This window comes from Schistocerca americana, chromosome 3 (assembly GCF_021461395.2).
Source record: "Schistocerca americana isolate TAMUIC-IGC-003095 chromosome 3, iqSchAmer2.1, whole genome shotgun sequence".
In the NCBI taxonomy this organism is placed as follows: domain Eukaryota; kingdom Metazoa; phylum Arthropoda; class Insecta; order Orthoptera; family Acrididae; genus Schistocerca; species Schistocerca americana.
The window spans coordinates 228,294,865-229,332,235 of record NC_060121.1 but is presented as its reverse complement, the minus strand read 5'-3'; the positions used below and the strand labels follow the sequence as shown (position 1 = coordinate 229,332,235).

At 43.7% G+C, this 1,037,371-nt stretch overlaps 2 protein-coding genes, 6 non-coding genes and 2 pseudogenes across 8 annotated transcripts; 5 read left to right on the top strand and 5 right to left on the bottom strand.

Moving 5' to 3' along the window:
* Positions 1–103,188: 103,188 nt before the first annotated feature.
* LOC124605991 (GTP-binding protein Rhes) lies at positions 103,189–724,277 on the bottom strand. The gene is made up of 4 exons (XM_047137953.1): positions 724,180–724,277; positions 194,660–194,855; positions 103,938–104,311; positions 103,189–103,214 (listed from the first exon to the last, which is right to left on the bottom strand). Exons 1-4 carry the CDS (start codon positions 724,202–724,204, stop codon positions 103,189–103,191), a joined length of 621 nt encoding a protein of 206 aa, XP_046993909.1. The 5' UTR covers positions 724,205–724,277.
* Positions 502,498–502,571, bottom strand: Trnat-ugu. The gene has a single exon. It is a non-coding gene; the product is annotated as a tRNA-Thr (tRNA).
* Positions 553,466–553,539, bottom strand: Trnat-ugu. Its single transcript has one exon. It is a non-coding gene; the product is annotated as a tRNA-Thr (tRNA).
* On the top strand, positions 665,559–878,108 carry LOC124605440 (calcium uptake protein 3, mitochondrial-like). The gene is made up of 2 exons (XM_047137113.1): positions 665,559–665,936; positions 876,161–878,108. Exon 2 carries the CDS (start codon positions 876,301–876,303, stop codon positions 877,618–877,620), a length of 1,320 nt encoding a protein of 439 aa, XP_046993069.1. The 5' UTR covers positions 665,559–665,936; positions 876,161–876,300; the 3' UTR covers positions 877,621–878,108.
* Positions 696,376–696,493, bottom strand: LOC124607939 (annotated as a pseudogene).
* On the top strand, positions 706,925–706,998 carry Trnat-ugu. Its single transcript has one exon. It is a non-coding gene; the product is annotated as a tRNA-Thr (tRNA).
* Positions 878,109–905,145: 27,037 nt separating the features above from the next.
* Positions 905,146–905,263, top strand: LOC124607953 (annotated as a pseudogene).
* Positions 905,264–968,642: 63,379 nt separating this feature from the next.
* Trnar-gcg lies at positions 968,643–968,793 on the top strand. The gene is made up of 2 exons: positions 968,643–968,679; positions 968,751–968,793. It is a non-coding gene; the product is annotated as a tRNA-Arg (tRNA).
* A 52,389-nt stretch (positions 968,794–1,021,182) lies between these two features.
* Positions 1,021,183–1,021,255, bottom strand: Trnap-agg. Its single transcript has one exon. It is a non-coding gene; the product is annotated as a tRNA-Pro (tRNA).
* A 3,496-nt stretch (positions 1,021,256–1,024,751) lies between these two features.
* Trnai-uau lies at positions 1,024,752–1,024,825 on the top strand. Its single transcript has one exon. It is a non-coding gene; the product is annotated as a tRNA-Ile (tRNA).
* The last annotated feature ends 12,546 nt before the right edge of the window (positions 1,024,826–1,037,371 follow it).

The following is a 1,037,371-nucleotide window of genomic DNA, read 5'->3' as shown; positions in this document are numbered from 1 at the left end:
GTCTTCAATCGACTTTTGGCGTAGAGAAATGAACAGAGAATATATGTTGCAGTTTATTGAATGTTACAAGAGGAAGTCCTGTCTATAGAATCAAAGGCCACTGGACTACATGGACAGGAGCAAAAAAAAATTATTAGTATCATCAGCTATTATACATTATCGCTTCTGATATCCGGAAAGGAAAATAGAAGATGTGAAAAAGAAAATTAATACATTGCGAGCAAATTTCTGCAAACAGCAGAAAAAGCAACTGAAAAAAGCAGCACTAGATAACAAGCGCTCTGGTCCTGGACACTCAGATATTTACATATCGATGAGCCGGACATTCCACGTGGCTAGCTCCCCGACTGCCACAGAAGGATATATGGCACTATCCACCTCGTCCGAAAGATAAACTATAATACAAGAAATGACTGTGAAACGCCTTGTTTATTTTATTTAAGGCATTATTTTGTTTAACATATCAATGTAACAGTATTTTGTTTCTGAGCATTAGTGTAAAAGTGACTATACTATGCCAGGACACTTTTCGTTTGACAAAATAATTTGCAGAAATGTTTATCTCATTTAAAAATTTCTTTCGTATAGCATAGTAATGTAAGCATCTTAACTAGACACTTTCATTAAACACATAACTAGCAAAAATTTTTAATTCATTGCAAAATTCAATATATTTAGAGCAGTGAGGGACCCTGACATGTACAATATTTACAGACAGTAATTCAGTCAACAATATAACATCGAACATTAAATACATTTTAGTGACCCTCACACCAGTGTTGCCAATTTGGAGGAAAAGTCGCTAAATACGGGATATTTGACAAGCACAACAGCGAATAAAATTCATGTTTGGGATTGGTGACTTTTTTGGGGTCTGCGTGGGTATACAGGATGTATAAAAAAGATTTAAAAAAATCATAACTATTATGTTATTCGAGTATGTGCGTAATCAATGTACAGCTGGGAAGAAAAAACTCTCGAGTTTTTCATGATTCCCGCGAGATGGCAGCAGTGTGCGTCCACTTCAGTTCTAGTAAAAATGCTGTTGGGACAACAGAAAGCGTTTTGTGTTCTACGTTTTGCGCAGTGTGGGTCAGTAATAACTGTATCTGCGTGACTTTCGTACTAGGTATTGCGTGGATCCTCCTACAGCACAAAGGATTAGACGATGGCATGAAAAATTCAAAGGAACAAGGTTGTTTGTGTAAAGGAAATCGCTGGGCCATCTCTGAGTGTCTGACACAGATGTCGAACCCATCCGCCATAGTTTCACAAGAACTCAGAAATCCGTTCGCTGTTCAGCTCAACAGATCAACATGCCCCCGATGTCCGTCTGGCGTGTGCTGCGTCGACGTTTGCACTTGAAACCATACAAAATTCAGCTAATGCAAGCTCTTCGCGGAGGTGACAAACAACAACATGTGGAGTTCTGTATTTTCGTTGTTGGAAAGATGGAGGATGGCAGTTTTCTTCCACACTTAGTGTTTAGTGACAAGGCGACATTCCATTTAAATCGAAAGGAGAACCATCATAATGTGAGAATTTGGGGTACAGAACAACCACATGAAGTTGTACAACATGAGAGTGACTCACCAAAATTTAATGTGTTTTGTGCAGTTTCACAGGAAAAAGTGTATAGTTCATATTTCTTTGGCGAGAACAGTTTTGCAGGAAGCACATATCTCGATGTGACTGAGAACTTTCTTTACCCACAGTTGGAGACTGATTCGAACGACTTCATTTACCAACAGGGTGGGGCACCACGATACGGGCATCTGGAAGTGTGGGAATTTTTAAATCAATGGATTACTGAACGATGGATCAGTCGCACTGGACCAAATGATTCAGGCTTACATTACTGGCCTCCAGAGTCCCTGAACCTGACTGTTTGTTATTATTTGCTGTGGAGGTTTATAAAAGACACTGTTTATGTGCCTCCATTACCAACTACAATGAATGAACTGAAACATCGCATAACAGTAGCTGAGGTAGCTGTAACTCAAGACATACTCGCTGCAGTGTGGGAACAATTTGAGTACTGTATTGTTTAATACAATTCTGTCTGTTTTAATTATTCAGGAGTTGACTGTCTGGTTTTAAACTTTCTTTGGTTTTTGCATTTAATTTGATTGGAAACAGTTGAGATTCAACTTAACATATACATGGATAGGCATGAGAAATGAAAGGTTGCAATAAATTTCTCATCTGTGATTATTACTTTACATATTAAACATTCTATTGCAGATTAACAGAAATGAATTTCTTTGAATATTCCAAAATAATTATTCCAGTTTTACTTTTATTCAAGTACTAAAGCTGTTTGTACAAGAATGAAAATATTATTGTCCATCGAACTTAGCAAACATTTTCACGTTGCCGTGGATTTTTGTTTTATTGGATATACCCTGACTAGCTTTGAGGCATAAGACTATCTTTACTATATGAAAATGTTTTTATATTGCTAAGCTCTCCTGAAAAATTATCCACTTTTAAATACAGCGTACAATATGTTCAGAATTTATCACTTTTTGAATGAAAATTTACAAACGCTGCAGCTTGTATCCACCTGTGAATGTACAATATAAAATCTACTATCTCCTTTTATTCTGCGTTTGGAATGCTGTGAAAAGAAACACGTTATTATTTTTGTTCACCTCTACCTGTACCCTTTTTAGGATGTGGTCGTTATTGCGATCGTATATCCTCTCCCCCCCCCCCCCCATGAACCATGGACCTTGCCATTGGTGGGGAGGCTTGCGTGCCTCAGCAATACAGATAGCCATACTGTAGGTGCAACCACAACAGAGGGGTATCTGTTGAGAGGCCAGACAAACGTGTGGTTCCTGAAGAGGGGCAGCAGCCTTTTCAGTAGTTGCAGGGGCAACAGTCTGGATGATTGACTGATCTGACCTTGTAACACTAACCAAAACAGCCTCGCTGTGCTGGTACTGCAAACAGCTGAAAGCAGGGGGAAACTACAGCCGTAATCTTTCCCGAGGGCATACAGCTTTGCTGTATGGTTAAATGATGATGGCGTCCTCTCGGGTAAAATATTCCGGAGGTAAAATAGTCCCCCATTCGGATCTCCGTGCGGGGACTACTCAAGAGGACGTCCTTATCAGGAGAAAGAAAACTGGCGTTCTACGGATCGGAGCGTGGAATGTCAGATCTCTTAATCAGGCAGGTAGGTTAGAAAATTTAAAAAGGGAAATGGATAGGTTAAAGTTAGATATAGGGGAATCAATGAAGTTCGGTGGCAGGAGGAACAAGATTTTTGGTCAGGCGAATACAGGGTTATAAATACGATGTCAAATAGGGGTAATGCAGGAGTAGGTTTAATAATGAATAAAAAAATAGGAATGCGGGTAAGCTACTACCAACAGCATAGTGAACGCATTATTGTGGCCAAGACAGACACGAAGCCCACGCCTACTACAGTAGTACAAGTTTATATGCCAACTAGCTTTGCAGATGACGAAGAAATTGAAGAAATGTATGATGAAATAAAAGAAATTATTCAGATGGTGAAGGGAGCCGAAAGTTTAATAGTCATGGGTGACTGGAACTCAGTAGTGGGAAAAGGGAGAGAAGGAAACGTAGTAGGTGACTATGGATTGGGGCTAAGAAATGAAAGAGGAAGCCACCTGATAGAATTTTGCGCGGAGCACAACTTAATCATAGCTAACACTTGGTTCAAGAATCATAAGAGAAGGTTGTATACATGGAAGAAGACTGGAGATACTAAAAGGTATCAGATAGATTATATAATGGTAAGACAGAGATTTAGGAACCAGGTTTTAAATTGTAAGACAGTTTCAGGGGCAGATGTGGACTCTGACCACAATCTATTGGTTATGAACTGTAGATTAAAACTGAAGAAACTGCAAAAAGGTTGGAATTTAAGGAGATGGGACCTGGATAAACTGACTAAACCAGAGTTTCAGGGAGAGTGTAAGGGAACAAATGGCAGGAATGGGGGAAAGAAATACAGTACAAGAAGAATGGGTAGCTTTGAGGGATGTAGTAGTGAAGGCAGCAGAGGATCAATTAGGTAAATAGACGAGGGCTAGTAGAAATCCTTGGGTAACAGAAGAAATATTGAATTTAATTGATGAAAGGAGAAAATATAAAAATGCAGTAAATGAAGCAGGCAAAAAGGAATACAAAAGTCTCAAAAATGAGATTGACAGGAAGTGCAAAATGGCTAAGCAGGGTTGGCTAGAGGATAAATGTAAGGATGTAGAGGCTTATCTCACTAGGGGTAAGATAGATATTGCCTACAGGAAAATTAAAGAGACCTTTGGAGAAAAGAGAGCCACTCGTATGAATATCAAGAGCTCAGATGGAAACCCAGTTCTCAGCAAAGAAGGGAAAGCAGAAAGGTGGAAGGAGTATATAGAGGATCTATACAAGGGCGATGTAATTGAGGACAATATTATGGAAATGGAAGAGGATGTAGATGAAGATGAAATGGGAGATATGATACTGTGTGAAGAGTTTGACAGAGCACTGTACATTTCAGATAGCAAATGTGCAAGAGAACTCCTGTTACGCAGAGCTAAGTGTAGAGAAATTATCGTAAATGTGTTAGCTCTGCTCTTTCCAGAAGTGTGGCATCAAGATATTAATGAAAAAGGATTCGGCTTAATGGTACATGAATCAACAGATAAATCCATTACAAAATTAATCGTCATTTTAATGCGCTATTTCAGTGTGGCAATGCAAAAAATAGTGTGCACATTCTTGGGTTTGGTGCAATTAGAACCCGTCACAGCTGAAACCATTGTGAATTCAATAAAATCTTTATTGGAGTGTCATAAACTTAACCCAGAAAATACGATTTGAGTTGGGGTTGACAATGATACAGAAATAAACAGTGGTGTGTATGAGAGCCTGAAACGAGATTTAAACTTACCACACATGATTATGATGTGTTGTGTTTGTCATTCACTACAGTTAGCAATCTTTCATGCGACAGTAGAGACACTCCCAAGGAGTATCGACTTTTTGGTCCGAGAAAGCTGCAATTGGTTTTCGCTTTCTTCACAGCGCCATGCAATGTACGGGCACGTTTATGAAACATTAAATGAAGGGGAGGAAATTTGAAACTTCCAGCTGTGTGTGAATCATGCAATGTATAGGGACATTTATAAGATATTAAATGAAGGGGAGGAACCTTTTAAAATTCCAGATGTGTGTGAGACGTGATGGCACTCTATTGAGCCTGTTTTTACAGTAAAATTAGCACAGTGGGAAGAATTGTAACTTCACTTTCAGATTGTCTGACCTAAAGAAAGCCGCTACACAGCACAAATGATGTATAATATGTATTGCGATCTACATCTACATCTACACACAGCCTACATCTACATCTATACACTGCAAACCACAGTGAGGTGCATGGCAGAGGGTATGTCCTATTGTTCGATTCACATATGGAGCAGAGGAAGAATGTTTGTTTGAATGCCTCTGTGAGTGCAGTAATAATTCTTATCTTATTCTCATTACTCCTACGTGAGCAACACGTAAGTGATTGTATTACATTCCTAGAGTCACCTTTTAAACCCGATTCTTGAAACTTCAATACACTTTCTCAGGGTAATTTACATCTGTCTTACAGAGTCTTTCAGTTTAGTTCCTTCAGAATCTCTGTGACACTCTCCCGCAGATGAAACAAACCTGTGGACATCAATGCTCCTCATCCCTGCATATGAGTACATTCAATATCCCTTGTTTATGCTATTTGGTACAGGTCCCATACACATGAGCAATATTCTAGGATGGGTCAGACAAGTGGTTCCTAAGCAATTTCCTTTGTCGAATTATACCACCCACTTTACCCATGACTGAGACTATGTGATTGTTCCGTTTCATATCCCTACAGAGTGTTACATCCAGGTATTTATATGAATTGGCTGATTACAACAGCGACCCATTGATATTATAGTCATAAGATATAATGTTTTTTCGTTTTGTGAAGCGCATAATTTTATATTTCTGAACATTTAAAGCAAGTTGCCAATCTTTGCACCACTTTGAAATTTTATCAGGATCTGACTGAATATATATGCAGCTTCTTGCAGATAATATTTCATTAAAGATAATAGCATCATTAAAATACAACAAGAACTGCAAGGATCCCAACACACTTCCTTGGGGTACACCAAAGTTACTTCCACTTCTACCAATGACTCTCTATCCAAGATGACATGCTGTGTCTTCCCTACCACAAAGTCCTCAATCCAGTCACAAATATCAGTTGATACTCCATATGAACAAACTTTTGACAAAAAGTGTAGATGTTGTACAGAGTCAACCGCTTTCTGGAAATCAAGAAATACTGCATCCACCAGATTGCCTTGATCCAAAGCTATCAGTGTGTCAAATGAGAAAAGTGAAAGTTCTGTTTCATATGATCGATTTTTTTTTGAATCCACGCTGGTCGGCACTGAAAGGTCATTCTGTTCAAGATACCTCATTATGTTTGAGCTCAGAATACGTTCTAAGGTTTTGAACTAATTGATCTCAAGGATATTGGTCGGTGGTTTATCGATCACTTCTACTACCCTTCTTGTAGACAGGTGTGACCTGTGCTTTTCTCGAAGAACTGGGCACAGTTTCTTGTTCAAGGGATCTATGACACATTATAGTTAGGAGAGGGGCTAACTCAGCTATACATTCAGTATAGAATCTAAGAGGAATTCTGTGGGGCCCTGCAGCTATGTTTAAGTTTAACAGTTTCAGCTGTTTCTCAACATCAGTGACACTAATGTTTATTTATTTCATCTTTTAAGTAATATAAGGATGAAACTGGGGCACTTTGCCTGGGTATTCCTTTGAAAATGGAGCTAAGCATTTAAGCTTTTGATTTGCTACCCTCCATTTCATTCAATTCCTGTCTCATTCGGCAAGAACTGGACACTAACTTTCATGCCACTAACAGCCTTTAAACACATCTAAAATTTCTTTGAGTTCTGTGAAAGATCATTTGACAATGTTCTGTTATGGTAATCATTGAAGGTATAGTGCATTACTCTCTCGACAGCCAAACGCCTTTCATTCAGCATCTCTCTATCTATAGCTTTATGCTTTGTTTTACAACTATTATGCAATAATCTCTCTTTCTTTTCAGTGGGTGTACACCATGAGGTTTACTTTCCATTATGAACTGCTTTACTGGGTACATATCTAACTAGTGCGTGGTCAACTATTCCTTAAAACTTGAGCTGTAGTTCCACTATGCACTCCTTCCCTGTGCTGAAAGATTCAAGTTTCTCACTGAGATATGACACTACTGATTTTGTATCAAGTTGACTGAGCATACATATCTTTTGCTTCATTTAGTTGCCCTTTGTTCTTTGGTAATCATTGTTGCCACAATTGATTCACATCACTGATACCAGTTTTTATGTGGACATCCTCAAAGAGGTGAGGTCTATTTCTTGCCATTAGATCCAACATACTCCTATTGTGAGTGGGGTTTCTAACTAACTGTTCTAGGTAGTTTTCAGAGAAGGCATTTAGTACTGTTTCACAGGATGTCTTATCACTCCCATCAATAACCAAAGTGTAATTTTCGCAGTTGATTGTTGGATGACTGAAGTCTCCACCAACGATTACAGTATGATTGGGGAACTTTCATACAAGTGAACTGAGGTTTTATCTCAAGTTCTTGGTTACATCAGGAGACGAGTCTGGTGGGTGACAAAATGCTCTAGCTATAATTTTGTGCCCACCCTTTATACTGAGTCTTGCACAGACTATCTCACATGCAGCTTGAATTTGTATCTCAGTGGATTTGAGTTTCTTGTCTACTATGACAAATACACCACCTCCATTTCCCAGTTGCCTATCCTTTCGATATATACATAAATTTTCTCCAAAAATCTCACTGCTATTCTGTGAATAAGTTATATTTGTGTTATTCAAAACCTCTAGTGCAGGAAGTGCAAAAGACAATGAAGTCTCTCCCAATCAGTAAGTAGGATAATTATAATACCTGCAGTGAAAGCAGAGACATTTGAGAAGTGATACTAAACCTTATATGGAGTATGAATTTAAGAAAATAGTTTGAGAAATTGAACTCAGCTGTGAAACTGAAAATCTCCTTCATAAATGGTGTATAGATTCCACTACAAAACTCACTAAAGAACTAAGAACAGGCTTCCTAATAACATTCACATCCTGAAAAAAATTAACATATTCTGCGTAGATGAGATTCTCAATTCTCTTATAGAATCAATTACTGAATTTGCTGAAATGTTTTATTATACTAAGCCTGACATAACTGAATCCATTACTAGTCAGTGGCAGAATATCAGGTTCATAAAGTGGCGCAACACTAGTAATACAGTAGATCTTTGGGCTGAGGTAGGTGCTTATAAAGATTCCGCAGGCATGAATGCCTTTCAAGAGTTATGGTATCTCCCAATTAAAGTGTTAAGTCCTTCCCATGCAAATGCAGAATTGGATATGTTTTTCTGTGAAATAAGCATTGTGAAATCAAAATTGCGTAAAAAGAGGAATGGCGATACTCTGAACTTGATTCTTACAGTAATAAGTGAGCTAAAGAGCATAGGAAAGTGTTTTCATTCATATGAACCATGGCTTCCATGCTGAAGTTCATAGGTACAATGTCAAGTTCCACCAGACAGGCTGCACTTGACAATGGAGCAGCCAGACCTAGTCAGTCATCTTCAAGAATGGAGGAATATGGAAGTGAGGATGAGCACTTAAAATGTAAATGTAAGTTTTAAAAAACACTTTTTTAGGTGGTATCAGATTACCATTATCAATGTTGCATAAATATAATAATACATTTTAAACGAAATTTGATATTATATTTTTGTTTATTTGTTGTAAATTTGGAGTATTTTGATTAAAATCAGCGACTTTTTAAATGGTTTTTGTTAACTTTAGGTATCACTGAGTTGGCAACACTGCCTCATACAATGAACAATATTTTCTAGTGTTGCCAGTAATACAATAAATTATCGTGATATATGATAATTACAATGTAAACACAGTGAACGATTGTGCTAATAATTGTGGAACCTATGGTAGTTTTTGTAAAGATTTACAATGAAAATAACCTGACTTGTAGTAACTTCATATGTTAATAACATGTTTTCATATATTTAAGTCCATACTACATTCAGTGTTTTCACCCATCCATGCCCCTCAACAGTCCAATGTCTCTTAACTATATACTAGCTTCCAGGGAATGCCCTTACTCCCTAACAAATATTGTTTCACAACTGATACGGGGCATTACCCATTATGTCGTCATCATCAGTTGCAGGTAAAATTGGGACTTGAATGCACGGGTTGTTGTCTTTGCGCTCTTCAAAAATATTAATTTTTTTGTTCTTAAGGGAAATTAAAGTATAGTGTTCTTTAAATAAATACTGTATTTAAATATAAATAATTGAAAGTGACATCAGTGATGTAGATTATCCATCAGCTCCACAGAAGAAATTGAGACTACATGGTGAGCTAAAATTAAAACGTTTGAAGCAGAAGTTCAGAAAGGAATAGTTGACTGATTTGTCTTGCCTAGAACCTGTTAGTGATGATGTATGTAAGGCTTGGTGCAAAGCTTGTAGATGTAAATTCAGCGTGGAGTTGACTGTAGTGAAAAATTTCGCTAAATGAAAAAAAGCACTTAAGTGCTGTAAAATGCGCTGGGCCTCTAAAAAAGAGACGAATTTTTATCACAATCAAAATCATCCAATACACTTGATAAGCAGGGCAAGAGGGCTGAATTACTGATATGTGGATTTTTGGCAGAACATAACCTCTCTATTAAGACAGCCATCCATTTAACACATGTGATTGAAAGTGCTTTTCCCCGTTCTAAAACTGTTCAGAACATACAGTCGTGTAGAACAAAAGGGACAGGGGTGATAAAGAATGCCATACATAAATGTCATCTGGATGAACTGAATGAAGTTCTATGGATACAAAAATTCAGATTCATAACTGATGAATCTACCGACATTTCCACTATGAAAAATTTGTGTATGTATATGTGGTATTTTGATGAAATAACCCCAAAATGCATACTAAATTCTGGCAGTTGTTACAGCTTTTTGAAGAGAAAAATGCAGTGGCTGCTCATGAAGATGTCACTGTAATTGTTTGTACAGTCTCCTACTTAATGCCTTGTCAGTACATAATGTCTCTCTTGAAAATTTAGTCGGATTTACTTTGGATGAGTGCAACGTAATAATAGGGAAAATATCTCTGTTGTTAGTCGAAAAAATTGAGGATTTTCCTGGTATTTTTATACAGAAATGTATATGTCATTCATTGCAGCTATGCTCAAGTGAGGCTTGCAAACAATTACCAAGAATACATAAGACACAGCAAATGATAAGTAGTCATTCTTTAAGCAAAGTTGAGAAATGATTGCCCAGTTTGTGGAATGCCAAAAGCTTTGGCAATATATCGAACCTTACAAGATACTGCATCCTTCTCAAACAAGATGGTTGTCTTTGTTAACTGTTGTTTCACGTATTCTAGAATAATGGACTGCACTGCAATTATTTTTCACTTCCAAGTGGGAAGAAGAAAGACTGTATGCAGATGAACAGTTAGCAAAGTCATTCAGGGACAACTTTGTACGTGTATTTTTTTGTATTTTGCAAGTGGATTCAACCCAAATAGTGTCACTGAATCAACAATTTCAAAATGAGAAATTAGTAATTTCCTCTTTGTATGATACAATGTGCAAACATACAAAGAAATCTTTATCTGCTACATGTCTCCTGATTACATCAATAAAAGTGATTTTACAAACTCAGATCTAGCAAACCCAACCCAACTTGTGTCTTATACACAAATGTATTTAAGTATAGGTGTGATGGAGTTCATGCACTAATCTTAATACATCTCAAAAAAATCTAAAGTGACTGATTTCAACTGCAGAATGCAACAGTTTCTTATACTATCTTCTTGGGAAAAAAGTAGTATGGTTTCAACAATTCTATTCTAAAAATATTGAGTTGACTAACACTAGAAATAGCTTTGGTAAAAAGTTCTACAAGGCTGACAATGCTTGTTCTACTTATAAAGTCGGTTCAGAGAATTTCTCCAAAAGACAAAAGGCTTATGCATATGACTGATGATCAATGGAGACCATTGCCACATGCAGAAGTTCCCGAAAATCAACAGTGTAAAGATATGGACGAATTTGGGTCTTCATAAAGAAGGCTTCATGGTAACCAAGAATTCCTCCAAACAGTAATATTTGTGTTATCTATATTAGTTGTACCACATACTAGTGCTGATTGTGTGTGGCTCTTTTCAGAAATGGATATAGTGAAGGTGGAATTGAAAACTAAGTTACATTCGGTTACAGTCAGCCCAGTAATACTCACTTCCCAGCGTGTCAAGGATTTTGTACAGTTTGAACGAACCAGTACCACAACTGCATCAGTGAACTCGTCCAACATTTATGCTAAGGAAAAGGAATCTCATCAGGATAGCGATTACGATTTCGTCAATGTGGTGTTCGACTACGATGCTTATTAGGGCGAGTTTGATTATATTATTATTAGTTGTAATTGTATTACATACACAGTGCTACACCTCGATTGGAGTTAGCAAATTTTCCTTTGCACAAAATCTGTGATGCTTTTGGACACTTCCGAGTTTATATGGTTCTGAAGATAGATTAGTGCTTAGGATTGTGATTAGAGATGTTTTGGTTTGTAATTCGCAAATTTTATGGATAAAGATTTTAAGACTAATTTAACTTTAGCATTCGCGATTGAAAACAAGTATTGTGTACTTCATATTATCAGCATTATTGTTTTTGTGTTTTAAGATTTTCAGTATACTATAATTTTATATAAAATGATAATTTCAAGTACAAAATGCCATAATTTTATTTTCTGAGGTTGGAAAGGCTGATATTGTCTTTTAATCGAGGTAGTGCCGAATGTAATTTGCGAGTGTGTAAGCTCTAGCAATAAATCTAAGAATAATGAATAAAACTGTGTGTCCTGTAAAAATTTCAGTTTTTATTGCTATCATTATGCATGACATGTTGTGTCACATTAAAAGTAACTGAGAAAAATAGTGATAAATCCACAACTTGTTATAAAGAAACTGCCATGGCGAGGAACGTGCAAGAGTGAACAAAATACGCAAACAAAGGCACAGAATCTGAAGAAACATGTGTGAAATGTAAGAAATTCGGCGTATTTTGCGACAGGAAATGTATCTCTTGTTACCGAATTGTGATCGTTATGGAAAGAAACAAGGATCACAGTGAAACTTCCTGGCAGATTAAAACTGTGTGCCCGACCGAGACTCGAACTCGGTTTCATATAATTTTCATATCAGCGCACACTCCGCTGCAGAGTGAAAATCTCATTCTGGAAGGATCACAGTGTTTGTTTACCATGAATGTCGTCATACAGCCACGAAACTGTACTTGAAGATGCAACAGACAGAAGTCAGTGCTTATACACTAAGAAAGGCGTTAAAGGTATTGTGTGTTTCAAAAGTAAATATGTTTACCTCTATGACTGCGTTAACACGAGCAGTAATCAAAAGATCTAGATATGTGGTAAACGCATAAAAATGAACACCAATGACAGCAGGGAAGAAATAATTTCAGTGTTGATAGAGGAGTTGCAAATGTTAAAACCTAATGTGACAACTTGTTACACAAAAATCAACGAAGTAAATGTGAAATTCCAGATGAGATGAACATTTGGCTGTGGCCTAAGAAAATGTGAAAAATCTAGTTTCTCTACAAGTGAATCATGTGGTTACCATCAACCGTTTTATTGCTTTAGTGGGCAAAATCGAGGAAACAGAAAAATCCGACCAAATGACGAAACAAGACAGTCATTATGCACATGCAGCAAAAAGACCACTTAGGAGTCACCCTATGAAAAAAAAATTGTTGTCATACGACTATCACTGTCGAAAATCTCCATCATGGTTGAATGACTTTGTAAAACCTAAGTATCGTGTAACATCTGCTATTAAACGCGATGCATGTCTCAGCAGTTTGGATGAAGGAGCGTACAACTTTCCTAGTGATTTTAAATGTGATGAAGTTGTATTACTCTTGCAGGAGCGAGTGACAGTCGTAATAAAAGTTTTGAGAATGTGATCTCAAAGCTTGATCACATAAATGTATCGGTATGTATCATTCCTTATTGTTATGACATACCAGAAGTCAACCAAACTGTGTATATGTTTAATAGATATCTAATGAACATATGATCATAGTGTGCTAATGTGAAGGTAATTAACATCAATCTATTTTTGCAAAGAAGTGACTGTGCTAATCATGGGCTACAGCTGAACAAAATAGGCAAGTTAAGATTCTGCAAAAACATTGCAACAACACTAGCAAGCATATGGAAACAAATTGAAGTAATAAAAACACTTACAACTAGCTCTGCCAGAAAAGTCTCTTTGGGCTGCAGAAACCACTCAGACCAAGATATCAAGTAACACAAATATTAATGCAAGGGGTTGTGTCTTACAGCCTTCTTCAAATGCTGTGATCAACAGTGATTTAAATGCATCATAAACACCATCTGCAGAAACATCAGTGATACATGATGTTTCATCCAAAGAGCCTCAAGAACTTGATATAATTTCTGCCACTTCATGCATAAGTGAAAAGCTCGACCATGAGTAACAATGTGAGGAAGACGAGTTCCCAAGAGAAGCAGTGATTTTTTATGGCTAAGACCTTTATGACTATAGCATCATCATCAAGTGGCCAAACCTCCACCTGCAATGTAGGACACTGCATAAAAAACCCAGAGTGAAGTGAAGCAGAGAAATATTGCGTGTATGTAGAAAAAACCACTGTTAGAACAGTGAAGATAGCTTGAATAATCTTCCTATTTTTCACCTAAATATCAAAGGTCTAAAAAAAATTAGATATTTTGTCTGTAAATCTAGGTGTTATGGATCTTCTAAATCATGCATGTGATTTATGTCTTACTCAGCACCATATGACGATTGGTACAGAGGGACTCCAGCTAGATGGGTATAATTTAGCTAGGTACTCACTATTGCAGATCAGGTAGAGAAAAAGGTGATGCTGTAATTTATATAGAAACATAGTTATTTATAAACAACTAGATTTAAACAAATATTGTACAGATCAACATTTTGAAGTCTGTGGTACTGAAATTATTGCAAAGGACATATTGATTACAATGCTTACAATTTACAGAGCTCAGGCTTGGAAGTTTTGTACCTTTAGAAAAATAAAGTAGAATCTCTTTTGGTTAAACTATTCTCCAAAACCAGAAATGTAATAGTTACAGGGGACTCTAATGTTGACTTCATAACCAATAACATTTGTGAGACTGACCTCGAGCATTTAATGAATTCTTGAAACTTGACTGCTATGATTAACTTCCCTATGAAACTTACAGAAAACTGTAAAAATCTTTATCTCTGTATTTGAAAAGACTTTTCCAAAAAGAATTGTGAGAAGAACATTTAAGTTTCTTTCAGGAGACCATGGATTACTGAAAGAATTAAAATTTTTTGTAGGACTAAGAGAGAATAAATACCTCATTAAGAGTGTCAAACAACCCATTTGAAAAATCCTATTATAAATTGTACCATGAAGTTTTAACACGAGTGATAAATAAACCTGGAGGCTTACATATTAAATCTGTATAACTAACAGATGAAAATCAGTTTGGAATATCATAAAGAGAGAGTGCGACAAGAACAATAAGAATGAAAATATGATAGAGGTAAGCTATAATGACAAGGTGACACATAATACTGTAACGATTTCGAACATATTTAAAATCACTTTTTAACTGCAGTGGAACATGTGGGCTGCAAGGGCTCATCAAATATTGCCATTAATTTGTTAAATTAAAGAGGTGGCCACAACTTAAATGACCCAATTTGTATAGCTCCAGTCAACAGTAGTGAGGTTAAAAATATAATCAAGGTCTTAAAAAATAAAAATACCGCATGTATTGACAACATTTCATCAAAAATTATAAAGTACAGTAGTGGTTATATTTGTCAAGTCCTGTATCACATTTTCAATCGATCTCTGCAGCAAATTGCTGTCCCAGAGCGATTAAAGTTTGCTATAGCAAAACCACATTTTAACAAGGGTGAAAAAACTAGTGTATCCAACTACAGTTCAATATCGCTATTAAGTGGCTTCTCGAAAATATTAGAGAAACTGATGTGTAAAAGAATTATAGACCACCTGAACACTCAAACGTCCTCAACAAAAACCAACTTGGCTAAAAAAGAAAATCAACAGAGCAGGCTGTTTTCTCTATAACAAATGAAATTCTTGAGTCAATAATAAACAAAATGTCACCTATTGGAATTTTCTGTGAATTGTCAAAGACCTTTGACTATGTAGACCACCACATATTCTTAGGGAAGGCTGATTTTTGTGGTTTGAATGGTAGCCCCGGGAGGTGGATTGAATCACATCTATGCAATAGAAAGAAGAAGGTGAAACTTGGTAACAGAGATGGTTGTCCTGTTTCATGTGATTGGCGCACATTAAAACGTGGAGCGCCACAAAGCTCCATTTTGGGAGCTTTACTGTTTCTTATCTTCATCAATGATCTCCCAGTCTACTTGAATAATGATAACAAAATCAGAGGCTGCATTTGAATCCAGCATCGTTCATTCTGTTTAACACATGACACCAAATTGTGTCATCTTCAGGCCCCAAGCGTAACCTGCCACTCATATCTGTTTCCATGTGCAATGAACTGAATTGTATGTGGCATGCCAAAGTTAACTGGATTCCGTACCTTCAGTGGCGATAACAATCCCATCGTGGTCGAAAAACAATACTCAGTTATGAGGCCCACAATTCCTGCCAATGAAGGATTGTGAAGATTTTTGGTCACAGGCTGATCATGTGACTGTCGCTTACACTATCAGCAAAACTCATGGAAACTTGCGAAGTAATAACATCTGCTCTTCAAGGATATATTCAGGTAATTTAAGCAGTGTGAAGCGAAAAGTGTCCTTTTTTATGATAATGTGATAAGTTAGTGATAGTGACATACATCTGACACACATGCAGCACATACATCTGGTGTACTTTTCGATGCAGAAACATTTTATTGTTTCACTTGTAGTGAGTAGTACTATTGTGTGATAATTCCTCAAAGTAATATACTTTTCAAATTACGCCTTAAAAAACGTGTCAGTAGAAATTTACTGCTTTGGTATATGTTACGGCATAATGGATTTAAGGTGCATTCACATAATGTCTTTTTTGTGTTGAATCTACATCGATTTCCGACGCATGTGGCACTCGCGGAAGTATTGCCCCCTTCAGTGACACGTTCATTGGGTCTTAATTCACCTAATCTGTTGACATATTCATCCTCGAGAGTTTTACCTATAACTTATATATTATTTATCAATCGAATTAGTGTACGACTTACGACGTTATGAATCGAAAGTTTCAAACTGATTTTTGGAATCTGAACATTGCATTTATTAAATGCAGATAGCAGTAATGTTTGCAAAGTGTAATTAGTTATGCCTGACAGAACTGTCAAAATGATGTTTCCTAAAGATCACTGTCATTTGTGTTTGTTTCAAGATCATCATCACTTGAGGACATAGAACTGATGATAACTTCATTAATGTCCGCTCCCGTAATGCCATCTCGTGTCCAGTACTCTTGCTCCATCTGGCCCACATTCTTGCAGTAACCCTGCCAGTCACGTGCAGTAACTGAAAGGAAAGCAATATTAACAAGGTTCTGCAATCTTTCCTTCGACATGTCACCAGAGGTATTGTTCTCCCTGAAATTGTGTTTTATTTTGGCCTATGCCAATTCTATCGGATTTAGATCACAGTTGTAGGGCGGTAAATGCACTATATTGCGGTCTCTGCTCTGAGCGATTTTAACAGGATGTACACTTTTGCGGCTGGTTCATTTTTCTTCAGTGCAGATAACAGTTCAGCCTTTTTCAAACGATCTAACAGTGTTCAGAAAGGATAGATTAAATACAGCTGGTGGTGGAGTATTTAAGTCTGATAGATGTAGTTTGATTTGTAGCGAAATTGAAGTAGATAGTTTATGTGAAATAGTATGGGTAGCGGTTATACCTGACAATTGGACTAAACTTTTTATTGGATGGTTTTACCGACCCCCGACTCAGAAGGTATAGTTGCTGAACAGTTCAAAGAAAACTTGAGTCTCATTTCAAATAATTACCCCACTCATACAATTATAATCGGTGGTGACTTCAATCTACCGTCGATATGCTGGAAAACTTATACGTTTAAAGCCGGCAGCAGGCATAAAACGTCATCCGAAATTGTACCGAATGCTTTCTAAGAAAATAATTTTGAGCAATTTGTTCATGAGCCCACTTCAAGCGTAAATGGTTGCAAAAGCATACTTGACCTTCTAGCAACAAATAATCCTGGACAAATAGTGAGTATTCTACATTCTACATTTCTACATTTATACTCCGCAAGTCACCCAACGGTGTGTGGCGGAGGGCACTTTACGTGCCACTGTCATTACCTCCCTTCCCTGTTCCAGTCGCGTATGGTTCGCAGGAAGAATTTTACATTCGTGCTCTCCTCGGGAGGTATAAGTAGGGGGAAGCAATATATTCGGTACCTCATCCAGAAACGCACCCACTCGAAACCTGGACAGCAAGCTACACCGCGATGCAGAGCGCCTCTCTTGCAGAGTCTGCCACTTGAGTTTGCTAAACATCTCCGTAACGCTACCACGGTTACCAAATAAACCTGTGACGAAACGTGCCACTCTTCTTTGGATCTTCTCTACCTCCTCCGTCAACCTGACCTGGTACGGATCCAACACTGATGAGCAATACTCAAGTATAGGTCGAATGAGTGTTTTGTGAGCCACCTCCTTTGTTGATGGACTACATTTTCGAAGGACTCTCCCAATGATTCTCAACCTGGCACCTGCCTTACCAACAATTAATTTTATATTATCAATCAACTTCAAATCGTTCTGTATGCATACTCCCAGATATTTTACAGAAGTAACCGCTACCACTGTTTCTTCTGCTATCATATAATCATACAATAAAGGATCCTTCTTTCTATGTATTCGCAATACATTACATTTGTCTATGTTAAGGGCCAGTTGACACTCCCTGCACCAAGTGCCTATCCGCTGCAGATCTTCCTTCATTTTGCTGCAATTTTGCTAATGCTGCAGCTTCTCTGTATACTTCAGCATCATCCACGAAAAGCCGCATGGAACTTCCGACACTATCTACTAGGTCATTTATATATTGTGACGAATACAGGGATTAGTGACCACAAGGCAGTTGCTGCTGGGCTGAATACCGTAACACCTACAACCATCAAAAATATACACCAAGTATATCTATTTAAAAAAAGCTGTTAAAAATACTCTTAACGCCTTTTTAAGAGACAGTCTTCACTCCTTCCAATCTGATCATGTAGGTGAAGAAAAGTTGTGGAATGTTTTCAAAGAGATAGTATCAACAGCAATTGAGAGATACATACCACATAAATTAATAAGTGATGGCACTGATCCCCATGGTACACAAAATGGGTCAGATCGTTGTTGCACAAGTAACGAAATAAGCATGCCAAATTTAAAAGAACGCAAAATCCCCAAGATTGGCAAAGTTTTACAGAAGTTCGAAATATAGCGCGTACTTCAATGCGAGATGCTTTTAATAATATCCACAACGAAATTCTGTCTCGAAATCTGGCAGAAAACCCGAAGAGATTCTGGTCATACATAAAGCACACCAGTGGCAAGACGCAATCAATACCTTCACTGCCCAATAACAACGGTTCATTCACTGATGACAGTGCCACTAAAGCAGAGTTATTAAACACGGTTTTCCGAAACTCCTTCACCAAAGAATACGAAGTAATATACCTGAATTCCAATCACGAACAACTGCCAAGATGAGAAACATAGAAGTAGATACCCTCAGTGCAACAAAGCAGCTTAAATCACTTAATAAAGGCAAGGCCTCCAGTCCAGATTGTATACAAGTCAGGTTCCTCTCAGAGTATGCTGATAAAATAGTTCCATATTTAGCAATTATATACAACCACTCGCTCACAGAAAGATCCGTACCTAAAGACTGAAAAATTGCTTAACTGACACCAATACCCAAAAAGGGAAGTAGGTGTAATCCGCTGAATTACAGGCCTATATCACTAATGTCGATTTGCAGTAGGGTTTTGGAACATATACTGTATTTGAACATTATGAAGTACCTCGAAGAAAACGATTTATTGACACATAGTCAGCACAGAATCAGAAAATATCGTTCTTGTGAAACACAACTAGCTCTTTATACTCATGAAGTAGTAAGTGCTATCGACAGGTAATGTCAAATTGATTCCATATTTTTAGATTCCCAGAAGGCTTTCGACACCTTTCCTCACAAGCGTCTTCTAACCAAACTGCGTGCCTACGGAGTATCGCCTCAGTTGTGCGACTTGATTCGTGATATCCTGTCAGAGAGGTCACAGTTCGTAGTAATATACGGAAAGTCATCAAGTAAAACAGAAGTAATATCTGGCGTTCCCCAAGGAAGGGTTATAGGTCCTCTATTATTCCTGATCTATGTTAACGACATAGGAGACAATCTGAGTAGCTGTCTTAGATTGTTTGCAAATGATGCTGTCATTTACCATCTTGTAAAGTCATCAGACGATCAAAACGACTTGCAAAATGATTTAGATAAGATATCTGTATGGTGCGAAAAGTGGCAATTGACTCTGAATAAAGAAAAATGTGTTCACATGAGAACTAAAAGAAATCAGCTTAATTTCGATTACGCGATAAGTCACACAAATCTGAAGGCTGTAAACTCAACTATATTCTTAGGGATTACAACTACAAATAACCTAAATTGGAACGATCACATAGATAATATTGTGGGTAGAGCAAACCAAAGATTCATTGGCAGAACACTTACAAGGTGCAACAGGTCTACTAAAGGGACTGCTTACACCACGCTTGTCCGCCCTATTCTGGAGTATTGCTGTGCGGTATGGGATCCACATCAGGTAGAACTGATGGATGACATCGAAAAAGTACAAAGAAGGGCAGCTCGTTTTGTATTATCACGAAAGATAGTGTCACAGACATGATACATGAATTGTAGTGGCAATAATTAAAACAAAGGCGTTTTTCGTTGCGACAGGATCCTCTCATGAAATTTCAGTCACCAGTTCTCTCCTCCGATTTCGAAAACATTCTGTTTGCACCCACCTACATAGGGAGAAATGATCATCACGATAAAATAAGAGAAATCAGGGCTCGCACATAAAAATTTAAGCGCTTGTATTTCCCGCATGTCGTTCGAGAGTGGAACGGCAGATAGACAGCTTGAAGGTGATTCATTGAACCCTCTGCCAGGCACTTTATTCTGAAGAGCAGAGTAATCACGTAGATGTAGATTTCCCTCATTGAGTCTATGCAGTTTTTTTGCCCCTCTTGCAGTCGCTCTAATATCGTAATTCTGAAATCATATTTACTAGACATTCTGTCGAACTTCCTGTTGTGGTATTGCGCATTATCCAAACAATCACAGAATTGGGTGGAATGTTACGAACGACCACCTTTGCAACTCCCCCCCCCCCCTCCCTCCTCCCGCCCAGCTACGTCCGCTAGTTTCGTCAAAGTCAAGAAATTCCCAAGTTAGTGGAAACAGTTTCTTGCATGGAACTTACTGACGGAACTCTGTGCCAGGTCGGGTTCCCAGGTTCGAGTCTCGGCCTGGCACACAACGATGTGGGGTTAAAATTCGTTCTAGTTTCTTGCATCTTGCTCCAAGTACTTGCCGAATTTGTCTTTTCTTGGAAATTGTTCTCAGACTTACATAACTTGTTTGCGTTCAGTACCTGTGCGAAAGTATTGTTGTCGAAAAGGAGTATGCTAAAAATGCAGTTGGGCCGAAACAAATCTACTGTTGGAACCCACATTATTGACACCATCAGTCAAGGAACTACGAAATGGGTTTACATACCAGTTTGTCTCACCAGAAGGCAAAGCAGAACGGCAGTACAGACGTCTTTAAATTTTAGTTGATTTTTTTAATGTTACCGTAAATATAAATGCATTAAACTTGAGATGGAAGTAGTAAAAACTGCTTGCAAAGATCGTACAGTAATTAAAAGGAAGTCTCTTGGTTGGCTACCGCGCCGCATTTTTGATTCCTGTTATCGAATACTTTATTATACAATAGGCTAGAGATGTTGAAAATCTGCATATTCATTAATAATAATGCAAGAGCAATGGTGACTGCTCTGGTTTTTAAGACTAACTGCACTTCTGTAAAAAGTGCTTACTGCGAGTTTCTGAAATAAACTTGCCCCGGTGACTTGAAGAAGTAAACTTGAGTAAGTTTTTGTTCTAATATAAATACCAGCAAGTGCTTACGGAAGTTATTTCCTAGTGGGCTCATGCCTTTTGTATCATTTCACATCTAGGGGCAGCCTGACGTTGGCAGCACTCCAAGACAAATTAATAATTTCAAGTAGTACCGATTTTCTGTTCTCCTCCCAGCACTAGCGAAATGATCAACTTATTGTGGCCAAACATGATGTATATGATTATGTAGTGTGATGAGGTCATGCTGCGAAGAGATTTATGTGCGATCATGTCTGTTAACTCCGAAGGAAACATGTTGAAACTTATAGGTGATTACAGACAAAAAAGTCGTGTGAAATGCTGCTTCTGAAGGTTATTTGAACAAAAATTCGAGATGTATTGCTCTGAGCTTCAAGTATTAGATAAAAAGTCTCCAATCATATTTCTGTAAAGAGAGTATACCATAAGTTTCGAAGTAGGAAAACTGAGAAGACTAAGCCCAAAATTTATGAACAGTGTATATGAAAATTGTGAATGAATAGTCATGCTATGGCGACTTAAAAGCACAACTGAGGAGCCTGGCATGTGAACAAAAGATGTGATGGGGTATGTATAGCTCCTCAACAAACTATTAAAATTAGAAATGAAGCACACTGATGATGAAAAAAAATACGAAAAACATGACCTTCTTTTCCAGAGGATTCTGGAATCTATGAAATTCCTAAATTTGTTGAGCCTGAAGTTGTTAATATACATATCATATTTCATGATTAAATACAAATTGTGCATTGGAAGTAAACTAACCCCCACATGTCAACTAAGAACCTCCCCTAAGCATTTCTAAGTTTCATGAATAATCACTTTTATTTTTACTTATTTATTCGTGTTCCATTGATCCAGTATGCAAGAGATTGTATACATATGGAATGAGTCATAATTATATATGAGAACAGTATTTATGGATGCTAATAGATACAAATTGTTGTATTATATAGGAACAAAATATGCAAATAATTAGAAGCTTAGTCATTTCCTACAGTGAAAAGTGGTATAAAACAATCGAATAATAAATTACAATTGGTCCACATCATAGGCTACAAATTTGATAGAATTGAAATGTTGTGTTTTGAAATGAGCAATAAATAATTCAAGTGAGTATATAAGTCGTCAGTTACTAGTTAACAAAACTTTATTGCCAGCCTTATTGCTGCAGTTTTCCAAGCAGAAAATCTAAAATCTTGTTCTGACCTGCTCCTGAAATTTATACTCTACTTTAGCTATTGTGTCTCTTGCGTTTTCTTTTTCTGCCGCCCTTTCATCACAGCAAACTCAACATGAGCTTCCAAGCAAATGAGGGGATTCATAGTGGACCACTTGCAGAGTGAAGCCACATGTGGGCACGAGAACATACATGTGTACTTGCATTCTTTCTACGAATTTTTGTGCATGCCCTTTTATTACCATGTGTCTGTGACTGCTCACGACCCAAGAGACATTATCTGAACTCATCATAACAATGTACTTTTCGAAAAAAAAACCAGCCCAAATGTACTGCATAGAAGTTTAATAATCAAATGTGTACCTCGGATTCTCCAATTAAGTCATTCAAATTCACAAATATTATTTTCCTTGCACAGATGTATTTAACTGTAATGCTTATTCCTTATTAGACATTTCAAAAAACAATTAAATGTGGCAAGATACGATATTGCATTCACTCTTGAAATAAGAGTAATTAGATGTTACACTGTCAGGATTCAAGGTAACGGATATAAACATTTTTCTCAAAAGAAACTGTTTTAATCTGGCAATTAATTTTACGCTAAGGCTTCACTGTGCAGCTGCCAAGTGCTTTGCCGTGTTTGTAATTCATCCTTTAAAGTGTGAAAAGTTCACTTCATAAGCTGAGATTGTAGTGTGCAACAGACATTTTTCTTTAGTTTTACTATTCAGTACTATTACTAGGCTGATATTTTTCTGTCTTACAAGTAGACATGTTTATCGCCAAGGGAGCATGAAATACAATTTGAAAAAAAATTATGTTTGAAAGAATACCACGGTAAACATAATTTGGGGAAGATTTCAGACGTTGATTTATTTCTTTCCACTTATTATCGAAGCTGATCTTAGTATAGTTTTAGAAAACTTCAACTGAGTAACAAGTAAATTAACTTCAACTGTGTTCAAACAGCTACCTGCAATGGAATAGTTAACTATGAAAATCATGAATGAATGAACAGAAAAATTATAGCTAGTCACACCAAAAACTGGTCTATATGTAAACAGGTTACAGTAACAGGCAATTGCAAGGGACTGGTTAGCTGCTGTTATATTCGGAAAGATATTCTCTATGCATTAAATAGTAAATTGAGCTAACACTTGATTAAAAGGTTACAGTAACAGGCAATTGCAAGGGACTGGTTAACTGCTGTTATATTTTGAAAGACATTCTCAATGCATTAAATAGTAAATCGAGCTAAAACTTGATTAAAAGATATTATGTTCTCTTAAGGTTCATCAAATCTTCACAAAACAGTTGTAAATTCATGGGTTCAGAATATAAATGTATAGGACCAAAATAAATTTAATTAACAACAGGCACTCATTTTGCAGATGGCATGTCATATGAGAAAAGCATGGCATGTTATTAAAGCAGAGATATTTAGGGAATATAGCAAGTATTAAATATAAACAAAACAACTAGTCACACAATTATAAACTAATATTTATTTATTTATCCATCCAAAAAATCTTTCCAGGTTGTGAGTCACAGAACAAACCCAAAACAAAACAGTAACACAACACTGTAAAAATATAATAGATTTTAGTAGATATATAAATTTTAACTTTATCCACAAGAGAGCCTGCACTAGTTGCAGTAGCTGCACTGTGTTGTTTAACTCTTTTGCAAGCTGCATATTCGCGCTTTTTTATGCAGAGAGGGAAGAAGACAGTAGCAGTGGCAAAGCAATGGAAACGTAAAGTACTCGAAGATAGTAGACAGCGGTTGTGTGATAGAAAGAGCGAAGGACACAATGGCAATGTGAGAGAAAGAGAGGGACACAGTGGCAGTGGAACATGATTGATAGTGACAGAACAGTGCTAGGAAAAGAGTGAAGGAGTCAGTGGTAGAGGGAAGAGGGATAAAAATAAATGGGAATTGGGTGAGAGCTATTGATAATGAGAGACAGAGTATATGACAAAGAAAGCGAGGTAGAGAGAGACAGTGACGGTGAGAAGACACAGCAGCAGTAGGAAGGAAGGAATGAGATATTAGCAGTAAGAGAGAACAAGAGGAACACAGTGACAGTGAGAGGAGACTGATATAGTAGGGCAGAATGAAGAGGACTGTCGTTATGGCACAGGAGACATTGACGGAGAGAATTGAAGAGATAATGACAATGAGCTGGGCTGAATGAGTCAGTCAGAAAGGGAAACGGGGAGTGGATGGGTATTAGTGACTTACACTGATGGGCAAGTGGGTATGGGAGGGTTACAATGAGGGAAGCTTGTGGGAGTTTGGGGTAAACTGCATGTTAAAAAGGCACGAATCTACATGCATGTCAAAATTCTTGGGAACTTTTTAAAGATGCTGAGGAAGGTAGAATGAGGCAGCTGGTACCCCCTTTTAGGAAGAGTCCTTTAAATGAACAGAAACACATTCGCATTTTTTCGCGGTCTGATTGGAGCAGTTGGCCGTTGGTGTATATTATTTAGTAAGCGCAAATTTGGTACTGATACAAAACTTTTCAAAGGTCAAGAAATACGGAATCTATCTTTTGAAACCCATGACTGTAAGTGTTATGTATCAAGAGCACAACCTGGCCAATTTTATAGCTGATTGATCATGACGTTTGAATTTTTAATGTGTTGCATATTTCTCCATCAGAAAGAGGGCAGTACTACACCACTGACATTGTGAAACATAGCTGCATCTTTTATGTTCCTCAAATCGATTAGAACAGTCTTCTGCAAAGAGGATCAGCAGTCAATTGTCATAAAAGAGAAAAAAATTAATCAGTAAATTTCTAACAGAGACTGACAGAAATGTTACTGGATCTAAAGATTCCAGTGAGTTCCAGAAACCCTGGCTTGTACCATACCACTTATAGTGATGTCCATATCGCTCAGCTGTAATAATATTAAAATTCAATTGAACAAAATTGCTTTATTTTCACTTAAGAAAGGTCGTTTGAAAACCGAAACAGGTATTTAGCATTTATTTACCAGTCATCACATTGTTCCGTAGCCTCTAAATACTATTTTTTGTCGCTGACAGTCTTAACATACAGCAAAAATTGCTTGTGGTTTACGCAGCGGTTCTGAGACCAAACTCTGATATGATCACTAAATGCTTCATGACTTGCACTTCTGTTAACCATATATGTTTCACTCTATACCTACTTACTGATGCTCTATTTTTTTTATAACTGCTACGCAGCTGTTGGTGATTTTCGAACTATCATAACTTTTTCAGACATCTTTAACGATTCTGTAACGTAGCACTACATATAGTTTTTGCTGTTGATTGAGTACATACTGTAACGGAAAAATTGTACGGCCGTAGCGGACAGCGCCAGAGTCGCCGCGCTGTGCGCTTATCACGCGGAATGCTGACGGGAAATGCAATCTGAGTTGCGCGCCGTGGCGTGTGCGCAGCCACCGGCTACGAAGAGCAGTCTGAGATCGGCCAGTTGCGAACATGCACCGCTCTCGACACAGTGATGACGGGTTACCAGACGCGCGTAATGCATTGTCGCACCGTCTTTATTAATAAATGGTAAAACTAAGTTTTCCGTGTTGCACATTCTGCACTACCCAGAACTACCGTCCACGCATCCCACCCTAACAGCAAATGGACGTAATAACATTTTACTCGGCCGTCTAAAAGACCCCGTTAGAAAAATGGTGTCAGTCCTGAAAAGTGCAGCGATGTGTAAACTTAACATCGGAACATCTTCACGACAACACAGCAAGCGGCAGCAGCCGAGGACATCGTCCGACAACACGGGGACATCCAGCGCTGGAATTCAGATTAGTCTACTCAGATTGGCTTAAAACGAATGGCAGTAATGGATTTGAAATTTTTCTGTATTGAGTGACCGGTATAGACTGCATTCAAAATGGTAGACGCAAACGCGAGAAACACGGTCGATCTCCAAACCGTTATAGAAGAACTTCGAAGAGAGATTCAACAATTAAAAGCAGATAAAAGCGAGCTTAGCCTCCCTGTTGATTTGTCACATGATCACTTCTGTTCCAATAAATAATTTTTCACTGTTGCCAACTGTACCAGTGCTCAGTGGAAAACCTGAGGAAGATGAGAAAGTATTTTTTCGGAAACTCGAAGGCGCAGCTCTGCTGGGTTCGTGGACTGATTCAGATAAGCTAGCAGTTGCTAAATTGAGAATACAAGGAGCCGATTTGCGGGAAATGATTTTAAAACGGTAGTGGTTCAGAGGTTCAAACGCAAAAATGCAATCAGATTCTACCGTGAGCAACTTCATAGTTTGTGCATGCGGCGTGACGAATCTATCGAGCAATTCGCAGATAGAATCTGAAACATAAATGCTCAGACTTACGAGCTTGTAGAGGACGAAAATGAGAACCGGATCCAGCTTTTCGTAGCCGATCAGAGAGCACTTGGCACATTCATCCATGGGTTGTATGGGGATGAAGTAAACAAAGCAGTCAGACTCGCACGCTGTAAAACATTTCAAGAAGCAGTAGAGGCAGCTGTTGGTTTTGTCGAATATATTAAAAACTAGAAACCCTCCTCGATTGCAAAAAAAGCACCCAGTGTTAACCTAGGTTTCGGCGTAGATAACTGAAATTATGGGCTCTGAGTAAACGTCCCAATTTGTAACTTATATTGCCTATGTAAGGGACAATGGCTATAGGCCTCAGTTGGTAAGACAGATGTATGACAAGAAAATAAATAAAAATAATATTACGTCTTCCACCCTAGGGGATGCGTTAGATGACAAACAAGTGGCAACCATATCTATCCCTTACATAGGCAATATAAGTTACAAATTGGGACGTTTACTCGGAGCCCATAATTTCAGAGTCGCCTATTCTACTAATAATTGGTCAACAGAATGCAAAACTGCAATGGAAAAACTGAAAACTGCTCTAACCACAGCTCCAGTTTTGGCCTATCCGGATTTCAGTAAGTCCTTCATCCTCTCTACAGATGCTTCAACTTTTGCAGTTGGTGCTATTTTGTCTCAAAAATTTCATGGTCAAGAACGTCCAGTATCATTTGCTTCCCAGCAATTAAATAAGGCGGAATGTAACTACACTACCACTGAAAAGGAAGTTTGTGCTCTGGTCTTTGGTATCAAACAAAACAGATGTTTCTTAACAGGAAGGGAATTCACTGTAATCACAGACCATGCCGCACTTAAATGGCTGTTGAGCTTAAAGGATCCCAGTTCGAGACTAACAAGATGGGCATTAGAACTAAGCGCTTACCAATTCACAGTTATCCATCGTCCTGGGAAACAACATGTGAATGCTGATGCGATGAGTTGTAAGGTTCGTGTTTGTGTCACCATAAGCCGTAAGGAGGAATTAAAAGCGGCCCAAGAAGAAGATCCACAATGCGAAATATGGAAAAATGATCAACGGTTCGTTGAAATAGATGGATTGCTGTACAAAGTTACTAACAAAGGGAATCGCCTAGTTATTCCAGGAAGCATGAGAGAGCAAATCCTAACTGAACAACATGATTCCTTGCTATCAGGACACTGCGGTAAAAAGGCAACGAATACCAAAGTAGCTGAAAAGTATTGGTGGCCAAGTCGTAAGGCTCACGTATTTGAGTTTGTTTCACAATGTGATTCCTGCAACAGACGGAATAATTCGGAAAGAACTAAGGCACCATTACAAGAACTGTTGGAGACTAGTGAACCTTTTGAAAGAATTGGGTTAGACGTCGTCGGTCCCCTGCCGAAGACTAAGGATGGAAACAAGTACATATTGATGATATTAGATCATTTCTCCAGATATCTTATGATGGTACCAATACCAGATCAAAGTGCTGAAACCATAGCTAAAGTTTCTGTGAAGGAATGGATTCTAAAGTTTGGATCTCCATTAAGCATTATCAGTGACCATTTTATGAGTGATTTACTTAAACAAACATGTGAGCTGATGCAAATAACGCAGTTGAGAACCACACCAGCACACCCTGAAGGCAATGGTCGCGTCGAGAGAGTACACAGAACCATCATTAAAATGCTTAGCCACTATGTAAGCAGCAAACACGATAATTGGGACGTCTGTCTTCCATATGTTGCAAATGCCTACAACGCTAAAATGCACTCATCAATGGGCCTCAGTCCCTATGAAATTGTATATGGACGGAAGATGCGTTCACCCTTGGACTTTGCACGATCGACAGCTGGAATCAGCAATGAACACGTAAGGAAGTTAGCTCGCAAACTGAAGGACGCATGGAGGGGAGTGAAACAGCGGAATCATCAGTCCTTCCTTCAGCAAGCCAAGCAACATGATTGCCAACTAGTCGCGCCGCAGTATCGAGTGGGAGATTTTGTCTACCTGAGCAACGTAGTGCTTAAGAAGTCGCAGGTCAAAAAGTTTAAGAGTTTTGGATGGGAACATACCCGATGTTGGAAGTGGTGTCACCTGTCACTCTAAAGCTCCAACTGCCTTTTCGTTCGGTTGTCGTCCATGTCAACAGTGTAAAGCCCTAAAGCCATACCTGGATAGATTCCCTGTAGCAACGCAGAACGACGACGAGGACCGACCGAGGGGCAGACCAGGTGCTCCAAAATCCAGGAGCCGAACACCGCGTGTTCACAGTCCAGACTTCGAGCCCGAGGCGTCGCCGCCGCCAACCCAGCGATCCAGCCCAAGGTACACTTACAACCTCCGTAAGCGTGTGTAGTGTGAGCGAATGCAAGGTGTGTTGCGTTTAGCCGAGTGCGTATGTAAATGTGCTATTCAACATAAAATCGCAGCTATTGCGCAAGGTGCTCCAGTGTAAATAATATCTGTTCCACAGGTCACCGAAGACGCATATTTCTTCATATTCATTGTTTAATTCTAGTGTGTAGAACTTATTAACCATGTTTACTGTAATTCCATTTTTTGTTATGTTAGTGTGTTCTATTAATGCTGTAGACGTAGCATCACAGAATGGAGGTGTGTTGTTTGAACCACAATCAGACATGGTAGTCTCAACGCACAGTGCTACAATTGTGCTTAAATATAATTTGTCTGAGATTCACCAACAATTTGATTCTGTTAAAAAACAAATTGCTTTGATCCGTTCAATTAAGAATAATGATACAGTCTTGGAAACTGGAATCTCTTGGTATAACAACTGGATTACTGCAAAAATGCAAGTAGAATCCACTTTCGCTAGCTATGAGCAAGACATTAACTGTTTCTTAAAACTCTTGCCACATAAAAGCTTGATTAGGCGAAAAACGTGCCTGGTTTGATTTTGGAGATAGAGTTCTTCGTGCTGTATTTGGTACCTTAACTAGCCAAGATCTACTGGACATAAAGGATAAAACACTAGCTCTAGAGCATCAGTCTAACACAAGTCAATTAACCATTCTAATGAAATAATTGTTTTAAGAAATATGCAAAAGACCGTTACTAACCACACATTGTTTATTGAACAAATTGTGAAAGAGTTCATTACACACTTCAACACAATTCGTGGTGAAATGAATGCAACCATCCGTGAATTATATGCAATTCTTCAAGCTGTGAGTGCACATTTAGATTTAAACACCCTACTGTTAAGAATTACTGACAGTTTACCAAACGCTAAATTTTATGCTCTCAATTTAAGAATAGCCTTAGAAAGTAGTTCAAATGATTGCTTGAATAGTGTTTTATTGTATCCAGAACAGTTTTTACAAATGTTGCTGTTGATTGAAAATAAGCTAGATGCATCATCTACCATGATTTACCCTGTCAATTACTACAATTTATATGCTTATTACGGATTAACTACCACATATTCTTTAATGACTGAAGATCAATTAACTGTAATTGTTTCTATACCGATTGCCAGATCCAAGCATAATTTTGAAACGTATAAAATTCATACTTACCCTGTGAAATGGAGCCAAGTATGTATTCACGCAATGTATCAGCTAAAGGATTATTTATTAATCAGTAAAGATAGAAGATATTTTGTATCCCTGAATGAACATGATGTTCGTAAGTGTAAACGTACTCATAAACTAATTTGCCCAGAGACGGCAGTATCCTTAGATACTAGAATGTACAGTTGTGAGAAAGATTTGTTTATGAACAATCCGCCTCGCGGTGATTGCCCTAGGATTTTAATGCCTCTTCATCAACCATTCCTTAAAAGATATTCTGAAGATATAATATATTCGCTTAACTCGACTCTCGAAATCACATTTACCTGTAAAACGTTTGACACACCCGAACTACCTTTCACATTCAAATTAACTGGTAGTGGATTAATTCTGAATGTTCCGCACTGTGATTTATCATGTGATATGTTTGCAATGCCTTCTGTATTACCAACCACCTTTCATGCAGATGCAAAATTCCCTTTAACAAGGATGTTACCTGTTTATTACAGTGAATCATACTTACTGACCTATGCAAATCATTCTCTGTCCAGCTTACCCGAGGATGACAATTTAATTGCGGATATCCATGAAAGTGTAATAAATACTAATAATGAGTTAAATTTCTTAGAAGTAGCAACTAAAATTAAGTATATTGAATCTTCCAATAATGCTAATCCATATTTGATTGTCGGTGTTGTGTTATTTGTGCTTTTATTGATGTCTCTTGTATGTACAGCCTATGTAATGTATGAAATTGTTTCCTGAAAACCCGCTCGTCAGTGCCCATCGTCGCTGTGTCTGCAACCAGAATAAATGTTGAAGTGCGCCCCCCCCCCCCCCCAACGCCACCATTGGCGAGACAAACGCATGACGCTCAGGAGGTCGTCTCGAGCAACCTTCGGTAGCTCGTTTTCATGAGGGAGTGTGATAGTAACGGCAGATTTGTACCGCGGTAGCGGACAGCGCCAGAGTCGCCGCGCTGTGCGCTTATCACGCGGAATGCTGACGGGAAATGCAATCTGAGTTGCGCGCCGTGGCGTGTGCACAGCCACTGGCTACGAAGTCAGTCTGAGACCGGCCAGTTGCGAAAATGTATCGCTCTCGACAAAGTACGACAGGTTACCAGACGCACGTAATGCATTGTCGCACCGTCTTTATTAATAAATGGTAAAACTAAGTTCTCCGTGTTCCACATCCTGCACTACCCGGAACTACCGCCCACGCATCCCATCCTAACAGTAAATGGACGCAATAACATTTTACTCGTCCGTCCAAAAGACCCAGTTAGAATACTCATTTTTGTAATTTCATGTGTGTATATATTCAACATCAGAATCAACACAACACAACTTACTCATCTAGACATTTCAGTTATAGTCCATTTTAGTTTAGTAATCATATTCATTACAAATATGTCATGATCATTGATCCAGATGCCAGTGTGTAACTACCTAAAAAAATTCTCATATTTTTCGAAGAATCTAACTATATGTATACCACAAAACTGTAACTGATTGATGTCTGTGCGTAGGAGATATTTAAGAAAGCGTAATATGAGAAGCATTTATAACAGCAGTAGAACAAAAAACAGTTATTTTTAGAATTTTTGTTTATTTGTCCATCTGTCTGCCTGCCTGTCTGAACATGTGTTTGTATGTACATCATACAAAAACTACTGCATGAAATTGGATGCGGTATTCATAGTTGTATTGTTGGAGGTCTGACTTAAAATCCGGTATGTGTTTCATCTTGATACACCACCTAGAAGCCGAGTTATCTATGTGCAGAGTGTTTTCTTTAACTGGGTCAGTACAGGAAATCAGAATCCATAGGAGATACAGGAAAACTGTCTTAGGAACCTTTAGGTGCTTTTTTTGTGAAAACAGTTTTGCCGTACTCAAATGTTTGGTCAAGCGTGAGATGTCCATGAAAATGAGTAAAACCGACAAAAATTGTTATAAGTGGACTGACTCACTTTCGTGTAAGGATCATTTCATCAAACTGGAACGAAAAAGTCGAGACAGCGGATGTTTTATAAAGCTAAACTAAATAAACTAGTATAGAAATGATGGAATCCATGAAAAGTAATATTTTGGAACGTTTTATAATCATAGTAATCGCATGATCGTTTGGCAGTAGTTTTACACCATCTGCAGGGCTTCAAAGCGACCAGAATCCTGTCAAGGGTGTGACTAGTATTTTGTCTGGTGAACTCATCAGGCTTAGGTTTCAGAAGTATGTGTTCTAAACAATAGTCATAATGGCATTTTAGAATATTTCTGCAGTAAGAACATGCATTAACTCAGGTCCATAACTTTACAGTGCATGAGAATGTCAGACATTGTGAGGAAAAGCGATTATGTGAGATCTGGAAGGCGCACTGGCAAAACATGACCTAGCAGTTCTTCTGTGTATGGCGTCCTCCATAGGTGGCGTACAGAACGTAAATGCAGAGTGTGATGCGCACATATGGCAATACATTATGCACAAAAACTAATGATGTTGGGGGTCCCTTTGCCCAGCTTGCGGTAATACCCAACCCTTTTCCCAACCCTAATTACTGAACAAGAGCTCTCCACAGCTCAACATTGGTCTGCAGTGATTAGAGCTGTTACCTTGTGGCTAAGGGTTACCTTTGGTTGTAGAAATAGAGCGAAATTTGGGATCTAGACATGCGATGCCTTCAGGTGGCGTATACTTGTGCATCAGGCTAATATAGTAGTGCCAGGAGCTTATTCATGAGCGGTAACTTATTAGATCCATATGTTCTATGAAAAAGGGGCGTATACTACTGCAGGACCCCACGACTATAGATTGTATCCATTGAAATCGATCAAGGAAAGCACTTGGTGAGGCATTCATACTCTCAATGTGATGATATCCCATATGAGAAACCATCCATTTTCGATCCCCTGGCCGGATTGAGCCAGGGAAACATGACAAAAATCATGCCCTACACACTAAATTTCTGCTCATTCATGATGATGACGTTGACCTAGTGTTCCAGCGTCAACTGGCATTGAGGAAGACACCAATTAACTAAGCATGTGGTTCTTCTGGGTGACAATAACGCATTTGACAATTCACCAGGCTCAGGGACGACCTCTCGGAGTCGTCAATACGACAGTCTGATGAGACATATGTGACAAGGGTCATATTTTCTAATCCAGGATAAGTGTTGAGCGCGTAGTATGCCTTTGGGCTCTTAAAAAATCTTACAGTCTTGCTATTGGATTACAGAACCTGCTCAGCTGAATTGCCACTGAATGTTTCCTCTCACCTGGAATCTACTGACAGCTGTGAAATGATACGACAAAAGACATTAAACACCTCACGCTGATTGTTGGTGATTTTTCTGAGCATTTTAAAAATATGAATAAAACATTTGTACTGGTAAAAACGAAACCTCTCATGTGCATCAACAATCTTTTATTACATGTTTTATAAATTGAGTTAAACATATTTTATAAATTTACAGTTTGTTACAAAAAATAAGTTACAATAACGTGAATGCATTTAAATTTGAACTACAGAACTCCGGATACAGGAAAAATTTTAAATGTTTTTAGTTACAGTTAATATAACTGTTCAAAGCTTTGAAAGGATTTCGTTGTATATCCCTCCTCTCTCTCTTTCCTAGCTGTTGATGTCCATAGCGGAGTTCCATCAACAAAGTAGCCAGTATTCCATGTACTTTGAAGGTTCAAAACTAGACAGTGGTGGACCATTCCACTTCAGAAAAAGTAGTGAAGATACAGCTTTTATTAACTGAGAGGTTCTGCAGTCAGTAATGGTCAGACTGACATTCACTAGATGACGCTGGAACTGTCTTGACAGTAGCTGCCAATGGAAACTAATTTGTGGGATACTTTGCTTTGTTTACACGATTTCTATCGAGATTCTCACAATTGTCAAAAACATACTTATAAAATGCTTTGATCGTATTTCGTTTGTTCAACTCGAAGCGAACTGCTAGTGTCTCAGTCTCTCTTTCCCGAAAATTTCTATCACATTTCAAAGTCTGCAATTTTGATTTTTTTTCGTCAGAGGTACTGAGAGGGAATACCAGTGCATGCCGCCAAGAATCAAGCACAGTACACCCACCTTCCCTAAGATTTGAATCGTGTGGTCCAAACACACACAAAAATCTACTATATCCAATACCTCTCTCCATACAGACTGTTGCAGGCACACTAAGTATTTCATCCTGGTGTGTCATGTATGTCATTCATGTATGTGTTGTTCCAATGCAGATGAATCTTCATGGTGTCACAACGATGCTGTTTTTTTACTTTGATCTCTCAGATCTCTAAGCTTACTTCTAGAGGCCGCTGTGGTCACTAGCAGAAGAAATATATGTTATATTTGACTCACATACTCAGCTTCTGGCTCGAACATTAAAAGTTTACTACCTACTGCAACAAATTTACCAGTTTCAATTCCAGCAAAACTGTTCATTGATATATAATCAGGCTACCTCAAAAATTTCACATCCATTTAGTTAGTGTTTTTGTCACATTTTCGTTCTTAGAAGTCTGTAAGAGCTATTGTTTGTAATGAGAGCTTTTGAGATCTGATACTTTTTGTCGATTGTGCAATTGACGACTGATGTCTTAATCCCTTGGGTCTTGGGAATATTTTCTAGGCCTTATACAGATATTTTACAGTGCTCTGTTGCTGTTTATCTGTTTATTCCAATACAACAAAGAACCCTCAAAACTGAAAAAAAATTGTTTGTACTTTCTGCTCTTGGTTAGGAAAAATGTGTGGCTAACCACAATATCTTGAGCCACACTGTATGTCAGTAGCAATAGTGATGACTGATGAGTGTCACATACATGTGGATTCTTCTGGTCAACCTTTCAATATAAATTCCTGTGATGAATCATAGTATTCACACTAATGTACTTCCCTTCCATCCCACTTCTAAGAATCTTATTGCTGAAATAAAAATCAAAGGGCTGCAATTTCACAGAAACTCAGATGCAAAAAGGAAGAAAAATACACAGTTAAAACTATTGTCTGGGTAAACTGAAAACTATCTAGATCTCTGCTAGTAGTCATCACTGCAAGTAATCATATGTGTTGTTTAACATCCCATGGTCGTATTCAGCATAACGATTCTGAAAAGATCGGGAAATGTTATATATTGCTGAAATGCACAGAGTTAGGAATCAAAGTGCCTCCACACTTTATCACTTCCACTCAAATAATATCTTAAAAGTATTGTTTATCGAAATCTCAAAGTGCTATGAAAATTCCGAAAAAGATGGTCATTCAGTATAAGATTATGTTGTAAGTCTTAAGCTTGCTGTGGTGGGCATTTGCAATGGGCTCTTGATACTACGATCATTATAAAATTATAGATGCAAATGGAATCAGATGCGATAACCGATTAGAATGGTTCTCGATTTCTGTGTTGGTGAATGTAACTTGTGTATTTTCATACACACTGTGTTAGTTCCAAATGGAGTTATGTCCATTAAATGCTTTAACTTTCGAAAAATTGTAAAGATATAATTTAGTAACAAATCGTATCTTTACTTATGGGTTATAATATACAGAGCGAAATTATCTATACCTCTAGCTGAATACAACGTGGAAACGTCTGTCCTGATTTATTTTTTATCGCTTTTTACTTTAAAAAGCGAATGCATTTACTTTGAAATGTCGGCTATCTGTGCCAATTTCTGCAAAAGATGCAAGCAGGGTACTTAAATAATAGAAATACAAATAAACGTCTTTCTTTACACAAAATGGGATACATTGTAACAGACAATTATGGCTTTTGCCTAAAGAAACAGTATACATCAGATACATTACATTGTATCCTTTTCTCATTGACAACGATTCTACATGAACGTACATTTTAATTTCAGCCTATAGTAATTCCCTCCAGTGGCACCTCTTGGCAACAGATGATTTTCCTGAACTGTCACTGTGTTTATACAGGGCTCCAAAACCATATTTCGTAAACTGATTTCGCAGTTCTGTTTGTGTCTGGTCTCGTGATCACTTCATAGTCCATTTTGGAAATTCGATTCTGTCTGCTCATTTTCCACTTCCGCAATCAAGTTTCGCTCCCATTTAAACCAAGGTGGTTAAAATAAAACCTCCTTGATGTAAACACACAACCGCTTTTGAAATGTGATTGGACTGTCATGTTATGTCTTGTTTTCAAAATATTCAAATAATATGGACGGAGTGACTTATTGTGCATTGGAGGAGAAGCAGAAATATTAGACTGAGAATGAAAATATCTACTCATGATATTTAAGTGATGAGAAATAGCAATTGTGCTGACTAAATCAGGAGCTCTTTTCCAGACACCATATTCAAATGGGCAAGCAAATCCAGGACAAGCAAATCCACTTCATACTTCGACAGAGTCCACGCAGGATACTATGGGCGGTGACCAGTTCCCATCCAAAGTTCTGCGCGAGTTCATTCTTTTGCTCGAAATGAGAGGCCGCCAGTGTTTGTTCCCTTCGGCTGGTCAGCGATGGCACAACTAATGCACACACCCTGCAATCTTTCTGAAACGATTTTACAGAAACTATTCGGTAAAAAAAATCATTTTTGCTTTACTAACAGCTTTATATGTCAGCTTCATGACGATATGCCCGTCACTTCGTTAATAGTCATAGTTACTGTGATATTTGCATGTAAGCAAGACACTGCGTGAAGTTAGGAGAAGTTTGCAATGAAAAAATAGTGGTACTTTTGATTTTGTGTGTCGTGCATATTACATAATATGTTGCTGTGTGTAAAATTTAGTAACATATTGCATTTTTCTTTAGACTTGGGTGGATGTCTATATTCGACATCAAACTCGAGTAAACTGATCTGATGTAGCACACTCATATGGGGTCGCGAGCGACAGTGACAAAACCGGAATGAAATACCATAACATTCTTCATATTTCATAAACGGTTTGAGATATGGAAATAGGATTTTGGCAAATGAAAGCACATAAAGAGTAGAATATTTTGTCATATTGTGACTCTTGAAGTTTTCCCGGCGTATCGAATATTCCACAAGATTTCGGGATTGCAGCCGGATCTCATCGACTTCTTTCCACGATATTTCGGCTGACAACCTTACAGCCATCTTCAGGCGAGTGTTTGACACTGGAGGTTGCTAGTGCAAGTCGCTCTATTTATACGTAAAAGTGCCGCAGGCGCGCATGCGCAAGTTACCGTAGAATGCGCGCCACGGCGAAGAAGAGCTTTCACGGTTTTTACAACATCTGAATTCGATCCATACAAACATTCAGTTTACGACGGAAGTTGAAAAGGATGGTTGCCTACCATTTCTGGACGTCATGGTTAAACGCAGGGTGGATGGGTCATTGGGGCATTCCGTCTATCGAAAACCCACGCATACGGATCTGTACCTGCAGGCGTCAAGCTGTCATCACCCGTCACAAACCATGGGCGTCCTTCGAACGTTGGTGCATAGGGCACATGTCGTGTCTGATAAAGACAGCCTTGCAGACGAATTAGAGCGCTTGAAATCGGTATTTCAACATAATGGATATTCTGCACATCAGGTCAGTACTGCTTTAAGGAGGAAAAAACGTGACCACCCACAAGATCAAGAGGATAAGGAGGTGTTTAAGTCCAGAGCATTTCTCCCATATGTCGGGAACATTTCATCGAAATTGGAAGAATTTTAAAGAAACAACGTGTGAAAGCAATCTTCCGGCCATCTACAAAGACTCGTGCTCTTCTCGGCTCAGCCAAGGATGATCTGGGATTACAGAAGGCTGGAATTTATAAAATACCTTGCGAGTGTGGGAAAGCCTACATTGGTCAGACCACACGCACAGTACACGACCGCTGCGTTGAACATGAGCGCCACACTCGCCTTTTACAGCCCAGTAAGTCGGCCATAGCCGAACATTGTATTTCCGCAGGACATACTATGAATTATTCGGCCACGAAAATCTTGGCCCCATCGAGATCCTTCTGGGATTCAGTTGTGAAGGAATCCGTGGAAATACGTTTAGCGGAAAATCTCATTAATCGTGATGGCGGCTTTTTATTGAATAAGGCCTGGGACCCGTTGATTTCTTTAATTTCAACCAAAAGAAAACTTTTTATGGGTTCTGACATGTCGAGCGACAAGTAATTTTAATTTTAATTTTTTTGCATTTTATTGTTTTGGACACGTCTGCGTTCATGTTTTACTTTTTTCACGCACTCGTTTGCGCTCCATAGATGCAGTAATATTGTAGAGGGCCTTGGAATCGACAGGTGGCGCGCATGCTACGGTAACTTGCGCATGCGCGCCTGCGGCACTTTTACGTATAAATAGAGCGACTTGCACTAGCAATCTCCAGTGTCAAGCACTCACCTGAAGATGGCTGTAAGGTTGTCAGCCGAAATATCGTGGAAAGAAGTCGATGAGATCCGGCTGCAATCCCGAAATATTGTGGAATTTTGTGATATTGTTGCTACGCAAAACTTTATTAGCTACAGTGTTATCCAACTAATTACAAACTTTTTCAATGAAATAACATAATTTTTAAGGGCCATCGATAGCTGGTGAGACTAGAAATGGTATGGATTTTGGAACAATGTAAGTGAAACGTTTATTTTTGTGCAAAGAATGTCAGTTTTCTTATGCTATTGACCTTACCTTACCTCAGTTCATCTACATCTACATCTACATATACATTTATACTCCGCAAGCCACCCAACGGTGTGTGGCGGAGGGCACTTAACGTGCCACTGTCATTACCTCCCTTTTCTGTTCCAGTCGCGTATGGTTCGCAGGAAGAACGACTGTCTGAAAGCCTCCGTGCGCGCTCGAATCTCTCTAATTTTACATTCGTGATCTCCTCGGGAGGTATAAGTAGGGGGAAGCAATATATTCGATACCTCATCCAGAAACGCACCCTCTCGAAACCTGGCGAGCAAGCTACACTGCGATGCAGAGCGCCTCTCTTGCAGAGTCTGCCACTTGAGTTTGCTAAACATCTCCGTAACGCTACCACGGTTACCAAATAACCCTGTGACGAAACGCGCCGCTCTTCTTTGGGTCTTCTCTATCTTCTCCGTCAACCCGATCTGGTACGGATCCCACACTGATGAGCAATACTCAAGTATAGGTCGAACGAGTGTTTTGTAAGCCACCTCCTTTGTTGATGGACTACTTTTTCTCAACCTGGTACCCGCCTTACCAACAATTAATTTTATATGATCATTCCAATTCAAATCGTTCCGCACGCATACTCCCAGATATATTACAGAAGTAACTGCTGCCAGTGTTTGTTCCGCTATCATATAATCATACAATAAAGGATCCTTCTTTCTATGTATTCGCAATACATTACATTTGTCTATGTTAAGGGTCAGTTTCCACTCCCTGCTCTAAGCGACTATCCGCTGCAGATCTTCCTGCATTTCGCTACAATTTTCTAATGCTGCAACTTTTCTGTATACTACAGCATCATCCGCGAAAAGCCGCATGGAACTTCCGACACTATCTACTAGTTCATTGATATATATTGTGAAAAGCAATGGTCCCATAACACTTCCCTGTGGCACGCCAGACGTTACTTTAACGTCTGTAGACGTCTCTCCATTGATAACAGCATGCTGTGTTCTGTTTGCTAAAAACTCTTCAATCCAGCCACACAACTGGTCTGATATTCCGTAGGCTCTTACTTTGTTTATCAGACGACAGTGCGGAACTATATAGAACGCCTTCCGGAAGTCAAGGAAAATAGCATCTACCTGGGAGCCTGTATCTAATATTTTCTGGGTCTCATGAATAAATAAAGCGAGTTGGGTCTCACACGATCGCTGCTTTCGGTATCTATGTTGATTCCTACAGAGTAGATTCTGGGTTTCCAAAAACGACATGATACTCGAGCAAAAAACATGTTCTAAAATTCTGCAACAGATCGACGTCAGAGATTTAGGTCTATAGTTTTGCGCATCTGCTCGACGACCCTTCTCGAAGACTGGGACTACCTGTGCTCTTTTCCAATCATTTGGAACCTTCCGTTCCTCTAGAGACTTGCGGTACACGGCTGTTAGAAGGGGGCAAGTTCTTTCGCGTACTCTGTGTAGAATCGAATTGGTATCCCGTCAGGTCCAGTGGACTTTCCTCTGTTGAATGATTCCAGTTGCTTTTCTGTTCCTTGGACACTTATTTCGATGTCAGCCATTTTTTCGTTTGTGCGAGGATTTAGAGAAGGAACTGCAGTGCGGTCTTCCTCTGTGAAACAGCTTTGGGAAAAGGTGTTTAGTATTTCAGCTTTACGCGTGTCATCCTCTGTTTCAATGCCATCATCATCCCAGAGTGTCTGGATATGCTATTTCGATCCACTTACTGATTTAACGTAAGACCAGAACTTCCTAGGATTTTCTGTCAAGTCGGTACATACAATTTTACTTTCGAATTCACTGAACGCTTCACGCGTAGCCCTCCTTACGCTAACTTTGACACCGTTTAGCTTCTGTTTGTCTGAGAGGTTTTGGCTGCGTTTAAACTTGGAGTGAAGCTCTCTTTGCTTTCGCAGTAGTTTCCTAACTTTGTCGTTGAACCACGGTGGGTTTTTCCCGTCCCTCACAGTTCTACTCGGCACGTACCTGTCTAAAACGCATTTTACGATTGCCTTGAACTTTTTCCATAAATACTCAACATTGTCAGTGTCGGAACAGAAATTTTCATTTTGATCTGTTAGGTAGCCTGAAATCTGCCTTCTATTACGCTTGCTAAACAGATAAACCTTCCTCCCTTTTTTTATATTCCTATTAACTTCCATATTCAGGGATGCTACAACGGCCTAATGATCACTGATTCCCTGTTCTGCACTTACAGAGTCGAAAAGTTCGGGTCTGCTTGTTATCAGTAGGTCCAAGATGTTATCTCCACGAGTCGGTTCTCTGTTTAATTGCTCGAGGTAATTTTCGGATAGTGCACTCAGTATAATGTCACTCGATGCTCTGTCCCTACCACCCGTCCTAAACATCTGAGTGTCCCAGTCTATATCTGGTAAATTGAAATCTCCATCTAAGACTATAACATGCTGAGAAAATTTATGTGAAATGTATTCCAAATTTTCTCTCAGTTGTTCTGCCACTAATGCTGCTGAGTCGGGAGGTCGGTAAAAGGAGCCAATTATTAACCTAGCTCGGTTGTTGAGTGTAACCTCCACCCATAATAATTCACAGGAACTATCCACTTCTACTTCACTACAGGATAAACTACTACTAACAGCGACAAACACGCCACCACCGGTTGCATGCAATCTTCCTTTCTAAACACCGTCTGTACCTTTATAAAAATTTCGGCAGAATTTATCCTCGGCTTCAGCCAGCTTTCTGTACCTATAACGATTTCAGCTTCGGTGCTTTCTATCAGCGCTTGAAGCTCCGGTACTTTACCGATGCAGCTTCAACAGTTTACAATTACAATACCGATTGCTGCTTGGTCCCCACATGTCCTGACTTTGCCCCGCACCTTATTCTTAGAGATAGTATGAGTATATTTGATTAGCAGTTGTCTTCTCAGCCTCTTTGTACATGTGAGTAACTTGTGGTAATAGTACAGTTCTGAGTGTTCAAAACACACTACGTTTAGTTGACTACTAAATCCACTTATTGGTCCTCTGCTGCTGTGTCAGTTCCACATCTGCAATTATGTACTTACTTCATCGAAGTGTATTTATGCTGAGCTACAAATAATGTTTCACGTCTGCCATTATGTTACTCAGTTATGTTGCTAGTGTATGTACTTATTTAACACTCACTCTATTAACATTTAACGCATAGGATAGCACATTTTTTCATATCTATAGTGTATTGCAGCTGATCAGTTTGCTCACGTGGCAATCCATTTCCACTCGCTTTGTAAACCTAATTAACCACTGTTTCAGAATACTCTCGCATCTTCATCTGTACAATTTGTTAGTGAGGTGACGCTCGTTAAATTTCGTTGAGTTGTGGCAAAAGAAGCAAATTTAACATGGAAACAGGAGAAGTGTGTAGGTTGTAGTCAAAATTCGCCACTTCTGACACATATCTGAAAGTTACAAACGCTTACCTAGCCAGGAAAAGTAAACCGCTGCTTTTGTTGCATTTTGAGCGGAATTCTTTTTAGCTACTAATCAAAGGAGAGGTGACAGATCTTTTTGAATGGTCATGATGCAAGTCTGCAAGAGGGAGGGCTCCACTTAACATTTACAAAAAAAAAATGTGAGCTTAGGCTTCAGTTTAGAATGGCACTTATCATCCAGCACAGACTGGCATTTGGTATGTGATGGAAAAGAATTTAGTATCACACTGGAAAAATTAAGCTACTTATCTCATCTTATCCGCTAAATACCCAATGCAAAGTTATACTGTACTTAGAATGAACAGATTAAACTGGTGAAAGGAATTCTTTTTTTGTATGTATACTCCAGAATTCAAGCAACAATGTAAGAACCACGTAGCGCGCCACAATAAGTCGATAACACAACATAAACGAAACGGGAAAGGAAGCCTTTATCATTCTCAAATACATGAAAGTGTACATATTCTCCTGACAATGAAGCGATTCGTGACATCTGGTAGCTGCCCTCTGGTATATAACATAATGCTGAGTAAGTTGGAGGAACTCTTGTATCTCTGAGCAGTGTAGCACATATCCAGAATGCCTCGAATGCAGGTTATCAGTAATTTCTCAAAGTCTCTGGTTCTCACTTCAGCATGGCTCAAACCTATAGGACCACAATCGGTTCTAGAGAGAACACTGCTGATTTGCAGGTTTGTCGAAATCCTTTAGGAAGACTGCTTTCATACTTCATCTGCCAGTCGAGAGATGCAAACAAGTATTGTCTACCTGAAACATAAACAGAAAAATAAGTTTCTTCATAGCGCCAGGAATAGACTCTGAAGTTTTGGATTATTTTAATCGTCCTGACATCAAGAACCACGATGTTTTGGAACTACAATGTACTGTATTAAAAACTTCAAGACATTTCAAGTACATCCAGGACTGGTCCACAAAAGAGATGAAAGAGGCAGGAGTCGTATTTCGTAGGTAGCTGTACTCAATAATTACCTCTTCTTTTTCCTACGATTTAGTAAATCTTTTTCCTGCCATTCAGTAAAAAAAGGATAGTCTGGAAATCTGGAACCTTAGTGTGTAATACCTAGCAATCAAATAACACAATATTTTCCCACATCTGACTAGGTCCATACTGGGCTGTTATCCACATGCTGTCTCGGTGTCATGATTAGCAAACATTTCGAAAACATGTTTCAAATCCATGTCCCTGAACATTCACTTCAATTCTGCTGCAATACAGACTCAAAAGCATCGAAGTCATGGCAAAAGGCAACAAGAGGCACTCCACTAACTTCAATATTGCAAACAAAACCTTTCAAAATTTTGGTCATGATGTACATCCTGCAGAATGATTGTGGGCTAAACTCAGGAAAGAGAAAGTTCATGTCTGAATATTATGGCTGTGTATAACAAACCACTGTACACTCAGCTCATGGCACTGCCATTGCACGACAACTGACTGATCAAGCATGTCTCATATTCACTACTCTTTGAACAGTAAAAGCTCATCATGAACACACTGCTCTGTTAAATATTTTTTATTTTTTAGTCTTAAGTATTTTATATAGGAATTTTTCTCAGAGTTCACAAAATATAATAACATAATCAACCAGCGTGTTAAATTGCTCAGATATAAGCAGACATGACACTTGAAGACTTAATCAGTGAGAGATAAAACTGATCTTTAATCTTGGTTTACTCTGCAGAGAATTTAATATTTTATCATATTTGCGAGTCTGCGTTCTACAGCAGCAACATTTTCATTCTCCACTGATCTACAAGCTCTGAAAACTGCGATTAATATGTAACCATATATTTTTCTGTACCTATAACCTACTTCAAGATGTAGTTGAGCTTCAATATGTTTAGATGTAAGACTTAATATAAAATAAATACATGACTGTAAAAAAATAACAGCATGTCATTCAACCTGTTAATAAGTTTGGTGATTGACTAGAGGGCTCTGACACTATCTGTTCATCCGTCACTAAACCTGATAAATTCGATTTGAACTTGATATAGTGTAGAAGATATTCTAAAAAATGTACTAAGCTTAATTATCCCAATGTATGTTTTTGAATATCTGCAATTTCTTTAAAAGAAGTTGGATAAAATAGCAAATATTTAAAAATAAAACTAAAGTTGATCCATCAAAATTAATTTCAGCTACTTATTTACACATCAGGAATTTTTATTGTAATGAAGCTAATTCTCTTCTCATTTTTGTGTAAATGTCCTATGTTGTTATTACATGTAATATGTATTTACAGAATAACCAGTGTACTTCATGGTGATCATTCAACATCTGATGCTGTCCATGCTGATTATATGACTTATCAGACCTAGTAACAACACTAAGTGCAATGAACAATAATATATTCTAATGTCCATTCTATACCATTGCAGAGAATTGCAACTCTAACCATACAACTTACTTTTGCGAAAGCTAGACTCTTATTGCATAAGGGGAAACAACCATAGATGGCTCAGCAAGTATGTCAAAGACTGAGTACAGTACATTTATACAAATAAAGTCAGTCAGTCAGAAATCTTAAATGGGTTGCACACATCTACACAAGTCAAAAACATGCTATGCCAAAGGGCTCAGTTATAGGTCCCTTTTTATTTCTACTTTATATAAATGACCTACCCACATGTAGGGCATGTCTATTAACTGATGATACTAATATCCTAATCTCAAATACAGTTGAATCCCTCCAGTCAGCAGTTAATAGAAATGCAGCCCAATTAGACTCATGAGTTACACCAGACAAACTACTCATCAGCGCAAAAAAAAAAAAAATAAAATAAAATAAAATCAGAGCAGAACTCCCCAGGTGCCAACAGTAACACTAAGTGACAGCAATGCCGAATTTCTCAATGAGACTAAATTCTTAATCTTCACATCGCTGACACATTCACTTGGAAAAACTACATTGACATGATTGGTTGCAGGCTAAGCAAAGTCTGTTTTATGCTCCACTCAGTGAGGGATTTGCTAAATGACAGCACTTTGACATGCATATGTTATGCTCATTTCTGTTTGGTACTATGCCATGGCATTATTTTTGGGGTCATAGTAGTGAATCAATGAAATTATTTATACTGCAAGAAAAGCAATTAGAATAATCATCTACAAACCGCAAACAGAAACCTGTAAAACACTTTCCAAAAAATTAAACATAGTGCTTCTCCCTAGTCAATATATATTTCAACTGATTTGTTTTATTAAACAAAATATCAATAAACTCCACGAGAATATGGATGGTCAAAAGAACTATTAAGACTAATTTCCCTGTGTACTGAACTGCATAGCAATAGTGTTAAATGTATGGTAATCAAACAATACAATCATCTCCCAAAAGATGTAGAAAATATTCAAGAACCAGCAGAATTTTTTAAAAAGACTATATGAGCACTCCTAACAAAGTATTGCCTCTGCAGCATACAAGACTTCCTTGAGTATGATCTGCTATAAATTATATTATAGATTTTGATTACCTTTCAAAGATAAACTGTTTTATTGGAAATAACCTATTGTCCATTACTGAACTTCTGCTGTTTGATTATGACCAGAGTTTTTACTTGAACTTACTCTTATCATTATGTTATTATGAATACATATGTGATATATCTTCAGTGTGAAGTATACATTAGAAACAACGTTATGCCTGTATATGTTCTCATGTCATCTGTTTGACTTGTCCATTACCATGTTATACATTTCTGCACATTGAATAATTGAGTGGATCAATAAAGATACAATACAATAAAATACAATGTACATAACTGCTAATTGTGTGTAGGTGTACGACCTTGTCTTCTGAGTGCTTTGCTTTATTTTGTGAGGCAGCGAAAATCGATGGGATGATAAAACAGTGGAAAGGAATTGAAGAAACACAGACAAAACTTATGCTGAAGACTTCCAGGCGCAATTTCGGGCTTTGGATAGGCACTGGAAGGGTTAGAAGTATTTATTTACAATATTTACTTTCATGTCTTATCTATTATTATTGCATGCACATAAAAAACTTTTACAACGATGTATTCTCACATTCAATAGAATCAGGGTTAAGTAAGTTTATTTACTGCTGTAAATGTTTTTGATACATTTTGAAACACAAAAAAGTACAAAAAGTTATGCAGCATTCCTCATAATATTTGCTTGGTCGTCTGAACAAGACACAGCCAGGGAAACAGCATCATAGGTGCAAAGATGCGAGTTGGTGTTAGTGCCATAGAGACTCGCCACTTGCGCGAGTTCCACCAGCGTCGACATTAATTCAGAACCCTTATCCTCACTCTTTCTCATATTCTTGTACTTTATTTTCATCACAAATATCCTCTCTTAACGTTTCCTGGTCAATATTTCATTTTTCAGTTTCAGTATCCCAGCTCCTAAACTTTGACATGTTTTTTCAATCTATCAATTCAGAGTTCATTTTGCGTATTTCAGTTTTAATTTCCTTTCTTAATGCATCACAAGATTTGGTCAACTGATCAATTCGGTCATTAATTTTTTTTATAGATCTTCCCTTGTTTCTTTTAATTCATCATTGTCTTGTTTGCTGGTTAGTTTCAGATCCCTATGAAATTTTTTTAACAGATCATTTTTATCTTATGAAAATCATTTCACATCTGTCTGATTTCTCGTAACATGAAACTGCATTCAGCTTGTGTTAACCCACAATTCTTTTTATTGCCTATGGTTACTATTTTACTTAAGCCAATATTTACATCGTGTTTGCCTGTCACCTTAACTTCAACACTGCCTTTCACTTTCTGAGATTTATTAACTTTAGCCATTGTAGCACATTTATTACAAGTAGCCTATTAACATTAAAATCAACATTGATGGTATTTCCCTGCATGGACGTTTCCTTGTCCTGATTCATATGAGCATTACTAATTTTGCTTAAGTTACTCTATAGCAACGGCCCATTAATCATTAGCCCTAATATGTCACAGTAAATCACACCAGAGTTCTATTACAAGTTATTATCTTAAACCAAATATCACTTACTTGCCAATACACTGTTGTCATACTCAACATCCTCATACAGCTTGATGAAATAATTTATCATTTCCACTAATAATTAACTCATTAATATTGTTTTCATTTTTAACGTAACTCCGCTGATAGGTAATCTTCTCACCCATACTTTTATCAACAAAGCTCATCTTGTCTAATTTAAAATACCAATTAGTTAATGAACTGATTAATATTGTCCTCATTGTTAGCTACATCTGTTTGAGCGGTAATCTCATCACACATACGAGGTCTGTTGAAAAAATTCCGAACCTTTATGCACAAAATTTTTCTACGCTTACCTTTTACTTATTGTGCATGGTCTTCTTTGAAATACTCTCCACAATTGATACAACTCTCCCACTGCCATTTCCACTTCTGGAAGCAGTCTTGGTACGCCTGTTACTGGATCGCGTGGAATGCCATCTTTTCTTTAATCTCGTCTATCGTTATGTAACTTCGTCCTCTCAACAGGGTTTTCGACTTTGGAAATGAAAGGAAAGTCCGCAGAGGCCAGGTCTGGAGAGTACAGACGATGAGGTGCCACACTGATTTCGTTTTTTGTGCAATAGTCGTGCACCAACAGGGGTGAACGTGTGAATGCATTATCGTGATGCAAGAGCCATAAATTGTCTCGCCACATTTGAGGCCGTTTTTTTCCGCAGGCGTTGCAACACACCCAGATAGTGCCATTGATTAACAGTTTGTGACTGTGGCACGAATTCATGATGAACTTCATTCGAAGTCAAAGAAAACTATCAGCATGGCTTTGACATTTGACCTGACCTGACGAGTTTTTCTGGTCTTGGAGAACTTTTCCCGACCTATCTTGAAGACTGAACCATGTGCCGGCCGATGTGCCCGAGGAGTTCTAGGCGCTTCAGTTCGGAACCGCGCTGCTGCTACGGTCGCAGGTTCGAATCCTACCTCAGGCATGGATATGTGTGATGTCCTTAGGTTGGTTAGGTTTAAGTAGTTCTAAGTCTAGGGGACTGATGACCTCAGATGTTAAGTTCCATAGTGCTCAGAGCCATTTGATCTGAACCATGCCCTCAACATCATAACTGTAAACGCACATCTCATCACCGGGTATGATTCTCTTTAAGGAATATCTCGTTCTCATTTTTGCAATCCAAAAGCTATTCACAGATTGCAAGGCGAAGACTCATGAAGCCGTGGGACGGACTTGGCGGTAACACTACGCATTCCAAGATGCTGTGTCAGGACTTCATGACATGATCCAACTGAAATGTTACATTCTTCTGCAATCTTTCTGATAGTCAGTCATCGAATGGTACGCACAATTTCGTTTATGTTCCTGACATGCACGTTGTCGGTAGATGTCGAAAAGCGTCCTGAACGAGGCTTCCGTTCGGCCATTTTAAAACCATGTGAACCATTCTGACACCGTGTACGGCTTAAGCACTCATCACAGTAGACTTCTTGCATCATTCAGTGTGTCTCTGTAAACGTTTTCTCGAGCTTCGCGCAAAGTTTAATGCAGACGCGTTGCTCCCCCATTCGGAAATTCGCAAACTCTGTGACAGAAGTTTCTACTCAATACAGCACTAACAATAACTAACTGACGTACGACAATGAAATTTCCGGCAGTTAGACATTAAACACTTGCGTGTGCAGGGATGCCAAACGCATTTCGCTTGAACACACCATTGGCGCGAGATTACGAATGTTCCAGATTTTTTTGAACAAGCCTCGTATTATCATGAAAAGAATTCATCTTGCCTTATTTGCTATGGCAATAACTCACAAAACACAAAGTTTACGGGTACAAAAATTGTAAGATGAAATCCCCTGAATTTGCAACGGAAATTCCATTTTGTAATAATTTTGTAAGTGCAACTTACATTAATTACGCTACTGGCCATTAAAATTGCTACACCACGAAGACGACGTGCTACAGACGCAAAATTTAACCGACAGGAAGAAGATGCTGTGATAAGTAAATGATTAGCTTTTCAGAACATTCACACAAGGTTGGCGGCGGTGGCGAAACCTACAACGTGCTGACATGAGGAAATTTTCCAACCGATTTCTCATACACAAACAGCAGTTGACCGGCGTTGCCTGGTGAAACGTTGTTGTGATGCTTCGTGTAAAGAGGATAAATGCGTACCATCACGTTTGATAAAGGTCGGATTGTAGCCTACCGCGATTGCGGTTTATCGTATCGCGACATTGCTGCTCGCATTGGTCGAGATCCAATGACTGTTTGCAGAATATGGAATCGGTGGGTTCAGGAGGGTAATACGGAACGCCGTGCTGGATCCCAGCGGCCTCGTATCACTAGCAGTCGAGATGACAGGCAACTTATCCACATGGCTGTAACGGCTCGTGCAGCCACGTTTCGATCCCTGAGTCAGCAGATGGGGTCGTTTGCAAGACAACACCATCTTCACGAACAGTTCGACGACGTTTGCAGCAGCATGGACTATCAGCTCGGAGACCGTGGCTGCGGTTACCCTTGACGCTGCATCACGGACAGGAGCGCCTGCTATGGTGTACTCAACGACGAACCTGGGTGCACGAATGGCAAAACGTCATTTTTTCGGATGAATCCAGGTTCTGTTTACAGCAGCATGATGGTCGCATCCATGTTTGGCGACATCGCGGTGAATGCACATTGGACGCGTGTATTCGTCATCGCCATACTGGCGTAGCACCCAGCTTGATGGTATGGGGTGCCACTGGTTACACATCTCGGTCACCGCATTGACGGCACTTTGAACAGTGGACGTTACATTTGAGATGTGGTACGATCCGTGGCTCTACTCTTCATTCGATCCCTGCGAAAACCCCACATTTCAGCAGGATAATGCACGACCGCATGTTGCAGGTCCTGTACGGGCCTTTCTGGATACAGAAAATGTTCGGCTGCTGCCTTGGCCACCAACTGAAAACGTCTGGTCAATGGCGGCCGAACAACTGGTTCGTCACTATACGCCAGTCACTGCTCTCGATGAACTGTGGTATCGTGTTGAAACCGCATGGGCAGCTGTACCTGTACACGCCATCCAAGCTCTGTTTGACTCAACGCCCAGGCGTATCAAGACCGTTATTACGGCCAGAGGTGGTTGTTCTGGGTACTGATTTCTCTCGATCCATGCGTGAACATGTAATCACATGTCAGTTCTAGTATACTATATGTGTACAATGAATACCCGTTTATCATCTGCATTTCTTCTTGGTGTAGCAATTTTAATGGCCAGTAGTGTACAACGAAGTCAAGCGCCAACTCCACGCTGTCACGACACAAGCCGCACGTGTCGAGCTGCCAACCCGGCCAGACCCTTGTCAGTCGCTGTTACTGGGCTGACCTCCGTACTGCTCTTGGCCCACCTCGGGCCGCCAAAGCCGCCAACTCGCAGACGCTCCCGACAATCAGACTTAGCATGCGGCACCGCCTCCTGTCGCCGGTACTGCGTCTCTGAAGCCAAAGTCGCGCACATCGTCCGATGGTGACGTCGTCTTCACTTGTCCATCTCCAATAGCTGTATACGCGCCGCCATCAAACTGAAGCCGGCCGCTGTGGCCGAGCGGTTCTAGGCGCTTGAGTCTGCAAACGCGCGACCTCTACGGTAGCAGGTTAGAATCCTGCCTCGGGCATGGATGTGTGATGTTCTTAGGTTAGTTAGGTTTAAGTAGTTCTAAGTTCTAGGGGACTGATGACCTCTGATGTTAAGTCCCAAAGTGCTCAGAGTCATTTGACCCATTTTTGACCATCAAACTGGTATCGTGGAAACAACCATCCATTCACAGTTCATAAAATCCGTTTTCCATCCACAGTTTAAAAATAATGTTCTCCCGTAACATCTGTCATTCGTGACAAATAATTCAGCGCCTTTTCAATAGTCAAACAGCAATCTTTACATTCACTGTTCACAATGTCATAATCCACAACAAAATACAAATTCAGAGTTCTCTTCAAATATGCACTGTTCAAAACTTCTCCCAGTTCAGTTAATCCCTGTCTTGAACTATTTACCCGTAATTTCCAGTCCGCAAATTTCATCTACATCTACATCTACATGACTAATCTGCAATTGACATTTAAGTGCTTGGCAGAGGGTTCATCGAACCACAATCATAGTATCTCTCTACCATTCCACTCCCGAACAGTGCGCGGGAAAAACGAACACCTAAACCTTTCTGTTCGAGCTCTGATTTCTCTTATTTTATTTTGATGATCATTCCTACCTATGTAGGAGAAAGTTGGTGACTGAAATTTCGTAAATAGATATCGCCGCTACGAAAAACGTCTTTGCTTTAATGACTTCCATCCCAACTCGCGCATCATATCTGCCACACTCTCTCCCCTATTGCGTTATAATACAAAACGAGCTGCCCTTTTTTGCACCCTTTCGATGCCCTCCGTCAATCCCACCTGGTAAGGATCCCATACCGCGCAGCAATATTCTAACAGAGGACGAACGAGTGTAGTGTAAGCTGTCTCTTTAGTGGACTTGTTGCATCTTCTAAGTGTCCTGCCAATGAAACGCAACCTTTGGCTCGCCTTCCCCACAATATTATCTATGTGGTCTTTCCAACTGAAGTTCTTCGTAATTTTAATACCCAGGTACTTAGTTGAATTGACAGCCTTGAGAATTGTACTATTTATCGAGTAATCGAATTCCAACAGATTTCTTTTGGAACTCATGTGGATCACCTCACACTTTTCGTTATTTAGCGTCAACTGCCACCTGCCACACCACACAGCAATCTTTTCTAAATCGCTTTGCAACTGATACTGGTCTTCGGATGACCTTACTAGACGGTAAATTACAGCATCATCTGCGAACAACCTAAGAGAACTGCTCAGATTGTCACCCAGGTCATTTATATAGATCAGGAACAGCAGAGGTCCCAGGACGCTTCCCTGGGGAACACCTGATATCACTTCAGTTTTACTCGATGATTTGCCGTCTATTACTACGAACTGCGACCTTCCTGACAGGAAATCACGAATCCAGCCGGACAACTGAGACGATACCCCATAGGCCCGCAGCTTGATTAGATGTCGCTTGTGAGGGACGGTGTCAAAAGCTTTCCGGAAATCCAGAAATACGGAATCAACCTGAGATCCCCTGTCCATAGCGGTCATTACTTCGTGCGAATATTGTTCTACAACAGTTCCTGCCACATCGATTAGACACCGCCGCGCGGGATTAGCCGAACGCTCTCAGGCGCTGCACTCATGGACTGTGCGGCTGATCTCGGCGGAGGTTCGAGTCCTCCCTCGGGCATGGGCGTGTGTATTTGTCCTTAGGATAATTTAGGTTAAGTAGTGTGTACGCTTAGGGACTGATGACCTTAGCACTTAAGTCCCATAAGATTTCACACATATTTGAACATTTTTGATTACACACCGCCTACTGGTCGTTTTCTCCAGTTAGGGATGCCAAGTGTAGCGAATATCACATGAGGTCTAGAAAAGCGCTTATTCAAAATGTAGTCTTCCGCTGTAGTCACACAGCCACGCAGGCCGGATGAGAGGAGGGGAAGTGAGGGGCAGGAGGGGGGTGTCGGGACAAAATCCCTGGGGACCAAGGCTCATGGGGGGCAGAGCTCTCTCAAGGTTTTGGATCCCTCAGCATGCTAAATTGGCAAAAACCTGTTATTGTACAATAATTTTTGTATCATATAGTAAATAAAACAACATTAACCCAGCACCAGCATAACCAATCCAGCTCTTTCTTTCCACTTGAGTTTTGTGTGTCACGCAGTCGAATTGAGTACAATTCTATTTCATGTTTAATCTTGTAGCAAGACATTTTCTTTATATTTTGTGCACTAAATCCACCTTGTGATTAATTAGAAAATGCGCTTTCTTTAAATGTTGGAAATCCTACCAAAACGTTTCCGCAAAAAATGTACACGGCAACATCTGTGGAACTTCATTATAATTTGGTAGGTTTGACAGCAACGTTCAAAGATAAGGCACTTCTGATTCCATCACAAGATGCTTTTACACGAACAACAAGTAAACAGATAATGTTTTGGAAAAAAATGGTTAAAATGGCTCTAAGCACTATGGGACTTAACATCTGAGGTCATGAGGCCCCTAACTTAAAACTACTTAAACCTAACTAACCTAAGGACATCACACAAATCAATCCCCTAGGCAGGATTCGAATCTGCGGCCGTAGTAAATGTTTTGCATTCAAGAGTAAACACAACATAAAATATTTTCATTTGTATATAGTTGTGGAAAAATCGTAAAACTAAAGAAATGAAATGACTTGAAAGATGTAAAATGGCTATAGTGACGCTCGGAAGAAAAGAGTTAATCTTCTTATTTTGTTCGTCCATAGCATACCAAATTACATGGGTACTCTCATGGGACTTGATGTGACATTATTTCCTGATCAGAGGGTTGGCCTTCAGACGTTCACGTCAGAAAATTGAAGATTCAAATAATGAGTATTTCCCCAGAATATGAGAGTTCTTGAGTCACCACGATACAGTTTTTGCAAAATGCCTTAGCAAGGTCAGAGACGTTTACAAGTGCTTTATCTGTCAAATGATGGAATGAATTTATTTCTAGTTGTGCCCATCACGTCAGGAGAACCACTTTGGATCTCAGAGAAAATGAGAAGTGCTACTCAATTATTGTTGATGCCCTTCTGATTCAAACCATAATGAACAAACAACATTCGTCCTGCGTTATATTTACTTCAAGTAGGAAATTAATAAATATGAAGTAAATGAACGGTTTTTGGAATTTGTAGATTTTAATCAGAAGACGAGAGTTGCTATTGCACATTTAATTCGATCAACGCTTGTGAAACATTCAGTTCCTATCTGTGAATGTCACGGACAAGTTTATAATAATGGAAGTGATATTAGAAGATCTTAAAACGGAACTCAGACACATTTTCTTCAGTGAAATCCGGTTGCAAAATTTTCTCTGTGTACTTTTTATAGCCCTATGTGGAGTACAGTTAACTGAGAGTTGTCATGAAGCAGATACTTTTTGTGGAGTGATTCAACTTCTCTACAAACTGTCCAGTAGCAGTCCACAACGATATGAAATTGTGAAACATTCTGCTGGAAGTTCTTTGTATTCCATGTCTGATACGTGTTGGAGTGCTTGGACTGATGCAGCATCACAAACTGCAGCTCACTTGGATAATATTGCCATTGCTATCGAAACCCTCTGTAAGTTAAATTTTGTGAACTGAAACATGTTTTGTGGTACGGAGTGTTTTGGATTATGTGATATCACTTTGCACGACTCATGATGGTTGATATGAGAGAGTGCTGATGTCTATTTACTGAAACGTGTGGGCAAGGCAGGGAACGAGTGGGAACGAAACACTCCATATCACAGCGTTACTGGCACCAGACCTTTCGTCAATGTTCAATTCAGTATAATACCTAACCTTTTGTTTTAAAATGAAGCAAAAGGAGATTAAACCAATTTAAAATATAAAATTAAATCGAGCATACATAATTTAACAATAATTCATTATTAAGTAGCACCCGAAACCGAACTTGTAAGTTTATAAGTCGTATCAGTTTTCTGCCTTGCCGTGTAGGTCACGATTGAGCTGTCATCCAGTTCCTTACCTGTGGTGGCCTTGTGCTCCTATTAACTGTCTTCGTCACTACTTTTGGTTGGTTGGTTGGTTTGGGGAAGGAGACCAGACAGCGTGGTCATCGGTCTCATCGGAATAGGGAAGGATGGGGAAGGAAGTCGTCCGTGCCCTTTCAGAGGAACCATCCCGGCATTTGCCTGGAGTGATTTAGGGAAATCACAGAAAACCTAAATCAGGATGGCCGGACGCGGGATTGAACCGTCGTCCTTCCGAATGCGAGTCCAGTGTCTAACCACTGCGCCACCTCGCTCGGTCGTCACTACTTTTCAAACCAATTTATTACTGTTCTTTCTGTCTCCTAGTCCGTGAAAGTGTCATGGCACTAGTACCCTTTCTCGGCATATTTAACCTTCGCTATGATTCATCTGACAGGTCTATTAGTTTTTTCAAAGGCACAGTGGGAAACTGGAGACATGTTTTAGGACTGTTTTTTGTTTTACTATATTCCAAATACATTCATGCTCATAAATTAAGGATAATGCTGATACATGGTGAAACAACGCTCTGGTGAGCGGTTTGCGGGTTTAAATCACCTCGGGGTATGACCATGCGGTGCATTTGACCTTCGGTCGTCGCACGGTGGTGCTGGCAGCAGTCCACATACGCAGAGATGTGTTGGTGTATGTCAGAGTACGGTGCAGCGAATAAGTGTGCAGACGTTTTCAGACGTGCTAATGGTGACTGTGTGTTGAAAATGGCTCAAAGAACACATATTGATGACGTTATGAGGGATAGAATACTAGGGTGACTGGAGGCTGGTCAAACACGGCAGGTCTTAGCACGGGCACTCTGTGTGCCACAAAGTGTGATCTCAAGATTATGGCAACAATTCCAACAGACAGCAAACGTGTCCAGGTGCTACTGTATGGGACGCACACAGTGTAAAACACCACAAGAAGACCGATATCTCACCATCAGTGCCCACAGTCAGACACAGAGTACTGCAGGTAGGCTTGCTCGGGACCTTACTGCAGCCACTGGAACAGTTTTCTCCAGACACACAGTCTACAGATAACTGGACAGACATTGTTTATTCGCCCGGAGACCTGCAAGGTGCATTCCACTGACCCCTGGTCACAGGAGAATCCGTAAAGCCTGGTGTCAAGAACACAGTGCATGGTCATTGGAACAGTGCTCCCAGGTTATGTTCACAGACGAGTCCAGGTATAGTCTGAACAGTGATTCTCGCCGGGTTTTAATCTGGCGTGAACCAGGAACCAGATACGAACCCCTTAATGTCCTAGGAAGGGACCTGTATCGAGGTCGTGGTTTGATGGTGTGGGGTGGGATTATGATTGGTGCACGTACACCCCTGCATGTCTTTGACAGAGAAACTGTAACAGGTCAGGTGTATCGGGACGTCATTTTGAGCCAGTATGTCCACCTTTTCATGGGTGCAGTGGGTCCCACCTTCCTCCTGATGGATCATAAAGCACGGTCCCACTGAGCTGCCATCGTGGAGGAGTACCTTGAAACAGAAGATTTCAGGCGAATGGAGTGGCCTGCCTACTCTCCATACTTAAACCCCATCGAACACGTCTGGGATGCTTTCGGTCGACGTATTGCTGCTCGTCTTCAAACCCCTAGGACACTTCAGGAGCTCCGACAGGCACTGGTGCAAGAATGGGAGGCTGTACCCAAGCAGCTGCTCGACCACCTGATCCAGAGTATGCCAACCCGTTGTGTGGCCTGTGTACGTGTGCATGGTGATCATATCCCATATTGATGTTGGGGTACATGCGCAGGAAACAGTGGCGTTTTGTAGCACATGTGTTTCGGGACGGTTTTCTCAACTTATCAGCAATACTGTGTGTGGTGTCACCGCCAGACACCACACTTGCTAGGTGGTAGCCTTTAAATCGGCCGTGGTCCGTTAGTATACGTCGGACCCGCGTGTCGCCACTATCAGTGATTGCAGACCGAGCGCCGCCACACGGCAGGTCTAGAGAGACTTCCTAGCACCCGCCCCAGTTGTACAGCCGACCTTGCTAGCGATGGTTCACCGACAAATTACGCTCTCATTTGCCGAGACGATAGTTAGCGTAGCCTTCAGCTACGTCATTTGCTACGACCTAGCAAGGCGCCATTATCATTTGTTATTTATCTTGGTATGCATGTACAGTCAGACCGATGTTCACCAATTATGGATTAAAGTTAAGTATTCCAGCAGCTACGTACTTTTCTTGATAGTATAATTACTTTACCTGTTCCAGTCCTCACGCCAGCCTGCGTGAGCTTAAACGCGTGCCTTTCGGCTTCCTCCAAACCCCGTGGATTGGCTCCTGCCAATCCACAACACTGTGGACTTACAGATCTGTGTCATGTGAGCTCCCTTTGTGCCTACGCCATTAGTGCCAGTTTTGTATTGTGCCACGTTGTGTGGCACCATACTCTGCAATTATCCTTGATTTATGAGCATGAGTATAGTTCTGAGTGTAATACACAATTATGCAAGTTGTATCATAATAGATATTACTGGTTTGTCAATTCCTTGAGATCGGGTATTCTGCCGGTGGCCAAAGCATTCCCAACGCGATATTTCGACCCTGCATTTTTCGACGTCTTTATCAGATGTTTACTGGGATTCAGGGAACACCTTATGGAGACTCCGAGTCACGGCGTCGAAATATCGTATTGGGAAGACGCGGACTACAAACAGAACACCCCATCTCAACGAGGTGACCACGAATCGCGGAGAAAGTCTAAGAGATTACACTAAGTGATCAAAAGTATCCGGACACCTGGCTGAAAATGACTTACAAGTTCGTGGCGTCCTCCATCGGTAATGCTGGAATTCAATATGGTGTTGGCCCACCGTTAGCCTTGATGGCAGCTTTCACTCTCACAGACATACGTTCAATCAAGTGGTGGGAGGTTTCTTGGGGAATGGCAGCCCATTCTTCACGGAGTGCTGCACTGAGGAGAGTATCGATGTCTATCGGTGAGGCCTGGCTCGAAGTTGGCGTTCCAAAACATCCCAAAGGTGTTCTATAGGATTCAGGTCAGGACTCTGTGCAGGCCATTACGGATGTTATTGTGTAACCACTCCGCAGCAGGCCGAGCATTATGAACAGGTGCTCGATCGTGTTGAAAGATGCAATCGCCATCCCCGAATTACTCTTCAACAGTGGGAAGCAAGAAGGTGCTTAAAACATCAATGTAAGCCTGGCTGTGATAGTGCCACAGAAAACAACATGGGGTGCAAGCCCCCTCCATCAGAAACACGGCCACACCATAACACCACCACCTCCGAATTTTACAGCGGCACTACACGCGCTGGAAAACGACGTTCACCGGGCATTCGCCATACCTACACCCTGCCATCGGATTGCCACATACTGTACCGTGATTCGTCACTCAACACAACCTTTCTCCACTCTTCAGTCGTCCAATGTTTACGCTCCTTGCACCAAGCGAGGCGTCGTTTGGCATTTACCGGCGTGATGTGTGGCTTATGAGCAGCCGCTCGACCATGAAATCCAAGTTTTCTCACCTCCTGCCTAACTGCCTTAATATTTGAAGTGGATCCAGATGCATTTTGGAATTCCTGTGTGATGGTGTGGATAGATGTCTGCCTACTACATATTACGATCCTCTTTAACTGTCGGCGGTCTCTGTCAGTCAACAGACGAGGTCGCCTGTACGCTTTTGTGCTGTACGTGTCCCTTCACGTTTCCACTGCACTATCACATCGGGAACAGTGGACCTAGGGATGTTTAGGAGTGTGGAAATCTCGCGTACAGACGTATGACACAAGTGACACCCAATCACCTGACCACGTTCGAAGTCCGTGACTTCCGCGAAGTGCCCCATTCTGCTCTCTCACGACGTCTAATGACTACTGAGATCGCTGATATGGAGTACTTGGCAGTAGGCGGCAGCACAATACTCCTAATATGAGAAACGTATGTTTTCCGGGTTGTCTGGATACTTTTGATCACATAGTGTATATTACCAGATTTCTGAAATAATAGCGGGCACGAGATTAAACATTTTTCTTAATGCGCCTTCTTGAACTTGCACTTGAAGAAAACTGTATACTATAATATGTGCAGGACTTCATTGCAAACTGAGGGTGAAATTTAAAGCCTGATCTTACCAAGAGCACATCACACTGGTGTGATACTAGCTGCTTTCTTTCTATGAGATTATTATAGTTAAATATTTGGCCGTAGCGGTGAGTCTGGCCCGTCCAACAGGTTAGCCTGCCTATCTAGATAAAAATAAATTGGTGGGATGACGATGACTTTATTCGTTCGTTGGTCAAATAATACAGAGCGTCTTTCAGACGCAGTGTACGCAAAGACATACTGGATAGAGGACGAGCAAGCCTCTTGTTGATTCGTCACTAAGGACTATGCAGTCACAGAACTAAACATAGAGTAAACATAAATTGTTATAAACTAAGAATAAACGGCACGGAGTTCATGAACAAAACACAGTGCTTCTGGTGGCCGGCGCGGACTAATTTGACAGCGCGAGATTGAACATTCGCAGCACCACACACGCGTCAAACATTCACGCAGTACACAGTACAAAACAGCTGGCCGCTGTCACTACAAATACGATGGAATTTACAGTTACATTTACAAATGTCATTTAAATTTGTATCTATGGCAGTCTGCTATAATTCTCTGCAGAAATATGAATACAGAGAATGTGCTTGGAAAGAAATTATATACTGCAGGCAGCAAATTTAATTTGTAGTGTCAGTTATGTAATTAGGAAGACAGTCATTCCTCACTTTCTTAGAAAAACAATTTTACGAATATTACTACTCGAAATTACGTATAAATAGAGGATATTCTGTGACGAACAGTAACAAACAAAATTTATTAGTTCGTTGTTTCTGTGGCAGGGATAAAGCTGAGGCAAAAGCATCTACATTCCGAGCGACGAGCACTGACTTTTGTATAGAAAAAGGAAGCATTTGCAGACTCTGTATTATTTATAAGTAATGTTTACATTCTTGTCGTCTACGACATCACAAGATTAGGAACAATTACTCTAACACACTTGTACGTAAACTTTCTATTCTGTGTCGGAAGACGTCACGCTATTTCTTCGGAGCCATCCGCTTTCTATATATAATGCAATAACATGTCACAGTGTGTATAATTTCCCTGAATGTTGATACGTTCTGTATTACAGGATAACACTGCATCCAGGCTCAATATTCACGTGTGTATACTACAGCCCGTTCTGAGTCAACCTAGAGGATCTAGACCCTAATCCCCCCCAAGCCTATATATGGTATCCATCCATCCCTCTTTTTTCATTTCCACTGTCTCCTCTCTCTCTTCCTCCCAGTGCTTCTGTCTCCATAGATATCTCTTTCTCTTTTACCGCCAGTATCTTTCACTGACCATCAATGTCTCCTCTCTCTTTCACTGACACTACTATTGTCTTCATTCATCTCTCTTTCGCTGTCACTTTCTCTCTCCCATCAACACTGTCTCCGCTCTCTTTCTGTCCCACTGGCAGTGTCTCCTCTCTTCTATCGTCACTGTCTCTCTACTATTGCCTTTCGGCACAAAAAAAAACGCGAATACATTCTTATGCCAAAATTTTTGGTGAGGAAGGCAGAACGAGGATTGAGGCAGCTAGTCCCAAGTTTGTCGGAGTCTCTTCGAGAGGAACATATTTGCCCTCTTGTGCTATGCCAGGAACATTTTTTTCGCCGGTTCCCCTCTTTTCCCTGCTACAGCATCGTATGTAGCTTATATAAAGCGAATTCTGTAGGTCCTTAAATTTTGACAGCTTACCTATACATTTCGACACGTTTATACAGAGTTAACAGTAATAAAACCGACAAACTGCAAGGACGGATACCGAATTGGAAATTGTGGAAGGAAGGTTCTATGAACATGTGTCCAGTCATACAGGGTGACCACAAAGTCTTGCCCTGATTATAACATTCCCAGTTTGTATATTTTGCTTATTTTGTTCATAGTTCCACACAACTTCTTTCTGTTTTCTCGATCGATCTGTGTTCAGTTTTTCAAGGCCTATCCACTGTGCCAACTTATAACTAAATCTGAGGGGGGTGCGATGGGGAGGTTCCCTTGTAAGTAATACGATGTCTGGTACTTCAGCAATGCAGTATGATAGCATGACAGCGCCGATTTGCGCGGAGGAAGGTGTCAACGTCATAATACACGGAAAAACAGAGATAAAATAAGGTGATTAAAGCAAAAATAGAGTCGAGGCAGCACCAATAATTGCGAAAGTGATGTGATTATGTTTTATAACAGAGTAGTTGAAAAGAAAGAAACAAGTCATCGTGTACATATCTGAATGGTCTTGCACAGAGTACAAACACACAGTCCATTCTGTAGTGGTCTACAGACATTAATACCATGTTGTTAAGCCAAGAAAGGGGTGGAAAGGTGTCTGCGGTCACATGTCTAGTCACCTTAGACAGTCTATAAAGTGGTTACTGGGGTGCCGCAGAAGCCGTCAAGCGCCGACGCCATACGGCAACACACCGCCGTCTGGTTGGTTGCCAGCTCAGTCCCTGCGACTACACGACGTTCCGACTCCGTCAGCTGCAACGCGACCCGCAGAGGGTCATCGCGTACACTGGACCACAGTACAGAGGGCGTTTAAATCAGCACCCGCCAATGTCAGAGGCAGCCAATCAGGAAAAAGTATACTTCCGTCACGCGGGAATTTAGGGCGCGGCCAGAACGATCACGGCCCTCCCCGTTACCCAGTGTGGCTTCCGACCCTCCTCCTCCACCGAAGACCAACTACTTAACCTCGTCCACCTTCTCTCCCTCCAACTTAATTCCTGTCGCTCCACCATTTTGGTCTCCCTTGATCTCCAAAATGCCTACGACCGCGTATGGCCTCCCGGTCTCCTCTTTAAACTCCAAACCTACCCCTGACCTATCAGTTTTGTCCGTCTGATCGCTTCCTTCCTCTCATACCGTCCTTCCTACCTCACCCTCCACGACACTAACTCCTGTATCTTTTATCCCACTCCTGGTGTCCTCCAGGGTTCCGTCCTCTCCCCTCTCCTCTATCTCCTGTACACTGCAGATATGACCAAGCCACCCCACCTATCCATCTCCTCCAATCTGCTGATGACACTGTCTTCCTGGCTCTCTATCCTACCCTTCAACCGTCCCAACGCACCCTCCAAACCCACCTTCACCAGTTCACCACTTGGCGTAACCAGTGTTCCTTCATATAAATGTCTCTGAGAAGCAGGGAATCATTGTAGGCTGCACCACCCACTCCTTCCGTCTCCATGATTTCTACCTAACCATTTATGTCGTCCCATCCAGCTCACCAACATCCTGCGATACCTTGGCCTCACCCTCGATTGTCACCTCACCTGGACCCCTCAACATCCAGCAGAAAACCCACTGCCACCTCTGCCTCCTGAGACTCCTGTCTGATCGGACATGGGGATTGCATCCTTCCACTATCCTCCACACTTACAAATTCCTCATCTGTCCTATCCTCTGTTATGCCAGTATTGCCTGGATCTCCGCCCCTCGCCGATTTTATAAGGCCCTCCAAATCCTAGAATACCACGTGCTCCACATTGCTTCCTGTATCTGCCTTCCTTCCCCCACACGACTCCTGTATGACCTCATCTCCTTTCCTCATTTCCTCCTTTTCCTCCAACATCTCCATATCCTTTATACCGTCTGCAGGCTTGCTCCCCCTATCCCCTGGTTTCTTCCTTCCTCTCCACCCCTCGCACCTCTTGCCGCACCTCTATCGCTGTATCCCTTCCTCTCTCTCTCCACCTCCACACCCTCCATCTCCTTCATCAGAGCAACACCTCCCCCTCCCGGATGTTGAACTTCGCCGTGACTTCTAACTTTCATACCAACTGTAGTCAGGCCTTGTTCCCCTCTCCAAGACCCCTTCCTTTTCCACTTCCCTCCTTCTCCCAGAGCGGATTTTCCTCCTTTCCCCCTGAGTCTCTGCACACCCTCCTCAACTATTTCCCTCCCACGTCCTCCCCTCCCTGGCCCCCTTTGGCATGACCCCGTCCATCGCCCCCCTCCTCCCCTCTCCCTTTCTTCTCCCTCGTCTCCATCCCCCTGGCAGATCCTCTCAGTGTGCACATCGTCACCAGTGTGCTACGTCAGGGTTGTGTTTGGTGCTGTTCTCCTGTGATGTCAAGAGCTGTGATTTTAATTGTGTCTTACTGTCAGTGATTGTTAAGTACTACGCCGTCCATCACTACTTGTATAGTCCGGGCATACTTCGCCTTGTGTTTCTTTTAATCGTCACAGTATGTGGTTTTTTGTGTATAGTTTTTAGCTTTTTATCACCGTTTTACAGTTACCCCTTTTTTACACTGTCTTCCATTATGTTTCCCCTTTTTTATGTCCTTTTCGCCGTATTTCCTCCTTTCTATTGTTTTTTAAATATCTCCATGTTCTGTACTTAATGCCTGTCTCTAGGCAGAAGAGTGGAGCCTATGCTGCTGCCAGCCCACCCCATATGGGGCACTTAACTACAATAAAGAAAAAAGACGAAAAAAAAAACGATCACGGCAGTTACGACGCAGCCAACCAAGAGAGGAAGTCTGCTCCGGATCCAGCACCGACGACCGTTCCGCCGCCGTCAGCGCTAAGGAACCTTGGAGCCTGCTCGCAGACCTGCTGGTATTCTGTCAGACTCACATGACCAGACTGTAGAGACTATGAACTCGTTCAGACCGTAACTTAAGTGTTAATCTGTTCTAATGTGCTCCGCTCAAGGAGGGCGAGCACTTAAATATTCGATAGTCAAAGAATGAACTCTGACTGTAAAAGCCTTCCTTTTGTTCTTACGAGTACTACGTTTAGTTGCGAACTTATTTCCCTGTTAGGAAAGAGTTACCAAGTGGGTTACTTGTGTCTTTGACAGTCAACAAAGACCAACTGTATTAAATTCATTGTGTTCTTAAATATAGTGGATGAACTCGTGTGTTTCTTGTAGAAGTGTTCAACATAAGGATACCCAAGGTATCAATAACGTTGTCCATTCCTATACTTGTGATTTGACATATGAACGGCTTATTTCAATAGTGGTACAAGTCCATTTTTGTTCATATTGAGATACAGAGTCCTAAAGTTAAATGAACGCTGAAAAATATTCAGCTGAGATACCAGAAATATTCAAGCATATGGCTTCTTGCTAGAGATGAACCTTTCTTTCTATTTGTTTGGCTCATTAATTTCAGAAGCATTATAGACAGAAAAGTGGAGGTAATGGACTTGTACCACTGTTGAAATAAGCCCTTCATATGTAATATGTTATCTAAGTTTTATTCCAAAACTGGAAGTCATCCTCGTGAAACAACCATCCCAATCTGTCTTGGTGTATAGAATAACCTTAGGTGTTGCTGTACGTGAGAGATTTCGCCTCCAAGCGAATATAACCTTCCACCTAGGAAAAACTTTATGGAGCTAAAGAAGCAGGCTGCTTCCGCTAATGTAGATTTATAATGTAGTTTTGAATGTAGCTGATGTAGAATAGCATGTGAATCCTATGTTCACTGTGCATAACTTAATGGCGTCATGGCATATTCCGAAAAAATGATGGATGATACTAATGTAATGGGATAATTTAATGGTAAATTCAACGACCTGTTTGCGACATATTGCTAAATCGTGATGGATACAATATACCACCGGCAGTGCTGTGGATAACAACGCTTCCCTTGTTTTGATATAGCACTTCTCTTCGACTCAGAGTAGCTTATTATAGCCATATGCAGATAGAATATAGTTCATGGTCTACATGTACACAAGTAGAGAAACAGCAGAAACTTTGTTAAACACAATACAGCGTCTATTTTGTAAGGAAGCAATTGGCACAGAGTAGCTGTACTCCTAGCACTCGCTCCTGAACCATCGTAGCTCAAAGGGCTTCCAGTCCAATGCTAGAAGAACTGACGGAGTAACAACACACAAGTGTAGAGACGCATTACCAGATTGGGTGCTCGAATATGAGTGGAACCTACTGTAATTGAGTGATAGTAAATTGCCATCTGCCATCCAGGCCTCATGTGCTGTAAAAGATTTGACTGTAGGAGGAATGTGAAGCTGCAGTGAAATTAGTAATCAACAAGCCGATATTGCTGACATTGTTCTCAAACTACGTCATTCTCTGTGTAATACAACATAAATTTCGCAGGATGGCTGTGCCCCTATAGCGCTTCAGCGAGCCTTCCAGCTTACATCACAATAGTGGTATATAGCAGCGTTGATGTAATTACTGTTTGGTACTGTGAATTTACAAATAAGGTCTGTACCTCATAGACTGAAAGTTTGGAGTTTTACATCTCACAAAGACAAAATATACGCTATTTGCTGATACTGTATTAATTACGATGCCGGCCGCAGTGGTCTAGCGGTTCTGGCGCTGCAGTCCGGAACCGCGGGACTGCTACGGTCGCAGGTTCGAATCCTGCCTCGGGCATGGGTGTGTGTGATGTCCTTAGATTATTTAGGTTTAAGTAGTTCTAAGTTCTAGGGGACTTATGACCTAAGATGTTGAGTCCCATAGTGCTCAGAGCCATTTGAACCATTTGAATTACGATGAATCAATACTCAGCCTGTAGGTACTATAGGCACCCATCACACGACACACAGGGAAACGGAGAGTGCAGATTTAACATAGTAATGTGACCGCATGAATGGGGAATTGCACGCACCACTTCCTGGAAGCAACGTTTACATATACAAGTACTCTAAGTCACATGCTGTTCAGATGACACTGCTTTACTTGGAATATCTGCCTCATGTTTAACGTGTGACATGTCAGTTCTAGTATAATATATTTGTCCAATGAATACCCGTTTACCATCTGCATTTCTTCTTGGTGTTGCAATTTTAATAGCTAGTGTGTGTGTGTAGCTGTGTTTGTGTGTGCGTAATACAACAGTTATGTAGAATATATGCCTCACCTAAGGTGATAGTCATCTACAGAAAACTGGTTCAGTAGTTAGATTTTTCTCGTAAAAGAATTTAGTTGACATTAGCAAAGATCACAATGTGTTGATCATCTGCCTGTTCAGAGTAGTACTCCGAACCTACAGGGCTCGAAGTGGGGCAGTGGCATTTTGTTAACGGTAAATAAAAAGTCAACACATCAGCCTGGCATGCAGGTACAACGAGGTGTAACCAGTGGTGCAGCAACATAACTGTGAAGCAGGCAGAGAAACAAGGCATCTGATGTCGCTCCATGGAGGCAGAATCACCTAGAGAATTTTAAGTTAATGACCACGTGATCACTGTAGTTTGTAAGGCGCACGTCGGGTGCTTCATACAAAATTAATGATGCAGTGCTTCTTGTTTCAGTGTATGTTACTGGTGTATTTTTTTAAAAATATCACACTGTGCTAACTGTTAGTCATTTCAAATCGTCTGTTTACTTATATATATTAGAATAGAGAAGTGGGGACATTTGGAGGAAAAAATCATATAGGTAGGAAAATGCCTGATCTGCTACTTTTTTGTGTATGAGGTCTGCTCAAAAAACTCCGGATCTTGGTCCACAAACTTTAGCTACGCTTACCTTTTACTTATTGAGCATGTTCTCCTCCGTTGTACTCTCCTCCACAATTGATACATCGCTATCAACGCCATTTCCACTTCCGGAAGCAATCATTGGTACGCCCCTTGCTGGATCGCGCGAAGCGCTGTTTGCGAATTTTCTTGCATCTCGTGTATCGTTGCAAATCTCAGTCCTTTTAATGGGGTTTTTAACTTTCGAGATAAAAGGAAAGTCCGCAGGGGCAGGTCTGGAGAATATGGAGGATGGAGCAGCACAATTGCTTTTTTTCTTTTTTTAATAATCACACACCAACAGGGATGAATGTGCGGGTGCGTTACCGTGATGCAAGAGCCATGAATTGTCTCGCCACATTTCAGGGCATTTCCTGCTCACATTTTCTCGCAGGCATGGCAACACCTCTCGATCGTACCACAGATTAATATTTTGTCGCTGACGCACGAATTGACGATGAACTAAACTTTCAAAGTCAAAGAAAATTGTCGGCATAGCTTTGGCGTTTGACCTGGCCTGACGATCTTTTTTCAATCTTGGAGAACCTTTCCAGACCCATTGTGAATATCGAACCTTGGTATCAACATCATAACAGTAGACACATGTGTCATCACCGGTTATGATTCTCTATAGAAAATTTCGTTCTCATTTGCACGATCCAAAAGCGAGACGAAGGTCTTTCTGGTCTTCACTCATGAGCCTTGGGAAGAACTTGGCGGCGAAATGATGCATTCAAAAAAGCTGTGTCAGGATTTCATGACATGATCCAACTGAAATGTTACATTCTTCTGCGATCTCCCGGGCAGTCAGTCTTCGACTGCAACACACAATTTCGTTGATGTTACTGACATGAGCGTCGTCGGTAGACTTCGAAGGGCACCCTGAACGACTGTCGTCTTTAACAGACGTCCATCCATTTTTAAATCGTGTGAACAATTCGTAACACCGAGCACTGCTTAAGCATTCATCGCTGTAGGCTTCCTGCATCATCTTACGTGTCTCTGTAAAGGTTTTCTTGAGTTTCACGCAAAACTTAATGCAGACGCGCTGTTCCTTTAACTACCATCTCGTAACTCGCAAAATGTGCGACACTACGCCCTACTCTACACACCACTGAACAATAACTAACAGACATACAACAATGAAACGCCTGTCAGTTACACTATGAACACAGGCACGTTCAGGGATGCTAACTGCATTTCGCTCCAACACACCATTGGTGCGAGATTGCGAATGTTCCAGAAGTTTTTGAAAAGACCTAGTGTATTATCGGTATTAGGCAACCCCATCTGTTGATAACAGTGAGAACTACTTACTCATGGTACAATCAACGAACTAAGGATGATTTTAACAGTCTCTCCCCTACCCTCCTCGGCCTCGACAAGTGGTGTAAGTGGTGCTGCTGCTGTCGGCGACATATGACATGTGCCGTTGTCTCTGCTGCAATATGTCGCCACACGTAAAAAGAAAGCACTTGCTGACGTCAGCTCATTTTCCACCAGAACTCTGCTTGCCAACTCACTTAGGGGTTACCAAATGGTAGTGAAAGATTCAGTTTCAGGACCTCAAAACACTCTAGCATATAATGGTTCAAATGGCTCTGAGCGCTATGGTCTGAGGTCATCAGTCCACTTGAACTTAGAACTACTTAAACCTAACTGACCTAAGGACATCACCGGTATCCTGCCCGAGGCAGGATTCGAACCTGCGACCGTAGTGGTTGCTCGGTTCCAGACTTATGCGCCTGGAACCGCTTGGCCACACCGGCCTCCTCTTGCATCTAATATCATACCATCCACAGAAAGATTTCTAAAATAAACTAAAATGGGTAAAAATTATGTAGAGATGTGTAAGAGCAATACGCTCTTATGTACAACACTATAATAATCTTTGCATGCTGTATGACGCTAAAAAAATTTATAACACGTATGTAAGCCAGGTGATGCGAAATATCTGTAACATCTCAGGTAATATCTGTAAACAGGAGGTGGGGGACACTCAAACGTAGAGCGCTCACAGAAAATACACAATACAGATGTACAAGACCGCAGGTATGCAACATCAGTTCCAAAAGTGTTTCTTTTTCTGACATACGAAAAGCAGTTTACCTCTATGTTATGTAAAAACGATGTTAGACTATGTCTTTTATTAACGTTATTTTTCTATTATAATGCTTTCAGTAGTATGTACAGAAGATTTACCTTATAAAAACAGCGTATTCTTTTCAATTGCAGCAGTATGTGTAGAATAATTACCTAGTATAAACAGTGTGCTCTTTTTAAAAATGAGGGGCTTCATTCGTTAGGGGAACATTAGATTTGCAGCGCTGCCCGACTTACCAGAACGAAGACTGTAAGACATTAGCAGCATGTTGGTGAAAGAGAGCCACAGACCACTACACCGTGCCAGTACTATCTGGGCGAGTCTTATGCATGTTGGTAAAGCCATGCATGACGTCATTACGAAGTATACACGCTGTATCGAAGACAACCGAGGCCGCATATCGTCTTTTGTGATCGTTCGAGACGCTAAGCTGCGGTAGCCATTCTTGCAGACGAATTAAAGGAGCAACTTACATTTTCAGTTGGTGTATTCACTAAAATTTTGGAATCTATTGACTGCTTTATTTTCTTGGAAAATGTGATCCTGCCAAATTTTGGAAAGAATGAGCTCTAATTTTGTTCGCGGATGGTAAGTGTGGAGTTTAAAGTATCATCTCACAGTGGCTCAGACAATTAAATGGAGTTAGGCGGTGTGAGATCGTACGGAGTCCATATTAAACTCGACAGAAGAAGGGAATTACCTTCAGAAATGATTCAATTGTTAAAACTAAAGAAAGAAATGTCTAACGCCAAAGCATATCCTCCATATTGTAGACTAGTTAAACATATATCAATAAAATGCACAGTTTTGTAACATTACTTATAATGACCCTAAAAGCTTAGGGCGTAACCAATGGCAATGTACGTAAGAAAAGTTGCCTGTAGAGATGGGCAAACTAAAACACATAAATGTTTCGAAACAAATGAAACAGTACAATGTAATGTTTCGATACGGTGTTTCGAAACAGTGAAACAGTTTCTTTTGTAATCTAATAAACCTACACATTTTATCATCTTGAATGTCTGCTGTATAAGTATGTCCATATAAACACAAATGAGGTGCGAGAGCGCTAATCATATCGCAGAAAGTATGAAACTATCACTTAGGCGTCTTGGCAGTTTCGCATTTCCTGCAGCAAATGCGCTGCTTTTGTGACATGTGACTTTCATACTTTCCAATTGGCTGAGGAAAGCCTTAGCTGAAGACAGAAGAACCACCACGAACGGAACTGGAGGTGGGAGCAAACTGCAGAAACAACAGATAAGCTACTGGGATTCCCACATTACATTAGTATGGCTAATATACCCATCCTGCTAATTTCCATGCACACAAAGGGAATAATTGTGGATAATAGACACAGTGACTATAGACTCACAAATAACGCCAAATAATTCGAATAAATAACAAAATATAACAGAAAAAATTTTGTGTTTCAAGGTGTTTCGAACCGTTACTATGAATTTACGATGCTTCTCGTTCACCATTACACTATCAGTGATATGTCAAACAGATTGCTTGCAATTTTACCTGCATCAAATTTATATACATGTCTAATAACTGTCACTCTACGCCTTCTTTTATTTAAAATGTTGTAGTCTTACTTGCGTTTCTTAATATGATTACTGTACATGAACAGAGAAGCGTATGTTATAAAAAAAAAAGTGTAATTTAACTGAATGATTTTCACATATTTATTATTTTGAATGCGAATAGTATGCGTTGTTTTATTGTTTGGTTAGTGTTTATAAAGCAGATGTTACGCCATTTCGGAATAGGACAGTCAGCTAGAAACGAAGCTTTATTTTCGGATACCTTGAGCTTCATGCTATTGCTTGTCAAAAGATTTCGACACTCTTGAAAGTGTTTCATGAAGTGGTATGTTGTGATTCAGTACCTGTGCCGAGCCCGAATCTCGTCCGACACAGAGCGGAATGAAACATCACTGTTTCGATGCAATTAGTCCGTTCCTGGCGCAGGTGGACTGAAACAGTCTTATTTTGAAACAACGATACAGTTTCTGTGTCTGGCTCGAGATCCGAGACAAGGGCGGAATGAAACACCACTGTTTCGAAACAGTGAACCATAGCCGTTCCGAAACACTGAAACAGTTCCAGATATCGATACACTGTATCGAAACATAGAAACAGTGGCCAAGTCTAGTTGTCTGCCCTGACACACGAAACATAGATGAAGAAGAACAGATCATTCCATAGATTATTTTCCCATATATTCTCAAAAAAGAACTATTCAGTGCAGAATTCATCATCATTTGGAAACTCCGGTGAAAGCTCTCCCGCAAATTTTAAAATGTATAGGAAGTAAGTGTCAAATGAGTAACGTTAACAAAAATTTGTATTTTACTCATACAAAGAACCATTTGCAAATATTGTCAGCTCAGTGCAAACACTTGAAAATGGTGTTTGAAAAAAAGGCATTTTGGTCACCTATTTTCAGCAAAAATGCTGTACCAGTCATGTACACAGAAACGAAACGAGAAGTTAAATTTAGCATTAGATGTGACTAACGACTTCCCTGATGTCTCACGGCAAGTATGTCAGACTGGTACCAGTCTTTCTCTGCTAAGATTGAAAATCTGAAATGTCTTTGGAGGTCAGTGTCAATAATTCTTTCTAAGAAACTGGGACAACTTCAGACACACTGATGAAATTCTTCAGTGGTTTTGTAACTGGTTGACAATAAGGAGGATATGTTTCGGCGTTAGACATTTCAGTCTTTAATTCTAACAACTGAATCATTTATGAAGGTAATTCCCTACTTGCGTCAAGTTTAACGTAGACTCCGTACCATGCTGCTACTTGGCGAAAATTTTCGCATTAAAAAAATTCTTTTAGTCGTTTCGAACACAAGATCTGCGTCTTAGCCTAACTGCCTTTCACTGACTGAGCCAAATTTACCGTTTAAAAACTGCATTATCAGCTCATTTTTTTCCCAAAAGTTGGTAGCTTCACAATTTCAAAGATAATAAAGACATCAATACCTCCCACAATTGCACTGAATATACCAACTTGAAAATATAGTGAGCTACTCCTTTAATTCATCTGCAAAAATAGATACTGCAGTTTAGTGTCTCCTTCCATCACAAAAGTCGATCCAGCGTGTACACTTCGTAATGACGTCATGCACACATCATAATGATGTCACACATGACTTTACTGGCGTGCAATAAGATCACAGGGGTAAAAAAAGGAGGGCGGTGGCACTACAGACTTACGCTGTACGTTGTTTTAAAGCCCGAGTGGGCGGGGCCTGCCGCCATTTTAAATAACCTAGATCATTAGCGACTACTGTTTACGAGTGCTTCATGTTCGTTATTTCTGTTGTGTGCGCGCAACAACTGTTTTAAGTACTAAAAATTATAGCACTTACATGAATGACGTAGTGTTAGGAAGGCAATTTCAAATTTTTTTGTTCTTGAATGCGTATTTGCTCTTGTAATGCAGCGCAGTCAGAGTGACGTCACGGGGAAGTGTCACCCCGGTGAAGTATAGGGGTGTGAATGCGGTGAACCTAATGTTTTAGGCTAGTTAAGATGGCGAACATAGGCTTCAAGTTTGTGACGTAATGCCATCTCCCTTTTTTTTTTACTTCCATGAATAAGACTCACCCGTACTCTCCGATGTGACAGACGCCATCTTGATTCTGATGTATTTGTCTGTTTTGTGTTATAACTTGCAGTGTGCCGTTTCAAGGCAATGATGCTTTGAAGATTTATCACAAACACGTCAACCTTATTACTAAATGTAAGTTAACGTCACTTCACGATACAAGTCTTCAAGAGATACTGTGATAGTGGACATAAAACACGGCGCCATTTGGCAGCACATCATCGGCATAGCGTAGTGGTTCAGGAGGAAGTAGGTTTGTGTCCCGCTATTTGCTATTTCTATTCATTTTAGCGTTTTTAACATTTTCTACGACTTTCTTATGAATGTAATGTAAGTATTTTGTGCAATATTTGATGTTATTTGTTATTTCCGTCTGCTTAGATAACTAAGGATGAAATAAATATTTGTCTCTTTATTCACACGCTCAAAAAAAGTTGACACTCGGCGCGGTGGATGATGGGAGCGGCCGTAGAGGCATTTCCCATTTACAGTTGCTCCCATCAGCCACCGCGCCTAGTGTCAACTTTGCTCGAGTATTATTTCCGAATACGTAACGATTTCGAACAGTGTAGCTAGGCACCAAAGAGGACAGTTAAATTGCTCCAAGTGAAACGAGCAGCAATAACATTCTTGCCACAAATATTTGGCCATTTATTTGCTAGCGCAAGGAAAGTCCATAAAGAGACTGATACTTCATATGGTACAACAGAGGCACTTCCTGCTGATACAACTCGCCGCTGGCGATGTGTGTGACCGTGTGTATTTTGGCTGTTGAACCGACAGATAAAAAGACGAAATTTTTATTAGGGTATCGTGTAAAAATTTGATGGAAATCGGTCAAGAACTTTTAGAGATTTTTGTTAACTATTGTAAAATCCTTTGCACGTTTTGTGGTTTTTTAGAGGATACAGGAGCGAGGAACAGTGCGGTTCGTGAACAAAGAATTCAGACATTAATTTATTCTACATCTAATAAAAGCAGCAATAGTATTACATAACTTTGTTTGCTATAGTCGCAGTTCCTGCCACTAACAGTAGATCTGAATGTTGAAATATCTACAGTTTCAAAGGTTTACAAATCAGTCATTCTTCAATGCAATGACTAATTCGTAGATGACGAGCCCTAACCGCTGTGAAAGTCCGTAAATGTCATGAAATGCTCACACACAAAATGGAGCTCTGTGCATCAATGTTTTAACTTAAGTAGACCCACCGCTGGAGCTTATGGGAGTGGATGCTTGCATATCATTGGCAGCGGTGTAAGCTTTCGTGGTAGCGCTTTCATCCGGCGGTGGTGACTGCAGGAAATACGGCGGTATTACTGGAGGTGCGCGTATTTTGCAACGCGACCGAAACGGATGGCGGCCGATACCATAATAACGATTTTGAACAACGTGTTGTTCTTGTATAGTAGTATAGACTAAGTACATTTTACCATATACAAACTGCGATCACTGGTAACTTAGATTTATCAGCTAAAAGTTTCTCCACTGATATTAATGAGTGTGAACTTTCCCAGCGGAAAAGACTACTTGTGTTAGCTCAGTTACTAAAATCCACAATATAAGTTCCTGGGTGAATAAGTTCCATAAAGTTTCCTGCACATCACAGAAGCCAGTCACAGACACAATAAATAATTGCTTCATTACGTTTTTACACATGTAAGGGTGATTCCCCACTTTCTTGTGATTAAAATCTTTTATACCACGTCACGGTTAATTATTGGTGGTACGTGTACTTGTATGCCTCAGCACTATAGTTATTAGAATTAGGAATTATTTTATGAGTTGTTTGCTAAATCAGTTTATACTCCCATATTCCTGTACATTTAGGATCACACTCATATGGTAAAACTTCAATTTGTCTCCCTTATTCCAATGACAATTTATTGGCATTTTTTAAAACCTGAATGTGCAGTTGCACAATAATCGTGTGGCACGTATGCTTCAGCTGTTTGGAAGACGACAATGGGTGTTCAGTCTCCCTCACAGACCACATTCCTAGTTAGGTTTGTTGATAAGCGCAATCTCACGAAAACTTACAGAGACTACAAGTCATAAAAGATCTAATAGAACCCAGTAGGCATTGTTAGAGACTTATAAACCCATGAATGCAAACTGCATAGGTGTCTTCTTGTGTACAATTTTTTTCTTCATTTAGACTTGTATAGAAAATACAGCTTACACAAGCAGCTGCCTAACAAGTTTTAAGGAATGGGAAAGACCCACGATGGTTTAACAGCTGTGATGGGTACTAGGAAAGAAAATAGGGCTGTATCACAGATTCACGCAAAGTCAAACCATAGCTCACAAACAAAAGCGGAACGAAACGAAAATAAGCGTAAGTCGAGCAATGAGAGAAGGGTTCAATGACTTTGAAAGTAATATTTTGCCAACCGATGCGACTAAAAACCGCAACAGGTTTTGGTCTCATGCAAAGTCAATATCGGATCTACCCAGCCACTCAGAGACCATACCGTCACCGAAACGGAAGACGGTAAAGAGAAGACCGAGATACTGAGTTCTGTCTTCCGAAACAGTCTCACTGCGGGACGTCGTAATACGATTCCTCCTTTCAGTTATCGTACGAACACTGAAACGGTAGATGTTGGGATAAGTGATCGCGGAACAGAAACGCCACTTCAATCGTTTAGTAGTGGAAAGGCATCTGGACTGGTTGGGATACCTGTAACGTTCTTCAGAAATTATGCAAAACAGCTTGCTGTCTTGCTGCCAGTAGTTTATTGTGAAACCCTGGAGCAATGATGGATAACTAGCGACTGGAAAAAAAAAAGCGGAGGTCATTCAAGAAACATAATAGGAGAGACGCACATACACTGATGGAGCAAAAATCGCAACACCAAGAAGCATTTGTGCAACATAAACGAAAGTTGATAGGGGTGTTTCCACACCTGAAATATGATGTCTATTCAGATTTTCCGCCAGTCGCGTACGAGTGGCGCTAGCAGCGCCATCTTGAGGTTGCAAATTACGAGGGTCACTCCAAAAGAAATGCACACTATTTTTTAAAAAATCCATCTTTTATTCTACATGTTTGAAAGTTTCACAGTGTGTAGATGCATCCTTTAGGAACAATATTTTCATTTCTCCACATAATTTCCATCTCTCTCATCTGCCTTACGCCATCTTGGAACCAGTATACCCGCACGGTAAAATTCTGAGCCAACCTGTTGGAGCCACTGTTTGGCAGCGTGCACAAGGGATTCATCATCTTCAAACCTTGTTCCACGAAGAGTGTCTTTCAGTTTCCCAAAGAGATGATAGTCACATGGAGCCAGGTCAGGACTGTAAGGCGGGTGTTTCATTGTTGCCCATCCGAGTTTTGTGATCGCTTCCATGGTTTTTTGACTGACATGTGGGCGTGCATTGTCGTGCAACAGCAAAACATCCTGCTTTTGCCGATGTGGTCGAACACGACTCAGTCGAGCTTGAAGTTTCTTCAGTGCCGTCACATATGCATCAGAATTTATGGTGATTCCACTTGGCATGATGTCCACAAGCAAGAGTCCTTCGGAATCGAAAAACACCGTAGCCATAACTTTTCCAGCAGATGGTATGGTTTTGAATTTTTTTTTTTTTTCTTGGGTGAATTTGCATGATGCCATTCCATCGACTGCCTCTTCGTCTCTGGTGGAAAATGGTGGAGTCATGTTTCATCACCTATCACAATTCTTCCAAGAAATTCATCTCCACCATTCTCGTACTGTTCCAAAAGTTCGCTGCATACCGTTTTTCTTGTTTCTTTGTGAGCCACTGTCAACATTCTGGGAACCCACCTGGCGCAAACCTTTCTTAACTCCAACACTTTCAGTATTCTGCAAACACTTCCTTCCCCTATCCCAACGTAGCATGACAATTCGTTCACTGTGATGCGTCTGTCAGCAGTCACCAATTCGTTAACTCTCTGCACATTGTCTGGAGTGTGTGCAGTACGAGGCCTGCTGCTGCGAGGACAATCCTCAATACTGCCGTGCCCCCTTTTATCACGTAACCTGCTCGCCCACCGACTAACTGTACTGCGATCGACAGCAGCATCTCCATACACGTTTTTCAACCTCTTGTGGTTGTTTCCCACTGTCTCGTTTTCACAGCACAGGAATTCTATGACAGCACGTTGCTTCTGACGAACGTCAAGTGTAGAAGCCATCTTGATGACATGCTGTGACGGCGCCACTCACGGGAAGAGGTTGAACTAAGTTTGAATACAAGCGGGAAGGATGTATCTACACACTGTAAAACTTTCACACATGCAGAATGAAAACTGTATTTTTACAAAAATAGTGTGCATTTCTTTTGGAGCGACTCTCGTAATATTGCTTTCAATACACGGTGTGACGATCGTAAGCGTTAGCTGCCTTTGAGATTGGAAATGCTGAGCTGATGTTAGTCAAGAATGCCTTTAAGAAGCTAAAGACGCCATTATTAGCACCTCACTGAGTTTGAACGGAGTCGTCTAATAGGACAACGAGAAGCTGGATGTTCCTTCTGCTGTACTGCAGAAAGACTTGCAAGAAATCTAGCCTCTGTACATGTTTCCTGACCTCGGTGGTCACGAGAATGTACCGTCCGGACTGCCACATAATGATAAAGAGAGGGAACATCATCGTGTTCGGTGAATAGCTCTTGCGCATTATACCGCATCTGGGGCAGCAATTTGAGCAGCATTTGGCAACACAATGGCACAGCTTCGATCCAGACGTCCTCTAGCGTGCATTCAACTGACCCCAAACCATCGCCATTTACGACTTAAGTGGTATTATGCGAGAGATCATTGGAGGGCAGGATGGAGATCTGTTTCGTTTTCTGATGAAAGCTGGTTCCGTTTCAGTGCCATTGACGGCCGTGTGTGGGTTAGAAGAAGGCCAGTTGAGGACCTGCAACCAACCTGTCTGCGAGCTATACTCCTTACGTCGAGAGAAGAGCTCTGACAGCTGGCAGCGCAGTTGCCAGTATTCAGCACGGGTAGGTGGCAAACCAGCAGCAGGGGGAGCGGGGTGACAGACCTTCCCATCCCACCCTTCAGCCTGCGGCAACACTCGGCTCCTTCAGAACCTAACAATAGCGCGTCATTCATTACAGCATTCTTGTAGGGGCAGCTATGTGCTGACGGATGTGTTCCTTGGTGGAATATTTTTTCACAGTGTCTGCCACCTTGCACAAACACACACATAAATATTTTATTTAATGGTGTTGCAGCCATTTGACGGCAACAATTTTTATTTTATTGTTATACGGTTCAGATTTCGCTGTATCTTCTACCAGTCTGATATCTTTTGACATGAAAATAAGTTACTGTACTTGAAAAAAATTTCCATGACTATGGTTCCAACCAAAATAAAAATTACACGCAATCAGATTTTCAACATAAACAAGGTAAAGCAAATTGCACAAATGTTACGTGTAAAATATCGAATAAGGACGTTACCTCTGTTTTTCGTGCGGGAGAATGGAAACCCCAAGATCATAGTCGTCTGTTGGTCATCTCTCGCCACGACCACATAGTCTTCGGTATCTTCGCTGCAGCTGTCCTCATCGTCTGATAAAGAAATTACAATATTATGAACGGATTCTTCTCTTACACCTTCTTCTATGTTTGACCTTGTAATCTCTTTCCACACGTGGTTCACGAGGTTCTTTCAGTTTTCTGGCGTTATTCGAGTGACACTCATTTACCAGCCTCTCTGTGTCTCGCAACGTAAAGGTTTTGCTTCTCTCCGTAACATATGCTTTTATTTGAGCCCAGATGCGTTCAATAGCGTTGTAATAGCAGTGGTACGGTGGAAGGCATACAACTTTATGGCCGTGGTTCTCTGCTAATGTATCAATCACATAATGCGTCTTCTGCGGCTTGTATCGTTTTACTAATTTCAGAAGGTCCGCTTTCCGCATATTCTGTTCAAAGCCTATTTTATTATCTTTCAACCAGCTGACTATTTCGTCTCTCCTCGCAGCAACTGTTCGTGCCTTATTTAATTGTACAGAATGGTACGGCGCATTGTCCATCACAAAAACGCTACCAGATCTGACGTTTGGTAGAAAACGAGTAACGAACCAGTCTTTGAATGTATCTACATTCACCTCCTCGTGGTAGTTTGACTGTAACATCACCATATCACAGTGCACCCAAAACCCCAACCGTTCATAGAGCCAGCATGAACTATAATTAATCGCCCTCCCTTAAGCCGTCGGCACACGGACCGTGCATCCGAACGTTGAGCGTGCGGAGTTTCTGATGTCATAGCGTGGAATAGCACGTTCGGGAGTCTTTCCGAACGTGCAGAGCAATATCTGGCATGTCAGATATTCTGAGCGTGCGTATGAGCGTTGACCAATGAGATGGCACAACGCAACTTACGTCACAAGCACGCCGTCTCCTTTCAGCACAGAGTTGTGAGGTGCCATATTGGCATTCATATGTATATATGCCGTTTCTGAGCACTAGCAAATTGAGAATCACTGGAAAACCCGTTGTTAACTGTGTGATTCGTACAATAAAATAATGAGAAACGGGTCAACAGAAGCGTCCGATCCCACGCGTCGGCTTTGACCCGTGACGTAAGGGTGTTGTCGTGTGTAACGTCATGACGGCGCGGAGTTTGGTTTGAGTGTGGCTGTCTCCAGTTCTGTTTTATCTTATTTTATTTACTTTTCTGATCTGTTCGTTCTATCTCGTGAGAGTTTTTTTTAAATTTAAAAACACTTATTACTTATTTTAATTATCTGTTTCCTCCAATTTCTGTTTTAGTTTATTATATTTATCTTTCTGATCTGTTAGTTCTATCCCGTGATAGAATCAGCTACTGAAGCATCTTTATCTTCTATAGGTTGCAGGGGTTACGACGCCTGGGGAGGTGGGTGGGTATTCATGCATGGCTGTCTTCACTTACACGTTGTAGCTACGCAAGGCGTCTAAATTTGTTTATATTTAGTTTGCCCCCACCCAAAACACCCCATTTCCCGCGCTTGTCCCGTTAGTGTCATTAGGCTTCTTGTGGAAAGTGTGTGTGTTTGTTTTTGTTTCCGCCATATTTGTGACGTCATGGATCAAAGCAGACGGGCGGGATCGGACGCTTCCGTATTTCCATGAGAAACATCATATTCGTGGCAAAAGAATTATTGTAAATTGCATATTATGAGAGTAGGCTATTTGAAGGCAGCGACATACTGAAGATCCACACAAAACGCATTGTTTTTGGTACAATTTGTTATAATTAAGTTTCAGTTAGTAACATATCTACGAATAAGGTTTTTTTGCAAGTGGTAAGATACTACGATTACATTCGAAATACGTGATGTTGGTGTGGCGTAATGAATAGCGTCACTGTCTTGCCATGAGGTTCTTTTTGTTGGGGCGGTGGTTCGCGTCCTGACACAGCCAATTTTTTTTCCTAACATTCGCGTTTTTATTAGGTTCTGATATTTTATTATTAGTTTAATATAAGTATAGACTATATATTTGATGCTAGGTAAACACAAGTTCTCCTTTTTTTTTGAGGGGTGACATTGTTCGATTGGCTTAATCTAAACGACAGCTTGCGCTACTTGTGTAAAGATATTTTGCTCCTTCTTCTTTTACGCTTCGTAATTCACATGTTGCAAAGATTCTGCTACTGGGTAGGAACAGTGATCAAGTAAGACTGACCTTGGGGTTTTGCTAAAATGTGGGAATGATGAAATAATGTTTATATTATGTGGAGAAGTATTCCAAATTTGTAACGCACTGTTCGTAATGGAACTTTTATAAGCCTGTGTCCTTACTGATTGGACATGGTACTTTCCTTTTCATGGACGATGGAAGAAATGTGCGTTTTAATAGAGCTAACGTGGGAATTTTACGCACGCCCGTTGAATAAACAGTGTGATTTACGAACTAGAAACATCCCTCAACTGTCTCTGGGGTGCGTTGCGATCGCGTATACCACGTTGGGGCCCCCGTACCGTATGCACAAGTCGCATCGTTCCTGAGCGTTCAGCAGAACGTTGAAGTTGGCACGCTCAACGTTAACGTTCGACAGCACGGTCCGTGTGCCGACGGCTTTACCAGTTGGCACACTCGTAGTTCGGTGGCGCTTGTTGCCTGACCATGCGACGGAAAGTGCATGACGCACGTTGACCCCTGTTTCGTCAATCCATATTACATTTTCCGGATTCACTGCTAGCAACTCGGCTGGAAACGAGATCTCCATGCTACAATGTCTCCGCGTTCCATTAATATCTTTCGTCCTGAGAACTTTTTACAATGGAAGCAAATTTTTTTCTTCAAAACAATGGAGAAACTTGTCGCTCTGCCTGTGAACAAAAACCTGTCCGAAAGTGATGCCATCAATTTTTTAAGTATCAGATACTCATTCCTGCTGTGGCACACGTATATGTGTTGCCTGATAGCACTTTCGTCAAAGTTGTCTGTTTCAGTCACATGACACGATATCTTCCTTGACTTTCCAGGCGTCACAATAACAGGCCTCGCAGCTGAATTGGCAGCCTCTTTATCACTTGTGACTCTCTTCACTGTCGCTGTAGAGATGTTCAATGCTTTGCCACTCTGTCGACCACTTTACTCACCGATATCAAAGGCCCACCATTGTCCCTTTCCCTTTCAAAAACAAACTCGCAATCTGTATATAAATTCGCGTGCTTGGGATTTCAGCGTAGCTCGTTTCCCAAAAGCCCTCTTCTCTGCTCTACAGGCAGCCATTTTCCACTTATACACACTTAAACCCACTTTTCCACTTATACACAGAGCAAGAAACTCACAGAAGCAGCGGAAAATCGTAAGAACGATTGCGTGTTTCCGAGTCGTGACGATTCCAAGTTCCAACGGTTCATCGATTCTTACTATTAATACGCACTCCGCTATGCTTCGAAGGCAACTTCCGAATCATGCCGAGTCGTGCCGAATGATTACGACCGCCAGGTGGCAGTCAAGTGGAGGATGCGTGCGAACAAACGAAGCAATTTTGCACCACCTTTCGCACAAATCGACTCCTCTTCCCTGTCATTCAAATCAAACGTGACCTTTCGTCAATTAAGGCATTACACGTATAAATCGAGAATCACACATGTAACGTCATATGTATGTTTATTCATGTTGTTGTTGTGGTCTTCAGTCCTGAGACTGGTTTGATGCAGCTCTCCATGCTACTCTATCCTGTGCAAGCTTTTTCATCTCCCAGTACCTACTGCAACCTACATCCTTCTGAATCTGCTTAGTGTATTCATCTCTTGGTCTCCCCCTACGATTTTTACCCTCCACGCTGCCCTCCAATACTAAATTGGTGATCCCTTGATGCCTCAGAACATGTCCTACCAACCGATCCCTTCTTCTGGTCAGGTTGTGCCACAAACTTCTCTTCTCCCCAATCCTATTCAATACTTCCTCATTAGTTATGTGATCTACCCATCTAATCTTCAGCATTCTTCTGTAGCACCACATTTCGAAAGCTTCTATTCTCTTCTTGTCCAAACTATTTATCGTCCATGTTTCACTTCCATACATGGCTATGCTCCATACGAATACTTTCAGAAATGACTTCCTGACACTTAAATCAATACTGGATGTTAACAAATTTCTCTTCTTCAGAAACGCTTTCCTTGCCATTGTCAGCCTACATTTTATATCCTCTCTACTTCGACCATCATCAGTTATTTTGCTCCCCAAATAGCAAAACTCCTTTACTACTTTAAGTGCCTCATTTCCTAATCTAATTCCCTCAGCATCACCCATCTTAATTAGACTACATTCCATTATCCTTGTTTTGCTTTTGTTGATGTTCATCTTATATCCTCCTTTCAAGACACTGTCCATTCCATTCAACTGTTCTTCCAAGTCCTTTGCTGTCTCTGACAGAATTACAATGTCATCGGTGAACCTCAACGTTTTTATTTCTTCTCCATGAATTTTAATACCTACTCCGAATTTTTCTTTTGTTTCCTTTACTGCTTGCTCAATATACAGATTGAATAACATCGGGGACAGGCTACAACCCTGTCTTACTCCCTTCCCAACCACTGCTTCCCTTTCATGTCCCTCGACTCTTATAACTGCCATCTGGTTTCTGTACAAATTGTAAATAGCCTTTCGCTCCCTGTATTTTACCCCTGCCACCTTTAGAATTTGAAAGAGAGTATTCCAGTCAACATTGTCAAAAGCTTTCTCTAAGTCCACAAATGCTAGAAACGTAGGTTTGCCTTTCCTTAATCTTTCTTCTAAGATAAGTCGTAAGGTCAGTATTGCCTCACGTGTTCCAGTGTTTCTACGGAATCCAAACTGATCTTCCTCGAGGTTGGCTTCTACTAGTTTTTCCATTCGTCTGTAAAGAATTCGCATTAGTATTTTGCAGCTGTGACTTATTAAACTGATAGTTCGGTAATTTTCACATCTGTCAACACCTGCTTTCTTTGGGATTGGAATTATTATATTCTTCTTGAAGTCTGAGGGTATTTCGCCTGTTTCATACATCTTGCTCACCAGATGGTAGAGTTTTGTCAGGACTGGCTCTCCCACGGCCATCAGTAGTTCCAATGGAATATTGTCTACTCCGGGGGCCTTGTTTCGACTCAGGTTTTTCAGTGCTCTGTCAAACTCTTCACGCAGTATCGTATCTCCCATTTCATCTTCATCTGCATCCTCTTCCATTTCCATAATATTGTCCTCAAGTGCATCGCCCTTGTATAGACCCTCTATATACTCCTTCCACCTTTCTACTTTCCCTTCTTTGCTTAGAACTGGGTTTTCATCTGAGCTCTTGATATTCATACAAGTCGTTCTCTTATCTCCAAAGGTCTCTTTAATTTTCCTGTAGGCGGTATCTATCTTACCCCTAGTGAGATAGGCCTCTACATCCTTACATTTGTCCTCTAGCCATCCCTGCTTAGCCATTTTGCACTTCCTGTCGATCTCATTTTTGAGACGTTTGTATTCCTTTTTGCCTGTTTCACTTACTGCATTTTTATATTTTCTCCGTTCATCAATTAAATTCAATATTTCTTCTGTTACCCAAGGATTTCTACTAGCCCTCGTCGTTTTACCTACTTGATCCTCTGCTGCCTTCACTACTTCATCCCTCAAAGCTACCCATTCTTCTTCTACTGTATTTATTTCCCCCATTCCTGTCAATTGCTCCCTTATGCTCTCCCTGAATCTCTGTACAACCTCTGGTTCTTTTAGTTTATCCAGGTCCCATCTCCTTAAATTCCCACCTTTTTGCAGTTTCTTCAGTTTTAATCTACAGGTCATAACCAATAGATTGTGGTCAGAGTCCACATCTGCCCCTGGAAATGTCTTACAATTTAAAACCTGGTTCCTAAATCTCTGTCTGACCATTATATAATCTATCTGATACCTTTTAGTATCTCCAGGGTTCTTCCATGTATACAACCTTCTTTCATGATTCTTAAACCAAGTGTTAGTTATGATTATGTTGTGCTCTGTGCAAAATTCTACCAGGCGGCTTCCTCTTTCATTTCTGTCCCCCAATCCATATTCACCTACTATGTTTCCTTCTCTCCCTTTTCCTACACTCGAATTCCAGTCACCCATGACTATTAAATTTTCGTCTCCCTTCACGATTCTAACCCCATTGACGATTTCAGACATGTCCTGCCATCTGTGAGTAAGATGTAGAACTTTTTGCATTCCGTAAGAATCGTGCCATCGCAGACTAGAATGAATCGTGAAAGAATCGTGAACGAATCGTAGGAATCGATTCGCAATGTGAGATTGAATCGTAGGAATCGAATCGGGAAAAAGTATCGTGTTGCCCAGCTCTAGAAAGCAGCGGTCGCCCAGCACTACAACAATGGGACGTTTCCACGGTAAGGTAAACAAAAGCTCACGATCTGATTGGCCGTCGTGGATGCGCGAAGCACGTGCGCCAAGGCTGCACCCAACTGTCAGAGCTCTTCTCTCGCCGTATGGAGTGTAGAGTCGCTGGACCTACACCTGGAGTTATGGTCTGGGGTGCGATTTCATGTGACAGTAGGAGCCCTCTCGTCGTTATTCCATGCAGCCTGACTGCAAATTTGGACGCCAGTCTGGTAATTAGACCTGTTGTGCTGCCATTCATGAAAAGCATTCCAGGAGTGTTTTCCAACAGAATAACACTCGCCCAATTACCGCTGTTGTAACCTAACATGCTCTACAGGGTGTCGACATGTTGCTTTGGCCTGCTCGATCACTAGATCTGTCTCCAATCGAGCACCTATGGGAAATGATCGGACGACTACTCCTGCGCGATCAACAGACAGCATTAACGGGTCAAGTGCAGCAGACAGGGAACTCCATCCCACAAACTGACAACCGGCATCCGTACAACACATTGCATGCGCGTTTGAATGCTTTTATTCAACATTCTGGAGGCTACACCGATTATTAATGTACTGGCACTTCACATTTGAAATGGTTTATCTCGCACTTACTGTGCTGTGATCTTGCTATGTTAATGACTTTAATGAGTTACCTAGAGAAACGTTACGAAACTTCCCCTTTGAATGTAAGGAAAGACTGTGCTGGTAAACGTCTACGTTGTTTGATACAGAAACAACTGTGTAAAACTAAACGTACTGAGACTGTTTTCTCTTTACTTATTCTGACCATTTCTAAACTGACACACAATATTTTAGCGCAACGCAAACTGACTTTCAATAATCCCTACAAACGAATAGCCCTGACTAACAATAACCTATACCCTTCATGAATCACTTACCTCACAAAAATCTTCGTTACTCGAATTACTGCAATACAGCGAGCGCCAATACTGCCAGCTAAATAAAAGATTCTAACTACTGAAGGCACTAACTACTGATAGGCATAGTTAGCAAATGAAAGATTTTGATAGAGAACAAACAATGTACTTACTTTAATAGTGTGCAAAAGTCATAATATATGTATCAGTTCATGACATCCAGTCTTACAAATTTCCTTTTTCTGTCGGACACACGTTCAGATCGTCCGCTTATAGTAACCTCTCAAAACTCTGGCATCTCTCTCTCCACATCCACCACTGCTGGCGGCTCACCTCCAACTGCCCAACGCTACGCGCTGTTCACATCCAACTGCCCAACACTACACAAGTGAATATTTCAACAGTGAGTCCAACCAGCCACAGACAGCACACAGCGCAGACAGCGATTTGCATACAGAGCACTACGTGGCGTTACCAACATAAAAACCTAAACAGCCTACTTACAACGTACTCACGAAATGTCGTTAGTCATTGGCTTAGAAACTCTGATTGGTTAAGTGGCCTGGCTTAAGATGGAAGTGAAAAATTATAAAATACTGGGCTTTTATTGGAAGACCTAAATATGTATGTCAGCTTAAAAGTTCTCTGATTGGCCCAGGGGCATCGTTTGAGAAGTATTTGAATAAATGTAATTGGTCATTAAAACACGGGCTGTGGTTGGGAGATATAAATATGGGTGTGCTTTCTTAAAAGCTGTCTCACCAGTAAACGTATGGGTTAAGTTTCTTAAAAGTGGAGGAGCATTATGACGACCTAGAATAGCGTGTGGCATGTGACATCATGGCTATTGTACATATATACTGAAAAGTGTGTGTGTCTTTAAAAAAAACATAGACTACTCCCATTAGTAGTGATAAACAAGACCCGATATTTCCAAGTTACACAAAATGTGTAATTCTAATATCCCAGAGAAACATAATGGAAACCCAGTCTGACTCAAAATTTTTATAGAAATAGTCGCACACACATAAGCACTTTCATAAAGTAAGTTGAACTGAAATAAATGCCCCTGCTTGCTTAATACTCGTATTTTTAAAGGATATAATATTCGCCATTGATTGTAGAATTTATTTATTTCACAGATGCAATTTCAGCCTTTGGGCCATTTTCAAGTGGTATGCAAAATATTTTGCTTCAGTACATGTCAGACGCTAAAATCCATGTCGGCGTCAAACATGAGCTTTTCATTGTAGAAATACAGTAATATCAAACGAGTGCGAAGCTGGGTACATCGTTAAATGATGTAAATTAAGTCTACTGTTACCAATATTAACATACTTCAAATAAATCGCTATAAATTAATGTTCAAATACACTGCTTACAAGTAAACTAGGACCATTGACGCGAAAACGTTCACAAGTCTCTTGTGAATCGAATCGTATTTTGCGCCAACGGTATTAGTTCACTTGTAAAGTGTGTTAGAACATTGATTTCTAGCTATTTATGTGAAGGATGTTGATATTAGCAACAGTTCACGTAATTTTCACTTCACGATGTACAGAGCTTCCCACTCGTTTGATGTTGCTGTATTCCTACAGTTTTAATGGTTATTTTTGATGATGACATGTATACATGTTGGAGGATTTAAAGTGACATGTGCTGAAGCAAAATGTTTTGCAGGACCACTTGAAAAATGCCCCAAAGGCCAAAACTACAATTGCGGAATAAAGAATATCTATAGCCAACAGCGTATATGATGTCCTTTCAAAAAATTCTACATGGCTGAGACGCCCGAGAAACTGTACACTGAATTTTAGGTAAAGCAATGTAATGCAAATTATCATTAGCTAATATCCTTGAGAGAGTAATTTATGTTGCTATAATTTGCTTCCTTTCAATTAAGTATTAGCAATCTACGAGCTCCCATTTTACTATGCATAAGCACACAGGCCGATTCCTACTCACGGAGTAATCACGATTTAACCATACGATTCTAGCCTTGGGTCACAATATATACATCTTCATCGTGGAAAATAAACTGAAATAGTCTCGCTCGATTCTTTATTCATTGTAGAATCTGTATGGCAGCAAGGATCTCCAGAGACAAAAGCTATCTTCTGTCCAGATATGTAGACACTTTACAAGAATCCAACCGTCCCAGAACACACAAAGACTCGAATGTAACACAGTAATGGAGAATTTGCATTCAAACAAGGAAGATCACATGTGCAGAATCTACGAACGATTCCTATCGGCCTAAAGCAAACCGACGTGCCACAGAGGTAAAATTGCATTAGTTACTATGCAAAGAGGTTGTTACAGTGCCTTGCGTAACTTAATCGAAATTATAATAGCAGATTTGAGTAAAGTATGGCAAAGGTAAATATCGTCATCTATTACATACAAAAAAGGGGTATAAAGGAAAGTGTCAAGTAAATAGGCACCTTTCAGTGTTTATTGTACGTATGTACGTCGGAAAGTGACCTGGATAGGAAAAATTCATAAAAATTCTTAAGTAACAAGTCAAAAAGCAGGGAGACAATTGATAACAAATTTTATCGGCTGTACTACATAGCTGTATTAGTGTGGTACATTCTCTCCTCTCTGTCACTTATGAAAGTTTGTGTCGTCATCATAGGACACACTGTACATGGAATGAGGGAAGTATGATTCAAGGATAGAGACAGGCTGTAATTTTTCAACTGATTGAGTTCCCCTACTAAAATTTAAATGGACTAGACAAGCCATATCATAGCAGACTTAGAGTCTTAGGACTTATGCCTCATCTGTGAACAGGTTTCTAATCTGACAAAAGGGCGTTGCATGGAGAGCTCAGAAAATAGAAACTTAACAGACATTTGGTCCTGAGGGTATTCATGCCAAAGATTCTTATGGAACTATTAAATGACCTAATACTGGGAATTGTCAAAAAGAGTTGGAAAAATTCATAAAAAATCTTAAGTAACAAGTCCAAAAGAAGGGAAAATTTACTTACAGATTTTATCGACGTGTGTCCCACATCAATACGTTGATTGGGTTGCAGTAGTTTAGTGGCATCTGGGGCCTTATACAGGGTGACAATTATTGAACTGTGTGAAAAAAACGTAAATTAATTACCAACTGCGACCTGCACACACTTTATTCAACATGTAAACGTTACTACAGATACTCGGCTTGAGGTATGACATGTTCGATATACCTGCCATTATTGGCGATAATGTGGCGCAGACGAATAGCGAAATTCTGCGTGACCCGCTGAAGTGTCGGAACATCGATGCTGTCGATGACTTCCTTAAGGGCTGTTTTCGGGTCAGCCATGGATTTGGAGTTATTGCTGTACACCTTGTCTTTAATATAGCCCCACAAAAAGGAGTCGCATACGTTCAGAACCAGAGAATATGGCGGCCAATCGAGGCCCAAGCCAGTGGCCTCTGGGTAAACCACAGCCAGAGTGCGGTTCCCAAAGTGCTCCTCCGGGAAATCAACCACTCTCCTGCTTCGTTGAGGTCGAGCTCCGTCTTGCATAAACCACAACTTGTCGAAATCAGGGTCACTTTGGATAATGGGGATGAAATCGTCTTCACAACCTTCACGTACTGTTGGGTGACTTTCAGTAGCCACCATGTCATCAAGGAATATCTCACCGATTATTCCGTGACTGGACACTGCACACCACACAGTCACCCGTTGAGAGTGAAGAGACTTATCGATCGCGAAATGCAGTTTCCCAGTCCCCTAAATGCGCCAATTTTGCTTAATGAAGAACCAATCCAAATGAAAGTAGATTTCGTCGCTAAACCATCATAATCATCATCATGCCGTGCGGCCAATCGTGCGGCTTGAACGTCCTAACGCAAACCGTTCAGAAGTTATGACGATTTTATGTCGTATGGTTCAGTAAGTTTACCCTGTAACAAGAACCAGTAGAATCAGTGACGTAAATAGAATTGACTTCCCAGATAGTAAATGTGGCAGATATAAGCACAGAACGATAATTCTAGCTCTCACACTCCGTAAGTATTTTAATTATTTTTTTTACAGTCACAGAGGATCTCACGGAATATTCTGCACCCTACAATAAAAACTTAACTCAGAATGTGAAGTTTCATAATGTTCTGTTTTGGGTCCGACCTCATTTGCTACCTTAATACATATCCTAACCCACTCTGAAGGGTCGAAAAATTTAATTAGGCGCCTAAGTACAAGCATACTAACTGAAGATCAAATGCAATTATATTGGAAAAAACGCTGACGGTGACTGAACAGGATACTACTGTTTCAGAGCAAATGGTGTAGATAAGCGCCTCACAAAGACTCATATTATTGAGTTTCAAACAAATAAAATGACGTTCAGACATCATAAATAGACATAAGTGATCAGATATTTAATGAGATAATATGTATGAAATTCTTGGGCCCAGCAGTATAACAACCCGAAACAGGGTCAACATGTATGTAAATGTAACACAATAAAGTAAGACTCTGTTTCTTATTCCTTGAAATCACCAGTATTTCTACCATAGTAAGTTGGCTCAACTGTTATCATTTTCATAAGTAGTAGAACACACACAAAAATTTGATGTTATTCAGCAAACATTTACTTTGAAGATTCATGTTTAATGAGTCACCTTTGCCTCTGATATCATGCATCTTCAGGTGTGTATGTGATATTATTGATAACAGCCTTGACAAATAAGCTCCAATAATATACAGTTAGAATGTGCAAGAGTCTCTATTTTCTTCTAAGACCAACACTACAAGAGAGGTAATTAATGTACTGACTGGATAGAGCATAGGATTTAGTTGTACATACCTTTTCCTTTCTTCATTCATTCATTTCTTCATTAACTTTTGTTGTTGTTTCGGTGTAGTAGTCCACATCTTGCATATATGTACTAAGTGTCCCCCCAAGAACAGTCAAGCATTGTATATTTGACATATTTAAAGATATTTTCAATTTTTTTACATGTAGGCGCGATCAATGCGTAACGAAGACTGCTCTTGAGATGTTTCATTGAACCTCAAGTATCAGTTGGAAACAATGGTCTGATTCTCCTAAAAAAAAAAAAAAAATAAAAAGAAATTAAAAAAAAAATTCTTTACTTAAAGTAATAACTACGTGAGCGTACTCGACAGACCTACTTCAAGTTACTGTAATGTGATATTCAATTCAAGGATGCTTATGTACACTGAGAGAAATGCGCAGGGTTATCAGTGTTTCCAGAAGCGAGTGAATACGGCTTCTGCGTCGTAGCTTGTTAAGACATCGAATGTGATCTACGTGTAGGTAATTTAGTGGTATGATCAAGTTTCCTGATGAAAATTAGCAGCTACAGAAAACAGGGCGGCAGGGAAAGTCTTTGAAACAGTTTTATTACGAAATTCTTCACATTTAAACTGCGAATACAAAATACAATATCATATTCAGTAAGTGTGAAACCTGAGCGGCTGACGCTGAGATGATATGCCGCAGAAATCGGTCCATTGGAAAATGCTAGTAAGAAACACAGCTGAACACACATATACGAGTACAATCATGTTCAGTGCGTGATAGACAAATGATAACAAACACTTGTGATAATGGTTCCGTATCTGTAAATACTGTTCCAAACACTCCTTGTTAATGTGTAAGCTTGAGTTACATAACAGCGCTAATATGTACAGTATATTTTTAACATGTTTACAACATAAATTTTAACACCACACAAAAATTACTATCCAGTTTGGAACATAAACATAAAATTCCAATATAGTTTGAGCACACAAAATTACACGAAGTGCTTATGTACAACACAATCTGTTTACAAACTGTCTTGGTGCAACATCCTTTAGAAAAATCTCTTTACACACACAATCATCACCGCACAACTACGTTAGTTCCCAAGTTTTGCAACACAAAACAATCACACTTGTTTGTATGAAGAGTAGCGAAAATATCGCTTGAAGCCACAAGGCGTTCTCTTTAGTAAATGATGTATAAATGATATATTTGTGAGCTTAAGGCAATTTGTTCTCATGTACTGTTTAAGTATTTGAATGGCGTCTTTCTTGTGGTGCGCATTAAATGAGTATTGCATATGGAAATGCATACGCTACTATGTAGAAAGTTCTGGACGTCAGTTTTTTGGAAACATATTAACAGTAAAATACACTTAAAAATCTTGTCAACATGTGTCTGCGTTGTTAACAACGCTTAACTGCATTTTCTTGCCTGTTTGTGCTTTCGTATAATATACAGCATTTGAGAAAGTCATGATAAACAGAAACTTCTTTACTGCAGAGAAACACGAAACTTTGTTTACAAATGACAAAGCTACTTGTACAAGGAATCTGGAAAACCTTTATCGGATCACAAACTTTATTTAAGTCAAAAACTTGAAATTGTTGGCGACAGCTTGAGAAACTAACCAAGCTTATAAGGTGACGAGTTCATTAACATAGCTACAGCATAACAGTTGTAGCAGAAGTGTTCATAAATCAGGAAACGTTCATAGTATCCTTGTCCATACTGATACGGCTTTCTCTGGATAATGAACTAACTCCAAAGCCTTCGGACAAAACGAGTTTAACTGTTTTTCGTTGAGGTTATGCCTATCGAGTTGAAGCAGACGCTTAAACTTAAACTGAATGTCGGTAAATGTACTATATGCTACAAAAGATGCTCATTCCCAATAGCATTGATGCTTTCCTTGCAGTACATTAAACTTAGTTAATCATACATTTTGAGAAAAATAAATTTAACTTGTATTTGCATAACACTTTTTTGAAAACCCAGTAGGTTCTGCGTTGCTCAACCACTGAAACTCGCGTTGACAAGACGCAGGACTAGTAACATAAAGGAACTGTTCAAACTACGTAGAGAAAATCAATGCAAAAGAATTAGGCCCTACTGCTACACTCTAAGAGGAAATGTTACGTGAAAATGGAACATCGATTGCTGAGTGTTCATTCTAAGAAGACTCTCAGCGTGATGGCCGACAGGAGTAGCTTTATCGACAGGAATCGAATGGCCTCGGTCGATATCGACAGCCTACTCGCCCCCTCTAGTCTGGACTAGCAGACGACACGGTGATCAGTGCATCTGTGTACTGGTAAACGAAAGCAGATGTAGCATGTGGAATTAAAGATCACATAAATGTTATGTGCAAATTAGTTATAAATTGCTTAGATGTATTTATATGTCCAGTGAAAACACTCTTCCTTCATGGTATTGAAAGCTACGGCTGGCAGTAACCGCAAAAGAAAGAATATTGGTCCAAGGCTCCAGTCAGCCACTGTGCAGAGATTCCTCATAGAGTGAATGAAGAAACGTACTTTGGAAAAATTCAGAGTCATAGAAGTGCTGCTTGTAAATGGCTTATAGCAGCTGAATTTGAAGAGCAAGTCGTGCACTAACCGAATATCGAAAAAGTTTCTTATCTCCTTTACTTTCATTCTGGTATCAAAGAAACGAAAAAAAACTCTATGTACGTAAATGAAAAGGGGTCACTTAGCAACAATTAATCTCCATGACATTATTAGAATAACAGTTTTCTTGTGTAAATTGGTGATTTAATTTTTTTTAAAGATTTACGATCTTTACAGCTTCCTGAATGAATAGTAGAACTATTACACTCATATGTAAAAAGTGTCACTCCGAAAGGCTTAATTAGAAATATGCAGAAGGGGAACGCTTTGTAGCACGTATGAATTTTCACCCACGACGGTGGGGGGGGGGGGGGGGGTGGAGGTGGATTGACAGCCATCATGTTCCCGTTCTTCTGCCTTTGATTAAAAGAAATTAAATACATAAAAATATGTTGGTAGAGATGAAAATAGCGATATTAAGCTTGAGGCGGTAACGAGTGCTTTCTTGAAATTTATAACAATTCAGATGAGACTGGAGATGTGCCGATATGAGATGGGACGTAGGTTCAGAATATACTTTTGCTTCAGATGAGTGTTTCTTTGCATGAACTCTCCATCGTGAACAATGGTCATTATTTTTTGAACAATAACGTTTTCGATGTGACGCCACTATTCGTTATAACGTTTACAATTCCGAAATTTATTTTCAGTGTTTGAGGTGCTGTAAACACGGCAGTTTTCAACATTTACTCAAATAAGTTGAAAATTACATAAAAGTCGAAATTGCAGTTGTGGAAGTTATTCTGAATCGTGCACTCCATGTCTAAAATGTCGCCGTCAAAAAAATTCAGAGACCGCGTATTCAAGACAGTTACAATTGTATAATGGAGAACTGTCGTTTTTCTGAATCTAGTCATAGTTCAGATGCTATATAGAAAGAAACAGGATAACAGTAACCATTAAAAATAAAGCCGTTACAGAAGGTTGACTCTAATCATAGGATGTGATACCTTGTTTGACGCTCTAAACTATTGCGATCTGCAACATTCACGCAGATTTGTGCACTAAATCCAAAAATAACCAATAGTTGTAGAATAACTTCTTTAGAGTGTTGGATTTTCTCTGTATTTGCTTCATTTTGGCCTATTTTTCTTGTTAGTGAATTTTTATATAGCTGTTGGAAGGGCATCAGTTCTCAAAGGTTTCGTAACGGGAATGTCGTGAGTGTGTACCCCGTCTTCAGTTCAGGGTCTCATGTCGCAGGTATGGAGTTAAAAAAACAAACAGTTCCAGTAGTTTCTGACATAGTCGCTGTTTCTGATCGAAAATGGGTGAGGATTTTAAAAGGAGCTCAGTGTCTCCTGGTGAACTTTTGGTTATGTTCACAACGTCCAATGAGACTTCGAAGTAGGGCGGTTGCATTGGTATGATCTGCATTTCTGCATTAACTCCTTTTTTGGCGAAAAGGATAGATTGAGATTTGCTGACATTTATTAGATCTTCAAAACAAGACCTATTTTAGGGTGTCTTCAAGATTTTCTTACAATTTGGCAGCGAAAAATTACAAACTTGAATTGCTTGTGTAGAGATGTGTGTTACCTCCAAAGATTAAAAGCTGGCTTCCAGGTTATCGTGGGATGTCATTTGTGTAGAACGCGTAGAGAGTTACTACAATGACTGGACCTTGAGATACTTCTGCCTCAATGTGTCTGAGCTGACTATGTGACTGGTTGTCGCTAGTAAAAGAGGAAGGGATTTAGGAAAGAGGAAATGGGTAGTTGTGCTGTAAACACGGTAATTTTCAACATTACCTTGTGCCACACTTGATTGAATTATATTTTACAGTCCAGATGTTGTGTACAATTTGTCAATCTCTACGACGTGCTTAACAATCCTCTTAATTTGATATTTCGTACTGCATTTTTGCAGAATTCTGTTGCCGAAACGTACATGAGGAAATTTTGCAATAATTCTTTCAAGAACCTTTCCAAAGCAACATTAACGGGACATGGATCAATAATTTTGTGGAAATAGTCGATTCTTCCCTGTTTTCAGAAGTGTAACGACTTTAGCTACTTTCCAATGTTTGGAAAAGTACGAGACAAGTGTTGAAACTGTTTGTGAGAAAATCAACGCTGTTTGGGCGCAAATGTTTAAACTGCAGCGAAACATCAGCCGTAATCTTCTCAAGGAGAGCACGTTGTAGCTGAAACATAATATATGCATTTGTGCGTTTTAAGTATGAAGAGGCATACCTGTTTTATAAAAACAAAGCCCTAATGTACAGCAGCCATAGTGGCATCGTCAAATGTTAAATGCAGAATCAGCACCAGCATAGTCAGATACATATAAATAACATCATATGCACGAGACATGTTGTCAGTAGCACTACTGTTCAAAACAAGCTGCCGTACAGTAGCCACAAGATGTTTGTATTGTAAGCTCACCAGATGTTGCTGTTCAATTAATTATTGAAAACTAGTGTATGCCGACATTAGCGATATCTGGTGAACTTAAACCACAAACATCTTATGGCTACTGTACGGCAGCTTGTTTTGAACAGTAGTGCTATTGACAACATGACTCGTGCATATGATGTTATTTATATATATTTGACGACGCTGGTGCTGATTCTGCATTTAACATTTGACTATGCCACTATGGCTGCTGTACATTAAGACTTTGTTTTTATAAAACAGGTATGCCTCTTCATACTTCAAGCGCACAAATGCATATATTTGTCAGTAGTACTTTTCACTATGGTCTATTTATTGTTTTTAAGCTGTAGATAGTCTGTGAGAGTATTTATGTTTTTCCCCATGTTTTGCTGCAGATCTGATGATGGTCATTATAGACCGAAAGCGGTAATCTGCTAACAAAAAGTTTGTGACCATTGACGTAAATTAAAGGAAACTTAAACATGTGTATGTAGATGTAGACTGGACAAGGAGGAGGAAACAAATTGTCTGTGATCGTATCAGAGAAATCGTCTCGGTATTTGCCTTAACCGATTTAGGGAAACCACGGTGAATCTAAGTCTGCTTGGCTAGACTGGGGTGTTGCCCACTCTCACCCCATATAGATGTGAACAAAGCTTATTTCTGCATTGTTAGTGGAATTGTGCCAAACAATAAGTTTCGGTCAATATCTTATAAATATCAGGCGACGGTTTTCAGAGTGGCAAAAATTACAATAGCTGTTCTGTTGGAGACGCTCTAGCTGCACTGTTTTCATCTTATTATTTGATTTTTGCTAGTTTTCGAATAAGGTGTGAACTTATTGCCGAATTCGTTTCCAGTGAGGAGAAATTATCTTTGATCTGGTGTTAAGGAATGCCAGAATTTGGTAGGTTTGACTATCTGTTCACTTATACCTGTACTTTAGATAGACTACTTGTTTTCGCCTTAGATACGCGTGTGCTGTAGCAGATTGTGGTTTTAAGTCCATTTCCCTTGTCTGTTTGGGAAATCTGTACGCAGATGGCTCGAGTGAGTTTGAAATATACAAAAACCAAGCTGTATAAATGAAAGAGAAAACAAAGCAACCCAGAGATAGAAATGGGAAGACCAACTTGGAAATGGATCGAGATCGTAACAAGCGACTAGATCCATTACTGGATAGGAAGGAGAAGAAGACGCAGAAGAAGCAGAAGATGAAGAAGAAGAAGAAGAAGAAGAAAGAAAACAAACGTGAAAGATGACAGTTGTAATGCGCTTTGGAATGAGAATCACCACTCTAAACTCAAATTAGTCATTTCGAGTACAACATAATTTTGTTAAAGTGTTCAGAAGAACAGACGCATCCATATAAGCTCTATTAAAGGATGAATTAACAAGAAAATAGTAAAATTTGAAGTAATTTAACAGCATCTTATTGTGACAAGCAATCTGGTGTAAATTTAATGCCTTCGTCTCAGCACCGCTCACGAGTGACGAACAAACTACACATTCCTGGTTATCACTGCAACTGGAACAACAATTTGCTTTCGTTGTGCTGACTGCAAAAATTGTGGGCAGAGAAACTGCTTTTATAAATGTATGGTTACCTCAGTTGGCAGTAGTTGTAAGGTTCTCAGTGTTGGTTTAAATGACTTTTAACTCTCTGTTTCCAGCAATGTCTGTTACTGAATATCTGTACACACTTACTATTTTGTCGGATGTAAAGGTAATCTTATTATAAAGAGACTGTTTACTTGGCTTAAGAAAAAAATAGAAGATTTGTTGGTGATATCTCAGGAGATTCCGCATACAGAAAGTACGATTTCACAGTGATACCTGTGGTACAGTACGAAAACCAAGACAGAAAATTTCCCTGACACAATCGTATTTATTTTTGGACAGTTATTTATGCATATATTTTTTCTGACAAGATTAGGTCCATATAGCCTCCCTCACACCTATTAAGGTATTCTTCGTACTTTATCATTACACTCCTTATTGTATTGTACTTAGTATAGAAGCTAACGCTTAGAAATAGTAGTAGAAGTAGCCGCGACAGCGGTATTAGCTTCAACACAAAAATATTAATTATTTACATTAATGTCTGAAGACAGAAATAATAGAGATCATGTATAGGAAGGCAGATTTAAACTGTAGCGATTGATGCGAGGGAATAGGATGAAAAGGAAGAGAGAGGGAAACTGAGGGGTTTGGTGAAGTATAGGAAAGATATGACATGTGTGACAGCCGAAGTATGTGTCTAGTGTTAGACAAGCACTTTGTGTCCGATGCGGAATATTCAGGGACGCGCACACCGATGCATTAGACTCAGCGTATGACACTCACTATCTCGTCTGGTACCAAGTACCCTATCAGGGATAATAAAGCATTGGCATGTTCAGAAAGCTGACGTTGTATACTCAATCCATACACTCATTCACGGGTAGTAAGAACGTTTCGCACGAGTTGAAAGCTCAATTGTAGCTGCGAAAAAAGCCACTCTAATGAGGAGATTTGAACTTGGCACTTAACTGTGAGAAAGAAACCACTTGGGGAAAAAAAGGAAAAAAGCGAAAGGATCTGTGTGCGTTGAAAGTGTCCATTGTACAACCCGGAAGGTTGTACGTGTAGTTCCCGCTAGAACATGAGAAATAATTTATCATCTGCCCATGTGTTAAGAAATGTTACGAACAGCACCATGTTTTCTGGCTTTACCGCGTTACATACGCTTTATTAGCGGCTGCATTTATCGGAAACAAAAGGGCTCGGTGCCATTCATAGCACGAGTAATACAGTTAGCTGTCACAGCGAATTTTCACTGAGTGGATGTTTATTTCCACGGTTTTATTTCGATGATTTCACTGCAGATGAATGTAATTTGAGTATTAACGTCAGGTATTATGTTGTTCACCTCGAATTATAGCGAATGAAGTATTATTGGTCGCCACATTTATTATGTCGTACCTGATACTGCTGGTTTTATAGTGTAATTTAACACTTTCTTTCTTCGGATGTAATCACTCCGTGCTAATTAGCTTAATCCATTTATTTTCCTTGTTTCTGGCTCTAGCGCAGTATTTATTAAAAGCTTACGAGTATTAACACTCTCATTTTGAATCGGACAGTAAATTGTTACAGAAAAAAATAAGTGTCATTCGATGCTACGTTACATAGCAGTAGCGATACCAGATAATTGCTAATTCAAACTGTTTTCTGTGGCCCGTGTTGCATAGTTTCAATGTACACTGTGTACAAAAGTTAAAGCGGGAAGTAACTTTCGCATACATGCCACTGCCAAGGAACAAGCCTGATCAAACCAAAGAAAGAAAGAAATGCTACAGTATAGTACAGAAAGTAACTAAAACTAAACTCCTCCCGAACAGGCCATGAAGGCCCAACGGTAGCGACCGGCCGCCGTGTCATCCTCTGCCCATAGGCATCACTGGATGTGGATATGGAAGGGCATGCGGTCAGCACACCGCTCTCCCTGCCGTATGTCAGTTTCCGAGACCGGAGCCGCTACTTCTCAATCAAGAAGCTCCTCAGTTTGCCTCACAAGGGCTGAGCGCACCCCACTTGCCAACAGCGCTTGGCAGACCGAATGGTCACCCATCCAAGTGGTAGCCCAGCCCGACAGCGCTTAACTTCGGTGAGAGGGTAAATAATAGGAAGACGCAATGAGACGAACAGAAATGATACTTTTATTGAAAGAGAATAATTTTATTGAAGTGACACCGATGGACACTACAAAGGCAGGACATGGGTCTCAATAGGGTGTGCGATCACCACTGACGGTAATGTAGGCTCTCCAACTTGATACCATGCTGGCACAAGGTTGGCAAGTTGTTCTTGTGGTAATGCGTTCCTTCCTCCACCAACGCTGGTGACAACTGATGGATGGTCCTTAGTGCATATGAACTTGGCAGCAATAAGTCTCCTCTGCACTTCCCTGTTAAGTTGGCGAACGGGCAGGCCGGTACATTCGTATTCGTGGAATATCCTCTCGTTCCAAGAGTCCAAGAGTTCATCCACCTGCTCTGTTAGATGCGAACATCCATTAAAAACGAAGTCAGGGCCGAACGCATGCTTGAAAAGAGGCACGTGGCGAAGCAGTACAGTATCACAATAAATTTGACCGGTGAGTGTGCCGTGTTCAATTATCGGGTTGTCAGCACGTCAGTGGAACCCAATAGTTGGGCCACCAAGAAGATCGTGTTCGAAAATATTTCTGGGCGCATTACACATTCCCACCTCTCACCATATGAGGTTACGACGAGCACTGACGAACATGATTTCTTTGGCGGTCCTGGTGTTATGATGTGGTGAGGCATAACGTTATGGGTGTACTGACCTCCAAATCTTTGAACACAGTACACTTACCAATCAGCATTATTGTCACACTGTACTCCATCACAATGTGCGTATTTTTTGGGGTGATGTCGGTCCTGACTTCATTTTTATGGATGCAGTCTTCGACCGCATCGAACAGTGGAGGCTGGGTAGCTCTTGGAACGAGAGGATATTGGGTCAGTGGACTGGACTGTCCATTCCTCCCACTTAAATCCCATCATGCATTGTGGGGATTATTGCAGCACATCCACATGCAGCAACGACCATCCAACAGTTGTCAATTGCGCTGATGGAGAAGTGGAACACCCGACGACAAGAACAACTTACCAACATTGCGGCCAGCATGGCAGCACTTTGCAAAGCGTGCTCTGCCGTCTATGGTGATCACGTACCCTACTTAGAATCCTGTCTCGCTTTTTTAGTGCCCATGGGATCGTCACATATCATGGTGACTTCAGTTTAATTCTTGTCTGTGGATAGAAAGAGTCACTTCTGTTCGTCCCATTGCATATTTCTTACAGTTACCTTATGTGCTACACTGTAGCATTTGTTTCTATGTGTGGTCCAAGTTTCATCGAGCTCGGCAGTGACATATCAGGCGAATGTTACTTTCGTCCTTAAGTTTTACACACCAGTGTGTTTATGGAACGGCATCATGGGGCCACCAAAAGCTACTGCACTGTGCATTTAGCAACAGACAAACACTTGTGGTCAGCCCAATCTTCAAATCACGGGTTAACAGTACTTGAAGTTTATGGAAGGTTCCTTGGCATCAGATGTATTTTGTCTTTTAGCTGCAAACTAGAGACGAGTGCGTAAAATATGCTGCAACAAAAACCAATTATGTACAGAACTTCACACCAAGAATCTTCCATAAACTTGATGTGGTGTTAAGCCGTGACATGAAGATGGCCGCTTGATCAGAACTAGTAGTCTGTGCATAAATATTCATTGCAGCGGCTTTTGTGACTCCAAGACGCCGTTATTTAAATGTCTTGTGACATACCATTTTCTAGCCACAATCGTGTGTTCTTTCTGTTGATATTGTCATCGACATGTTCGGTTTCCGAGTGATATCTTCAGCATGGAGTTAGTGGACTGGTTCTTCCCTAATCGTCCTAAATGGGTAGTGGTCGGGGATGACTAGGCTATATAGTAATTCCTGTGACAGCCTGTGCCTTTCAACACCACAGCGCATAACAGAACCGCTTTCAGCTCGAACGGGAAACTTCGCATGGCCCACACTCACTGCACGGGCAAAGATTCCTTCTGACCGTCGGAACTGGTCGGCGGTTTTATTACTTCTGGTCAGAGGCCCGTAGAGAATGGAACCCATTAATGAGGCGAATTTTCTGAGGTAGATTTCGTCGGATTTGACTGCTGTCATAATGTTAGACTGTCAACAGACGGTAGACTTTCTACGACTTACAGATAGTTACGTCCTTAAGTACAGTTGCAGAGAAATTGAGGACCCTCAGAAAATAAAACGTCCAATTTGTTGTGCATGCAGACTGTATCTTGAGAATAAAGGAAATGTAGTTCACAATTTGCCAATTTTCACCAGTAACACAATAATAATTATCTCTCTGGAGACTGAGAAGTCAACTGTAGAAAGGAGACACATGAGGTTCATGAGGGTGTGACAACCTGGGCTCAACAGAGGATAGATCTGGCGAACCGCCGACCTCGGTTCCACACAGATAGAAAAGACTGTGCAGAGCTTCCTTTGGTCGGAGGGCACTGGTTGGAGGTTTTATTACCTCTGATCAATGGCTGAAAGCCTTCCCCATCTGAGTGTCCGACGTACTGATATGGTGATTTTTTTATGCTACATACCAGGTAGCCTCAGAGTTGTCAGCCGACAGACTGATTGTCGATTGATGGTTGACTCTCTGTGGCTACAGAGGTTAGGCGCCAGAGATACTGTCCAAGTATGGACACATTCAAAGTGTACAGAGGAAATTAAAAAAAATGTACGGAATTCCTGAATTTTCATCAGTAATATGATGAGCATTGTTTCGTTGGAGACAGTCCGCGATCTCTGTCGATGAAATGTGGCACATGAGGTTGATGAACTTTAGCTCAACAGTGGACAAGTCTGGTCAGATTTGATGCTGAGTTCATACTCATTGTACAGACGTCACACAGAGATCCGACAGTCCGTGGACATTGGGTGGCACTTTCGTTACTTCTGACTAATTTCCTACTGGGGGTGCGACCCAATAACAGAGTGATTTTCTTTCTTTGCTGGATTTCGAGGGGTGTGCCTCAGAGTTGACTGCTGACAGGCAGTTTGACCTCAGTGATCACAAGAGGTTTCGCCTCTAAGAACAGCCCCTTGCAAACAAGGACCCGCAGGAATGAAAATGCTCGGTTCACAAAATATGCAGAATGAACTGAGGAAATAAAAAATTTCGTGTTACTGAATTTTGGCAAGTAATATGGTAATCATTATTCCGTCGGAGACTCTCTGCGAACTGTGTGTATGAAACATAGCACGTGAAGTTGATGGCCGCGCGGGATTAGCCGAGCGGTCCGGGGCGCTGCAGCCATGGACTGTGCGGCTGGTCCCGGCGGAGGTTCGAGTCCTCCCTCGGGCATGAGTGTGTGTGTTTGTCCTTAGGATAATTTAGGTTAACTAGTGTGTGAGCTTAGTGACTGATGACCTTAGCAGTTAAGTCCCATAAGGTTTCACACACATTTGAAGGTTTGAAGTTGATGAACGTAAGGTAACTTGGGCTCAACAGTTGACGGGTCTTACCAATTTACATGTTGGGTCCACATTCTTTGTACAGGCAACACAGAGACCTGTCAGTCGTGAAAGGTTCTGTAAGTTCTGACCAGTGGTCTTCACGCGGTGTGACTCATGAACAGGGTGATTTTTTTTTATTTTTGTCGTTTTCGAGGACGTAGCCTCAGAGGTGACTGCTGAAGAACTGTTTGACTGTCGACTAATCTCTGTGCCTACACGTTGTTTAGTCTCTATGTACGGCGCCAGACAAACTAAGCCCCTCAGAAATAATAATGTTCGTCTCAAGCAACGTGCAGAATGTCCTGAGAAATTGAAAAAGTGCACAGTTTTTGAAATTTCGCAAGTAACATGGTGATCATTATTCTGTTGGAGACTCTCAGCGAACTCCAGACATGAAATGTGGCACGTGAAGTTGATGAATGTGAGGTAACTTGGGCTCAACAGTTGACAGGTCTTACCAATTTACATGTTGGGTCCACATCCTTTGTATAGGCAACACAGAGACCTGTTAGTCGTGGAAGGTTCTGTAAGTTCTGACCAGTGGTCTTCACGCAGTGTGACTCATGATCAGGGTGATTTATTTTTTGTTTGGTCGTTTTCTAGGACGTAGCCGCAGAGGTGACTGCTAAAGAACTGTTTGACTGTCGACTAATCTCTGTGCCCACACGTTTTTTCGTCTCTATGTACGGTCCCAGACAAACTAAGCCCCTCATAAATAATAATGCTCAGCTCACGACACGTGCAGAATGTCCTGAGCAATTGAAAAAGTGCGCAGTTTTTGAATTTTCGCAAGTAACATGGTGATCATTATTCTGTTGGAGACTCTCAGCGAACTCCAGACATGAAATGTGGCACGTGAAGTAGATGAATGTGTGGTAACTTGGGCTCAACAGCTGATAGGTCTAGCCAACTTAGATGTTGGGTCGATATTCATTGTACATGCAACACACACACCTGTCAGTTGTGGGCAGTTTTGTAACTTCTGAGCAGTGTCCCACACGGGGTGCGACCCATTAACAAGGCGATTTTATTCGCTTCGCTAGTTTTCCAGGAGGTAGCCTCAGAGGTGACTGTTGAAGGTCTGTTTGACTTTTGGTAGACTCTCTGTGCCTACAGGTGGTTTCTGGTTTCGTCTCCAGGTACAGACAGCCTCAGAAAAACTAAGGCCCCTCATATATAATAATATTCAGCTCACGACACGTGCAGAGTGTCCTGAGAAATTGAAAAAGTGCACAGTTTTTAAATTTTCGCAAGTAACATTGTGATCATTATTCTGTTGAAGACTCTCAGCGAACTCCAGACATGAAATGTGGCACGTGAAGTAGATGAATGTGAGGTGACTTGGGCCCAACACTTGATAGGTCTGGCCAACTTACGTGTCGGGTCTATATTTACGGTACGTTCAGCAACGATACCTGTCAGTTGCCGGCGGTTTTGTAACTTTTGATCAGTGACCTCCAGTGGGTGTGACCCACTAACAAGGCGATTTTATTCGCTTCGCTAGTTTTCTAGGAGGTAGCCTCAGAGTGTTGAAGGTCTGCTTGACTGTTGGCAGACTCTCTGTGCCTGCAGGTGGTTCCGTCTCAAGGTACAGCCTCAGAAGAACTGAGGCCCCTCAGGAATGAAACGTCTGAGCCCACGACACACGCAGAATTTTTCACCAGTAACACGAGAGTCGTCATCTCGTCGGAGACTGTCTGGGAGTTCCAGCGAAGAAAGGTGGCACGCGAGGTCGGTGGACGAGCCCGCGGCAGCCAGGGGAGGCGGCCCGGCGCCTCCGGCCGGCGGCGCGGGGTGGTGGTCGGCGCTCGGGCCGTCACTGGACGACGCAGCGGCCGACGTCGTCGCCGGTGGCGGCGCCGATGCCGACGCTCCGGCGCACGAGCGCGGCGAGCCGCGACGCGCCCCCCGAGCCGGCGAGCCCCGCGTCGCGGCTGCCGCCGCCGCCGCCGCTGCTGCCCAGCGAGCAGGTCTTGGTGCGCATGATCATGAGGTCGGTCCGGATGGAGGGCCGGCGCACGTTGGGCGCCACGACGCCGCACGCGTCGCTGAGGCGCCGCTTGATGGACAGCGAGCACTTCTTGGAGCGGTGCTGCGGCGCGGGCGGCGGCAGCGCGCACGGGCTGCCGAAGCTGGGGTGCAGCCGGCGGTGGTGGTTGGGCGCCATCTCCAGCGGCAGCCCGGCCGCCAGGAACAGCTCGTAGAACAGGTCGTCCACGCGGATGTTGCGCTTCGCCGACGTCTCCACGAACACGCAGCAGTCGTCCTGGGTGTTGGCGTACGCCGTCGCCTCCTCCACCGTCACCGTCCTGCCGACACGAACGGTTTGCCCCACGTCAGTCCTGCAATCTTGCACAGTCGCAGCGAAAAAGTGCATAGAAATCTGAACCAGGGATGCAAAAAACTGACCAGTTAAAACCGATACCAGTATTTTAGTTATGAATTACCGGGTTCGATTCCCGGCGGGGTCAGGGATTTTCTCTGCCTCGTGATGACTGGGTGTTGTGTGATGTCCTTAGGTTAGTTAGGTTTAAGTAGTTCTAAGTTCTAGGGGACTGATGACCATAGATGTTAAGTCCCATAGTGCTCAGAGCCATTTTTTAGTTATGAATTACCGGCATTTTTCGGTTCGAGGGACATTTCGTAAATAATGTACAGGTAATAACCCGCCAGGGTAGGGGTAGCCGAGCAGTATCGCAACCACCAGAAGCACTACGGCAACATGCTAAAGATCATTTTTGAAAGAATGGGTGTCGGTTAAATATGTGGAACCACTACAACACCTTGAACGAGAACGAACAGAACAAAATTAAAAGTCACTTGTGTTCTTATTATTATTTGCTATTACCTTGCTTCCGAAACTTCTATGTTACACGAAGAGTTTTTTTCAAAATATTTTGTTCAGAATTACTCGTGTTCGACTTCCAAAGCATTTGTGTGATTCAAGAAGAATTGTTAAGTTTTATCAGTGTTCAGTTTCTGCTCAGAGAAGAGGTTTCTTTGTCTCTCTTACATCGGAGAATGGGAGTTTTGTGTTAAGATCTCTGCACACTTAGTGCTATGACCCAACATGGGACTAGAAAAAAGGAGTGGGAGGGGTTTGGGCCTCGACGCACTGCCAGTGCCGTAAAGAGACCCCACTGCTAGTGCAGCGAGTACCACGCCCTGACCTTCCAAATATATATATATATATATATATATATATATATATATATATATATATATATATATATATATACGCGCTGCTTCCTGGACTCGGGTCGGCGCGCCGGCCCCGGATCGAATCCGCCCGGCGGATTAACGACAAGGGTCGGTGTGCCAGCCAGCCTGGATGTGGTTTTTAGGCGGTTTTCCACACCCCGCTAGGTGAATACCGGGCTGGTCCCCCCGTTCCGCCTCAGTTACACGCGTCGCAGACATTTGAAACACGTTCGCACTCGTGAAATCGATTTACTTTAGATGCAGACAGCTGGGTGTTCGGGGTGGCGGCAGGAAGGGCATCCGGCCACCCCTAATGCTAACCTTGCCAAATTCGTTCTAACCACGCCGACCCTGCGATAGCTGCGAGACTATGGCGTAAGCGGCAAAAAGAAAGAAAGCACAGGTCGGTAATACTGTGGCTTGTTTCATGCAACAACAATTAAAATTACGCCATATGTAGTTGGTAGCTTGAGGAAGAAGCACATATTTTTGTTTTTTCCCTGTGTACTGTAACACAAAATTGGCAAGAGGTAGAAACGGACCCAGTAGGGGTTTTGGATACTGCGACTGTTCAAGGCTAGAGGTCGTACATCAAGATGGAAACTTTACGCTGCAGAAACCCGACAGAAATCCACAGTTCGTCAAGTGACGTTTGTGGTGAGTTTATAGTAGACCGTAATAGAGTTTGACGTAGGATTAATCGTTTTCGTGGTGGTCGCATGAACATAGACGATAATCCAAGACCCCGAGGACCAAAAACTTCAACAGATGAACGAAGTGTGAAACTTTTGGCAGATGCTCTTGTAGAAGATCGCACAGACTTTTGAGGAATATTCCCATCATCAGTTGAAGAAAAGAAACATTTCTACAAGATGGGTCCCACTTGCTCAGACAACGATTCTACCATGAAGGTCAAGGATTCTTGTGTCGAACTGTCGCTGCTCATAAAACCTGGATTAGAGACTTTGAACCGCAGTTAAAATCACTGTCCAATTAGTAAAGAGCTTCAGAGCCTACACGTCCAAAAAAATTTCGACGCGCTCAATTAAATCAAGCAAATGGTGACTTTTGTTTATGAATACCAAGGGAGCATCATGACAGATACAGTCCCAAGTAGAATGTCTCAGCAGTGTATTATCGTAACTTCACGCAAATCCTGCGCAGAAAAATGCACAAAACCCGACATCAGTTTCTCGAGGCTGGGCCACTCAATATCCACAATGCCAGCCCGCATGTCGACAATTTTGCTGTCCAAAAATTGCGTGAATACGGACGGGAAGCGCTACCACATCCTCCCTAAAGCTCGGACATGAGTCCCCAGGCTACCACTTACTCGCGAAGTTGAAAAAAACCTATGGGTGGGGGTCGTTATCTCTCTTTGAAAGACCTTTCTATCACTGTTACCCGAGCCATTGGAAAAATGAACAGAAGTGATGGTCCGGATGAAATAACAGAGCTTCCGAGACGTTAGGATTCCGTCATAGGGAAGCAGGGAGACTATACTGAAGGACTGTAAACAGATACTGAAAAAATAAACGTGTAATTAAAAAAACTTAGTGTGCATTGTTTATGAAATGAATTTGTTTGGTCTCGGTTATAGCAGGTGTTTTTTATTTTTCACTAATGGCCGAGTGAAAAAATGAAATATCAATCAGCCACAGGTAAAATTTTTAGTTTTTAAATAAGCATTTTTTTAAAATGAGTAATTTTTATTCGTAAAATTTGCATTGGTTTGAAATACTGCGTTATAATAAAAAATTGGACGAGTGACTAGCGCTGTTTCAATGACAATGTCGACAGAACCGATCACATGGCATTAGAATTGGTAAAGCATTACTGAGAAACTAATGTCCTTTTTGCCAAGAGTCGTGGCTTAAGGTACGCGTGTACACCCAGTGTGCAAGACTCTCCCCAACCTGGTCTATAAGGCAATTTCTCGCTACCATCGCTGGACATCGGTTGTATTGCTGAATGGCATCAATCCTAGCCTCGAAATACTTTTACCAAGTGACGTAGCAATGAAGTACAGCGCTTAACTTGCTTTAAAAAATTAAAGATTTGTCTTCCATTTATATGAAAGAATAAAACAGAAAGGAGATTATGGTAACACTAATAAATTAAATACTTAACAACAATTCATTCACAGTATACGGTAGCCGATCTGCTACCTGAACCCGCATAATATGCCTTTATCGGTTGTAGCACTTAAAAACGGACAAATTAACTCGAAATACAGAGTTCTTCAACTTTAGTTTTTACCCTTTAGCACAGACTCAAATGGAGGTATGATCTCCGATTACAGCATGATTTTTGCGCAGAGTTTCAAAAAAATAGAATCAGTATGAGAATACTGGCGACTTTTTGTACAATTCCACCACTTATCGCTTCTCGAGAAAAGCAGCGGAAGGTGGATGGACTAAGGTTTTTTTCTTATTTGCCTATTTAATTTAATATTTTGATCCCATTAATCTTGAAACAGGGAGAGTCAGTTTTTCTCAATCTTCGTTCGATTTCTACGTTTGCTACAGGAAATAATAGGAATAAAAAACCGAAAAATCGATGATTTCCGAAACCAGTTATTTTGAGCGGTTTTAACAGTCAGTTTAAAATGGCGTGGAAAGAAACCGATATAAGTGAAAGGCGGTTGTTTCAGTGAGAGCCGCCATGCATAACCTGAACTATTTCAATGGATCGTAACTTCCTTCCGTAAGCTCTTAGAAATGGCAAAGTTGTTTTAATGAGCTCAGTAGCTCTGGCAGAATCAGAGATCCCTCCCGTTGTTGGCGAGTTGATTGTTTCTGCGCAGTGTTTATCTTCTCTCTGGTAGTGGGAAGAGCCTCTGCTATGTTTTTGTAGCTCTATAAGCTATTGTTCAAGAAAATACCTTAATGTATTGATCAAAATAATACTTAAAAATATCAGAACAATATTTTAAAATATAATTGAAAAAATTATAAAAGAATGAAGGTAGGGTCGAATATGCTACAGTGTCCTTAGGAAAACTGATATCAGTGGTACAGTTTTATGAAAGTCAGCTGTGAAGGGAAGCTTGGAAGCAATGAATCAGATATGTGAATGAAGTGCTGGCTAAAGTCTACTAAGTAGTGAGGGAAAATAAGCTCTCCTACGATAATATAATGCTGTTATTAGAACAGTAAGCATTAGCTATGTTTCTGATATAACCATTTGATATGTGGAAAGCTTTTTGAGGAGAGATATTGAAATAGATTTGAAATAAAATTTACAAGATCACAGATGAATTACTAATTTTAACAGATTTTGCCTTGTATTCAATGAGTTGCGACACAGTCGAGAGATTAATCCGCAGTGATACACGAAGGTATTCATGTATTTATTCCAGTTATAGATGACAATCCTCTTTTTTTTTCATAATTCTCGTCAATAATCGCATTCTTCAGACCTAATAAGATGCTTCATAGAATCAACAAGTCCAATAAAACCCTGTGTGTGGTATTTGTATTACTTATAAATACGACGAAGCTTTGATTGCACCATGTTTACATACGCTGACTCCCTATGAATATAAAACTGTGTATATTCAGATCTGAAGTAATGACCGACATTAATAAACTTGTGTCAAAAAATTGCTTGACGTGTAATTGGAATAAATATGTAAATTCAGCAATGTAGATTCAGAAAAGTATTCAGCGACTTATTTTTTACATACGAAATATAGTAGGTAACTTTTGGCTTACGTAGCATGTGGGGCACGTGTTGGTCCCGCCGCGGACTTCTAGACTGAGCCACACACAACTGATTTCATCAAAGTGTACAGGCCTGAATATGGCGTTGACGCAACGTCGAAACTAGTAGCGAAGTAAATAAAAAATCTTAAGTACAGCTGGAGGAATTTCATTTTTAATGAAAATTATACCAGCTGTGTCCCACCTTAATCCAGTTTAAATATGGATGTACGAAGATTGAATGAATAAATTTTTTTATTGACATTTAGGTCTCTTCCCACAGAGTCATCAATATACAATTTCTAACCTTTAATACTTAATTCTTGAAACTTCTTAGTATGTTTTTAGCTGGTTTAAGTAGGTCGTACGTATAATTTTCGTTGAATTACTTGGAGAAATATAACTAGGTCGAAAATTCAGAATCAGACGTAATGTGCTACTACGTTAAGTCAGCTAAAAAAAGAGCAAAATTGTGACAAAACTGCAATGTAAGCTACATACTACATACCTAGATAGTTAATAGATTTGCATTGCTAATAGGAGCACTATCAACACAGATGCTGCATAGGTCCTAGATGGGTCAGCTATAGTTCCTGTATTAACTCGTGTAAATCAACAGGCAAATTAAAATTTACAACTTTCTTCTACTTCATTTTAAGAGTAATTCATTGTATCTTCTCTCTGACTGCACATCTCTAAATAACATGTTTAACTTCTCTGCACACCGTAAGAGAGAGACTTCCTTGTATACCCTGTAGTCCTTGTCGCTAGGAGAGTCAGCGCAGATGCTGAAAAAGAACATTTTAACGCAGCCAGACGCCAAAACAGTGTTACAGATTGTTGTCTTCAATAGTCGCATACAAAGAACAAGTAGTACACATCCTTCGTAATTCCACATTCACAAAGTTGTGACTCAACAGCATGAATGCAGTGTAGATGCTGTCTGAAGTAAGCCTGATTCTGCCATAGCAGCTCTTCGTGCACCTAGGTTTGCTTAGTACTGCTGGTGATATAGTGGCATAATGTTGCCTGTTATTTTCGTGGAATCGGCCAATTACTTGCTCTATTCATGTCTTCTTAGTTGTTTATGTTTTAGTAGAAAGTCAAGCCAATACTGTAATATTGCTTTCTTCGTCGTCATATATTACCTGTTTGGCGAGACTAACTGCAATTTCGTTTCCTTTTATCCTACAGTAGCCATTGATCCACACATTTTGAATTGCCGTTTATTGTTTTAGGTTTATCTCAATAAGTCTGCTATTCTGTATGCTAAAGAATAACTAATTTTTTCCGAGGTTTTTGTTCTAGCTGAATACAACCTGATAGTTTTTTTTTTGGGGTAGCATTTTGAGTAGAGAAAAGAGCTTCCAGGATTGCGAATCGTTCCGTGGTAATGGTTGTGAAGTACCTTGTTAGTTTGAAACTTATAAGATATTACGTTCATTGTTCCATAGGCATTGCCTGCGCCATCTTCATTTTTGAATCCATACGTGTAAACAATAGCCGCACTATGGAAATCAAATACAAACTGTCGGTGCTAGGGTCAATGATACTTCCGGTTCTAAAGCTGAATTCTTAAAATGGTATTCAAGACGTAGAAGTTTTATTGGGGACATTCATTTTGTTTCAAATCGTTCATAGTCTTATGCATACAGATACAATAGGCGGCGTATTCTTGTTAAGTCTTACACTAGTTTGTCCTGAAAAAATTGCTCACGTTTCATATGGAATTTTTGACCAAGGTACCTTCTTATCACTTCAACGAATGGTCGTGTGTTGATATAGATGCCATGGCTCCAGTGAAAATTATAATAGGTTTGTATTATTATTAATGAACGTAGTTGAATCACCTGCTCTCGAAAGCACTACTTTTGCCTCTATGATGTATATTTATCTTTCATATAAAGAAAGAAGTTATCTCTGAATTAATCTGTTCCACCACGGTCACAGTCTGCTAACTTGTGAACGATGACCATGGAAGTAGATGTGCCTTGTATGTTTTTCATGCTTGCTAATACAGAACGTTAAATGTTTTGAATAATGTTTTCGTTTGATTGATTGATTGAGGAGTCATGGGACTAAACAGCGAGGTCAGTTCCGCGAATGATGTTTGTGACTGAATACATACGGTTCTCGTATAGTACTTGTAGTATTCACTGCTGGTTTTTCAGAATTTCGTGACAGATACGTCTTTTCCTTCTCAATTAGTTTAATGCTCTGGATCCTTTCTTTCTGCCATCACAGTGTGTTGGAATTTATTAGGAACTGAAGTTTATCTATCAATGAGTAATTTTTTCATTTCACTGTTGTAGATAATTTTTCAGAGTGACTTAAGGTTAAGTCTGTGGTCACGTTGTAACTCTGTGGTCTCGTCCTATTGCCTTCTATAGAAAAGAGTATAAAACCGGCCTATATTACAAATACGTTTTATGCCATCACGTTTGGGTGTAATAATATTTCAGAGCACATGATAACCTAGATTATAGATACAATGAAAATAATGACAGTACATAAAATCTCGAGCTTCTGACATGTAATAGTTATATTCAACTCAAGGTACGTTGGCGAATTGTTGAGTGCTACGTGTCATCGGTACTACTGTGATGGGGTAGACTCTTGGACAATTGAAACATTATCCACAAATAGGTTAAAGGCGTTGAAAACGGGGTTGTGACACCGCATACTGAAGATGTCCTGGGAAGATCATGTGAAGTACTCCACTGTGTTGGTAGAAATCTTGAAGTCGCCATTGAAACACCATCAAACTCAGGAAAGCAGCATATTTTGGGCCTGTAGTCAGAAGTGATAAATACACAGCTCACCACAGAAGGAAAGATAGAAGTAAAAGTGGAACTTGACAGATAAGAGTTTTTCATTGTTGCAGAATCTTCGAGAGTGGCTCGACATCTCAGATATTGCCACATTGATTAAAACAGTTGGGAATAGCGAAGAATACTTCAAAATGGTCAGGAGGTGTCTGTGAAGAGACACACTCAAAGAAGAAGAGGCTATGATACTGTGCTGTTTCAAAGCATAAACGTAAAAAGTAGTTATCAAAAACATGTCATCTGTGACACGATTTGTTGTAGCACTATTTCGAGAAATGGCACATCGATGGTTAAAAGTAATACCATAGATTTAAAACTTAAGTCTTAGTTGTGGATTGGATCATTGATTTAATCACAGATTTTTCACAGCTGAGGTGTGTGTGGATCTTCACTGATTATGTAAAAGTGAGAATTTCGAGGTGAGCTTGGAACGTATGGAGGAAAACAAGTGACTGTTTGACATTTCAAGTCACACTATGCGGTGTATCATACGTTGTGCCTTTGATAATTGACTGTCTACGGAAGGAAGGGATGTGGTTTCGATGCCGATTTTCCACACAATTATAACGTTTCCAGAATGTTCATAACTGTTGGTTCACATCCGTTGCCGCATAATTTTTCAAGAAGAACCCTCTTCTTTGTGTTAAGCGCTATTCCGCCTTCTCAAACTTTTCCGTGATTTTCTTAGCGCATCTTCGACAATCGAGATTAAAGATTAAGTAGCTGTTCGATGCACGTTCATTTTCTGGAACTAATTCTGTGTGGTCTGCGCAGTCTCAAAGTGCCCTTGGAGAGCGCTGTGGTCGAATAATCGCCCTACTGCGTCTGTAGCGTGTGATCTAATGGATCGCTTCTTAGCGTGCTCAAGGTACGTCGGGAAATCCTGGCAGTGCGCTGTATCATGAAGTGCGTGTCCCGCGTAAGGAAGGTTAAGTAAGGGAAGGGCCCAGAATATTGCTGGTCTGCCCTGAACTTCACTTTTGCACCTCCACTGATTACAGCCAAACAGATTGCTTGAAACGATCTGTATTCATTGTGCACCGAATATTTTGTTTGACGTAGGTTATACCAGGAATAGGTGGGCGTAGGGGAGGGATGGCCGATGGCTCTAGTTCTCCAGTTACATGATTTACAGCGCTGCTAGTCAGTTGATAGTAAAGCTTTGTCGTGAGTGACACGTCAGTGCTTCTCTGACTCTTTATTTCAATAAACAGTATTTTTCATGATTTCAGTTTTTAATACACCTTAATATTATACAGCATATCAATTTTTTTTCGTGTTTTCTTAAGTTAGACTGTGAGAAGTTTCGAGAACTTACATTTCAGGGCTTGATAGGTTGGGCGCATACCGTCAGGTTGTTTCTTTTTGCGTTCTCGTCCACCATGTTTGATGACACGCTATGTACTCTCTCCCTGCCACATGGGAGAAATGGCTACACCTTCTTTGGGACAGTTAGCCACTCCGTAAAAATCTGTTTATTTTTTAGTTTCTAGGGGAATTCACTTTTTTTACAGATGCCAACTAAGTACGTCCCCAAGACTGGTTCTGCAAGAGGCAGATGGAAAGAAAAAGACCTTCAGATTGCTATTAATAAAGTATAAAATGATGGTTATTCAGCCAGAAAAACTTCTGTAGAGTTTAATATTCCAAGGAAAGTGCTAGAGCGAGAAATAAAAACCGATTGTGATTCAAACCTGTTTGGTTTTAGCATATATATATATATATATATATATAATATATATATATATATATATATATATATATATATGTGTGTGTGGATGAGATGGTTTCAATTAAACAACTGACCAAGCGTTGTTATAGCTCAGAGATGATCAAAGATAGTTCCTGTAGCTACAATCGTCTGAAAAGGAGAAACTATTACCGTGCTAGCATGTTGCTATGCTGAAGGGCTGTTTCTTCCTTCTTACGTTGTCATGAAGGAAGTTAACACGAGAAAAGAATGGAGGTGTGGGTAACAAGCCACCAGATTGTGAAATAGTGCTATGAAGGAAAACTGCCTACGTGATTGCTGAGATATTTCTCCAATCGCTAAGGGATCATTTTTTCCCTTATAAGCCCATTGGAAATGTTGTGCAATTTCTGGATGGCCATACTTCACACTCTAACTCTGGATAGCTGTTGGGGTTTGCTGAGATGAACAATATCATTTTAGTTTGCCTTCCCAGTCGCACTACGCATTACCTGCAGCCGCTGGACCGATGTGTGCTTACATATTATATTATTAATAATATTATTTTTATAGTGCCGCAGCAAAATGGCGAAGGAATCATCGAGATCCGACGCCATAAAGATTATAATTTGGCTTCTTCATGAATGTTGCGCAAAAACAGTGACGCTAGCAAATGCTAGATCTGGATTCAAAGCAACGGGGATATATCCCTTTAAACCAGATGCAATTCCGTACTACGCATTTAGATGTGATTCAGATGGACTTGGTGGGGAATGAAACCATCAACCCATCAGGCCAAAGATCGTTGAAAGAGCTCGTTATCTCTGCCTCAGTCCACTACTAGAGCTGACACATATGTTACAGCAGACAAACGTGGTGAAACCTTCCCTGGAAGAAGAGCCCTGTAACCTCAGTCTGGCCCCTCTACCGAAGTAGACGATATTTGGCCTGCGCCTTTCAGTGGAACAAACTACATCACATCAATCAAAATACTGAACAATATTTCATCGATATCGACAAGACTAAAAACCCAAAATAGCAAACGTAGAAAAATTAAACCTACATATTTGACGTCAGAAAAAAATATTAAAAAGTTAAAATTAAAAGTTGATGAAAATAGAGAAGAAGGTAGGCTAAATGGAAAAAAAAATCGTAAGGAAGGTTTTGACTGAGAAGGAAGCTAAAGTGACTTCAGACAGTTCTGATTCATCAGAGAAAGTTCAGTACAAGGAAGACTCGAGCGATAGCTTTTACACGATGTGATCCTGCACGGAAGAGGGCACTCTGGTCAACGGACAACTACGCCAACCATGACGTCAGGGCACCTATGAAACGGGATGGTGTTCGCCGGGTAGCTCCACATCCACAGTCGCTGTGAAACAGTCACAAATGGTGCAGTATGACACAGAGAAGACACCTATCAGGCTCTCTGCGGTGGGGTGCCATGGGAAGAATGGAAGCAAGACAGTAGCAAACTGATGTGGCCCGATGGCCTAATGTGAATCGTTCTGTTGTTCATCGGGTGTGACGACAGTTTATAGGAATCGAAACTGTATCCCGAAGACCAGGGCGGAGTTGACCACGTGTAACATCAGAAAGAGGGAACTGTTATTTGGTTGTACGATGGCACCACCTTAGTACTGCACGGCAACTGGCATCTGACTTCGTAGCATGCTCTGGACGTGTTGTATAGAGGCAAACGGTATACGGAAGGTTTCAGAAGAGTGCCCTTTATTGTCGGAGACTGCTGTGTGTGTACTTTTGACACGTCTTGACAGAAGGGAACTTTTAGAGCGGAGCCATCAACATGCCACATGGACTGTCGAACAGTGGGCTAGTGTTCTTTTCAAAGATGAGTCCCGGTTTGGTCTGCAGAGTGATTCTCGACGAACTCACATCTGGAGGGAACGTGGAATACGATTTCGGGACCCAACCGTTGTGGAAAAACACTCATACCGAGTATAGTCCCTAATGGTGTGGGCAGGGATTATGTTGACTACTCGAACACCTTTACATGGAATTGTTCGTTTAAATTGGCAAGGATTAACTGCTGTCAGGTATTGTGACGAGATCTTGGACGTCACGTGCGGTTGTTGCGAGGTGCTGTGGACCCAGACTTCGTATTGCTGGACGATAGTGCTCGATCTCATAGAGTACGCGTGGTTGACGTTTTCTTGGAAATGGAAGATATTGCACGCGTGGTGTGGCCTGCTCTCTCTCCCGGTTTGAATCCCATAGAACACGTCTGGGATGCACTAGAGACACGAGATCCATCACGTCAGCATCAACCACTCTCCAAGACTTGCGAGCAGCTATGCAGAAAGAATGAGCGTTATTGCCTCAACATGAGAGTGATGGTATCATTCACAGCACGCTCCATACGGGCGCTAATAGGCTGCGTTCACACTGCCGGCCGGGCCGGGCCGGGCTGACGCGTACTGGCTCGGCTTGTGCCTATCCAGCTCAGGCCGACGTGTAGGGCATTCACACTGCGCGCCGCGCCGAGCCGGGCCGGCGAAATGGGGGAAAATCCACTTCTCCGATTTTCATGTTCTAAAAATTCTTAGCGGTATATAAGACTGCGCCACATCGTTTTATGAACTCATTTTTTCCTTAAAAGCGTTACTTACGTCGTGAAAAAAGAAAAAGTCTACTTTTCGTTTCGCGTGATTTCTTAGTTTCGTAACGCTTCCCAACCGATTTTGAAGAAAGTATGCGGCTAAAAAATCTGATTTTTGTACACGTGCTAGTGTAACATCTTAGCTTCGTGTTGAATCATTTATCTTTTCATATTTCTTAACAGTCATTGTGAAGTGATGCTATTTGTCAACGTTGTGCACTTGATTTACAAATCTTGTAGTGAAAAAGTTATGTAGCGGGTAGCTTACTGTTAGATCCGTTTTAGACCATACATTGTTGCGAATGAAATGTAGCTAAAAGTACCAAAAAGTTTTTCAAATGATAATGGCACTGATATCTGTCTCTGGTCACAAGTAATGCGAGATATTCAGTGGCGTCAGTGCCGCGTCCGCAAGCCACGGAGTTCGAGCGGTTACAGCTTGGTTTAATGTAGTCATATAATGCAGGACAGAAAAAAACTAATTACTAGTGATCAGTGGTGTAAAACTAATCACAAAAACAAACTGGAGATTTGTGATACGTTTACTGCAGAAACTGAAGCGCAATTCTGTAGTCTCGTTGTCTACTTTGACAGAAAAAATAATGGAGAGTTAATGAAACTACTTAACATCGACACAGATGTGCGTTTCATTGTTCTTCATTGTTTTTTTTGTTCCTTGGCGGGCTGCGCTGCACTGTCAAGGTAATACCCACTCTTTGGCTAAATGGATGTCAGCTGCCGGAGGCCAAATAAATAAATTTTAAAAAATCCCCACCCTTCGACAGCTGACAAGCAAGTCAGTAGAAAACGCAGCTGCAGCCAACAGCTGCTTGCCTTTAGCTAGTCTGTGCTGTCGTGTAGAACAATGTCTTCACTCTTTTATTCGTATTGTTTTGAATCTGCTGTAACTCGTCGAGTTTTGAAGTACAGAAGAACTAGGAGGTTATGGATTCATCCCATAAATAGCGACAGACATTTAGGAGAGTTTTTTTCTTTACATGAAGCACTTAAAAACTATCCTGAAAAATTTTATTCATATTACAGAATGAATCACAATACATTTTAGTATGTGCTGCAGAACATTCAAGACAAAATTTCGAAACAGAACACAAATTCAAATGTAAATACGGTAGATTAAATAAATGAAATAAAAGTAATTTCGCATGTATCATTATAATAAACGTAATTTTTCCTCACTGATTGTGCAATGTGAGGTAACATCTTAAAATAAAAGACGTGTGCAGTCACACTTGTGAAGAAAGCAGAAGGGAGACGTGTGAGGCGTGTACTGCAGAAGCTGTAGTGCTGCTCCACAGGCTCGCGCCTGCGGTCGGCTCGCGCCGGCAATATTAAACATTCGAGATGTCGTCGGCTCGGCTCCGGGAGGCTTACGCCGTGTCGGCGTGTGAACACCGCAATTCACAACCATGTGTTTGATATCAAAGCGGGCGGCGGCCCGGCCAGGCTCGGCTCGGCCCGGCCGGCAGTGTGAACGCAGCCTAATATAATAACCGCGCAGTTGAGCGCCCCACAAACCAAACATCATCATCATCATCGGAGACTTCTTAAGTAACAGAACCCAGTACGTTATCCTCGACGACGAGTGTTCATCGTAGACAAGGATACCGTCAGGAACGTACGAGGGAAGTATGATAGGACTGCCGTAATTTTTCATATATAGAAACGACCTGGCGGACACTGTGAGCAGTCTGCCGCGGTTTCATTACGATGCTATGGCGTACGCGAAAGTGTCGAAGATGAGTGACTGGCAGCTAGCTCTAAACGTAGAAAAATGTAAGTTAATGAGGTTGAGTAGGAAAGACAAACACGCAATGTTCGAATACAGCACTGCTAGTGTCCTGCTTGACACAGTCACATCGTTTAGTATCTGGACGTCACGTAGCAAAGCGGTATGAAATGGAAGGAATGAAGGGAAGGAGAAATGACGACCTCGATTTACTAGGAGAATTTTGGTAAAGTGTGACTCATAGACAGTCGTTTTTCCCTCGCTCTATCTGCGGGTGGAACAGGAAACCAAACCACTGACAGTGATACAGAGTACCCTCCACCAAGTATCGAAGGGTGGTTTGCGGAGTATGTATGTATATAGATGTATGCGCAGAAAGTTCTGTAACGAAAGGGTTAATAGGCCTTATGCTCCCCTTGTCAGTCACTGTTAGCTTTGCGAACAGCGAACACTTCCTACCACAAATAACACTACTCTAAGAGTGGCAGCCAAAAAGCCGTAATTAGAATATCGACAAAGAAAAGTCACATATTTAATTTTGTTCGTTTGTTTGCGTGAGTAGTAAAATCCCGTAGCACGCTTCTAGACGACCCAAAACAAAGGGTCGCGGCCCGTTGACGAAGTGGAGTATCGCGTGGTAATTCCTATAGTTGGTGGAACTGTGCAGCAACAATGAAGCATTATATGACCCAGTGGTTAACCAGCGCAGACTGTTTCGGTATGGTCAAATAAGCTAGAATGACGAAGTGAAGGTCTGAGAACTGTAAGAAAAGCAGAAGTCTTGCTGCTCGAAGACTGGCGTATCATTTGAGGCGATGTGGGGGAAAGTGAAAAATCAGTTAACGATCAGTTTTCAACAAACTGCACGCTATTTTAAGATTGACAAAGGTTGCCGTCCAGTGGGTCCTGTGACTTCTCATACACATTTAAAAAGCCCTCTAAACCAAGATAGCAGCGCAAATATGTAACTGTGTCAGGTCAGTTTAGGTGATGACTCCTTTAGCCGCTTAATGAACGCGGACGAGTACTCGATCCATAACAATGACCACCAGACAAAGCAGCAAAGCGGGCAGTCGAAATATGTGAACTCACCACCAGGGGAAAATACGAAGATACAATCATAATCGGGCTTGGTGATGATGAGTCGTTTTTAGAACTGCCATGGGCTGATGCTAATGCATTATGGTCGTATGGGGCAAGCCATTACAAGGGATGATTTTCGAGGCGGAAAGTTTCCTTAACAGTCAAAACACAGACTTCTGCATGCAAGGCTGAGACAAGTCATTCACCGCTGAGAAAAATACATGACATTGAAGGATGAATATGTAGGGAAAGTCTAACACCACGTCTCATGGTCGCAGATTAATTTTTTCCAGGCATTGATAAGAACGTTATGACAACTACAGATCCGAAACGGAGCGAGTACCTGTATGATGCTTCGGGTTGCATACTTCACAAATCGGCGCCGCTGTTTCTGATCAACTGCTAGGTCGGAGCCTACCCGTCCGCTTGAGTCAGGACGTCCAGTATGGTGTTATTAGTTTACGTTGTTATTAAATATTCTCTGTGCTCGTATTAGTTTCTCGTGTAATCTATGATGTCTGTAAGCAGCAAGTATAGCTTAAATTGTCGATAGAGAAACAAGTAGCATTTACGTTTTTATTTTTTGTTACGCAAATACTTGGCTGTTTATTTCTGAATTGGGCTCGAGTTCCATGTATAAGGTTGGAGAGGAACTTAAGAGCAGAATTTAAGTTGCTGCGAGAGAAACAATTAGTGGTTATGAAGACTTCTTGCAATTATTTCACTGTTTTTGTAATGTGGCAAGTTTTTTCAGAACATAAGTGCATCTCTCATATGGCTGTGAGTGAAATAAGTTGCAAGGATGTCCATAATTTTTTTCCAGTAATTTACTTTTCTTAAAAAAATGTGACGTCGTTAGGGCGTTGCGTACATGAAATCGGCTGTTCTTTTACGTGTCGTATTGTTGTTAGCGGTGGGTCACTCTTGTAGTGAATGTACTTTTTGGTGATGTGGTTTGTTTGTAATAATGATTTAGTTAAGTGGGCTGTCCTTTTGGTATCGATGCACGCGTTTCAGTTATATAGACCTGCCAAAAATTACGATACTGCTTTTCACTGTTCGGTATTCGGTTTCGCTGCCTTCGTCAAGGGAAAAACTCGATTCCAGCTGCGTGATCTTGGTTTCTTTTATGTTTAGTTTATTTTAGATAAATTCGCGTTTGTAACTTCTCGATTGTCTTGCTCTTTTTTCTTTTCTTATGAGCTACGTAGGTTAAGCGAATTATACGACTCCTGTTTCGTATTTTTCGTTCCGCTTATTCCAGATGAATTCGCATATGCTGTTTTTCGATGTCTTGGTTGCTCTGGAATGCTCTTATCTTTATTAAGTTTTATTTAAAAGTTTGTCGCCGCCCAAAACCTCCTCAGTTCCGCGGTTGTCTCGTTACTTTAATTTTATTTCCTGACTGAAATACTTTGCGTGTTATTGCATTTTTTTATGAGCGTAATAGTCTATCTTGTCGTCGCTATCTTGAAGAATGCAATCGCCCTGCTATTAAACACAATCTGTGGTTGTCGTGTCCGCCTGCTTAGCTGGGTGATTACGTGCTTGCCTCCCATGGAGTGGGCCCGGGTTCGATTCCCGGCCGGGTTGGAGATTTTCTCTGCTCCTGGACTGGGTGTTGTGTTGTCCTCATCATCATTTCATCTTCATCTCGAGCACGCAAGTCGACCAATGTGACGTCGACTGAAATAAGACCTGCACTCGGCGGCCGAACTTTCCCGGTTGGGGCCTCCGGGACAACAGTGCCATACGCTCATTTCCATTTTTTGTGGTTGTCGCAGTAGCTAAGGTGAACGATCATCTTTACGTGTAATATGGCGTCACTAGCTAAAGCAGACGGGTGGAATCGAATCTTACTCTATTCTCGCTGTTTCGTCAATGCTTTACCGCTTTCCTTTCTTCCCGCCGTAACGGCAAATATTGCGAATCTGGCGTTGTAGTGGCTTCCTAATCGTCGACCCGTCCTCTCTTGCTGTAGCCTGCAGTAATGTGTAAGGTTTGTTGTGACTTAGTAAGGAGTCGAGTACATGATCTTGCTATTGTTAAGTAACACTGAAAAACAAAAATCACAAACACTATGCTCAACTTCAAATAAAATCAGCATAACGGACATATGTAAATTAACCATCAATGACTATCATTCAACTTATGTGTGAAAGACAAACATAAATTTAAAAAAAAAGATACTCTGAATACCTAAACCACTGAACAGTGGAAAACACATACACCACATATACCACAGTTGTCACATCTGACAAGGCGAAATGATCGACTGCCGGCGTCAGATGGCCATGCATGAAGCTGTGTTTTGTGAGATTGTAGTAGGTGAAAGACGACAATAAAGTGATGCAGTGTATATAATTGCAAATGCGTTCCATTGGAGGAGCAGAGACATCTCCAATAACTCTATGCTATGGTTCATACTTCAGACGAAGAACATACAGATTTCGTCCAATAGAAAAAAGTGGTTGTATTCTTGTTTATTCCACCACCTTCAGGAGAAAACATATGTGTTTTTGCTTCAGACAAAAACAGGGTGCAGAGTAACGACACTGTTATGTTCCTGCGACCAATAAGTGCCATATTTCTATATTATTTTGGTCATGGCAAATTGCATTTATGAGCTAACAGCGATCTGTGTAGCTTATCATTCATTTCCGTATGTTTTGTGAAGACCTTTATAAATTTATTTTAACAATTAATCACCATTTAGAGAACGCACTTCTTCCCCGTTTCTTGTTTCGTTGTGCTGTCAACACAGACTCAGTAGCCCCTCAAAAGTGTGTGTCTGTAAGGGTAATTGTTAGATATTAAATATTAAAATAAACTTACAGCAGGTTTCAAAAAAGTTTCATACCTATAGATACAGAGACAGACGCACATACATACACACATACGCACACAAGGTGATTCACCTGCTCCTACGTATGGGTTTTATGCAATCTGGAACATCTTCAAAAATCATGCGCGAGATTTTCATACTCTCTCGTTCACCACATTCAAACTTTTAGTCCTTCAGAAAAAATGAACAGTACCTGCTTGTAAGAAATTTAATGAAGTTAAACCTTGTACTGATATACGTTTTGGTTGGAGACTACGGTTTACGAGTTGTTCAAGAAAAACGCGTTTGAACATCGCTTTTGTTTGCTTTTCTTGAATAATTCGAAGATCACGGCCCCTAGCAAAAAAGTATCCCAATACCAATGATTCAAATGGCTCTGAGCACTATGGGACTTAACTTCTAAGGTCATCAGTCCCCTAGAACTTAGAACTACTTAAACCTAACTAACCTAAGGACATCACACACATCCATGCCCGAGGCAGGATTCGAACCTGCGACCGTAGCGGCCGCGCGGTTCCAGACTGTAGCGCCTAGAACCGCTCGGCCAACCCGGCCGGCTGTCCCAATACAAAATTAACTACATTGGATTTCCTACAAAAACACCCTGCTCATTTTTTCTGTAGGGCTAATAATTTGCACGTAGCGAGGGAGAGAGTATGAAAATCTTGCACGTGGTATCTGTGTTGCTGGTCACATGAAACCCCTACAGGTATAAGGTTATTCATCTGCCTCTAGCTACCATAAGGTGACTCAGCTGCCCCTGTCTAGGGGTTTTATGCGACCCGCAACACCTTCAAATACCACGTACAAGGTTTTCATACTCCCTTGCTCGCTACATGCAAATTATTAGCCCTACACTAAAAATGAACAGGACGTTTTGTAGGAAATCCAATGTAGGTAAATTTTGTACTGGGACACTTTTTCGCTAGAGGCCGTGGTTTTCGAATTGGGGAGAGAGAAAGAGAGAGAGAGAGAACGCAACAAACTCACGTGACAAGTTTTCAGTTAAATGGGCAGTGGTGGAGGCATGCAAGTTGAGTCTATAAGCACACAGAGACGCCATGTTCGGAGATGACGTCATAGGACTCGCTGGCGAGTTTAAAGTCAGTACACAGAGTTAACTTTTGATCTCTGGTGACTACCGCTCGTACATCCATATCCTCGGAACGACAGGGTCCACTCGATGCCTGTATGCTCGCAGGTGACAGTCACGACAACATTCCAAACAGTGAGTGCTCAAGGCTACAAATTACAACTTGGTCTGACACACAAATTACTACAGAACAAACCTTGTCCCGTACTCAGTACATTTTAAATTACACTGACACAAAAGAATCTCAACACCAAGAAATAACTAACGTAGAGTAATGAGATTTCGCTAATACGTTTGCCTAGGTAACACATTTAAGACTGACATTGCAAGTTCACAGGTTAGTGTACCAGCAAGATAAGCCATCAAAGTGCGAAATGTGATACATTAATAACGGGTGTAACCGCCTAAATGCTGAATGCAAGCATACTAACGTGCATGTATTGTCGTACAGGTGCCGGATGTTAGTTTGTGGGATGGAGTTCCACGCTTTTTACACTTGGTCGATCAATAAAAGGGTGATTAATGCTGTTTGTGGATGACGCTGGCGTTGTTGTCCGATGATGTCCCATATGTGCTCTATTGGAAACAGATCTGCCGATCGATAAGGCCAAGGTAAAATGTGGGCACATGTAGACCATATTGAATTACAGCAGCTGTATGTGGGCGAGCGTTATCCTGTTGGAAAACACCCTATGGAATGCTGTTCATATATGGCAGCACAACAGGCCGAATCATCAGATAGTTCGTTATGTCACTGTGGTGACAATCGCTGCTCAAAGTGCTGCAGCAGATAGTAAGACGCATCAGAGCCATAAAGCCAACACGATGGTCTTCCCTTTCGATAGTGCTACCTGGCGGTCCGGAGCCCGGTCTTCTTGCGACCGTACGTTCCCCTGACCATCGCTGTGAGCAGTCATGTACAATGGCTACATTCCTGCCAAGTCTTTCTGCAATATCGCAGAAGGAACACCCAAGCTCCTCGTAGCCCTATGATACTACCTCGTTCAAACTCAGTGACGAGTTGATAATGGCGTCTTTGTCGCTTGGCATTCTTGACAAACATCAACTCACACCGTCCAATATCAAAAGTAACTAACGCTCACGAGCGTTACAGGTTGAGCCGCGCGGGGTAGCCGAGCGATCTAGGGCGTGTTGTCACGGTCCGCGCGGCTTCCCCCGTCGAAGGTTCGAACCCTCTCTCGGGCATGGGTGTGTGTCTCGTCCTTAGCGTAAGTTAGTTTAAGTAGTGTGTAAGCTTAGGGACCGATGACGTCAGCAGTTCGGTCTCATAAGACCTTACCATAAATTTTCCAATTTTTTCCGTTACAGGTTGTATTTAAAGCAAACTTGATTCGCACCCTCATGTGCACTACTAGCCACACTCTTATGTGACTGGCGCGGAACTGGAACAGACATCATCTTTCAGATGTAGGAACACGCCTACCAACTTAAGTCTATGTCGTGCAATTCCTTCTTGGTACTGCGATTTTTTCCGGCAGTGTATAATAATTAATTACTGATAAATTATTTCTTATACATTACGTCGACCATTACTCCTATTCGTGACACTAAGTGTATAATATTCTTTGACGGTTTTGGAGCATGCCGCCACCTAGGGTTCAAATGGTTCAAATGGCTCTGAGCACTATGGATAGGACTTAACACCTGAGGTCATCAGTCCCCTAGAACTTAGAACTACTTAAACCCAACTAACCTAAGGACATCACACACATCCATGCCCGAGGCAGGATTCGAACCTGCGACCGTAGCGGTCGCGCAGTTCCAGACTGAAGTGCCTAGTACCGCTCGGTCACAGCGGCCGGTTGCCACCTAGGGAATAGGACGCTATGCCACAAAGTTTTACATTTGTAAAAGTCTGTACTCCTTTCATTGTGAGTTGCCTGTAAACATAAACTTATTTGATAATATTTCCTGTTGCCGCCTGCGTGATTATTACGATTCATCGTTCTAATCTCTTTTTCTCTTTGTTTTGGCTTATTAAGTTTTACACCACTACAGCAAAGAGTACGAGAAAGACCTAGTAACTTTGCATGTAGCAAAGCTTGCTTGTAACCACTTTATGTAGGGATTTTGTTTGTAATAATTCTCTTTTGATTCGTAACATTTACTCTGGGTTATTGTTTCCTCGGTTCCTAGCGATGTAGCTTCATGAGCATTGTCGTGTATGATACGAGTACTTGCAAAAGGTGAAATGTAGCTGCTCCAAATAAATATTTAAGCTTGTTTTATTGTTTTCTAAATTCACATGCGAGTCCAGTAAGCTTTACTTTTTCGTGCTAGTGCTTTGCGGATTAGAGACATAGCGCTACAGACAGAGCCAATCAGTAATTTCTTAACTTTCGCATTACTATCTGGCCAGGGGTGCATTAAACGCACTAGGAACTGAAATTTAACAGCCGATTTAGTTTGGAAACGCTGATTGGATTTGGAGGAATTACTAATTTCGCACTCTGCTCTTGTCAAGAGACACATTTGTGGCTGTAAATAATTCATGGGGATCTCGATAAGGGAGCACAGCTTTGTTTGAAACTCAGCTAGCATGACAATTCAAAGCCCGTACTCTTACAGAACGAAATGTGAGCTGCATACCGACTGATGGCTGACGCACCTCACAATTACAGTGCTGGACAGCCGTTTGATACACCCCGTGTGTCAGTGACATATGTAGACAAAAGCGAATTTGATTGCTGCAAAACCGTGGCTATGTGAACAAAAGGAGCTGTTATCTTCAGAAATGTGATACTGACTGGAGTATTTAGACCAACAACAGGCCAACTACAAAGGGCACTGACACGCCAAAAAACGCTGATAGCAACACTCTACTTCCCTATTCTTCAATAACGCCGAAGAGAAGAGGCTGCAGATGACATATTGCAAGGAAGCATAAAACCTACAAACAGGTGATTACAATATCAGTTTTCTCTACGATGTGTTACTCGTCAGGTTATAAATTCAGGGCCACAACACATTGATGCCGAGATTCTGTTGAAAGCAACAAATATAGCACTTGCAGTAATAGCCGTTGATTATTTTAACAGGCTATTGGTGAATGGAAGGGTGCCCTGTGTCTAATGAATCGTTATTTTTATTTAGGTTGCATGTTGTTGTTGTTATTGTTGTGATCTTCAGTCCTAAGACTGGTTTGATGCAGCTCTCCATGCTACTCTATCCTGTGCAAGCTTCTTCATCTCCCAGTACCTACTGCAACCTACATCCTTCTGAATCTGCTTATTGTATTCATCTCTTTGTCTCCCTCTACGATTTTTACCCTCCACGCTGCCCTCCAATACTAAATTGGTGATCCCTTGTTGCCTCAGAACATGTCCTACCTACCGATCCCTTCTTCTGGTCAAGGTGTGCCACAGACTTCCCTTCTCCCCAATCCTATTCAATACTTCCTCATTAGTTATGTGATCTACAGATCTAATTTTCAGCATTCTTCTATAGCACCACATTTCGAAAGCTTCTATTCTCTTCTTGTCCAAACTATTTATCGTCCACGTTTCACTTCCATACATGGCTACACTCCATACAAATGACTTCCTGACACTTAAATCTATACTCGATGTTAACAAATTTCTGAAACGCTTTCCTTGCCATTGCCAGTCTACATTTTATATCCTCTCTACTTCGAGCATAATCAGTTATTTTGCTCCCCAAATAGCAAAACTCCTTTACTACTTTAAGTGTCTCATTTCCTAATCCAATTCCCTCAGCATCACTCGACTTAATTCGACTACATTCCATTATCCTCGTTTTGCTTTTTTTGATGTCATCTTATATCCTCCTTTCAAGACACTATCCATTCCGTTCAACTGCTCTTCCAAGTTCTTTGACGTCTCTGACAGAATTACTATGTCATCGGCGAACCTCAAAATTTTTATTTCTTCTCCATGGATTTTAATACCTACTCCGAATTTTTCTTTTGTTTCCTTCACTGCTTGCTCAATATACAGATTGAATAACATCGGGGAGAGACTACAACCCTGTCTCACTCCCTTCCCAACCACTGCTTCCCTTTCATGCCCCTCGACTCTTATAACTGCCATCTGGTTTCTGTACAAATTGTAAATAGCCTTTCGCTCCCTGTATTTTACCCCTGCCACCTTCAGAATTTGAAAGAGAGTATTCCAGTTAACATTGTCAAAAGCTTTCTCTAAGTCCTTAAATGCTAGAAACGTAGGTTTGCCCTTCCTTAATCTAGCTTCTAAGATAAGTCGTAGGGTCAGTATTGCCTCACGTGTTCCAACATTTCTACGGAATCCAAACTGATCTACCCCGAGGTCGAGTTCTACTAGTTTTTCCATTCGTCTGTAAAGAATTCGCGTTAGTATTTTGCAGCTGTGACTTATTAAACTGATAGTTCGGTAATTTTCACATCTGTCAACACCTGCTTTCTTTGGGATTGGAATTATTATATTCTTCTTGAAGTCTGAGGGTATTTCGCCTGTTTCATACATCTTGCTCAGCAGATGGTAGAGTTTTGTCAGGGCTGGCTCTCCCAAGGCCGTCAGTAGTTCCAATGGAATGTTGTCTACCCCGGGGGCCTTGTTTCGACTCAAGTCTTTCAGTGCTCTGTAAAACTCTTCACGCAGTATCGTATCTCCAATTTCATCTACATCTACATCCTCTTCCACTTTCATAATATTGTCCTCAAGTACATCGCCCTTGTATAGACTCTCTATATACTCCTCCCACCTTTCTGCTTTCCCTTCTTTGCTTAGAACTGGGTTTCCACCTGAGCTCTTGATGTTCATACAAGAGGTTCTCTTATCTCCAAAGTATCTATCTTACCCCTAGTGAGATAAGCCTCTACATCCTTACATTTGTCCTCTAGCCATCCCTGCTTAGCCATTTTGCACTTCCTGTCGATCTCATTTTTGAGACGTTTGTATTCCTTTTTGCCTGTTTCATTTACTGCATTTTTATATTTTCTCTTTTCATCAATTAAATTCAATATTTCTTCTGTTACCCAAGGATTTCTACTAGCCCTCGTCTTTTTACCTACTTGATCCTCTGCTGCCTTCACTACTTCATCCCTCAAAGCTCCCCATTCTTCTTCTACTGTATTTATTTCCCCCATTCCTGTCAATTTTTCCCTTATGCTCTCCCTGAAACTCTGTACAACCTGTGGTTCTTTCAGTTTATCCAGGTCCCATCTCCTTAAATTCCCACCTTTTTGCAGTTTCTTCAGTTTTAATCTACAGGTCATAACCAGTACGTTGTGGTCAGAGTCCACATCTGCCCCTGGAAATGTCTTACAATTTAAAACCTGGTTCCTAAATCTCTGTCTTACCATTATATAGTCTATCTGAAACCTGTCAGTATCTCCAGGCTTCTTCCATGTATACAGCCTTCTTTTATGATTCTTGAATCAAGTGTTAGCTACGATTAAGTTGTGCTCTGTGCAAAATTCTACCAGGCTGCTTCCTCTTTCATTTCTTAGCCCCAATCCATATTCACCTACTACATTTCCTTCTCTCCCTTTTCCTACTACTGCATTCCAGTCAGCCATGACTATTAAATTTTCGTCTCCCTTAACTATCTTAATAATTTCTTTTATCTCATCATACATTTCATCAACCTCTTCGTCATCTACGGAGCTAGTTGGCATATAAACTTGTACTACTGTAGTAGGCGTGGGCTTCGTATCTATCTTGGCCATAATAATGCGTTCACTATGCTGTTTGTAGTAGCTTACCCGCATTCCTATTTTTCTATTCCTTATTAAACCTACTCCTCCATTACCCCTATTTGATTTTGTGTTTATAACCCTGTAGTCACATGACCAGAAGTCTTGTTCCTCCTGCCACCCAACTTCACTAATTCCCACTATATCTAACTGTAACCTATCCATTTCCCTTTTTAAATTTTCTAACCTACCTGCCCGATTAAGGGATCTGACATTCCACGCTCCGTTCCGTAGAACGCCAGTTTTCTTCCTCCTGATAACGACAATCTCTTGAGTAGTCCCCGCCCGGAGATTCGAATGGGGGACTATTTTACCTCCGGAATATTTTACCCAAGAAGACGCCATCATCATTTAATCATACAGTAAAGCTGCATGCCCTCGGGAAAAATTACGGCAGTAGTTTCCCCTTGCTTTCAGCCGTTTGCAGTACCAGCACAGCAAGGCCGTTTTGGTTATTGTTACAAGGCCAGATCAGTCAATCATCCAGACTCTTGCCCTTGCAACTACTGAAAAGGCTGCTGCCCCTCTTCAGGAACCACACGTTTGTCTGGCCTCTCAACAGATACTCGTCCGTTGTGGTTGCACATACGGTACGGCTATCTGTATCGCTGAGGCACGCAATGAGAGGAATATTCTTAGGAAGCACGTTTCGTTTAACTGTGGGGAAAAGACCACATTATGGAAGAGCAACAAATATTGCTAAGAAATAAATCAATTGGCGAGACAAAAAAGCTACGCTGGTGAATTAGATGTATGGACACGACCGTAACAAATTTTAAAGACTGGTAGAGGAATTATGAGGTACTGAACCTGGTGGAAAGTACATAAATTACTGCTGAAATGTCGCTCAAGGTTTTGACACTCAATGTAATGAAAATAAGAGAAGAAATGGGAGAATAATGCACCTTTGGTTATAATGTACCACTCAGAACCAACACGGATCGTGTTAAATCCCACTCGTACAGTTCGTTTAAGTTCAAGGGAGCATGGTTACCTTGCATAATGGGCATCAGTATGGTAACGGTATTTCAATTAAGAGAGTTAAAAATAGAACAATCATCTAACTCACTTGCTAGAGTCTGAATTTATACATATTATAGTGGCTATGTCAACAAATGATGCTGCAAAGGAATATGGTACATTCATTTGTTGTAGTCGTCATGAAAACAAACAGAATTTATTAATTAGTTATTTAATATCTCTTGTACAAAACCGTAACAGAAGAATTATAAAATAGAGGTTCATGGAAGTAAATTATAAGGATATTCTTAAAAACAGAATAAAAGAAAGTGTCGAAAGCGAAAGAGCTGTGGTTCTACAGTTCGAAATGACACTTCTCGCCCGGTATGACCATCAATCGGTGCTGCTCTGCACACCCATACAGGATGTGCAATGAAGACAGCGGACCAAAGAAGAATTACAAGCGTATTACTATCAAAGCAAGTAATTTTTTGTATTTCAGGGTGGGTTCAGTTTCTAAGATACAATCTTTGACATGAAACCTGGCCGGAGATCGCCCACCACATTCGAAGTACGCACCGATCGCGGCATGGGGCAAATAAACTGGCCACGCTGAAAGTTCTCCAAGTCTGGTCATCTGCACAGTGTTGGCAACAATGGAGGCTGCGGCAGTTTCTGGAGGAAGTTTTGTCTTCTGTCTGCATCCGTGGTCTAGCAGTAAACAGCGCACTGCCCAGCTGCAACGTGTCGCGTTTGTAACCGCCCGTTGCGCAAATTTTTATTGGGCTTTTCGTCTGACTGCTGAAGTCTTTAGTGTACTGCTAGCACAATTACAAGGTATTTCACTTTCTGATACACCGGTAGCAGCAGTTCCGTCCAATAACATTTTTGCGAAAGATTTGTTGGCAGACTATCTGCCTCTGAACGCCGCATATGCCAGAACTCTCTGGGGCCCCCTTGGCTGCTGCGGGGGCATCCCATTCCCTCACACTTTGTCGAGAGCGTCAGCCACCGCAAATCTCTTTTGAGATTACAAAATGCTTTACTGTTGCCGAGTGATGGTCCACAAAAAATGTCTACGATTTGCGTTTCATGCTCGATAGCAACCGAGGCAGACGACCTGTTTTTGTATGATGAGTAATGTACTACACTAATACGCAAGACACAAATACAGCTCAAAATTAATGTTATAGTTTGTGATCCAGTCTGAGTACCTTTCTTCGTTGGTTAATGTTATTCTTAATGCTTTATATCTCGCTTCTTTCTCTTTTATTAGCTACTCTTGATGCAATTCTTTCATCAAAAATTCTTATCTTTTCATCAAGCCATAGTCAGTTAACTGTGGTGTCATGAGTTTAGCTGACGTGATTTGATTTCTTATGGTAAACGTATGCGATAAACTGTGTGAATACCTTGCAGTGCATGCTCTGTAGTAATCTACATCTGCATCTACATGGTTACTCTTCAATTCACACTTAAGTGCCTTGAAGAGGGTTCATCGAACCATTTTCATACTACTTCTCTACCATTCCACCCTCGAATGGCGCGTTCGAGCTCTGGTTTCTCTTATTTTATTATGATGATCATTTCTCCCTATGTAGGTGTGTGTGAACAAAATATTTTCGCATTCAGAAGAGAAAGTTGGTGACTGAAATTTCGTAAATAGATCTCGCCGCAAAGAAAACCGCCTTTGTTTCAGTGGCTGCCATCCCAACTCGCGTATCATATCAGTGACACTCTCACCCCTATTGCGCGATAACTCGAAAAGAGCTGCCCTTCTTTATACTTTTTCAATGTCCTCCGCCAATCCTACCTGGTAAAGATCCCACACCGCGCAGCAATATTCCAGCAGAGGACGGACAAGTGTAATGTATGCTGTCTCTTTAGTAGGTCTGTCGCATCTTCTAAGTGTTCTGCCAACAAAGCGCAGTCTTTGCTCTTCTTCCCCACAATATTGTCTATGTGGTCTTTCCAGTTTAAGTTGCTCGTAATTGTCAGTACTAGGTATTTAGTCGAATTGACAATCCTTAGGTTTGTGTGATTTATCGTACACCCAAAATTTATCGGATTTTTTTTAGTACCCATGTGGATGACCTCGAACTTTTCTTTGTTTAGTGCCAATTGCCACTTTTCGCACCATACAAAAATTCTCTCTAGATCATTTTATAATTGGAATTGATCGTCTGATTTTACTAGACAGTAAATTACAGCGTCATCTGCAAACAATGTAAGGGGACTGCTCAGATTATCACCTAGATCATTTATGTAAATCAGGAACAGCAGAGGGCCTATGACACTACCTTGCGGAACGCCAGATATCACTTCTGTTCTACTCGATGATTTACCGACTATCACTACGAACTGTGACCCCTCTGAGAGGAAATCACGAATCCAGTCACACAACTGAGACTATACTCCATATGCACGCAATATGATCAATAGTCGCTTGTGAGGAATGGTATCAAAAGCTTTCTGCAGGCATACTGCATATTTTGAGGTCCACATAATGCGGATTCAAGGAGAACTCAACGCTAATTGGAAGTGATATTTGGGGCTATTCAGTTAGATTGAAATCAACAAAATTGCCCATTTTTTTCAGCTACCCAGAGTGGAACGAAGCTTCTAAAACGGTATCACAAATGTCTACAAGGGTGCCTAATTGCACAGAGGGACTGTGTTCACTTCATAATTATTCCTTTGACATATGGGTCCTACGAGACGAACAAAATTCAAATTCTTGTGATTAACGGCCGAGTCGAAGTTCTTCAGAGACGTTTGTACTGTGGAGAAGGTTGGTAGTCACAAAGCAGTCATATATGGCCATTAAAACAGCCTACTGAGTCGAGCTTGTGAGAAGACTTAATGCGTAAAGGTTTTCTTCAGATTTTGTTAAAGAATTTCTTCTAGAAATTTGCAGCTGCGTCAAATAAAATGGGAAATAGTAACTTACTGCACATTAGTCTGCACTGCGCTTAGAACTGAGAAACACAGGGTTTGAATCACAAGACAGGTGTGGAACAGCCGAGCCAACGAGACGCTGCTAGGGGCAAGTTTCTCTCATCGTAATATTGATCTCTGAGCCTCATAAAGGTAAAAACTGTTATTACTTACGTTAAGCATGAGATTCCTGGAGTCCACAATTCAAATTTTCTCTCTCTGTCGCTCATCTTACTTAACGATTATGTTACAGAAGTCATCGAAATTGAAAGGACATTCCAAGTGAATTTAGCGGAACGAAGTGCACTATCGTAGGGTTGCCAAATAATTGCAACGATGTTGCCAATTGTTAGCTGTGCTAGGGACAGCTATGGATCGAAATGTCGGATGTGCTCGTCTTATATGGGCGCTCATAGGGGAGGCTGAAGCACGTTTCGTTTTTATACAGCGTTACCTCCTAATACTTTCTAACGTCGCATATTATGCGTGGAGAAACATCCAACATACCATTCTTCCAGATTCACTGGTCATGTGCATCGGTGTCAAATAGTGATTGGAAAGCTCTTGCGAGTGAAGCCAACAATAATAATAGTAACAACAATGGACTAATAAAGAATGAAATGTATGAAGTTTATATTCCATTAGAAGAAAATGTCGACAACTAAACATAAAACTATGCTGACGTTGAGTTGGCGGAATTCAAATGTTTTCTAGCATTTTGTTTTCCCTTTCTGACTAGTTCCAGAGAAAAAAACGCAAGCGATACACATCGGTAGTCGAGCGAGATCTGAACCAGCAGCTGCCCTTGTTTTAGGCCACGAGATGAGCATGACGTCACGGAGAATCATAACTGTGTTTCGCTTAGTTCTCCGCCACTACTTTGATGGTATGTTGTGCAAACAGTACAGATCACGAAATACAAAACCAGTTGAAATTTAAGAGTGGAATTACCTTCCTAGTGTGGAAAACTTAAATTTATGTTCTTGATCTCATTTAACGCGATGACTGTTCAGACCACTTCATCAGTATGAAAAGAGACAATTACGTGAATTTAGCAGGATCAGTCAGCAGCAGTCCCGAAACTGAATGGACGATCATCAGGTGCCAAACACCGTCAGTGATATAACCAAGTCTCCTGCAGTAGCAGTATGAATAACTTCACGGCTAGCTCAGAATGTCCTCACCGCCATCCACACCCTGCTCCAGCCAGCCTTCGGATCTGCAGTACCAGATGCCGATCTAAGGGACAGCTTCAAAATGGCTCTGAGCTCTATGAGGTCATCAGTCCCCTAGAACTTAGAACCACTTAAACCTAACTAACCTAAGGACCTCACACACATCCATGCCCGAAGCAGGATTCGAACCTGCGACCGTAGCGGTCGCACGGTTCCAGACTGAAGCGCCTAGAACCGCTCGGCCACACCAACCGGCAGGACAGCTTCAAACCAAAAGTAGATTACACCATTGATACTACAAATGAGCTTCACACTTATCCTGTTAGTCTGGCGGTGAAAAATGATTTCAGCAGAGCTACAAATGTGTTTAAAGCGACCTTGTCCTAAATGTCAATAAACAGTAAGGCACCACCTACTGTTGACCTCAGATGAACTGTATCTACGGCCAGTCTGGTGTCATACACAACTAGAATATCAGGAATACCACCAAAATAGAGAGATATTACGGATAATGGACTAATACATCAATGTCACAGGGTAATAAATCAAATTGTGGATCCACAGGGAAAAACTGAACGTATGACTACCGAAGTAGAAACAAAAGAAGCAATGGGCAAAGGTGCACTTTCATATTATTTCACGCTCTAGATCTACCATAGCTAACGCATAGTAACAAGCTTTTTTATTGCTTTCGTGGTTTATCCCGTCTTGTGTGATACGGAGATGACGAACAAAATACATATTCTTGTCACTGATAGCTGCTTCGAATCTGTTCAGAGACTGTCTTGTTTTGTTGGTGATGTAGTATTGGCGATGTAGATGACAATGGCTACTTCTGCAAGGCAGGCAGGAGACATATGACTAGGAGTGTTAAGATGTTTCACTTAGCTTCTAACAGCAGCTCATTTAAAGTAGCAGCGAAATGAAGTGATAAGATACAGCTTTCGCAGAAAAATTGGAAACGATTTCGGAAACAGCTACCACTTCAGAAAGACTACACTTTACAAATATCTGGACGAGGCTTTGCTGCAGTGAACATTCTCTCCTTGCTATAATCGTCGCTAAGGTAGATAACGCGCAACGTGAAAGATGAGAGCAGAGGTAGCAAATGCACGAAACGACCTTTTTGTAATCAAAAAAGTTTCCTTTATTAATTCAATCTGATATCTTAAGCGGGAATTATTTAGAATATTTGATCGAGATGTCAAGGAAAGGTCAAGCGTATTTAGAAGTATCAGTCAGAAGTATCAGTCAGTCCCACACCGACAAATCAGTGTTATGATAACAGAGCTGACAAACATTGCCTACGGCGTTGCAAAGTCTTGATTCGCTAGCGGCAAGAAGAATGCGTGTTCCTAGTTGGAATCGGTCAAGTTCGGACCTGGACATTCAATCTAGTGCTACACACTGTCTCTACATATTTAAGATATTGTCTGTTTTCGAATTGCTGTACGGAACAACTAGCAACTTAGACGATTTGATGGTACAGAACAATGAAGGGCTTTCTGCACGAAAGTTCTGACTGCCAGACGAATGAACACTATCCGAAATCAACGAGGAAGGCAAAAGTGAGAGAAGTTCGGAATACATTCAGTCCTTCGTCAAGAGACGTGGTGAAATTAAGGGGACTACACCCTGCCTATCTAACCCATGTTAGTTTAGGCAAGTATTTGACCCATTTCTGAAAAAAAACTATTTGAGGCAGAGCCTTAACATTTTTACTGTATGTTACATTATGCTAATAGAGTCAACTGTACTAAAATCTATTTTATCCATTTTATAGTTTTTTAGAAATACTTTTTTAAATTTATTAACAAAAAATATTAAGTTTTTTCTGCAGGAAATTTTTTTTGTGAACTTCCTTATGGAGGAATATTAATGAATGTAGTACCAGAGGTGGTTTTTTATCTTATGCAGAGTCTCTGCAAATTTCATTCATTTATCTATGATAGTTTCGGATATAATGGGGCATATATATTGAAAATTTTAGTTTGCAGGAAATTGACTTTAAAGAAAAAACTTTTGAAATTTGTTACTTACAGTTACTTAAAACTGTCCTGCTGCGTATGATGGCCCTCCTTTGACTTCTAACATGTCTTCCAGCTTCTTTTTCGCCTTCCTGGATGTTTGCTTTCTTGGCCATGTTAGGTGCAGACCTGTCGGCTATCCTCATTTTATCGCAATGTTGCAGCAAAGTGACAATATTTTCACCAGGATTGATTCCCAGATTTTTCAGTAACCATCACTTTCCAATATTGCCACAGTTGAATTTAATAACAGCATCATGAACTCCTAGTTTCATTGTATGTATGCCTACAAATACAGTTTTAAGAAGGCTGTTCCAAAATATGATGTTGAAACATTCATTTGGGTTCTGTGTCTGCCCATGCAGACATTTCCTTAGAAGATCAGGATGAGCCAAGTCCCTGAAAATAAGTTTAATTGCTGTAATAACAGCAGCAGGAAGAGAATGCTGGTGAGAATAAGATTCTCCAGTTGCCTGAGCCCTGTATTTGCACCACGAATTTTCTCCTGATGGACACAATCTATGACATGGCTTATCATCAGTAGAGGACTTATGGAAGAATATGACCCAAACATCTCTCTTCATTGCCTCCAGATTTTCTTTATTTGGTTCAAATGGCTCTGAGCATTATGGGACTTAACTTCTGAGGTCATCAGTCCCCTAGAACTTAGAACTACTTAAACCTAACTAACCTAAGGACATCACACACACCCATGCCTGAGGCAGGAATCGAACATGCGACTGTAGTGGTCGAGCGGGTCCAGACTGTAGCGCCTAGAACCGCTCGGCCACCCACGGCTGCTTTTCTGTATTTCTCCTAATTGCCTGCCCATAGTATACTTGCAAGTTTTCTATTTCAGTCTGGTAAACAATTTTCCATCTTCTAATTTTTTTCTCTCATATCAACAGTTAGTTTACTCAGCCTTGTTCCCAAACATTTTTGAACATGCCCTACACATTATATTTTGCTAATAATGGCATCTCCATATGGCTTAGAGTTCACCACATTGTTGTATGCATTACTGACACCAACGCCCAAATATTTGGTGTACCGTACTCCTCTTGTTTCTACAGAGCAATGAAATATTTGTTGTACTCCACGAGCTTCCATACCACCACTTGTTCCTCTAAAATTAGCCACACAGTTGTGTTCTTTATATTCATTGACTTTACAACATTTGCAATATTTAGACATTATATCCACATCTAACACTTTACTAGTGTGTACATTCGTGGCAGTCACTACTCCATTCAGAGAAGTATGTCCTCTTTTCTGCCAACTTCCATCAAGTGCAACTGCAATATCCGAACATCCATCATTTTCTTCCACTGCTTCCTTAGCAGCCAGTTTCATGCTTTCCTCACTGATTTCACATACAGCTTTCTATAATATTGCAGTAACTTTTTCAGATTTGTTTGGTGGCTGATGTAAGTTCATCTCTGACCAGAATGTTCTCCCTGCAGCCATGTCCTTGCCAATGGATCGTAAGTCATAAACTAATCTAGTATTGATTTCATGAGGGCCACTTGCGTCTGATTTGAAGAACTCATAAATGAAATCACAGCTGAGCATTTAGTGCAAATTAAATCCAAAGCAACTGCTAGGCCTTTTCTTCCACTGGCACTCTCACAAACTTTCACACTCTGTCACTCACCACACTGTCTATATTGTACAAATTTAGAAATTGCATCTGATAATATTCTCATATTTATAATAATGTTACTGCACCCCTTGTCACTTACAGTAAATTCGTTGTAACTCTCTTGAAATGATGAGAGCTTCTTTGATGGTGCACTTGTTGAAGAATTACAATTAGAAACATCGTTGCCAGGCGACATAACCTCTTTTACAGAAAGCTTTCTAAACTTGTTTCCTCTATATTGTCGTTTCTTGAAAATTACTTTCCGTTTCATCATCTGCAATAAACACAACAAAACACACGTAAACAAGCACTGCAAACGTAATTATAACAACTACTCGCAACCACACTCGAACAAAACTAACCGCGTGTTTGAAAGCGTGTTGCTTACAAACAGCAGAAACAAAAGAATACCGACAGTTGCATTCCAACGATAGCCAACACACTCGGGAGTAAAAAAAAATCCCTAACGTGCAATGTAGGGGATGTAAAGATCTGAAATATATGCAGAAAAGTGGATGACAGAAAAGTGGGCATGGCACATAAACACACGTGGTAGGAAAATGCTCTTTAAACGCTGGAAAAAAAAAATTCAGCAAAATCCTTTTCAGAGTACATAAATAAAACCTTAATGTACCGAAATATGATAAAAACCGAAAATCGATTTTTTTCGACCTGAACCACGATGTGGTCCCGTTAAGATTCGTGGAAAACAGAATGGAATCTAACATAGGAAGTTATTTTATCGATTACATCTCGATGATAATTCCCATATTAATATGCCAACATTGTTGTATCAACAATCAGGCAGTAAATTAGCAGAAACTTTAGGGCACTGCATCAACGTTGCCCATGTTCAAGGTGGCAAACGTGGTGTTCTTGTTATTATTTTATTTCTTTCGGTCTGAAGTGTACTGCAAATTGAAAATCACGATCGCCAGACGCTGTTCGCATTTATTGGCAAAGCTTCCTGAGTGACCATGTAGTAAACATTACTTGTATATGCATAAGCAGAAGGCAATAAACTATAGTCAGGTGATGTAGATGGAGTTTTGTTATGAGGGTAGCAAAATACCTCACGACGGCAGAAGCAACATGGGTATAAAATGTAGACTGGCAAAAGTAAGAACAGCTTTTCTCAGAATGAAGGTTAGGAAGTGTTTACTCAAAGTAATTGTCAGCCTTTCCGCTGTTATTTAATGGTGTAGTTTGTTGTCAGCACCCATAAATATTATCCCTAGATGAGCGTTACCCATGATGAGACACGCAGAAATGGGAAAAACATAATTATTCAGTTTTCTACTCTTTTTAGACAACTGGCCTCACAAAGTATCTAAAATATGGAGGGCGCAGTGTCTCATGTTGGATTGGACAGCTTTACTGTCTGGTGTCACAGCATGACACTCAAGGAGAGGTAGCGCTACCAACATATTGTTTATCTGAAAACTGGCAAATAATTATGATAAAATAACAAAAAAATCTTTTTTAATAATACAAAGTTTCCCAAAATATTACGAATTAGCAGGATAATAGGAGCAGGGGTAGATACGTAACAAAATGCAGTTAATAAATCGTTCAGTGCCACCATTATGCCAATATAATTGACAGAAGCAGAGATAGCAGGCAATAAGAATTGTGCAATTCAGCAAGTTTTTCTCCTTTAGATCTACAGGATACAGAACGAAAAGAATATGTAAAAATCTTGTCCCCAGCGAGATTAGAACCTAAAAGTAACGCGCTTTTCCGCTGGACAGGTGAACACTTTACCGGTTAGCTAACATACGATTACATCAAACTGCCGTCCCTTGTCCCAGTAACGAATTCGCAGCGTAAATAGCGAAGCAAACAGCAATTTCTGTTGGATCTAGCTTCCTGGACTCAAAACCATAAATTTGCTACCTGCGTGTCATGCCTTAAGTGAGAATAATTCAGAATACTTAAGTTAATTACAAGAAAATATCGTGTGAATTTACTGCGATGATCCTGCGCCAAACCAGAAAGTAAATCGACCTTCACAAAGCTGCCAAAGATATTCTACATTGTTGCCAGTTCTCCATCAAACTAGCGATAGGCAGAATGCAGCTGCTCTGCCGATTTGAATCTTGAGCTCGACTTTCGAAGGCACGGCGCTGCCGGTGTCACTGCAGTGATGGGAGCAGAAATACCAAATAAGCCAACGAGTTTTGTTCACATTTCTGTAACTATGATTTGGGTATATATCATAGTTATGAATAATATGCAGATGTACAATCTGTAAATCAAATACTGTAAATAAAGAAGAGGGGAAAATTATTTCGGCAGTTCTCCTCTTCTGCAGCTGTCATAGTTACTCTTGTCTTGCTGCATTAGGTAAACTAAACTAAAACTCTTATTAATTGGAAGCGATGCACTTTTTTTAGCATCACCAGACACTATTAACATTATGGGCAAATAACATTCATTTTAATATTATGTACTTTTCCTTAGGGAAAACTGTTGTTCATTCCATAAAAACCAAAGGTACGAAAAACATCATCGAATTGTAACGATTTCAAATAACTGTTGCTGGTGCTTTGTGGAATAACAACAAAAAGCGTCTGATGAATGGGCCTTTCAGTTGCCACAGAGATTAAGACAGAGAGGAACCAAAGTAACAAGACGACGTTACTGTAGGTGATCGTGGGAAGGAATTCCATGAAGTTGTTCGCAGTTGGCGCATTTTGTTCTTAGTTTATTTCTGGGTTGTTTCACGCTAGGACGCCTCTAGGCTATCACAACATTCACATGTGAATTACTGAGGTTTAATTGCTAAAACAGACGCTATTTTTAACACTATGGCACTTGTGGCCGGATCTGACTCAGCGGAGAACGTTAACTGCAATTTCGTTTCATTTTGGAGACTATTGGAAAAACTTAATAAGGCTTCGAAGGTAGTCACTGCGAGCATCAATTTGTTTCTTGAGACAACTGCTCATCGGTTGTTTGTTGACTAAAACGTTGAGGGTCACATAAACAGCGTAAAGCCAGAAGGAAAAATAGGCATGGAGACTAGACACTTCTCTCTTTACATCACCGTGGAATGACTTGAAAAAGTTAAGCATTGGTAAGGCAGCAAATTTGGAGGAGATGATGTTGATGAAGTTAAACATTTCAAGATGAAGCCAAAATCATTCCTTCCGTAGGTACTTCCGTTCTGAATTCGCCCCTACAAATCTAACAAAAGCCAAATACCTGTAACTGGAGATCTCTTTGAGTCGTTTCAGACACTTCAGTAACTCAAGGTAGCAATAGAGAGGGTCTGCCACCTCATACTGTCGTCATCGCAGTGCCGGTGTGATGCAATCCCCAACTAGTATCCTACAGTTTCATCGAAAATCTCGGCAACGACATATTTTTAGTAAAAGAGTAAAACAAAGAGAATAAAAAAGTCCACAAATTGTAGGAAATGAACCACGTCAGTTCCACGGAATCAGTGCCGTGTAATGATACATTAACATACCTAATTACATTACTGGCCATTGAAACTGCTACACCACGAAGATGACGTGCTACACGCGCGAAATTTAACCGACAGGAGGAAGATGCTGTGATATGCAAATGATTAGCTTTTCAGAGCATTCACACAAGGTTGGCGCCGGTGGCGACACCTACAACGTGCTGACATGAGGAAAGTTTCCAAGAGATTTGTCATACACAAACAGCACTTGACCGGCGTTGCCTGGTGAAACGTTGTTGTGGTGCCTCGTGTAAGGAGGAGAAATGCGCACCATCACGTTTCCGACTTTGATAAAGGTCGGATTGTAGAACTATCGCGATTGCGGTTTATCGTATCGCGACCTTGCTGCTCGCGTTGATCGAGATCCAATGACTGTTAGCAGAATATGGATCGGTGGGTTCAGGAGGGTAATACGGAACGCCGTGCTGGATCCCAACGGCCTCGTATCACTAGCAGTCGAGATGACAGGCATCTTATCTGCATGCCTGTAACGGATCGTGCAGCCACGTCTCGATCCCTGAGTTAACAGATGGGGACGTTTGCAAGACAATAACCATCTGCACGAACAGTTCGACGACGTTTGCAGCAGCATGGACTATCAGCTCGGAGACCGTGGCTGCGGTTAACCTTGACGCTGCATCACAGACAGGAGCGCCCGCGATGGTGTACTCAACGACGAACCTGGGTGCACGAATGGCAAAACGTCATTTTTTCGGATGAATCCAGGTTCTGTTTACAGCATCACGATGGTCGCATCCGTGTTTGGCGACATCGCGGTGAACGCACATTGGAAGAGCGTATTCGTCATAAGCATACTGGCGTATCACCCGGCGTGATGGTATGGGGTGCCATTGGTTACACGTTTCGGTCACCTCTTGTTCGCACTGACGGCACTTTGAATAGGGGATGTTACATTTCAAATGTGTTACGACCCGTGGCTCTACTCTTCATTCCATCCCTGCGTAACCTACATTTCAGCAGGATAATGCACTACCGCATGTTACAGGTCCTGTACGGGCCTTTCTGGATACGGAAAATGTTCGACTGCTGCCCTAGCTATCACATTCTCCAGATGTCTCACCAACTGAAAATGTCTGGTCAATGGTGGCCGAGCAACTGACTCGTCACAATACGCCAGACGCTACTCTTGAAGCTGCATGGGCAGCTGTACCTATACACGCCAACCAAGCTCTGTTTGACTCAATGCCCAGGCGTATCAAGGCCGTTATTACGGCGAGGGGTGGTTGTTCTGGGTACTGATTTCTCAGGATCTATGCATCCAAATTGCGTGAAAATGTGATCACATGTCAGTTCTAGAATAATATATTTGTCCAATGAATATCCGTTTATCATCTGCATTTCTTCTTGGTGTAGCAATTTTAATGGACAGTAGTGTACATCTTAGTAGTCTTGAGGGATGCAGAATGTGGTGATTAATTTCGATAGTATGTTAGTTTATCAAGACCGACGTTACGGCCCATAGGGATTGGTACAGAAATACTGCAAGAACTCCATGTTCCACGCACGGGCGTGGATTACATTATCTTGCACGGAGGAGCCGCGATGGTCGCTCTCTGGCACAGTCGAAATTTCGATTGGTGAAAAAAGGGCGAAAATAAATCGATATTTGTTTTGCCTTAGGTTCCAACACTCAATAGTTTCGGAGAACGTAACAATCAAAGTTTTGACGCGACTGTAAGAGTTCGCACACGTGGTGTTACCAAGCGACTTTGTAGCGTAGTGCCAAACAACACAGGTTCGAATTTTTGCATTCTGTATTCAAATCTAAACTTATGATGTTATCTTTTTTCCTTTTGCTGTCACTGTAGTATGTGAGATTTAGTATTTCTGTAAGACCGAGAAATATAATTAAAATATTTACAAAATATATGAGAATTTCAAATATTAGTAAAATTAGATTTTATCATAACAAAACTTGTATAATGTTATAGAAGTAATTGAAAATGAGAAATATATACGTTCTATTATATCAACCTTTGCTTCGATTTTTCTACTATACTGCAAGGGAACCAGTGCATTCCCTAGGGCGATATAATGGAAATGAGCGTATGGCATCGCTGGCGGGTGGCCCCATCCGGGGTAGTTCGGCCGCCGAGTGCAAGTCTTATTTCAAGCGACACCACACTGGGCGACTTGCGTGCCGGTGATGAGGATGAAATGATGATGAGGACAACACAACTCCCAGTTTCCGAGCGGAGAAAATCTCCAAGCCGGCCGGGAATCGAACCTGGGCCCGCTTGCAGGGGAGGCGAGCGCCCAGCTAAGTAGGCCGACCCCTAAGGTGGGGTGATATCTAACATAAAACTTTCAAAGCATAAAAAAACAAAGGCATCGCCAGCAGCGTGCGAATGCACGTATGCCCCATTCACATTCTTTAATGTGATTATCATTAGGAAAACCAACTTCATTAACGCCTTAAATACCTCGTGATCTGGCGGTAACTTCGCGGCAAAACAAGCATATCTAAGCATTTTCTCGAAAGCTGGACCCTGCGTTAGATTACGGATCCATGCGTAAATTTTATTAACTTCATCGTTTCCACTAGTGATTTTCGTTTGCTGAGTGATCAGAGTAGGTAACTTTTGCAAAGAGCGAATGTAATTTGTCACACATCATTAAAAGTATATATTGTAAGGTTAACACAACAGCGTACAATATGCCGGAATATCTTTTAATGAACACGTCGGTATTCCAGTTTTATTGACAACCAGGCCATCGTATAAAGAAGGATAGCTTTGCACACACAACGAGTCAATAACATACATATAGGACTTCATTTTTAGTGTTCCGTATCTCAGTCGGTAAAAATGGGACCTTTATAGGATAACATTTTTTTCTGTACATAACGTAAGATTCAGCCTGCTGTGAGCACTGGAAGATTTGAAACACAGCCTTCATTAAGGAGTGCCGGGCTGCATACTACTCAGGTACAGTTAGCCTCGAACACAGGGCGCAACAAGAGAGGGCCTGCTATGCTTCCGCTAAACGTCACTTACATAGTTGCCAGGTGGACGTCCATCTGCCAAAAAACATCGATATAAAGAGAAACACAGCTCTTTCCAGTCAGTATCAGCGACAGTATCCAGTCAACATCGTTCAGTATCAACAGTGCTTCTGTCAGCATCAATACCATGTCTACATTCGCGCAAAGAAGAGCCGAGCTGGATGTTCTACAAGTGATCCCGATTTTCGTTCCCTGGATTCGTGACTAGACTAGAGTTGATGGCAGATTGGTGCAAGTGAATACTGATTTGTAAAGACATCACACTTCAGTTAAGTATTTCAAAACTTCTATTACTAAGGTATTTTGAACTGTTACTAACATGTGCTGCCGTTATTTTCGGCGTAGTGTTGCGTATCCCCATTCAGCTCTTTGACGAGGCTATGTATTGCTACGTATAAGCAAGCCAGCTCATAACAGCAACTAGTATAGTTGTGCTCTAGCAAAACTACGGTTTGGTAATTTTCGTACGTTACTGAAATGACTTAGCAAATGGCAGGATTACCGGTAGTATTGGCTGCGTTGGCAGGGAAAGAAACATAAATGAATGTGTAAGAGAGCAACTGGGAACTAACGACTTCTCTTTGTTTGTTAGTTTTGCACGTAATTAGAACCGCACATCGTTCAGTGTTAGTTCAATGGGTATTTTACCTCCACACGGAATATGAATTATATTTTCTAAGTAATAAAAATCAGTTGATCACGTAACTTCTGCGGCATTATGTAACCAAAGGAATTATTTTTGAAACAAGGACAGTGCACAAATATAAAAAATATATAAAATTGTTGTTATTTTGTGCTAAATATAACGTTCTTCAGCACGATAAAACGCAAGAGTTTTCTGTTGTTTTCGAAAAATGCGAAAGTTTTTTATGAGTAATAGAAACATGTTTTAGATAAATTCGACGAAGTATTGAAGTGACGTTTGATATTTGTTGTTTTGCAGTATTTTATATTATCTTGTTGTTGAGGAAATTGCTTTTCGTAGCGCTGTTTGATGAATCTGTGTTGTTTCCTTTGTTTTTATTACAACACCCTTCTGTTTCACGTTACAAATCAACGACTTTCGAATAAAACCCGAATTAAACATTGACAATTTCATTTTATTGCTATAAATACTGTTTATTTTTAAGTAATTGACAGGAGGGTAACTGTGTAGAACGCTTCATAAATGCTCACTCAGTTTATACACGGTTCAAGCTTCCGGTTTTTAGGGGATTGTAGTAAGACAGTGATGGCATACATGAAGAAAGCGATGGTTATGATGTAACGCTCGATACGTATGCAAAACACCCAACGTACAGGTAATGTGAGTACTTCGTCAACTGACCAAAATTAGTAGTAAAACTACCGTAGTCTATGCTTGCTTACAATATTCTACTGTAGCCACGGTAGTTTTGCAGCTCTAGCGACTAGCTTTGATGGAAGGAAGTTTTCTTCTCGCCAAAATTTGCTAACGACAGCATTTGGCGCCTACAACACTGACTGATTCACACAATTGTCACGGATTGATCACTGACCACAATAAGGAGAACCAGCCACTGTGATATACATTAAGAAAACATATCCAATAATTTGAAAAGGAGTCTTGAGAATACACTTTACTTTTGTCACACAACTTAAGCTTAGCGGACAAAGTCTTATCCTCTTGCTTGAAGGGGCACACTGACCGCTTTGGATCGCTGCTTATAGTGTAGGACTGGTATCAGATGGTCACACGGTCCTCCAGCGCTGACCTAAGCAATTATACTGAATTCACTTCTTTTGTAAATCGAAGAAGTCTATTCCTTCAATAGGAAGACTTTTTGTTCATCATAACCTAAATTTTCACGTAACTGAAATTTGTCCTGACGTAACATTATGGGCACTTCCCCCTCCAATGTAAAATTGCCTGAAATTACCTGTTTCTGTTCTTTCAACCCTTTTTACCCATATTTACCTTATCAGCGTTCTTCGTGTAACTAAAATTTTCGCACTTGGCTTATCTTTTGAATTTATCCCCCGAACTATTAGCGTTTACTGAAAGTCAGGATCACTTCTTTTTCGCAGAGGCATGGGTTTCGTGGAATACAGCTTCCATGACTTAACGCCACGCGAAGCCTGACACGAGGGCACTCCTCAGTTTCTATAAAACAAGCCTTCTAAAGCAATTGAGAGGTGTCACATCAGGTGGACCAGTTGGAAATACCTCGATACACGTAACGTGTTTAAACGAAAAAGTTTTAATTAATATCAATTAAAACATCGATAACTTACGAAAACCGAATCTACATGTGCAATGTATGAATAAAACGCAATATTTTGATGTACAAGGTGTGCTGGAAGAATGATCAATATTCTGGGTTAAGACAGGAACGCTTATTTGAAGTAAAAAAAAAAAAAACTTAATATAGACGTATGTCCTACTAGGAATGGTTTCCGATTACAACACATTTAACGTACATTTGTACGGGCATGAAGGTATCTTACCCTAATCGCTGAATAGACTGTGGTAGTACAATTATTGGTCCACCAAGTTCGCAAGACCTTACGCCATTACATTTTTGTTTAATGGGTTGGATGAATTCTGAGGCGTAAAAATGAAAGGTCAATACACGAGATGAGTTACTTGCTCGCATCGTGGACACTTCTGCCCTAGTTAGGGAACGTGCAGAGCCACTCGGACAAGCAACACATCTTCTCCCAAGAGCGCACAAAAACCCTGAAGTAGATATTGGAATATTAGAAGATTTATTGTGAAGTGTAACTAAGTAAACATTCGGCGTTCTGGCCCTAGGACGGCCAATCTGACGCGACCGACCGCCAAGTCATCCTTTGCCAATAGCGACATCAGATGCGGTGTGGAGGGGCATGTAGTCAGCACATCGCTCTCCCGGTTGTTCTTGTTGTAACGGCGCGGGGTTGTAGTGACGGTAGCGCGGCGGGACCAGCGGAACGGCCTGCGAACAACAACACAACGGCAGAGGACGGACACAACCAACGGAGGACCTTACGACACAACAAGAACAGACAACAGAGCCACGAACCAAACAAGACAACCACGTACACTCATACAGAAACACGAAAGTAAATACGCTGTCTGAGGCGACATGTCCTGAGACGCACGTGAGGTTAGACTGGCAGGCTGAGCTTTTTTTTTTTTTTTTTTTCTTTATTGTCATTTTACACCTTACACAAGGTGGGCTGGCAGCAGCAACTTTACTCCGCTCTTCACCCACAGGCAGTACAGAAAGAGAAAACCAATGAAGACACAGAAGTAACATAACGGTGTTCAAAAAACAATAGACACAGTAATTAAAAAAAACGAAGCCGTTCACACGCGAAGGAAAACAAGGAAACTGTCAGCACTGTACACAAACATTGATGATTGAGACGACACACGTGAACGAAGTAGCGTGGGCGGCGAAAACGCTGAAGCACAAACACGCCGGCACACACACAAAACCGATGGCGATGATCTCCACCACGCTAATGTTCACGGGACATGTGCGAGTCCGGGGACCTGCCAAAAGGGGAAAAAAGTAGGGGAGGAGGGAGAGGGGAGAGTGGAGATGCCAGTGGCAGAGGAGATGTGGGGAGGAAAGAAGGTATGGTGGGTAGGTGAAGCCCAGGGGGAGGAGGGGGAGGAAGGGAGGAGGGAAACACAGGGAGAGGAGGATCAAAGTCGATAGGAGGGGTAGATGGAGGGGAGGAGGGCATCATCAGGGAGGGGGAGCTGGTGGAAGCCACCTTGGGAGAGGGTAAGGAGTGTGGAGAGATGGAGGCCGGGTGGGACGTGGGAATACAGGCATGGCAGCGGGTGGGGGTGCGAGAGGATGGGCGAGACTAGCGGGTGAGGAGGATCGAGTTTGCGGGAGGTGTACAGGATCCATATCCTTTCAAGGAAAAGGAGGAGGTGGGGGAATGGAATGAGATCGTACAGGATCCGCGTGGGGGAGGGGAGACAGATGCGATAGACGAGGCGGAGAGCGTGGCATTCAAGGATTTGAAGGGATTTATAAAAGGTAGGGGGGGGGGGGGGCGGAGATCCAGGCCGGATGGGCGTAACAAAGGATAGGGCAGATGAGGGATTTATAAGTGTGGAGGATGGTGGAGAGGTCCAGACCCCACGTACGGCCGGAAAGGAGCTTGAGGAGACGGAGTCGGGAGTGTGCCTTGACTTGGATTGTCCGGAGATGGGGAGTCCAGGAGAGGCGACGGTCGAGGGTGACGCCAAGGTACTTAAGGGTGGGAGTGAGGGCGATAGGACGGCCATAGATGGTGAGATAGAAATCAAGGAGGCGGAAGGAAGGGGTGGTTTTGCCTACAATGATCGCCTGGGTTTTGAAGGGATTGACCTTGAGCAACCACTGGTTGCACCAAGTGGTGAACCGGTCAAGATGGGATTGGAGAAGGTGTTGGGAGCGCTGCAGGGTGGGGGCAATGGCAAGGAAGGCGGTGTCATCGGCAAACTGGAGAAGGTGGACGGGGGGTGACGGCGGTGGCATGTCCGCCGTATACAAAAGGTACAGAAGGGGGGAGAGAAAGAAGCCTTGGGGCACACCGGCGGAGGGGAAAAAGGTGTAGGAATCCGTGTTATGGATGGTGACGTAGGAAGGACGGTGGGAGAGAAAGGAGCCGATCAGACGGACGTAGTTAATGGGAAGGGCGAAGGTTTGGAGCTTGAAGAGGAGACCGGAATGCCATACGCGGTCATAAGCACGTTCGAGGTCCAGGGAGAGGAAGATTGTGGAGCGACGGGAATTAAGCTGTTCGGAAAGGAAATGAGTGAGGCGAAGGAGAAGGTCGTCGGAAGAGAAGGACGGCCGAAAGCCTCACTGGGTAACGGGAAGGAGGCGGTGCTGGCGGAGATGCTGGTGGACGCGTCAGGTGAGGATAAATTCCAGGACCTTGCTGAAGACTGAGGTAAGGCTGATGGGACGGTAGGAGGAGACGGCGGACGGCGGTTTGCCAGGTTTAAGGAAAATCAGGATACGGGAGGTTTTCCACAGGTCGGGGTAGCAACCGGTGGACAGGACTACATTGTAGAGCCTGGCCAGGGTGGAGAGGAAAGAGACAGGAGCTTAACGAAGGTGACAGTAGGTGACACGATCGTGACCAGGAGCGGTGTTGTGTTTCGTGCGGATTGTAGCAATGAGATCCTGTGTAGTGATAGGGGCATTGAGTTCCGTGTGTGCAATGTTGTCCAAGTACTGGAAACCAGGAGCGAGGGGAGGGACAGAGGTGTCAGTTCGATCGCGGACATCCGAGAAGAGGGAGTAATCGAACTGGGGATCATCGGGGATGGAAAACACATCGGAGAGGTAGGAGGCAAAGTGATTTGCCTTACTAAGGGAGTCAGGGAAGGGGATAGTAGGGGCAGGGTTTAGTTCCGATAAGGCGACGGAAGGCTGACCAGAACTTGGACGAGTTGATAGGTAGGGTAGCATTTAAACGGGTGCATGTCTGTCGCCAGTCCCGGCGTTTCTTAGCCGCGATCGAATTACGAATGTGTCGCTGGAGTTGCCGGTGGCGTCGTAGTGTGTCCGGGTCACGCGTGCGGAGGAAGGCACGGTAGAGACGGCGGGGTTCAGGCTGAGCAACAGGCAGGTGATTAAGTACTCGATTGGGGACGCCGCTATTGGCCGCTGCAACTACGTGTTCCACTGTGGCGCCCTCACGCTAAATGCGGGCCAGGAGGCGCGCGCCGCCACAGCTTATGGAGCGATGGTGGAGAGACCTCTAGGGGTCTTCGACGTCCATGACGTCTGGCGGGGATTCAAATTCCGCGGCGCGCGGTACTAGAGCTCTCGGTTTCCTTGACCGTGGAACAAATACTGATTTGCCAAGCAGCTCTTCAGTTGGCCTCACGGGGCTAAATGCGTCACCTCCCACTCCTCCCAGTGAGGTAAAAATTCCTGAGAGTACCGGGAACCAAACCCCAGTCTTTCGTATGGCAGTGAGTCACGCTAACCTGTCAGGTGAGGAGGCGGACCATTCTGAACTGCACAACAGCTGTACGACAATACTTAGAGGCGAATGTATTAAAATAATTACGCCCAGCTGTGGCAGCTGTGTCTCTTATCGATTTATGCATTGGTTCGGCATAGTTGCCTCGATAGTGTACAGTGCTTTCTGTGGCGCCATCAGTGTTCGCTCGCGGAAAGAGGGAAGGGAGGTCCAGCAGCAGTGTGAGTCGACATGGTCTGGTGCGAAGATGAAACGGGTCCATTCGGAGGTGATTCCCTCGCCAAAGTCTGAGGTATCTCTCGGCAGTGTGAGCTAATGTGCTAGTGTTTCTCAGACAAAATCAGCTGCTTCTGGGATGGGTCATGAGCCTAGTTTGCAACGACTATGATCGCGTGTTTTGAAGACCAGTGTCTGCCAGTAGAGGCATGGTACATTCTCCTAAGTTCTGGTTGGTTTGGAATTGATTTGCCCCTATGGAACCAAAGGTAGTTACACCGGTTCCCGCCAGATTACCGAACTTATGCGCTGTCGGGCTTGGTTAGCACTTGGATGGGTCACCGTCCTTGTCTGCCGAGTGCTATTGGCAAGCGGGGTGCACTCAACCCTTGTGAAGCCAATTCAGGAGCTACTTGTTGAAAAGTAGCAACACCGGTCACTAAGGAGAGCGGTGTGCTGACCACATGCTCCTCCGTATTCTCATCTATTAACGCCTAAGATCTGAGGATGACACGGCGGCCGGTCGGTACAGTTGGGCCTTCAAGGTATTTTTTTTTTTTTCTACGGAACCAAAGGACGGTGTCCTTGCCTTTTAAGTTAAGCAATTTCGCACATGTTTCTTGGTTTCTGATTTTTCCTTTCTTTGGGTTTGAACCGTTGGTGCTCAAGTCTAGGGGTGTTCTTGAAAAACAATTGTGGCTTGAGCTGGTACATAGCAACTTAGCGTCTCAGCTGCCCAGTTAATAACTGTTTTTGCTATTTTAAAAAATTGCAACAGCTGTTAGAATATTCTTCCTAAACTGGAGAATAATAAGAAATCATGTGAGTTTGTAAGTAGGCTGTTTAGGTTTTCTTATTGGTAACGCCACGTAGCGCTCTGTGTGAGAATCACTGGCTGTGCTGTGTGCAATCTGTGGCTGGTTTGCATTGTTGTCTGCCATTGTAGTGTTGGGCAGCTGGGCTGTTAACAGCGCGTAGCGTTGCGCAGTTGGAGATGAGCCGCCAGCAGTGGTGGATGTGGGGAGAGAGATGGCGGAGTTTGGAAATTTGTAAGACTGGATGTCATGATCTGTTATGTATATTATGATTTTTCAACACTATTAAGGTAAATACATTGTTTGTTCTCTACTAAAATCTTTCATTTCCTAACTATGCCTATCAGTAGTTAGTGCCTTCCGTAGTTTGAATCTTTTATTTAGCTGGCAGTAGTGGCGCTCGCTGTTTTGCAGTAGTTCGAGTAACGAAGATTTTTGGTGAGGTAAGTGATTTGTGAAAGGTATACGTTAATGTTAGTCAGGGCCATTCTTTTGTAGGGATTGTTGAAAGTCAGATTGCGTTGCGCTAAAAATATTGTGTGTCAGGTTAAGCACAGTCCTGTATAATTTTTCAAAGGGGACGTTTCAAGTTGTCTGCTTAATAACTGTTTTGCTATTTAAAAAATTGTGACAGCTGTTAGAATATTTTTCTTAAACTGGTGAACACTAAGAAGTTATGTGAGCTATCTGCTTGGTAACTATTTTGCTATTTTTTAAAAATAGTAGCAGGCGTTCGAATATTTTTCTTAAGAAATCATCGGGGACTGTTTGCATTATAACTGTTTATTGAAAATTTAAAATTCTGGGAACTCTTACAACATTTTTCTAATTTTACTCATGTACAGTGAAGGGCCATATGAGCTGTCTTCTTAACAATTGCTTCCCTGTTTTAAAAAATTGTGGCAGCTGTTAGAATATTTTTTTAAACTAGTAGATACTAACAAGTCATGTGAGCTATCAGCTTAGCAACTGTTTCGCTATTTTGTTTTTTGAATTGTGGCAGCTCTTAGAATATTTTCCTAGTAACACTTATGTACGGTGAAGAATCATATGAGTTGTCTGCTTAATTTCTGTTTTTTACCTTTAAAATCGTGACAGCTGTTGCAACCTTTCAATAAATCAATAAAGGAAACTATATTTAATTGGCAGCGAATGCTGAAGCAACTGTGTAGGTCTCCAGTCCTTCCATTGGGGTGACCTAATCCTAAGTTTCCTCCTGAAATCCACCCTCCATATGTCTTTTTCAAATTATACTTTGTGAAATGCACGTGTAATGTTTGCTGTCGTGAGGTACAAGATGGTAGCCAGACAAGGAATATTGAGGGAACTGGCTCATAAAATTTTATTTCAAAGGCATCTTCAGAAGTTTTCTCCCAAGGTAACTTCAGCTGTGCCTACACGACACAAGCTACCTGACTTTCAGAACGTTGGCAATTCCGTCCAGTTAAAACTGCTGCTGAGAGACGGCTTCAGCCTTCTGCCGAAGTTGCTAGCGAATTCTCGCTATCGATTTAGCCAATAGCGAGCATGGGAGGCAGGCCACATGTGTGGACTCTGGAAGGTTCTGGAGAGGAGAACTGGGTTCCTCCTCTCTTTTGTGATTCAGATCTCTAATGGAACAGACCTCTTTCGTGGGAAGCAAAGTCTCCGGCTCTGCGCCCCCAGACCGGCCGTCAACCGAACTTAACATGAACCACCTGTCCCGTTTCCCACTCTTTTTGGTTTGCTCTACCTCCTAGACTGGATTTCAGGTGCTAACGTCCTACCTCAGGCACGACCCGTGTATCCCAAACATAAAATATATTCTCTTTATTCAGCTACATTTCCTGTTCTGTCGTTCAACATTCCCGAATCGTGCCCGCTTGGACCGGCTGCACATTGGCGTCAAAAGCGGGAGCTGTTCCTACCGTTCGGTCCTTAACGTCGCGTTTCACTTTCTTTTCATACACTATGTGATCAAAAGTATCCGGACACCCCCAAAAACATACGTTTTTCATGTTAGGTGCATTGTGCTGCCACGTAGTGCCACGTGCTCCATATCATCGACGTCAGTAGTCGTTAGACATCGTGAGAGAGCAGACTGGGCCGCTCCGCTGAACTCACGGACTTCGAACGTGGTCAGAAGATTGGGTGTCACTTGTGTCATGCGTCTGTGCGAGATATTTCAACACTCCACTGTTTCCTATGTGATAGTGAAGTGTAACCGCGAATGGACACGTACAGCACAAAAGCGTACAGGCTGACCTCGTCTGTTGACTGACAGAGACCGCCGACAGTTGAAGAGAGTCGTAATGTGTAATAGCCAGACATCTATCCAGACTATCACACAGGAATTCCAAACTGCATCAGGATTCACTGCAAGTACTATGACAGTTAGGGGAAGGTGAGAACACTTGGATTGATTGGCAACTCCATGGCGTGTTGTGTGCACCACGACCAAATAGGGGATAGAATTTGAAGGAAAATCAGCATTGGCCGTATTTTGTTGTTTATGTGATCGCTCTAAGCTTGTGGTTATAGCTTGATACCAGTGCCTACCAATTTTAATTGTATATTACAGCACTGAGGATGCTCACTAAGTGACCGAAAATCGATTTTGCTGACAATCAAACAACAAAATACGGCCAATGCTCATTTTCCTTCAAAAAAACTTGGATTCATGATCGAGCGGCTGCTCATAAGCCACACATCACGCCGGTAAATGCCAAATGACACCTGGATTGGTGTAAGGAGGGTAAACATTGGACGATTCAACAGAGGAAAAACGTTGTGTGGAGTGACGAATCACGGTACACGATGTGCCGATCCGATAGCAGGGTGTGGGTATGGCGAATGCCCGGTGAACGTCATCTGCTAGCGTGTGTAGTGCCAACAGTAAAATTCGGAGGCGGTGGTGTAATACCGTGGTCGTGTTTTGCATGGAGGGGGCTTGCACCCCTTGTTGTTTTCCGTGGCACTATCACAGCACAGGCCTACAATGATGTTTTAATCACCTTCTTGCTTCCCACTGTTGAATACCATGTCGGGGATGGCGATTGCATCTTTCAAGCACGATCGGGCACCTGTTCATAATGCACGGCCTGTGGCGGAGAGGTTACACGACAATAACATCACTGTAATGAACCGACCTGCACAGAGGCCTGAGCTGAATCCTATAGAACACGTTTGAGATGTTTTACATCGCCGAGTTCGTGCCAGGCCTCACCGCCCGACATCGATACCTCTCCTCAGTGCAGCACTCCGTGAAGAATGGGCTGCCATTCTCCAAGAAACCTTCTAGCACCTGACTGAATGTATGCCTGGGAGAGTGAAAGCTGTCATCAAGGCTAGGGTGGACCAACACCATACTGAATTTCAGCATTACCGATGGAGGGCGCCACGAACTTGTAAGTCATTTTCGGCCAGGTGTCCGGATACTTTTGATCACATAGTGTATTTAATGTGGTGTGGCCGGTCAGTGTTCGTCGCAGTTATTCCACTGCGTGCCGAGTCGGGGTGCAGCAGCGCACCTTCTATACTGCCGGCCAGATACTGTCTGCACGTTCCAAGGCGCGGGAGACGAAATCCAGCCTGCAGCTGCGAGGAACGACACGCGCGCAATTCGCGCCAGCACGCTCCGCGCCGGGAGCGGTTGACTATCGACACATCTGCGCCGCACCTGTCGCAAAGCCGTCAGGGCGCACGGGGCGTATAAAAACGCTCCAGTGGTCTCATCAAGCGCACAGGTGCTGCCGCCGCCCACCAACTGCACGTCGCCCAATACCGCCGCCCTCCGATGAATACAGCGTGGCTCGCCATGCTGCATTCCGGCCTCGCTGCTGACCGACCGAAGTGTCCGTTTCGTGGAGCCTAATGTTGCTGCAGTATAGCTGCGCGGTCTACCCGCCTCCCGTCGTCCGCGCTTGCCACCTTGCAGGCCCTGCTGCTATCTCCGTCAGCGTCCTGGCCTCAGTGCCGGGGCGTGTACATTTGCCGCCCCTGCCGTCCATGCGGCTGCTAAGTCCGGTATTACACTATTATATTTCTTTGACAAAGATTTGAACAAAGATATTATCAAATATTCGTCAAATTTGTTTGACAAAGATATTTGACGTCGCGCTAAAAAGGGGTATTACACTGTCATCATATTTTTCGTCAAAGCTCAAGATGGCTGACAGCAGTTTGTTATTATACGCAGCAATGGCATGTACCACATTGCACTGTGTGCGCATTAGGAAAACAAGCGGGGGAAAAAAAGTAACGTACCTGGGTGAAGCCGTGGGTTTTACGACGAGACCATAAAAACAAAATTTGTTATGCGAGCTTCTAGTGGAGGACGTCAAGTCGTACATAAATTACTTAAAACGGGTGAGCACATATTTCAGTTTTTGCTCAGTGAAGTGTCTCGTCATATCACAATGCACAGTACTCATATAAGAACTGCTGTATCTGCAGAAGACAGCCTCACAGTAACACTCAAATTTCTTGCTACAGGAGAGAAGTACTCTAGCTTACAGAACAGCACTCGAATATCACATTGCACATTAACTAAAATAACATCTGAAACGTGTGAAGCAATTTATAAAGCACTAAAGGACCGATATCTGAAAGTAAATAAATGTTCAATACACTTTATGTGTATTAAAAAGTGTTTTAATCGTTGATCAGAGTAATAAATGCATTTTGCGTCCCACAAGTACAAAATTAATAGAATTGTATGAAGCTGACGAGGCGCTTCACAATGTGAGGCAACCTGAGTACAAACATAGATTAAGAAGAATGGAGAGCTCAGAAAATACATGTATAGACTACTGGCCATTAAAATTGCTACACGAAGAAGAAATGCAGATGATAAACGGATGTTCATTGGATAAATATATTATGCTAGAACTGACATAGGATTACATTTTCACGCAATTTGGGTGCATAGATCCTGAGAAATCAGTACCAGAACAACCACCTCTGGCCGTAATAACGGCCTTGATACGCCTGGGCATTGAGTCAAACAGAGCTTGGATGGCGTGTACAGGTACAGCTGCCCATGCAGCTTCAACACGATACCACAGTTCATCAAGAGTAGTGACTGGCGTATTGTAACGAGTCAGTTGCTCGGCCACCATTGACCAGATGTTTTCAATTGGTGAGAGATCTGGAGAATGTGCTGGCCAGGGCAGCAGTCGAACATTTTCTGTATCCATAAAGGCCCGTACAGGACCTGCAACGTGCGGTCGTGCATTTTTTTTTTTTGGTCATCAGTCTACTGACTGGTTTGATGCGGGCCGCCACGAATTCCTTTCCTGTGCTAACCTCTTCATCTCAGAGTAGCACTTGCAACCTACGTCCTCAATTATTTGCTTGACGTATTCCAATCTCTGTCTTCCTCTACAGTTTTTGCCCTCTACAGCTCCCTCTAGTACCATGGAAGTCATTCCCTCATGTCTTAGCAGATGTCCTATCATCCTGTCCCTTCTCCTTATCAGTGTTTTCCACATATTCCTTTCCTCTCCGATTCTGCGTAGAACCTCCTCATTCCTTCCCTTATCAGTCCACCTAATTTTCAACATTCGTCTATAGCACCACATCTCAAATGCTTCGATTCTCTTCTGTTCCGGTTTTCACACAGTCCATGTTTCACTACCATACAATGCTGTACTCCAGACGTACATCCTCAGAAATTTCTTCCTCAAATTAAGGCCGGTATTTGATATTAGTAGACTTCTCTTGGCCAGAAATGCCTTTTTTGCCCTAGCGAGTCTGCTTTTGATGTCCTCCTTGCTCCGTCCGTCATTGGTTATTTTACTGCCTAGGTAGCAGAATTCCTTAACTTCATTGACTTTGTGACCGTCAATCCTGATGTTAAGTTTCTCGCTGTTCTCATTTCTACTACTTCTCATTACCTTCGTCTTTCTCCGATTTACTCTCAAACCATACTGTGTACTCATTAGACTGTTCATTCCGTTCAGCAGATCATTTAATTCTTCTTCACTTTCACTCAGGATAGCAATGTCATCAGCGAATCGTATCATTGATATCCTTTCACCTTGTATTTTAATTCCACTCCTGAACTTTTCTTTTATTTCCATCATTGCTTCATCGATATACAGATTGAAGAGTAGGGGCGAAAGGCTACAGCCTTGTCTTACACCCTTCTTAATACAAGCACTTCGTACGTGATGGTCCACTCTTATTATTCCCTCTTGGTTGTTGTACATATTGTATATGACCCGTCTCTCCCTACAGCTTACCCCTACTCTCTTCAGAATCTCGAACAGCTTGCACCATTTTATATTGTCGAACGCTTTTTCCAGGTGGACAAATCCTATGAAAGTGTCTTGATTTTTCTTTAGCCTTGCTTCCATTATTAGCCGTAACGTCAGAATTGCCTCTCTCGTCCCTTTACTTTTCCTAAAGCCAAACTGATCGTCACCTAGAGCATTCTCAATTTTCTTTTCCATTCTTCTGTATATTATTCTTGTTAGCAGCTTCGATGCATGAGCTGTTAAGCTGATTGTGCGATAATTCTCGCACTTGTCAGCTCTTGCCGTCTTCGGAATTGTGTGGATGATGCTTTTCCGAAAGTCTGATGGTATATCGCCAGACTCATATATTCTACACACCAACGTGAATAGTCGTTTCGTTGCCACTTCCCCCAATGATTTTAGAAATTCTGATGGAATGTTATCTATCCCTTCTGCCCTATTTGACCGTAAGTCCTCCAAAGCTCTTTTAAATTCCGATTCTAATACTGGATCCCCTATCTCTTCTAAATAGACTCCTGTTTCTTCTTCTATCACATCAGACAAATCTTCACCCTCATAGAGGCTTTCAATGTCTTCTTTCCACCTATCTGCTCTCTCCTCTGCATTTAACAGTGGAATTCCCGTTGCACTCTTAATGTTACCACCGTTGCTTTTAATGTCACCAAAAGTTGTTTTGACTTTCCTGTATGCTGAGTCTGTCCTTCCGACAATCATATCTTTTTCGATGTCTTCACATTTTTCCTACAGCCATTTCGTCTTAGCTTCCCTGCACTTCCTATTTATTTCTTTCCTCAGCGACTTGTATTTCTGTATTCCTGATTTTCCCGGAACATGTTTGTACTTCCTCCTTTATCAATCAACTGAAGTATTTCTTCTGTTACCCATGGTTTCTTCGCAGCTACCTTCTTTGTACCTATGTTTTCCTTCCCAACTTCTGTGATGGCCCTTTTTAGAGATGTCCATTCCTCTTCAACTGTACCGCCTACTGCGCTATTCCTTATTGCTGTATCTATAGCGTTAGAGAACTTCAAACGTGTCTCGCCATTCCTTAGTACTTCCGTTTCCCACTTCTTTTCGTATTGATTCTTCCTGACTAATGTCTTGAACTTCAGCCTACTCTTCATCACTACTATATTGTGATCTGAGTCTATATCTGCTCCTGGGTACGCCTTACAATCCAGTATCTGATTTCGAAATCTCTGTCTGACCATGATGTAATCTAATTGAAATCTTCCCGTATCTCCCGGCCGTTTCCAAGTATACCTCCTCCTCTTGTGATTCTTGAACAGGGTATTCGCTATCACTAGCTGAAACTTGTAACAGAACTCAATTAGTCTTTCTCCTCTTTCATTCCTTGTCCCAAGGCCATATTCTCCTGTAACCTTTTCTTCTACTCCTTCCCCTACAACTGCATTCCAGTCGCCTATGAGTATTAGATTTTCGTCCTCCTTTACATACTGCATTACCCTTTCAATATCCTCATACACTTTCTCTATCTGTTCATCTTCAGCTTGCGACATCGGCATGTATACCTGAACTATCGTTGTCGGTGTTGGTCTGCTATCGATTCTGATTAGAACAACCCGGTCATTGAACTGTTCACAGTAACACACCCTCTGCCCTACCTTCCTATTCATAACGAATCCTACACCTGTTATACCATTTTCTGCTGCTGTTGATATTACCCGATACTCATCTGACCAGAAATCCTTGTCTTCCTTCCACTTCACTTCACTAACCCCTACTATATCTAGATTGAGCCTTTGCATTTCCCTTTTCAGATTTTCTAGTTTCCCTACCACGTTCAAGCTTCTGACATTCCACGCCCCGACTCGTAGAACGTTATCCTTTCGTTGATTATTCAATCTGTTTCTCATGGTAACCTCCCCCTTGACAGTCCCCTCCCGGAGATCCGAATGGGGGACTATTCCGGAATCTTTTGCCAATGGAGAGATCATCATGACACTTCTTCAATTACAGGCCACATGTCCTGTGGATACACGTTACGTGTCTTTAATGCAGTGGTTTCCATTGCCTCCTGCATTCTCATGTCGTTGATCATTGCTGATTCTTTCGCCTTTAGGGCAAATTTCCCATGTCTAGGACAAGAGAGTGCCCTGAACCTCTATCCGCTCCTCCGCCCTCTTTTGACAAGGCCGTTGGCAGAATGAGGCTGACTTCTTATGCCGGAAGTCTTCGGCCGCTAATGATGATTATTTATCAAAATTTAGGCAGTGGCGGGGATCGAACCCGGGACCGAAGACGTTTTGATTATGAATCAAAGACGCTACCCCTAGACCACGGGTCGTGCATTATCGTGCTGAAATGTACGGTTTCGGAGGGATCGAATGAAGGCTAGAGCCACGGGTCGTAACACACCTGAAATGTAACGTCCACTGTTCAAAGTGCCGTCAATGCCAACAAGAGGTGACCGAGACGTGTAACAAATGGCACCCCATACCATTACGCCGGGTGATACGCCAGTATGGCGATGACGAACACACACTTCCAATATGCGTTCAACGGATGCGACCATCATGATGCTATAAACAAAACCTGGATTCAACCGAAAAAATGACGTTTTGCCATTTGCGCACCCAGGTTCGTCGTTGAGTACACCATCGCAGGCGCTCCTGTCTGTAATGCAGCGTCAAGGGTAACCGCAGCCGTGATCTCCGAGCTGAAAGTCAATGCTTCTGCAAACGTCGTCGAACTGTTCGTGCAGATGGTTGTTGTCTTGCAAACGTCCCCATCTGTTGACTCAGGGATCGAGACGTGGCTGCACGATCCGTTACAGCCGTGCGGGTAAGATGCCTGTCATCTCGACTGCTAGTGATACGAGGCCGTTGGGATCCAGCACGGCGTTCCGTATTACCCTCCTGAACCCACCGATCCATATTCTGCTAACAGTCATTGGATCTCGACCAACGCGAGCTGCAATGTCGCGATACGATAAACCGCAATCGCGATAGGCTACAATCCGACCTTTGTCGAAGTCGGAAACGTGATGGTACGCATGTCTCCTCCTTACACGAGGCATCACAACAACGTTTCACCTGGCAACGCCGGTCAACTGCTGTTTGAGTGTGAGAAATCGGTTGGAAACTTTCCTCGTGTCAGCACGTTGTAGGTGTCGCCTCCTGCGCCAACCTTGTGTGAATGCTCTGAAAAGCTAATAATTTGCATATCACAGCATCTTCTTCCTGTCGGTTAAATTTCGCGTCTGTAGCACGTCATCTTCGTGGTGTAGCAATTTTAATGGCCAGTAGTGTATTACAAGAAATTGTTGTGACACATCAAAATTCATTCCATTATTTTACTGCATTTGTTCTTGTACAATGCAGAGTATGATGGTTGCTAAGTGTGGTACCACTGATCGATGTTACCCTCACCGGCGTCTCACAGTTGGCAACGGAAACGCACGTTTCCGGCAGACGTCAATAGGACTCGCGTGAGGACCCTGCGGATGCAATGACGCGCGCCCGTTTAGCCTGGCCTTCAGAGCAGCTCCAACTGCGAGCGTCCTCTGCCGCCGCGATCTAGCATTGCCGGCGGCTGATACACGGCCATTCTGACAAGGAGACCCTCCATACTGCAAATCACAGATTTTGATGTTCTTCAAATATGTTGTAGAGGCACTTACCCTGAGTACCCGGCTATCCGGTTTCTTAGTGATGGGCCTTGGATTTTGAGGAAATCGATCTTGAAGTTCATTGCGCGCTTTATATACCCGTAACATTACGTGGATTTCGAGCAAGTCGGGGTAGCGCAGCGGTGAAGGTTCACGGCTATCGCCTTGGAGGTACCGTGTTCGAATCCTACTTGTGTATTTTTTTTTCATAATCGAACGAATTTTTCAATTTTATTTCAAAGAATAGCAACAAACAGTGTAAGGTGTGCGAAATTATGAAGATATATTCAGTTATTAATTTTTGCAAATATTCATTCCGTTTGTGGTTCGCTGTTGGAGTTCCAAATGTTCGTACAACGGTCGCTTCTTGTATCACCTGAAATCGATCTCCGCCCATTATCGTCCCCTCTCCCGTGAATACCGTTAGCCGTAACGGAAACCCCAGCTCCAAGTTGCGGCCAATGAGGATGCGAGTTGCATTCCTTTACGTTCACATCTAAATACAGCGTCAGTTGCTCGCAAAGCGTCTCTAGTGCTGTGTGTTAGAAAAATTCTGTGAAATGGAAGAACCAAAAGCTTCTGCAGTAGTGCAGCCAGAAGAAGATCCACAAGTAGAGGAGTTGAACGAAGAATCAAAAGGCGAAATCACAAATGCCATTAAATACGCCGAAAATCTACTTTGCGAGCAGGATTCGAACACGGTACCTCCAGCACGGTAGCCGTAAACCTTTACCATTGCGCTACGCTGACTTGCTCAGAATATCTGTAATGTTACTGATATACAAAGTGCGCAATGAACTTCAAAATCGATTTTCTCAAAAACTAAGGCCCGCTACTAAAAAACTGGATAGCCAGGAACTCAGGGTAAGTGCCTCTACAACATATTTGAAGCGAATCAAAATCTGTGATTTACAGTATGGAGGGTCCCCTTGTGAGTCGCAGTCTTCAGTCTTAGTCAGTCTTCGACAGTTCGCTCATGAATCAGTAGTGGGAGTGTCACACTACATGACACTCTTTGGTTTACTTCTTGTTGCTGTTTAACCTTTGTAAAGTTTCTTCGCAAGGCTTGGAGAAAGATACAAGTTAAGTAAAACTTCTGTTTACTGTTATTTGTTTTTTTGCAAACCATTTCCGCTCCGGCCCAGATTCACTAAGACGACAGATGCTGCATCCCCTTGTAGCCCACTTCTTACCATTGTATACTAAGTAGTACACAAAAAGACTGACGACATGTTTTCGTTTCCATTTATGGTAGTCTTCAAGTCTCGTTGACTTCTTACTTTACTGTAGCCTTTTTGGTTGCTTTTATCTGATGTGGATTGTATTCTGTGACCCCTGTGTTTGCTTTGCTTGTACTATTTATGTTCTAGGATCCGAAGTTGCTCAATAATTCAAAAACAGTCTTAATCGCATTTATTATTATTATTATACCGCCAACCGGTTTCAACCCGACGTAGGGGTCATCTTCTGGGCGTTTACACTGTGAAATTATAGATATCCGTCAGAGAGACTTTATTATACAACAGCTAAAATTACGTAAATTTAAAATATGTTACCCATTGGTCGACAGTTGGTGGTGTCACTCCTGTCTACATAACGGCAGGAAACTATGCGAGACTAACCCTTCGTATGGGCTTAAAAGCGTACTGAGATCACGTGAATAGACGGAAACACCCCCAGCGGCGATCAACGGTATTTAACACACTTTATTATATGTAATTATTAGTCACCTTGGTTTAACATAAATTTAAGTGACAGTAATTAACAGAAAACGGAACCATTCCATTTAAAAAAGAGTTACAATTATAGTGTTAATTATAAAATAATAACAAACGTTCCGTAGTCAACTCGTAAAATTCGTAAAAGTATATTACATTATGTGCCATAATATAAAGTAAAACAATCTGTGACACACAAAAACTGGTGTCGTCTTGTATTATAATATATCTACTCGTACATTTACGTGGAAAACATTAGAGTCTATTTACTAAAACGGTTAATATGGAAGGACAACAACGCCCTCTACTCCTTGTGGTGAGGACGCCGTTGCCATGGATTACAAAACGTATATCAGGCGCCCTCTAGTCTGTCTAGCGAGGAAACCGATTGGCGGTATAATAATAATAAATGCGATTAAGACTGTTTTTGAATTATTGATTAATCATACTAATCGCTGCTTCTCGCCACAACCATGTTGCCAAAAAATCCGAAGTTGCTGCTTTTGTACACCCTTTTTTCTGCCCTATTTTGTATTGCTATTCGTGTCTTTGAGCAGTGATTAGTTCAGAATGACTATTACGCCGCAGTCCTCTGCTGCGGCGCTTGCAATTGATCTAACTCAGTTTATTCAGATTCAGAGTCAAAAAATGGCACAACCACTTGAAGTGATGTATCGCTTCATGACGGCGCGAATGGCTTCGAATACGACGCCGGAATCAATGGCAGCACCCCTGCCCACACTACTTTCGTGAGTGCCGTCGTTTCGTGAGTTTTACGAGAGCTCAACGCGCACATTGCAGCGCGTCACATACAAGACACTGATAAACGTTCTTCTTGACACGAGTCAGTGCTTATCAGAGTGCACACCAAACTTTTTCCCACCTCGCTACTACACACATCAAAAAAAGTTTTGCATCACCCCGATTTTCAGAAATCCTGAAGGTAGACGTTGATTGTGGATGTTGTATCACAAAAAAATGGTTCAAATGGCTCTAAGCACTATGGGACTTAACATCTGGCCGGCCGAAGTGGCCGTGCGGTTAAAGGCGCTGCAGTCTGGAACCGCAGGACCGCTACGGTCGCAGGTTCGAATCCTGCCTCGGGCATGGATGTTTGTGGTGTCCTTAGGTTAGTTAGGTTTAACTAGTTCTAAGTTCTAGGGGACTAATGACCTCAGCAGTTGAGTCCCATAGTGCTCAGAGCCATTTGAACTTAACATCTGAGGTCATCAGTCCTCTAGAACTTAGAACTACTTAAACCTAACTAACCTAAGGACATCACACACATCCATGCACGAGGCGGGATTCGAACCTGCGACCGTAGCGGCAGCGCGGTTCCAGGCTGAAGCGCCTAGAACCGCTCGGCCACATCTGCCGGCATTGTATCACAGACACAGTCCCTTTGACTGTTTAGAGGTGTCACTAAACCCGCCCAAAGATGCAAACAACCATGCATGAGTAGCGCCTATTAGACGGAGGAGGTCCGACAGCCGATCAGTTCAAGTCATTCCACCAGGAAGGAGGTACACGGCTCGTGTTGTCTGTAGTTCAACAATGCCTAAACGGTTCGATCGTGTCCGCATTGCTAATTTGTGCCAGGAAGGGCTCTCAACATGTGAAGTGTCCAGTCGTCTCGGAGTGAACCAAAGCGACATGGAGGAGATACAGAGAGACAGGAACTGTCGATGACATGCCTCGCTCAGGCCGCCCAGGCAGCAACGCCACCATGTTGAATAATGCTTTTCGTGCCGCCACAGGACGTCGTGTTACGACTCAAACTGTGCGCAATAGGCTGCATGATGCGCAACTTCACTCCCGACGTCCATGGCGAGGTCCATCTTTGCAACCACAACGCCGGCCGGTGTGGCCGAGCGGTTCTAGGCGCTACAGTCTGGAACCGCGCGACCGCTACGGTCGTAGGTTCAAATCCTGCCTTGGGCACGGATGGGTGGGATGTCCTTAGGTTAGTTAGGTTTAAGTAGTTCTAAATTCTAGGGGACTGATGACCTCAGATGTTAAGTCCCATAGTGCTCAGAGCCATTTGAACCATTTTGCAACCACAACACCATACAGTGCTGTACAGATGGTCCCAACAACATGCCGAATGGACCGCTCGGGATCGGCATCACGTTCTCTTCACCGGTGAGTGTCGCATATGCCTTCAACCAGACAATCGTCGGAGACGTGCCTGGAGCCAACCCGGTGAGGCTGAACCCCTTAGACACACTGTCCAGCGAGTGCAGCGAGGTACAGGTTCCATGCTGTTATGGTTGGTTGGTTGGTTGTTTGGGGAAGGAGACCAGACAGCGTGGTCATCGGTCTCATCGAATTATGGAAGGATGGGGAAGGAGGTCGGCCGTGCCCTTTCAGAGGAACCATCCCGGCATTTGCCTGGAGTGATTTAGGGAAATCACGGAAAACCTAAATCAGGATGGCCGGACGCGGGATTGAACCGTCGTCCTCCCGAATGCGAGTCCAGTGTCTAACCACTGCGCCACCTCGCTCGGTCTCCTGCTGTTATGGGATGGCATTATGTGGGGCCGACGTACGCCGCTGGTGGTCGTGGAAGGCGCCGTAATGGCTGTACGATACGTGAATGCCATCCTCCGACAGATAGTGCAACCATATCGGCAGCATATTGGCGAGGCATTCGTCTTCATGGACGACAATTTGCGCCCCCATCGCAATCTCACGTTCCCTAGTGGCAAGACGACTGCATAAAGTGGTGTCTTTGCTCGACGAATAAGACGTTGTACTCCGTTGACATCCACATATTGGCGGCATCGTTTGCCGTGGCGCCAAGAACACAAGAAGTAACTTTTTCGTAATGTGGAGTCACAGTCATAATATATTTCTTTAAAGTCAGTACCGCCATAAGACTGTTGTTTATTTACAGTGTTACATTTACACTTACACAATCATGATTTCGACTTCAAAGTGCCATTATCAAGTGTTTTAACTGTTATAAATTGTCTAAGATGGCATACTGTAGTATTAAAGTACACTATTATTATTAGACAATGTGTCTAATAGTGTATTTTCATACGACAGTATGACATCTTAGGCAATTTGTAACACTTAAAACACTTGATATGGCACTTTGAAGCCGAAATCATGACTGTGTAAATGTAAATGTAACACTGTAAATAAACAACAGTCTAATGGAAGTACTACTTTAAAGAAACGCAAGAAGTGGACCATCGAGGATGGGGTGGCAAGCTCTTACCTGATGAGAGCAGATTCAGTCTGAGTAGTGATTCCGCACGTACTCACATATGGCAGGAGGTGTGATAACCAGGAACATTGTCGAACATTATCGTTTTGGCGGTCCACTTGTTATGGTGTGCCGGCCGTTGTGGCCGAGCGGTTCTAGGCGCTTCAGTCCGGCACCGCGCTGCTGCTACGGTCGCAGGTTCAAATCCTGCCTCGGGCATGGATGTGTGTGATGTCCTTAGGTTAGTTAGGTTTAAGATGTTCTAAGTCTAGGGGACTGATGACCTCAGAGGTTAAGTCCCACAGTGCTCAGAGCCATTTGCACCATTTTTTTAATGGTGTGTTGAGGCATAATGTTTCATGGGCGTACTGGCCTCCAAATCTTGGAACTGGCTTCATTTTTATGGGTTACAAACCGCATGGAGAAGCTCTTGGAACGAGAGGATATTCAGGGAATGGACTAGCCTGCCCTTTTCCCGACTTAAATCTCAGCGAACACATGTGGAACGCGATGGGAAGGCGTACTGCAGCGGGTGCACTTATAACAACGACCATTCAACTGATGCTAGCCGCCTTGGTGGAGAAATTGAGCGCCTTACAAGAAGAGCTCCTTAAGAACTTTGTGGCCAGCATGGGAGCACTTCGTAGCGGATGCGCTGTCGTTCGTATGGTCACACACTCTATTAATTACCATGTGCCGCCATTTGTAATGTCCAGGAGACCATCATAAATCGCGGTAACTTCAGTGTAATTATTGCATTTAGATTAAAACTGCCATTTCTGTTCATCTCATTGCGTACTTCTTTCTGTTAGCTTCCCTACTATACTGTGGCTCAAGTTTCATCGATCTGTGTTACTTGGCTGTGACACGCCATGAGAAAGTAGGATTGGTCCAAAGGTTTTGCTGAGGAGTGGACTTTCGTCCGCAAGTGTCACACACCAATGTACAATCATACCGATTTTTTCCTGCTTTTTTACAGACATTCTCGTTGTTGTATGCTTTCAGCCCTCCTACGCTCATATCAACCTAATTCCACCAATATAACATGATTTGCAAGCGAACAGACCTCGCAAGCTGTGAAGGGCTCAAAATTCTATTTTGATCCACTGATTCGCGCTTGAAATTGCATTCAGTGCCATTTAAAAACTGTGCAAATGACAACTTGATTCAACGACTGTTCGTAATTCTGTCACAGCGCTTCGTTGACGGTGTAAGAAGGGCAAGTCACCATAATTGATGAAATTTTCTGAGCTGAAAGTGGAAAGTTTTTTTCAATGAAAGCTGCGGATCTACAAACCTGTTCAAATCAAATGACGACAAGATGAGTACATCCACAGGACTGTAGCCTTTAAAATCTACTGATAGGTGCTTGACTAGTACGCCTACTAAAGTAAATCCGGGTAGATCTCACTTGTCAGTGCGAAAGGTCTACTGCCACGTTTCACGTAACAAGCAAATAACTTAACTTTCACTAAGCGACTACTAGAATACGTGACACCATTTTAATGGTTCGAGGCAAAAAAGAGGTCACGGATTAATAAAAACCACATTTTGAGGAGTACAAAGTAAAAAGAAAAACATTGCAGTTTGAACACAATGTCGGATGGAATGTGAAATGGAGAAAGGAAATGTCTTGTCTTAATTTAACAATAATACGGGAAACCATCTCTCTTTAACGCCGATGGGCACGTATATCTGGTATTTGGCTAAAAAGAACTGAGGTCTGTTGTGGGATAGGTATCTTAATATGAGGGGGGGATTAATGAGTTTTCATTCGAAGGCCGCACAGTTAGAATCAGTACGCAGATCGGGCAAAATCGCCGTGAACATTGAGGCAATAATACAACCGACGCACCATGCTGAAGATAGCCGTTTGCTAAAGCGCCATGTTCTGATGCGTGAAGATGTCAGCAACTGCTTGCTACACATCCATGTCCCACAGGAATCGTCGATCCTTCAACGCCTTTTTTAAGGGACCGAAGGCGTCATAATCGCATGGGCAGAAGCCAGGAGTATAGGGCGGGTGCTCGAGTATCTCCCAGTTAAGCTGACGTAATTTCTGCGTTACGACAGTTGCGCCGCGCGGGGTAGCCGCGTGGTCTCAGGCACCTTGCCACGGTTCGCGCGGCTTCCCCGTCAGAGGTACGTCCTCCCTCGGGCATGAGTGTGTGTGTTGTCCTTAGCGTAAGTTAGGTTAAGTAGAGTGTAAGCCCAGGGACCGACGATCTCACTAGTTTGGTCCTATGGGAATTTACCACAAATTTTCAGATTTACGACATTTACGAAATGGGGACATGCGTTATGATGAAGTAGCAGCGTCCATTGCTGCACCAGTACACAACGGAGGTTTTCAACAGACGTGCTGTCCCCTACAAATTCTTCATTCTCCGATAAATGCCCACCAGTGTTTGTCCTTCGGCAGCCAAGAAAAGAATAGTAGCACGGTGGTGGTGGTTAGTGTTTAACGTCCCGTAGACAACGAGGTCATTAGAGACGGAGCGCAAGCTCGGGTTAGGGAAGGATTGGGAAGGAAATCGGCCGTGCCCTTTCAAAGGAACCATCCCGGCATTTGCCTGAAACGATTTAGGGAAATCACGGAAAACCTAAATCAGGATGGCTGGAGACGGGATTGAACCGTCGTCCTCCCGAATGCGAGTCCAGTGTACTAACCACTGCGCCACCTCGCTCGGTAATAGTAGCACGCTGGTCCTGTTTGGATGCTTTGGCAAAAAAGTCGCCATAGTTCACGTGTCCGCACTTAGCACACACACGACGGAAAGACACGAATGCCTCACTAATCCCTCTCCTACATGTCGGTGCTTATACAGGGTGGTCCATTGATCGTGACCGGGCCAAATATTTCATGAAATAAGCGTGAAACGAAAACACTACAAAGAACGGAAATTGTCTAGCTTGAAAGGGGAAACCAAATGGCGCTATGGTTGACCCGCTAGATGGCGCTGCCATAGGTCAAACGGATATCAACAGCGTTTTTTTAAAATCGAAACTCCCATTTTGTATTACATATTCGTGTAGTACGTAAAGAAATATGAATGTTTTAGTTGGACCACTTTTTTCGCTTTGTGACAATTGGCGCTGTAATAGTCACAAACATATGGCTCGCAATTGTAGACGAACAGTTGGCAACAGGTAGGTTTTTTAAATTAAAATACAGAACTTAGGTACGTTTGAACATTTTATTTCGGTTGTTCCCATGTGATACATGTGCCTTTGTGAACTCATCATTTCTGAGAACGCATGTTGTTACAGCGTGATTACCTGTAAATACCACATTAATGCTATAAATGCTTAAAATTATGTCCGTCAACCTCAATGCATTTGGCAATACGTGCAACGACATTCCTCTCAACAGCGATTAGTTCGCCGTCCGTAATGTTCGCACATGCATTGCCAATGCGCTGACGCATGTTGTCAGGCGTTGTCGGTGGATCACGATAGCAAATATCCTTCAACTTTCCCCACAAAAAGAAATCTGGGGACGTCAGATCCGGTGAACCTGCGGGCGATGGTATGGTGCTTCGACGACCAATCCACGTGTCATGAAATACGGTATTCAATACCGCTTCAACCGCACCCGAGCTATGTGCCGGACATCCATCATGTTGGAAGTACATCGCCATTCTGTCATGCAGTGAAACATCTTGTAGTAACATCGGTAGAACATTGCGTAGGAAACGAGCATACATTGCACCATTTAGATTGCCATCGATAAATGGGGGCCAAATATCCTTCCTCCCATAATGCCGCACCATACATTAACCCGCCAGGATCCCTGATGTTCCACTTGTCGCAGCTATCGTGGATTTTCCGTTGCCCTATAGTGCATATTATGCTGGTTTACGTTACCCCTGTTGGTGAATGACGCTTCGTCGCTAAATAGAACGCGTGCAAAAAATCTGTCATCGTCCCGTAATTTCTCTTGTGCCCAGTGGCAGAACTGTACACGACGTTGAAAGTCGTCGCCATGCAATTCCTGGTGCATAGAAATATGGCACGGGTGCAATCGATGTTGATGTAGCATTCTCAACACCGACGATTTTGAGATTCCCGATTCTCGCGCAATTTGTCTGCTAGTGATGTACGGATTAGCCGCGACAGCAGCTAAAACACCTACTTGGGCATCATCATTTGTTGCAGGTCGTGGTTGACGTTTCACATGTGGCTGAACACTTCCTGTTTCCTTAAATAAAGTATCTATCCGGCGAACGGTCCGGACACTTGTATGATGTCGTCCAGGATACCGAGCAGCATACATAGCACACGCCCGTTGGGCATTTTTATCACAATAGACAGACAACAACACGATATCGACCTTTTCTGCAATTGGTAAACGGTCCATTTTAACACGGGTAATGTATCACGAAGCAAATACCGTCTGCACTGGCGGAATGTTACGTGATACCACGTATTATACGTTTGTGACTATTACAGCGCCATCTATCACAAAGCGGATAAAGTAGTCCAACTAAAACATTCATATTTCTTTGCGTACTACTCGAGTATGTAATAAAAATGGGGGTTCCTATTAAAAAAAAAAAAAACGCAGTTGATATCCGTTTGACCTATGGCAGCGCCATCTAGGGGGCCAACCATAGCGCCATCTGGTTTGCCCCTTCAAGCTAGACGAGTTTCGTTCTTTGTAGTTTTTTTCGTTTGATGCTTATTTCGTGAGATATTTGGCCCGGTCACTATCAATAGACTACCCTGTATAACCGCATCGGCGTGTGCGCTACTTTACGTATACGCTGCAGCAACGCCTTCAGACGGAAACTTTTTGATCGCCCCTTATAGCCTGCTTCTGGTAGAATATGAAATGTATTAAAAAAGAGGTTTAGGAGTCTCATGTGTCGTCGGTCACACTATACTACCTGTTGAGTAAATCACCGACTTTACAGAATACACAAACTACACTGAGCGACACAGAGATAAACTTACACGCTGTAGGCTTTCATTCATATTTTTCCCAGGCATATACTTACTTGGTTGTAGAGCTAACGTCATTACTAGCAATCCTCTTTCCCTATTTCTGCAGATGGGGTCTGGCTAAAAGGATTGAAAAATGGGTAGGTTGACATCTCAAACAACTCTCTTAGTATTGAGATTGGAAATGGCAAATAAGAAAATAGCCGGTTAATTTAGTTGCCTTCCTAGCTTGCACATTTAGTTGTTTCTCACAGTCAACTTCAACAAAGTATAAGATAAATAACTAATGGATTTACAAAGTTCCGGGATTTACAAGTTAAATCTACTTTCGTAATGTCTGTTAAACATACTGTATGTACGAATTGTATAATTAGGTAAATGATTTGTCAGACATAACGATGGTCCGATAATAGGCAACAACGTTACACAGCTTTAATCGTAGTTTACAAACGTAGCGCGAGTAGTCGACAATTTTTTATTCCATTACCGACCAGAAGCGAGTAAAAATACGAATGATTTCTGCGCTCCATAAGACGGAAAAACAATACATATGCGTGGTAATCAAAAACATAGCTTTTGATTTTACCATCACCGAGATGAGGAAGAACTCATGGTACTGGGATGCAAATACGAGCTTTCGATTCGCATCCGGTCGAGAAACACGTCAGATACACCAGACATCGGAGTTCTCAGCAGAGAGAAAACTACGGTGGACAAATTATTGCCCGAAAATTTTCGAATGCATATGCACTCATACAAAGCAGAGCCGTCACACTTGCCTCCACCACAACCAGCTCACTACGCTAAATGCAGTTACCAGCATCCGACCGAAAAATGCTCAAAAACGCCAAAATGTGCAAGATGCGCCGGAAACCACTTCGCAAGCGAGTGCAGCGCAAAAAACGATAGAGGAAAATGCGCAAACCGTGAGGGCTACCACCGTCGAGTGGACCTCAAATGTCCGAAAAGGCTGCTAGCATCACCGATCCTGGAAACAACCCAGTCAAATGTGTAGTCAGATCAACACATAGCGACCCACAAGACACTCGAAACGATCAGTTCGTCAAAACCGACGACTTGATATGGACAATTACAAACGCCATCGGATAGTAAGACTATGGTAGTGGAAGTGATGAAAAAAATCTCAAAAACATTCTTCAGCGGAAAACTGGAAACAGTGCCAGTAGGCAATAAACAGCTCCACCTCCAAAGCATGAAAAGTCCAACAGAAACTCACAACACCTGGCAAGTCGAGGACGTAACCGAAACGCCAACCCACAACAAGAAACAATCCCCTACACCAGAAGAACGAGCCCAAAACTCAGCCACATCTATCAAGGAACCAGTCACCCAAGCTTCCGAAACATTTAATCCCCCCATTCAAGCAGATGTAACCAGGCGCCAAGGAAGCGTCCACTCAAAACCCGAAACCTTCACACCTTTAAAAAGACAGGAAGGAAAATAGAAGGCGCAACCATCCCGGTTGAAGCGTTCGAGAACTATATAAATATAGGCTTCGTCAACGCCGACGTCTTTAGAACAAAGTTCCCAATGCCAGATCACCTAGTAAACAAAGAGAAACTTACCGTACGAGGACGACAAACTTTCCCCTATGCATACACGATTTCGTTACCCACGAACTAGAAGCAACTCCAGTACCTCGCAGCACTCCTAAAGGTGCGCTGTGGTCTTTCACAATAGAACACCATCCATCGGACTCTATCTACCGCCACACTTCTCCAGAATCCAGGCTATTCACCGAGAACTACAAACACACGCTCATACACTGACACACTTAATAACTATACACATTCCACTTGGACACGGTATTTCGACTGACTACCTGCCTCACACCAGATCACTGCGCGACTTCAGTGGAAGGTCGGAAACATTTGGTGATTTGATTACTAATAGAAACTGAGCAATACTCACAGTACGCCTGGAGGAGGAAGAGAATGGAATGCCATACAAGAAAGCGACCTGTATAAACCATCTGGGAACGTCTAACCTCGACCATTTCATTTGCGCTAGATGGATGTATGCACATCTCAGCCTACCATGGGCAGCATAAGAACTGATCATCTGTCGCTAATAACACGAACTCACCCAAAGAAATCTCCAAAAACTGACAAAAGCAGGAGGTTCGTCATTGAGATCAAAGACCTAAACATCCAAAAATATGAGGAAGAGCTACTCAAAAGCCTACCGCCGGCCAAAGAAATCCCAAATACTGAAGAACTAGAAAAACACAAAGAAAACACCATACAGGCTGTGGTGTCACCGCCAGACACCACACTTGCTAGGTGGTAGCTTAAATCGGCCGCGGTCCATTTAGTACATGTCGGACCCGCGTGTCGCCACTGTGTGATCGCAGACCGAGCGCCACCACAAGGCAGGTCTCGAGATACGGAATAGCACTCGCCCCAGTTGTACGACGACATTGCTAGCGACTATACGGACGAAGCCTTTGCTCTCATTTGCCGAGAGACAGTTAGAATAGCCTTCAGCTAAGTCCATGGCTACGACCTAGCAAGGCGCCATTAGCCTTACATAGTTTGATAATTATCGTATAAATGTCTCAAGAAGAACGTGTAAACCAACAAAGAATTAAAGTTAAGTATTCGAGGAGCTGCATACTTTTCTTATTAGCTTTCAATAGTTATCCTGTTCCAGACTTCCCGCCAGTCGGCGTGTGTGTACGCGTGCCTTTCTTTCGGCTACCCGTCACTGTGGACTGGCTGCATTGTCAGTCCACATCACAGGCAATAATCAAAGGAACGAGAGATAAGGCACCAACTAGAAGCATCAAACCAAACGCAAAACGAATACTAAGAAAGAGTACTGAATACCATAAAGGAAAAAAGAGGCATGTACAGATTATTTAAACACACTGCGAAATGCGAATATAAAACAGAGTGGAACAGACTAAACAACCTATTCAAACAACTGAAGGGTTTCAGAGCCAACAGATGGACTGAAATTAGGGAAAATGTGGTCCGCAAGCAAACCAACAAATACTGGCACACTTTCTGAAAAGTAACAGGAGTTCACTACAAAACCGATCCTCCCCTATACCACGAAGGAAACATTAACTGGTTCTAGGCGCGCAGTCCGGAACCGTGCGACTGCTACGGTCGCAGGTTCGAATCCTGCCTCGGGCATGGATGTGTGTAATGTCCCTAGGTTAGTTAGGTTTAAGTAGTTCTAAGTTCTAGGGGACTAATGACCACAGCAGTTGAGTCCCATAGTGCTCAGAGCCATTTGAAACATTAACTGATCATGAACGAAAAGCAGCTATATTTACGGAAGTACTTAACAATATCCACAGCTTTCCAACAGATGCTAATTTTGACAAAACACTTGAAGAAAAAGTTAAACAAGACCTCAAAACACACCAGCAAACTGTCATTACATCAACAGAAATCGAAGCTGCTCTCACAGCCGAAATAACAAACGCAGAAGTTGAAGAAACGCCTCCCGAACGGGCCATGAGGGCCCAACGTTACCGACCGGCCGCTGTGTCATCCTCAGCCCATAGCCGTCACTGGATGCGGATATGGAGGGGCATGTGGTCAGCACACCGCTCCCCCGGCCGTGTGTCAGTTTCCGAGACCGGAGCCGCTACTTCTCAATCAAGCAGCTCCTCAGTTTGCCTCACAAGGGCCGAGTGCACCCCAACAGCGCTCGGCAGACCTGATGGTCATCCATCCAAGTGCTAGCCCAGTTTATTAAGCTTTAAGAGCTTTGTTTTTTTTTATTTAATCAAGTTGTGGTATTATGTCGCTGTGTAACTTTGGGTTGGAAGTATATAGTGTTACTAGTCCTTTGAGATATGATTAAACAAGAACGATTGTTTCCGATTGATTATTCACCGTGCCTGCTATCTATGATTTTGGTTGAGGACGCAAAATATAATTCTTATTCGTGTTTATGTAATTCGATTAAAGTGAAGATTTGTATATTGCATCAGTAAGAGGGCAAATGTCCGAGTTGAAGTTTATAATGCCCGTTCTGAGTCAAATTAAAATTGTAAAACAATCACAAGTTTTTCCATCACCAGTGATTCCGGGCTTACTATTTCCTTTAAATAGCTGTGGTGAGATTGTAATTTTTGATTTTCTAAAGAATTGAGTAGTACCACGGTTGAATGGGGACTACTGTGTTGTCAGCAGGAATGCAGAATGTGTCGGCTAGGATAGCTCAGTGACTTTGGATGTGGACTAGTTGTTAGATGTCACATGTGGAACAAATCCATCAGGGATATTTCAGTCCTTCTAAAGTTGCCCAATGAGACTGTGAAGTGGAAATGTGAAGGAATAACCACAACTAAAGCAATACTAGACGGGTCTCATGTGTCGACGCACTGTAGAGCATTATGGAAGTTGGTTGTAAAAGATCACATCAAACTGGCTGAAATGATAACTCATGAGTTCCAAAGTGCCACCAGTAGACCAGCTCGCACAATAACTGCGCATAGAGAGTTAAAAACAATGGGGTACAATGGTCGAGCGCTTCTCATAAGGCACACGTTTCTATGGCCGGTGCTAAGCAACGCTTGAGGTAGTGTAATAAGTGGCGCCAGTGGACAGTGGGTGACTGGAAACGAGTGATTTGGAGTCATGAATCACACAGTACCCTATGACAATCCGTTGCAAGGGTTTGAATTTGGCGAATGCATGGAACCCGTTACCTGCCAGCATGTGTAGTGCCAACTAGGGCTGTTAATGTTTTTAAAAATATCGGACATTTAAAAAAAATATCATTATAGTCTCTCGGTATATCTAGAAAAGTACGAATATATCGATATATCCACGGAGAAAATATCGACGTACTGGCCGATAAAAATTTCCGCTACACAATGTTAATATACTCCCGGTTTTAGAACTGTATATTTAATATAGATTTATTATTCCACTACCGGCCATTAAAATTGCTACACCACGAAGATGACGTGCTACAGACGCGAAATTTAACCGTTTGATATACAAATGATTAGCTTTTCAGAGCATTCACACAGGTATGGAGCCGGTGGCGACACCTACAACATGCTGACATGAGGAAAGATTCCAACCGATTTCTCATACACAAACAGCAGTTGACCGGCGTTGCCTGGTGAAACGTTGTTGTGATACCTCGTGTAAGGAGGGGAAACGCGTACAATCACGTTTCCGACTTTGATAAACGTCGGATTGTAGCCTATCGCGATTGCGGTTTATCGTATCCCTACATTGCTGCTCGTGTTGGTCGAGATCCAATGACTGTTAGCAGAATATGGAATCGGTGGGTTCAGGGGGGTAATACGGAACGCCGTACTGGATCCCAAGGGCCTCTTACCCGAACAGTCGAGATGACAGGCATCTTATCCGCATGGCTGTAACGGATCGTGCAGCCACGTCTCGATCCCTGAGTTAACAGATGGGGACGTTTGCAAGACAACAACCATCTGCAGGAACAGTTCGACGACGTTTGCAGCAGCATGGACTATCAGCTCTGAGACCATGGCTGCGGTTAATCTTGACGCTGCATCACAGACAGGAGCGCCTGCGATGGTGTACTCAATGACGAACCTGGGTGCACGAATCGCAAAACTTCATTTTTTCGGTTGTATCCAGGTTCTGTTTACACCACGATGATGGTCGCATCCGTGTTTGGCGACATCGCGGTGAACGCATATTGGAAGCGTGTATTCGTCATCGCCATACTGGCGTATCACCCGGCGTGATGGTATGGGGTGCCATTGGTTACACGTCTCGGTCACCTCTTGTTCGGATTGACGGGAATTTGAATAGTGGACGTTACATTTCAGGTGTGTTACGACCCGTGGCTCTACCCTTCATTCGATCCCTGAGAAACTCTACATTTCAGCGGGATAATGCACGACCGCATGTTGCAGGTCCTGTACGGGCCTTTCTGGATACAGAAAATGTTCGACTGCTGCCCTGGCCAGCACATTCTCCAGATCTCTCACCAATTGAAAACGTCTGCTCAATGGTGGTCGAGCAACTGGCTCGTCACATACGCCAGTCACTACTCTTGATGAACTGTGGTATCGTGTTGAAACTGTATGGGCAGCTGTACCTGTACACACCATCCAAGCTCTGTTTGACTCAATGCCCAGGCGTATCAAGTCCGTTATTACGGCCAGAGGTGGTTTTTCTGGGTACTGATTTCTCAGAATCAGAGCCGTGGCGGCTCGGGTTTGGTCTATCGAACGTACCGCGTTCCCCCTCGTGGAGGAAGTCGGCGAGGCACCTGTGACAGCGGAGTAGTTGGATTTTTGGGGGCGAGCAGAAACAGTGAGACAGGCAGTAGTGCGCGGAGCGCGAAGCCGTGTCTGCCGACGCCGTGTGTGGTGGCAAGAGGAAAGTTTGCCACGTTACCTGATTGTGTTTGGGCGTTTGCAGCGGACTTGGTGGGTAGAGGTGCCGATGCTGTCGGGAACATGCTGCTTCCTTGTTTATGATGGATTTACTGTTTGCTTCTAGTGACTACATTCTCGTCTCTATGACTCTGTGATTGATGTGATGCCATTGCGAGCATAGTTGGTTTGGGTATAAGCAGCATTTTGTTCGCAGTGTCCATCGTTCTGGCGATTACTGAGTGTGCTTGCCGTTGTGGTGTATTTATTGAGCAGTTTGCTTTGGACGCTTGCCTTACTATTAGGAGTCCATTGCGTAAGGCCGCGTTTATCCTGTGAGGACTTGTGTTCTGCATTTAAAAACTTAGTTGTTGTCAGTGTCTGAATTGCTCAAATGCATTCATACTTCTCTGCTTAAATGTTATTGTTTTACGCCCCGCCGGCCGGTTTGGCCGTGCGGTTCTAGACGCTTCAGTCTGGAACCGCGTGACCGCTACGGTCGCAGGTTCGAATCCTGCCTCAGGCATGGATGTGTGTGATGTCCTTAGGTTAGTTAGGTTTAAGTAGTTCTAAGTTCTAGGGGACTGATGACCACAGATGTTAAGTCCCGTAGCGCTCAGAGCCATTTCTTTTACTCCCCTCTGAATGGGAAAATGATAAAGGGCCTTACTATTACTGAACTTGTGTGCCACTGACTTGGTTGTGTTTTTCAGCCACGTAATTTGTGGGTTTATTGTAACGAACCGATGTCTATTTCAGATTAATGTTTCCCTGTGACATTGAGTGTTAATCTTGTAACGAACGCTGTTTTAAATATTTTAAGCAGTGTGTTGCAGGACATATCCTATTTGTGCCTCGCAAGTGGAGAGCGGAGGCGGTTTATTGGCCATGATGATGTGTTGGTAGATCCATTTCACGAGTCCAGGTCAGTCACCCGGAGATTTGGAAGTTGTATGTTTTGTTAAGTTAATACTTCTTATTTTAAGCGTAGTGCGCTCATACAGGAAGTTTATGTGGTTTTGCGCAGATTGCGGGGTATGTTTAGATGACTCTAAATTCAGTGTGTTAAGTGGTGTCCTCTGAGGTGCTGGAAGTAGTGGATAGACAGCTGTTTTGGACACGTTGTATGTGCAAATAATTTATGTCCTTATAACGTTAGTTTGTTGCTTGCCCTTTGTGTTACAGGTGGTGCTAATTTCGTTAATTTTGCCACCGGTCTTCGCAGAGGCTGCGGGAGGAACCGACCCACTGTGGCAAGCAGTTACGAAGTCGCGCCCGCCCACCGTAGCGGGCGTTGTTTACTAGCCCGACGCCTTCCTGTTCTTGGTGGTGGGAGCGTGTTGGCTGGTTTCTTACGGCTTGCAGTCTGGGAAACCGTGCCTTTGGTGTACACGTGGAAGACTCATGTTTTGCTTCCAGTCCCTCGGAGTGGCTCTATGTGGGTAATAACGTCTAATGTTGTTGTTGGTGGTGGCTCAGGCCGAAAGTGGTTCATTTGCTAAACAGAAGGTGTATATGCATTTCTTTCCCATAATTCTGTAAACATCTTTAGGTGGTTGTGTTTTTTTTTTTTAAGTCAATTGAATTGTTGTTCAGAGGTTACTATGTATGGCCATTAACTTATGCAGACATTTAATAGCAACGAAGTGTATGGAATTCTGATTTCAAGTTGTGTTGATTATGTGGGGAAATTGCCTTGAACAGGCATTTAATTGATTAGTAAACAACTGAATGCTATTTGTGAGTGGAAGTTTATTGTGTTCCTAAACATATTAACGATTATTTTTAGTAGTTCACTTATGCAGTTAGGCGATTTACAAGACCTGTTGTGTTGTTTCCTTTTAAAGGTATTATCAATGTTATTAATAAAGATGTGTGTTATAAAAAAATGTACAGTGAATGAAGTCCCTCAAATCCATTTGGTCCACACCTTCCGTCATTCACCCTAGGGTGGTATTAACAAACCGTGAAAGCCCATTTCAGGATCTATGCACCCAAATTGCATGAAAATGTAATCACATGTCAGGTGTAGTATAATATATTTGTCCAATGAATACCCTTTATCGTCTGCATTTCTTCTTGATGTACCAATTTTAATGGCCAGTAGCGTAGATATTCTGTACATAAACAAGCTAGCAGCCTGCTTATTCTCCTTAGAGAAAGAATTGAAAGGAAACGATGCACGTTCACGCTTGGTGATAGCCACTTGGCTAACAATGGTAACTGTTTGTTAGTGCCTCAATAAAAGGTGTCCTATAGGCCAGTCGTTCGGTTTCGTCATCGGATTTGTCCAGAACACTTCATTCGACTTCCATGTTTTTCGACTTCTCCAAACGCCATCGACCTAGCTGTTGTAGTGTCAATATCGTTTGGTGAATTTAAACGTTGCAGTTCCTGTCGGTAGCGCCGAGCACCGATTACGTCAGCATTTCTCCTCAGACGTCTCCGCCCACCGCAAAGAACTATCTTGTCATTTAGATTTTTGTGTTTCATTTTCAGGAACTGATTCTGAAGAGCGCCCATGTGAAGAAATAGAACGCTAGTTGCGTTAAAAATTGTTTCTTAACGCGACTGGTGTGCTATTTCTTCACATTGGAAATATTGTTATGCCATTCGCATCGCCACCCACCAGCGCAGCCAGACTTCTTCTTTGTGCCACCTATACTCGCTTCACACAGTCAAAGAGAAAAAATGAAATGATAGTACGGCATTGTTCGCCGGGATTTCTTATTTGGGTTCGGCTGCCAAGTTCAAGTCTTATTGCATTCGGCGCCACATTGGGCGACTTGCGGCCGGTGATGAGGATGAAATGATTCCGAGGACAACACAACACCCAGTCCACGAGCGGAGAAAATCTCCGACCTGGCAGGGAATCGAGCTCAGGCCCAGTGCATGGGAGGCAAGCACGTTACCATCCAGCTAAGCAGGCGGACAGTCAAAGAGAAGTCTGGACGTGACGAGAGTTCAAAAAGTAGTACGACTCCTTCATTCAGTGAAAGTAAAAAATGCAATTTCAAAAGAACAGTTTGAAATATTTACCAAAAGTTGCGAAAAAATATAAAATAAAACTATCTGCTCTCGATATTACCGTTCCGATATCGATACATCGATATATTGGGGGGAAAATATGTCGCCAATATATGTTGATATTTTTTGGAAAAGTATCGATGTATCGATACAACGCTAGTGCCAACAATGAAGTACAGAGGAGATGGTGTTACAGTATTGGGGCGTTTCCCGGGATTGGCCTATGGTCCCGTTATTGTAATTAAGAAAACGCTATGTGCGGAGAATATGAACACATTTTATACCCTGGTGTACTATGTACAGTAGAGGAACGAATGGCTCTGAGCACTATGGGACTCAACTGCTGTGGTCATGAGTCCCCTAGAACTTAGAACTACTTAAACCTAACTAACCTAAGGACATCACACACATCCATGCCCGAGGCAGGATTCGAACCCGCGACCGTAGTGGTCGTGCGGTTCCAGACTGTAGCGCCTTTAACCGCTCGGCCACTCCGGCCGGCAGTAGAGGAACAGCTCTGAGGCAATGGCTGATAGTATCAACGTGGCATTGTACCCTGCCACACATCATATTGCATTGCCCATAGCACTGCAGAAATGTACTGGCCTGTCCACAGTCCGGCCTGAAGCCAATCGAACACCTCGGGGATGTTTTAGAACGTCGACTTGCTCCTGAACCTAACGTCCAACATCACTACCTTATCTCGTTTCCGCTCTTGAGGATGAACGAGTTGCCATTCCTCCACGGACGTTTCATACGCGTCGTTGAAAGTGTCTGCAGCGTTCAGGCCCTCATAAAGGCGAAGGGTGGACACACTCAACATTAATGTCCACTAATATGTATTATGAGATAGTGTACGAGCGCGCCAACAGAAAATTTTGCGGAGTGGTAGGGAAGAGATACTTCTATGTGGGAGACTTTGCTGCTCGACGTGGTGTAAGGCACTTCTACAGTTTCTGAGATATAACTCAAGACTTTGTCTCTGAGCTTGATGACGATCAGTAGGCGTTACTGTTGACGCAAACCTTTCCCAATTGGTTGTAATCACATACGGTCTAACTGTTGTCCTCACGAAAGTTCTACAATGGTCACCACCCAAGAAATGCTTCGTTATCAAATCGCACAAAAGTGTATTTATCAAGGTGTTTGCATGCCCACCATGTAAATGAAGTTCAGTACAACACTCCTATACGAACCTGTCTACCATTTTGCTATTTGTCTCAAAGTAATAACCAACACCTTGGAGAAGTGACCCTGAAATCTCCTTTTTAAGACAATAGTCATATTATTGTTTCTTTATTTAAACTGTGACATATGATGGAAAGATAATATGTAAGAACAAATTTTGAAGTTAATTACTGCAATAATCTAACTGTCATCCAGACAGACAGATTTTGTGCAAATAAAACGAGTATAATGTCTCTATTTACAAATCTGCTTTTGGCACATGTAATCTTTTTATTTGTTTTGAATTTCAAAACCCACATTGTAGTGCAGTTATTTCACTATTAATAAATATAATTTACTTAGATTAACTTCAGAACATGGGGTTTATTTTATACCATCATTGCCGGCCGGAGTGGCCGAGCGGTTCTAGGCGCTACAGTCTGGAACCGCGCGACCGCTACGGTCGCAGGTTCGAATCCTGCCTCGGGAATGGGTGTGTGGTGTCCTTAGGTTAGTTAGGTTTGAGTAGTTCTAAGTTCTAGGGGACTGATGACCTCAGCAGTTAAGTCCCATAGTGCTCAGAGCCATTTGAACCATTTTTTTAAACCATCATTATGATGTGGAAGTCTGGAACTCCAAATTGTAATAAATTCTTTGTTGGGCCATGAGAAGAAACCTAACTATTCTCGTGTATCTCCATCATTAAAGTCGGGTTGTTCCAGCTCGATTACCTGCCCAGAGAGAAGTGGGCAGGGATAGACAAATAGCTAACGCAAGGGCAGTCCTGCAATCGGCCCATAGCGTACGCTATCGTACAGCACTAGACGAGCACACACAGCCAGGAGGGCGTAGCAGCTAGCGCATGCGCAGAACGAGTGTTGCACCAGGGGGCAGTGTGGAACAGCCTGATAAGGGACTTTAGAGATCTAGAAAAAACCAGTGGGATATGAATACACTGTGAGAACAAAACTGTGGTGGGACAACACAGAAATATCAACTATACACAGTACACCAATATGGGACTCCTTTGGGTGCCTGCAACAGTCTGTTTGGGAAAGGATACATTGTATAGTTTTCCTGACTGTGTGTTGCATGCATCCTACAGAGATTTTTCACATCATAAGCAAGTAGGATGGCACAGTAAAGACATATGGATGACATTACATATCGCCAGTAATTGGCACGCAATATGCCAGCCAAGGTCATCAAGAGGTATACCAGTAGCTGAGAGTCTTCCAAGCTGTCAGCTGACAGATGCGAAGGAGATTGCAGAACATTAACAGAAGCACAGACAAGACTGAATGTGTGATACGACCAAGTAAAATTCGTTTTATCTTGCTTTAAGTGCCTGAAGATGTCCAACCATCAAGGGGAATACCTTCCATGAAACCCTGCATAAGCATCTGGGTACCTCCTTTCAAATTTGATTTAGGCTTGGGAAAACCTTGAGCATTGAGGTAACCATCCTTCCGACGTGTCGGGTTGAAGATACCACTTTGATAGAACACTGTGTTTTGCCGTGTGAAGAAGTCCATAATTGCCTGCTGCACATCCTCATGAGACAGGAATCATAGACCCCTCAAGGCCTTTTCTCAGGGACTGAAGGCGTGACAGTCTCATGGGGCGAGGTCAGGACTACAGGGTGGGTGCTGAAGTGTCTCCAACTTGTTCATAATGGATTAGGCTAGCCTCACAGACCGACCAGCGTCTTGTGTAGAACTGCAACCAACATGGAACTTGGCACACCATTCCACAATGGTGATTTTCGACAAATATGCTGCCGCATACACATTCTTCGTTCTCCTTGCTTGTCCTTCGGCAGCCAAGAAAAGAACAGCATCACAATGGCCCGTTTAGGACGCATTTGGTAATAATGTCACGGTAGTTGATGTTTCTGCATTTACTGCAAGCACTTCGGAAAAACACGAATGCCACTCGAATCCCTTTCCTACATGTCGGTGCTTATATACACACTCGGGAGTCCCATTTTGATCATCCCTCATGAATCTGGCCGGCTAGACAGGGATCTGAACTGTTGTCTTCCCAAATACAAGTAAAGTATCAAATACTGCATCATGACTATAGCCCCAACATGGCTGATCGCCAGAAGGCAGACACCCAGCAAAGGGAAGCATTACGACAAGCCATTCTGAATGGCCTAACACATTGTGGAGTATTGCATCTTATATTTCATACGAGGGCTTCATGTGTTAAGTATGCTCCTCTAATGGACATATACAGCATGTACCGCTTAAGGCTCCAATTCGTTTTTAAATGCAGTCTGTGTTTCTATCGGCGTGTCCAGTGTCACAGTGTTTGCAGAGCACCATTTTCGACACGCATTTGTTAGACGACAGGCTATCTGGCACTCCCACGCATGTCAGTTAAGACCCAACACGCCAGTCCGTCTTCCATTATTATGTTTGATTCTGTACATACGCAAACTGCTTTTAATATGCGATGGTCATACTTCGTTATGCGAGTCAGTGATCGGACGCTCTGTACCGGCAAGTAAGGGAAGTAACTTGTACGGGTGACATATCATTTTTTAAATAATTTCTTCTTCCAACCTGCGATCTCTGTGGAGGTTTCAGATGCCAGCTTTGCGAGTGGCCGGCGAGGAGAGAAGGCTGGCGGATTCCCAGAAATGAGGCCCGGCCTACACAATAGCGGCTTCGGCCCAGCTGCCCAGCGATGAATAGATTGGGTTCAGGCGAGGTTACCAACCGTAGGAACGTCGCCTGCTGTTCGCACTCTGATGTTACCAATTGGAGGTTAGCGGACGCCCGGGACACGTTCTACGGCGGCGGACGCTGTTACCAAAGGGATATATTTCGAGAGAGAGGCATGTGACATTGTCTGCTGGGGTGTCGTGGAAGCGGGAATCCGTCTCGACAGGGGGTGCGCCACTATGGTGTTTCGCATACATCCTGTAATTCGCACAGTCTGTTGGTGTCACACGCCCGAGAACTTCCTGTGCAGACATTTCGCGGAGGCTGATATTGGAAGGCCGACTCTTACGTCAGCTCATGATTACGGCCGCCCTGGAGATTGACGGGAAGAGCTGTCATTGGCGGTTATGGAGACGTAATTTTGTAATGGAAAGTTTGCAATTTTTTTAATAGCCACAACTGTCGGAAAAAGTGTTGTCGGACCGCCACTGGCTGGTCACTAGCACAACGGAGCAGAAGCTCTAGCAGAGCTGTGGCGAAGGAAACAGAAGAGACACGTCCTGGTCGTCGCAGGAGTCAGTCGTTGCTTGTTGTGCTGTACTTCGTCGGAGAGTAGTTTCTTAAAGTCTTATCAGTTCGATCACCTGGACAAATAGAGTTTCGCAGTGGAGCTCTCTACCTCAGATATCACCAGCCTTATCGCAGAGCACCCGACCACAAATCGCATCCGTCGTCTAGAGGCCGAAACTTTCTGTTTGAGGTAACATACCCTGCTCCCGTTAACAGCGAATCCGTTAATCGATTTCAAGCCCCAACGCAATAGCCTTTCTTTACAACGGATGTACTTAGCACCACTTGCTTTTCATTGACGATAGGGTGGGAAAGTGTTTGATCGCTGACACGTTAGCTTCGATTACAATTAATTTGGATCTTATCGCGGCCCCAGTCACATATAGAAACCTCACGTCAGTTTGTTCAGATAGGTCCCATACTGGATTTTACTAGTGCCTGTATCTATTTTTTGTTGTCAATAGCTCATGGCGTTTATGATTCTTAACAGCTCATATTTGAATTTCATGCTCGTGTTTGTCTTTGAGACAATAAATCTCATTGTAATACTTTAGGTCAAAAATTTCTATGTTGAACTAACGTTTCAAAATGGCTCTGAGCACTATGGGAGATATCTGTTTGCTTGATTGATGTCTGTTCATAGAAACGATGGTAAGATATTAATAAATCGTTTAATACAACAGAAAAATATCAAACAGATCTTTCCTCCTCTGTCAGCGACTGCAATTAAGGACAATGAGACTTTGCATGTACAAGGAACGCTGGGGAGAACATATCTTCTTATTTGCAGATCTCAGGCAACACAGTAACTACATCAATTGCAAAGATTATATTTCAGAAAGATAATAATAGCATAAATATTCGAAAATAATATGGAAACTGCGGTAATGGGCTCTGCACTATAGGCAGTTGACAAGAAATTGCTTCATTTCACTTACTCAAAAAAAAGTGTTTCAAATGGCTCTGAGCACTAGAACTTAGAACTACTTAAACCTAACTAACCTAAGGACATCACACACATCCATGCCCGAGGCAGGATTCGAACCTGCGACCGTAGCGGTCGCGCGATTCCAGACTGAAGCGCCTAGAACCGCTCCGTCACACAGGCCGGAAACCAACAATTCCCCTGCAACCCCACCCAACATTATTTTCGAGGGGAATAATAATCAATTTCTTGTTTTAAGTTTACGTGAAGTTTAGCCGGCTTATAATGGGTTGCACTGTGGCCAAAGCAATTCAACGTCTTTCCTTGTGTATACTCAATGTGTAGTCTCATGAGTGTGGTACACATCAGAGCTTCACTCTGGTCTTAATATGCATGTCAGTTAGGACACCTACACGCAACCGTAGGATATCTTCCGCATTCCTATAGTGACTATGCAGATTTCCCTAACTGCACGTTTTGAAGATACATGGAGAAGCAAGAGATTCTTCAGATTTTTTCTTTTGCTTTGTACAATTAGGGATGGATGACACAGTGCATTAATTCAGAACTAATACAACCTCTCAACCCGTAAGTTTGTGATTTTTAGCCAGTTGTGTGTGAGCCACAGCGTAGGAAGACATGTGCATCATTCAATAAGAACGCAAGGGAGCAGCTGAGAGAAAGAGGAAAATGAAATGTTAGACAGGAAACACAAAGAACCAGATAAATGCGTTGTGAAACAGAAGTATCTATGGCATGGAGTAGGGTAGAAACCAACTACGTGAATTTATAAATATAGCATAGACAGCATGATACGACAAGTAACTATTTACAGAAAGATCACATACGCTTTAAGTACGTGAAATGGTTACAGTGCATATGAAGGAAATGTAATAGTGGAAGTATTTTTGTTACTTGGGTCGACTTTACGAAAAAGACAATTTCTTTCTCTTTGCCCAATATTGTTTCAACGCAATTGTGGTATTGTTAGATGAAGCGATACATGTCTGGGCGAAAAAGAACACAGCGGTATCTATCATAAATGAGTGGAATTAGAGTTACAAATCATATTTGTTATAGTGAAAGATATATTAAAGAATGGCGAAGGAGAAGTCCCCGGGACTGAAAACTCCACCCCCTAGGGGTGGGGTGGGTGACAATTTTAAATTTTCAAATGGGAACCCCCATTTTTTATTGCAGAATCAGATTCTACATAAAAAGCTACGTACATTTTGTCTGAAACATTTGTTTTGATTCTTGGTAGTTGGCGCTGTAATTCAAGAAAATCCATGTTCTCATTTTTAGGTGGAAAATGGCTACGGATAACGAAAAATACTTATTTACTTCTTAAATTTTGATTCGCTAAAATTAAAACTCTCCCTCTCTCCACATAGGGGTCTGAGAGAGAGGAATTAGAGTTTTACAAATTTTGACCCAGAACTTATCCGAATTTGCGGAAAAAATTAATATTTGGGTCAACATTTCTAAAACTCTAATTCCTCTCCCTCAAACCCCATCACATGGGGAGAAAGGGAGAGTTTTAGTTTTAGCGAATAAAAATTTAAGAAGTAAATAAGTATTTTTTGTTATCCGTAATCATTTTCCACGCAAAAATGAAAACATGGATTTTCTTGAATTACAGCGCCAACTACCCAGAAACAAAACAAATGTTTAAGACAAAATGTACGTAGCTTTTTATGTAGAATCTGATTCTGCAATAAAAAAATGGGGGTTCCCATTTGAAAATTTAAAGTTGTCTCCCACCGCACCTCCAGGGGGCTTGTGTGGCGGGCTAATTTTAGCTCCAGAAGGTGTCCCCCTCGAAAATAATCAACTTTGGATTCTATACATTTTTTCGTGTGAAGCTTGAGTTATTCTGGTTTGTCAACTTAAATTTTACACCCTGTATATTGCCTGAAATAGCAGCAGAATCTTATACACCTCTTCAAAGCCTGGAGAAATTTAAAAGGAAACAGAGTAAGCACTTGTTTTATTATTTTGAACAAAATACTGTTGGTTCACGACATCTCTAGTGGTGAGCATAGGAAAATGGTGAAATGTAAAAAGAATGGGAGATGACCGACGTTAGTGTTGAGTGTATACATTCTGGAGTTGCAATGCTGACTGATCACAATACTGGTTACATTTAAGTGCAATTTAAGTTGAACAGAACAACGAGAACTTTGTGGAGCCTTGTGCCATTGGACAGCGTTATGTTACTTACTCAAGGATGGATTAACGCAAAAATTTACATATTCTTGCTCTTTGAGCCACATATTCCGTAAATTTGTGTACTGTTTTTACAGTTTTAAAATTATGTTAGTGGAATTACTTTGATTTTATAGGAATGAAAGATTTAGCCTGGGTAATTGAACTTTGGACTAAACAAGTAACTGGCAGCGACAGGTAATGACATAATGATCAGTGACTAAATGCTAAATGGAAATGACATTCCTGCAGACTGCATACGTTATCTTACAATGAAAGCATATAAAACAAAACATCTTAAAATAGCAAGAGACAAAGATGTCTCCGATAGACGAACTAAACAGTCCAGTCGATGAAAACTGCCTAACCATAATAGTTTAAAAGTTTCTCTATGATCAGAAAATACGAAAAGTGAATGTAGAGACTCACGAAGTTGTTGAAGATAAACATAATTTTTCAAATCAGTTCAAGGTGTTAGCTACAGAGGAGGCGACTATTTATTTAACAATGGAATTCTATGGGAAAGTCAAGCACCAATTAACATTAAAACAAGAACTTAAAAACAATAATGAGTAGCATTATTGTACGTCGATCGAAAGTTTCTACGGATGAATATCAACTAAACTGAAATACACTAGTGTCAGAGATGGATTTCTGGAAACCTTCGACAGTGAAATTAAGAACAGAAAAAAAAACCAAGAAAGGAAATAGCACTCCGTCTTCAGGCCACAAGTGGCCCATCGGGACCATCCGATCGCCGTGTCATCCTCAGTTGAGGATGTGGATAGGAGGGGCGTGTGGTCAGCACACCGCTCTCCCGGTCGTTATGACGGTTTTCTTTGACCAGAGCCGCTACTATTCGGTCGAGTAGCTCCTCAATTGGCATCATGAGGCTCAGTGCACCCCGAAAAATGGCAACAGCGCACGGCGGCCTGGATGGTCACCCATCCAAGCGCCGGCCACGCCCGACAGCGGTCATCTCAGCGGTGATCTCAGGGTAACCGGTGTATCCACTGCGGCAAGGCCATTGCCAAGAAAGGAAATAGAATCAGACAAAATGTTAAAAATTCAATTGCTGTTTTTCTTCATCAGAAATAACTATAATAGTATGGGAGGACCATAAGAATGCCCATAATACGATCATCTAATACACTAAAAAAAAAGGAGCACCACGAAGAAGTTATCCGAATGGGAGGTACATCGGTAAATGTGATGCACATGCAGAGACAGACACCACCTCTGGCACTTATGCAAGCGGTTATTCGGTTTGGTATTTAACGACAGAGATGTCGTGCCAAATTCTGTCCAGTTAGCGGCTTATATAGTCGAAATCCCGAGCTGGTTGGAGGGCTCTGCACATAGTGCTCCAAACGTTCTCAACTGGGGGACATCCGGCGACCTTGGTGGCCAAGGCAGGGTTTGGCAAGCACGAAGACAAGCAGTAGAAAGTCTCACCACGTGCAGGCGGAAATGCAAGCCCTTGATGGCTTATCACAAAGGACAACAAAACGGTGCGTACAATATCGCCTACTTTACGCTGTACCGCAAGGATTTTTGCTGCGAATTGAAATGGCATCCCAGAACATCACCCCTGCTTTTCGAGCTGTATGGTGGGAGACACTCACTTCGGTATCCCAACACTGTCCTGAGTCTCTGTAGGCTCGTCTCTGGCCTGGAATCTCATTAACTGGAGTGGTATTGTCTTCAGTAATGAGTCATTGTGCTTCGAATTGAGCTTCGATGACCAGCAAAGACGTTTTTGGAGACCCCCCAGACTGAGGGGTGGGGGGTAGGCACTAACCTGTTGCCCGTCATGTGGTCCGATAACCAGAAGTGATGGTTTGGGGTACCATTTATTTTCGTAGCAGGACCCCTTTTGGTTGTCGTGTGTGGTACCCTTACAGCTCGGAGGTACGTCGACGATATGCTACACACCGTTTTGTTGCTCTTTATCGCAATCCATTCTGGACTTTTATTTCAGCAAGATAATGTCCTTCCACAAAGGGTGAGAGTTTCTGTTGTCTGTCTTCGTGCTCGCCAAACCGTGCCTTGACCAGGAAGATGGCCGGATCTCTCCCCAGTTGAGTACATCTGGAGAGTTATGGGCAGAGCCCTCCAACAAACTCGGGATTCCGACTATCTAACGCGCCAATTGAACAGAATCTGGTACAGTATCCCTCAGAAGGATATTCAACAACTCTATCAATCAATGGCAAGTCGAATAACTGCTCGCATAAGGGTCAGAAGTGGACCAACGCGATATTGACTCACTCGTTTGTTAAGCTCTTTCCCTTGAAAAACTCCTCCCGAACAGGTCATGAAGGCCCAATGGTACCGACCGGCCGCCGTGTCATCTTCAGCCCACAGGCGTCACTGGATGCGGGTATGGAGGGGCATGTGGTCAGCACACTGCTCTTCTGGCCGTATGTCAGTTTCCGAGACCGGAGCCGCTACTTCTCAATAGAGTAGCTCCTCAGTTTGCCTCACAAGGTCTGAGTGCACCACGCTTGCCAACAGCGCTCGGCAGAACGGGTGGTCACCCATCCAAGTACTAGCCCAGCCCGACAGCGCTTAACTTCGGAGATCTGACGGGAATCAGCGTTACCACTGCGGCAAGGCCGTTTGCTTTCTCTTGAATGAATCTTTCGATTTTTCTGAAATTGTAATCATTTGTTTGTCTGTAAATGTACATAACCGATATCCGTACCATTCGGATAATTCTTCGTGGTGTGTGTGTTTTTTTTTTTTTCTTAGAGTGTTGCAGCCAAGAGACTCAGTCAGCAATGAGTATAAATAATGTTCTTGAAGAGCTACGGGGTAATAAAGCAGAACAGAGAAAAAGAATTAGAAACACACTGTAATTATTAATTATGGTAAAATGTGTAATCATAAGTTACACACAAAGTTGTTTGTCTCGATTACCAAAAGAATTTTTTTATCCAGGGATGAAATAGAAAATATGTCAAGGAAATGTTGTTTAGGTATCAGCGGATATTAACGAGCATGATTGTCTTTCTTGTAATTTTGTTCGTTTCGAAGATATGAACAGCAGTACGTCTTTTTTAAATACCACCGTATATTATTCATTAGGTAAATCCACTTCCTCGCCTCAAAACCTGTTCGTAAACGCATCACATTGTACCCAAAAAAAAAAAAAAAAAAAAAAAAAAAAGATGACTCTTAGCAGCTGAGGTCATCAGTCCCCTAGACTTAGAACAGCGCGGTTCCGGACTGAAGCGCCTAGAACCGCTCGGCCACAGTGGCCGGCCCATGTTGTTCCATTAACGTAAGCATGACTTTATTAAACATGTAACACTGCATTGACTTCGACTCTCCATTAGCAACAGACAGTGCAGAGTAGTGTAAACGCTTGCTGCAGTTGGTAGTAAACAAATAGAAACGTAAGTATAATGCACACGGAGAATTCAGTCAACCGTCTTCTGCTGAAGATTTGAGAGGAGACTGTACACTAACGAAGGTAAGATAGGAATGCTATCCATCCATGCAGAATGGGAGTTAGCAGAACAGTATTTCGAATAAATTTTCTTATTTTCAATACGGGTACATATACTGTAGTATCCTACTACTTTTATGCGTTACTGTTCTGCTAGCAAATGTTTTCCATACATGAATAGCATTTCAACCTAGCCTTCGTTGGTGTACATTGTACTCACGAAAACCTTCAACTAGAGACGGTTGACTAAATGACTGGTGTGTATTATTCTTGTCTTTCCATTGGCTTACTCACAGCTGCTGCAAGTGAATGAGTTACGCTACCCCTCGCATCTACACTGTGTGCTGGTCTAGGGGAGCCAAAGTCAATTTTGGGGTACATGTTTTGATAACATAATGCTTACGTGATATGTACACTGTGGTACTTCCCTTGAGGGGAAGAAATGGACTGTCTGTTACAAAAATGTAGGACGCTATTTAATAATGACGTACTGTTTTTCATATCTTCATAACGAAACAATGTTATAGCAAAGACAATCATGCTGGTTAATGTCTCTTTGGTAGCTCAATAACATTTTGTTGGTACGTTTTTTATTTTGCTTCTGGATAAAAAATTGCACTGCCGGAAAAAATGCAACATCCTAAAGAACTGCGTTCAGTGGAACCAGGGCATAATATACACTTACCGCCGGCCGGTGTGGCCGTGCGGTTCTAGGGGCTTCAGTCTGGAACAGCGTGACCGCTACGGTCGCAGGTTCGAATCCTGCCTCGGGCATGGATGTGTGTAATGTCCTTAGGTTAGTTAGGTTTAAGTAGTTCTAAGTGACTGATGACCACAGATGTTAAGTCCCATAGTGCTCACAGCCATTTGAACCATTTTTTATACACTTACTGAAGAGCTGTATTCGTAGTTTTAGTGATTCATTTGTCACGGCAATCGGCGATGAGATGGCGCTCAGGAGGTCCGCCTGTGGCTCCACTGTTTTGACTATGTAGGCAGTAACTGTGCTGACTTTAGATCAAATGGTTCAAATGGCTCTGAGCACTATGGGACTTAACATCTTAGGTCATCAGTCCCCTAGACTTAGAACTATATAAACCTAACTAACATAAGGACATCAAACACATCGATGCCCGAGGCAGGATTCGAACCTGCGACCGTAGCAGCAGCGCGGTTCCGGACTGAAGCGCTTAAAACTGCTCGGTCACAGCGGCCGGCGCTGACTTTAAAGGTGAACAAGCTTTCCAATATTCATTAAGGGTACAACCATGCCCCACCGACGAGTACGTATTCATATTGAACAGCTTCAACCGTTTGAACGGGGTCGCATTGTGATCCTGCGGGATGTTGGACAGCCGTATCGACGGATTGCTACACATTTTTGGCACAATATATAGGTGGCGTGTCGCTCCTTTCAACGATGGTCTGTGGATCATCACCACAACTGTAGACCAGGTTCTGGATATCCGCGTAGTACAGACAACGTCAAGATTGATGCATTGTTCAAGCAGTGGCGACCGATCGAACATCATCCAGGGACGAAATGCGGGCACACATTGCACATGTTGTGTTACCAGGGACCAATGGGAACCGCCTGCTTGTAGCAGGATTAAGTTCATGTGTACCTCTGACCAGGCTACTACCGATACCACGACACTGCCAAGCATGACTACTCTGGAGACTGGAATGAGGCTCTGTTGTATTCAGGGATGAGGGTGCGTTCTGTCTGTGTGTGAGTGATGGTCGTACAAGTGTATGGCACAGACCTTGTGAACTGCCCGTTCCAGAGAGCGTCCGCCACAACATGCTAGTCCCATTCCAGCCTTCATGATGTGGGGAGGATGGGAGCCATCTGTTACAACTCACGGTCAAATTTGGTGTTTCTGCAAGATAACGTAACATGGATGAGGCTGTTATCGTCGTGCTAGTGCCATTTCTTCGACAGGAAGGTTATGCGATTTTTCAGCAGGATAATGCAAGTCTATGTACAGTCGTGGACAAAACGAGCGAGACCCCTCGCCTGTTCGTTATGCTGATCCGCACAGCTTTAAAGTCTGCATAACAGCATAACAGGCAAGGCGACGAAGTGCTACCAACATACTACGCACAGGCGTGAAATTGAAACACCATCCGAACTTTGTCAGACTGTTTTCAATCATGTGTAAGGCTATATTAATGCTGATTAGTGTGTTTAACACAACACGTAAATATAAGATAGAAATAAAAGAAGAAACGCTAATTAGTATGAACGCACTAATAAAAATGAATTTCAAGTTATCGAGATAACGCAATTGTTCTAGTATGACATAGTACCCCAGATCGTTATAAATTAGCAAAATATTTTGCGCATTCGGCCGCGAAACGGATTGTGTCGACTTTCAGACTAGTCATAGTGGATTACCGTTGCTGGCCTACCATGAAAGTGCGCAAATTTAGCAATGCGTGAAGATTCATAACGAAATTCAGTTAAAAATCATTCAGTGCCACACTAAAGTCAATTCAATTATTCACAGAAGCGGAAAAAGGAAGGCAGTAACAAGTATGAAATTCTACATGAGTTTCATATTAAAATCCACAGGGTGCCAGTACAGAATAAATGTAGCAATAAAACGTATTGGGGGCGCGAGAATTTCTTAAAATTGCTTTATTGATAGTCTATCTGCCTCCGTCGAGATTAGAACCGAAAACAAACGAGACCCCCCTTGCAATAGCAAACACCTTTCACTACGCTAGCACACAACCCAGGCAAACAGCCCTCTATTATTACCTCAGACAAGAAAAAGCCGGCAATTTCGCAATGAAAATGGCAAAATGATCTGCAGTTTCTGATGCATAGAGCTTTCTGGACTCTAAAATATGAATTTTCTACCTTCATGTCACCGCTTATGTGACAATCATTCAGGATGGTTATCGAAATAACAAAATACTGTTATTAGCGAGTAACGGCAACGAGTTCTACACAACGCTGGTGACTACTTTGAAGGACAATAGCAGGTGCAAACATGTAACTCTTTTGTATCGGTTGTGAATAAATAGTTGCCACTATTTAAGTTCCAACCCTCGTATAGGCTTACATATGATTGAAAACAGTCTGACAATTTTGGATAGTTCGTCAATTTCACGCCTGTGCATGGTATGTTGGTAGCACATCGTCGCCTTGCCTGTTATACTGTGCAGCAGACTTAAAAGCTGTGCGGATCAGCATAACGAAAAGGCGAGGGGTCTCGCTCGTTTTGTCCACGACTGTACATCTGCAGTGATGCAACGTGTTCCTCGTCGTGGCAACCTCTGTCCTGGCCAGCAAGATCACTAGATCTTTCTCCAGCTTAATGCGTATGGAACGTGTTGAAGAGGAAACTTACTCGGTTTTCAGGTCCTGCAAGAAACAATGCCGAAATGCAGCAAAAAGCACAAGACGCTTGAGATAGTCTATCGCAGTATGCTGCTCTTCGCCTTTACGGCAGTTTACGTGTGAGAATACGTATGTTGCAGCGAGAGGGAGGTATGCTGCGTTTTGATGCTACTGTTTGGGTACCATTTACTGTGATATTTGTGTTTCATTTGATCTGAATTGGTTATCGTATACTCACACAAGGGTGGGCTACCTGTCACCTCACTTGTCAATAAAATAGTCTTGTCTTTGAAGGTGTTTTATTATTTATCCTGCAGTATTTTTGCAGTGATCTGGATAAATGGGACACTTCGTGTAAAAAGGGGCATAATTTAGGATTGTATTGAACGAGAGCAAAGTGAAGAATGTTGAAGTAAGGGAGCAGAGAGAGTAGACGCACCGCATCTCCTTGTCGCACTTGTTGCCGGCGATGACCATGGGCACCCGCGGCATCGCAGCCTTCTTGCGGCTGGACGAGGAGCTGTTGGCCGACGCGCAGGCGCTCAGTTTCGTCTCCAGGATCTGCTCGCGCAGCCGCACCACCTCCTCGAACGACTCCCGGCTGTCCATGCTGAACACCAGCACGAACAGGTCACCTGCACAAACCACCACCACCGTCAAACTCAGTGCAGCGTCGGCTATCCGCTGCATCAGTTGCGGCGCCCTACAACACTTCTCGCTGCAGAATGGAAATGGGTATAAAGTTAAGCTTCTAAGAAAGTAATAGTACAATGTCTGAAGCGTATATGTATCGAATTTACTATGAAGCAGTATATACATATAAGACATAAACAACCCATGACGGAATTACAATTACATTAAAATTGCTACACCAAGAAGAAATGCAGATCATAAAAGGGTATTCATTGGACAAATATATTGTACTACAACTGACAAGTGATTACGTATTCACGCAGTTTGGGTGCATAGATCCTGAGAAATCAGTACCCAGAACAACCACCTCTGGCCGTAATAACGGCCTTGATACGCCTGGGCATTGAGTCAAACAGAGCTTGGATGGCGTGTACAGGCACAGCTGCCCATGCAGCTTCAACACGATACCACAGTTCATCAAGAGTAGTGACTGGCGTATTATGACGAGCCAGTTACTCAGCCACCATTGAGCAGACGTTTTCAATTGGTGAGAGATCTGGAGAATGTGCTTGCCAGGCCAGCAGTCGAACATTTTCTGTATCCAGAAAGGCCCGTACAGAACCTGCAACATGCGGTCGTGCATTATCCTGCTGAAATGTAGGGTTTCGCAGGGATCGAATGAAAGGTAGAGCCACGAGTCGTAACACATCTGAAATGTAACGTCCACTGTTCAAAGTGCCGTCAATCCGAACAAGAGGTGACCGCGACGTGTAACCAATGGCACCCCATACCATCACTCCGGGTGATACGCCAGTATGGCGATGACGAATACAGGCTTCCAATGTGCGTTCACCGCGATGTCGCCGAACACGGATTCGACCATCATGATGTTGTAAACAGAACCTGGATTCATCCGAAAAAATGATGTTTTGCCATTCGTGCACCCAGGTTCGTCGTTGAGTACACCATCGCCGGCGCTCCTGTCCGTGATGTACCGTCAAGGGTAACCGCAGCCACGGTCTCCGAGCTGATAGTCCATGCTGTTGCAAACGTCGTCGAACTGTTCGTGCAGATGGTTGTTGTCTTGCAAACGTCCCCATCTGTTGACTCAGGGATCGGGACGTGGCTGCACTATCCCTTACAGTCATGCGGATAAGGGGCCTGTCATCTCGATTGCTAGTGATACGAGGCCGTTGGGATCCAGCACTACGTTTCGTATTACCCTCCTGAACCCACCGATTCCATATTTTGCTAACAGTCATTGGATCTCAACCGACGCGACCAGCAATGTCGCGATACGATAAACCGCAATCGCGATAGGCTACAATCCGACCTTTATCAAAGTCGGAATCGTGATGGTACGCATTTCTCCTCCTTACACGAGGCATCACAACAACGTTTCACCAGACAACGCCGGTCAACTGCTGTTTGTGTATGAGAAATCGGTTGGAAACTATCCTGATGTCAGCACGTTGTAGGTGTCGCCACCGGCGCCAACCTTGTGTGAATGCTCTGAAAAGCTAATCATTTGTGTATCACAGCATCTTCCTCCTGTCGGTTAAATTTCAGGTCTGTAGCACGTCATATTAATGGTGTTGCAATTTCAATGGCCATTCTTTTATAACACGAGTAACAAAACAAGGCGTTTGCATTATATGGATGGAAATTGGTATAAAGGCACTCACTATCCTGTTGTGTTATTGCACTGTTAGAACTCTGTCCAATCTCGGTTGTTCCTAAATACCTCAAAAATTCTCTTCAGCGTTAACTTTATTAGGTCAGAAGTTCCTGAAGTGAAATTGTCGCCCACTCTTCTCGTGTCACTCTTTTCAGCTCACATACGGCCTCAAATTGACTTCCGTTCATCTACATCTACATCTACGTCCATACTCCGCAAGCCACCTGACGGTGTGTGGCGGCGGGTACTTTGAGTACCTCTATCGTTTCTCCCTTCCATTCCAGTCTCGTATTGTTCGTGGAAAGAAAGATTGTCGGTATGCCTCTGTGTGGGCCATAATCTCTCTGGTTTTATCCTCATGGTCTCTTCGCGAGATATACGTAGGAGGGAGCAATATACTGCTAGACTCCTCGGTGAAGGTACGTTCTCGAAGCTTCAACAAAAGCCCGTACCGAGCTACTGAACGTCTCTCTTGCACAGTCTTCCACTGGAGTTTATCATCTCCGTAACGCTTTCGCGATTACTAAATGACCTGTAACGTAGCGCGCTGCTATCCGTTGGATCTTCTCTATCTCTTCTATGAACCCTATCTGGTACGGATCCCACACCGGTGAGCAGTATTCAAGCAGTGGGCGAACAAGTGTACTGTAATCTACTTTCTTTGTTTTCGGATTGCATTTCCTTAAGATTCTTCCAATGAATCTCAGCCTAGCATCTGATTTACCGACGATTAATTTTATGCCGGCCGCGGTGGTCTCGCGGTTCTAGGCGCTCAGTCCGGAACCGTGCGACTGCTACGGTCGCAGGTTCGAATCCTGCCTCGGGCATGGATGTGTGTGATGTCCTTAGGTTAGTTAGGTTTAAGTAGTTCTAAGTTCTAGGGGACTGATGACCACAGATGTTAAGTCCCATAGTGCTCAGAGCCATTTGAACCATTTTTGATTAATTTTATGAGGTCATTCCATTTTAAATCACTCCTAATGCCTACTCCAAGATAATTTATGGAATTAACTGCTTCCAGTTGCTGACCTGCTATATTGTAGCTAAATGATAAAGGATCTTTCTTTCTATGTATTCGCAGCACATTACACTTGTCTACATTGAGAGTCAATTGCCATTCTCTGCACCATGCATCAATTCGTTGCAGATCTTCCTGCATTTCAGTACAATCTTCCATTGTTACAACCTCTCGATATACTACAGCATCATCCATAAAAAGCCTCAGTGAACTTGCGATGTTATCCACAAGGTCATTTATATATATTCTGAATAGCAACGGTCCTACGACACTCCCTTGCGGCACACATGAAGTCACTCTTACTCCACTGAGAATGACATGCTGCTTTCTGTTATATAGGAACTCTACAATCCAATCACACAATTGGTCTGATAGTCCATATGCTCTTACTTTGTTCATTAAACGACTGTGGGGAACTATATCAAACGCCTTGCGGAAGTAAAGAAACATGGCATCTACATGGGAACCCGTATCTATGGCTCTCTGAGTCTCGTGGACGAATAGCGCGAGGTGGGTTTCACACGATCGTCTTTTTCGAAACCCATGTTGATTCCTAGAGAGTAGCTTTCTAGTCTCCATTCCGATAAACACCACTTACAGGTATTCCCTAAATATTTTAACGGAGTTCAAATCAGGGCTACGTACAGGACAGAGCAAGACATCGATATTCTTCAAATCACTTTTTGACTGTAGCGGAAACGTACACAGATGCATTACCTTGTTGAAACATTCGACTTTCGTACATTACGTGCTCAAGTATACTAATCAGTTCTGTAAACAGTATCACATTGGACATGTTAGAGTTCATTCCAGTGTTCAGCCAAGCAATTTGTGATTTACCTTTAGCGCAGAAGACTCCCCACATCATAACACTTTCAGCACCAAAATTTATGCTCGTTCTTACCCGCTGCTCTGTTCTCAGATCATGCCAGTGATATGGAAATTTATCCTACCAATCTCAATTAAACTTTATCTCATCACTTGAACATCAGTTTATACCATTCTTAAGTCCATGACGTATATTTTTCAGCAAACTCCAGTCTAGTCTGTTTATGTTTGTCACGCGCTAAATTTTGTCGTACACGCCTGGCAGGGACTGGTAACTGTAAATCAGCTGCAAATTGTGAAGAATAAAGGTTTGTCGCCCCTTCTTTGGGCAAAAGTAACGCTTACCATGCCTCACATAATTTTCTACTTGCCGTTCTGTTCATATCGTGAGCAATTTCTAACGACATTATCAATCACTGTACCTGAACAGTTCAATTCCTTGGTAATTTGATGAGTAGAGACTCCCATTCCCTTGTACGTACCGGTTTTTGCTTTTTCATTATATAGTAATTGTTTTCCGCATGACATTGTCACAATAGTGGTTTATGTACACAGAAGCGCCAAAGAAACTCGTATAGGCATGCGTATTCAAATACAGAGATATGTAAACAGGCAGAATACGGCGCTGCGGTCGGCAACGCCTATATAGGACAACAATTATCTGGCGCAGTTGTTAGGTCGTTTGCTGCTGCTACAATGGCAGGTTATCAACATTTAAGTGAGTTTGAACGTGGTGTTATAGTTGGCGCACGAGCAATGCGACACAGCATGTCCGACGCAGCGAAAAAGTGGGCATTTTCTCGTACGACCATTTCACGAGTGTACCGTGACTATCAGAAATAAGGTTGTTGTTGTTGTTGTTGTTGTTGTTGTGGTCTTCAGTCCTGAGACTGGTTTGATGCAGCTCTCCATGCTACTCTATCCTGCGCAAGTTTCTTCATCTTCCAGTACCTACTGCAACCTACATCCTTCTGAATCTGCTTAGTGTATTCATCTCTTGGTCTCCCTCTATGATTTTTACCCTCCGCGCTGCCCTCCAATGATAAATTTGTGATCCCTTGATGCCTCAAAACATGTCCTACCAACCGATCCCTTCTTCTAGTCAAGTTGTGCCACAAACTTCTCTTCTCCCCAATCCTATTCAATACCTCCTCATTAGTTACGTGATCTACCCACCTTATCTTCAGCATTCTTCTGTAGCACCATATTTCGAAAGCTTCTATTCTCTTCTTGTCCAAACTAGTTATCGTCCATGTTTCACTTCCATACATGGCTACACTCCATACAAATATTTTCAGAAACGACTTCCTGACACTTAAATCTATACTCGATGTTAACAAATTTCTCTTCTTCAGAAACGATTTCCTTGCCATTGCCAGTCTACATTTTATATCCTCTCTACTTCGGCCCTCATCAGTTATTTTACTCCCTAAATAGCAAAATTCCTTTACTACTTTAAGTGTCTCATTTCCTGATCTAATTCCCTCAGCATCTCCCGATTTAATTTGACTACATTCCATTATCCTTGTTTTGCTTTTGTTGATGTTCATCTTATATCCTCCTTTCAAGACACTGTCCATTCCATTCAACTGCTCTTCCAAGTCCTTTGCTGTCTCTGTCAGAATTACAATGTCATCGGCGAACCTCAAAGTTTTTACTTCTTCTCCATGAATTTTAATACCTACTCCGCATTTTTCTTTTGTTTCCTTTACTGCTTGCTCAATATACAGATTGAATAACATCGGGGACAGGCTACAACCCTGTCTCACTCCTTTCCCAACCACTGCTTCCCTTTCATGCCCCTCGACTCTTATAACTGCCATCTGGTTTCTGTATAAATTGTAAATCGCCTTTCGCTCCCTGTATTTTACCCCTGCAACCTTCAGAATTTGAAAGAGAGTATTCCAGGTAAGATTGTCAAAAGCTTTCTCTAAGTCTACAAATGCTAGAAACGTAGGTTTGCCTTTTCTTAATCTTTCTTCTAAGATAAGTCGTAAGGTTAGTATTGCCTCACGTGTTCCAACATTTCTACGGAATCCAAACTGATTTTCCCCGAGGTCCGCTTCTACCAGTTTTTCCATTCGTCTGTAAACAATTCGCGTTAGTATTTTGCAGCTGTGACTTATTAAACTGATAGTTCGGTAATTTTCACATCTGTCAACACCTGCTTTCTTTGGGATTGGAATTATTATATTCTTCTTGAAGTCTGTGGGTATTTCGCCTGTCTCATACATCTTGCTCACCAGATGGTAGAGTTTTGTCATGACTGGCTCTCCCAAGGCCATCAGTAGTTCTAATGGAATGTTGTCTATTCCCGGGGCCTTGTTTCGACTCAGGTCTTTCAGTGCTCTGTCAAACTCTTCACGCAGTATCTTATCTCCCATTTCGTCTTCATCTACATCCTCTTCCATTTCCATAATATTGTCCTCAAGTACATCGCCCTTGTATAAACCCTCTATATACTCCTTCCACCTTTCTGCCTTCCCTTCTTTGCTTAGAACTGGGTTGCCATCTGAGCTCTTGATATTCATACAAGTGGTTCTCTTCTCTCCAAAGGTCTCTTTAATTTTCCTGTAGGCAGTATCTATCTTACCCCTAGTGAGACAAGCCTTACATACTTACATTTGTCCTCTAGCCATCCCTGCTTAGCCATTTTGCACTTCCTGTCGATCTCATTTTTGAGACGTTTGTATTCCTTTTTGCCTGCTTCATTTACTGCATTTTTATATTTTCTCCTTTCATCAATTAAATTCAACATTTCTTCTGTTACCCAAGGAATTCTATTAGCCCTCGTCTTTTTACCTACTTGATCGTCTGCTGCCTTCACTACTTCATCCCTCAGAGCTACCCATTCTTCTTCTACTGTATTTCTTTCCCCCATTCCTGTCAATTGTTCCCTTATGCTCTCCCTGAAACTCTCTGCAACCTCCGGTTGTTTCAGTTTATCCAGGTCCCATCTCCTTAAATTCCCACCTTTTTGCAGTTTCTTCAGTTTCAATCTGCAGTTCATAACCAATAGATTGTGGTCAGAATCCACATCTGCCCCTGGAAATGTCTTACAATTGAAAACCTGGTTCCTAAATCTCTGTCTTACCATTATATAATCTATCTGATACCTTTTAGTATCTCCAGGATTCTTCCAGGTATACAACCTTCTTTTATGATTCTTGAACCAAGTGTTAGCTATGATTAAGCTATGCTCTGTGCAAAATTCTACAAGGCGGCATCCTCTTTCATTTCTTCCCCCCAATCCATATTCACCTACTATGTTTCCTTCTCTCCCTTTTCCTACTGACGAATTCCAGTCACCCATGACTATTAAACTTTCGGCTCCCTTCACCATCTGAATAATTTGTTTTATCTCGTCATACATTTCATCAATTTCTTCATCATATGCAGAGCTAGTTGGGATATAAACTTGTACTACTGTAGTAGGCATGGGCTTTGTGTCTATCTTGGCCACAATAATGCGTTCACTATGCTGTTTGTAGTAGCTTACCCGCACTCCTATTTTTTTATTCATTATTAAACCTATTCCTGCATTACCCCTATTTGATTTTGTATTTATAACTCTGTAATCACCTGACCAAAAGTCTTGTTCCTCCTGCCACCGAACTTCACTAATTCCCACTATATCTAACTTTATCCTATCCATTTCCCTTTTTAAATTTTCTAACCTACCTGCCCGATTAAGGGATCTGACATTCCACGCTCCGATCCGTAGAACGCCAGTTTTCTTTCTCTTGATAACGACGTCCTCTTGAGTAGTCCCCGCCCGGAGATCCGAATGGGGGACTATTTTACATCCGGAATATTTTACCCAAGAGGACGCCATCATCATTTAATCATACAGTAAAGCTGCATGTCCTCGGGAAAAATTACGGCTGTAGTTTCCCCTTGCTTTCAGCCGTTCGCAGTACCAGCACAGCAAAGCCGTTTTGGTTAATGTCACAAGGCCAGATCAGTCAATCATCCAGACTGTTGCCCCTGCAACTACTGAAAAGGCTGCTGCCCCTCTTCAGGAACCACACGTTTGTCTGGCCTCTCAACAGATACCCCTCCGTTGTGGTTGCACCTACGGTACGGCCATCTGTATCGCTGAGGCACGCAAGCCTCCCCAGCAACGGCAAGGTCCATGGTTCATGGGGGGGGGGGGGGGGGGGGGGAAATAAGGTAAAACATCAAATCTCCAACATCGCTGCGGTCGGAAAAAGATCCTGCGAGAACGGGACCAACGATGACTGAAGAGAATCGTTCAACGTGATAGAAATGCAACCCCTCCGCGAACTGCTGCAGATTTCATTCCTGGGCCATCAACAAGTGGCAGCGTGCGAACCATTCAACGAAACATCATGGATATCGCGTTTCGGGGCCGAAGTCCCACTCGTGTACCCTCGATGACTGCATTAGTCACGCCTGTGCCCTTCAACACTGACACTGGGCTACTGATGACTGGAAACATGTTGCCTGGTCGGACGAATCTCATTTCAAATTGTATCGAGCGGATGGACGTGTACGGGTATGGAGACAACCTCATGAATCCATGGACCTCGCAGGTTATTGTCCAAGCTGGTGGAGGCTCTGTAATAGTGTGGGGCGTGTGCAGTTGGAATGATATGGGACCCCTGATTCGTCTAGATACGGCTCTGACAGATGACACGTACGTAAGCATCCTGTCTGATCACCTGTATCCATTCATGTCCATTGTGCATTCCGACGGACTTGGGCAATTCCAGCAGGACAATGCGATGCCCCAAATGTCCAGAATTAGGATCGTCAGGACAAGATTATGTTACTTACCGCACGCATGGGAGAATTACACAATCATTCTTCTCGCGCTCCGTACGTTATTTGAATGAGAAAAAACTCTAATTACTGGTACAATAGGATGTATCGTCTGTTACGCAGGTGTAGACGTAGAAGCACTGCAACTGACATCCCTTCGAATGTAGTATCTGTACTCATCTCTTGGTCTTCCTCTACAATTTTTATCCCCCACACTTTCTTCCATTACCACATTACCGATTCCCTGGTGTCTCAAAATGTGCTCTGTCAACAGATTCCTTCTTTTAGTCATCTTGGGCCGTAAATTTCTTTTTTCCCCAGTTCGATTCTGCACCTGCTCATTCGTTACTCGTTCTACATATCTGATGTTCAGCACTGTTCCGGAGCACCACGTGATAAAAGCTTGTATCCTCTTCTTGCCAGTTCAAGTTCTACTTCCGTACAAGGTTATAATTCAGACAAATGCCTTCAGAAGAGAGTTAATAACACTTCAGTTTGTATTAAATATTCTCAAATTTCAGAAGTACTTCTCCTGATATCACGTTTGCATTTTATATCCTCTTTGTTTCCGCCATCTGCATTTGCTTTGCTGCCCAAATTCCAAACTTATCTACTACTTTTAACGTCTCTTCTCCCAATCCAATTCCTCTGTATCGCCTAATTAATTCCATTACATTCATTACATTACACTACCTTTTTTTTTCTTGGTTGATGTTCATCTTTTAACCCTTTTTCAAGATACTATCAACACCGTTCAAGTATTCTTCCGAGTCATTGTGTCTCTGACAGAATTACAAATTCGTCGGAAAACCTAAAGTTTTTCTATTTCTTCTCCCTGATTTTTAATTTCCTTTCCAAATCCCGTCTTTTTCCCTTGTGAACCACTGCTCCGTTTCAAGTCTTTCGACTCTAATAAATGCAATCTGGTTTCAGAACAAGTTGTAAATAACCATTCGCTCTCTGCATTTTATCCCTCATACGTTCAAAATTTCAAAAATTGTAATTCAGTCAACACTGTCAAAACTTTTTTTAAATCTACAGATTTGTTGCACACGGTGTATAAACGCAGATGTTCCAAATAATCGTTTCTTATTTTGCTATCACCAAAGACTAACTTTTGTTATATTCATGAGAGTTTGTAATTTGAAGTAGTTGTGTTTTTTTTTTCGTGTTTCATACGTCACTGAGAGCCGAGGGTGGCCTATTGTAACGCACCAATGACGCGACACGATTTAATGTGTCCCATCCGTGCAGATACGAGAGAGAAGAAACAGAGTGGCACAGTTAAAGACACTCGAAATTGTTTAGCATCTGATAGCGAAAGTATGAAACTGAATATTTTAATTACCAATAACTGCGAATTTTTACAGGACGGACAACACAAATAATTGTATTATAACCACTTTGTAACAAGGAAATGTGCTGATCATTTTTTTTAATGTTACCGAAAGACTACAGAAAGCAATACACATAGCGAATAAATAAGTTTATATTTTAAAATCAGTCGCTCCATCGAAAGTATCGTACTGTAGAAGGAAAGGAAATAAAAATAGACATAGTTTTTTTAATGAAACCACATTTTTCTTCACACCCTTTCGTACGATAATGACTGTATCTCTGCCATATTTGTGTCGCTTTTTTGAGAATATTACATAAATCTGATGTAGATTGGCGGCTCATTCGGCTAGCTATAGACTGCTATAGACGGAGGTCCACGATGCCGTCTCCAGTTGGTGCGAAGGATTTTGTCTATCACTTATTACTTATTTTAGCTCCGGCAATGACAAGCGTGTGCCGTAAATGTCTGGGTGCACCGTGGTTCAGAAACGTCGCTAATTCGCAGGTCACCCTATGATCTGCTGAGCAACTTGGGTGAAAGGTCGGCGGAAGGCAAGGGCTTACCGTCGCCATTGAAACACTTTGATGTTCAAATCGACGATCGCCTTGAGGACAGGTTTGCATGTACAACAACATAATAAGAACCTATAAAGGAGAGCGGGTCTAAACGAGATACTGCAGTATTCTTTATTATCTTTAATGAAAACTATTCTACCACAGAACTTGGGAAGTTTATTAAGCAAAACACACGTGATAAAATATCGTTCAGGCAAATGAAAATTATACGGGATTCAGTGAGCAAGAAATGCCTTCTTCCGTATGGGTGCTTCCTGAGGCGGAATAGCTGATAATCTTTACAAATGGTTCAAATGGCTCTGAGCACTATGGGACTTAACATCTATGGTCATCAGTCCCCTAGAACTTAGAACTACTTAAACCTAACTAACCTAAGGACATCACACAACGCCCAGTCATCACGAGGCAGAGAAAATCCCTGACCCCGCCGGAAATCGAACCCGGGAACTCGGGCGTGGGAAGCGAGAACGCTACCGCACGACCACGAGCTGCGGACAATCTTTACAAGGACAGTCTGTACTACTGAGCCGATGGTTGGCTTATAGAATACCGTCGGTATGTTGCCGTCGACTACCAGTTATCTATCGATTCTCGTTAAACAATCCTCACTTGAAACTCGACGCGTTTGCGATTACTCCAGCCGGATTAGAAACCACAAATATGTCCCAAAAATATGCCAAGTCGTCGATGACGGATCGGCCGGAGAGAATAACGACAGGATCGATTGTTGCATCCTCGCTGGGTACAGCGTTGTTCGTGTCTGGCAATCACGGGATCAGACCACGTGTCTCTCTTCCTGCTATCAGTGTCGGCGATTTGCAGAATCATCGGCGAAGCCTGCGGAGAATATCGATATCACTGTCCGACGCCACGTCGGATACAGCAGTAGCAGATACAGGACTTCAGAAACTGATAACACGACAGCAGGAGTTAATAAAGGACAAAGTGTACAGTGAATTTTGACATAATAACTTTTGATGTCTCACAAAAACACGCACTTGCAGTAGTACAGTAGACTCTTGCCAGTTCAAAAATAAATCAAATTTTTCGATAAACCAAAGTAGTTGCACTGTCCCTTGAAAAACCTCCTTAAACCGTGGAAATCATATGAAAATGTTCTAGTGACAAATCTCGCCATATGTTAGGAGAATCAAAAATCAATGTGTGTTTGTACGAGAGGCGTTCAGTAAGGAAAGCAACACATTTTTATTCTCGGCCAATTTCGGCTGAAAAAAGGCATCATTTTTTGTGGGCCATCGTGGAATATTCCCGCCACCAGCTACGCCGCCGCGATCCCTACAGCCGCCACCGCGACACTAGAGCGCTGTCACGAAGGACTACGCCGCTGCCAATGAGATGCAAGGATCCCCTCTCCGGAGCTTCGGCGGTGGCTGTACTTAAGTTCGAACATTGAAACACTAAGCCCTTTTTCTGTGTTTGCCACCTGAATAACACTAACAGACCTTCATAGTGGCCAGGACTCAACATCTTCTGAATAGACATTGTATTGGAGAATGAAAGACTTATAATTCTTTTGTGTCTGTATACATTTCTACATTCGAATCTACTGTTAGTAACTGAGACAAAAAAAGCAACAAAGTTCTGTATTATTGTACTATTTGATATTAGATGTATTTATCTTAATTTTCTGTTCATGAACGCTCCTGTATTCGCTAAGGAACCACACTGCGTGCAAAGAAGACGTAACATAAAGGAGGTATAAAGGAGCATCGCTTTGCTGAAACCATTTCTCGTAACGGGACTGCAGCCATACGGAAGTTAGTTTTGTGAAGAATGTGAGCTATGAGGCATGTGTTAGCAGTGCTTATTGAACGTTATTTGTCATGTACATTGTTTTCATACGATTATTTCACTAATGTATGCTGATATGAGCTGTACAGCGTACAGCGCTATCTGTTAGCAGCTTTTGTAACTATTATTTCAAACTGCTGTATAAACTTCTTACATCTTTCACAATAAACATACCGTTTACTGCATTCCTCTATCGATCTTTGTTTTCGAGATATTTAATTTTGAAATCAGGGAGCACATACGCTTACTCTAACAGCCTGAACTCTTAAATTTTAATATGAAATGTTTTAGTAATATCACATAGTTTTTAGGATTACCAAATTGTCCCTAAGTACCTAGTAAATGATTAACATTGCAGAAAGTGTAGCCAGGTTATTACAATAAAAAGTATGTATCAGTCTTTATTATTTCTGTCTGAAGAAAAGAATTTTATTTACATGTAATGTAGGCCTAGCTACACTTTCCTTTCCAGTTCTCAAAATGAAGATACATTCTTCCTATGAGGTTTCCAGCTGCTGTATCGTCATAGACCCATTATCGATTTCAAAATATCAAAATAACTGACAAGAAAGGTAAGCTCATGTATAGTAATGAAGTTAGGTATAAAGTATAAATACAAGTGTCCCTGTTGTTTTTCTCTGGAATCTAGTCAGCGTAACAAGGTTTGATGTGTCCTACACTTTGAAGATCATTTTGAGGTTTATCACGTTCCGCCAGTCTGGCGTTGAAATTTTAGACTCTGAGGAAGTGGAAATAAAAAGACAAGAAGATGAAGCAAAACCAATTCCATCTGGCACTCCAAAGTAGGCAAGGTTGTCATTGGAATTGTTGCGCATTTAGGTCCTTAGAACGAAAGTAGACGATGATGGTTTTTCGGCTTTTGTCACAACAGAAAATGCGCTTGACCTTGGGGGTCACTGAAGCACAGGAAGATTACTAATTTCTTTGCAAAATAACTCTGAATGTTTCTTAGGTGCTTTCGGAAATTAGTGTATACAACTGCTGATCAAACGTAAACGGGCACATATTGGAGGACATTAATGTGATGTGCGTCCACTCTTCACCTTTATGAAGAAGTCGACATTCTAACTCATCCCAAACCTGAACTCTTTTTAATTCCCGAGGTATGCATAAAATATCATCCGAAATTGTGCTAAACGCATTCTCTGAAAATTATTTCGAGCAGTTAGTTCACGAGCCCACGCGAATAGTAAACGGTTGTGAAAACACACTTGATCTCTTAGCAACAAATAATCCTGAGTTAATAACGAACATCAAAACCGATACAGGGATTAGTGAACACAGGGTTGTCGTAGCGAGGTTGAATACTGTAATCCATAAATCCTCCAAAAATAAGCGAAAAATATACCTATTCAAAAAAGCAGATAAAAGTTCACTTGACCTCTTCCTGAGAGGCAATCTCCACTCATTCCAAATTAATAATATAAGTGTAGACCAGATGTGGCTTAAATTCAGAGAAATAGTATCGGCAGCAATTGAGAGATTGATACCAAATAAACTAACAAACGACGGAGCTGATCCTCCTCGGCACACAAAACGGGTTAGAACACTGTTGCAGAAACAACGAAACAAACATGCCAAATTTAAACAGACGCATAATCCCCAAGATTGTCGATCTTTTACAGAAGCTCGAAATTTAGCGCGGACTTGAGTGCGAGATACTTTCACAACGAAAATTTGTCTCGAAACCTGGCAGAAAATCCAAAGAGATTCAGGTTGTATGTGAAGTATGTTAGCGGCAAGAAAATATCAATGCCTCCTCTGCGCGATAACAATGGAGATACTGTCTAAGACAGTGCTTCACAAAAGAAAACAAAGTAAATATTCCAGAATTCGAATCGAGAACAGATGCCAAAATGAGTAACGTAGAAGTAAATATCCTCGGAGTAGTGAAGCAACTTAAATCACTTAATAAAAATAAGTGTTCTGGTCCAGACTGTATACCAATTAGGTTCCTTTCGGAGTATGCTGATGCATTAGCACACCTAACAATTATTTACAACTGGTCGCTCGACGAAAGATCTGTACCTAAAGACAGGAAGTTCCACAAGTCGCACCAATATTCAAGAAAGGTAGTAGGAGTAATCCACTAAATATGCAGCAGGATTGAAGAACATATATTGTGTTCAAACATTATGAATTTCCTCGAAGAAAACTGTCTGTTGACACGCAGTCAACATGGGTTTAGGAAACATCGTTCACAGCTAGTTCTTTATTCACATGAAGTGTTGAGTGCTACTGACAAGGGATTTCAGAGCGATTCCGTATTTCTGGATTTCCGGAAGGCTTTTGACACTGTACCACGCAAGTCGCTAGTAGTGAAATTACGTGCTTATGGAATATCGTCTCAGTTATGTGACTGGATTTGTGAGTTCCTGTCAGAGAGGCCACAGTTCGTAGTAATTGACAGAAAGTCATCGAGTAAAACAGAAGTGATTTCTGGCGTTCCCCAAGGTAGTGGTAGTGTTAGAGGCCCTTGCTTGTTCCTCATCTATATAAACGATTTGGGAGACAATCTAAGCAGCCGTCTTAAGTTGTTTGGAGATGACGCTGTCGTTTATCGACTAATAAAGTCATCAGAAGATTAAAACAAATTACAAAACGATTCATAAACGATATCTGAATGTTGCGAAAATTGGAAGTTGACCCTAAATAACGAAAAATATGAGGTCATCCACATGAGGGCAAAAAGGAATTCGTTAAACTTCGGTTACACGATAAATCATTCTAAAAAAGCCGTAAATTCAACTAAATACGTAGGTATTACAATTACGAACAACTGAAATTGGAAGGAACATATAGAAAATGTGGGGAAGGCTAACCAAAGACTGCGTTTTATTGGCAGGACACTTAGAAAATGTAACAGACCTACTAAGGAGACTACGATTGTCCGTCCTCTTTTAGAATATTGCTGCGCGCTGTGGGATCCTTACCAGATAGGACTGACGGAGTACATTGAAAAAGTTTAGAGAAGGGCAGGACGTTTTGTACACTCCTGGAAATGGAAAAAACAACACATTGACACCGGTGTGTCAGACCCACCATACTTGCTCCGGACACTGCGAGAGGGCTGTACAAGCAATGATCACATGCACGGCACAGCGGACACACCAGGAACCGCGGTGTTGGCCGTCGAATGGCGCTAGCTGCGCAGCATTTGTGCACCGCCGCCGTCAGTGTCAGCCAGTTTGCCGTGGCATACGGAGCTCCATCGCAGTCTTTAACACTGGTAGCATGCCGCGACAGCGTGGACGTGAACCGTATGTGCAGTTGACGGACTTTGAGCGAGGGCGTATAGTGGGCATGCGGGAGGCCGGGTGGACGTACCGCCGAATTGCTCAACACGTGGGGCGTGAGGTCTCCACAGTACATCGATGTTGTCGCCAGTGGTCGGCGGAAGGTGCACGTGCCCGTCGACCTGGGACCGGACCGCAGCGACGCACGGATGCACGCCAAGACCGTAGGATCCTACGCAGTGCCGTAGGGGACCGCACCGCCACTTCCCAGCAAATTAGGGACACTGTTGCTCCTGGGGTATCGGCGAGGACCATTCGCAACCGTCTCCATGCAAGCTGGGCTACGGTCCCGCACACCGTTAGGCCGTCTTCCGCTCACGCCCTAACATCGTGCAGCCCGCCTCCAGTGGTGTCGCGACAGGCGTGAATGGAGGGACGAATGGAGACGTGTCATCTTCAGCGATGAGAGTCGCTTCTGCCTTGGTGCCAATGATGGTCGTATGCGTGTTTGGCGTCGTGCAGGTGAGCGCCACAATCAGGACTGCATACGACCGAGTCACACAGGGCCAACACCCGGCATCATGGTGTGGGGAGCGATCTCCTACACTGGCCGTACACCACTGGTGATCGTCGAGGGGACACTGAATAGTGCACGGTACATCCAAGCCGTCATCGAACCCATCGTTCTACCATTCCTAGACCGGCAAGGGAACTTGCTGTTCCAACAGGACAATGCACGTCCGCATGTATCCCGTGCCACCCAACGTGCTCTAGAAGGTGTAAGTCAACTACCCTGGCCAGCAAGATCTCCGGATCTGTCCCCCATTGAGCATGTTTGGGACTGGATGAAGCGTCGTCTCACGCGGTCTGCACGTCCAGCACGAACGCTGGTCCAACTGAGGCGCCAGGTGGAAATGGCATGGCAAGCCGTTCCACAGGACTACATCCAGCATCTCTACGATCGTCTCCATGGGAAAATAGCAGCCTGCATTGCTGCGAAAGGTGGATATACACTGTACTAGTGCCGACATTGTGCATGCTCTGTTGCCTGTGTCTATGTGCCTGTGGGTCTGTCAGTGTGATCATGTGATGTATCTGACCCCAGGAATGTGTCAATAAAGTTTCCCCTTCCTGGGACAATGAATTCACTGTGTTCTTATTTCAATTTCCAGGAGTGTATTATCGCGAAATATGGGAGAGAGAGTCACGAAAATGATACAGTATTTGGGCTGGACATCATTAACAGAAAGGCGCTTTTCGTTGCGGCGGGATCTTCTCACGAAATTCCAATCACCAACTTTCTCCTCCGAATGCGAAAATATTTTGTTGACACCCACCTACATAGGAGAGACGATCACCACGATAAAATAAGGGAAATCAGAGCTCGTACGGAAAGATATAGCTGTTCGTTCTTTACGCGCGCCGGCCGGAGTGGCCGTGTGGTTCTAGGCGCTGCAGTCTGGAGCCGAACGACCGCTACGGTCGCAGGTTCGAATCCTGCCTCGGGCATGGATGTGTGTGATGTCCTTAGGTTAGTTAGGTTTAATTAGTTCTAAGTTCTAGGCGACTGATGACCTCAGAAGTTAAGTCGCATAGTGCTCAGAGCCATTTGAACCATTTGAATCTTTCCGCGCGCTGTACGAGATTGAAATAATAGAGAATTGTGAAGGTGGTTTGATGAACCCTCTGCCAGGCACTTAAATGTGATTTTCAGAGTATCCATGTTGATGTAGAACCTGTTGGATGTCATTGCCCGTAACGCATTGCCTCACAGACGCTGCTTTGTGGCGGGGTGCGTTGTTACGCTAATACATACAGTCATCGTCTCCAAACTGTTTTTTTGCTGCACACAGTACACATTAAAGTAAAACGTGTTCATATCATGCCGAATTTAGCATTTTCTTAAGTGCGGTAGCAGAACAACTCCCTGATCACGAACAACACACCCGTATCGTAACAACACGTTCTCCGTACTTTCTTGGTGTCAACTACACGTGATGGAAAGTAGCGTTCTCCAGGCATTCACCAAACCCAGACCCTTCCATCGAATTTCCGCGGGGTATAGCGTGATTCGTCACTCCAAATCACTCGTTTCCTCTGACCAGTAGAGTCACTCTTTACACCTCTTCTAGTGTCGCTTGTCATTGTCTACAGAAATGTGGCCGCGCGGGATTAGCCGAGCGGTCTCAGGCGCTGCAGTCATGGACTGTGCGGCTGGTCCCGGCGGAGGTTCGAGTCCTCCCTCGGGCATGGGTGTGTGTGTTTGTCCTTAGGGTAATGTAGATTAAGTAGTGTGTAAGCTTAGGCACTGATGACCTTAGCAGTTAAGTCCCATAAGATTTCACACACATTTGAACATTTGTACAGAAATGTGTGACTCGTAAGGAACTGCCCGACCATTGCAGACTTTTCTTTTTAACTCTTTGCCCACAGTCACTGTGCTCGCTGGACTGCTGATAGCACTTTGAAACTCGCGAGTGATTCCTTCTGCTAATTTCACGCGATTTTTTACAACTACCTTCTGCAATGCTTGACGATCCCTGCCCGCTAGTACGTGTGTTATGCCTGGTTTTGGTTTAGCTGTTGTTGTTCCTTAGCGTACCCACTTCAAAATCACATGACCAACAGTTGACTCGAGCGGCCTAAGAACGGATGAAATGTCCCTGACGGATTTATTACTTAGGTGTCGTCCAGTGACTGATCCCACTTCTAAGTCACTGAGGTCTCCTGTTCTGCTGTTACTGCTTTCCTACTGACAGCTTGGTACTTCCTCCTTCCTCTTACACTGGCGGGTCAGCCTCTCGTGACGTCTTGTGTGTGTGGAGCCCGAGTAGTTTGGATCAGACAAGGTACCTTTCATTTGAAACGTTAAAATACATAAAAACTAAAAAAAACTTAAAAAAAGTAAGCTTTGTATTGAGCTCTGTTTGTTGAAATGTCATTAAATACGAATATTATTGGCACTACAGTATTCTATGTTAACTTTACTTTTGTGGGGGACAGTCTTACTTAGATTTTTTCCTTGATTCCTCAATAGTGAAACTTTCGTTGACTCTAACTCGCGCTTATTCGATTTTTTTTTTCTGAGGCCGTTTTAACTTCAGATTATCGAGATTCGACTGTATATGGCTACTGATCACTAAATCAAATAAGAAGACAGAATATAACAGACAGAGTAACATATAATGACATTTTAACAACGTAAATATTTGTTACTTGTATTGAGCGTAATGTCTTTTATAATTTTGGGCCAAGTTTCAATGCAAGTTTATGATATAGTTAGTAGAACACGAGGAGATCAAGCCTCTGACTGACGCAGTCATGAGAAAAAGAGTATGACGAATAAAGTGAAGTGGGTGTATTCATTTTCTGTTTTGTCGATTCAGATCTTTTCGCCATAAGCGAATTTGAATCTATTTCGTATAGTAGTATGCTGAATCCAGTTACCATACAGTCCCAACTTGCCCCCATCCGATTTTCATCTGTTTCCAAAACTGAAAGAACACCTTCGAGGACTTCCCATTGCTGGAGAGGATACAGTGCATGCAGAGGTGAGATTGTGGCTCCGCCAACAAAGTCATTCTTCTGTGACGGTATCAACAAACCCATCTCTCGGTGGAAGAAATGTGTCCATCTCCATGGAGACTGTGTTGAGAGAAGAATAAAGATGTAGAACGTTAATAAAGCTTGATTTATTTAAAAATTTATAAGAATTTCACATAAAAAATTCGGAGGCATTACTTTTCAGCACCCTCTCATGTCAAAATACGAGGGCAGTTCAATAAGTAATGCAACACATTTTTTTTCTCGGCCAATTTTGGTTGAAAAAACCGGAAATTTCTTGTGGAATATTTTCAAACATTCCCGCTTCATCTCGTATAGTTTCATTGACTTCCGACAGGTGGCAGCGCTGTACGGAGCTGTTAAAATGGCGTCTGTAACAGATGTGCGTTGCAAACAACGGGCAGTGATCGAGTTTCTTTTGGCGGAAAACCAGGGCATCTCAGATATTCATAGGCGCTTGCAGAATGTCTACGGTGATCTGGCAGTGGACAAAAGCACGGTGAGTCGTTGGGCAAAGCGGGTGTCATCATCGCCGCAAGGTCAAGCAAGACTGTCTGATCTCCCGCGTGCGGGCCGGCCGTGCACAGCTGTGTCTCCTGCAATGGCGGAGCGTCCGAACACACTCCTTCGAGATGATCGACGGGTCACCATCAAACAACTCAGTGCTCAACTTGACATCTCTGTTGGTAGTGCTGTCACAATTGTCCACCAGTTGGGATATTCAAAGGTTTGTTCCCGCTGGGTCCCTCGTTGTCTAACCGAACACCATAAAGAGCAAAGGAGAACCATCTGTGCGGAATTGCTTGCTCGTCATGTGGCTGAGAGTGACAATTTCTTGTCAAAGATTGTTACAGGCGATGAAACATGGGTTCATCACTTCGAACCTGAAACAAAACGGCAATCAATGGAGTGGCGCCACACCCACTCCCCTACCAAGAAAAAGTTTAAAGCCATACCCTCAGCCAGTAAAGTCATGGTTACAGTCTTATGGGATGCTGAATGGGTTATTCTGTTCGATGTCCTTCCCCATGGTCAAACGATCAACTCTGAATGTATTGTGCTACTCTTCAGAAATTGAAGAAACGACTTCAGCGTGTTCGTAGGCACAAAAATCTGAACGAACTTCTCCTTCTTCATGGGAACGCAAGACCTCACACAAGTCTTCGCACCCGAGAGGAGCTCACAAAACTTCAGTGGACTGTTCTTCCTCATGCACCCTACAGCCCTGATCTCGCACCGTCGGATTTCCATATGTTTGGCCCAATGAAGGACGCAATCCGTGGGAGGCACTACGTGGATGATGAAGAAGTTATTGATGCAGTACGACGTTGGCTCCGACATCGACCAGTGGAATGGTACGTGCAGGCATACAGGCCCTCATTTCAAGGTGGCGTAAGGCCGTAGCATTGAATGGAGATTACGTTGAAAAATAGTGTTGTGTAGCTAAAGGATTGGGGAATAACCTGGTGTATTTCAATGCTGAATAAAACAACCCCTGTTTCAGAAAAAAAAAAGTGTTGCATTACTTATTGAACTGCCCTCGTATAAATGCATTTGCTAAAATGTATTTATTTATTTATTTATTAGATGGCGAGAGTCATAAACCGCACATTTGTATGTACCTCTGGTAGCAGTGACGGTGACGCAACAGGGCCTGAAAGAAGCTTCAGCGACTTTGCCGCGGTTGGGGAGTCTGAAGTCTCCCAGCGCACAGGTCGCTGACGTTTAGCGCGAACAGACGAGCGAGGCAGCCTCCAGTGGCCTCCAGGTCTCTGGGGTGAAGCGAGTTCTGCAGCCGCAAGCCGCTTACCACCGCCTTCACCCTCCGGAGGCCATCAGGCTTCCAGGCGAACGCGAAGGGCGAAGCAGTCGCGAGAAGATTTACGTACGTATTTGCTTTGCGTTCGATACAAGACACGCCGGGTGTTCCGCTTGATCTCACATCTCTATGTACGACGGTGATGTGTTAACAGATACTAAATACAAATGTAAATCACCTTATTTCGTCCACGTGCGACTGTTTGAAGAAAATCGACGAAGATTAATGAAAACAGTCACCTGTGTCAGTCGGTTTCCTTTTTTAATATCCACGGCGCGTTTCGATTGCATTCACTCTCATCCTCAGGGGTATTCATTGCTTTACGTATTTATTTGGTGCAGCAAGCCGTCTATCACGTATTATGGTTCTAGTAAGCTGTATAGGCATTCCAGGATCTTATCACGCATACAGATACAAAGGAATATCATAAATTTCCTTGAGAGGGAAAAGCTTCCGTCCATAGAACAACATAGTTGTAGAAAGCATCGCTCGTGCGAAACTCAGCTTTCCCATTTCTCACGTGAGATGCTGAGAACCATGAATGAAGGGAACAGGCGGATTCCACATTCCTAGATTTCTGTAAAGCATTTGAAATGGTGCCCCACTGCCGACCGTTAATAATGGTACGAATATATGGATTAGATTCCCAGCTATGTGAGTGGCTCGGAGACTTTTCAAGTTATAGAACCCAGTATGCTGTCCTCAACGGCAAGTATTCATTACAGAAAAGGGTATCTCAGGGATGTCCCAGGGACGTGTGTTACGACGCTGTTTTTTTTTTTTTTAATACGCATAAATCATCTAGCGGACAGGGCAAGCTGCAGTTTGCGGCTGCTCGCTGATAATGGTGCGGTGTACGCGAAACTCTCGAAAATGAATGATAAAAGGTGTACAACGTTGCTTCCGCTGTTTGCCGACAGATGGCGACAAAGGTAAGTAGCGGTCGAAAGAAACAGATCGCAGACGTCAGGCAGTTACCTTGGACCTCGGTCAACATAACTTCATTAGTCGATTTGTGCCTGCATCATAAAGTTGTTGTTGACTGAAAATGTCAGTTTATGAGCGGAATTCTCATCATTTGTGGGAGGTGTTATACTGTTTTGTTTCAATATGAAGAAAACAGTGGCTGAGTCTCATCTAATGCTCTCAAGTATCTACATCTACATCTACATTTATACTCCGCAAGCCACCCAACGGTGTGTGGCGGAGGGCACTTTACGTGCCACTGTCATTACCTCCCTTTCCTGTTCCAGTCGCGTTTGGTTCGCGGGAAGAACGACTGTCTGAAAGCCTCCGTGCGCGCTCTAATCTCTCTAATTTTACATTCATGATCTCCTCGGGAGGTATAAGTAGGGGGAAGCAATATATTCGATACCTCATCCAGAAATGTACCCTCTCGAAACCTGGCGAGCAATCTACACCGCGATGCAGAGCGCCTCTCTTGCAGAGTCTGCCACTTGAGTTTATTAAACATCTCCGCAACGCTATCACGGTTACCAAATAACCCTGTGACGAAACGCGCCGCTCTTCTTTGGATCTTCTCTATCTCCTCCTTCAAACCGATCTGGTACGGATCCCACACTGATGAGCAATACTCAAGTATAGGTCGAACGAGTGTTTTGTAAGCCACCTCCTTTGTTGATGGACTTCATTTTCTAAGCACTCTCCCAATGAATCTCAACCTGGTACCCGCCTTACCAACAATTAATTTTATATGATCATTCCACTTCAAATCGTTCCGCACGCATACTCCCAGATATTTTACAGAAGTAACTGCTACCAGTGTTTGTTCCGCTATCATATAATCATACAATAAAGGATCCTTCTTTCTATGTATTCGCAATACATTGCATTTGTCTATGTTAAGGGACAGTTGCCACTCCCTGTACCAAGTGCCTATCCGCTGCAGATCCTCCTGCATTTCGCTACAATTTTCTAATGCTGCAACTTCTCTGTATACTACAGCATCATCCGCGAAAAGCCGCATGGAACTTCCGACACTATCTACTAGGTCATTTATATATATTGTGAAAAGCAATGGTCCCATAACACTCCCCTGTGGCACGCCAGAGGTTACTTTAACGTCTGTAGACGTCTCTCCATTGATAACAACATGCTGTGTTCTGTTTACGTATGGTAAGGACGCTATTAGTGAAAGAACGTGTCGTGAGTGGTTTCAACGCTTCAAGAACGGTGGTTTTAATGTCGTAGACCGGCATAGTGGTGGAAGAGAGAAGACATTACTGAGTGAAGACTCGCGTCGAACTCAAGAAGAATTGGCACGATTAGTGGGAGTGACACAGCAAGCCATTTCAAAACGTTTCAAGGCTATCCGTATTATTCAGAAAGAAGGAACTTTGGTCCCGTGTGAGCTGAAACCAAGAGACATTGAACGGCGTTTGTGTGTTTCTGAACAGTTGCTTCAGAGGCAAAAACCGAAGGGATTTCTGCATCGCATTGTGGCTAGGGGCGAAAAATGGGTTCATTACGACAGCGCAAAAAATCATGGGGATATTCCGGACATGCTTCCACGTCGACGGCCAAACCGAATATTCACGGCTCCAAGATCATGCTCTGCATTTGGTGGGACCAGCTCGGCGTCGTGTACAATGAGATGTTAAAACCAAGTGAAACAATCACAGGTGCTCGTTATCGAACGCAGTTAATGCGTTTGACCAGAGAATTAAAAGATAAACGGCCGCAATACAGTGAGAGGGAGGATAAAGTGATTTTGCAACACGACAACGCCCGACCCCACGTTGCAAAAGAGTTCAAAACGTGCTTGGAAACATTAAAATGGGAAGTCCTACCCCACCCGCCGTATTCTCCAGACATTGCTCCCTCTGGCTATCACCTCTTTAGATCAATAGCGCATGGCCTGCCTGACCAACAATTCTGATCTCACGAAGAAGTCACAAATTGGATCGATTCGTGGATCGCTTCAACAGACGAACAATTGTTTCGACGCGAGATTCGTACACTGCCCGGAAGATGGGATGAAGTAGTGGTCAGCGATGGAAAACACTTTGAATGATACATGTGTAACCAGTTTGTTTCATTGCAGACTCAAATGTTGGGGAAAAAACAGCGGAAGCCACCTTTTAGAAGATGACTTTGACAAAACTTTTAGTAGTTGTGATGAATGGCAGTTAGCTCTAAATGTAGAAAAAATGTAAGTTAATGCACATGAGCGGAAAAACAAACCCATAATGTTCGAATACAGTAATGGTGGTGTGTTGCTTGACACATTCTCGTCTTTTAAATATCTAGGCGTAACGTTGCAAAACGATATCAAATGGGACGAGCATGTAAGGATTGTATTAGGAGAAACAGAATGGTCGACTTAAGTTTATTGGGAAAGTTTCAGTGAAGTGTGGTTCATCTGTAAAGGAGACCGCATATAGGATACTAGTGTGACCCGCTGTTGAGTACTGTTCGACTGTTTGGGATCCAAACCAGGTCGGATTAAAGGAAGGGATCGAAGTAATTCGGAAGTGAGCTGCTAGATTTGTTACTAGTAAGTTCGAACAATACCCAAATATTGAGGAGATGCTCCGGGAACTCAAATGGGAATCATTCGATGAAAGGCGAAATTCTTTTCTAGGAACACCATAGAGAAAATTTAGAGGACCGGTATTTGAGGCTGACTGCAGATCGATTCTACTAGCATCAACGTATATTTCGCTTTTGGACCATGAAGATAAGACACAGGAAATAAGAGCTCATACGGAGGCATACAGACAGTCGTTTTTCTATTTGCGAATGGAATGAGAAAGGAAATGACTAGTAGTGGTACAGGGTACCCTCCGCCATGCACCATATGGTGGACTGCGGAGTATATGTGTAGATGTAGATGGAAATAAATGGAAATGCCGTGTGGCTAAGGCCTCCCATCGGGCAGACCGTTAGCTGGGTGCAAGTCTTTCGAGTTGACGCCACTTCGGCGACTTGCGTGTCGATGGGGATGAAATGATGATGATAAGGACAACACAACACCCAGTTCCTGAGCGGAGAAAATCACCGACCCAGCTGGGTATCGAACCCGGGCAGTTAGGTAAGACAGGCCGTCGCGCTGACCACTCAGCTACTAGGGGCGGACGATGTAGATGAAAGGTAGCAATCAATCGACCTTTCATGTGATTTTGTAAATTTATTAAATTCTGTAGAGTGTCTTTTCTCTGCCTGTGTTTTTATCATTCTGGGGTGAAATATCGTGCTGGGAATCGATCTGATTTATTTTTAATCTTCATTTTTTTTATTACTCTTGATATTCAGCATCCTATGTGCCTTTACCCACCTTTACTAAACACAGATGATTCCTTGATTGTGTGCATGGGAGTGTAACTGCAAACGCGTGCAGGTCGGTAAATTCAGGCTTGGGGGCGCCCGTTGTGCTTAAATCTGCGAGGCAAACTTGCGGCGCCAGTTTGGCGGGGCGACTGTCTGCTCGACTTCTGTTAACACGTGGTCTTGGTTAAATCAGACTCGTGTACAAGAAAAACGGTAGTTCAGTTTTTAGATGTTGAGTCGGTAGGAAATTTCCAGCAGGCGTTGTGTCTGCTGTCTTCTGACTGGATGAGGCGCCTGCTACCGCTGCGAATTCGCTTTGTCGATTGGTCAGTTGGCCACTGCCAAAGCTTTTTCCTGTCTCTGTCCAAGGAGTTGGGGCAGCCTGAATTTTGTTCAGGGTTAGCATTCTCTGTTCAGGGGCTGGTGAGTATTAAATGTCACTGCTATGTGCAATTGGAAGGTGAGTTTGGATGCGAGATAGCAGGGTCAATTTGAGGCCTAAGCGACACAAGCGTCAAGCTGAGAGGGTAGCCCAATTGCAAGATACATATTACAATGCGAGCCACAATCAGTAGTGAGAACTAACTCGAATGAAAGTCTACAAGGGAGAAGTGGGGTGTAATGTATGCTTTGTATGGCAGTAGAGAGCAAATGAAAAAGATAAAGATAACTGAACCTGCTCAACAGTATGCAGTGTATGAGTAAAGGTTTGCACAAAAGCGATGGCACGTCGTATTGAATTTAAACCCATGCATCAAATAATTACCGTGCTAATAACTTATTTTCTTTCCTGACAAAATAGCCACTGCTTGTCTCATTGATGAGTGTGTCAGGCTGGGTGTTGCTGCACATACCACTGTTTGATAACCGAAATGACCGTGAAAAGTACTAATTTAGTTTCCACCTTAATTAGTGATAGTAATACTGATTCGGAATTCGTATTGAAAAGCGAAGGTTCTGTTTGAAATGATGTACTTAAACAGCAAGACGCGAAACGTGATCTCCGGCCATATGTGGGGTCTGGACCCCTCCACCATCCTCCACACCTATAAATCCCTCATCCACCTATCCTTTGTTACGCCCATCCGGCCTGGATCTCCGCCCCCCCTACCTTTTATAAATCCCTCCAAATCGTTGAACGCCATGCTCTCCGCCTCCCCTATCGCATCTGTCTCCCCTCCCCCACGTGGATCCTGTACGATCTCAACCCCTTCCCCCACCTCTTCCTTTTCCTTGAAAGGATACAGATCCTGTACACCTCCCGCAAACTCGATCCTCCTCACCCGCTTGTCTCACCCATCCACTCCCACCCCCACCGCTGCTGCGCCTGTATTCCCACGTCCCACACGGTCTCCATCTCTCCACCCTCCCTACCCTCTCCCAAGGTGGCTTCCGCCAGCTCCCCCTCCCTGATGATGTTCTCCTCCCCTCCATCTACCCCTCCTATCAACTTTGATCCTCCCCCCCCCCCACTTCCTGTGTCCTTTCCTTTAGGCACCCTCCCTTCCTTCCTTTTCCTTTTCCGCCGTCCCCTCCCTCCACCACTCCTCCCCCGGGCTTCCCCTCCCCCTTCCTCCCTTCCCCCTGTCGCCCCTGCCCATGGCATCTGCTCTCCCCTCTCCCTCCCTCCCCCACTCCTCCTCTCTTGGCAGGTCCCTGGACTCGTACACGGTTAGTGAACATTCGTGCGCCGGAGATCAACGCCTTGTGTTCTGTGTGTGCCGTCGTTTTGTGCTTAAGTGGTTCAGTGTTATTCGTTTTGTGCACCTACGTTCACGTGTGACAATTTTCGTTTCTGTCTGTGTCCAGGTGTCTGAACAATTTTATCTTGGACTCTACGCCTGTGAACGGCGCATTGTATTTTAAAAAGTGTTTGTCTCCGTTTATATGTCCACCATGTTTTTTCTCTAAATGTCTTCATTTGTATATCTGTGTTTCTCTGCGGCCAAAGAGCGGCGTCGTATGCTGCTGCAGGCCTGCCTGTACTACAGGTTTCAAAATAACAATAAAGAAAAAAAAAAGATACTTGATCGGTCTGATGGGTTTCGAACATCGTACGTGTCCCCTCGTGAAACATCGTTTCTAGAACAGAAAATACAAAAATGGTTCAAATGGCTCTGAGCACTATGCAACTTAACTTCTGAGGTCATCAGTCGCCTAGAACTTAGAACTAATTAAACCTAACTAACCTAAGGACATCACACACATCCATGCCCGAGGCAGGATTCGAACCTGCGACCGTAGCGGTCGCTCGACTCCAGACTGCAGCGCCTAGAACCGCACGGCCACTCCGGCCGGCACAGAAAATACGTATCATGAAAATACATGTGAGAAATCTATAGAGGACTGCTTTAATACTAGACAGTTTTTGAATATTTGGTTACTATGCAGAATAAATCGAATCGCAAGATTGCCACATGTATCGACAACTCTCTCAACCGAAGGAAAAGACGGAAGTAAGTTAAACGGGATTGAGTCTCTTCCTTTGGGAATCTTTCTACTGTCTTTTAACAACTGATAGTAGTTCCTTCTCACATATCGATACAGTTATCAAAAATTATTTAATTACATTAGTCATCTTTTTTAAAATTGTTAATCAGACGATAAACGTTCTTATTTTACATTTGCACAGATACGAATGGTTATGACAGCAAGAGGAAAAATATTCATATGCCTTAGACGTGGGGGAGGGAGGTGCCAAAGATAAGTCGCTTGTATGGAAAACTGTCCTCGAACCGCCCCTGGGAATTAGCGGTTTCGTGTTAGGAAGTCCCTATAATTTCTAATTCATTTGTCCAAAGCATTTTTGTGGGAATCTCTCGAGTGTTGGTTTTTCTGTTGTTTAAATAAATTCAGTCATAACCGACTTTGTTCCTTATGCAGTCACGATCCATTTTTTTCATTCCACCTTCGGTCAAAATAATGGTTCAAATGGCTCTGAGCACTATGGGACTTAACATCTATGGTAATCAGTCCCCTAGAACTTAGAACTACTTAAACATAACTAACCTAAGGACATCACACAACACCCAGTCATCACGAGGCAAAGAAAATCCCTGACCCCGCCGGGAATCGAACCGGAGAACCCGGGCGAGGGAAGCTAGAACGCTACCGCACGACCACGAGCTGCAGACTTCGGTCAAAAGCCCGGTTTTTACACCTCGAACTGCACTAGGTATGGTGAACTTTGGCTTCCATTACCTTCGAATGTCTGAATTTTTGTGGCACTTGAATATCGATGTTGCACTCCTAAATTAAACTACGCCTCGCTGAATACTGGTGACTAACTTTGCGGCAAACAGATAACTCTTAAGGAACCATAGTGATAAGATATTGTACGTATTAAATGCCACGCGGGATTAGCCGAGCGGTCTAGGGCGCTGCAGTCATGGACTGTGCGGCTGGTCCCGGCGGCGGTTCGAGTCCTCCCTCGGGCATGGGTGTGATTATCCTTAGGATAATTTAGGTTAAGTAGTGTGTAAGCTTAGGGACTGATGACCTTAGCAGTTAAGTCCCATAAGATTTCACACAGATTAGAACATGTTTTTGAACGTATTAAATCCTTTCTGAATGGCAAGAGCTCACTTCATTTTCATGAATATATGTACCTTGGAACCAACTTAGTATGCTAAAATTCTTCTAGATGTGCGTTCCAGCACACTAACCAATTTTGGTGTATCAATTGCTAATATAATTCGATTAGCATAGGCTAATGTAGTTGGAATACATTCAGTTGCTTTTGATTTATATTTGTCAATATAATAACGGGTAAATACTTCGGGCACAGATGCAAAGCAATATGCCTCAGTACCACTACCCAGTTAACACTTGAAGCCTGCAAGCTATATACGAGGCATGTTTTTTTTCCCTAGGTACCGTTATTACGTTACAACTGAATTAACATTGGACAGAATTCCTGGATGGCGTGATGAATGGCAGCTTGCTCTAAATGTAGGAAAACACAAGCTAATGCAGATAAGTAGGGAAAACAATCCTGTAATGTTCGATCACAGTATTAGTGGTATGCTGATTGACACAGCCACGTCGGTTAAATATGTGGGCGCAGCATTGCCAAGCGATATGAAATACAACGAGCACCTAACGTGGGTGGTAGGCAAGGCGAACAGTTGCATCGGTTTATTGGGAGTACTGTAGCAAAGTCTACCTCATCCATAAACGAGACCGCGTACGGAACACCAGTCGACCCATTCTTGAATACTGCTCGTCTGTTTGGGATTACTACCAGGTCGGATAAAAGGAAGACATCGAAGTAGTTCAGAGGCGTGCTGCTAGATTTGTTACCGACAGATTCGATCAACGCGCAAGTATTACGTAAATTTTCCATGAACTCAAATGGGAATCCCTAGAGATAAGGAGAAGTTCTTTCCGCGAAACACTGTCGAGAAAATTTGAAAACCGGCAATTGCGGCTGGCTACAGACGGATTCTACTGCCGCCAACGTAACATTTCGTGTAAGGTCTCCGAAGACAAGATAAAAGAAATTGGGGCTCGTTCGGTGGCATGTAGACATATAGACAGTTATTGCTTTACTCCTTGCCGAGCGAGATGGTGCAATGGTTAGCACTCTGGACTCGCATTTGGAGGACGACGGTTCGATCCCGCGTCCTGCCATCCTGATTTAGGTTTTCCGTCATTTCCCTAAATCACTTCAGGCAAATGCCGGGATGGTTCCTTCTAAAGGGCACGGCCGAATTTCCTCCCCCATCCATTCATAATCCGAGTTTATGCTCCGTCTCCAATGACCTCGTTGTCGACAGGACGTTAGACACTAATGTCCTCCTTCTCCTCCTCCTTACGTTTTCCTCGCTTCATTTGCGAGTGAAACAGGAACGGGAATTATTATTAGTGGTACAAGTATCCTCCGCCATGCACCGAATGGTGAGTTGTGACGCATGTAAATGTAGTAGTAGAAAAGTCTGGTGTGCAGGTAAGAATTTGTTTAACCCGTAGCAACATTATACCACGTCCGTCTGTGGCGTGTACTTCAGGGTGCACGTAGAACATTCGGCGTTGATTTTCATGTTAGTTTAGGAATAGGTGAAGGTATTTAGCCACTGTATCGTTCGTTACGCGTGTCATAAACCAACCACGAGAAGTACTGTGTTAAGTAGCGACACTGATAGTGGTTCGCGCGTATGTTTTTTTCTAGTGAGAATCGGAAGCAGAGTGTAGCGGCCCATCTTGGCGCTCACACACTCGTTGGCAGTTACCAGGAGACGCAACGGCTGGACTGTGTTGTGAGGAAAGTGACAGCGAGCACACTGATAACGCTTCAAAGTGTTCCCCATTCTATCTGCGAAGAATGCATAACGAACCCACCTCTGTGCTTCCACATCATTTATAATAGTCGCCATCTTTTCATCTACATCTACCTCTACATAGACTCAGCAAATCACACTTAAGTGCCTGACAGAGTGTTCATCAAACCATTTTCATACTACTTCTCTACCATTCCACCCTCAAATGGCGCGTGGGAAAAAGGAACACCTAAATCTTTCCGTTCGAACTCTGATTTCTCTTATTTTCGCATTCGGAAGAGAAAGTTGGTGATTGAAATTTCGTAAATAGATCTCGCCGCAAAGACCGCCTTTGTTTCAGTGACTGCCACCCCATTCCGTTTATTTAGTTGTAACAGCTGTTTTGCGACTTAGAGTTGAAGTCTTTATTTTGCATAGCGGAGGTGACGAAGACTCGCAGGTTTGTATCTGCGTTTCTTGCTACACATCTCTCAGGCGAACTGCCCGCACCGTAACTGCGATATACAGTCTGTCTGGTAAGTTTCCATGCGGCTGACGTGTAGCGCGTTTCTTCGGGATTTATTTCGTTGCAGCTGTCTCGCCTATGGCTCATGAATCAATAGAGCAGATCCCTTGCGCTATGCACCTCTATAACTTCCTTGCTAGCGTCTTATAATGTATGATACTGAAGTGAGAGAGAGAGAGAGAGAGAAATAAAAAACAGCATGCGCTATACGCGCACACTAAGAAGACTCTCGGCTGATGGAAGTTAAAGAGAAGTCGAATGACATCGATCAGTATTGACTGATTGTTTGTCTCTATGGCCTTAAACCAGCCAGCAGAAGTAACAAGCGAAGTTCACGACCGCTGCCATGTTGTAAATTAGTTTGATGTTCAAATGTTCAAATGTGTGTGAAATCTTATGGGACTTAACTACTAGGGTCATCAGTCCCTAAGCTTACACATTACTTAACCTAAATTCTCCTAAGGACAAACACACACACCCAGCCCGAGGGAGGACTCGAACCTCCGCCGGGACCAGCCGCACTGTCCATGACTGCAGCGCCTGAGACCGCTCGGCTAATCCAGCGCGGCAATTAGTTTCAAAACATGAAATCTAACGTATTAAACACTGGTGGTAGCAACCGAAAGCAAGTCAATACTCGTCGTCATTCGATTTCTATAGATTTAGCAACTCCCATCAGCCAACAAATAGAGATTCTTCTTAGTGTGCACGCACAGTACTTGTATTACTCGATAAACGCAGCTGCAATTCTGGTCGTAGTTGCAGCATTCCAATGTTTATTACAAGCCGGAAGAGAAAGGGAGAAGGAGATATGACTAAGAATAGATTATTAACCTTCGTTGTTGTTACAACTTGTTTGATTCAAACAAGTGGGAACCTGTGAGCATTGAATATCATGCTTTACCCAATCAATCGAAAAGCTATGTTTATTGTGATTGGGTATTTAATAGTTTCCAAGACTCCAACTATATTCTACGAGAAGTACTCAATAAGTAATGCAAAACATTTTCTTCCGAAAGCAAGTTCGTTTTATTCAGGATTTCAGTACACCCTTTATTCCCCGCCCTTAAGGCTACAGAACCCTACTTTTCAACAAAATATCCTTTCAATGCGATGGTCTTACGTCATCTTACTGGGAGGGGGGGGGGGCATGGTACCACTCTACTGGTCGACATCAGAGCCATCGTCTTGCTGCATTAATACCACAACAACCACTCCCCCCCTCCAACACCCACGTACTATTTTCCGCGGAGTGCATCCTTCATTGCGCCAAACAGGTTAGTTGGAAATCAGAAGGTGCGAGATCCAGGCTGTAGGGTTGGTGAGGAAGAACAGTCCAGTGACGTTTTGTGAGCTCCTCTCGGGTGCACAGAGACTTGTGTGAGGCCTTGAGTTGTCGTGGAGAAGGAGAGAGAACATCAACCAGAATAACTCCTTCAGAGTCAAAGAACACCTTCGCCATGACTTTACCAGCTGAGGTTGCCGATTTGAACTTCTTCTTCAGAGGAAAAGTGGTGTGGGGTTGATTGCCATTTTATTTCCGATTCGAAGTAATGAACCCATGTTTCATCATCTGTGACGATGTTCGACAAAAAATTGTCACGATCAACCTCCCAGTGCGCAAGCAACTCCGCACACATGGTCCTTCGTTCGTCTTTACGGTCGTCTGTTAGGACGCGAGGAACCCAGCGGCCACACATCTTTGAGGACCTCATCTGGGGGACGAGAGTGTCAACACTAAAATCTGAGGCATCCAGTTGGGCAGTGAATGAGAGTGTCCGCACGCACAACACTGCAGGAGTCACAGCTCCATGCGATTGGCCGGAACGCGGGAGATCTGACAGGTTTGCGCGACTTTGTTGCGATGATGACAGACGCCTCGCCAAGCGACTCACCGTGCTTTTCTTCACTGCCAGATCCTCGTAGACATTGTACATCGCCTATGAATACTTGCGATGCTCTAGTTTTCGCCGAAAAGAAACGCAATGACAGCTTTCTGCTTAGAACGCATCTCAGTTATAGACAACATTTTCAAGGTACCGTACAGCGCCGCCACCTGTCGAAACTTCATGAAACTATAAGAGCTGAAGTGCGAATATTCCATGATGTCCACCAAGAAATTACGCCTTTTTTCAACCAAAATTGGCCGGGAAAAATGTGTTGCGTTACTTACAGAACACCCCTAGTAATACGGACCGTACAGGAACTCTCTGAGAAGGCGCAAGTGGTGGTTTCGGTGGCGGCGACGTCGGCGGCGGGGAGTTACACAGTTTGTCTCGCTGAATGTTTTATACTGAATTCACAGGAAGATTTTAGAGCTGGAGTAAACGAACACTGCAACAGGTGATTTGCCATACCACCATACATTATCTTTTTCTCAGAACTGAGTGTATGTGTAACACGTAAATTCGACTCTCAGTACTTCGTTTCTTCACAAAAATTCTATTTTGCCGCCAGCCGGAGTGGCCGAGCGGCTCTAGGCGCTACAGTCTGGAACCGCGCGACCGCTACGGTCGCAGGTTCGAATCCTGCCTCGGGCATGGATGTGTGTAATGTCCTTAGGTTAGTTAGGTTTCAGTAGTTCTAAGTTGTAGGGGACTGATGACCACAGCAGTTAAGTCCCATAGTGCTCAGAGCCATTTGAACCATTTTTTTTTCTATTTTGCAATCATGTATTGCGGTTCGAACTGATTTTTAGTCTAGTCAGCCACATTTTGAAACGGAACCTGTAGTGTTTCGCCGTTTGCAACCATGCCACTAAGGGTCAAGTCGACTTTCCGACAGATAGCGAAGGAAGTTACGTAATTTATTTCAATCCGTGGCGAATAAGTTATTTTCAAAATACTACCAAATGTTTGTGTTTTTTCTATTTGTCACATGTTTAGCAGGGAGCCTTGGTATCAGTGAATTGATCTTCTGGTGCGGTATGCAGACTTTTTGGTGTCGGACCAAGTTATTGTTGACCCAACGGCCATTCTTCGAGTGAAGATTTGTTTCGATATGATAAGAAGGCAGCTGATAAAGACTAAAAATGAAAAAGAAAATGCCGGCCGCGGTGGTCTCGCGGTTCTAGGCGCTCAGTCCGGAGCCGCGCGACTGCTACGGTCGCAGGTTCGAATCCTGCCTCGGGCATGGATGTGTGTGATGCCCTTAGGTTAGTTAAGTTTAAGTAGTTCTAAGTTCTAGGGGACTGATGACCTCAGATGTTAAGTCCCATAGTGCTCAGAGCCATTTGAACCATTTGAAAAAGAAAATGGATCATACCAATGTTAATGACATCTTATATCAGTTTATTTCCAGCCAATTTTCCTGCACTCTTATTAATTAATGTAGCGTCTATTCTCTAACAATAAAACTGTAAAACTGTCGTGCCTGTCTGTTTGAATAAGCAAGTCTCCAAAACTACTGGATGATTTTTTGCAGAGTTGTCGCAAGTAAATGGAGCCTAGCTTGGGACAATATACAGGCTTTATTTAATCAAAATCTGAATACGAAAGAAACATATCGTAATTTAAAGTTTAACTAAAACCTTCTGCTTGGCTTAGTAGTGCGGATGTTTAATCGTCACGGCCTAGTACAGCAGAGAACAAATAGATGGTTCTGTTAGTTTTTTTAACTCAGTGACAGATGTATTTGTGCCAGTGACAGAACACAGTGTCGCAATCTTACCTTTACAAATATGAAGTAACAGCGAATTCACTTGGCTGGGATATACAGATTCACTGATGTCGTTTAGTGAGTTAAAAGCTTAACGACACTGCTTTGCGTCTATCTATGGGTTCAATTTTTTTAGTTTCCTAGGAAAAACGAATTTATTAAGTTTGCTTTGTGATTTGGGCGCCTACTCATTACATTTTTAATTCCGTTCGTATATGAATAAAAATGTCTACATAATGGTTGAATCTTTCTGAATATAGCAGAATGGCTGAAAGACAGAGGGCTGTGCGGTCTCGAGGGTCCAATGAAGATCCTTAGGCGAAACTTGCCGCGGCTCGAGAATATCAGGCTTTCACTCACTCTTTCGAAACTCCATCCGAAAGCGAGGCGCGAAGTAACTGATCGAGAGTGCCATGCATTATCTCGCCCCTCAGAACACTTACAGAGGCTTAAGATTTCTTCTCTGCAATGTAACGTCATAGGAGCGGAAAGTTTGATGGGAAGTGGTGCAGGCGGGCGAGTTTTTATACCCTGAATCCCTCTTAATCCAAACAATTATGAATTTCATTTTAAGCGTGTACAGTTCCCTGTGTGCTGTGTTACGCCATGACCGTAAACAAAGTACAGTGCCAGATGCTACACGTTACATGGCCGGCTCCGTGTGGCTCTTCCCCATATTAGTGAAGCAAACTAGCTCTTAGTTCATGTCCCCCGTATTACTACTCCAAACGCTGTATACATTGAAGCTTTATAAGTCAAAAATGAATTCCACGTGAACGAAGTCTCTGGCACAGCTCTAAATAAATACCTGAGCAACACTGGTTTTCTCAGCTACTTTTTTAATACGTGGCAGTAGTAAATGCATTACTGCAATAAATTATTGGAAATGTTGCAGATTACTCAGTGGATGTCTGATGAAATATTATTGAGCACCTTGTTAAGTGAAGTGTTTAATATTTGTTTACGTGAAGAATTATTCTGAAAGGCATTAGCAATATTAAGAAAAATTATATAGCAAATACGACGGCCAGTTACCTTAGCGCATTTCTCTGATTCTTTTACAAAAAGTTTCAATGCCAACATTAACAAGTGTTAAAGTACTGTAATCGTCTCTGAAAACTATCGAACGCCATTAAAGACAGTACATTGTTACATTTGGAAAAATATTTATGGAATAGCTTGATACAAGAGTTAAGAGTATTATTATTCATACAATGAAATATACTACAATTTTATTTTTTTCCAATATCCGTCACAGCTGCGATAATAGTCATATTTTTATGGCGAGTGGTATCTGATCATGTCCACGTCCACGCCACGAAGAGATGACTGTTATCGCAATTGTGACGGATACTGGAAAAAAATAAAAATATTTCATACCCAAGTTGCTGGTCCTTTTGTCCATTATGCTGGAACTTCATAAGAAATATGCACTGTATAGCTAAAGAAAATGGTACACCTACCTAATATCGTGTAAGGGCCCCGCAAGCATGCACGACGTGATATGGACTCGACTGATGTCTGGAGTAGTGCTGGAGGGAATTGACACCATTAATTCTGCAGGGCTGTCCATAAATCCGAAGGAGTACGAGGGGGGTGGAGATCTCTTCTGAACAGCACGTTGCAATGCATCCCAGATACGATCAATAATGTTCATATCTGGGGAGTTTGGTGGCCAGCGGAAGTGTTTAAACTCAGAAGAGTGTTCCTGGAGCCACTCTGTACCACTTCTGCACGTGTGGGGTATGGTACTGTCCTGCTGAAATTGCCCAAGTCCGTCGGAATACACAATGGACATGAATGGATGCAGATGATCAAACAGGATGCTTACGTATGTGTCACCTGTCAGAGTCGTATCTAGACATATCAGGGGTCCCATATCACTCCAACTGCACATGCACCACACCATTACAGAGCCTCCACTCCCCTTCTGACATGGAGGACCGCCGGCCGCTGCTGCCAAGCGGTTCTAGGCGCTTCAGTCCGGAACCTCGCTGCTGCTACGGTCGCAAGTTCGAATCCTGCCTCGGTCATGGGTGTGTGTGATGTCCTTAGGTTAGTTAGGTTTAAGTAGTTCTAAGTCTAGGGGACTGATGACCTCAGACGCTAAGTCCCATAGTGCTTATAGCCATTTGAACAATTTGAACCACGGAGGGTCCATGGACTAATGAGGTTGTCTCTGTACCCGTACACGTCCATACGATCGATACAATTTGAAACGAGACTTGTCCGACCAGGCAACATGTTTACAGTCATCAACAGTCCAATGTCGGTGTTGACGGGCCCAGGCGAGGCGTGAAGCTTTGTGTCGTGCAGTCATCGAGGGTACACAAGTGGACCTTCGGCTTTGAAAGCCCATATCGATGATGTCTCGTTGAATGGTTCACACGCTGACACTTGTTGATGGCCCAACATTGAAATCTGCGCAGTTTGCGGAAGGGCTGCACTTCTATCACCTTGAAAGAATCTCTTCAGTCGTCGTTGGTCCCGCTCTCGCAGGATCTTTTTCCTGCCGCAGCGATGACGGAGATTTGATGTTTTACGGGATTCCTCACATTCCTGATACACTCTTGAAATGGTAGTACATTCCTGGTACTCTCTTGAAATGGTAGTACGCGAAAATCCAAATCCCACCGCTCGTGCGCAGACTACAAGACGATGTTCAGACTCACTTAAATCGTGATAACCTGCCATCGTAGCAGCAGTAACCGACCAGACAACAGTTTCGGACACTTGTTGTCTTAAACAGGCGTTGCCGTCTGCAGCGCCGTATTCTGTCTGTTTACATGTCTCTTTACTTGAATACGCATGCCTATACCAGTTTCTTTGGCGCTTCAGAGTATTATGTTTATGTGTTTGGTTTTAGGGATTATCATTGTAAGAAACGTCGAGTTAAAGCAGAGGGCAAAAACACAGACGCAGCCAGTCCATGTAGCAGTGAGTGTGAAGGTGTACCTAGACCCAACAACAACTCGCGTACTAATATAAAAATGACAGCCACAAGAATTGCTGCATTCGATGCAAACGTGTATGCGCCCACGTCACGCGACTGCAGTCTGACTTCGACCTGTGGCTCACTCGAAATGAAGCTGTCCGCGCAGCTGCGCCTGGCTTAGCGACAGATGACACAAAGCTTGTCACACGCAGTTGATGCCGATTCAGTACTGGCGACGGCGATTGGCATCCATAACCTGCCACACTAAGCAGGGCTGTTGCATTGCTAACTGCACTCGTAGTGGTACTGGGGCAGTGGGATGTTGGGGTAGACTCCATACCTCTATGTATGACTGGCAGTTGACGGATGACAGCTGCCAAGCTAGTGCTGAACGGATGGATGAGCCGGTCGCAAGCTTTAGTGGATGAATGGACGTATATAAATAGCGCCTCAGAGACCTTGTTCGCAAGGTGGTCACAATATGAAAAGTGGTCAGTACCGTGGCGAATGTATCAACTGTGAGGAAACTGCAGCAATAAGTGCTGAAAGCATATCATACTTTGATGTTCCTTATTCCCATTAATCATATCTTGAAAGCTGGTCTTGATAGTCCTACTGAATGCATCACCATCATCATCACAGTCGGACGGAAGTTTTGTGGGTCACTTCTGCTATCCTTCTTGCAGACGCGTGACATGTGCTTTCTTCCAGCTACTGGGCACTGTGTTTTGTTCGAGGCATCTACGGTAGATTATGGTTGTCAGCAGGACTAACTCAACTGCAACTTGGGTATAGAATCTGGTAGGGATACAATCGGGCACTGCAGTTTTGTTCAGTTTTTACGTCTTCAGATGTTTCTCAACGCTACTGCCATTAATATCTATTTCACTCATCTTTTTAATGATACTAGAATTAATTTGGGGCAATACTTCTGGGCATTTCTTTGTAAACTAACTTTCGAGAACGGAGTTAAGCATTTTTGAAACTTCCTGGCAGATTAAAACTGTGTGCCCGACCGAGACTCGAACTCGGGACCTTTGCCTTTCGCGGGCAAGTGCTCTACCAACTGAGCTACCGAAGCACGACTCACGCCCGGTACTCACAGCTTTACTTCTGCCAGTACCTCATCTCCTACCTTCCAAACTTTACAGAAGCTCTCCTGCGAACCTTGCAGAACTAGCACTCCTGAAAGAAAGGATATTGCGGAGACATGGCTTAGCCACAGCCTGGGGGATGTTTCCAGAATGAGATTTTCACTCTGCAGCGGAGTGTGCGCTGATATGAAACTTCCTGGCAGATTAAAACTGTGAGCCCGACCGAGACTCGAACTCGGGACCTTTGCCTTTCGCGGGCAAGTGCTCTACCAACTGAGCTACCGAAGCACGACTCACGCCCGGTACTCACAGCTTTACTTCTGCCAGTACCTCATCTCATATCAGCGCACACTCCGCTGCAGAGTGAAAATCTCATTCTGGAAACATCCCCCAGGCTGTGGCTAAGCCATGTCTCCGCAATATCCTTTCTTTCAGGAGTGCTAGTTCTGCAAGGTTCGCAGGAGAGCTTCTGTAAAGTTTGGAAGGTAGGAGATGAGGTACTGGCAGAAGTAAAGCTGTGAGTACCGGGCGTGAGTCGTGCTTCGGTAGCTCAGTTGGTAGAGCACTTGCCCGCGAAAGGCAAAGGTCCCGAGTTCGAGTCTCGGTCGGGCACACAGTTTTAATTTGCCAGGAAGTTTCATATCAGCGCACACTCCGCTGCAGAGTGAAAAATCTCATTCTGTTAAGCATTTTTGCTTTGCCTTTGCCACTCTCCATTTCATTTTGTTTCTCGAGAGTGAGTGACTGCACATTAACTTTATTGTCACTTGTATGCCTTTGGGTTTTTCGTAAGATCCTTCGACAACATTCTGCTGCGTTAGTCGTTACGCTCTTGACATGTTGACGTGTTTCACTCAGCATATCTCTACTTATAATTCTATGTTTTGTTTCATATCTATTATACTGTAGTCTCTGTTTCTTTAGAAGTTTCTTTACAGCGGCTATGTACCATGGAGGGTCTCTCCTTTCATGAACAGTTCTACTGGGTACTCATCTGTCCAGAGCACAGTCAACAATTCTATTAAACTTGAGCAATAGTTCCTCTACATACTCTTGTCCTGAGCTAAAAGCGTCAAGTTCAATTTACTAAACATATAAATCTTTCTATTTGGTCTTCTTGCATTTGTAGTTTGGCATTCATTGTTATTATAACTGCCTCGTTGTCACTGATACCAGTTCCGATGTGGGCCTCCTCAAAGTGGTCTCGTCTACTTCTTGCCATCAGATGTAATATATTTACAAAAAAATGGTTCAAATGGCTCTGAGCACTATGGGACTCAACTGCTGAGGTCATTAGTCCCCTAGAACTTAGAACTAGTTAAACCTAACTAACCTAAGGACATCACAAACATCCATGCCCGAGGCAGGATTCGAACCTGCGACTGTAGCGGTCTTGCGGTTCCAGACTGCAGCGCCTTTAACCGCACGGCCACTTCGGCCGGCCGTAATATACACTCCTGGAAATGGAAAAAAGAACACATTGACACCGTTGTGTCAGACCCACCATACTTGCTCCGGACACTGCGAGAGGGCTGTACAAGCAATGATCACACGCACGGCACAGCGGACACACCAGGAACCGCGGTGTTGGCCGTCGAATGGCGCTAGCTGCGCAGCATTTGTGCACCGCCGCCGTCAGTGTCAGCCAGTTTGCCGTGGCATACGGAGCTCCATCGCAGTCTTTAACACTGGTAGCATGCCGCGACAGCGTGGACGTGAACCGTATGTGCAGTTGACGGACTTTGAGCGAGGGCGTATAGTGGGCATGCGGGAGGCCGGGTGGACGTACCGCCGAATTGCTCAACACGTGGGGCGTGAGGTCTCCACAGTACAACGATGTTGTCGTCAGTGGTCGGCGGAAGGTGCACGTGCCCGTCGACCTGGGACCGGACCGCAGCGACGCACGGATGCACGCCAAGACCGTAGGATCCTACGCAGTGCCGTAGGGGACCGCACCGCCACTTCCCAGCAAATTAGGGACACTGTTGCTCCTGGGGTATCGGCGAGGACCATTCGCAACCGTCTCCATGAAGCTGGGCTACGGTCCCGCACACCGTTAGGCCGTCTTCCGCTCACGCCCCAACATCGTGCAGCCCGCCTCCAGTGGTGTCGCGACAGGCGTGAATGGAGGGACTAATGGAGACGTGTCGTCTTCAGCGATGAGAGTCGCTTCTGCCTTGGTGCCAATGATGGTCGTATGCGTGTTTGGCGCCGTGCAGGTGAGCGCCACAATCAGGACTGCATACGACCGAGGCACACAGGGCCAACACCCGGCATCATGGTGTGGGGAGCGATCTCCTACACTGGCCATACACCACTGGTGATCGTCGAGGGGACACTGAATACTGCACGGTACATCCAAACCGTCATCGAACCCATCGTTCTACCATTCCTAGACCGGCAAGGGAACTTGCTGTTCCAACAGGACAATGCACGTCCGCATGTATCCCGTGCCACCCAACGTGCTCTAGAAGGTGTAAGTCAACTACCCTGGCCAGCAAGATCTCCGGATCTGTCCCCCATTGAGCATGTTTGGGACTGGATGAAGCGTCGTCTCACGCGGTCTGCACGTCCAGCACGAACGCTGGTCCAACTGAGGCGCCAGGTGGAAATGGCATGGCACGCCGTTCCACAGGACTACATCCAGCATCTCTACGATCGTCTCCATGGGAGAATAGCAGCCTGCATTGCTGCGAAAGGTGGATATACACTGTACTAGTGCCGACATTGTGCATGCTCTGTTGCCTGTGTCTATGTGCCTGTGGTTCTGTCAGTGTGATCATGTGATGTATCTGACCCCAGGAATATGTCAATAAAGTTTGCCCTTCCTGGGACAATGAATTCACGGTGTTCTTATTTCAATTTCCAGGAGTGTATTTACAGAACTGTCTGTTCTAGGTGGTGTTCAGAGAAACCTTTTAGTAATATTTCACAGGATGTCTTGTCACACCCAACACTAACAAAACTGTAATTTAGTAATTCCGACAATTTGTGCGTATCAAGACCAGTAAATCAATATATTTGTAAGTTATTAAGTAAGGTTTCCATCAGAGTTGCATATGACATTTTTATTAGTGACTAGTTTCGAACATTTTCATTCATTCTCGAACTACTAACTGCATTTCTAATGTTTTACTTTACATAATAGATTTGTTTTTACAACGGAGCCATATAACAAGTAATATTCGACTGTGTTATGCTTGTCTTGCACCAAGAGAATCACAATAAAATCGAATAACATTTGTTACATTGATCTGATTGAAAAACAAGTCTATTATATAATGTCGAACATTACAAATGCAGTTAATGGTTGTCTTGTGCCAAGACAATCGCAATACAATCAATTACATTTGTTATATAGATCTGATGTAAAAGCAAACCTATTACGTACAGCCAAACATTAAAGACAAAAGTTATGATTTGAGACTGAACAAAAATGTTCGAAATTTGTCACTAATAAAAATATTATATGGAACGTTGACATAACCCTTCTTCAATAAATAACAAAACTGTAAGTATCCCAGTTGATTCTTGGATGAATGAAGTGTCCTCTGACAATTACAATATGATTAGAGAGCTTCGTACAAGCGAAGTGTGGTTTCCTCTAATGTTTTCTGTTATATCAGGAGATGAGTCTGGTGGTCGATAGAAGGATGCAGTAAAAATTTTATATCCTCCGTTCATGAAGAATCTTGCTCGAACAAAGTCACAGGTAGCTTCACTTCCTCGGTGAATTTGAGTTTCTTAGCCATTGACACAAATACACCAGTTACCGATATTCACTGATTAGCCAAAACATTATGACTACTGCCCACCACGATGCTGGATGCCGCATGGTGGCTTAGCGGGCACCTGACGCGGTAAGAACATACTGTAAGCGGAGCAGACACGGAGGAGGGATCACCCTAGCGAAGAATGGGTTGCAAATGGAGAGCTATTGACAAAGGGCAGATTATTATTACGTAGAGCCAGTGAACGAGTATTTCGAAAACGGCGAAGCTGGTCGAATGCTTACTCCATACTGTCGTGAACATCTACGGAAAGAAGTAGAAGGACAGTCAAACTACCACTAGGCACTTAATAGCTGGACGTCCACGACTCTTCACAGAACGTGGGGTTTGGCGGCTTGTCTGCTCTGCAAATTAGGATAGATGATGATCTGTGGCTTCTCTGCCGAAAAAGCATAATACTGGTACAAGCACAAGTGTTTCAGAGCACGCTGTTCATCGTACATTGTTGGACATGGAACTCTGCAGAGGACCAACCCTACGTGTTCATATACTGACCCAATGACGTCAATTATGAATGCAGTGGAGATGGTATCATCGGGATTCGACAGTCGAGCAACGGAAACATATTAACTCTTTGGCTGAAACACATTTTTCGTGCGCTACGTCAATGGTCGTCTCCACAAACGCCGTCATCGACGTCAACGATGACTCGAAACGATCAGCGCGCCGCCGACTCGGGCTGGTGGGAGCAGTATTATGGGAGACATTCCCCTGCACTTGCATGGGACCTGTGGTAGTAATCGAAGACACGCTGACAGCCGCGAACCACCTGCATCCCTTTATGCTTGATGTGTTCCCGACGGCGATGACATCTTTCATGTCTAGGAGCCAGAACCGTGCTACAGTGGTTTGAGGAGCATTACAGTGAAGTCACACTGACATGTCGGCGACCAGATTCACCTGGTGTAAACTCTATGGAACCCATGGGCACCATCACCGCGTCCGCCCCGATAGCTGAGTGGTCAGCGTGACGGATTGCCGTCCCACGGGCCTGGATTCGATTCCTGGCTGGGTCGGAGATCTTCTCCGCCCAGGGACTGGGTGTTGTCTTCATCATCATTTCATCCTCATTCGGCGCGCAGGTCGCCAAATGTGGCGTCGAATGTAATAAGACCTGCACCAAGGCGGCCGGGCCTGCCCCGCAAGGGGCCTCCCGGCCAATGACGCCAAACGCTCATTTCCATTATCATCACCGCGTACGCACATCAGCGGTCCGGTATTTACGCGAATTACATGCTCTCTGCGTAGACAGCAAATGCGTCATATCTCCACAAATCTACCGACGAACTGTAACCTACCAACAAACTGTCGGATAAGTGATACGCAGAATCACTGATGTATTTCGTTCCACAGTTGGGACAAACAAGCTATTAAGCAGGTATTAATAAAGTTAAGCCGCGCGGTCCCAGGCACTGCAGTTGTGGACTGTGCGGTTGGTCCCGGCGGAGGTTCGAGTCCTCCCTCGGGCATGGGTGTGTGTGTTTGTCCTTAGGATAATTTAGGTTAAGTAGTGTGTAAGCTAAAGGGCTGATGACCTTAGCAGTTAAGTCCCATAAGATTTCACACACATTTGAACATTTTTTTTAAGTTTTGACTCATCAGTGCATATTTAAATTGTACCCAAAAATTTCACTGTTGTCAACTTCAGACTTTAACCACCTTTCTGCACCTCGTATTATGTAAGCTACATTGCTTTTTAGAAGCTCTTCGAGTTCTGGCACTTTAGGCAACTGCTTCGGCAGTTAACTACTAGGATTTTAATTGTCTCTCCTGTGGAGGGTGGGGAAGGCGACGGGGGCGTTTCTTTGGATCTTATAGTCGTGGGTTTCCTACAGCTATCGTTAACTGGATTGGATGGAGAGTCACTTTATAAAAAAAAACGTTTTGTGCACCCCACATTCAAGCAGCCTCCTGGGTAGCTAGCTCTGAGATTTTGTGGGCATCTGACACATTTAGGTGGACTCTACAGTTCTCAACCACATGGCACTAGCTCAGGAAGTCCCTGCTTAGTTTTTCATAAAACCTTCGCAGTCACTGTTTGAAGCCTTCCATTCAACTCGCAACCAGGGGGCCACGATCTGTTTAGGGGATAATGCTGCAGATAGTGAGCTTCGTTGAAACTCCGTGACCAAGTTTGGTGTTCACAACCTTTTATGCTGTTCGCTGTAATGATCCAAATATGACCTCGGAATCCTTACGACAGACATCGTTTGCTTAGCCATAATTTGCAGTTGGTCACACCCTGTTCACTCAGAGCAGCCTGATCTACACGCTGAATGACGCCCCAGGAGTATACACTGCGTGTATCTCGAGTTTATTCTCACCCTTTGCTGCCGTTCCCCTAAGGTGTTCCATTATTTGCAGTATGTTTGAACTACCGAAAGTTAATAGACCCCTACCCACATCGCTGTCTCTTGACACAAGACAAAACAGTTTTCCCAACAGTTGAAGTATAATTGGCTCAGTTTCGGTTTCAGTGGGAGACAGCCCATCAAACTCGTTGGTTAGGGGGATGGATGTAACATCCTCAGTTCTCTGGGGTCCCAGTCTCCCGCCCGCCACTCAGAGTCCTGTGGACGAGTGATAATCGATCCTATATAAACTGACGGAAAAAAAGTTGCAACATCAAGAGGAGTTGTGCGAGATAAACGATAGTTGGTAGGGGTGTTCCTGCATCTGAAAGCTGATTTCTATTCCGATTTCGCGCCAGTCGCGAAAGAGTGGTGCTAATAGCGCTTCTATGAAGATGAAAATCAGCTTTATGTTAAACGCACGCTGTAATGATCGTGTGCGTTAGTTACCTTTGAAATGGACGTTGTGAATTGATGTTAGTCACGAATTCCTGTAAGGCGACAAAGGCGCCATTATCAACATCTCACTGAATTTGAGCGTGGTTGTGTAATAGGGCTACGAGAAGCTGGATTTGGGTTCTGCGATACTGCAGGAAGACTTGGCAGGAGCAGGCCGTGTTGGCCGAGCGGTTCTAGGCGCTACAGTCTGGAACCACGCGAGCGCTAGGTCGCAGGTTCGAATCCAGCCTCGGGCATGGATGTGTGTGATGTCATTAGGTTAGTTAGGTTTAAGTAGTTCTAAGTTCTAGGGGACTGATGACCTCAGAAGTTAAGTCCCATAGTTCTCAGAGCCATTTTGAACCACTGTACTGGGAGGGTCTGTATACTCGAATGGTACCACTCTACCGGTCGACGTCGGAGCCAACGTCGTAACCTCCCCATCTTCCATGTAGTGGTTCGCACTGGGTGCGTCCTTCATTGGGCCAAACACAAGGAAGTTGGAACGTGCGAGATCTGGGCTGTAGGGTGGATGAGGAAGAACGGTCTTTGTGTGCTTCTTTCGGGTGTGGAGGCTTTTGTAAGGCATTACGTTGCCATTTTTCTGGTGACGAACATACTGAAGTAGTTTCTTCACTTTCCTGAGGATAGCATAATTCACTTCAGAGTTGATCGTTGGACCACGAGGGAGGACATCAAACAGAGTAATCCCTTGAATGTCCCAGAACACTTTCGCTATCTCTTTACAGGCAGAGGGTCGGCTTTGAGCACTTTCTTTGGAGGAGAGGTAGTATGGCGCCACTCCATGGATTGTCGTTTTATTTCCTGTTCGGAGTGATGAACCCATGTTTCATCGCCTGTGACGATCTTCGACAAAAGCAGTTCCGCACAGATGGTCCTTCTTTGCTGTTTGTGATATTCTGCTAGGGGGCGAGGAACGTAGTCGGCGCACACCTCTGAGTAGCCTAACTGTTGGTCGACTGTGTCAGCACTATCAATAGAGACGCCCAGTTGAACAGCGAGGTGTTTGATTGTGATCTGTCGATCAACTCGAATGAGAGTGTCCGCACGTTCCAACGTTGCAGGAGTCACAGTTGTGTGCAGCTGGCCTGGACGTGGAAGATCGGACAGGTTTGCGCGACCTTTTTGTGATGATGACAGACGCCTAGCACAACGACTCACTGTGCTTTTGTTCCTTGCTTGGTCTCCATAGACGTATTGTAAGAGTCTAGGAATATAGGCGATGCTCTGGTTTTCCGCCATAACAGACTCAGTTAACAGCTCTCTTCTTGGAACGCACGTGCATTACAGGCGCCATTTTCAAGGATACATATAGCGCTGCCACCTGTCGGATCTTCATGAAACTACAGGTGCTGAAGCGGGAATATTTCACGATGTCTCACAACAAACCCGCGTTTTTTTCAACCGAAACCGACCAAGAAAAAAATATGTTGCATTACTTACTGAACGCCCCTCGTATCTAAGTAGTACAGTTTATGGGATAAAAATATGTCTGCGCTTAAACATAAAGTGTCGGAATCGCGAGGCAAGGGAGGCTACATACTCAGCTGGCAATTCTTTTGAGAGTAGCGGACCTAAAGCGTTGGCCTCGGCCTGTCACGGAGGAGCTTTATTAGAGGCAAACTCGCATCTTGGCGTCCGAGCTGGCCCAGGGCGCCGTTGCCGGCAACGCGATTAAGCGACCCTCCCCAGGGAAATTACGCCGGTCTGCATTCCCTGCCACCAGATGGCTGGCGCGCAGCAGTCACTCACCCGCTGCTGATGTTGCCTGCAGTTTACGTACAAGGGGCGCGCCATCTTAGGGAAATATACAAGTTTTCACTGGTGTGGCGAACAGTGATCCGTGGCCACAGTGCAGACTAACATCTGGTGAATAGTGCTGGTCCAGTACCACCTAGTAATAATGGCGCTGCACTGTCTTTGGAATCGCTCGTGACGTAAGCGCCAGCGCTAAGACTCCTATAACCTGAGCTGAACTGTCCGTCATGTTTTCCTCAAGTGTGGGATATTCATACTTGTTTGCATGTGAGTCAGGATGCGAGTGGATATTTCTAGTTAAATGTATTGAAGAATTCTTCGTAAATTTGGGTCGGTGTTCAGCTGTGAACTGCACTACCCCTTCCAAAAATGATTCTTGCATGTTTAGATTTCCAGGGGACTTTGAATGAAAAAAGAGATAGGCCATAAGTTGCTGCAGAGAGAACTGGGAAACAAGACCTAGCGTGTTGCTGTGTATTGTAAGTCCATGTCAATTCTAGTAGTTATAAACATGAAACCAAATGTATACAACTGTGTTTCTTCTCCCAGTCGAAAAATATACTGAAGCAGTTTTTCTCAAAATCCTTCGATTCCAGAGATATTTTCGCAGTTAGCAAAGTGGAGAGAAATATTTGTTGTGACACATTTATATGTTGTTATTGTGAATACACAAACACACTGAATAAATACTTACACCTCTTATATAGGTAGACTATGATCAGTGATAATTAATACACTTCTATAGTGGATTGCTCATTGTGAGGGAATGTGCACAAGTAAAATAATCTTCAAAGAATAAAGTTTTGACCACAACTCAACAAACAACAAATGGAAGTATTAATAAAAATTCATTTGACTGTAATGTGAATCTATATTTTTTCCCCTCTTATTGATAAAAATACTGCATTTCTTTAAGTGCTGGCTTACGATTAAAAAATAAACACCACTTTTGCAAGTGCCTATACACAGGAATAAACTAATAAATAGGCACAGGTTGTTATTGGCATAACATTCATATTTGAAGACATTTGTACCAAGTTCTTAACTCATTACATTTAATGCTTACAAGCTACCATGAAGTTCCAAGCCTACATATCAGTAGCCGTGTAATGTTACATCCCGATTTTTCTGTTATATGAAAAGAGGAATTTAAATATCTGTGTTGTTGTTGTTGTTGTGGTCTTCAGTCCTGAGATTGGTTTGATGCAGCTCTCCATGCTACTCTATCCTGTGCAAGCTTCTTCATCTCCCAGTACCTACTGCAACCTACATCCTTCTGAATCTGTTTAGTGTATTCATCTCTTGGTCTCCCTCTACGATTTTTACCCTCCACGCTTCCCTCCAATACTAAATTGGTGGTCCCTTCATGTCTCAGAACATGTCCTACCAACCGATCCCTTCTTCTAGTCAAGCAGTGCCACAAACTTCTCTTCTCCCCAATCCTGTTCAGTACCTCCTCATTAGTTATATGATCAACCCATCTAATCTTCAGCATTCTTCTATAGCACCACATTTCGAAAGCTTCTATTCTCTTCTTGTCCAAACTATTTGTCGTCCATGTTTCACTTCCATACATGACTACACTCCATACAAATACTTTCAGAAACGACTTCCTGACACTTAAATCTACACTTGATGTTAACAAATTTCTCTTCTTCAGAAACGCTTTCCTTCCCATTGCCAGTCTACATTTTATATTCTCTCTACTTCGACCATCATCAGTTATTTTGCTCCCCAAATAACAAAACTCCTTTACTGCTTTAAGTGTCTCATTTCCTAATCTAATTCCCTCAGCATCACCCGACTTAATTCGACTACATTCCATTATCCTCGTTTTGCTTTTGTTGATGTTCATCTTATATCCTCCTTTCAAGACTCTATCCATTCCGTACAACTGCTCTTCCAAGTCCTTTGCTGTCTCTCACAGAATTACAGTGTCATCGGCGAACCTCAAAGTTTTTATTTCTTCTCCATGGATTTTAATACCTACACCGAATTTTTTTTCGTTTCCTTCACTGCTTGCTCAATATACAGATTGAATAACATTGGGAAGAGGCTACAACCCTGTCTCACTCCCTTCCCAACCACTGCTTGCCTTTCATGCTCCTCTACTCTTATAACTGCCATCTGGGTTCTGTACAAATTGTAAATAGCCTTTCGCTCCCTGTATTTTACCCCTGCCTCCTACAGAATTTGAAAGAGAGTATTCCAGGCAACATTGTCAAAAGCTTTCTCTAAGTCTACAAATGCTAGAAACGTAGGTTTGCCTTTCCTTAATCTAGCTTCTAAGATAAGTCGTAGGGTCAGTATTGCCTCACGTGTTCCAATATTTCTATGGAATCCAAGCTGATCTTCCCCGAGGTCGGCTTCTATCAGTTTTTCCATTCGTCTGTAAAGAATTCGTGTTAGTATTTTGCACCCGTGACTTATTAAACTGCTAGTTCGGTAATTTTCACATCTGTCAGCATCTGCTTTCTTTGGGATTGGAATTATTATATTCTTCTTGAAGTCTCAGGGTATTTCGCCTGTCTCATACATCTTGCTCACCAGACGATAGAGTTTTGTCAGGACTGGCTCTCCCAAGGCCGTCAGTAGTTCTACTGGAATGTTGTCTACTCCCAGGGCCTTGTTTCGACTCAGGTCTTTCAGTGCTCTCTCGAACTCTTCACGCAGTATCTTATCTCCCATTTCATGTTCATCTACATCCTCTTCCATTTCCATAATATTGTCCTCAAGTACGTCGCCCTTGTATAGACCCTCTATATACTACTTCCACGTTTCTGCTTTCCCTTCTTTACTTAGAACTAGGTTTACATCTGTGCTCTTGATATTCATACAAGTGGTTCTCTTTTCTCCAAAGGTCTCTTTAATTTTCCTGTAGGCAGTATCTATCTTACCCCTAGTGAGATAAGCCTCTACATCTTTACATTTGTCCTTTAGCCATCCCTGCTTAGCCACTTTGCACTTCCTGTCGACCTCATTTTTGAGACGTTTGTAATCCTTTTTGCCTGCTTCATTTAGTGCATTTTTATATTTTCTCCTTTCATCAATTAAATTCAATATTTCTTCGGCTACCCAAGGATTTCTACTAGCCCTCGTCTTTTTACCTACTTGATTCTCTGCTGCCTTCACTACTTCATCTCTCAAAGCTGCCCATTCTTTTTCTACTATACACTTTAATTACTGTTCTTGTACGCTTCATGCATGTAATATCAAATATATTATAAGAAATATTGTAAAAATTGTGTGAATAGGTTAACCATCCAAGGCCTCAGAATTGGGGAAAACGTGGTGGACGATTATATAGTATTATACAGGAGATCTTACTAGGTGTCATAACAGAACGAGATATGTACTCTCGGCTGTTCCTTCTCTGTAATGGTATGAGGATTGTGAACTGAAATACGGAGAAGAAATTTTAATTGCTATTATTAATATCACTTCAACACTTAAGTATACCATGTAGACTATGTAAGCCTGCTTCGGCTTTTAGGGGCAGTTCTGAAGAAAGAGTCATATATACCATTACCTTTGTGATGAAAATGCAACGGGAGAATGGATAAGAGCAGTTCACCCAGATAATATTATGCTTACAGATGTCTCTGTGGTAAGTAGAAGCTTTAGTAAAATGAACCTATTAAACATTTTTATTTAATTTAGTCATTAACCGTAATTTATTAACATAACCTATATATAGAAACCATTTTGTGATACTAATGTGACCCAAACCATAATTTTTACAGGTTTGTGAGCTCCACTTTTATGCACACGATACTTAAAGAATTCCACACCTGTTGAAAAGTTAGTCGGATATTTATTGACTTTGAGTGAAGTTATATAATTACTGAATGAATCTGCTCCACTTATGACTTGCAAGATGATGGGAATTAATATTTGTTATAGGTGCAGAACCTCTACTTTACCTGGATGTCTTGGATATTTATTTACACCTTCAGCATGAAGATGACATTCTGAGAATCAGAAACAGCAGCTGAAAAATGCTTTTGCACGTTCTGCTCTAAAGCAAAGTTTGACTAGTCATGAAGAACATATGAAGTGAATACAATTCTCTTCCCTGACGTAATTATATGATAAAGGTAATAATTTAATGAGTGGATCTGTGGTAGAAAGGAGACTAATGTATATTTCCTTTCAATTAGTGAAGTCCTTTTTCTGAAAGTTTGGTGTCATGTCACAAAGAGTGCAAACTTATGTCTCACTGTCTATGTTAATGATCAACAGACTGATTGAATAGGGAATTTAAAGCTGCCAGTAACTCTAAGTAATACAACACGGTTAACTAATATACTTAATATTGTCGAGTGAAAACTTAGACCCTAGCAATAGAGAAGTTCACAGTCCTAATGAGAGGATTCATTAAATAAGTTGAAAAGTGATTTTACAAAGAAAGAAAGAAAGTGTATTATAAACATAAGAGAACAAATATGTATTATTTATAGTATCAGACTTCCTTTTTATTTTAGATAAAGTAAGAATTTCATAAACATGAAGTTCAGTTCAGGCTAGCAGCTGCAAACGTCTCTCGCGGTCGTATGACCACTACTGCTGACATGCACAGAGTGTACCGGTCTCCTTCCTAGGTGGCACTGGTTGGTGGCAGACTGTGTTTTCAGGAAGCACAGCATTCGCGCTATTCCAGTCGGACTCACCGACTTGTTCCAGATGGGCAGAAAGTGTGGGAAGTTCGAAAAGGTGGATCGAGCTTCTGTCTTCTTCAGAAGTTTTTGATATATTTGGATGCAAAAGATTTAGCAAGTTATCGTATTTAAATGTTCTTCCAGTCGATTAGAGATGCAGAGAGGAAGACAATTGTCTAAAACCTACTGCTCCCTTTTGAAAGTATCGGAATAAAATGTACAAATTCATATTAGTAAATCATTTATATAACTGGCTTTTGTGTAAGAAGATGTAGCGAACTTTGTTCTCTAAGAAGGTGAAACAATTGTGAAGATGTGGAAAGGTTTGAAGGTAGAAGTTGAATCTAAAGTAACAGGAAAAAATGAATTAAGAACAGTGGAATACATGATTTTCTGTGTAACAAAATAGTTATTGGTTCTGGAAAGATATATTAAAAGTCTTTTCTGATGGTATTTGTCTGGAGATTAGCTCAGCGTAGATGTGGACGATAAGCAGTATCGTCAAGGAGAGGAGAGAAGTTTCTGAAAGGTGGTGCTCCAGAAGGATGATGAAGTTTAGGTGAGTAGATTGCGTGGACAATGAATCAAATTGGGGAGGAAAGAAATTTGTGGCACAACTCGTTTGCAACAGATTGATTTGATGTATTTTGAGGCATCAAGAAATAGTTAATTTGGTAACATAGGGAACTTCGGGCGGGGGTCTCAAAATTATAGGCGGAGATCAAGGTTTGACCACAGTAAGCAAGTTCAAATGGATGTGGGTTGCAGTTATTATTCTAGATGATGAGTCTTGCACAGGGTAGACTAGTGTTGAGAACTTCGTCAAACTCATCTTCGACCTGAAGAATAAAGTAACAAGTACTAAATATGTTCTATTAGCGATAGTCGTCTATATAGTAGGTCTCATTTGAGTGCGCAATTGTCTGCATGCCTTCCTCTGCGACTTACAAGTTTTCTATAGAACCTTTCTTCACGAGCTTTTTCAAGTAGCTGCATCTCTTTTTGCATCCGGCTGAGTGCAAGAACTCTTTTACAGAAAACTGCTCGTTTACTGTTCTGAGCTGATGGATTTTGGTTAAACTTACCACACTATAATGTTCAACGTCAAAATATAGGCTGTTTAAATTGCAAAGCAATCTTTTGGCGATCGCTGAGTTATAAAATTTGTTGAAAATGGCTTCCATTATGCGACTCATATAATTGAATACGACGTTGAAAGTTTTTAAATACATGGTGCTGCAGTTATTGAGGTACCGCAGTACACATCGTACAGTTCCTTTTTGCAATCAGGAAACAGTGAAAGAGCGAGTTTTGTAGGTAGCATACTTAATATATCATCACAAGAAAACAAGAAAAAATCACGTACGAATAAATCAGCAGACCGAGAGGACCACAAACGCATAGATACTGCTAGTTCATGAAAACAATTATCCAAGGGAGTCATGGTGTTGATGACTGTGTGCGCCACAGCAATGTTTCTGTTGATATCACGTGTAGTGTTTACAGATTGTTGCACTATATGCATGTAGCGCTCACTGTTTATTGGATCGTCAAAGAATGTGATGAAAATTCACGTACGTGACATTACACATGCAACAACCACTTTTTGTGTGTCCAGAGGAGATCAGAGTAGTTATCTGGATTTTCCATAGCACAAATGAGTGTATTCTGTGGATTCACAAATCCATCAATGTGGAATAATGCCTCATCAGGCTAAACCATTCATCGCGTTCTCCATCAACTGTCGATATAAATGGCATAGAGCAACGACAGAGTTATAAACACTTACACAATCCATTGGGGGTATTACTAATGGAGAGAGCAGAGTAACTATGTCTACATAGACGCAACAAAATTTCATGAGAACCAAAGAATAGGTAAAAATGAAATGTCGTGTGGCTAGGGCCTCCCGTCGGGTAGACCGTTCGCCTGGTGCAGGTCTTTCGATTTGACGCCACTTCGGCGACCTGCGCGTCGATGGGGATGAAATGATGATGATTAGGACAACACAACACCCAGTCCCTGAGCGGAGAAAATCTCCGACCCAGCCGGGAATCGAACCCGGGCCCTTAGGATTGACAGTCTGTCACGCTGACCACTCAGCTACCGGGGCGGACAAAAAGAATAGGTGACTTGCACATCGATCAACTGTCCTGGATTTGGCTGCATCTGCCAGATTTCGTCCTTCTAGATCTCATCCCATAGCTCCCTGATCACGGACTTGTTGGGTGCTGTCCTTGCCATACTTTTCTGCAAAGACATTCTGAGTCTCAGCAGAAGTGCCACGTCAAAAGGTCAAGGTGACGATGAATAAACTGTGCCTTAAGAATACCCAATTCTTCCTCAGTTATAGACATACACTCCTGGAAATTGAAATAAGAACACCGTGAATTCATTGTCCCAGGAAGGGGAAACTTTATTGACACATTCCTGGGGTCAGATACATCACATGATCACACTGACAGAACCACAGGCACATAGACACAGGCAACAGAGCATGCACAATGTCGGCACTAGTACAGTGTATGTCCACCTTTCGCAGCAATGCAGGCTGCTATTCTCCCATGGAGACGATCGTAGAGATGCTGGATGTAGTCCTGTGGAACGGCTTGCCATGCCATTTCCACCTGGCACCTCAGTTGGACCAGCGTTCGTGCTGGACGTGCAGACCGCGTGAGACGACGCTTCATCCAGTCCCAAACATGCTCAATGGGGGACAGATCCGGAGATCTTGCTGGCCAGGGTAGTTGACTTACACCTTCTAGAGCACGTTGGGTGGCACGGGATACATGCGGACGTGCATTGTCCTATTGGAACAACAAGTTCCCTTGCCGGTCTAGGAATGGTAGAACGATGGGTTCGATGACGGTTTGGATGTACCGTGCACTATTCAGTGTCCCCTCGACGATCACCAGTGGTGTACGGCCAGTGTAGGAGATCGCTCCCCACACCATGATGCCGGGTGTTGGCCCTGTGTGCCTCGGTCGTATGCAGTCCTGATTGTGGCGCTCACCTGCACGGCGCCAAACACGCATACGACCATCATTGGCACCAAGGCGGAAGCGACTCTCATCGCTGAAGACGACACGTCTCCATTCGTCCCTCCATTCACGCCTGTCGCGACACCACTGGAGGTGGGCTGCACGATGTTGGGGCGTGAGCGGAAGACGGCCTAACGGTGTGCGGGACCGTAGCCCAGCTTCATGGAGACGGTTGCGAATGGTCCTCGCCGATACCCCAGGAGCAACAGTGTCCCTAATTTGCTGGGAAGTGGCGGTGCGGTCCCCTACGGCACTGCGTAGGATCCTACGGTCTTGGCGTGCATCCGTGCGTCGCTGCGGTCCGGTCCCAGGTCGACGGGCACGTGCACCTTCCGCCGACCACTGGCGACAACATCGATGTACTGTGGAGACCTCACGCCCCACGTGTTGAGCAATTCGGCGGTACGTCCACCCGGCCTCCCACATGCCCACTATACGCCCTCGCTCAAAGTCCGTCAACTGCACATACGGTTCACGTCCACGCTGTCGCGGCATGCTACCAGTGTTAAAGACTGCGATGGAGCTCCGTATTCCACGGCAAACTGGCTGACACTGACGGCGGCGGCGCACAAATGCTGCGCAGCTAGCGCCATTCGACGGCCAACAACGCGGTTCCTGGTGTGTCCGCTGTGCCGTGCGTGTGATCATTGCTTGTACAGCCCTCTCGCAGTGTCCGGAGCAAGTATGGTGGGTCTGACACACCGGTGTCAATGTGTTCCTTTTTCCATTTCCAGGAGTGTATATTACCTGAAACTAAAAAAAAAGATTCTTTCATACGATCTCGTCACATTTTGAACCCTCTGAATTCCTTGGTATTGCGGCCAGTCTCGTGTCTTTTGTCTCAAGTAGACACATGTCTTCGAAATTTTTTTTTTTCAGTGTATTATATCTTCGGGTGAAAAGATGTATTGGCATTTTCGAAATTTTGCTATTTTTTCTGTTTTCAGTAGCAAATGAAACGTATTCATAATCTGTTAGGTGCTTGTAACAGTATTGGTTGCCCCACATTGTTTAATGTGCCACTAGACATAATGAAGTGTAAATGATTACGTGCTGAAAACAATAAATGAAAGAGGAACGCATATTTTGTCTCCTACTCCCAGAATCTCTCCATTCTTTCGCTGAGGATTGTCATCCTTTCCTCTGTCAAGATGACCTAGCTCCCCGTACTTTACTTTTCCTTACACTCCTTGAATTTGTCAACCTTGATTCGAAATATCTCTTTTTCCGGATCTCTCTCTGATTGGTCCCAACTTCCTCTATGTCCTTTCTTACACTGAAGAGCCAAAGAAACTGGTATACATGCCTAATATAGTGTAGATCCCCCGCGAGCACGCAGAAGTCCTGCAACACGACGTGGCATGGACTCGAATAATGTCTGAAGTAGTGCTCGAGAGAATGGACATCATGAATCCTGCAGGGCTGTGCATAAATCTGTAAGAATACGAAGAGATGGATATCTCCTCTGAACAGCACGTTGCAAGGCATCCCAGATATGCTCAATAATGTTCATGTCTGGAGAGTTAGGTGGCCAGCGGAAGTGTTTAAACTCAGAAGAGTGTTCCTCGAACCACTCTGTAGCAGTTCTGGACTTGTAGTGTCGCGTTGTCCTGCTGGAATTGCCCAAGTCCGTCGGAATACACAATGGACGTGAATGGATGCACGTGATCAGACAGGATGCTTATGTACGTGCCACCTGTCATAGTCGTATCAAGACGTATCAGGGGGTCCCATACCGCTCTAACTGCACACGCCCTGCACCACTACAGAGCCTTCACTACCTTCAACAGTTTGCTCCTGACACGCACGGTCCATGGATTCACGAGGCTGTCGCCATACCGTACATCTGCTCGACATGATTTGAAACGAGACTCGTCCGACCAGGCAACATGTTTCCAGTTGTCAACAGTCCAATGTCGTTGTTGACGGGCCCAGGCGAGGGATAAAGCTTTGTGTCATGCAGTCATCAAGGGTACACGAGAGGGCCTTCGGCTCCGAAAGCCCATATCGATGACCCTTCGTTGAATGGTTCGCTCACTGACACTTGTTGATGGCCCAGCATTAAAATCTGGATCAAGTAGCGGAAAGATTGCAATTCTGTCACGTTGAACGATTCTCTTCAGTCGTCGTTGGTCCCGTTCTTGCAGGGTCTTTTTCTGTTAGCGGCGATGTCGGAGATTTCATGCTTTACTACATTCCTGATATTCACGGTACACTCGTGAAATGGTCGTAAGGGAGAATCCGCACTTCATCGCTACCTCGGAGATTCTGTGTCCGATCTCTCCTGCACCGACTGTAAGACCACGGTCAAATTTAGTTAAAAATTGATAACCTGCCATTGTAGCAGCAGTAACTGATCTAACAACTGCGCCAGACACTTGTTGTCTCATATAAGCGTTGCCGAACGCAGCGTCGTATTCTGCCTGTTACATACCTCAGTATTTGAATACGCCTGCCTGTACCAGTTTCTTTGGCGCTTCATTGTTTTTCCTCAACCCATTTTTTAGGCACCTTCAATTTGGTGATGTAGCTAGATTTTCTTCGCTAGTTTGCATTCCGTCATTCTGAAGAGATGCACATAAAACTTCACCCTTTTCTTGGGGATATTCTTTGTGATCTTCTCCACCCGTTTGTACAGGTCTTCATTTTTCTTCTTCTTTCACGCATCATCGTTTCTTTTTTGCGGTCCAAGGATCCTCCTTAGTCCCGCTACAGTTACCCAATACGCAGACATTTCGAAAACTTTCGCTCACATTCACATGGATTAGTGTATGGCTCTGAGCACTATGGGACTTAACTTCTGAGATCATCAGTCCCCTAGAACTTAGAACTACTTAAACCTAAGGACATCACACACATCCATGCCCGAGGCAGGATTCGAACCTGCGACCATAGCGGTCGCGCGGTTCCAGGCTGTAGCGCCTAGAACCGCTCGGCCACTCTGGCCGGCCGGATTAGCGTAATTTTCAACGTTGTCATCAAACAGTTTAACGCACAGAACTCTTCATTTACATGCCATACGTGCTGACAAAATTTCTTTAGAGCACTCGAAGAAACTTTTGCATTTATTTTTTCGTGCTGTTTTAATTCTTTTAAAGAGCGGAAGACATTGTAAGGCGCGACGATTGGTGGTGAACTCAGAAACCACCATTTTGCATACAATTTTACCATACACTAGCAAGTGTTATTCAGACTATCCAATACACTAACACCGAGGCATGGACGAGAACGAAAGAGGAACAGCATTAATTATTTAATTTCACTTGGCCATCCACTTTGGATGATGCAAAGCTCCAAGCGCTCTTTCTTGTATATTTAAGTCCACACTTGTCCCCAGAAGGATGAAGCACAGTTGAATGAGTTCACGGTAATCATTTTTCAGGTTTTATTCTTTTTGTAGTTTTCGGAAGCTGCGTCAATTTCGACATCGCTATAAGCCTCAAGTAAATGTTCATGACCATCTTTTTTCCATGCTGTCCCACTTTTCTGTAAGTTTATTGTGGAATGTTTCGTCGGGACTAACTACCACTTGGATAACTCACTTTCGAACACGCTCTGTAGCACTAACTCGTACATGTGGTGATGGCAAGGAAAAATACAGCAGCTCCCTTCCTGCTAACTATTTCAGCAAAGTAACAGCTCCTGTGAAACGAACGGTGTTGGATGCAGTGATTTCACAACAAAGAATTTGATCTTTCTCGTCCACTCCACAAACTTTTATGGCATTCGAAACTGCTCGTGATTGTTTTTCCCACTAGAATTCCATAATGCAGCACACCAATTAATTGTTCCTGATTTCCTTAAGTTATTATGACTGGCAGTCTTTCAGTTCTCGAATCTCTGATACTTAGCTTTATTACCAGATTAATGTCGCAATGAACAGTCACAAAACTTCGATCGTTCTCTGTAAACAAATATTTTTTAATATTGTCTTCCTTTTTCTTTCTGAACTGATCTCGATGTCTTTGAATCGAAGTACGATGATTAATTGCAATATCATCAACGCTGTATCCCTGGGTTTCAGCTGTACTCTCAAGGACGAACACAGGATCTTTCTGACTTAACTTACATCTGTCTTAAACGGCGGCTGGTTTTGATGTCATAAAAAACCTTCCTCCACGTTGGTCTTCCTTTTTTGAAATTACTTTATTTTCATCTACGGTTGCAACGCTACGAGAAACTGAAGCTGAACTCGTGGAGGGTTCTGTAAAAATTGAACCACCGTCACAATGACCCACTTCAACGGTTTCTTCATGCGAATCAGTAGTAGTTTCCAAAAACTGTGAGCTGTTATCAGCCTTCATCTTCCCAATTTCTCTTTCATAACTATAATCCTTGCCATTCCCTTTTTTGGCGCCAAATTCCAGTCAACACCTGGAAGATAATCTCTACTCCCGGTCTCTCTTCGGTGTAATACATAGAGTTTATCCTCTTTTATTTTTATCATGTTCAAGGAATTAACATGAGCAACATCGAAGGTATTACTAAGATTTGCGAAGAACTTACACTCTCCTTTTTGTTAGTGCTTGTCTTTCTATGAGCACTTTTTTTCTTTTCTCTCTCTCTTTTTTTCTTTTTAACTGTGCCATTCTGAATGCAAGTCTATAAGTTTCTTTTTCACAATGAGGCAGAGATCTTGCAGGAATCCCAGCCTTCTCTCGCAATATTACACAATCATGCGCGACTAAATTAACACTCTCACTGAGAATCAATTTCACTTTGCGTATGCTATAAAACAAGACCGACGTAACCTGTCGATTAGATGGTGGTTTATGTACACTGATCTGGTGCTTAACTTCACCAATTAAATAACTGTGTCACTACTTTTTAAGCTACTCGCCACGGTGTAAACAGACATTCACAGAGTCCTCTAATGGAAACCAAGGCTCGCTCAGCTTCAGGTAGACAGTATGACAACTATCGACCACACGTATGAACAGTTATACCAACACTTAGCGTCATGACGCAGCTTCTCGGCCACTGCAGCACTGGTTTCTCGTCTTCAGTTTCAACAAAATTTCTCCTTAAAACAAAGTGAAAAAAAAAGAAAATAGGGGATGTGCCCAAAGAAATACGAAATTGGATAAATGGGGACCACTCTAATACATACTCAACGAATTTACAACAAGATCGCAGCACTCTGTGTCACTTCATGTAAATCTTTCAGACCACCTTTAAAAGCGTAGAGTAGGCAGTTATTCCCAAAGCGTCCAACTGTCAGTTCCCTTACAACATAGTCACACGGAGCACTTTCGCAATAACCACACTTCTTAAAGATGTGCTCACACTCCCTTGTCACATCGGATGCAACTGAGACTCGATCATCTGCAACGGGGAATCTCAGACCCTACAACTTTTGCCGTTGGGTTTCGGTTTGAGCGGGCGTTCTGGGGTGGATGTTCATTCCAGCGTTCATTCACTTTGACAGTGGCATCGAAAGTAAGATGAGGACTTTTATCCAGATAACATTATTTATGATTTCTAATTTGAAGAATACAGGCGCACCTCAGTGATGATTTGATGTAGACGGCCTGATGTTGAGAGTTTGACTCTTGAAATACATGGCTGTGTGTTAACATTACTTTACTGTGTGTAGTAAGCTAATGGATATAAACGTTTATTGAACAGCCTCTGCCGGCCGTTGTGGCAGAGAGGTTCTAGGCGCTTCAGTCAGGAACCACGCTGCTGCTACGATCGCAGGTTCGAATCCTGCCTCGGGCATGGATGTGTGTGGTGTCCTTAGGTTCGTTAGGTTTAAGTAGTTCTAAGTCTAGGGGACTGATGACCTCAGATGTTATGTCCCATAGTGCTTTGAACCATTTGTGAAGTTCGGTACCTACACGGTAAATAGTTGAGCTACTAAAATCAGTTGAGCTACTTCAGGGAATTCATGTAGCAGGGAAGAGCGCCGCTTTTTCGTTCGGCCGGAGCGAAACGCGTGAATTTGTTGCGTAGTAAGGCCAGCACACAGCGACTCGAGTGCTGTGCGCAGCGTAAATGAGTTTAGGAATTTGTCGACCCTTCCGCCACCGCCGTCCCCTCCCAGTCTGGCAAACTTAGGGCGGGCCCACGACCGTAAAACGCGGGAAAGTTGGGGACGCGCCGCGGAAGATGGCGGCCGGGGAACAAAGCTCACCAGTCGTGATGTACTGGCCGCCCTGATAACAATATAACGGCGCCGTGGGTCTGCAGTTGGAAACTGCGAGGGGTTATTTCAACACCGAGGAGGGCGTTTTTGGGAGATGGGTGTGTAACGAATAATTTAGGGAACTTTCATTAGCATTAAAACTCTGAATAAAGATAAGCGCGCGCGCGTGTATGTGTGTGCGTGGTGCGTGCAGGGTACGAGTCAACAACACGAACAACACAAGGGGTAGTCACAAACTTCGTACCTTTCGCTGAAAACAGTGCGTGTATTTGAATAGGTGTGTACGCATTGGATGCGCAGTTTGTTTCTCAGTTGTTTGTGCAATTCGCTCCGAGTAGCGTAGCTTGGCGGCCTTGCAGTAGCGGAAACAATCAATATGGCTGCTGGTCTGCGTATCGTGTCCACGTGTTCAGCGACTTGTTTGCATTTGCAAGGTAAATCAGTGAAGGACGTTCACGATGAGATGGTAACTTTATAAGGCGATAATGTGCCAGCGAAGGAGACTGTGGAAAAGAGAACAAAATTGTTTTAGTGTGGTGACACAAATCATTCAGACGCACAGACGCGGCATGTAGTCTCTGATGAAGGAACGGAGGTTCATCGCAAAGCTGGCAGCTTTGGTGTTGTCTAGTAGGCACACTACCACCGAAAAAAATTGTCAAACAGAGTGGTATTATGTGTGTAGGGTCACCGCACAAGAACTTGCATGAGATACTGCACATGACAAAAGTGTGAGCACAATGGAAGCTTCGTTTCTCGATTCCCATTCAAAGGAATCATCATATGACAGCTCTGGTGGAAATACCGAAAACGGGCAAGGAAAGGAAGAGGAGTTTTTCAGACACTTGGCCACAATGGACAATTCTTTTGCTCGCCATAACAATCCGAAAACGAGGTAAAACATCGAACAATGAAAACTCGTATATTCCCTTCCACCAAAGAGGGTGTACACACAGTATTCCTCTGGAAAATTTGTTTTGCCTGGCAACCAATTATAATGTACACGTTCAAACTCATGATCGCTACTTCGAATAACTGCTAATAGCGTAAGTTATTGCTGTAGGGTGTAAGTTGTTGAGGCCAACAAAAAACTGAATATTGTTTCTTGAAAATTATTGCTTTACATAAGTTTTCAGTGTGCGGTCTTCTCCATCTATACTATTTTTACTCTTATGGATTCAAGAAAAGGGAACAAAGGATTCGCCAAATCACTGAAAAGGACGATTTTTATACACACACCAAAAAAAGTTTTGTGTCACCTCGGTTCCAAGAGTTCCGGAACCTCCACAGAAAATTGCAATAGAGATCACGTAAACATCATTTCCGCCATTTCTATTGCTCATGAAAACCACACATTGTATGTTGTACCATCATACAACGAGACCTTCAGAGATGGTGATCCAGACTGCTGTGCGCACCTGGTACCTCTAATACCCAGTAGCACGTCCTCTTGCGTTGATGCATGCCTGTATTCGTCGTGGCATACTATCCACAAGTTCATCAAGGCATTGTTGGTCCAGATTGTCCCACTCCTCAACGGCGATTCGGCTTAGATCCCTCAGAGTGGTTGGTAGGTCACGTCTTCCATAAACAACCCTTTCCAATCTATCCCAGGTACGCTCGATACGGTTCATGTCTGGAGAACATGCTGGCCACTCTAGTCGAGCGATGTCGTTATCCTGAAGGAAGTAATTCACAAGATGTGCACGATGGGGGCGCGAATTGTTGTCCATGAAGACAAATGCCCCGCCAACATGCTGCCGATACGGTTGCACTATCGGTCAGAGGATGGCATTCACGTATCCTACAGCCGTTACGGCGCCTTCCATGACAACCACAGGCGTACATCGGCCCCAAATTATGCCACCCCAAAACATCAGAGAACCTCCACATTGCTGCACTTGCTGGACAGTTCAGCCTGACCAGGCTGCCTCCAAACACGTTTCCGACGATTGTCTGGTTGAAGGTATATGCGACTCCCATCGGTGAAAAGAACGTGATGACAATCCTCAGCGGTCCTTTCGGCATGTTGTTGGGCCCATCTGTACTGCGCTGCATGGTGTCGTGGTTGCAAAGATGGACCTCGCCATGGACGTCGGGAATGGAGTTGCGCATCATGCAGCCAATTGCGCACGGCGTCCTGTGGCTGCACGAAAAGCATTATTCAATATGGTGGCGTTGCTGTCAGGGTTTCTCCAAGCCATAATCCGTAGGTAGCTGCCATCCACTGCAGTAGTAGCCCTTGGGCGACCTGAGCGAGGCATCTCATCAACAGTTCCTGTCTCTCTCTCTGTATCTCCTCCATGTCCGACCAACATCGCTTTGGTTCACTCCCAGACGCCTGGACACTTCCCTTGTTGAGAGCCCTTCCTGGCACAAAGTAACAATGTGAACGCGATCGAACCGCGGTATTGACCGTCTAGATGCATGGTTGTTTACGTCTTTGCGCGGGTTTAGTGACATCTCTGAAGAGTCAAAGGGACTGTGACTGTGATACAATATACACAGCCAATGTCTATCTTCAGGAGTTCTGTGAACTGGAGTGATGCAAAACATTTTTTGATGTGTGTGTATACAGAAGCGACTAAGGCATAGGTGTATTTTTTTTTACCGGATTTCGTGTGTTCTTTAAAAGAATTAGTACAGTGACGTGTCACTTCACAATAGTCACAGTGAATATTTTTGATACCTAATGGGAAAAGGTATTATATTGAAGAGGGAGACTGCTGACTCATTGAAACTTGCCTCCACTGCCGTGTCTACATCGCACCAGGCGCTGAAACCGTCCTGTGCCACAACTTTCTGTCTTCATATTTATTACATTTCCTGCACTTTATGCGAGAGCTCTTATTATGTCTTGTATCACCAGCCTTGTATTTTCAAAAGCTTTTGAATACAGAACCATTTCAAACATCCTCACTTGCTTTGTTATCTCTGTAAGTAAAACTATCAACATTGTTACTCAAACAGCGAAATAGTTTCCCGTTTACATACTCTCATTTGCTGCATTTATTTTTTTCATATTTTGAATTGCTCATCAAACATTGGGGTTGTCGACTTCACTTGGGAGAGACAGTGCTGACCCATTACGCAGGCCTTTTGGCTCAGACATGGAATGTGGGACTTCTCTGTTTTGTGAGTAAAATGGGTTTAGTCCAGGGAGCCCAAGAATTTGGCACACGAGCATTGCTCTTAGTCATGTGCCACAGCCGTCTTGTCTCGCTGCACACTTCCCCCACCATCATGACACACTCTGTGTGTGTGAGGAGGGAGCCGAGGGGGAAAGTGCGAAGGCTCCACATTTAAATGGCAACATAGTCGTAAAGTATACCACTTGATTTCATATTTCAAGTCTCTTAAGAACACAGATCAAATACAAAACAAATTTTCAGTATTACTTAATTATATGTGGCACACTGCAGATATAATGTTTGCTTTTTACCTGGTATCAACTGTTGGCACAGTGACAATGCAGACAGTTGCACAGATTTTTGCACTCAGGTTGTCATGTAATAGTGAAGTACTTAGTTTAAGATTCTAAAAAAGCCTTCCACATACATATGTTTATCGAAATATTTTATTACGATTGCAATCTCATTATGGAGTCGTGGAAACTCTTCGCAATTAGAGCGACACAGGCCTCCTTGACCAGTGTTAATAATGTAGAAGAATTTGTCTTGTAAACGGAAATTACATTCCAGTTCAAGCAGTTCAATCTGTACAAGCACAGGGGTACTTTCAACTGAAATGGCAAACCATTTCGAAAACATCTCTAATGCAGATGTAAGAGTGGCAGTGTCCTCAAAACATTTAAAAAATTATTCTCATAATTCTTTCAAGGCCACAATTAATTCTTCAAACCTCATGGCATGAAAATACGGCAATGGGCGGCGTTTTACGTCAGAATTTGTCCTCTCCACAATGCGAATTATTTTTAAAATCTTCCCCATCAAATAAGAAATAAATTACTTCCCACCTTGCAGTTTCTTATTGTCGACCATGTACAGACAAGTCCACTTAAAACGCGACGACTGCAATCCATTCCGGATGTTCCAATTTTCGTTCGTGCTCTCCTTTTCCGGTCATAGATACAGCAATAGCGGGTTTTAAATCGAAAGACCTTTCCAGATTTGACCTTCGACTTAACCAGCGTACTTTGCAGTAATAAATATAGTCTCCATACTCTTCATTCAGTTCCACCGAAAACTGTTGCAGCTTCAGAAAATTTACTATTTGTGCCACCAATTCCATCACGTGCTCCATGCCTGCAAATTTAGCAGAAATGCCAATTGATGTACAGAACAATTGTAAGTAGGCTGTTTATGTTTTCTCCATGTAAGTAGGCTGTCTGTTTATGTTTTCTCTATGTAAGTAGGCTGTTTGTGTTTTCTTATTGGCAACGTTACGTAGCGCTCAATATGAAAATCACTGGCTGTGCTGCGTGCAGTCTGTGGCTAGTTTACATTGTTGTCTGCCATTGTAGTGTTGGGCAGAGGCAGCTGGCTGTGAACAGCGCGTAGCGTTGCGCAGTTGGAGGTGAGCCGCCAGCAGTGGTGGATGTGGGGAGAGAGATGGCGGAGTTTTGAAATTTGTCATGAACTGCTATATTTATATATGATGATATCAAGGTAAATACATTGTTTGTTCTCTATTAATATCTTTCATTTGCTAACTATCCCTATCAGTAGTTAGTGCCTTCCATAGTTTGAATCTTTTATTTAGCTGGCAGTAGTGGCGCTCGCTGTATTGCAGTAGCTTGAGCAGCGAAGATTTTTGTGAGGTAAGTGATTTGTGAAAGGTATAGTTTAATGTTAGTCAGGGCCATTCTTTTGTAGGAAATTTTGAAAGTCAGATTGCGTTGCGCTAACAAAATATTGTGTGTCAGTTTAAGGACAGTCTTGTATAATTGTTCAAAGGGGACGTTTCACAATGTTCGTGGATCATTATAATTTTTTCCTCTTTCATTGTCAACTAAGTCTTCAGGTTCTTTCTGCATGGTATCACAATATTGTTCCATAACAAATTTGCGGTACCCGTCCATTATGCGACTGTGTATCGTGTAATACTCATAGATATTGGTTCTTCTCTTCTGCCATTCACATTCATTTTTAAGGGCTTATGACGATAGGTCACTGCCTCTTTTGTGCAAGCAGCCACCAGACCTCAAACATCCTCTACACCACGAATAAATTATGAAGGGTAAACAGTGCCGACAGTACAGTTCTGCCGAACTGAAGAAAATTGTGCCGACCAAAAAACATCCCAGTGCAATGCTAAATGAAATGTCGTGCCGTACTGAGTACTTCCTTGAATGCCAAGCACAGATCCGAACGTTACCCCTCGCCCCTCTGTCCCTATGTTACCTGTTAATACGAGTAAATCTGATGGAAGCTATACTCTCTGTTCAGTAAGCTGCCTGTAGTAGGTACCTAAACGCACTGGACGAAGTATTGGTTATCCCCTAAAAGACCACACTGGTCGCTTTGTAGCCCTGTGGACTGCGTGGAATTGGTATAAGGCGGTCATATCATCCTCCACTGCTGACTTGAATCATGGCAGTGAAGCGGTGTGAGTGTGTGTGTGTGTGTGTGTGTGTCTGCGTTTGTGCTAGTTGGTTCTATGGAATGACCACAGCAAGAGCCAACGAGAAGACGAGACAAAATGACAGAAACATGATCATGACTACTCCGTCAATGAAGCTACACGATTATTTGTTTTATCGACGTGGGCTATCCAACGTGTGTTCAAGGAATGATGTACCAGTCGCATCCACGTAACACAGCGTAAGGACAGTGGTGGTAAAAAGATGCTAACCTGCAGGGACCAGTGACGAATATCACACCTTGTTAATGGCAATCGGTTTGAAACACGACATGTATTGTTCCTGTCACTGAGTGCAGATCCATTTGACCAGCTTCTGGGAGAACTTTGCGACGGGAAGTACGTGTAGTGGACCTTTGGAGTTGGGTACCTCGCAAAACGCCTATGCTAAAAGCGGCGCACAAAGCTGCAGTGCCGCAGTACAACCTGTAGTGGACTGGCAAGACAGCCAGTCCACAGTGACGGGTAACCGAAAGGCACGTGCTTAAACTCACGCAGGCTGGCGTGAGGTCTGAAACAGGATACGTAATGAACGCTATAAAGAAAAGTACGTAGCTGCTGGAATACTTAACTATAATCCACAATTGGTGAACATTGGCCTTGTTACTGTACATGCTTCATTAGATACATAGCAAAGGATAAATGGCGCCTTGCTGGGTCGTAGCAATTGACTTAGCTGAAGGCTATGCTAACTATCGTCTCGGCAAATGAGAGCGTAATTCTCAGTGAACCTTTCCTAGCAACGTCGGCTGTACAACTGGGGCGAGCGCCAGTACGTCTCTCTAGACCTGCCGTGTGGTGGCGCTCGGTCTGCTATCACTGACAGTGGCGACACGCGGGTCCGTCGTATACTACCGGACCGCGGCCGATTTAAAAGGCTACCACCTAGCAAGTGTGGTGTCTGGCGGTGACACCACACAACCATTACCTAACAGTTCGAAAATAAAAACAACTAAACATTTATTTATCACTTCAGAACTGGTCATTGGCTGACTGGAGGCGTCTAGTATGGCTTAACGAGTCGTGATGTTACCTCTTTCCAAATGGTGTAAGGCACAGAGTGGAATGACGGTCCAGTGTGGCTTTTAAACCGCAGAACGTGCAGCGTGCTGTTAAGGCTGGATGCGGTTCTGTTATGTTTTGGGGATGTATCCGCACCGTGACTTAGACGTTCTGATTCAGGTTACTCTGAACATGAAACAAGAAGTTTATTAGAATATCCCAAGTGACCAATGACGTCCTTTGTTCCACACTGAGGCGACGGAAGTCATGCGATACCTCCTAATATCGTGTCGAACTTGCTTTTGCTCGGCGTAATGCAGCAACTTGATGCGGCATGGACGCAAATGTCGTTCGAAGTCCTGTGCAGAAATAATGAGGCATGCTGCATCTATAGGCGTCCATAATTGTGAAACTATTGCCGGTGCAGGATTTTGTGCATGAACTGACCTCTCGATTATGTTCCATAAATATTCAATAGGACCCGTATCGGATCGGCGTGGCCAAACCATTCTCTCGAATTGTCCAGAATGTTCTTCAAACCGATGACAAACAACTGGAGCCAGATGACATGGCGCACTGTCATCCATAGAAATTCCATCGTTGTATGCGAACGTGAAATCCCTGAATGGATGCAAATGGTCTCCAAGTCGCGAAACGTAACCATTTCCAGTCACTGATAGGTTGTCCGCCCCGATAGCTGAATGCCATCCTAAGTGGCCCTGGTTCGATTCCCGACTAGGTCGGGGATTTTCTCCTCTCAGGGATTGGGTGTTGTGTTGTCTTTATCGTCATTTCATCTCCAACTGGCGCTCAGGTCGCCCAATGTGGCGTCGAATGTAATAAGACCTGCAGGTTGTCCGCCCCGATAGCTGAATGCCATCCTAAGTGGCCCTGGTTCGATTCCCGGCTAGGTCGGGGATTTTCTCCTCTCAGGAACTGGGTGTTGTGTTGTCTTTATCGTCATTTCATCTCCATCTGGCGCACAGGTCGCCCAATGTGGCGTCGAATGTAATAAGACCTGCAGGTTGTCCGCCCCGATAGCTGAATGCCATCCTAAGTGGCCCTGGTTCGATTCCCGGCTAGGTCGGGGATTTTCTCCTCTCAGGGACTGGGTGTTGTGTTGTCCTTATCGTCATTTCATCTCCATCTGGCGCACAGGTCGCCCAATGTGGCGTCGAATGTAATAAGACCTGCAGGTTGTCCGCCACGATAGCTGAATGCCATCCTAAGTGGCCCTGGTTCGATTCCCGGCTAGGTCGGGGATTTTCTCCTCTCACAGACTGGGTGTTGTGCTGTCTTTAACGTCATTTCATCTCCATCTGGCGCACAGGTCGCCCAATGTGGCGTCGAATGTAATAAGACCTGCAGGTTGTCCGCCCCGATAGCTGAATGCCATCCTAAGTGGCCCTGGTTCGATTCCCGGCTTCGTCGGCGATTTTCTCCTCTCAGGGACTGGGTGTTGTGTTGTCTTTATCGTCATTTCATCTCCATCTGGCGCTCAGGTCGCCCAATGTGGCGTCGAATGTAATAAGACCTGCAGGTTGTCCGCCCCGATAGCTGAATGCCATCCTAAGTGGCCCTGGATCGATTCCCGGCTAGGTCGGGGATTTTCTCCTCTCAGGGACTGGGTGTTGTGTTGTCTTTATCGTCATTTCATCTCCATCTGGCGCACAGGTCGCCCAATGTGGCGTCGAATGTAATAAGACCTGCAAGTTGTCCGCCCCGATAGCTGAATGCCATCCTAAGTGGCCCTGGTTCGATTCCCGGCTAGATCGGGGATTTTCTCCTCTCAGAGACTGGGTGTTGTGTTGTCTTTACCGTCATTTCATCTCCATCTGGCGCACAGGCCGCCCAATGTGGCGTCGAATGTAATAAGACCTGCAGGTTGTCCGCCCCGATAGCTGAGTGCCATCCTAAGTGGCCCTGGTTCGATTCCCGGCTTCGTCGGGGATTTTCTCCTCTCAGGGACTGGGTGTTGTGTTGTCTTTATCGTCACTTCATCTCCATCTGGCGCTCAGGTCGCCCAATGTGGCGTCGAATGTAATAAGACCTGCAGGTTGTCCGCCCCGATAGCTGAATGCCATCCTAAGTGGCCCTTGTTCGATTCCCGGCTAGGTCGGGGATTTTCTCCTCTCAGAGACTGGGTGTTGTGTCTCCTTTATCGTCATTTCATCTCCATCTGGCGCTCAGGTGGCCCAATGTGGCGACGAATGTAATAAGACCTGCAGGTTGTCCGCCCCGATAGCTGAATGCCATCCTAAGTGGCCCTGGTTCGATTCCCGGCTAGGTCGGGGATTTTCTCCTCTCAGGGACTGGGTGTAGTGTTGTCTTTATCGTCATTTCATCTCCATCTGGCGCACAGGTCGCCCAATGTGGCGTCGAATGTAATAAGACCTGCAGGTTGTCGCCCCGATAGCTGAATGCCATCCTAAGTGGCCCTGGTTCGATTCCCGGCTAGGTCGGGGATTTTCTCCTCTCAGAGACTGGGTGTTGTGTTTCCTTTATCGTCATTTCATCTCCATCTGGCGCTCAGGTGGCCCAATGTGGCGTCGAATGTAATAAGACCTGCAGGTTGTCCGCTCCGATAGCTGAATGCCATCCTAAGTGGCCCTGGTTCGATTCCCGGCTAGGTCGGGGATTTTCTCCTCTCAGGGACTGGGTGTTGTGTTGTCTTTATCGTCATTCCATCTCCATCTGGCGCACAGGTCGCCCAATGTGGCGTCGAATGTAATAAGACCTGCAGGTTGTCGCCCCGATAGCTGAATGCCATCCTAAGTGGCCCTGGTTCGATTCCCGGCTAGGTCGGGGATTTTCTCCTCTCAGGGACTGGGTGTTGTGTTTCCTTTATCGTCATTTCATCTCCATCTGGCGCTCAGGTGGCCCAATGTGGCGTCGAATGTAATAAGACCTGCAGGTTGTCCGCCCCGATAGCTGAATGCCATCCTAAGTGGCCCTGGTTCGATTCCCGGCTAGGTCGGGGATTTTCTCCTCTCAGGGACTGGGTGTTGTGTTGTCTTTATCGTCATTTCATCTCCATCTGGCGCACAGGACGCCCAATGTGGCGTCGAATGTAATAAGACCTGCAGGTTGTCGCCCCGATAGCTGAATGCCATCCTAAGTGGCCCTGGTTCGATTCCCGGCTAGGTCGGGGATTTTCTCCTCTCAGAGACTGGGTGTTGTGTTTCCTTTATCGTCATTTCATCTCCATCTGGCGCTCAGGTGGCCCAATGTGGCGTCGAATGTAATAAGACCTGCAGGTTGTCCGCCCCGATAGCTGAATGCCATCCTAAGTGGCCCTGGTTCGATTCCCGGCTAGGTCGGGGATTTTCTCCTCTCAGGGACTGGGTGTTGTGTTGTCTTTATCGTCATTTCATCTCCATCTGGCGCACAGGTCGCCCAATGTGGCGTCGAATGTAATAAGACCTGCAGGTTGTCGCCCCGATAGCTGAATGCCATCCTAAGTGGCCCTGGTTCGATTCCCGGCTAGGTCGGGGATTTTCTCCTCTCAGAGACTGGGTGTTGTGTTTCCTTTATCGTCATTTCATCTCCATCTGGCGCTCAGGTGGCCCAATGTGGCGTCGAATGTAATAAGACCTGCAGGTTGTCCGCCCCGATAGCTGAATGCCATCCAAGTGGCCCTGGTTCGATTCCCGGCTAGGTCGGGGATTTTCTCCTCTCAGGGACTGGGTGTTGTGTTGTCTTTATCGTCATTTCATCTCCGTCTGGCGCACAGGTCGCCCAATGTGGCGTCGAATGTAATAAGACCTGCAGGTTGTCCGCCCCGATAGCTGAATGCCATCCTAAGTGGCCCTGGTTCGATTCCCGGCTAGGTCGGGGATTTTCTCCTCTCAGGGACTGGGTGTTGTGTTGTCTTTATCCTCATTTCATCTCCATCTGGCGCACAGGTCGCCCAATGTGGCGTCGAATGTAATAAGACCTGCAGGTTGTCTGCCCCGATAGCTGAATGCCATCCTAAGTGGCCCTGGTTCGATTCCCGGCTAGGTCGGGGATTTTCTCCTCTCAGGGACTGGGTGTTGTGTTGTCTTTATCGTCATTTCATCTCCATCTGGCGCACAGGTCGCCCAATGTGGCGTCGAATGTAATAAGACCTGCAGGTTGTCCGCCCCGATAGCTGAATGCCATCCTAAGTGGCCCTGGTTCGATTCCCGGCTTCGTCGGGGATTTTCTCCTCTCAGGGACTGGGTGTTGTGTTGTCTTTATCGTCATTTCATCTCCATCTGGCGCTCAGGTCGCCCAATGTGGCGTCGAATGTAATAAGACCTGCAGGTTGTCCGCCCCGATAGCTGAATGCCATCCTAAGTGGCCCTGGTTCGATTCCCGGCTAGATCGGGGATTTTCTCCTCTCAGGGACTGGGTGTTGTGTTGTCTTTATCGTCATTTCATCTCCATCTGGCGCTCAGGTCGCCCAATGTGGCGTCGAATGTAATAAGACCTGCAGGTTGTCCGCCCCGATAGCTGAATGCCATCCTAAGTGGCCCTGGTTCGATTCCCGGCTAGGTCGGGGATTTTCTCCTCTGAGAGACTGGGTGTTGTGTTGTCTTTATCGTCATTTCATCTCCATCTGGCGCACAGGTCGCCCAATGTCTCGTCGAATGTAATAAGACCTGCAGGATGTCCGCCCCGATAGCTGAATGCCATCTTAAGTGGCCCTGGTTCGATTCCCGGCTTCGTCGGGTATTTTCTCCTCTCAGGGACTGGGTGTTGTGTTGTCTTTATCGTCATTTCATCTCCATCTGGCGCTCAGGTCGCCCAATGTGGCGTCGAATGTAATAAGACCTGCAGGTTGTCCGCCCCGATAGCTGAATGCCATCCTAAGTGGCCCTGGTTCGATTCCCGGCTTCGTCGGGGATTTTCTCCTCTCAGGGACTGGGTGTTGTGTTGTCTTTATCGTCATTTCATCTCCATCTGGCGCTCAGGTCGCCCAATGTGGCGTCGAATGTAATAAGACCTGCAGGTTGTCCGCCCCAATAGCTGAATGCCATCCTAAGTGGCCCTGGTTCGATTCCCGGCTAGGTCGGGGATTTTCTCCTCTCAGGGACTGGGTGTTGTGTTGTCTTTATCGTTATTTCATCTCCATCTGGCGCACAGGTCGCCCAATGTGGCGTCGAATGTAATAAGACCTGCAGGCTGTCCGCCCCGATAGCTGAATGCCATCCTAAGTGGCCCTGGTTCGATTCCCGGCTTCGTCGGGGATTTTCTCCTCTCAGGGACTGGGTGTTGTGTTGTCTTTATCGTCATTTCATCTCCATCTGGCGCTCAGGTCGCCCAATGTGGCGTCGAATGTAATAAGACCTGCAGGTTGTCCGCCCCGATAGCTGAATGCCATCCTAAGTTGCCCTGGTTCGATTCCCGGCTTCGTCGGGGATTTTCTCCTCTCAGGGACTGGGTGTTGTGTTGTCTTTATCGTCATTTCATCTCAATCTGGCGCACAGGTCGCCCAATGAGGCGTCGAATGTAATAAGACCTGCAGGTTGTCCGCCCCGATAGCTGAATGCCATCCTAAGTGGCCCTGGTTCGATTCCCGGCTAGGTCGGGGATTTTCTCCTCTCAGGGACTGGGTGTTGTGTTGTCTTTATCGTCATTTCATCTCCATCTGGCGCACAGGTCGCCCAATGTGGCGTCGAATGTAATAAGACCTGCAGGTTGTCCGCCCCGATAGCTGAATGCCATCCTAAGTGGCCCTGGTTCGATTCCCGGCTTCGTCGGGGATTTTCTCCTCCCAGGGACTGGGTGTTGTGTTGTCTTTATCGTCATTTCATCTCCATCTGGCGCTCAGGTCGCCCAATGTGGCGTCGAATGTAATAAGACCTGCAGGTTGTCCGCCCCGATAGCTGAATGCCATCCTAAGTGGCCCTGGTTCGATTCCCGGCTTCGTCGGGGATTTCCTCCTCTCAGGGACTGGGTGTTGTGTTGTCTTTATCGTCATTTCATCTCCATCTGGCGCTCAGGTCGCCCAATGTGGCGTCGAATGTAATAAGACCTGCAGGTTGTCCGCCCCGATAGCTGAATGCCATCCTAAGTGGCCCTGGTTCGATTCCCGGCTAGGTCGGGGATTTTCTCCTCTCAGAGACTGGGTGTTGTGTTGTCTTTATCGTCATTTCATCTCCATCTGGCGCACAGGTCGCCCAATGTGGCGTCGAATGTAATAAGACCTGCAGGTTGTCCGCCCCGATAGCTGAATGCCATCCTAAGTGGCCCTGGTTCGATTCCCGGCTTCGTCGGGGATATTCTCCTCTCAGGGACTGGGTGTTGTGTTGTCTTTATCGTCATTTCATCTCCATCTGGCGCACAGGTCGCCCAATGTGGCGTCGAATGTAATAAGACCTGCAGGTTGTCCGCCCCGATAGCTGAATGCCATCCTAAGTGGCCCTGGATCGATTCCCGGCTAGGTCGGGGAATTTCTCCTCTCAGGGACTGGGTGTTGTGTTGTCTTTATCGTCATTTCATCTCCATCTGGCGCACAGGTCGCCCAATGTGGCGTCGAATGTAATAAGACCTGCAGGTTGTCCGCCCCGATAGCTGAATGCCATCCTAAGTGGCCCTGGTTCGATTCCCGGCTAGGTCGGGGTTTTGCTCCTCTCAGGGACTGGGTGTTGTGTTGTCTTTATCGTCATTTCATGTCCATCTGGCGCACAGGTCGCCCAATGTGGCGTCGAATGTAATAAGACCTGCAGGTTGTCCGCCCCGATAGCTGAATGCCATCCTAAGTGGCCCTGGTTCGATTCCCGGCTAGGTCGGGGATTTTCTCCTCTCAGGGACTGGGTGTTGTGTTGTTTTTATCGTCATTTCATCTCCATCTGGCGCACAGGTCGCCCAATGTGGCGTCGAATGTAATAAGACCTGCAGGTTGTCCGCCCCGATAGCTGAATGCCATCCTAAGTGGCCCTGGTTCGATTCCCGGCTGGGTCGGGGATTTTCTCCTCTCAAGGACTGGGTGTTGTGTTGTCTTTATCGTCATTTCATCTCCATCTGGCGCACAGGTCGCCCAATGTGGCGTCGAATGTAATAAGACCTGCAGGTTGTCCGCCCCGATAGCTGAATGCCATCCTAAGTGGCCCTGGTTCGATTCCCGGCTTCGTCGGGGATTTTCTCCTCTCAGGGACTGGGTGTTGTGTTGTCTTTATCGTCATTTCATCTCCATCTGGCGCTCAGTTCGCCCAATGTGGCGTCGAATGTAATAAGACTTGCAGGTTGTCCGCCCCGATAGCTGAATGCCATCCTAAGTGGCCCTGGTTCGATTCCCGGCTTCGTTGGGGATTTTCTCCTCTCAGGGACTGGGTGTTGTGTTGTCTTTATCGTCATTTCATCTCCATCTGGCGCACAGGTCGCCCAATGTGGCGTCGAATGTAATAAGACCTGCAGGTTGTCCGCCCCGATAGCTGAATGCCATCCTAAGTGGCCCTGGTTCGATTCCCGGCTAGGTCGGGGATTTTCTCCTCTCAGGGACTGGGTGTTGTGTTGTCTTTATCGTCATTTCATCTCCATCTGGCGCACAGGTCGCCCAATGTGGCGTCGAATGTAATAAGACCTGCAGGTTGTCCGCCCCGATAGCTGAATGCCATCCTAAGTGGCCCTGGTTCGATTCCCGGCTTCGTCGGGGATTTTCTCCTCTCAGGGACTGGGTGTTGTGTTGTCTTTATCGTCATTTCATCTCCACCTGGCGCTCAGGTCGCCCAATGTGGCGTCGAATGTAATAAGACCTGCAGGTTGTCCGCCCCGATAGCTGAATGCCATCCTAAGTGGCCCTGGTTCGATTCCCGGCTTCGTCGGGGATTTTCTCCTCTCAGGGACTGGGTGTTGTGTTGTCTTTATCGTCATTTCATCTCCATCTGGCGCTCAGGTCGCCCAATGTGGCGTCGAATGTAATAAGACCTGCAGGTTGTCCGCCCCGATAGCTGAATGCCATCCTAAGTGGCCCTGGTTCGATTCCCGGCTAGGTCGGGGATTTTCTCCTCTCAGGGACTGGGTGTTGTGTTGTCTTTATCGTCATTTCATCTCAATCTGGCGCACAGGTCGCCCAATGTGGCGTCGAATGTAATAAGACCTGCAGGTTGTCCGCCCCGATAGCTGAATGCCATCCTAAGTGGCCCTGGTTCGATTCCCGGCTAGGTCGGGGATTTTCTCCTCTCAGGGACTGGGTGTTGTGTTGTCTTTATCGTCATTTCATCTCCATCTGGCGCACAGGTCGCCCAATGTGGCGTCGAATGTAATAAGACCTGCAGGTTGTCCGCCCCGATAGCTGAATGCCATCCTAAGTGGCCCTGGTTCGATTCCCGGCTAGGTCGGGGATTTTCTCCTCTCAGGGACTGGGTGTTGTGTCGTCTTTATCGTCATTTCATCTCCATCTGGCGCACAGGTCGCCCAATGTGGCGTCGAATGTAATAAGACCTGCAGGTTGTCCGCCCCGATAGCTGAATGCCATCCTAAGTGGCCCTGGTTCGATTCCCGGCTAGGTCGGGGATTTTCTCCTCTCAGGGACTGGGTGTTGTGTTGTCTTTATCGTCATTTCATCTCCATCTGGCGCACAGGTCGCCCAATGTGGCGTCGAATGTAATAAGACCTGCAGGTTGTCCGCCCCGATAGCTGAATGCCATCCTAAGTGGCCCTGGTTCGATTCCCGGCTAGGTCGGGGATTTTCTCCTCTCAGGGACTGGGTGTTGTGTTGTCTTTATCGTCATTTCATCTCCATCTGGCGCACAGGTCGCCCAATGTGGCGTCGAATGTAATAATACCTGCAGGTTGTCCGCCCCGATAGCTGAATGCCATCCTAAGTGGCCCTGGTTCGATTCCCGGCTAGGTCGGGGATTTTCTCCTCTCAGGGACTGGGTGTTGTGTTGTCTTTATCGTCATTTCATCTCCATCTGGCGCACAGGTCGCCCAATGTGGCGTCGGATGTAATAAGACCTGCAGGTTGTCCGCCCCGATAGCTGAATGCCATCCTAAGTGGCCCTGGTTCGATTCCCGGCTAGGTCGGGGATTTTCTCCTCTCAGGGACTGGGTGTTGTGTTGTCTTTATCGTCATTTCATCTCCATCTGGCGCACAGGTCGCCCAATGTGGCGTCGAATGTAATAAGACCTGCAGGTTGTCCGCCCCGATAGCTGAATGCCATCCTAAGTGGCCCTGGTTCGATTCCCGGCTAGGTCGGGGATTTTCTCCTCTCAGGGACTGGGTGTTGTGTTGTCTTTATCGTCATTTCATCTCCATCTGGCGCACAGGTCGCCCAATGTGGCGTCGAATGTAATAAGACCTGCAGGTTGTCCGCCCCGATAGCTGAATGCCATCCTAAGTGGCCCTGGTTCGATTCCCGGCTAGGTCGGGGATTTTCTCCTCTCAGGGACTGGGTGTTGTGTTGTCTTTATCGTCATTTCATCTCCATCTGGCGCACAGGTCGCCCAATGTGGCGTCGAATGTAATAAGACCTGCAGGTTGTCCGCCCCGATAGCTGAATGCCATCCTAAGTGGCCCTGGTTCGATTCCCGGCTGGGTCGGGGATTTTCTCCTCTCAAGGACTGGGTGTTGTGTTGTCTTTATCGTCATTTCATCTCCATCTGGCGCACAGGTCGCCCAATGTGGCGTCGAATGTAATAAGACCTGCAGGTTGTCCGCCCCGATAGCTGAATGCCATCCTAAGTGGCCCTGGTTCGATTCCCGGCTTCGTCGGGGATTTTCTCCTCTCAGGGACTGGGTGTTGTGTTGTCTTTATCGTCATTTCATCTCCATCTGGCGCTCAGTTCGCCCAATGTGGCGTCGAATGTAATAAGACTTGCAGGTTGTCCGCCCCGATAGCTGAATGCCATCCTAAGTGGCCCTGGTTCGATTCCCGGCTTCGTTGGGGATTTTCTCCTCTCAGGGACTGGGTGTTGTGTTGTCTTTATCGTCATTTCATCTCCATCTGGCGCACAGGTCGCCCAATGTGGCGTCGAATGTAATAAGACCTGCAGGTTGTCCGCCCCGATAGCTGAATGCCATCCTAAGTGGCCCTGGTTCGATTCCCGGCTAGGTCGGGGATTTTCTCCTCTCAGGGACTGGGTGTTGTGTTGTCTTTATCGTCATTTCATCTCCATCTGGCGCACAGGTCGCCCAATGTGGCGTCGAATGTAATAAGACCTGCAGGTTGTCCGCCCCGATAGCTGAATGCCATCCTAAGTGGCCCTGGTTCGATTCCCGGCTTCGTCGGGGATTTTCTCCTCTCAGGGACTGGGTGTTGTGTTGTCTTTATCGTCATTTCATCTCCATCTGGCGCTCAGGTCGCCCAATGTGGCGTCGAATGTAATAAGACCTGCAGGTTGTCCGCCCCGATAGCTGAATGCCATCCTAAGTGGCCCTGGTTCGATTCCCGGCGTCGTCGGGGATTTTCTCCTCTCAGGGACTGGGTGTTGTGTTGTCTTTATCGTCATTTCATCTCCATCTGGCGCTCAGGTCGCCCAATGTGGCGTCGAATGTAATAAGACCTGCAGGTTGTCCGCCCCGATAGCTGAATGCCATCCTAAGTGGCCCTGGTTCGATTCCCGGCTAGGTCGGGGATTTTCTCCTCTCAGGGACTGGGTGTTGTGTTGTCTTTATCGTCATTTCATCTCAATCTGGCGCACAGGTCGCCCAATGTGGCGTCGAATGTAATAAGACCTGCAGGTTGTCCGCCCCGATTGCTGAATGCCATCCTAAGTGGCCCTGGTTCGATTCCCGGCTTCGTCGGGGATTTTCTCCTCTCAGGGACTGGGTGTTGTGTTGTCTTTATCGTCATTTCATCTCCATCTGGCGCTCAGGTCGCCCAATGTGGCGTCGAATGTAATAAGACCTGCAGGTTGTCCGCCCCGATAGCTGAATGCCATCCTAAGTGGCCCTGGTTCGATTCCCGGCTAGGTCGGGGATTTTCGCCTCTCAGAGACTGGGTGTTGTGTTGTCTTTATCGTCATTTCATCTCCATCTGGCGCACAGGTCGCCCAATGTGGCGTCGAATGTAATAAGACCTGCAGGTTGTCCGCCCCGATAGCTGAATGCCATCCTAAGTGGCCCTGGTTCGATTCCCGGCTAGGTCGGGGATTTTCTCCTCTCAGGGACTGGGTGTTGTGTTGTCTTTATCGTCATTTCATCTCCATCTGGCGCACAGGTCGCCCAATGTGGCGTCGAATGTAATAAGACCTGCAGGTTGTCCGCCCCGATAGCTGAATGCCATCCTAAGTGGCCCTGGTTCGATTCCCGGCTAGGTCGGGGATTTTCTCCTCTCAGGGACTGGGTGTTGTGTCGTCTTTATCGTCATTTCATCTCCATCTGGCGCACAGGTCGCCCAATGTGGCGTCGAATGTAATAAGACCTGCAGGTTGTCCGCCCCGATAGCTGAATGCCATCCTAAGTGGCCCTGGTTCGATTCCCGGCTAGGTCGGGGAGTTTCTCCTCTCAGGGACTGGGTGTTGTGTTGTCTTTATCGTCATTTCATCTCCATCTGGCGCACAGGTCGCCCAATGTGGCGTCGAATGTAATAAGACCTGCAGGTTGTCCGCCCCGATAGCTGAATGCCATCCTAAGTGGCCCTGGTTCGATTCCCGGCTAGGTCGGGGATTTTCTCCTCTCAGGGACTGGGTGTTGTGTTGTCTTTATCGTCATTTCATCTCCATCTGGCGCACAGGTCGCCCAATGTGGCGTCGAATGTAATAATACCTGCAGGTTGTCCGCCCCGATAGCTGAATGCCATCCTAAGTGGCCCTGGTTCGATTCCCGGCTAGGTCGGGGATTTTCTCCTCTCAGGGACTGGGTGTTGTGTTGTCTTTATCGTCATTTCATCTCCATCTGGCGCACAGGTCGCCCAATGTGGCGTCGGATGTAATAAGACCTGCAGGTTGTCCGCCCCGATAGCTGAATGCCATCCTAAGTGGCCCTGGTTCGATTCCCGGCTAGGTCGGGGATTTTCTCCTCTCAGGGACTGGGTGTTGTGTTGTCTTTATCGTCATTTCATCTCCATCTGGCGCACAGGTCGCCCAATGTGGCGTCGAATGTAATAAGACCTGCAGGTTGTCCGCCCCGATAGCTGAATGCCATCCTAAGTGGCCCTGGTTCGATTCCCGGCTAGGTCGGGGATTTTCTCCTCTCAGGGACTGGGTGTTGTGTTGTCTTTATCGTCATTTCATCTCCATCTGGCGCACAGGTCGCCCAATGTGGCGTCGAATGTAATAAGACCTGCAGGTTGTCCGCCCCGATAGCTGAATGCCATCCTAAGTGGCCCTGGTTCGATTCCCGGCTAGGTCGGGGATTTTCTCCTCTCAGGGACTGGGTGTTGTGTTGTCTTTATCGTCATTTCATCTCCATCTGGCGCACAGGTCGCCCAATGTGGCGTCGAATGTAATAAGAGCTGCAGGTTGTCCGCCCCGATAGCTGAATGCCATCCTAAGTGGCCCTGGTTCGATTCCCGGCTAGGTCGGGGATTTTCTCCCCTCAGGGACTGGGTGTTGTGTTGTCTTTATCGTCATTTCATCTCCATCTGGCGCACAGGTCGCCCAATGTGGCGTCGAATGTAATAAGACCTGCAGGTTGTCCACCCCGATAGCTGAATGCCATCCGAAGTGGCGCTGGTTCGATTCCCGGTTAGGTCGGGGATTTTCTCCCCTCAGGGACTGGGTGTTGTGTTGTGTTTATCGTCATTTGATCTCCATCTAGCGCACAGGTCGCCCAATGTGGCGTCGAATGTAATAAGACCTGCAGGTTGTCCGCCCCGATAGCTGAATGCCATCCTAAGTGGCCCTGGTTCGAATCCCGGCTAGGTCGGGGATTTTATCCCCTCAGGGACTGGGTGTTGTGTTGTCTTTATCGTCATTTCATCTCCATCTGGCGCACAGGTCGCCCAATGTGGCGTCGAATGTAATAAGACCTGCTGGTTGTCCACCCCGATAGCTGAATGCCATCCGAAGTGGCGCTGGTTCGATTCCCGGCTAGGTCGGGGATTTTCTCCCCTCAGGGACTGGGTGTTGTGTTGTCTTTATCGTCATTTCATCTCCATCTGGCGCACAGGTCGCCCGATGTGGCGTCGAATGTAATAAGACCTGCAGGTTGTCCACCCCGATTGCTGAATGCCATCCGAAGTGGCGCTGGTTCGATTCCCGGCTAGGTCGGGGATTTTCTCCCCTCAGGGACTGGGTGTTGTGTTGTGTTTATCGTCATTTGATCTCCATCTGGCGCACAGGTCGCCCAATGTGGCGTCGAATGTAATAAGACCTGCAGGTTGTCCGCCCCGATAGCTGAATGCCATCCTAAGTGGCCCTGGTTCGATTCCCGGCTAGGTCGGGGATTTTCTCCTCTCAGGGACTGGGTGTTGTGTTGTCTTTATCGTCATTTCATCTCCATCTGGCGCACAGGTCGCCCAATGTGGCGTCGAATGTAATAAGACCTGCAGGTTGTCCGCCCCGATAGCTGAATGCCATCCTAAGTGGCCCTGGTTCGATTCCCGGCTAGGTCGGGGATTTTCTCCCCTCAGGGACTGGGTGTTGTGTTGTCTTTATCGTCATTTCATCTCCATCTGGCGCACAGGTCGCCCAATGTGGCGTCGAATGTAATAAGACCTGCAGGTTGTCCACCCCGATAGCTGAATGCCATCCGAAGTGGCGCTGGTTCGATTCCCGGCTAGGTCGGGGATTTTCTCCCCTCAGGGACTGGGTGTTGTGTTGTCTTTATCGTCATTTCATCTCCATCTGGCGCACAGGTCGCCCAATGTGGCGTCGAATGTAATAAGACCTGCAGGTTGTCCACCCCGATAGCTGAATGCCATCCGAAGTGGCGCTGGTTCGATTCCCGGCTAGGTCGGGGATTTTCTCCCCTCAGGGACTGGGTGCTGTGTTGTGTTTATCGTCATTTGATCTCCATCTGGCGCACAGGTCGCCCAATGTGGCGTCGAATGTAATAAGACCTGCAGGTTGTCCGCCCCGATAGCTGAATGCCATCCTAAGTGGCCCTGGTTCGATTCCCGGCTAGGTCGGGGATTTTCTCCTCTCAGGCCCTGGGTGTTGTGTTGTCTTTATCGTCATTTCATCTCCATCTGGCGCACAGGTCGCCCAATGTGGCGTCGAATGTAATAAGACCTCCAGGTTGTCCGCCCCGATAGCTGAATGCCATCCTAAGTGGCCCTGGTTCGATTCCCGGCTAGATCGGGGATTTTCTCCTCTCAGGGACTGGGTGTTGTGTTGTCTTTATCGTCATTTCATCTCCATCTGGCGCACAGGTCGCCCAATGTGGCGTCGAATGTAATAAGACCTGCAGGTTGTCCGCCCCGATAGCTGAATGCCATCCTATGTGGCCCTGGTTCGATTCCCGGCTAGGTCGGGGATTTTCTCCCCTCAGGGACTGGGTGTTGTGTTGTCTTTATCGTCATTTCATCTCCATCTGGCGCACAGGTCGCCCAATGTGGCGTCGAATGTAATAAGACCTGCAGGTTGTCCGCCCCGATAGCTGAATGCCATCCTAAGTGGCCCTGGTTCGATTCCCGGCTAGGTCGGGGATTTTCTCCCCTCAGGGACTGGGTGTTGTGGTGTCTTTATCGTCATTTCATCTCCATCTGGCGCACAGGTCGCCCAATGTGGCGTCGAATGTAATAAGACCTGCAGGTTGTCCGCCCCGATAGCTGAATGCCATCCTAAGTGGCCCTGGTTCGATTCCCGGCTAGGTCGGGGATTTTCTCCCCTCAGGGACTGGGTGTTGTGTTGTCTTTATCGTCATTTCATCTCCATCTGGCGCACAGGTCGCCCAATGTGGCGTCGAATGTAATAAGACCTGCAGGTTGTCCGCCCCGATAGCTGAATGCCATCCTAAGTGGCCCTGGTTCGATTCCCGGCTAGGTCGGGGATTTTCTCCTCTCAGGGACTGGGTGTTGTGTTGTCTTTATCGTCATTTCATCTCCATCTGGCGCACAGGTCGCCCAATGTGGCGTCGAATGTAATAAGACCTGCGCCAAGGCGACCGGACCTGCCACATAAGGGGCCTCCCGGCCAATGACGGCAAACGCTCATTTCATTTCCAGCCAATGATCGGTTGAGTTGGACCAGAGGACGCAATCCATTCCATGTAAATACAGCCCACACCATTATGGAGCTACCATCAGCTCGCACAGTGCCTTGTTGACAACTTGGGTCCAAGACTTCGTTAGGTCTTCGCGACACTCGAACCCTACCATCAGTTCTTACAGACTGAAATCGAGACTCATCTGACCACACCACGCTTTTCCAGTCGTCTAGGATCGAACCGATATGGTCACGAACCCGGGAGAGACGTTGCAGGCGGTGTCGTGCTGTTAGCAAAGGCACTCGCATCGGTTGTCTGCTGCCATAGCCCATTAACGCCACAGTTCGCCGTACTGCCCTAACGGATACGTTCCTTCTACTTTCCACATTGATTTCTGCGGTTATTTCACGCAAGTGTTGCTTGTCTGCTAGCACTGCAACTCCACGCAAACGCTGCTGCTCTCGGTCATTAAGTGAAGGCCGTCGGCCACTGCGATGTCCATAATTAGAGGTAATGTCTCAAACTTGGTATGCTGGGCACGTTTTTGACACTGTGAATATCTGAATATTGAATTCCCTAACGATTTCCGAAATGGAATATCCCATGCGTCTAGCTCGAACAACCATTCGGCGTTCAAAGTTTCTTAATTCCCGTCGTGCGGCCGTAATCTAGTCGGAAAGCAGTTTACAGGAATCAGCTGAGTACAAATGACCGCTCCGCCAATGCACGCTCCTTTATATCTTGTGTACGCGGTACTACCATTTGTATAGGTGCATATCGCTATCCCATGACTTTTGTCACCTCGGTGTGCATCTGCTTGTTGAATACGTAACCTACACACCCGGCATTCAAACTGACAACAACCGTGTTCACAGGGCTGCCCCGCATACGTTTTTGGTTTGACGAACAGTAAATCACTTGAACTTATTCCCACTGAAAATCTAGGTGACTGGAACGGTTGGTGAGACGTAGCAATCAACACACATGCTGTTTTTAGAATTATAATAATATCTTCACCTGCTGATGGGCGTTGACATATATCAACGGAGACAGGTGAAAATGTGTGCCCCGACCGGGACTCGGACCCTGGATCTCCTACTTACATGGCAGACGCTCTATCCATCTTTTTTTTTGTGTTTGGTCGTTGCAGACACATGACATCCATTCAAGTTCGTTGTTGATCCTTTCACTCAGTTCTTTTTTTTATTACAGAGGCCAACCAGCTCTCTGACCGAACACGCTGAGCTACCGTGCCGGCGTCCATCGGAGCCACCGACGGCACAGAGAATAGCGCGACAGCAGGGACTATCTCGCGCACGCCTCCGGCGAGATCCACATTCTCACCTTGTATGTCTCACACTACATTCGTAGTGTCCTACCCCAACACACTCATTATTCGTGGAAGCCATTCTTACCAAGTCCCGTAAGAGAAGAAGAAGAAGGTCATGGCCGGTATTGCGAGAACTATATACTTGTATGGATATGGCGTCTCTTCTTTCGGACATGTCCGAAAGAAGAGACACCATTGATGACCTGCTGCCATCTATAACGAAATTAGAATTATACTAATACCTTCAGATGCTGACGGGCGTTTATATATATCAAAGAGGACAGGTGAAAATGCGTGTTCCGACCGGGACTCGAACCCGAGATCTCGTGCTTACATGGCAGACGTTCTATCCATCTGAGCCACCGAGGGCACGGGGAATACTGCGACTGCAGGGATTATCTCGCGCACGCCTCCCGCGAGACCCACATTCTCACCTTGCATGTCCACACACTACATTCGTAGTGTCCCACTCCAACACACTCATTACTCGTGGAAGACATTCTTAACAAATGGTTTAAAAAAAATTCTGAACAATTCGAGCGAATGATTTGGGCACTCAGATCGTCTGATATGAATCCAATCGACCATTTATAGGGTATAATCGAGAGCTCAGTTGGTGCACAAAATCCTGCACCGGCAACACTTTCCGTCCGCAGCTCGTGGTCGGGTGGTAGCGTTCTCGCTTCCCGCGCCCGGGTTCCCTGGTTCGATTCCCGGCGGGGTCAGGATTTTCTCTGCCTCGTGATGACTGGGTGTTGTGTGATGTCCTTAGGTTAGTTAGGTTTAAGTACTTCTAAGTTCTAGGGGACTGATGACCATAGATGTTAAGTCCCATAGTGCTCAGAGCCATTTGAGCCAGCCCAACACTTTCGCAAATATGGACGGCTATAGAGGCAGCATGGCTAAATATTTCTGCAGGGAACTTCCAGCGAGTTGTTGAGTCGGTGTAACGTCAAGATGCTGCACTATGCTGGGCAGAAGGAGGTCCAATACGATATTAGGAGGTATTCTATGGCCTCAGTGTATACAGGGCTATTACAAATGATTGAAGCGATTTCATAAATCCACTGTAGCTCCATTCATTGACATATGGTCACGACACACTACAGATACGTAGAAAAACTCATTAAGTTTTGTTCGGCTGAAGCCGCACTTCAGGTTTCTGCCGCCAGAGCGCTCGAGAGCGCAGTGAGACAAAGTCGCGACAGGAGCCGAGAAAGCGTATGTCGTGCTTGAAATGCACTCACATCAGTCAGTCATAACAGTGCAACGACACTTCAGGACGAAGTTCAACAAAGATTCACTAACTGCTAACTCCATTCGGCGATGGTATGCGCAGTTATAAGCTTCTGGATGCCTCTGTAAGGGGAAATCAACGGGTCGGCCTGTAGTGAGCGAAGAAACGGTTGAACGCGTGCGGGCAAGTTTCACGCGGAAGTCGACGAATAAAGCAAGCAGGGAGCTAAACGTACCACAGCCGACGGTTTGGAAAATCTTACGGAAAAGGCTAAAGCAGAAGCCTTACCGTTTACAATTGCTACAAGCCCTGACACCCGATGACAAAGTCAAACGCTTTGAATTTTCGGCGCGGTTGCAACAGCTCATGGAAGAGGATGCGTTCAGTGCGAAACTTGTTTTCAGTGATGAAGCAACATTTTTTCTTAATGGTGAAGTGAACAGACACAATGTGCGAATCTGGGCTGTAGAGAATCCTCACGCATTCGTGCAGCAAATTCGCAATTCACCAAAAGTTAACGTGTTTTGTGCAATCTCACGGTTTAAAGTTTACGGCCCCTTTTTCTTCTGCGAAAAAAACGTTACAGGACACGTATATCTGGACATGCTGGAAAATTGGCTCATGCCACAACTGGAGACCGACAGCGCCGACTTCATCTTTCAACGGGATGATGCTCCACCGCACTTCCATCATGATGTTCGGCATTTCTTAAACAGGAGATTGGAAAACCGATGGATCGGTCGTGGTGGAGATCATGATCAGCAATTCATGTCATGGCCTCCACGCTCTCCCGACTTAACCCCATGCAATTTCTTTTTGTGGGGTTATGTGAAAGATTCAGTGTTTAAACTTCCTCTACCAAGAAACGTGCCAGAACTGCGAGCTTGCATCAACGATGCTTTTGAACTCATTGATGGGGACATGCTGCGCCGAGTGTGGGAGGAACTTGATTATCGGCTTGATGTCTGCCGAATCACTGAAGGGGCACATATCGAACATTTGTGAATGCCTAAAAAAACTTTTTGAGTTTTTGTATGTGTGTGCAAAGCATTGTGAAAATATCTCAAATAATAAAGTTATTGTAGAGCTGTGAAATCGCTTCAGTCATTTGTAATAACCCTGTATGTTAGCTACAAAGTGGTTGAAATGGCAGTAAGCACAATGGGACTTAACATCTGAGGACATCAGTGTCGTAGACTTAGAACTAAGTAAACCTAACCTGAGGACATCAAACACATCCATGCCCGAGGCAGGATTCGAACCTGCGACCGTAGCAGCAGCGCGGTTTCTGGACTGAAGCGCCTAGAACCGCTCGGCCACAGCGGCAGGCTGTAAGCTACACATTATTTGTTTATTTATTTATTTTTATTTTAGAAACCTTTGTATATATGGCGAAACTATTTTACGCGTTCTCTTTTTTCCCTTGTTTCAACGAAAAAAAATTAAAATTTCCCGTTTTCATGTTACTCTACGGGATGTAACCATGAATGTTTCCAGTTAGATATGGCAAACAAGAAGAAACGTGTGGACTCTCTTCTCCACTGAATTGAGGCCTTTATTAAGACTAGAGGCCGTTTTAGACAGAATTGGCGTGATGTGTCCGGGGGATGCACAACTTTCTGTCCAGTGTCGGCATTAGTTCGTTTGCTGATTATTAAGGTCAGTTTTTCGATAGCCTTAAGTTTATTCCTTAAGGAATTACTGCTTAATTTCCTCTTGCCCTTTTCCTCCAACGTAACTAATGTGAGTTGCCCTCCGCCCGCAGCCTCCTTATCCCAACTCACACGCAGGGTTCGCCCTTGTTCGTTACCGTACACATTTGGGCATAGCACAGCTTAACTAACATCGCAGCTGAAATAACATTCCACAGACAGTAAAATTCTGTTCATGAAAGTTATAAATGACTGTTATGTTTTCCGCTTCTATTGTGTTAGCCGCGTAGAACAAAAAAACGGCGATGGCCGTGTGCCGGCGGCCGCGTTCGCATTCTTGCGTCACGCTTGTTGGTTTCCTCGGCAACGGCTCAGAAGCGCTGCCAGCGGCCGTAACTCGCTCGCTGGCGTTTATTTCGGACGGAGCGGCCGCATCCTCGGGCGTCGCCTCGTGCGAGGTGTGGCGTGGTTCGTGTGTGGTGTGCGGTGGGCGTGAGCAGCCGGCCGCAACAACAGGTAGGTCTACTCTTCTGCGCTTGTACAGCTGCCTTCTCGACGTCTTCGACCTCTACATGCGGCGCCCGCTATCGTGTTTCGTACTGCCACCATGTAACGCTTCTTTTTACAACTTTTTACGGGTCAACAGAAACCTTCGATCTTACTCGTCGGCTTTGACCCGTGACGTAAGCGTGTTGTGGTGTGTGACGTCATTACGGCGCGGAGTTTGTTTTGCGATTGTGGCGTGTTTGTAGATGTCTTGTTTTTGTTTGTGGTGCTCTCTGGTGGTGTGTTCATGGTTTTCGTTTGTTTTAATTTAATGCTCATTGCTGTACGTCGGGTGAGTTTGTTATTGAGTGTATTTGGTTGTGGTTTTTTGTTCAGGAATGGATATGAAAGACACCGTTAGAAGTTATCAAGTTCTTACAACTATTCGGTTTAATCGCCGAAGTTGTTAATCGGACGCTTCTGTATTTCCCGCGTGCGTGCGTGCGTGTGTGCATTTGTGTGTGATTGTGGTGGCCAATCTAGTTTGTGGGGCTGGAACTTTTTTGAGGTAAGTTCCTTTTTTTTTTTTGTTTTTGATGTATGTTTTGTGTCAACAGAAACATCCGATCTCACGCGTCGGCTTGGACCCGTGACGTTACGGACCTACACATTGATCTGTAGCGTAGCCCTGAATACGAGGTTAGGTTGGGAGGTTTTTTTTTTGGCGGGGGGGGGGGTCAGGGGGGGCGCAGCCCCCCCCTGCCTGGCCTCGAGTACCACTTGTTTATTATTATCTTTGTTCGATATAGGTCAACGGAAGTGTTCGATCGTAATTTATGTGATTGGGAGCTGTTGTAGATGTATCTAGGTGTAAGGGAAGTGTTCGTTTTTTTTTTTTTGTGTTGGAGGATGTGATCGGTAGGTTCTGTTGAGCTATATAGGTCAAGGGAAGTGTCCGATTCTGGATAGGAATGTGTTTTTTGGTATTTGGTCAGTTTTGTGATGATGATTTATTTCGTTGTTTTGCGTGGTTTTGTATGGCGGTCGGTGGCTACATTTGTGTATATTTAGTTTGTCCCCACCCAAAAACCCCCAATTTCCCACGCTTGTCCCGTTAGAGTCATTAGGCTTTTTGTGAAACTTGTGTATTTCAGTGTTTATAATACGTATGCGATGTTTTTATATCCGCCATATTGGATAATACGTATGCGATGTTTTTATATCCGCCATATTGGAATTGTCGTTTATAGTCGTTTCCGCTACATTTGTGACGTCATGGGCCAAAGCCGACGGGTAAGATCGGACGCTTCTGTATTTCCCTTTTTACGCTTTTGTTCCGCGCTATTGCTATGCAAATGTGATCCATCAAAATTTAGTCCACCTTCACGTTGACGAAACCGTCTTTAATTACAGAGCTTTATGTTTTTTGGTTACGTTTTTTTGTAATTCCAACGTAAAAAAATTAACACGAAAAAGTTTCGAAGCTGCTGCCCTTTCCAGTGTCTGCAGGAAGTGGTGTACAGTACCATACCTTGAAGAGGTTCATCGGTGACGAGGGTATAGTCAAGAGTACCCCAGGGAAGTGACAGGACCGCTGTTATTTCCTATATACATAAAGGGGTAATTTCCAAGAATGATTGCCTTTCGAAGTCAGAGGGGTCCAAACGATACATATCGAACGTGCGATAGTAAATCGATTATGGAAGTCTCGTGGCGGGCGTTATGAGTATGTTTGAAGTTATCACTACAGCAACGACAAAAGAAGAGCATTGAAGAAGCACTTGTAAATTCAAAGGAGACGACTTATCCTGCTCATCTTCAGTGTTATCGTCTTGTGACAGTCCGTGTGATGTATAAGCTACAGGGGCAATTCCTTTTTTCCCGTAGCCAGAGTAAACACTGCCAATTCTATCTATCGCTTGAGCCTTGTCCCGCAGTGACACAGGGTCAGCCATCGTTAATCGGATTTGCATATTAATGTTTAAGGGGTGGCCGGATGCCCTTTCTGCCGCCACCCCGTACCCCCCGGGACGGAATTAGTGTACCCCAACTGTCTGCATCGAGTGCAATCCATGGAATAGTGCGTGCGAATGTGTTCAGATGTCTGCGAACCGTGCAACTGAGGCGGAACATGGGTACCAGCCCGGTATTCACCTAGCAGGATGTGGAAAACCGCCTAAAAACCACATCCAGGCTGGCCGGCACACCGGCCCTCGTCGTTAATCCGCCGGGCGGATTCGATTCAGGGCTGGCGCGCCAACCCAAGTCCAGGAAGCAGCGCGTTAGCGCTCTTTTTTTTTCTTAAATTTCATTTTGTTCGCCTTTGTTCGTTGCATCTGCTCGGGGCGGACATCGTAAGACATCCGTTTAAGTTCGTTGTTGATCGATTAACTCAGTTTTTTTAATTACAGAGGGCAGCTAACCCTCTGACTGAACACGCTGATCTACCGTGCCGGCTTAAAAAAAATCTCATTTTGTTCTTTGTATGTGCTCGGGGCGGACGTTGCAAGTCACCCGTTTCAGTTTGTCGTCAATACATTAACTCAGTTTTTTTACTACAGAGGGTAGCCAACCCTCTGACCGAACACGCTGAGTTACCGTGCCGGGATGCGCTCTCGGCTACCCTGGCAGGTAGAGTAAACTCTGTCAATATCGCGTAGGCATATCGGCAGTGTGTCGCATAGGTCGACTTTTCTCTGCAAACGCTTGATGTGGAAGTGTAGGTACTGGAACAAGTACAGTTTGTCCCTCTGTCCTGGACGCCCTTCTCTTTTTATGGTAGACATCTCAGACTTCCATACCAGCTCAATATTCTGGGTGTTGACACTGGCGTCATCCGAGGAGACGAACTCCACAGAATCGTTCGCGAATTCGTGGTCGTACCCTTCAGCTTTTAGAGTCTTGTACGACTGAAACCCGTCTGTGATGACTTTTGTTCCAGGCAGTATGAAGTGTTTTATGAGACCCACTAAAGTCACCTCGTATCGGGACAATACCCTCACAACGAAACACTTGCGGGACTGTGTTTCTATCGAACCGAATACCCAGATATGATCTACTTCACTTTTAGAATGTCGTTCTCTCTGCTTCTTTCGTCTAGCAATATAAGATTCGTCTACTTCTACAATTTTATTCGCTCCACCAATTCGCACCCCATCATTTGTCACTACCACGTAACAGACTTCTCGGCAAAACCCGAAATAGTCACACACGGTATTTGCGGATAACTCAATCACTGATGCTGTGGTTTGCAACGCGTAATCTCGATTCCAGCATGACACAAGAATTACCCTCGTCTGAATGGATAATTTGGAGGACTCGAACCACGTATTTCTCCTGATGCTGGTTCGCTTTCCGCAAAGTCAGCAATGGAATTGCAACCTTATCTCGGTGTCGACACTCCTCTTACGAAGTTTTACAGACTTCGCAGCACCACAGTCAACACAGTCCCTCCTTTCCTCGTCCGGCAGAAGTCCATATTTGCGGCAAAAAGTCAAACATTTGTCTATGTTGGGTATGCATCGAATCAGAGTTTTCCATGTCAGACAATCTGCTGAAGAAACGTGAGGAACAGCAGCCATTACACTCGTTATCGAGGAAACCGTGTGGGTTTCCCAATGAAATCACAAATAATTATGGCGGGAACGTAATGTACACGAACTAAAGGAACAACGGAAAACTGATAAAAATGACGATCACAAATAATTGACCATAACGCCCGCCACGAGACTTCCTTAATCGATTTACTATCGCACGTTCGATATGTATCGTTTAGACCCTTCCGACTTCGATAGCAATCATTCTTGGAAATTACCCATAAACGATCTGGCGGACAGGATAAGCAGCAGTCTGTTGCTGATTGCCTATGGTGCTGTGATGTACGGGAAGATATCGTCGTTGAGCGGCTGTAGGACGATACAAGAAGACTCAGACAAAATTTCTAGTTAGTGTAATGAATGGCAGGTAGCTCTAAATGTAGAAAAATATAAGTAAATGCAGATGAGTAGGGATGGTTGGTTGGTTGTTTGGGGAAGGAGACCAGACAGCGTGGTCATCGGTCTCATCGGTTTAGGGAAGGATGTGGAAGGAAGGCGGCCGTGCCCTTTCAGAGGAACCATCCCGGCATTTGCCTGGAGTGATTTAGGGAAATCACGGAAAACCTAAATCAGGATGGCCGGACGCGGGATTGAACCGTCGTCCTCCCGAATGCGAGTCCAGTGTCTAACCACTGCGCCACCTCGCTCGGTGAGTAGGGAAAACAAAGCCATAATTATCGAATAAAGTATTAGTAGTGTGCTGTTTCGCACAGTCAATGCGAATGATCGACTTCGGCTTATTGGCAGAAACTTAGGAAAGTGTGGTTCATTTGTAAAGACGACCGCATTTAGGACCCTAGTGCCTCCCAATGTTGTGTCTTGTTCGAATGTTTGGGATCCGCGCCAGCTCAGATTAAAGGAAGACATCGAAGCATCTCAGAGGCGGGCTGTTAGATTTGTTACCGGTACGTTCAAACAACACCCAAGTATTACAGCTTCGGGAATTCAAATGTGAAGCGCTGGTGGGAAGGCTACGTTCTTTTCAAGGACCACTATTAAGAAAATTTAGAGAACCGTTATTTGAAGCTGACTGTAGAACGATTCTACTGCAGTCAGTAAATTTCGCGTAAGCACAATGAAGATAATGTCAGAGAGATTAGGGCTCGCACGGAGGCAAGTAGATAGTCTTTTTTCACTCGCTCTATTTGCGAGTGGAGCAGAAAAGGAAACGACTGGTAATGGTATAGGGTACCCTCTACCACGCACCGTAGGGTGGATGACTGAGTATGTATGTAGATGTAGATGTGGACGCAGATATCACTCAGTATAACAGAAACACTGAAATCCTGCAGCTATAGGATTTCCTACTACGTGAAGAAATTCACAGCTTAGTGTGTTTTCAGTGCGAAAGATAAGACCCAATTACTAATCAAAAGTTGAGTGTACGAAATTACTTGTCCTGGCTGTAATAAGTTTTATATTGGTTAATCAGATAGAGACATAAGCTGGCTGAACGTGAGCGCAACTAGAGGTTGCAGTATTATGACCCATTTGCTGAACGTGCAGTGAGTGAGAGCACAACTACCATACACAGTCCTACCCTTCATTAAAATAACAAAGGCCAAAAACTCATCGTGTAGGAAGTCTTGGAAATCAACAAACATCTAGGACACAGTCCTGAAGTAATTTTAAATAACCAAACATAGCTCAGTGCTTCCCCATTTCTAAAACTGTTTCAATCCTCACGGTTTTCCATTACGTCCCGCACTGTCTGTTTCTTTCTATTCCTCCGTTTTCATGTATTTATTTTTATTTTATTACGATTGTCTATGTGCTCCATATTGCGTATATTCTGTTGCTACAATTGTTAATTCCATCTCTTACTCGGTTTCCGTATCATCTCTTCAACCTATTCTTTAGTATTGTTGTCAATTACTACTTTTCTTTTATTGGGACTATCAGTTTAATTTAAATTGTTATGTAGGCTATGTTTTTCGACTTTAGTGTTAATGTTTTTTTCCTGGTTTATTCCCTTTATACTTATTTGTAGTTCAACTTTTTACCTTTTTAATCGCATTAGCATCGCACTGTCGAAGATTACATTTACTATGTGTATTTGTCATTTGAGTAACGTGTTTTTCATGGCTGTTTACAAACAGTGTAGCGTCTGTGATGCCAACAGTCAGTTAAAATCTAATGAGGGCCATGTAAGCCAAAACCCGGTTAACTAAATAAATTGATTTAGCAGAACATACACAATATTGTCGCAGAAGAAGCTCAGTAGCACAGTCACCGTGATGGAGTGATTGTGATACCAGACTATTGCATGGAGGGTCGTGAGCTCAAAACTCACCTGCACTGTAAAATTTTAATTTCTATATCCGGTTCGAGTACATTCTAGAAGTATCCACAAATGTTAGAATCATTGTACTGGAAAGTTCTGTAACTGTGTATATACCGTATGTGTTCTGGCCGGAGGCAGTTCTCTCTGCTCTCTTGTATGTGGTTCAAATTGCTCTGAGCGCTATGGGACTTACGTTGAGGTCATCAGTCCCCTAGAACTTAGAACTACGTAAACCTAACTAAGCTAAGGACATCACACACATTCATGCCCGAAGCTGGATTCGAACCTGCGACCGTAGCAGTCGCTGGGTTCCGGACTGAAGCGCCTAGAACCACTCGGCCACAGCGGCCGGACCTTGTATGTGCAAGTGCTGAATAAACCTTCGTTAAGTGTAGTTAGTGTTCCTCATTCATGTAATTTCACCTTATTCTACGTGACAATATTTAGAATTAATAAAAAATATAGAAAAGTTAAGACCCTTCGCCTTCAAAGGTCTCAGAACGTAAACGCCAACGGCCATCTCTCCGATGGAGTATAAGACGTGATTCGTCTGAAAAGACCGCCTGTCGCTCAGTGGACGTCCAGTTGTAGCACTGGTGTGCAAATTCCAGCCTTCATCGCTGATGAACAGCAGTAGGAATGGGTGAATGAATAAGACACTCACTGCATTGGGTGCTGAACGATCGTTGAGGAAACACTGTTGGTAGCCCATTGGTTCATGTGGGTGGTCAGTTTTTTCTCCGGAAACACTTCCACAGTCGTTGTTCACCTCTACCATTCATGGCCCATGGTGCGCCACAGTTGCCCTGGCGCCGGCTTTGGATTAGCGCCATTTGACCATTCACAGTATATGAAGATGGTATCTGCTCCTGAAAGACCAGATATCATTGCTGACCGTGCAGATTTTCTAGAATGAAATGATAATTAAATCGAAACCCTTAGCTGCCGACCGTTGTTGTTGATATACATCAATGGGGACAGCTGAAAATGCGTGCCTCGACCGGGACTGGAACCTGGGACTTCCTGCTTACGTGGCAGACGCTCTATCCATCTGAGCCACAGAGGGCACAGAGGATAGTGCGACTTCAGGGACTCATCCCTTGCACGCTCCCCAAGAGATACACATTCCCAACTGTCCACAACCTACATTTGTAGTGCTCCTAAGAGATATTTGCCCATTCACTCATTATTCGCAGCAGACTAAGCTGACGAGTCTCGTAAGAGTTCACACAAAGCATGCACATTCGCACAGAAGAAGGTCAATGGCCGGGTAGCCTTTAACTATATGAAGATGGTATCTGTTCCCGAAAGACAGTGCAGCTTCTCTAGAATGAAATGATAATTAAATCGAAACCCTTAGATGCAGCCAGGTGTCGCTGATATACATCAAACAATGTAGGAGTGGACACGACCACCAGGGATGGAAACATTCTTATATTGATCCATTGTATCTTCCAGAATTACTCAGGGAACGCCACGAACACATTCCCCAGGCCATAACGCTCCTCCATGCGGCCTGGACCCTTTGCTTTCAGAGGTCTCACAATTCAAACGCCAACGGCCATCTCTCCGATGGAGTACAAGACGTGATTCATCTGAAAAGACAGCCTGTCGCTCAGTGGACGTCCAGTTGTAGCACTGGTGTGCAAATTCCAGCCTTCATCGCTGATGAACAGTAGTTAGAATGGGTGAATGAATAAGACACTCACTGCAGAGGGTGCTGAACGGTCGTTGAGGAGAAACTGTTGGTAGCCCATTGGTTCATGTGGGTGGTCAGTTTTTCGTCCGGAAACACTTCCACGCCGGCCGCGGTGGCCGAGCGGCTCTAGGCACTACAGTCCGGAACCGCGCGACTGCTACGTCGCAGGTTCGAATCCTGCCTCGGGCATGGATGTGTGTGAAGTTCTTAGGTTAGTTAGGTTTAAGTAGTTCTAAGTTCTAGGGGACTGATGACCTCAGATATTAAGTCCCATAGTGCTCAGAGCCATTTGAAAGATTTGAACACTTCCACAGTCGTTGTTCACCCCTACCATTCATGGCCCATGGTGCGCCACATTTTTTTTTTCTCGCCACAGTTGCCTCGGCACCGTTTTGGATTAGCGCCATTTGACCATTCACGGTATACGAGGTGCATTCAAGTTCTAAGGCCTCCGATTTTTTTCTAATTAACTACTCACCCAAAATCGATGAAACTGGCGTTGCTTCTCGACGTAATCGCCCTGCAGACGTACACATTTTTCACAACGCTGACTCCATGATTCCATGGCAGCGGCGAAGGCTTCTTTAGGAGTCTGTTTTGACCACTGGAAAATCGATGAGGCAGTAGCAGCACGGCTGGTGAATGTGCGGCCACGGAGAGTGTCTTTCATTGTTGGAAAAAGCCAAAAGTCACTAGGAGCCAGGTCAGGTGAGTAGGGAGCATGAGGAATCACTTCAAAGTTGTTATCACGAAGAAACTGTTGCGTAACGTTAGCTCGATGTGCTGGCGTGTTGTCTTGGTGAAACAGCACACACGCAGCCCTTCCCGGACGTTTTTGTTGCAGTGCAGGAAGGAATTTGTTCTTCAAAACATTTTCGTAGGATGCACCTGTTACTGTAGTGCCCTTTGGAATGCAATGGGTAATGATCACGCCCTCGCTGTCCCAGAACATGGACACCATCATTTTTTCAGCACTGGCAGTTACCCGAAATTTTTTTGGTGGTGGTGAATCTGTGTGCTTCCCTTGAGCTGACTGGCGCTTTGTTTCTGGACTGAAAAATGGCATCCACGTCTCATCCATTGTCACAACCGACGAAAAGAAAGTTCCATTCAAGCTGTCATTGCGCATCAACATTGCTTGGCAACATGCCACACGGGCAGCCATGTGGTCGTCCGTCAGCATTCGTGGCACCCACCTGAATGACACTTTTCGCATTTTCAGGTCGTCATGCAGGATTGTGTGCACAGAACCCACAGAAATGCCAACTCTGGAGGCGATCTGTTCAACAGTCATTCGGTGATCCCCCAAAACAATTCTCTCCACTTTCTCGATCATGTCGTCAGACCGGCTTGTGCGAGCCCGAGGTTGTTTCGGTTTGTTGTCACACAATGTTCTGCCTTCATTAAACTGTCGCACCCATGAACGCACTTTCGACACATCCATAACTCCATCACCACATGTCTCCTTCAACTGTCGATGAATTTCAATTGGTTTCACACCACGCAAATTCAGAAAACGAATGAATGCACGCTGTTCAAGTAAGGAAAACGTCGCCATTTTAAGTATTTAAAACAGTTCTCATTCTCGCCGCTGGCGGTAAAATTCCATCTGCCGTACGGTGCTGCCATCTCTCGGACGTATTGACAATGAACGCGGCCTCATTTTAAAACAATGCGCATGTTTCTATCTCTTTCCAGTCCGGAGAAAAAAAATCGGAGGCCTTATAACTTGAATGCACCTAGTACTTTAACCACGGGAGCAGTCAAACCATTTACAAACTTAGCAGGCATTTCTGAAATGCTTCCACCCTTGGAGAGAAAGCCAATGACCGTGCACTTTTGGATGTCAGATAAATCGCTCCGTTTCACCATTACGAGAACGACTGCACTGTTCTCTGGTCCGCTGGAGGCGTTTTAAGTACCCTCAGCTGCTAGTGGTGCCAACTGCCATCTGTGAGTGGATATTACACGTTGTCATTGAGGATAGGCGGTGGTCACATTAATATAATTGGGTCGTGTAGACTCTCCGACATCTTCAACGAGTGCATTCGGCACGGCATCACCGAGACTGCACTGAGGATCGATGGAAACGAATCACCTGGTCCGATGAATTGGATTTCTTGTTGCAGCAAGTCGCTGATCGCGTCCAGATACGTCGTCATCCAGGCGAACGGCTGCCCGAAATATGTAAAGCGCTGCGGACGAAGGCCAATGGCGGCAGTTTTATGCTATGGGCTACATTCGTTGTTCCATATGCAGAGGTTATCGGCGACGAGGGTAATATAACAGCTATGTTGTCATGTGGCGAAAGGCTACAGTGTTCCAGCAAACTCTCCTTAACTGGCCCACTCTGGGCCACCACAGCGTCTTTGTGAGTGGATTCCCGTTTTCCTAACGACCCTACCCGATGTTACAACAGACAATTAGCTCATGACATATCTAACAATCGCACCCTGCACGTAACCGCGAGGTCCAGCTTTCCATAGATGCACTCAGAAGGCAATCACAGAATAATATTCTTAAGAGCAGACTGGCCTTGCCCACGGACTGTTCTCCAAAGCAACTGGTTTGAAGTTACGTGACTCCTAATAGTAATAAAAAATGGTTCAAATGGCTCTAAGCACTATGGGACTTAACATCTGAGGTCATCACACACATCCATGCCCAAGGCAGGATTCGAACCTGCGACCGTAGCGACAGCGCGGTTCCAGACTGAAGCGCCTAGAACCGCTCGGCCACAGCGGTCGGCTGATAGTAACTATATAGCAAGTGTCTAGCAGGCCAGCAGCAATGTAATTTACAAATAAAGATACCTGGAGCATAAAGAAACATAGTATACACAATTTTTACGGGCTTGTACAAATAATATTCCGAAGAAATACAATCAGTGCTGTTATCTTTACACGGACAAGTGCTCACATACAACCTTATAGGATACACTCGATGTGGTGTTACTGCTGAAGGTCAACATCGCCCACAAGTTAACGGCAATCTGCTATTTTTAAACACCTGTGATATAAATGCGTTTCTCAAAAATACACTCTCACAAAAATAACGAATGCTCCCAGTCGTTTCAGGTAACAAACACGCTGACTTCCTTTCTAATTATACTGCACCGCCCGCTGCAAAATAACGCCAGCTTTCACAGATACAACTCAATTATCATCGCGCGTGCAACGTATTAAGCAGCAGCTAACGACGCTACAATTTTTTCATCAAAACCGATTTCCGCCGGTAATCAGAATTCGTTACCCGCAGGCTAATTACGGGATACGATCGCTAATCCCATTCCGCAGAGTCACGCCGTTCTCGCCAATATAAACTCGGGCTTTTCCGAAGTACACTCAGCTATCGAACATTTTGTCATTCAACACACAAACATTTGACATGTTTTTTTTTTCGTTTTATAAATACCGGAGTATCTGTAACACGATCAGAAGATATAGTTCAATGGAGCGCTTTTCGCTGTCGTGAGTTCGTAGTCAATTCGATTAATCGTGGCAAGCTACAGCGATAGCTATCTGAGAATAGAAACACGTACGCCCACATTGGCCGTGTTTTATTCAATGCTTGGCTACAAAGCTCCTCGTCTGTACCATACAATACACTTTAGTGCATTCACCTGGAAAAATGTCTTTTTTTTTGTCCTCTGTGCTTACTTCACAGAATAAAATATAATTTATTTATCTCAAAGCTTATTTTTGGTCTCATCTGTGTCCTACATTTTAAAGAGTAGTCTACATGTTTTGTCGTATCTCTATTGGAAATGGTTAGGTCAAACCCAGATTATAGCACGAAAGATAACAGAGTGGTGAAACAGTTTCGTAGAGAACCGGCTCCAGGACAACTGTGTTCGCATTTTGGCCAACTATTGAATTCAAGTGACAAATAGTATTCATGTGACATTTTAAATCATAAACAGATATACTTTAGTAATATTCATCTTGAGGTTGAAGGTCTTCTGTCTGTGTTTGCTTAACAACTAGATTTGCTTTTAGAGGGGGCCCACCTTGAACAAAACACAATTTTACCTCCTCTTTTATTTGCCAGACATGTTCTGCTGAAGTTTCAGCATCGACAATGGGCTTTTATTTTCTTTATGTCGCACGAGAGAAAAGCTCTCTTCCATTTGTACACATATAAATTTGAGTTTTTAAGGCAGTATTCTCAAATCTGAAAAACAATCAAAGTATTGTATATATACCTTGTTACTACAAGCTGTGCTTTTCATGGGTTTTTGTGTATTTTATTGCAACTGTGTAGGAGTAGAGGAGACGACTCACCGAAAGGCAGAAGCGCTGCATCGCGATAGGTACACAAACAAAAGATACAGAACTTTGCTAGCTTTCGAAATGCTCTTCCTTTTTCAAACTTGTACGGAGAACATGCACAGAAACACCAGTTCCTGTCACAGGTTTATCCTACCCCATCAGACACTGGGTCAACTGTGAAAGCAGCCATGTTATATACCAGCTCTGCTGCAACCACTGCACAGCGTTTTACATTAGTATGACAACCAACCAGCTGTCAACTAAAATGAATGGCCACCGCCAAGCTGTTCCCAAAAACAAGGATTGGATTGGATTGGATTGTTTGGGGGAAGAGACCAAACAGCGAGGTCATCTGTCTCATCGGATTAGGGGACATGGAAGGAAGTTGGCCGTGTCCTTTCAAAGAAACCATCCCAGCATTTGCCTGGAGCGATTTAGGGAAATCACGGAAAACCTAAATCAGGATGGCCGGACGCAGGATTGAACCATCGTCCTCCCGAATGAGAGTCCAGAGAGCTAACCACTGCACCACCTCGCTCGGTCAAAAATAAGGTGGATCACCTAGTGTCACTACATTCAGCAGAGCACAACATGTAAGATTTCAATGGCGCTTCGCAACCCGTGTCATCTCAATCCTCCCCACTACCAACAGCTTTCCAGAGCCGCACAGATGGGAGCTATCCTTACAGCACATTCTTCGCTCCTATAACCTTTCTTGCCTAAACGTAAGGTAGCTCCCTTCCCCCACCCACCCACCATCCTCCACCCTATGCTGTATGTGTGTGTGTGTGTGTGTGTGTGTGTGTGTGTGTGTGCATCATCCCCTGACCCAATACCCTAGCCCAATTTGTGTTCTCACATCAGCTAGTTGTGTGCTGTTATCTCACACCCTGGTCTATGAAATCGCGTTCCCAGTCGTGTATCACTTGCCCCCTCTACCAGCACCCCTAACTAGCCCACAGACGGCTCCCCAGGCCCCGAAGAGCCGTTAGAAGCTTCCCCCTAATCCTCTCCCTTCCTCCCAGATCTCTGCATCCCTCACTCCACCTCACCCCCCACCCCCACCACCCCAGTACACTGACTCCGGGTAAGGAAAAAGCTGTCAGTCGACTGAGCACAATGTAGGGAGACAGGTGTGTGCATGTGATTGAGTGTGTGTGTGTTTGTGTGCATGTTTTTCCTACAAGCTTGAAAACGGAAGAGCATTCCGAAAGCCATTCAAGTTCTGTACCCTTCATTTGTGTATCTATCGATGTCACAGCACTTCCGCCTTTCTGGTACCGTCACCTTTATTCCTACATAATTCTTAATTCCCATCCAGAACTTTCTGTACATTACTATAGCAAATGTGTTTTGCTCAAGATGGACACCCTCCAAAAAATTCAAGGTAATTATGTGTGCTGATTTTCGTAACATCTGGACTATTATCGGGCTGCGGTTGTGGAGTAACTTCACTTCATGGATCAGATTTTAAGACCGTCTTTGCAATTCCTCAACCCATCTCTTCTTAGGTCTCGCTATACCTCTTCTGCTGCCCGGTTTAGACCTAACGTTGGTTTGGGGAACTGTAGGTCGTCAGTCTTCTGTTCGTGTGTATTTGTATTGGGACTGCGGCATTTTATATGCAATCGGTTCAGCTTCTAGCTCCTATCGTACCACTGCGTTTCTTATGTCATGTGTTTCTTATGTCATGTAATATAACGAAATTAGCGGTAGTAAAAGTCATTTGCCAACAATGACATCCGCACAGCCCATGTAACCGAAAACGCAATTGTAAAGAAGCAGACCTACGAGCAGCCGTAGTCACAACTTGGGCATAAAAAAATATATTCCTGACTTCTGTGCTACCAATTAAAATGCCTATAATATCTAATAACAAACAATCGGATTGATCACGAGTAGGATTAATCAAATAGGTAATGTTCATAACAGAATCAATGCGTATGTTACTTTAGCCCCCAAAAATACCAAAGATAGCAGAACTATACCCTTAAGCCGTCGGCACACGGACCGTGCTGTCGAACGTTAACGTTGAGCGTGCCAAGTTCAACGTTCTGCTGAACGCTGAGGAACGATGCGACTTGTTCATACGGTACGTGGGCCCCGACGTGGAATACGCGATCGCAACGCACTCCAGCGGCAGTTGAGGGATGTTCCTAGTTCGTAAATCATACTGTTTACTCATCGGGCGCGCGTAAAATTCCCACGTTAGCTCTATTAAAACACACATTTCCTCCATCGTCCACAAAAAGGAAAGTACCGTGTTCAATCAATAAGGAAACAGGCTTATAAAAGTTCCATTACAAACAGTGCGATACAAATGTAGAATACTTCTCCGCATAAGATGAACATTATTTCATCATTCCCACATTTTAGTAAAACCCCAAGGTCAATCTTACTTGATCACTGTTCCTACCCAGCAGCAGAATCTCTGCAACATGTGAATTACGAAGCGTAAAAGAAAAATGAGCAAAATATCTTAATACAAGTAGTGCAAGCTGTCCTGTAGATTAAAACAATCCCCTCAAAAAAAGGTGAACTTATATTTACATAACATCAAGTATTATACCATGTACTTATATTAAACTAGTAATAAAGTATCAGAACCTAATGAAAACGAGAATGTTAGGGGAAAAAAATTTGGAAGTGTTAGGACGCAAACCACCGCCTCAACAAAATCTCATGAGGAGTCAGAGACGCAGCTTTTTTTGTTTTGTTTTTTTTGTTTTGATCGTTGTGTTTGTTCGTTGCGGACGTCACAACACATCCAGTGAAGTTCGTTTGTTGATCGTTCCACTCAGTTTTTTATTACAGAGACCAACCTGCCCTCTGACCGGACACGCTGAGCTACCGTGCCAGCTTGCTTCTCACGCTAACCAAACAACGCGTTATCTGGACTTACTCATAGTGTGTTACCCATTGCTGAAAACGTTAATCGTAGATAATTATGTTACTAATTGAAATTTAATTATAACAGATTGTACCAAGAACAATGCGTTTTGGGTGGATCTTCAGTGTGTCGCTGCCTTCAAGTAGCTTACTCTCATAATACGCAAGTTACAATAATTCTTTTGTCACGAATACGATGTTTCTCATTATTTTATTGGAACGAATCACACAACTAACAACGGGTTTTCCAGTGATTCTCAATTTGCTGGTGCTCAGAAACGGCATATATACATATAGGCTTGAAATGAACGCCAACATGTCGCCTCACAACTCTGTACTGGAGGGAGACGGCGCGCTTGTGACGTAGGTGGCGTTGTGCCATCTCATTGGTCAACGCTCAGACGCACGCTCAGAATATCTGACATGCCAGATATTGCTCTGCATGTTCGGAAAGACTCCCGAACGTGCTACTCCACGCTATGACGTCAGAAACTCGGCACGCTCAACGCTCAACATTCGGATGCACGGTCCGTGTGCCGACTGCTTTAGTGGCTAAGGATGCGTAACACAATTAATTTAGATATCAGTACCTGTTACTACTCCATACATTCAAGCAACGCTGTCGAAATCTCTTCGATTTAAACATCAGTTCCAGGAAATAGATGTGACAACAATAAAGAAACGGGAGATCCGGAGGTAGCTGGGTGGAGTCCTGGTGGTGGGAAAAAAAAATTTCACCATCAGTACTGGACCGGCAGGGGGAGTAGAGGTGTAGGAATGAAGTTCCTGATCACAGGACTCTGGACCAGTGTCCCTGTATTAAATTCCGAAGCCCTTTTGGGCTGTCTCATGCAGTGAGGGTATGTGACATTGTTGACGGTTATCGCCCAAGAACAGGGTCCTTAAGCTCGCTAGTCCTCTTGGTGCTGTTCGAGAGGTGTAGGTTATTTTCCACCCTTTCCCTTCTCTCATGATAATCGAATACAACATGATACTGTACTACACACACATTCATTACACTCACCTACACTCAACAGATTCACTATGACATCGAAAGTATCCGGACACTCCCAAAAACATACGTTTTTCATATCACATGCATTGTGCTGCCACCTACTGCGAAGTACTCCATATCAGCGACCTCAGTAGTCATTAGACATCATGAGAGAGCAGAATGGGGCGCTCTGCAGAACTCATGGACTTGGAATGTGGTCAGGTGACTGGGTGTCACTTGTGTCATATGTCTGTACGCAAGATTTCCACACTCCTAAGCATCCCTAGGTCCGCTGTTTCCGATGTGATAGTGAAGTGGAAACGTGAAGGGACCTGTGCAACACAAAAGCGTACAGGCCGACCTCGTCTGTTGACTGACAGACACCGCCGACAGTTGAAGAGGATCGTAATGTATAATAGGCAGACATCTAGCCAGACCATCACACAGGAATTACAAACCGTATCAGGATCCACTGCAAGTACTATGACAATTAGGCGGGAGGTGAGAAAACTTTGATTTCATGGTCGAGCGGCTGCTCATAAGCCATACATCACGACGGTACATGCCAAACGACGCCTCGCTTGGTGTAAGGAGCGTAAACATTGGACGAGTGAACAGTGGGAAAACATTGTGTGGAGTGACGAATCACAGTACAGAATGTGGCAATCCGATGGCAGGGTGTGGGTATGGCGAATGCCCAGTGAACGTCATCCGCCAGTGTGTGTAGTGCTAACAGTAAAATACGGAGGCGGTCGTGTTTTTCATGGAGGGGTTTGCACCCCTTGTTGTTTTACGTGGCACTATCACAACACAGGCCTACACTGATGTTTGAAGCTCCTTCTTGCTTCCCACTGTTGAAGAGCAATTCGGGGATCGAGCACCTGTTCATAATGCACGGCCCGTGGCGGAGTGGTTACATGACAGTACATTCCCTGTAATGGACGGCCTGCACAGAGTCCTGACCTGAATCCTGCAGAACACCTTTGGGATGTTTTAGAACGCCGACTTCGTGCCAGGCCTCACCGACCGACATCGATACCTCTCCTCAGCGCAGCTCTCCGTGATGAATGGGCTGCCATTCACCAAGAAAGCTTCCAGCACCTGATTGAACGTAAGCCTGCGAGAGTGGAAGTTGTCATCAAGGTTAAGGGTGGGCCAAACGATATTGAATTCCAGCATTACCGATGGAGGGTGTCACGAACTTTTAAGTCATTTTCAGCCAGGTGTCCAGATACTTTTGATCACATAGTGTACATTTAACTCACCACCCCCACACAGCGTGAGGTATCTGGCTAAACTGTGAGGCGCTCCTTTTACTATTTTAGGCCAATCTGGTATTTTAAGCCGTTTTTATAATTGCAGTACATGTTAAATAAAAGGTGTAAAGTATTTAAGATATTGGAGAGGTGCCTGAGCTAATATTGTCGTTTATCAAAGAAATGAAACTTGATCCAAAAAAACTATTATGTATTGTCCATTGTCGCACCGAGATTTCTTTTCCTGTAATGGTTAAAAATGATGATTCATGATTCTCTAAGAGACTCGCTCTCTCTCTCTCTCTCTCTCTCTCTCTCTCTCTCTCTCTCTCTCTCTCTCGATTTCTCTCTCTCTCTCTCTCTCTCTCTCTACCTGTGTGTCCCTCTTTGACACTTCGGCGTGATAAATGAAATTGTTTTGTATGTGTGAACTGTTTTATTTCAGTAATGCCAGCGTAAAATAATTCCTATTTTCAGTCAAGTAATTTTGAGCAAGAGGGAAAAAATGTATAAAGGGAATTTTTGTACCATCACCAATGTACTGCAAAAACTTGTGTTTTGTCATGACTCATAATACCTAGGGGATGGTGAATGAAAGCCAGTCTTAACTGAGCACACCGAGCCTCCTTTTGTATTGAAGTCATTTTAATGAGCAGTTTTAGGTTCAAATGGCTCTGAGCACTATGGGACTTAACATCTATGGTCATCAGCCCCATAGAACTTAGAACTACTTAAACCTAACTAACCTAAGGACATCACACAACACCCAGTCATCACGAGGCAGAGAAAATCCCTGACCCCGCCGGGAATCGAACCCGGGAACCCAGCAGTTTTAGGCTCAGTAATTGTACGGTAGTGGAAATCAATATAAAGTCATGGATATTTGAAGTTGGAACAGTTGCGCACAGTGTATATGCAGTAGCATGAGATCCAGTGTACTGACAGATGAAGTCAAATGCTAGCGCATTTGATGCCAGCAGTTCAATATACAGGGTGTCTCATTTATCTTGACCACCCTAAACAGCTGTTTATCCAGATGCAAATTACAAAATGTTTCAAGGAAATGTTCTTTAGCCGCCGGCCGGAGTGGCCGAGCGGTTCTAGGCGCTACAGTCTGGAACCGCGTGACCGCTACTGTCGCAGGTTCGAATCCTACCTCGGGCATGGATGTGTGTGATGTCCTTAGGTTAGTTAGGTTTAAGTAGTTCTAGGTTCTAGGGGACTGACGACCTTAGAAGTTAAGTCCCATTGTGCTCAGAGCCATTTCAACCATTTGTTCTTTAGCCATCAAGGGGACATCAATCAGCATGATTGCCTTCAGTGTAGCTTTGTTTTTAACAAAGATATAAACAACGATATGACTTTTTTAAATGGCACCCTGTATTTTTTATTCGGTAATTCATTTCCTTTCCTAAAGAACTATTCAAAAATGCATCACAGTGTACCATTCACTGAAACACAACGTTATTAATTACATAACACAACATTGACTTCGAGTCCGGGATCACAAACTCGTCCACTTGGTGGAGTTGTCAGAAAACAAATTAAAACCAAGTAAAAACATAACACAAGATTGACTCTGACTCTCCTGTACCAGGAGTAGAACATTCAAAGGTACTCAAAGCGGTGACCTTGGACATCGATATACTGGTGCACTCGTTGAATGAAAGAATTATTTATTGCTTCCAGTGTTGCCTGCTGAAGAGAATTACAAGCAAGCACAATACGTTCCTGCATGTCCTCTGGAGTTGTTGGAATATCGCGATGGGCAACGTTTTTAATGCATCCCCAAAGAAAAAAGCCCAGAGGATTTAAATTAGAAGACCTAGCAGGCCATGTAAGTATTTCTCCTCGACCAATCCATCTGGCAGGATATCTTCGGTTCAGAACACGACGTGCACGCAAGGCATTATGTGCTGGACGTCCATGGTGTTGATACCACATAAGCATTCTGGTTCTAAGCGGCACTTCATCCAGAAGCGGAGAAAGAATTCGTCCGAGGAAGTTGGCATACGCTGTGCCGTTTGGACTACCATTGATTAAATAATGGCCCAGCATCCCACACCAGACATTATCTCTCCACTGACGCTGACGTTCCACCTGTCTAAGCCATCGTGGTTTGACGCTGGACCAATAATGAATGTCCTTGTATTTACCTGTCGTTTGTTTGAGAAGGAACATTCATCGGTAAATAGAACATTGGAGAACAAGTTCGGGTTGGCGAGGATTTGCTGCTGCGCTCACTGACAGAACTGTACACGATTCCGGAAGCCATTCCCATGCAATTCTTGATGTAGGTGTACGTGGTAAGGTAAGGATGGAACCGGTGACATGTAAGAATACTATGTATACTGGTTTTAGGAATGCCAATCTCGTGTTTAAACTGTCCTGTGCTCACATATGGATTCATAGCAGCGGAAGCGAGAACAGTTAACTTCGGCAGCTTCGTCTGTGCGAGGGCTACGATGATTGCGTTGTCGTGGGTTGAAACTTCCCGTTTCTTGAAGCGTTGCAATAAGACGAGAAAACATCCGTCGGGAAGGTGGGTTCTTGTCAGGATATCGCTCTGTGTACAGTCCCGCTGCCTGCGTAGCATTTCGCCTACCTTCAACAACAACAACAATAAAAGAAACATAATGTCGATGCAGTTTTTAGGAAGGACAGTCCCTACTGTATGCCTACTCTACACAACAGTATTCAAAAGGACTAAACTACTGTACTAAATGTACCCTTACATAAGAAAACAGTACTGCAATTACTGTTCTGCTGTACATTCCCCATAGATTAGTAGCATTTCTACCTTCTCTTCGTTGGTGTACATTCTGCTCACACAACTTTTCAACTGACGTTGTTTGACGGAATCACGGGTGTGCATTCTGCTTATGTTTACATCTGTCCTCTGTCAACGTCAGCACGTGGATTTGTTCCATTACCCCGACTACCTGCACTAAGTGCTGGGAGCGTCAACGTCAATGTTGTGTTACGTAATTAATAAGGTTGTGTTTCAGCGAATGGTACGCTGTGATACATTTTTGAATAGGTCTTTAGGAGAGGAAATGAATTACCGAATGAAAATTAGAGAGTGCCATTTAAAAAATTCATAGCGCTATTCGTATCTTTGAAAAAAAAAAAAAAAAAAAAAAAAAAAGCTACAACGAAGGCAATCATGCTGACTGATGTCCCCCTGACGATAAAGAACATTTGCTTGAAACATTTTGTATTTTGCATCTGGACAAACAGTTATTTAGGGTGGTCAAGATAAATGGGACACCCTGTATGACAAGACATCAACAGTTCAAAAATGGCTCTGAGCACTATGGGACTTAACATCTTAGGTCATCAGTCCCCTAGAACTTAGAACTACTTAAACCTAACTAACCTAAGGACAGCACACAACACCCAGCCATCACGAGGCAGAGAAAATCCCTGACCCCGCCGGGAATCGAACCCGGGAACCCGGGCGTGGGAAGCGAGAACGCTACCGCACGACCACGAGATGCGGGCATCAACAGTTCAGGTGATAGAGGATGGAACTCCATATAAAGGCAATCGGCACTGTGCCGTGTTAGTGTGTGCATACGTGCCTTTCCTGCCAGTAGGATACAGACACCATTAGCGACAGCCATTGTGACATAGCCACAGTTATCATGTAAAGCAAAAATCGGTGCTTAGAAGGAAATGTGACACTCTAATGGTCATATCGCTAAGAATTTGAACAATTCAAAAACATTAATTTGTAATTCCGTTGGATTCGGCGCACGATATGGGTAGAACGGAAAGTACGGGCAAGTGTAAAATTATCTTTGGTATAGAAACCTTTGCTTTTGCGCAAAGCAAGAGCCAAAAACTGTTATTCTTCTCAACTTGTTGCTGATTTACTGTTGCCAGTAACTGCCAGACGTGTACGACTTTTGTGACAGGAAAAATCTTGCATTCAGGAAACGACTGCAGGATCCTGTTCTAACACCCAAACATAAACAGGCTGGACTGGAATTTGCTGAAAGACATACAGGGTTATTACAAATGATTGAAGCGATTTCACAGCTCTACAATAACTTTATTATTTGAGATATTTTCGAAATGCTTTGCACACACATACAAAAACTCAAAAAGTTTTTTTAGGCATTCACAAATGTTCGATATGTGCCTCTTTAGTGATTCGGCAGACATCAAGCCGATAATCAAGTTCCTCCCACACTCGGCGCAGCATGTCCCCATCAATGAGTTCGAAAGCATCGTTGATGCGAGCTCGCAGTTCTGGCACGTTTCTTGGTAGAGGAGGTTTAAACACTGAATCTTTCACATAACCCCACAGAAAGAAATCGCATGGGGTTAAGTCGGGAGGGCGTGGAGGCCATGACATGAATTGCTGATCATGATCTCCACCACGACCGATCCATCGGTTTTCCAATCTCCTGTTTAAGAAATGCCGAACATCATGATGGAAGTGCGGTGGAGCACCATCCTGTTGAAAGATGAAGTCGGCGCTGTCGGTCTCCAGTTGTGGCATGAGCCAATTTTCCGCGGGCTACGCGTGAATCTTGCCCGCACGCGTTCAACCGTTTCTTCGCTCACTGCAGGCCGACCCGTTGATTTCCCCTTACAGAGGCATCCAGAAGCTTTAAACTGCACATACCATCGCCGAATGGAGTTAGCACTTGGTGGATCTTTGTTGAACTTCGTCCTGAAGTGTCGTTGCACTGTTATGACTGACTGATGTGAGTGCATTTCAAGCACGACATACGCTTTCTCGGCTCCTGTCGCCATTTTGTCTCACTGCGCTCTCGAGCGCTCTGACGGCAGAAACCTGAAGTGCGGCTTCAGCCGAACAAAACTTTACGAGTTTTTCTACGTATCTGTAGTGTGTCGTGACCATATGTCAATGAATGGAGCTACAGTGAATTTATGAAATCGCTTCAATCATTTGTAATAGCCCTGTACGTCATGGACTTGATAATGGGATAAATCGATCTTCAGCGATGAGAAGTACTTTAATGTAGATGGTCCACATGGATTTCAATATGGTTGGTGAGATCTGAGAACAGGGCAACATGTAAGAATGAGTAGAACTTTGGTGGTGGGAATATGATTTGAGCAGCATTCTGCACTAAAGATAAATGATGCGCTGCTTGGGTGGACACTAGAATGAACCCTGATAAGTACTAGAGATGGGGGATGCACTCTTGAACTAATTCATAGAGTTGAATCTTTCAAAGGAGTGAACAATCAGTGATTCAGAAAAAAAGAACGGTAGCTCCAAACGTTTCCCACGGCAGAGAGAGAGAGAGAGAGAGAGAGAGAGAGAGAGAGACGGAGCATATCAGCGGCGCCTCTGCTGGTCACAGCACAGTGCACGCCACACAACACAGCCAGCGCCGGCCTCTGCCCTGCTTCTACCTTGGCTGCCTCCATTGTGCAGTGCCCCATTGGATTTAGTGTTTCACATATGCCGTGCCGTCTCTGTGCGTCGTCTGCCGCGCGCAGTGTCTGGCGCAGCTTGACTTCGCATCGCACTCTGTCGGCGATCGTTTCAGTCGCACGTCCTGCCCTCTGGGCAGTTGATGCGAGCAACAGGACAGAGAGCCACCTAGCGGATAACATAGGAACTACTTGCAACAACCTGCTCACACCGCTCAACGCTCACCCCACCGTCTCGACTCTAGCCAGAGCGTTGAGCAAAGCGACTCAGGTGTCACTCTGGTCTCTGCGGTCTCGGCTCACGCAGTAATACAGCTCGCGGCTCGACCTGCTCGACTCAGCGGCTCTGCATCGGAGTTCGTCTCTACTGGATATTGTTCTTCGTATTAATACCGCTACGCATATTACATTATTATGTTATGTATTCATCATTTGTTTTTATTTTATTTTCATTTGTTTAAACTGATTAGATTAGGTTCCTGACGACTCCTCTTACTATAGGATTTTTATTATGGACACTCGAATTTATGCTTTAATTACGAGCGAACCGATAAACGTATCGCAAAATGTGATACACCAATATTTTCCTTGTTTTATTCTGCGTAAGGCTATATGCAGCACTTTCGTTTTACAGTCAAATTTATAGTTTTTTTCTTATTCTGGTACGGATTTTGCGATTTTAGGCGTCTTCAGAAGGAAAAGTTCACTTTAAAAATATATGGCTTGCGATGTATTTGTATGAGGTTAATGAAATTTTAATACATTGTAGCCAAATATATTGTTAATGTAAATCTCAAGTTACAACATTTTCCGATCACCCAAAAAACCACGATAGTGCAAAATAAATCAATAATCAAAAACTTTGTCATATCGTGGAAATTTCAATAAACAATACAAAATTCTTACTCATTATCTGTGTTACTTCAAAATAGGATCAAATAAGATCAAAATACAGGTATAGTACTGGAATAAACCAAGTTTAAAGGGCAATGTGCCTTCCATTTATTTTCTATTGTAAATGAGTGGTGAGTCATGAAAAAGAGCTAATTCATTTCAGGGAGTGAACAGTTCTGATCCGATCTCTGAAAAGAACAGTTTTGCCCATCTCTAATAAGTACACCGAGTTGTCAGGGACAGAATGGAGCACAATGTAGGAGGACGAGGGAGACGAAAGTTTAATGTTTCAGTAAGATAATACACACGTGGAGGCTTCTGCACAACAAGAGAGTGGTTAGAAGATAAAGATGTCGATGTATTGGCTTGACCTGGATGTAGCTTGGATTTCAACCCCATGGAAAACTTTTGATGAATACCTATAAGGCGTGTTTATAGATAAGGCTGGCTGTTTGGAGCCGTATGTGAGGTGAAAAGAGCAGTACAAGAAAAGTAGGCGACAATTTCACTGCAAGAACTGCGAGCCCTGACATAGAGGTGACCAAGATTTCGGCTCGTGGCCCATGCACAGGCCCGAGTGCCAAAGCGCTCAGCCTAGCTCCACATTCCCCCTGCCGCCACGCCGCGACGTCTGAACGCGAGGAGGGGGAAGAGGGGAAAACAGAGAACGCACCACATTTTACTGGCGATACAGTCCCACGGCATATGGCTTGGTTTTATATTACACATTTCTCAACAGCGTAGGTGACGAACAAAACAGGTTTACCGTATTAATTAATTATATTTAGCTAGCTGAAGACATAATTTTTATCTGGTACAAACTGTCCGCATTCGGACAGTCGCAGGTAATTTTACAGAGCTTCGCACTCAAGTTGCCACTTAATCGTATATTATTTAGTATCAGAATCGATAAAAAGGTCTTTCACACAAATCTGTCGATCGAATTATTGTAGCACTTTTGCAAGCTCGTTATGGACACTTGGAAAATCTACGTGAGAAAAGCAATGAAGACGTCCTGGACAGTTTTAACGCAAAAAGATTTTCAATTTAAATAAGAGTTATTTTGCAGGTCACTCAGTTACATTTGCACATGCACAGGGAAGTTTTCAAATGAAACTTCAAACAGTCTCGAAAACAGTTAAAAAACACTGACAATGTCCTCAAAACCTTCATAACATTATCGTTGTAATTCTTGCAAGGACACAATGAATTTTTCAAAGCTCGCGCTTTCTTTAATGCCAGTGAGCTTAGGGACCAGGATTGTCTTTGTCAGAATGTGTCCCCTTCTACAACGCGACTTTCTTTTTAAATGCACCCCCATCAAATCAGAAAGAAGATACCTAGCGGTGTCTTCCTATGGGCAGTGTGCAGTCAAGTCCACTTAAACTGCCGGCCGCGGTGGCCGTGCGGTTCTAGGTGCTCCAGTCCGGAACCGCGCTGCTGCTACGGTCGCAGGTTCGAATCCTGCCTCGGGCATGGGTGTGTGTGATGTCCTTAGGTTAGTTAGGTTTAAGTAGTTCTAAGTTCTAGGGGACTGATGACCACAGCAGTTGAGTCCCATAGTGCTCAGAGCCATTTGAACTATTTGAACCACTTAAACTGCGAAGTCTGCTGCACCATTCCGAACGTTTTCATTTTCGTTCCTGCTCTCGTTTTCGCTGCGTAAATTCAACATTAGCGAGATGTAAGTCGAAAAATCGTTCCAGGCTCGCCCCTTGACTTAACCACCGCACTTTCCAATAATACGAGGGTTGTTTCTTAAGTAATGGCCATTCGCGCGTGTAGTCCCGTAGTTCGCGCGGGCGCCGCAACAAGCCACCGCGCCACTTGCCGGCATCCTTCCCGTTCACACTGATGCAAGTTGCAGCTCTGTAGCTGACGTGTACGCATCGCTGTGCTACTTAATAATGTTTACGATTATTGAATCGCCCGCCGCGTGTGAGATACGGTCAGTGATACGTTTTTTGACCGAGAGAAGCCTATCAGCTGCAGAAATTCATCGTCAGTTAACAGAAGTTTATGGCTTGAATGCAATGAGTGAAGGTAAAGTGCGTCAATGGGTTAGAGAGTTTAAAAATGGCCGTCAAGACGTCCATGACGAAGAACGCTCAGGCCGGCCCTCTGTGATCACTGATGATTTGGTGGCTGCAGTCGAAACAAAGATTCGTGAGGACAGAAGATTCACAATTTCCACAAGTTTCGAGATCGGTTTTGTACAAAATTGTGTCTGAAAACCCAAACTTTAAGAAACTGTGTTCTCGGTGGGTACCCAGACTCCTCAAAGAGGACCACAAAGGGAAGAGATTTGCCACTTCATTGGACTTTTTGATTCGTTACGAGGAAGAAGGGGATGACATGTTGAGTCAAATTGTCACTGGAGATGAAACATGGGTATCCCATATCACTCCCGAAAGCAAGCGACAATCGATGGAATGGCGACACCCAACCTTACCCGTCAAGGGCAAAGCCAAACAGACGCTGTCAAAGCCCAAGATTATGCCAACTGTGTTCTGGGACCGGCGCGGTGCTTTGCTAGTGGACTTTATGCCACGAGGAACGACAATCAACTCAGATGCCTACTGTGCAACTCTAAAGAAGCTCCGCAGAGCAACTCAAAACAAAAGAAGCGGCATGCTGACAAAAGGAGTTTTGCTCCTGCACGATAACGGTAGGCCTCACACCTCTCAAAAGACTCGGGATTTGATTGATTCTTTTGGCTGGGAAGTTTTGGACCATGCACCATACAGCCCCGACCTTGCTCCTAGCGGTTTTCACCTTTTCCGGTACCTGAGACACCATCTTGGCGGGCAGCGCTTCAATGACGATGATGAAGTGAAAGCGGCCGTGAACTCTTGGCTGTCGGAGCAGGCGGCCGAATTCTTTGAGGAGGGAATTAAAAACTTAGTTTTACGGTATGACAAGTGCTTAAATAAACAAGGCAACTATGTAGAAAAAAGGTAAAAGTGTGTAGAATCAGAAAATAAAAGTTTTTTTACAAAAGTATTTGTATCTTTTTAAAAAAATAAAAACGGCCCTTACTTAAAAAACAGCCCTCGTATATGAAGTCTACCTACTATTCGACATATAGCGGAGATGTTGCGTCACAGATAGGCACAGCAAAGAGACTCTCACAATTATAGCTTTCGGCCGTTAAGGCCTTCGTCAACAGTAGACAGACATACGCTCTCTCTCTCTCTCTCTCTCTCTCTCTCTCTCTCTCACACACACACCCACACCCACACCCACACACACACACACAACACATATTGCAGTCATGTGTGTGAGATGCGTTTGCGTGAGTATGTGTGTGTGTGTGTGTGTGTGTGTGTGTGTGTGTGTGTGGGTGGGTGTTTGTGTGTGAGAGAGAGAGAGAGAGGGAGAGAGGGAGAGCGCGTATGTCTGTCTACTGTTGACGAAGGCCTTAACGGCCGAAAGCTATAATTGTGAGAGTCTCTTTGTTGTGCCTATCTGCGACACAGCATCTCCGCTACATGGTGAGTAGCTACTTTCCTGCTCATAATATCGTTACATACCATCCTGGATAGAAGCGCGGGGTACCCGTGCGGTCATAGGGCGCCTTGCTATGGATCGCGCGGCTCCCCCCGTCGGAGGTTCGAGTCCTCCCTCGGACATGGGTGTCTGTGTTGTACTTAGCATAAGTTACTCGTAGTTTAAGTTAGATTAAGAAGTGTGTAAGCTTAGGGACCGATGAACTCAGCAGTTTGCTCCAGTAAGAACTTACCACCACCTGTCTTACCACGACCATCCTGAATTTTCCATTGTTTGACTCCATGCTATTCGTTCGTTTCCATTGAGAACTGTTGCAATTTTATTTTTCGTACTAACAATTTATCCAAGTGCTCCATGTCTGCAAATTTAGCAGACACTGCTTCTTGATGTATAGAACATTGAATCCTGTCTTTCGATCGTTGTAATTTTTTGCTCTTTCACTGTTTAATTTTAAATTCTTTCTGCATGCTGCATTTCTTGTGGCTGTCTTTTTTATATTCGTACGCGAGTTGTTGCTGGGTCTAGGCACGTCTTCACACTCACTGCTACATGGACTGGCTGCATCTGTGCTTTTCCCCTCTGCTTCAACCCAACGTTTCTTACAATGATAATCTGTAAAACCTAACACATAAGCATAATACTCTGAAGCGCCAAAGAAACTGGTATAGGCAAACGCACTCAAATGCAGAGATATGTAAACAGGCAGAATACGGCGCTGTGGTCGGGAACGCCTATAAAATACAAGAATCGTCTGGCGCAGTTGTTAGATCGGTTACTGCTGCTACAATGGCAGGTTATCAAGATTTAAGTGAGTTTGAACATGGCGTTATAGTCGGCGCACGAGCGATGAGACACAGCATCTCCGAGGTAACGATGAAGCGGGGATTTTCCCGTACGACCATTTCACGAGTGTACAGTGCATATCAGAAATTCGGTAAAACACCAAATCTCCGACATCACTACGGCCGGAAAAAGATCCTACAAGAACGAGACCAACGGCGACTGAAGAGAATCGTTCAACGTGACAGGAGAGCAACCCTGCCGCAAACTGCTGCAGATTTCAGTACTGGGCCATCAACACCGTCAACGTGCGAACTATTCAACGAAACATCATCGACATAGGCTTTCGGAGCCGAAGGCCCACTCGTATACCCTTGATGACTGCATGACACAATGCTTTACGCCTCGTCTGGGTCCTTCAACACGTACATTGTACTGTTTATGACTTGAAACTTGTTGCCCAGTCGGACGAATCTCGTTTCAAATTGTTCGAACAGATGGACGTGTACAGGTATGGAGCCAAGCCATGAATCCAAGGACCCTGCATGTCAGCAGGTGACTGTTCAAGATGGTGGAGGCTCTGTATTCGTGTGAGGCGTTATGCATTTGGAATGATATGGGACCCCTGATTCGTCCAGATACGAATCTGACATGTGACACGTACTTACACATCCAGTCTGATCACCTGCATACATTCATGTCCATTGTGCATTCCAACGGACTTGGCCAATTCCAACAGGACAATGCGACACCCCACACGTCCAGAATTGCTACAGAGTGGCTCCAGGAACACTTTTCTGCGTTTAAACACTTCTGCTGGCCACCAAAATCCCCAGATATGAAGATTATTCACCATATCTGGTATGCCTTGCATCGTGCTCAACCCCGTCTTACTCTTACGGATTTATGGACAGCCCTGCAGGATTCATGTTGTAAACTCCCTCCAGCGCTACTTCAGACATTAGTCGAGTCCATGCCACGTCGTGTTGCGGCACTTATGCTTGCTCGCAGGAGCGCCACGCTATATTACGCAGGTGTACCAGTTTCTTTGGCTCTTCAGTGTATAATGTCGTTCCCTAGCAAATAAGAAGCATCCGTCGCTTATGTAGTTTGATAATTCTCACCCCTCTCTTCTGTCATTCCCATTCATTTTAATGGATTGTGAAGGTAGGTCGCTCTGCCTCTTTTTGTATAAACAGTTCCTGGAACTGTGAATGTCCTTCACATCACAAACAAATAGCGAAGAGTAAACAGCGCGGACATCACGATTCTGAGAGTTGTGCCGGCCGCAAAATGCCGCCCCGAAATGCTAAATGACATGTGGCGCTGTTCCGGGTACTTCCGAGAAGGACCGAACAAAGCCGAATGACAGGCCGGGCTTTGGTCTGCCCGTGGTCCCAAAGAGCTGGACGCGTGAAGTTCGGCACGCCGCGGCCGGCCCCGTCCTAACAAAATCAGTGCTGATGAGAAATTTTGACGTAATCAGGAAGAACTAAATTAGTGCCGAACAGAAATTTTGATGTAGTTAGGAAGAACTGAGGATGGACAAAGCACTAACAATGTAATAACACAACAGAACAGTGAGTGCCTTTATACCAATTTCCATCCAGCAAATGCAAACGCCTTAGTTTGTTACTAGTGTTATGAAAGAAACTATGTAATTCCTGTAATTCCGTCATGATAGTTAATATCTCATACGTGTCTACTACTTTCGTAGTAAATTCCATACATGTATTCTTCAGACATTACATGTTGTTTTCGTTCGAACCCCGTCTTTATATTGATTTCCACTACTGTATTAGCTGACGTATTTGTGGAAGTGCGGACGATCGGTCAGCGTTTTCGACCGACCGTAATTTAAGCATCCGCAAATGACAGTACGCTTGGTTCATTATCAGTTTACGAAGTCTGTTACCATTACATGTTCTACATTGGACGAATCTCTTAACGGAACCACGCATAGCAGATGCTATTCAGTAACTTTGGCTTGAGCTGAACTCAGATGACATTAAAAGCTAATGTATTCAGAATTCAGTTGTTATCAGCATATGCACTACAAAAGAAAGTTTCATTTAAATAACACCTCAATGATCTCAGGCTCATACAGTCAGCAATGCTGTAGGATTTTTTATTTTAGAGACTCAAATAAATAATCAGTTTAGGCTTAGTTTCCCTTGATGTATTCTTCAGTAATGCTTGCTGTATCGACTAAAAACACTGATAATGATCTCCAAACTGTGGGACTGTTCCTTATATTATATTTCGACAATTGACTTTGACAAAGGTTTATTTTCTGATAACGAAATACACACCCTTTGTCCTAGGACATATCGCATAGTTTAACTACTAATCGTGAGAACTCTGTGTAATAACGAGATCAAGAACGAAAACTATAATTTAGACTACGGAGATTTCCAGAGTCACAACGTCAGGCGGCTGTTGAAGGAAGTTTTGCGGTGGATACGAATGTGGCTGCTACATCTTTACAGGCCACGAGTGAAAGATGGGACGTCTAACAAAGGTTAATTTCTGTTAGCGCTGTAACGTTGTACTTACAAAACCTGTATTAAATTCCCATCATGAAGTCACCACACTTGCATTTATCCTCTGCAGACGGAGATACTTTTTAGAGGTATGGCGTTCAAATTCATGACCAGACAATGAAATTTAGAGCTTTTGAGGATCTCCTACAACCAGTTAAGGCGACCACAGAATTGGTCTTTTGAAAACGACACCGCCGGTTTCTTTCCTCTGGTCTATACGAGATAAGGGCTCTATCTCTATTGTGCACAACGACTTTCTTGCGATTTGGTCCATTTTGAAGCCACATCTAACAAGTGATTGTAGGACATTTCTTTGCAAATTTGGAGTTTTCTCTCTGGACCCCATATGTGGACAAATACACTACTGGCCATTAAAATTGCTACGCCAAGAAGAAATACAGATGATAAACGGATATTCAATGGGCAAATATATTATACTAGAACTGACATGTGATTACATTTTCACGTAATTTGGGTGCATAAATCCTGAGAAATCAGTACCCAGAACAACCACCTCTGGCCGTAATAACGGCCTTGATACACCTGGGGATTGAGTCAAACAGAGCTTGGATGGCGTGCACAGGTACAGCTGCCCATGCAGCTTCAACACGATACCACAGTTCACCAAGAGTAGTGACTGGCGTATTGTGACGAGCCAGTTGCTCGGCCACCATTGACCAGACTTTTCAATTGGTGAGAGATCTGGAGAATGTGCTGGCCAGGGCAGCTGTCGAACATTTTCTGTATCCAGAAAGGCCCGTACAGGACCTGCAACATGCGGTCGTGCATTATCCTGCTGAAGTGTAGGGTTTCGCAGGGATCGAATGAATGGTAGAGCAACGGGTCGTAACACATCTGAAATGTAACGTCCAGTGTTCAAAGTGCCGTCAATGCGAACAAGAGGTGACCGAGACGCGTAACCAGTGGGACCCTATACCATTACGCTAGGTGATACGCCAGTATGGCGATGACGAATACACGCTTCCAATGTGCGTTCACCGCGATGTCGCCAAGCACGGATGCGACCATCATGATATTGTAAACAGAACCTGGATTCATCCGAGAAAATGACATTTCGCCATTCGTACACCCAGCTTCGTCGTTGAGTACACCATCGCAGGCGCTCCTGTCTGTGATGCAGCGTCAAGGGTAACCGCAGCCATGGTCTCCAAGCTGATAGTCAATACTGTTGCAAACGTCGTCGAACTGTTCGTGCAGATGGTCGTTGTCGTGAAAACGTCCCCATCTGTTGACTCAAGGATCGAGACGTGGCTGCACGATCCGTCACAACCATGCGGATAAGATGCTGTCATCTCGACTGCTAGTGATACGAGGCCTTTGGGATCCAGCAGGGCGTTCCGTATTATCCTCCTGAACCCACCGATTCCATATTCTGCTAACAGTCATTGTATCTCGACCAACGCGAGCAGCAATGTCGCGATACGATAAACCGCAATCGCGATAGGCTACAATCCGACCTTTATCAAAGTCTGAAGCGTGATGGTACGCATTTCTCCTCCTTACACGAGGCATCACAACAACGTTTCACCAGGCAACGCCGGTCAACTGCTGTTTGTGTATGAGAAATCGATTGGAAACTTTCCTCATGTCAGCACGTTGTAGGTGTCGCCACCGGCGTCAGCCTTGTGTGAATGCTCTGAAAAGCTAATCATTTGCATATCACAGCATCTTCTTCCTGTCGATTAAACTTCGCGTCTGTAGCACGTCATCTTCGTGGTGTATCAATTTTAATGGCCAGTTGTGTAAGTTCTAGGGCAGTCTTTCAAGAGAAATTTCCCTGTATGTGAATTTCCATTGTGATATTTTGGACGATGCGATGATTTGTGAGTAAACGGAAAGCATTTATAGCTGCAACATCCGTTACATTATCCCATAAGACAAACGGCGATTTTCTTGTCTGTGGTTTGCAAGCTAAAATAAGTATCTTTTGGTCAAGAGAATCAACACCTGATTTCGTTTTGTTATAAAATAAAATCATTTCTTCTTTCTGTGAGTCTTGTCAACTGTGGAATCGTGATGGATTGACCTTAGTAGCACAGTACTTCTATTCTTGTTTGGTTCATAACTCTCAACTTTCAAATCATCTTTCAATCTAAATGTTGGAGACAGAACCTCTAGTGTCTTACATGGTTTCATTTCAGATGGAATTTGAGGTTTGTTATGGCCAAGAGTACCCTATACTTTAATTTTATCGTTCAGTATATCTTGAAATGGGGAAACACCGCAAAGCAGTTGTCCATCGTGATACTGGATGAGCTTCTTCTAGGTGTCTTTGCCAGGGTCTTTACCACATGAGCTGCAACGTCAGTTTGATGAGGGTGATCTGGATTTTTTCCCGAATACACTAGACCATCTATAGCGTATGATATCAAAGAGCTGCAATGCCAGAATATCGTCATTCCGTATTTTTCCTGGTTTGCTTGGAACAAATTTTATAAATCAGCAACGCACTCTGAAAGACAGTAGCTGCCCATCTCTTGTGGAGTTCTCTCCTGGATGGAATCTCTGTCTGCAGTTGTTTATGAACAGTTACCACATTGTGGAAATCCGCCGTATTATCGTCTTGGCTCCTAGCTTGTTGGGTGCATCTATCGTCGATTCTTATAGCTCACCTTATTTCCTTAAACCTGGTTATAGAAAAAGTTGCCATACAAATAGGGTTACCAGTAGAGTTGTGAAATAATTCTCTTATACGAACATCCCAGCTTCTGTAACTGCCAGCTAATAGGAGAATTTTAAAAAAATTGCGTTGTTTTCTCATTTTTGACATTGCATCATGTTTGACCTTTTCCATTGGCACTGGATAAGCATCTCCGAAACGCTCTAGCGCTTAATAATATTTATAAAGATTTTTTAGATCATCCACATTTCTTCTGTTTGTGTTATTGATGTTGCGGTGTTCAGTCCGAAGACTGGATTGATGCAGATTACCACATAATCTATACTCTGCAAACGTTTTCATCATTACTGCGAACTACATCCATTTGAACCTACTTACTATATTCGAGTTTTGGTCTCCCTACACTGTTTTAACCTCCAAACTAACGATTTCTGGATGTCTTAGGATGTGTCCTATCAAGTTCCACTACAAATTTTTTCCCAAATTCGATTTAGTACCTATTCGAGATTCTCATCAAATCAACATTGTTCTGTTGCACCACATTTGAAAACATTCTATTCTGTTCTTACTTGAACTGATTGTTGTTCACGTTTCGCTTCTGTATAAGTTTACATTCCACACAAATACCTTCAGAAAAAACTTCCTAAAATTTAAATTTGTATTCAATGGTAAAAAACTTCTTTTTCCCAGAATGATTTTCCTCACTCTTGCCAGTCTGCATTGTTATCCTCTGTAATTCAGTCATTATCAGTTATTTTGCTGTCTAAACAGCAAAACTTATTTTCTACTTTTATTGTTTCGTTTCCTAATCTAATTTCTGCTGCACTGACTGATTTAATTCGACTACACTCCATTAATTTTGCTTATCTTTTCTCCTCTTACATCACGGCGACACGGGAATATTATACGAATGTTTGACATTTCAAGCTTTTTGTTCTGTGATAAAATGAATGACTATGCATTACTTTTATTCTGTTATAGTATGTATTACTGTATCCAGTCATATTAACGTGTCCACCTGCCAAAAGCCCGAATAACCACCATTAGCAGCACGGACCGCTGCGAGACATGAGAGAAGAGAGTTGTATTGTATTGTATTGTATTGTATGTTAAGCGGGGGCCTAGAAACGACGGAGAGGCTCCGTCCCCGCCGCAGCCGCAGTGGTCCACAACCCCACGACGACTACCGCAGTCCACTTCACCCCTCCACTGCCCCACATCGAACCATTCTTTCAGGGTTATTGTGCAGTTCGGCCCCCGGTGGACCTGCCCCCTCCCCTTGGGGAACGTCTCACACCAGACGAGTGTAGCCTCCATGTTTGCGTGGTAGAGTAATGATGGTGTAGGCGTACCTGGAGAACTCGTTTGTGCAACAATCGCCGACATAGTGTAGCTGAAGCGGAATAAGGGGAGCCAGCCCGCATTCGCCGAGGCAGATAGAAGACCACCTAAGCCGGCCGCTGTGGCCGAGTGGTTCTAGGCGCTTCAGTCCTGAACGGCGCGACCGCTACTGTCGCAGGTTCGAATCCTGCCTCGGGCATGGATATGTGTAATGTGCTTGGGTTAGTTAGGTTTAAGTAGTTCTAAGTTCTAGGGGACTGATGACTACAGATATTAAGTCCCATAGTGCTCAGAGCCATTTGAACCCATTTGTTCTCCTACGGTAGATGCGTACTTACGTTTATATACTGCGCCTTCCAGAATGTCAAGATCGCCCAGGAAATGACACCTGTCACCTACGACCCGTGATGCATCGGAGTTTCCTCGGCGCCGGTTCTGGATGGCACCATTTTGACATGCGCTGTTTACTTTAACCACGGCGGTATGCGAACAGTTTACAGACTTAACTGTTTCGGAAACGCTTCCACCCTTGTCCTGAAGGCCAAGGATCATTTCCTTTTGGACGTCGGCTTAATCACTCTGTTTCCTCTTTACAAAGACGCCTCCAGTGTTTCCACATCCCCCACGACACGCTTTAAATACCCTCCAGTGCTAGTGCTGCCACGTGCCGCCAGAGAGTTGTTACTGCACGTTGATGTCGAACACATGCACTACTGGCCATTAAAATTGCTACACTACGAAGATGACGTGCTACAGACGCGAAATTTAACCGACAGGAAGAAGATACTGTGATATGCAAATGATTAGCTTTTCAGAGCATTCACACAAGGTTGGCACCGGTGGCGACACCTACAACGTGCTGACATGAGGAAAGTTTCAAGCCGATTTCTCATATACAAACAGCAGTTGACCGGCGTTGCCTGGTGCAACGTTGTTGCGATGCCTCGTGTAAGGAGGAGAAATGCGTACCATGACGTTTCCGACTTTGATAAAGGTCGGATTGTAGCCTATCGCGATTGCGGTTTACCGTATCGAGACATTGCTGCTCGCGTTGGTCGAGATACAATGACTGCTGGCAGAATATGGAATCGGTGGGTTCAGGAGTGTAATACGGAACGCTGTGTTGGATCCCAACGGCCTCGCATCACTAGCATGGCTGTAACGGATCGTGCAGCCACGTCTCGATCCCTGACTCAACAGATGGGGACGTTTGCAAGATAACAACCATCTACACGAACAGTTCGACGACGTTTGCAGCAGCATGGACTATCAGCTCGGACACCATGGCTGCGGTTACCCTTGACGCTCCATCACAGACAGGAGCGCCTGCGATGGTGTACTCAACGACGAACCTGGGTGCACGAATGGCAAAACGTCACTTTTTCGGATGAATCCAGGTTCTGTTTACAGCATTATGATGGTCGCATCCGTGTTTGGCGACATCGCGGTGAACGCACATTGGAAGCGTGTGTTCGTCATCGCCATACTGGCGTATCACCTGGCGTGATGGTATGGGGTGCCATTGGTTACACGTCTCAGTAACCTCTTGTTCGCATTGAAGGCACTTTAAACACTGGACATTACATTTCAGATGTGTTACGACCCGTGGCTCTACACTTCATTCGATCCCTGCGAAACCCTACATTTCAGCAGAATAATGCACGACCGCATGTTGCAGGTCCTGTACGGGCCTTTCTGGATACAGAAAATGTTCGACTGCTGCCCTGACCAGCACATTCTCCAGATCTCTCACCAATTGAAAATGTCTCTTCAATGGCTGCCGAGCAACTGGCTCATCACAATATGCCAGTCACTACTCTTGATGAACTGTGGTATCGTGTTGAAGCTGCATGGGCAGCTGTAGCTGTACACGCTATCGAAGCTCTGTTTGACTCAATGCCCAGGACTATCAAGGCCGTTATTACGGTCAGAGGTGGTTGTTCTGGGTACTGATTTCTCAGGATCGATGCACCCAAATTGCGTGAAAATGTAGTCACATGTCAGTTCTAGTGTAATATATTTGTCCAATGAATACCCGTTTATCATCTGCATTTCTTCTTGGTGTAGCAATGTTAATGTCCAGTAGTGTTATTGTGACTGGACCGTGTATTAACATGTTCATTTTCGAATGTGCAATATTTTAAATTCACGTAATTTTTGCCGGCCGCTGTGCCGAGCTATTCTAGGCGCTTCAGTCCCGAACCGCGCTGCTACTACGGTCGCAGTGTCGAACCCTGCCTCGGGCATAGATGTGAGTGATGTCCTTAGGTTAGTTAGGTTTAAGTAGTTCTAAGTCTAGGGTGCTGATGACCTCAGAGTTAAGTCCCATAGTGCTCAGAGACGTTTGAACATTTTTGAACGTAATTTTTGTTGTTGTTTCTTTACTAAACATGATGAATGGAATGAACTGCTATGTGAGAGGAAGAGGGCTGATGATAAATAGTCGGTAAATCGAACAGCGTCTCTCTGTATCAGAGCAGACATAGTAGCGAGTAGGTGTCATGTCGGAATGAAACCTATCCCGAGTACTGCCAAGACTTCACTTTTGAATACTCTATTGGCTTAATATTCCCATTATCAGTGTGTGAAGACGGCGTCAGACTCATTCGACTAGTGTGTGACTCGTTAAGTGCTACAGAATATGCTGACATTGTATACATGGGCAAGCCGTGGTTGTTGTTTGGCTGGACTGCAAGTTAGCGGAAGTGACGTGAACAAGAAAAATTGTTGAGTTTTGTAGTTTTCATTTGCAGGCTTAGATTTTTTCGTGGTCATTAAAACAATGAAAGCGATTATAAAATCTCTTTTCCATATTAACCCCCAGACTGGGATTCCGCGGATTTGACACACGTGTGACAAGAACGTAGGAACCCCATTTTCATATACCGCGAGTTAGAGTTATTCGGCACACTTCGAAACTGTGAAGCTGACATTAAGCTTTATCATGTGCGCAAATGTTAGTGTGGTGCAAATACGAACGGTAGTAAACTACGATACTAGTTGATTTCGATAATATATTTCCATAGTAACTGAATTCAAGGATCTACGTTCTAACTATTAGTCATATTATTTCCTTACTACCGTAGTCTGAAAAGTTCCAGTTCGATTTAGCCTTAATTAAATTTTTTACTTTGTTATTTTGTGTCTTATCGCAGATCTTGCACCGGCATGTGTGTGCTCAGTAATGACAGATAATTTTACATGCACATGTATTACAGTTTGTGAAATTTTGTTATGTGTTACACTGTATTCCTTCCTTCGCCGATCCTGCGGAGATCGCCCTCAATTCCGTATTTTATTTTGAACATCCTTCTACAGCACAACATCTCATCTGTTCAGGTTTTCCCACAGTCCATGGTTCACTAACATACAACTTACATTCTCAGCAATGTATTCCTCCGATTTCAGGCCGATGTTTCATATTAGCAGATTTTTCTGGGCCAAGAATGCTCTCTCTCTCACTGTGCTAATACGCTTTTAAGGTCCCCCATGCTTCGTCCGCCATGTGCTTCCATTGTAGCAGAAGCTTTAATTTTGTCTATTTCATGGTCCCCAATTTTCGTGTTAAGTTCATCGATAATCTCATTTCTGCCACTCTTCATTACTGTCGTTTTTCTTTTCTTTACTCTCAATCCATATTGTCTGTCCATTAGGCTAATCGTTCCAGTCATCACGAACTGTAATTCTTCTTCATATTCACTGAGGATAGCTAAATTTCAGTCTCACTGTTGAAGCTATCTTTTATTTCCGTCACTACTATTCCATGTATAGTTTCAACATTAAGGGTGAAAGACACATCCTCGTACAATACCCTTTTCAATCCGAGTACTTCGTTCTTGACTTCCATTCTTATTGTTCTCTCTTGGTTCTTATACATTATTGTATGTTATTCGTCTTTTCCTGTAGCTTATTCCTGTTTTTCTCAGATTTTCGAATATCTTCCACAATTGAAGTCTTGCTTGCAGTATTAATCGTAACGTCAGAACTGCTGTCCTTATGTTACCGAGCTCCAAACTGATCGTCATCTAAAAGACTATCTTTTATTCTTTTCTAACTATAGAGACTATAGAAGGACAAATAAAGCAGGCAGTTTTGAAGTGAGAAACAAGGAAGTGAAAGTGGAATTTTGATTGGGATTTTTGGTTTCAATACCCCCACTTTACGGACATGGGTATTTATTTACGTGAAGGTAGAATGCGAGGCTATTAACAGCGAATGTTGGAAAGTTTCTCCAACAGGTGAATGGAAAAAGAGCGATTAACTTTTCTCTGCTTACCGCACTTTAACACTCCGTCGACGGAAAAGCCTCCAGGATTACAAGCCACAAGTTTCAGTGCGTTGTTAAGCGAACAGGAGGGAAATGTAGAGTAATTACTTACAAAGTTGTTTGATGAGCAGAGCATTTGTGTTGGATACATCGCTGCTTGGTGGTATTTTATTCAAAGAACGAGGCATTACCTCAGGGAGGCGGTACGCTTTGATATTTTAGACATGGCAGGTGTTTGATTTTGCATTAAAATTCTGCTTCTCCATATCTTGCCCACAGCAATTAGTGTGTCCATCATGCTTGTTGGATTTAATCAAGATAATCTCAATATATATGTAACTTTCGTAATGCAATCTATATTTTTCGTTTCAGTGTTTCTTTCATCGTTTAGGTCATATGGATTACATTTTTGTAATTTTGATTGAGCGTCAACTTTTCTTTTACTATACATCGACTACAGAGATTTGGCCTCTGTTTAAGCATCCACTCTGCTGAGTACCTCGAAAGAATTTCATCTCCTTGGAACTACACAAATTAATGGAGCCCCTCTTACCAAGGCGGATATATTCCAATCTCTGGGTTCTGGAGTACAGAGTGACAGCTATGGGAGAAGATTGTGCGAGCAAGAATCAAGGCGACCTGGATGTGATTCAGAGACGTCACTGGTATTCTTTGTGATAATACGATGCCTATCCACCTGAAATCAAAGCTATACCGCACAATGGTGAGGTCAGTTGCGTTATCTGGTACTGAGTGTTGGCTGACACACGGAAGTACTGAGCAAGTACTAAATCTCTTGGAAATGCGAATACTGAAAAGACCATTTGGCAGCTCTCTGCTTGACCATATCATCAAGACAACAATCCGATACTAGCTGTAGTGGTTGCAATCAGTGAGAAGATATAAAAGTGGAGGTTTAGTTGCTATGTACACAACATATGGGCACCGCCCAATACAGTTATCTGCTTAGCCTATCACCTCACAATTGAAGGCAAGAGACAATGTGCAAGACCTAAATTATGGTCGATTGACACTATAAACGCAGATCTAATATTAGGAATCCTGAATCCACAGGAAGCATTTGACTAAGAAATGACGCGCAATGACCCAATAAGTGAACCCTATTCTAATGAGAAGATTCTAGGAGGAAGAAGATACTACGTGTTAGGAGACAAGTACATATATTATGATCGTCGCTACCTTAATATCTAATCACTTCACCCTTCAGTACGTTAACTGTTTTCTTCTATGTATAATAATCTTCCCGCAAACACATCACATAATTTACTGCCTGATATTTCTGCACAGTCGTGACTGTACCGCCAAGTGGACGCCTGTCACTATAGACTAACCATTTTGTGTCCACAGTTCAACACCCCTGCTACTGCCCAGGGAAAAATAATCATTAATGGCTTTCTCTTCCCACAAGTGCTTCGTGTTAGTAACCAAACCAAAAACGTACTACTCCTCATAGCCGTAATTATAAGTCTGTAACTGAAGGAAATACTGCTGTAACGCTGTTCACTACACTTTCCTCAGTCACCAATAAACATATTTGCTCTTATAAAAAAATTGGTTCAAATGGCTCTGAGCACTGTGGGACTTAACTTCTGAGGTCATCAGTCCACTAGAACTTAGAACGACTTAAACCTAACTAACCTAAGGACATCACACACACCCATGCCCGAGGCAGGATTCGAACCTGCGACCGTAGCGGTCTCGCGGTTCCAGACTGTAGCGCCTAGAACCGCTCGGCCACCCCGGCCGGCTTTGCTCTTATACCCTAACACCCTGTATATACATGGGTCTCGGTCTTACAAGTACACACACACACACACACACACACACACACATACATACATACTAGCCTTCTGGTGGCTTCGCCTCCATATTTGTATGTCACAATACTGTCCATACGTCCATCACCCTACCTGTTTTCACCTCTTGCTCCATTACTCTGTCTACTTCATCCTCCCACCTCATCTCCTCCTCCCCTTTCTCTCTGTCTCTTCATCTCCTCCTCCTACCCCTATCACCTCTTCTCTCTGTGTATGTACATCCCATCCTCAACCCTCTCTCTGACCATTTCATGCACACCCCTCCCTCTGTCCATCCTCCCTCACCCCTCTCTCGATCCATCCCCTCCTCACCCCTCTCTCTGTCGGCCCCATCCTCACCCCTCTCTTTGTTCATCCCCTCCTTACCCATCTGCATGATGCCCACCCACATTCTGCCTGTCTCCTCCTTCCACATTCTCTGCCCTTGAGTGTAAGGATAGGCAGGCACGAATGCCCCTACAATGTCGGGCAGTGTTGAAACATAACGGTATTATTATACTGAATTCAATCTTGGCAAGGCTTTCTCCCCCCTGCTCAAAAAGAAAAATCGGACAACGTGGTGTGTGGCTCCTGTCAACGTGCTTCAAAAATGGTTCAAATGGCTCTGAGCACTATGGGACTTAACTGCTGTGGTCATCAGTCCCCTAGAACTTAGAACTACTTAAACACAACTAACCTAAGGACATCACACACATCCACGCCCGAGGCAGGATTCGAACCTGCGACCGTAGCGGTCGCGCAGTTCCAGACTGTAGCACCTAGAACCGCTTGGCCACTCCAGCCGGCCAACGTGCTTCCTGTACATGCCAAAAGTACTATGTGGGTACCACCGTACCACTCTGGTTATTGCCCAAAAAAGTAGTATTACATACACATCTATGAGCAACTGAATTACAGACAGCTGCCTCGTTGTGTGAATGGGCGCTACTGTCACAGCTGTCTAAGGCAGGATATTTCCTTAGGCGTCGCAGATGGCATAGGCTACCTCCCAACAGTCCTACCGCATATGTTCTGCGCATGCACGAGACTCTTGGTCAACTCTGCCCCCAGACTTCTGGCTGCCTGCAGGGGGGCATAGGAGTTGGAACGGCATGGTTTAAGAAATAATTAAGCATATCCAAAGCCTTGGATGTCGTGAGACAATGTACTCAGTGTTGGCACGACAATCGAGCATATGATGAGCAGAATGTGCAATAAGAGCGTATATGTTCACATCCAGGTCGCGGGTGCCTAGTTTTCATTTCATTAGACATTGCAGTCACTTTTACGAACCATTTTGTCACGGAGCCACTCTGAGTATTTTGGCTTGGGGAAAACTGATACTGCTGGAGTCATATGCTGTGGGTGACAATGTATCTCCTCCCGAACAGGCCATGAAGGCCCAACGGTACCGACCGGCCGCCGTGTCATCCTCAGTCCACAGACGTCACTGGATGCGGATATGGAGGGGTAGTGTGGTCATCACACCGCTCTCCCAGGAACATGGCCGTTGGACACTCGAAGCATGGGAGAAGATTTAATGGACTGATGAGTCCGTCGTATTATCAAAGGATATACTGCCCTCGTGTATGACTTTTGTGTAGTGGCTCATTCCCACACACTGTAGTCTGAGGAGCTCGCATCTCCACTCACGCAGGTGTCTTGGCGTATTTTTATATTGATGTGGCTTTCGAGTTATGTGTCACTGGCAAGTAACACAGTTCGATGAAACTTGGACCGTACACAGAAATGCTGCAGTATAGTATACAGGAGGTAGGGCCTAACTGAAAGAAATACACAATGAGATGAACATAAATGACACATTTATTGAAAAACAATAACTACACTGAAGTCAACGCTATTTATGGTAGTCTCCTAGACATTACAGAAGGAGGGAAATGATTCCTCATGGGGTTGGGTGATTACCACGTACGGCAATACATGCTCTGCAATGTGCTCCTATGCTGGCGTTAAGGCTGGTAAGGAGTTCCTGTGGTCGGGCCTTCCATTCCACCACGAAAGTGGTTGACAACTGCTGGATGGTCCCTGGTGCATGTGGACGTGCTGCCGTACGCCTCACCAATGCATGCCACACGTGATCGATGTGATTTAAGTCGGGTGAACGAAAGGTCAGGCCATAAACGAACTATCGTCTCGTTCCAAGACCTCATCCACCTGCGCTGCTCGATGCGATCACGTATTGTCATACTTGAAATTGAAGTCAGAGCCAAATGCACCCATGAAAAGACCCACATGGGGAAGGAGTACAGTGACACAATTACGTTGAACGGTGAGCGTATCGTATACAAAGATTTGTTGGTCAATACGCACGTCAAACTTTATGCCTCGCCTCACCACGACACCTGGACCAGAAAAACTATCATATTGGGCACTGTCCCTGTGAACATTACGTGTTCCCACCTCTCGCCATATGAATGTACATATAGCATTGGCGAACGATATAGTGTTGGTGGTCCAGGATCAAAAGTATCCGGACACCACCAAAATCATACGTTTTTCATATTAGGTGCATTGTGCTGCCACCTACTGCCAGATACTCCAATTCAGCGACCTCAGTAGTCATTAGACATCGTGAGAGAGCAGAATGGGGCGCTCTGCGGAACTCATGGACTTCGAACGTGGTCACGTGATTGGGTGACACCTGTGTCATACGTCTGTACGCGAGGTTTCCACACTCCTAAACATACCTAGGTCCACTGTTTCCGATATGATAGTGAAGTTGGAACGTGAAGGGACACGTACAGTACCAAAGCATACAGGCCGACCTCGTCTGTTGGCTGACGTGAACTGACGACAGTTAAAGAGGGTCGTAATGTATAATAGGCAGACATCTATCCAGACCATCACAAAGGAATTCCAATCTGCATTAGGATCCACTGCAAGTACTGTGACAGTTAGGCGGGAGGTGAGAAAAGTTGGATTTCATGGTCGAGCGGCTGCTCATAAGCCACACATCACGCAGGTAAATGCCAAACGACGCCTCGCTTGGTGTAAGGAGCGTAAACATTGGACGATTGAACGGTGGGAAAACGGTATGTGGAGTGACGAATCACGGTACACAATGTGGCGATCCGATGGCAGGTTGTGGGTATGGCGAATGCTCGGTGAACGTCATCTGCCAGCGTGTGTAGTGCCAACACTTCAATCAATTCGGAGGCGGTGGTGTTATCGTGTGGTCGTGTTTTTCATGGAGAGGGATTGCACTCCTTGTTGTTTTGCGTGGCACTATCACAGCACAGGCCTACATTGATGTTTGAAGCACCTTCTTGCTTCCCACTGTTGAAGAGCAATTCGGGGATGGCGATTACATCTTTCAACACGATCCTGTACATGTTCATAATGCACGGTCTGTGGCATAGTGGTTTCACCACAATAATATCCCTGCAATGGACTGGCCTGCACAGAGCCATGACCTGAATCCTATAGTACACCTTTGGGATGTTTTGGAACGCCGACTTCGTGCCAGGCCTCGCCGACCGACGTCGATACCTCTCCTCAGTGCAGCACTCCGTGAAGAATGGGCTGCCATTCCCCAAGAAAGCTTCCAGCACCTGACTGAACTTATGCCTGCGAGAGTGGAAGCTGTCATCAAGGCTAAGGGTGGGCGAACATTATATTGAATTCCGGCATTACCGTCGGAGGGTGCCACGAACCTGTAAGTCATTTTCAGCCAGGTGTCCGGATACTTTCGATCACATAGTTCATGGCGTGATGTGGCAATAACGTTTCATGGGTGTATGAACCTCCAAATGTTTGAACACGGTACACTCACCGGTCAATATTATAGTGACACGGTAATCGCTACTCATGTGCGTCTTTTCACGCGTGCAGTAGGCCCTGACTTCACTTTTAGCGGTCCGTACCTCAGTCGGTAGAAACGGAACGTTTATAGCATCACTTTGTTGTCCGTCTGTCCGTACGTCTGTTATTTTATCTGTCTGTCCTACTTTTAAGAACTCATTCCTGAGGAACGAGTTGAGGTATCAAGTTGAAATTTGTGCCTCGTACTAAAATCTACGGTTCTTGGCGCTGTAAAAAATTTCAGCCTTTAAGTCGATGCCATCAGAAGATGCGGCCATTTACGCAGCAGATTTTGATAATCACAAACTCACACATCAAAACCCATAGGATACTTCCCGTTGATTTTTGCCAAGAAGCAACGATTCACAGTAAACGTATAGCAAAAAATTCGAAAATTGTTAAATTGTAATTATATAAAAAAAACATGGTCTCACCATTAGAACTTGTTAAATCCTGCCTAGCCTCCGAATATGGGGTGTATAGGAAACCTGCTTTCTCGGATCCTAGACAACAGTTCAAACAAATGGCTATTAATGAGTTTTATTAGGAAAAGTAAATGATAATACTTAACTTTTAGAATTACGTAGCTGTGTCGCAAGCAAAGGGCGACATCCGAAATACACAAGCTTCTTCAGTATAACAATTTTAATACAAGGGAAGTAATAGAGTTGACGCTTCTATTCAAGTCGCTAGTCTTGAAGCTTCTCTTCGATTGGGCAGCGGCCAATCGGGCGCGATGCTTATGCTCTCTTCGCATAGAGGCCGCTGCTGTCGCGTTGTCGTCCTGGAGACAGGTCGGTCCGCGTGCAATTGGCTGATAACTTCTTCACAGCCCTCTCTGCTCTCTCCTTCCCGACTGGCGTGCCGACGCTTGACTTTACTTCGTAAGGATGGCTGACATAGTGTTCAGTGTATCTGGGATTGTAAAACAGTTAAGATCCTTAGACGCCAGGAAGGCATCTGGCCCAGACGGTATCCCTGTAAGATTTTATGTTGACAAATATAGCACCATTCTTATCCATCATCTATCAGATATCATTGGAACAGCGGAAAGTTCGCAGGTCATAGCAATCTATAAAAAAGGTAGAAAATCGGATGCACATAATTACTGGCCAATTTAGCTGACATCGATTTGTTGTAGAATCATGGAACATATTCTGTGTTCAGACATAATGACCTTTCTAGGCTCTGAGAAGCTCATCTGCAGAAACGAGCACAGTTTTAGGAAACAGCGGTCATGCGAGACTCAGCTGGTCCTGATTGTGCATGATATACAACAGGCTCTGGATATCGGCTCCCAGGTTGATGCCATATTTCCCGACTTTCGAAAGGCGTTCGTCTCAGTTCCACATTGTCGCTTGCTCCAAAAAGTGCGCGCTTGTGGCCTATCCGATGACATATGCGGCTGGATAGAAAGTTATCTAACAGACAAGGAGCAGAATATCGTCCTGAACGGGGTGACTTCAACAGAAACAAGCGTAACTTCAGGTGTGCCCCAGGGCAGTGTAATAGGTCCACTGCTTTTTACGATTTACATAAACGATCTGGTTGATGGTACTGGCAGCGGCATTAGACTGTTTGCCGATGATGCTGTAGTCTACAGGGTAGTAGTATAACACGAAAGATGTGAACAAATCAATGAGGATTTGCAGAAAATAAATGTGTTGTGATGACTGGCAGTTATCTCTCAATATTAGTAAGCGTAACCTACTGCGTATAACAAGGCGAAAATACCAATTAATGTAGGAGTACAAAATAAATGCCCAGTCTTTGGAAGCGGTAACATGCGCCAAGTACCTGGGTGTGACTATTCGAAATGATCTCAAATGGAATGATCAGATTACACAAGTAACGGGCAAGGTGAACTCTAGATTGCGGTTTATTGGTAGAATCCTGAAGCGATGCAGTCCTTCAACAAAGGAAATTGCGTACAATACGTTAGTTCGTCGAGTTTTAGAGTATTGTTCGTCTGTATGGGACCCTTACCAGTTGGATCTGATTCAAGAGATTGAGAAGGTCCAAAGAAGAGCGGCAAGATTCATGACTGGTACATTTAGCCATCGCGAGAGCGTTACAAACCTCATGGAAAGTTTGAAGTGGGACCCACTTGCAGGCAGACGGCGCGCTAAGCGGAAGGGGCTGCGCACTAAATTCTCAAATCCGATCTTCGCCGAGGGTGTAGAGCAGGGGTCTCCAAACTACGGCCCGCGGGCCGAAACCGGCCCGCGAGGGCCGGCAAGCCGGCCCGCGTTAGCTGAGTGGACATCCCCGGTATCCGGCCCGCCAAATATTTGAGGTGGTACCTATACTGCCAACAATTGAGTTTCGAGGCCTATCGAGACCAATACACCGCGACATTGTCGGAGTTCTATCTTTACAAAGCGGAAGGTCGTGGTTAAACTTGTGGCTATCCACAATAAACACACAGACCATTCTCCGTGCGATAGTGAAAAAAAAAAGGACGGTTAACAGACTAGTTTGGCGACAACATTTTAAGTAAAAAAAATTCTTTGCGTTTTTTTTCTACTCACGAGTCTGGTGCAAGTCTTTCAAATGGACGCCACTTCGGCGACTAGCCTTAGTAATCAATCATTATGGAAGATGCTTCTTAAGCGAGGTTTCACATTCTTTTGATTACGTTGTAAAATACATACAGAATGTGCAGTGATATTCTTTTTTGTCGGTGAAATCCGCCAGAATAAAATACGCCAGAATTTCGGTCAGGTACGTCTACCAATCAAAATTATGTAATTAAATAAAAATCGTAGTTCGTTTCAGTGCTAGCTATTCCCACAACCTTAGATTTTTGCGATTTCATCTTTCCTTTAGCCTTACATTACAGTGATCATGGAGTGCTAGGGTGCTTTAATCCCACTAGGTAGATCTTGGCCCTTATGACTTCGTGGAGGAGTCAACGTGGCCCGCGGACTAAAAAGTTTGGAGACACCTGGTGTAGAGCATATATATTATTACCACCAACTTTCAAATCGCGCAATGATTACCATTCAAAGATAACGGAAAATAGAGCTCGTACTGAGGCGTCCAGACAGTCGTTTTTTCCTCGTGCGATCCGCGAATGGTACAGACGGCGGGAAATATGACTTTGGCGCGAATTGTGCTCTCCGCCATACACCGCTTGTGGCTAGCGGAGTATATATATAGATTTATATGTAGAACAGAACTCACATGACATTCACCAACCATCACAAACTTAACAGAAAAATATTACTGGATGCAAACATAAAATGTGAGATGTAGTTATGTTTTAGTTAATAGACTCTCGATCCCCTGGCTCGATTAACAATCTATACCCACAATTAAGCTTGAAGGCAACCCTCAGTGCGCATGCCCCACTTGCACTTGGTCAATTTTTATTGAGAACGACGATCCGTGTCCGCATAGAATAGCGCACGTAGAGACGCTCTTGGAACGAGGCGATATTTGTCGAATGGACAGGCCTGCCCGTTCCCCGACTTACAACTTCAACGAGCACATGTGGCATGCAGTGCACAGACGAATGCAGCACACCCACATGCAACAACGTGCACTAACAGTTGTCAACCGCTTTCGTGGAGGAATGGAAGGCTCTACCACAAAAACTCCTTATCAGCCTTATAGCCTGGATGGGAGCACGTTGCAGAGCATATCATGCATGCGTTGCCATTCGTGGTGATCACCCATCCTATTGAGAACCATTGTGTAATGTTCAGAAGACCATTATGAATTACAGTAACTTCAGTGTCTTTATTGTTTTTCAGTAAAAGTGTTATTTATTTTCTTCTTATTGTGTGTTTCTTTGAGTTACCTTCTGTACTATACTGCAACTGTTCTTTCTATGTATGGGCCAATATTCATCGAGCTGTTTTACTTTGCAGTGACACATCATGCGAAAGATTTTTTTGTCCTTAAGTTTTGCCCATCAGTGTAGTAAACATATGGCATATTATCAAAGCCCGGTCGGGTTGTGTATTTCGCCCTTCTTTGACCAGGTCTGAGTCATTTTGAAATATTACTTAATATTAGGAATGAACTGTCAGGTTCCCCTTAGTTTCGGCCTTTTTTGAACCAATATTAAGCGCTTCTCGCTCTTGGTGCTACATCCAGTGGTGGTATGCTTTCTTTCACCAGGAGCACCTCAGTTGGTGTAGTCCTATAGACCCTACGCATCCGTGAGTCGCAGAAGTATGATTCTTTGTGTATGTTGCATAGCCTGTTTCTCACTTTATGGCTCTTCTAGCCTATACATACAGCCCATAGTCCAGAACAGCGATGAATATGGCATGTATTTATTATATTCCGAGACGATTGTAAGGTTAGTTGGTCAATACACGTACATCGTTAAGGAGTTTAGAGCCCCTTTGGCTTAAGATTTCCATACGCGCGTCAAAATATACCTAGATATTTATGCACTTCTTTTGCTTCCGATTGTTGGTCATTTATTCAGACTGGGTGATACCCCGCTCTCATGGACATTAATTGCTGGGGTTTTCTAGTTTCGTTCATCTGTTTGAGCAATAACCTCACAGGGTGTTATAGAGACACCTGACAAAATCAATCTACTTCAACTTTTGAACAGTAAATGCAAACTTAAACTGTGTCCATAGGCCCTGGCATGTCTTCGGTACCGTCCGACCGGCATGTCATCCTCAGCGAGTGGAATCATTGGATGAGGGATGGAGGGGCGTGAGTTCAGCAGACCAATCTGCCGGCCATTGTTAGCTTTTGTGACCTGAAGCAGCTATCATTCAGGCAATCAGCTCCTCAACAGGCATCACGAAGCTGAGTTTACTGCGTTCCAGTCCTCTCACCATGGAAAAATCCCTGGCTGTACTGGGTATCGAGCCCTCGTCTTCCTCACGACAATCAGCGGCGCCGACCACTCAGCTAAGGAGGCGAACTTTGAACAGGAAAGCCCACAGTTAATTACCAGGGGCCTCAGCTCTCAATCAATGTACCTATGACGTATGTTTGGTCTGAGGTGCTGGAAATGTGCAGTGCGTGATTCACCGCATCGCCACTAACTTTTCTGTCCTGAAACCGTACTTCAGAGGATTCATACGCGGAACGACGACGAATGCCTTGGCACAACTTTCAGCGATGTATAACCATAGTCTGAGAGCATAGCGTCTGTAATGTGACAATGTAAGAGCGCAGTATAGTCAACGGTGTGATAATGATGACGATGATGATGTTTGGTTTGTGGGGCGCTCAACTGCGCGGTCATCAGCGCCTGTTCAAAGTCCGAATTTTTTCACAGTTCAGTTTTTTTCGAAGTCCAATCTAACCACTGTCCCGAATGAAGAGGATGATGATGAAATGATGAGGACAACACAAACACCCAGTCCCCGGGCAGAGAAAATGCCAAACCCGGCCGGAAATCGACCCTGGATAATCAACGGTGGTACAATTTTAAAACAGCGAAATTTCTGTGCCTAGAGGAAGTATTACGATGTCTGAATAAGAATGTACGGAAAGGGAAAGCATTGTTGACTCTAAGCGACGATGAATGCACTGGGAGAACGTCAGAGATGGGAAAGGACTGGCGAGCTCAGTTCAGTGGAATGGATAGTAGCCTCGAAAAGGGGTTACAAGACGAATACAAATAAAAACGAAAGTAAGGTAGTTGCGTGTAGTCGAATTAAGGCGGGTGATTCTGAATGAATTAGAATAGGCAATGAGACACTGAAAGTAGTAAGCGAGTTAACGTATTTTGGCAGTAAAATATTGGTAAATGTAAATAGGGTATAAAATGTAGACGGATAATTGCAAGAAAGATGTTTCTGAAATAACAGAAGTTTGCTAAATTGAACATGAATTTAAATGTTAGATAGTCTTTTCTGTAAGTATTTGTATGGTTTGTAGTCTTATGTCGAAGTGGAACTGTTCAGACAATAAGCTAAAGAAGCTTTTGAAATGGGTTCCACAAAAGAATGCTGGAGAATACACAGGTGCATCGTAACCGCTGAAGAACCACGGAATCGGGTTGGGCAGAAAAAAGCTTCATGGCACAGCATGACTAAAGGAAAAGAGAGATTGACGGGATACGTATTGAGGCTTCAAGGAAAATAGTTAATTTCGTAATCGATGGTAGTGGGGTGGGCGGTGTGGGGATAAGAACTGCACAGGGAAACCACGCTGGACTACAGCAAGCAACTACAAGTAGACGTAGGTTGTAGCCGTAACGCATAGATGAAAAAGCCTGCACAGGGTACTCCAGTGTCTAGAGGTGCATCAGACCTATCATCGTACTGGTGTTTACAATAAAAGCCCTTTCATTTAGCTACAAACAATCCTGCCGAAGGAACATCCGCAACTGAGCACTGTAATAGAGATTGAAGGTACCGCTTCAGTTGTAAGGTTCTTTTTAATTTTCACTTCTTAAAGCACGATCGGTTTCGGACTCTTAAATGCTCATCATCAGGTGTGATACTGAAAATAAACAGGAGACCGAAGCTAATGATAATTTTTTCACGCATTGGTACATATGAGGTAACAAAAAGGAAGTTCCATATAATATTTTAGAAAACAGCTGTTAGGCTAGGTGCGCTAAAATCTAAGTCAATGGCAAAGCGACACCAGACAATACTACGAGGGACTGCTTGGGTAAAGAAATATGCATTGAACATCGGGACACTTACACTTTGTGTGACGCTGTGCACCGCGATTGACGAGTGTAGGACGCAGTGTATCACCAGCGAGCGCAGAGCACGGAGTAGCGTAAACAAAAGAGGAAGCAAACCGTACAGCTAAAGTGGCATCTTCACCCTTTCATGTACGGTAACAGGATGAGCACCGTCTTAACTTAATGTGTAAAAAAGCGAAAGCTGTGTACTGTTTCAGAACACGCACATGAAATCTCTTTTGAAGAAAAAAATTACTATTTTTTAAAAATGTTGATAGCTCTTTTAGTTACTTCCTTGCAATTTATATAAATAAGTATAATTTTATACTGTGGTGCTATTCCCGCAAACAGCGCCGCTTTACCAAATGAGAGGCCAGGTGTGAAAAACAGAGGCGCCTGCGTAGGCGTGGAGTTATTGCGGAGGTTTTGCTTGCCATCCGCAATTACGGACCACTTAATCTGGGTGAAGGGGTAGGAAGTGGCTGAAGTGGGGGGGAGGGGGGGGAGGGAAGGTCTGCTGGTTAACAAGTCATCTTACCCCTCCTCTCTCTCCCCGTCCCTTTTCTCGTCAACGGCCGCACGGTCTAGCTCTAGGGGGCTGCAGTCATGGACTGTGCAGCTGGTCCCGGCGGAGGTTCGAGTCCTCCCTCGGGCATGGGTGTGAGTGTTTGTCCTTAGGATAATTTAGGTTACGTAGTGTGTAAGCTTAGGGACTGATGACCTTAGCAGTTAAGTCCCATAAGATTTCACACACATCTGAACATTTTTGAACTCGTCAACGTTTACTGTACCTGCTGCAGCCCAACGCTTGCCTGCAAGTACTCTTTGGTGATGGTGTAGCGCGTTTCATTATTCGACAAAATAATGATATTCTTGTGCTCTCGAATGAGGAGAAAAAGCATGACGCACTGTAAGTATCTTACGAACAAAATTATATTGGCACACTAAAATAGTATTCCCTACAATACAAAGTGATACGTCGCGGAAAGCCGGCCAGGGTGGCCGAGCGGTTCTAAGCGCTACAGTCTGGAACCGCTCGACCGCTACGGTCGCAGGTTCGAATCCTGCCTCGGGCATGGATGTGTGTGATGTCCTTAGGTTAGTTAGATTTAAGTAGTTCTAAGTTCTAGGGGACTGATGACCTCAGCACCTAAGTCCCATAGTGCTCAGAGCCATTTGAAACATTTGAACGTCGCGGAAATGTACCGCTTGAAATTGTGTTTTGCCTACAGGTTGTTTCTTTTTACTTGAGACAACTAATCCCGAAAACGACGTATCATACGAGAACAACGTTCCAAATGAGAAGTTAATATTAATAAAGGGGCATCTGTCTCTGCTGCAACTGGCCACGCTTTCACTACCGCTCCTGCGCGAGCTGGGTCAACTTTCTATTTTCAAATGGGAACCCCCCATTTTTATTGCGTATTGAGATTCTAAGCCAAAAAATACGTACGGTTTACATTGTTACCCGTTCGTAGCAGATGGGGCTGTAATCGACAAATGTAAAGTTTGCCTGTTTATGCAATTAAGAACCGACGCATTTCTTTCTACATTTCATTTGCGATGTAAATGTGAACTTTTGTGTTCTGACGGCTGATATCTATGTTAGAAATTTACTTTGATGTCGCTAATTTGATCGTACAATACAGTATGGTTAGCCGTTTCAATGTCTACATGAAATGTATTCGCAGTAGCGAATATGGACAACCATCAGCTGTATAATGGAATGACAACAGTGAACATTTATGCCGGACCGAGACTCCAACCCGGATTTCCTGCTTATCGCTAGCGGTCACCTTACCATGTGGTTATGCGTACACGACTCACAGCCCGGCCCAAACTTCCGTATCTCGACAACCACATGCATGCAACCTGTAGTCGTACATACATTATGTGTATTCCTATACAGGGTAGACATTTTACTTAAAAGTCACTTGCCTGGTGTCGGCGGATAAATACGATATTGCAAGGCCTGTGTTATTCCGAAGTACGGTGCAAAGTTCCTCCATGCATGTATACATGCCTGGAGGAACTTTGCATCGTAATTCGGAATAACACAGGCACTGCGGTATTGTTTCAAATTCTGGTTGCACACTTCGTTCAGCGTGATCCAAGAACAACGAAGTGGACGTAATAGTTTTCTGTTCCCATCGCGATGCTTGATATCGGTGAGGCCCCTCACAATTAGGATACTCTATTTCGGTAGGCCTTCCTGCTCTGATCATTGAGATGTTATTACAGTGGTTGTGGTTCGCGTTTCGCCGACAGCCCTGTAGTGGCAAGCGCGGGAGCTACGGCGATTGGATGGAAACACACACCGAAATCAGTCGCTCTGTTGGCGGGATTCGAGGGCGGACTCCGAAATCAAGCGTTCCGATGGTTTGAGGACTCACTCCAATCAACCAACCCCATAGGGAACAGAAAACTACGTTACCATTCAAGTATCTCATTTGTCAGGAACGTCAATGTCTAGCTATATTATTTGCGCTGTGCTGTCATATTTGCAACGCTCAAGTAACAGTTGAACATCAGTGTCAACCGTTAGGACACAAGGTTTACATTTACACCATAAACGAAGTGTAGAGTCAAATGTTTCGGTTCTTAATTGCAAAAACAGACACATTTGATATTTGTCGATTACAACACCATCTACCACGAACGGGAAACAATGGTTTGAGTAAACAGTAAATATTTTTTTGCATAGAATCAGAATATGCAATAAAGCTGGAGAGCTCCCATTTTATAATACAAAGTTGACTCCGCCTACGTAGAAGTGATTAGGAGGTGGGCCATCTGCAGCACAGACATATGTCCCATTTGCTAATATTAACTTTTCACGTAGAACATTTTTTCGAACGATGCGTCGTTTTCTAGATATTTAGTTGTCTGAAGTTAAAATGAACACCCTGTACATTCTTAGATTCCTGGACGTGAAGATGTATTTAAAACCAATCCAGGTGTAGGGATGAAATCGCACCCAAATGAGAAAAAGGTCCTATCGCAGTTGTACACCACTGGCCATTACAATTGCTACACCACGAAGATGACGTGCTACAGACGCGAAATTTAACCGACAGGAAGAAGGTGCTGTGATATGCAAATTATTAGCTTTTCAGAGCATTCAACAAGGTTGGCGCCGATGGCGACAGCTACAACGTGCTGACATGAGGAAAGTTTCAAACCGATTTCTCATACACAAACAGCAATTGACCGGCGTTGCCTGGTGAAACGTTGTTGTGATGCCTCGTGTAAGGAGGAGAAATGCGTACCATCACGTTTCCGACTTTGATAAATTTCGGATTGTAGCCTGTAGCAATTGTGGTTTATCGTATTGCGACATTGCTGCTCGCGGTGGTCGAGATCGAATAACTGTTAGCAGAATATGGAATCGGTGGGTTCAGGAGGGTAATACGGAACGCCGTGCTGGATCCCAATGGCCTCGTATCACTAGCAGTCGAGATGACAGGCATCTTATCCGCATGGCTGTAACGGATCGTGCAGCCACGTCTCGATCCCTGAGTCAACAGATGGGGACGTTTGCAAGACAACAACCATCTGCACGAACCGTTTGACGACGTTTGCAGCAGCATGGACTATCAGCTCGGAGACCATGGCTGCGGTTACCTTTGACGCTGCATCACAGACGGAAGTGCCCGCGATGGTGTACTCAACGACGAAGCTGGGTGCACGAATGGCAAAATGTCGTTTTTTCGGATGAATCCAGGTTTTGTTTACAACATCGTAATGGTCCCATCCGTGTTTGGCGACATCGCGGTGAACGCACATTGGAAGCGTGTATTCGTCATCGCCATACTGGCATATTACCCGGCGTGATGGTATGGGGTGCCATTGGTTACACGTCTCGGTCACCTCTTGTTCGCATTGACGGCACTTTGAACAGTAGACTTTACATTTCAGATGTGTTACGACCCGTGGCTCTACCCTTCATTCGATCCCTGCGAAACCCTACATTTCAGCAGGATAATGCACGACGGCATGTTGCAGGTCCTGTACAGGCCTATGTGGATACAGAAAATGTTCGACTGCTGCCCTGGCCAGCACATTCTCCAGATCTCTCACCAACTGAAAACGTCTCGTCAATGGTGGCCGAGCAACTGGCTCGTCACAATACGCCAATCACTACTCTTGATGAACTTTGGTATCGTGTTGAAGCTGCATGGGCAGCTGTAGCTGTACACGCCATCGAAGCTCTGTTTGACTCAATGCCCAGGACTATCAAGGCCGTTATTACGGACAGAGGTGGTTGTTCTGGGTAATGATTTCTCAGTATCTATGCATCCAAATACGTGAAAATGTAATCACATGTCAATTCTAGTATAATATATTTGTCCAATGAATACCCGTTTATTATCTGCATTTCTTCTTGGTGTAGCAATTTTAATGGCCAGTAGTGTATAAAACATCAACAACTGGGCTAAAACTGGACACAGATGTGCCCATCTCGGTCTCCGGTTTTACTGTATCGGACACGGCGTCGGACAAAGATAGTCATAAACTCTGCAAATTTCATCAACAGCAGGGAAGGAATCACGTTATCTGACCCGTGACTGTTAAAGAGGTATTAGTCTGTGGATAGCAAGAACGTAGGCAGACACTTTTTTATTCAAAGGTAACGTCTCTAGACACACCGATGGGTCCATTCGTTAGACTTGGTGCATCCAAGGACTTCTCGTCGCTTCCGAATCAGCTCGAGTAGGCATAAGAGGCGAAGCGTTTACCAGCGTTCTCACATCACTGCTAGCCGACAGATTCGTTTGCACTGATCAGCCAAAACATTGTGACCACTGCCAACCGCGACGCTGGATGGCGCCTGGTGGACTGGCGGGCGCGTGACGCGGTAAGAAAAGTATGTAAGCGGGGCAGACACGAACGGGGCCACATACTAGCGGAGATATGGGGAAGTCCACAGAGATAAACGACTTTGACAAAGGGCACATTATTATTACGCAGAGCCTGTGAACTAGTATCTCGAGCCGGCCGGAGTGGCCGTGCGGTTCTAGGCGCTACAGTCTGGAACCGAACGACCGCTCCGGTCGCAGGTTCGAATCCTGCCTCGGGCATGGATGTGTGTGATGTCCTTAGGTTAGTTAGGTTTAATTAGTTCTAAGTTCTAGGCGACTGATGACCTCAGAAGTTAAGTCGCATAGTGCTCAGAGCCATTTGAACCATTTGAAGTATCTCGAAAACTGAGAAACTGGTCGAATGTTGAAAGGTGGCTACACTGAGCCACAGCGCCAGAGAGTTTTGTTCGCCGCCTCCACTGGCAGTGATTATTGAGAAGTAGCGGAGAGTGCTGGTCGAGAACTCGTAGTAGGCAGTGCTTGTTGAGATGTGCTAGTGAAAAGTACTTGTTGAGAACTCGTAGCAGAGAAAGCTTGCTGAGATGTGATACTGAAAAGTTCTTGTTGAGATGTGATAGTAACGAGTCGGTGTGGAGAGATTGTAATCTTTAGAGTGCTTTTCATCAATATAAACGAAGGTAAAAAAAAATAAAATTCTTTTCTCTCTCATTATTTCAGTGTCCTGAATAATGCGTCATTACAGGTTCAGTCAACAAAGCATCTGGCGTGTGTTCTTGTATTAGAGTGTAATTCTGGGTTTCTTGCGCAATTATAGTATTTCTAATTTTTTTCTATCACGTCAGTATAAATGGTATTTGAAATTTCTTGTATTGTTGAAGAAGAACCGTGCCAGATGTGTACGTTGAGTCACACTCCCACACACAGAACAATTACACTTGTCCTTTGGTTTCGTAGGTTTTATAGTTGCTGGGAACTTAATTAATTAATTGTGTTAACGAAAATTTTCTTTCATTCTTTGTTGTTGTTCTATGCAGTCAGATTGCGTACTAAGACTGGTCAGGGCCAACCGTTTACGAAACAGCGTAATCGGACATACAGCTACGAAAAATAAAAAAGTATTTTCAAATATATTTAATTAAGCCCCCATGCAATGTTCACGTGCTACTCTCGTAAGCATCTACGGAAAGAGATAGGAGGACAGTGAAACTACAACTAGGTGCTAAATGGCTGGACGTCCACGGCTCTTCACAGAACGTGGGGTTCGGAGACTTGTCTGCTCTGTAAAGTAGGATATATTGTGATCTATGTCATCTCTGCCAAAAGAGCACAGCGCTGGTGCACGCCCAAGTGTTTCGAAGCACACTGTTCATCGAACATTGTTGAACATGGAGCTCCGCAGCAGATCACCCCTACGTATTCACGCGTTCACACAACATCTTCAATTGTGATTGCAGTGGGCACTAGACCATCGTGATTCGACCGTCGATCAATGGAAACGTGTCGTCTCTTCGAATGAATCACGCTATTGATACACTAGGTCGATGGTCCGATGGTCGTCTCCACAAACGCCGTCATCGAGGTGAAACATGCAGCGCGCCAGGCTGGTGGGAGCAGTATTATGCTGTGGGGGACATTCTGCTGCACTTGCGTGGGACTTGTGGTACCAATCAAAGACACATTGACAGCTGCGAACCACCTGCATCCCTTCATGCTTGATGTGTTCCCCGTCGGCGATTTCGTCTTCATCAGTCCCATAGAGCTTAGAACTACTTAAACCTAACTAACCTCAGGACATCACACACATCCATGCCCGAGGCAGGATTCGAACCTGCGACCGTAGCGGTCGCGCGATTCCAGACTGTAGCGCCTAGAACCGCTCGGCCACCCCGACCGGCGTCTTTCAGCAATGTAATTGTCCATGTCTCGGAGCCAGAACCGTGCAACAATGGTTCGAGGAGCATTACAGTGAACTGATGTTGATGTCTTGGCGACCAAATTCGCCTGATGTAAATCCTATAGAACCCCTCTCGTTACCTATCGGGCGCCCTCACTGCGTACGGCACTCTGGGGCCCGTTATTTACGCGAATTACAAATGGTTCAAATGGCTCTGAGCACTATGGGACTTAACATCTATGGTCATCAGTCCCCTAGAACTTAGAACTACGTAAACCTAACTAACCTAAGGACATCACACAACACCCAGCCATCACGAGGCAGAGAAAATCTCTGACCCCGCCGGGAATCGAACCCGGGAACCCGGGCGTGGGAAGCGAGAACGCTACCGCACGACCACGAGATGCGGGCACGAATTGCATGACCTGTGCGTAAACACCTAATGCCACATACTTCCACGAACCTACCAACAAACTGTGGGATCCCTGATACGCAGATTCAGTGATGTATTTCGTTCTAAAGACGGAAAAAGAAGCTATTAAGCATATGGTCATAACGTTTCGGCTCACCACTGTAGATTATATTCTACTGTACATCGCCATCAAAGCTCCGGATTAGGAACTAGTCTTGTAAAGTTTGAGAGGTATTCCACCGTAAAACTGTGCATATGGAAAACGCTTTCCTTGTTCAGTGACTTTCGTTAATTAGAATGTATTTGTATTCTGCAATAGCATGTGCATTGATATGGCACTTCTTGCAACATTAAAAGTGTGAGCCAGACCAGAACTTCCACATGCGACCTGTGCTTTCCGCGGTAATGTGCTCTACAGTGTGAGTTTATATACTTTTTTCATTTATTTTTACTAAAAATCATTTATTCTCTTATGAGGAAAATATTATGGCCATAGTCCACTCCGAGTGCGGATGCCACCTGTTGCCATGGACACGTGACACTGTGGGAAGTTTGTAAGCTAAGCAGAGGCGAATAGGAAATGATACGTGCTTGAAATGTGGGAATTCTCTGACATAAGCATATTTTGACGAATGGCGATTTTTATGACCTGACATACTGTGGGAACGAGAGTCTCGGAAAGTGCAAAGCTGGTAGACTGTTCTCGTGCTGCTGTCTAGAGCATCTACGGAAAATGGTTGATGACGGCGAAACTACGAGTAGGTGATAATGTGTTGGACGTCAACGCCTAACCACAGAACGTGGAGGCCGGAAGATCGCCCGCTCCATAAAGCAGTTAGAGGCGACGATCTGTGGCAGATATGGCGACAAATCTGACGTTTGTTTCGGAGCACACTATGCAGCACACGTTATTCAACAGGGTGCAAGCTGGCAGTCGCTACGTGTTCACATCTTGGCCCAATGGCATCGTCAGTTATGAATTCAGTGAGCACGGAATCATTGGGTTTGTACTGTGGATCAGTAGGAAACTGTCGCCTGGTCGGATGAATCACATTTACTGCTACATCGGGTCGATGGTCGTGTCCAAATACACCGTCATTCGCCGCGCAGGGTTAGCCGATCGGTCTGAGGCGCTGCAGTCGTAGACTGTGCGGCTGGTCCCGGAGGAGGTTCGAGTCCTCCCTCGGGCATGGGTGTGTGTGTTTGTCCTTAGGATAATTTAGGTTAAGTAGTGTGTAAGCTTAGGGACTGATGACCTTAGCAGTTAAGTCCCATAAGATTTCACACACACACACACACACACACACACACACCGTCATTCAAGCGAACATGCACCTAGCTACTGACGCAGGTCATGGGGGCATTATTATGGTATGAGGAACATACAGCTGGGCCTCTATGGAGATCGTGGTAGTAATGGAAAGGTACATGACAGCTATGGACTACTGGAACATCATTGCGGACCACCCACATTCTTTCATGCTTGATACGTTCCCAGAAAATGAAGGACATCTTCCAGCCAGTCCTTGGCTTGAGTGGTTTCAGGATCATTACAGTGAACTCACGTTGATGTCTCGGCTACCATATGCAACACATATGTCTCTCTATCGGGCGCCATCACCGCCTATTATTTACGTGAATTGCATGACCTGTGCATAGACATCTAATGCCGCATACCTCCACAAACTTATCAACAAACTTTCAGATCCCTGATACGCCGAATCAGTGATCTGTCCAAAGACGAACAAACAAGCTATTACTCAGTTGTCATAGTTTTTTGGCTCATCAGTGTAATGAGCGAGCGTGAATGTTATAACTCTACAGTCTTCTTCAATATATTGCTTAAACTTTCAATAGCCATCTCCGACGGTTAATATTATTTCGCTATCCGTATTGCGCTGTAAATATTGAGCGTGTGAGGGCCCCTTAGATGCTCACAGACTTTCAGTACTCATTGCTCAATAATATTGTGTCAATATACGGCGAGGCCAAGAACGGCACAACATTATTGGGCAACATTTTTGCCTGGGACGCGTTAGAACTATCACCTCTTTGCGAACATGTCGGCTTGTGATTGCTTTCACTACGTGCTGCAAAACGAAAAGTAAGAGGTAGTTGCGATGGGTGAAAAGTGGCTTGGAAGCTGTTCTATAAATGACCCTACTAACATGCTACAGCTTTCAGCAAAGCCAGATGACTATTCGAATTGTTTAAGGCTGATCGAGGAGCCTGTTAAAGAATTGGTGAAATTCGTTACACCTTATGTATACAGAAAAAGATACTGTTTATATACCTGTCGGATGTCACTTTCACAATGGTAGAAGTGATCTATAAACCTGAAAAGAGTAAAATACTTTCTTGTAAACGGTGGGTAGTAGCCCTGCTATATTTTTTTGCAATAAATAGTTCAAGCTCCTGAAACGAACAAATAAGCAGTTGCCCAGCTATTCCCTTGCACTTGAACGCTTTTGTCCAATGTTTCTACAGCTAAACCATACATTACAAATGCGAAAGTAACTGTCTGTTACGCTTTCACGAGTAAACCGCTGAACCGATTTTGATGAAATTCGTTATGGGGATGTCCTGAACGATAAGGAAGAACGTAGGCTACTTTAGAAAGTGTGTATTACAACATATTTATTAATTTTAAGAATATAACGCTGAATATGGAACAATGAAGAATCTATTCACTCTTTGACTTTTGAACTTTTATCATATTTCTGCAAATTCTTTTACTGTTTCGCATGTTCTACATAATACGATTCAACGTGTTGAATACAATGCTTCTGCAGCCATCAGCAGGATAACTGTCCATATCACAAGTCCAGAATCGTGCTGCAGTTGTTTGAGTAACATGACAGTGAACCAATGTCGATGTCTTGGCCACCAAATGGTTCAAATGGGTCTGGGCACTATGGGACTTAACATCTGAGGTCATCACTCCCCTAGACATAGAACTACTTAAAGCTAACTAAACTAAGGACATCACACACATCCATGCCCGGGGCAGGGTTCGAACCTGCGACCGTAGCGGTCGCGCTGTTCCAGACTGAAGCGCCTAGAACCGCTCGGCCACATCGACCGGCTCTTGGCCACCATTCGTCTCATTCGAACCCGATGGAACCCATATTGGACGCTATCTAACGCTAGCTGCGCGCCCACAAACCATCGGCCAGCGTTTACGGGAGCTGCGTAATGTATGCGTAGACCTCTGGTGCCACATTCCCCCAGAGGCCCACCGAACACTTGTTGAATCCATGATGTGGGAAGTCGCTCCTGTATTGCGTTCAACAGGAGAATTAACACCCTATCAAGCAGCTGGTCGTACAATGATCAGCCAGAACATTATGGCCACCTACTTAATAGCCGGTATGTCCATCATTAGCACGGATAACAGTGGCGACGCGTCGTCCCATGGAAGCAACGAGGCTTTGGTAGGTCGCCGGAGAGAACTGGTCCCATATGTGCGCACGCAAGGTATCCATTTCCCGTAAAGTCCGCGGAAGGTGGCGATGAGCTCTGACGCCAATCACATCCCAGATGTGTTCGGTCGTGTTCAGATCTAGTGAACTGAGGGGCCAGCACATCAACTGGAACTCGCCACTGTGTTCCTCGAATGACTCCATAACACTCTTGGTCTTGTGACATGGCGCATTATTTTATCGAAAAATGTCACTACAGTCGGGAAACACGACCGTCACGACGGGTCGTACGTGGTCTGGGACTAGTGTGCGACACTTGTAGGCCGTCATGGTGCCCCGTGCGAGGGCCACTAGAACCATGAGTGTCCACATGAGCCGACTGGAGTGGCCGAGCGGTTCTAGGCGCTGCAGTCTGGAGCCGCACGACCACTACGATCGCAGGTTCGAATCCTGCCTCGGGCATGGATGTGTGTGTTGTCCTTAGCTTAGTTAGGTTTAAGTAGTTCTAAGTTCTAGGGGACTGATAACCTCAGCAGTTAAATCCCATAGTGCTCAGAGCCACCTGAACCATTTTTTTTTTTTTTTTTTTTTTTTCCCGCATGAATGTTCCGCAGAGCATGATGGAGCTGCCGCCATGTTGTCTCCGTCCCTCAGTACAGGTGTCAAGGAGCTGTTCCCCTGGAAGACGACGGATTCGCGTCCTTCCATCGGTATGATGCAGAAAGTATCGGGATTCTTCAGACCATGCAACACTTTGCCACTGCGCCAGCATCCAGGGCTGATGGTCACGTGCGAATTTTAGTTGTAGTTGCCGATGTGGCGGTGTTAACATTGGCATACGTACGTGTCGTTGGCTTGGGAGGCCCATCGTTAGGAGTATTCGGTGATGTTAGTTCCACCGCAGTTCGCCACCTGTCCTTTTTTATCAGTCTATCCAGCCTACGAAGTCCGACATATTCAGTTTGGGTGGCCACCCAATCGCACGATTTCTGGACGTGGTTTCACCTTGCCTTTCACCACTCCCTGAAGTCACTCCCCACAGCACTCCTCGAACACCAGACAAATCGTGCAGTTTCCGAAATGCTCGTGCCGAGCCTCTGGCCCATCACAATCTCAGACAGATCGCGCGTCTTCCCCGTTCTACACACGGACGGCCCAGCCTGCTCACTGATACTACACGTACCATGCGTGTGTCTGATTAGCAGTTATTCCTCGCCAGATGACGTTGCTATCACCCGGACGCGTTTGTATCAATAGTAGGTCGGTGGCCATAATGTTCTGGCTGATCAGTGTAATGTTTTGACTCATCAGTGACTGTCAATTGCAAAGCTGTACAAGCATTGATGTAAGGCTTAACATTATGATCACATTCTTCAAATAAAAAGCATAACTCTCAGTTCTACTTCCTCCAGTACCTTCCAAACTGCAAAGACGTGTTGCAAAATTATTTTACAATATTCCACAACTCTTACAGAAAAGATAGGGTTGCTAGGTACAGTAGATGTTACCATGGGATATCTCACACCAATCACTGCAAATGACTGTCACTGTTGCAGTAGAAATAATGTCCACCATGATGAAACATCGAATTAAAGAGTGTGCTTCTGACTTTAGTAACACTTAAGTTATATGTGTAACCAGTCATTTCGTGACTGGTTGAAGTATGGTGAAGTTACACCTTTGCTAGAGAAAGGAAATAAAAAGAAATACTGTCATATTTCAGTCCAGTTTCACTTTTGTCAGCATTCTTTGAAATTTTAGAAAAGGTAGTATACTGTCAGCTTTTTAATCATCTGACGACAAATAATATTGTCAGAGTCAGAGGGGGTTCTGATACTGAGAGGGTTATCTTCACATACAGCGAGAATGTACTGAATTCATTGGTCACTAAATCACTGGTCAGTTCTATATTTTGCGGATATACCATACTTTGTGATCTGTTAACGTATTTGATTGTGTAAATAACAATAGCCTTTTAAACAAATTAGAATATTACAGTGTAAAAGGAAACGCGGCAAAATGGACCTTTCATCTGTAACATTACCAGACGCCAAGTATGTTTAATTTGCAGATGATAGAAATATCTCAATAAACAGAAAATCAGGTATAGTCTTAGAAAGGTATGTTAATGAAATTTTCGTAGGCTTTAAGAAATGTTTCCTAGTCAAGCTTTTATGACAAAACTTTGAAAAAAAAACCACACTAATGCAGTTTAAAACTTCGTAGCGGTTTTGTATCGGTGTATGCCTACAATATGATGACAAATCCATAGAAGAAGTTGCCGGTGTTAAATTCTTGAGATTAGAGTTTGATAATAAATGCAACTGGGAGGAGGATACCAAAGAACTGCTGAAGCGCCTAAGCAAACCTCTATTTGCAATGCGAATGTTGTCAGACATACGAGTAAAAGATATAAAAATAAAGAATCTAGCATACTATGCTTACTTTCATTCCATAATGCCATGCACGAATGTATTCTGGGATAACGCATCAAGCTATACTACAGTTCTTCCGCGTCCAAAAACGCATAATAAGATTTATTTGTGGTGTGAACTAAAAACATCTTGCAGAGGTCTATTAGGGATACTAACTACTGCTCTCTAATATATTTATTCCTTAATGAAATTTGTTGTTAAAAACATATCTCCTTTTGAAACTAACAGCTCAGTTCATGAAGTCAATACTAGAAATAGGAATATCTTCACAAAGAACTAAAATCACTTACTTTGTCCCAGAAAGATGTCCATTACCCAGGAGCACAATTTTCAATAACTTGCCACCACCATGAAAAGTTTAACTACTAATAAAGTTCAGTTTAAGAGGAGCGTAAAGGATTTTTTGATAACCAACTCCTTCTACACCATTTATTAATTTTTTCGTAGAACCAACGGATGTGTGTACGCTGTTAATAATATCAAATAATGCGGATATTATGTATAATCTGACTTCTGCACAAATTCAGTGCGGAATTTGTAAACAAGTGTTGTAAAATGACTTTTATATTTGTTGATGCGTGGATACAACAGCCTAAGAATCTCAGTGTACTGCACATTTACAGGCTTTGTGACATTTTGTTTACAATGGAAACAGCAACTCGGCTGTATGCCCGGAACCACACCATTCTGTATACTCGGAACCACACCATACACTCATAGTGGCTTCAAAGTCTGCATCTCAAAAATTCAGAAGGGGAACGAAGATGTGAATTTGAATAAATTAAAAAATTTCCCAATTTTCTGAAACTGTTTCGGTACACGAAAGCATTTACAAAAATCTGACACAAACAGCAATATCAAATGACACCAATGCCGGATCCGTATCCGAAACAGACACCCACGACTGCTGCGAATGTCTTGCTGTTGCAAGTGGTGGTGTTGTATTCTTCAGAATATCATAGGTTTTACGCAGCTCACCACTGGAGTATATTTGTGCCAGTCTATTCATGCCTGTATAGCTACAACAACCTAAATCCGTTAGAAACTAATTACCGTATTCGAATGATCATCTGCCCCAACGGTTTTTTGCGGTCAACTTTCTTCCATTGCAAAATTTACCATTCTCTGATGCCTCAGAACTGATCATTTCAACTGAAACCATCTTTTAGTCAAGTTCAGCTAATTTTTTCTCTCCAATTCCATTCAGTACTTCGCAAATAATTGCTTGACCTATTTATGTAACATTCACATTTCTTCTGTAGTATCGAGTTTCACAGTTTCTCTTTTTACTGTGGTTTGTATCGTTCATTTTTCATGTCATATATAAGAAACTCTCCAAAAAAAAATACTTTCAGAAGTACACATTGGTATGCAACCTAAATATTTCGGCTAGTACAAAGTAAACTGAGATGGCTTGCTAAGTTTAAGGATAGAAGTGGCGTCACAAAAGCTATACATCTTGAGAAGCCTCCCGGCTGCGACGGAAGTGGAGGAGAAGAGGTCGTTCCCTTTTGCAAGGGACCCGTTGAAAATGAGAGGTGCTCCAGAATGTGGAGTACTCACGCTTCAAGTAGACACAAGCAGTGCAACTTGCCTGTCTTTAATAAAATGCAGAAGAGGACCTTTACACTGCAAATTCCAGAGTAACCACCATCAGACGACGAGGAGAGGGAAAACAAAGCGTGTTTCACGTGGAAATTTTTCACAGCGGGGGACAATACTCTGAGGTAACAAAAGTCGTGGTATAGCGATATTCAGTGTACAAATGGCAGTAGGATCGCTTACACAACGTTTAAAACGGCACTGCATTGACAGCTGCCGTTTTTTCTCACGTGATTCATGTGAAAAGGTTTCATACGTGATTATGGCCGCAAGACGGGAATTGACAGACTTTGAACGAGGAATGGTAGTTGTAGTCAGACACATGGGACAATCCAATTCGGAAATCGTTAGGGAATTCAATAATCGCAGATACACTGTGTCAGGAGAGAGCCGAAGGTACCAAATTTCAGGCCTTACCTCTCACCACTGACAACGCAGTAACCTACGGCCTTCACTTAACGACCGAGAGCAGCAACGTTTGCGTAGAGTTGCCATTGTTAACAGATAAGCAACACTGAGTGAAATAGCCGCAAAAATCAATGCGGGACGTACAACGAACGTATCCGTTAGGACGGTGCGGCGAAATTTGTCGTTAATGGACTATGGCAACAGACAACCAACGCAATTTCCTTTGCTAGCAGCGCGACATCGCCTGCAGCGCCTCTCCTGGGCTCGTGACCACATCTGTAGAACCCTAGGCGACTGGAAAGCCATAGCCTGGTCAGATTCCGATTTTACACTACTGGCCATTTAAATTTCTACACCACGAAGATGACGTGCTACAGACGCGAAATTCAACCGACAGGAAGGAGATGCTGTGATATGCAAATGATAAGCTATTCAGAGCATTCACACAAGGTTGGCGCCGGTGGCGACACCTACAACGTGCTGACATAAGGAAAGTTTAGAACAGATTTCTCATACACAAACAGCAGTTGACCGGCGTTCCCTGGTGAAACGTTGTTGTGATGCCTCGTTTAAGGAGGAGAAATGCGTTCCATCACGTTTCCGACTTTGATAAAGGACGGACTGTAGCCTATCGCGATTGCGTTTTATCGTATCGCGACATTGCTGTTCGCGTTGGTCGAGATCCAACGACTGTTAGCAGAATATGGAATCGGTGGGTTCAGGAGGGTAATACGGAACGTCGTGCTGGATCCCAACGGCCTCGTATCACTAGCAGTCGAGATGACAGGCATCTTATCCGCACGGCTGTAACGGATCGTGCAGCCACGTCTCGATCCCTGAGTCAACAGATGGGGACGTTTGCAAGACAACAACCATCTGAACGAACAGTTCGACGACGTTTGCAGCTGCATGCACTATCAGCTCGGAGACCATGGCTGCGGTTACCCTTGACGCTGCATCAGAGACAGGAGCGCCTGTGATAGTGTACTCAACGACGAACCTGGGTGCACGAATGGCAAAACGTCATTTTTTCGGATGAATCAGGTTCTGTTTACAACATCAGGATGGTCGCATCCCTGTTGGGCGACATCGCGGTGAACGCACTCTGGAAGCGTGTATTCGTGATCGCCATACTGGCGTATCACCCGGCATGCCATTGGTTACACGTCTCGGTCACCTCTTGTTCGCATTTACGGCACTTTGAACAGTGGACGTTTCATTTCAGATGTGTTACGACCCGTGGCTCTACACTTCATTCGATCCCTGTGAAACACTACATTTCAGCAGGATAAAACACGATCGCATGTTGCAGATCCTGTACGGGCCTTTCTGGATACAGAAAATATTCGACTGCTGCCCTGACCAGCACATTCTCCAGATCTCTCACCAATTGAAAACGTCTGGACAATGGTGGCCGAGCGACTGGCTCGTCACAATACGCTAGTCACTACTCTTGATGAACTGTGATATCGTATTGAAGCTGCATGGGCAGCCATCCAAGCTCTGTTTGACACAATGCCCAGGGATATCAAGGCCGTTTTTACGGCCAGAGGTGGTTGTTCTGGGTACTGATTTCTCAGGATCTATGCACCCAAATTGCATGAAAATGTAGTAATATGTCAGTTCTAGTATAATATATTTGTCCAATGAATACCCGTTTATCATCTGCATTTCTTCTTGGTGTAGGAATTTTAATGGCCAGTAGTGTAGTTGGTAAGAACTGGTGGTAAGTTTCGAGTGTTCCGCAGACCCAAGAAGCCATGGCCCCAAGTTGTTAACAAAACACTTGGTAAGCTGTTCGTGGCTTCTTAATGGCGTGGGCTCTATATGGAATAGACTGGGTCCTCTGGTTCAACTGACCCAATCATTGACTGGAAATAGTTCTGTTCGGCAAATTTGCAGTCTATTTGCAACCATTCATGGATTTTATGTTTTCAAACAACGATGGAATTTTTGTGGATGACAGTGCCCCACGTCAGAACATTCTGGACAATTCGAGCGAATGATTTGGCCACCCAGAGCACCCAACATCAGTCACCTCGAACATTTATGGGACAAAATCGAGAGGTCAGTTCGTACACAAAATCCTGCACCGGCATTCCGCTATTATGGGCAGGTCAGAGGCAGCAGGCTCAATATTTCTAAAGGAGACTTTCAACGACTTGTTGAGTCCATGACAAGCCGAGTTACTGCACTATGTTTGGGCAAAAGGACGGTCGACACGATATTAGGAGGTATTTCATGACTTTGGTCACCTCAGTGTATTTTAACATTAAAAATAAATTTATCAAACAGGGAACTGATTGTAGCCCTGGTACAGAATGGCACTATTTTAATACAAACCTATCAGTGGCCAGGCAACGTCAGATGTAGCTTGATTATATCTTTGGGGCATAATTTACTACAAGAGAAACACGAGTATTCACGGGCATCGTAACGATCTGTCGCCTTCGTGGTCCTTACGCGACTTGTACATTGGTGGCAGTAGAATCGCAAAAGCCGGTTCTCTAAGTTTTTTCAATAATGTCTCGCGAAAAGAACGCCGTCCTCCCTCTAGGAATTCTCATTCGAATTCAGGAAACATTTCCGTACTACTCGCGTGCTGATCGAACCTCTCAGAAACAAATCTAGCAGCACGCCTCTGAATTGCTTCGATGTTTTCCTTTATCCAACATGGCAGGGATTTCAAACACTCGAGAATACTTAAGACTGAGACAGACTAGTGTCCTATACGCGGTCTTCTTTATAGTTAAATCACACTTTCCGAGAATACTCCTAATACGAGGTGTGTTCAAGAAATTCCGGAACATTCGTAATTTCGCGCCAATGGTGTGTTGGAGCCAAATGTGGTTAGCAATCATGTATACGCCTGTGTTGAATGTGTAACTGCCAGAAGTTTCATTGTTGTATGTCTGTTAGTTATTGTTCAGTGCTGTGTTGAGTAGAACGTTGAGTCGCACTGTTAGAGATTGCAGAATTAGAGGAGCAACGCGCCTGCATTAAATTTTGTGTAAAACTCAAGAAAACCTTCACAGAGATACACCAAATGAAGCAGGAAGCCTACGGTAATGAGTGCTCAAGCCGTACGCGGTGTCGCGAATGGTTTATATGGTTTAAAAATGGCCAGATGGAAGTTAAAGATGACCCTCGTTCAGGACGCCCTTCTATCAACGACTCTCGTGTCTTGAACGTCAACGAAATTATGCGCGCCAGTCGAAGACTGACTGTCCGAGAGTGTGTAGAAAAATATAACATTTCAATTGGAGCATGTCATGAAATACTGACACAGCATCTTGGATTACATCGTGTTGCCGCCAAGTTCATCCCACGGCTCATGAGTCAAGACGAGAAATCTGTGAAGAGCTTTTGGAACGAGATGTTCCTTAAGAGAACCATAACTGGTGATGAGACATGGGTCTACAGTTATGACGTTGTGTCCAAGTTCAGTCCATACAATGGATCGGGAAAGGTTCCCCAATACCAAGAAACGCTTGTCAGGTCAGGTCAAATGTCAAAGCCATGTTAATAGTTTTCTTTGACTTTGAGGGATTACTTCAAATGGCTCTAAACACTTTGGGACTTAACACCTGAGATCATCAGTCCCCTAAACTTAGAACTACTTAAACCTAACTAACGTAAGGACATCACACACATCCATGTCCGAGGCAGGATTCGAACCTGCGACCGTAGCAGCAGCGCGGTTCCGGACTGAAGCGTATAGATCCGCTCGCCCACAGCGGCCGGCAAGGGATTACGAGTTCATCGTGAATTTGTGCCACGGGGACAAACTGTGGAGGAGAATATTTCGAACGGGACCATTCACAATAAGTAAAAGGTAATCGTAGAAAAATTTCGTGGACAAAGTTCCGGAATTTTTTGAGTAGCCCTCGTACACCAACCTTTCACCTCCCTTAATACCAACCATACATGCTCGTTCCATTTTATATCGCTTTGCACTTTAATCCTAGATATTTAATCGACGGGACTGTGTGAGCAGCACGCCACTAATACTGCATTCGAACATTACTGCATTGTTTCTCGTGCCCATCTGCATTAACTGTCCGCCTCGATAGCAGAGTGGCCAGCGCGACAGAATGCCATGCAAAGGGGCCAGTGTCGGAGATTTTCTCCGCTCAGGGACTGGCTGTTATGTTGTCTTCATCATCATCTCTTCCTCATCGACGCGCAAGTCGCCGAAGTGGCGTCAACTAAAAACACTTGCTCCAGGCGACCGGTCTACCCGACGGGGGGTCCTAGCCACACATTTCATCTGGATTCACTTATATTTTTCTACATTTAGAGCAAGCTGTCATTCATCACACAAAATATACTGTATATTTTTACAGTCGTTCAACGACATTCCCTGTACACTGCAACGTAATCGGCAAACAATCACACATATCTGCTCACCCTATTCGTCATATCGCGTACACATACAGAGCATATCTTGCATTTGGCAGTGCAAAGACCATTGTCAGGATGTAGTTGTACATAGCCCTCAGCATCGCCCCCATAGGATTCTCTTGCGGTCCTTTAAAATCAAAAAGGAAACATATGTTGTGGGAGAGTACACGTATTACCAAGATATTCCTAGGGCATTTCGTCGTATTTAACAGTTTTCGGTTTGTTACAACTTGCTACCGATTTCCGAGTAGGTATATGAAAGTATTCCCTTACCTGCGTTCTTAAAATGCGTAATTTGAGGGGGTTATTTGTCACAGAACGAATGGTTAACCTACAGAATGGATACCGAGCAGTCTAAAATCAAATCCCTCAACATCTATAACATGTAGAGAAATCAGGAGTACTACTGACACGATTTAAGTTGATTTTGAAATACCTCATGCTCTTGTATAAAGAAATGATGTAGGGAAAATCACTTTGCATCGTTGTACCTGTTATCACACTGATATTTTGAAAGTTCGCAAGTTTCTTTGTAATTAAACATCACGAAAAGTGTCGTGCATAATGAGTTGTGAAAAATGAGAAGTACGCAAGATGAATTTACGTATACACACTACATAATCTGAATCAGAACTGTAATTCCATGGTCGCATACATGCAACGTGTTTCACGTGAGACGTAGCAGTTGGATCCGGCGTTGTGTAAAAGCCAATAACGCGGAAGCAGGCTGTGATCGCCGATGACATTTTGGCCGTTCCTCGGACACTAGCAGCTGGCGTATCGGAATTTGTCGATTGAGTAACGCCCGCTCGTAGAAATGTACACAAATTTTAACTGAGACCTTACAACTTATTGGTGGTGCATAGATCTGCCTACAGTTATTTCAAGGAGGATAATGCAAGAGGAGGCTTAGCACGAATGCTAATATGATACTATTTCGCTGGTATTTTGCCATAAACACCTCTTAATACTGTTGCTAGAGTACCTTCACCAACGGCCATGCACCAGTGGTAACATCGATTCCCGTCAATTAAGCGCTGTCGGGCTGAGCTAGCACTTGGATAGGTGACCATCCGGTCTGCCGAGCTCTGTTGGCAAGCGGAGTGCACTCAGCCCTTGTGAGGCAAACTGAGGAGCTACTTGATTGAGAAGTAGCGGCTCCGTTCTCGGAAACTGACATACGGCCAGGAGAGCGGTGTACTGACCACATGCCCCTCCATATCCGCATCCAGTGTCGTATATGGTCTGAGGATGACACGGCAGCCGGTCGGTGCCGTTGGGCCTTCATGGCCTGATCGGTAGGAATTTTTTTAGAATACCTTCTGCCACCGAAGACACCTCGTAATACTGTCGAAGACGCATTGCTCATGTGCGCTCGAACATTGTAACACAGCCAACAACAATAGGTCTTTCCGTTAATTACCCGCTCTCTGAAAAAATGGTTGGGTTGCAGTATGTTGTTCACAGACCTATCAGAAGTTATGATTAGATGTAAAAAGACCGTTCCATTAACTGGTGTTACAGGAACTGCACACCACACGTCACCATCACACAATCCTCTTTCAAGCTCTTGATATAACTAATGAGGATTTTCGGAACACCACCGTCTATTGTGCTGCGACAGCACGTTGTCAGTCATACTTGATCCTAAAAAGGGCCTTTCAGTATCAAAATCTGCCTCCTGGGCAGCCAGCAGTAGCCAGTTGTAGTACCGGTGTCAGGCAACAGTATCTGAGTTGGTCAGTCTATGCAGCACCGGATTTTACGTGGAGTTTGTGTAGATCTCTTTTAACCTGGCAAAAAAAAAAAACAAAAAAAAAACCGATATGCTACTTGCTTACGTCCGAGGAATGGGCGAATGTGTTACTGGCAATGAGAGCCTCTCTCTCCGGTATTGGTTCTCGCACAGCGCCGGACACAACGCTTGCGCCGCATGTGAGATACACTGTACTACTTTTTATTGTGACCAATGATGATAATGTTCATTCAAAATCGAGGCGCATTTTGTTACAAAAAACGACTAAATCCAAGTAGCTATCATTTACACACACGTTTATGGTGTGTACTAGTTTGTAGTGACTTTAGAGGTAGTCTGTTGACACAAACAAACACTTTTTTTCCAAATTGTGTAAAAATACCTCTAGCAGTAATTAACTTTGACATGTAGGTATATTTTCCTTCCACTTAAGTTTTCACTTTTGTTATTTCCGGAACACAAAAATCTGGGTTGTTCTTGAACAACGAAGAGACAATAACGCATCAACTTTGCGGAGATTTCCGCTATCAGGCTTCACAAAATTGCTTTCTATAATTGTTTAAATGCGTTTTCCATTACTAAATAACTAAACTGAGAAAAAGTACGGAAAAACGTTAGCAGTTTCGGCTAACATTCCTGTAACAGGCGTATCGCTTTGTCTTACACCTAGCCTGTGACGTCGCCAGAGTGTCAACCAGTAACAGTGCCTTTAACGATTTTTAAGCTTTGATTACATAAAACCAATAGATATTTTGTGAGAATATTGATCGAAAATGCTACTTCATAGTTATAATCATTCAGAATAACAACAATCCGAACCATATTTTTAAATAGGAAAACAGACAATTCTACCTCATATCTCATCTTCACCTACTTTCTGTTCTCTTCTTGTAATGTTGTACTCATGTTTGTTTCCCCTATACAGACCCTCTACACTTTGCTTCCGTCTTTCAACTTTCCCTTCTTTGCTTAGTACTTGCTTGCCATGTAGGATCTTAACATTCGTGTAGCTTTTTTCTTTTTTCCAAACGTGTCTTCAATTTTCCTATACGCTATATCTATTTTTCCTCCAATTATACTTGCTTCTACAGCCATTCCTGCATAGTTGCTTTGCACATTCTGTAACTCTCATTTTTTAGACGTTTGTATTCCTTATCGCCTGTTTCATGTGCTGTATTTTTACATTTTCTCCTTCAGTCAATTAAATTCAAAATCACCTATGTTATCAAGGGATTTTTATTAGAGCATGCTTCCTGTCCATGTGATTCTCTGCTGCCTTTCCCGTTTCATCTAACAAAGCTGTCAATCACTTTCTGTCGTATTCCTTTCCGCTTTTTCAGACCAACTTTGCCGCATAGCACACCTGAACAACAACGTCTGGTTCCATCATTCCATCCCTTGCCAACTACTTAATTTGCTACCTATTTGCAGTTTCTTCAGATTCTCGACAAATCAAGTCTGGAGTTCGCAACCAATAAATTATGATCAGAGTCCACATCTGCCCCTGGGAATGACTTACAATTTCAAGTCAGGTATCAAAATATCTGTCTTACCATTGTACAACTAATTTACAGGGTCTCCAGAGCTCTTCAACGTGTACAACTTTATTTCATGATTTCATCTCTCAGATTTTCTCGGCGTGATTAATGGTGTGCTCTCGGATGCTCTGCAGAGCTGTTGACTTCGTTTTACGCATAATATTTCGAAAACCGACCCATTCTTCTTCTTCAGGTGCTGCGAGATTTGCTGTTATAGTGTACTCGCTGCCACGACTCCTACCAGACAGCGAACTATTGTTGGTACCGCGCCGCTATTTGTAGCCGAGTTCGACTCCCAGACGCCCACTACGCCTTCTGACGCGCTTTTGTTTTTCAGAGGTCGTACTGGTATTCCCTGAAACGCGCACTGTCTTCGCTAAGAGAGTGGAGAGTTGCAACAAACGTTTGTTATTATTGATGACTACAGTGACAACATACATTGTAAGTTGGAAACCGACAGTGTTGGGAAGACGTGAAGTATAGAAGACTAGGTAGCAAGAGATTTAAAAAGCCATGTCCCAGGCTTCGGTAGCGCAAGTGACTGTCCATTTTAACTGAATGTTAACGGAGTGTGTTGCTGTTAGATGTTGCAGCGACAGATCGTTACGATGCCCGTGAATACTCGTGTTTCTCTTGTAGTAAATTATGCCCCAAAGATATAATCAAGCTACATCTGACGTTGCCTGGCCACTGATAGGTTTGTATTAAAATAGTGCCATTCTGCACCAGGGCTACAATCAGTTCCCTGTTTGATAAATTTATTTTTAATGTTAAAATACACTGAGGTGACCAAAGTCATGAAATACCTCCTAATATCGTGTCGACCGTCCTTTTGCCCAAACATAGTGCAGTAACTCGGCTTGTCATGGACTCAACAAGTCGTTGAAAGTCTCCTTTAGAAATATTGAGCCTGCTGCCTCTGACCTGCCCATAATAGCGGAATGCCGGTGCAGGATTTTGTGTACGAACTGACCTCTCGATTTTGTCCCATAAATGTTCGAGGTGACTGATGTTGGGTGCTCTGGGTGGCCAAATCATTCGCTCGAATTGTCCAGAATGTTCTGACGTGGGGCACTGTCATCCACAAAAATTCCATCCCAGTAGGTACTGGGAGATGAAGAAGCTTGCACAGGACAGAGTAGCATGGAGAGCTGCATCAAACCAGTCTCTGGACTGAAGGCCACACACACACACACACACACACACATACACACACCGCATTGCACAGTTTTACTGTTTGGCAGAAAACATTTTTTTGAGATTTTTTTTCCTTTTTTGCTCGCAATGGTTCGTAGAGAATAGCTGAATATTTAGATGCAGAGGATAGGGGAAGTGCATAACGGCGTACATGTACGATAGAAGCGTGAATGGAGTCGCGCCGCTGGGCGGTGGCTATTGTGGTCCCTGCAGCGCAGGGTTATCTGCCGTACGACTCCCACGGTGCGGGCTAGGGCCGTGTTTACACCGTGTGACGGCCCTCCCGAGCCGGCAGGACACACCCGAACAGCACCCGGAGGACGTCTGCTCCTGACGTGTCCACGCTGACGATACTCGCACCACGCGCAGACAAGGAACCGTATTCATCTGTCCTGGGCCATGTACCTCAACCCTTCAGGCGCTTCACGTCACACAAAGAGGATCTTTTTTCTTCAGGAAAGTATCCTATTTTACCCATCGTTATGCGCTATGTCCATGAGAGGGTCGCAATTGACATGATATACTACTGGCCATTAAAATTGCTACACCACGAAGATGACGTGCTACAGACACGAAATTTAACCGACATGAAGAAGATGCTGTGATACGGAAATGATTAGCTTTTCAGGGTATTCACACAAGGTTGGCGCCGGTGGCGACACCTACAACGTGCTGACATGAGGGAAGTTTCCAACCGATTTCTCATACACAAACAGCAGTTGCCCGGCGTTACCTGGTGAAACGTTGTTGTGGTGCCTCGTGCAAGGAGGAGAAATGCGTACCATCACGTTTCCGACTTTGATATAGGTCGGATTGTAGCCTATCGCAATTGCGGTTTATCGTATCGCGACATTGCTGCTCGCGTTGGTCGAGATCCAATGACTATTAGCAGAATATGGAATCGGTGGGTTCAGAAGGATAATACGGAACGCCGTGCTGGATCCCAACATCCTCGTATGACTTGCAATCGAGATGACAGGCATCTTATTCGCATGGCTGTAATGGATCCTACAACCACGTCTCGATCCCTGAGTCAACAGATGGGGACTTTTGCAAGACAACCATCTGCACGAACAGTCCAAAGATGTTTGCTGCAGCGTGGACTATCAGCTCGGAGACCATGGCTGCGGTTACCCTTGACGCTCCATCAAAAATAAGAGCGCCTGTGATGGTGTACTCAACGACGAACATGGGTGCACGAATGGCAAAACGTAATTTTTTCGGATGAATCCAGGTTCTGTTTACAGTATCAAGATGGTTGCATCCATGTTGGCGACATCGCGGTGAACGCACATTGTAAGCGTGTATTCGCCATCGCCATACTGGCGTTATCACCCGGTGTGATGGTAGGGGGTGCCATTGGTTACTCGTCTCGGTCACCTCTTGTTCGCACTGACGGCATTTTGAACAGTGTACGTTACATTTCAGATGTGTTACGACCTGTGGCTCTACCCTTCATTCGATCCCTGCGAAACCATACATTTCAGCAGGATAATGCACGACTGCATGTTGCAGGTCCTGTACGGGCCTTTATGGATACAGAAAATGTTCGACTGCTGCCCTGGCCAGCACCAGCTGAAAACGTCTGGTCAATGGTGGCCGAACAACTGGCTCGTCACAATACGCCAGTCACTACTCTTGATGAATTGTGGTAAAGTCTTGAAGCTGCATGGGCAGCTGTACCTGTACACGCCATCCAAGCTCTGTTTGACTCAATGCCCAGGTGTATCAAGGCCGTTATTACGGCCAGAGGTGGTTGTTCTGGGTACTGACTTCTCAGGATGTATGCACCCAAATTGCGTGAAAATGTAATCACATGTCAGTTCTAGTATAATATATTTGTCCAATGAATACCCGTTTATCATCTGCATTTCCTCTTGGTGTAGCAATTTTAATGGCCAGTAGTGTATGATACACCAATAATTAACTCACAGTTAGATGGTAAAGACCCTGGTCCATAAAGCTCGAGCGCTGTCAGACAAGCAGAGCCTCGCCGAAGAATTACGTACGAACAGCATTCCGAAAGAATGGGAACTCAAATCGACAAATTGCCTGGCGTTGGAGTCAAAATCAGCAACGCCTGAGGAAGAGGCTGAGACAAGTAAATCCACCCAAGGGATACTCTTCGGACTTGATCAGTTTCGAATATGTTGTAGTATAGAGCCCATACGGTCGTTAAGGGGGTGAAACACCGACTTGAAGAAAAAAGAGTTTAATATTTCTGAATGAATACCCTCGAAACGGTAACAGATACAAAAAAAGTTCTATTGTCTTTATTGTACGCTGCAACAGTGCACCTTGTCGGGAATGTCATTTTTTTCGAAATCCTTTCCCCTTCCACCATTTTTTTTTCATTAGACATTTAACTAATAGCAAAACGTATAGCGTCGTTAACATCAAATTCAGTCGTATATGATTAAGTGATAAACCAAGATGCATTTGTCAGAACTAAGTTAGAAATATCTTTATATTGCTGTATTTACGTTCGATGTGTGTCCGCTGCAACGCCATTTTTCTTATGTTCGACGGTTTAAAAAGTCTTTCCCAGATAAACATATTCTAAATGTATTTTCTACATATATCGTTCTTTTAATTGTATGGAATATAGTACCGGTATTCCTTGTGTTGTATTTGCGTTTTCTTTTTACATTTGATATATTTTTTATTTTCAAGTTGCAACCTTTCCAGATTTAATTATGTTACATTTGAACTTGTTTGTGAATTATTGTTATAACGTCATAAATTTATATAATAATGAGGAAGACGCAGTATTTTTCAAATCAAAAATGCTGAATGCACTTTGATACAGAGATAGTTCTAGCTTATTTCTGACAAATGCGTCTTTGGAATACCACTTCATCATATATGACTGAATTTGGTATTTGCGATGAAGAAATGAAAAACTAAATAGTGGGGAGAAAGGGGTTTCGAAAAAGTGACTTTTTCGATAAATCTGGATCCACTGTTCTAGTGTACACTAAAAGTCATAGAATTTTGCTAGAAGTTATTTTTTTATATCTATTACCGTTTCGACGATATTCATTCAGAAATATGAAATTTTTTTTTCAGGTGGATATTTAATACAGCCGTATGGGCACGCATAAAAAATTTGTGTCTCTTATTTTGCTCTAGACTGCAACATATTCAAAGCCGATAAAAGTCGAAGTGTATATCTTGGATAGGTTTACTTGTTAGAAGGAAACAGCAAAGCCACGAAACTCTTATCTGCCGTATGCTGCACCAGTATGAGGAAAGAGGAAAGATGTGTATACTCCTACGGAAATATGGCATCCAGTGGATTTCGCTCTCGTCAACAAAGTTGAACGGTCTTTTCTGTAATGATAAAGACAATCTACCTCTTCGAAAACCGGGTGTACTCATATACCGAATTCCAAGCGTTTGTCAGATGTGTGTGACAGTGGCCCAATTTTGGACAGCGTGGAAGCGATTCTGTTTCGTGCCACCACGTCTCGCTACCACAAGGGGCAAACTGAACTGTGATTTGCACAATATATTGATACAACACCAAAATAATTTTCATGCAAAGTTTGCTTCCTTGTCTAGAGCTCAGATTGGAGAGATATACTTTGATGCAGAGTTGTTCAGTCAGTTCCTGTCTGACATATAACAAAAAATTGCGAATCCCCACCAACTCAGAAGAAAATTAAAAACATACCTCATTAGCTACTTTTACGATTTACACTGCCTGACAAAAAAATGTGGAGCTGCCAAAAGGGGAAGAGAAAACGAAACTTCACGGCTTGAGAGGGTATGTGTTACGTTACTGCAGTGATTACAAACTCGAGTCAAATTTAAAAAGAGCTTGGCAGTGTGAACCCCACTCATCAATACCACATTGTAACCCCTTTGGCCTGGATGCATGCACTGATTTGGCTGTGAACGGTGCCACAAAGCCGTTTTATCCTCTGCTAAGGCAAGATGGAGCACAAGTGCTATAACTGGTCCCTGATATCCTGAAAACTGACACTGGGATGGAACTGACGCCGGGGCTGGTCCCATACACGTTCTGTCGTGGACACGTCAGGAGGTCTCGCTGGCCACTGGAGTACATCAGTAACACACTGCACTTTGTAAGAGACACGTGCCGTGTGTGGACGAGGATTGTGCTTTTGAAAAATGACACCACAATATTGTCGATTGAGAGGTAACACATGAAGGCAAGGATGTCCGTGACGAACTGTTGTGCAGTCATAGTTCACGCAGTCACTACAAACCGTGACCAGAAGTCATACCCAATGGTTTCGCACGCTATGACGACAGGAGAAACACCGATATCCAGCCCCCCCCCCTCCCCCATCCCCCCCACCTCCCCAAAAAAATAAAATCGTGGAAGAATGGAATCACTCCCGAGGTCGCCGCCATGCTTGCCTCGCCGGCGATGATCATATGAGGGAGTGCAGAACAGCGATTCATCGCTGAACATAATGTGATGCCGCTCGTCAGCAGTCCATGCTTCCCGGTCAAGGCACCACCTGAAGCGCAGCCTATTCTGTTGTGGTGTTTATAGCAACATGCACAAAAGAAGGTAATACCTTGAACCTGGCTGTTTCACAAAGGAAGACTGCACTGTAGTTCCCTCTCTAGATTGTCGCACAGATGACAAAATGGTAGATATCGAAATAGACGACAGAAGGATAGAGAAACAATTAAAATCGCTCCAACGAGGAAAGGCCGCTGGACCTGATGGGATACCAGTTCAATTTTACACGGAGTACGCGAAGGAACTTGCCCCCCTTCTTGCAGCGGTGTATCGTAGGTCTCTAGAAGAGCGTAGCATTCCAAAGGATTGGAAAAGGGCATAGTTCATCCCCGTTTTTAAGAAGGTACGTCGAACAGATGTGCAGAGCTATAGACCTATATGTCTAACGTCGGTCAGTTGTAAAATTTTGGAACACGTATTATGTTCGAGTATAATGATTTTCTGGAGACTAGAAATCTACTCTGTAGGAATCAGCATGGGTTTCGAAAAAGACGATCGTTTGAAACCCAGCTCGCGCTATTCGTCTACGAGACTCAGAGGGCCATAGACACGGATTCCCAAGTAGATGCCGTGTTTCTTGACTTCCGCAAGGCGTTCGATACAGTTCCCCACAGTCGTTTAATGAACAAAGTAAGAGCATATGGACTATCAGACCAATTGTGTGATTGGATTGAAGAGTTCCTAGATAACAGAACGCAGCATGTCATTCTCAATGGAGAGAAGTCTTCCGAAGTAAGAAGGTGTGCCGCAGGGGAGTGTCGTAGGACCGTTGCTATTCACAATATACATAACTGACCTTGTGGATAACATCGCAAGTTCACTGAGGCTTTTTGCGGATGATGCTGTGGTATATCGAGAGGTTGTAACAATGGAAAATTGTACTGAAATGGAGGAGGATCTGTAACGAATTGACGCATGGTGCAGGGAATCGCAACTGAATCTCAATGTAGACAAGTGTAATGTGCTGCGAATACATAGAAAGAAAGATCCTTTATCATTTAGCTACAATATAGCAGGTCAGCAACTGGAAGCAGTTAATTCCATAAATTATCTGAGAGTAGACACTAGGAGTGATTTAAAATGGAATGACCACATAAAATTAATCGTCGGTGAAGCAGATGCCAGACTGAGATTCATTGGAAGAATCCTAAGGAAGTGCAATCCGAAAACAAAGGAAGTAGGTTACAGTACACTTGTTTGCCCACTGCTTAAATATTGCTCACCAGTGTGGGATCCGTACCAGATAGGGTTGATAGAAGAGGTAGAGAAGATCCAACAGAGAGCAGCGCGCTTCGTTACAGGATCATTTAGTAATGGCGAAAGCGTTACGGAGATGATAGATAAACTCTAGTGGAAGACTTTGCAGGAGAGACGTTCAGTAGCTCGGTACGGGCTTTTGTTAAAGATTCGAGAACATACCTTCACCGAGGAGTCAAGTCGTATATTGCTCCTTCCTACGTATATATGGCGAAGAGACCATTTTGATAAAATCAGAGAGATTAGAGCCCACACAGAGGCATACCGACAATCCTTCTTTCCATGAACAATAAGAGTCTGTAATAGAAGGGAGAACCGATAGAGGTACTCAAAGTACCCTCCGCCACACACCGTTAGGTGGCTTGCGGAGTATGGACGTAGATGTAGAACCCGGCTGTTACTTATCTCCGACCAACACAGCGGGATGACACAGAATATTGCAGGGAATTCATTTCCTGTTCTTGGATGGCAGACGCACATGTGAAAGTGTTCTATGTGATTGCTGCACAATACGGCAATCCTTCCCTGTAGTGGCCGGACGTGGTTGACCAGAACCTTCATAACGAGTAAGCCTGTCCTCACGTTCCGTGGAGTCCAACATCGCAGCACTGCCACATCTGAAATCCCGACAAATGTGGATACCCACGATTCGACCAGCCGACCAAATAGTGTCCTACAATGAGGCCCCCCTTCAAAACTCTGTCAGGTGCTGGCAACGCTGTCTCACACGCGTATGGAGCATCTGCGTGTCCTTCGCAGTGATTACTCAAATCTGACGCTGTTCACGCCACTTACACAGAGGTGACTCACAAGTCAATGGAAGTTCCCTGCATAAATACTAAGCCATGTTCTCTCTATAGCCGTCCGTAATTGCGATAGTGTTGGCAGTACAGAATTTCGTGCACGAACTGACCTCTCAGTTATGTCCCATAAATCTACGACGGGATTCACATAGGGCGTACTGGGTGTCCAAATCAGTCGCTCGAACTGTCGAGAATGTTCTTCAAAACAATTGTGGTCCGGTGACGTGGCGCATTGTCATCCATAAAAACTCCTTCGTTGTTTGGAAACTTCAACTCCATGAATGGCCGCAAATGGTCTCCAAGTAGTCGAACATAACTATTTCCAGCCAGTGATCGGTTCAGATGTACCAGAGGAACCAGACCATTCCATGTAAACACAGTCCACACCGTTCGGAGCCACCATCTGCTTGTACAGTGCCTTGTTGACAACCTGGGTCCATTCGTTCATAGTGTCTCCAGCACACTCGAACCCTACCATCAGCTCTTACCAAATGAAATCGGCATTCATCTGATCAGGCCACGGTTTTCCAGTCATCCAACCGATACGATCACGAGCCCAGGAGAGGCGCTGCAGGTTATCTGCCGACAGCAAAGGCTATAGTGTCGGTCGTCTGCTGTCATAGTCCATTAACACCACGTTTTCGCATGTGTGACATAAAAGTAGATATCTTAGGTGTTGTGAAACAGCTCAAGTCACTTAAGAAAGGAAAGTCTTCCGATCCAGATGGTATACCAATCAGGTTCCTTTCAAAGTATGCAGGCACAATAGCGCTTTTCTTAGCAATCATAAACCACCGCTCACTTAACAACAGGTCTGTTCCTAAAGACTGGAAAGCAGCATAGATCACACCAATAATCAAGAAAGTAAGTAGGAGTAACCCACTGAATTACAGACCCATATCACTGACCTCAATTTGCAGTAGGAGTTTGGAGCACATACTGTACTCGAACATTATGAATCACCTTGAAGAAAATGACTTATTGATACATAACCAACACGGATTCAGAAAATATCGTTCTTATGCAACGCAGCTAGCTCTTTATTCCCATGAAGTAATGAGTGCTGTCGACAAGGGATCTCAGATCGATTCCATATTCTTAGATTTCCAGAAGAGTTTTGATACGATTCCTCACAAGCGACTATTAATAAAATTGCGTGCATATGGAGTATCGTCTTAGTTTGTGTGACTGGATTCGTGATTTCCTCTCAGACAGGTTGCAGTTAGTAGTGATAGACGGTAAATCATCGAGTGGAACAGAAGTGATATCTGGCAGACGGTAAATCATCGAGTAGAACAGAAGTGATATCTAGCGTTCAGCAAGGTAGTGTCATAGGCCCTTTGCTGTTCCTGATCTACATAAATAATCTAGGTGATAATCTGAGCAGCCCCCTTAGATTGTTTGCAGATGACGCTGTAATTACCCTCTAGTAAAATCATCAGACGATCAATTCCAATTACAAAATGATCTAGAGAGAATTTCTGTATGGTGCGAAAAGTGGCAATTGGCACTAAACAAAGAAAAGTGCGAGATCATCAACATGGGTACTAAAAGAAATCCGATAAATTTTGGGTATACGATAAATCGCACAAATCTAAGGGCTGTCAATTCGACTAAATTCCTAGGAATTACAATTACGAGCAACTTAAATTGGAAAGACCACATAGATAATATTGCGGCGAAACAAAGACTGCGCTTTGTTGGCAGAACACTTAGAAGACGCGACAAACCCACTAAAGAGACAGCCTACATTACCTTGTCCGTCCTCTGCTGGAATATTGCTGCGCGGTGTGGGATCCTTACCAGGCAGGATTGACGGAGGACATCGAAAAAGTGCAAAGAAGGGCAGGTAGTTTCGTGTTATCGCGAAATAGGGTTGAGAGTGTCGCTGATATGATACGCGAGTTGGGGTGACAGTCAGTGAGAGAAAGGCGGTTTTCATTGCGGCGAGATCTATTTACGAAATTTCAATCACCAACTTTCTCTTCCGAATGCGAAAATATTTAGTTGACACCCATCTACGCAGGGAGAAATGATCATCATAATAAAATAAGAGAAATCAGAGCTCGAACGGAAAGATATAGTTGTTACTTTTTCCCACGCGCCATTCGAAAGAGGAATGCTAGAGAAGTAGTATGAAAATGGTTCGATGAACCCTCTTCCAGGCACTTAAGTGTGAACTGCAGAGTAATCATGTAGATTTAGCTATAGATGTTTAGCAGCATTGTGTCAATGTATACGTTCGTCGAGCGTCCTACATCGATTTATGCGGTTATTTCATGCAGTGGTGTTTGTCTCTGAGCACTGCAACTTCATGCAAGTGCCTCTGATCGTTAAGCGGAGGCCGTCGGCCACTGCGTTGTCCGTGATGAGAGGTAATGCCTGAAACTTGGTATTCTCAGTATAATCTTGACACGGTGGATCTCGGAATATTGAATTCCCTAACGATTTCCGAAAGGGAGTGTCCTATGCGACAAGCTCCAACCACCATTTCGTGTTCAAAGTCTGTTAATTCCCGTCGTGCGGCCATAATCACGTAGGAAACCTTTTCACACGAATCACTTAAGAGCAAATGGCAGCTCCGCCAAACTGCCGTTTTATACGTTGTGTACGCGATACGAGCACCGTCTGTTTATGTGCATATCGCTATCGCTTACCGAGACTGCTAACAACACTAAGCATGAACAATACCAATGCACTCCCGTGGCCGTTATAACCGTTACAGACGATTGCAGCTCTAATAATTTACGTACCTACCGATTGTGCGGACGCATGTGAAGTTACACTGACATCTGACAATCCCTTCAGCGTGCTTCTATTTTTGGGTCAGTAAGTGTGTCTGTATACACATTATTTGTATTAACACGGTAGCAGTTACACTGCTTAGTAAATATCGTAACCACTATGACCAGCTCTTTGGTTCTTCTTCTCCCAAGAACCTAGTGAATGTTCTATTTCCATACCCAGATATTAATTTGGCCCTAATGGAACAGTTTGTCAAAGCCTTCACCAAAGATGGAAAATGTTTGAATTACGTCAGCGAAAAGTTTTCCCAACTATCAGGAGCGTAATTAGAAGAAGGCATGATTGTTGAACCTGACATCCGAAACTGATATTCGATTCCAACTTTAAATTTAAGAAAACTAGTTGAAGGAGAGGAAGGTTTGGGTAACATCCAAAGAGTTTCTTACTAAGATTCACTGTTCGAAGAGTTTTTTTCCTCTGATAATTTGTGCGACGTCAGTGGGGAACGAAGTGAAGTTGAAACTTCCCCTGCAAAAATTAAGAATGACTGTTCTGGTAATCTTCTACGTTATTTGATTTTCAAACAGCTGAGCAAAACTGAACGTACTCAGACAGTTCTCTCTTTACTTATTCTGATCATCACTAAACTGACACACAACATTTTTTAGCGCAACACAATGTGACTTACAATAATCCCTAAAAACTTATGGCTCTGACTAACAATAACCTATACCTTTCATGAATCACTTACCTCACAAAAATCTTCGTTACTAGAACTACTGCAATACATCGAGCGCCAATACTGCCAGCTAAATAAAAGATTCTAACTACTGAAGGCACTAACTACTGATAGGCATAGTTAGCAAATGAAAGATTTTGATAGAGAACATCAATGTATTTATCTTAATAGTGTTCAAAAGACATTATATATATATATATATATATATATATATATATATATATATATATATGACATCCAGTCTTACAAATTTCCTTTTTCTGACGGACACCCGTCGATATCGTCCGCTCTCAAAACTCTGGCAGCTCTCTCCCCACATCCACCAACAGCCCAACGCTACGCGCTGTTCACATCCAACTGTTCAACACTGCACAAGCAAATATTCCAACAATGATTCCAACCAGCCACAGGCTGCACACAGCGCAGTCAGCGATTTTCTTACACAGCACTACGTGGCATTACCAACATAAAAACCTAAACAGCCTACTTACAAGGTCTTCATCAAAACATCAGAATGAAGGAAAGATAGCACCGCGGCCGCCTGAATACTGTTATGATGGTAGACAACTATTGGTCACCTCATCGAGACGCACAACAGCCAATTCATCGGCGAAAAAACTATGTTACATGCCTTAAGAATATGAGAGAAATGAAACATAAGCCAATAGATACATGATTCATATGTAATTAACAGGAGTTTTCATGTGCAAACTTCAATAAAACCTTTCTTAAACTGAAAAATTAAAGTTCTTTCCAGTCCAGTTGCATCTGTTTTGCTAACTTGTTACTTTACAGTAAACTCATATTTTAAGAAAACTGTATGTGATAGAAATAACTGACGGTAAATACGGATTCAGTGAAAAAAATCGTAAGATCACAGAAATTAATTAATTTTTTTTGCTATCCTGCGAAATCATATACAGTGCGTTATAAAAAAAATTAAGCTGCAGTTCTCTGTGAAAGGTAAAACGGCCACCAGAATGTGTTTGTACTGTTCGTGTTTAGTGTTATCAGCCCTGGCAGGGTGTATAAGGTGTGTGAACAGCGTCAGATGTTGAGTGATCACTGTGACTGACGCAGAGAAGCTGCTACATCCCTGAGGATTCTCATCGATGAAATCTAAGAAAAATGATAAATGTCTGAATGAAACAGAGAGAAATAAGTGTGCCAGAACTATTTTTCTTGTTTATAAGTGAGGTTGACAGATGTGAAAATTACCGAACTATCAGTTTAATAAGTCACAGCTGCAAAATACTAACGCGAATTCTTTACAGACGAATGGAAAAACTGGTAGAAGCCGACCTCGGGGAAGATCAGTTTGGATTCCGTAGAAATGTTGGAACACGTGAGGCTACTGACCTTACGACTCATCTTAGAAGAAAGATTAAGAAAAGGCAAACCTACGTTTCTAGCATTTGTAGACTCAGAGAAAGCTTATGACAATGTCAACTGGAATACTCTCTTTCAAATTCTGAAGGTGGCAGGGGTAAAATACAGGGAGCGAAACGCTATTTACAATTTGTACAGAAAGCAGATAGCAGTTATAAGAGTCGAGGGGCATGCAAGGGAAGCAGTGGTTGGGAAAGGAGTGAGACAGGGTTGTAGCCTCTCCGCGATGTTATTGAATCTGTATACTGAGCAAGCAGTAAAGGAAACAAAAGAAAAATTCGGAGTAGGTATTAAAATTTATGGAGAAGAAGTAAAAACTTTGAGGTTCGCCGATGACATTGTAATTCTGTCAGAGACAGCAAAGGACCTGGAAGAGCAGTTGAACGGAATGGACAGTGTCTTGAAAGGAGTATATAAGATGAACATCAACAAAAGCAAAACGAGGATAATGGAATGTAGTCAAATTAAGTCGGGTGAGGCTGAGGGAATTAGCTTAGGAAATGAGACACTTAAAGTAGTAAAGAAGTTTTGCTATTTAGGGAGTAAATAAACCGATGATGGTCGAAGTAGAGAGGATATAAAATGGAGACTGGTAATGGCAAGGAAAGCGTTTCTCAAGAAGAGAAATTTGTTAACATCGAGTATAGATTTAAGTGTCAGGAAGTCGTTTCTGAAAGTATTTGTATGGAGTGTAGCCATGTATGGAAGTGAAACATGGACGATAACTAGTTTGGACAAGAAGAGAATAGAAGCTTTCGAAATGTGGTGCTACAGAAAAATGCTGAATATAAGGTGGGTAGATCACGTAACTAATGAGGAGGTATTGAATAGGATTGGGGAGACGAGAAGTTTGTGGCACAACTTGACAAGAAGAAGGGATCGGTTGGTAGGACATGTTTTGAGGCATCAAGGGATCACAAATTTAGCATTGGAGGGCAGCGTGGAGGGTAAAAATCGTAGAGGGAGACCAAGAGATGAATACACCAAGCAGATTCAGAAGGATGTAGGTTGCAGTAGGTACTGGGAGATTAAGAAGCTTGCACAGGATAGAGTAGCATGGAGAGCTGCATCAAACCAGTCGCAGGACTGAAGACCACAACAACAACAACAACAAGTGAGGTGGTGGACCAGCATTAACTAAGTGTTGTTTGAGTTCACTGGCAGGATTACCTATTACAGTGAGGTGACGTACAGCGTAAGAGACGCTCGTCGCATCGACGCGCATTGCTTTTATACCCCGAGACTTTCACACCACAGTAAATTTGTTGCACTTTAACGTTGCCTTCGACAAATAGGAAGTTCCCGTGATGATGATATTGACGGAGTAGGCGTGCTGACAAAACATCGTATTCTGAAGATACACTCATATAAAGATTTACTTCAAATGGTTCAAATGGATCTAAGCACTATGGGATTTAACATATGAGGTCATCAGTTCCCTAGACTTAGAACTACTTAAACCTAACTAACCTAAGGACATCAGACACATCCATGCCCGGGGCAGGATTCGAACCTGCGACCGTATCAGCAGCGTGGTTCCGGACTGAAAAACGAATTGCTACTCTACACTCAGTATACAAGGTGTTTAAATGAAAAATGTTAGCTATTTCTACAGGAGGTAGTATTTGTCGAAACTAGAAGGACGGTTCCTATAGTGAAATATCTGGAAACCAACACCTGTTGAGATACTGGACACTCTGCCTTCTCATTCCTATCTGTCTGTTACGCAGAAGTAGAGACTAAGACCTTCATGATGTTCAAATGTGTGTCAAATCTTATGGGACTTAACGGCTAAGGGCATCAGTCCCTAAGCTTACACACTACTTAACCTAAATTATCCTAAGGACAAACTCACACACCCAAGCCCGAGGGAGGACTCGAAGGTTCGAGCCGGAATCAGCCGCACTGTCCATTACTGCAGCGCCTTAGACCGCTCGGCTAATCCTGCGTGGCTGCATGTTGTTAGCAAGCATCCTGATACATACTTCAGCCCTTTTGCACGGTAAATCACGCACTCTTCTATATACAAATGGTTCCATTCGAACTGCGTCACGTGCAGTAGGCCGACCTTACTATAACTTCTGCACATTGTCCATCGGTTGGGCGTACACCAATGCCTTTAAATGTCCCCATAGCCAGCAATCCAACGGATTCATGTCTGATAAACGGGGAGGGAATTTAAGGAGATGGGATCTGGATAAACTGACTAAACCAGAGGTTGTACAGAGTTTCAGGGAGAGCGTAAGGGAACAAATGGCAGGAAGGGGGGAAAGAAATACAGTAGAAGAAGAATGGGTAGCTTTGAGGGATGAAGTAGTGAAGGCAGCAGAGGATCAAGTAGGTAAAAAGACGAGGGCTAGTAGAAATCCTTGGGTAACAGAAGAAATATTGAATTTAATTGATGAAAGGAGAAAATATAAAAATGCAGTAAATGAAGCAGGCAAAAAGGAATACAAAGTCTCAAAAATGAGATCGACAGGAAGTGCAAAATGGCTAAGCAGGGATGGCTAGAGGACAAATGTAAAGATGTAGAGGCTTATCTCACTAGGTTCACAATGGTTCAAATGGCTCTAAGTACTATGGGACTTAACATCTATGGTCATTAGTCCCCTAGAACTTAGAACTACTTAAACCTAACTAACCTAAGGACATCACACAACACCCAGACATCACGAGGCAGAGAAAATCCCTGACCCCGCCGGGAATCGAACCCGAGAACCCTGGCGTGGGAAGCGAGAACGCTACCGCACGAGCACGAGATGCGGGTATCTCACTAGGGGTAAGATAGATACTGCCTACAGGAAAATTAAAGAGACCTTTGGAGAAAAGAGAACCACTTTTGTGAATATTAAGAGCTCAGATGGAAACCCAGTTCTAAGGAAAGAAGGGAAAGCAGAAAGGTGGAGGGAGTATATAGAGGGTCTATACAAGGGCGATGTACTTGACGATAATATTATGGAAATAGAAGAGGATGTAGATGAAGGTGAAATGGGAGATATGATACTGTGTGAAGAGTTTGACAGAGCACTGAAAGACCTGAGTCGAAACAAGGCCCCGGGAGTAGACAACATTCCATTAGAACTACTGACGGCCTTGGGAGAGCCAGTCCTGACAAAACTCTACCATCTGGTGAGCAAGATGTATGAGACAGGTGAAATACCCTCAGACTTCAAGAAGAATATAATAATTCCAATCCCAAAGAAAGCAGGTGTTGACAGATGTGAAAATTACCGAACTATCAGTTTAATAAGTCACGGCTGCAAAATACTAACGCGAATTCTTTACAGACGAATGGAAAAACTGGTAGAAGCCGACATCGGGGAAGATCAGCTTGGATTCCGTAGAAATATTGGAACACGTGAGGCAATACTAACCCTACGACTTATCTTAGAAGCTAGATTAAGGAAAGGCAAACCTACGTTTCTAGCATTTGTAGACTTGGAGAAAGCTTTTGACAATGTTGACTGGAATACTCTCTTTCAAAGTCTAAAGGTGGCAGGGGTAAAATACAGGGAGCGAAAGGCTATTTAGAATTTGTATAGAAACCAAATGGCAGTTATAAGAGTTGTGGGGCATGAAAGGGAAGCAGTGGTTGGGAAGGGAGTGAGACAGAGTTGTAGCCTCTCCCCGATGTTATTCAATCTGTATATTGAGCAAGCAGTAAAGGAAACAAAAGAAAAGTTCGGAGTAGGTATTAAAAATCATGGAGAAGAAATAAAAACTTTGAGATTCGCCGATGACATTGTAATTCTGTCAGAGGACGGCAAGGGACTTGGACGAGCAGTTGAATGGAATGGATAGTGTCTTGAAAGGAGGATATAAGATGAACATCAACAAAAGCAAAACGAGGATAATGGAATGTAGTCGAATTAAATCGGGTGATGCTGAGTGTATTAGATTAGGAAATGAAACACTTAAAGTAGTAAAGGAGTTTTGCTATTTGGGGAGCAAAACAACTGATGATGGTCGAAGTAGAGAAGATGTAAAATGTAGACTGGCAATGGCAAGGAAAGCGTTTCTGAAGAAGAGAAATTTGTTAACATCGAGTATAGATTAAAGTGTTAGGAAGTCGTTTCTGAAAGTATTTGTATGGAGTGTAGTCATGTATGGAAGTGAAACATGGACGATAAATAGTTTGGACAGGAAGAGAATAGAAGATTTCGAAATGTGGTGCTACAGAAGAATGCTGAAGATTAGATGGGTAGATCACATAACTAATGAGGAGGTGTTGAAGATAATTGGGGAGAAGAGAAGTTTGTGGCACAACGTGACTAGAAGAAGGGTCCGGTTGGTAGGACATGTTCTGAGGCATCAAGGGATCACAAATTTAGCATTGGATGGCAGCATGGAGGGTAAAAATCGTAGAGGGAGACCAAGAGATGAATACACCAAGCAGATTCAGAAGGATGTAGGTTGCAGTAGGTACTGGGAGATGAAGAAGCTTGCACAGGATAGAGTAGTATGGAGAGCTGCATCAAACCAGTCTCAGGACTGAAGACCACAACTAAACAACTAACTAAACGGGGAGACTCATCGACCAGTTCATCCTACATGAAACGTTGCGGTGAGGTACTGGCGTACGATCCATACAAAATAGTGTGGTGGCTCGGCGAGCATAAGCCAAAGTCGTCGACTTTCTGCAAGAATAACGTTCTCCAATAGCACTGGTAGCTCATCGCCCAGAAGGTTGTGATACACAGCACCTGTTGATCTTGTTTTGGTAAAGAGTATGGTTTTATGAGTTCAAAAAAAATGGTTCAAATGGCTCTGAGCACTATGGGACTCAACTGCTGTGGTCATAAGTCCCCTAGAACTTAGAACTACTTAAACCTAACTAACCTAAGGACATCACACACATCCATGCCCGAGGCAGGATTCGAACCTGCGACCGTAGCGGTTGTGCGGTTCCAGACTGTAGCGCCTTTAACCGCTCGGCCACTCCGGCCGGCGGTTTTATAAGTCTATCACCAATCTCTGCCCACACACTGATACTGAAGCGATTCTGATGCCTCACCTCCATGATTGCTCGAGGTTTTGCATCTACCCCCACGTACATTTGTGGTAATTTACTGTGCTATATCTTACGAAAGACGGGGACCATCTCATTTTCCACAGATTGTGCGGCTCAAAGTCCCATGGGCGATGGTTTGGTCCGCTGGTATGTCCTCCCCATTCACTGGGTCTGACTCCGTTGGATTTCTAGCTATGGGGACATTTAAGGTCAATGGTGCACGCACAACCCATCGACAATGTGGAGACATTACGGGACCTCGTGACAGAAGCATGTGAATGGAGCAAGGTGTAAATGAAAGAGAGCGTGATTCACTGCAAAGAAGGGCTCAAAGATTCGGCAGGATGCGCATTATGGGAATTTTCTTTCTAGTTTCGATCAGTACTGTTTCTTGTTAGAACGTGTGACACTTTTTGAAAAAACACTTTGTATGCATTGTGTCACGTGCTATAGACAAAGATCAGCAAATGATTTGGAGGGCACCGCAAGTACAATCTACAGAAGTTGTTAACAAAAGGACAACGCGATTTTGCACATCGAATGAAACATGTGCTGTGATTTCTTCATCGAAATGCAAATGATTATGCCTTTCATTCGTGTATGCTATTTAAATATCAGCCCTACTTTACAAGTCTCAATTATCTGAACAGTCTGATTAGCCACAGATGGGAATATGAGAACACTGCACTGCACTATTTTTTGCGTAACCTATAAATACAAGACTGGTCATGAATCTCATTGTCAGGTGACTAAACCGATTGGAAATAGAAACAGATGAAAACAGTAATAGCTGTGAAAGATGTAGGAGCGACCTAAACTTTTACTAGTCTAGGACTGTTGATATTTTGAAAAATATCGGGAATCCGATATATCGATATTAATATATATATATATATATATATATATATATATATATATATATATATCGAAAAAGTGCTCGATCTATAGGTATATGGACGGAAAAAATATCGACGTTCCGACGAAAAACAATATCGGCTGCCCACTGTAAATATACTGCCGGTTTTTAGAGCTACATATTTGAGTATTGATTTAGTATTAGATATTCTGTAATCAACAAGCTAGCAGCTCGCTTATCCCACTCAGAGCAAGAATTTAAAGGAAAACGATGCATTTTCACGCTTGGCGACATTCACTTTGCTAGCAATGGTAATTGCAGGGAAGCGGCACAGTAAAAGGTGTCCGATGGATCCGTCGTTCGGTTTCGCCACATATCGGGGTTGTCCGGAACACTTCATGTCGACTTCCCTGTTATTTCATTTCTGCAAGCGCCAGGGACCTAGCAGTTGCAGTGTCAAAACTGCGTGGTGAAATTAAACGTTGCAGTTTCTGTTGACAGCACCGATTACGTCTGCATTTCCTTCCATACGTCTCCAGCCGCTGCAAAGACCGATCTTCTCGTTTAGATTTTTGTTCATCAACAACTGTTCTTGAAGGATGCCGATATGAAGAAATAGCACATTAGTTGCTTTAAAATTGGTTTTTAACGCGACTGGTGTGCTATTTCTTCAAATCAGATATCTTGTTATTCCATTCTCCCCCCTCTCCCCCAATCCCAGTGCAATCGGACATCTTCTTTGTGTCATCTATACTCGATTCACACAGTCAAAGAGAAAGACTGGACGTGATGAAAGCTGGATAAGTAGTAAGACTTCTTTACACAGTGAAAGTAAAATTATGTTCTACTACAATTTCAAAAGAACAGCTTCAAATATTTATCGAAAACTGCGAAAAAATATAATATTAAATAAAAACACCGGCACTCGATATTGTCATTTCGATATCTATTCGTCGACAGTTCAGTGAAAAAGATATAGCCGATATAAATCAATTCCTCTTGGAAAAAAATCAATATATCAATATTTTATCAACGGCCCTAGTGACGACCACATGAAACTACGAGGGGACTTCAAAAATAAAGTTACAGATTATTATGGCAGGCCTATTAGGTTTTATGGAACACTGTACTATACTTGAAACTGACGCAGATGCATGTCAATATTTTTCAACATAGTCACCAAGTCTCTGAAAGCAATGATGGGAAAGTTCTACCAATCGTTCAACTCCTCGACGTAGAAATCGGCTCCTTGATCACGGAGCCATTCGCAAACCTCTGTGTGAACGTCTTCTTCGTCGGAAAATCTCGTTCCCGCAAATGTTCTTTCAGCTTGCCGAAAATATCTAGCATTGCCGACGAGCGTCACCAACATCTGTGTGACATTGATCGATTTGTTGGTACCATTTGGCAATGCCTGGAAGCGAAATTTCCCTTTGGTCCATGTACCGACAGAGTTTTGCGGTGGCTCCGTGAGCAATTTATACGTTTTGCCCACGAGAATCGTACTGTCCCGCGTGCTACAACTTTGGAGTACATTTCCAGTAGCCACGTTATTTCACCCCCTCCCCCTTACCCTCGATCCTGATTATCCGCACTGCAGCAGAACTGTGTTTGCAGCATACCCAGAGCACTCTCAACTGACAATGCGCCTCTCCTGTTGCGCAATGATCTTAGTGTGTGTGTGTGTGAGTGTGTGTGTGTGTGTGTGTGTGTGTGTGGGTGTGAGTGAATTCCTAAGGGACCAAACTGCAGAGGTCATCGGTCCCTAGACTTACGCACTACTGCGTGTGTGCGTGCGTGCGTGCGTGCGTGTGTGTGTGTGTGTGTGTGTGTGTGTGTGTGTGTGTATATGTGTGTGTGTGTGTGTGTGTGTGTGTGTGTGTGTGTGTGTGTATATGTGTTTGTGTGTGTGTGTGTGTGTGTGTGTGTGTGTGTGTGTATGTGTTTGTGTGTGTGTGTTCAAATTGTTCAAATGGCTCTGAGCACTATGGGACTTAACATCTATGGTCATCAGTCCCCGAGAACTTACAACTACTTAAACCTAACTAACCTAAGGACATCACACAACACCCAGTCATCACGAGGCAGAGAAAATCCCTGACCCCGCCGGGAATCGAACCCGGGAACCCGGGCGCGGGAAGCGAGAACGCTACCGCACGACCACGAGCTGCGGACTGTGTGTGTGTGTGTGTGTGTGTGTGTGTGTGTGAATTCCTAAGCTACCAAACTGCAGAGGTCATTGGTCCCTATCGGTCCCTAGACTTACACACTACTTAAACTAACTTATGCTAATAACAACACACACACACACACACACACCTATGCCTGAGGAGGACTCGAACCACAGGCGGGAGCAGCAGCGCAGTCCGTAACATGGCGCCTCAAATCACGCGGCCACTCCGCACAGCGATCTTAGTGTGGAACTACATGTCTAACTTTCTGAAATCCCTACATAGTCGTGGGGAAAGCAGATATTAGACTGTCATTCGTTGGAAGAATCTGAAGGAAATGAAATTCATCGACGAGAGAAGTGGCTTGAAAAGCTCCTGTTCGACCGATTTTTAAATAATGAAGGTCAGTTATGGACTCTTACCATGTTGAATTAATAAAGGAGACCCAACAAAGAGTGGAGCGTGACATCATGTGTACTTCATCTGGATTTACATTTATAATCCACAAGTGATTGTATAGTGCGTGGCGGAGGGTACCTTGCAACGCTATTAGTCATTTCCTTTCCTGTTCCATTCGTAAATAGAGCGAGGGAACAATGACTATGTACAGTCTCCATACGAGCCCTAATTTCTCTTATCTTATGTTCGTGATCATTAAGTGAAACGTACGTTGGCGGCAGTGGGAGCGTTCTGCAGACAACTAGAAATGTCGGTTCTTTCAATTTTCTCAGTAGGGTTCCTCGAAAAGAACTTCGTCTTCCCTCCAGGGATTCCCATTTGAGTTCCCGAAACATCTACGTAATACCTGCGCTTCTATCGAACCTACCGGTAACAAATTTAGCAGCCGGCTTCTGAATTGCTTCGGTACGGTTGGGCCCTCCGAGGATTGTTCGGAAGGAGTTTAGTTTTTTACTTTAGAATAAGTACATCTCCCTGAGGCCCTCCTGACGATACTCGGATGATCACTCGCTGTCGAGGCCAATGTACTGGATCTATTACTCAAGAAGACTTCGAGACAATGACATATCCGAGAACCTATTCCGTACGCTCGTACCTACCTTGGGGCACCCTGTCAAATGTTTTCCGAAAATCTACGTATATGAAAGCTGCCCATACATCCATGGCTTTTAGTAAGCTCGAGAGAAAACTCGAGTGTCAGACGCAACAAGAGAGGCTTTGCGCATCGCATTGAAGTTTACTATTAAAATTTCGAGAGCGTACGTTGAGAGAAGACTCAACCAACTAATTGGTTCCTCATACATATGTCTCAAAACGGCCAATGAAATTAGAGCTTTTGCTGAGGCTTATCGCTAGTTCTTTCTTCCGCGCACCTTGGGCGAATGGGACGGAACGAAAGGGAAGTAACAGTGCTACCCGAGAACCGTAAGATGACTTGCAGAGTGTAGATGTAGATTCGTCGGAGTGGTTTGAAAATGTATAGGACTGGGGATCTCCAACTTCATGATATGTTGTGGATTCGTAAACAGGACGACAATTTTTTTGACAGTACCGACGATGTTTTTCCACGGCATGTCTATCTACATCTACATCTACGTGATTACTCTGCTATTCACAGTAAAGTACCTGGCAGAGGGTTCAATGAACCACCTTCATGCTGTCTTTCTACCGTTCCACTCTCGAACGGCACGCGGGAAAAACGAGCACTTAAATTTTTCTGTGCGAGCCCTGATTTCTCTTATTTTATCGTGATGATAATTTCTTCCTACGTAGGTGGGTGCTAACCAAATGTTTTCGCAATCGGAGGAGAAAACTGGTGATTGAAATTTCATGAGAAGATCCCGTCGTAACGAAAAGCGTCTTTTTGGTCTAATGATTGCCACTCCACGTATCATGTCCGTGACACTAACTCCCCTATTTCGCGATAATACAAAACGAGCTGCCCTTCTTTGTACTTTTTCGATGCCATCCGTCAGTCCCACCTGATGCGGATCCCACATCGGACACCAATACTCCAGAATAGGGCGGACAGGCGTGGTGTAAGCAGTCTCTTTGGTAGACCTGTTGCACCTTCTAAGTGTTCTGCCAATGAATAGTAGTCTTTAGTTTGCTCTACCCACAATATTATCTATGTGATCGTTCCAGTGTAGGTTATTTGTGATTGTAATCCCTAAGTATTTAGTTGAATTTAAAGCCTTCAGATTTGTGTGGCTTATCTCGTAATCGAAATTTAGCTGATTTCCTTTAGTACGTGAATAACTTCGCACTTTTCCTTATTCAGGGTCAATTGCCACTTCTCGCACCATACAGATATTTTATCTAAATCATTTTGCAAGTAGTTTTGATCATCTGATGGCCTTACAAGACGGTAAATGACAGCGTCATCTGCAAACAATCTGAGACGGCTACTCAGATTGTCTCCTATGTCGTTAATATAGATCAGGAACAATAGAGGGCCTATAACACTTCCTTGGGAAACGCCGGATATTACTTCTTTTTTACTCGATGATTTTCCGCCTACTATTACGAACTGTGACCTTTCTGACAGGAAATCAAGAATCCAGTCCCACAACTGAGGCCATACTCCGAGTAATGAACCGTATCGGACTGATATTATTTACGACGACACTGAAGTACTTTGAAAGACGAAACCCAGTCCTTTTTAAGCTAAAGCTTCCGTCGCTGTTGATTAACTTATCCAACACTCTAATGGCGAGTTCCTCCTCTTTTACGCTGTCCCAGAAGTCCGGCGCGTGCACAATGAAACTGGAACCGGGGGAAAGATAATTACATTAATTCCGCTGCGAAGTCGGAAAGTTGTTCATTATACATTCTGCCGACAGAGCTTTAAAAAATCACAAACGGCAGTAAGCTTTTGTGCTACTGGTGACTATGAGGACGCAGTGGGTTCTGAGTAGGTGGCAGGCGTAATTTTGCTCTCGTGGAAGCTACGTCTTATTACGTCAGAATCTGCAACAGCGTGCTGTCACAGTTAAAAAACTGGTTGTATCCACACGTGATCTCTTCAAACGACCAGTGCTTCGACGTGAGAAATAGAAGCCTAGCCAGATAGTTGGAGACAACCACGTGTTGCGCATGTTCCTCTTCCACTCGTGCCTGAATGGCTCTCTACACCAGCCAGGCGATACAGTAGTTAGTGGCTAAAAACGTCCATTGCAATCATATTTAAGTGTGATTGGCTGTATGTTTCTCCGGTGGAATAAGTGTTCCATCAAAGCAATTACGAGTATATTCATTTGTGCAGAGTCGTTAACGTTCAATAAAGACTCGCACGCTATTGTAATCAGCAGTAGATAAGCACATTTTTTTTGAAATTGTTAGTAATTCGATTAAAGCACTTCATTTAAATTATTATCGTGAAACAATTGCAGTAGACATTACGCGACTTTCAGAATGTAGCTATCAGCTGGATCACATGCCATTAAGCTAAAGCGCTCGCTGTTTGACACACACACACACACACACACAAATGCACGTGCGCTGGCGCTAATGGATGGATATTCAGAATCTCTACAAGAGTAATTATAGACACATGACGTAAACTAAGGAGATAGAAGTAGGCCCTGACTCACAAGAGAGTGATGCATAGCTCTTATAGGACCCATGTCGCGAAACCATGGTACATTTCAAACGAGTCTTGATGAGTTGTACGTAGCGAGACTCACGAGGAAGGATAATGTTGTGTGTAAGGATTGATACGAAACATACTAAAACGACCCGGCAAATTAGTGTAGTTGTGAAATGAGTGCAGTTGATCGTTATCCATTCAAACGACAATACACACATTTAGATTCGTTCCATCCACTGCTCGTAACATTTCTGCATAACTTTTGCTCAAAGTCTCTGCAGAAGCTCGGCCATGTTTGCCTCCCGGCGGAGTCCAAGAACAGGTCTGCAGTAAACTGTTCGTGAACTGCCACTAACAGTAAGTTGTTGCAGAACACTGAAATTTGTACGAGCGTCATGTCACGGGTCGCAGTCGAAGAAATACAAATCCACAATGAAAATGAAACAGCCATATAGTATTAATGGCGGGAAGACCCCATAGAGTTTTCGGCATCCTAGTGCAAGTCCTGTTATTTGACGCTATTCCGGCGACTTGCGTCTCGATGACGAAACAACAATGGTGAGGACAACACCACAACCCAGTCCCTGAGCGGACAAAATCTGCAAATCGGCCGGGAATCCAACTTGGGCCCTCTGCATAGCTGTCAGTCATGCTTCGAAGCCGGACACAAACGCGCAATAATACGCTACCACAAATACACTGATGGGCCAAACATTAAATAACCAATTCCCACTGCGGAGTCGAATGCCATCCGGGTGGAGTTACGGTCATGTGACGCGGTAGGGAAAGTACAGGGTTATTACAAATGATTGAAGCGATTTCACAGCTCTACAATAACTTTATTATTTGAGATATTTTCACAATGCTTTGCACACACATACAAAAACTCAAAAAGTTTTTTTAGGCATTCACAAATGTTCGATATGTGCCCCTTTAGTGATTCGGCAGACATCAAGCCGATAATCAAGTTCCTCCCACACTCGGCGCAGCATGTCCCCATCAATGAGTTCGAAAACATCGTTTATGCGAGCTCGCAGTTCTGGCACGTTTCTTGGTAGATGAGGTTTAAACACTGAATCTTTCACATAACCCCACAGAAAGAAATCGCATGAGGTTAAGTCGGCAGAGCGTGGAGGCCATGGCATGAATTGCTGATCATGATCTCCACCACGAGCGATCCATCGGTTTTCCAATCTCCTGTTTAAGAAATGACGAACATCATGATGGAAGTGCGGTGGAGCACCATCCTGTTGAAAGATGAAGTCGGCGCTGTCCGTCTCCAGTTGTGGCATGAGCCAATTTTCCGGCATGTCCAGATACACGTGTCCTGTAACGTTTTTTCCGCAGAAGAAAAAGGGGCCGTAAACTTTAAACCGTGAGTTTGCACAAAACACGTTAACTTTTGGTGAATTGCGAATTTGCTGCACGAATGCGTGAGGATTCTCTACCGCCCAGATTCGCACATTGTGTCTGTTCACTTCACCATTAAGAAAAAATGTTGCTTCATCACTGAAAACAAGTTTCACACTGAACGCATCCGCTCCCATGAGCTGTTGCAACCGCGCCGAAAATTCAAAGCGTTTGACTTTGTCATCGGGTGGCAGGGCTTGTAGCAATTGTAAACGGTAAGGCTTCTGCTTTAGCCTTTTCCGTAAGATTTTCCAAACCGTCGGCTGTGGTACGTTTAGCTCCCTGCTTGCTTTATTCGTCGACTTCCGCGGGCTACGCGTGAAACTTGCCCGCACGCGTTCAACCGTTTCTTCGCTCACTGCAGGCCGACCCGTTGATTTCCCCTTACAGAGGCATCCAGAAGCTTTAAACTGCGCATACCATCGCCGAATGGAGTTAGCAGTTGGTGGATCTTTGTTGAAGTTCGTCCTGAAGTGTCGTTGCACTGTTATGACTGACTGATGTGAGTGCATTTCAAGCACGACATACGCTTTCTCGGCTCCTGTCGCCATTTTGTCTCACTGCGCTCTCGAGCGCTCTGGCGGCAGAAACCTGAAGTGCGGCTTCAGCCGAACAAAACTTTATGAGTTTTTCTACGTATCTGTAGTGTGTCGTGACCATATGTCAATGAATGGAGCTACAGTGAATTTATGAAATCGCTTCAATCATTTGTAATAGCCCTGTATGTAAGTGGAGCAAACAGGAGTGGAGAGTTATTCTAGCGACGACAAGGATCGCAAATGGGGAAATCCACTGACGTAAGAGACTTTAACAGAGGGCACATCGTTACGGCCTGGCCCCTGCGAACAAGCATCTCGGAAACAGCGATGCCGCTGGGCTGGTAGCGTACTACTGTAGTGAGCATGTAAAGTGCTTGAAGGAAGGTGAAACCACGAGTAGGCGACAAAGTGTGGACGTCCACGCCTCATCGCAGAACGTGGATGTCGGAAGCTCAAACGCTCTGTAAGGCAGGATTTATAGCTGCCACACACGAGCGGATTTCCGCGCCGGTCCAGGACCACGGGCCAGTTCCGGGGATATCTCTAATGGCTCCGCTCCGCAGATCTAAGGTCCGTCGTTTCCCAATAACGTAGAGTCTCCGCTCGTCTGATCTCGTTCTACGATCTGCTCACAGGCCGGGTCCGTTCGTGTGTGCGAGCAAATCGGAGGGTTTTCGTGATTTATCCGAGGATCCAGGACTGCCTTGCATCCACGATAGGCCAGAGGCGATGGGCGACGCATTTCAGGAGTTGGTCCTGTGTTTCGCCGCAAGTACGTTGTACACTGCGACGTTTTACACTGCTGGCCACCGTAAATGCAACACCCTGAAGGAAGCATCCGAATCAAGTGAAATTTACACCATGAGTTAGCAGCGATGAGATATGCAACTGATTAGAATTTCAGCGCAGACGCATATCACGCGCGCCTGTGGCGCCACCTCATAGCGCCATTTAAGGCTTGGCGATTTCGACGAGTGTACGTTCGGCACGTGTGTTTACCTTGTGGTTGTTTCACAAGACGATCAGTTATGCCTCATAAACAACAGCGAACATCTTTTGATCAAGTATCCGAGTTCGACAGAGGAAGGATAGTGGCTTACCGAGATTGTGGATCATCATACAGAGAAATCGCTAGTCGTGTTGGACGAAACCAAACAACTGTAATGCGGATATGTGACCGTTGGACGCAGGAGGGTACGACGGACCGACGTGGTCGATCGCATTCACCACGGTGCACCACTGCACGTGCTGATAGGCAAATTGTGCGAATGGTAGTGACGGATCGCTCAGTGACATCCCGAACCATAGCACAGCACATTGCGCCTGTAACGCATCATCCAGTGTCTGCGCGTACCATTCGACGCCGTTTACAGCAGAGTGGTCTGTCCGCAAGACGTCCATTGCTTCGTCTACCATTGACGCAGAACCACAGACGTCTCCGTCGCCAATGGTGTGATGACAGACGGATGTGGACGGCAGAATGGAATGACGTTGTCTTTACTGACGAGGCACGCTTCTGTCTGCAGCACCACGATGGTCGGATTCGAGTGTGGAGACACCGTGGAGAGAGGATGCTGGACAGCTGCATTATGCACCGCCACACTGGTCTTGCACCGGGTATTATGGTATGGGGCGGTATTGGATATTACTCTCGCACGCCTCTAGTACGCATTGCCGGTACTTTAAATAGCCGGCGCTACATATCCGAGGTGCTGGAGCCAGTTGTCCTTCCTTACCTTCAGGGCTCGGCCACAGCCATATTTCAACAGGATAATGCACGACCACACGTGGCACGCATTGTCCAAAGGTTCTTCGTCAATAACCAGATTGAATTGCTTCCCCGGCCGGCTCGCTCTCCGGATCTTTCGCCGATAGAAAACATGTGGTCCATGGTTGCTCAACGAGTGACCCAGATTACATCCCCAGCTGCCACACCAGATGATCTTTGGCAACGTGTGGAAGCTGCTTGGGCTGCTGTACGCCAGGAACACATCCAACGTCTCTTTGACTCAATGCCGAGACGTGTGGCAGCGGTGATCTCCAACAATGGCGGCTACTCTGGCTACTGATTCTGGCAGGAACCACATGTCACAGACGTTTGTAAGCGTAATCATTTGATACTTGGTCAGCATGTTATCTACAAAATAAATTTTGTTGTCCTACCTCTTGTCTTTCTTGGTGTTGCATTTACGGTGGCCAGCAGTGTATATGCATTTTATTTACTGTAGCACATTTTCGCACTTTGAAAGTAACTTACGTCTTCGAGAGAAAATATGGACGATGCTAGGATAGAAATTTGGCAGTCGCTGGCTGTTTGAGTCTGTGTAAAGTATAGTAATTTGTAATACTGTAAGTAGGCTGTTTAGGTTCTTATATTGGTAACGCCACGTAGCGCTCTGTATGAAAATCACTGGCTGTGCTATGCGCAGTCTGTGGCTGGGTGGCATGTTGGAATTTGCTATTGTAGTGTCAGGCAGTTGGCTGTTAACAGCGCGTAGCGTTGCGCAGTTGGAGGTGAGCCCCCAGCAGTGGTGGATGTGGGGAGAGAGGTGGTGGAGTTTTGAGAGCGGATGATCTGGACGTGTGTCCATCAGAGACAGTGAATTTGTAAGACTGGATGTCATGAACTGATATTTTGAACACAATTAAGGTAAAGACATTGTTTGTTCTTTATCAAAATATTTCATTTGCTAACTATGCCTATCAGTAGTTATTGACTTCAGTAGTTAGAATCTTTTATTTAGCTGGCGCTCGCTGTATTGCAGTAGTTCGAGTAATGAAGATTTTTGTGAGGTAAGTGATTCATGAAAGGTATAGGTTATTGTTAGTCAGGACCATTCTTTTGTAGGGATTATTAAAAGTCAGATTGCGTTGCGCTAAAAATATTGTCTGTCAGTTTAGTGATGATCAGAATAAGTAAAGAGAGAAATGTCTGAGTACGTTCAGTTATGCTCAGCTGTTTGAAAATCAAATAACGTAAGGGGTTTACCAGCACAGTAATTCACTAATTTTTCTGAGGGGACGTTTCAATACCTGTTAGGTAATGGACATAACACAATTACTGGCAATAGCCTACAATATTGAACATAAAACAAGCAAAACGTTAATCGCACTCACAATGGTGTTCCTTACAATGACTCACCCCCTCCCCGTTTCACTCTTATTTCAAGAGATGTGCACCTTTCTGGGATTATTTCAGAATTTAAGGTATTTTAAATCCGTCTTTGTAACTACAATAAAATAAGTATTTTTGTCACCAAATTCGTTTCATTTTACGTAAATAAAGCATCATCTGTGGTCTGTAATGAAACGTGTTTACAATCTGACTTGATTTCTGAATCTTAACACTTACAGTGCTGATGTAGTTTGTAGTTGCTGTCACCTGCGGACAGTGTAAAAGCAGCGTTTTTCTGTAATTTTTTACGGCTGTACATATCACCGTATTTGGAATTCAAAAACATTTTTATGTTTAATGGACTTTTTACGTTAAGTACTCAAATTTTGGGGTCAATAATTTAAAATTTGAAAGCACCAATAAAATTTCAAGTCAGTGATATTTATTGCCAGAAAAAAATTGAAAAAAAAATTACAGCTACAGTAACAAAGTCTTTCATAAACACAAAGTATTCCCCTGAGTTCGCTGCTTCCATCTAGCGCTTGTGGTTGAAACTACGAAGCCTGCAGACCACTCACAAGTCAGATTTCGTGGGAGTCGGAAATATATGTTTGACGTCTCAGAGAAACATTGTAACTGCCGAGACGTAATATTACGTCGGCCGCATGCTCAGTGTTAAAACATTTCGTTACAAAATATGTTGATGTTACTTATGTATGTTCGACTTTCGCTCATATCAGGAAACACTGTCTGCTTGCATGTTTTTGAGGTATTCCCTCGTTTGGCAATGTTCTTAGTTTTTATTGGTCCACAGCTGTAATAATCCCAAGAAATGTTTCAATCGTCTCTTTGTACATTAGTTTAGTTTTTATTGGTCCACAGCTGTAATAAAGCCAAGAAATGTTTCAATCGTCTCTTTGTACATTAGTTTTTTATATTCTTGTTTGTGTAATATTTATGTGTCAATTTTCACAAACAAGGTGTTTCACGGTACAGTTGCATAATTTTTCGATGTGGTCCTTGGTCCACCCCCTTCACTATACTTGTAGCTATTAAAGCTTGCTGTAACCTCAAAACCACTCATTCATCAGTATCGAATTTCGGGTTTTACCTACTTGTTGTCGTGTTAAAATTTGCCCCTTTTGTCAGAACAAAGTGGAATTTACATACTGTCACCTAGCTAATATCCTAATGCTGTTGCAAATCCAACAAGAATACTCAAACATTGTTTTATTTAACGAGGAACTGAGGACAAGTCAGGCTAAAGGCTTACGAAAAATCTCATCCTTGTCTAAACATAAACGTGTAATTTCTTTACTTATCTCGTTGCAAAGCCACACTAATTCCGATTTAACCAGCTATTGATGACTCTTAAAAATTATATCATTCCACTGTAACAGTTTGCACTTACTCGTATATCACGATAGATAAGAAAATTCTGCTTGTGTACCTATGGTAAAATATTCTTCTCTTTGTGTCCTGTCATTTGCCAAAATCTCGTTTCGATATCTCAAACTGCTTCTGAAATCCGAGGGGCGTTATGAGTGGTTTATTCCAGTTTTTTGCTGACGCGCGCGTTCGCAAATGAGCGTGATACATGACACGAATTTTCTCGAGATCGATAATACATAGAGACATCCTCCCAAGTCTAAAGAAAAATTCAGTACGTTAGCTGAATTTCATCAATATGCACCAAACGTAAATTCATAGAGGCCTCTATTTCTCATTGCAAACTTTTCGAATTTTACACAATGAGTTATTTATAAGCAATATCACAATAACTATGACCATTAGCGAAATGATAGGCACTTTATAGTGGAGCTGACTCAGAAAGGTGCAACTGACGTAAAAACCAATTTTTTTACCTAATAATTTCTTTAAAATCGTTTGAGAAAGATTGCGGAGTAGCCGACGTGGGCGAGCCGTTCTGCTGGAGTAGCACATCAGCCACCGGCTCACCGAAAACTGACGCTCTTGGCTGAACTAACAGTATACGAAGTGCGACAATAAAATAATGAGACTGATTTTCTTTGCAAGATGTGGCAACCCTGCAGGCTTGCGTAGGCACAATATCTTTGACCTTGGTCTATAAGCTCCTTCTAGTCCAAGCGGCACGTGGATGCAACTGCTCAGTCGTGAGTTGTGCTGTAATAAGTTAACATATGTTTGCCTCTCTCGTCATGGAAATGGAACGGCATAATATTGCGCAACGGTATGCCATTTCTTTTTGCGTTAAATTGGGTGAAAATGCGACGACAACTTATGGTAGGCTTCAGAAGGCTTTTGGAGAGGAGGTTATGTCAAGAACGCAACTTTTTCGCTGGCATAAAATGTTTAGTGAAGGCAGAACAAATTTTGAAGATGAAGACCGCAGTGGACGACGGATGTCAACATGGCCAGGGTGCGTGGACTCGTACAATCTGATCGAAGATTATCTATGAAATTGACTGCAGAGGAACTGAACATCAATCGAGAAATGGCTCGTCTAACAATAACTGAAGATCTTGGTATGAGAAAGATTTGTGCAAAAATGGTCCACAAAAATCTCACACCACAACAGCGAGAAACACGAGAAAATGTGGCAGACAATCTGTTAGAGCAAAGGGAAATCAATCCAGAATTGTTGAGCTGTGTTATCACTGGTGATGAAAGTTGGTTTTTTCAGTACGATCCAGAGACAAAATGCCAAAGTTCACAACGGTGCTCAAAGAGATCACCTAGACCAAAAGAAGCTCACATGTCAAAGTCAAAAGTGAAATGCATGCTTGTGTGCTTCTTTGATTCCAAGGAAATTGTTCATAAAGAGTGGATGCCTCCTGGACAAACAGTTAACCAATATTACTACAAAGAAATTTCAGAAAGACTTCGTAAAAGAGTTCTTCGTGTCCGTGCCAACATTGCTGATAACTGTATTCTGCATCACGATAATGCGCCATCCCATACTGCTCTGTCACTACAGCAATTTTTAACCTCAAAACAAATTTCAGTACTGCCACAGCCACCTTATTCACCAGATATCGCTCTGTGCGACTTTTTTTCTATTTCCAAGAGTCAAAACGGAGGTCAAGGGACACCATTTTCATACAACACAAGATGTCCAAAAAGCTGTGGCGAGAGTCTTGGAGGATATTACAGAAGATTAGTTCCAGAAATGTTACCATCAATGGAAGACGAGCTGGAAAAAGTATGTGCAGTCAGAAGAGAACTACTTTGAAGGAGACAACACTAAACTTGACTAAAACGGTAAGCAACATTTTTTTTTCACATCACTCTTATTACTTTATTGTTGCACCTCGTAAGTATATCGGAGCACGTCGTTCAGAGCACATTGTTCAGAATGGTCTCTGCAGCAGACGACCTCTTAAGTGTTCCCCTGTTGACCTAATGACGGCGTCAATTACGACTGGCGAAGGAACGGGATCATCGAAGTTGAACAGTAGATCAGTGGTAACGTCTCGCTTGGCCGAATTAATCACATTTGTTATGACACCAGGTCGATGTCGCGTTTGTATGCGCCTTCATCCAAGTGAACGGCTGTTCTAAACATGCACCGCGCCACCGATACAGCCCGGTGGGGGAAGTGTTATGCTGTGTTCATCTTGGTTTCCATGGGGCCTGTGGCAGTGCCCGAAGGCTTCGCGCCACCTGTGAAATACGTGAACACTATCGTAGACCACCAGCTCCATGTCAGCGTCGCGATAACATCTTCTCGTAGGATAACTGTCAGTGTCGCAAGGTCAGAATCGTGCTGCAGCGGTTTGGGGAGCATGGTAGTTAACTCTTTAACATCTTTGGCAGCATATTCGCCCGTTCTGAACAGTATGGTAAGCATCTGAGACGCTAGCGGTCGCCAAGTGCGAGCCCACAGACTTTCGGCTTGTAATTTGAGGCAATTGCGTGACTCGCGCGCAGATATCTGACACCACGTACCGCCGGAAACCTGTTAAGGACTTGTCGAATCCATGTACCGCACAATCACTGCTGTATTGCATTCCAGACAAGGACCAGACCGCTATTACGCAACTGGTCGTAATGTTTTGCCTCAGTTGTGTTTCCTTAGCGATGTGGACAGTCTACATCTATATCTACATGGATACTCTGTGAATCACATATAAGTGCCTGGCAGAGAGTTCATTGAACCACCTTCACAATTCTATATTATTCCAATCTCGTATAGCGCGCGGAAAGAACGAACACCTATATCTTTCTGTACGAGCTCTGATTTCCCTTATTTTATCATGGTGATCGTTTCTCCCTACGTTGGTCGGCGTCGGAAAAAATTTTTGCATTCGGAGGAGAAAGTTGATGATTGGAATTTCGTGAGATGATTCCGTCGCAACGAAAAACGCCGTTCTTTTAATCATGTCCAGCCCAAATCCTGTATCGTTTCTGTGACACTCTCTCCCATATTTCGCGATAATACAAAACGTGCTGCCCTTATTTGAACTTTTTCGATATACTCCGTCAGTCCTATCTGGTAAGGATCCCATACCGCGCAGCAGTATTCTAAAAGAGGACGGACAAGCGTAGTGTAGGCAGTCTCCTTAGCACATCTGTTACATTTTCCAAGTGTCCTGCCAATAAAATGCAATCTTTGGTTAGCCTTACCCACAGCATTTTCTGTGTGTTCCTTCCAATTTAAGTTGTTCGTAATTGTAATTCCTAGGTATTTAGTTGAATTTACGGCTTTTAGATTAGGCTGATTTGTCGTGTAACCGAAGTTTGACAAGTTCCTTTTAGCAGTCATGTGGATGACGTCACACTTTTCGTTATTTAGGGTCAACTGCCACTTTTCGCACCATTCAGATATCTGTTCTAAATCGTTTTGCAATTTGTTTTGATCTTCTGATGATTTTATTAGTCGATAAACGACAGCGTCATCTGGAAACAACCTTAGACGGCTGCTCAGATTGTCTCCCAAATCGTTTATATAGATAAGGAACAGCAAAGAGTCTATAACACTACCTTGGGAAACGCCAGAAATCACTTCTGTTTTACTCTATGACTTTCTGTCCATTACTACGAACTGTGACCCCTCTGACAGGAAATCACAAATCCAGTCACATAACTGAGACGATATTCCATAAGCATGCAATTTCACTACAAGCCGCTTGTGTGGTACAGTGCAAAAGCCTTCCGGAAATCCAGAAATACGGAATCGATCTGAGATCCCTTGTCAATAGCATTCAACACTTCATGTGAATAAAGAGCTGGTTGTGTTTCACAGAAACGATGTTTTCTAAACCCATGTTAACTGTGTGTCACTAGGCAGTTTCCTTTTTTGTAAGCTACAGTACGCACAAAAAATTTGGAAAGTTTCGTTAACAGTGCGGCAGCCGACAACTTCCTTTTTTCAGTTTTAGCTATTTTAGGGTAACTTACAATGACATCAAATACGATGAGACATCTTCTACGGGTATTGCATACCAGCAAAACTCGGATTGTCACGTTGTCTTTGATACGGCAGAAAAAGACATATGGCAGGTGAAAAAAAAACAGTAAAATGGCATACTTTACATGGCAAAGAGATGTGAATAGCATTAAGAGGTTTATTCCCAAAGTCGTTTTCGTCACACTGCAGCGAATCTATAGCGTTAGAGTAAAGCAAACAAGCACCGGGTGTATCATCTAAGCATACTTCTCTGTTGTATGGTTAAATGATGACCACATCCTCTTGGGTAAAATATTCAGGAGGTAAAATAGTCTCCCAGTTCGGATCTCGCGGGGGGGAGGGAGGGGACTACTAAGAAGATGTTGTCATGAGGAAAAACAAAAATGACGTTCTACGGGCCGGAGCGTGAACGTTACATAAAGTAATCGGGTATGCAGGCTACAGATATTAGAGAGGGAAATGCACAAGCCGAAGGTAGATATAGAGGGAATTAGTGCACAACTCTCATTGTACCAGTTATTAGGGCTTTTTTCCGTTCCATTAATGTATGGAGCGCGGATAGAATGATTGCTTGAATGCCTTTGTGCATGCAGTAATTAATCTTATCCTCACGATCCCTATGTGAGAGATACGTAGAGAATTGTAGTATATTCCTGCAGTCATTATTTAAAGCCGTTTATTGAAATTTTGTTAACAGACTTTCTTGGGATAGTTTACTTCTGTCTTCAATAGCATTCCACTTCAGTCCCTTAAGTATCTCTGTGACGTTATCCCACCGATCAAACAGACCTGTGATCATTCGTGGTGCCCTTCTGTATAAATATTTAATATTCCCTGTTAATCCTAATTGGTACGGATCCCACACACTTGCGTAGTATTCTAGAATCGGTGGCACGAGTGATTTTGTAAGCAATCTCCTTTGTAGACTGATTGCACTTCCCCAGTATTCTACCAACAAACCGAAGTCTTCCCCCAGCTTTACCCACGGCTGAGCCTATGTGATCGTTCCATTTCACATACCTACAAAGTGTTACACTCAGGTCTTTGTATGACTTGGCCGATTTTGATAGTGACTTACTGATATTACAGTCAAAGGATACTACATTTTTCGTTTTGTTAAGCGCACAAATTTACATTCCCGAGCATTTAAAGCAAGTTGCCAATCTTTACAACACTTTGAAATCTTATCAAGATCTGATTGAATATTTGTGCAACTTCTTTCAGATGGTACTTCGTTATAGATAAGTGCATCATCTGTAAAAACTCTGACGCTACTGTTAATGTTGTCTGTAAGATCTGTTAATATAAAACATGAACAGCAAGGGTCCCAACGCACAAATTTACATTCCCGAGCATTTAAAAAATGGTTCAAATGGCTCTGAGCACTATGGGACTCAACTGCTGAGGTCATTAGTCCCCTAGAACTTAGAACTAGTTAAACCTAACTAACCTAAGGACATCACAAACATCCATGCCCGAGGCAGGATTCGAACCTGCGACCAAACTGATCTTCCCCGATGTCGGGTTCTACCAGTTTTTCCATTCGTCTGTAAAGAATTCGTGTTAGTATTTTGCAGCTGTGACTTATTAAACTGATAGTTCGGTAATTTTCACATCTGTCACACCTGCTTTCTTTGGGATTGGAATTATTATATTCTTCTTGAAGTCTGAGGGTACTTCGCCTGTCTCATACATCGTGCTCACCAGATGGCAGAGTTTTGTCAGAGTTGTCTCTCCCAAGGCCGTCAGTAGCTCTAATGGAATCTTGTCTACTCCCGGGGCCTTGTTTCGGCTCAGGTCTTTCAGTGCTCTGTCAACCTCTTCACGCAGTATCGTATCTCCCATTTCATCTTCATCTACATTCTCTTCCATTTCCATAATATTGTCCTCAAGTACATCGCCCTTGTATAGACCCTCTATATACTCCTTACATCTTTCCGCTTTCCCTTCTTTGGTTAGAACTGGGTTTCCATCTGAGCTCTTGATATTCATACAAGTGGTTCTCTTTTCTCCAAAAGTCTCTCTAATTTTCCTGTAGGCAGTATCTATCTTACCCCTAGTGAGATAAGCTTCTACATCCTTACATTTGTCCTCTAGCCATCCCTGCTTAGCCGTTTGGCACTTCCTGTCGATCTCATTTTTGAGACGTTTGTATTCCTTTTTGCCTGCTTCATTTACTGCATTTATATATTTTCTCCTTTCATCAATTAAACTCAATATTTCTTCTGTTACCCAAGGATTTCTACTAGCCCTCGTCTTTTTACCTACTTGATCCTCTGCTGCCTTCACTACTTCATCCCTCAGAGCTACCCATTCTTCTTCCACTGTACTTCTTTCCCTCACTGCTGTCAATTGTCCCCTTATGCTCTCCCTGAAACTCTGTACAACCTCTGGTTTAGTCAGTTTATCCAGGTCCCATCTCCTTAAATTCCCACCTTTCTGCAGTTTCTTCAATTTTAATCTGCAGTTCATAACCAATAGATTGTGGTCAGAGTCCACATCTGCCCCTGCAAATGTCTTACAATTTAAAACCTGGTTCCTAAATCTCTGTCTTACCATTATATAATATATCTGATACCTTTTACTATCTCGGGGATTCTTCCATGTATACAACCTCCATTTACGATTCTTGAACCAAGTGTTAGCTGTGATTAAGTTATGCTCTGTGCAAAATTCTACCAGACGGCTTCCTCTTTCATTTCTTACCCCCAATCCATATTCCTTCTCTCCCTTTTCCTACACTCGAATTCCAGTCACCCATGACTATTAAATTTTCGTCTCCCTTCACTACCTGAATAATTTCTTTTATCTCATCATACATTTCATCAATTTCTTCATCATCTGCAGAGCTAGTTGGCATGTAAACTTGTACTAGTGTAGTAGGCGTGGGCTTCGTGTCTATCTTGGCCACAATAATGCGTTCACTATGCTGTTTGTAGTAGCTTACCCGCACGCCTGTTTTTTTTTATTCATTATTTAACCTACTCCTGCATTACCTCTATTCGGTTTTGTATTTATAACCCTGTATTGACCTGACCAAAAGTCTTGTTCCTCCTGCCACCGAACTTCACTAATTCCTACTATATCTAACTTTAACCTATCCATTTCCCTTTTTAATTTTCTAACCTACCTGCTCGATTAAGGGATCTGACATTCCACGCTCCTATCCGTAGAACGCCAGTTTTCTTTCTCCTGATAACAACGTCCTCTTGAGTAGTCCCCGCCCGGAGATCCGAATGGGGGACTATTTTACCTCCGGAATATTTTACCCAAGAGGACGCCATCGCCGGCCAAAGTGGCCGTGCGGTTAAAGGCGCTGCAGTCTGGAACCGCAAGACCGCTACGGTCGCAGGTTCGAATCCTGCCTCGGGCATGGATGTTTGTGATGTCCTTAGGTTAGTTAGGTTTAACTAGTTCTAAGTCCTAGGGGACTAATGACCTCAGCAGTTGAGTCCCATAGTGCTCAGAGCCATTTGAAGGACGCCATCATCATTTAACCATACAGTAAAGCTGCATGCCCTCGGGAAAAATTACGGCTGTAGTACCCCCTTGCTTTCAGCCGTTCGCAGTACCAGCACAGCAAGGCCGTTTTGGTTATTGTTACAAGGCCAGATCAGTCAATCATCCAAACTGTTGCCCTGCAACTACTGAAAAGGCTGCTGCCCCTCTTCAGGAACCACACGTTTGTCTGTCCTCTCAACAGATACCCCTCCGTTGTGGTTGCACCTACGGTACGGCCATCTGTATCGCTGAGGCACGCAAGCCTCCCCACCAACGGCAAGGGGGGGGGGGGGGGGGGAAGAGACATTATTCTCGCGAAACTCCGTTGAATAAATTGAGAGAAACAGCACTCGACAAGAACTCTGCAATGACTCAGCTGCCATCATCGTACACCGTGTCCAGGGACTATGGGAGTAAGAAACGGGAGATTAAGAATCGTACAAAGCTTTGTAGACTCCTTCCGCCGTCCTTTACTCGAATGGAATAGGAAGGGATTGCTTTCCGCCATGCACTGTACAGCGAGGGGAAAATTCTCTCTCACGTCCGATATATGTGCTGAAGTGGCACAATATTTCGACGTCAAACTGGGACGCCAACATTAGGCGCCCTGATGTAGTGAGGTGCCATCTTCTTGTCTCTCTGCGATCGCACCTCAGTGCATCAGATCACTTGATGTTGGTGTCCCGGTTTGACGTCGAAATACCGTGCCACTTTAATACATACATTCGGCGCGAGAGCTGAGAATTTTTCATCAAGGCGTCTGCTGAGAAAGACTGAAGTCTGACACTACTCAATGGCTTGGGTAGTGAAAGCCTGTATCTAGATGTAGATGTAGATGGTTGCAAGCTATCATTTAAATATTATTAATCACAAATGCTGTTCATTTATACACAAAACATGAATTTACTGCTTTTTCACTTATACGAGGTGCATTCAAGTTCTAAGGCCTCCGATTTTTCTTCTAATTAACTACTCACCCAAAATCGATGAAACTGGCGTTACTTCTCGACGTAATCGCCCTGCAGACGTACACACTTTTCACAACGCTGACGCCATGATTCCATGGCAGCGGCGAAGGCTTCTTTAGGAGTCTGTTTTGACCACTGCAAAATCGATGAGGCAATAGCAGCACGGCTGGTGAATGTGCGGCCACGGAGAGTGTCTTTCATTGTTGGAAAAAGCCAAAAGTCACTAGGAGCCAGGTCAAGTGAGTAGGGAGCATGAGGGATCACTTCAAAGTTGTTATCACGAAGAAACTGTTGCGTAACGTTAGCTCGATGTGCGGGTGCGTTGTCTTGGTGAAACAGCACACGCGCAGCCCTTCCCGGACGTTATTGTTACAGTGCAGGAAGGAATTTGTTCTTCAAAACATTTTCGTAGGATGCACCTGTTACTGTAGTGCCCTTTGGAACGCAATGGGTAAGGATTACGCCCTCGCTGTCCCAGAACATGGACACCATCATTTTTTCAGCACTGGCGGTTACCCGAAATTTTTTTTGGTGGTGGTGAATCTGTGTGCTTCCATTGAGCTGACTGGCGCTTTGTTTCTGGATTTAAAAATGGCATCCACATCTCATCCATTGTCACAACCGACGAAAAGAAAGTCCCATTCATGCTGTCGTTGCGCGTCAACATTGCTTGCCAACATGCCACACGGGCAGGCGTGTGGTCGTCCGTCAGCATTTGTGGCACCCCCCTGGATGACACTTTTCGCATTTTCAGGTCGTCATGCAGGATTGTGTGCACAGAACCCACAGAAATGCCAACTCTGGAGACGATCTGTTCAACAGTCATTCAGCGATCCCCCAAAACAATTCTCTCCACTTTCTCGATCATGTCGTCAGACTGGCTTGTGCGAGCCCAAGGTTGTTTCGGTTTGTTGTCACACGATGTTCTGCCTTCATTAATCTGTCGCACCCACGAATGCACTTTCGACACATCCATAATTCCATCACCACATGTCTCTTTCAACTGTCGATGAATTTCAATTGGTTTCACACCACGCAAATTCAGAAAACGAATGATTGCACGATGTTCAAGTAAGGAAAACGTCGCCTTTTTAAGTGTTTAAAACAGTTCTCATTCTCGCCGCTGGCGGTAAAATTCCATCTGCCGTACGGTGCTGCCATCTCTGGGACGTATTGACAATTAACGCGGCCTCATTTTAAAACAATGCGCATGTTTCTATCTCTTTCCAGTCCGGAGAAAAAAAATCGGAGGCCTTAGAACTTGAATGCACCTCGTATTTTAAACACCACTACGTACTTTAGTGGTTCTGACAACATCACCATGTAGATTAAAAAGTTTTCACTTCGGGAATGTACTTGTGACATCCATATCTACGATTATTAGAGCTGTGCACAAACTTAAACCTTTCAAAGTAACGGTAGTCAATCGACGGTCCTTATCGACTGAAACACCTGGTCTTTCTGTATTACTAAACAGCAATGACGGGCATATAGTCTCAGTTCCAGGTTGCCTGTCCAACGACTTCCAGAGGCAACAAAAATTTGATATTTGATTTATATGACTATTAGTAGAATTTAATAATTGAAGTTGCTACATTAAAGTTAGAAACTGTGTGTATGCCTTGAAGCACTGTATCTCATGGCGCTAAAATTCCTCTCAAATATTTTCATCCAGTAACTGAGAACAGAATCACTTAGTGACTTCCAACAAACTTACATAATTTCAAACCCTGTCGAAAATTCACAAAATAATGAAAGGAAAATGTTTGGCGCTTACTGTATTATGGCTGTTCATGTTGTGAAATTCCAGCAGCAGGCATAACGTTTTAATATATTACTTCTTTACTTCTAACTGTAGTGGCAATGCATTTTGTAGATTGGGTCCGTTGGGTCTCGCACGACCGCTACAAGAGTCTGACAGAAACTTAGAATTCCGTTGCCGATTTTGACGCCTGTGTGGTGGTATCGATACGTGAAACCCCAAAAAGAATTCTTCTTCAGTGTTCATTTATAGACTTTTACGCACTTTTGCTATCATGGTACAGGGCATGAGGTTTACCTGTGTCCTCTCTTCTTATTCTCCGATGGGCTTCATTGTAATAGTTTATTGTGTTTAATATCACCTGTAGCGTCTTATTACGCTCGACTGTGCGAATATGTGCGAGTAATTCTTACTATCTGTGTCCTATCATACTAATTTCACACCCGTATTGAACATTGAGATTGATGTGACGCAGTGGTTAGTTAACTGGTCTCACATTTAGGAAGACAATCTGCAACCAAACATCCAGATTTAGGCTTTCTCTGGTTTCCCTATATCGCTCCAGGCAAATGCTGGGATGCTTTTTTCAAAGAGCACAGTTTATTTCCTACCCCAATCTTTGAAACATTCCGAGCTCATCTTCCTACTCTAATGACCTCGATGTCGATGTGACATTGAACCCTAATCTTCCTTCCTTCAAACACAGGGATAATCATGCTCATGATAGAACCCTTGAGTCAATTAAATTTTGTAGAATCATACATATTAAGGAATGCTCTGTTTGATTAAAAAAGAATGATAAGAGAAATTACCACCTTTTTTGCGAATAACATGAGTATCTTTTAAGTTTTATGTTATTTCCCTGTGAATATCGACAGAAAATCTATGTTTTTTATTCTTACATTATCTGTCATTCTTTGTAATAACGATCCCTTTCTTTTCTTCGTGTATCGCACGATTTGCATTCAGGTCTGTATCCACATGTTAAATCCACTTCCAAGACATGATCTGAATGTTGATGTTCTTGAAAAGGGAAAATAGCTGATTTATAATAATCATTATCATAGCAATCGCTGCCACGTCACCTTTCATTAGGTTAGTGTGTTAATATATCGGAGCTATTCGTAGTTTATAATCATTTATAATATTTTTAATTGGGCTTATCAACTCTAGTATAATCAGACAATCCGCACAAATTCAATAGACCACGAATATGACGTAAAAACTGCGATAACTCTTTCCTTTCATCTAGGAAAGCCACACTAGCGTTACATGTGTAGTTAAATATTTATCATAAAATACACCCCTTTAAAGGACCTGGATTTAAAGTCCTGTCAGCGACGACGTACGACAATCATTAAACACCATTGGAGGATAAAGAGAACAAAAATTTATATAAAAAACAGTAATGTCACAAACTGAGTCCGCCTTGATGCAAAACACCGTGTTATTTGTTTATTTCTTTATTATCCCAAACTAGTTTCGGCGACAAATATCACCATCATCCGTGGTTTTTTTTTAAAATCTAAAACATGCAGAAAGTGGTATGGTTATACAAACACAATAAAACATTAAAACCAATAAAACATTATTACATTTTTACAAATCGTCTTTTGAAATATAGTTTTATATTGATACTTTTATACTACCTTATTTATTGTATGCTACAGCATGTTTTAAGCTATTATTGGCGCTGTTTGTGACATATTTTCTGTGCTCTTTTTTCTGTTGCCGTGTTTTTACTTAGCGGACATCCTGTCATCTGCAACCATATGAGCGGCTGTTAGAAAACAAATACTCAAACGTGAACTTCCTATGTCAGCAGTATATACTTGGGGTTGTGGTAGTGTTGTGGAAGCCAGTTATTTTGGTGTGTATTTAGCTGTTGCTTAGCTATTCGTGTACTCACGTTCGTTGGATGGTGTGTGGCTATTTTTTTACACAGAAAAACAAAACTTTTGCACTTTGTTTCTGATCCAGAATATTACGCCATCTTGCTATTCGCGTGTGTCGCGAGAGGCGTATCGCAAGTGGCGAGAAAGGCTATGAAAAACTGTAACGCGAATTACGACGACTTCTGTTCATTATTTATGTCTCTGTGTGTGGTGAGGAAGTGGTTCTTTTGCGTGTGTGTGCTTTCTGTTCTGTGTTCTTGGTCAGTTCTCTCAGAGCGGTAAAGAGTGAGTTGTTTCAGAGTATTGTGTTTTCATTTATTACATTTTTCCCTTCGACTATAGCCTTTTGTATGTGGTAATTTTCTTCTATCGTTAGTTGTCGGTATAGACTTGCTGCGTAGATCGTTTTCGATATTAGTGGGGTTATGGTTTTTGTTCATTAGATGTTCTCCAAAAGTTGAACGTATGCTTTCACTTCTTAGAGCTCTCATGTGCTCTGTGTACTTCGTTCGGAAATTTCTGCTTGTTTGTCCTATTTGCCCTATTTATATAATCCACTAGCAGGTGATGTATAGGATGCCACTTTCATATGAAAACTTTGCTCGTAAGAAATTCAACAACGAGAAAGAACTATTTGGGATGTATTATTCAGAAGCGTGTCTCTTTCACAGCAGGGTTTCAGTACGCAATATCTATTTTTGGACACTCATTTTCCAATACTGTATCCTATCACCACAACGGATTTGGTTGAGCGTCGCCGCATCGCCGATGCTGGTGGCTGTACCATGCTGGTCGGCGATGAATGTTTGATAACTACAGATTGCGTCACACCAATTGGCTTGTCCCATTAATTATTACCTCGCAGCGTTAACTGGGCTTGCACCTGACGAAGAGGGGATGATTGCGGATACGATGAACAGGCATTGATTTTCTAAAGCGTATGTTATGAGACACTTCTGACTTATACGCTTTCCACGATATATTTGCATGTCGAGGTGGTGGTTTAAACTGTACTGCCACAGATATCAAATGGGTCTTCTCCAATTTCTTTGTGATACAGCTCTTACTTAATCTGCTGATAATTTCGTCTATTACTAGTGTCACTTGGTACGCCGAGTCTTTTCCTTACATTCTCCCAAGCAATCTTTCTTCGGTGAGTCTTCGGAGCAGCAAATGTTTTTTCCGTGTACGGGATATACCCGAACTCCACTGATAACATTTCGGAGCTTATTCAGGGATATTTTCTGAGTAGTTTAATGTAAGGGACCGTTGATCCCCTGCGGATTACTACAGAATAATTGCATTTCTTTTTATTTCTTGCACAGATTTATCTTTGCATCTGTATTGCATTGAAAATCAGGCTCTCCCCATCTGTCTATATTCGTTTAGTCGATACCATCTCTCCGTAGCCCCATGATCTAAAGCACGCCAATTTCTACTGTTCTGCACTTTCTCCCGCAGACTTCCCAGGTTGGAATCCATTACTTCTGTGATGCCAGCGATCCATCTCATACATTGCCGCCCTCTTCTCCGTGTGCCTTCGATCTTCCACAGCATTAAGGTCTAGTCCAGTGAATCGTATCTTCTCACGATATGCCCTAATTAGTTCAGTTTTGGTTTCAGTATCAGACCTACCGAAGAGCAGTCTTGTGATTGTTGGTGCAACACTGACCTATTCGTTCTCTTTGCGGTCCATGTAATTGAAGAAGTTTCCTCCGACACCACAATCCAAAGGTGTATGTTAGACGCCGTTCAGCCTTTCTTATGGTCCAGGTCTCACAGCTGCACATCAGACTGGAAAGACCATAGCCTTTAATACGCTATTCTTTATTGTTTAAGTTGCGTCTCTACTCATTAAAACTTAGACAAGTTTGGAAATTGTCTTTCTACTAAGTAAAAAGCAGCTTTTGATTTTGTGGCTGCTGTCACCATCGGCAGAAATCGGGGAGCCGAGATAACTGAACACAGAAATTGCTCCATTGTTTCTCTTTCTGTATGCCATGAAGTGACAGGTGTAGTTGCCAAAATTTCCGTTTTCTTGACATTCAGCATTATACCAGCCTCTGCACTTTCTTATTTTACTTTCAGTAAAAGGATCCTTAACTCTTCTTCACTTTCTGCCTGTAACACTTTCATGCCGATGTGCTCTTTGACCATTTATTATTGTATATATACTTACTTTTATCTTTATGTAAATTTATATGTACACGATGTATGAATTAACTTGTTTATTTTGCTGTATAATCAGTCATGTATATTATGTAAATATCGCTGAGTAATCGCAGAGGGGTTGTAGGCGCTACAGTCTGAAACTGCGCGACCGCTACGGTCGCAGGTTCGAATTCTGCCTCGGGCATGGATGTGTGTGATGTCCTTAGGTTAGTTAGGTTTAAGTAGTTCTAAGTTCTAGGGGACTGATGACCTCAGATGTTAAGTCCCATAGTGCTCAGAGCCATTTGAACCAATTGCTGAGGGAATGTTAGGGAAACGTTAGATTTTTGTCAACGAGTAAGTATCGTTGGAGTAGCGGTGTCTCTGGACGCGGGAAGATGTTACGCCAGAGCGCGCGCTACACATAGGTGAAGTGCGGACGCATGGATGGCGTGCACTGTACTGGAGGAGTGATTGTTTAGCGGCACGTGGCAAGTGATGAGCGTGGGCGGTGGAAATATTGGCTGCAGCAACATCAAGAACCCGCCGCGCCAATTTCATTGCCAGTAACTCCTGCGCTCGCTAATTATCATGGAAAGGAGCCAGCAGCAGTATCGTCGTTACGGCGAGAATGGACTGAAGTAAGATTGCTGCATCACAGCTTATTGCCAACTAGTTTTGTAACGGCGTTACTCAGCTTTGTGGTGTTTTGCGAGTGAATAATTACCATAGTTTAATCAAAACTGTTTACCCGCGATTCCCCTAAAATAATTCACCAGGTAGGTTCCTGTCCTGTCCTATTGTCACAATAATCCGAGTACCGTTTATGAAAAACGAAAATTGCAGTGCCAGTTAATTTTGCTTATGAACTAAATGATTCAGTTAGATTAAAGACTTGAACTTAAAGCATTCAGTAATTTCAGTCTCACTAACTTTAAATTTGAACTTTAATCTGAGGCGATCTAATTGTTGCAAATAGTAAATCAAGTAATCAAATTAAAATGATTCCTGGCACTATGAACAAAAGCACTAACTAGAATTAATGAGTGAGTGAAAATATCAGTGATTATTGTAATTTGTTGTTAGTACAGTTCTGGTTCACATTTTGACTTGCAATCGTGCTAAAGTATAATAATTACCTTTTGATACAGTAATTATCAATTTCTACTTCCCTGTTCAGAAGTCAATAGTGTTTCTTTTAATTATTTTTTGCCATTTCCCAAAATTCATATGAAAATAGTAGACGTTATTGTGAGGTAGCGCCATTGTCACTTACAACAGTAAGTAACAATTAATCTAAGTGTTATCTTGTATGTTTTCAAAATTTCAGCTCTATTTGTTAATGATATTTCGAGTGCAAACTATTTTCTTTCTCGCTTTATTACGTAAACGTTTCAATTGTTTTTGCTAACGTGCGTGCAGCCCTCTGTTGCCGCGCGTGTTCGAGTAATTCTTGACATTGACTGTTCGGCTCATTAATTCACCTACCGAACAGAAATTTTGCCCAGTTGGGCTGGCGACTGTATTTCTTTTAGCTATAATTATTTCAGTAACTCTTATTATTCTGTTCCGATCCACGTGGTACCCCTCCTCGTTGGCACAGTACGTGAATGATAGCACAAACCTTTCGAACAACCATACTAAATTTTACAGTAATTAAGTAGGCGGAATAAGTTGTCCTAGAAGGCATTTTGTTGTTGACCTCCCCCTCATTTATCGACTTTATATTGAATATTCGGAACGATAGCCTTTTCAAAATTTTATTCCAATTGTTTAGGCACATGTTTACACGGTCATATATTTCTAACACTGTCGATAGAAGGGAAGGGGGGTGTTACATGCCATCAAGATGGTATCATATGCTTATCTAAGGTTAGTTATATTTATCCCAGCTATTTTAATTCCGGTGCTTTTTCACTTAACCCGGCGTTCTCATCACAACGTGCTATGCATATAAGGCGACAATAAGCAGCCTTGCCATACCCTTCTCTTAATCTTGAATAGTTTGGTTGGTCCATATATGGTTGTCACCGTGGCTTCTTGGCCAGAGGACAAATTACGTATGAGGTAATTGAAGTGATCTGGTACTGCCATGTTATTTCCCGCAATTTACCGCGGTCAACCCAGTTGAAGGCTTTAGCCGGCCGGAGTGGCCGTGCGGTTCTAGGCGCTACAGTCTGGAACCGAGCGACCGCTACGGTCACAGGTTCGAATCCTTCCTCGGGCATGGATGTGTGTGATGTCCTTAGGTTAGTTAGCTTTAATTAGTTCTAAGTTCTAGGCGACTGATGACCTGAGAAGTTAAGTCGCATAGTGCTCAGAGCCATTTGAACCATTTTTGAAGGCTTTAGCATGATCAATAAAGCAAAGATACACATCTTTCTGCAACTTTATTGCCTTCTCCATAATACATCGGGTGTTGGCACTTTGATCTCTGGTCCCCCTTTCTTTACGAAATCCAGCTCGTTCTTGATGTAGCTCTCGGTCTACGCGTTGGTGAAATCTAGCTTGTAACATGTTAAGGGTGACTTTGTTATTATGTGAGATAAATGTGATTGTTCGGTGATTTGAACTCTCCTTAGAAATCTCGTCTTTGAAATATGGATGCACACTGAACTTTCCGTCTTTTGGCCACTGTTCGATTGTTCAAATTTTCTGACGTTTGAATGCAAAATTTTCACCGCATGCTCTCCATTGATTCTGGACAACTCAGCTGGAATTCCATCATGTCGACTACCCTTGTTCTTCATGTCGACTACCCTTGTTCTTAAGAATATTTTCTAGGGACCATTTGACTTGACTTTTTAAGATATAGGATTGTGTTTAAAAATTGCAATAACTTCATCGTCATACGTATGCAGTTCTTTCTTATGTAGACCTACATTTTCTGTAACAGGGCACATAAGGAGGGTTGCGCTGTTTGTCTTACCTGTAAACAAACTTGTTTCATTCACTCACGGTATTTTCTGTTGGCAACAGGAATTCCTGAGTTACTCTTCGCCGTTCAAAAATGGTTCAAATGGCTCTAAACACTATGGGACTTGACATCTGAGGTCATCAGTCCCCTAGACTTAGAACTACTTAAATCTAACTAACCTAAGGACAGCAGACACATCCATGCCCGAGGCAGGATTCGAACCTGCGACCGCAGCAGCTGCGCGGTTCCGGCCTGAAGGGCCTAGAACAGCTCGGCCACTCTTCGCCGCCAAGCTTGCATCCAGTACAGATCGTTTCTGTTTGATGTTCTTTTTTCCTGCAGTATTTGTTGCACATTAACAGTTAATAGCAGTGTGGATAGGTTTATTGGGAAGAGATGGCCGACCTTCACCTCGTGCAGTGGAAGAGCGGCACAATAGCGCTATGCTCAGCTGTTCCCGCAGTGGTGGTAACCTCATCACCTGTACGTAGGCGCCTACGACAAACCAGATCCTTCCGAGTTAGACAGATGGCATATTACAGCCTTTTTCACTGTTATCGAGATATTTTCGCAGAAACAAAGGCAACTGGGATAACAAACTGAATAAATTACACTGGTTGACAATTGCTAAGGAGCAGCTGACATTGTTAAGAAAGAACCGCCAATTGGAGCTGAACAACCGGCAATTGCTACGGGCGCAGTCCGGAACCGTGCGACTGCTACGTCGCAGGTTCGAATCCTGCCTCGGGCATGAATGTGTGTGATGTCCTTAGGTTAGTTAGGTTTAAGTAGTTCTAAGTTCTAGGGGACTGATGACCACAGCAGTTGAGTCCCATAATGCTCAGAGCCATTTTTTGAATTGCTACGGAACACACCACCAATGATAGTAAAAATAGATATAGAGGGCGGTGCGTCTTAACTGCAGTGAACTCTGTCGACGGACGCTCCGATGCCTTCGACAATTCATATAGTACGGTGTTCGATGAAGGCCGTTGCGGAACCGATTAGTGCAACATACCTTGTTATTCAGCAACTTTGGTGCAGGACATCATTTGAGTGCTTACGATCGTGGACGAGCAGATGGTCGGCTCGAAGTGGTCAGTGTGTCACGACTATGGCCACAGTAATGAATGTGTCCAAAAGTGTCATCTCGCGATTAAAAAAGCCCGCTGAATGTGAAAATACTATTAGGAAGCATTCTGGTGGTCGTAGGCGAACCACCACACCGCAATAGGATCGATACATAGACCTAGTGGCGAAAGGGAACAGACATCTCACTTGTAGGCAGATCGCTGCAGACCTCGTTGATGTAGGAAGCATGATGGTTGGGGTTAGCGACAGAGGTCTAGACTGATGTTCTCCAATGAATCCCGCTTCACTGCGACAAGTGATTGTGGCCACCTGTTAGTGTGGAAGGAGAGCGGAACACGTTACACGCCACAGAATGTTACCGAACGTCATCGGTATGACCTAGGCGTTTTGGTGTGGCCAGGCACTGTGCACAACGACCGAACACCGCTGCATATCTTTGCGCGATACACCGTTACAGCACAGACGTATTGCAGGGAGATTATGTCCGTCTGATTTTGGGTGCGATGGGTCCCGTCGTTCTGTTTATGGACAACAATGCCCACCCACACAAGACCAGTGAGGTGTCGGGCACACCTGAAAGTGAAGATATTTAAATTATGAAATGGCCTGCCTACTTCCAGGACCTAAAGCCTGTAGAGCATGCCTGGGATTCTCTTGGCAGAGGTGTTTCTCAACGAACGCCACCGCCCCAAACCGTGCAAGAACTAAAAACCGCCTTGATAGAGGAGTGGGACAACATCTCCCAAGGACCCCTCAACAGTTGGGCAGTTGGCATGAATAACAGGTGCAAAATGTGCGTTAGTACTCGAGGAGGACATATTCCTTACTAAGTATTCGAAAAAAATGGTTCAAATGGCTCTGAGCACTATGGGACTCAACTGCTGAGATCATAAGTCCCCTAGAACTTAGAACTACTTAAACCTAACTAACCTAAGGACAACACACACATCCATGCGCGAGGCAGGATTCGAACCTGCGACCGTAGCGGTCGCGCGGTTCCAGACAGTAGCGCCAGAACCGCTCGGCCACCAGCGGCCGGCTAAGTATTCGATCTCAAACTTTACGTTGGGAATCTGACTTGTGTCAAACATGAATGTTATTTATGTCTGTTACCCTGTTTTCCCGTGTGGTGAAATATCTACTATTCTGAATTATGAATATACCACTCCATCTATATTTCGCTTGTGCTGTGTTTCATGTCGCCCATCATTGCCTGTGATTATTGCTGTCCAACAACGTGTCTGTTCCTTTGCAATTGCCAAGCAGTGTACAATTACGTTAATGCTGTGTCACGAGCTATCAACAACCGCGGCTCCTTTATACCAAAATGCTCACAAAATGTCCCTGAACAACCTCCTAAGTTTCGTGAGTGCAGTTCGGCGTTACCGTGCATGTCACAGCAAGGATGTTCCTCCTCCTTAACATTTCCAACTTTTTCTTTCCTCTCCTATTTAGTTTAAATATGTCGTCGGTCCTCTTTCTATCACTCCATTTTAATCGTTTTTCTCCAGAACCGCATTTCAAAACTGTCAAGCATTTTTCTTCTTTCTTTTCTGCTGTCCATGATTCATTGAGATACGTATAATGCTTCCTGATAAAACGCTCTTCGAATGACTTCTTCCGTCTAAATTATTTTTGTTGTCAACAAATCTTTCTCGCTTTTTCAAAATCTCTTTTGTTCAAACATATTCTACTTCTTTTCTCCTCTAGACACCTCCAGTTTTCCGTTACTTGACTTCCTTAGCAACTAAAAGATTTTACTTGTTCCACAGACGTTCCTCCCAATGATACTCTGACAGTCACCATATTTATTGATTCACTTCACTTTAGCTTTTCATATTTTTTTGTGCATTCCCTTGCAGCTTCTCCGTTACCAGTTGCAATGCTTCCTCTGTTGCTGCCAATACTGCTTCACTATCTGCAAGCTTAAATGTATTTATCATTTCTTCTCATACTATTGTGCGTCTTGCTTCATTTAATGCATTGTATGTTACTTTCTCAGCGAAAATATGGACAAACAACACCCATGTTTAAATTTCTTGCCTTATTCTTCCCATTTGTTTCCTCCAAAACAGGCTTCACTGTTATTTTAGTATTATATACAGTTTCTGCATTACCATTCTGTGTTTCCAGCCTATACTTCTAACTTTCAAGGTTTCGAAAAAAATACTTCAGTCATCGCTGTCATTCGCCTCTTCTCCGTAAACATAAAAGCTGTACGTGTACATATCTCTGCTAACTCTAATTTTTTTTTATTTATTTTTTTTATATTTTTTTTTACAGGCCCACAGACAGCCTCCATAACATGGCACATACGAAGGTTGGAAGTTTAATAGTGGCAACTATTTATTTACAGCTCGCACAAAATAGATACGTGTTTCAAAGTTTTTCTGACCTTCAAGGTAGTCACCAGCACTGTGTATAGCCCGTTGCCAGCGATGTGGAAGTCGTAGGATACTCTTAGCAGTTCCAGTTATGTTGACAGTTCGAGCGACGCGTTCTATTGCCCGACGAATTTGTAGCAGTTCTGAAGCGAATGTCGTGAAGCGTTTCCTTCAGTTTATAAATCGAATTGAACTCATGAGGGCTTAAGTCAAGGGAGTGGTGTAGCCCCATCTGTCAAACAGATCAGTAACGGTTTGCACTGTACGTGCTTGAGCATTGCCCTGCAAAATGATGAATGAGAACCAAAAGTCAAAATGCAGTGAATATGAGGTACCGCAATTGCTACTGTATAATGGTTGCTTCTAAAGGAGGTCGTAAACAAACGAATTTCCAGAGTGGCTCTGTGTCAGCCGGCCGTTCAGCGTTTGGTTTAGGTGTAGCCTTAGGGAGTTGCATGATACGGATTTCTTCGAGAACATTGACAGTATTGACCTTGCTTGCGTTACATAAGATATTTCGCAAGGTTGCCGGATCCGTAAGTGTTTGTCCGGTATCACGAAAATGGTTTGAAGTTGCGGATTTAACCTGAAGATGCGATTCATCATCGCGAAACAGGTTGTACCTTGACTCCATAATAAACGAGGATTAGCAGCTGCAAGTGGGCTCTACAGTTTTTAGAAGAATTTACCGTAAAAATATTTCAAATTTTTTAACACCTTAAGTTGTTAATTTGTTCTTATCAAACCCGTCACTTTTAATGTGATCATATTTTAAGCTAATTAACATTATAAGAATCCAAGCTCTGGAGATGGGGAGTCGCGTACACTTGGATTGGACTCCAGCGAAATGTAGGAACATGCGTGACAACGCTGATCCTACGACAGACCGAAGGATACAAAAGCGAGGCACTAGTTGAGGAATGAGTGAGACTAGGATTTTACTGATCAAACAGTAAAGGCAACCAAGTAGAATTTTAAAAAAGGTAATCAGCAAAACAACGATAATGGAGTTTAGCCGAATACGTCAGATGATGTTCAGGGAATCAGATTGGGAAATGTAGCAATAAAACTAGTAGACCAGTTCTGCTATTGGCATCAAACGAACTAACGACGGCAGACGTGAAGAGGATATAGCAAGATACGTTTATATCGAATACAAACGTAACTGGTAGAAAATCTTTTCTGAAAGTATTTCTTTGGAGTGCGTCGCTATATGGAAGGGGCTACATATAGTAAGAGCAGAAGAGAAGCTTCTGAAATGTGATTCCACGGAAGAATTTTCAAGTATAGAAATGTAGATTAGGTAACACACGAAGAGATACGGAACGGAAACGAGGAAAAAAGAAATGTACGGCATTTGATAGCACTTACCGTAAGTCATCAAAGAATAATTTATTTGGCGATTGAAGGAAGTGTGTGTGTGTGGGGGGGGGGGGGGGGGGGGGAAGGAGGAGGGGTAGTGAAACGCCAAGAATTGACTACAGTAAACAAGTTCAAGAGGTTGTAAATGCCGGTAGCTATGCAGAGACGAAGTATCTTGCGCATCTACATCTACATGGATACCCTGCACATCACACTTAAGTGCTTGGCAAAGGGTTCACCGAACCACCTTCACAATAATTCTCTATTATTCCACTCCCGAATAGCGCGCGGAAAAAACCAACACCTATACCTTTCAGTGAGAGCTCTGATTTCCTTAATTTTATTTTGATGATCGTCTCTACCTATATAGGTCGGCGTCAAAAAAATATTTTCGTATTCGGAGGAGAAAGTTGGTGATTGAAATTTCGTGAGAAGATTCCCCCGCAACGAAAAACGCCTTTGCTGTAGTGGTGTCCATCCCTAATCCTGTATCACGTCCGAGAAACTCTCTCCACTACTTCGCTCTTCGTTGAACTTCGCTCTTCGTTGAACTTTTTCGATGTGTTCCATTTATGCTACCTGGTAAGGATCCCAGACCGCGCAGCAGTATTCCAAAAGAGGACGGACAAGCGTAGTTTAGGCTGTCTCTTTCATAGATCTGTTATATTTTCTAAGTGTTCTGCCAATAAGTCGCAGTCTTTCGTTTCTATGTGTTCTTTCCAATTTAAATTGTTAGTAATTGTAATTCCATAGGTTCCGACCCGGTGTTTCTTCAAAATGCGGGCGATTTTCCCCGAGAGTGCGCCTGTATATGGAATAAACGCAGTGCCTACCTCCTCCCTAGTGATTTCATCCATATCCACAGGTTGTGCTGTAGTGGTTGGGCGGAGAGCACGTCGATTCTGCCACTCTGAGTACCCGTTTTTTCGAAATACAGTTCTCAGATGTTCCAATTCCTGGGGTAGACTCTCTGCGTCAGAGATAGTGCGCGCCCTATGTACTAGAGTTTTAAGTACCCCATTCCTCTGTGAATGGCGGTGGCAGCTGTCTGCGTGCAAATACAGATCAGTGTGCGTTGTCTTCCGATACACCCCATGACCTAGGGTGCCGTCAGCTCTTCTCTTGACCAAGACGTCAAGGAAAGGTAATTTTCCCTCCGTTTCAGTCTCCATAGTGAATTTGATGTTGGGATGTATGGAGTTTAGATGTGTAAGGAAGTCAAGGAGTTTATCCATAGCATGTGGCCAGTGACGAATGTGTCGTCCACGTAACGGAAAAAGCAAATTGGTTTCCATTCGGATGACGACAGGGCTTCCTCCTCGAAGTTCTCCATGTACAAATTCGCTACCACCGGTGAGAGTGGGCTATCCATGGCGACCCCCTCCGTTTGTTCGTAGTATTCTCCATTAAAAAGAAAATACGTGGAGGTCAAGACATGCCTAAAAAGTTCAGTGGTCTTCTCGTCAAACTTCTGACTAATCAATTCTTGTGACTCTCGCAGAGGTACCCTCGTAAACAAGGAAACGACGTCAAAACTCACCATGATACCTGACTCATCCAACCTGAAGCTATCAAGGCGTTTAACAAAATCCACGGAATTACGGATGTGATGAGGGCATTTACCCACAAAGAACTTAATATTCCCGTCAGGTATTTAACCAACAAATATGTAGGTGCCCTGATGTTGCTGACAATGGGGCGTAATGGTACCCCCTCTTTGTGAAACTTCGGGAGTCCATATAGTCTAGGAGGTACCGGACCTTGGGGTAACAATTTCTTAGCGTCACCCTCCAGTAAATCTGCGTCCTTGAGAAGCGACCTCGTCTTGTTATCTATATAAGCAGGCAGTGCACGCCAGCGGAACTATTCCGCTGTGAGCTCTATCTGCAACAGCATTGAAGCACTATGCCTCGTCGACGTGGTTATCGTCATCGCCGCCACCGCATGCCAGTTTACAAACACATACTTAGGTTGGAAAATAAACTGGGAGGAAATGGCACAGCACAATCAATTATTCTTAATGGACCTATATTTTTTCGTCGATGTCGAGTTAATTTTTCACTCGATGTTGCCACGGGAGCAGCTGGCAGTGGGTGGCTTACACTCGCAATTGTCCGCTGTGAGAATGCATCGCTACCAGGACTAGAATCGCTTGCCGACCGAGATGTCATTGCTTACAAGACATGGCATTGTGGAATCGACCCGAAGACTCAAAGTAGACCTAGTTTTGTTTATAGTAATATGCCTTTTACTCTGTATACCCGTTCTTATAGGAAAGTTTCTAATGATGAGAAAATACGTGTATGGATGAAAGGACTTGGTGGACTTGCTGAAAATGTAACTGTAACTGGTGATATTACTTTGGATTACAATTATTAATAAAGCGTTATCCTTGACTTCTGTAACCAGGGGCGTCAGCCGAGAACCGCTAGATGTACATCTGGTAATCGGGGGCTCAAGGATGCAACAATTTGAAAAAATTAACAGAGCATAGTGCCGCACTGCCCGCTGGGCGCCTTGCCGGCTGGTTACGCAACCCGCTTGGCTCGGCGCTAGGCCGGCGCACCAGCAGACGCGCGCTCTTAAACTCCATGTGCCTGCACAGGCGAGCAGTGCAGTGACAAAATCGCGGACAGCGCGGAATGCAGGGAGCACGTCTTTGTAGCAGCGAAAGAGTTAATGCGGCCGTGGTGGTTTTACTTCATGAACTGCGCGCTTCCCCCTAAACGTAAGCTCGCGAACTATGCTATACTATGGCGCTGCTTCTCTTGACGCGTGCGTCGTGTGCAACTGGCAACGCAGCAATCTCCCGCGTCTGGACGGGCAAGCGCGAGCCGCCAAGATAAAAGAATTGAACTATAGTAAGGCTAGAGCGCAACACAGCAATCTCCCACGTCTGCACGGGCATGCGCGAGCCGCCAAGATAAAAGAATTGGACTATAGTAAGGCTAGAGCGCAACGCAGCAATCTCCCGCGTCTGGACGGGCATGCGCGAGCCGCCAAGATAAAAGAATTGAACTATAGTAAGGCTAGAGCGCGCGTACGCTGTAATTCTCTCCCGCTGGTGCGCGCAGAGTCTAAGTCCGTTATCAGCGCGAACAAACAGAGGGAGTCGCCATGGGTAGCCCACTCTCACCGGTGGTAGCGAATTTGTACATGGAGAACTTCGAGGAGGAAGCCCTGTCGTCATCCGAATGGAAACCAACTTGCTTTTTCCGTTACGTGGACGACACGTTTGTCATCTGGCCACATGGTATGGATAAACTCCTTGACTTCCTTACACACCTAAACTCCATACATCCCAACATCAAATTCACTATGGAGACTGAAACGGAGGGTAAATTACCTTTCCTTGACGTCTTGGTCAAGAGAAGGGCTGACGGCACCCTAGGTCATGGGGTGTATCGGAAGACAACGCACACTGATCTGTATTTGCACGCAGACAGCTGCCACCACCCTTCACAGAGGAATGGCGTACTTAAAACTCTAGTACATAGGGCGCGCACTATCTCTGACGCAGAGAGTCTAGCCCAGGAATTGGAACATCTGAGAACTGTATTTCGAAAAAACGGGTACTCAGAGTGGCAGATTCAACGTACTCTCCGCCCAACCACTACAGCACAACCTGTGGAGATGGATGAAATCACGAGGGAGGAAGTAGGCACTGCGTTTATTCCATATACAGGCGTACTCTCGGGGAAAATCGCCCGCATTTTGAAGAAACACCGGGTCGGAACTGTGTTTTGTCCTCCGAATAAAACTCGTGCACTGGTGGGGAGCGCCAAAGATGACCTCGGTTTGAGGAAGGCCGGCGTGTACGACTCCGTGTCAATGTGGCAGTCGTATATTGGTCAGACGATGCGTACCGTCGAGGATCGATGCCGTGAACACCAGAGGCACATTCGACTGATGTATCCGAGCAAGTCGCCGGTCGCTGAACATTGTTTGTCGGAAAATCACGCTATGGACTATGAACGCACGAGGATTCTGGTACAGACGTCGAGATACTGGGACAGCGTTGTTAGAGAGGCCATCGAAATTCGCACCAATGACGACCTCATAAACCGTGACTGTGGCTATAATATTAGCAAGGCTTGGGAACCAGCGATTGGGTTAATCAAGAGTAAATCGAGCAAACGTATAGTTGTGACGACCACGGCGGATAGAGCCATCACACCGACGTCATCTCAGACGCCGTCGCAATCTGTTCCACTGCGCGGCTGTGGCGCGGGGCGCGGACGGCGGAGGGAGTGCGCCACGGGCGGAGGGTATTTCAGTCGGCCGCCGCCGCGACCGAACCCAGTTCCCCCTGAGCAGCCATTGCGTACGGATCTCCGTACCGGCACGTTCACAGGAGCTCAGTCCGTCAGTTCACCTGATGATGGCGACATGTATGATCGCCGAAATATTGTGCCCGTTGGACACTGCAGACCGGCAGTACACCCGTGAATATTTTGATTATCAAATACGCCGAGAGAAACTCAAGAATCACAATATTATAGGTGTGTATTCTTGGTGATTTTAGTTACCGTATACGGGCATTCGGCAGTGGTCTAAGGTACATTACCGTGTATTCGTACGTTGAGCGTCGAGCGTGCCGAATTTGTTACGTCATAGCGTGGAAAAAGCACGTTCGAAAAAGCAGCTTGGTTTTATTGAATATACTACAGTATTCTTCACTGTTATGGGTACAAAACCCTATTTTTCAACATACTCTCTGTTCAATCCAACGGCCTTATGCCACCTTGTACTGTGTATTTAAACCGGGGACCTAGAAACGACGGAAAGGCTTCGTCCCGCCGTAGCCCTCAGTGGTTCACAACTCCACAACAGGCCACAGCAGTCCACCCACCCCACCGCCGCTCCACCCAGGGTTATTGTGCGGTTTGGCCCGTCTCATACCAGACGAGTGTAGCCCCAAATGTTCGCGTAGTAGAGTAATGGTGTACGCATGCGTGGGAACAGTGTCTGCACAGCAATCGCCGACATAGTGTAACTGAGGCGAAATAAGGGGAACCAGCCCACATTCGCCGAGGTAGACAGAAAACCGCCTTAAAAACCATCCACAGGCTGGCCAGCACACCGGAACTCGACACTAATCCGCCGGGCGGATTCGTGCCGGGAGCCGGCACGCCTTCCCTCTCGAGAAGCAGCGCGTTAGACCGCGCGGCTAGCCGGGCGGGCTTATGCCACCTTACTGGGAGGTCATGGATGCCGTATGGTACCACTCTACTGGCCAACGTCGGAGCCAACGTCTTGCTGCATCAATAACCTACCCATCATCCAATTATTGCTTCCCGCAGAGTGCATCCTGCATTGCGCCAAACAGCTGGAGGACGGAAAGTGCAAGATCCGGGCTATAGGGTGGATGTGGAAGAACAGCCCAATGAAGTTTTGTGAGATTCTCTCGGGTGCGCAGACTTGTGTGAGGCCTTGAGTTGCCATGGAGAAGAAGAAGTTCGTTTGCATTTTTGTGGGGACAACCACACTGAAACCGTTTCTTCAATTTCCTGCGAATAGCACAATAAACCTCAGAGTTGATCGTTGCACCACGAGGGAGAACATCAAATAGAATAACCCCTTCGAGTCCCAGAAGACCGTCGCCATGACTTTACCGGCTGAAGGTGAGGCATTGAACATTTTCTTCAGGGGAGAGGTAGTGTGGTGCCACCCCATGAATTGTCGTTTTGTTTCCATGTTTGATGGCCAGTGACGATGTCACGACCACTCTCGTAACGTGCACGCAATTACGCACAGAGGGGTTCCGTTTGGCAGCGAGGAACGCTGGGCAGGGGGGGGGGGGGGGCACAGACCTTTGAGTATCCCAGCTGGTGGACGAGTGTGTCAGCATTACTAACAGAGACGCCCAGTTGTGCAGCGAGATGATCGATTGTAATCCATCGATCACCTCAAATGAGAGTACCCCAACGTTGCACGAGTCACAGCCGTGTGCGGCCGGCAGCCAAGTGTGACCTAGTTGTGATGGGTAGACGCTTTGCCCAAAGACTCACCGTGCATTTTTTCACTGCCAAGTCTCTGTAGACATTCTGCAAGCGCCTAGAAATACCTGCGATGCTCTGGTTTCCCACCAAAAGAAACACAATAACTGCTTTCTGCTTGGAACGCACATCCGTTGCAGGCGCGATTTTGAAAGCTACGTATAGTGTCGCCATCTATTGGAACTTTGTGAAGCTGTAGGGCTTGAAGCAAGAATATTCCATGATGTTCTACAAGTTCTACATTTTTCAACCGAAATTGGACGAAAAAATGTGTTGCATTACTTATTAATTGTGGTAAGTTCCTAAGGACCCAAACTGCTGAGGTTATCGGTCCCTAGGCTTATACACTCCTTAATCCAACTTAAACTAACTTACGCTAAGGACAACACACGTACCCATGCCCGAGGGAGGACTCGACCGCTCCGACGGGTGGAGCCGTGCGAACCGTGGCAAGGCGTCTTGGACCGCCCGCCTACCCCTCGTGGCCATTAGTTATTGAACGCCCGTCGAATATTGCATTTCATAATTCACAAAAGCCTTGCACAGTATATCTGATTACTGAAAGAAGAGTTGCTGCTCTGAGCATAGTCATACAATGATCGATTCCTTTTGAAAATCGAATGAAGTACCGCTTACTACACTCGATCATGAATTAAATTCATTTCATAAACAGAGCAAGATCTGCCACACACTGATCATTGTGTTAGTGACAGTCTGTTACAGTTTCGACAAGAAACCTAAGCAACCACTCTACTTCAATGTAGTGGCCAAGGACAAGTACACGTTCCCTTATGTTGCTGAGCAGACAAATAGAGAGTGCTCAATACGAACTCCTCACTCATGCATAGCTCTCTGTGTTCCTTTCAGTGGACCTTATTGTAGCTATGCACAGTACCACTTCATACTAGTGTCACGCCCGTTATCCCCGGTAGAGCCAAAACAAAATACATCAGACAACTGTCTGACCGTCACATGGAACTTCTAGCGGCCACTTCCTGGCCAGCACTGTCTGCCTGCCCGCAACCACAAGAACATACACACTTCAACCCACGGCTATACTCCAAATGCCATCTCCTTGTTTCGAACACTATCTGCCTAAGTAGGACAACCACGCTCTCGCTACTCACTGGCTGAGCCTAAGTCGCTCGCAAAACCTCAGGCAAAGACCCAAATGGAGCCGATGTACTGTGCTGTTTAGTTACATGTACACAACTGGCCATTAAAATTGCTATACCAAGAAGAAATGCAGATAATAAACGGGTATTCATTGTACAAATATATTATACTAGAACTGATATGTGATTACAAATGGTTCAAATGGCTCTGAGCACTATGGGACTTAACTTCTGAGGTCATCAGTCCCCTAGAACTTAGAACTACTTAAACCTAACTAACCTAAGGACATCACACACATCCATGCCCGAGGTAGGATTAGAACCTGCGATCGTAGAGGTCGCGCGGTTCCAGACTGTAGCACCTAGAACCGCTCGGCCACTCCGGCCGGCATGTGTTTACATTTTCACGCAATTTGGGGGCAGAGATCCTGAGAAATCAGTACCCAGAACAACCACCTCCGGCCGTGATACGCCTGGACATTGAGTCAAACAGAGCTTGGATGGCGTCTACAGGTACAGCTGCCGATGCAGCTTCAACACGCTGGCCAGGGCAGCAGTCGAACATTTTCTGTATCCAGAAAGGCCCGTACAGGACCTTCAACATGCGGTCGTGCATTATCCTGCTGAAATGTAGTGTTTCGCAGGGATCGAATGAAGGGTAGAGCCACGAGTAGTAACACGTCTGAAATGTAACGTCCACTGTTCAAAGTGCCGTCAATGCGAACAAGAGGTGACCGAGACGTGTAACCAATGGCACGCCATACCATCACACCGGGTGATACGCTAGTATGGCGATGACGAATACACTCTTCCAATGTGCGTTCACCGCGATGTCGCCAAACACGGATGCGACCATCATGGTGCTGTAAACAGAACCTGGATTCACCAGAAAACATGACGTTTGCCATTCGTGCACCCAGGCTCGTCGTTGAGTACACCATCGCAAGCGCTCCTGTCTGTGATGCAGCGTCAAGGGTAGCTGCAGCCATGGTCTCCGAGCTGTTCGTGCAGATGGTTGTTGTCTTGCAAACGTCCCCAGCCGGCTAGAGTGGCCGAGCGGTTCTAGGCGCTACAGCCTGGAACCCCACGACCGCTACGGTCGCAGGTTCGAATCCTGCCTCGGGCATGGATGTGTGTGATGTCCTTAGGTTAGTTAGGTTTAAGTAGTTCTAAGTTCTAGGGCACTGATGACCACAGCAGTTAAGTCCCATAGTGCTCAGAGCCATTTGAACCATTTTGAAATGTCCCCATCTGTTGACTCAGGGATCGAGACGTGGCTGTATGACCCGTTACAGCCATGCGGATGAGATACCTGTCATCTCGACTGCTAGTGGTACGAGGCCGTTGGGATCCAGCACGGCGTTCCGTATTACCCTCCTGAACCCACCGATTCCATATTCTGCTAACAATCATTGGATCTCCACCAACGCGAGCAGCAATGTCGGGATACGATAAACCACAATTGCAATAGGCTACAATCCGACCTTTATCATAGTCGGAAACGTGACGGTACGCATTTCTCCTCCTTACACGAGGCATCACAACAACGTTTCACCAGGCAACGCCGGTCAATTGCTGTTTGTGTATGAGAAATCGGTTTGTCAGCACGTTGTAGATGTCGCCACCAGTGCCAACCTTGTGTAAATACTATGAAAAGCTAATCATTTGCATATCACAGCATCTTCTTCCTGTCGGTTAATTTTCGCGTCTGTAGCACGTCACCTTTTGAGATGGCCAGTAGTGTACATTATTTCCTGCAAGGAGACAAGGAGGATGAGCCATATCTTCTACCTGGTCGTCTGAATGGGCGCCTGTACTTGAGATCCATCCAAAGAGTTCTACCTGAGTTGTTGGAGCACGTACCCTCGGCTGTTCGCTAGGGGAAGTGGATAGAATATGACGGGTGCACCGCCTCACTTCAGTATGGATGTCCGCAACCATCTCAATGCTTTATTTCCTGGTCGCTGGATTGGAAGGGGAGGTCCTATTCCGTGGCATGCGAGGTCCTGACCTGAATCCACTTGACTATTTTCTATGGGGATATCTAAAGTCACTTGTGTGTGAGACCCCAGTGGATACGGAGATGGAATTAGCTGGCAGAATTGTAGCTGCTCGTGGGGTGATTCGAAACACACCAGGGATTTAAGTCACGCTGCGTCAAATTGTTGTTCGTCTATGTCATGTTTGCATTGAGGTTGTAACCTCCCAACAGAAAAATATTTATAACATTGACATTTTGTGTAAGTTCCCAACAGTTTATTATTCCGTAACCTCGCAATAATAACGTGACTAACGTCCCAAAAAAGAAAGGCGACAAAATGGATTGTAGTAATTATAGAGGGATACCGCTATTACCAATATGTTCCAAAATTTTCTTGAATATTCTGCTAAGCAGGCTTACACCATATGCAGACGAAATTGTGGGGGATTACCAAGCCGGCTTTCGGAGGAGCAGATCAACTATAGACCAAATATTCACCCTGCGTCAAATTTTGGAAAAGAAATGGGAATACAATAAACCAGTTCATAATCTTTTCATAGATTTTACAAAAGCATATGATTCAGTATTGCAATCAAAATTGTACAGAATTCTTTTGGAACTTGGAATACCAAAGAAGTATGTTAGACTTATAGAAGTGAGTTTGAAAAACACAAAAGGTAGAGTACGCGTGGGGAAATTGAAGTCAGAAGAATTTGTAATAAAGAACGGACTTAAAATACGAATGGCAGCAGATAATTCAGAGGGTGTGGAGTTAAATGGAAATATTAAGATATTAGGGTATACAGATGATCTAAACATCATTAGCGATAAGAAAGAATCGGTAACAGCAAATGCGAATGCGTTAATCAAGGCTAGTGAAGATGTAGGTCTAAGGATAAGTGAAGACAAAACTAAATACCTGGTTACTACGAGAATGCCAACAGCAGTAGATCAGGAAATGTTAAGAGTTGGAGACATGCAGTTTGAAAAAGTGAACACATTTAAGTATCTAGGCGTGGATATCACTTCGAGAAATGAGATTGAATCCGAACTGAAGAAGAGATTACGGGCGGGAAATGCGTGCTACTTCTCACGGAATAGATTACTTTCATCACGGATATTGTCTAGGAATTTAAAGATTAGAATATACAAAACTATTATTCTACCAGTTATGCTGTACGGGTGTGAGACTTAGTCTCTCACTGTGCAAAATGAAAAGCCGTTTTGAGTATTTGAAAACAAAAGTTTGAGGAAAATTTTCGGAGCAAAAAGGGATGAAATTAGCGGAGAGTGGCGAAAACTGCATAACGAAGAGGTTCACGAACTCTATTCAAGCCCTGACATAATCAGTATTATTAAATCACGTAGGCTTCGATGGGCGGGTCACGTAGCTCGAATGGATGAGGGCAGGGCAGCGCGCAGAGTACTGGTAGGGCACCTAGAGGGAACACGTCCTGTGGGGAGACCGAGGCGTAGATGGGAGGACAATGTGAAGGCTGATTTGAGGAGCCTAGGTATTGAAGGGGAATGGAAGGAAATAGCCCAAGACAGGAACAGATGGCGAAAATACGTTGCTGCTGTAATGGACTTTCGAGTCCGGTATGACCAGTGAGTAAGTAAGTAACGTCCCAATAAAAAATTTGGCTCATATGTAACCTTTCAATAACTAACTGACTGTGAATCTAAACTGGTAAATTTGGACGTCAGCAGTGCTGCGTCATGATCATACTGAATAAATTGAACATTCTTACCTCAATGAAGTCGCCGGATAGCGCGTATATATCTGCTCCTATAAGAAATTTTTGTGGCACAGCTCAGTGCAATGCTGGCCGCTATATTTGTCATGTATAGAAAGAAACAACTGACTTTTCTTAACGATAATCGGGATGACCATGGATTGCAGAATATAGTAAATTCTTTAAATTCAGATGAATGATTGTCAAAAAGTTATTTTTATAAAAAAGATTATTATTAAAAGAGTTTTTGAAACATTTACATGGGACTTGATATAACAATAGTACAAATTTGGTCGTAACAAACTACATATGCGCACGGGTGCTTTTACCCTATACTACGACGCTCAGGCACCGCCATCGCTCCCCACGACCGGTTCCGCCAATGCCATACGATCGACTGCCAGCTACTACTTACTCGTACTGACACTGCTCTTACTGCAGCCAACACTGCTCTCTGGTCTGAGATTCTCTTATAGCTTACATATCGCAGGCAGCGCATGAGCAATCCATCGAAATTACATCTGCTCGAGTGCTCTAGCAATAAATTCCTTACAAAGGAACCTCCCCATCGCACCTCTCTCAGATTTAGTTATAAGTTGGCACAGTGGATAGGCCTTGAAAAACTGAACACAGATCAATCCAGAAAACAGGAAGAAGTTGTGTGGAACTATGAAAAAAATAAGCAAAATATACAAACTGAGTAGTCCATGCGCATCATATGCAACATCAGGGGTATTGGGAGCTCAGGAGCGCCGTGGTCCCGTTGTTAGGGTGAGCAGCTGCGAAGCGAGAGGTCCTTCGTTCAAGTCTTCGCTTGAATGAAAAGTTTACTTTTTTCATTTTCGCAAAGTTATGATCTGTCCGTTCGTTCATTGACGTCTCTGTTCACTGTAATAAGTTTAGTGTCTGTGTTTTGCGACCACACCCCATAACCGTACGATTAGTAGACGAAAGGACGTGCCTCTCCAATGGGAACCGAAAACATTTGATCGCAAGGTCATAGGTCAACCGATTCCTCCACGGGTAAACACGTCTGATATGTTCTATACGACACTGTTGACGGCATAACTTGTACACTTAGCGAATGGGTAAAAAGATTCTTTTACCTTGCCCGATTTAGGTTTTCTTGTGGATGTGATAATCACTCCCAAAAAAGTGATGAAAACTTAAGAGTCTGTCAGATAATAATTGTCTGAAGCCGGCCGGAGTGGCCGTGCGGTTCTAGGCGCTACAGTCTGGAGCCGAGCGACCGCTACGGTCGCAGGTTCGAATCCTGCCTCGGGCATGGATGTGTGTGATATCCTTAGGTTAGTTAGGTTTAATTAGTTCTAAGTTCTAGGCGACTGATGACCTCAGAAGTTAAGTCGCATAGTGCTCAGGGCCATTTTTTGTACTTGTCTGAAAATAAAAAATTAAACTTTTCACTCGAAGGACCTCTCGTTTCGCAGCTGCTCACGCTAACCACGGGACCACGGCGCTACTCTTCATGTTGCATATCCTGCACATGGACTACTCAGTTTGTATATTTTGCTTATTTTTTTCATAGTTCCACACAACTTCTTCCTGTTTTCTCGGTTGATCTGTGTTCAGTTTTTCAAGGCCTATCCACTGTGCCAACTTATAACTAAATCTGAAGGGGGTGCGATGGGGAGGTTCCCTTGTTAGTCATGGACCTCTTACAAGGTTGACAGCCGTCATTTTCGGCACCTTTTGTAGGAGGCAGTACAAATGGTTCGTTCATTGTGTCAATGACGGGATTTGCAGTTAACTGTAACTGATTTAAGTAAAAAAGTACACAGTAATGTGATTTTATTCCTATTATCTCCTTAAGCTGGCTTCTCGGACCCCAGGCTCCCTACCTAAAATTGTTCAGTGGAGCATCCCCTATATACTGCTAATTTTTGCACGCTCTTACGGAAACACCGTGTATGAAAGACAACTGATTAAAGCAGTCACCTTTCACGCTCAGCAGAGATAAAATTATAAAGCCACGAGAAACTGATAAAATCATACCCCCATACTCTCTCATTAGTGAACCTAACGTCATTTATCCACACCCTAGTGACAGATTTGAATGGAGCGTCCCCCACAGCGGCTCGGGACGTGGAAACGCCGAGCAGTTGCCGCAGCTGCGGAGCGCGCAAGTAACGAGATAATTTTCGAAGGGCGCCGTGGAGGCGGAAGCTACGTGGGGCAAGTTTTGGCAGCTGCTAGGGCGGAGAGCCGCAGACCGGGCCCAGCCGCTAACGAGGCAGGAGCCACACGGGGGAGGAGGAGGGGGATGGCAGTGGGGGGTGGGGGGGGTGGGGGGGGGGAGAGGGTAAGGAAGGCCGGGCACGCGGTTAGTGACGGCTGGAGACGTCCCAAAAAGCGAAGCGTCACGGCGTCAGTAATTAACGCACCGCTAAGCGCGGTTATCTCCGCTGAAAGGGGGCCGGCCGTCACGAAAATGTAAACACCGCGCACGTGTCGGCGTCCCGTATTACGAGTAAGCAGGCAACGAGCCGAATCGTCTGTAAACACGGCGGAAGCTCGTTTATTCCGACAAAATGCGACCGTAGGTCATCTGGATTATCGAACATCCGGATAATCCCGAGTTTCAGGAAATATGACGTGTGTTACATCCCATAAGCACACTGTTACACACTGAGGTGACAAAAGTCATGGAATACTGAAATGCATATATACAGACGACGGTATTTTCGCGTACACATGGTATAAAATGGCAGTGCGTTGGTAGAGCTGTCGTTTGAAGACAAGCGCGGGAAAACGGGCTAACCCTCGATTGTAAAAACTTAAAATTGACGTGTCACTTACGGGTTAGACCAATGTCAGTTTTGATAGTATTGCTTAAAAACAGTCTTAGTTGCAGTTTTAGTTTTTTATTTTTCAACGAAGCGTTTCGCCTTATTTAGGCATCTTCAGGTTATCTTTTCTAGACGCTACAATCTGGAACCTAGCGACCGCTACGGTCGCAGGTTCGAATCCTGCCTCGGGCATGGATGTGTGTGATGTCCTTAGGTTAGTTAGTGTGGTGAGCATACTGTAAGACTTTCGGTACACACACCATCAGATTATTTGACTTGTCGCTCTAACGAAGTAGGCGAGTGTCAGCAATATGTCTCATGGTCTTATCGTGGTGTGTTTATCTTCTGCCGTTAGGTCAGACGATAGAAATGCCACTTGCACGCTTAGAGTAGCAGATTGACGTTGACCAACTTTAAACAGAACTTGATTAATTTCCACACACATTTATTAAAATAATAACAAGCATAAAAATTACTTAACTTGGTTCTGCATGCTATTTACAATTGACAATCTGAAGTTTCTTTGGTATTGGTACGTTAATCTTATTCTCACATATATCTCTGATACTGGATAAAAGTGTCTAAACATTTATCTTCATGGCTATGTACAGGAATATGGTAACCTTATTAGGCGCAGAGTGAAACTTGACTATAGACTGGTACAGACAAATGTAGAACTCGTACAGACTGTTACAGACAAATGCAGACTGACTAATTGGAGGTCTTTACACTCGTTATAATACCTCGCGCGTTCATGTATCACTGCGGGAGTGTGATCCGCGAGAAGAAAAGGTTCTACTTTAGCAGCAATCTCACTGGCTGCGTTACGTATTAATACGCGGATCGGCGGAAGCAGAATTTGGTCCGTCTTTATGGAAGCGCCATCTTGTAGTGCGGAGACGGGCGAGCGCTGCGCCTGCGCTGTTGTGCTTATCGGGGCGCGCTCTAGTGGGAAAGTTGAGTTCGCTCTGACTATGCGGAACTATATTCACAACAGTTAGGTTTAATTAGTTCCAAGTTCTAAGCGACTGATGACCTCAGAAGTTATGTTGCATAGTGCTCAGAGCCATTTGAACCATTTGAGTAATCTTTTATAGGTGGACGCGAGAGGCAACAAGATCTGCACAACGCGTTCCCGTTCACAGGAGCGAGTAACAGAGTTAGATGGGGGCTCAGGTAGTGAACGGAAATGCGTAAGCAGATCTTTGTGCCTCTCGTGTCCATCTAGAAAAGATAACCTGAAGATGCCTAAATAGGGCGAAACGCGTGGTTGAAAAATAAAAAACTAAAATTGGAACCAATACAGTTTTTAACCAGTACTCTTAAGCACTGGTTTGCTGTATGCCACATATGGACTGGAAAATTTCTCAGTTCTGATAGTTCCCGTATCCAGCAACAGATGGCAACACTTGACAGTCAACCTGTTTTTCCGCGCATGTCTTCATTTGTACTCAGGTGATTCATGTGAAAAGAATTCCGACGTGATTACGGCCACACTACGGGGATTGACTGACTTTGAACCGCGGTTGATCAGTTGGAGCTAAAGGCACGGGATATTCCACTTCGTAAATCGTTAGCTAATTCAATATTTTGAGGTCCACAGTGTCAAGAGTGTGCCGAGAATACCACATCGCAGGCATTATCTCTGGCCACGGACAACGCAGTCGCCGACGGCCTTCGCTTAACTTCTCTAAAGGGTTGTCAGTGCTAGCAGACAATCAACACTGCCTTGAATAGCCGCAGAAATCAATGTGAGACGTACGACGAGCTAATCATTTAGGACAGTGCAGCGAAATCTGGCGGTAATGGGCTATGGAAGCAGATGACCGACGCGATTGCCTTTGCTAACAGCACGGCGTCGCCTGCAGTGCCTCTTCTTGGCTCGTGACCCTATCGGTTGGATCCTAGCCGACTGGAAAACCGTGGCTAGTCAGATGAGTCCTGATTTCAGCGGGTATGAGCTGACTGTAGGTTTCGAGTATGGCGCAAACCACACGAAGCCATGGATTAAACTTGTCAACAAGGAACTGTGCAAGCTTGTGATAGCTCCATAATGGTGCGAGCTGTGGTACATGGAATGGACTGGGTCTTCTGGTCCAAGTGAATAGATCAATGACTGGAAAGGGTTGCGTTCGTCTACTTGGAGACCATTTGCTGACACTCATGGACTTCATGTTCCCAAGCAACGATGGGATTTTTTATAGATTACAATGCACCATGTCTCTGGGCTACAGTTATTCAAATATTAAGCACATTTGGAGCGAATGATCTGGCCACCCGGATTGCCGTGCATGAATCCAATCGAACATATACGGGACATAATCGATACTTTCGCAGTTATGGACGGCGTTAGAAGCAGCATGACTCAGTATTTCTACGGGGGCTTCCAATGATTTGTTCAGCCCATGGCATGTCGAGTTGCTGCCGCCACGATGTTAGGAGATATTGCATGACTTTTGTCACCTGAATGTATTTATTTTCACGTAAACACACAAAACTATAATCACAAATTATAAACAAAATATTGTAAGTGTTCTATAATATTAATTAATATTGTTTTCGGATCAGAACGCAGCATCAGACTTTGAAAACCCATCGACCCGTAAAATGCTGCTGAAAGCCTAGGTAAAATTTTGAAGCAAATTTCACCCTGAATTTTGGCCAAATTTTAGGGCTACTTTACTGGTAACGCGTTCTAACTTATGAAATTCTAACGACGATGGTAGCACTTTCACAAGCACAACGGGAAATTTCATACAAAAGTTTCTGAAGTAACCTTTTTTCATAGGCTTGGCGCTGTAAAAACTAATGCATTAATGCCTGACTGTGTGTTGAGCTATGCCTTGTAGACAAAACTCATGCTACACAATGTATCTGCCATCTGTATACCATGAAGTTAAGTACTAAAAAACACGAACCTTCAACTCCTACCTAACGTTAATGAAATCATGTGGAAGAATCTGGTCTCCACATCTCAGCATACTCCAACTCGGCCACTTAACTGATAGCTGTAAATGCTACAAAAGAGACCAGGATAATGCATGGCAAAGTGAAGGGAATATCTTTACTAGTATGACGAAATAATAAAAGAAGGGAGCCAGCTACTGTAAGGGAATTTCGTATTGGAATATCCATATAAAACCACGTGGTTGCGAGTCGAACAGACAAAACTATTTGCTGGAATAAAAGGCGAACGCCAAATTGTGCTAGAAAGAGATTCTAATACTCAGAAATATTATACACGATACGTAGCCGATATGGGTATTTACAACGAGTTTTCAAATACCACGCAAAAATCAACAAAATATCCGTACATCACAAAATCAAAAATATTACAATAACAACATTCTTTGTGTCTTTAGTCTCAGGACAAAGAGATATAGAAAGACAGAGCTTGTTTATCGCCGATGTTCTCGGATATGAGTATTCTACATGGATATCGTCAACCACTGACCCACGTGGTGCCGATCTCATTACAAAAAAAGTACGCTTTAGTCATAATCTGGACATACACACACTGCGAGAGTTTGTTCCGTAAAAACATAATTCAAAAGCAACACAATATGCATGTTGCGGAAGCCATACGCATAATATGCACTGATTAGGCCAAACGCATGCAGCGACCACACCAAAGTAACTGAAACAGCACGTTGAAAGTAAAGATCTGTGCAGTTCGTCCGCAAATAATATCGAGAACGTCCTTACCACGCGAAAGCGACCCCAAAGTGAATTTCACTTCAAAATCACATTGCATACTTTTGAAACCTTACGGCTGGACCTCTGATTGGCTCGCACAGTGCAAAGACTTTAAGTTTCGCGCGTGACACTGCGCAAGGCTACCCAGCGATAATTGCTAGAGCCAGCCAAAGTATGCTGCCTGACCAGAGGTCTCTATGCTATAAGGATGTCAGACTCCCGTTGTCTGAACCATAGCGTATAAAGGTCTATGGAGTGAGCATTCGGATGCGCAGTCTGAAAATTGTGTCTACAACATCTTCTGTAGCTGAAATCACGTGATTTTGGGACTATGCATTTTAGCCGGTATAGCGGTTAGCGTATTTTTAGTGTTATTACTTCGCTGCTACAGCTAGATCACCTTCAGAAGTACAGTGAAACTTTGTATAGGCGTTTTACAGACATTTTAACAATATGACACCAAGAACTAAAGTTAGCTTAAAGATGTGAAAGGCAACGGTACTGTGCCTTATCGCTACATTATCATAGAAGAGATTCCTCTTTATTTACGTTTTTCCGGTAACGGGATAAGAAGTGACAGCCAACATTATTTTTTTACGTTCACTATTGCACTTATTCTTATTGTCGAACCTCTGTTCTAATTAATTACGTTACAGTGACACAGTGGAGGGCGCCGAAGTGTCACGAAAAAACAACACATTTGAAAACATGAAACTGTTACAGTATACACGTAAGTGATTTGCACCACCTCATTGTCAATTATTAGTTTCAATTTTTCTTTATTTGCCCTTCTGATTTCTATAAAGTAAAATATCTAAAACATTTTTCTGCCATCTCATCAGAAAAGTAAAATCACACACAATGCACAAAAAATAGAAAATACAAGATCAACACTCAAATTTTGCAGTAATAAAAGAAGTGACAGCCAACAAAATTTTTTTTTCATTTTCTACTGCGCTGAATCCTATTGTCGAATCTGTTCCAATTAATTACGTTAAAATGACACTGTATGGGAAACTGTCTCATGCAGAAATACTTTGAAACACACCAGATTTTTAGAACCTGCATCTGGAGGAATGTATAAATTTTGTCTGCATATGAACATAGCGCAGATATGCATAAACTGACTGGCGGTATACTCAAACACACTTGCAAATTTATTTAGCACTTATATCATAAGTACATTGCCAAAAAATCGCAGAAACTATCTCTACAATATAACACTTTATAATAATGTGTCTCGATATTTTTCAACATATACAGTGCCTCATATCAATACATTTACAATTACGCATTTATTGTAGACATCAAAGACAAATAACTGGTCCACCTTTCACATACTTCTCTTTCCATTCATACCATCACAGCTGATACTAAAACTCAAATGTTCAGAAACGTATGTAAAACAAGGGGAATACGTGTAATATTATTACTGCAAATTGTAGACAAGTGTCGTCGTCCCAAAATGCGCAGTAGGCTATGATCACTCCATAGATATCTATACTCTATGGTCTGAATGTGCCGGCCAAAGATGCTCCTATTTCGTTTTATGCCTAATTATAACATGGCTGCCACAAAAAGTCGCGAGAGCGTAAAGCGAAAATTCTATTCAATTATTCTCCCACGTCAGCCTTTTACATCGCATATTGATGTAAAGTTTAAAGCCATAAACAAGTAAAGAATTCTTAATCATATACAGATCGGTGGAAATCTGTTTGCCTAACTGCAATGTGGTGGACTATGCAGATGACAAGAATCTGCAGGCGTGTTGAAACTATATGCTCTGAGATCACAGATCTACATCCATGTAGTATATAAATCACTGCGTTTCACTTCCTACGCTACTCTAGTGAGAGAACAGAAGACAAACGCACGGGGTGCTTCTGCGCTCAACTGGAAAGAGCCATTGCTAGCAGCCGACGCCTTTCAACTTTAAGTGATTATCGTCGTCAGAGACATTGAAAAAGATGTCAGTGCAGCGGTAACGTTATCGAAAACATTAAAGTAGGCAGTAAATAAAGGGAACAAGCCATAAAAAGAAACATTAACACTAAAATAAAAATGAAAAACAGTTTCTCTCTCTCTTTCTGTTCTGTTGCTCTCTCTCTCTCGTACACGCAGCAAAACAACCTAATACCATAGAAAATAATTTAAATTAAATTAACAATCCCAATAAAATAAAATTAATACAACGCAAGGGTACTGAAGAATAGTCTGAAGAGATATTGTGCATGGATAATGATGCAGAACAGAGTAAAAGATAGAATTGTCAATTGTAAAAAGAAATAAATAAGCTAAATTATATACAAGTGGCCTCAAGAATGTCTCTTACTGTAGGGAAGATGTGCATATAATAAAACAACGGAATATATGGAGTACATAGACAATCACAATTGAATAAATAAGTACAGGAAAAAAATAGAGGAACAGAATGGAAGAGATAGTGTGGGAATAATTTGAGAGATGTGAGGATTAAATGAACTTTAGAAGAGGGGAGGTGTGTTTAATATTAAATCAGGACTATGGGTCAGATGTTTATTGATTGCCACGGTTTCCAACGGAATAGGTTTTTGACGATTGTTTGGTAAGTGGAGGATATGGAACTCTGTCCCTCACACAATACATGCTCAGCAATTGTGGAGTCAGAATTCTGCAACTTCCAGCTGCGTTCACGTTCAGCCAACCTGCTCTCTATGTCTCTGTCCCACTGACCAATATAAAACTTACAACAACTAGGACAAGTAATTTTGTATACCCCACTATTGGCTAGCGATTGGTTCTTGCTACTGGTAGCACACTGGGTTGTAGTGTTCCTCACGTAGCACGAAATTCTATAGTAGCAGGATTGCCGCCCAGAGTGGCCGAGCGGTTCCAGGCGCTACAGTCTGGAACCACGCAACCGCTACGGTCACAGGTTCGAATCCTGCCTCGGGCATGGATGTGTGTGATGTCCTTAGGTTAGTTAGGTTTAAGTACTTCTAAGTTCTAGGGGACTGATGACCTCAGAAGTTAGCCGGCCGGTGTGGCCGTGCGGTTCTAGGCGCGTCAGTCTGGAACCGCGAGACCGCTACGGTCGCAGGTTCGAATCCTGCCTTGGGCATGGATGTGTGTGATGTCTTTAGGTTAGTTAGGTTTAAGTAGTTCTAAGTTCTAGGGGACTGATGACCTCAGCAGTTAAGTCCCATAGTACTCAGAGCCATTTTTTGAACGAGTAGCAGGATTTCAGTGTTTTTCCTACAATCTGCGATAGCTGTTCTAGATATGGTATAGTTAATCACTTCCTGCAAATATTGTATTGGAAGGAACAGCAGTGGGAGCATGGACAGGGGGTATTACTATGTCTAATGTGGTCACTCGGGGCTGTGTTATTGTCATTGCTTGAGGCGATAAATTGTACTGTTAACTCCACTGTGGAATTTTCTTTGGGTGCTGTAACAGATAAATGCGATGCACCACATTGAACGGAAAACTGTGTGTTTCAGTGCTATTAGATGTTGTGAGCAAACAGTTGTAATTGTGTCCGTTGTTCCGTCAAAGATGCTGCCGCCTGGCGATCCAAATAAACCATTATTTTGTCCAGATACGTTGTTGTCACTTTGTGTGCCAACGTCTTCAGAGTGAATGCCAACTTCGACAGCTAATCTATAATCACTATCTTTATTGTTCGCAGAGGCATAAAAGGTGATAACTGTTAGAAGTGATAATTTGAAAAAAAAGAGACAACAGTTATTGATGGAAGGACAAAGCGAGAATAAGTGCAGATACGGAAAGGTGCCCGATAAGGTTCTGCAGTATCAGACATTTTCTTCAATCTGTGAATCCATCATCAATATTGCCATCATCTGCAGATGAACAGTCGGCTATATTTCGTAATCAGAAATCATAATTCGAAACAAATATGACAGAAGTACAAACCTAGAAGAAAAGCAGATACGAAAAGGTGTTCGACAAGGTTGTGCATTATCAGCCATTTGTTTAAAACTGTGTACAGAAAGGGCACTTAAAAATTTCAGAGAAGAATTACAGACAGGTATATCAATACACGGCCAAAAAATGGATATGGCTCAAAGGGTTCAGCCGGCCGCGGTGGTCTAGCGGTTCTAGGCGCTCAGTCAGGAACCGCGCGACTGCTACGGTCGCAGGTTCGAATCCTGCCTCGGGCATGGATGTGTGTGATGTCCTTAGGTTAGTTAGGTTTAAGTAGTTCTAAGTTCTAGGGGACTTATGACCACAGATGTTGAGTCCCATAGTGCTCAGAGCCATGTGAACCATCAAAGGGTTCAAACGGCTCTGAGCACTATGGGACTTAACTTCTGAGGTCATCAGTCCCCTAGAACTTATAACTACTTAAACCTAACTAACCTAAGGACATCACACACATCCATGCCCGAGGGAGGATTCGAACCTGCGACTGTAGCGGCTGTAGCACCTAGAACCGCTCGGCCACGCCGGCTGGCCAAAGAATGGATATGTTAAGATACGCCAATGATTTAACTGTCCTATCTAAAAGCGCGGTAGGTATTGAAGCCATGTTACTAAAAATGGATGAGATTACAGGAAAGAATATAATACGAGAATAAATAAGTCCAAAAAAGATAGATGAAATGTGATAAAGAAGAGAAAGCCAAAGCTGGAATTTACATGTATAATTGCTACTAGAGCAATTCGATTTACATGTTAAGAAAGGAAGATCGTAGGGATGGACGGAGAAAAGCAGAAGTCAGACGTAGAATTGCTCAAACAGAAATGTCTTCAGTAAGAAGATGATCTTAACTTCATAAAGCACCAACTTTGAAATCAAGAAGAGGTTTCTCAAATGCTATGTTTGGAGTGTGGCGTGTTACGGTCGTGAAACCTGGTCTCGGAATACGGAGGAAGAGAAGAAACAAAACTGTTGCTCAAAACGAAGTGGAGTTAGGTCCTTAAAAGAGTGGGTGAGGTGAGAAGTCTGTGGAAGTTAGTTGTCGAAAGAAGAATGGAAGTTATTGGCCGTCTAATGAGACATAAGGGACTACAGAGGACTGTGATGCAGGAGTACGTTATGGAAAGAGACATAGACCAAATTACGAAAGCTGTGGCATGTGAGACGATGGAGAAATGAAGAGGAAATCGGAAAGTCGCGATGAGTGGACATCTGTCGACCAGTCCTCGTGTGGTCACTGTACAAGAAGAAGAAATATACTGTTGACGTTCCATCACCAGACTAAGTAGCAATGCTTTTTAACTAATCTCCTATATCCATCCTATGCAGCATACATAACTTTTTGCCCATGGGCACTACCATCTGCTTTCTCTTTGATGTCTTTTACGATCGTCTCACGTTGTTCATTGTCACCTTCCCAGATCCCTGTGTAGCTGTTGGCTGAATTTAAATTTAATGATTGTCGTTGCTGGAATCATCAAACAGTAGTAAAATACAGTACAGCTACTTTAAAAAAAAGCCATTCAGGATGAATCGGAGGTACGTATATATGTAACGAGGATCGAGTAAACGAGGTTCTATTTTAAATTAATAAACAAAAACTAAGATTCCGCAGACAGACCCTGAGATATATGGGCTGATTTTTTTTGTTTTAATCTGAATGCCCAGACGGTTATTTGCTCTCCATTCCCCCCGAATCTATAACTACAGCGTGGTTATAATTAAACTTTCGCTACTTGAGAGGGCCCCGAAGAACGAGCGATCCTAGGACAGTTATACTTCATGGATACATTTGTAAGTACATGCGGAAGAGAAATAGCGAGTAAACCATTGAAACAAACAAATTTTAATTTCCACATGAGAGGGCAATGCTTGTTAATTGCGTACCATGTTTATGTTTCAGGTTACAAACATTACTCAATGTGATGATCTTCTACAGTGTGGAACCGCTCTAAAGATACCATTTCAAAACTGTTCGCAGCACCTTTCGAACGGTAGACCATGGAATATTCAGCTCTCATGACAGAGCTCATACAATGCTTGAAAATCGCACATTGCATCCAACATCCTCAGCAATGGCATCACTATTAACAATTCAAATCTTGCAGTGCACAGCCTAAACATCATTACTGTGAAGTTCGGGCCGGCCGCTGTGACCGAGCGGTTCGAGGCGCTTCAGTCCGGAACCGCGCTGCTGCTACGGTCGCAGATTCGAATCCTGCCTCGGGCATGGATGTTTGTGATGTCCTTAGGTTAGTTAGGTTTAAGTAGTTCTAAGTCTAGAGGACTGATGACCCCAGATAAGTCCCATAGTGCTTAGAACCATTGGAACCATTTGTGAAGTTCGGCATCCATACGGTAAATAGTTTTCCGTCCACTATGGCTCAAGTAGCGAAAGTTTAATTATAACCACACTGTACATCCACACTGTGCAGCCCACTGAAAAGTACAGGGCAGAGAGTACTTCTCGTTATACTAGTTATCAAGGGTCCTTCCCCTTCTATTCACCTATGGCCCTCGGGGAGAATGATTGTTTAAAGGCCTCTAAACACACTGTAACTAGTCCAGTCTTATCCTCTCGACTTTTACGGGAGTGATACGCATGAGGTTTACTGCATTTCTAGATTCGTCAGTTAAAGCTGGTTTTTGAAACTTTGTAAGTAAACTTTATGGGGAAAATTTGCTTCTATCATCAACTGTCTGTCAGTTTAGTTTCCCTAGCTTCTCCGTGATAATCTCCCAAGGGTCAAGCAATCTTCTTACCATCCGTGCTGATCTTTTTTATATGTACAATATTTCCTGTTAGTCCTAAGTGGTAGGGTCTCACATGCTTGCAATGTTCTAGAATAGGTCGCACGAGCGTTTCGTAAACAGTTTCTTTTGTAGATTTATTGCATTTGCCTAATACTCTACCAAAGAACCGAAATCTGCTCTCTACTTTACCTACTACTGAGGCCGAATACGGGACCGATATCTTAAAGGAATGAAAGAAGGTTAATGTTTAATGTTCCTTCAATGACGGGATCATTAGAGACGATGTAGTGTTTTAAACGCTACCTCACAATGCTCGGCGCTGAACACTATAAAATAAAGGTACAGAACTGATATATATAGAAGTTCTGTTGATGTCTCGACAGAAAACACTTTCACAAGAACACGGCTCTGATGTGCATGTAAACCTCTACATCTGTTCCTCAGTGCGTGTTTACAGCGTCAGAAACAGTGCCGTATACTTGGCGCTGGCAACAGCTGCTCTCGCCACAGTTTTAAACTCTCCAACGGAGACTATCTCTCACCCTAAGCACTTCATTTTATTAAACATTTTATTTGTTGGCAATAAGTAATGATGAACCTAACAGATTTTGTTAAAGAGTTTCATTCAGGAAATCAAAATCGGTTTGGGTTACACGTAGTATGTGTTATTAATGTCGTTTATTGAGTGTGAGAGTAATGGGATTTTTGCGAATGTGATTCTCGCTAGACTGCCAGACTGTTTTTAACTCTCAAAATGTACGTATGTGTAAAATATGGTTTGCATTCCACGTTAAACTGCAAGCTTCTCTCCTGCACGTCCCTACCTCTCACCACTCATACCGTATGTATGTATTGTTATACAGGATGTAAATTTTAAGTTGACAAACCAGAATAACTCGAAAAATAAGCTTCACACGAAAAAATGTGTAGAATCCAAAGTTGATTACTTTTGAGGGGGACATCTGCTGGTGCTAAAACTAGCCCGCCACCCCAGCCCCTGGGGGTGGGGTGGGAAACAACATTAAAATTTCAAATGGGAACCCCTATTTTTTATTGCAGAATCAGATTCTACATAAGAAACTACGTACATTTTGTCTTAAAGATTTGTTTTGATTTTTGGTAGTTGGCGCTGTAATTCAAGAAAATCCATGTTCTCATTTTTGCGTGGAAAATGGTAACAGGTAAGTAAATAATACTTATTTACTTCGTAAATTTTGATTCGCTAAAACTAAAACTCTCCCTCTCTCGCCATAGGGTGGAGTTTGAGAGAGAGGAATTGAAGTTTTACAAATGTTGACCCAAACAACATTGGTCAAATGGGGCAACATTTGTAAAACTCTAATTCCTCTGCGCCAACTGCCAAGAATCAAAACAAATCATTAGGACAAAATGTACGTAGTTTCTTACGTAGAATACGATTCTGCAATAAAAATGGGGGCTCCCATTTGAAATTTTAATGTTGTCTCCCGCCCCACCCCCAGAGGCTGGGGTGGCGGGGTAGTTTTAGCACCAGCAGATGTCCCCCTCGAAAATAATCAACTTTGGATTCTACACATTTTTTCGTGTGAAGCTTATTTTTCGAGTTATTCTGGTTTGTCAACTTAAAATTTACACCCTGTATATAAGACGATCCTGAATACAAAAATTTTGATGTGGTCTCTTTAGAAGTTTCTAATTTTTAACAGTCTCTGGATAAGGCACAGCAACAAATTGTCTTACAGATATAAAACATTTTACAATCCAACAAAAACGTTATCATCACCTATTGTAAGTTTATATTAGTCATTTATAGAAATGAAAGAACAAGGAAAATAAATAAGTACAAATAATTTGCGATATGATATTGCAGTCGCTGTGCTGTTAAAAAGTAGTATGCAATGATCCTCCGGACGTGCATGGATGTCCGAAGAAACATTGCATTGTTTTCTTAACAACACAGGCACTGTGCAATATCACATCGGGGCTTTGGAGTCCTACCGACATTCGCACTAAAAATTGGCGATTTTCACATATCTACTTCATCAATGTCTCAATGTTAAAGTTGGGAGATTATTGAATAAATGTAAACGCAGTCCAAGAACCCTGAATACCCTCGCGGGGTAGCCGCGCCGTCCAGGGCGCCATGAAACGGTTCGCGCAACTGCCCAGTCGGAGGTTCGAGTCCTCCCTCAGCCATGGGTGTGTGTGTTGTTTTTAGCATAAGTTAGTTTAAGTTAGATTAAGTAGTGTGTAAGCCTAGTGACCGATGATCTCAGCAGTTTGGTCCCATAGCAACTTACCACAAGTTCTCAAAATTCCAAGAGCCATGAGGTATCACGTCTATCAACAACACGAATTTGGTGCTGGCAATGGTAGTGCTTCTCCTGTTGCAAAATTTCTCTTGCTTTCATCTCAAAACACACATTTTGTAGCTACGTCTGTATGGCTCTAAACCCGTTGCATTCATCCACCGATACCAGGCAGCGACTTTCAGTTAAAATGTCCTCCCACTGTACGGGGATTATATAATGTGTACGTGTGCAGGATGTGAGCATTCACGACGACATATGGAAGTATGGGTCTGGTCGTGAGTGGTGCACTGATAGCCAAAGTAGTTAAGGTGATCGCTCGCGTAAGGCACTAAATCCGGGTTCGTGTCCCGGACCGCCAAAAATTTGCGTTGGCACCATTCCTTAATACAGCCGATGGTTGCCTCTATTCGTAACTGCAAATACGTTTCGTGTCTAAAAATAATTTTCATGCATGCTTTATTCAACAGAATTTTTCTCTCTTACAGCCAAGGCTAATAGTCTGTAATGTCAACCTTTATTTTTTTTCTAATTCACTGATATCATCAATACTAGTGTCACCAATTTTATGTGTTAGGTCCACTTGCTTTACCATTTTTACGTACTGAAACGCACTCGCTTTCAATTATGAGCCGACCGGCCGCCGTGGCCTAGCGGTTCTAGGCGCTTCAGTCCGGAACCAGCAAGCTCTTTATTCTCCGCTACGGTCACAGGTCCAAATGCTGCCTCGGGCATGGATGTGTGTGATGTCCTTAGGTTAGTTAGGCTTAAGTAGTTCTAAGTCAAGGGGACTGATGACCTCAGATAGTGCTTAGGGCCATTTTAACCAATTATGCGTCGTCTGTTGTTGGAAAATCTTCTTATCTCATGCGCCTTCACTCATAAAACCTTTCGACAAATGAAGAAACTTAAACGCGTTTGCCTCACACAAAAAGCAAAGCCTGCTGAACAGATTCATGTAACCTTCTCTTCCTAGACTGCCTGAAAATTTTGCGTGTGTAATTGAGTTTCTATAATGTATTATTTACCTGTTACCGCCTAAAATCATTCACATCTCTGACACAAAATTTTCTTACTTTCATACAACTGCATCTGTCACCAGCTTCCTTAATGACCATTCAAGTCAAGCTAGCGTCATTAAGTCTGGTTTAAGCAGCTATGAACCGCGATCTTGTGTATTAATATGGCTCAACAATGTCACGGCTATGATTGCATCTATTACAATGTTCAACACTCAAAATGATATAGAAATGAAATGAGCTAAAGTTTATTAATTTAGTACCACTTCATCCGAAACTGACAATAGAATTCGGATGTTGGTGCTAGTTCTCGAACTGCGGTCATTGCATGTAATTACTCTTTTTCCCACTGCATATCTAGCGCAAAATGAAACATTTTTCAGGAGGAATAGTAAATATTTTGGTAGGTGGTATATAGACTAGTTCGAATAAAAAAAATCTATGTAACGTGTGTGCGGTTTTTATTGTTTACAGAGATACCGCTGGTTACAGAAATAAATTTTCATTTTGCGTGTTGGTACTCCATTTACTACGGGTTTATTTATCGGCTATCTTTTTTGTTTGGAAGTTGAAGTTGTGACTGAGTTTACACAATTGAATGTTTCAACTCTGTTTGTGATTCGGATTTGTTGGACAATTCTACTGTATCGTTGAAGCATGCCACACGCGTATTAAGATGGTGAGTTTGCTTATATGGTATTTAGGTACGGGTTTTGTAATGAAAAAGCTTCTGCTACTTGTAGAGAATGCCACTTCATCCGCAGAGCATTCTGTGCTCGTTCTGTTAGAACTCACTACCACAAACACGAAGCTGGCGTGATATTCCGTTTGCTCCTATTTTGTTCAATAGGTGGCAGTGCAGAACTGTATCGAATGGCTTCCGAAAGCCAGGGAACACGAATCCATAAGAGGTGGACCATTGGCTTAGAAAAGAACCAGAAACACTTCGCCTGCCACCGACTCTTTAAAGAATGGATCTCCCACGTGTAAAACAACTTCAGACGTCTGATTACTTTACAAATGAGTTCATGTGTTAACCATTTGACATTCAGCACCTAAAACTTTCATGGCTGAAGACGCAAAACCCTAATTATAAGGTGTAGTCAAGTGATAACGAGACACACGGAAAAAAATTGTCCAGTACTCGCGCACGGAGGGTTCCGCACAAACTTAATTATGTATACACACAGTTCATCCATTCTGGAAATCGAGAATCAATACTATTTTTGCCTGTTACCGACGTTGATATTGGCAAGATTTCGGTTACAGGGATTCCAAGACTTTCGAGAGTGTTTTAATTTCAGGTTTGAAGTTGAATAACAAATAAGATAAGAAATATTTTTTCGTATGATATAATTACAAATTAACAATTTTCAGATTTTTTCCTTTATTTCTATTGTGAAATCACATAATAATACGCCGGAAGAGGGCGGTCAAGCGTGGTGTAAGCAGTCTCTTTAGTAGACCTGTTGCGCTTTCCAAGTGTTCTGACAATAAATCGCGGTCTTTGTTTTGCTTTCCCCACAACATTATCTATGTGATCGCCCCAATTTAAGTTATTCATGTTTGTAACCCTACGTATTTAAATCCATTTACAGCTTTTAGATTTCTGTGATTTATCGTCTGACCGAAATTTAGAGGATTTCCTTTAGTGCTCATGTGGATGACCTTACTCTTCACATTATTCAGGATTAATTGCCACTTTTCGCATCATACAGATACCTTGTCTAAATCGTTTTGCAATTGGTTTTTATTCTCTTATGCCTTTACAACACGGTAAATGACAGCATCATCTGCAAACGATATGAGAGAGCTGCTCACATTGCCTCATACGTCGTTTATGTAGATCTGGAACAGCAGATGACCTGTAACACTTCCTTGGGGAACGACAGATATTAACGACTGCATTTTCCAAGTTCCCTGCGAATGAACGAAAATCTGTCTCGTACCTTACCTACGACTGAGGCTGTATGATCGTTCCATTTCAAATCCCTGCAGTTTTTTACGCGTAGGTATTCGTCTGAGTTAAATGAAAATAACTACTTGCTAATGTTTTTATTCCGATAACCAGTTTCAACCGACTTATCTTCAGATCAAAGCAAAGGGGGAAAGAAGGAAAACATGTAATAGCAATGCGACATTAAAACAGATACAAAGAGAAGCAAGCAGCTCTCAAAAGTGGCACTGACAGAAGCCGCATAACGGAAAATTAGAAATGGCTAGACAATAAATGAAACACTGTAGAGATATGTATGATTATTTGAAAGATATAAACCTCATGAAAGGGAACTAACAAAGCTTAGAAGAAAAGAGTAGGAGCTCTATGAATATCAAGAGCTTATGTGGCCAGCCAGTACTAAAAAGTAAAAATAAGGTAAGACTGAAATAAGGAATGAATTTATGCGAGGACTCTACATAGGAGACAAACTTGAAGACAATATTATGTAAATACAGAAATGTATCAATTTTACCCCTACGCCATCTTGGTACGGAAACGACGAGTAGAAAATTATAAGCAAAACTCGTTCTAATACATCTGGCAGTGGACCTCTGCTACTGAAAACACCTTGCTTCCCATATTTTTGGAGGAGGCAGTATGGACGAAAACAAGAAAAAATAATCACGTAAATATAGGTTCTAATTTGCATACATTAAGAGCGATGAGCACTTTTTCAGTAGAAGAGATGTGTTTCACAGTAGCAAAGATGAACAAGTGCTAATAACTCAAGTTACGCGCTTTTAGAGCCCATATCTGCTGGACATTTTTTTCTTGTTTTGATCCATACTAGCTCCTCCCAAACTATGGAAAACAAATAGTCGATTGTCAGAGACATCAGGACGTTTTGGCTTATATCTTTGACTCGGTCTTTACCGCACCAGGGTCCCTTACCTCAAATTGATACATTTACCCTTCTCCATCATCCCTGAACTTTTGTAACGTATCACAGAATCACCATGTATAAGAAGAAGTAGGTGAATATGTCATGAGAGATATGATACTGAGAGAAAAGCTTGATAGAGCACTGCAAGAACTAAATCAAAACAAGTCATCTAGAGTAGGCGATGCTCCGTGAGAATTATTAAGGTCTTTGGGAGAATCAGTCACGACAAAACTATCCTACTTGGCAGCCAATACATCGCAGAGAAGCAAAATAGCCTCGGACGTAATTAACAATGTACTAACACCATTTTCAAAGAAGATAGGTGTGGTCAGAAGTGAATATTACCGACCTATCCGTTTAATAAGGTATGGTTACAAAATGCTAATATTAATTGTTTAGAGAAGAACGAAAGATGGAAGAAGCCAAATGGTTCAAATAGCTCTGATCACTATGGGACTTAACATCTGAGGTCATCAGTCCCCTAGACTTTCAACTACTTAAACCTAACTAACCTAAGGACATCACACACATCCATGCCCGAGGCAGGATTCGAACCTGTGACCGTAGCGTTCGCGCGGTTCCAGACTGAAGCATCTATAACCGCTCGGCCACAACGGCCGGCTGGCAGAAGCCGACCTGTGGGAAAGATCAGCATAGATTGCAGTGAAACGTAGGAACATGTAGAAGGAAGGCAAACTTTCATTTATAGCATTTGCAGATTCAGAGAATACTTTTGGCAATGTTGACTAGAATACACTGTCTGGAAATCTGAAAGAAGCGAGGTTATAAACAGGGAGCGAAAGATTATCTACAACTTGTATACTGGCTGTAGTACTAATAGAGAGAATTTTGAACAATTCATGTAAGTAAGAGTTTCATGACAGAAAGAAGGTCAGCATCGGTCGTAATATCATCTGTATTTTTTGTTGCAGATATTGATTCCAGCTAACAGTGCAGCTATAAACAGTGTGTTATACATAGTCATGTAGACTCAACGTAATTATGACAAAACATATTCCAATATAACTTTAGCTTGTACAAGCATTAGTTGAACTATCTTGCTGGAATAGCGACCGTGGTAGACCATGCTGGATGGTCCCACAAGGGGCCGAGAAACGTCAGCATAACGCTGGCCCGTTAAGCTTCCACGTTTCACAATTAGAAGGGACCAGCTACCGTAAGCTATGTACTTCCCAGACCATTACGCCGGCCGTGCGAGCGGCGTGGCGCGTGAAAACGTGCGTGGAATTGTACCGTTCACCAGGCTGTCTGAAGACCCGTATGCGGTCATCATTCGTCCCAAAAACGTATCGGGATTCATCACTAAACAACACGTTTTGCCCATCTGTGGCAGTCCATGTCTTTCTGGCTTGGCACCACTCTAGACCTAGTGGTGTTAAGAGCATTACATGAAAAGAGAGCTTGGACTGCAAATTCGCATCCACTAGGCTTCTGGAAATGGTTTGTGGAACAGCGGCATCCGTAAATCTGCTTGTATCGTGTAGCGAGTCAGTGTAGGATCCCTGATCACTTGCCACACGATCCTTCAATTCTCTCGCCTAGTTGTCTTCCTGGTCACTCCAGACCAGGGGTGCCATCTCGTGTCCATTGTTCCAACAATGTCTGACGGATCACTCCGAACGATCGACCTGGCGAGCCACATGGCATGTTGAACAACCTGCGGTTTTCATGCCGATGACTAGCCCCTCTCAAACTGGTGTAACTGTGAGAAATGTCGAACACTCCTACCTGGCTTTCTGCGCCTGGTAACGTGCTACTCGAGTCGGTATGTGAGTGTCAAGTGTGGAACTCGCCCAGTCTACTCCTTTTAAATATTGCCCCCCGCCCGATTGCAGCGCCATTGTAAGGTCTGTGGACATGCACATTGGCACCACCCTTGAATCATCTCCATATCTAATCTCACTGTACTTACGAGGTCTGTTCAGAAAATTCCAGAACATTCATAATTTCGCGCCAATGGTGTTTTGGAGCGAAGTGCGGTTGGCATCCCTGCATACGTCCGTATTTAATGTGTAATCGCCGGAAGTTTCATTGTTGTGTGTCTGTTAGTTACTGTTCAGTAGCCTACTGTATTGAGTGAGTAGAACGTTGTGTCGCACAGTTTGCAAATTTCGGGATGGTAAAGTTAGAGGAGCAACGTGTCTGAATTAGATTTTGCTTGAAACTCACAAAACCTTTACAAAGACACGCCAAATGAGGCAGCAAGTCTACGATGTTGAGTGCTTAAGCTGTACTCGGTGTTGCGAATGGTATACATGGCTTATAAATGCCCGGACGGAAGTGAAAGGGAACCCTCGTTCAGGACGTCCTTCGACGTCTACCGACGACGCTTATATCAGGAACGTCATGAATTCGTGCTGCAGGGACAATCTGTTAATCGGTGGTACTATCGGGACGTGTTGCGACGCCTACGAGAAAATGTGAGAAGGAAACTGTTGTGACTGACAATTCGCAATTTTTCACAAACACAACTTTTATGTATGTACGTTTACAAGGTTGATGACTGAACAACAAAAGAAAGGTAACAATAACGATGCCAGTAAAAGTCTCCTAATTGAGGCAAACAAAAGTTCACGTCTAATTTTCCACAAAGGTTCGTGGTGACACACACACACTAGTAAAAGTCCAATTCAGAGACGAAGACGTAATATTCAGCGGTCGAAGTCCCCGAGGTCGGCATCTGGAGTGAAATGAACTTCGGGGCTGGTTCTAGCCCCTAAATAGCTGTCTCCAGCCAATCAGGTTTTGGCGTAGTGATTCTTGCCGCAGGCCGTGGCTCGAGCCCCCCCCTTCAGGAAGTACTGCTTAGAATGTCTGTTTCCATTATCTTGTATGTACCGGGTGATCAAAAAGTCAGTATAAATTTGAAAACTGAATACATCACGGAATAATGTAGATACAGACGTACAAATTGACCCACATGCTTGGAATGACATGGGGTTTTATTAGAACCAAAACATAGCAAAAGTTCAAAAAATGTCCGACAAACGGCGCTTCATCTGATCAGAATAGCAATAATTAGCATAACAAAGTAAGAAAAAGCAAAGATGATGTTCTTTACAGGAAATACCCAATATGTCCACCATCATTCCTCAACAATAGCTGTAGTCGAGGAATAATGTTGTGAGCAGGACTGTAAAGCATGTCCGGAGTTATGATGAGGCATTGGCGGCAGATGTTGTCTTTCAACATCCCTAGAGATGTCGATCGATCACGATACACTTGCGACTTCAGGTAACCCCAAAGCCAATAGTCGCACGGACTTAGGTCTGGGGGCCTGGGAGGCCATGCATGACGAAAGTGGCGGCTGAGCACACGATCATCACCAAACGACGCGCGCAAAAGATCTTTCACGCGTCTGACAATATGGGGTGGAGCGCCATCCTGCATAAACATCGTACGTTCCAGCAGATGTTTATCAGCCAGGCTGGGGATGATGCGATTCTGTAACATATCGGCGTACCTCTCACCCGTCACGGTAGCAGTTACAAAACCAGAATCACGCATTTCCTCGAAGAAAAAAGGCTCGATAACGGTAGATGTGGTAAATCCAACCCATGCCGTGACTTTCTCGTCGTGCAATGGAGTTTCCACGACAGTTCTAGGATTTTCGGTAGCCCAAATTCTGCAGTTGTGGGCGTTGACTGACCCTCGGAGCGTGAAATGAACTTCGTAGGTCCACAACACGTTGCTCAACAAATCGTCATTTTCCGCCATCTTTTGAAACGCCCACACCGCAAATGCCCTCCCCTTCACTAAATCTCCAGGTAACAGTTCATGATGCCGATGGATTTTGTACGGATAGCATCGGAGGGTACGCCTCAGTGCCAACCAAACAGTAGAGTATGGAATGCCGGTGCGACGTGCGACTGCACGAGCGCTGACTTCCCCGTGCATAGACGAACCCGCTACAGTCTCCATTTCCTCCTGAACTGTATCAGCAGCATTACGTCTTGTGCTCGGTCGGCCACTACGGGGTCTATCGTCTAAACAACCCGTGGCTTCGAACTTCGAAATCATTCTCGCCACAGCTACATTTGTCAACGGACCTTTACCCATTCGAATCCCGTTCCTATGGCGACAGGGTCGTAACGCTGAACTATCACATTCCCCACTCTGATAATACAGCTTCACTAAAAGCGCCTTTTCGGGTAACGTCAACATGCTGCGACTGCTGGCGCATCTGATTCTACCTCTTTTTTTTTTTTTTCTTTATTGTGATTTTAACACCTTATACAAAGGCGGGCTGGCAGCAGCACAATACGCCGCTCTTCAGCCTCGAGTGTTACAACAAGTAGTACATAAAGGTGGCACAGAGTAGACAGTAAAAACGGTGGGCAAAAAATGTAGGCACTAAAAATCGATAAAACACGTAGCCGTTCACGCTAGACGAGAAACATCACTAACACTGGGCGACACGATGCACAGAACATGGATGATGGCGACGGCACGTGAACGGTGGGGGCGTGACGGCGAACAACACTACACACAAACGAAGGCACACACACGAAAGACTGACGGCGATGATCCCCGGCGCGCGAATGTTCACTGAGCGTGTACGAGTCCGGGGACCTGCCAAGAGAGGAGGTGGAGGAGGAGGAATGGGAAGGGGAATGGGAGAGGGGGGAGCAGAGATGCCATGGGCAAAGGAGAGAGGGGGAGGGAGGAAGGGGGAGGGAAGCCCGGTGGAGAGGGGAGGAGGGAGGGGGGAAAGGAAAGAGGAGGGAAGGGAAGGGTGGGAGGGAGGGTGACTAAAGGAGAGGACATAGGAGGTGGGGGGGAGGATCAAAGTTGATAAGACGGGTAGATGGAGGGGCCGAGGACATCATCAGGGAGGGGGAGCTGGCGGAAGCCACCTTGGGAGAGGGTAAGGAGGGTGGAGAGATGGAGACCGGGTGGGACGTGGGAATACAGGCGCGGCAGCGGGCGGGGGTGGGAGAGGATCGGGGAAACGAGCGGGTGAGGAGGATCAAGTTTACGTGAGGTGTACAGGATACGTATCCTTTCAAGGAAAAGGAGGAGGTGGGGGAAGGGGATGAGATCATACAGGATCCGCGTGGGGGAGGGGAGACGGATGCGATAGGCAAGGCGGAGAGCATGGCGTTCAAGGATTTGGAGGGATTTATAGAAGGTAGGGGGGGCGGAGATCCACGCTGGATGGGCGTAACAAAGGATAGGGCGGATGAGGGATTTATAGGTGTGGAGGATTGTGGAGGGGTCCAGACCCCACGTGCGGCCGGAAAGGAGCTTGAGGAGATGGAGTCAGGAACGTGCCTTGGCTTGGATCGTCTGGAGATGGGGGGTCCAGGAGAGGCGACGGTCGAGGGTGACGCCAAGGTACTTAAGGGTGGGAGTGAGGGCGATAGGACGGCCATAGACGGTGAGATAGAAATCAAGGAGGCGGAAGGAAGGGGTGGTTTTGCCTACAATGATCGCCTGGGTTTTGGAGGGATTGACCTTGAGCAACCATTGGTTGCACCAAGCGGTGAACCGGTCAAGATGGGATTGGAGAAGGCGTTGGGAGCGTTGCAGGGTGGGGGCAAGGGCGAGGAAGGCAGTGTCATCGGCAAACTGGAGGAGGTGGACGGGGGGCGACGGCGGCGGCATGTCCGCCGTGTACAAAAGGTACAGAAGGGGGGAGAGGACGGAGCCTTGGGGCACACCGGCGGAGGGGAAAAAGGTGTAGGAATCCGTGTTATGGATGGTGACATAGGAAGGACGGCGGGAGAGAAAGGAACCGATCAGACGGACGTTAATGGGAAGGGCAAAGGTTTGGAGCTTGAAGAGGAGACCGGAATGCCAGACGCGGTCATAAGCGCGTTCGAGGTCAAGGGAGAGGAAGATGGCGGAGCGACGGGAATTAAGCTGTTCGGAAAGGAGATGAGTGAGGTGAAGGAGAAGATCGTCGGAAGAGAAGGATGGCCGAAAGCCACACTGGGTGACGGGAAGGAGGCGGTGCTGGCGGAGATGCTGGTGGATGCGGCGGGTGAGGATAGATTCCAGGACCTTGCTGAAGACCGAGGTAAGGCTGATGGGACGGTAGGAGGAGACGGCGGACGGCGGTTTGCCAGGTTTAAGGAACATGAGGATACGGGAGGTTTTCCACAGGTCGGGGTAGTAACCGGTGGACAGGACTACATTGTAGAGCCTGGCCAGGGTGGAGAGGAAATAGACAGGAGCTTCACGAAGGTGACGGTAGGTGGCACGATCGTGACCAGGAGCGGTGTTGCGTTTGGTGCGGAGTGTATCAATGAGATCCTGTGTAGTGATAGGGGTATTGAGTTCCGTGTGTGTAATGTTGTCCAAATACTGGAAACCAGGAGCGAGGGGAGGGACAGAGGTGACAGTTCGATCGCGGATATCCAGGAAGAGGGAGTAATCGAACTGGGGATCGTCGGGGATGGAGAAAACATCAGAGAGGTAGGAGGCAAAGTGATTGGCCTTACTAAGGGTGTCAGGGAAGGGGTGATCATCGTGGAGAAGAGGATAGTAGGGGGAGGGTTTAGTTCCGGTAAGGCGACGGAAGGCTGACCAGAACTTGGACGAGTTGATTGGTAGGGTTGCATTTAAGCGGGTGCATGTCTGTCGCCAGTCCCGGCGTTTCTTAGTCACGAGCAAATTACGAATGTGTCGCTGGAGTTGCCGGTGGCGTCGTAGTGTGTCCGGGTCACGCGTGCGGAGGAAGGCACGGTAGAGACGACGGGATTCACGGAGGAGGAGGACGGCCTGTGGGGGTAAGGTAGGACGGTGGGAGTGGATGGCGACAGTAGGGACGTGGGCCTCCACGGCCTCAGACAAGGTCTGCTGGAGAAAGGAGGCGGCATGGGTGACATCGTCAGGGTGGTGGTAGGTGAGAGGGTGGCTATTGACCTGGGTGGAAAGGGTATCCCGGTAGGCATTCCAGTCGGCTCGGGAATAGTCGTGGACATACTTAGGGGGAGGAGCAGTACGAGGGTCGGGGCGAGGGCGACGACCGTCTGAAACGGTGAGGAGGACCGGGAGATGGTCGCTACCAATAGGCTCCAGGATTCTACCTCTCATTAGAGTTCCTTTTATACACGAATGCCATGCGCAGTCACTGACGTTTAGCTGTCCAGCGCCATCTGTCGGACATTTTGTGAACTTTGTGTTTTTGGTTCTAATAAAACCCCATGTCATTCCAAGCATGTGTGTTAATTTTTACCTCTCTGTCTACATTATTCCGTGGTTTATAAGTTTTCAAATTTATACTGACTTCTTGATCACCCAGTAAATAGCCAGTGTTTACCATGGTGCTTTTGGTACACCTTGGATATAGACAACCCCGTCCTCTGTGGTGTAATATGGGTTGCCGGCCCTCAGGGGCTACCTTGGCTCCGGCATAACAGAGACGGCCTCCTGTTGGTGCGTGACTATTGCACAAAAAACGAAATCACCGTGCTGTCTCACCTTCCATACTCGCCAGACGAGCCGCTGCAGACATTTTTTCATTTGCTAAGTTGAAAATCCCGTTGAATGCATGAAGATTTGCAACTACGAGGCCTGTTCAGAAAGTAAGCTCCGATTGATTGCCAAATTGAAACCACAGTGAACATCAGAAATGTTTTACTTGTAACAATTAGCTACACCTTTCAGCTACTTCTCTACGTAGTCGCCATTCTGACTTAGACTTTTGTCATAGCGTTGTACCAACTTTTCAATAGCCTCATCATAGAAGGCAGCCGCCAGTGCTTTCCGCCAATTCTCCACGCTGGCCTACACCTCGTTGTCTGTGTCAAAATGTTGTCTTCAAAGACAGCGGTTCATGTGACCAGAGATGAAACTCAGGGGGAGACAATTGCGGACTGTATTGTGGGTAATCTAACATTTCCATTTGAAAACGATGCAGGAGCATCTTCATTGCCCCTGCAGAATGCGGCTGAGAATTGTCGTGAAGACGAAACAGCACGACAGTTATGTAATGTTAGCTGCATAGCTTCAGGCGAAATTTCTCACCAGGCCCTCGTACTTGGCGACAGACACTATTTTATAGACATCTTTACGCACTCACTGCGAGCTCAGAAATGAGAAGAGCGACGTGATGCTAACTGGGGTTATACTAGAGACACTACACAATACATCTGTGCAAAGCTTTATCGGATTTTCATAGTCGTTTCCATTTCGCGACCGATCGGAGCTTACTTTCTGAACGCCCCTCGTATAATCGAGATAAAATAAAATTCTCAGAGGCCTCTTCGTGCGATCAAGCAGGAGGCGTATCTAGACTGCTTCCGGAAGAGGAAACGGCATTGGGAGCCATGCACAATAAGTAAAAGCAACAGTTGAAAAATTTTGCGGACAGAGTTCCGGAAGTTTTTGAACAGATCTCGTATTTGAAAGTTTCGTGTTTGTACTCTTCTCCCCTTTGGGTGCGCTATTTTTAATGTTGCTGAGAGTATTTAGTATTCCTCCTCAAACTCTCCGTGTTACGTGTAAGTGAAGCTGACCTCTGCGCGCTGAGTAGTTCGGCGTCGCTCCAGGCACAGGGGCCGTAATAAATCCCTCTTGCGCCTGCCTCGGCGAAGCGCCGGCCTGTCAGCTGGTGTCGGGAGGTGCAGCCACAGCAGACTACGCAGCTGCGGGAACACGCTACGCACTTGCAGTGGCGGTCGATGGCGTAACGTGTCAGCTTCCAGTGCCGTGTGCCGTCTCTGTCGGTTTTAGCACCCATTTCGCGACGCGTCGCGTACAGTTCTACGCTTCTCTCTGTTCCCTGTCAAATTGTCTCCGTGTGACATTCTGCACTTACTCACTTGCTGTCACCAAAACAGACACGCCGCAGGACCGTGTTTCCTTCCACGTGTGCTAATTGGACAAGAGCAGGCAGGGGCGATCTTAACGTTAGATTCCATAACACAGGCGTTCTCAGCACAGTGGAATACGTTAGCGTGTAATTTTTTTACAATAGTTCAAACTAACACGGAACCTTGCGATTTTCTCAGTGTAGAAATAAAATACAAAATACCGTATACAGACGCGAATCGCACAGGTCTACAGCGATATCACTTCAGTGGAAAGCCGCCTGATATTTCAATCAAGAATGTGCCTCCTCATCTATATTATTAAGTGGCTAAAACAGTTAGCCGGTCTCAGTTACAGGATGCCTATCTAATGACTTCAAGGGACAATAACACTTGATTTTGAGTATTATATATAATTATTGGGCGAATTTAAAAAATTTAAAATGCTGTCTTAATCTACTGACTTACGAGTATAATCTGCAGCAATTTTCATATAATTATAAATAGTTTTGGTTTTAAAAAATCAAAATGTTTAAATGTGTGTGACATCTTATGGGACTTAACAGCTAAGGTCATCAGTCCCTAAGCTTACACACTACTTAACCTAAATTATCCTAAGGACGAACACACACACCCATGCCCGAGGGAGGACTCGAACCTCCGATGTTTTGGTTATAACTTTCTCATTATGGCTGAATAGTTCGAAAGTAATATAACTATACGGGTAGACAAAATGAAAACGAGGTCAGAGAGGTCACAGTTCGTATAACTGACGGAAAGTCATCGAGAAAAACACAAGTGATTTCTGGCGTTCCCCAAGGTAGCTTTATAGGCCCTTTGCTGTTCCTAATCTATATAAACGATTTTGGAGACATTCTGAGCAGCCGTCTTCGGTTGCTTGCAGATGACGCTGTCACTTATCGACTAATACAGTCATCAGAAGATAAAAACAAACTGCAAAACGATTTAGAAAAGATATCTGAATGGTGCGAAAAGTGGCAGTTGACTCTAAATAACGAAAAGTGTGAGGTCATCCACATGACTGCTAAAAGGAACTCGTTAAACTTCGGTTACACGACAAATCAGCCTAATCTAAAAGCCGTAAATTCAACTAAATACCTGGGTATTACAATTACGAACAACTTAAATTGGAAGGAACACATAGAAAATGTTGTGAGGAAGCCTAACCAAAGACTGCGTTCTTTTTGGCAGGAGACTTAGAAAATGTAACAATCCTACTAAGGAGACTGCCTACATTACGTTTGTCTGTCTTCTTTTAGAATACTGCTGCGCGGTGTGGGATCCTTACCAGATAGGACTGACGGAGTACATCGAAAAAGTTCAGAGAAGGGCATTGTATTATCGCTTAATATGGGAGAGTGTCACAGAAAGGATACAGGATTTGGGCTGTACAACTTTAAAAGAAAGACGTTTTTCGTTGCGATGGAATCTTCTCACGAAATTCCAATCACCAACTTTCTACTCCGAATGCGAACATATTTTTTTGACACCGACCTACATAGGGAAGAACGATAACCACGATAAAATAAGGGAAATCAGGGCTCGTACGGAAAGACACAGGTGTTCGTTTTTTCGGCGCCTTATACGAGACTGGAATAACAGAGAACTGTGAAGGTGGTTCGATGAACCCTCCACTTAAGTGTGATTTGCAGAGTATCCATGTAGATGTAGATGTAGGTGGGAAAAAAGTAAATAAACTCTTCATTGTTCCAAAAGTTATCGGCATAATTGTTATTGCTTTTTCCCCGCTGAGAAACAAGGTCGTCAGTGCCTTCTTGAAAAAAATATTTACTGTTGTACCGGTACCATGATTATACCAAGGTGTGTCTCTCTTTGTCCGAAACAAATCAACGGCCATGAATTTTTTCTTCAGGGATCCAAAAATATGGAAATCGCTTGGGGACAGACCGGGACTGTATGAAGTATGTTTAACTCGTTCCCAGCGAAACGTGGGCCACATGTTGCCAAGGTTGTTTCGAGTACGCTGCGGGCCGACCTGTGTGGCCGAGTGGTTCTTGGCGGTTCAGTCTGGAACCGCGCGATCTCTACGGTCGCAGGTTCGAATCCTGCCTCGGGCATGGATGTGAGTGATGTCCATAGGCTAGTTGGGTTTAAGTAGTTCTAAGTTCTAGGGGACTGATAACCTCATATGTTAGGTCGCATAGTGCTTAGAGCCGAGTACGCTGCAGAAGTTTCACCGGGAAGGCCTCACACATCCTTCACACAGTCCCAATCTCTCCCCACGTGATGCCCATATTTTTGGAGCCATGAAGGAAGACATTCGTTCCCACCGATTTGATTTGGAGGGCGTGGCGCGCGCCTGGATACAATAATGGTTATGTAGGCAACCGCAAATATTTTTCCATTGACACTGACCGACTTGTCTCACAGTGGGATAAATGTATTAACAGTTATGGTGATTACTTTTGAAATAATGAACATTTTACTCACTTTCTATGGTTCCATACCTCAGTTGGTCGAAACGAAACGGTTACAGGATCATTTTGTCTGTCTGTCTGTCTGTCCAAAACCATTGTTCTCAGAAACGGGTAGACTTTCAAAGTTTAAATTTGTCGCCGGCCGCGGTGGTCTAGCGGTTCTAGGCGCTCAGTCCGGAACCGCACGACTGCTACGGTCGCAGGTTCGAATCCAGCTTCGGGCATGGATGTGTGTGATGTCCTTAGGTTAGTTAGGTTTAAGTAGTTCTACGTTCTAGGGGACTGATGACCACAGATGTTAAGTCCCATAGTGCTCAGAGCCATTTTTTTTAAATTTGTCAGATACGAAGGTCTATAGTAACTTGGCGGTATAATAAATGTAAGCCTCTAAGTCATACATTTTGCTAGTCGGAAGCTCACCCATCGAAAGCTACAGGGTACTTCCCGTTGACCTAGAATCAGAAAATTGTCATCTCAAGATAAATCCAAGACCCTTGGAGACTATCTGGAGTGCCAGGCGATTGGCACCCACTGGGTGACTCCGTCTCAGAGGATGCACTTCGAACCCGCAACTATCAACACTGGCTGACACCTTATAGACCAGCGTCTTTGCCTAGTTAAAGACGCTCATCGGTGAGCTTAACTGCAAATTCGACTGATGACTAGCGCGGAGTTGTAAAGGTAGAATGCATGGTGCTAATGGAATGCTGCTATCAGCTGAGTTGTACGTATTTCTACTCACTGCGCCCAGGTTTGTTATGACCGGAGCTAGTTGGTTCAAATGGGCTCTGAGCACTATGGGACTTAACATCTGAGGTCATCAGTCCCCTAGAACTTAGAACTACTTAAACCTAACTAACCTAAGGACATCACACACATGCATGCCCGAGGCAGGATTCGAACCTGCGACCGTAGTGGTCACGCGGTTTCAGACTGAAGCGCCGAGAACCGCTCGGCCACACCGGCCGCCCCGGAGCTAGTGATACGCGTCAATCCCTTGCCTGACTGGCACGTATCAGGCTCTGTTCATAGTTGACTGAAAAGATTCTGTCTCAGCTTTGTTCCCACCATATAATAAAACAGTCAACACTCGTAATTAAAAACGACATTGGTTATAGGAGTAAACCATCTTCTGTTTTCTGATAGCTGTTTTGCCTATAATTTTCTCTGCAGTTCAGCTAGGAATTTGATACGTCAGTTCCGGCACAGTGAGCAGGCTGGTAACGAGATTTTTGGTAACGTTTTCGGGAAACTGCAATTTTGTAAGCTATTTAAAATCACTGAAAAAACAGTCTAGATCGCCATGGCTATGTTACTAAAAAGAACGGTTTCATCGCAATCTTAGGACATCTCCAGAGCAGCACCATCAGCTGAAATTCACGATGTCTGCAACAGACAGTAGACTGGTGTTGTTTTTAAGATGGCGTAAGACTGGCTCGAAACCGGTCATTTTAATAACATAACCATCGCGATCTAGACCATCCACTCTTTTCCAAGATTTTCACCTGTTAGATTAGTGCTGACATATATAAACGATTGATAATTTTCTTGTTCTCTGTATTTCTTGTGATAGAACAGACCCTGTGATAATTCGTTTTTTGATGTATGCTAGAAGGGAACTTTGTAATAATGCGCACCACATTTTGCTATATTTTGTGAGGTACAACACGCATGTGTCATGTTCGCTAGGGCCACCCCTGTCCTATTAGTTGCCCACTGTGCGACACCCATTTCATTAATTGCTTTTGGGACGTCTAATAAGTAAAGCAACATTTTTCTCCTGAAAGCAGATTGGTTTTATTTGGGATTCCAGTACACCATATTATTCTCCATTCGTTTGGCTACAAACCCCGTTTTTCAACATAATCTCCATTCTATGCGACAGCGTTACACCACCTTACAGGGAGTGCCTGTATGCCTGCTTTGTACCGTTCTACTGGTCGACGACGGAGCCAGCCTCTCGCTCAGTAACCTTCTCACCATCCACGTACTGCTTCCCGTAAAATGCTTCCTTTATTGGATAAAACAGATGAAAGATGGAAGATGCGAGGTCTGGGCTGCAGGGCGAATGAGGAAGAACAGTCCACTGAACTTTTATGTGCTCTTCTTGGGCGTGCAGGGCCGGCCGCTGTGACCGAGCGGTAGTAGGAGCTTCAGTCTGGAACTGCGCGACCGCTACGGTCGCATGTTCGAATCATGCCTCGGGCATAGATGTTTGTGATGTCCTTAGGTTAGTTAGGTTTAAGTAGTTGTAAGTCTAGGGGATTGATGACCTCAGATGTTAAGTCCCATAGTGCTCAGAGCCATTTCAACCATTTTTGGGAGCGCAAACTTGCATGAGGCCTCGCGTTGTCATGGTGAAGGAGAAGTTCGTTTGCATTTTTGAGGCGACGAACGTGCTGAAGTCGTTTCTTCAATTTCCTGAGGTCAGCACAGCACACTTCCCCCATGAAGGAAGGCATAAAACAGAATAAGCCCTTCAGAGTCCCAGAACACCATCGCAATGGCTTTGAACTTTTCCTGCAGAGGAGAGATGGTATGAAGCTACGCCATGGATTGCCGTTTTGTATACGATTCGAAGTGACGCACCCATGTTTCACTGCCTGTGATGGTTCGACAAAGAATTGTCACGAGCAGGCTTGTAATGCACAAGCAATGCCGCATAAATGGTCTGTCGTTGCTCTTTACGGTCTTCTGTTAGGCGGCGAGGAACCGAGCGGGCACACACCTTTGACTTCCCCAACTGGTGGGTGCGTGTATCCGGACTGCATACGGAGATGCCCAGCTGTGTAGCGAGGTGTTCGATCGTGATCCTTCGATCACCTCAAATGAGAGTGTCCGCACGTTCCAACATTGCAGTAGACAAAGCAGCGTGCGGCCGGCCGGCACACGGGAAATCAGATAGATCTGAGCGATCTTCTTGCGATGATGACAGACTCCTCGCCCAACGACTCACAGTGCTTTTGTTCATTGCCAGGTCTCTCTAGACACTCCGCAAGAGCCTGTAATGCTCTGGTTTTCCGCCAAAAGAAACTCTATAACAGCTTTCTGCTTGAAACGAACCTCCGTCAGAGCCGCCTTTTTGAAGGCTGCCCCCTTTAGGAACTTCATGAAACTATAGGCGGTGAAGTGGGAAACTTCCACGATGCCCCATAACAAACTCTGCATTTTTTCAACCGAAATTGCCCGAGAAGAAGAATGTGTTGCATTACTTATTGAACGCCCCTCTTATATGGGTCCATGGGGAGCGATCTGACTATTGGCCAGACCAGCCGATGCGTATCATTACGGCATCCACGGTGGTGTGTTGAAGGCTCAACTGTACCCTCACATTAAGCCTTCCGTCACGTAGCGGGGTGTGAAAACGCAGGGCTGTGTTACAGCATGTAGCGGTCTATTTCATCGTAAACGGTGTTGCAGCGTTCAGATGCAGAATCTGGAGAAATTCTTCAAGCCCCTGTGTACCGCTCCCTTTCTTCTTACTCCCCAAACACGATTGGAATGGGAAGTGTTCACCACGCATATCACAGTGATTAAGCTTATCCGTCACGGACGTTTAAGAACCCATGAATGTTTATCCAATGTAAATACATAAAACTGCACCCAGTCACTTTTTTGAAATAGTTATTGATTCATTCCATGAACCGGTTTTCGAACCTTTTCAGGCTCATCTTCATATGGTGTGCAGGTATAGATAGCTACGTCACTTCCTGTATACCATCTGAAGATAGCTATGTAACGTCCTATACACCATCTGAAGACGAGCCTGAAAAGATTCGAAAACCGGTTCATGGAATGAATAAATAACTGTTTCCAAAGAGTGACTGGCTGCAGTTTTACGTATTTAAATTTCTCAGTGATTTACAGAGTATGTGGATGTGATGTACACTGTACCTCTTTCCTATGCTCTAAGTGCTTGTGCTAACAGAATTTCACAAGGCACAGTTGCTTCAGCGGCCGCCACGAAAATAAGTACCAGAACGTCATCTTACCGTCTTAACACCGTTGTCAGTTAGTGACGAATTCAAATGTTAGCAAAAATTCCGAAAAAAGTTTTAGACATCTCTATTTTTAGCCTAGAAAGTGATGGTACTTTCTAAACGAAAATTCTTTTCAATTAACCAAAATAAAATCTAATATTACAGGGGATTTTGAAGAAAAATAATTTTTTACTTCAAACTGTCGATAAAACAGAGGCACTGACATATTTGGCCCAGAAAAGAAATAGGCGCGTATTCTGAAAGTTTATAAATGTATGTGATACATATTTTATTGTAAAAATATAAAATTATCCCGAGATAAAAAAAAAAATGCTGTAACATTTGAGAAACTGTTCAGATTGTGTAACGAAAAATGTCGCTCCTGATGAATTTACGTCTTTTTTTAAAGGAACACACAGCAATTTGGTTGTTTTTATTGTCTATTTAAGTGCAATCCAGGTTTCGGCCTTTCATGCCGTTTTCAAGTATTTGATTTTATGTCTTTTACGCATATTTCAGGACTCTTAACAGTTTCTCTTAAGCTATGGCCAACTTTGAGCTTGAGAACATGCTAAGTGTCCAGCTGTACCTGGGCTGTACTTACATAAACAGTAAAACAGTCAAACGACGATGCGTTCCTTTAGAAAATATTGTGTGACTGTTGTTCAGGAACATCAAAAATTAGTGTACTGTTGGACCTTGCAGATACTACCAGCGAGGAAGATGTTAAGAAAACTATAAAATTAATTTTGGTAACATCTGAGACGTCATTATTGAACCGTATCAGTTACGAACGCATTTTATTTGCGACAGGCTCTTCGCGCGGCAGTGCGCGAGTACCGAATTGCCGCCGCCAGGATTTTAGTTTCGGGACTTCGCCTCAATACGACCGAGAATATTCACTATCTCTCGAAAATATTTTATTTTCAATAGTTACTGACCCTTCGTCACTGAACTCATTACCCAAATGACCGATATATGCTATACCGAAGCGAGTGTAAGTACTTTCAGGCGATTATTTCCGTTGAAGTCTAGCAAAATATATTTGTGCGTATGGTTTCGTGAACGCCAAGTTTTATCGAAGTATACTATAAGACTATTGCCTTCTAGCAAGCAATAAGTGCAACTGCAATGTCTCTGCATTCCACTTAATTTTTTTCGTCCATCGTTATACTTTTTGAATCAAAAACCAATTGAGTGGAAAAGACAAATAACGGAGGTCTCAGAGCAAGAATTTTTCTAGTCGTCGGATGCTCGTCGGTTCGGGAATCTATGTATAGTTCTACGCATTAACTTTTTGTCAAAATCGTCAAATTCCGTAGATTTCTGTTTTCATTTACGTCCCTTTCTTGGAGAGTCAAAATACACGCACACATCTAGAGGTTATGCCCACGTTACTGGACTGTTAATATGAAATACAGTCGATTCCGAAATACCACAAAATTTTGTCGTGATTTTATGAACTTGCTCAAAATTTATATTATTCCTTGTTTCTTCACTGTTAGCCACGTCAGTGAATTCGATGCGACAATTTTAGATTGTTTTCGAATGTCTGCTTCTGCGTTTCGCTCATTACTAAACACACGTCAGTGCACCGTTCCACAGACGACTGGAACCACACTTGAACATACGATATTAGAAGCAAACACAGAACATTCAGCTGACGCTGACTTGATGCACTATTAACAGTGTACATACGATAGCGAAGTTATGAGGCGTGCGAATCATGGCGCTTAGCGCCTGTGGACTGTAGCGAGCGGATGTGACTTTGAGCTGTCTAATTTCGTGACGACCACTTTAACAGCAGCGCTTAAAAAAAAAAAAAAAACTAGTATCGCCTGTGGTCGACATTCGATCAACTGTGTCGATGTCACTAAAATAAAAATGCACATAACGCGGCTAACGTCTAAACATGCACTGAAGCCCCAAAGAAACTGGCACAGGCATGTGTATTCAAACACAGAGATACGCGAACAGGCAGAATACGCCGGTGGGGTCGGCAACGCCTACATAATACAAGTGTCTGGCGCAACTGTTAGATCGGTTACTGCAGCTGCAATAGCAGGTTATCAAGATTTAAGTGAGCTTCAACGTGGTGTTGTAGTCGGCGCACGAGCGATGGGACACAGCATCTCCGAAATAGCGATGAAGTGGGGATTTTCCCGTACGACCATTTCGCGAGTGTACCGTGAATATCAAGAAACCGGTAAAAAACAAACCTCCGACATCGCTGCGGCCGGAAAAAGATTCAGCAAGAACGGGACCAACGACAACTGAAGAGAATCGTTCGACGTGACAGAAGAGCAATCCTTCCGCAAATTGCTGCACATTCCAGGACTGTGCCGTCAACAAGTGTCAGCGTGCGAACCATTCAACGAAACATCATCGATATGGAATTTCAGAGCGAAGGCCCACTCGTGTACCCTTGATGACTGCACTACCCAGGGCTTTACGTCTTGCCTGGGTCCGTCAACACTGACATTGGAATGTTGATGACTGGAAACATGTTGTCATTTCGTTTCAAACTGTATCGAGCGCATGGACGTGTACGGGTATGGAGACAACCTCGCGAATCCATGGACCTTGCATGTCAGTAGGGGACTGTTGAAGCTGGTAGAGGCTCTGTAATGGTGTGAGGTGTATGCAGTTGGAGTGATGTGGGACCCTGATACTTCTAGATACGACTCTGACAGGTGACACGTACGTGAGCATCATGTCTGATCACCTGCATCCATTTATCTCCATTGTGAATTCCGATGGACTTGGGCAATTCCAGCAGGACAATGCGACACCCAACACGTCCAGAATTGCTATAGGGTGGCTCCAGGAACACTCTTCTCAGTTTAAACACTTCAGCTGGCCGCCAAACTCCCCAGACATAAATATTACTGAACATATCTGGGATTACTGAGCGTATCCTGGATGCCTTGCAAGGTGGTGTTCAGAAGAGATCTCCACCTCTTCGTACTGTTACAGATTTATGGACACCTCTGCAGGATTCATGGTGTCAATTCCCTCAAGCACTACTTCAGACATTAGTCGAGTCCATGCCACTGCGTGCGCTGTGTCCGATCGGTTCTAGGCGCTTCAGTCCGGAACCGCGCCGCTTCTACGGTCGCAGGTTGGCATCCTGCCTCGGGCATGGGTGTGTCTGATGTCCTTAGGTTAGTTAGGTTTAAGTGGTTCTAAGTCTATGGGACTGAAGAATTCAGATGTTAGGTCGGGAGCCACATCGTGTTGCGACACTTCTGCTAACTCGCGGAGGTCCTACACGATATTAGGCACGTCTACCAGTTTCTTTGGCTCTTCAGTGTGTGTCATTGGACCTGACCGATGATAAAAATTAGTCGTGTGTCTGCATTCCACGTAAAACTAGTCTGAAATTTTAGCATCAGAACTGACAGTAGCAGATGTTGCGTTGTAGCTACGAATATTAATGATATAATTCTTTGATTTCTCTTGAACTTTTGTCTCATTTGAGGTGTGTCCTTGGCAAAGTGCTTTAAACAATTAATTTTGTGTTAACGTCGACATACTAACGTTTCCCTTATGACAATACAATGTCATTGTCGTTCTACCACTTACAGTAATCTGTGATGTGAAATGTTCTGCATTACGAAATCTATAACGTAAATTGATCAGACCGCAATTGTAACTGTCAATGAAATTATCTTAAGTGCACATGTGACAGTACCGCTCAAAAAAGCAGTTCTATTATCATTATGAATTCCCACATTCCTGTTACTTACTCTATGCAGAAACTGTGTCTGTCTAGCTCTGCGTTTTTTACTCCGGCCCGTTAGTGTTCCCCTTCTAGCCATAGCGTAAAACAAATATAGTTTCTATATAATAAGGGATGTCGGACGTCGTAGATTATTCAAAATGAAGACATTAAAGACGAGGAACATACTCCAAATCTTCCGGTAACGTCATCAAATGATCGCAAAATTACTCTTCCAGAATAGTAATCGAAATAACGATGCTAATATATAACGTTATTTACAGACCTCATTACTACGATATTTCGAGTTCTGATGCTGACAACATCAACGTAGTAGCTGTCGCACTGTGGCTACCACGTAATGCGTGCTGCAAATGAGACATCTAAAACATAAAAGTCCCTTGAATGCGATTTCAAGAAACGTTACTTTCGTGTGTCATATCTAATATAGCACCCTATCAGTATACAGGCAGAAGGCGGCAGCACTTTGGTTTTCGATGTTCACATATTGGAGATATTACTGGTTGGTTGTTTTGGGGAAGGAGACCAGACAGCGTGGTCATCGGTCTCATCGGATTAGGGAAGGATGGGAAGGACGTCGGCCGTGCCCTTTCAGAGGAACCATCCCGGCATTTGCCTGGAGTGATTTAGGGAAATCACGGAAAACCTAAACCAGGATGGCCGGACGCGGGATTGAACCGTCGTCCTCCCGAATGCGAGTCCAGTGTCTAACCACTGCGCCACCTCGCTCGGTGGAGATATTACTGCCTGACGGACAGGATATCGTCAGACTTATGAATATGAAAGCATCTACTTCCACTCTTACCGGCTACGTACACACGTGATTTTTTTCTTTGTGCACATCTATGGCAAAATACCTCCGAATTACATGTTTCATTGAGCTCCTTGTGTAATTAATATTAAAAATCGGTGCTTCAGTTTTCGTGTTCACTTATTAATACTTTGATGACGCGTCGCAAACGAAAGGCGGAAGTTCTGTTTTTGACGTAGCGGTGAATCTATCTTGCCTATTCTCTAAGGTGGAAAGTGGAGTTCTGAGGTGGCGGGAAATCCGCTTTGAAGTCGCGGCGGCAGCTGCCCGCGCAGCCAATAGAAGCGCCGCGCGGTGTTAATGGTCTGCCCGCAGTTCTCGAACGTAATCGACTGCTGGCTGGCCGGCGCGGGGTTCAGGGGGTGCGCGGGAAGGCCGCATAATTGTCTCGGCGGACAATGGAACGAAATGTAAAGGGCCGCGCTGCCTGCGAGAAGAGACGGCCAGAGAGGAGGGAACAGGGACGGGACGCTAGGAAGAAGCAGCGTTAAAGCGGATGTGGGCAAAGCGGACCCAATGATAAAAACTGGCCGCTCCTGTAGCGGCGCTACGAGGACTGTGATGTAATAACTTACTCCAGGTCAAACACTACGATATATATCGAACAGCTTGAGACACAGATTATTCGTCTACATGTACAATGGAATATTCCGTAGTATTTAGAATTTAGGTAATTATTGCATACAAATCTTTAGGATAAAATTTTCTCGGGTTTCCAGCTGCATCAAGTGGTATGAAGACCACGAGCTTTCGGCCCAGTACGGCTTAGCCAGCGTCAGGCGGTGACTTTCGTGTGGTTGGTGCTATCGTTCTTATTCAGCCACGCTGCCAACTACGAAGTCACTAGTATTGGTTGCAAGTAGCTGGTGATAAAATACCGATATTTTTTCCATTACCTATTGGTGTATGTCGGCGATGCTTTTACCACCAATATATCGAGACATCGACATTAAAATGGCTATATCAAGCGCCGAAATTTTTATTTTATATTAGATTTTTTTCTGAATTTTCGGTAAATATTTGAATTTGTTCTTTCGAAATTGTAGAGGGTGAGGCAGAAAGGACGGACGTTTTTAGCACAGCTAGTATTCAGGTTCAAGCGGTCGGAGTGGGGGGAGTGATGTGGTAACGTGATCGGTAGCTCCTGCCATTTTGTTTAGTCAAGGTCATGGAGCTGTGGACTGTGCAACATCGTGTGTTTAGCTACGATAGTTTTGTGCGCAATAGTTAGTCTATCGTTGCAGTGCAGCGTGAGTTTCGTCGCCATTTCAGTCTCGCTAGGCATGAAAGAGTTCCCACTCGTAACACCATTTTACGATGGGTAGAATCATTTCGACACGAGGAACAGTTATGAACAAAAAACCACCATGAGCTCCTCTCTCAGTTCAGACACAAGATAATGTGGAAAGAGTTCGGCAAGCGATACTCCCTAGTCCTGGTCGATATGCTAGAAGACACTGGGCTGAGCTGCATCTCGGTAATCGCTCGGTAAGGCGTATTTTGCATGTTGTTATTGTTGTTGTCTTCAGTCCTGAGACTGGTTTGATGCAGCTCTCCATGCTACTCTATCTTGTGCAAGCTTCTTCATCTCCCAGTACTTACTGCAACCTACATCCTTCTGAATCTGCTTAGTGTATTCATCTCTTGGTCTCCCTCTACGATTTTTACCCTCCACGCTGCCCTCCAATGCTAAATTTGTGATCCCTTGATGCCTCAGAACATGTCCTACCAACCAGTCCCTTCTTCTTGTCAAGTTGTGCCACAAGCTCCTTTTCTCCCCAATTCTATTCAATACCTCCTAATTAGTTATGTGATCTACCCATCTAATCTTCAGCATTCTTCTGTAGCACCACATTTCGAAAGCTTCTATTCTCTTCTTGTCCAAACTATTTGTCGTCCATGTTTCACTTCCATACATGGCTACACTCCATACAAATACTTTCAGAAACGACTTCCTGACACTTAAATCTATACTCAATGTTAACAAATTTCTCTTCTTCAGAAACGCTTTCCTTGCCATTGCCAGTCTACATTTTATATCCTCTCTACTTCGACCATCATCAGTTATTTTGCTCCCCAAATAGCAAAACTCCTTGACTACTTTAAGTGTCTCATTTCCTAATCAAATTCCCTCAGCTTCACCCGACTTAATTCGACTACATTCCATTATCCTCGTTTTGCTTTTGTTGATGTTCATCTTATATCCTCCTTTCAAGACACTGTCCATTCCGTTCAACTGCTCTTCCAAGTCCTTTGCTGTCTCTGACAGAATTACAATGTCATCAGCGAACCTCAACGTTTTTATTTCTTCTCCATGGACTTTAATACCTACTCCGAATTTGTCTTTTGTTTCCGTTACTGCTTGCTCAATATACAAATTGAATAACATCGGGGACCCTTCCAAACCGCTGCTTCCCTTTCATGCCCCTCGACTCTTATAACTGCCATCTGGTTTCTGTACAAATTGTAAATAGCCTTTCGCTTCCTGTATTTTAACCCTGCCACCTTTAGTATTTTGCATACTAACCTAAAATTTCATCCCTACAAAATGGTCACTGTGCAAAAATTAGGCCGTGCGGTTCTAGGCGCTACAGTCTGGAACCGAGCGACCGCTACGGTCGCAGGTTCGAATCCTGCCTCGGGCATGGATGTGTGTGATGTCCTTAGGTTAGTTAGGTTTAATTAGTTCTAAGTTCTAGGCGACTGATGACCTCAGAAGTTAAGTCGCATAGTGCTCAGAGCCATTTGAACCATTTTTGCAAAAATTAAACCCAAGAGATTATGAAGAGCGGCTTGATTTTCCCCGAGAAATGGAGGCCATATTTGAGCAAAATGACAACATTATTTTGCTTATGAGTGATGAAGCTCATTTCCATTTGAATGGAATGGTAAATCAGCAGAACTGTCGTTAATGGGCCTGTGAAACCCAAAACCTATTGCAAGAGAAACCATTACATAGTCCCAAGGTGACTGTTTGGTGCATTGTGACAAATACAGATGTTATTGGTCCACACTTTTACCAAGACGGGAATGGGAACACTGTAACTGTAACCTCTGAACGATATAGAGAGATGATCGCTGAATTCTTCCTTCCTGAACTAAGAAGAAAACGTATTCCTATCCGGCGAGTGTGGTTTCAGCAGGATGGAGCTACAACTCACACGGCAAGATTGATTGTGGAAGCAATTAAGACTGTTTTTTGTGGTAGAGTGATTTCCCGGTTCGGGGACATTTATTGGCCTCCTCGTTCCCCTGACCGTGCATGACTACTTTTTGCGGGGTTACCTCAAATCACGTGTGTACGTGTATAAACCATGTACACTTGAAGAATTGAAGGAAGCTGTTCGTGTGGAAATCGTCCAAATAGACAGCGGCATGTTGCAGAGAGCGCCTTGAGAGCGTCTTGAAAAGTGCATCGCTGAAAACGGCCGTCACTTTGGAGATGTTGTTTTTGAGCATTAATTTTGTTAAATGGCAACATTATTTGAGTGTTATTCTGCAATTAAAATTTTTTTTGAAGCACTCCTAACGATGTTTTGTTCATTTGAAAACCGTTCATCCTTTACGGGCAACAGCCTTGCCGCAGTGACTACACCGCTTTCCGTCAGATCACCGAAGTTAAGCGCTGTTGGGCGTAGCCGACACTTGGATGGGTGACCATTCGGGCCGCCATGCGCTGTTGCCATTTTTCGGGGTACACTCAGCCTCGTGATGCCAATTGAGGAGCTAGTCGATCGAATAGTAGTGGCTCCGGTCAAAGAAAACCACCATAACGACCGGGAGAGCGGTATGCTGACCACATGCCCCTCATATCTGCATCCTCCACTGAGGATGACACGGCTGTCGGATGGTCCCGATGGGGCAGTTGTGGCGTGAAGACGGGAGGCTCATCCTTTATGCCTCACCCTGTAGTAGAACATAATTTTACTTTCACTGTATGAAGGGGTCTTGCTACTTTTTGAACATTCATCACATCCATTCTTTCTCTTTGATGGTGTGAACCAAATATGTGCGACACAAAAGAAGAAATCCGGTTGCACTGAGCGGTGGTGTGTGAATGGAATAACAAGATTTCCGACGTTAAGAAATAGCACATCAGTTGCTTAAAAAAAAAAATCTGATGCAACTACTGTGCTATTTCTTCACGCCGGCATTCTTCAAAAACTGTTGCTGAAAATGATGAACAAAAACCTAAATGACAGGATTGATCTTTATGGTGGGTGGAGCGTTTGAGGGGAAATGCTGATGCAATCGGCCCTCGGCGCTACCAACAGAAACTGGAACGTTTAGCTTCAGCACGCAATTCTGACACTACAGCTGCTCGGTCGCTGGCGTTGGCAGATATGAAAAAAGAGGGAAGCTGACACGAAGCGTTCCGGATAAATCTGATATGTGACGAAACCGAAAGATGGACTAATCGGGTACCATTTATTGTGCCACGTACATGCAGTTACCATTGTTAGCAAAGTGGTTATCGCTAAGCGTGAACGTACATCGTTTTCCTATCAATTCTTGTTCTAAGGGGAATAGGCAAGCTGCTAGCTTCTTGATGTACAGACTATCTAATAGTAAGTCGGTACTTAAATATACAGCTCTAAAACCGGCAGTATATTTACAATGTGCAGCCGAATTTTTATAGGCAGGTACGCTGTAATTTTTTTCATCGATATATCTATTTAACGATCCTTTCTCGATAATTCGAGAGCGGTTAGTGATATTTCTTAAATATCGATACATCGGATTCCCGACATTTTTAATAATATCAACAGTCCTAGTTGCAAGAGAGCCGCACCCACTTCAGTCTTCTGATGGCCGGGTTCCAAGCTGCGCCTAAGACCGCCACTTTTATTGAGGGTTTTCCCTGAAATTTATATCTCAATTGTTTTTCTCGTGGCTCTGTACGACAAACCATTGTTCGTTTAAATTCCGCTTATGTAAAGTTATGATAAACTGAAACATAATCCTAAAGGTCGTTTGAAATATGCAGCCATACTTTCCGATATGATGCATGAATTTGAAAATCACTTCCAGGATTTTCGAAAATATAATAGACATTTTTGTATTTATGCAACATCCTTTACAATTAAAATAGATACGTTTCAGAAGGTATTCGGATGAAATGCATAGAGTTGCAGTCGGACATTCAACTAAAAGAAAATTTTTATCATGTATCTCTGTAGGACTTCTACAAATCTTACATGCCCAGAAACAAATATCCCATGCCGCACAGTTCAAATGGTTCAAATGGCTCTGAGCACTATGGGACTCAACTGCTGAGGTCATTAGTCCCCTAGAACTTAGAACTAGTTAAACCTAACTAACCTAAGGACATCACAAACATCCATGCCCGAGGCAGGATTCGAACTTGCGACCGTAGTGGTCTTCGGTTCCAGACTGCAGCGCCTTTAACCGCACGGCCACTTCGGCCGGCCGCCGCACAGTCTTGCATTAGATATGTCAGCTGTGTTTGGAAGCGCGTACGTTCGTGAACAGTTATTTTCAAGAGCAAAGCACACAAAGAGTCAGAACAGAACTAAATTCTCGGATGAGCACCTTGAGAACACCCTGAAAATTGCGACCACTTCGATCGAACCTGATACTGATACATTAGTTTCCCAAATCGAAAGTCATATATTGTGGCTAAGCGGTTCCAGGTGCTTCAGTCTGGAACCACGCGGCACCGCTACGGTCGCAGGTTCGAATCCTGCCTCGGGCATGGAATTGTGTGATGTCCTTAGGTTAGTTACGTTTAAGTAGTTCTAAGTTGTAGAGGACTGATGATTCAAATGGTTCAAATGGCTCTGAGCACTATGGGACTTAACATCTCAGGTCATCAGCCCCCTAGAACTTGGAACTACTTAAACCTAACTAACCTAAGGGCATCACTCACATCCATGCTCGAGGCAGGATTCGAACCTGCGACCGTAGCGGTCGCGCTTTTCCAGACTGAAGCGCCCAGAACCGCTCGGCCACCAACGGCCGGCGGGACTGATGACCTCAGATGTTAAGTCCCATAGTGCTCAGAGCCATTTGAACCAAACTGCTTGTTCTACATCACTTATTTTATCAGCGAAAGGGATACTTCGTGGCAATGAAGCAAAGTTAAGTCCCATCTTAAAGGGAGGTCCTAGTCGAGACCGATGAAAAAAATGATTTTCTGTACGTAATTTGCATACCTGAAGTATACAGCCTATTCCTGCAAGAGGATTTTTTTACTTGTAGAAGTGTTCTAGAAATTGTAGCGTGTTGAATGGAACCATGCACCCATTTCGACGAATTATTTCAAGAAAAGTTTTCTTAAAAGATGCACTAGTGACAATATGCAAAATGACGACGAGAGCTTTAACGGGTATATTTGGAAACTGATACAGAAAAATCTTTATTGTGGAGCAAAAACTGTTAAAATGGCCGCATATATCGCTACAGGTATATTCAAAGAAGGCTTTTCATCTATTCTGAACAGCATGCACATGTTAGCAATCATCATGAACAGCAAAAACTTCGCCGAATTATCTGACAGGAAACAGGTCGCTCCTGCAAAGCAGGGAATGTCTCAAATCGTTAAAAGAGTTCAAAAATGGTTCAAATGGCTCTGAGCACTATGGGACTTAACATCTTAGGTCATCAGTCCCCTAGAACTTAGAACTACTTAAACCTAACTAACCTAAGGACATCACACACATCCATGCCCGAGGCAGGATTCGAACCTGCGACCGTAGCAGTCCCGCGGTTCGGAACTGCAGCGCCTAGAACCGCATGACCACCGCGGACGGCGTTAAAAGAGTCCGGACTGAAGAAAAAGCAGCACCAGATTCAGAAACAGAGTATGTTTGAGGAACAGGACGGATACGTCTATGTCCTGTGACCGCAAATTAACCGTAAGTTTTGAAACAACCTTTATTTTTGTCACTCCAAACTTTAAACGCGACTTTCTCGAAACATTTTCTAGCGCGCAAATTGCTCTAGAGCTCCGACAGGTTGACAGATTCATTTGATTTTTTTAAAAATGACACGTAATTAAATTTAAGGGTCTTAGTGAGAGCTTTTTTGTATTAGAATTTTAAACGTTTTTTAAACATCTGGTCTTGGAAAAAGAATGCCAACAAATTAACATTTTTTCAAATTACTGTCAGTTTTTATTTCGAGGAGAGTTTCAAAATCCCATCCTGATGGCTCCCCAATTCAGTTTAATTTGAGAATTTTCCATTTTTATGGGTTTCAGGAATAGCCAGGAGTCTGTACAACGCTTCGCGCAAACCAGGATGCGCCGCGAGGTGCATACTTTGACAATGGCTGCAACTAACATTTCTAATGTGTTATGAGATAAAAGGATTTTTTCATACATGCATGAACACTACGTGATCAAAAGTATCCGGACACCCCCAAAAATACACGTTTTTCATATTAGGTGCATTGTGCTGCCACCTACTGCCATGTACTCCATATCAGCGACCTCAGTAGTCATTAGTCGTCGTGAGAGAGCAGAATGGGGCGCTCCGTGGAACTCACGGACTTCGAACGTGATCAGGTGATTGGGTGTCACTTGTGTCATACATCAGTGCGCGAGATTTTCATGCTCCTAAACATCCTTAGATCCACCGCCCTCGATGTGATAGTGAAGTGGAAAACATGAAGGGACACGTACAGCACAAAAGCGTACAGGCCGACCTCGTCTGTTGATTGACAGAGACCGCCGACAGTTGAAGAGGGTCGTAATGTGTATAGGCAGACTTCTATCCAGACCATCACGCAGATATTTCAATCTCCATCAGGATCCACAGCAAGTACTATGACAGTTAGGCGGGAGGCGATAAAACTAGGATTTCGTGGTCGAGCGGCTGCTCATAATCCACACATCATTCCGGTAAATGCAAAACGACGCCTGGCTTGGTGTGTAAGGAGCGCAAACGTTGGACGATTTAACAGTGGAAAAACGTTGTGTAGAATGACGGATCACGGTACACAACGTGGCAATCCAATGATAGGTGTGGGTATGGCGAATGCCCAGTGAATGTCATCGGCCAGCGTGTGTCGTACCAACAGCAAAATTCGGAGACGGTGGTGTATGGTGTGGTCGTGTTTTTCATGGAGTGAGCTTGCACCCTTTGTTGTTTTGCGTGTCACTAACACAGTACAGGCCTACACTGATGTTTTAAGCACCTTCTGGCTTCCCACTGTTGATAAGCAGTTCGGGGACGACGATTGCATCTTTCAACACGATCGAGCACCTGTTCATAATGCACGGCCTGTGGCGGAGAGGTTATACGACAATAACATTCTTGTAATGGACTGGCCTGCACAGAGACCTGATCTGAATCCCATAGAACACGTTTGGGTTGTTTTGCAACGCCGACTTCATGCCAGGCCTCACCAACCGACATCGATACCTATCCATAGAGCAGCACTCCGTGAAGAATGGGCTGCCACACCCCAAGAAACCTTCCAGCAACTGATTGAACGTATGCCAGCGAGAGTGAAAACTGTCGTCAAGGCTAAGGGTGGGCCGACACCTTACTGAATTTCAGAATTACCGATGGAGGGCGCCACGAACTTATAAGTCATTCTCAGCCACCTGTACGGATGTATAATAAAGCGGCAAAACTACAATTTTAATATAAACGACCCTTGTATGAAAAAAATTCTAAACATCGCCCATTTTTCGTGCTTGTCGACGATGAACTCCCCTTAAGTGCCGAAATGGCACCCGCGTCGATGTCTCTCGCCGTCATGTTGATAACGACGCGTTATGTTGTTTCGGGATTTGTTCCTGTTGTTGCGAAAGCTGACTGTATTTTCCATTTCTGCCTCTCCGTGGTTTTCCCCCGTATCGACTTGCCACTTGTGGCTGTATCAATACAGCCCCTATCGAACGCTCAAAGCGAATCCGTCAGGTGCAGGAAGACGGTAGTAAAATCGCGGCTATTTGTATGCAGCTGATTTATGGTTTAATGTATTTTTTATCGCAGCAGGAAGAAGTTGGCAAGGTGAAATATTCTCCTGGTCCTGCTGTGTCGATATGGTGGTTCACGATAGAAAAACGTGGATTGTCTTTTATTCCCGGCAGTGAAATAGGAAGGCTAGGGAGTCTCATAAATTGCTCTTCATAACGTGCAGCCTGCCGCTGTGGCCGAGCGGTTCTAGGCGCTTCAGTCCGGAACCACGCGGCTGCTACGGTCGCAGGTTCGAATCCTGCCTCGGGCATGGATGTGTGTGATGTCCTTAGGTTAGTTAGGTTTAAGTAGTTTTAAGTCCAGGGGACTGATGACCTCAGATGTTAAGTCCCATAGTGCTTAGAGCCATTTGAACCATTTTCTTGACGCGCATCTTGCCCAGGAGTTTAATGGTTCAAATGGCTCTGAGCACTATGCGACTTAACTTCTGAGGTCATCAGTCCCCTGGACTGAAAAACTACTTAAACCTAACTAACCTAAGGACAACACACACATCCATGCCCGAGGCAGGATTCGAACCTGCGACCGTAGCAGCCGCGTGGTTCCGGACTGAAGCGCCTAGAACCGCTCAGCCACATCGGCCGGCTCCAGAAGAGAGGAGCTTGCAGAAGTAAAGCTGTGAGAACAGGGCGCCATCGTGCCTGGATAGCTCAGCAGCTAGGGGAATTGCTCGTGGAAGGCGAGGATCTTCGGTTCGAGTCCTGATCCTACAAACAGTTGTAATGTGCCAAAAAGTTTCAAAACACAGCACACTTCTCTGCAGATTAGAAGCATCTTTCTGAAACGATTTTTTCCTAGTACATCGCTTTAATTAAGCTCGATAAAGAACTTCTTAAACCGATGTTCTTGAGCGATATTGATATTTAAAAATTTGTGGGGGAGGGACGCGTATTCAACATAGACACAAAAATTGTATAATAACTAGTTTCAGTAGAGTAATTAGTTTATTTTTATTTATCATTTGCAGGGTCAAACTGTATAATCACATCATCTTCAAACTTCAACGCGACCCTTCTATGCAGTGATGCAAGTACGTCCAGCCTATCCAGATTCATAAGGTACGTACGATAGAAGAGTAAAACCAGATCCTCGCCTTAGTCAAGTGCTTTCCTAAACAAACTCCTCAACGTGCAAATGATATGTTCTTATAAAAAAATTCTATAAGTGCTAGTAGGACTCGTGCAATGAAGGTTGCGCACAAACTTAATTATGTATACATAGATAGTTCATTCATCCCAGGAATCGAGAATTTCAATCTGTTATCGCTATCAATATTGACAAGATATTGATCCCGGGAATTCTAAGACCGTATCAAAATCTCTACATTAGCTTTCCGACAAAATTGGACATACAATAAGAAGAGCGCAGGGTACTTCAATTTGTATATGTTTATTTTTATTTACACTAATGCTCATAAATTAAGGATAGTGCTGATACAAGGTGAAACAATGCTCTGGTGGGCTGTTTGCGGTTTTAAATCACCTCGGGGTATGAACATGTGGTGCGGCAGTCCACATACGCCGAGGTGCGTTGGTGCATGTCAGAGTACGATGCAGCGAGTAAGTGTGCAGACGTTTTCAGACGTGCTAATGGTGACTGTGTGTTGAAAATGGCTCAAAGAACACATACAGATAACGTTACGAGGGGTAGAATACTAGAGCGACTGGAGGCTGGTCAAACACAGCAGGTCGTAGCACGGGCCCTCCGTGTGCCACAAAGAGGGATCTCAAGATTGTGGCAATGATTCCAGCAGATAGGAAACATGTCCAGGCACTACAGTATGGGACGTCTACAGTGTACAACACCACAAGAAGACCGATATCTCACCATCAATGCGCACAGACGGCCACGGAGTACTGCAGGTAGCCGTGCTCGGGACCCTACCGCAGCCACTGAAACAGTTGTCTCCAGACACACAGTCTACAGACGACTGAACGGACATGGTTTATTCGCCCGGAGGCCTGCAAGGTGCATTCCACTGACCCCTGGTCACAGGAGAGCCCGTAAAGCCTGGTGTCAAGAACACATGATTATGATTGGTGCACGTACACCCCTGCACATCTTTGAGAGAGGAACACTGTAACAGGACAGGTGTATCGGGACATCATTTTTCAGGGGTACAGTGGGTCCCACCTTCCTCCTGATGGATGATAACGCACGGCCCCATTGAACTGCCATCGTGGAGGAGTACCTTGAAACAGATGATATCAGGCGAATGGAGTGACCTGGCTGTTCTCCAGACCTAATCTACATCAAGTACGTCTGGGATGCTCTCGGTCGACGTATCGCTGCACGTCTTCAAACTCCTAGGACACTTCAGCAGCTCCGACAGGCACTGGTGCAAGAATGGGAGGCTGTACCCCAGCAGCTACTCGACCACCTGATCTAGAGTATGCCAACCGTTGTGCGGCCTGTGTACGTGTGCATGGTGATCATAGCTCATATTGATGTTGGGGTACATGCGCAGGAAACAGTGGAGTTTTGAAGCACATGTGTTTCGGGATGGTTTTCTCAACTTATCACTAATACTGTGGACTTACAGATCTGTGTCGTGTGTGTTCCCAATGTGCATATGCTATTAGCGCCAGTTTTGTGTAGTGCCACGTTGTGTGGTACAACATTCTGCAATTATCCTTAATTTATGAGCATGAGTGTACTTGCTAAAAGATGACTACAACTTAACATTTTATGTTTGCGTGCAGTAATGTTCGTCTGTTACGCTTTTGACAGACGATCAACGCAATGTTCACTGATAAGACAAAACATTATTACCACCGCCCACCCCGAGGCTGGATGTCACGTGGTGGCGTTGCGGGCATGTGACGAGCAATGAAAAGTACGTAGGCGCAGCAGAGACGGAGGGGGTATACCCTAACGAAGATATGGGCTGCAAATGGGGAAACCCATTGAGATAAGAGACTTTGTCAAAGGACAGATTATTATTACGCAAAGCCTGTCAACGAGTATATTGAAAACGGTGAAGTTGGTCGAATGTTCACGTGCTACTGTCGTGAGCAACCACGGAAAGATGTAGATGGACAGTGAAACTAACACTAGGCGCTAAGTGGTTAGACTTCCACGACTCTTCACAGAACGTGGGGTTCGGAGGCTTGTCTGCTCTGTAAAGTAAGATAGATGGTGATCTGTGGCATCTACGTCGAAAGAGCACAATGCTGCACGCACAAATGTTTCGGAGCACAGCGTTCACCGTACACAGTTGAACAGGGAGCACCGCAGCAGACCACCCCTACGTGTTCACACGTTCACTCAACGACATCATCAGTTACGACCGCAGTAGGCACGGGACCATCGGGATTTAATCGTCGATCAATGGAAACGTGTCGGCTCTTCGGGTGAATCACGTTTTTGCTACACTAGGTCGATGGTCGTCTCCACAAACGCCACCATCGAGGTGAACGGCGGCTCGAAACGTGCAGCGCGCGACGTGCGCAGGCTTCTGGGAGCAGTATTATGCTGTGGGAGACATTCTCCTGGGCTTGCACGGGACGCTGACAGCTGCGTACCACCTGCATCCCTTCATGCTTGATGTTTCCCGACGGCCATGGCATCTTTCGGTAGAATAATTCTCCGTGTCTCTGAGCCAGAACCGTGTTACGGTGGTTTGAGGAGCATTATAGTGAACTCACGGTGATGTCTCGGTCGCCAAATACGCCTGATGTAAATCCTATGCAATCCATCTATCTCTATATCGGGTGCCATCACCGCGGACACAAATCAGCAGACCCTTATTTACGCTAATTATGTGACCTGTGCGTAGATATTTAATGCTACATATCTCCACAAACCTATCAACAAGCTTACGGATTCGTGATAAGCAGGATCGCTGATATATTTCTTTCCAAAAACGGACAAACAAGGTATTAAGCAGCTGGTCATAACGTATTGGCTCATCAGTGTATGTTCAGATGGCAAAAGATATTTTTTGTGATATAATTACAGTTTAAGATGTTTCAGATTTTTTGTTTTACTTGTACTGTAAAATCTTACTTCTTACCGAATTCCATGATTGTAGATCAACGGGGAGTATCCTATAGCTTTTGATAAGTGAGTTTGCGACATACATGGCAATCTTTTGATTGCAATGACTTAGAAACTTAATTTTTTTTACCCAAAAAGGAACCATAGAATTTTGTATGTGACATGGATTTGAACGTGATATGCGAAACTATCCAGAAAAAATGGGGTCCTAAAAGACGGACAGAGAGACAGACGGACAAGAAACAACAAAAAAAAATTTTCGTGGGATATAATTACAAATTAACAGATTTCGGATTTTTTCTTTTCCTGTGCTGTAAAATCTTGTTCCTTGCCAAATTTCATGATTCTAGGTCAACGGGAAGCATTCTGTAAGTTCTGATGAGTGAGATTTCGAGGATGGAAGTATGTGACATAAATTGCCGTACTTTTTGACTGAAATGACTTAGAAGCTTAAAATCTGTACACCTCCAAGGGACCATAGATATTAATATGTAACATAATTTTGAACCTGATACGTATATCCGGCTGATAGATAGACAGACAGACAGACCAGCATCAGAGAGGGTCCGTGTGTGCTGATTGAGGCACGGAACCCTAACCATCATAAAGCAAGTGAAGTCATCGTTAAATTTTTCTTACATCACTCCTTAGAAATTGTGTCTCACTCTAGGTCCTTTCACAAGAGTTCCAAACAATTGTACACGATCTAGCTGACTTTGTTTATTGAAAGCATGTATTCTTCACAAAAATTTTTCAAGTCACATAGACATCAGTTTCTGTGTTGCATTTGAAGTTTTCTCTTCACTTGACTGTTCCATATCATACATTCAATGCAATTAGCGGAGAATTTGGGAACACGTATTATGTTCGAATATAATGACTTTTCTGGGGACTAGAAATCTACTCTGTAGGAATCAGCATGGGTTTCGAAAAAGACGATCGTGCGAAACCAAGCTCGCGCTATTCGTCCACGAGACTCAGAGGGCCATAGACACGGATTCCCAGGTAGATGCCGTGTTTCTTGACTTCCGCAAGACGTTTGATACAGTTCCCCACAGTCGTTTAATGAACAAAGTAAGAGCGTATGGACTATCAGACCAATTGTGTGATTGTATTGAAGAGTTCCTAGAAACAGAACGCAGCATGTCATCTCAATGGAGAGAAGTCTTCCGAAGTAAGAAGGTGTGCCGCAGGGGAGTGTCGTAGGACTGTTGCTATTCACAATATACATAACTGACCTTGTGGATAACATCGGAAGTTCGCTGAGGTTTTTTGCGGATGATGCTGTAGTATATCGACAGGTTGTAACAATGGAAAATTGTACTGAAATGGAGGAGGATCTGCAACGAATTGACGCATGGTGCATGGAATGGCAATTGATTCTAAATGTAGACAAGTGTAATGTGCTGCTAATACATAGAAAGAAAGATCCTTTATCATTTAGCTACAATATAGCAGGTCAGCAACTGGTAGCAGTTAATTCCATAAATTATCTGGGAGTAAGCATTAGGAGTGATTTAAAATGGAATGACCATACAAAATTAATCGTCGGTAAAGCAGATGCCAGACTGAGATTCATTGGAAGAATCCTAAGGAAATGCAGTCCGAAAACAAAGGAAGTAGTTTACTGTACACTTGTTCCCCACTGCTTGAATACTGCTCACCAGTGTGGGATCCGTACCACATAGGGCTGGAGAAGAGATAGAGAAGATCCAACGGGGAGCAGCGCGCTTCGTTACAGGATCATTTAGTAATCGCGAAAGCGTTACGGAGATGATAGATAAACTCCAGTGGAAGACAGCAAGAGAGACGCTCAGTAGTTCGTTACGGGCTTTTGTTGAAGTTTCGAGCACATACCTTCACCGAGGAGTCAAGCAGTATATTGCTCCCTCCTACGTATATCTCGCGAAGAGACCATGAGGATAAAATCAGAGAAATTAGAGCCCACACAGAGGCATACCGACAATCTTTCTTTCCACGAACAATACGAGACTGGAAGATAAGAGAGAACCGATAGAGGTACTCAAGGTAGCCTTCGCCACACACCGTCAGGTGGCTTGCTGAGTACGGATGTAGATGTAGATGTAGGATATTCTCTTCATGTATAGGAAAGAAATGAACTAAATACCATTAGACTGCCACTAACGATAAAGTAAGTACAAACACCTTCAGGATACATTACAACTATCTCCGTAATAGTTTAACATCCCACAAAATTTTAAAAGCGGTGTCTCATTCGCCTAATTGTCTGCTAAAGTAGAAAACCGATCATATGGTGAACTAACTACTGCCTTCTTGTCCGTAAATAAAATACAGTCATTTAAAGTCTGTGCACCACGTGTACCACACATTGGAAGGTTCTGCCGCCGCTGTAAAAAGTCATGCAGCATCGGATTCTGCCGCGTCCGAAGGCGGGTAAAAAGTAGTACATGTTACCTCTGTGGCTACAAGGAGGTACGCCACGACCAAATAGTTAATTTTACACCTCCAACGTACTATAGGTCACTTTCACTCACTCTTCTTCCCACTGACGCATTACTCTGTAGCTAACACCGAAGCTGTTGCATATACGAGAACAGGCCATTTACCCATTTGATTCAAAATAATCTACTAATTTATTCCCCTGGCTTACCTTGTACCATGATACGTTTTCCCCATCCTATGCAGGTGTAGAATGGACCCTGGATGTTCTTGACATATCTGTCAGCAGGGTACGACCATCCATTTAGAAAAACCACATAAAACGTAACTCTGGGTATCCAGGCTAATGGTAAGAGTAAAAAAAAATGTATTCTGACGACTATAGTTGGTTGAAACTGCTTTCTGTAAGACGCATGTTTTCTGTACAGGATAAAAGGACTTACACTAGAAATTTATTCATAAGATCACGAACATTATGATAATGGAAATTGAGAATAGTGTATATGTCGTTAAATGTGCGAAGTGGCTAAAATTCATGATAACGGATATAACAGGTGGGTTTATGCGCCTACTCGAAAACAGTGGGAACCCTAGATGAAAGATTCTGCCCCTGCAGAGTACGCCGTGGGGATTTAATAAGCTGAAACGTCCGCCCAAGGAACGAGCATATCAAATATTCATGCTCGTGGCGAACTTCCAGAGAGAACAAACCACGAGGATACAGGCGAAATGGTAATCGTATTAGTAGACTGCCTAACTAACGGCAGCAGAGCTGTGCGCTTTTCACCTATTTAACCGAAATCCTTGTGGAAATGAACTCACAACGCTGGGTGGACTAGCAGAAAGAGTTGCCGCAGTGAATGCGACTACTCTTGCTTTCGGGAGCAGCGGTTCAGCTCCCCCGTTCTGGATGCCCAGAATTAGGTTTTCCGTGTTTCTCTAAATGGATGACTACACCCAGGAGACAACTGTCTCCAGAGCGTCCAGGACTTCCTTCTCCACCTGCAAAGACTGTGAAAGATGCAGAACGGCACCGAGGTGAGCTTGCGCCCCAGCATAAGCATCAAAGCTGCCTCTCCCCTCTTCGATAAAATTGCCTCTCTGCAGCTTTTTCTACGAAGACTTATCCGATTTTATAAATCTGTAAGTAATTTTCATAAAGGCCTACCTTGCCACAGTGGTAACACCGGTTTCCGTCCGATCACCAAAGTTAAGTGCGAAATTAGAATTATATACACTACTGACCATTAAAATTGCTACACCAAGAAGAAATGCAGATGATAAACGGGTATTCATTGGACAAATATAATATACTTGAACTGACATGTGATCACATTTTCACGCAATTTGGGCGCATAGATCCTGAGAAATCAGTACCCAGAACAACCACCTCAGGCCGTAAACACGGCCTTGATACGCCTGGGCATTGAGTCAAACAGGGCTTGGATGGCGTGTACAGGTACAGCTGCCCATGCAGCTTCAACACGATACCACAGTTCATCAAGAGTAGTGCCTGGCGTATTGTGACGAGCCAGTTGCTCGGCCACCATTAACCAGACGTTTTAAATTGGTGAGAGATCTGGAGAATGTGCTGGGCAGGGCAGCAGTCGAACATTTTTCGTATCCAGAAAGGCCCGTACAGGACCTGCAACATACGGTCGTGCATTATCCTGCTGAAATGTAGGGTTTCGCAGGGATCGAATGAAGGGTAGAGCCACGGGTTGTAACACATCTGAAATGTAACGTCCACTGTTCAAAGTGCCGTCAATGCGAACAAGAGGTGACCGAGACGTGTAACCAATGGCACCCCATACCAACACGCCAGGTGATACGTCAGTATGGCGATGACGAATACACGCTTCCAATGTGCGTTCACCGCGATGTCGCCAAACAGGGATGCGACCATCATGATGCTGTAAACAGCACCTAGATTCATCCGAAAAAACGACGTTTTGACATACGTCCACCCAGGTTCGTCGTTGAGTACACCATCGCAGGCGCTCCTGTCTGTGATGCAGCGTCAAGGGTAACCGCAGCCATCGTCTCCGAGCTGATAGTTCTTGTTGCTGCAAACGTCATCGAACTGTTCGTACAGATGGTTGTCCCCTTGCAAACGTCCCCATCTGTTGACTCAGGGATCGAGACGTGGCTGCACGATCCGTTAGAGCCTTGCGGATAAGATGCCTGCCATTTCGACTGCTAGTGATACGAGGCCTTTGGGATCCAGCTCGGCGTTCCGTATTACGCTCCTGAACCGACCGATTCCATATTCTGCCAACAGTCATTGGATCTCGACCAACGCGAGCAGCAATGTCCCTATACGATAAACCGCATTCGCGATAGGCTACAATCCGACCTTTATCAAAGTCGGAAACGTGATGGTACGCATTTCTCCTCCTTACACGAGGCATCACAACAACCTTTCACCAGGCGACGCCGGTCAACTGCTGTTTGTGTATGAGAAATCGGTTGGAAACTTTCCTCATGTCAGCACACTGTAGGTGTCGCCACCGGCGCCAACCTTGTGTGTATGCTCTGAAAAGCTAATAATTTGCATATCACAGCATCTTCTTCCTGCTGGTTAAATTTCTCGTCTGTAGCACGTCATCTTCGTGGTGTAGCAGTTTTAATGGCCAGTAGTGTACTTGACACAGAAGTATGGGCTCCGGTCTCGTTAACTGACATCGGCCGGGAGAGCAGTGCCCTGACCACATGCACCTCCATATCCGCATGCAGTGAAATGGCTCTGAGCACTATGGGACTTAACATCTGTGGTCATCAGTCCCCTAGAACTTAGAACTACTTAAACCTAACTAACCTAAGGACATCACACACATCCATGCCCGAGGCAGGATTCGAACCTGCGACCGTAGCAGTCGCGCGGTTCCGGACTGAGCGCCTTAACCGCTAGACCACCGCGGCCGGCTCCGCATGCAGTGACGCCTATGCGTTAAGGATAACACGGCGGCCACTATTACCATTGGGTCTTCAGGACCTTATCTGACAGAGTTTAGATTTAGTTTTAATTAACATTAAGCATTATTGGAAAAGATGACTTAAATGAATTATGTTGGCTGGCCGGAGTGGCTGAGCGGTTCTAGGCGCTACAGTCTGGAACCGCGCGATCGCTACGGTCGCAGGTTCGAATCCTGCCTCGGGAATGGATGTGTGTGCTGTCCTTAAGTTAGTTAGGTTTAAGTAGTTCTAAGCTATAGGGGACTAATGACCTCAGAAGTTAAGTCACATAGTGCTCAGAGCCATTTGAATCATTTTTTTGAATTACGTTGATGAAAAATAATGCAGACAGAACGTTGACGTCATTGAAGTGAACGAATTACAAATTGATAAACTGTCTAAAAAAACTGAAAGTAAAACAAAATCTACACTACTGGCCATTAAAATTGCTACATCACGAAGATGTGCTGCAGACGCGAAATTTAACAGACAGGAAGAAGACGCAGTGATATGCAAATGATTAGCTTTTCAGAGCATTCACACAAGATTGGCGCCGGTGTCGACACCTACAACGTGCTGACATGAGGAAAGTTTCCAACCGATTTCTCATACACAAACAGCAGTTGCCCGGCGTTGCCTGGTGAAACGTTGTTGTGATGCCTCGTGTAAGGAGGAGAAATGCGTACCATCACGTTTCCGACTTTGATAAAGGTCGGATTGTAGCCTATCGCGAATTCGGTTTATCGTATAGCGACATTGCTGCTCGCGTTGGTCGAGTTCCAATGACTGTTAGCAGAATATGGAATCGGTGGGTTCAGGAGGGTAATACGGAACGCCGCGCTGCATCCCAACTGCCTCGTATCAATAGCAGTCGAGATGACAGGCATCTTATCCGCATGGCTGTAACGGATCGTGCAGCCACGTCTCGATCCCTGAGTCAACAGGTGGGGACGTTTGCAAGACAACAACCATCTGCACGAACAGTTCGACGACGTTTGCAGCAGCATGGACTATCAGCTCGGATACCGTGGCTGCGGTTACCCTTGACGCTGCATCACAAACAGGAGCGCCTGCGATAGTGTACTCAACGACGAACCTGGGTACACGAATGGCAAAACGTCATTTTTTCGGATGAATCCAGGTTCTGTTTACAGCATCATGATGTTCGCGTCTGCATTTGGCGACGTCGCGGTGAACACACATTGGAAGCGACTATTCGTCATCGCCATACTGGCGTATCACCCGGCGTGTTGGTATGGGGTGCCATTGGTTACACGTCTCGGTCACCGCTTGTTCGCATTGACGGCACTTTGAACAGTGGGCGTTACATTTCAGATGTGTTACAACCCGTGGCTCTACCCTTCATTCGATCCCTGCGAAACCCTACATTCAGCAGGATAATGCACGACCACATGTTGCAGGTCCTGTACGGGCCTTTATGGATACAGAAAATGTTTGACTGTTGCCCTGGCCAGCGCATTCTCCAGATCTCTCACCAAGTGAAAACGTCTGGTCAATGGTGACCGAGAAACTGGCTCGTCGCAATACGCCAGTCACTACTCCTGATGTAGTGTGGTATCGTGTTGAAGCTGCATGGGCAGCTGTACCTATACACGCCATCTAAGCTTTGTTTGATTCAATGCCCAGGCGTATCAAGGCCGTTATTACGGCCAGAGGTGGTTGTTCTGGGCACTGATTTCTCAGGATCTATGCACCCAAATTGTTTGAAAATGTAATCGCATGTCAGATCTAGTATAATATATTTGTCCAATGAATACCCGTTTATCATCTGCATTTCTTCTTGGTGTAGTAACTTTAATGGCCAGTAATGTACTTTGCATTTCTGACTTTAAGCGAAGCATTACTCTAGTGCTAAATATAGTGATTAGCAAAACAACTTAAATTTGGAAAATGACATATTACCGCCTTGTGCTACTCGTAAAATGTTTTATTTACACGAGTTTCATTGGTGTGACAACAATCAGATTCAGAAAAGTACTCACAGCGTTATGTTCTGCGACAAATAAAATCGTTATCGTCAGGTGATAAAACGATCGGTACATCGTAGTATAAATTACGTTGTCAGCCTGTAAAAACTGTGCTAGGTAGTGTGCTCATACATGTTGAAACTGAAGTCGGCTTAACGCTTTGAGCAGATTCATCAATGAATCTGTTCACAATGTTGTCGCCGATTACAGTTTTAACATGAATAAGTAAACTACCTACCACAGATTTTATAAACTAACGATTTAATTTATGTGATGATACGATAGCAATGCATAATTCATGGTTTTATCACCTGACTATAATGATTTTATATGTCTCCTAACACAATGCTGTGAATGCTTTTATAAACCTGATGATGGTCAGACGACTGAAAGTGGTTGTGTAAACAAAGTATTTTACCAGCAGCTCAAGGCGGTAATATGAAATTTTCCTGACATTTAAGAGCTGAGAGGCACCACTCCTAAAAAGAAACTTACTATATTCGATGCTTTAGCGCTTGTCAGAGTTTCTTTCGCTCGCGAATCACAGTAAAATAGCTAAGTAAAACCTACTTCTAATGTTGAAACAGAGTAGTCGATCGCCAGTGGTAGAGCACTTGCGTTTGTTTACACGAAGGTTCAACTTCGATGAACACAATACAGCTCTCTACAGGCACAACGACAAACAACTCCCATAATACTATTAATCAGCCAGAGAAGGCTTATTCTTAAATTCTTTTGCACATTCTTCCTACCCAGCAGCAGAATCTTTGCAACATGTGAATTACGAAGCGTAAAAGAAAAAGGAGCAAAATATATTTTCACAAGAAGCGCAAGCTGTCCTGTAGATTAAGCCAATCGGACAAAGTCACCCCTCAAAAAAAGGTGACCTTGTATTTACGTAACATCAAATATTATAGTATATACTTATATTAAACTAATAATAAAGTATCAGAACCTAATAAATACGGGAATGTTAGGAAAAAAATTTGGAACGGTCAAGACGCGAACCACCGCCCTAACAACCAACTCAGTGACGCTACTTATTACGCTAAGCCTACAACACACTTTTGACATCTAATCATATTATCTTACCCTTCCTGAAAACCTTAATCATTGCTAACTGAAATTTAATTATAACAAATTGTACCAAGAACAATGCGTTTTGGGTGGATTTTCAGTGTGTCGCTGCCTTCAAATAGCCTACTCTCATTACACGCAAGTTACAATAATTCTTTTGCCACAAATATGATGTTTCTCATTATTTTATTGGAACGAATCACACAGTTAACAACGGGTTCTCCAGTGATTCTCAATTCGCTGGTGCTCAGAAACGGCATATATACATATAGGCTTCAAATGAATGCCAATATGGCGCCTCACAACTCTGTACTGAAGGGAAACGGCGAGCGTGTGACGTAGGTGGCGTTGTGCCATCTCATTGGTCAACGCTCAGACGCACGCTCAGAATATCTGACATTCCAGATATTGCTCTGCACGTTCGGAAAGACTCCCGAACGTGCTATTCCACGCTATGACGTCAGAAACTCGGCACGCTCAACGCTCAACGTTCGGATGCACGGTCCGTGTGCCGACGGCTTTAGGGGCCACAGCGATAATACGTGCCGCACGCACTGTAGGTTTTCTGCACCGTACAAAATGCCCACCGCTTACGATAGTAATCAGTTCCGGATAGATTACCAAATGTCGAGTTAACCTGAAGATGGCGAACAGATGGACAGCTGAAATATTGTATCAAAATGTTAGTGTTATCCGACTGCAGGATCGACAATAATGTCGGCTAGTACAGAGTAGTTATAGTTAAATTACAATGAAATGAATACCTTTAGATGCATACAGGCGTTGATATAAGTCAACGGTGACAGTAGAAAAGGTGTGTTCCGACCAGGACTTGAACCCGGGATCTCCAGCTTACATGGAAAACGCTCTATCCATCTTTTTTTTTCATTTTGTTCGATATAGTTAGTTGCGTTTGGTCTGGGCGGACGTCACAAGACAGCCGTTCAAGTTGATCATTGATTCCTTGACTAAGTTTTTTTTATTACAGAGGGCGAGCAGCCCTCTGACCGAACACGTTGATCTATCTGAGCCACTGAGGACACAGATGATAGTGCGACCGCAGGGACGTATCTCTGTCACGTCTCCCGTGAGACCCAGATTCGCAACTTATTGTTCTGCACTATATTCATAGAGCCCCTATCCTCTGTGTCCTCGGTGGCTCAAATGGATAGAGCATCTGCCATGTAAGCAGGAGATTCCGGTATCGAGTCCCGGTCGGGGCACACATTTTCAGCTGTCCGGTGACAAGCGGTTTTCGGCAACTTGAATCCGGTGGTCGTCCGAATACTTGGCGAACTGCGTCGAATAGAGTCCTAGGGTGGCGTGCATCGTTGTCATGGTCTTCATAATTGCTGAACACCCTTCGTTGAAGCTGCTCGCTCCCAGGGAAGTCGCAATCTCCAAAGTCTTCGCACCAGAATGCAAATGCTTGAGGTCTTACTTCCAAACACATGCGTTCAAACTTTCATTTGAATTTGTGTGTTTCCTCCTCCAAAGTACCGGTACAATAACTCGTTCCCCGAAAGAAAAAAAACTGGTGGGGGAGAAAGGCCGATTTCAGGCAGATGAATTTTTTTTTTGTTCAGCTGCGAATAACAAACATTTCCGTTCCGTATTCGGGAAAACCGTTTCAGGAGCGGATTCTAAACACTTTTATGGAGCCAAAAATGGAATTTTAAAAATATCGATTTTTTGAACCAAAAGATAGTAAACCTTCCCTTAAAGAGGGTGATAATGAAATTCGAAAACACAGGTGAGCTTGGTGTGGCACCTGGAACATGTGAATCTACTTGATACTCCATCTCGTGCTCATCAACAGCGATTCGGTGTGATCGGACCACACATTCTTCCATTTCGCCTCAACGGACGGATATATCGCGTCTTTGTGGCATATATGTTGCCAGAACTGCTGGAGGATGTACCTCTCAGTGTTAGACAAAGGATTTACTTCCAGCATTGCCGTGAAGAATCATTTGAGAGCCAGATTCTATCTTGGCAGACATTTTAGCTCCAGTGAGCTCTATTTATTAATGTTGTAATTATTATTTTTATCTTATGACGTATTATTCATCGCAGTTACCGCGATATTATCATTTCCTACAATGATTTGCTCTGCTGATGAGCATTCTAATTTCTAAGCAGGGCCGCGGGATTAGCCGAGCGGTCTAGGGCAATGCAGTCATGGACTGTGCGGCTGGTCCCGGCGGAGGTTCGAGCCCTCCCTCGGGCATGGGTGTGTGTGTTTGTCCTTAGGATAATTTAGGTTAAGTAGTGTGTAAGCTTAGGAACTGATGACCTTAGCAGTTAAGTCCCATAAGGTTTCACACACATTTGAACATTTGTTCTAAACAGAAAATATTAAACTTTATTAACGATAACTAATTTCCACCGTAAGTTGGCAAATTCCATTGTGTTTTCTTTGCAGAAGATGTCTGCCATGAAGCTTGTAAATGTACGAAATAATTTTTCTAAATAATAACCTGCATTGTTGGAAAAAAATAGGGTTTCACCAAATTATTTAGGAGTTATTTCCAGATTCTCAGATATTCTATATTTTATCATTAGTCGACCCCACTTCTGGACACTAATAACAAAAAATACTGCTCTTTAAAAGCTAGCCATTTGCCGCTGAATGACATCTTCCAGAACTTTTCTACAGAAACTATAAAAAGTAAATCTCATGTTGCTAACTTCACTTATAAAAGTTACTATTTACTGTCAATAGAAGTCATCTCGATTATAAAAATTCTTTCTACTTAACAAGATTTAACATTCTTTCAAGTAATATCAACAGAAAGTTATATTTTACTACGAATGCCACTGCTGTCATTAGCACGCTAAACCATCTTAACGTAAATCGTCCCTAACATGAGAAATTGTCGTCGGAGACCACATGTACCATAACTAAATATATTTGTTGCTGGAGTGAACCCAAATAAATAGTGTTCATCACGTATTTCAAGGGGCCCCTCCGTGCCGACGGAAAGCGTTGGTTTCTTTCTCGTTACAAACAAAATTATTTTTATTGCGGAATTTTACGTGCCCAGTTGATAGAGCGGTCTGAAAATCATGTATGAAATATTCGTTTAATCGATATGTATTATCAGGGCCAGTGGAACACTAAGAATAACTAGTACTCCCGCAGCGATGGCACCGACCTGGCCCGCGGTGAATATTAACGCCATGTCGGCCGTTGTGGCCGAGCTGTTCTAGGTGCTTCAGTCTGGAACCGCGAGACCGCTACGGTCGCAGATTCGAATCCTGCCTCGGGCATGGATGTGTGTAATGTTCTTAGGTTAGTGAGGTGTAAGTAGTTCTAAGTTCTAGGGGACTGATGACCTCAGATGTTAAGTCCCATAGTGCTCAGAGCCATTTGAACCATTTTTTACCGCCATGCAGCAGCACTGGTCAGTCGCTGCTGGAAAATGTACTATTAGTGACGATTTACATTGCAGTTATTGTATTATTTTATTCTTCTTGCTTCTGATGACTACAATGGAGCAAATGGCTTAAACTGTAGGTGCTCCAATAAATTTGCTGTCTGGACTGCACACTGGTATCACTGCTAGTATGATCGTCAATTTATTCAGGTACGTAAATCAAAATATTTGCGTTTTCGCTCTCACCAGAATCAAGAGGAATCTATGGACTATCACACGTACCTCACGCCTCGTTACGTCCAAACAGCTTTTCGCTGTTGAGCAGTTTTAGTCGATTTTGTATTTAGTTTATGACAATTTGATGTTCGTGTGATGACTGAAAGAGGAACCATATTACGATAATCCGCAGTGAAACAATATCGGCACACTGAACTCAGAGTTTCGGTCTTTCCTCTGTCATTCGCGCCGGTGCCAGTAGTCATTCGGCGACTGAATAGATTATTTTGATCTGCTTACTGATATCCATAAGACTAAAAGTACGGGAAAATTTTACATTCGAATTCGATGAACGCTTCCTGCATTCCTCTCTTTACAACCATTTTGTCTTCGTTCAGCATTTGTTTGCCAACTAGACCCTGAATTCGCTTAAATCTGTGAGTAAGCTGTCTTTGCTTTTGTAGTAACTTCCTAACATGTTTTTTGAAACACGGTGATGTTAAATGCAGCATCTGACGGTACACGAACGTGCTGGTGTCAGAAGGCACGACCCAGCTGAAGATAACTGCCTGTAGTTCAGACGGCGGCTGGCGCACAACGCTTTATCATCCACTCACCTGTGGGACCAGCCGACCCTAGAGGGCTGTTCCATCTGTTACGTCTGCGGCTGCGAGTGCTGGTAGTAGCTCGGCAGCTGTTTTTCTTCCCTTTCTCAGCTGGGAGCCAGGAAGGCTGCAGCTGAGGAAAGGAGTAAGTGCGGGCGCCTCAGCAACTACGGGAGTTGAGGTGCTGATATATTCAGTTGCCTCCAGGTTGCCCCAGCAACAGATGTTGTACACGCCAACTCCAGTTACAATCACAGAGAGTTATCACAAGTGTTGCACAATGTTAAGCCAGCCTCCATTACCGAGGCCTGTTCTGTGGCGCTTGAGTTGAAGGTACGCCGATTCGAGTCCTGGTGAAGTTCCAGAGCACGAATATTTGATGCAATGTCCTGGGTTCAATTCCAAACCTTTCCAGAATGTCTCTTGGAGTGAGGGAATGTGACACTGTTGGTGATCATTTATAAAAAATGGTTCAAATGGCTCTAAGCACTATGGGACTTAACATCTGAGGTCATTAGTCCCCTAGACGTAGAACTACTTAAACCTAATTAACTTAAGGACATCACACACATCCATGCCCGAGGCAGGATGCGAACCTGCGACCGTAGCAGCAGCGCGGTTCTGGACTGAAGCGCCTAGAACCGATCGGCCACAGTGGCTGGCTCCTTTATAAAAGACGTCATATTTACGCCAGTGACTGTAACATTTTCTTTATTTCACGACTGCAATTTCGGCCTTAGGCCAGCAATAAGTGAAGATGTTATGGCTATTAGTCCATGTCAACCTAAAATGAGCTGACACATTTATATATCGTTGTCACTACTATTAAATACATTGGTGACGCTGTTACATAGTGCGAGCACACATATCCATATGTCATACAACAACATAGTCTGTAGACACTCATATTCGTTGGCCCATCACTGGTCATATATGTACTCAAAGTTTCACTGCCAATACTAGGCCGGCAAGGGGACGAGAGGTGGCAGCGTGAAGTTCCAGAGCACAAGTATTTGCTGGGTTAAATTCCAGCGCATATATGACTAGTGATGGGCCAACGAACATGAGTGTCTACAGACTGTGTTGTTGTATGACATGGATATGTGTGCTCGCACTATGTAAGAGCGTCACCAATGTATTTAATAGTAGTGACAAAGACATATAAAAGTGTCAGCTCATTTTAGGTTGACATGGCCTAGTAGCCATAACATCTTCACTTGATAATGGCCTAAGGCCGAAATTGCAATCGTGAAATAAAGAAAGTGTTAACAGTCACTGGCGTAATTATGATGTCTTTTATAAAGTTCTACCTGACTGTGGAACCCAGGTATAAAAAGTTAATTGTTGATGATCAGTCCGTCAGATGGGCCGTTAAGCAGTTTGCAGCATCATGATGGTCGCATCCGTGTTTTGCGACATCGCGTTGAACGCACATTGGAAGCGTGTATTCGTAATCACCATACTGGCGTGTCACCTGGCGGGATGGTATGGGGTGCCATTGGTTACACGTCTCCGTCACCTCTTGTTCGCATTGACTGCACTTTGAACAGTGGACGATACATTTCAGATGTGTTATAACCCGTGGCTCTACCCTTCATTTGATCCCTGCGAAACCCTGCATTTCAGCAGAATAATGCACGACCGCATGTTGCAGGTCCTGTACGGGCCTTTCTGGATAGAGAAAATGTTCGACTGCTGCCCTGGCCAGCACATTCTCCAGTCACTACTCTTGATGAACTATGGTATCGTGTTGAAGCTGCATGGGCAGCTGTACCTGTACACGCCATCCAAGCTCTGTTTGACTCAATGCCCCGTTATTACGGCCAGAGGTGGTTGTTCTGGGTACTGATTACTCAGGATCTGTACACCCAAATTGGGTGAAAATGTAATCACCTGTCAGATCTAGTATAATATATTTGTCCAATGAATACACGTTTATCATCTGAATTTCTTCTTGGTGTAGCAATTTTAATGGCCAGTAGTCTATTACTTGTACTGGCCGATTCATATAAAACGCTTTCAAACGTGATGATGGCTACACATTGTGAATTAACAGACTTTTAACGCAGAATGGTAGTCGGGGCATGGGACGTTCCATTTAGGAAATCGTTAGGGAATTCAATATTCCGAGATCCACAGTGTCAAGAGAATGTCGAGATTGCCAAACTTCAGGCATTACCTCTCACCACGGACAACACAATGGCCGACTGCCTTCACTCAACGACCGAGAGCAGCGGTGTTTGCTTACAGACAAGCAACACTGCATGAAACAACTGCATAAATCAGTGTGGGACGTGCGACGAACGAATGCGTTAGGACAGTGCAGGAGAATTTGGAGTTAATGGGCTACGGTAGCAGAAGACCGACGCGGATGCCTTTGCTAACAGCACGACATCGCCTGCAACGACCCTCATGGGCTCGTGACCATACCCTTTGAATCTTAGACGACTAGAAAACCGTGGCCTGGTCATATGAGTCCCGATTTCAGATAGTAGGGTTGGAATGTGGCGCAGTTCCCAAGAAACCATGGATCCAAGTTGTCTACAAGACACTGTGCAAGCTGGTGGTGGTTCCATAATGGTGTGGGTTGTGTTTACTTGGAGCGATCCAACTGAACGGATCATTGACTGGAAATGGTTATGTTCAGCTACTTGGAGACCATTTGCAACCATTCGTGGACGCAACCATTCCCAAACAACTATGTCATGCCACTGGGTCGCAGTTGTTCGCGATTTGTTTGAAGAACATTCTGAATTATCCGAGCGAACGCTCTGGCCAATCAGGTCGCCCGACTTGCATTCCATCGAACATTTAGGGACATAATCAAGAGGTCAGTCGGTGCGCAAAATCCTGCACTGGGAACACTTTCGTAGTTATAGACGGCTGTAAGGGTATCATCGTTCAGTATTTCTGAATGGAACTTCCAACGATTTGTCCAGTTACTGCACTATGCCGGACATAAGGATGACTGATACGATATTTGGAGGTATCCTATGACTTTTGTCAATTCACTGTAGATGCTTGATCGTTTTATCAGCTCAAAGATGGAAGTACGAAGCTCTTGCACGCAAATCGAGTGCACTTTATGTGTGTAGTTCTCACGAAGCCCTCTGAATTTGTTCGTATGTGATAATTGCAATACCAACTGTGAAATGCACTATTGGCCATTGAAACTTCAGCGCCATGCAGGCAGCCTGCAACATGGGTCAAATTGGCATGAAGTCTACTACAGCCTTGGATATGCAAACGATTACTATATCCCATCAACAACACGAAGTAAGTGGTGGAAAGCCAACTGGAAACGGTATACAGGGTTTTCCACTGTTTTTGTTTCAAGCTCACAGGCGTTATAGAGGGGATTTAGAAGATAAAGTTGTAATCAGGAAATACTGTACGAAAATGTACCTTTTGAATATTAAATAAGTTCTGAGCTCAACTTTCAACTCTCCCGCACACAAATTTAGAAGAGGGCGCCGTCGTCGGTCCCCGTTCTGATTAGGGTATCAAATATCATTTTTGTGCGACAACAATAACAGCTGACTGAAACTGGACAGGGTGTTTATAATTAAAGCACACGTACTCCCAGAGATGCGGGCTGCAATTATCGCATCGTAGCGAAACTTGGGTAGATATTCTAATGTGTTATTATGGGGAAAATTTACGCTGGAAAAAATGTATTTCATGTTTGGCCACCAGGTGCAAATCTGGCGCTGTGAATGCAAGAAGTACATATAGAAATGTTCCCAGTATACAGGGTGTTACAAAAAGGTACGGCCAAACTTTCAGGAAACATTCCTCACACACAAATAAAGAAAAGATGTTATGTGGACATGTGTCCGGAAACGCTTAATCTCCATGTTAGAGCTCATTTTAGTTTCGTTCTTCCACCTACGCTCAATGGAGCACGTTATCATGATTTCATATGGGATACTCTACCTGTGCTGCTAGAACATGTACCTTTACAAGTACGACACAACATGTGGTTCATGCACGATGGAGCTCCTGCACATTTCAGTCGAAGTGCTCGTACGCTTCTCAACAACAGATTCGGTGACCGATGGATTGGTAGAGGCGGACCAATACCATGGCCTCCACGCTCTCCTGACCTCAACCCTCTTGACTTTCATTTATGGGGCATTTGAAAGCTCTTGTCTACGCAACCCCGGTACCAAATGTAGATACTCTTCGTGCTCGTATTGTGGACGGCTGTGTTACAATACGCCATTCTCCAGGGCTGCATCAGCGCATCAGGGATTCCATGCGACGGAGGGTGGATGCATGTATCCTCGCTAACGGAGGACATTTTGAACATTTCCTGTAACAAAGTGTTTGAAGTCACGCTGGTACGTTCTGTTGCTGTGTGTTTCCATTCCATGATTAATGTGATTTGAAGAGAAGTAATAAAATGAGCTCTAACATGGAAAGTAAGCGGTTCCGGACACATGTCCACATAACATATTTCCTTTCTTTGTGTGTGAGGAATGTTTCCTGAAAGTTTGGCCGTACCTTTTTGTAACACCCTGTACAGTGCATTAGGAGCGGGACATGCTCAGACAAGGTCAAACAAGTGAGAAAGGCATAATGTTGATGTTATTATTAACCGCCGCTGACACAATTTGTTCAATATGAGCACCGGAGGCGTGGACGAGATGCTGCATCCGTAAAACGACGGAGGAATCTGAGCAATGCGTTCCTGTATACTGCCCTCAGATCATCTAGAGACGGAACGTATCTGTGGTAAACGCATTCTTTTCGACATCTCCAAAGCCAAAAGTCATATGGATTCATGTCAAGTGATCTTGTAGGCCATGTACTGGAAAACCTCTGAAGAACGCGAAAGAACTTGCCCCCTTCTAACAGCCATGTACCGCAAGTCTCTAGAGGAACGGAAGGTTCCAAATGATTGTAAAAGAGCGCAGGTAGTTCCAGTTTTCAAGAAGGGTCGTGGAGCAGATGCGCAAAACTATAGGCCTATATCTCTGACATCGATCTGTTGTAGAATTTTAGAACATGTCATTTGCTCGCGTATCATGTCATTTCTGGAAACCCAGAATCTACTCTGTAGGAATCAACATGGATTCTGGAAACAGCGATCGTGTGAGACCCAACTCGCTTTATTTGTTCATGAGACCCAGAAAATATTAGATACAGGCTCCCAGGTAGATGCTATTTTTCTTGACTTCCGGAAGGCGTTCGATACAGTTCCGCACTGTCGCCTGATAAACAAAGTAAGAGCCTACGGAATATCAGACCAGCTGTGTGGCTGGATTGAAGAGTTTTTAGCAAACAGAACACAGCATGTTGTTATCAATGGAGAGACGTCTACAGACGTTAAAGTAACCTCTGGCGTGCCACAGGGGAGTGTTATGGGACCATTGCTTTTCACAATATATATATAAATGACCTAGTAGATAGTGTCGGAAGTTCCATGCGGCTTTTCGCGGATGATGCTGTAGTATACAGAGAAGTTGCACCATTAGAAAATTGTAGCGAAATACAGGAAGATCTGCAGCGAATAGGCACTTGGTGCAGGGAGTGGCAACTGACCCTTAACATAGACAAATGTGATGTATTGCGAATACATAGAAAGAAGGATCCTTTATTGTATGATTATATGATAGCGGAACAAACACTGGTAGCAGTTACTTCTGTAAAATATCTGGGAGTATGCGTGCGGAACGATTTGATGTGGAATGATCATATAAAATTAATTGTTGGTAAGGCGGGTGCCAGGTTGCGATTCATTGGGAGAGTCCTTAGAAAATGTAGCCCATTAACAAAGGAGGTGGCTTACAAAACACTCGTTCCACCTATACTTGAGAATTGCTCATCTGTGTGGGATCCGTACCAGGTCGGGTTGACAGAGGAGATAGAGAAGATCCAAAGACGAGCGGCACGTGTCGTCACAGGGTTATTTGGTAAGCGTGATAGCGTTACGGAGATGTTTAGCAAACTCAAGTGGCAGACTCTGCAAGAGAGGCGCTCTGCATGGCGGTGTAGCTTGCTGTCCAAGTTTCGAGATGGTGCGTTTCTGGATGAGGTATCGAATATATTTCTTCCCCCTACTTATAGCTCCCGAGGAGATCACGAATGTAAAATTAGAGAGATTCGAGAGCGCACGGAGGCTTTCCGGCAGTCGTTCTTCCCGCGAACCATACGCGACTGGAACAGGAAAGGGAGGTAATGGCAGTGGCACGTAAAGTGCCCTCCACCACACACCGTTGAGTGGCTTGCGGAGTATAAATGTAGATGTAGATGTAGAAGATAACACGTTCGTGTAAGGTTGCATTAAGAGGATCTCTCAGCGGCCGAGCAACATGAGGTGTTGCCACATTTTGCATGAAAACAGTTGTTTCTACACGGTTGCGCTCCTCCAGAGCATGAGTCACATGCTGTACAAGGAAAACTCGATGACGTGCAGACGTTACGATACACCTGACAGGCCTTCTGGGTGTATTCTGTTCAAACAACGGTCCAAGAATAAAACTGCTTCTGAATCCACACCACACAATCACATCACAGTAGCTATTCGCGCACAACACGCGGTCAAACAGTATACCAAACACGGCAGCTTTGTGTCTTCGGTCAGCACGTAGAATATTGCCCGGCCACATGGCATCAACTTCGAACTGTGCCAGAAACCGAAGAGCAAATTCAGAACGTTGCTGCGGATCGTGAGGCATCAGCTGCACCGACTGGATATTGCACGTCTGCCAGTGTAAAATACATTGAAAAACTTCCCGAGCTGTTGACCATGGATGGACAATTCGCGTGATACTGCACGAGCGCAGCACTACCCAGGGCACGTGCTGCGTGGTCAGTTATCACAGTAACCTCATGGTTCACCTCCGCTGTGATAGAACGCCTTCCTCTTCCAGATGCTGCACCAAGCTCAGGCCTATATTCGAACTTCATTATCATCTTCTTTAAACCACTTGATTTTGATTGGGTCTGTGCTCACACATTTCAGTCGGCGATAATCTCTCAGTGCAGCACTGTAATTGTTGCTGGTCACATTAAACTGTTTCACTAACAGCGCACAGTCTCCCTTCTCGACAGTCATACTGTCCACTCATGTTGTGGCTTGTAAAATGACAGCGTGGATGTCACAGCGTCATACAAACAGTGCGCTGCGCCAAGTTTGCACCTGGTGGCCAACATTGGGACTAGTTTTTGACCAGCGTAAACCGGTTCCGCATTCACGCGTTGGCGTATCTACCAAGTTTCGCTGCCGTACCACGATTACAGGCCACACTGGACCTCCGTGAGTAGCTTTACTTTAATTGTAACCACCCGGATACGTTAGAAGCTGGGGGAGGGGGGGGGGGGGTAGGGGGGTAGGGGACTGTGGTGCCCCACAAGAGGACATCCCTCGTAACGTAGAAGAGAACCCGACGGCGAGTAGTCCATTCATTGCCCATGCCATGGGCTCCTAGAGATCACGCAGGTCATAGCTTATTGTCTGCGCTTTGTGCATACCGTAGAGCAAGAGATTTGAAAATGACCCGATCGTCAAAATTATTTTACATTCAAGCGGTTCATTTCCGGACTCGGGTTTAATATCATAACTTTACCTACTGAGTCCCCTTTGGAAATCCTAGAAGCCTGTACTAGAAATTCTGAAGCATCGTGTATAAGGAAAGATTGCGCAGCTCAGTATTGACACGAAAAGACCTCAGGGAGAGGCATAAAGGGCCTCAATGAAACCACCCCTTTCCTTGGGGCGTTGATTCCCTCGCATTTCACGGCCGAAAACGACAGTTCGCAGTGGAATAAGCAACAGGACTACGGTCTTGACAATATTTGACATCCCTGATACCCCTGGACGTTTCAACCCTTCTCTAAGGACACTATGGGGCGCATCCCCTGTGAACGTGATTGCACTTGTCTGGAGCTCAGTACGACCACAATTTTTGCTCCTGTGTACAGTTTGGAACACAACCACTGGACGAAATCTGAACGTAATTTGAAGCAGCAGGGAGTGCTTATGCATTTTCAGCCTTTCTGTTTCGTGCCCTCTTGTGGCGTGACGACCAGGAGGGGGTTTCGGCATGGACGGATGCGTGAGTAAAATAGCAAAGGGTCCCCTGAGACCACCCAATTCGGTATCAGTTTCAGAAATCGCGTTTGTATATTGCTTTTGGGAAGATCATGCTATGCCTCGTGCTTTTCCCGATACGCTGAATTCAACAACGGCAAGAGAGTGGTCTACCGAAACAGTTTATAGTTTCCCGATATTGCTGCTCGTGTTGGACGGAACCCTACGGCTGTCAGGCGAATATGAAATCGACAAGTTCAGAAATGCCGTGCTGAACGCCGTGTTGGATCTCAACGACCCCACGCGACTACGGTCTGAGTGGACAGATATAACTGTTCGCTCTGCCCTTCAGGATCCTACATGCACGTAACACACACTGAGTCACGAAATGGCCCTGCTTGCTGCAACAAAGTCCGCTTACGTAGATTGGACAGCGTGTGTGAAAATGGCTGGTTCAAATGGCTCTGAGCACTATGGGACTCAACTGCTGAGGTCATTAGTCCCCTAGAACTTAGAACTAGGTAAACCTAACTAACCTAATGACATCACAAACATCCATGCCCGAGGCAGGATTCGAACCTGCGACCGTAGCGGCCTTGCGGTTCCAGACTGCAGCGCCTTTAACCGCACGGCCACTTCGGCCGGCGACAGCGTGTGTGACTGCTAAGCGGAAGATCCCGGTTCGATTCCCGGTACTGCCAGGGATTTTTCCCTGATGGGTGCGGGGATGACTGCTGCGGGATGCACTCAACTTCGTGATGCCAGTTGAGGAGCTACTTGGCTGAGATTTGACACGTAGTCAAGAAGGATTTAGAAATCATCGTTCTTGTGAAAGACAACTAGCTCTTTACACACACGAAGTGCTGAGCGCTATTGACTAGGATTTCAAATTGATTCCGTGTATCTAGACTTCCAGAAGGCGATTGACACTGTACCACACAGCCGACATGGAGTGAAATCGCATGCTAATGGAATATGTTCTCAATTATGTGATTGGATTCGTGATTTCCTGTCAGAGAGGTCACAGTTCGTAGTAATTGACGGAAAGCCATCGAATAAAACAGAAGTGATTTCTGGCGTTCCCGAAGATAGTGTTATACGCACTGACTTAGGAGACAATCTGAGCAGCCGTCTTAGGTTATTTGCAGATGATGCTGTCGTTCTTCTCAGAAGATCAAAATAAATTGCAAATCGATTTAGAAACAATAACTGTATGGCACGAAAATTGGCAGTTCACCCCAAATAATGAAAAGTGTGAGGTCATCCATATGAGTGCTAAAAGAATCCGTTAGACTTCGGTGACGCGAGAAATCAATCAAATCTAAACTAAGTACCTGGGAATTACAATTACGAACAAGTCCATTTGTAATGAACACACAGATAATGTTATGGGAAAGGCAAACAAAAAGACTGCGATTTATTCGCAGAACACTTAGAAAATGTAACAGATCTACTGAAGAGACTGCCTACACTACGCTTGTCGGTCCTCTTTTGGAATACCGCTGCGCAGTGTGGGATGCTTAACAGATAGGAATGACGGAGTACATCGAAAAAGTTCAAAGAAGAGCAGTATGTTTTGTACTATATCGAAATTGGGGAGAGTGTGTCACTGAAATGATACAGGATTTGAGGTTGACATCATTAAAAGAAAGGTGTTTCTAGTTGCTGCGGGATATTCTCACGAAATCTACATCACCAGTTTTCTCCTCCGAATGCGAAAACATTTTGTTGACGCCGACCTACGTTGGGAAAACCGATCATCATAAAATCAGGGAAATCAGAGCTCGCACGGAAACATATATGTCTTCGTTTCTTCCGCGCACTGTTCGAGATTGGAATAATAGAGAGTTATTGTGAAGGTGGTCAGATGAACCCTCTGTCAGACACTTAAGTGTGATTTGCAGAGTTGCTAGGTATATGTAGATGTAGATGTAGCCGTTCCAAACTCAAGAAAGCCGGCAACTACCGGGAGGGCGGTGTGCTGACGTCACGACCCGCCACACCGCACCCAAATGAGAACGACACGGTGGCTGCTTGGTCCCGATTGGACCGTCAGGGTCAGAGCGGGCAGCTTCGTTTGCTGCGAGGAAGTTATATACGCGAACAGTATCCAGAGCACCACAGGCCGTCCGTAGACTGACCATTTCTGCGGCATCCCTTGGCGTGGCAACTGAAGAGTTGTGGCTGCGACAACTCTAGAGAGTGGAGTGATTCCACGTCGTTTTTCCAAAGGAACCCTTGTCTTAGTAGAGTAAAAACTCCTCTTCCCTTGGTGGTGCTGGTATCCTGTTGCTCTGTGGAGTCCATGCGTGCGGGCTACGAGGTCTCAGAGGAGCGCTACGATCTGCATAAATTATTGAGATGGCAGGCCCTAGCAGTCATAATGCACCTTGAAACAAAAATCCAGTCCCTGTACCGGGTGCAGCATCACGACGGATTCATCTGTTTGTGGAGGCGACAGGAGAAGCTCTCTCTACCCGAGGCAACAGAATGGTGTATGGTGAGACAGAGATAGTTGCTCTTGCGTCTCACTATCGGGAAAGTGTCTTACAGTGAGCAGTGGAAATTAGACTGGCAAACAATGTTATAAGCCGGGCGGGGTAGCCTCGCGGTCCTTAGGCGTCTTTCCACGGTTCGTGCGGCTGCCCCTGTCGGAGCTTCGAGCCCTCCCTATGGCATTGGTGTTGTGTTGTCCTTAGCGTACGTTAGTCTAAGTTAGTTTAAGTAGAGTGTGAGACTAGGGACCGGTGGCTTTAGCAGTTTGGTCCCTTAGCAATTCACACACACACACACACACACACACACACACACACACACACACACAAACAAACAAACAAACAATGTTATAAATAGAGGCAACCCTTGAAATAAAATATGGAATCCTGTTTTATCTGATACCAGTAAAACCCACACCCGATTCTTCGAAGAATCTAACCCCCACTTTAGATCAGCTTCAGACGTCTGATACCTTACAACAAAGTTTTTTTTCTAAAATTCTGTAAACATTCATACAATCCATGTCGAGAACTATTTATATTTTTCTGAAAAGCCAATTCTTCTCCTAAACCATGTGTCATACAATGATACAATTTTGTAAGGATCTTCAGTGGTATATGAGGATATTGTCTGCAAAATGGGTAGTAAATAGAGTTAGCAGTAAGGAAATAATAATTTACAACGTCATGACTGTGTTGAACCTCTACCATATAAGCAAAGATCATTTAGTAAGCGATAAACGTTTTCCTTTCATTATTTTGTGGGGTTATAACAAGAAAAAGTTTTTAAAATGTTTGAAATTATTATTAGATGCATTTGTCAGCTGTGAATACGATTGTAGAGTAGCTATAGGATTTACTAGTGAGAGATAAAAATTTGGACCAGACCAGGATTCGAACCCGGCTCTACCGTCCTGCGGGAGCGGTCATTTTAACCCCACCTTTTTTTCCCCAATTTTTTCGTTGCATTTGGTCTGGGTAGACGTCACTTGACACCCGTTCAAGTTTATCGTTGGTTCCTTTTCTCACTGTTCTTATTACAGAGGATAGCGCAACCCCTTTATTTATTGCTGATCTCATTTTGTTCTATATTGTTCGTGACACCAGTTTAGGTTCTTCGTTGATCCGTTCACTCAGTTTTTTTATTACAGAGAGCAGCTAACCCTCTGACTGAACACGCTGAGCTACCGTGCCTGCCCTTCAAGCACGCCTCCAGGACGGACCCAAAGTTCCATATGCCCTAATGTCTATGTTCCACAGTACTTGAACACAAAGCGTGCGCTTCCCAAAGAGGGAACGACATTATTTTACGCGTCAGATTGCCTTGCTTTGGCATGAAATACAGCAGGGCAGTGCCTGTGTTTTACAGTGTCTGTACGGTTCAATGAAATGTTCCTTCAGACATCCATGCATGCGAAGGAACAGACTCCGCAGACGATTCGCAGCCGTATTAAATTATGAAATACATTCGGAAACTGCGAATAGAACTGTGCAACAGCTATGAGATTTACCAGTAACATATAAAAATTTGTGCTGCAGGGAGTAGATACTGCCCTGCTCTATTTACTGCCAAAGCAAGGCCATCTAACGAGTAAAACAATTTCTCTTCCTGCGTGGAATCATATGACTTGTGAGCAGGCACTACGGGGCGTAGACGTTAAGACGTGTGGAAGATCGGGGTGGTCGTGGCGACGTGCTCGAATGTCCAAGGCTGGTAGCTGCCACGGTAGAGTAGCGTGTTAGGTCAGAGGGCTGGCTGCCCTCTGTAGGACAAAGAATGTGAAATATTCAACGAGGAACTTGAAGGTGTGTCACGTGACGTCCACCCAGACCAAGTTGTTAAGGCGACTCCTTGCACAAAGAGGGAGATCCGTGTTCGAGTCCCAGTCTGACAAAAATTTTCGTTTCTTACTAGTCAATTGCGTGGCTGTTGTACAGCCGTATTCGCAATCTGCGAATGCATTTCATGACTTAATGCGACTGCCAACCTTCAGCATTTTCTGTTCCATCGGAGATGCACATTCCATCGAATTATATACACTATGTGATCAAACGTACCCGAACACCCAAAAAAAAAAAAAAAACACGTTTTGCATTTTGCTGCCACCTGCTGCCAGGTACTCCATATCACCGACATCAGTAGTAATTAGACATCATGAGAGGACAGAATGAGGCGTTACGTGGAACTCACGGACTTCGAATGTGGTCATGTAATTGGTTGTCACTTGTGTTATACGTCTGTACGCGAGATTTCCACACTCCTAAACATCCCTAGGTCCACTGTTTCCGGTGTGATAGTGAAGATGAAACGTGAAGGAACGCGTACAGTATAAAAGCGTATAAGCCGACCTCGTCTGTAGACTGACAGAGAGCGCCGACAGTTGAAGAGGGTCGTAATGTGTGATAGGCAGACATTTATTCAGACCATCACACAGGAATTACAAATTGTATCAGGATCCACTGCAAGTACTATGACAGGTGGGAGGTGAGAAAACTTGGATTTCATGATAGAGTGGCTGCTCATAAGCCACACATCGAGCCGGTAAATGCCAAACGACGCCTCGCTTGGCGTAAGGAGCGTAAACATTTGACGATTGAGCCCTGGAGAAACGTTTTGTGGAGTGACGAATCACGTTACACAATGTGACGATCCGATGGCAGGATGTGGGTGTGGCGAATGCCCGGTGAACGTCTTATCTGCCAGGGTGTGTAGTGCCAACAGCAAAATTCCGAGGCGGTGGTGTTATGGTGTGATCGTGTTTTTCATGGTGGGGGCTTGCACCCCTTGTTGTTTTGCGTGGCACTATCACAGCACAGGCCTACATCTACATCTACATCTACATGACTACTCTGCACATTTATGGGCTTGGTAGAGGATCCGTCGAACCACAATCATACTATCTCTCTACCATTCCACTCCCGAACAGCGCGCGGGAAAAACGAACACCTAAACCTTCCTGTTCGAGCTCTGATTTCTCTTATTTTATTTTGATGATAATTCCTACCTATGTAGGTTGGGCTCAACAAAATATTTTCGCATTCGGAAGAGAAAGTTGGTGACTGAAATTTCGTAAATAGATCTCGCCGCGACGAAAAACGTCTTTGCTGTAATGACTTCCATCCCAATTCGCGTATCATATCTGCCACACTGTCTCCCCTACTACGTGATAATACAAAACGAGCTGCCCTTTTTTGCACCCTTTCGATGTCCTCCGTCAATCCCACCTGGTAAGGGTCCCCCACCGCGCAGCAACATTCTAACAGAGGACGAACGAGTGTAGTGTAAGCTGTCTCTTTAGTGGACTTGTTGCATCTTCTAAGTGTCCTGCCAATGAAACGCAACCTTTGGCTCGCCTTCCCCACAATATTATCTATGTGGTCCTTCCAACTGAAGTTGTTCGTGATTTTAACACCCAGGTACTTAGTTGAATTGACAGCCTTGAGAATTGTACTATTTATCGAGTAATCGAATTCCAATGGACTTCTTTTGGAACTCATGTGGATCACCTCACACTTTTCGTTATTTAGCGTCAACTGCCACCTGCCACACCATACAGCAATCTTTTCTAAATCGCTTTACAACTGATTCTGGTCTTCGGATGACCTTAGTAGACGGTAAATTACAGCATCATCTGCGAACAACCTAAGAGAACTGCTCAGATTGTCATCCACGTCATTTATATAGATCAGGAACAGCAGAGGTCCCAGGACGCTTCCCTGGGGAACACCTGATATCACTTCAGTTTTACTCGATGATTTGCCGTCTATTACTACGAACTGCGACCTTCCTGACAGGAAATCACGAATCCAGTCGCACAACTGAGACGATACCCCATAGGCCCGCAGCTTGATTAGAAGTCGCTTGTGAGAAACGGTGTCAAAAGCTTTTCCGAAATCTAGAAATACGGAATCAACTTGAGATCCCCTGTCGATAGCGGCCATTACTTCGTGCGAATAAAGGGCTAGCTGCGTTGCACAAGAACGATGTTTTCTGAAACCATGCTGATTACGTATCAATAGATCGTTCCCTTCGAGGTGATTCATAATGTTTGAATACAGTATATGCTCCAAAACCCTACTGCAAACCGAAGTCAGTGATATAGGTCTGTAGTTAGATGGATTACTCCTACTACCCTTCTTAAACACTGGTGCGACCTGCGCAATTTTCCAATCTGTAGGTACAGATCTATCGGTGTGCGAGTGGTTGTAAATGAGTGCTAAGTAGGGACCTATTGTATCAGTGTAATCTGAAAGGAACCTAATCGGTATACAATCTGGACCTGAAGACTTGCCCGTATCAAGCGATTTGAGTTGCTTCGGAACCCCTAAGGTATCTACTTCTAAGAAACTCATGCTAGCAGCTGTTCGTGTTTCAAATTCTGGAATATTCCATTCATCTTCCCTGGTGAAGGAATTTCGGAAAACTGCGTTCAATAACTCCGCTTTAGCGGCACAGTCGTCGGTAACAGTACCATCGGCACTGCGCAGCGAAGGTATTGACTGCGTCTTGCCGCTTGTGTACTTTACATACGACCAGAATTTCTTCGGATTTTCTACCAAATTTCGAGACAATGTTTCGTTGTGGAACCTATTAAAGGCATCTCGCATTGAAGTCCGTGCCAAATTTCGCGCGTCTGTAAATTTTAGCCAATCTTCGGGATTTCGCGTTCTTCTGAACTTCGCATGCTTTTTCCGTTGCCTCTGCAACAGAGTTCGGACCTGTTTTGTGTACCACGGGGGATCAGTTCCATCTCTTACCAATTTATGAGGTATGAATCTCTCAATTGCTGTTGCTACTATATCTTTGAATTTGAGCCACATCTCGTCTACATTTGCATAGTCAGTTCGGAAGGAATGGAGATTGTCTCTTAGGAAGGCTTCTAGTGACACTTCATCCGCTTTTTTAAATAAATTTTTTTTGCGTTTGTTTCTGGTGGATTTGGAAGAAACGGTATTGAGCCTAGCTACAACGACCTTGTGATCACTAATCCCTGTATCAGTCATGATGCTCTCTATCAGCTCTGGATTGTTTGTGGCTAAGAGGTCAAGTGTGTTTTCGCTACCAGTTACAATTCGCGTGGGTTCGTGGACTAACTGCTCGAAATAATTTTCGGGGAAAGCATTTAGGACAATCTCGGAAGATGTTTTCTGCCTACCACCGGTTTTGAACAAGTATTTTTGCCAACATATCGAGGGAAGGTTGAAGTCCCCACCAACTATAACCGTATGAGCGGGGTATTTATTTGTTACGAGACTCAAATTTTTCTCTGAACTGTTTCGCAACTATATCATCGGAGTCTGGGGGTCGGTAGAAGGAGCCAATTATTAACTTAGTTCGGCTGTTAAGTATAACCTCCACCCATACCAATTCGCACGGAGTATCTACTTCGACTTCACTACAAGATAAACCACTACTGACAGACACAAACACTCCACCACCAATTCTGCCTAATCTATCTTTCCTGAGCACCGTCTGAGACTTCGTAAAAGTTTCTGCAGAACTTATTTCAGGCTTTAGCCAGCTTTCTGTACCTATAACGATTTCAGCTTCTGTGCTTTCTATTAGCGCTTGAAGCTCAGGGATTTTCCCAGCACAACTACAACAATTTACAACTACAATTCCGACTGTTCCTTGATCCAAGCACGTCCAGTATTTGCCATGCACCCTTTGAGATTGCAGCCCACCCCGTACTTTCCCGAGGCCTTCTAACCTAAAAAACCGCCCAGTCCACGCCACACAGCCTCCGCTACCCCTGTAGCCGCCGGCTGAGTGTAGTGAACTCCTGACCTATTCAGCGGAACCCGAAACCCCACCACACTGTGGCGCAAGTCAAGGAATCTGCAGCCAACACGGTCGCAAAACCGTCCGAGCCTCTGATTCAGACCCTCCACCCGGCTCTGCACCGAAGGTCCGCAGTCGGTTCTGTCAACGATACTGCAGATGGTGAGCTCTGCCTTCATCTCGTAAGCAAGACCGGCAGCCTTCACCAAATCAGACAGCCGCTGGAATCCAGAGAGAATTTCCTCAGATCCAAAGCACACACATCATTAGTGCCGACATGTGCCACCACCTGCAGCTGGCTGCACCCTGTGCTCTTCATGGCATCCGGAAGGACCCTTTCCACATCAGGAATGACTCCACCCGGAATGCACACGGAGTGCACACTGGATTTCTTCCCCTCCTTAGCCGCCATATCCCTAAGGGGCCCCATTACGCACCTACATTGACGTGTTAAGCACCTTCTTGCTTCCAACTGTTGAAGAGCAATTCGGGGATGGCGATTGCGTCTTTCAACACTATCGAACACCTTTTCATAATGCACGGCCTGTGGCGGAGTGGTTACACGACAATAACATGCCTGTAATGGACTGGCCTGCACAGAGTCCTGAACCGAATCCTATACAACACCTTTGGAATGTTTAGGAACGCCGAGTTCGTGCCAGGCCTCACCGTCCGAAATCGATATGTCTCCTCAGTGCAGCGTTCCGTGAAGAATGGGCTGCCATTCCCCAAGGAAACTTCCAGCACCTGATTGAACGTATGCGTGCGAGAGTGGAAGCTGCCATCAAAGTCAAGGGTGGGCCAACACCATATTGAATTCCAGCATTACCGATGAAGGCGCCACGAACTTGTAAGTCATTTTCAGCCAGGTGTCCGGATACTTTTGATCACATAGTGTATATCACACTGGTACCCGTACAAGATCCAGACAACGCAGCAACTGAAACCGCATAGTCCTCAGCAAAGTTCTGAATTTGCTTTTCGGTTTCTCGCAGGCATACAAGCTGGGCATGTGGCCGGGCAATATTTTACGGAGTGAGGACGCTCATTTTACACCACAGGGTGCAGTGAATACACAGAACTGACGAATTTTGGGTACTGTTAAACCGCGTGCTGTGAACGAAGAACCATTGCACTCGCTGTATGTGACTGTGTGGAGTGGATTCACGTGCTTGTACAGCATGCGATTCCTGCTTTGGAAGAGCGCAACTGTGTAGAAACAACTGCTTTCATGCAAGATGGGGCTACAACTCATGTCGCTCCCCTAGTGGAGGATATTCTTAATGCAACCGTCCGCGAACGTGTTATCTGCAGGGGTTTTCCAGATGCATGGTCTGCAAAATCACCTGATCTGAATCCATGTGGCCTTTGGTTCTGGAGATATGGAAAAGAACGCGTATAACAGGGACACGTTCGGTCTGCACCCGGTGTGAAGGCCAGTATACAGGAACACGTCGCTCAGATTCCACCGGAACTATTGCGAGCAACTGACCACGTCGTTTTGCAGATGCAGCATCTCGTTGACGTCTCCGGTGCTCATATTAAATAAATTACGTGAGCTGTGGTTAACAATAGGGTCAACGTTATGCCTTTTTCGCTTGTTTGGCCTTTTCCGCGCTCGTCTCGTCCCAACTCAGTACATATGGAAATATTTCTATCCGTCTTTCTTGCATTCACAGCGCCAGATAAGCACCTGGTTGCCAAAACTGGAAAAACTTTTTTCCAGCGTTTATCGGTTCCGCATTAATGTTTCTGCTTTTTTTTTTTTTTTTTTTTAATTCGTCAGGTTAGCGCGAATGACGCGCCCGAAGGACGCGCTTTTCTTTTCTTTCTTTCTTTTTTTTGTAATTTATTTATTTATTTATTAACATTACATCATTATAACATAACATCTTTAGAACAATACATGAACAGAAATTTAATTATGAGTCGCAGGTCAATATTATACAGAATCGAAATCCTTTAAAGAAAACAGAGTGAAAACAAAAACAATTGAAATGTGTTACAAGTTATTCACAGAGTGCTTTTGGTAACAATCCTGATAGAAATGTGTATGAGTAGTGAAATTTAAACAAATTGAAATAATTGTATCATGTAATAAGGAAAAAGAAAATGGAAAACTGTAATGAAAAATAGGAAACAAATGGATACTTCTAGCAAAGGTATCACTGTAACTGAAACATCCTCTGATAACCATACAATATCGCAACTGATAAACTGTTTGCAAAATGTTCGCTGTACTTCGGTGAATGGTTCAGTTGTTGAAGACCTTCCCACAGGTAGACCATGTACTGCACGGCGTCACTCTGTTGTAACTCAAAAACAGCATAGGCAGTGTGTCCCAGTAGCCGGGCCACGGCGCTGATCTTCGTTCTTGGGTGCAGTTTAAAGTCAGGAAAGAGAATCCACGTTGGTGTTACACTGGAAGGTGCAGTTTAGTTTATAAGCCCCACCATCAATCGGCAAAACTCCCATACATTCCACACGTAGCGGCACTCTATACGGTGGTCTCTGGTGTCAGCATCTCGCATGCCAATCTACTAACAATCTCAGGGCCGAGAGTATACTCAGACTAGGGGATCAGAGGACTCAGACTTTTCATTCTGTTTCATGTCCACCACATCCCATGCCAGATAACGATGCGAGCCCGTAACCACCTGGTCAGCGTAGGATACAATCCGATCCGGTTTCCCGGTAAACACGTTCCAATGAAATGAACACCCTTAGCTGCTTACAGGCGTTGAAATGCGTCAACGGGGACAGATGAAAATGTGTGCCCCGACCGGGACTCGAACCCGGGATCTCCTGCTTACATGGCAGACGCTCTATCCATCTGAGCCACCGAGGACACAGAGGATAGCGCGACTGCAGGGATTTATCTCTGGCACGCCTCCCGCGAAACCCTCATTCTCAACGTATTGTCCCGCACTACATTCGTAGTGCCCCCGCCCATTATACTTATTACTCGCGGCGCGTTGCCGATTCCCGTAAGAGTTCGGGCACTGTTTGTGGATTCACACAGAAGAAGAAGATGGTCAAGTGGCCGGTGAGCCTTAATTACATATATACTAAAATGGTATCTGTTCTTTCGGACATGTCCGAAAGAACAGATACGATCTTAGTATATAAACATGTTCCAGCCTGCAGGACAAATGGTTGCGTGCGGCAAATAGTAGACTCGCGATCAAACATGAGCAACATATCTACAAAGTTTTGCTACTATAGGATAATTACAGCCCACACCGGACCTCCGTATACATTATAGTAATCGCTGCCGGCACGAGCTAAATCGTCCCTGAAGACAACTCGTTGCTCGGTGATTCGGTAGGTTTAATACCAGCTAAGAGGGGTGGGAGAGGAGTTTCTGTTTTTGTCACATGTACTGATTTGCCATTCTCCCTCCTACGCTATTCTCCTTGCTTTTTAATATCCCAGTCCACTCACGCATCGGCTGGCACGAGGGAGGTTCAAGGCCGCGCCAGTATTTGCATTCAAGGCGCATCGATTGAGCTCGAGTGCTGACCACCTGACCGGCTTCCGGCCCGCAAACACCTCGATGCTCCTCCCACATCGAACGCAACCCAGCGCCACTTTACGGACCGTTTATATCCCAGCCGCTATTTTCGTTGCTCAGTCTGACGCCGGTATAATCGTGTTAAGCGTCATACTCTGTCGGAATACATGTGTATTACCTTGAAGGTATAATCAGAGAGAGAGAGAGAGAGAGAGAGAGATACAACTTGAATGACTATGTAAAGCTAGTAAAAATAAACGATCTTAAAGGAAACCAAAAAAGAATTTGGAAAAGTAATTAAAGTTCGGGGAGAAGTAATAGAGATTCTGAGGTTTGTCAATGACTTTGTGTAAGAAGTGATCAAAAAGTTTCAGTTTGAGAGCGTTGTTGTAGAGCGTATGCAAAAAAGTAGCGTGACTCCAATGCGGGTACATGAGCATCGACATGTAGGTAAGGGATTAGTGCGACATTACTGTCTTTCCCACGCGCTTGTCGAAAATAGGAAATGAATTTCAACGAAAGTAAAACGAGACTAATGGATATCGTCACGGAACGATGTTATAACACGAATTTCAACGAAAGTAAAACGAGACTAATGGAATGTAGTCGAACCGAATCAGGAGATACTGAGTGAATTATATCAGTAAATGAAACATTAAAAGTAGTAGATGAGTTTAGTTATTTCGGCATCAAAATAACTGACGATGGGTGGGTGACCTAGAGAGGATATAAATGCAGGCTGCCAATAAGAAGAAAAAGCGTTTTTAAAAGAGTAAATGTGTGAGCATTGAATATATATTTACATCAAATTTCCGGCGGAATTCTATACCAGATCAGGACTCGAATCTCACATTTGCGTTTCGCAGGCGAGTACTCTACCAACGCCGGCCGGTGTGGCCGTGCGGTTAAAGGCGCTTCAGTCTGGAACCGCGTGACCGCTACGGTCGCAGGTTCGAATCCTGCCTCGGGCATGGATGTGTGTGATGTCCTTAGGTTAGTTAGGTTTAAGTAGTTCTAAGTTCTAGGGGACTGATGACCACAGCAGTTAAGTCCCATAGTGCTCAGAGCCATTTGAACTCTACCGGCTGGGCAATCATTTATTTCATTAAAATCTTTTATTGTGCTGAAATACAGTGGATGTTGTAGAAATGTTGATGCGAAATGTAAGTGCTACCATCACTCTTTCAAATTATTTACTTTACTGAAAGAATTAATCTAAAAAAATAAACTCTCCCTCACAATACTTGGTCCGCTAGCACCTCTCTTCTGCGTCGTAAACTGAATAGAAGCTCTCCAGCATAAGTAAAGATGGCAGAAAGGATGTTGGCAGAAAACGGCTTAACCACAGCCGAGGGTACTGTTCCCAGGGTAAATTTTTACTCTGTAGCGGGGTGTGCGCTGATTTGAAACTTCCAGGTAGTTTAAAACTAGAAACTGAAGTGTTAAGAAGTCTTTTCTAAAGGCATTTGCCTGGTGTGTAATCTTGTTTTGGAACTGCGACGAGTACGATGATCAATTCATATGAGAAGAGAGAGAAACTTTTGAAATGTGGTGCTACAGAAGAACGCTGAAGATTCGGTGGATAAATCGAATAACTTATGAAGAGGTATTGAATCAGATCGGGACGGAAAGAAATTTGTGGTATAACTTGACTAAAACAAAGGATCGTTTCACACGACAGATCCTGAGGCGTCGAGGAATCGAAGGGGAGGTGAAGGATAAAAATTATAGAGAGAGACCAAAGTTTGAATATACTGAGTAGGTTCAAATGTATGTAGATTGCAGTAGCTATGGAGAGCTGAAGAACAATGCACAGGATAGACTAGCGTGGAGAGCTGCAACAAAACATTCTTCATGCTGAAGACCACAAAAGCAACAATGTTTAGGTGTGTGGGCCGACGTTTCTAAGTATTCAACGTCTAGATCCTCAGTAACCGTATCTCAAGAAATCCGAGATACAATAATTTGATCATGTCCCATATATTTGTAGCACTAAAGCTGTTGATACTTTAGCCATTTGCATATCACTATCTCAGGTGCTGTTTATAAAATACATTACTATAGTCTGATTAAAATTACTTGACAGTTGAGCTTCACACGTTGAGCTTCACAGGTTGAGCTTCACACGTTGAGCTGGTTTCCTCCAATCAGAGCGCTCAACATCACGCCCGAACTGTTCGCCGTTGCCAAACTGCCACAGCGAATGGTCAGTTCACTTCTCATTCGTTGTCTGGCTTTCTTTCTTGATATATTTGGATCCCGAATCCTCCGTCTGACCCTTTTAAGTCGTATTTCATCATACATGATAACCACAGCAGAAAACACACACACACACACACACACACACACACACATACACATACACATACACATAACCATGCTAAAGAAATACACACGTTTCGTACACAGCATTAACCAAGCACTGCTGGATCCTTTAGCACAAGACGTGAATAAGCGTCACATATTTAGTTACTATAATAATATAGATCAGCTTCCTAAGATAAGCTTCACGCAACACTGCGTGATACGGAATTTTTGAAGGGTGCAATTCATTATTGTGACCGGACACCGGAGTAATAAATATAGAAAGTAACGCAGTGTAATGGAGTAGGGCAAGGGTTACCGTATAAACCTGATGTGTAGATGGTGGTAGATACTAATCACGTGGAATACACCGAACTACGAGGGTTGTTTTTTAAGTAAGGGCCGTTCGCGCGTATAGTCCCGTAGTTCGCGCGGGCGCCGCAACAAGCCACCGCGCCACTTGCCGGCATCCTTCCCGTTCACACTGATGCAAGTTGCAGCTCTGTAGCTGACGTGTACGCATCGCTGTGCTACTTTATAATGTTTACGATTAGTGAATCGCCCGCCGCGTGTGAGATACGGTCAGTGATACGTTTTTTGACCGAGAGAAGCCTATCAGCTGCAGAAATTCATCGTCAGTTAACAGAAGTTTATGGCTTGAATGCAATGAGTGATGGTAAAGTGCGTCAATGGGTTAGAGAGTTTAAAAATGGCCGTCAAAACGTCCATGACGAAGAACGCTCAGGCCGGCCCTCTGTGATCACTGATGATTTGGTGGCTGCACTCGAAACAAAGATTCGTGAGGACAGAAGATTCACAATTTCCACTCTTTCTTTGGAATTTCCACAAGTTTCAAGATCGGTTTTGTACAAAATTGTGTCTGAAAACCCAAACTTTAAGAAACTGTGTTCTCGGTGGGTACCCAGACTCCTCACAGAGGACCACAATGGGAAGAGATTTGCCACTTCATTGGACTTTTTGATTCGTTACGAGGAAGAAGGGGATGACATGTTGAGTCAAATTGTCACTGGAGATGAAACATGGGTATCCCATATCACTCCTGAAAGCAAGCGACAATCGATGGAATGGCGACACCCAACCTCACCCGTCAAGGTCAAAGCCAAACAGACGCTGTCAAAGCGCAAGATTATGGAAACTGTGTTCTGGGACCGGCGCGGTGTTTTGCTAGTGGACTTTATGCCACGAGGAACGACAATCAACTCAGATGCCTACTGTGCAACTCTAAAGAATCTCCGCAGAGCAACTCAAAACAAAAGGAGCGGCATGCTGACAAAAGGAGTTTTTCTCCTGCACGATAACGGTAGGCCTCACACCTCTCAAAAGACTCGGGATTTGATTGATTCTTTTGGCTGGGAAGTTTTGGACCATGCACCATACAGCCCCGACCTTGCTCCTAGCGATTTTCACCTTTTCCGGTACCTGAAACACCATCTTGGCGGGCAGCGCTTCAATGACGACGATGAAGTGAAAGCAGCCGTGAACTCCTGGCTGTTGGAGCAGGTGGCAGAATTCTTTGAAGAGGGAATTAAAAACTTAGTTTTACGGTATGACAGGTGCTTAAATAAACAAGGCAACTATGTAGAAAAATAGGTACAATTGTGTAGAATCAGAAAATAAAGTTTTTTTACAAAAGTATTTGTATCCTTTTTAAAAAATAAAAACGGCCCTTACTTAAAAAACAACCCTCGTATTTTCTTTCTAAATCTAATCACGAGACTGATTCTTATTTTTATGTAATTGATTGGTTAAAGTGTAATTTTTTATTTCTAATTCTTTGGCGCATCGTTTTTATCATCGTATTGATTTTCCATTTGCTCTTATTTTTCTTCCTTTTTTTTCGTTTGGAATGATCCAATGTTGCTTACAATATATGGTCAAGTGCCAACGAACACTGCTCATCGGTTGGTAACGCGGCAGCCGATGTAGCCAGTGTGAGGATGGTTTCAGGTACCCAATGATAACGCGAAATTCTTCTGTCTTGAGTATGCTCGTAGAGGTTAGCCTGAACCGCTGAGAACAAATCGTTTGTTATTTTAATTCTGACGCAGACTATTGACTGCCGTTTTCTCAGCTATATTGAACACCATGGGTAGAACATGATTTTAAATTCAGGGCTACAAAACATGTCGTATGCCGCAGTTCAGTGGTTGGTCGTTCAAAATCAGCTGTCGATAGAGTATGCCGCATTTCCGTCACACCTCACAGCGGCCGCGTCGAACATTGCTCAGCGTTACACATTATTAGCATTTGTGAAGTGACCCGCCCTGTTTGTGTGTCGCCTACAACCGAGCCGCAGCCGGCGGCCGATGTGGCAACACTGTAGCAGCAAGTGGAAAAGTCACAAGTCAAGTACTTTTAACTGGATTTCAGTCACTACTGACTACATTTAACGATCATCATCAAGTGACATTCCATACAATGTTACACGGGTGTAGCATGTTATCTTGAATAGAGAGGTGTAGATGGATAAACTAACTCTAGGCGTGACCCATGGAACAGTGTTATGACTCTGCTCTTCATATCGTTGGCTATTGACCTGACACACAATACTAAAAATAACGTTAGACTATTTGGAGATAGAGCAATTATCCGTAATGAAATACTGTCTTAAAAAGAAAGATGCTGATACTTTAATGTAGGGGATAGTGTTGCTCTAGCAGGATAGTATGCCTAAGAGTACGTGATGATTCATGGTCGGTCTAGTGACCATTTTAGAATCACATGAAGGAATGCACAGCAGAAACCACCATAAACAGTTTCCGTCATTTTCTATTAATTTTGTTGTGAGACATGAGGAGGTGTTTAGCGTAGCGTTTCTAAATTTTACGAGTTCCAAGAATGTATGTTCTGTGTAATACATTAAAGCTATCTGGATGACATTGTTAACTATTCAGTTACAGCGTTTTATGGTGAGTAAAAGTGTGTATATTTTTGAAACTAGTTACGTAACGTGTGGGCGATTAGGTCATATTTCGTTGGTCATGCACTATCTTGAAGCTTGAAATGGAAGGCTTTTTTACCATGAGCATGTGTCATTTGTAAATGAACTGAATTTCTTTGGTATCTTAACTATTTTTCCTGTCTCGAAAATGGGAATTTCTGTTGGTCACCAGCAACTTTTGTTTCAAAATGTGTTCAATACTTTCGCTGCTAGAGACATGTTCTCTGCACTCCACGCTGGGTGCTGCTTTGTTATGGCTGTACTGTTCATCAAATGCTGCTATATGTGCTGAGAGACAGCATTCTGGCAGCTATAAAATACTGTTGTTGTTGTTGTGGTCTTCAGTCCTGAGACTGGTTTGATGCAGCTCCCCATGCTACTCTATCCTGTGCAAGCTTCTTCATCTCCCAGTACCTACTGCAACCTACATCCTTCTGAATCTGCTTAGTGTATTCATCTCTTGGTCTCCCTCTATGATTCTTACCTTCCACGCTGCCCTCCAGTACTAAATTAGTGATCCCTTGATGCCTCAGAACATGTCATACCAACCGATCCCTTCTTCTAGTCAAGTTGTGCCACAAACTCTTCTCCCCAATTCTATTGAATACCTCCTCATTAGTTATGTGATCTACCCATCTAAACTTCAGCGTTCTTCTGTAGCACCACATTTCGAAAGCTTCTATTCTCTTCTTGTCTATTATTGCCCACGTTTCACTTCCATAAATGGCTACACTCCATACAAATACTTTCAGAAACGACTTCCTGACACTTAAATCTATACTCGATGTTAACAAATTTCTCTTCTTCAGAAACGCTTTCCTTGCCATTGCCAGTCTACATTTTATATCCTCTCTACTTCGACCATCATCAGTTATTTTGCTCCCCAAATAGCAAAACTCCTTTACTGCTTTAAGCATCTCATTTCCTAATCTAATTCCGTCAGCATCACCCGACTTAATTCGACTACATTACGCTATCCTCGTTTTGCTTTTGTTGATGTTCATCTTATATCCTCCTCTCAAGACAATGTTCATTCCATTCAACTGCTCTTCCAAGACCTTTGCTGTCTCTGACAGAATTACAATGTCATCGGCGAACCTCAACGTTTTTATTTCTTCTCCATGGACTTTAATACCTACTCCGAATTTTTCTTTCGTTTCCTTTACTGCTTGCTCAATATACAGATTGAATAGCATCGGGGAGAGGCTACAACCCTGTCTCACTCCCTTCCCAACCACTGCTTCCCTTTCATGCCCCTCGACTCTTATAACTGCCATCTGCTTTCTGTACAAATTGTAAATAGCCTTTCGCTCCCTGTATTTTACCCCTGCCACCTTCAGAATTTGAAAGAGAGTATTACAGTCAACATTGTCAAAAGCTTTCTCTATGTCTACAAATGCTAGAAACGTAGATTTGTCTTTCCTTAATCTTTCTTCTAAGATAAGTCGTAGGGTCAGTATTGCCTCGCGTGTTCCAACATTTCTACGGAATCCAAACTGATCCTCCCCGAGGGCGGCTAATCGTCCGATTTTATGAAAAATATTAGGTGAAAAATTTGATTTTTGCACATCACAGTCTATCATCTTCGCTCGATAAACGACTGATAGGATTCATTATTCATTAAGGATATTGCAATGCTTCATGTTAAGTAAAACATTGCACGAAATTTTAAAGCATTTGTTAGGTAAAAACGCATTGCGTAAACCTTGCGTGCGGTTGTTTATACCTCATACATTACACTGTACGAAATGTCGAAATTTTATTTTACATTGAGCTTTTGAGTTACTGATTTTTATATCCGACAGATGGTCACGTGATGCGGCCATTTCCATCCTTGCGCATCGCGAATCATGTGGTCATAACAATCTTCATATTTCATAAACGGTTCAACATACCGAAACGAGGTTTTTAGCAAATCATAGCACATAAAGAGGCACGTAGGTCGTGTGATAAATACTCGTAACTTTTTTATTGGCTATGGTATGGTAGTAACTCGTACACAGCACTGAGATGTCAATGGAATGGGACGCATAAACGTGTCAGCAGCTTTTCAGGAAAACCCAGGGGCTGCGGTTTCGCTAGTTCTCAGCGCCTGGGGAGAGAAGGTGTACCGCGAGTTAACCTTTCCACAGCAGTTAAAGTGTTACTACTTAATATGACATCACTTACTGATTACTGGTAGGTGACAGAATAGCAATATATTCACATAGACTATTAAAGATCGTATTTAAAAGATTTTCTTGATTGCAAAACCTTCAAATATGAATAGAATATTAATTCCTAACTATATGACCATGATCATGTTGCACCTCGGAGCAGTTTTTCACATTTGGAAAAGCCTTACTTTTCCTGAGTAATTTTTGTAATTTCAGAAAAAAAACTGCAACATATGTAAAGCGAATTCTATCATTTCAGAATAGAGTAATAAAATATGTTAAACATCTGTTACAGGGCTGGATGCTGACGGAAGCCTGAAAACTGTTTAAATGTACAACGTTCTCCCTATATGTAAATCGCCACATCAGTATGTTGCTCTATACCTAACCTCGCGATTTAATGGCATTAATGCAATTGTAGCCGGCCGGTGTGGCCGAGCGGTTCTAGGCGCTTCAGTCTGGAACCGCGCGACCGCTACGGTCGCAGGTTCGAATCCTGCCTCGGGCATGGATATGTGTGATGTCCTTATGTTAGTTAGGTTTAAGTGGTTCTAAGTTCTAGGGGACTGATGACCTCAGATGTTAAGTCCCATAGTGCTCAGAGACATTTGAACCAATACAATTGTAATATAATAAAGATAAGCCGAAACAAAGTCTAAACTCTAGGCCCCCTTGTAACCTGGGTAAGTTCAACGGTCGAAGAGGGTTAAGGACACCTGCTGTAATTAGACCATCGCAAGTTAAGCACTGCAGGTTCAGTACAGCTTTGCCCTCGTCGTCGCAGTCATTTGGTCGTCATGACCGAACAAGTTTGTGCAGCAGTTAAAATGTATGTGTAATCGGGGTTCAAATACCTTTCCGACCATCCTGATTCAGATGTTTCGTAATTTCCCTAAATCATATCAGTCAGATACTGGGATGGTTCCTTTAATAAAGATACGGTTGATTGCGGTTGCTATCACTTTTTCTTCAGAACTTGTGTTCCGTCTCTTTAATGGCTCTGAGCACTATGGGACTTAACATCTATGGTCATCAGTCCCCTAGAACTTAGAACTACTTAAACCTAACTAACCTAAGGACAGCACACAACACCCAGCCATCACGAGGCAGAGAAAATCCCTGACCCCGCCGGGAATCGAACCCGGGAACCCGGGCGTGGGAAGCGAGAACGCTACCGCACGACCACGTGTTCCGTCTCTAATGACTTCAACGTTGACCTTGCGTTTCCACCCTACGGACGTAACTGTCTGTAAATATGGTACATCTAACCCCAGTCTGTCCCGTGTGGCTGCTGTTTCAGTTTTTCCTGCTGATTTACACCGTCCAGCCACATTAATGTGATCACCACCTATGTTCGACGACAACGTGCAATAACCACTCACAGAAGGCAGGTGGCAGCATTAGCAGTGGTGAGTATATAAGGGGTGTCGGGGGACGCGAAATACAGGGCAGTCGTTGTTATAATGCGGAAACGGTGCGATTTATCTGACGTCCAAAAGGGCGTGATGATTGCATTTAGGGACAAGAGTGGAAATATTTTCGAAGCTGCTAAGTTTTTATGTTCAAATGTGTGTGAATTTCTAAGAGACCAAACTGCTGAGATCATCGGTCCCTAGACCCACACACTACTTAAACTAATTTACGCTAAGAACAACACACACACCCATGCCCGAGGGAGGACTCGAACCTCCGGCGGGAGGGGCCGCGCAATCCGTGACATGACGCCTCAAACCACGCGGCATAAGTTTTTGAACTGTTTGCGTACCATCGTGGTTAGAGTACACCGTACCTAGCAAAATGGCGCTATCCAAATCCGTTACCGAGGCAACTGTGGTACACCACGGACCATAGATGACAGAGTTGAAGGACGGCTGTGAAGATGTGTAGGAGCGAATAGACGTGCAAGTGCTCAGCAACTGACCACCCAGATGAACAATGGGCTACCAACATTGTCTCCTTAATGGTCGTTCAGCGAACGTTACTGTGTGTGGGCTTCCACAACAGGCGCCTGGTTCATACACCAATGCTAAGTACTGCTCACTGGCGACGAAGGCTGGAATTTGCACGGAAGTGTATGTCCACTGAGTGGCGACAGATGGATCTTTCAGAAGAATCGCGTTTTATGCTGCATCGGGCAGATGGCCGTTGGCGTGTACAACGTGAAAAGGTATGCAAAACATCGTCGGAAGGGTCCAGGCGAGAGACCATTCGCTGAGTGATCTCGTCATTCTGGAAGGTATAGTGGATCAAGTATGCATATATTCTTGAGGACCATGTCCAACCACAGATGCAATCAGTTTTTTCTCGGCGTGATGGCATCTACCAGCAGAACAATGCAACATGTCACACAGTTCGCAGTGCACGTGCGTGATTCGAAGAACAGGAGGATGGGTTTACTGTATTCCCCTGGCCACCAAATTCTCCGGATTTAAATCCAATGGAGAATCTATGGGACTATCTCGATCAAGCTGTTCGCGCCATGGGTCATCAATTGAGAAATCTTGCGTAACTGGCCACGGCACTCGAGTCGGCATAGCCCCACATCCTTTCTGCACCTATCCCAGAAGTCTCCGCTGCAGAAGGTATTTATTTAGTCTTTTAATAGGTGGTGACTTCAGTGTGACTGGACAGTGTATTTTAACTTGTCGTGCAGTTTATATACAAGGTGTAAAACGACATATACAGAATTTTAGATGTTTAGTTTCATCGCTAGTGATATCCAGAGACAGTGTTCAAATAGCCGTCTGATGAACATTGTTTTAGAGATGTTGCTGAAAATGCCGCTTGTTTACATTAGTGCACAACTGGCAGTTGCGTGCTAATGATTAACTCTTTCAAAAGAAACAAATGTTTCGCTAATAACAGGCACAGCTTCACCAGAACGGGCAACTGGCTCTTCTGGGGTCGTACATCAACCGCATAAAAAGAAATCCATGAGAGTGAGGTCGGGAGAACGAGTGGCCACGGTACTAGTCCACCCCTCCCAATCCAGTAATTGTGGAATCCCTTGTCTAGATGTTCTCTAACATCACCGGCAAAGTGTGAAGGGGCCCCGTCACATTCATTGCCTGATAACAGGACTTTCAAAAATGGTTCAAATGGCTCTGAGCACTATGGGACTTAACGTCTGAGGTCATCAGTCCCCAAGGACTTAGAACTACCTAAACCTAACTAACCTAAGGACATCACACACATCCATGCCCGAGGCAGGATTCGAATCTGCGACCGCAGCGGTCGCGCGGCACCTGATTGTAGCGCCTAGAACCGCTCGTCCACCTCGGCCGGCAACAGGACTTTCTCCGACATTTATGACGAAAGGTAATTTCCTCCACCAGTCAGATGGTCGTGAAAAATACCACCCTACACATTTGTGACAGACGTCTGTTAATGGTGGAGCAACAATAAAAAAATGTCGCGGTCAGCATGTGGCATGCGAAGAAGTCAAAAGAACTCTGAACGTTGGCATAAGAAAATCCAGCGTCAAATCCTTTACGTACGTCTAGGGGGTACACTGTACATTTTTTGTATTTGCCATATGAAGAGTTGTTTCATTTTACATCCTCTGAACGCACCAAAACTTTATATACGTAGTTTTTTTACATCCTATATATTCAGCAGTGTCTTTTTTTTAAATTGTGGGAATAGTCATCGCCGTTCTTATTTTCTTTTATTGCCTATCGTCTGAAGAGCAGTTAGTTGTAGAGAGCTGAAACGTTTCTGTTAGCACTCGAGATTCACACGAGCAATCCCGAAGGAATTGAGTCTAAAAGCGGGTTTTCCTTCGCAGCATGATGCCAACGACAAAGCCAGCTGATAAGAATTCCGTGCTTAATCGATGGGCTGTAGCTATTCGAGGGTCTTATCGTTTCTGAAAATGCATGGTCATTTAAATGTATTCCAATGCGCATATGCATTTTCACGCCACTCAATTTCTCCCGATGTTATCGGCGGTAAACAAACAGCGGGTCAAATCTGCCTCTCGAATTCTACAGCACGCAGTGTATGCTGAATCCTCGAAGAGATTGAGGCTACAGTGAATGTTTCTAGACCTTCCAATAATATGACGCTGTTTTTTCAGTTCATCGAAGCTCATGTTTCCAGATCTCCCCATCGGCGACCGCTGAATCCTGTAGTGTGGCCTATTTGGAATTGCATTTGGGTATTAGTTGGAAAACAACAACGTTACAGTTTTAAGCAAAATGATTTCGGCACAAGGAATTCAAGTGTCGATACTTTACAGGCCATATATACTTTTCTTTAAGTGCTTACGGATGGCTCTAGATATCCAAATACTTCAGAAGTGGGACGCACTGAGTGGTTAAGTTGCTTAAAGTACGAGGGCACTATTTGTGACACAGATGGGAGCACCGTGTAGCACACATGACTTTAACGACTGTGGCGAATGTAAGAAGTAAAACTGCAAAACTGACATAGGCTACTGCAGACTATCATAAGAAAGATTTGACTATGGTAGTTCTCCTAGCTGCTTTGTTCAGTTAAGGTCGTACGCACGTTACCTGTACGTCAAGTGTGTTGCATGGCTGTCGGGCGTTATGTTGTAACGATCTCTTTCTTTAAGTATGCCGTCAATGTCCTAATAGATTCCCCTCAAACCCGGAAGCGCTGAACTGTCCAGAAATTGATTGATAGTATACACTGAAGCGCCAAACAAACTGGTATGGGCATGTGTATTCAAATACAGAGACACTTAAACAAACAAATACGGCACTACGTTCGCAATGCCTATATAAGATCACAAGTGTCTGGCGTATTTGTTAGATCGGTTACTGCTGCTACAATGGCAGGTTATCAAGATTTAAGTGAGTTTGAGCGTGGTGTTGTACTCGGCGCACGAGCGATGGGACACAGCATCTCCGAGGTAGCGAGGAAGTGGGAACTTTCCATTAACAAGGGTAGGCCGCCAATAGTGAAATTCAGATTCGATTCATACTGAGCATAATAAAAGCTCATGGCCAGAGGTGTAATGTGGCAAAGCACCAAGTTGCACTTCTCTGCCGTTGTCGAGAAAATCGACAGTTATAAGAAACCGTTGCGGTGAAATACTCCCTACGATTAATAATTTTCCACAGCGTCGGGGCGCAGCGGTAAGCGCTCGGGTTCGTAATCCGAAGGTCGCCTGATCGAATCCCGCGCCATGCAACCTTTTTTTTTAGTATTTGTTTTTTGTAATTCAAATATATATATTCAAATATATATGTATATATATATCGTGGGGCCTCTATTCTAATTCGAACGTTTGACTTACAATATAGGTATTCGTTTCGGAATATCGTTTCTACGTCTTCCCTTAACTATACGTGGTAAACATTATGAAGACAATAAGACAATAACATTTGTGAAATACAACTTTGCGGAAAACATAATCATGTTCGAAGTCGCCAGTTTTTCCACGACAAACGACTTTCAACAACTTATTATATGCATAATTGTTGCAACTGATTGCCGGGAATGTTATATATATAATAATGTATATATATATATATATATATATATATATTAATCACAAAAACAAATACTAATAAAAAATGTTGCATGGCGCGAGATTCGATCCGGTGACCCTCGGATTACGAACCTGAGCGCTTACCGCTGTGCCACGACGCTGTGGAAAACTACTAATCGTAGAGCGTATTTCACCGCAACGGTTTCTTTTAAATGTCGATTTTCTCGACAACGGCTGAGAAGTGCATCTTGGTGCTTTGCCACATTACACCTCTGGCCATGAGCTTTTATTATGCGCAGTATGAATCGAATCTGAATTTCACAATTGGCGGCCTCCCCTTGTACGTCCATTTCACAAGCGTACCGTGAATATCAGGAATCCGGTAAAACATCAAATCTCCGACGGTGTTGCGGCCGGAGAAAGATCCTGCAAGAACGGGACAAACGACGACTTATGAGAATCGTTCAACGTGACAGAAGCGCAAACCTTCCGTAAATTGCTGCAGATTTCAATGCTGGGCCATCAACAAGTGTCAGTGTGTGAACCATTCAACGAAACATCACCGATATTGGCTTTCGGAGCCGAAGGCCCACTCGTGTACCCTTGATGACTGCACGACACAAAGCTTTACGCCTCACCTGGGCCCGTCAACACCGACAGTAGACTGTTGATGACTGGAAACATGTTGCATGGTCGGACGAGTCTCGTTTCAAATTGCGTCGAGCGGATGGACGTGTACGGGTGTTGAGACAACCTCATGAACCCATGGACGCCGCGTGTCGGCAGGAGACTGTTCAAGCTGTCAGGCTCTATAACGGTGTGAGTCGTGTGCAACTGGAGTGATATGGGACCCATGATACGTCTAGATACGACTCTGACAGGTGACAAGTACGTAAGCATCCTGTCTGGTTCAAATGGCTCTGAGTACTATGGGACTTAACATCTGAGGTCATCAGTCCCTTAGAACTACTTAAACCTAACTAACCAAAGGACATCAGACACATCCATGCCCGAGGCAGGATTCGAACCTGCGACCGTAGCGGTCGCGCTGTTCCAAACTGAAACGCCTAGAACCGCTCGGCCACCACGGCCGGCCAGCATTCTGTCTGATCATATGGATCCAGTCATGTCCATTGTGCATTCCGACGGACTTGGTTAAATCTAGCAGGACAATGCGACACCCCACATGTCCAGAACTGCTACAGAGTGGCTCCAGGAACACTATTCTGAGTTTAAACACTTCTGCTGGCCACCAAACTCCGCATAACTGAATATAATTGAGCATATCTGGGATGCCTTGCAACATGCTGTTCAGTGGAGATCTCCACTCCTTCGTACTCTTACGGATTTATGGAGAGCCCTGCACGATTTATGGTGTCAGTTCCCTCCAGCACTACTTCAGACATTAGCCGAGTCCATTCCACGTCATGTTGCGGGACTTATGCTGCTCGGGGACGCCCTACACGATAATACGCAGGTTTACCAGTTTCTTTGGCTCTCAGTGTATAGAGGGCCAGGTAACCCGCAGAACATTTTTCTTCAACACAGCGATCCTCCTGCCTGTTACTTAAAAATATACAGCATTTATAGCAAAACTGAAACTGTCAATGTTTAGTTCAGGTCCTATTCGAAAACAGTCGATTTGTAATGTGAAACAGAGAGATTTTATACGTAGTAAAAATAAAGGAAACAATACAGATTTATTGTACAGTGTTAGAGAACGGAATTTCCTCAAAATAAAAAACCGCAAAACAACAATACAGGATTAGTCAAAAAGAAGAAACAGATTTCAAACATCTACTGCTTCTATTTTACAGAACATAGAAACACAATTCCAACGTTCCTGGAAACGTTCAATGTGAGCACCATGTGGGACAAATATCAAAACGGTGGTTCATTTACTGTCACAACGAAGCAACTGGCCTTTTGGTATCGAATTCACAGCTCCAACAATGTCGCAGACTTTAAAGAGTGTCAGGCATAGGGGGTAGGGGTTAAAAACGCGGTCTTTTACGTAACTCCACAGATAAAAGTCACAAGGTGTGAGGTCTGGAGACCTGGGAGGCCACCGGCGATGAAGTTCATCTTCTGCTCCTCCTGCTCCTCCAGTCCAATGTCCTGGAATGGCGTCTTTCAGGTAACGTCGACATTGTTTTAAAAACTTGAAATGTTGAAAATTTTGCGTGTTCAGTGAATTTTGGGATGTGTGGGTCGACAGGGGTTCGGCTGTAATTCGTGGAATCTGTCTGCCACACTTGCGATCACAGTACTCTAATAACCAAACAAGTATTTCTGACTTGATAGTATTTAATACAATCGTACAATTTTGGCAGTGATGATAATTCACGTTGCTAAGTATTACTGCAAGTGAAGTTTAATTATTAAAAACTTAATTAAATTCGTAAGTAAGAAAAGAACTTTGTTGACTTTCCAGATTCAAATGAAAGAATATCTTTGCCGTAATGGCGCCTGTACTACATTGGAAACACCGCCACAGTGAGAGTGTAATTAAGCGAGCTAGAACTCTCTGATCATATTTCTTTTTTAAAATAGAGTCGCCTTATCAGAACATTGTGGGAGGAAATGATTGAGTAAAAAAAAAAGTTAGCTTCAAAATATTAATTTATTTGTCCTCTATCAATAATTCACAAGTCAAAATTTGGTTAATTTACAATTACTTTCATCAGGAGTGATTATCAGTATTCTTATTACATCAAAGTTTGACTGAACCACCATCATGATAATATCCAAATTCTGAAAACACTGTGTCTGTGCAGAAGGCAGCTGAAAGCTGTCTCGCAAACTGTAAATTCAGATATAAATCACTTTCAGAAATCTGGGAACGTCAAAGGCGAAAATACTGGACAGTATTGACTCTCAACCCCAGTATGATACACCACTATCTATAAAAAGCAATTATAGGTTGAGAACAGACTCGCAAATTATGAGCTTCTCAGGGCTAAAGCAACGTCAACGTTATACGCAACACTTTTCCAAAACACCTAAATAAGCGCCAGACTGAAGCCAGACATGGAACAGCGACTCTTGAACAGGGAAACTCAAACAGCGACAATGTCCTCGCTCTAGAGCGACTACTGACTGTCGCCGTCATACGCTCGTCAGTGCTACTGCAGTAGGGAAGAGATCACCAGCTTTCTCCCAGTGGCAAATGATAATGTCTCTCTATCTTCCTGGAAGCATGGGAAGCCTGCAGAATTTTCTCCTCGAGCGCTTGTTGTATTCCCTGTTAAGGGGCTCTGGAACGCCCTATACTTGCAATGTTAAAATAACGCTTATAAATTACATCTTTCCTCACAAAGTATTTGAGGTATGAAGTTGAACATTTTTACAGATTATTTATTGGAATATGGGCTACAACTTAACACAGGGATTTTACAAAGTTTTAGTTCAGTTATTAAAGATGATTTTTTTTCAATTGTAATGAAAATTCACAACATTTTTTTTATTTATATATTCAAAAATATACAGTTTTTTGGAAAAAGGCTGTGTTAAATTATGCAGGAGGTACTGTGTAACATTTACTGAAAGTTTGAAACAAATATGTTTGGAAGATACTTAGAAAACATGTAATTAGTATAAGAAAATAAAAGTTTTGGGAATCGAGCGACAAAGATTGGATTAACTTTTTAGTGCATTCCAGGTCCATAGGATGGATTATCTTCATCCTCTGCAAACTCCTCCTCCAGCTTCCTCTTGTCCCTCCTCCTGTTTACTCTTGCTTGTATTTCTAGACTCTTTACAGCCCTGTCTGCAGCCCGAAGGCGTTCCTTGTCTAAAGCAAGCATCGCTCGTTGTTGTGTTCGTAGATTTTGCTACCATTTTCTTCAGTTGCAGTTACTGCAACACTGCTCCAAAAGGTGGTCATGTATGAACACTTATCACATTTCAGTTGTATTTCACTAGCAAGTCCTACGTGCTTTATTATGGAGACTTCCAGACCAACTTCACTACAATGAATACATCTTACACAATTTGAAAAAATTCCTTTCAGAACCGACATATCAAATATTTCATTCACATCCGATTCGCCCATAAAACATTCATAGTTTTCACTCATTGAACCAAGCTTCTTCTGTGAAGTATTTTCTTTCCCACTTTGACTGCTATGGGCAGGTGTACTTGAGAGGTTAGGTTCACTCACTTGGTTATCGTCTTTATTGTTTACAGTAATAACACATACCTTTGGCTTTCCAACATTTCTCCTTTTCTTAAAAGCCTTCAGAGGATTTCTAATAACTTTACTTTTACTCATTATTATACTTCAACAAAACAGAGACCTTTTACTCATTATTATACTTCAACAAAACAGAGACTCAAGAAACAGAATTAATTACGAATATTTTCGAGATAACGACAGAGTAAATAAACATGAAACAATCGACAATCACACCAGCGATATATATTGAACCATCACAGGTTAGCCACAACACATACTTTATCTCACATCACTAAAATGTACCTGATGAACACGGACGTTAATAATAACACCATTTGACAGCAGTTTAACAACGCCACAGTGGGTCACGCCCTGACAGCAGTTTAACAACGCCACAGTGGGTCACGCCCATGTAGAACACATTTCAAAAAAAATTTAAAAATAGTTGTAGCCTTCGGAATTGAATAAATTATATATCTGTTAAAAGGTAATAGTATGCAGATTCAGAAAACGCAAAAAAGTAAAAATTGAACTTTTCATGATTCTGAGCCTTTCCGGAGCCCCTTAACTGGCTTAAAGTTGACACTGTACGGAGGCTCACTTTACGGCTGGCGGAAAGACGTTAGGGCATGAAAATGCAGCTCGCTTCCCTGCTGTTTACGAAAAAAAAGCAGTGGCTCTTCCTCTGGGCTTTTGTGCAAGTCTCTCGGGAACATACGTAGTCCGCACTGCTCTGAAAAGGTCGCTTTTGTGATACTTTGCCTGGGGAGATAGGCAGAGTAGTCTTCTCACGTGCCCACCATCCCTGGAAAGTCTCACGTAGAGTCTCCCCCCCCCCTCCCGCCCCCTCCGACTTTCTGCTATTGACTACCCAACACCTAATGCTTGCAGCTGGCCATTTTTGCCACATTCCAATAACAGTGGAAAACACGAGCTAAAACGCCAGAATTCAAAAGCCCTGCTCTTCCGTCTAGAAAGGTCATGAAAATAACAACATGAAATGAATATACGTATGGTCGCTTAGTGACATGTGACATGCCAGTGCTGTCACAAACTATAAAAATATGAATTTTTTGGTGTTTGCATTAAAAATATTAAGTTTGTTGATTTTTTAAAATTAAAAATCGAAGCACTGAAAGATAAAAAACAAAAATAGGTACAGATTTAAAAACACATCGCAGAAATGGAGACATTCTTTAAAAAAAACCAGGACTGCAGTTTCACTTAAAAACTGAAGGATCTGCACTGGGAGTAGAGGATTTTCAGAGGGGAAAATGTATTCTACAGGCTTGAAGGATGTGGGTGGAAAAAATATGGGTAGGTGCTTTGGAAATGGAGACAGGTGTTGGGGTAGATGGTGGGAAGACTGAAGGTGAACAGGGGTTTGGTGTGTGGACAGAGCCGTGAAATTAAGAGGAGAAGGGATGAGAGATCTGGTGGGGAATGGGGTAGGTGGCGAAAGGTTACAGTTGGTAGGACGGACAAATACTGGGGCAGATCACATTGTCTAGAGATGGAGTAGTTTGACGTTGCATTGTATAGGAGATGGGGTTTGTGGCTAACTATAGGGACAGTGGGATGTTTTTTTTTTAAAGTCGCGCCAGCATACCAAGGTTGGTGATCAGAGGGGAACAATGTGGCTATATTGAAGTTTTCCCGGCGTATTGATTGGTCCATCATATTTCGGGCTTGCAGCCGGATCACGTTGACATCTTGGCACGATATTTCGGCTAACACACATGCAGCCATCTTCAGGTGAGTACGAGACTGAAGATTACAGGTGCGCGTCGTTCTATATATATCGAAAATTGGCGCGGCGGCGCCTGCACAATGGAGAAGGCTAATACCGCGCCCCCGATCTAATTTGGCGCGCTCTGCAGCAGAAGCGGGCCGCGCATGCGTAGTGGTGTACCTACATTTGCGCTATCTGTCGTAAAGCGCCTTCGCGAGTCTGATGGATTCACTGGTACTCATTAGCAGAAGGTTCAAAGGCGACATAACAGCATTATTTCATCATTGCCCGTCCTCAACTTATTTCTTATTCAATAATGAATATTTTGAACAAGTTGACGGTGTTGCCATGGGCAGTCCTTTGTCCCCTCTGGTAGCAAACCATTTTATGGAGGGCTTTGAGGAGAAAGCACTCGAGTCGGCTGAATTTAAACCGAAAGTCTTCTGGCGTTACGTGGATGACACATTTGTAGTTTGGCCCCATGGAGAAGAAAAACTGGCAGGATTCTTAAAACATCTGAATTCCATTCACAAGAATATTCAGTTTACCATGGAGGTCGAAAAAGATATATGTCTGCCGTTTCTGGATGTCCTTGTCAATCGTAGAACCGATGGATCTTTGGGGCACTCCGTCTACCGGAAGCCCACACACACAGATCTGTATTTGCAGGCGACAAGCTGCCACCACCCTGCACAAACTATGGGTTTGCTGCGTACTCTGGTGCACCGGGCACATGTGGTATCTGATAAGGACAGCCATCCTAAAGAATTAGAACATATGCAATCCGTCTTCAGGGAGAATGGATATTCTACACGCCAAATCCGCACAGCTGTAACAAAGAAGAAATGTAAAGAGAAACAAGAAGAAGAAGACAAAGAGGTGGTCAGGTCCAGGGCGTTTCTTCCGTATGTGGGTAACCTCTCCTCTAAAATAGGAAGGATTTTAAAGAAGCATTGTGTTAAAGTGATCTTCCGACCACCTACGAAAATATCGGCTTTGCTTGGCTCTGTGAAGGACGATCTGGGTCTGAGGAAGGCGGGTATTTATAAGATCGCTTGTCAATGTGGCAAATCCTACATTGGCCAAACTACCCGCACAGTACGGGAAAGATGCGTGGGGCATGAGCGCCACACACGTCTACTACAGCCCAACAAATCAGCCATAGCAGAACACTATTTCGACGGGACACTCCATGGATTATTGTGGAACAAAAATTTTAGCGACAACTAGATCTTTTTGGGAATCCATTATGAAGGAGTCCGTGGAGATACGATTGGCAAAAGATCTTATTAATCGAGACGGCGGCTTTCAGATGGATAAAGCATGGGATCCTGTAATTTCTTTAATCGCTTCACAAAGACATGAGTCTGCATCTAGTGCGACGGCTGACGAAAATTGATTTTATACTTTCGACTACCGCGCCTCAGCTGCGCGAAGGCGCTTTACGACAGATAGCGCAAATGTAGGTACACCACTACGCATTCGTGGCCCTCTTCTGCTGCAGAGTGCGCCAGATTAGATCGGGGGCGCGGTATTAGCCTTCTCCACTGCGCAGGCGCCGCCGCGCCAATTTTCGGTATATATAGAACGACGCGCACCTGTAATCTTCAGTCTCGTACTCACCTGAAGATGGCTGCATGTTTGTTAGCCGAAATATCGTGCCAAGATGTCAACGTGATCCGGCTGCAAGCCCGAAATATGATGGACCAATGTGGCTATAGTTCGCGGATGGTGTAGGATTTGTGGAGGTGTTTGATCTGACACAATCATGGTGCCTATAAATTTCTGTTGTCTCTCTACACAAACGAGTGGATAATGTGTGCTCTTGGCTAGGGTCAGGAAATTTTATTTCGTGGTCTCTGTACCTAAAACATGTTTCACTATGGCCGACTTATCGATTTGTCCTAAGTGATAGCTCCTTATATGTTCGATTAAACAGGCGTTAATACTTCTTTATGTGGTTCCATTGTATCTTATTTCATCAAACCTATCCAGACTTCCCTATGTAATGTGGAATAGACCACCAGATGCCACGAGAGGTGGACCTGCCGCTATAAAATGAGGAGGTGAATACTGTGTTGTCATCTGTCCCACCAGAGTTCTATAAATCCCTCCAAATCCTGGAACGACAAGCACTCTGTCTTGCTTTCCACATTCGTTTACCTTCCCCACCTGGGTCCTCTACTATCTCATCAAATTTCCACCCCTCCTCACCCACATTGAATAGCTATGCATCTCCAACACTGTCCACGAACTAGTTTCCAATAACCCCATTCGCTCCCATCTGGTCACAACTCTGGTATGCTGTCACCCCTTCACCAATACAACCCTCCATCACTACACCTTCACACACTCCATATCCTACCCCAACACCAACTTCAACCAACTCCCTCTCCTAGACAATGAGATCTGCTTTGATATTTATCCCTTCAACCAACTTTAACCCTTCCCCACCTACTCCACTCCACATCGGGGCTCCTGTCTCCTTTTTTCTGTACACACACTTGTATCCCTTTCTTGTTATGCCACTACCATCCCCACACACCATTACTCCTGCTCACCCTCTGTCCTTTCCAATTTCTGTATTCTCACTATCTGCTTCACCTTCTACCCATCATCTCCACTTAACAGACGCGTATCTCTTCCCCCTCCCCCCCCATCCCCTGAACCTCCGTGCAACATATTCTTCCTCACCTTGTCCAGGTCCTTCTGAGGCTAAATGAAAGTGCAGTGCTCCAGTGTTTTCTCATAGAAGAATTTCACCTCATTGCAGCTTTGTTTTTACGTTATACATATTCTTCGTCCTTTTAGCTGTCTGTCATTAACCTTCTTAACTTACAGTGCAAACAGTCTTCACATTTTTATTTCTCTATCACCTTTGTTTTCTTTCAGAAGCACTCTTGGCTGAAGTCAGCAGAGAAGCAGTAACAGCAGAGTGGGTCAGTCAGGAGACCTGTCTTGTGGACTGCCTGGCAATCGGATAATGTAATGAGTCAGTTCAAGCAGTCCGACGCAACTCTAAAAAATTCCCCAGAAAATCGACTTTGAAGATTTCCGAGAAACTGTAGTTCACTAACTTAAGGTTGTTTCTGTTGTGCCGTTTCGGCGGTGGGCTGTGTGGCTGACTCGGTAGCGATGGAGATTGATAACTAGTCAATTATCGCTGGTTGAAACCTCAGCATCAGAATTTTCTTTGACTTTTTTTTGAGCAATCGGGTGGCTTTGTCACTTAAATGTAAAAGTCGTAAAACATAGGCTTATTAACACACATCTAAACATATTTTTTTTATAAAACTGAATTTCTTCTTTTTTTTAATTACGTATCACACACAAAACTATAGTTTTCATTCAAAACATAAATTCTAAAATATCGATATATTAGATAAGAGCTACTCGTATACTAATAACAAAACAGTGAAACCGTCCTGCCTGTCCATTTGTCTGTTTGAGAACACTAATCTCTAAAAATACTACACGAATTTTCATGGGGTTATTACAGGTAACTTGAGTGTAGGTTTGGCCAACATATACGCTCAGTGTTACCGAAAACGGACCGCAGAAAAAAAGATGTCATGATTTAAAATTTTATCTAAAACTTTCATGTCTGCCTCTTTACCTGTTTGAACACGCTAAACTCAAAAACGACTAGACTAGTTTTCAAAGGATTTTCATAGGTAATTTGAATTAAGCTTGGGGCGACATATAGGTTATATTTCACCAAAATCGGAAAAAAAGTTACATTAATTGAAATATTTATCTAAAATCATCTGCTCAGCTTAGTAGTTTGAATGTTTAATCATTGTGGCATATTACAACAAAGAACAATTAGATGAGATTGTTAATTTTGTAGTATACCAAAAAACCAACAAGTGATGCTGTTAGTTATTTAACACAGTGACAGATGTGTTTTCGAAAGTTTATGTCAGGGGCAGAACTAAGTGCCACAGTCTTGTATTTACGAAGACAAACTGAATTTACTTGGTTAGGATATACGAATTTACTGATTTCATTTTGAGTATTAAAAACTTAACGATATTGCTTCGCTACTGTCGTTCGTCGTTTTGTTTACTTTCTTTGATATTAAAAAGAAATTTATTAAGTTATTCTTTTGTTATTTGGGTACCTACTCATTACGTTTTGATATCACTTTGGTTACGAATAATAATGTCTAGGAAACAGTCGAGTCTTTCTAAATACACCAGAGGGGCTAAAATATTGAGAACATGTGGTTCCGAGAATCCAATGAAGATCGCGAGACGAGACTTGTTGCGGCTCGAGAACATCAGGCTTTAGCTCACACTTTGGTAACTCCTTCCGAAAGCGAGGTGTGCACCAACTCTGAACGAGAGCGTCAGCCGCGCAATGGCCGCGTGGTTTGAGGCGCCATGTCACGGACTGCGCCTTCCTTGCCGAGTCCTCCCTCGGGCATAGGTGTGTGTTGTCCTTAGCGTAAAGTTAGTTTAAGTAGTGTGTAAGTCTAGGGACCAATGACCTCAGCAGTTGTGTCCCTTAGGAATTCACACACATTTGAACATTCGAGAGCGTCACACAGTATCTCGCTCCTCAGAACCGTTCACTAACACAGACTCCAAGTTACTTCTCACTAACCTAACATCATAGAAGCGAAAATTTTGATGCAAAGTGGCGCTGGTGAGCGTATTTGCATACCCCATATCTCGCTTAATCCTAACAATTTACCATTTTCCCGTAAACATGTACAATTCTTTGTAAGCTTATGTTATGCCATAACCATAAACAAAGCACAAGGCCATACGGGAAATGCTGGGTTTTCCGGCTAGCTTGTCATTTCTTAAAAATTTAAACTTTCTTTATTAACACCACTGTTTTATACAGTATTGATAATTAAGAATGTATGTTTGGAATGCGTGCAGTATATAATTAGAGACAAATAGACGTACAATATTCATAAAAATGATGATCAGATGTGTGTTAATTGATGAATTCTATGTTTCAATGATGTAGGTATTTGAACTCAAAGAAAACAATAAAGCGAAAAAAAAGGTATAATCCAGAGATCCACATTACCCTTTACTATTCCCCAATGCTACCAAGTGAGCCATGGAGTCCATAATGAATAATTATCTTAACTATGGTTAATTAAATTTCCTTGGAAATCTTATAGTAGATTTTCTCGGGAATTTTTGAGAGTTGCGTTGAACTGCTTTTGGTGACTGATATTTGAGTTCTGAACTTGAGGTACCAGAAGCATAAAAAATTACAAAAACCCCGTTGCCGGGTGGTCGCCTTGTCAGTAAATTCGAACGTGAACTGGTCACTGAATGTGACATGAGTAGTAGATCTCTCAGGGTCATTTCAACCTTCTAAAGCTGTCAAAGTCGATTGTGGCGAAGTGATGGTGATGTGGAGACTCGAAGGAATGACCACATCTAAACCAACACCAGGCGGATATCATGCACTGACGAACTGGAACCGTTAAGCATTGTGGAGGGCGGATGTAAAAAATCGCATGAAATCAGCGGAAGCAAAGGGGTCCAGTGGTAGAGCAGCTCCTCAAATGCCACACATTTCTTCAGCTAGTGCTAAGCGACGCTTGAGGTGGCGTGAGGCACGACGCCATTGACTAGTGGATGTCTTGAAACGAGTTGTCTGGAGTGATGAATCACGCTATATCCTGTGGCAATCCCACGGAAAAGTTTGGATTTAGCGAATGTCCTTAAAACGTAACCTGTCATCATGTGTGATGCCAACAGAGAAGTACGGATGAGGTGGTGTTACTATATGGGGTGATATTTGTGGTTGGGCTGTGGTCCCCTTATAGTTCTTAAAAACGCTGAAGGATGTGAACACATTTTAATGCATACACTGGAGGAACAATTAGGTGATTCTACATTAATATCCATTATTATGATTATATCTGGATGCCGTTGATCAGATAGTGTTTACTTAACAGTAACTTTTTACACGTCACCTGTCGTCAACTGATGACGTGTATCTTTTACAGTTGTAATGTATCAATCTTACTTGTGGGTTAAAAATAGTTTTCATCTCATACTTCTCCAAAACGTTTCTAACGCTAACAGTAATATTGTTAACAAATGGAGAGAAAACGGCCGGCCGTTGTGGCCGAGCGGTTCTAGGCGCTTCAGTCTGGAACCGTGCGACCGCTGTGGTCGCTAGGTTCGAATCCTGCCTCGGGCATGGATGTGTGTGATGTCCTTAGATTAGTCAGGTTTAAGTGGTTCTAAGTCTAGGGGACTGATGACCTCAGATGTTAAGTCCCATAGTGCTCAGAGTCGTTTTTTGGAGGGAAAACTTTCTTTGCTCGCTATTGTTGTTCCTCATTGCTACAGCAAATCTTTCTTTTTGGCTGCAGCATTCATTCCACCTCCCTATTAGAGTAAATATCTCTCTCGAAACCTAACTGTAGGTAACAGCTCTTCTTGAAAGAAAACTGTATAGAATATTTTATTTGCCCCATCCACCAAGGTTTTAGTTACACCAATTTTTGTTTCTCTTGGATTTGTAAGGACCCACTTGCCATCTTCAGTCTGTCACCGTCTTTAAGGTCAACTGGATACTCCGAATATCAAGATCAGCAGATCCGAAGAGGAAAGCAGAAGAATAAAAGAAAAAGGTATTACTATATATAGTAGAGAATGGTAGGCACAACTGAAATGTAACTAAATGAAACTATAGAGAAAACTGCAATGGTCACCTACATGCGTCTGTGTAGACCCAAGGGTTGTCAAGGCATACAGGTACCATTGGGGTCAAAATAGAACAGTGTAGTAGTGATATATCCAGATGGAGGCACAGCTGTAGTCAGTCGGCAAACCTCTAGCTCATCCTAGACAACCAGTAACAGTTGTAGTAATTTAAACTAACACGCATCTAAGACTTTATTTATATACATTTTCATTGAATTATATTATCAATATTAGTTTTTATTTCTGTACTGTATATTAGCAGTAGTTGCTGTTATTGTACCTTATCAATACATAATGTAAAACATTACAATTGCTTTAAGAAAGGTGATCCTATTGGTAACACTGGAAACCAACAGACATATAACACAGAATGTGAGCTTAGAATTAAATGAAGCCGGCCAGTGTGGCCGAGCGGTTCTAGGCGCTACAGCCTGGAACCGCGCGACCGCTACAGTCGCAGGTTCGAATCCTGCCTCGAGCATGGATGTGTGTGATGTTCTTAGGTTAATTACGTTTAAGTGGCTCTAAGTTCTAGAGGACTGATGACCTCAGAAGTTAAGTCCCATAATGCTCAGAGCCATTTGAACCATTTTTTTTAATTAAATGAAAAACATAATTTTCTTTTTCTCCTTTTTCTAAAAATAGGTTTTAGTTGCACAACACTACATTAGGTTGTAAATTCAACTTAATTTTTCGTTTGTTGTTAATTATACAGGGTAGTGCAGATAAAAGTAGGCCATGTAAGTATAACGGAAAAGAAATGAAATTACAGGAACGAAGAGCTGAAATGGACTTATTTACAACGACAAATAAAGTGAAAAACACATTCATAGAAGATGGTGAAAGTGAACGCTGCAATATCAATACACAGCTGTGCACGTCTAAGCACACTCAGATACACCCGGCGTAAAGTTCGGATATCGACGGCGACAACTTCACGACTGATGTTGCCTTTCAGTCCCAGTATAGTGCTTGCATTTGTTTCGTAGACCTTGCTCTTCAAGTGTTCCCACGGGAAAAAAATCACATGCTGTTACATCCGGCGAACGTGGTGGCCATAAATGGTTGTGCACAGTTCCTCAGCGAAGACATCATGGAATCGTTCCTGGAATACCTCAGACGTGGTACATGTTGTCCCATCTTGCTGGAAGAAGCATTATTGTCTTTCATATTCAATAAGTTGAGCACAAAATGCATCAAAAATTTCTGTCGTGCAACCGTACTGAGGGTATTGTCGAAAAGTACCGGTGTCATGATCCGCGTTCCTCTTATAATGCACCAAAGACAGAGTTTTTCATCATGTAGTGGTTGCTGACTCACGATGTTACGGTTCTCCGTTGCTAGTCCATCGCGGTCTGTGAATTCACATGACCGGAAAGATGGAGTCATACTTCATCACTCTTCATGTGATGGAAAAGGTCTAACAAAGCATCATTAATGGTGTTCAAAAGCCATGTACAGTAATCTGCACATTTCTGTGTGTAATCGTCCCGTAATCGCTGCACAGTCGTACCCGATATGGCTTCAGATTAAAACTTTTAAATATCCGCTAGTTAACTCCTCCTGCGTACATGCGCCTGTTGCGGAAACTTACGTGTCGACTTCTTTGGGCTATGAATAATTCTTCGAGGAATGTCTGCAATAACTTCCGGTGTGCGAACTGAAGGAATTCTTTCTCGTTTTACATTTAGCACAGACCCGTAGGTGCGCCAATTTTTATGCAAAGTCTGTATTGCTCTCTCTGCTGGCAGTCTTGTGCACAGTCGTACCCGATATGGCTTCAGATTAAGACTTTTAAATATCCGCTAGTTAACTGCTCCTACGTACATGCGCCTGTTGCGGAAATTTACGTGTCGACTTCTTTGGGCTATGAATAATTCTTCGAAGAATGTCTGCAATAACTTCCGGTGTGCGAACTGAAGGAATTCTTTCTCGTTTTACATTTAGCACAGACCAGTAGGTGCGCCAATTTTTATGCAAAGTCTGTATTGTTCTCTTTGCTGGCAGTCTTGTGCCCGGATACATGACCCAGAAAATTTCGCGAGTCTCCTTCAAATTCAAATGGCTCTAAGCACTATGCGACTTACCATCTGAGGTCATCAGTCCCCTAGAACTTAGAACTACTTAAACCTAACTCACCTGACACCACACACATCCATGCCCGAGGCAGGATTCGGACCTTTGACAGGGCGCGCGGTTCCGGACTGAAGCGCCTAGAACAGCTCGGCCACAGCGGCCGGCTGCGAGTCTCGTTAGTCGAGCCTGTTTTCACATATGCTTCCACAATTTCAATTCTTTCTTCATCGTGAAAGTTGTTTTGCAGACTTCACTGATGTAATAAACTGAAGTGCTGACAGACGAATGCTAACAATCGGTTACTGCATAAATTGCCATTTGTTGTGGTTGTTTACTCTATTTCGGAAGCCGAAATAATGCAATCGCCTTTGAAGGGGAGGCGAGCTCTTTTTAAATGCGCCACCCTGTATGTCCACATAAAAACTTGTTTTCCTTTCTTAGTTAAATATAACTATTTCTTCATTTCATAAAAATGGGATGCTTTCCTTTACAAACACTCTAGAAGGCATCATTTTTGTGTCTTTCGTATTTTCTGTATAAATATTGTCTGCGTAAGTCCGTGTTTGTGACATTCAGTTGTCTACTGACGATGGCCCAAGAAGCCAACATCTGGTACGTGACTAAATGATAGGGCTGTAATTAAGCACGACTCGAACTGTTCCAGCAGTTTACGTCACAGTTCGGGAAATCTCGGGTTCTGTTCGATCTTTACTTCGGGCTGCGTTCTAGTGACTTTTATTGGTAATATCGCAACGTCCTGTCTTAGCGTTTTTAATGCACTGTGGATTTTAATAACAAAAATAATTGTGAAACACGGTCTGTGATATCCTCTAGGGTACAGGTCATGCGTAACAACGGCAACTAATAAATAAATAAAAGATTGAAACCATGATTCTCTTCAATTATCAAGGTTTCCTTCGATCTAGTGATGTCTGATGGTACTACTTCCAACGGGGGCGTTGCCGCTGTAATTCATTCTCGTGATGAAAACTGGTCACTTTATTACCATCTGTTTCGTTTGTAAGGCATTTAATTCTTAATTACTTGTCTTGATTGATTCATCTGAATGTTGCCGTGTTGTTTGCAAACTGATTATAAAATCTGATAACGTTTCTATCTGTTCTTCTAGCCTGTGAACAGGGACTGAGTCGCTCATCTGCAACGTACTTCGTAAATCATTACCGTCCCTCATAAACAAATAAAATATGATATTGGGTTCAGTCAAGTATTACTTTTTGGAGGACAACATTTTCGTCTTTGTCAATTACCTTTACCTAAAAATCACCATAAATGTCTATATATCTATACATATCGGTACTACATAAGCGAGTCAAACGTCACGTGATTTCTCGAACAAGATCGATGCTGTATCGAACGCTGCGTCGTATCGGGTAATCTTGAGCCCGTCCCAACGTGAGTATCGTTTGCCTAGCCCTTCTAAATGATTGTAATTCTGCAGAACTTTAGGAAGTGTTTGCTATTTAATATTATTATCATGTTCTGTCGAGCACCTACGGAAAATTCAGTTAACGACAAAGTACTGTATGTTATCACAATTGTTAGTGTTTCCAAGTAACAGATTCAAAATTTACGGCAATAAATTTACTAGATTGGTATTAAATCGCCATTTTTAGGTGCTGCGAGCGATTATTTTATCTGAACTCGCTCCGCAGACTACAGCCGACCAACCAGGCCAAAAAAGGAATCATTAACTCTGGTGAAAACGCGAAATCTTATCATCAACCAATCGGTTTATAATAACGAAGAGCGTAAAATACGTAATACAAAGCATAAGTCAAGGCACACTTTTTTTTCCAAGCAGTGACACTTTGAGGAACGTTCGTAAGTTGTGGGCCAAAAAACCCATGTCTAAAGAGAAGTAAATATAGCTGTAATAGCGGTTTGCAGAAACAGTAAACAAATCTAGTTTTACTTTAAGGCCTAAAGCACTGAAAGTTTCTCGAAGTATTGATCCAGATGCAGATGACGAACTTGTAGACGTGGTAAAAATATCACCCAAATGCTGCATTATTAAATAAAAATAATAACTGAAATCAATGAGTGTAACATTATCTGTAGGTATTAGTTCATCCAATGTTAATTAACTATTATGGTAATACTAGCTGAGAAACCTGGCATTGCCTGGGTATAAATTTATAGCTGTGTCCGAGGATTGTTCAAGTGGAATTAATTTTTGGTTTATAAAGCTTCTCTGTAGTATGATTAAGAACATGAACGATGAGCTTGTTTGTTTTACTGACTTGTGCGAAAGCGATGGTTCAAATGGCTCTGAGCCCTATGGGACTTAACATCTGAGGTCATCAGTCCACTAGAACTTAGAACTACTTAAACCTAACTAACCTAAGGACATCACAGAGATCCACGCCCGAGGAAGGATTCGAACCTGCGACCGTAGCGGTCACGCGGTTCCAGGCTGAAGCGCCTAGAACCGCTCGGCCACACAGGCCGGCGCGAAAGCGATGTAGAGCTGGCTATACGAAAAGCAACTGATGCTAAGAGTCACATCCGCAACACACAGCGTCTGGCATTGTGATTTGTTTGTGATTACGGCATAACATAAGATCAGAGAAATTGTATACGTTTAAAGCAAGATCGTACATTTTAGGAATAAGCGAGGTTTGGAGTATAAAAATTCGATTGCTAGCGCCACATGCCACCAAAATTTCAGTTTCTAAGATGTTAAGTTGGAGAGAAGTAACTTGAGCCTCTGTGAGTGAAGGGTTTTAAGGAGTGGGATAATGCATGACGCTCTCGAGTAGAGTTACGTCACATCTCGATTTCAGTAGGAGTTTCCAAAGAGCGAGAAAAATTTGATGTTCTCGAGCCGTTCAAGTCTCGCCTCCCAATCTTCATTGGATTCTCGAGATCACATAGTCCTCAAGTCTTTTGGCCGTTCTGATGTATTCAGAAAGATTCGGCCGTTTTCTCGGCTTTTTTTATTCGTAAAGAAAACGAAATGAAAATACAATGAGTAGGCACCTAAATCAAAAGGAAACTCAATAAATACGTTTTTCGTAAAAAAGAATGTAAATAAAACACATCGAAAGAAGTTATGTTTGTAATACACAAAGCGAAATGAGTAAATCCGTATATCTTAGACAAGTTGATTCGCTCTTAGATTCAACTCGCAAAGGTAAAATTACAGCACTTAATTCTATCTCTGATGGAAACTTTCGAAAATACATTTGTCACTGTGTTTAACAAAAGAAAAACTAACAACGCCAACTTTTGGTTCTTCGGTGCAATACGAAATTAACAGTGCCATGTGTTGATTCTTTGGTCTATTGTGCCGTGGTGATTAAACATACAAACTACCAAGCTGTCAAAAGACGATTTTAGACAAAAATTTAAATTACAATATCTTTTTCTCCGATTTTAATTAAATAAAGCGTATATGTTACCCCAAGCTATTAAAACCCAATGAAAATTCGTCTAGTAGCTTTTAAGATCAGCGTGTTCAAACAGACAATCAGACAGACACGATTGTTTAAGATAAAACTTTAAATCAGACCTTCCGTGATCCCATTTCGATGATACAACGCCTAAGCGTTGCTCCGAGCTATGCTCCAGTTACCTAAGAAAACCTCATGAAAATTGATGTCGTTGTTCTGGAGATTAGTGTGTTCAGATGGACAGGCACGACAGTTTTACAGTTTTATTATTAGTATATACAGGGTGGTCCATTGATCGTGACCGGGCCAAATATTACACGAAGTAAGCGTCAAACGAAAAAGCTACAAAGACGAAACTTGTCCAGCTTGAAGGGGCAAACCAGATGGCGCTATGGCTGGCCCGCTAGATAGCGCTGCCATAGGTCAAACGGATATCAACTGCGTTTTTTAAAATAGGAACCCGCATTTTTTATTACATATTCGTGTAGTACGTTGTAAGTACGCTGTTCATGTTTTCTTATTGGCAACATTACGTAGCGCTCTGTATGAAAATCACTGGCTGTGCTGTGTGCAGTCTGTGGCTAGTTTGCATTGTTGTCTGCCATTGTAGTGTTGGGCAGCTGGATGTGAACAGCGCGTAGTGTTGCGCAGTTGGAGGTGAGCCGCCAGAAGTGGTGGATGTGGGGAGAGAGATGGCGGAGTTTTGTAATTTGTCATGAACTGCTATATATATTATGACTATTAAGGTAAATACATTGTTTGTTCTCTATTAAAATCTTTCATTTGCTAACTATGCCTATCAGTAGTTAGTGCCTTCCGTAGTTTGAATCTTTTATTTAGCTGGCAGTAGTGGCGCTCGCTGTATTGCAGTAGTTCGAGTAACGAAGATTTTTGTGAGGTAAGTGATTTGTGAAAGGTATAGGTTAATGTTAGTCAGGGCCATTCTTTTGTAGGGATAAGTGAAAGTCAGATTGCGTTGCGCTAAAGAAATTATTGTGTGTCACTTTAAGCACAGTCATGTATAATTGTTCAAAGGGGACGTTTCATGTGTCGACCTTAGCCGAGGATACCTCACTGGAATCTTCTGATTTTTTCTTGTAGTTTGTGTAATTAGTGTAGCTTTAGTTTATTGCTAGCGTGTAATTGTAGAGAGAATCTCCTTTGTAGTTGCAGTCTTTCATTGTTGTTGTGGCATGCATGTAGATTTGCACCAAGTATTTCGCAGCTGCGCTTGCAATTAACTAGATATTATTTTCAGTGCTACGTTAATGTGTTTTCTTATTTTGCTCTTCAAATTGTGCTTTTCTGTGTTGTCGTGTGAAATATTGTGACAATAATGGCGTGTGAAAAACGTAACACTAGGCTCCAAAGTAAACTGAGAAATAATAGTGACGACGAGCGTAGCTTATCAGCGCCGCCGAGTAATGAATTAACTGATGTTCAAAGTAGTAATTTGGTAATTGTGCATAGGGAAACGGAGCGGGCTGCAAATAATGCTGTAGGCAGTGAAACAATTAGTGAACAGGGAAGCATTATCGATCGATTGGTCGGAAACAGCCCGCCTCAGGATTCCGAAATGACAGGACACAATATTGCAAATACTGTAGACTCAGGTTTTGGGTTCTCACCGTTTTCTCAAATGAGTCAAGACACATTTTCCGTTTGTCAAAATGTGAATGTTGCCGGTGCTAATTCACTGTCGAAAAGCACTGAAGAACATGTTTCAGACACCAGTGCATTGTTATTACAGTTAATGCAACAAATGGGACAAAGGCTACAAAAGTTAGACACAATGGAACAAAATCTTCAAAAGTTAGACACAACGCTTGAACAAAATCAGAAACAAATGGGACAAAATCTTCAAAAGTTAGACTCAATGGAACAAAATCTTCACACCACGCTTGAACAAACACGTGAAGATTTAACTACTGAGTTACATAAAATCGAATCGAAACGTCAAAAAGTCTGTAACGATGTAAAAACACAGATTTGTGAGCATTTCCAACCTATTTTTTCGCGTCATGAAAATCCATTACAGAATCACGAAGCAGCCATAAAGGAACTGCAAACTATTGTTCATGAAAATCACGACATCTTGCAAGCTAAAATTGACTCAGTTGCATCTACCGATTCGGTTATGCAACTTGCAAAAACTCAGGAAAACTTAAAAGACACAGTAGATACGATTTCAACACAAATGGACACTCTGAAACTTGCTTCAGAAAAACACACAGAGGAAATAATTTCACTAACGGATAAAGTAGCCGAACTTTCAGATCAGTTCACTAACTTATCTACAAAGGTAGATCATGATCTGAATGACGCAAGACCTGTAGCCTTCACGGACACTGACGAGTATGAACAAATTAGAAAATTCAAACAAAATCAAAATCAAATCAATACACAGTATAAAAGAGAAATCCGGGAAGTACAAGATCAGTTGGCACAAGTAATACAAGAATTACATATTACAGAGGACACTCACGCTACAGTATGGGAAGAGGGACATAGAAATACGGAACAACCACAAAATAATAACACAGGACACTTCGGAAATTATGAAAGAAATTGGCAAGGCGCATTGGATTTTGAGATGGAACCGCCGAAACGAAGTAACAATGAGCGATGTGCGACTCACCGACACCATGATTTTGACTATAAGCTGTTCATTACTACACGTAAATTCAAAACATTTAAGAATTCTGACAACGACATTCATCCATAAGCATGGCTTCATCAATTCTCTCATTGTTTTCCTCCCAACTGGTCATTAGAGCACAGATTAGAATTTATGTGTGGCTATTTAGGGAATCAACCAGCTGTAAGAATGCGATCGGTCATTCACGATTGTCACGGTGAAGGACAATTTTACCATGCCTTCCTCTCAGCATATTGGTCTCAAGCTACACAAGACCGAGTAAAACAGAGCATCATAATGATGAAACGTTTCGAACAATCTGAATTTTCCAGTCTTATGAAATATTTTGAAGACATGTTGCATACGAATCAGTATCTTTCAAACCCATACAGCCCCTCAGAACTCATCCGCATTTGCTTAATCAAATTGCCTGAACATTTACGACATATTATTTTAGCAGGACGTTGCAAAGACGACATTGAAGCTTTTCAGGGACTGTTACAAGAACTGGAAATTGACACTGACAATCGCGGAACGCGAAAACAGGAGCACAACAATTACAGGTCACATCTGTCACAATTCCGCGATGACAGAAATAATACACGACAAGGCTATTCTGACAACGTAAATCGTGACCAAAACAGACACCACCCGTATGACAACCGTTGGCAGAGTAGTAATAATTACAGGGAAAGATCACCTCTACGCAGTAATGACTATCACAGAGACAATCAGAGAAACAGACAATATGGGAACCAAAATAATTATTATCAAGGGAGAAAGAATAACTTTAGATGCAACGGTCCAGCGCACAGTTACGATTCAGGGAGAAATTCTCCACCACGTGACTGGCAAGAAAGAAACTATGGAATCTACCGACATGACGACAGACTATATGATCGTAACGACAAACCTGAATTCCATCAGAACTGGCGAGCTTCAAACAGGGCAGGGCCTTCTCGTCAAGGTGAATTTGTAGAAGTTAGGTCTCCTAATCCCAATAACGACGGGCGCCAACAAAGAAACAGACACCGCAGGCAGCCACATGCGCCTGCTGGCTCAGCGAAAAATAACATAGATGCTAACCTTGAGGAAAATTCCAGTATTCTTTACCGACATATACCACATGATAATTGCGTTAAAGTTGAAACTCTGCATACTGGGAAGAGCAAAGGGTTGCACCACATTTCACATGTAAAACCATTTGTTGAGAGATAATCTGCTTTTTATCTTGGTATTTGCTATAAAATTTTTCACTTCACGTTACTAGTACTCTTTTTCAATCTTAGAATCTGTTAATATGCAACAATGTCTGAAGTTAAATATCCAGTGAAGAACCAAGAGAACTTATTTAAACAGAAATTACGAATGCATTGTTATTGTGAACAGACGACACAGTGTTATTGTGTGTGTACATTCTTGCTTGTTAGTTGCACGATTACGTAATGACTATAAGGCTCACATACTTAGAACATTTACCAGTACTGCTAATGAGATTTTAATGCAACATTTTGGTTTACTTGAAAATACATTCTGGATTTAAAGTACTTTCTGTGAGATACCAGATGACACAGTGGTTAGTTTATGTGACAGCTACACTATTTTATCACGACGCTACTAATGAGTGACAATTTACAATGTTGTTTTTGCAGTGTATCTGTTTTATATCTGCATAGGTTTTCTGAATTCTTCTGGAAAGTAAAACATGTTTTAGTAGTAACTTTTGTGGTATAGCTACAATGAGACAGCCTTTATCGTAGCACAACAATACGTTACATTATAGTACTTTCTTCATCACGGCAATAAGCATAATAACTACGATATCTATACGCAAAGCAATTCACTTCTTTCATTACGAGATAAGTACATTGACTTCGGCAGAACTTTGCTTACAGAGGATGATAACTACGACACTTCCACAGAATTATCTTACAACAAGACACACATTTAGCGCTACAGGACACGCATTTGAGTGATTAATTTTGTACTTAAAACATTTATTTTTAAAGAATTTTGAATTACAAAGAAAGTTCTCCATGATACATTTCATTCCATTGCTGTAATCTGTAACACCTGAGGGTATAATTACATTAATCCTCAGGGGGGTACACGCCTACTTTGTGTACCATGTGTTTGGCAAGCACAAGGAGCCCTAGCTAATATGGTATTTGCTTATACCTTACACATCGGTACCATATTCCTCTAACACATAAATTACACAGCTATCTGATCATTTAACTGAGAGATAAACTTTTTTACTACATCAGTGACACGTTTGCACGATTACACAGTTGGATTACTTCACACTTATGAAACTGTATTTTTTCTGTAATGTGTGAACTGTTCATATTTTTTCGGAACCATTGTGATACTATGAGAGCTTTGAATGATGTATTTGGTATGAGATCATGATTTTTAAAGTATGTTTGAGGTAGATGACCCCATTGAAATGAGCAGAGAATTTTTTTTAGGTTTTTACATTATTGCAGAAAGCTACGCCTTTTTTGAGATTTGGCTGAGGTTTTATGATGTTATGATGACGATGTGTATTACACTGTTGCGGTATGTTTATGATCAATAAGCTGATGCTATATGAGGAATTTGATTATGCTATGTATTTATTATGATGAAATATTGAAGAAGTGTTGATGAATATGTATATGTGTAATAAGGTAAGGAATAATGAGTAGTGGTTAGGGACACTGACTTGTGAAAAAGTATGTTGGAAACCAAGAATCGTACTTTAAGAGTTATGAAATGTGTCTAAATGCATGAATGTATCACAATGCCGACGAATATTTGTTGGTCACTGTTACATTTATAGGATTTTGTTTCTACAGATGTGCAATGCAAATTCTCGAACTGTGAAATTTTTGTATGAGACTGTCACTGTATTGCAAACTGGTGTCGTAAATATTTCGGTAAGAAAGCCAAGTGACCTTGACGTAATGCGTCTTGCGTGGCCAGCTGTGTCAGATGCCTGGAGAAAAAGCCATTAGTGTGTGCCCTTTCAGAGGCTCAGGTAAAAAAAAAAGAGGGTGTCCATTATCCTCGCTATTGACATTCCTTTGTAGAAAGCATCGTAAATACGACACCCTCAAACTTGAAAACATGATTAAACTGTAGAGTTCTTAGTTTATGATATTTACTGAAATGAAATGATGAGAAACATTTCATGTCTATTGTCTTGCTAGTTGAAAGATTGTTTACTGCATTATGAAATGCCTTACAGCTAGCGAATGATGTTTCATGCCTTGCTTTGCCTATTTTGTTTAATATCTAGTTTCTAGCTGCACTGCAGCATTGGTTAAAATAAAATTTAATAGATGTACTAATATAGTTATTTTATGTCTACAGATCCAGTCAATAATAACTTTATAATCTATTCCAAAAAAAAAGGAGAGAGCACAAAAAGACATTTCCCTTCACAGGAATTGTGTACATAATTTTTGTCAGTGACTGGGTAACTTATTTAGTAGTGTAAGTTAAGGTGATGCATCACCCTAGTGTTAAGATGTGACATAGGTATTAGACATGGCCATCTTTACTATAATATTTTTTCTGCTTGAGCTTTTTCATGATTAGATATAAGGTATTGCATTTGCTGCTGCTGTTTGCCAGGCATAGTGTTATAATTTCACTTTGTATTACTCTGTTAATCTAGTTTTACTACTGATTTATTTTTCTTGTTTGCTGCGCATTGCCTTATATTAGTTGTAATATTGCATTTGCTTTGCTTATCTATGCTGCTTGCTTTGCCATTTGTATTTTTTCATTGCTGTTTGTGTTAATTGTTTTGTGCTGCTGCATTGCCTCGTTCCTTAGTTTAGCATCTGAGCTCAGTAGATTTAAGTTAGCTTAAGATGGGGTAGGCTATATGAGAGAACGAGTTGTGATGAATTGGAAGAAATGCATTGAGAAGCTATAAGAAAATGGTTTGGCCAAAAAAGTATTTTGAAAGAGGATATGAGCAAAAAAGTGGGGTTTACGGACAACAGGTTTAGGTAGGATCTTCTTGGAAATAAATGATGAGGTAAGATAATGAAAAATAAATAATGAGGTAGGAAATGTGTAAACATATAACTACAGAAAGCATGCTTGGATAGAACTTTTTTGGTGGAAACAAATGTTGAAATAAGAGGAAAGATATATGGAATGAAGTTTTGGGGTGGACTGCAGTACCAAATGTCACACTGAAAACAAACCTTGTCCTGTATTTTTGTGTTATTACACTATGTGAATTTGTGTTTTTCCTGTCTTAATGTGTTTAGCTAATAAGAGTTACGTTGTAGAATTTTTCTGATAATATTTTATTTTCTTTGTAAAGATGTTTAGACATTATTTATTCTGTTCTGTTTTAATGCTCATGTGTGAAGTTGATGTTTCGAAAGTTATTCTGATCTTTTATGTATGAACTTATGTCATAATTCCTGTAACACTGATGTATATGTTTTTTCGATTCTTTTGTAAAACCTGTACTACAAATGTTATCTGTATTGTTATGTTCTTTAATGATGTATTTCGTACCTTTGTAATTGTATTCTTATGTTATAAAATTGTAATTGACATCAGTTCATCATATTATTAACTTGTAAGTTCCATTTCATTGCACACATATCTGTTGGTCATAGTATATGGACAATATGTGAGAAGTGGGTACTGTTAGTGTTTGCACGTGTGTTAATAATTCTGCAAGGGACTGGATAACAGCATTGCTGGTTCTAAGGACAATTCCAAAAACTTTATGAGTGCACAAGTGGTGGTTATGGACTTGCTATATTGTCTGCAAGACTCTTCGATGGTGATTGTGCACCTGCACAGTCGCAGCAGATGGCTGCTGGCCATCTCTACAAGGACTACAGTGGGTCTACACCTTTTTCTGACTCACCAGTACCATTATTTCTACAAGGACAGCAGTGGGTCTGCACCGCTGGTGGCCCACCAATACCGTAATCCACCAGGACTACAGTTGGTCTGCTCTGTGATGACCTACCTACCAATATCCTTCAACTTCGACTGACTCTGCTGTGGGTTTACTCTGTTGTGGCCCAGTACCTGCCTGTATGTCAAGAGTCAGCACTATCTTTCCGTTGGAAGGACAACAATACTTCTTCAAGACTGCATGGAAATCCACTACTTCCGTGTGCATTTTCCTTTACTGCTCAGACTTTGAGAAAAACACAGCAATTTTACTGTGATGAATGATCAGTACTGTCTTTATGGACTGTGAGAAAATTTTAGCTTTTGACCAACATTGTATCAATAAGTGTGTGCATTTGATATCTTTGTTATTGTAATTATGAAAAATTTTATCAAATCATTATTGGCCACTGCCTAAAACAATTTGTAAAATTTTTTGTAGGGGGCATGGGGGCTATGTAAGTAGGCTGTTTATGTTTTCTTATTGGCAACATTAAGTAGCGCACTGTATGAAAATCACTGGCTGTGCTGTGTGCAGTCTGTGGCTAGTTTGCATTGTTGTCTGCCATTGTAGTGTTGGGCAGCTGGATGTGAACAGCGCGTAGCGTTGCGCAGTTGGAAGTGAGCCGCCAGCAGTGGTGGATGTGGGGAGAGAAATGGCGGAGTTTTGAAATTTGTAAGACTCGATGTCATGAACTGCTATATATATTATGACTAGTAAGGTAAATACATTGTTTGTTCTCTATTAAAATCTTTCATTTGCTAACTGTGCCTATCAGTAGTTAGTGCCTTCCGTAGTTTGAATCTTTTATTTAGCTGGCAGTAGTGGCGCTCGCTGTACTGCAGTAGTTCGAGTAACGAAGATTTTTGTGAGGTAAGTGATTTGTGAAAGGTATAGGTTAATGTTAGTCAGGGCCATTCTTTTGTAGGGATTATTGAAAGTAAGATTGCGTTGCGCTAAAACAAATTCTTATGTGTCAGTTTAAGCACAGTCATGTATAATTGTTCAAAGGGGACGTTCCAACGTAAAGAAATATGAATGTTTTAGTTGGACCACTTTTTTCGCTTTCTGATAGATGGCGCTGTAATAAGCACAAACATATTGCTCACAATTTTAGACGAACAGTTGGTAACAGGTCGGTTTTTTAATTTAAAATATAGAACGTAGGTACGTTTGAACATTTTATTTCAGTTGCTTCAATGTGATTATGTACCTTTGTGAACTTATCATTTCTGAGAACGCATCCTGTTACAGCGTGATTACCTGTAAATACCATATTAATGCAATAAATGCTCAAAATTATGTCCGTCAATCTCAGTGCATTTGGCAATACGTGTAACGACATTCCTGTCAACAGCGAGTAGTTCGCTTTCCGTAATGATCGCACACGCATTGACAATGCGCTGACGCATGTTGTCAGGCGTTGTCGGTGGATCACGATAGCAAATATCCTTCAACTTTCCCCACAGAAAGAATTCCGGGGACGTCAGATCCGGTGAACGCGCGGGCCATGGTATGGTGCTTCGACGACCAATCCACCTGTCATGAAATATGCTATCCAACACCGCTTCAACAGCACGCGAGCTATGTGCCGGATATCCATCATGTTGGAAGTACATCGCCATTCTGTCATGTAGTAACATCGGTAGAACATTACGAAGGAAATCAGCGTACATTGCACCATCTAGATTGCCATCGATAAAATGGCGGCCAATTATCCTTCCTCCCATAATGCCGCACCATACATTAACCCGCCAAGATCGCTGATCTCTCACTTGTCGAAGCCATCATGGAATTTCGGTTGCACAATAGTGCACATTACGCAGGTTTACGTTACCGCTGTTGGTGAATGACGCTTCGTCGCCAAATACAACGCGTGCAAAAAATGTGTCATCGTCCTGTAATTTCTCTTGTGCCCAGTGGCCGAAGTGTACACGACTTTCAAAGTCGTCGTCATGCAATTCCTGGTGCATAGAAATATGGTACAGGTGCAATCGATGTTGATGTAACATTCTCAACACCGACATTTTCGAGATTCCCGATTCTCGCGCTATTTTTCTGGTACTGATGTGTGGGTTAGCCGCGACAGCAGCTAAAACACCTACTTGGGCATCATCATTTGTTGCAGGTCGTGGCTGACGTTTCACATGTGGCTGAACACTTCCCGTTTCCTTAAATAACGTAAGCATCCGGCGAACGGTCCAGACACGTGGATGATGTCGTCCAGGATACCGAGCAGCATACATGGCACACGCCCGTTGGGCATTTTGATCACAATAGCCATACATCAACATGATATCGACCTTTTCCGCAATTAGTAAACGGTCCATTTTAACACGGGTAATGTATCACGAAGCAAATACCGTCCGCGGCGGAATGTTACGGGACACCGCGTACTTATACGTTTGTGACTATTACAGTGCCATCTATCACAAAGCGAAAAAAGTGATCCAACTAAAACATTCATATTTCTTAACGTACTACACGAATATGTAATAAAAATAGGGGTTTCTATTTTTAAAAAACGCAGTTGATATCCGTTTGATCTAGGGCAGCGCCATCTATCGGGCCAACCATAGCGCCATCTTGTTTCCCCCTTCAAGCTAGACGAGTTTCGTTCTTTGTAGTTTTTTAGTTTGATGCTTATTTCGTGAGATATTTGACGCGGTGACTACCAATGGACCACCCTGTATAAGACGAAAAAAAATAACTTTTAATTTTGTAAGAGCATTGTAACATATGTGAGACGAAATAACAAAATATATGTATCGCTGATTGCAGAATAGTCAGTATATTTCAAACGTGAAGTATATTCAGCAACGTCACACTAAGCATGTGTATATGTGTGTATGTGTGTGTGTGGGGGGGGGGGGGGGGGCGGCTGCATGGGTGTAAAAACTGGAAATGTTTGGAGTCGTGAAACGGCTTTCAGACATTTTGTAATTTAAGAGCAAAAATAGTTTAAAAATAACTTGTATGATATGCGTGGGGTACAGAAATGATTCCATACGTCTTTTAGTGGTGGTGGTGGTTTTTGGGGGAAGGAGACCAGACAGCGAGGTCATCGGTCACATCGGATTAGGGAAGGACGGGGAAGGAAGTCGGCCGTGCCCTTTGAAAGGAACCATCCTGGCATTTGCCTGGAGCGATTTAGGGAAATCACGGAAAACCTAAATCAGGATGGCCGGACGCGGGATTGAACCGTCGTCCTCCCGAATGCGAGTCCAGTGTCTAACCACTGCGCCACCTCGCTCGGTCGTCTTTTAGTATTTGCCGTATGGTTAGCACTTAACGGAAAATTCATTCGATTAAACAACATCGCACTTTCTATGATACTGGCGATCTGCTTCCCACAAAATGTGTTAAGAGATGAAAGAAATTAAATTCTTGTTAGTTTATTTTGTCTTTTATCTCCGCTGTAAAGCGACTGTACAGCGTTATAAAAAGTTTTGTTTCTTGGAAACCCAGAACTTTGCTCGAATAGTTCCGGAAGGGCAAGTAGAAGCAGGATTACTCACGCGGAAGTAGCATGTTTTCACAGTCCGTTTTTAATCTCCGTTTGAAACGTTACAGTATTTGAATAAGGAAGTCGTGTTATTGCCGCTGCAGCGCACAAATTCAGCAAAGCAGAAAACGGAAAATCCATCAGCAGCGCTAGACTGATGAAGCTGTCCCGCTGCAGTCTTTGATCACTGAAGGTGGACAGGCATGTAATCCTTCCTGGTTTTTGCATTTACGTGCAATATTTTCTGATGCTGTTCTACTAGTATTGCTATGCGTACTGGATACCTCAAATAACAGCATTGTTTTAAGGCGTAGCAACAGCAAATACTTTGTTGATTTTTTTTACAGTACGTACATGTGAGACTAATTACACGTCGCAACATATCCATATGTAAACGTGCGACACATCAGACGAAAATTGTTACTTACATCAGAACAGGCACGGCTCGTAGTTTCCATGCTGGGGATGGCTGCGACATTTATCGATGGGAACTAACCTGGATCTCGGGCTATGCTACAGATCGGTCTGTCACCACAGACAAAATTTCAGGAGGTGGAGGGGGGGGGGGGTGGGGGGTGCGATATCATACTCTTGCCAAACGTTTATACTCTGTATTTCCTTTCTGTTTTATAATAAATTACTAAATAGTATCAGAAGCTAACGCCAAGATAAAGTCTATAGCTTATTAATTCCCCAACGTCACATTTCCCGACAGTTTACCACAACAAATCGTAGTAAAAGACGCGTTTTGGAGAGTTATTTAATGCGTTGCATGTTAGCTTCGTTGCATGCTTGATGTTTTTGTTATTTTCATTTCTACAGGGTTATTACAAATGATTGAAGCGATTTCACAGCTCTACAATAACTTTATTATTTGAGATATTTTCACAATGCTTTGCACACACATACAAAAACTCAAAGTTTTTTTAGGCATTCACAAATGTTCGATATGTGCCCCTTTAGTGATTCGGCAGACAACAAGCCGATAATCAAGTTCCTCCCACACTCGGCGCAGCATGTCCCCATCAATGAGTTCGAAAGCATCGTTGATGCGAGCTCACAGTTCTGGCACGTTTCTTGGTAGAGGAGGTTTAAACACTGAATCTTTCACATAACCCCACAGAAAGAAATCGCATGGGGTTAAGTCGGGAGAGCGTGGAGGCCATGAGATGAATTGCTGATCATGATCTCCACCACGAGCGATCCATCGGTTTTCCAATCTCCTGTTTAAGAAATGCCGAACATCATGATGGAAGTGTGGTGGAGCACCATCCTGTTGAAAGATGAAATCGGCGCTGTCGGTCTCCAGTTGTGGCATGAGCCAATTTTCCAGCATGTCCAGATACACGTGTCCTGTAACGTTTCTTTCGCAGAAGAAAATGGGGCCGTAAACTTTAAACCGTGAGATTGCACAAAACACGTTAACTTTTGGTGAATTGCGAATTTGCTGCACGAATACGTGAGGATTCTCTACCGCCCAGATTCGCACATTGTGTCTGTTCACTTCACCATTAAGAAAAAATGCTGCTTCATCACTGAAAACAAGTTTTGCACTGAACGCATCTGCTTCCATGAGCTGTTGCAACCGCGACGAAAATTCAAAGCGTTTGACTTTGTCATCGGGCGTCAGGGCTTGTAGCAATTGTAAACGGTAAGGCTTCTGCTTTAGCCTTTTCCGTAAGATTTTCCAAACCGTCGGCTGTGGTATGTTTAGCTCCCTGCTTGCTTTGTTCGTCGAGTTCCGCGGGCTACGCGTGAAACTTGCCCGCACGCGTTCAACCATTTCTTCGCTCACTGCAGTCCGACCCGTTGATTTTCCCTTACAGAGGCATCCAGAAGCTTTAAACTGCGCATACCATCGCCGAATGGAGTTAGCAGTTGGTGGATCTTTGTTAAACTTCGTCCTGAAGTGTCGTTGCACTGTTATGACTGACTGATGTGAGTGCATTTCAAGCACGACATACGCTTTCTCGGCTCCTGTCGCCATTTTGTCTCACTGCGCTCTCGAGCGCTCTGGCGGTAGAAACCTGAAGTGCGGCTTCAGTCGAACAAAACCTTATGAGTTTTTCTACGTATCTGTAGTGTGTCGTGACCATATGTCAATGAATGGAGCTACAGTGAATTTATGAAATTGCTTCAATCATTTGTAATAGCCCTGTAAACTTCAGGCTTCAATGTTCTGTGCTATCAAATCACGGCGTTTTGAGTTTACGTGACGAAACACTGATGTTTCCATGACGTCACAGATCTTGTGAATGATGGTTGACATGAGCAACCCAAGCAATCGCCGTGGCAATTTACACACTCGTGGGCTACAAAAATTTGGATTTCTAATGGTATTATAGCACACACAACCTATCACCTGCAAGGGTCTGTTAAAATTTTGTGTATATCCTTGCCTGGATTTACACTCTTTTTGTTCTTGATTCATTTTTACATCCGATCTGGTCGCACCAAGTTCCTTCACTTTCTAACCTCATATTCCAAATTTTATCTGATAAACGCGCACTGAATTCATATTGCGCCGTTTACGAAATCGTTGTATGTTGATGTTATTTGCAAGAAAGTAAATCTCACTAAACTCATGCCTAATACACTCCCAAAGAGAAAGTTGCTAATAACGCACTTATGCACAGTCAGCTAGCAATGGAACTGAAGTAACAGGACATATTTCGCACATGGGTATATTTCGGGCCCGTTTTTCTCTAATCATTCACGTAGCTCGCACATGGTGGTGTTACTTTTGTTTTACTCTAGTGCATTCTGGCGAGTCATTTGGAAACTAAATCCCGGTGGATAGAATAGCCAATGGCAGAAACGAAAAAATTATCAAAACAATAGTATAAAACGTCGATTAATGTCGCATCAAAGCATAGTAGAGGTATACGCAGAAAGGGATTCATTCTTTTCTGATGTACGCAATGGAACGTGAAAATTTTGTGCAGGTTGGTAGAACATGCTTAGGCTTAAATACCAGAGACTTCGGGACGGCCAGTGTTGTACTCCTAACAAGCCACGCCACCAAACCTCTGCTGCAGAGCCAAGCGGCATTTCTAGGCGAAGTCTTACCACTAGTTACTATCTGTTAGAAGAACATCGCTTGGTGTCATATATCAACAGTTCCAAAAACTTTAACCGGCATTATTTATAAATCCGTGTGGGAAATATGCAAAATGCGTTCTGATAATTTAAATTCTGTAACACGCTATTGAGAACATTTTTTTGTCGGCTCCGCCTTTAACTATGAGCTGCACCTGTAAATACATAATGCTAACACTGTATAGCAGCATTTCTACCCTTTAGATAACCTCAATTTGGCGAGGGAGACGCGCTTCACGCACAGGCGATGCGATATGCGACACGATTCGTTGTAATAAAGGTTGCGAGTTGCTCGGTTATCGATGCGACACTCGAGTTCTCGCTGAGGCGATACCACGAGGTGTGGCTAGAAAAAAACCGGACTAGTACTGGTGAAACAATAAAACGAATGCAATAAGGCTGAAAGTCGCGTGGCCTACTGCTCGAGTTTCATCTGCCTCCTGCACTCAGTCTGCCCGTGGCGTCTGTTTTAAGTAGTTGACGTTTTGTCTGTGCGTCGGAAAATGTTGAGTGTACAGAAAGAACAGCGTGTTAACATCAAATTTTGTTTCAAACTAGGAAAATCTGCAAGTGAAACGTTTGTAATGTTACAACAAGTGTACGGCGATGATTGTTTATCGCGAACACAAGTGTTTGAGTGGTTTAAACGATTTAAAGATGGCCGCGAAGACACCAGTGATGACACTCGCACTGGCAGACCATTGTCAGCAAAAATTGATGCAAACATTGAAAAAATCGGTAAACTTGTTCGACAAGATCGCCGTTTAACAATCAGAGCAGTGTCTGAGTTAACAGGAGTTGACAAGGAAAGTGTTAGGCAGATTCTTCATGAAAGTTTCAACATGAACAGTGTGTGTTCAAAAATGGTTCCAAAGTGTCTCACAATTGAACAGAAGGAACGCCGAAGAATGATTTGTTCTGACATCCTGGAAAACATTGAAAGTGATCCCACCTTCTTACAAAATGTTATTACTTGCGATGAATCGTGGTTTTTTACTTACGATCCCGAACTTACCGCCAATCGATGCATTGGAAAACTTCTGGTTCTCCACGACAAAAAAAAGCACGAATGTCAAAATAGAAATTCAAGGCAATGATGATTGTTTTTTTTTGACATCAAAGGGATTGTGCACATTGATTGGGTACCAGAGGGACAAACAGTGAATCAGCATTACTACATTAGCGTCCTGGCTACCCTACGTGAGCGAGTACGGAGAAAACGGAACGATTTGTGGAGAAAAAAGTCATGGATCCTTCACCAAGACAATGCCCCAGCTCAAAGTGCGTTGTCAGTGAAGACGTTTTTGGCAAAACACAACATTCCCATCTTAGATCATCCACCCTACTCACCTGATTTTGCCCCCTGTGACTTTTTTCTTTTCCCTAAAGTCAAGTCAGCTTTGAAAAGAACTAGATTTGAGACTGTTGAAGCAGTAAAAGAAAAAGCGACGGAAGTAATGTATGGACTTACCGAAAATGATCTGCAGCATTGCTATGAACAGTGGAAAATTCGTATGGAGCGGTGTAGAGACCGAGGAGGAGAGTACATTGAAGGAGATAACATGAAATTGTAAATAATTGTAAATAAATGTTTTTTCCAGCATCAGTCCGGTTTTTTTCTAGCCGCACCTCGTATGTGCTGTACGATACGCAATGCGACCTGCTCTACGACGAAAAACAAGACAGCACGAATCACGTTTCTGGCTCAGTTTCAATCATGAGATCTTTCGAAGAGAACGTCATCGTGGCCTATCAATATTTAAAGTTCAAACAACTTAAAAAGAAAAGGAATCACTGCATGCGCCTATACAATCATACAATGCTATTAATATCAAACACAGTTCAGCTGTTGCTTTTCGTAGACTCTCTCAAGAAGAACACAAATTCCATGAATTCTACAGAATGAGTCCAGACAGTGTCCACGTTTTGGAGAAACTAGCATCAAATTTTCGTATTTTTTTAATAAATTATAGAGTGCACCAGTCAGTCGTCCTTTTTTAGATTTTATTACGCAAATCCACATTTCGGCTAGTAGCTAGCCATTCTCAATGCACTATTTTAAGTTCTCAATGAGCTTAAATCTCTGTTGTTCGGGTGTCAGTCACAGGTCTTTGAATACAGTATACAAGTCGTCTGGTCATCCGCTGTGTTTTCAATTAACTGAAAAGTAAAGATTTCATGGCAAAATTTCTAGTGTATTGTGGAACCGGAAACAGCGAAAGATGGCGCGAAGATTTTTCGAAATGCTGATAGTGAAATTTGGCGCTATAGGAAACCAATCTTGGCTCAGGTTTGCCCTTAGACACATTTAGTGAGACTTTTGAAGTAATTAGTATCTGTCTTTGATTTTGTGTGCCGCTGAGTTAATCGTTATTTGAAATAGCGAATTATAGCAAATAACTACTTACTTTATGTAACACTAGCGACAGGCCTCCACTTCATAGGGCAACACTAAGTATATACGAACTGACAGCTTGTCTGGGGTAGCAGTAATAAATTACACACAAACCTTTCAAGTGAATCTGTTTATCTATTGGTGATATCCGTTTCAAAATCGCTACAGAAATTTTGAGGTTAGCTTTTACATATAGACATAAAAAAAGCAACGGGGGACTTCAGTTTGTACTGCGCTATCTGATCAAAAGGATCCAGACACTTGCTAGAGGACATTAATATGACGTGCGTCCTTCCTACGCCTTTATGGCGGCTTGAACACTGCCGGGTACACTCTCTATGAAGTGTGTATCAGTCTGTGGAAGTTTGATAGCCAATTCTTCCTCAACAGCCGAAACCAGAGAAGGTGAAAATGTCGGACGCTGGGGTCTTGAGCGAAGTCGTTGGATTCAGACCGAGGCCAGTTCATTTCAGGGATGCTATTGTCCACAAACCCTTGGCTCATAGATGCTGCTTTATGACTGAGTACACTGTCATGCTGTTGCAAGCAGTGATCGTGTCTGAATTGTTCCTCTACTGTGCGCTATATACAATTCTGTTAGATGTGTTTGTGTCCTTCCGCACTTATCGTTTTTTTACAACACACTAAGGGGACCACACCCTGCAGCGGTGAGGGTTAGTCGCTCACTATCCTTTAAACAATCAGTCCACCTATCTGGATAGGTTTCAGGTTGTCTGCCCCTTCCTCTGCGATGGTAGATACTAGTTTCACCGACGAAAGCAGCGATGACGAAAATTCGGCTAAATAACTACCACGCAAAGGCCAAATAACTGAAGTCCATGGGCAGTAGCTGAAAGTTAGTCGAACTATCGAGTGTTCGGGATTCTTGTATGATTCGTTTGAAAAATGTCCAAAATTTCCTTTAAGTTGGTTTATTGTCTTTAAAATACGTAAAATGGCCACAAGTCCGTATTTAATATCCCGACATCAATTATGCAATGTTACTGACTATCTCTGTTATAAATTCACACCCGAAAGCAGACAGAAGATATTCAATCCGACCCGATATTTTGAACGTCCTACACAGTCACTGACCCACGACTAAATGCGAGTTAACACACTCAGTCGTTCAGTAAGCTTCTTGTTAAGAAGTGCGTGGCATAATGTCTCGTAATCTGTGCGAAACATACCACGCGGACTTTATGTACCACGTCAAATGTTCAAAGCGAATATCTCAAAAAATAAACGACTCACAAGCTTCAAACTTTCACGAAATAATCAATACCGTAGTCGCTTTTCCTCAACAACACGAGAACCGATAAAACGCGCGATTTGTTTCATTTTACTACCAATCTGATCAGCGCGATTCAACATAGATGTTTGCCGGAAGACAGCTCCCGAGCGACTATATCTACTCATTCAGCTGAGGTTCCAAGCCCTACTCGCGGGAAATGCTGATATCCCATTGGCTAGTATGTTAAGCAGCCAATCAGAACACTCGAGCACTTCTATCCTCGCGGTGTTTCTAATGTCAGCCAATCAGGTTACCACAAGTAATTTGGACTAGAAATCTTGTAATTCCACAACTAAATAAAATTTAATGAAATCAAATACAATTCCTTTCCAGAAAATAAATTACTAATGAATTTAAAACTCAACGTCCCTTGTGGCTGCCTTTTATAAATCGAGCTCACTCGGACATACAACACAAATTCCCCTCTTGCACAACAGTTTTATCACGCATTTATTTTCATAGTTTTAATAAAGATCACATTCTCACTTTACTATGTCCTACGTTCACTCTTTCAGTCTCTCAAACACACTCATACAATCAAAACACGATGAAATATTAATTTTTCAAAGTAGTTTTAATTACGTCAGAAATCTGTGATAAAGAAACTAAAGAAAATTCCAGAAAATTATGTTACGTCAATCTTTCCTCTTGGTTGTAGTTTCAGTTGATACTATAGTGCTTAACCCAGTTTCACAATGCATATACGGTTATTATACATTTTAGGTAAAAATTTGAATCTCGGAAAGTATTGAAGTTGTTGATTTGAAATTTTAACAGTTTGTGTTATACATAAAATTTGGTATAATTAGTATGAAAAAGATCGATTAATATTTATTAGTTCTTCTTCAGATTTATGGAGAGTACTGGTAACGTATTGCACTCAGCGTTAGGCAAGTACACAGCTAGCTCGGCCCAGTAGCCAGCGTCAGCTGTACAAGCGTGAGAACCAAAATCTGCTCTCCTCCTAGCCCTACGGCAAGCTACGCTTTCAATGCAAGATGACAACTCGTAATAATTTACTACGTTACATCTCTGGCTTCGAAAGACAAACCCGTACTGTAGCACCATCTCCACCGCACTTCACTGTTGCCGCTGCAAATGATAGAAGTTAAGTTTTGTGAAATAAATCTTTTTGAAATAGCATATAGAGTTCGAACATTGGCAGGAACTTTAGATATCTGACATTTTGTAAGAAACTTGATAGCTGGCTGCTGTGGCCGAGCGGTTCTAGGTGCTTATGGCCGGAACCGCGCTGCTGCTGCGGTCGCAGGTTCGAATCCTGCCTCGGCCATGGATGTGTGTGATGTCCTTAGGTTAGTTAGGTTTAAGTAGTTCTACGTCTAGGGTACTGATGACCTTAGATGTTAATTACAATGAAATTACAATGAAATGAACACCCTTAGCTGTACCCCGACCGGGACTCGAACCCGGGATCTCCTGCTTACATGGCAGACGCTCTATCCATCTGAGCCACCGAGGACACAGGGATTTATCTCTGGCACGCCTCCCGCGAAATCCACATTCTCAACGTATTGTCCCGCACTACATTCATAGTGCCCCTGCCCATTCTACTTGTTACTCACGGCGCGTTGCCGATTCCCCTCAGAGTTCGGGCACTGCTTGTGCATTCGCACAGAAGAAGACGATGGTCAAGTGGCCGGTGAACCATATATATATATATATATATATATATATATATATATATATATATATATATATATATGTGTGTGTGTGTGTGTGTGTGTGTGTGTGACCGGGAGGCGTGCCAGAGATAAATCCCTGCAGTCGCGCTATCCTCTGTGTCCTCGGTCGCTCAGATGGATTAGCCGGCACGGTAGCTCAGCGTGCTCGGTCAGAGGGTTAGCAGCCCACTGTAATAAAAAACTGAGTTAATCGATCTACAACGAACTTAAACGGATGTCTTACGACGTGTGCCTCGAGCAGATGCAACAAACGATAGCGAACAAAATGAGATTTTAAAAAAAAAAAAAAAAAAAAAAAGAAGATGGATAGAGTGTCTGCCATGTAAGCAGGAGATCCCGGATTAGAGTCCCGATCGCGGCACACATTTTCATCTGTCCCCGTTGACGTATGTCAACGCCTGTAAGCAGCTAACGGTGTTCATTTCATTGTAATTTCATTCTAACGAGCTGCATGGTCACCTTGTCCGAAAGAACAGATACCGTCTTAGTATATATTAGATGTTAATTCCCATAATGCTTAGAGCCATTTCAACCATTATTTGAAACTTGGTAACAGAGTCTTGCCATCCCAGACTGATCGTCAATAAATTGCACTGTGCATGTGCGAATCACTATAATCGAAACAGCCCTGACGTTTCGATGCACCATAGGGGTAAAACAGAGTAATGGGAGTAGTCAAAGATCAGAGAAGTAGTTTTGTCCTGTGGGAACATCCGACCAGTGCAATGGGGCGAGATGCTGATCAGAGGCCGGTGGGTTAATTAGTATCAGCGTGTTCCTTACCCGCCCCCACTCCAGAGCGGCAGTTTGGGGTAACTTGGAGCGGCGGCAACTTGGAGCACCTCCCCGCTGCGCTGTTCACAGTAATTAGGTTCTCGCGGCGGCCAGCTGTTTGGTATGCGTGCTATGCGTGATGGCGCCTGCCTGCTCGTGCACGCCGCTTTCCCTCAGGCAGCAGTACCTCAGCACATTATCACATCCTATCCTGCAGCAACACACCGCACGATTTGCAAGGTAACTAGGCTGGAACTAATTGTGAAGTTCACACAAGTAACGTACAAGATCGGATTCCTGTCAATTCTAATCGGAGTATTTTTATATACCCCGAATACGGACATTTCGCGGTCATCTGGCGAATAAGGCAATTGAGCGGATTTTTTAATTCCTAAAACTGATAATAATAACGTTCTCTTAGTCATAAGGAAATGACGTCATGGTTGTTGAAATCAATGTTAAAATGTTGACTCAACCATCTTTCACAGTGCATAAACACTAAAACTGACGTGTTTCCAAGGTGCAAACCATCGTCATTACAATTTATTGCACAAAAATCTATAAACGCGAGAAATAAAGAAAATAAACAAAAATATTAAAATTTCGTGGTCACTTCTTTGTAACTTTGTCTCCCTAAAATGTTCATCCACAATAGCGTGTGGGTGGACCGAATATAGTGCTGACAGGGTGTAACTCAATACCTCACCCAAAATTACTTAAGACAATCTGACATTATAATGTGTGACTAAAAACTTGCAGGAAATTCGAAGGGATGCATTTTCCTATTGGCTGTATTACTACAGGGTGAAAAGTATTTAAACCGACAAGCTCTGGGACGTTGTAGGGGACATCAAAACAAATATTTTTCCCTAATGTCATTTTTTCCTATGAGGATTATTTAAACCGGTGGAGGCCGTATTACTACCTTCAGTTGTTAAAGGGCGTATTACGCTCTTCAGTTTTAGGTAACTGCTGTCCACCAGTGTAGTAGTGCATTGTCTCTGTTTACTAATGGAGCGATATACCTGGAGTGAGTACACTGATATGGTTGGTGCCTACTGCGTAGCGCACCACAACGGACGAGGTGCACAGCGGGTTTATCAACAACAATGTCCTAATCGCCGTATCCCGCATCATACCATCTTTGCTGCTGTGTACCAACGTCTGCGTGAGACCGGGTCATTTAGCAGATTACCTGGACAGGGACGCTATCGCACGGTAAGAACGCTGCAATTTGAGGAAGCTGTCTTGCAGCATGTGGAGCAGGGTCCTTCAATCAGCACTCATGCAATTGCACATAACATGGGGACGAATCAGACGAATGTACGAGGTGCATTCAAGTTCTAAGGGCTCCGATTTTTTTCTCCAGACTGGAAAGAGATAGAAACATGCGCATTGTTTTAAAATGAGGCCGCATTCATTGTCAATACGTCCCAGAGATGGCAGCACCGTACGGCAGATGGAATTTTACCGCCAGCGGCGGAATGAGAACTGTTTTAAATACTTAAAATGGCGACGTTTTCCTTACTTGAACAGCGTGCAATCATTCGTTTTCTGAATTTGCGTGGTGTGAAACCAATTGAAATTCATCGACAGTTGAAGGAGACATGTGGTGATGGAGTTATGGATGTGTCGAAAGTGCGTTCGTGGGTGCGACAGTTTAATGAAGGCAGAACATCGTGTGACAACAAACCGAGACAACCTTGGGCTTGCACAAGCCGGTCTGATGACATGATCGAGAAAGTGGAGAGAATTGTTTTGGGGGATCGCCGAATGACTGTTGTACAGATCGCCTCCAGAGTTGGCATTTCTGTAGGTTCTGTGCACACAATCCAACATGACGACCTGAAAATGCGAAAAGTGTCATCCAGGTGGGTGCCACGAATACTGACGGACGACCACATGGCTGCACGTGTGGCATGTTGCCAAGCAATGTTGACACGCAACGACAGCATGAATGGTACTTTCTTTTCGTCGGTTGTGACAATGGATGAGACGTGGATGCCATTTTTCAATCCAGAAACAAAGCGCCAGTCAGCTCAATGGAAGCACACAGATTCACCGCCACCAAAAATATTTCGGGTAACCGCCAGTGCCGAAAAAATGATGGTGTCCATGTTCTGGGACAGCGAGGGCGTAATCCTTACCCATTGCGTTACAAAGGGCACTACGGTAACAGGTGCATCCTACGAAAATGTTTTGAAGAACAAATTCCTTCCTGCACTGCAACAAAAACGTCCGGGAAGGGCTGCGCATGTGCTGTTTCACCAAGACAACGCACCCGCACACCGAGCTAACGTTACGCAACAGTTTCTTCGTGATAACAACTTTGAAGTGATTCCTCATGCTCCCTACTCACCTGACCTGGCTCCTAGTGACTTTTGGCTTTTTCCAACAATGAAAGACACTCTCCGTGGCCGCACATTAACCAGCCGTGCTGCTATTGCCTCATCGATTTTCCAGTGGTCAAAACAGACTCCTAAAGAAGCCTTCGCCGTTGCCATGGGATCATGGCGTCAGCGTTGTGAGAAATGTGTACGTCTGCAGGGCGATTACGTCGAGAAGTAACGCCAGTTTCATCGATTTCGGGTGAGTAGTTAATTAGAAAAAAAATCGGAGGCCTTAGAACTTGAATGCACCTCGTAAGAACAGTCCTTCGAGAGCAATTGTTACGTCCATTTCACTTACAGCGTGTCCACAACCTGGAACCCGTTGATTATCCACCCAGTGCACAGTTTTCGCAGTGGTACCTGGAACAATGTGAAATGTATCCTACAATTCCATCCTCTGTGTCGTTTACCGATGGAGCAACGTTCGGGTGTGATGGAGTCTTCAACATGCACAATTCGCATGTTTGGAGTGAGGACAACCCACATGCCACAGTTACTAGCGCTCATCAAGTGCGGTTCTTCGTTAATGTGTGGGTCGGTGTTGTTGAGTACTGTATAACTGGGCGTTATCTGCTACCTAGGCCATTAAATGGCAGGCACTATTACTATTTTCTCGCCAGAGCATTGCCAGAATTGTTGGAAGACGTCCCGCTCCCTACAAGACAACGCACGTGGTTCCAACATGACGGGGCGCCGCCACATTTCAATCGTCGTGTTCGCAGAAACGTGGATTGGCAGAGGTGGTCCTGTACCATGGCCTGCTCGATCCCCAGGTATGACCCCTCTGGACGTTTATGTGTGGAGAGACATGCGCAACCTTGTTTACGGAACTACTGTTGCACCAGAAGAGGATCTGATTGCCCGGATAGTAGCAGCAGCAGGAACAATTCAGGATACTCCTGGGGTTTTTGACGTTGTCAGACATAACATTATCCGACGGTGTAACCTTTGTTTGCCGACCGGAGTGGCCGAGCGGTTCTAGGCGCTACAGTCTGGAACCGCGCGACCGCTACGGTCGCAGGTTCGAATCCTGCCTCGGGCATGGATGTGTGCGATGTCCTTAGATTAGTAAGGTTTAAGTAGTTCTAAGTTCTATGGGACTGATGACTTCAGAAGTTAAGTCCCATAATGCTCAGAGCCATTTTTTTTGTAACCTTTGTTTACGTGTCAATGGAGGCATTTTTGAAGATCTACTGTAATTGAAATTGGGTTGTGTTAAGGTGTTGTCTCTTGGTGATAAAAAAATGGAAAAATGTTTGGCGGTTTAATTAATTTACCGCCAGATAAATCTTCCTCTACCGGTTTAAATACTCCTCATAGGAAGAAATGACATTAGGGAAAAATATTTGTTTTGATGTCCCCTACAACCTCCCAGAGTTTGTCGGTTTAAATATTTCTCACCCTGTATAATTTGATGACGTCGTGACATTTTCTATAAACACAGCAACGTGTGATCGAGTCTCATTGCTATTTACAATTTTAGGGTAATTTGTTACCCTTTTGATCTATTTCCTCCCAATTTTCGAGATTTTGATCCAAAGACAAACGTAAAGACGAGACTTTTAATGTTCAAAATTAGCACAGTACATTATTTAACAAATAAACTGTCGCCACATACCAAGTCTATGATGAAGTTTCCTTGCGTAGTCAGTATGTGATGTCATAGTTGAAAACAGTGGAATTTTCCGTAATCACTCCAATGTACAACCACATCCCATTGCTATTTATAGTTTTGAAGTAATTTATTACAGTTTTTGACCGACTCTCTTCCACTTTTCAAGATCGTCATCCTAATACACGCGAGGTTTGAAATGTTAAACGGTAAGCACAGTGTGTTATTTTAACAAATACACTCCTGGAAATGGAAAAAAGAACACATTGACACCGGTGTGTCAGACCCACCATACTTGCTCCGGACACTGCGAGAGGGCTGTACGAGCAATGATCACACGCACGGCACAGCGGACACACCAGGAACAGCGGTGTTGGCCGTCGAATGGCGCTAGCTGCACAGCGTTTGTGCACCGCCGCCGTCAGTGTCAGCCAGTTTGCCGTGGCATACCAAGCTCCATCGCAGTCTTTAACACTGGTAGCATGCCGCGACAGCGTGGACGTGAACCGTATGTGCAGTTGACGGACTTTGAGCGAGGGCGTATAGTGGGCATGCGGGAGGCCGGGTGGACGTACCGCCGAATTGCTCAACACGTGGGGCGTGAGGTCTCCACAGTACATCGATGTTGTCGCCAGTCGTCGGCGGAAGGTGCACGTGCCGTCGACCTGGGACCGGACCGCAGCGACGCACGGATGCACGCCAAGACCGTAGGATCCTACGCAGTGCCGTAGGGGACCGCACCGCCACTTCCCAGCAAATTAGGGACACTGTTGCTCCTGGGGTATCGGCGAGGACCATTCGCAACCGTCTCCATGAAGCTGGGCTACGGTCCCGCACACCGTTAGGCCGTCTTCCGCTCACGCCCCAACATCGTGCAGCCCGACTCCAGTGGTGTCGCGACAGGCGTGAATGGAGGGACGAATGGAGACGTGTCGTCTTCAGCGATGAGAGTCGCTTCTGCCTTGGTGCCAATGATGGTCGTATGCGTGTTTGGCGCCGTGCAGGTGAGCGCCACAATCAGGACTGCATACGACCGAGGCACACAGGGCCAACACCCGGCATCATGGTGTAGGGAGCGATCTCCTACAATGGCCGTACACCACTGGTGATCGTCGAGGGGACACTGAATAGTGCACGGTACATCCAAACCGTCATCGAACCTATCGTTCTACCATTCCTAGACCGACAAGGGAACTTGCTGTTCCAACAGGACAATGCACGTCCGCATGTATCCCGTGCCACCCAACGTGCTCTAGAAGGTGTAAGTCAACTACCCTGGCCAGCAAGATCTCCGGATCTGTCCCCCATTGAGCATGTTTGGGACTGGATGAAGCGTCGTCTCACGCGGTCTGCACGTCCAGCACGAACGCTGGTCCAACTGAGGCGCCAGGTGGAAATGGCATGGCAAGCCGTTCCACAGGACTACATCCAGCATCTCTACGATCGTCTCCATGGGAGAATAGCAGCCTGCATTGCTGCGAAAGGTGGATATACACTGTACTAGTGCCGACATTGTGCATGCTCTGTTGCCTGTGTCTATGTGCCTGTGGTTCTGTCAGTGCGATCATGTGATGTATCTGACCCCAGGAATGTGTCAATAAAGTTTCCCCTTCCTGGGACAATGAATTCATGGTGTTCTTATTTCAATTTCCAGGAGTGTACATTGATATCCCCTATTAAAGAATTAGCATACAGCAACAAATACGCTCTTGCTACATACCAAGCCTACATTTCACTGTAAGGAACTTGTCCCCGCATTTTTAGAGTGTTACAAACAATGACATCATTATAAGGCTGCCTTACAGGAATCCGACGCTATACGATTATAGAAGTTTGTAAATAATGGTGAAAATCCAGGTATGTGCGCACACACACACACACACACACACACACACACACACACCATACGCACACTCACATGACATTGCTAAATTTACACTATAAACAATTACTCAAGCCCACCAGGGGTGCTAACCACCACCAACGACATAAAAATGACTTCCTAGTGAGTTAACCCTTTCGCGGCGGCGAGGGTCAGGCATCTTGACTGCCTGGACAGTTGAGGGTGGATGGCTGACTAAGCCCAGCGACCGCTACAGGCTACCACTGTTGGCTGATCGCATATTGCAGCGCTCATACAGCCACTCTCCAATAACACTTTTTTAAAAATCACACTGTATGGACACTCTGCTAACACTTTCCGATAAGCATGAAGGAGAGCTTCTTAACTAACCATGCTCTCTGTTATAAATTTAGCCTGGTTTGAGAAAAGGTTACATCAGAAAAATAAGAACTTTTATGTTACTGAAAAATTCTGTAACTTGAGATGTAAATTACCAGTGCTTGTAAGCTACTAACTTTTCAGAAACATCGAACAAATGCATTTTAAGATATACAGTTCTAAATTGAAAAGTTACTAGCGAAGATACTCAAAACTCGGACAACTCTTACTACAATCATAAACAAAAGTAATTATTGAACTTTAAAACCAAATTGTCTCATATAGACTGTAATAAGGTAAATAAATGATTCAATTTATTTTGCGATAGATCTGTTGGCTAGTTTGTGTTAAAAGCCTGAACTCGATTCTCTATAATAAAAAAAAATCCAGCAGTAAGTGACCAACCTACTTCTTGCTTGCCGTTTTCCTTTGCAGCTCGTCTCCTTCGGAACGAACTGGCATAGTGGCTTACGATCGTCATTTTTAACATTGTATTTGGACTGCCACTGGCTGAATTAGAAGCCTTTTTTTTTTTTTTTTTTGCTTTTCCTTTATTTTTATTCTTTTGACTTTCCTTTTCTTGAAACATACACAGTCACGATTTCCTTTGTTGGTGATATTTTTGAAAACATAGCTCCATACAAAGAGCAACAATACACTTTTGCACCTCATGCATGTCATTTCTCGTCGTGAATTAGCAGTAGATACTACAAAGTGTCTCTGAGGGATGCCCTTTCTCACCGTGGTTCCGAGGAACCCTAGATTATGTCCTTTATGAAATTTCTTCTTCTTGTGTCCTTGGGATCTCTGGTTTACGTGATAGTCCATGATGTATCCAGAGACTGGAGGATTAGTTCCAATTGGAACTTCGCCAGCGGCGTCTTCTGATGCTTTCGTGTTCAAAAGTTATTCGTGCATTCAGCATGTAAATGTCAGTCAAATGAAAGACTGCTTTCTCGTACCATTTCACTATCTTTGGGGTGCACTGTACAGAACTCAACATCGTGACTTTCTTGCCGCCGCGCGGGATTAGCCGAGCGGTCTTAGGCGCTGCAATCATGGACTGTGCGGCTGGTCCCGGCGGAGGTTCGAGTCCTCCCTCGGGCATGGGTGTGTGTGTTTGTCCTTAGGATAATTTAGGTTAAGTAGTGTGTAAGCTTAGGGACTGATGACCTTAGCATTTAAGTCCCGTAAGAGTTCACACACATTTGAACATTTGAACTTCCTTACCAACAGCAGCGCCTGACTTGTTATAGCTAACCATACAAGTGGGTTTCAATCAATTTGACCCGTTTTATGTTCCTTTTTTTCAGCCTCATCAAAATCTCGCCCAGTTACCGTGGATAACACTCTGATTTCTTTCTTATCCATCCATGTTAATGCCAACAGTGTTCTACGGAGCTTGAATTGTATTTCCTCTTTATTCAGTTTGCGAGGCAATGGTGGTAAATGTTTCGTGCTTTTTCGTACTGTTCCGATGGCATTGGTGTGTTTCTCGTGGAGCCAGAGGAATAATTCAGAGCTCGAATAGCAACTGTCCGAATAAATGGCATGACCTTTATTTGAGGTACGGCAACTAAGAACTCACAACAACATCACCTGATTTTCCCCAGTCTGCAATTTTACTTCCGTGGCGGTACCAGTGCAAACAATGTACTCTAGTATATACTTGATTTGTACATCACAAAGGACGGAAACTTGATTGCCAAAATGGTTACGTTTTTTCGGTACACATTGCTTAAGTCAGACCTTATCTTTGAAAAGCAGAAAACTTTCACCTTTCATTAAGTTTTTAAATGGAATTTTCCAATGTGCTCTACAATGAGACGTATTTTCTCAAGAACATCTTGAGACAGGACCGAATTGTCACTAAAGTGCAATAAACGCGGAATCAGTTTGTGCCGGTTCCTGGCCATTATGAGAGAAAATATTGGTGCTTGACGCAAAGAATCTGTCGAACAATATTCATTCCCTTCTAACTTATTAGGTCTTGGCATAAGGAAGAAGTAATAAAATTCTGTAGGCTCTGTGAGCTTCCATTGTGCTAATCTGCTGGGCACTCTCGTCATTTTTTCAGTAATGAATTTGTAATAACTTTTCGTCTTTGTACAAATGGCACAAGCAAATTCAAAGGAGGAAGTCTATTTGTACACTGCTAAATGTGTTAATAACATTGTGGTGATTCTCCGACCCCTACACACATTGTTTTTCGCGATGAAGTTTGCTTACCGCTTCATTTTTTCCATCTTTATGAGAAGAAACTACTGGCAAACTTCCCTGTTGTGTTGAAGATTCAGCAGTAGGTCCAGACATATTCAGATCTTTATCCGAAGAAAGGTCCGAAGTAGAGCTATAATCTTCCTCTCTTCTATTCATGAAGATTGTAAGTAGGCTGTTTAGGTTTTTTTATTGGTAACGGCACTCTGTATAAAAATGCATTGTTGTCTGCCATTGTAGTGTTGGGCAGCGGCAGGTGGATGTGAACAGCGCGTAGCGTTGCGCAGTTGGAGGTGAGCCGCCAGAAGTGGTGGATGTGGGGAGAGAGATGGCGGAGTTTTGTAATTTGTCATGAACTGCTATATATATTATGACTATTAAGGTAAATACAGTGTTTGTTCTCTATTAAAATCTTTCATTTGCTAACTATGCCTATCAGTAGTTAGTGCCTTCCGTAGTTTGAATCTTTTATTTAGCTGGCAGTAGTGGCGCTTGCTGTATTGCAGTAGTTCGAGTAACCAAGATTTTTGTGAGGTAAGCGATTTGTGAAATGCATAGGTTAATGTTAGTCAGGGCCATTCTTTTGTAGGGATTTCTGAAAGTCAGATTGCGTTGCGCTAAAAATATTGTGTATCAATTTAAGCACAGTCCTGTATAAATTTTCTAAGGGGACGTTTCATATGTCGACCCTTAGCCGAGGATACCTCACTGGAATCTTCTGACTTTTTCTTGTAGTTTGTGTAATTAGTGTAGCTATTGTTTATTGCTAGTGTGTAATTGTAGAGAGAATCTCCTTTGTAGTTGCAGTCTTTCATTGTTGTACAGTAAAACAGTTGTGGCATGCATGTAGATTTGCACCAAGTATTTCGCAGCTGCAATTAACTAGATATTATTTTCAGTGCTATGTTAATGTGTTCTCTTATTGTTGCTCTTCAAATTGTGTTTTTCTGTGTTATCGTGTGAAATATTGTGACAATAATGGCGTGTGAAAAACGTAATACTAGGCTCCAAAGTAAACTGAGAAATGACAGTGAAGACGAAAGCAGTGTGTTAGCGCCACTGAGTAATGAATTAACTAATGTTCGAAGTAGTAATTTGGTAATTGTACATAGGTAAATGGAGCGGGATGCAAACAATGGTGTAGACGGTGAAACAATTAGTGAACAGGGAAGCATTATCGATCGATCGGTCGGCAACAGCTTGCCTCAGGAATCCGAAATGACAGGACACAATCTTGCAAATACTGTAGATTCAGGTTTTGCGTCCTCACCCTTTTCTCAAATAAGTCAAGACACATTTTCTGCTTTTCAAACTGCGAATATTGCCGGTTCAAATGCATTGCCGAATAGCACTGAGGAACATGTTTCAGACACCAGTGCATTGTTATTACAATTAATGCAACAAATGGGACAAAAGCTTGAAAAGTTAGACACAATGGAACAAAATCAGAGACAAACACAGCAACAGTTAGACACAATGGAACAAAATCAGAGACAAACACAGCAAAAGCTTCAAAAGTTAGGCACAGTGGAACAAAATCTTAAAAAGTTAGACTCCTTGGAACAAACTCTTGAACAAACACGTGAAGATTTAACTACTGAGTTACATAAAATCGAACTGAAATGTCAAAAAGTCTGTAATGACGTAAAAACACAAATTTGTGAGCATTTACAACCTATTTTTTCGCGTCATGAAAATGCATTACAGAATCACGAAGCAGCCATAAAAGAAATGCGAACTATTGTTCATGAAAATCACGACACCTTGCAAGCTAAAATTGACTCAGTTACATCTACCGATTCGGTTACGCAACTTGCAAAAACTCAGGAAAACTTAAAGGACACAGTAGATTCGATTTCAACACAAATGGACACACTGAAACTTGGTTCAGAAAAACACACTGAGGAAATGTGTTCACTATCGGAGAAAGTAGCCGAACTTTCGGATCAGTTCACTAAATTATCTACGAAGGTAGATGATAATCTGAATGACACAAAACCGGTAGTCTTTAATGACACAGAAGAGTGCGAACAAATTAGGAAATTCAAACAAAATCAGAATCAAATTAATACGCAACACCAAAGAAAAATCCGGGAAGTACAAGATCAGCTGACACAGGTAATACAAGAATTACGTGTTTCAGAGGCCACTCGCGCTCCAATACGGGAAGAGGGACATAGAAGTACGGAACAGCCACAAAATAATAACTCAGGGCACTTCGGAAATTATGAAAGAAATTGGCAAGGTACACCGAATTTTGAGATGGAACCGCCGAAACTACGTAACAATGACCGACATGCGACTAGCCGACATGATGATTTTGACTATAAGCTGTTTATTACTACACGTAAATTCAAAACATCTAAGAATTCTGGCAACGAGATTCATCCACAAGCGTGGCTCTATCAATTCTCTCATTGTTTTCCTCCCAACTGGTCATTGCAGCACAGATTAGAATTTATGTGTGGCTATTTAGAGAATGAACAAGCTGTAAGAATGCGATCGGTCATTCACGATTGCCACAGCGAAGGAGAATTTTATCATGCCTTCCTCTCAGCATATTGGTCTCAAGCTACACAAGACAGAGTAAAACATAGCATCATAATGATGAAACGTTTCGAACAATCTGAATTTTCCAGTCTTGTGAAATATTTTGAAGACATGTTGCATAAGAAACAGTACCTGTCAAACCCATACAGCCCCTCAGAACTCATCCGCATTTGCTTAATCAATTTACCTGAACATTTACGACATATTATTTTGGCAGGACGTTGCAAAGACGACATTGAAGCTTCTCAGGGGCTCTTACAAGAACTGGAAATTGACACTGACATTCGCGGAATGCGAAAACAGGAGCACAACAATTGCAGGTCACATCCGTCACAATTCCGCGATGACAGAAATAATAACTGGACACGACAAGGCTATTCTCACAACACATATCGTGACCAAAACAGACACCACCCGTATGACAACCGTTGGCAGAGTAGTAATAATTACAGGGAAAGATCACCTCTCCGCGGTAGTGACTATCACAGAGACAATCAGAGAAACAGACAATTTGGGAACCAAAATAATTATTATCAAAGGAGACAGAATAACTTTAGATGCAACGGTCCAGCGCGCAGTTACGATTCAGGGAGAAATTCTCCACCACGTGACCGACAAGAAAGAAACTATGGCATCTACCGACATGACGACAGACAACATGATCGTAACGACAGACCTGAATTGCATCAGAACTGGCGGGATTCAAACAGAGCTGGGCCCTCTCGAGGAGGTGAATTTGTAGAAGTTAGGTCTCCAAATCCCAATAACGACGCGCGCCAACAAAGAGACAATAGGCAATGACTCATACCGCTGGCAGCCACGAAACGTACGTATGAAACTGACGACGCAGCTGCCGTAGCTAGTAATTACGTAAAAATGGAAGACATTAGGGACATCTTACTCCAGGAACACGACATAAAACATAACAACATTGCATATCCTGTGATTCACATTACAGTAAATGATGTAAAATTTACGGCAGTACTTGATTCTGGCAGTCCCATTTCAGTAATTAGTGAAACAGCTTTTAGCAAGTGCAACAAATCGAATGATTGCCCCACACTTCCGTTACGTAAGATTAAATTACAAGGTGCAATATTTGGAAAAAGTGTAGATGTACGCCAACAAACCAATTTAGAATTCTTTTGCCAAAGCCACAGCTTCTCTATGAACTTTCTTATTGTTCCATTATTGTCAACGGAAATTATATTGGGAGTAGACTTTTTGAATGAATACAAAGCAATCTTAAACTTTCACGATGCTGAAATAAGTTTAGAGAAGGAAGGTAAGTCAATAGCTTTGAAATTTGAAGATTGGCTCTCAAACCATGACGAAGAAATTAATCGGCTTTACCTTCTGTTGGACAACAGTTCGGAATTTTCTACGGAACTAGACACTAACAATCACTCTGCAAGTACTGACAGGGATGATATCGACGGCATATTTGAAATTAATGAGTTAATTCAGAATAAAATTCAAACAATTGAGAATTGTAATGACACTGATAGGCAGGACTTTTTTGAGATTTTACAAGTACATTCCACAGTTTTTACTCAGAAAACAGGAACAATCAAGGGATTTCAATACCAATTTCGTGTTCGTGAGCATACTAAATTTTGTGTTAGACCATACGTAATTCCAGCACATTATAGGGACCGTGTTAGAACAGAAATACAATCTATGCTTGACGAGGGCATTATTGAGCCTGCAGTAAGCTCATACAACAATCCATTACATGTTGTTGAGAAGAAGAATGGATCGATCAGGCTTGTCTTAGATTCGAGACTGAAACAGACAGGCCGCAAACGATGGAAGAACTTCTTCAAAATTTTAATGGCGTAAAAGTGTTGTCTTCTATTGATCTCAGATCCAGCTTTTATCAGATCGAACTGCATCCAGAATGTAGAAAATACACAGCTTTCCTTTGTTTCGGCGTTTGTTATCAGTTTCGGAAACTTCCTTTTGGTTTGAACATTTCTTCGGCAGCATTCATTCGCGGGCTAAATTCCACATTACCTGAGTTCTTAAAACGTCACATAACCTTATATGTGGACGACATTCTAATAGCAGAAGCTTCATGGGAACAACATAATCGCATCCTCAACAGTTTGTTACGTACTTTTGCAGAATCTGGAATTACAGTTAACTTGGAAAAGTCTGAATTCGGTAGGTCAAAGGTGAGGTTTTTGGGACATATTATTTCTTCTGAAGGTATTCAGCCGGATCCTGAAAACTTAGAAGCAATCAGAGCCATTCCAGTTCCATCCACAAAAAGACAAGTCCGCAGTTTTGTAGGTCTCGTAAATTTTTACCGTCGTTTTCTGAACATGCAAATTCTTGTTACACCAAAACTTTGTTCTCTCACTGGAAAAAGTACTATTTGGAACTGGGACGAACAAGCACAGTTGGAATTAAATTCTTTGAAAGAATCGCTACTTAACGCGCCAATACTAGCTCATCCAGATCTGTCATAAGAATTCTGCCTTAGCACGGATTCTTCTAAAGTCGGTCTTGGTGCCCATTTATTTCAAGAAGCCATAGAAAATGACACTACTGTTCAGAAAACCATTGCTTTTGCTAGCCGAGTGCTAACAAAATCTGAAAAAAATTATTCCGTTACTGAATTAGAAGCTTTAGCTATCGTTTGGGCATTTAACAAATTCCGTTTCTTTCTTTCTCGTAAGCACGTAAAAGTATACAGTGATCATCGTGCACTACAATTTCTTATGTCTTCAAAATTAAATCATGACAGGCTAAAACGTTGGGCATTGTTTCTGCAAGAATTCCGCTTCACAATAGTCTACATTCCCGGCAAGGAGAACATTGTTGCGGACGCACTGTCACGCGCACCGGCTGGGCTTGAGAAAAGTAACACAGAAGGCAACCTCGAGAAAAATTTCAGTATTCTTTACATTCAGAAAGTCGCCTTTGAAAACTTCATCACCACATCTTTAAAGGACATTGCTCATGAACAAGATAAAGATCCGATTTGGAAAGACATCAAGAGCAAATGGCATGAAAAGACACACACACAGATTCGGCATTATTACCTGGTTAGAAACAACATACTCTTCAAACGCTGCACTGTTGATGACAAGCTATGGGTACTTTGCATTCCAGACGATTTTGTTAATAAGCTCATTTGGTACATTCATTTCAGCTACGCACATTTTGGCCCACGAAAATGTTATCATATTCTTCGAACGACTTTTTATTTTAACAATATGGAAAAGCGAATTCGAAGAGTCTTGTCTATTTGTAAACTTTGTCAAAAGGCGAACCATCTACTATCTCACATCGTGCTCCGCTGTTTCCTATCATTCCTTCTAAATTAAAAGAATTTGCTGCTGTTGATCTCTTGGGACCGCTTGTCAGAACATCTAATGGATTTTCGTACGTTCTAGTCGCTGTTGAACTTACTTAAAAATTTGTTTCTTTCACACCGTTACGTAAAGCCACTGGACGGTCTGTATCCAACGCCTTTGTTAAAAATTTCTTACGTGAAGTTGGACACGTTAGTAAAGTCATTTCAGATAACGGACCACAATTCAGATTGCTATTTGGTCACGCATGCTTCGCAACCATAAAATCAAACCTGTTTTTATTTCATTGTACTCACCACATTGTAACCCCTCCGAACGGATTATGAAAGAAATCAATAAGCTTTGCAGACTTTATTGTCACAGAAAGCATCAGCATTGGGACAGATATTTACACTTATTTCAAAACGTGCTGAATGAAATGCCTCATGATTCCACTGCTTTACCACCTACTCTTGTACTGAAGAATGAAGAACCACCGAACAGAATCAGAGAGCTTGTACCTTTCCCGAATACACGTAAACTTCGACACAAAGACATAATTGATTTGGCTCTTAAAAATATAAAATCTGCAGCAGACAAAAGGAGAAAACTACACGGTAAAGCAAATGCAAAGAAATTGTATATTGGTCAGAAAGTTCTCATTAAAGCTCATTGATTGTCACATAAGAAGAAACACTTAAAGTCACAAATTCTTTCTAGTTTACAATGGACCATACAGAATCCGACGTATACCACATGATAATTGCGTTGAAGTTGAAACTCTACGTACTAGGAAGAGTAAAGGTTTACACCACATTTCACATGTAAAACAATTTATTGAGAGATAATCTGCTTTTTAACTTAGTCTTTGGTATAAAACTTTTCACTTCACATTTCTAGTATGCTTTGTCAGACTTAAGAAACTGTTAACATGTAACAATGTTTGACGTTAAATATCCAGTCTAGAACCTAGGGAACATTTTTAAACAGAAATTACGAATGCATTGTTATAGTGAACAGACGTCACAGTGTTATTGTATTTGTACATTCTTGCTTGTTAGTTGCATGATTACATAACGACTACCAGGCTTACATACTTAGGACACATACTAGTACAGCTAATGAGTTTTTAATGCAACATTTTGGTTTACTTGAAAATAAATTCTGGGTTTAAAGTACTTTCTGTGAGATACCAGACGACACAGTGGTTAGTTTATGTGACAACTACACGGTTTTATCACGACGCTTCTAATGAGTGACAATTTACAATGTTGCTTTTGGGGTGTTTCTGTTTTATATCTGCACGTTTTTCTGCATTATTCTGGAAAGTAAAACATGTTTTAGTAGTAACTTTTGTGGAATAGCAACAATGAGACAGCCTTTTTCATGGCACAACAATACGTTACTGTACAGTACTCTCTTCATCACGCCAATAAGCGTAATAACTACGATATCTACATGCAAAGCATTTCACTTTTGTTTATCATGAGGTAAGTACATTGGCTTCTGCAGAACTTAGCTTTTGGAGGACAATAACTACGAAACTTCCACAGAGATTATCTTACAGCAAGACGTACATTTAGCGCTACAGGACATGTATTTGAGTGATTAATTTTGTACTTAAATCATTTACATTTAAAGATATTTGAAGTACAATAATACAAAGGTTTTCCATAATACATTTCATTCCATTGTTGTAATCTGTAACACCTGAGGGTATAATTACATTAATCCTCAGGGGGGTACACGTCTACTTTGTGTACCATGTGTTTGGCAAGCACAAGGAGCCCTAGCTAATATGGTATTTGCTTATACAACTTTACACATCGGTACCATATTTCTCTAACACACAAATTACACAGCTATCTGATCATTTAACTTAGAGATAAACATTTTTTTTTACTACATCAGTGACACATGTTTACGCAATTACACAGTTGGATACCTTCACACTTATGAAATTGTATTTTGTCTGTACTTTGTAAACTGTTCATATTTTTTTCGGAACCATTGTCATACTATGAGAGCTTTGAATGATGTATTTGGTATGGGATTATGATTTTTAAAGTGCATTTGAGGCAGATGACACTTTTGACATGAGTAGAGAATTTTTTTTAGGTCTTGAAATTATTGGAGGAAGCTACGACGATTTTGAGAGTTGACTGAGGTGTTATGATGTTATTATTACGATGATGATGTGTATTATGCTGTTGCCATATGTTTATGATCAATAAGCTGATGCTATATGAGTTCTTTGATTATGCTACATATTTATTATGATGAAATATTGAAGAAGTGTCGACGAATACGTATATGAATAATGAGTAGTGGTTAGGGACTCTGATTTGTGGAAAAGGATGTTGGAAACCAAGAATCGTACTTTAAGAATTATGAAATGTGTGTGCATGCGTGAATGTATTACAATGCCACTGAAAAATTTTTGGACTCTGTTATATTTACAGGATTTTGTTTCTACAGATTTGTAACGCAAATTCTTAACCTGTGAATTTTTTTATATGAGACTGTCACTGTAGCGGAAACTGGTGTCGTAAATATTTCGGTAAGAAAGTTAAGTGACCACCTGCACGTAATGCGTCGTGGGCACCCAGCTGGGCGACAGTCGCCTGACAAAAAAAAAAGCCATTAGCGTGTGCCTTTCAGAGGCACAGGTAGAAAAGACAAAAAAAAGGGAGGCCATTATCCTCGCTATTGACATTCCTTTGTAGAAAGCACCACAAATACGACACGCTCATTACTTGGAAAGATACTTACATCTGCACACCTGATTATGACAAGCGTCTTTCTCGAGAATTGAGAGAATTTTTACTGCCTTATGAAATGCCATATGGCTAATGAATGATGTTTCATGCCGTCCTTTGTACATATTTGCTCATTTTCTTTAATATCTAGTTTCTAGCTGCACTGCAGCATTGGTTAAAATAAAATTTAATATATGTACTAATATAGTTATTTTATGCCTACAGATCCAGTCAATAAGAAATTTATGATCTACTTCCAAGAAAACGAGGGCACATAAATAGACATTTCCCTTCACAGGAATTGCATAAATAATTTCTTTACGATTTGGTAACTTATCTGCTAGTGTAAGTTCTCGTGATGCATCACTCTAGTGTTAAGATGTGACATAGGTATTAGACATGGTCATTTTCAGTGTAATGTTTTTTTCTGCTTGAGCTTTGTCATGTTTAGATATAAGCTGCTGTTTGCCAGGCATAATGTTACTGAATTTGACTTTGTATTACGCTGTTAAGCCAGTTTACTGCGCATTTATTTTTCTTGTTTGCTGCACAGTGCCTTATATTAGTTGTAATATTGCAATTGCTTTGCCAGTTTGAATTTTTTGTCATTGATGTTTGTGTTACTTGTTTTGTGCTGCTGCATTGCCTCGTCCCTTAGTTTAGCATCTGACCTCAGTAGATTTAAGTTAGCTTATGAGGGGGTAGACTATATAAGAAACTGATTATGGACAATAGGGAAAAAATGCATTGAGAAGTTATATGAAAAAGATTTGGGCCAAAATGAGTATTGTACACTGAGAAATAATTATTTTGAAAGAAATATGAATAGAATACAGAAAGCAGGTATAGATAGCACTTATATGAAAAAGATTTGGGCCAAAATGAGTATTGTACACTGAGAAATAATTATTTTGAAAGAAATATGAATAGAATACAGAAAGCAGGTATAGATAGCACTTTTTGAAATAATGAAGAACAAAGGGAGATCTCCAAGAAGTAAAGAAAGTTTTGTTTGCAAGATACTGCAGTAAAACAAACCCTGTCCTTTCCCTTTCCGTTATTCCGCTGTGTTTGTGTGCTCTTGTATATTTATGTTCTTCCTGTCTTTATATGTTTACCTCATAAGAATTATGTTGTAGAATTTTTCTAATATTCAGCTACATGAACTATGATGAGGAATACTGTTATCCTCAAATATAATTTGCATTAATAATATGTTATTTTCTTTGTAAAAATGTTTAGACATTATTTATTCTGTTTTGTTTTAATGCTCATGTGTGAAGTTGATGTTTCGAAAGTTATTCTGATCTTTTATGTATGTACTCATGTCATAATTCCTGTAACACTGACGTATATGTTATTTCGATTCTTTTGTAAAGCCTGTACTACAAATGTTATCTGTATTATTATGTTTTTAATGATGTGTTTTGTACCTTTGTTATTGTGTTCTTATGTTATAAAATTGTACTTGACACCAGTTCATCAAATTAAGTTACATTTCACTGCACACGTTTTTGTTGGTCATAGAATATGGACAATATGTGAGAAGTATGGACTGATAGTGTTTGCACATGTGTTAATGATTCAGCAAGGGACTGGATAACAGCATTGCTGGTTCTAAGGACAATTCCAGAAACTTTGTGAGTGCACAAGTGGTGGTTATGGACTTGCTATATTATCCGCAAGACTCTTCGATGGTGATTGTGCACCTGCGCAGTCGCAACAGATCGCAACAGATGGCTGCTGGCCATCTCTACAAGGACTACAGTGGGTCTGCATCTTTGATGACCCACCAATACCATTATCTCTACAAGGACTACAGTGGGTCTGCATCTTTGATGACCCACCAATACCATTATCTCTACAAGTACTACAGTGGGTCTGCGTCTTTGATAACCCACCAATACCATTATTTCTACAAGGACTGCAGTGGGTCTGCACCTCTGGTGACCCACCAATACCATACTCTCTATCAGGACTACAGTGGGTCTACTCTGTGATGACCTACCTACCAATATTCTTCAAAACGTCGAATGACTCTGCTGTGGGTTTGCTCTGTTGTGACCCATTACTTGTCTGCATGTCGAGAGTCAGCACTGTCTTTCCGTTGGAAGGACAACACTACTTCTTCAAGACTGCATGGAAATCCACTACTTCTGTGTGCATTCTCTGTTACTGTTCAGAATTTGAAAAAAAAGAAAAACACTATAATTTTACTGTGATGAATCAGGACTGTCTTTATAGACTGTGAGAAAATTTTAGCTTTTGGCCAACATTGTCTCAATAAGTGTGTGCATTTGATATCTTTGTTATTGTAATTATGAAAAATTTTATCAAATCATTACTGGCCACTGCCCCAAACAATTTGCAAAATTTTTTGTGGGGAGCATGGGGGCTATGTAAGTAGGCTGTTTAGGTTTTTTTATTGGTAACGCCACCTCTGTATGAAAATCACTGGCTGTGCTGTGTGCAGTCTGTGTCTAGTTTGCATTGTTGTCTGCCATTGTAGTGTTGGGCAGCGGAAGCTGGATGCGAACATCGTGTAGCATTGCGCAGTTGGAGGTGAGCCGCCAGAAGTGATGGATGTGGGGAGAGAGATGGCGGAGTTTTGTAATTTGTCATGAACTGCTATATATATTATGACTATTAAGGTAAATACAGTGTTTGTTCTCTATTAAAATCTTTCATTTGCTAACTATGCCTATCAGTAGTTAGTGCCTTCCGTAGTTTGAATCTTTTATTTAGCTGGCAGTAGTGGCGCTCGCTGTATTGCAGTAGTTCGAGTAACCAAGATTTTTGTGAGGTAAGCGATTTGTGAAATGCATAGGTTAATGTTAGTCAGGGCCATTCTTTTGTAGGGATTTCGGAAAGTCAGATTGCGTTGCGCTAAAAATATTGTGTATCAGTTTAAGCACAGTCCTGTATAAATTTTCTAAGGGGACGTTTCAAGATTTCCACGACTTTCTTGTATGATACATTATGTCCTGATTTTGCATTAACAGTACACAAAAATTCTGTTGTCTCACCAAACATGGACACAGGACTGCTCAGATGCTCAGCTCTTTAGCGGAAAGGGCTCAGGAGCAGGTGAAAGCATAGCACTTTCCGATATTACAAAAAAGAGCAGATAACGTCAGCAATGGCAGGAATGTTGAAACACGGACAACAGCGAGTCGCCATTCTATTGCGCACTGTGGCGAAATAAATTTAAAAAAATTAAATTTATTGATTTTTTTGAAAAGAGAAAAAAATTATTGATATGGAACTGTAAATTTAGAATTTTTGAAGGGCTTTTTTACGGACTGTATTGACCGACTTGAATGCGGACAAATTCAGTGCTGCGTGAAATTTGCCTGTAATATAATTTACCATTCCGATTAATTACATTTTTGAATTCTACGACATTGTTGATTTATTCAGAGTTCTCACCTTAGACGTAGAATTCGTCCTTCTGCCACAATATTAATTCATTAGTCGCCATCGATGTTCTTCTCTTTGTTGACCGTGTGTACCTTCCTGAGTCGGCATCGGTTCACTTCACGAAGACGGTGGAAACCAAGGAATACAACTCTACGTCGCTTTGAATATTTCTCGTAAAACTTAGATACTTCTCACTATTTTTTATTCACAACACAATAAGACTTGCTCTGCTCGTCGCACAAACCGTAAATACTATCAATATGGCTGCCTTTCCGCACACACCAAAAGTTACGTCCATCCTCTACAAGGCAACAATCGACAGTGCCTCTTAACTCCTTGGAGTATGAAACAAAAGAGAATCCAATATGCACATTACAGAGATTATATTCTGCATCCCTCTCAATTTAATCTTTGGCGCAGCCTTTAAGGTATTGCATGTCTCTGCATCGGAATGTGTCATTACAGCACCTAGGCACAGATGAATACACTTAGCTGTCAGTCGGTCCTCCCTGCCTGTATAAATGAATGTCAGTAGCTTTCTGGACGTTCCACTTGCCAGGTATACATGTATGCACATAGCCGCACAAGGGTTATAAGAATGGCGTCACTAACAGGATGCCGTTGAGGAGTCGGACACTATAAGATTTTAGTAGACTTGTAAATAACGGCGGGAATTCCGTGTAGGAGCGTTTGTACAAATGAGTATGTTATATTACAAAAAAAGGCTAAATTGTAATATAAACGAATTTCCCCACCTGTTATGTTGTTACTGACACCAATGGTACTGGATGGAAATGAAATGAACGAAAAAACATTTTCTGTTCCTCTCCATAAGTGCGCAAGGCCTCTGGATTGTCCGTCTGCGCCATACTGCACCAACGGTGTCACGATCCTTCCAATAGCAGTTATGTTACTGGAGTGCACACCGCCACCCTCTGTCACACAAGCAGAAGAGTCCCACACAACTGATAGAGATAACATTATTGGAGAGGAAGAGGGGGGGGGGGGGGGGAGAGAGAGAGAGGCATCTCTTGGCCACTCTATCGCTCGAGCGATGGCCAGAACTGTTCACAGACCTGACAACGCGATTGGAGAGAGCAAGTGCGATGGAGAATGGACTCTTGGCCGTTGTCTGCCATGTGGACAACAGCCATCAGCGTCCCACAGGCTTGAAGCAAGACTGACAGGCCACTAGTACTGAGATATGGGAGGCTTGCTATCAACAGAGACCTTCATAAGACCGATGTGCTGCAACTAACAGTTTGCGGGCAGAGAATGCAAGCTGTGTTTTATGTGGTAATTCGATATGCATTTAATCGGTATGTATTAACAGGAACATTAGAAACGAAAAGAATAGCTAGTTACTCCAACATAGCAAAGTGCTAATCAGCTTCCCGAGTGGGAAGGCGTGCCTGTCCCCGGCACGAATCCGCCCGGAAGATTAGTGTCGACGTCCGGTGTGCCGAAAGCCTGTGGATGGCTTTTAAGGCGGTTTTCCATCTGCCTCGGCGAATGCGGGCTGCTTCTCCTTATTCCGTCGCAGTTACACTATGTCGGCGATTGCTGCACAAATACTGTCTCCACGTATGCGTACACCATAATTACTCTACCACGCAAATATTTGGGGTTACACTTGTCTGGTATGAGATGTTCCCGGTGTGGGGAGGGGGGGGGGTCTACTTGGGGCTGAACCGCACAACAACCCTGGGTTTGGTGTGGGGCGTCGGTGGGGTGAGTGGACTGCTGGGCAGGAACGAAGCATCTCCGTCGTTTCTAGGTCCCAGGTTTAATACACAATACTCGAATACACCTGCCCCCATTTATACAGGATGAGTGCACTCTTGAACAATCAACAAAATGTGATAAACCATTACAATACTAGAAGGTCTGTTTATCTTGAAGACAGTAGTTTTTTTTTTTTTTTTTTTTTTTTGTTAAATGACAAGAGTATTTGAGGAGGCAGATTAACAGTTCTCCGGAGTAATGATCAAATAAAAGTCGCTACTGAACCTTTAATTATACATCGCTTTGTGTTTTCTCACACAGTCACAAGTTATCCTTGTCATGTAGGGGAAATGCTGTTTTTACCATTCTATCGTGTTTCGCGCAGAGAAATCAAAGAACTGCACTTGACTCTAGGAAATGATGATCAACTACTCTTTAACGTCACCATCCTAAAGACGCACGATCACCGTAAATAGGAGACTTTTTAGTTTTTTTGTTTTGGCATTGTAGCGAATAAGTATCCAAATATGTGGGTGCAAGACATTTATTAATTTTTGTATATATATTTACACACAGAAAGCAACTCTATTTGCTTGGCGCAATTTTATTATCATCCAGAATAATTATTAACTTATAATTTAAATCTACATCCAAATCATCTAACTCCTTCTTCAGCCAATAACTTGACAAATACAAAGTACGTATATTCTCGAATTCTAATACATGTCTAATTTTTACCCTGCAAATTACCTCTTTTATGGCTTTAACAATTAACTCTCTTCCTTCTTGCAATTATTATAGCCAAGAGTATACACTAAATTCTATATTGCCTCTCGTTTCCTGCATTACGCTACTGTTGAAACATTCCATGTCTTTCTGGGTGTATCTTGGCAACTCCTACGAGTCATGTTCTTGTACAATTTCTGTATAAAACTTTAAGTTCACAATTTTTAAGAGGCCTTCTAATTGCTAGCTAGGACGTTACATTAAGAGCCACCACTATTTATGCTTCCTATTTAAATCTCCCTAATAGGAAGGGAGTTCGCAAGGCAGTGATAATTGTCAGAAGCAATTGTGGAATATCAGGCTGTGAGTTTTCTCCAACCCAAACTCAAGAAGGGCTAAATTGGATGAAGGATATGAGCCAGCAGCAATGGAAACGCGAGAGAACAATTCTGATACCGAATCTGAGACTATGGAGAGCTGCAAAATCACATTTGCGAACGTAAATACGGAACAGGAAACAGCTCATTCGAATGATCAGCGGGAAACCGTGTTTAGGAATGTGGAGACATTTCAATGGCGCTTGTGACATATAAAACTTAGGCCCTTCTCAGGCCACTCTACTTACAACAGGCGAAATTTCAGTTAATATGCATGGTTTTCCAACCATGGTTGCCATTGCAGTAGACATGCAAATGCGCTAACGAAAGCGTAAGTCAATGAATCTGTTGGCCATCACGCTCCAATGGCGAGAAATGCAGTCTCATTCTAACTTACTGTGTATAACTTCATACACAACGGTAAGGAGAGGTGGGCTACACAGTGGTGCGGCAGCTTCGCCATAGAGATGTTGGATGGGAGCAGAAATGATTAGCGAACAAGTTAATCACTGTAAACATAACCCCCATAATTGACAAAGCAGCGTTTCTGGAATGCAAGGAGGCGGGGACTCGGTCAGCCTTGACACTGCAAGGAAAGAAGGTGAAGAGTGCGATATTTGGAAAAAGTGCCGAAGTTAAAAGGCAAAATCAGGTTGTATTTAAGTGTCATGGGAAACAGTTTGAAGTGAATTTATTCAATGCATTTTTGCTGAATGTAGAAGCGATACTGGGGACTGATTTCATGAATGCCCATGGAGCAGTGATAGATTTTGCTGGAAGACTGTGGATGTCGATGGGGTCCCTTTGAAATTGCGATTTGAGGATTATGTTTTGAGGGAAGAGTCAGAGGTGCTTTGCCTATGATACATGCTCGCTCTGAATTGCAACTGGAACCAGAAGTAGTCATCAACTGTGTGACAGGACCTTGTCTTCCATTATCTGAGCAAGGACAGAATGAAGCTATTGCTAGTATTGTGAGGGAGAGTGTTGGCTGTGTTGAGGGTTCGTCAGTGGCTGACCAAATGTATTTGTATAATATCTAGCAGGAACAAGGTGCGGTGTTTTCTGAGTCTCCTGGCTCCCTCAAGGGTTTTGTGTATGGTTTTAGAGTAAGGGAACACCAGAAAATTTTCGTGAGACCAAACAAAATACCCTTGACATATAAGACGAGAGTTGGAAAAGAAATTCAGGAGATTCTGAAGTAAGGTGTAACTGAGAGAGCTGCAAGCTCTTGTAACTGTCCTTCCTTGGCGGTGCCAAAATGAAATGATTCTGTCAGGTTGGCTCTGGACTCCAGGCAGGTAAACAGTGTCATTCTTTCAGAAACAGATAGACCTGAGAGTCTAGATGAACTACTGCAGATGTTCCATGCGTGAAAGTCCAATGCTCAACTGATTTGTGTGCCAGATGTTGGAAAATAGTACTGCACCCTGCAAGCCGCCAGTATACGGCGTTCTTGCTCTTCAGGACTTGCTACCAGTATAGGCGGCTTCCTACCAGGTTGAATGTACCTTCAGCGGCGTTTATAAGAGGGTACACTATGTTACCTGACGACTTAATAGCGTGACTGATACCCTATGTTGACGATATTTTGATCATGGTGGGATACTGGGCATAGCATAATGAAGTGCTGAGTCGACTACTATATGTTTTTGGCAGGCTGATATGAGGATAAATTTCCAAAAGTCAAAAATGGTTCAAATGGCTCTGAGCACTATGGGACTTAACATCTGAGGTCATCAGTCCCATAGAACTTAGAACTACTTAAACCTAACTAACCTAAGGACATCACACACATCCATGCCCGAGCCAGGATTCGAACCTGTGACCGTAGCGGTCGCGCGGTTCGAGACTGAAGCTCCTAGAACCGCTCGGCCACACCGGCCGACTTCCAAAAGTCACGGTTTGGCAAATGAAACATTAAGTTTGTTGGCTACATCCTCTCTGTGGATGGGATTCAGCCCAATCCAGACAAAATTCAGGCGATTATGGAATTTGCCATTCCAAAAACGAAGAAACAACTCAGGGGTCTCTTAGAATTATGTCATTTTTATAAGCGTTTTATCAATACTGATGTTTTATCTATTCCGTGACTATGTGACTTTACAGGAAAGAGCGTGGCGGAAGATGGGTGTCAGAAATCACAGCAAGAGTTTCAAACCATAAAGATTACCTTAGTAAATGCACACATGTTGGCTTTCCAGATCTGAGCAAAGAATTTTGCGTCATGACAGAAAACTCGTTGACAGGTCTTGGAGCGATATTATTTTAAGAGATGGAGGAGAATGATCCCTTAGCCGAGAAGACCATATCTTTTGCAAGTCATATTCTTTCTCTAAAGCCGGCCGCGGTGGTCTAGCGGTTCTAGGCGCTCAGTCCGGAACTGCGCGACTGCTACGGTCGCAGGTTCGAATCCTGCCTCGGGCATGTATGTGTGTGATGTCCTTAGGTTAGTTAGGTTTAAGTAGTTCTAAGTTCTAGGGGACTGATGACCATAGATGTTAAGTCCCATAGCGCTCAGAGCCATTTGAACCATTTGAACCTTTCTCTAAATGAACGGAATTACTCAGTCTCCCACCTCAAGGCACTCGCTGTTGTCTGGGTTTTTCACAAAGTTCTGGTCTTTTTTATTCAACAAGACAACTGAAATATACATGGATCACTGAGCACTGAAGTTTCTAATGTCCATAAAAATAATATACTGGAGGTTACCCCGATGGACCCTCCTTCCACAAGAGTACCATTCGACCATAGAGTACATAACTGATAAGCACATTATAATAGCTGATGCCCTGTCATGTTGCACCCAGTGGCTTAGGACATAGTGTGGAAGGAAACCTACGAGAGATCAATTTTAATTTGCTATATTTGAAGACTGCCACATCTGAAATTTATGTCACAACGTCACTTGAAGACATCGCCTATGAACAGGACAAAGATCCTATATTGAGGGACGCTAAGAACGAGTGGTCGGCAAACACATTGTGGCATTGCACCAAATTTACTTGACAAAATATTATCTCTTGTTGAAATGTAAAGTTCCGAATGACTGCCAGTGGTCACTGGACATACTGGATGGTCCAGTAAATAAACTAGTCTGGTACATCCATCTGAGCTACGCGTGCTTTGAAGTAGTCAAACGCTTCAACAAATTGCCCGAGATATGCTACTTTAATAACATTTTAAAAATGATAAGATGTGTTTTAATGATCTGTAAAACTTGTCAAAAGACTAAGCCACCAACAGTGTCATATGCAGCGACGAAATATCCAGTCATTCCGATGAGGTTGCGTGATATAGTGGCAACAGACTCATTTGGGCCAGTCCCACACACATGTTAAGGCTTTTCATTTGTTTTGGTGACTATTGAGTTAACCCCAAAGTTTGTTTCCTATTTGCCTTTGAGGAGAACTAAAGGAAATAGGTTGCTATAGCTTTTGAAAGATGCTTATTACGTGATGTGATGCCAGTAAGATGCACAATTGTGCACAATGGGGCGTAATTCAGGTCACAACATTGGTTGCAAGTAATGAGAAGGCACAAAATTAAACCCATTTTGATTTTCTTGTATCAGGCCTCTCCGAATCCTGCGGACAGGGTGAGAAGGAACTGGCAAGTCATGTAAGCTCCATTCTCATCAGGAACATCGTATGTGGGACCTGCATCTCAGGTCCTTCCAGAATATCCTGAATGAGTTGCCAAACAAGTTAACTAAATTACCACCAGGCTTATTTTTAAAGAAAAAGGAACCTTCCAACAGGATTAAGAAGATAGTCTCTTGGGCGAAGAAATCCCCATTGACACTGCATTACAGAATATAAAATAAGCTGCAGACCTCAGGAAGAAGTAATTTAAGAAGCATGTGAGGGACGTTTTTTCATGTGGGGCAAAAAGTTTTAGTACTTTAGCGTAGGCTGTCTAATAAGCGCACAGCTTTGTGCAAGAAATTTTTCAGTGTCTTCAATAGGCCGTATAGGATTTGGAGACTTCCAACACCTACATAAACACGTGCAAATGACACAGATTTGGAGATGCTATGGGCTACACCATGTCTCCAGGGTGAAAATATTGACAGAGTGATGGGTAAAGAGCGAAATGGAAAGAGGAAGGTTGCTTTACACTTTTGCTGAACTTTCGTAAAGTATTGACATATGTTGTGATAAATAAAGTATGGATTGCTTAGATAAGAGATGTTTTAAGTTTTCGCTTACGTTAGAGATATTTCAAGTTATCATTTATTTCCTATTATTGTGTATTTACCTTCTTTCCTCAGTGGCGCAGTGAAATGGAGGAGGTAAAACAAATGCTAAAAGAAATTTTACAGATTACGGGGAGAGATGTTATGGTAAATGTCATGTTTCAGGAACCATATCACTAACAAAAATGATGGGACAGGAAAGGAATAATGTGATGAAACAGAAAAGAACTCATAAACGTCAGGAAGCAAATGTGGAGGAACAAAAATGATACTGTACTGAAACAGAGGCAGTGAAAGCAATATGGAGGATACCACTGCAAGATAAATCAGCGTAAATGAAATCAGGAGGAAAATTGAGAATCGTGAATGTCACAGACACAGGGAGTAACCTAAGAGAGTAGTCGGTAAGCTCAAGAGATGTCCCAAAATTAGTGTGGTGGTATGGTTACAGCAGTGTGGTTCTCTTTTTCTTTCTCTGAGCTTATGCACTCAGCTGAAGTTTACCACACACTCGCAGACTGGCGGAACTTTATTGTTGTATGAAGTTGTATCATTTGGGCGCAATTAGATCGCATAATTTAAGGCCCCAGTAGGACTTTTGTACTGGAACACTTATTACATCAGGTGATCTTTATATTAGCCCCATAATACGGAACTTCACCTGAAAAAAATATTTAATCTAATGCAATACGTTCATGAACTGATAATGGAGACTCCTGCATAAAGCCACCAGTAAAACAGTAGAATCGCCGCAAACTATGGTCGTAAAAAATTCTAATCAACAGGGACCGAGACGAGGCCATATCAATGACAGTTACAAACGCGACAGCAAGTGCTGTTGTTGGTGGTTGGTCCATCTGAATCAATTTCCAAGTGAACATCGCGAAGGGTGCTGCATGCAGTTAACATTTTTAATTGAATGTCCCCCAAAGGACTATTGTTCAGAGCGACCTAAACAACTGAAAGTTTTCAATTGAACAAAAAATATGGAAACTGTCAATAATTGATTGGAGGCGCATAGTGTGGTCTGACAGATCGCGATTTTCTTTCTTCTCAGGCACTGATTGCGCTCACTGCGCAAACAGGCGTTTACCCTACAGTATGTGGAAGATCCAGCCGAGGCCGGACGTGGTCCTGTGATATTTCGCGTGTGTTTCTCTTACTACGACTTGGGCCCAATCATTCAGACTACTTTGAACATTAAAGAAGGATGAAACTTCCTGGCAGATTAAAACTGTGTGCCCGACCGAGACTCGAACTCGGGACCTTTGCCTTTCGCGGGCAAGTGCTCTACCATCTGAGCTACCGAAGCACGACGCACGCCCGGTACTCACAGCTTTACTTCTGCCAGTATCTCGTCTCCTACCTTCCAAACTTTACAGAAGCTCTCTTGCGAAACTTGCAGAACTAGTACTCCTGAAAGAAAGGATATAGCGGAGACATGGCTTAGCCACAGCCTGGGGGATGTTTCCAGAATGAGATTTTCACTCTGCAGCGGAGTGTGCGCTGATATGAAACTTCCTGGCAGATTAAAACTGTGTGCCCGATCGAGACTCGAACTCAGGACCTTTGCCTTTCGCGGGCAAGTGCTCTACCATCTGAGCTACCCAAGCACGACTCACGCCCGGTACTCACAGCTTTACTTCTGCCAATATCTCGTCTCCTATCTTCCAAACTTTACAGAAGCTCTGTTGCGAAACTTGCAGAATTAGTACTCCCGAAAGAAAGGATATAGCGGAGACATGGCTTAGCCACAGCCTGGGGGATGTTTCCAGAATGAGATTTTCACTCTGCAGCGGAGTGTGCGCTGATATGAAACTTCCTGGCAGATTAAAACTGTGTGCCCGACCGAGGCTCGAACTCGGGACCTTTGCCTTTCTCGGTCGGGCACACAGTTTTAATATGCCAGTCATATCAGCGCACACTCCGCTGCAGAGTGAAAATCTCATTCTGGAAACATCCGCCAGGATGTGGCTAAGCCATGTCTCCGCTATATCCTTTCTTTCTGGAGTACTAGTTCTGCAAGTTTCGCAAGAGAGCTTCTGTAAAGTTTGGAAGGTAGGAGACGAGATACTGGCAGAAGTAAAGCTGTGAGTACCGGGCATGAGTCGTGCTTCGGTAGCTCAGATGGTAGAGCACTTGCCCGCGAAAGGCAAAGGTCCCGAGTTCGAGTCTCGGTCGGGCACACAGTTTTAATCTGCCAGGAAGTTTCATATCAGCGCACACTCCGCTGCAGAGTGAAAATCTCATTCTCATTAAAGAAGGATGTTTATTTTCAGAAGTTTCGGTGAGCAGACGTTTCTCTTTTCTATCTTTTTTCTACATCTTCGTCATGGGTATGTTGTGGACACTCCTGTCTTACAAGATAATAGAGGCTAAACGTTTGACTCATCAGAGGTGAGAGGACGCGCCTACAGCGCCTGCAGCAGTAGCAGTATAGAGTAATATAGCTTGGTTTTTTGCTTTTTCACGTATTCCTGCGAAGAAGTAAACTATATCTGTGTATTTTACTGCGTAGGCTAGGGTGTAGCAAAGTACTCTCAGTTTTCGTTTTTCCGTAAATCTTAGTGCATATCGCTATATGAGGCGGATTCTTCGTGCAATTTTCCGTCGTCCGAAGCACCACGTTGTAAGTAGGCTGTTTAGGTTTTTTTATTGGTAACGCATCCTCTGTATAAAAATCACTGGCTGTGCTGTGTGCAGTCTGTGTCTAGTTTGCATTGTTGTCTGCCATTGTAGTGTTGGGCAGCGGCAGCTGGATGTGAACAGCGCGTAGCGTTGCGCAGTTGGAGGTGAGCCGCAAGCAGTGGTGGATGTGGAGAGAGAAATGGCGGAGTTTTGATATTTGTAAAAATGGATGTTATGAACTCCTATATATATTATGACCTTTGATGATATTAAGGTAAATACATGTTTGTTCTCTATTAATATCTTTCATTTGCTAACTATCCCTATCAGTAGTTAGTGCCTTCCATAGTTTGAATCTTTTATTTAACTGGCAGCAGTGGCGCTCGCTCTACTGCAGTAGTTCGAGTAACGAAGATTTTTGTGAGGTAAGTGATTTGTGAAACGTATAGGTTAATGTTAGTCAGGGCCATTCTTTTGTAGGGATTTTTGAAAGTCAGATTGCGTTGCGCTAAAAATATTGTGTGTCAGTTTAAGCACAGTTATGTATAAATTGTTCAAAGGGGACGTTTCATATGTCGACCCTTAGTCGAGGATACCTCACTGGAATCTTCTGATTTTTTCTTGTAGTTTGTGTAATTAGTGCAGCTTTTGTTTATTGCTAGCGCGTAATTGTAGAGAAAATCTCCTTTGTAGTTGCAGTCTTTCATTGTTGTACAGTAAAACAGTTGTGGCATGCATGTAGATTTGCACCAAGTATTTCGCAGCTCTAATTAACTAGATATTATTTTCAGTGCTATGTTAATGTGTTCTCTTATTTTTGCTCTTCAAATTGTGTTTTTCTGTGTTATCGTGTGAAATATTGTGACAATAATGGCGTGTGAAAAACGTAACACTAGGCTCCAAAGTAAACTGAGAAATAATAGTGACGACGAGCGTAGCTTGCCAGCACCACTGTGTAATGAATTAACAGACGTTCAAAGTAGTAATTTGGTAACTGTGCATAGGGAAATGGAGCGGGCTGCAAACAATGGCGTAGACAGTGAAACAGGTAGTGAACAGGGAAGCATTATCGATCGATCGCTCGGCAACAGCTCGCCTCAGGAATCCGAAATGACAGGACACAATTTTGCAAGTACTGTAGATTCAGGTTTTGCGTCCTCACCGTTTTCTCAAATGAGTCAAGACACATCTTCCGCTTGTCAAAATGTGAATGTTGCCGGTGCAAATTCACTGCCGAAAAGCACAGAGGAACATGTTTCAGACACCAGTGCATTGTTATTACAATTAATGCAACAAATGGGACAAAAGCTTGAAAAGTTAGACACAATGGAACAAAATCAGAGACAAACACAGCAACAGTTAGACACAATGGAACAAAATCAGAGACAAACACAGCAAAAGCTTCAAAAGTTAGGCACAGTGGAACAAAATCTTAAAAAGTTAGACTCATTGGAACAAACTCTTGAACAAACACGTGAAGATTTAACTACTGAGTTACATTACATTGAATCGAAATGTCAAAAAGTCTGTAATGACGTAAAAACAGAAATTTGTGAGCATTTTCAACCTATTTTTTTGCGGCATGAAAATGCATTACAGAATCACGAAGCAGCCATAAAAGAACTGCAAACTATTGTTCATGAAAATCATGAGACCTTGCAAGCTAAATTTGACTCAGTTGCATCTACCGATTCGGTTACGCAACTTGCAAAACCTCAGGAAAACTTAAAGCACACAGTAGATACTCTGAAACTTGGTTCGGAAAAACACACTGAGGAAATAAGTACACTATCCGAGAAAGTAGCCGAACTTTCGGATCAGTTCACTAACTTATCTACAAAGGTAGATGATGATCTGAATGGCACAAGACCTGTAGCCATCACTGACACAGAAGAGTATGAACAAATTAAGAAATTCAAACAAAATCAGAATCAAATTAATACGCAACACAAAAGAGAAATCCGGGAAGTACAAGATCAGTTGGCACAAGTAATACAAAAATTACAAATTTCAGAGGACACTCGCGCTCCAACACGGGAAGAGGGACTTACAAATACGGAAGAACCACAAAATAATAACACAGGACACTTCGGAAATTATGAAAGAAATTGGCAAGGCACACCGAATTTTGAGATGGAACCGCCGACACGACGTAACAATGACAGATATGCTATTCGCCGACACGATGATTTTGACTATAAGCTGTTTATTACTACACGTAAATTCAAAACATTTAAGAATTCTGCCAACGACATTCATCCACAAGCGTGGCTCCATCAATTCTCTCATTGTTTTCCTCCCAACTGGTCACTGGAGCACAGATTAGAATTTATGTGTGGATGTGAACAGCGCGTAGCGTTGCGCAGTTGGAGGTGAGCCGCCAGCAGTGGTGGATGTGGAGAGAGAAATGGCCGAGTTTTGATATTTGTAATAATGGATGTTATGAACTCCTAAATATATTATGACCTTTGATGATATTAAGGTAAATACATGTTTGTTCTCTATTAATATCTTTCATTTGCTAACTATCCCTATCAGTAGTTAGTTCCTTCCATATTTTGAACCTTTTATTTAGCTGGCAGTAGTGGCGCTCGTTGTACTGCAGTAGTTCGAGTAACGAAGATTTTTGTGAGGTAAGTGATTTGTGAAACGTATAGGTTAATGTTAGTCAGGGCCATTCTTTTGTAGGGATTTTTGAAAGATTGCGTTGCGCTAAAAATATTGTGTGTCAGTTTGAGCACAGTCATGTATAAATTGTTCAAAGGGGACGTTTCAACGTCATGTCTCTTCGTTTAAATCTCGTGTTAGTAGACAGCATACAGCTTAGATCAGTGGACTGGAGTTTGCATATTTATTTCATGCAGTAGCTTTTGGGTAGGCAGAGTTCCAAGTGAGAAAGAACACGTAGCAGATGTAGGGTTAACAACCCCACAATGCTAGTGTACCCAAAACTTAGCCCGCTTCCTCGCAATCCTTTCATTTCTAAATTCCAGCCAAAATTGTTATTTACTTACAATGTTACCACTGTTGGCAACATAATTATTGCACTTAAGGTCCGTAATACGTCACTTGGTTACATAAACGAGTACAAAATTTAAGCTATATAGTACTGACAGAAAAAAAATTGGAAATTGATGGTAAGATCCTATGGGACCAAATTGCAGAGGTCGTCGGTCCCTAAGCTTACACACTACTTAATCTGACTGAAACTAACTTACGCTAAGGACAACACACACACCCATGCCTGAGGGAGGACTCGAACCTCCGACCGGGGAACTGCGCGAACCGTGACAGGGCGCCATAGACCATGCAACTATCCCGCGCGGCAATCTTGACGGAGAAGGATTTGTATACCACTTGAAATATTTAGCCTAACGTTTGTACTGATTATCTCAACCAATGATCACCACAATGCTTTAAAACGTACTCTGAAATAATAGTGCTGTTTTGCTAATTGTTCTTCTTATTTAGAGATGTTTCCGTTTTTGCTACCTGTTCTTTGCACCTATTAGTTTCCAGACTCCATCTACGTTTAAAAAGTGTGGCAGTTTACATGTGATGTATCACGACAGAGAAAAGAGCTTGTGACCACTAGAGGTGTTCTGTTTTAGTTGTTCCATTTCCGCATTTGCATTTACGTTTAGTTTTTTGTAAAAAATACCTCCAAAACAATTTTCTGCAATAGTGTTTTGATTCTCCACTACATCATATGTTGATGACTTAATTACCTGTACGTTGCTACGCATAAGGCTATTTGGAGCTTTCTAGTGCACTCCAAGACAGGAAATCAGAGACAGAATGCAGAGAACAGGCAAAAGTGGTAGCGTTTATGTTACCGGAGCTAAAGAGTAACATTATAACCCTGCAAATTGCAGACGCTCTGCGTAGCTTCTCCAGGGTAAAGTTTCACTTCAGAGAATTAACTGGTAACTCCATCCACCGCTTAGATGCTGTTGTAAGGCGTCACGGTATAAAGTGGCCACGAAAAGGCACGTCTTAGCAGACGCAACAAGCTTGATACTTGCTCCTGAGATCTGCAACGTCAGTGGGTTTACACAGGTTAGAGTGCTACTGTTGAGGTCCCCACTCACAGAAGGACGGAGGGCGGAGCCAAGTGACGTAAACACTGTTGTTGTTGGCTGTTAGCGGAGTGGCAGAGACGTTTAGCTTTCAGCTGAACACTGTTGTTACCAATCTTGGAGTTTGTTATTGTAAAGTCCAGAAACATCCCTAAGTGGGGGGGGGGGGGGGGGGGGGGGGGGGGGGAATTTAAATGTGAACGGCCAGAGGCGCCCTGGAGGTGCTGAGCGACTCTGCATATTGACCAAAGCATGTTATTTACCGGTATATTGGTGGTCGACTACAGGAAGGGAGAAAGAGTGCGCCACCACGATTCTTTAAAAAGGGAGTTCTCAGTGAGATCGGTGGTGCCCCGATACCGTGGTCAGCTTGCGGCGGCGCGGTTCCTTCCGTCCCTTTACGACGAACCTGCACCTACCTGTGAACATTGTCTCAGCAGATCATCAGTAGGATAGCCGAATGAAACCTACTGTACTTCGACGTGAACCAGGCTGCAATTTAAGTCACTAATCTACGTTTCGGGAGAAAATTTTCACACAAATGAAAGTTCGGAAATTTTGTCCTCAATTACGAGATTCTGAAACTTAGGTGAACAAGTAACGCTGCCAAGCCCGTGCTAGTCTTAACACAGTCACTCACAATCCGTTTCACTCACGTTAGCAAGTTTATGGTGTTGCATTTTCCCGAAAACGTAATAGATACAAAAATACTGATTGTTTTTGATTGAGAATGCTCGCCAAATATTAAGTCTGTCGGTACCAAATGCAGTCACAGCTTTTAGCCTCCGACCTGCTCAATACGCCACGCGGAATAATGTATTTTTTCGTCACAAAATTCACTTAAAAATTCCGAAATTTCTACACGCCCATCGGAATAATCATGCCGTCACTTTACCACACTTTTGATGTATGAGACACTGCTAGATCTGGCAACTTATCGTTTCCATCGGAACTACCACTACACATGTCCGAACTGTTTCATGGCTAGGCCCCCACTCCTCTCTAGAATACTCTAATTCTTCTCTACCAGCAGAGAAAGGCGCGCGAAGAATGCTGCTTTACCATTGGTCAGTTTACTCAACAGCCAATAGCACAACAACATTCTCCAGCGTCAATCCGCGCTTTTCATCAATAACCAATCGCAGAATAGTAAATCTAATGGCTGCACTTTTCACCAACACAATTATCTAATATGCTGAAGTTTTGTTTATGCATAAAGTTATTTACTATTGTTATTTATACCTGAATTAACTTTTCCTTTACCATAAACTTACTTTACAAATCTGTTCTACAAAATCCCCTTTGTCCATATCCATACTTCTTCGAAATGTTCACACACTAAATCGTATTACATAACTCGTTAAACAATTATCTTCATATTAACCTTAAACCACACTCACGCATCATTCATACTGCTAAAACACATTTATAACATTTTACATACACAAAAAGACATAATAACACTTTATGAAAATACTAGAACAGTTTATGAAAAACATTCTATTACTTTAGTACACTCTAGTGGTCACAATCGAAACTAAAATCACAGTCCCCCTATCCAATATTGTCCTCTACCGGCTGACACATAAACTACGTGTGCGTCCAGTCTCGCATCACCATCTGTCACTATCCAGCTCTAAGACACATCTCCCACTTAACCGCCTCCAAGGCAGGATCGTTATACGGCGCTACGCCTCAAGCTCCGTAATGTCTGTTTTTCTCACTTGGAGTGCTGCTCTCATGTGCTTACTTAACATACTGCTAGTGACCGCTACTTCTGTCAGCGCCCACCTCGTGGATTCTGCCACTGATTTCTGTTGTGCAACCAGTTGCCTCCTTTGCTTTTTCTAGTGTTTAGAATTAGCCTCCAGTGTAGTGGTTAGTCTGATTGCAAATAAACCGTACTAACCAGATACCGCGAATCCCATGGATGTCGTGCTCCTTGCATCCTGCCGAGTCCCAGAATCCGCATCTGTAGTAGGTGCCCTGTGACAGTGTTTGGCGCTGATCCAAGTCACCAGCCTGCCTTCACTGGGAATTTTCTTTCTGCATTTGATTCTCACCGTTCGGAAATTGGAGACTAACCTGAAACCCTCTGTCTTCCTTCTATCCTGTATTAGCACACGACAACTAGACAGTGCCAAAGGTTACCCTAAAGTCGTAACACAACAAGCACGTGTCGTATTGACACATATAAATCCACTAGATGATGGAGGTTTAAACCTTTGAAACGTCCACCCCTGGTAGCTGACTGGTCAGCGCGACGGAATGTCATACCTAACGGCCCCGGTTCGATTCCCGGCTGGGTCGGAGATTTTCTCCGCTCAGGGACTGGGTGTTGTGTTGTCCTTATCATCATCACCTCATCCCCATCGACACGCAAGTCGCCGAAGTGGCGTCAACGCGAAAGACTTGCACCAGGCTGCGATAGCAACTATGACTATAGCTTTTACAACGAATGTTGTACCTGAATTTTCAGCATAAAATATTCCCTGATGATGATGAATATGCGGATTTCATGTGATTTATTGCTCATTTAGAGACCTGTTGCCTTAACATTTTATAACTGGTCGTTCATTTTACAGTTTTTCATTTAGATTGCAAAACATATACCATATTAGAAGGAGCAGTTATTGTTTTCAGTAATTACAATGGAAATAATAATAAATTAAAAGTACATTACAAATTGAAAGAGAAACACAAAAATATTCATATTTTAAGTAGATGTGATGACAGATGACAGGGCCGGCCGCGGTGGCCGTGCGGTTCTGGCGCTGCAGTCCGGAACCGCGGGACTGCTACGGTCGCAGGTTCGAATCCTGCCTCGGGCATGGATGTGTGTGATGTCCTTTGGTTAGTTAGGTTTAAGTAGTTCTAAGTTCTAGGGGACTGATGACCTAAGATGTTAAGTCCCATAGTGCTCAGAGCCATTTGAACCATTTGACACATGATAGGAAAGACTCGGATAGAGAGAGAAATCCAGAATGAGATTTTCACTCTGCAGCGGAGTGTGCTCTGATATGAAACTTCCTGGAAGATTAAAACTGTGTGCCGGACCGAGACTCAAACTCGGGACCTTTGCCTTTTGCGGGCAAGTGCTCTACCACCAGAGCTACCCAAGCACGACTCACGCCCCGTCCTCACAGCTTTACTTCCGCCAGTACCTCGTCTTCTACATTCCAAATTTTACAGAAGGTCTCCTGCGAACCTTGCAGGACTAGCACTCCTGATAGAAAGGACATTGCGGAGACATGGCTTAGCCACAGCCTGGGGGATGTTTCCAGAATGAGATTCTCACTCTGCAGCGGAGTGTGCGCTGATATGCGAGAAAGGCAAAGGTCCCGAGTTCCAGTCTCGGTCCGGCACACAGTTTTAATCTGCCAGGAAGTTTCAGAGCGAGAAATGTTACCGTATCAGAGCCAGCCTGTTCTGAAAGCCTTGAAACTTCTACGAGCCTTGAAATCCCAGTTCGCTACAGTTTAATTCAGGGATTAATATTTCTAAACACTATTTACAAAAACATTAGTACTATTGTGTAGATTGTGGAAAGGGCAGTGGTGTGTGAGTGTAAAGTACGTTATTTCTTAGGGTTATTAATTATCCTTCAGTTGCTGTATTATGTGTTTTGAATTGTACCTGCTTATATACTAAGTGTTCAGTTAGAAGTGTTACATTCCAACAGCGGTACAATGACGGCGGGATGGATATTCCTGCTATTTATATTTGACCTAGAACAGGTTTACAGGGTTGATTACATTACGCTGTTTATTCTAATAAAGTTTAATTATTCTAGATTTTATGTAAGGCTGTCTGCGATACTTGTTGGTGTTTGAGTAAGTGTGTGTTTCGGTATTGCCCAGTCTGTAGTGCCTAGAACCGCTCGGCCACTCAGGCCGGCCCACTGTACTGGTGTACGAATTGGGACTGCTGTCTTACGTGCCTCGTGTGTTGCAGTGCTCTGTTATACCGCCATGTCTGTTTCGTCATGTAACGTCCTTGAGACATCACCAGCGATTTTATTTATTATCTCTCACTCGTCTTTGTCTCATCACACACATCCATGCCCGAGGCAGGACTCGAACCTGCGACCGCAGCGGTCACGCGGTTCCAGACTGTAGTGCCTAGAACCGCTCGACCACTCAGGCCGGCCCTCTGTATTGGTGTACGAATTGGGACTGCTGTCTTACGTGCCTCGTGTGTTGCAGTGCTCTGTTATACCGCCATGTCTGTCTGTTTCGTCATGTAACGTCCTTGAGACATCACCAGCGATTTTATTTATTATCTCTCACTCGTCTTTGTCTCTTTTTGCCCCTATCATGTCATTGTTATACTGCGTTGGTGTCTGGTGTGCTGCCTTGTGCCGGCCGCGGTGGTCTCGCGGTTCTAGGCGCGCAGTCAGGAGCCGTGCGACTGCTACGGTCGCAGGTTCGAATCCTTCCTCGGGCATGGATGTGTATGATGTCCTTAGGTTAGTTAGGTTTAAGTAGCTCTAAGTTCTAGGGGACTAATGACCACAGCAGTTGAGTCCCATAGTGCTCAGAGCCATTTGAACCATTGCTGCCTTGCATCGGTGACAGTGAGAAAGTACATGTTCCCCCACATGTAGAAGTAGCACTCTGGCTGAGGCCTACGTGGTGGAAATGGGCAAGGTAAGGTCCATGAGCTGTCAGAAACTGAACCATGTCACGGTTGGGAGTGATACGGCTCAGTCTCACACTTTCCCTGATGTCCAGGAAGAAAGGATATACCCTACGACCCTTACAGCTGGACTTCCATTCTCTTTGCCAGGTATCTACCAGCCGTTTAACGAGTTGGAGCTTCTAGGTGATGTCCTGTCCGGCAATCTCGATTTCGTATTCCTGGATTTCCGGAAGGCTTTTGACACTGTACCACACAAGCTGCTCGTAGTAAAATTGTTTGCTTATGGAATATCGTCTCAGTTATGTGACTGGATTTGCGATTTCCTGTCACAGAGGTCACAGTTCGCAATAACTGACGGAAAGTCATCGAGTAAAACAGAAGTAATTCCAGGCGTTCCCCCAAGGCAGTGTTATAGGCCCTTTGCTGTTCCTTATCTATATAAACGATTTTGGAGGCAATCTGAGCAGCCGTCTTCAGTTGTTTGCAGACGACGCTGTCTTTTATCGACTAATAAAGTCATCAGAAGATCAAAACAAACTGCAAAACGATTTAGAAGAAATATCTGAATGGTGCGAAAAGTGGCAATTGACCCTAAATAATGAATAGTGTGAGGTCATCCACATGAGTGCTAAAAGGAACTCGTTAAACTTTGATTACACGATGAATCAGCCTCATCTAAAAGCCATAAATTCAACTAAATACCTAGTTTTACAATTACTAACAACTTAAATTGGAAAGAACACATAGAAAATGTTGTGGGGAAGGCTAACCAAAGGCTGCGTTTTATTGGCAGGACACTTAGAAAATGTAACAGACCTACTAAGGAGACTGCCTACACTACGCTTGTCCGTCGTCTTTTAGAATACTGCCGCGCGGTGTAGGATCCTTACCAGATAGGACTGACGGAGTACATCGAAAAAGTTTAAAGAATGGCTGCACGTTTTGTATTATCGAGAAATATGGGAGAGGGTGTCACAGAAATGATACAGAATTTGGGCTGGAAATCATTAAAAGAAAGGCGTTTTTCGTTGCGACGGAATCTTCTCACGAAATTCCAATCACCAGCTTTCTCCTCCGAATGCGAAAATGTTTTGTTGACACCGACCTACATAGAGAGGAACGATCACCACGATAAAATAAGGGAAATCAGAGCTCGTACGGAACGATAACAGTGTTCATTCTTTCCGCGTTACGAGATTGGAATAATAGAGAATTGTGAAGGTGGTTCGATGAACCCTCTACCAGGCACTTAAATGAGCTTTGCCGAGTATCCATGTAGATATAGATATAGATATAGACCTTATCCTATCTACCCCTCCTCAGCCAGTACATTGCAGCTCGAAACAGAATGATTATGTCGGTAGGGAAGGTTCCAAGCACCACGCAGAGTAATTCCCTGATGTGGTGTTGAAAGCTTCTGATAGCCTTACCAGGGCACTTCGCTGCCCTCGCCGCACGATATTCATTTTCGCCACCAGACGTACTCGGTGTGCCCATGCACTGGCTGCGAAACAGACCACAGATTCAGAGAGAGCGGAAAGGTAAGTTCTCAATGTGCGTAATGGTGCCCTGAACTGTGTTATCTTGAGTCTGACCCCTTGTGCATGATCCTGGCAGCTCTGTCAGTCGTTGTTCTGAGGTGTTCGCCAAAGCATAGTCGTTCGTCGAGTTACACACCAAGATATCGTGTTTTCCGTTGACTGTGTATGCTGCTGTCTTGTAGTTTTATGGTTGGATAACTTCGTAGTGTTCCTTTGAGTAGTATATGAACTGTTTTGCGTATACTCACCTGAAGTTTATTATGTTTGCACTACTGGCTGACACTTGTGAGTAGCTGTGTTGACATGTGTTCGAGTTGCGCTCCTGAGTCCGCGGAGACCATCACCCGGAGGTCATCTGCGTATGCTGTCGCCCCGTTCACACGGTTTTCCCCATCCAGGTTATGTAGGAGGGGTTCAAAGGCAATATCCCAAAGGACGGTATTCAAAAGTTGATTCTTCTGATCACTTATGACTTCCCGCGCGCCATTCAACCATTTCGACAGTATTGCAATAGGCTATCGTAGAGTGCCTTAGGTACCTGCATATCTCTGAGTCTTGCAAAGACTGCGGGCCACCAGAGATTATCAAAGGCCCCCGGAACGTCTATAAGAACAGCTACTGCACATTTGATTTCTGTGTTATTAACAGTGGTTAGTACTTCACTCAGTGCGTCATCTACAGATTTTCCCACCCTGAAATCGAACTGGTGTGGACTAAGGCCAAGGAGCTTCCTGTGCTATAGCAAACGATCGCACAGAAATCGTTCCTGGACCTTGGCGAAGGTGTTAATTAAGCATATAGGCCTATACCTTTTGGAATCTGAGGGATCCTTGTCCTCTGAGTTTTTAATTATGACGGTATTTTCTGTTTTCAGGTCGCAGGTACACATCCCAGTCGTAGCGCTTCGTTGAGCATGTCCGTCAGGTATGGAACATAACGACGCAATAACCCACTTGTTTCCTTCCAGCATTATTTCAACTGTTACGAGGTGTTCGGTACATTAGATGAGCTATCTGTGTAACTGTAAGGTTTCGATTTGTGACAACGGTCGCAGATTTCGCATTGGATGAACCTGTTACGATGATTTGTCTATGGTTAAAACCTTCTAGTATGCCGTTCCTGGTGTAGGGCTTCTGCAAGCAGACCATGTCCGCGTGCACTTCATCCGTACAGCCGGCCGTTGTGGCCAAGCGGTTCTAGGCGCTTCAGTCTGGAACCGCACGACCGCTACGGTCGCAGGTTCGAATCCTGCCTCGGGCATGGATGTGTGTGATGTCCTTAGGTTGGTTAGGTTTAAGTAGTTCTAAGTTCTAGGGGACTGATGATCTCAGATGTTAAGTCCCATAGTGCTCAAAGCCATTTGAACCATTTTCATCCGTAGTAAATAGTATCTGGTTGTTCGCATTCAGCTGTAAGAGTATCATGGATGTCGGGTATATACAAAACTGTTAGATCCCTATTGATCGTAATCTAAATATACTCGTCCGTGGGCCCTCGCAAGGCTTTTGTATACATTTCCTAGATGTGGAGCACAAATGGAAGAAAATTCGGAAGCACCGTTCACTATGATTTAGACAAAGATGTTCCAGGCAAGGTCTTAAGAGATGGGAAAAAACCCACAGTGGTTTAATAGTCATGTTAGAAAACTGCTCCTTAAATGAAGAAAGCTTCATCTCAGATTCAAGAGAGGTCAAAACCTAGCTGACAAACAAAAGCCGAACGAAGCGAAAATGAGTGAAAGGAGAACAATGAGTGAAGCGATCAGTGAATTTGAAGATTAATTTTTTTCAACCGCTCTGAGGAAAGATCCTAAGAGATATAGATCTTATATGAAATCAGTAAGCGATTAGAAATCATCTTCTCATTCACTATACTGGCGTCGAACGGATGATAGCAAAGAGAAGACCGAAAAACTGAATTCGGTTCAAATGTTCAAAAAAATGGTTCTGAACACCATGGGACTTAACTTCTGAGGTCATCAGTCCCCTAGAACTTAGAACTACTTAAACCTAACTAACCTAAAGACATCACAAACATCCACGCCCGAGGCAGGATTCGAACCTGCGACCGTAGCGGTCGCGCGGTTCCAGACTGTAGCGCCTAGAACCACTCGGCCACTCCGGCCGGCTCCAGTGTTCAAATCTGTGTCAATTTCTAAGGTACTAAACTGCTGAGGTCACCGGTCCCAAGACTTACACACTACTTAAAGCAACTTAAACTAACTTATGCTGATAACAACACACACGCCCATGCCCGAGGGAGGACTCGAACCTCGGGCAGGAGGGACCGCGCAATCCGGGACATAGCGCCTTAAACCGCGCGGCCACTCCGCGAGGCTTGAATTCGGTCTTCCGAAATTGTTTCACTGCGTAAGATCGTAAAACGAGCTGTCCCTTCAATCACTGTACGAACTTCTAAATGACAGCTATTAAGATCACCGTTCGCAGAATAAGTAACTACAATCGCTTAGTAGCGAAAAGGCATCAGGACTCGATTAGATACCTATAAGATTCTAAAAAGATTATGCGAAAGAACTTGCTTCCCTTCTAGCAGCAGTTCATCGAAAATAGCTGGAGCAACGCCGGGTACTGTAGTCTAACAGGACGCTGTGGTTCAAGTCCTGTTACGCTGTATGAAGAATTGTCGCGTCAGCTAAAAATGTTCGCGACGTTTAAATAAAGTAATGGGGTCAAACACCGACACACCTACTGTGCGCTTCTTATTCGTTCCCACAGAGAGGGCGTACGAAGAAAGACATAACCGCATTGCGCGGAAGCTAGGAGAATACTGAATACTTGCAGGACGTCTGATATGCAGTCCATGGACCCAGAAGACGCACAAAGAATAGACGGGATTATGGAATCTCTTAGGAGAAAAACAAATGACGTTTTTCGATTGTAATGTAAGAAAGCTTTTTTATTACTTCAGAACAGTTTTTATTTCAAAATCTAGGTTCAGGTCTTAGGCCATAATCAAATATTACAACTGCAACAGATAAACGCTCAATAAAAGTACAAGTGTCAGATGAAGTATCAGAAAAATAGCAAGGCAAACAATGAAATCAATGTATGGCTTGCATGATTTGTTACTTACATATTATAAATCATTAGACTTGAGTAGAGCGCAAGTCATCGTCAAATGTATCTGCGGTTACATTAACGAATTTTCTAAAGAACAAATGCGAGATCATTTGTGTAATATGCTAATTTACTGGCAATTACACAAATTTTGTAGCATTTATTTTTTATAAAAGTCGTTTATGTAACTGACGATGCGTTTTACGATGACTTGGGTTCTACTCAAGTCTGATGATATATAATAAGTAATCATGCAGTCCATACTTTGATTTAACTGTTTGCCCTGCTATTTTTCAAATACTTTGTCTTACACTTGTACTTTTATTGTGCTTTAAAATGTTTCAGTTGTAACACGTGATAGTGGCCTAAGGCCGAAATCTAGACTGTAAAATAAAACCTGTTCTGCAGTCAAATGGCGGTTACATCTTTCAAAAAATTTTATATGACTGTGGCTCCATGCAAAAGTAAAATCATTTAGTATTACTATTAATTCGGCGGCGCCCTTGTTTGAGTTCTCATAGAGAAAGAATGTATAAGCGCCACGTTACTGGACTGAATTGTAAATGCAGTTATGCAATAAACATCTGGAAACGGATGGCTGAAAGTGAAAAGACGTGTTCATTCGGCATTTGATAATTTGGTATAAGTCGTTAGTCGGAAAGTTTTAGCAATTTCCTGCAGCAGAGAAGACGCTTCAGAGAAGTCTGCAAGGGCGTGGCACAGCATAGCTTGTCCACAAAATTCTACAGAATTGCATAAAAGCCAGATTCATCAAAAAAGAGGTAATCCTTTAACAGAACATTGTGACGCACGGTACAAGATACAAGTGACATAATACCGGGTAATACCAAACTAAACTGAACCTACTAACACAACCCAAACCCAAAATGGATATTATTTATTTTTTCGTCGTAGTACCTAGCGACTGGAAAAAAGCGCAAGTCATTCCCGTTTTCAAGAAGGGCCGTTGGACACATGTACACAATTATAGACCTATATAGTTGACGTCACTCTATTGTAGAATTACGGAAAATGTTTTGTGCTCACATTTTTGGAGAACGAAGATCTCCTCTATAAAAATCAATATGGATTCCACAAACAGAGATCTTGCAAAACTCAGATCGCTCTGTTCCTCAATGAGATCCATCCATAGCGCTGTTGAGAACAGCACTGAGGTTTATGCCTCGTTCCTTGATTTCCGGAAGGCATTTGACACCGTCCTGCACTGTGATTTAACGAAAAAAAAAAGAAAAAAGAAAAAAAACGAGCTTACTGCGCATAGGATCAGATTTGCACTGGATACGAAACTTCCATAGAGATGAAACTCAGCTCGTCAAAATTGACAAACATAAAGGTCATTTCCGGAGTACCCCAAGGAAGCAAGGAAGTATGGTAAGGCCGTCAGTCTTTACAACGTAAATAAATGGTCTAGTAGAAAGCGTCGGAAGCTCTTTAAGACTGTTCGCCGATGATGCAGTTGTCTGTAAGAAAGTAGCAACGCCAGAAGACAGTATCGATCTGCAAATGACCTGCAGGAGATTGACGAATGGTGCAGGTTCTGCTAGATGGTGCTTAATGTAAATAAATGTAAAATATTGCGCGTTTACATGAAAAGAAATTTTAGACTTTACAACTACACTATTGATCACAAATTCCTGGAAATAATATTTAACGTAGAATATGTAGGAGTAACTGCGAGAGTCACCTTAAGTGAAAAGACCACATACAACAAGTAGGAGGAGAAGCAGGCTGAGACTCATAGGAAGAATTTTAAGGTAATATAAATCACTCACGAAGGAAGTAGTTTAGAAGGTGCTTGTTTGACCGATTCTTGGGTTTTGTTCATCAATATGCAGTCCTGATCAGGTAGATCTTATAGAAGAGACAGAGAAGATCCAACGAAGAGATGAGCGTTTAGTCACGTTATCGTTTAGTCGTCGCGAGAGAGTTACCGGCATGCTCATCAAACCCAATTGGCAGACGTTACAAGAGAGGCGTTGTGAATAACGAAGAGGCTTACTATTGAAATTTCGAGAGAACTACAGCTAGTAGGAGAAGAACAATAGTGCACCACAGTAATTACTCTTCGGTACATACTTCGTTACTTTGGCAACAAGTACATAAACAAACCATATAGGGAGAGACATAAAATGAACACATAGTAGTTACGACTTTAGATCACTGTTTTCGGTAAAATATCTACAACAGGTGACAGAAGAATAATAGTGCTCTACCGCAAGTACCGTAAAGGTCATGAAAATTCTGAAAAAATAAGTTCGTAACGCGAAAATATTTTTTTTATTTCGTAAGTGAAGTTATAGTGCGAACTCCAGCATGTTATAATATGAAAGAAAACGCAGATGCGACCTAAAAACTCGAATAACTGTAAGTAATCACTTATTCACGTAAAAAATTGGGTGAACTGATTTATGAGCTAAAATTTCGCATATCAAAACAAAACTGTATCATACAAAATTCCACTGAAGATGCCTTAAAGCAAAAAGGCGAAACCCGTCTGGAACAAATAAAATACACAGCAGCAAGGAAAAGACTGTTTTATTTTACAAAACGTATATTCGATCAATGAGTTTACGAGTATCAAAAAAAGGGCCATATCTTTTGACTTGCACTGACTTAGAACTTACCTTTTTTACACCTTTAAGGGATCGTAGTATGTCACATAAATTTCAACTTGATACCTGAGAAGAAGGGGTCTTAACAATCGGACAGACTGACAGACAATAAAGTGATCCTATAAGAGTTCCGTTTGTACCGAGGCGCGGAACCCTAAAAGTATTTATGAGTCATGGATCAGTTTCTAACATCCGGCACGAGCTCTGAATGAATATGACGTCCCCCTTCCCTTACAGGTTCCGCGACCGTTATCACCCTTTAAAGATAAAGCGTCACGGGGAATTGTCCCAGGGGATTGTTTTTGCTTCATGACAACGACTCAGCTCATTCTACACACGTCACTCGGGCTTCTTCTTTGGGTTATCAAATTCCGTACCCCCTCACCCCCACCATATTATCCTGACACATCCCCCAGAGCTTTCTTCCTCTTTCCTCGGATAAAGTAACAATTGCGAGGCGGCACATCCAGAACGATGACGAGGCGATCTCCGAAATAGAATGATACATGAACAGGCAAAATGCTGACTTCCGCAGTGAAGGTCTCCGTCAAGTGATTCATCGTTGGTGATAAACTTGTCGCACTAAAGGGTGATTATGTACACTACTGGACATTAAAATTGCTACACCAAGAAGAAATGCAGATGATAAACGGGTATTCATTGGACAAATATATTATACTAGAACTGACATGTGATTACATTTTCACGCAGTTTGGGTGCATAGATCCTGAGAAATCAGTACCCAGAATAACCACCTCTAGCCGTAATAACGGCCTAGATACGCCTGGGCATTGAGTCAAACAGAGCTTGCATGGCGTGTATACGTACAGCTGCCCATGCAGCTTAAACACGATACCGCAGTTCGTCAAGAGAAGTGACTGGCGTACTGTGACGAGCCAGTTGCTCGGCCACCATTGACCAGACGTTTCCAATTGGTGAGAGATCTGGGGAATGTGCTGGCCAGGGCAGCAGTCGAACATTTTCTGTATCTAGAAAGGCCCGTACAGGACCTACAACATGCGGTCGTGCATTATCTTGCTGAAATGTAGGGTTTCGCAGGGATCGAATGAAGGGTAGAGCCACGGGTCGTAACACATCTGAAATATAACGTCCACTGTTCAAAGTGCCATCAATGCGAACAAGAGGTGACCAAGACGTGTAACTAATGGCACCCCATATCATCACGCCGGGTGATACGCCAGTATGGCGATGACGAATACACGCTTCCAATATACGTCCACTGCGATGTCGCCAAACACGGATGAGACCATCGTAATGCTGTAAACAGAACATGGATTCATCCGAAAAAATGACATTTTGCCATTCGTGCACCCAGGTTCGTCGTTGAGTACACCATAGCAGGCGCTCCTGTCTGTGATGCAGCGTCAAGGGTAACCGCAGCCACGGTCTCCGAGCTGATATTCCATGCTGCTGCAAGCGTCGTAGAACTGTTCCTGTAGATGGTCGTTGTCTTGCAAACGTCCCCATCTGTTGACTCATGGATCGAGACGTGGCTGCACGATCCGTTACAGCCATGCGGATAAGATGCCTGTCATGTCGACTGCTAGTGATATGAGGCCGTTGGGATCCAGCACGGAGTTCCGTATTACCCTCCTGAACCCACTGATTCCATATTCTGCTAACAGTAATTGGATCTCGACCAAAGCGAGCAGCAATGTCGCGATACGATAAACCGCAATCGCGATAGGCTACAATCTGACCTTTATCAAAGTAGGAAACGTGATGGTACGCATTTCTCCTCCTTACAGGAGGCATCACAACAACGTTTCACCAGGCAACGCCGGTCAACTGCTGTTTGTGTATGAGAAATCGGTTGGAAACTTTCCTCATGTCAGCACGTTGTAGGTGTCGCCACCGTCGCCATCCTTGTGTGAATGCTCTGAAAAGCTAATCATTTTCTTATCACAGCATCTTCTTTCTGTCGGTTAAATTTCGCGTCTCCAGCACGTCATCTTCGTGGTGTAGCAATTTTAATGGCCAGTAGTGTAAATAATGAGTAACACCATCAGCAAATTTCATTGGCGCTGTTTTATTTTCTAGTAAATAACTAAAACATTATGACTACTCCTCGTAAGTCGAACGTTATTCTGAACTTTCACCTGCGTAACTGGGCGCAATTTTCACGGCATCAATAAAGAAAAGCTGCCGAGAAAAAGGGACACTTACGTAGCAGAGGGATCACCGTTATGCACGCAGGACAAATCTCGAAAACTGGGCGTGTAAGTGGGCAGATAACAGGCCACGGCAGTGGCGGGTGTGTTATTTTGCTATTAGAGGCAGCAGCGCCGTGAACGCGCGCCGTGTTATGGATTTATGGGAGGTCGGGACGCGGCTGCCTGGCGCTCATGCCAAATGCATCGCCGCGGTGCGGAGCGGCGGTTTTGGTCAGGGGCACCCAGTCGGCCGCTGCCGGCCTGCGATTCATAATGCACGCCCATATTAGTGTACTCAGCGCGACCACCGCCCCACAGCTCCCGTCCTTATTTATTTTGCTGTCGTGCGGCGCGGTTCGGGCACAGTGCGTGCAGCGGGGGAACCATTCCCTGACCGCTTCTTTCTCAGAGTTTTCGCTTTTACATGATTTCGGTAATATTCGATGGGGAGATTTTTTATTCAAACAGTTGAGCTAGTTGACAATAGCGGTCTTGAGTTCAGCTTTGAACATGGCTGACGTTTGCACCAACCGTATACACAAATTTGAAAAATATGTAAAAATCAGCCAACCGGTTGCATAGGTTTTCTATATACCTTGACCAGGTTTCGTCACCTCTAAGGGTGACTTCATCAGACGGTAAGGTAATTACATGAAGAACGTATCGTCAAAGATGTACAGTCATTACCTTACCTTCTGATGAAGTCACCCTTAGAGGTGACGAAACCTTGTCAAGGTATATAGAAAACCTATCCAAGCGGTTGGCTGATTTTTACATATTTTTCAAAAAGAAAAAGGTCTTGAGTTCCTCGTTATTAGCCGTCTTCTGGACGGATTCTAATCTGCAACGATTCTCTTAGTGCTCTAAAACCATTGCAGCATATGCACCCAGCTGACCGTGAGAAGTGGCGCAGTGGTTAACACACTGGACTCGAAATCGGGAGGACGACGGTTCAAACCCGCGTCCGCCCATCCTGATTTAGAGTTCCCGTGATTTCCCAAAATCGCTTCAGGCAAATGCTGGATGATTTCTCTGAAAGGGAAAGTCCGACTTCCTTCCCCATCCTTCCCTAATACGATGGGACCGATGACTTCGCTGTTTGGTCCCCTACCCTAAATCAACCAACCAACCAACTTGTACCCAGCAGAGAAACTGGTCCAGTTAACACATGACGAACTGTACTTCCTTCAATGGGGGGAAAAGCAGTTATCATTCTGGTATATACCGGACCAGGTGGGAATTGGAGAAACGTCAAGTGACAGAATGTGCAATTCCCTTGCAGGCTTTCATTTCACAATCGCGTCAGAGATCCATCCGCTTTTGGGGGGAGGCGTGGCTGGCAGTGAGCCACAATAAGCTGCGATTGGTGAAGCCAGCTATCCGACCTTACCGTACCTCACGTATGGTAGAAATTAAGTGGGCCAGCCGCTGTGGCGGAGCGGTTCTAGGTGCCTAAGTCCGGAACCGCGCTGCTGCTGCTGTCGCAGGTTCGAATCCTGCCTCGGACATGGATGTGTGTGATGTCCTTAGGTTAGTTAGGTTTAAGTAGTTCTAAGTCTAGGGGACTGATGACCTCAGATGTTAAGTCCGATAGTACTTAGAGCCATTTGGAATTAAGTGACCATGATCCGACTAGTAATTGGGCACTCTCCCTTAACACAGCCGCAGCGAGAGGATCCTCCAGTCTGTGATGGTTGTGGTGTGCCAGTCACTGTACGCATATTTTTACTGAGTGTATTTTATATCGTGATGAGAGAGCAAATGCAAATCTCGGTGGGGATCTGCCCTCTAGTTTAACCGATGACGAGACGATTGTGGTAACGGTGTAAGTAGGCTGTTTATGTTTTCTTATTCCTAACGCCACGTAGCGCTCTGTATGAAAATCTCTGGCTGTGCTGTGTGCAGTCTGTGGCTAGTTTGCATTGTTGTCTGCCATTCTAGTGTTGGGCAGCTGGATGTGAACAGCGCGCAAGCGTTGCGCAGTTGGAGGTGAGCCGCCAGCACTGATGGATGTGGGGAGAGAAATGGCGGAGTTTTGAAATTTGTAAGACTGGATGTCATGAACTGCTATATATATTATGACTTTTGAACAATATTAAGGTAAATACATTGTTTTTCCTCTATCAAAATCTTTCATTTGCTAACTATGCCTATCAGTAGTTAGTGCTTTCAGTAGTTTGAATCTTTTATTTAGCTGGCATTAGTGGCGCTCGCTGTATTGCAGTAGCTTGAGTAACGAAGATTTTTGTGAGGTAAGTGATTTGTGAAAGGTATAGTTTAATGTTAGTCAGGGCCATTCTTTTGTAGGGATTATTGAAAGTCAGATTGCGTTGCGCTAAAAATATTGTGTGTCAGTATAAGCACAGTCTTGTATAATTGTTCTAAGGAGACGTTTCAACGGTTTTAAAGTTTTGAGACATGTCGAAAATCCAGCCTATGGTTTTAGGGGCAAGATTTTGGTGTGTCTCAGTGTGGCTGGGTCGTTCCATTTTTTCCAGCGATCAGCCAACCACCCCTCTCTGCTGTGTTATTTTAATTCTGTTTTATGGTACGTTTTACTGTACGTTTTCAATTCGTGATTTTTAGCGTTATGCGCGCGCGCGCGTGCGCGCGTGTGTATGTGTGTGTGTGTGTGTGTGTGTGTGTGTGTGTGCGTGTGTGTGTGTACACACATTCTGAGGGTGTTATTTCTCATATTCTTTGTAGTTTCAGTTTTAAACATTTTGCGCTCTTTACGCATGCTCGTATCATAAAATTTTAGTATGGGGGGCGTTACAGAACTCGCTGTCGTGCGCCCTCACCAACATTATCTTCTTCATCTTCAAACCGTTTTCCACAGATGTATTGTTTCAAGAGCAAGCAAAGGCAATAGTCGCTGCGAGCCAGGTAGCGTGGGAAAAACGTTGCATGATCCAGTTGTAACACCGAAAATGCAGGATGCATGGCACCTGCTACCGATGTATAATTTTTTTTGAATTGTATGCAAATATTTGTAATTTAAATACTTTCTTTTAATAAGTAAGGACATTGCTTCACTGTATGTGTAAATTTAGGTAGAGGTCTGTTGACATTTCATTGTATTTACCTGTGTCTCACTGTGAAACTTATAAGCTATGGGAAAAAGCCAAAGGGATTGTTATTTGCATCGACTAGCAACGATAAAGGCAGTGCTTGTGCATTGTAAAATCTTTGGGTAGGGAGTTGTTGCACGGAGCGCGCGGAGAGAGGGAGAGATGGGTTCCAGCACTTGTAGCGTGCGAAGTGTGGTGTTAACGCTCTCGCAGTAGAGAGTACCATTTTCGGCGGCATCATGTACGCGCGCCGGCCAGATGTCTAGAGCAGGAGTACGGACAGTGGACGGGCCGGAAGAGGCTGTATTAATTACGATTACCAGTTCCTGTAATTAGTCGTGGCTCCACAAGATGCTACCGTCTTCAACAGCAGCAGTTCCAGCAACACAGTGATTTCCCTAAATCACTCCAGGCAAATGCCAGGATGGTTCCTCTGATAGGGCACGGCCGACTTCCTTCTCAATCCTTCCCTAATCCGATGAGACCGATGACCACGCTGTCTGGTCTCCTTCCCCAAACCAACCAACCAGCAACACAGTTTCGTCGTCGGCTCCGAGTTTCGTCGTATGCAGAGCACTGAAGTAAGGCAGTTCATTGGTAGAAACTATTAACGGCTAACCCAGCAGCACAACTGAATGTGATTTGATTGATATAATTTAGTCAAATAATAATCAGTTAAACTCAGAGCGATTGTGTCCTCATTGCCCCCAGACATTGTTACTAAGCAGGATCCTTGTTCCTTTTTTACCTTATATGCTAACTGAGTGTCATAAGAAACAAATTGAATAGTTAAAGCCAGTTTATTAATGAATAATTTCACTTTTAAGAATTTTAACCTCAGTCTACTTTCAATTAACTGTTGTACAACAGAGGTTTCAGTATATGACTAAAGTAAAGCAATTTCATTTTTCAAGTTTGAGAATCAATCACATGAAAAAAAAATCCAAATCTAAAGAAATGCACAAATTAAGAGTGCGGAAGTTTTATTTATTTTACATATAGCTTGGTGCAAATGGCTGTTCGGTTTGGTATGTAGTCTAGTGTTTAATTCTGTTCAAGTCAGTAAAAAAGGCTTAGGTGTTCAGACAATAATATGAAATCCAATTTGCAAAATAAGTAATGGCAAAGTAAACAGTGCTTGCTTTTTGTCCAAATTTCTTTGATGACGTTATGTTGCCACTGAAAGTCTTTCTTCACGTAACGAAGTACAATACTAACATACAGTTTAATTACAATTTTCAAATCATTACTCGATTGCCTTTTTCAAAATTTAATGGCAAACAAAACGCAAGAGTGACTTCTTAGTTTTCTTTATCAGTACATACTCACTTAAAATGTCAAAAAATGCGACAACCTTCAGTTGCCACGTCAGTGTTTAATAATACATGTTTTTCTTTCCCTTCATCTTGTACAGGATTTTGGATGTAAATTGCTCTAGTGGGCTGGCGGCCGTTAATTATTTCCTTTTCGTTCATTAGTGTAACTTTTGGATTCATGATTAGTGGTACCCCTTTTCTGTCCAGTGTTGTTCGTGAGTGAATGCACAAAATAACTTTCATTTTCCAAATTACAGCCCTATTCGGTTTAATTACTTTTTATTTTTAGTAGACTTTCCATCAGCAGTGTCGGTTGTACACTTTCTTCCTACTTATCAGTATCACTTCTTCGGGAAAGATAGCCTTATCCAATTAGAAAAAAATCCATTAGGCATACACGCGATCCTCGGTCATATTTTATACCGCAAGCAGGAGAGGCCGATTAGTAAGAGGGAGGTTACACAGTTTGAAAAAAATAGAGCCTTATGGAGTAGTGGTTTAAATGATCAGTGGGACAAGTATCTGAAGATGGGGACGTATGGAAACAAAACGAAAAACGACGTAAATTTTCAGCTATTGGGTAAGTATTTCCTTATAATACAAACGTGAGCTGTGCTGCAAATAATGTTGAGTAGCAACTTGTAACAACAACGACGCTGTACTATTGTACATATAAGTAAAATTTTTTTTCCATCTGATTTTTCGATAAATTAGTGTAACTGATGTTCTGATTTCATTTCTTTTTTGTTTCATGCCATTGTGTTAAGAAAACTGTAAACAATTTTCAATGTGAATATTAATGTTTATGTCAGATGTCAAGCAATAGTGTAATAGAATTGAAATGTAACAAATGTTGAAACTGTTGTAAGATGTTTAAAATTGTAATTGTGCGTCTGGTCCATACGTAGGCAATGTGTTAGGATATGTATAATGTAAAACCTCGGGTGAATACCCTGTCTGTAAGGGAGCGGTAAAAGGTGGATGGCAGGCGAGCGCGGGAAAATGCGCACGGGCACTGCACGGCACAACGGGCTCAGCAGTAGTAGTTGGAGTTTGGCATTGGTCTGAGCAACACCTTCTGGAGCGAGGAGGCTCTCCTGGAAGACGTAGTTTCACTGAGCCTCGGGTATGCTATTCCAACGCCAACACAGCATGGCAAAATTCCATAGGCACTAAATGGAAAAGTATTGCGACGCTAAGAAGAATTAAAGTGCTGATACGTCAAGAGCCATATCTGTGGTTGTATGTGTGCTCTGTGCCTCGCCATCTCGCCGCTCGCCAACCGCCGCATCGATAAAAGCAGGTTGAAACTTTTAGTACTGTATTCGTATGGACCATAGAGTGAACTATTCAATAATAACCTAAATTTTACCAGAACTTTCCCCTCATTTAATTATCCTCACAGCTAACCTAGACAGGATCCTTTCCAAATGTTGTGCAATCCGAGTGTCCCGAAATGAAAAATTAAATTTTGTGTTGATAATAATTACTTGCAGACCTAGTTATGTTAGAATGGTGTTTAAAGAACTGTTTTGTTAATGAACCAGTAAATGAACAACGAAGGTCTAACGAAGTTGAAAGGTAACTTTAATATTGATATAGTAATGAAGCTTAATTATTTCGAGACAGATATAAAGGTATTTAAATGAGAAGTAAATAAGATAAAAAGAGTAGTAACTCATATACTGGAAATCTTGAACGCATGATAATTTCAGTAATCAATTTGTTTATTATAGTGATCATAACAGTTTCAGGATCCCCCACCCCCTTTACTAATTTGAATTCTGAAGTGTTCCACATTGGTTTGACCAGCAAAAGTTAAAGTCAATATATAAGTCAAAATTTGTCAGTGTTTTATCTTTATTAAAATTGACATTTTGTGTGTGGCTCGAAAGTACTATTTCTAGGGTAATCTATGCCCGATTTTGATCAGATCAATAGACAGTACGAAGTTTTGTAGTATACATTATAGTGTAGTGTTATGTATTCATGGTTTTTCCATGTCAGTACAGAACATGAAACTATCAATTCAATAGATTTTCTGGTTCTAAAATTTTACTATATTATGCAGTGTTACTACGTGTTGTTTTGCATGAATATACATCAACTTGTACAGGGAAGAAACTCAGTTACTGCCTAATTAGGCTGGCGACCGTATTATTGTCAAATTGGTAGTATCTTCAGTGTTACTTTTGGTACATACTGACGTGTAATTGCATTTTGAACTTACTTGACGGGTCATTGTTTTTACAGAGTGGGCGTAAGTCTGATTTGCCACCATTCAGGTACACGCGGTCAATATCTATACGAAAATCCTGTCTCGTAAGGTGAACCCCGCTCACTTACCACAGTACAGGCTTTAATGAGTATTGTGTGCCCCACGCGCACGTTACAAACTGTCTAGCCTGAAGCACTCATCGCGTGGAATGGCGAGATGGGCGCTGAGCCTTCAGGAATGTGACGTCACATGGTAATACAAAAGAGGACACAAACCCAAGGACGCCGACTGCCTTTGAAGCAGTCCTTTGGCGGAACACAGCAGCGTGGACGAAATCTCAGCCGTCGCTGCATTAAATGATTGATGCCGAAGAGAGGAAAGATCCACCAGCGCTAAAATCCATAGACTCCTTGAAGAAGGAGTAAACGACCAAAGGAGAATCCCAAACAAGAACGTTGTTTAAGAGGAACTACGCTGCAATGGGAAGGAAATGTTTGTTCGCTATCCCAAGTCGTCTAGGGTAAAAAATGGTTCAAATGGCTCTAAGCACTATGGGAGTCAACATCTGAGGTCATCAGTCCCCTAGAACTTAGAACTACTTAAACCTAACTAACCTAAGGACATCACACACATCCACGCCCGAAGCAGGATTCGAACGTACGACCGTAGCAGCAGAGAGGTTCCGGACTAAAGCGCCTAGAACCGCTCGGCCACAGCGGCCGGCGTCTAGGGTCAGCCGCCCTGAAGTGTTTCCACGATGCTCCAACGTAAGGTCACTTGGGATTCATGAACGCTCTAAACAGAATGAGACGCGTGTGTCGGTGGCCAGGTCCCCATCGACCATTTAGCAACGCCGTATGAGGCTCTACTACATTCCTGATGCGCAGATCGACGATGGTTGGCTGGTCGTTCGAGGAAACTGAAGGATCCAGCAACGGAAGCACGTCCCGCAGTTACCTCTGGGTTGTCTGCTACCAATCCCACCTGCATCAGCACCATTACATCGGACTGGTATCGACCTTTTCTGCAGGCTCCCGAAGTCGACAAACAGGAATTGAAAGATAATAGTCTCCACCGACTACCTCATAGCTACGCTGTCATCAAAGCTGTGCCGAATCTCCGGAGATTACAACATTATTTCTAGGAGACGCAATCCCGAAGTACAGGATATCACATGTGACGATGTCTGATAGTCGAAAAGTTTTCCAGTCGAGACTAGTGTCAGTGGTAACTTCACGTGCGACATCAACACAGGACTTCCACTCACAGACGAATTCCTCACAACTGCGATAATAAAATGCTATCAGAATGCTCACGATGTATGTTGTTACCCAACATACCGACTGGGACTTAACACTGCCCATCGCGACACTCGAATCGAAGCAAGACACTGCAGACTTTACGCCGTCCTTTTTGCTCCATTCAGTCGCGAGGCTGAAACGACAATGGATACACTTTTCCTATTTTAACTGGACGATATTCAGGACGACAAAGTGAAATGCCTCATCCCCAGGACAGCTGAAGCAAGGCAGCTGGCTCGCATACGGTTCCTGAACACCGAGAAGAAGGAGCGGGAGCGCCATAACGCCCAGCAATGGCCAGTCAGATACAGTCCAGGAGGCTTGCTATGGATTTTTACACCAGAGCAGAAAGTGGGGCTATCGGAGAAGTTACTAAAGCGCTGCTTTGAGTCGTGTCGTATCCTTCGTCGCTTGTCGAACGGCACATATGAAATCAACGATTACGACGCATCATTAAGAAACCAAAGAGACGTCGTCTATGTGCCCCGTATGAATCCCTACATCCCAGACGCTCAGATCGACGAGGGGACTTGTCATTCAAGGAAACTCAAGACCCACTCGATCCACTCATTGAGGCTACCTTCACCAGGATGAAAAAGATGTGACAAAACGATCAGAAAGCGAGGATCCTCTAGAGCTGCCACACAGAAGACTGCTGTCAGGATCTATGGTAAATCTCGTGTGCTGTAGTCGGTTCCACCGAGCACTCCTGAAACAACGGGTTGCTGATTTTCCATGAGAGAGAGCAATCCCGCGAGCTGCGCCTCGTGCAGTGTGGATCAGTGGTTAACGCTGCTGCCTGGTGTGGTGTGGTTCGCCGGTTTAAATCCAATCTCCAAACATTTATTACTTAGCATTTATGATTTCTAGAAGATTCTCGAAATTTATTATATTTGTGATGTTTGTATATTCTCAAATATTCCACATTCCTATAAACTATAAGTTCCCCACTACGTGTTTTTGTATGAAATTTAGCATAAATTTATCTCCAACCCTACAAAAAGTATTCGTATTACCAAAACTATGTACTAGCAATGGCAAGGAAAGCGTTGCTGAAGAAGAGAAATTTGTTAACCTCGAGTGTAGATTAAGTGTCAGGAAGTCGTTCCTGAAAGTATTTGTATGGAGTGTAGCCGTGTATGGAAGTGAAACATGGACGACAAATAGTTTGGACAAGAAGAGAATAGAAGCTTTCGAAATGTGGTGCTACAGAAGAATTCTGAGGTTTAGATGGGTAGATCACATAAATAATGAGGAGGTACTGAATAGAATTGGGGAGAAGAGGAGTTTGTGGCACAACTTGACAAGAAGAAGCGACCAGTTGGTAGGACATGTTCTGAGGCATCAAGGGATCACAAATTTAGCATTGGAGGGCAGCGTGGAGGGTAAAAATCGTAGAGGGAGACCAACAGACGAATACACTAAGCAGTTTCAGAAGCATGTGGGTTGCAATAAGTACTGGGAGATGAAGAAGCTTGCACAGGATAGAGTAACATGGAGAGCTGCATCAAACCAGTCTGAGGACTGAAGACCAAAACAACAACAACATGTACCCATAAACTGTTATCGCACTTAAACTCGTATGCTAACATTTCACTGAACAGAACCTAATTTGAATCGAAATATAACTGGCCTGAATACAACCTGTCTTTATATTAAATGCACCACTGCTGTAAAACAATTGTCTGGCCGTAATCAAAATTCCCTTAGCTCGCGTCTTGGCAACATTGTTGCAGATTTTTCGAAAGAACAACACGAGACAGCAAGCAGACAGCGGCTAAACTAGGTCCCTATTTTTAAAATGAAATTTCCAAACAGTATTTAAAATGAAACTACCTGGCAGATTAAAACTGTGTACCGGACCGAGACTCGAACTCGGGAACTTTGCCTTTCGCAAGCAAGTAGTCTGTCATCTGAGCTACCCAAGCACGACCCACGATCTGTCCTCTCAGCTTTATTTCTGCCAGTACCTCGACTCCTACCTTCCAACCTTCACAGAAACGCTCCTTCAAACCTTGCAGAACTAGCACTCCTGGAGGAAAGGATATTCCCTAAATGCTAGTTCTCTAAGGTTTGCAGGAGAGCTTCTGTGAAGTTTGGAAGGTACGAGACGAGATACTGGCGGAATGAAAGGTATGAGGACGTTCGTGAGTCGTGCTTGTGTAACTCAGATGGTAGAGCACTTGCCCGCGAAAGACAAAGATCCCCAGTTCGAGTCACGGTCCGGCATACACTTTTAATCTACCAGGAAGTTTCATATCAACGCACAATCAGCTGCAGAGTGAAAATTTCATTCTGGAATATTCGAACTGTTGTATACCTGTGGTGCAATGTAATAATGCATAATGATAAACCTTTAAACGGCGGGATGGGGAGAGTAACTATTCCAATGAAATGATATTGCAAGACAACGATCTTAGAATGAAGTATATATTCAAAAAGACTGAGTAAAATTTCGTATGATCATCACACATAACACTGGTCTTAACAAAACTATGCTTAACAAATTGAACAATGATTTAAAAAGGGTACAGTGTTAACACAGAATTTCTATAAAAACTATAGAGGTTGATCAGTTGATATGTTAATGCATGACTCAGACAAGCGGGATGATCATTCTGTCAGGTCTGAACAAGGAAACAGAGCTAACTAGCTGACAAAAGTCACTCTGACAAACTAGCTGTGCAGCGCTGCAATATTACTTCAAGCTTCTTCGTCTTTCTCTTACGTGCACATCAATAATTTATAAAAATCAAAATGACATGCCTATCTTACAAAACAGCAGCACTCTCTGTCCAGGAATTGAGTTCGGTTGTCTCGGCACTCTGACATGCACAATAATCTTGATTCCAGTGCTACGCGTTGTCTTCCCTAACGACCCTGTTATTGGATTTGGTCTTCGTTGTGGGTAGGACGTGACAGTACGTAATGAACAAATTTGGTACAGTGGTGCAACTGTAGTCGAAAGTATTGTTCTGTCTGTTGTGTCGGCTACTGTGGGAGTCAGCACCGACACAAACAAGGAAGGAAGGAGAGAAGTTGCGATTGCCGGTGGCAGGAATCCAAAATGGTTTCTACAATAAACTAAGTGCTTAATATAACATTTTATTTCTACAAAGAAGAGAACCATTACTTAACTTTTTGTGCCTTCTACTTGAAAATACATTGACGATCTACACTACTGGCCATTAAAATTGCTACACCAAGAAGAAATGCAGATGATAAACGGGTATTCGTTGGACAAATATATTATACTAGAACTGACATGTGATTACATTTTCACGCAATTTGGGTGCATAGATCCTGAGAAATCAGTACCCAGAACAACCACCTCTGGCCTTAATAACGGCCTTGATACGCCTGGGCATTGAGTCAAACAGAGCTTGGATGGCACGTACAGGTACAGCTGCCCATGCAGTTTCAACACGATACCACAGTTCATCAAGAGTAGTGACTGGCGTATTCTGAGCAGCCAGTTGCTCGGCCACCATCGACCAGACGTATTCAGTTGGTGAGAGATCTGGAGAATGTGCTGGCCAGGGTAGCAGTCGAACATTTTCTGTATCAAGAAAGGCCCGTACAGGAGCTGCAACATGCGGTCGTGCATTATCCTGTTGAAATGTAGGGTTTCGTAGGGATCGAATGAAGGGCAGAGCCACGGGTCGTAACACATCTTAAATGTAACGTTCACTGTTCAAAGTGCCGTCAATGCGAACAAGAGGTGACCGAGACGTGTAACCAATGGTACCCCATACCATCACGCCGGGTGATACGCCAGTATGGCGATGACGAATACACTCTTCCAATTTGCGTTCACCGCGATGTTGCCAGACACGGATGCAACCATCATTATGCTGTAAGCAGAACCTGGATTCATCCGAAAAAAATGACGTTTTGCCTTTCGTGCACCCAGGTTCGTCACTGAATAGACCATCGCAGGCGCACCTGTCTGTGATGCAGCGTCAAGGGTAACCGCAGCTATGGTCTCCGAGCTGATAGTCCATTCTGCTGCAAACGTCGTCGAACTGTTTGTGCAGATGGTTGTTGTCTTGCAAACGTCCCCGTCTGCTGACTCAGTGATCGAGACGTGGCTGCACATTCCGTTACTGCCATGCGGATAAGATGCCTGTCATCTCCACTGCTAGTGATACGAGGCCGATCCAGCACGACGTTCCGTATTACCCTCCTGAACCCTCCGATTCCATATTCTGCTAACAGTCATTGGACCTTGACCAACGCGAGCAGCAATGTCGCGATACGATAAACCGCAATCTCGATAGGCTACAATCCGACCTTTATCGAAGTCGCAAACGCATTTCTCCTCCTTAAACGAGGCATCACAACAACGTTTCACCAGGCAACGCCGGTCAACTGCTGTTTATGTATGAGAAATCGGTTGGAAACTTTCCTCATGTCAGCATGTTGTATGTGTCGCCACCGGCGCTAACCTTGTGTGAATGCTCTGAAAAGCTAATCATTTACATATCACAGCATCTTCTTCCTTTCGGTTAAATTTCCCGACTGTAGCACGTCATCTTCGTGATGGAGCAATTTTAATGGCCAGTAGTGTACTACTACTAGCAGAACGCAGGCTAAGTATCGTCCTCGTATTATTCAGTAGTGGTGTTCCCGAAGTCTGCGACCAAACTGGGCACGACCAGCGATAGGCGGTTGGTTAAGTAAGCACTGACAGGGGGCGCTGAACCTTTTTCTTCCTGTAGGTGTGACGCTGCGCGCTCTTTCCATTGGTGCATGTGTCAGCGCCTTCTTGATGCGTTCTCGCGGCGCTGCGCTGGTCGGTGGGCAGTTGATGCTTTAGGACTGCACTCTGTCCATCAGTAGTGCCAACTTTAGGTTGGTAATAAACTTTTTCTGACACGTCTCAGCACAACACAACACTACTTATCAGCGCGAAAAGAGAAGTCACGGCCGGTCAATAGGCAAGAAGTTGAAACACTTAAGGAAACAGCGGTGTGGTGGTAACAATATAAGAATGGAAGCCTGGCGGCTGTTTTCGAAACGTACAGTTCGAGCATGCGCTGAGGCGCCCCTTTATTTCATCGGCTGATCGGGATCTCCTGGGTATTTTAAGTATCTCGGCTACCGCCATCGGCGAGTTCAGAAACTCATTTCTTCGCTGTCATATACTTGTTCATTTTTGAAGCGCAACGCATTATGTTTGGAGTAGTTGGCCGTGCTCAACAGTCGGGTTATTCACCCCCCCCCCTCCCCCCCGCTTAAGATTCTAAAATCGTTATCTTGGAATACCATTACACCCCCACAAATCGGGACTTCCGCGAAAATAGCGACACTGGATGGGAGGTCTGTATAGTGAGAGATCGATAAGTTCTCAACAGAAATTCTGATCTTATCATTGATGTCTCAACGTAACCATTTTCGGTACCCTAAACTTTCCTCAAAATTTGTCATATATGCCCTTTTCCGTGACGATCGTGTAAATAGTGGCGCGCCCAATGCGAGGAAATTCATCTGCCAGAGCATTAATCGTGAATCGTCGATCAGATGGCATTCTTTAGTCTACTTGTTGCGCGCTTTCATCGGTCTGGATACTTGACCCCCACTGTCCACCGTGCACATTTTTCCGGCCACATTTAAAGTCTGGACACCAGTGTATACCTTTTCCCTCACTTATCGCTGTAGCCCCATAAACTGATGAATTTTAACAGCTAGTAGACACTTTTGCTTTGCTTTGCATGTAGTAAAGCCCTTATCGACCATAGACCTACTCTACGAGTCCCTTTCATTTCTTTCTGTCGAGTACACTGATTATCCATTTGGAGTTGACGCTCGTCCAATCTGTGTTCTCAAGGATGTTCTTGCTCCACCCGACTTTGGCTCTTCCTCTCGTTCCACCTGCTGTCATGCTGAATACTATTCTAGCTGGTCTATTTTCCGTCATTCTAGCTATATGACCAGACCAGCTCAGTCTTCTCTTCTTTAACACTTCGACGATGTAATGGTGTCCTTACAGTTCTCTTAATTATTAATTTTTTCGTACACTCCATTCCACGTTATTTTTATCATATACAGGTCCAAAACTAATTCTTAGCATTTTTCTTTCTAGTAGTAACAGTTTTTATTCATCTTTCTATTTATTTATTAATCCTTCACATCCGTATAATGTTTAGTAGCCAGCTGGTACAAGCGGATTTTGAAATTAGTCTAAACTATCTTTTCTTTACGATGTTGATAAAAATGTAAAGTGTTTCGGTGGCTGTTGCTAGACGGGCATCTATTTCTATACCCGCTCTATTGTTGTTACTAAAAAGTCTCCCTGAGTACTTGAAAATGTCAACTATCTTGAAAGTGAATCCATCCACAGCAGGTGTATCATTTCGGATTTTTTTATGTATGACCAGATATTCTGTCTTTTCTTCACTAACACGTAATCCTGTTTTCTCAGCTATTTTGTAATAACTTTGTATCATTCCAGTTAATTTGGCTTTGGAACTACTTCTTAACGCTACAACATCTGCATAGGTAAGTTCAGTAATTTTCATCTCTTGCAGCTGGATCCCCTGTGGTTTAGTTTTAGTGAATTCACTATGGATCTTCTCTAACATGAGGTTAAATAAAATCGATGAAACGGCATTCCTTTGTCACTGTCCAGTGTACACTTCAATATTTTCAGTTTCTCCTAGATGTGTCCATAAAATTTCACCTATACATTTTATTAACTAAGCTGATAACCTTTGAGAGTATTTCAGATTCCCTCATTATATTTGGTGTGTCTGCCGGTGTAAGCTGTCATAAGTCTTTTTGAAATAGTATGTGGACATCGGCACTGAATTCCTTCTCGTTATTTGTCTTGGACTGGATCTAATGTGGACCTATGAATTTCCGCAGAAACCGCACTGGTAGTCCCAAATTAGTTCTTCATTTATTGGAATTAGCCTTTGTAATAAGCAGATCGATAGAATTATTGACATCCAGTAAAGCAATTTCTCTATAGTTATCACACACAAGGGGATCATTCTTCTTCAATATGGGACATATAACTGCGGTTAGCCAGTCTGCAGGTATGACTTTTGTGTTCCAAACTGTTTCTGCTAAAGACTCGGCGTATATCTGGTCTTCACTACAAGCCTTGTTACTCTTTAATTTTTTTATTACTTGCTGTATATTGTATTTTCATCCATTACAGGTTCAAAAGTTTTTTCTTAATGTTTTTCTTTAGAATATTGTAAGCTTTTCTTCATTTCTCTCTCTAAATACTAATGTATCACATTCGTATAATGTTGCCGGTGCAATACTTGATTGATGCAAGCGAATTTTCAAGTGGTTTGTAAGCTGCTACTATACTGGCATCTGTTTCTTTATTTCTGTATTCGATCCGTTGTTTTTACTGCAAAGACTATCTAAGTATTTGAAACTGTAGAGCGATTTGCACACAAAAATGGAGTTACAGCACACACTTCGCAACTGGCAGGAGTAAAGATTTTCGAAGACATAGTTGTTTGCCTTCACCAACAGTCAAAAGAATACTCAATCAAAACAATGACTTTTGTGGCTTCGTAAACAATCAACACTTTGTGCACATTCGAGCAATTTTCTTCTGACCTGTTAACATTTAAATACAACGGCCCTTTGCTCTCCGGAAAGACCGTTTTTACTGTGAAGTGACTACTAATCACTGCTCGAAATGCAGAAACCTAATGAGTGCTTACAGATACACGACTCGACATGCTACATGCGAATCCGGTTCCTCTCGCTCCATTGTCGAGCGTGACCACTGTTCAGACTGCGAATGAAAACATTTTGCGAGAACTGGTAACCGCTGACAAATGCCACTGAGCAATTCTACAGTAGAAATCGGTCACCGATAACCGCAGCAGAAATGCGACAAGCGGCGGAATTTGAAATGTCATTTGCGGTTAATTCCATACAAATTATTTGGCACACGTGTCGTCGTTACCTCGCACACTAATTTTACGTTGTTCTCGTCATACATTCCGCAAATTTTTCAGATTTTTAGAAAATCATCATAGACGTCATACGACAGACGTCTTCGCCTGAATATTTAGTCCTAATTACGTGATTTGTCACTGCTAATACCGCTTTCGATGTGACTTTAAAGAATAACGAAAACACAGGCAGACCGAAAAATATTTTTTTTTCATACATTGTGTTAGGCATCAGCTTAATATCACAGTATTTCGCACTGAGTCCCTACTCAACCTCAGTGTTTTCTTTGCTGTACGCTTTTATCACAATGTGGTCTCACTACAAAAATGAAAACACATGGAACATATGGAATGGAATGAAAAAATATTTAATTCTTCGGTATGAACAAAGGTTTTATTGAAGAATAGACACCAAATCACTTCTTTACGTCAAAAGAATTGTGTGTCGTTTCTCTCGTTTTCTCGAAGAGTCAACTACACCTTTTTCTCCCACGAATTCTGTGTTACACGTCTCCCGTCATATTGGTGTTCCAAATGACCTATTATTGTCTTTTCATCTCTCTGATTTTTGATGGAAGCGTTCACCTTGTTCTTTACTGATATCACACACATTTTCAACAAAAATAATCAAGATAACTGTTCACAAAGTGAAGCATGAGGTTCGCCAAACAGTCTGACTTCCTGAACCCCTCCAGCATGCTGGTTACAACGGAAATGGCATGTTGGTTCTCCTTGCTGCATAAGAATTTATTATAAACCTTCGTGAAAGATAACCAAGACTCCCTGTTAGTCATTTTTGATTCGAAGTTGGAATGTAACATTGTTTCTCGAATGCCAGGTCACAACAAAACACGCTTTTCACAGGCTAGGCATAATGTCTTACACTCTAACAAGGCGGAACAGATAATGATACCATTTGTCTGACCAGGATCTGAAACTTGCAACAAAAATCATTCATAAGAGAGTCGATGTAATCCTTAGGGTGAGTCACTTACTGTTGCAAGCAAGAATAACTCCGAAAGTATGATAGGAGCTGAAAAGTTTGTGGGACAAAAGTTGCATGGGACAACGGGGGCCATAATATGACGTTAGTTTTTCGTTACTAGGTGGGTCGCGTCAGAGATATGAAGGTCAACTTTGTTTTTTTTAATGGGATAGTATAGTTTGGTACTTATTTTCTGATAGCAGCTATCGAGACGAATCCAATGATGTGTAACAGTAAGGTCTTTGAGGGTCAACGCAGGTCACAAAGGTGGCATAAACGTCTATTTACCGAAGGTGTTCGAAGTGCTGACCATTGGTATCAATGCAGTGCTGCAATCTTCTTATCATGGACTTCGTGATATTCTCTGTCACATCGGCGCTTATTGAAGCGCATGATCCGACAATTCTCTTTCGTGTATCTTCAGGTGTAGTTGAAACGTCTTTATAAACAATGTCTTTTACGAATCCCCACAGGAAAAAATCCAGAGGCTTCAAGTCTGGCGAACGAGCCAATCATGACACATCCCCTCCACGTCCAATCCATCGATATGGGAATTGTCTCTGCATCTCATTTCTAGCTATCAGCGAAAAATGTGCCGGACACCGATCGTGTTGATATCACATTCTGTTCCTTGTTCATAAAGGTATTTCTTCCAATGACAGATCTAATGTTTCTTGCAGGAATGTGGTGTACTTCCTACCATTAAGATTTCCTTCGATGAAATAGGGGCCTATGATTCTGTCCTCCAGAATCCCACACCATACAATCACAGACCATGGTTTTTTGTATGCAACTTGCCGCACTCCATATGTATATTCAGTTGCCCCACAATGCATGTTATCCAAATTAACATTTTAATGGTTCGTGAATGTAGCCTCGTCAGTATATAAAATCAAAACAATAAATGTGTCATCCATCTGAATCTGAAGTTGAGCCCATCGACAGAATTCAGTGCGACGCGTACAATCCCCTGTTAATCCCCAGTTAATTCTTGATGGAGACTGATATGGTGAGGATGATATTTATGGCGATGCAGAACACGAACAACACTAGTCTGGCTCATGCCAGAGTGCCTTGCGATTTGACGCGAACTAACACAAGGATCTCGAATCACAGTGGCAAGAGTATCAATTTTCGTTTCCTCGTTAGTAACTTTCCGATGCGTTACAGATCCTGTTGTTCTCATTTTATCATACACATATTTGAATGTACGACGTGCAGGGTGAGTACGTTGAGGATACCTTTCAGTGTATAAGTCTCTAGCTCTCACTGAATTTCGTTGGCATTCTCCGTAAATGGGAAGCATATCGACTTGTTCTTCGAAGGAATACATCATTCACATTCGCGTGATTCGACGATACTAGTCTTACCGTTCCTATTAGTGTTGTATTGCGAAACCATCGAATGGCGTTTGCATGTCAATGGCAAGTTAGATGGATACGCCGTATTGGGCGAATATTTACCATTTGCACCATATGCGAGAGAGAACTGTCAGAGCATGTGTTTCGATAAGTGCCGAAATGATAAGGAATACTACTCAATCCATGATAAGAAAATCGCAGCTCTGCATTGATACCAATGGTCATCACTTCGAACACGTTCTGTAAATGGCCGTTCAGGCCACATCTTTGACCTTTGCGGACCTTCAAAGACCTTACTGTTACACATCATTGGATTCGTGTCGATAGCCGCTATCAGAAAATAAGTACCAAACTATAGCATCCCATTTAAAAAAACAAAGTTGACCTTGATATCTCTGACGCGACCGCACCTAGCAACAAAAAACTAACGTCATATTATGGCCCCCGGTGTCCCATACAATGTTTTTCCCACAAACGTTTCAGCTACTATCATACTTTCGGAGTTCTCTCTCTCTCTCTCTCTCTCTCTCTCTCTCTCTCTCTCTCTCTCTCTCTCTCTCTCTACATATATATATATATATATATATATATATATATAATTTTGTTTTGCACACTAGACACTTTAGGTTAGAAACAGTTCTGGTACTTGCTGACTTACTGTAACAGGAGTAACAATTTGTAGTGTCATTACGTTATAATGAGTCATAAACTGCCACAACTGTTTGTAACCTCGAAGTAGAGCGTCTAGTATGTAAAACAACATAGCGATGTGTGAGAAAAGTATTGAAATTCATTTTTTATCTACCAAAGCTTATACCCTTCAAAGTAGTTCCCTTCAGCAGTTATACACCGGCAGAGTCTTGTTCTCTGTCTTTGTAGCAGCGCCGAAAGGCTGCAACCGGTAGGCCCTTTACCACGTCGGTGACGTTTCTTCTGTTCCCCAGAGTCCCAAAGTAACATCATTTTAAGACATTTTCAATTCAAGGGAAAGAAAAAAATCACAAGGACTCAGATCACGTTAACAGGAGGATGTGGAAGAACAGGAATGCTTTTTGAGGTCAAAATTCTATAATGGAAGTGGCCGTGTGACATGGGGGTTGCCATGACGCAATATCCACTTGTTTGCAGTGTTCGGTCTGACTTGATTCACCCTTTTCCTAAGCCTTTCAAGGACATCTTTGTAATGCGCTTGGTTGACACTTTGTCCTGGAGGAACAAATTCCTTAATCACAATGCCCCTATCGTCAAAAAAGCGAATCAGCCTTGTTTTGATATTTGATTTGCTTGCTCGAGATTTTTTCTGTCGAGGACATGTCTCAGTGTGCCACTCCTCACTTTACCGCTTTGTCTCAGGATCGCACTAAAAAATCCAGGATGTGATCGCACGACTGGACCACGAATGGTCATTGGCAGTCCTCTGAAGAAGATCAACGTACACGTTTCTTCGATTGTCCTTCTGCTCAGTTGTGAGGTTTTTCGGCACCACTTAAGCACAAAACTTTCGCGTGTGCAAAACATCGGTCAAAATTTGATGTACGGTGAAAGTGTCACCCATCATCCTTATTGTTAAACGCCGGTGTAATCTCACAAGAACACGCACACGTTCGACGTTGTCGTCTGTTTTTGAAGTCGAAAGTCTCCCTGATCGAGGTTCTTCTCCAACGTGTTCTCGGCATTTAAAAAACTATTTGCGCCAGCGAAAAACTAGTGATCTTGGTAACGAATGTTCCCCATTGGTCTATTTCAACTTTTCAAAGGTCACACTCGCGAATTCTTCAAGTTAAAACAAAACTTGACAGCATAACGTAGCTTCATATTCCTCTGTTCCATTTTGGCCACATGCAACAAAAACACAACTTCAGTGATGGCACTCTCAAAAATCATGCGATGGTTGTACGCAGCTGAAATTCGAACTGTGCGTCTGGAAGGGATGATCACACCGATCTACACAAAAAAACAACACAGCATTGCCAGATCAAGGCGGTTTTGTCATCCGATTTCTTTGGTCACTCGTTTCGTAGTATGCAAATGAAGAAACGCGAAACGTGTTTGGAATTAAAAAATTTGTTCCGTTCAGTTGCATGTAGACGGACCTAACTGACAACTGTCAATATAATATTACACTCATCTGAGGAAGACAGAACAACAAAAATTAAAGATGTCGTGAACAATACTGCGGACCACCTGCATCCCTTCATGCTTGTTGTCATCCCTGAACGAGATGGTATCTTCCAACAGGATAATTGATAGTGATGCAAGTCCGGAACAGTGCTTCAGTGGTTTAAGGAGCATGATAGTGAACTCACGTTATGTTGATTTCTTAGCCAAAAAAATTGTCCTCATCTAAACCCGAAGGAACACATCATGGACAGTATTGGGCAAAGGGTCCACACCAACAAAACACATGCCCGTAATTTACAGGAACTGCCTGACTTTTGCTTAGAAACCTGCTGCTAAATGCTTCTGGAAATCTGCAAAGGACTTCCCGAATCCATGCCACGCAGAACCGCAGCTGTGAGGCGTTACAAAGGTGGATCAACACGCCATTAAGCAGGTGTGGGGAGTCCCTTATCAGTCAGCCTTTATTTGCTGCGGGAGCAGTTGTTCCGTCCACCGTCGGACCTACTTGAAACCTGAGGGCTTCTACTTGTTATTTACGCCTCAGGGGGGACCCACAGCACCAGGATCTGAATTACAATTTCCTGCAAATAAATGATTTCTTGTTAATTGTGAACAGACCCTAACTATCTCTGACAAAAGAAAAGAAGTTGACAGTAATACGTTGCTGTCTTTACCAGAAGTGGAGAAAAATTCACAAAAGTCAAAGAAAAATTCGCCTCCTCGGATTAATTTTAATCAATAGTTTCGATTATCATGGATATCTTAATTACACTACTGGCCATTAAAATTACTACACCAAGAAGAAATGCAGATGATAAACGGGCATTCATTGGACAAATATATTATACTAGAACTGACATGTGATTACACTTTCACGCAATTTGGGTGCATAGATCCTGAGAAATCAGGACCCAGAACAACCACCTCTGGCCATAATAACGGCCTTGGTACGCCTGGGAATTGAGTCAAACAGAGCATGGATGTGTACAGGTACAGCTGCCATGCAGCTTCAACACGATAGCACAGTTCATCAAGAGTAGTGACTGGCGTATTGTGACGAGCCAGTTGCGCGGCCACCATTGACCAGACGTTTTTAATTGGTGAGAGATCTGGAGAATGTGCTGGCCAGGGCAGCAGCCGAACATTTTCTGTATCCGGAAAGGCCGGTACAGGACCTGCAACATGCGGTCATGCATTATCCTGCTGAAATGTAGGGTTTCGCAGGGATCGAAGAAGGGTAGAGCCACGAGTCGTAACACATCTGAAGTGTAACGTCCGCTGTTCAGAGTGCTGTCAATGCGAACAAGAGGTGTCCGAGACGTGTAACCAATGGCACCCCATACCATCACGCCGGGTGATACGCCAGTATGGCGATGACGAATACACGCTTCCAATGTGCGTTTACCGCGATGTCGCCAAACACGGATGCGACCATCATGATGCTGTAAACAGCACCTAGATTCATCCGAAAAAATGACGTTTTGACATACGTCCACCCAGGTTCGTCGTTGAGTACACCATCGTATCCGCTCCTATCTGTGATGCAGCGTCAAGGGTAACCGCAGCCATCGTCTCCGAGCTGATAGTCCATGCTGCTGCAAACGTCGTAGAACTGTTCGTGCACATGGTTGTTGTCTTGCAAACGTCCCTATCTGTTGACTCAGGGATCGAGACCTGGCTGCACGATCCGTTACAGTCATGCGGATAAGATGCCTGTCATCTCGACTGATAGTGATACGAGGCCGTTGGGATCCAGCACGGCGTTCCGTATTACTCTCCTGAACCCACCGATTCCATATTCTGCTAACAGTCATTGTATCTTGACCAACGCGAGCAGCAATGTCGCGATACGATAAACCACAATCGCTATAGGCTACAATCCTACCTTTATCAAAGCCGGAAACGTCGTGGTACCCATTTCTCCTCCTCACACGAGGCATCACAACAACGTTTCACCAGACAACGCCTGTCAACTGCTGTTTGTGTATGAGAAATCGGTTGGAATCTTTCCTCATTTCAGCACGTTGTAGGTGTCGCCACCGGCGCCAACCCTGTGTGAATGCTCTGAAAAGCTAATCATTTGCATATCAAAGCATCTTCTTCCTGTAGGTAAAATTTTGCGTCTGTAGCACGTCATCTTCGTGGTGTAGCAATTTTATTGGCCAGTAGTGTAGAATCGCGCTGAAAAACACTAATGTAGTATATAACGCAGTTCATACAGTCACATCAATATTGTTTAAATTATTAAATCACGTTCAAAGGCAGTTCATAATAACACAGTTATAGTTCCACTTAACTAACACAAGTACGCCATCAAATACCTGAGTATTCTGAGAATTATTAACATCAGCAGAATTCCTACTAGGGAAATCTTGGCTCTGTTCATTACATGAATAGTGTAGTAGCAGAACCGTCTCTTTATTTTTTTGTGTTTTATTATTTATATTTCATGTATCTATCTCTGTGACGGCAGTGACATCTATGACGACCGTCGGTTCATTGCATGTAAACTTAATTTCATATAAACTTTATGTCGCAAAAACGACAGAAAGCACAAAAATGTGCACTTAATTGTTTATTTACTGTAAAAAACTTCAAGTGTAAATTACTTATCTAAATTAATTTTGTGAAATGAATTTCATAAATAAAATTTGAAAGATATAGGGGCAGTGAGCCTATGGCTGATAGGACGCACTATACCACTGTTCCTTGCGTATATTAATTAATCTTTCTCTTGTGTAGACAAATATAATGTGTCGTATATGATACATGACATGTTTCAATGTTTTGTTGTTACAGCTAACAACCAATATGAGCTTAACGGATTGTGGCGCGGAGACGCAATGGCCGAATATAATTAGAATTTTGCCATTTATTCATTTGCAACTTGCTACAGCGTCCCTGAGATTAACTGCCGATCATCACGCACCATTTTGCAAACTTGAATGCTAACGCGGAATCTTAAATGATCTGGCCACAGTCTCCAAGATATGACTCCGTTCAGCCCACGAATAGCAGATACCGGCCCCACAAAATTGATAGTAATATTAAAAGAAGTAATTTTTTGTGAATTTTACAGCATTTTTCTAGAAGTCAATATAACAATTAACAAAACTGCATATACCATCAACTATGGCCGTTTGCTCCCGTTAATTTCCAGTGGTTAATTTCTTTCCAGTGAGTAATTTCTATTTCTATATAAAGTGAAATTATTACACATTTTAGTAATTTTGCGTGAGCAGACGCGTCACGTTATGCGCCGCCAGTGGCCGGATACTCAATCGCCTGTCGTGGCTTGCAGCGTTGCCCACAAGTATCCCAGCACACTCTAACTTATTTCATAACCTTAACAGAAGGAAATTCTCCCTCTGTATGCTCGGTTGCCCATTTCTATTCATATCTTCCAGCAAGGCCCATACTAGAATGTCACGTGAATCCGTAATAATATGTCGGCAATAGGCGGACACTTACACAGGTGATCATAAAATTTTGGCTCAGCCCTGTATAGTTTCTGGGTTTAAGTACATTTAAACAGCCGAAGAGAGACCCGCCAGGTTAGCCAAGAGCGCTTATGCGCTGCTTCCTGGACGCGGGTAGGCGCGCCGGCCCCGGATCGCATCCGCCCGGCAGCTTAACGACGGAGGCCAGTGTGCCGGCCAGCCTGGATGTGGTTTTTAGGCGGTTTTCCACATCCCACTAGATGAATACCGGGCTGGTCCCATCGTCCCGCCTCAGTTACACGACTCGCAGACATCTGAACACATTCGCACTATTCCATGGATTACACTAGCCACAGACAGTTGGGGTCCACTAATTCTGTCCACAGAGTGGCAGCAAGAAGGGCATCCGGCCACCCCTTAAATTAACCTTGCCAAATCCGATTAACGATGGCAACCCTGCGTCATTGTGGGAAAAGGCACAAGCAAAATAAAGAAAGAAACAGCCGAAAAGAAGTCAGACTGGTCACATTACTAAAAAACTATCCCATGGCGCACTTATACACTACTAATTTTCGGTCTTCGCTGTGACAAGTTTCCCCAAGAAACGACCAACTCAGTTGCACTGGACGAGGTCCCTAATAAAGCTGTGTAGGATGTTTTACAAAAACGAAAGGAGGCAGCTGCCGCAAGTTTGTGTGCTTAGTAAATATGTTGAGTTAATGCAGGTCAGTTAATAAATGGAGAAGTTTGATTTTACAGACATTTACATTCACCACAACCACAATATTTCTCCACGCTATTTTCCGTGAGTCTGCACAGGAGCTGCGTCATTCCCATCTTCTACATGAACAAAAAACAAGTCTGTAGTGAACATGCGACGTACATTGTCATAATGCAGCCCTTATGTATTTTTTAGCTAGAGTTTAGTATTACAGAGGTTCAGACATTACAATAACAGGCTGCAGTTGATGTTCAAGAGGGAGAGTGCCTGAGAAACCATAAGCCGTGCCATGTGGTGTGATCGTGCAGCAGGGGTGCTGAACACGTCGATCGGGATCGACCAGTCCATTGCCATTGATTTATGAATCGATGTTACAAAACCTCTGTCGGAAATCTCTTTAAATTAGCTGCTTTTAACATGTATGTGAAAGATGAGTGCGGGAAAACGCAGGAAAACGTACCACTTCTACGGTGAGTGATAAGAACAATTTTTTGTTGCGTTGCAAAAAGATACGTATATATGTTTGATAGGAATGCTACTTTAGCCATGCCTAAAAAGCGGTTTATAGATAGTCATTTTAGAACGGTCACAAAGACTCCGAAACGGATGCGGCTGTTTAGTGAGTTGAGTACGAAGAAACTTTCTAATCTTCAAAGTCAATTACAATCACAGCAGTAGTTTCTTGTAAAGCCTTTACAAAAATGACTTTCTTCAAAAATAACATCATTCTGTGTGTCCGAAGTGCTCATGAAACATGCAAAACCATCTGACGACTGCGCAGTTGTTAAGGAGTGTCTCCTGGAAGCCAGTAAGACCTTGTTTTCCACTACAAGTTACGGTTTTTGCAATACTGATTTGTTCGGATTTCAATGTAAAAGAAAACTTACTTACAATTTTGGCCTTCGAAAACCTACACGAGTAGCAGATTTTTACAATGCATTCAGATCCTTCCTTTCTGAAAAGGATTTGGCAGTTCCGAAAGTTGTGTCTCTAACTACTGATGGGAGCGCTTTGCGTGTTACGCAGATACAAAGGATTTGTTACCTTGCGTGCAAACGACGAATCTTTCCCGCCTTTTTTTGCATCATTGTATCGTGCGTTTTTCAAGTTCTTTGCGGACAAAGTTTTGAAAATGGTGCATGTTATGGGTATTGTCATAAAGAGTGTGAATTAAATTAGCTCACAATTACTATAGACAAGAAAGTTTAGACTGCTTTTAGAAGAATTGGATAGCCCGTACGGAGACCTGCTACTGCACGCTGAAATCCTATGGCTGAGTAGAGGTACGCCACTAAACAGATTCAGAGAACTTCCGACAGCGGTAAAGTTTTTGTGGTCAAAGAGAGGACGATAACTCAAAAACTGTGGTTGGAGCTGGCATTTGTAAGTGGTATGACAGTTAAACAAAATGAATTAAACAAAAATCTTCAAGGAAGAAACCGAAAATTTGTTCATGCGAAAACTTGACCTTTGGATAGCCCAGTTACAGAATTAAATGTGAAATCCTTTCCTCAGATACGTCAGAGCTGTCGGATCAACGAACGTCACTGGGTCAAGAAGCTGCGAAGAAGTATACAGCCGACCTGACAGCACTGAAGTCAGAGTTTGAAAACGGATTTTCAGAATCCAAGGCAATGAAACCTGTTCTAGCTTTCATAGTCCAGTGGATATTGAATATTTCAAATAAAATGAGTACTCTTTTCTCTTTTGGTAAGACTGAACTTGAAGAGGAAATAATTCGATTTCTTAATGACAGTTCCTTAAATTCAGTATACAAGGAAGATAAATACCGAAAATTAGTGCGTCTAAAACCCAACCCTAATACTGTAGAAATGACCTCGCACGTTTTGCCATTTTTGGATCAATTTCTCCATGTGAGGCAGCATTTTTCAGCTATGAACGTGCTTAAATCTAAGTCTAGAAATAAACTGACTGATCCACATCTTTCAGACTGTGTAAGGTTGGCTCTGACAAATTATTCATCAGATTATAATAAACTGGCCAACGACATCCAAAGCCAAGTATCTCACTAAACCTTTTTCAGCGTTTATGATGGTGTACATTTTAATTTTTTTCCAATAGCAAAAACTAGAAAATCGAGCTGTAGGCGTACAAATTTTCATGGAGAGAAAATTACCTTTTATGTATTTCGTGTGATTAAAATGGTTAATTTTGGCTACGGTATTGTTTTGTACGTAAGCCTTATGAATTTTTAATCCAGTAGATCTCTGAATGATTAAATTGCATCCAGTAGATCTCAAACCTAAATCGTTGTGCACCACTGTTGCACAGTGTAGACAAAAATTTAAACTGGCTCTGAAAATATTTTATGCACTTTAAGATAGGCAACCCAACTTACATCATTTGCACCTGGGTCGGGTGAGGGAAGTTGGACTGCCTATCTTAAAACGCATGAAGTATTTTCCGAGCCAGTTTTAATTTTTACGCATCCCGTAGCAGCTCTATGGTGTAAGGAGTGGCTCACTATGTCAGAATATATCTTGCACACCGATATAAAAGTCGGGGATGACCCAATGAATGGGTGCCAAACATTCTTAACTTTAATTATAAGTAACAACTGATTTTGGATGTAGAAAATTTTAAATCTCTCAGTCACTGGTCATAATTGTGACATTATTACAACGTAGTAAGAATTATTTCTTAACTACACTCCTGGAAATGGAAAAAAGAACACATTGACACCGGTGTGTCAGACCCACCATACTTGCTCCGGACACTGCGAGAGGGCTGTACAAGCAATGATCACACGCACGGCACAGCGGACACACCAGGAACCGCGGTGTTGGCCGTCGAATGGCGCTAGCTGCGCAGCATTTGTGCACCGCCGCCGTCAGTGTCAGCCAGTTTGCCGTGCCATACGGAGCTCCATCGCAGTCTTTAACACTGGTAGCATGCCGCGACAGCGTGGACGTGAACCGTATGTGCAGTTGACGGACTTTGAGCGAGGGCGTATAGTGGGCATGCGGGAGGCCGGGTGGACGTACCGCCGAATTGCTCAACACGTGGGGCGTGAGGTCTCCACAGTACATCGATGTTGTCGCCAGTGGTCGGCGGAAGGTGCACGTGCCCGTCGACCTGGGACCGGACCGCAGCGACGCACGGATGCACGCCAAGACCGTAGGATCCTACGCAGTGCCGTAGGGGACCGCACCGCCACTTCCCAGCAAATTAGGGACACTGTTGCTCCTGGGGTATCGGCGAGGACCATTCGCAACCGTCTCCATGAAGCTGGGCTACGGTCACGCACACCGTTAGGCCGTCTTCCGCTCACGCCCCAACATCGTGCAGCCTGCCTCCAGTGGTGTCGCGACAGGCGTGAATGGAGGGACGAATGGAGACGTGTCGTCTTCAGCGATGAGAGTCGCTTCTGCCTTGGTGCCAATGATGGTCGTATGCGTGTTTGGCGCCGTGCAGGTGAGCGCCACAATCAGGACTGCATACGACCGAGGCACACAGGCCAACACCCGGCATCATGGTGTGGGGAGCGATCTCCTACACTGGCCGTACACCACTGGTGATCGTCGAGGGGACACTGAATAGTGCACGGTACATCCAAACCGTCATCGAACCCATCGTTCTACCATTCCTAGACCGGCAAGGGAACTTGCTGTTCCAACAGGACAATGCACGTCCGCATGTATCCCGTGCCACCCAACGTGCTCTAGAAGGTGTAAGTCAACTACCCTGGCCAGCAAGATCTCCGGATCTGTCCCCCATTGAGCATGTTTGGGACTGGATGAAGCGTCGTCTCACGCGGTCTGCACGTCCAGCACGAACGCTGGTCCAACTGAGGCGCCAGGTGGAAATGGCATGGCAAGCCGTTCCACAGGACTACATCCAGCATCTCTACGATCGTCTCCATGGGAGAATAGCAGCCTGCATTGCTGCGAAAGGTGGATATACACTGTACTAGTGCCGACATTGTGCATGCTCTGTTGCCTGTGTCTATGTGCCTGTGGTTCTGTCAGTGTGATCATGTGATGTATCTGACCCCAGGAATGTGTCAATAAAGTTTCCCCTTCCTGGGACAATGAATTCACGGTGTTCTTATTTCAATTTCCAGGAGTGTATTTTAATCACACGAAATACATAACAGGTAATTTTCTCTCCATGAAAAATTGTAGACCTACGACTCAATTTGCGAGATGTTGCAGTTGTGAAAAAAATTAAATGGTCACCATCAAAAACGTTGAAAAAGGTTTAGTGAGGTACTTGGCTTTGGTTGTCATTAGCAAGTTTATTATAATCTGGTGAATAATTTGTCAGAACGAAACTTACACAGTGTGAAATACGTGGATCAGTCAGTTCATTTCTAGACTTAGATTCCATTATGTTCATTGTTGAAAACGCTGCCTCACCTAAATAAAATGATAATGAAACGAAGAAATGATAATAAAACGATAAGATAATAAAACGGAAAATCGTGTGACGCCACTTTTATAGTGTTAGGGAAGCGTTTTAGATTCACTAATTTCCAAAAGTTATCTTCATTGTATTCTGAATCTAAGAAAATATTATTTTGAAATCGAATTATTTCCTCTTCAAGTTCAGTCTCAACAAAAGAGCAAAGAGTACTAATTTTATTTGAAATATCTTCCGCATTCACTTTTTGGAAATATTGGGAAAATATTGGCCTATGAAAGCTAGAACAAGTTCCGTTGCCTTGAATTCTGAAAATCGGTTTTAAAACTCTGTCTTCATTGCTGTCCGGTCGGCTGTGTACTTCCTGGCAGCTTGTTGATCCAGTGCGGTTTGTTGATCCGACAGTTCTGACCCTATTTGAGGAAATTGTTAATTTCTGTAAATATGCTATCAAAGGTCAAGATTTTGCATGAAAAAATGTAAAAGACATAAGAGTTATGACAGTTTGGATTTTTCCTGGAAGTTATTTGTTTAACTGATTTGGTTTAACTATCATACCACTTACAAATGCCAGCTCCAACAATCAGTTCAAATAATACATTTGTGAGTAATCTTTTGTTAAAGACAAGATGGGGACGTAGCACTCCAGAAAAAGCACGGAGGTGCGAAATAGCACGACGTTTCGTAGATCTCCGTGTTGGTCCTAACTTAAGTTCTTAAGTGTTGGATATGCATCTTAATATGAGAAATATATTACGACAATATCAAAAAACACTCCTTGATGTCAGCCTCATTTTTATTTGTTGGCGGTAGCTTTTCGCAATCCTATCAGATTCAAAAATGGTTCAAATGGCTCTGAGCACTATGGGACTTAACTTCTGATGTCATCAGTCCCCTAGAACTTAGAACTACTTTAACCTAACTAACCTAAGGACATCACACACATCCATGCTCGAGACAGGATTCTAACCTGCGACCGTAGCGGTCGCGCGGTTCCAAACTGTAGCGCCTAGAACCGTTTTTTTCTCGCTTTTTTTTATTCACCAAAAACAGTAACAAAAATGGCTACAATGAAATGACATAAATAAGGTGACAGATAATTGCAGTCATAAATTTCAGCAGTCGAAAAATGAGTCTTTAGCAGTAGCACAATTTAGCACCTTCACTGTCACCTTCAACTGGTGGCAGTTCAGCATGCACCTTTTCTTCTTCTGCAGCCGGTTCCTCATCATCATTTCCCAGACCCAAATTAATCATTCAGTAAATCCTTGATGTATGTTCCTTCCAGGGTAAATTACGTGGACAGAAGAGCAGTCCCGAACAGCGACATCGCAAGGTCCTTCACTGCCTTGTTATTTTTGTCAGTTCCAGCCTTCTAAACGCATCTATAGGGAGTTCAAGATCTTCCTTTATATCAGGCACCAGATGTTTCTCGCCATATTCTTGTATCTGCTGTACTACTGATGTGTGACTTGCAGGTGAGGTTAGGGTCGGGAACGTGATCCAACCCATTCCCTCTCTACTAGGAATCCAGTTCCTAACCTATACCCATTCGGTTGAAGACAATTCGGAGCACATTACCATATTTCTTATTCTGATTCTGATATTTGAGTATTTTCTCGAATTCATTTTCCATATACATTTTGTATTCAATATGTTCATCGCTCCCAATATCGTTAAAAACATAACTTGTATATTTGCCCGTTAACCAAATCACTGCGTTATTTTTTGCCTGAGGGTAGTAACTTTCGTCTGGTCTGAAGAAAATGTTAGTCGGTACATTGTTTGCTGAAGTTCTTGTTATTTGAGCAATTTTCTCCCTGGTTCACCTCCAGTTGATAATCCGATCTCCACATGTGTAACGATGAGGCACACTATCAACGAGGTTGCATTTGCTGCAGAGGTTTGTGTCACTTAAACCGATGGCAAAGAGACGCTCATTAGTGCTGATGATGTTATTGACTACCTTGTACCACGCTGTTCTCACGTCAGACGAAAGAACATCACTACTGATGTTTTTCCAGACCACATTCCATGCTATTCCAGCATATTTGGTTTCTATGTTATTTTTCCTTTGATGTCGGCCAGTAAGGCCGGCTGCTATCAGGTGCCGCAATTTGTCAGTTTATAGCAGGACAGTACTACCGACTGCGAGGGGCGTGATGAGAAGAAACTGCAGCACGGAGCAGGTATGAGACTATATACTGCTTGCTCAAGAGGTTAATTTATGACGGAGCTAACCGCACGTTGCCTCCATGGGTGACATTACTCGTATTCTGCCCGGTGAATCCGTACGGCACCAAGGTCACTGCTGCCAGGCGAAGCCTCAGCTTCTGAGTAGCAATATTGGGAGCTAGGCGTGAGAAGGACGTAGCAAACTGTCCGTCCACTGCTGGTGACTTGATCGATCTTGATGAAACCTATCACACTGAAAGGACACAGGTCGAAGTCGAAAAACAATTTCGCTCAAATATGCCTCAACAAATAGTTCCTTACCTTTATGAACACTTTCGTTTGTATTGTGACGAGGTACTATATTCTTTAGGCACCCATTTTATAGATGTTCTGTGAGTGTCGAGTGCTGGTTATCACTCTTCAATACTCAAAATTCCTGCAGGTCTAGCTCATGTACCCAGTTTGTCATGAGCTACAGACCAGTTTGCTCTTAACCTTAAAAGCTTTCAGTTGAAGACACGAAGGAATTGCAAACACTGGCCGCGAGAGAGCATTGATTGAAATCAATAAAGAAAGTTGTGCTGGACCGTGATTCGAAGTCGGGTCTCCTGCTTTCTAGGCAGATGCTCGCACCACTTAGCGATCCGGAACAGTGGTCCGTGTAACTGCACGGACTCCCTACCGTAGCACGCCTCCCATCACACCCAAATTCTCAACTTATCCACACACTACTAATGTAATACCCAGTGCCCAATATCCTCATTACTCGCTGCATTTGGCTGATTCCCTTAAGAGTTAGAGCCTGGTGTACGTCTGCACTGAAGAGGTATTCGCCGTCTCGCCTTAACTGTATCAACTTTCCCTAGTGATTTCAATCAATGCCCGCTCGCAGCCAATGACTGTAATTCCTTTGTGCCTTAATTCATAATGGCCGCTGGATCAAAAAATGGTGTCTGTTCTTTTGAACACGTCCAAAAGAACAACTACGACGCACACACACACACACACACACACACACACACACACACACACACACACACTCGCTCACTATACGCATAAGGCGAGATGCACACCAGGCCCAAACTCTTACGGGAATCGGTGAAATGCGAGGGGCAATAAATTAGTAGTGTGTGGATAAGTTGAGAATTTGGGTATAATGGGAGGCGTGCTATGATAGTCCGCGCAGTTGCAACGACCGCTGTGTCCGGATGGCTCAGTGGTCACAGCATCAACCTCCTAAGGAGGAGGCCTAGTTCGAATCCCAGTTGGGCACAAATTTTCAACACTCACCATTGATTTCAATGATCGGCAGCTCGAAGATGTTGTCTGTAATTCCTCTATGTCTTAATTCATAATGACTAATAACACTCCATGGCTGTCCATAAATCCGTAAGAGTACGAGAGGGGAGGGAGGGGGGAGAGATGAGTGTTGCTGAAGCCACTCTGTAGCAATTCTGGACGTGTGGAGTGTCGCATTGTCCTGTTGGAATTGCCCAATTCCGTTGGAATGCACAATGGACATGAACGGATGCAGGTGATGAGACAGGATGCTTACGTATGTGTCACCTGTCAGATTCTTATTTAGACGTATCTGGGGTCCCATATCACTCCAAATGCACACGCCCCCACCCATCACAGAGCCTCCACCAGCTTGAACAGCCTCTGCTGTCATGCAGGGTCCATGGATTCATGAGGTTGTCTCCATACCAGTGCACGTCCATCCGCTCGATACAATTTGAAACGAGAATCGTCCGACCAGGGAACATGTTTCCAGTCACCAACAGTTCAGTGTCGGTGATGACGGGCCCAGGCGACGCGTAAAGTTTTATGTCGCGCAGTCATCAAGGGTACACGAGTGGTCCGTTGGCCAATATCGATGTTTCGTTGCATGGTTCGCATGCTGACAGTTGTCGATGGCATAGCAGTGAAATGTGCAGCAATTTGCGGAACACATCTGTCACATTGAACGATTCTCTGCAGTTGTCGTTGGTCCTTTTCTTGCAGGATCTTTTCTCGGCCGCAGCGATGTCGGAGATTTGATGTTTTACCGGATTCCTGATATTCACGGTACGCTCGTCAAATGGTCGTACGGGAAAATTCCCACTTCATCGCTACCTCGGAGATGCTGTGTCCCATTGTTCGTGCGCCGACTATAACACCACGTTCAAACTCACTTAAATCCTCATAACCTGCCATTGTAGCAGCAGTAACCGATCTAATAACTGCTCCAGGCACTTGTTTTCTTATATAGGCGTTGCCGACCACAGCGCCGTATTCTGCCTGTTTACATATCTCTGTATTTGAATACTCATGCCCATACCAGTTTCTTTCGCGCTTCAGTGTATATGCTTTTAGTGGGACATTGTCATTCAACAATTTTTAATGAAGAGTTAAGAATTCATAGATCGCTCGCCACTGACTCCGCAGATAAAGCATTGAGGACAGGAAATTTAACATTTTAATCCAAATACGTCGTTCAAAAACTTTGTACTCGTATTATCGTTGAAGTGCTGTGACAGCATCAGATGCGAAACGGTGCGGTGTACTATGCAATAATAGAATGGACGAAAGTACGAAGGCAAAGACATACCAGAAACTCATCCTGATCGAATTTTTCGAAATATTATGCACAGGTTTGTTAAAGGTCTGAAAGTGGATATAAAGAGTGGAGAGGTATTTCTTAATAAGGTATTTACAGCAGCAGTAAGGCTCTAGGAGAGCCCGGAAGATACACGTCGCATAAGAACAGCTTTAATAACGGCCAGCAACGTCAAGAAAGAAAGAACGGTGACCGAGTGGATGAACATACTCATAACGATCGCTGTGGACGGCGTGATATACTGCTTTAATCTCGAGCAAGAATACAGGGTGTACATAAATTCCGAGAACAAAATTTATAACAAAGAACCAAAGCACGGTTCTGAAGAAAAAGTATGTACGTTATTTTCCTATACTAAGACGAGTGTCTTTTCATTTAGTGACTTTTTCTATTCGTATGATGCGGTAAACAAGCGAGCTACAAAAATCTATAAACCGGAATGTCGCAATCCAGGTAGTCGTGGCAAATCTGTGTGAGTGCAAAATTGAGTCAGCTTTGCAAGTTCTCCCCTGGTGTTTTAGATTCACCTGAACACCTTTTGTTACGAAAAATAAGTTCTTATGCACTAGCTGTAATCGGTACTCACTGCAACTGACGCAGAAACTCGGAGAATTTGATTAAGTGGACGTCGTTCAATTTAAGAAGTTGACATTTGAACGGCTTCAGTCACCTTCTAACTGGACGTTCCACAGTGACTATTAGAGTTCACGTGACATTCGACGCAATGATCTCTTAGTCTCAGTGCGAATGTATCTTCTTACACTATTGTTTGTGAAAAAAAATGCAACGCCAGGAAAATACGAACCAACCAGAAAGGTATGGACCGAGTGAATACAAACTTGGAAGGCGTGCAGAACAGTTTGTCCACAATAAGTAAGAGATGAGCGTGTGTTTTACTTATTCTTGTTATAATCATCAACACAAGGAAACGAAAAACTTACTGAAAACGTAAAGAAAGTTAACAGAAGGGCACAGATAATCTGGGTACTGAGGAATAGAAGATTCACACCATGTATCACGAAAAGCGGAAAATCTTAAGAGCATCTGAAGATGCTTGAAATAGATTTTCCTCGGTGAAGAACATGAAACAGAGCCGGCAGATAAACAAGTAGTCCACGGTTTTCTGTATTCGCAGTTGCTTGTGACCACTGGAAATCGCAATTTTTGTTCTTCCTGGGCCTCAGTCTTGGAAAGTAGTGTAAGCTGCGAACTAGGGGCAGTAAGTCTGGATGTGCCTATTCTGTCCTGTCGACTTCTTTGGCGTAGGAAGATCGATTAGGACACTGAACATTTTGTTGTTTTTGAAGTTCGTTGAGGGCCCCATAAACAACTAAATATCTTCCTAAGGATGTTACTACGGGCCTCCACTTTTAGCCATGTCTTACGGTAATGCTACTTGTCTGTAAAGCTGCGATCCCCTGTAACACCTGTAACAACTGCGCTCGTTGGCAGGAGTGACAGACTTTAGATGTTCTTGCCTGTGTTTAAAATGGGTAGTACACAATTGGTTCTAGGTGAGATTTGGGTGAAGTTGATTGTAATTATAATTCCACGTCGGCGGTGCCTGTGAGTGGAGCTTGATGGAGACTACGATGAGAAATAGTGTGTATCTGCCGAGGCATAGAGGTTCTTAGTGAGCATATACAGGTTTTGTCTACAGTGGACCATAAAAGACATGAAATGGAAAGTATCTGCTATAAGGCATGTCGTGTGGACCTATTATAAGCGTGCTGTCTGCACTGCTGTTACGCGACATGAAGACAGTTGAATGGTTTTGGTTTCATGAACACCCAGCCACGCTGTCGCACGTCGATTGGTCCAATAATTCACCCGATCTTAGTTGCGTAGCAAATATCTGGGACTACGTGGAAATGCAGATGAAAGATAGCAAACAAAATCTTCACCGTGTCTGCCTTCAGGTGGATAAGGTATAGCAGAAGAAGCTTGTGAACACTGTTACTCCCCAAATTGAGGCCACTCCCAACGGTAGAGGCACTGTTACACGGGAGCGCAATTTTTTGTCCTGTGTGTTCGTGTAAATTAACCAACTATCCAGGGTTACTCATAAGTACCTCTGGGGTTTCATAAGACGGCTGTGTGAGACTAAAAGACGTACTGGAAAATGACACACATTAGTGGATATACAGGGTGATTCAAAAAGAATACCACAACTTTAAAAATGTGTATTTAATGAAGGAAACATAATATAACCTTCTGTTATACATCATTACAAAGAGTATTTAAAAAGGTTTTTTTTCACTCAAAAACAAGTTCAGAGATGTTCAGTATGGCCCCCTCCAGACACACGAGCAATATCAACCCGATACTCCAACTCGTTCCACACTCTCTGTAGCATATCAGGCGTAACAGTTTGGATAGCTGCTGTTATTTCTCGTTTCAAATCATCGATGGTGGCTGGGAGAGGTGGCCGAAACACCATATCCTTAACATACCCCCATAAGAAAAAATCGCAGGTGGTAAGATCAGGGCTTCTTGGAGGCCAGTGATGAAGTGCTCTGTCACGGGCTGCCTGGCGGCCGATCCATCGCCTCGGGTAGTTGACGTTCAGGTAGTTACGGACAGATAAGTGCCAATGTGGTGGCGCTCCATCCTGCTGAAATATGAATTGTTGTGCTTCTTGTTCGAGCTGAGGGAACAGCCAATTCTCTAACATCTCCAGATACTGTAGTCCAGTTACAGTAGCACCTTCGAAGAAAAAGGGACCAAAAACTTTATTGGCTGAAATGGCGAACAAATGTACAACTAAATGAAACTTTATAGCTCCCTTAATTCGCCGACAGATAGTGCTTAGCTCTGCCTTTTGTCGTTGCAGAGTTTTAAATTCCTAAAGTTGTGGTATTCTTTTTGAATCACCCTGTATTATCTCGTCAAGTTTTTAACTCACGCTACATATGCTCCATACGGATACCATTTTGACGTGGTAAAACTCGACACGTGCGTGCAGCTAACTGAAGTCGCTGCATTGCTGTAAGGGAAGGCCCAGGCTTTGGAAATTTGTTTACTGGGTTGTCTATTTCCGGGTGCGAACTTATTTGATGTGACGATATGTGTATTTTGTTCATCATAATAATAAACTTGATGTAAACAAACACAAACGCAACGACTGGTTAGCAGCCGTGGCACATGTACACTCGTGTTGTCACGCTCCTGGAAGTAGGTACTACTTTATGTATTAGGTATCTTATTACTGCGTTAAGATAAATGAACCTTTAAGATATTCTAATGTGTGACAGCCATCAACGTTTTTATAAATATTTTAGAAACTTACGTTTTATTTCAAAAATCGTGTACAATCACGGTATGTTTACTGTTGTGCTCTGATTGCTACGTTGTTGATACGCAATGTGAAAATGTCTGGCGCTGCTTTCTGCACCGTAGGGAAACCCGCGTGTGGAACACCGTCAAAAAGTGGCCCGGAAGAAGTCATTCTCAGCGTTTTTGACAAGTTTTCAGAGAAAATCATCTTTGAAATTTTCTGAGGAACTGTATTTACTGAAGTTAGGGAATTTTTGAATACAGGATACATAGCTGAAACTAAAAAAAATCGGTAGTGCAGTAGAATGATGCTCTACGATAAATCCTTTTATCGAGGGTTCAAATATCGCCTTGGTTGTTCTTGTTTTCGTTAAATTTGGAATACCTACATCCTTTACATGTAAAACCCATCAAATATATGATAATTAACAAATATCTAACCATTATTTTAATTAGAAATTGACGTCTTCTTATTTGTAATTACATACTGCACAGAAAATTGCAGTTTTCATTGCAAATATAAATTCTTAATAAACGATATTTTATAAAATATTGTTAATAAAGGTTATTTAAATTAAGAAATCATTACAGTTTACATTTTAGGACAAAAATGAAATTTAAGTACTCTTTATTTGGACATGTCCAGCGTTTTGTAGCACAGGTGCAGTCTCACGCGTGTCAGAGCTATAAGCGTCGTGAAAACACGAAGAACAATAGTTTTCGCAGCACTGAACACACCATTCAAACGATACATTTTTACGGTTGCCGCCGTACCGCTGCAACAGGAACCCAACAAAACTGATCCTGAGCCAAGTTAAGGGATTTGTAGCGACAAATAACGAGGCATTTAAGCTGCCAGACGTACTGAAACTAACGGACAAAGCTTTGACACGCGTCGGAGTCGAACGCTGGTGGGATACAGCACGACAATTCATAAAAGAAGAGGAGAAAATGTCGCGCTTGGTTGGATTGAGTTCTGTTATTGATCGACTCGTTATCAACGTAGCAGATGCAGTTCCAGTACTGAAATGTTATTCTCGTATTCGGATATGGAAGGAACTGAGAGATTACCAGATGACTATCTGTAAGTTAATACCTTCGGTCGCTTCAATATTTAACTGTACGGTGAAATTCCTGCAGCTTTTGCGTCACATATGTCTCGCGCAGAAATTCTATCCTGCTTTTAAGTTACGAATTTTCATCACCACTGGTTTTAATAACAGTACGAGGCTTATTCGGAAAGTAAGGTCCGATTGGGCACGAAATGGAAACCACTGTGAAAATCTGTTGGAAATTTGCACCGATGTGTTGGGCAGTGTCTGTAGCGCGCCTGTCGATCGCTTCAAGTCGCTCTTTTCGTTCAGAGCTCAAAGTGATCTCATAGAAACGCCTAAAACAACAGTGTCTACCGCCAAGTATGTGGATCTAGTGAGAGATTCGCCTGAAGCTATGCACCCCACATAACATAAACGTCGTGCGTTTCTTTCTGCAAGACAATTTTCAGCAACATTCTGCAGGTGGAATGAAGACACTCATGCAGCGTTTTCGTTGGGAAGTGTTTTCTCACCCACAATACAGTTCTTAATTGGCTTCCTCCGTTGTCCGTCTCTGCTCACATGAAGTGCTGGCTACGAAGACAACATTTTGGCACAAACAACAAAAGGCGGACCAGCGCAGAGAATTGGCGCAGAGCACAGGCGCCTGCTTTCTGCGATGAGGGTACTCGAAAGTTTGTACAACGCCACGACAAATGTCCATTTAAGGATGGTAGCTGGAAGGTGTGGTCAACTGCTGCGAATAAAATTTTTTTTGATTTTCACTGGTTTTCATTTCGCGACCGCGATCGGCCCTTACTTTTCGAACAGCCTCTTTCCGAACTGCCCTCATACTATGATGGCTAAGAACGAGATCATGTTATGCTTTCCGTCTCCTCCCTTAAGAAGCGTGAGGTATTGTTGAAGTTTTGCCGAATATTATTGCATTCTCTTTAAAAATTGAATAACATTAGAAGCTATATTATTTCTCTGCTGGACTCTTTCTACGTCGTAGCTGCAACTGCACACATTACTGCAGGTTAGTTGGACGAACTGACTAACCACTAATGTCCAAGTTAAATGTGCCGGTAAAGCTGTTGTCCCGTAATATTGCTCAGTCAATGTGCTTGTAACGCACACTATAAAACGTATTCTTGTTATCGTATTTAACTGTACTCCGAGTGAAACGAAATCCAATGAGATTGCAACAAACGCGGAAGGTTACATGATGTAATGTTTACATCAGTTTATTCATGTTATGAACACAGTAGGCTATGTCGGGTGATGCGTCTACATGTTCTGAAACACATGCCCCGCAGGTCAGCTACTCCACGGTGTACGAATCTAAACTTGCAGACACGTTCTATCCACTGATATGTTGAAATCTCCCCTTAGAAAAATTTATGAATGACTGTGCTGGTAAACCTCTTACGTTATTTGATTTTCAAACAGCTGAGCAGAACTGAACGTACTCAGACATTTCTCTCTTTACTTATTCTGATCAACACTAAACTGACACAATATTTTTAGCGCAACGCAATCTGACTTTCAATAATCCCTACAAAAGAATGGCCCTGACTAGCAATTAACCTATACCTTTCATGAATCACTTACCTCACAAAAATCTTCGTTACTCGAACTACTGCAATACAGCGAGTGCCAATACTGCCAGCTAAATTAAAGATTCTAACAACTGAAGGTACTAACTACTGATAGGCATAGTTAGCAAATTAAAGATTTTGATAGAGAACAAACAATGTGTTTACCTTAATAATATTCAAAAGTCGTCATATTTATATCAGTTCATGATATAAAGTATTACAAATTTACTCTGTCTGATGGACACACGTCCAGATCGTCCGTTCTCAAAATTCTGCCATCTCTCTCCCCACACCCACCACTGCTGGCGGCTCACCTCCAACTGCGCAACGCTACGCGCTGTTCACATCCAACTGCCCAACACTACAATAGCCAACAACAATGCAAATCAGCCACAGCCTGCACACAGCACAGTCAGTGGTTTTCATACAGAGCGCTACGTGGCATTACCAACATAAAAACTTAAACAGCCTACTTACATAGCCCCCATGCTCTCCACAAAAATTTCACAAATTGTTTTGGGCAGTGCCCCATACAGATTTGAAAAAAAATATTTCATAATTACAATAACAAAGATATCAAATGCGCACACTTATTGATACACTGTTGGTCAAAAGCAAAAGTTGTTCTCATAAAGACAATCCTGATTATTCATCACAGTAGTAACTGCATTGCACAAAGTCTGATCAGAAAAAGAAAACGCACACGGAAGTAGTGGATTTCCATGCAGTTTTGAAGAAGTAGTGTTGTCCTTACAACGGAAAGACTGTGCTGGCTCTTGACATGCAGACAGGTAATAGGCCACAACAGAGCAAACCCACAGCAGAGTCAGTCGAAGTTTTGAAGAAAATTGGTAGGTAGGTCATCACAGAGCAGACCCACTGTAGTCCTGGTAGAGATTATGGTATTGGTGGGCTACCAGAGGTGCAGACCCATTGCAGTCCTTGTAGAAATAATGGTATTGGTGGGTCGTCAAAGGTGTAGACCGACTGTAGTCCTTGTAGAGATTTTCTTTACATATTGTGCATATACTATGACCAACAGAAACGTGTGCAGTGAAGTGAAACTTAATTTGAAGAAGTGGTGTCTATACAATTATAAATTTTCTCTTTCTGATGGACACACGTCCAGATCGTCCGCTCTCAAAATTCTGCCATCTCTCTCCCCACATCCACCACTGCTGGCGGCTCACCTCCAACTGCGCAACGCTACGCGCTGTTCACATCCAACTGTCCAACGCTACAATAGTAAATATTCCAACAATGCAAATCAGCCACAGGCTGCACACAGCACAGCCAGTGATTTTCATACAGAGCGCTACGTGGCATTACCAACATAAAAACCTAAACAGGCTACTTACAATGTGTCATTTTTCAGTGTGCTTTGCAGTTCCTGCGCAATCTCCTTCTGAAACCGAAATCCGTCCGCATAGCCTCGCTCATCAGCATGCCGCTTCGGTAAATCAGGGAGACGTGCCAGCACCGAATGGAATCCGCTTTGCGGATTAACGACGTGACCCGGTGTGTTGTTCAGCCTGTATGTGATTTCTAGACGGTTTACCACATCAGACTAGGCGTATATCGGGCGTGTACACGCATCCCGCCTCGGTTACACGGCTCACAACCGTATCGAACACACTCGCACGTGGGACAGCACCAGAGGCAAGCAGATCGGGTGCACCATTTCTGTTTCGTGTAGCGGTGCGGAGGGGTGGGGGAGACAGGGTGGGCGTCCGCAGCTCGTGGTCGTGCGGTAGCGTTCTCGCTTCCCGCGCCAGGGTTCGATTCCCGGCGGGGTCAGGGATTTTCTCTGCCTCGTGATGACTGGGTGTTGTGTGCTGTCCTTAGGTTAGTTAGGTTTAAGTAGTTCTAAGTTCTAGGGGACTGATGACCATAGATGTTAAGTCCCATAGTGCTCAGAGCCGTTTGAACCATTTTTTTGAGAGGGTGGAAGGAGTGGCGACAGGAAAGGTATCTAGCCACCCTCTTCCACTAAAGCTAAGAGATCCAGACTAATAACCCTATCCCAAAAGATACGAGAAACGACCACGGAAAAGGAAGGAGCCTCGTCCGAAACCTCAGAGGTACTTATGAATTACGCTGTATTCGCCTGTCAACCATATAGATGTGGTAGTGACAGAAAGAAAAGAAGGTTAGGTTAAAAGAAGCATCATAACTCACTACCTGTTTTCAGCTGTAGAAGTTCCATAACTTATTATGTAGTACGAGGGTGAGTCAAATGAAAACCTTCAATATTTTTTTAAATATTACTTATTGTACAGAAGTAGTACAAAGCTGTATCACTTTTCAACATAATCTCCCCCACGCTCAGTGCAAGTCCTCCAGCGCTTACAAAGTGCATAAATTCCTTTAGAAAAAAATTCTTTTCGTAGTCCACGCAACCACTCATGCACCGCGTGGCGTACCTCTTCATCAGAACGGAACTTCTTTCCTCCCATTGCGTCTTTGAGTGGTCCAAACATATAGAAATCACTTGGTGATGAGGACTGCCGCCATTACTTGCTCGCTTTTTTCTTTTCCGGTTGGTGGAAGAGAACCCAGGTTTCGTCCCCAGTAACGATTCTTGCAAGCAAGCAATCACCTTCTCGTTCGAAGTGTCGAAGAAATTCTTCACAAGCATCAACACGTCGTTCTCTCATTTCAGGAATCAGCAGCCGTGGCACCCGTTTTGCAGACACTTTGTGAAACTGGAGCACATCATGCACAATGTGGTGTGCTGACCCATGACTAATCTGTAAACATGCTGCAGTGTCATTCAGTGTCACTCGGCGGTTTTCCTTCACTATGGCTTCAACTGCTGCAATGTTCTGTGGAGTCACAACTCGTTGTGCCTGACCTGGACGAGGAGCACCTTCCACTGAAGTCACACCATTTGCGAACTTCCTACTCCATTCGTAGACTTGCTGCTATGACAAACATGCATTACCGTACTGAACCTTCATTATTCGATGAATTTCAATAGATTTCACACCTTCACTACGCAAAAACCGAATAACAGAACGCTGTTCTTCCCTGGTGCAAGTCGCAAATGGAGCGGCCATCTTTATACTGATACTGCGACGGTACGTGTGCATTTGCACTATGCTGCCATCTACAGGCCATTGCGACGGTATGTGTGCATTTGCACTATGCTGCCATCTACAGGCCATTCTCCACGCTGTTTGTAGCACGCTTACCTATGAATAGGATAACGGCGCGAAATTTCGATTTGTTATTACAAATTTAAGGTTTTCATTCGACTCACCCTCGTAAATGTTTTTTTGTTTTAGTGGACGATCTATAGAATTTTTTATCTTATTGCGTTAGTAGACAGAGTGAAATTACATTGTAGAAACACGTAATTACCTCGATAATATCCTTTTTCAATGTGGCTGTTTCGAATTGGTATAGATGTGATGTATTTCTACAGACAAACAAATGATTACAAGTAAATTTATTCAAGAGAAAGAGTTTCACAAATTTAGCAAGTCGGTAACGTGTTGGTCCACCTCTGGCCCTTACGCAGTTATTCGGCTTCGCTTTGGTTGATAGGGTTGTCGAATGGCATCTTGTTGGATATCGTGCCAAATTCTGTCCAGCTGACGCCTTAGATCGTCGATGTCCCGAGATGGATGGAGAGACCTACGCATAACGTTCCAAACGTTCTCTGACAAGGAGAGATCCGGTGACCTTTCTGGGTTTGGTAAGGACGAAGACAAGCAGCAGAAGCGCTCGTTGTGTGCGGTTGGGCATTGTTGTTGTTGAGGTCTCCAGTCCAGAGACTGGTTTCATGCAGCTCTCCATGGTGCTCTATCCTGTGCAAGCTTCTTCATCTCGCAGTACCTACTGCAACCTACATCCTTCTGAATCTGTTTAGTGTATTCGTCTCTTGGTCTCCATCTACGATTTTTACCCTCCACGCTGCCCTCCAATACTAAATTGGTGATCCCTTGATGCCTCAGAATATGTCATATCAAGAGATCCCTTCTTCTAGTCAAGTTGTGCCACAAATTTCTCTTCTCCTCATTTCTATTCAATACCTCCTCGTTAGTTATGTGATCTACCCATCTAATCTTCAGCATTATTCTGTAGCACCACATTTCGAAAGCTTCTATTTTCTTCTTGTCTAAACTATTTATCGTCCACGTTTCACTTCCATACATGGGTACACTCCATACAAATACTTTCAGAAACGACTTCCTGACACTTAAATCTATACTCGATGTTAACAAATTTCTCTTCCTCAGAAACGCTTTCCTTGTCATTGCCAGTCTACATTTTATATCCTCTCTACTTCAACCATCATCAGTTATTTTGCTCCCCAAATAGCAAAACTCATTTACTACAGTAAGCGTCTCATTTCCTAATCCGATTCCCTCAGCATCACCCGATTTAATTCGACGACACTCCAACATACTCGTTTTACTTTTGTTGATGTTCAGCTTATATACTCCTTTCAAGACACTGTCCGTTCCGTTCAGCTGCTCTTCCAGGTTCTTTGTTGTCCCTGACAGAATTAAAATGTCATCGGTGAACCTCAAAATTTTTATTTCTTCTCCATGGATTTTAATTCCTACTCCGAATTTTTCTTTTGTTTCCTTTACTGCTTGCTCAATATACAGATTAAATAACATCGGGGATAGGCTACAACCCTGTGGTTGGGCATTATCTTGCTGAAATGTTAGACACTGATGGCTTGCCATGAAGAGCAACAAAACGGGGCGTAGAATATCGTCGACATACCGCTGTGCTGCAGAGTGCCACGGATGACAATCAAAGGAACCCTAGAATGAAAACAAGTGTCACCCCAGACCATCAGTGCTGGTTCTCGGGCCGTTTTAGTATCCCACCGCTGTCCGGGACATCTCCAGAAACGTACCCCTTGGTTCAAATGGCTCTAAGCACTATGGGACTTAACATCCGAGGTCATCAGTCCCCTAGACTTAGAACTACATAAAACTAACTAACCTAAGGACATCACACACATCCATGCCCGAGGCAGGATTCGAACCTGCGACCGTAGCAGCAGCGCGGCTCTGGACTGAAGCGCGTAGAACCGCTCGGCCACCGCGGCCGGCTCCCCACTAGTCATCAGGGCTCATTTCGAAGCGGAACTCGCAACTCAAGACGATCCTATTTCAGTAAATGAGATTCCAGGCCGATGACATGTCTGGTGACATTGTGGACAGCAGTGGGATAGCAATCTTACTATCGCTCACCTACGGCCCGACAACCAGGGTGCCATTTCTTTTCGTACCAGGACCCCTTTGGTTATCATTGACGGCACCATTATAGCACACCGGTACGTGACGATATTACACGCCACGTTTTGTTGCTCTTCATGGCAGTGCATCCGGGGCTTACATTTCAACAAGATAATGCCCACCCGCACACGGCTACTAATGTAACTGAAGTGTCGGCAGAAGTGCCAACACTGTGTTGTTTGAGGAAGCCGAAATGCACGCTATAAGCTCACGCAGGATGGCGTGAGGTCTGAAACAGGATACGTAATGAATGCTATAAAGAAAAATACGTATCTTCTGGAATACTTAACTTTAATCCACAATTGGTGAACATTGGTCTTGTTACTGTACATGCTTCATTAGATACATAGCAAAGGATAAATGGCGCCTTGCTAGGTCGTAGCAATTGATTTAGCTGAAGGCTATGCTAACTATCGTCTCGGCAAATGAGAGCGTAATTCTCAGTGAACCTTTCCTAGCAACGTCGGCTGTACAACTGGGGCGAGTGCTAGTACGTCTCTCTAGACCTGTCGTGTGGCGGCGCTCGGTCTGCCATTACTGACAGTGGCGATATGCGGGTCCGTCGTATACTACCGGACCGCGGCCGATTTAAAAGCTACCACCTAGCAAGTGTGGTGTCTGGCGGTGACACCACAGTAACCTGTTATAACCGCGACCGGAACCGTCACGGGGTGGCCGAGAAAGGGCGGCGGGACCAAACGGAGAGAGGCCCGCGAACAAACAAACGAACGGAACGGACGGACACGACACAACGACGGACGATGGAAAGAGACCTTACGACGACAACACGCAAGAAGCAACGAAGTGACAGAGACAACCAAACGAATTCAAGACGTCCACTAGTAATGAAAACAAAGAACGGAAAACACGCTGTCTGTTGCCGAGGCGATATGTCAAGACTCACACAACGATTAGACTCGCTGGCCGAGCGAGAGGCAGGCGCTTACAGCTTACGGCGCGATGGTGCAGAGACCCCTAGGGGTCTCCGACGTCCATGACGTCTGGCGGGGATTCAAATTCTCCGGCGCGCAGTACCAGAGCTAGTTCTTGTCTCCGTGCTTGCCACACCCTACCTTGGCCAGTAAGGTCGCCGGATCTCTCTCCAATTAACAACGTCTGAAGTCTGCTTGATACGGGCAAGTCTTCAGGTCCAGATTGTATACCGATTAGGTTCCTTTTAGATTACGCTGATACAGTAGCTCCCTACTTAGCACTCATATACAACCGCTCGCTCACCGATAGATCTGTACCTACAGATTGGAAAATTGCGCAGGTCGCCCCAGTGTTTAACTCTTTGATGCACAGATTTTATGTTTAATTAATTTTTTAATAAAACATGCATTTTCTATGTCTGGTGGGGTTGCTAATAAAGGAAAACATGAATTAAAATTTTTTATTGTATTGATTTTGGTTTTAGATGGTGGTATATATAATATACCACCATGCCACTTAGGGCCGTACCTAAAGTTTTTGAGATATCTTGGTTTGTGCTTGTAACTCACCTTTAAATTCTACTCTAAGCAGTAATAATTAGTATAATTAATGTAAAATAATTTTATTTCTGGCAATTGGTCATTTACAATACAAAATCAAATTACAAACCTTACAAATAAAATATGTTTCTTATTCCTTTTTGTGAAAATCTTGAAAGCACCTTTTTGTTTTGCTAAGGCACAAAGGCACTTTGCATTCAGCGCACATCCAGAAAGTGCGCACTTGCTTCTTTTTTGTACTGCATTTCGCACAACGTCTGGCGGTAGTACGCTCTGGCTGGTGGGATGAATTGTCGAGACGCTGGCGTGAGGAAACATATGGCTTGTTTTTCTTTACGTGGACTTGACTCTCATGAAGTCTAGATGGCCTCAATGGTGTTTTCTGGGTTACTAAGCTTTGCAGGATACTCATCCTGAAGACTTTGGCAGTCATTTTTTCTCTATCGCCTAGTTCCTTCCAAATTATATAGCTGTTGACGATACTGACATCAAGCAGGTGAAAGAATATTCGGTGCCACCACTTTTTACTTCTCCGGCTTATTTCATATGATTTTTTCAGTTGGTCGAACTTGTCGACATTGTTCATGTGTGCATTGTAATCCATCACTGCTTGAGGACAAGGTAGCTCTATGCGTGAACCATCTCTTTCACGGCGAGTCACTGTAGTAACTTCAGGACTGTGAAAATTTGAAAGGAGATGAACAGCTCTCTTATCTTTCCACTTCAAGTAGAGGATGCCACAGTTGCTGACCCTCCAGTCAAATTCACCTCTGCTTAATTCTTTGTCTGTTTTTAATTTGGGTAAATGTTTCCTTGTTGGTTGAACTGTCCCACAGGCATATATGTTTCTCTGCTGTAAACCAGCCAACAAGTTATAGCTATTGAAATAGTTGTCGAAATAAAGATAATGGCCTTTATTTACGAGTTCAGAGGACAAACTCAGCACTACATGCTCCCCAAGGCCTGTTTGCACTGTGTCACCTACTTTTCCGGTGTAAATATCAAATTTCAAGTTGTAAGAGGTCTTGTCACACAGCATCCACACTTTGTAACCACGCTTTATGGGTTTATCTCTCATGTATTGTTTCATACTGTTGCGGCCTTTGAATTTGATCATTGACTCATCAATTGCTAGGTGTTTGCTGGGTTGGTAACACTTGGAAAAAGATTCAGATAGTATCTTGATCACTGGTCGCAGCTTGTACAGTTTGTCATAACCTGGGTGTCCTTTTTCTGGATGCAATGTGTTATCATTCAGATGAATGTTCCTCAGTAACCATCCAAACCGATTTACTGCCATCAGAGATGCAATATAACGATCATGAAGTTCTGGGGCACTAGACCAGTAGTCTCTGTATGCTGGCATACGCTTTATACCCATCAAAATGTTGATTCCCAGGAAAGTTCGTATTTCATTGTCAGTTGTTGGAGTGAAAGACTTGCCAGATTGCGTCGCATATAAATTTGTTTGGAAAACGATTAGCTGAACTAGCTCTTTTGGAAATATTTTTTCGAATATATCGATAGGTTCTGGATCATCAATGTCCCTAATAAAAGCACTTGGTCCTGATTCACTGTCGAACTGCATTCCTGAGGTAGCATTGAATTGTTGTCCCCAAGTTGGCGCTGTGTCAGCAGCGCGTTTTGGCGGAGTGGACTCACTTTCTTCCTCGCTCTCTGAAACTTCGCCTTCAGACGACACAATAGCCTCCGCAACAATGCTTGCTTCATAATCAGATTCGTCATCTGTGGTGTCAACAGTGGAATCCTCGTCTGATGGAATTTCACACAATAATCGTTCGATTTCTTCATCTCGTAAGCCTCTTCTTGACATTTTCATTTTCAAACAACAGCCTGAATCCAAGTAAAGAATACGTAAGCAAAACAAAATGGAGAAAGAGCTAAAATAAGTCACAACACAATTAAAAACTAAACTTTGTAGCGGAGGATTTCGAATTTTATACTAGGAAACGAAATGCAATAGAATACTGCTACATGCACGGTGGTACAAATAATATACCACCAAAATAAATTGTATATAAATAACGGAAGATTGTGCATATGAATGTATACATGGGTTCATACCGTAGCTGTGACGTCCAAGATATGGAAAAAACACAGGCGCAACAAGAAATTCGTTATAAACCACTATTCACACGCAAAAACCATGCACAACTCAGCACGCAGCTTTCACAGTTGTAATCTATGCAATTCTTGGCGGGAACTGATTCCTTATAGGCAGTGAGTGCCATCTGTCTGATAAGTAGAGAACTAGGTGAGCATATTAGAGTGGTGGTCGTGCAGTTAAACCACTGTGCAAAGAGCCAAGAAAATTTTCAAAAGGTGGTATACTATGTATACCACCGTGCTCCAAAGAGTTAAGAAGGGTAGTAGGAGTAATCCATCTAACTACAGACCTATATCATTGACGTCGGTTTGCAGTAGGGTTTTGGAGCATATACTGAATTCAAACATTATGAATCACCTCGAAGGGAACAATCTATTGATACGTAATCAGCATGGTTTCAGAAAACATCGTTCTTGTGCAACGCAGCTAGCCCTTTATTCGCACGAAGTAATGGCCGCTATCGACAGGGGATCTCAAGTTGATTCCGTATTTCTAGATTTCCGGAAAGCTTTTGACACCGTTCCTCACAAGCGACTCCTAATCAAGCTGCGGTCCTATGGGGTATCGTCTCAGTTGTGCGCCTGGATTCGTGATTTCCTGTCAGGAAGGTCGCAGTTCGTAGTAATAGACGGCAAATCATCCAGTAAAACTGAAGTGATATCAGGTGTTCCCCAGAGAAGCGTCCTGGGACCTCTGCTGTTCCTGATCTACACTCCTGGAAATTGAAATAAGAACACCGTGAATTCATTGTCCCAGGAAGGGGAAACTTCATTGACACATTCCTGGGGTCAGATACATCACATGATCACACTGACAGAACCACAGGCACAAAGACACAGGCAACAGAGAATGCACAATGTTGGCACTAGTACAGTGTATATCCATCTTTCGCAGCAATGCAGGCTGCTATTCTCCCATGGAGACGATCGTAGAGATGCTGGATGTAGTCCTGTGGAACGGCTTGCCGTGCCATTTCCACCTGGCGCCTCAGTTGGACCAGCGTTCGTGCTGGACGTGCAGACCGCGTGAGACGACGCTTCATCCAGTCCCAAACATGCTCAATGGGGGACAGATCCGGAGATCTTGCTGGCCAGGGTAGTTGACTTACACCTTCTAGAGCACGTTGGGTGGCACGGGATACATGCGGACGTGCATTGTCCTGTTGGAACAGCAAGTTCCCTTGCCGGTCTAGGAATGGTAGAACGATGGGTTCGATGACGGTTTGGATGTACCGTGCACTATTCAGTGTCCCCTCGACGATCACCAGTGGTGTACGGCCAGTGTAGGAGATCGCTCCCCACACCATGATGCCGGGTGTTGGCCCTGTGTGCCTCGGTCGTATGCAGTCCTGATTGTGGCGCTCACCTGCACGGGGCCAAACACGCATACGACCATCATTGGCACCAAGGCAGAAGCGACTCTCATCGCTGAAGACGACACGTCTCCATTCGTCCCTCCATTCACGCCTGTCGCGACACCACTGGAGGCGGGCTGCACGATGTTGGGGCGTGAGCGGAAGACGGCCTAACGGTGTGCGGGACCGTAGCCCAGCTTCATGGAGACGGTTGCGAATGGTCCTCGCCGATACCCCAGGAGCAACAGTGTCCCTGATTTGCTGGGAAGTGGCGGTGCGGTCCCCTACGGCACTGCGTAGGATCCTACGGTCTTGGCGTGCATCCGTGCGTCGCTGCGGTCCGGTCCCAGGTCGACGGGCACGTGCACCTTCCGCCGACCACTGTCGACAACATCGATGTACTGTGGAGACCTCACGCCCCACGTGTTGAGCAATTCGGCGGTACGTCCACCCGGCCTCCCGCATGCCCACTATACGCCCTCGCTCAAAGTCCGTCAACTGCACATACGGTTCACGTCCACGCTGTCGCGGCATGCTACCAGTGCTGAAGACTGCGATGGAGCTCCGTATGGCACGGCAAACTGGCTGACACTGACGGCGGCGGTGCACAAATGCTGCGCAGCTAGCGCCATTCGACGGCCAACACCGCGGTTCCTGGTGTGTCCGCTGTGCCGTGCGTGTGATCATTGCTTGTACAGCCCTCTCGCAGTGTCCGGAGCAAGTATGGTGGGTCTGACACACCGGTGTCAATGTGTTCTTTTTTCCATTTCCAGGAGTGTATATAAATGACCTGGGTGACAATCTGAGCAGTTCTCTTAGGTCGTTCGCAGATGATGCTGTAATTTACCGTCTAGTAAGGTCATCCGAAGACCAGTATCAGTTGCAAAGCGATTTAGAAAAGATTGCTGTATGGTGTGGCAGGTGGCAGTTGACGCTAAATAACGAAAAGAGTGAGGTGATCCACATGAGTTCCAAAAGAAGTCCGTTGGAATTCGATTACTCGATAAATAGTACAATTCTCAAGGCTGTCAATTCAACTAAGTACCTGGGTGTTAAAATTACGAACAACTTCAGTTGGAAAGACCACATAGATAATATTGTGGGGAAGGCTAGCCAAAGGTTGCGTTTCATTGGCAGGACACTTAGAAGATGCAACAAGTCCACTAAAGAGACAGCTTACACTACACTCGTTCGTCCTCTGTTAGAATGTTGCTGCGCGGTGTGGGATACTTACCAGGTGGGATTGACGGAGGACATCGAAAGGGTGCAAAAAAGGGCAGCTCGTTTTGTACTATCACGTAGTAGGGGAGAGAGTGTGGCAGATATGATACGCGAATTGGGATGGAAGTCGTTACAGCAAAGACGTTTTTCGTCGTGGCGAGATCTATTTACGAAATTTCAGTCACCAACTTTCTCTTCCGAATGCGAAAATATTTTGTTGAGCCCAACCTACATAGGTAGGAATGATCATCAAAATAAAATAAGAGAAATCAGAGCTCGAACAGAAAGGTTTAGGTGTTCGTTTTTCCCGTGCGCTGTTCGGGAGTGCAATGGTAGAGAGATAGTGTGATTGTGGTTCGATGAACCCTCTGCCAAGCACTTAAATGTGAATTGCAGAGTAGTCATGTAGATGTAGATGTATTATGGACAAGACACATCCCTCAGCATTTTGACGAGCTAACGCGCCAGTTGGACAGAATTTGGCACAGTATCCCTCAGGACGAGATTCAAAACCTCTATTAATCAGTGCCACGGTGAATAACTGATTTCATAAAGGCCAGAGGAGGTCCTAGTCGTTATTGACACGCACAAATTGTGAAGTTCTTTCTCTTGAATATATCATCCAGTTTTTGCTTATACTGTAATCTTTTGTTCGGTCCGGTTCGGATAATTTCTTCGTGGTGCGTCGTATTTTTTTGTATTTTTTGTCTTAGATTGTATTTTTAAATGAGTGTAATGCAGCTACAACCATTTGCATTGATGTCATCACAATTGTTGTGGAGAATCCATATAACAAAGCCGATTTTAACGTAAGAAAGAGATTCTCTCCTCCCTGTGCGTGCGTCAGAGAGCAGTTCACTCGAGCAGCCAACTTCCTCCGCTCTGACCCAGCACGTCCGCCGCAAACTCAGACAACTCGCCGCCAAGGTCTGCGCACGTTCCCAGCCAGCTCCCTGATGTCTGATGTCTGACCTCTACAGTCTGCTTGCAGCCGCCGTCTCTCTCAGCCGAAACAACTTCGCATCATCGCTGCCTGAACCAGCCCTAGGTGAGGACTTCACCCAGCGACAGACCTGAAGCGCCTCTAATCCAACAATTACTCACTCACCGGTTATTAGCCATGTAGACGATGCACTGCGCCACTTCATAAACAAGTACGACTGACAGTTTAATTCTCGTAACACCTTCTAGACGAGTACGGTAAGTTTGATTGTCACTATGTGGTCGACACTTGACATACCTGTTCACGTTGACCTCTAGTTTAACTGGTCCCTGTTTCCCATCGCATCTGAATACAGCTTTTCCAGCACAAAACGTTTAGTGTATGTATAAGCAGTTCGAGCTTTCACGCATCTAACTTACTAGATTCTCACAAAAATTCCTTAGTTCTTAACGGATTTTTTAAAAGTATTAATCGTACTCAAAGGTCATCACAGTTAGTTCTCTTTTAACGTAAATTCAGTTAACAGATTTTATCAGCTTAACAACTCTTCCACAGGCGTAATGGAGTTTCTTTAGCCGTGGTAAGTAACTTAAATGATTTTAAGACTTACTGTTATCGCTCAGCACGAGCTACGAGTATACGATTATTTATATCGCAGACTTGTACCAGTTTATTATAGCAAATCTGTTTAGACTAGGCCTGTTAAAAATTAACATGAGAGTGCATATTAACAGTAAAACCATTCTCTCAATGGTATCAAGTCAGTATCAGTAGCAAAAACTACTTACGTAAACTTTTTATCAATGATATTCCCTACAGCTAAAATTGCGTTCTTTTGTTCTGTAAAATTTATCGTAGCCTCACAGCGACTAATCCACAAGCCAAGTCAGCGATATATTTTACTACATACACTGGATTTCTTTTATTTTTCTTTTATGGTAATAACTCTGATTTCTTTTTTTTTTTTTTTTTTTTTGCAAAGTGCAATTAGATTTGTAATATCTATAATACAATCACAATATATGTCTTTGACACTCAAGTAATTCTCTTTAAAAATTGTATTTATTTCTCTTTTTGAACTATATAGTCGTAGCGTATCTAAAACTCTTTGCTTGAAATTTACCGCAGTTACGAAAACCTGTAGTAAATTGTACATCTTTGTTTGGACTTGAAAGGTCTTTCAGACTATTATTTGTCAGTTAACATTAGTCTTCGTTTAATAAAACGTTTATAGTGACTCCCATTATATACATTCCGCGGTACAGTGGTGTAGACTGTTCGAGAGTTCCATGGTTCCGTACCGCATTGTGTTTCAAAAAATGGTTCAAATGGCTCTGAGCACTATGGGACTGAACATCTCAGGTCATCAGTCCCCTAGAACTTAAAACTACTTAAACCTAACTAACCTAAGGACATCACACACATCCATGCCTGAGGCAGGATTCGAACCGCGCGACCGGTTCCAGATTGAAGCGCCTAGAACCGCTCGGCCACCAGCGGCCGGCCAGTGTGTTTATTCTTTGTTTTGATTGTATAGTTATTCCTTGTTTTGTCTCGTGACACTGAATATCATGCTAACAACATACTTCTGTGTAATTAATTTATACGTGCAAATCAATTTTTTCTCTAATTAACCACGTATAACTGGTGCTGCCCGACGTGATCACGCATAACACGACTTCCGCGCCAGGTTCGACATTACGCGCCATAACTACGACTGTTATTACCGCGCCAGCCGCGTCGGTTATTCATTCAGCACAGAGATGAATTCCTTCCCAGTGCTTACCGAGCCAGCATCTAGTAATGGAGTTATCAGCAGGGTTATGATCAAACCACCGCCTTTTTGCCGACGTAACACGTGTTTTGGTTCGCGCAATTAGAGAACCAGTTCATCTTAGCATATATTACGCCAGATGAAATATGGTTACGTGGTAGCTGCGTTAATGGAAGATCTTGCCGCAGACGTCCAAGGTATTCTCGCTACGCTTCCGGAAACCGAAGGATGTGCTGCCATAAAGAATGCTTTGATTATGCGACTGTCGCTGTCCGAAGCTAAACGTCTGGAGAAGCTTGTAATAACAGGGGAATCAGGCAACAGAACTCCGTAGCTACTGGTTCGTCGCCTGCGTACTCTTACAAATAATACTGTCAGTGACGATGTATTACGCTATATATGACAATGCCGACTATCAATGGAAGTCCCGTAGATCTGAACGCATTAGCGCAAACAGCTGACCGCATAGCGGAAATATATCAGACGACAAGTGTCGCGACGATGGCTTATGCGGAAGATAACACAGCCTCAGCGACTTTGTCGTCACTACAGACTCAAATTATGCGGGCTTACAATACAAATCACAATAAAAGCAACGCACACGTCGACGAAAAAGTAGTCGAAATCGTTCAAATTGTTTAAACCGCTCTGAGCACTATGGGACTCAATGGCTCTGAGCACTATGCAACTTAACTTCTGAGGTCATCAGTCCCCTAGAACTTAGAACTACTTAAACCTAAGTAACCTAAGGAAGGACATCACACACATCCATGCCCGAGGTAGGATTCGAACCTGCGACCGTAGCGGTCGTGCGGTTCCAGACTGGAACGCCGAGAACCGCTGGGCCACAGCGGCCGGCCTCGAAATCGTTTGCCAGCGGCATAGAACATATGCTGGTACCACAGAAAATTTGGGCGAAGACGCACGGAAGTGTATACAACAGTGTAAAGCGAATCGTGATGCTAATACAGTAGCAGCTACAATCACGTTCACCCCGGCAACCAAGTTACCACGTCGCAGCCGCTACGATGCTTGCCTGTGTGCTTCAAATGATACAAAGCTTACGACATTCGGATACGCCACTTTACCACTGCGTCGTACCTTTGAGTGAATGTCTACTGTGGTTAATGTATAGACCTCATACTAGGAGCAGACTTCCTGGCGTTCTACGATCTCGTACCAGGACTAGGTCTGCAGCGATTAAGCGACGCGACAACGAACATGGCTGCATAAGGCAAGTTGAACTAAACTACTACTACTACTACGACAGTCAGAGTGAACGCTAGGAACATGAAATATAAACGACTACTAAAAGATTTCCAGGAGATCACGAGGCAATCAATAACGTTAGCACTTGTCAAACACCCGACAGTTCATCACATCCTCTCTACCCCAAGCCCACCAAATTATGTATGCCCTCGTCGTTTAGCACCCCATAAGTTATTTTCCGCTCTTCGAGAAGCAACTGGGCAGCCCTTCTTCACGTGGTACCCAAAATGAAGAACGGTTGGCATCCCTGCGGTGGTTACCGGCAATTACATGCCATAAAGATTCCGGACAGATGTCCCATGCTGCATATAGAGGATACCTCTGCCGGGATACAAAGCAAAACGATTTTTTTAAAAATAGATTTGGTCAGAGCATTCTACTAGATTCCGGTTGCTCATGAAGACGTTCCCAAGACAGCTGTCACCAGACCGTTTGGTTTATGCGAGTTCACACGAATGTTATTCGGGCTCTATAACGCAGCGCAGACTTTCATAAACGGGGTAATGCATGAACTAGAATTATATAATTATATTAGGCAGCTAAGTCATAACACCCCTTGTACCTCCCCAACCGTAATAGATGTAAAGATGCAGTTTGGACAGTGAATTGCAGGAACAGGGGATACTTGAATACATCACATTTCATGTTTGTGCTATTTTTTATTACAGAGATATGAGGCCATCTTTGTTTTTTTAAATGGAACCCTATGTTAAATTTTAGCGTAACATGATGGGCTTTAAAAGACCGTTTGAAATATGTGTATATCACATATTTAGGCGAATAGTTTTTGAGTCACATATGTTTCGTATCGTGTTCGTTCTTCGAAGCGGCGTTGTCCAATGCGACCTTTCCTGTTGACCACTGAGGAACTTAACTGGGCAGGCGTTGTATTCCTGCTTCTCTATAACGTCGCAAGGTGACGCACGAGGTAGCTGGAGAGAAGGGTATAAATGTGCTACTGAAGTAGTGAGACATCGCATTTCCGTCACAGTTTCTTGGAGCAGACATGTACACCAACGAAGAAAAGTTATACATGCTTCTAGTGTATGGTGAAAGCAGAAGAAATACTATTAGAGCAATAAAGCGATATGGAGAGCTGTATCCTGATCGTGAGCTACCTACGCGCCAGCTTCTTCCACGTATTTGCAAGAAACTACTTGAGTCGGGATCATGGAACGCCATACAGAGGACAAGGCAGAAAACTGCAACTGGCGAGGTACATGAAGAGGGCGTTCTAGCGTTGGCGCATAACGGCCCTACTGTTTCGTCGCGGCGTATCGCCTCGGAATGTGGTATAAGCCAGAGAAGTGTTCTACGCATATTGAATCGGCATAGATTTCATCTGTTTCACCTCTCATTACATCAAGCACTCTCAGGAGTGGATTTCGGACGGCGCCAGGAATTTTGCCGGTTTGCTATCCAGCGCCTACAAAATGATCCAACGTTTTTTCAATGGGTGCTTTTTACTGATGAAGCAACTTTCACGAACCACGGTAATGTGAATTTGCATAATATGCATTACTGGTCAGTAGAGAACCCTTATTGGCTGCGACAGGTACAGGATCAGCAACCGTGGAGTGTTAACGTGTGGTGTGGCATCGTCGGAAATGTCATTGTGGAGCCGTACGTCATTCCGGGTATACTAAATGGCAATAATTGCGCACAGTTCCTGCGAAACGTTCTGCCCATTTAGCTGGAAGAGGTACCACTAACTACGCGTCAGTGCATGTGGTTCCAACATGACGGCTGTCCTGCTCACTCTTCCCGTGTGGTTCAAATGGCTCTGAGCACTATAGGACTTAACATCTATGGTCATCAGTCCCCTAGAACTTAGAACTACTTAAACCTAACTAACCTAAGGACATCACACAACACCCAGCCATCACGAGGCAGAGAAAATCCCTGACCCCGTCGGGAATCGAACCCGGGAACCCGGGCGTGGGAAGCGAAAACGCTACCGCACGACCACGAGATGCGGGCTGTTCCCGTGTGGCTCTAGAGCTGTTAAATGAAAAGTTCCCGGACTGTTGGACAGGACGACGTGCCGAAGTGAAGTGGCCAGCCCGATCTCCTGATCTGACCCTTCTTGATTTTTTTTCTGTGGGGAGCAATGAGCATTTTGAGCACATGCTTCAGTAAAGTTTTGTATCATTTACAGTATGTATTTTGCATCTTTGTGTGTATTTGCTTCGTATTGTGATCAATATTAAATATTTTAAAATGCGAAACAAATACGTATGAGATAATCGTGACCAATAAGGGCCTCCTCATTTACATTTGTATTTCTGTTACTTAAAATGTTTTAACATCTTGTAGTATTTTAATACTGTATGTTGTCTACTGTTTTGGTATCACAGTTGTCAAATAACTAAATAATATTTGCGCGACATTATCAGTTAGTTTTTGCGCAAAATATTGCAGTATGTATTAGTATTGTTGGGTAAATGGGCGTGTTTGTGTAAGGACGGACTCGAGACGTTTACCATGTACTCTACACAACAGAGAAGGTCGCACTGGACAACGCCGCTTCGAAGGACGAACACGATACGAGAACATATCTGTGTCTCAATAACTATTCAACTAAATATTATGATGTACACATATTTGAAACCGTCTTTTTAAGCTCATCAAGTTACGCTAGAATTTAACATGGGGTTCCACTTAAGAAAACCAAAGATGGCGTCATATATCTGTGATAAAAATTAGCACAAACATGAAATGTGATGTATTCAAGTATCCCCTGTCCCTGCAATTCACTGTCCAAACGGCATCTTTGTATCTATTACGGTCAGGGAGATACAAGGGGTGTTATGGATTAGCTGCCTCACCCTGTATAGACGATGTGCTCGTTGTGCGTCCGCAGCTCGTGGTCGTGCGGTAGCGTTCTCGCTTCCCACGCCCGGGTTCCTGGGTTCGGTTCCCGGCGGGGTCAGGGATTTTCTCTGCCTCGTGATGACTGGGTGTTGTGTGATGTCCTTAGGTTAGATAAGTTTAAGTAGTTCTAAGTTCTAGGAGACTGATGACCATAGATGTTAAGTCCCATAGTGCTCAGAGCCATTTGAACCATTTGCTCGTTGTGCCTGCCTCTGAAGCGGAACATATGCAGCATTTGACGAAGTGTTTGAACGTTTGCGTGCACAAAGACTAATAGCGAACCCATCAAAATGTATTTTCGCCGTCAAGGAAGTTCAGTTTTTTGGCTACACAGTGGATGCAAGTGGCGTCTGACCACTGCAAGACAAGTTGCGTACCCTTGTCCAGCTACAATTCGGCAATTGCAGCATTATCTTAATATAATAAATTTCTACAAGTGGTTTCTGTCACATCATACGTCAATAATAACACCTCTGAATGAACTCGTGAAAGGTGCTCATAGGCCAAACGACAGACTTCAATGGACACGTGCGGCAGACTCCGCTTTCAGTGCTATCAAAACCGCAGTAACAATAGCGGACGCAGCTCTGCTAGAACACACTGTAGGAAAAGCACCGTTAGTATTAACGATCGATGCTTCTACTAACGCAGTTGGAGCAGTGTTGGGTCAGAGGATAAACCAACATTGGCAACCGCTTCGTTTTTCGCCAGAAGCTGTCACCCTCATAACAGAAGTAGGCGACGTACGAAAGTGAGCTGTATGCAGCCTACGCTGCAATAAAAATAATCCAAGTATTCTTTGGAAGGTTGCCATTTCAGTATCTTTAAGGGCCACAGGCCGTTAACTTACGCCTTCAAAGTGAGGCCAAGTAAGGCATCGCCAATACAATTGACGCATATTGACTACATTAGCCGATTTACAGCCAACACAATATATGTGCAAGGCAAACTTAATGTGCCCTTTGGCGCACTCCCTCCGATTGATGCAATGAACGTAATAGAGCATACATCACCGCACGTTGAGGCCATAACTGCAGCTATTTATCTTGATGCCAATATGGCCAAATATGAGCTTCCATTTCCGTCACTTTCATTTCTGGCCGAGCCGTGCATCTCCCATCAATTCGGACAAGTAAGGGTGGTCCCCCTGTTAGCACTTCTCGTTTTGTATTACTCCGTTAATTTGCTCCACGGTTCACGGCTCACTGTTCTTATTAAGATAGGTACTCGCATTTTCGGCCCTCAAATGCACGCAGCATGTTGCTTCTTTACCACTTAATATCCCGTCCAAAGGCCTTCAGTTTCAACCACTGACTGCACTCGACATGCCCACTCGACATCTATCACCTCCTCCCTGTCAGCTAGGCTGACGTTCTAAAAGTCATAACAGGCGCGGGGTCAGTTTTCTCGCATGGTCCGTTTTGCCTGCACATACGAATGGGGTTTAGGTCTGGTGCAGGAGGAGGCCAGTCGAGAAGAGAACTTTCATTCTGCTCCGCAGACCACTCCTCCACCATCGCATTCATGTGTATAAGAGACTGGTCCTGCTGGAAACACATTAGTCCCTCATGATATGAAGGTTTGGAAAAAAAATAGCATTTTTGGAGGGGATCTGACGAGGCATGAGCAATTAATGTTAGTGTAGCTTCCCGGCCGCGACTGGCGAAAGGGAAAGAATACTGCTCTTATCTCGCTGAGAGAGAAAAAGGAATCACATTCCTGGAAGACTGCATCAAAATACATTCCACTGTACAACACCAGCTATCCTCACTGATATTTGGCGGCTAGGTGTGTTACGCTCGGTATGCTGCCAAACTGTGCTATGGTTTATGAAAGTAAATAAAGACGATTATTTAAAAAAAACCATGTAATTGTAAGAATGCACCATTTGTAACATGTGGCAGATGCACAGCAAATTAATTATTCCTCTATTTTCACGATGAATATCACACCGCACGTGTATAGGCACATAATCAACTGTAAAATAATAAAAGTATCTAATTTTATGTACGAAGTTCTCGTGTACGAATTACACTCCATTTCTGGAAATTTATTTGAATTCCGAAATTTTCCTTTGCCTTTCCTTTCCATGCCATTTATGAAAATATTAATAAATAAAATGTACTGAGCATTACTTCTATTTATTTGCAGTGTAAGTAAGCAAAAATGAAAGAAGAAATAAAGAAGGTGTCACCAGAGGGCACGCGCTCACACACACACTTTACAAGTTATTAAAAGAAATATTTTTATCCATCTGTAGCAACTGTAGCTGTATGTATATTGAAATAACCAGCAACCACTTGCATAAAACTGATTGCTCATTATGGCATCGACATACTGCATTGTTAAAAGAAATTAATTTAAAATGTTCGGAGTGGATGCGATAGCTTGCTAAAAGACAGCGATGACATCATTTTATGGGCGCTGTTTTATGTACGAACCATTAAATTGTTGAGAGATAAAATAAGATCCATTTACTATTTGGACGAGACATGGTTGAATGTACACATACAAGAAGTAACGCCAGAAAATTCTCTAAACAAGCGTTTTTGCTTTGTTTAGCCACGGGAAACAAGGGCCCACCAGGTAAAGGAGAACGCCTGATTATCACACGCACTGGGAACAACGCAGGATCCGTCGAATACTGTTGAGAAGCTTCGAATCCAAGAAGAGGGGACATTATTATGAGGAGATGTGCACCGATGCGTTCGGGAAGTGGTTTCAAGAAGTTCTTTCTCGGATTTAGGAAAACGAAGTTTTTTCTTGATAACGCAGCGTACTATTCTCGTCGAATAGAAAAAGTTCCTGATGCGCATTCCAATAAGCAAGATATGTCGGAATGGATAAAACTATCGCATTTCAAGGCAGTATGATGAAGGAAGTACTATTAGAAATCGTTAAAAGAAACAGGGTGGCAGACAATGAATATGCGGTAGATGAAATGGCTAAAAATACATGGAACACTGTTCTTCGAATTCCTTCGTTTCACTGCAAATTACATGCTCTCGAGTTAGTTTGGACCACAATCAAAGGCAATGTTGAAGTGATGCAGCAGAAAACAGGTCATACAAAATGTAGGAGGTTAAAGAACTACCATAACAAGCAGTAAGAACATTGACTGTGGAAGACTCGAACACACGTGTCCTCCATCTGGTGGAAAAAGCTGAAACTCAGATGTGGAAATTAGACTTCATTATAAAGGAGAGAATCCGGTTTCGTAAACTGATATACGGCCGGGAGAGCGGTGTGCTGACGACATCCAGTGACGACTTCGGGTGAGGATGACACGGCGACCGGTCGGTCCCGTTGGACCTTCATGACCTGTTCGGGCGGAGTATAGTTTTTATAAAGTTAGTTTTATCCTTCCTTTAACATTATTGTAACTGGTGTTGTTGTTATTATTGTTTGTGTTTGAATCTACTATTTGGTCAGTCGGTTTTTTACGCTTTCTTTCATTTAATGAACAAAGTAAGAGCATATGGACTATCAGACCAATTGTGTGATTGGATTGAAGAGTTCCTAGATAATAGAACGCAGCATGTCATTCTCAATAGAGACAAGTCTTCCGAAGTAAGAGCGATTTCAGGTGTGCCTCAGGGGAGTGTCGTAGGACCGTTGCTATTCACACTATTCATAAATGACGTCGGAAGTTCACCGAGGCTTTTTGCGGATGATGTTGTGGTATATCGAGAGGTTGTAACAATGGAAAATTGTACTGAAATGCTGGAGGATCTGCAGCGAATTGACGCATGGTGCAGGGAATGGCAATTGAGTCTCAACGTAGACAAGTGTAACGTGCTGCGAATACATAGAAAGAAAGATCCCTTATCATTTAGCTACAATATAGCACGTCAGCAACTGGAAGCAGTTAATTCCATAAATTATCTGGGAGTAGGCATTAGGAGTGGTTTAAAATGGAATGATCATATAAAGTTGATCGTCGGTGAAGCAGATGCCAGACTGAGATTCATTGGAAGAATCCTAAGGAAATGCAATCCGAAAACAAAGGAAGTAGGTTACAGTACACTTGTTCGCCCATTGCTTGAATACTGCTCAGAAGTGTGGGATCCGTACCAGATAGGGTTGATATAAGAGATAGAGAAGATCCAACGGAGAGCAGCGCGCTTCGTTACAGGATCATTTAGTAATGGCGAAAGCGTTACGGAGATGATAGATAAACTCCAGTGGAAGACTCTGCAAGAGAGGCGCTCAGTAGCTCGGAACGGGCTTTTGTTGAAGTTTCGAGAACATACCTTCACCGAGGAGTGAGGCAATCCTACGTATATCTCACGAAGAGACCATGAGGAAAAAAATCAGAGAGATTAGAGCCCACACAGAGGCATACCGACAATCCTTCTTTCCATGAATAATACGAGACTGGAATGGAAGGGAGAACAGATAGAGGTACTCGAGGTACCCTCCGCCACACACCGTCAGGTGGCTTGCGGAGTATGGATGTAGATGTAGATTACACTGTAGCCAAAGTTCGTGCACAGGGTTTTTCTCACGAGCGACGCACGCTTCTCTGCGACGTCAGGCCGGCGGCCAACTGCACAGTGTGCACGAAGGATTTTAGACACCATTGCTTTCACTTGCCCAGGTCGTAATCAGTCACGTGAAACTATTTCGCCCTAGCTCTCGGTGAATAGACGTACAGTCATATTAAGGTGAGAGGGGTTAAGACGGAGTGGTTCTTGAAAGCGGGCCGCTTCCCCGTACACGACGTTCCGGATCGCGCGCTTATCGCTGCATCCTGCCGGACCGACCGCGCGGAGCTTCGCAGTTGGCGAGGTCGTGCCGACGCCCTTGCCTCGAACTCGCGCGCCGCGGCCCCATTGGACCGCTGCGCGTGTCGTAACTGCCGCGTGTGCGGCCTTGGCTGATAAACCGCACAGCCGGCAGGCTTCCCGAACGGATTGCGTCAAGGCTCGCGCTGTGGTCGCCGGCCGCTAGTTGCTGCGTTGCGGCGCGGTCGCCAGCTGCTGGTCGCTGACTCCGACTCGCAACAAGTGTCTGTGCTCGTGGCGGCGGGTGTGTGCGAGTGTCTGTGTTTACCTGGCGAGAGGGCGGGCGTGCGGGTCGGCCCCCTGTGTGAACTCCTTAGCGCTGTTTGCACCGAGGCGGAAGGGAGCGTCGGATACATACCGCAAGCGGTGTGCAGCGCAGTACGCGCCAGTGTTTTAGCAAGTGCCTGGTTGTTCGGAATCTGTGCTCTTCAGCGGCAGCTGGAACTACAACCAACACTGTGCGTGTGGGCCACAACGTCGGTATCCAAGGCGTACAAAGGTAAACAATTACATACTCAGCTGTTGATGAAAGTAAACCGCATCCGCCCACTATCTGCTGATATTTTGGGGTCAAGAGGAATGTTCCATACGAGTCGTCGGCGTTGACCAGTGATGTTAATGACAGCTGTCACGTCACCTTTTGGTGCATATATTGTTGTTAGTTGTGGAAGCCAAACGAATTTCAAAGAAGGAAAAAAAAACTGGTTATGGTGAGAGATTGAGCTGCAGGTTAGCTCGAGGTACTGGTTAGGTTGGAAAGTGACAGTTTAGGTGTAAACTGGCGAAGCCAACGTTTGTCATATTACTGACTGGTCTGTAGCTTAGCCCGTTTGAAAAATCGACAGTAAGATACTTTATAGTCGCCATTTTGTTTACGGCATTTGTCGCATGTTTTCTATGTCACTGGTTAAAGCCGTCGATCCTATTGAACATTCCTGTATATCCACATTTTGCTTCGCGGCTGGCGTCTGTGAACCGATGATAGCTCCCACGTATAAAAATAAATTACTCCTCGGCGCCCATATATTGTTGTTTGTGCAGTGTAATCTGGTCGATTAGCTAAAAGGAGTGGGTTGAACCTACCGATAAAGAACGTCGGCTTTGACCCGTGACGTGACGATGTTGTGACATGTACAAAAAGGAAGATAGCAGAAGACTGACAACATTTGTTTTGCCTCTATATTAATTTTTGCAGTGTAGTTGTGGCCTGAGGGTTAGGTTAGATTGAAAGGTGACAGTCTGGTTGTGATTTGGCAAAGCCACCGAATGTGAATACGACATTATGGTTCTGGTGGCATACTTATTTGCGGTGCAGTCAGAGGCCTACGTTAGGATGGTAGGTAACTGATTGTGAACTGAGGAAGCAGTATCGAAAGCGTGAGTGGACGTGCACACTGACTTTAACTTAAGACGTAATGATGTGTAACATCGTAGGGTGCAAACAGAAATACAACACAGACAATATTTGTTTTGCTTCTATAGTCCTTTTTGGAGATGTAAGACGTAGTAGTAGTAGTAGTAGTAGTAGTAGTAGCAGTAGCAGTAGTAGTAGTGTAATACTGATGCGAAACGCAGCCCAAGGTTTAGATTAGGATGTAAGATGACAATTTGGTTTTGAAATGGCGAACTCAATGAATGTGATGTCACAACAGTAGTAATAATTGTCTCTCTTGTGCATTGTCAGCTTGTGGTCCATGTAGCACCTTGTTTTTCACTAGCTTATGGTTCATATTGTTGTTACTCTCGAACGGTAGTCGGTTACTTACAGCAAACGTCATGAGGGAACAGGTTTCCCGTAAGTAGCAGAGGACTGACAATATTTGTTTTTCCTCTATTATTTTTTTGCAGTGTAGTTGTGGCCTGAGGTCTAGGTTAGATTGACAGGTGACAGTCTGGTTGTGATTTGGCAAAGCCACCGAATGTGAATACGACATCATACTTGTGGTGTCATACTTCTTTGTAGTGCAGACAGAGGTTTATTATTCTTAGTCAACCGAAGAGTCCGGCTTTGACCCGTGACCTAAGGCTGTGTGGCGTGTGACGTCACGACGACGTGGAGTTTACTTTGTGAGTGTGGCATGTTTGTAGGTGTCCTTTTGATGTGATCGGTGATGCTCTCTGGTGGTGTGTTTATGTGTTGTGTGTTAGGTGATATTTTTGGTTTAGTTTGCGTGTGTGGCGTGTTTATAGGTGGCGTACTGTTGCGGTCGGTGGTTCTCTCTGGTGGTGTGTTTATTGTTAGCGTACTATGTGGCGTATGGGGATCATTTGCGTAGTAGCATTGCACGTGTGTGGTATCGGTGGTGACTGTGCTTTCAGCGAAATATTTTTCAGTGAGTTAACGATTCTATTTTTGTTCTGTCGATGTATTGTAGTTTTTTTCTGTTCATCGTGCGTGAATTTTGATAAATCGCTTTGCTATGTCTTTGGTAGGTATGGATAGGACTGATAAGGTCAACAGTTTTCGGTTGTCGGCGATGATGGGGGACAGTGCGTTGTCTCTAATAAAATTTCTGCGGCTATTCGACCTGTTGGCTGAACTCGTAAAGTGTTCAGAGTGTCGTGAAGAAATGAGGCTCACTAAAGTTCCGGCATCTCGGATCAGCGACGGCTATATATGGAGATGTAAGGATAACAGGTCAAGGGAGGTGTTCGATTCCAGTGGATATTGTTTAGTTGATTTTGGGAAGGTTGTGGTTGTTTTATGTTATCGTTTTTGTCGTTTGGTTTAGTGGCGTGTTTATTTTTAATTTGTCCCCACCCAAAAACCCCCAATTTACACCCGCTTATCCCGTTAGTTTCATTATATTTTTGGAGGAATATGTGTGTGATGGTTTTTCGATCTATTTTTGTGTTTGTCATGTTTACGCAATGACGTCATAGTCGCCATATGGCAGTTGTTGTGAATGGTCGTTTCCGCCATATTGGTGACGTCATTGGTCAAAGCAGATGAGTGTAACCGGACGTTTCCGTTAACCCCTCAAAATGCCTAACTTCATAAACAGATATCCAAAAGACGATCGTGGATGAGCGCATATTATTCTTACTACACGTTTCCAGCGATAATGAAAACTTTCTTTCTTAGAGTTGGCAACCCAGAATATTATTTCATGCATAATTGAATGAAAACGTGCAAAATATGTTTTCTTATGACTTATTACCACCCCCCGCCCCCCCCCCCCACCCCCCAAAGATCTGCAATGATTCGAAGTGCATAGGTGGATAACTGAATTGGTTTAAGAGTTCAAAAATGTCTCTCCAGTTTAAATATTTATTGTAGAAACAGGTAACAAACCACTTAAGTTGTAAATAGTTCAGTTCTAAATGGTTCAATCACGGCCGGCTTAGTGCGATTATAAGCCAACTTTAAAGTCCTCCCAAAACCGATCATGATTGAACCAATAAAAATATTTACAGCTGAAGCGATTTATTATCTGATTCTAAGATGAAACTCAGTTCTTTTAACCAAACTTTAAACGTTTAAAGTGCATTTGTTTGAGTCATAGACTTGGATGAAATGTGTAACGTAATTTCGCCGCTACCGACTGAGGACGATGACGTAGACAAGGAAAATGTGTTGCAAGAACAAAGACTGCAACAGTAAATTGACTGTATTGTGGAGCATCAACCATGAAACAAGTACTAGGAGAGATGTCAGAAGTCAGTGGCCTGGTGCGGCTACATGACTTTCTTCCATTAACAGCTGAAGTTCGCCCACAACCTCCTAAAGCGATATGACTGTACTAGACTGCTATTGAAGGTTCATTGGCTTTATAGTTCGGTACGGTAGCATTACCTTGCCCGTGGATTAGCTTTACGATCACTTAACGTTCACAGGTGTGGGCTGGCTCGTAACCCCGTTCCGTAATAACTTCCATTCACTAGCCCGGCTCAGCGCCACGTGTTAACAACCGGCTGTAGCCAATTTAACGTGCACTTCGTAGCAACATAGTCTCTGCTACTGGCTGGTTGCGGAACCAGGAAGTGACTTTATCTCCAGCCTTCCTGTTTATCAAGGCAAGGACTGTCGCCGTCCTGTTAAGCACCATCAAAAATACTTTCTAGACCCACCAACATGAAATAAAATACCCTCACCTGTAGATATGTCGTCTCCAGCGCGTCTGAGAAACAATGTGTCAAGTCTGAACGCATGGCTACGTTGAGAGAGCATGTTCTAAGCTGTGTTATGCGCAAAGTTACTTACAACATAATCATTTCCATTAATTTCAGCTTGCCTGTCGATCAGTGAGTAATTCTACATTCTTTTGAAACTGACTCCCTTACATTCTTGGCAGCATGTTGTAACATAGTGGGTTAAGTGACTAAACTTAAAGCCGCCCACACACTGTGCTTGTTCACGTATAGTTTAGCTGGTGGGAATGCGCCACTTTCTCAAGTTGGAGGCGAATGCACACCTGTTAACGTACTAATCGTATTCCGTGGGCGGCATTTCCTTCAAAATTAATAATTTCGCGAGATGTACTAATCTTGGTTGTGAGACAAAATGATAGGATATACTCGCATTGTAAGGAATGCCTTTCTTGCCGGCCGGAGTGGCCGTGTGGTTCTAGGCGCTACAGTCTGGAACCGAGCGACCGCTACGGTCGCAGGTTGGAATCCTGCCTCGGGAATGGATGTGTGTGATGTCCTTGGGTTAGTTAGGTTTAATTAGTTCTGAGTTCTAGGCGACTGATGACCTCAGAAGTTAAGTCGCATAGTGCTCAGAGCCATTTGAACCATTTTTTTTTTATTTTTTTATAAAGCGTTTCTTCATTTTCTCTGCCTATCTGAGTTTGTGGCCATTCCAAGCAAAAACATCTAGCAAACATTGGGCCTGAAACGCTCGCCTTAAGAGCAATGAGGTCTTGTCCAGTGAAAGAGTCGTGTTTCATATTAGCAAAGATCAACTACTACTCATATCTCTTAAGATATGAATTTTAGAGCCCGTGTTTACTTGATGTGTTTGCTACGAATGATCGTTCCTGTCATATGCCTGGGAACAGATCATTACTCCTGGGACACCATGTATAGAGGGCGGTCCATTGATCGTGACCGGGCAAAATATCTCACGAAATAAGCGTCAAACGAAAAAACTACATAGAACGAAACTTGTCTAGCTTGAAGGGGGAAACCACATGGCGCTATGGTTGGCGTGCTAGATAGCGCTGCCATAGGTCAAACGGCTGTCAACTGAGTTTTTTAAATAGGAACCCCCATTTTTATGACATGTTCGTATAGTACGTAAACAAATATTAATGTTTTAGTTCGACCACTTTTTTCGCTCTGTGATAGATGGCACTGTAAAAGTCACAAACATATGGCTCACAATTTTAGACGAACAGTTGGTAACAGGTAGGTTTTTTAAATTTAAATACAGAACATAGGTACGTTTGAACATTTTTTTTCGGTTGTTCCAATGTGATACATGCACCTTTGTGAACTTACCATTCCTCAGAACGCATGCTGTTACAGCGTGATTACCTGTATATACCATATTAATGCAATAAATGCTCAAAATGATGTCCGTCAACCGCAATGCATTTGGCAGTACGTGTAACGACATTCCTCTCAACAGCGACTAGTTCGCCTTCCGTAATGTTCGCACCTGCATTGACAATGCGCTGACGCATGATGTCAGGCGTTGTCGGTGGATCACGATGGCAAATATCCTTTTACTTCCCCTACAGAAAGAAATCCGGGGACGTCAGATCCGGTGAACGTGCGGGCCATGGTATAGTGCTTCGACGACCAATCAACCTGTCATGAAATATGCTATTCAGTACCCCTTCAACCGCACGCGAGCTATGTGCCGGACATCCATCATGTTGGAAGTACATCGCCATTCCGTCATGCAGTGATACATCTTGTAGTAACATCGGTATAACATTACGTAGGACATCAGCATACATTGCACCATTTAGATTGCCATCGATAAAATGGGGGCCAATTATCCTTCCTCCCATAATGCCGCACCATACATTAACGAGCCAAGGTCGCTGATGTTCCACTTGTCGCAGCCATCGTGGATTTTCCGTTGCCCAATAGTGCATATTATGCCGATTTACGTAACCGTTGATGGTGAATGACGCTTCGTCGCTAAATAGAACGCGTGCAAGAAATCTGTCATCGTCCCGTAATTTCTCTTGTGCCCAGTGGCAGAACTGTACACGACGTTCAAAGTCGTCTCCATCAAATTCCTGGCACATAGTAATATGGTACGGGTGAAATCGATGTTGATGTAGCATTCTAAACATCGACGTTTTTGAGATTCCCGGTTCTCGCGCAATTTGTCTGCTACTGATGTGCGGATTAGCCGCGACAGCAGGTAAAGCACGTACTTGGGCATCATCATTTGTTGCAGGTCGTGGTTGACGTTCCACATGTGGCTGAACACTTGCTGTTTCCTTAAATAACGTAACTATCCGGCGAACGGTCCGGACACTTGGATGATACCGTCCAGGATACCGAGCAGCATACATAGCACACGCCCGCTGGGCATTTTGATCACAATAGCCATACATCAACACGATATCGACCTTTTCCGCAATTGGTAAACGGTCCATTTTTAACACGGGTAATGTATCACGAAGAAAATACCTTTCCGCACTGGCGGAATGTTACGTGCTACCACGTACTTATACGTTTGTGATTATTACAGCGCCATCTATCACAAAGCGAAAAAAGTGGTCCAACTAAAACATTCATATTTATTTACGTACTACACGAGTATGTAATAAAATGGGGGTTCCTATTTTAAAAAAACCGCAGCTGATATCCGTTTGATCTATGGTAGCGCCATCTAGCGGGCCAATCGTAGCGCCATCTGGTTTCCCCCTTGAAGCTAGACGAGTTTTTTCTTTTGATGCTTATTTCGTGAGATATCTGACCCGGTCACTGTCAATGGACCATCCTGTATACAATTTGTTTCGGTTTGAGACCACTAAATATCTCGAAAACGACGCATCCTACGAAAAAAAAAAGTCCTAGGTGAAAAGTTAATGTTAAGAAAGGGAACAGCTGCCCAAATCTTAAACACTCCCCCCCCCCCCCCCCTCTCCCCTCCCGACACCCCATTTTTATTGCACATTCGGATTCCAAGCCAAAAATTACTTACGATTTACTCACACCGTTTTACATTTGCATCGTAAATGAAATGTACAGCCAAATGCATCGATTAACTGCAAAAATAGGCAAATTTCATATTTTTCTATTGCAGTGCCATCTACCAAGAACGCGAAACAATTATTTGAGTAAACTGTACTTATTTTTGGCGTGGAATACGAATATGCAATAAAAATCTACTGCGAGTTTGTGCGTTTTTGCCCCAGTCAACAGTGTTTTTCTCAGACATAAGTTCAGTTGCGCCGTAGCATCTAGTAAGTTGTTAACTAAATACGTAATACTCCTCCGCGATTAAAATAAAAAACATCGTTAAGCCACCTTAAACGAATCAGGATTTCATCATCATAACTTGCTGTAATTGCTAGTAGTAGGCATTACGAACATGTAATGACTGTTAAAGCGTGGGAGACCCTCTTTTATACTTTTACCGATAAAGTAAAATAACTTATTTCTTTGGGCGTGTCCTGTACATAGTAATGCGAACTGCAATAAAAACATCGATTTAACATGAGGTAAAATTAAATGTAATTTTCACTAATTTTTGCATGAGCGAAGGGATCGCGATATTAAAAGAAGTCTGCGGATACCAGTTACTAAATTCTGCCCCTATTTTTATTTCAGATGAGGTTGGATTCGTCCTAAACGTCAGCTAGGGGAACTGAGGATGGTGTACTAGAGCACCGTAACGGGTCGCATAAGGAAATGAAATTGGAAATATAGACGGCTAAAGGTGTTTTTGATTCGACATTTTATATTGAATACCCGAAGCCCCTCAGCCATCTGTATGAAGACTGACTTGCTGTGATGTCAGTATCGTCCTTTGTTTAGCATATAGTTATTTTTATTAAACTGTGTCGTCATGGTGATCTGCTTGAATAGCTTAACACAAACAGAGCTACGTAGCGAAATGGGAGGACGAGCCAAACGCGGGTCGATAATGTCCGCTGGATACTTACAGGGAGCATACTTTCTGTTTGGTTTCCCCTGATCACACACACTGTGAAAACACGACACACGAGACAGAACTCTCACGATTTGCAACAGTGTGCTGCATAGTGTAGAGCCGGTTAATGCCCGAGATGTACTGCAGTGCTGAAGTTGCTCTGCAGCGTTCGGGGATCGAACAATAATATTCTGTGTGAATTTCCTTGATTACTTCTTGTGTCTCTGCGTATCTGTACGTGGCAGCTCTTCGTAAGTAGTGGTTTTGTCAACTATTCTGAAGTCGGAAATGCAGCTACCATGTTAGAGATGGTAACGAAGTCGGAATGCAGAAGTAGAAAGACAGAAATCGGTGCTTATGTTTTGAGGAGAAGTAAGTGATGTAGTAAAGCATGGCTCAAGGAAAGAAGAGAGAAACTAACAGTTATTAGCTTCGGAGTTTCTGGCGCGCGATATCTAAATTTGTCCTTTAAGTCTTCCATATGCTTTAAAAAAATACACTGTATATGAATTGTATTGATATACAGTATATTCAAATAAACGGCACATACTGCATTTCATTCCTGAGTACAGTTCCCTTCATCGAACCATCCACTTGTTTAGTTTGAAGTGTCTTTTTATTTTTTGCAGAAAAACAAGCTATTTCAGGACCAGTGTCAGGTGCACTGTGTGACACTACAAGGTTTAGTACCAGGGTACCCAGACACTACTTAGAGCTGTGCAGTGCCTGAACGGCGAACCGTAAACATTGTACGAGACCCTGCGTAAAAAGCATAGGCCGTGGAGTATTAACTCATCAGGACCGTCATGCAAACACTGACACCGCGGAGATATATTGTTCGTCGACGCTACCCAAACCGAGACCCACAGGTTACTCAGATTAATTTAGTTGGATATTATTCCAACGTAATGATGTTTCTCTAACATGTAGTTGCAAGTCTTACGGCTAAAATGCCGCCTAGGTGCATAGAGCAGATATTTTGAAGTGTGGTTACTACAGAGTGCAGCTGTTACGAGCTTCTAGAATATAAGCTGATTTTAAAGTCGTCGCAACCTCCACATCATTTTTTCGTTCAGCTGCTTACGACGAAGGGGAATCAACGCTCTCCTTCACTCTCGAATCTCTTCGTCCGCATCTCTCTCTTATACCTCATTAATCGATACATAATACTGCTTTGATAGTGTTAAAAATACGATGTAGCTATAATTTAACTTCGGCTACTTGAGCGAATGTAGACGGAAAACCATTTACCATATGCGTACCCAACTTTATAGGAATGATCAGACTACGCGCTGCAGGGTTCACGATGACTTGGCATGAGGCTCCGGTACTGGTACGGCGATGTAGGGTCGAAATGCAAGCAGCGTGCATTAAGTTACAGATAGTCAACATGGGTCTGGACAAGCTGAGCAGGGCTTTACTCGTCAAGCCGTTTTATGAAAACAACAGCGACAGTACTGCTGCTCTTAGTGGGTATCGACGCATTAAAGGAATACGGAGAGGTCCTCTTTCCGCTCAGGGGCTTGGGAATTGCTCCTGGAAGAGGCCGACGGCCAATTGTACGCAAAATGTTCAAGAACTTACTTTTGCCGTCGCTGCGAATGCTGGCTGCAGTGTGCGATCTTCCACGAGCTGCGTGACTACAGCTGAACATTTCATGGTCAACCGTTCGAAAAGTGCTGCGAGCAACTGTGAAATGCTATCTCTGGTACGGTTCCAGGCTGTCGTGGATGCAGATGGTCTTCACACTGAGCAAAGTTTGTAACCTGGAACGTGAACATTGTACCCAATTAACAAATGTTACACTCTTTTATGGAAATCGAAACGTGTTTCTTTCAATGGTTTATTCGTTATTTCTTTTCCGCATGTCCCTACAAATGTTTCCACACAGTTTAATTGTTCTAACGACTTGCCTTTTTTTTTCTGGAGGCTCTCTCAAGTAGTGAAAGGATTTGGAATAAGAACAGCGAAACGTGTGTACGTATGTTATTTATTGAAGTTGTTCCTGCAATATACGCTAACGAAAGAAAAGTACCCGCAGTGGGATCCTCGAGTACGCTTTCGACACTTCCTACGGCGGCTTAACTTCACACTACCTGGCCGGCCGGGGTGGCAGAGCGGTTCTAGGCGCAACAGTCTGGAATCGCGTGACCGCTACGGTCGCAGGTTCGAATCCTGCCTCGGGCATGGATGTGTTTGATGTCCTTAGGTTAGTTAGGTTTAAGTAGTTCTAAGTTCTAGGGGACTGATGACCTCAGCAGTTAAGTCCCATATTGCTCAGAGCCATTTGAAGCCATTCACACTACCTGCAACTTTCCCGGTGGGTGTGAACCCTTCACCACCTTGTCTTCGTGAAGCGGCCCGTTTTAACCTTGGCCTTAATTCGCTTCCTAAGGACACTACTCCAGCCTCGCTCAATCACCTTCAGTTTCACGACCTTCGCATGGAACTTGGCGATAGTACCTTTGTGTACACTGACGGCTCTCGGGCTGACCCTAGCGTCGGGTGTGCATTCGTCATTGGTGCCCATGTCTTTCGATATCGGCTTCCGGCACACTGCTCACTATTTACTGCCGAGCTCTTCGCCTTGTATCAGACCACGGAGTACATATGGAGACACATATTTTTCCATTCAATCCTCTGCTCATACTTACTCAGCGCCATTCAAAGTTTATGTGCGCTGTACACCACCCATCTCTTACTGCAAAGGGTCCAGAAAAAGTCACTTGCTCACTCTTGGCGGAGCCACTGTGATGATTATGTGGGTTCCTGGTCATGTGTGCCTGGAAACGAGGACGCTGCTGCCAAGGCTGTAGTCCTCGTACCTCAGCCCGCTAGTTTCTATATTCCTTCCGACGATCTGTATGTAGGCATCTGTCCGGAGCTGGTGTCCCTTGGTTTCACCAATGGTCCTCCCTTCACAGGAATAAGCTCCGGCTTATTAAGCCTATCCCAGCGGCTTTGACGACCTCCTCTCTGCTCTCCCGCTGGCCGGAGGTCTTTTTAACTGGGCTGCGTGTTGGGCACAGCCTTTTTAGCCATCGTCATTTGGTAAGTAGCGCTACCCCATCACTTCCTACAAATTGCACTCAAGTTTTAACTGTTCCCCACTTCATGACAGAATGCCCATCTTTTAACCGTTTACGTTCCCGCTTTGATTTGCCGTCTGAGTTATCGGCCGTTTTAGCAAATGACGCGCGGCCTGTCCACCGCCTTTTGCTTTTTATCCGCCAAAGAAATATGACGAAGGTCATTTAAGTTTTAGTTTTGGACCTCCGTTTCTGTATGGTGCTTTTTAGCCCTTTTTCCATGTCCCTATTATTACTGTCTTCTATTACTGTCTTCTATTACTGTCTTCTATTACTGTCTTCTATTACTGTCTTCTATTACTGTCTTCTATTACTGTCTTCTATTACTGTCTTCTATTACTGTCTTCTATTACTGTCTTCTATTACTGTCTTCTATTACTGTCTTCTATTACTGTCTTCTATTACTGCCTTCTATTACTGTCTTCTATTACTGTCTTCTATTACTGTCTTCTATTACTGTCTTCTATTACTGTCTTCCCTTCTATTACTGTCTTCCCTTCTATTACTGTCTTCCCTTCTATTACTGTCTTCCCTTCTATTACTGTCTTCCCTTCTATTACTGTCTTCCCTTCTATTACTGTCTTCCCTTCTATTACTGTCTTCCCTTCTGTTACTGTCTTCCCTTCTGTTACTGTCTTCCCTTCTGTTACTGTCTTCCCTTCTGTTACTGTCTTCCCTTCTGTTACTGTCTTCCCTTCTGTTACTGTCTTCCCTTCTGTTACTGTCTTCCCTTCTGTTACTGTCTTCCCTTCTGTTACTGTCTTCCCTTCTGTTACTGTCTTCCCTTCTGTTACTGTCTTCCCTTCTGTTACTGTCTTCCCTTCTGTTACTGTCTTCCCTTCTGTTACTGTCTTCCCTTCTGTTACTGTCTTCCCTTCTGTTACTGTCTTCCCTTCTGTTACTGTCTTCCCTTCTGTTACTGTCTTCCCTTCTGTTACTGTCTTCCCTTCTGTTACTGTCTTCCCTTCTGTTACTGTCTTCCCTTCTGTTACTGTCTTCCCTTCTGTTACTGTCTTCCCTTCTGTTACTGTCTTCCCTTCTGTTACTGTCTTCCCTTCTGTTACTGTCTTCCCTTCTGTTACTGTCTTCCCTTCTGTTACTGTCTTCCCTTCTGTTACTGTCTTCCCTTCTGTTACTGTCTTCCCTTCTGTTACTGTCTTCCCTTCTGTTACTGTCTTCCCTTCTGTTACTGTCTTCCCTTCTGTTACTGTCTTCCCTTCTGTTACTGTCTTCCCTTCTGTTACTGTCTTCCCTTCTGTTACTGTCTTCCCTTCTGTTACTGTCTTCCCTTCTGTTACTGTCTTCCCTTCTGTTACTGTCTTCCCTTCTGTTACTGTCTTCCCTTCTGTTACTGTCTTCCCTTCTGTTACTGTCTTCCCTTCTGTTACTGTCTTCCCTTCTGTTACTGTCTTCCCTTCTGTTACTGTCTTCCCTTCTGTTACTGTCTTCCCTTCTGTTACTGTCTTCCCTTCTGTTACTGTCTTCCCTTCTGTTACTGTCTTCCCTTCTGTTACTGTCTTCCCTTCTGTTACTGTCTTCCCTTCTGTTACTGTCTTCCCTTCTGTTACTGTCTTCCCTTCTGTTACTGTCTTCCCTTCTGTTACTGTCTTCCCTTCTGTTACTGTCTTCCCTTCTGTTACTGTCTTCCCTTCTGTTACTGTCTTCCCTTCTGTTACTGTCTTCCCTTCTGTTACTGTCTTCCCTTCTGTTACTGTCTTCCCTTCTGTTACTGTCTTCCCTTCTGTTACTGTCTTCCCTTCTGTTACTGTCTTCCCTTCTGTTACTGTCTTCCCTTCTGTTACTGTCTTCCCTTCTGTTACTGTCTTCCCTTCTGTTACTGTCTTCCCTTCTGTTACTGTCTTCCCTTCTGTTACTGTCTTCCCTTCTGTTACTGTCTTCCCTTCTGTTACTGTCTTCCCTTCTGTTACTGTCTTCCCTTCTGTTACTGTCTTCCCTTCTGTTACTGTCTTCCCTTCTGTTACTGTCTTCCCTTCTGTTACTGTCTTCCCTTCTGTTACTGTCTTCCCTTCTGTTACTGTCTTCCCTTCTGTTACTGTCTTCCCTTCTGTTACTGTCTTCCCTTCTGTTACTGTCTTCCCTTCTGTTACTGTCTTCCCTTCTGTTACTGTCTTCCCTTCTGTTACTGTCTTCCCTTCTGTTACTGTCTTCCCTTCTGTTACTGTCTTCCCTTCTGTTACTGTCTTCCCTTCTATAACTGTCTTCCCTTCTATAACTGTCTTCCCTTCTATAACTGTCTTCCCTTCTATAACTGTCTTCCCTTCTATAACTGTCTTCCCTTCTATAACTGTCTTCCCTTCTATAACTGTCTTCCCTTCTATAACTGTCTTCCCTTCTATAACTGTCTTCCCTTCTATTACTGTCTTCCCTTCTATTACTGTCTTCCCTTCTATTACTGTCTTGTCTTCTATTACTGTCTTCTGGGACTGACGGATAGTCGTTTTTAATTCCGCTCTGTCTTCATGTTCTATAGTTTTGCCTTGGGTGCGTATGACCCCAATTGTTTCTGAGCCTTAAAACAAAACAAACACACAAGTAGTGAAATCCAAATTATAACAACCCTATATTTTTGTTTCTGGCATTGTCATTTCTGACGACTGTAATAAAGGCAAGCTAAATTTGCATCCACAGTGCACTTCTTACTGTAACGTTAAGTTGCCACCATCTAGCGAATGTGTCAAGAACGATTAGATGCAATAAGGGTGCGAAACATGCGTCGTTACTTTCAGTTCCTAACACGCTGTTTGGTTCCTAACTGCGTTTGATTGATAAAGTGAGTTATTCCTAAGATGTTGGAGTGCATTCGGACGCTTTTCGCAATGTGTGCGAGAGGTAAAACTTCCGAAAATAGGTATTTGAAGGGGACAAAAATCGCTCGGACTTCCCGACGCTTGACAATTTGACCACACCAGTAACAGATATACATCTCTCAATTTACTGCGACTGTTACAGACACAGCCGGCCGAAGTGGCCGAGCGGTTCTTGGCGCTTCAGTCTGGAACCGCGCTGCTGCTACGGTCGCAGGTTCGAATCCTGCCTCGGGCATGGATGTGTTTGATGTCCTTAGGTTAGTTAGGTTTAAGTAGTTCTAAGTTCTAGGGGAGTGATGACCTCAGCTGTTAAGTCCCATAGTGCTCAGAGCCATTTACAATTTGTCACCGACACACCAGATTTGTATTTCATATTGTTCATTGTTGAAGACAATCTGAGTAATTGTTGCCCAGCAGCTGAACCACTGCACACTGGGACACATCTCATTGCCTAGCAACATATCAGCAATTTATTCCAGAAGCGGCGTTCCTGGAGTTTGTGTAGCAACATGACGCCACTACTGGCGTTGGAAGACTAGATGTTTGGAGACTGCGCTGTGCAATATGAAAAGATTAATTTTATGTTTCCACAGATTTTAACTTTAAATAATGCAGTAATATGTCTGTCGTTCTGTGCATAAGTGAAAGATTACAAATTCTATACTCTGGGGTTCTATCCCCAGACGGTGTAATGATTTTTGGCTCAAGAGGAATAACTGTAAAGCTTGTTTTTATGGTACTCGATTCGTTTTCTGTCCAAGAAGTTTCTCTTATTTGTATGTCACTTATCATAATAGTTCTGATTCGAAACATGGTTTTCGGGCGTAGCGGATTCAATACTCTGTGTTCATCACATTTGGAAAAAAAAAGTCGCCGATGAGACGTTACAGTCGACATATTGTTTACAACGTTCGGCGCATGTTTGCATTGTAAAGGTCGGAGCCGACGACTAGTATCGCAAATTCTTCTTTATCCGATTTTTTCTGTCACTTATTTCTCTCTTTTAGCAATGAAATATTAAGTTATGTTTAGGTTATCTACAACTGTATATAGCCCAGTTTTGGGGGTGCACGATCTTAATTTTCTATAAAAAATATCAGTCCATATTGCAAATTTATACAATGGTGACCGGTTTACACTGATCAAGCAATCATCTGCAAATTTACAGTAGCTAGAAAACATGTCACCTTTAAGTGTAAAAGTTCTTTTTTATATATTGTTTTAAACGTTCTTTGGTATGATAAACATATATGCGCTTTCAAGCGGATAGGTGTTTGCTTCTGCCTTAAAAAGTAGCGTCAGAGAATGAACAGCAGTTTTTATGACACAGTGTATGCTAATACCACGTCTGACGAGTCATTCACTGTAACGAGATTTTAATGGGATCTTCTCCGTCAGTCTTATATATGCAGTACATACTGCTTGCAGTCAGAACGGCTTAGAAGCAAAGCTTTTGTCTGTATTCTGTTAAGCCAGAGATCGTTGTCTGATATATCAAAACCGGTCTTGGATAAATTTGCGGCCAAGACCACCCACAATTTTTTTGTTTGTTATTTACATGCCACCTATGGGAGGTGAACTTGACTACGGCCAGATTCGAATTAGAAATAATGGGTTTACGGAAGCAAAACATACGTTGCTGAAAAAGTGGTATAAACGACGTAACGTTGTTGACCTGAATGGGCTGTTGTTAAGTCGCATTTAGTACCGGGCGGTTATAGTGCAATTACTGACGGAGAACCGTGTGGGCAGCAATTATCGTATGACAGAGAAACTTGTTAAATATGCTAATGCGTTAATGCTGAACCGATTTACGCTGTTAGAAAATTAGTTCAAATTGGAGCCACCAGGTGCAAATCTAGCGCTGTACACTGTGTGACGATTTGCGTGCCATCTACGCTGTCGTCTGGTAAACCATAACGCGAATGAACAGTATGGCGACCGTGCGCTGTTAGTAAAACAGTTTTATGTGAACGACAGCAATTACAGTGCTGCGTTGAGATACGTTCGCATACGGGAAGGTCTTAGGAGAGGCCAGAATTCTTACAATGGTTTAAAGAATTCGATAATGAAATTTGAAAACATGGATGAGCTTGGTGTGGCACCTGGAAGAGGAAGGCGTCCTATCCCAGTGGAAGTTATTGACGAGATCGCTGTTGCTGCTGACCGTGTAGCATGTGCCTCGCGTATTGCCAGTGCTCGTGTAGTGTCGCAAGAATTGTCCATCCCACGACCATCACTACGGAAAGCTTTGCGTCTATTTTACACTGGTACCCATACAAGGAATTCTTTACAAACGAATGGAAAAACTGGTAGAAGCCGTCCTCGGGGAAGATCAGTTTGGATTACGTAGAAATGTTGGAACACGTGAGGCAATACTGACCTTACGACTTACCTTAGAAGAAAGATTAAGGAAAGGCAAACCTACGTTTCTAGCATTTGTAGACTTAGAGAAAGCTTTTGACAATGTTGACTGGAATACTCTCTTTCAAATTCTAAAGGTGGCAGGGCTAAAATACAGGGAGCGAAAGGCTATTTACAATTTGCACACAAAGCAGATGGCAGTTATAAGAGTCGAGGGACATGAAAGGGAAGCAGTGGTTGGGAAGGGAGTGAGACAGGGTTGTAGCCTCTTCCCGATGTTATTCAATCTGTATATTGAGCAAGCAGGAAAGTAAACAAAAGAAAAGTTCGGAGTAGGTATTAAAATCCATGGAGAAGGAATAAAAACTTTGAGGTTCGCCGATGACATTGTAATTCTGTCAGAGACAGCAAAGGACTTGGAAGAGCTGTTGAACGGAATGGACAATGTCTTGAAAGGAGGGTATAAGATGAACATCAACAAAATCATAACAAGGATAATGGAATGTAGTTGAATTAAGTCGGGTGATGTTGAGGGAATTAGAATAGGAAATGAGACACTTAAAGTAGTAAAGGAGTTTTGCTATTTGGGGAGCAAAATAACTGATGATGGTCGAAGTAGAGAGGATATAAAATGTAGACTGGCAATGGCAGGGAAAGCGTTTCTGAAGAAGAGAAATTTGTTAACATCGAGTATAGATTTAAATGTCAGGAAGTCGTTTCTGAAAGTATTTGTATGGAGTGTAGCCATGTACGGAAGTGAAACGTGGACGATAAATAGTTTAGAGAAGAAGAGAATAGAAGCTTTCGAGATGCTACAGAATAATGCTGAAGATTAGATGGGTAGATCACATAACTAATGAGGAGGTTTTGAATAGGATTGGGGAGAAGTTTGTGGCACAACTTGACCAGAAGAAGGGATCGGTTGGTAGGACATGTTCTGAGGCATCATGGGATCACCAATTTAGTACTGAAGGGCAGCGTGGATGGTAAAAATCGTAGAGGGAAACCAAGAGATGAATACACTAAGCAGATTCAGAAGGATGTAGGTTGCAGTAAGTACTGGGAGATGAAGCAGCTTGCACAGGATAGAGTAGCATGGAGAGCAGCATCAAACTAGTCTCAGGACTGAAGACAACAACAACAACAACCCATACAAGATCTAGGCGGTGCAGCAACTGAAACCTCATGATCCACAACAATAGATTGAATATGCTCTCGGTTTCTGGCATGAGTGGAAGTTGATGAAATATTCTGTGGACTGATGAGGCATATTTTACACTACAGGTGCAGTGAATCAACAGATATGTCGAATTTGGGGTACTGTTAAACCATGTGTTTGCGCGAAGAGGCTTTGTACCTTTTTTCTATGTATGTTCTTCTTTGGAGAGAATGCACCCAAAGAGTCTGTCAGGTGTACCGCGACACCTGCTGGTTATCAAGACCACTTTCTACAATATGTTATTTCTGATTTGGAAGAGGCAACTGTGTGCAAACCACTATTTCACGCAAGGTGGGGCAACATCTCAGGTCGCTCAGCCAGAGAAACATTTTCTTAATGCAGCCTTCCACGAACGTGTTATGCCAGAGGTTTTCTTGCATAACCTGCAAGCTCACCTGATCTGAAGGCATGTGACTTTTGTCTCTGGGGATATCTAAAAGAACACGTTTACCAGGGAGACGTTCGGTCTCTACCTGAAGACCAGTGTATAGCGACATGTTGCTCACATTCCACCAGACTGCTGCGAGCAGCAGTTGATCACGTACTTTCACGGATGCAGCATCTTGTCGACCTCTGTAGTGTTCACATCGAGCGAACTGTGTAAGCGGCGGTTAATAATAAAATGAACATTATGCCCTTATCAACTGTTTCGCCTTTTCTGTCCACATTCCGTCCCTAGTCCATTACATTTGAAAACACTTTCATACGTCTTTCTTGCATTCATAGCAGCAGATTTGCGCCTTTTTTCCAGTGTAAATCAGTTCTGCGTTAACGCATTAGACTATCTACAAGTTTCGCTGCAGTAGGATAATTACAACCCACACTGGATCTTTGAGAGCAGGTGCACTTTAATTATAATCACCCGGTTGTATTACTAGTTCTCAGGAATTGGTTAGTTAAGAAACGAAAGGAAGGTAACATTCATTGATACAGGCTGAGCAGCTTGTTACCGTTTGGCAAGTAAGAGAGGCAGAACGAAATATGGGGACTCAAGTTTACAGAAGACATAAGACTTGCGAACATGGTCTAGGTGGTTGCAGAGGTAAAGTAACTTAAGCTGACTCAGCAGTCAGCATCAAATATTCGGTGATGAGAACGAAGATGTAGAGAACAAATGGAAAAATCCAATGGCATCGTTCAATAGGCTCAAGACAAGTATTTTCTGAGTAAGGTTTTAAGGGATGGGAAAGATCAGATCCACTATGCTTTAATAGCCGTTTTAGAAAAGCGTTACATAAACAACACTTCATCTCAAATTCAAGAGAAGTAAAAACCTAGCTGACAAATAAAAGCTGAACGAACCGAAAAAGAGCGTAAGGAGAGCAATGAGAGAAGCGTTCAATGATTTTGAAAGTAAGACGTTGTCAACCGTCCTGAGTAAAAACCCTAAGAGACTTTGGTCGTATGTAAAATGAGTAAGTGGGCCAAAACCATGTATTCACTCTCTTAGCGACCACAACGGCACCGAAAGGGAAAATAACAGAAGGCCGAAATACTGAATTCGGTCTTCCGAAGTTGTTTCACCGCGGAAGATCGTAACACTGTCCCTCCTTTCAATAGTCGCACGAACGTCGATATGGCAGACATTGAGATCACCGATCGCGGAATTGGAAAGCAGCTACAATCGCTTAGTAGTGGAAAGGCTTCAGGACCAGATGAGATTCCTACGAGATTCTATAAAGATTGTGTGAAAGAAGTTGCTTCCCTTCTAGCAGTAATTTATCGTAGATCGCTTGAGCAACAAAAGGTACCTAACGACTGGAAAAAAGCGAGATCATTCCTGTTTTTAAGAAAGGCCGTAAGACAGATCCACACGATTATAGACCTATATTATGACGTTTTTGAAAAATGAACATCTCCTCTATAAAAATCAACATGGATTTCGCAAACGGAGATCCTGCGAAACTCAGCTCGCTGTGTTCCTCCATGAGATCCATAGCGCAGTGGACGACGGCGTTCAGGTTGATGCTGTGTTCCTTGATTTGAGTAAGGCATTTGACAGCGTTCCGCATTGCCGTTTAATGAAAAAAATACGAGCTTACGGAGTATCGGAGCAGACCTGCGATTAGATTCAAGACTTTCTTACGGAAAGAACTCAGCACGTCGCTGTTAACTGAACCAAATCGACGGATATAAAGGTAATATCCGAAGTACCACAGGGAAGTGTGATAGGACCGTTGCTGTTTAAAATATATAAAAATATCTAGTAGAAAGCGTCAGATGCTCTTTAAGGCTATTCGCAGATGGTGCAGTTGTTTATACCAAAGTATCGAGGCCAGAACATAGTAAGAATTTGCAGAACGAGATGCAGAGAACTGATGAATGGTGCAGACTCTAGCAGTTGACACTGAACGTAAATAAATGTAACATATTGCGCTGCATAGTAACTAACAGTTCTTGATAAAACTTTACGTAGTTTTCGTGTTACATTTCTTAGTGTTTTCTTGATCGTTTAGAACAGAAAGCGCCCTAAAACCGTCTTTTGTTTGTTTCGCGGCCGTTAGCCACTAGTCACTTGAATCAGCAGTTGTCTTGTGACAGCCAGAGCGACAGCACCAGCAGCAGCGAGTACTGTTTGTATAAAGCGTTTATTTTGCATTTTGTTTACGACCTTCCACTAAGGAAGGGATTCTATTTGTGTTTATCTGCTCTGCATAGTAACTAACAGTTCTTGATAAAACTTTACGTAGTTTTCGTGTTACATTTCTTAGTGTTTTCTTGATCGTTTAGAACAGAAAGCGCCCTAAAACCGTCTTTTGTTTGTTTCGCGGCCGTTAGCCACTAGTCACCTGAATCAGCAGTTGTCTTGTGACAGCCAGAGCGACAGCACCAGCAGCAGCGAGTACTGTTTGTATAAAGCGTTTTTGTACTTATTTGCTGTGCTTAGCTTTTAAATAGTTTTTCTGGGAAAACCTAGCGTAGTTTTCGCGTCTCGTATTTCAGTGAGTGTTTCTTGATTATCAGAGTAGCTCATCAGAAGATTATCTTGGGAATTTGTCACCGTATAGAGTAGGGTAAACATAGTCATGTGTAGGGACTGTGGTTGTTGTGAGCGGACGCAAGGAGAATTGGCCACTCTTCGGGGGCAGGTGGAGGCTTTGTCTGTTAGGCTCATCGAGCTCGAGGCGCAGGCGTCGGCTCGTAGTGGCGTTGGGGCAACTGTGGTGAGACCTATGCCTACTTCGGTGGCCTTGGAATCACATGGAACCCCTGATGTCGCTGCGTCTTCCGGCAGTGAGCATCTTACCGGTCAGCCATCACTCCAGGGTGAATGGCGGACAGTGGTGGGCTCGCGCGTGCCTGGCCGAAAGGCGAAGGTGGGATCTGGCCGCGTGGCAGCTGCCTTACCCCTTTCCAACAGGTACGGGGTGCTTCCTAGTGGTGATGACATCGTTTCCGAGCCACCACAGGGTGCCTCGCCTGTTGGGCCAGTGGCCGATTCTCCGGCAAGGTCCCGACAGTCACAGAGGGCGGGCCTATTAGTTATAGGGAGCTCCAACGTTAGGCGGGTTATGGAGCCCCTCAGGAAAATAGCGGGTAGGTCGGGGAAGAATGCCAGTGTGCACTCGGTGTGCTTGCCGGGGGTCTCGTCCGTAATGTGGAGGAGGCCCTTCCGGCGGCTATTGAACGCACTGGGTGTGACCGGCTGCAGATAGTAGCACATGTCGGAACGAATGACGCCTGCCGCTTGGGTTCTGAGGCCATCCTTGGTTCCTTCCGGCGGCTGGCTGATTTGGTGAAGACAACCAGCATCGCACGCGGAGTGCAAGCTGAGCTTAATATCTGCAGCATAGTGCCCAGAGTCGATCGCGGTCCTCTGGTTTGGAGCCGTGTGGAGGGTCTAAACCAGAGGCTCAGACGACTCTGCGACTATAATGGTTGCAAATTCATCGACCTCCGTTATTGGGTGGAGAACTGTAGGGCCCCCCTAGACAGGTCAGGCGTGCACTACACACCGGAAGCAGCTACTAGGGTAGCAGAGTACGTGTGGCGTGCACACGGGGGTTTTTTTAGGTTAGAGGGACCCCCCCTGGGGCGAAACGATAAAATACCTGACGGCTTACCAGAGAGGACATTATCATCGTTGATAAAGAATGTCCGTCCTCAGAGACCAAAAACAGGAAAAGTTAACGTAATATTGGTAAACTGCAGGAGTATCCAGGGCAAGGTTCCTGAATTAGTATCTCTTATTGAAGGAAATAGTGCGCATATAGTATTAGGAACGGAAAGTTGGTTAAAACCGGAAGTGAACAGTAACGAAATCCTAGACACAGAATGGAATATATACCGCAAGGATAGGATAAACGCCAATGGTGGAGGAGTATTTATAGCAGTAAAGAATTCAATAATATCCAGTGAAGTTATTAGCGAATGCGAATGTGAAATAATCTGGGTTAAGTTAAGTATCAAAGGTGGGTCAGATATGATAGTCGGATGCTTCTATAGACCACCTGCATCAGCAACCGTAGTAGTTGAGCGCCTCAGAGAGAACCTGCAGAACGTCGTGAAGAAGTTTCGTGATCATACTATTGTAATAGGGGGAGACTTCAATCTACCAGGTATAGAATGGGATAGTCACACAATCAGAACTGGAGCCAGGGACAGAGACTCTTGTGACATTATCCTGACTGCCTTGTCCGAGAATTACTTCGAGCAGATAGTTAGAGAACCAACTCGTGAAGCTAACGTTTTAGACCTCATAGCAACAAATAGACCGGAACTTTTCGACTCCGTGAATGTAGAAGAGGGTATCAGTGATCATAAGTCAGTGGTTGCATCAATGACTACAAGTGTAATAAGAAATGCCAAGAAAGGAAGGAAAATATATTTGCTTAACAAGAGTGATAGGGCACAAATCGCAGAATATCTGAGTGACCACCATCAAACGTTCATTTCTGAGGAAGAGGATGTGGAACAAAAATGGAAAAAATTCAGAAACATCGTCCAGTACGCCTTAGATAAGTTCGTACCGACTAAGGTCCAAAGCGAGGGGAAAGATCCACCGTGGTATAACAATCATGTACGAAAGGTACTACGGAAACAAAGAAAGCTTCATCATAGGTTTAAGAGTAGTCGAATCATAGCTGATAAGGAAAAGCTGAACGAAGCGAAAAAGAGCGTAAAGAGAGCAATGAGAGAAGCATTCAACGAATTCGAACATAAAACATTGGCAAACAATCTAAACAAGAACCCTAAAAAGTTTTGGTCATATGTAAAATCGGTAAGCGGATCTAAATCCCCTATTCAGTCACTCGTTGACCACGATGGCACCGAAACAGAGGACGACCGAAGAAAGGCAGAAATACTGAATTCAGTGTTCCGAAACTGTTTCACTGCGGAAAATCGTAACACGGTCCCTGACTTCAGCCGTCGCACGGACGCCAAAATGGAAAATATTGAAATAAACGATATCGGAATTGAAAAACAACTGCTATCACTTAGTAGCGGAAAAGCATCCGGACCAGACGAGATACCCTTAAGATTCTACAGTGATTATGCTAAAGAACTTGCCCCCTTTCTATCAGCAATTTATCGTAGATCGCTGGAAGAACGTAAAGTACCTAGCGACTGGAAGAAAGCGCAGGTCGTTCCCATTTTCAAGAAGGGTCATAAATCAGATGCGAATAATTATAGGCCTATTTCGCTTACGTCAATCTGTTGTAGAATAATGGAACATGTTTTGTGTTCTCGTATTATGACGTTCTTAGATAATTCAAACCTCCTTCATCATAACCAACATGGATTCCGCAAACAGAGATCATGTGAAACTCAGCTCGCCCTATTTGCCCAAGAAATTCACAGTGCCGTAGACACTGGCGAGCAGATTGATGCCGTATTCCTGGACTTCAGGAAGGCATTTGATACGGTTCCGCACTTACGTTTAGTGAAAAAAATACGAGCTTACGGAATATCGGACCAGGTTTGTGATTGGATTCAGGATTTCCTAGAAGAAAGAACACAACATGTCATTCTTAACGGTTCAAAATCTGCAGATGTAGAGGTAATTTCGGGAGTACCGCAGGGAAGCGTGATAGGATCTTTATTGTTTACAATATACATAAATGACTTAGTTGACAACATCGGTAGCTCCGTGAGGCTATTTGCAGATGACACGGTTGTCTACAAGAAAGTAGCAACATCAGAAGACTCGTACGTACTCCAGGAGGACCTGCAGAGGATTAATGCATGGTGCGACAGCTGGCAGCTTTCCCTAAACGTAGATAAATGTAATATAATGCGCATACATAGGGGCAGAAATCCATTCCAGTATGATTATGCCATAGGTGGTAAATCATTGGAAGCGGTAACGACCGTAAAATACTTAGGAGTTACTATCCGGAGTGATCTGAAGTGGAATGATCACATAAAACAAATAGTGGGAAAAGCAGGCGCCAGGTTGAGATTCATAGGAAGAATTCTAAGAAAATGTGACTCATCGACGAAAGAAGTAGCTTACAAAACGCTTGTTCGTCCGATTCTTGAGTATTGCTCATCAGTATGGGACCCTTACCAGGTTGGATTAATAGAAGAGATAGACATGATCCAGCGAAAAGCAGCGCGATTCGTCATGGGGACATTTAGTCAGCGCGAGAGCGTTACGGAGATGCTGAACAAGCTCCAGTGGCGGACACTTCAAGAAAGGCGTTACGCAATACGGAGAGGTTTATTATCGAAATTACGAGAGAGCACATTCCGGGAAGAGATGGGCAACATATTACTACCGCCCACATATATCTCGCGTAATGATCACAACGAAAAGATCCGAGAAATTAGAGCAAATACGGAGACTTACAAGCAGTCGTTCTTTCCACGCACAATTCGTGAATGGAACAGGGAAGGGGGGATCAGATAGTGGTACAATAAGTACCCTCCGCCACACACCGTAAGGTGGCTCGCGGAGTATAGATGTAGATGTAGATGTAGATAAATAGGAAAAGAATACCACTACTGGACAGCTACACTATTAATGATCAACAGCCGGAGACAGCGCCTGCTGTAAAATATCTAGGCGTAACTATCCAGAGCGACCTTCAGTGTAATGACCACATAAAACAGATAGTAGGAAAAGCAGATACCAGACTCAGATTCATCGGAAGAAACTTAAGGAAATGTAAATCATCCACGAAAGAAGTGGCTTACAAGGCGCTTGTTCAGCCCGATTCTTGAGTATTGTTCATCTATCTGGGATACGTGTCAAGTAGGACTGATAGAGGAGACAGAGAAGATCAAACGAAGAGCGGCGGATTTCGTCACGGGATTATTTAGCTGGCGCGAAAGCGTTACGGAGATGTTAAACTCCACTGGCAGACGTTACGAGACCAAGAGAGGCGTTGTGCATCATGGAGAGATTTACTATTGAAATTTCGGGACAGCACTTACCTCACCACATACATCTCGCGTATTGACCACGAGGGGAAAATTCGAGAAATTAGAGCCAGTACAGAGGGCTTACCGACAATAATTCTTCCCACGCTCCATTCCCGAGAGGAACAGGGTTGGAGGGATCAGATAGTGGTACCGAAAGTACCCTCCGCCACACACCATTAGGTGGCTTGCGGAGTATGATGAAGATGTACAGGATACAGAGGGGAGAAGATAGTCGCAAGGTCGATTGCAAGTCTTTCGACGATCTTGAGGGAGTGATAAAACTCCAGAAGAGTGGATGTCCAGGTAACATTTGATTAGGTGAGGAGGGGCGGATTATGGGTCCTGTAAGTAGATCATCGATGTGCTAATAATGAGTGGATACTTCATCGTGGCACCTGGTGCTAGTTGTTGGGAACCGTAGGCTCACACTGTGGAGCGTGATGTGTATCGATTTGTTTCACCCTGCAATAGATAAGACGTAATCTGGGAATCATCGCGGGATTAATTCTGTTTTGAAAGCGTTGTTTGTACGTCAGCTGTACCGCAGAGGAAACAGAGCTAAGTCAGTACAGTGGATCAGCGAGGGGTCACTTCATACGGATCTCAGGGCTATACAGGTACAGCGTGTGTTAAAATAGTGCACAGCAGGCGATAGGAGTAGACCGAGGCGCTTACTTGTGCACATAATTTGGGAAGTCTAATTTGGTGGTGGTGGTGGTGGTGGTGGTGGTGGTGGTGGTGGTTGTCGTCGTCAGTCCGAAGACTGGTCTGATGCAGTTTTCCGTGCTAGTGTATCCTGTGCAAGACTCTTCATCTCTGGATAACTGCTACAGCCTACATAAATTTGAACCAGCTTACTGTATTCAAGCCTGGGTTTCCCTCTACAACTGGTACCCCCCCCCCCCCCAAACTCCCTCCCATTACCAAAATGACAATTATGTAGTGCAGCAGATTTCCGTCGTTCGAGGAATGCTCTTGCAGCCACGGTCGAAGAACTGTGACGATCAGCGTGAGGTGTTCTATTATCAATACAATTTTCGGTAGATTACATTTGTCTTTAATAGAAAATCGACATGACATAGAAATGGCCGTTGAAAGTGAATGGAAATTAAATCCGATGTTAAATGACATGTAATGTGAGTTTTGTAATTGCAATACGCCCATAAAAATATCAGGTAATGGTGCACCTAGCAGAGGGCGCGTTGGATGGCTCAATGTTGCGACTGCTCGAGAGACTGTTGAAGAGGTGAACGAATTTAGCCATCTTGGAGGTCGATTTAAAGAGGAAGATGAAGCAACATGTTAACGGGACTTGAATTTTACAGGCCAAAAAAGTGAACCACGGGAACAGAAAAAAATATTGAGACACACACAGTCCTCCTTTGGTGCGAAATGTTGACAGTAATTCAAAATTAATGCAACAATTAGAAGCTTTTGAAATGTGGTGTCACAAGTTTCTGTTGAAGATTAGATGGACTGCCTAATAAAGAGATCCAGTGGAGCATGTTTCTGTCGAAGAAAGGTGAGTAGCATACGGACAGGTCGAGATATCCGTATGTAAGGCATATAATTGATCCTGTAGGATGCAGCAGATGTGTTAAAATGAGGAGACCGTTGTCAAATATGATCGAAGAACTAGAGACGCGAACACCTAGTAAATTAATTTGTCACTTAAGGGAACGAACGACGGGTTTGTGAAACGATTGATACGCAAGAAACGCTAGCAATCTATTAGAGTTCAGAGTGTATTGAGTTTCCGTGTAATTTATAATTTATTGCACGACAGGAGTGAATCACAGCAGTGCTAAATGTATGGCTGCAGGGTGTACAGACGACACCTGCTGAACGGGAATGGCTAAGCCTGGTTTGGCGTGGTGTAACCCCTTCCAAGAGTTTCTAGGGATAAGGGAGCTGGCTGCCTAACAGAACACGTAGGGTAGAGTTGTAAAACTACTGTACGCTATCGTAGATTGTCGTAAGTGAGCGTAGGCTACGGTAGTTTTCCTAGTAGCTTTGGTCAGTTAAGATCGTAACTGCATTACCTGTCTGTTATGTGTGTTGCATACCTGTCGAGCGTTGCCTCATTTCAATCAGTTAGCTTCTGCAGTCAGTGTCTTATTAGACTCCCCTAGAATCTAGAAGTGGTGAAGTAAACTGTCTCAAAACTAACTGGGATATATAAAGGGCCACGCAAGTTACGGAACATTTCTGTTACGCATACTTATCCTCCTGTGTGTAACTTACAAAGAAACAGTATTTATAACAAAATTGAAATCGCCAATGCTCAGTACAGATTTTATTCGAAGATTGTTGATTTGTAACGTGAACCAGAGGAATGCTGTAGCAAAAATAAAAAAAATACAGATTTATCATGCAGGTATAGAAAAAGCAAAACAGAAACACATCAAATGTCGTTTCAATACTACGTCGGAGTTATACAAAACATGTTTCTGTTATTGCTAAACAACTTTCGCACTTACCAAAAATGACAGGAAACTCTTGCTTTGATTATGGTAAAGAATGTTCTATTGAGGACAAGATAACAATAATTAATTTTAATGCTTGCGCATATAAACTGTACATCCATCAAAAGTGATTGATTGCTTTGGTTACGTAAAAATGTAGGAGCTACGCGATCAGCTAATTATTATTTATAAAACGCAATTTATATTTTTTATGGATATAAAATACACAATGGACTAACAATGGACGATGTGTGGTTCTAATTACGTGCAAAACAAACGAAAAGAAGTTATCGGCTCCCAGTTCCTCTCTCACACACTCATTTATGGTTCGTTCCCTATCAATGCTACCAGTACTGCCGGTAATCCTGCCACTTATAAAGTCATTTATGCACTGTGTCAAAGCTACGGAACTGTAGTTGTGGTAGAGCGCAACTCTTAATAATGAGACTCAGCGCCGCTTGGCGCTCAAACGTTCGATGCTCCTAAAATTCTGTGCGAGTCAGCATCCACCATTTTTCGGAGTTCAGATGGCCGTCGCAGAACTCGTACCTATCTCCACTGGCCAAAACACCTTCACCTTGTACCAGAACGAGGCAGAGTTCACACTGTCCATTAGTCCGTCGCTTCGTGACGGAAGCACCTGGAATCCAGAAGTGCTGTAGTGGCACATATGGGTAACTTTATCTTACAAGGGAACCTCCCCATTGCACCCCCCCTCAGATTTAGTTATAAGTTGGCACAGTGGATAGGCCTTGATAAACTGATCACAGATCAATCGAGAAAACAGGAAGAAGTTGTGTGGAACTATGAAAAAATAAGCAAAATATAGAAACTGAGTAGTCCATGGGCAACATAGGCAACATCAAGGAGGAAGTGGGCACAGGCGCGCCGTGGTCCCGTGGTAGCGTGAGCAGCTGCAGAACGAGAGGTCCTTGGTTCAAGTCTTCCCGGGAGTGAAAATTTTACTTTCTTTATTTTTGCGTAGTTATTATCTGTCCGTTCGTGCATTGACGTCTCTGTTCACTGCAATAAGTTTAGTGTCTGTGTTTTGCGACCGCATCGCAAAACCGTGCGATTAGTAGACGAAAGGAAGTGCCTCTCCAATGGGAACCGAAAACATTTGATCGCAAGGTCATAAGTCAACCGATTCCTCCACAGGAAAACACATCTGATATATTCTATACGACACTGGTGACGGAATGTGCGTCACATGACAGGAATATGTTGTGGACCCACCTAACTTGTACACTTGGCGAATGGGTAAAAAGATTCTTCTACCTTGCCCGATTTAGGTTTTCTTCTGGATGTGATAATCACTCCCAAAAAAGTGATGAAAACATAAGAGGTTGTCACATAAACTGAAAATAAAAAACTAAATTTCTCACTTGATGGAAGATTTGAACCAAGAACCTTTCATTCCGCAGCTGCTCACGTTACCACGAGACCACGGCGCACCTGCGTTCCCATTGTCCTTGATGTTGCCTATCTTCCCATGAACTACTCAGTTTGTATATTTTGCTTATTTTTTTCATAGTTCCACACTACTTCTTCCTGTTTTCTCAATTGATCTGTGTTCAGTTTTTCAAGGCCTATCCACTGTGCCAACTTATATCTAAATCTGAGGGGGGTGCGATGGGGAGACTCCCTTGTTAGTGTCGAACCGTTGCGTAAAACAGAGGCCAAAAGGAGAAGGCGTCTGAGTGGTAATACGTAAAGTGGTGTATCTGGACTCAACATCAAATCACGTACAAATATGAAAACATAAAGAGCCGCTGGATACGCTTCTAACGGCATGAAACTAACAAGCGAAACACGTCCACCTACAATCTTAATACAGCTGCGCCCACACAGTCTGCCAGAGAATCGTGGTATCAGAAAGTGACGTAGACAACTAAAAGTTAGAGTATAAATTGCTACATATGTTAACAATTTTATCTGCTGCTTAGCACTGTTGAACTAGTTTCAGACTGGTGAATGAATTTCGCTTTCACCTTTTTGTGATTTACTACGTTATTGGAATGGGTGACCTAGTATACCTTATCGGGATATCGATCTGCTGACCTAACTAATAATGCAACTCTGGAGTCCAAGCAGTCTCAGAGGTACAGCCATTGTGTCTTTAAGAGCTGTTTCCAAGCCTGGTCAACTAAAAATGTGTGGCATGTTACTGAGTAAACAATCGACGTTTTGATCTGCAAAATCCGCTGAAATTACTCCACTGTGCCGAATCTGCGGAGCTTAGAATATCGTAGAAAATTGCAAAACATTACGATATTACATGAAATTTCCAATCATTCGAGTGCGGATTATCTCTGCATAGTTCTTTGATTTTTGAAAAAATAAAAAAAATATAACAACTGACGTATTCTTTATATACAGTAAACCTCCACCAGCATTCTTTAAAGTATCGAACTCACAAGTAGAAAACAGCTTGACATACCTGATTACAAATGAGTTAATGTGTTTAATATTTGACATTAAATTTTTCACACGTCTCAGTGTTTATGACGTCATATCTCGTGAACCATAGGTTCACCTGACGTAAGTTTGGAAGAACATTCAGGTATATGTGGATACTGTCTGCAAAACGTATTTGGAATAGAATAGCAGTAGTAAAAATGTAATAAATCATAATGTAAAGTTCTTCTGCATGAACAGCGAAAATGTATTAGACGATAGTTTTTTTCCTTTCATTATTTTGTAGGGGATGTCAGTTTCGAAAAGGTTTGAAGTTCTGTGTAAAGTTTGTTCGAAGCAGCTAAGTGCTGTCATTCTCAAATAGTGGATGAGTATAGTCTGAGTAATTTGCACGCTTTGAGTTAGACTGTCTCAAGACGTGTACATAATTTATTACTTTTAATACTTCACGTATTGTGTTAAATGTAATGTATGAGTATTGATAGATTTTAATTTTTTAATTTTAACTGCAGGAAATCAAAGTTTTGTTACCTCTGGAAGCTTAAAGATAGGCAACCTACTGTAGGAACAGGAGACCGTTTTAGCTGTTTAGTAAAATATGTTCGTTCAGAATAGAAATTTGTGATGCAAAGACCTGGATGACGAAAACATCCGCGGATGGGCAAATAACGACGCCTTTGTACTAAGGTTTCAAACAGTAACTTGTAAGTGACGGGGGTGTAGTGAACAAACTGTGTTCGATAGAGGAAGAGACTATAAAGGAGGCAGTGCACTTCAAAGTGTGACACGTGGCATGTTTAGAAAATACAGCAGATAGCAGATTCCTGTGAAAGTATGTGTAATTCTTGCTTTCTTGGTTATCTGTGCAGTCTCGAGTCCACATCAACTCGGATAATTGGGAGGTTCAGTATACTTATATGTTAAAAAAAAAAGCACTCCGTCTTCAGGCCTATTGGGGCCATCCGACTGCCGTGTCATCCTTGGTGGAGGATGCGGATAGTAGGGGCGTGTGGTCAGCACACCGCTCTCCCGGTCGTAAGATGGTATTCTTGACCGAAGTCGCTACTATTCGGTCGAGTAGCTCCTAAGTTGGCATCACGAGGCTGAGTGCACCCCGAAAAATGGCAACAGCCCATGGCGGCCTGGATGGTCACCCACCCAAGTGCCGACCACGCCCGACAGCGCTTAACTTCGGTGATCTCACGGGAACCGGTGCATCCACTGCGGCAAGGCCGTTGCCATACTTATATGTTAGAGATGAATAATTCTTGTATCCATGCACTGTATTTAAGGATTATTGCACCCAGGTAACTGAATTCATATTGCTGATAGCACTCGTTATTTTAAAGAACTTACAGTCCCCAGCAGTCTTTCCCTACGGTCCAACTATGACAGCAGCACAACTATTCCTTATACAAGGGCTTGCGCGCGCCTCAGCCGAATAATGTTGTATGGGTGTGTATACGTCTATTAGCATTCCTTAAGGCACACGTGCCCGTTGGGTTGTGCCAAATGTCTCCGGGCGCGTAGCCAGTACCCATCCATCTCTATAATCACCGCAAATGCTTCAGCGTCCACGTTTTGACTCGACGGTGGAGTGTGCCTTGTTACAGAGAGTGTAGGACTTCGTTAACGATTTAACTGTCCAGATCGCGTGGGAAAACATAAATCTAAAAACAGATGGGTAAACGATAGCGTCACGAAGAGGTAATGAACGCTATGCGAACCACTCTACGGATGTTGGCATCACAGAGGCCTGTCGGTGCCAGACTCCCTGACCCACTGATGGTTCTTCGTATTTATTGCCGTAGTTACGGTGTGACGCTTCCGTGGGGACACAGCTTTGAGGCGGGCGAAGAAATGAGCAAGAGTATAAAAAGAGGACCATTCGAAGAAGGAGGAGGAGGAGGAGGAGGAGGAGGAAATGGATTGTAGGTCACTAACGTGGTTTGAGAGCGGAGGTTATGAAACGGAATCTCGGGGAGAGTGTAACTGGACTCTGTCGATCAACAATTGCATAAGACCTAACTCTCCCTGGCATGGAAACCCTTGTCTCTTGATTTTGGCTGCTAGTTGGAGCGACTCTCGTTATACCAAAAGTGGGATCGCCACAAAAATGTAGAGTGTAGTTCGCGCTTGAAATTACCGGCAGCGAAACGGTGAAAAAGTTATTGCGTTATTGTTGCCAGCAATGCGACTTTGGACTTCGTTCTGTATTTTGGATTGTACTTACTTATACTGGCCACACAAACCGCAGCCGGTCCTTGGCATCACTCAGTCCAGCCTTCACACTGTCCTGTCACCTGCCTCATCTCCCAGACCCAGTATCTGCATGTCTCCCATGGTATTATCCTTCATTCTCGGCCGTCCCAGTGGTCTCTTTCCTTCAGCTTCTCCAGCCACTACAGCCTTTATTACTGTGTCCTCCCCTGTGCTCCTCACGTGTCCGTACCATCTTAGTCTCTTAATTTTCACACTCGCTACGACGTCAGTGTGTATAATTGTCTGAGTTCTCTGTTTCTCCTTATTCTCCACTGTTCACTTTCTTTCACTGGTCCATATACTTTTCTCAGTACCTTTTTTTCAAAGGCGATGAGTTTTTTCTCTGTTTTCCTTGTCGGGGTCCATGTCTCACTTGCAAAGCAGACAATTGGCTTGGTGATGGTCTGATATATTCTAATTTTTGCCTGCCTACGTAGTAACTACGATCTTATGATGTTGTGCATAGCTCCTAGACATCTTCTCCCAGCTTGAATTCTTGTTACTATCTCTTGTTCTTGTTGGTTGAAGTTGACACTGAGGTACGTGAATGTGTCTGTATAGTTAGATTTCCGATTTTTAGGTGGTTTGGTCCTAAATGAGCTCTTCTCCCTACTACCATGAACTTCGTTTTACATTCATTTATACTTATAAGGGGAGGCCGCCAATTGTGAAATTCAGATTCGATTCATACTGCGCATAATAAAAGCTCATGGCCAGAGGTGTAATGTGGCAAAGCACCAAGATGCACTTCTCAGCCGTTGTCGAGAAAATCGACAGTTAAAAGAAACCGTTGCGGTGAAATACTCTCTACGATTAATAATTTTCCACAGCGTCATGGCGCAGCGGTAAGCGCTCGGGTTTGTAATCCGAAGGTCGTCGGATCGAATCTCGCACCATGCAACTTTTTTTTTTAGTATTTGTTTTTTGTAATTCAAATGTATATATATATATATATATATATACACACATAATTACCGGCAATCAGTTGCAACAATTATGCATATAATAAGTTGTTGAAAGTCGTTTATCGTGGAAAAACTGGCGACTTCGAACATCATCATGTTTTCCGCAAACAAAGTTGTATTTCACAAATGTTATTAATTGGCTTCATAATGTTTACCACGTATAGTTAACGGAAGACGTAGAAACGATATTGCGAAACGAATACGTATAGCGTAAGTCAAACGTTCGAATTAGAATAGAGACCCCACGAACACAAATTCGCTGTGGCAGGTATGAAATACGAACTCCGTTACTCGCTCGTTACACTTCAAGGACAGATGTTGAATGGGCCGAAACGAGCCGCCGCATAACAGCGTATTTGCGTGCTAACTTCGAAAGAAGGTAGATGCGGTCCCTAACGCCACTTATAACATCATCGAAAATGAGTGCGGACGGGAGAGCTTTGGTACACCATGTTAAAAAAAAAAAAAAAAAAAACGGAAAAATGGAGGCGGTGCAATTGGAGAGCGATCCGCCTTCACCAACATGCATAAGCAATTCATTAATAGTTCATATATATTTGAATTACAAAAAACTAATAATAAAAAAATTGCATGGCGCGAGATTCGATCCGGCGACCTTCGGATTACGAACCCGAGCGCTCACCGCTGCGCCACGACGCTGCAGAAAACTATTAATCGTAGAGAGTATTTCACCGCAACGGTTTCTTTTAACTGTCGATTTTCTCGGCAACGGCTGAGAAGTGCATCTTGGTGCTTTGCCACATTACACCTCTGGCCATGAGCTTTTATTATGCGCAGTATGAACCGAATGTGAATTTCACAATTGGCGGCTTCCCCTTGTTAGACCTACTTTCTTAGCTTCTTCCATTAGCACAGACCCCATTTTCTCCAGGTCTTCCATGTTCTTTCCTACCATCAGTGTCTGCAGCTCGTGGTCTAGTGGCGAGCGTTGCTGCCTCTGGATCACGGGGTCCTGGGTTCGATTGCCGGCCGGGTTGGGGATTTTTCTCTGCCCAGGGGCTGTGTTTGTGTTCTCCTCCTCCTCCTACTCCTCCTCCTCCTACTCCTCCTCCTTCTCCTCCTCCTCCTCCTCCTCCTCCTCATCATCATCATCGTCGTCGTCGTTATTATCATTATTTGTGATAGTGGCTAGATTGGATTGGGTAAAAAAATTGGACTGTATAAGAATTGGGACTTCGTACGGGCGCTGATGACCGCTAAGATGAGCGACCCACAAACCAAACATCATCGATATCATCATCCGCAAAAGCCAGGCCAGTTATCTTTTTTCATATGGTGACTCCTGAGCTTTCACATGTTACTCTCCTCAGGGAGTTGTTGAGGGCCAAATTGAACAGGGTTGGTGATATAATATCTCCCTGTCTCACTCCTGTTATTACTTCAAATGCTTCTGGGAACTCCCACTGTACTTTCACTCTACACTTTGATTCCATCCCACACAGCCGGCCGGGGTGGCCGGAGCGGTTCTAGGCGCTACAGTCTGGAACCGAACGACCGCTACGGTCGCAGCTTCAAATCCTGCCTCGGGCATGGATGTGTGTGATGTCATTAGGTCAGTTAGGTTTAAGTAGTTCTAAGTTCTAGGGGACTGATGATCTCACAAGTTAAGTCCCACAGTGCTCAGAGCCATTTGAACCATGACACACATTTTAGTCAGCTGTATCAACTTTTCAGGTATCCCATACTCTTCCACTATCCTCCACATTTCCTCTCTTACTATGCTGTCATATGCTTTGTTGAAATGTATAAACAGGCAAAAGGTATCATGATTGTGCTCCCAGTTCTTATCTATTATTTGTCTTAGTGTGAATATTTGGTCTATTGTTGTTTTACCTTTTCTGAACCTTTCTTGTGCACTGTATCATACAGAAAATATGACCTGAATATGGCTGAATTCTGTCATGAAAATTTGTTCGTCCGAAATGTATATATAGACTTATACTGAAAGGCACAGACAGACAAAATAACAATGAAATTTCATGCATTTTATGGAAAGCGTATTAATGTATACAACATATAGACATATATTTTAAAAAATATGACGTATCATAGTTATATTCAATGAGTTTTTCAGTGTGGTTAATACTCGAGAATCACTCAACAAACAAGAAGAGTGATTAAGACTGTGTACTTGACTGGGGCACGAACCCAGAACCTTGCCACTAGAGGCCAATGCACTCCAGGCACGACTCAGGAACACGACCCTTCCTCACAGATTAAGTTTGCCAGTACTTCCTAAATTTCTCAGGTCTCCTACGAATCTCTCTGGGCTAGTAAAGCTGGAAGGCAGGATTTCCGGGCAAATAAATTAGCTACAGCCGGAAGATCGTTTTCGGTATTTAGGTCACAGGTCGAGGTCACACAGTGGATGGAAGCTGAACTCAGGTACGTAGGGAGCAGGGTTTCGTCCTTTACCCAGTCACTGAAATCGTCGTTTTCTTCGGTTCCTGTAAATCGAATTAGGCTAATCCGCGATGGTTCTTTTGCAAAAAGAAAAATGACATACAAACAAACCGCCGATTTTCTTCCACATTCTTGTTCAACCTAAGATTGTAATCAGTCTCTAGTGGCAAGTTTTCGACGGGACGTTAACTCTAGTCTTATTTCACTTGTTGGTAGTAACATCAGTTACAACTCTCATCACAAAGAAAATGCAAACTCGGCATGCAAAATTCCTGTTAAATGTTTCAGTAGAGAAATACTTTGTCGAAGAAATCATCGTGGAAAGCTCTTTAGTTTGTACAAGGTGATTTATTTGCAGACAGTGAGAATTTTGTTACATGTTGGTAGTTGCAATAATGTCAGTATTTGTAGAAAACTGTAAAGCTCTTTTTTGTGTTTCAGAGGCAACGATACTGCAATATAAACGTATAGGTCTCCTCCACGACTCCTGTTTATGACGTGTTCTTCCAGGATCCTATGCATCACTCTGATTTAGTTTCTCTTTCGTGAACATGTGTCCAGATCTAGTGCTGTAATCCTAGAGTAGGACTGACACAGATATCCAGTATATTTTTTCGGTAACAGTGAAGAGAGAGTTCAAAATGGTTCAAATGGCTCTGAGCACTATGGGACTTAACTTCTGAGGTCATCAGTCCCCTAGAACTTAGAACTACTTAAACCTAACTAACCTAAGGACATCACACACATCCATGCCCGAGGCAGGATTCGAACCTGCGACCGTAGCGGTCGCGCGGTTCCAGACTGTAGCGCCTAGAACCGCTCGGTCACCCCGGCCGACCGTGTTTAGACAAAACGGTGTTACAGAAAACTATATTTGCAGAAGGGGCTGTCAGAATGTGTTCTCGAAATGGAACTTTTCACCTAGCGAGGTGGTGCAGTGGTTAGCACAACGGACTGGCATTCGGGAGGACGACTGTTCAAACCCGCGCCCAGCCATCCAGATTTAGGTTTTCAGTGATTTCGCTAAATCGCTCCTGGCAAATGCCGGGATGGTTCCTTTGAAATGGCTGGGCCGATTTCCTTCCCCATGCTTAACACAGTCCGAGCTTGTGCTCCGCCCCTAACGGCCTTGATGTCGACGGGACTTAAAACGCAGTCCTCCTTCCTTCATTGGACCACTTTTTGACATAAAGTAGGAAGTGCCAATCGCAATGGGACAGTTAATGACATAATCTGTAGGCCTTGACACAAATTCGGGAGAAAGGAGTCCGCAGCTCGTGGTCGTGCGGTAGCGTTCTCGCTTCCCACGCCCGGGTTCGATTCCCGGCGGGGTCAGGGATTTTCTCTGCCTCGTGATGACTGGGTGTTGTGTGATGTCCTTAGGTTAGTTAGGTTTAAGTAGTTCTAAGTTCTAAGGGACTGATGAGCATAGATGTTAAGTCCCATAGTGCTCAGAGCCATTTGAACCAACCATTTTTGAGAAAGAGTGGATCCAGCGTTTCAACTTGATGTCTTGATTAGGGGTTTTTCCTAAATGATTTGAAATGAATGCTATGTGGGTCCACTGGAAAGGCCGGGCCCATTGGTCGACACTTCGTCCCTGCCAAGTGAGTTAGCGGTCCGTCCGCATGCCAGTGATACCAACAAGGTTTCTAGCTTTCCTTCCTTCCGTGCTTGCTCTTCGATCATTAAATATTTCTTTCCTATGAAAATATTCTTCAGAGTCGCTACCAGTCGCAAACGTTTGCTTGCTTACTTAAATTATTTAACAAAGCAACATGTTTCGAAGTACAAACCTCATCTTCAGGTGGAGAAAGAGAAGGATAATTTAACGTGATCGTTTGTTGGTTTGCTGTTCACATTTTTTTAAAATAATCACTCGCTTTATTCATATGCAACAGCCATCTTCTTGTCGTGTGCTCAGTTACATCCATTGTTGTAGCTGCTTGGGTTTTGTTGATCGTTGCTTATAAACGTAACTCTATTTTGTCGGAAATTGGCATGTTGAGAATCGTGGCTGTAATACTATAAGGTTTAGAACTGAAATAGGAACTAGCCACAGCTATGGTTCAGTAAGGTTTATCTGGATCAACCCACGATCGATTTCGTTTTTTTTTTTTTTCCACATCCTTCTTCAGATGGTTGTTACAAGTTTTGCCTTGTTTTCTTGCTGGTTCAAATGGCTCTGAGCACTATGGGACTTAACTTCTGAGGTAATCAGTCCCCTAGAATTTATAACTACTTAAACCTAACTAACCTAAGGACATCACACACACGCATGCCCGAGGTAGGATTCGAACCTGCGACCGTAGCAGTCGCGCGGTTCCGGACTGAAGCGCCTAGAACCGCTCGGCCACCACGCCGGTTTTCTTGCTGGTACCTCAGTTTGTATCCGTTATTGGTTTGCTGCACTAGGATAGAATGTTTTTGTTCACTACTTGGTAAAGTTTACGATAGAATTATTTCTTCTGATCTCTGTCAACAGATTTATGAAAATGTAATGAAGTTATTAAAACGTGAAATGTGGTGAAAACTTACGTAGAAGCATACGGAAGGTCAGTTTTAACTACATTTCATTATTAAAACATTTTTAGAAAGCATTTGACAGATCGGAAGAAATAATTCTATAGCAAAAGTAAGCAAATAGTAAACCAAAATCTTTGTCTATCGTAGTGCGACAAACCAGTAGCGCATAGAAAACGAGGCCCCATCAAGGAAACAAGAGGAAACGTGCAACAACCATATGGAGGTGGATTTGTAAAAAAATCCGAAACCGGTCATTGTTTTGCCCAAATAAATAGTGTTAAACCATGATTGTGGCTGGATGATGTTTCTTTTTGAAGCTTATAAAAATGGCTCTGAGCACTATGGGACTTAACTTCTGAGGTAATCAGTCCCCTGGAACTACTTAAACCTAACTAACCTAAGGACGTCACACACATCCATGCCCGAGGCAGGATTCGAACCTGCCACCGTAGCGGTCGCGCGGTTCCAGACTGTAGCGCCTATAACCGCTCGGCCACTCCGGCTGGCTTTGAAGCTTATAGTTTATAAACTTGCAAGGGACGCTTAAAATACTCACCAGTTATCACTATCAAATCTGCTGTAAAGTAAAAACAAGACGGCGGTAAAAAACAAACTTTGATCCGATTTAACTATCGATTTGTTGATTCTGATCACTGAATAAACTTTTCATATGTTTGAAAATGTCACTGTCGGTTACCGGTCAATATAGCTTTAAATTATTTGTGTCTTGTTCTGCGCCGTTTTCTCGTGCCAGCCGGTACCTGCCGGGCTGTGGCACGTCGTCTTCGGCTGCTGTCTGCTGCAGACAGCCACGTGAGTTCGCCCTCGCGCCCAGACAGCTGGCCTCAGTCTGCCCCGCTTGTTAGCGCGTAATGACTGCTGCTGACGTCACGGCTGTTTATAAACACTGCGTATGAAAAGGGCGGGGGGAAATGGCTGGCGACGCGCAGGGTAGGGGGGCGAGCGTATGGCGCAAGTGGGCGGGCGGAGGAAGCAGGCGGGATGTTGAAAGTAAACGTCGTTAACTCTGTGGCAACGCTAGTTAATGGCCGACACACGTTTCCTCGGGGCCTTTCCGACAGCGGATATTCCGGTCCGGAGAGGACGACAAAGGCGAGCGGATTTGACGGTCGGGAGAAGACCAGGGCGGGACCGAACTTGAGCAGTATTGCCACAGTGAGCAGACTGGAAAGATTGCACTTCAGATGTACCGCTTATTAAGCTTTTTTCTGTTTTTGTTTTTTAATTTGTCATTTGCCGCCCCCCCCCTCCGCCCTCCCCGACATAATCAGTTCAAACAGACCAAAACAGTATTACCCAAATTAAACTATAGCGGTGATCGTGGGCACACGCACACACAAAACAAATGCTTTTAAAATACACGGCACAACAGTTCGAACGTTACATCGTTATTTGTTAGGTAGCTAGAATTTTGAATATGTACGTTAGTCAACACGTCACTTGTGACCGGTTTCTACTACATCGTAGTTTACCATTTTTATCTAAAATACAAATAAGTTCTTCACATACTATCTCTTAATCAGACATTTTAAATGAATCAATTTCATGTTATTAGTGTATTTCGTATTTTTATACTTTGATGATAGCGTCATATTATCAACGCTGATTGGCAGTTGTGAAGTAGTGTGAGATGAAGTAGGCGGAGCCTCTGCATGTTTAAGCTCATGCTCAGCACTCATAACCATCAGTTGACTTTGTAGCAGCTGAGGAGAGCTCCGCCTACCATCCTCCAAGGAAGCCATGGGTATAATAAGTTTTATTTTATCTTGTCAAAATTTGTCGTCATTAGACACTTTTCATGTTATTTTAAGATTGGTTTCTAGTATTTTCTAAAATTAATTCACAGGTCTGAAGATGGTTATATAAATATAACCGAAACTGGTCACCTATGTTATTGAGACATAAGTGTTGTGATCAAGACTGATCTTTAGTTAAAATATAATAATCTATTGATCACTGTATGCCAAAGAAAATATTTACCAAAATTGTATGTCATTAACTGCTAACAAACACTCACTAATCATGCGAGACTGAATGTCCCCGCGTGGCGATGCGGACTCACGACGGGGATAAGTATGTGCAGGGTGTCCATAATTAAATTCCAGTTTCAAAACGCCGTAGAAAGAGAACCACTGCTCTGAATGAAGTGAAACTTAAACGGCATATTATTGACGCAGGGGCAAACGTCATGGGGAAAAAAGTTAAAGAAAATTTTAGCAATAGTTGACTCTGTAAGCATCGCAACGTAAATGAGGACGGCTACAAATGACATACGAATAACAATACGGCGGCTACGGTTTGAGTTGCACGTTACTCGATCCGTACTGTTCAATGTGCGTGACTGGCCAAGTTCAGCAGTCAACAGTTGTAGCACTGTCAGTTACGTAAGTTCATGCACCACGACAAGGTCACACTACATCGAATGAGAAAAATCGGTTTTTAATTTCCTTGAGACCAAAAACCGAATAAAAACAAAACGTCTGTTTATACTAGCCGTGTGACTGACGTATGATGTGTTCAGTATACTGCCCACCATTTTCTGCCAGAAGCTAAAAATGAAACAAAGCATGAACAATAAATCGAAATGGCTCGGGGTTCACGTTCAGAAGGTGTTGCGCAATGCGTGACTTTAAATTGGCTCTGAGCACTATGGGACTTAACACCTGTGGTCAGCAGTCCCCTAGATCGTAGAACTACTTAAACCTAACTAACCTAAGGACATCACACACAGCCATGCCCGAGGAAGGATTCGAACCTGCGACCGTAGCGGTCACGCGGCTCCAGACTGAAGCGCCTAGAACTGCACGGCCACACTGGCCGGCTGCGTGCCTTTAGTTCAGCTACGTTCGTAATTCGAACATACAGTGGTTCAGATAACCCCACAGCCACAAGGATTAAGATCAGGTGAGCTGTACGGCCAAGTTGTAGGGAAATGACGGGTGATAATTCTAGCATTTTCGAAATGTTTCTGCGGCAGCCGCTTCACTGACTGTGCAAAGTTCGGAGAAGCGCCATCTTGCTTAAAATTGATCCTACCCACAAGTCCACAATGTTGAAGGGTTGGAATGAAGTTGGTGCGCAAAACAATTCTATAGTTATATATGAAGATGGTATCTGTTCTTTTGGACATGTCCGAAAGAGCAGATACCATCGGTGACCATGCAGCTCGTTAGAATGAAATTACGATGAAATGAATACCCTGGCTGCATACAGGCGTTGATATAAGTCAACGGGGACAGTTGAAAGTGTTTGCCCCGACCGGGACTCGAACCCGGGATCTGATGCTTAACATCTTCTTCTGTGCAGATGCACAAACAGTGCCCGAGCTCTTACGGGCATCGGCAGTAAAGCCGCGAGTAATGAGTATAATGGGCAGGGGCACTATGTATGTAGTGCGGGACAAAAAGTTGCGAATATGGGTCTCACGGGAGGCGTGAGAGAGACAAGTCCCTGCAGTCGCACTATCCTCTGTGTCCTCGATGGCTCAGATGGCTAGAGCGTCTGCCATGTGAGCAGGAGATCCCGGGTTCGAGTCCCGGTCGGGGCACACTTTTTCAACTTTCCCCGTTGACTTATATCAACGCATGTATGTAGCCAGGGGTATTCATCTCATTGTAATCTCATAGCTTTTACCAGTGATATTACAGGACCTGCAGGACTCATCTTCTCGAAGAAATACGGCTCTACGAAAAACGATGCTTGCAATCCGCACCACACAATTATCTTTGGAAAATGAAGTGGTACCGGTACTGGTTAACGTGCGTGCGGACTTTCCGTTGCCCATTTACTGCAGTTCTGCTTGCTGATCTGTCTCTGGAGGTGGAAATGGGCTTCGTCTGTCCACAGAATGTTCCGTGGCCATTCATTGTCAACTTCTACATGAACAAGAAATTCCAGGTCGACCGTTTGTCTTGCTCGCAGGTCAGAATGAAGCAACTCATGAGTATGGGTGATCTCCTAAGGATAGCAATGCAGGATGTTTCGTAGGATTTTGTGCAACCTGCTTGAGGGCATGTCCAACGTTCGTGCAATCCCCTGCGCACTGCATGTTTGCACACCACCAGTCGACCGTTCTTGCAATGCTGTGTCTACATCTTTGACCGACGTCGAATCAACTGTCTTCTTCCCCTTTGCCAAATTGCACTTCAAAAGAACTTGTCTTTTAGAATATAGTAATGATTTTTTCCAGATCGATAGCAGGCATCATACTATACTTCTTTGATACCGTGAATGTGCGGCACTTCTGCAGAACTACTGGCTAACAAACACCGTTCTTGTGAAAGAGCTTTACCAGCAGGCGCGATCCTTCACGGAGACATTCATGTTGGGCGTCTCGGATTAGAGATGGGCATCCTTGAGAACTAGTTCACTGGTGATCGCTCTTTTTTGGGAACCATTCATTTTCACTCGATCATCGTTCATTGTGCTTGGTATATGGTTCTCATGAAAAATTGAAAATTAGTAGCATAGGTGGCTGAAGGATGGAAGGCGCCAAGAGGGGGCACTTGCCTCCCCTCTGGACTACAGAATTTTTATTCATAACAGGATTCTCACACACTTGTAATTTTCGTGATTCTACAAAGCATCTGGTTGAGCCAACTGTAGCGTTATGTGGCGTATCGCAGTGAAATAATATAAGGTGGCGCACGAAAAACCGGCCCCGAGTTGAGACTGCTCGCCAATTACGCACGATTTGTTGGCCGCTACGAGCACAATAGATTAACATGTAATAATTAGGCAGTCAAGAAATAACAAGTCAATGCAAACAACTTCGAAACATCAGATGACGATTGGTAAGCGACAATGAGCAATGTAGTACTCGGGATCGATTTTTCGTGCGCCGCCCTGTACCACTGAAATAATATTGTAGGAGCTATATTCTCTTTACAAAATGTGACACCACACACTCGATTACGAAGCGTGGTCTTCATTCGGTTGTAAGACGAGTCCCTTCCATAACAATGAACATGCTATTTACCAAATCAAAAACGACGGAAAATGGCCACTCGTGTGTGCCACGCCGACGTCTTTCGCATGTGTAATAACAAAAAATCTTGCCTTTTTACAAGTATTCCTTCTGCTGTTTATCGAAATAGTGAAGCCAGCTCATACGCAGTTTTGTTACCTCAAAAGATGTATGTATTACATACCACGTAATTTTTATGCAGTTTACATAATTATAAAACACATTTTAATTACTGGTCGTGGAGGCTGCGTGCCGACCAGTCGCGTACAGCTGTCACACCAGCAATGTTGGAACGTGAGGACACACTCGTTCGAGGTGATCGACGGATCACAATCAGACAGCTCTCTGCTCAACTGGACGTTTCCGTTGGTAGTGCTGAGACACCTGTCCACCAGTTAGGTTCTCAAAGGTGTGTGGCCGCAGGTTTCTTCGCCGCCTAACATAGAACCATAAAAAGGAACATCTGTGTGGCTCAATGGAGGATGATCTCCGTGGCAAGCAGTTCGTGGATGATGGGGAGGTTATTGATGCAGCAAGACGTTGGCTCCGACGTCGACCAGTAGATTGGTACCACACGGGCCCCACCACTGAGGCCCAGTCAGGCCGTCGCATTGAACGGAGATTGTTGGAAAATAGGATTCTGTAGATGAAATAGCGGGAAATAATATGGTGTTTGGGAAGCCTGCATAATACCAACTTGACTTCAGAAAAAAAGTTGCATTACTTATTGAACACGCCTTGAGTAATCTGTCACGAACTGTAAACAGCTTATCAGTGTTTACTGTTTATGACTAGTTGTCAAAGTTTCAACATTCCACAGTACATTAACTTGCAGAGACACAGTTAATGTATCATTCAGCTGCGTGCAGCACTTAGAAAGCCGATTGACTGTATAGAGTGATTTTTTGCAGAAGGCATAATCCTTATTAGGAAAACATTATCCCCCCGTATGGAAATTTCTGGAACTCACTCGTTTGAGACAGACAGCTGATCTAGATTCTCGACGCAGAATTGGTCGCAGCACTGAATTTGGGCTTGAGGAGAATTTAAAGTAACTACTAAAATAACCCTGTTACTTAGCGGTACGTGTTAATAAAATAACACGTTCCACACTAGATCCTATTAAATTTTTATTTTGGGTGGGATTCATAAAAAAAATAATTTTCCAACATTCAACATTTTGATAGTACTGGGGAAACCTATACAAGTATTACAATGTTTTTCTTTTTCTTGTTAAAATTTCAATGACTTTGAACATATCAATACCATTCGTGCTTTGGCACCGTTATATGCTGCCTCAGGTTCTTTCTCACAACCTATTAGATACAAGTATCTCCGTGGGGTCACGCTGTCCTTCGCACGTTTGCAGCGTATTCGTTCTTTCAAAATTTCCACCGCAGCAGCTCTGAGCTGCAGCCGTGACTCATTATTTTATTGTCCAGACTGCGATAAGTGTAACTCAAATCTAAAATACCTAGGAAACGTTGCTACAGTAGTGTGAACTACTTCGCTCGTTTCACTGAATGTCTCTATGGAACCTATGAAATAAGTAACAGATTGCTGATATGTATTACGTGGTTGACACTGGAACACTATTACTCGTAGTTAACAGTTTCGCCAAACGCTAACAGAATTTGAGGTGGTGGTGCTGGATCGTGAGAGAGAAAATTTCTCAATAAAGACGAGTCACCTTGTACGTAAAATGAATTCTTCGTAGGATAAAGTGTGCAGAGTACTAATGGAAACCATAAAGAATATCGCGTGCAAGTAATGAGCTCAAATGATTTTTAAGGCAGTGTTCAGTTTCGCCAGCGGATTACAGTGCCGAAAATGGTGCTGTTCGTACATTACCCGGATGAGGCCTTTGCAACGATGACACTGTTGCCTGCTGGCTTAGTAGCCGTAGTTAGTGTTGAAAATCCATGCAGCACGCCTTTCTGATCATCGTCAACCATTCTTTATCAACATCTGGACCTTTTTTTGTAAAAGATCAACTAATAAAACTTAAAATAACTTACGGGTTTGCTGCCGGGTGACGTCGTCGACCACCGCCGATATTTCGGCAGGAGCACACCCTGACATTTTCAAGGCACAACTGCAAGGAGGAAGCAATGTGCAAGGGAATTTAATACCTCGGTTCACAGAGGAGAGACAAGGAAGATACCACACACAGAACAAGTAACCGAAGAGTCAACACACAACCAAAGATAACCAACATCAGAAATATCGACAGTGACTATTAATAAGCAGGTGAAGGAGCACTAATTCTGTCCCTCTGTTTTTTGATGAGAGACAGAGCCGGATTGCAAGGAGCATTTAAACAAAATCCACCATCTCTGTTTACAAGGTTGCTTGATAGTTTGATTTCCAAAGCTTCATCCCTCACTGGATGAATTTTCACCATCCAGCTCATTGTGAAGGAGTACTTCGTACCTTGGTTCACAGGGCCCCCATTATCTCAGACCCTGAATGTTTGGCAGCTGAGCTATCACATCTCGAAGTCACCTTTCGTCAGAATGGTTATAGTTACAGGCAGATCAAACTTGCGTTGCGCTATCAGCCTTCTGTGCAACGGGTGAGTGACGATAGCAACGAAGTGGCACCTAAGTCTACGGTCTTTTTGCCTTACGCAGGAAGCATTTCCAACAGGATTGGCCGTATTTTGCGGAAATATAATGTGAAATGTGTTTTTCGACCACCTTCTAAGATTAAGGCCCTGTTGGCGTCCCTAAAAGATGATCTTGGTTTGCGTTTGCAGTTGTGGCATGTCGTATATTGGCCAGACAATCAGGACTGTGGAAGACTGGTGTATTGAACATGAGCGTCACACACGCTTACAACAGCCGAGTAAATCCGCTATTGCAGAACATTGCTTTGACACCGGTCATCCTATGGAATACAACAACACGGAGATTCTGGCTTGCACGTCCAGCTATTGGGATACTGTTGTTAAGGAAGCTGTTGAAATCAAACTATCAAGCAACCTTATAAACAGAGATGGTGGATTTTGTTTAAATGCTGCTTGCAATCCGGCTCTCCCTCTCATCAAAAAACAGAGGGACAGAATTAGTGCTGCTTTACCTGCTGATTAATAGTCAATATCGATATTTCTGATGTTGGTTATCTTTGGTTGTGTGTTGACTCTTCGGTTACTTGTTCTGTGTGTGGTATCTTCCTTGTCTCTCCTCTGTGAACCGAGGTATTAAATTCCCTTGCACATTGCTTCCTCCTTGCAGTTGTGCCTTGAAAATGTCAGGGTGTGCTCCTGTCGAAATATCGGCGGTGGTCGCCGACGTCACCAGGCAGCAAACTCGTAAGTTATTTGAACATTCAATTCGCCAGGAAAAGTTAAGGTCTCACTAATAAAACTTAGTTTCCCGCTAGCAGTTTGAACGGTGCACGTAAGTATGTTTTCATTCCAGATTTAATGTCACAAATGTCTGAGACTGTGCGTCTTGCTGACCGCAAAGAGGATGTGGCTCTCAAACGACTGTGAGCTGTCCCTGTTAGATATTACTGCCCAAGACCACATGAACAGCAAATATCCTCATCGTCAGATTGGAAAGGGAAACTTCTGTCGCATCACCAGCGCGTTCGCCGGATTTAACTTCTGTTGACTTTTTCCTGCGAGTTGAATGAAGTCGTTAAGGTATGAGAGGAAACTCACTGATCAGGTCGTATCCACCTGTCGCTCTGAAAACAGGTACATTTGAGCGGCAGAAGAATGTGCTCCGTCGTAGTGCACGCAGTAACACTACCGGTCGTCACGTAGAACAGTTGGTATGAGTTTAAGTTGTTGCTGTACGGTTTTTATGCTAATAAAACCGATAATATTCGTTTCTGAACATTATTTCGGTATCTAAAGTACTCAGTCTGACCCTGATGATTTAGGATACGTTGTATCTGAAAAGTCGAATTATGCTTTCACATCTCAGTAAGTAGTTGTTTCTTACGGATGAACTTTGTTATGAAAAGTGCGCCCTGTCATCTACAAGAAGGCAGCACGGCTGGTGTGCTGCTGGTGCCATCATATATGAATGCGTACGGCCAGGTGGTGTCTCGCATGCAAACGACATCCGGTACGACAGCTGTTCTGCCCACATCGCTCAGCAAACTGTGAGGTGCCATGTGCATGTAAAGTCGTTTAGTCTGGAGTACTACAACCACACGCGGTAATCATGTCTTCTCGTTCTGAATTAACTGCTAATTTTCGCAGTCAGAAACTGACTCTCCGACGCGTATACAGCGTCGTAATGCGAAGCGCTCTTTAACATTTTTATCAGTGTTACTGATGGCCCACAGAAGGACAAGTAAGAATACTCGAAAAGCCACCTCTTCCTTAGAAAACTAGTAGCTCTAACGGCATAGCAGAGTTTTCCTAATTCATGTTAACATTAAATTGTAAGTCAAAGCTTCTGGAATGTACTCTACTGGCCATTAAAATCACTACACCACGAAGATGACGTGCAAGAGACGCGAAATTTAACCGACAGGAAGAAGATGCTGCGACATGCAAATTATTAGCTTTTCAGAGCATTCACACAAGGTTGGCGCCGGTGGCGACACCTACAACGTGCTGACATGAGGAAAGTTTCCAACCGATTTCTCATACACAAACAGCAGTTGACCGGCGTTGCTTGGTGAAACGTTGTTGTGATGGCTCGTGTAAGGAGGAGAAATGCGTACCATCACGTTTCCGACTTTGATAAAGGTCGGATTGTAGCCTATCGCGATTGCGGTTTATCGTATCGCGACATTGCTGCTCGCGTTGGTAGAGATCCAATGACTGTTAGCAGAATATGGAATCTGTGGGTTCAGGAGGGTAATACGGAAAACCGTGCTGGATCCCAACGGCCTCGTATCACTAGCAGTCGAGATGACAGGCATCTTATCCACATGGCTGTAGCGGATCGTGCAGCCCCGTCTCGATCCCTCAGTCAACAGATGGGGACGTTTGCAAGATACAACCATCTGCACGAACAGTTCGACGATGTTTGCAGCACCATGGGCTATCAGCTCGAAGAGCATGGCTGCGGTTACCCTTGACGTTGCATCACAGACAGGAGTGCCTGCGATGGTGTACTCAACGACGAACCTGGGTGCACGACTGGCAAAACGTAATTTTTTCGGGTGAATCCAGGGTCTGTTTACGGCATTACGATGGTCGCATCCGTATTTAGCGACTTCGCTGTGAACGCACATTGGAAGCGTGTATTCGTCATCGCCATACTGGCGTATCACCCGGCGTGATGGTATGGGGTGCCATTGGTTACACGACTCGGTCACCTCTTGTTCGCATTGATGGCACTTTTAACAGTGAACGTTACATTTCAGATGTGTTACGACCGGTGGCTCTACCCTTCATTCGATCCCTGCGAAACCCTACATTTCAGGAGGATAATGCACGACCGCATGTTGCAGGTCCTGTACGGGGCTTTCTGGATACAGAAAATGTCCGAGTGCTGCCCTGGCCAGCACATTCTCCAGATCTCTCACCAATTGAAAACGTCTGGTCAATGGTGGCCGAGCAACTGGCTCGTCACAATACGCCAGTCCCTGCTCTTGATGAACTTTGGTATCGTGTTGAAGCTGCATGGGCAGCTGTACCTGTACACGCCATCCAAGCTCTGTTCGACTCAATGCTCAGGCGAATCAAGGCCGTAATTACGGCTACAGGTGGTTGTTCTGGGTACTGATTTCTCAGGACCTATGCACCCAAATTGCGTTAAAATGTAATCACATGTCAGTTTTAGTGTAATATATTTGTCCATTGAATACCCGTTTATCATCTGCATTTCTTCTTTGTGAAGCAATTTTAATGGCCAGTAATTTAATTCACAGGTGAATGTTGGTGTTATTTTATTTAAAGATTTGCAATCTTCATGAATGTATACAAGCTGGGATTTTTGTAATGTTATGCACTCAGTCCTTCAGTCTCCTTGTTGTGCAGCAGGGGGCGGTGGGATCACGACAAAAGTTACCGTTAATATTACGAACTTATGGTTACTCCCGCTAGCTATCTGTGGTTGATCTCTCAATGAAGGGCAATGATCACCGCCGAATTACATAATGTGGAATATGAGTTATTGGTTTTGATGAAATATGGAAACAGCAGAAAACAATACATGTGGAAGAATTCGTATTATAAATGGAACAACGTTAGTTGCGGGCAAACATTGTGAAGAAACCTCGGCTTTACTGATAAGATAGCTCATTGTAAGAACAAACAATACGTATTACTTCTTTTTCTATTCATCGTACATCTGCTGCTATGCTGTATGAACAGTATAATTTGCATTTAAACGTAAGCGTAAGAATCGATGAACGTTCGATAGTTGAGAACAAATTTAAGCGATTGTCATGGATAAAATTTGGTTTATGACAATTAACCGCGACTATGTAGAGATGCCATCGAAATACATAAGCATAGTGATAATTATAACAGTAAAGAAGAAGCCATGAAACTTAATGATACGTGGACAGTGGCTCAGCAGAATCGATTGATAAGTTTTTATGCTTGACAGGCGACAATCGATAGTTAAGTTTTAAGTCTGACAAAGATTCTCTCTGCTAATCACGTGTAAACTCGACCACGCCCACTTTGCACAGTAGTTACGTCGCTCTCCGACTCAGCGTCGTCAGGAGCACCTCCGAAGATGTCAGGCATAGCTCTGGACGAAACGTCAGGAATAGGAAGTTTTTTTTGACCGCGGCCATACAGCCTGGAAGTTTCATCAGCGGCTAAGCCATTCTGCGCTTACATTTCAGCAAGATAATGACCTCCCGTACATGGTGAGAGTTTCTACTGCTTGTCTTCGTGCTTGCCAAATCCTACCTTGGCCAGAAAGGGCGCCGGGTCTCTCCACAACTGAGAACGTCTGAAGTGTTATGGGCAGTGCTCTCCTACCAAGTCAGGATTTTGACGGTCTAACGTGCTAGGTGAACAGAATTTGGCACGAGATCTCTCAGAAGAACGTCCAAGAACTCTGATCAGTGCCAAGCCGAATAAGTGCTTGCATAAGGGCCAGAGGTGGACCAACGCATTACTGAGTTGCTCATTTGTGAAACTCTTTCTCTTGAATAAATCATCCAATTTTTGTGAAATTGTAATCATTTGTTTGTCTTTTCATGCACTTCACATGTACAGATTTCTGTCCTATTTGGATAATTCCTTCGTGGTGCTTCGTCTTTCGTCTGAGTGTATATAGGAAGAAAGCAATCTGAGGGGGGATCATCCCGCTGGTACAGTCATTGCAGAGGACCTGCAACAGTGAGGTACAATTCTGTTTTACGTAGGATAAGTGTTCTAAGCGTTTTTAAGTATCATAACGTGCTTTTAATATGCATGGGCAGCAATGTTCCAGCCGTAATTGTTGTGATTGGTGTTTTCGTTACCGTTTTAAACTCTCAGAAGACTGTTCGTACGTGTATTGTGTTTATGAAATTCGTAGTTCTCGCATTGAAATTCATAGTTCTCATATTGTACGATGGGTGACAAAATATTAACATAGACATTCGATTCCGTGACTCCTTAAACCAAAGCGCTGCAGAGTCATATCGATGAGATGTGTCCTTTATAAGAGGTATTATACATCAAACTGGTGCATTAATCGCAAGGAGTAGAAAATAAAGTTGATGCCAGTCAGGTTGCGGCTGGTACAGTCTTTCATACTGGTTTTGGGCATACCAGTTCTTGGACGAATTGCATTTACGATAAATTTAAATCGTGTTTCAATATTCTGGAAGTGTATTCAGGAAAAGTTCACGAGTTAAAGTTTCGACAGCAGTTCGCTTACTTTAAAAAAGAACACGTTCACAAAGCCCGATTTCTCTTTTTATCCTGCTAACTTTTCTCTTTCTGGAAAGCAAATGCAAGAGAGCCGTAGTTACTCCCAGCATTTCGCTTTCGTCCATTTCGCAACAATACTGTGGGGACCGTTTAATCAATTCTGCCCAGAAATGTTTTGCCGCAAATATTGATGGGCAACATTAGCTGGCAGTATTGTCGGCATGTTGCTTCAGTTAGTGAGAAGGGCAATTTTGTACAGCAACATACAATTTTTTGTTGTCCGTGTAAACGTACTTTATGATATACATATGAAATTTCTGTTACGTGAAAGTATCTTATGGTCTACATTACAAGAGGAAAGAAATAAGGTTTGTCTTTACACAACAACACGCCCCCTGCGGGTCCGGGGATTAGAATAGGCCCGCGGTATTCCTGCCTGTCGTAAGAGGCGACTAAAAGGAGTCTCAAATGTTTTGGCCTTAATGTGATGGTCCCCCTTGGGGTTTGACCTCCATTTTTCAAAATTTTACAGAAGTACGAGCCTTTTGGGGAAGGACACCTTACATGGTGTACCACTGGTCCTAAGTGCACTAAGACCTTGGCACTCAGCATTGCACCGGCGTTGTCACCATACCCATTATTCCTCAAATTGGGCCTAAACGCCTGATGGGTTGTCCACGTTACGCCCATAGTGCCTCTCCATCTGCACCAGCGATCATGATGGACTTTCCATGGCACCAGAAATCCAGCACGGTAGCCAGCCCGTTGTGGTGGGGTCGTCATGTACCCTCTAGGTTGTAGCCCCCTGACAACACAGGGATCGTACTGCCGATACCTGAGCTGCACCCTCCCCACGTTGGCCAAGGAGTAGATGCCCGTCTCCTTGGGGCATCAGGACTCCCGGCAATGGTCATCCTGCCAGGTGGCCCTTGCTGCGGCTGGGTGGCGCCCGTGGGGAGAGCCCCTGGTCGGAGTGGGTGGTATCGGGGCGGACGTTTCGCACATGAAACGTCAGCATGTATCAGGTCGCTCTGCGGCCGAGTCTTCCAAACGAAAAGGTACGGTTTCTAGTTCTGGTTCTCCTGCCCTTTCCCCCTTGGCCACTCCATGGGAGGAGGGACAGGCCCGCCGGCTTGGGGCGAAGTACTTCCCCCGCTATTTGGTCTGTTCTCGAACAGATGGGGGGACGTTCGCCACCTCCAAGCCCATGTTCTTTGTTCAACACATTGAGGACGTCTTCGGGGAAATCGAGGCTCTCAGCAAGATGAGATCGGGGTCCGTTCTTATCAAGACCACCTCTGCCACACAATCGGCGGCACTCCAGGCGTGCGACCGCCTAGGGGACATCCCAGTCTCCATTGTCCCACATCTGGCACTCAATAGGACGCAGGGGGTCATTTTTCATCGTGACCTCCTGCTACAATCTGATGAGGAGCTCAGGGCCAACCTGGAGCGCCGCGGCGTGCATTTCGTCCGGCGAGTCCAGCGCGGCCCCAAGGACCGTCGCATCGACACCGGGGCCTTTATCCTCGCCTTCGAGGGGGACGTTCTCCCGGAGAAGGTAAAGGTGATGTGCTACCGGTGCGACGTGCGACCTTACATCCCGCCTCCTATGCGCTGTTTTAGGTGTTTGCGCTTTGGGCACATGTCGTCCCGGTGTGAGGCTGAGCCCCTTTGTGGCGACTGTGGACGTCCTCTTCGTGAGGAACATACTTGCACCCCACCACCTCGGTGCCCTAATTGTCCTGGCGTCCACTCGCCTAGGTCCCCGGACTGCCCCGCCTATCAGAAGGAGAAAAAGATACAGGAACTCAAAACTTTGGATCGGCTCTCTTATTCTGAGGCCAGGAAGAAGTATGACTGCCTTCATCCCGTGTCACTGGCCACTTCGTTTGCCTCCGTTGTGTCCACTCCTTCCGCTGTATCCTCACCTCTATCCTGTCCCCCCTCCGCCTCCTCTGCCCGTCAGGGGGCTCTGCCTCCGCCTCCCAAATCCCTCCCTTCCAAATCCTCCTCCCCCGCGGCCCCCACCCCCCCTGCCCCAGGGGCCACCCTTCCTCCTCCTCCTCCCCCCACGCCACCTGAGAAGCGATCCTCTTCTCAGGCGTCCATCGGGGACACGTTCCGGACCCCGGCTTCCGAGGTCCGGCGTTCCAAAACGGACCCCGCGCGTGAGGACCTTCTTCGGGTCCAGCCCACCATCCCTGTACCTCCTCGGCCTTCCAAGAAGGCCTCCAAGAAGAAATCTCTATCCCCCTCTCCACCCCGGCGCGTTTCATCTGACGCTTCATCCGTGAGTCGCTGCTCCCGGCCGTCCTCAGTTTCGCCGGGACACTCTGCTGCCAGGCGTTCCGCCGGCCTTTTGTCGGCAAATGATGCGGCCCCTCCTACACAATCAGGGACAGCGGCCGCAGCTGGCGACGAGTCGATGGAACCGGATCCGCCTGCCGTCAGTTGTAGCGTTGTTGCCTCGCAACCTGGCCCTCCGCGGCCATCGAGGTGACCAGCTCTTCCCCGTCTCGTTCCCCCAACTTTTTGACTAGCAATGGCGTTGTTTCATTGGAACATAAGGGGTATTCGATCTCATCGGGAGGAATTACAACTGCTCCTCCGCCTGCACTGTCCGCTCGTCCTTGGTCTCCAGGAAACCAAGTTGCGCCCGACTGACCGTATTGCCTTTTCCCACTATACCTCGGAGCGGTATGACCTCGCCCCTGTGGACGGTATCCCAGCTCATGGTGGGGTCATGTTGCTCGTTCGGGACGATGTATATTACCATCCCATCCCGTTGACCACCCCACTCCAAGCAATAGCTATCCGCATTACTCTTTCTGCTTTTACTTTTTCCGTTTGTACCGTCTACACTCCACCGTCATCTGCTGTTAGTCGGGCTGACCTGATGCACCTGATCGATCAGCTTCCCCCGCCGTTCTTATTGTTTGGCGACTTCAATGCCCATCATCCCCTTTGGGGCTCTCCTGCATCCTGTCAAAGAGGCTCACTCTTGGCGGATGTCTTCAACCATCTCAATCTTGTCTGCCTCAATACCGGCGCCCCGACTTTCCTCTCGGACTCTACTCATACCTACTCCCACTTGGACCTCTCGATCTGTTCTACCACTCTTGCCCGTCGGTTCGAGTGGTATGTCCTTTCTGACACCTCTTCGAGCGACCACTTCCCCTGTGTCGTTCGTCTCCTGCACCACACCCCATCCCCACGTCCTTCGCGCTGGAGCATACTGAAAGCTGACTGGGGACTTTACTCCTCCCTGGCGACCTTTCCGGACCGCGATTTTTCCAGTTGTGACAGTCAGGTCGAATACCTCACGGCTGTTATCATCAATGCTGCCGAACGTTCCATACCTCGTACTACTTCTTCTTCCCGTCGCGTTTCCGTCCCCTGGTGGAACGAGGCTTGTAGGGACGCTATCCGTGCTCGACGACGTGCTTTACGCACCCTTCGCCGCCATCCTACGTTGGCGAATTGTATTGAATACAAACGACTCCGAGCGCAATGCCGTAGAGTCATCAAAGACAGCAAAAAAGCTTGCTGGGCCTCTTTCACGAGCTCCTTTACCAGTTTTACTCCCTCTTCCGTAGTTTGGGGTAGCCTGCGCCGGCTGTCGGGCATTAAGGCCCACTCCTCGGTACCTGGCCTGACCTCAGGTAATGAGGTCCTTGTTGATCCTGTGGCTGTCTCCAACGCCTTTGGCCGCTTTTTCGCGGAGGTTTCAAGCTCCGCCCATTACCATCCTGCCTTCCTTCCCAGGAAAGAGGCAGACGAGGCTCGGCGACCTTCATTCCACTCGCTGAATCTGGAGACTTACAATGCCCCCTTTACCATGCGGGAACTCGAACGTGCGCTTGCACTGTCCCGGTCCTCTGCTCCGGGGCCAGATGCCATTCACGTTCAGATGCTGGCCCACCTTTCTCCGGCGGGCAAAAGCTTCCTTCTTCGTACCTACAATCGCGTCTGGACCGAAGGTCAGGTCCCCATGCGTTGGCGTGACGCCGTTGTTGTTCCTATACCCAAACCCGGGAAGGATAGACACCTTCCTTCTAGTTACCGCCCCATTTCTCTTACAAGCTGTGTCTGTAAGGTGATGGAGCGCATGGTTAATGCTCGGTTAGTTTGGATTCTTGAATCTCGACGACTACTTACTAATGTCCAATGCGGCTTTCGTCGCCGCCGCTCCGCTGTTGACCACCTTGTGACCTTGTCGACATTCATCATGAACAACTTTTTGCGAAGGCGCCAAACGGTCGCCGTGTTCTTTGACTTGGAGAAGGCTTATGATACCTGTTGGAGAGGAGGTATCCTCCGCACTATGCACAAGTGGGGCCTACGCGGTCGTCTGCCCCTTTTTATTGATTCCTTTTTAACGGATCGAAAGTTTAGGGTACGTGTGGGTTCCGTATTGTCCGACGTCTTCCTCCAGGAGAACGGAGTGCCTCAGGGCTCCGTCTTGAGCGTAGCCCTTTTTGCCATCGCGATCAATCCAATTATGGATTGCATTCCACCTAATGTCTCAGGCTCTCTCTTTGTCGATGACTTCGCGATCTACTGCAGTGCCCAGAGAACATGCCTCCTGGAGCGCTGCCTCCAGCGTTGTCTAGACAGCCTCTACTCATGGAGCGTGGCAAATGGCTTCCGGTTCTCTGAAGAGAAGACGGTTTGTATCAACTTTTGGCGATATAAAGCGTTCCTTCCGCCATCCTTACATCTTGGTCCCGTTGTTCTCCCATTCGTGGACACAACTAAGTTTCTAGGGCTCACGTTGGACCGGAAACTGTGTTGGTCTCCACATGTCTCTTATTTGGCGGCCCGTTGTACACGTTCCCTTAATGTCCTCAGAGTTCTTAGCGGTTCATCTTGGGGAGCGGATCGCACTGTCCTGCTTCGCTTGTATCGGTCCATAGTCCGATCGAAGCTGGATTATGGGAGCTTCGTCTACTCGTCCGCTCGGCCATCCCTCTTACGCCGGCTCAACTCCATCCACCATCGGGGGATACGTCTTGCGACCGGAGCCTTCTACACTAGTCCTGTCGAGAGTCTTTACGCTGAAGCTGCCGAGTTACCGTTGACCTACCGGCGCGACATACTGCTGTGTCGGTATGCCTGCCGGCTGTTGTCTATGCCCGACCACCCCTCTTACAAGTCCTTCTTCGCTGATTCTCTCGACCGTCAGTACGGGTTATATGTGTCTGCCCTGCTGCCCCCCGGAGTCCGCTTCCGTCGCCTGCTTCGACAATTGGATTTTGCCCTCCCTACCACCTTCAGAGAGGGTGAGAGCCCGACACCACCTTGGCTCCAGGCTCCGGTTCGTATTTATCTCGACCTCAGCTCACTCCCGAAGGAGGGTACTCCGGCTGCTGTGTATTGCTCACGGTTTGTCGAACTTCGTGCTCGACTTGCTGGTCACACCTTTATTTACACCGATGGCTCCAAAACTGACGATGGTGTCGGCTGTGCCTTTGTCGTCGGGACCGCCACCTTTAAATACCGGCTCCTTGACCAATGTTCCAGCTTTACGGCCGAGCTTTTTGCTCTCCATCAGGCCATTCAGTATGCCTGCCGCCACCGCCATTCATCGTATGTCCTCTGCACTGACTCTCTCAGTGCTCTTCAGAGCCTTGGGGCTCCCTATCCGGTCCATCCCTTGATTCACCGAATACAGCAGTCCCTCCATAGTTTCGCTGATAATGGCGGTTCTGTCAGCCTTCTGTGGGTCCCCGGACATGTGGGAGTGCCTGGGAATGAGGCTGCGGATGCTGCAGCCAAGGCTGCAGTCCTCCAGCCTCGCCCAGCCTCCCATTGTGTCCCGTCATCTGACGTTTGTGGGGATGTCTGTAAGAGGCTTGTGTCCTTGTGGTGGGATGCTTGGTCATCCCTCCAAGGAAACAAGCTCCGGGCAGTAAAACCGCTCCCAACTGCTTGGACAACTTCCTCCCGACCATCTCGGCGTGAGGAGGTCCTTCTGACCAGGTTGCGGATTGGGCATTGCCGGTTTAGCCACCGCTACCTGCTCTCTGGTGACCCAGCCCCACAGTGCCCTTGTGGTCAGGCATTAACGGTGCGCCATGTTTTATTGTCGTGTCCCCGTTTTAGTCAATTTCGTGTTGTCCTGTCCCTGCCATCTACCTTACCGGATGTTTTAGCTGATGACGCTCGAGCAGCTGCTCGTCTTCTGCGTTTTATAACTTTAACTGGCTTGACCAAAGACATTTAACCTTTTACTTATTTCATCTGCATCTTTGTCCGGTCCTTTTGATGTCCCCCCATCCCCTTGAGTTTTAGCAGGTTCCTTGTGCTCTGACACCAGTGACTGGGCGCTAATGACCTCAGCAGTTGAGCGCCCTTAAACCCTACCAAAAAAAAAAAAAAAAAAAAAAAAAACACAACAACACAAAAGTACTGCGACGGCGGCCTAGGTCGGGTCTCCCGATTGCGGTCCGCGTTCGTTCCCTTCTCTCGCCACTCCAGTCCTTTCCCCTTCCTCCATCCTTCTACCTCACCTTGGTCCCTCCCTCGCTTGCGGCTTTGCTTGGTTTTGTCCTGCGACTCCAAGTCCTCCGTTCCACCTGCCAGTCTTCGTCAACAATTCACGGCTCTTCTTGCCTCGTTTCGCGATGCAGATGTAGTCTATACCGGTGGTTCTGTGGTCAATGGACGCACTGGGTTTGCTTTCATCCACGGCGACTACATTGAGCAGCATTCCCTGCCTTGTGGGAGCAGTGTTTTCACTGCGGAGCTGGTTGCTCTTTATCGTGCACTCGCTCACCTTTCCTCCTGCCCTGGGGAGTAATTTGTCATATGCAGTTACTCCCTGAGTTGATTGCAAGCACTCGACCAGTGTTTTTCTCGGGACCCTTTGGTGCGCGGTATTCAAGATGCTGTTTTTGCTCTCGCCGAGTGTGATCATTCAGCGACGTTTGCGTGGACCCCGGGCCACATCGGCATTCCAGGAAACGAACGTGTCGATTGGTTGGCCAAGCAGGCAACCACTTCGCCACCCCTGGAGCTTGGTCTCGTGGAAAAGAGACCTCCGGTCAGCCCTATATCGCAAGGTCCGCGACGTCTGGAGCTCTGAATGGTCTGTCTTGAACGCGCCAAATAAGCTCCGCATGGTAATGTCGTCCATGGCCGTATGGAACTCATCCTTGAGGAGCACGCGTAGGGACTCAGTTGTTCTCTGCCGTCTCCGAATTGGACATACGCGGTTGACCCACAGCTATCTCCTTCGCCGTGAGAACCCGGCCAAGTGTCGCTGTGATGCGGGGCTGACAGTGGTCCGTCTTCTGATCGACTGCCCCCTTTTAGCCCCCTTGCGGCAGTCCTTCAATTTACCAGCTGCACTTCCTTTAATTCTAGGCGATGATGCCTCTATAGCTGTCTCAGTTTTACGTTTTATCCGTGTAGATGGGTTTTATCACTCACTCTAGCGTGGGCGCTCTCGCATGATTTCTCAGGCTACACCCACTCCAGTGACTTTTAATTGTGACGTGGGTACCAAAATAGTGTCTTTTATGGTAACAAGTTGTGTTGGTACCTCTATCAACGCTTTCCAGCTGGAGGTTCTTCATTTGCAGTTGAGTGGTTGACCTTTTACCCGATCCATCAACCACTGTAGTCTGTTTTACTCTAGTCAACTATTTGCTCTGCTCCTTTTAAGTGTCCTCTATTTTACGTTATTGCCGTGTTCATTTTAGCTCTGCACCCCTTGCTGTTCCCTCCATCTGGGTGCGGAGGTTACGCTTTTACTGTATAGGCCTTTTCCAAGTATGTCTGTTTGGAACAGGGGACTGATGACCTCGATGTTTAGCCCCCATCAAACCCCAAAACCAACCAACAAAAGTACTGGCTGACGTAAAGATGCAGGTGATCGTGCCTAGACGATGTACGTAAGACTCCAGCTCTGTGGTGACGCAGTAGACGCTGCTTGAGAGGTGTCCGCTGGGCGCGTGTCTGCCTACCTGTGAGGAAGGAGAGGCGGCGCATGGCGGGGAACGGGTGGTTGCCGGACGTGTCGAGGATGTCCAGTTGGTGCACCTCCCCGCGGATGCGGTACAGCTTGCGGTGGAAGTCCTCTATCGTCGGCGTGTAGGAGTCCTCGAACTTGTTGTTCAGGAACCTGCGCACACACAACGAACGATCCCTTTTATACACCGCACACATACTCCAGACTATCTTTTACAGTTACTTTTGATAGTACCACAACAGTAATCTCACTAATATTCTGATGGCTGAGGTACATCACTAAACTTTGAAAACTTATGTAATACAATTGTAAAAAAATTCTGCTTAAATGTTAAGAAAACGAAATTAAGCGGTCTAATTACAGAAATACACTACAATACAAACACTGCAACAAGAAATAGAGAGATGAGGTGCGACAGTTGCTGGACAGAAATTAAAACGCATCGAAATTGTTTGTGATCTATATTGTTAGACGTCCAGGTTGCTTCCAAGAGGAACAAAATTTTTATTTTCAGTTAAATATAATTACTGACAGAATTTACGAAGAGTATTAAATATGTAATGCATCAATTTTTTCTGAAAGCAGGTTGGTTTTATTCAGGTTTTCCATACACCATGTTATTCCACACACTTTTGGCTACAAAACTCTATTTTGAAACATAATCTCCCGGTTCTCTGGCCTGTACCGGTTCCCGTGAGGTCATCGAAGTTAAGCGCTGTTGGGCGTGGCCGGCTTTTGGATGGGTGACCAACCAGCCGCCATGCGTGACGACTCATCGTGCTTATGTTCACTTCCAGGTCTCTGTAGACATTCAGCAAGGGCGTATGAATATCTGCGATGCTCTGGGTTTCCACTAACAGAAATTCATTGAAAGCTCTCTGTCTGGAACGCACCTTCGTTACAGACACCATTTTGAACGCTACGTATAGCGCTGCCGCTTATCGGAACATCACGGAGGGACTGAAGCGGGAATACTCCACTTTGTCCCACAACTAATTCCGCATTTTTCCATCCGAAACTGGCCGAGAAAGAAGATGTGTTGAATTACTTATTGAGACCCCCTCGTTAAATCATTAAAGTTAGGAGCTATGTTATTGCCTTGAGGCAGTGTCAACTTACGGATCGCAAACTACCCACACTAGATTCGTGCAGCGTTTGATACTGAGAAAGTTTCTACACTTTATCTCGCTGACGCCCCCGTTGTTGGGTTTGACATGCCATCAATTTTTAAAATGCTCCATAGGTGCAGATCGTGCAGGGAATGTAGCCCAATGCGGTGCTTGCTTCACCTGTGTGCCTTTCCATCGTTGCACTCTTCTATTTGATAAGGTAATACACCCAAAACCCAGCACGTTAGCCATCCTGTCGTCGGGGGGGGGGGGGGGGGGGGGGGGACAGGGGGGCTGGGGAAGATGATCACGCAGAGATCGCACTGTTGGTGCCTGAGCTGAAAACTGCCAAGGAGTTCGTGTTCATTGTGACTGGGGTACGGGGATTCCGAGCAACGGATTAATGGCCAGATAGCCGTTGCTGTGGGTGGGTGGCGCCCATGGCGAGAGCCCCCGTTCGGAGTGCGTGGCACCATGGCAGATGAGCAGCAAATGAAGTGGATCAAGTTATCTCCCGCTGGTGGCCACACAGACACAGCAGTCTCTACGAAAGGACAGTCCTCTTTTAATGTAGAGAGACAAGAGTTTACATTGTTACCTTCCCTGGCTACGCTGTGCTGGGAAGTAACAGCTAAGCAGCAAGCAGAGAAATACCCCCGCAATACTTGGTTTGGGCAAGGACTGGTGGGAATTCCTTCTTGGGAACAAAACTCTGTCTTTGTGGTGAACTTAGAAGACAAGTTTGGGGAAGGAGTAGGCATCTCTAAAAGGAAAAGTGGCTCCATTATGATCAAAACAGCATCTCCTGCCCAGTCACGGGCACTGCTCGCTTGTAACAAGCTGAGTGACATAATGGTGACAGTCACTGCACATAAACAATGGTTCAGGGCATCTTTTTCAACTGAGAACTGCTCTTAAATCTGATGATGAGCTACATTCCAACTTGGAGCAACGGGGTGTGCACATTCTCTGTCATGTAAATAGGGGGCGGACGGACAATAAGGTCGCTACTGGTACCTTCATCTTAGTATTAGAAGGTTCACAACGCCCCCCCCCCCCCTCTCTGCCACCGGCCAATGGATGGCTAACGTGCAGGGTTTTGGATGTATTACCTTATTAAAGAGAAGGGTGCAAAGACGGAAAGACACGAAGGTGAAGCAAGCACCGCATTGCCTGAAAAGGTCAAGGTGATTGTATACTGACGCTATGTGAAATCGTATCCCCTCCCCCTCCTAGGCAGTGCTCAAATTGTTTGAAATGTCTTTGCATCGCAATGCTAGCCCAATCTGTAAATCTGTAGATTGTGGGTGTGTGTGTTGCATGCGAATGCTTCTTGTGGGAAGCTCCCTCATCTGTGTCAACTGTGGAAGACACAATTCTTCCTGCTCACCAGCTTGCACTATTTCCAGAGAGAGAAGCAAATACAAAATACAAGACACAGGACAAAATAACTTATCAAGAGGCCAAGAAGATGTTCGAGCAGTTGCACACAGCATGTAGAACAGTGTCATACGCTACAACGACGACGACATCGCCTAATTACAACTCCTGCAGTGGGCCTTCATTGTCGCTGAACCATGCCTGCCTCCCTGATGGTTGGGCACTCCTCTCTTGCTGCTTCCTCCAGGTCTACTTTGGGATCAGTAGCTTCCCACCCAGCAGGGACACTGTTCCCCACCTCCCAGTCAGAGACATAGCACTTTCCCATAACTTTCCTCGCCAGGAAGAGGTCTCTTGGGACACTCACTGGTATACAAGTGGACACCAGCCAGTGGCTAAAGGAACCACATGCTGTTTGTCATAGGGCTTCATGATGATCATCTTTACTTGACATTGATTCAGAGGAGCCCTCGCAAGCTTCGAAATCCTCTAAGGAGAGGGAAGATTAGAAAAAGTCCTCCAAGGAGGAGGACATCCCAGTGCCTCCCATGCCACCAGATCCCGTCTATTCTACTCCTGTGAGAGAGGCAGAGAGTATGGTGGCCCGTGAGGCCCCAATTCACACCATATAGCAGATGCTACAACCTATGTATGTTGATGCCATAACCCCTCAACCAGCTGTAGCAGGTGATCCTAGGACAAAACCTGCCTCCTTGGTCCCTTCAGAACCCTGCAGTACATAGACAACATTATTCTTCAGTGCTAACGGTTTTTTCCACCACCAGACTGTTCTAAGCCGTCTTTTAAGCGTTTCTCCTGCCTTCTGCATTGCCCTTCACGATAGCTGGTTTCCAGCAATACTGGCTCCAGCACTTCATGGATACCAGGGATAAGAATCGTGCTACCAATGATAGGGCATCAGACGGAGTCTGCACATATTATCTGGTCACACTATATAGCGAACTAATGCCTCTTAATACACCTGTGGAGGTTGTGGCTCTTCGGATAAGGGAATTTCAGGATATTACCATCTGCACCATCGCAATGGTGAAGTGTTTCAGAACGTATTGCTTGCATTCGTTTCTCAGGTCCCTCCACCTTTCGTAATCTTGGGTGCTTTCAACGCCCATAATTCTTTGTTTGGTGGAACCATGATCATTGGCCACACGATAAAGACCTTAGAAACCTACCGACGCAACTTGACCTTTTCCTCTTGAATACTGGTATTCCCACACATATCACTATGGTGTACGGAACTTTTTTGGCCATTGGCCTCCCCATTTGCAGCCCCCCCCCCCCCATGAACCATGGACCTTGCCGTTGGTGGGGAGGCTTGCGTGCCTCAGCGATACAGATGGCCGTACCGTAGGTGCAACCACAACGGAGGGGTATCTGTTGAGAGGCCAGACAAACATGTGGTTCCTGAAGAGGGGCAGCAGCCTTTTCAGTAGTTGCAGGGGCAACAGTTTGGATGATTGACTGATCTGGCCTTGTAACATTAACCAAAACGGTCTTGCTGTGCTGCTACTACGAACGGCTGAAAGCAAGGGGAAACTACAGCCGTAATTTTTCCCGAGGACATGCAGCTTTACTGTATGATTAAATGGTGATGGCGTCCTCTTGGGTAAAATATTCCGGAGATAAAATAGTCCCCCATTCGGATCTCCGGGCGGGGACTACTCAGGACGGCGTCGTTATCAGGAGAAAGATAACTGGCGTTCTACGGATCGGAGCGTGGAATGTCAGATCCCTTAATCGGGCAGGTAGGTTAGAAAATTTAAAAAGGGAAATGGATAGGTTAGATATAGTGGTAATTAGTGAAGTTCGGTGGCAGGAGGAACAAGACTTTTGGTCAGGTGATTACAGGGTTATAAATACAAAATCAAATAGGGGTAATGCAGGAGTAGGTTTAATAATGAATAAAAAAATAGGAGTGCGGGTTAGCTACTACAAACAGCATAGTGAACGCATTATTGTGGCCAAGATAGACACAAAGCCCATGCCTACTACAGTAGTACAAATTTATATGCCAACTAGCTCTGCAGACGATGAAGAAATTGATGAAATGTATGACGAGATAAAAGAAATTATTCAGGTAGTGAAGGGAGACGAAAATTTAATAGTCATGGGTGACTGGAATTCGTCAGTAGGAAAAGGGAGAGAAGGAAACATAGTAGGTGAATATGGATTGGGGGGAAGAAATGAAAGAGGAAGCCGCCTTGTAGAATTTTGCACAGAGCATAACTTAATCATAGCTAACACTTGGTTCAAGAATCATAAAAGAAGTTTGTATACCTGGAAGAATCATGGAGATACTAAAAGGCATCAGAGAGATTATATAATGGTAAGACAGAGATTTAGGAACCAGGTTTTAAATTGTAAGACATTTCCAGGGGCAGATGTGGATTCTGACCACAATATATTGATTATGAACTGCAGATTGAAACTGAAGAAACTGCAAAAAGGTGGGAATTTAAGGAGATGGGACCTAGATAAACTGAAAGAACCAGAGGTTGTAGAGAGTTTCAGGGAGAGCATAAAGGAACAATTGACAGGAATGGGGGAAAGAAATACAGTAGAAGAAGAATGGGTAGCACTGAGGGATGTAGTAGTGAAGGCAGCAGACGAACAAGTAGGCAAAAAGACGAGGGCTAATAGAAATCCTTGGGTAACAGAAGAAATGTTGAATTTAATTGATGAAAGGAGAAAATATAAAAATGCAGTAAATGAAGTAGGCAAAAAGGAACACAAACGTCTCAAAAATGAGATCGACAGGAAGTGCAAAATGGCTAAGCAGGGATGGCTAGAGGACAAATGTAAAGATGTAGATGCTTATCTCACTAGGGGTAAGATAGATACTGCCTACTGGAAAACTAAAGAGACCTTTGGAGAGAAGAGAACCACTTGTATGAATATCAAGAGCTCAGATGGCAACCCAGTTCTAAGCAAAGAAGGGAAAGCAGAAAGGTGGAAGGAGTATATAGAGGGTTTATACAAGGGCGATGTACTTGAGGACAATATTATGGAAATGGAAGAGGATGTAGATGAAGATGAAATGGGAGATAAGATACTGCGTGAAGAGTTTGAAAGAGCACTGAAAGACCTGAGTCGAAACAAGGCCCCAGGAATAGACAACATTCCATTAGAAGTACTGATGGCCTTGGGAGAGCCAGTCATGACAAAACTCTACCATCTGGTGAGCAAGATGTATGAGACAGGCGAAATACCCACAGACTTCAAGAATAATATAATAATTCCAATCCCAAAGAAAGCAGGTGTTGACAGATGCGAAAATTACCGAACTATCAGTTTAATAAGTCACAGCTGCAAAATACTAACTCGAATTCTTTACAGACGAATGGAAAAACTAGTAGAAGCGGACCTCGGGGAAGATCAGTTTGGATTCCGTAGAAATGTTGGAACACGTGAGGCAATACTAACCTTACGACTTATCTTAGAAGAAAGATTAAGAAAAGGCAAACCTACGTTTCTAGCATTTGTAGTCTTAGAGAAAGTTTTCGACAACGTTAACTGGAATACTCTCTTTCAAATTCTGAAGGTGGCAGGGGTAAAATACAGGGAGCGAAAGGCTATTTACAATTTGTACAGAAACGAGATGGCCGTTATAAGAATCGAGGGGCATGAAAGGGAAGCAGTGGTTGGGAAAGGAGTGAGACAGGGTTGTAGCCTCTCCCCGATGTTATTCAATCTGTATATTGAGCAAGCAGTAAAGGAAACAAAAGAAAAATTCGGAGTAGGTATTAAAATTCATGGAGAAGAAGTAAAAACTTTGAGGTTCGCCGATGACATTGTAATTCTGTCAGAGACAGCAAAGGACTTGGAAGAGCAGTTGAACGGAATGGACAGTGTCTTGAAATGAGGATATAAGGTGAACATCAACAAAAGCAAAACAAGGATAATGGAATGTAGTCAAATTAAATCGGGTGATGCTGAGGGAATTAGATTAGGAAATGAGACACTTAAAGTAGTAAAGGAGTTTTGCTATTTAGGGAGTAAAATAACTGATGATGGTCGATGTAGAGAGGATATAAAATGTAGACTGGCAATGGCAAGGAAATCGTTTATGAAGAAGAGAAATTTGTTAACATCGAGTATAGATTTCAGTGTCAGGAAGTCGTTTCTGAAAGTATTTGTATGGAGTGTAGCCATGTATGGAAGTGAAACATGGACGATAACCAGTTTGGACAAGAAGAGAATAGAAGCTTTCGAAATGTGGTGCTACAGAAGAATGCTGAAGATAAGGTGGGTAGATCACGTAACTAATGAGGAGGTATTGAATAGGATTGGGGAGAAGAGAAGTTTGTGGCACAACTTGACTAGAAGAAGGGATCGGTTGGTAGGACATATTTTGAGGCATCAAGGGATCACAAATTTAGCATTGGAGGGCAGCGTGGAGGGTAAAAATCGTAGGGGGAGACCAAGAGATCAATACACTAAGCAGATTCAGAAGGATGTAGGTTGCAGTAGGTACTGGGAGATGAAGAAGCTTGCACAGGATAGAGTAGCATGGAGAGCTGCATCAAACCAGTCTCAGGACTGAAGACAACAACAACAACAACAACAACAACAACAACAACAACAACAAACCCTCTCCCATCCATCCACTAGAGTCCACGAAGACGCCGCATGTAGGAGCGAGGTTCTCTCTGTGTGGATGTAACTCTTTGCTACTCGCTTGGAAAGAGAATGAATATTATTGGCTGCCAGTGACTAGTGAAGGGGGATGCGCACAACGGCTGAAAATTGGGTCGCCTTCCAACATGACGCGGACTTAACGCACAGATCTTTGCCTCTGGGATGTAGTGCTGGGTGGCCCTGTTTTTAATAGACGTTCCATTACGAACAGCACAGACGGCATTTTTTAATTCACCGCCGTCCAAGAAGCTTTCTCTCTTTTATCGGTGTACGTCCTCGGAACCCGAACAGAGGAACCCATTCTTATAAAAATGATGCACTATGTTATTTTGACTTTCATTTCATATACATTTACGTATTTCATTTAGCTATCTACTTTCATTAGCGTAAAACTGAAGTGGGATAAAATAACGCACTTGACCTCTGTGCGTCAAACTACCCCAACAAGCGAGGCCTGTATGAAACCATCTTTCCACACTCGCGCTTTGTTTAAGAGAAATAATACTTACAAAATGTTGAGTGTTAATGTCTAGAGATAGGCATAACAACAGAAACTTTTATTTTAATGTAACAAACCATGGCTTGCCTCTTAGAAACTAGACATCAACTATTAAAAGAAATAAAGAACACACTCTTGCTTCTTGCGCCGAGAACTGGGAAGTAACGTTCCCGCATTCTGTATGCTTATTTGTACAACCGTACACCAGATGGCAGCACCTGTTAGATAAGACTAGCTCTCACAGTTTGACATGTTAACGTGCGTCGTTTTGTCCGCTAAGCCTAATTGCCTCACTCTCCTTTAATGACTATATAACTCATCTTCCTATTTTCTGTCTTATTTTATGTGCCCCAAACACATTCCGCAGCTCAAAAGGCGCATGTCTCCTTGTTCCTGTTTGTTACTTTCAGGAATCAGAAGCGGGAGGCACTAGTCGCAAATCATCATGTTTACAGTAAGTTCCAAATACTGAATGCGTACGATTATCCGATGTCACAATTATCCAGCTCTCCCATAACAGTGTTTTGCTAGAGTGCGGACAGTATTAATTGTAATAAATTGGAATCTTAGGAAGAGAGGCGTTGTTTAGAGAAAAGATATTCGAGCAACAGTGCGATAGTTTATCGGACAATAGCGAATCATCGTACATTTTCCCCTCGTTCTGTGCGTAAGAGGACTGCAACGGAAAATAGTGATGATCGGTAGTAAGTACCCACTACCACCTACTGCATAGTGGCTTGTGGATGTCATCTTCATTAGTATTATGCTTCGTGACGTACGGTGTGTTGCGGAGAGTAATTCGTATGACGTCCGTCAGTTCTTCACGTTCCTCTACCGTACACGAACATGAAGGTGATTTTAAGTTTGTAGGCTTGATGTGTTTCCGCACGTATGACAGACCCTCTTAAGGCAACATTTCGAGAGCTTTGGAACGGTAGTTGAGGAAACGCAAAATAATCTACACATTAGCCAGACATAATGCTTCTACACTTTTATCTGTGGCAAAAATAAAAACTCGAGGTTTATTAGGAGACACCGACGACTCCTCTCTTATAAGACGGGCCGTGTTGACTTTAACTCAAGATGAAATTCAGCATGCAGTATTATTTCTCCCGAGCCAGTTTACAGCGTGTAGCAACGCTCAAGGTCAACGTTTTGAGATCTTTGTATAACAGCAGTGATGATAAACACACGAATCTTACCTTACATACGTTCGGTATAATACGGCGGACGTTTGTGGAAAGCCTTCTTCGGACGGCAGGACAGTGGTTTGCGGCTTTGTTATCTTGACACTATTTGACCATATCACATACATATTATGTCGTTGAAGTTCTTCGAGAAGCTTCTTTGGAATACCATAGAAAAAGTTATATAGTTCTATTAGAAAAGAACGAAGCCTGTGCCATAGTTCGGGGACTACATACGATAAAAGTTACTTGGCAACATTAGGAAATTCACTGTATTGTCCGCGATAACTTGAAAAAACCGCATCTTGAAATATTTATTATTCTGGATGTATTTCATGTGCTCTGTATTAGTTGCATCACCATGTATATGTGGTCACATAGCGAGAAACAGATTACGTGTTTAAGTAAATAGATTTCATGCAGTGTATGCAGTTATTAAAAACACTGCCCAGTACAGGTAACCGTTATTATGAAAGCCACTAATACTCAACGTTAGGTTATTCATTGCAGTTCAGGTATTTATAGCACCTCTATTACCGAGAAGACTCGTGCTTCGCGCCATATACACCTCTTCTAATGCTACATATTCGTCACGCACTTTACCACTCTTCGTGTGATGTCTGACGCGAATTTGATTGAGGGCGCTTGCCCATCAGCGTACTTTAATCGTTCCACACTGTGCGTGCGCATGTTAACAGTAAATCGACTGTTATTGTCCACGGGCTTAATTATCGGAGCTCACGGCAAAGTTAATGTAATTGTAAACTAGCGTTAGTGGTGCTAAATTTCCTGTGATTGCACTGGAAATTTTGTGGAGCTGCGTCTGCTAAAATGTATCAAGTTGGATCACCTTAACGACAGTTGAACATGCGGTTAGTAAAACTGTGAAATTGACGTCCATATTGTCAACGTTACATACAATCATGATTTTCTTACAGTGGTCAGCTTTTCGCTGATGCCTTTATCTACGGCAAGGTAACGTCCTTGAACGATCATAACAAATCCAGAAAGGTTTGGACGACATTTCTAGTCTGTATAATGAATGGCTGTTCTCTTTAAATGCGGATACATGCAAAACCTGTGTATAACACAGAGTAAGATATCGTTAGTATCAGAGTAAAAGATCAATAATGAAGATGTGAAACACGTCACATTGCATAAATATTTAGGGGTAATACTAAGAAGATACATGAACTGAAGCGATCACGCAAAGTAATAACAATAATTTCGTGTGGCTAAATAGCCTGATGGAGGTCATTCCATTGGACGCGACTTCGGCGACTTGCGTGTTCCTAACCTTCCCCAGTCTTCCAACAGAGGAAAGTGAACCTACAGTGTAAAGTGGAATCCGAACCTGACGAATTTTTTTTCATAATTCAGAGGTGAACGCTAGGTTAATAAGCAGATTGAAAAATCCGTGGACCAACCTGCTTTCGACCCTTTTATCTCTTGGTTCCCAGGCATACACTTCGCCAATTTTTTCATTTTGTTCCTTATTGTGTGGGCGGGCGTCAAACGACGCCTCTCAGAGTTCATAGTCTAATACTTACTCAACTTTCTTTTTTCACAAACGGGGGCCAGCCCTTTGACCGAACACGCTTAGATACCGTGCCTGCAGCGCTAGACCACCTGGCCCTACGTGCAATAATTATTATGATAGGCGAAATGAAGACTTGTTGGAAGGGTGGCGGGAAACCTCCGTGAATCTGTAGAAGAAACAGCATACAAGACGCTAGTGCGATCAATTTTAAAGTATTGTTCTTGAGACTTAAGTGCTTATCAAAGAGCCATGATAGCAGACATCGAACGAATTCAGAGGAACGCTGCTAGAATCTGAACAGGTAGGTATAGCTAATGCGGAAGGGTGACAGAGACGCTAGAGGCAATTAAATGGTAATTGAACAGCAATTCCATTTTCCACCCCGGCTGTCATTTATAACACGATCAGCCGATTTCGGCCGTTTGCAATTTTCCAGTGTGTACTCATATACTCGTAAATTCACACCATCAGCCTTTTTGGGTGTACTCATACACAGGTCTGTGATTTCATATTCATTATAACATTGCTGCTGTAGTGTCTAATCAATCCCAGCAGAGCAACGTTCTGCGTAATATATGCTTTTGAGTACCGAGCACATGTTACAGGTACAAGAGAGCTACTATTGCGTTAATTGCTTTGTAGTGCTAGTTAACAACGAATGACACTCAATATATTTTTGAAACGGTGAATTTTTTGTCGGTGGTATATAAGATACCTCAGGACTTAAGCGGGACAATTATACACACAACTATAGAGCTTCATGTTGCTATATTAAAAAAACGTCATATATATTACACATATTACTCGTTCTGCTGTAGATTTCAAGATACGTCCAAAATACACACATCCTCTCGAAACTTTCAACAATTATAAGTAAACAGTTCAAAATATTTATACAAAATCATCATTGCAAATTTTTCAAAGTATAGTTGCTTTTCTTGATGTTATCACATCGATCAGTATTAAGTTAACTAGTCCTTTTTTTTGTGGAATGTTATAAAGCAGTTCCTGTCAGTAACGAAGTAAGGAAACAATTTCCACTGCTCACACCGTACAAAGTTAAGCCCTCTGTAACTTTCTGGCCGGCATAGTGATTGGTGTTCTGAACATGGCAGTCAAGCATGGGAATCAGGCGGAAAAAAAACATTACCCTACTTCCTCTAACGTAAAAAAAGTCTGCACTGAGTCCCGAGGTATCAGACATGATACCCAAACGTTTAAAGCTTATAAATCAGTTATAGCATTAATTTATAGTTAGCTATTCACTGATAAATAACTGTAGACATTTAATAAGCTATCAAAACCTGTGGAAACACTTGTAATTAGAACAAATGTCTTCATTTTTATTTCACCTAGACATGCTGTGCAGTTGCAGAATCCGAAGTCTGCAGCCAGTGCTGCCGATTCATGGAGCTCAGTAGGACGACAGACACGTGAGATGTGTATCGTATATGACACCACAAGTCATAAGAGGTTCAGCTGCGTACGCGGCCAGAAAAAGAAAGCCTCCAAGACTGAAGACGATATAACGAGTTTTTATGTTTACTTACGAATGTCACTACGAGTGCCCCTTCATCTCGGAATAAATATTGCAACATACGTCCTTCTGAATCTGCTTAATGCATTCATCTCATCGTCTTCCTCTACGATTTTTATTCCCCAGGCTTCCCTGCAGTACTAAATTGGCGTCGACCGGTCTGTCCGAGCGGTTCTAGGCGCTTCAGTCTGGAACCACGCGACCGCTACGGTCGCAGGTTCGAATCCTGCCTCGGGAATGGATGTGTGTAATGTCCTTAGGTTAGTTAGGTTTAAGTAGTTCTAAGTTCTAGGGGACTAATGACCTCAGAAGTTGAGTCCCATAGTGCTCAGAGCCATTTGAACCATTTGAAAAAGAGAGCCTGCACACATTTAAACGAGCAGTCAAGAATTGTTAAACTCGTCTGAAATAGTACTCGCTGCCTGCGCTGGTAAGATCTGCAGTGCCACGGACTATGACGTACGTGCAACAGCCTGGCTTCTCGCGCGCAGAAATCTTGAGGCCTGCAGAAAGCAAGCCGTCATATTGCACTTGTCTTTTTCAATAGAAGCCCATATTCAATGTGATTTATGTTACACATTACAAACCATGAATATGTGCTGCTTCTAAGCACCAGAAGATTGAATTTTTTCAAGAACGAATTTTTAAACGTACGTTTTGTTGAGATAAAACTACGGGAGAAGTTATATTGGTTGTTAAAGAATTTTCATATTTGGTTATTACCGCGTTGCAACTCGCGTGGTATCAGAGTAAGCGGCTGTAAGGCATCGGCACATTAATGATTCACGTAAAACTTGTCATTATTGTAGGATTTGTTATAGTTTAATATACATTTATAACATGTCGACGATCAAAGCCTATAGAAGACTGTAAGATAAATCCAAGATATATTCCAACGAAACTACAGCCTAAGGTTGTGTGTAGAGGCACCATGTTACAGTGCACAGATGGGATCGGTAAAGGCTTAGAGTCCTTTTCTAATAAATTTTTTTCGCCTTCGCGTTTTCCAAAACTTTGCGGGATTTTATTACGAAATTAATAGAAATAATATTTGTGATACCTAATGTTATGAAAATATGAGTGTGTTCCCTGTCAGGAGTGAGTTTGTACGATATGGTGAACTTTTATAAGCTGATGTTCTTACTGACTCTGAGATATATGTTTCCTTTTTGTCTTATTACATATTGACGGATATTGAGGTTTTTATGTATGTATACCTCAAGCAGAGCACCACCACTAGCACATGGCCAAGTGAGAAAATGCGTGTTTTAATAGAGCTAACGTAGAAATTTTATGCTTGTACATATTCTCGAACGAACTGTATTGTTTACCAGCCTAATAAGGCCGGTAACTTCCGCTGGAGAGCGCTGAGAGAGCAACATCACGTTAAACATATCGTCCTGTGTGCGACAGTGCTGTCTCTCGTGGCGTTGGGCATTCCATCTGCGTGCACATCAGCGTTAGTTGCCTCGTCCCGTGTGAGGGTGGCTTTAATGTGTTTCCATCTCGGTTGCACTAAGCATTGTGCCTGTCCGCAAGGAGCCATTGCAGTAGGGTGTCCGTGTAAAGTTTAGTTTCGCGTATGTTAACGATGTGCGATGAAAGTAGGAGAAAGAGGGACACAGGCGCAACACTGCCATACCTGATTTTTACGTGATTGTGTAGGAGATTTTAATGCTTCCCAAATTCATTTGGCGTCGAACACGTAACTATGACAAGAAGAGAAACGTCTGTCATCGGGGTAGTTGCTGTTATGAAGTGTCTTGCTCAAATAAGATACGAGAATGCAACCGGGTGAAGTCGTAGACATCACTGGATTGCATTCCCATACATTATTCGGACACTATGTGCGCCGGGAGATCTTGATTGAAAACAGCAACTATACAGATTCGTCATGGTCTTAATAGGGTCAGGGAACGTCTGCGCAAAAATAGATGGCAACACAAATACGCAATGAATTATTAATAATAGTTTTACAATACTTAATTGGAGTTTGAAGATTGTGCATCGCAATACATACTGAAGCGCCAAAGAAACTGGTATAGGCTTGCGTTTTCAAATGCAGAGATATGAAGTAAAACGAGAAGTGTCTGGCGCCGTTGTTAGACAGGTTACTGCTGCTACAATGACAGGTTATCAAGATTTCAACGTGGTATTTCAGTCGGAGCACGACCGATGGAACACAGCATCTCCAAGGTAGCGATGAAAGAGGGATTTTCCCGTACGATCATATCACGTGTGCACCGCGAATATCAGGAATCCGGTAAAACATCAAATCTCCGACATCGATCCGGCCGAAAAAAGATTCTGCAAGAAAGGGACCAAGGACTAACGAAGGGAAGCTTTCAACGTGACTGAAGTGCAACCTTTCCAAAAATTGCTGGAGGTTTCAATGCTGGGCCATCAACAACTGTTAGCGTGCGAATCATTCACTGACACATCGTCGATATGGGCTTTCGGAGCCGAAGGTCCACTCGTGTACCTCCTGATGATTGGACGAAACAAAGCTTTACGACTCACCTGGGCCCGTCAACACTTACATCGCACTGTTGGCGAGTGGAAACATGTTGCCTAGTCGGACGAGTCTCGTTTCAAATTATATCGAGCGGATGGACGTGCAAGGGGAATGGAGACCACTTCATGAATCCATGAATCATGCATGTCACCAGACGACTGTTCAAGCTGATGGAGGCTCTTTAATGGTGTGAGGCGTGTTTAGCTGGAGTGATATGGAACCTCTGATACGTCTAGACACGACTATGACGGGTAGCACGTACGAAGCATCCTGTCTGATCACCTGCTTCCATTCATGTCCATTGTGCACTCCAGCAAGACAATGCGACACCACACACGTCCAGAGTTGCTACAGAGTGGCCAAAGGAACATTCTTCTGAGTTTAAACACTTCCAATGGCCACCAAAGTCCCCAGACATGAAAATTATTGAGCATATCTGGGATGCCTTGCAACGTGCTGTTCAGAAGAGAGTTCCACCCCCTCGTACTCTTACGCATGTATGGACAGCCCTTCAGTATTCACGGTGTCAGTTCCCTCCAGCACTACTTCAGACATTAGTCGAGTCCATGCCACTTCGTGTTGCGACACTTCGGCGTGCTCGCGGGGGTCCTACACGATATTAGGCAGCTGTACCAATTTCTATGGCTCTTCATTGTAGTTAAGTGATTACTTGCGAGCAGTTTGTGTGACGTTAGGCGGACGAACAGCATAGTCCCTGTTGTGTGCCCTCTCTAGAGTGTATTCCTAACTATGTTGCACCTTAGTTAAAGGCAACTCGGCGCTATTCTATGCAGGTTGCGTGCCATACCTTCCCGAGGACACAGCCGAGATAGGTAGGAAAACTATTTTTTCCGATCCGGTGTCCGCGAAATGCAAACCACAATGAAAATCAAAAATGTTTTATTTTCAACATTTAGCAGCACCTTTCAGATAATTCTCTACTTAGTCACCGATCGGACTTAGACACCTGTCGTAGCCTGGTATCACCTTTCATATACCAGCGTTACAGAAGGCAACCGCCTGTGCTTCTACTCTGGTCTGCAGCTCGTCTATTCCAAAATCCTCGTAGCCAGCGGTTTGTGTGGGCGAATAGATGGAAATTAGAGGGAGCCAAGTCCGGGTCATATGGAGCGTCATCAAACACTTCCGGCGGAAAAAGCTACAGGCACGTCTTTATTGCAGCAGCAGTGTGCCGCAGAGCATTATCAGGGAAGAGGACAATGCCTGATTATAACACGCATCTTCGCTTGTTCTTAATTACCCTTCGTAAGCGAATATCTAGACTCGTCTGATACATTCGCTGAACAAGATCATTCGTTGACACTAACTTCCTTCCCTGACTGCCTCCACGATGAAAGTGTGGCCGGCCCACTTCAAAGTTGCTCCACCACTGTCGCCCTTTGCTGTCACACATGACACTGTGTGTGCTGCGGGAAGTCATGCGACCCCCCTCAGCACGATGAAACCCAATGACAACACGCACTTCAGACATGGCGGGAGACAGATCTTTACGTAGTCTATGTGCGCTCAGAGCTGTAAATTGCGACGTGACGCGATCGAAGGAGGGAAGATTAACGTCCCGTCGACATAGAAGTCATTAGAGACGTGGCATAAGCTATGTAGAGGACGAGGAGGGAAATCGGGCGTGCCCTTTCAAAGAAACCATCCGAGCAGTCGCCTAGAGCTATTTAGGAAAATTACGGAAAACCTGAATCTGGATAGCTGGACGCGGGTTTGAACCGTCGTCGTCCAGAATGTGGGTACAGTGTGCTAATCACTGCACCACCTCGCTCGGTGTGTCGTGACGCGATCTACGGGGTGTAGGAGAAACGCTGCTCAACACATCTTCGCGAAGCTTCATTGGATTTTCACTGTGGTATTAATTTCGTGACCGAGTGGACCGTGAGGGAGAAAAAAGGCCCTAGTACTTCAGTTTCGTACTTTTTACATGTTGAATAGCCGGCCGGAGTGGCCGAGCGGTTATAGGCGCTTCAGTCTGGAACCGCGCGAGCGCTATGGTCGTAGGTTCGAATCCTGCCTCGGGCATGGATGTGTGTGATGTCCTTAGGTTAGTTTCATTTAAGTAGTTCTACGTTCTAGGGGACTGATGACCTCAGATGTTAAGTCCCATAGTGCTCAGAGCCATTTGGACCATCTTGAATATTGTCGGTATCACAGAAAACGCAGTTTTTCGAAATTCATACCGTATCAAACGCAAGGCGATGCGTAGCGCTGGAAAGAGCCGTTTCCGAGAGAAGTACTGTGGTAGGCAACGAAGAAAAAACGTATTTCGCGCAGTTTCGTGGTTTTCGAGATACGAAGTGGTAAGATTGAAGCTGTTTCCCAAACTGCAAAATTACACTCTTGAAAAAAAAATCTCACTGACCTTAATTAACATTAAGAACAGGTTTTTTATGTCAATGTTGAATTTATATTATTTAGGTACTTTATAAAGTGATTTACTGTCTGCGCAGAGAGCGGGCAGCTCACACCGGAGTTGACACTTAAGACCTTTAAATATCAGACGCTAGCAAATTTTAACCAAACTTTAGCGATCGTAAAGTCTGAAAACAGTTCCATTCTGCCACCACGACCGACCGTTCTCAGCCTTGTGATTAGTGTCGTTGTGCTGCTGCATCACCACCACCAGTACTTCCTCCACCTCAAACAGGAAACACGTGGCTTAGTAGATAGGCCATTTGATAATCCTGATCATTAAGCGTCTCATAACACACAGTTTTTTGCAGTTTGCTCGTATTTCAGGAACTTCGTGGTGACTAAAAGTCAGCATCAGATGCGTAGCAAGACTTTTTTAAATTTATTTTGCTAGACCGCTGTTTCGCCACATGCCCATTCTCGGCAGCAAACTACAGAAGACAAAACGAGTATATTAAAATATAAACTGCCGGACGAGAAAAAGTGAAGCACGGAGGAGACGTGATCGGATGTCAGTGTAAACTTTGTACACATGCACACAATCGACAGGTATATAAATTGCAATTGCCTGGGACAGGTGGAATGGCCGCCAAATTTATTGTGTTACAATGCCAGGTAGCACATACCTAGAAGAGGCCTGAACAGCGTCAGATGTAGAGTGATCATCGTGAAGGACACGGAGATGCTGCATACTCGTGACGCAACGTCATTAGCAAGCGACACAGTTTTTAAGGGCCACTTTGTGGGTCTCCATTTGGCCGGCTGGTTGTGAGGCATGCGAAAGTGGCAGTGGCAGTGGCCAGATGTTGGATTGCATAAGAAAGTGGGAGGTAGGCATACTCGTCGTCCAAGGTCCGGCCGACCGTGTCTGACCACCACAAAGGAGGACAGTAGTATTGTGCATCAAGCACGTCGTAACCCCTTAACATCTGCGTCAACCATCCGAGGAAAAGTAATGGAGCCGCAACAACATTTTCCGTCATCCCGAACCATTGTTCGGAGACTAGTAGCAGGTGGACTACGGAATTACTATCCTCTGTGGAGGCTACCGTTAACATTACAACACGGCGGCGTTTGGAGTGGTATCGTGATCGGGAAGTACTGACTGTTGATGAACTCTATTGCCATCGTTTACAGCAATGGATCACGGTTCTGGACAACCCCGGTTGTTCATCACTAGGGATTACGGCGTGAACTGCCTAAAAGTCCCATTCTTAAAATGTTTTGGACAGAAGCAGCGGTGTTATTCCTGGCGTCTTAGTGTGGAGAGCTACAGTGACTTCAGGTCACGGCTGGTAGGGACTGAGGGAACTTTGGTGGGACAATGGTATGTCTCGCACATTTTACGTCCTTATTTGTTACCTCTCGTGCAGCGCTATCATTGTGCCATTTTTCAACAGAACAATCCCCGTTCATACATGGTACGCATTTCTCTGAACTGTCTGCGTAATTCTGAGAGTAATCCTGTGTCAGAAAGTTCCCCAGATCTGTCGCGAATAGAACGTGTATGGGACCAGCTCGGTCGACAACTTCGTCTCTGTGCTAATATCCAGGATATGAAGGACCAGTTACGACAGTTGTAGGTCAGCTAATCGCAGAATTGGATACAACGGCTAAAATGACACCTTTCACAAACGAATCAGTGCATGCGCCCAGGTTACGTCATACCGACGAGTGGGCTCATACTGCGAAGTTCTTTATAAATTTGACTCGAGTTTGGAATCAATGACATAACATCACAAGCCCTCTCAACCCGTGAAGTTTCATGTTGTTTCCACCTCTCCTTCTTGGTGCTTCACTTTTTTTGTCACAATTTAGTTACATACTAAGTAGTATATTCAACAACTTGGGGCATTGCCTTGAACTAGGGTTTAATGCCTACTGCAACGTTTCCGTAACACTACAGAACTATGACGGCGATACCGCTTTCCAGTTTTTGTGATGTATGTTTAGCTATTTTGAATTACCGCCTTTACTTTAGTTAACTTACTGCGTGTTTAATCGAGGACTTGAGTCATATCCATGACTGTGACAAAAGTTCGCGTTATATTTGTACGTTCATATCCACGCTTTCGGATCTGATTGGGTTGATATTTCGCGCTCACCCCGAATATCTAAACGGGCACGCAATGATAAATACTCGGTCTCGCCAGCCAGCCAGTTATCTCACGGCGCCGTGAAGGGCACAATCTACGTGTGAGCGGGGCGTGGCTGCTGGCGCGATAAGGATCCTTAGTTGCGCCTGGCCTGGGTAGTCTACGGACCGCTGGTCAACACGACGTACGTGTGTTCAGAGTTTGGCCTTGTCTCTTTCAGATTTGATTTGCTCTTTGGACGGATTTATCTCGTCCTGTTGTAACCATTGGTGTATTCGGGTCTCCGATTCTAGTCAGCCGTTTCGTACGTGAATTCGGTGGCTAATGGCCGTACAAAACTTTGTTCCACCAGTCTTCACGTCTTCAACTGTTCGAGTGATTGCGAATTTTGTTTCTAGCTACTCCTCAGCACTGTAAACGACGAACGAGAACTTTGTAACAGAAATGCGCAAGTCGTAGTAGGTATGAGATATATAGAACTAGACAGGTCGCATACCCTTTGTTTACTTGCATTTGTGCTATACGATATTTCACTGTCTCAATTTTTATGGTGAGGACTTTATTACCATTGTATGGATATTCTGTGTTAGGCGCGAGACTTCAAACACGCTGTGCTGTGAAAAAATGTTACTATCGTTGTGCGTGTACTACATTAGTGGGAATCATTATTTCTTGTTTTTGGCCACGTTACATAGATACACCGCAAGCCAACGTATGGTGTATGGAGGAGGGTACTTTGTACCTATGCTAGTCATTTCCATTTATGTTCCACCTGCAAGTAGAACGAGGGGAAAAAAGACTGTATGCCGCCGTCCGAGCTACAGTTTCTATCTTCGCGGTTCTTACGCGAAATGTACGTTGGCGGCAGTATAATCGTACTGCTGTCAGCTTCAAATGCCGGTTCTCAAAATTATCTCAGTGGTGTTTAGCGAGAAGAACGTCGTTTTTACTCCAGTGACTCCCATTTTAATTCACAAAGCTTCTGCGAAACACTGGTGTGGTGATTGAAACTTCAAAAATTGGTTCAAATGGCTCTGAGCACTAGGGGACTTAACATCTGAGGTCATCAGTCCCCTAGAACTTAGAACTACTTAAACATAACTAACCTAAGGACATCACACACATCCATGCCCGAGGAAGGATTCGAACCTGCGACCGTAGCGGTTCGCACGGTTCCAGACTGTAGCTCCTAGAACCGCTCGGCCAACCCGGCCGGTGTGATCGAAACTGCCGGCAACAAATACAGCAGCCCGCGTCTGAATTGCTTCGATGCCTTTCTTCAAGCCGAACAGATGGGGATCCGGAACACTCTAGCAGTATCCGTGAATGGGTCGCACTAGTGCTCTGTATCGGCCTCCCGTACAGATGAACGACACTTCGCTAAAATTCACCCAATAAACCGAAGTCGACCATTCGCCTTCCCTCCTACCGCCCTTACAAGCTCATTCCATTTCATATCGCTTTGCAACGTTACGTCTAGAGATCTAATCGATGTGACTGTATCGAGCAGTACACTACAAATGACGTATTCGAACATTGCGGGATTGTTTTTCTTGCTCACCGGCATCAACTTCAGCTTTTGTACATTTAGAGCAAACTGCCATTCATCACACCAACTGGATATTTTGTCTGTGTCATGTTGCATCCTCCTGCAGTCACTCAACGCCAACACCTTCCCGTACGCAACAGCGTCATCAGCAAACAGTTGCAGATGGCCGCTCACCCTGTCCACTAGATCTTTTACGCTGATCATCCAGACCATGATGACCACCTACCTAATAGCCGGTGTGCCCACCTTTGGCGTGGATAATAGTGGCGACGTGTCGTGGTATGGAAGCAATGAGGCCTTGGTAGGTCGCTGGAGGGAGTTGGCACCACATCTACACACACACACACACACACACACACACCACACACACACACCACACACACACACACACACACACACACACACACACACACACACACACACACACACACACACACAATGTAGGGAGGGGGTGGGCGGCGGCGAGCTCTGAAGCCACGTTCAGTCACATCTCAGATGTGTTCGATCGGCGTCAAGTCTGGCGAGTTAGGGGGCCCAGCTCTTCAGCTGGAACTCGCCACTCTGTTCCTCGAACAAATCCATCAAACTCCTAGCCTTCTGACATGGCACATTATCTTGTTGAAAAATACCACCGTAGTCGGGAAACATGATCGTCATGAAGGGGTGTACGTGATTTGCAACCGGTGTACGATACACCTTGGCCGTCATTGTGGCCCTCACGAGCTACACTGGACCCATGGATGCCCACGTGAATGTTTCCCAGAGCATAATGCAGCCGCCGCCAGCTGGTCTCCGTCGTGCAGTACAGGTGTCAAGGAGCTGTTTCTCTCGAAGACGACGGATTCGTCGCCTCCCATCCTCAGGGTGAAAAATGTATCGCGATTCATCAGGTCATGCAACGTTCTGCCACTGCGCCTACGTCCAGTGTCGATCATCTTGTGCCCATTTCAGCCGTATTTGCTGATGCCGCGGTGTCAACATTGGCACATGCGTGGGTTGTCGGCTGTGGAGGCCCATCGTTAGGAGTGTTCGGTGAATGTGTATTCAGACACAGTTGTACCCTGCTCAGCATTAAAGCCTTATGTTAGTTCCGCCACAGTTCGCCATCTGCCGTGTTTTACCAGTCTGCCCAGCGTACGACGTACAGCATCTGTAATGAGGGGTGACCGCCCAACCCCACGACGTCTGGGCGTGGTTTTACCTCAGTTTCGTCACGTGTTGAAGACACAGCGGCATTAATCGAACATCCAACAAGCAGTGCGGTTACAGAAGTGCTCAGCCTTCGAATCATCACAACATGCCCTCGGTCAAACCCAGATTGATCGGGCGCCTTACCCGTTGTACACACGGACAGCACGCTCACTCATACTGCTTGCACCGTACGTGTGTTTGACTAGCAGGCACTGGTCGTCAGGTGACGCTGCTATGGCCTCGACGGTTTATATCGATAGGAGGTTCATTGTCATAATGGTCTGGCTGATCAGTTTATGTATACAAAGAATAAGAGCGGTCCTGTTACACTCCTCTGGGACACCCCTGACGATATCCTTGTTTCTGATGTAAACTGGCCATTGAGAACAACCTACTGTGTTCTATAACTTAAGAACTATTAGAACCACTCACATATCCCGCAACCTATTCCGTACGCTCTGCAATGCGGCACCGTCTCATACACTTTTCGGAAATCTTGGAATATGACACCTGCCTGTTGCCCGTCATCTATGGTTCCCAGTATATCGTGCGACAAAAGGGCGAGCGAGATGTGCTGTGTTTCCCGAATGTTCAAAGCAAGCACATGTGTGGAAAAATAGTTTGAAATTTTCAGAACATTCTTTATTATTTACTAATATTACCTGCTGGACGTAATAGTCGCGTAATCAGTAAAACATGCAAATTCTGCCTGTGAATAAAGTAATATTAAATGGTACGACAGCAAGACGTAGCCACAACAGCAAAGATTCCAAGATTGAAACGTGTGGATTATAATTTTTCTCTGTTCGTAGTATGTCTGTTGATAATACAACAAGCGTGTTCGTGTCGGTGTGCTGTGACATTGGACTAGCGTTCAAACCCCTCCTAGCCATTCAGATTTAGCTTTCCTGCGACTAGTTAAGATAAGCTGCTCCAGATAATAAGTTTCGTTATGTCTCCGACCGGGTGCGGCCTTTACATCCAGCAACATTCAAGTGGACCTGGAAATGATTGTTAATGTATAATATGATAGGCAAATAAAAATTTTACACAGTAGGGGATGAAAATGTGCAATAAAAGTACAGAAATAATATGTAACTTACATCGTGCTATATAGAATCAACACCAAATGATAAAAAAGTCAGGTAAATTTAAGTTATGTGACCAATGGTGTCCTCAGAAAAATGGGCATGTCGAAATTATAAAGACTGTAAAACTCAAAACATTGAAGTTACTGGAACCCTTTAGCGTTAACACGTTTCATATTCTGACATGTTCCATATTTCAAATTCCAATACCAATGAAAGGCTAAAAGTAATCGAAAGGAACAATGAGTTTACTGTTACCAGTCGCTGTCTGTTATATCCACAAAGGTTTAAACCTCCATCAGGGGCGTGTGTGTGTGTGTGTGTGTGTGTGTGTGTGTGTGTGTGTGTGTGTGTGTGTGGGGGGGGGGGGGGGGGGGTGGTGGTGGTGGTGGGGGGTTGTTTTGTGTTTTGGTGGTGGTTTGTGTTGTTTTGTGTGTTGTGTTAAGACTTCGGGGCCGCGGAAAAACAAAACACTATTTCAGAACATGGTTTGAAATGTAAATGTGAGAAACAGAATACCTCGACTGGTAGACCCCTTTCTCTGTCGTAATACATTACATATGAACTGTCACGCTATGTAGACAAAGATGGTGTCAGGAAACTAGTAGGTCAAAGAACATACAGTAAAACTAACATTATTTCGAAGTACAAAGAACATATAGCAAAGCAACACTATTATTTCAAAGTAAATTTTAAAGTATTGTGGAGATCTTTGGTTGAGCTGATCAGCACAAACGTTGGAGTAAATACACTCCTGGAAATGGAAAAAAGAACACATTGACACCGGTGTGTCAGACCCACCATACTTGCTCCGGACACTGCGAGAGGGCTGTACAAGCAATGATCACACGCACGGCACAGCGGACACACCAGGAACCGCGGTGTTGGCCGTCGAATGGCGCTAGCTGCGCAGCATTTGTGCACCGCCGCCGTCAGTGTCAGCCAGTTTGCCGTGGCATACGGAGCTCCATCGTAGTCTTTAACACTGGTAGCATGCCGCGACAGCGTGGACGTGAACCGTATGTGCAGTTGACGGACTTTGAGCGAGGGCGTATAGTGGGCATGCGGGAGGCCGGGTGGACGTACCGCCGAATTTCTCAACACGTGGGGCGTGAGGTCTCCACAGTACATCGATGTTGTCGCCAGTGGTCGGCGGAAGGTGCACGTGCCCGTCGACCTGGGACCGGACCGCAGCGACGCACGGATGCACGCCAAGACCGTAGGATCCTACGCAGTGCCGTAGGGGACCGCACCGCCACTTCCCAGCAAATTAGGGACACTGTTGCTCCTGGGGTATCGGCGAGGACCATTCGCAACCGTCTCCATGAAGCTGGGCTACGGTCCCGCACACCGTTAGGCCGTCTTCCGCTCACGCCCCAACATCGTGCAGCCCGCCTCCAGTGGTGTCGCGACAGGCGTGAATGGAGGGACGAATGGAGACGTGTCGTCTTCAGCGATAAGAGTCGCTTCTGCCTTGGTGCCAATGATGGTCGTATGCGTGTTTGGCGCCGTGCAGGTGAGCGTCACAATCAGGACTGCATACGACCGAGGCACACAGGGCCAACACCCGGCATCATGGTGTGGGGAGCGATCTTCTACACTGGCCGTACACCACTGGTGATCGTCGAGGGGACACTGAATAGTGCACGGTACATCCAAACCGTCATCGAACCCATCGTTCTACCATTCCTAGACCGGCAAGGGAACTTGCTGTTCCAACAGGACAATGCACGTCCGCATGTATCCCGTGCCACCCAACGTGCTCTAGAAGGTGTAAGTTAACTACCCTGGCCAGCAAGGTCTCCGGATCTGTCCCCCATTGAGCATGTTTGGGACTGGATGAAGCGTCGTCTCACGCGGTCTGCACGTCCAGCACGAACGCTGGTCCAACTGAGGCGCCAGGTGGAAATGGCATGGCAAGCCGTTCCACAGGACTACATCCAGCATCTCTACGATGGTCTCCATGGGAGAATAGCAGCCTGCATTGCTGCGAAAGGTGGATATACACTGTACTAATGCCGACATTGTGCATGCTCTGTTGCCTGTGTCTATGTGCCTGTGGTTCTGCCAGTGTAATCATGTGATGTATCTGACCCCAGGAATGTGTCAATAAAGTTTCCCCTTCCTGGGACAATGAATTCACGGTGTTCTTATTTCAATTTCCAGGAGTGTATTTCAAGTAGCATACAAATTATTTTTTGTCAAGTTTACGTAGATAGATTTCGTTCTCGTACCCCAAATCTCAAGTGCAATAATTTGTCGCCAACAGTGGTAATATTATACGTAAATAATAATTTTGGCTGGAATTTAGAGATAGAGGACGAAACGATGGTGAGAAGGAGAACTAAATTTTGGATATCCTAGAGGTGTGGGTTTGTTAAACTTCAATCTTTTACTTACATGTTTCAACTAATTGTGAGTAAATGCTGAGATAATACATGATTCAGAATTAAGGATGTGCTGATTGATATACTCTTAGTAACATAAACAGGTGTATTTAACTTCAGGCTAACATGGGGTACAAACTGTTCGTTTTATTTGGGTGTGTCTATTTAGCTTTGTGAGTTAGGCAAGTTATTGTTCGTTTGCCAATTCAGATATCTGTTAAATGTTATAACTAAGTACAGGTTAGACTAATACATTGATTATTGTTTAAAAATATGCAGATAATTATAATATTTATGCTATTAAATGATCTACATAGTGTCTCGAGCTGACGTGGGTTACAAGCTGTTGGTGTGTTGGTATATTTGTAAGTGAGGCCAATCCATTGTTCAACCTACATTATTAAATTTGCAGAACACACACACACACACACACCACCACCACCTCCGTTTTTAAATTTACTATAAATAATTAGTTATGGTGCATAATATTCCCCAAATGAACAATGAAATGGCCTCATTTGCAAATATACCAACAAATTTAAGGCCTCCTGATTGCTTCTTTCTGTACGTTCTGGATAGTTTCAAGAGTTATTATGAGAGAGTTTTGTGTACATGATTTATAAATATTTCGAGCAGATTGGCTGAACTAAGGTGAATTTGTCAACCGCCGCTGTGAAAACGATGCCATTTGCCTGGCAGTGAACAGCACAACTCCCTGAATCTACAGCTCTACAGCCATGGCCAAACTGAGTGCGCGAGAACTGGGCGCTTCCTTTGATGTACTGAAAACAGAAGGAATGTTTGGCGCGACGCAGTCAGCGTGGACGCGACTTAATGACACCTTGAAAGTAGAGGAGGGCATTCAAAAATTCCTAGCAGATGACTAGAGAAAATTTCGAAAGACTTTGGTTGGGGAGCGGGCGCATATCGAAAAAAAGATTTCTATTTCAGACTTTCAGTTACTGCTTTCCTCACATTTGCAATGGCATTTCTCGCACATAACTCACCGCACATTCTTCTAAGAATGCATTCTAAGTTACTTAACTTTGAAGTGTTTTAAGCAGCTGTTTGAGAACTACTGCACAACGAAAAACATGCTAGTCCAAGATTTGTGGTTTTAATTTTGTATGCGAAAAGTAAAAGATTTTTCAACAGACTCCTTTCGGCAAGGGACGCTCCTTCGATTTTTTTATGTAAAGTTTTTTCAGCAGCGAAGGAGATGACTCGACTTGCAGCTCTCTGTTTCCCTTCAAATAAAACCAAGAATCGGACACATTTTTTTGCGTGGCAGGGAGAATAAGTGTGCCACAAAGAAATTCTGACAAAGAACTGCTGCAATGAAACTGAACAACGAATCAGTGAGTATAAAGGTTTACAACCAGAGTGCTGTCACAGGCAACAGAGCTACATCAGGCACGTTCATTTCCTTTTGTTTCTGGCCTTCGGACATGGCCCACTCAGCTAGCCACCAATACATAATATGTTACGTATTCAAAGACATACTCAGCAGCACGAATGAATTATCCGAATGGGACGAAAATCGGTAGACGAATTGTACATGTGCAGACAAACAAATCGTTAAAATTTCAGAAAAATTGAATGATTTATTCAAGAGAAAGAGCTTCACAAGTTGAGCAAGTCAATGACGCGTTGGTCCACCTATGTCCCTTATGGAAGCAGTTACTCGGCTTGGCATTGATTGACAATATTATTGAATGTCTTCCTGACGGATGTCGTGTCAAATCCTGACTAACTGGCGCGTTAGAGCGTCGAAATCTCGAGATGGTTGGAAGTCCGTGCCCATAATGTTCCATACATTCTCAATAGCGCAGAGATACAGCGACTTTTCTGGCCAAAATATGGCTCGGCAAGCGCGAAGACAAACAGTAGAAATTCTCGCCGTGTGCGAGTAAGCATTATCTTGCTGAAAGGTAAGCGCAGGATGGCTTGTCGTAAAGGGCTGTGCTGTAAGGGTTCCGCGGATGACAACCAAAGGGGTCCTGCTATGAAGAGAAAAGGCAACCCAGACGACCAGTCCTGGCTATCGGATCGTATGACGGACAACACTCGGGTATATACACCACCGCCGTCCGAGGCGTCTAAAGACACGTCTTCGCAGGTCATCTGGGCTCAGTTCGAAGCAGGACTATTCACTGTAGGCAGTTCTATTCCAGTCAATGACATTCCAGGCCCAAGACGTGTCTGCTGAAACCACAGACAGTCGTGGGATACGAACCTGCCTGTCGTCCACCATATGGCCCGACAGTCAAGACTGGTGGTCTGGGTTGCCTATTCTCTTCATAGCAGAACCGCTCTGGTTGTCACCCCCGGCACATGTATAGCAGGGCGGCACATAGACAATATTCTACGCCCCGTGTTGTTGCTCTTCAAGGCAGGCCATTCTGACCTTACCTTTCAGCAAGATACTGCTTGCCTACTACTTCTTGTGCTTGTCAAACACCACCTTGACCAGAAAGGCCACCGGATCCCTCCCGAGTTGAGGACGCCTGGGGCGTTATGGGGCAGGGTTTGTCACGATATCCTTCATGAGGACGTCCAAAAAACTCTATCAATTAATGCCAAGCCCATTAATTGCTTGCATGAGATCTAGAGGTGGACCAGCGCGTTGCTGACTTGCTCAATTTGTGCAGTTGTTTCTCTTGAATAAATCATCCAATTTTTCTGACATTATTATCATTTGTTTGTATAGGTACAGTACGTCTACAGACTTCTGCCCCATTGGGATAATTCCTTTATGGTATGTTTGTTTCCTTTTTTCGTTCTAGTATATATTTACATTGGTTGTCCGCCTCCGTAGCGTAGCGATAGCGTTTCCGCCTACCACGCAAGGGCGGTGTTCGAATCCCGGCAGGGGACTGGGCGTTGTGTGCCCTTCATCATCATTTTTATGATCATTGACTCGCAAGTCGCCGAAGTGGCGTCAACTAAAAAGGACTTGCAGTACGGCGCCCGAACTCCCAATGGGACATCCCGGCCAACAACGCCATACGACCATTTCATTTCATTTACATTGGTGGTACACACATTAATTAAATCATGTATTCGCATCATTTGCCACCAGATGCTACTCCAGACACCAATTTCATATGGAACAGATAACATTCATGCCTCCTAAGAAGTTTCATGGCTTGCACTGCTTAAATCATTTCAGTTATATGACACTGATGGTATTAAGTTACGTAACATTGTTCTTAGAATTCTGTGAACTACTATAGACAGTGGCCCATAAACAAGTGTGTCCTTAGACCAGTCGGCTTGAGTTTTCCTCTGTTTTTAGTTGTGTGTCACTGTAGCTTGTTTTAACATTTCTTCCCGTTTGTCTGATATTGCTAGACGTAGAATTAGGGCAGTAACTTTTGTATCTGTAAACGTTTTAGCAGAAGTCTTGTATTGTCTTAATGTAGTGCATCAAAAGACGTAAAAGTGAAGGTTGAAATTTATATGCGATGTGAATATTACTTTTTTTAGAAAAATATTGCGTAGATTGTATGAGATCTGGCCGCAGAAAGTGGTCCGCCGAAAATTATTTATAATTGATGTCGGGATGTTTCCCACTAGAAATATACACCTTGATTTCAACCATTATATTTGTTTAGTTCGAGCTTGTGCTTCGTCTGTAATGTTCATGTCGTCGACAAGCAGACCCTGATCTTCTTCCCTTCAGTGTGAGAGCATCCATAGAACCAGGCACAGTTTCCTGTTATTTTGGTGTACCGCGGCTGAACACCAAATCCACCCAATCTGCGAACAAAGACACTCCATGCCATGCCGCTCGGTCGGCGAGGGTGGGGGATCATGAGAAATACGGGCCCCTCAATGAACTTATGACGTCACACTAGACGCCTTGTTCGTCATGCTGCGCGAACCACCGGCTCTGTGCAGGGCCGACGGTAAATCAATGTCACTAAAAAGGTATCCACTAAAGGTCTCAACTTTGTCGTGTGCTGTCTAAAGCTTGCACGCATTTAAACACAGGGTCGAGATTTGCTAAGCTTGTCTGAAATAGTTACTTGCTCCCGCCGGAGACGGCTGCTGGCACTCGTAAAGACCTGCAGTGCGACGTGCTGTGACGTCACGGCCTCCCTTTCTCGCGGGCGACGGGTGGGCATCGGCTGACATCACAGCCCGTCGTGACGCAACCAGAGAGTGTGGCTGGTTGCCGCTCTCACGCGAGCCGAATTACCTTAACGTAACGATGGCGCAATAAAAATTCGATCGATAGCAGCGCCACGTGTGGAAATAGCAGGCGGCAACTCGTTTGGCGGCCAATTCCGGGCCCACCACGGCGCTACTCAGCCGACGTAAACTTTTACTGTCGATAGTCGAAAGGCGCCGTTCGGAGCGCCGATAACAAACTGTATCACTGAGACCGTAAAAAAAAGCTGCAGTGCGATAGCAGTCAGTGAGAAAGTAATTTCAGTCTTCTGGTTTCGCCAAATTCTTCCAGATTTCATAAACGCTATCCTGAAGATGGGGACTGCAATATTTTTGAAAGTTATTCGTCAGCCTCAGCCACAGTGTACAACGACGCTAATTTATACTACTGTATAAAGACAAGTCTATGTTGTTACCAAAAGTCTCGAAAAGTTCTTGATTGGTATACTTCGAACTTTTACATGATACGTATGGACAGACTTAGGCTACATATATTTTCATAGGGCAATAAATGTTCGCATGAACATGGGAAACATAATGACAGGGAATGCTTAACATAGCTGTATTGGCATCTTCAACTTTTGTAGCCCTGTCTTCCTCAGTTGCGTGTAATATTACGGTATATTGATAGTTTTTACTTATGGACCGTCGGACAGCAACTGAATAAAACACAATTTTAGTGGCACCAAAATTGTGTTTTATTCAGTTGCTGTCAGAGGGTCCATAAGTAAAAACTATCAATATACCGTAATGGGAAGCATATTTTTGGTGTATATCTAACTCAGTTTTCAATACGATAATGAAATAAACATCAGATGTACAACGATATGCAGCTTTTAAACAATAATATACAGCTTTTCTGTTAAAACACTCTGCAAGAAAGGTAATGCTGTGCTGTGAAAATTCGCGGTTTCGTTTTCTTTCTCAGGGTCGTTTTCAACCACGGTAGCAGGGTATTTAAACGATTAGACTGTTTCCCTTATATAAAGTGCTGTTTTGTTTTCTTTGGTTCAAATGGCTCTGAGCACTATGGGACTCAACTGCTGTGGTCATTAGTCCCCTAGAACTTAGAACTACTTAAACCTAACTAACCTAAGGACATCACACACATCCATGCCCGAGGCAGGATTCGAACCTGCGACCGTAGCAGTCGCACTTTGTTTTCTATCTAGCAGACAGTTTGTATTTATGGTTTATGGGCTTATGATTAAAATACTACTGCGAAATCCGAATCGTCCGAAACTCTGTCATTCGTACCGGTTTTCAGGAAGAAACATTGTGAAATACTGAACCAGCAGCAGGAGAGGTCTCTCATACCCAATATTCCAATGATTCCAACCGATTTACCTATTTATTTTAAGCGACTTCAATTCCCAGTTAACGTTTCGTTCACTATAGCAATAAACTAGGCTCAAGGTCATCGCGGAGGCGGGAGAAGAGGAAATAGTCAAGAGGAGAAGGGCCGCGCTCGGGGTAAATGGACATACGAGAAGAGGAAGGTAGGGATGGACAGGAAGCAGGGGGAGAAGGAGGTGGAGAAAGATATGGGAGGAGGGGGAGGAGGAGGAGTAGGAAGACGGAGGTGAACGGAGGGAAGGGGGGAAAGGAGAGTAGGATGTATATCTAATCCGCATATAAATTTAGCAATTGCGAAACATTCTGTGTTCGCTACATTACATACACGAAGCGTTTGTGAAGATCGTACTTCCGTAAAATGGCAAATACAGAAATTGAAACCTTTTGTTTTATGGGGTGGCAAGACTGATTTCATTCGCTTTTGTTCTTGTGTAAGTCATTAAATTCTTTAAAAGTTTTATCTAATGACGGGAGCGTTATCTCTCGAATTCTTCGTGTGTAACAATGTGACTATTACTGTTGAGCATTGTGGTTGCAGCAAAAAAAAATCTTTAAAATGTGCTAGAGCCACTATCTTGCATCTAATAAAAGCGGATAAAATTAAAGATGTTCGTAATTTTTTTAGGAAAAAAAAGTTATACGCACATCGACGTTACACTTTTCAAGACGTGAGACAGGTATGCAGTATTTATTTCTGATCGTTAATTAACTGTAAAAAGGTTCTGTAAATTAAGGAACAACAAATAACGATATGAATGAAAACACAGACGACACTGGTGCAATTTTCTAAAATATTATTTTCTTTTACAAACGATCGTTATCTGGTACAAAGATAAACATGTGTAACCGAAATTTTCCTAGGATCGGTGATTTTAAACTAGTTCAGCAACACAGTATCTCAGTTCATTTCCAAACATGATTGTTAATTTTGAGTGAAATTATAGACATAATTTCAGAAAAAACGCGATGTAAAACTGCTTAAGATAGAGAGGCGTGACACAATAAACAGTGAGCTGTATATCAAATTACAACAATTGTTCTGAAAAGAAAATAAATTGAACAATAAACTTTGCTCTAATATTTTAAGAGTGACTAAACAAAAAAATTTTTTATTTATCGGGTCGAGTACTACAAGCAAGTTAGAAATGCAAAAGAAAATAAACAGGCAAGTGCAGCCAGTGTGATTATATGATGCAAACATTTTTAACAGGACAAGTAGAACTCTAGTATCTGAAATACAGGAAAAATTGGACGTTTCGGTGGAGGGGGGGTTATTTGCAACATGGTCTGGCAGGGATTATGAGTAGTATATGCAGTTTGAAGTGGCGACTAACGGAACTGCTTCTGATCCTTCAGTACTAAGCTTGGGCGAATGAACGCGTTTATTAATTTCCTTACTTTCAATATGAACCATCTCATCTCAGTCGACTTAGTTTACTACATTGACCAAACGTTCCACAGAGTTTGCGAACAGTCTGTGAACAACATTCACTAGATGTAATAAGTTTCCCCATAACACATTGTTGCTTCGGGAAGCGCTCCATTATTAGTCACAGAGGAAACAGGTGAAAATCGTACAATTTCCACTGATGCAAACTTACTAGAACAAAAATGACGGACATCTTTCACTAGTAGCTGAAGTTTTTCTGCAAAAGAGGCAAGTAGCATATTGTCACCAGCAAAGCAGATATTATGAATAACACGCATTTCTTCTCCGTTTTCCCTGTATTAAGATGTACAAACTTCAATACTGAGTTTCCTGCTACCGTGATGCAGTCTGACAGGAACTGTGGCATTGACCTGTACATCATTAGTTAGAGTAACGTGAGCTGACTATGCAAATATATATTCAAAATCGACAAATAAAGTCACCAAGCAAGCTGGCGCAGTGTTCAATACTTTCGATTACTACCACAAGAGGCAAGGTGCAAAATCCCGTCCACTATCTTCACTGACGATCAATTTGGTTTTCCTGGGCTGCTCAGGCTGATGGCGAGATGCTCCCTTCATCAAGATCACGGCTAATTAGCTCCCCAATCTTTCAGAGTCGGACAGAGCCGCCACCTTGCGCCAGGTGTTGGCTTGACTTGGATAGCCTTGTTTTGGCTCAGCTCTCACGTCCGCTTCGTCCCAACAAATCAAGCTGCGTCTCGCAATCCGCTGTTCTACTTTCGTGGGCCAGCGTCTTTTGACATGCCAGTGAAAGTTGTCTTTGTGCCACTACGCATCGGACAGCATTTTGAGTTCGCCAGAGGGCCATGATGCCACAGTTCTGGAGAATATTTGCTGTACTGATGACGTTGCTCGACCTAAACTCCCGTTCGTATGTTCTCACTTACATTACTCCAATCAGTATCTACTAGTGCACTAGAACGCTATTTGAACACTGATCCTGGAAATCGTGTTTGGTGCTGTATTGTTTGCTGTAGCCGAATTACTCGCTAGAAAGTTAAAAAAGTAGTGAAAAGTAACGTTCATTATGGACAACAGATTAGATACATGAACAAATATGTAGCTCCCTAAATGGCGCGATCTTTCTGATTTGACGCCACTTCAGCGGCTTGCGTGTCCGTTTCGCAGCGTATTTCTTCAAATAACTTCTCGTATGACGTCACGAGGCTGCAGGGACCCCACTCCAGATATTTCTGACACAGAAATACACTGTCCAGTCACATTAATGTGACCACGCGTCAGAATCATGAATAATAGTATTTTGCAGCTCAATCCACGATATGTGAGGTTGTCACTTTTTTGCCGGGGGAATGGTATAAGATTCCCTTGAAAACCATACAGGACGTGTATATGTTCATTCCGAGACGAATGTGACCTGTTTTGAATGTCAACGGTTTTCCTACGTCGTATTACGCAAAGATAGTACACTATGTTTGTGGTGTTCCGACCTTTTTTGTCCATTTCCTGTATACAGTTAAATTAAAATATTTTTCATTCGGCCGCTATTAATCCATAAAGATTACTCATACGTCAGGATATTCGCCACATTGTCGGGTGTAAGACATCGACTGATAAACATAGCTCAATACAACTGTGGTGTTCGGTGAAATAAACATAAGTCAACTGTAAAGCTCAAAATGGTAGATTGTTTTTGTTAGTCAAATATTCCTCGAGCCAGTCACATGTTTTCGAAAACATTCTGCGAGGTCGAATATCTGATACATTGTCGGTCGCCTTTCGGAAACCTAGGAAGAAGCAATTTACCTGTTCATCTGCATCAACTGTTAGCAAGACGTATATGAATCGAGCAAACTGCGTACCACACAAATGTTTTTCGCCGAATTCGTGGCGATTCGTTCAGAGAAGCTTGTTTTGCTCCAGGAACATCATAAAGTTTGAACCTGGGATATGCTCTACGATTCTGCAACAAAAAGGCAAAGTACTTTCCCAGCTTCCAGTCCGCAGCTCGTGGTCTCGCGGTCGCGTTCTCGCTTCCCGAGCGCGGGGTCCCGGATTCGATTCCCGCCGGGCTCAGGGATTTTCACCTGCCTCGAGATAACTAGGTATTTGTGTTGTCCTCATCATTTCATCAGCATTTATGAAAGTGGCGAGACTGGACTGAGCAAATCTCTTGATGCAATAATTTACCAACACCCGTATGTATTGTAGAAATTTATTTTATGAACTTCTTATATACTACCAGTTTCGGCATTACATTGATGCCATCTTCAGGCCCCACACGTTATAGCTGTTGCATGGCGATTTGACTCACGGATCCAGTTATATGGCTCCTTCCGTGTATAGCGATTTTACGACTATGACGTGTGGGGCCTGAAGATGGCATCAATGTAAGCCGAAACTGGTAGCATGTAAGAAGTTCATAAAATAAATTTCTACAATACATACGGCTGTTGGTAAATTATTGCATCAAAAAATATATGCCAGCCGTTGTCCCACAGTCCATAATGTATTGACAAAGCACAGAACAAAGGTTGGGAATTTGTACGGGCGCTGATAACCACTCAGTCGAGCGCCCCACAAACCAAAAATCATCATCATCATCATCATCCTAGCTTTCACTGGATTCTTTGTCTCATGAGGTGTGTATTTTCTGGAAAGTACGACTCTGTCGTTCGTTTGAGGTAGTTCACTGGTGCGGTGACTTACTGGTTGCCAACCTTGTGTCGGCTGCAGTGGACGAACATCTGTGTTCGGCCTTATTCGGCCGGTCACTGATTCGGTCGAATAGGTCCCGATGCACCATTGTGCCAGCTGGTTAGGCTATCATTGCAATACAGCTAAAGCGCAGCTACTCACGGAGATCGAGCGTGGGCTGTAATTATCATATGGCAACGAAACTTGGAAGACCTCCCAATGAGTTAATGCGGAACCGATTTACGCTGGAAAAAAATAGTTTCGGTTGTGGCCGTCAGGTGCAGATCTGGCGCTCTACACTGTTTGTATGAGGGTATACCATCCACGCTGTCACTTGACAAGCCATAACGTGAGCGAACAGTATGGTTATGGAGAAGAGAGACCGTGTGCTGTTAGTGAAACTGTTTTACGTGAATGGCAGCAAATACAGAGCTGCATTGAGAGAGTATTACCGACTGGGAGAGGCCAGATGTCATTAAATGCTTAAAGATGACGATGGTGGTGGTGGTGATGATGATAAAATAGAAAAACGCGAGAGAGAGCCTGGTGTGGCACCTGGAAGAGGATGGCGTCCTATACTGATGGAAGCAATTGACCAGTTACTGTTGCTCTGACAGACCATGCAGCATGCATGCAGACCATGCAGCATCATCCCATGATCAACAGTATGGAATTTTTATACCCTTACACGATCGAGACTGTGCAGCAACTGAAACCTCATGATCCGCAGAGACGTTCTGAATTTGCTCTTCGGTTTCTGGCACAGATCGAAGTTCATGACGTATGGCCGAGGAATATTCTATGGCGTGACAAGGCGCATTCTACTTTATTGAGCGCAGTGAATACATAAAACTGTTAAACCGCGTGTCGCCCACAGAGAGCCGTTATGGCCGTATGTGACTCGGTGACGTGGATTCACAAGAACCTCTACGCTCGGTCCGTTCTTCTTCGCAGAGAATACACCCAGAGAGGGCCTGTCAGGTACACCGTGAAGTCTGCACGCTATCGAGACCTCTTTGTGCAGCATGCGATTCCCGCTTTGTAAGAGAGCAACTGCATGGAAGCCACAATTTTCATGCAAGCTGGGGCAACACATCTCGTCACCCGCCCAGTGTAAGATCTGCTCAGTACCATCTTCCACGAACGTGTTACCTCCAGAGGTTTACCAGATATACAAATTGTCAACAGATGTCCGTACGATCGTGTTCCGCACGGAAGATGGCATTCTAGTCAACGGACGACCACACCAGCGATGACGTCAGGGCACCAATCAAACGGAGCAATATTTGTCGGATAGTTCCACATCCCCGATCGCTGTGTACAGTCTCAGACGCTGCAGTGTGGCACAGAGACTCTTTGCAGTGGAGAGCCATGGGAAGAACGGAAGCAGGACAGTCGCAAACAGATGTGGTCCGATAGCTTAAAGTGAATCATTCTGTTGTTTCCCGGATGTGGCGACAGTTGATAAAGACCAGAACTGTATCCCAAAGACCAGGTCAAGTCTGACCACGTGTGACATCAGAAAGAGAAGAGCTTTATTTGGCTGTAAGGGCACAACGGAACCACTCTAGTATCGCAGGGCAGCTGGCAATGACCTCGCAGCATCCGCTGGACGTGTTGTGTCGAGTCAGATGGTATACAGAAGGTTTCGGCGGAGTGACCTTTATTGCCTGAGACTTGCTGTATTTGTACCTCTGACGCGTCATCACAGAAGGGAACGTCAAGAGTGGAGTCGTCAACATGCCACCTGGACGCTCGAACAATGGGCAAATGTTCTTCTCACTAATTAGTCCAGGATTGGTTTGGAGAGTGAGTCTCGACGGATTCGTATCTGGAGGGAATGTGAAACACGATTTCAGGACACACATACTGTGGAAAGAGACCAATATCGAGGAGAATCCCCAACGCTGTCGGCAGGAATTACGTTAACCATTCCAACAGCTCTTCATGAAACTGTACGGGTAAATCGGTTAGATTTAACTGCTGTCAGGTATAGTCACGATATCTTGAGGCCTCATGTGCGGTAGTTGCGAGGTGCTGTGGGCCCGGACTTCGTACTGAAGGACATTTACGGTCGACCTCATAGAGCACAAGTGGTTGATGTTTTCTTGGAAACAGAAGATACTGCACACATGACGTGGCCTGCTCGCTCTTCTGATTTGAATCTCATACAGCATGTCTGGAATCACTACGTAGGTGGTAGGCGGGTTGCGTCACGTCAGTATCCACCAACCACTGCTCAAGACTGCGAGCAGCTCTGCAGGAAGAAGGGGCATTTTTGCCTCAACATGAGATTGATGACATCATTCACAGCGTGCAGGCCTGTATTGTTGCCAGAGGTGGTCACACCCCTTGCTGAGCACAGTAATAAGTTGTGGGAATGTGCGTACAGATCTCTTAAGTTGGAAAAAAGTGAAGATCATTTTTGTCTACCGTTATGCACTTGTTCACGTTCTGTATTCTTTACATTATTTCCACCTGTTTATACCGACCGTTTTGTGGCAAAATAAACGCAACCTTACCAAATTTCCATTCGTTGCTTTAATTTTGGACTCCAGCGTATTTCACGTTAAACATGCAAAAACTTTTAACACAATAACTCATTTGTAAAGTAATTAGACGTTCGAGCTGTTTTATATACGGGCTTTCGGTTCTTTAAAGAGTCGGTGGGTGGGGATTACGGGTTAATTAACGTAAAACATACCATACAGATAATACCAACATCAGGCGCTATACGGCAGGACGATCGAAAATGCTAGCAGCAGCAGATTTTCCTCGAACTGTGACGTAAGCTGCTCTAGCCGCTCGCGCTCAAGCACAGCACTGCGATGAAGGCAGTCAGCGTTTCGACTACGTGTTAACTGTTAGACGGTTGATTTGAGATGTGAGGGGTGCGCGGGGAGAGGAGGAAGCAAGCATTGGCTGGCGTGGGGAGCGGAGCCGTTGGGGGGGGGTGGGGGGGGGGGGAGGGGGGACGGCTACCAGTTGCAGTGCTGGCACTACAAATTGCGCGTCATTCTTACACGAAAGCAGACGAAAGTCTTGGAAGTAAAACTCGCTTTAAATGTTGTTCGTAAACGAAACTGAAATCGCCATGTACATTAATATATATATATATATATATATATATATATATATATGTTTGTCTACTATGCGCTCACAAACCATTCATCCGATTGCAATTAAACTTTGGTGAGTTGTTCTCCGAACACCCGAAAAGAGTAATGGACAATGTTTCAACAGTTACGTTACTGTAGCATGCGTAGAGTAATTGATTAGGTAAAGGCTTGTCATGCAACGGACCCGGGTGCGATTCCCACTCCTCGCAATTTTTTTTCATATTATTTCATTCCCCGCAATGTTAAACTATTAATTATAAAATTTAAATATACGAATTTTGCGAGCATCGCTACGTAATACTGGTTTCCTTCTAACCGTAGGCCTGCCGGTAGGGATTGTTGGCGACTCCCGAGGTGGGCCAGCAACTGCCTCTTCACTCATTTTGATAATGTTTAGCACAACTGCACAATAAAAACACGCAGAACAGTAGAGCGCAAAACTATGACGAAGCAGACGACAATGGCTACCTTGTACAACACATTCAGCTACGTAATGTTTGCAGCAGTCGAAACTGCGTGCCTACCGAAGCCTCCCGACGTTTACCGACTTGTACCGATTCAGGACTAGGGAGAGGTCTGTCATCTAAAAGTTTACACACTGTACAATGCTGGCAGCGACGCATAAGGTCGCTGGGTGTGTCAGTAGACACACGGGCAGCAGGTGGCGGCCCTGGGCGTGCGCCACCGCCGACGCTGGCGCCCCGGCAGGTTTTTTTCGCTAATGAGCCAGCCGGGCTCTCCCCTTGCATCTCATTTATCACGTCAGACACGCAGCGCAGAGTCTAATGGAGTTACCTCGCATACAGCCGCCTCCTTTTTAACTTCAGGCAGCCCTTTAGCCTGACGTTTCTTGGCTGTACACAACTTTGGCGGCACTGAACAGGCGCAGCTTAGGACGATCGCTAGAGCCGTAAATGCTGAGTAATTTGGCTCGTCTCTTGATGAGTATTCTGGAGTAAGATTATTTTTTAATATTCAGTGCTTTCACCGCAGAATGACTTTCACCCTGGCACATAATTTACAGACGCGAGATAGTGATACTCAGGGGCACAGGGTGGACAAAAACATCAAAATACCAGAAACACAACACATTACCGTCACTGATACGATATAGGAAAACCGTTAGCATTGAAATAAGCTTCCAATCCTCTCGGAACGGGTAAATACAGATCCTGTGTGGTTTCCAAGAGAATCTTAAGATCCCCGTATACGATTAAACGTGTTTGACAACATCGCTCATACTTAGCCACTGATTTGTCAAGCAACCCCATACACGTTCAAACAATGTTTGTCAGTTTAACTTCACTTTGAAGCAGGCGCTATTTTTGTTCGTGGGTATTTTGAGAGATCTGTAGCAAACGCAGAAAAATTAGTCCTGGTATGGACTTTGGCACAGTGTTTGAAGAAGAAGAAGAAGAAGAAGAAGAAGAAAACAATACCCTAGTCCAGGAATGACTTAAATTGTGGGATCTACCCATGAAAATAGGCAAAAGGAAATTTTACTCTCAGAATACAATGATTACATCAGCTTGCTTCGAATGGACAATGAAACATTTTTAAAACAATGTAAGGCCTTTCTAAAAGAGCAAAATTTCCTGTCAAGCTCAGTGTTACCTAGCCACGAATATGTCAAACAAACCTGTATCCGTACTAAGAAAGCTTGTCAATTTAACCTTACTTTTGAAACACACTTCTCGTGCAGCTAGTGGGCGCTAGCAGGAATGGCTGCAAATGCAAATCAATAGTTTCTAGGATTGCTCTTGTCACTGTGTTTAAAGAACAGGAAAACAAGACGCTGGGCCAGAGAATGGTTTAAAATAAGAAACATACAACTGGAAACCTGTTAATTTCCATGTTTCACTCAGAACCTGATAATTACATTGACAGTGAAACGTTTAATAACTTGTTTAGTGTTACTTTACCACACACTGAAAAAGAGGACACAAGTATGCGAAAATTTATTCTCTTCTAGTTGATCCGTTACGTCAGGCCCTTAAAAATGCCGCAACGTGGGAACATAAAGCGCACATCGTCGGTGGAGGAACCGGAAAACTTCGATTTCTTTTATTCCATTCCATTCCCCTTGAAGGCGTATTGATTTCGTTCATAAGTTCTTCATGCGTAATACATGGCTGGGAAAGATGTGGTACCTCTACCATTTTGTAAACTGTCAGTGCTATTTTGTTTTTACACTTGATCGTAGTTTCCGTGGTAGTGGAAACTCACGATACAGTGAGAGAAATTGTAATAAAACAGTTTTTCACTAAACGTATGCGACAGAAACAACGTCCACCGTCTTGTCAAGCTTCCTGTCAATCAAAATTTCTTGCAAACCGATCAAGCACGATCTGTGCTTGATAAATACGTCAAACTCCACCGTACACAGTCAAATGTTTGGCAAGCATAGTTAAGTTTGAAAAAATGTTTGCTCGTTTACAGGGCTTTTACACCATTCTTCAAGCAATTGTGTCAAGTTCTTAAAACGATGATGTGGGTGGATAATGATCACGCACTATTCTCTCCAAAGTAAACCATAAAGCCCAATAGTACTGAGATCTTGAGGCAACTTATCTCCTGGTCACAAAGCCACGCATCAACGAAGCGAGTTGCCGTGTTCAGAACAGCATCAACGTTGGAGAACAAACATTGTACCTCGGGATGAACCTGATCAGCCAAAATGGTCACATAATCCTTAGCAATAATGCGATCTTCCAGAGTACCCATAAGGCCGATGGAATTCCACGATACGGCTGCCCAAATCATCATTGAAACCTCAGCGTCTTTCACTCTTTGGACGTAAATTTGGTCAGAAGTTTGAAACAGTGCCAAGCTTGACTCATCTGCCCAAATGACTTTCTTCTGTTCCTCCATAATCCAGGTTTCATGGTTTCAATATCACGCTTTCCTGTTATGGGTATTTGCATCACTGAAGACCGGTTTTAGAATTCCAGGTCGTTCAGAAATTCCCTGCTTATGAAGCTGCCTTTGTGTTGTTCTGATGCTGGCAGCGTTCGCGAGTGCGACATTTAGTTCTGCAGTGACTTTCGCAGCTGCCATCGTCTTGTTTTTCGTCACAGTTATCTTCAATGAAACTTCTGTCACGATCACTTAACACACACTTCCGTCCGCATTGTGTCTTAGGGGATGATGTTGCTCCGCTGTTTTCGATACAATGTCTCTTGAACACCAAACACTTCAACTACTCTGGTTTTGGAAGGACCCGCCACAGGAGCACCAACAATTTGTCCGCGTTGTAATTCACTTATTCCCGATAGAACGAACTCAAAACTACACAGAACTCTGTTCTGGCCACGACTGACCCTTTCGACGTTATTGAGGACATTGCACAGGTTCTGTTCGTGGTCAAATACAACAGTGCAACCCGCGGGTTTGGCTACCATCTGCACTTAGGCCGTGTCCTATGTCAGCTACAGAAGCGATCGACTTCTAGATATGTGACACTCTGGCGACAAGCAGCAACATCAGGAGAAAACCTTGGGTGTCCTGCGTGCGAGCGATCATATCGCGCTACAAGATGGCTGCTGAGAGCCAACTAGCTGTTTCTATAAAACGGCCTCCCAGGGGGTCCACAACTCTTTTGTGGATACGTGCGTGGCGAGCACGGGGCCCCGAGCCATTGCAGCCTTCTTTCTCTCCCGGGCTGCATTTCCTTTCCCTTCCCCTCCTTTCCCCTCCATGCTCCTTTCCCCTCGCCCTCTCCTCTCCCTCTATTGGTGTCCTTGCTTATGTTGGCCCCCGCTATCCTCATGGTTCTGTTGGTTTTACGCTCCGGCTTTGTTGCGTAATCGTCTCCTCCTTTTGGCATTCCTTGGTCCCCCTCTTGGGTTTGACCTCCATTACAAAATTTCTCCTCCGTAGTGTGAGCCATTTGGGGAAGAGCACCTTACCTAGTGTCTCCGATGTGCGCCTTCCTAGTACATTCCACCTTTTCTTTCACGTCGTTGTTTGATGCTAGGGTGCATAGCCAGCACGGTAGCCAGCCCTTGTGGTGGAGTCGCTATGTACCCTTTTGGTTGAGCCCCCTGAACACACAGGGATCACACTTCTGATACCTGAGCTGTGACCTCCTCATGCATGCCTTGGAGTGGTTGCTCGTCATCCTGGAGCATCGGAACTCCCGGCAATGGCCGCCGTGCCAGACGGCCCTTGCTGTGGCTGGCTGGCGCCCGTGAGGAGAGCCCCTGATTGGAGTGGGTGGTATCAGGGCGGACGCTATGCAGATGAAACGCATACGGGTCCAAAACTCTGGCCGTTCTTCTGCGGCCGTCTCTCTGCGTGGTACTGATTCCTCAAGTGCTGCTTCTCTTGCCCCTTCGGCCTTCCCTTCCATGGCTACCCCCTGGGAAGAGGGTCAGGCCCGTCGTCTAGGGGCAAAACCTTTCCCCCATTATCTAGTTTGCACCAGGACTGATGGAGATACTTTCACCAGTGTCAAACCTTTATTCTTTGTGGAACACATTGAAGACAAGTTCGGCGAAGTGGACTCCCTGAGCAAGATGCGGTCGGGTTCGTTGCTGATAAAAACTGCTTCGGCTGCCCAATCTGCGGCCCTTCGTGCCTGTACCCATCTTGGCACAATTCCTGTGTCCATTACCCCTCACCAGTCTCTAAATATGGTACAAGGTGTGATTTTTCACAGGGACCTCATCCTTCAAACTGATGAGGAACTTCGGGACAATCTCGGACGGCGGGGTGTTCACTTTGTTCGGGGTGTTCAGAAGGGTCCTAAAGATAATCATATTGATACTGGTGCCTTTATCCTGGCCTTTGAAGGGGATACCCTTCCTGAGAGAGTTAAGATTATGGTCTATCGCTGTGATGTGAAGCCATACATCCCACCTCCTATGCGGTGTATTAAGTGCTTGTGTTTTGGCCACATGTCTTCTCGCTGTTCCCAGGACCCTCTCTGTGGTGACTGTGGACGTCCACTCCATGAGGGGAGTCCCTGTGTTCCCCCTCCTGTATGTGTAAATTGTCATGGTAGTCATTCTCCACGTTCACCAGATTGCCCAGTCTATAAGAAAGAAAAAAAGATACAGGAGTATAAGTCCCTTGATCGTTTAAGCTACACAGAGGCCCGTAAGAAATATGCACGATTGCACCCTGTGTCCATGACATCTAGTTACGCCTTGGTTACATCTTCATCCCTTCCTCCCCCTTCCTTACCCCCATCCCGGACCACTCTCCTTCCCCCCTCTCCTGCCGCTCCCACACCTTCTCCTCTGGGCGCTGCTCCCCCTCCCCAGCCGGAGAAGTGTCCCACTCCTTCGGCGTCTGCCGGTCAAGGGCGCCTCTCCCGGGATCCCCTTCCCGGCACCTTCCAGGTCAAAGGTCTGCTGCCGCACGGCGACCGCGAGAGCCGCGGTCTATCGGGCCCCAGGTCGCCCGGTCTCTTTCTGTTCCTGATCTTGCTGCAGCTGGCTCCTTTATGCCACACAGCCCTCCTCGATCTCAGCCTGAAAAGAAGAAGAAACATAAGTCCCGGGACAAAGAGCCTCTGGTGTCACCGGAGGTCCCTTCCCCGACTTCACAACCGGATTCTGACCTGTCGTTCATGGATGTCGCCCCCTCCTTGTCGGTGACGGGTGGGGACCCGGCGGTATGACTGGATTTAGCGTGTTCCGCCCTCATTTAAACCATCGTTCTGTGGTTCTCCAATGGAATTGTAATGGCTACTAATCGTCACCTTCCGGAATTGAAATCCCTTCTTTCGTCCTACTCTGCAGCTTGTGTGGTTCTCCAGGAATCTCATTTTACTGATGCTCACTCACCGACCCTCCGTGGGTTCCGTGTTTTCTGTCGAAATCGGGTCGGACACTTGCGGGCTTCTGGTGGCATTTGTACGTTGGTCCGTACAGACATTGCTAGCACGTGGATTCCTCTCCAAACTACATTGGAAGCGGTTGCTGTTAGGGTCCACTTAGACTCTGCAGTCACAGTTTGCAATCTTTATCTCCCTCCTGACAGGACTCTTGCACCTGCTGCCTTAACCACCCTTCTTCAGCAACTTCCTCCTCCCTTCCTCCTCCTTGGGGATTTTAATGCTCATCATCCTTTGTGGGGCAGTGCCTTTCCATCTAGACGAGGTCTTCTTATAGACCAATTTATTGCAGACCACGACCTGTGCCTTCTTAATGATGGCTCCCCTACTCATTTCAGTGCTGGTCATGGACCTTTTCTGCCATTGATCTTTCTCTTTCTTCTCCCTCTCTCCTCCGTTCATTACACTGGTCGCCACACGACGACCTTTGTGATAGTGACCATTTCCCGTTGATTATCACGCTCCCTTCCCGCTCCCCGATGGACAGGTTACCTCGTTGGTCTTTCCACCGCGCCGATTGACCTCTATATACTGCACAGGTCGAGTTTTCTCCCTCTTTGTCGGGTTGTATTGATGACGTCCTACGTGACGTGTCTGACGCGATTGTTCGCGCTGCTAACCTTGCTGTCCCGCGCTCATCTGGACCATTTCGTCGCCTGCAAGTCCCGTGGTGGAGTACGGCCATTGCCATTGCCATCCGTGATCGCCGTCGAGCTTTGCAACACTTTAAGAGGCACCCATCCGTAGCCAGCCTTACTACCTTCAAGCGCCTTCGCGCTAAAGCCCGTTATTTAATCAAACAGAGCAAGCGGATATGTTGGGAACGATTCGTTTCTTCCCTTGGTTCCACTGTCCCTCTGTCACAGGTATGGGCTACACTTCGCTCTCTCAAAGGTTGCCATCGGCAGTCCACCCTCCCAGGCCTTCACCTCCCAGATGGCATTTGTACGGACCCATTAGTTCTCGCAGAACATCTTGCGACCCATTTTGCAGTGGCATCAGCGTCAGCCTCCTATCCACCTGCTTTCCTTCATCAAAAACAGCAGGCTGAAGCCCTCACCTTATGTTTCACCACTTGTGAGTCAGAATCTTACAACGAACCTTTTACTGAATGGGAATTTCTTTCTGCTCTATCTTCTTCTCATGATACGGCCCCTGGCCCAGATTCCATTCATAACCAACTGCTTCAACATCTCAGTGCTCCACAACGGCAACATCTTCTTCGAGTGTTTAACCGTATCTGGTGTCGGGATCTATTGTCCCCTTACCAGTGTGGCTTTCGAGAGGGACGATCTCCAATCGATCATTTACTTCGCTTGGAATCCGCAGTTCGGCAGGCTTTTTCCCAGCGCCGCCATTTGGTTGCAGTGTTTTTTGACCTTCGCAAGGCCTATGACACGACCTGGCGCCATCACATCTTACTAACCCTTCATCAGTGGGGTCTTCGGGGCCCACTCCCGATTTTTATCCGCCAGTTCCTGATCCATCGGTCATTCAGAGTTCGAGTTGGTACTGCTTTTAGTCCTTCACGGACCCAGGAGACGGGCATCCCACAGGGTTCTGTCTTGAGTGTCCTTCTTTTCCTCATTGCTATCGATGGACTTGTGGCCTCTGTCGGTCCCTTGGTCACCCCTGCCCTGTATGTGGATGATTTCTGCATTTGGGTTAGTTCCTCCTCGATGCCATCTGCAGAACGGCAGCTCCAGGTGGCTATACGGCGTGCCTCTGCATGGACCCCCTCACACGGGTTTCAATTCTCTCCTTTAAAATCGCGGGTGGTCCACTTCTGTCGCCGTACCACGGTCCACCCTGATCCAGAGCTCTATCTCGCTGCACAAAGATTGCCTGTGGTTCCACAGTTTCGTTTCCTGGGTCTTCTTTTCGACAACAAGCTCACTTGGCTGCCCCGTATCAGACTCCTGGAGGTAGGATGTTTCCGTAAACTCAATGTCCTTCGCTTCCTTGCCCACTCCTCTTGGGGTGCGGACCGTTCCCTTCTCCTCTGTCTTTATCGTGCTCTAGTTCTGTCACGTTTGGACTACGGTTGTCAAGTTTATGGTTCAGCTGCTCCTTCCACACTGCACGTTCTGGATCCAGTCCACCATCGTGGTATCCGTTTGGCCACCGGTGCCTTCCCTACTAGCCCTGTTGATAGTCTCCTGGTTGAAGCTGGGATCCCCCCCCCCCTTTTCTGTTCGGCGGTCCCAGCTTCTGGTGTCTTATGCCCTCACTATCCATTCTTCTCCCACTCATCCTTCCTATTCTATCCTGTTCCCAGACCATGGACGTCGCCCACCCGACTCCCGCCCTCGGGCGGGTTTACCGGTTGGGCTGCGCCTTGCGTCTCTTTACCGTGATTTTCAGCTTCCTTCTTTGTCCTGTCTTCCTCGCTCCCTCCCCTCCACCCCTCCTTGGTTAGTTCCTCGGCCTTGAATTCGAATGGATCTCCGCCGCGGTCCGAAAGATTCCATCCCCCCGGTGGTGTTCCGTTCCTTTTTCCGCCAAATTTTATGGGAGTTTCGGGATGCTGTTGTTGTTTACACTGATGGCTCTAAATCTGCTGATCATGTTGGGTATGCCTTCACGTCCTTTGTTGGAACGGAAAATCATCTCCTGCCACCTACATGTGGGGTGTTTACTGCGGAATTGATGGCAATTTCCCGGGCCCTTACCTTTATTAAACAATCCCAACACAACCGCGTTTTGTTATGTACGGACTCGATGAGTGGCCTTCTTGCTATTTACCGGTGTTTTTCGCGCCATCCCTTGGTCTCTGCCATCCATGACCATCTCGCTGATCTTCACCGTGCTGCTTGTTCTATTGACTTCCTATGGGTCCCGGGCCATGTGGGTATCCCGGGTAATGAGCTCGCTGATCGTTTGGATGGGGGAGCAGTTACTTACCCCCCGTTTTCTGTAACCCCTCCTGCAGCGGATTTACGGCTTCACATCAAATCCCACTTCGCACAGTCATGGGCCAATTCTTGGGAGGCTACTCCACTGTCTAATAAACTTCGTGCAATTAAGGTGACACCAGGCCCATGGCGTTCTTCCTTTCGTCTCTCCCGCAAGGACTCGACCACACTGTGTCGTCTCCGCATTGGCCATACCAGGCTGACCCATGGTTTTCTTTTGCGTGATGAGCCACCCCCGCTATGTGGTTGTGGAGCCTTCCAGTCAGTGGCCCACATTTTGGTTGAATGCCCCCTTCTTTTGGCTCTGCGTGCTAAGTACAGGCTCCCCCACACTTTACCTTTGATGTTGGCTGACGATTCGCGGATGGTCTCTCTGGTTCTCGGTTTCCTCTGGGAGAGTGGTTTTTATTCTCAGTTTTAAGGTTTTTAATCTCTCTCTGGTGTTGGGGCAGGGCGGTGAGTGTTTGGGTGTCTCCCACTGTAGGCAGTGTTCAGAGATTCCCGATTCACCTCCCTGACCGGAATCCTCTTTTCTTCCCCTTTTACTCTGTTTTTACCCCTTCTTTTTAAGGCTTGGTTAGTCTTTCTATTCCCATACGTACTTTCTGCATTATAGCAGTTGTACCTTTTAAGTCGCAGGTGGTCTTGCCTATGCTGCTTCAGCATAGTTTTGGGTTCGTTCTCTTGCCGACTTCCCTCATTTGTTTTTACAAATGACAACGTGCTGCCTTTTTCCGTTTTTCCGTTTTGTTGTTCTGACTTTTCTGAGATGTCCCGTTAGCAGAATGGAGTCTATTTGAAACAAGGGACTGATGACCTTGCTGTTTGGTCTCTTTAACCTCAAACAACCGGGAATCTATAAAACGGCGTCCTTAACTCGTATACTGTAGCTGGAGAGTACGGCTACAGAATTAGGTTTACTTAAGAAAACAAAACGAGAAGGAATGGTGTGCATGAAATTTACAAAGGGAGGAACCGCCATGGAGAATGTCATAAGTGTCATCAACTACAAAGATCACCAGACAAGTTCCTCGAATACAAGCGAATGAGCTGAGGAGCATTCGACTATCTCATCAGTAAATTTAATACGAATGGTTTTTTACATGATCAAGAAAAACAGCCAATAAATGCGGAGGAATGACTATTACATGACTGACTACGCTAAATACAAACATAAGCACACAGACTGAGACCAGTGAACCATATCTAGCTGTGGTGTAGGGGTAGTGTATACAGACCATAAATTACGTCTGAGGAAGAAGTACTGGGTTCGATTCCAGGCCGTTCTTATGTTTTTACTTACTCATTTACGATTCTGTATACTAAGTTTTATGTACACTGTTCACACTGCATCGCTAAGTATATTTTTAAGGTCTTGCCAAAGAACTTGATCTTCACACCTGTCCCAGTGTATCACACGCATTTAATTCATAATAAGTTACAATGAACTATGAAATTTTACAGATATTTGATGTTGCGAACGTAATTCATCAGCAGTCAGTGTTAAGGTCAAGCGTTTCAAATACTCTATATCGTCTGTAAAAGTGAAGGTTACAAAATTTTTGAAAAGAAAGTCAAACGTTTTGTGTAATGATTTGTCTAAGAAGTATGAAATAACAAATATTATGGAAACGTTTGCTGCACCTCATTTTCTGTTCGTGATTTAGAGCATCATTCAAAGGCACGTAGAACGTTTCTCTGATCTACTTATTTCTTTTACACAAATCATTTCATGAAATATTTGACTGATTTCTTCCATTTTGGAATTTAAAGTTTTATTCAGGAAGCATGATCTTACTGACTCTTCGTTTGCCTTCGTAACGCACTTGACTCGAAGGAAGCCTTTTTGACATTTAAATACCGCGCCAACATATCTTTTTATATGCAAAATAGATGAAATTTTTGACAATTCATTTACACAAGCTTTTCGTGAAATATTTCAATTTTTGCTTACCTTATTAATTATGTTTTCGTTCATTACACTGATTACTTTCAAGCAGTTAAATATTTTCTTGCCAAACTAGACCTCATGCTGGTCACTTTGATATCCCGTTTACCTGTTCTCTTCCTTTGTTAGGCTATGAAAATTTGGACAAAACCTCATGGTGTAAGTTATAGAGAGCCTTGTTTTCGCACTGCTCACGCGTTTACAAAAACGTATCGATTGTTAATAATATGATAAAATAGTCCTTTCTGCCTGCTGTCATTTCCAAAATTCGTCGTTTCGATATTTAGAACCTTTTATGAGATACGACGATTTTTATGACCACTTGATTCCCGAAGCGCAGGAAAGGTTCGGACGCGCCGCGAGCGACCCGTCCGCGGATATAACAACCAATATCTCATGAATGAAAAGAGATATCATTCCGGTCTCAACTTTATATACAAGTTAGATATATTGGTTACATTTCATACGCAGTAATGTATGGCCTTAAATGAACTATACGGAAAGTCTACACAATGTGATCTTGCCTCTGCAAATTGTTAAAAATTTCGTACACCCATGTACTCAGTTTCGTGTAGCACAATAACTATGACGAATAACGAAAATGAATTTGACCTTTGTCATTTAAGGATATCAAGCTATAGGTTGCGGAAGAATCAAATTTTTTCACCGAATTGTGTCCTTAAAATCGGATGTTAAATAATTCATAGCTGCCGTCGCGTCCGCTCCACTGCTTTGCGAAGAAGACACGTGGCTGTCGCTCTGTGTCGCGCGTGCTGCAGCGACAAGATTCAAACGCGTTTGAATTCTAACGTCACCAGTTGCAGCGGAAGACAGGCAGCGACACAGATGTCGCTTACGTAGGACACTTCCTGAACTACACTTGCGGTTGTGTTTTGTCACCTGAAGCTGTGGCGCGATGTCGCTCACGTAGGACACGGCCTTTATGGTTCAAGCACACGTTTCTCGCGGTGTTCTCATATTTCTGTGTAGCCCCTGTACTTCTTACTCGAACCATACATAGTGCTGTTAAGTTTAAATCTACTAAATGGAAAGAGTTTCTTTGATCCCGTTGTAAAATCGAGCGACGATGTCAACGATAAAACAGTATTTCATAAAAATTCATTCTATAACCAAAGACCATATACTCTACGTGAATGAAGACAGGCACTTGGGGTTACTTTTATATTATTTTAGACCCCAGAGTCAGTCTCCGCAGAACGGTGGTAAACGTGGCCCGCCTGCATGTGGTTGACCCAGGTTCGATTGCCGATACTGCCACGGATTTTTCCTTGGTGAGGGACTGGAACGGGATCCACTCAGCCTCGTGACGCAATTTAAGGAGCTACTTGAATGAGAAGCAGCAGCTCCAAGGTTTGGGAAGCCGATAACGACTGGGAGAGCGGCGTGCTGACTCCATGTTCCTCCACACCACAACCGGTGATGTTACAGGCAGAGGATAACGTGGTGACTGGTCGGCATTGCGCTATTCTCCTGGCCTGATTGCGGAGACAGTTACACAGAAACTAGCAGACTACGCTGGCGCCAGTTGTAAGCTGGTGGTTCACGTCTTTCCAAGTAGCGGTCTTCTTTTTCAGTATCTCGCTCGTTCATTACGAATGAGCTAGCAGTCGAATGACGATAACACACCAACAAATCACGCTTTGCGTTCTCCGTTCCAGCATGTGCAGTTCAGTTAAAGCTGTGTGGCGTGATTTTCGTCGAAAGTACAGCACTGTATTGCGGACTCGGGGAATGTACCCCTATCGACGGAGCAGTTAGCTTACAAAACACTTGTTCGGCTAGGGCTTGAATATTTCTCGTCAGCGTGGGATCCGTACCAGACAGGACTGAGAGAGAAAATAGATAATTTCCAAAGAAGAGAAGCTCGTTTAGTTAAAAGTTCGTTCAGGATCTGCGAAACCGCTACGGGGATGCTAAGCCAACTCCTGTAGCAGACATTGCAAGAGTGCCGTTCTGCATCAAGGCGTAGTTTACTATTGAAATCCTGAGAGCGTGCGTTCCTGGAACAATCAACCAGTATAATGTTTTCTCCTGCGCATATTTCGCGAAAAGACTATTAGAATAAAATAAGAGAGATTCGAGCTCCGAACGAGGCTTACCAGCAATCGTTCTTCCTGTCAACCATTCACGATTGAAACAGGAATAGAAGGAAGTGACACTGGTACAGAAAGTACCCTCCGCCACACACCGTGAGATGACTTGTGGACGATAGATGTAAACGTCAGTTTAAGGTGCGAACGGATCTCGCCTGCCCTAAACGTACCTATGAGCTGTTCATTGATTATAAGATACCGGAAACGTCTAAATATTTGTAACAAGTTCTTCGGTAGAATGCACTTTCGCCGTATTCACTGACGGAAAAGAAACTACGTAAAAAAATAATTAATGTGGAGTAATGACATTTCGGGAATACATTTGTCTAGGTAATATATTTAAGTGAATAACATTGAAAGATCACACGTTAATGTAAGCGCGAGATAAGCCATTGCACATGTGAAATGCTGGTATATTAACAACCGGTGTAACCGCCTGTATGTTGAATGAAAGCATGCAAACGTGCACCCATTGTGCTGCGCAGATGCGGCTGTCAGTTTGTAGGCTAGAGTTCCATGCCTGTTGCACTTGGTCGGTCAGTACAGGGACGGATAATGCGTCCGATGATATTCCATATGTGGTCGACTGGAGACAGGTCTGGTAATGGAGCAAGCCCAGGCAACAAGTCGACACCCTGTAGGGCATGTTGGGCTACAACAGCGGTATGTGGGTGAGCGTTATCTTGTTGCAAAACATCCCCTGGAATGATATGAGTAGCAATACAACAGGTCAGATCACCAGACTGTCGTAAAAATTTGCAGTCAGGATGCCTGAGATAACCAAGAGAGTGCTCCTGCTGTCATATGAAATCGCACCCCAGACCATAATTCCAGGTGTAGGTCCAGTGTGACTAGCATGCAGACAGGCTGGTTGCAGGCCCTCAACTGGCCTCTTTCTAACCATCACATGGTCATCACTGGCGTCGAGCCATAACCAGCTTTCATAGGAAAATACAACAGATCTCCACCCTGCCCTCCAGTGAGGTTTAAGTACGATGCGTCGGAACCGTACATTTTGATGACCACCGCTGCCAACACTCACGCACAGAGGCTACATTCCTACCAAGTCTTTCTGGAGTATCGCAGAAGGAACATCCAGCTTCTCGTAGTCCTATTACACCATCTCGTTCAAACTGAGTGAGGTGTTGATAATGGCGATTTCGTCGCATTAAAGGCATTGTTGGCTAACATCAACTCATCACGTCCAATCTCAAAGGTAACGAACACTCACGATCGTTACAGCGTGTATTTAAGGCCAATTAGTGGTTAGCATTCTCGAGCATTCCTCTGAATGCCAAATCGAGAGAAGTCACATAAACCTAAATTTAATTTAGCTCTACGTTTTATCATAAGAAACTGCGCAACAGGAATCTAGCTACCGGAATTCAGATCGACAGATTATACCATCTACCAATCAACCATGCTCAAGAAAGGTGGTTAATGGTACATGTTATGCTGAATATCAAACGCAGTAAAAATTAAAATAAAATGTTTGATGTTAACGTAGCTGTTAAAAAGTACACCGAAGTTGTGTGCATGTAAAGACATAGTATTGTAAAATCGATGGGTTCCTTCGGAAATAGAAACTTCGTAATCCTGCGCTTAAGTTATAATTCACCCCAAGCTTCTGTCTTCATTTGTGTAGAGGAAATGCTGTTGTGTTATGGTTGCAAATAAGGGAGAGCGTGAAACCCGGTGAAGGGACATAGCCTGCTCCTCAGCAGCGAGGAGGCCGACGAGCTTAACGTCCTCGTCAGATGGGCGGATCACCGTCAACAAAATTACAGGGTTATTATCAATGATTGAAGCGATTTCACAGCTCTACAATAACTTTATTATTTGAGATATTTTCACAATGCTTTGCACACACATACAAAAACTCAGTTTTTTTAGGCATTCACAAATGTTCGATATGTGCCCCTTTAGTGATTCGGCAGACATCAAGCCGATAATCAAGTTCCTCCCACACTCGGCGCAGCATGTCCCCATCAATGAGTTCGAAAGCATCGTTGATGCGAGCTCGCAGTTCTGGCACGTTTCTTGGTAGAGGAGGTTTAAACAATGAATCTTTCACGTAACCCCACAGAAAGAAATCGCATGGGGTTAAGTCGGGAGAGCGTGGAGGCCATGACATGAACTGCTGATCATGATCTTCACCACGACCGATCCATCAGTTTTCCAATCTCCTGTTTAAGAAATGCCGAACATCATGATGGAAGTGCGGTGGAGCACCATCCTGTTGAAAGATGAAGTCGGCGCTGTCTGTCTCCAGTTGTGGCATGAGCCAATTTTCCAGCATGTTCAGATACACGTGTCCTGTAACGTTTTTTTCGCAGATGAAAAAGGGACCGTAAACTTTAAACCGTGAGATTGCACAAAACACGTTAACTTTAGGTGAATTGCGAGTTTGCTGCACGAATGCGTGAGGATTCTCTATCGCCTAATTCACACATTGTGTCTGTTCACTTCTGTTCAGTTCACCATTAAGAAAAAATGTTGCTTCATCACTGAAAACAAGTTTCGCACTGAACGTATCCTCTTCCATGAGCTGTTGCAACCGCGCCGAAAATTCAAAGCGTTTGACTTTGTCATCGGGTGTCAGGGCTTGTAGCAATTGTAAACGGTAAGGCTTTAGCCTTTTCCGTAAGATTTTCCAAACCGTCGGCTGCGGTACGTTTAGCTCCCTGCTTGCTTTATTCGTCGACTTCCGCGGGCTACGCGTGAAACTTGCCCGCACGCGTTCAACCGTTTCTTCGCTCACTGCAGGCCGACCCGTTGATTTCCCCTTACAGAGGCATCCAGAAGCTTTAAACTGCGCATACCATCGCCGAATGGAGTTAGCAGTTGGTGGATCTTTGTTGAACTTCGTCCTGAAGTGTCGTTGCACTGTTACGACTGACTGATGTGAGTGCATTTCAAGCACGACATACGCTTTCTCGGCTCCTGTCGCCATTCTGTCTCACTGCGCTCTCGAGCGCTCTGGCGGCAGAAACCTGAAGTGCGGCTTCAGCCGAACAAAACTTTGAGTTTTTCTACGTATCTGTAGTGTGTCGTGACCATATGTCAATGAATGGAGCTCCAGTGAATTTATGAAATCGCTTCAATCATTTGTAATAGCCCTGTATATCATTATACGACACACAATTCAGAAAAAATGTGTTAACATCGATCTGCGTGAAAAAGAAATTGCAGAGCGAAAATCGCTAGAGATGTAGGCGCAATATTAGTACAAATATGTGTGAAATAAATGTGACATGTACACATGCAGGAAAATCCGGAGCTAAAAATCTATTAAAAAATCCATGGAGAGATTTCAAGTCACACTTGGTACTCAGATTATTTACTGTCCGGAAAGAGATACTGTGGTGATGAGAACCAGCAACCTCCTATTGGTGTGTGGCTGATAATGTAGAGGGAGAATGAGGGGAGAAGGAGATGGCAAACAGAGGTGGAAGGAGGAGACAGGTGGAAGGAGGGGGGAGACGGAGAGGGGGAGAGAGAGAGGGGGAGAGAGAGATGGGGTGGAGAGAGATGAGGGGGAGGAGGCGGACTAATAGATATGGAATAAATACATAACCAGGCAACGCCTGGAACTCACCTACTAAAACAGTGAATAAAGAGACTGAGCCGTAATTAACTGTTACAGGTTCCAGACTTCATTTTTCACATCACAGGAGTCCACTACACGCAGGGTAGTGGAGGTTGTGTGGAAGGGACTCTGGCGGTTTTTAAGGTTAGAGGGTCCCAGGAAATCACAGAAAGGGCATTCGTCTAAAAGGGTGCAGGTAAAACGCAGTAAGGTAGTAGTAGAAACGATCGGTATTGTAGTTGTAAATTGTCATAGTTTAGTTGGGAAGGAACCAGAGCTCCAAGCCCTACTAAAAACACTGATGCCCAAATAGTTACAGGTACGGAAAGCTGCCTAAAGTGGGAAATACGTTCAGCCGAATTTTTTTCAAACGACCTAACAGTGTTCAGAAAGGATAGATTAAACACAGTTGGTGGTGGAGTATTTATTGCTGCCAGAAGTAGTATTGCTGTGCGGTGTGGTATCCGCATCGGGTGGGACTGACAGATGACATCGAAAAAGTTCAGAGAAGGGCAGCTCGTTTTGTATCATCGCGAAATAGGGAAGATAGAGCCACAGACTTGATAAATGAATTGGAGTGGCAACCATTAAAACAAATGAACTTTTCGTTGCGATGTGAACTTCTCATGAAATTTCAATCACCAGTTTTCTCCTCCGATTGCGAAAAAATTCTGTTGGACCCACCTCCACTGGGAGAAATGATCATCACAATAAAATAAGAGAAATCACGGCACGCACAGAAAAATTTAAGTGCTCGTTTTTTCCCGCGCGCAGTTCAAGAGTGGAACGGTAGAGACAGCTCTGCCAGGCACTTTATTGTGAATATCAGAGTAATCACGTAGATGCAGATGCACTTTAAAAATTGATATGATTTATACGAAGCAAATGGATACTAGTAACCGGTAATTTAGGGGAGGATAATGTAAGAGAAGATAGGAAGTTGAGACGACACTGTCATTGCAGTGGAAGAAAGTGTATGCTGGAAGCCATTTAGCGAGCGCTGCTGGGGATGATTTTGCACAAGGGAGTCTGGTCGCAGTAAGCGGCACTCTAGCTTCAGCAGCGTGCATATGCGCCCACCATTTTGGTTCCCACCGACCGCCCGACATAGCGCTGAGTTTCCACCCGGCCTGCGTCAGAAAACAAACGGAGAGCGGTCCGCCAGATGTGGAGTGGGACTGTGTTATCGGCCATGTCCCTGCCCGTGTCTGCTAGCGGAGGCCAATTAACGCCGCCTGCAGTTACCGGCGCAGCCTAATGAACAGCTCCATGGCGCAGGGCGCTGAATGGTCCGGCGGCTGCAGGCTGGCGTTCTGGTCGATCAAGGATGTGTGGTGGAGGACCGCTCCGCTCCCTCCCTCCTTTCCCCGCTCTCCTACTGTGTGTGTGTGTGTGTGTGTGTGTGTGTGTGTGTGTGTGTGTGCGTGTGTGTGTGGTGGTACAGCGAGAGCGCGCGCTTCAGGCCAATGCTCTCCCTGACAGAAGTAACTGTTGTGTTGCTAAGATATCACATCCGAATAAGGCAAGTACCGCTTTTTGTTGACGTCATTATATTGTTACATTGTTCGTGCTCTTATTCTCTATAGCGTAGGTTCCCCAGGCTACGGAAATATACCTCACCGATTTCTTCAAGGATCATACGCAGAGTGCTGTAATTTATATACAAGGGGTCCTAGAAATGTTGCGACAAACTCGACGGGTTATAGATGGTGTCTTGAGTAACAAATCGAGGATAGGAACCCGTGCCCACAAAACGTCATTCATCGACGTACAGAACACAGAAGTTGCAGGCACTGGCGCCTGCGACTAGACTACCCTTTCAGCAGCAAACGTGGCTTTGTACGCTGGCACATCACAGGCGGAACGTCTCGCCGTGTTGCCTGTTATTCAGTGATGGCAACTGACTGCCACGATCGCCACTGGAGAAGCTGCTGCGTAGAAAGACCTTGTCTCTTATGAATGCAATGCTCTGTTGACTCGGTGGATGACAGTATCAAACACGCGTTTCCAACTGCAGTTTATTTTTCTCCCGAAAACCTCCAATATCTCCAGTGCTTTTCGGTATACAGGAGAAAAATGAACTGTCGACGGAACCTCGTGTCTGAAGCCATCATCCCCTGACGCAACGGAGCATCATATTCATAGGAGACAAGGACTTCATGCACAGCAACTAGCTCCAACTGAGCCAGGTGGCGCACTGGTCAGCACACTGGACTCGCATTCGGGAGGACGACGGTTCAATCCCGCGTCCGGCCATCCTGATTTAGGTTTTCCGTGATTTCCCTAAATCGCTCCAGGCAAATGCCCAGATGGTTCCTTTGAAAGGGCACCGCCGAATTCCTTCCCCGTCCTTCCCTAATCCGATGAGACCGATGACCTCGTAGTTTGGTTTCTTCCCCCAAAACAATGACCAACCAACTAGCTCCAACTTCTCCATTGCCAATCGCAGCAGTCAGTCGCCGTCACTGAATAACAAACAGCATTTTGAGACGTTCCGTCTATGGTCAGTCAGCGTACAAAGTCACATTTGTAGTCAAATGCGTGCCCCCCAGTGGCAGGCGCCAGTCACTATAAATTCGCCATTGCCAATTCCGCACAGATTGTCCTTCGTTGCTTTTATGGTCTTTTACTACGTGACGAGGTACCCATGTACCTCAACTGGTGGACGAGTGTATCAACACTAGCAACAGATGCTTCCAGTGGTGCAGCATGGTGTTTTACTGTGATCTGTCGGTCGCCTCGTATGAGTGTTTCCACACATTTAAAAAAAAAAAAATGGTTCAAATTGCTCTGAGCACTATGGGAATTAACATCTGAGGTCATCAGTCCCCTAGAACTTACAACTAACTAAACCTAACTAACCTAAGGACATCACACACATCCATGCCCGAGGCAGGATTCGAACCTGCGACCGCAGCGGTTGCGCGGGCCCGGACTGAAGCACCTAGAAACGCTGGGCCACAACGGCCGCCGACTTCCACACATTTCAAAATTCCCGGATTGACAGCTGTGTGCGGCTGGCCGGCATGTGGGGAGAGGGCAGATTTGCGCTATCTTGTTGCGATGATGGCACACGACTCACTGTATTTGCGTTCACTGCCAGGTCTACATAGACATTCTCCAAGTGCCTCTGGATATCTGCGATGCTCTGGTTTTCCTCCAAAACAAATTCATTGACAGTGCTCTGCTTGTAACGCACCTTCGTTACAGACGTCAGCTTGAAAACTCCGTATAGCGTTGCCAATTATAGGAACTTCAGGAAACTATAAGGACTTAAGTGGGAATGATGTTCCACAACAAATTTCGAATTTTTAACCGAAATCGGCCGAGGAAAAAAGTGTTGCATTACTTAATGAATGACCATCGTACGCCGCATATTTTTTTTTTTTTGTTTTGCCATTGCTGTCAACGTTGCATTAATAACCTGTCAAAAAGTCAGGAACTTACTGTAGGGATTTTGATCTGGTTTCAGTAATAGGTACAGTGATTCACGAGGGCGATATGTGCATATAATTTACCAATATTTCTTGCTAATCGGCTGAGCTACGATGAAATGAAGGCCCCTGTCGCTGTGAAAACGATGCCTCTTCCACCTAGCGGTAGTAGACGAAAGGTCGCCCTAATATCGCGCTGACGTACTATACCGCATATGTAATGTTCCAAACCAAAATAATACTGGTAACTGATGAAGGATCGCACTTCCACTGTTTAGGATGAGGTTCTGGTATCCTATAATACATTCATTGAAGCGTTCCACAGAATATTTCGTCATTTGCGTAACAATAACCCTATGGCTGGCAGTACAGGTATTTCTTTGGAGACTTCCATGAAATTGAGCAGTAATCGAACCATGAACGGGAGCAGACAAAGGAAACGCATCTGCAATTGCCATTTAACATAGTATGTTATATAACTTCAGAATTAATAGAATGGATGAAAAATTACGATAACGAATGTGAAATAATACAAAAAATTTAAACTTAAAACTTATAGTGAAAATAGTCTTAAGAATCCTGGAATTCTCAGAGCCGGTATCTTACCAGTATCGATACCAGAACGATAACAGAGAAAAATTGTCAAGTTTTTCGATTCCGCGATGAACTATCCTACTCTTACTTATAATAAAAAAAAAGCACTCCGTCTTCAGGCCACGAGCGGCCTACCAGGACCATCCGACCGCCATGTCATCATCAGCGGAGGATGCGGATAGGAGGGGCGTGGGGTCAGCACACTGCTCTCCCGGTCGTTATGATGGTATTCTTGACCGAAGCCACTACTATTCGGCCGAGTAGCTCCTCAATTGGCATCGCGAGGCTGAGTCACCCATCCAAGTGCCGACCACGCCCGACAGCGCTTAACTTCGGTGATCTCACGGGAACCGGTGTGTCCACTGCTGCAAGGCCGTTGCCACTCTTACTTATAAGGAATTTTAATTTATTTTCTTTTTTATGCTATACCTGATGACTAAATCTCGAAGTCCTTATAAAGTGACAGATGGCTCTTGTGCCAGGTGATCTGTTAAAAATGTTTATAGCCTCCTTGAATTAATGTGTAGAATAAGTAAACTGTTACGAAATTAAATTAACACAAAAAGAAGAGCGCAACACGAATGCTTTTTTCCTCGGAATTCCACATAATTATCGATACAACAACTAGACTTCGTCACATTCCCAACATATTTCCCGCTGTTATTAATTGAAATAAAGTAAGTAGCCTAAGGATAGTTCGTGACTGTGGATAATGGGTAAGGATGATAAGCTCAGAAAGGGAAAGATTACGACGGTAGTACAGGGCTGCATGATAATACTGGCGTGAATTAATACTGCACTGTAGTTCAAATCACTGTGGAATTTCCACAGAGACAAATGGATTCTATTCTATAACACAAATATAAGTCAGTCACCCCTCCGTCTCTCAGAGTCAATGACGATTAATTTCTACGCAGACAAAAAAGAAAATGTTGACCACACGCACCACCCTGATGACACACACATCCAGTATACAAAGCAATCCATAACGACAGTTGAAGTAGATAGAACTCTACGGTAACATTCACTCATCCAATATTCACACAATTCTCCTTTACATACATTCTTAATAAAAATATATTTTTCAATAATCATAACGCTGATTGCAGGACAAACACTATTCCGTTATTTGGCAATATCGAGTTTAAAGCTGTTTTCCGTAGTCTGACGCTTCCTCTATGCAAGGAATCCTGTAAGAACATTTGTTCTACTTTGTAACGGAAGAAAAGAGACGCCGAAGTTGTGAGTCGGACGAGAAACAATTCTTGTCCAGAGCTACGATCTCTCTGCAGCCAACTAGGCAAGACTAATAACTCAGCACTCCCGCCATTTTGCACTGTTCGACACCGTTGTGGATTATCTGGATGCAGATGTTAGTCATGATACTTCAAAGAGAAAAAAGGATGTAAAGAACGTTCAGTACCAACCTGAAATTGTAAAAGACCACGAATTAAAGGTTTAGAGTACAAAAATTTCGGTAGAAAGTCTGTTCTAGAGAAAAACGTAGGTGGAAACTTCAAATGAGTAATATTCAGATAATGAAGCTTATGTATTATTAAAAGGGTAAGCTAATGTTTAATCAAAAGTATTTAACGTATTCCTTCAACTCAAAGGTAACATTTATTAACAGTGCTATTACAATAGAAAACATAACGTTTTAGTATAAAATTCAACTCGGGTTGCATCAGTGTGATTTTTGAGCTTTCATCTTCTGTAAAAGTTTGATAATGCTGTAGATAATATTAATATTCAAAGCTATACGGATATTATCACTTACTTTTAGTGGAGGAAGATTTTTCTGTTTAGTAAAAGTGACAAAAAGCAGATTTCGGGGTACCTGACGGCTCAGCACAAAAGTTTTGTCTCAAGTACAGATAGTGTTGAGGATCAGTGGACAAAGTTCAAAACCATCGTACAATATGCGTTAGATGGGTATGTGCCAAGCAAGATCGTAAGAGATGGAAAAGAGCCACCGTGGTACAACAACCGGGTTAGAAAACTGCTGCGGAAGCAAAGGGAACTTCACAGCAAACATAAACATAGCCAAAGCCTTGCAGACAAACAAAAATTACGCGAAGCGAAATGTAGTGTGAGGAGGGCTATGCGAGAGACGTTCAATAAATTTGAAAGTAAAGTTCTATGTACTGACTTGGCAGAAAATCCTAAGAAATTTTGGTCTTACGTCAAAGCGGTAGATGGATCAAAACAACATGTCCAGACACTCTGTGACCGAAATGGTGGTGAAACAGAGGATAACAGACTAAAGGCCGAAATACTAAATGTCTTTTTCCAAAGCTGTTTCACAGAGGAAGACTGCATTGTAGTTCCTTCTCTAGATTGTCGCACAGATGACGAAGTGGTAGATATCGAAATAGACGACAGAGGGATAGAGAAACAATTAAAATCGCTCAAAAGAGGAAAGGCCGCTGGACCTGATGGGATACCAGTTCGATTTTACACAGAGTACGCGAAGTAACTTGCCCCCTTCTTGCAGCGGTGTACCGTAGGTCTCTAGAAGAGCGTAGCGTTCCAAAGGATTGGAAAAGGGCACAGGTCATCCCCGTTTTCAAGAAGGGACGTCGAACAGATGTGCAGAACTATAGACCTATATCTCTAAGGTCAATCAGTTGTAGAATTTTGGAACACGTATTATGTTAGAGTATAATGACTTTTCTGGAGACTAGAAATCTACTCTGTAGGAACCAGCATGGGTTTCGAAAAAGACGGTCGTGTGAAACCCAGATCGCGCTATTCGTCCACGAGACTCAGAGGGCCATAGACACGGGTTCACAGGTAGATGCCGTGTTTCTTGACTGCCGCAAGGTGTTCGATACAGTTCCCCACAGTCGTTTAATGAACAAAGTAAGGGCATATGGACTATCAGACCAATTGTGTGATTGGATTGAAGCGTTCCTAGATAACAGAACGCAGCATGTCATTCTCAATGGAGAGAATTCTTCCGAAGTAAGAGTGATTTCATGTGTGCCGCAGGGGAGTGTCATAGGACCGTTGCTATTCACAATATACATAAATGACCTTGTGGATGACATCGGAAGTTCACTGAGGCTTTTTGCAGATGATGCTGTGGCGTATCGAGAGGTTGTAACAATGGAAAATTGTACTGAAATGCAGGAGGATCTGCAGCGAATTGACGCATGGTGCAGGGAATGGCAATTGAATCTCAATGTAGACAAGTGTAATGTGCTGCGAATACATAGAAAGATAGATCCTAGCAGGTCAGCAACCGGAAGCAGTTAATTCCATAAATTATCTGGGAGTACGCATTAGGAGTGATTTAAAATGGAATGATCATATAATGTTGATCGTCGGTAAAGCAGATGCCAGACTAAGATTCATTAGAAGAATCCTAAGGAAATGCAATCCGAAAACAAAGGAAGTAGGTTACAGTACGCTTGTTCGCCTACTGCTTGAATACTGCTCAGCAGTGTGGGATCCGTACCAGATAGGGTTGATACAAGACAGAGAGAAGATCCAACGGAGAGCAGCGCGCTTCGTTACAGGATCATTTAGTAATCGCGAAAGCGTTACGGAGATGATAGATAAACTCCAGTGGAAGACTCTGCAGGAGAGACGCTCAGTAGCTCGGTACGGGCTTTTGTTAAAATTTCGAGAACATACCTTCACCGTAGAGTCAAGCAGTATATTGCTCCCTCCTACGTATATCTCACGAAGAGACCATGAGGATAAAATCAGTGAGATTAGAGCCCACACAGAAGCATACCGACAATCCTTCTTTCCACGAACAATACGAGAATGGAATAGAAGGGAGAACAGATAGAGGTACTCAAGGTACCCTCCGCCACACACCTTCAGGTGGCTTGCGGAGTATGGATGTAGATGTAGGAGTACTGGTATTGTTTTTAATTACCAGAAAAACAGAAAATTTTTGTTACCGAGCGACGTGGCGCAGTGGTTAGCACACTGGACTCGCTTTCGGGAGGACGTGGGTTCAGACCCGCGTCCGGCCATCCTGATTTATGTTTTCCGTGATTTCCCTAAATCGCTTCAGGCAAATGCCGGGAAGGCTCCTTTCAAAGGGCACGGCCGACCTCCTTACCTAACCCGACAGGACTTATCACCTCACTGTTTGGTCCCCTACCCAAATCGACCAGCGAACCACCCAAAGTGCTTGTTAGATTAAATAAGTTTTGTAGAGAAGCATAAGATGGCGCAAGGCGATTCCTTGAATTTTAGTGTATTGAAATTGCGGTTGTGGTATATATATATATATATACCGCAAAACTGCTGAAGAGAACCAGATTCGAATGCTTCCTTAAAGTTTTTATCATTTTGGAATTCAGTGAGCTCGTCCTTGATTTCCTCTGCAACTTCTCCTGCGTTAGTGGTGAAAGTGCTGTGTATCGATTTTTGTTCAACTTTAGCTTCTATTTTGTTGTATTCTGGGAGGTATTGATTGAATTCAGCATGTCCAGATGACCCTTGAGGTTTCATTCTGTTTGCCCTAATCATGTGACACGTGTTATCATAGACTGCCTTTCATGTCGCGAACGCAGAATAATTATTTTCGTCAGTTTTACCTGTCCGTAATGTAAGTTCGCAAATAACGTCACGAAGTTTACCTTCGAAGATAAATTAATATACACTAGTCTACAATATTATATCAACAAGCCGTTATTTCCACGTCCTGTGTCTAATTCACGACATAGTCATACAACTGTCAACCACATTTCCGTACGATCGTGTTCTGCACGGGAGATGGTACTCCGGTCAATTGACAACCATGCCAACAATGGCCTCAGGACACCTATGAAACGAGGTACGTTTGCCGGATAGCCCAACATCCCCAACCGATGTGCACACAGTCACAGACGGAGCAGTACGGCACAGAGGAGCTGTCTACCAGACTCTCTGCGTTGGAGGGCCAGAGAAAGAAAGGAAACAGGGCAGTCGCAGACTGGTGTGGCCCGATGGCTTAGCGTGAAGCGATCTGTTGTTTCTGGCATGTGGCGACAGTACATAGAGACCGAAACTGTATGCCGAAGACCAGGGCAGGCTCGACCAAGTGTGCCTTCAGAATAGAGGACCGTTATTTGGCTGTTCGGGCACAATGGTACCGCCTTAGTACTGCACGGCAACTGGCAACTGAGTTCGCAGGGTCAACTGGATGTGTTGTATCGAGGCAAACGGTGTGCAGAAGACTTTGGTAGAGTGGCCTTTATTGTCGGAGACCTGCTGTATGTCTACCTCTGACTCGTCTTCGCAGAAGGGAACTTCTAGCCAGGGGTCATCAACATGCCGCCTGGACGGTCGAACAGTGGGATAATGTCGTTTTCACATTTGAGACTCGATTTAGTCTGGAGAGTGATTCTCCACGGATTCGGATCTGGAGGGAACTTGGAACACGATTTTGGGGTCCAAACATTGTGGAAAGATACTGATATCGGGGAGGATCCCTAATGGTGTGGGCAGGGATTATGGTTACCACCCGAACGCCTCTTTATGAAATTGTACAGATGATTCGGCAAGGTTTAACTGCTGTCAGGAATCGCGACGAGATCTTGGGATCTCATTTGCGGTTGTTGCGAGGTGCTGTGGGCCCACACTTCGTATTGATGGACGATAATGCTCGATCTCATAGAGCACGGGTGGTTGATGTTTTATTGGAAACGGCAGATGTTGCACGTATGGCGTGGCTTGCTCGCTGTCCCGATTTGAATCCCATAGAGCATGTCTGGGATGCACTAGGGAAACGTCTTGCATCACGTCATCATCCACCAAACACTCTTCAAGACTGAGAGCAGCTGTGCAGGGAGAATGGGCGTTTTTGCTTCAACATCAGACTGATAACATCATTCACAGGATGCCCCGTCGGTGTCAGGCCTTCATTGCTGCCAGAGGTGGTCAAACCCCATACTGAGCACATTAACCAGTTGTCTGAATGTGTGTGCAAATTCGTTGAGTTGGAAAAAAATAAGAACACTTTTGTCTACCGTTACGCAGGTTGCAGTTGTTTACGTTCTGTATCCTTTACGTTGCTTCTACACTAATGGCCATTAAAATTGCTACACCAAGAAGAAATGCACATGATAAACGGGTATTCATTGGACAAATATATTATGCTAGAACTGACATGTGATTACATTTTCATGCAATTTCAGTGCATAGATCCTGAGAAATCAGTACCCAGAACAACCACCCCGGCCCGTAATGACGTCGTCTATACGCCTGGGCATTTAGTCAAACATAGCTTGGATGGCGTGTACAGGTACAGCTAGCTGCTGATGCAGCTTCAACACGATACCACAGTTCACCACGAGTAGTGACTGGCGTATTGTGACGAACCAGTTGCTCGGCCACCATTGACCAGACATTTTCAGTTGGTGACAGATCTGGAGAATGTGCTGGCCAGGGCACCAGTTGAACATTTTCTGTATCCAGAAAGGCCCGTACAGGACCAGAAACATGCGGTCGTGCATTATCCTGCTGAAATGTAGGGTTTCGCAGGAATCGAATGAAGGGTGGAGCCACGGGTCGTAACACATCTGAAATGTAACGTCCACTGTTCAGAGTGCCGTCAATGCGAACAAGAAGTGACCGAGACGTGTAACCAATGGCACCCCATACCATCACGCCAGGTGATACGCCAGTATGGCGATGACGAATACACGCTTCCAATGTGCGTTCAACGCGATGTCTACAAACACGGATGCGACCATCATGATGATGTAAACAGAACCTGGATTCATCCGAAAAAATGACGCTTTGCAATTCGTGCACCCATGTTCGTCGTTGAGTACACCATCGCAGGCGCTCCTGTCTGTGATGAAGCGTCCAGGGTAACCGCAGCCATGGTCTCCGAGCTGATAGTCCATGCTACTGCAAACGTCGTCGAACTGTTCGTGCAGATGGTTGTTGTCTTGCAAACGTCCTCATCTGTTGACACGGGGGATCGAGACTTGGGTGCACGATCCGTTACAGCCATGGGGATAAGATGCCTATCATCTCGACTGCTAGTGATGCGAGGCCGTTGGGATCCAGAACTGCGTTCCGTATTACCCTCCTGAACCCACCGATTCCATATTCTGATAAGTCATTGGATCTCGATCAACGCGAGCAGCAGTGTCGCGATACGATAAACCGCTATCGCGATAGGCTACAATCCGACCTTTATCAAAGTCGGAAACGTGATGGTACGCACTTCTCCTCTTTGCACGAGGCATCACAACAACGTTTCACCAGACAGCGCCGATCAACTGCTGTTTGTGTATGAGAAATCGGTTGGAAACTTTCCTCATGTCAGCACGTTGTAGGTGTCGCTACCGGCGCCAAGCTTGTGTAAATGCTCTGAAAAGCTGATCATTTGCATATCACGATATCATCATCTTCTCGGTTAAATTTCTCGTCTGTAGCACGTCATCATCGTGGTGTAGAAATTTTAATGGCCACTAGTGTACTTTACTATCGCCTGTTTATACTGTTTTGTGGCAAAATAAACGCTTCCTTGTAAAATTTCCGTTTGTTGCTTTAATTTTGGACACCAGCGTATTTGCAAAGACTACTACATGTCTTTTCAAGACCCTTCAGGTGTGCGAAAATATCCACAAGAGGTGCCAAATGCATCTGAGATGTCAGATTAGAAAACTGTTTTAATTTCTTTCTCGCCTAGAAACCTCTCGTCTGAGGTCATATAGCCAATAAAAATTGGGGGCCATATTTTAGCTGTAGCAGACCGCTAATTGGGAATCTGAGTTATAGTCAGCATTTATCGGAAGTGTAGAGGTAGCTGTGTTTCCCGAGACATCAGCGTACTGGCTGAGCGCATGGGAGACGGTATCTGAGAACAGACCACGGTGTGTCTGTCGCCCAACAAGTAATTCGTTGTGCAGTGTGTGCTCCCAGTTTCCAGGAAGGATGCGGAGCGTGACAATTAGCATTTCCAGAGAAACTCTCTCGGTGTGTGACTGCGCGGATACGGGAATCAGTCCTCCAAAAGCCTCCGGACGAGCGCAGGCGACGGGCAAAGCGCGGCTTAAGCTGCGAACCGTGAAGTGGAAAGTTGCGGCCCGCCGCTATCGGAGAAGCCCCCACCCACCCAGTCAGCGAGCAGCTGCGGCCTTTCCCCAGGGTGACGAATAGCGAGCCACCGCCCCGCCCCCTCACCGGCAGCTTTGTTCACCACCGCAAAGCGACACTCCTATTCCAGGCCGGGGCGGAATTCTCAACCCAGCCATACACAGGGCGCTGACTTCACTGAATTTTGTTTCTCTTGTGTTGGTAATTGTTGCGCAATAGCGTCACTGAAGTGTTATAATGTGCTGCCTTTAGTACAAAATCATCAATATGTACACTCAGAAATTTGGAATATTGTAGCTTATGCACTATCTCCATTTCGCGTGCTACATTAACCGTGACTCTCAGTTATATTTGTTGTACGGAACTGAATATACTGCTTTTTCTCTTAGTTAACGGAGACCTCTTTTAATAGTGCTTTAAAGTATTGCTAGCAGTTTTTTTTACGCTTGCCCTAAGACTATTCTTTGTAACATCTGTCATCTGAAAAAAGAAACACCACTTCTATTTTACGTTTATGCTAACATTTTCATTCACATATGTGAGGACTAGAACACTGAACGCTATAGGACCTCATCCATGATTTTTTTGCCAGTCACTAAAATTTTTCTCCCTTTGCTAATGGTTGAATTATTTAGCTCTACATTTTTCATTTATTTTGTCATGTGTGATCAAATCCTGATGGATTCCACTGCCATTAAGTCAATAAAAAGTAATATTTCGTAATGAAATATCTGGATCCAGATGGCTTTAGGTGGCTTCCCACGGCTGTTTCGGTGGATTCGTGACCGAAATTGAATCATCGATTTAGAAAGTGGAGAAACGAACATTCAGAAGGAAGAAAGAGCTATTCAAAAATGGACTGATTATATAAAATCCTCTACCTAGGTGGCGTGAGGAAGTGCAGCAAGCCACATAAAGTGGAGCTATGACGACAAATGACCTGTCAGGTACATAACGTGCAGTGAAAGTGGGTCTTCCCTACCTACCTAACTTCCAATTGCTCCAACCTCATCCCCTTTCCATTTGCTCTCAGCCCCACCCTTCTCACACTTCCCATAAATCCCTACCCACCTCTCACTTTCATTAATCTTATCGTCTTCGCTCTCTTCTTTACTTATGTGGGCACTTAAAGTACCTTTTCTTATTAACGCTGAGGTTGGTTTGCAGCACCATGTCATTCCATTCTTCTCTGTGCCTTCTCTTTCATTTTCGCATATGTGGCATAACAAGTGTCTCTTCAAATGTGCAGCTTGTGTGTCGTTCCTAGCCGTCTTTGGCCAGTCCTTCTTTCAGTATCTATTGTTACTGTTAAGAGGAAATGTTGTTCCTCCAGAGAAATCTGCATTCCTGTATTCCTCTAGATTTTCCTTCATTAGCGACTCAATTTTTCAATCTCTTCTTAACCCTTGGGGTCCCAACAAAATTTAAAAAAAAATTGGCTTTTATCATCGTATTAAGCAACGAATACAAGAACAAATGCGCATAAATTAAGCAATGAATAGTTGTAAGATTCGCTTTGGAACCACTGGGAGATACAGTTTCCAACCAAGCACCATTTCAAGAGAGATATATTTGAAATCAATTTCGCATTTTTCCTGGACACAATCCCACATTTCGAAGCTTCCATGAACTCTTAATGCCTAAAGCCGGCCGTTGTGGCCGATCGGTTCTAGGCGCTTCGGTCTGGAACCGCGCAACCGCTACGGTCGCTGGTTCGAATCCTGCCTCGGGCATGGATGTGTGTGATGTCCTTAGGTTAGTTAGGTTTAAGTAGTTCTAAGTTCTAGGGGACTGATGACCTCAGATGTTAATTCCCATAGTGCTCCGAGCCATTTGAACCATTTTTAATGCCTAAAACAAATTATACTTCTAAACAACAAGCAAAAAGGGCCTAAAAGATAATACATTTTAAATAAAGTACATTCAACTCCAGTACCTTCATTTCGAAACCATTTATGAAAGCAGTGGTACAAATTCATACTTAAGTTACAGTAAATATAGGTACAGCTTTTTTCACTGTGAATGGCAACTGTGAATGATCACTATGTAAAACAAAATCGTGTTGCTGAATTCTAAAATGACGTAGCACAACCTCCGCACCGACTGTTTCTTTGAACGCTGTGACTGCTTTAGTGCATTACACTACGGTGACAAAAGTCATGGGATACCTCCTAACGTCTTGTCGGACCTAGTTTTGCCGGCCGTAGTGGATCATCTCGACGTGACATCGCCTCAACAAGTCGTTAGAGAAAATAGTGAGCTATGCTGTCATTAAAGGCGTCCATAATAGCGAAAGGATCCCGGTGCAGGATTTTGTTCACGAACTGACCTCTCCATTATGTCGCATAAACATACGATGGGATACATGTCGGACACCTGTGGCATTGTAGCACTCACGATTCTGAGAAGAGGAGGGGTTCGGCCGAGCCTCCTCCACTCGTTTCCGCTGGAGGAAGGTGGGGTGATAGTGGATGGAGCTCGAAATCATTAGGGAGTCGGTCGTGCCCTCACTTCATCCTGATTCTCCGCCCCAGAGCCATACGATGTTCACATTATGCAGCATCTTTCTCTTTTGGGCAAGAACTTTCTCATTCATAATTACAATCGCATCTGGGCAGAGGCCATGTTTCCCAGACGCTGGGCCGACCGGAGTGGCCAAGCGGTTAAAGGCGCTACAGTCTGGAACCGCACGACCGCTACGGCCGCAGGTTCGAATCCTGCCTCGGGCATGGATGTGTGTGATGTCCTTAGGTTAGTTAGGTTTAAGTAGTTCTAAGTTCTAGGGGACTGATGACCTCAGATGTTAATTCCCATAGTGCTCAGAGCCATTTGAACCAGACGCTGGCGTGAAGCCACTGTCATACCCATATCCAAGCCTGGTAAGCACAAACGCCTTCTTTCTAGCGACTGCCCCATTTCTCTCACCAGGTGTGTTGGCAAGGTGATTGAACGTATGGGTATGCCTGGCAGGTATGGTAGCTTGAGTCTCACAATTTACTAACTACTACACAATGTGGATTTCGGGTTCTCCGTTCGGCATTTGACCATTTCGTCACTTTGGCAACCCATGTCATGAATGGTTCTCTGCGGAAAATTCCAAACTGTGGCCTCGTTTTTCGATTCAGAGAAAGTGTATGACACCTGCTGGAGAACTTGTATCCTCCGTACTCTCTGCATGTGTGGCTTCAGAGGCCGCCACCACTGTTTCCTTCAGGAATTTTTTAAAGTTCGAGTTTTCAAGGTACATGTGGGCTCTGCCTTGCCAGACACCTTTATCCAAGAAAACGAAATGCCTCAGGGTTCTGTGCTGAGTGTCGTCCTCTTTGTTATCGCCATTAACCCTATTAAGGCCTGTCTCTCACTGGGTATCTCCGGCTCCCTTTTCGTTGACGATTTTGCAATCTATTGCAGTTCTCTACGGACTTGTCCCATTTACCGACGTCTTTAACGTTGTTCCGATCGTCTTTACTCGTCGAGCATCGACAACGGCTTTCGCTTTTCCACTGGCAAATCTGTTTGTGTGAATTTGTGGCGGGGCGATAGGTTTCTTCCACCATCTTTACGTCTTGGACCTGTTGCTCTTACAATAGTTGAAACTACGAAATTTCTGGCGCTCATGCTCGACAGGAAACTTTCTTAGCCCTCCCATGTGTCTTACCCGGCCCACTGTACCCGGTCCCCCAGTGTGCTACGTTATGCATGTGGACATCCATCCATCCTACGCCGTCTCAGTATGATCCACCATCGTGGCATTCGTTTGGCCACTGGCGACTACTATAGTATCCCCGATGAGAGTCTGTATGGAGACGCTGCCGAAATCCCTCTGACATACCGATGTGATATTCTGCTCACGTCTCCGTGACCACAGATACACTATCCGCGTATCGCGGGGTATCTGTATTCTGTTTGTTAAGCTTGATCCCTTTCACAGTCGTTTCGGTAACGTGATCTAATTTTCCTCGATATAAGCATTGCAAACGATAGGAGAAAGGAGTACTGCATTGCCTCGTCTTGCTCCTCCTCCCTTGCAATAACTTTTAATCAAAGCCACTTTTTTGTTATAGGAGGTAAGTATGAAGAACACCTGTTGATAATTTAAACCCGCTGCTAGATTACAATATCAAATGCTTTTCTTCGGCCTGCAAATAGAGCGTAGATTGGCTTGTTTTTCTGTATTTGATCTGCAATCACAAGCGACTGAACCAGAATGGTCTGTCGTGTTAGCCTCCTCCCTACCTCAAACCGATCTGTATTGAAGGTGTCTTCCACCTTCCTTTCGGTTTCCCACAGATTTATTCTCATGAGAACCTTCGATTCATGTGATAAGAGGCAAACATTTGGTATTGCTCGTATTTTGTAGCTGCTACAGTTCTTGGTATGGGAACTGTGATGCGTTTCTGGGAGACAGATCATATACCCAACGGACGTATGTTATCAGTTTCAACAGCATTACTTTAAGGTTATCGGCAGCATCTGTGATTATTTCTGCAGGAATATCATCAATAGCCGTCGATTCCTCATAAAATATTCTTGCAGAATGACACTAGCTTGCTAATTCTATCTACTCATGTCCATTATAATTATCCGGGCTGTTATGCCGTGGTCGGTTGACGAATTCTGTGTCGATTCCCAACGTTTCGTCTCCGACTGCGAGAGACATCTTCAAGGGGGTCCGTAGCTCAATGGAAGGTCCAACACACCCACTGGCTCGCTACTGACTGCCGCTAAATTCCGTGTCCGCGCGCTCCCACGCCGCGGCGTGACGTCACGTGTTTTGAAAACGTAATTTACAAGCCCACCAGGAAGATACAGGAATACCTTAAGCCTGCCAAGGACGCTCGCAAACCACTGGAAAAAGCTGTTTAGGATCCCATGCAGCTGTGGTGATGTATATGTGGGTACCAGTAAAAGAACTATACTTGGAAGGATAGACAGCATTGGTCGTATATTTTTGTTTATTATCGCAAAATCGATTTTCGGTCACTTAGTGACCATCTTCAGTGCTGTAATATATAACTTAAATTAGTAAGCACTGGTGTCAATAAGCTTACGGCGATCACATAGACTCTATATCTGTGATCGCCGTAAGCTTATTGACACCAGTGCTTACTAATTTAAGTTATATATTACAGCACCGAAGATGCTGAAAATTTTCTACCAGACTGCAACCCAACTGACAGCCTCCTTGTAAGCAAGACAGGGGTAATGGAATTCATTCGAATTAAGTTAGGCAATGTTGAGGAAATTAGGCTAGGAAATGAGACTAAAATCAATCGATGTTTCTTTTTCCCATTTAGCCCGCAAAATAACTGACAACGGCTAAAGTAGAAAGGCAATAAAATACGGACTGCGAATAGCATTAGAAGCAATTCTGAAAAAGATAAATTTGTTAATGATGAATGTAAATTTGAATTTTAGGTTTTTTTTTCCAGAGGTATTCATCTGTACTGTAGCCCAGTACGGAAGTGAAGACTACAAACACTTCAGACAAAAAGAGAATAGTAGCTTTTGAACTACAGTGCAACAGAAGAATGCTGAATATTAAAAGGGTGGATGGGATAATTAATGAGGTACAGACTCGAATTGGGGAAAAAACGAAAATTATGGCTCAGCGTGATTAAAAGCGCTGGTGACGCTTCAGCTGTCAAACAGTATTAAGATTGACAGCAGTGTCGTGGCGTCCCTTCTCAATATTAATTACTTTTCGTTTTACGAGTTGTGACATAATAACGAAAAAGTTTGCAGCGGCCTAGGAAAATATTTGCTTTATTATAATTTCAGTCTTGGATAACAATGTTTATTTGTAATCACGTTAATGACCACCTTCAGAGCTGAGTAAAAACGTGTCACATTACGCACATCACGCCGTTACATGTGACGGTGTAGTCAAAATTGTTAGCCGTTTCGGCCTAGTCAAATTTTATTTATTTGACGAAGCAAAAATCACGTGCAATGGCATGATATGTGTAATGCAGCACTTTTTTACTCAGGTCTCAAGATACCAACGTAATGTTGGAACTACATAACCACATTAATTCTTTCGTAACAATAAGACAGTCGCATCATCCTTACAAACGAAATTCACAGAATTTGTAGTTGATGTTTTCTCCAATGAATTTACATAGGGAAAATTTTTGCCTTTATTGATATGATTCAAATGGCTCTGACCATTATGTGTTCAGATGGCTCTGAGCACTATGGGACTCAACAGCTGAGGTCATAAGTCCCCTAGAACTTAGACCTACTTAAACCTAACTAACCTAAGGAAATCACACACATCCATGCCCGAGGCAGGATTCGAACCTGCGACCATAGCAGTCGTGCGGTTCCGGATTGAAGCGCCCAGAACCGTTCGGCCACCGTGGCCGGCTGACCATTATGGGACTTAAATTCTACGGTCATCAGTTGTCAAGAACTTAGAACTACTTAAACCTAACTGACCTAAGGACATCACACACATCCATGCCCGAGGCAGGATTCGAACCTGCGACCGTAGCGGTCGCGCGGCTCCAGACTGCAGCGCCTAGAATCGCTCGGCCACTGTCGGCCGGCGCCTTTATTGACATGAAAGACTACGGACGCCCTTGTTGCACTCTGCACGCAGTTCAGTGTCTTGCTGCTTTTAAGAAGCTGAAATACTTCCCTCTGCAAGCTCATAATATTTTCCCCAGAAACTGCCGTATGTGGACAACTTTCCCTCTGTCAAATGTAAGTCATAAAGCCAATACACCAGTTTTCCCCCAGTAATGCTTCTTTCTCTTTTCTTTTCTCTCTGCGTTACGCCATATTCTTTTCTCTTACTTTCATAACTGCATGTTGTTATGCTTCCCTCTTCCTCCCTTCTCCGCCCCCTTCCTCTAATGCCCATTGCCGCTAGCACTCATAATTAGCCTCTTACAAGTTGGGTGTCTTAGAAAAACACTCAAAAAAAAAAAAAAAAAAAAAAACGCAAAGCAGTTATGCCAATTGGTAACAAATTAATATTCATACACGTATCGACGGAAAATGCAAACTTGTTAGCTTCGGAGGCGGATAGATAAATACACTACTGGCCATTAAAATTGCTACACCACGAAGATGACGTGCTAAGGACGCGAAATTTAACCAACAGAAAGAAGACGTTGTAATATGCAAATGATTAGCTTTTCAGAGCATTCACACAAGTCTGGCGCCGGTGGCGACACCTACAACGTGCTGACATGAGGAAAGTTTCCAATCGATTTCTCATAAACAAACAACAGTTGACCGGCGTTGCCTGGTGAAACGTTGTTGTGATGCCTCGTGTAAGGAGCAGAAATGCGTACCATCACGTTTCCGACTTTGATAAAGGTCGGATTGTAGCCTATCCCGATTACGGTTTATCGTATGGCGACATTGCTGCTCGCGTTGGTCGAGATCCAATGACTGTGAGGAGAATATGGAATCGGTGGGTTCAGGAGGGTAATACGGAACGCCGTGCTGGATCCCAACTGACAAGCATCTTATCCGCATGACTGTAATGGATCGTGCAGCCACGTCTAGATGCCTGAGTCAACAGATGGGGACGTTTGCAAGGCAACAACCATCTGCACGAATAGTTCGACGACGTTTGCAGCAACACGGACTATCAGCTCGGAGACCATGGCTGCGGTTACCCTTGACGCTGCATCACAGACCGGAGCGCCTGCGATGGTGTACTCAACGACGCATCTGGGTGCACGAATGGCAAAACGTCATTTTTTCGGATGAATCCAGGTTCTGTTTACAGCATCGGGATGGTCACATCCGTGTTTGACGACATAGCGGTGAACGCACATTGGAAGCGTGTATTCGTCATCGCCATACTGGCGTATCACCCGGCGTAATGGTATGGGGTGCCATTGGTTACACGTCTCGGTCAGCTCTTGTTCGCATTGACGGCACTTTGAACAGTGGAATTTACATTTCAGATGTGTTACGACCCGTGGCTCTACCCTTCATACGATCCCTGCGAAACCTTACATTTCAGCAGGATAATGCACGACCGCGTGTTGCAAGTCCTGTACGGGCCTTTCTGGATACAGAAAATGTTCGACTGCTGCCCTGGCCAGTACAGTCGCCAGATTTCTCACCAATTGAAAACGTCTGGTCAATGGTGTCCAAGCAACTGGCTCGTCACAGTACGCCAGTCACTACTCGTGATGAACCGTGGTATCGTGTTGAAGCTGTGTACTTGTACACCCCATCCAAGCTCTGTTTGACTCAATGCCCAGGCGTATTAAGGCCGTTATTACGGCCAGAGGTGGTTGTTCTGGGTACTGATTTCTCAGGATCTATGCACTCAAATTGCGTGAAAATGTAATAACATGTCATTTCTAGTATAATATGTTTGTCCAATGAATACCTGTTTATCATCTGCATTTCTTCTTGGTGTAGCAATTTTAATGGCCAGTAGTGTATGTAACGCTGCAGCACAATTTCACCGCGCAGCTGGCAAGGATGCTAAACAGGAGATATCTCGATACCAGGGCATAAAGCCTTTGTAAATTTCAGCTGGACGGTAACTATGCCTGGCAGACAGGCACGTTAACAAGACTTGTAGTGGGGCTCAAGAAAGCCGGTTGAGTAATCGGCGAATCGCTGACATTTGAATAGAAACGATGCCACTGTTAGACGATATTGGTAGGAATGGAACACAGCGCCAAGAAGGAACTGTCGAAGTGGAGAGACGACAGAACTTGCGGACCAGGACCGAGAAATCGTCAGAGTGGCACTTAGACCCCGGTTTCATCGTTGTCTTCGATCCGACATGCGACTGGTGCTTCAGTGACCACGAGGAGCACGAATTGGCTGCTCACAGAAAGGGAGTCGAGCTCACGGCGCCCGTTGGTCTCTTACACCAGCAAGCCAGTTTGCAGCGGTGTTGGACACATTTGGCAAGGAATATTATTGATCAGAGTAGAATTGTCTTAGTCATAAGTCCCGCTTCGAAATGAGCCCCGATGACCAGCGAAGACATGTCTGAATACGCCCCGAACTGCAGTGGGATAGCCGGCCGATGTGACCAAGCGGTTCTAGGCGCTTCAGGCTGGAACCGCGCGACCGCTACGATCGCAGGTTCGAATCCTGCCTCGGGCATGGATGTGTGTGCTGTCCTTAGGTTAGTTAGGTTTACGTAGTTCTAAGTTCTAGGGGACTGATGACCTCAGATGTTAAGTCCCACAGTGCTCAGAGCCATTTGAACCATTTTGCAGTGGGATAGCAGTTTGACTGTAGCCCGTCATAGAGCCCGGCAGCTATAATAATACATAATATATACTGGACGATCAAAAATTCGGTATAAATTTGAAATCTTAATAAACCACGGAATAATGTAGATAGAGGGGTAAAACTTGACACATACATGCTTGGAATGACATGGGGTTTATTAGAACAAAAAAAAAAAAAAACAAAGTTCACAAAATGTCTGACTGATGGCGCTGGACAGCAAAATGTCAGTAACTGCTACCGTGACGGGTGAGAGGTACGCCGATATGTTACAGAATCGCATCATCCCCAGCCTGTCTGATAAACACCTGCTGGAACGTACGATGTTTATGCAGGATGGCGCTCCGCCACATATTGCTAGACGCGTGAAAGATCTCTTGCGCGCGTATTTTGGTGATGATCGTGTGCTCAGCCGCCACTTTCGTCATGCTTGGCCTCCCAGGTCCCCAGACCTCAGTCCGTGCGATTATTGGCTTTGCGGTTACCTGAAGTCGCAAGTGTATCGTGATCGACCGACATCTCTAGGGATGCAGAAAGACAACACCGACGCCAATGTCTCACCATAACTCCGGACATGATTTACAGTGCTGTTCACAACATTATTCCTCGACTACAGCTATTGTTGAGAAATGATGGTGGACATATTGAGCATTTCCTGTAAAGAACATCATCTTTGCTTTGTCTTACTTTGTTATGCTAATTATTGCTATTCTGATCAGATGAAGCGCCATCTGTCGGACATTTTTTGAACGTTTGTATTTTTTTGGTTCTAATGAAACCCCATGTCATTCCAAGCATGCGTGTCAATTTGTACCTCCGAATCTACATTATTCCGTGATTTATTCACTTTTCAAATTTATACTGACTTTTTGATCACCTGGGATATTAAACACAAAGAGTGCGTTCAGACACACACACACACACACACACACACACACACACACACACACACACACACACAACCTGTTGAAGCTCTGCAGCAAAAGTAAATATTTACGCTTAAGACACAACAGTGATAGTCTGCTAATCAATTGTTGCTATTCCATATAATAAAGGACAGTTTTTTTACAAGATTTCGCAGTTCATCCGTCACTAAACTCTCCCCCAGAATTGGCGCGATGGTGGTAAAGCACTTTTTCTGGAACAGCCTTCGTCAAAATAAGTTTTGTCATGTAAAGGTAAAGCAACAAGTCTATGCATTCCAGATATCTAGACAATAACAGTTAAAATGGCTCTGAGCACTATGGGACTTAACATCTGAAGTCATCAGTCCCCTAGAACGTAGAACTACTTAAACCTAACCAACCTAAGGACAGCAGACACATCCATGCTCGAGGCAGGATTCGAACCTGCGACCGTAGCAGCAGCGCCCTTCCGGACTGAAGCGCCTAGAACCGCTCGGCCGCAACGGCCGGCTCTCCATTGACAGTCTAGCTTGTTAGCGCAAGTTCTTGTTGGTTTGTTTTCTGCAGCGGTGGCCGTCCTTGCCTCATCACAACTTTAGATTGCGAAACTCTTGCAGGCGTGCACTGCCTCCCTCATTAATGGTAAGGATAGCTGCGATCCGTAAGTAGGCCAAGCAGCGTGGCACATTGGATGAAATATTTGGTAGAGCGTTCCCTTTATTCGCACCCTTTCAGAAGCTGCTAACGTATAACTGTACACGATTAAGTCACATTACTGTAACCAGCGCCTATGTTGGACGTCAAGTTGCAGTAAACACTCACAGACAGCAGGTGGCAGCACTAGCAGCGGAGGTTATATAACGCGTGTCGGGGTCGGGCGAGAAACAGCCCCACACTGTGGCATAACTCTGTACCTAACACTCGCTGCTGTGGTGTGGGGCAACGCTGCCGACTCGTCCATCGCCAGGCTGCAGGCGGTCCAGAACAAGGCACTTAGGTTAGCGCTTCACCTGCCAAGTGACTTCAGCACCGGAGAACTCCATAGTATCAGGAGTCCCACTGCTCTAGCACCGATTCCGGCAGGCGGCCCATCGTTTTTACGTGACCGCCCGGATGTCGGAGAACGACCTTATTCGCAAAAAAATGGTTCAAATGGCTCTGAGCACTATGGGACTCAACTGCTGAGGTCATTAGTCCCCTAGAACTTAGAACTAGTTAAACCTAACTAACCTAAGGACATCACAAACATCCGTGCCCGAGGCAGGATTCGAACCTGCGACCGCAGCGGTCTTGCGGTTCCAGACTGCAGCGCCTTTAACCGCACGGCCACTTCGGCCGGCCCTTATTCGCAACTTGGGACACCAAGTGCACTGGCACCCGACCACACGGTGGCCAGACCTGTTGCTAGAGTGAAGGCACGCCGCAACACGAGCCAGATGCAGTAAAAAAAAAGGAAGATTCCGAAGAGAGGACTACTACAAACTCACCCAGGCAGAAGTAGGAAAGGCGTGATCCGCTCACCCTACAACACACCGGAGTACGAAGCTCCGTGCATTTGCGTAGCGTGGAGTAGCGCGAGAAACAGTGCATTTGTCGTCGTAATGCGGGAACGGAGGGATTTATCTGACGTCCGAACGGGCATGATCGTTGGCTTTCGGGCCAAGAGTGGAAGCATTTCCGAAACAGCTAAGTTCGTAAACTGTCCGCGTGCCGCCATGGGCCGTGCATGGCAGAGCAGCGGTATCCAAAACCAGCGCAGAGGCAAGTGTGATTCACCATAGGCCCTAGATGACTAGGGTGAACGAGGGCTGCGGAGATGTGTACGAGCGAATAGACGTGCAGCACTCCAGCAAACTGACTGCCCAGACGAACCAACGGGCTACCAATAGTGTCTCCTCAGCAACAGTCTAGCGAACGCTGTTGCGTGTAATGGTTCAAATGGCTCTGAGCACTATGGGACTTAACTTCTGAAGTCATCAGTCCCCTGGAACTTAGAACTACTTAAACCTAACTAACCTAAGGACATCACACACATAAATGCCCGAGGCAGGATTCGAACCTGCGACCGTAGCGGTCGCGCTGTTCCAGACTGTAGCACCTACAACCGCTCGGCCACCCTGCGTGTAATCTTCAGCAGTAGGGCCATGGTTTGTACACCCGTACCGACTGCTGTTCATCGGCGACAAAGACTGGATTTGAGGGCCAGTGCCATAACTGGACGACCTCTAAGTGCCGACAGGTGGCATTTCAGATGAATCACGTTTTATACTCCATGGGACAGATGGCAGATGTCGTGTGCTGCGGGAAACGTCTGAAAGCAATAGTTGTCGCAAGGGTCCATGCCAGAGAAGGAGCGTTATGATCCGGGAATCTTTTCGTGCCATTCTCAGGGCTATCCCGTCGCTCTGGAAGGCACAGTGAACCAACATAAGTATGGATTTATCCTTGATGACCATGTCCACTCCGACATTCAGTTTGTTTTTACTCGGCACGGTGGTATCTACTAGCAGGACAATGCAGAGTGTCAGTGTACGTGCGTGATTCGGAGAGCACCAGCATGAGTTTACCATATTCCTCTGACCACCAAACTCGTAGGATGTAAACCTATTGGAGACTCTGTGGGACCACCTCTATCGGGGGTACGCGCCACGGATCCTCAACCAAGAAACTTAGCGCAGCTGGCCACGGTGCTCGAGTCGGGATGGCTTCACATCCCTGTCGCTACCTTGCAGAACCTCCCTCACACTCGTCCTCAAAGGTTATTTAGTATTTTGACGGGTGGTTACATTAACGTGACTCGCCCGTGTATAACAAATCGTACATAATTGCAGAACATGATTTTTCACACATTTAGCCACAATGATACAAAAGCTTGCTGAAAAGATGGAAATCGCGTGTGTAAGATCTGAAGTTCCTGATTAGTGTCACCCACTTCTCTGTGGGCTTAATCTAATTAACGTCACCACTTGACTACGGCTAGACCGCGACTTCACATTTGGTTGATATACCGCTAGAATTTAACGGTGAACTTTTATGCAATTTAGACGTTTTTCCCACAAGAATGTTACTGTTAGGCGTGCTTCAAATTCGGAGTACGTTTCCATTAGCCGCGCCATTTCAGTCGCACATTGTGGTATACCTGCTATCCGTACCGCAGCAGAACTGTGGAATTTATGAATCCGTGCGTGACTATGTGACATATCTCTAGCAGCCTTCAGCACCCAACGAAACAAACATAACCTTACATTCTAACGTTCACCTTCTGCCTACCTGTCAGAACACGACGTGTGTTTCGCTGTAGATTACACTGCTGGCCGTAAAAATTGCACCACAATGAAGGCGGAATGCAACAAGCGTCTAATTGGCATGTGGTGTACTACATGTTGGGATATCCAAATGATTAGAATCTGAGCTCTACCGTACAAGATAGATACGAGTACTGTCGTTCATTATGTATAATAAGAAGACATTACAAAGTAGGTTTCTTACACGTTGATAGTTTGTGAGAATACCGCGTCATCCGTTGCGTAAAGATCAGCGTTCAGCTGCAGAGGTTAAAGTTCGAAAGCGGCAGGCTGTGATCTATTGAGAATGTGAAATTAATGTATAAAATTTTTAAACTCGTGTTTGTTTGTGACTGGTTCTTACCTGAAAATTTATATGAAACTTATTTTGATATCGAAATAAGTTAATCTCAGTGCAGGGCAATAGAACGCTGTTAAATTTTAATTTTGAACTCAAGTATATGAAGCTCACGCTACACGATGCGGAAGCCAGACTAGCTATTACATCAAACAATTGGCCTGCGAGAAAGTAATGCGTTGTCAACGAAATTTACGTATGCTATTTGACTGCAAAACGAAATTATACAGATTAAAATGGATGCCCTGAATATTGCTGATCTTTGTCTTCTTCCTAGCAAACAGTCACTGTACCAGAACTGTTGTTCTAATTATACAGCAAATTAATATAAAATTTAACGCCTCTGATATTCTGATAAAACTGCTTGAAAACTCAAAAGATAGCACTTTTCTGAAATCCTTAACTGTTTTGAAATCTCTGAAATGATATTTGAACGCTCGTCTGTTCTGGAACCTGTTACTATTAGGGAGTTTGATCTGACTGTCCAAAACCAAATTCCATTTGCCGTACTTGCGATATGCAATGCAAGACGGTATCTTACCAGTTTTCACAAAAAATGCTTCTGCAGCGCACAACTCGCGATGTGCCAAGCGAGTATACAAACACGTTCATAAAGGCAGTAAATGAAAAATGAGGGACTAAATTTAACGACTGATAAATGAGAACAAATACTCCAGGTATAATTATGCTTCATTAAACCGTAACAACAATACACCCTTCTATAAAGTTCTCGCAACTAGACAGGTTAGCAAAATATTTCTTCACAATTTTCCTCCGTACTGTTACTTTCCTTTACACATCTTTCAATTATAAGAAAAATCCATGTGCTTCACAATAAAATTTTTACAGTAAGCTTTGAGCACACACAATGTTCTAATAATAAGAAACGACACAAGCTTTGAGCACACACAATGTTCTAACAATAAGAAACGACACAATTACGAATACAAATAAACACTAGATTATCTTAGAAAACTTCCTTTTTGACATCTTGCATTCACATCATCTCAAACCCACAGATTTTTTTCTCAGAATATATTATTGCAAAATCCATCTTAAATAATACTGCCTCCACTACAAGACAGATCAGCTTCCATCCTTCTCAAAGAAAGTACGTAGCCAGACTGTCTCACACCCACCGACTCACTGCTACTTTCTAAAAAATGAAGTAACCGCTCTGACCAACATCTGTGGTCTCAGGCAACGAATTACAAAAAAATAAATAAGTGTATCGATACTACAGTTGTTGAGTACATGAATGAGATTTGCTACTTCATACACACTTTCGGCCAAAATTTCTTGAAAATCGATATACCAAATAGGACAGTCCACTTTGAAATGCGGTTGATGATTGAGCAATATTTCTACTCGCGTTAGGGTGGATCCCGCGACTGTCGAGAGAATATGGAGAATCCTTTGAGATCTGGAGGACCATACTCAACGTCATGCAAGATGTCAACGGTACTGCTGCCGTAGAGGATAGAAGAATTGGTCGCCCGGCAGAGCAGGACTGGGGAGCCAATACCTTAAGTCAGGAAATATGCTTGTTTGCATCAAAATAAGTACGCACGCGGGCAGTGCGGCATTCTAACTCATTGCAGTGGTGCTCCCGTTGGTTTCATGTGGGACGCTGGGCAGGCCAGTTCATTTCAGGAATGGTATTATCCACAGACGCTGATTTGTGGTAAGATGCATTGCGATGCTGCTATAAACAGTGCACAGTGTTGTAAAACGTGTGCATATCCTTCCGCATTTAGCGTTTTCTTCAGACCTGTTAGAAGACCACGCGAAAACCATGCGAAAGGCCTCCATACCGATTAAAACATCTCTTCTGCACATATATGTTGGCACTACAGGTGATGGCTGATAGCGTGCTCCAGGAATTCGCCAAACACAAGCCGCAAGAGAGAGAGAGAGAGAGAGAGAGAGAGAGAGAGAGAGATAGAGAGAGAGAGAGAGAGATATGAGGGAGGGGGGCTGATATATTTATAGGTGTGTGTATTAAACCCTCCTTCATACCTCCCCTGTGTTACCGCAGATGACGTGTCACTGATCTCATTTATACTAAGATTGCAGTACACGCGAAGTGCCTGAGTGGAATGCACAAGTTCTAATTAATGTTCACCAACCTGCAGTAGTCTATAGTTGCGCAGAAAACAGCACTTAGGTAGTGTTGTATGTCGTATGTTAACCGGGGGCCCTAGAAACGACGGAAAGGCTCCACCCCGGCCGCAGCCGCAGTGGTCCACAACCCCACGACTACCGTAGTCCACTTCACCCGTCCGCCGCCGCCACACCGAACCTAGGCTTATTGTTGTGCGGTTCGCCCCCCCCCCCCCCCCCCCACCCCAGGGAACGTCTCACACCACACACGACTGTAACCCCCATGTTTGCGTGGTAGAGTAATGGTGGTATATGCGTATGTGGAGAAATTGTTTGTGCAGCAATCGCCGACATAGAGTAGCTGAGGCGGAGTAAGGGGAACCAGCCCGCATTCGCCGAGGTAGATGGAAAACCGCCTAAAAACCAGCCACAGACTGGCCGGCTCAGCGGACCTCGACACTAGTCCGCCGTGCGGGTTCGTGCCGGGGACCAGGCGCTCCTTCCCACTGCGGAAAGCCGTGTGTTAAACCGCTCGGCTAACCAGACGGGTACTTAGGTAGTGAATCCATAATCTTGAGGCTGTAAGAAACGCTTAGCGAGGAGCTATTAGTTTAGAAATAATTAAATTTCCCAACACTTTGTTTTATACGGGATGACACTTTCTTTTTATTGGCAGAACACGAGAAACTGCACAATTACGTTCCAGCTTAGAGGCACAAATAATTTCTGTTCAACAAAATAATGAACTGCGTATTTCCGTAATTAGTTTCACACTGTTCTCAACTATATGTTCCAAATAGCCATACATTGTTAATGAACTCTCAACACCGACTGTGTACTCTGAGACTGCCGAACCAGCTCTGTTCTTACAACCAAACCACTTCACCCGCCATCAAAGTTAAGTGCGATCCGATCACCGAAGTGCTTCGTCTGCCTTTTCGTATAGCAGTTGTTTATTATTCTGCGTGCCGGCCGGGGTGGCCGAGCGGTTCTAGGCGCATCAGTCTAGAACCGCACGACCGCTACGGTCACAGGTTCGAATCCTGCCTCGGGCATGGATGTGTGTGATGTCCTTAGGTTAGTTAGGTTTAAGTAGTTCTAAGTTCTAGGGGACTGATGACCACAGAAGTTAAGTCCCATAGTGCTCAGAGCCATTTTATTATTCTGCTGGTTATTAATACTTGTGAAATAATGGAATGATAGCGCGCTAGTGAGAGAGGCTTTATATGCTATTTAATTTGACCAATATTAATAACAGAAGATTCTCATTTTGGGGCGCAGCTTGCGAATGCACCAGCCAATCACGGAGGAGAACTACAATTTAGGCGGTCTTTCTCACGATACCCTTACCGAACAAACCATCTATCATCGGTGCCTCACACCACATTACGTCATCCTGCCACTGCTGCCTTCTCATCTGCTCTAAGAAGAGCATATTGTAGCCGAATGTGATGGGTGCAAAGCCAGAAATACTACCAGATTCCTGCCGCTGATTTAATGCGATTTTTTTATCCTCCGCAGTGCTCGAGAGTCCGCATCCGTCAGTACACGAGACCTGCCTGGCTTCTATTGACAAGGGAAGCGTAGGGGCTTCCCCGCACCGATTATATTCAGTCTGACAGGATGTGTAAGGCACTACTAGCACTTCAAAATACCCAAACAGGATGACACTACTCTCAGCCGTTTTCGAGAAAATTGAGTTTGAAATTTGTTGACGTCCTTACATACTTTTTACGGTCGCTAGTATGCAAGGAGTCTGCAACCGAGCGAGTAATCCTTGAGTTTCTTAAGGACGAGGTCTCGGTTTCGAATTTCGCTGCCTATGCCACTTCTTTTGTGAGCTGTCTGCATGAATATCCGGTGAGTTTCGATATGCGTGGTATGCCGCTGCGAATTTTTTTGATGGCAGACAACAGTTTATGAAAGTAAAACTTTTTTTTTTCAATAGACACGTTGAAAGAACCACGCACATGGAAGAAATCGGCATTCATTACGTCTGTTGTCTGTCGCAATGATTATTGTTTTCCATGTTTCTACGATCAGTGTTACCCTGATTCGTGCAGTATTCTGTAGTTACAAATTATACCTATCACAAAAGTACACACAATAATATAAATATAATGGTAATACTGATTTGACTGAAAGTCCTCATGTATTCTTACTTTGTTTTCAATCTGCTTAAGAAAAAAGCTTTTGCCTTTTTTCAGTAGAGAGATTTGGAAAATAATAAATGAATGGAAAATATTCATAATTTGCACGGCCATAAACCGGTTGTTAGAATTACGTGGGAATAATGAAAAAAAGCTATCGGCAGCAATGTTCGATCCAGAGGCCTTGCGCTTATGAAACTAAGCACTTAACTCGCACGGGTGCTGACTGCTACAAAGAATGTAAGTTAAAAACCATTATAAAGTCAATATCAGACAACAACATAACAAATTTCTTTATTTAAGACGACAGGTTTCAACAGTCATTGCTGATATTTTCAGCCGGCCGGAGAGGACGAGCGGTTCTAGGCGCTTCAGTCTGGAACCGCGCGACCGCTACGGTCGCAGGTTCGAATCATGCCTCGGGCATGGATGTGTGTGATGTCCTCAGGTTAGTTAGGTGTAAGTAGTTCTAAGTTCTAGGGGATTGATGACCTCAGATGTTAAGACCCATAGTGCTCAGAGCCAATTGAACCATTTTTTTACATATGCTGGGCAGATAGTAACCATTGCCAACCCTTAGTATTGTCCTTCAATAATCTGAAAATGAGAAAATTCAAGAAATATAAGCACAACTGATTTTTCTGGAAAACAATTGAGATTTACATCTTCTTGTTTACATAGTCGTAGTAGTGCACTGCACACCCTGTTAATATGAATCACATTTGTAAGGGGACGTTCGTTCTGTCCTCATGTTAGGTGTGATTGTCCCTTCGCTCCGTATCACCAGTAGTCTGCTTAGGCAGCTTTAGAAGAGTTGAAATATCGCTGATGCATATTTTGGGTCAGGTGACTAGCCTTAGTTCGAAGTCACTGAAGTCTCCTGAGCGATCCATTTTGCTGTTAGCGCTTCTCTACCGACCAAGCAATAGTCTCCTTATGAGGCGCGTCTGCCTGTCGTGAACTCTAGTGATAAGTTACGCATTATGTCGGAGTGCCCGGATAATTTTTTTATCAGATGTAAGTATCAAAAATAAATATATGTGTGGTATCAGCCCGAAAGAACAGACACCACATACATACAATTAAGCAGATGTCGTGTGACTAGGGCCTCCCGTCGGGTAGACCGTTCGCCTGGTGCAAGTCTTTCGATTTGACGCCACTTCAGCGACTTGCGCGTCGATGGGGATGAAATGATGATGATTAGGACGACACAACACCCAGTCCTTGTCGGAGAAAATCTCCGATCCAGCCGGGAATCGTACCCAGGCCCTTAGGATTGACATTCTGCCGCGCTGACCACTCAGCTACTGGGGGCGGACATAAGCAGATGAGACCTATGCTTCCTTAAGTGCAGACGCACACTGAGCTCGAACTCTTAGCGAATCGGCGAGAGAAGCCGTGAGTAACAAGGCAATGAACAGGGGCACTACATAAACAGTGTGTGGTATAAGTTGAACATCTGGGTCTGATCCGAGGTATGCTAGGGTAGTCCGTGCGGTTGTCGTGAGCAAAGTGTCCATATGGCTTAGTGGTCAGCGCAACTGCCTAGTCAGCGGGAGGTTGCGGTTCGAATCTCGGTCCGGCACAAATAATCACCTTACCCGATTGATAAAAATCATTGCCCACTGGCAGCTAATGTCTTTAATTCCTTTGTGTCTTAATAGAAAATAGAATTGATTAGTTTACTGTCCATCCTGGTGCTGTAGAGGTAATGGGCAGTCACTGAACAAGGTAGATCGGCCCATCTACAAATCTACGTGATTACTCCGCTATTCACGATAAAGTGCCTGGTTGAGGGTTCAATGAACCACTTTCAAGCTGTCTCTCTACCGTTCCACTCTCGAACGGCACGCGGGAAAAACGAGCACTTAAATTTTTTGTGCGAGCCCTGATTTCTCTTATTTTAACGTGATGATCATTTCTCCGTATGTAGGTGGGTGCCAACAGAATGTTTGGCAATCGGAGGAGAAAACTGGTGATTGAAATTTCATGAGAAGATCCCGTCGCAACGGAAAACGCCCCAATTCACGTATCATGTCTGTGACACTATCTCCCCTATTTCGCGGTAATACAAAACGAGCTGCCCTTCCTTGTACTTTTTCGATGTCATCCATCAGTCCCAGCTGATGCAGATCCCACATCCCACAACGCACAGCAATACTCCACAATAGGGCGGACAAGTGTGGTGTAAGCAGTCTCTTTAGTAGACCTGTTGCACTTTCTAAGGGTTCTGCCAATGATCGCGGTCTTTGGTTTGCTCTACCCCCAATATTATCTATGTGATAGTTCCAATTTAGGTTATTCGTAATTGTAATCTCTAAGTATTTAGTTGAATTTACAGCCTTCAGGTTTGTGTGACTTACCGCGTAATCGAAATTTAGCTAATTTCTTTTAGTACTCATGTGAATAAGTTCGCACTTTTCCTTATTCAGGGTACATTGCTACAGATAGCTTATCTAACTCATTCTGCAAGTCGTTTTGATCATCTGACGACTTACCAAGACGGTAAATGACAGCATCATCTGCAAACAATTAAGACGGCTACTCAGATTGTCTCCTATGTCGTTAATATAGATCAGGAATAATAGAACGCCTATAACATTTCCTTGGGGAACGCTGGATATTACTTCTGTTTTACTCGATGATTTGTCGTCTGTTACTACGAACTGTGATCTTTCTGACAGGAAATCAGGAATCCAGTCGCACAACTGAGGTGATACTCCATAGGCACGCAGTTTGGTTAGAAGGTGCTCGTGAGGAACGGTGTCGAAAGCCTTCTGGAAATCTAAAATTATGGAATCAATTTGACATCCCCTGCCGATAGCACTTATTACGTCACGTGTATCCCACGTCCGGCCATCCTGATTTAGGTTTTCCGTGATTTCCCTAAATCGCTCCAGGCAAATGCCGGGATGGTTCCTTTCAAAGGGCACGGCCGACTTCCTTCTCCATCCGCCCCTAATCCGATGAGACCGATGACCTCGCTTTCTGGTCTCCTCCCCCAAAAACCAACCAACCAACCAACCAACTTCACGAGTATAAAGAGCTAGTTCTATTTCACAAGAACTATGTTTTCTGAAACCGTGCTGACTAAGTGGCAATAAATCGTTTTCTTCGAGGTACTTGATAATGTTCGAATACAATATATGTTGCAAAACATTACTGCAAATCGACGTTAGTGGTATAGGCCTGTAATTCAGCGGATTACTCCTACTTCCAGTTTTGGGTATTGGTGTGACTTGAGCAATTTTCCAGTCTTTAGGTACGGATCTTTTTGTGACCGAGTGGTTGTACATAATTGCTAAATATGGAGCTATTTTATCAGCATACTCTGAGAGGAACCTGACTGGTATGTAATCTGGATCGGAGGCCTTGCCTTTATTACGTGATTTAAGCTGCTTCGTTACTCCGAGGATGTTGTTGTTGTTGTTGTCGTTGTTGTTGTTGTCTTCAGTCCTGAGACTGGTTTGATGCAACTTTCCATGCTACTCTATCCTGTGCAAGCTTCTTCATCTCCCAGTACCTACTGCAACCTGCAACCTACAACCTTTTGAATCTGCTTAGTGTGTTCATCTCTTGGTCTCCCTCTACGATTTTTACCCTCCATGCTGCCCTCCAATACTAAATTGATGATCCCTTGGTGCCTCAGAACATGTCCTACCAACCGGTCCCTTCTTCTGGTCAAGTTGTGCCACAAACTCCTCTTCTCCCCAATTCTATTCAATACCTCCTCATTAGTTATGTGATCTACCCATATAATCTTCAGCATTCTTCTGTAGCACCACATTTCGAAAGCTTCTATTCACTTCTTGTCTAAACTATTTATCGTCCATGTTTCACTTCTATACATGGCTACACTCCATACAAATACTTTTAGTAACGACTTCCTGCCACTTAAATCAATACTCTATGTTAACAAATTTCTCTTCTTCAGAAACGCTTTCCTTGTCATTGCCAGTCTACATGTTATATCCTCTCTACGTCGACCATCATCAGTTATTTTGCTCCCCAAATAGCAAAACTCCTTTACTACTTTAAGTGTCTCATTTCCTAATCTAATTCCCTCAGCATCACCCGACTTAATTCGACTACATTCCATTATCCTCGTTTTGCTTTTGTTGATGTTCATCTTATATGCTCCTTTCAAGACACTATCCATTCCATTCAACTGCTCTTTCAAGTCCTTTGCTGTCTCTGACAGAATTACAGTATCATCGGCGAACCTCAAAGTTTTCATTTCTTCACCATGGATTTTAATACCTACACCGAATTTTTCTTTTGTTTCCTTCACTGCTTGCTGAATATACAGATTGAATAACTTCGGGGAGAGGCTACAACACTGTCTCACTCCCTTCCCAACCGCTGCTTCCCTTTCATGCCCCTCGACTCTTATAACTGCCATTTGGTTTCTGTACAAATTGTAAATAGCCTTTCCCTCCCTTATTTTACCCCTGCCACCTTCAGAATTTGAAAGAGAGTATTCCAGTTAACATTATCAAAAGCTTTCTCTAAGTTTGCAAATGCTAGAAACGTAGGTTTGCCTTTCCTTAATCTAACTTCTAAGATAAGTCGTAAGGTCAGTATTGCCTCACGTGTTCCAACATTTCTACGGAATTCAAACTGATCTTCCCCGAGGTCGGCTTCTACCAGTTTTTCCATTCGTCTGTAAAGAATTCGCGTTAGTATTTTGCAGCTGTGGCTTATTAAACTGGTAGTTTGACTCCGAGGATATCTGCTGATTTCATGTTTGTCATCTTGGCAGTTGTTCTTGATTGGAATTCAGGAATACTTACTTCGTCTTCTTTGGTGAAGGAGTTTCGGGAAACCGTGTTTAATAACTCTGCTTTAGTGGCACTGTCATCAGTGACATCACCCAGGTGCGACGCAGTATTCCATAAGTAACGACGACGTTTTATTCGCTGACTGCAGACCGTCAGAGGAGGAGTGGGTAGTCTGTGAAGCGCCCTCGGTGCTGCTGGGGCAGCAGGAGTGAAGTTGTTTGCAGGCCGAGTGTCGGCTGGCGCTGCGCCGGTGGGCGGGCAGCGCGCGCCACACGGGCGGGGCAGGCCGCCTGCCTTTACCGGGGGCACGACGGCGGAAGAGGCAGACTCGTCGGAGGGCCCTCGGCGCGCCGTCTCTGGCGGGCGGCTCTGCCTGGAGAGCGCCTCTCCAGCCGCCGGCTTACGTACTCGCCCTCAGGCCCACTCGCCAACCAGCTCCACCTTACGGTCGCTGTTTCCGCGCAGCGACGTTGGCTGTTACACGCTACTGTGTAATCGCCGTGCTCGACGAGGTGGCATTACCTCCGTCTCAAAAGGGGAGGCCACGACGTTCGGATAACGGATTTACTTCAGACTTTGTACACGTTTAGTAGCCCATTAGGCTAACATAATGTGCAAGTAGTAAAGTGCGCTATTCAGGTGATTCCGTGAAAATCTCAAAAGAAGTTTCGCGCCTCAATATGTACTGCTATGTTGCTTTCCTGAACATGGTCTGGCGCCGGTCATGTGGTTAGCGTTCGAGCTCCATAAACCGTAGATTGCTGTATCGATTCCCGCTGGTCTCTCTCTACGGTCGCAGGTTCGAATCCTGCCTCGGGCATGGATGTATGTGATTTATGTGATTTCATTAGGTTAGTTAGGTTTAAGTAGTTCTCGGTTCTAGGGGACTGATGACCTCAGATGTTAAGTCCCATAGTGCTCAGAGCAAGTTCTTCTCTCTCTCATATATATATATCAACACACTAAAAAATGGTTTTGCAACACTTCGGTTCCGAGAGATCCGGAACGGAATTTGTACAGAAAATTGGAATAGAGATCAACATAAGCACCATTTCCGCCCTTTTTATTGCTCATGAAAAGCACACATTGCATGTTGTACCACCATACAGCGAGACCTTCAGATGTGGTGGTCCAGATTGCTGTACACACACCGGTACCTCTAATACCCAGTAGCATGTCCTCTTGCGTTGATCCATACCTGTATTCGTCGTGGCATACTATCCATAAGTTCATCAAGGCACTGTTGGTACAGATTGTCCCACTCCTCAACGGGGATTCGGCGTAGATCCCTCGGAGTGGTTGGTGGGGCACGTTGTCCATGAACAGCCCTTTTCAGTCTATCCCAGGCATGTTCGATAGGGTTCATGTCTGTAGAACATGCTGGCCACTCTAGTAGAGTGGTGTCGTTATCAGCCGGCCGGAGTGGCCGAGGGGTTCTAGGCGCTACAGACTGGAACCGCGCGACCGCTACGGTCGCAGGTTCGAATCCTGCCTCGGGGCATGGGTGTGTGTGATGCCCTTAGTTAGGTTAAGTAGTTAGTTTAAGTAGTTCTAAGTTCTGATGACTTCAGCAGTTAAGTCCCGTAGTGCTCAGAGCCATTTTGATGTCGTTATCCTGAAGGAAGTCATTCACAAGACGTGCACAATGGGGCAGCAAATTGTCGTCCATGAAGACGTATGCATCGCCAATATGCTGCCGATATGGTTGCACTATTGGTCGGAGGATGGCATTCACGTATAGTACAGCCGTTACGGCGCCTTCCATGACCACCACCAGCGGCGTACGTCGGCCTCGCATAATGCCACCCCGAAACAGCGGAGCACCCCCACCTCGCTGCACTCGCTGGATAGTGTCTGAGGCATTCAGCCTGACCGGGTTGACTCCAAAAACCAAAAACGTCTCCGACGATTATCTAGTTAAAGGTATATGCGACACGCATCAGTGCAGAGAACGTGATGCCAGTCCTGAGCGGTCCATTCGGCATGTTGTTGGGCCCATTTGTACCAAACTGCATGGTGTTGTGGTTGCAAAGATGGACATCAAAATGTTCAAATGTGTGTGAATTCCTAAGGCACCAAACTGCTGAGGTCATCGGTCCCTAGACTTACACATTACTTAAATTAACTTAACGCTAATGACAACACACACATCCATGCCCGGGGGAGGACTCGAACCTCCGGCAGGAGGGGCTGCAGCCATTAGTGACTTGGCGCCTCTAAATGCGCGGCAACTCCGCGCGGCGATGGACCTCGACATAGACGTCGGGAGTGAAGTTGCGCATCATGCAGCCTATTGAGGGCAGTTTGAGTCATAACCCGATGTCCCGTGGCAGCACGAAAAGCATTATTCAACATGGTGGCGTTGCTGTAAGGGTTCCTCCGAGCCATAATCCGCAGGCAGCTATCGTCCACTGCAGTAGTAGACCTTGGGCGGCCTGAGTGAGACATGTCATCGACAGATCCTGTATCTCCTCCATGTTCGACCAACATAAAAAAAATGGTTCAAATGGCTCTGAGCACTATGGGACTTAACTTCTAAGGTCATCAGTCCCCTAGAACTTAGAACAACTTAAACCTAACTAACCTAAGGCCATCACACACATCCACGTCCGAAGCAGGATTCGAGCCTTTGACCGTTGCGGTCGCGCAGTTCCAGACTGTAGCGCCTAGAACCGCTCGGCCACTCCGGCTGGCCCGAACAACGTCGCTTTGGTTCATTCCGAGACGCCTGGGCACTTCCCATGTTGAGAGAGCCCTTCCTGGCACAAAGTAACAATGAGGACTCAATTGAACCGCAGTATTGAACGTCTAGGCATGGTTGAACTACAGGCAACACGAGCCGTGTAGCTCCTTCCTGGTAGAATGACTGGAACTGATAGGTTGCCGGACAGTCTCCATGTAGTAGGCGCTGCTCATGCATGGCCGTTTACATCTTCTGAACAGTTGAAGGGACTGAGTCTGTGACACAATATCGATAGTCAACGTCTATCTTTAGGGGTTCTCGGAACCGGGTTGATGCAAAACTTTTTTTGATATGTGTATTTTTGTCAACAATAGTCATATTATTTCTTACGTATTACATTTGGAAAGTATGATGATGAAAAGACGTGTGTATCTGTATGAAACTTTATTGAATTGCTTGTGTTATTTGTCTATTTACTAAATTTTATTATTATAACAAATATTATCCGACTTTTATTTCTGTAGACAATTTAAAAACTTTATCAAGCGCCTTCAAACCTGTCCCTGTTTGAGAGCGAACGAGAAACTTTTACTCGTGAAGATTCTGTTAAAATACATTCAATCGTACATCGCCAATACTGGGCATCGATATTGACGAAAAGTTTGCGTTACGAGTGGTTTGGATCCAAATCCTCGGAAGAAAGAGAAATGTTTCGAAAAGTTAACGACCATTGCTTTTCCTTAGAAACACTGAAGATACCTTGTGCATGCGGGAAAATTACGTTCATTCTATGTAGTGGATGCCTTTTAATTTGTTTTCTGTGTGTCTACGAAAATTTATCATCCTGCAACTTGTAATGTCGTAAGCACATACGACACCCTTATATTCTTGCATGTTGTTAGTCTTTGTATTATGGAATAAAGTCATTTACATCTTTATTTATCGATGACTGACTTGGGCTTGTCCAGCCTGTTCCTCGTCCTTGAAACCTGTCTTTGCAGATCGAAGCGTCTAGGTGCAAAGCAGCTCTCAGTACCTTACCCAGCTGCAAGTATAAGGGATTTCGGAAATCACGACAGGCATACATTTTGAGGAAAAGTCTATGCAGTTGGTCGTTTATTTGCCGATACTTATATTTATAATATTTATTGTGATAGTAAAAATCAGTAGAAACCAAATAATATTGAATATTCAATGAAGTTCACCAAAATACACGTCTATTCATCGTATTACCTTTCAGATGCAATATTTACGGACTAATAGGACAAGTGTTGAAAAAATATAAATAACACTAAGAAACACACAAATATGAGCGGGAAGCGATCCATCAATTACGGAACTTGAACGTTAATGACATGACCGCCGCCATCTGGTGCTCAGGGACGTAACGCACCGGAACATAACTGGTTCGTAGAACATCTTTTGCGATTCCCTCGAAACCGGCAAGTTGCTTTACTAGGTGCTCATGATGTTGCCCTAATGGACTGCTAAAAGTGTACAAAGTTCGAAATAAATCCGTGATCCGATTGTCGTGGCCTCCTATTGTCAGTATGGTGTGGGGCAAGCTTTTCCGCATGTTCTCTATGGGAATTGGGCGCTCGAGAGCACTTCCACCCAGACCAAAGCTTGTAAGGTATAGAAGCTGCATATCGGGACGTAGATAACCGTTACAGGGTGTAACGAAACAGTATGACCGAACTCCTTGGAAATGTTTCTCGCACGTAGAGGAATAAAATTTCTTATTTGGACATGAGTCCGGTAACGCGTTATGTGTATATTATATCTCATTTTCTACTGCTCTTCATAATCACATTGCTGATGGGAAACACACAGAAACAGAGCATGCCTGCATTACATGAAACGTTTCAAATACCCTCTTGATTACATTTGGTTATAATGTACAGTACGTACCCGTGTTGACCAGCTTCAACCATTTGAACAGGGCCACACTGTCGCTCTGTGGGACGTGTCACCGCGCATGTTGGGCACAATTTATCGGTGGTGTGTCCCTGCTTCCAACAGCGGTCTGTGGAACATTGCCATACTTGCAGAGAAGGTTCTGGACGTTCGCATAGTACAGAGGCACGTCAAGATACACGCATTGAGCGAGTAATGGTGGCCTTTCAGAACATCATGCTGGCCAGACTACCACCGGTACCGATAACCGCCAAGCATAGCTGTTCTGGTGTCATGAAAGAGCGGACTAAATAGTGAATACTGCTCCGTTGCCTTCAGTGATCAGAGTAGGTTCTGTCTGTATGCGAGTGATAGTCGTACCCATGTATGGTTGGATGTGATGAGCTACCTGTTCTAGAATGCAGTCGTCCACGACATGCTGGTCCCATCGGTAAATTTCGCGGTGTGTGTGTGTGTGTGTGTGTGTGTGTGTGTGTGTGTGTGTGTGTGTGTGTGTGTGTGCAACTCGCGGACACATTTGGTGTCCGTGCTGGAGAAGTAACCAGTGGCCACTACGTTGCTCAGGCTGTTATCCCAGTGGTTTTACCATTTCGTCTACAGGATGGCGATTTGTTTTTCGGCACGACACTGTGTCCACATACGTATGCTGCGACACATTGTTCTCCTCATGATGTACAATGCCGTGGCTAGCAAGATCACCAGATCTGTCGCCAACTGAACACGTATGGGACACGGTGAAGCGCTAGCTTACTTGTCCTTAAGCGCCTGCAAGAGCTGTTGCCGAATTGCAACAAAGGCGCAAGATGCTTAGATCATTCCATGACAGGATGCCAATCGGATAGAATACATGTCGCCGTTGCCCCCAAACGGGTTCTTCGTGTATTGATGGAGCTGTTTGGGCACGCTTTAATCTGACGAGGAATTCATTTGGTCTGAATTTGTCATTATATACTCCTCCTATCTGTCAGCTCACTACTCAAGAAATTGTCTTTGACGGTGTTGCATTCTTTTCTGATCGTGTAGTTGGTACTTTAAGCTGTGACCCGTTGCAGAGATTAGTTGGGCATTAGCGAATTCATATGAAAAACTCTTGTAGCTTTTTAAATTCACTACTGGCCATTAAAACTGCTACACCACGAAGATGACGTGCTAGAGACGCGAAATTTAACCGACAGGAAGAAGCTGCTGTGATATGCAAATGATTAACTTTTCCAGAGCATTCACACAAGGTTGGCGCCGGTGGCGACACCTACAACGTGCTGACATGAGGAAAGTTTCCAACCGATTTCTCATACACAAACAGCAGTTAACCGGCGTTGCCTGGTGAATCGTTGTTGTGATGGCTCGTGTAAGGAGGAGAAATGCGTACCATCACGTTTCCGACTTTGATAAAGGTCGCATTGTAGCCTATCGCGATTGCGGTTTATCGTATCGCGACATTGCTGCTCGCCTTGGTCGAGATCCAATGACTGTTAGCAGAATATGGAATCGGTGGGTTCATAAGCGTAATACGGAACCCCATGCTAGACCCCAACGGCCTCGTATCACTAGCAGTGGAGATGATAGGCATTTTATCCGCATGGTTGTAACGGATCGTGCAGCCACGTCTCGATCCTTGAGTCAACAGATGGGGACGTTAGCAAAACAACAACCATCTGCAGGAACAGTTCGACGACACTTGCAGCAGCATGGACTACCAGCTCGGAGACCATGGCTGCGGTTACCCTTGACGCTGCATCACAGACAGGAGCGCCTGCGATGGTGTATTCAACGACCAACCTGGGTGCACGAATGGCGAAACGTCATTTTTTCGGTTGAATCCAGGTTCTGTTTACGGCATCATGATGGTCGCATCCGTGTTTGGCGACATCGCGGTGAACGCACATTGGAAGCGTGTATTCGTCATGGCCATACTGGCGTATCACCCGGCGTGATGGTATGGGGTGCCATTTGTTACACGTCTCGGTCACCTCTTGTTCGCGTTGACGGCACTTTGATCAGAAAATGTTCGACTGCTGCCCTGGCCAGCACATTCTCCAGAACTCTCACCAATTGGAAACGTCTGGTCAATGTTGGCCGAGCAACTGGCTCGTCACAATACGCCAGTCACTACTCTTGATGAACTGTGGTATCGTGTTGAAGCTGCATGGGCAGCTGTACCTGTACACGCCATCCAAGCTCTGTTTGAGTCAATGCCCAGGCGTATAAAGGCCGTTATTACAGCCAGAGGTGGTTCTTCTGGGTACTGATTTCTCAGGATCTATGTACCCAAATTGCGTGAAAATCTAATCACATGTCGGTTCTAGTACAATACAGGGTGTTACAAAAAGGTACGGCCAAACTTTCAGGAAACATTCCTCACACACAAAGAAAGAAAATATGTTATGTGGACATGTGTCCGGAAACGCTTTGTCCAATGAATACCTGTTCATCATCTGCATTTCTTCTTGTTGTAGGAATTTTAATGGCCAGTAGTGTACTCCTCCTATCTGTCAGCTCACTAGTCAATAAATTGTCCTGCAGGGTGGTGCATTCTTTCCTGATAGTGTAGTTGGTACTTTAAGCTGTGACCTGTTGCAGAGATTAGTTGGGCGTTAGAGAATTCATATGAGAAACTCTTATAGCTTTTTAAATAAAACAAACATTATCATCATTCTACATCTTTATTTTCCATATCTGCATATTTATTTCTCAACGTAGTCACCCTGGCGTTGAACATATTTCTCCCAACGAGAGACCAGTTTGTTGATACTGCCACTGTAGAATGTTTGACTTCGTTGACGGAGGCACAACCTCATCTCTGCGTCCACTGCTTCCAAAGTGAAGTCTTCGTAGGTGTTCTTCAAGTTTTGAAAACGGATGAAAATCGGGTGGGCACAAGTCGGGACTGAATGGAGGGTGATCGATGACACTGAAGGATTGTTGCAGATGTCGCAGCGCTCGTGTGTGGTCTGGTATTGTCATTCTAAGGAGAGGGTGCTGCATGTGTGGAAAAACTCCCTGAATTCGAAACTCGATTAAAGCGCGCTGTTTCTCATCCACCGACATAGTTACGTTACACACCGCTGAGTTACACATTACAATTAGGAGCCCTCTAGCGGCAGAAGACTGCAAATATTGCAGACATAAAAAATAAGGATGTAGAATGCTAATAAAATTTGTTTTATTTGAAAAGCCTCAATAGGTTTCACATAAACAATTCGGAGGTGTTGCTTTTCAGGGGGCCCTCATACATTAGAATCTCTGTTGTTTCACAGTAACAGAAAGTGTTCTCGTTTGTTTCTGCATTCCGTAGGTCGTTTCGTAATCGCAAGAAGCTTGCGGTAAAAGAGATCTTTTTCACAGTAGCGACCATGAATAAATGCTCATAGCTCTTAAGGAACCGGAATCAATTTTGGTCCACACTACCAACTTTCAAGATACAAAAAAAAACAATCTGTATATTGTAAACAGGAACAACCCTTTCTCTCTCCATTGGAGTATTTCTAAAATTACTTTTACTTCTGTTGAGTTTGTTCCGTTAAACACTGCGTGTTGATTTGTGTTTGCAAGGAAGTCGTTTCGGTTTAAAGCGTCTCGTCTGGAAACAGTTGGTTTCTAAAGACGACGTCTGGCAGGTCGTATAACGTAATACAATGTCACGAGGAGTAAAGAGTTCTGTTACACTTTCTTGTTGTTACACTGGGTGCTACTTCAGATTCTGACGGTGTCTCTCCGACCTCCTCCTTACGGAAGACATCTTGTGAATGTACCTTTCCGCAGGCTTGCAACAGTATTTGTGCGCAAGCTGGGTCACTGCACACATTTACGATGTTAAACCAATGTGGCTGCTTCAGCTGTACAAAACTGATAGCGCATGGCTAGCGATGGAAACTATCTGCAGGTCGTTGGCACCGCCTGACAGTGGTGCTCTGTGGCCTTTGAAATTCGTTGATCCTAGTGTCTGGAGGAATATGAGCAGGACCTTCTGAACTTTAAGATTGTTCCACACAAAATACGCTGATCTAGAATAGAGGGCTGAAGAAGAATTAAATGCAACCTATAACATGCGACCAAATGAGTGACCAAACAATGATCTAACAATATCACTATGTGCACTTTCGTGAAAGATAACAATTTTGCAACGTGGATGATGATGATGATGATAATAATAATAATAATAATAATAATGCTGTGTGGCTGTTTGTCAGTGCTTTACTGTTGTAGTGGTTGCAGTCGTACAGGGATAAACTCAGTTTGTTAAAAATCTGTAATTAGTTAGTCCGGGTCTTCGTCTCGAAGTGACAGAGAACACTAATGCCATTTTACGCCTACCTGACTAGCTGGATGGCAACGTTCTCGCCTCTCATGCAAGCGGGCCCGGGTTCGATTCCCGGCCGGGCTGGAGATTTTCTCCGCTCGGAGACTGGGTGTTGTGTTGTCCTCATCATTATTTCATCCTCATTACCGGCGCCCAAGTAGCCCAATGTGGCGACGAAGAAGTAAGACTTGCACTTGGCGGCCGAACTTCCCTGAATAGGGGCCTCCCGGCCATCGATGCCATATGCTCATTTCCATTTACCACCACCGATTGAAAACTAGCTCTTTGTAAGGATACCACATATCTGACATCAATTTCAAATACAAATCTATATAATCTGGCTCTTGATCTTACAGTCTTACGACAATAATTAACAACTTCGGGACAATTTGTCCGACCTTCCATTCTTATCAGAACCAATTACGAACTAACTAATAGCATTCATGACAGGAATAACAACTCCAAATCGTTCACAAGTCGAAGATAGGTATCTGAGTATTTCCAGTAAAATAAATATTCTCTGTGCCTTTGACAACAACGATAAAGTTCTGATTGATGTAAGAATCTGGTACATTAACACACATTTTTTCTTTATACAATATCATTCTGCTTATTTTTTATTTAAATTGATCGTGATAAATATCAGAATGATTACCTTTTTGGAATCAGTCTTTTTCTATGTAAATTATACTAAAATCTTTTCATCATTTATGACACTGGTTTATATGGCTCTAAGCACTATGGGACTTAACATCTGAGGTCATCAGTCCCCTAGACTTAGAAATACTTAAACCGAACTAGCCTAAGGACACCACATCCATGCCCGAGGTAGGATTCGAACCTGCGTCCGTAGCAGCAGCGCGGTTCCGGACTGAAGCGCCTTGCACCACTCAGCCACAATGGCCGGCTATGACACTGGTGATGAAACAGCAAACCAGGACGAAAGTAATGAAAAACTGACCTTTTGAACAAAATTGCAGATCACGAGAACTCGATCAAAAGTAGAATCAGATGATTCATCTACGTAGATTCCGGTATCGAACGATTTAATTTAAAAGAATGTGACAGCCGTGGGTTTTAGCAATTCACCCCCCCCCCCCCCCCCCCCCCCGTCGAGCACTGAAAGAATCAAGAAGATTTCAAAATGTGTAAATTGAAACAGAACATGATTCTTGGCTGTTATATTGAAGGAACAAGGTGCCAAGGATGTAGCATCATAGGATGTAGCAATACATCCTTTACCGAAAGTGTTCTACTCTTGTGTTTTACGTGACATTTTTCAGTTTCTGGAGTCATCCTGTATGTTTCGCATTTCGTCAAAGACTCAATTTATTATCCTTTTACCTTTGGTAAGTTCGAGACTGCTATATTTAAGATATTTAAGATATTTAAGATCAGTATCTATACTTGCTCTGTATGCAACTAAACTTGTAACCTTATTTCAGCTTTGCAACTTCAAATTTTCTGCACTATTTGTTGTTGTCTCTGACAACACGCAGTGTACTATTGTGATCATAAGACTGTCATTACTGCCTATATGCGCAAATTCTCTCGTAGGTAGTGCTGTGTTTGCTACCGTTTGTGAGATTCATATATTCAGGTGTGTACGATATTATTATTTTCTGCACATGCATCACTTTTAGTTACCCGTGTGTACTATAATTTTATCCTTGGGTAAAATTTATGCCTGCATTTCCTCTATTTGGCGAATGCAGGGGTAGAGTGCTCTGTTTCCGCCGAGAGCAGTAATTCTCCATCAGAGTGATATTTATAGTGCTCCTATCAGCTCCGCAGGTGCCATTAACCTCTGGATAGCTGCAGCAGCAAAATTCATGACACTTTCAAATTCTGGAAATAGCTTCCCCACATAGCTTGCAGCTGATTAAGTCTAACCTGAGGGAGTTTGATTTCTCGCTGCTACTGTGTTATAATGAGGAAAAAACTCAATCGAAACCGACTGCATCAGTTATTTGTCCTAAGGACTGTTAGTTCAAAAATGTCTCTTTTGAATCGGCTCATTCTTATAACGATTGCGCAACATGTGCATTAATACTAAAGCTACAATAGATTTTCGTTACGACTGTGGAAAATTTGTAATTGAAAGGATAGGCACGGCGAATCTATCCACTAAAACTTCTTGTCTTGACCTCTGAAAAGAGGTTCTCCAATCGCCGAAGGAGTCTATATAAAAGACACTTTCATTTTCGAGTAAGTTTTCTTGTTTGATTCAGGTACAGGAGTTTAACAAATGATGAGTGGACTAAATACATCGAACATGAGTTTAGTTACAGTAAGATAGACATCGTTTGTAATCAATATGATGAAAAAAATGACGAATTATTATATTTAAATGTGAGGTAGTAGAGGATGACAAGTAGACTGTCACCAGATAGGAGGGTAAAAATCTTGAAAATTAAATTAATAATTCTGAAGAAACAGTGTGAACTCCCAGAACACGTTGAGATACGTATAGTCATGAGATGCAGTCTATACACTAGAGACCATTCGATAAAGGGTAAGCCGGCCGTGGTGGCCGAGCGGTTCTAGGCGCTACAGTCTGGAACCGCGCGACCGCTACGGTCGCAGGTTCGAATCCTGCCTCGGGCATGGATGTGTGTGATGTCCTTAGGTTAGTTAGGTTTAAGTAGTTCTAAGTTCTAGGGCACTGATGACCTCAGAAGTTAAGTCCAATACTGCTCAGAGCCATTTGATAAAGGGTACTGACTTAAAAGTTGAGTACGACGAAAAATAAGTGCGTTCCTGGCCTAAAAATGACAATATGAGGATTTTCTAATTTTCATTTCCTAGTGAGGACGACAATTTGCCTATGCATTGTGGCTTTCCAAATAACGTGGCAGGGAATTGTAGGGCTATTTATCTCTTTCTCTCCCGTAACAGAGATATGTGAAACTGCTTTGTGAGACGCCTGGAAGAGGATTTTACGTAGCATCTCAGATCGTAGGTTTGAGAGACATGGAGATAATGATGAGACATACTTAGGGGTAATGGAGACGCACCCGAGGAGCGGTACAATAATTGTCTCTGCTTTCTGTTGACTTCGGATAATTACCTCACAGGCCTCAACTATTGTGGAAATTTAAGCTTCAAAATTAAATGTAGAATACCGCCATTTAAGGCAAATGGCAGTTTTCTAGTCCTAGACCGGTTCATGGCTTTAACGTATCACAAAAATTGAATTCAGCGAACAGTCTCTATGTCCCAGGTTGTAAGCTGAAATATATATTGGTGAGGAAATCTTTGGAATATGGGACATTAGGACAAGATAAACATAAACGGAAGTTTTAAGTCGGTTTAAGGAGCGTGCGTGGATGGCTCACTCTAGTGCTGCAGTCACAGACGATAGTACAGTCCAACTGAGAGAGGCACATTCGTATTACACTGAAGCGCCAAAGAAACTGGCATAGTCACGAATATTCAAATACAGAGCTATGCAAACTGGCAGAAATACGGTGTTGCAGTCGGCAACGCCTATTTAAGGCAAGTGTCTGGCGCAGTTGTTAGACTGGTTACTGGTGCTACTACGGCAGGTTATCGAGATTTAAATGAGTTTTTAACGTGCTGTTATAGTCGGTGCACGAGCGATGGGACACAGCATCTCCGAGGTAGCGATGAAGTGGGGATTTTCCCGTACAGCGATTTCACGAGCTTACCGTGAATATCAGCAATCGGGTAAAACATTACATCTCCGACATCGCTGAGACCGGAAAAACATCGTGCAAGAATGGGACCAACAACGACTGAAGAGAATCGTTCAACATGTCAGAAGTGCAACCCTTCCGCAAATTGTTGCAGATTTCTACTGGGCCATCAACAAGTGTCAGTGTACGAACCATTCAACGAAACATCATCGATATGAGCTTTCGGAGTCAAAAGCCCTCTCGTGTACGCTTGATGAATGCACGACACAAAGCCTTACGCCTGGCTTCCGCCTGACATTGGACCGTTGATGGCTGGAAACATGTTGCCTGGTCGGACGAGTCTCGTTTCATATTGTATCGAGAAACAGCCTCATGAATCCACTGATTCTGCATGCCAGTAGGGGACAGGGGACGGCACAGCGTATGCCAACTTCCTCAGACGAATTCTTCCTCCTCTTCTGGATGAAGTGCCGCTAAGAAACAGAATCGTGCTCGCTTGTAATTCTCTTCAGCAGCCAACACTGGAAGCAGTAAATAATTCTTTCATTCAACGAGTGCACCAGTGTATCGGTGTTCAGGGTCACCGCTTTGAGCACCTTTGAATGTTCTACTCCTGGACTGTGGTACAGGGAAGTCAAAGTCAATTTTGTGTTATGTTTATACTTGGTTTTCATTTGTTTTGTGACAACTCCAGCAAGTGGACATGTTTGTGATCCCGGGGTCAAAGTCAATGTTGTGTTATGTAATTAATAACGTTGTGTTTCACTGAATGGTACACTTTTCTGAATATGTCCTTAGGAGAGGAAATGAATTACCGAATAAAAAATACAGGGCGCCGTTTAAAAAAGTCATACACTGTTCACATCTTCATAAAAAACAAGGCTACAACGAAGGCAATCATGCTGATCGATGTCCCCCTGACGGCTAAAGAACATTTCCTTGAAACATTTTGTAATTTGCACCTGGACGAACAGTTAATTTAGGGTGGTCAAGATAAATGGGACACCCTGTAACAGCAACGGTTCTATCACACTTCCCTGTGGTACTACGGATATTACATTTATTACATCTGTCGCTTTAGTTCCGTTAAGAGCAACGTGTTGAGTTCTATCTGCAAGAAAGTCTTGAATCCAATCGCAAGTCTGCTCCGATACTGCATAAGCTCGTATTTTTTTCATTATACGACAATGCGGGACTGTGTCAAATGCCTTACTAAAACAAGGAACTCGGCAAAAACCTCAGTGCCGTTGTCCACTGCGCTGTGGATCTCACGGAGGAACAGAGCGAACCGAGTTTCGCAGGATCTCTGTTTGCGGAATCCATTTTGATTTTTATAGACGAGATGTTCATTTTCCAAAAACCTCATAATTCTTGAGCATAAAACATGTTCCATAATTCTATAACAGATTGACTTTAACGATGTAGGTCTATAATTGTGTTGATCTGGAATGACCTGCGCTTTTTTCCAGTCGTTAGGTACCTTCCGTTGCTCAAGCGATCACTTTCAAGAAAAATGTACCCCCATCGGAATTCCTTATAAAGCTTCGTATGATATGATATTCGAACTGACACATTTGAACGACACGACTACTGTAAAAAGCTAGATCAAGAAAGGCATTCCACAGATCAAATTAAAACTTACGTTACAGCACAGGATGTACCAGCATTAGAGAAAAAACTTGAATTGATTTTAACGCAATGTCTCTGAAACACTGCGATATTTTTGTTTGTGACGTGCGTGATCTGGAGTTTTGAAAGAATTTACTTTTTGTTGCTGCATTTTTTACTTTCGCAGATTTTGCGGAAAAAGCATTTAATCTGCTATTTCATAACGGTTTGCTTTCATTTCGTAATGCGTTTTGTTTTATTATACGCGACTGAAAAGTCGCTTCAGCTGAACATACCGATATTGGATGATGGATTCTTCTCGTAACGGAATGACGATGCGTCGTTTGAAGTCATACGTATGTAAACAGAAAGAGAACAGAACACTGGCACTATTTAATTTGCGTCTACATGCGTTTTTGCAATGCAGATTGGGGAGATTGTAGCCCGACGTCTAGGTTGCGATGAAAGGCGACTGTCTGGTTATGAGTTGGCAAAGTGTGATATTGAGCGCTTCAGTTCGCCCTTGAGTTTAACTTTTACGATAACTCTGGATTTCGGTAGACGTCTGTACCCTTTATATCTCATGGTCATCGTCTACATTATCTAAAAGTGGGCTGAGGTATTTCCTGTTGGTCGCTTGCCTCTTTGGCGCAAGCTGAGGCAGAGTTGGGAGGGTCTGTGACCGGACTCGTAAAATTCGCCGTCAACTCTGGGACAGAGTATGATCGGCTCGTTATCGCCCGTTACTCTCTCCAGCGCAGAGTTCCGCGGCGGCGCAAACTTCCCGCCCCTGAAACTCGGCAACTCCTTACTCCGGACCGAGGTACACCTTCGCTTAATATTAACCACTAACACATCAGCGCGTCTCAGAGTATGCTTATTTCGAATCCACTTGCATTCCGCTGTTCTCCTGACATTCTTGTATCTTAATATGTCGTGGTTTACCCTCTGAACAACTTCATATTGTTACAGCTTATAACTTCAGAACTTTTTGTGTTAAGTGTACTGTAGTACGTGTTTCAAATTTGTTTTATCTGCTACCTGTCTTTCGTTAGATTAATGAATCATATTATCACATTCTGGGGTCAATTTCTTTACTTTTTTCCTTTACTTGTCTTTTTGTAATTGTTTTCCTCGCAAGCTTGTCACTTCGCTCCTTCCTTTTTTATCCTCTTGTTTCTATTATCTTTATTCTCTTTCCTCTTTTTTCTGCCTTTTGTTTCCTTTGTTTTTCGTTTTTATACATTCCTGCCTTCATACCTATTCTTAAACTACACTACACTACATTACCCAAGAAGCTAATCTGCAATTTTAAAGCTTCTCTTGTAAGAATTGGAGCAACAAACTCCTTTCGTAAATGGTCAAAGACAAAATTTGTTTATTTGTAAGAACATCTTGATATTCTACCTACAGAACCTACCAGCGTATTCACGTTCGTACGAGAGACTGATGTTGCTAAAAGGGGAAATACTTCTACAGGGTGAAAAGTATTTAAACCGACAAACTCTGGGAGGTTGTAGGGGACATAAAAACAAATATTGTTCCCTAATGTCATTTTTTCCTATGAGGAGTATTTAAACCGATAGAGGAAGATTTCTCTGGCGGCAAATTAATTAAACCAACAAACACTTTTCCATTTTTTTATGACCAAGAGACAACAACTAGGTAGCAGATACGGCCCAATTAAACAGTCTCCAACAACACCGACCCACACATTAACGAAGAATCGCACTTGATGAGCGCTAGTAACTGTGGCACGTGGGTTATCCTCACTCCAATCATGCGAATTGTGCATGTTGAAGACTCGATCACGCCCGAACGTTGCTGCATCGGTAAACAACACAGAGGATGGAAATGTAGGATGCATTTCACACTGTTCCGAGTACCACTGCGAAAACTGTGCTCTGGGTGGATAATTAACTGGTTCCAGGTTGTGGACACGCTGTAAGTGAAATGGACTTAACAATTGCTCTAGAAGGACTGTTCTTACATTCGTCTGATTCGTCCCCATGTGACGTGCAATTGCACGAGTGCTGATTGAAGGATCCTGCTCCGCATGCTGCAAGACAGCTTCCTCAAATTGCAGCGTTCTTACCGTGCGACGGCATCCCTGTCCAGGTAATCTGCCAATTGACCCGGTCTCACGCAGACGTTGGTACACAGCATAAAAGGTCGTATGATGCGCGATACGGCGATTAGGATATTGTTATTGATAAACCCGCTGTGAAGCTCGTCCGTTGTGGTGCGCTATGTAGTACGCACCAACCATATCAGTGTACTCACTGCAGGTGTATCGCTCCATTAGTAAACAGAGACAATGCAATACTACACTGGTGGACAGCAGTTGCCTACAACTGAAGAGCGTAATACGCCCTCTAACAACTGAAGATCGTAATACGGCCCCCAACGGTTTAAATAATCGTCGTAGGAAAAAATGGCATTAGGGAAAAATATTTGTTTTGATGTCCCTTACAGCCTCCCAACGTTAAAGCAAATTTCCTGCTACCATCTTCCATCCACGAGGGGACTGCAGTAACTAAGATACACATTATTATGGCAGGTCAAATAACTTATATTGATTGCTATACTACACTTCAGAGTGAGACATAACGAGGAGTGGGGGGGGGGGGGTGGGGGCGATAAAAATATGGAAACAATAAAAACACAATGTATCACCGTGCTTAATACGGTGCAGGAAACCCATTGGCATTCAAAACAGTAGCAAATTCAGGTGACGATGACGGAGGTGGGTAGCGATCACGCACCCTTCTCTCTCTAGCAGACCACGAAGGCTCTCTAATATTGTGACGTGGTGGCTGTGGTAGCCAGGGGAGATGCGACAATTGATCTTCGTGGTCACAAATCCAGTGCCGAACGATTCGCGCTCTCTGAACAACGGCTTGTACTCTTGGAACACAGTATCACCACTGAGGAACAAACACTGCCCTATGGATGGGACTGATTACACAAAATGGTCACATAATCCTTGGCGGTAATGCTACGTGAGAGTAACCATGGGCCCCTTGGAATACCACGATATGGCTGGCCTCTTCATCACCGAACCCGCGCAGTGTTTAACTGTTGGGATGTAAACTCGGCCAGAAGCTGGAAACAGTGTGAAAAAAGACCCATGACTTTCTTCCATTGCTTCAGAGTCCAGGTTTTATGGTTTTGGCAGCACGTTTTCCTGTTTCGGGCATTTGCATCGCTGATGGTTCGTTTTGGAATTTCTTCTCGCCCAGCAATTTCTTGCTTGTCCTGCTGCCTTCGTGTTGTTTTAGTGTTGACGCGGTTCGCGAGTGCAGCACTCAGTTCTGCAGTGACTTTTGCATCTGTCGTCGTCATGTTTTCCGACACAGTACTCTTCAATGACCAACCATCATGACTATTTAACCCACAGTTTCACCCGCGTTGCGGCTTAATGGATGATGTTTTTCCACTACACCTGTGTACGGTATAAATCTTGTACATGGTGCCTCTTCAAACACCAATCACTCTAGTTGTCTGTTTGGAAGGACTCACCATACCAACACCAAAAATCTGCCCACGTTCCAACTGACTTGCCCCCCACATAACGTATCACAACTACACAAAACACTGCATGAACACGCCTGATACTTACAACGTGTTGAGGGCATAGAACAGTTGCCGCTCGTGGTCAGCAACAGCAGCTCAATCTGTATTCTTTACTAGTATCTCTATTTATGTTCAAGCGTGCACTCCCCCAGGTGTTTCCATTATTTTTGCTCAACCCCTGTACCAGACTAAATTTTTCTACATAGTCACAAAGTGTCTGTAAACAACGATCGAACTTTATCTACCAATAGTTAAATTCCTCGGCTGCAGATATCCCCTCCTTGTTAACGGAATCATTCTTCAGTCGCTGGGTGAACGTTATTATCGTTGCAAAATCGATTCTCCCAGACGTTCTTTCATCCTGCCGAAAAGCCAGGAATCACATGTCGCAAGATCTGGACCTTCTGACCACCATCATCCACGTCTGTGTCGTATTGGAACCATTTCAGTAGTCGTGGACGCGACACTGCGTTTGGTTCATTGTCGTCGTCGTCGTCGTCGTCGTTGTTGTTGTTGTTGTAGTCTTCAGTCCTGAGACTAGTTAGATGCAGCTCTCCATGCTACTCTATCCTGCGCAAGCTTCTTCATCTCCCAGTACCTACTGCAGCCTACATCCTTCTGAATCTGCTTAGTGTATTCATCTCTTGGTCTCCCTCTACGATTTTTACCCTCCACGCTGCCCTCCAATACTAAATTGGTGATCCCTCGATGTCTCAGAACATGTCCTACCAACAGATCCCTTCTTCTAGTCAAGTTGTGCCACAAGCTCCTCTTCTCCCCAATTCTATTCAATACCTCCTCATTAGTTACGTGATCTACCCATCTAATCTTCAGCATTCTTCTGTAGCACCACATTTCGAAAGCTTCTATTCTCTTCTTGTCTAAACTATTTATCGTCCAGATTTCACTTCCATACATGGCTACACTCCATACAAATACTTTACGAAACGACTTCCTGACATTTAAATCTATACTCGATGTTAACACATTTTTCTTCTTCAGAAACGCTTTCCTTGGCATTGCCAGTCTACATTTCATATCCTCTCTACTTCGACCATCATCAGTTATTTTGCTCCCCAAATAGCAGAACTCCTTTACTACTTTAAGTGTCTCATTTCCTAATCTAATTCCCTCAGCATCACCCGACTTAATTCGACTACATTCCATTATCCTCGTTTTGCTTGTGTTGATGTTCATCTTATACCCTCCTTTCAAGACACTGTCCATTCCGTTCAACTTCTCTTCAAAGTCCCTTGCTGTCTCCGACAGAATTACAAGGTCATCAGCGAACCTCAAAGTTTTTATTTCTTCTCCATGGATTTTAATACCTACTGCGAACTTTTCTTTTGTTTCCTTTACTGCTTGCTCAATATACAGATTGAATAACATCGGGGACAGGCTACAACCCTGTCTCACTCCTTTCCCAACCACTGCTTCCCTTTCATGCCCCTCGACTCTTATAACTGCCATCTGCTTTCTGTACAAATTATAAATAGCCTTTCGCTCCCTGTATTTTACCCCTGCCATCTTTAGAATTTGAAAGAGAGTATTCCAGTCAACACTGTCAAAAGCTTTCTCTAAGTCTACAAGTGCTAGAAACGTAGGTTTGCCTTTCCTTAATCTTTCTTCTAAGATAAGTCGTAGGGTCAATATTGCCTCACGTGTTCCAACATTTCTACGGAATCCAAACTGATCTCCCCCGAGGTCGGCTTCTACCAGTTTTTCCATTCGTCTGTAAAGAATTCGCGTTAGTATTTTGCAGCTGTGACTTATTAAACTGATAGTTCGGTAATTTTCACATCTGTCAACACCTGCTTTCTTTGGGATTGGAATTATTATATTCTTCTTGAAGCCTGAGGGTATTTCGCCTTCTCATACATCTTGCCCTTTGGTTCATATACCGCCAAAATTTCACGTCTGAATCTGTGTGAAATTCGGATGTTACGCCCACACGAATTTTATTGTTCTGCGTACTTCAGTTTCGGAGTACTTTCCGAGTTGCCCATCATTTCAGTCGCGCACTGTGGTGCATCTCTCACCCGTACAGAAATAGAACTGTGGCTACAGAAAACTCTGAACTCTCTCCTGACAGTGTGCCACTCTTGGTGCGAAATGCTCTTAGCGTGGAATGAATGTGCAACTTACTTCATGAAGTCTCTACGTACAATCGTGATATGCAGGGACACAAGGCATGTGTGTTCATCTCGTGATTAATACACTTCATAGGTCAACTGACTATTTCAGTTGCATAAACTAAATCTACAATTACAGTTCGGGTACCATAAAGCGATTTGCACCACACATGTACGAAGTGTACCACTAACCCACCCCTTGTGCCTCCAACCCCACATTGTCCTATTGTGTTCGAGAGTGGCGCCCTGCAAGAACAAATGTCGGCATACTTGCAAATGTATGGTCATGATATTCACTGGGTTTTCATTGTCGAGTTTATTTCGAAACATGTATTTGTAAGGAAGTAGTATATTGATTGAGTCACACCGTTACCTATGATAATGATTGAAGCGTAAAAAATCAATTAAAATTTCTGCCATAGCCGGGACTTCAACCCGGTCTCCTTGCTTACTAGGCAAGAGTGTTAGCCGTTACACTACCGCACTGGCATAGCCAACACAGCCACACGGAATATCCTTGTCCAATGCCGTCCCTAACACAAACTTCAAGTCACATCTTGAACTTATTTTCACCTCCTTGAAGATTGTGTTAAGGAGAGTGTTGGACGAGGGTATTCCATGCAGTTATATTACTATGCCACTATGGTGGTGTAATGGCTAATACACATGCCTCGTAAGCAAGGAGACCTGCGTTTCAAGTCCTGGCTGTAGCACAAATTTTAATTAATTTCTTGAGCTTCAGTCATTGTCATAGATAAAGATGTGGCTCAAATGTCCCAAGGAAAATTTAGTTCTATATTCAATGAACTTTTTGGTACATACTCACTCGATATTTTGACAGTATATCTCACGATGATCCACAATGGTCCTCTTGTAGTGTCTGCTGCTATAGTCTGCTGAGTCTCCCCTCGGCGGTCTCGCCGTTGTTGAAGAATCCAGTGACGAAACACGCTGCTCTCATTTGTATCTTCTCCAGCTCCTTTATTAATTCCACGCGGAAAAGATCGCAGACAATCCAGCAGTAGTCAACATCGATCGAACATGTGTTTTTTAAGATCCTGGTTTTGTGATGATTACATGTTCTAAGGATTCCACCGATTTGCTTTTCCTACCATCTGCCACAAGTATATCGGTATTGCTACACATTCGGCGTCAGCTTTAAAGCGTTGCTTTTAAATAAATTTTGAATAAGATGTGAGCCAAATCGCCTACTCGTGAAGGCAATCCTGTCAGGTTCAATTTTGGGTCCACACCTATTCCTTATATAATGTGCATGACCTCCCACTTAACATTCATCAAGCAGAACGTGTACTTTTTTCAGAAGATATTAGTACTGTAATAATTCAATTACGCAGAAGAGTTGTTAGAATGGTTTCTCACACAATTATTATGTGGTTCTCTGAAAATGGGCTCTCACTAAATTTTAATGAAACACTGCAAAATAAACAGAACCAGATAAACGATTGATGTAGAACATGAACAGGTTCTGCTCTAAATTTTGGATGTACATAGTTTTATTTAATTGTATGGCTAGGGCCCCCCGTCGGGCACACCGTTCGCCGGGTGCCGGTATTTCAATTTGGCGCCACTTCGGCGACCTGCAGTCGATGAGAATGATAAGATGATGATGAGGACAGCACAACACCCAGTCCCTGAGCGGAGAAAATTCCCCGACCTCGCTGGTAATCGAACCCGGGCCCAGGGGATTCACAATCCGTCACGCTGACCATTCAGCTACCGGGGGCGGACATGTGCATAGTGATGAAAAACTGTAACTGTAAGAAGCATATTACTGAGCTGCTCAAACAATTAAGTTCAGCTCCTTTTGATCATCGTATAATTACTAGTCGTATAAAAAACGAAACAACCTCATGACATATTTTACATATTTCCACTAAATAATGTCTTACAGAATAATTTTCTTGGGTGACTCATCACTGTGAAAGAAAGTACTGATAGCACAAAAGCAACCACTAAGAATAATACGTGTATTTAGCCACGGTCGTCATGTAGGTACCTCTTCAAGGAGTTAAGCATTTTAATTGCACCATCACAGTGCATTAATTCGCTAATAAAATTCGTCGTAAATAATCCGCCACAATTGCAGAACAGTGTGAATGTCCATACCTACTTCAGAAGAAGAAAAACTGATCTTTAATAGTGGAAAATAAAATTGTCAGTGGCTCGAAATATTCAGTATGCAGCGATAAAATTTTTGTCTGTTTTTCCCAACAACATAAAATGACTGACAAGTAGCAAATCTAGTTTTAAAACTACTCTAGAAAATGTTCTCCTGGATAACGTCTTTTACGTCACGGACGAATTTTTGTTTAAAAACCGGTAGCCTATAGAAAAACTAAGTTGCATGACTAGGAGTAAAAAAATATGTTCGCTAATAGTTCTAGCATTCACGTATAAGTATCCTGTAAACTAACTATTTCTACAATATTTTGATAAAAGATTCGTTCCAATGGTCTATGGAACATGAAACAAACGAACAATGTAAGTTGATAAGTGCATGCACGACTTTCTGTTGGTAAAAACACGAACTCCACAGGACCCAGCGAGGTTCGATCAGCGGTAGCGGCAGATTGACAAGGAAATTGCGTCACACTACGCCGCATGGTATTCTGCAGAACGATAATTCGTCAGTGCCGCAAATGCACGGCACGATAAGCTATCTGACGCTGGCTGTGCTGCCCTACACACGCCCTGCGGGAGTTGTCACTTTCAGACAGTCCTCTCTCCGTAGCGGCGAATGTGAGCTGGCAGTACATCGGAGGTGTGGCGCGAGGATGACGTCCCTGTTTGGAATTGCACGATAGATGTGGCGGACGTGCAGTGAGTATATGGTGCGTTTCTTTTGCATCTTCGTAGTTGCCAGCGAACATTCGAGCTACTACATTACTGTCTGTAGCTGAGGAGAATGCGCCTGACATAAATGCGGTGGCGCAGTCGAAAGCGTAATATTACATGCTCTTCTAAACTATCGTTAATGTAACATCAACATAGTGTGACTAGTTTGTATATACATAAGCGCCAAAATATATTAAACCGTAGCACATCTTCAGCGTATTGAGACTTCCGGAATAATAACGGTTTAAATTATTCAGTTATGCAGCTATGGGCTCAGTAGGTGATGTATAAATAGTTTATTAAGTTGACAATGTGCGTGCAACTGCCGAAATGTATTTTTTTTTCTCCAGCGTGTTTCTTCTGATTCAGTTAAAACATCGGTTGGGGCCTCTTGTCTGTTTATTGCTGGCACTGATATATCTTTTAAGTTGCTTTCATAATAAAAATTATCTTTGGCGTTGACGCTGCAAATAAATAAATAAATAAATGGACAAGAATATCAGTGTCAAAGGAAAAATTCGTTCAAATGGTTCAAATGGCTCTGAGCACTATGCGACTTAACTTCTGAGGTCATCAGTCGCCTAGAACTTAGAACTAATTAAACCTAACTAACCTAAGGACATCACACACATCCATGCCCGAGGCAGGATTCGAACCTGCGACCGTAGCGGTCGCTCGGTTCCAGACTGTAGCGCCTAGAACTGCACGGCCACTCTGGCCGGCGAAAAATTCGTGTAAAATTAAAAGTTCCCCTTTGTATTTAAAGAATGACACTAGAAAAACTCTTACGTTATTTGATTTTGAATCAGCTGAGCAAAAATGAACGTACTGAAGCAGTTCTCTCTTTACTTATTCTGATCATCACTAAACTGACAAACAATATTTTTAGCGCAACGCAATCCGACTTTCAATAATCTGTTCAAAAGAATGGCCCTGACTAACAATAACCTATACCTTTCATGAAACACTTACCTCACAAAAATCTTCGTTATCGATGAAAACAAGAAAAAAAAACTAAAACATTGCATCATTTTTCATCACAACAGTGCAGGAATGCACAACAGACGTCAAACGATCAATTAGCGGAGAAAAAAATTTAACAGCTCATTGCCGGTACTCTTCTGATTCATTGCTAATTCACATACATCGAGAAGAAAGTGCGTGGACAACGACTTCTATCAAAAATGATTCAAATGGCTCTGAGCACTATGGGACTTAATATCTGAGGTCATCAGTTCCCTAGAACTTAGAACTAATTAAACCTAACTAACCTAAGGACATCACACACATCCATGCCCGAGGCAGGATTCGAACCTGCGACCGTAGCCGTCGCGCGGTTCCAGACTGAAGCGCCTAGAACCGCTCGGCCACTTCGGCCGGCGAAAACTGTGGTGATGGGAGCGATCGATGCAGTATAGTGGTTAAGGTACTGAACTGATATTCTTGAGAGCGACGGGCGAAATCCCCATACGGCCTTCCAGATGTATCGGTTTCTGCGGTTTTCCTGAATCGCTGAAGGTGAATGCCGGGATGGTTCCTTTGAATATGAACCTGGCGATTTCATCCATCAATATGGACTAGTTTTCAGTTTCTAATGGCCTCTTCAGCGCAGAACGTCAAATTCCTACACATACGTACTTCGTTTTGGTGACGAACCGCACAAAAACCCGGCAAAATTCAGGAATCAGGTCATTATTCTAGCAAAATCTGGGAAACTTATCCAATAAAATTTTTTGAGTTACATGATTAAGCCCTAGATGCAGGAGAACAAATTTTCTCAACTAACTAGTAGGGAGAACAAACAAATCCACAATCATACGACGACTTCTTTAGAGATGAAAAAGGATTGTCATCGCGCAGTGCTCAAGTGATTCCTCGCAGATGCATTTCGCAAGTGCAACTCTGCTATGTCTATTTTTATCATAATGTAAAGAATCTGGATGAAATAAGAGCAGTTTTCAAAATTTTCGATCAGACAGAAAAAGAAATAACGTCTCGAGAAGACTGCCAACAAAATACATTCCACTGTACATCACAAGCTATTCGCTAGTATCTTGCGTGATTTGCTACCAAATTCTGCGATGAGGAAGAACACTTGTAAATGTAAACAAAATTTGTTTTTCTGTAGAAACTTTAAAACAACCAGTTTATAGCAAAAAATGTGGCTTTTAGAACATGTGCGAGATACCGAAAAAGTTACTGCTTCTCTTGCTTTCGCTGTAAGTACCACCGCAGTACGAGTAAATCAACAACTGTAAACTAATGAAAGTGATTTTAAACAGTAAATTTTACGTACGCCATACAATCCCTTCCTGGATGACCCATTTCCCTATGCCTTCCTTTATCGAGGCTTAAATGAAAATATTAATAAATAAAATATAATGAGCATAATTTCGGCTTGTCTCCAGTGAAAGTAACATAGGATAAACACAAAAATGAAAATTTGGGCTCCCTGGGGAGGAACCTCTGATTACCGTCATCTGCTCCCTCCGCCGCGCCAACCGCTGCCTGCATACAACGCTAACATAAATGATTCCTGCGTTGCCAGACCAGTGCCAAAAATGCAATTTTTTCGAAACGCTCGGCCATCTGTAGCTCCCCCTCCTGTTACTTTCACTTCTAGGCAAGCCCTACGTATACCATACATTCGGATGAAATCGATGATGACGAGTAGATGCGGTCGCCTTGTTAAGGTAACAAACTTCAAGAGCTACCTGCACTCCTTTTTGTCATCATCGGTCGGCACACTGGTTTAACGTGGCCCGCCACGATAACCTCCAATTGAAAGAAGAGTTAAACCGCTGGGATTGTGACCTGACGATAGCGGCCCATGTATGGACGATCGTTTGAATTTCTTTGCTCTTTATGTTAGTCGGAAGACATTTGCACACAATATGCGATGTCTTCGATTCTCCTTGACATTCCTGTAGGCAGCGATGCCATTCAACATAAAGAAATTCATGAGCCAGAGTACAAGTGCCCAGTAGTCGATAAGACGGCAGCTTTTGGATCCGTTGTTGCACAACTTCGTCAGCCTGGATACTAGGCCTGCCATTTTGCTCTTCATCATGCACGTTTTTGCGATCACTATTGAGATCTGGACACCACTGTCGGACTTCTCCTTCACTCATTACTGTAGGCTCATAAACGGGCCACCACTCCTGATACGTTTGGTACTATAGCTCGTTTTGCACACAACAGTCCAACTGCATAACGTACTTCGCAACTGGCTGGAACAACGATTTTCAAAACCAGTGTAGTTTGATTTGATCCATTGTCAAACGACTACCGAAAAAGAAAGAAATGAGTTCTGTCACTTTGAATAGTAAATATGTGGCGTTACGTTCGTACAGCTTCGTTCTAAGCTGCCAACATTTCAGTATGGGTAGGCGTGTTCTCAAGAAATGAAGGAATTAAAGACATTAGCTGCCAGTGGTCATTGATTTATATGAATGGGGCAAGTTGAAAATTTGTGTCTGACCGGAATCCGAACGCAAGTCTCTTGCTTACTAGGCAAATGAGCTGAACACTAAGGCATATGGACACAGTAGTCACTACAGCCGCACGGACTACCTTAGCATGCCTCCCGTCAGACCCAAATTCTGGACCTATACCACACATTATTTACTTAGGGCCCCTCTCATCAACCTTATTACTCGCGGCATCTCGCATATTCCCGTAAGAGTTCGAGCTAGGTGTGCATCTGCAGTGAAGAAATCATTGGCTGTCATTGCCTTTAATTCGCCTTTTTTCGGACGTGTGGGAGTAACACTAGAAGTTCACCAAGCGAATGTTCAAATGGTTCAAATGGCTCTGAGCACTATGGGACTCAACTGCTGTGGTCATAAGTCCCCTAGAACTTAGAACTAGTTAAACCTAACTAACCTAAGGACATCACACACATCCATGCCCGAGGCAGGATTCGAACCTGCGACCGTAGCGGTCGTGCGGTTCCAGACTGTAGCGCCTTTAACCGCTCGGCCACTCCGGCCGGCCCAAGCGAATGTGCTGGAACCTTTAACGTTAATTTTTTTTCTATTAACTGATCTGACAAGTCACATTAATAATTTCCTTAGATTTTCTGCATATGATACAGTTACTTGTAATGCAGTGCTGTCTTACAAAAGTCGCATAATATTCAGTAAAATCTTGACAATATTTCAACTGGTGCAAAAATTGGTAGCATGGCCCAAATGGTTAGAAGTGTAGAATTTTGGGGTTCACAGAAAGTAGCAACTTAGCGTCCATTACATCACAAATGGAGTCAACCAATTTATACGAATACCTGGGTGCATCACTTTGTGGAGGTATAAAGTAGCCTGTCGTAGGCAAACAATTGGGAGACTTCGATCACTGGTAGCTTTCTGGGAAAATGCCATGCGACTGCTGACGAATTTGCTTACTTCCATCCTACACAGTTGTTAAAGTCACATCACATGAATTCGCAATCACGACTAGACTCAAACTTTCACATGTCGCCAACCATGCGTCTGCGCCCTTTGCTCGTACGTCTATTATGTACATTCCCGTACCGGTCAGACGTTGTAGTAGAAAAGGAACTTTGCGTCGTAATCAGAATAATACAAGACACTACAATGTCGTATGTATCATTTTGTTAAAGTCTCTGGGAGCGTATCAAAGAGGACTAACAGAATGCCGAACGTAAACAAAGGAAGGCAGCACGAATGGTCAGAGGCTTCAGAATGAATTTTTTACTCTACTTTTGAGTACGCGCTGATATGAAACCTCCTCGGGGATGAAAACTGTGTGCCGAGCGGGACTCGAACCTGGGAATTTGCTCTACCGACTTAACTACCCAAACACGTCTCAAAAGCAAAGATTCTGGTCTCGTGTTTCGGTCAGGCACACACTTTTACCAGGCAGGAAGTTGCGGACACAAGTATGTTCGACTCAGGGAGGATCGCCACGAAAATGATGATTCCCATAACTGAGAGACTCCTGAAGACAGACGCCAATTAACTGACGCGCGGACGCTTGTTATTAAGTTTAGAGAACGCGTATTATGAATCTAGGAATATACTATACTCAGGAACGTATCACTCCCTAGGAACCGTTAAGAGAGGATTAGACAGACTACAACGCGGGTAGTGACACTTCGACAGTTGTTCTTACGACGTTTCAGATACTAATGCAACTGGGAGAAACCTTAACAAGTGGTACATTCGAAGTACCCTCATTTGCGATATACTCAGATGGAAAAAAATCACAACACCAATACATAATTAATGTGGAGTAATAAAATTTCGGGAATACATTGTCTACGTAACATATTTAAGTGATTAACATAGCAAGATCACAGGTTAATGTAAGCGCGAGGTAAACCATGGCAAATGTGTAATACTGGTGCATTAATAACCAGTGTAAGAGCCACAATGTTGAATGTAAGGGTGCAAACGTGCATGCATTGTGTTATAAAGGTGCCGGGTGTCAGTGTGACGGATGGTGTTCCACGCATGTTGCACTTGGTCAGGTAATACAGGGACGGTTAATGCTGTCCCACATGTGTACGACTGGAGACAGATCTGACGATAGAGCAGGTCAAGACAACATGTCGACCCTGTAGAGCGTGCTGGGTTACAACAGCTATATGTAGTAATAGCGTTATCCTGTTGGAAAACACCCCATGGAATGCTGTTCATGAATGGCAGCACATCAGGTCAAATAACCAGATTGACGCACAAATTTGCAGTCAGGCTGCGCGGAATAATTACGAGTGTACTCTTGCTGTCAAACGATATCTCAGCCCAGACTATAATTGCAGCTGTATGTCCAGTGTGTCAAGTACGCAGACAGTTTGGTTTCAGGCCTGCTCCTAAGCAGAATACCGCCATCGTTGGCGCCGTGGCCGAACAACTTTAATCAGAAAACACAACCGACCTACATCCTGCCCTCCAGTAAGCTTTCTCTTGACATCACTGAAGTCCCAAATGGTGTTGGGTTTTAGGTCAGTAGCATACACGGTACAAGGCGTCTACATGGGAGCTGTCCTTAAATACCGATATGTAACAATTCGTTGTGTCAATGTGGTGCCAACTGCTGCTCAAATTGATGATGCACATTAAGTACGATGCGGCAGAGGCCTGTCTCCTTGTGGCCGTACATTCTTGTGATTACTGCTGCCACCCATAACCTGCCGTGCCTGTGTTCCTGCGAAACCTCTCTGCAGCATCGCAGAAGGAACGTCTAGCTTCTCGCAGCCCTGTTACACGACCTTGTTCAAACTCAGTGATTTGTTGGTAATGGCATCTTTGTCACTTTAAATGTATCCTTGACTTAAAGCAACCGACCACGCCCAATCTCAAAGGTAACTAATGGTCATGACTGTCGCAGCGTGTATTTAAAGCAGACCTGATTTGCATCCTCATAGTGGCGCCACTCTTCTGCGTCTGACGTGACATTTGAACAGACATCGTCTTTCAGATGCAGAAACACGCCCACGAACTTCCATTTACGTCGCACAACTCCTGCTTGGTGTTGCGATTTATTTTTCCGTCAGTGTAGTTCACAGTGGGACACCGAGTGTAGATTTATATTCAGACATAGCGTATAAAAACGTATGCTTTGTAAAGGAAGCACTATTACAGTTTTTCTCACTAAATAAGGTTCCTTAGGAAAATCCTAGCAATCCCGCACCGCCGCGAGAAAACCCGAAGAGATTCCGGTCGTATGTAAAGTACACCAGTGGCAAAAAAACAGTCAATACCGTCACTGCGCCATATAGATAGAAATGTTACAGATGATGGTGCCACAAAAGCGGAGTTACTAAATACAGTTTTCCGTGATTCCTTCATGAAAGAAGATGAAGTAAGTATTCCAGAACTCGAAACCAGAACAGCTGTTAGCATGAGTGACATAAAAGCAGATAAATTAGGTGTTGCGAAACAACTCAAATTACTTAAGGAAGGCAAGTCTTCCGGTCCAGATGATATACCAATCAGGTTCCTTTCAGAGTATGCAAACACAATAGCGCCTTTCTTAGCAATCGTGTACAACCTGTAAGCGTATTGTCATATCGCTGGCTTAGTTGTGGAGTATCTTTGCGGGCAGCCGCCTCTGTAGAGAGTCGAGCGCGGGACACGGAACTGTTATGTTGTGTTGTGGGTAGCTCTGCATATGAGAGGCATTGTTAGTATGGAAGTTGAAGTGTTGCTACAAGTGCTGTTACAGTAAAATGATGAAATATGGAAGTGAGTCAGAGGAAAGTGAGTCAAGAAGTAATTAAAAATGAGCAGTGCCGTCAATAACGTGTTTGTGTATCCTCTCGTTGCGTGTCGCACAGCATCGATCATCCGCGCCGTGTTCGGTCTCCCAGAATGAACTGATGTGAATCAGTAAAAATTAGTTACCACAAAAGAGTAAAAACAAGTGCCAGTGTCTTGTAGCGAGCGTGAGGACGTGCGTTCGATCATCGCGTTTCCGACGGTTACGCGCACGCTCGTACAAGTGAGAACTGAAAAATTAACTTTACGATCAGTGTATCATTACTAGTGACAAGGAGGACTGGTACCAGGTATTTGTATGTGTGACGAGCGTAAGAACTTCCGTTCGATCATTCGGCTTTCGCATCATCAACAATCACCCGCGTCGTGTCGGTTACGCGTACGCTCGTCTGAATTATATTTTGGACTGTTAATTACCAAGATTGTTAATTGGCATAAACATTTACGATTTAGAGTGCAAACAGTGCAACCTGTGGTTTCCGTTCGTCTCAGAATATAGATGTTCATACCAGACGTCGAACAGTGTTGTGCTTTAACGTTGAGTGGCTCCCCTTATTCGTTTGCATATTTCGATAAATAATTTCAGGCAAGCCAGCAGCAGTGTGGAGCTGAACAGTACGACCGCCGCGGGATTACCAGGTACGTGGTGTGGACAGGGCGCACGGTCAAGAAACGCAACGGTCACGAAACGACAACCATTTTAAAGGTACCCCCCACCCACTTGTACTCCCGGGCGTGTTACAAACCGCTCACTTGACGACAGGTCTGTTCCTAAAGACTGGAAAGTGGCACAGGTCACACCAATATTCAAGAAAGGAAATAGGAGTAACCCATTGAATTACAGACCCATATCACTGACCTCAATTTGCAGTAGGATTTTGGAGCATATACTGTACTGGAACATTATGGATCACCTTCAAGCAAATGACTTATTGATAGACAACCAACACGGATTCAGAAAATATCGTTCTTGTGTAACACAGCTAGCTCTTTATTCCCGTGAAGTAATGAGTGCTGTCGACAAGAGATCTCAGATCGACTCCATATTCGCAGATTTCCAGAAGGCTTTTGATACCGTTCCTGACTAGCGACTATTAATCAAATAGCGTGCATACGGAGTATCGTCTCAGTTGTGTGACTGGATTCGTGATTTCCTCTCAGAAGGGTCACAGTTCGTAGTGATACGCGGTAAATCATCGAGTCGGACAGAAGAGATATCTGGCGTTCCGCAAAGTAGAGTCATAGGACCTCTGCTGTTCCTGATTTACATAAATGATCTAGGTGATAATCTTAGCAGCCCCCTTAGATTGTTTGCAGATGACGCTTTAATTTACCGTCTAGTAAAATCATCAGACGATCAATTGCTATTACAAAATGATCTAGATAGAATTTCTGTATTGTGTGAAAAGTGGCAATTGGGACTAAACAAAGGAAAGTGCGAGGTCATCCACATGGGTACTAAAAGAAGCCGAGCAGTTCTAGGTGCTTCAGTCTGGAACCGCGCGACCGCTACGGTCGCAGGTTCGGATCCTGCCTCTGGCATGGATGTGTGTGATGTCCTTAGGTTAGTTAGGTTTAAGTAGTTCTAAGTTCTAGGGGACTGATGACCTCAGACGTTAAGTCCCATAGTGCTCAGAGCCATTTGAACCATTTTTTACTAAAAGAAATCCGATAAATTTTAGGTATACGATAAATCTCACAAATCTAAGGGCTGTCAATGCGACCTAGGAATTACAATTACGAGCAACTTAAATTGGAAAGACCACATAGATAATATTGTGGAGAAGGCGAAACAAAGAGTGCGCTTTGTTGGCAGAACATTTGGAAGATGCGACAAACCCACTAGAGAGACAGCCTACATTACACCTGTCCATCCTCTGCTCTAATACTGCTGCGCGGTGTGGGATCCTTACGAGGAAGGATGGACGGAGGACATCGAAAAAGTGCAAAGAAGAGCAGCTCGTTTCGTGTTATCGCGCAATAGGGGTGAGAGTGTCACTGATATGATAGGCGAGTTGGAGTGGCAGTCACTGAAACAAAGGTGGTTTTCTTTGCGGCGAGATCTATTTACGAAATTTCGATCACCGACTTTCTTTTCCGAATGCGAATATATTTTGTTGACACCCACATACGTAGGGAGAAATGATCATCATAATAAAATAAGAGAAATCAGAGCTCGAACGGGAAGATTTAGGTGTTCCTTTTTCCCACGCGCCATTCGAGAGTGGAATGGTAGAGAAGTAGTATGAAAATGGATCGATGAACCCTCTGCCAGGCACTTAAATGTGAATTGCAGAGTAACCATGTAGATGTAGATCTTTTGATGCTACGAATACCAAAACAGGACTCACCATCACCGAGTTTGTGAGGGGCATGAGTCGCCTCTGAAGCCGCGAGTCACGTAGCACTTCAGACAGACACGCTTAGTGGCAGAGATGAGAGTCGTGTTTTCCATAATCCACGTTCAGAGCCCCTTTTTTGTGTTTTAGCTGCAATACAGTATGCGTTTCTAGAGGCACGTAACAGCACAAGAGTAGTTTTGTCTCCACTGCGAGTGCGCCTTCCTCGATGGTGCTGTTACTGTTGTAGCGTTGGGCGTGCACGACTAACAGCCATAAAAGCTTATCGAATCACGTGAATGGCTCTCTGTGGAGCTATAGAGCGCAATAATATTCTTCTTTGCGCATGTAAATCGTCGTGGCTTTTGGACATACCATTTCTCTGCTCCTTTCTTTTAAAATCAGTCGTACATGCCTAGTTCAGCGATGAAGCAGCACCTGTCCAGAGTGATTTAAGGTGGAGCGGGAGATCAAATCTAGCCGTGAGGTTGCCAAAAGTCAGACTTGCAAGAATCGTCAAGACTGACAGCATCGACGGATAGGATTAAGTGAGGGTTTCCACAGTCAACGTCTCAGATACACGCTCAGGCTACGGCCACACGAGCGTTTTTTCCACGCGCGTTTCTGCCAGAATTCACGCAACACGCGCGGCCACATGGCCGCATCTCTCACGCGGCGTAAAGCCAAGCGAAACGCCAGTAGTGCTTTGGTGCAAGCTGTGACAACATCTACTGTGCGCAGTTTAGTATCAACTATGAGCGAAAATACATCAAACAAGAACGCGGTTCTTGCAGTATGTGCTGCGTTAGTTGTACATAGGCGTCGGAAACGACGGAAGGAAAAAAATACTCTTTAATATACGCTGTAATAACATTAGAGACGTTCGAACGCTCGTTACTTTCCAAATACCTCCTCTTCTTCGTATTCTGCACATTTTCCTGCAATGCTAGACTATTATCCGTCACTTTCGGATATCGAAGTACATCAGTAAGTATACAGAGTTAACTCACTGACAATGGCAACTAAGATCTCACGAACATAAACGACGTATATCACTGCACGCCGATCTACACTGCTAGACAGATAACGGGCAACAGATTTTGGGTGCCCCTGTAGGCCGTTGGCAGCGTTCTTCCGGTAAAGGCCACTTCCCCCACCAAAAGCGCTGCTCGCTCTTGTATTTACAGACAGATTATATTTGATAACGAAATCAGCTGTGCCTCATAGGCTCGCATCCGCAACGTTTACGTGCCATGTATACTGGAATTTTTTTCTTCTGATACGATTTGCTTGATCTTCTCTTTGTCAAAGTCGCTCACGTAATGGATTCGCGCATTTGCGACCTGTATCATCACTAGAAAATAGTTCATTAACTCGGCACGAGGCTGCAACGCCGGCATTTCAGTCTCGCGTTGTGATTGGCTCTTCAGTGTATATATCTGGTGGTTATAATTAAAGTACAGCTACTCACAGAAGTTCAATGTGGGCTGTAATCATTGAATGAAAACGAAACTTGGTAGATATTCTGATGCGTTAATGCGGAACCGATTTACGCTTGAAAAAAAAAAAATAATTTTGGACAGGTAAGTATACAGCAAATCACTCTGACACAGCGCTCAGCGTGTCCGGTAGTATGCGAAGTACATGGATCTAGCACAAAGTACCGCGAAGATATTTTACCACTGTAGGAGAAATGTAGTAATGGGGTCACTGGAACTATAAAAAAAAACCGAAATGCTGTCGTCTTTTGTACCTACGATTATGTCTCTACATTCACAAAATTTCTTAAAAAAGTCAGGCATTTTGATATACTTTACACGGAGGTGACAAGTCATGGGCTAGAGATATGCACATACACAGGGTGGTCTATTGATCGTGACCGGGCCAAATATCTCACGAAATAAGCATCAAACGAAAAAACTAAAAAAACGAAATTTGTCTAGCTTGAAGGGGGAAACAAGATGGCGCTATGGTTAGCCCGCTAGATGGCGCTGCCGTAGGTCAAACGGATATCAACTGCGTTTTTTTAAAATAGGAACCCCCATTTTTTATTACATTCGTGTAGTACGTAAAGAACTATGAATGTTTTAGTAGGACCACTTTTTTTCGCTTTGTGATAGGTGGCGCTGTAATAGTCACAAAGGTATAAGTATGAGGTATCGCGTAACATTCCGCCAGTGCGGACGATATTTACTTCGTGATACATTACCCGTGTTAAAATGGACCTTTTACCAATTGCGGAAAAGGTCGATATCGTGTTGATGTATAGCTATTGTGATCAAAATGCCCAACGGGCGTGTGCTATGTATGCTGCTCGGTATCCTGGACGACATCATCCAAGTGTCCGGACCGTTCGCCGGATAGTTACGTTATTTAAGGAAACAGGAAGTGTTCAGCGACATGTGAAACGTCAACCACGATCTGCAACGAATGATGATGCCCGAGCAGGTGTTTTAGCTGCTGTCGCGGCTAATCCGCACATCAGTAGCAGACAAATTGCGCGAGAATCGGAATCACAAAAACGTCGATGTTTAGAATGCTACATCAACATCGATTTCACCCGTACCATATTTCTATGCGCCAGGAATTGGATGGAGACGACTTTGAACATCGTGTACAGTTCTTCCACTGGGCACAGGAGAAATTACGGGACGATGACAGATTCCTTGCACGCGTTCTATTTCGCGACGAAGCGTCATTCACCATCAACGGTAACGTAAATCGGCATAATATACACTATTGGGCAACGGAAAATCCACGATGGCTGCGACAAGTGGAACATCAGCGACCTTGGCGGGTTAATGTATGGTGCGGCATTGTGGGAGGAAGGATAACTGGCCCCCATTTTATCGATGGCAATCTAAATGGTGCAATGTATGCTGATTTCCTACGTAATATTCTACCGATGTTACTACAAGACGTTTCACTGCGTGACGGAATGGCGATGCACTTCCAAGATGATGGATGTCCGGCATATAGCTCGCGTGCGGTTGAAGTGGTATTGAATAGTATGTTTCATGACAACTGGATTGGTCGTCGAAGCACTATACCATGGCTCGCACGTTCACCGGATCTGACGTCCCCGGATTTCTTTCTGTGGGGGAAGTTGCAGGATATTTGCTATCGTGATCCACCGACAACACCTGACAACATGTGTGAGCGCATTGTCAATGCATGTGCGAACATTACGGAAGGCGAACTACTCGCTGTTGGGAGGAATGTCGTTACACGTATTGCCAAATGCATTGAGGTTGACAGACATCATTTTGAGCATTTATTGCATTAATGTGGTATTTACAGGTAATCTCGCTATAACAGCATGCGCTCTCAGAAATGATAAGTTCACAAAGGTACATGTATCACATTGGAACAAGCGATATAAAATGTTCAAACGTACCTACGTTCTGTATTTTAATTTAAAAATCCTACCTGTTACCAACTGTTCGTCTAAAATTGTGAGCCATATGTTTGTGACTATTACACCGCCATCTATCACAAAGCGAAAAAAAGTGGTCCAACTAAAATATTCACATTTCTTTACGTACTATACGAACACGTAATAAAAAATGGGAGTTCTTATTTAAAGAAACGCAGTTGATATCCGTTTGACCTATAGCAGCGCCATCTAGCGGGCCAACTAAAGCGCCATCTGGTTTCCCCCTTCAAGCTAGAAAAGTTTCGTTCTTTGTAGTTTCTCCGTTTGACGCTTATTTCGTGACATGTGTGGCCCGGTCACTATCAATGGACCACGCTATATGCAGATGGTGGCAGTCTCACGTACACTAGGTATAAAAGGGCGGTGCATTGGCGGAGCTTTCTTCTTTCAGATGATTCATGTGAGAAGGTGGCCGATGTAATTATGGCCGCAGGACGGGAACTGATACACTTACAATGCGGAGTGGTAGTTGGAGCTACGCGCAAGGGGAATTCTACTTCGGAAGTCGTTAGGGTATTCAACATTCCAAGGTCCATAGTGTCAAGACTGTTCCGGGACTACCAAATTTCAGGCATTACCTATCGCCACGAACAACGCAGTGGCCGGCGGGGCCTTCACTTAACGACACGAGCGGCAGCATTTGCTTAGAGTTTTCAGTGCTGACTGGTAAGCAACACTGCGTGAAATAACCGCAGAAATCAATGTGGGACGTACAACGAAATATTCGTTAGGACATTGCGACCAAGTTTAGCGTTAATGGGCTATGGCAGCAGACGACCGACGCGAGAGACTTTGCTAACAGTACGACATGGCCTGCTGTGCCTCTCTTGGGATCGTGAGCCCTAGACGACTGGAAAACTGTGGCCTGGTCAGATGTGATCCGGTTTCGCTTGGTAAGAACCATGGACCCAAGCCGTCAACAAGGCACTGTGCAAGCTGATAGTAGATCCATAATACCGTGGACTGTGTTTACATGAAATGGACTGGGTCCTCTCGGCCATCTGAGCCGATCGGTGACTGGTAATAGCCATGTTCGGTTGCTTTGAGACCATTTTCAGCCATTCATGGAGTTCATTTTACCAAAAAACGATGGAATTTTTATGCATGACAATGCGCCGTGATACTGAACCACAATTGTTGGCACTGATTTGAAAAAGAATCTGGACATCCGGAGCCAATGATTTGGCCAAACTGATCGCCCGACGTGAATCATCTTGAACATTAATTGGACATAATCGAGAGATCAGCAAACAATCCTGCACCGGCAACACTTTTGCAAGTATGGACTATGACTTAGTATTTCTGCAAGGGGACTTCAACGACTTCTTCAGTCCATTCCATGTTGAGTTCGTACACCTTCGCCGGCCAAAAGGAAGCCCGAAACGGTATTAGGAGGTATCCCATGACTTTTGTCCCCTCCATGCATAGTTCTGGTTTAATGATCCACTGAAATTACTTCCGTCTATGGCTACGTGCTTTAACTGGAGCGTCTTCACGCGTCATGTAAAAGAATAATTTCGTCAAAGGTATACCTAGTAAAGTATTCTTCAGCAATACAGTAATCGTTTGGATGAGTTATCAAATGCAGAATAGTAGTATTCGCTATTACCCATGCGCATCTATTTTTGCGATTATTTTGAAATTGCTACTCCTCATCCTCCTCCTCCTCCTCCTCCCGCATATTATTCCTTGTTTATCACTTTGCTCCTTTTCGTCTTTCATCCTAGTTTGTTTTCCCGTTTCAGGAGAGTTCCCTGTCTTGGTTCCTTGGCGACGCAGTGCTTAGACACAGCAGTTCCTGTTGTAACGTTCTGGATTCAGTGCCGTACGGATACCCACATTTAGTTTTTCCGTGGGTTTCTAAATCGATTAATGCAAATATAGTGATGATTCCTTTGGAGAGGATAGAGCTGATTTCCCTGTCTTCCTTTCCCAACGCGAGCTTTTTCAGCATCTGTAATGATCTCAACGCCTACGGCACATTAATCCCTGGTCGTTTCCCTTCCTCCGGAACTCTGAATATGACAATTCTAAAAGGGACATTCAAATGAAAGCGAGTAAGATGGAAAAAAGGTAAGAAAACAGTTTATTATTTCAAAAGTAATCGCCGTAACTGTTAACACATTTATCCCACTGAGGCACAAGACATTCATTGCCTTAACGGAGAAATGTTTTGGGTGCCTATGGAAGTAAACCGGCGGCCACAGGTGCCTTTCTCCAAGGCTCCCAAAGTATGCAAATCGCACAGGGAGAGATCAGTATTGTATGGAGGACGTGTAAGGGATTCCCAACGAAATCTCTGCAACGTAGTCGAAACAACAGGCACACCAGCTCCGGGAAAGTCATGATGACCACCTCCTTTGGCTGCAAGAGCCCGCTACTTATTGACTTTCTGGAACACGGCTCCATCATAAACGCACAGTGGCAAATGAAAACTTCACAAAAAAAGTGAAGAAAGACATTCGTGGTCGTCGATATGCCTCGAACGAAGAGGTGGGCTCCTGGGTGCAATCATGGTTCCGTAGGCAACGGCAAACCTTTTTTCATGAAGGCACTGACCGTCTTACAGTGAAATAAATGTATGCAGTAATGACGATTACAGTTGAAATAATACGCGTTTCACTTAGTTTTTTGCCTCTGTCTAGTTTTGACTGATCGTTATACACTCCTGGAAATGGAAAAAAGAACACATTGACACCTGTGCGTCAGACCCACCATACATGCTCCGGACACTGCGAGAGGGCTGTACAAGCAATGATCACACGCACGGCACAGCGGACACACCAGGAACCGCGGTGTTGGCCGTCGAATGGCGCTAGCTGCGCAGCATTTGTGCACCGCCGCCGTCAGTGTCAGCCAGTTTGCCGTGGCATACGGAGCTCCATCGCAGTCTTTAACACTGGTAGCATACCGCGACAGCGTGGACGTGAACCGTATGTGCAGTTGACGGACTTTGAGCGAGGGCGTACAGTGGGCATGCGGGAGGCCGGGTGGACGTCCCGCCGAATTGCTCAACACGTGGGGCGTGAGGTCTCCACAGTACATCGATGTTGTCGCCAGTGGTCGGCGGAAGGTGCACGTGCCCGTCGACCTGGGACCGGACCGCAGCGACGCACGGATGCACGCCAAGACCGTAGGATCCTACGCAGTGCCGTAGGGGACCGCACCGCCACTTCCCAGCAAATTAGGGACGCTGTTGCTCCTGAGATACCGGCGAGGACCATTCGCAACCGTCTCCATGAAGCTGGGCTACGGTCCCGCACACCGTTAGGCCGTCTTCCGCTCACGCCCCAACATCGTGCAGCCCGCCTCCAGTGGTGTCGCGACAGGCGTGAATGGAGGGACGAATGGAGACGTGTCGTCTTCAGCGATGAGAGTCGCTTCTGCCTTGGTGCCAATGATGGTCGTATGCGTGTTTGGCGCCGTGCAGGTGAGCGCCACAATCAGGACTGCATACGACCGAGGCACACAGGGCCAACACCCGGCATCATGGTGTGGGGAGCGATCTCCTACACTGGCCGTACACCACTGGTGATCGTCGAGGGGACACTGAATAGTGCACGGTACATCCAAACCGTGATCGAACCCATCGTTCTACCATTCCTAGACCGGCAAGGGAACTTGCTGTTCCAACAGGACAATGCACGTCCGCATGTATCCCGTGCCACCCAACGTGCTCTAGAAGGTGTAAGTCAACTACCCTGGCCAGCAAGATCTCCGGATCTGTCCCCCATTGAGCATGTTTGGGACTGGATGAAGCGTCGTCTCACGCGGTCTGCACGTCCAGCACGAACGCTGGTCCAACTGAGGCGCCAGGTGGAAATGGCATGGCAAGCCGTTCCACAGGACTACATCCAGCATCTCTACGATCGTCTCCATGGGAGAATAGCAGCCTGCATTGCTGCGAAAGGTGGATATACACTGTACTAGTGCCGACATTGTGCGTGGTCTGTTGCCTGTGTCTATGTGCCTGTGGTTCTGTCAGTGTGATCATGTGATGTATCTGACCCCAGGAATGTGTCAATAAAGTTTCCCCTTCCTGGGACAATGAATTCACGGTGTTCTTATTTCAATTTCCAGGAGTGTATCTCCTGCGACTTCTGGACGGAAACGAACAGTTTCCATCTCTTTGTTGACGATATGTTGACAATTTTACTTTGTTGTCCAAGCATTTGTTTGTCGTTGAATCGCAGGTTGTTCATGTTTTTGACGGAGGAGTGAAATGCTGCTCTTAGGAAGTGTACGTACTAACCAGTTTGGCGTTCAGTTCATGTATTTTGATAGCGGTCTTCATGGCATTTAATTCACGGTCAGTCTGACAGTGAATGAATAATTCGGATAAGAGATTCAGTAAGAGCGGATATTAACGTGGATCCGGGCAAAACCACGATATATTTGACAGTACAGATACTCCTTTTTGTTGCGTTTATGAATTAATAATGGTAGGAAGAATATTTCTTTTGACTCCTATGTGGAGAGATGAGCCTTTTAGATGTGGTGGACGTATAGAACACGCAATGTCGGGACGTTTCGGTTAATTAACTGAGGTGGCAATTTCCTAGAAGCATCTCGCTTGTGTCCCAACCGCGCACTGATTAGGTGATCGGCGCTCGACGGAGAGGATTTGTGTTTCCTGTGACACGAATTGTGGGTTCGAATTAGTGTTATATCACGTAACAGGGCTGCGGTGGCGGGGATGCATACGGATCGCTAATGATGGGATACAATGAAAGACAGGTTCGCTGATTTCCCTCTCTGTTTGTCAGCTATTATGTCTCCTCAAAAGTGTTCTGTTCAATTTTTTTTTGTTTAGGCTTTCTGCTTTGTGGAAGTTCTTCATCGCCAGTATATTGTAGAAAGTCGAAACTTCCCGCCGGATACTCTTTCCTCGGTATGCCAGCTTACTTATGATGAATTATTACTATTCCATTCCAGTTATAGAGGGCCGAGCGTCGATGCCTCTGCATGAAGTCAGGATAAGTGTTAGATCATTATCAGAGTTCAGTAATTTATTCGCAATGTTGACAACTCGTCGTCCTTCCGCACCAGCCTCGGCTGTTGCTCACTCAGCTGCGTGTTGGATTGTAGCTGACGTCCGTCGAGTCAGCTCAGCGTTTTCACGCCAAGGAGGTGATGTCACCGATCCTGGCTCCTTGTCGGATTGCCGGCGAGCAAACACTGCCGTTATCCAGCACGAAGTGGGTCTCGCGCAGGCTTGCTGGAGCGTAGTCGGTCACACTCCGAATTCTCCGATGACGCTTGATGACCTATTCGCGTGTGGTCGGTGGATCTCCAAAGGAGCCAGACTGTTGAACAGGAACGTGGACCTCAAAAGGTTCTGTTACTGACTTCCGTACAGAAGTCCGGTATTGGCAGCACTGTGCGATGTGATATTGTTGGAAAACTGTCTGTTTCTCCAGTAGATGATGATAGGTGTCGAGCAGCATGAAGTTTATCAATGAAATTTACAATGAAATCCAGACCATTAGCTGCTTACAGGCCTTGATAAATATCAACGAGGAAGGTTGAAAATGTGTGCCCCGACCAGGACTCGAACCCGGGATCTCCTGCTTACGTGGCAGACGCTCTATCCGACTGAACCATCGAGAACACAGAGGATAGGGCGACTGCAGGGACTTATCTATGGCACACTCCCCGTGAGACCACCATTTCCATCTTACTGTCCGAGAGAATAGATACCATCTTCATATAGACAAGGCTTACCGACCAATGATCTTCAGTGTGGATGGACTCACATTGCTCAAAAATCTAACGGGAATCAGTAGACTGACGGCCGCGAGTAATGAGTATAGCGGCCAGAGGCACTACAAATGTAGTGTGTGGACAGTAAATTGAAAATGTGGGTCTCACGGGTAGCGTGCCAGAGATGAGTCCCTGCAGTCGCACTGTCCTCTGTGTCGTCGATGGCTCAGTCGGATAGAGCGTCTACCATGCAAGCAGGCGATCACGGGTTTGAGTCCTGGCCGGGGCACACATTTTCAACCGTCCCGGTTGATATTTATCAATGCCTGTAAGCAGTTATGTCCGAAAGAAAAGATACCATCTTTACATATGAAGTCTATCAGGTGAAGGCCATCATCTTGATTATATCGTTGGCTAATTCATAAACTATGCTGGAGAACGTAAGACACAGATTCACTATAGTTCGTAGCAATGGCATCGTGTGCTGTTACTGTGAATGTCATTAATCCCAATGACCAATTGATGACGAGGAGCTGGAGTATTTAAAGGCAGGAAGCGTGAGTGTATGACGCAAGGCTCGGTTCGTAATGACTGACTTTGTCGTCCTTATTCTGCTATAGTCAGTTAACACGCTGTTACGAAAGACAGTCTTTTGCATGACGTCTCAAGAGCTAACGAATATGACTGACTCACTTCCTTTGGTTTTCTGTCGCAGATTACTTTCTGCTAAACTCATATCCTTCCTCGGCAGTCAGTGTGTTGTCGACCTGACCCACTTGCGACATGCTAGCTCTCGCTTCCTGCTTCCGCTTGTTTCTGGCGTGACTTGTATTTGCTCCTGGAAATGTGAGTTTTAATAATATTTTTGTTATTTATGCACCCTTACTATTCTGTGCCGTAATGCAGTTATGCTCTTCAGGTCTTTAAAGAAATATATCACGAAAGAAATTCTCGCTACGGTCGCAGGTTCGAATCCTGCCTCGGGCATGGATGTGTGTGATGTCCTTAGGTTAGTTAGGTTTAAGTAGTTCTAAGTTCTAGCGGACTGATGACCTCAGCTGTTAAGTCCCACAGTGATCAGAGCCATTTGAACCATTTGATTTCAAGAAATTCTACTCTCACCTGCCAAATGGATTTATTTATCACTCCAATGTCTATACCTACACATGCAGGGTGTTTCACAGTTGATAGTACCAGCTTGTAAAGGTTGTGGAAGGGACTTACTTGATAAGGAACCAATGTCGGAAACGTTCGGTTTGGTTGTAAAACGAGTTTGAAGATAACTTTCAAATCTCCCGCGGCACGGCATGCACTCAGCGCAGACTATAAGATCTGACGTGTGCGCTTCAGAGGTGGCGTCCCACATGGCAACCGTGCTGTTAGTTGCACAAGGTGTATCAGCGACGCATGCACAAGCTTTTATACGCACGATCCCGGAACCCCGGTGGGCGTCCATGGAACAACGCAGTCAGCCCTCTTAGTTGCGAACATGTTGTTGTTGTTGTTGTGGTCTTCAGTCCTGAGACTGGTTTGATGCAGTTCTCCATGATACTCTATCCTGTGCAAGCTTCTTCATCTCCCAGTACCTACTGCAACCTACATCCTTCTGAATCTGCTTAGTGTATTGATCTCTTGGTCTCCCTCTACGATTTTTACCCTCCACGCTGCCCTCCAATGCTAGATTTGTGAGCCCTTGATGCCTCAAAACATGTCCTACCAACCGATCCCTTCTTCTAGTCAAGTTGTGCCACAAACTTCTCTTCTCCCCAATCCTATTCAATACCTCCTCATTAGTTACGTGATCTACCCACCTTATCTTCAGCATTCTTCTGTAGCACCACATTTCGAAAGCTTCTATTCTCTTCTTGTCCAAACTGGTTATCGTCCATGTTTCACTTCCATACATGGCTACACTCCATACAAATACTTTCAGAAACGACTTCCTGACACTTAAATCTATACTCGATGTAAACAAATTTCTCTTCTTCAGAAACGATTTCCTTGCCATTGCCAGTCTACATTTTATATCCTCTCTACTTCGACCATCATCAGTTATTTTACTCCCTAAATAGCAAAACTCCTTTACTACTTTAAGTGTCTCATTTCCTAATCTAATCCTCTCAGCATCACCCGATTTAATTTGACTACATTCCATTATCCTCGTTTTGCTTTTGTTGATGTTCATCTCATATCCTCCTTTCAAGACACTGTCCATTCCGTTCAACTGCTCTTCCAAGTCCTTTGCTGTCTCTGACAGAATTACAATGTCATCGGCGAACCTCAAAGTTTTTACTTCTTCTCCATGAATTTTAATACCTACTCCGAATTTTTCTTTTGTTTCCTTTACTGCTTGCTCAATATACAGATTGAATAACATCGGGGAGAGGCTACAACCCTGTCTCACTCCTTTCCCAACCACTGCTTCCCTTTCATGCCCCTCGACTCTTATAACTGCCATCTGGTTTCTGTACAAATTGTAAATAGCCTTTCGCTCCTTGTATTTTACCCCTGCCACCTTCAGAATTTGAAAGAGAGTATTCCAGTTAACGTTGTCAAAAGCTTTCTCTAAGTCTACAAAGGCTAGAAACGTAGGTTTGCCTTTTCTTAATCTTTCTTCTAAGATAAGTCGTAAGGTCAGTATTGCCTCACGTGTTCCAACATTTCTACGGAATCCAAACTGATGTTCCCCGAGGTCCGCTTCTACCAGTTTTTCCATTCGTCTGTAAAGAATTCGCGTTAGTATTTTGCAGCTGTGACTTATTAAACTGATAGTTCGGTAATTTTCACATCTGTCAACACCCGCTTACTTTGGGATTGGAATTATTATATTCTTCTTGAAGTCTGTGGGTATTTCGCCTGTCTCAAACATCTTGCTCACCTAATGGAATGTTGTCTACTCCCGGGACCTTGTTTCGACTCAGGTCTTTCAGTGCTCTGTCAAACTCTTCACGCAGTATCTTATCTCCCATTTCATCTTCATCTACATCCTCTTCCATTGCGAACATACCAGGTTCAAATGACTCTGAGCACTATGGGACTTAACATCTGAGATCATCGGTCCCCTAGACTTAGAACTACTTAAACCTAACTAACCTAAGGACATCACACACATCCGTGCAAGAGGCAGGATTCGAACTTGCGAACGTAGCAGCCACGTGGTTCCGGACTGAACCGCCTAGAACCTCTCGGCCACAGCGGCCGGCCATACCAGGTTCCTCGCACCACTGTAATCAGACGACATCGGTATGTGATGGACTGGGGCAATCCGGAAAACTTCCTCGATATATGCGTTGTGCTGCTCTGCCATTACGTACCGTATTGCAAAGCGGGAGATTTGAAAGTTATCTGATCATCAAACTTACATTATATCTTGAACGGTAGATTTCAGAAGATGGGTCCCTTATGAAAAATATATCTACTGAGTCCACTCCGTAGCCCTTAGAATCTATTAATAGGAATTGTGTAACACCGCGTATACGCGGCAAGCTACTGTACGATGCTTAGCGAGGGTATTTCGCATCAGTATTATCGTTTTTGTGTCCTATTCCATTCAACTATGTGGTATTTTACATTGATCAGCCAAAACATTGTGACACCAACCCACTATAGATATAAACCCGTCCACGTGGTACCAGCGTCACCTGGCGAGAAATGACAGTCAGACACACGCACCGAGCGTGGTGGTGCAGTGGTTAGCGCACTGGACTCGCATTCGGCAGGACAATGGTTCAATCTCGCGTCCGGCCATCCTGATGTAGGTGTTCTGTGATTTCCATAAATCGCTCCAGGCAAATGCCGGTATGGTTCCTTTGGAAGGGCATGGCCGACTTCATTCCCCATCCTTCCCTCATCCGATGAGGCCGATGACCTCGCTGTTTGGTCTCTTCTGCCAAACAACCCAACTCAGACACACGCACTGTGCATGTAGTATCAGTGAGCGTGGTGTCCATGTGTAGAATGGGGAAGGCTCACAGTTTATCTGAGTTTGACCGAGGGCAGATTGTGATGGCCTCGAAGCTCGGCACGAGCATTTCGGTAACTGTACGATAGTAGGGTGTTAGACGAGTGTTGTGGCGTATGTCGTCAACATGTGGCAGAATCAAGGTGAAACCACTTCCAGACGTCATGGGGTTGGGCGGCCACTCCTCATTACAGATGCCCGACGCCCTAGGCTGGGCAGATTGGTAAAACAGTACAGGCAGCGAACTATGGCGGAACTATCATCTGGCTTTAATGCTGGACACAGTGAAACTGTGTGTGAATGCACAGTGCACCGAACACTCATAACGATGGGCCTCCACAGCCGACATCCCATGCATGTGCCAATGTTAACACGGACATCTGCAACTACGACTGAAATGGGCACGTGACGATCGGCACTAGACGTAGGCACTGTGGCAGAGCATTGCATGGTCTGAAGAATCCCGATACATTATTCACCATGCCGATTGGAGAACAGGAATCCGTCGTCTTTGAGAGGAACAGCCCCTTGACACCTATACTGTGGGACTGAGACAAGCTGGCGGCGGCTCCATTATGTTCTGGGAAACATTCACGTGGGTATCTATGGGTACAGTGGAACTCGTGCAACACGCCATGACGGCCAAAGAGTATCGTGCACTAGCTGCATATCACGTACACCCCTTCATGACGATCATGTTTCCCGACTGCAGTGGAATTTTTCAACAAGATAATGTGCCATGTCAGAAGGCTAGGAGTGTGATGGGTTTGTTCGAGGAACAGAGTGGCGAGTTCCAGCTGATGTGCTGGGCCTCCTAGGTCGCCAGACTGGAATCCGATCGAACACGTCTGGGATGTGACTGAACGTGGCGTCAGAGCTCATGCCCACCCCCCCGCCCCCTCTTTCTCCTCACTTCATTTAGGTAACTTGTGTACGCAGGTGTGCCAACTCTCTCCAGTGACCTACCAAGGTCTTATTGCTTCCATGCTACGATGCATTGCCGCTGTTATCCGTGCCAAAGCTGGACATACCGGCTATTATGCAGGTTATCATAATATTCTGGCTGATCAGTGTATGTGACGTAAATACAAGAAAAAGAGTATTTGGCCACGGGAGGAATTTACATTTATACAACTGTGTATATCTTTCCTTCAGTGGTCACATGCTCCTTTTCTTGTCTTATTTACATCACATAAAACACCACATAGATGGCATGCGAATGGAGTAGGACAGAAAAACGATATTACGACTAAGCCACGTACAGTGGCTTGCCGAACATACACGGTGCTTCGCAGTTCGTGTTAACGACATTCTAAGGGTTGTGCAGGGGACTTAAAAGGGGACTATAAGACAATCAGATATTTATAATTTTTTATACTTATCTTACGTAAAATGCAAAACTCATATATGCTTCCCCAAACGCAGTTTCATGCAATTCTGAAACATTATCGAGGAACTCGACTTTTAAGTTCTCCGAGCACGTTTAATTTGCTAAAGCTAGGACGATTTTTTCGATGGGTCACGTGGCTCTGTGGTAGACGGCGCTCCTGCCATGTGGGCAGTCTAGTTCGATTCCCGACTGACGCAAATTTTTAAACAAAGTTGTACATTCTCAGAGCAGTTCTCTGCAGCGTAAAATAGATGAAGAAGAAAGAAAATTAGGTAGCTCTGGAATATGGTACTCGTTTGATCATTGGTTCCAGTTTTGGTCTTCATTTTTTTCGTTTATTCCCGTTTGGTTCTAATACGTACATCATTTAAGTACAAAATTCATGATATATATATATAAGGGACGCATTTTTCATGAATAATGAATTATATAGGGGTTAATTAGTATATATATATATATATATATATATATATATATATATATATATATATATATATATGAAAAATGCGTCCCTTCTTTTTCTAATTACATAGCCCTCAGACCTTTCCAATTTTCATTAGAAATATAAATTATTATATACCAGTGTCTTACATATGTTTGTGAATTAAGATTATTTGGATTAAAAATATTACAGACATAAATGTATTATCTTTATGTTCTTTACTTTCACGGAAATACTTATCGAACATGCATTTTTGTCTAAAAATCTGCATCGGCAGCGAGCCGAGCGTGTGCCACTTATATGGGAGGCTAGCATTTTCTTAAAGAGCAAACCAAGTAGCCCACCAAAAACTCGTCCTAGCTTTAGCGAATTAAAGATATTCGGAAAACTTCAAAGCCGATTTCTTCGAGAATTTTTGAGATATGCGTTGAATTGCTTTGAAAGATTGTTGTTTGATTCGTAATCTTCACGTACCATAAATATAAAAAATTTTAAAAATTCGATTGGCATGTGGTATCTTCGTTAATAGATAAAGTCTTTACGAGGAACCCAGACAATAAGAAACTTAAACGAGGGTTGCGACAGTACGTTTAAAGTAGGCAACAAAATTTCTCAAGAATTTCCCATAAATAAGGATCTAAGACGAGGTTGCCCATTAGTTAAAAAAAGTTTCAAATGGCTCCAAGCACTATGGGACTTAACATCTGAGGTCATCAGTCCCTTAGAACTTAGAACTACTTAAACCTAACTAATCTAAGGACATCACACACATCCATGCCCGAGGCAGGATTCGAACCTGCAACTGTAGCAGCAGCCTGGTTCCGGACTGAAGCGCCTAGAACCGTTCGGCCACAGCGGTCGGCCTGCTCATTAGCACCGATTTTACTTAAAGCGTACTTAGAAAAAGTTTTGCAAAATTTAAGGAGGAAATGTCGTGGAATGAGAATCCCCATAGGACAAGAAATGCTCTATACTTAGCCTCCCGCTTACAGAATCTTGTCATCGGCGAACAGTATAGACGACTCGTGTTACGTGTTCAGGAAACTGCACGAAGGGTACACAAAATGGGTGCTGACAATAAACAGGCCTGATAGTAAACACAAAACAGACGGAATACGTGACAGTGTGTAAAGACGACCGAATAGATTTGTGTGTAGGAATCTCTGAAAAATTAAACGTGTCTATGCATTTAGGGGTCAGTGAAGTGAAGTGGAAGGGAGTGGAAAGAAGACAAGGATTTCTGGTCAGATGAGTATCGGGTAATATCAACAGCAGCAGAAAATGGTATAACAGGTGTAGGATTCGTTATGAATAGGAAGGTAGGGCAGAGGGTGTGTTACTGTGAACAGTTCAGTGACCGGGTTGTTCTAATCAGAATCGACAGCAGACCAACACCGACAACGATAGTTCAGGTATACATGCCGACGTCGCAAGCTGAAGATGAACAGATAGAGAAAGTGTATGAGGATATTGGAAGGGTAATGCAGTATGTAAAGTCGGACGAAAATCAAATAGTCATGGGCGACTGGAATGTAGTTGTAGGGGAAGAAGAAAAGATTACAGGAGAATATGGGCTTGGGACGAGGAATGAAAGAGGAGAAAGACTAATTGAGTTCTGTAACAAGTTTCAGCTAGTAATAGCGAATACCCTGTTCAAGTATCACAAGAGGAGGAGGTATACTTGGAAAAGGCCGGGAGATACGGGAAGATTTCAATTAGATTACATCATGGTCAGAGAGAGATTCCGAAATCAAATACTGGACTGTAAGGCGTACCCAGGAGCAGATATAGACTCAGATCACAATATAGTAGTGATGAAGAGTAGGCTGAAGTTCAAGACATTAGACAGGAAGAATCAATACGCAAAAAAGTGGGATACGGAAGTACTAAGGAGTGACGAGATACGTTTGAAGTTCTCTAACGCTATAGATACAGCAATAAGGAATAGCGCAGTAGGTAGTACAGCTGAAGTGGAATGGACATCTCTAAAAAGGGCCATCACAGAAGTTGAGAAGGAAAACATAGGTACAAAGAAGGTAGCTGCGAAGAAACCATGGGTAACAGAAGTACTTCAGTTGATTGATGAAAGGAGGAAGTACCAACATGTTCCGGGAAAATCAGGAATACGGAAATACAAGTCGCTGAGGAGTGAAATAAATAGGAAGTGCAGGGAAGCTAAGACGAAATGGCTGCAGGAAAAATGTGAAGACATCGAAAAAGATATGATTGTCGGAAGGACAGACTCAGCATACAGGAAAGTCAAAACAACCTTTGGTGACATTAAAAGCAACGGTGGTAACATTAAGAGTGCAACGGGAATTCCACTGTTAAATGCAGAGGAGAGAGCAGATAGGTGGAAAGAATACATTGAAAACCTCTATGAGGGTGAAGATTTGTCTGATGTGATAGAAGAAGAAACAGGAGTCGATTTAGAAGAGATAGGGGAGCCAGTATTAGAATCGGAATTTAAAAGAGATTTGGAGGACTTACGGTCAAATAAGGCAGAAGGGATAGATAACATTCCATCAGAATTTCTAAAATCATTGGGGGAAGTGGCAACAAAACGACTATTCACGTTGGTGTGTAGAATATATGAGTCTGGCGATATACCATCTGACTTTCGGAAAAGCATCATCCACACAATTCCGAAGACGCCAAGAGCTGACAAGTGCGAGAATTATCGCACAATCAGCTTCACAGCTCATGCATCGAAGCTGCTTACAAGAATAATATACAGAAGAATGGAAAAGAAAATTGAGAATGCACTAGATGACGATCAGTTTGGCTTTAGGAAAAGTAAAGGAACGAGAGAGGCAATTCTGACGTTACGGCTAATAATGGAAGCAAGGCTAAAGAAAAATCAAGACACTTTCATAGGATTTGTCGACCTGGAAAAAGCGTTCGACAATATAAAATGGTGCAAACTGTTCGAGATTGTGAAGAAAGTAGGGGTAAGCTATAGGGAGAGACGGGTCATATACAATATGTACAACAACCAAGAGGGAATAATAAGAGTGGACGATCAAGAACGAAGTGCTCGTATTAAGAAGGGTGTAAGACAAGGCTGTAGCCTTTCGCCCCTACTCTTCAATCTGTACATCGAGGAAGCAATGATGGAAATAAAAGAAAGGTTCAGGAGTGGAATTGAAATACAAGGTGAAAGGATATCAATGATACGATTCGCTGATGACATTGCTATCCTGAGTGAAAGTGAAGAAGAATTAAATGATCTGCTGAACGGAATGAACAGTCTAATGAGTACACAGTACGGTTTGAGAGTAAATCGGAGAAAGACGAAGGTAATGAGAAGTAGCAGAAATGAGAACAGCGAGAAACTTAACATCAGGATTGATGGTCACGAAGTCAATGAAGTTAAGGAATTCTGCTACCTAGGCAGTAAAATAACCAATGACGGACGGAGCAAAGAGGACATCAAAAGCAGACTCGCTATGGCAAAAAAGGCATTTCTGGCCAAGAGAAGTCTACTAATATCAAATACCGGCCTTAATTTGAGGAAGAAATTTCTGAGGATGTACGTCTGGAGTACAGCATTGTATGGTAGTGAAACATGGACTGTGGGAAAACCGGAACAGAAGAGAATCGAAGCATTTGAGATGTGGTGCTATAGACGAATGTTGAAAATAAGGTGGACTGATAAGGTAAGGAATGAGGAGGTTCTATGCAGAATCGGAGAGGAAAAGAATATATGGAAAACACTGATAAGGAAAAGGGACAGGATGATAGGACATCTGCTGAGACATGAGGGAATGACTTCCATGGTACTAGAGGGAGCTGTAGAGGGCAAAAACTGTAGAGGAAGACAGAGATCGGAATACGTCAAGCAAATAATTGAGGACGTAGGTTGCAAGTGCTACTCTGAGATGAAGAGGTTAGCACAGGAAAGGAATTCGTGGCGGGCCGCATCAAACCAGTCAGTAGACTGTTGACAAAAAAAAAAAAAAAATGCATTTAAATACGCGGGTGTCAGTTTTACCGCAAGTAGAATAAACACACAAGACAAACACAAAACTGGGTGAGGAAAAAGAGTAAATGGCCAACTTAACTCCTTTCTACGAAGGCAACGAAGGTGTTGCGGCATAAGTCAATCGTAGAGAACAACACCACATACAGTGGTGACATACGGGAGCTAACCGAAGAAGAAAACAATTAATTCTTGTCGCTTGAGCTGGATTTTTGACAAAGAAGTTGTCGTGTCTTTAGACTGGAACACGTGACAAATAACAGAATACAGGAAATTAGTGCGTAAAGAGAGCCACTCCCCGAGGTCGTAGATAGCAAAATATTAACTTGGTATTGCCAACTCCAACGAATGAATGATAACAGATGGTCGAAAAGAATGTGTAATTAGGCATCTGTTGAGCGAAGAAAACTTTGAGGGCTTCTTGGAAGATGGATGCAAGATGTTAAAGATGTGATGAATTCAAGGGGGTTTCGGGAAGAAGATCGGACGGATGGGAAACTATGGAATTTGAGAAGGGGAAGACGGCGTCTGACTGTATCACAGGCTGCACCAAAGTCGTACACACAACACATACAAGTCTTATTGATCGATATAAATCAATACGAGGATGATGAAGGTGGTGGTGGTGGTGGTGGTGGTGGTGGTGGTGGTGTGGCTGTTAAAAGTAACTTTTAGTTTCAGTTGATGATTTTGATAATGTATAATTTGGAAAAAAAGTTTGGTGAACGAACATGTTCTAAACACAAAACTTTGTGTTCAGATTTTTATTTTTCGTTTTCTTCTCGAGGAACTTGGTTTCAGTTCTAATATGCAAAAGACACTAAAGTTCACATGTATATGGACGCAGTCAGTATTTTTGTAAATGCTGGCAATGTAAATATAAAAGATGAGAATAAGTCCGCAGCTCGTCGTCGTGCGGTAGCGTTATCGCTTCCCGCGCCCGGGTTCCCGGGTTCGATTCCCAGCGGGGTCATGGATTTTCTCTGCCTCGTGATGACTGGGTGTTGTGTGATGTCCTTAGGTTAGTTAGGTTTAAGTAGTTCTAAGTTCTAGGGGACTAATGACCATAGATGTTAAGTCCCATAGTGCTCAGAGCCATTTTTGATGAGAATAAACAACATCTTTTATGCTCGCACGTGAAGAAGGAAAGCTTGAGGAAGCTGGCGGCTGTTGGCATGCGGAGAATCGATGGAGTGTCGGGGCGATATTGTGGGCTTTCTTCGGTGCCACGTGCCGCAGACAGCTGCCTACGCACCGGCAGTCGCTTTTCGTTCCTGTGTGCTCCACAGCGGAAGGGAAGTGGTGGTGGGGAGGGGGAAATCTGAAGGACGCTGTGCTGTAAGCCGCTTACAAGATCAGAGTCTCGGAGCTGGTGGCCCTACAGCATTCTGGTAACCTCGTGGCGTGCAAACCATTTGATGCCACATTTGCGCACTGCAGATCTTTGTGGATTTATTGACTGATTAAAGATGAGCGTGGATGAATTTGTGAGTCGAACCGTAGCAGAAAAGCAGCTTTGGAATCACATGAGTTGAAGAACTCCAAATAAATATCATAAAATCCAGGTAGCGGGTATTTAAAAAAAAAGTTCATCCGATTTCACAAGACTATTTCTTCTACATAAATGAAGATGGAAACACAGGATGAACTTTAACTGTTACGTATGTCAAGAAAATACTTATTTTCAAAAGAACTATCGGAATTAGCATGGATGTATATTTTACATGAATACACATAGAATCTTCAGGTGCTTTTTACAATTGTGTACACAATCAAAGTTTTCATTTATCTTTATCAAATTTTCAGAGTGCCCTCCACTGTACCCTGTACAACCATTCAGACTATAATCAATCTCGCCCCGTACATAGGCAAACATGTCTTGAATACTGAATTCACTGTTGATGTTACGCGGTTTAACAGTTCGCCCGAAGTTCTTCGAAGGGTTGGCACATGGACGGAGCCCTTCACTGAACCCCGATATGTGGCTGTCTGTCAGTTAAAATATCAGAGGATGGCAAGTGCATACCACATCAGATAGAGCCTTACTTAGTGAATCACAATGGTGTTCGAACCAACCTTCAAGCTGACGACAAACTTAGGACAGTTTTACAGTTCATAACCTGGTTGCTACAGCAGTCAGTAAGAAAAAACAAGCAGTCTTCGTTGCAGTGTTAAAATCTTTTTATTTCCCAAGTACGCGTTCACCTTTATTTAGCCACCTTCGGATTGGCTTACGGAAGATATAAAAAGTTTCATAATAGTGATGTGACCCTATTTATTGTCATTACATTACAAAGAATGTATTAACTTACTGAAATTTGATAGCGGTGTTACCTGGGATACCGCTCATAAAATATCCCATCAGGTAAATATCCCTTGTCAAAGTTTTAAAAACATTGCGTGGTGTCCTGTAATACGCAATACACCTCAGACATGTTTATGATGTGAAGCTTTACTATAGGCCTCATTCTGTTTGGTTTGCATTGGACTGCGCCACATGCCGTAATAAGGAAATCTTCTGCTTCCTTGGTACTTCTAGTGTGGGTTGTCAATTAAGCAACAAAGCGGGTTAATTTATCAAAAAAATACCGTTGTCATCTGTTTCATTCGATTTTACACGCCATCGTGCAGTGTTTTTAAAGCTTTGACAAGGGGCATTTACCTGCTGGGATATTTTACGGGCAGTATCACAGGTACCCATCTTTACCAAATATCAGTAAGTTGTTTAATATTTTCTTTGTAATCCAATCTCACTAAACGGGGTCACGTCACTATTATGAGATTTTGTACTTCTTCTGTAGACAAATACGAAGATGCCTAAATAAAGGTGAAACATGTCATTGGGAAATAATAAAAAAATCATCACTGCAAACAAGGCTGCTTGTTTTTCATATGATAGCAACTTTTATTAAATAAAATTGTTTTATGCCCAAGACGTATCCAAGATGAAACATTAATTGGGTGCTTCAGGAAGACTGTAGTTGAGATGGCCGATGGGAGATGTAAGAAGCTTGTAATAGTTTCCACAGCGGACGCTGTTTCGATATCTCGCAGAAAATCCAAAGATATTCTGACTGTATGTAAAGTACACATCAGTGGAAAGAGATTATCAGTACTTTTACTGTATGATAACTATGGAATTATTAATTCCGACATCGCCAGTAAAACGGCATTACTAACCATAGTTCTCCGAAATTTCTTTACCAAAGAATACGCAGTTAATATCCCAATATCAGATTGAAGAACAACTGCCAACACGAGTAACTTAGAGGTAGATCGCCTTGGTGTAGTGAAGCAACTGAAGTCGCTTAATAGATGAATGTCTCCAGGTTCAGATTATATACCAATTAGGTAACCTTTTGGACTATTCTGACGTAATAGCTCCGTATTTAGGAATCATGTACACCTGCTCGCTCGACGTAAGATCTTCACGTAAGGACTGGAACGTTGCTCATGTCTCCCTAATACATAAAGACGAAACAGGAGTAATCAGCTCAGTTATGCACCCAACTTGTTGATATCAGTTTGTAGCGGAATTTTGGAACATACAGTGTGTTCTAAAATTATGAAATACCTCTGAAAATAATATCTATTGACACTTATGCAGCACGAATTCAGAAAATATCGCTCTCGTGAAACAGAACGAGCGCTATGCACACGAAAGCTATCGACAGAGGATCTCAAATAGATTCAGTATTTTTAGATTTCCAGCAGGCTTTTGACACATTTCATCAGTTTGTGTGCCTGTGGAGTATCGTTACAGCACTGCGACTGGATTCATGATTACCTGTCAGAAAGGTCTGAGTTCGTTGTAACTAACGGAAAGCCATCTAATGGAAACAGAAATGATATCTGGCGTTTCCCAACGATGTTACAGGCCCTCAACTGCTCCTAGTTTGTATAAAGGATCTAGGAGACAATCTAAGTAGCGTTGGTAGATTTTTTGCAAATGATGCTGTTGTTTACCATATAGTAAAGTCTTATAAGATCAAAACCAATTACAAAATTACGTAGACAAGATGTCTTTATGGTGCCAAAAGTGACGTTGACCTTAAGCAATAAAAACTGAGAGGTTCTTCACGTGGGTACCAAAAGAAGTCCAATAAATTCCGGTTGCATGATGAATCGCATAATTTTTAAATTGTCGAAGAAGATGCAACGCATGCACTAAAGAGACTACCTACACAACGCTTGTCCGTCCTCTTCTGAAGTAATGCTGCTACGCAGTATCTGATAGTGTTGACGGAGGACAACGAAACAGTTCGTTTTGTATTATCGCGAAATAAGGGAGTGTTTGTCATGGATATGATACTTGAATTAGGGTGACAGTAATTAGGGGAAAAACGTTTTCTTTTGCAGCGAAATCTTTTCATAAAATTGGAAATCACTAACTTTTTCCTCCGAATGCGAAAATATTTTGTTGAGTGTCACCTACGTAGGGCAAAATGACCATCGTAATGAAATAAGAGGAGTCAGGGTTCGCGCAGAAAGATTTAAGTGTTCATTTTGCAGATTTGTTATTAGATAGTGAAATGGTAGAGAAATTCTTTGAAAGTGATTCTATGAACAGTCTGCATACCACTCAAATGTGGATTGCAGAGTAAGCATGTAGAGATAGATCTAGAGGTAGAGTTACAGATAAGATGAAAAGAAACAAGACTGTGTTTTGCTTTGGACCGATAGTTAGTTATTTCGGATTATTACAAACCCTAGCCCAGAAAAGAATACTATGTACACTGGAATTACCGCAAACGTACATTGTGTTTGCTGTACTGCGTTCTGTTTCGGGTGGGCTGCTTTCGTATACACAAGCATACCAAGCTCTCAGTGTTGTCAGCTAACGAAGTCGGATTAAGTCCCACTGCCCGTCGAGTATCTTCTATTTGTGTCGATGTTACCTTACATCAGCCACCGCGCCCAGTGACTTCAGCGGCTGCGAGAGTAATATGTTATACATGTAATGTATTCGCAGTTGCGAATATGAACACGTCCCAGTTTCATAATGTAAATACAAGGAAACTTTGTGGCCGACCGGCAATTCAACTCGGATTACATGCTTTACGCGGGCGGCCGCCTTAACGACAGTCGCCGGCCGCTGTTACCGAGCGCTACAGTTCGGAACCGCGCTGCCGCTACGGTAGCAGGTTCGAATCCTGCCTCGGGCATGGATGTGTGTGATGTCCTTAGGTTAGTTAGGTTAAAGTAGATCTAAGTTCTAGGGGACTGATGACCTTAGATGTTAAATCTCATAGTCCTCAGAGGCATTTGAACCATTTAACCACAGTCGTCTACCTGACCATGACTCATGACCAGACCCAAAGATCATATGTCGTCGTCCGTAGTAATACCTGTACTCGTAAATCCCATTAATGTTTTTCCCGTACAGGGCAGACATTTAAAGTAGCAATCCCGGTATTGGCGGATGAATAGGAAATTGCAATGCCAGTGTTCTGAAGAAGTTCGACGCATTGTTCCTTCGGACGTGCATGCATGTCCGAACGAACATTACATTTTACTAATAAAATTTTGTCGGGCTTCCAGCCGCGTCAGGTGGTTAAAATCCAACGAGCTTTCGACCGAGGTCTCCTCAGTCATTGTCATTCTTACCACTTGACAATGACTGAGGAGAGCTCGTGGGATTTTAACCACCTGACGCGGCTGGAAGCCCGACAAAATTTTATTAATTCGTATCGCCGCGAAACCATGCATTTATACATTACATTCTACTTATTCACAACACATATACTGCAGTTTCATAATATGTTATAGTTTCGTGGCTCGAAGAATTAGTGGTAAAGTGCAGTCCTGCGGAGTGAAAAGTATGGAATTCGATCCTTAGTTCAATCGCAAGGTTTCTATCTGTCACTTATTACTTCTTTCACCTCTGTCAGTGTTTGTTAATGTGAAAAATGCCGAGTTGCTACATGCTTCGGTGTCCTTGTTAAGCTGTAGGCCAGCCTATAACTGGCGGAGTTAAGTCAGTTATAAGGTCAGAGAACGGTAGCTCTATATTACCTGCAATAGGACCATGCCTACTGAAGCATTGTGTTTGTTCGCCTTCTATGCGGTCCCGTCTCATTCCACTGATTACGATGAGCTGTACGTGAATGGTCCGCGCGCCCGCAATTTTCATGAAATATTTTATGAACACAGCTCATTATTTGTATAAAAATATTGTTGGGGGAAATATATAAACATTCGATAACAACCCATGACGTCTAGAGGAGGACGTATCAGTATCTCTCTCTCTAACGCCTGAAGAAATTTCTACCAAAACTGTCACACATCACTTGTTGTTATCTGGGAAAAAAATTACTGTGACAGTAAGACACTCCTAGCGCCACTATGAATGGCCCACCCGGTTAGCCGCTCGGTCCAACGCAAGGCTTTCCGGAGTGGCAAGGAGCGCCTGGTTCCCGCACGAATCTGCCCGGCAGACTTGTGTCGAGGTCCGGTGAAGCGGCCAGTCTGTGAATGGTTTTTAGGCGGTTTTCCATTTACCTCGGCGAATGCGGGCTGGTTCCCCTTATTCCGTCTTAGCTACACTATGTCGGCGATTGGTGCGCAAACAAGTTCTCCACGTATGCGTACACCACCATTACTCTACCACGCAAACAAAGGGGTTACACTCATCTGGTGTGAGACGTTCCTTGCAGGTGGGATCCATCGGGGGACTAACCGCACAATAACCCTGGGTTCGGTGTGGGGCGGCGGAGGGGTGCAGTGGACTGGGACTGCGGTGGCAGTCGTGGGGTTGTGGACCACTGCGGCTGCGGAGGGAACGGAGCCTCTCCCTCATTTTTAGGACCCCGGTTAACACACAATACATACATACATACCTCTATGAACGAGAGTCTGGATTGGAAAAGCATGATATAAAAAGGTAACCCAGGAACGTCTGCAGCAATTTCAACAAAATTTGATGGACACGTGACTCACTATTTGCATAAAAATACTGTTTGAATAACAGATTCCCCACTACCGCTACTGTTGATGGTGACAATGAGGACTAGTGACATGTAGAAACGTACTAAAATGACGTGTCGGTATTTATTTCCTGTAACTGATTAACTTGAAGTACTACATACGTCTGAAGGGCAGCCTGTCTCATATTTGCTTTGTTCATTGCGACAACCATACTGTTAGAAAAAGCACTGTAGCCAACCAATAATACTGACAGCGTTTTTCGGAGCCAAACAGCATGCCACACGGATCTGTACCACACATACATTTAACGTCCTCTCTAGAGCCGCGTGGTACAAAACGCGGAGAATGAGGCACTTGTCAGCGACAGTGCTTTTTGTTGAAAGAAAGATCAGTTACTGGCAGAGTTAAAAAAAGTTTCCTTAGACTTTAGATGAAATTGCTGGGCGGAAGTTGGTAGAGATACGGATAAAATACACTACCGGCCATTAAAATTGCTACAGCACGAAGATGACGTACTACGGACTCGAAATTTAACCGACAGGAAGAAGTAGCTGTGCTATGCAAATGATTAGCTTTTCAGAGCATTCACAAAAGTTTGGCGCCGGTGGCGACGCCTACAACGTGCTGACATGAGGAAACTTTCCAACCGATTTCTTATACACAAACAGCAGTTGACGGGCGTTGCCTGATGAAACGTTGTTGTGATTCCTCGTGTAAGGAGGAGAAATGCGTACCATCACGTTTCCGACTTTGATAAACGTCGGATTGTAGCCTATCGCGATTGCGGTTCATCGTATCGTGACATTGCTGCTCGCGTTGGTCGAGATCCAATGACTGTTAGCAGAATATGGAATCTGTGAGTTCAGGAGGGTAACACGGAACGCCGTGCTGGATCCCAACGACCTCACATCACTAGCAATCGAGATGACAGGCACCTTATCCGCATGGCTGTAAGGGATCGTGTAGCCTCGTCTCGATCCCTGAGTCACAGATGGGGACGTTTGCAAGACAACAACCATCTGCACGAACAGTTTGACGACGTTCGCAGCAGCATGGACTATCAGCTCAGAGACCATGGCTGCGGTTACCCTTGACGCTGCATCACAGACAGGAGCGCCTGCGATGGTGTACTCAACGACGAACGTGGGTGCACGAATGGCAAAGCGTCATTTTTTCGGATAAATCCAGGTTCTGCTTACAGCATAATGATAGTGGCATCCGTGTTTGGCGACATCGCGGTGAACGCACATTGTAAGGGTGTATTCGTCATCGCCGTACTGGCGTAGCACCCGGCTTGATGGTATGGGGTGCCATTGGTTAGACGTCTCGGTCATCTCTTGTTCGCATTGACGGCACTTTAAACAGTGGACGTTACATTTCAGATGTGTTACGACCCGTGGCTGTACCCTTGATTCGATCCCTGCGAAACCCTACATTTCAGCAGGATAATGCACGACCGCACGTTGCAGGTCCTGTACGGGCCTTTCTGGATACAGGGAATGTTCAGCTGCTGCCCTGGCCAGCACATTATCCAGATCTGTCACCAACTGAAAACGTCTGGTCAATGTTGGCCGAGCAACTGGCTCATCACAATACGTCAGTCACTACTCTTGATGAACTGTGGTATTGTGTTGAAGCTGCATGGGCAGCTGTACCTGTACACGCCATCCAAGATCTGTTTGACTCAATGCCCAGGTGTATCAAGGCCGTTATTACGGCCAGAGGTGGTTGTTCTGGGTACTGATTTCTCAGGATCTATGCACTCAAATTGCGTGAAAATCACACGTCAGTTCTAGCATAATATATTCGTCCAATGAATAACCGTTTCTCATCTGCATTTCTTCTTGGTGTAGCAATTTTAATGGCCAGTAGTGTATATACTGACAGAAAACGTCAAGGAGGAGTTGAGAGACATAAATGAAAGTGTGTAGGCGTGTTCTACACTTGTAAGATGGTGTCTTTTCAAACTTCGCGCCAGTCGTATAAGAGTGGCGCATGTAGCTCCACTTTAAGGATGCAAACCAGGTTTGCTTTAAACACACGCTGTAACCGTCGTGAGCATTAGTTACCTTTGAGATTGGATGTGGTGAGTTGATGTTAGTCAAGGGTGCCTTTAAGGCGACAAAGAAGCCATTATCAATTGACCACTGAGATTGAACTGTCTCATGTAATGGGAGTACGAGAAGCTGGATCCCCTTCTACGATATTGAAGAAAGACTTGGGAGGAATGTAGCGACTGTACATGACTGCTGGTCACGAGAATGTACGGTCGCAAGATGATCGGTCTCCGGACGGCCACGCGGCGCCACCGACACGGTAGATCATCGTGTTTGGCGTACGACTCTGGTGCATCGTTCTGCATATGCAGCAGCAGTCTGAGCAGAAATTGGTACCACAGTGACACAATGACCTGTTACAAGTCAGTTACTTCAAGGACAGCTCCAAGACAGCGTAGCGTGCATTTCACCGACTCCAAGACACCGCCATTTACGACTTCAGCGGTGTCAAGCGAGACCTCATCTGAGTGCAGCGTGGAGGTCTGTTGTGTTCTCTGACGGAAGTTGGTTCTGCCTCGGTGCCAGTGACGGTCGTGTTTTGGTTAGGAGGAGGCCAGCTGAGGGCCGGCAACCAACTCGTCAACATTGGACCTACAGTTGGAATTACGGTGTGCGGCGCGATTTCGCATGACAGCAAGAACACACTCGTGGTCATCCCACGCACTGCGGCGGTAAATTTGTAACTCTGGCTATTTGACCTGTTGTGCTGCCATTCACGAACTGCATTCCAGGATGTGTTTTGCAACAGAATATTGCTCGTCCACATACCGCTATTGTAACTCAACATGCTGTACGGAGTGTTCACATGTTGCCTCGGACTGTTTGATCACCAGAGCTGTCTTCTATATAGCTCATATAGGAAATCATTGGACGCCAACTCCAGCGTCATACATAAAGAGCATTCATCGTCCCTGTATTGGCCGACCAAGGTTCAAAATGGTTCAAATGGCTCTGAGCACTATGGGACTTAACTTCTGAGGTCATCAGTCCCCTAAAACTTAGAACTACTTAAACCTAACTAACCTAAGGACATCACACACATCCATGCCCGAGGCAGGATTCGAACCTGCGACCGTAGCGGTCACGCGGTTCCAGACTGACGCGCCTAGAACCGCACGGCCTGACCGACCAAGGCAACCGGCTTGGAACTGACATCAGGCAGTTGTCCAACATAAAGTATGCACGTCTGCATGATTGCATTCAACATTCTGGGGTTACGCCAGTTATAATGTACCAGCATTTCACATTTGCAACATCGGGTTACGCTGCTTAAAGTAGTAAATGAGTTTTGCCACATGGGGAGCAAAATAACTGATGATTGTCGAAGTAGAGAGGATATAAAATGTAGATTAGCAATGGCAAGGAAAAGAAGAGAAATTTGTTAACATCGAATATAGATTTAAGTGTGAGGAAGTTGTTTCTGGAGTGTAGCAATGTATGAAAGTGAAACGTGGACGATAAATAGTTTGGACAAGAAGAGAATAGAAGCTTTCGAAATGAGGTGCTACAGAAGAATGCTGAAGATTAGATCACATAATTAATGAGGAGGTATTGAATAGAACTGGAGAGAAGAGAAATTTGTGGCACAACTTGACAAGAAGAAGGGATCGGTTGGTAGGGCATATTCTGAGGCATCAAGGGATCACCAATTTAGTATTGGAGGACAGCGTGGAGGGTAAAAATCGTGGAGGGAGACCAAGAGATGAATACACTAAACAGATTCAGAAGGATGTAGGTTACAGTAGGTACTGGGAGATGAAGAAGCTTGCACAGGATAGAGTAGCATGTAGAGCTGCATCAAACCAGTCTCTGGACTGAAACCACAACAACAATAACATCTTGCGCTTACATTAACCTGTGATCTTCAATGTTAATCACTTAAGTATATTACCAGACAAATGTATTTCCAAAATTTTATTACTCTACATTTTTTATTGTGCCGATTTTTTCCGTCAGTGTATCTACAAATATGTAACATACACGTACTTTGACGAAACCCCCGAAAAAGACGTCTGTTTTTCACAGAAGATGGAAACAACAAAAATACTACATATCCCAGAATTCTTGAATAAACTATTTAAAATTTAATTTAATGCACAAAAAATCATTCTTTCATCATTCTGTTCATGTAAATGTGTCTGATTTGTATGTATGTACGTCCTCACAAAAATAGATGTTGCAGCGCACGGCAGACACAGCTAGTATTTACAAATATTCTAGTATTGGTTAAAAACAGTCTTGGCTGCAATTGTAGTTTTTTATTTTTCAACGACACATTTTCAGGTTATCTTAATTTGGTATTTCTTTGAAGAATCATTTAGTCAGCCTTTGGCTACACTGACTAAAGATAACCTCAAGATGCCAAAATAAGGCGAAACGCGTCGTTGAAAAATAAAAAACTACAGTTGCAACCAAGACTGTTTTTAACCAATACTGTTAAGCACTGATTTGCTGTATGCCACATATGGATTGGTACAAATATTCTGTCACCTAAACTTAGCAGAGTTATTCGACCTCAACACAATTTTTTTTTTGTTCACAGATGCCTGAAGTCGGCAGATGGCTGTTATCGTAGAAGTGACTGGAAGAGCAGACAGTGAAATGAAACCAGGAAGCTTTTGACAGGCGTAATTTGGAGTGCTGATTGAAGACAAAGCAGATATCAATCTTAATAGCTGTACGATGTCGTCACTGGTGCGTTTGGGGTCGAGACTGCACAGGATCCCAAAACGACTGTTGGGCACAGCTGCAGCCAAGAGCTACAATTCCGCTAAGCGTAGGGGTGTCGTGGCGGTCACTGCAGCGTGCGCCATCGGCACCGCTGCGGCTGTGTACGCAGCGAGCCGCACGGGAAAGCTGGAGGCTGCCAACGAGACGAAGCAGCCGAAGGAAGAGCAGAAGGGGCCGGTCAGCGGGAAGCTCGCCTACCGCGAACAGCGGTTCATAAAGTTCGCGTCCGTAGAGTTCGACGGGCAGGTCTACATGACGCCTCAGGATTTCCTAGAGTCGGTGTTGGACCAGGAACCGCGGCCCCGGCTCAAGAGGCGACAACTGAGCGTGGCGGACGTGGTCGCCTTCCGCGAGGCCACCCCTCCGCTCCACGCGGGGTCGCCAGCCATGTTCCGCACCGTACGCGACCGGGGACTCATCTCGTACACGGAGTACCTCTTTCTGCTGTCGGTGCTCATCAAGCCCCGCAGTGGCTTCGTCATCGCCTTCAACATGTTCGACACGGACGGTAACCGGCGTGTCGACAAGTCCGAGTTCCACATCATCGAGGACATCTTCATCCAGACGTGGAGGGGCAAGAAGCACCAGTTCTGGAGGGTCAACAACAACAACAACAACTTCCGCCGACGACAGGCATCGCATGAGGCTCACGGGCAGGACGATAGCAGCAGCGGGCAAGCCGTAGATACCTTCCTCACCGTCCACTTCTTCGGCAAGTCCGGCAGAGAGGTGCTGCGCTACGAGGACTTCGAGAAGTTCATGGAGAACCTGCAGAAGGAGATCGTCGAGCTGGAGTTCCACGAGTTCTCCAAGGGCGCCGACCGCATCTCCGAGATGGACTTCGCCAAGATCTTGCTGCGGTACACCTACCTCGACTCCGCGGAGTGCAAGGCGTACCTCGACCGCCTGCTGCTCAGGATCAAGGTGGAGAAGGGGATCGGCTTCGACGAGTTCTGGGCCTTCTGCCAGTTCCTCAACAACATCGACGACTTCACGGTGGCGGTGAACATGTTCAACATGGTGGGCCGGCCCGTCGCCGAGCAGGAGTTCTTCCGCGCCGTCAAGATCTGCGGCGGCGCGGGTGTGAGCCGGCACCTCGTCCACACCGTCTTCCAGATTTTCGACGTGGACGGTGACGGCCGGCTGAGCCAGCGCGAGTTCGTCGCCATCATGAAGGACCGCCTGCGCAGGAGGTTCAAGGCGCAGCCCACCCGCGAGAAGTGGGAAAGCTTCAAGGCGTGCATCAAGAACGAGATGAAGTCGATGGTTTGATGATGCCTGTATCCCTCACGCCAAATGCATTAAGAATGTGGTGAGGGCAATCGTTTGATGACGGTCTGCGTCCAAATACTGAGCTGCTCCCGACTTTTTACAACGGGAAATAACATTGTCTGGGTAAACTGGAACTAAAATTGTATTTTTGTACCAGGAATGTAACTGAAATTTAAGAAATTGTTCTGTTGCAAGTTTAACGTATAGTGTTATGTTTGCTGAAATGGTGCCAAATAACTAATTCCCTACAGGAGAATCAGGGCAAAGCCCATCATGAATATTTGGTACATCTGGGTTTCCACGAGAAGAAACTGGAAACAATTATCTGTTGTTCATAACTTCTAAAAATGTATTTGTAACTAAAAATCTACTTCTTAACTAATTTTATACACTTGCAAGCATTTAAGTTCATGCCATTTTCTTCGATCCACGTTTGTAATTGAAATACTGAAAATATTGTGATGTAATAAAGATTTGAACAGTTAGAAGGTTGCCCAAATAAAGTCGGTAACGCACCTCCTGTACGTAATAAGAATGTCTTTCAAGGGATGCAATATGATTTGGCACATAACCAGATTAAGCAAAAATCAGTGCAAATTATGTCAACCTATAAGAAGAGAGTCAATAATCTTCGCAGCCATTAGTCAGAGACCGATACCAGTCCCATTCGTTATTTTTTTATTTTATCTTTGAACTGACACATAACATCAGGATCAACACAACGATAGTTAAATCGAAACAAGTTGCATTTTGATTACCACCTTTTTCTATTACAGAATCTAGTTTTCTGTCCTAACCTGTTTTAAGTATCCACTGAAAGTTCGTGAGCGGTGGTGAATAAGATCCAAGGTACAGCAGCAATGGAGGTAACTCAACACACCGCAAGAAGACACTAATATCACAACAAGACAGTATTATTATACACAAAAAATGATTATCAAAAAGAAAGAAAACATTGTGAACAGCTGACAGAAAATGGAGGTGACTTCCCCCCTTCTAGGTCATCATTATCTCTTTCGCAGTGTGACCACGATACGTACAAAGGCTGTAAATAACAACAATAATACCCACGAGTAATTTTATTAAAAGTTTACTGAACTGTCATTCTAGCCTGAAAATATATTTCTACCTTTGCAAGTGTAGCTCCATCAATTAATTTAGGTAAACAACAAAATTTTGTGACTTGTGGCGGTCTCTGAAAGACCCTTTCATATTTTTGAAGCAACCACACTGGAGTAGTAGTCAATATGGTTTTAAATTGTCATCATTTGTAAGCTGAAAGAAAGCGTGACATACGTTGCGATATTCCTTGATCAAACGTCACCTTAATGAGGAATCCGCAGAAGTAGTCCTGTTACGCTCCTGATTTCACCTGCATTAAAACATGCAATTGAGCAGGTAAATATGTTAAAAATTACGATAGTACTTAACGCTTTCATTTTTTCTTTCTGTAGCACTGATGCACCTTTGTTGAGACCAAAAAATGTCATATGTAAAAATCAAACTGATTTCCCCGAGGGTGATCATGCTGAGCGGAGGTCGCTTTGCTCACAGTTAAATCGAGAGGGGGGGGGGATGTAAATAAGGATTACATAGTTGATACTGTGTTCCTGAAGGCATTCATACTACTATATAATCGTCTGGTAAATACAGTACTAGTTTGTGAATCAGATAACACGTGGTTAGACTGAGGACACCCTCAGCTCGTCGTTGGTTAATGTGACAAAACAGTAAGATTTAAAAGTAACTTCAGGACTAGCCCAAGTGTGTAGATAACGTTGGAGGCTTCTTGATGCCGCTTACTGTTTATGCGCGTATATAGGGCTATTCCGTGTTGATGACACAAACTTTTAGGCACAGTAGAGAAGGGTAAAGGTAACAATATGAGGTAAGGGACTGCCATCCGGAAGCGGGCGAGACTAAAGTTCTAAGCGAAAGTCGTTCTGATATCTCTGACAATGGGATAAAGGTACCGATACTGTTGCTAAGATTGTATCGTAGGCGACTTCCAGAGATAGTAGTATGAACCAAAACTGGGATAAAGGTACCGATACTGTTGCTAAGATTGTATTGTAGGCGACTTCCAGAGATAGTAGTATGAACCAAAACAAGGAAAATAATGTCTAGTAAAGATGGGTTGTAAAATATATACTTTAAGACCTATGGGCACTTGCTCAGTAGATGTGTTTCACAGTAGCGAACGTGACCAAGTGCCTATAGCTCTTAAGGTGTCTATTTTAAAGGCCATGCTTACTGAATTTTTTCTTCTTCTTTTGATTCACTACCACCACTTCTGAACGTTGCCTACCCTGCAAAGGAAGCAACAACAGTACCAGTACATGTATTCCACTGTCAAGAGGTATCGGAACATTCTTCGCTTGTACATTTAGACTCGGCCGTTTCCTGACGAATGTCAGTCACTTCAAATTGATACATCTACCGTCTCCAAGATCCATGGAAACTTGTAGCTTTGTCTCAGAATCACCCCGTAAATAGGGAAGTAACACTGCCAAAAAATTTTAACGAAATGCAGGAAGGCCTGCAGAAGCCAGACGATGAATGCAAAATATGGCAGTGGACCGTCAGTATAAACAAAAGGATTGAGCATGGACAGGGGGAGGGGGAAGCCCATTATTGTTCAAGAGCACGATTAGCAATGAACACCGGCAGCAATACCAAGCATAAATTGTCTAGTTCGTAATGGTATCGACAATGCGGACACTATTATCAGGCAGGATGATTGCTTCTGTCACAGCATGGTATTTACGGGACTGGTGGGTTACGTTCTACCAGGACTATGGCGAGGGTGGTTGGTTGGTTGGTTTGGGGAAGGAGACCAGACAGCGTGGTCATCGGTTTCATCGGATTAGGGAAGGATTGGGAAGGAAGTCGGCCGTGCCCTTTCAGAGGAACCATCCCGGCATTTGCCTGGAGTGATTTAGGGAAATCACGGCAAACCTAAATCAGGATGGTCGGACGCGGGATTGAACCGTCGTCCTCCCGAATGCGAGTCCAGTGTCTAACCACTGCGCCATCCCGCTCGGTGGCGAGGGTGGAATCAGAAGCTGGGCCAGTAATAACCGTATTTATTATGCAAGATTTCCGCACAAAGGTTGCTGACGGCGTTCAGGGGCGTGTGCGGTCGCCCAGCCAGCAGGTAGTGACGAAAGTATTCTCTATTTTCCATAATTTCGACCTGAATTTCGATTATTTAAATCCAAAAGAACCCATTTACCCGTTTTACACCCCAGCTTAACGAAAGTAGCCACGTCAGAGTATGACAACAAACACAAACAAGAAGATATAACACGAAAACCGCACTCACTTTAAACTTATCGGCCCACTGAGGGGTTGGCAGAAGTCTGTGTGGCCTCCTCTGCCCAGACGGGGCTGCGGCTGTCTGGGCTTGGTGGTCTAGCCCGGTCCTCACCCTTTACATTTCTCCTCACCCCCCCCCCTCCTTTCTCTGTCTCTCGTGTGGTCTGTTAGACCTGTTCATGTGCTTTCAGGGGCTTCCGGCTGCTCCCTACATCGGTACCTTGCCTGCCTTTCTTCCTCTGTCTCTCTTTCTTCTTTTTGTCCCCTATCTCAGCTTCGCTGACCCTTGGTTGACCTTGGGGTTTTCTTCTCCTGGGTTTTACGCAGAGGGCTATTTCTGATCTACTGTCATATAGACCTGTCTCTTAGAGGAAAAAATGGGCTGATAACCCAGTACTTTGGTCCCTTTAATCATCCAGCCAACCAACCACGAAAACTCCCACAAAAATTCGTGAATAATTAAGGAATCCATTATAATTTCGGTCATTTATAATTGAAGGAGCAAAAAAAAAAAAATAAATAAATAAATAAATAAAAAAAAACTTGCATTTGGTAATGAGAAGGCCGTAATATGTCTTACTGAAAGTAAAAATAATTTACGTAGTTGACAGCTATCAAAATCAAACTTTCCGCCGACTTCGTGCCTTGCATGGAAATACACACTCTAAAAGAATACCCTAAAAAAACACATGCAACGACAACAACAAAACAAATGAATAAGACATAAAATAACTAGTAATAACTACTGTTAAGGGTGGGCTCAACAATGTCAACACAGATTTACGAACAGACTTTACAGCAACTAACTTCATTTTTAAGGAGTAAATATTGAGAGAAGTTAGGTACAAAAGAAAAAGAAATTGCAATGTAAACAGTCTGAAATGCTTTGGGTCGTATCTATTTGTAGAGAATGCGTTGTGACATCAGTGGCGGTTTGATGATTCTGGCGGTGTTATTATTGTATTTCCACCAGTACTGAAATTCCCATGGGTGCATCCTCTTGCTTAGTACAGGCTTCTAAAGGCGGTAATATTATCGTTCGTATAATAACTTTGGTCATAGGCCGGTTAGACGTAGTTGTTGTTGTGCACATCCAAGTTCCTATGTGCTCGTCAGTGACGTCTCTTACAATCATGACTCCGTTACCAATGTTATACAGTTTCAAAACAGCATAAAATTCACTTTGACTCGCCCATTGCGAATTCACGGTCCGTCCAGTTATTGCGTGAGTGCCACGGTCGTGAATACACCGTTCTGGCGGAAAACGGTACCACACGTAATAACAGTTTGAAACCCTGCCGCGACACTTAAACGTTTACGTGCGTGGCAGGTCATTAAGTTGCAAACGAGGTAGTAACTCGAAAGTGTATTAGTTTGTACAGTTCGGTTAGCTGCAAATAGTTCAGCGGTTAGCTGCAAGCAGTTCAGTTCTCACTACGACAATGATAGTATATATTTGGCGAAGCATCGTCACTACTGTTTACATTGCTCCACAAAACTCTCGTCACCCACACAGTCTACCATTTCGTATCATAAGGTCCACTTCGAAGTTTAGTTTCAGTCGACAAAATATATATACGCCATGAATTTTCCTGTGATTCTGTCTAGCACCATTGAACAACATAAACCGCGCGTACGCCCCGACACTGCGCTCACCCTGACTGTTTTCACTGCCCGCATGGAACGATCGATTTCGCTGTCGCATCACAGTTCATACAACAGTGCTGCATGTTACATGTGGTTTTCACAGCACATTACGCCGCCCGCTGTGGCCGAGCGGTTCTAGGCGCTTCAGTCTGGAACCGCGCTGCTGCTACGGTCGCGGATTCGAATCCTGCCTCTGGCATGGATGTGTGTGATATCCTTAGATTAGTTAGGTTTAAGTAGTTCTATGTCTAGGTGACTAATGACCTCAGATGTTAAGTCCCATAGTGCTTAGAGCCATTTGAAGCACATAACGTGTAAGCATTACGAAGAAAATGAAACGTATTGAAGCTTTTGCATACTCAGTTAAAACGAGAATCATGTAGCAATGTATTGAAAGTCTCTTCGGGTTTGCTGCCGGATCCTAAAATCAACTTGACTCGATATTTTGGCGATCCAACTGTTCGCTATCTTCAGAAAAATGCTGCGTCTGCTGATGAGTCCCGCTGAGAACTGACGCCAGGCTGCAAATCGACGTCCTATATAGGCCACTGTTCAGTACACGGCGCATGCGACGGCCATCACGGTTTCTGCCTTCCATGACAGGGAGGTGGCGCCGCCCTTAGTGAAACACTGCTGGCAACGATATATCGCAATCAAGGCCGCACCAAGAACGTTCAGTTTCGATGCGAGATAATACAGGATTCCACGTGTTGCTAAGAGGAAACCCATTGTCTCTGTTGATTAAATTATCAGCCAACCTAATTTCAATCGCCTCTTTATAGACACTGTTCCAAAAACCGGAAATGTTGGCAACTGCCACAGTTTCATCAAATTCCATACTGTGTCCCTCATTTAGGCAGTGTTCTGCTACTGCCGATTTTTCCGGCTGTTGTAGCCTCGTGTGACGGCGATGTTCCACGCACCTGTCATGCACTGTGCGAATCGAACGGACAATGTAAGCTTTCCCACATTGACACGAAAAAAAAAACAGCCATTGTTTTTAAGGAAAATGGATACACTGAGAAGCAGATTCGTCGGGCTATAGAGTTTGGACCATCTCCGGAGGTGTATGAAGAGGAACATAGGTCTGTGGCCTTTCTTCCTTATGCTGGAGGCTTATCGTTTAAGACTGAACGAATTTTAAGGAATTTTAAGAGTGTGTTCCGTCCACACTCTAAGATTAGGGCTCTGCTCGGCTCTGTGAAAGATTATTTGGGGCTTACGAAACCCGTAGTATACAAAATTCCGTGTCAATATGGGAAGGCTTAGATTGGTCGTTCGATTCGCACAGTGCATGACAGGTGCGTGGAACATCGCCGTCATACGAGGCTACAACAGCCGGAAAAATCGGCAGTAGCAGAACACTGCCTAAATGAGGGACACAGTATGGAATTTGACGAAACTGTGGCAGTTGCCAACATTTCCGGTTTTTGGAACAGTGTCTATAAAGAGGCGATTGAAATTAGGTTGGCTGATAATTTAATCAACAGAGACAATGGGTTTCCTCTTAGCAACACGTGGAATCCTGTATTATCTCGCATCGAAACTGAACGTTCTTCGGTGCGGCCTTGATTGCGATATATCGTTGCCAGCAGTGTTTCACTAAGGGCGGCGCCACCTCCCTGTCATGGAAGGCAGAAACCGTGATGGGCGTCGCATGCGCCGTGTACTGAACGGTAGCCTATATAGGACGTCGATTTGCAACCTGACGTCAGTTCTCAGCGGGACTCATCAGCAGAAGCAGCATTTTCCTGAAGATGGCGACGAGTTGGATCGCCGAAATATCGAGTCAAGTTAATTTTAGGATCCGGCAGCAAACCCGAAGAGACTTTCAAGACTTATTACGCCGAGAAAGCCGACGTAATCACATGCAGCAATGTAAATAAAACAAGATTTTGGCACATCTAATATTACAGAAACAAAACAGAAATAACATTCCGGGCCATCGAAGATATACGTACAGAGTAAAATGAAGCAGTAAACAAGAAAGAAGAAAACGCAAAAAAAACTTTAATATTGAGGAATATCTTCAGACATTGATACCCAGTAAAATGAAACAGAAGATAAAGAAAAAATGGTCTTTGTTAATTAGCAATAGCTTGACAGGTTGCTACCGCAGCATGCACGGTTTGCGGAAGTGCGCGCGCACGCAAGGCAGTGGTGCTGCCTCAGTGGAAGTACGTGGCTGGCGCGGTGGTTGTGCTGACTTAGGGCAGGCGCCGCTGGCAGTGAGTAGGCTTATGAAGGAGTGGCCACGAACGGCAGGCCAGGCACGCAGATGCCCAGTGCTGAACCCAGGACTCCTGGACTTCCCCGGTGTGTCGGACGAAGACAACCCAGTAGAGGTCTTCCCTTGGTAGCACCGGCTCGAGAACTGGAACCATCAGTTCTAGGGGCGGGTTGTAACCAGCCGATGGCACTGCTAAACGAAGTTGCTGTTTGGTCGCTTTTGGGTCCGTCACAGAGAGGTGGTACTGAGTAATAATGAAATGAGCAAGTGCAACAATAATTGTTTATTATCGATGTAAGAAACAGTACTCAGATTACTAAAGTACAGACAGACGTGTCATTCCTAGGCGTTGCCTGGGACGTGCCTACACGATGATGTCAGTGAGTCGTAGTATGCAGCAGAGCATAAGAGGTCGAGGATGATGGACGGTAGGATGCAACCTGGTGTAATATTTCTGGCTTAGTCAGCCGTCATGTTAGGCTCCAAGAAGCTGTTCCCAGAGCAGTGGAGATGCAAGAGGGATATAGATGACGAAATGAGGTGTGAGGTACCTGTGACAGATGTTAGATTCGGTACCATTCCCGTGAGAAAGACCGCCTGCATAATGCTACTGCTCTGTGATTGGCTGCTGTGTTCGGAGCAAGGGCGCCAAAATGTTAAAGTATAGCTATTATTATTAGTTAAACTACTCATTGGAATGACTTCACTTTTTAATATAAATATCTCTCAACAGCTGACTACCAATCAGTTATTTTAGAATTATTAAAAACAATTTGAATCCAAAACAAAAGACTGACGAAATTGCAGACGAAGCACATCGGAAGTGTTCGGGTCAAGCCTTTTCTGGTATGGCACGCGAAGTGTTTCGGGCTGTTCGTCACTCTGCATTAGGTAGTCGAGAAGAACAGACATGTTGTCTGTCGCAGGATGTGTTTGCCAGTATTCGGTATTAAAAGGTTCACTCCGGTAGTCATGAGGCACAGACACGTGCCACAAATAGTGTAAAGATACATTTTCGTAAACATTGTGTTTGATCATGTACTTCGCTGTATCAGAATGTGTTGTATTAAGATCATGTAGTCTTCTCGTGTGGCTATATTAAAATACGCGAGTGGCATCACAAAGAAGTGGTACGTTATTTCAGAACAGAACCTCGCTAAAAGTCAGTTTCAGCCTCAAGATACAGAACCTACGACCTGCGTGCTGTTTTCTGCGCTGGGGACATTAACTTGAAGACAGCATGTTAGTGAACTATAACAGAACCTTCGTGTTCCACACAGTGCAGTGGAAGCAACTAGGCTCCTCACGTGTACTGCATGCACAGGACAAATGTGCTCAGTGACACGTCATCTGCAGTAATGCAGAGGAGGTAAAGGGGGATGATCGTTACTAACACCAACAATCAATTCCTTCTTGCTTTCTTGACGTACTGGCACGCGGAGTGTTCCCTCGAGGACGGCCATTTTCCAGGGCGTTAGGCGTCGGGGGCGACGGCTCGACGACGGTAACTGCCTGTGGGACGATGATACTTCCGGAGTGTCGGAGGCGATGGATCGACGTCGGTCATCGATGGGTCGACGTGTGGCGAGGAGTGGCACGTGGGACAGCCGCATGGCGATCCAGCACAGCGTCGGCGACCGGTGCTTACGGAGGGGCCGATGACGCCGATTGGCGGGCTGCTGTTACGTCTGGCGTGAAGCTCTAAGTGGGACTGGAGCAACATGGTCAGACGGCAGTCCTAATACTACCCACCGGAGGGATACCAGCGACTTGCTGAGGGGGCATGTGACGTGGCGTAAGAATGTGGTGCTCAGACTTCAGTGCCATCTGCTGCTATAGGCACGCAGGCTGTCGGCGGGATCGTCATTGCTGGACACCGTGGAGTTTGTGTGAAGCTAAGAACTAGACAGCCCGAGCCGTGCGAGGATAGGCTTATAAACAGATCGGTAAGTGAGGATGATGTAAATTGTTTATCCCCAACCTCCTGGAGAGGCGGCAACCAAAAATACCTGCATGGTGTGCAGAGCAATATAGTCCAAGGCACATACGTCAGCTGGCGTGGAGAATGTTACCGCTTTGGTTGTAGTTCGAAGTGCCGAAATAAGTCGTAGCATGGATACAACGGCTGCTAAGGGCTGCGCGTAGAGTACTTACAGTCGCTCTCCCCAGCTACGGTGTGACAGGAGCCCGTTTCTGATCACGCAGTTGATGATGGATGCGCAGCGCTGAGCCGTGGAATGTGGAAATCTAGTCGACGCAAAAGGCAGACTTGCTGTGTTGCAGGGCAGTATTTTGGCACGCGTTGGCAGAAGTTCGTAGACAACACACCTGCATACCTCTCTGTGGGTTGCGAAGTCTTGACTGCGGTTGTTGCCGCAACAAGCTGTATTTGTGCGAAACGACCTAAAGTGGAACAAATACACTACTGGCCATTAAAATTGCTACACCACGAAGATGACGTTCTACAGACGCGAAATTTAACCGATAGGAAGAAGATGCTGTGATATGCAAACGATTAGCTTTTCAGAGCATTCACACAAGGTTGGCGCCGGTGGTGAAACCTAAAACGTGCTGACATGAGGAAAGTTTCCAACCGATTTCTCATACACAAGCAACAGTTGACCGGCGTTGCCTGGTGAGACGTTGTTGTGATGCCTCGTGTAAGGAGGAGAAATGCGTACCATCACGTTTCCGACTTTGATAAAGGTCGCATTGTAGCCCATCCCGATTGCGGTTTACCGTATCGCGACATTGCTGCTCGCATTGGTCGAGATCCAATGACTGTTAGCAGAATATGGAATCGGTGGGTTCAGGAGGGTAATACGGAACGCCGTGCTGGATCCCAACGGCCTCGTAGCAGTCGACATGACAGGCATCTTATCCGCATGGCTGTGACGGATCGTGCAGCCGCGTCTCGATCCCTGAGTCAACAGACGGGGACGTTTGCAAGACAACAACCATCTGCACGAACAGTTCGACGACGTTTGCAGCAGCATGGACTACCAGCTCGGAGACCGTGGCTGTGGTTACCCTTGACGCTGCATCACAGACAGGAGCGCCTGCGATGGTGTACTCAACGACGAACCTGAGTGCACGAATTGCAAAACGTCATTTTTTCGAATGAATCCAGGTTCTGTTTACAGCATCATGATGGTCACATCCGTGTTTGGTGACATCGCGATGAACGCACATTGGAAGCGTGTTTTTGTCGTCGCCATACTAGCGTATCACCCGGCGTGATGGTACGGGGAGCCATTGGTTACACGTCTCGGTCACCCCTTGTTCGCATTGACGGAACTTTGAACAGTGGACGTTACATTTCAGATGTGTTACGACCCGTGGCTGTACCTTTTATTCGATCGCTGCGAAACCTTACATTTCAGCAGGATAATGCACGACCGCGTGTTGCAGGTCCTGTACGGGCCTTTCTGGCTATAGAAAATGTTCGACTGCTGCCCTGGCCAGCGCATTCTCCAGATCTCTCACCAATTGAAAACGTCTGGTCAATGGTGGCCGAGCAACTGGCTCGTCACAATACGCCAGTCACTACTCTTGATGTACTGTGGTATCGTGTTAAAGCTGCATGGGCAGCTGTACCCGTACACGCCATGCAAGCTCTGTTTGACTCAATGCCCAGGCGTATCTTGGCCGTTATTACGGCTAGAGGTGGTGGTTCTAGGTACTGATTTCTCAGTATCTATGCACTCAAACTGCGTGAAAATGTAATCACATGTCAGTTGTAGTATAATATATTTGTTCAATGAATACTCGTTTATCATCTGCATTTCTTCTTGGTGTACCAATTTTTATGGCCAGTAGTCGTAAGTCGTAACATGGATACAAGGGCTGCTAAGGGCTGAGCGTAGAGTATTTACAGTCGCTCTCCCCAGCTAAGGTGTGACAGGGGCCTGTTTCTGGTCACGCAGGTGACGATGGATGCGCTGCGTTGTGTCGTAGAATGTGAAAATCTAGCCCACCAGCAAGGAAGACTTGTTGCATTGCAGGGCAGTATTTTGGCACGCGTTGGCAGAAGTTTGTAGACAGGACACCTGCTTGCCTCTCTGTGGGTTGCGAAGCCCGGACTGCCGTTGTTGCCGCAACAAGCTGTATTTGTGCGAACAGACCTAAAGTGGAACAAATACATGAATGGCATATAGCTGAGCGGTTTGTGGAAGATTTATAACGAAATCTAACACACATGGTAGAAGTAACTCACAAAAATTTCGTTTTGCTGGTTGTTAGCTCAATCTTCGTTGTTATGGGAGCATTACCAGGCAGACTTAACAGACTAGGGCCAAAGAGGAGATTTGATGCGGGTATGTGTAGTTAGTGCGGAAGCGTCTTGAAGATGTTCATAAAACTCTGGAGGCAGTCACTACAAGAAAGGCATTAGGTGTTCCCGGAGGAGTCCAGAAACATATCACTTCCTCCCATGTACACCTGGCGAAATGACCGTGCTGGTGAAATGAGAGGGATTCGAGATGGTACGGAGGGGATGGCCAACAACCACGCACCAGTCGCAAATTGAACAGGAGAAGGACGATATGATAGTGGCGTCTTGCACTCCATGTTTCAGAATGACTTGTGCAGTGTAAATGGACATGTTTCATATGGGGCTAGTAGTTGTCCGAAAATTCTTCGTGCCATTTTGCCTCCTCTGTCGTGTCTACGATTGAGATGGCCTAATACCGCAGCCAGTCTTTGCATCGTGTGTTGTGAAGTCACTATCTATAATGCAAGCTGACAGTGATAACGTAACTTTTCGGGGCTTATGAGGTCCAACAGTTCATTTCAACTTCAAACAAAATCCAGAGTCTGCAACGTGTTGCCTGTTTGCCCTTTCCAATTTGCGCTTGCTCCAACTGGTTAATCGCACAGATTGCGTGGTCCTGTGCGAAAGAGATCGGAAACTCAACATCTATCAGGAAATAAGACTATATCGAACTTGTAAACTGTGCAACACACACATGTGACAATTTGTTCCAGACTGTCGTCATGGACAAAGTAATCAATATTGTTAATAGTAGTGTGGAATCACAACGAAACTTAAAGGAACAAAACGTTCACAGCAAGTAGATAGAAAAGATAAATTTAACCGCAACAGTAGTGTCGCCAGTCGACACTAACAATGATTTACAAAATTTGGAAGCACGTGCGCACTATGAAGCTTAGCTAAGCCACGTGCATAATGAACAAGAAATGTCCTAGCAGGAAATAAAATACTTTAAAACGTTCAAGGAAAAAAAAAACGCCTAACTACCGAAAATGAAGCACTATATTCCGACAATGTAATTGATTTGCTTGACGTTGATGTTCAGAGTAGCTATTGTACATGATGAAGTCTTAAGTCAACACACGGTAACTATGGTTAACCAAAAAACATGTAAAATAAAAAAGGGAGAACAAGAAAAATGTCAGAAATATTCTTTCCATTACCATTAAGCAATACACAGCAATTGCTGCTAATACGACTACATCTATATCCACACTCCGCAAGTCATCTTAGTGTGTGTGGTGGAGGCGGGGCCGGTTCAAGATCATTTTGCCACACATGCAACTTATCATTTGGTGCCCCCCCCCCCCCACCTCACCCCTTTTCACTCGCACACTTCCACCAGTGTCAGTATTCGCTACTGATTATGATATGCACTGTATACAAATCTTGCTCTTCGGCGCCTCTCTCAGCTTGGCGAACCAGGCGGTGACTTCTGTCACTTGGGTCTTAAACAGGCTCTGGGTGAAGGGTACAATCTCAACGTCTAGGTAAAAATTAGCAGTCGTTAACAACAGAATGAGTATTACCTTCTTGCCGATAAAACACAAGAGATTAATGCAACAGTTCTATAGAGCAAGCTTGAAGGTAGACTTAAAAAATCTTTAGTAATAAAACTAAAGTAATGTACATTCAACATAAGCGCAAAACTGTAATACAAACCCCATGAAGTCATAGAAGTGGTTGATTACTTACTGTATTTACAGCAGTTGAAGATAACAGCTAGATCAAGGATGATCAACCTTTCTTTACCTACCGCACACTTTTGTATTTTTTTAGTAGTCAGTTTTTCTAACCACCCATCGGTTCCACAGTAAAGGTGATATATACACTACTAGCGATTAAAATTGCTACACCAAGAAGAAATGCAGAAGATAAACGGGTATTCATTGGACAAATATATTACACTAGAACTGACATGATTACATTTTCACGCAATTTGGGTGCGTAGATCCTGAGAAATCAGTACCCAGAACAACCACCTCTGGCCGTAATAACGGCCTTGATACGCCTGGGCATTGAGTCCAACAGAGCTTGGATGGCGTGTACAGGTACAGCTGCCCATGCAGCTTCAACACGATACCACAGTACATCAAGAGTAGTGACTGGCGTATTGTGACGAACCAGTTGCTCGGCCACCATTGACCAGACGTTTTCAATTGGTGAGAGATCTGGAGAATGTGCTGGCCAGGGCAGCAGTCTAACATTTTCTGTATCCAAAAAGGCCCGTACAGGACCTGCAACATGCGGTCGTGCATTATCCTGCCGAAATGTAGGGTTTCGCAGGGATCGAATGAAGGGTAGAGCCACGGGTCGTAACACATCTGAAATGTAACGTCCACTGCTCAAAACGCCGTCAATGCGAACAAGAGGTGACCGAGACGTGTAACCAATGGCACCCCATACCATCACACCGGGTGCTACGCCAGTACGGCGATGACGAATACACGCTTCCAATGTGGGTTCACTGCGATGTCGCCAAACACGTATGCGACCATCATGATGCAGAAAACAGAACCTGGATTCATCCGAAAAAATGACGTTTTGCCATTCGTGCACCCATGTTCGTCGTTGAGTACACCATCGCAGGCTCTCCTGTCTGAGGTAGCGTCAAGGGTAACCGCAGCCTTGGTCTCCGAGCTGATAGTCCATGGTTCTGCAAACGTCGTCGAACTGTTCGTGCAGATGGTTGTTGTCTTGCAAACGTCCCCATCTGTTGACTCAGGGATCGAGATGTGGCTGCACGATCCGTTACAGCCATGTGGATAAGATACCTGTCATCTCGACTGCTGGTGTTACGAGGCCGTTTGGATCCAGCACGGCGTTCCGTATTACCCTCCGGAACCCACTGATTCCATATTCTGTTAAAAGTCATTGGATCTCGACCAACGAGAGCAGCAATTTCGCGATACGATAAACCGCAATGGCGATAGGCTACAATGCGACCTTTATCAAAGTCGGAAACGTGATGGTACGCTTTACTCCTCCTTACACGAGGCATCACAACAACGTTTCAGCAGACAACGCCGGTCAACTGCTGTTTGTGTATGAGAAATCGGTTGGAAAATCTTCTCATGTCAGCACGTTGTAGGTGTCGCCACCGGCGCCAACCTTGTGTGAATGCTCTGAAAAGCTAATCATTTGCATATTACAGCATCTTCTTTCTGTCGGTTAAATTTCGCGTCTGTAGCATGTCATCTTCGTGGTGTAGCAATTTTAATGGCCAGTAGTGTACATTAGGTGACTTTACTTTACAAAATTTATAAATCAGGGTTATAGAATGTTAAAACTTATAACATTTTGTCAAAATTTTAGGAAAACCTGATGAAATTATTTAAAACCCTATCGCCACCAAAAACGTTCAGACGCCGGATTGGGGGCTGTAGGGACCGGGTTTAGCACCACTGACCTAAATGGACAACTGGAGAAGTAAAAAGAAGCGTAAAAACGAAAACTGCCTGGAATGCTTTTGGTAAACCAGTTTCCAAGCCTAACTTCTGGTGTACTTTAAGTGGTTAGACTTACCATCAATTTTCGCTTTAGGCAGACCTGGGCTTGTAACATGAAACTTTTTAAAGCTGTTTTTCTACCAATTTTTTCGGAATGAAAAATATCAGTGTTTATTTTAATTACTGTCGTAGTCAGAAGTAACAATACGGAAAACAATCTTTACTGGTTTTCGTCTTGAAGCGAGGGGAGTTGTAGGACATACCATTTTATTCATAAATAACCACCTCTCCCCACGGGGTTTCACAAGATGACTGCACAAAAACAACATGACATACGCGAAACAGACACACAACAGTGGGTGGAGCATCCCTGAAAAGTTTGTAACTCACATTAGAAGTACTCAGAATGGCCACTGTCCGTGACGCGGCAAAAGCCAATATGTGCCTCTGCAGTTCATTGACACTAATTGTCCGGGAAAGCGCGACAGCATCTCGCTTTCCAAATCTGTTCATTGGATTGCCCATCTGCAGGCGCGAACTAATTCTGTCCGACAATACGGAACGGAGAGTAAACAATGAAACTGGCAGGCTGCACACACTACAGGTGCAATCTACAATTGCTTCACTTTACAAGTAGGATATTACATAAATAACAATAACACGCAGTAAAAAATGGTTCAAATGGCTCTGAGCACTATGGGACTTAACTTCGGAGGTCATCAGTCCCCTAGAACTTAGAACTACTTAAACCTAACTAACCTAAGGACATCACACACATCCATGCCCGAGGCAGGGTTCGAACCTGCGACCGTAGCGGTCGCGCGGTTCCAGACTGTAGCGCTTAGAACCGCTCGGCCACTCCGGCCATCAACACGCAGTAAATTCCCATTGATTCTCTGATAGCCTATCGAGAGACACATACGTCCCAAGGGTAGACAAAGTGTTAAAAAAAAATGTTGTTCAACGATAAGTGTGGAAATGGATGTTGGGAATTTGTGAGAGAAACAAATGGATCAGGGAAAAAACAGGAACAGAAACTTATATGTCAGTCTGTTTGAAGAGGAAAGTGAGGTATGTGAGACATGTATCGAGGCGAATGAATAACAGACAGACCAAACAGACCAGGGAAGTTCTTCACTATATTTTAATAAGTAAGACAGACGACGGCCTTTTGGAAGGTGGGTAGATGACACTAACGAAGTAATAAGCATCCAATTGCATAGCAGAAATTTAATTTGATTATCGGTTATGTGCACTTACTGCCCTTCGTCAGGAGGTTATACGTATCGCATTATTTGTGTCAACAATAAGACGGATACAGCAATATGTCATTCTCATGTGGTTTATAGTGTCTGTACAAAATTAGTATAAAGCAGAGAAACAACAAGTGCAGACATCATGCCAGAACATGAGCTAATCAGCTAAAAATGTGACGAAGACCCATGGGAATGTTGTTTTATGCAAACGGAAGCTGCTGGCAAGAATTACGTTTACGACTGGTAGCGTTGATTTTCCAGATAGTGGTGCGCTATATGCATTTAGACCGTCACGTAAAAATACCTGAAAATGGTTCTGAGTGCTATGGGACTTACCTTCTGAGGTCATCGGTCGCCTAGAACTGAGAACTACGTAAACCTAACTAACCTAAGGACATCACACACATCCATGCCCGAGGCAGGATACGAACCTGCGACCGTAACGGTCGCGTGGTTCCAGACTGTAGCGACTAGAACCGCTCGGCCTCCACGGCCGGCAGCTCGTGTTCTGGCATGATGTCTGCACTTGTTGTTTCTCTGCTTTATACTAATTTTGTACAGACACTGTGAGCCACATGACCATGACATTTTGCTGTATATGCATCTTATAGTTGACAAACAAATAATGAGATAGGTATAACCTTCTGAAGAAGGGCAATAAGTGCCTGTGACCGCTAAAGAATTTAAAAATTCTGTTATGCAACTGGCTGCTTATTATTTCTTCATATTCGACTACAGTTGCTGAGGAGGGATAAAATACTTTGATGAAAAGTATCCGGGCACGTATTAGTGACTATTAATGGCGGCTTCGTATCATAGCTTTATACATCACTCCAAATCACAATTTTCTGTTCCACTGGCCCGCTTTTAGATTATCCGAGCGTCGCTTCGCATTGACTATAGAAATGCGTGCGTTATGAGGAGCTGCTCGACCATTGCACATCATTGTTTCTAACGCCCTACTCACAGCCATTGTGTAGCTAGGCCGCTGCTAGCACTATGGAACTCGCGAGTGACTGATTCCGCTGATTTTAAGCGATTTTGTCAACCACCGGCCTCACAGACCGACTGTTCCTGTCCGTTTGTACACGAAGTCTTCCTGCTTTAGCTATAGTTATTCCTTTGGCTTTACACTCCGCAATCACCTCGTCAGCAGCCGACTTAGGCAGCTTTAGAAGGGCTGAAATGTCTGTAATTGATTTGTTACTCAGGTGGCATCTAGTGATTGAAGCATGTTCGAAGTCGCCGAGCTCTCCTGACGGACCCATAATGTTGATACTCCTTCTCTACTGGCAACAGAACACCCCCTGCCTTCTTTTATACTGGCGGGATCGCCTCACGTGACAGTTAGTGGTCAACAGCGTATTGCCTAAGGATCCAGATACTTTTAATCAAATATTGTAACTGCAAAATGTTGACTGGAATACTCCCTTTCAAATTCTGAAGGTGGCAGGGGCAAAATACAGGGAGCGAAAGGCTATTTACAATTTGTACAGAAACCAGATGGCAGTTATAAGAGTCGAGGGACATCAAAGGGAAGCAGTGGTTGGGGAGAGAGTGAGACAGGGTTGTTGCCTCTTCCCGATGTTATTCAACTTGTATACTGAGTAAGCAATAAAGGAAACAAAAGAAAATTTCGGAGTAGGTCTTAAAATCCATGGAGAAGAAATAAAAACTTTGAGGTTTGCCGATGACATTGAAATTATGTCAGAGACAGCAAAGGACTTGGAAGAGCAGTTGAACGGAATGGATAGTGTCTTTGTTCAAATGGCTCTGAGCACTATGGGACTTAACATCTCAGGTCATCAGTCCCCTAGAACTTAGAACTACTTAAACCTAACTAAGGACATCACACACAGCCATACCCGAGGCAGGATTCGAACCTGCGACAGTAGCGGTCGCACGGTTCCAGACTGAAGCGCCTAGAACCGCTCGGCCACCAGCGGCCGGCGATAGTGTCTTGAAAGGAGGATGTAAGATGAACATCAACAAAAGCAAAACGAGGATAATGGAATGTAGTCGAATTAAGTAGGATGATGCTGAGGGAATTAGATTAGGAAATGAGACACTTAAAGTAGTAAAGGAGTTTTGCTATTTGAGGAGCAAAATAACTGATGGTGGTCGAAATAGAGAGGATATAAAATGTAGATTGGCAATGGCAAGGAAAGCGTTTCTGAAGAAGAGAAATTTGTTAGCATCGAGTATAGATTTAAGTGTCAGAAAATCGTTTCTGAAAGTATTTGTATGGAGTGTAGCCATGCATGGAAGTGAAACATGGACGATAAATAGTTTGGACAAGAAGAGAATAGAAGCTTTCGAAATGTGGTGCTACAGAAGAATGCTGAAGATTAGATGGGTAGATCACATAACTAATGGGGAAGTATTGAATAGGGTTGGGGAGAAGAGACGTTTGTGGCACAACTTGACTAGAAGAAGGAATCGGTTGGTAGGATATGTTCTGAGGCATCAAGGGACCACCTATTTAGTATTGGAGGGCAGCGTGGAGGGTAGAAATCGTAGAGGGGGACCAAGAGATGAGTACACTAAGTAGATTCAGAAGGATGTAGGTTGCAGTAGGTAGTGGGAGATGAAGAAGCTTGCACAGGATAGAGTAGAATGGAGAGCTGCATCAAACCAGTTTTAGGACTGAAGACCACAACAACAACAACAACAACAACAACAACATTGTAACTGCACAGTGCGGCACAGGATTTTGTCTACGGATTACCTCCTTTCATGGAACAATGCATATACATAATGATCCGTTACGAATTGGAGAATACCGTGACGAACACCCATGGGAATCAGAATGAGATTTTCACTCTGCAGCGGAGTGTGCGCTGATATGAAACTTCCTGGCAGATTAAAACTGTGTGCCCGACCGAGACTCGAACTCGGGACCTTTGCCTTTCGCGGGCAAGTGCTCTACCAACTGAGCTACCGAAGCACGACTCACGCCCGGTACTCACAGCTTTACTTCTGCCAGTACCTCGTCTCCTACCTTCCAAACTTTACAGAAGCTCTCCTGCGAAACTTGCAGAACTAGCACTCCTGAAAGAAAGGATATTGCGGAGACATGGCTTAGCCACAGCCTGGGGGATGTTTCCAGAATGAGATTTTCACTCTGCAGCGGAGTGTGCGCTGATATGAAACTTCCTGGCAGATTAAAACTGTGTGCCCGACCGAGACTCGAACTCGGGACCTTTGCCTTTCGCGGGCAAGTGCTCTACCAACTGAGCTACCGAAGCACGACTCACGCCCGGTACTCACAGCTTTACTTCTGCCAGTACCTCGTCTCCTACCTTCCAAACTTTACAGAAGCTCTCCTGCGAAACTTGCAGAACTAGCACTCCTGAAAGAAAGGATATTGCGGAGACATGGCTTAGCCACAGCCTGGGGGATGTTTCCAGAATGAGATTTTCACTCTGCAGCGGAGTGTGCGCTGATATGAAACTTCCTGGCAGATTAAAACTGTGTGCCCGACCGAGACTCGAACTCGGGACCTTTGCCTTTCGCGGGCAAGTGCTCTACCAACTGAGCTACCGAAGCACGACTCACGCCCGGTACTCACAGCTTTACTTCTGCCAGTACCTCGTCTCCTACCTTCCAAACTTTACAGAAGCTCTCCTGCGAAACTTGCAGAACTAGCACTCCTGAAAGAAAGGATATTGCGGAGACATGGCTTAGCCACAGCCTGGGGGATGTTTCCAGAATGAGATTTTCACTCTGCAGCGGAGTTTGCGCTGATATGAAACTTCCTGGCAGATTAAAACTGTGTGCCCGACCGAGACTCGAACTCGGGACCATTGCCTTTCGCGGGCAAGTGCTCTACCAACTGAGCTACCGAAGCACGACTCACGCCCGGTACTCACAGCTTTACTTCTGCCAGTACCTCGTCTCCTACCTTCCAAACTTTACAGAAGCTCTCCTGCGAAACTTGCAGAACTAGCACTCCTGAAAGAAAGGATATTGCGGAGACATGGCTTAGCCACAGCCTGGGGGATGTTTCCAGAATGAGATTTTCACTCTGCAGTGGAGTGTGCGCTGATATGAAACCTCCTGGCAGATTAAAACTGTGTGCCCGACCGAGACTCGAACTCGGGACCTTTGCCTTTCGCGGGCAAGTGCTCTACCAACTGAGCTACCGAAGCACGACTCACGCCCGGTACTCACAGCTTTACTTCTGCCAGTACCTCGTCTCCTACCTTCCAAACTTTACAGAAGCTCTCCTGCGAAACTTGCAGAACTAGCACTCCTGAAAGAAAGGATATTGCGGAGACATGGCTTAGCCACAGCCTGGGGGATGTTTCCAGAATGAGATTTTCACTCTGCAGCGGAGTGTGCGCTGATATGAAACTTCCTGGCAGATTAAAACTGTGTGCCCGACCGAGACTCGAACTCGGGACCTTTGCCTTTCGCGGGCAAGTGCTCTACCAACTGAGCTACCGAAGCACGACTCACGCCCGGTACTCACAGCTTTACTTCTGCCAGTACCTCGTCTCCTACCTTCCAAACTTTACAGAAGCTCTCCTGCGAAACTTGCAGAACTAGCACTCCTGAAAGAAGGGATATTGCGGAGACATGGCTTAGCCACAGCCTGGGGGATGTTTCCAGAATGAGATTTTCACTCTGCAGCGGAGTTTGCGCTGATATGAAACTTCCTGGCAGATTAAAACTGTGTGCCCGACCGAGACTCGAACTCGGGACCTTTGCCTTTCGCGGGCAAGTGCTCTACCAACTGAGCTACCGAAGCACGACTCACGCCCGGTACTCACAGCTTTACTTCTGCCAGTACCTCGTCTCCTACCTTCCAAACTTTACAGAAGCTCTCCTGCGAAACTTGCAGAACTAGCACTCCTGAAAGAAAGGATATTGCGGAGACATGGCTTAGCCACAGCCTGGGGGATGTTTCCAGAATGAGATTTTCACTCTGCAGCGGAGTGTGCGCTGATATGAAACTTCCTGGCAGATTAAAACTGTGTGCCCGAGTTCGAGTCTCGGTCGGGCACACAGTTTTAATATGCCAGGAAGTTTCATATCAGCGCACACTCCGCTGCAGAGTGAAAATCTCATTCTGGAAACATCCCCCAGGCTGTGGCTAAGCCATGTCTCCGCAATATCCTTTCTTTCAGGGGTGCTAGTTCTGCAAGTTTCGCAGGAGAGCTTCTGTAAAGTTTGGAAGGTAGGAGACGAGGTACTGGCAGAAGTAAAGCTGTGAGTACCGGACGTGAGTCGTGCTTCGGTAGCTCAGTTGGTAGAGCACTTGCCCGCGAAAGGCAAAGGTCCCGAGTTCGAGTCTCGGTCGGGCACACAGTTTTAATCTGCCAGGAAGTTTCATATCAGCGCACACTCCGCTGCAGAGTGAAAATCTCATTCTGGAAACATCCCCCAGGCTGTGGCTAAGCCATGTATCCGCAATATCCTTTCTTTCAGGAGTGCTAGTTCTGCAAGTTTCGCAGGAGAGCTTCTGTAAAGTTTGGAAGGTAGAAGACGAGGTACTGGCAGAAGTAAAGCTGTGAGTACCGGGCGTGAGTCGTGCTTCGGTAGCTCAGTTGGTAGAGCACTTGCCCGCGAAAGGCAAAGGTCCCGAGTTCGAGTCTCGGTCGGGCACACAGTTTTAATCTGCCTTGAAGTTTCACCCATGGGAATGTTGTTTTATGCATACGAAAGCTGTTAGCAAGAATTACGTTTACGACTGGTAGCGTTGATTTTCCAGATAGTGGTACGTTATATTCATTTAGACCGTCAGGTAAAAATACCTAACATGTCCACACACAAAATGAAGCAATATCGAAAACTGCTGGAACAATATCGGTGACTTCGATCTATATCGAAAAAATGAAAGTACAGATGTGGGTAAGCGAGAGATTTCCCATTAATCATATCCCCTGAAGAACGTAAGACAATATGGGTGGAAATGCTGTAGATTCCACTGACACATGAATGCGATATCTTTTATGCAAGTAATAACATCGGAAGGGACACTGTGCTACCAACTAGATCCGACGACATAGCGGCAATAAGAGATATGGTGTTTACTTGCTTCGTCACGTTTGAGACAGACTTACTTCCAAGAAGGATATAACCTACTGAACGTTAATCGCCTTTTGCAAGAGCAACGGCCTAAGTTTTTCCATCTGAAGGTCAAACTGTAAATAACTAGTTCTATGTTACCGCCATCGCCTCGTTTGATCACCGCCGGTCATCACGCGGCATTTGTTTCGTTTCGACGCCTCCCTTAGTCCCTGAAACGTCCTTCCTGACAGCGTCGTTAGCTGCGTCCCTAGCCAATGCGTGTTTGTCTTCCCCTTCACTAGGAGTTCCCTTTGTTTCACCGCCTGTTTGTCCTGATACCTTCTCACCACCAATCAACGAAATAACGAATAATGGATCTTCCCATCAACGCTACCACGAAACTGTATTAATGTCGTGGGCTTTCCAACCGTGGGTTTTGCGACGCGTGACATCAACGAGGTGTTTCTCAACACAAATATTTTAGCTGTGGGTTTTCCGACCGTCCAAGGAAGTCGCAACAGTGGGGGATGCTCTGCTGACCATTTTGTATTAAGAATATTTCTTTACCTTTTACCCAGGCTTAGGACTGGCTATGAACAACGCGTGTAAGCGTCTTTAAATAGTTTTTTTTATTTTCAACTTTTTCTTTTTCCTTTGCAGCAAGAAATGATTAAACTTCTTGTCTTCTTGTTTTATTTTATGAATTTTAATTTCTCACTCAATTCTTTGAAAGAAATTCACAGATTCTAAACATCTTCTAAAACCCCCCAACTCGTTACTTATTCTTAAAATTTTTGTCAATATCTGTGTATCTTCTTTTTTTCTTAAATCCGTACGTATTATACGAATGAATGTCCGTCGGCTTATCTGAGTGGTAACGTGTTTGTCTACCATGCAGTGGGCCCGCGTTCAATTCCCTCCCTGCCGCCTGGGGTTATCTCCGCTCGTGGGCTGGGTGTTGTGTTGCCCTCATCATCCTTTCATCAGCACCACCGATGCGCAAGTCGTCCAATGTGGCGTCGACTGAAATAAGACTTGGAACCCGGCGGCCGAACTTCCCCACGTGGGGCCTCACTTGCTCCTAAGCCACCGGACCGATTTCTACCAAACGTGGTACACATATCTCTTACTGTCAAGCTACAGTCGCTGTTGGGATAAGAAGCGCCTACCTACCACAGCTCAGGAGATATGACACCATAAACATTGTGACGTGTGAAAAGGTGCCGCATGGTGCATGAGGTTTAAATTTATTACTTCTTCGCTACCAACTCTACAATTTGCAATGTTTGTCGCAGGCAGTACCGATATATGCCGCTGAATGTACTTCACAAATACATGATCGTACGACGCATAGCTCAAGACACATGACGTCTTAAACACTTAGATGTTGCATCATGCCTGACGATTTGCATCAACATAAACATCATTTCCCCCCTTTGTATTGGTCATGAAAACCACACATTGCATGTTGTACCACCAAACAGCGAGACCTTCAGAGGTGGTGGTCCAGATTGCTGTACACACCGGTACCTCTAATACCCGGTAACACGTCCTCTTGCGCTAATGCATGCCTATATTCGTCGTGGCATACTATCCACAAGTTCATCAAGGCATTGTTGGTCCAGATTGTCCCACTCCTCAACGGTGATTCGTTGTAGATCCCTCATAGTGGTCGTTGGGTCACGTCGTCCATAAACAGTCCTTTTCGATCCATCTCAGGCATGTTCGATAGGGTTCATGTCTGGAGAACATGCTGCACTCTAGTCGAGCGATGTCGTTATCCTGAAGGAAGTCATTCACATGATGTGCACGATGGGGGCGCGAATTGTCGTCTATGAAGGCGAATGCCTCGCCAATATGCTGTCGATATGGCTGCACTATCGGTCGGAGGATGACATTCACGTATCGGACAGCCGTTACGGCGCCTTCCATGACCACTAGCGGCGTACGTACGCCCCACATAATGCCACCCCAAAACATCAGGGAACCTCCACCTTGCTGCGCTCGCTGGACAGTGTGTCTAAGGCGTTCAGCCCGACCGGGTTGCCTCCCAGCACGTCTCTGACGATTGTCTGGTTGAAGGCATACGTGACACTCATCAGTGAACAGAACGTGATGCTAATCCTGATCGGCCCATTCGCCATGTTGTTGGTCCCATATGTACCGCGCTGCATGGTGTGGTTGCAAAGATGGACCTTGTGATAGACGTCGGGAGTGAAGTTGCGCATCATGCAGCCAATTGCGCACAGTTCGAGTCGTAACACGATGTCATGTGGCTGCACGAAAGCATTATTCAACATGGTGGCGTTGCTGTCAGGGTTCCTCCGAGCCATAACCCGTAGGTAGCGGTCATCCACTGCAGTAGTAGCCCTTGGGCGGCCTGAGCGAGGCATGTCATCGACAGTTCCCGTCTCTCTGTATCTCCTCCATGTCCGAAAAATATTGCTTTGGTTCACTCCGAGGCGCCTGAACACTTCCCTTGTTGAGAGTCCTTCCTAGCACAAAGCAACAATGCGAGCGCGATCGAACTGCGATATTGACCGTCTAGGCATGGTTGAACTACAGACAACACGAGACGTGCACCTCCTTCCTGGTGGAATGACTGGAACTGATCGGCTGTCAGACCACCTCCGTCTAATAGGCGCTGCTCTTGCATGGTTGTTTATATCTTTGGACGGGTTTAGTGAAATCTCTGAACAGTCAAAGGGACTGTGTCTGTGATGCAATATCCACAGTCAATGTCTGTCTCCAGGAGTTCTGGGAACCGTGGTGATGGAAAACTTTTTTTGAAGTGTGTACGTTTATTCTTTACTACTAAGACACTCCTATAGTCGACTCAACTTAATGAAGTACCTGACATCTGGCAACACTTACGACAGCCTTCAAGAACGAAGCGCAGTAGGCGAAAACGATAGCCGTCTGTAGAGCTATGAAGAGGTATTCCCAGAGAGACATTTACAAAATCGCGTTGTGGATGCGCGAAGCAGCTGCTCCCAGTGTACGGAGACTGTCCGTTATCATGTCTCTTAGATTGGTTGGTTGGTTGGTTTGGGGAAGGAGACCAGACAGCGTGGTCATCGGTCTCATCAGATTAGGGAAGGATTGGGAAGGAAGTCGGCCGTGCCCTTTCAGAGGAACCATCTCGGCATTTGCCTGGAGTGATTTAGGGAAATCACGGAAAACCTAAATCAGGATGGCCGGACGCGGGATTGAACCGTCGTCCTCCCGAATGCGTCTTAGATTGGATACTGTAGTTATACATCTGTACTTTATGTATATTTCTATGTTTGAGTGTTTCATACTCCCAAAGTTTTTCTCACGAAAACATGGAAATGAATTTTTTTCGATACTTCACTACGAACACAATTCAATTTTTGTTTTCGTTTCTAACACAAAATCGACAAAATTAATAACCGGTCTACAACGGGTTTGTCAGCTGGTTTCAGATTAGCATTTACTGTTTCCTCCTTCAGCGTGTTTGTGAAAGTAACTGGATGTTTTTGTTTTATAGAGGAGTTATTCTGCTGTGCGAACCTTCGATAGTATTCGTGGTATTATAACGCTGGTTAAATCATTCCATATTTCAATTGGTGCGTCAGTATTTTGCATCCATTTACTGACCATATAGACAGCAATTTCATGACCTTTTTTCCAGTGGGAGTTTCCTCCACTATCCGTATCCACGCTTCATCAACACTGGTGAAAGATGTTCCACTGGAGTTCACATGCGACAAAACAATCGGACTTCTTCTCCTTCCCTGTGGTTTTCCATAAAACCCTGATCTTGTATTTTCTTCGATAGACAAGAGTTGAAGCGAAAATGGGTACCGGCAAGGTTGGTTGGTTGATTTGGGGAAGGGGACCAGACAGCGAGGTCATCAGTTCAGTAGGGAAGGGTGCGGAAGGAAGTCGGCTGTGCGCTTTCACAGGAACATTCCCAGCATTTACCTGAAGCGATTTAGGGAAATGACGGAAAACCTAAATCAGGTTGGCCGGACGCCGTTTTGAACCGTCGTCCTCCCGAATGCGAGTTCAGTATGTTAATCACTGCACCACCTCGCTCGGTCAAGCGGCAAGGTATGTTTGGGGAACACTATTTAATTAGCTTTAATTGTAGGCATTTCAAAGTCTAGCACTGCTGTTTTCAGTGACCATCCAGGCATCTGACATTTCAATCCAGAAAAAAGACTTTCTCATACAAGGTGAGTTACTGTATATTGCCACCAAGAATAACTCCGAAAGTATGGTAGGAGCTGAAAAGTTTGTGGGACAAAAGTTGCATGGGACAACGGGGGCCATTATATGACGTTGGTTTTTGTTGCTAGGTGGGGTCGCTTCAGAGATATTAAGGTCAACTTTGTTTTTGAAATGGGATTCTATAGTCTGGTACTTTCCGAACACTCTGCAGAGCATGCTGGGTTACAACAGCGGTATGTGGGCGAGTGTTATCCTTGGGGAAAACACCCCCGGAATGCTGTTCATGAATAGCAGCGTAACGGGTTGAATCACCAGATTGACGTCCACTGTATCTAGCACGCAGGCACGTTGGTACCAGTCCCTCAACTGGCCTTCTTCTGTCCTACAAACGGCCATCACCGGCTCCGAGGCAGAATCATGCTTCATCAGAAAACACAACATATCTTCTTCCAGCCCTCCAATGAACTGTCGCTTGGCTCTACTGAAGTCGCAAAAGGCGGTGGTTTGGGGTCATTGGAACGCACACTGCAGGGTGTATGGCTCGGAGCTGTCCGTGAAGTAACCGATTTGTGAAAGTTTGTTGTGTCACTGTGGTGCCAACTGCTGCTCAAATTCGTGCTGCATCTGCAGTACAATGCGCCAGAGCTGGACGTCGAACACGACGGTCTTCCCTCTCGGTGGTGCCATGTGACCGTCCGGAGACCGGTCTTCTTGAGACCGTACATTCTCGTGAGCACCGCTGCTAGGAATCATGGACAGTGGCAGGAATCTTCCTAGTATTCCTGCAGTATCGCAGAAGGGACATCCAGCTTCTTGTAGCCGTATTACACGAACTCGTTCAAATTCGGTGAGGTGTTGATAATGACGTCTTTGTCACCTTAAAGGGATTGTTGACCAACATCAACTGATCACGTGCAAATCGAAGGTAGCTAACGCTGACGACCCATGCAATGTGTACTTAAAGCGAACCTGATCTGTATCCTCATAGTGGTATTACTAGCACCATTCTTATGTGAGTTAGGCGAAATTTGATTAAACATCATCTTTCAGATGTAGAAACACGCCTACCAACTTTCGTTCATGTCGCACAACTACTTCTTGGTGCTGAGACTTTTTTCCGTCAGTGTATAATCACAGGAAGACAACGGCCTTGCCGCAATGGTAACACCGGTTCCCGTCAGATCACCGAAGTTAAGCGCTGTCGGGCTGGGCTAGCACTTGGATGGGTGACCATCCGGTCTGCCGAGCGCTGTTGGCAAGCGGTGTGCACTCAGCCCTTGCGAGGCAAACTGAGGAGCTACTTGATTGAGAAGTAGCGGCTCCAGTCTCGGAAACTGACATACGGCCGGGAGAGCGGTGTGCTGACCACATGCCCCTCCATATCCGCATCCAGTGACGCCTGTGGGCTGAGGATGACACGGCGGCCGGTCGGTACCGTTGGGCCTTCATGGCCTGTTCGGGAGGAGTTTAGTTTTTATAATCACAGGAAATTATAGATGGCTGCCCATTTACCAATAATCCAGCCATCTGGTAAAACATTAAAAGCGTGTCATAAACCTCCAGGGAAAAAAGACAGTTCACAAAATTTTAAAAGTCGTAGCGCATTCGTTTGAGAGTCAGTTAAAACAGGCGGCAAATCTGTCAGCAAATGAGCTGCCATCCTTCAGCTCGAAAATAAAATAGAGTTCAGTGATATGTGGCACATTGTGTTATATACCCCAGGTGCACCACAGGTTGCAGGGCCCTCTTGCCAGAGTAAGAAGCTGTGCGTCAAAGGCTGTGGCATATGCGAAAACTAGTACGAAGCGCCTCATCCTACCTGCGTGGCTTGGAGGAGGCATGCCACGGCGGTGTTGTGGACATTACTAGACGCAGATTATTGTCTGTCACTTCCAGCAACTCTTCTTCCCAACAAGACATGACTTTGTACAACAGCCGGTTGGCACACTGAAATAATTTAGATCATAACATCACGGACTTGGCGAATGCGGAGGTGATAACTTGTGCACACGCAGTCAAGCATTGTTTGGAGCATTATGTCTCACGTCAGATAGTTTAGTGTGTGATGTACTCTTATGAGACTTTCCCTTGTGAAGCTTTTGGTCTTCAGCAGGGTTATAGCCAGCAGCTGCATATGTCTCGTGCCACACTTGCACGTAATATTTTGGACGGTGAGCAAGGAAAAGCACGTTGCCCTGTCGGAAGGAAAAGACAACATAGAAACCACTGGGGATGGTTCGAGGACAAACAGAGCTAAGACGAAATTGAAGAAGAGTAGCAGAAAGGAGAAGAACGACTTGCTTAACATCGAAACTGGGAATGATGCCTTAGTGGAATACCTACACTGACGTGACAAAAGTCATGGGATACCTCCTAATACCGTGGCGGACTTCCTTTTTGAAGGCGCAGCCTCGACTTGGCGTGGACTCAACATGTTGTTGGAAGTCCACCGCAGAAATAAGGAGTCATGGTGCCTTTATAGCCGTCCACAATTGCGAAAGTGTTGCCGGCGCAGGGTTTTGTGCACGAACTGATTATGAGCCAAAGATGTACGATGGGATTCGTGTCGGGCGATCTGGTGGCCAAATCAGGCGATCGAAATGTCCAGAATGTTCTTCAAACTAATCGCGAATGATTGTGCCCCAATGAGATGGTGTATTGTCATCCATAAAAGTTACATCTTTGTTTGGGTACTTGAAATTCATGAATGCCTGCAAATACTCTCCAGGTGGTTGAACATAACCATCTCCAGTCAATGATCTGCACAGTTGGACCAGAGGGCCCAGTAAATTCCATGTAAACGCAGACCACACCACTATAAAGCTTGCACAGTGCCTTGTTGACAACTTGGGCTCATGGCTTCGTGGGGTCTGCGGCACACTCGAATCCTATCAACAGCTCTACCAAATGAAGTCAGGGCCCATCTGACCAAGCCACGGTTTTCCAGTCGTCTAGAGTCCAACCGATATGGTCACGAGCCTAGCAGAGGCGCTGCAGTGGATGCCGGCTGTTAGCAAAACCACTGGCGTCTGTCGTCTGCTGCCATAGCCCATTAACGCCATATTTCACCGCACTTTCCTAACGGATACTTTCTTGGTACGTCCCACATTGATTCTTGCGGTTATTTCATGCCACGTTGCTTGTCTGTTATTGCTGACAAACCTACGCAAACGCCTCTGCTCTCGGTCATTAAGTGAAGGCTGTCGGCCACTGCGTTGTCCCTGGTGAGAGTTAATGCCTGAAATTCGGTATTCTTGACATACTCTTGACGATGTGGGTCTCGAAATACTGAATTACCTAGCGATTTTAAAAATGGATATCCCATGCACTTCGTTTCAACTACCATTCCACGGTCAAGGTATGTTAATTTCCGTCGTGCGGCGATAATCATATCGGAGACATTTCCACGTGAATCACCTCAGTGGAAATAACAGCTCTGACAGTGCGTTTGATATCTTGTGTACACGGTTATTCTGCCATCTGTGTATGAGCATATACCTCTGTCTCATTACTTTTGTCATCTTATAACACTTTATTGCAACGTTTAGTATACTGATATTATATTTCTAACCAATTGTGGTATTTAGATGCAGTTAATGTTACCGTCTGAGAGGCTTTAAGTAAAATGGTCCGTGAGTTACTTAATGGATCTGACTTATCGAAGCTGAATATCAATGTTACTTAAGGACATAGAAAGTGACAGCCAGTTTAGAAAATGTTTTAGCTAATCAAGTTTACTCAAATGAAATAGAATACAGTCGCCAGCCTAATTAGACATAGAAATATGAAACATGTCTGTTAAATAAACAGTAAATAGTTTTGATAGAAAAACACAACCTACTTCTTTTTCACAGAAGTGCAACGAACCCTTTTACAAGCAGGCAAGTAGTATAGTGGATATAACCAGTTTCAATAGGAAATGCAAGTTCTCACAAACACATTAGACACTTTAGTACTATCAACAGTAAATACTTTACCTGGAGTAAGTTATTTCATCAACAATAAAAGTGGAAATCAATGTTAAACTAAAAATTGAACATGAACCTAGTTCCATTTCATCAGATACTTTCTAAACAGCACAAATTCAAATAAAATTTACTAGCTGTATGATTTACACATTCCTTAATAAGTAATGTAACTGTTTTCATGAATAAGGGCACTCATAGTAACTTTATCTTCAGTAAGAAAAAAAAAAAACAGTAAGTGTGGGATCACAAGCTGATATTACACTTTTCATCACACAATCTACACAAAGCTCAACATTAACTTCAAATTCATTTAATATATTCATTGATCAAGTAAATTTGTGTATTCTGAGCAACTTAAAATGGGGGACCCTTTATCTTGGCCATCTCCATAAAACAATCTAAACACACTTTTATGAACAAACTACAGAAAGCAAACTTTGGAAAACTCTTTCACAAGTATCATTCACCTTGTATGAATTTTATGACAGTTAAAACAGAAGATCTTTTCAACAGGATTTTCAAATATGACTTTAAGATCATTTACTTCTAACCAACCTCAAACTCGTGTTGCCTATTTGTCATTAGCACAAATATTAATATTTTTTGACAGAATTAAATCAGTTAATTCTCATAACACTGACACATTGAACTGAATCAATTCAGTTACTGGGGAGGCTCTCATAAAAGCAAAATTTACTTCCTCCCTGAACTTCAATAAAATCCTCAGTAATTTTAGGCAACGTTTTAGCACTCAGGTTTAAGCAAAAGTAATTCAACACTTGATTTTTCACCAGTTCTCACAATCAGGGTACTCGGAAAGCACTGTTTAAGAGAAGTGGATCCTAAGAGGTATCATGATAGGTAAAAATCAAGGTTGGTACACAAATTTAACAAGACTTATCTTATAATTGCACATGCTTTAATAAACGTGCTGATCCATACACTTTACAAAGATCTGTCTTCTCCTTTCCGCTGAAGCGATTGCGCAATGTTGGTGACGAGTACATAACAACAGGTGGACTTTCCGTTGTAAGTAATTTGCTCTGTTATTATCTTCTTGGCGATTATCATCAACTTTTATGGTATTTTCCAGAAACAGAGCAATATTTTAGCGCCGTTAGTCCAGCCGAGGCTTTTCCATAATAACTCCAAGTACTGAAAGCTTCAATCGGCACCTGCGTTATGCACTTTCCAGCTACTAGTTGCCAACTGTACGGCTGCTAGTTTCCGACTGACTATCGTTTCCACATTTCCCTTCGCACCAACCACATTTTTGAGCGCGCTAACTCACTTTCGTTTCAGATGGGAAGCACACCAAGTTTTCATTTACACAATTCGAAAGTCTTAAGCGTAAATCAGCATATACATAGTTGTGTATTCATACCTTTTACAATATCCTTTCCTTTACACATATTAGTAAATCAACAAAAAATACATATAATTAAAGTCATCCTCCTCCAAATGAGGCAAGGGTTCTAACAGTGAAGATAAAACATAATGCATATCTTTATACATCTTTACAGCATACCAAAGATTATATACCGAAGAAAACATACTTTATATAAAGCATAATTAATGAGCAAAAAATATTTAGGATCTTAACTAGTTGTTACAAACTCAGTGTGTTTCATCAAATATTTGAAATGGTCACCCAAACTGATTAGCGGGTTGCCTATATAAGAACTTTCAGTGGCAACAGATATTTGATTTTCAATGTTTCATATAACTATTAACTGAACTTAAAAATTTAAAATTCTGTCGTAATTTACTAATTAAGATGTTCAGTCTTACATTAAAGGTTTAACACAGTAAGAAATCTATAAAAAGTGGAAACTGTGCATAATACTTGAGGTACCATATAACCAGACGCGCAAATTATCCAGACTCTATTCATCCAGTATTTGAGAATAAGTGAGAAGGAGAGCACTTAGCCACTTCCAACAAACTTTACACATAATTTGAAACTTTTACGAAACTTTTTCTCGCTAAAAAAAGTTTTGCGCTACAACGTTTTCGCTGTTTATTCGCAAAACGTCAGCATCAGGCAAGACATTTTGCAGAAAGTATCCAAACATACTACGGAATGTACCAACAAATTTATGTCTTTGTGCGACACATAATTCAAGCGATATGATTTCATGAACACTGAGATGCATGAAAAAGTATGTTTTCTTAAGACGGAGAGCAAATTATCGAGGATATACTTATCCCGTGTTTGATAATGAGAGCATTTAGCAACTTTCAACAAACTCGTTTCTAAGTAAACAGACGTTTGAAGCTTTATTTATATAAACGAGTACGACCCTTTAAGGAACAGGGGTGGAGGATAAGTAATGGTAGTGTCAGTCCAGGAAGAAAGAGTACAGACGACGGTCGAATCAAGGAAGATTTCAGAAATAGACTGCCACTGGCGAAGAAAGCCTCCTTAAGGAAAAGGGCTGCCGGCTGAAGTGGCCGTGCGGTTAAAGGCGCTGCAGTCTGGAACCGCAAGACCGCTACGGTCGCAGGTTCGAATCCTGCCTCGGGAATGGATGTTTGTGACGTCCTTAGGTTAGTTAGGTTTAACTAGTTCTAAGTTCTAGGGGACTAATGACCTCAGCAGTTGAGTCCCATAGTGCTCAGAGCCATTTGAACCATTTTTTGAAAAGGGCTGATTACATATGTTTATATGGAACTGAGGAATAAAAAAAAAATTGCCAAATGTTTTGTCAAATAATATGTCTGAAAAAGGAAATAAAATATATTATAGAAACATTTGACGTACCTTTAAATGACGCTCAGAATCATCTGCAGTAAATAGGTCGCCTTACGTTTTTGTCTAAAAAATAGCTTAACAAAAATATCTGAGGGTTTTTTAATTTTGCGTGAATCTCATAGCAGTACTGTACTGTAAATGTGTAAGTGTATCTGTTTGTTACGTTTTCGCGACTAATTTGCTGAACCGATTTTGGTTAATTTTGTTATGGAGGTAGCTTGAACGCTGAGGAAGAACATAGGCTACTTTAAGAAGTGTGTAGTACAAAATATTAATTTGAAGAGTATTACATGAGTTAGGGAAGAATATTCACGCTTTGAAACCGTTATTTACTCTCCGATTTTTGTACTTTATCAGTTTGTGGAAATGCTTTTATAGGTTGCTATGTATACATAATACGATTGAACGTAACGAACATAATGCTAGAACAGTCCTAAGCGTGTTCAATCCATACTCCCGTACTATAACATAACAGCATTATAAGTGCCAAAGTAACTGTATGTTACGTTTTCACGATTAAATCGCTGAACCGATTTCGATGAAAATTGGTATGGAGATTGAACCCTGAGGAAGAACATCGGCTACTTAGTAAATTAAGAAAAGAACAAAGAAGAAAATTTACCACAAAGAGAAAGAAGTAATGAATGCAACTTCTTTTTTTGCATCAGCGCACATAACCATGATAAAAATTATTAAATATGTTGCATAATGTACACACTCCATACTGTAGAGCTACTTAACAGCACACTACACAGATACATGCTCCTGCCCACGCCCATCTTCACATCAAAACTACTGATGCACGAGTGCAGCTGCAAGTAACAGATCCTACAATACTTGTATAAGAAGCGTTCAAAAAGAAACCAAGATGGCCCTCTTCTGATTCACTTCCTACAGCACGGGACAACAGTGAATGCCCAGCGTTACTCGGAAACCTTGACCATCCGTCGCCAAGCGATAAAATCAAAACGACCAGGCAATCTCACCCGTGAGGTCATTCTGCTCCACGACAGTGCAAAGCCTCATACGGCCAACACAGTCGCGGCACTCGTGTAGAATTTCAAATGGGAGGTTCTCGGCCACACTCCATACAGTCCGGTCATCTTTCCCTGTGCTTACGCCATTTTTGGTCTCCTTAAAAAGGCTCTGAGGGGCAAACGATTCACCTCGGACGACGACGTCCAGCTGTACGTGCGGAACTGGTTAACATCGCAGTCCCGGGAATTTTATGAGACAGCCATTCACCGCCTTGTGTCATAATGGGACAAGTGTCTCAACAGCCAGGTTCAATACTTCTAACATATAGGTACTGGTTTCTGTGATTATGCCTCCAGCTCGTTTCTTTTTGAGCGCCCCTTATATATTAAAATATCGAACGGTATTCTATTATTATTAAGAGTATACAGATTAAGAGAGAGAGGAGAGATCTTTTTTTTTATTTTTTCAATATGAACGAAATAATTCCACAATTGCTGCATCAGAGTAACTGCCTATGCGTAGTATGGCTGGGCGTTGAGGAGATGGACATTTTGACACTCAATTTACAAAGCTAGCAACCGCTGGTCGTCAAATATTTCAGTTCACTTCAAATCACTAATTATTTTTTTATTAATTAACCTGATTGCCTTCAAACAATTAAATCTTTCTTTGTTAAACTAGACTTCATCATTTTTCCAATTCTCACTCTGAGTTTTGCTAGGAAAATTCGTAGAAAAAGCCACTGTGTAATTTCTAAAGAGCCAAAAAACTCCTGACAGTGTACGTATGGAGCAGAGCATCGTATAGCAGTGAGACCTGGGTCTAAAATCTGGAGGAGAAGAAGTGGAAGAATGTGAAATGTAGCGCTATCGACGAATATTAAAAATTAAGAAAGCAGATGCCGTATGAAACGAAGAAAAGCTAAAAATAATAATGGAAGAAAGAAGTACAGTAGAGTCCCGTTAATCCGAACTAATTGGGACCGGACCTTGTTCGGATTACCGATTTGTTCGGATTAGCCGGAATTACGGTGACGAGTTTCTAGAATGAAGTATACCAAGCAGATAAGTAGCTACACCATGGTAACAGACGGGAATAAGTGTGGGAACAATGGCTCATTCTCACTCCCTGCCCTTGTTGTTGTGAATTGCTGAGACCTTTGTAGTATCTGCGGTCAGTGCACTTCCAGTTGGCTCGAAAACCGCTTGGTTATGTTATTTATCGATCGCTGGCACGCTTAACAGTTGTATTGCATTCGTTCAGGTGTAGTGGTGTACGTAATTTCGTCATGAGTAAACGGAAACGTACAACGTTAACTCTCAAAGATAAAATGAATGCTTTGAAGCGGATAGACAATGGTGAGAATGTATCTAAACTGGCAACGGAACTGGGTGTTGGTAAAGCAACCATTTGTGATTGGAAGAAGAAATGAATGGAATTTGAACAGTCCTGTGCAACGTCTTCGGGAAAAACACTTGAAATTCGGCTGACTTTGAAACAGCCCCAGTACGATGAAGTGGATGAAGCTCTTTTCCTTAAGTTACGCAGAAAAGAGAAAGGGGAACTTCTTTGAGTGGAGCACTGGTTCAAAAGATGGCTGTTTACCTGAACAAGTTAATGAATGGTGATGAGTCTTTTAGTGCGAGTACGGATTGGTTGGACAGATTCATAAAACGTCATGGAATCCGTCAGCTAACAATTAGTGGAGAGAAGCTTTCTTCTGGACGTAATGCAGCAAAGGAATACTTGGGTGAGTTTGAAAAAATGATAAGAGAGGGAAAATATTCACCCCAACAAATTTATAACTCTTACGAGACTGGCCTTAATTTTAGGGCATTGCCAACAAAAAGCCTGGCTTCAAAAGCAGAGGACAATGCTCCTGGTTTTAAAATGTTCAAAGATCGTGTGACTTTACTAGGGTGCAGCAACGCTGCTGATAATCACAAACTGCCTTTAATGCTGATCAGCAAATCTGCTAGGCCCAGAACTTTAAAAAAAATTGTTCAAATAGCTCTAAGCACTATGGGACTTAACATCTGAGGTCATCAGTCCTCTAGACTTAGAACTACTTAAACCTAAGCAACATAAGGACATCACACACATCCATGCCCGAGGAAGGATTCGAACCTGCGACCGTAGTACCAGCGCGGTTCCGGACTGAAGCGCCTAGAACCGCTCGGCCACCGCGGTCGGCTACCAGAGCTATTAAAAACTGCAGCATGAAGTCCCTGCCCGTACATTACCGCAACTAGAAAAAGGCACGAATGGATTGTATGCTGTTCACAGAATGGTTTCATGGCCAGTTTGTTCCCTATGTTCGACGGTTTTCCAAGGAAAATCATTTGTCTCCCCGTGCAATCCTTTTGATTGGTAACGCGCCGTCTCACCTCAGCACTGAGGAATTATGTGATGGAGAAACTGTAGCGAAGTTCTTGCCACTTCTACAGCCGATGGACCAGGGCGTACTGCAAACATTAAAACTGATTTACAGAAAACAGTTTTTAAGAATGCTGATCCAAGATGAGAGCACTCCATTAGTGGACAAAATAAAACAGACCAATGTGAAGGATGTTGTTTATTGGGCCGCTGAGGCATGGCACAATATTTCAGAAAATACTCGGAGAAAATCGTGGAGATCTCTTGACTTTCAGGACAACCTAGTTGAAAATGAAGAGGAAAATCTAATACAAATGATAGAGACAATCCCTGGATGTGAAGAAGCTAGTGAAGGAGACGTAGATGAGTGGATGGCAGCGGATGGGGCATGTGTGGAGAACCTTACTGACGCTGATTTAGTTGCTGCTGAGACTCAAGACCAGGAAGAAGTGGACTGCGGTGACGGAAGTGACAAAGGAGAGCTGGTGACACACAGTGACGCAGCAGAAGCCCGTGACATCGCGTTACGTTATTTGGAGCAACAGCCCACTGATACAACTGCTGATTTGATGTTTATGAGACGTTGGCGGAACTATGGGTCATATAACAGACTGTCTTGATTACGCCAAAAAACAATGATTGAGTTATTATCATCTAAAGAATAGGGATAAAATGTCCGCTGTATTTTAGTAAGTTTGACAGCTTTTTTTTCATTGTTATGAATTGTTTAAACCTAATATTTTCTTGATAATTTTTCTAATACATGTTTACTGTACTGTGTAAATTAAAATAGTGTGTATGTCCAGCAGTTTACCGTACAGTTTTCCATACTTAGAGTAACATTTTTCATGTTCGGATTAACCGAACGTTCGGCTTACCGGGTTTCGGATTAGCGGGACCCTGCTGTACTTGGAAAAACAAAACCGGCCCTGATAGTAAATTAAAAAAGAAAAAAAGCATCCACCGACCTACCACGAGGGAATTATCAGAATAGGACGGAAGTCAGTTGATATTACGTACATGTGCAGACAAACAAACTGATACAATTTCAAAAAAAGTGGACGATTTACCCAAGCGAAAGAGCCAAATTGAGCAAGTCAGTAACGCTTCGATCCACATCTGACCCTTACACATACAGTTATTCGGCCTGGGTTAGATTGATGGAGTTGCTGGGTGTCCTCTTGAGGGATATTCTGCCAAATTCTGTCCAATTGGCGCGTTAGACCGTCAAAATTCCGGGAAGTTTGATGGGCATTGCCCTTTAATGCGCCAAACGTTCTCAACTGGGGAGAGATCCGGTGACCTTTCTGCCCAAGGTGGGGTTTGGCAAGCAGGAAGACAGGCAGTAGAAACTCTCGCCCTGTGCGGGTGGACATTATCTTGCCGAAATGTAAGCCCAGGATAGCTTGCCATAAAGGGCAACAGAACGAGGCGTGGAATATCGTCAACCTACCGCTGTCCTGTAAGGGTGCCGCAGATAAAAATCAAAGGGGTCCTGCTATGGAACGAAATGGCGCACCAGACCGCCACTCCTGGTCGGGCCATATGGCAGGCGACAGTCAGACTGTCCAGGGCATCTATAGACACGTCGTCGCTGGCTATCTGTACTCAGTTCGAAGCGGCACTAATTACTGCAGACAATAATGTTCCAGTCAGTGAGATTCCAGGCCGAAAACGTTTCTCGAGACGTCCTGGACAGCGGTGGGATCCCAGTATGACTGTCGCCCGCCATACTGGTCGACAACCAAGAGTGGTGGTCTTTTGTTGCCCTTCGTGGCAATCATCCTGGGCTTATATTTCAGCAAGATAATGCCCACATGCACACGACACGAGTTTCTACTGCTTGTCTTCGTGCTTGCGAAGTCCTTCCTTGGCCAGCAAGGGCAGCGGATCTCTCCCCAGTTGAGAAATTTGAAGAATTATGGACAGGACCCTTCAATCAGCTCGGGAGTTTGAAGATCTAACGCTCCAATTGAATAGAATTTCGCATGATATCCCTCAAGAGGACATTCAGCAACTCCATCAATCAGAACCAAGCCGAATAACTGGTTGCATAAGAGCCAGATATGGACCACTTGTAGCGTCGCAAGTTGTTCCGAGCGAGCGTTTGTTTTAGGTTAGGTTACTGCATCTAACTTCGATGGCTGACATCTAGCGTCCTAACCGGGAGACACACGTGCATCTGTCACTGCCTGCTATGGGAAAGCTATTCAATGTCTCTTACTGGACGCGTATACTCATGCCACCTATGAACCTAAATAAATGATATTAAATATTATTCAATCATTTTCAAAATCGGTACACTACCTTTTGTTATTCAGGACAAGATTGTATAAAAGATTTCAACATTGTAACTATGATAGTTTCGGAGATAAAAAAATTATTACAAAAGTCAAAAACCGACACTTCAGTTAGGAAATATAATACTTTATCTTTTGGTATAATTGGAAATCATAAACAGAACTCTCAGTGTGCAGAATTGATTGAGATTTTCATATTAAAACTTTAATTATTTTTCGTTTTCGTAATATAAAAATCAGACAAAATTATTCTTTTCGTTTAATATTGTTGTGGGACATTCATCAGATTCAAATGTTGCATTATATACCGTCATAAGTAACCTGCAACAGCTACACAAGCTTTTCGTGGGAAAATGAACCTGATGACGTATGTCCAGGTGTGATTGATATGGTAACAGAGCGGCCAGAAAATCAGCTGGAGTAAAATCTGTATTTAAAGAATATTTTCAGAATTATTGCTTTTTCGTTTTCATTTATTAAACATTACTTTAATATTTGCATGTCAGACTGACGCAAATGCGTCTGTGTATAAGGACTGGTGCAGGCAAGTTTTGGCGCGAGTGTAATCATGAGCGAACATTCTGATTGGTAGCGAGTATGATCAGCCAATCAGAATTGAGACGGTTCCCGCTCGTTACTTGATAGTTATATTGGGAGTGAGGCTGCAAGAAGGAAATCACACGCTAGCTTTGAACGCAGACGCTCATGTTACTAGTGTCAGTCAAAATAATATGTAAGGTGAAGAATTATTTAGTGTTTGAGGTATTGATGAGCTAAGTCGGTAGCAGTTGCTGTAGAGGACTGCTTGGCGAAATTTCAAAGATTTTGACTAAATCTGTTGGACAGATATTCACGTGTGAAATATTGGCCTTCATAGTGTCTGCATGGCATGTTTCATTATTCAACCACTGAGCACTTTTGGCGAGCAGTTTCTTTTTAGAAATCCACAAGAAGGACCGAATGTAATAATTCATTTTAGTGATGGAATTAATTAATATGGAAACGTGGTTCAATTCAGGTCGGGTGAAATATATGTATCAATCACGAACCGCAAGGTAATAGCCAATAGTTTAAATGTGGACTGAATAGTACCGTTTCTTTGGCTATAAGGACAAAATAAACATTTTTGTGTGGAAATGTCGTACATTATTCCCCAGAAGCCAATCCATTTTCTTACCGCCCGACAAGTTTTTTAATGACAGTTTTTTTACAGAACTTTATATCATTACTAGAGTTGCGCAGGCTCAGTAATTGTAGATATTAGATGGTGTTTCTTATCAACGCTGCTTTTACATCATCTTGTAAGCATCTACGTTGCCGAGTGAAGGGACATCGTGCAGACGCCGTTCTGAGGTAGGTGAATTTTAATATGCAGCCTGTTTCACTCAGTGCTAGCGAACAATTATTAGCCGGCCGGTGTGGCCGAGCAGTTCTAGGCGCTTCAGTCTGGAACTGCGCGACCGTTACAGTCGCAGGTTGGAATCCTGCCTCGGGCATGGATGTGTGTGATGTCCTTAGGTTAGTTAGGTTTAAGTAGTTCTAAGTTCTAGGGGACTGATAACCTCAGATGTTAAGTCCCATAGCCGGCCGCGGTGGCCAAGCGGTTAAAGGTGCTACAGTTTGGAACCGCGCGACCGCTACGGTCGCAGGTTCGAATCCTGCCTCGGGCATGTATGTGTGTGATGTCCTTAGGTTAGTTAGGTTTAAGTAGTTCTAAGTTCTAGGGGACTGATGACCTTAGAAGTTAAGTCCCATAGTGCTCAGAGCCATTTGAACCATTTGAAGTCCCATAGTGCTCAGAGCCATTTGAACCATTTTTGAACAATTATTAAAACTTCGCCCCGCCGCACACTGCGTTATTGACTTCCTCAATATGTGAAGCTCATCTCTTGAACAAAGCATTCAATTTTCCTGAAACTGTACTCATTTGTTTGTCTATACATGGACATCATATCTACCAATTACCGTCCCGCTCAAATAGTTCCTTCGTTGTGCGTTCTGTTTCTTTTTTTTCCCCTCTTCTCTTAAAATGCTTCGGGATGCGGATGGTACAAGTTGGGTTGCCTGTCTGAAGGCGCATGAAATATTACCCGGGCGGTTTTATTTTGCCCAGCGCGTAGAGAAGAAGGATAAAAGATTAGGGTACGGAACACAGATTACAGAAGGTGGGTAACGCGCCTGGGCATTTGTCTGTATTCTGCAGGTCGCTCAAAATTCTTCATGGCGCACTGCACAACAGGTACAGCGATGTGCGGTATGTAGGTCACAGCAGCGGTGGTCGCCGTTTCAGCTGTCAACGCAACCCCGAGTCATCCAAGGGATTTGTGGGACGTCCGTGGGGAAGCAGACACGTGGCCAGTCGCGATGTAATTAATTTCGCTGCCGCAGTGGAATTTTTACCGCGGTATTCGGATCATCTGATTAATGGCTTTGCAGACGTCGATAACGAAATACTGCCACTTGTAGTCCGACTCACGGGGCTACGCTGCGCCGGAATCCTGTCCCAGATGATTCGGTCTGCTGCATTCGCGGTTCTTCATGTTTTTCACACATGTGTTTTCTTGTAGCTTACATATGTTTTAACTATCACATGGTAATGTCTTCTGCCAGTACGGTAAAGTGCGAGGGCGCCCTGAAAAGTAATGCTTCCGATTTTTTATGTGAAAACACTTGCAGTTTTTAAAAAAAAAAAAACAATATTAACAGTATACATCTTTATTCTTCATGTCTACATATTTAATTCTTAACGTAGCTTCCTTGACGACGAATACATTTCTCCCAATGAGAGAAAACTTTTTTGATACCGTCTCTGTAGAATGTCTGACTTTGTTGATTGTCTAGTGACAGTGTATTAGTAGTAATAGAGAACAAGAGGAATACAGTGACAGTGACAGGAGAGTGATGTAGTAGGACAGAATGAAGGGGACTGTGACTGTGACACAGGAGAGAATGACAGAGAGATGCAACGAGATAATGACAATTAGTTGGCCGGGATGAGTGAGTGAGAAATGGCAGCTGGGAGTGTATGTGTATGAGCAATTTACAGCAATGGACTTGTGGGTGTGAGTGAGTTACAGTTAGAGGAAGTTGCGGGAATTTGAAATGAGTTGCATGTTAAAAAAACGTACCAACATGTTCACATGCGAAAATTTTTCACAAAATATTTCAAGGTGCCGAGGATCGTAGAATGAGGCAGCTAGCACCCCACTTTTCAGTCAGAGTCTTTTAAATAAACAGGGTCATATTCATAAGCATTGTGTTCCGATAGGAGCACTTTTGCGATGGTTCTTGCTATTCCTCACTTTTAGTGTGTTTACCCTCACTCATCCTGATTTAGCTTTTCCGTGATTTCCCTAAATCGCTCCAGGCAAATTCCGGGATGGTTCCTCTAAAAGGGCACGGCCGACTTCCTTCCCCGCCCTTCTCTAATCCTGAGACCGATGACCTCGCTGTTTGGTCTCTTCCCCCAAACGACCCAACCCATTCCTTTCAGATGGTCTACCAGGTCTTTCTTACATCTGGCCTGAAGTGCTATTCCGTCTTCGAACCGTAGCATTGGTATCTGTTCACGGTAAACTTTTATACCACGAGAGAAGTTTTCTTTTACTTCCTTTTTTTACTTCTTCGATGTAGATGTTGAATAAAAATTGTGATACGGAATTTGGGGTGAACATCATTAAAACAATGGCGATTTTTGCTGCATCGGGAACTTATCACGAAATTTCTGTCACCAATTTTCTTCTCCGAGCAGCGCTGCATGGCTGCGTGGTTTGAGGTGCCATGTGACGGATTGCGTGACCCCTCCCGCAGGAGGTTTGAGTCCTCCTTCGGGCATGGACGTGTGTGTTGTTCTTACCATAAGTTAGTTTAAGTAGTGTGTAAATCCAGGGACCAACGACCTCAGTAGTTTGGTCCCTTAGTAATTCACACACATTTTCTCCTCCGAAAGCGAAATATTTTGTTGACGCCGACCTACGTAGGGAGAAACGATCATCATAATAAAGTAAGGGAAATCAGAACTCGCACTGAAAGACATAGATGTTCGTTTTTTTCCGCGCGCTGTTCGAGACTGGAATAATAATTATTGTGAAGGTGGTTCGATGAACCTTCTGCCAGGCACGTAAATGTGATTTACAGTATCCATGTAGATGTAGATGTCATGTAGATGTAGATAAGCTGCAACCTTTTCTTAGGCCGTCCATAACGAGAACTTGTTCTACTTGACCTTTCACTCGGTGTTTTGTAGAAGGTAAACATAATTTGTCTCTGTCTCAACTGGCTCTGAGCACTATGGGACTTAACTTTTGAGGTCATCAGTCGCCTAGAACTTAGAACTACTTAAACCTAACTAACCTACGGACATCACACACACCCATGGCCGAGGCGGGATTCGAACCTGCGACCGTAGCGGTCACGCGGTTCCAGACTGTAGCGCCTAGAACCGCTCGGCCACCCCGGCCGGCTGCCTCTGTCTCATTTCAGCCTCAATTTTATGAGGATTTTGAGCATCTTACCCAGCTTACAAAATCAAATGCTTTCTGTAGGTTCAAAAATGCGAGGAAAGTGTTTTGACATTTCCTCAGTCTAACTTCCATTACGAAGCGCAATGTCACAGTTGCTTCTCTGGTACCTTTTCCCTTCCTGAAACAAAAGTCTTTTTTTTTCTAGTTCAATTTTAATGTTTATTTGTATTATTCTGCATAATACCTCAGTCAGCAGGTCACAGACGTGAACTGTCAACCAGATTGATAATTTTCACGTTTATCTGCGCACCCTTTTTTCGGCAATTTGATAAGAGCGTTTTACTGTAAATCTGGGATGGAGATTTCGTAGCTGCAAAACTTTTCTCTGCGCTCTTAGAAGACGTTTATTAAAAGCTCTCAATAAAAATCGATGTCAAAGAGTTACACTAGGTGAGTGATCTTGTGATTACAGGAAAAGCACCACATAAGAAATAAGCTTGCTAACTTGCTGCGGAGCGAATGATAATTTACATAATACGTGATTTGCTAACAGAGACAATCTTTGATTCCCAGGCTGAAAAAAACTGTGACACATTGCTGCCAAACCAGTTTCACAAGCAAAAAAGGAAATTTTTACGACGCATAGAATACTTAGTTGTAAAACAAATTGAAGCAACAAAATGCAAAAAGTTATGTTCTATACAGGAATTGAGTGGCTCTTGGCGGGTGTTTAAACATGAGAGCATCTACAGGGAGGTCTTTCAGGAATGGAATAAGTGTTTAAACTCATTTTCCTGTCTTCTGAAAGTACGGAATACAATTGGCCGTGCCCAGGGCAGAATGACAGACCATTAACCGGTCAAGATGGACGTGGAAAGATGTAATTTTGTCAGAAAAAAGTCCGACATCAATCAGGTGAGGCTTGGACCAGAGAGGCAGCATCCTGTCTTGGGTCGACACTCCGGGTGCGTCCTGCAACCAAAGCCTGATTTCTCTCCCACGCTCCTTATTGCCTGTTCAAAGACCTATTCGTAGGGGAATGGTGGTCAGCGCATTTTGCAGGAACAAATATCCTCTGCTGAGGTGCGATCCGTTTTAGCACGTTGGCCTCAATGACTGGTACTTGAATACTACAGACGAAAATTGTAAGTGAAGAAATATTGGAGCTAAGAATAAAAGTTCACGATACCTCCAGGGTGGGTAATCGATCTACGTAGTTGTCAATCTGCCCTGGACAGCTAAGCGCTGGGAATGTTTAACGACCTTGACCTAACTCCCTTTCTCTAGTTTAATTGCGGGTGTGCGAAACTTTCGCACTTTCATAGTTTGAAATATTGACAGTATCTGGAATGGTTGAGATAAAGGTAGTCGGGGAAGAGAGGAGAAAACAGCTTTAAAAAAATGAAACAAATCACGTGAAATAAAAATAATTATGAATTTGTGTTACATCCTTGTATATACGTTTCCATGTAACCAAAAAAGTGTTTTGCATTAGGAATGTTTTTTCCTGCTTGTACGACGGGCAGAAATCAGGGACAGTCAGCAGGGCCACGTAAACTATGACTTCAACTTGACAACATTTTCAATTACAGTAAGCACGTTAGGCTGCAGTAGCAATACTTAACTCACAATTCAAGGCGACAGAAACAAATATGTTTGCCATTTTGGAAAGCATATTCGTTTAGAAAAGTCGACTCGAATGTACTTTGCCGTTTAGTCCTTGTGATCCAGTTGACATTTGAAATCAAACGCCAAAGTAGATTTCACGATTACATATTATTTCCAGCTCGAATTGTTTCAACAAAAACATTGAGCGAACAAACACGCAAGCTCTAAGCCTGTATCGTTACATGGTGTACTCGTGCACGAACCACCAGCCAGTAAATTATCACCACCATGGTGGAAATTTTTATCACCATGTTCTGCTCCACGCTCCGTAAAGCCAGCCGCCTATTCTGATACGTCCCCCATTGCTTTTGCGCTGTAACTCTCTCAACGCGCTCAAACAAAAGGCTCGCTTCCGGCGAACTATCCATAGCGGCATACGACTAGACAGAAAAGCAACTCTCATAGCACGTATATTAACTCATATAACTTGAAGGAATTGGTTTTTTCCATAAAATGCTGCTGGCACAACCATGCATCGAATATAAGCTACATTGTTCTGATTTTAAGTAAGCGGTTTAGGTTTTAGTACTAACAATTTATGCGGGAAGCCCACAACAGAGCATCGTCTTGCGGATATTTTATGATCACCAATCAAAACTGATCACTGGCTACTTACCTGTTTATGGAGCAGCATCTCGCGTAACGCGGGGTTTGTCTTCCGATTTTGAGTTCCCAATTATGCAGAAAGCGTTCGTAAGTCAATTAATGTATGAGGTTTCGTAATGTAACAGGTATTATTCTCAGGAAGCTCACTGAAACTCCGAACATAAGCAATCTCCGTTCGACATAGGATCAAAACGTTGCTAGGGAACGGCACGCATCGTGTAGCGCAATTCTGCATTGTTGAGACCGTCGCCAGTACAGACGTCTCATCTCTCTGAAGCAACTTCGAAACACATTCCGAATCACATGGTATGACTTATAAGAAATGAATAACGCCGTGCAAAGTGAAATTATCACGTTAAAATTATGTTCTTCTATCGCAAATACTAAACGCAACAGAGAAAATAAATGTGGGCTGTACTAAAGTTGCAGAAATGGAAGAAACAGTAGCGAAAAACACTAAGACGACAAAAGTCATGGTATTTCGATGTGCACCTATACAGATGGCGGCAGTATCGCGAACACAATGCATAAAATGGCAGTGAATTGGCAGAACTGTCAACTGTACTCAGGAAAATCATATGAAGATGTTTACAAATGATTATTGCCGCACGACGGAAATCAACTGACTTTGATCGTGGAATGGTAGTTGGAGCTAGGTGCATGGGACTTCCAATTTCGTAAATCGTTAAAGAATTCAGTATTCCGTGATCCACAGTGTAAGAATGTGCCGAGAGTACCAAATTTTAAGCATTACCTCTCACCACGGACAACGCAGTTTGCCGACGGTCTTCACTTAACGAGCCGGCCGGAGTGACCTAGCGGTTCTAGGCGCTACAGTCTGGAACCGCGCGACCGCTACGGTCGCAGGTTGGAATCCTACCTCGGGCATGGATGTGTGTGACGTCCTTAGGTTAGTTAGGTTTAAGTAGTTCTAAGTTCTAGGGGACTGATGCCCTCAGAAGTTAAGTCCCATAGTGCTCAGAGCCATTTGAACCATTTTTTTTTCACTTAACGACCGAGAACGGCGGTGTTTGCGTAGAGTTGCCAGTGCTAACAAACCAACAACACAGCGTGAAATAACTGCAGATATCAATGTGGGACATATGACGAACGTACCCGTCAGGACAATGTGGCGTAATTTGGCGTTAATGGACAATGGCAGCAAACGACCGACGCGAGTGCCTTTGCTAACAGCAGGATATCGCCTGGGCTCGTGACACCATCGCTTGGATCCTAGACGACTAGAAAACTGTGGGCTAGTCAGATGAGTCCCGATTGCAGTTGGTAAGAGCTGATGGTAGTGTTCGAGTGTGGCGCAGACCCCACGCAGCCATGGACCGACGTTGCCAACAAGGCACTGTGCAGGCTGGTAGTGGCTCCATAATGGTGTTGGCTGTGTTTACGTGGACAGGACAGGCTCCCTTGGTCCAACTGAACCGATCATTGACTGCAAATGCGTATGTTCGGCTACTTGTAGACCATTTCTTTGCATTTATGGACCGCTATAGAGGCAGCACGCCTCAATATTTCTGCAGCGGACTTCCGCCGACGTTTTGAGCCCATGCCACGTCAAGGTGCTGCGTGACGCCGGGCAAAAGGAGGCTCGACACGATATTTGGAGGTATCCATGACTTTTGTGAGCTCAGTGTATATGACCACACACAACTAGCTAGACTTCAGAAACATTTGAAATTATATCGCGATATTTCTACACTACTAGCCATTAAAATTGCTACACCAAGAAGAAATGAAGATGATGAACGGGTATTCGTTGGACAAATATATTGTACTAGAACTGACATGTGATTACATTTTCATGTAATTTGGGTACATAGATCCTGAGAAATCAGTACCAAGAACAACCACCTCTGGCCGTAGTAATGGCCTTGATACGCCTGGGCATTGAGTCAAACAGAGCTTGGATGGTGTGTACATGTACAGCTGCCCATGCAGCTTCAACACGACACCACAGTTCATAAAGAGTAGTCACTGGCGTATTGTGACGAGCCAGTTGCTTGGCCACCATTGACCATACGTTTTCAGTTGGTGAGAGATCTGGAGAATGTGCTGACCAGGGCAGCAGTTGAACATTTTCTGTATCCAGAAAGGGCCGTACAGGATCTCGAACATGCGTTCGTGCATTATCCTGCTGAAATGTAGGGTTTCACAGGGATCGAATGAAGGGTAGAGACACGGGTCGTAACACATCTAAAATGTAACGTCCACTGTTCAAAGTGTCGTCAGTGCGAACAAGAGGTGACCGAGACGTATAACCAATAGCACCCCAGACCATCACGCCGGGTGATACTCCAGTATGGCGATGACGAATACACGCTTCCAATGTGCGTTCACCGCGATGTCGCCAAAAACGGATGCGACCATCATGATACTGTAAACAGAACCTGTTTTCATTCGAGAAAATGACGTTTTGCCATTCATGCACCTAGGTTCGTCGTTGAGTACACCATCGCAGGCGCTCCTGTCTGTGGTGCAGCGTCTAGGGTAACCGCAGCCATGGTCTACGAGATGATAGTCCGTGCTGCTGCAAACGTCGTCGAAATGTTCGTGCAGATGGTTGTTGTCTTGCAAACGTCCCAATCTGTTTTGACTCAGGGATCGAGACGAGGCTGCACGATCCGTTACAGCCATGCGAATAAGATGCCTGTCATCTCGACTGCTAGTGATACGAAGCCGTTGGGATCTAGCACGGCGTTCCGTATTACCCTCCTGAACCCACCGATTCCATATTCTGCTAACAGTCATTGGATCTCGACCAACGCGAACAGCAATGTCGCGATACCATAAACCGCAATCGCGATAGGCTACAATCTGACCTTTATTAAAGTTGGAAACGTGATGGTACGCATTTTTCCTCCTTACACGAGACATCACAACAACGTTTCACCAGGCAACGCCGCTCAACTGCTGTTTGTGTATGAGCAATCGGTTGGAAACTATCCTCATGTCAGCACGTTGTAGATGTCGCCACCGGCGCCAACCTTGTGTGAATGCTGTGAAAGGCAAATCATTTGCATTTCCTGACGGTTAAATTTCGCGTCTGTAGCACGTCATCTTCGTGTTGTAGCAATTTTAATGGCCAGTAGTGTAGAACAGATAGCAGTAGACTCAGCAAAAGAACATTCAGCATTACTAATTCAAGTGAGGTCAAAATCAGGTGGTCAGAAGGAACTCCTGAAGATTTACGAGACTTAAACATCATAGACGAAATCATACTACATCGTCTAGCCTTCGTAACACTAGTAACAAATCACACTTTCATGGAGAATCTTAAAAAGAGGACTGGTGAGAAATTGACAGAAGAATGGAAGAAGAAAAGATACTGATTCTGGGAGTATAAGAATGGAGAAACTACCTATTGTACTACCAAGTGAAAACAACTTCTTTCAGTGAACAAAACGAGGCAACAATTAGGAGGAAACTAAATAGAATAAAAAGAGACATAGTCTCTGAGAAGTAAGTATGGTTTATTATTGTAAATTGTAGATTTAAAGATGCCTTTTTCAGTCCTCAGTGAGTCATGAATCTGGTCGTCAATTTGGGCACACAGTCACCACCCATGGTAATCGTATCTGGGTGTCACCATTCGGTGCTTACTAAAAGTCGTCTACTGACTATTAATGTTAGTTAGCTAAGACTTCTATTCTTCTGTATAGCAGTGAATCTGTTGTGTGAACTTTGTGTTAAGATCAGATCACAATTTTATACGTTTAATAGTAGCATTTCGCTATCTAGATGGCCACAGAAGAATTTAAAAAAGAGAGAAGATATCAAGAGAAACAATGTTGTTCTTCGGTACCACTCCGTGCTTTAGTACCGTAGATTATTATACGCAGTATCATTGGCTTAAGACCACACAGCTATTTGATGGAACTGAATGTTGAATCACTGTTAACGATGATACTGCCTAAGTATCAACTGAATCAAGAGGAGAACACCGAGAAAGTGTTTAGAAAAGTGCCGTTGCTCATGTTTCCGTAGGTTTTGATTACGAAATGGTATTTTTTCAGTAGCTCGAAAATTTTGTCGCATTATTTCTTGATTGTAGAGATACATGCTCATTCGTTGACGGGAAAAAACTTTTGTGTATGAAGTCAAAAATTTTTATATTTGCTTTGCTTACTTTAGTGACAACTTTTTGGTTTTTGACTCATTCGCTAATCTTATGATACACAGAAAAAGTCTTATGCTGAAACTATCAGGCTGCAAAATTTGCAAAAAATTGAAAATAAGGTGAATCTTATTTATCTTTTGAATTTATACCAACCGGGAGTGAGTAAATCTAGAAAAACAATACTTTGGTAGCAAAAAAATACCGATAAGCAGGACTCCAATACCACCCAAATTTAAGGACGCTTTGAGCCGAGCCAAGCAAAAAGAAAAAAGAAAAACTTTTTTCGCACCAATCGCCTTGGGTCATGAACGATTCAGACACTGAAATGGTAAACCACAAGCACTAGTTGCTTGGTCATTTATTTAATGAATATGATCCAAATTTCAGGATCATCAAGAAAACTAGATTCTAGAGGGCACTGCCAGCAAGAAATTAATCTTCCAGAGCAGTAGCAATGGGCAGCTGGTATCGCTTACGAAAGATTATCTGCCATAGTGGTTGAGAAGAAGGACTTCAGAGCAGCTTAAATACCTAAACGGTGCATTAAGCGGTTATTGGCAGGAATGTGGCAGCAATCAGTCGATACGTTTTAAGAAACGAGAATCATCAAAACTGTTTTATTAGCAGTCGGTGGACACAGTGCTAGATCTGAAGAGCTAAATCTGTATCTACAATTATTGGGAAAGGATAGTTGTGCACCCAAAAGCAATCTCTCTCAAACCCATATTCAGCCAATGGGTAAGCACGTGAACTGCAAGAATTCAGCAATCTGTCATCCATTTTACGTAAAACTACCTCGCGATGAGGATCGAAGTAGTCAGTAAAAAAATCAGAAGTTATGTGATAACGGGCACTTGTGTTTATTGTTGCATCCAAGGATCTTCTACATGCGCCCCCTCCCCCTCCTTCTTACCACCCCCACCCCTAGATTTCAACACAGATGATACTGTCCGTATGTGTACCGTTAAAATCTTCTGTTAATGATGTGCATAGTTCTATTTTTTCGTTATTTTCCAAATCATATGCCTCGAAACTTTGTGAATGCTTTCGTGTGGTTAATGAATAAAGCATGATTTTCTATGTTGAATCCTCATATATTTTTTATTATTATTTCAATGGGAATACAGATAGCGACCAGAATATGACAGAGAGCCATATATGGCTTTTGAGACACACTGTAATTTTTGTGAAAATGTAAAAAGATCCTGTACTTACTTACTTTGTATAGCCTTGTTATGATGTAGCACACATAAGCCAAAGACCATTTTTGAGCCCGTAGAGATGGACAAAGCAGTGCTAATTTAGTGGCTTTGACTCTTTGATATATGTATAGAATCAATGGAAACATGAAGTGGTAAGCGGTGTTCATGTCGGATTAAAAGCAGTGAAAGAGGGTGTCCGAACCGCAACTTCGCGCTTCATTTTCACAAAATACGGTAAAGTGCACCTATTTTTCTTGGCTTCTAGGCGCATTAGTTGTAACTGGTAAGTAAAGGCGGGTAAAATCGTAGAGACGAACTCCATTTGTTACTGACTTTGCGAGCTAACAAATTAAATACCCTCAATTTTATCCTGGGTTGATCCTCAAAAGAATGATCCAGAGTACTTGTGATACCCATTAATCAGAAATGAAACTGGAAAGAATGAAGCAGTTATAGGGACTTAAGTCGATAAGCACCGCCATATAATGTCTATGTCAAAATCATAGTCAGACACCTAACATAAACAGGAAGTCTCTTTTAGCAGAAGAACATGCAGAAGAACGTCATGGCTTCGGGAAAGGACATTCTTGTAATGACTCTGTATTCCCATTGAAATAATAATACAAAATTTATGAGGACTCAACACAGAAAATCATGCTTTATTCAGTAACCACACAAAACGATTCACAAAGATTCGAGATATAAGCTTTGGAGGACAATGAAAAAGTACATGATTAATGAAAGACTCTAACGGTATGTATACAGACAGTATCATCGGTGTTGAAATCTAGGGGTGGGGGTGGGAAGAAGGAGGGGCTGGGGGTGGGTGTAGAAGATCCTCGGATGCAACAATAAACAGTAGTGCCCATTATCACATACCTTTTATAATTTCTACATTACCTAACAATAACGCAACCTGAAACATTTTAATAATGACAAAACAGTTTTAAAAACAATTTTGTTTCGGGAAGATCAGGTAGTACTTACAGGCAAGGGGACTGACCTACAATTGGCCACGCAGAAACTTTTCTTCTCATTTTCAAACTACAACCTACAGAAATCTCTCAAAAATACAGGATGTTAAAATAAGTATTCCATATATTAAGAGGCGGCAGTATGGACCAAAACAAGAAAATATGTGCAGTCAACATGGGCTCTAAAATGCATAAAGCCTACTTTAAGAGCTATGAGCACATGTTCATCTTCGTTACTACGCAGCGCATCTCTTCTATTGCAAGCTCTTTGCTATTACGAACGGCCATATTTTGAGAGGTGTTGAAAAAATGTCGAGTAAACATAAACTCTTAAATGCATAGCGCCTACCTTAAAAGCTATGGGCACTTTTTCATCTTCGCTACTGTGAAACGCATCTCTTCTACTGCAAGCTCTCAGCTGTTATGAACGACTATACTTTGAGAGGTGTTAGTGAGGACCAAAAACAAGAAAAAATGTGAATATGGGCTATCACATCCATAGGGCCTACCTGAAAATCTATGAGTACTTGTTCGTCTTCGCTGCTGCGGAACATCTCTTCTACTGCAAGCTCTTTGTTAATACTAGTGACGTACAGAATGCAGTAAACAAATGGGTGAACGAGTGAAAACACATTATTCTGATATTTCGAAAAAGCAGAGCTTCGATTGTAATCTGCCTTGTATTACATATGACCTGCACTTACGTGCCATCGCTACGGAAGATGCTCAATACGGTCCCCATTCAAAGTAAGGTATGCTTCTCTCTGGAATTACTCTCTCTGAAAAGCTCCAGGTTGATCACGGATACATTTCATAAACTTACCAAAATATAAACTAATTCCATCAGCACTAACGTATGCATTACAGTTTCCCAAAACTGTGAATACGAGTACAGTAACAGCACTAACGCCTGTTTACTGCATCTGTATTTGTCGAACACAATATTATTGCAACTGGGAGAGTGGGCCATTTGTTCGCCTTATCGGGAGTTTCTATCGTGATGTTTCAAGAGGAAACGCTGAACCACTTGACAGCATACACACAACAGTCTTGAAATTATTCATAGTGCGATGCGTTTTCCTTAGTCACCACTGTACTTGCTTACTGCAGCATCACCGTGAGTTTCCGTTAACGGCCAAACGAGGCCAAGGGCAGTAATATCGTGGTCGGATAATATCCACGGGGAATAACAGACGAAGACGTCCTCACTTGTTTACTGCAATCTGTAGGCCGTTCAAATGGTTCAAATGGCTCTGAGCACTATGGGACTTAACATCTGTGGTCATCAGTCCCGTAGAACTTAGAACTACTTAAACCTAACTAACCTAAGGACATCACACACATCCATGCCCGGGGCAGGATTCGAACCAGCGACCGTAGCGGTCACGCGGTTCCAAACTGAAGCGCCTAGAACCGCACGGCCACACGGACCGGCTGTAGGCCGTTCGTAACAGCAAGGACCTTGCCGTAGAAGTGATGTACACTCCTGGAAATTGAAATAAGAACACCGTGAATTCATTGTCCCAGGAAGGGGAAACTTTATTGACACATTCCTGGGGGCAGATACATCACATGATCACACTGACAGAGCCACAGGCACATAGACGCAGGCAACAGAGCATGCACAATGTCGGCACTAGTACAGTGTATATCCACCTTTCGCAGCAATGCAGGCTGCTATTCTCCCATGGAGACGATCGTAGAGATGCTGGATGTAGTCCTGTGGAACGGCTTGCCATGCCATTTCCACCTGGCGCCTCAGTTGGACCAGCGTTCGTGCTGGACGTGCAGACCGCGTGAGACGACGCTTCATCCAGTCCCAAACATGCTCAATGGGGAACAGATCCGGAGATCTTGCTGGCCAGGGTAGTTGACTTACACCTATCTAGAGCACGTTGGGTGGCACGGGATACATGCGGACGTGCATTGTCCTGTTGGAACAGCAAGTTCCCTTGCCGGTCTAGGAATGGTAGAACGAAGGGTTCGATGACGGTTTGGATGTTCCGTGCACTATTCAGTGTCCCCTCGACGATCACCAGTGGTGTACGGCCAGTGTAGGAGATCGCTCCCCACACCATGATGCCGGGTGTTGGCCTTGTGTGCCTCGGTCGTATGCAGTCCTGATTGTGGCGCTCACCTGCACGGCACCAAACACGCATACAACTATCATTGGCACCAAGGCAGAAGCGACTCTCATCGCTGAAGACGACACGTCTCCATTCGTCCCTCCATTCACGCCTGTCGCGACACCACTGGAGGCGGGCTGCACGATGTTGGGGCGTGAGCGGAAGACGGCCTAACGGTGTGCGGGACCGTAGCCCAGCTTCATGGAGACGGTTGCGAATGGTCCTCGCCGATACCCCAGGAGCAACAGTGTCCCTAATTTGCTGGTAAGTGGCGGTGCGGTCCCCTACGGCACTGCGTAGGATCCTACGTTCTTGGCGTGCATCCGTGCGTCGTTGCGGTCCGGTCCCAGGTCGACGGGCATGTGCACCTTCCGCCGACCACTGGCGACAACATCGATGTACTGTGGAGACCTCACGCCCCACGTGTTGAGCAATTCGGCGGTACGTCCACCCGGCCTCCCGCATGCCCACTATACGCCCTCGCTCAAAGTCCGTCAACTGCACATACGGTTCACGTCCACGCTGTCGCGGCATGCTACCAGTGTTAAAGACTGCGATGGAGCTCCGTATGCCACGGCAAACTGGCTGTCACTGACGGCGGCGGTGCACAAATGCTGCGCAGCTAGCGCCATTCGACGGCCAACACCGCGGTTGCTGGTGTGTCCGCTGTGCCGTGCGTGTGATCATTGCTTGTACAGCCCTCTCACAGTGTCCGGAGCAAGTATGGTGGGTCTGACAGACCGGTGTCAATGTGTTCATTTTTCCATTTCCAGGAGTGTATTTCGCAGAAGCGATGATGAACAAGTGCTCATGGCTCTTAAGGAATGCGTTTTAGGGTTCATGTTTACTGGAGATTTTTGTCTAGTCCTCTCTCTTTGTTTGATCCGTAGTACCACGTCTCAAAATATGGAACATTTTTTAAGGTAAAGATAATGTAATAGCATTGGAGGGGAAGTAGGAGATCTACTCAGAAATTGTAAACGAAAATAATGTAATAGTGCAGATTAAGAAGCTTACTATTAACACCAAGATTAATATCTGAGAAATAAACAAACAAATTTCAGCTGATGTACAACACTGCGAACCGATGATTACCAATGAAAAAAGAAACGACGCACAAGCAAAAATTGCGTGGTCGTGAGAAATGGGCTTTGAACAGAAAACGGAGGAGGGCTACTTAAACAACAGAAAAGAAGTTTCTGAGAAGTGCGGCTGGAAGTAAGAAACTTACCAAACAGACAGGAATGAATGATATTTAATATAAACGAAATGATAAAAGAACTAAAATGTACGTTGTACGAGCAATTCTTATCAAATGAAAAACAAAAATACCAATAAAATGCTTTGTCCTATGTACCGATTGACAGAAGAGAAGTCGGACAATAGAGGAAAGGTTGTGAGGATGACCTTGGAATTTCTGCTTGAGCGGTACGAATTGCATAATGCTCTATAACAGATGATGATTTTTGAACAATTACCAAGTAAGTACACTATTGGCCATTAAAATTGTAACACCAAGAAGAAATGCAAACGGTAAACGGGTATTCATTGGACAAATAAATTATACTAGAACTGACATGTGATTACATTTTCACGCAGTTTGGGTGCATAGGTCCTGAGAAATCAGTACCCAGAACAACCACATCTGGCCGTAATAACGGCCTTCATACGCCTGGGCATTGAGTCAAACAGAGCTTGGATGGCGTGTACAGGTACAGCTGCCCATGCAGCTTCAACACGATACCACAGTTCATCAAGAGTGGTGACTGGCGTATTGCGACGAGTTAGTTGCTCGGCCACCATTGACCAGACGTTTTCAATTGGTGAGAGATCTGGAGAATGTGCTGGGCAGGACAGCAGTCGAACATTTTCTGTATCCAGAAAGGGACGTACAGGACCTACAACATGCGGTCGTGCATTATCCTGCTGAAATGTAGGGTTTCGAAGGGATCGAATGAAGGGTAGAGCCACGGGTCGTAACACATCTGAAATGTAACGTCCATTGTTCAAAGTGCCGTCAATGCGAACAAGAGGTGACCGAGACGTGTAACCAATGGCACCCCATACCATCAAGCCGGGTGATACGCCAGTATGGCGATGACGAATACACGCTTCCAATGTGCGTTCAGCGCGATGTCGCCAAACACGGATGCGACCATCATGATGGTGTGAACAGAACCTCGATTTTTCCGAAAAAATGACGTTTTGCCATTCGTGCACCCAGGTTCGTCGTTGAATACACCATCGCAGGCGCTCCTGTCTGTGACGCAGCGTCAAGGGTAACCGCAGCCATGGTCTCCGAGCTAGTAGTCGATGCTGCTGCAAACGTCGTCGAATTGTCGTGCAGATGGTTGTTGTCTTGCAAACGTCCCTATCTGTTGACTCAGGGATCGAGACGTGGCTGCACGATCCGTTACAGCAGTCAACTCGACTGCTAGTGATACGAGGCCATTGGGATCCAACACGGCGTTCCATATTACCCTTCTGAACCCACTGATTCCATATTCTGCTAACAGTCATTGGATCTCGACCAATGCGAGCAGCAATGTCGCGATACGATAAACCGCAATCGCGATAGCCTACAATCCGACCTTTATCGAAGTCGGAAACGCGATGGTACGCATTTCTCCTCCTTAAACGAGGCATCACAACAACGTTTCACCAGGCAACGCCGGTCAACTGCTGTTTGTGTATGAGAAATCAGTTGGAAACTTTCGTCATGTCAGCACGTTGTTGGTGTCGCCACCGGCGCCAGCCTTGTGTGAATGCTCTGAAAAGCTAATCATTTGCATATCAGAGCATCTTGTTCCTGTCCGTTAAATTTCGCGTCTGTAGCACGTCATCTTCGTGGTGTAGCAATTTTAATGTCCAGTAGTGTATTTGCGTCCTGTGGCGTTCCACCAGATGAAAGCAACTTATTATATAATACAGAGCTGTACCGTGTTTCGATACTGTTGCTACATGCAACTTATGTGACTGTAAATAAGGATTCTGTGGTATGTTAATCACACATTTCTCTTCAAAATGTGCAGCGCGAGATTCCCGTAATACTGAACTAGTTATAAAGGTGCAAACGTATCTGACGTTCCGTTTTGATGAGTCCGTATGCGATGCCGGGGTGAGGGGATCTTTCCGAAAAGCGAGACAGGTTTTTGTAAATATGGTATTACAGTAAAATTTCAAAATGATACTGAATAATTTGGTTCCACTTATCTTTACGTGAGGAAAGGAGACAACATTTCTGACAGTATAGAACTGTGAATATTTTCGGGCGCAGTAAGGCTCACAGATGAAATGAGATTCATGAGCTTTACTGCGGAAGTGGTGCTGTCTGAGCGAATCTGTGGATTAAAGGGGCTCTCGCACTCATATGCAATAAATTTCTAACGGAATTCGAAAGGATACCTCCCCGGCGAAAGGAATAAAATCCTCTCACCCTTGGCCTTCACACACCAGTAAAAACCTCTGTCGGGTGCTGTGATTTCTTCTCACTACTCTCCTGTGCTCAAGTTTGTGTTACGATTTTGCTGTCAGCGCAGTTTGTAGTAACAACAAATATTTTTCATGGTGAAGTCAAAATTTTCGACATCGATGGAACTGGAAAATGTAACGCAACGTTTAAGGCTCTAGACTCTTATCAGGAGAGTGGAATTCAAATCCAAGTCCGGCCATAGTGAATTAGATTTCGTACGATTTCCTAGATCACTTCAGGAAAATACTGGGGAAGGTAATTTCTGCAAGTCAGTGACACTTATAGCCACAGCATGAATTTGTTTTGCCTCGCACCTGATGGTGAGTAATTTACACGTCCAGCGGAATCCAGGATCTACTCTTTATTACATCATTTCGACTGACGAAATCGAAATCATCTGGACGTTGGCCAGGAACGTATTCGGAGCCTCGTCTTTAACCAAACTCAGGGATATTATTTATTACGTTCTCTTCCTATATTAGTAATTGACAACGGCCATAATGATGATATTGAGTTTTTTTCACATTCTTTAAAGTACAAAACATACGAGGGTCACTCCAAAAGAAATGCACACTGTTTTTTTTTTTGTAATCCATCTTTTATTATACATGTTTGAAAGTTTTACAGTGTGTAGATACATCTTTTAGGAACAATATTTTCATTTCTCCACATAATTTACATCCCTCTCAACTGCCTTACGCCATCTTCGAACCAGCGCCTGTATACCCGAACGGTAAAATTCTGGACCAACCTGTTGGAGCCACTGTTTGGCAGCGTGCACAACGGAGTCATCATCTTCAAACCTTGTTCCACGAAGAGATTCTTTCAGTTTCCCAAAAAGATGATAGTCACATGGAGCCAGGTCAGGACTGTAAGGTGGGTGTTTCAGTGTCGTCCATCCGAGTTTTGTGATCGCTTCCATGGTTTTTTGACTGACATGTGGCCGTGCAACAGCAAAACGTCCTGCTTTTGCCGATGTGGTCGAACACGACTCAGTCGAGCTTGAAGTTTCTTCAGTGTCGTCACATATGCATCAGAATTTATGGTGGTTCCACTTGGCATGATGTCCACTAGCAAGAGTCCTTCGGAATCGAAAAACACCGTAGCCATAGCTTTTCCATCAGAAGGAGTGGTTTAGATTTTTTTTTCCTTGGGTGAATTTGCATAGTGCCACTCCATTGACTGCCTCTTCGTCTCTGATGAAAAATGGTGGAGTCATGTTTCATCACCTGTCACAATTCTTCCAAGAAATTCATCTCCACCATCCTTGTACTGTTCCAAAAGTTCGCTGCATACCGTTTTTCTTGTTTCTTTGTGAGTCACTGTCAACATCCTGGGAACCCACCAGGCACAAACCTTTTTTAACGCCAACACTTTCAGTATTCTGCAAACACTTCCTTCCCCTACCCCAACGTAGCGTGACAATTCGTTCACTGTGATGCGTCTGTCAGCAGTCACCAATTCGTTAACTCTCTGCACACTGTCTGGAGTGTGTGCAGTACGAGGCCTGCCGCTGCGAGGACAATCCTCAATATTGCCGTGCCCGCTTTCATAATGTAACCTGCTTGCCCACCGACTAACTGTACAGCGATCGACAGCAGCGTCCCCATACACCTTTTTCAACCTCTTGTGGATGTTTCCCATTGTCTCGTTTTCACAGCACAGGAATTCTATGACAGCACGTTGCTTCTGAAAACGTCAAGTGCAGCAGCCATCTTGAAGACATGCTGTGACGGCGCCACTCACGGGAACAGGTTGAACTAAGTTTGAAAACTTTCGCACATGCGGAATGAAAAATGTATTTTTACAAAAATAGTGTGCATTTCTTTTGGAGTGATTCTCATAGATGGACAAAAAGGATGACTCGAAACAAAGTAACCATCACTCGTTTTGAGGAGATTTCTGTATGAAACGCAGGAGACGTTTCAATAGATCAATTATAACACGGTCTAGAGGCACCATATATTGCCCAACTCATTTCTGCTACAATGGCTGCCAGTGGATCTCTTTATATTGTTTTCATTATTACAAAATTTCGAATGTGAAGCCATTTTCAAATGTTGTATAGTATAGCCCATGAAAATGGACGTACTTGGACTAGCGTCAGAGCCCTTATACAATCACACAAATGTCAAGAAGGGTGGAATTGCCTGGACTTCACAGTTGTTGTTGTTGTTGTTGTCTTCAGTCCTGAGACTGGTTTGATGCAGCTCTCCATGCTACTCCATCCTGTGCAAGCTTCTTCATCTCCCAGTACCTACTGCAACCTATAACCTTCTGAATCTGCTTAGTGTATTCATCTCTTGGTCTCCCTCTACGATTTTTACCCTCCACGCTGCCCTCTAATACTAAATTGATGATCCCTTGATGCCTCAGAACATGTTCTACCAACCGATCCCTTCTTCTGGTCAAGTTGTGCCACAAACTTCTCTTCTCCCCAATCCTATTCAATACTTCCTCATTAGTTATGTGATCTACCCATCTAATCTTCAGCATTCTTCTGTAACACCACATTTCGAAAGCTTCTATTCTCTTCTTGTCCAAACTATTTATTGTCCATGTTTCATTTCCATACATGGCTACACTCCATACAAATACTTTCAGAAATGACTTCCTGACACTTAAATCTATACTCGATGTTAACAAATTTCTCTTCTTCAGAAACGATTTCCTTGCCATTGCCAGTCTACATTTGATATCCTCTCTACTTCGACCATCATCAGTTATTTTGCTCCCCAAATAGCAAAACTCCTTTACTACTTTAAGTGTCTCATTTCCTAATCTAATTCCCTCAGCATCACCCGACTTAATTCGACTACATTCCATTATCCTCGTTTTGCTTTTGTTGATGTTCATCTTATATCCTCCTTTCAAGACGCTATCCATTCCATTCAACTGCTCTTCCAAGTCCTTTGCTGTCTCTGACAGAATTACAATGTCATCGGCGAACCTCAAAGTTTTTATTTCTTCTCCATGGATTTTAATACCTACTCCGATTTTTTTGTTTTGTTTCCTGTACTGCTTGCTCAATATACAGATTGAATAACATTGGGGACAGGCTACAACCCTGTCTCACTCCCTTCCCAACAACTGCTTCCCTTTCATGTCTCTCGACTCTTATAACTGCCATCTGGTTTCTGTACAAATTGTAAATAGCCTTTCGCTCCCTGTATTTTACCCCTGCCACCTTTAGAATTTGAAAGAGAGTATTCCAGTTAACATTGTCAAAAGCTTTCTCTAAGTCTACAAATGCTAGAAACGTAGGTTTGCCTTTCCTTAATCTTTCTTCTAAGACAAGTCGTAAAGTCAGTATTGCCTCACGTGTTCCAGTATTTCTACGGAATCCAAACTGATCATCCCCGAGGTCGGCTTCTACTAGTTTTTCCATTCGCCTGTAAATTACAGACTTGAAATAAAGGGTATCTTTAACATTTGCCAACGAGAAGTAATCGTAAACATTACTTTACTGGTGTTATCCCACAACAGATGGATCGCTTTGTGTAAAAGTCAGGACACAGTTGACATAAAAAAAAAACGAAATATCAGACAGCAGAGGGACAGTGATTTATTTCAATACGCAGACTGTCACATTATCTGACTATCCAGGGATTACCAAAAATTTGTTGCAGTCAACGTTCGATTATTGTGTCTTTCGCTGTTTCCTCAATAAACAATATTTAGCGAATCGACTACTGTACCTTTCTGGCAGCTTTGGTATCGTCCACACAGAACTTAAAAAAAACTTTGCTCGGTGAAACCTTGAAATTAGTTAATACAGAATGCAAAGCATACAATTAAAGATTTGAGTACTAATTTTTTTCTTTCTTTATTTACTCTTCGGGAGCATAACTGATTCGCGCCTCCGTCTCTGTCCATAATAAAGACAGTTCTATCACCTACGGTCCAGAGCGCAGTTGGTATTGTTAGACAATAACAGGTCCGCTTTAAGACCGAGAGGAGTGGCACGAAGTTTAACGTAATGGATCTGTGGTTGGAAGGAGTGGGGTTCATATATCTGTCCAGATGCAATGAAACAGTGACGAGTGTAGCCTAAATTTATCTTCTCGACATTTTTTCTTACACAAGCCGACAAACCCGGCACTACCCGGGTATTCATTTTGCCAATTTGCTATTAGAAATGAAAACCAAAAATGAACTGTGTTAGCAGCATAATATAGAAAAAATTTCATTTCCATGTTCTCGTGAAAACATCTTTCAAATTTTAAAACAGCCGTACGGAGAATATGCATAATGTACAAATGTATAAGTATAATATCCAAATTAAGAAACATAGTATGCAAAATATAAAGTCTCACTGTTTATGACGCAATCGGTATAACAGTTGTTAATTGTCGTAGCTGTGTTGGGAAAGTACCAGAGCTCAAAGCGGTAATAGAAAGCACTGATGCTCAAATCGTTATAGTCACTGAGCCGCGCGGGATTAGTCGAGCGGTCAGGGGCGTTGCAGTCATGGACTGTGCGGCTGATCCCGGCGGAGGTTCGAGTCCTGCCTCGGGCATTGGTGTGTGTGTTTGTCCTTAGGATAATTTAGGTTAAGCAGTGTCTAAGCTTAGGGCCTGATGACCTTAGCAGTTAAGTCCCATAAGATTTTACACACATTTGGAAATATTTTGTTATAGTCACTGAAAGCTGGCTAAAACCGGAGATAAACTCAGCCGACATTTTTGCAAAGAACCTAACGGTGTCCCGAAAAGATAGGCTAAAGACGGCTGGCAGTGGCGTGTCTCTTGCTGTCAGAAGTAGTTTATCTAGTCGCGAAATTAAAGTAGGTAGTTCCTGAGAGTTAGTGTGGGCAGAGGTCATTGTTGGCAACCGGAATAAAATAATATAATTTGATCCTTTTACCGACCTCCCAATTCAGATGATACAATTTCTGAAAGATTCAAAGAAAACTTGACTTTGATTTCTGTGGGGTCACCGCCAGACACCACACTTGCTAGGTGGTAGCCTTTAAATCGGCCGCGGTCCGTTAGTATACGTCGGACCCGCGTGTCGCCACTATCAGTGGTTGCAGACCGAGCGCCGCCACACGGCAGGTCTAGTCTAGAGAGACTCCCTACCACTCGCCCAGTTGTACAGCCGACTTTGCTAGCGAGGGTTCACTGTCTACCTACGCTGTCATTTGCAGAGACGACAGTTAGCATAGCCTTCAGCTACGTCATTTGCTACGACCTAGCAAGGCGCCAAATTCAATTACTATGTCTTCTGAACAGATAATATTGTGACTCATGTACCGTTAAGAGCGACGTTCATCATGATGGATTAAAGTTAAGTATGAAACTAATTACGTCCGCTTTCTGAATTCTTTGTCATGTTCCAGACCTCACGTCAGTACTTCCCTCCTCACGCCAGCTTGCGTGAACTAAAACGCGTGCATTTCGGCCTCCTCTAGTAACACGGTGTTGGCTCTTCTGCCAACTACAACAATTTCAAACACGTACCCGAAGTAAAAAAAAAAAGTCCACAGGGGTCAGATATGGAGAGTACAGAAGATGAGGCAGCAGAGTGATTTCGTTTTTTGTACAACAGTCACACACCAACAGGGATGAATGTGCTGGTGTGCTATCGTGATGCAAGACCCATGAATTGTCTCGCACATTTCAGGTCGTTTCTTTCTCACATATTCTCGCAGGCGTCGCAACACGTCCCAATAGTAACATCAATTAAAAGTTTGTCACTGTGGCATGAATTCATGGTGAACTAATGCTTCAAAGGGGAAAAAACACCTATCAGCTTGGCTGTGACATTTAATCTGATCTGACGAGCTTTTTTGGTTTTGGTGAAACTCCCTCGACCGTTTGTGGAGATTGGATGTCGGTCTCAACATCATAACCGTAGACCCACGTCTGATCAACAGTTATGGTTCTCTTAAGGGACATCTCGTTCTCAATTGCGCGATCCAAAAGCTCTTCACAGGTTGCGAGGCGAAGGTCTGTCTGGTCTTGACTCACGAACCGTGGGACGAACTTAATGGCAACACGATGCATTCAAAAATGCTGTGTCAGGATGTAATAACATGATCCAACTGAAAATTTACATTCTTCTGCAATCTCTCGAATTGTTTTCGATTGGCATGCACAATTTCGTTGACGTTTCTGACATGAGCGTCGTCGGTAGATGTCGTAGGGCATCCTCAACGAGGGTCACATTTAACTTCCGTCCGGCCATATTTAAACCGTGTGACCCATTCGTAACACCAAGTCCGGCTTAAGCACTCATCACCGTACGCTTCCTGCATACTAATTTTACTAAGGTTTGAAGCTCCTACTTTCGTTCTTCCGTGTTTGCGACTTAAATCTGGGTTGTTTTGGGAACCAGCCTTATGCAAACACAATTATGTACTTTATTTTTATATTTCCCCAGACATGTTTCGACACCAATGTGTCATCTTCTGTGGGTTAAATTTTTATTTCCTGTAAAGTACAATATCACATTTGTAATAATTTGACTACTGTAGGCCTAAGAAACACAATATTTGAAATTTGCTTCGTTTTGTTTGGACACTCACCTTAAGATTACGTCGCTAATTGAACTTTATTATTATACATCGATTTTAGTGCTCGTTTTCGTCATTTTTTTATTTGACGGCATGTCATCTGAAAACTAGCCATTGTGCATCCTGCATAATTTGATACGTCTCCGTAAAGGCTTCCTTGAGTTTTACATAAAATTTAATGCAGACGTGTTGCCTCTCTAAGTCTGCCATCTCGAAAATCGCAAACTGTGTGACACAATGATCAGTAACTAACAGATATACAACAACGCAATTTCAGACAGTTACACGTTATACACAGGCGTGTTCATGGATGCCAACCTCTCTTCACTCCAACACTCCGTTGGCGCAAAATTACGAATTATCGGAATTTTTTAAACAGACGTATTTTGGAAGAAGAATGGTATAAGATTCCCATGATCTGTATTTAGGCGTGTCGAGACGATTGGAAGCTGTTTTGAATGCCAGAGGTTTTCCTACATCATATTAGCCACGGTAAGGTGTTGCATTTTGTGTGTTGCTATGTTTTGTCCAACCCCTGTTCGTGAGTGACTTGGAGACTTCTTAAGTAATAAAAGCCAGTACGTTGTCCTGGACGGGGAGTGTTCATCCGAGACAGGGTTACATCAGGAGCGCCACAGGGAAGTAAGATAGGACAACTCTTATTCTTTACATACATAAACGATCTACCAGACAGGGTGGGCAGCAGTCTACATCTGTTTACTGGTGACGCTAGAGTGTACGACTAAGTGTCGCCGTTGAATGACTGAAGGAAGATACAAAACTTCTGCTTTGTCTGATGGATGGCAGCTTACTCTAAATATAGGGAAACATGAGTTTATGTAGATGAGCAGGAAAAACAATGCTACAATTTCAGAATACAATATGATCGGTGTGCAGTGACGTTGATTATGCTGTACAGATGGAGGTGATATTTTGGTTTTAACTAGTGACGACGCCTTTGGCACGATTGTTTTATATATCTCCACTGCAGGATGTCATTTTAGTGTACTTTTGTTTCCGATGAAAGTATATTTACATATACCGAAGCTGTGGTCAAGAATTCCAATAAATCTTTATCCTGCAACTGTTTGGCAGTTACCATTTACCGTGAAGATTTTCAACAGTTGCTGCTTCAGCCACATTTAAAATTTTGATTAAATATCCAAGTGTAACGTCTAAAAGCGATATGAAATGGAACGACGACATGAAATCGGTGGCAGTGAAGGCCAGTGGTCTACTTTCGTTCACTGGAGGAATTTCCAGCAACGGTAGCTCATCTGGAAAGGAGCCCGAGTACAGAACACTTGTACGACCTATTCTTGAGTACTGCTCGAATATTTGGGATCTCCACCAGGTCGGATTATAGGAAGAGATCGTAGAAACAATTCAGAGGCGTGCTGCTAGAATTGTTACCTGTAGGTGTGATCAAGAAGCGAGTATTATGTAAAAACTCCATGAGCTGAAGTGGAAATCCTTGAAGGGAAGACGACATTCCTTTCACGAAATGCTGCTTAGGAAAGTCAGATAACCGGTATTTGCAGCTGGCTGCAGAACGAATCTACTGCTGCTATCGTGTATTTCTCGTAGGGACGAGAAGACAAGTTAAGAAAGATTAGTGCCCGTACAGAAGCAATACAAAAAAATGGTTCAAATGGCTCTGAGCACTATGGGACTTAACTTCTGAGGTCATCAGTCCCCTAGAACTTAGAACTGCTTAAACCTAACTAACCTAAGGACATCACACACATCCATGCCCGAGGCAGGATTCGAACCTGCGACCGTAGCGAGAAGCAATACAGGGTGCCCATAGTGAAAGTCCCAGTTTCAAAACTCTGTCGAAAGAGCACCACTGCTGAGAATGACTTCAAATTTGAAGAGCAAATTATTGACGCTGGAAGAAGCGTAATGGATAAAAAAAAAGAAATTAAAATTTAATCAATTAATCGCGTTGTAAACGTCTTAACCTAAATGGGAACGGCTCCAAAAGACACATGAACCGCAATACGCCGGCTATGGTTTAAGTTTCATACTTCATGATCCGTACTGTTCATTGTACGGGGTGTTCAAAGAGTCTCTCCGCAGTGCCGTATTATGGTTAGCCGCGAGTGCCGCATGATTGTTCGCCTGCCTGGGTTACTGCCCTTCAGGTGGACTCTCCCAACATTCCACAGTTTCGTTTATCTCAGCCCGCGTCAGTAGTATCGTTGGTGTGTGTCGTTACGTGTTGACGTGAACGTTTAAGTTTAGTTCGTTTGTTTAGTTTTTGTCGCTGTTAAAATGCTAACCATTGCAGAACGTGTGTTTTTAGTCGAACAAGTGTTCAAAGCTGGCGGTAAATACACAGTTTCAGTTCGTCAAACATTGAATTCAGATTTCCCGGAGACAGCAAGCCCACATTGCGATACTGTGGGAGATTTGATAACCAAATTCCGAAGCACGGGTTCAGTGACAGATGCACCGAGAAGTGGTCGTCCTAGCGTTTTGTCTGATGATAAACTGCTCGATATTTCCGATAAAATGTCCATGAGTCCGAACAAGTCAGTAAGAAAACTCTGTAAGGAATAAATTAGAACTTTTCCCATAAAGAGTGACAGTCGTGCAGGAACTAAAAAATATTGATCACGGCAAGAGACTGCATTATTGTCAATGGTTCAAAAATTTCGTTCAACAAAATGGAAGGGATATTGTTAATGAAGCGTTTTTCACTAACGGGTGGTTTCATTTATCCGGGTACATGAACTATCAAAATTCTCGTATGTGGAGTACTGCAAATCCATTTTGTATTCATGACGAACCACTTCATTCTGTGAAAATAGGAGTTTGGATCGCAATCTCTAGACGTCGGATTATGGATCCCGTATTTTTCAACGAAACAGTAAACGCACAACGACGCTGCAGTTATATTTTGTAACGATTCATAGGAGAACTTGTGTTAGTGAAATACTGAACGATTATTTTCAACAGGATGGTGCAACCAGGCATACAGCCCGCGTTTCAGTGTCACTGCTCGCTGATGTTTTCGGTGATCGCGTAATTTCACAGGGACTTTGGCCTCCACGATCGCCTGACCTAACACCACATGAATTTTTCTTCTAGGGTGCAGAGAAAGCAACTGTCTATAAAAACCGTCCAAAATCCATCTATGAATACAAAACTGCGATATCCACCTTCACTGCTTCTGTTACAGAAGAAATGTTATAGCTTGTCTTTGGAAACATGATTAGACGAATCGAATTGTGTGTTCAACAACAGGGAGGACACTTTCAACATTTAATGTGAAAATTCGTAATTAAAAATGAATATTCAATAAATTAATAATTTGGGTTTCACTGAGTTTCATTTCGGTATATTCACTGCGGCATACGGCACGCGCGGCTAACAATCATACGGCACTGCGGAGAGACTTTTTGAACACCCCCTACATGACTGCAAAAGCTCGGCTGTCAACAATTGCGGCAATGTTAGTTAGATATGCCCATCCACCACGACAATGTCGTACCACATCGTTGGGAAAAGTCGGTTTTCAGTCCTCTTGATGCCTAAAACCTACATCTACATACTTACTCCGCAATCCACCATATGGTGCGTGGCGGAGGGTACCTCGTACCACAACTAGCATCTTCTCTCCCTGTTCCACTCCCAAACAGAACGAGGGAAAAGTGACTGCCTATATGCCTCTGTACGAGCCCTAATCTCTCTTATCTTTGTGCTCTTTCCGCTAAATGTAAGTTGGCGGCAGTAAAACTGTACTGCAGTCAGCCTTAAATGCTGGTTCTCTAAATTTCCTCAGCAGCGATTCACGAAATGAACGCCTCCGTTCCTCTAGAGACTCCCACCCGACTTCCTGAAGCATTTCCGTAACACTCGCGTGATGATCAAACCTACCAGTAACAAATCTAGCAGACCGCCTCTGAATTGCTTCTATGTCCTCCCTCAATCCGACCTGATAGGGATACCAAACGCGCGAGCAGTACTCAAGAATAGGTCGTATTAGTGTTTTATAAGCGGTCTCCTTTACAGATGAACCACATCTTCCCAAAATTCTACCAATGAACCGAAGACGACTATCCGCCTTCCCCACAACTGCCATTACATGCTTCTCACACTTCATGTCGCTCTGCAATGTAACACCCAAATATTTAATCGACGTGACTGTGTCAAGCGCTACACAATGGAGTATTCAAACATTACGGGATTCTTTTTCCTATTCATCTGCATTAATTTACATTTATCTGTATTTAGAGTTAGCTGCCATTCTTTACACCAACCACAAATCCTGTCCAAGTCATCTTGTATCCTCCTACAGTCACTCAACGACGACACCTTCCCGTGCACCACAGCATCATCAGCAAACAGCCGCATATTGCTATCCACCCTATCCAAAAGATCATTTATGTAGACAGAAAGCAACAGCGGTCCTACCACACTTCCCTGGGGCACTGCAGATGATACCCTCACCTCCGATGAACACTCATCATCGAGGACAGCGTACTGGGTTCTATTACTTAAGAAGTCTTCCAGTCACTCACATATCGCATAAAAAGCAAAATGAAATCGATTTTTAACTGTCCTGGGGCAGTTTTATTGCTACCGCGGCTAGACAACAGGGGCGAGGCGCCCGATGAGCTAATCAAGTAAGCCAGTGGATGACACTTTGACATTACAGCAAAACACTCCCGGCAGTCTGGAGTTTGCGATACCGGTTAACGGTCGAGCGCCTAGAGCGTCTAATAGCTGACTCTGGCAGTTGTCTGCTACCGAGAAACCCACACGATGTTAATTTAACTGGGCCTAGCAACTCGCGTTGGGGGGCTTTTTCAGTTCTGCTGCGACTTTTCCAACTGTCTTGCTACTGGCCATTAAAATTGCTACACCAAGAAGAAATGCATATGATAAAAGGGTATTCATTGGACAAATATACACTCCTGGAAATGGAAAAAAGAACACATTGACACCGGTGTGTCAGACCCACCATACTTTCTCCGGACACTGCGAGAGGGCTGTACAAGCAATGATCACACGCACGGCACAGCTGACACACCAGGAACCGCGGTGTTGGCCGTCGAATGGCGCTAGCTGCGCAGCATTTGTGCACCGCCGCCGTCAGTGTCAGCCAGTTTGCCGTGGCATACGGAGCTCCATCGCAGTCTTTAACACTGGTAGCATGCCGCGACAGCGTGGACGTGAACCGTATGTGCAGTTGACGGACTTTGAGCGAGGGCGTATAGTGGGCATGCGGGAGGCCGGGTGGACGTACCGCCGAATTGCTCAACACGTGGGGCGTGAGGTCTCCACAGTACATCGATGTTGTCGCCAGTGGTCGGCGGAAGGTGCACGTGCCCGTCGACCTGGGACCGGACCGCAGCGACGCACGGATGCACGCCAAGACCGTAGGATCCTACGCAGAGCCGTAGGGGACCGCACCGCCACTTCCCAGCAAATTAGGGACACTGTTGTTCCTGGGGTATCGGCGAGGACCATTCGCAACCGTCTCCATGAAGCTGGGCTACGGTCCCGCACACCGTTAGGCCGTCTTCCGCTCACGCCTCAACATCGTGCAGCCCGCCTCCAGTGGTGTCGCGACAGTCGTGAATGGAGGGACGAATGGAGACGTGTCGTCTTCAGCGATGAGAGTCGCTTCTGCCTTGGTGCCAATGATGGTCGTATGCGTGTTTGGCGCCGTGCAGGTGAGCGCCACAATCAGGACTGCATACGACCGAGGCACACAGGGCCAACACCCGGCATCATGGTGTGGGGAGCGATCTCCTACACTGGCCGTACACCACTGGTGATCGTCGAGGGGACACTGAATAGTGCACGGTACATCCAAACCGTCATCGAACCCATCGTTCTACCATTCCTAGACCGGCAAGGGAACTTGCTGTTCCAACAGGACAATGCACGTCCGCATGTATCCCGTGCCACCCAACGTGCTCTAGAAGGTGTAAGTCAACTACCCTGGCCAGCAAGATCTCCGGATCTGTCCCCCATTGAGCATGTTTGGGACTGGATGAAGCGTCGTCTCACGCGGTCTGCACGTCCAGCACGAACGCTGGTCCAACTGAGGCGCCAGGTGGAAATGGCATGGCAAGCCGTTCCACAGGACTACATCCAGCATCTCTACGATCGTCTCCATGGGAGAATAGCAGCCTGCATTGCTGCGAAAGGTGGATATACACTGTACTAGTGCCGACATTGTGCATGCTCTGTTGCCTGTGTCTATGTGCCTGTGGTTCTGTCAGTGTGATCATGTGATGTATCTGACCCCAGGAATGTGTCAATAAAGTTTCCCCTTCCTGGGACAATGAATTCACGGTGTTCTTATTTCAATTTCCAGGAGTGTATTATACTACAACTGACATGTGATTACATTTTCACGCAGTGTGGGTGCATAGATCCTGAGAAATCAGAACACAGAACGACCACCTCTGTCCGTGACAACGGCCTTGATACGCCTGGGCATTGAGTCAAACAGAGCTTGGATGGCGTGTACAGGTAGAGCTGCCCATGCAGCTTCAACACGATACCACAGTTCATCAAGAGTAGTGACTGGCGTATTGTGACGAGCCGGTTGCTCTGCCACCATTGACCAGTCGTTTTCAGTTGGTGAGAGATCTGGAGAACGTGCTGGCCAGGGCAGCAGTCGAACATTTTCTGTATCCATAAAGGTTCGTAAAGGACCTGCAACATGCGGTCGTGCATTATCCTGCAGAAATGTGGGGTTTCGCAGGGATCGAATGAAGGGTAGAGCCACGGGTCGTAATACATCTGAAATATACTGTCCACTGTTCAAAGTGCCGTCGAACAAGAGGTGACCGAGACGTGTAACTAATGGCACCCCATACCATCACACCGGGTGATACGCCAGTATGGCGATGACGAATACACGCTTCCAGTGTGCGTTCACCGCGATGTCGCCAAACACGGATGTGACCATCATGGTGCTGTAAACAGAACCTGGATTCATCCGAAATAATGACGTTCTGACATTCGTGCACCCAGGTTCGTCGTTGAGTACACCATCGCAGGCGCTCCTGTCTGTGATGCAGCGTCAAGGGTAACCGCAGACATGGTCTCGGAGCTGATAGTCCTTGCTGCTGCAAACGTCGTCAAACTGTTCGTGCAGATGGTTGTTGTCTTGCAAACGTCCTCATTTGTTGACTCAGGGATCGAGACGTGGCTGCACGATCCGTTACAGCCATGCGGATAAGATGCCTGTCATGTCGACTGCTAGTGATACGAGGCCGTTGGGATTCAGCACTGCGTTCCGTATTACCCTCCTGAACCCACCGATTCCATATTCTGCTAACAGTCATTGGATCTCGACCAACGCGAGTAGCAATGTCGCGACACGATAATCCGCAATGGCGATAGGCTACAATCCGACCTTTATCAAAGTCCGTAACGTGATGGTACGCATTTCTCCTCCTTACACGAGGCATCACAACAACGTTTCACCAGGCAACGCCTGTCAACTGCCGTTTGTGTATGAGAAATCGGTTGGAAAAATTCTCATGTCAGCACGCTGTCGATGTCGCCACTGGCGCCAACCTTGTTTGAATGCTCTGAAAAGCTAATCATTTGCATATCACAGCATCTGTTTCCTGTCGGTTAAATTTCGCGTCTATATACGTGAGCTTCGTGGTGTAGCAGTTTTAATGGCCAGTAGTGTACTTCTGCAGAGCTGTAGGGGTATAACTAATCGACCTTAGGGGTTCATAGCGTTCGGTCACGCTGCTATTCTGTCTGCGTCTTGAACCAGAGGGAATGACGGGCCTTTGAGTTTCAGAGAAACCACGACCCACGCTTTTGGTGATGAGGATCGGCTGACTTGCTGCAGTTGACTGATTAATCGAGTTCCGCCGAGGCACGCGTACCCGTGGCGTAGCGGCCGCAGGACTTTGGAAAATTAACCGATGCGGGGGTCTGGTGCGCAGCAAGCATCCGCCTTCTCAGGGACTTGGGCCAACGCACTGCAACTTGTTGTGATGTTTAAAGCTTTCCCGGCGTACTGATTGTTCCATAAAAACACGGGAGAACTGCCGGATATCAGTAACGTCCTGCCACGATATTTCGGCGCAGAGTCTTCTGGCCATCTTCAGGTGAGTGCCACTGTCGTAGTACTGGCGAGTACGCGCTGAGCTCCGCTATTTAAAGCCTTCTGAGGTGACATTGCGCATGCGCTGCTCAGCGTGCGCGTTCATAACGACTCCGTGCGCTGCGCCTCGCGCCCTCCACGGTGAAAGCCTGGCGTATCGGTGTCAGGTCGATTTCCAACTTTATGCAGATAACTACGTGGACTACGAAGTTTCTCTATAACAGGATTCCAAGCAGGGTTTAGGTGATAACCGTTATCTCGACTGATGAGAGTCTCGTTGTCAGACAACCTTATTTCCACAGATTCATTGATAATCGAGCTCCAAAAGTTTGATGTATGGGCCAAAATTTTTGTGTCGTCGTAATTCATGGAATGGTCTGTGGAAATACGATGTTCGGCGATTGCGGACTTGGTGGGTTGGAGAAGGCGAGTATGCCGTTGGTGTTCCACAATGCGTTCCTGCACAGTTCGTGTTGTTTGCCCTATATATGATTTGCCGCATTCACACTGAATTTTGTAAACACCTGGTCTACGCAGTCCCAGATCGTCTTTAACGGATCCCACCAGTGATGAAATTTTGGAAGGGGGGCGAAAGATGACTCTCACTTGATACTTTCTCAAAAAAAAAAAAAAAAAAAAAAAAAAGTGTGCGAAATCTTATGGGACGTAACTTCTAAGGTCATCAGTCCCTAAGCTTACACACTACTTAACCTAAATTATCCTAAGGACAGACACACACACCCATGCCCGAGGGAGGACTCGAACCTCCGCCGGGACCAGCTGCACAGTCCGCGACTAGATACTTTCTCAATATTCTGCCTATATGTGAAGAAATATTCCCAATAAATGGTAGCTAAACAGTCGACCTGAAGGCCACTTCCTCTTCCTTGTTCCGTCGTTTGTAGGTCTTCATCACTCTGTTCACTTGCCTACGTGAAAGGCCATTCTTCAAAAATACTTTTTGCAGGTGTTCCAGTTCCGCTGACTGTCGGCGTCAGAGATAGTATGGGCACGGTGGATCAAGGTTTTGAGAACGCCCATTGTTTGTGCTGGATGGTGGCAACTAGTAGCTTGTAGATACAGGTCTGTATGAGTGGGCTTTCTGTACACCGAGTGACCAAGTGTGCCATCACTCTTCCGTCGCACCAAGACGTCTAAAAACGGCAGACAACCATCTTTCTCTATCTCCATGGTAAACTTTATGTTTTCATGTATGGAGTTCATGTGACGTAAAAATTCTTGGAGACGGTCCAGACCATGAGGCCACACTATAAATGTGTCGTCAACGTACTGCCAAAATACTGTCGGTTTAAAAGTGGCAGAGTTTTGACTCTGCGCCGAAATATCGTGGCAGGACGTTACTGATACCCGGCAGTTCTCCTGTGATTTTATGGAGCACTGCAAGTTGTCTGCGATACGCCTGCGGGAGGCGCGCTCTCGTGGCCTCCTAGCCAACTAGACGTCATTGGCCATCGTCCTGGTCGGTTCCTAGAGTGGGAAGGGGGAGGGAGGGGCGGCAGGGGGGGGGGGCAGGAGTGGCGGGGCGTTGCTGCTAGGGAACGGGTATCTGATGTCGGCTACTGCACACAAGTGCTCGACAGTGGGACTACGAGTAACCGCAGGGGTGTGTGTAGCGAGCAAGACTCCGGAGGATCTGGGCGGGCCGCTCTCGTTCATCACCGCAGGCGGTACGCACGGCCTCGCCTGCTGGTGGGTACTCGGCGTCGCGATAGGTCCCACCCGTGACCCAGGACAACGGATCGGAGCATCAGCGCATTCCGCGGTCGGCTGCGTCGGCAACCACACGGTGCGGCCGTGAGGACGGCTCGAATGCCGGTCGTATGTGAAGTATGTTAGCGGCAAGAAACAACCCTTCCCGCGCCCGGGTTCCCGGGCTCTATTCCCGGCAGGGTCAGGGATTTTCTCTGCTTCGCGATGACTGGGTGTTGTGTGATGTCCTTAGGTTAGTTAGGTTTAAGTAGTTTTAAGTTCTAGGGGACTGATGACCATAGGTGTTAAGTCCCATAGTGCTCAGAGCTATTTGAACCATTTTAAGAAACAACCAATACTCAAGAAAGGTAGTAAGAGTAATCCACTAAATTACAGGCCCATATCGCTAACATCGATATGCAGCAGGATTTTAGAACATATATTGTGTTCGAACGTAATGAATTACCTCGAAGTAAACGGTCTATTGACACACAGTCAACATGGGTTTAGAAAACATCCTTCCTGTGAAACACAACTAGCTCTATATTCACATGAAGTGCTGAGTGCTATTGACAAGGGATTTCAGATCGGTTCCGTATTTCTGGATTTCCGGAAGGCTTTTGACACGGTACCACACAAGCGGCTCGTGGTGAAATTGCGTCCTTACGGAATATCGTCTCAGTTATGTGACAGGAACTGTGATTTCCTGTCAGAGAGATCACAGTTCGTTGTAATTGACGGAAAGTCATCGAGTAAAACAGAAGTGATTTCTGGCGTTCCCCAAGGTAGTGTTATAGGCCCTTTGCTGTTCCTTATTTATACAGGGTGTTACAAATAGGTACGGTCAAACTTTCAGGAAACATTCCTCACACACAAAGAAAAAAAATATGTTATGTGGACATGTGTCCGGAAACGCTTACTTTCCATGTTGGAGCTCATTTCATTACTTCTCTTCAAATCACATTAATCATGGAATGGAAACACACAGCAACAGAACGTACCAGCGTGACTTCAAACACTTTGTTACAGGAAGTGTTCAAAATGTCCTCCGTTAGCGAGGATACATGCAACTACCCTCCGTCGCATGGAATCCCTGATGGGCTGATGCAGCCCTGAAGAATGGCGTATTGTATCACAGCCGTCCACAACACGAGCACGAAGAGTCTCTACATTTGGGACCGGGGTTGCGTAGACGAGAGCTTTCAAATGCCCCCATAAATGAAAGTCAAGAGGGTTGAGGTCAGGAGAGCGTGGAAGCCATGGAATTGGTCCGCCTCTACCAATCCATCGGTCACCGAATCTATTGTTGAGAAGCGTACGAACACTTCGACGGAAATGTGCAGGAGCTCCATCGCGCATGAACCACATGTTGTGTCGTACTTGTAAAGGCACGTGTTCTAGCAGCACAGGTAGAGTATCCCGTATGAAATCATGATAACGTGCTCCATTGTGCGTAGGTGGACGAAACTAAAATGAGCTCTAACATGGAAATTAAGCGTTTCCGGACACATGTCCACATAACATCTTTTCTTTATTTGTGTGTGAGGAATGTTTCCTGAAAGTTTGGCCGTACCTTTTTGTAACACCTGTATAAACGATTTGGGAGACTATTCGAGCAGCCGTTTTCGGTTGTTCACTGTTGACGCTGACGTTTATCGACTAATAATGGCAGCAGAAGATCAAAACAAACTGCAAAACGATTTATAAGAAATATCTGAATGGTGCGAAAAGTGGCAGTTGACCCTAAATAACGAAAAGTGTGAGGTCATCCACATGTGTGCTAAAACGAACGCGTTATCCTTCGGTTACACGATAAATCAGTCTAATCTAAAAGCCGTAAATTCAACTAAATACCTAGGTATTACAATTACGGACAATTTAAATTGGAAGGAACACATAGAAAATGTTGTGGGGGAGGCTAACCAAAGACTGCCTTTCATTGGTAGGACACTTAAAAAATGTAACAGACCTACTAAGGAGACTGCCTACACTACGCTTGTCCGTCCTCTTTTAGAATACTGCTGCGCAGTATGGTATTCTTACCAGATAGGACTGACGGAGTACATCAAAAAAGTTCAAAGAAGCGCACAACGTTTGGTATTATTGCGAAATATGGGAGAGAGTGTCACAGAAATGATATAAGATTTGGGATAGAGATCATTAAAAGAAAGGCGTTTTTCGTTGTGAAGGAATCTTCTCACGAAATTCCAATCACCAACTTTGCCCTCCGAATGCTAAAATATTTTGTTGACACCGACTTACATAGGGAGGAACAATCACAAAGATAAAATAAGGGAAATCAGAGCTGGCAGGGAAAGATATAGGTGTTCATTCTTTAGGCGCGCTATACGAGATTGGAATAATAGAGAATTGTGAAGGTGGTTCGATGAACCCTCTGCAAGGCACTTAAATGTGATTTGCAGAGTATCCATGTAGATGTGAATGTGAGGCTAGATTAACGCCCGTCAGTCCTACCACTGTTTGACTGTAGGCCCCGGTGTAAATCTGTCCTCTCCCTCAGCATTTCTCTCATCCACCCCGATGCGGAGCGGTCCGGAATAGGCCAGGTCGTTACACTGTACTGAATGTAGCCGCTTGTGAACTGCTTCTTGAATGGAAGTCTGTGAGTGCTACTAATGGCTTGTTTGCATTTAAGGCAGGCAGGGCGTGCAGCAGTGTGTGTTTTGAGAAAGAGCAGGCACAATTGTGTCAGTGTGACTAAGCAAATTAAACAGAAGTCGACAGTTTTTCACTACGAGCATGGATCAGTTGTTATTCGGAGTGACTTTAAGATACGACTGTGCATTGAATTCTTGTTACTGAACCAGTGGTCAACTCCTGTCCTTTGAGATTTGTTATTGCTTTGCACTGTATTGTATTGTATGTTAACCGGGGACCTGGAAACGACAGAGAGGCTCCGTCCCTGCCGTAGCAGCAGTGGTCCACAACCCCACGACGACTACCGCAGTCCACTTCACCCCTCCGCCGCCCCACACCGTACCCAGGGTTATTGTGCGGTTCGGCCCCCGGTGGACCCCCCCCCCCCCCCCCCCTTCCAGGGACCAGGGAAAGTCTCACACCAGCGGAGTGTAACCCCTATGTTTGCGTGGTAGAGTAATGGTGGTGTACGCGTACGTGGAGAACTTGTTTGCGCAGCAATCGCATACATAGTGTAGCTGAGGCGGAATAAGGGGAACCAGCCCGCATTCGCCGAGGCAGATGGAAAACCGCCTAAAAACCATCCACAGACTGGTCGGCTCACTGGACCTCGACACAAGTCCGCCGGACGGATTCGTGCCGGGGACCAGGCGCTCCTTCCCACTGCGGAAAGCCGTGCGTTAGACTGCTCGGCTAACCGGGCGGGCTGTTATTATTGCCTTACCTGAATAAATGATCATACATGTAATGAATTGTCTCATTTGTATTGTGTAAGAAGTTATTCACACATAAGCGTAGGTAGCTTGAGAGTATTGTTGGTAACTGGTGTCCTAGTTGTAGGATGTCGGTAGTGTCAGTAGAGCAAGGTGCAGTAAGGGCAGACTATATTCCTGATCCCAGATAAGTTTACGTATCCTTTGGCATCGTGAATTTTTCTGATAGCATTTCCAATCATGGCAGAATGCCAAACATTTCACATTGTACGTCATTTCCTGGGTGCCCATTGTTGGGCCAGATTGAATTTGTTCCTTAGTTAAATTTGTTCTGTAGTCTTTTCAGGCTACAGAAAATTGTTTTTTTTTCTGTAAGCGGTTTAGGGTTCTGTCAACTAAACTTTTTTTGATGCTAAATAAAATAACTGTTAAAATGTGCCTCATGTCTGCACAACCCTCTGCCTCAACCCCACTCCACCTAAATCCCAGACTAAACCTGTATTCACAGATAGGGACTATCAGTCTGTTAACTCATCCGACTCATGCGGAAGCAAATTCACGTCAAAAGTCGTACGAAATTATACTTTTGAACTGCGTCTGGAACTTTTACTGTCCCAAATCAAGACCCTTTTACTCTGGGCTAAAGCAGGTTATTAATTCAACATAGCAGTTCAGTTGGTTAATTCTATTACTGCGTACGATTCTCAAACTGTAAGCTGAGCTACACCTGAATATCCAGACTTTGTCTGTCTGTGATTATTATTGTTGTCTTATGACGCACTTGTGGTCAGTTTGTACAAACGTCATGTAAATGCCATTACGTGTTTCTTTCAGTTTTTCTTGCGTGTGCCTGAAAGTAGAAAGTGTATTTTGATGCGAATGTGCAAGAGATATAATTTACCACAATGGAGAAAAACTTTAGTAACCCCTTGAGAAAACTCACTAACACCATGTAATAGTGCCTCTGGCTTTTATCACAACCTAAATTCGATGGGGAAGACAGTTTTCTACAAGTTTCTTCAGTTTTACAATATCCAGCTGAAGCTATTTATTGATGATTAGATGCCGCAAAGACACGAAATTGTGGGGATATTGATTGTTACAGTTCACCCACTGTTCACACAGTTCAAGGCATTTACTGTGAGTTTAAGAGCAGGTGATTCAGCAGGACAGCTGTGGTGCAATAGGCTGTTAGAGTACAATCGAACCAGTATTGTATGCATGCAACCTTGTGAACCCGGAAGATGGCATCTTGGAAGATAGAAGTGCCCACACTATGCTCTTTATAAAGATGTAAAAAGAAGGGCAAGACTTGCTCACCAGAATTTTGAGATAAGCATCCTGATTCACATTCATGATAACTTAAATGTGGGAGCCAAAGACATGGTGCGAAAAATACTCGTAAAACATATTGAAGGCACCTCTGGCCTGAACAAAAGCCTCAACACGTGGGGGTGAAACATCTCACTGGGCCATCGGTGCACTCAAAACTTTACATCATTTGAAAAGAAGGAAAATAACGAGTCCGCGAACAACATTACACTATTCCAGGCAGCTACTGTCAAACCGTGTAGTGTTGGAAAAATTGGAAATGTGTGGTAAGTTCTATGGGACCAAATTGCTGAGGCCATCGGTCCCTAGGCTCAACACTGCTTAACCTAACTTAAACTAACTCACGCTAAGGACAACACACACATCCGTGCCCCAGGGAGGACTCGAACCTGCGACGGAGGGAGCCGCGCGAATTGTGACAAGGTGCCCAGACCACACGGCTACCCCGCGCGGTATATAGTGTTCTTCGCACCACGGTAGAAGTGCAACTTTGTGTGTTGAAGAGTCCTTCCGACAAAATTATTTTCGATTTCTTCATATTTTCCTTGCAGCCATTTTGCTTTAGCGTCCGTGCACTTCCTATATATTTCATTCCTAAGCGACTTGTATTTCTGTATTCCTGAATTTCCCTGAACATTTTTGTACTTCGTTCTTTCGTCGATCAGTTGAAGTATTTATTCTGTTACCCATGATTTTCTAGCGGTTACCTTGCTTGTACCTATATTCTTTTCTTACCAGCTTCTGTGATGGCCCTTTTTAGAGGTGCCCATTCCTCTTCGACTGAATATTTCTTAGTAGTTCCTTATCCCATTTCTTTGCACATTGTTTCTTCCTGACTACTTTGTTTAACTTCAGCCTACTCTTCATCATTACTAAAATGTGATCTGAATCTATATCTACTCCTGAGTATGCCTTACAATCCAATATCAGATTTCGGAATCTCTGCCTTACCACGACATAATCTAATTGAAGTCTTCCCGTACCTCCTTGAATTTTCCAAGTATACCTCCACTTCTTGTGATTCTTGAACAGAATATCTGATAGTACTAGCTGAAATTTATTTCAGAACTCAATTAGTCTTTTTCCTGCCTCATACCTACTACCAAGCCCGTATTCACCCGTAACCCATTCTTCTGTTCCTTCCCTTACAACCGTATTTCAATGCCGGCCGGTGTGGCCGAGCGGTTCCAGGCGCTTCAGTCTGGAACCGCGTGACCGCTGCGGTCGCAGGTTCGAATCCTGCTTCGGGCATGGATGTGTGTGATGTCCTTAGGTTAGTTAGGTTTAAGTAGTTCTAAGTTCTAGAGGACTGATGACCTCAGATGTAAAGTCCCATAGTGCTCAGAGCCATTTTTGTATTTCAATCCCCCGTGACTATTAGGCTATCATCTCCCCTTAGGTACTGAATTACCTATTCAGTATTCTCATATACTTTCTCTGTCTCTTCATCTTTTGATTCCGGCGTCGGCATGTCTACCAGAACTATTGTTGTCGGTGTCGGTTTACTGTCGATTCTTATGGGAACAACCCTATCACCAATCTGTTTACAGTAAATCACTGTCTGCGCTACCTTCCTATTTTTAACGAGTCCCATTCCCTGTTATGCCATTTTCTGTCTGACCATAAATTTTTATCTTCTTTCCATTTCACTTCACTGACTTCCACTATATCTACATTAAGCCTTAGCATTTCCATATCCAGATTTTCTAGCTCCGCACCCCTCTCTCCACCGGCTCGTAGAACGTTATCCTGTCGTTGGTTATTCGATCTTTTTCTCATGGTCACCTCCCCTTCGTCATTCCCCTCCAGAATATACGAGTGGAGGACTAGTTCGAAATCTTTTGCCAAAGGAAAGATCATATCATGACAGTTTTTTAATTACAGGCCTCATGTCTTGTGGATACACATTGTGTGTCTTTGACGCAACGGTTTCTGTTGCCTCCTGCATCTTCATACCGTTGATCATTGCTGATTCTTCCGCCTTTTAGGAGTAGCTTCTCACAATAAGGACAAGACAGTTCCCTGAACCTCAGTCCGCTCCACCGCGCTCTTGTCAGGTGGTTGGCAGAACGATTGTGAATTCTTAAGCCGCAAGTGTTCGGCCGCTATTGCTGATTTTTTCTTCAAAATTTAGTTAGGGGTGGGAGTTGAACCCTAGACAGAGGACATTTTGATTACTAGTCAAAGACGCTACCCCTCTTTCTTTTATCTGAATTTGCTCGTTATTGATCGTTGCATTCGTTTGAGGCAGACGTCCAATGACACCCGCTCAAGTTCGTCTTTGATCCGTTCATTCAGTTTTCTATTGCAGAGGGCAGCTACCCTCTGACCTAACATGCTGACCTGCCGTGCCGATGCAGTAGACCTCGGGTGCTACATTGTATTCACATATAAAATAGACACACGCGAGAGGCCGAACATAATTTGAGGTACCACGTAATTTATGAAAGAAGTGCTTTTCTGCACAGTCCACCGATAGTTAGGTTCTCCGTTGTGTCCGTTAATCACTTTAGATGGTTTCTGAGATGATCCCGCTGAAAAGAATATTCCGGTTTCTGTCCCCTGTTCGTGCTAACAGAGCTTTTGCTTCATATCTAATTATCTCGTTTCTGACCATACTTGCCGTGCCATCAATAACGCACAAGAGACGTTACTCTTCAGAATCCTCCCTACCTCCTTCCTAACTTTTGTTTCTAAAACAAACTATGTTCCCTATCTGTTCTTGTCTAGCTCAGTGTTTTGCTCTAAAAGCTTGTACTTAGCAATACTAACCATTTACAGTTGTTGTGGTTGCTTCCCACCGCATTGTTTGATAAAAATAGAATAGAAGGACTTTCTGTAAATTCTGTTTTACATGTGTTCGCTTATTTTTGGTGTGCATTGTCTGATGTTTGTTCATCTTTCAGTGAAAAGCCCACGAACAGAAAGCGGTGTAGCTAAATGTGTGCGGCAGCGCTGGTTTGAAACAAACTTCATACGCCACTGTTACGATTCAGCGAAAAGCTAATACGATGTTTATTTAAAAACCGTTCCGGTTGTGTCTGCGTGAAGAAAGTAACACCGCAGATAGGTGCACTTCAGAAGTGGGAGTTGTAAGGGAAACAATTAGTCGCCTTGGAATGGAAATGAATATAAGGGTGTAATTACTGGCAGATGTCTCTCGAACACAATTCACCGTGATTGCGTAGCATTTACAACCCTCACCAATAACAAGGAAAAGCAAACCAATGTGTACATGAAGTTCATAAAATATAGCAAAAACCAGTCACCAAAATTCAAAAACGAAGACTCAGTGTATGTCGGAACTACGTAGATAATGATTCGAAACATTTTTAATCGCCAGATCCGAAAAACTTTATGTTGAATTATTGAACCGGCAGAGTTAAATTGGGAAACTAACAAGAAAAAGATTGAGAAACTTCAGTAAGCATGCAAACCCAAGCGGTACAGAGGTAGCAAAAGTACTCTATCACAGATGGCTATAGAATGGCATTATACTACAGTTGTTAACGCATGGGATACTGTAGTAGCTGGTGGCAGATCTAATATCAACCACACCGATAAACTAGAAATGAAAATGCTGAGGAAAATTCTACAAGTAAAACGAGATAATGGAATTTAAGTGGACAAAAAATTAAAGGAAGTGTACCAAGATACAAAAAAAGTAAAAGCAGAAAGATTCAAGTAGGAAATAGAGATTTTAATTTAAGACTAAAAACAGGTTCACTATGAAAACTCTTGACTTGGCTTCTTCACTGAAGAGTAGAAACAACTAGCTAACTAAAAATTCGTGGAGACCTAAAGCAAACTGGCTGATGTGAAGAAATCATTGAAGGTAGAACAAAATTCAGGAATATAATTAACAGTCATAGATTTGCAGAGATTCCCATCGACAAAATAGGATGAATAGAAGACGGTAGAAGGAACACATCGAGCGGGTGAAGAGGTAATTGGAGGAAAAGAGTTGTTAGACAATTTCAGCACGCTCTTCAGATGGACACAACGAATCAAAAGAAAACAAAGATGAAATAGATGCGCTACATGATAGTATGCTGACTCATATGAAGAAAATAACAATTTTAAATGTCTTTCACCCCTTGTGGGTTCCTCAGTACAAGTTCCCCAGCATTTACAGAGCTATGCTATGTGCTTTGCTTCTGGAGTGTACAGCAGTTAAGTCTCCGCTTATCGCGGATCAGGCTCTTAGCACATGAGATAAAAAAGTCTAAAACATACAGGACGCACTACTCGCACAGCAAAGACAGAGGAAAGCCATGCCATTCTGCTGGCAACTAGGCCAGCGGCTATCAGTGCAGAAGAATTGTCAGCCACAGCAACCAGTAGCGCATATGACATGGATATTCCATACACCACACGTAATTTTCACGGTTTCTACAGTAACGATTTCGAGCTATTAACTTTGCATCTTACGTATGAACGGCTTGTTTATATGGTCGGATTAATTCTTGTTATTTACAAATTACCGAGTATCACAGGGTTTAATGTTAATAAAAATGAAACTATTAATGTTTGAAACTCCTCTGATACTGTGAAATACACTTAAAATTGTGAGTAAAGTAATTATCTTTCTTTTCCATGTTACTCATTCTACTAACTTTTCATTAAATATACGTAATTCAAAATGAATTTAGTTCTTACAATCCGCTATAATTATATGCTGTGAGCTGTTTTTATAAGTATTACAGAGAATGTAAGAGAAATGCTTTGTAGGTGTTCTGAATGACTCCCATTGGTCCCGCGAGCAACATCGAAGCGATAGTCCACTGGACGTCATGCTTTCTGAAGGGAAGGGTGCTTGCAGTAATCGATGCGTGCGGATTGGACATGATCATTTTTATTCCTAGAATTGTTTTCGACAGGGGAGGCGCATATACAGGGTAGTCGGAAATTCCCGTTACAAACTTCTAGGACTTGTAGAGGGAAGTGAACACATCATATTTTGAACAGGAACCCATGTCCGGAAACGACATCCAACGAGACTGCAGAGCGTCAAAGTTACAGGCGCGGGCGTTCAAAAATGGTTCAAATGGCTCTGAGCACTATGGGACTTAACATCTGTGGTCATCAGTCCCCTAGAACTTAGAACTACTTAAACCTAACTAACCTAAGGACATCACACACATCCATGCCCGAGGCAGGATTCGAACCTGCGACCGTAGCAGTCCGCGCGCCTAGAACCGCTAGACCACCGCGGCCGGCGCGCGGGCGTCTGTAAATGTACGTATACACGGGGTGATTCCGTGGTGATGTTACAGGCTTTCTAGGATGATGGAGAACGATAAATGTATTAATCTGAAGTAAGGATCCCTGAACCGGAAACGAACGAGTCGAAAGTTATAAACGAAAAACCGTTCTGATACCTCTGACAGTTGAATACAGATAGCGGTTCTTGTGTTGCGAAGAGTGTAGGGTTGGTAAATTTCAGTGGTGGTAGTCTGGATAAAAACGAGAAAAAATGTCCAATAAACGTGGGCTCTAAAGTGCGTATCTTAACAGCTATGAACACTTGCTCAGTGGAGGAGATGTGTTTCACATTACCGAAGATGGACGAATGGTCGTAGCTCCTCAGGTATGCAATTTAGAGCCCACGTTTATTGAACAATTTTTCTCGTTTTTATCCGCACTACCACCACTGAATGTTACCAACCCTACACTCTTCGCAACACAAGAACAGGTGCATATATTCGCCGGCTGGAGTGGTCGAGCGGTTCTAGGCCCTACAGTCTGGAACCGCGCGACCGCTACGGTCGCAGGTTCGAATCCTGCCTCGGGCATGGATGTGTGTGATGTCCTTAGGTTAGTTAGGTTTAATTAGTTCTAAGTTCTAGGGGACTTATGACCACAGCAGTTGAGTCCCACAGTGCTCAGAGCCATTTGAACCATTTGGTACATGTATTCAACTGTCAGAGGTATCAGAACGGCTTTTGTTTATAACTTTCGACTCGTTCGTTTCCGGTACAGGGATCCTTACTCCAAATTAATACATTTATCGTTCTCCATCATCCTAGAAAGTCTGTAACATCATCACGGAATCACCCCGTGTATACGTGCATTAACAGACGCTCGGGCCTATAACTTTGACGCTCTGTAGTCTAGTTGGATGTCGTTTCCGGACATGGGTTCCTGTTCAAAATACGATGTACTCACTCCCCTCTACACGTCCTTGAAGTCTGTAACGGGAATTTCCGACCACTCTGTATAAGGTTTTTCACATGACACAGTAAGACGAAATTCGTGAGTGTCAGGTCCGGAGATCTATAGGGTTGAACAAACGATATGGAAACACCAAAACCACAACAGATTACCGTGCCTAATACCGTGTAAGAAACCCGTTGGCATTCAAAACAGCTTCCAGCTGTCCGGTAATGGATAAATACAGGTCCTGTATGGTTTTCAAGGGAATCTAGTCATATTCTTCCCGCAAAACAGTAGCAAGTTCAGGTAGCGGTGGTGAAGGCGATCGTGCACTCTTCTGTCCATAGCGGACAGCAAAGGCTCAATAATATTGAGATGTGGTGATGCGGTAGCCAGGAGAGATGCGACAGTTCACCCTTGTGCCCGCAAAACCAGATCTGGACGACGCGAACTGCGAAAACGGGCGTCACCATCGGGAAACACACGTTGTGCCGTGGGATGCATCTGATCAGCCAATATAGTCACATAATACTTGGTGGTAAAGCGAACTTGCAGAGTAACCAGGGGCCCGTGGAATTACACGATATGGCTGGCCAGATCGTCACCGAGTACCCTCCACGGTTCACTCTTGGGACATACGCTCGGCGACATGTTGGAAACAATGTGAAACAAGACTCATTCCTCCAAATGACTTCCTTTCATTGCTCCATAGTACAGGTTTTATGTTTTCGGCAGCACGTTTTCCGGTTACAGGCATTCGCATCACTGACGAGTGATTTTGGAATTCCAGCTTGTCCTAATATTCCCTCCTTGTGGAGTTCCCTTCGTGTTGTTTTGGTGCTGACAGGATTCTCGGATTCTGCAGCGACTTTAGCATCTATCATTCTGTTACTGTTGGTCACAATCCTCTTCAACGCCCCTCTGTTACAATCGCTTAACTCACACTTTCGTCCGCATTGTGACGTAGCGAATAATGTTTTTCTGCTTTCACTGCACTTAAATCTTTGGTGCGGTACCTTTTGAAACACCAAACGCTTCGGTTAACTTGGTTCCGAAAGCACCCAACACACGAGTACCAATTTGCCCACGTTAAAATTCCTTTAGCTGCGATATAATGGATTCGCTACTACACAGAACACTGTTCCGACCAAGACCGGTATTTGCAGTGTAACATAACTCCGCCCGAACAAGCCATGAAGGCACAGGTGAAGTCGGTACCCGACAGGCCGTCGTGTCATCCTCAGCCCACAGGCGTCACTGGATGCAGATATGGAGGGGCATGTGGTCAGCACACCGCTATCCCAGCCGTATGTTAGTTTCCGAGACCGGAGCCGCTACTTCTCAGCCAAGCAGCTCCTCAGTTTGCCTCACAAGGGCTGAGTTCACCCCACTTGCCAACAGCGCTCAGCAGACCTAATGGTCACGCATCCAAGTGCTAGCCCAGCCCGACAGCGCTTAACTGCGCTGTTATGACGGGAACAGGTGTTACCACTGCGGCAAGGCCCTTGGCATCTGCTGTTTACTGAAGACACTTCACAGGCGCCGTTCGTGGTCAAATACAACAGCACAACCTGCAGACTTGGCTATCATCTGTATTTACATTCAAGTAAGTATTTCTCGCGGTGTTTCCATATCTATGTCCAACCTGTGTAGGTGGACAAAAGTAGTTCACAGTGCTATGTACCGTTTCGCTGTTCCAGCGGGTTGGAGGACGTTGATTTAAAAACGTTCGAATCTTCATAACCCAATGTAGAAGTACTCTATCTTACTGGAAGACTTAACATGTGGAATCCATGTCAAACTATCGTATAAGTCGCCCGCCCGGTTGGCCGTGCGGTCTAACTCACGGCTTTCCGGGCGGGAAGGAGCGCCGGTCCCCGGCACGAATCCGCCCGGCGGATTTGTGTCGAGCTCCGGTGAACCGGCCAGTCTGTGGATGGTTTTTAGACGGTTTTCCATCTGCTTCGGCAAATGCGGGCTGGTTCCCCTTATTCCGCCTCAGTTACACTGCGCAAACAAGTTCTCCACGTACGCCACCATTACTCTACCACGCAAACATAGGGGTTACACTCGTTTGGTTTGTGACGTTCCCAGGGGGGGGGGGGGAGAAGGGGGGGGGGGGGAACACGAAGCAGAATCAAGAAAACATACATCTCACTGCTTCAAACAGCAAATGACATAGTCCATTGCTGTTGACATTTGAAGCTGGTTGATTTTACCGCTGACGAAACATTCTCTGCACTGTGACGATAGAACGACATTTGTTAAATTCTAAAATGCAGAATGTTTTCTGTACGGAATCCACCATTTTCACTTATGAGACGGAACTTCTCATCATGCATCGATTTCCGACTCACTACACTTAGTCAAGGTCAAAATTCTGAACTTTCTTTTAAATTCTCTGTAATTCAGATCGATGTTTCGTTATCGACCAAATAGTTATAGTCGTCTGTAATCTCTACATGCAGTTTCAACTGCCCTTTATTAACCTACTTATTAGGTGTTGATTTAAAATTTTGCTTTTAACCATTTTGCGTTAGTGAATAAATTATCAAAGAGTTTTGTTGCTGCATACTGAAAACCGATACATGAGGTGCTAACAGCTGTATCACTGACTAATTAAACTCACTGGAATCCGTTAAGCCAAGTCAAATTGTTATTACACAGCATAAAGGCCTGCTTCGTTGATATGTGATTTGCCGTACCGTTAACTCACCTAAAGACAAAACGGCAGACGTACGTATTTACGTCTGACGCCACGTCAGCTAGTGGTTTTATTGGGTTTGCTGTAGAACAACATGGCACAGTAATGAAATACTTCTACAGCTATGATGTCTATAATTGCAAAGATTCTCGTACGTAGTCTATGTTGAGATGAAAGCCATACATTTAATCCTAAAAAGTAAATAGTGGCAACATCCAACATTTACGAAAACACATATTGTGTGTAATTTGTACTTCTGCATTCAAATGTTCAGAGATGGATCTTTGATATGAGTACTTGTAGTTTTTATTGACCTTTTGTGAATCTCGGTGCAACTCCCTGGTTCAACTTGAAAACTGTATAATAGATGTATTTATTGAGTATTTGCCATTGCATCTTCAAATAATTTCTAGCATCGTCCAGCTATCCACTGTAGACATAATCCTAATCCAACACAACGCCTCACCTTCTCCACGTAGGTTAAGCCAAAAACAGCACAGGAAACTACATAGTTTACACCACTAAGGCGCAAACATTCTTATCAGCACCACATGAAGTGCCGAAAGTAACGCAAGTGTATATGTCCTACTAGTTTCAATGGGTGTGTATGATTCCATTAGTACGGTGTTTGAATGAAAATAAAAGCTTTCACCTTCGTAACAAGGATTTAGGTGATAACACTTAAATAAATCAGACGCAGAAATAACTCTTAGAATGCGCTCCTTAAATACCTTTATTCACTTTTCCACATCATTGATTGACTACTGGCCGGCCAGGGTGGCCGAGCGGTTCTAGGCGCTTCAGTCTGGATCCGCGCGACCGCTACGGTCGCAGGTTCGAATCCTGCCTCGGGCATGGACGTGTGTGCTGTCCTTGGGTTAGTTAGGTTTAATTAGTTCTAACAAGGGAACCTCCCCATCGCAGCCCCCTCAGATTTAGTCATAAGTTGGCACAGTGGATAGGCCTTGAGAAACTGAACACAGATCAATTGAGAAAACAGGAAGAAGTTGTGTGGAACTGTGAAAAAATAAGCAAAATATACAAACTGAGTAGTCCATGGGCCACATAGGCAACATCATGGACCATATGAACTCAGGAGCGCCGTGGACCCGTGGTTAGCGTGAGCAGCTGCGGAACGAGAGGTCCTTGATTCAAGTGTTCCCTGGAGTGAAAAATTTTTTTTCTTTATTTTTGCATAGTTATTATCTGTCCATTCGTTCATGGACGTATCTGTTCACTGTCATAAGTTTAGTGTCTGTGTTTTGCGACCGCATCGCAAAACCGTGCGATTAGTAGACCAAAGGACGTGCCTCTCCAATGGGAACCGAAAACATTTGATCGCAAGGTCATAGGTCAACCGATTCCTCCACAGGAAAACACATCTTATATATTCTATACGACACTGGTGACGGCATGTGCGTCAGATGACAGGAATATGTTGTCGACCCACCTAACTTGTACACTTGGCGAATGGGTAAAAAGATTCTTCTACCTTGCCCGATTTAGGTTTTCTTGTGGATGTGATAATCACTCCCAAAAAAGTGATGAAAACATAAGAGTTTGCCACATAAACTGAGAATAAAAAATTAAACTTTTCACTCGATGGAAGATTTGAACCAAGGACCTTCCGTTCCGCAGCTGCTGACGTTACCACGAGACCACAGCGCTCCGATTGTGCTTGATGTTGCCTATCTGCCCATGAACAACTCAGTTTGTATATTTTGCTTATTTTTTCACAGTTCCACACAACTTCTTCCTGTTTTCTCAATTGATCTGTGTTCAGTTTTTCAAGGCCTATCCACTGTGCCAACTTATAACTAAATATGAGGGGGGTGCGATGGGGAGGTTCCCTTGTAAGTTCTAGGGGACTGATGAAAAAAATGGTTCAAATGGCTCTGAGCACTATGGGACTCAACTGCTGAGGTCATTAGTCCCTTAGATCTTAGAACTAGTTAAACCTAACTAACCTAAGGACATCACAAACATCCATGCCCGAGGCAGGATTCGAACCTGCGATCGTAGCGGTCTTGCGGTTCCAGACTGCAGCGCTTTTAACCGCACGGGCACTTCGGCCGGCCGGGACCGATGACCTCAGATGTTAAGTCCCATAGTGCTCAGAGCCATTTGAACAATTTTTGATTGACAACTGGATGTACAAAACCACCACGGAAAATGTCGACGGTGATCCCACAGCCAGCCTCTCACAATTCTCTCAAGGTATTCGTTGGATGCATAATTAGGTCCCCATAGATCTTTTTTCCATTACTGATAACAGATGAAAGTTAGACGATACGATATTTGAACTGTATGGAGGAATCCAAACAGTTCCTCAGAAATTTCAGGTGTCTGCCTTCATTTCAGGTATCAGCATCCAGGGTACCCATCGAGCACAAAATTTACAATAACCAATCACAGCAACAATGTTGACTACGCGTTCTTGTGAAATGCAGATTGTGCTCACCGTTTCTGTGTGAGTGATAGGACGTTGATCATGAATTAGCCTGTCTACGTCTTGCATGTTCAACTCAATAGCTACTGTTGTCGCGTATCGACCGTATTCTATCAAAACTACGACAGACTGGAAGTGAGTTGCAACAGAGTCAGCCACATGCAGGCAAGATTGTTATGTGTTGTGAAGCAAAACATGACCGACAGGCGTTTCGAAGCAGAGCCAGATGGGCATGGTATAGCAACAGCTGACGCTCCAAAACGCTAACGGGAAGTCGAATGACTTTCCTCAGTTGTCACCACAGAAGTGTTTAGAGTACATGCATTAAATCCTAAATGAACATAACTACTGAGCCATTTGTGTACTAAATGACTGTCATATCAATATTACAGCTTACACCACAAGCCTGTGACACAAGGAGTGACATCCTGGAGTGCATTACGCGGACTTCTGTTCGACCACAGAATGGGGCAGCCTGTCCTGAGTCACAGGAGCAGCCATCGTCAGAGCACAGAGCCGGCTGCTCGCTGGAGGGAGGTCACGGCCACCTCTGTGGTATCATCAAACTGCGCTGTTGTGTTGACATCCACTTCACAGCTAGAGACTTCGCTGACAGTGGCAGTCGAGTGGTGCCGCACTCGGCACTGCTCTTTGCACAGTCAGCAATGCCGTACGTCTGTTATTTTGCATGAGAGGCAACTGCACGCCTCTAACTAGCTGTTCTGATGCACTGTGGCCGTGGGTCGGAATAAAGAAGTTAATTATACAAATATGCTGCCCTCTTGATGTCTAATTTCACTCTCCACAGGTGACAATCCAAGGGACATCTAACACTACGAAAGGATGGCCAGCTCTTTCTTTGTCATGCAAGACACCATTCTGAGATTACTGGACAAATCTTCGTTGATCCATTGTGGATCGTGGGACGACGGCTGGCATGAACTTCTTGGTGCAATAATTTACCAACAGCCGTATGATCTGTAGAAGTTTATTTTATTTTATGAACTAGTATGTGCTACCGGTTTCGGCATTACATTGATGCCATCTTCAGGCCCCAATCGTCATAGTCGTAAAATCGCTGTACACGAAAGGAGCCATATAACTGGATCCGTGAATCAATCGTACTGCAACAGCTCTTGGTGGCCAGGCGACACAGACTGTGAAACTTCCAACTGAGCTACCCAAGCACGACTCACGCCCCGTTCTCACAGCTTTACTTCTGCCGGTACCTCGTTTCCTACCTTCCAGAAGTAAAGCTGTGAGGACGGGGCGTGAGTCGTGCTTGGGTAGCTCAGTTGGTAGAGCACTTGCCTGCGAAATGCAAAGGTCCTGAGTCCGAGTCTGCCGGCCGAAGTGGCCGTGCGGTTAAAGGCGCTGCAGTCTGGAACCGCAAGACCGCTACGGTCGCAGGTTCGAATCCTGCCTCGGGCATGGATGTTTGTGATGTCCTTAGGTTAGTTATGTTTAACTAGTTCTAAGTTCTAGGGGACTAATGACCTCAGCAGTTGAGTCCCATAGTGCTCAGAGCCATTTGAACCATTTTTTGAGTTCGAGTCTCGGTCCGGCACACAGTTTTAATCTGCCAGGAAGTTTCATATCAGCGCACACTCCGCTGCAGAGTGAAAATCTCATTCTGGACACTGACTGTGTTTATATACTCAACACATAAGAGAAAGAGAGAGAGAGAGAGAGAGAGAGAGAGAGAGAAGGCAATGTTTTATGCTTCAGTGGCAACGTAGAGTACCTGATTATTCTATGTTGCTTGCAGAATGGCCTACGTAGGGTAAGAATCGTGACATAGCTGTATTTTAATAATAGATGACATACTGCCACGGGATATTAATATTTTTTTTCAAATATTTGCTACTGAGACTGGTACAATGAATATTTTTTTTAAAAAAATGGCGGTATTTGTTTAGCTTTTTCAGGCGGGATGCAATGAAGTGTTCAACTCTTCATATTCACCTTCTAACAGTTTGACCAACATCTTAATCAAGATAAGAGTAACATAAGCTGTTGGTAAATTATTGCAACAAGATGTACTGAACAAATGGCTCATGGTGCTCACATCAATACAGTCACCATAAACAGCTTCCTTCAAGGTGACACCTTCTGCAGTCAAGAATTCAGTGACAGTCCATTGCTTACATCCCATTGAGCGACCGTCCATTCCTCATCCTGTAACAACAAAGCCATTCTCTTGTGCGGCTTCCCGCCAACTTCAGTTGTAAAGGTCAGTATCATGGACAACGCAGTAGATGCTGCATACCAGTGCTACTATCTGATATTGAATTATGGAGGTGGAGGCAATACTTTTCATTCAGCTGTCGTGTAGCTTACCTCTGGACTTCTTCAAGCAAAGTGAGTATCCAGGTAAGTCACATACCTGTAAGAAATATGGCTTGGGTAAGAGGTCTGTGGTAACTTAAGGGATCAGAGAAGGGCCCAAAAATAATCTAGTATCCAGGTAAGTATGCAGGTATTCTAGTATTCAGGTAAGTCACATACCTGGAAGAAATACGACTTAGGTAAGATGTCTGTAGTAACTTAAGGGATCAGAGAAGGGCGCAAAAATAATCTCAAACAAACTATCTACCACAACTCTTACATACAAGTGGTGAAGATGCAAGGAGCTAGCTCCTGTTTGTGTATGCGGTAAATGTTAACGTATGGCTGGGATTTTAAATTGATTTCCCATACAGTACTCGTCGGCATATGGCGTCGGCAACGTTTCAACATGCAGAGGGCCCTGATTTGTTGGATACTGGAAAAAGTGGGGTGATGTGACAACTGTAATCAGAAAGAAATAAGGAATAACAAAAATAAAGATATACCGGGTGATCAAATTTCAATTTGAAAACTGAATAAACCACGGAATAATGTGGACAGAGAGGTAAAAATTGACACACATGCTTGGAATGGCATGGGGCTTTATTAGAACAAAAAAAACCAAAGTTCACAAAATGTCCGATAGGAGGCGCTGGACAGCAAAACGTCAGTGACTGCGCATGACAATCGTGTATAAAAGGAGCTGCAATGAGAGAGAGAATCAGATGCGCCATCAGTCGCAGCATGTTGACATTACCTGAATAGGCGCTTTTAGTGAAGCTGTATTATCAAAATGGGGAATGTTCTAGTTCAGCGTTACGATCCTATAGCCATAGGAAGGGGATTCGAACGGGTAAAGGTCCGTTGACAAATGCAGCTGTGGCGAGAATGATTTCGAAGTTCGAAGCCACGGGTTGTTTAGACGATAGACCCCGTAGTGGCCGACCGAGCACAAGGCGTAATGCTGCTGAGACAGTTCAGGAAGAAATGGAGACTGTAGCGGGTTCGTCTATGCACGGGGAAGTCAGCGCTCGTGCAGTCGCACGTCACACCAGCATTCCGTACACTACGGTTTGGTTGGTACTTAGGCGTACCCTCCGATGCCATTCGTACAAAATCCATCGGCACCGTGAACTATTACCTGGCGATTTAGTGAAGCGGAGGGCATTTGCGGTGTGGGCGCTTCAAAAGATGGCGGAAGATGGATCGACGAAGCTCATTTCACGCTCCGAGGATCTGTCAACGCCCACAACTGCAGAATTTGGGCTACCGAAAATCCTAGAACAGTCGTGGGAACTGCGTTGCACCACGAGAAAGTCGCGGTATGAGTTGGATTTACCACATCTACGGTTATCGGGCCTTTTTTCTTCGAGGAAATGCGTGATTCTGGTGTTGTAACTGCTACCGTGACGGGTGAGAGGTACGCCGATATGTTACAGAATCGCATCATCCCCAGCGTGGCTGATAAACACCTGCTGGAACGTACGATGTTTATGCAGGATGGCGCTCCACCCCATATTGCTAGACGCGTGAAAGATCTCTTGCGCGCGTCGTTTGATGATGATCGTGTGCTCAGCCGCCACTTTCGTCATGGTTGGCCTCCCAGGTCCCCAGACGTCAGTCCGTGCGATTATTGGCTTTGGGGTTACCTGAAATCGCAAGTGTATCGTGATCGACCGACATCTCTAGGGATGCTGAAAGACAACATCCGACGCCAATGCCTCACCATAACTCCGGACATGGTTTACAGTGCTGTTCACAACATTATTCCTCGACTACAGCTATTGTTGATGAATGATGGTGAACATATTGAGCACTTCCTGTAAAGGACATCATCTTTGCTTTTTATTACTTTGTTATGCTAATTATTGCTATTCTGATCAGATGAAGCGCGATCTGTCGGACATTTTTTGAAATTTTGTATTTTTTTGGTTCTAATAAAACCCCATGTCATTCCAAGCATGTGTGTCAATTTGTAGCTCTCTATCTACATTATTCCGTGATTTATTCAGTTTTCAAATTTATACTGACTTTTTGATCACCCGGTATTATGAAATCAGAATAAAGCAAAATACAATATTTAGCCGAGGACAGCCTTCACTGACGTTACGCAATGATAAACGGCACAGAGTACTCGTTTTGAAACCAAAGGCGGGTATACAGAACTGCGATGATTACAGGGAGAGAGTACTGAACCAAGAGAGCAGATCATGGTAAAAAAGGGGGAAGCCCCGGCGAATCTTACCACATGGCTGACGCCACACGGTTGCAGTCTTAGCGCGGGATAGTTGAGTTCGCCGAGCAAACAAAACGACGTGCGGGCATTAGTAACTTTGCTGTGTTCTGTTTAAAGTAAAGAGAAGCTAGAATCCTACTAATGACAAGACAGTGACGAACCTATGGCTGCCGGTCTGACTCTAAATTCAAACTGACGGGTCCAAGATGTGACGACCGCCAGATCTTTTATGGCTTAGCTGGCACCAAACTCACTCCCGAGGCCAAAAAATGGTGCCGTTGCCAACTACGTGGGAGAGCAGGTTACAAGTCTCCCTGCTGAGACGCAGGAGCTGAGAACGTCTTTTTGCCGACACAAGTTACTTATTCTGGCTGAGTTCCAACCGTCGGAAAGGCAGTTATCGCTGTATCCGTAAGCCTCCATGAGGAAGAAAAATGACCGTTTAAAACTAGACTAGTTTTAATGCTTTTCCCCATTCTGAGCATTTTATCAACTCCCCTCAAAATGACAGCAGCAGAAATCTGTTTCCAGATTTGTTTCCTCAAAGTGTTAGCAATCATAATCGTGAAATTTCTTTTCTCTCAGAATTTTCGCTAATGCTTAAAATTGAGACTGAGTTTTCCAGGAACGCGAAATAAAATTGTAAAGCAATTTATGGATACAGCAGCGGGTTTTTCGTTACTAAAGGGTCCTGGATCTGTGATCTGAATTATTACTTTTTGATTTCTACTCGAATATTACTTTGCTCATGGTGTTGTGTGGCTGCCAAAGATTGTGTCTCGTTAGATGCGATCCTGGGAAAGTTCAGTTACAAAACTATGGGTACATTTCATTGCTTGTCCTAACTGATATAATATTCGGATGAATACGTAACCGAGCAACTAGGGGTAAAAACTTAATCTGTACATAAATTTGTTTTAATAGTCTTACATAAATTTTACAAATTAATTTCGTAGGTTGAGGATGAGATGCGAGATATGATACTACGTGAAGAGTCTGACAGAGCACTGAAGGACCTAAGTCGAAACAAGGCCCAGGGGGTACACAACATTCCGTTAGAAGAATCGATAGCCTTGGTCGAGCCACCCATGACAGAACTCTGCCATCTGGTGAGCAAGATGTATGAGCAGGTGAAACACCCGCACATTTCAAGAAGAATGTAGTAATTCCAGTTACAAAGAAAGCAGGTGCTGGCAGGCATGAAAATTACCTCAATATCAATTTAATAAGTCATGGCTGCAGAATAATAAGACCAATTATTTACAGAAGAATGGACAATCTAGTAGAAGCTGACCTCGGAGAAGGTCATTTTGAATTCCGGATGAAATGCAGGAACACGCGAGGTAATACTGACCCTACGACTTCTGCTATAAAATAAGTTAAGAAAAGCAAACCTAAGTTTATAGCATTTGTAGGCTTAGAGAAAGCTTTTGGAAATGTTGAATGGAACACTCTCTTTCAAATTCTAGAGGTGGCAAGGATAAAAAACAATTTGTACTGAAACCACATGGCAGTTGTAAAAGTCGAGGGGCACGAAAGGAAAGTTGTGGTTGAGAAGGGAGTGTTCAAAATGTGCAAATGTGTGTGAAATCTTATGGGACTTAATTGCTAAGGTCATCAGTCCCTAAGCTTACACACTACTTAACCTAAACTATCCTAACGACAAACACACACACCCATGCCATAGGGAGGACTCGAAACTCCGCCGGGACCAGCCGCACAGTCCATGACTGCGGCGCCTCAGACCGCTCGGCTAATCCCGCGCGGCTAGAAGGGAGTGAGGCAGCCTTTAATTAGTCTACATTCAGGAAGCAGTAAAGGAAACAAAAGAAAAATTGAGAGTAAGAATTAATGTGCAGGGAAAACAAATACAAACTTTGAGGTTTGCCGACGACACTGTAATTCTGTCAGAGACAGCAGAGGACTTGGAATAGCAGCTGAACAGAATGCACAATGTCTTGATAGGAGGATATAAGATGAAGATCAACAAAAGCGAAACAAGAATGGTGAAATCTACACGAATTAAATCAGGTGATGCTGATTAGGAATGAGATAATTAAAGTAGCAAATGAGTTTTGCTATTTGGGCATCAAAATAACTGATGATGGTTGAAGTATAGAGGATATAGAATGTAGACTGCCTATGCCAAGGAGAGCGTTTCTGAAGAAGAGAAATTTGTTAACATCGAGTGTAGATTTCAGAATTAGGAAGTCTTTTCTGAAAGTATTTGTATGGTATGTAGCCATGTATGGCTGTGAAATGTGGACGATAAATAGTTTAGTCAAGAAGAGAATAAGAAGTTTTTAAAATGTGGCGCTACAGAAGAATTCAGAAGATTAGATGGGTAGATCACGTAACTGATGTGGAGGTATTGAGTGGAACTGGCTGGGGAGAAAAGAAATTTGTTGCACGACCTGCCTAGAAGGAGGGATCAGATGGTATGAGACATTCTGAGGCGTCAAGAGATCACCAATTTAGTCCTGGAGGAGGGGGGGGGGGGGAGACGGGTAAATATCGTAGAGGAAGACCAACAGATGAACAAAGTAAGCAGATTCAGAAGTATGTAGACAGCAGTAGTTATTCAGAAATGAAAAGTCTTGCACAGTATAGGGTAAAATCGAGGGCTGCATCAAACTAGTTCAAATGGCTCTGAGCACTATAGGACTTAACATCTATGGTCATCAGTCCCCTAGAACTTAGAACTACTTAAACCTAACTGACCTAAGGACATCACACAACACCCAGCCATCACGAGGCAGAGAAAACCCCTGACCCCGCCGGGAATCGAACCCGGGAACCCGGGCGTGGGAAGCGAGAACGCTACCGCACGACCACGAGATGCGGGCTGCATCGAACTAGTCTTAGGACCGAATTCCAGGACAACAACAACATTGAAGTACATACTTGAGTTTCCTCCAATTTTCAAACCCCTCTTTAGTTTGAGGTGACTGTTTCGATTGATCATGCGCAAGCTTTTCAGCCACCTTTATACCAGTAGTGTTGACCCTGCCGTCGCTTATTGACTGCTTTTACTCGCCTATCGACAGATTGTTCGTGCGAGAGTATGGTCTGCAGGGACGCATGTTAATGCTCTTCATTGTCTAGTAATCGCCTTTACACTGCTTGTTTAGTACTAGGTGCAATCAGGTTATAAGACCTCCGACGTTTTTCCTCAAGAACTAAGCTGCAAAACATGTTTGTTTCACTTCGCGGCGCAATCTCCCAGCAGCCGTACGCGATGCAATAGCGACACGGCTAGTGAATGTACGACCACGGAGAGTATCGTTCATTGTTGGAACCAGCAAAAGTAGCCAGGAGCAAAGTTACATCAGCATGTAGCATGAGGAATCCCTTCAAACTTGTTGTTACGATGAAACTGCGGCTGAAAGAGAACACTGGCAGCCATTTTCAGTCGTTTTTCACGCAGCGCTGGAAGAAGTTTGTTCTTCAAAACATGCTGATAGCGTCTGTCACTCTAGTATCCTTTGGTACACAGTGAGTAAGGATTACGCCATTGCTGTCCCAATTAATGGCCACCATTATTTTTTCAGCACTGGCCCTTACCCGAAATTTTTTTGTTGGTGGTGAGTGTGTGTTTCCACCGAGCTGACTGGCTCTTCGTTCCAGGACTGAAAATCGTATCCAGGTCTCATACATTGTCACAATCAATGTCCCACTCATGCCGTTAACAAGCGTCAACGTTTCCTGGCAACATGCCAAGCGCGCAGCTTTGTCGTCATCCGTCAGCATTCCTGGCTTCCACCCAGAGGACACTTCTCAAATTTTTCAGGTCTTCATGCGGGATTGCGTGCACGGATCCCACGGAAATACGAACTTTGAAGGCGACGTCTTCAACACTCATTCGACGATACTCCAAAACAACTTTCTCCTCTCTCTCGAGCGTATCTTCAGATCAGCTGGTGAGAGGCCGACGTTTTGCATCCTTTGAACTGTCGCACCCTCGTACGCACATTAGACACATCCATGCCGCCATCAGCACTTTTTCTACTCAACTGGCGATGAAGTTCAGTCAATGTCACACCATGAAAGTGGAGAAAGCGAATGATTACACGCTGTTCCTGTAATTAAATCGTCGCCATTTTAAGTGTGAAATCAGTCCTGACTGTCGCTGCTGCTGCTACAGTTCGGTGTGCTGTATAGTGCTGCCCTCTCTGTCACGCACTCACAACAAGTGTATGTTTATTTTAAAACAAACCGCATGTTTCTGTTTCCGGACTTGACAATCGGAGAAGTTATAACGTCATTGCATCCCGTATCGGACTACATCACCAACAGACTCGTGATGCGACTCAGAGCAGATGTAAGACTGCCTTCGTCTAAGAGCCTTTGCGAACGCTGCAATCAAGGCCGTTACGAGAGCCCCATTGAAAACTTGCATACAGCACTCTGCTTACGTCTCAGTTCACCGCTGTCACTTCTAAACAAAGGAAGAGACCGAGCAGGCGCCGTAGTAGCACTGGCCTAGTGATAACCGCCTGAACTGGATGTCGAACTGCTACTGTCTAAGTATCCCTAACTACGAGGGGCGTTTGAAAAGTCCGTGCAAAAATAAAAACTACTTACGTGTTTGGGGCAAACCTTTTTTATTTTTCAGATTAGTCTCCTCTTAGAATTATACACTTCGTCCAACGCTGTTCTAATTTTTTGATCCCTTCCGAATAATAGGAATTGTCCAAGTCTGCAAAATAGCTATTAGTTGCTGCAATCACCTCCGTTTAAATAGAATCTTTGTCCTGCCAGCCATTTCTTCAAATTGAGGAACAAATAGTATTCCGAGGGAGCCAAGCCTGGAGAATAGGGGGGATGTGGAACGAGTTGGAATCCTATTTCCATTAATTTTGCGACCACAACTGCTGAGATGTGTGCTGGTGCATTGTCGTGATGGAAAAGGACATTTTTGCGGTCCAATCGCCGGCGCTTTTTTTTTTTTTTTTGCAGCTCAGTTTTCAAACGGTCCAATAATGATGAATAATATGCACTTGTAATAGTTTTACCCTTTTCCAGATAGTCGATGAGGATTATCCCTTGCGAATCCCGAAAGACAGTCGCCATAACATTACCGGCCGATGGAATGGTCTTCGCCTTTTTTGGTTCACATTCTCCCTTGGTAACCCATTGTTTAGATTGTTGTTTGGTCTCAGGAGTATAGTAATATATGTTTCATCCACAGTGACGAAACGACGCTTAAAGGCCTGCGGATTCTTCCTGAACAGATGCCAAACATCCTTGCAACACCTCACACGATTCCGTTTTTCGTCAAGCGTGAGCAATGGCGGAACCCATCTTGTGGATAGCTTTCTCATGTTCAAATGTTTATGCAAAATATTATGTACCCGTTCATTCGAGATGCCCACAGTACTAGCAATCTCACGCACCTTTACTCTTCTGTCATCCATGACCATATCATGGTTTTGATCAATGATTTCTGGAGTCGTAACCTCCACAGGGCGTCCAGAACGTTCAGCATCACTTGTGCCCATATGGCCACTCCGAAAATTTTGAAACCACTTATAAACTGTTCTAACCGAAGGTGCAGAGTCACCGTAATGTTTATCAAGCTTCTCTCTAGTCTCCTGAGGCGTTTTGCCTTTCATAAAGTAATGTCTAATCACCACACGGAATTCTTTTTCATCCATTTTTTGACAATCATTCGACTTCTTTGATTGACACGAGTGCAAAACACAAAGAAATAGACCAATATGGCTGACACTTGGTGTGCGTTCTTTCCAAAGATGCTACTAACTAAAGATGACCTCGATACGCGCCGGTAGTGCCATCTCTCGGACTTTGCACGGACTTTTAACGCCCCTCGTACGTACAACACAGTGAGCACCAAGTGTTAGGAGGCAAGAGAAAATACTTTCCCAGTCTCCACCCTCACGAACCTACTACATCGAACGTTTCAAATTTCTGCTGAAGAAAAAAACGAACTGTTTCAAAATAAGTGCGAAAAGGGTGACAGTTCTGCTGTATCATTTCACAATTCGAGTCTTATTTTGGCGCTGACAGGCAGATCATGCCATTGACTCTGCTTTATTTCACTTAGAGAGGGCGGTCAAAAACACAACACATTACAATGCCTAACACGGTGTAGTAAAATCATTGGCATTGAAAACAGGTCCTGTTTGGTTACCGACAGAATCTTACATTCTTCCTGCAAATAACGATGATGAAAGTGGATAGCGATCGCACACCAATCGCTCCAACGTATATCAGAAAGGCCCAGTAATACTGAGATCTGGTGACTGCATTGGCCAGAGAAGATGGTTGGTTGGTTGGTTGTTTTGGGGAAGGAGACCAGACAGCGTGGTCATCGGTCTCATCGGTTTAGGGAAGGAAGTCGGCCGTGCCCTTTCAGAGGAACCATCCCGCCATTTGCCTGGAGTGATTTAGGGAAATCACGGAAAACCTAAATCAGGATGGCCGGACGCGGGATTGAACCGTCGTCCTCTCGAATGCGAGTCCAGTGTCTAACCACTGCGCCACCTCGCTCGGTAGAGAAGATGTGACACTTCGTCCTCGTGCTCATCAAACCAGATCTAGACGATAAGAGCTGTGTGAATAGGGGCCCAGTCGTCTCTGAAAACAACATCACCATTGGGGAACAAACATTGTGCCATGGGATGAGCCTGACCACCCAAACTGTTCACATAACCATTGGCAATAATGTGACTTTGCAGAGTAACCCTGGTGCCAATGGAATACACGATGCAGCTGCCCAAATCATTACCGAACCTCCGTCATGTTTCATTCCTGGGACGGAAACTCGGCTAGAAGTTGGAGGCAGTGTGAAACAAGACTCTCCGACAACATGATTTTCTTCCATTGCACCAAATTTCAGATTTTATGATTTCCGCACCACGTTTTCTTGTTACGGGCATTTGCTTGGCAGATAAGCACTTTTGGAATTCTATTTAGCTCTGTAGGAGCTCCCCTCGTATTGTTTTGGTACTGACAAGATTCGCGAGTGCGGCATTCAATTCTGCAGTAATTTTTGCAGCTATCGTCCTCTTATTTTTCGTCACAATCCTCTTGAATGACCGTCCGTCACAATCAATTGGAACACAGTTTGGTCTACGGGCGTTGTGACTTATCGGATGATCTTTTTCGGCTTTTCCTTTATGCAGTTTCGGTGTTCGATGTGGTGCCTCTTGAAAAATCAAACACTTCGGCTGCTTTGGTTACGGATGCAACCACCATACGAGCACCTAAAATTTACCCACGTTCGAATTCACTTAGCTCCGAATTCATTCAGGATTACATAGAATACTATTATGACCATGACTGACACTTGCGACATATTGAGGGCACTGCACAGGTGCCGTTCATGGTCAAATAAGACATCCACACCCGCAGACTTGGCTGGAATCTGCATTTATACTCAAATATGTATTTTAGCGGTGTTTCCATATTTTTGTCCAACCCCTGTGTGCTTTACTCATAAATTCTGCTGCGTTCAAAGCAACGTCATGAGATGCAGGGGAACTGGGTAAACTACTACATTAGCGAAACTTCTATGTACAGGGTAATTATAATTAAACTTTCAAACCGCTGTAGAAATAACACCACTGGTCAGTATGATGTCAAATTGCAACGGAATATTATCGGAGAAGGGCGAAAGCTTATGTCAGAAGCAAAAAAAATTGTGAAAATTGATCAGTAGATGGCTTTGTATGAGTCACGCGCACGACCAATTGAAGTTGTTGTAAACACTCCGGGTACACGGCTTTTCCTCCTTTCGCGTCTGCTACGTTCGCCATGACTGTCTCAATGCAGGATCGCGCTCGGCTTGTAAAGCTCTATTACAAGAGTGAAGACTGTGCACACGTCGCTCTGCAGAAGTTCCGGACACTGAAGGGTTCGAAAAAAGACGTTGGTCTGATGGCTGTCGTGGGTCTGGAGAAAATGATTCGGATATTCGAAAAGACGGGTTCTTTTAGTGTGCAGCCTTGTAGAGGGAGGAAACCTGATTCGACGTCAGTGGAAGCAGTTGGCACAGCAATGCAGGAGGAGACGAGTGGTGGTGTGCAAACGTGTAGTGCACGGAGAATTGCGACATATCCATGAGCACGGTGCTTAAAATCCTACGAAACATTCTTCTTTGTTATCCATTCAAAATTACCCATGTGCACGAGTTGCTTCCTGTTGACCTGCCGGCAAGAGAGATTTTTATTTCAGAATTTCTTGCTCGCATGGAAGTGGATATTGACTGGCCGTGAAAGATTTTGTGGACAGACGAAGCCCACTTCCATATGACAAGATATGTCAATACACAGAATTGTCGAATATGGGCGACGGAAAATCCACATGCAAATCAACCAGTACCATTTCATGTGCGGGTTTACGGCATCATTTATCATAGGACCATATTTTTTCGAAGAGACAGGTGCTTCCGGTCCTGTTACCTGTACCGTCACTGGTAAGCGCTATGAGTGTCTTTTGCCCAACAACGTCATGCCATCTCTCCAACAGCGTGGATGTGTGGATGGGATCATTTTTATGCAAGATGGCGAACTTCCGCACTTCGCAAATCCAGTTAAGCAGCTGCTGAAGTGACATTTCAGAAACGCTAGAATTATCAGCCGCCATTTCCCTACAGCCTGGCCGTCCTAATCACCTTATCTTAATCCGTGTGACTTTTGGCTGTGGCGCTATCTAATAGACGTTGCGTTCAGTGTTCCGGCCGCAAATTTAGCTGCATTGAAGGTGCGCATTGTGCAACACATTCCGAACGTGACCCCGGAAACACTTCGATCAGTTGTGGAACATGCTGTTTCTCGATTAAAACTTATTGCAGAAAACGGTGGTCAGCATATTGAATATGTTTTGCGACAGTCACACGGAAATTAATAATCCGATTTGATTTTGATTGATACTTTTTATGCGGTTTTCGGCCTCAGGATGATTAAGAACCGATGTGGTTGATGCTTTTTATGCGGTTTTTGGCCTCAGGACAGTTAAAAACCGATGTGAGTGATGCTTTTTATGCGGTTTTTGGCCTCAGGACAGTTAAAAACCGATGTGAGTGATGCTTTTTATGCGGTTTTTGGCCTCAGGACAATTAAAAACCGATTTTTCCCGTCCGATGTGATATGACCTTGCCGTGGTGGGTGGGCTTACGTAACTAACAGTATCACACCTGTACACCCACGCACACTGAGTAGTACAGTTTGTTTAACGTCAAACGTACACATTAGGCAATGTTGTATGATTCATTTGTCATTTGTAGTCGACCACTATTAAATTATGGTGATTACAGCGCCATCTTTTGCTACATTTTGTAACTATCTGTTTTTCTTCTGCCATGTGTTTAAAACTTTTCTCCGATAATATTCCGTTGCAATTTGCCGTCATTCTGATCAGTGGTGTTATTTATATAGCGGTTTGAAAGTTTAACTATAATTATAATCACCCTTATATTGTTTGCTCAGATATGGCTATATTGATACGAAAAATTGCAAATAAACTGAGTAAATAATAATTTCGCGCAAACTGATATTAAAATTTGAAATGAAGATATTTCTCTGCACAAAGGTATGTATGTGAAGTAACGCATTCCTTACCAGCATTTATGTTGCAAGATGACAGACGACTGGTATTGGGGAAAAAAAATCCTGGAGAATATACACAGTAATTCTGCGGGTAGCAGGATTAAAACACAGAGAGCAAGAAATTGTTTAAAACTTGTACAGAAACCAGAAGGCAGTTATAAGAGCCCAGGAGCATGAAAGGGAAGCAGTGATTGAGAAAGGAGTGAGACAACGCTGTTGCCCATCCCCGATGTCATTAAATCTTAATACTGAGCGAGCAATAAAGGCAACTAAAGAAAGATTTTGAGTAAAAATTAAAGTCGAAGGAAAAGAAATAAAAACTTTGAGGTGTGCCGATGACATTGTAATTCTGACCGAGACAGCAAAGGGTTTGGAAGAGCAGTTGAACGGAATGGACAGCGTCTTGAAAGGAGGACATAAGATGACCAGCAACAAAAGCAAAATAAGTGTAATGGACTGTAGTCGAATTAAATCAGGTGATGCTGAATGAGTTAAATTAGGAAACGAGACACTTAAAGCAGTACATGAGTTTTGTTATTTGGGCAACAAAATTACTGGTGATGGCCGAAGTAGGAAGGATATCAAATGTAGACTGGCAATGGCAAGAAAAGCGTTTCTGAAGAAAAGAAATTCGTTAACTTCGAATGTAGCTTTAAGTGTTAGGAAGTCTTTTTTGAAAGTATTTGTGTGGAGTGTAGCCACGTATGGAAGTGAAACATGGATGATAAACACTTCAGACAAGAAGGGAATAGAGGCTTTTGAGATGTGGTGCTACAGAACAGTGCTGAAGATTAGACAGGTAGATTACGGACCTTAGTAGAAGGTACTTAATAGAACTGGGGAGAAAAGAAATTTGTGGCACGACCGTTCTAGAAGAAGGGATCAGTTGATAGGACACCTTCTGAGAGTATTATGGGGTGTAAAAATCGTAGAGAGAAACCAAGAGATGAATACAGAAAGCAGAATCAGAACGATGTACGTTTCAGTAGTTTTTCGGAGATGAGGAGGCTTGCGTAGGATAGAGTAGCTTGGAGAGCTGCGTCACACCAATCTTCGGACTAAAGACCACAACAACAACAACATATTTTTATTTCTGCAGTGTAAAACAAACTATGCATTAAGACAGTTTCTTTACAATCGTTATTATTAATACTTGAGAAAGCATCAAATCTTCTTAGGCACACTTGGTAATGTCCAGGCGTGTGTTACATTAAACGGTAGACTATTCGTCTGTAGATATGTCAAATTACGTTTCATACTTCCAGTGTCTCGAAATGTATACTACAGAGAAAGATCTCCTTCAAATGTTAATTTCGAAATGACTTAATGGGGTACATATTGGCCTGTAAAGACTAACGTCTCTGAAAACCAATACTGGCTTCAGGCAAGTTCACGATCATTGTTGAGCGCCCCACAAACTAAACATCATCATCACACTCTTTGGCAGTGTCCTAAACCTGTATTTGTCATGCTTGTTACGATACTCGCATCTGTTTCTTGCTTTTGGTACATACAACGTAAGTTTTTTGCGCCTTAATTTTGGATGGAAACTTGGCAAGCAACAACTGGATGGCCACCATATTCGTAGCGTTCTTGCACTGGATGACGTATGTCGGCAAATTAGAAATAAAACAAACGGCGAATTATTTTAATGCTCCATTAAATTATATGATAAGTTCCTAACCCGTATTAGGCATTTAAATAGGACCTTGTTTAGCCTAAAAATCATAAGAACAAGACATGAAATGAGCTCCAAATAATACCTTTCGACATATGCTATGGTTATTTGCTGAACTACCAGTTTACCGCTGTTCAAGATTCTTAAGTCATTTTTTACCATTATTTCAAGACGTATGTGAAGGGTGCTACATATTGCTGGGTGTACTATAACACGCTGTCTGTGCCGTTCATTAGCGTCAGTAGGTGAATGGCTGGCTGCAGATACGTAAGAGAAAGACACAAAAAGGTATAGCAAGTATATGTAAGTCAAATGTAAAACAAAGTGAAGGGAGCACACAAATACATCCTTGACAGTAATGTGTTTCCACTCTATAGAGCGTTGCTGAAGAAATAAATCCGAAAATACAGTTTTCTGTGTTCCATGAAACTCCACAGAACCAACCTGTTCCTCCTTAGTTAATTACAGAAAACAAAAAAATAAGCAGACAATATATGTATGTATGTGTGTGTGTCTGGGATGTCCTCCAAGACCCCTAGATAAACTTAGCACACAAACAGCAAACTTCTCGAGTATAACCGCTGTAGGGTTTATAATGCCCTAACTCCTATAAGAGATACAGGCATAAACGTGGTCTGTAGTCCCTGCGACATAGACTGCCCTGCATGACATGTGTGTTATGTGGTAATATTATCATCCAGCCTTATCAACCTGCTTTACAGAGGCAAGAAACAGTTTACCAGCCCTCGCATGCAGGGTGCAGGCTGTCCTGCACGACAAGCTTATTGTGTAGGAGTGGTACCGGCCCGCTTTATTCCAGCCCCTTCCATGCAAGCTGCCCTGCATGATAGGGATGTTGTATAGGAGTCGTATCTGCCTGCTTTATCGATCTCCTTTGCATGACAGCTGCACATCACTGGCAAAGAATAGTTTTCAAGCCCTAGAAGTGTCAGGTCCCATACACGACAGGCATGTGTGTAGTATCAGCCTGCTTTATCGAATCTTTTTGCAGGGACTACATGTGCAGATGGCCATGGCTGAACGGAGAGACGGAGGGTGGATATAGTAGTGAGGCAATGGGAAGGATGAAGTACACAGAGAAAATTGGAGGAGAGGTGGACAGAGAGGGGTGATGAGATCGTGCATAGAGAGAGGAGGTGGAGGGGATGGGCATGGAGAGGGGGAAGATGAGATGGACAGAAAGTGTAGGGAAAAGGGGTGGACAGAGAGTGAGGGGAGGTGGCTTCTTGTGTGGGTAGTTTCAACATGCCTTACAGGGGCTACATATGCTGATGGACATGACTGAGCAGAGAGATGGTGGAGGTAGGAGACAGATAGAGGGGAAGGAAGGACAGGGATAATGAGAGAGGGAAAATTTGCAGAAAAAGCTTATGATTATTGTCTACAAGAGCAATCTGGCTTATCCATCACCCCTATCCAGGATAAGGTTTCTTATAGGATCAATATATATAATAATTCCAATCCCAAATTAGGTGTTGACAAATGTGAAAATTACCAAACTATCAGTTTAATAAGTCACGGCTGCAAAATACTAACGCGGATTCTTTACAGACGAATGGAAAAACTAGTAGAAGCCGACCTCGGTGAAGATCAGTTTGGATTCTGTAGAAATGTTGGGACACGTGAGGCAATACTGGCCCTACAACTTATCTTAGAAGCTAGATTAAGGAAAGGCAAACCTACGTTTCTAGCATTTGTAGACTTAGAGAAAGCTTTTGACAATGTTGATTGGAATACGCTCTTTCAAATTCTGAAGGTGGCAGGGGTAAAATATAGGGAGCGAAAGGCTATTTATAATTTGTACAGAAACCAGACGGCAGTTATAAGAGTCGACGGACATGAAAGGGAAGCAGTGGTTGGGAAGGGAGTGAGACAGGGTTGTAGTCTCTCCCCTATGTTATTCAATCTGTATATTGAGCAAGCAGTGAAGGAAACAAAAGAAAAATTGGGAGTAGGTATTAAAATCCATGGAGAAGAAATAAAAAGTTTGAGGTTCGCCGATGACATTGTTATTCTGTCAGAGACAGCAAAGGACTTGGAAGAGCAGTTCAATGGAATGGATAGTGTCTTGAAACGAGGGTATAAGATGAACATCAACAAAAGCAAAACGAGGATGATGGAATGTAGTCGAATAAAGTAGAAAAGGAATTTTGCTATTTGGGGAGCAAAATAACTGATGGCTAATGGCTCTGAGCACTATGGGACTTAACATCTTTGGTCATCAGTCCCCTAGAACTTAGAACTACTTAAACCTAACTAACCTAAGGACATCACACACATCCATGCCCGAGGCAGGATTCGAACATGCGACCGAAATAACTGATGATGGTCGAAGTAGAGAGGATATAAAATGTAGACTGGCAATGGTAATGAAAGCGTTTTTGAAGAAGACAAATTTGTTAACATCGAGTATAGATTTAAGAGTCAGGAAGTCTTTTCTGAAAGTATTTGTATGGAGTGTAGCCATGTCTGGAAGTGAAACATGGACGATAAATAGTTTGGACAAGAAAAGAATAGAAGCTTTTGAAATGTGGTGCTACAGAAGAATGCTGAAGATTAGGTGGGTAGATCACATAACTAATGAGGAAGTATTGAATAGGATTGGGGAGAAGTTTGTGGCACAACTTGACTAGAAGAAGGGATCGGTTGGTAGGACATGTGTTGACGCATCAAGGGATCACCAATTTAGTATTGGAGGGCAGCGTGGAGGGTAAAAATCGTAGAGGGAGACCAAGGGATGAATACACTAAGCAGATTCAGAAGGATGTAGGTTGCAGTAGATACTGGGAGATGAAGAAGCTTGCTCAGGATAGAGTAGCATGGAGAGCTGCACCAAACCAGTCTCAGGACTAAAGACCACAACAACAACATAGGGTCAATATGTATTATACATTAAAATTCTGCTCCACGTTTTCTGCCTGTATGTAAAGGCTAACATCAGCATCTTAATAGTTTTTCACTAACAAAGTAGATATACCGATTCACGAGAAAGGACTGTTAATGTCTTCATGTGTGGATCCATAGTCTCCAAATAACATCTTGTAGGGAAGCAGCCTACTCACGCCGTAGTAAATTCACATCAGTCTTTCCATTGTGTGCCAGCCAGTCCGCTGTAACTAGCTCTGACGTCATAAATGTTGCGCAATACTTTAAAAATCAAGTGAATAACCTGAAACGGTTCTAGCATGTCAGGAGTAATACTAAATTAATATGTGTTGAATATCAGTTCGATAACTTTAACCATTTTCGAAATTTGGACGTTTTTCTGTAAAAATCATTGGCGCAACAGAAAAGAGCTAGAGACTTAAAAATTTATATTTAGATTTCTTTCCCATAATAATTTAATAGAAACAGTACTTTGGATCTCACAAATTAAGGTTTTAGTTGAAATTCATATTTTTCTGGTTTTTGTCTTAAAAATTAAGGAAGCAAGATAGATTAAGTAGGCTAATAAATAAGGCTAGGATGTTTATATTTAAGTAGAGTGGAGATCCGCTATAACCATAAAGATGTGAGAAGTTTCATTTGGATAACTATAAAACTATAGCGATAGTGTATTTCCAAAGGGCAAGTTCAGAGCTCGTCTACTGCGTGCAGTGTAATTAAATTAATTCTCTCGCCCAAAATATTTAACTTAGCCACGTCAAACTTTTATTATGATTACTTACCTGTGTGTTGAATGGACATTTAAATTGAGAGTTTCATCGCCCATCAGCAAGAGAAGCTATGATTTATTCGGTAACTTAAAGTGGTGCATTACTAGCCCAGCGGCTAGTCGGGAGAGCCGATTTGATCAGGCGTCCGCACCGCGGCTATATATATAAGAGCGCTGCGCGAGGAAGGAATATCGCCTGTTTTTTTAATATCGCCTGTTTTTTATTATTTGTTATCGCCTGTTTTTTATTATTTGTTCTCTTGATCTTTGTCACAAAATCTGTCGGCTGAAGAGCGGCATACTAAGCTGCTGCCAGCCCGCCCCCTTCGGGGGGGATTGAAATTCAATAAATGAAAAAAAAAAAAAAATGAGGAAGGAAGGCCCCAGTTCTCTCTAGACGCTGAATAGCACACCATCTGTGTCGGGAGTCGCGCCGCATCGGTATCATTGCTATAAACAGCCTCGGATGCCGTAATAAGTTACTCGGGATACGAGTAACTATGAAATCATTTTCGAGTGAAGTGTTAATTCTGGGATGACTTTAATTATCTATCTTCAGTTTGCGTATGTCGTATTTTCACGTGCCGCCGCGGGACAGACATTCTACCATTATTTAGCGTAGCGTGGCGTTTGATGAACCTAATCATCAAATTATGGCGAGCATTCATTTAAACATTTAATTTGGACAGTTATAGTTGCATCAGCGCATTAGACTCTGAACTGCTCTGTTAGTCAGATTGTGTGTGACTTTCATAATACAGAGAAAGTTTTTACACGATCGTTTTTGATTATGAATCCCAGACAATCTCCTAATTCCTCAGAGCTATAAGCTGTAGCTATAAGTGTATTTCTCAGATGAAGTGGGCACTAGGAATTCTAATTACAGGCTTCACGTTTTGCTAATCACTTTCTGATTGCCAAAATTGTAGTTAGAGAGTCAGTGTTGAGAACGGCAAAACAACAGGATAAATAATAGGAACATTTATAATAACAATATTTTCCACCCGCCGCCCCACATATGGTTAAAACGGCAGGGAATTGCATCTTTTCTACATTACAAAACATTTTATATTTCATTTTAAATAAACAATATTTTCCACCTGCCGCCCCACAATCTGTATGATGAAACATTAAAAAAGAGGTGCCTTTTAGCATACGGTCTAGTCACTTCAATTCGACCACCTGCCAAAATCCTGAATAACCACTTTTACGGTGTCCGCGTTTGGGAAGAGAATCAGTGAGGTTCTGGAAGGTACCGACATGGATACTGAGCCATGATGATTCCAGTTCCGTAGACACCTGTGCTGGCTTCACGGTTGATAATTTATGGCGAGAACAACCGGATGGAGGTGATCCGCCAGTTCCTCAATTGGGCTTACATCAGGGGGTTTGGTGGCCGGGGGAGTAGGATAAACTCATCCTGGTGTCATTAGAGCAACACACGTACATTGCAAGTTGTGTTATAAGTTGCATTGTTCTGCTGGTAGATGCTACCGTGCAAAGGAAAAAAAAAACTTCATGGAGGAGTGGATATGGTCGTCAAATATAGATGCAAACTTGTGTTGATCCATTGTGCCTTCCAAAACGACGAGCACACCCAGGGAATACGAGGAAAACATTCTCCATAGTGTAAAGCTCCTTGCACTGACATGGACCCTTCCGACGATTCTTACAGAGCTGTATACGCCAACGGCCACCTGCCCGATGGGGCATAAACGTAATTCACCTGAAAAGGCCACCTGTTTCCATGTAGTGGACGTCCAGTTGCGGAACTGGCGTGAAAATTCCATCCTACGCCATCGATGAGCAGCAGTCACCATGGGTGCATCAACCAAGGTCCTGGTGCGGAGGCCCATCCACAGCAACTTTAGTTAAACGGTCGTTGGGGAGACACGTTGTCTCGTCGTAGATACTTACATTAGTGCTAACAGTGACTAATTGAGCCGGGTCGCCAGACTGTGATAAAGTTTTACGTTTACACATAATTTACTAGAACATTTACACTACTGGCTATTAAAATTGCTACACCAATAAGAAATGCAGATGATTAGCGGGTATTCATTGGACAAATATATTATACTAGAACTGACATGTGATTACATTTTCACGCAATTTGGGTGCATAGATCCTGAGAAATCAGTACCCAGAACAACCACCTCACGCCGTAATAACGGCCTTGATACGCCTGGGCATTGAGTCAAACAGAGCTTGGATGGCGTGTGTAGGTACAGCTGCCCATGCAGCTTCAACACGATACCACAGTTCATCAAGAGTAGTGACTGGTGTATTGTGACGAGCCAGTTGCTCGGCCACCATTGACCAGACGTTTTCAACTGGTGAGAGATCTAGAGAATGTGCTGGCCGGGGCAGCAGTCGAGCATTTTCTGTATCCAGAAAGGCCCGTACAGGACCTGCAACATGCGGCCGTGCATTATCCTGCTGAAATGCAGGGTTTCGCAGGGATCGAATGATAGGTGGAGCCACGGGTCGTAACACATCTGTAATGTAACGTCCACTGTTCAAAGTGCCGCCAATGCGAACAAGAGGTGACCGAGACGTGTAACCAATGGCACCCCATACCATCACGCCGGGTGATACGCCAGTGTGGCGATGACGAATACACGGCTCCAATGTGCGTTGACCACGATGTCGCCAAACACGGATGCGACCATCATGATGCTGTAAACAGAATCTGGATTCATCCGAAAAAATGACGTTTTGCCATTCGTGCACCCAGGTTCGTCGTTGAGTGCACCATCGCAGGCGCTCCTGTCCGCGATGCAGCGTCAAGAATAATCGCAGCCATGGTCTCCGAGCTGATAGTCCACGCTGCTGCGAACGTCGTCGAACTGTTCGTGCAGATGGTTGTTGTCTTGCAAACGTCCCCATCCGTTGACTCAGGGATCGAGACGTGCCTGCAGGATCCGTTACAGGCATGCGGATAAGATGCCTGTCATCTCGACTGTTAGTGATAGGAGGCCGTTGGGATCCAGCACGGCGCTCCTTATTACCCTTTTGAACGCAAGAGAAATCGGTTGGAAACTTTCCTCACGTCAGCACGTTGTAGGTGTCGCCACCGGCGCCAACCTTGTGTGAATGCTCTGAAAAGCTAATCATTTGCGTATCACAGGATCTTCTTCCTGTAGATTTAATTTCGCGACTGTAGCACGTCATCTTCGTGGCGTAGCAATTTTAATGGCCAGTAGTGTAGTTATTGAAAACACTGATTTCCCGTCATATGTGTTTAAACGTGTCTTTAGTGTTGTTCTTTGTTAGATAATGTATTTGCCATTTTCTGTCTAATTTTATTTCAGTTTTTTTTTTCAGGCGCGAGAAGATAGTATTTTCGGATCCTCGCATTCATACCTCGTTCGTTTTGTTCATTCTGTTACCTTTTCATTACCGTGTATGTTGCTGCTTGTCTTCACCCATATGAGTAAAATCTTCTTGCCAACAACTTGCATTCTCCTTGCAACTCTCTAAACACTGCATCCATCAGTATCTTCATGATTACACTTAACTAAAAGACGGCATTACGCTGTTGTGGCGGCGCCAGATTCACATCTATATTCTAGTCATCTAAATAACAGTCTATGTCACAAACTTTATGTTCTCGACTACCAGTTTCAGCAGGTATAGCTCATCTTCAGATCTACGGACTCGTCACAGCAACTGTTGCTGTTTTTATTCAGACAATTATACTTCAATTGATTTTTTTAGCAGCCATAAAACTGACCGAGAGTCAAGAATTACTAGGGTAGTATCTTCTGATTTACTTACCATTTATTTCAGTGTTTATATGATTGCCATTTGGGTAACATCCAGCGATTGAATTGAAGTTGTTGTGTGACTGACTTTAGAGTTTGTCTCAGTTCTTCTCCTCGTCTTCCGTTTTTTTCTAAAATAAAATTAATTTCCCTTCCAAGACAGAAAATAGAGGGCATGGCGCTGAACGCAGCGAACCGAGAACATCTGCAGGAAGAAAGGAGTAAATGGTGCTTCAGAACATTGAGGCCATTGCCCTGCTGTGGCGGTCTCCGCTCTTCTCTTATCTCGCCTCTCGGCTCGCTGCTAACTTCCTTCCGGTGGCGCGAGCGGAAATATAGCCCTTCTTTCTTGCGCCCAAACAAAGGGCTCGAAGAAGACAGCAGCGCACAAGGTGACTACGGAATGCCGACCGCCTTTCGCGCACCCCTGCCGTCACCAGAGATGCAACCCACTGCACATCCACTGCGCATCCTCACATCTCTTCCGGGATCACCGCATACACTGTACGCACGTTCTCTCACCTGAGATCATGACCCCTTGAGTCACGATTACATTATTTGGGCGTTCTCCTTTGCCGACTAAAATACTTGATCAGCACTCCTTCACAGTGAAGGAAATGTTGACTTCATGAAAATGAATGGGGGTTAGCATTAATCAGCAATAATTATTTACTGTCAACTACTTTAATAGTACTAGATACAATTCAACACCTTTCTAGAGACAATGTTCTCATCATCAGGCGGTTGACACTAAGTTTGTGGTGTTCATTAAATAACATAAAATAAAATAAAGTAAAAAGCACATTGCTCTGAAACTCCTATTGCAACACAAAATCGTTCACTTCATAAATGGTAACAGCGCAGTAGACCGCATCCTTGGATGTAGAAGCAGTTGTGAACAGCTATACCAGAGGTCTCATAGTCCAACGTATTTTTAAATTTAGTTTAATTTAATGAACGCTGTAAACTGTTCGTCAACAGTGTTATGAGGTGAGCATTGTCTTTTGAAATGGCTATTATTGAGGGTTTGTAGTATTAATTATATATCTGGAGCATACAGTTTTTCCGTAACATGCAGTATGCTCTGAAAATGTGTTGTAGAATAATAGAGATTTTAAGTTTCTGTCGTTCTTCTGGTCTTCTGTCCGAATAACGGTTTGCTGGAGCTCTCTGCACTAGCCTATCCTACGCAGATCCCTTCATCCCTGCATAAGTATTGCTACCTAAATTAATTTAAAACTTATCTCCCTTTACAATTTTTGCCTTCCACACTTTCCTCCATTACCAAATCGACGATTCTTAGGTATCTCAGTATATGTTCTATCAGCCGATTCCTTCTTTTGATCTAATTGTGCAATAATTTTTTTTACCAACTCTATTCAATACCTCCACATCAACTATTCAAACTACCCATCTAATCTTCGACATTCTTCTGTAGCACTAGGTTTCAAAAGCTGTTATTCTGTTCTTGTCTGAACCACTTATCGTTCCTGTTTCACTTCGGTGCTATGCCACACATTAGACAACTGCATTCAGAAAGCACTTCTCAACACTTAAATTTATATTTGCTGTTAACAAATTTCTATTTTTCTAAAATGATTTCCTTGTGTTGTTAGTCTCCATTTTATATTCTTTGTAGTTCTACCATCATCAGTTTTTTGTTGCCCAATTGCCAAACTCATCGACTTCTTTTAGTGTCTCATTTCCTAATCTAATTCCTATAATACTACCTGATTCGCCGGGCGGAGTGCTCGCGCGGTTTGAGGCGCCATGTCACGGATTGCGCGGTCCCTCGGGCATGGGTGTGCATGTTCTTCTTAGCTTAAGTTAGTTTAAGTAGTGTGTAAGTCTAGGGACCGATGACCGCAGCAGTTTAGTCCCTGAGGAATTCACACACATTTGAACATTTGAACCTTATTTAATTCGACTACATTCCGTTACCTTTGTTTTACTTTTGTTGATGTTCATCTACAATCTCGTTTCAAGACTACGATAATTCCGTTAAACTGTTCTTTTAAGTCTTTGTGGTCCCTAGACAATCTTAATTTTTTTGGTAACCAATACTTCGTGTTTTTTAAGTAATCTTTTGCTGTGTAGTATGAATTATATTTTAACAACTAATCTGTAACTACAGATGTTAAATGTGTTGGTTTTAGTCATCTCTTCCAGCGACTTGTGCAATTTATTGTACAGCTTAATTACTTGGTATAAAATACTGTTCTGGGTTTCTTGTTTACTTTTTTCAGTTCTTGTAATTCAAGTCTGTCTCTTGTTCCACGATCATAATACTTCCTAACCTTCTTCTTAACGTGCGTAATGAACTGGCAAGTGTACTCTGACGGTACAGTTAGAAACGCCAACTATTTAAACAGATTTTTACAGTTAGTCCGATTGTCGTCCTCGGTTATGAGTGGTATGAACCTTCTCAACAGTTTTAATACAGTGCCCATATTGTGTGTACTTGGTCTCGAAAACAAAGGCGCTTGCACAGGGTAGACTTTCTTGGAGAGCTGTCTTCGAACTGATAACTACAACGCCCCCCACAAAATTATGCCACAACTGAGAATTGAGTGTGCGTAGGAATAGTGTGTAACGTACACTTATACGTACTTGTACGCTGGTCTTAGGAATATGAAGGCATAATATGTCGATTAGAATCACCCAGCCCTTATTGCACTTTAACTGGCATTCAATACCTGTTACCAGTGTATCAGAGCTGAACATAGAACTGTTTTCATATAACACAAACAGTGGTTTCCGTTATTATGGTTCAGGTTGCACGACAGTGTAGTCATTAGCACCTTTGTGCAATTAAATAATACATACCACCGAAGGAAAATTAAATAGTGTAATAGCACTAACAGGTGCGATAATAGTTACAAAAAGAGACAGACTAGTAAACAGGTGTTTAAAACTATAAAGATATCGTAAGTGAATCCTAAGTTATGAATCCTTAAGAACGAGAATTTTGGAGGCAATGCCCCAATCTCAAGTTGAGATTTCGAAGAGAAGTAACATATATTTTGAAGCAATATCCATGCTTACTTTCGTAGTCTAAAGTATAGGACAAGTTCTCATCCAAACTACCGGGTATGATTTCATTATCAAAACTATATATTTTACGTGGCGTGTTGACATTCGTATCCCATGAGCACGGTACAATTGTAGGTCTTAGACTGCAAAAGCACATATCGTATACAGAGACAGTATGTAGCTCGTAGGCATGTAAGGAGGACTTCGTTTCGCCTCAGTGGTTGGAGGAATTTCCATCAGGACGGGACGCACTGTTCGATTGACCGTAATGTATTGTTTATTTGACGACATTAGGATAGCAAGATATGCAGAACTGGAGGAGAAGCGGGGTCATGTCTGAATCACCTTCTTTTTCTTGATGACGTTCCACTGGTTGCCTTTAATGCAGATAGACCTCAATGATGAGTCGAAGAATTTAATGGAGGAAGTTTGGACGCAGGCCAGAAAATCAATTACAAAAAGACACAATCATCCCTTGAAAAAAGTATAGCGCATATTAACAATGGAACCATTGAATTATAAGATGAGTTGTATTTAGCACAGTTCAATAGAAAGACAGGATGAAGAGGAAATAAAAGCGACAGTAGTAAAATTCGTTTGGAGATCTTTTAGTAAAGTAAATAGTGTTCTGAAAACTGAGTTCTCGATGCACATGAAATGGGAAGTTTACAACCAGTAAGTGTTACCAGTTCTTATTTATGACAGTGAGACATAGACAGTCTACGAAAATAGTCAAAAACTGGCGGCTGCCCTGCGAACAATGAGGAGATGAATGTTAATAATTATTGGGAAAGACAGAAAACTAACAAACAGGTCAGCATCAGATTAGAGTGGAAGGCGCAATTATTAACGCAATGAAAAAGAAATGGAGGAGGGTGGATCTTGTAGACAGGCAAATGGATGACAGATGGAGACAGAAAAATAGTCTCGGCTTCCTGGAAGTGAAAAAAGAGCAATACGTTTTTAAACCAGAGGTTCGATCCAAATCATAAAATCAACAAAGGCAAATGAACTAAATTTCACATTTTAATGAGCACAAAAGAATTTATTTGTCTCAAAAGCCTGAAAAAGGTCTATAGCTGATAATGTAGTGAAGACTCATAGACAACCTGTAAATAGGATAAACGGTCCTCACATCAATTAAAAAGGCTCGTCCTGAAGTATTAAATACAAATAAAGTCTCAACGAGCTCTGTAATTTAGTCGGTAAGTTCAATTTTGAGAAAAAGGGCCAAAGTTGCCCATTTAAAACTCTAAGAAGTGAGTATCAAGATTTACTTTATCGCTCCCGAAGAGCAGTGATTGAGCAGTAGTGAGACGATATGAAATTCCAACCATGAATGCTCCCAAAATGTCCGGTGTATTTCAAAAACATTCCATTTCAGCCGACCATACTGTTCAGTGATGTAAGTTTAATGTGTGAACATAATGACGTCGACGTTATTGTTTATCGCTAGAATGTTAAGAAACACTTAAATAATCTGTTGTGACAAATTTAATAATAATATAGGTTTTCAAAAGAATGTGTGTATGAAAACAGAGGATGTGCGAGTTATGAGAAATGAGAACCAAAAAATGTTCAAATGTGTGTGATATCTTATGGGACTTAACTGCTAAGGTCATCAGCCCCTAAGCATACACACTACTTAACCTAAATTATACTAAGGACAAACACACACACAGCCATGCCCTAGGGAGGACTCGAACCTCCGCCGGGATCAGCCGCACAGTCCATGACTGCAGCGCCCTAGAGCGCTCGGCCAATCCCGCGCGGCTAATGAGAATCAAATTTGCTTATTTTGTGATACAAAATCAACGTGGATCATCAGTATTACATAAGACATTTTCTTCTTGGATCATCAATATTAGATAAGACATTTTCGTAAAAGTTTCAGAAGCGAAATTAACCTCGCCTCTTAAATCGTTAAAGCAACGAAACAGTTTATATAATACCGCGTTACAGTTTATTTAAACGCTTAATACACACACATAAAAACTGAAAGCAGTTAAAATTGTACTTTTAATTAATTCAGGTCGTTTATCTTTTTAATCGTGTTTCAGAAATTTCTCAACTAATTAGGGCTTCTCTCTTTTCTCACTAGCCCTTTCCAAAAGGCGTTAGCCGGGACAGACTATGTAAAGTTCTTTCTCTGAGAACTCATTTTTGAACATCCAAAAATACTGATAAATAAATCATCTAGATTGGCTTGACAGAGCTGCAATGTCTCTGCTGCTGTCAACAACGCTTTGCCGCACGAGACTTCGCTTTATGAATGAACTGCGCAATTTTGGTTTGGCCCTCTACCCCGTTGGGCTGCGGTACTGTGATACGGGGATTTCAGTGTGAGCCAGGACAGCAGACACTTACAGAAAATAAATTACGTAACTTTATACCTTATGACCGTCCATCGCAGGTGTTCCACTGTTCGGACCGCCATGTTGGCAACGATGGTCGACAACAGTACTTGATTATATTGCATAAGATATTTGATAAAATGTAATAAGATCGTAGTACTCGTGTAGTCTGATATTTGAAATGACGGGATTAACTGGCTGTCTTTGCGTACTTGTAAGCCATATTTTCGCCGATGAAAGTAGCAGTCCCTCTCGTATGGAAGTTTGACGCCTGAGAGGCCGTTACTAGCTATTACGGCGGCCGAGCGCGCGACTGAAGCGGCTGGTCTGTGACCTACGGGGGTTCCCCCCACCCCTCCCCCACGCCAGTCCCTCTAGCGGCAGCCAATCAGGCGGCGCGACGCTGCGCGAGCCCCCGGCCTTACTTGTTACTGGGACAGGCTGCGACAGGACGGGACGGGCGCACAAATTGAATCTCCCGTCACGAGCGCCGCGTCTCAGGAAGACAAAAATCCGACGGCTCGCTTTCGCCGCCGCCTCTTATTCCCTGAAATTCGGTAAGTTGGGTCTCACGTCTTGTGAACGTCATAAAGAGCTTAGACTTCTGCTCAGAAATAATACTGAAAATATAAAACCAACCATATGACGAATTAGATCTACCAATGAGCACGTCAGAGCTATAGCATGCCCCTAGAGTATTTAAGATTTATAATTGAAAGATAAAGCGCAGAATATGTTCAGGAACTGAAACTATTTGAAGAATACGCTTTAATAAAGTTTTTCTTGATGATGATGTGTAATCTCAGAATTACCGGGCATGATTGCCTCCCACAGTGAACTCCACTCTCATGCCGTCTCCCACTACTGTTGTTTGAACATTTCTGTGATACTTGCATGCCGATTAAAAAACGCTGGCGATTAAAAACACTGACTTTGAGTCTTCAGTTAATTTAATTTGGTATCGGGCGAAGAACGATCTGAATGAGCCGAACAAGGGATCTGAAAGCGACCTTTGCCACAGATTAATACACCTCGTTAGGCGTATTGCCTGTAAGCTTCTCTCACGGATTCTTCTGCCACCATTTGTTTAACGATTCTCCTGCCGTTTCGTCAGCGCGAGTGCCTGGCGTTGTCAAAGATTCACTCCCCATTGATGGTGGCGGATTGAGTTCGAGCCCACGGCCGTACATCATACAGAGTGAATCACCTAAAACTTCCTCCGCAAATATTGCGGGAGTGGGAAGTGCTATTCATGTGTAGTTTTCACGCAATGAATTGGTAGGCAGGGAATCGTATTGTTAGTCAACCTACAGACTGTAATAATACTTAGAAAGTATATTTTTGTGCGAACATACAGGTTTTAAAACATAGCCTTGTCTATTGACGTTAACAAACCAAAAGTAGGGCAAATTAGTTTGTCAGTGGAGTTTGTTGCAGGGTTCCAGTGCGAGTAGTTTACGAGATACAGCATTTTGAAAAGTTCCCACACCGAGAGTTGTACAATGCCTGTGGTAGCAGACATTAAAGAACAACACAAATACTTACACTAGTTATCTGGATTCTGACCAGTAACGAGACAATTATCCATCTACATCTACATCTACGTGATTACTCTGCTATTGGCAATAAAGTCTCTGGCAGAGGGTTCAATGAATTTAATAATAATATACTCAGCATATAACATCTAACAGGGTGTAATTACGACTAGCAACCGGAATTGTACTTCCGTACACGTTAAAACTAAAGGATTTTTTTTTTAAAAACTAGAAATTTTTTTTAACTTGCCATACTAGATCTATAGCCAGCAGTGGCACTAAGCACAACTCAAACCAGATGTCAATATAAAATAAATAATAGGGGGGAGTTCCTTCATGAATAAACCTTTCAACCTCTCAAATCTCTAAAAGAATACCACCAAATTAAATATAACCAACATTATCCGCCATAAACTAAAACCCTGTGATCAACTCGCGTACGCAAACGTCTAAGGCACTATCTGTTAAAGCCAACGGCAACCACATCGGCAGCAGCCATCCGCCTATCGAATTACAGCCAAGTGATATTCATGGGCCACGATTGACCAAATAGAAGCCTTCAAGCAACAACTTACACCCCTCTACCACATGGTGGTTACTAAGATAAAACGCATTTCCATTTGGTCCTCCTTGATATGACGTCAGCAACAATTGTTGTAGATGCAACAATTTGCTAAATTGTAGATTATTAGAAGGTGCTGGCAAAATATACGCTGACGGAAAGAAATCAAAACACCAAAAAATAATTAGAGTAATGAAATTTCGAGAATGCATTTGTCTAGGTAACATATGTAAGTGGTTAACATTGCAATATCATAGGTTGACGTAAGTGCAAGATAAACCGTTGCAAATGTGAAATGCTGATACATTAATAGCCGGTGTAACTGCCAGAATGTTGAATGCATTGTGTTGTACAGGTGGCGGATGTCAGTTTGTGGGATGGAGATCCATGGTCTGAAAACAGAGGGCCGGCTAATGCTGGTTGTAGATGACGCTGGAGTTATCGTTCGATGACGTCCCATATGTGCTCGATCGCAGACAGATCTGCTGATCGAGCAGATGTCGACACTTTCTAGCGCCAGTTGGGTTACAACAGCCATGTGTGGGTTGTAGATGATGCTGGAGCTATCGTCCTATGATGTCCCATATGTGATCGATCGGAGACAGATCTGCTGATCGAGCAGGCCAAAGCAACATATCTACACTCTCTAGCGCATGTTGGATAACAACAGCCATGTGAGGGCAAGCATTATCCTGTTGGAAAACACCCTATGGAATGCTTTTCATGAATGGCAGCACAACAGGTCGAATCACCAGATTGACGTACAAATTTGCGGTCAGTTTGCATGCCATAACCACGAGTGCGCTCCTGGTGTGACACGAAATCACATCCCAGACCATAACTCGAGGAGTAGGTCCAGTGCGTATAGCACGCTGAAAGTTTGGTACCAGGCGTTCAACTGGCCTCCGCCTAACCAACACACGGCCATCACTGGCACCGAGGCAGAACCAGCTTTCATCAGAAAACACAACAACCTCCATCCTGCCCTCCAATGAGCTCTAGCTTGAGATAACTGAAATCACAAATAGCGGTGGTTTGGGGTCTGTAGAATGCACGCTACAGAGCGTCTGGCTCGGACCTGAACTCGAAGTAACCGAATTGCAGCAGTTCGTTGTGTCACGGCGGTGTCAACTGCTGCACAAATCGCTGCCGCAAATACAGTACGATGCACCAGAGCCATACGACGAACACGTTGGCCTTCCCTCTCGGTAGTGTCATGTGGCTGTGCGGAACCCGGTAATCTTGCGGCCGTTCATTCTTGTGACCACCGCTGCCAGCAGGCATGTACAGTGGCTACATTCCTGCCAAATGTTCCTGCAGTATTACAGAAGGAACATCCGTCTTCTCGTAGCCGTAGCACACGACCTCGTTCAAATTCAATGAGGTGCTGATAACAGTTTTTTTTCTTCGCCTTAAGGCATTCTTGACTAACATCAACTCACCACATCCAGTCTCTAAGGTAACTAACAATCACGACCGTTACAGCGTGGATTGAAAGGAAACCAGTAAATGTGATTTGCATCCTCATAATGGCGCTACTAGTATAATTCTTATGCGACTAGCGCGAAATTTGAATAGACACGACCTTTCAGATGTAGAAACAGGCTTACCAGCTATCCTCGGAGTCTTTCGCGGCGGCATACATGAATAAAACGTTCTCGTTTTTCCAGCCGCGTCAATTCTCGATGAGTGACTGTAGGAGGATACAAGATGATTTGGACAGGATTTGTGAATTGTGTAAAGAATGGCAGATAACTCTAAATATAGATAAATGTAAATTACTGCAGATGAATAGGAAAAAGAATCCTGTAATGTTTGAATATTGCATTAGTAGTGTAGCGCTTGACACAGTCACGTCGATTAAATATTTGGGCGTATGAAGTGGGACAAGCATGTAATGGCAGTTGTGGGGAAGGCGGATAGTCGTCTTTGGTTCATTGGTAGAATTTTGGGCTAGATGTGGTTCATCTGTAAAGGAGACCGCTTATAAAACACTAATACGACCTATTCTTGAGTACTGCTCGAGCGTTTGGGATCCCTATCGGGTCTGATTGAGGGAGGACATAGAAGCAATTCAGAGGCGGGCTGCTAGATTTGTTACTGGTAGGTTTGATCATCAGGCGAGTGTTACGGAAATGCTTCAGGAACTCGGGTGGGAGTCTCTAGAGGAAAGGAGGCGTTCTTTTCGTGAATCGCTACTGAGGAAATTTAGAGAACCAGCATTTAAGGCTGACTGCAGTACAGTTTTACTGCCGCCAACTCACATTTAGCGGAAAGACCACAAAGATAAGAGAGATTAGGGCTCGTAGAGAGGCATATAGGCAGTCACTTTTCCCTCGTTCTGTTTGGGAGTGGAACAGGGAGAGAAGATGCTAGTTGTGGTACGAGGTACCCTCCGCCACGCACCGTATGGTGGATTGCGGAGTAGATGTAGATGTAGATGTAGGCCATCTCCGCTATTGTCGTCAGGAGTTCACTGACTGCCGGGGCTGCTACGGTTTCACGCTTACATAGACATGATGACATCATCAGCAGGCAATCAGATAGACCCAAAGTGGCGCGCGCGTAAGTCGACCCGGGCATCTAGCGGAGCTATTGCCCGTGGCAGCACCGGTGACGTCAGGTGGCGCCAGGGGCAGGCGCCATGTTTGAAACTGCCGCTCCCGCGTCGCGCACCTGTCTTTGCCATGGGCAATAGCTCTGTAGCAGGCCCGACAGTCAGTGAACTCTTGACGACGATGGCGGCGATGGTCATCGAAAGCTCGAGGATTTTATTCGAATTGAGGCGGCTGGAAAACCGAGAACGTTTTATCAAGGCTTATCAACTTCTTTTATGTCGCACCACTCCTTCTTGGTGCAGCGATTTTTTTTCCATCAGTGAATTTCAAATGTGTGTAAGTGAACAACTTTTTTGGAAACACGCAAATTGTCCAAATGTTTTCCACGACGACAGAACCTGGCACGAGAGCCTCACTTAGAAGTGTTTACTCCACAATAGCCGTTTCCGGCCACTTTCTTTTCAACTTTTAACACACTTCTCGGATATCTCATGAAAAGTTTCAACACTAATATTGTATAGCGTTATATCATTACAGGGCAACGGCCTTGCCACAGTGGATACACCGGTTCCCATAAGATCACCGAAGTTAAGCGCTGTTGGGCCATCCAGCCGCCATGCGCTGTTGCCTTTTTTCGGGGTGCACTCAGCCTTGTGATAACAATGAGGAGCTACTCGACCGAATAGTAGCGGCTTCGGTCGAGAATACCATCATACCGGCCGGGAGAGCGGTGTGCTGACCCCACGCACCTCCTATCTGCGTCCTCCACTGAGGATGACACGACGGTCGGATGGTCCCAGTAGGCCACTCGTGGCCTGAAGACGGAGTGCTTTTATATCAATACACTTGTTTCCTCAAAGCTTTCGAATGGCGGTACATTGTTCCATTAACAAAAAAAGAAAGGAAGTTGTGGTTTCTGTATCTTAGTTTAGAGGGTAGTTAAGTGGATTACATATACAACAAAACTACGTGCCTATCTGCTTGTTATCATTTGCCGAATACCTCGTTTTGCTGTCGGGAGCTGCTCACGAAATACACTCCTGGAAATGGAAAAAAGAACACATTGACACCGGTGTGTCAGACCCACCATACTTGCTCCGGACACTGCGAGAGGGCTGTACAAGCAATGATCACACGCACGGCACAGCGGACACACCAGGAACCGCGGTGTTGGCCGTCGAATGGCGCTAGCTGCGCAGCATTTGTGCACCGCCGCCGTCAGTGTCAGCCAGTTTGCCGTGGCATACGGAGCTCCATCGCAGTCTTTAACACTGGTAGCATGCCGCGACAGCGTGGACGTGAACCGTATGTGCAGCTGACGGACTTTGGGCGAGGGCGTATAGTGGGCATGCGGGAGGCCGGGTGGACGTACCGCCGAATTGCTCAACACGTGGGGCGTGAGGTCTCCACAGTACATCGATGTTGTCGCCAGTGGTCGGCGGAAGGTGCACGTGCCCGTCGACCTGGGACCGGACCGCAGCGACGCACGGATGCACGCCAAGACCGTAGAATCCTACGCAGTGCCGTAGGGGACCGCACCGCCACTTCCCAGCAAATTGGGGACACTGTTGCCCCTGGGGTATCGGCGAGGACCATTCGCAACCGTCTCCATGAAGCTGGGCTACGGTCCCGCACACCGTTAGGCCGTCTTCCGCTCACGCCCCAACATCGTGCAGCCCGCCTCCAGTGGTGTCGCGACAGGCGTGAATGGAGGGACGAATGGAGAAGTGTCGTCTTCAGCGATGAGAGTCGCTTCTGCCTTGGTGCCAATGATGGTCGTATGGGTGTTTGGCGCCGTGCAGGTGAGCGCCACAATCAGGACTGCATACGACCGAGGCACACAGGGCCAACACCCGGCATCATGGTGTGGGGAGCGATCTCCTACACTGGCCGTACACCACTGGTGATCGTCGAGGGGACACTGAATAGTGCACGGTACATCCAAACCGTCATCGAACCCATCGTTCTACCATTCCTAGACCGGCAAGGGAACTTGCTGTTCCAACAGGACAATGCACGTCCGCATGTATCCCGTGCCACCCAACGTGCTCTAGAAGGTGAACGTCAACTACCCTCACCAGCAAGATCTCCGGATCTGTCCCCCATTGAGCATGTTTGGGACTGGATGAAGCGTCGTCTCACGCGGTCTGCACGTCCAGCACGAACGCTGGTCCAACTGAGGCGCCAGGTGGAAATGGCATGGCAAGCCGTTCCACAGGACTACATCCAGCATCTCTACGATCGTCTCCAAGGGAGAATAGCAGCCTGCATTGCTGCGAAAGGTGGATATACACTGTACTACTGCCGACATTGTGCATGCTCTGTTGCCTGTGTCTATGTGCCTGTGGTTCTGTCAGTGTGATCATGTGATGTATATGACCCCAGGAATGTGTCAATAAAGTTTCCCCCTCCTGGGACAATGAATTAACGGTGTTCTTATTTCAATTTCCAGGAGTGTAAGTAATGTTACGTCTTTTACACGTTTCAGCCAACATACGTCTGCTAGAAGCGATGCGCCAACGGGAGCAGAATTTGCGAGAGGAATATAAAACGCAGAAGAGAGCAGCCCAGCACGCGGACCAAAGCGATGTGCATGGCTGGCTGGCTTGCCGCTTGTGATACGACGTAACCTCTACAGGGACGCAGGGACGCCAGCGGAATACTTGATAGCGCCGGGCATAGAGATCGCTATGGCAGGAGACGTTAACGACGCCACCCAGTCGCCCGCAGGGCTAGCATGCGCTGTGAAATCCGACTGTTAAACACGGAACAGGGAGGAAGTCGTACCTCACTGCCTGTCGTTCGCCGCTGCCGGCGCTGATGGTCGCTGTAATCAAACTGAGGAGAAAAGACCCGTCGGCTTGACCTCAAATGGATCGTCGTAAAACTAGGGTAGGATCAAAGTCGAATGGGCTCTACAGCGCGAGCCTTTCACAGCGGGCAGTTGTCGGCGGCAGCGATGGGGAGCGCAGATACTCCGGTCTCACTGCCGAATTCTCCAGGCTTACCGCTGTTTTACGGTCCAGGTTTCAGCAGTTCTTCGCGACGCAGTGTTAGAAGATTGGAGAGGCTCAGTCGTAAACCGGCAAGAGGTTCTCTAGGCTGAACCTGCGAAGGCACGTCACCCAAAGTACATCAACAACGAGTAAATCGGTATGCGGTTTTGGCTAAGTTATAACGGACAATCCGACGAATTTTCTAACATACGTAAGTATACTGAAGCGCCAAAGAAACTGGTATAGGCATGCGTATTCAATCACTCATATGTGTAAACAGGCAGATACGGCACTGCGGTCGGCAACGCCTATATAAGACAACAAGTGTCTGGCGCAGTTGTTAGATTGGTTACTGCTGCTACAATGGCAGGTTATCAAGATTGAAGTGAGTTTGAACGTGGTGTTATAGTTGGCGCACATGCAATGGGACACAGCATTTCCGAGGTAGCGATGAAGTGGGGATTTTCCCGTACGACCGTTTCACGAGTGTACCGTGAAGATCAGGAATCCCTTAAATGTCGAATCTCCGACATCGCTGCGACTGGAAAAAGATTCTGCAAGAGCGGGGTCAGGGACGAGTGAAGAGAATAATTCAACAGAAGTGCAATCCTTCCGTAAATTTCTACAGATGTCAACGATGGGCCGGCCGCTGTGGCTGAGCGGCTCTAGGCGCTTCAGTCCGGACCCGCGCGACTGCTGCCTTCGCAGGTTCGAATCCTGCCTCGGGCATGGATGTGATTGATGTCCTCAGGTTAGTTAGGTTTAACTAGTTTTAAGTCTAGGGGACTGATGACCTCAGATGTTAAGTCCCATAATGCTCACAGCCATCTGAACCATTCAACGCTGGACCGTCATCAAGTGTCAGCGTGCGAACCAACGTCGATATGGGCTTTCGGAGCCGAAAGATGATGTCTGGTCGGACGAGTCTCGTTTCAAATTGCATCGAGCGGATGAACGTGTACGGGTATGGAGAGAACCTCATGAATCCACGGACCCTGCATGTCGGCAAGGGACTGTTCAAGCTGGTGGAGGCTCTGTGATGGTGTGGGGAGTTTACAGTTGGAGTGATATGGGACCCCTGATATGTCTAAATATGACTCTGACACGTGACATGTACGTAAGCATCCTGTCTGATCACCTGCGTCCATTCATGTCCATTGCGCATACCAACGGACTTGGACAATTCCAGTAGGACAATGCGTCACCCCACACGTCCATAAATGCCACAGAGGGCCTCCAGGAACACTCTTCTGAGTTTAAACATTTCCGCTGGCTGCCAATCTCCCAAGACACGAACATTAAGGAGCGTATCTGGGATGCCTTCCAACGTGCTGTTCAGAAGAGATCTCCACCCCTCGTACTCTTACGGATTTATGGACTGTTGTGCAGGATTCATGGTGTCGATTCTCTCCAGCACTATGTGAGACATTACTCGAGCCCATGCCACGTCGTGTTGTGGCACTCCTGCGTACTCGAGGGGGCCCTACACGATATTAGGCAGGTGTACCAGTTTCTTTGGCACTTCAGTGTAATTTTTAACATTCCGTAATATTTGACTTCCTTGGTCTTTTGAAAATGAAATTGTAAATTGCTGGAAAAGTACGGCACCTTGAAAGACTATGTGGATTTTGATGCGGTGACAGAATATGCCACCTGGTGGACGTTAGATCTACTGATAATGGCCAAAGCCGTCGCTCCAGACACGTTTCGTGCTATTGACTCATGCACGCATCGATAAGCACTTGTCTGCCTTAAAGAACGTTTGGTCGTTTATCCGACTACGAGAGCACATTACCTTTAGTTGGGACCTGCAAGATATTAATCAAGTCGCCCAACTATTGAGGTGAGCCGGTCAATAGAATTAACTGATTGGCAGAATCCCCCGCATGGCCAGTGTACGACGGTACCTGTGCTATTCCGCTTGCTACTGTGAACACACTCTGTACTTCCGCCTGGTGCCGTGAGATTGTACTGATCTGTTTAGTGCAGACTCTTCATCTAGCGATAAAGAAATGGGCACTTGAAGCGACGTCGTTCTAGATCATGGTGGCATGGGTGCTTGCTTGCGCTGTCTTTGCGTACGGTTATTGTTATTTGTGGCGGAGTTGCAAGTTCCTTATCCCACAGTTGTTCCACCCATTAATTAGTGTGATGCGAGTTAATACTGAGACATGCTGTTTAATACTGACATATGCTGTTTTTCCTTGCAAACGTATGGTTCTATAAAGTCACATTGTGTGTTGAAGAGAACTTGTACGTGATATATGAGATTTTGTATTCATTTTTTGATGAAAGTAACAACATATATTCAATATTTATGTGATTCGGGATTCTTACAAACTAATTTTTTTACTCCTCTGATTTTTAATGTAATATTTACTTGTGTTCAATTCAGAGTCACGTTATCGACCTACTTTTCGATTTCTCTACGTTTCAGCCAGAGAAAGATTAAACTGTCTTCAGGAGCATTTTTAAATGAATTTTTCAGCTAGCCACATAAGTTCGTGTTCCAGCGGAACTTCAAGGGACCTCCTTGCTGTGACTGAGAGTTTGATATTTTGCTTTCAAAATAGCTCAAATCTTTTCAGTTTATTAGATGTTATATAATGTGGAAAGCAAACACTTCTGCATTGCACAAATTGCACGTATGCGATGTAATTCGGATACACATACAGTGAGTGGCTGTATGAGACCTGAAGTAATGATTGTAGTTTCACACTGTCTTCGTTTAGTCTGTGTTGAATCCTCTTTACTTACCACGCTGCGCCGTGAGAATGTTCCTTGTCAATACGGAATCCAAAATAAAGTAATTGATATTGGGATCTTTTGCTTCTGGCCCATGCTACGCATAAACGAGTAAAGTTCCAAGGCACTGAAAACCGGAGTCATAGTCTTTCATGATCTCGCAGGTTAAAAACTAAAGTAGTGACAGGCTTTCAATGGTTTCAGCGTCATCCACCAGCAGATGGCGTGGCGGCATAGCTACGAGAGCGCTATTTGTGCTGTGCTTTACACTGAGGAGACAAAAATCGTGGTATGCCTTCCAATATCGTGTCGGACCGCCTTTCACCCGGTGTAGTGCAGCAGCTGAACGTGACATGGACTCAACAAGTCGATGGAACTCCCCTGTAGAAATACTGAGCCATGCTATTCATATAGACGTCCATAATTACGAAGGTGTTGTCGGTGCAGGAACAAACCATTCGATCATGACCCATAAATGTTCGATGGGATTCATGTCGGGCGATCTGAGTGGCCAAATCATTCGCTCGAATTGTCTAGAATGTTCCTCAATCCAGTCGCGAAGAATTAGGACCCAATGACAATTCCATAGTTTTTCGGGAACACGAAGTCCCTGAATGACTGCAAATGGTCTCCAAGTAGCCAAACATAACCATTTTGAGTCAATGATCGTTTCCGTTGGACCAAAGGATCCACTCAATTCCATGTAAACACACCCCACACCACTATGGAGCCATCACCAGTTTGCACAGTGCCTTGTTCACAACTTGGGTCTACGGCTTTGTGGGGTTTGCGCCACGCATGAACCCTACCATTATCTCTCACCAACTGAAATCGGGACTCATCTGACAAGGCTACGATTTTCCAGTCGTCTAGGGTCCAACCGATATGGTCACGAGCCCAGGAGAGGCGCCGCAGACGATGTCGTGCTGTTAGCAAAGGCACTCGCGTCGGTCGTCTGCTATCAAAGCCCATTAACGCCAAATTTCGCGGCACAGTCATAACGGATACGTTCTTCCTACGCCCCACATTGATTCCTGCGATTGTTTCACGCAGTGTTACTTGTCTGTTAGCACCGAAAACTCAACGCAAAAACCGCTGCTCCCGGTCGTTAAGTGAAGGCAGTCGGTCACTACGTTGTCCTTGCTGAGAAACTAATGCCTGAAATTTGTTCTCGACACACTATTGACCGTGTAGGTAAAGAAGTATTGAATTCCTAAATGATTTCCGAAATGGAATGTTTCACGCGTAGCTCCAAGTACCATTCACTTAGAAACGATGTTGTGTCTCTAAATCTTATGGAAACACAGCATCTTTATTATAGGTAGTTTTCCAAAACCCGTTCACAGATGCTGGCCCCTGATGGAATCGTGCATACGATTGGAGTTAACCCCTTCAGAGTCAGTTAACGCCTGAAGATGATGTACCGAAGCAATGGAACTGGTGGCCAAATAATAAATAACATCGTAAGGATGCCTGTAGGTGTTCCATTTTCGTATATTAATAAATTATGGGTGCAAAACATGGACATGTATTATTTACAGAAGAGGTGACAAACTCGTTGATGTCCATTTGAAGTTCCGGAGAAGTGTAGGAAGTAGCAAGTCTCTACTGACCGTACGACATATCTTAGAACAGGCCTGGCTAACATATGGGCTTCCAGAGCGCGCTCGAGATTCGCGAGCGTATTCGAGTCTGCTGAGCGCTCCGGTTTCCCCTACACTGCAATATTCCGAGAAAGTGTGTGACTGAGACAGCAGGGCTACATACGTGGGGAACGTAGGAAGACGTGTTTGTAACACAGTGCAGCTACTTCTAACAGACGAGTATTGCAACATACTTTTAGAAGTACGCATTTTCACCTATGTCTATTTTAAACTTTTTATTTTCGTACCAAAGCAATTGCTTTTATTACTCGATTCAGTAAACACATTATGTAGCGCTATGACAGCAAGAAGAACTGTAATAAAAATTACATACAGGCATTTAACATTACGTTGTGATATCTATGAACTAGTACTCATTTCGATTAAACTTGAACGTGCCGGGGGTTGTGGCCGAGTGGTTCTAGGCGCTTCAGTCCGGAACCGCGCTGCTGCTACGGTCGCAGGTTCGAATCCTGCCTCGGCCATGGATGTGAGCCGGCCGCAGTGGTCTAGCGGTTCTAGGCGCGCAGTCCGGAACCGCGCGACTGCTACGGTCGCAGGTTAGAATCCTGCCTCGGGCATGGATGTGTGTGATGTCCTTAGGTTAGTTAGGTTTAAATAGTTCTAAGTTCTAGGGGACTGATGACCACAGTAGTTAAGTCCCATAGTGCTCAGAGCCATTTGAACCATGGATGTGTGTGATGTCCTTAGGTTAGTTAAGTTTAAGTAGTTCTAAGTCTAGGGGACAGGTGACCTCAGATGTTAAGTCCCATAGTGCTTAGAGCCATTTGAACCAAACCTGAACGTTGGTGGGACATCGCCTATTTCATAAGACAAGAATAATCTTTCACGCAAATTGTTCAACCAAAAAATGTGTGTGAAGCCAAGTATATTCCTCTTGGGGTAACATTTTATAAAAGTCTTGTAAATTCCTGTATTGGACAAACAGGTCGTTGAGCTGGATGCTCCATTATACATCTGTCGTCTCGAGTTGGAAATAATGCGGTTCATTAAAAGCGAAAAGTGAAAATAGTCTGACAAATAAATAGAATTTCATCTTCAGTCGTGCAATGTCTTGCAGTTTATTGTAGAACTCGTGATGAAATGTATCAGTTACTGAAAAAATATGCAGTCATGTGTCGTTCACATATGACTGCACTGAGTTATGGGAAGTGTTTCATGTCATGAACTCGAAACAGATTTTTCCACAGGATTAATTTTTGTTTGATAGGATCAGTCTTGCCCGCCACATTTGTTACCACATGATTATTCCCTTGAATTAAGACATTTAAGAAATTCAATCAACAATAAAAGATTTTGTGACCACGCTACTTGCATCTAACTCAGTTTTATTCCATAATGGCTCCTTTCATTTGAGCCAGCTTTCGCCATCGTTCACATGGAGAAAAGTGTATGTTTGAAGGAATGAAATATTCGTGTGTGGCTGGTGTTGTAATGACGTTCCACTAAATGTTTTTCCAGTTCATAACAGTGCGAGGGTATAATAAACCTATTGCCTGGCCTTTAAATGATACAAAAAGTAAGGTAATTCCCATTCAGCAGTGAACGAGTGGCCACTCCATTGTTCCTTTTTTGAACAACTGCGTACACACCATAGTACTAATGCAGAACATAAATCTAATTTAACGCGAGTGGTACTGTCTTCAAATTGCTTAGTGTCTGACAACGCGACTGGTTTTCTCTAGCGGCGTCCGGCTGTGGCTTGGCTTTCCTCCTTCCTCGCCACTCAGTCCCCCCCCCCCCCCCCCCCCCCCCCGCGCCTCTGCCTCTGGCCAAAGTGGTGGCGCTGGCGGAGAGCTGTTTGGAAAGGCATGTCTTAGAAGAAAGGTTAAAGAAGAATCCGTAGTAGACGGAACTAAAGTCACAAATTTTCCACAAATATACACTCCTGGAAATGGAAAACAGAACATATTGACACCGGTGTGTCAGACCCACCATACTTGCTCCGGACACTGCGAGAGGGCTGTACAAGCAATGATCACACGCACGGCACAGCGGACACACCAGGAACCGCGGTGTTGGCCGTCGAATGGCGCTAGCTGCGCAGCATTTGTGCACCGCCGCCGTCAGTGTCAGCCTGTTTGCCGTGGCATACGGAGCTCCATCGCAGTCTTTAACACTGGTAGCATGCCGTGACAGCGTGGACGTGAACCGTATGTGCATTTGACGGACTTTGAGCGAGGGCGTATAGTGGGCATGCGGGAGGCCGGGTGGACGTACCGCCGAATTGCTCAACACGTGGGGCGTGAGGTCTCCACAGTACATCGATGTTGTCGCCAGTGGTCGGCGGAAGGTGCACGTGCCCGTCGACCTGGGACCGGACCGCAGCGACGCACGGATGCAAGCCAAGACCGTAGGATCCCACGCAGTGCCGTAGGGGACCGCACCGCCACTTCCCAGCAAATTAGGGACACTGTTGCTCCTGGGGTATCGGCGAGGACCATTCGCAACCGTCTCCATGAAACTGGGCTACGGTCCCGCACACCGTTAGGCCGTCTTCCGCTCACGCCCCAACATCGTGCAGCCCGCCTCCAGTGGTGTCGCGACAGGCGTGAATGGAGGGACGAATGGAGACGTGTCGTCTTCAGCGATGAGAGTCGCTTCTGCCCTGGTGCCAATGATGGTCGTATGCGTGTTTGGCGCCGTGCAGGTGAGCGCCACAATCAGGACTGCATACGACCGAGGCACACAGGGCCAACACCCGGCATCATGGTGTGGGGAGCGATCTCCTACACTGGCCGTACACCACTGGTGATCGTCGATGGGACACTGAATAGTGCACGGTACATCCAAACCGTCATCGAACCCATCGTTCTACCATTCCTAGACCGGCAAGGGAACTTGCTGTTCCAACAGGACAATGCACGTCCGCATGTATCCCGTGCCACCCAACGTGCTCTAGAAGGTGTAAGTCAACTACCCTGGCCAGCAAGATCTCCGGATCTGTCCCCCATTGAGCATGTTTGGGACTGAATGAAGCGTCGTCTCACGCGGTCTGCACGTCCAGCACGAACGCTGGTCCAACTGAGGCGCCAGGTGGAAATGGCATGGCAAGCCGTTCCACAGGACTACATCCAGCATCTCTTCGATCGTCTCCATGGGAGAATAGCAGCCTGCATTGCTGCGAAAGGTGGATATACACTGTACTAGTGCCGACATTGTGCATGCTCTGTTGCCTGTGTCTATGTGCCTGTCGTTCTGTCAGTGTGATCATGTGATGTATCTGACCCCAGGAATGTGTCAATAAAGTTTCCCCTTCCTGGGACAATGAATTCACGGTGTTCTTATTTCAATTTCCAGGAGTGTAGTTTATCTAAGAAATAGTATGCCTGTCTGCTCTGACTAACCAAACACAATGAACACTCAAATATGACTGACAGTCAACAGAAAGTCGCGCACATGGTCGAGTTTTGCACAAGAGTTTACTTTTAGTTCGTGCACGGTGATCCTCGGAAAGACAAAATACAGTCAATGGTCTACCAAAGTATGTGAACCAGTTTACGACACACAATCATGGAGAATGGACCGGCAGACACCAGACTGTGCCCGTCGAGAAGACAGCTGATCGGTGGGAGCCAGTGGCGTCATAGTCGAGCGGATGTCCGTCTATAGCTCCGACTCCATGTTAACTGCCCCTGCACTGCGGTGCGCGGGCCTAAATAATGTCACGCGGCAGGACATTGCAGGAGCTATTTTTAGGTCACGTGGGTCGCGGATGCAAATAGGTCCCCTACGGTCGACTACCCCTGGTGGCGCCGCGGAGGCCGCCTCTGCAGAACTGTTTTCCGTTGTAGAGCGGATGCCTGACATGTAGGCAACCCGCGACGTTGTTGTGCCAGATGAGTTACCGCCCGTACAAGGCTGAACACTGCAACATGACGCTTGTAGTTACAGAATGCTTTTGACACTGCTCACTGGAATACACTCTTTGAAGTTATGTAATTGGCAGAGATAAAACGTAACGAGCTAAATGTTATGTACAACTAGTACAGAAACAAGACTGAAGTTGTAATACAAAGCCATGAGAGAGAGGTGGTGGTTGAGATGGGAGTGAGACACAGTTGTAGCCTCTCAACCTGCACATTGAGCAAGCAATGAAGGAAGCCAAGGACAAATTTAGAAAGGGAATTAATGATCAAGGCGAAGAAATATAAACTTTAAGGTTTGTCGATGACATCGTCTGTCAGAGATGGCAAATGACTTGGAGGAGCTGTTTAACATAATAGATAATACGCGGGTTGTCCAGAAAATAAGTTCCGATCGGTTGCGAAATGGAAACCACAGGGAAAACGAGAAACGTTTTATTTGCAAACGGTTAGGTACACCTTCCACCTACTTCTCTACATAGTCGCCCCTCCAACTTCGAGTGTTGTCGTAGTGCTGTGTCAACTTTCCAATATCCTCGTCATAGAAAGCAGCCGCCTGCGCTTTCGGCCAGTTATCTGCACTGGTCTGTAGCTCGTTGTCTGTGGAAAAATTTTATCTTCATAGCCAGCGGTTCTTGTGAGCAGAGATGAGACTCAGGGGGAGCCAATTACGGACAGTATTGTGGGTGATCAAACACTTCTCATCGGAAACGCTGCAGGAGCGTCTTCATTGCCCCTGCAGTGTGCTGCCGAGAATTGGCATGAAGAAGGAACTGCTCGACAGTTGTGTTATGTGGGCTGCATGACACAGGTGAATTCTCTAACCAGGCTGTCATACTTGGCAGCAGACGCTATTCCCTACTCATCTTTACGTGCTCACTGTTCTCGAAACTGAAAAGAGCGATGCGACACGATTGACGAGCATACTAGAGACACTGCCCAACACATCTGTCTAAAGCTTTACTGGATTTTCCCAGTGGTTTACAATTCGTGACCGATCGGAACTTACTTTGTGGACAACCCTCACATACTCAATATAGGTTAGAAAAAAAGGTCAATATTTGTAAAACAAGGGTATTGGAATTAAATCAGGCAATGTTAAGAGAGTTAAATAAGGAAATGAGACACTAAAACTAGTGGCTAGCAAATTGACTTATGATGGCCAAGGTAGAGAGCATATCAAGTGCAAACTGGCTATAGCAAGTAAAGATTTTCGAAAAAAGGATTTGGTTAACATAAAGTATAAATTTTAGTGGTAGTAAATCTTTTCTGAATGCATTTTCGTGCAGCGTACACTTGTACTGAAGTGAGACATGGATCATAAACCGTTCGACAAGGAGAGAATAGAAGCTCTCGAAATACGCTGCTACATAAGAATTACATAAGAATGTTGAAGGTTAGGGGGGGGGGGGGGGGGGGCTAGACAGAGTAACTAAGGAGGAGGCACTGAATCAAATTAGGAAGAAAAGAAATTTGTGGTGCAGATTTAGTAATAGAAAGTATCGCTTAGTAGCAAACATCCTGAGGCTTTAAGGCATCGTCAGTTTTGTAGTGGAAGAAAATGTCGAAGAAAAATTGTAAGGGGAGGCCGATGGTTGACTACAGTAATTATATTCCAGTCGATGAAGGTTCAAGTACATGTGTAGAGATAAAAAGCTTGCATATGATAGACTAGTGTGGACAGCTGCACCAAACCAGGCTTTGGACTGAAGATAACAACAACAACAACAACAATGCGGAATAACTCTACCAAGGATTTTATAAGGTTTGAGGAATAAAATATACTTCAAAACAACGAGTTAGATACAGGAGATCGTAATTCCAGTAATTCAGTTTGTTTGTTTGTTAATAACTGGTGCGGCTCGTCATTAAAGGCTCCGACGCGGAGCCGCCCCAAAATATATATTAAAATAAATTTATCAATGCCGTTAGTAGAATTTAAATTATCAGAAACCATTCAGCTTGTTTCCCACACGGATTTAAATAATGCCGATGAACGTTTGTGGAATTGTTGAAACGTGATATCAAGTTATGTTTTTCGAACAGATAGTAGCTAGTCTTAAGGTTCCGCCTTGAAATGTCGCAGAGGTATGCGGGCGAGGCTTCCTCGCAGTATAGCTCTTATGCGGTTTTTTTTTTTTTTTTTTTTTTTTTTTTTTTTTTTTTTTTTTACACTCCGCAAGCCACCCAACGGTGTGTGGCGGAGGGCACTTTACGTGCCACTATCATTACCTCCCTTTCCTGTTCCAGTCGCGTATGGTTCGCGGGAAGAACGACTGTCTGAAAGCCTCCGTGCGCGCTCTAATCTCTCTAATTTTACATTCGTGATCTCCTCTGGAGGTATAAGTAGGGGGAAGCAATATATTCGATACCTCATCCAGAAACGCACCCTCTCGAAACCTGGCGAGCAAGCTACACCGCGATGCAGAGCGCCTCTCTTGCAGAGTCTGCCACTTGAGTTTATTAAACATCTCCGTAACGCTATCACGGTTACCAAATAACCCTATGACGAAACGCGCCGCTCTTCTTTGGATCTTCTCTATCTCCTCCGTCAGACCGATCTGGTACGGATCCCACACTGATGAGCAATACTCAAGTATAGGTCGAACGAGTGTTTTGTAAGCCACCTCCTTTGTTGATGGACTACATTTTCTAAGCACTCTCCCAATGAATCTCAACCTGGTACCCGCCTTACCAACAATTAATTTTATATGATCATTCCACTTCAAATCGTTCCGCACGCATACTCCCAGATATTTTACAGAAGTAACTGCTACCAGTGTTTGTTCCGCTATCATATAATCATACAATAAAGGATCCTTCTTTCTATGTATTCGCAATACATTACATTTGTCTATGTTAAGGGTCAGTTGCCACTCCCTGCACCAAGTGCCTATCCGCTGCAGATCTTCCTGCATTTCGCTACAATTTTCTAATGCTGCAACTTCTCTGCATACTACAGCATCATCCGCGAAAAGCCGCATGGAACTTCCGACACTATCTACTAAGTCATTTATATATATTGTGAAAAGCAATGGTCCCATAACACTCCCCTGTGGCACGCCAGAGGTTACTTTAACGTCTGTAGACGTCTCTCCATTGATAACAACATGCTGTGTTCTGTTTGCTAAAAACTCTTCAATCCAGCCACACAGCTGGTCTGATATTCCGTAGGCTCTTACTTTGTTTATCAGGCGACAGTGCGGAACTGTATCGAACGCCTTCAGGAAGTCAAGAAAAATAGCATCTACCTGGGAGCCTGTATCTAATATTTTCTGGGTCTCATGAACAAATAAGGCGAGTTGGGTCTCACACGATCGCTGTTTCCGGAATCCATGTTGATTCCTACATAGTAGATTCTGGGTTTCCAGAAATGACATGATACGCGAGCAAAAAACATGTTCTAAAATTCTACAAGAGATCGACGTAAGAGATATAGGTCTATAGTTTTGCGCATCTGCTCGACGACCCTTCTTGAAGACTGGGACTATCTGTGCTCTTTTCCAATCATTTGGAATCCTCCGTTCCTCTAGAGACTTGCGGTACACGGCTGTTAGAAGGGGGGCAAGTTCTTTCGCGTACTCTGTGTAGAATCGAACTGGTATCCCGTCAGGTCCAGTGGACTTTCCTCTATTGAGTGATTCCAGTTGCTTTTCTATTCCTTGGACACTTATTTCGATGTCAGCCATTTTTTCGTTTGTGCGAGGATTTAGAGAAGGAACTGCAGTGCAGTCTTCCTCTGTGAAACAGCTTTGGAAAAAGGTGTTTAGTATTTCAGCTTTACGCGTGCCATCCTCTGTTTCAATGCCATCATCATCCCGTAGTGTCTGGATATGCTGTTTCGAGCCACTTACTGATTTAACGTAAGACCAGAACTTCCTAGGATTTTCTGTCAAGTCGGTACATAGAATTTCACTTTCGAATTCAATGAACGCTTCACGCATAGCCCTCCTTACGCTAACTTTGACATCGTTTAGCTTCTGTTTGTCTGAGAGGTTTTGGCTGCGTTTAAACTTGGAGTGGAGCTCTCTTTGCTTTCGCAGTAGTTTCCTAACTTTGTTGTTGTACCACGGTGGGTTTTTCCCGTCCCTCACAGTTTTACTCGGCACGTACCTGTCTAAAACGCATTTTACGATTGCCTTGAACTTTTTCCATAAACACTCAACATTGTCAGTGTCGGAACAGAAATTTTCGTTTTGATCTGTTAGGTAGTCTGAAATCTGCCTTCTATTACTCTTGCTAAACAGATAAACCTTCCTCCCATTTTTTATATTCCTATTAACTTCCATATTCAGGGATGCTGCAACGGCCTTATGATCACTGATTCCCTGTTCTGTACATACAGAGTCGAAAAGTTCGGGTCTGTTTGTTATCAGTAGGTCCAAGATGTTATCTCCACGAGTCGGTTCACTGTTTAATTGCTCGAGGTAATTTTCGGATAGTGCACTCAGTATAATGTCACTCGGTGCTCTGTCCCTACCACCCGTCCTAAACATCTGAGTGTCCCAGTCTATATCTAGTAAATTGAAATCTCCACCTAAGACTATAACATGCTGAGAAAATTTATGTGAAATGTATTCCAAATTTTCTCTCAGTTGTTCTGCCACTAATGCTGCTGAGTCGGGAGGTCGGTAAAAGGAGCCAATTATTAACCTAGTTCGGTTGTTTAGTGTAACCTCCACCCATAATAATTCACAGGAACTATCCACTTCTACTTCACTACAGGATAAACTCCTACTAACAGCGACGAACACTCCACCACCGGTTGTATGCAATCTATCCTTTCTAAACACCGTCTGTACCTTTGTAAAAATTTCGGCTCTGGTGTTTCAGCCTAAGGGTGCCCTATCAACCTGCTAACAATTATCATGCTCCACTGCTTACATCATAAGGGAATGAACAGAGTTGCTGAAACTTCACTATCGAATTCCTGTTTCTCTATATTTGTATTATGCTTTGATGCGTAATTAGTCGGCGTTTAGTATTATTGTTTTGTTAGTGTATTAGACAGTTTTTTGCCTTTTGTTTCTGCCATTGGCTGCTCTATCTACCGTTGGAATAAGTTTGCAAATGTCTCGCCTGAGTGCACTAGAATACTGCAACGTAAATGTCACTACCTAGCGAGAGTGTCACGAATGATCTGTGGAAAAGGTGCGCGAAATATATTCCGTGCGCGAAATATGTATCGTTACTTTAGTAACGTGATTTACTAGCAAGTTTCTTTTTGCTAGTGTATTATTCTTGGGTTTATCAGGTTTTACTTTCTTCCGAATAACAGCAGCATGCCACCAGTTCTCAAACAACACAATATGAATTCAGCGTGCAATCTATCAGGTAAAATTTTGGAACATGCTGTTAGGATGAAAGTGGAGGATATCGGTGTGCCCAGACCCGATGTCAATATGAATCAAGAACAGAAACTGTGTATATCCAGGCAATCATATACACGAAGTTTTAACAGAGCAATGTACAATGCAGCTGAGTGATTGTGTGTGCTTTATTACTTCAAATGCATACTTTAGTAATACAAAAGTATAAATACGGTGTTGAATTACCATGGTGATTGCTCGAGTTTCACATAACAGTCACAGCACAAGATCCGCGACATCATGGAAACATCACAGTTTCGGCACGCGAAGTCATAAACGCCGCAGTACGAGTGCGCCATACGTTAAGCGTGTAGCGAAGCTAACGTACACCGCATTAAAAATCTCTCCAAAACGCGTCTTTTAGTATGATTTGTTTTGGTAAACTGTCGGGAATTGTGACGTGGTGAAATAAATAAGCTGGCTACCTGTAGATTTTACCTTGGGCTTAGCTTTCGATGTTAATTAGTAATTGATTATGAAAGGGAAAGAAGACACAGTATGTAAACGTTTGGCTAGTGTGTAATATTGCCCCCCCCCCCCTCCACCCTCCTGAAATCTTAGTTGTGGCGGCAGTCGTGGTCTAGGTTTGTTCCGATTGATAAATGTCAGAGCCTTCCCCAGTATGAAAACCACGAGCATAATTAGGCTGCATTCCCACTGCCGCCAGCGAGCTTGCTGCACTGTTAACACCGGTTACCGTCAGATCACAGAAGTTAAGTTCTGTCGGGGTTGGCTAGCACTTAGATGGATGATGGTCCAGTTCTGGCGGGTGCTGTTGGCTAGCGAATTGCACTCAGCCTTGTGAGATCCACTGAGAGCTAATTGACTGAGAAGCAGCGGCTCCGGTCACGACAACTGACAACGCTGAGAGAGTGGTGTGCTGACCATAAGTTCCTCCATATCCGCAACCAGTGACTAATATCGGCTGAGGATGACACGGTGGTCGGTCGGTGCCGTTAGGCCTTCGGAGGCCTGTTCGGACGGAGCTTAGTCCTTTTAGTTTCCGATTTCGATAGGAGCGCAGCACGGAAACATGAGTTTTGTCGTGTGACACAACTGCAAAACCTAGCTCGGTTCTCTCTTTTTTTGGCATTTGAGAGGCAGCATGGGGACTCAGCGCGTTGGAAGCTACGTAAGTACTTATTCTTAATATAACGGTATCTACAGTTTTCGAAACCACGAGGTGAGTTTTAATCATTACTATTGTTATTACCTCTGAAACTTTATGATGAACGATGGCTTCGAGTACAGGCATTTGAAGCTGAAATATTGGTTTCAGATTGTGCAAAAAGCAGTGTCTCGAGCAAAGACATTCAGTAAGAGAATATTAGAAGACAGCTGAAGGATCTTAAATGAACACTGGCCAGAGGAATGGTTTTTGTGCAGCATGAGAATAATCCACTTTGTTTAAAGTGTGGAGGAAGTTGGTCTGTTTTGAAAAATACGATACAATTATAAGAAACATTATGAATATCTTCATTTAAAAAAACATTCGTCTGTTACTCCTAGACGCAATATTAAATTTTATATGTGCATTCTCTCTTCTAAGAGCTATAAAATCGTAAACATTTCTCTAGAATAAAATAATATTGTACAGACATTCAGATCTTTTTATTCATTGAGTTACTGCAAATATTTAATGTTAAGCCAGTTTCTAACATTGTTACTAGTAAAATAAAAGAGGGTTGAATTTTAACATAATCTGTTCTCAACACTTTTAAAACCATTATGTAGTAATAATGAGCCATCTCTGAGACGATCAGGTTTTGATAATGCGGCCTGCAGGCACTAAACGTTAGCCAACCCTTGCTTTAAACCATCATATATACACTCCTGGAAATTGAAATAAGAACACCGTGAATTCATTGTCCCAGGAAGGGGAAACTTTATTGACACATTCCTGGGGTCAGATACATCACATGATCACACTGACAGAACCACAGGCACATAGACACAGGCAACAGAGCATGCACAATGTCGGCACTAGTACAGTGTATATCCACCTTTCGCAGCAATGCAGGCTGCTATTCTCCCATGGAGACGATCGTAGAGATGCTGGATGTAGTCCTGTGGAACGGCTTGCCATGCCATTTCCACCTGGCGCCTCAGTTGGACCAGCGTTCGTGCTGGACGTGCAGACCGCGTGAGACGACGCTTCATCCAGTCCCAAACATGCTCAATGGGGGACAGATCCGGAGATCTTGCTGGTGAGGGTAGTTGACGTTCACCTTCTAGAGCACGTTGGGTGGCACGGGATACATGCGGACGTGCATTGTCCTGTTGGAACAGCAAGTTCCCTTGCCGGTCTAGGAATGGTAGAACGATGGGTTCGATGACGGTTTGGATGTACCGTGCACTATTCAGTGTCCCCTCGACGATCACCAGTGGTGTACGGCCAGTGTAGGAGATCGCTCCCCACACCATGATGCCGGGTGTTGGCCCTGTGTGCCTCGGTCGTATGCAGTCCTGATTGTGGCGCTCACCTGCACGGCGCCAAACACGCATACGACCATCATTGGCACCAAGGCAGAAGCGACTCTCATCGCTGAAGACGACACGTCTCCATTCGTCCCTCCATTCACGCCTGTCGCGACACCACTGGAGGCGGGCTGCACGATGTTGGGGCGTGAGCGGAAGACGGCCTAACGGTGTGCGGGACCGTAGCCATCTTCATGGAGACGGTTGCAAATGGTCCTCGCCGATACCCCAGGAGCAACAGTGTCCCTAATTTGCTGGGAAGTGGCGGTGCGGTCCCCTACGGCACTGCGTAGGATCCTACGGTCTTGGCGTGCATCCGTGCGTCGCTGCGGTCCGGTCCCAGGTCGACGGGCACGTGCACCTTCCGCCGACCACTGGCGACAACATCGATGTACTGTGGAGACCTCACGCCCCACGTGTTGAGCAATTCGGCGGTACGTCCACCCGGCCTCCCGCATGCCCACTATACGCCCTCGCTCAAAGTCCGTCAACTGCACATACGGTTCACGTCCACGCTGTCGCGGCATGCTACCATTGTTAAAGACTGCGATGGAGCTCCGTATGCCACGGCAAACTGGCTGACACTGACGGCGGCGGTGCACAAATGCTGCGCAGCTAGCGCCATTCGACGGCCAACACCGCGGTTCCTGGTGTGTCCGCTGTGCCGTGCGCGTGATCATTGCTTGTACAGCCCTCTCGCAATGTCCGGAGCAAGTATGGTGGGTCTGACACACCGGTGTCAATGTGTTCTTTTTTCCATTTCCAGGAGTGTAGTAGAAACTGAAATGTTACTACTACAAATTACGAAATACAACACGATGGTACCGTGAACAGTATCATTTGCTAATTAGGGTTGAAATTGACGGGAAGCAAGTCCATGGCGGCACATTATCCGTGCACATCCCTCATGAGAAACACCAAGTTACGCCTATAACTGCACGTACAGCACAATCATTGTAATTGGATGTAATATCCAGCAACACTGTCAGGAAGAATAAAAGATTTCAGAATGTCTGGTGACTTCTGGAAATGCTACGGTGCTCCTAGTATTGGGTTAAATGTGACTGCTCAGTTCAAGGCGGGTAAAAGCACACGATGAAGGGCGAAGAAAGCAGTAGTGAATATGAGAGCCAGAAAGCAGTAGATACCGGGGCCCAGGTTGATGCCATTTTTTTGACTTCTGGAAGGCGCTCGAAGCAATTCCGCTCTGCCACCTGACGAACAAAATTAGAGCATACAGCATATCAGACCATCTGTGCGTTTGGACTGAAGAGTTTCTAGGAAACAGACCATAGCACGTCGTTCTCAACTAAGAGGAAACTTCACACGTATAACTTCGAACGAATCTCAATGGAGTGGTTTTTACGATAATGATCGAAGCAGAAGAAAGGAATTAAAATTTGTACTGCAGCTGGGACTCGAACCCGGGTCTTTTCGCTTCCTAGGCAAAAATGCTAACCATTACACCACCGTAGTACAACAATAATGATTCACAAACTATCCATGTTGAGTTCCTCTCAAAAACAAACCTCAGTTCATAGCTTCTGTTTATTTTCCCTTACATTGTCACTACTGCCAAGGCTCTCCGACATTGGAATAGCACCCCAGCGTTGGACGTAATGGGTAAGTCCTGTACCATAGGAGGTCTTACAATTAAATGTTTCCCTGAGACATTTAGTCTCTTCATTATCTACGATAATCATCGAAGCAGAAGAAATTAATTAAAATTTGTGCTGCGGCCGGTACTCGAAACCGAGTCTTCTTGCTTGCTAGGCAGAAATGCGGGCCGCCACGAATTCCTCTCGTGCGCCAACCTCTTCGTCTCTGCAGCTCCCTCTAGTACCATGTAAGTCATTCCTTGATGTCTTCACAGATGTCCGATCATCCTGTCCCTTCTCCCTGTCAGTGTTTTCCGCATATTCCTTTCTTCTCCGATTCTACGCAAAATCTCCTCATTCCTTACCTTATCAGTCAGCCTAATTTTCAACATTCGTCTGTAGCACCACATCTCAAATGCTTCGATTCCTTCTGTTCCGGTTTTCCCACAGTCCGTGTTTCACTATCATACAATGCTGTCCTCCAAACGTACATTCTCATAAATTTCTTCCTCAAATTAAGGCCTGTGTTTGATATTAGTAGACTACTCTTTGCCAGGAATCCCCTTTTTGCCAGTGCTAGTCTCCTTTTGATGTCCTCCTTGCTCCTTTTGTCGTTGATTATTTTTGTGCCTAGGTAGTAGAATTCCTTCCTTAACTTCATTTACTTCGACACCAAGTTTCTCGCTATTCTCGTTTCTGCTACTTCTCATTACTTTCATCTTTCTTCGATTTGCTCTCAATCCATATTTTGTACTCATTAGACTGTGCACTCCATCGAGCAAATCACGTAATTCGTCTTCACTTTCACTCAGGATAGCAATGACATGAGCGAATCGTATCACTGATATCCATTCACCTTGAACTTTAATCCCACTCCTGACCCTTTATTCTATTTCCATCATTGCTTCTACGATGTACAGATTGAACAGTAGGGGCGAAAGACTACATCCCTGTCTTACACCCTTTTTAATCCGAGCACTTCGTTCTTGGTCGTCCACTCCTGTTATTCCCTCTTGGCTCTTGTACATATTGAATATTAAACTTCCTGGCAGATTAAAACTGTGTGCCAGACCGAGCCTCGAACTCGGGTCCTTTGCCTTTCATGGGAAATTTCTCTGCGACTGAGCTACCCAAGCTCGACTCACGACCCGTCTTCACAGCTTCAATTCTTCCAGTACCTGGTCTCCTACCTTCCAAACTTCCCTACAGCTTCCAAACCAACAAGTTCACCTTCAGATGGGTGCTCACAAGATGCACATTTGTTTGAAGTGTACGTAAGTTGCTTGCACTTTATTCCCCTTCGTCATTAAATATCCTTGGGAGGGTGGTTGTTTCTAACACCGTCTGTTTTACCGTAGGACACCACCACCCCAAGAATATTTCACCACAAAGGGGAATAAAGAGGAAACAACTTTCGTAAACTACAAACATATGTTCATGTTGTGAACAGCCGACTAAGGATGAACCTCTCGAATGAAACAGTCTACCGCGCTGTTTACTTAAATAAATAACGTTATTAATAGCAAAACAAGGAGTGTGGAAAACCGGAAAAAAGAAGATCGAAGCATTTGAGATGTGGTGCTACAGAAAAAAGTTGAAAATTAGGTGGATTGATAAAGCAAGGAATGAGGAGAGTCTTCGCAGAATCGGCGACGAAAGGAATATATGCAGAAAAATGTCAAGAAGAAGGAACAAGGGGATAAGACATCAGTTAAGACATCAGGGAATAATTTCCATGGTACTAGAGGGAGCTGTAGAGGGTAAAAATTGTAGAGTAAAATAGAGATTGGAAAGCATCCAGCAAATAACTGATGACGTAGATTGCAAGTGCTACTGCGAGAGGAACAGTTTGGTGCAAGAGAGGAATTCATGAGGAAAAAGAAAATGTGGCTGGTCGCTGTCTTTGCTTTTGAATCAATCTATATTTCCAGTACTGTTATGTGTCTCCACTGGAGAAACTGATGTATGACTTTCGCATATATTATTTCTCAACCGTATGTTTTTCTCCGTACGCCATATCTCCCGTATTACTTCATCAAGATTAATGTCTAAGACGTCATTTTCAAGATTTCTTTCGCCAATAATAACGATAAATACACAAATACAGTTATTGTTTTTGCTATAAAAGACTTTACTTTGAAAAAAGTTTCGATAAAAGCAATATAAAAGATGCCATCTTTTGACAATCTTTTTAACTAACATACACAACAGCTGTTGCAGTTGTTTAGATTCTTTACGCAAACGCAGTCTATCTCGCGATTTCTGTCATACACGTTGATGTAAAGAATCCAGAAGGCTCTGCTAATGACAGTCTACTGACAGCGGATGCAGTTGTTTATTTTCTTTAAGCAAGCATTGGGTACTGCGCGAATAAATCGAATTATTCCAACGTTCATTCTCACGCGTAAGTACCCTTTACTTATACGACGGTTGCCCAGAAAGTAATGCACCGCATTCTTTTCCTCAGCCGAAAACAATGCTACGAATGCGAAACGGCACGTATTGTAGTCTCCCGAGTGAGCGCTCTAAGTTTCCGTCACTTTCGACACATACAATAGCTGTAGGACAGTTTCAAATAACGTCTGTAGGTGATGTACATTACAAGCAACGTGTCGTCATTGAATTTATGACTGCCAGAGAAAGAACTGTGATGAATATTCACAACCGCTTGTGCACCTTCTATGGAGCATCTGCTGTCGACAGAAGTACAGTTAGACGCAGGGCACGGAGGGTAACGTCATGATAAGGCGGTTCGGCGGAGCTCCACGATTTGCAGAGGTCGGGGAAACCATCCACGGACGTCACACCTGACATGTGACAGCGAGCTGATGTTGTCATTCGCGAAGACAGACTCATTGGTGGAAGATATTTTAAGGACGATGAGGAGGTGATTCACACAGTGAAGCACGGGCTGTGCGACCAGGACAAGGATTAGTACCAAAAGGGCATACACGCCCTTGTTTCGTGCTGGAGGAAGGCTACAGAACCGGATGGAGATTGTGTGGAAAAATAGGGTGTGTAGATAAGACACCACTCTTTCGTGTGTGTAGTTCGCATTATGTTCAGTAAAGAATTGTTGAAAAAAATGCGGTGCATTTCTTTCTGGGAAATTCTAGTATTACTTACTTTATATATATATATATATATATATATATATATATATATATATATATATATATATATATATATATATATATATATAGAAGATGGTATCTGTTCTTTCGGACATCAACGAGGAAAGTTGAAAATTTGTGCCCCGACAGGGACTCGAACCCGGGGCACTACGAATGTAGTGCGTGGACATTAGGTTGAGAATGCGGGTCTCTGGGGGAGCGTGCAAGGGATAAATCCCTGCAGTCGCACTATCTTCTGTTCCCTCGGTGGCTCAGATGGATAGAGCGTCTGCCATATAAGCAGGAGATCCCGGGTTCGAGTCCCGGTCGGGGCACACATTTTCAACTGTCCCCGTTGATGTATATCAACGGGTGTCGTCAGCTTAGGGTCTTGATTTAATCATCATTTCAGACTTAGTTTATAGCTTGATTTAGTTAACTTTCAATTTATCATTACTCTACAGTGTTTGCAATGTCACGTTACATTTCCCCTAACCTCAATACCATTAATCTGCATATATATTTTTATAGCTTAGTTCGCCGTTACTTTACAGCGTCTGCAACCTCACCTTACAATTCTCCGAACCTCAGTACCATTAATCTGCATCACCTCGTCAATTTCTTCTAAGGAAAATTTGTTATTATGTTAATTAGTTATTTTGACTCTAACCATGGATTAATTAATGGTAGACGATTAGCGGTAACCCACTTATGTGAGTAAATCGTCACTACTAAATTCATTGACTCCAATAAAACTGTGCTCATTACCCGCAATAACCTCGCACTTTTTGAGCCAACCATGTGCCTTTCCAAATGACAAGAACACAATTCCCAATCAAAGTAGCCTTCGCTATGACCACAAACACTGTACAAGGTCAGTCGCTTCAGAGGGCAAGATTGTATTTAGCAGAAAATGTTTTTTTCGCATGGACAGTTATACGTTGCTTTTTCAAGAGCTCACACATAGCCAAAAAGTAAACAATGATCGAATTATTACTGCTAACATCGTTTTCAGAGACCTTCTGTAAAATACAGAAGTTTTAAAAAGTAAAACCAATCTGACGAAGGATCCATACCCAAAGATTGGAAAGTTGCACAGGTGACACCAATGTTGAAGAATGTTAGTAAGAGTAATCCGCTAAACTACAGACCCATGTCGATACACAGCAGGATTCTCGAACATGTATTGTGTTCGAACATTATGAATTATTTCGAAGAGATCGGTCTATTGACACACAGTCAATACGGATTTAGAAAACTTCGTTTTTGTGAAACACAACTAACTCTTTACACACACGAGGTGTTGAGTGCTATTAACAAGGTATTGCAAATTGATGCCGTATTTCTAGATTTCCAAAAGGCTTTTGACACTGTATCACATAAGCGGCTGGTAATGAAATTGCGCGCTTATTGAATATCATCTCAGTTATCTGACTGGATTCGTGATTTCCTTTCAGAGAGGTCACAGTTCGTAGTAATTCACGGAAAGTCGTCGAGCAAAACAGAAGTGATTTCTGGCGTTCCCCAAGGTAGTGTTATAGGCTCTCTGCTGTTCCTTATGTATATAAACGATTTAAGAGACAATCTGAGTAGCCGTCTTAAGTTGTCTGTAGATGACGCTGTCGTTTATCTTAAGATCAAAACAAACTGAAAAACGATATAGAAAAGGTATCCGAATGGCTTGAAAATTGGCAATTGACCCTAAATAATGAAAAGTGTGAGGTCATCCACGTGAGTGATAAAAGGAATCTGTTAAACTTCACGTACACGACAAGTCACTCAAATCTAAAGGACGTCAATTCAACTAAATACCTAGGAATTACAATTACGAACAACTTAATTGAGAAAGAACACATAGAAAATGTTGTGGAGAAGGCAGGAATAATTAGTTAGAGAACTGTTGATTATTGCCGCTCTTATTCCGATTAGCGTAAAAAATGACAAATCGAATTAAATGCAGTCACTTGAGGGAATTTAATATGTTTCAAAGTGACATACTTTTACCAAGTTTGTGTGTTAAGGATCATGTCGCAGTAATGTTACAGTGTGTCGTATTCCTCAACAACTCTGACAACCATGTAGGAGAGCATAACTTGATCGACATGCTTAAGAAGCGTGACGGTTATTGCTACATCGATAATTTAACGCTTTGTAACTTACCAAAGAAACGGCAAAAACAGTCATTTACTATCACCTCGTGTCCTTTTAGAGCGGAAAACAATATTATTACTTCAGGTACACGCGCGCGCTATCAGCGAACGGTTGCCTGTTTTCGGGTTCTGGCGGCTCCAACAATTTCCTCCAGGCCGGGAAAATAAATAAAGCAGGAATATAATTGCCTCATTGCAAAAAAAGAGCTTGCTATTGTTCGCTCCATTAAAAATGAAGTTCGACATTAACAAGGTTCTTTAATATTAAAACTCTGTCTCTTTTTAAATTCCGGCTGTGCTTTACACAGTTCTGCTGATGTACACTGCAGCTTGCGTACGCCAAACGGGCAATTGCTACTGCATTCTTTAATCGTGAATGATGTACACAGCTCGTGATACCGTATGTTTATACCGCAGTAGGCCGCATCCCTTTCTGTTACTGACACTTGCGCATAATTTTACTGTCTGTAGAAAGCTATGTACCGATAATTAAAATTTCACATCTAATGTGGGAAGAGGAGCATTTTAAAATTCGTTTTAATTTCTGGATTACTAAATATTTTGCTAAAACATTTTCTAAGTTTAAAGATAACTGCTTGTAATAGGTGAATGTAGTTACTGGTCGTCATGAGATACATTATTTTTGTTTCAGTACTTAAGGTGATGAAATAGCTGTCAAACCAGATGTTGCAGATACTTATGCATTTCCAGCTTTCTTTCTCAAGTTGCCTTATCGAAAATGATTTGTTAGAAATACTTTTGTTGCTTTCGATGCCAGTGTCTGTCTCTAGACAGACATTAACCCCCCCCCCCCTCCCCCAATTTTACTATTTCGTCTACTAACAAACAAATATACAGGGCTTCTCATAATTGAATCGTTTATTTTAAACATCTCTCAACGACTACAGTTGGCTGGTTTCTGCAATACACTGCAGCAACATTTTATGTCATTATGTTGCATCCTGTCAGTTGGTATTGCTGCTTTTGATAGAGGATAATCAGTTATATTCACAGTTTTGTAGGAAATGAGATAAAAATGTTTTGCGGTTAGCGCAGTGTATTCGCAATAGTATTAGTAAACCTATATAAAAGTCAGGTTTCTGCAGTCCCACCCTGAAAGGATACGAGGAGTAGTAAACGAAAATATTTAGAACCTTATAGTGTTCGCAGTACAAGAGTAAAAGGAGAAGCTTGTATTTCTTGCTCTGGCAAGGAAGAACCACAGAAAAACAAGCCCAACATTCCCGTAAGAGCAACACAAAATGTGATTTAAGCATTAACGAGGACGTTGATATTTGGAGATATTTTTATGTTCTTGAAGATAAAAACTCTTGGAGCACTTAGGTTCAGACTGACTTTAATGAGGTACTGAACCTAAGTGCAGATGGGGAGAAGATGATCTCCACCAAGAGTTAAGCAAGGAAAGTGATATGCATGTATGCATAATTAAGACACTTTTAAAAGATGAAATTACAATGAAATCCAGACCATTAGGTGCTTACAGGCGTGGATAAATATCAACGTAGACAGTTGAAAATTTGTGCCCCGACCGGGACTCGAACCCCGAATCTCCTGCTTACAAAATGGTTCAAATGGCTCTGAGCACTATGGGACTTAACTGCTGAGGTCATCAGACCCCTAGAACTTAGAACTACTTAAACCTAACTAACCTAAGGACATCACACACATCCATGCACGAGGCAGGATTCGAACCTGCGACCGTAGAGGTCGCGCGGTTCCAGACTGTAGCGCCTAGAACCGCTCGGCCACTCCGACCGGGTCCTGCTTACATGGCAGACTCTCTATCCGACCGAGCCACCGAGGACACAGAGAATGGTGCGACAGCAGGGACTTATCTCTGCCACGCTCCCCGTTAGACCCAGATCTCCAACGTATTGTCCACACACTACATTTGTCAAGCGGTTCTAGGCGCTTCAGTCCGGAACCGCGCTGCTGCTACGGTCGCAGGCTCGAATCCTGCCTCGGGCATGGATGTGTGTGATGTCCTTAGGTTGGTTAGGTTTAAGTAGTTCTAAGTTCTTGGGGACTGATGACCTCAGATGTTAAGTTCTATAGTGCTTAGAGCCGTTTGAACTATTTGAACACTACATTTGTAGTGCCCCTGCTCACTATAATCATTTCTCGCGGCAGTCAATCCACCGATTACCGTAAGAGTTTGAGCAATGTGAGTGCATCCGCACTGAAGATCATTGGCCGGTAAGTCTTATCTACATGAAGATGGTATCTGTTCTTTTGGGCATGTCTGAAAGATCAGATGCCATCTTCATATACTTTTAAAAGGAATTATTTTTATAGTTATTAAGACTTTCAGTGTACTAAAAAGCATGTTCCCAAGAATGTGTTCGCGGAAATCTATGGTATTTCACACGACAGATTAGATCAATTGGCTAGCTATTATTTCAAAATACTACAAAGTAGCACCCACAAAGGCACGAGGGTCAGAGCAGGTGTGGCAATGCCATTTATAAAAATATTTGTGTAGGTATCCGTGATCATATCGTAATGTTTGAAGTTTAAAGAGAAAATCTTTTATTTACTCTAGTAAGTAAGAAACGTATGAAAATGCCGGTGAAAAAACGACCGCTTTGTGTTTTGATTATATGCAAAACGCATTGCTCTCGAATATTCCTACACATTAAATTTATTACATGGGGGTTTGACTTACGGTTTCTAGTATCTATGAAATGGAAAGCAATAAGTGGAAAGTGGAGGTAATAAGGCTACGGCGGGAGGGGGGAGCGTTGCTGGTTTTTATTAAAATAAATAGAGACTGAGGTATTCAAAACAGCAAAGAAACTATTCCTATTTAGTGATGGTACATCAGTACAAACTACACACAACTGTTAGATTTTTGATGAAACTGTGCGATAAATAACGATTTGAGACTATTATCCACAACTTCCATGTTCTAGTGACTAGTATTCGCCGTGTGAAAAACGTTGAAAGAAATTATACACAAAAGGAATATACGGAGCTTATACTGGAGCCAGTAAAACAAATCGTTTTACTGTCTACAGAGTTTCCTTCCAAGGTATCAGAAGTATCAAAATTTGGTGGTCCCATTCATACTAATCGCTTACAAACTCAGACGAAACCGCTGGTAGTGGTGTTGCCGTAGATCAAAAGGAGAATTTCAAGATATCCACATACAAGCAATTTTGTTATAGTAAGACCAGTACTCGCAAAGTGTTAGTGAAACGACATGTTGATGGAAACATTCAGTCGAATTTCGCTGTGCTGTAAGCAGATCCTTCTCCTGACTAACCCATCAAATTCACCAACTCTTCAGAAAGAGTAAGTTTATAAATGAAATATAAAAGGTATACATACAAAAATACCACGCAGATACACAATGTGGCGATCCGATGTCAGGTTGTGGGAATGGTGAATGCCCGGTGAACGTCATCTGCCAGCGTGTGAAGTGCCAACAGTAAAATTCGGTTTTTCAAGCAGGGGATTTGCACCCCGTATTGTTTTGCGTGACACTATCACAGCACTGGCCTACTTTGAGGTTTTTAGCACCTTCTTGCTTCCCACTGTTGAAGAGCAATTCGGAGATGTCGATTGCATCTTTCAACGCGATCGAGCACCTGTTCATAATGCGCGGCCTGTGACGGAGTGGTTACACGACAATAAGATCCTTGTAATGGACTGGCCTGCACAGAGTCCTGACCTGAATCCTATAGAACACCTTTGGGATGTTTTGGAACGCCGACTTCGTGCCAGGCCTCACCGACCGACATCGATACCTCTCCTCGTCCAGCACTCTGTGAAGAATAGACTTCCATTCCCCAAGAAACCTTCCAGCACCGGATTGAAAGTATTCCTGCGAGAAAGGAAGCTGTCATCAAGGCTAAGGGTGGGCCAACACCGCATTGAATTCCAGCATTATCGATGGAGGGCGCCAAGAACTTGAAAGTCATTTTCAGCCAGGTGTACGGATACTTTTGTTCACATTGTGTATCTTGTGACAACGCTCCATTCATGTTTCGCTCTGCGCACTAATTCCTTCGTTACTGGTTTGCATCAATATCGAGAAGCTGTGACACCTAAATGACTCAAAACACTACCTCGTGGCATATAAATGCTTAAATGACAGCGGTGTACAGAGGGTTACTTTAGCGGCAGAACGTGCTATGGAAATGGTTTATGTTGACTGGGTAGCTCCTACGTTGGTGAGCCTGAATATCTGATTATGTAATCTCTTTAATTATCTTGTATTAGGAGTTCAGCAGTCTGATACAAAGAATAAAATTAAAAATTTTGTTCTCTTCCAAAAATTATTTTTAATTCAAGAACTTTGAAAGTAGAGAACTATGTCATAAAATGGATTTGTCCCGCTTCTTTACAGCAGACACCTGTTCAATGAAAAACTTCTGCGTTGTAGTTACAGCAATATTGAAATCCCTGAAACAATTTTTCTTCACTAAAATGGGTTCTAATATATACTACTTTCACCAAAAAATACGAAGGGCAATACCAAAACATTCTGTAATGCTAAACATCCACCAAAACTTGACATCCTTGGCGCAAAACTTGTTTCTGGGATAAAAGATTCAATCAGCAACGGTAACTGACACAGATGAAGGTACAATATAATGTAAGTGAAAGCGTTCCAGTAAACTTGAGCCCTCAAACGAGTTATCTGCAAGATGATTGCGAATCTGTGGTTACGACCTGCCGCAGACGTCAGTACGAAATGTTGTTCTAGTACAGTTATTCGGTCTGACCAAAAGTAACTTACCTGGACACCTACTAATGGAGATTAATTATGACCGCTGGCAACCCTGTCAATGAGGTTTCTGAATGCCTGTAGGGAATTGCAGCTCATTCTTCAAGAGCCACAGCCACAGAAGGTAGTGATGGTAGTCGCTGAGGGCTGCAACGAAGTCACCGATCTAAGTCAACCAACAGGTGTTCCATTGGTCTGATGTCTGTACTCTGGGCAGCAATACATTTCAGAAATGTTATTGTCTTCAAACTATTGCCCCACAGACGCTGCCTTATGACAGGGTGCATTGTCATGCTGATACAAACAATCATCGTCACCGAACCGTTCCTCTACTGTACGCAGTAAAGAATGCTATAAAATGTGACCATATACTTCCGCATTTGACGTTTCCTTAAGTGCAAAAAAGGGTGTCACACTCTGTCTAGTGCCTTTCTATACAATGACGATGACCGCCAGTGGTATCCACAGGAGATGAGCTACCAACGCCCTTTCCTCTGCGTTAGCCTATGACTATGGCCCATCAATGGTAGACATATGAATTTTAACCAATACTATCTCTACTCCAGCACGAACGCCAGAAAATTCCCCGTTTATAAATGGACGCGACACTTGCCTCTGACAGTGTTCTAGCAGTAGTGGACACCAAAAGATCCTGAGGAAGATCCCAGCAGAGGGGTCGAAACGTCGAACATTTTGGAAGAAAGATGACGCGGCCTAATAACCCAGAAGATTTTAACTTCAGTGACAACGGCCACGAAAGCCTGCAGACTTACATGAGCTTCCGCTTCACACATCGCAGTCACATCCCCAAGTCGCCTTGTGCAGATTCAGAAGGACTGGGATGTGTCTGATGGATTTGTTACTCGTTCAAAGCTACTGAGCTCTAATGACCGACATATTGTGCTGTTAATGCCTCCCTACTGGCAACGCAATATCCCCGACTCCTTCTATACTGGCAGGTGCGCATTATGTGACATCTAGTGGTCAATTCCGTATTACATAGGAGTGTCCAGATGCTTCTGATCAGGTAGTGTATATCTGAAATGTACACTTTTCGATTAAGTCCCAATCTAAATGGGAACAAATTTAACCCATGACCTACTTCGACGAGATATACGATACAAGTTTGTCACTTTCCATGTCACAATTTACTGTAAAAATTGAAACTGTTAAAGGGTGGGAGTTTGCAGCTGTTGCAACCACCCGCGGATTATCTAGTAAAGTTTGATAAGACTGTACAGTTTGTTGCTCCAGTGCTGCAATTGTAACAACAGGGGAACTACACACTTCACTTTTGACCTCAGATAGAAAAATCTAGAGGAGTGAGGTGAGGTGCTCTTGGAAGTCAGCGTGCAGGACCTGCTCGGCCTACCGATTTTGGACCGTATTGGCGTGTTACATCCCGTCTTAAATCAGCAGCAAAACGTGTTGATGCCCCGTCATGCATGTACCCCATTTCTCAACATTGGCCTAGGGTGATATCCTGAAGCAATCACTGAAGACCGGACGCAGAAACAGAATTTCCCTCGTCCATCAAGTTTTCTTGGGAGAATGTGTAGCCCATAACCTCTAATAACAATCTAGTGACACCCACTACTGATGTGGTGACTAATTAACAGCGTGTTGGTTTACATCAAATTTGACACCAATTGGATTGGGATTTAGTCGACATTCAAAATGAGTGATCTGAGGTTTTCCTGCCGTACAGAAATCTCGAAAATTTCTCGGGTATTCAGCCGGGTAGCGTCGTCCAAAAGGCGCGATATTTCGGCAAGCCGACTTCTTGCCATCTTCAGGGGTTCTTGGTGTCTGATTGATCTCTGATGGATGCCGACTTCACCACCGCTCTCCCGCAGCCTCCGTCAGGGCGCTTCCAAGTCTCTCTACAGCATCTGAATACGCTGCACCAGAATATGAAGTTCACGATGGAGGTAGAAGAAAACAACCAGCTTCCATTTCTGGATGTGCTCCGTGTGGGCGCTTCCAAGCGGTCCGCGGTCGGTGATGGGGGAAGGGCGGCGTTGGGTGGTGGGGAAAGCGCGGCGCCACGCGAGAGATCATGGGCCGCAGTCAAAAAATGGTTCAAATGGCTCTGAGCACTATGGGACTTAACTTCTGAGGTCATCAGTCCCCTAGAACTAAGAACTACTTAAACCTAACTAATCTAAGGATATCATACACATCCATGCCCTAGGCAGGACACGAACCTGCGACCGTAGCGGTCGCTCGGTTCCAGAATGTAGCGCCAAGAACCGCTTGGCCACTCCGGCCGGCGGGCCGCGATCCCCCCACCCTATTTTACTATTTTGTCTACTACCAAACAGATATACAGGGCGTCTCATAATTGAATCGTTTATTTCATACAACTCTCAATGATTACACCTGGCTGGTTTCTGCAATACACTGCTGCAACATTTTATGTTTTTATGTCGCATCCTGTCAGTTGGTATAGCTGCTCTTGATAGAGAATAATCAGATATAGTCACAGTTTTGTAGGAAATGAGATAAAAATGTTTTGCGGTTTGCTCTGTGTTTTCGCAATAATAATAGTAAACCTATATCAAAGTGAGGTTTCGTCTGTCCCACCGTGAAAGGAAACGAGGAGTAGTTAACGAAAATATTTAGAATCCTATAGTATTCGCAGTACAACAGTAAAAGGAGAAGCTTATGTTTCTTACTCTGGTAAGGAAGAACCTCAGAAAAACAAGCCCAACACTCCCGTAAGAGCAACGCACAATGTGATTTAAACGTTAACGAGGACGTCATAAATGATATGTGGAGATATTTTTATGTTCTTGAAGATGAAAACTCTTGGAGTACTTAGATTCAGACTGACTTTAATGAGATACTGAAACTAAGTGCAGATGGGGAGAAGATCTCGACCAAGAGTTAAGCAAAAAATGGTGCAAATGACTCTGAGCACTATGGGACTTAACTGCTGAGGTCATCAGTCCCCTAGAACTTAGAACTAATTAAACCTAACTAACCTAAGGACATCACACATATCCATACCCGAGGCAGGACTCGAACCTGCGTCCGTAACGGTCGCGCGGTTCCATACTGAAGCGCCTAGAACCACTCGGCGACTCCGGCCGGCAGTTAAGCAAGGAAAGTGATATGCATATATGCATGTTGAAGACACTTTTAAAAATGAAATTACCATGAAATGCAGACCATTAACTGCTTACTGGCGTGGATAAATATCAACGTGGACAGCTGAAAATGTTTGCCGCGAACGGGACTCAAATCCCAGATCTCCTCCTTATATGGCAGACTCTCTATCCGACTGAGCCATCGAGGACTCAGGGAATGGTACGACTGCAGGAACTTACCGCTGACACGCTCCACGTGAGACCCACATGTCCAACTTAGTGTCCACACGCTACATTTGTAGTGCCCCTGTCCACTACACTCATTACTCGCGGCAGTCAATCTATCGATTCCCGTAAGAGTTTGCGCAACGTGAGTGCATCCGCACTGAAGACGATCACCGGCCGGTAAGCCTTATCTATATCAAGATGGTATCTGTTCTTTTGGACATATCTGAAAGAACAGACACCATCTTCATATACTTTTAAAAGAAATCATTCTTATAGTTATTATTTAAAGACTTTCGGTGTACTAAAAAGCATGTTCCCAAGAATGTGTTCGTGGAAACCTATGGTATTTCATGGGACAGATTAGATCAATTTGCTAGCTATTATTTCAAAATACTACAAAATAGCACCCATAAAGACACGAGGGGCCAGAGCAGGGGTAGCACTGCCATTTATAAAATAATTTGTGTAGGTATCCATGATTATATCGCAATGCTTGAAGTTTAGAGAGACCCGTTATGGAGGAAAATTTTTTATCTATTCTAGTAAGTAAGAAACGTATGAAAGCGCCGATGAAAAAATTAACCAATTTGTGTTTTGATCATATGCGAAACGCATCGCTCTCGAATATTCCTACACATTAAATTTTTTACATGGGATTATGACTTACCGTTTCTAGTATCTATGAAATGGAAAGCAATAAGTGGAAAGTGGAGGTAATAAGGCTACGGAGGCTGGAGGGGAGGGGGAGGGAGGGGCGTTGCAGGTTTTTATTGAAATAAATAGAGACTGAGGCATTCAAAACAGCAAAGAAACTGTTTCTATTTAGTGATGGTCCATCAGCACAAACTAATTACACACATCTGTTAGATTTTTGATGAAACTGTGCGACAAATAACCATTTGACACTAATATCCACAACTTCCATGTTTGTAGTGACTAGTATTCGCTGTGTGACAGTATCTCCTGAAAAAAGTTGAAAGAAATTATACACAAAAGAAATATACGGAGATTATACCGGAGCCAGTAAAACCAGTACTGGCAAAGTGCAAGTGAAACCACATGTTGATGGAAACATTCAGTCGAATTTCACTGTGCTGTAAACAGATCCTTCTCCTGCTAACACATCAAATTCGCCAACCCTTCACAAAGAGTAAGTTTATAAACGTAATGTAATACGTATAAATAAAAAATACCACGCAGACACACAATTTGGCGATCCAATGACAGGGTGTGGATATGGTGAATGCCCGGTGAACGTCATCTGCCAGCGTGTGTAGTGCCAACAGTAAAGTTCGGAGGCGGTGGTGTTATGGTGTGGTCGTGTTTTTCATGGAGGGGGTTTGCACTCCTTGTTGTTTTGAGTGACACTATCACAGCACACGCCCAGATTGATGTTTTAAGTACCTTCTTCGCTTCCACTATTGAAGAGCAATTCGGGGATGGCGATTGCATCTTTCATCACGATCGAGCACCTGTTCATAATGCACGGCCTGGGGTGGAGTGGTTACATGACAATATCATCGCTGTAGTGGACTGACCTGCACAGAGTCCGACATCGATACCTCTCCTCAGTGCAGCGCTCTCTAAAGAATGGGGTGCCATTCCCGAAGAAACCTTCCAGGACCTGACTGAACGTATGCTTGCGAGAATGGAAGCTGTCATCAAGGCTAAGGGTGGGCCAACACCATATTGAATTCCAGCATTACCGATGGAGGGCGCCAAGAACTTGTAAGTCATTTTCAGCCAGGTGTACGGACGCTTTTGGCCACGCTCCATTCATGTTTAGCTCTGAGTTCTAATTCCTTCGTTATTGGTTCGCATCAATATCGAGAAGCTGTGACACCTAAATGTGTCAAAACCCTGCCTGGTGGGATATAAATGCTTAAATGACAGCGTTTTACAGTGAGTTACTTTAGAGGCAGAACGTGCTATGGAGATTGTTATGATGACTGGGTAGCTCCTACGGTGATGAGCCTGAATAGCTGATTATTTCATCTCTTTAATTATCTTATATTAAGAATTAAGCAGTCTGATACAAAAAATATAATTAAAAATATTGTCCTTTCCCAAAAATATTATTTTTAATTCAATGTCTCAGAAAATAGAGAACTATGTTATAAAATAGATTAATCCCAACTGTTTAGAGCAAATACCTGTTCACGGAAAAACTTCTGCGTTGTATTTACAGCAATGTTGAAATCCCTGAAATAATTTTTCTTCGCTAAAATGGGTTCCAATATATACTACTTTCACCAAAAATTACGAAGGGCAATACCAAAACATTCTGTAATGCTAAACATTTTCCGAAACTTGACATCCTTGATGCAAAACTGGTTTCTTGGATAACAGATTCAATTAGCAGCGGTAGCTATGGGTCAAATGGCTCAGAGCACTATGCGACTTAACTTCTGAGGTCATTAGTCGCCTAGAACGTAGAACTAATTAAACCTAACTAACCTAAGGACACCACACGCATCCATGCCCGAGGCAGGATTCGAACCTGCAACCGTAGCGGTCACGCGGTTCCAGACTGAAGCGCCTTTAACCGCACGGCCACACCGGCCGGCAGCAGCGGTAACTGACATAGATGAAGGTACACTATAATGTAAGTGAAAGCGTTCCAGTAAACTTGAGCCCTCAAACGAGTTATCTGCAAGA

What these genes read in the sequence shown, in the direction of transcription:
- LOC124605991 (XM_047137953.1), bottom strand. Translation starts at nt 724,204, where the DNA reads ATGCGCCGCCTCTCCTTCCTCACAG. An exon ending in CCGCCTCTCCTTCCTCACAG is followed by an intron (nt 194,856 to 724,179) that starts GTAGGCAGACAC and finishes TGGTTTGTGCAG; the next exon opens with GTGACCTGTTCGTGCTGGTG. An exon ending in CAGCGGCGGCGGCGGCGGCA is followed by an intron (nt 103,215 to 103,937) that starts GCCGCGACGCGG and finishes TCAATTTCTCAG; the next exon opens with GACACTCTGCACGTGTCGTG.
- LOC124605440 (XM_047137113.1), top strand. Translation starts at nt 876,301, where the DNA reads ATGTCGTCACTGGTGCGTTTGGGGTCGAGACTGCACAGGATCCCAAAA.